Here is a 915,696-nt window from a genome sequence, read left to right on the forward strand (position 1 = left end):
AGAGGCCTGAGTTCACCTGGAAGTGTCTAAATCAAAATCTACAAACAATGCCTTTGGACGTAAGGCGAGGGAATTCCAAAGGGAAGAGGGTCTCTAGCTGCGGCTTGTTTTTCTGCAGATGCCTCTAGCCTTTCAAGGACAGCTCACAGAGAGCTCTTTACTGCTTCCCACTCTGCCCTTGGCATTTCTTACCCAGCTCTTCCTTGAGGCCTACAACCATACTGTCTTCCTCAGAAAGCCTGCTGGCCTGGAAATGGGTTCCAAGAGAGGAAAATAAAGGTCCAAAATGGGAACATGATTTGGCCAAGGCAGGTATTACGGGCTGAACGGTGTCCAGAATAGTCCTAACTCCTCACTACCTCAGAATGTGACTATATTTGGAGATAGGGCCTTTAAAGAGGTAATTTAGTTAAAATGAGGCCATTAGGTTGGGCCCTAATCCAATCTGACCGGTGTCTATATAGGAAAAGGAAATTTGGACACTCAGAGAGACACGGGGAGGGGAGGGGGCTGTCTGGGGTGCTAGGGGTGGGGGACACGCACAGAGACCATGTGAGGACACAGCAAGGAGTTGGCCATCCGCAAGCCAAGGAGAGAGGCCTCAGAAGGAGCCTGCCGACACCTTGATCTTGAACTTCCAGCCTCCAGAAGTATGAGAAAATACATTTCTGTTGTTGAAGCCACGCAGATTATGGTCAGCTCTCAGTAATTCCTTTACGAGTGCCACAGGCCTGAGTAAATTTGGAAATATGTTGAATTCTGTGGGATTTTGTTATGGCAGCCCTAGCGAATGAATGCAGCAGGAATCGGCAGAGCTGGGACGTAGTCTCGCACATTTAAGAACAAGTCTTTGCTCTGGGCTTCCTGATTAGTGAAGTTATTCTGTAGGTCTTCGTGAGCAAATCTCGGGTCAAATTTTCCTAATCAAGGAGCCCCCGTCTCTGAGGGGTTGGAAGAGCTGACTCAGGTGGGTCTCTGGCGAGAGCAAGAGGAATCTTATGATCTCACCCAGTCCCATCCCCCTACGCTGGGCAGCAGTTAGGGAAGCCTTGAGCGCTGGCCGATTGACGGGGCACCTGGCCGTTATGGGGCCGCAGGTGAGATAGTCACCACACCTTGGGAGAGATATTCAGCTGAAAGCGCCTCTCGACCTCCAGTAGTTCCTTCACAAGTGCTGAAGGCCTGAGTAAACGCTTCTCCCCCTGGGCTTTTCTAAAGACTGCTCACTGCAGCAAGCCCACTGCAGGCGTTTCAAAGCACAAGTCCCTTCTGCTATCAGACCAGAGATCATTGCTCCTATATCAAGGGACGAGTGAGGGTCAACAGAGCTCAGGAACAGAGGGGCTGAGCCTGGGTCAGTCCTTGGGGCAGGGCAGCCATGCCTGTACCGTATGTACACATAAATGTCCCAGCAGGCAGTGGTGAGTGAAGACTCAGTGTTCTTGAGGTCACTAGTATTGCCTGTGTTCCTGCTTGTCAGTTCTTACCAGGCTTCTGGGATCCAGGGAGTTTCACTGGTGAAAGAGAACTATGTTGTGTGTCTGTGTATTTGTGGGGTGAGACCTTGTATCAGGGATTTGGGGTGTATGTATGTGATGGGAGGGTGGGGGTAAAAATAGGCAAAAAGGAAGAGAGGAGGGGCAGCCCAAGCTCCATCAGCTCCCCTGAAAGGTTTGAGAACCTCCTGAAACCTGGGTTCTTTCTCAACCAGCATGTGTTGCCTAAGAGGCCGCATTGGTAAGGTCCTCCTACTGCCCACAGACAACACCATTCCCATGCTGTTACCCTGCTGGTCCATGACAGACCAAGCCAAGCCCTGTAGGACTGAGGGTTGTCTGGGCCTGGCTGAGTCATACGTACTTGTTTGCTTGGCTGGTCCAGTTCAAACACCCGTTGAAGAAGGCGTCTCCGCTTATCCTCATTCAAGGGGGTTGCCTGCTTCCCAAGCTCATTGAAGGCTCTGTGCTGGAATCCAGCCAGACAGTCCTGGGGGTTTAAAAGCTACGCCTACAACTGACAGAGTGTGAGACATTGGTGAACTACTTCATGCTCAAGGCTCAGTTTGCCCAACCATAAAGTGGGAGAATAATTTTGATTCCATCGGGCTGTGGAGAGGAGCAAACAAAATAAAAACAGAAAATGCTCTTGGCATAGCGTGGGCATTAAAAAATATTAGTTTCCTTCCTTTGACCAAAATCTCATCTGGGCAGTCTGTGCCTTTCATTCATTCATTCATTTATTGAGTGCCAGCTGAATGCTGCACTTAGGCAACATGGTGGCCCAGTTGTCCCTGTCTTTATGAAATGTACAGTCGAGTGGGTAAAAAGCAAAGTGAAATCAGGCGTTAGGGAGGTTTGGCATCATGTTTTCTCAGCCTTGTTCTTTGATGTCTTGTCACTTGGCCATGAAGCTAGGCATGAACTTGATGCTCAAGGGGAATTCTCTGAACCGACCTTGAGAATAAGACGATGGTGACTCACAGACAGGTTAGTTTCCGGCATCAGCAAATGAAGGGCTGGGGAAGAGTTAAGGTAATCAAGCAGCTGTTACAACCACCATCATCATCTTATGTTTATCCGGGACTCTTGTCTCTTTGCAAGCTAAGTGCTTTATGTACGTTACTCAGTGAATTCTCACAGCTTCCTCCCGGGGCAAGGAGGAGGCAGAGATGATTAGAGATGAGGAAATAGGCACGGCCAAAAGACAAACGTCTTGCCTGACGTCGCAGCCAGCAGAAGCGCTAGACCCAGAATCGGGTTGCCCAACTTGGAGTCCACTGGCTCATACTCTGACCATCAGGGCAATGAGCTCAGGTGCTGCGTGTGGCTGTGGGAAGCAGGGCTGTACAGCTTGTTCTGCTACTTCCCAAATACAAGTACTAATTCGACACTCCATTCTATTCAGGTGACTCTGAGCATTACATCTAGGAAGACTCCAGTGTTGGTCTCTTCCCTGACCTTTGATACTGTCCTTGGGATGTAAACGTGATGGGACTTTAGAGGTAATTCAGCCCAATCCCCTTGTGTTGCAAATGAGGAAACTGAGGCCCCGAGAGATGGAATGACTCACCCGAGGTCACACAGATAGTAAGTGGCTGAGCTAGGTCTAGAACTCAGCTCTCTAGCCCAGGATTCTTTCTTCCCCGAGGAAAGTCCCCAAGAGTGGCATTTGCTTCCCAGTCCCAACCCCCTCAGTCTTCATCTGCAGCCACGTGTGACACCCCACGTTGGAGTTCCAAGCCTCCGGTTCTCCCACCAGCGCACGTCTTTGGGATTTTTCGAGGAGAACTGTCGGTCCCGAGGGCTGTCTGGAATACTAGCCACAGGATGGGTACCTGGAATTGGCAGTGAATCCTGAAGATTCAAGGGTGGGAGCCACCGCTGCTCCCACACTTGCTCTTGTCTGCAACGTCAGCCCTCTGACTCACCTCTCTCGCTGGAGTGCTGAAAGCACTTAGCACATGTGGGAATATTTTCCGATGACAGTGACTTCTGCATCATAGATAACATCTGTGTTAGTAAACTCTTTTACCTACCCGCCTTGCCCCTGTCTTCCACCATATCATCACATGACCTCGGAGGCCTCCCGTGGTCAGTCAAGTGCCGGTGCCTTGGGCAAACCTCAGTCTATGGCCTCTGTCCTCTGACCATCCTGCCTCATGTTGTGAGCCTTCTGGAGCCTCGTGGACCAGCCGGACAATATTGCTTTGCTTCTCCCTATGTGATTCCCACACTTGAAGCCCTCTGGTGCGAATGTGGGTAGATGGCCATACGTGGAGATGAGCTGTTTTTTATGTTTGTATTTTGATGTTGACTTTGTGGGGTTTTTTTGTGTTTTTTAAAGGGTCCCCAGTAAGTCCAAGTGTGTGTGTGGTTTAGGGAGATGCCCCTTGTCAGGTTAAGGAAGGTTATTTCTGTTCCTGGTTTGCTAAGGGTTTTTTTTGTTGTTGTTGTTTTGTTTTGTTTTTTTTTTTAGTTTCAGCTTCACAACAAAATGAATCAGTTATATATATACATATGTTCCCATATCTCTTCCCGCTTGCGTCTCTCTCCCTCCCACCCTCCCTATCCCACCCCTCCAGGCAGTCACAAAGCACCGAGCTGATCTCCCTGTGCTATGCGGCTGCTTCCCACTAGCTATCTACCTTACGTTTGGTAGTGTATATATGTCCATGCCTCTTTCTCGCTTTGTCACCGTTTACACCTCCCCCTCCCCATAGCCTCAAGTCCATTCTCTAGTAAGTCTGTGTCTTTATTCCTGTTTCACCCCTAGGTTTTTCATGACATTTTTTTTTTCTTAAATTCCATATATATGTGTTAGCATACGGTATTTGTCTCTCTCTTTCTGACTTACTTCACTCTGTATGACAGACTCTAGGTCTATCCACCTCATTACAAATAGCTCAATTTCGTTTCTTTTTATGGCTGAGTAATATTCCATTGTATATATGTGCCACATCTTCTTTATCCATTCATCCGATGATGGACACTTAGGTTGTTTCCATCTCTGGGCTATTGTAAATAGAGCTGCAATGAACTGCTAAGGGTTTTTATCATTAATGGGTGGTGTTTGAATGAGTTTGTCTCTCTTTTTTTTTAAATTAATTTATTTATTTTGGCTGTGCTGGGTCTTCATTTCTGTGCGAGGGCTTTCTCTAGTTGTGGCAAGCGGGGGCCACTCTTCATCGCGGTGCGTGTCGCGGTCTCTCTTGTTGTGGAGCACAGGCTCCAGACGCGCAGGCTCAGTAGTTGCGGCTCACGGGCCCAGTTGCTCCGCGGCACGTGGGATTCTCCCAGACCAGGACTCTAACCCGTGTCCCCTGAATTAGCAGGCAGACTCTCAACCACTGCGCTACCAGGGAAGCCCCGACTTTGTGTTTTTTATTTGTTTCTCTCTTGGGGTCCCGGGAGCAGGGAGTCTTCAACTTTATGGCCCCCTTGGCCTACTTCCTTGGTGCAATCACACAGATCTCACAGACACTGCCGCTGCTAGGGTGGCTCTGCTGGGACTTCCTCTGTTCCTCCTGGAGTATAGCTGGCCTGATCCCCTCCATCCCTTAGGAGCTTGCTGTGAAGGTGGTACAGCTGCGGTTCACACAAGGCAAGAAGGGAGATGGGAAAGATCCAGATGCAGTGTGGGCAAGACATTGCCAATTCTGCTGATGCAATGAGTCCCCCGTGGCCAGAAGGTGACACTGTCTCATGACACAGCATTGATTGGAGGCCTCCCCATGGAGACGAGGCTGAGCTGTCTGGGTAGTGAGAAGGTGGCTGCATTGTGGGCCTGGGCACTGGAGGGAAAACGCACTCAGCCCGCCCTTCTCCGGCGTGAGAAATCTGCTTTGGGTACCTGCTGCGGCTTCGCGTGCTGCCTGCCGTCTTCGGGGTTATCTAGTGCTCTCTTCCTTGATTGAGGCTCTAAGCACTTTACATTTTTTTTTTTAAATTTCAAAATCGTTTATTGAACTTTATTTTCCTTAATAAAATATCTCATTCTAGCAAATAGTAAGTAGAAAACAGTTTAATAAAACTACAGTTTTCTTTTTTTAATTTTTTAAAATTTTATTTTTTAACCTCTTTATTGCAGTATAATTGCTTTACAATGGTGTGTTAGTTTCTGCTTTATGACAAAGTGAATCAGCTATACATATACATATATCCCCATATCCCCTCCCTCTTGCATCTCCCTCCCACCCTCCCTATCCCACCCCTCTAGGTGGTCACAAAGCACGGAGCTGATCTCCCTGTGCTTGCTATGCGGCTGCTTCCCACTAGCTATCTAGTTTACGTTTGGTAGTGTATATATGCCCATGCCCGCCTCTCACTTTGTCACAGCTTACCATTTACCTCACTCATCTGCACACTGTGAGGAGTGGGGAAGAGACACGTATTATTAGGGCCATTTTACAGATAAACTGGGACGCAGAGCAGGTGTGGCACAGGCATGGAGCTGAGAACACATGTCTGACCCTGGCTTGCAGTACATACTGTGCCCTGTCCTGTCCAGATTATCCCCTAAGCCCAAACAACAAGAAAAAAATAGCTTCAGAGGAAAAATAGTGTTAGTCTTTTATCTGATGGCAAACCTAATATATAGACGGTAAAACAGATCAGATGGTCACCAAATTTGGGATATAGGTTTTTCTCTAAAGGGGAGGAAGGGGAAGGGGCTGATGGTGTCAGGATAGCCTGGGGGCTTCAGCTGTACTAGTAATGCTTTGGGGGGTTTTGTTGGTGAGAACAGGGGTGTTCTGTTTTTCTTGATTTCCTTTCTGTATATCTTAAATATTGCACACTGAATTGAAATCATTCTAACAATACAAAAAGCATAACATTATTGTTCAAAAGGAAGGCGTTTTAACTATTATTTCCAAGACCTGGGGCATTAAGGATTGAAAGAATTGTTTAAGGAAACAAAAGGGGGTGGTGTACGGGGAATAGTTTGGCAGAGAAACAATCATGGAATTTATTATTATGAAGTCAAAAATGGAATCAGGCATCCCAGAAATATTTAATGAGGTCCTACTATGTGCCAAGCACTCTAGGGCTTTAGGTTTAAGCCCTAAAAAGTGTAACATGGTTCCTGTTCTCATGGAGTTTTGATTCTAATGAGAAACAAAAGTAAAAAAAAGTCAGTAGTCAGCAAATATTATACAAATTAGGCTGAAAACAATAGAAAGGGGTTTAGAAATAACATTTTGGAGGCAAAGGCCTCTTGGAGGTAGGGATTCCCCCGGGGACCCATCTCTTGGTCCCAAAGGGCTCCTCTGTCATTTGTCACTGCACAGATTTGGGGAGCAGCCCAGCTCACTCACGGGGAATGAGGAGAGGGTGGGGGCAGAGCTAGTATGAGGAACACCAGGGAGGCCTAGAAGCCTACAACCAGACCAGTCTGGGTGCTGGTTCCACCCTAGGTGTGCCCAGGACTTGTGCATTATACTCTAATGAAGGGTTGGGCCAATGGTGGTGTGTTCCTTTTTTTTTTTTTAATGAGGTGCTGTTTTGCATAGATAAATACTATGATTGTGATGTGGGAACCAAAAGGCAGATCATTATGCAAAAAGCACTGGCAGAGGTGAGATTATGAAACCAGTTCTGCTTCAGGCCTGCTGCCTGAGCGTGGGAACTAAGAGGTGTCTGATTGTCTGGGCCTCAACCTGGGCCAACTGGATGGAGGCAGCCCTCTCTAGCTCATCTCTTGACAGCTGGGCTGGGACAGGAAGCATCCCTCTCTACTTTTTATGTGAGATTCAGAATTATAGGAAGGGGAAGTGGAGGGGGGATGCAGGTGGCTTCCCCCCTGTGGTCCCCACATGAATGTATGGTCTGCGATTGGTGGGACCAAGACTCTGCCTTTAACATCTATTCCTGATTGTTGTAAAATGAGATAGGGGGCTTTAGGTGCTCAGGTGAGGCTCATAGAGAGGCTAGGCCTGGGAGGAGGCCGAGAACAGAGAAAGGAAGGACTTCCTTGGTTCTGAGTTTACAAGCTGACTTCTTAGCTGGGGTAGCTGGATCTCAGAAGAGGATGTGGAGACCTGCCGAGAGATGTTGCTTGGACAGCCAGGGAGGAAAACTCAAGCAGGCTGACGAGAGATGGAGAAGACGGCTGGGGAAGAAGAACCCGGGCTCCAATTTCTAGGCAGAGGATGTTCCCATGATGCCTTACAAAAGGAGGCTTCATAGCCGCTAGAGTGGTCAACCAGCTAATAAACATCCTGCACGTAGTCTGTGCTTCAATGCCCTCATCTGCCTGCCTTTTGTCCTGCGGAGAGTGAGCCCTGTTGACAGCTTCCAAGAGGTCAGATGAAAGAGATAAATAAAGCCAAGGTCAGCACTGCCCAGGATGGAGACACAGCTGCCCGCATCCCAGGTGTTGGCTGCAGCAAAGGCTGTAGTGAGAGTGCTCCCTACAGAGCACATCAAGGAGAGGCAGCCTGGGGGACAGGGAGCCTGAGGGGTCCAGGAGGCTAGGCAAAGGCCATCTATTCATTTACTCAGTCAACAACTCTTTGTTGAGTACTTCCTAAGGCGTCAGTAAGACAGAGATCCTGTGTGCATGGAAGCAAAATCAGAATAACTTTATGTTACACATCTGGAGAGCAACCAGATTGTTCCTCCTGGTTTTCCCTCGTTCCTCAGCACCCTGTCACAACATCAGCTCTAAATAGGAAGTGAGAGTTGGCTAATGGTCTTCAGTACATACAGACCTCCATTTCCAACTTCCACTGGCGAAATAGCTGGGGGCAGGGCCGAGTGGGAATTGAGGGTGTTGGCTCCCTCCACCCTTCCCAAGGTCTTAGAACTCAGCAGGACAATGTTACTTAGATGCTTTGGGTGGTGTGGCAAGGAGTATCAATGGTGCAATTCAATTATGCCAGGCTGCGAGTATCTTTATTATGCATCGAAGATTGGACTCATTAAGGACCTACAGTGTCTCAGGACTTCACAATACATGCTACACTATGTATTGATGCTGTAAGAAACTCAGAACCCCTACTTGTCCAGCTTCTTCAAGGACCTGACCTTAAATTGATCTGTAAAACTAACTGTGATCCTTATTCCTAGGGCTCCATGAGAGTGACTCAGTGGAGGATTACAATATTCACGTTTCATGTCATCCTAGGAATGGCCTTTGGACCTTATTTCTACTCTGTTCTCACTGCAGGGAATGACTGTAGATTCCCACCACACCACTAGTACCAGTCCTGGAAGTGAATTGTAAGGAAATTATTCAACAGAAACCCAAAACTGCACATTTGAAGATGTTCGCTGCTGCTAAAAATTGCAAACAACTTAGCACAACGGAGATATAAAAGATTGGAGGACGAGTTGAATAAATGATAGCAAATCTGTAGGTGGTACATTACACAACCATTAGAAATGATAGTGATAATGCCTTTGCAGAATGGTGGGAAATGTTTCTTATATGGTAGTAAAAGGACAAGGTAGAATGGAAGTAAGTATGTACATTCGGGTAATATGTATTCATATTGAAGGTTGTTTGCAAAAAAGTTAATTGTGTTAGAATGGTGGGATACTAGGGATTTTATTATTTTATAAACCGAGTGTTAATGTTAGATGTAATTTTACAGCACTCTAAAAAAAGAAAAAAAAATCCTGTCTTAGAATATCATAGTAACTCTTCAAGATTAGCCATTTCCCCATCACCCTAAAATTGATTCTTAAAGTGAGGCGTGGGGTCTACTGGCATCTGAGTGACCTTGGAATCATAGTATACATGCTGATTCCCGGTCCCTGCCCAACTTAGAACAAGAACCCCTGGGGCTGTAATCCAAGAATCAGCAGTTCAGCCAATGCTAATGCACATTCATGTTTGAGAACCACTGTTCTAGAGGTTCTCAGAAACAAACTGTAAATAAATGACAAGAGAGACAAGTTGATTTTCTCTCATGAGAAGCAGGCTGATTCTCTGAAAGCCAAGGTACTCAGGAATCAATTAGCCAATTCTTTGAATTTACCAAATTTGTCGGTTTACCAAAATTGTTTTAAACAATACTCTTCTGGAATATATTCAATGAAAATGTTCTCCACGAACCTCTGATTCGTTCTGCCTGTGAATGCGTTAGGAACTCTGCATCAGGAATATATTCTATTCAATTCAATAGATTCTTCTGGAGTAGATTTCTTCATGAGAAAAATTTTCATTAAATAACATATTTTTAAAAAATGTATTCATAAGAAGAGCATATTTCTGAGAACACTATATCATTCTAGGTCTCCGAGCTTTGGACAAACTGAATATTTCTTAAATTGCTGTTAAGAAAAACATATTGAGAACATTCAAGAAGTTTTTGTGAAATTAGTGAATTCAGTGAATTCAAAGAGTTGTCACTCAACAAATTGATCCTTTGGGGTTTCGTATTTGTTGAATTGATGTAGAGCCTCTCCAAAAGCCCAGGGTACCCCAGCCATGCTGAGGTTCAGGAGAGTCGGAGGTCTAGGAGGCTGAGGGCTGGGTGGCAGGCCATGGAAAGATCTGGGTGTGGGAGTTGTCTCCCCAAGGCCCTGATGGTCCCCCTTAGAGCCCTAAGGAGGCCAGTGGTGGTTCTTCCTCTGTCCACATCTGGTAGGGTCTGGAGCCTGACAGCAATTTCATCACAGAAGACGGCATCTCTCACCACGCTTTTAAAGATGTGAGACCCATTCTTTAGGGGGCTTCAAAAAGGAGGGTAACGGTTTGCAATGTAATTGGAGAAGTGGGGCCAGACTGTACTCTTAGACTAAGGAAGCCACTGTAACTCTTACCCCCCTCACCTAAGGGGGGAAGTCCTTTCTCCCTGGATCACCCTGCCCCTGTGACTACCACAGTTCTGTTGCTTGTGCCCATTCACCCATGACCCTCGCTGTGGGTTTCACTCCGACAGCTTAGCAGCTAATGAAAGGAGATTGCTGATGCCAACAGCCATGCACAGCATCAGATAACCACTGACAATGTCAGCTCACGTTTGTTGAGTGCCTTCCACGTAAGTAAGAGTACTCACCAATACCCATGCACTATCTCATTTAATTCCCACTGCAACCCTCTAAAGTAAGCAGTATTATTATCCCTGATTCACAGCTGCTAAATCGTTGCTCGGGGCTTCACAGCCATTATGCAGACGATCTGAGCTTTGAAATCAGGCAGATTGGCTCCAGAGCGTCTGTCTCCTTTGGTTAGCAAGAAACACTCCGTTTTATTACCTGGAACCCATCTGCTGCCAGTGCGGGTTTGAGGACGAATGTTTAAAGGGAAAATGAGGAAGGAGAAGAGGAGGTAGTCTCATAGGTGGCCTGCTTGGCACTTGTTACAGATGTTCAGACTGGACCAAAGGCATTTAAATGGACTCTGGGTCTTGGGGCCAACAGCAGATGAGAGCCGGCAATTCCCTACTGAATATAGAAGGGATCAATCAATAATACAGGTCCTGAAGAACGCCACTGAGTATCAAACACCAAGGGAGATGGAAAGCATCAGACAAGGGCTCGTGCTTTCCTTTTTGGGTTGCCAGAGAAAATACAGGGCGCCCAGTTAAATTTGAATTTCAGATAAATAGCAAATAAATTTTTAGCGTGTCCCAATATTACATGGAATACACCTAGACTAAAAAAATTTTGTTGTTGTTTATTTAAAATTCAGATTTAACTGGGAGTCCTGTATTTTTATTCGCTAAATCTGACAACCCAATTTCTTTGAGGAGACAGCTCACAACCCAGGCAGTGTGTTAATAAGGACAGAGTGAGAAGTACAGATAGTGAGGCCTTTGGAGAAGGGAGAGTTCTGGATTTAAACCCAAGGAGGTAACTCAAGCTCCTGGGTAACAGACTCAGTGGAAGGGGGCTTGTGATGGGAAGACTTCCTGGCAGAGCTGGTTCCTAAGGATAGATGGGAAGGATCCAGAAGGGGAGAGAGGGAGGAAGGCTCGAGGCACGCAGGGTGGTGGTGAGCAGACAGTGAAACATCTAGGAGAGACTTCATGCTGGAAAGGACCAGAGGTGGAAGATCAGTCTGTGGACGGTCTTGAGTACCTTGGTAGGGATTTTGGACCATGTGCTTTGGACAAGGATGGGTAACCAATCAAAGCAGTATTTTAGGATGGTTAATGTGGTCATGGCATGTAAGATTGGTGGGAATGGTCCATGCGGTGGGGAGCTAAGCATGAGGTGGTGAGGGTCTGTGGGAAAGGAAAGATGACCAGAAGGACATTCCAAAGCAATGGCCTCGTCTTTTAGGTAGGATATACAGGTGACCATCAAGAGGATAGGTGGCCGGCCTTCCCTGGTGGCGCAGTGGTTGAGAGTCCGCCTGCCGATGCAGGGGACACAGGTTCGTGCCCCGGTCCGGGAAGATCCCACATGCCATGGAGCGGCTGGGCCCGTGAGCCATGGCCGCTGAGCCTGCGCGTCCGGAGCCTGTGCTCCGCAACGGGAGAGGCCACAACAGGGAGAGGCCCGCGTACCGCAAAAAAAGAAAAAAAAAAAAAAAAAGAGAATAGGTGGCCTAAAGTGGCTGTCTCCTATCAAGTGGGGGATCTGGGCCTTGCTGGGTGAAGAAGAGGAGAAGGAAGCCTTGGGGCAGAGTCGCAGAAGGAAGATTTTCATGTTAGAGGCACCATCAGCAGTTTGTCACCAGAGAAAGACAGATGGAGGCAGAGTGAGTGTCACATCTAGTTCTATTCTTCCTGCTCTCTGCAACCCGCCCCCGGTGCTTATTAGGTCTGTATAGATTTCCATAGAAAGGCAGATCCTGCTTTAACCTCAGATAATTTGTGTTAGGGATGCAATTTCAGCTTGTGTTGTTTTGCTTTCTTTGGAGCCAGTCTTTTAGCCCATGCATTCCACTGTCAAAGGTGCCACCCACTTGGCACGTGACCCTCCTTCTCTGGGTCCTCCCACAGCTGGCACAACCCCTGTTTCTTGTAAGAGATTTTGAGGTGCTCTAAAGAAGAGTACTTCAGCAACATGTAAGATTGCCAATCCCCAAAAGTCCGCCCCGCTGTTCTAGGTTTTCCCAGAAGAGCTACCTGGGCAAGAAGAGAGAGGTCCAGACATGTTGGAAATGGAAACTGTTCCAGCCCTTTCCTGGGACTGGGTGGGACAGGACAGACCCACGGGAACAGGGCAGGGAGGGGCTGGGCCCTGGGTACCCCCGTTCTCTCTGATCTTCTACCTGACTTGGGGTGATTGAGGGATGGTCTTACAACAAGGGTGACTTTTTCCAAAATGGCCTGGAGGAAGCGGGTGGCCCCGGTGGGCCAGTGTAAAATGAGGAGGGAGAACAGTAAACGCACCCCCCATCACTGATCACGGGGAGTGATCAGTACTCAGTGACAGCAAGGTGTTCAGACCCTGTCTCAAACACTGCATTTCTTGCCTCCTGCCCCTGGTCATGGATCAGATGATGGTACCTTGTCCTCTTGCGGGGCAGGGCAAGGGGGGGCCTCAGTTTCTTCCCCAGGGAACTGACCAAGGTCAGGGTATACTTGGGGTTGGTTTCTTGCAGGAGCAATGGCCAGCTCGCTCACACCAGGATAGCTTGACTTTGGAATCAAGGTGATTTGAACTTCAGTGGTGAGATGGGGCAGGAGGGAGGTGTAGTCAGACTGCCCGTTCTCTACACGGCCACCAGCCACTCTCCCGTGGGGGAGACTCACAGAACCATCCCACCCTCTACCCCATGGCCCAAGGGCTAAACCTGGTGCTGCCCACCAGGGGTCCGACACCAGCCCCACAGAGCTGCGGCCTTTCCCTCTTCTTTGCGTGGCCCTGGCCTGTGCATGGACTGTGCACCCTTTCCCTGAATGCCCTTCCTCCATTTGCTTCTCTGCCTGGCGAATTCTTCCTCATCTGACAAAACTGGCTCTAAAGTCACCTCCTCCGTGAAGCCTGCTGCTTTCCTCCTCTACACCTTCTTCTTAGGGCTCTCTTCTGTCCCTTTGCTGGAACTTATAAAACCTGTTGCAGTGGAAGCTTTGTGCCCCCGGGCCCCTGTGGGGCTCCAAAGGTGGCCAGCCTGGGTTCACTGAATGTTTGGGGTCCGGCCTGGCTGGATTTTCAGGGCCCTTGGGAGGCAGAGCCTAGCAGCCAGAGACCTGAGCTCCCTGTCAGCTCTCAGTGGCCTCCCCAGGGCTGGGCTGCTGACCAAACAGAAGGTGCCCAGGTCAGTGCCCATGCCCACCACCTGTGGCCTTGCCTCTGCCTCACGCCTGCCACCCCTGGCTCAGCTCAGAGGCACTGGAGTCTTCCGTTCGCCTCCAGGCTCCTCTGCTGACCACTCCCTGGCCCAGCGTTGGCCTTTCTTGCTGAGTCAGCCCATCCGCTAATTGCCACCAGCTGGGCCAGGCTGCCTTCCCGAGATGCAGCGGGCTGCCTGCTCTTGGAGGCTGACTTTGGGTGGCTCATTCACCAGGCAGTGGGCACTGCTTCTTCCAGTGGATGCTGGGGGAGACATGCCAGCCAGTCCTGGGGTGGAGGTGGGGAGTGGGGAGGAAGGCCCAGGAGAATGCAAGGAGATGGGGGATGGACCTGTGGAGGACCAAGGGGCCCCTCTCTACTGCCCATAGCCTTTCTTTATAGCAGCGGTTCTCACTGCCCCAGCCCCCAGCCCCGGGGCATTTGGCAATGTCTGGAGGTAGTTTTGGTTGTCACAGCTGGCAGGGGGATGCTACTGGCATTCACTGTGTAGAAGTTGGAGATACTGCTAAACGTCTTGCAATGCACAGAACAGTCCCTACAACAAAGGATTATCTTGGCCAAAGTGTCAACAGTGCCAGCGTGGAGAAAGCAGAGAGAGAAGCGGCCGGGGCAGCTGGCGTGGGGAGACTCGTGTTTGAGAGGGGGCCTCACGTGGGCGTCCACGTGTCCAGGGATGGCTTGCTCTCAGGGCGCATCTGCAGCCTCCTCTGCCTTTGGATCGTCGCGTGGAGCCACAGTTCTCCCTGCAGGACCGGTCCTGTTCCTCAGGGTCCACCCCCACCCGCGCCTCCATAATTGGGGCTGGGGGTAATTTCTACAGCCAGTGGGTATAAATGCTGAGAAAACCTCTTACCTTCTTTTGTTCCATGTCAGCGCATGGTTTCAGATGGGCAAGGAAGCAAGGGATTCCTTACCGTTTTTCAATAAATGCTATATGTAAAGGAATCCTTTATTCTTTTATCTCTATATAATAATAGTAGTCAATACCGTGAATCAAGCACTTACTTTGTACCAGGAACTTTCACCTATGATGATATGATATCATTGTCACAATAGCCCTACGAGATGGGTAATATTATTACTCTTTGAAAAAAAAAAAACCCAGCTGAAGTCCAGATGGGTTACTTAATTTGTCCAAGTTAAAGAGGTAGAAAGAGGGGGTTCTGAGACTGGGACCAAGTCTTTGCCCCCAAATCTGTAATTAGAACACCCCCGAAAATTTCTCCTACGGGGTGTCGGTGTCACAGAGGACCCTTTTAAGTGAAAAGGACCCCGGGGGCTCTTGTGTCTGTCTGAACTGTGTGGGTGTGTACAGGTAGGGGTGGGTGGGAGAGACTCTTTGGGCAGGTAACCACGGAGAAGGGGGCCCCTAGGAAAGAAGAGGCTAGTAGAGGACATGGCTGTTTCTTGTGAGGGGATGACTAATGACCTTCCCGGGGAAGGGTCCTCTTTTTCCTCCCAGGCCCATGTCCTAACCCTGGGGAAGCCGGCTCACGCTATCTAGCCCTGGGGTTGATTAAACTGACTGAAAGGAGAGACCAGAGCATCACCCACCACCCAGATAGCAGCCATCCAGCCTCGTCTGTCCAGGCGTCCAGGCGTCCATCCGGGGAGCTCTGGCTGGGCTGCTGGCTGCTGCCTTGGAGCTTGGAGGCGGCAGGAGACAGGCAGTAAACAGGAAATGGTTGAGTAAGAGCAGGAGAAACATGCGGGCGCTGGAACCGGGCAGGAAATAGCCGAGCGGCTGAATGGACTCCAGAGAATGCCCTGCCCTCTTCCCCAGGGCGCTGGCAAAGGCGCTGTCCACCCACTCCTCCCTGGCCAGCACTTCAAGGTGCCCAGTCTGCCAGACCTCCACCACCCTCCTCAGATCTGCAGGGGTTGGGGAGGCGGTGCTGGGGGGAGAGGGGCCCGAGGGACCAGGGGGTCCAGCCAGGACCAATGGGGCAAGGAGGAGGGAGCTGCTTCCTCCTGGGGCTGCCAACGAGGAGAACCATGTCCAGTGGCCCAGGTGTGAGAGGCGCAGGAGGTGGGCAGGCTCTCCGAGAACCAGAGGCTGTGTTCCTCTTTGCAAACAGGGTCCTTTGCATTGACTGGGGCTCTCGTGAATGTTACGTCCCATCCTGAGTAGAGCGCACAGCCAGGTGTGTGGCCTGAGGTCGGGGAGGAAGGCTGAATGCACCGGGGTTCCCTCCCTCTGAACCTCAGTGTCCCTCATCTTCAGACAGTTTTCTGTGCTCTGCCCTGGAATAAAGTCAGTGGTGCTTCTTGACCCCTTCTTTCAGGGGGACCCAACCTATGGGCAAACAGCACTCTGCCTCACGGGGTCCCCTTGCAAGTGAGCTTCCTTTCGCATAGCAGACGGTCTAGTTGCTCTGGCCTTGAAGCTGACACATCTCTGTCCAAGGACTCCAAGGCATCCAGGTCTGAACTCCCACCCAGGCCTCATTAGGTAGGGATTTCCACAGTGCTGGTCACCTGAGTGGTACACAGGGACACTGAGGCAGCAGTAGTCTGTCCCCATTGCTGGCTTGTTCCCCAGCATGTGGCTTCTGGGAGCAGCAGTGCTGTAGTGGGGAGCTGATGGCCTTGACCTCTGCCCAAAGTGGGTGGTTACCGGTGGGAGAAGAAGCTGTGCTCACATGTTTTCTTGACAGCAGTGTGACATCAAGGTGTCTCAATTCCCAAATAATGATAACAACCCAACTTTATTGGGCATTTGTTCTATTTATCATAATAAGTATATATTTAAGTATGCACCTATATTTATTTATATATATTGACTCATTTAATCCCTACAGCAACCCAAAGAAGAGGCACTTTGATTGTTCCCATTTTACAGATGAGGAAACTGAGGCACAGAGAAGGGAAGTAACTTGCCCTAGAGGTAAGGCAGCAGTGGGTTTGGGTACTCTGAATTCAGATCTGGGCAGTTGACTCCAGTCCACACTCCAGCCACTGAGCTGAATTGCTTACATGGGAACCTTTTGAGGAGGTCACACTTGTTCCCCTGGATATTCCTAATGAGATCCCAAATCTTTAGGGGAAATTCCTTTTCTCTCAGGAGCCAGAATTTCTGAACATCCTTCCCTACTAGCTGAGGCTTCCGAGGCCTCTGACAAGAACACCGGGGGGAGGAGAAGAAAGTGATGGACACCTGATCACATCTCTAGGCTGGGCTGTGAGCTTGGTGTCTTCCCACTGTCACTGACATGGGGCCCTGAGGAACGTGCCACTGATTCTGTTCATTCAAGAGCCATGTGTTGGCACCAACGTTGTTCCAGGTGCTGGGCTGGGCACCAGGAGGAGCCTGCTAAAATAGACATATTATGTGCTCCGGGGAGTTGGTGGCAGACGAAGAGACCGTCACTTACATGTCTACAGATTGAATATGGGATAGAGGGAGGCTTGGGGGCTGGAGCATGGAAACAATGTGTTGGGCACTCAGCCAGCCCCAGAAGTCAGGGAAGGTGTCCTGAAGGTGAGCATACCTTAGCTGAGCCTTGAAGGATGATCCAAGTTAACCAGGAGAAGAAAAAGGGGTGGGGTGGGGGCAGAGGCAGGGCCTTCCAGGCAGAGGCCACAGTGCAGGCAAAGACTCGGAGGTCTGACGTTGCTGGGTAAAAGCAGAGAACATAAGAATGTCATTCCTACAGGCAGGGAGATAGGAGATGAGCCGGTGGGGATTGCATCACAAGGACCGGCAAGGCCACATCAGGGCCTTGGAGCTTTGTCCAGCCTCTGCCTCCTGGCCTGAAAGACCACAGGAAAGAGGAGGGCCTTGCAGGAACACAGTGCAACTAGGTGGACTCACATTCCCTGATTTTAAGAATCACTATCAAACTAGAGTAATCAAGATAGGAGAACTGATGAAAGGATGGACAGTTATAACAGTGGAGCACAATAGAGAGTGCAGAAATATACTCACACAGGCATAGTCAGTTAATTTTTGACAAAGTGCAAAGGGAATTCAATGGAGAATGGACATTCGTATGCAAGAAGAAGAAAAAAAAGAACCTTGGCCTATAACACAAAATAAATCATAGGCCTAAATGTAAAACATAAAAGTGTAAAAGACAGAAACACGAGCAAAAGTATAAAAGGAAAAAAACCTGAAAGTGTAAAAGAAGAAAACATGGGAGAAAATCTTTGTGCTTTAGGTTAGGCAATGATTTCTTCTACATGACACCAAAAGCACAATAAATCCATGGAAGGAAAAGCCAACAAATTGAGCTTCTCGAAATTAAAAAGTTCTTTTTTTCAAAAGACACTGTTAAGAAAACGAAAAGATAAGGCACAGACCGGGAGAAGATGTTTGTAAAACCTATATCTAACAGAGGACTTGTATCTAGAATATACAAAAAAACTCGATGACAAGAAAACAGTCCAGTTTTTTAAATGGGCAAATACTTGAACACACGCACCACTACAGAAGAAGCATGGATGGCAAATAAACACATGAAAAGACGTTTAGCATCATTAATTATTAAATTAAAATCATAATGAGAAACCACTACATACCTTTTAGAATAGCTAAAATAAAAATACACTAAAAACAAAAAACTGACAATGCCCAGGACTGGGGAGGATGTGAAGCAACTGGAACTCATTAATTGCTGGTGGGGATGCAAAATGGTGCAGCTCACTTTGGACAACGTTTGGCAGTTTGGTGTAAAGTTAACCATACCCTTATGACCCAGCAATCCCACACTTGGGTATTTACCAAGAGAAATGAAAACTTATGTCCATATAAAAACCTGCATGCAAAAGTTTATAATAGTATTATTCATAATGGCTCAAAACTGGGAACAGGCCGATATCCTTGGATTGCTGAATGGCTAGACACACTGTTATGCCCCATATAGAGGACACTAGTGACTCAGCGATGGAAATGAACTATTGGTACATGTAATAACACAGCTAAATCTCAAGTGCTCTGGGCTAAGTGAAAGAAGGCAGACCCTGGGGGCTACATACTGTATGATTCCGTTTATACGAAAGGCAAAACCACAGGGATGAAAAAACTGAAGAGTGGTTTTCAGGGGCTGGGGCTGGGGGCAGGGGTTGACGACAAAGAACACTGGAGAATTTTGGTGCGGGGGTGATGGAACTGTTCTGTATCTTCATTGTGGTGGTGGTTACATGTTGAAACTCATAGAACTATAATTTTCTTAATTTTTATTTTATATTGGAGTATAGTTGATTAACAATGCTGTGTTAGTTTCAGGTATACAGCAAAGTGATTCAGGTATACATATACATGTATCTATTCTTTTTCAAGTTCTTTTCCCATTTAGGTTATTACAGAGTATTGAGCAGAGTTTTCTAAATATATTGGTGTGTACAACATGTCAATCCTAAACTCCCAGTCTATCCCTCCCCACCACCCACCACCCTTCTCCCTGGTAACCATAAGTTCGGATAGAACTATATATATATATATATATATATATATTTGTGTCTGTGTGTGTGTGTGTGTGTGTCTGTGTGTGGTACGCAGGCCTCTCACTGTTGTGGCCTCTCCCGTCGCGGAACACAGGCTCCGGACACGCAGGCTCAGCAGCCATGGCTCACGGGCCCAGCCGCTCCGCGGCATGTGGGATCTTCCTGGACCGGGGCACGAATCCGCGTCCCCTGCATCGGCAGGCGGACTCTCAACCACTGCGCCACCAGGGGAGCCCAGAACTGTATTTTTAAATGGATGAACTGTACTGCTTGTAAATTATATTGAAATAAACTGAAGAGTTGGGGAGACCCACCTTGGGTCTGGCTCCTATTGCCCTTCAGTCTCCTCTGACCCCGTCCCGTCCCACAGGGCCCCAGCAGGCTCTGCCAGAAATCTTGCTCCTTGTGTTCTGAGGGCCAGAAAAGGAACTGTTAGGGAGCCCCTGCTTTGGCACATTGTGACCCTTCTTTTTATTAAACGCAAGTATCCCTGGGAGGATGAATAGGTTAAGATGAGGGAGGCTGTAGCAGAAGGGGGGGGGAATGGGAGGGTGGGAGGAGAGAAGAGTGGAGGTGGGAGATAGCCTTTAGTGTCGTTGGTGGCACTGGGCTGTACCCGTGCATTGTGGGCATGTTGGTCGGGGCTTAGAAGCCACATGGAAGGCAGAGCCCCTGCCTCCCCCCATCATCGCCTTTGCCTTTGTATACAAAGTCCCCCCCCCCCCCCCCCCACCTGACAACCACAGTCCCACCTCCTGGGCTTCCTCCCCCACTTCCTTCTCTGCTTCCTAGTTATCCAGTTCCAAGTACAAATTGCCCAGACAGGTTTGGGGGATTCTTTCTTTATGGCAACTACACACTAAAAGCCTCAGCATCTTCTCTCGGGATATTTCCACTCCTCTGGGGCCTTAGGCATGTCTGTCCTGTTGGAAGTTTCCTAGCCAGGGAGGAAAGCGGAAGGCCCTGAGCAGGTACCAAGGCCCCAGGCTTCAGGGATCTCGTGTTGCAAATTATGGGGTAGGAAGGTTGGTTAGGGCATCTGTTTATCCCCTACAGCTGACACTTGCATTTTTTTTTTCTACAGCATTTTCTTCAAACGTGCCATTTACCTGCCCAACACAGGACCTTTGCACATGACAAACTTTCTCTATGAGGCTCCTCACCTTCTGAAGTTCAATGTAACCACCATTTACTGTGTCTTACTGCGTGCCTGGTGCTGAGAACGCAAAAATAAATAAGACGATAAATAAGGCTCCTTATGTGATAGACAACTTTGGCCCAAGGAGAATGGTGGTCATAGTGGTAACAATAGTAACAACAAGAGAAGCATGATGGCAGGACCGTTTAAGCAGCACTTATTATGCGCTGGGCGTTTATGAACACAAGGTCATTAAAAACTCAGTAGAACAACAGTTCTACAAGGTTGTTGCTATTATTACTCCCATTTTATGAGAGGAAGCTGAGGCTCAGAGAAGTGAAGTCACTTGCTGAGCTGGTGTGCAGCGGAATTGGAACTTGAACCCAGGTCTCTGGGTCTCCAATGCCATATTTACAGCCACAGCGTTATCCTACTATGCCCAGAAAGGTCCCCCTCTGCCCCACGTGAAGGAAAGCCACTATCTGATTCCAACTCCAATTCGGTGGGTCCTCAGTTTGATCTGCATAGACGGAGTGAGAAACAAAGATAACGTTGGTCTATCCCATAGGATGCAGGATGCGGGGTGCAGCCAGAGGTGCCAGCCCAAGACTGTGGGCAAAGGAGGGCTGGGCCAGGATGCTGCCCACACTGGCCAGCCTGCCCCCACCTTCCCCCCAGGACCCTTCCCGTTCACTGCATCCACAGGGAACATTTTTCTAAGGTGTGACATACAGGACTGACTGCTCGGGGGTGACCAGAGTCCTCAGGAAGATACTCCAAGGACGAGCCTCCTTGACTCGGTGCTCTTGCACTTCATTTTTTGGATAGAGGTAAGGTGTGTACTTGACGTTGAGCTCACGGCAGACCGATAAGTCATGCTCAGGCTCCCGAAGTCCTGGTTGGGCTCTGCTGTCTAGTAAACCGAAGATGATCACTCATGAATAATGCGGGTGTGATATTGTGTAACATGAGGGTTGATGGGCTGAGGGGTGACTCACTCCTCAAGGCCTCAAATCAGACCAGTGTTATTTCCTTTGGCTTCCACTGGCCCTCACCCAGCCTCTCTTAAACACCTGCCTCAGTCGCTGAATCAGGGATGTGGGCTCTGGTCGGTGGTGGAGAGCTGTGACCTTACTGCAGGCCAGAGACCAGTTACAGAAAGAGGAGGAGATGAGACGATGTTACTGGAGCATAGCTTTCCCGAAGGGCTGGCGGGTCTACGTGGGAGGAGGTGGCCTGGTCCAGGTGATAGGGCAGAGATTCTGAGCCCCCAGAGAGCAGGGGTGCAGTGTTTTGGCTGAAGCCATGAAAGTTCAGAGGGAAAAACAGAAACTACGATTCTTGAGCATGATTGGATTTTTTCTCTCCCTCTCTACCCCTCCTCTCATGAGTTGGATGGAGGAGAAGCAAAACTGGGACAGGATAAAGGCAGCCTTTGGAAAAGTCAGGGCTTGCTGCCCGCATCGCAGCTGCCTGAAAAATGCCTCCAAGCAAGACCTGAGCAGGTGGAGCCTGGGGCAGCCTATGTGGGGCTTCCCATGGCCCAGGGGCATGCTGATACCCCAGAAGAGCAGAGCAGGGGGTCCCTCCTCATGGGGAAGTTCCCCGAGGGCAGGGTGGAGTCTTCCCTCCCTCCCTCCCTTCTTTCCTTCCTCACACCCTCAGCATATCCTGAGCTTTGGAAAGGCTAAGCAAATGCTCACTGAACAGAAAAAGCCCCGAAGAGGCTATGGAGGAAGATGCTTGGGAGGGTGACTCTGGGGCCGTCACCAGGGACCCGAGATGCCAGCGAAATCAAGCGGGGAGTTCAAGACTTAAGAGGGACATCTGACAAACTGGGCAGGTCCAGGTGGGAGGCGCCAGGCCACACACAGTCAATGCTCCCGTTTTGGTTCGGGACGGCGCCTGGCTTTAACCCAAGATACATGACAGTTATCCAAATGATCCAGGTTACATGAACACACTGTACAAAGACTGACCCCTCCTGAGACACCGAAAATTATGACTTGAATTGCACCATGTTAACCCCGGACGGCTTCGGGGGAACACACCTATTGTACGGAGTCTATTGTTTGCACGTGAAATGTGCGAATGGCAGGTTATTCAACTCCTGGGTCTTGAGGGACATCATAAAGATTAGGGGTGAGAACCACGCCCTGGTCTTTGTTTTGTTCCCCATCTCCTGTGACTCCAGAAGTCCCAGGCCTAGGACAGTGTGCTCTGCAGAGACTTGTGGATGTCTTGGGCTGCAGAAACGGGAGTCCTGCTGCGTGCGTACGGCTCGCTCGGCCTGGGCTGGGCAGTTTACCGCCCTAGCACCAGGAAGCTAAAATGATGACTGGATGGCCTTGTCTGCTTTGTGGCACCAGCTCTGGTATCACAAAATGTGGCACTGGAAGGAGCTTAGAGACCCTAGTCCAACCCACTCCCAGGAGTTCCTTCTGGAAAATTCCAAAGGCTGCTCTGTGGGGTCCTGGGCCATGGGCAGTCTTTTCATTCTCGCTCCACATCCTGCCTGCCTCATCTGTGCCTACTACCAGTCCCTGTGTAGTTTGCTCCAAACCTTTCCTGTCTCCCTCTTTCTAGGGAGAGAGAAGTTTCCCCTCGCATGTTCTACTGACGCTCCGCAGCTCAGGACGCCATGATGAGCGCTTTCGGCAGCAAGGCCCCCAGGAGGAGAGCCTGTCTCTCTTGCCTGGTGGAGCAGGGTAAACAAAGTCAGGGTCTGAGCCCGTGTAGCCCTGCAAAGAAGCTAGCGGTGAGGGTGAAGGGGGCGGTGGGCCAGATACAGCAGCCCTACCTCCTTCAGTCTCCTCTTTGGGTTTCACGTGCTCTGAAGCTCGGTCACAACGTCCGGATCCCTTGGCATGGTGAGCACAACCTTGCCCCTGCCGTCCGGGCTCATCTTCCCACAATTCCCTCCTCCACATTCTCTGCGCCGGCCACACTGATCTGCTTCACACCAGCACATGTGGTGGCTTGGGGCGCCTCCATGCCTTTGCACCTGCTGTTCCCTCTGTCTGGAATATGCTTGTTTCTCTGATAAGCTCCCACTCATCTTTCAGACTCAGATCAGATCCCCCCCGGCTGCAGCCTTCCCTGGATCCCCCCCACAGAGAGAGTTAGGTGAGCTCGGCGCGAGTGGCCAGCCTCTTTATGAAAGAGAGGGCTGATCTACTCACACTGTAATTAGTGGCTGGCCCTGCTGTCTAATCCCCCTGCTCCAGAGTGGCCCTGTCAGGAGCTCCCGCTGCATCTGGCACAGAGCAGGCACTCCATAAAGGCCACGTGAGTGAATGAATGAACGAATGAGAAAAAGAAACAGAGATGTATCCTTTAAGGGGAAACCTGCCTCCGAGAACCTGATTCAGGATATCCTCTCCAGAGATGGCTTTTGGGAGCTGCTTCTCCTCCTCCTGTCCTCAGGGCTAAATAAGGAGTTCCTCAAGATGGGTGCCACATGCCCAGCCTCCCGAAGCTTTCTTCATTGCCGTTCGCCTGTGGCTTTTCTAGTTAGTGCATTGCGGGACTTGCACATTTGGTGGTGACTTAAAACCTGAGAAAGCATGGGACTCAGATCTGGACTAAGTCAGAGGAAGGGCCTGACACTCTCCAGGGAGATTTGCGAGAGTCTGCTGGAGGGGTGGCGCAGCACGAACAGACAGGAAGGAAAGGTTCCGGGCTTTGGGGATGATTCCTTTGGGGGGCAGGAAATAATGACAGTTTATTGAGTTGAGGTTGGGTGGGAGGGGGCTGGGGGGGAGAGTGAGTGACCGCATGTGCCGCTGGGTGTGGGAAGGAAAGGCGTGGGCGAGGTTCCACTGAGAGGGTAGGACGGAGCCAGAGTGTGGTGACTCAGTGGCCCCGCTGGTAGAGCAGCTGAGCAGTAAGTGCCTGCAAAGCTTCCGCAGTGAGAGCTGGAGAAAGGGAGTGAATCAGGGAAGCACGGGGGCCAGGGCCGCATCGGAGGGGCAGAATCAGTGGGGCCCATGAGCCCCTCCACTTGGAATGGCTAACTCAGGCCCAGAGGCTGTTCAGGACCCAGGTTAGGACACCCAGAAAAGACTGAGGAAGCAGGAAACAGATATCAGGACTTGGACCACGTCGGGAATGGTTCCGTGCACTCCCCTTTTCTTTACAGCAGGGCCTTCAGAGGACATGAGAGAACTGGGGCCCAGGCTAGTCCCTGCAAAATCTGGCCCCAAGCTGCTGAAGAGTGCCAGCAGCCTGTTTCCTCACCTGCCTCTGTCCCCTGGCAGTTGACATACTAACAGCCCACAGCACCCCAGGAGGGGGTGAACGGGGATCCGTTTGTTTTTCCAGGGTTTGACCTCTGGGTAAAACTCTTCCCCCAAAATGTGCCGGTTTAAGTGAAATCGATAAATCAGCCCCTTTGAAATGCAGAAGCAGCTTGGGGAAGCCCCCTTTGATATGCAGCTTGGAAACGGGGCACTTAAAACCTGGGTTAATTCTCCCGCTTTATTGGAGGCAGAGAAAGGGAAGAGGAGGAAACCCAGGGCCAGTCATTAAGTCTGGGCACTTGAAAAGCCTGGGACAGGGGCCGGGCGGCGCAAAAGGATCATGAAGGCACAGCGGCCCTGGGAAAAGCATCCCGGGCCCTGACGAACTCTAATCCCGGTTCCCACCCAGACAGATGAGACGCTGAGGGCGCTGGGGGGGAGGGGCGGGCAGGACCGGGAGAGGCTCCAGAGGATGGGGAGGCGGTTGCTATGGAGACAGAGCAGGGGCTCCAGGAAGGAGAAAGCCAAGGGCCAACTTGGCAATTTCCTGAAAGGAGCTGAGAATTCAAGTGAGTGTGTGTCCCATTCACTAGGCGGCTCCTGCTTTCAGGGGCTCGGGGGCTGCGGCCCCTCACTGGGAGCCAAGGGGCACGGCTGTCCTGTTCTCCCCCGGGGCCGTAGTCTGGGCCCTTCATTGGAAACATCTGCTCCTCGAGGAACTCCTCCGCACGGGGCAGAGGGCCGCGGAGGAATAATGCCTGAGGGCTATTTTCAGCCGCGACTTCACCCATCCTATTCCCAAAAGGGAAGCAAGGCTGGGTGTGGAGACACAAGAGGCCCCAAGGCCACTTGACGCTGGTGGAGTGACCTTGCATCCTGGATTTTAGGATGGTTCCCACTCTTGGCCCTACAAATGACAAGTCCAAGTCTTGTCAGGCAGAATGCTCCAGTTCCGGGCCCGGGACAAGCAGCCCCAGTAACTGTACTCTGTCCTGAATTCCCTTGAGCTTCTGAACCTTGTAGCCGCTACAGCTGATGGCCAGTCCTGTCTACTCCAGACAGCCGCGTGGCCTGCCGGTGGGCTAGGGATGGGGATGAGCTGGGTGACAATTTGGTTGAGGCCTGTCCACCCTGCTCTGCTGGGTCTGTGTTCTGTTTTGTTTCGCTTTTGAGGAGGAGGCAGGTTGGGCGGAGGATGGGAGCTGAGAGAGTAGAAACTCGAGCCTCTATAGCTTGGTGCACCCATCCCGACAGGCGAGGGCTGGAGGACGGCTCACAAGCTCTTGCCACCTGCCATCCCTGCTCTGACCTTGCTTGGGGTGCTGAGTTCTGGGGAGCTCATTAGGTGCAGCTGGACTGGGCTTTTGGCCCGCACAGGTCCTGGGTCAGGGGTCACATACACAGACCCTCAGGGTAAGCTTAGCCGCCAGCCACAGGAAACTTTCCTGGGCCCCCAACACATCTGCTTCCTCACCCCTCCTCTTGGGAATCTGTTTGGAGGATTCACCTCCACCTTGGGCCTCCCGCTCAGACACCAGCCCACCTTTGGGTGAGCAGGGCCTCAGGGGTCTGCCTGCGCCTCCCCAAGCCTTTTCCTGTGTCAGGACCACATGCTTATGATTGCATGGCTCAGTAGTCCCAGACAAGGAGTCAACTAAACAAATTGCAGAAATAACTCCCTTCAGCTCATTTAACTCAGGGCAAGCTGAGAGCCCCCGGAAGGCAAGGGCAAAGCAGTGATTCTTTGGGAGAGGTGAGAGAAGGGGGACAGAGGACCCCCAGCAGGCCCAGCACCCCACAGAGCTGCTGCTACCTCTAGTCCCTATCCTGTCCTTGGGGTGGCCAGGAGGAGGGAGGCTGCCCTGTACCTGCTGTATCACACCTCTCTAACCTCATTTAGCCTCCAGATTCATGAAATTAAATGGAGAGCACCTTGCCAGAGCTAAAGCAGCAGGATCTGTGTGACACCAGCCCAGCTCCATGGCCTTCTAGAAGCCCAGGGCAGAGGCACCATTTTGTTCTCTCTTCTTTTCTCCCTGATTTCAGGGAAGGTGGGGCTTGGGAAAGGGGGTGGGGAGTCAGGCTCACAAAATGCCTGCTTGGATGCAAAGTCGAGCGGGAGATGAAGAAATGCAGGCAGGCCAATGGAGACACAAAAGGCCCCAGAAAAACGATGATGGTCGGAAAAAGGGGAAGTGCATGGGTACAGGGTCCACGGAGAGGAAGGCAGCAGAGAAAAGGCAGACCACCTTGGCCCGGAGTGTCAGAACGAGTCCCGGGGCAAAGTGAGTGAAGGCCAAACTCAAGGTGTCTGAGGTGTTGCTGGGAAAAGATCTGTGATGGTAGTGGAGGAGGGGTGTGTGTGTGTGTGTGTGTGTGTGTGTGTGTCTTTGCGTGTGCCGCAGAACAGGAGCCTGTACACACACACACACGCACACACACACACACACACACACAGCTCTAGGGTAGGCCTGTGCCAGAAACTGCTACATTCCTCTTACCCCCAAAGCCAGCCCTCTTTCCAAAATGCTTTCTCATTATTTGCAGACACATTTTTCCTCACCGCGCTCGGCTCTTGTTTCTATATTTCTATATGCTTGCCGCAGTTGAAACCCTTTCTTTCCTGCTCTGTAATGAAACTGTAAAAACACCTGCATTTTATTAATGCTGCCTGGAATGGGGTGGGCTGGGCCCCTCTGCTCCCCCCTCCACACTCATCCTCCTCCCACTGCGCTCAGTGAAGCGAAGCATGTGGATTAACCCTGTGTGGCTGGGTCTCTGTCCTGGAGACACGGGTACCCATGAGGGGTGCAGAAAGTGCAGAAGATGTGGAGGTCCCCAGGATCCCTAGACAGATGGGCAGGCGTTCTGGGAGCTCCCCTGACTCCTCACTTCCCTCTCCCTAAATTTTGGCCTGTTCCTCTTATCATTGCCCATCATTTTCTCTCTTCTGAATTCGAGGACACCATTCTGCCTTGAAAGGAATCCTTGCAAAGTTCTAAGAGAAACTCCTCAGAAGGCTGGCCCTTTAAGCATCTATTCCATCCTTTAGGAGCCAGTGGGACTAAACCATTCCAGAAAAATAGCTGCTTTTGTCTTTAAAATATTTTAAATAAGGAAAGCATACGTAATATAAAAATGCCCCATAATCCTATCACCTGAGAGTTCTGCTAACATTTCTTTTAATGCAGTACATGTACATGGCTTTAAAAAAAAAAAGCATAGGAAGGTATATCACGAAACTTAAGTTTCTCTACCCTTAAACCACAGTTGCTTTTCCCAAAGGTAATGATTGCTAACAGTTTCTTCTGTAGTCTTCAGGGAAAGAATTTAGATATATGCTGACATCTTTTTTTAATTAAAAGTAAGTCCAGAATTCTTGCCATATCAGCACATGGAGACCCCCTTCGTTCTTTTAATAGCTGCATGTTAATTCGTTATATGGCCGTACCATAGCTTATTTAAGCAGTTTCCCGGTGATGGGCATGGAGGCTGCTTCCAGCTTATAGTTTTACAAACATTGCTGCGATGAGGATCTTTGGACATATGCCTTGGGTGTATATGTGTGAGTATATTTTCAGGGAAATTCTTACCAGTGCAGTGCAGGGTCAAAGGACTTGTTCTTTTAACATTCTGTCTACTCTTTTTTCTAAAAAAAAGGGTTATTTCTTTTCCTGCCCTTTTTCAGTTTTTCTACCAGGCAAACTCCTAGTCATCTGTCAGAATCCAGCTCAAATTTCATCTCCTCTGTGAAGCCTTCCCAGATTGATCCAGCAACCCACTGATTCCCTCTTCCATGCTTTCTTAGCTCTCTTACCTAAGCCTGATGGTAGCTCCATTTTTTTAAACAGCTTTATTGGAGTATAATTGCTTTACAATGGTGTGTTAGTTTCTGCTTTATAACAAAGTGAATCAGCTATACATATACATATATCCCCATATCCCCTCCCTCTTGCGTCTCCCTCTCACCCTCCCTATCCCACCCCTCTAGGACCAAGGTGGACACAAAGCACCGAGCTGATCTCCCTGTGCTATGTGGCTGTTTCCCACTAGTAGCTCCGTTTTTTAAAGTGTCTATTCTCCACACAGGATTGTGATATGAGCCTACTGACATCTTTTCTCCCAGGCCACAATGCTTTTTGAAGTTTTTCTTCATGCAATTCTACTTCTGGGTATATAACCAAAAGAACTGAAAGCCAGGGAATTGAACAGATATTTGTACACCCATGTTCATAGTAACATTATTCACAATAGACAAAATGTGAAAACAACCCAGACACCCATCACAGGTGAATAAATAAAATGTGACATATGGGGCTTCCCTGGTGGCGCAGTGGTTGAGTCCGCCTGCCGATGCAGGGGACACGGGTTCGTGCCCCGGTCCGGGAAGATCCCACATGCCATGGAGCGTCTGGGCCCGTGAGCCATGGCCGCTGAGCCTGCGCGTCCGGAGCCTGTGCTCCACAACGGGAGAGGCCACAGCAGTGAGAGGCCCGCGTACCGCAAAAAAAAAAAAAAAAAAAAAGTGACATATGCATACAATGGAATAGTATTCATTCTTAAAAAGGAATGTAATTCTGACACATGCTACAACGTGGATCAGCCTTCAAGATATTATGCCAAGTGACATAAGGCAGTCATATAAAAAATGACAAACATTGTCTGGTTCCACTAATACGAGGTACCTAGAATAGTCAAATTCATAGTGACAGAAAGCAGAATGAGGCTGGGGAGAGAGGGGCGGGGAGTCAGTGTGCAGTGGGTACAGAGGCTCAGTTTGGGAAGATGAAGATTTTCTGTAGGTGAATGGTGGTCATGGCTGCACAACAATGTGAACGTACTCAATGTCACTGAACTGTAAACTTAAAAATGGTGAAAATGGTAAATGTAATGTTATGTTGCCACAATAAAAATTTTTTTTTCATATGAAACTATACCATTTCAGACTCAAAGTTCCTGGCAAGCTCTCTCCCTGGGTCGATGTAACCATCCCCACACCTCAAGGCAAAGCTGACCCAACCAAGCCTGGGGAGTACTTATCCTATTTTCAGATATTTCCAGGGAAGGGAGCCCAATTACAGTATTAAGCAATCTTTTCCAGCGTCTCAAAACCCCAGACATTCTTGGTACCAGACCTTTCCTGCTGCACCTGAAGTTAATTTTTCCTTGGTCAGTAAGTGCTTTGTCAGGCACTGACTCTTCACATACGTGAAGGCTCTTGTTACGTTATCCCCCAGCATCAGGGGTGAGGGCACCAAGGAATAGTCTGGCGAGTGGACTTTGAGGGACTCGTGAGTCTGACCATCATGCTCTCTTGTCACCAGCACGATGTACCAACATTGCTGGGCTTGATTCCTAAGCAGAGTCTGGAGCACAGGACCCCTAAGCCCTGGCAGGTGAAAGAGTTCCCCCCACCCCCTTCTCTCACCCCACTTGGGATGTGTGGAGTTTTTGGGTTTTTTTGGCACTTAGAGCTTTTCCCTTTTGGCTCTCCATCTGCATCCTCTGTTGAAGGCCTTTCGCTGACAGGATAGAGCTCCCCAAAGGACAGGGGCTCAGTTAGTGAGTCATTTCAGCAGCCCCCTTGGACTTTCCTCCGACCAGAGACCGCCTGGCATCTTAATCAGCTGCTTGGAAGGCATACCTGGTGAACATGTTCCCCACAGCCTGGAAGATGCTGAGCTGTCGGCTTAGAAACATCAAAGGGTTAATGAGAGAAGAACAGGCTGAGAAAGACTTTATCACCTGGGTGCCTATCAACCGCAGGCTTGCAAGGCCTGAGGAGGCTGAGAAGTGTTGCTGGGAGGAAGCGGAGGCTTCTCTGCTGTGAGAACCTGCCCCCAGTCCCCTTCCGGGGCACAGAGGGGAGGGCGTGAAGCTACATGGCAGCTACGTGAAGCTACAGGCTCAGTGACTCAGATGTCACTGTCACCACAAAGGGAAATCCACATGGGGGTGGGCACCTCCAGAGACCTCATTCACCTGCTACTCAGGGGATGAGGACCTTCCCCCACGCTCGTGTGCCGGGGCTGTCAGCCCTGGAGCATTAGCCAACGGGCTTGTGTTGACGTTTCTGATTTGAAGTCTTGGTTTATATGAAGGACCTGGGCTCAAGAAGGGCTGAGCCTTGAGGGAGACAACAGCCCTCGAGTAATTCCTGCAACTAAAGCTGAGACGAGGAAGGAGTCCGCACAGGTCAGTCCAGCAACTGGGCTTTGATGTGAGCTAGATGATGGGCATCAACACCAACATCGTTTGTGCATCATTAAGCAGTCTTGGTCCTTTCCATGTCCCAGCGAGCTGGAATGTCTAACAGAGGGAATTCCAAATGCCCTGCTAGAATTTTCATTATGATCAGGTGGCTTTGGGGCAGTCCTCTGTCTTAGAAGCATTTTGGAAATGCTAGTATTAGTATTTGCGTTTTGTTTTTCTAAAAATTGCAGTGCATTTATTTTTTGTTGTATTTGCTCCTATCCCAACCCTCAACCCCCAGACTCAGCCACCCAAGGAGCTAGTTTCAGGAAACTCAAGAAATCATGAGCCTTTCCGGTCCCTTTCTTCATGTGAAACCTGGGCAGCCTACATGCTGCAGCAGGTACGGAAAAGGCTGCCCAGGTCTCACATGAAGAAAGGGACCAGATCTGTGTTCTCCACCATTGAATTCCCAGTACCTTGCACACTGCAGGCATATAGAGGCTCTAATAGTTGATAAATCTCTAAGGGAGGAAAAAATAGTCATAGAGCGTTCACTTGAGAGGCCTGAAATTCCATAGCAAACCAGCAGTGAAGCCGGGGAGGAGAATCTGCTCTTCTACCTCACGGGCCAGCTCTCTGCAGGAAGCTACCAGCATCCTTTGGATGGCTTTAGGTGTTAATTAGCTCTCCCAGGGGAAGCAGCAGCCAGGGCTGGGTAGTGAAGTTCAAGACTGGCTTTGAGACTGCGCCTCAGACAGGATGGGCAGGGCTCAAAGGCCCGGAAGGGCTGATTTTGGTAAGATCAGGGCCTTCCTGCAGTCAGTTGCTGGAGAAGCAATCAGGCACGGGGATTGACTCGGTACCTGGGGCTGGAGTTCCCTTGGCCCCAAATTGCCAAGCGGCCAAATTAGGACCCAGGTGGCTAGAGGTGCTCCTGGAAAGGATCTTCCCCTAGCCTGGCTCTGTGGAGCTGAAGCAGGGCTGGGCTCTCTCCGCTGGGACAGGCTCCAGAGAGCCCAGAGCAAAAGCAGTACATCTGTCTGTTCCTCCCCTGCAGGCCTCTGTTCTTTTTCTTAAGGAGAAGGCGTCCTGCTTTTTTTTGTGTGTGTGTGTGTCAACTAGGTTAAGAAAGTCCATTCCCCATGGACAACTTCGATGGATCAGAATGTGAGCAGGAGGGAAATTGTGTCTTTCCAAGAGTACTCTGTGCCTGGACTGACCATCCTTCGTGTCCCGGTCCTGAGAACCAGGGGACCAGGGGCGTGGCACAGAGGCAGCAACCCAGCCAGGCTTTAGAACACCTTGGTTTGCTGTGCTTCCATTTCCCCACCAGGAGCCTTGCATCCAGGGGTTTTGAAAAGCCAATCCGGGAAAATTCCTGAGACTGTAGGCAGTTCTGGTCCTTCCCCAGCTTCTGTTCTTCAGACTTCCCCAGAGTCAGATGTCCTGCTACACAAATTCTTATTGTTCATGCTGTGGCCCAAACAGCCTAGGGCATGGTGGAGGCCGGAGACAAGGGTGGTTTCGCTGAGGCCATCAGAAAAGCTTACGAAGCATGCTTGGCCACTGGCTGGGCCCATGCCATGCTCACGAAACTGGTATGGGCTGCCACAGGTTCCCTGTGGGACACTTAGCTCACCCACTTAGTCTATCAAAGGCCTGGTTCAATCTCCCTGTCCTTTGCCTGTTCATTTCTCCTCTCCCCCTGGGCCTGTCCTCTTCCTCTCTCTTACCTTCCCTCTTCTTACTGAGCTCTCGGCACCACGTAACTGCATGGACTCTGAGACCTGGAACATCTCACAGAGCCAGCTTTTTTCAAGCTGGCTCCATCGCTGTGAAGAGTCTGAAGGCTTTTTCTTTTAAAGATAAGTTGGAAAGGGGGTTAGAAGAGTGCTGAGAAGTTACGCCTGTTTCTTCTTTCTTTTCCTTTCCCCCTCTGGGGCTGAGAGACCAGATTTTTTCTCTTTTTTTTTTTACAGTACATTTTGGCAGGCCCCATTTTTTTCTGACAGAAAAAAAATAACAGGCATATTTTGGGCGATTACTCAACTGGGGTTCTTTGTGACAGGATATGCAGCTGCGTGACTAATGGAGCTGGCTTTCTCCTGGCTTCCTTCCCCTTTCAGAGCTCTTGTTTACTGCCCTATACAAAAAAAAAAAAAAAAACAAAACCATAAGTTACAGATTTTTATTTTAAAAAAATGCCTTGTGAGATACTCAAAAGCAATAAATCCTTTCGATAGTCCATTTCCAGGGCTGCAAACTCCCCGCCCTCTCCCGCTTCTTCTTTTCAAATGTTCAAGCTCTTGACTCACGGCATGTGAATCTTCTCCCACCCCCATGTCCCTGCTTTCTTCTGAACATATGTCCAGCAGATCATCTGTGTGTGTGTGTGTGTGTGTGTGAGTGTGTGTGTGTGGGGGGAGTGGGAAGGGTGCAAGATGGAAACCATATTTTTACTGCTTAACTCAGCAATTGCTAAAGGAAAAAATAATGACTTCCAGGGGCCTCGGGACATTTTTTTTTTTTCCAAGGCCTTTGTGTTTCCATAATCTATGACAATTTTGTGGTGTAAGCAAAAGTTATTAGGAAACATGGAACTAGCTTCATGGAGAAGGGTTTTTCACGGGGAGGGACGATCTCTTTATAGAGGAAATCCACATTTGGATGGCTTTGGAATTCAGAATCCTCAGGCTTCCCATAGAACTTTTGGAAGAAACTCTCTAGCTTGTAGTGTTTGACAACTGGAACAGGCCTTTCAGTTTTTCTAGAGATCAGCTGGCTTTTTATTTCAAAACGTGTCTGGCCTGTGGATGGGAAAAGCTGACCAGCTAGTTAGGTGTGGTAGAGACGGCTTGGTGTGAATGAGTTGCAAGGTTTGCGGCCACTGACTGATGGGTCGAGCCTCAGTGTGATCTGGGGTAAATCACTCAGTGTAAGTCTCAGCTGCTCAGATGTTAAAGTTAGGATAGTGTCCCTTCTCCTCTAGGTTGCTGGCAAGAAGAGTGAGATGGTAGAAGTCCAAGGCATGGCGAGAACTGGACAGAAGTACACAGCGATCGCTCATAACGCTTCCTCATCCAAAGGGCCGGCTCAAGCTCTCAGCAGAGGAGACGGTCCTGTTCTCTGAGAACTACGAAGCCAGGTGATGAACAGGAGAGAGGTTATTTACACAGCAGCCCAGGACGCAGTCCCAGGGGTGTTTTCCAGGATGGTATTGCCTTCAAGTCTACCTGCGCCCTGGTCGTCTTCCACGCAGGTCTCAGAATCATAACTTTGATCACATTCCTTTTCTACCCAGGAAGCTATCTCATCAAACCCAAACAAAAGGTACCACTAAACCCATCTCGCCTGCTTTTTCTTCTGTAACTAACTCACACTTTGCATGCACTCTGTCCTAGAGAAGTGAACATGGGGCCCAGGTTCCTCTAGCTCCTGGCCCACCATTTTCCCTGGATGTCATTTGGAGGCCCACCTCCTCCTTTACCTTCTACTGCTTTTCCTACTCCTCTCTGTTAAAACCTGCTCATTTGTCATCTCTTAGAAGATTTCATCAAAAACTTAGCTCCTCCTAGAGTCTCCACTGATTAAGAAAGCCTTGAGTGGATGCTCCAAACCCTCTGGCAACCCTAGCAATGATGTTTTTCACTCCCCAGAGCTCAAATCTAATGAACTCAGCTAAGGCAGTTGACCTGATTTCGCCAGAGGGTAAACTGAGGCACCAGCCAGGGCACTAGCTGGACAGGGATTTCACAGCAAGTCCCTGACACAGACAAGAATAGAAACCCCACATCCTGATTCCAGTTGGCCTGGAGTTTAAAGAGGCACCTTAGCTTGGATATCCCAGAATAGCTCCTCCCAGGCCGACCAGCTGTGAAGTGATGTGTTGCAAGGGTTATTTTTTGCCTTGGCCTAACTCTTAAAAAAACACCCCAGACTCCTAAAATCGGCCTAAGAAAATCCATTTCTCACAATGTCATCTGCTTGCAAAGTTTAAACCTAGTATATGACATCATGAACGCCTTCAGGCCTCATTCTCAGCTTACTGGGATGCTCAGGTATCTGCAGTAAGTTCAGAAATCACGGTTTATTGAAGGAAACAGATCATTAAGTCGCTCCACTGGACTGAAGCCGTTGACATTGCTTATTTGGGGAAGCTGAGCATTGGATAATTTTCTCTTGATTCCTGTGGACCTGGTCTAGCTGGAGCTTTTCAATGAAGGGTGTGGCCATCAGATGGTATGAGGCCCATAGAAACTAATAAGAGGGAGGGAAGGGACAGCGGTGTGATGGAGCTGGCTTGCATTAGCCGATTGTTAACTTTTCAGGAATTTTGCAAGCTGCTTGTTCAACACAGCCTTTATGGCAAGTTAAATTATATAAACTTATAATTAAGTAAATGATATTAAAAACAAAGGTAATCAATAGTAACAAACAGATTACATCCTAATTATTTCGCTACCCTTTGCTATTACCTACGCTCTTGAGTTATTTGCTATTACATCAATATAGTGGGAATACTACATAGTGCTATGTCCCTGTGCTCCTCTTCCCAATTTCACATTCCGTAACATCACATTGGGTAGTTGGGAATTAGCCATGGTGAGACTGTTTGCACCACAGAAACTGGCACACTCTACAAACTGGGGCTTGATTTATTGTTTCGTTGATTGTCTAGACTTAAGAAAGTGATAGAGAAAATGTTAATAAGGCAGATTAAACATAAAAGTGTGCTGCATCTGTAGCAATGACTTTATGAATGACAGAACAAATCAAGGTCATATTCTTCCAGTACTCAAAAATAACTATCAAATTCAGCAAAGAAGTCGCTCCTGACGTTGGCAAATGAGTGAAGTTCTGGAATCCATCTTTGTTGTTCCACTTTTGACTTACTTATGATTGTAAATGCAATTATCAACCAACATTCATGTCAGTTCTACACATGGGAAGCCAGTTGGTAAATGTTGACCATCACACTACTAGAAAAGAGTGCCTCTGGATCACTCCCTTGGGGTCCCAGAAGGAAGATCATTGTAGAACACCTACAACTCAGTAGTAAGGGGCATGTCTGAGGGACAGTGTGGAAGAGGTGATACTAACTGCTGGGTAGAGAACAACACTGATGATACAATTTAGAGCCAGCAGCAGAGACTAGCCCATCAGAACAGGAATGTGGAAAATAAACTAGATAGGCTAAATTGAAGCATACCACTGGATACCAACAAGGTTAGACAGTAGAAAGCCATAATAACTTCTAAGTTCAAGGAGAGGATTAATACCATTTATTCACAGTGCCTTAAAGTCCTAAAGGTCTTTCCTATTAATGGGCTCATGTGACCACTGGAACAGAACTGTGAGGTAGATAGGTAAGTGAGCTATCAGCATCATACCCATTTTACAGATGGGAAGCCGAGGCTACGGGTAGTTAAGCTATTGGCCCACGGTTTCTCTTTCTACATAAATGGCTAAGCTTGTATCGAAACTTGATGGAGAAAGAGAAATAGCGCAGACTTTGGGGTCAGACATACTTGGGTTAAAAACCCAGCCTTATCATTTAGGCAACTTGGGTAAAGTGACTTTACCTTTTGAAGTCTTGTTGTTTGTTTTTAACTTACCAAACGGGGACGATAATGCCTAGTTCACAAGTTTGCAACAAGGGTTGGTTTAAATAAGGTAATAAGTGTAAAGGATCTGCCACTTAGGAGGCCTAAGTCTGCCCCCCGAACTGGATCCCAGCACCAGGCCGATTTAGGCCCGAAGATCCCTGCTCTGCTTGGTGTTTTAAACGCTGTAGGTGCTCAGGCCAGTATGGTATATGTGAAGATATATATGAAGCCGGTTTGTTACAGGGGCCAGGAGATTTCATTTGAGGTTCCCGAAACGTCATTTTCTAGCTTTGACCTTGAGCCTCAATTTCCTCATCTGTGACACCGGGAGGAGCATGCCTGGCTCCTCCACCGGCTCACTGCCAAAGCTGAATGAGATAAAGCGTTGAAAGGACGTGGCCGGTCCCACAGGCCCATCTGTCATGAACCCCTGGGGCCTCTGGCTCCGGGCGCCCGGGTGACCACTCACTGCAGCAAGCCAGCTGGGCTGATGTGCCTCTGCGAGAAGAACTGGGCTCCTCTGGTGGTTGCTGACCTCCCGCTGGCCTGCCGGCAAGTGGAGACACAGTCCCTGGATGCTGGGCAGAGAGGCTAGTCAGCCAATCCGTGCAGCTCAGGTGCCAAGATACATGGGAGAACACCCACAAAGTACTCTGGAGCGAGACAAAGGGCGCCTTCCCTGGCTTCATTCCTCAGTAGGGGGCTCACCACTCCTGCCTTGCCCCAGAAGTGCCTGTGCAGGTGTGGACAAGTATGCCTCCCTGGAGGCTGGCTCTACCCCGATAGTGTGCATCGCAGGTGCACACTCCACTCTCTTGCAGCTGCCTCTGCAACTGTGGGCCATGCAGCCCTAACCACCCCGGGTCTCAGTCTCCAGAGCTGTCAAAGAGGAACCACAGGCACCCTAAACCCCCTCCTTGCTGGGAGATCTCCCAGAAGCTTAAGGATAGTTTTAGATTTGGGGGGACCTCTTTGTGACAGCCTGCCTTCCCAAACTACATGCAGCCATGTCCCTTGCTAGAGCTCAGAGACTTCGGTGTCCCCCACTGTCATCTGCTGTGAGGATCTAGAGTCGGCCTGCCAGGATGGGGTGCTACCTTTCACTTACTAGCTCTGTGACCCTGGGTAAGTCATTTTAACCTGTCTGTGCCTATGTTTTCTTATCCCTGAGCGGAGGACTCACAGTCACACTTCCCTTATAGGTTGTCACATAGATGGTATGTCACTTAGATGGTAACTCACTTATGAGTTAATGTACGAGTTAACACAAATGTATGAATTCAAAATTTACATGAAGAGCGCTCCAACCAGTGCCTTGCACATAGTAAGACTAATTATAAGTGATGAATCATAGTAATAATTATGATTATCTATTTTCTACCCCAGTTATTATTCTGGTCCCATTTCCGTGACTTTCTCACCATAGCCTCAGGGCCTGGCCCTATCTAGCCTAGGTCGCTACTGCCATGAACACCCCGAGACTCATGGAAGCAGGGGTGGAAGAGAAGTTGCCTAAAACAGGTTGGGATGGAGGACTGAGAAGGCGATGAGGCTGGGCTCAGGCAGGGTAGGGGAGAAGACAAAGGTCATAGAAACAGGATGAGGGGACAACGCCTGGGCTAGCCTCTCAGAGGCTGATGGCCCAATGCAGTAGCAGAGCATCTGTGGAATTGGTCCCATATCTAGGCTCCGCCAGCACCTGCCTTAATCTGACTTTTAGTAACGTGTGTACCACAGTGGTATAGAAAAAATTCAACTCTTCAAATACTGAGCTCGTCGAGGGGAAGTCTCATCCTTGCCTTTTTGTGTAAGGTGGGAACTCAATAAATGGCCCTTAAATTGAACTGTATTTGAAAGTTAGTGTATTCACCACACACCTCCTTTGTTGACTTAAGGTGGAAGGTTGAGACAACTGGGGCCTCTTGGTCCCAACCCCAGGCCTTTTCTTAGTGCTTCTGCTACTGTGCTGGGCCTGCAAGGGAATCCGGAATCCCTGAGACACCCAAGCGAGCTGTGAGACTCATGCCAGTGTGCCAAGACCTACGCCACTTCCTGCTGTCACTTCTTACCCATCCTATGGCCCTGTGCAGGATCGGTGCCAGGCGAACCCAAGAGACTTGAAATCTCCTCAGACGATATCTCAGAAAAGCAAGGCCTGACTTAGATGTTTTTAGATCCCCCCAAACTCCCTTTAGATGTGGAAAACACCCCAATCCTCAAGATATGATGTCAAGGAAGGGGGTCAGGAAAGGCCTGGCTAGTCTAACTGCTGCCCCTCTTCCTCTCTCCTCCTGACCCGGAAGAGCTTTCTGCTGTCCCCTCCCACCTGCAGTAACTTCTGTCAGGTTGCCTACCATCTTTTCTGCACTGTAGCTTACAGTAAGTTCCATTATCAGACCTCCTGGCTCTGCTCTCGTAATGGAAAAGGAAGACTTTAAAATTTAGGATTCATCAAGAGTCAGCGTGGACCCTGGAGGCCGGGCAGTGGCCCATCGTCACAGACGGTGTCCCCTCCACAAGAAGAAGCCATAGCACAAGGTGACTCCCAGGGAAAGGAAAATACAACAGTTTAAGATGTTCATTGGTATTGCCCCAGCATACCTACGAAATAAAACAAGTATCATGATGCTACTTCTGTATAATTTGACATATCATTTCATACTTACGAATATATATTTAAAACAAATGGGAAGGGCACACAGCAAACGAAAGTGGTCTTTCTTGAATGAGAGGAATAGACATAATTTGCACCTTTTTTTTCGGCTCAAGCATGTTTCCAATTTTCTATAATTAACATGTGTTACCTTAGAGTAAAAATAAAAAAACAAAATTGAGAATTTCTTAACATTTTATGTGAAATTTTATATAAACATGTAAGAATATATACGAATGAATGAATATTTTATATGTAAAGGATTCTATATCCCTCTTCATTTATATAATTATCTATTATGTAATATATAATATAGCATAATATATATATCACGTACAATATACTATATACTATGCGTTGGTATATATCATACTATTCATATATAGGTGACTATTCATGAAGAAATATTGGAAAGTAATACAACAAAATACTATCAATAGTTTCCCAGTTGTGTTTTTTCTGTATTTTCCAAGTTTTCTGCATTGGGCATTTATTATTTTTGTAATTAGGAGGGAAAAAAAGTGTGTGCACATGTATGTGTATATGTGTTTTGCTTTGGTGAAAACAAAAGTTTTCAAGTTATTTTTAGATCATTATTTTTGTTTGTTTTCCGGGTACAGGATATTTGCTTTTCTTTTTCTTTTTTCCTCCACTTATATAATTTTTTTGTTTGTTTGTGCAGTTTTTGTTTGTTCTTGGCAACTGTACATTTTTTTTATTTAAAAAAGAAGAAAGAAGAACTCGTATGCTTCATATCTCTCCATCATCATCACCAGTAAATCCATTTTTACCCTTTGACTAACCTAAATTTAGACGATAAGTATTAACTAGATTTTTTCCCTTCCAGTTTTATTGAGATATAACTGACACACAGCACTGTGTAAGTTTAAGGTGTGCAGCATAATGACTTGACTTACAGACACAATGAAATGATTATCACAGTAAGTTTAGAGAACATCCAGCATCTCACATAGATATGAAAAAAAGAAATAGAAAAAAATTGTTTTCCTTGTGTTGAGAACTCTTAGGATTTACTCTCTTAATGACTTCCATATATAACATACAACAGGGTTATATATTTACCACGTTGCCGGGTATCAGCTTTTCTTGGCATGAAAACAGGTACAACTTTTTTCCTGTTGACTCACTTCTAAAAGTCGGGCTTAGACTCTGAAGTCTAAGCAGGATCTGATGTTTCAATTTGGCCAGATCTGGCTGGTCCATAGTGCTGGTCAACATGGGGGGTGAGCATCCAGCATTGTTCACAAACAACGAAAAAACCACACAGTCGAGAATGTTCTGGACTTAATTTCCAAGCATGAGGAGCTCTGTTTTGTAGGTGCTGCCCGTCTGGGGATGGGGGTGGGAGAATGTATGGACGATGAATCCGGAACTCTTTTCACAGTCCAAAGCAAGAGAAAGGTGAAACGCTCTCCGAAGGGGGATGGTGAAGCTGCATCCTGGCTGTCCTGGCCCCTGGGGAGACCAGCATGATGATCTCATGGTTATTTTCCACCCCCTATGATCTATGGGACTTCCCTAATGCTTGTGTAGCTGTTTGTAATTTGTTCTTTGGCTAGTACTTTCTAGATTGCTCCGAGGGAAAACACTGATTTCTCCATTTGTATTCTGGGCCATATAAATAGTAGTTTTAGGTTCCCACCCTCTGTTTATAGATTTTCCTCAGGAAATTTTATCCAACATAAAAATGGTCTCAAGAGAAAGAAAATTCTTAAATAGGTGGCTGTAGACAGTCTGGACCCTCTGGGCTCAGATGGGTTCATCTGCAAACAAGGACTTACTGTTCCTACTCCCAGCCCCATTGCCCTTGGAGTTCTCCGAGGGCAGATAGGCCTTCCTCTCTGCCTAGAATTTTGAAATTCTCTGCTGGAAGTTTCGGTGTAATGGCAAATGTCATTTTGAGGCCTCAGAATGTTTTCCACTCATCACCAATCATCCTTCCACAAAGCAGTTTTTCAATCCTTCCCTAGCACTAGTAAGGATTGAGAAACAATAGAGGTTTCATGCTCTTGTTCAAACTGCATGGAAAGTTCCAGGGGTTACAGGAGGGAAGGATGGGGAGGAGAATAAAAACAGAACGTCAGGGTCGCAGGATGTCCAGCTTAAAATATTAGCCTCTGGGACTCACTGCTTCAAACATGTCACTGAGTCTATAAATACCGTTCTCATCACCCGGAGTTGTGAAGCTAACATTGCTCAGCTCTCTCCTTTGCATTTATGGTGCCCTTGGGTTGCAGAACACTGTTCGCCCAACCACCACCTTCCATGGGCCTCTGTGGGATCCTAGGACTATCAGAGGTCAGCCTAGAAAGGAAAACCCCTTACACCACTTCCCCTAAGCAGGACCACCTGGACCCACACTCAGTTTCACTGAATATTCTATCATTCTTCCAGCTTATGTATCTTTCTGATCACTCAAATTCCTTTCTGGATAACCAATCAAATCCACAAGTATTGTCTAAGGCCCAATAGGGTTCAGAGCACTGGGGAGGTGTCCTTGGGGCAAGAATTTGGGGACAAGATTGGGGACACACAGGGAGACAAAGGCCAACACATCTGAAAGAGAATATATGGGATGGTCATCCATGAAGAAGTAAACTGTGGAGAGTGGACAAAAAGTGTCACAAGTGGATGTGGGCTCCAGGCTTCTTTGAGGTTTGGCCAAGGGTTGGGGTTTGGGGCGAGGGCAGGCTTGGAACAGGGCCTTAGAAGATGGGCAAAATCTAGACAGATATTGTGAGCAAAGGGAATGGAAGGAGCAAGGACAGAGAGCAGGAATGAGCAGGATGTAGGGTGGGTTTGTATGTCTGGCCAAGGCGGAATTCAGGTGGGGGAAGGCCTTCAGAGCAGACTGGGGCTGTGGTGGGATGGGGTTACGTCACGGAGGGTTTTAAAAGCTGCTTTTTCACTGTGTTCCTGTGTGCTGTTTTCCAGATAAAGACATGTTGCCAGCAATGAATGGCTTGTCCCCAGATCTGACACTTGCCCTGGACTTCTTCCTCCTACCTCCTTCCTTATACTGGCCCACTAGTAAGTCCCCAATCACTGACCAGCCCAGGACACGTGGTTTGCCCAATTAGCACCGGTGCATCATGGGCAGTCCAGGCTGACTTTTCTTCATCAGGGAATTTCATTTTGCCAACAGAGCTGGACTGGGAAGAGACTGGATCAAGGGTTTGGGCTGTGTCTCCCCAGGCTACCATCTTGGGAGGGCCGGTGGCAGGTGCCAGGAGTTGGCTGGCATCAGGGTGCAATCTGGTAGCCACAGAAGAGACCCTCATCCTTGGAGGGTCTGTGAACCCACAGACAGCTGCTTGGCTTGCCTCGACTTGGCTGGGAGCATTTCAGCAGAGATGAGCGGGAAATGGATGGCTGGCTGAGAGCAGAGAGTGAGAGGGGAAAAAGGGGTCTGCAGAGCTGAAATGAGATACCCTATCTACAAAAGGGCAAGAGTGGCTCTGGACAACGTCGCTGGCAGACTTGAATCGAGTTTCATTGTTGCCTGAAGCTCCAGGGGAGGATGAGGGTGGAAGGCACCTGCCAGCGCTGCTCTCCACGTGAAAGGGGAGATGCAAAGGAGCACATGGCCAGGAGGGCCAGGTGGACGCTGTAATGAGACAGAGGATGTGAGGCCAGGATGTGAGAAGGAAAGGCACGGCTGGGGCTGGCTGCGGACTGGAGGCTCCCAAGGATGGGAACTACGACAGCAGTTCTCGGGCCTTTTCTATGTCTGTGCTCTGGCCCACTGCCCTCTACATGGATTCGTGAGATCAAGAAGCAAAAGTAAGGGAAGGACTTTTCAGCAGAAATTCCCCATAAACAAAGACTTGCTCCCACCAGCAGAGGTGCAGTGGGGGTTGGGGGGGGCACTCGCCACTCCTCCCTGCCTCAGAACCATGACTTTCTCACTCAGAGATGTCCATCTGTCCAGCCATTTTGCCAAGCCCTGGAGCCCCATGCTGATTTCCTTTGGAAGAGCCCCAGCTCCTGGGGTGACCTCAGCAGCAGCAGGGCCCACGGATGGCTCCAATTCCAAACTTCCCATCCTGGGCAAGGATTGGCCTGGTCTGTGGAAGTTAAAATAACACACTGGCTGTTTACGAACAAGAGCCCTCAATAAAGTCATAGGGATGGTTCTGTCTGCAGTGTGTCTAATCTCTGGCTGCCTTTCTGGGTCCTCGGCTCCCGAGCTATTTTGGTCTCTCTCTTCTTTGACTCATTCTGGGACTTCCGTGCCATAAAGCTGAGCCCCCTCCAGTGCTTGGTCCCACCAGCAGGCAGACAATACAGAATTAGCTGTGGTCATGGTTGTCCAAACTGACAGGCAGGGAAACTGAGGCACAGCAGGCTACAGGGCCTCATCCTGCCTCCCACAGTGACACAGCGGCACAGCTGCCAGCAAGGCCCAGGGTTCTGGCTGGGGCTTTAACACTGGAGTTTGTGGGGAAGGCTGGGGGCCATGTGACCTGTTAGATGCTCTTACTGGGCCACACTTGGCCACAAATCCCAGGGCTGTGTGGCAAATGGGATTGCAGTGCGTGTGTGTGTGTGTGTGTGTGTGTGTGTGTGTGTGTGTGTGTGTGTGTGTGTGAGGCTTGATGGTGCTGTTTGAAATCCTCCCGATGTCTGGAGTTTGACAAGTGCAGAGTAGAGAAGGACCAGAAAACCCAAAGGAATGGGGATGAGAGAACAAAGAGCCTTCCCAAAGCCACGGTTCAAGTTGTGGGCAAAATATCTTTCTGTTTCTCATGCAAACCACGCCTACCCCCCCACCCCCCCAAAGGGCTGGCTGGGCTGGTTTGGGCAGTCCAAGGCCAGAGCTGAACTCCTGATTCCAAGCCCTCCTGCTTCTCCCAGGCCTCCCTGGGTGCAGGGCCTACAGGCTCTGGAGAGGGGAGTCATGGAGTGGGGGAGGAGAGGAGGCCGTCAGGGTTTCAGACACTTTCTAGGTGCCTCGGGGGACCTACATATTTCCTATGTAAAGTTCAGTCTGTTTGCAATGAGGCCTCTCTTCTTTTCTTATTTCTGGAGAGATTAAAAATAGTGAAATCTGCTTAATCTGGGACTCTCTGAGATCAACAAGGCCACTGTTTCCAACAGTATGAAAATACCAAGCAGCCCCACCCACATGCATGGGTCACACGGCATGGCAGGCCTGGTAGGCTTTCTGTAATGTAGGAACTTTAAGTTGCATGGATTCTCAACAGATAAGGCTGTTTTTAAACGCCAGCAAGGATACCTTCAACTAAAATGGAAAGGATTCCACACAGTTTAGGGCCTGAAGCCCTCTCTTTCTTTCCTTCTAGCCGAGCTCAGAGCTGTGAAAGCCTTTTCAGGAGAGCCTACTGTGGTTCAATTGCTTCACCAGTTTGAGACTTTCTGTAGGGATTTGGTCACAGAGTAGATCCTGGGCAGCTGTAGACACAAGGAGGCTGCTCCTGACCTGCCACCATCGGCGCAGCAGACGTCCGATTGTTCCATCAGAGGTTGGGAGAGGTGCTGGGGAACAGCCCCCATCTGTGAGACGGCTCCCTGAGCTGAGGAGGGCCATGGGTCAGAGGAACACCCCTTCTTACGCTCTGCATTAGTCAACATGGGCAAGGCTGTGTTGCAGTAACAAACACACCCTCACGTCTCAGTTGTCACGCCATCTGAAACTTGTGACATCAAGGTTGCTGTAGTCAGGGAAGACAGAACAGGAGGGTTACTGGGATGCTTTTAAGGGCCTTTAAGGTGGCTGATATCACTTCTGTCCACGTCTTTTTGGCCAGAATCAGTCCCATGGCTTTGACCTAACTGCAAGGGAGTCTGGGAAATGTAAGATTTGGGATGAGCAGGCATCATTGGAGGCTTTGACCTGGTATCATCAGCCGTAGCACCAAAGCCTAAAGAACATCCTCAGAAAAACCTCTTACGAGGCTGTAGGCAGAGCCATACTGTGGACTGACAGGGCGCGCTGACTGCCCACCACCATTGCCTCCTGGCGTAGGAATGTAGCTGCTTCAAGGAGACATCCTGGAGTGTAATGCAGGGCTGGATGCCAAGATGGAACCTAGAGCAGGTAACTGGAGAGAATAAAAATAAGTACTTGGCTTATAGTGTAAGTAGATGTATCCTAGACCTTCAGAAGGCAGGGTGAGGCCCTTTGGTTGAAAGCACAGGGATTTGTAGTAACTTGTGCTTATGGGGACCACGGGTCAGTTTCCCTAGCAGACCCAGGCCGGGTGAAATGTCTTCTTCGTGGCTGCTTCACTTGAGGCTCTCCTACAGGCAGAACTCATGGGGCAAATGCTTTCTCCTGCTGAGGGTTCCTCATGCCAACACCCCAAGGCTGGGCTGCCTTCAACTAGGACACCGTGGTCACATCCTCAGCCACCTGGGGGCCATGGGGCAGGGCTCCAGTGCTTTTCTGGGATGGTGTTAGGAAGGGAATTCTGCAAACAGTGGAAAGTAAACCAAGGGAGATTTAATAAATAAGAGCTGGGCTTCCCTGGTGGCGCAGTGGTTGGGAGTCCGCCTGCCGATGCAGAGGACACGGGTTCGTGCCCCGGTCCGGGAAGATCCCACATGCTGCGGAGCGGCTGGGCCCGTGAGCCATGGCCGCTGAGCCTGCGCGTCCGGAGCCTGTGCTCTGCAGTGGGAGAGGCCGCATCAGTGAGAGGCCCGCGTACGGCAAAAAAAAAAAAAAAAAAAAAAAAAAAAAGCTAATTTACATACTTTAACAGCAACAGAAGTACTAAAGCATTCAGTCCAGACTGAACTGAGTGATCATTATGGATTTTCTATGCTGGGAACTAATAGAACTTTGACAAGAGGAAGTTATTTGTAGAGTCCACCTTGGTATTGGCTTGAGAATCCAGAGTTGAACCCTCACTAATATGTGGATGAGCCGGAAATATTGGCTCAATCTGGGTGCGATGGTTAATTTGATGTGTCAACTTGGCTAGGCTGTGGTGCCCAGCTATCCGGTCAAACACTAGTCTAGATATTTCTGTGAATGTATTTTTTGGATGTGATTAACATTTACAATCAACTGATTTTAAGTCAAGCAGATGACCTTCCATAATGTGGGTGGGCCTCATCCAGGCAGTTGAAGGTCTTAAGAGCAAAGGCTGAGGTTTCCTGAAGAAGAAGGAATTCTGCCTCCAAATTGCAACATAGAAATTCTGCCTGAGTGTCCAACCTTTGGACTCAAGACTGTAACATCAACTCTTACCTGAATCCAGGCTGCCTGCTGCCAATTAAGAAAAAACTCTCTGTCTCAATCTCTCTCTTGTCTTCTATCTCTATCTCTATCTCTACCTCCCATTGGTTCTGTTTCTCAAAAGGACTCCGATAAGTACAATGAGGGAGAAGTCAGATTAAATTAGAAGTCTTTTCATGGATTAATAGACATTTTTATTAATTCATAAGGAAAAGGAGTAAATTATAGGGAATTACAAGTTGTAACCATATAAATGGGGGAGTTTTACTAAAGTGGCAGTATTTACTATTGCGTTAAATACACCAAGTGGGGTGCAACACAGACTAAACTCAATAGAAATGGTATGGTGTTTTAGTAATTTCAATTCTAAAGAGGTGGTGTTTGCTGGGGGAACTTCCTGTCTGGGGCTCTTCCTCTTCCTGTCTGAGTACATCCTTGTGTGTTCTCCTCACATTAAAGCGTGTGATAAGCCTCTGTCTCTGCACCTGAGCCACAGATTGTGCTTGCAAATTACAGGCCTAGTGCTGGCTCTGCCTCCTTTCTTTTAGTTCCATTTAAATCATATATGTTCTTTTAAACAACAACTGTCAACTAGGGCCAGAAAATCTGCCTCAAACTGCTTTAGGAAAAGGAAATCTAATGGTCCCTGCAACCAAAAGATCCTGAGGGCTAGCATCAGACACAACTGGATTCAGGGCTAAAAGAATATGTTGTCAGGACTTGATTACTTTCCATCTCTCAGCTCTGCTCTCTGCTATGTTGGCTTCAGACTCAGTTTTCACATGACAGAAAAATAACCACTGTTCCAGGCCCTACACCTCTCAGATTTGAGGTTCAAGGGAAAAGAGTGAGTCTCTTTCCCAGAAATCCTAGGGAAAACCTCAAGGTATCTTATTGAATCTGTTTGATCAGATGGCAGTTTCTAAACTAATCACTATGCCCAGGAGAACGGGCTCCACTGATTGGCTTAGGCCTGGGTCATGTGCTTCATCTTGAGCTGCCCTGGAATCTCATGGACCAAGAACAGAGGACAGGGTGGGGTTCCCCAAGAAGAAAAGGGGGCTTGGGTACCAGAAGAGTAGATGAATGCTGAATAGTTAAAAATGACAAAGAGAAAGCTTAAACATTCATAATCTATTTATTTATGGCAAAACACCTCTGGGGGCAAGGCCAGCATGAGGTTGCTTTATCCTTCTTTTGACTGCCCCAGGATCTCTTTCCATTAGTGCTTGGTACAACTGCCGCTGCCAGGGTGATGCAAGTTCTATTAGTAAAGTGTCCTTCCCTTAAGTCCCTTTCCCAACACCCAGCTCTATTTCCAGAACTTGATTATAGACATAGCTGGGGAGGAGGTGGGGGGAGAATATTTCTGACAAAGTGATGTTTCCATTTCACACATATGACTAATAAGGAACTTGACCAGGAATACTTCTTTATACAGTTTTGAAAACCCTGGCCTAGACCATAAATCACTGAATGGAGTTCTATCCACATGCTTTAACTTGAAACTCAATTTCCATCTGCCCAGTATCCTGCCTGAAGAGTGGAGGAACAGAAGAGCTGACATTGAGTCTCCAATGGTGTCATCGCACTGGGATAGCACCCGGGCCTGTGGGGAGGTCACCTTCCCATGGCATTGCCCTCAGCAGCAATCTGGGGTCAGGCAGAAACTCTGAGCTTGGTCCCTCACTCCCTTCTCCTTATGCCTTGCCAATATAAGCCTTAAAAGTCATGGAAACATCTCTGGTGTTCTAACTCAAGGGATTCCAGCAACAGAGGTCAGAGAGTGGAAAGTCACGTAGGACTATGTGGAAGGGCAGATATCTCTGGGCAGGAAGATGCTTGCCCTTGATGTAGCCATGTGGGAGGGGCTGAAAAGACAGAGGGGCATGGCCGAGCTTGGGGCCCTCAGAAGAGAGAAACAAGGAGTGAGGTGCACTGGCTGGAAAAAGAAGTGTGTCCAGGTTGAGACTCCAGAAACCCAGCAAGCTTCCAGCACAGGAGCTGGAGGATAACGTGGCACGAGATGGTCCACAGGATGAGGTGACACATTAACAGCTCCATGGGAAAGGCTCAGTAGTAAAGGCTGGGGTTGGAACAGCAAATAAGCAGACCAACCCAATGTGATCAAATGCAAGCAACACAGAGCAGGTGGAAGATTCGTTGGTAGCAAATGGATACCCTGGGGTGATGAAGGAAGGAATTGTTCTCTCTCTTCCAACAGGGAGAGCTGTATTCCTCCATCTTGGCAGAATTTCCAACTTTCACAGGGCCCAGATCTTTGGGGAAACTTGTTTCACCCTACGCCAGCTAAAAATAGTTGGGTGAAATGTGACTGACCAGAGAACCTTTGACCTCTCTTGGGCTTAGCTTTTGGACAGAGTTAAGAGATTCTCTTCTGAGCCTTATTTTGGTAAGAACATCATTGGGGGGAGGATGGGGTGGGAGGAAGCTCTGCAAGGGCAGGCGAAAGGACACCACATTTCTGGGGCTTGAACACGTAGGAATCGTGCTTTGTGGTTGGGGGACTTTAAGATCATGCCGAATAAGGGATAGGAAAGGGGTTCAGATAGAATGTAAAAAAACAGCCTCCTAGAGTATTCTTTGCTAAAGCTTCTCTTGAAAATAATAGAACTGACAGCTTCTCCAGCTACTAAAATAACAACAACAAAAATGTTTATGTTTTCTTTCTCCTGTAGTGTGTGGGCAGATTACCTGAGGTCCAAATTCCCCTGTAGCCATAGCTAGTAAAACCTCGTGGCAAATTGCTAGCTCATCCTAGTGCCAAAGCAACACTCTCTATGGGTGTTGATGGATTTTCTCTTAATATAATCTAGGATAGCTCTCATTAATAGAGTGGTGCACTATAATTTGATGCTAAACTCAGTGTTTTACAAATATAATCTCATCAAGTCCTTGCAATGAAATTGTGAGGAGGGATTACTGCTCCCATTTTACAGAAGAGCAAGCAGAGGCTCACGAAGTTAAATAGCCACAAAACGAGAAAATGGTGGAGATAGAATTCAACCCCATTTGGTTAGACAACAAATTCTGTGCACTTAACCACTATGCTGTCCTCACCGACGCCTACACAACCCCCCACATACCTGTTGTCCTAAGTCTTTAGGCAACATGATTCAGAATAGGAGTGCTTCCATCGGCATCCTGGCAGGAGAGAGATGGCACACTCCAAAGGGTTAATTAAGGAGAATTTAGAAATGGGAGGACTTACAGGTTGAGTAAGGTTAAAGGAAACTAACAAGACATGGTGAAGCCTTCCAGGGCTGGCAGGAGTGAGGGTCTGTGTGGACAGAGGGAGAGAAGCATGAGAGAAAGTGCCTTAGGAGAGAGCTGAATGGAGCTATGGTCTTGGGTAGAGGGACAGTAGAGGGACACAGCCAAGTAGGGGCTGGTAGAGAGAAACCAAGGGAATACATACCCCTGACGTTGCCCCACCCTCCTCTCTCTTGGTGCCTCTCATTTGCTGAACCCAACTGAAGCCAGAGGGCAAGGGCACCCAATGATGCCATCCTCAAAGTCAACCTCCTGGGGCACAGAGCCGGGGGAGAAGGACGGAGAGGGGATCTGGAGGAGAGATGGACTTGCCCAGCACAATGAGCTAACAAGCCTGGCTGTCTGAGGGCAGCTTCTTCTCTGGGATTCAGGGATAATCTCTTTCATCTACAGGTAAAGGAATGTCTTCTAAAGACGTCAGAAAGAAAATGCTGGCCATTAGGAATCAGCATGGAGTCACCAAGAAAAGAGTTGGTCTACCAGTTGCCCTTTTAGGGAGGGCATGGCATTCCTAAGCTGGGAGTTTATGGCATTGCAGTAGGCAGCAGAGCAGGTACCTATGGCACACAAAGAGGCCTGGAAGACAGCATAAATAGAGCGGCTGGGGATGTGCTGAGTGACGGGCCCTAAAACACAGATAGATGAATGTCAGCCTGGACAGACGGTCCCACCAGTGTCCCAAAGCTCTCCCATAGCCCTTACATTTCAACAGTTCCATCAGAGACTAGGAAGAACCATCAGAGATCAGGCTTACCTACTTGTGGCTAGAAGTAGTTCATACTTTGGATTAAAGAATTAAAATCTCCCCAAATCCTGACAGGGAGATTGGATGAATTCTGGCTAAATATAATATGATGAAAAATAATAGGGTGAAAGGTACGCCTGGAACCTTGGGGCCAAAACAAATGGAACTACAAAACCTCCGATGGGAGGATGTGAAAGACTTACGGGTTTGCGTTGATGGTAAACTTGAGATGAGTCAACCTGCATGCTTCCCGAGAAAACTGATGTGATTTAAGGTGACATTAACTGAAGAAGAGCATTGAGGACAGGGAGGAATTTCTCTTACTGGACCCTTTACTGGTCCATCCCACCTGGAAGGCCAGAGGGAGAATCACCTTTAAAGGAGAAGCGCAAAGAAATGGTACTGCATTTGGGGAGAGGCCTGGGGATGGGCGAGGGTGTCTGAGAGAGTATCACGTGAGGAACGTGTGAAAGAAAAGGAGCGGCGGATAAAAGAGCCAACAAGAGAGAGGTCTTCAAGGTGCCTTGTCTGTGTTGTGCAGAAAGCAAGCACCGTGCCCAGCGGCTGAAGCCTAAAGAGAGGCGAATCGGAGCTCAGCCTGCTGGCGGTCAGAGTGGGGCGTGAGCTCGTGGGGCTCTCTCCCTCGAGATGCGCCAGCCAAGGGTTGGTGCAGAGGACACTGGGGCACCGAGTGAAAAGGAGGCCTGTATTGTCTCAGAGGATCTCCGGGGAATCCAAATGGCCGGCTGCATGAGTACTGTTTGCCAACTGTACTTCCTTCCCACCAACCATCCATCAGCCGTGATCACTGATGACGGAGCACGCCCAGTAACTGTTTGAGAACCTTGGGGAATTCAGGTTTCCCCAGTGGAATGGAAAGAGCCTGGGCTTCGGGGTCAGGCCAACCTGAGTTGGAGTCTCCTCTTGGCCATGTTTGGCTTGGAGACTTCAGATAATTCACTCAGCTCTTGGGTGTGGGCCCCGGGCAGGTGAGCAGAGGTCAGACGCTGTTCCTGTCCTCAGGGAGCCTGCTGCCCTGTCTGTCTTCTGCCCTGCAGCGTGTTGTGAGGCATACAGGGGCTAATATGGGTGGAGCCTGGGGTCAACCCAAAGTTGGTTCCCTTTTCCTTCTCTTCCTTGCAAGAAGCTCAAAGCTGCGGACATTGGCAGGAAACCATGGGTGCCCAGAAACCTCGTGGGCCCTTATGTGAAATCTGTCCTCTTTCCTTCCCAAAGGTTGCTGAGAACGAGGCCTGCCTATCACTCCTTCCTAAGTGGCAGCCTTTCCTCCATGGCCTGTGCTCGGCTCATCCCCTCTCCACCCCCTGCCCATAACTTTTCCTTGAAGACCCTACCCATAATTTGGTGACAGTAGGGGTGGGGAGGTGGGTGGCACTAGTAGGGCGGCCACTTTTTCTTAGCAGGCAGGGCCTCCTGTTTCTGTGCTTCTGTAGGGTTCTCAATGTCCTGGGTGGGGCGAGAAGGCTTCCAGTTTTAGAATTCACCATCAGCCTGAATGAGCGGGTATGCCATCCATTTGCTGAGGTCTGGGAGGCGGTGTCTGGTTTCTTCCCATCCCCTGAACATTCTGTACCACACAAGCAAGTACTGTCAGGGTTGGTCTCCTTTCCTGCGTCACTGTGTCTCCCCAACCCCAGAGCAAACCCTCAAGGGCTGGGACCAGGTCATCTGATTTTCTGAGTCCATCACAATGTTTAGCTCCATCTCGGGGAGACAGTAGGCACCCAATAAAAGCTCGCTGCTTGATTTCTTTTCAACCTTCCTCTCACAAATCTCTTTAATTCAAGAGAAGGAGGAGTAAACAGAAAAGTGTTCATTCATTCACTCATTCAACCAACATGCTGCAAAAGACTCAGATTCGTGATTCACAAACTAAAACTGCCCATAGGCACGTCTCATGTGGCCGACAGTGAGGTTTGTTGTTGTTGTTTTGTTTTAAACTACTGCAAATATTAGAAAAAAAACAACCCCGGAGACTTTACTCTGAATTTCTGGGCTCTCTTAAATGTTCGGCTGTCACTGAGCTGTGGCTGGCCCTCTTTTAGACGGACCTTCTCCAGGTCATGGCAGTCCACCTAGCTTCACTCCTCTGGGTTCCTGCCAGCCCCCTTAGGCATCTGAGTTTCGTTTAAGAGCTACTGACATCAATAGGAATCCTATGGCATTTTGAGTTTAGAGACATCTGACTTCCTGGATTTATTTCCTGATCCTCTGTACGATGTGCTCCTCCAACCCAACTCAGTCCAAGATTCTTTCTCCTCTTGGTGCGACCAAATCCCATGTCTCTGGGCGGGTCCCCCTGCCTCCTGTTGCTCTTGCTGACGGAACCGCTGGAAGCAGGCTGAGCGTCCCTGCCCCCAGGCCTCGCCCAGTGCGCCGGCAGCACTAGGTGGGCAGGTGTGTGTCCCAGCAGGGCCCGGCTCCAGGTTGAGCCCAGAGGCCCCAGAAGCTGCTTTGCATGTGTCAGGTACCAGGCAGCAGGGAGGCTGTGTGAGGAGACCACCCACTCCAGGGACCACTTCTCTAGAGCCTCCTTTCAAAGACACCCTGGGAAGTGACCCTCCGCTCGGCCCGGTGCAGTGACCCGAGGTTGCCCACTCTCTGAGGGCAGTAGGGACCCTGCCGAGGGCCTGCTTCCTGCCCTCCGCAGGCCCAGATTTCAAAGCTGTCGATTCACTCTTCCTTCTCCTCCCGCCCTCCTCTCCTCCCCAACATTCTTTGCTTCTTGTTTATATTGCAGAAAACATCTGCGAGAGTAAATGACTGAGATGAAAGATCTTGGCAAAGGGCTATTTTTCTTTGCTTGGCTTAAAGGGGGACAGATGAAGACTTCGGCCTCACCCTCGCCCTCCCCAGTGTGACTCCCTCCCCCACCTCCCGGGGAGGGGAGAAATGGGATCTGAATGAAGACAGACCAGAAGGTGGCCCAGCCGGCCCCAAGTCCCCAGGCAGGGGAGGTTGTTTTTCCAGTGGAACAGGCTGGCCTGGAGGAAAAGGCCCAGGAAAGAAGCTCTGCAGGCTTCTGCTTCTGCAGCTGGTTCTGCAGCGTTTTTCCTGCCGGCTCTGCGCTCTCTGCGCGCGCACTCGCTCCAGGCAGCACGGCCGCATCCACCGGCAGCAGACCTTGTTCTGGGCTCCGTGGCACATTATGGAGGAGAGAGCACCCCACCAGCTTTCCTCCCTCGTGCTTCTCTCTCTTGACGGCTCGTGCAGTTTTGCAGAGAGTGACAGCCTGGGCTTCACATCTTCTCTCCCTCCTCAAAGGAGATGTGTGATTCTGGATAAGTTAGTAATTTCTCTGATCCTCAGTTTCTCCATCTGTGAAATGGGGATAATGATACCTACTTCACACAGGATGGCACAATATAACAAAGCATGCTCCACACAAAACCGGGCACTTCATAAATACCTAGTAAATGGTGATGAGGGTGGTGGTGGTAGAGATGATGACCCTGTGGGAGGTGGGTGGGAGGGAAGGAGAAGGCCGATGCTGAGTCTCTAGGTGACTTTCAGGACCTCTGTCTCCCCCTCTGTAGATGGAGTTGAGTTCTTTCCCTCTCCTCTTTGTAGAGGGATTGGGATTGTGAAGTAGGGGTGAGCAGATTCTCTCGACACACCTGAGATGAAGGGGTGATGGGGAAACCAAGCTTCACCCTTCTTAGCACCATAAGGGCCACTTCTCTTTGTGTCTTTTGGCTCCCTGGCATTTGCCAGCTCTCCTGCCTGGTCATCGTCACTAGTGGAAGGAGGTCAGGGGTCCTTGTCATCTAAATGAACCCCTGTGCCATGCACCACGGGGACAGGTCTGTCAGTGCTGGCTGAGGCTGAGTGTCCCGAGGTCTCCAGGATGCTGGCTCAGAGGCTCCCATGGGAAAAGGCAGAGGATGAGGCTGCCCTCCGAGAGTGGCTTGGGGAGCCCTTCCCACCCCATCTCACCTGCCCACCTGGCCCAGAACCTCCCTCCTTTTCCACATTGCTTGACACTCCTCCTCCTGGAGTCCTGCAGTGGCCATGGGCTCCTTGGAAAGTCCAGGGTCAGATCTTAGGAAGACATCAGTATCCGGGACCAGGGTAAGACAATTGCCACTTGGGAAAATAATGAGCAGAGTCTTACCAGGATGCCTGTGGGACTGGTAAGTTTTGACGCGAGTGTAGGAAAAAGAAAAGTTGGCACAGGTGAATGGCTTAGGAGGAAAGCAGCTGGCAGCAGAGGACCAGGGAGGGAAACTTCCTCTTAACCTGATCACGGTCCAGCCCGGGGAACAGCAGGCTCGCCAACACAGGCCTCATTCCGTGAAGTACAGACCTAGGAGGGAGAAGGCTGGATCTGTTTCCTCCTCCCAAACTCAGATGCTGAAGCGCCCAGACTGACCCGCGCTGGGGGAGGATGTGTCCTGGCGAGGCAGCTGCCAGCTCATCTCTGCTCCTATGAGCTATGAGCTAGCCCCCTGGGGTCGGAGCCAGACCACTCAGAAACCTGGTCCCCACCAGGCTCACTTAGTATCATTATTCAACCATATATTTAATAATGGGGAAACTGCGTCAGAGAAGTCCAGCAACACGCCTCAGTCACACAGCAGTGAGTTACAGTCAGGATGTGAACCTGTCTGTGTGGCTTCAGAGCCTCAGTGACCCCTCTCCACTAGCCCAGCACTGACCAATGGGGACGTCCCTAGCCCGGCGACTCGATTAATTCAATTAAACAAAAAGCTCAGTTCCTCAGTCCCACCAGCTACATTTCAGTGCTCAATAACCATGTACGGCTAGCAGCTGTCAGGCGGAGAGGGTACATATGGAAGCTTCCATCTTCACAGTAATTTCTATTAGGCAGAGCTGTGACTGGGCTGTGCTGACTCGCTATCCTTTTTAGCCATGCCGTCTAAACCGTTTCATTCAGCTACAAACTCAGCTAGTCCCCAAACACCTATGCCCTATACCCTCTCCCTGCTCACCTCATCGGTCCCTGATGGGTGGGTGGTAATTATTCACTGGCTCTGGGAACAAATGGGAGCCCTGCAGAGCAGAGGGGTCAGGGGCCAGGCACTCAGCCCTGTCCTCGGGCCCCTCTGCACCTTCCTTGCTGTGTCTGTGCAGAATCAGGGCCCGGCCGATCCCTCAGGGTAGCAGGGCTGTGCGGCCTAGCTCCCTCGCCCACTGAGGCAGGCCCAAAGGTCGCCCTTTCAATCCGTCAGCCCTCTGAATAGGCTGTGTGAGCGATCTTTGTGCAGGAGCGTGGAGAAAGGGGCTCTGTCTGGGAGCCCGGGATCTGCTCCGAGCCCCGCACAGAGGCCAGCCCTGTGCAGCTCTGCCCAGAGAGGTCGGGGCCGGCAAGCTCCAGCGTCACACGTGGGCCTCCCTGTTCTCACACTGGCTCGTGTGGGATGGACAGTCACCCTCAGTTACCCGACTGGGAAAAGGGGGAGCCGCAGAATATGAGAATTAGACAAAGCTGTGCGTTTTGCCAAAGAGTCATGTGCACAGTCTTACCTGAGTCTCGCCACCATCCTGGGAGGCAGGTGGGACCCCCGAGGACCATCTCCTCTGGTGGATTGAGATGACTGATGGGCACGGAGAAACTGGCCCCGGGTCACCCAGCTAGATGGTGGCAGAGAAGGAGGCTGCCTGAAGCCTGGTGAGCAGGTCGCTGGGTCTCTCAGAGGAACTGAGGGTCTCAGATCTGGACTCGCCCTGACCGAGCCCCTTCGCTCTGTGCTAGACGCATGGACCTCTTCCTTTGGCTTCTCCATTAACCGGGGCTCCCCAAAGGCAAGGACCCTTCTCTGTTCCTTGCTAAGAGCCAGTGCCTGGACCGTGCTTGGCACTAAGAAGAACCTGAACAGACATTAGACGGATGGATGAATGGTGGGGGTTGAGTGTGGCTGAATGCAGGGACAGCAGTGTCACCTGGATCCTGTCTGCTGTGAGACAGTTAACTGCCTGGGAGAAAAAGAGCTGATGCTGGAGCTGGGAAAGTACCACCACTATTCAGCATCGTCTCTATTCCCTCCTTAACAAGACACCAGGACGGAGAGAAGAGACACCACTCATTTGTACAACCAGGCCCACTGACACTGGTGCTCCCCCAGGACCCTGGATCTGAGGGCCAGCCTCCAGCTCCTCTCCTGTCCCTTGGCCTTGGGGGTTGGTTGGAAGTCAGAGGCTCGGTCCCGGGGGCTGACTTCCGGTGCGGCGAGAGGCTCACAGTCTCCCGGCAGGCAGGCCAGGGCTGGGCGGGGCCTGTAACTGGAGCAGGAACTGCGTGTCAGAGGGGCCGGGGCTGCACGAGAAGACCTCAGCCAGGATGAAATCCATCTGCCCACCTCCCCCCACTCGCCTGCCCTCTCCCCCGACCTGCACAGGTTTGCAATTCATCCGCCGTCCTCAGATGCTGTTCCTGCTATCAGATGATGAAAATGGAGCTTCGTCTTGAAGAAAGAAAGAAGTAGCTCACTTCCCCCCTTCCGAGTCCATTCGAGCCCCCTCCCTTCCCCCCTCACCATGTGTTCCTGAAACCTGGGGCTGTTCCAAGTCCTAAATGTGCTGGAAAGTATATCCCTGAGCAGCTGCGAACCTGCTCAGGCTGCAGTGGCCCGGGGTGAATCAGAAACCAAGAGACAGGCAGTCTAACAATGCAGCCCCTTGTTCGTGCATTGAGGGAGATCACCATCAGTGCTGGGGCTCCTGGGAGCGAGGGGCAGTGAGCTCACACACACACACACACTCATACACACACACATACTCACACCCACCATTTCCCTCCCGGTACCATCCACCCACCTTGCAGAGTAGCGGTGCTGCCAGGAGAGGTGCTGCATAGCGGGCCTGAGCCCATCACGACTGGCCAACTGGGCTAGCCTCTCAGCTGCTTCTATCCCAGGCTACTCTTTCCTTTCCCTCTAATTTAACTGGGAAGACAGTGAGGGGAGTCGGACGGGAGGGTTTGCGTGAAGCCAAATGGAGTGGGATTGTCTCAGCTTCTCACTGAGCTGGGGGACCATGAAGGACAGTGGGAGGCACAGCCAAAGGGGGGCTTCTTGGAGCCCGAGAAGGTTTGGGGAAGACTGTTTGCAGGAACCAGATACCCTGAAAAAAAGAATTTGCAGGCAAATCTCAAAGCAGGCTGGTCACGGGGCTGGCAACTGCTCAAGGCCGCGGTGGAGTCAGGGGCCTTTCCATCAGGCCTGATTACAGCCACTCACGATCCTGGCCAACTGCAGGCATTGAGTGCCAAGTACCTACGGGGGTCCGAACCACCCACAGAAGCTGCCCTATTCACACTCCCCACGTCCTGGTGCGGCAGAGGGAGGGGTGGCGGGCTCTCCTTCCATCGCAAATGGACAAACTGAGGCTCAGAGTCATCTGACTGCCAGGTGCCGCTGGTGACAAAACAAGAAGCTCGGTCCCTTAAACCCAATTCCTAAAGGTTGGGTTCTTTCCACCAGATACCTCCCACGAGCCTGGTCTAAAGGCAGGTGAGGAAGAAGGCTTAATGTAAACACTCCCCAATGTAAACATATTTCCAAGGCTTCATCTTCCCCTGGGAGGCGGGCACTGTGCAAACTCCAGAGTGTTTCCAGGTTAGAAAAAAGGCCTCGATTCTAAGACTCACACAAAAGAATTCCATCCACTCTGAAGCACCAGGGTCCCGTCCAACTCTATTCTCTCTCTCTGTCCCCCATCTGCTGTGTCTGAGACCTGCATGTTCTGTCTCAGAAAGAGCCCCCCAATCCTGCCTCTTCCTTCACTTCCAAAGCACCGCTGCCTTAATTCAAACTCACATCATCTCTTCCTGAACTACCACCATAGCTTCTCCCCATCCCATCGTGCCAAAAATGCATCTGTTCATGAACGCTCCCCAGCTTAAAAATCTTGTTTTCCCTCATCCCTAGGATCACGTGCAAGCATCTTACCCACACAAGGCCCTTTATAAACTGGGGCCAGCCCCAGTTCATCCTCATTACCTGTTCTTCCCCAGGCACCTGCCACACCAGGCACGCTGAACTGTTCTCTGATGCCCCTATGCCTTCACACATGCCATTCCCTCCGTCTGGAATCTCCTCCCCCTAATATTGTCATTACCCAGAAAACTTGTATCCATCCTTTAGAACGCAGCTAAAATGCCCTTACTCCACGTACAGTCCTCTATTGTAAGGCTTCTTTGAACTGTAACCATCAATTTCATATTTGTCTATCCCCCAGGGGTGATTTTGCCTTCAGGGGACATCTGGCCATGTCTGGAGACGTATTTGATTGTCAAAACTTTGGGGAGGACTGTCACTGGACCTACAGGGTAGAGGCCAGGGATGCCGCTAAACATCGTACAATGCACAGGACAGGCCCACAACAAAGAATTATCCAGCCCCAAACAGTAATAGTGCTGAGGTTGAGCCACTCTGTACTAGAATGTGTGTCTCTTGAGGTGAGTTCTTATTTCTATCTTTTTACCTGCAGTGCTTGGCTTAAAGAGGTATCTAACAGGTAAGTGAACAGACTGACTAATAGTTTATACAATCCCCATCTCTATAGCATGTGGGGCACTTTGAGCCTGATAGTTAGAATTGAAGAAAGCTGACCAACAGTGAGCGAGTATGTTGAAAAGGATGGAATAAAATACATACTTGTATTAAAATTTGCTCTCACTGCGGAAAAGAACCTGTATTATACCATTGGCGTAGATGTCAAGCTCGGCATGAACGCACATCTCCACTGTAGCACCTCTTTTTTCATCAGACAGAGGCCTGTGATTGAGAAGTACCGGGTGAATTCCTCCAATACACGTGCACAGCAGGGGTCAACCTGTATTAGGGCAGAGGACTCGAGGCCCAGCTTCATATCCTACTGGCGGGATACGGCTAACTTGGAGTCGGTACAGACGGAACCTATGAAAATGATTAAAGCGTTGGATGCCTAGGCCTGGTGATGAAAGGCAAAGGAATTTATATTGTTTAACCTCAAGGAAGCGATGGCTGAAGTGAGGCCTAGTGGCTATTCTTCAGTAACACAGGAGGTTCCTAAGTGGAGGAAGTGACCAGCCACTCTTTGGAGCCCAGGACCCAAGAAGAAGCCCAGAGGGGTGTGGGGAGGGATGGAGGTGAAATGGCCCCTGGACAGAGCAAGTAAGTGAAGGGGTGGCAAGGACTCTTGGGAGTTCATTGCTGAGGGTCCTAGAGGACTCTGTGTTTCCTGCCTCTTCCTTTGATTATATCCCCACTCCACTGCTAGCACTGTTGGAGATCTGGGGAGAGGGCTGGCCAGGTTCCAGGCCTTGCTTCTAGAACTTTCCTTTGAATTGAGGACACAGGAAAGACTACAGGAGCCTGGGAGGCAGAGGGTAGGAGTATCAGGGAGGAAAAAAAGGCGAGAAAGAAGGAGAAAGGAAAGCAAGAGCAGAGAGGCAGCTGGAGAGACATCAGGAAAATGTCAAGACCTCAGCATTTGGAAAAGAGACCGGGGGCTATATTTAGACTGCCATGACTTGCAATAATTTGTGCGAGGGGGGAAAAGGAAAATGTGAAGTTGGTGTCGTTTTGGGGAGTGAATGAGTTATAAGAAAAGAACGGCCTGATAGGGGAGAGCCGTGCACGAAGCCTCAGCCCCAGGCCCTCAGGAAAGGGCGTCTGAACAGTGCAGGCCGTCAAGAGTGAGCGATGGTGTTTACCGAGCCTAACCCAGCTCATGCCCTTGTCCCTGGACAAGCCCTGTGCTCTCCATCAAGAAGGCGGTTGCATTCCTGGGCATGCCCCTGGGCCACGGCACCGAGATGTGCTGGCGAGGAGGCAGGAGGCTTTCTGGAGAGTGAGGGCCGAGGCGGGGGCTCTGCATGGGGGCTTAGAGCTACGTGAGCAGTACTCTGTAAATCCTAGGAATTTGTATATATTGCCGAGGCCTTTCTCCAGCTGGATTATAAATAGAGGATTAGTTCAAAGGCAGGCAGCCTTTTAAAGAGATGGTGCCAAACGAAGCCTGCAAACCAAATACAGTAAAACCTCCTTAAGCCCCTGTTGCTTTATTCCCAATAGCACATAAGTCAAGGCAGCAGCATTTCCCCGGCTGACTGAATGCCCCACTGCCCTTTAGGAAAAAGTCTAGAGGGTTCAAATGGAGCTATAGTAAAACTTCAGTTATCCAGAAAGCAACATATTATTCTGGTTAGTGGAGCTTTCCAGCTAGCTAAAGGTTTGCCCTTTGAAACATTACATTTAAACTGTAATCATTTTGGATGGAAATCTTTCTAAAAAAACAAAAAGACACTCACATGCCTGCCAGGTTTTAAGATGGAATATGCTGACTTTAATTTAACGTTGTTATGCTCAGAATAATTTTGATAAACTTTAGTCACCGTGCTGTTATTCCAGTGGGCCCCAAACCTTTGAGATACGTGTGGCCATTGGTCTCTATCCCGAGTCGCTTCCCATTGCTGTGCTTTGGGTGTTCCTGGGTCTACGTTTCATCAGGGAGCATGCCACTTTACTTCATGACCTAACTTTTTCTAGCTTGTTCTGGGTTGAGAAGCCAGATATGCAAACATATTACAATTCTGTGTAAACAGAAAGTAAACAGAATATGAGCGAGGAATTTAGCCTTTTCTATTCCTATAGGATTCATCCCGTCTTTCTTAGAGGGTAATAGTTCACCTAGTTCTCTGAGGACAGTTGCTTTGAATTATGTGCTAAACCAGTATAAGCCTATGCAGATCATTTTGGCCACTTGGACGTCACTTGGCTCATCCCCAGGTTCTGGTCTGATTTTAGATAGTGAGGTGTCTGGGTAGATGAAGCCTTACTCTCATTTGAACCCTATGTTCTCATGGCCCTTGCATTTGAGGCCAATGGATTTTTTGCCGGCCTATATGTGAGGCTGGTAGTGTGATGAGACCCAGCACAGGAAAAAGACCATGAACAATGACCCTGCCCACTTGTTCATGAATGTCTCATATTCTATGTGCTGGAAGATGATGGGGATTTCCAGGCAGGATGCTGAGCAGAAGAGCTACATGTAGCATCAAAAAATGGAAGGACATGGGCTTCCCTGGTGGCACAGTGGTTGAGAGTCCGCCTGCTGATGCAGGGGACACAGGTTCGTGCCCTGGTCCGGGAAGATCCCACATGCCGCGGAGCGGCTGGGCCCGTGAGCCATGGCCGCTGAGCCTGCGTGTCCGGAGCCTGTGCTCCGCAATGGGAGAGGCCACAGCAGTGAGAGGCCCGCATACCGCAAAAAAAAAAAAAAAAAAAAAGGAAGGACAGTGACTCAAAGGAATTGGGTTGTATGCTGATTCTAGGTAGAAACTGGATATTCAAAATGGATGCAAACAGGCCAGGCCAACCTGGGAGGGCCTAAAAGTCCTTGGGTTGCTTCTGGTATCTTCTGGTTAAGCAGTGAAACTCTTTCTGTGGTTAATCAGATTTGGTGCTTTGTAAAGTCCTCAAATAGCTGATCTCCCATCAGCAAAGTTCAGACAGAGAAATTAGGCTCCACTAGGGGAAGTGACTTTCTATTCTCCCAGGCTAACAGGCCAGAGGGGACTCTCAGAGGCCCTGCAGGCCAGGCCACCACCTCAAGGCAGAGCTCTGTCAGGCTGCCTCGAGGCAGGAGGAGTCTCACATTATTTCAAAGAGGGTCCTAAGAAGTGCTATGACAACTTTCTCCTGTATACGAGCTCAGAGTCAGACTTATTTTATTCTCATATCAGTGTCAGATTAAGACAGTTGGGCCCTTTGCTGAAGACGTTGCTCATGGCTGGTCTGCCCACACGCTGATCTGAGGAAATGTGCCCTAAACAGCCTGCTCCAAAGCACATGCCCCATCTCCCCATCTCCCATGACTTGACCAGGGGTGGGCACCCACTCATTGGTGACCCACCAATGATGACCAGCGATTGGGATGGCCTGACTCAAAAACATGAGCTAGGATAAATAAACCCTTTCAGGGGAATCTAGGATTGGAAGTAGACAGATTGGGCCAATTGGACACTGACGTTGAAAATGTGGCTATGAAGTGGGGGCCGTGATGCTCGGCTGTGAGCTGACCTTTCTGCAGTGAAGTGGCAAGCGTGAGTAAGAAGTGGAGAGCAGAGGTTTGGAGAACGTGCAGAACATAAAGTCACTAAGGGAGGGCTGGCCGAGCTCCTCACAGCTTTCTGTTCCCCTGAGTCCTGGTGACACTTGGGTTTCTGACTGTGGATTTCTATGATCTAGCTAGAGTAGGTCTCGTCTTCGCAGCAGAAAGTGCTTTGTCTAAGACTGCTGCAATCTCTTTAAAACGTTCGCTCAAATGCCAGGAGCTCGAGGCTAGATCCATCTTAATATGCCCTTCTTTAACCCAAGGAATTCCATGTGTTTAGCTTTTCCTCAGAGGACCCATTTTCCAAGGCTTTAATCCTTATGATGTCTTTCTCTGATCCCTCCTAAATTCTTCATATCCCATTGCTTTGATTGCTGCCAGGGTTGCCCCTGGGGATTGCCAGGACTGATTTTAGTGCACACTGCGCCCCTGGTCATCCCCCCTAGAACTGCACTCTGCTTGATTTCCTAATAACAGAGCTGTCCGGCTGACTGACATGCAGACCTGCTTCTCCCCTAACCCGATACCCCCCCCAGGGTCATCACTGTTACAAAATGTCAGTGCGAGAAGGGGCTTGGCAGTTATCTAGCCTAACCCTGTCATTTTAGTAATGAGGAAACTGAGTCCCAAAGAGGCTACATAACTTGCACAAGGTCAGGCAGAGTTGAGTAACTTGCTTTTCCCGTGTGTGTGTGTGTGTGTGTGTGTGTGTGTGTGTGTGTGGTGTGTATGTGTGTGTGTGGTGTGTGTGTGTGTGTGTGATGTGTGTGTGTGTGTGTGTGTGTGTGTGTGTGTGTGCTTTTGCAATTATTGAGCTTAATCCCACTGGCTTAAAAAACTCTTCAAGCTTCAGGGGGCATCTTGAGCTGTGCATATTCAAATTTAAATACATTATTTGTTATCCTCGGTGATTGATAGGGACGAGTGTGCAGATGGTCCACAGAACTCTGTATTCGCCATGGTGGAACGAAGCCCCCAGATATCCCACTAATACTCATCCTTTAGATGACTGCTCTTGGAACGAGGGTATGTGCAAGCTGATTTATTGGGGTAAGGGAAAAAGAGTAGAACGGTTACGTTTAAAATTTTAATTTGTTGTGTTTTACAGTGTATATATTATAGTAAATATGCACATATATGCATATAGTATATGCTTATTTACTATAATATATACATTATAAAACACCACATATATAATATATATATAAATATATATATATATCTGGGGGGGTCCTCAAGTTTTTTTATTAGTAGGTACATGCAATCCAGACTTTAACACATAGCTCAGGTTCAGAGTTGTTGCTTACAAAGTACCACGTAATATAATGTGGTGGAGTTTGTTTGTATTCACCCTAATTCTGCCTCATGCAATTCCATAAACCAGCAGTACTTGTACTTCAAATGTAAAGCTATATTTTTTATTTCTTTTTATTAATTAATTAACTAATTAATTAATTTGGCTGTGCTGAGTCTTAGTTCTGGCATGTGGGATCTTCGTTGTGGCGTGCAGGATCTAGTTCCCTGACCAGGGATTGAACCCAGGCCCCCTGTATTGGGAGCGAGGAGTCTTAACCGCTGGACCACCAGGGAAGTCCCTCCCCAAGGCTATTCTTAATGGCACAACATTAGAAATATTATCATTAAAAGTGGAGATAAAATAAGAGCTATATAAAACTATACAGTTTTATTATATAACTATCATTTGAAGTTTCTTCCAGTGCAGTAAGACATGACACAGCAGTAGGAGGTAGAAGTCCTGGAAAGGGGATGAATAACATTAAGCTTCAGTAAAACAGATTATTGTAAGACACAAATAAAAACCAACAAGTGAAGCAAATTATGTCCATTTCCTCCAATGATCTGAGAATAAATAGATAGAAGTTCCTATATATTTAGAATTTTAATGCTGGAAGACATCTTAAATATGTACCTGACCTGCAGAAGGTGCTCAATAAATATTTTTTGAATACATGAATGATTAAATGACATGAATAAGGTCACTTTTAAGAAAACTGGATTTTTCTTTATGTGTACAGTTAAGAGGTACCACAAATCATTGAGAAGGGAAGGATTTTATTCAGTGAATAGAGCTGAAACAAATTAGAGATTTGAGAGAAAAATTAATTTAGAAACTCACCGCACATCATTTCCAAATAAACTCCAAATGGTTTAAGGAGTTAAATGTAAACAAACAAAAAACAGGTGAAATAACTTACACAAACTTCTAGAGGAAAACATAAGTGAATAGATATACCTAATCTCTAAACAAGAAGGGACTCTAGACTCAAAGCAACTGGAAGAATCATGAAAAAACTCGAGGTTTGACCACATAAAATGTTTAAATGTCTTACTTTGAAAATTATGGAAGCATAATTAAAAGGCAAACAACAAGCTGGGAGAAGTATTTACAATGAAATGTGAGAGACACAAGGTTGTTATCCTTTAAGAGTTCATATAGTTTGACAAGAAAAACAAAAAGATAAATGAGCAAAGGCAGGGACACAGAGTTTATACAAAAGGAAGTGCACAAGACCAGCCTTGGGAAAGGAAGGGTCAGCTTCACTGATAATCAAAGCTTTGTGAATGACCATTTTACTCCTATCAAAGAAGCAAAGCTTTGCTTATTTTTAAATGAAATAACTCAAAGATGCCAGTTTTGTGGGGAAACAGGCATTCTTACCCACTGTTCGGAGAGAAAGAACAGGCATCATTTTGCTGAAAAGACCTTTGGCCGTAGGGATCCAGAACCTTGAAAATGTTCATCAACTCTGATACATTAATTCTGCTCCTGGGAAACTACCTATGGCAAAGTGGCCAGATTTAGCAAATAAAAATATAGAATGCCCAGTTAAATGTGAATTTCAGGTATACGACAAAGACGTTTTAAGAATAACTTTGTCCCTGGCAATATTTTGGGCAACTTATACTAAAAAATCATTCATTGTTTATCTGAAATTCAAATGTAACCAGGCATCCTGTATTTCTCTGTCAATCCTTGTTTATGGAAATAATCCAAAATGCTGCAAAGATTTATGCACAAATTTTTGTTACAATTTTATTTATGATAGCAAAAATGTCGAAAGAAAAGGAATCCTAAGTTTCCAACAGTAGGAGAATGGGAGAGGGGTCTCTGTCTGAATTTTTTAATGACAATACTTACAGTAGAAGGTAAACTTAAAAAACAGGCAGGCGCCTCACACCCATTAGGATGGCTACTATCAAACACCAAAACGAAACAAAACAGAAAATAGCAAGTGTTAGGGAGGGTGTGGGGAAGAAATGGGAAGCCTGGTGCACTGTTGGTGGGAATGTAAAACAGTCCAGCCAATGTGGAAAACAGTACGGCAGTTCCTCAAAAAATTAAAAATAGAACTAACATATGATCCAGCAATTCCACTTCTGGGTATATACCCCAAAGAATTGAAAGCAGGATCTCGATGAGATTATTTGTACACCCATGTTTAGAGCAGCATTATTCATAATAGCTAAAATGTGGAATAAAACAAAGTGTCTATTGACGGATGAATGGATAAGCAAAATGTGGTATGTACCTGCAATGGAATATTATTTGCCCTTAAAAAGGAAAGAAACCCTGGCATGTGCTAACACATGAATGAAACCTGAGGACATTTTGCTAAGTGAAATAAGCCATTCACTAAAAGACAAATACTATATGATACCACCTATATAAGACACTTAGAGTAGCCAAAGTCATAGAGACAGAAAGTACAGTGGTGGTTGCCAGGGGCTGGGGGGAGGGCCAGTGGGGAGTTACTGTTTAATGGGTACACCGTTTCAGTTTTGCAAGATGAAGAGTTCTGGAGATGGAAGGTGAGGATGGGTACACAACAATGTGAATGTATTTAATACCACTGACCTGTACACTTAAAAATGGCTCAGGTGGTAATTTCTCTGTGTATTTTACCACAATAAAAAAATTTAAAACAAGTGAGGCCAAAGTTGTGATCTTAAGTGTTAATACATAGAACAATAAGCACAGGAGAGTAACACGTGACATACCCAGGAGGGTCTGAACAAATGACACCCCGAGGTGAGATGGGAAATGGATGGAGAGGTGATGCCCCTGCTAACACAGCCCTGCTCTTGAGGCAAAGATTCGTGAAGGAGGACAATCCTCGGGGTGGTTTGTGGGCTTCAAAAAGCAGCAGCAGAAACCTGGGCCCTCTTTCCACTCGGGGCCGCAGGAAGGAGTCCTGGACTCACAGAAGATCTGCTGCAGACAGTCCCTAGATGGTGTCACAGGGAAGGATTCCGGGGTCCCTAGGGGGCAGAGAAGAGGCGGAAAGAGGTAGTTCCTGTGGCTGGGTGACCAGGAACAGGCCCTTCAGTAAGGGTCCTAGGGCTCATCCTGGCACCAGAGGAAAGGCAGACCCCACGGCCCTGCAGAACCCTCCCCTGTCCCCGAGACCTTAGGGGCAACCTTCCTGTCTGAGCATTCAGTAGGCACTCACTGTGTGAATTGAGATGAACAGGTAAGTGTTTGTTGCATGAATTAGGATGGAGCGGTGCCCAGGGCACGATCACCCTCCGAGAGCACTTCTCCACTAAGGGTCAGCCGGTCACCTCCTCCAGCAAGGCAGGGCTGGGTCTCTCCGTCTAGAAATACCTCCAACGTAGCATTTATCATGCTGTATTTTAAGGCTCTGCTTCTGTGGCCGTCGGCCCTACCAGAGTATTGGCTCTCTTGAGGGAAGGAACTTTGTCTGGGTCCTTTAAATACCCAACACCTAATCAGGTTGCCTGGCTCCCAGTACGCGCACAAGAAATGTTTGCTGTGAGAATTGCCGAACGCTGGCACCAAGCGAAGTGCTTTACACAGCAGGTTACTTCGAACCCTTCCAACAGGCTTGGAAAGCAGGCAATAGTGAGGAAACTGAGGCGTAGAGAGGTTAAGTGGTTTGCTCAAGTGAAGGTGACTCTGCCTGACTGCAAACCCAGATCTTCTGACTCCAAAGCCCGTATTCCTGCTGCGGCTCCACAGCAAGTCAGTAGTGATGGGAATGTCCTACCAGGGGTCACGCACACCTAGTTCAGGGATGTGCTTGTGGCTGGTCCTAGGGAATCATTGCCAGTTGCTTCCCTGAGCCTTGAAATCTGGCTCGGCCGACCCCTCCCCCAGGCCCCGCAGGAGTCAAATCCAAGGGCTTCTTCCTCAGTCCCCCTTCCTTGAAGTCTCTGCGGAACTGACCCATTCTCTCTCTTTCCCCTCAAGCTGCCTCCCTTTGCTTCCTTCCCTGGCTTCTCCTCCTCCTTACTCCTCAGTGTGGACACTCCGCCCTCTTCCCCCGTTTTCCTTTCTGTCGCGGACATGCTCCTTCAGATCTGGGTCCCCCTTCCTTGTCCTTGTGGCCGAGATGACCTCCAGACTGTCATGTTCCGAGAAGCTTGGCCAGCCGGAGACTACCCATCGGGCCCCTGCGTGCGGCGGGGGCCGTGTGGCTGAGGTCTGGCCAGAGGAATTCCTGGTTCATAGCAATGAACCCTGTGCCAGGTGGATGTCAATTGCAGGGTGACCGCCAGCGCCACATGCGGAAGGGGACAGAGCCTTCCTCAGCTGGGACCCTCGAGTCACTGTAGCAGCAGAGCGTCACCCCTCAGCCCCGTGCCGAGTTAACTTTATGTGAACAAGAAATAAACTTCTACGGTGTGCCTGAGGTTCAGGAGTCTGCTGCAGCAGCTGGCGTGCCTCAACGAACTCAGAGCCCTCACTGACGTATGTGTGCCTGGGCTCTCCCCAGCCCAGACGCTCCCCTGTTCTGCTCCACCCTACACCTCACCGTCATAGACTGACCTTCCTTCTGTCTATCTGGGCAGTGTCGCTGTCTTCCCCCCAAGTCTTCAATGGCTCCCCTTTGTCTGCAGACTCAAGGACAAGCCTCTGGGAGAGGCATGGAGGCTCTCTCTCTCTCTCTCTCTCTCTCTCCCGTTCTTGTACTCTTGTCAAATCCAAATGCTCAGGACCGCCCAAATGTGTACTGTCCACTCTTGTCTCTGCCTCTTCTTGCTCTCTCTCCATCTTTGTCAAAATCCTCCTACCTAAAATCCTTTCTGCTCCAAGATGGGCTTCTCGGGTCCTCCAGCCACGTGGAAGGATGCTCACAGCCCTCCGCTTGCCTCTCGAGTGGGGACCATCCTCGTGCTGCAACGCTGTGTGCCTGCTCAGCCCTGCCGCCCTCCCTCCCACTGGGCTGTGGGTTCCCTGAGCACAAGCCTGGGTCTCCACGGTGCCCACCAGGCCAGGCAGAGCCCAGGTACAAGGTGGGTGCTTGCCTCCCTACCCCTTCCCCCAACAACCCTCCATCTTTCCTGCTGGAGGGCGGGGCCGGGGATTGCAGAGTATACAGAGCAGCTCATCCATCTTCCTCCTCCCAGCGCACTTGGAGGGCTAACTGCGTGACCTTTTGCATCTGTGGATTCCTCTCTCTCCCCCTTCCCCCTTTTTTTCTTTTTAAATACAGGGCCTTGGAGCTTGCTTGGAGCCCTGGCCGACCTGGGAAGAAGTTGGCTGCTCGGTTATATTTAGGCTAGCAGAGACATCAATCTAAGGCTCTTTAAAAATAAAGTCCTGTTTCAGCTGGATCCCCAAGCATGTCCCCACCCACTCCGAACAAGCTCGTTCGCCTCCCCTGGGTCCCCAGTCTCAATGACAGCCCCTTTCACGTGGCCCTCACATGTGTGACCGTGTGTTAGAATGTCAGCAAACAGTTGTCCTCCCTGGCTCGATTCAGAGGAGGATTTCTCTCTTCTTCCAGGTTCTCCTTTGCTGGGGTTTTCCTTTCCATCTTGCGGACTTTGTGAATTTCTTCCATGCCTCTTCTCTCCCAAACTAGGCAGAAGCAAACCTTGTGAATGAAGAAGATACTGCCTCCTCCAGAGTTTCTGGGTCCTGCCGTTCTCTTTCCCCACAAAGCTGCCTTCACGGGAATGGGAAAAAAGCAAACAGAAGACAAAGACCAAAGATTGAAGCAGGGCTTCCCTGGTGGCGCAGTGGTTGAGAGTCCGCCTGCCGATGCAGGGGACATGGGTTTGTGCCCGGTCCGGGAGGATCCCACGTGCCGCGGAGCGGCTGGGCCCGTGAGCCATGGCCGCTGAGCCTGCGCATCCGGAGCCTGTGCTCCACAACAGGAGAGGCCACAACAGTGAGAGGCCCGCGTGCCGCAAAAAAAAAAAAAGATTGAAGCAGAAAGCGGGGTTTGCAGTTGTGCTAGAATGTGTGATGGAGGCCTCTGGATGAACGGTCCTCCCGGGCAGCCTAGTGGGTGCTGGCGCGCGTGTGGGCGTGTGTGCAGGTGTGCACGTGTGCGTGTGCGTCTGCGTCTATGCGTGCGTGTAGCACACTGCGGGTGGATGAGACGCAGCCCATGGGAACGTCGCAGCCGACCCTTCCTACTCCTTGACTTGGCTACCGCAGCCCTGGTTCTTTTCCATCCCCACTGATGAAACACTTCTTTATGTCTTATTCACATCCTGTCTTGACTACCACAATTGTCTCCTTGCCGGGCCCATATGTCTCTCATCACCAATGGGATCCAAATGTTGCTGACAAAATAATCTCACTGCCTTTGTGCTGCAATCACATTCCTCCACTTTCTCAAATTCTTCTCTGTCTCCCATTACTAGGGGAATCACACACACAGACCACCATCTCTCTCTGTGTCTTCACACCCCTCCCTGCACCCACCCCGCCCCTCTCTGCCTTTCCAAAGGGCTCGCTCTCCTCCTCTTGCTATGCCTGAGACCACAGCTCTTTGGGGGCCTGCACCACCTCCCAGCACTATTCATTCAGTCAACAAATGTTTACTGAGAGTGACAGGCATGCTCCTGGGCCGTGGAGTGCAGCAAGAACCAACATGAGGACAGTCAACAAAGAAAAATGTAATAGCATGTTGAGAATTAGAAGAACTAGGAAGAAAAATGAAGCAGAGAGAGGGGGCCAGAGAGCAACTCGTACACAGGGTGGTCGGGAAGGCCTCCCCAGGAGGCCTGGAACCTTCTCCCCACCTTTTCTCCATGTGAGGCTCACAGCTTTAACATCCTCCTGCTTTGCCAGAGGCCTCCCCTCCCATCCTTCTCTTTGCATCATGTTTACCTTGATTTTAAGAGCAGGGGAGGCACTGGGTATAACTCAGCTGCCGCGGGAGACCTGCCAGATTATTAACTCACTAGAGCCTCACCATGGGCAGAAGGAACCACGCACGTGCACAGGAATCACTAAACACAGACCCGGTCCTCTCTGGTTCCCTGTGCAGAACACAACTGGTCATTTAAATATGGTGTCTGAATGACTAGCAGCAGCTCTGCCCGAGTGTCCTGTCAATGTCTGAATTGTGTCTCCTCCTTCCTAGAATCAGGATGCATCTATTGGCGTTGGTGACCCCAATCTGGCTGTCTACTCCAGCCAGGACTCCCCCCTCTTCTGACAAAGTACAGTGGAGCTCATCCATCCATTGGCATGGATGTTTGGTGCCAATCGACACCATCTTCACCTTGAAAACAGCCCAGAGGAAAAGTATCTTAGTGATAGAGGCTTCAGTGAACAAGTTTATTGGCAGCTGAAATGACTAACATTAAATACGCAGCAATAAAAATTGCTACCACTTAGGGCCTTACCTGGTGGCATAGTGGTTGGGAATCTGCCTGCCAACGCAGGGAACATGGGTTTGAGCCCTGGTCCGGGAGGATCCCATATGCTGAAGAACAACTGAGCTCGTGCACCACAGCTGCTGAGCCTGCGCTCTATAGCCTGCGAGCCACAACTACTGAAGCCTGCGTGCCTGAAGCCTGTGCTCCACGACAAGAGAAGCCACCGCAATAAGAAGCCCGCGCGCCACAATGAAGAGTAGCCCCCGCTCGCCGCAACTAGAGAAAGCCCATGCGCAGCAACGAAGACCCAATGCAGCCAAAAAAAAAAAAAAATTGCTACCACTTAGAAAAATTGTTTTGAATGTGTGTGTTTTCCTTCCTGGTAGGGGAAAGCCTAGTGGGGTAGGAAGATGGAGTCTGGGTCTTGGTTTTGACTGGGAACAAACTTGTGGATTGCCCACCTTCCCCCAGAGCCTCTCGCTGGCAGCCAGCTCGAGGGTAATGGTCATGCTGCCCATAACAGTCTGTCCTGGCCCTGGCTTTCTTAGTGTAATCTATCTAGATCCTCCCAGAGCAACACAATAGCCACTAGCCACAGGGCCTACAGAACACACTTTGAATGTAGCTAGTCTGAATCGACACATGCTGTAACCATAAAACACACACCAAATTTTGAAGACTAAGTACAAAAAAATGAACGTGAAATACCTCACAAATCATTTTTACATTGATTCCATGTTGAAGTGATAGTTGGGGGCTCAATAGAATGTATTATTATACTAACTATAGTAAATAACTATTATATGATTAATCATAATTATAAATGAAACGTACTCAAAATTAATTTTGCCTGTTCACTTTTACCTTTTTCATGTGGCTATTAGAAGGTATCAAACGGCACGTGGGCTTGCATTTGTGGCTTGCGTGGCATTTCTATTGAAAAGCCCTGGTCAAGTATCAGATCTCTGGTTTCAAAGCATCACTTAAGGCAGTTACACTTTGCCCAATGAAAATCTCATGCAGAACTCGACTATACAAAGCAGGTAAAAGTGGAGCTGCCCAGGTGGAAGTGGGGGCGAGGAGGCTGGGGTTATATGGAGGGGGGCTGAGAGTGTGGGGAGAGCCCTATCCATTATCAGAGCCTGGTCTGGCTCATTTATTATTGGATTGGACTGCCCATTCATTTGAAATTGTGGGGGAAATACCCGGAGGAGGCCCCCGTTCAATCACCCTAAGTGGAATCTGATCTTTATCTTGGGATAAACATTCCGAATGGAAGGTGAGTGCTGGGAGATAAGGAAGATAAGGAAACCATATGGCCCCGTCAGGAGGCTCCCAGGGCCTTATTCTTGAAAGGATTAATGAATCCAAAGGGGGGATCATCTCGGTTCTGTTTTGAGGAGGCAGAAGCCCCAAAGCCCCCAGTGGGGATGGGAACTAACTGACCCCAGGCAGGGAGAAGTCGCACTCAGGACCCTCTGTTGCCTTCCCTGGGCTGCCCCCCTCCCCGACTCTTGTCCACCCCCCTTCACAACAAAGCCCTTCGGGCTGCTGTAAGCGGACCCCCAATCTCTAAACTGCACTTAGCACCCCAGGCCTGTGGAGTCCGGAGTTTGGGATCCGAATCCCCGCACTCTCCTGATTTGGCAACATTTCCAGCGACTCCACCCCTGTGCACACCCGCCCCCCGCCCGCCCCCACCCCAACTGGCTGTTGGTGGCTGTCAAGGTGGGCACACAGGAGAGAGGGGCTTTTCTGGCAGGGGTGGGGCTTTTGGTGGGCCTGCTGGGACCCAGGCCATGCGGCAGGGCTGAGAACCGTCTGCGGTGGGGAGGGCAGGTAATATGAGCCCCGAGAAAGGGATCTGGGGCTGAGGGGAGGCGGAGGCAGAGGCGACGGGCTTTTGAGCACGTTCTGTCCTCCCCGACGTCACGAGGCACCTCATCCTTCATTCCTCTGGCACTCCGGTCTCGCACAGCTGTTCTCTGACCCCCAACTGGAGACTGTCAAAGGCATTCAGTGTAGGGACAAAAGTGGGTGCTTGAAGCAGAGGGGGTGGCTTCAGGATGGTGTGATAGTGGTCACAGACAAGAATAAGAATAATGCAAAGCATAACCAGTATTAACGGAGGGCTGTGCCGGTGTCTCCCTTGATGGTCACGTTAAAGCCACAATAGCTCTATGAGGGAGGTGTCCTTTTACCAAGGAGGAAACTGAGGCTCTGAGAGGCTACGTCACTTGCCCAAGATTGCACAGCTAGTAAGAGCTGCAGCCAGGAGTCGAACCCAAGAAGCTGACCTTTGGAGCCCAAGTTGTTGATGCAGACAAGACCCAGCACACGATTGTCCTTGTCACACTGCTGTGGTCAGCGACAAGCAGTTGGAAGAGGCTCTCCCGTCTACGTCATGGCCCGCCCGAGGTCACACGGGCAGGTGTGCCTGCCTGCCAACCAAGTGAGCCTGGGGTGTGGCCTCACACCTTGCTCCGTGGAACAGCCCAAGCCCACTGTGGTCCAAAGAGCCCTGGCTGAGAAGAGGCCACCTCCTCTGCCCCAGCCCCAGCAGGGTCACATCTTAGGGAGAGGTGGGAACAACTGTCGGGGAGAGAGGAGGCCCACAGAGTTCCAGCCTCAAGCTGGCCCTGGCTGATGGCCTTGGTTTGGGGCTTTTCTGTGCTCTGAGCACATCTCAACATTTGGAGAAAAACAAGAAATTGAACAATAGACGCTTGTGGGCTAGAGGACAGGGCCGACTTCCCCCTGGGACCCAGCGCTGTTCATAAACTGCCCCAGCTGCACTCTCAATGCTGGGATGTCACAGGAGCCTGGCTGAATCACAGCCTTGTCCTCACTCGGGGCCGGCGACTGGCTCCTTTTATATAGCGTCGGGAGGATGCAAATGCTGGTGCGGGGAGCCAGGCGCTGGCGGGGGGAGGCGTGCTTTCCTGCCCGACTTTGGGAAATCACCCAGAAAGGATGCGTCCGAGCCCTGGCACTGCAGCTCTGCCACGTCGCCCCCGGACTGACTTGTCTTGATCAGAGCTGTTTGCCCCACAGGAAAAGAATCAGCTTTCTATCAAGTGGACTCTGGGCTCTACCCCAGAGAGCCTGCACTCCAGAGGACTTGAAGAGTCCGTGGGACTGACCAGTGCTGAGAGCAGCTTAGCCAGCTGGCCAAGGCGGCCCCGCTGGGCACCATGCTGCGTGGGGCGGGAGGTGGGCCAGTGGTGGGCTTCTCTGAGCTGCCCCCACCGCTGCTCAGGCTTTTCACACAGTTGCTTCCCACCATCACAGCCAAGGGCAGCCGGGCGAGGTGTGTTAGGCCAAGAAAGAGTCAGTGGGTGGAGAGGTGCAAACCGGACCTCAGACCCCCTTTTCTTTCGTGGCTGACCCAGTGAGGCCAACCGAGGCCCAGTCAACTAAGTTCCCTGATTGGGTGCTCCCCCATCTCTCCCCAGGACCCGTGACAACCATGAGGGGTTGACATGGTGCGTCCCCATCTGGATGGCATCGCTGGAAAAGGCTGGAGTGTTTCTGAAGAGGCTGTTCAGACATCACATCACAGTCCCAGACAGCTGAGAGGTTCTTGCACTCACTTGGCCGCCCTCGCTGGGAAATGCTTTGTATCAGACAGCATTTCTGGGTTGTTTTTGCCTGAGGAAAGTGGTAAGAATTCAGCAAGAATCCTATGGTTGGAGGAAAAGTGAGTGGATTTACTTAATAAAAGTATTCGTAAAGAACCATGGAGGGGGGTGGTGAGGGGAAGCGTTACAGGGCTGAGACTGAAGACACCAGTGTGGGCAAGAAGGTCCACAGATGAGGGCAACTTGGGGCAAAGGGAGAGGAATTTAGAGACACATGGTTTGCTGTCTGGAGGAGGAAGAAAGGTTTTTTTTTTTTTTTTTTTTTTTTTTTTTTTTAAGAGTGTGAGGAGTTCAAACGGATGTGCTAGGTCATCCCTGCGAGCACCCATGTTCAAATGGATGTGCTCGGTTGCCCCCGCAAGCACCCGTGAACAGTCTGGTCTTTCCGAGGGTCTACTGGTCCTTCAGTTCCTCCGTCGCTTAGCAGACATTTCCTGAGGCCCGCTGAGCCTAGATGCTGAAGCTGTGAGGGTCTCCTTGCCCTCAGAGCTCTCCCAGGCAAGCCAGTGACGGTGTGGAAAGAGCAACAGCGGAGGGTGGACACAGAGTGTGCAGTGGGAGGGCAGAAGCGTGAGCTGAGTCTTCCAGGAAGAGCCGGGAGTCAGCAGGCAGCCCAAGAGGAAGGACAGCTAATCCACGCAGAGGGCACGGGCTGGGCAACTGCTGAGAGGGGGAGCATGCCCCCGCCCTCACCCCAGGGACAGCTGGGACAATGCCTGTGAAAGGAGCCCGTGCCCAGAGAAGAAGAGGCCAGCCTCACATTCTTTGCTTTTGAGTCTCATGATCTTCTGACAGCCGGGCACATGCGGGCTGCGAAAACCTCCTATCGTGAGGGCCTCTGTTGAGTTCCATCCCTTCTGGCATATTCATTCAAGGCCTTGTTCCCAACGTTGGCATTGGGGTGACCCCCATGGTGACCATGTCTATAGGTCACCCTCTCCTTTCATACCTAATGCTTTCCTGAAAATCTACTGGCCTGACACGAAAGAGGCAAGCAGCCGACTTGCACGTTCTAAGGGAAGGTTCTGTTCCCAGGAAGTTAAATAGCGTCAGTTTAATTAATATTAATATAATATTAAGTTAATATTTTCTGGATTTCTAGTCTCACGGAATCTCCCTCACCCCAGCTCTGAAAATCTGCAGCTTTAGAATTCAAGAAATATGGTAAATCCCTGATCACATCCGACCTTTAGATAGACTCTTTGACAGTGTATGTTCAGAATCTCATATATACTCTCTAGTCTTATTCTTTTCCTTCCTGATTGAACACACAGTTGACTGGCTCACATCCAGCGAGCAGTTGAAGCTAAATATTCCCCATGTTCGGCCTGCCTAATGATTTCCATCTTTGTCTCAATTATATTAGGTTTATGAGACCTGCCCTTCTTATCACTAGCATCGGCACTCCATTTTTCCATTTTCCACTCAGTCTTATAAAATAATAAGGTCAAAATGCAATAAAATATTCAAACACTTGCACAAACACGGCTGAATGGTCAAAAGGTGACACTGCTGAAATTGAACAGTTGGCTGCCAAGCTGCATTTCCATGTGATGGCTTGAAACGTTAGTTCATCCACCAACCTGGGAAAGCTTGAAACCAGCATTTGCCTCAAGGGGGAGGGAGTGGGATGGGGGTGGGGGTGGGGACGGTAGAGCCCAATGCAGGATAAAAAAGAGGCTGTACCAAAGTCAGAGGTACAAGCTCAGGGTCCTCTAAAATGATCCCACCCTCTGAAGCTCAGTGGGGTATAAGTCCTGTCACCTCCTACCCAATTGGGCAGGCACTGCCATGCAATGAGGCTGGTGATGGCTTTTCTCCGAGCAGTTAGTGTGGCGTCACAGACATCCTCCAGTAAAACTTCCAACATCTCTGAGGCTGCAGGTGCGTGAGGGGAGGGGCGCTATAGGGACCTCCATCCTATTTTGCAGCTGGAGAGGTTCTGTGCACTCATCACGGGGCAGAGTCAAGTTCTAGGTACTAATCACAGCAGGCTGGTCTGCTGGCGGCGGGGGGAGGGGGGACTGGGGGAGGCTATCACCTCCAGAGATAGGGGGCTTACCGGCCAACAGGGTGGTGAAAGGACACTCAGTGTTGCTTGAAGAAATTCCTCAGCAGACTGAAGAGTTCCTGGAAACAGACACCCAGGATTTCTCTGCCACTTAGCAACCCTGGCAGCAGAGCATGACTTACGTCTCTAGGCTTGTAGCTAGTGTAGTCCTTGCAAACTCAGCAGTTCTAGGGGATATACTGAGAAGCGACTCCTAGTCTCTCCTCAAAGCTACCTGAATATCGAGAATCTTTCCTCAAAGCATCTTACTCTTGAATCAGAATACTTTACTGGGAAAGGATTTTGTGTGGAAGCAATAGGTGAAAACCTGGTCTTTTAGTCTGCGACTAACTAGCATCTTAGAGGGGGAATAATCCAATCCTGGGCGTAGGAGACTTGGCCTCCAGGCCTGCCTGTGCCTTGTCTTTCTGAGTGGCTCTGAACAATTTCCCTCATTTGCAAAATAAGAGGGTTGGTTTGTATGAGCTCTTGGCTCTAACCCTCAAGAGTACTGGTGAAATGAGACAACATGTGCAATGTGAAAATTATAAAGCATGATTCTAAAAAATATATCTCAGGAAATATTTATGGTCTTCACAGCTGAGAAATGTGACCACGGCAATGTGAGTCCCTCCCCGAGATTCATAACAAACCATGAAGGAGGATTTGGGGGCCCCCAGTCAGGCCTAGAACAGCCACATCAAAATTACAAAGCCCTTTGCTTCTGAATCAAATCCTCCAAGACAGTTCCTCCAACTTCACCTGCCCTGGAAGGAAGGGTCACAATTTCCCTTCAAGACTCTGAGGGGTATGGGGCACTCTGGTCACAAGCTGGGATACAAAAACCTCCTTTTGATTAAACTTAAGACCAAGCACACTTTTCAGAATTGCTAAGGCCCACATTTTGCGTTTTGCTTTAAGTTTCCAAGACCTGGTCTGAAAGGCAGTGTTTTCCCTACCTTTAAAGAAGAAAATGGGAAAGAGAGGTGGGTTTTGTGATTGTCATTTTGCAAACCTCCCCTCCTCCTTCTCAGCAGGTAAACAAACACCTGATTTGGGAAGAAAAACTACCTGGGAGTCTGCAGGGAATGCCAGCAAGACAAGGGAGGGGCGGGGGTAGGACAGGGCCAGCTCTCCAGCGAGCTGAAAGCCTGCTTTTGTTTGAACCCCATCCCAACCTTCATTACCTACCCTTGGGAGGGAGAGGCCACACCAGGGAGGGTATGATTTCCCCGGGGGGGGGGGGGTGGTGTACAGTATTCCTAAAACGGAGCGGGGCACTTCGAGGGCCTGGAAGCTGTGGGTGCAGACAGTCCAGGGTGATGCCCTTCTGGGAGCTCCTCTTGGGCCGCGAACTTGGAGGAAGAAGGGATCCGCCCCACCCCCTGTTCGGGTGGGTTTGCGCTGGAATGCCACGCTTTTCAAAGCGTTTGAGTGATCGGCACTTTCTAAATATGTACAGCGATGGAGAGATAAGAAACCCAGCGTCTGGCTTCGAGGGTTCGCGGCCCTCCTGGCAACCCTGGGGCTCGGGCTGGGCCGGCCCCCACCCCTGCTGCTCGGCTGAAACCTCAGCACCTCCTCCCGGGCCTGCTTTGGAAACGATTCTGCTCGTTCCCAGGGTCCCCAGGTCCCAATCTTTACGTCTGGGACTGGAAAAAAAAAAAAAAAAGACGATGAGCTACCCCCGCCCCCTTCCTCTGCATCCACCCCCACGACTCAGCCCGGGTGACCCAAATGGCTGAGTCAACTTGGAGAAACAGGAGCGTCCCTAAAGGGGCGGCTGCCCCCAGCCCCCTTCGCCCCTCGCTCAGCCCCACAATGCGCCCTTGTGCCGCGCCTGCAGCCAGGCCGGGGATCTGGCGCAGGGGTGGGGCGAATAGCCGTCAGATATTTAAAACAGAGCCGAGGGAACAAAGCAGGCCTTTGTGCACCAGGCGGCCGGGAGCGGGGAGCCGCGGGCGGGCGCGCGGAGTGCTGCCCCGGCGCATGCGCGCGGCGGGCCGGGCCGCGCTCGGGTTACCGAGAGTTTTCCACCCCGGTCCGCGGGGCCTTAGTTAACCCCTTCCCGGGCCGCTCCCCGGGGCAGGCGGAGAGAGAAGCTGGCTTTCATCTGCTGGCCGTTACACGTTTAATTGAAAAAAGCAAGTCATTTTCCATGTTTCTGTAGGAAGCACAGATCATTAAAGTAAAATATACCAATTGGGAACCCAGATTTTAAATGAACAGGATTTAATGGGACGCTTGGGCCATGTAAAAATCGAGGCATTTCGAAAAGACGCCTTCTTCGGGCGCTAGCGAAACCTCTTTAAAGGCCTAGTTTCTTCTGTCTTGTGTATGCTGGGTGAGTGGCTGTCTCATTTTCCTGTTTACTGTCACTTGGGATTTGAAAGATATGTTGGTTATTGTCAAGACCCTGGCTTTTGTTTGGGGTTGTGGGCTGGACGATGTTTATTTTTTTTTTAAATAACTAAATAGAAGTGGAGTGTGCGTGGTACAAAGATAAGACTGGGTCACGAACCAAGAAATGTAATTCATCCAATCTATGCACTGGAGTTTCTAAGAGAGAGAGAGAGAAGAGAGAGAAAGAAAATAGTAGTTATTAAACATTTTGTGTTTGAGGGGAGGATTATTGAAGAGTTCTCCCAAGTAGAATAGACTAGGAGTGACTTGGTGGGGGATGGGATGTGCAAAGCACCCCACCCCATCTGCTTTATACTGGCAATGATGCCCCCTTACCCCACCCCCTGTCACCCCACATCTTGGAGGAGTGACAGGCAGAGGTTGGGAGAAGCTAACTGCAGGCTTAGAATTGTGGGTTATTATGCTTGAATTATCCAGATGGATGGGAAGGGCAGTCTCAAACCACCAGGTGATTCCGCAGCCTTCCAAGCAAGGGAGGTTAGATGGACGCCGCATCCAAGCAAGTCAGGGGGGATGGAAGGAATCAATGGGACATCTCATAACTTGTATGCTGGGACTCTGTGCCGTAGCCCACTCTGCTCTGCCTGTGGACACACATCTGAGGAATTAATGGCTCTTTCTCTTTCCTTCATATCTCAGTTACCAGGTGGTCACAAGAAAGCAAAGAGATTTCTATGTGAGATCATCTTGGCAACCAGCTCCCTCACCATCCTTGACCTCTGGCTCTCCAGGGAACCATTGCTGGGATGTCACTGGCACCAGATTGTGTCCTGTAAAGGCCATGCTGCAGCAAGGGCAGATAAACAATTTTGTGGCAATAGTCACGTAGCAAACTCATTCTCAGATGAAGGCTCATTAGTTAGGATGATGTAAGTGGGTTTTTTTCCATTCCGGGCCTAGGACATAGTCTAAGAATGTACCTTGGGATGTGAGGTAAGAGAACAGTGTGGGGAGGGACTTGGCCAAGTACCTTCTTCTAGACACAGGGAGAAAGTCTCTTTCCTCTTGGCTTCCTTAGCCCGGAGCTCATTTCCTCTCCCTCTTCCAGCTCAATAAAGGAATTTTATCTTTATGGAAAGGACGTTGTGGTAGACAGTTTCCAAAATGGCAGCCCTCAATCATTTCCCTCCTGGTGTTCGTGTGCTGCTTCTCACCTCTTGAAGCTGGGCTGGCCATAGACACTTGCTTGATCAACAGAATATGGTGGGAGTGACGTTATGGAACTGTTAAGGCTTGGTCATGAAAAGCCTTGCGATATCTGTCTGCTTCTCTTAGAAACTTCATTCCTGGCACACTTGCTCTAGAAACCAGCCACTATCCTGTAAGAAGTCCAGGCCACACAGAAAGGCTCTTGTCAAGAACCCTAGCTGAGCTCGCCACCAACATTCACATCTCTGCCAGCTTTGTGAATGAGTGACCGCCACTTGGCTGTCCAGCTCAGTAGAGCCTTCAGATGACCCTAGCAGGAGCCACCATTTGACTCTAACTGCAAGAGAGCCTGAGTGAGAACCAGCCAGCTGAGCCCAGTTGGCAGAGGCGTAAGAGATAGTAATAAGTTGTTTTAAGCTGCTGAGTTTGAGGGTGGTCTCTTACGTAGCAATAGGTAACCGAATGGGAATGAAGTACTGGATGGGAAGGGAAGAAAGAGGAGAGGAACTCATGATAACTCAGTCATTTCAAGGGGCTCTCATCTCAGTCTCTTCTGTCCCCCTGTGTGCCCCCAATGCCACCCTTCCTTTCTGAGCTATGCTTGGCACACAGCACACAAACCTTGCACTGCTGCTAATTGTTCCACGTGCATTTGTCTCCTCAATGCCATGGTGGGCATCCTGAGGGTAGGTTCTTATTTGATGCTTACCCTCCCCAGCACTGACGGATTTGTCAAGCTGTTCTAGTGGATAAACTTGGAGAATAACAGCATCTCAAGGTGCTTAAGTGGCTTGGCTCCTGATCTCTGACATTTGATAGCTGATGTCTTCTATCATGGCTGCCTGGGCCCACCTGGGAACCAGCCACACCATAGGGGAGTCTGAACCCCACCAACACTGTGGTCACTCAAGGGGAAGAGATCAAGGTCAAGGGTGTAGCTGAAAATCTCCTGCTTAAATTTGCACCTCTGCAGGCTTTGGAGCCAGGGAGAGGACACACATGATAGCTCTGGAAACCAAAGGGAGGTTACAACTGTGTGGATGGGAGAAAACCCCACAAGGCTGTGAGCCCCCAGGACTCCCCATGCCCACCTATGGGCTTGTGTGTTTAAGCCATGCCGGGGTCAGTGGTGGAGATGCAGGGCTGCTTGTGTAGAACTGGTGCCTGCTCAGGGGCCCTGCTGAGCCCAGTGCAAGCTCAGAGCTTGGGAGAGAGGGAGGAGGAAGGCAGAGCAAGGGCAGCTACGAGTTCCTTCATCCCTTCAACAAACATTCTCCTGTGGGCCCGGCCCTGCCCAGCTCCAGGCACTGGGGATGGCATAGGGAGTAAGGCAAAGTCCCTGTGCCCAGGTTAAACAGCTTCTGGGAGCATTGTATCTCAGATACACTTGCCACCTACTTGGTCAGTTCTTGGCTGGCAAAGAGAGTCAGGGGAGCTGTGGTCTTCCCTCCTCGTTATATCTCAGTCTTCCAACTTCATTAAAGACCTGGAAGTTCTGGTGCTTCGAGGTGGTAATGTGTATGGGCACGAAAGCCACAGCATCTGAGTTCGGGTCCTGACGTTACCGCTCATTCGCTGTGTGATCTTGGGCAAGTTGTTTAACCTTTCTGAACTTCGAGTTCCTCAACAACTCTCTGGGTTGTCTGGGGATTCGATGAGATCCTGCTGGCAAAACGAGCACTCTGCTCCATGCCTGGCACCTGTAGGTGCTCATGAATTGTTGGCTCCTGTCATATGCGCTTCCCACAAGGCACAGGAAGGCTCTGGGTATGCAATAATCTGCGACATCCTGACTGAGGTAGCACGAGTGGCTTTTGCTTAGAAGAATCAAAAGGGATGATGAGGTTAGAGAAGGGAGTCTCACCTGGGAATGAAATTGCCCAGGGTCCCGGCTGTTCCAGTCATCTGCTTCCTGAGAGGATCACACAGGACCCATATGATATTAGCCTGATTTTCCTGGCCAAGATGCTCTCACGTGTCCCGCCACCAAGGACCACTCCTGCATACTGTGAGTTTCACACGGCCTTGGGAGCCTAGGCTCCTCTTCCTGAAACCTGGGTTAGGCTTATCCCCACGAATCCCCCCAGGGGTCATTCACAGGGAATTGCGTGGCCCAGGAGCCACTGAGTACTTGGGGCTGTGAGGGCAGGAAACTGAGGTTTGGGGGTCCCCAGAGCCTCAGGAAGCATTTTAATTCCATCCCTTGACCCGACTTCAAGCTCCGGCCTGTGAACATGTCAGAAGCACTAGGAGAGCTGCGATTTGCAGGCCCTGCTCCTTCCTCATCTTTCCTCTCAGCATCCCCAGCCCATAGCTCTTCTTTTTTTTTTTTTTTTTCCAGTACGCGGGCCTCTCACTGCTGTGGCCTCTCCCGCCGCGGAGCACAGGCTGCGGACGCGCAGGCTCAGCGGCCATGGCTCACGGGCCCAGCCGCTCCGCTGCATGTGGGATCTTCCTGGACCGGGGCACGAACCCATGTCCCCTGCATCGGCAGGCAGACTCTCAACCACTGCGCCACCAGGGAAGCCCCATAGCTCGTTTTTTAACCTCCAGGAAGACTGGGCAGATGGGCAGACCCCAAGGGAGACTGTGCAGGGAAGACATTTCTGAGAGGGGGCAGCTGCCCCTGACCAGGGTTATAAGTTATCTTTGCCATACATCCCTGCAGTGTAAAGCAGTGAGCAAGGGGGACCGCTGCCTTATCTTCAGCGTCCATCAAGCATTTGCTGGAATCACAGTTCCTTTCCCAAGAGGCACATCGTGTTAGGCCACTGTTCAGACAGCACTGTCAGCGAATCACTCTCAGTATGGAGTGCGTTCTCTGGTGAGAAGCCTGGCCCTCCATGGGGAGGGTCATTTTCCTGAGAAAATGCCCACTTTACCTCGTCTTACAGGGGCCTACTTCCTGACCAACAGGCTTAAGGTACGTGAAGCTAGAGCCCAGTGTCTGGGAAAGATTCCAAAACGCTGGTGTTTCCAACACAGAAGGTTATACTTACTGTAAATCTTTACTCTCCTTAAAGTAGTTTAACAGAAAGAAGACATTCGATCCTCCTTTAGTACATCGTTTTCACTGTCATCTGAACTCAGGACATAGAGAAATAAAACATAATGCCTTACTGGACTTACTGGTTTATCCATCATATTCTGTTACCTTCTAAGAAGGCTGCCCTATTAGCATATCTAATCACTTGAGGAACACCTGGTTAGACTAGGTGGTGGCAAGGGAAGGATTGGCTGATTTCCTTCCCCAGATGTAATTCTTTGTGCTCTCCACCCAGGGTCACTGCTCGCCCGCATGGCACTTATGTGCAAATTAGAAAAAGCCACCCCTTCCTCTGTGTGGATGTAACCAGGCCAGGGGGCACAGCTTGGCAAGAAGAGTAAGGCCTGGATTTCAGCGCCGCCCCCCCCCCCCACTCTTTTACAGTGAACAGCCTGTACGACTGGACATGGTGGTCCTGCCTCCACTCAATGTCACTAGCTTCAGTTTCTTTTCTTGGAGAGATATTTGCTGCAGAGGGAGGGGGAAGAGGATGCTTACTGCTGTATGTTAGACGGGTTCCTGGAGGCCCAAGAGCAACACCTTAATGTGGGCATGTTTTGAGGTCTGGGAGAGTTTCGGGGCATTTCACAGTAGGGCCCACTTTTCCTGGGACAGACAGCCTAGTCTTTGAAGTTAAGACAGACATGGGGGATGGAACAGCTGGCCAGTCTGCCCATAATCCTACTGGGAAACCTGACAACGAACAGCCCTGGATTTGCTCATTTGGACGCCTTACGGGAATTTCCAAGAACGCTTCACCCTCTTCTGAGAAAGAGAGGGCAGGCCCAGGGAGCTAGTCTCCCCTCGCCTCCTCTTGAGTTTTGGTCTGTGGTTAGGACATCTGGACACAGGGAGTTTTAACCCATCTCTGCTTTCAGATCTAAATCCAATCACCTGTCAAGGGGCTGGCCTTCCCTGCTTTGATGAGTCCATTTGTGAGTTTTCCATGGTGTGATCTGCGGGGGAGGGGGTGAGTCCGGAAGACTTCCTGTGGAATCTCAGGAGTATCGTCTTCCCCAGCTGTGACCCCGCATACTCACCTCTAAAGCGGAATGGACAGCATGCAGCACGTCCATAACATGAGTAGACCTCATGAGGACTCGTGACTTCAAGTTCACTTAGCTTGTTCTGTAAATGGATACATTAGTAGACCCAGCCCCAAATCCTGCGCAGAGCCAAGGGCTCGCAAGAAACGTGGAGACGTTTGTGCATTTCCTTGCTCATTCATTCAATAAACATTTACTGAGTATCTACCATGTGCCAGCTCTGTGCTAGACTCGGGGTTAAGAGGCGAATGAGAAAAATACTTTCTTGCTTTCTGTTTAAATGCCATTTCCTTGGGAAGGCCTTTCCTAACCACCCCTATGTACAGCATTGTACTTAGGTTGCTTGATACATTTCTGTTCTCCCCACTAGACAGCTTCAGGAGGGGAGGGACCATGTCTACATTCATCAGATGCATATGCACCAATCCTGGCTAAGCGTGGTCCCAAGTATTGTGTGTTGATTGAATCTATTCGCTCTCCACCGAGTGGACCGGATGTCAGAATGGCTCCCTCTCCTGTGATGCTCCTGTGTTTAGGAAATTCATCTCCTGTGGGGGTTCGAATCCCAAGCAGGGATTGCTCTGCTCCTGAGATGGCTGGGACCAGATGATGGTTAAGGTCCTCATAGCCAGCAATTCTAGGACAGATGGGGCTCTGGAAGCCTGGACAGTAAAGGGGTAATCGGAGCATGGGGTGCAGGCCAGGTAAGAGGCGTGCTTGCAGAGCCATTCTGGGTGCCCAGGCTCTGGTCCTGCTCCCTCTTTAGGAAACAAAGCTATGAACTGAGATTTCAGCTCAGAAGAGGAGTCCTCATCAGTGGGCCTGATGCTGACATCAGCTACACCAAACCCACACTGACCCCACAGAGGCGGGAGGAGAGGGGTGGGGTGCCGTGGCTGTGGGCCTGCCTCCTGCACCTCAGAGCTCTGGGTCTGGTTACACTCATGGTCACTGTGCACAGAACCCAGGTCACCACTGGAAGGAGATTATCTGGGCCTTGGTTTCGAACAGCACTCTTTTATTCTTGCCACTAAATCCTAACCCTCTGTTGTTCTGTTGTCAATAGCAACAGGAAGAAAGGCAGTTTTCTCCATGTTGGGAGCTTATTTTTTTCTCCTGTAGGTGGGCTATAACCAGCCCAGGGGCCCCCGCACAGAGGCTGGATACCCTGGGCGCCCCAGAGAAACCTTAACATCCAGGCCCTGGTAGCCAGTGCGGAGGTCAGCTTAGTTCTGCTCCAGGCAAACCAGGGGTGGCTGGGGGAGGGGGACCTGTGAGCGGGAGCTATCAGCTCTTCTAGGATGGGGCTCAGTGGCCCCTCCTTAACTTTAATGGCTACACAATATCTATGGGGCTGCCTTGGGTAGGCCTAAAGCACAGGGGGTGGAGAAAAAAAAAGAGGAAAAAAAGGAGAGAAAACAGAAAAGGAACTTGAGAGTAGAAGAGAAGGGCTAGGGAGGGAATGAGAAGAGGAGAAAGGTGATGTGGAGAAGTATGGTGACACCGACAGCAGCCTTGGGCACCCCTGGGGGTGTGAAGCCAAAGTGGGGTGGGCCCACAGGCCTGGATGAAAAAAACAGGGTTTCTCTCGCAAGGGGGCTTCACTTCCCATCGGGAGGGAGCTGCCATCCTGGATGGGTGGGTGGATGGATGGATGGATGAATAGGACAAAGACCAGTGGGATAGGATTTGCCAGGAATTGAGTGAATTAAGAAGGGGAGAAACAGAGTCAGCAGTGAGAGAATCCAACAGTGGGTGAAGCCAGTTTCGGCAGGGAATGTCAGCTACAATGTTGGTGCCAAGGGGTGGTTTGAGAAGGCCTTCTCCCCTCCATCCAGTCTCTGTCCTAAACAAACAAGAAGTCTAAGTGAAAAATAGTGTTTACTATACAAACAGCCTGAAGAAAACCTCCCTAGGCTCCGTATCACCCAGATTCCACATCTAGGTCCTCCTTTACAGAAATTCCAGAACTGCCACTAGTCAGCGGCAAGGCATTGTGTCTACTTTCCTCCCCAAATCCCTCCCCAGACCAAGTGAGTGAGGCTGTGGACAGACAGGTGAGGGCCTGAAACATGATTAGAGGAGGCGGGGAAAATAAACTCCAGATTAGTTTGAGAATAGGCAGAGTTAAAGAGCCTTAAGCCTTTCAGTCACTCCTACTCGGGGATTTCGAGTATTAATTACTCTAACAATGGCAAATCATTGAGTGGATTGTCTGTTCTCTCCCTTCAGTAAAAAATGTTAAGTATAGGCTTATTCCCAGGGAAGGCCCAGTGGGAATAGTTCATTAGGATCAGGGTCAAGGGTTAGGGGGTCAAAGGGTTACACCCTCCAAGCCGTGAACCAATAGTGTGGGCGTCTGGTACAAGGGTGAGCGAGGCTTCTTTCATGGAAGGTCCTTATCCTTACAGAGGGACACTGTGAATCAGATTATAACAGCTGGGTGATGGGGGCGGGTGAGAAGGGGCGTCAAGCAGAGGCTGTACGGAAGGGGTGCCATTCTAAGGGTCCTGCTAGGTCAGGGCCCTACGGACTCACTCAGGAATCCCAGAGCTCCTGGGTAGATCCAATCCGACAGCCTGCCCGGGTGTATTCTCAGGTAAGTCTGCGTTGCCGTTAATGTCCACAAATAACAGGAAAACATTGGTCTTTTCTCTAAAAAAAGATGCAATGTCATGTTTAAGGCTATGTAAGAGTAAGGATGAGGAGGTCTCATTCCCAAAGAAGTGTAAACCTTACCTGAAATCTTGGAAGGAGCCTTAGAGGGAAGAGAGAGAGGGAGGGACTGACCCAGGAGCAGTGGCCCCGGAGGCTTTGGCACTGAGTCCCAACGTGGGCAGAGAAAAGGTGCATTATATTTGGGGCAAGGGTCAAGTGAAACTCTAGGAAAAATGTCAGCCCTGAAGAGTGAATAGGCTTGTCATGTTAGATGCCTCAAAGGGGGCTTAAGTGTTCCTTTGATCAAGGGGAAGACACAAAAGGTGCACCATGCAGAAATAACCTCCCCAGGAAGGCAAGTGGGTTTAGTGGGTTTTCACAGAAGGCGGGGGAGGCCACTTCATCTTCACTCTCCCAGGACAGGAAGCTGGTGGGATGCCTGTCCGAGAGGTCGTGCGTTCACTTATAGGGTCTTCACTGGAGCTGAAGGTCTTTCAGAATAGACTGCCACCAACTCTGGCTCCTCTTGTTCGTGGATTCCTTCCACCATACCTTTGGTGTCCATTTCTAAATCTGCTTCAGCCTGCAGGAGGCTGCAGTGCCTAGCTCTGTCCAACTTGCTTTATTGACCTTTATTGCTTTATGCACTGACTACCTTTATAATACACTAACCTTTAAAACTCATGACTTTTCCCTCTTTATTATTTAAAACCTTGAACTTTCAACATTTTTCTTTACTCATGCTATTCATGTCTTTCTAGTTAAAAACTAAAAATAAGTCTTTTCCAGGAAGTATGAGTCAGGAGGGAAAAGAGGCTCCTATTTGTTTAGCCCTACTGGTCTGGGCTAAAAGCTGTGTAGCTTGTATGAACTTGTCCTTGACTATGATCCCCACCTGATGGTCACGTCCACGTAAGTGGTCTTCATGTGGCCTGCCGTCTTAGCCCTCTCCAGGTTGTATCTGTTGCTAAGAGCTGGAGGGAGGGACTTGGATGACCATATGAAGCAGATCAGCTAAGCCAGGAATTGCAGTGTGGGAATAGGGGACAGAAAAAAAGGTAAGGGATAGGGAGGGGTGGCTATTTGCCCCAGGGCTGCTGCTGTGGTGCAGCCTCCTGAATTAGGGCAAATGGATGGAGTCAGTAAAGTGACCTGCCTAAGGTCATACAATTAGTGGACAGTAGGTTGCTCACATTTAGGGGCAGCATCAACAACTCTGTAGTATCAGTCAGAGTCCTGGTGGGGAAAAGACAGGGAATTTAATGAAGGGATTGTTTAGCAAGGTATGGGAAGGGTTTAGGGAACTGACAAAGGATGGTGTGATCCTTTTGGTTTAGTAACTTTGAGGAGGCATTACCATCCCTGAGTCTGAAGGGTCAAGAAGAAGGAATAGTTAATAGAACCCAGAGTGAGTACCTGTAAGAAGAAGGCTGCCTGACAGGACTTGTGACCTTTGGTGGAGACACAAAACTAATCCACGGTGATTGGCAGGGAAGGAACTAGGGGAATAAATAACCTTCTTGCCTTCCAACTTCCTGCTGTTACCTCCCTTTGCCTGAGCATGACTAGAGACCAGAGGTCAAGGAGCCCCAGGGATGCTATATGGACAGGTTAATCATCTGTGGTACAGGGTAGGGTGAAGGGTGGAGGCTGGATCTGGAGGAGCACATAGAAGCTACCCAGTCACCTAAGAAAACAGGTAAGGTTTGTTCTTAGTAGCCTACACATTTTTTCCTTCCTTCTTTATTGTCATACCTGTTACTACATGGTTGTCAGATGCTAGAGTTTTCCTGGTCCCTCGCTATACCCTGGGACCCCCAGCCAAGTCATCAGTGTCTAGTTTGGGGGCCTACCCTCTCTCACTATTATTTCTTTATCAAAATCAGTTCTTACAATTTCTGCTTCTAGCCATGATAAAGCAACAGGATCCAGATTTACTCTCCCACCATCAACAACTAGAAAACGAGACAAAATAAATGTACAGACGGCTTCAGGTTCTGAACAGGGAGTACAGGACTGTGATCCTTGAGAGAAAGGAAATAAATGAGGTGAGCCCTATGATTGGAGACACATTTCTGGATTATACAGTAGGGGAAGGAATCCCAAGCAGCATATGGTAGTTTTGTTGAGTTGAAAGACAGAAAAGGAAGGTCGAGGAGACTTTGGATGGAAATTATGGGGCGGAGTTCTAGAAAAGAGAGGACTATGTAGAAAAAGCTCCAGAAATCTGAATAAAGGTCCTCTTGAGTATTTGCTTAATACTAAGAGGTACACACAGAATGAACCTCCATGAGGCAGGGCAAAGAATCACCAGGAGCTGAATAATTGACAGACTTCACATGGGACTGAGAAATGTTCAAATATCAATCAGCTTGATCACCTAGGGCATTTAGTAGAGACCCCATAAGGGCCCTGCCCAACCAGTATGTCTCAACTGTCTAGCCCTAGAGAAAAGGAAACTTTAGACTCACTCTAACAAAGCTTAAAACAATCTCCTAAGAATCAGTCTTATCGGTAAATAGCCTAACTGCCTGCCAGATAAAAGTCCAACACTATTTAAATGAAGGTAACAAAATAGCCAACAACCAATTAAAAATCACTAGACTCCCCAGGAAGCAGGAAAATGTGACACATAACCAAGAGAAAAATCAGACAGTAGAAACAGACTTGAAAATAACAGAGTTGATAGAATGAGCAGACAGGTATATTAAAACAGTTATTATAACTATGCAAAACGTATAGAATAAGGAAAGAAGGGAAGATTGTGTGTGTGTATAATATAATATATATATATAACATAATATATATATACAACCAAATGGAACTTATAGCAATGAAAAAATATGATATCTGAAATTAAAAATCAGTGGATGGAATTTAAAGCAAACTGGACACTACAGAGGAAAAATAAGTGAAATTGAAAACAACAGCACTAGAAACTATCCAAAATGGAGTACAGAGAGGAAAAAGACAAAAAATAGATATAGACAGAAAGAAATGAAGAATATCTCAGTAACCTATGGGGCAATATCAAGTGGGCTGAAATATGTGTAACTGGAAAGGAGAAAAGGGAAAGAACAAATTTTTGATAAAATGATGGCTAAAACATTTTCAAGTTTAATAAAAACTATAAACACTGTAGATCCAAGAATCACAATGAAGACCAAGCAGGATGCAATAATACCATACCAAAGCACATCCTAATCAAATTGCTAAAAAATAACAACAAAGAGGAAATCTTAAAAGCAGCTTGAGATAAAGATATATTTTATAGAGGAACAAATATAAGAAATACTGCAGACTTCTTATCAAACTGTGCAGTCCAAAAGGCAATAGAATGCTATCTTTAATATGCTGAAAGAAAAAAAATCAACCTAGAATTCTATATCCAGTGATAATATCCCTTTTAAAATGAAGGCAAAATGAAGACTTTAAGACAAATAAAATCTTAGAGGACTCATCACCGGCAGATCTGCAAGAAATGTTAAAGGAAGTTCTTTAGGCAAAAGGAAAATACTTGGATCTACACAAAAGAATGAAGAATGCCAAAAATGGTAAACATGGGTAAATTTAAATATAAAAGACTTTTTTTTTCATTTAAAAATCCCTTTAAAATATTAAATAAAAAATAATAGCAAAGTACTGCGGAGTTCATAACATATGTAGAAGTAAAATTTATAAAACAATAACATAAAGAGCATGAGAGTATATATAGCTAATAAGCCAATGTTGTAGACACAATTAAATCATAAAAAAGAACTGTCAACCCAAAAGAAGGCAGGGGAAGGTGAAAAAGAGAACAAAGAACAGATGGGACAAATAGAACACAAATAGTAAGATGGCATACCTAAACCCAACATGTTGTAAGTACATTATATGTACTTGTAACTAAATGCAAATTGTCCAAATACCCCAATTAAAAGGCAGAGATCACCAACTGGATTAAAAAAACAAAAAGCATGTTAAATGAAACCCTTTTTAAATGTAAAAACATAAATAGTTTCAAAGAAAAAGAATGAAAAAAGAAATACCATACAACAATTATAAGAAACCATTTAAAAAATAGGTAAAGGATTTGAATAGACATCTCTCCAGAGAAGATGTACAAATGGCCAATAAGTATGTGAAAAGATATACAATATTCTTAGTCATCAGGAAAATGCAAATCAAAATCACAGTGAGATTACCATGTTGCACCTCCTAGTATGGCTATAATAAAAAAGACAGACAATAACAAGTGTTATAAGGATGTGAAGAGATTGGAGCCCTCACATATTACTGGTGAGAATGTAAAGTGGTACAGCTGCTTTGGAAAACAATTTGACAGTTCCACTAAAAGTTAAACATAGAGTTACCATATGAGCCAGCAATTCCACTGCTAGATGTGGTTCCAAGAGACCTGAAAATACATCTCCACCCACACTCGTACATGAATGTTCATAGCAGCACTATTCATATTAGCCGAAAGGTAGAAATAGCTCAAATGTGCATCAACTGATGAATGGATAAACAGAATGTGGTATATCCATGCAATGGAACATTATTCAGCCATAAAAAGGAAAGAAATTCTCATACACACTACAACTTGGATGAACCTTGAAAACATTATGTTAAGTGAAAGAAGCAAGACACCAAAGGTCATATATTGTATAATTCCATTTAATTAATTAATTAATTTATTTATTTTCTTGACCATGCCACCTGGCATGTGAGATCTTCCCCAACCAGGGATCAAACACGTACCCCCTGCACTGGGAGCACAGAGTCTTAACCACTGGACCGCCAGGCAAGTCCTAATTCCATGTATATGAAATGTAAAGAATAGGAAAATCCACAGTGACAGACAGTAGATTAGTGGTTGCCGGGGGTTGGAAGGAGGGAGGAATGGGGAGTGACTGCTGAGGGATATGGGATTTTTTTCTGGGTTGATGAAAATATTCTGAATAATAGTAGTGATCATTATAAAACCTTGTGAATATACTAAAAACTACTGAATTATATACTTTAAAATGGTGGATTTTATGGTATGTGAATTTAAAAAAAATAAGGAATCTGATAGAAATATATCAGTGTTGATACTGATAAAGACCTTATGTGCCACTCTTCTCAGGAATATCTGATTTAGCTTGACCCCTCCCCTCAAAGTCTACAGAATCTATTTTCTCAAAAAGTCTAGCTTCCAGGACCTTTGATTTTATTCTCAGCTGTGGATGCTACTGGGCTGCCCCCAAAGCCAGAAGAATCCTATAACAGACAGTGCAGGTGAACTTGTATTTTCGGGTCTATGCAAACTTTCCTGCAGTATGAGTTCTTTAAAATCCATTGCTAATTTTTTCCCACAGCCAGGCTTGATTAAAAGGATAAAAGATAATGAGGAGGTACTCTACTGTTTACAAAAAGCGTTTTCATATTTACCGCTCTTTTGATCTTAGGCATTTAAATTTAAATAAAGCCTTACGACTGGCCACACAGGGCCAGGCCCTGAACTCTAGTCTCAATTTCTCTCACCCCAAAAATCTAGCCTGTCTTAGAACAACTGAAATTCATTTTTGAACAGGTCATCCAAGCCCTCCAAGAATATTATGCAGGCTTTCTGGCATTTAAACAACTGCTTCCGCTGAGAATCTTCCATGGGTCTGCATTACGAAGAATGACCTCCAAACTAGTCATGGGAAGCCCAGACGTTAAATGGCTTGGTCCAAAATGCTCGCCTCCTTGGCTACGCTGTTTCTACTTCCATGTTCACTCCTGCAGGGCCACACCTCCCACAAACGCATGTACCTGTGAGTGCACATGTACACACACACACACACCACCCCTCTTTAGAGGTGGGAATTGAGAAGTTGGCTGCCTTCTCTCAGCAGTGCTGTGACCAGAGCTGAGTCCCCACTTGTATTTTTTTTTGTTCTTATTTTACTGTGGTAAAAAATGCATAGCATAAAATGTACCGTTTTACCAGTTTTAAGTAAACAATTCTGTGACACTAAGTATACTTACATTGTTCACCATCCATCTCCAGCACTTTTTCATCTTCCAAACTGAAACTCCATAGCCATTAAACACAAACACCCCATTCCTCCCCCACCAGCCCCTGGAAACCACCATTCTACTTTCTGTCTCTATGAATTTGACTCTTCTAGGTACCTTATATAAGTAGACTCATACAATATCTGTCCTTTTACAACTTATATTTCTTGCTGGCAAAGTGGCCTCTGGTTCCAGAGCTGGCCCATAGGACTGGGGGTTTGATGGGGTAACCAGCCCAGGAAATGTGATAGGAGAGACCAGAGCACAGAAACAGCCCCAGTCAGAATCAGGAGGGCTCTCTCACCACGACAACAGCTGGAAATTCTTTCTGCTCTTCTGTAAGTCGGCTGTTACAAACAGGAGCCTTTTCAAACCCAATCCCAAACACAGGAATTCTCCCCTCATTGGTCTGTCTCCTGGGCCCCATCAAGACAGCTGCACTTCCCATGCAAGCGAAAGCATTCAACTGTGAGTGCCCGTTCCTGGGTCAGCCTCCTCCCACTTACCTTGAAAGAGAGAATAAGCTCCTTCAGAGAAATGAATATTTTTCTGTTTCAAGTTACATAGAATGTAATGTGGAGGACTTTCAAAATGTCCTTTGCTGTGACTAGCCGTGGTTGATACAATCTATGCCCCGGCAGGCTGGCATGACAATGGTATTTACTCAGCCAGGTCTTTGAAATTCACTGCAAAGGTATGAGTCTCATTAATGATCCTTCCACCAGCTTTTGTGAAGATGAATGAACCCATTCCTTATTACTGAAAGAGAGAAACTTTCACTGGATTTGAGGTAAGGCGACAGATAGACTGAAAGCAAGGAGACGTGAAAATGAAGGTGAATCTCACAGACACTGTGATGTCCAGGCCAGATCTGGTGGTGGAGGCCTGAGTGAGTTCTGGGTGGGGCTGCCCAGACACAAAGCCACGTAATCCTTCGCCAAGTGAAAAAGTTTAGCTTTCCCCAAATCCCCCATTTGAGAACTTCAGTGTGACTACCCAGTGTGGACAGCTACACAGATAGGCGGTATCCTACTTGACTTTTAACAAAGCACACAAATTTGTTTATTTTTGCACGGTGCGTTTCCTCCTAGGAGCCTACAGCTTCAGAAGTCCTCCTGTAGTGCAGACGATGCTGTTAGGAGGGCAGGAGAAGCTCTTCCCACCTCTGCAGAAGACCTGGCCACAGGAAAGGAGATTGATCATGGGTGTCAAGGGTTGGAGGGGTAGGAGAAAGATTTAGAGGAGATGAAAGAGAGATTTTTCACTGGAGACATTGTAAGATGATGATGTCCTTTGCTTTGAAAAAGATGAGAAAGCAATTTCCCTGGAGGTTAAGGAAACAGGATTATACTCACTGTTGGATATTCAGTGTAGACCTGTGGGTGTCGGAAAAATAAGGCTGGGTGACCCCGGGCTGCTCCTTGGCTAGACATCTGAGGTCTCTCTGTTCTGCTCCTAGTCTGTTCAGTTAAGAGGAGGAAGAGAAGAGCTGAGGACAGTTGGGTGCCTCAGTAGAGGGTGTGTGTAATCAGACATTGGGCAGCTGAGCCTGGGACTCCTAGTTTCCTGAGTACTGTACCAGGAACCAGGAGATTAGAGCTGGGATTTGATTCTGCTGCCAACTAGCATCTAAAACCTGGGGCCCTTCTGGCCACAACTTTATCATCTGTGAAATGAGGGAATAGGACCCAATTCAAACGCAACAAACTCTCATTAAGTATGTGTAGGCTACAAAGTTGAATAAGAACTATTCTTTGGCCTGTAGGACCACACAACCAGGGAGATGAGACACACACACATATGTTTTCATGCGGTTGTAATAGGAAACAAACACTTCTGTAAAGGAGAATGGGGAAGGGGAGAGATTGAGTCTACCTCTGGAATCTTATTGGATGAGGTGGGCTGTGAGCTAGGCCATGAGTATGGTTGGATTAGGTGCTGACAGGTGGATATGGGAGCAAAGGAGAGGAGGCGTCGCTGGCAGAAAAACAAGTGAACAAAAAGAAGAATCTTGTAAATCAACTATACTCCAATAAAATTTTTTTAAAAAAGGACATTAAGAAAAAGAAGAACCAGCAAACTGGGTGAGGGCAGGGTGGTAAGTCCTGGGACTAGAAAGTAGGCAGCTATGACTAGAGCACAGGTGTACATCACACAGTAGGTCCTCGGTCACTATCCGCTAAGTGATAGTGGCAGCAGTGAGGATTGGGCTGGAAGGCAGGCCGGGTCTCTCCCCCCCCCAACCCCCCGGGGAGCCATGAGCAGTGTGGGGTCCACATGGGTTTCTGAAAGAGAGATGGACTACTATGGTCACCTCTGTGTTCAAGGGCAGGTGGACCACGAGAGGGGAGCCCAAATGTCCAGGGGAGACTTGATAATGGCTTAAATTTAGAAGCCACATTGGGGTGGGGAGGGATATAAAAATAGTGCAAAAGAAGATTCTGCAGGAGGTTGATCAGAAGTGCAAGGAGAGGGAGAGGAAGATGAGGACAATTTTGAGGGTTTTGAGCTTGGGCAATGGGGAGAGTGAAGATTCATAAACAGAGACAGGCAATCTCAAGAAGAGAGACGGGTTTAGAGAGGAGATGACCAATTTAGTTTTGTGCAGAAAGACTCGATATGCCTACAGGGAGTCTGTGTAGAGATGGCCGGCAGGCAGGCAGAAATGTGGAAATTTGGGTAGCTAGAGATCTGGGGCTCATGGAAGCAATGGTTGAAGATATGGGTGGGGATGAGATAGACAGCAGGTAAAGAGCACCGGAGAGGCAAACGGGAGCCTGGCAGGAAGTAACCAGGAGCCTGAGGAATAAATCCCAGTGGTAGGAGGAGGGCCAGGCCATGAGAGGAGGAGAACGCAAGGTGGCTCCTGGGCCACTGTTGTGAGGAAGGCCTGTGAAATGGCCCTGGAGCAGCAGCCAGTTGCCGAGTCCTGAGGAGAGGAAGTAGAAGCAGAAGGTGTAAAGGACCCTATAAAGACGTTTGTAATAAAGGGAACGCGAACAAAAAGATGGTAAACTGAGAGGCAGCAGGGCCAAAGGAAGTCATTTTAGGATAAGGAAGATGTGGCCATGCTTCTCACACGTGAACGTACATTCGGATCACAAGGAATCCTGTTACCATGCAGCTTCTGACCCAGAAATGAGGGCAGAAGAGACATGGTCTGGAAGAGATGGGAGCCCATGGTGTCATCTTGGACCAGGAAAGTAAGTTAGTTGTGCAGAGGAGGCGGGGATGTCAGCTGCACTCAGACTGAGGGATTCCCCATGGAAAGGCCTGGAACCTTCTTGGTCAGGTGGGCGGTGAGAAATTCTATAGACAGAAGGTAGATGTGGGGCTTGGTCGGGGGGTTGGTCTGAGGACAAGTGAGAGCTCAGGGACAGCGGTCTGGCTGACTTGCTGGCCTGAGAGCAGAGCAGGACTCAGGTAAGCTGTGTAGCCAGAGTGGCAGCTGTGCCCCCCTCACGGCCTGGAAGCTGAAGCTGGTGGGCCTGAGGATGCAGATGAGAGCCTGGTGGGAGGGCAAGCTCCTAAAGGGACACGGGGTGGGGTGCAGGGCGCAAGAGACAGGGTTAGAGGGGAGAACAGGGGAAAGGAAGATGTGAAGGAGGGAGGCTGTGGTCTGAGAGCCATCAGCAGAGAAGGTCTCAGAGGTGGGTGGTTAGGGGCAAAGAAGGGGACCAGGCAGGTAGGTATGTGGCCGAGATGGAGCAGAATGGAGGCCAGAGAGACGAGGGGCGGCCGCAGCACAGAGGAGGGGGAGGCTGGTCTCGTGGTAGAGTGAGAAGTGATGAGGAAGAGCCGGGGCCCAACAGCACTAGCTGGGGCGGAGCCCGGGGCCTGGCCTGTGAAATTGCTGGGGAAAGTCCTTCTCCTCATTTGCAGTAGCACCTGTGTGGAGGCCAGGCTGGTTCCTAGAGGCAGAGGAGCATGCCCTGTTCTCATTCACTCAACCCCTGTTCCTGAGGCTCCTCGAGTGAGGTTTTGGCCTGGGACGCTGAGGCCTGAGTTTCACGTGTTTGGACTGTGACATGGAGGGGAGGGCGTGAGAGGGGACTCCTTCAGTGGCTGACCCACAGCCCCGGAACCTGCTCAAGGGCACTCTGCAGTCACCCAGCCACCTGCAGCCACTCTCCTGGGCCAGGGCGGATTAAAACCCCGTTCTCAGGTTAGGCCCTTAGGCGCCGAGGTTCCAGCAGGTCCCGCTTTCCCAGCCCCTGGGATCTGCACCCACCCCCCCAAACTGTGAGGCCCATTGTGCAGCCGGTGAATGTCCCCTGCACGCCCCCAGCCAAGGAACTCTGCGAGGACAGGCTGTCGGCGCTTCCTGCCTTGGGAGGACCGGCCAGCAGCATGGCCGGACGCCCGGCTTGCAGTTTGTTCTGCTCAGTTGGATTCTCTTTCTCTCCCTGGTGAGCTTCAGCTTGTGGTTGTTTGCTCTTCATCAGCAGTTCGGGGAACCAGTGGTGTCTGGGGAGGAGAGAGGAGGGAAAGGAACTCCAGATGCTGTGCTGGTGCCCAGCCGGGCCCTGGGACCTCCCAGTCGGCCTCCCCAGGCCTGTGTGGCCTCCACGGGCACATGCCCATGGCCGACCCTCAGACCCTCAGCCCGTGTCAGACAGCCCCATGTGATCCTTTCCAGGGCCTTGGGACCACCGAGCTCATACCACCCCTCCGGAAACCGCCATGGGCTCCTTCCCTCCAAATCAGAACCAACATTTCTTTATTCCCTCCACTAAGGCCTGGGATTTCTTTGCCTTTCAGCCCAGCTCTTCCTCCCTGTGGAGGTCTTTGCAGGAAGGGGGCGGGAGGTTGGGTGCTGGCCTTCCTTTGGCCTAGCCTCCCTGGGTGACCTATGGCCAATCCTGTGTCACCAGCCTCGCTGTTTCTCCCCAGAGCCACAGGGGACAGCCTCTGGCCCTTCCCGGGGTGTCCTCCCCTGTGTCCGTCTGTCCGTTGTCCTCGTGTTCCTTGTCCCTTCCCTGCACCTCCCGGTTATGTGTCCACAGGAGGGGAGGAAAGCTCAAAAGGATTTCTGCAGAGACCCTGGGCAGAAGATAAATGGAATTTGCAATAAATCCAGGAGCAAAGTTATAACTTGACTTAAAAACAAACAAAAGGGCCAGAACTGCACTTAAGCTCAGCAGAAGCTCATCTCTCAGTATAAACAGAAAAGGGCAGACGTGGGCTGCAGAGCCTCGCTCAGGCCTGGGACAGCGAGGGAGGGGTCTGGAGCGGCGGTTCGCCCACTTCCCCTGGAAGGGACGGGCTGTGGGGAAAGGTCTCTGCAGCCTCCTTAAGGAGAGAGGAGATGCAGGCACTGCTCTTGTTTGCCAGTCGGTTTTCCATGCTTACCATTTTGAAGAGACACTCTCAGGATTGGGCAGGAAGGTCATTTAGGGGAAATGCTTTCTCAGCCTGTTACCGAGGCCCGGGGCTGGGCAGATAGAAGTTTGGACCCATTGAGAGCAAAGTGAAGCATGGCTGTGAGCTCCCAGGCCTCAGCTTGTCCTGGGACGGGAACATCGGGGAGTTTGCCTGGACCTCTCAGCTGGCTCAGAGGGCCAGGTGGTACCACACTGGTCTTCCTTCCCTCGGGCAGTGGCCTGCTCGGCATGACCCTGGAGGGGTCTCTCTGGCTGGAGCCTCCATGCCTCGTCTAGAAGTCTTAGGCTACAGTTACCACAATTACAGCACCTTGCCTTTACGGATAATTTTGTTTTTAACTAATTCATTTATTTTTGGCTGCGTTGGGTCTTTTTGCTGCGTGCGGGCTTTCTCTGGTTGGAGCGAGCGGGGGCTACTCTTCGTTGTGGTGCACAGGCTTCTCATTGCGGTGGCTTCTCTTGTTGCAGAGCACAGGCTCTAGGTGCGCAGGCTTCAGTAGTTGTGGCGCGCAGGCTCAGTAGTTGTGGTGCGCAGGCTCAGTAGTTGTGGCGCGCAGGCTCAGTAGTTGTGGCGCATGGGCTTAGTTGCTCCATGGCACGTGGGATCTTCCCGGACCAGGGATTGAACCCATGTCCCCTGCATTGGCAGGTGATTCTTAACCACTGCGCCACCAGGGAAGTCCATTTACATATAATGCTAAAGTGCTTCCACACACACCCTTTCATCTGAGGTAGAACAGATAGCATCAGCATTTTATGGGCAGGAGAAATGACGCAGAGGGGAAAAGAGATCTATCCGAGGTGACAGAGCAAGTCAGCAGTTGACATAGGTGAGTGCAGTGGAAAACGTGGGTCCTGAGGTATAGTTCCCATCCAGTTAATAACAAACTGTGTGATCTTGGGTGAGTGCCTTAATCTCTCTGGGGCACAGGCTTTCCTCTGTAAGATGCAATTCCTTCCAAAGTTTAAACAGATCGGCTGTTGTTCCCTCTAACTCTGTGGCCGGGCTTTTCAAAGTCAGGAAGCTCAAGGGAAACTAATAATGTGTCAAGGAGTATAAACATGGCACATTTTTCTGGAGCCTCATTTCTACACTTGGATATTTCTGGAGGGGAAAAAAAAATCAATTTACAAAAAAATTGTAAAACAAGATGGCTATACTCTAGAAGAGGATGCAAAATTCAAACTTTAGAACAGGAAATGTCAAGGAAATTTTGTCTCTGCTGTCTGTTTTGGTCCCCGCACCCTCCACAAAGTATGTAGATGTTTGCACTCTCCTGCTGCCTGGGAACGGGTGGGAGAGTTTTCTAATGGGTATTCGGGGCCCCGCCAGGCAGTGAGCTGCAGAAACCCATACTGCTGGTGAATGCGGGGAGGGGGCTGCACTCCCTTTGCTAAGGAGAGAGCTGTTCGCGTCCCAGGCTTCACATTAGAATCACCTGGTGAGCTTTTGAAAAATACCGAGGTCAGGTCCCACCTCGATGCACTGAGCCAGAATTCTGGGTGTGTGTTTAGTGCCCCATGAGTCTGAAGAGCTTCCTGGGTGATTCTAATGTGCAGTGTGAGCTGGGTGCACTGCCTTACAGTTCAGACTTGGGAGTACAGGAGACCCAGACGGCCCATGTCCAAGGAGGGGAAACAGTGCCAGACAGCTTCCTCCCCTCTACCTCCCAACTGCTGCTTAGACTAGGTGAGACTGAGTTCCAGAAGCCCACCACCCCCCCCAGCTAAAGGAAAGGGCAGTGAGGTTGTGGGGTCAGGGGGAGGTGAAGAACAAGACAGGACTTTGCTGAGGGGGTAGGAAGGCTGTTCTGGGTTGGATAGCGTGCCCCTAAAATTCATGTCCTTCCTGGAATCTCAGAACGTGAACTTATTTGGAAATAGAGTCATTGTGGATGTAATTAGTTAAGATGAGGCCGTAATGGAGTAGGGTGAGCCCCTAATACAACATGACTGCTGTCCTTGTAACAAGAGGAAAGAGACACACAGGGAAGATGCCATGTCAAGATGGAGGGAGAGATTGGGGTGAGGATGCAGCTATAGACCAAGCAATGCTAGAGATCGTGGGCAACCGTCAGAAGCTGGGAGAGGGGCCTGGAACAGATCCTCCCCCAGAGCCTCCAGGAGACAACCTTGTGATACCTTGTTTTCAGACTTCCGTCTTCCAGAACTGTGTGAAAATAAACGTCAGCTCTTTTAAGCCAAGCTTTAGCAAGTTTGTGATACTGTTACAGCAGCCCTAGGAAACGAGGGCAGAGCCTGATGGTAGTAAATCCTTGCTATAGACGCTGCTCCTGAGACACGTGTGACAGGGACCGAGGCCTCTGCTCCAGCCAGCCTGGGGGCACCTGGGGAGCTGCAGGGTGTGGCCGGCTCCATGCCAAGGATTCTGTGAGGAGGGAAGGGGACACACGGCAGTAGGTGCATTCCACGGACAAGCTGAGGGGAGAGACTAAGATGTGACCCGTGCAAAGTGTCACTCTGTGAAGGTAAAATGTCCCTCATTCACTCACTAGCTCACTACTTATTAATGGAGCCCTACTGTGTGCTGGGCTCTGGGAACCCAAAAGTACGGAGCCCAGAGCCAGCCCTGCCCTGCGTCAGGGAGCTTGAACCCGAGTGAGGAGGTTGGGTCGACGGGCCCTAAGATTCCCTCCAGCTCTGACATTTGGTGACCAAAAGGGAGCAAAGAGGGCAGCCTGTCTGGGGGCCATCGTGCTGCCCCTGGGGCATTTTGGGGGCCACTGCTGTCTGTCTGCCTGGACAGGGCCCAGGAAGGGCTGCAGTGGGTGTACGCCTGTTGAGATGTGGAGCTGGGCTCTGCTTTCCTCTGCAGGCCTTACTGCAGGGTCGACGTGGTCCAGGACGAACTGCCTTCACTGGCGGGATGCTGTAGGCAGCGAGACGGGCCTCGGCGGCCACCACTAATTGCACAAAACTGAAAAATCTCGAGAACATTTTCAGCCCATTTGCACTTATCAAATATCACACTGGAAACTCCAGCAATTTGTGCAGGCTCCTGTCCAGAATGAGGGGGATTTCACACACTTGGCCTGGTGCAGGGAGAGTTTCTTGGAATGGCAGCCTCGGAGCAGCCCTGGCCTCCCGGTCTGGGTCACCCACCTTCGCACACTAGCCCAGCTGCTCCCCGTACAGCTGGTCCCACGTCCAAGGCTGCTCTCAGACTCTCCAGCCACAAGGAGTCTGCATTCCTCGGGCTCTCTGGTTTCCCCTTCCTGTCTCTGGGAGTCCCTCGCAGCCAGGGATCCTGGCTGTTTAAGAAAGACAAAGTTCAGGGCCTGAGGCTGTGGATTGTTTTTTGACGCTCCAGTTCATTTGGGCTAGAGGTGAACGCTTCCCTCCCGAGACCCCAGCAGGCGGGGCCTGAAGCAAAGTTCAAGGAACAGTCGCTTCCCCCACGGTTGGGTGGTGCTCCCTGCGCAAGACTCGTCCTGACAACACGCTGACAGGCGACCAGCAGGCCTGAAGGGGAGGCCCGAGGCGAGACGTGGGTACCTGGGTTCCCTGTTCTGTCCCGACAACAGTTTCACAGCAGCCGTAATCTTTAACTCCCCAAAGGCTTTTATTAAAAGTTCCATGTTACCTGACACTTGAACAGAATCAAAACAGAACAACCGTTTGCAGTTCGCTTTACCTTTCATGACCTCATGGATTTTTACAAGGACGTCCCAGAACGCTTTCTTTTCAAAGGCTAAGTAGATATGCTGAGGGCCCCCAGAAAGTACCAAGAGCAAGACCCTGATCTCCTCATACTCATAAAGAAAAAGATGAAAGAAAAAACAGGTCCTGTTTCTTATGGTTATAAAAGTAACACATGGTCACGGAGGACACGTTGGAAGACACAGAAAAGAATAAAAAATCAAATAGAAGCCACTTACAATTCCACCCCTAGAGACCACGGTCAATGTTCTGGGGTATATATCCCCTTCCTGAGTATGAAGATACCTCTTAACATCTGCACCTTAAAAATAAAAGTGGAAACAGACTGGTACGGCAATTCATAATTTCATAATGAGGCCCTGAAATCGCAGGTAAATTTGATATAGAGATCAGTAAAAAGGAATCAAATTAATTAATCCACAAGTAATTGAGGGCCTGCTTTGTCTAAAGTACTGTGGGGATTAGAGACATCTGCTGCACGGGCCTGGCCTTGAGAAGGTGGAGGAGAAGACAAGTGACACGTAGAGTGGCTTTTGATATTTGGATCCTCAGCTCCTGGCAAAGCGCACTGTAGCGCCCTCAGAATGGTTTGCTGCATTGAGCTGAGGGGTGCCCATCACCAAGGCTATTCGTTATTCATTTACTCAACAAGTATTTACCTTGTATCTGCTATGAGTCAGGGGTGAAGGTGTTTAGGTTTTAGAGCAGGGGACCATCGTGATGAGAGTGACGTTTAGGAGATCTGTATGTGCACTGGCTTACCAGGTGTGTGGCGTGATGGTTAATTGTGTGTGTCAACTTGGCTAGGCCATGGTACCCAGATATTTGGTGAAACAGCAGTTTACATGTTTCTGTGAAGGTGATTTTTAGACGAGATTAACATTTCAATCAGTAGACTTGGAGCAGAGCAGATGACCACCCATGATGTGGGTGGGCCTCATCCAATCAGTTGAAGGCGCTAAGAGAAAAGACTGAGGTTCCCCGAGGAAGCGGGAATTCTGCCTCCAGACTGCCTTCTGACTCACGCTGCAGCATCAGCTCTTCCCTGCGTCTCCTGCCTGCTGGCCTGCCCTGCAGATTTCAGACTTGCCAGCCCCCTTACTTGCATCTCCCAATTCCCTGTATATATAGAGAGAGAAAGAGAGAGAAATAGGTATATATAACCATATAATAGGATATTATATATCCTATTTGTTCTGTTTCTCTGGACAGCCTGACTAATACAGATGGGAATGGAGAAAGTCAGCAACAGGGAGACCAGTTCAGTCTGTCAGGATGCTGGGAACGCAGCAAAAATGGATATGTGTGTACACACATTTGTGCCTTTGTGTGTGTCATTCTGTGCATGTCTACTGGGTGTGTGTGTCTGTGTGTGTGTCTCTGTGCATGTCCCTATGTGTATGTCTGTGTCTATAACTGAGTATCTGTGTGTTTGTGTATGTCTATACAAGTGTGTGTGTGTCTGTGTACTTTGTCTGAAGGTCTGTGCGGGCCTGTGTGTGTACCTGCATCTCTTTGTATGTTTGTGTGCCTCTGTGTGTGGCTATCTATGCAAGTATATATGCGTCTGTGTCTGTTGGGGGGATGTCTGCCATGGTATCCCAGAAAAGGACCTCTGTTGCTAGACTTTCAGTTGGTTCAGACAGCTTTTTGGGAGCAAGAGTGCAAGCTGGGTCTGGGAACCAGGCAGGAAGGTGGACAAGCATGTCCTGTGGTGCATGGAGCAGAAAACAGGAAGGGGGTAGGAGACTTAGGTGGGTTTGGGAACAGGATAGCCAGAGGCCAAGGTGGTGTAGAGACGTCTGGGGGCAGTTCAGGGACATACACGTCACACGTGCCTAGAGTCTGGAGGTTCCACCGGCCAGGAACAGGTTTTTGCAAGGACCAAGCAGGTTGGGACAACGAGGGCCTGCACTGAGGGGTGGTAGTGGAGAGAGAGATCTGGAGGCTGGGCTCCACGGGAATGGTGAGGAGAAATAGGGCAATTAAGGTAGGAATTGGCTTGGGGACGATGATGACTTCAGTTGAGACTGGTTGGGTTTGAGGATACAGCAGAATAAGATTTTCAAGGGTGAGGAGGGGTAGTGACCAGTATCATGCTCCAGAAAGGGCAAGGAAAATAAAGAATGAGAAAAAGCCATCGGGCTTGACAATCTGGTAGCCTCGGTAACCTCAGCGGAGGGTACAGAGGCTGGTGTACGGGAAGGAGGCAGTGGGTAGGCAGCGTTGGTGGATAACGTCTGTTGGACCCTACTATGATATGGAAATGAAAAACACCAGGATAATAACAAGAGTGGACAACAGAGTTGAGTGATGGGAGCCTGGTGCATATTTGAATAAAGAATGAAACTCAGTCATCAAGATATCCACCTCTGATCCCGTTAAGTACTTCCTCTGAGAGTTGGCAAACTGATATCATTTAATCATTCCTTATATTTATAAAGGCCTTTCTCCAAAGAACTCCAAGTGCTCAATAAACATTAATTAATTCACTCTCGCAGCCTCCTTTAGGGAAAAATTGGTGGTAGTTATCATCATTATATTTATAGGCTACAGACACTGTGGCCAAGATGAGAATAATGCTGCCAACCAGGGTCACAGAGCTAGTGGGGGTGGGAGGTGCTGTCTCTGGCTCCACCCCTTCCGCTGTTAGGCCATTCTTAAATCACCCACATCTTTCCAGGCCCCCCAGGTTGCTGGTGAAACTTGGCTATGAGACCAACTACAGAGTCTGATGCTTCAGGGGGTGACTGCAGGATAATCCCAGAGGGATTCCAAGGGCCAGCCAGCTGTGGGGCTCAGGAATGGATCTTTCCTGGACCACATGGGCATCTAGGCAGCTTTCTCTGCTGAGTCCTTAAGGGTCCCGAGCAAATGCTGAATCTAGGAAAAAACAAAATTGCCAAACTCGAGAAAGCATGCAGTTGTTCCACTTGTGTTGTGTGAGTTCCCTCACACAAGAAATTCTCTAGTGCCCTGAAGTAGGGCACTACCCCCAATCCTGATGCTTTGGGCTGTGGCAAGATTCAACCATTTGCTCAAAGCAAAATGATCTCTAAATGAAAAGAATAGGCGAGGACAGCCCACTGAGAAGGTGATTTGGTCACTTCGGTGGTGAGTTTTGGTTTTATTGGGCCAAGAAAGGAAGAGGATCCGAAAGATCACAATGGTGGAGGTGGTCTGCAAAGCCCCCCGGCTGCAGCCCCAGAGTGCAGACGTGGGGACCATTACCTTAAAGTCATGCTGTGCTTCTGGGATCGGGCCTGCCTATGCCCGACGAGCGCTGGGAGCTAGCGATGCTCAGGCTCTTACCTAATGAGGACTGGCTCTTGTGGGACCAGCTAAGCGGTTCACGTTCCCAGTCCGGTGTTTATGCCACTTGGGTGGACCTGGGAAATTCAAGGGGCCACTGGCTTGTTGGCCCCAAGCCAGGGTTTTATTAAGGCCTCAGTCTCCAGGGATTCCACTAGGGGCCTGATCCCCAGGAGACTAGCCAAAGTGAGAAGTATCCCAAAGAGCATTCGATCGGCTTCTTTTGAGTCTTCACCTCAACCCACTGTTTGTGGAGGCCTTGCTCGTTAGTGGGAATAATTCCCTCAAAGTCACAGAAAACTGGAGGACCAGCCCTGCACAGGATCAGCTTAACGATGGTGCCTGCTACAGCGTGTAGGTGGTTTCTGCTGCATGCCATGGAACATGAATATTCATGAGCAAAGAGAGGCTAGATTAGCATAATAACACTTTCATTTTGAGGTTTCCGTTGAAGAATCCTTGGTGTTTGATCAGAAATTACCAAAAACGGGCCTTCCCTTGTGGCGCAGTGGTTGAGAGTCCGCCTGCCAATGCAGGGGACACGGGTTCGTGCCCCGGTCCGGGAAAATCCCACATGCCATGGAGCGGCTGGGCCCGTGAGCCATGGCCGCTGAGCCTGCACGTCCGGAGCCTGTGCTCCACATCGGGAGAGGCCACAGCAGTGAGAGGCCCGCATACCTCAAAAAAAAAAAAAAAAAAGAAAAAGAAATTACCAAAAACATGTCTTGTTCAGGAAATGGAATGATTAGTGTTGTCTATTTGAATTGGGAGAAGAAGGCCCAGCCAGCCTGCAAGGCAGAGGCCTGGACCCACAGCCAAGGCCTCATCTCTGGAGGACCAGCAGACCCCTGGGAAGGGCTTCTGAATGGAGGAAGGACCTGGGACTTTCAGTCTTCTTTTTCTTGTCCCCATCCCTCTTTCACAGCCACGGAACAGAGAAATTCCAGCTTCTTACAGTAAGGGTGAAGTGGGCCAACAGCAGAATGGGCAATCATGGTGCAGACTCACCCCATGGTCTGGGTGGCCAAGGGTGAGAATAACATTTCCATGGAGATGACTGATAAAGGTCATGGGTGCAGGTTGAACATCGGGGGGAAGGGTGGGCTGAGGCAGGCTGTGGGAAGAGAACCGTGAAGTCGTGTCTTTCTCCGACTTTTTTTTTTTTCATTTGAAGAGAGTAAAGGGTGAGTCCTTGGGTCTTGGAGTCAGATGGCCTGAGTTTGCGCCCTGGACGATGCCCTTTGGAAAGCTGGTCCAACTGCCTTTGGGAGCCTACAAGCCCCATGGTTCTTCTAGCAACGCTGAGGCCAGTGGGCTTCCCAAAGGGGGCAGAGCCACATTTCTGCCTCGTGGCATCTCCCTTCTGCTGCAGCTGGGGAAATTATGAAATGAATGATATATAATGTTAGAACAGTCTGGCACCTAGTAAGTTCTAGGTATCAGTCCCAACATCATCACCATTCTCAGCCTGGCGTTTTGGTTGGATGTGGAGATCTGCCCACACTGCCACAGCTCCTGGCAGCCTCCCTGTGTTCACAGAGTGTGGGAATAAGGCACTGGCCGGCATCCGAGGGTCAGCGCTACAGCGGGTCACAGAGCGGCAGAGGGAGGGAGCGGCCAGCTCAGATAGCACGCTGGAGATGAAAGCCGCCGTGTTTGCCTTTCCAAAGTGCCGCTGTGTTCCTCAAGGCCTGCAGCTTCCTCTGCCCTGCTGGGGTTTTTTTCTTCCAAGTTCCTCTCAGTGATATCTTAAGAGGCAAACTTCCAGCACTAACAGGAGGTCTTTTGTTCTCCTTTTCTCTAAGTGGACTTTAACCCAGTTACGACAGATGAGTCACTGTAAAAACAAACAAATAATAATACTCCATTTTCCTCAAGGCTCTTCCATGCCTGCTGACAGCACAAGGGGAACCTGACACTGCCCTGGGCCTGTGGGGCTTCTCCCCGCCCTGACCTTCTGGAGGCGCAGCCCAGGAGAACCTTTCAGAACACTCTGGAGCCCAGCACTGTGGAACAGTTCGGTGGGGCTCTGGCTTGTTTAGAATTTTGTCTGATTTGGGGTGGCCCAGGGGCTCCGAGGAATTCTGGTCTCAGCACGATCCTGGCTGGGATTTACGCTCCAAGAGCCACCACAAACTGAATTCTGTACTTACTTCCCGTCACACTTTAGTTGCATTATATGTGATATTTTTATATGTGTTAGACACTCAATGGTTTTTATCAGGAAGGACTTTGCAATAGAATATCTTCTGCTCTATTAAAAGACTCCCGGGCATGCTCAGTACACAAGTGCAGCCTACATTCATTCCATAGAAGTTCACTAGGCACTCAGGTAGGCACTGGGGTTACAGAGATGGTGCCTCAGGGAGACAGATGTGTAAATAGAAGAATGCGGTGACTTCTGATACGGGTAAAAAGGCTCAGGTGCCACGGGTGGGGTATGGTGGTAAAGGAGATGACCATTCGATCTGGGAACGTTGAGAAAATCTTCTCAGAGGAGGTGGCATTTGAATCGAGTCTTGAGCCCTGAGTGCATGTTCATCAGATGCTTGGGTGACAAGGGGACAGGCAGAGGGAGGCAGGACCATAACCAAAGGACTGAGACCCATGGCAAGTTTGCACCCACCCTTGGGCAAGCCCTTTCTAATCTTTGCCCAGGGATATTTGCCTACATGCTTAAGTAGAGCTGGACCCTCATTTTCCTGAGAAGGAACCGTCCCTGGATGAATGTGCCGCTGGCTTCAGGACTCTGGTCTGAGATGTCTTCTGGCTGCATTAAACATGAAGGCTTGCTTTGGGTCACCAGCCCCCTGGGTGGGCTCGCTGCCCAAGAGTGGCCTTGGCTCCTGATGGGTGGAGGTGTATATGTTCTCCAGAAGGCTGTCATCCACTGTCACAGCCACTGCATCCTGACTCCCTGGAGCTCAGATGCATAGTGAAACACACGCATGTCTGCAATGAAAACATCACTTCAACTGCCTGGAAAACTCCTGCTCATTGTCAACCCCAACTTACAAATCTCTTTTACTGGGAGGAGCCCCAGAAGCCGGGGATAGAATGAGCAGCCCTTGTCTTTGTGCTCTGGGGCTTGTTCTTCTTATGTTGTTTTAGGCTGTAACCATAATCTATTGTAGTTTCTCAGTTTCCCTGAATGCCCTCCTCCCGGGCTGTGAGCTCCTGGAGGGGACAGTAAGTAGTGTATAATATGTGTATAATATGTATATAATATGTATAATATTTGTCTGTATAATATGTATATAATATATATAATATTTGTATGTATGTATGTACAGGGTGTTCAATAGATGTTTGTTAAACAGACACAGGAGTGAACGAAGAGGTTTGAGTCGGTCTGTTTTGCGTGGTCTGACAGTGAGCTCAGCTGAAAGCTTCACCTTCCTCAGCTTTGATAATAAGGTAGTAGGGTGTCAGGATTTCCTACCAATAGCACTGTTTTGTGCACAAGTAGATCTCTCCTCCCCAGAAGCTACTTGCACTGGAGAATTTAGATTTAAAATCAGAAGGAGCCCGCTACGGCACTCTAGGGCAAAGGGGATCCTCGTCTATTTTTTCAAGCTGACTTCCTTGCTTTAGCAAATCCCGGGAACGGAACAGTGAGGATCCCCTGTTTAATCTGTTGGTTTTGTGCCTCCTAAAACACAGTACTTCATATTTCTGCGTCAGTCATCTGAAAAGTGAACACCTCCCTATTTTGTGATCCGGCAAGGATAGGATGGGCTTCCTTCCATCAGAGTCGATCTAGGTCTATCTCCTTTTATTTATATATATATTTGAGGATTCTTATCAAGGGCCAAGGTGGTGGAAGCCCTATTCTACAGGGAAAGTTCTCCTCAGCTGGCCCTTCCTTCAGCGGTCTCTGTTCTGCCATCTCTAGATGTCCCCAGGCAATCAAGGGCAGATGACACGAAATGACTTCAGTGGTGGGGCTGAGTGGCTGTGGACACAGCCGGGCCTAGCCTCAGCTTATTTCTCTGCTTTGGGAGAACTGAGGCCCCTGCCTCAGACTTCGTCTCTTGGGGTTGGATTATAGTTTTCAAAGAATGAATAAAAAAGTCCAGGAACAACCTCCATCTCAACGACAGTAGCTGGTCAATTACTTCTGAGAAAATGGAAACCTTGGTTTCCTGATGTGTGCAAAGACAGGCACAAGAGGAATTTTCCAATACAATAGGGGAATGAAATTTCCAAGGACAGGCTGACTGAGAAAAGCCACCATCTGACTCTGCCCCAGTTGGGTAATGTGGCACCCCCCGGGGTGGCGGAGTGGTGGTGGGAACAGTGGCCGGGGAGCGCAGCAGTGGCCCCGTCAGTGAAAGATCTGCCTTCGACAGGTGCCTTCAGGACAGCAGGAATACTTGTAGTGCCAGTTCCTGTGGTGAGGAGGGAGATAGTCTAGGCCATTTTGCTTAGGACGGAGAGGAACAGCTAAAGGCTAGATGGGGTCTCTAAAACCTGTGGCAGAGACGGCGTGCACTGAGGTTTGTCTCTGTTTGGCAGCAGACTTTCCCTCGGTCCCACTGTTCTCTCCTATGGACTCATTTCTTACCCCCTGCGTCCACTCTCTGGGCCCTCCCTCCTCCACGAGAGCCCCTGTCTTAGGAACTAGACACACCAAGCAGGACTGTCTTGGTCCCTCAGTTTTGTTCTCTCCAATTCCCCTCATCATTCTTCCATAAAAGAAGCAGGGCCGTGGCTGTCCCTGCTCCTTCCCTTCTCACTGGGACAGCAGGTTTTCAAAACTCCAAGGGACAGGATGCTGTAAAAAGGCCCTGGGGAAGGGATGAATCATGCTTATGTTTGACAACCCACGGAGCAGCTGTCGAGGTTTATAATTGTCCTCTGTGAGCCCCTTTATACATATTAAAGATCCCTTGAAGAAGCCCGGCCCTGATTAGAAAAAAAAAATGATTTGGATACAATTAATTCCCAGCGTCAGGTGGAAATGAAATGTTTCCCAAGCTGTTACTTGTCCGTGACTAGCTCACCTTCGTGCCGCTGTTTAGGACATCAGCTACTCTCGGCTTCCTGCTCCATGAGTATCTGTTGTGGGAAGGGCTGAGGAATTTGAATCTCCAAAATAAAATGGAGAATGGACATGGGATAAGAAACAGGAAACACATCTGTTGATCCCTCAGATAATCGTTTTTTTAAGTATAAATTTTTTCCTGATTTTGGAATAATATGTATTCATGGGGGAATATCTGAAGGATAGAGACAAATCCAAGAAAGAAAATAAAAGGCCAAATCTTAATACCCAGAAACAGCACTATTAACGTTTTTATACATATTCTTCCAGTTAAAAAATGTACACAATATATTTTTTCTTGCAAAACTGCTACATTCTATGCATATTGCCTTATAATCTGCTTTTCCCTTTAATGATGTGTTGTGAACATTCTCCCGTGAGATTAAGCCTTCTTCTAGCCCATAATTCTAATGACGCCTAGTCTTCCATCATACAGATGTTCATTCAACTAATACCCTGTGGGTGAACATTTAGGTGGTGGCTATCTTTTTTTTTTTTTTTTTTTGCTATTGTAGATAACAATTCGTACATACTGGGGAGACTAACTCAGTCTGCTTCATTGTCCTGGTCATAAGTCGCTTAGTCCTTCCTCAGAAGCTATCGGTCATTTGTGGGCCAGATAAACTCTATCACAGTTGACTTTCCAACCCTTGCTCAGAACACAAAGACAAACCATCTACTCAGGCTTGAGCAGCCCTGAAGGTTCTCTCGATCCCCCAGAATCACCTACCAATGTAAAAAGATAGCTGTGCTCAACTTATTTCCTCACAGATGCGTTCTTTCAGACAAAACGGGGTCCCTTAACTGGTTCCCCTTTGACTTGGTCATCTTTTCGACAGAGGAGGCAAGATTACTCTAATAGCTGTGGAAGCTTGTAATTAGCAAGGGTAAAGCAGTAAAGACAACTGGGAGCATGCATTCTGGGCTGAATCATCCAGCATTTGGAATCATCTTCCATGTTTCTTATTTTCAGTGTCACCGTTCTGCTCCATTAGAGTAGATAATTGTGAGGGGAATAGCACAAAGGCCCAGGGCTCCTCTCATGCCAAGTAGTTTACACTGTGCTTGGCCTGGCCAGAGGAGAGCACTGAGCAAACTCCCAGTAGAGAATCTGGGGCAAAATCTAGGTCACTGGTTCCCAGTTCAGCTCAACTTCAAGAAACCCAAGCTGCCACGTGGTGGTGGTGGGGGGTGTGTGTGTCTTAGACACCTCCAGTTTCCATATCGCTGGTACTTTAGCCCAGAGGAAGCCAGAAGGGAAATGTGCTCCGAGGTGGAAGGGCAGGTGCGTTAGGACTGGGAAGCTGGGCCTAGCTGGGGCAGATCAGTGGTCATCTCCCATGCCATCACCCCCTTCTCATCCTAGTGTCCCCATGCACATCTTCAGTGGCCTTTGGCTTATGAGGTCAAGAACGAAGAAATTCTCATTTTGAGGCAAAGTCTAAGACCCTCTTGCTATCCGCTGAGGCCCCGAGGCTTCTGGAAGAGGCCAGTAGAGAATGAGTTCAAGGGGAATGTCATGGGAATGCATATGATGGTTAAACCGTGCAAAGAAGTAAGAGAAATTAAAAGTAGGTGGGGAAGAACACTAACTCACTCTCAGTTTAATGGGGTTTCTGGGAGAGGAGATTGCAGTCTCTGATGCATATGAAAAGTCCTGGAACCAGCTCTCTAAAGAGAGTGGGGCTGGGGAGCTGCGCCAATCACAAGATTCCCCTTAGGCAACATGTTTGTCCCACCTCCAAAAGGCCGTCTTTCCTTCCTTCTCAGCTGCTCTACTGTGTCGCCAGACGCCCCTGCCCAGTCTGACAGTCCCACGTCCATAAATAAAGCACCCCAGTGAGCCTTTCTTTTCCCAAGCTGCCGAGGGGTCTTCTGGGGGTTGGAAAGGATTCTTTCTGGGCCGTTCCAGCCCTGGCTGATGAGCTCAGCTGTCTCCTCTTCTAGGAAAGCAGGCAGGGCTTCTAGGAAAGATTCGCTGCAACAGGACGTGGCTGCCTTCCACCACCTTCCCCGGTTACCCCCGTCTTTCTTCCAAGGCAGAGACTGAGGTTGGGGAAGTTTATAGGGAGGATGCTGGGAATATATCAATAGTCCTCTCCTGGGTGATTGAGAAACTGTGCAAAGGCAGAGGGAATCTCTCTTCGTGCCCATAATTGGACAACAGTGGTGACACTATAAATGCCAGCCCAGAGAAACGCCCCACTTCCATCCAGCCCAGGTGGTAGGCGCCTGCTTCTTGGCCTCTGGTGACTGAGAAGGAAGAGCCCAATGCCTGTTTGCCAACGTGTTACACTAAGGATGTGAATTCCCTCTCTGTCCCATCAGATTTCATCTCTCCGTCTCTTTGAAGCCTACAGGAACAGTTTCTAATTGGCTCCTTCTACAGTTTTTTTCTCTCTGCCGCTGGGACAACTTGGCCCTTATCTGGAGCCTCAGCCTGCCTCAGCCTCAAGGATCCAAAGTGATCACAGGCTGATGAGAGCCTGAGAGCCAACCATGGGCCAGGCCCTGTCCTAAGGGCATCTCATGTATTAGCTCATTGAGTTCTCACAGCAACTCTATGACGTGGGCACTGTTATTACCCCCATTTTCCAGATGAGAATAGTGAGGCCCAGAGAGGTGCCCAAGGTCACACAGCTGAAGAATAGAAGAGTGAGGATTCGAACGTGGCAGCTTGGCTCTGGAGTTCTGCTCTTTAAGGCCCCACCGCAGGCAGAATAAAATGGCTCTGGTTCTATCTGTCCTGCTGCTGGTCCAGATCTGACCTTGGACCTCAGTCTGACAGCAGGATTCTGTCTTTCTCCTGTGTTGGGTCCCTGCTTTGGAGACCTCCTGGTATGTTCAGCTCTCCAGGATACCTTAGGATGCCCTATTTTTACCATCCCCCATTTCAAGTTCTGGAATTCCACCCCAAGCCCAATCTGCTGGTCACGGCCATGGACCTTGCTGATACCCAGAGGATAAGATCAATGTCTTATTCAACTCTGGTGCAGTGCCTAACACACAAGAGGTGTTTGATTTACATTTGCAGAAGCAAATCAATGTCAAAATGCTCTGTGCTTCAGTTTCCCCATCTGTACAGTGAGCTAATAGCAAACAGCGTTCTGTGGCAATGAATTAAGTGAATCTCTATAAAGCACTTGGAACAGTATCTGGCACATGGCAAGTACCCTGTAACTGTAGGCAATTGTTATTATCAGCGTAGATATTGTCACTACTGTATACAGGTGCACGAGCATCCTAGTGAAGGCTTTGGGCTCTGGGTCAGAAGCCAGGATTCTCATCCGGGTTCTGCCACTTCTCAGATCCATGACCGTAGACAATTGACCTAACTTTTCAATGCTTGTTTTCCCATTTGAAAAATTACATAATAATACTTGTACCCCATAGGTACCTCACAGTATTAAATGACATAAATATATGCTAAGTGCCTGGCACTCAGCATATATTTAGAGAAAGATCTCCCTGAATGAGAGCCAAAAAATTATTAGTATTACTATGGTGATTATTGGAAAACTGGGATGCATATGTTTAAAGGATTTGGGGCCACTCAGTCCTCTCCTTGTGACAGAGACCTCCCTTTGATATTCCAGAAAGACCTGCTTGCTCCTCTCTCCCTTCCCTTGAATGCCTCCCCCCACCCACCCCCCCACTGCACCTCTGCCCTCACATTTATGGTGAAATTAAGGCCTGGGGGTTTTGCTGTTCCCCTACCAGCCCATGAAAGCAGAGCTTCCTGAGGCAGGGAAGGGGTTTAGCTCTTGAAGCCCTGGAAAGCATCCATTTCTTCACTCCTGGTACGGAGGGGACACGACATCACAGCCATTTGGAAAGAAGGGCTTGATCAGGTCCCTCAGGGAAGGGGACCTTCAGAGAACAGGGAGGGTGGGCTTCCCTTTGACCATCTGAAAGTCACCTGTCGTCTGCATCCGTGCCTGGCTCTACACAGCTCTAGTTTCCCAGGTTCCATTCCTCCAGTGGGATCCACTAGTGACAGGAGAAGAGGGAAGTGACAGGAGGGCTGTGTTGGGCATCCAGCTGGCCAATCAGTTCCACTTCCCCGGGGCTCAGGATCACAAGCCCAGCGGCTGTTCGGGATCCCTAAAGATCTCCCTGGGCAGAGCCAGAGCCTCACGTGGCAGCAGGAACCCAGTGCTCCTTAGCAACGAGGGTAGAGATGCTACTGCAGATACTTGTTGTGGGGACCCTGGGGAGCAGCAGAAATGAAACGAGCAGCTCCCATCTCCCCCACTCACCTCCCCACCACTCACATACACACTGAGGGGCAAACGCTCAGGGAAGGACAGCCAGACCAACAGGGCTGTCGATGTTGAATTGATTTTAACCACCAGCAAGATTGCTGGTTATGATATTACCATACAGTTGTTTCTGGAGAAGTGTCCACATTGGAGGGGAATTCTGGAGGGACTTATGAATGGAAATGCCAAGGAAACAGCTCCCCTCTCCCTCTTTATTGGTGAATGTGTGACAAGTGAAGCAAACGGAAGGGGGCATCCTCAAGAGTCTGCTGGCAGCTCATGGCAGCCGTTCAGCACGCCCAGTTCAGCGGAGCCCGTCTGGGGGACCGTCCATCCCTTGCCCCTGCTTCCCAGGCTTCCTCCAGCCTCCATTTCCCACAGTTCTCGCGTGTGTCACCCTGTTACCGGAGCCCAGGCTCATCTCACTGTGTCTGACTTTTTGGAGCAAACCTCCCTTAATCCACTGTGGAAAGGGTGTCATGACTAAGCCTCCAAAACACAGACAAACAAGAACCAGGGTTTTAACTTGCTTCAATAGGACGGAGAGCAGAGAAGGATGACGGGTGCGATGTACGTGGTAACACAGTCACAGTGGGGAGAGGAGGGGACGGTGGCTGCCTGGCCCTTCTCAGGTGGGACAGTCACCGAGTGAGGACTTCATGGGGCTGAGCTCAGTCACCCACCACCATCCCTCTGGCAAGGCCCCTCATGGTGAGGACGTTGAAGGCGGGACATCCTGACGACTTCCCCTCTACCACGCTCAGCAAAATATGGTTCACCAGAGTCTGCAGCTGTTGATGGTCAGCTCAGCTCTAAACATCCCCTGAGAGATGAGTCTGTATCATCAGACACTCAGGTAGAAAGCCTGCAGGGACATGGAGGAATTAAGGTGGGATGGACCTCTTAGACAATGGGCAACCCAGGTAAGGCAGCAGGTGGTGTCAACAGACGGCACTCCAGGTAGATCTGTCTATACCCGCGGTGGGAGCCCGGAGGAGGAATCCAGCTTCACTCCTCAGTCTTGGGAGACAGTTAAGGGCTCTGAGCTCCAGGGGGCTTCAACATGGACTGGCCTTCAGTGGAAGACTTGGAAGTCTTTCTTTGCTCTGGAAACCAGATTCTGAGACAGGTGACCCCAAGCCCTGCAGGGCAGGTGAGCAGGAACACCCCGCCATGGCAGCAAGCCGGGTGGAATTCCAAGTATTGATGTGAGGAGTGGCCAGACCGGTTGCAAGCTTGTCACCTACCCACAGAAAATGGCTCCATCCTTTAACAGCTGTCACCTTGGGCCCTGGGCAGACCGGCTGCCTGGGCGGCGTGACGAGGTAGGGGTCACTGTCGTCTCAGCCCTCCAGCCATCAGACGGCAAAACCTTCCCAGACTCACGGAGCCTGGCCGACACAAGGCTGTCCATGTCTCGCTGGAAAGACAGGCCAGAGCCCGAGGCTAGCACGAACCTTCAGAAGCAGCCTCGGGGAGGACACGTGGGGCGACCGTGCAGGGACAAGCAGGGCGTGAGTGTGAGGTGTGGCTGGAGGCAGGGAGGGAGGCTCTGAACTGGGGCTCAGTCTGAAGCGAAAATAAATATCAGTGCAACGTGGACAAAGACGCACCGTGAGCGCGGCTCCGCCTGCACATGGAGCGCGTGCGCGCGCGTGTGTGTGTGTGAGTGTGTGTCACTTGAAGGACCAAGGAAAAAGGGAAAAAATGAAAAAAAAAAGTCTTTTCTATCCCTGTAACCGTGAGAAAGTAAATGAAGTCCAAATTGCGTTCAGGGCTGCTGGGACAGAGGAAGAGAAGCAAGGATGGAAAAAACAGGCCATAAAGATGCCAGGGCTGCTTAAGCAGAAACATCTGTGGAAGTCATAAGACTTGGGGCCTGGTCAGGCTTCTAACAAACCCAGGAAGAGGAGAGTCTGTGCTGGATCAGGGCGAGCCTCGGCCGCCCCGTGCAGGGCCCCTGGGACCAGCACGCGCACAGATGAGATACCTTCTCAAGGGCTCAGCTCCGGCCCTTGAGAGGCCGGACAGGCCCAGGTTGGGAGGGGTCTACGGCAGTCATGGGGGCAGCAGTTTTGAGCATGTATTCATTTCAAGCTTTAAACTCACTGGGGTCGTCTGGTGAGCCACAAGTCTCAGCTTCTGTGGTGAAAGAAAGAAATCTGAAGGTGGGGGAGGGGAGGGTCAGTTGCTGACCTGCGTGGGAGCCGGGAGGATGGGCTCGCTGTCTGCAAATGGAGGCCACTCTCTTATTTGTGATTTTCGGCTGAGGCCAACTGTCCAAGGCCCACCTCTTCCAACAACCACAAGAATAGCAGCTAACACGTATTGACCGTATCCCTCTCTGGACCATGTTCCTTATCGGTAGCACCTCATTTAATCCCCCAGCAATCCCATCATCCCCGGAATGGGTAGAGACTTGTCTGGCATCTTCAGGGAGTTTCTTCAGGCTTAATATTATCATTCCAGGAGGAAACTGAGGCTTAGCAAGGTTAGATGACTCACCTAGGTCATCCGCCGGCACATTCCAGGGAACACCCAGGGGCTGCCCTTCTCTTTTCTCCCCAGAACTAATTTGAAAAGCAACTTCAGCACCGTTGGGGAAGCAGCTCTGCGAAGTGGGCCCAGCATTCAGGGAGACCTCGAGGTCCCCGCAGGCCCCATTATATTAGCCCGGGAAAGTGGAGGGAACTATAGCTACAGAATCACCAACACAGGACACAGGGGAGTAGGTTAGTACCCTCTACCCCCTCAACCACAACAGAATCCCATCGTCTCGCAAGGAAATGCAGAGATGGTAAAAGAAATGAAATCCAGACACTCTATTACCTGCTTGTGGGAAACGGTCAAAGTGCCGGTTATAAGACTCCATTACCAAAGTCAGAGGCTGCGTCTCCTCTTCCTAGAAGCCCCGCCTCTCAGCCTGGCTCTGCCTGTCCGCATCCTCCAGCTCTTTCACCCACAGCATCCACCCTACCACAAGGGCACTCAGCATCCTGATTTCACTTATGGGGAAACTGGAGATGAAACACTACGACCCTTGGCTTCAGGGTTCACGATCAGAGTTCTATAAGTCCCTCTCCCCCCACCCCCAGAAAACACAAAAGTGAAATAATAGCGAGACGGCTGGCGGAAGCCCCATCGCCTGGGCAGCTGGCTTGGGGAAGCCAAGGATACTACTATTCTCTGAGCAAGCAGTTTTATGCTGCTAACAATTACTAGGATTGGAGCCTACTGGTGCCAGGCCCCTGGTCACGTCAACCCTTTAGGATAGACAACACCACTTCCGCTTTAAAGGGAGGAAACTGAAGCTCAGAGAGAGGGCTTCACTTACCTAAGGTCACACAGTTACTGAGTGACAGAGCTGGAATTCGAATCCACGAGGTCAGAGATGAAAGCACCCCTATGCTCTTTCCTATGTGCCAGTGTGTCTCAGACTCGAATGTGCCTCCGATCCCCTGGCTATCTTGTTAAAACGTGTTCCCTGATTCAGCAGAGGCCTAAGATTCTGCCTCTGTAACCAGCTCTGGGTGATGGCCCGGCTGCAGGCCCCCGGACCACACTTTGAGGAACGAGGATCTCCATCCCACTGCCTTCCTTAACCCACGTTTATCTGTGCCATTGGCGCGGGCACGTCTCTGCCTCTTTATTACAACTTTGCCGCCAGAGTGGACTGGAAAACCACTTATGCAACCCAGTCAGCTATGCTTAATTATTGTTAATCAGTTCACTCCTCCCTGTTCCTTGGCTGACTGCTAAAAAACCTAACGTCAGCCTTGGGTGAGAAAGACTGACAGGGTCTGCTTCGGAGAGGCACAGAGTGGATGGTGGTGGAGACCAGTGGCCCCCCGGGGCCGAGATAAGACTTTGATACGATTCTGTATCTCAGGGGGAATCTATGTGATGAAATCTCCCCCGGTTGGTCTCCCACGAGCTGACAGGAATTTCCTGCTCAGATCAGCAGAGGAACTTGGGGTTTGCTCCTCCAGGGCCAGTCTCGGTGGGAAAAAGAACACAAGCGAGAAGGCAGGGGCGGCTTTTGTCTGAACCACATGCCTTGGGTTCCTAGTTCTGCTCCATTTGTAGCCGGGGAGGGCCTTCTCTGGCTTTTTAGTTGCAGCCTCCAGGGATGACTCTCAGTACAGATCTTTCAGGAGGGCTGGGGTGACCTGCATTCCACGGAAAGGAGGGGCTGCGAAAGGCTGGGGCTCAGGTCTGCTCAGGAACACAAAGACAGGCTAGAAAGACAACCCAGAAAAGCCAGTCCCTGCAGTCCATCCGCTGACAGCTCTCCTTTCAACAGACATTACCGAGGGCCTCCTGCACATGGGTGTTATGCTGACAGTGGCGCGTGGCAGAGACCAGGGTTCCCTGGCTGTGGCCCTACAGAACCCACAGCTAGAGGGAGATGATTTTTAAGTAGATAAGTCAAGTTCCATGGAGTAAACGCTGAGAAGCGTCTGTGATGCTGGGGTTACAGGCTCTGGGTGCACGTTCCCTCCCTGGCTGTGCCGATCACCCAGCCCGGCTCTCTCCTCTCCAAGGTGAAACCGTCACCTCTTCGGGTGGACTCGCCCACTCTCACACTGCCTTGCAAACACGGGTCTCCCTTTCTTCCCTGGCCAGCCTCCCTGACACCGCCCTTTTAGAACCCACTGGACACCTTGGTGAAAACCAGAGACACACGTGGGCTTGTGTTCCCATGGGCGTCTGGAACTCCTCGGCACAACGACTGGCGAGGTCGTTCCTTGGGAAGCCTGCAACTGCTTGCCTTGGTCAAGAATAAATGGGTATGTGTGGAGGGGAAGGTCGAGTCAGACAGGGAGGAGACGGCAGTCAAGGCTGGGTGTGCAAACGGAGGAGGAATAGGAACTGGGGTGCTGCTGCAGACTGGTCCCCCCAAACTCGTTACCACCAGCCTCCAACTGTCCCCGGGGCCAATCGCCACCCCGGGAATAGGACGGTCGTGGCTCTGTCTCTCCACACCAGCCTGAGAGAGTTGGACCATAGTCTCCCCCATAATTATCTTCCCTTTTGCAGGCTTGGAGGTGCAGGCTGAGGGGAGGGGGTTTGGAGGAAGGCTGATCGCAGCAGATTCCCTATTAAAGGAAAGGCATAATGCACTGAGGATGCTTTGCAGGGAGTGAGGGGATCTGCAGCAGATGAGCCGTTGTCTTGGAGACGCTAATGAAAAGCAGGCCTCGGAGAGGTCCCAGAACCCCCGTGGGCTGAGTTATCTCCCCCTTCTGCAGCTCCCCTCGCCTCCCCACCACCAGCCTCAGATCAAACTCCCCGAATATTTATAAAATCTCTACCAGAAACAGAGAAAGTCAGCCACCCAGCCAGGCGTCTGCCCACGTCCTTCCGGAGCTGCTCGGGTGACACTCTCCAACGACGTGGCTTATCGTTCTGTTTTTTTTCCCTGTAGCGCGCAGCGCAACCAGAGCGGGAGGGAGAAAAGAAATATGTTTGCTCTGCCCTACTCTGGCTGGTTTTGAATGGGGGAGTTGACTCGGAGTTTAGGGGCCTTATTTTGGGCAGGTCACCCTGTCCCTAGCACTCCCTGCTCTTCTGCCCCCAGCCTGTTTTTCCCTTGATCCCACCCCGTGTTAAAGCTGGGCCCCTCTACCCGGGGCCTCGCTAGCTGCGTGCTCAGCCCCCTTCCCCCTGGGGCCCGCCAGCCTCCTGCCTGGGAAAGTCAGAGGGGAGGCTTGCTAAGATGCTCTCTGGGCTTCCAAATGGAAAATGTAAGGGATTATGGGGAGTGACAGCAGGAGGGGCTGGCCCTGTGCCATGGTGGAGTAGGAATCGGGCTTATTCTTTTTGAATTAAAGGGGATACAGCAGGAAATCAGAGCGGGTCTGAGAAAATCTGGGTGACCTCTGGTAATCTCTCTCTCTTTTTTTTTTTTTTTTGCTGGGCAGTTATTAAAATGGATAGCAAGGAACTTGACAAACACGGGGTCTACAGAGGTGGGCTGCTGCCGTTCTGGGTTCTGTCCTGCCAGTAAAGGGGCGGCACCATCTGCCCAGCTGATGGCTGGATCACATGATTGCCCCTCACGACAGCCCCATCCTGTGGGCGACACAAAATTCCACGTAGAGGGGCAGCAGGTGGTTGTGGGGAAGTCCTGTGTAGGGTTAAGAGAGTTGAGTGTAGTTTTAGTGTAATTTTAGCCGTTTCAGCCTGGGTAAGTTATGAAACCTTTCTCTCTTAGTTTCCTCATCTTCAAAGAACGAGGGTTGGGTGAGATGGTCTTTAAGATCTCTTCTAATCCCATGATTTCTGTGGAACAAGGAACGAATACTAATGCCACACGGTATGAAGTACTACGTGAATATAATTCATGGGCCACATATGGGGTCCAGATGGTAAACAACGCAGGTGATAAACCAGGAGAAGGATTCATGGAAGTACTGGGAACCTTTCATGGAGGTGAAATTTAAAGTGTACCTTGAAGAATGAAAGGGATTTGGACCGGAGAGAGCTGATGAGCCGGGGGTAGATGAGCAGAAGTTGGGAGAAGGGGAGGAGCCAGGGGAGGAAGGTGAGCTGGCTGGACTCGAGGTAGATGCTGAGAAACATCAGAAGGTAAGGCTTCAGGGAGACGGCTGGTCCAGGCAGTGCAGGGGCAGCATGAGTGCAGGAGAGGAGAAAGGAGGCTCGCTCTAAGCGGTGTGACGGCTCCTGCTTCTCTCTCATCAGTGAACCTGCTTTGAGTGACTCCACCGACACCCCAGCAGTAGGAGGCGAGAGGACACTAGGGTCCGTCACTGGAGGTCAGGACCCTCGGTCATTGGCTCATACGGCCCCAAGGAGGCTTTGGGTTCTGTCTGCGGGATCTGACGCTGCAGAGAGACGTCCTTTGGTCACCTTTCTGCCAAGGAGGCCAGCCAAGTGGCACAGGCTGTTGGGGATTAGAGTTAGGGAGTGTAAGAGGAGGGAAACAAGCTCCCCACTGTGTCGGGGGCATGAGACGGTGACACCGGAATGACCCCAAGGCACGAGGTCTTGGGCAGATGCCCAGCCCAGGACAGGGAGGCGCCTGGGCACACGGAGTCCTCTTCTAGGAAACATCTGAGGCTCCTTCTAGCCATCTGAGGGTGGCTACCCTCACCCCTAGTGGGCACTGGCCCCCATCCAGGGACAAGAGTGTCTCTTGCTATGTCCCACAAGTTAGGGGTCTGCTTGCTCTCCTCCAGCCACAGTCCACCAGCCATGAGCCAGGCATCCATGTGTTAAAGGGACACATCCCCAAAAGCCCACACAGGCCCCGTTGCCAGTCTTTGCTTCAGGACATGGACCCTGGAGTTTCCTGCCCAATTCCCTGAGCTTAATCCCACGGCCAGCGTGGACCTCTAACCTAAGTCTGTCCTGCCAACAAGGTGTGCCGTGGTGTGCATACCTGTGGGCCTCAGGGGTGACCACGGGGTGGGTTTGGGGGGCGTGTGTGGATCTGGAGCTTGGACATGTGGGCTGAATGTCCACGTACTTGGGCTCAGGGCCCTTCCTCGTGCCTGATGGAGCCGGGGAATGAAGCCAGCCCAGGGCTGCCTCTGCTTAGGCCACCACATTACAGCGGGGAACTCCAAGGACTCCACAAATTCTAAATTCAAACTTGGCCTTAAGGATGTCATGAAAGTGTATTTGTCAAGGTAAAGAGAAGAGAATGTATTCTGTTTAATAGTTTGTTAGCTTGATGTGGGAGCTGGCCTCTGTTGTACTCTTGTCTGGATCTCCAAACGTTAAGGGGTGGGTATACATCTCCTAACCCATTTTATAGCCTATCCTCCAACTTACGAGGCTATTAAAGGTCATCAGGTCTCAGAAGAGCTCATCCCCTCCTGGCAGGTGTGCAGGTGCCCTAGGCAAGCCTGATGGGGAAACCCAATGGACACCAGGCCTTGGTGAATCACCCACCTCCCTGCAGTCAGTCTCAGGAGGCACAGTGACACAGTCTCAGCCCACCATGAGCCCCCCACTCTCCCAGGTGTGTCCCTCTGGCCTTGACCACCCATTTAGCTAGGGATCCTGTGTGGGCATGCAGGGCCTCCCCTACAGGGAGGCAGAGTGGGCCCCTGGGTGATTTTGAGAGAGCCTGGATGACCTCCTTGGCTTGCCCTAATGCCTGCTCCCCCATGTGCTCTGCCTCCGTTAGTGGGGCCTGAAATCTGTTTATAGGCACCAAAGCCTCTTAGTCCCTTCTGAGTCTCCTACTCTGTGCCTTTGCTCAGATCGTTTGTTGCACTCTGAATGGCCTTCCCCCACCCCATCCTAAAAACAGGCTACTCGATAAAGAAGGGCCTGGGAGCCAGGTCAAAAGACATCCATCTCTTCTCCTCTAAAGAAAACCACATTGTAGTTGCAATTACTATTAGAAAAATAACTAATGCTCATGGAAAGGATTAACTATCCTCCAGAAGGGTAGAAAGTGAAACACAAAAGCTCCCTCACCTTTCTGAGGCCAAGACGCCCATCTCCAGAGATAACCATGGAAACACAGCAGTGGTGGCCCTCGTAGAACTAGTCTGTGTGTATCCAAGGCTAGACCCTCTCAGCATTCCCATCTGTTGCCGGAGATCTCCAAGGGAAGGAGATCGAGAGATGAGAACACAGCCACACCTAGAAAGAACCTTGGGTTAGAAGGGACCGAGGGAGGCAAAGGACTGTAAGAAGGATGCAGAGATGTCAACAGGGGAGAAGCAACGTGGCAGGGTGAGCATCATGGATACCATGAGAGAAGACAGCGGGAGGTGCGTGGCAATGGCGGCAGGGGGCTCGAGAGGGCGAGAACCAAGAACAGAATCAGCGGGGATGATTGAAGGGGCCCTTCAGGAGCAGCAGGGATGGAAAGCAAACCCTGGATGTAACAGTGTCTTCTCCATGCCAGTCACCGTGCTTCCTGCATATTAATTCATTTTATCCTGACAAGAGTCCCCATTTGCAGATGGAAACAGATGGGCAGAGCGCTAAGTATTCCAAGGTCACACAGCTAGGTCGAGGCAGGGATGGGGATTTGAGCCTGGGAGACCAACGTGTGCTGACCACTACATCCAAGGCAGACCACAGCTGGTCTTTGAGTGGGACATGAGGCTGTTGGGCAGAGCGACGGGGCCTCCACCATGTTCAGAATTGTCCACTCAGTGTCCATGTCCACCACCTTCCAGAACACTGAGGGGGCTGAGAATGGAGAGGGGATGAGTCAAAAGGGGGAAATGAGAGGGTCCTGGAGCTCAGGCCCTGTTTGTCCTAGGATAGTGGGAGCCAGCAGTGGCCTCAGGGAGGGCAGGGTAGTCAGCTGCTCTGTTGGAAATCAGTGCCTCCCAGGGTGGTACCTTTCAGAAACCCCCTTCAAAGCTCCATGCTGGCCCTGCTGGGTCCTTTCCCTCTCTCCCGCTTCCACTCCCTGTCGCCACCCCCTCGCAAGCTGCCTCCTCCTACTGGGGAGATTATCTTAACAAGGTCCTTCACAGATCCCTGTGCCCTTGACTGTGGGGGGCACAATGCCATGAGCGGTTTCTCCCTTGTGTTTTCTTCTTCTTTGATTTTGTTCATGCATTCATTCATTTATAAATTGAGATCACATTGATGTATAACATTATATACGTTTCACGTGTACAACACGCATTTTCTTTCCTGGCTGCTCTGACAGAGGCCAGCCAGCCCCCCTTGAAAGGGATGACTGTAGGGAACAGGAATTGGGGTCAGGGGTTGCATCCTATGCAGCAGGCCCAGCCCTGTCCAGGCTGATGGGGGCATGGCTGGTGTGTTTAGGAACAGTGCAGATAGGGTTACCAGATAAAATAAAGGATGCCAAATACAACTGGCATTCCAGAAAACAAGGGATGATTTTTCAGCATAAGTATATCCCCAATATTTTACGGAACATACTTTTAAACTAAAAAAGTCATTACTGTTTACCTGAAATTCAAATTTCAATGGGTGTTTTCTATTTTCATTTGCGAAATCTGCCAATGCTACCCTGAAACACAAACCCTCAGCCGGGCTCCCAGGACTCAGTCAAAGAGAAGCCCAGGCCAGTGCCGTGTCTTTGATCTACTGGACCTGCTTATGTCCTTGTGCTCCCGGAAGAAAAGAAATCTCTGAGCTGCCTTGGTTCATTGTCTGAGAAGCTCAAGTGCCGAGGTAAGAGGTCCCTCCTCTGGCCCACTCTGGCAGGGGGACTATATCTCCAAGGGTGGTAGCCACAGTGAGGCATAGGGGGAGCTTGGCAGCTCGGAAGCAGCTGGAGAAAGATCTTGAAGCAGAAGACTAGGGGCTGCTTCCTTGTTCGAGAGGCTCTGAAGTGACTTGCCTTCAGATCCTTGAATTTTTGAGGCGAGCGAGGCCAGGGGTACAAAGGGAAATTGGGGGTGGTCTCGCTGGAGAGAAGCTAAGCCTGCAACCCAGACCACTGAGTATCCCAAGACTTCCCAAGAGCTAGGTCTTGGAGAGGGTAACACACAAATCTACTAGCCATTCCTCCAGTGCACTCTCCTCTCCTCCTTTCTTTCATCACCCCTTGATCTGCCATGCGTTGGAAGGTATATGTGTTGGGTACAATGTCTAAATCCAGGCCACCTTCCCTGAACTCCCTTCTGGATTTTGGTCCTGTGACCTACTCCTTCCATCTTCGCCTTGGAAGTTCATTATCAAGGACCTTTCCCTACAAATTGATATATTTTTCAAGGAGAGCTGTTATCAAAAGACATTCAAAACCTGGGGCTCAGATGTGATGCTCTGTTTGTTTTTAACTAATTGTGTAGTAGGTCATGTGTGAGGGGGACTGGTAGGTTCTGAAACCCCTATGAAGGCTACCATGTCACACTCTCTATGGGGAGGAACATTATTCATTTTCGCTTTCGCTTCCATTAGCAAAGAGTTCCAACAGCTGTGGCCACATTTTGCTGCGTGGGCAGCAATGTGTCTGACAACGTGTCAACGACACACAGACACACACCACCGCATCAGGAATGTCAGTGTGCTTTTTAGGAGTTTGCCTGATGGAAATGACCCACTGGGCCAGCTTGAAATCCCACAAAGCAGAAGACACACCCAACATTCCCTCAGCTTTGAACCTACCCCGGAGGACATGTCATTCATTCATTTATTAAATACTTACGGAGCACCCACTACATGGAAGGCACTATTCGAAGTGTTGGGGATGTAGGTTTGGAGAAAATAGACAAAGTCCCTGACCTTATTCTTGTGTGTGTGTGTGTGTGTGTGTGTGTGTGTGTGTGTGTGTTGAGGGGGAGACGATTAATAAACAAACACCATCTACCTGGTGACAATAGTGCTATAGAGAAAAATACAGCAGGGAGGGGGGTAGAGAGTGTTTGGGCGTGACGAGTTTGCTCTTTTCTACAGGGAGATGACAGAAGCCTTTTCTGATAAGACGATATTTTGGAAACCTGAAGTGAGGAACTAGCGAAGATTTAGGGGATAAAGCATTCCAGGCAGAGGGATCAGCAAGGAGAAGGGTCCTGAGGTGGGATCATGCCCATTGTGTTGGAGGAAAAGCACAGAGGCTAGCATTCCAGGGCAGAGAGCAAAAGCTAGAGGAGCCAGGGCGGTGTTGGGGGGGGTGTTGGGGAGTAAGGCCCTATCAAGTGTCCTTGCAGGCCACTTTAAGCACACTGGTCTTCACTCTCAGTGAGGCTGGGAGCCCCCGGAACGCTTTGAGCAGAGATGTGACATGATCGGTTTATGTTTTAAAACAATCACTCTGGCTGCAGTGATGAGAAGAGTTTGAAGGGAGGCATGGGAGGCTGGAAGCAGAGACCAGCATGAAGCTTTTGTCATAATCTAGGCAAGAGATGATGGTAGCTTTGACCAATAAAGCAGCAATCGAGGTGGTAAGAAATGGTTGGATCCTGGGTTTATTTGGAAGGAATTGCCAATGGGATTTGCTGATGCCTTAGATGTGGGGTGTGAAATTCCCAGAGGAGGCAAGAAGGACTCGAAAACATTTGGCCTGAAAAATTGGAAGGATGGAGTTACCTTTTATAGATATGAGGAGACTGGAGGAGGAGCATGTTGTGGGGATGATGAGAATCAGGAGTTTGATTCTGGATATTTTCATCTGAACATGCCCAAGAGCTATATCCCAGTGGAGATGTCAAGTAGGCAGTTGGCTATGCAATTCTGGAATCTAGGGGAGAGGTCCAGGCCAGAGACTCATTTCGGGAGCTGTCAGCAGATGCATGTCATACAAAGCTAGGAGACAACATGAGATCTTTTTTTTTTTTTTTGTGGTACACGGACCTCTCACTGTTGTGGCCTCTCCCATTGCGGAGCACAGGCTCCGGACGTGCAGGCTCAGCGGCCATGGCTCACGGGCCCAGCCGCTCCGCGGCATGTGGGATCCTCCCAGACCGGGGCACGAACCCGTGTCCCCTGCATCGGCAGGCGGACTCTCAACCACTGCGCCACCAGGGAAGCCCCAACATGAGATCTTTTAGGGAGTGAATGAAGACAGAGAAGAAAAGAGGTCCGAGGGTGAAGCCCCCAGGTCCTTTTCTGCAGTACTGAAGAGACACGCCCAGGATTCGGTGGCAAGTTAGGTCACCCACAGCAAAGTCTGGTTCCTTTTTTGGGTACAGATTTTCTAAATCAAGAACAGGCTTGGGAGTGAGTGATGGCTCCAAATGGATTGCACACCTGTTCTATTGGACCTGGAGGAGGTGTTCAGGGAGATGGGCAGGTCTTGGTGTCCCAATGAGATTTGAGGTGTACACAGTGGGAGAGCCTGTGAGGGCATGAAAGCCAGGCTACACAGGTAGGAGACTTTGGGTGGAGATGACCGTGCGCTGGCGACAAGCTGTGGGGCCTTGTCAACCAGAGGTATAGGCCAAGCAATGTCTAATGAAGTAGATCCCAAGAAGCTGGCCATGCTTGGGTGGGTGGGTGCTGTAGGGAGGGGTCCAGGCAGATGAGAAAAGGCAGAGAGGAACCGTTCAGTGTGGTGGCTCAGGGAGTGGACTCTGCAGTCAGGCTCACCCAGGCGCACCTTGGGCAAGTTACTGAGCTGTACTATCACCAAGGAGCTTAGTTAGCACTGAGCCTGCAAATGACATTCAATAAAGGTAACTGTTAGGGTTGTAAGGATCACTCATGATCTTAGGATACTCTGTCTATATCCAGGCCTATCCACGTAACGACTGGAGGATAGATTTCAGAAAAAGCAAGGACAACACACAGTCCCTCTAAGACACGAGTCCGGTTTCTAGAAATGGCTATACTGAAGGTAAAACAAGGAGGAGATTTATTTTTATGAAATGGGGAGCAGCTCCCTTACTGAGAGAAATGCACCTTGGGAGAACCTGACTCTTGGCAAGGACACATTTTTGTCTTCAAGTGAGATAATAAAGGGAGGAAGGCAAGGAGACTGTCCAAAGCACAGAGCCGGAAAGGCAGGCACAAGGGCTGGCCTGGTCCCTGTATTAGCGAAGAGGCTGACCTCAGCCGCAGGGGGCCAGAGAGGGGCTGCCCAACACTCTTTTTAGAGGCGCAGCCCGGGACCAGCCTCCCCCATTTCATTTTGAGAGGAAACCTAAGCCTGGAGCAGGGAAGGAATGGCTGATGGGCAGAAGGGCTAAGACTAGGTCCAGGTAGGTGGAAGCTGCAGAGTGGGATCTGGGCTGAGGTGTCAGGAAGGTGTGAAGAGTGAGAGGTAGGAACCCTGGCTCGTGACCTGAGATTTAGAACCTAATGGCAATGACCAGCCTGGGATTCAAATTTGTTATTCTTTTTAAGTAAAAATCAGAGGAACAGTGAATAAATATCACAAGAATAATAACTTTACATTTCACGGTGGAAACATTTAGACTAAAGGCGAGAGGATTCATCTTTGGTTATTCCTTTCTGAGGCCAGGCCTTCATCTTCAAAATGATTAAAATCACGGACAAGGTCATGATAAGATCTTGGGATGAGGAGGGACCAGGGGATTTGCTTTAGTTATACTGCGTAGGGGAGGCCAGTTTCTTGGGATCCCGTGACCCTGGACGTGCTAAGCTAGCATTGCCCCCCTCTCTGCTGGTCCCGTGGGTCTCCTCTGGAGTTAGAGGCATCATGGAAATCAGTTTGGTTCTCTGGCTTTTAGGTTAAAGGTCAAGGCCTGAAAAGACTTGGAACCAAACTGGAAATTCTGCTTCCCTCCCCATAACTCCCTGCCAGCTCTTAAGCACCTTCTGTTTGTACACATCTTGGAGAGGGCATTGGTCTCTCCTGCTCTGACATAGGCTCTGGCCTCTTAAGCTTGCTTTCCAGGGAATCTCAGCAAATCACAAGCAGAATGGCCCTGTTGATTCCTCTTTCATCCAGGTTTGTTTCTAAATAAGAGAAAATTAAACATTTTCTCTTGCTCTTGAAATGTCTGCATGCTGGGATCTGCTGTACCGAGGCAGTGGTGAGCTCAGAAGAGAGCATGGATTCTGAATCAAGAGGCAGAGATCATCCAGCTCAGACCCATCGCTGACCCCTTGCTGACCTTACATCGTGCCCTTGTGCCAAATCAAGTCCAAACCAGATCTCGCCTCCAATGCAGCCAATGCAACAATAGAGTTCAGAGGAGTACTACTGGTCTACTTGTTAAGAGACAAGTACGTCTCCGAACCTCGAAGCTCTAAGCTCCAATACCAAGGCCTGGTTTGTTCCCTGAGAGTGTGTCCCTCAGGGCTAGTCATGCCCGTTGCTTTAGTGTCTCTGTCCCTAAAGTAAGACTCCTTCCTCATCACCAGGTGCCATGGGAAGGATGCCAAGAGACTTGCCTTAAGACGAGGATTTTACGCTTATGCATCCTCAACCCTCCCGCAAACGTCTTCACATCTCGTTCTCCAAAGCCTGGAGATCCACAGAGGATGGAACTGGCTGCCTGTTGGGCAAACAGCCCGGGCGCAGGGGTGGCTGCTGGTTTCTAGAAGTTTCTAGAATGAGCAGGGTGGAAGGCCCCGGCAGTTGCTGAGCCCTCCTCTTTGGGACAGTCCCAGCTCACCAAGGGTGTGTGTGTGGGGAAGTGGGGAGGGAGGTTATAGTGAGAGGGACAGAATCTGTGTTCTGGAATCTACCAGGCTGAGGGTGGGGATTCGACCGTCAATTTCAACTCACCAAATGGGGCCCAAGACCCAAAGAAGCACCCACTGAGCTCATTTCTCTCCGAATCAGCTGGACCCCAAGCTTTTATAGACTCTCAGCCTGGAATCTGGTGAACTCCAGGGAGCCAGGAGCGGAGGCTTGTTACATAAGCTTTGGAGTCAGACAGACCTGAGTCTGGGTTCTGGCCCCACTATTCAGAAGCTACATGAACTTGGGCAAGTCGTGTAACTCCTCAGACTCAATTCCTTCATTTTCCAATTGGAGATAAAAACCACATCCTCAGAGGGTTGCTGACTCAGTAGTTTTGACCGCATACCCTTGGCCAAGCAGCTCCCGGTAAGGAGAGGCATCAGGACACCTTGCCTCGATGCCTGTCTCCAAGCAGACGCCCAGTAAATGGCATCACTTGTCGTCTAGGCCCATCCCCACGGCTTCCCATTAGAGAACTAGTCATTCCTGAGAAACTTTTTCGAAGTGAAGGTCTTTTTAGTTAAAGACTTATTAAGGCAATCAGAAAAACAAAGACACATTTTTCTTCCCTAGAACCTCACAGCGGATTTGGACAAGAAGGCGTCACTCACCCGCCCCTGCCTCTTTCACCCGTTGGCCCGTTTCCCCAATCCCCCCACACCCGGCAGCCTGAGACAAAAAACCCCTGGCTCAATTGGCAGGCTTTCGCCTCCCTCCAAGGAGCTCTGGAGAGGACTAATGAGGTTACCACAGGTGCTGCTATGCTACTAGCCATAAAAAACTAAGATGAAAATAAACTACTCTCTGTTGGAGAACAGTGATGGGGGACACAGGCTCAGAACCTGTTCCTGCGGGACTCTCAAACCACAGGGCTGTTTCAGTAACACATTCCTGTTTCTCAGCCTGGTATTCACTGACCAGGCTCTCATTAGGGCGGGCCTGGTGGATTCAACCCGGAGGCCCCAGGGCCCCGGACTCACTCAGGCAGCCCTCTGGGTGCCACCTACACAGGCTGCTCAAGTACCAGGTGGGAGGACAGGAGCTGTCTCTGGGAAGAGATCAACAATGATTTTTCAATTTTATTATTTTTTTGTTTGTTTGTTTGTTTTGTTTTTTTTTTGTTTTTTTTTTTTGCGGTACGCGGGCCTCTCACTGTTGTGGCCCCTCCCGTTGCGGAGCACAGGCTCTGGACGCGCAGGCTCAGCGGCCATGGCTCACGGGCCCAGCCGCTCCGCGGCATGTGGGATCTTCCCGGACCGGGGCACGAACCCGTGTCCCCTGCATCGGCAGGCGGACTCTCAACCACTGCGCCACCAGGGAAGCCCTCAATTTTATTATTTTAAATAATGTTCAGTAGGTGGGCCAAGGTTCTGAGGGCTGAGAGCTAGACACACGTGGCCAGAGGTGGTATCGGTGAAGATGTAGCTGCTGGTCAACCCTGGCTTGTTGGAGTCAGGGTGAGGGTAGGGGAAAGAGCTCTGGATTCCCTTCAACACGTGAGTGAGTACCCTGCCCCGCCTACCCCCCCCCCCCCACCAACAGAAAACCCCAGCAGTCACTGAGAATGGAAAATTGATCGTAGCCCAAAAATACATGCCGCATGTTCGTTTGCCAGGTTTTGTGGCGGGAACTGAGCCCCGGAATGAAGTTACATCTTCATCTGTGAGCTGAATGGAAGGCCTTCCACCTGGTGGCCCAGGAATGGGCAGAGGTTGGGACCTGGAATCTGGATGGTGGCTGGAGCCCCCTTGAACATCAGGGTCTTCAGGGGAGTCCTGGGGCTTCACCCGTTCATTCCACAAGTACACGCTGGAGCTTTGCTCCCAGTGGGAGAGACAGATAATAAACAACAGATACATATCTCATGTGTTATTTGGAGACAATTTTATGGAGAAAAATAAGCCATGTCAGGGGGATAGGGAGTCTTTGGAGACGGATGCCAGCAAAGATGATAGGGTGTTTCTACTCCTTATGTACATTGTTCCCTTGAGAAAGGAATGAGCCAAGATACGGAGACCCGGGAGAGCAACCAGGGGGAAGGACTAGCAAGGACAAGAGCCCTGAGGCAGGCAAGAGCCTGGCTTCCTTGAGGAATAGCAAGGAGTCCAGTGTGGCTGGAGAGGAAGAGAGAGGGATGGGGAGAGGGCAGGAGGTGTGGGCAGAGAAGGAGGGTTAGATCATGTGGGCCTGTAGGGCTCTCTGAGCCTCTGGCTTTTCCTGAGTAAGATGGGAGCCACTGGAAGGTTCTGAGACGAGGGGGGGACATGATCTCATGTACATGGATCACCCTGGTTGTTGGGAGTGGACGGTAAGCAGAGTAAAGTGGAAAGAGGGTGACTATAGCAGTAATCCAGGTGAGGGATGACGGCGCTCCACGCCCTGGGTTTGAATCCTGACTCCATCTCATGGGACCTATATCACTTTGGGTGAGCTATTGATATTTAATCTCTCTGTGCTTCTGTCTCCTCACCTGTGAGATGGACTAGTACCTATTCTTCACAGGGTTCTTTCTAGGGTTGCTGTGAAGATTAAATGAGGTAATACGTGCACAGTGCCTGGCACGCAGTCAGCGCTCCATCAGCCATTATTACGCTGCTGCTGCTGTTAGTGGAACACAGGCAGTTCGGAGATGGGAAGTCAAGGTCTTCAGGGGCAAAGGGGTATCAAGGTTGAAGTCACCAACTGGAAGGACAGTCTTCGAAGCCAGGACTCACTGGGAGGTCAGGACAAACAGTGAGTCAAGGATGAGTGGACAGCCCAGCTCCATGGGCCACGTAACAGACGTAACCGTGGGCAGTGGAGGGAATCCCAGGAGTTATCTGGGTGCCTAACTGGGATCATGAGCTCCAGGCAAGGAAACTGGGAAATAAGGAGTTGGGTTCCTGGTAGATCATAACGAAGGGGCTCTTCAAGACGTCCAACTGAGGAACTACCCAGCTGCAAGGACAGCTCAAGAGTAAGCTTCAGCTTCCAACAAGGTAGGAAGCAGAGCTGCTGCTGACACAGTCCAGCTTGCAAGCTGGGAAGTCCTGGAGGCAGCTGGGCAGGGTTCATGAGGCAGGGCTGGGGCTGATGCATGGGAGACAGACTGAAAACCACTGCAGGATTGAGAGGCTCCAGGGGACCACTAGACACTTAGTGAAACCCACTAGCGTATTTGGATTAGAAATACTATCTCAAATGGTTGACCAGATATTTTGAAATGTGTTACAAACATCTCTGCTTCTAAGCCAGAGGACACAGGACAGAAACCAAGGACTTGAGGCCAAATTTTTGTATGGAACATGACCCAGCTATGCAGCGGGGTCTGAGGGGGTGTGTGGGCTAACAAAATCCTCCAGAATGGTATGCTGTCTCGTTCTTGGGATTGTGCTTTATAGAGTCAGTCTGACAGGCAATGAGATGGAATTGATGTTTGCTTCCCGTGTCTGCCCCCCTTCTTCCCCTTAGAGACTGCTCACTCTTGTTTTTCCCTTCCTCTAATAAATGTGATTATCCAGCTCTTGGGTGAGGGTGGAGGGTGGGAGGTTGGAAGGAGAGTCTCAAAAAACAACCAGCTAAAAACCAACCAACGAACCAAACAACCGGTAATTGACCAATGAACAACCAACCGACTAACCCAAATGGCAGAATAAAGGCCCCCTGGGGATGTCCGTGTCCTAATTCTTGGAACCTATGAATGTGTTACCTTCCAAGGCAAAGGGGACTTAAGGTAATTAATTGGTTGGCCTTAAAAATAGGATTATTGTCCTGGATTATCCAGGTGGGCCCAATGTAGTGGGAGAGGGAGGCAGAAGAGGAGGTCAGAGAGATGAGATGTGAGACAGACTCGACTTTCCATTGCTGGCTTTGCAGACGGAGGAAGCAGCCAGAAGCCGAGGAATGTGAGCAGCCTCTAGAAGCTGGAAAAGGCAAGGAAACGGAGCTGCCCCTGGAGCCTCCAGAGAGGAACACCACCCTGACAATACCCTGATCTTGGCCCGGTGAGACCCATGTCAGACATCTGAGCTCCAGCATTGTAAGATAATGAATTTGTATGGTGGAAGCCACTAAATTTGTGGCAATGTGTTAGAGCAGCAATGGAAAACGAACACACTAACCATGCAGACTCGCTCTCTGTTCCACACGGCCAAGCCCAGGGTTGCAGCATGTGTGGCCCTCAGCCTGTTGCTCTAGCCTTAGTTCACGAGATCCCCTGTCCTGTGCTCCAGCCAGTCAGGGAAGCTTACTGCTCTTGAACCATCCCTGCCTTTCACCTCTACCAACGTGCGAGCTTCCTCCTGGAAGGGTCATTTTGTCTTACGTTTGCACAGAGCTTTCAGCCTTACAAAGCACCTTGCATGACAGTTCCATGTCTGCAAAAGTTACCCTCTCACTAGATATAAAGCCTGTTCGAGGGCAGGGTTCCGGACTTAAGTATTTATCTTGGCAACCCTCATAGGGAGAAGCTTAGCTGTGGTAAAAGTGGGCACAGGAGTGAAAACAAGAGGGTCAGAAGGAGGTCACAACGCGTTGCCAAGGGCACTGGCTCCACCTCCTGGCTTAGCCACAGGCCCCAGACTCAGACTCCCTGATGACAGGGCCATGCTTTTGCCCTTTTAAATGGAGTAGGGTGTTCGGTAAACAGTTGTTAGAAACACTTCTCTCAGTACCCTCCCCTGGTTTCTTTCAGGTCCTACCATGAACTCTGCCAGATGTCTTCACTGGAAGGACCTCCAGTTGAAGGACCCCTTGGAGAGAGTCTTTATTATGGGCCCTCCCCTAATGTTGGGCTCCCCTGTAGGTCCTGCCCTGGGCTCTGCTCCAGGCAGGACAGCTCCTTGGCTACTCTCTCTTCCCACAGGTGGGTGCAGGACAAGGTGCTGCAGGGCAGAGGGACCTGGGTACGGGGAGCCCGGGGCCACCGGGGCAGGCTTGCTCTTCCCTCTTGTGGGCTCCGCCAGGCCTGTTACTCTGGGTCACTCTAGGTAAACAGGGGAAAGAAAACAATGTCTGTCAGCTACAAAACAAACGCATCAGGAAAGGAATGTTATTGCCAGTGCTGGCAAACAAAGGAGGTGAAAACCTGTCTTTAACATCAGGCCCCAGGTATGCCCCCTAGGCCCCGTGGCCCGTCTGTGAGCAGAGGCCTGGTGGCCCTTTAAAGAGAGCCCCCTTCTACTTGCCTCTCTTCACTCTTGCAGTGTTACTTGGCCTACTCCCTCAGCTCCTGGGTGACAGACCCGTGACTGCACAGCCAGCGGGGGGCAGAGGCTGCTGGGATCCAAGCTGCTGTTTAGCTGGGCTCCGTGGCAAACCCGGGAGCCCATGGCAGTGCGGGCTGCTGGCTGGGCCCTTTCAGCAGCGGCGTTCTCATCTCCAAGGAGGCAGCCACGTCAGTACAGGACTTCAGCATCTTGCCCTCTGGGCGGGCAGAGGTGTCCCCTAGCAACTGGGGCTGTGATCTGCATATGACAGCACGTTGCGTCTATTCAGGACTTTCTTCCCCCTGCTTTCTTTGAAATGAGCTTGCCCTATATCCAAATTCCCTGTGAGTCCCATACAATGAAAACAGCAGTTGACAGGTTCCCTGGAACTCGTGAAATCTGAGGGCATCCAAGGGGAGAAAGAGAGCGCTCATTACTGAAACACAAAACGAGCCCCTTTCAAGGCGAGGCTAGTTGGCCCTTCAGTTTGCTGCCGCTGACCCCGCTGCCCTTCTGAGCACAATAAACAGAGGGGGGAGAGGGAGAGCGAGGTCTTTACTCCTTAAGTTCCCAATTGATCACCCTCCTAACCCCTCTGGGGCCTTCTTCGTCCAAACAATTCGGGTGACAGAGGTCAGGCCTCCAGCCATTCCTCCCGGGAGATCTTAGCTCTCCCTGTGGGGACTTTCCCAGGTGAAACAAAGACAAGCCCTAGAAGCCTCGAACAGACTCCTGTTGATGACGAAACAGCGGAAACAGAGAAAGGGGAAATGAGAGGTGCCCATAATCACAACACTGGGCCTCAGTCCTTTCATCCAGCCAGGCGCCAACACCCTTTTCATACTCTGGTGATGAAAATTATAGCTGTAGAAGCAGAGTTTGATGAGTATTAAGAGAGACTAGAACATTCTCCCAGTCATCAAGTTAGCAGGAGTTTCTCCTAGCTCAGTAGTTGTATGCTGTGATCTCATGACTATCTGTGAGCAGAGCTATGGAAGATTGGGCGGTTGATCTGAAGGCAGTGGGGCAGATCCTACAGGGCTCCTTGAGGAGGAATTTTCTAGAAATTGATCAAGATCACATTATGAGTGAAGTGTCTCACATAACATGTGAGGTAGGGGGTGCTCAAGCTTGAAGGGCTGGCCTGGCTGCGCCGCTTTCTTGCTGTTTGAAATATGGCCTTGACATTGCTTTCCTAATGTCTAACAAGGATGATAAATAAGACAGTTCTGTGAACAATGGGCCAAATTCACCTTCTTGTTTATTCTCTGGATTCTTAGTACAGAGTTTGAGAGATGAAGATGTGGTTTTTCTTTACAAGTTGCACCTTGGGAACCAGTCAGTCATTCAACAAATAGACTCTGAGGACAAAGCAGCAGAGAAAACAGACAACCTTCCTGCCCTCCCAGAGCTAACATTCTAGGAAGAAGCTATGTAAGGTTAGCTTCTCATCAGCTGTAGAGAGGGGTGGGCAGGAGAAGCCAGGAGAGACGGGTGACAAAAACCAGGGAAATGTGAGGGGTTGGCACCATGAGAAGGGAGCAAGCTTACCTTGTTCTGGAAAAGTAGTCCTCACGTTTTCCACCCCAACATGCCCAAGGGATGCAAACAGATACACCTGCCTCAGCAAGAGTGGTACCAGAAAAGGAGAGGTGAAACACCCCTGGAGAGAAGAGGTCCAGATACTCTCCCAGCTCCATCAGGATAACGGGATGGAGTGATACACACATGGGAGCAGTTGCTTCCTCTGAGCATTCTCCGAAAATAGCATCTTTTCAGCAAGATCTTAAAAAATAATATTGACACGAAGATGATAAGCCCATAATGAAAATGCATTAGGGGGAAAGCAAGAGTCAGTCTGCCTAATATGTAATCAAAATATTAATGATCAGGCCTGAGATGTAGAGAGAAGCAGGGGTGGAGGGGGTGCGGGTCAGTCTTCTTTGTGTACCTGCTCTGCCTGGGATGGAGACCTGGCTATACTGCCACGCAGCTCTCAAGAATTATTATAAAACTGGGTCAATGGATCCAAGTCACAGAGTGGCAGGTTCCACCCCACTATGAGAAAAAACTTCCCGAGGATAAAAACTTTCAAACAGTGGCTCAGACGTCAAAGTAGTGTACATCCCATCCTGGGATAATTCAAACCCCAGGATGGTCATCTGTTAGAACAGGCATGTTGGACACCGTGGCCAATCAGAGCCCTCCCACACTCACAATCTCAGATTCTGGTAAAGGAAAGCAGAGATCCGCAAGGTAGGAGGAGGGGTCTGGGGATCAGCCTCACTAGAACCCAGAGAAAAACCTTCGGCAACAATCGTAGGAGCCCCAAGGCTGCTTCTTAAAACTGAATGTTGACGGAGTTCATTTCCGGCCAGCTCTTCACCCCCAGGGGCTCAGCAGTCATTCCTACTGCTGGGAGGCATTTTAAAGATGCCCCGAATGGAGAAGTGAGAAAGTCATGGGAGCGACTTGCCCCGGATTAGAACACAGTGAGGTGTGCTCTCGAGGGGCCGCGTAGAAACTCAGAACAGAAGGGCCTGGCGCTGGCTTAGAGGCAGATCCCCGTGGCCCCTGGGCCCTCCTTGGCCTCCTCGGATGATTGAACAAATGGCTCTAAATCACCTAGTGCTGGAGGAAGCCCGGTCCTCACGGGAGGGCCTGAGACTGGCCCCTGATAAGGCAGCTCGTCCTGTCTGGGTCCCCGTCCACACCCTCGCAGCTGGGCCTGCGGTGGACGCGGCCGAGTTCAAAGGCACTGCTTCCCTTGGAGGCACATCAAGGACTCAGATGAGAAAAGGGTCCTCTGACCTTCTCATAGTGAGGGATGGGACCACTTTTGTGTTTTGTGTGTGTGCGTGTGTGTGCTGGATTTTTCCTGTCACTGTTGTGTTTTCACGCACTGGATGTAGAGTATCTGAAAACAATCGTCGGAAACAGTCTTTCACCTAAGGCTAGAGCCTGGAGCCTGGCCCAGTGTGGGGAGAGGCTATGTTGCCCCAGTGGGAACCTGGCGACCCACGTTAAGGAGGCTCACTAGAGGGCACGGCTGGCCTTGCCCAGCCTCGGCCCCAAATACTGGTGCTCTGAGACTCCCTCCACCAACTAGGTCATGGGCTCTGATGGGAAGTACCTTCTACCCACCAGCATTCTCAATGGGAGAGGTTCACCTGAAGGCCAAACCTTATCCCCAGACCCACAATCCACCTCCATCTCAAGGTTTACCACTTCAGCTTGAACGCAACCTGAGAAGCAAGGCCATTCCAGGCCTGAAGTCTAGCCCTCTCCTGGGCTCTTGCGAAGGTGCCTTGTGGTCACAGCAAGCCATGTGGGGAGACAGTAGGATGTCCACCCGCCTTGAGGTTAAGGCTGCTGGGTTCTGCTGGTGGGAAGCGGACGAACTCGATGGCCGTAAGTAAGAGGTAAAGATGCTCCTTCGACCCCAGCTCAACCTCAGGCCTGCACCAGCCTCCTCTCTGGGAAAAGGCAACAGGTCATACTCTCTCACATAGGCCTGCCCCATGCTGGGACAGATCGTCCAGCTCCAGAGGCCTCCCGTTAACAGAAAGTGTCACAGTAATGCTAACAGGGGCCGCCCAGGCCTCTGCGGTGTGACCTCTCCTGAAAGGAACCAGGCTAAGCCGTGGGCCAACACCCACGGGCCGAAAAGGAGACTGGGAACATTGAGGGGGGGGAAAAATGAGAAGCATGAAGATTTGTACTGAGGGATACTGGCCGGGTGAGCCTGTCTGCAGACTGTCTCAGCCATTCTCTGTCAGCCCTGAGGTTTGAAGGATCCAGAGAGGAAAAATCAGGCTCCATACTGATGATGGCCCCAAAAGGCGCCCTCCTTTCTGCCCCAAACACGGGGCAGAGCAAATGCTATTAATAACCCTGGCCACTCCCTGGTGCACTCAGGGTGTGCAGGGCTGGAGCTCGCTCCTTGGACACAGCCAGCTGTTCCGAACAGGTTTGGGAAAGTGATCTTTGGCACAGAATGAAAAGGGTGTGTATGTGTGTGTGTGTGTTGGGGGGGGGCACCCAAGAGTCCTCTATCAGGGCCAATATTATTTTTAATTGCCGAGAATCAGCCTGTAGCTGCTCTTCAAGGCTGCAGAGCGCAGGCTTGCCAGGGGTCGGAAACAAGCTACAGAGGAGGTAAGAAAGCCGGTCCCAAGGACCGTTCATTACCGAGCTGTCGTGTCTTATGGAAAATCAGGTGACGCCTCAGAGTTTATACAATCCTCTCCCCGCCACCTCTCCCTCTTTCATTCCACCCTAGAAAGGGAGCAGTGAATTTGAGCAATCTGGGAATTTTGGTTTCTGCCCTGCCCCTGAAGCATGACCGATGGCCCATTTTTCAAGCCAAATCTCACCCCTTGCAGGCAGCTGTCAGGAAACCACAGATGGTGCCTGAAGGAGCACAAGAAATGGCTGGTTCTAATCTGGGGGAAAAAAATGAATTAACAAGGCAGCTACTTATGGAAGAATGTTTTCTTTTCTTCAGCCTCAGCCTGCATATTTTCACAACATGTGTACTCTGTTACCTTGTCACTTCCCTGTTTTCTTTGGGTAAATAACTGGGCTCTGGTCTTAGGGGGAAAAAAGAAAGAAAGAAAAAAAGCCGGGTCGGGAGGTTCTCCGGAAAGGCGCGCCTGGCTGAGCTGGAGGGGAGAACGAGCGTGCTCTGGGGATCACACGGGCGCGACGCAGACCCAGCCCAGCCCGTCCTGGATGGGACTTTTCACTGAACTCTGCAAGTCACAGTGTGGAAGTCAGGGAAGGGAGGGAAGCCTGCTCCCTCAGCCATGGGGCTGGCAGGCCCCGAGGCTGGGGGAAATAAAGAACTTTTCTCCTTCGCCAAGTCAAATGGGAAGCCCTCTCTGAGCTCAACACAGTCAACCAAGCACACTCTGGCCTTTCTCCCAGCCTCACCTTCCCACCAGCCAGGGAGCCACCGGGGTGAGGGGTGTCGGCCCACGGGGCCTGGCTGTGAACCCTGCAGGACCCAGGGCCTTGCACAGAGCACAGAGGAGGGTCTTCCCCGGCAGCGACACACAGCTGGTGTCTGGATGTGGTGGCAACGGTCTCCATCTTGAAAATGCTCAGAGGATTTTGAGTCTCTCTAGCAGACATGTTGCTTTGTCCTTTTTCACTTTTCTGGCCCAGGGACACTCACCTTGGGATATCTGTGCCACATGCCAGATGAGCACAAAACAGCATTGCTGTGCCAGGCAGGATACCTTTTAGACATGCGCTACCGATGAGGGTACAGGGCGGGGGGATGGCTGGTTTGTATTTACCTGGTTATCCTGACAAATTGAGATTTATTTATAAAGCTATAGCAACTCTTAGATGCTCACAGCTGATCGTTAGGATAAAGAGCCAGTACTGATAGCGCTCCCAATACTGCAAAAGGAGTTAGTTTACCATGCGGTGCAACACGTGTGCAGGGGGAAACTGAGGCACAGCGTCCTCTGAGGCTGAGACCAGCACCGGAATTAGGCACAGAGGGATTAACTGGGTGCCGTCTGGGCCTCCGTGTTTGCGCATTTCCTTTCTGCATCTGCTCGGGAGCCTTTGATTCTACCCTTGAACCCTGTCTCGCCTTGTAGATCACACAGCCTTCGTCAGGCAGAGGTTGGGAATTCAAACCCGGAGTTTTCAGCTGCAAAGTTCTGGCCCCCAGCTGTTGAGTGCTTCCTTCATTATCACTGGGAGGGCGAACATGTCCCGCGAGGTGGGGTCACTTGGAGAGGAAGGGGGGATGCCTTAGTAACCGTTGCTTGTTCCAAACTGGCGCTTGCAGGGCGTCAAGGGCTTTCAGAGGGAGAGGAAGGGAAAACCGAAGTCTTTCTGGGAACAGGGGCATAAAGACATTCGTGGGCTATCCAAATCATTCATGTGGTCTTATCCTGCAAAAGGCAGCTTCGGAGATGTGCTGTGAGGCAGGGGTGCAGCTGTAAGAACAAAGGCCATAGTCCGTGTTCATGGAGCCCTCGCTGCTCCCAGCACTGCTCAGTACGTTGTACATATTATCTCTCTCTTTTTTTTTGGCCGTACGCGGGCCTCTCACTGCTGTGGCCTCTCCCGCTGCGGAGCACAGGCTCCGGACGCGCAGGCTCAGCGGCCATGGCTCACGGGCCCAGCCGCTCCGTGGCATGTGGGATCCTCCCAGATCGGGGCACGAACCCGTGTCCCCTGCATGGGCAGGCGGACTCTCAACCACTGCGCCACCAGGGAAGCCCCATATTATCTCATTTAATCCTCTCAATAACCCTCGGAAGTGAGTACTATTGTCCTCCTTTTCCAGAAGAGGAAACCAAGGCACAGAGACAGTACGTAGCCTGCTCAAGTTCATCCAGAGAGTGGACAAGTGACAGTCACCCAGACAGGGTGAGTCCAAAGCCAGAGTTTCTATTCTCCATGCTGGGCTGACTCTGGGGTGAAGCTGCAGGAGCTCCCTTCTCACAATGTGGCACTTAGGCGCAGTTCCTTCATCTGGCGTGATGGCCTGTCCCACACCGGCACCCGCGCTGGCAGCAGAAATGCAAGGTCTCTCGAGTCACTGTCCCCGTAGTGTTTCCACGCAGGGCCCTGCTGTGCTGGTCCCTGAGCAGTCACGTTTGGAGCTACCCTCCCTCCACGCAGCTCCCCAGGCCCCAGCCCATGCCCACCTGGTTTACATTTGTGCCTGAGTGTGTGCCCTCACGCTTCCTCTCTTCCACCTTGTCACCTCCTCTAAGTGCCCTGGGCAGTGCTTGGCACAGTAGCGGTCCCAAGTCAGCCAGCCTGACCAAGGGTTAAGCCGCATTTCTCCAAGGGTGGCCCTTGGACGACCGGCACCCGAATCCGCTAGGGTGTCTGAAGAATGCAGAGTCTCAGGCTCTGCCAGAAACCTCAGTAAGAGTCTCAGCAGTGGGGCTGGAAATCTGCATTTTTAACAAGCTCCCCAAGGGATTCTGATGCTCCCTAAAGTTTGAGGCCCACAATTTAGGCTTTTTATGAATTAGTATATGTTGAACACCAGCCAGACGTGAACCCAGGCCGTGTCACGCTGAGCTCTGCCTCTTGTCCTTCAGAGGCTCTGGAGCGGGCACCGTGCAAAGAGCTCGGAGTTGGTCTGGGTGGAGGCAGGGGTGTTCTTGAATGGGGAGGATAGGGTGAGAGGTAGTGAGGGGCAGCAGAGGAAGGTGTAGGAGGCAACATGGTAGCTCTGCCCGTCCAGCTGAAAGTCCTGGAGTGGCGAAGACCCTGGCAAAAAATCCCCCAGCAAAGGTTCCAAGCAGAATGGCTCCAGAGCCCCATTTTAAAAGGCCTTCCTGAATCTGGCCATTCCCCTGCTGGATGAGCCCAGCAAGCAGGATGCAGGGCAAATCAAGCCCTAGGGCTTTCAGAAGGGAAGTCAGGCAGCCTGTGAAGTAGAGAGAACAGGGTGGAGAGCAGGTAGGCCACGGGGGACAGAGGAGAGGGTGTGAGGGTGAGAGCCCTCCAGGGCTGCTGAAGGTCACTTTCAAAGGCTTAGGAGAGAGGCAGTCCCTGAGAGACCCTGAGTCCCAAACTTATTAATGAAAGATAATCCAGGGAAGGCCACTGTGTCCAGAAAATGAGATTAAGCTTTTGGTCAATCAGTTTGGAGTCTGAGAAAATGAAAAAAAAAAAAAATCCTTTATAAAATTGGAAAAGGTTTACCTCAACTCACCAACAACTCCAAAACAACTGAACACAAAGTACTTTAAACTTGGCATGTGGCTGGACCTCTATGAAAATAATTTCTCAGCTCATTTGAAGGGAAAATAGTGCCATTTTGGTGACCACCTATACTATTTGGGCATGCTCAGTAGAAGAAACTCAAGCGAAAATTTGACCGTCAGTTGGAAAAGTGGGACAAGGGGGAGAGAGAGAAGGAGGTGACATGAATATGGGAAGCCTTTGGGTGCGTGGAGGCCGACTTCCGCTTCTGGAACTGTTTGTGCCTCTGTGGACTTGGATGAGCCCCTTCACATCTCTGGGTCTGGGGAGCACGCAGATGAGCAGGGGAGAACGCAGCACGGCCAGCGGAGTGGCTGCCTTGTAGCACTGGGGCCACCCGGGCAGACAGGCGGCACTGCTGTCCACCCTGCGTGCTTGAGTCCTCTTCACAGTCCAGCCTGGGCAAACACAGACCTTTCCCACCATTTCTTCAGTGGGCAAACCACAGGGCACGGAGTAACTGCAGCTCTGCGGTCTTCCTCTTTAGGTTAAGAAAGTTAGGGCGTGAGTCAGGACTGCTCCTGGGATTTGTATTTATATAGTGTCATATATTTATTTCTTTACATTGTGTCATACAGCACATATACAAATCACGAACACCTGGCATTTGTATTTATATAATGTCTTACATAGAGTGTCATATATATTTATATGGTGTCATATATATGACAGTGTAAATACAAGTCAAGGGTGTTCATATACATATTACAAATACCTACTACATTATAGGTGTATATAGGTAAATACCTATATATATGGGTATTTGTACGTATATATATATATATATATACACACACACACATATACACACACACACACATATATGTATAGGTATTTGTGTGTGTATATAAAACACTATATATAAAGACGAATCACATATACAGACAGACAGACAGACACACACACACACACACACACACACAGTCACTGTTTAAGCTACCTAAGGCTTCCCAATGAAACCACAGACAAAAAACATTTGACTCTTATTGAGGGTTGACTTGTGTCCCCCAAAAGATATACTGAAGTCTTACTTAACCTGTGCACATGACTTTATTTGTAAATAGGAACTTTGCAGTTGTAACTAAGATGTAAATTAAGATGAGCTCATACTAGAGTAGGGTGGACCCTTATTCCAACATGACTGGTGTCCTTATAAGGAGAGTAGAGACACAGAGACAGACATACACAGGAAGAAGACACAGACACACAGGGAAGATGGCCACATGGAGATGGAGACAGACACTGGAGTGATGGAACTACAAGGATTGCCAGCAACCACCGGAAACTAGGAAGCAGCAGGGAAGGATCCTTCCCGAGAGCCTTCAGGGGAGCATGGCCTTGCAGGCCCCTTAATTTCAGACTTCTGGCCTCCAGAACTGTGAGAGAATACATTTCTATTGTTTTAAGCCACCCAGTTAAGTACCAGTGTGTGGGACTTTGCTAGGGCCAACCTAGGAAACTAACAGGACTCCTGCTGCAGAGTGGAAGGGAAGCAAAGCCTCTGTGTTCATCAGGCTTTTACATCTGCTGCGCCCCGCCATTCTTGGCCCCTTCCTCTGGCACTCTCTCTCTCAGGGGAAGGGGTAGGGTGGAGGTACTTAACTGTTTCCAACTGAAACCAACATCTGACAGGTTATGAAGGCCTCACGCCCCCAACTCCTCTGTGGTGATGGCTGATACCTAAGGGCACCTGGTCACCACTCTAAGCCCAAGCTTTGGTCACCTGGAAGTGGGGAGATGAGAGAGGACGACACTTCACAGCCTTTCTCTCCCTGTCCCACACCCTCCCGGCACCAGGACAGCTTTTTTGAGAGCTTTGAGCTCTCAAAGGGTGGTAGAAATTTATGTGTCTCTAGATCAGAGTTCGGGCTATTAGAGAGTTTTCTCTTTTCACTTTAATGGTACACAGGAATTCTCCCCAACCCCTTCAAAACAGGCACACATCTTTTTAAAATTTGCACCTTTTTTTTTTTCAGACTTGTTTCCTATGGTGAAGGAAAGGCTAGGAAATGCCCAGTAAATCATCTGTCTGTCCTCACTCAATTGAGAGGCAGGAAATGCCGAGAACAGTCCCCTTACTTTTTCCACTTTGCATATAACAAGAGCTATGAGGACCCTTTGAAGGGTAGCCCCTCTGACAGCAATATGAATTCTTCAAGGCAACTGGACTGTTTCTAGGGACGAGACCCAAAGGCAGCAGGCACATTTGGGATGCTGACTGCCTCCGCCATCAGCCCCTTCCGTGGTCAGCCTCTCCCTGGGCTGGTCCTGGGAAGTGGATTCAATCAACAACGATCTAAGGGGTTCCAGGTCCATGGCATGGTAGTAAGTCTGTGCAGGACACAAGGAATTTTAATCCCTAGTCCTTGTCTTTAAGGAGTTTACAATCTAGACGGCGTGACAGCTCAGTTATGAACTTCAAGATAACGACCCCATACAAGGGGGTTTATGGAAACGTCCAAGGAGAGGTTGGGTGTGTGTGGGGAGGAACAGAAGATGCTTGCCGGTGGCCAGCAAAGGCTTCTTGGAAGAGCTGAAGAAGGCTCTGGCGGAGGCGTGAAGACTAGGTAGGGTCTTGGAACATGAGAAGAAGAAGAAGAAGATGCCGGAGCTCCTGAGGACAGCCTGGAACGGGGGGTGAGGGAGGCAGGGAGGCACGTGGCTCCTCAGGGGATGGTGAGAAGGCCGGGGTGCATGGAGAACACCAGGCAGGGACAGGAAACAGGGCTGGAGAGGTGGGCAGAAGCTTTCTGGCAGGGGTTGGGAGTGGGGGGTGTGTCTTGAGAGCCCAGCTGAGGATGGTGGGCTGTGGAGGGGACAGACTGAAACTGGGCCCGAAACCTGCTCAAACGGGCTGTCCCTCCCGAGAAGGTTGTCTCCCCTCGGACTCGAATTCAGAGAAAGGCCTGTCAGGCCTGATGTGGACGCCACGGCGGGCTTCCCGGTGGCCATGCGGGGGATTCTGACGTGCACTTCAGAGCAAACCTTCCCTCAAGCCCCCTGGGGCGTTTTCTCCTCCAGTTTCCCACGCTAGAATCAGCCCTGACGGCTCACTGTCCCACTTGCTCTTTCTGGCCACCTTCCCCCTCAGACGCCCCGCCCACCCCCTGGGCGTCCCCCTCACCCAGCCCCCGCCATTCGGGGCAGGTGGGCCTCCCCTTCGGGAATTAGAGGCATCTTCTTCGGCTGGGGCTGCTTTTCTCCCCGCGACCAGTTCTCCGGCTCTCCTGGGGCCACCGCCTTCCATCTGGCCCTGACTTTCAGGAACAGCGCGGGAGGGAACAGGCTGCTCTGCTGGTGAGGACAGGAGGGGGGCTGGGAGGCCACTGGCTCCCGGTGCGGCCTGAGGAAGGCCCTGGGAGGGAGAAGACCTCAAACGGAGGATAGGAAAGTCAGGCCCAAAAGTGGGTCTTTCCCCGGTACCTGAGCGGGAGCCACGAGCCTTTGTCTGCACCCTTCAGCACCACTCCTCCAGGCCCCGGAAGGCTCCAGACACATGTGGACGTTTGGTACTTATGTACTGAATGAATGAAGTCGGGGTGAAGGGGTGAGTGGGTAAATGAGTAACTCAGCAGAGCCCCCGTGGAAGAGAAGGGACCCTCTGCAACCCCACGGCAGGTGATGGGGTTCTGGACAATCTACCCCCAAATATGGCAACTTAGCATATGAAATATTTTAAGCTGAAAGAGTCTGAGAAAACAGTGGAAGCAGGAGGGTCACTCTGACAGTTCCCCTGACCCTTCTCCCCTGAAACAGCCCATAAAACCCTCACGTGAGTGGTGCCCTCCCATACCCAGAGGTACATCTTGTCTCCGAAGACAAAGGAACACCGAGAAGGATCCTAACAGGCCTTGCTGAGTTTCCCCAGTTCGCTCCTCTGACCTCGTGTTCCTTAAGCTATCATATTCCTCCATGACTGCCCACTCCTCATCAGACACAGCATAAAAATATCAAATCTGTTTCCTTGGGTCTTCCTTCCCTTATGAAGGCCCTCGTGTCACATAAAACTGACATTAAATAAGTGTGTATGCTTCTCTCCTGCTAATCTGCCTTTGGCAGTTTAATTTTCAAACCCAGCCAGGGATCCTGAGAGGGTCCAGGAAAACGTTTGCCTCCCTTACACAGGTCGATGAGCAGACGTCCCAGGAATTCCAGCATGCAGAGGAGAGGGGACCTCACTCCATCTGGGTCCCCTATGCCTGTCTCCCGTTTCCCCCGCACTGAAAACGTCCTCTGTGACCACACTTCTCAGCCACCATTAGACGGACCAGGAGATGCTGACTGGTTTAGGGTACGACTCATCCACTTCTCTTGAGGGCCACTGTGGGTTGTTTCCCCCAGCAATGTCTGCTGCGTGGACTGGATGTCAAGGCTTAATGTGTTATCCCTTGCAGAAATATTTTAATTTTAAGAGATGACTGTGCTGAGCACACAGCATTTAACAGAGGAGAAGGGAAGGAGAGAAAGGGACCTAACACATACGGATTCCCTCTTATGAGCTCGACACCATGCTAGTGCTCTTAAGAAGTCTTTATTTATTCTAATACCTTTACTGCTACTCATTCAACCATTCCTTTTTGAGCACCTACTATGTTCCAGGCATGGTCTAGACTTGAGGAAACATCAGGGAGAAAAACAGACAAAAATCCTGTCCTCATCCCATTTACATTCTAGTAGAGAAAACAAACAATAAACAAGAAGATGAGTAGCATGTATAAGATACTAGAAGGTGATCAATGCTATGGAGAAAAATAAAGCTGGGGAGGAGACAGGAAGTACCAGCGCTGGGAGCTGGTGGTGGGAGAGGCACAATTAAAACAGGTTGGTCAGGGAAGGCACCACTGAGAAGGTGATATCTAAGCAAGACTTGAAGCGGCCAGGGAGTGAGCCCCGGCAACACCTGGGGGAGAAGAGTACAGGTGTAGGATCTACCTGCAGAGGAGAAGGTGTGATCCTGTGGCAGGAACATGCCTGGTCTGTTCAAGGCACAGGGAGGAGGCCAGTTTGGCAGGTAGAATACTAAGTGCACTCTCTAAACATGGAGACAACTAGCTTTTCCTGGTAGCTCACCTGGTTAACTCGTCTTGCTAAGGAGGTCAAAGTCATAGGCTTAGGATACATTTGTTTTCCAGCAAAAGTCATCTCGCGAGGGCAGAAGAATGGACGATTTATCACCACTCTGTCCTTCGTGCTGGTCTCGAGCCCAACTCCACTGCTGCCACCTGTCTGTTTACACAAATCACACTTCTGAGCCTTCTGTAAAATGGGCGTATACTTAATAACGTTCGCCCCAAGTGACTGTGCCACTATAGTGTATAAAGCACTTTGTAAACTGAGGTGTTCTGTAGAAATTCTTCACTGTTGTTCTTACTATACCATAAAGCAACTCAGGGGCTCTGTTCAGCTCACATTGGGTCTGTAAAGCCATTTTAACAGGCACATATAATTTCTTAGTTCTGTTTGCTAAGTTGTAAAGCCCATTTTTACTTATTATTGAGGTGGGAAAAGACTTCATGAGGCTCTCTGGCTGACCTGTCGGTCCATTTCCCAGACCTGAGATAATCCTACGATCCCCACCCTTACCCACACCCCACCTTAGCTTCTGTCTCCCAGCCTCACTGGAGTTGCGTGTCTGTGCCAATGGCCTGTATTACTAAATCCCATGGTGTGACCTCAACTGGGCTCTCAGTGCTGCCGAACAGTTTTCATCCTTTGGTTAAAAGCCCTTGTTTGCTTCCTGCAGTGACAGCTCCAAACCCAAGTCCCCAGCCCCACATCTACTCCCCTCGTTGCCGGCAGATGGCCTGGCTTTGGCCACACTAGGAGGTGCAAGTTCAACCATGTGGGCTTCTCCCTGCCTGAACATTCCTTTCCACGCCTCAGTCTACTCTTTACCCTTCTTTTCTAGATCCAGGGCCAACACCATCTCCCAGTGGAGGGGATAATGTCTTTCTGTGCTGGTGAGCACATCACACTTTCTATAAAAGCAATCAGAGTGAACCGAAAGAATTTATGAATGAGGAAGTTGATTGTTGTGTTGCTTATAACAGCAAAAACTGGGAAGCAGCTCTCTGTCCAGCAATAGGGAATTGTTTAAACTGATTACGGGTACAGCCATGAGATGGCAAGAAAAACTTTTTAAGCAGTAAGAGCCCAATTTTTCAAAGAGCTAAAAAATTTTTTTTTTTTTTTAGTAACAACAGACACAAATATGTGCATTGGAGAAAAAAAGACTGGAAGGAAATACACAAAAATAGAAACTGATTATCTCCAGGTGATGAGATTATGAGTGATTTTTTTGCTTTTTGTACTTTATTCTGAAATTTCTACTGTAAGCAACAGTATTCTTATAATTAGAACAAAAGGCAAAAATATTATTAACAATATCTCTCTGAAGAAAAGCTGCCTGTGATTCAGTTCTGCTTCTTGCCCTTGAAATGCAGCCTTTCCTGGGTGGTGTCTGGTTGACAGCTGCACAGTAACTCTTGTTACATGTAAGGACTAGAAGCAAAGAAAACCATAACCAATTAACATTACAGTGGGAACCGAGGCGTGCAGAATGGAAAGGCCTCAACGGGAATGTGTTATTACTAATTTTTTTTTTTTCCACGGTGGGACAGGTGTTTAGGGGAATGCACTGAATTTGCTCCAGATAATTTATTTTTTTAAATACTTTGATTACTTCATTTTTCGCCTCTGTTTTCATGGGAACTTTTAACATGTGGAAACATTTGGTTACGGCTATCTCATTCTAAGTCTCCTTAATTTATTTATGTGAGGCCCTACTGTGTGCCAGCCCTGGTGGTGCAAGGGGTTGTCTGCCAGGGGTTCTCAACATGGGATTGTGTGGCACCCTTACCAGAGGCTTTGGAATCGTCTGGGGGGTGTTTTTTTGAGTGCCAAAATGATTTCGAGTGCCAAAACGATTGAATGTTTTTTTGAGTGCCAAAATGCCAAAGGCGCTACTGACTTACTGGGTGAGGACCAGGGTTGCTGAACAGTCTACAATATGTAGACAGTCCTGTGTTACCAAGAACTGACCTACTCCCAGTGCCAACACTCTGGGGGAGAAGAACGGAACTGGACAGTTGATGCAGACCATGTCTGGGAGGGATGGAGAGAAAGGAAGGGACAGTTGCTTCCTGGCGGCAGCCCAGCATCACCATGCTGAGATTCAGGGTTACTGGATCGCCCAGATTTTCCGACAAAGCCAGAGATGTAGATGGTGATGTAAAATTTCCTGATTTTTAAAAAACACTGCATGGGCCAAACAAAACACATCTGTGGGCCAGATTTGGCCCTCGGGTTGCCAATGTGCAACGCTGTCTTAGGGAAAGACACAGTCTCTGTCTTCATAAGGGTATAACAGAGCCCTTATGAGTTCAAGTTCAAGAGTGGACAAACCTGGGTTCAAATTGCAGCCCTATCATTCACTACCTACGACTTCAGGCAAGTAAACATCGTCTGAACCTCACTTTCCTACTCCGTAAAACAGAACTAATGGGAACACTCATTGGCCTGCTATGAAGATTAATCCCAGCAGAAGTCCCCAGCACCTTGCACACGGGGAATGCTTAATAAAGCAGAGTGATCGTTATTAGTAAGGACGCCACATCTAACATAAGCTCCTACTGTGTACAGCACACTGTGCGAAGTGCTGAGGACTTACAAATAGGTGTGAGAGAAAGTCCTTGACCCAGAGGTGTTTTCATTCCGGAAAGAGAGAGAAACCCTGGACGTAAATATTGTGAGCCAGTCAGATATAAGAATGTGACCCACATCAGACAGTTCCAGGAGACCAGAGGAGGGCATTTCTCGTGAAGGGGGTGGGGTAGAGTCCATCCAGACGGAGGGAGAAGGGGAGGTGAAGCCCAAGCAAAGGAGACCTTATAAAATCACAGTAACAACTGAGTGCTTACCACATGCTACACCCGCTCTGAGTACTCCATGGGTGGTAAATATGTTTCTTTGGCCTCATACACATGAGGGACAAGGCACACGACGGGAAGGGTCCCCTGGAGCCAGGGCATGGGGGAGCTGACTGCCGGGCCAGAGCATGGTGGAGTACCTCACTTGTTGGCGGGATAGTGGAAGCAAGGAAGCGACATGTAGGAGCAGCCATCAGGGGTCAGTGTGCAAGGGATGGAGCAGAAGTGGAGACAAGGCAGCAGACTTACGGGGAGGCCCCGTGTGGGGCCCGGGAATGGGTAATGGGTGGGAGCCCTGCGAGGGGTGCTTTCTTTACCAGGACTCTGGACGGAGGAAATTTGGGAGGTGGTGAGGGATGCTGTCAAAACTGACTGCCTGGGGGATGATGGGAATTTTATAGAAGGAAAACAATTTTAAACTCTTGTCTCCTCCCACCTCCATGCTTCCCCGGCTCTCCTTCCAATGCCCTCCACTAGCATGTCCGTGTTCTCTACTGACCAGACCTTGTGGTTGCAAATGCCTTCTCCTTAACTATTTTTGAAAATCTGGAAGCAACTCTTTCTTTTGCTAATGTACTGTTATTTTCAAATCTCTCCAGAAAGCCTGTACTTAGCCCCCCTTTGTCGCCACCTCTCTAGAACACAGATCACTGCTAGGGTTGATGGCTGGGGTGTAGCAAAGCTTCCAGAGTTTTGACCCATCAGGGCTGGCTGATGTAAAATTCCATACTGCATACAAAGGAAGAGTGCACTTAGCAAATTCTGTGAAACAATTTTTTCAGGGGGAAACAGGTAATCCACTAAAAGAACCAACTGTTTCCAAGCACTCCAACACCATTTACAGTCCAACAGGCAAAATGCTGTTTATACACGAGGCCCATCTACTTTTCAGAGTAGAGCAGGCCACACCTCTCTCAGGGAAGATTTTTCTTAGCTGTGATTCTGATTTAGTCGACAGGATGGAGAGTAATGAGACTATTTGGCTGGGGATGTGTGATGCCTGAGGCTCTCTAGACCGTAACCCGAATTAGTCCAAACCAGTGTCGTTTCATGGCAGTGCATCTTTAGCATGAAAGATCCCACGAATAACAACTTACCACCCTGGCCCCATAACTGCGGTACAACTGTCGGTGGGGATCACGCCCCTTAACAGTCTTCCAGGAAAGGACCCCTTGCTCTGAAGTGAGTAAAATGCCCTTGTGTCCATATTTCCAAGAGGCAAAGTAAACAAATGCGAGTATGTGGTAGTCGGACCACCTGCAGGCTAGAAGGGAGTGTCTGTCTGTAGTGTCTACACAGGAAGGGAGCAGGGCCCACTGAACAGAGCTGAGAGGGTCTCTTCCTGGTGCACCATCAGAAGACATCTGAGTCCCACTAGTTCTTTTCCTGAAGCAGGACAGCCTATGTCCCCCTTCAGAGACCCCCGCCTAATTCTTCTCCTAGGTCCCACCCCACCCTGTGAAACAGATGCAGGACAGCTTGCAGTGGCAGTGTTACTAGACAGCGGTCAGAGCTGACCAACGTTCTCACAGGCTGCCTTCTCGTAGACAACAGGTTTCCTCTCCCCAGGGATGACCAAGGAACAGCTCAGCATCTATCAGCAGGGACTGCGGTAGGATTGTGGTTCCCTCAGTAACAAAGAAATACCTATCAGACCCTTCTTTCCTTCTTCTAGAACCTTCTGTAAAAATGTATCCGGGGCACGGACGAAGCAGCAGACATAGGCTAACGAGCACGTGGCTACCGGGCCCCGTGATCTGGCTCAGGTCACTTCTCCTCGGTCAAATGGGGAGTTAGGCTCAAAGAAATCTGAGTTGGTTCCTGGGCCGAACATTCTGTGACTTCTAGACACAGCGGCTCAAAAACTGGGACTGTTCCAAGTCAGACTCAGAGCCTGGGAATTAGCATTGTCCTGCTGAGTTGGTGGGACGGGTGGCTGGAAGCATATCTGATGGCTTTTGAAGGACCCTACCCGGCCCCGGGCTCAAAGCTCTCTCAGCTCCCACCCTGAAGTGTCACCCTCCCAGTCACTCCCTGGGGATTTGAATCCTCCAAAGGACTGTTCAGGGGTCCTGTAATCAAATGCAAATTACGCCTTTAAGCACGAAAGGGGCGGGAGGAGGGATTCGCTGACAACCCTGGGAGCCTAGCCTAAGGCCCTTGGGAGTGACAGCCCCCCACAGGGGGAGGTCAGGAGGGAAAGAGCAGAAAAGGGAGGGAGCCCAGGAGGGGTCAGAGGCCTCCGGCGGCCCCCACTTCATCTCCAGTGTGCCCCCGAACACGGTCCTGGACGGGGGGCTAATCCTGGGGCCGCTCACCCTTGGCATTGTCCCGGCCCTGCCCATGCATCACTGTTCACTGGCTGCACTTTTGGCCCGCCCGTGCTAACCTGCAATTCTACAGGCTAGGCTCAGAACCCAGACTCATCCCCTCGCTTCCTCTCATTCCTTCCCAGGCTCAGAGAAGTCAGTACTGAACACAAGGAGAGGGGGGCCCGATGGGGCCATAGCTTGGAGAAGAATGGCGCACAGAGAGTGGCAGGGCCAGCTAGGAACCAGCTCCAATAGAGTAAACCAAACTCTCCTCCCTGCCCCTCGCCATGCCAGCCCACAACCCTTTCCCATCAGCCAGTCTAAAATTACCATTTTACAGCATCTGCAGCCAAGCTGAGCACTAAACAAGATGAATAGCTGTGACGCACGAGCTGAGTGGAAGTATGCAGCGGGGCTGGGCTGGGCTGGGCACCAGGGTGAGTGAGCCATAGGGGGCGAGCGGGGAGGTCCCAGGCAGGGTGACGGACAGGATTCACCCAGCTCTAAAGGGAGGTGGTAGAGGAACAAGGAAGCCCCAGCAATGTCAGTCTGCTAGAAAAAGAGAGAGATGGAGCAATTAACAGAGAGAGAGACAGAGAGAGGGAGAGAGGGAGAGTTAGAGATAGATAGATATTGATACAGATGAATAGATAGGTAGATAGATAGATAGGCAGATAGTTAATAGATAGATAGAATATGATGCTAACTTTACAAAGCTTCTCCCTCTCGTCCTTCTGCTTCCCTCCCTAAGAGGAAACTGCGGGGGGGCGGGGTCCTCCACTGGACTCTTGTTTTGAACTCTTACAGTGGGACATCCATGTCTGTGAACCCCCTTCCCCCAAGCAGCCTTTTCCAGGGAAGCTCTGGTCAACCACACAGACTAAATAACTCTATTCATAAAAAGTTCCTGAAAGTCTTGGCGATGGAGCTCTGGGAGAGACCAAGAAGGGAATGATATGAGTGTGTTCTAAGTCAGGGTGTTCCAACACTCTGTCCCAGCCTGGCCTGTTCTTTCCCTGGGAGGGAAAATGCCCAGGTAGAGAGTGGAGACTCATGACCTGCAGATGCTTCCTCAGAGAACTTCAGAGCCAGGAGGACCAGGGAAAGAGATGAGCTAAGGAACTGAGGTCCACAGACTTGGAGACCCGTGCTGATTCTCCCATCCCGGGGCTCACAGAAGATTCCCTGGTGCTCTAGGACTCTGAATGAGCGGGACTCCTGGATCCCTACACTCCTCCCTGGAGCCAGAGCACCCCCACTTTTGTCCGCTTTGTGTCCTGGGCTTCTCTTTAGGTTTTCATTCCTTTTCCACAACATTTTCAGTGACTAGAATAAGTGTGGAAATCACTGACCTGTACTGGCAGGCAGGAAGTGGAAGCCAGTACATGGTGGCTGGAAGGAAGGCAGGCAGAATGAGGGTCTATAGAAACAGGGTGGGATGTGGCAGCGGATGTTGAGAAAAGAAGGTCAACACCGAGGGGAGGTTGAGATCTGCACTAACGTGTGAACCAGCTCCCAGAGGAAAACGTCTCCCCAAGAGAAGTGGAACCAGCTGCTGTCTGCAATCACCCTGCTAGACCCTGAACCGGACCCCAAAGTAGGGCCATTCGTTAGGCAACAGTCTAGTCCCCATGAGCCATTCTTGGTAGGAGGTGATAAGAGGCAGGGCGTGCTGGTGTTGGAGTCGTAGCTGCCCACTCAAAAATATTTCCAAGCGGAGGACATCCTCGAATAGGCACACGATGCAGTGCATGTCTAAATCTGGCCCTGCCCTCAGGGTCTGTCAGAATGAGAAAATACTGATAAACTACACGGATGTGTTTCTAGTCTTCTCAGTGGCCCAGAATTGCTAAGAACTCCCACTTCACCATTAACATGGGAAGAAATGGGCAGAGTTAGTCACCCAAGATGGCAGCTCCCATTCCCTTGGCTCTGTCCTAGGTGGACCCATATTTCTCCAGTGGCCAGGAGTCCCTCCTCCCTTCTCCTCCTAACTCTTAGACCTTGGCTTCTGTCCCCTCCACGGGCTCCTCCCTCCCAGCCTCCCTTAATTATGATTCTTCCAGGTTTGGGCTTCTGCCTTCTTTTCGAACTCCGCCCTCTTTGAGTGCCCTTACTCTCTGCTGGCTTCATTGATCACTGAAAACCTGTGACCTCAGCCCCAGCCACCTCCTGAATTGCCCGCATATATTTCCAACTGTCTGCCGAACATCTCCAGTAGGACATTCTACAGTTGTCTCAAATCACACATGTCCAAAACTGATTTCATTATCTACGCTCTCCTGCTTCCCACCACAAGCCCCTACGTGAGTCCCTCCCCTATCCTTTCTCTCTCAGTCAATGAGATCACCAGCCACTCAGACATCCCAATGGAAAACTTAGAGTCACCTCTGACCCCTCCCTCTCCCACATCAAGGTCTGTCAGTGTTAACTCTGATGAGTCCTTTTTTTTTTTTTTGCGGTACGTGGGCCTCTCACTGCTGTGGCCTCTCCCATTGCGGAGCACAGGCTCCGGACGTGCAGGCTCAGCGGCCATGGCTCACGGGCCCAGCCGCTCCGCGGCAGGTGGGATCTTCCCGGACCGGGGCATGAACCCGTGTCCCCTGCATCGGCAGGCGGACTCTCAACCACTGCGCCACCAGGGAAGCCCCTGATGAGTCCTTTAAATCTCTCTCCCTTCCATTTGTGCCATCGTTAGGCTCTTAGCATCTCTTTGCTACTACAATCCCTCCTATGGGATCTCCCAGCCTTGGATCTCCCTCCACTTTACAAACAGGAGACAATTCTCTAAACATAGATCAGATCCAGTAAATATTTGCTGAGGGCCCACTTTGTGCCTGGAACTGGGCACACAACTGTAAATATGACCAGTAGGGTCCCTGTCCTCATGGGGCTCACATCCCAGTTGGGGAGCCAGCTGGGAAAAAGCACAAAACACATGAAGGAATAAAATACTTTTAAGTTGTAGTAAGTGCTCCGAGAGGGATAAATCAGGGGCTGAGGTAGGAAAAAGAGGGGGTGGGGGTGGGTGTGTGTGCCACCACCCACATGAAGGCCTTCAAAGGCTCCTCAATACCTACAGAACAAAGTTCAGCTCCTCAGCTTGGCATCCGAGGCCCTTGACAATGTGGCCCAATCTTTTTTCAGCTCCTCTCGCACCACCTCCTCCCTCCCCAAACCATTCCACCCTATACTGCACATCCCATTCATCTTTGAATCCCAAACTCCCTGTTCCTGGCAGATAGCAAGTGGGTAATAAATGCTTGGAGAATCAACGTGTGAATGAATGAATGATGGATAGGGTTCCCTTTACAGTCAGGCCCTCTCCTCGTCTCACGTCTACTCTTTGGTGAAGCTTCTTTGCAGTGGCTCCTTCCCCTGAGTCTCCATGGTGTTTCCACTGTCGCTGCCCCAGGTACTTGTAATAGCTGACTGTCTCTCCTGCTAGACTGCTCAGGCATTGAGGGAGGTCTTGTTCCATTCTGAAAAAATGCCTGGCACACAGTGGGTGCCTGCAACATGCCAGTTGAATTGACTGTGAAGAGCATGAAGCAAAGGGAAGTGATTGTTGTCCTTTGTAGACCGTTACCTGCTGAAACAACTCTAGTGGCCAAAATATTTGGATGGAAAGAAGCAGTGTGAAGACATCCATTGCCAAGTGGACGGCCAGAGGCACACACCTCCTCCTGCTCAAGGAACAGCTTCAAAGAGCCTCCCTTTGTCACTATGTCTTTGCCTTTGAAAATATTTTTGCACAACCAAAGCGGAGAGCAATGAAGCAGATATATGCCCATGGAGACTGGTGCTCAAAGAGTTGCCTGTATTCATGTGAACAGAAACTCCCCTGGGTCGTGAGTTGGTTCTAGGGCTCAGTTCATCCCTTCACAGGATGTGTGAAGAATCAGCTCCATTTCCATCCTAGCAACTAGGGTACTTGTTTCTTTCCAAGGATCTTAAATGAAACCTATCTTCTCTGCTGTTCCCACATCCCATTCTTGGAACTCCCTAATCGTTATTCCCTAAGACCAGAATAATTGAACACAGGGGTCTGTTGGTCTTCAGCAAATACCTCAGAGTCCCTGGCTCCTTTGGCAGGACGGGGGGGAAAGTGGACGGGGAAGCAAGCATAAAAATTACAATGAAAAAGTAAGAATAAAAATAAGAGGTAGATTTTCTGACTTTTTTTAGGCTTGGTGCCTGCTCTCAGAAAGGTATTGGGCATGTGCCGATCTGCCTGGCTTTCTCAAATCACTGTTGATTCATTTGAATTTCACACATGGTCACCTCATCCTCCTTTCTTTTTCAATCTCCCCAGAAAGCACCCCACCCCTGACCTGAGTATTTCGTTAGTCTTACGTCCTTAGGGACCATTTCAGATTTTTTCTTGACAGACTTATTTTATTCACTCTAGTTCAATGTGGCCAACTCAACCGTCCCCAGCCAAGCCTCCAAAGGAAATGTGATCCACTTGCTGCGTCAGATCATTTGGAAATAGATACGATTGGCTTGGAGTCACTCCATGCGGGGCTGTAAAATTGCTCTCTCTCCTTCTAAGTGGGTTGGGTCAAACCCAAACTGAGGCAAGAGGTTTCCAAGGAACACAGAGCAAAGGACTGGAGTAAGTCGTGGTGATTCAGTCAGTGGACCTCTTGCTTCTGAGTCAGTATTAACCTTCCACTGGCAGCAAGTATGTGTAGACGGCCTTCATAGTCAAACAAGACAGTGAGGTCTTCAACGCTGGGGTTCACGAAACATTTTACAAGAGTAGCAGGGATGCAGGCTTGGTGTGAATCTCTTCATTCAAGCCAAGTTCTAGTTTAAATTTTTGTGTTTCCAATATAAATGAAGTTTAGTTAAATTGATTTTGAGATTTATGTATCTTGTGCAACGTTGGCAGGGTGTCTATACTTCCACTGGGCCAACTCCACAAAATACCATTGAAGTTCTCATGTACATTGTCCCAAGTCTCTTTGGAATTTCAAATGGGATTAACTTATTCTTTGAATTAGTTTTGCACTATGTCATTTTGTTCTAATTACCTGAGAGGCTGTCTAGTATAATGAAAGAGGCTAGGTTGGGAATCAGAAGACCAGGGTCAAAGTCCAAGCTATATCATTCACTGGGCAACTCCCTTAACATGCTTCAGTTGCCTCATCTACAAAATGGGAATTGTGCTACATGTTTTGCAAACCACAAAGCAACATATAAATATAGGGAGGTTTTGGCCTTAGCAGTGCCTGTGTGATTGGAAATGAAGTGCTTCTCCAGGTTCTACTGAAGTGGTGAGTGAAAACAATGTGATAGGGATATGAATGTGGGTGCTCAGATGAGCAGGACACTGACCTGTTAGAAAGCCTAGTTCCTACTGAAGCCAAATCCTGTAATCTCATTAATTAGGATTTTTATATATCTTTTATTTGGGTAAGTCTTAGAAGCAAGTCATTCAATCTTGTACCCAATGGAAGAATTTTTCTCCATTTTTCTATCAAGAACATCATGGTAGTGCTTGATAATCAATACTATGCTTTTACTATTGGTATAGCCACTAAGGAGAACATTATGGATGTTCCTTAAAAAACTACAAATAGAGCTACCATATGATCCTTCAGTCCCACTCCTGGGTATACATCTGGAGAAAATCATAATTCAAAATGATATATGCACCCCAATGTTCATAGCAGCACTTTTTATGATAGCCAAGACATGGAAGCAGCCTAAATGTCCATCGACAGATGAATGGACAAAGAAGATGTGGTACATATATACAATGGAATATTACTCAGCCATTAAAAAGAAAAAATAATGCCATTTGCAGCAACATGGATGGACATAGAGATTATCATGCTAAGTTAAGTAAGCCAGACAGAGAAAGACAAATTGTTATATGAGATTGCTTATATGTGGAATCTAAAAAAAATGATACAAATGAACTTATTTACAAAACAGAAATAGATTCACAGACATAGAAAACAAACTTATGGTTACCCAAGGGGAAAAAGGGGGAGATAAATTAGGAGTTTGGGATTAAAATATACATACTACTATATATAAAATAGATAACTGATGGCTTCACAGGCAAATTCTATCAAACATTTAGAGAAGAGCTAACACCTATCCTTCTCAAACTCTTCCAAAAAGTTGCAGAGGGAGGAACACTCCCAAATTCATTCTATGAGGCCACCACGACCCTGATACCAAAACCAGATAAAGATATCACACAAAAAAGAAAATTACAGACCAATAACACTGATGAATACCAATGCAAAAATCTTCAACAAAATACTAGCAAACAGAATCCAACAACACATTAAAAGTATCATACAACATGATCAAGTGGGATTTGTCCCAGGAATGCAAGGATTCTTCAATATATGCAAATCAATCCATGTGATACACCATATTAACAAATTGAAGAAGAAAAACCATATGATCATCTCAATAGATGCAGAAAAAGCTTTTGACAAAATTTAACACTATTTCATGATAAAAACTCTCCAGAAAATGGGCATAGAGGGAAACTACCTCAACATTATAAAGGCCATATATGACAAACCCACAGCAAACATCATTCTCAATGGTGAAAAACTGAAAGCATTTCCATTAAGATCAGGAACAAGACAAGGATGTCCACTCTCGCCACTCTTATTCAACCTAGTTTTGGAAGTCCTAGCCATGGCAATCAGAGAAGAAAAAGAAATAAAAGGAATACAAATTGGAAAAGAAGAAGTAAAACTGTCACTGTTTGCAGATGACATGATACTATACATAGAGAATCCTAAAGATGCCACCAGAAAACTACTAGAACTAATCAGTGAATTTGGTAATGTTGCAGAATATAAAATTAATGCACAGAGGGACTTCCCTGGTGGCACAGTGGATAAGACTCCACACTCCCAATGCAGGGGGCCCGGGTTCAATCCCTGTTCAGGGAACTAGATCCCACATGCACGCTGCAACTAAGGAGCTGGTAAGCTGCAACTACAGAGCCCGCCTGATGCAACTAAGACCCGGCACAACCAAATAAATAGTAAAAAAAAAAAAAAAAAAAAAAAAATTAATGCACAGAAATCTCTTGCATTCCTATACACCAACAATGAAAGATCAGAAAGAGAAATTAAGGAAACAATCCCATTTACCATTGCAACAAAAAGAATAAAATACCTAGGAATAAACCTACCTAAGGAGGCAAAAGACTATAAAATACTGGTGAAAGAAATCAAAGATGACATAAACAGATGGAGAAATATACCATGTTCCTGGATTGGAAGAATCAATATTGTGAAAATGACTATAGTACTCAAAGCAATCTACAGGTTCAGTGCAATCCCTAGCAAACTATCAATGGCATTCTTCACAGAATTAGAACAAAAAATTTTACAGTTTGTATGGAAACACAATAGACCCCGAATAGCCAAAGCAATCTTGAGAAAGAAAAATGGAGCTGGAGGAATCAGACTCCCTGACTTCAGACTATACTGCAAAGCTACAGTAATCAAGACAATATGGTACTGGCACAAAATCAGAAACATAGATCAATGGTACAGGATAGAAAGCCCAGAGATAAACCCACGCACATATGGTCACCTAATTTCTGACAAAGGAGGCAAGAACATACAATGGAGAAAAGACAGCCTCTTCAATAAGTGGTGCTGGGAAAACTGGACAGCTACATGTAAAAGAATGAAATTAGAACACTACCTAACACCATACACAAAAATAAACTCAAAAGGGATTAAAGACCTAAATGTAAGACTGGACGCTATAAAACTCTTAGAGGAAAACATAGGAAGAACACTCTTTGACATAAACCACAGCAAGATCTTTTTTGACCCACCTCCTAGAGTAATGGAAATAAAAACAAAAATAAACAAATGGGACCTAATTAAACTTAAAAGCTTTTGCACAGAAAAAGAAACCATAAACAAGACGAAAAGGCAACCCTCTGAAAGGGAGAAAATATTTGCAAATGAAGCAACAGACAAAGGATTAATCTCCAAAATATACAAACAGCACATGGAGCTCAATACCAAGAGTACAAACAACCCAATTAAAAAATAGGCGGAAGACCTAAATAGACATTTCACCAAAGAAGACATACAGATGGCCAAGAGGCACATGAAAAGATGCTCAACATCACTAATCATTAGAGAAATGCAAATCAAAACTACAATGAGGTATCACCTCACACCGGTCAGAATGGCCATCATCAATGTGCGTCCGGAGCCTGTGCTCCCCAACGGGAGAGGCCACAACAGTGAGAGGCCCGCGTATCGCAAAAAAAAAAAAAAAAAAAAAAAAAAATCTACAAACAATAAATGCTGGAGAGGGTGTGGAGAAAAGGGAACTCTTTTGCACTGTTGGTGGGAATGTAAATAGATACAGCCACTAAGGAGAATAGTATGGAGGTTCCTTAAAAAACTAAAAATAGAACTACTATATGACCCAGCAATCCCACTACTGGGCATATACCCTGAGAAAACCATAATTCAAAAGGACACACGTACCCCAATATTCATTGCAGCACTATTTACAACAGCCAGGACGTGGAAACAACCTAAATGTCCAATGACAGATGAATGGGTAAAGAAGATGTGGCACATATATACAGTGGAAAATTACTCAGCCATAAAAAGGAACGAAATTGGGTCACTTGTAGAGACGTGGATGGACGCATAGTCTGTCACACAGAGTGAAGTAAGTCAGAAAGAGAAAAACAAATATCATATATTAACTCATATATGTGGAATCTAGAAAAATGGTACAGATGAACCTATTTGCAGGGCAATAGAGACGCAGACATAGAAAACGGACATGTGGACACGGGGGGAAGGGGAGGGTGGGACAAATTGGGAGATTGGGTTTGACATAAATACACTATCATGTGTAAAATAGATAGTAGTGGGAACCTGCTGTATAGCACAGGGAGCTTGGCTCGGTGCTCTGTGACAACCTAGGTGGGTGGGATGGTGGGGGCGGGGGAAGGATGTCCAAGAGGGAGGCGATCTATGTATACATGTAGCTGACTCACTTCATTGTACAGCAGGAACTAATACAACATTGTAAAGCAATTATACTCCAATAAAAAAATAAAATAAAATAGATAACCAACAAAGCCTACTGTATAGCACAGGGAACTATACTCAATATCTTGTAATAACCTATAATGGAAGAGAATTTTAAAAAAGGATATCTATCTATCTATATATCTATCTATAACGGAATCACTTTGCTATACATTTGAAACTAACACAACATTGTAAATCAACTACTTTTCAATAAAAATTAAAGATGAATGACATGCCTTTACTGAATGGCTTCTAGACCCCAGACTTCTAGCCTCCAGAGAAGAAGAATAAAAGATTTTTACTTCAAGGAATTCTGTATGTTGGGGAAGATGAGCTTTTAAACAGACAATTATGGAGAAAAAGCTAGAAGGGGAACAGTAGAATCTCTCTAGGGAAGGGGTTAGCAAACTACGGCCCTAGGGCCAAATTCAGTTCACCACCTATTTTTGTAAAGAAAGTTTTGCTGGAACACAGCCACGCTCATTGGTTTGTCTGTATTGTCTATGGCTACTTTCGCACTACAATGGCAGAATTGAGTAGTTGTGACAGAAACAGTAGGGCCTGCAAAACTTTTATGGCCTTTTACAGAAAAAGTTTGCTGACCTCTGGTCTAAGGGAATCAGGTCTTTCAAAGATGTAACTTGGGTCCTCAAAGTTGAATAGGAATTAGCCAAGTAGAGAACAGGAGAAGGGCATTCTGGTTGGTTGGAACAGCAAGTACAAAGGAGCGGAGTTATTAAAGGATATTTCATGTTTAAGAAGCAATAGGAAGTCTCAATGGTACATGACAGGGAAAGATGAGAGATGAGTTTGAGAGATGGGCTGAAGTTGGACAGCGAAGGACCCTTTAAGTCAGTGCTAATATGTTTAAAATTAATCCTGTAGACTTTTGGTCTCCAAATGGAACGTACACCCCAGAGTTTACACAAGATGATTCGTTAGGATTCGGGAAGAAATTATTAGGATTTAAACTTTATTTTCTTCTAAGAAGTAAGTAATTGGCTTTATAATATTTAATATACACACTGACTGGGGTGGTCACTCCATCCGTGGCATATGGCCACATGTCATGGGTGGTTCAGGAGATGAAGCATTCTTTGGCAAGGTTAGGAATTGCACAGTGCAGATGGGTCAATGGTGGTGACCTCAGTCCTTCTTCTTCTGCTGGCTTTTAACAAAATATGAACCACTGCAGTTTACATGTTCTTGGGTCATTGGATTATGGATATTATCTAGTTTAACCTAACAAAATGGACAAGGGGACTAAAAATATTCTTGCATAGAAACAACAGATCAAAGATAATATTAGTAGTATAAGTATAGATAAAAAAACAAGAATAGTAGACAGATACTTTTCTTAGAACAAGTTCTCTTCAGCCATATTCTAGCTAAAAACAATGACCAAACTTTCAGATGCAACAAGAAGTCAAGACAGAACAATTAGAAAATTCCAAGAGAACTATCAGACACATGGATTTAGGTCCACCATCATTTATGATGAACTTTGCCTGACGTATTTACTGTGTTTTGTGATATTAGCTAATGATAGTACGAAGAAACCATCACAGTTAGCAGGATATTTTAAGCTATTGCTCACTTCCTCTTTATTTCAGCCTTTAAAAAAATTTAACTTTGTGTATGTTTTATAATGTACACGACGTATTAGTAAAATAATACATGTATATAAGGTAACAATAAAACTACATGTCTTGGGAGTACATACTCAAAAATTGTGTACTCTTAGAGGGTTCAATCAAAAAAGTTTGGAGACTTTTTATAGAGAATAGAGAAACAATCGAGGTCCCAATAGAGGAGGAGATGGGATTAGGTTTGTTTTGGAGAAAGATGGCATAGGCTGCCATGTGGAAGACAAGACTGGAGAGGGAAAGGCATTGCAGAGTGGCCACTTCTGGTCATTTTTAAGTGCTTGGAGATCTTGAAACAAAAGGTGTAAATATTAAGAGCTGTAATTACAAAATCCACTCTGCCAGCTCTCTGTTCTTTCAGAAATGAACAGTGCTAAGCCCAGGCAAGGCCACAAAGGATTACACTGACAATATAGCTTCGCAGTGAACAAAGTTATTTGGATGACATGGAAGCACAGAGCAGGTTTCAGGGATGGGAAAACATACCCTAAGAATACTGCATGTCATCCAGACTCAACTTTCCTCTCTGACCTATATGGGTTTCCAAGGCAAAGGTTCTTTAATCATGAGGGACATAGCCACTGTTTCAGTCAGAGAGGCTATTCCCACTGCTAACAGGCATGATTAATTGATTCTGAGAGGCAGGCACATCCTCTCAAGACTCTGGATGTAGTAGGTAGGGTGTGGCTTCTGGGAAGGACTAGGGCGTTTCTCCTTGGAGAAGGGCCAGGTGGGCCCTTTACCTATTACAGCCAGTTCCCCTTAACCACCTGTTCCTTGCCACAAAGGACCAAGTTGCCAGATTTGAAGAACTTAACCTATGTCCTGTCAAGTCTTTAAGAAAAGAAGCGGCTAAATTCAATTCGGCGGGATAAGGAATTCCAGGGGAAATACAGGTCAGGCAGTCCCTGAGCAGGAACCAGCACTGGTCTTGAGGTCTAAACCTAAAAACCCCTAAAACATCAAAGAGAGTTTCCTTCTCTGTGCTCCATGAAGGACAGCACACCCTCTTCCTTTCTGCCTTTCTCTTCAAAGCACTTGGAGGGGAAAATGAAAATAAAAACAAAACAAAAGCAACAACAACCACTTTTTATGGCCAAAGATGGAGTTAGGAAGGACAAAAAGCATGCTCTGTTTTTCACAACTACATCATCTGGCCCTACTCTTCAAAATCTTAAACCTTATGCCTCATGTGGATTCTTTATTCCAACAATGTCTGTTTCCTTCTCTCAAACACCCCATCCAATTCCACCCTGTGCTCTTGGTTGAAATACTACTTAACTTGGAGTCCTCACAAGCCTCCATCAGCTTCATAAAGCTTCCCTCACTGCTCCTAAACCCACTCCCTCCTCGTCCTCCTGGTTAGCCAGAGTTTCACATCCAATGAGGGCCTCCTTGTGTGCTTCTGGAATCATTTTGTGTCTCCCCAGCTGACTTTCGTTGGGGGAATGTATCATGTGTTCCAGCAGCACCTAGAACCACGCTAAACCCAAGTTTACAAATACTTATTGTCTGACCATCCAGCTCATAGTGCGTGTCATTTAGAGAAAAGAGTGATGAAGCCGGAGAATAAATAACCCTCTCATTTCTCTGTGAAGAGCGAGATCTTGGGAGAGTGGCAGGTGAATTAAACTGAATAAGAGGGAGATGGATTAATGACCTTCATGGTTCGTGGGGTCAGAGCTTATCTCAATTGTCAAGGATTTCTGACTTTTAACGAGTTCTGATGACCCACACTGGTATGCAGTGGACTGCTTGAAACTAGAGCCTCAAAATGAACACAAGGAACTCAGAATTCTTCTCCTATGTTTGACCTCAGCAGATAGTTCGAATTCTCTAGATCTTGTATTAAAAACAAAACAACAAAAAAGGAACAAGATGGGATTCACACATGACCTGGGAGCACTCGGAAGGGGCAGAGAACAGACAGATCTGTCCAGTGGATTCTGTCCATGTTACTTCGGTACAGCTGCTGGGGTCAGATGCCAGCACAGACATGCTCTTACGAGGACACGTCCTGCCCAAGCTTACAGGGCCTAAAGGAAATACCAACAAAGAAGAAAAGCCTAACATCCTTTCTTATCGCATCCATAAAAAACAGCAAATGCGGGAGGCTTAGCTAACAGTAGCCTAGATGATGTGGGGCCTGGTTGGAGGACATAGTTAGCATGCTTTCACCCAGATGAGGGAAGAAAGTTCCTCCTTTCTCACCCCTTCCCCCAAATTAAAACAATGAAAATCAGTTCTCATTATCCCGATAATTAAGTCCCATTCAACCAGCTGACAGCGGCCAAAGAATGATTTTTCTGTGCTGTGCTGTGTGGCTGCCCTCCATGGCCCCATTCATGGGCCACTGTGTGCATTTAATCACCCTTAGCGGGCTGAGCTAATGAAATGCTGGGGCCTTGCCCTGCCCTGACCCTGCTGCTATTTCTATCTGAGCTCAGCACGTCCTTTGCTTGACGGTTGCAACCGAACAAGCAGATTTTTCTCTCCCATTATGGAGTGTAAAGAGCCTATGCTGGCAGCCTGTGGGGCTGAGGATCCCGCTGGAGAGCCAGTGAATGCCCCTGGAGGTTAACTTGCAAAGCTGTTTTCCAGACTGAGAGGAGGGCTGGAGGAAGGGGTAGAGCGCTGGAGACCCAAAGGCACTGAGGGCTGTGGTCCCCATGCACAGGGGGAGGAAGGGCAGGGGGCTCCCCTGGGGCAGAAAGGGAAGATGAGTCTGGTAGAAGTAAGGGGCCATGCAGCGGGGTGAGCTGATTTATCCTGACACACACCTGAACAAAAGCTCTTTTTCAGTTATCAAAAATCTCCCTCACTGGGGTCAAAGTGAGAAAAACCATTTTGTTTGGTCTCCAGTTCGAAGAGCCGGGTGAAAGTGCGGGATCCCTGTCGAGAGACTGCTCTCTTGAAATTCCTAGCTGTTGTTTTCATGATTCCCCAAGATTCAGAAGTTAGGGAATAGGATGCTAAAATTATAGGATTTATCCATATTGAAATTTAGGGAATTACAGTTAGCTAATGAAAAACAAAAAACAATTTTCCCTGAGGGAAGTTGGAGAGAAGAGGCCCCAAATGTATAAAATGTGTTAGTATGGCAGCTTTATCTAGAAAGGACATATCTAATAAAGGATGTGAATCAGGGGTGACAAATTCAAATGCCCCCAGGGGCCAGAGAGGTCACCAAAATGAGTGAAGGGAGACTGGTGGGAACTATGGCCAATGAGAAAACACCCACCCCATCCAGAACAAGCAGTTGACATGCAGACTCAGCCCCTTTCTGCCATACGGGTAGGCAGGCCCTGAATGACATGATTTTCTGTGTTTTGTTAAAAAGAAAAACCAGAAATCTCTATTCTTATATGAAATCTCCCAATTGCTAATGTTGGAAACTAATTCAATATGTTAAGAAAAAAAAAACCCAGCGTGCTAGCCAAACAAAATACGTTAGCATACTGCAAGCCCACCCCTCACATTCGCAGGGCCTGGGCCAAAAGTACAAATGGAGGTCCACGTATCACATGTCTAAATATTGAAAAGGTATAAATCAAGCTCACTAACTGTTAAAATACGTTCTGTCTGCTTACAATGAAAAAACGTGCCTTCCTAACGACCTGGAAGCCAGGTGTGAATTCAGAGTTTCGGGATACCTTGGCGCTCCTTACAGAAATGGGGCAGCAGGGTGAGAGCTGGTTCCCAGTCCCCAGCCCTTACCTTCCTACCCCTGGCTCCGTCCTGCATTGCCAGGGGCCTCATACACCCGCATGGACATTCCAGCCCACAAGTCCAAGTTCTGGCTCTACCCCTATATCTCAAATGGCCACTCCTTGACTGTCCCTCTAGCTTAGTGGTACCCACATCAAGGGTGCAGTCTGCCCTTGGGAGGACAGACCCAAATAGGCTTGGAGACCCAGAGTGTGGTCTAGAAGGAGGAGCATGGGCTCAGGGTGGTCACATCTCTTCGGTCCATGGGGTTAGACAAGGGCCAGAATGAGGTCCTTTAAAACGTGGGGTTCAAGGCAGGAGCCTCCCTTATCAGATCTAAATGCAGTACTGGCATCAATTTGAGATCCCTGACTTCAATAATCAAATGCCCAGAAGTGAAGATATCTTGATTCTTGGCCTGGTTTTATAACTAACTAGCTATGTGACTGTGGGTAGGTCACAATCTTTTGATGAATTGGTTTCTACGTGAATCAAATGGGGACAAAATACCTTTTCTAACCAACTCATTTGAGAAATAAAATGAGATTATGCAGTGAAAATACTTTAAAAATAGTAACTAAATAGAGAAATAAAAAGGATAAGAAAATAATAACTGCCACAGACACAACTTTTATCAGAGGGAACAGATATATGAAGATCTCACTCAACATGTCATTAAAAAATCTATATTACCCCAAGATATGTGCTAAGTCAATAAGAATTGAAATGACAGTACTTTTCATTGAGGGTCCTCCCTCTTTTCCAACCATTTTTTGGGATGAGTCTCTTATCACACTGATCTTAAAGGTTATTGCAGAAATAAATAAAACTAAACCAAAAATTCTGTGGATTTCAGTGATTCATGGCTCTTTACCCAAAACATAGCAACCACTTTTAATCAACATTAAAGCAGGATCTCTTTTTAGGGGCACATGTGCTCTTCTTGTGATAGTTATTCTAGAAATGTTGGGTCCTGATTTTTAATGAAAGAAAACCAGTGGGAAAAGTGGCAAAGGGAAAAGACTATTTAAAAGAGGAAGGAAATATTAAAAATTTCCATAAACATCGAAATCAATAACAAGTCAGGAATTTTATTTTTAAAGACTTAAGGAAAAATAACTTCAGACCACAGGGGGAGACAAAATTGTACAAAGGGTAACTTGGTATACGAGGAAGCATTGACGTGACAGTAAATTTAAGAGTTCCTTCCAAAGAAATATTGTTTGATATTGATAATCATGTCAAAGCATACTTGGCATGATACTCAAAGATATCTTTCTATTTAGACCAAGCCAGGACTGACTCTGAAAGCATAGCTAGAGAGGAGATAAGGTTTTGTATCTTCTTAAACACCCATGGAGGAGTTGGGAATTGTGGGAGTTGGTTGTGTTAGAATGCCTAGCACCCGTTTCCCCTGCCTAACAACACCGTTTTCTTTTGGGGGGGGATAATCTCTTCCCCATAGGATACAGTCTGTGGATAGAGCTGATTACCATGAGATTTGTGGTCCAAGTTAGGCCAATCAGTTTCTTCCTCACTGGCATATGAGTTTTGAGCATAGGGACAAAGAGAATGGGAATGTTAGGAATGTCGTCCCGTCTGAGTGGAGTACCCTACCCAGACTTTTGTGACCCTGGTTGTGGTTCTTACTTCCTAGATTCCAGAGCTTGATTGCTTCTTGTCCATTTTTGGGACTGGGTCTCCAGTCTTCCCTCAAGCCCATGGGCCCCCTACATCCTTCTCTTAAACTCCCTTTGGCTTATGTTAGCCAGAGGTGTTTCTGTTGCATGCAGCCAAACAACCTTAATGGACACAAGTCATCGTGTCCATTTATTATCATACCCAATGCACCATGGGTACTGACTTTCAGTCCAATGTATCCAGTGTTTATTGAGACTTTCCATATACCTTGACATTCACACAAAAACAGTATAGAGGCTTCACACAAAAACAGTGGCACTATCCCAGGTTTCCTTTACCCAGTTACACATATTCAGTTTCTTTCTTGGTTTTCCTGAAATGCTGGACTGTTCATTTAGTTTTTCACTTCATAGTATGAGTTGTTCAAAAAATGGCCACCAGACTCCCAGCACTTCAAAGGGCACCTCCAGAATGAGTATGTAGTTGGAATCAGTATGACAGTGAGTCAGCCTGGTGAGCCTAAGGCCTGCTGAAATATTGATGTGTCAATATCACACGCTTAGAAACCAGGTTCCAATGCACCTGACTGCCCTTGAACAAAGTTAGTGGAAAAGGCCGAAGGTTTGCCAGGTGGAAGGAAGAATAATGAAGATGGGAGATAAGTGGGGGTGGGGTGGGGTGGGGGTGGGTAGGTGAAAGTATGGAGGAAGGAAATGAAAAGGACGAGGAACTGATAGCAGAAAGTGCTTGGGTCACTGTGAGAGATGGACAAGAGTATATGACATCAGGGGCCCTTATCTTGATATTTTTCTGTATGTCCACCAACCACAGGAGGTGCAGTAATTTAAAGGTTAAGAAGACAGGGGCTCTAGGGCCAAACTACAGCTAGAGTGTGTGTGAACTTCAGCTTTGCCACTTGCTAGCCCTATGACCTTAGTTAGGCAGGTTATTTAACCTCTCTGTGCCTCAATGCCCTGATCTGTAAAACAGGGTAATAATAACAAGACGTGTAAATGCTTAGCGTACTCTGACATTAGCACTCAGCAAATATTAGGTACCATTATTCATTCAACAAATATTTATTGAGCATCTATGACGTTCCAGGTGCTGTTCTGGTCCTTGGGATATATCAGTAAACAAAATAGACAAAGATCCCTACCCTCATGAAGTTTACATGCTAGTGGGAGTGGGAGTGAGGGCAGGGAGAATTAATGATGTTGGCGCTATTATTAATATCTGACCCAATTATTATTATCTGACCTAATATCCACCTATTCCACCAAATTTTCCAGAACTCCTTTAAATCCTTATCCTCTGCTTTAAACATTCCGTTCATTTGGTGCCTTAACTGAAACCCGTTTGGCCCTGAGGATGCGATTTTTCCCACTGCACTCAAAAGTGAGTTATGCTTTTTCTCTCACTGTCCACATATCCCAGAGCCTGAAGATAAAGAAGCTGATTTCCTTGATTCCCACTGCCTTTGTACCCTTTCTCCTCCTCATCCTATACAAACCACAGCTATTCCTCAGACTCTGTAACTCTTCTCGCATTTTGTAGCTGTCATCAACAACCTCCCCGTCACTCATTTATTGGACACTGGAACACCCAATGCATTCTCCTCCCTTTCACCCCTATGTCTGTCACCATTCTTCATGACTTTAACATCCCGAGTTCCTTGGCCCCCTCACGTCCAATGATCTGTTCTTCCACCTTCCTCAGTTACTTTAAAATGGCCATAGCCTAGACTTGTCATCACAACCTTTCAAGTGTAGATTTCATTTGTCATGTGATCTAACCACCAGTTTAATCTTTCCTGTTAACTTTTTCTAGCATTTTTCCTCCAGTCAATTAAGCTCACCTGCTCATTTATTATTTGTTTTGTTTTGTTTTGCTCTGTTTTGTTCTATTTATCACCTTCTCTCATGTCCTTGTTTGTCTCTTTACCCATCATCAATTTTACGGCCCATTATTGTAAACATTGCCTACATATACTACAAATATCCTCTACTCCTTTGCCCCTCTCTCCTCAAGCCAAACTTGTCTAGCACAACCCCAAGCTGAACAAACCCAACTACTGGAGAGAATAATATACTGAATTGACTGATCACACTTTAAATCCATGACTACTGCAGTTCTCAGATGAGTACTCAATATTGCCCAGAAATCCTACATTGCTTCCCTAGTAAGTTCATTCTAATTTTTCCAAGATCACTCTTCATATCTCTTCTCCCTCTCAAATCTCCAGTGATCATCTACTTTCAGCTGAAGGTCTCAACTCTTGTCTCATTGAGAAATAGAAATAATCAGACAGAAACTCTCTCATCTCCCCATAGTGACATCTGCAAAAGTATGGTGTAGTATTTGTCTTCCCTCTCATTACAACAGAAGTGTTCCTCTTCCTATTAAAGCCAAAACCCTCTACTTGGGTTTTGGAGGCCATCTTCTCTTGATGTCTCAAGGACTTTGTTCCTGAGGTCATCCCCCTCCCTTATCTGCATTATCAGTTTCTTCCACTCTACTGAGTCATTCTATCAGCATCAGCAACAAAGTGCCCAGATATCTCTTGTCTTTAAAAATCTTCCCTTCCGATACAACATTCTACTCCAGCTACCATCCTATTCTCTGTCTCCATTCTAATTAGTTTTACCTAGTGTATATGAAATGCTGCTGACTTTTTAGACTTTATTTTTGGAGAAGTTTCAGATTCACGGCAAAATTGATCAGAAGGTACACAGATATTCCCCTGCCTCCATACATGCATAGTCTCTGGCATCATCAACATCTCCCACCAGAGTGGTACATTTGTTACAATTGATGAACCCACATCAATACATCATTTATCCCTCAAAGCCCACTGTTTGCACTACGGTTCCCTTTGGTGTTGTATAAATACATAATGGTTTGAGTTTAGACAAATGACATGAATCCATCATTATAGTACCATATGGAACAGTTTCACTGCCCTAAAAATCCTCTGTGCTCTGCCGATTCATCCCTCTCTCCCCACTGGCCTCTGGCAATTTCTATATTGATGTTGTATTCAGCAAACCTGGTGAACTCTCTAATTATTTAAAATAACTTTCCTATACTATGGATTTTCTGTGTAAACAATCTTATTATCTTTAAGGAAAATAGCTTTGTCTCTTCCCTTTCCAATTCTTATATCTTTTTTTTTTGTGGTACACGGGCCTCTCACTGTTGTGGCCTCTCCTGTTGCGGGGCACAGGCTCCAGACACGCAGACTCAGCGGCCATGGCCATGGGCCCAGCCGCTCCATGGCATGTGGGATCCTCCCGGACCGGGGCATGAACCCGCGTCCCCTGCATTGGCAGGCGGACTCTCAACCACTGCGCCACCGGGAAAGCCCAATTCTTATATCTTATTCTCTTTCTCTTCCCATTGCACTGGTACAATTTCCAGAATGGTATTGAATAATAGGGGTGATAGTAGGTATCATGATCCTTTTTTATCTGATTTTAATGAGAATACAGTTTAGGTTTTACCACTGAGTGTTTTGTTTATAAAGGTATTTGTTATATATTCTTTATCAAATTAAGGAAGTTCCCACCTATTCTTAGTTTACTGAGTGTTTATAGCAAAGGAACTTTGGATTCTATCTAATGACTTTCCTGCATCTGTAAAGGATCATAAACCTGTTCTATTTTAATTTATTACAGTGGCGTATTATAGTAGCAGCTTCTGATGTTGGGTAATCCTTCAATTTGTAAGAGAAATTTCAACAGAAGATTTTTAAAATACACACACACACACCATCATCATCTCTGGTAATATTTTATTTAGGAATTTTTCATCTATATTTGTAACAGACTAATCTACAATTGTATAGCCTTAGACTTCATATCAAATTCATACTAGCCTCATAAATTGGGTATTTTCCCTCTTTTTCTACACTCTATGATAGTTTGTATTATATAGAAGTTAGCTGTTCCTTGCTTGATTGGTAAAGCATTCCTGCAAAACCACCAATGTCATTTGAGTGGAAGATTTTGAAGAGTGATTTAGTTCCTTCATGGGTTTCTGACAGATTTGAATTTTCCAATTAATTATCATTGATTGAATTTTGAAATTTTATTTTTCTAAAAATTATTGATTTCATCCATTGGCATTAAGTTGTTTATAGAGTTGTTCATAAAGTTGCTCATCCTACTTTATTCTAATTTTTTTCATCACAACTATATCTGTAGTTATGAGTCATGGTGTCTTTTTAATCCTTAATATTATTTATTATGTTTTTGTCTTAGTTTCTCAAGCAGTCTTATCGAGTTTTATCTGTTTAACTAGTAATTTCAAATAATCATCTTCTGGACTTGTTGACTCCATTTTTTTTGTTTGCTTCTCTGTTTCTTTTCCATTAATTTCTGAACTGTATTATTTTGTTCTCTGCTTTTTCTGGACTTAATCTGTTGGTTTCCTTGTTTCTAGATTTAAATATTTAACTCCCTTATATTCACTCTATTTTTTTGTTAATGATTTTTAAGATTATAAATTTCTCTTTCAAGTACTGCTTTAGCTTTGTCCTCAAGCTTTGATATATGACTTCATTGTTTCTATTTTAACATATGAGCTACTTAGGAGCCTGGTTTCCAAACTTTTTTTTTTTTTTTTTTGCGGTACACAGGCCTCTCACTGTTGTGGCCTCTCCCGTTGCGGAGCACAGGCTCCGGAAGCGCAGGCTCAGCGGCCATGGCTCACAGGCCCAGCTGCTCCACGGCATGTGGGATCTTCCCGGACCGGGGCACGAACCCGTGTCCCCTGCATCGGCAGGCGGACTCTCAACCACTGCACCACCAGGGAAGCCCCTCCAAACATATTTTAAACTATTTTTTATTGACTTTTTCTTATTTAATTCTTAGCAATTCTTAAAAATTTGTTGAGACCCCTTTTGTGGCCTATTATGTCAGTTTATGTAAATGTTCAATGTTTTCTTAAAAAAGAATATGTATCCTTTATTGTTGAATTTTGAGTAAAGGGTCAGTTTGTAGTTATATCTTTTAAGTTCTTAATAAGTGTCTTTGTAAAAATGAATTTAAATCTCCTACAATGATTGTATATTTGTAATTCTCTCAGTTTTTATTTTATATATTTCAAGGTTTTGAGTTTATGTTTTTAGAGGCATGCAGGTTCATGATTATTATGTCTTCTTGATGTAGAGTTCCTTTTACCATTATGACTTTCTCTTTATCTCCTTTAATGTATATTGCCCTATATTCTTTTTGTCTGTTATTAATACTCTGACCTGACCTTTCTTTTGGTTAGTATTTCCTGGTATATCATTTGCCATCTATTTATTTCTAAGTTTCTGTGTGGTTTGGCCTAGGTGTGTCTTTTGAAATCAGCCCATAGCTGGATACTTTAAAAATGCCTATCTGACAATCTCTAATTTTTAGTAGGTACATTTAATCCACTTACACTTATTGTGGTTAGTATTATATTTGATTTATTTCTTCCATTTTATTTATTCTATTTATCTTCCTTCTTTGTTTCTTCATTTTTTTTCTCCTTTCTTGCCTTCTCTTATATTGGTAAGGTGTTCTGTATTCCATATTTTCCTCTTTGTTGGTTTGGAAGCTATAGATTGAAGTTCTATTCAGTTTCATCCTAAAGTTTTACCATCTACATTTAATTGCAAATGTTTGAAAGTATAAAGATTTTCCATATCTTATCCTCCTCTGAACAGGCAAAAATCTTAGCACATTTTAACTATCTAATGAACACTCCCTCTCCCATCATATTATCTTGATTAATATTTTGTTTTAACCTTTATTTTAAACTCCAGGTTTAGTTATCTTTATAATCTGTTGAAGTGTATTTTAATCAATTTACTTCTGTGCCCACTATAAATTCTTGATTTGTATACCCTACTCAGGATTCAGTTTTCTTCATGTTATAATACATCCTTTAATGGTACTTTTAGTGAAGATCCAAGGCTGACAAACTTCATTTTATTTTACTTCTAAAAATTCCTTTATTTTTAACTCACTTTAAAGTGCCAGTTTAGCTAGGTATAAAACTCTAGATTAACAATTTTTTTTCTCTTAGATCTTTGAAGATATCATCCCACTGTCTTCTGCAATCTATTGTTGCTACTGAGGTGTCTATTATCAATGCAATTGTTATTCCTTAACAAGTAACCTCTCTTCTGGTAACTTTCAATATTGTCTTTTTTTAATCCTTGAGATTCTGTAGTTTCACTACAAAATATATAGATGTTGATTTATTTTTATTTATCCTGCTCTGTATTCAAAGTGCATTTTCTCAGTTAATATCTTTTCAAATGTTGATTCTTCACCATCCTCTCAAGTTTCTTCCAGAACTCTTACTAGACATAAATTGGAGCTTCTCAATCTATCTTCCACAGCCTTAACTCTGACTCTGGGCTGCATTTTGGGTGATTTCTTAAATACTACCTTCCCATTTGCTAATCCCCTCTTCATCCATGTCCTGTCTAGAGTTTATTCTATGTAAAGATTTTACCTTTCCACTTGGTTCTTTTTATATTTACCAGTTCTTGTTTCATTTATGCCTGCTTTGTTTCACAATTTTCTTTTAAAAATAGATGTTATTCCTCTTTGAATATTTTAACACACTTAATTTAAAGTCTTTGTCAGATTGTTCTATTAATTTCTTTTGGACAAAATTCATCTAACAAATGTTAATTTTGTTGACTGTTTTTCCTGGTGTTGAATATCTTTGCTTGGATGCCAATTTGAGTGGGCTGTCCTTTTACTCTCTTTCTCCTGATCTTTTCTACCCTAGAGGTTTTATAGAGGTCTCTGGTTCAGAACCAACTGATGGCTTGAGATCTGCCTAGCCATGATATTAGTGATCTCTCCCTGAGTAGCGGAAGCATCCTGGTTTCTGGCTGCTCAGCTGTGACTACTTCCTCCTTCATCCACAGGCTTACAGTTTCATGGAAGCAGTCCTAGGTAGTGTCACATGCATCTTTTTTTCAACCTCCTTTCCCTAATGAGAAAGTTCTACTTCAGTGCTTAATTTTAAGCCATGAGCCTAAATCCAGTCATCTACCATGCATGGAGCAATTTAGTCCCTTTTACTCCACAGGAGCTTCTTGTGCTGCTTCTGGATTTGAAGTTCAGCCAAATACAGCTTCAGCCTTGTTTACCATTTCAACATTAATTCACCTAGAAAAAGAAAATTAGCTTCATTTGCTGAAGCATTTGCTGAATTATTTAGAGTTGTACAGACCAGGGTGTTAACCACAGACCCACCACTTAATAGCTGGGAGATTGGGGGAAAGTTTTCTAACTTGCTTGAGCCTCAGTTTTCTCATTCATCAATTAGAAATGATAATACCTACCTCATAAGATTGATGGGATAAAGTTTGAAACAGTGTTTGACACCCAGTAGATGCTCACAGTACATATTAGTATGATTATCAAACAATCATTTTAAAAGGTAAATATTTAGTTTCAAACAAATCCATATTTGTAGTCAGAATTCTTTTCCCACTAAATATGGTACCTGGACTCAGAGACTTTCTCCTTAGTACTCTTCATGCCCCCCTCCTGGTACTTACTGATCAAGATGCTTAGTAATATGAATTTTAGCAGGCTGATCATAGGTTCTTACAACAGATCTGGTAAAAGTTCATTAATTTTGTTTGTACTTTATGATTTATATCCAACTTTCAAAGTATTCTTGAGATAGTTTACAATAACAGACATGTGTACAATAAGTTAGATGAATAAGAAAAAGAGAAGTTTGAACCATAGCAGAGGAAGGGAACATAATTATAAAACCTGAGTTAATCGCTACTGTAATTGAGCATTAAATTTGTTCAAGGCTTCTTGGCAGCTGAAGGCAAAAGACAGGAAATGTGATGGGTGACATAGTTCTCAATAGCTAAAGTTTTTCTCTTAAATAGTTTAGCAAGGTTATGATGGGCTAAAAACCTTTTGGGGGTTGAGCTGCATTCAGGGTGCATGGTGCAGAAGAAGGAATTCTCTACATGAGTCTATCCCCATGGCTTTAGCAATAGGTTGAACAACTCTGGATTTGGATGGCTTAGTGCAAATATTGTATGACTGGAGCCAGGAAGCTGGGACTGATGACTTTTTAAACAGTGATGTTTTGAAAAGTTCAGATATTTGTCATCGAAATTTGGAAAATACAAAAGAGTATAAAGAAAACAAAACTATCTCTTCACAATCTCATTGCCTAGAAACAATCTTTATTAAAACTTTCATGAGTTTCCTTCTAGATGTTTTTCTACGTGAACATATATTAGCTGATGACTTGTAGTTTTCTTCCAGTTAGATGACTATAAATTAGGTGGTCTTTGGACCAAGTGGTTGTTATTTTTAATAATAAGAATATCTGCTGCTCGCCTACTGAACGTCCAATGTGCTCTTGGTATTTACAGTCCTTCTAATACCAACAGGTACAAGGCAGTTTCTCGTGTTTGCAGAGAGGTTATGTAACTTGTCTAAACAACACCCAGTAAGAGGAGGAACAAGAACACACGTTTGGGCGTGTCTGACTGTGCAGCGTAGTGTTTTTCTCTTACCAGGTGCTGCTTCTCTGAGATACAGGCATCTCCCTGGCTCCTGGTGCTCTCCTGGGACTCCTGGGAGTTGGGGTGCCTGGGTCTGACATCAGCTTAGCTGGCTCCTGGGCTCCAAATGGCCAGAACAGAAAGCAGAAGGAGGTTGTTCTTTCCCTCCTCTCCTTCTTTCTCCCCTTCTCCTGTATGCTGGAGGTCAAGAATCTAACTTGTCTAGGTTCCCAGGTTAGCTCAGGCAGCTGTTCTGATGGGTTTAGCATGCTAAAATATTGTAATTCAAACATCTTTTATGGGGATCAAGGTAAGAGAAAGTCAGGAATCCTGGTTCTGTTTTCAGTCTGCATGATACCAAAGAGCATGGAGCATTTTTGCCTTTCATTGTTATTATTGTGCTTTATAATTGAAGCTTTGTGCAGATGTAACTTTCTTCTCTCTTGAGCCCTTATCTGCCCAGGAACTTCTCTCTTGGGTGAGTCACAGGCTGAAGCATCCTACAGCAGCCCCTAAGTAGCCACTAAGAGCCTGCTACCTCTGCACAGACCCAGGTCACATGGTCACCAGGACAGGCTGGTTGCCACATCCAGAAGGGGCACTTAATTATGAGTGGTCTCTGGCCAATGCAAGCAGTGTCCTGCGGACAGGGGGTGCTTTCTGGCTGAAAACTGGCAAATCTTCTCCCTTCTCCATCACCACTTTTGGGGACTGATGAGCTAAGTGCTGAAGAACCAAGAGGCCTAAATGTCAGGGCTCCTGGTTGCCCACACAGTGAGCTGAGAGCCTCTGAGTGGTGAGCTCTGAGCTCCTGGTTGAATCAGGCTGGGTTGCCAGCAGGCGTGAGTCAGCAACTGAGATGCCCCCTCTCCACAACCTTTGCATAACTCTAAGCACAGGGCTTTGTCTTTCCTAACAATTACTCATCTGACCCTGGCATACAAGAGCCTGCTTCCTGAAGGAGATGTTTGTGAGAAGAAAAGTTTTCAAAGAGGATGTTACACACCTGAGCTTCCACACTCTGTGCGGTGGTAATTCATCTCAATTGCCGGAAGTATAATACATGGCAAACCGTGAAGAAGCTGGTTTTCCCGATGTGCCAAATGACTTGCCCCTAATGTTTGGGACCCATTTAATAACAATAACAACCAGAGCACAAACAGTAATAATAACAGCAAATAACTCTTAAATAGCACTGAACATGTGACAGGCAGTAATCTAAGCACTTTACCTATATTAACTCATGTATTTCCCTCATTTTACAGATAAGAGATGAAGCACAATGAATTTAAATAACTCGCCTAATGTCACAGAGCTAGTAAGAGGCTGAGCCAGAATCCCAGGAATTCTAGTTTCTTAACCCAGCTCACAAGTTTGCATTGGATGTTCATGTGAAAGGAACAGTGGAAGATTGGAGAAAATCACAAATTTTGCAACATATAGCTTCTCTAATCCAAGGGTGGCTCAGGTTGTCCACCCACACTTAGCATATCAAGGTTCTGTCATGTTAATTCCATGTTCTACATCTCAGAGAAGTTGTGGCTGGCTATTTGGAAGGGGAGAAAAGAATCCCCCAAACCTTGAGCTGGCCAGAAGTGTTTGGAATTTTGGATGCATGTGAAGAGCAGCTCACTGTAGCACCACAGGGTTTACGGACCACACTGGGGAAAAGCCCTGGCAACACTGCCCAGAAATGGAACATCCCTAGTTGAGAAGAGGCCCCATCCAGGGAAAACTCTGATGGCTGGAGTGCGCACATGTAGATTGTAATTGGCCAGGGGCGCAGTGAGAGTTTCCAGACAGTCGTCAGGAAAATGCTGAGGTGGCCATCAACGTTTTCCACCACCAGTGCATGGACCTTTGGAGGAGTTTGTTGTCTTTCACGTTGTAGCTGTCTACCAGGCCCTGGATTAGTTTTCTGTGGCTGCTGTAACAAATTACCACGAATGTAGTGGCTTAAAGCAATACAAATTTATTATCTTACAGTTCAGGAGGTCAAAAGTCTGACACAGGTCTCGCTGTGTTAAAATCAAGATGTTGGAAGGGCCGTGTTCCTTTCTAGAGATTCTAGGGGAAAATTCATTTTCTTCCTTTCTCAGCTTCAAAAGGCTGCCCACATTTCTTGGCTTGTGGCCCCCTCCCACCTTCAAAGCCAGCAACGACCCATCAAAACCTTTCTCATATCACATCACTTTGACTCTGATTCTTCCGCTTCCCTCTTCCCCATTTAAGGACCCTGTGATTACATTGGGCCCACCTGTATAACCCAGGCTGCTACTATTTTAAAGTCAACTGACTGGCAACCTTAATTTCAACTGCTTCCTTAATTCTCCCTTGCCATATAATATAACATATTCACAGGTTCCAGGGATTAGGACCTAGACATCATTGTGAGGCCATTATTCTGCCTACCGTAGGACCCAAATGGAAGAGCTGAGAACCCCGATCACGGTATTTCACAGCCCAACTGAGAGCCTGCTAAGCAGCTGGCAGTCTCTGCTGCTAGCTGGAGAAGACTCGCCGGGGGTCTACCTCAGAGAAAAGGTTGGGAAATCACATAAATGGTGCTTAAAGAGCTACAGAAGCACCCATCTTCTTGAGAAGACGCAAAGAACTCAAAGTCTAGAGCATCAATATTTCTACTTCCAGTCAGAACTTAGATGTATCTAGAACATTTCTTAATCATGTGCTTTGGATGTTAGGCGCACTTTTTTCAAAAGCAGCTTGAGCCTGTGGGCGTGTGTCACCCGTCTCCCTTCTAGGGTAGTGAGTGTAGTACTTGCAATGTGCTTATATTTCTTGGTCTTGACACAGCTCCTTCAGGAGTGTACAGGAGCGAGGCTTCTAATTCCAACATCTACTGGGTTACCTGCTCAGGGTTTACCCCATCCATATACTTTTAGTCTGCCCAGGCTGAAAAGGTTGGATTTTTAAATTTTAAGCATCTTAATATGATTATTATTATTTAATTTTTCAGTGCTTTGAAGCCATTCCAGGATCATGGCAGTAGCTTTCTCTGTTGGTCCATTATGAGCAGTGCTAATTCCCTGTGTGATTTTGGGCAGGTTACTTGACCTCTCCTTGTCTCAGTTTCCTCATCTGCACCATCAGGATAATAATAGCACCTACCTCACAGGGCTGGAGTAAGGAGTAGATGAGTGACCACACAAAGCCCTTAGAACAGTGCATGGTACTTGGGAAAGCTGTGATACATCTTGGCTGTTATGATTATCAAAAGACCTAATAAGACATGAACCTCTTCTCTTATAGTCAGAGAGCCAGCCGTTTTGATATCTCCAGAATACTGATATTCACACAATCTTGAGTGCAGCAGACACATTCCTAAGCAAAATTCCTTTCTGTATTGCTCTACAGGAATACTGTTCCCATAAGGGCTGTTTCTTATAGTCAAAGGGAGGCCTCAAGGCCCATTTCAAGTGGGTGGATGACAGGCAGATGGAGAGCTGAGTAGCTATGCCAAGGCCAAGAGAAAGCTGCTCTTCTCAGCTTAGGATAGGGGCACAAATACAGAAGAGGAGGTTCTCTTGGGGCTCTCTGGTGCCCACAGTTTACCCTAATCCAAACTCAAAAGGGGAGCCTCCTAGGACAGTGTCATGTGGCCCTCATGGTCAGCCCAATCCTACTAATTCAAAAGGCCACCTGGACAATCTTTCTCAGGAACAGATCTTGGCCAAGACCATTCTAATCCAGCTTCAAACCTCTATGCCCCATCTCCACTTCCATCTCTGCACTTTGTGGCACAGCGTTGAACACCACAGAATGGTCCTTGGGTTCTACAAAGAAGCCTGAGTCCTCATGCTTCCCACTCCACCCCAGGACCGCTTGCTGACCTCTGACCTCTGACCTCATGCCTGGTAGTCTGCTTTGCGGTAGTTACCCAGCCTACCCCCAGATGGCCAGATTCCACCACCAAGTCCAGAAGAGCTTCAGGGCTGGAGAATTTAAAACTCAAATGGCACAACGGCCACATAAATTCCTCAAATATGCACCCCAAAAGAAAAGAGTCCCCGGGGATTCAGTTTCTCTCACTAAGTTTGAGCTGAGGGAAAAACATTTTAATGGCACATAAGGAAAGCTGTCAGAGAACTGTTTTGCTCAACATCAAATGCATTCCAGGCCTTATCTAATCAGGGAGTCTTCACAGCTGATGAAGAGGCCGTTCCTGCAAATCGTTTCCGAGCCAGGGAGAAGAGCCTTGATTTTAAATACAAAATAATGGTCCTTTTGGCACAGGCAAAGTCAGTTGGCAGCTGGAGGTTTGGGGTGACCCCTGACCCTCTCCCACAGTTCCTCCTGAGTCCTGCTGCACAAAACTAAGCCATCCTCAAATCCCAGGCTCTAATTGGCTCTGGTTTGTTTTGCTTTTCTATTCTATCCAGAGCTTCAAAAGGCGCTTCCATAATTGTTTGAGGCATGAAAAAGGCAGGTTTCAGCTTTCCTAACTGGAATTGGAGGTAATTACTGTCTTGCCCACACGAGCCGGTACATGCTTCAGATCAGATGCTCCTGGGTTGTTTTATAAAGTGTAGCTTGGCCTCTGAGCCAGGAGAGGGAGGGTGATGGAACCTTCCGAAGGCTTTGTTCCAGAGAGAGAAGAATCTGAACACCTCAGAAATGCTGAAGGGAGTTTCCATATTCTTCTGCAGTCACTGGCAAGCTCTACCCAGGAGGTTTGGCCTGAGAAGACTGTGTCCTCAACCTCATTCTAGAAAATTCAGGAGACGTTTTTTGGTCCTCTCTCTTAAGAGACAGAAGCTGACACCTCACAGAATTCCCATTTTGTTTGTAATCAGAAATTATGGGCTTGGCCTGGGCTGTCCTCCTGTAAAACCTCAGGACAGGGCCAAACTGAGCCAGGCATAGTAAGAGCCGCCTCAGAGAACCCAACTGCGGTTCTTTTTTTTTTTGCTGTACGCGGGCCTCTCACTGTTGTGGCCTCTCCCGTTGCGGAGCACAGGCTCCGGACACGCAGGCTCAGCGGCCATGGCTCACGGGCCCAGCCGCTCCGCGGCAGGTGGGATCTTCCCGGACCGGGGCACGAACCTGTGTCCCCTGCATCGGCAGGCGGACTCTCAACCACTGAGCCACCAGGGAAGCCCATGCGGTTCACTTTTGTATACTTAGGACAGCAAGCCCAAACACGGGGTCTCAGATTTACCTCCCTGAGTGTGGTCTGGGAAGCAAGACCCTATTTCAAATCTCAGCCTGCTGTCTGTGTGTCCACAGGCAGCTGACCCACATGGCAAATCCTCCATGCCTCCCCTATAGAATGATGACAGTGGCCCAACCTCAGAGGGTTGCTGTGACATCTAAACAAGGTCCACCTTGTGTGAAGTGCTGGAGCTAGTACCTACACATAGTGAGTACTCAGTTAACGCTAGCTGTTATTAGCTAATGTAATCGTCAGGGGCATGGCCATGGGGCCAAAGGATCCACTCTGCAAATGATGGAGCTTTTCAAGACTCTAGGGATTCGGGAGTGGAGGAAGAAGCGAAACTGCTGCAGGAACAATGGACGGAAGCTGGAGGGGGAGCAGAGTGACACCCCCTCCCCAAATGTCTTCCTGTCCAGGCGCATTGCCTTAAACATACTAGGTTTCCTGAAAGTGCACAGATTTGAGATTTAGTTGTGCCTTTGTTCAACGATACATCTCACCGAGGACTAGCTGGTTAAACAGCATTCACACCTCAGTGTGAACTGGTTTACTTGCTTTCATCCTAACATCTACACACTTAGCGTCTCCAAGGGGCCGAGGAGCTTGGGACTGAGGAAGAAAGAGAAAATGATAGAGTCATGAAGGACAGCCCAGGACACAGCTAGTTGTTCAGATTCTGGGAGTTCCAGTTTCATCCACTCACTGGCCCACAGACAGCCTGCCTGGCTCATGGGAAAGGAGGAGGTGGGAGTCACGTGTCCAGGGGGCCCTGAATTGCTTTTCTGACTTCTGTATTTGTGTGCCAACCACTCCTAAATGCAACTGACCGCTCTTTTCAAATGGCTTCCAGGACTCCTGCCTTCTCCTCTGCCTAAGAGAGTTCCATACGGGCAGCCCCGGGCGCAGGCCTCACACCTCGCCTCTCCTTTTACACACATTCCTAAATTATCTCACCTGGGCCCTCCGATGAGAGCTCCACTCTGCTTCTGTGTTGCCAACTCCCCAGCCAAGTGCTCTCCTGATTTGGGTATTCAGTTGCCTCCTGGACAAGGTATAATCATATATTTATTTTCATACTTTTTTGTATAGTATCTGTCTCTCAATAGACTGTAAACTTCATGAGAATGAGATGCGTTCTATCTGCCTCCTGTTCTTCCCTACACCCAGCCCAGTGCCTGACACACAGTAAGTCCTCAGAGAGTTTTTAGGCAGAAGAAGCCCATAAAATCCAACAAAAGATACTTGACATCACGTCTTGTTTTCCTGAAGTAGGCTATTTGGCCACTTCCCCCTCCCACTTGATGAAGTTTCATATTTAATAAAAGCTCTGAACAGTTAGAACAAACATGTAGGCCCTGATCATGAACTTGATAGACCGCTTAGAACCTAAATGCCTGATACGGGGAGTGCCTAAATTATACTCATCAACGTGGTCGACTCTCAATTTTCCATTCCAGTGGATAATCTAATAGCCAATAATCTAATAGTCTGTAATTTAATAGTTTATAACCTTGAAAGTCTTACATGTGGCTTTGGATTATGTTTCTGAATTTGCATCAGGATATAAGGAGCTCTGATGGTTTAGAAATTCACAATAATTTGAGCTCAGATGTCCAATGTCACCGTCCCAGTTGCCTATTAAGGGCTCCTCTCGGCTCCAACCACATGCAGAAAAAATACTGCATTGGGCTTGGGAGGAAAATGCGTTGGTTTTTTTGGTCATCAGAATTGGGGTCCAAACTTCAGCCCTTCCACTTACCAGCTCTGTTTTCATGTGACCTGGTCTGGTCTCTGCTTTCTCACCAATACCTACCTCCAAGAACTGTTAGGAAATGCAGTCAAGTCCTCAGAGAAAATTAATCTGAACTATTCCCCCAGGTAGATGCAAAACAGGCCAGAAGCAGAGTTGGGCCCTCTGCAAGGTTTCTGTTTCACATCTGATGAAAGAAAGATTTCTCTTCTCTTCTCTTTTTCTTTCTTCTTTAAAGGACCTTCTCTTCCAGGCCCAGTGGGCTAAAGTAAACAAGGTCCTTGCTTTATAAGTCATATCTGGAAAGCTTCTGCTAACACCTGTACAAATCTGCAAGAAAAACACTGTCCTAGGCAATCTAATGTGGAAACTGACTGTGGGCCCTGCCTGGGCTCCTCTGCATAGGTAGGGCATCCACTGACCCTATCGATGGTATGAATGGTGTGACTTTCTTCATGTTAATGTGTATGTCTGGGCATTTGCTCATGCTGTCCTGGGTCCAAGTCTCAAGGTTAGAATGTGGAGACATCCTGAGATCCAAGGCAGAACCAGTCATGTTGTCAGTGGGTAGATGGGACCCCAGAGTTCCCACCTCCTTTTCCTGTCATGAAGTTTATATGTTGAGGGAAAACAGCTGTCCATGCGCAGGCCAACTGGGACTGAAGCCAGCTGTTCCTTCCAGATGCCAAAAGCCAGATGTACACCCACTCTTCTTTCCCACTCCCTAAGCCTGAAGTCTCAAACTTTATCGAACTTATTAATAACCTCGCTAAAAATGCATTTCCCCAGCCTCCCCCTCCAGAGAATCTGATTCAGTTAGTTCAGGTTGACCAGGAAATCTGCATTTTAAATAACAATACCCCCACCCCTCCCTTCTTTTCTCCCTAGGAAATTCACATATAATTGCTCTGAGAATCATACCTTGAACAACAATCTCTACAGTGAAGGCTGGCAAATGTGCTGGTAAATGTTTAACAACTAGTCTCGGAGGGGAGAAAGTCTGGATTGTAGCCTGTTGATTTCTGTGATGTAAATATCCCCAACATGGTCAAGTCAAGCTACCAACACGACTTCCTGATTTTGAAGACGGGAAAAGGTATGTGCCATCAATCCTTACAAGCTCATAGGAACTGCTTCCAGCAGGCCACTGGATGGAAGCCTCTGGATGCCTCTGAATGGTGGTTCCTGGGCTCTGGCATAGAAAGGCCACTGTTCAGCTCACGATGTCACATCTCTTAGTTTAGTTTTGTTTTTCCCTAAATCCCTAGCTCTTTGAATGGTTTGTTTTAGTGACTGGTTCCCAGAGACCTCCAGGGGTTCCAAAGCAGAAAGAGAGGAAAGGGAGAGGGAAAGAGCTCCAGGAAAGAAATCGCAATTAGTGTGGGATGCTGGCCTCAGCCACACTGACAACCTTGTTCAATCCAGCTTTCAGCGGGGGGAGGAGGTTTTCAAACACCTGCTTCTGCCTTCGTTTGATAAGCTTTCTGGTCGACTCACATAAACCTGATCTGCTGACCTGGGGGATGATGAAAAGGCTGAGCGTTGGGGACCTGAGGGGATGAAAGGGGCTGAGGGAGGACCATGGGGTGGTCATATGACCCAGGGTCGCCAGAGGCTTAAGGCTTCCCCTTTGTCGCCCTGGCTCTGGCCCCGTGTTGGAAGGTTTTGGTGATTTCCTCCCGCCCCCGACTAGGCGAACAGATGTGGAAAGGTCTCCAATTCCCAGGGCTCCGGACACAACTGCTCGTTGTTTCTCGCCCGCAGACAGGGCCTGCGATCACAGGCAGAACAGCTACACAATCACTCACCAAAGAGCTGAGCCCAGTCAGGTGCGGGTTCAAACCTACTCTGCACGTCTGCAGCAAAAAGCTGAACTGAAATAGACTGAAAAGTAACCCCATCCCTCCCTGTCTTGCTCTAAGTCCACTTTGTAGGAAATGCTGAGGACTTCAGGAGAGGCAAGGCCAACAGCTCTTCCACAATGATAAAAATCCTCATGGATGCCGTGACCTTTTGAACAAATGCAGCCTCTCGGGCCTGCTGCTTCTCTCATCCTTATCGCAGCACTGACAGAGTGAGTGAGCCCTCTATCCACTTCAGGCTTGGAGCTTGAAGGACCCCACTGCTCTGAAAAGGACGCCTTCTGCAGTCCACTGAGCTTTCACTGCTCATTGGATGAAAGGGAGAGAAGAAAAGTGTTATAAAGGAAGGGGTGCAGGCGTTAGCGTCCTTGTGTACCTTAATTATACCACGCTGATCATCCGAGGAACTTCTCAGAACCTAGCTTCCTCCCCCATCCACATACCTTTCATAAGAGGGGCAAACAGAAGCATAAAAATACCCTAACCTCCCTTGTATAAAGAACCTGTCTCGTCTAGTCCATCCACAAGAATAAGCCGGTATCTAACAAGCCAATGTTTCTAGCTTATGCAACAAATGGTGGCCGTTACAACCTGACACAAAGACCTGGTACATGCATGTATTAGCATGTAGCTCATTCACCTACAAACGCTGGAGTGACACCCATTTCCCTAAAGCAATGGGTCTCAAAGTGACTTCTATGGACCCCTGGGGTCCCCGAGACCCTAAGAAGGTATCTGCAAGGTCAAAACTATTTCCATAATTCCAAGATGTTACTTGCCTGCCTCACTGTGTTGACATTTGGGTAAAATTGTCATATTCTTCACTGCCGCTAAGTCGTAGGACAGAAAAAAAAAAAAAAAAAAGGAAATCGGTTTCACTTAAGCATGTCCAAGATGAAGCAGTAAAAATTATTAATTCTATGAAGTTTTGCCCAAAGTCCAGGTCTTTTGACTATTGTGTGTGGCAAACTGGAAAGCAAGCGTTAACGCACTTCTGGTGCATCCTGAGGTACAGTGGTTGTTTGGAGAAAAAGCATTTGTGAGCGTGTCTAAGTTGTGAGCTGAACTGGCCACTTTCATGAAACACCATGTTTACTCGAAAGGACCAAATTCCCATGGTTATTCAGACTTGGTTATTAGAGACATTTTCTCCAAAATGAACAAGCTGAACCTGTCACTTCAAGAGAGATAATTCACAGTGCTTGTTGTCAAAATAAAAGCTTTCAAGCAAAAATTAGAATTTCTGAAAACTTGTATCTGTCACAGTGAGCTTAACACCTTCTCAATACTTAGGTTTCTGACGAGATCAGCGGTGATATTAACAAATGTGAATTTTTAGTTTTCATCATGAGATAGATCAAACTCAGATCTGCATAACTCAGTGAAGCAATATTTTCCAAATGACCATGCATGGTATTACAAAATCATGCATGGGCAAAAGATCCATTCAGTGCAGCCCAGACCAAACAGATTTTAATCTAACTAAGTACAAAGAGTTCATTGAGACAGTTTCAGATTCCACACTGCAACTAACCTTTAATAAACGACCATTTATTGAGTTCTGGTATAGTGTAAGGAAGAGTATCCACAATTATCTAAGAAGGCTATTAAAAAATATTCCTCCCTTTTCCAGCTGTGTATCTATATGACGCTGGGTTTCCTTCATAAACTTCAACCAAAACAACGTTATCACAGCTGATTGAATGCAGAAGTAGATATGAGAATCCAGCTGTCTTCTATTAAGCCAGACATTAAAGGGATTTGCAAAACTGTAAAACACTGTCATTCTTCTCATTAAAGTTTGTTCTCTTTTGTTTTGGAAAACACAGTTGTTTTTACAGTAAGACTGTGTTATTTTAAACAAATTAACAAAGTTACCAGTTTTTATGAATTAATAAATGTGAATTTATTCATATAAACATATTAAATGGATTAACAAATAATTATTAAACAGTGTTCTGTTTTAATTTTTAATATGGTAAATGATTTAAATATCTATCACTGTGTAGCAAAATACTCCCAGACCTAGTGGCTTAAAACAATTGTCACTAAATGGATAAAGAAGATGTGGTACATATATATGCTGGAACACTACTCAGCCATAGAAAGAATGAAATCATGCCATTCGCAGCAACGTGGATGGACCTAGAGATCGTCATACTGAGTGAAGTAAGTCAGCCAGAGAAAGACAAATGCCACATGATATCACTCATATGTGGAATCTAAAATATGACACAAATGAACTTATCTACGAAACAGAAACAGACCCACAGACATAGAGAACAGAGGAAGATGGTTCCCAAGAGGAAGGAGGGGTGGGAGAGGGATGGATTGGGAGTTTGGGGTTAGCAGATGCAATGCTATATATAGCATATATATATATAGAATGGATAAACAGCAAGGTCCTACTGTATAGCACAGGGGACTATATTCAATATCCTGTGATAAACCGTAATGGCAAAGAATATGAAAAAGAATGTGTATAACTGAATCACTTTGCTGTACAGCAGAAATTAAATACAACACTGTAAATCAACTATACGTCAATAAAATAAATTTAAGAAAAACCACACAATCGTCACTTGTTAGCCCTCAGAGTTGCTGTGGATAAGGAATTCAGGAGTGGCTTGGCTGGGCTGTTCTGGCTCAGGGTCTCTCAAGAGGTTGTAGCCTTAAGCCAGTTGTGGCTGGCTCGAGAGGGGCCTCAGTTCCTCTTCAGGTAGGTCTCTCCCAGTGTACTCAAAATATGGTGACCGGCTTTCTCTAGAGTGGACAGTAGAAGAGACCAAGTAGAAACTTGTAGTCCCTTTTCAAGGCCTAACCTCTGAAATCACACATCCTCACTTCTGCCATTTTCTGTCTGCACACAGACCAGCTCTGATTCACTACACAGGGGCATGAATGCTGGGAGATAAGGCTCACTGGGGGCTATCCTGGAGGCTGACTACCCCAGGATTTAACAACAGATACAGCCACATTAAACAAAGGCTTTTGGGGGTCCTCAACAAGTTTTAAGGGTCTGAAGGAGTCCCAAAGACCAAAACATGAGAGCTGATAGCCTCAAGGAATTGATGCACATCTTAAAAGGGTGAGGAGTCTTTACTGATTCTTCTTCTCGTTCTCCTTCTCCTTCTTTGTCTCCTTACTCATAGCCATACCATCATTTAGGCAACTTCTTGCTCACTTACCCTCCACGAGCTTGGGGACAGTTCCTTCTAGCTCTGTTTCTTCTGCACTTGAACTTATCGGGGGCCCCCTTATGAGTTTAACCCTTGGCCTGTTGGATTGTTGCCTGGCAACGCTCGAGGCTCACGTCAGCTCTAGTCCTTCTCTGAGCAGGCTCCCTGAACGGCTCATGTCTCCAAGAGGGGGCCAGGTGGGAGCAGAAGAGCAGCTCTGGGCCAAGCGCCTAGAGGCACTGGAGAGACAGCCGTGAGCTGCACAGGCCAGGGTCCCTGCCCTCGTGGAGATGACAATTCTAGAAGTGAGGAGAGAGGAAAACAGTAAATACAACCAACACCAAAATGATGTACAGTTGGCCCGCTGCGGAAGAGAAACCTGCAAACGTGTGGATTCCGGTACCTGTGAGGGCTCCTGGAGGGGCGACTGTTGTACGTTAGAAAGTGCTAAGTATTAAGGGGGAAAAGGCAGAGTCAGGTCAAGGGGAGTGGGGGTGCAAGGGGCGATGGGGAGAGCTTGAGATGAGCTAGGTGGCTGCGGGGAGCCTCAATGAGAAGGTGACATTTTAGTGAAGACTTGAAGAGGTGAGGGAACAGCTGTAGCAAAGGCCCCAATGTGGACACATATCTGGTGTGTTTGAAGGAAGCAAGGAGGCCAGGGTGATTGGAGATGAATCAGGGAGGGGGAGAGGGGAGGGCGGAAAGGTCAGCATCAACAGGCGCGAGATCCTTCAGGGCCCCGACAGCTTTTTACTCTGGGTGAGATGGGAGTCATTGTGAGCCATCTGGGGGTTTGAGGCAAAGTATGTTGAGAGTATGCTGGTAGGGCAAGTAGAAGTAGGGGGACTACTTAGGGGGAAGTGGAAAGAGGGAGCCTGGTAGGAGGTTATCACAGTTGACCAGGGAAGAGATGGTGGTGGCTTGGACCAGGATGCCGGCAGAGGAGATGGTGAGAATTGGGTGGATTCTGGATAGGTTTTGCATGTAGAGACAATAGGATGCCCCAGCACCTTGAAAGTGGGGTGTGAGAGAAAGTCGGGGATCAAGTATGACTCCATTTAGGTTTGGGGACTTAAATAGCCTGAGGGTTGGAGTTGCTACCACTTGAGAAGAGAAAGTTGCACGTGGGACAGCTTGCAGGGAGGAGATTTAGAAAGTTCCACTGGACACATTCAGTCCATGCTCTTCCCTGAGTTTTCTGTAAAAGCCCAGCTGCACCTGATCCCCCGGGTCCCTAAGAGCAGAGGTTTCTGACTGCCTGCACAGGCCCGTCTCCTGCCTGCTTTACAGAAGACAGTGAAGAAAATCACTCACTGTGTGCAATTTAATTTAAAAGAGTGGGAGAAGGTTGTTCTTGAGCCTCTCACTCTTTTTTTTCTTTGTCTTTCTTATCAGAAATGAAAGAAAACAGCCAGGGGAGATAGGATCTCAGGTCTCGAAATCCTAGCAGGTAATTTGGGAGCTGAAAACAAATCTCCCCTGAAATGTATGAAGCAGGTGAAGGGGATTCCAGCTTCAGCTCTTAACCTGCACCTTCTCCTGGCCTGGCAAATAACTTCCTTCCAGCCCCAGGCAAATCCACTTCCACCCACCAAATGCCTGCAGTTAATAAACGTTAAACAACAGCAAAGCCCCGAAGTAGAAAGAGGAAGACTGATTGGAGGCCAAGATACCAGAAGGGCCGCTGGAGAGCCTCTCCCCGAGGGCTGCACCCAGAGAAGGAACATTCAGGCAAAGGCAGCAGGGGCCCAGGGCTGGGGGACCCAAGACAGGACTGCTTTCAGAACACCAGAGCAGGGGAATATCTGACTTGAGTCACAATGATTACATTTCTTGTGCAGACTTGCCCACTTGTTTCATTAGAACTTCATACCACTAACCGTGCTCAAACCCTTCAAAATGGCTACACTCTCCAGCATCCATTACCGAGCCATGACCTAAATCATGCTTCCCACCAAGCATGGCAGGACTGGAGATTCCAAACTCGGGTCTAGATACGTCAGCTGAGGGTTGGCGAGGGTGTTCTCAGAGGTCCAGGGAGAACTAAGAAAACTAAGGATTATGTGAGGCTGTGAGAACTTCACCCAGCGTTACTTATTATTCCCATTTTAAAGATTAGAAAACTAAGGCTCAGAGAGGTTGAGTGGCCCCACAACTGGTCAGTAGCCGAGCCAGGACAGGCATCCATACAGTAAATCATGGTGGCTGTCATTTGCTGGGTACCTGTAAGACAGGAGAAGTACCCTGTGCTTTGTGGTGTTAACACGTTCATTTCTCATGGGTTCCTTCCTTTTCAAAGAAGTGAAACTGTCCAATAGAGCTTCCTGCCACGACAGAAATGTTCTGTGTCTGCACTGTCCAGTACCATGATAGTCACCCGCTCCACGTGGCTACCGAGTGGGATTAAGGAACTGAATTTTAAATTTTATTTCATTTTAATTGATTTAAATTTAAATAGCCACGTGTGGCTGGTGGCTACTCTATTGGACAGTGCCGTTGCAGGAGGTTCGGTAGCATTTCCAAAAGCTTGTTAAGCAGTGAGGCAAGGGTTGCATCCCAGGGCTGACTGAACCCAAAGTCCATGCCCTTTCCTTCTTCCCTCTGCTCCCAGTAAAGTGGCCCACATTTTGCAAAGTGAAGGGCTTGGGTATGAAACCGACCAGACAGTATACAGTGAGCCAGATCCCCTAAAGGCCAGGTCTGTATTTGAGCCTGCTTCCTCTGAAGGCACCCAGAGGTCTCAACAGGCAGCCCAACTCCCCAGCTGGGGGCTCTTGAGACCCGGTATCAGCAATTTCCCAGAGCTTACCGGTGGTAACCTGGTTGATTGAGGGTTCTGTGACTCACGGGTCCCAACCCTACTATTTAAACAGCAGCATTTCCTTTTTTGGGGCTTAAGACTATTTGGTAGAGAGGTAGTGAGCTCCCAGGCCCAGCCTCCCCCTGTCAAAACATGTAGCCCTCAAAGGTTTCCACTTCAGGTACCGCCCATGAGGTACAGCTACCACATGCCAGAGGTCTGAGTGCAAATGTTTAACCTGAGCTGAGCCGTCGTTGCTTTGTCAGCTTCTCTACGGCTCTCCGATGTGCATCTCTACCACATCACTCTCCTGCTGCAAATACGTTCCAGGATGCTCAGAACGCAAGCGAAGTCTTCCTTCCCTGACCTGGACTCTGCTTCCTTCTCCAACCTCATGTACCCTTGTCGTCCCCATTGCTCACTCTGCTCCAATCTTGACTTCCTTGCTGTTCCCCAATACATCAGACTGGTCCCTGTCCCAGGCCTTTGCATTGATTGTTCCTTCTGCCTGGAATGCTCTTCATTCAACCCTTGCCCAAATGTCGCTTCTTCAGAGAGGTCTTCCTGACTCCACTGTGTGTAAAAGTGTCCCCCTCACCTACCTCTCTTTATCGTGCTTTACTTTTTTCAAGGCACTTATCACTAGTTGATGTGTGTGTGTGTGTGTGTGTGTGTGTGTGTATATATATATATAGAGAGAGAGAGAGAGAGATGGTTTGCTTATATTCTGTTGCTCCCACTAAAATGTAAACAGAGTAAAGAGGGACATTGTCTTTTTTCACTCTGTATCTCCAGTGTCTAGAATGGAGTCTGGCACATAGTTGCTCACTGAATATTTGTCGAGTGAACCAATGAGTCCATGAATGAATGCATGCATGACTGCTCAAGGCGAGCGTGAGGGGGTGGGGAGGGATGGGTAGGCTCAGGCTTGGCTCGTCTACACAGATCAACGTGTCCATGGTTTGGAAGCTACACCATGAGAAACAAAGAGATTTGTTGGTTTAATTTCTTTTGCCTTGGGAAAGTTAAAGATCACAGATAATCCAGAACCCAGTGCGAAGTTCTCTGATTTATAGTCGAGGAATTATTCACACAGAGGTAAACAAGAGCAAAGGACTGACAAGCGAACTGTAGGAGAATGATGGGGAACAGACTGAGGGACCCTACAATCTGTACTCCTTCAACTGGCCTGGCTTCCCAACAGCACTGGCTCAAACTTGGATCCAGAGAATCCCTGACAATTGTCACTCCCAGAATGCTTTGGGCCGGTCACCCAAGTGGTGACTGCAAGTGAAGGCATCCTGGTTAAGTCCGTCCTTACGTGAACGTGACGTCGTCAGGCCATCTAAGAGGCACGCCCAGAACGGCAGGTGTTTCCCAAGGATGCCCAGTCTCACAAAGTTCTCCTAAAACCTGAACTTGGGGGCGGGGGGATTCTCCTTTCCTTCTTTAATGGATTCCACAGAAATGGACCTCTTTTATTCCAACTCAGAAAATTCAAAGAAACAAAATTACCAGCACCTAGAAGTGTCTGACACATAGGAGGTAATCAATAAACACTGAATGAATGAAAAAAAGTGTCTAGGCAAAGGGGAACTGTGGCCTTGTAAGGAATGGTAGAGTTGAGCAAATCCTGACAGACAGAAACCATGGGCTGGATCCCCTACTCTGGCTTCAGGCCTCAATTTCCCTATCTGTAAAACGAAGTTCTGGGCTGGCTGGACTCGAATTTCCCTCCCAGCTCTGACACTCTCTAATTCTCTGAACACGTCTTCATAGCTTTCTTGTGGACTAGATCTTACTACTTGTGTCCTACTGAAAGCCAGGCCTACTGCTCTGGAGGCCACCCATTGTCTTTAAGCATCAGAAGTTATTTAATAGCATTTCTCCCACAATATTTTTCATGTTCTCCATGAAAGAACATTCTGGAAGGTAGCCATCATCAAAATAGGAAGTAAAGCCAGGCTGGGGTTCCATTTATCAGATAACGCAGGCTTAACCAAAGTTCCTGTTGGCCGATATGGTGATTCTGGGAGCTTGACCAGGTTTCAGAGGTTTTAGACTCAGAGAAGTAAGAAATCATCTCTGTGGCTTGTGGGATTTGGTACCTATTTCCCTCCTTTCCGCAGCTCAGGGCTGTGGGTACCAAGTGAAGGCTCCGGTGACTCTCCTCTCCTCCTCTCAGGGCCTCAGTGCAGCGGTCCAGCGCCCGAGAGCCCCCTTCTGGAGGGGCACGCTCCGAACGCACCACACTGGCCCGAATCAGTCCCCTGTCCACTGCAGTGTTTTATTTTAAGCCACGTGTGAATTTCACCATTTCCTTCTACTCTTAGAACTGTCCCAAAGCACCAGCCCCCAAAGAATTCAGACTCCTTCTCTACTTCTGCAGCTCTGTTCACAGCCTTGATGTACCAAGAGGAAAAAGAACCCTGGACTGAGAGTCTGAGAGTAGGAGTCCAGCAGGAGGCATCTCTCTAGGCCTCAGTTTCCTCAGATGCGAGGTCAGGATGGGGTGCTGGCCGGGGGCCCTGCCTCTTCCAGCCTCGTGATCCCCGCCACCCCTACCCGGCACCACCCCATACCAGCCCAGAGGCAGAGCCAGCTCTTTCCCATGAGGGAGACACAGCTTGTACGTTATGCAACTTCTAGAAAGGCAGGGGCTCTTCTTTTTCTTTTTTTACTCTAGGAAGAGAGAAACAGTTTTGTGAGCCCAGTAACCAATAAACATAATGAAAATCATGGTAACCATCAGCCTAATAAAACCCGAGGCAAAAGCCTCCACATTCTCAAACGAGAGCATGGGAATTCAAAGCTCTGAAGCCATACGTGGCCAGGGCCTTGCTGAAGGCCTCGGGACGCTGGCTGATGGCTGATGAAAGAATGAAAGAATTTTAACGCGCCACTGAAATTCTCTTTTCCAATATAACCACTTTGAAACCTGTTAATTACAGACACACAACCAGCGCCCCCCCCACCCCCGGGGCCCCCAACAGGACCCGGGGCTGCACCAGGGAGAGCCCAGCTCCAAGGCTGCTGGCTTCCATGGTGCTACACATGCTTTGTGTTGGGTGAATTTAGCTTCAGGAAGAGAATCCAAATTAATTGAAACCACATGGCCACTCCCCTCACCCCTAGCCTCCTACCCCACCTCCTTCCCCTGGAGACAGAGGCCAGTTCAGTCTAATTTGGTCCAGTGTTTTTGTTTCCTAAAATCTGTCTTGGGCTCTGGGCCATTAATAGGTTGCAGCTGATTTTAATCTACATGAATCAGAGACCTCGCTTCTTGGGCTTTAAGGAGATTACAAATTGTGTGTCCAGCAAACGGGATGGAAAGGCAAGGCCCTGGGTGGGGAGGGGGAGGGGAACAGATCCTGGAAGGCGCACAAACTCTGCTCTCCATTAAGCGGGTGGGTTTGAATGAGCCTGTGATCTGTCAAAGCTGGGGGAGGGGAGTGAAGAGGAGGTAAGGGTCTTGCCACTGTGACCCCATGGCAGGAACACAGAACCTGGGCCTGTGAAAACAGTTAAAATCAAAGAACTGGATGGACAGAGAGGTTCCTACTCACCTATCTTCAACAAATTAATTTCCCAAGTTTTTGCTGGGCACCTATCGTGAGCTAAAGCAGGGGTCAGCAAACTACAGCCCACGGGCCAGATTGGGTCCACGGTCTGATTGTGTAAATAAAGTTTTATTGGAAGACAGCCAGGCCCACTTGTTTACATATTTTCTATGGCTTCTTTAGTAAGTGTAGCAGAGATGCTAGGGCCTGCAAAGCCGAAACTATTTACTATGTGTCCCTCATAGTAAAAGTTTGCTGACCCCTCACCTGGAGAACCACTGGGCAGCCACTCCACTCACATGACAAAAGAGGACAGATTTAGGATCCCCTCAACGCCCACATCATACCAAGCTCCAGGCTCATTCCAAACATCACTCTTTAGGGAAGCGTCTTTATGCTCAGTTAACCAATGGCAACTAAGAACTTGGCCAACTATCTTGCCACTCAGTTATGGGTTCAAGTACTTGCCCTGACAACCCTATACTCCCATGTCACAAATGAACACACTTCCAGCCACGGAAGGATGTCTCCCCAGGCTGCAGTGGCAGTGGTCTGGAACCCCTCCTCCCCCTCCCCCTTCTCCTCCTCTTCTGGGAGGCGGTTATGTTGGGCCTTGAACAGGATCACAGCTCAACAGAGTGCCACACTAGCTTGCACAGAATGTCAACTCTATGTAAAGACCCCACCCCCCACCCCAGCAAACAGGAGCTGAGAGTTCCTGCAAAGGATAACGGTCTGCACCTCACGTCTCCATCTCCACTGCTGTCCCCAGGTCCCTCTTCCTTGGCAAGCTTCTCCCTGAATTTTAGGTAGTGCCTCAAAGGAGTGTAGAATTCACTGAGGAGTCATGGGTCCCAATCCTGAGGGTCCTGCTATTGCTCAGTGGTCTCCCAGTTCACTAGAGATTGTGAACTGCCTGAGGATGACAGAGGGGCGCCAGCTGAGCAGGGATGAAGTATAAAGCAAACTCCTACCATCACAAACAACTGCAGTCCTGTGCTGGACCAAGGCAAAACCTGGGAAATGCCCCCATCAGCATCTTTGGGTCCCACCGTCATAGGGACTCTGTGCTCAGAAATAGCCTTAAGCAGGGCTCAGACCTTGGCCTGGAAGAGGATAAGGCATGGCTCCTCCGGTTTCTACCCCACAGTGAGCCTCCTAGCACATTCCCTGGTTGGTACTCTTCACCTCCACCAGCACCAAGGCTGTGGATCTAACCCTCAAAGCTCTGTTTTGCCTAGACCTGGTCTCCTGATAGGCTTGGGCTCTCTGCTCCATGGAACCCAACAGCCAGGAGATTTTTGCTCCTGCTTCCCTGAGTCTAGACTACAGGAAGAGCAGAGGCTCATGACTGACACATGGGCACATCAGGAACTCACGCAGGTGTTCAGGACATCCGATTTAGCAAGGTCCTGAGCTGGGCGGATGAGCAATATTGGCTCTGTTGTCTCTGGTAATGGCTTCATGGCCCTTGAACAGAAAGGAACGCACCGTGGTTAATTAGCAGCCACTGAGAGTTTGTTATGAGCTGGGTGTCACATGGATGAACAAACACCCTGGCAAGAGAGACTCTGAGAAGGTCACATGCCAAGGAGTTTGTGGAGTGCAGTGTCTCCCCACGTTGAGGCATTCAGAAATGCCTGCCCATAGCACACCACAGGGTGATGGTCCACACTCCTCAGCCTGGCTGCGATGCCGGCCCGAGGAGCCCCCGTGATCTGGGGCCCCCTGCAAAGAACAGAGTGCTTAAGTCAAGCGCCACCCTCTGTGCCACCAAACAAAGGTGAGTCAGAATACAGCAGGATGAAAAAGCTCATAAACACTTTCTGGCGCTGGGCTCCCAAACTAAATCTCAGAGCGAAGCAAGCCAGCCGAGCTCAAAAACACATAACACACAGGAACGCCCGGCTGCTACTGGCTGAGCAGATTGGGTGCTAAAATGGCTTCAGAGCAACGAAGGAGGACAGAATTAATTTTAAGACAAGTTCAATCTTCTCTCCCTTTCAAGCATATAAGGGTGGGAACTGGGGATTAAAATTGAAAATTGATTTCACTGCTCCTTCCGAAGGCACAGGGCAGTGACTTAGCCCACCTCCACCACTCTCCTTCCCCGTCCTCTCAAAATACACTGGCTCTTGACTCACCTCTGACACCTGGAGCTTTTGCCCTAAATCATATTTTGTGTCCTGTATAAACAAGGGCTGGTAACTAGTACAGGAAATTAGTTTCACAAGCACTGAATGTGTACCAACCTGTGGTACGGGGAGTTGCCAGGTTTTCTTCTGAGAATTTTCACAGACTCTCAAAACTTTCTCTCAGCTTCCCCTCGGCACACTTGAATGCATGCACACCCGCCATCCGTGCGCACACACCCAAACGCAAAATTTCCCCTCAGTTTCCCCCAGCACGCATGAACAGAGACACGTGCTCACACACAGATACCCTCACATTCTCAAAACTTCCCGTTGGTTCTCCCACAACTAGAAACTTGAGCAGCTAGGTGTGTGGGAGCTCCCTGTCACCCTCTCAGACACACATGAAACTTTTTGCCCACTCAGCATACCCCCAGCACATACCCCCAGGAGTTCAGAGCCAAGGATGTTTATATTGCTATGTACACACACACACACACACACACACACACACACACACACAGCCACATTCCAACTGGCTCAGTCATAGCCTTGACAGGCCTGGGTCTGCTTGCCGTTGCTTCTCATTTTGCCTCTAATGGGACCTTCTTGTAACAGAGAGGTTTGCCGTCCGTTTTGTAGCATTTACTGAGCCTGAGGGCTGGGAAGGTGGCTTTTTTAAAGTACACATGACGGTAGAGCAAAAAGCGGGGACAAAGGCATCCCTTTCGATTTCCTGCCTGAGTTTCACATGCTAATGAGCAGTGTTCCGGATTGCTTAGAGAATTTCTTTATCTGCTGCCCTGTCTGAAACCAGGCTGGGAGCACAGGCTCAGCTGAGGAATTTCCACAAGTCCCATTGTCAGGGGGGGCAAAAACTGCCTTGCTGATTTATTACCTATACGGCATAATGAACCCCGGGTTACTCTCAGTCACCCTTTAGGCCTTGGTACGCCTGTGCCAACCTGTGCTGGTGGTTTTATCTTGCTTGGTCCTGATATGGCTGGAAACCCAGCGGTGGTCCTGGGCGTGTTCTGATCACCAGTATCCAGGTAGGGGAGGGAAAGATGACCCCGTCCAGGATGGGGCAGGACATGCTCATGTCTGACTAACTACCTAACATCATCTCAGGGTCCTGCTTTGCCATGTCCCATTATGCTAGGCCCAGGCTGCCTGAGGGCAAATCGTGTCCTCTGGAGGGCCTGGGTAGAAGGCACCAGCCAAATGAGCAAAGACTAATTTGGGTAGAAACTAAAGGAGATGAAAATGAGCCCTAAGTGACCACTACCCCTCTGGGAACTTTGGGGCACAAGAGCTGGATTTCCCCACCCCCGGCCCTGACGGCAGTAAATATTGCACTACGTATGCCCAGGGGACGCTGTCTCTGCATTGACTGTGCAAAAGTGAGAAAAGTAGAGTTGCTCTGGTTGCAAGGGAAGGGGATGAGTTAGTTGTGTGTGTGTGTGTGTGTGTGTGTGTGTGTGTGGTCCCATCTGATCTGGTTCCATCCTGATCCTTCCCCCAGCAATACTTCAGGGGCTCTCTGAGGGGTTCCTCGGATCCCAGTTTGAAAACCACCATCACAACGCGGGTTCCTTCTCATAATAGTTGTTGAACTTCGGTACCCAAGAAAACACACGATGACAAAGAACTGCTAGAAATTTGACAACCCTTTCAAATGAGCCTGAATTTTGCATACGGTTGATTCAGGCTGCAGCCCGTATTTGGTGTAGCGTACCGTGTAAGGGACCCCTTGCTGAAACTCCACGGCCCCCACAGGTCTGCAGCTCACAAACTGGGAATCACTGTACAGAAATTAGGAGAGGAGCAAGAAATAAGCCTGGGGTCCCAGATGGAGTCACACCGTGACAGGGCTCAGGGGCCCAGAGAAGGAATTTGTGCCTATGCTAGTTGGCCATTAAAAAGCCATGTGCAATTATTATGATGATGATGTTATTAAAGCCAAGAAATGACACGGTTGGACATGAACCAGCAAAAAAGAATGACTCTTTTGCAATTAAGTCCCTTTTCCCCTCTCCAGATGTCTGAGCCTCAACATCCCATGTCCACCAGGCCTTCCTGGATGAGTGTCAGCCCAGACACCATTTTCCTGTCTTCATCTTCAGAGGTTTTTATTGTCTGGTGTGGCCCTACCCAAAGCGAGTAGCCCGGCCCAGGCTTCTGTGCCCCGTGAGTGTGAGCACCAGCGACGTACACAAATGAGCACAGCCTAAATTAAAGAACGTGTCTACGCACGAGCAAAGGGGGATTTATGCTGTGTGCGAGCCAAAGTCAGGCCTAATTCCTCAGCTGTGCCCCCCTCATTCCTAGCCCATCTGCCCCCTGCCCCCCAAACCTCTCAAAGAAGAACCTGGCTTTACCTGCTGAGTCAGGAAACATAGCTAGAGGTAGCACCCCACACGGGTCTGGGGAAAGTGTCTGTGCTCCCAGTTCGTCTCTGTGCTCCGTCTGCCTTGGGGAGAACTGCTAAGGCTTTCGGTACTCAAGTCTGTCCATGCCTAACATGAGGGCTACTGTCAACAGGCGTCCACCACCTCTAGACAGGGCGTGAGGATGAAGATGTAATGAGAGCCTGTGAGGGCTTTGTGCTTCCTGGAAGAAAGATGGCACTGTGAGGTTTTATTATCTACCTACTCTGCTTTTTACTGATCCATCTCCCTTCTGTTTTTCCTTTTGGGGGGTCAGTGTCAAGTTTATTAGGTATTAATTTCCAAAAAGGCCTTCAGAGCAGGGTTTTATTTGGTGCCTCGGCGAATTTTTTTCCCCATAACCTGGACCCTCTAAGGATTCCTCTTGGTCAGGGTGAAAGAGGCCTGTGTGTGTTCAGCTAGTCAGTCCAGCTCAGTTTAACAAATATTTATGGAGCATTCACGAACACATACCTAGCCTTGAGTGGCAGGGCAGGACCAGAAACAGCGGGGAAGGTCATGAACTCTGGAGCCAGGCCACCTGGGGCGAGTTCTCACTCCACAGTTCCACGTACGTCCTAGGACAGCCCCGGTCACCTCTTGGAATCTCTGTTTTGCTACTTGTAAAATGGAGAAAATCCCATCCGTCTCACAGGCAAAGTCACAAAAAGGTATAGATCTCCTAGCGAGTAGTGGGTGGGTGATCAGCAATTCCCCGCTTCAAGATCCGGCCTCTGGAGAAGTGGGGAGAGGAGATGCCGCTGTCCTCCACCCTGTTTCTCCTCCCTGAGGCCCTCTGTCTAGTCCTTGTTCATCTATTTTAGAAAAAAAGGTCAGCTGGTTAAACCAGAGGTTCTGGAACTTTCTCACCTCAGTTTTCCCCGGCACTCCTGGGCAACCTACTTCCTCCATACATTCCCTCCTTCCCCCAAATACTCCAAGGCCTCCACACTACCATTCCCCTCCACGCTCTCTCCAAACCCATCCCCACAAGGGAGGAGAAAAGAACCTTCCCAGTCTTTTGAGAAAGAGAGCACAGTGGAGACGACTTTGCTCTGCTGCACACCCTTCAGAAAAGACCAAACTGTGGGTTCCTTGACGTGCTAGTCCCCCAAAGGCGAGCTCCAGTCAGGAGGGAGGTGATGCGAGGCCAGGCAGGGTGAGCTAGGCTGTCCCAGAGGGACCAGTCGAGACAGGACCCACACAGGTGCCCTCAGCCCGGATCCAGCCTAGAAGATGCCCCAAGAATGGTCCCTGGCAGACACCGCCGTCCAGCCTGAGAGAAGCGCGGTAAAGGTGTCCACGCAGGGCCCTGTGCCTCCCTGAAGGAGGCTTTTTCCTGTTTCTCCGTTGCCAGGGAGGAGAGCAGATGCAAGGAAACCCTCAAATAGGCACCGCAGAGGTCAATACCCTTTAAATTAAGCTTCTGATGCTTACAAGGGGCCAGGCTTCCCACAAATCCCCGATGCACAGAGCTTTGAGGTGGCGCGTTCAGTCTGTTTGTTCTTTTAGAAGCACGCCTGGGAAGCCAGCGGTTATTTGTTTCCGAAAGGTAGGAGCTCATCAGGTGGGTGGTCTTTGCATTTTCTGTGTGCTTTGATTCCCTTCCTCTTCTTTTCAGGACCACTGAGGGGTTTACTTTCCCCTCTCCCAGCAGTGCTCAGGGGGTTTGGCTGCACAGTGCATCCGTGCTGGGTTTTCCCACAGGCCCCTGCAAAGGCAGCCGAGTTGTCTTCAGAAAGCCCTGGGCGGCCCCGTGGAGGGAGCGGGGCTGCAGCTGTGCCCCCGCTCCCTTCTGCAGCAGGCTTTGATCAGGTTTTGTGGGGCTGCATGAAGCCTGACCTCCCATCTCCAGCGTCTCTCAGGTGGAAAGTTCTGTTCAGCCTGTCTGTGGCTTCAAAGGCTCTCCCTCCTTCGGGCTGGGACGAGACTGATAATGGTTCTCATTTTGCTGTCGTGTGATCTCCCAGCAGCCCCCATCCTTCCATTGACAGAATCCATTCCATTCCTTCTGCTTGTTTGCTTGGGCTGCTCTGGCCGATCTCAAACCACCTTTCTGGTTGAGGAAGCACATTGACACCCTCTCCCATTGAGGCTCTTCTGATGGCTCAGACGTGGCCTCCAGCCCAGACAAAGGTGACCGGGCCGCTGCAGCCGGGCACCTGGTGAATCAGACTCTGGGCATGAGGGCAGGGCAGGTGTCGGAGGGGCAAAGCACTCCCTGAGCCTGCGAGTCTGTGAGGAGGAACCCTCAGCTCCGCCCTCCCTGCCTCTGCAGTCCGGGGCTGAAGGAAGGCGATGCTTTCTGCTCCAGTTCCCCACAGGAATCCAGCCATGGGGCCTGAAGCCGCGCACTGCCCCATGAACCTGGGCAGAGCAGAGGGAAGGCCACAAAGCCTGAAGCCGACTGTGTTTCCCGAGAGCTCTTGAGCCACAGGCACTAGGCCAGCCAAACTCGGGAAGTTCCTTTTCTGGCCTATTATTTCCAAGGGTTGTGGCCTTACAGCCTCAGTTCTCAGCCCAAGGGGTAAACAACAGCTAATGCGGCCACTCCAGGGCCCTCTTCCGGCTCCCGCCCCACGCCACCGCTGACCCTGGACTCGGGCCTCCCAGCGCTCTGACCGGGGTGACCAGGGCTAGACGACCACGGCGGCCATCAGTGGGTTCCGACGGGGGTGCTGCCTCACAGAGGGCCATGTGTCTCACCGCGCGGACGGGGTTAGGCTGCACACTGCCCTTCGGTTTCCTCATATTTAACATGAGGGTGGCCAAGGGCAACAGGAGCGGTCAGGAGAGCATCCTTCTTCCCCAGCCTGATAGCACAGGGCTCTTCCTTCCTTTTGATCGTACTCAAAACAACTCCTGCAATAGAACAATGAGGCCGGGAGGAGGCCAGAAGGAATTTATTATGCTGCTGCCCTGTGGCTCAGTCTTGCCTGACTTTATCTCGCACAGAGGTCTGCACGGGAGGAAATCTGGCAGGTCCTTGGGTTGTCTCCGTGCCCCAGCTCTCCCTCCAACAAAGAGTGCTGGAAGGACAGGGAAGCAGCTGACGTGTTAGCCACGGCTCGGCCTAAGCCACGGCCAGAGGGGGATCAGCCTAGATCTCCTAAAACTCTGATGGGGATGCTGTGAAAGGCACAGGGACTCCTGATACATGGAGCCTGCCCGAGTCCAGCCAGGCGAGAGGGGGCCCCAGATGTGCTGGGCTGCTCAGGACGGGCCTTTCTAGAGCCCATCTCTCAGCTGGTTTCCTCTCTTCTTGGTCCTGGCTGGGGAAGGAGCTAAGCAGATGTGTCCTCTGTGTGTGGACTGTCCAGTTTCTCGCTCGGCAGAGGCCACGCGGTGAGGGGTTTCATCTCTTCCTCTAACAAGGTGAGAGAGGAAAAGCTCGGGGCCTTGGGGCCCAGAGGCCCAAGATCGGTCTCAGTTGTGACCATATTTCCCCCGAACGTGGATACCTGGCCATCCCTCTGCTGTTAACAGGGTCTAACCAGGTTCTCTCAGCAAACTTAATCTCAGTCATCCATCACCCAACCGTAGTGTCAGTGCTGCTAATATTCAGAAAATAAACAAATCCCCTTTCATCGTCCAGCTGGGCGCTGTGGGATGCTGTGGGACTCTGGATCCAATGTCTTTGTGGGGCTTAAGCCTTACTGTAATGCTGTGGATCGAGCACAGGTAGACCTGGGCTCATTTGCTGAATGACCTTGAACAGGCTATGTGACCTCTCAGAACCTCAGTTTCCTCCTCTGTAAGATGGGGATGTGAACACTAACTTTGTAGAATTATTTTGAGGATCAAACAAGATAATGTACGTAAGCATATCTAGTATATGTTAGACACTCTAGAAGGAGTGTGGTCATTACTACTACCACCATTTCAAACAGGTGGGCGTGTCTGATCTGATCTTGAATCCTGAGTAGCCTTCTTGAGTGAGCCACGAGCCCCACGCTCAGTCATAAGGAGCAAGTATGTGAGGAAAACAAGAGGAAACAGACCCTCAGCACACAGTTAATGCAGTCCACCACAGATGCCAATAGCAAATCCAGGACTGAACTTGGTTTTCCAGACCTCTAGACTCTCCCGCTCTCCAGTCCCTACCTCTCTCTGGGCATCTCCACTGGATTAGTTTCCCAGGGCTGCCGCACCAAATGATCACAAGCCTGGTGGCTTAAACAACAGAAATTTAGGACTTCCCTGATGGTGCAGTGGTTGGGAACCTGCCTGCCAATGCAGGGGACACAGGTTCGAGCCCTGGTCCGGGAAGATCCCACATGCCACGGAGCAACTAAGCCCGTGCGCCACAGCTACTGAGCCTGTGCTCTAGAGCCTGTGAGCCACAACTACGGAGCCTGAGTGCCACAACTACTGAAGCCCGTGTGCCTAGAGCCTGTGCTCCGCAACAAGAGAAGCCACTGCAATGAGAAGCCCGTGCACCGCAACGAAGAGTAGCCCCTGCTCACCGGACCTAGAGAAAGCCTGCGCGCAGCAACAAAGACCCAACACAGCCAAAGATAAATAAATAAATTAATTATTAAAAATTTCTTTAAAAAACAACAGAAATTCATTCTTTCACAGTTCTGGAGGCCAGAAGTCCAAAATCAAGGGGTCGGCAGGGCTGTGCTGCCCCTCAGGGGAGGCTATGTCTTTGCCTCTGCCAGCTTCTGGTGGCGCCAGGTGTTCCTTGGCTTATGGCAGCATCACTCCAGTCTCTGCCTCCATGTTCACATGGCTTTCTCCTCTTCATGTCTCTCTCTGTGTGTCTCTTATAAAGACATTTCTCATCGGATTTAGAGCCCACCTAGGTAATCTGGAATGATCTCATCTCAAGACCTTTAACTTAATTACATCTGCAAAGACCCTTTTCCCAAAGGTCACATTCACGGGTTCCAGGGATTAGGATGTGGACATATCTTTTGGGGCGGGGGGCACAGTTTAGCCCACCACACCCACTAACCCTGCCAAATGTCCTGTTGGATTATGACTAAAAAAGTTAAGAGATCTCACCTGTGGCTGGGGAGAAGGCTCACTCCTCTCCAGGCTGACATCACCAGCTCTCCATTTGACCCCAAAAAGGGAGTGTGGTCCATCTTTGAAAGATAATCTGGCTGTTCGTTCTTTATTTACTGGCAGGTAGTGAGGACAAGTTCCACCTGCCCTGTGAAAAACTGAGACCAACTCCCTCACGGCGTCCAGGGGCAGAGCTCAATTCAGACCTGAGTCCTGGGGCCTCCTGTTTCAAGCCCACTGCGCCTCTGAGGCTTATGAGCAAGCTGCGAAGACCTACTTCCGAATGGTGTGATGAGTCTCCTTCCCGCCAAGTCTCAGGAAGCACTAATTCTCCCAGTGCTCAGGCCCTTCCACTTCTCTTCTCCTTGCCATCCTGCCAAGGCCCCGCACTCACAGAGAACACCTAGGAGACTCCGTTCGTCTCTCTTCTCTGAGGCCTCCTCTGGCCCTACTCCCCGACCCCTCTTCTCCATTTCCTCTTTCAGACCCTTCTTCAGCCATGAAGATCTGTGTCTAATAGAAAGGGTGCTGTCCCAGGTGTTCCCCAGCCCTCTCAGGAAGGCCTTGCCCCACCAGGTGGCTGCGACCTCAGCTGCCAGACTGTGAGAGAAGATGATAACTCTAGAGTACTTTTTATTCTTCCGATCAAATAATACTGATATGCAGATTTAACACAGGCCTTGGTTCCTTCTAGGTGGTTTCCAGAAAGAAACCCGTTCTGTGCCCTTTCCCTCTGAAGAGTCTAATTCAGCAGGGCTCTGTTGATGGCTTTCCTTTCTTCTCAACAGCTACTATTAATAACTCTGCTTTTGCAGCTCTCTCTTTCAAGGTATTCCTCCTATTTCTGGCTTGCAGATGTTGACGAGTGGCATGTGTAGCGTTCAGCGTTCACAAATGTGGGAGCTCTAAAACGCTGGATCACAAGCTAACAGAGTCCCACATGTTTACTGGCATCTGGTCAAGGGTGGAAAAGTCACTGCGACCCTACAGTCTTGAGAATAAAGTAGGATTGAAAACAAACTGGAAAGAAGTGAAAAGAAGCCATGGTAGACAACGAAATTCTTCAGTGTGTTCCTTGTTTAGCTAAGGATAGCACGGCAAGGAGCCAGGTGAAGCCCATTGCTTTCCAAACCATCCTTCAACCTGTCTACCGAGGGCTCCAACTTCTCCGCTTTCCCTGTCCACAGGTTTGTACAGAATTTATATCTTCACACATAGACTGTGAGTTCTGTGTACACCGAAAATGGCCCTTTAGACCTGGAAGGGCCTCATACCACTTTAGAATGTGACTCCCAGAAGAAGGAAATCTGACCTGTGCTCTTCCATTGCTGGTGGGAATGTAAAATGGTTCAGCCACTGTGGAAAACAGTGTGGCAGTTCCTCAAAAAGTTAAACGTAGAATTACTATATGATCCAGCAATTCTACTTCTAGGTATATACCCCCAAAGAATTGAAAACAGGCATTCACATAAATACATGTACACACAAATTCATACCAGCACTATTCACAATAGCCAAAAGGTAGAAACAGCCCAAATGTCCATCAGTGGACGAATGGATAAACAAAAGGTGGTATATCCGTACAATGGAATATTACACAGCCACCAAAAGGAATGAAGTATTGGTACATGCTACAACGTGGATGAACCTAAAAAACATGCTAGTGAAAGAAGCCAGCCACAAAAGGTCACGTAATATATGATTCTATTTACATAAAATATCTGGACTAGGTATATCCAGAGAGACAGAACACAGACTGGGTCTTCTATAGGAGCTGAGAGGAAGGGTGATTGGGGAGCACTGCCTAATGGGTATGGGGTTTCCTTTCAGGGTGATGAAATGGTTTTGGAACTAGAAAGAGGTGGTGCTTGCACACAACATTGTGAATGTTCTAATTGCCACTTAATTGTTCACTTTAAAATGGTTATATTATGTGAATTTCACCTCGATAAAAATTTTAAATGTGGGAAAAAAGAGAGTAAAAAAACCTCAAGGCTGACCTTTGTGTTCCAAACACATACCCCAACCCCTGCTCTCATGCTCACTTCACGTTTCCTTCCTGGGCAGACCTGTGTGCCCATTTTCAGTGCCAGGGCACCCAATCGGCTTACGGTGCAGAGTACCACCAGGCTTGCTCGATTCCGCTTCTCAGACACATCCTCTAAAATTCCATGACTAGAGCTGAATTGACACGGTAGCAACCAAACGTTTCGGCAGAGAACGATGGGTGCAGGTGAGAACACCTTAATAGCCGGGCTCTTGTTTCCCAATATTTGGGTTTCGTGGTGGTAAATGGATTTTCTAAGCAAGACGAATGGGCTTGTGTATTTCTCTGTCTTTAAGAATTTCTACAGGCTGCAAAGAAGAAAAAGAACAAAAGTGGCAAGACACCGAGCAAAACACGTTTAAGGCCTGCAGAAAGCCCGTCCAGGGCTCTCTTTAAAGCTGTTGTTTGTTGAAGTTATGAAGGTAGAAAGTTCATGCTCCTATTATATTTGCTCCAACTTTGAGAAATACAAAGAGACCTTTTAGTTTTGTGCTTCCAGGACAGAGGCGATTTGGGACTTAGAGGAGAAAAATGCCTATAAGGAGAACTGGGGACTTCTCCATGTTAACTGGGGCAGAAAGTTGTAAGTCTGATGACTGAACTGTCATTCATTCATGCCCCCACTCACTCACTCACTCAGCATGGGCCTGCCCTGTGCCAGCAGGCAATGGGTTGGCCACTGGCTGGAGCGGTCAGAGGAGACCCAGTCCCTGGCCTTGCTGCATCTGCAGCTCAGTGAGAAAGTGGGGTGGGCATATTGGGAATGTCATGCGCACATTACAAGTGCTCAAAGACAGAGAACCATGGGAGCACCGGGAGTCAGTGCCTGAGGTGATGGGAAAGGCCTCCAGGAGTTGGTGACATCTAAGCCCAGAGTTGAAGAAGACTGAAACAGGCGACGAGCATTTCAGGCAGGTAAGCACAGCAGCTGCATTGGCCCAAGGCCATGAAAAGTGGTGCCTTATCTGGGGAGCATGGCATCTGGAAGGCTGGGGAGGGCTGCAGAGAGGAGGGGAGGCTGTCCAGGCAGGTCAGGGCCAGGCTAGGAAGAGCCTTGCATTTGACCCAATTCTTTCTGCTTTTTCCTTGTAAGAACAACAGCCAGATATTTATCATAAATTATTGCCTTTAATCCTCTCAATAGCCCCTTTAGATGAAGACAGCGAGGCTCAGAAAGTTTAAGCGATTACCCCAAAGAGGGCCGCACACATCACCAGGATGTATAAAGTATAAGGATATGCCCAGCATGGCTGAGCGGTTACCTCTGGAGCGGTGGGGAAGAGGATGGGTTCAGCGAGGGCATTGGAGGCTCTAACTGCATCCATAATCTTTCATTTCTTAAGCTGGGTGTGGGTCAAGGTTGCTTCTTATGCCTTTTTTGTATGTGTGAAATTTTCCTGATGACTTTTCAAGCCACTGGACCAGTGCATTGGGGTAGCATCTCTGTTGGAAAGCTTGCAGTGCATGGAGGCTGAGGAGCTCTTGGAAGCACTAGATCTGCCCTTTAATGTTCCAATGCCTGCTGAGCTTCCCACTGTGTGGCATGTAAGTTGCTATGTTTTTATTCCCTTTGCCAAGGTCTCAGTGGCAACACTTGTACAGAAAAAAGAAGGACAGGGAGGTTTGACCCTCCTGGCTGTTGGGCAGATGGTTACTGGAACTGACTGTTTCCCAACTAGGGATGCAGGAGGTGAGAGGAATGAATCCAAGCTCCATTTTGTGTCCTCAGGGACAGTTTATATGCCTCTTGATGGTCGTGCTCTGCGATCTTTTTCAAGTGAATTTCCCTTCAGTTACACTGTTTGCTTTTCCTGCCAGAGCATCCTGCCCCTTCCAAAGCAGACCCAAGGAGGAGACCCAGCCCCTGCCTTCCTGGTGTGCACAGCTTAAAACAAGAGCCCTCTGCCCATCGGACATCCTTACCATTTCCAGCTATTGAGTGTAATCAGGTGTGCCAGGATCTGATTTCAAAGCCCAAAGCAAACGGACTCAGAGGAATCCTCTCTCCCTGTTGCTCCAGTGGGAGACAAAGGAGACTGAACAAACAGGATGTGCTGAGAGCTGCACAGAGCACTGCCCCTGCAAGATGGGCGGGTGGGATGCAGGGCTAGAATAGATGGCCTGTGAGTTGGAGCACTGGCATGTGCGGTAAATCGTGCCCAGGAGAAACAAGAAGCAGGACAAGAGGAACTGACACACTGATTCATCTGACAGCCTCTCTAGATGGTTCTTGATAGTTACTCGCTTTCAGGGTCTAGGGAGTTATATAGAATCCCTGCACTACTGGAAGATCCTGACTCTGGCCAGGATATCTGTTGATATTTTAGAAATTAGAGAGAACTCGCCATGCCCTGTTGGGCGGGAGAGGAGTGGAACTCAGGGATCCACAGCAAGTCAGGACTGATGTGGGCTGCAAGTGGGGAAGCCCCACTGGGTGCAGCGCAGTGTTTGGGTCCTGGTGAATCCATTTGTTTCTGTCCCTGTTTCTCTCTTTTATCCCAGACTCTGATCGCTGGGCTTAGTGACTTACATCTAGTAAACTCTCTCAATCATTAACTTGAAAAAGAGTCCAAAATCATTTCAAAGAACATGATATAGGTCCAGGGAAAACTTCAGTACTTTCTCCTCCCCTTCCCACTGTCTACATTTTTATATGGGAGAAATCAGAGATTAAAATAAATGTTCATCATGTCCAAGGGTAGGAAGCAACTTACACTGGGAGAAAGGAGGTGCCCCTGGGGGTAGACTGACCCCCTCACCAATGGCAGAACCTAGTATCTGCCTCCAGTGCACCATCTTTCAGAAATACCATCACTGGTGGTTTCAATGAGGGGTGCTTAGAATATTGCCTACAGGCCCTCCTGCTTCTTACGGTTACTGGGGGATGCACCTGGCATTTTGTGGATGAGGCAGGAAGGACAAATGTCCTCCAGTACACAGGACAGTCCCACACAACTGAAGAACTACTCTAGCCTTTTTCTAAGAGCTGGCATGGCTAAGAAAGAAAAACCCAGCTAAGAATGGGTATGTGGAAAGCACAGTGAACATGCTAGTTACAAATAATTTGTTTATGTAAAGAGATGACATGATTGGAGCTTTACCTTAGTGTTGCCAGAGTGGAGACTGAGTGTGGGGTCCTTGGGGGAATTCTAGATGTATCAGATGGACTAACTAGGGGCAGGGGGAAACCAGCAGATACCATACAGATTTTTCTTAAAGGGAGAGACATGAAATCCATCATTCTACTCATAAGCAAATGACCCTCAAAAAGAATTTGAATTCTAGGGAGATTCTGAGCACAAGCTTGCAATGTCTTTCAGAACTTGACTTATGATTCAAGATGAACCACTGCTAGCTCTGGGGTTACCCAGACAGAGAAGGTGGGAAAGGCAGGCCCATTAATCAACAGGTGGCAGGAGACCCCCCCAGGTGAGCCAACTGTACAAAGGGAGGACATGAACCCAGATGGAGAAGAGAAAGCCAAGAAGGAAAGAAATACCTCTCGCCTCATCCCCTGGTGTGGCCACGAGACAGATCTGCTCGAGGGGAGCCTGTAGGGATGGTCTAACCCGAATTCCCTCTCAGAACCAGTGTGACTGGAGCTTGTCTAAGGAGAACTGAAATCCTTGCTCTGCCGCTCACTAGTTGTATGACCTGAAGCAAGCTACCTAAACCTGAACCTGGGTCCCTCACTTGGAAAATGGGGTTAATAGTACCTGCCCCAGAGGGTTGTTAGGGAAATAAGTGAGCATTTATTGAGCACCTTATATGTGCCAGGCCTGGGATGAGGTACCATAGTGACAGTGGTGAGAGGGCTGACAGTTTTGTGAGATCACTTATGCAGTGAGCTGAGCGCAGACACTGCCCAGCACGTGGTAGATACTCAACAAACATCCTTAAAAATTTGTTTTCCAGTCACACAGTTATGCCGTGTGAAACAAAGGAAGGACAGACAGGTAAGGCTTGGCTGAGTGGTGAGGGTTAAGCTTAGACCTGAATGACAGCAAAGATCCAGTCATGGGATCCTTGTCTCCCCACTGCCCCCCAATCCCCTTATAACACCTACCAACCCGGCACCTGCTTGTACCAACCACTGTGCCAGGCCTTTGGACTTGATATTACATGGCGCTTTGTGTCTTCAATGCTGGTTTTACATAGGAGGGAATGTCAGTAGTTTTCAGACCTCCTCATCAGAGCAAGAGTTATTCCATGGAGAGCCTGCAAGGATGCTGGAGGAGATTTTGAGGTCATATTCCCTTCAACTGGAGCAGCCCTTCTTGGTCTGTTTTATATTCTGGACCTCTAAGAAAGATCCACCTATTTATTGAGGGTCCTTAACGTGCCTGACACTGCTCGAGGTGCTTAGGACACACCAGTGAAAAATCAAAGACGCCTGCCCTCCAGGGCTTATATTGTAGCGAATGGTCAACATAATGACTTATTTATTATGTTGCTTGGTGATGAGTGCTTTGGGAAAGTCAAAGTCGAGCAGGATGGGGGTAAGGAGAGCGGGCTGCAATTTAAACTGGGTAGGTCTCATGGAGAAGATGACATTTTAGCAAAAACTCAGCAGTGAGGGAGTCATGCCCATATCTGGGGAAGGAGGTGTGGGCTTCAGCTGCCTGGGGAAGAAGCATTCCAACAAAGCGTTCTGAGGTGCAAAGGCCCTGAGGGGAGGAAGAGCACGGGGACCCAGGTGGCTGCAGCAGGTGAGCGCGGCGGGGGTGGGGGTGGGGGTGGACCATGAGATGGGACAGCACGTGGGACTTTAAGGACAGGGGAGGGACTTTGCTTTCAGTCTGAGTGAAAAGGGAGTCACTTCAGAGTTCTGAGCAGAGGAATAGCACGATCTGATTCGTCTTGAAGCTGGAGAGCAGGTCAATGTAGTAATCCAGGTGCAGACTACAGTGAAGGTTGGAAAACCATCCGTTCACCAACACGGTCACCCTCATGGGTCCCTTGGGCTGAAGACTAGACAGATTATTTCTGTTCCCATTTTACACACTGGGAAATTGTGACTCAGGGAGGTCACAGGGGTTCTCTGAGGTCACAGAGCTGGAAGGTGGCAGTCTGGAAATTGAAGTCCTATAGCCTCCTCTGAGTTGGTCTCGGTGGATTGCTGGGTACCAGGATCTGTCTGCTCCATGGTGTCCACGTGGCTCTCTTGTATCCTTGACGACTCTTTTGACGCAGGGAAAAGACCATCTGGGACTACAGTAGTCCTCCCTAATCTGCAGGGGATGTGTTTCAAGACCACCAGTGCCTGAACCATGGATCGTACTGAACTCTATATATAGCATACTTTTTCTTTCCTTATTAAGTTGAGAGCTTTCCCCTTTTCGCTCCAAGGAAGCAATTTACGGCTCCTCTTTGGCACGTCCGAATTGCCAGCATCACTACTCTTCCACTTTGGGGCCATTATTAAGTATAATAAGGGTCACATGAACACAAGCATGGTGATACAGTCAATCTGATAACCCAGAAGGTTACTAAGAGACAAATGGGCAGGTAGCGTATACAGCACAGATACGCTGGACAAAGGGATGATTCACGTCCGGGTCCGGATGGAGCCCGGCAGTGCAAGTTTTCATCACACTAGTCAGAACAGCATGCAGTTTAAAACTTATGAACTGTTTATTTCTGGAATTTTCCTTTTAATATTTTCTGGCCATGGTTGACCGTGGGTAGCTGAAACCATAGAACATGAAACCACGGATAAGGGGGGACTACTGTATCTTGTTTTTCAAAATTAGTATTTTACTTAAGTTACACATTGAAAAAACCTAGTTTTCCCTTAGGCTTTAAAGTTTACCTTACAAATCTTACTTTATTCTCTTAGAAATCGTAGATGCTCAATAAAAGCCCGTGGCTGATGTCCTCACGTTTCAAAGATCCTTTCTTGCCTGATGCCTCAACACTGCACCCAACATATTCCACCTAGTACAGCCCACTTCGTACATCCTACAGTAAATCACACCAGAAAGGAAGAGAGAGCCCTGCTGGCAGCCTGGGGTGAAGGTGTCACTGGGCCATATGGGACCGATGATGGGGGGTGGGGTCGGAGGGTGCTAGGGGGTCCAGGCCCAGAGGGCCGACTTCCTGCCAGGCCCTGTGCTGCTGGGCAGGGCACCACAGGCAGGAGATTCAAGAGGCAACTGAATGAAGGAAGAGCAGGGAATTGTTCTCCCTCCCCCTATTCCCTATCTCCCTTCTTATCCTGACTCTGGAGAAATATTTGTGAGGGCAGAGGGGCAGGCTGACTTTGTTTCTACCATGTCGGTTAACAGAGGCTCACGGGGCAGCTTTGCAGCTAAGGGCCCTCCGGTCCCTCTCCCTTTGTCTACCAACCACCTCCATAGTCTCTCTGGGTTCCTCTCCCTCTTCTCCTCGCCCCTCTGCCTCTCAGGACTCCAGTCCTCTCCTCCCTCTTCCCCCCCTCCCCTCCCCTCCGTTCTTTGGGCCTCAGAGCTCTCAGCACCTCCCCCCTCCACGTTTCCCTCCAAACCCCACGCTCTTTGTTGCTGAATTCAAGGTTCTCAATACAGTAAGGCTTTGATGATTTGCCTCAACTGAGGAGGAATGTCAGCTTAAATTAATGAAGGGTCTGAATAATAGAACTTTAAAGCAAAGTTTAGTTGCTTTCACGTTGTAAGGCATCCTTTCCAGGGTAGAAGCCTTTGCATTTGCATGCAGTAAGAGCTAACGCTGAGAAATGGGGCAATATGTCTTAGACACCCTTTTAAATGCTTCAACAGAAAAGAGCCCTTTATAATTGGCATATACTTTCTTTGACTCTGAATGTTTCTGCTCCTCAAACTTTCCATTCTTAGTGACCAACATTTCCTTTTATTACCGTGATTTTACTGGGCTTCTCACAGAGCCACAGTTTCATTTCCTGAATTCTTTACGACAGAGACATTTCCACGTTGAAAGTCTCTTTAGACATTCTTAATTTTCAATTACACGAGCAATACATGAATATGTTCATGTATAAAAACCTTAAAAATAACAAAAAAATAATAAAACCTTAAAATAACAGTAAATGAAAACCTTATAAATAATAAAGTAATTTCTGTGTTTCAGCTTATAGTGCCACTTTCCTTAAGTTGGTGCTCACGCATCATCTATAACAAGCTATCCCGCACAAAACCCCCTTCCTTGGGGGCCCTATCTAAAAGGGAACCACCTACATCTGACTGGGTCTTACTTGCCCTATTTCCTTACTGCCTCTCTTCCACATTCCATTCCCACGCCTCTGCCAAGAATACTCACCAAGATGAATGTTAACAATTATTAAATCTAGATAAGGGTACTTGGGTGTTCATGATACTGTTTCCTCAACTCTTCTGAATGTTTAAAAATTTCGTAAGAAAAACTCACCAAATTCTAAGAACAGCAATACGGCCAAGTGACCCTTGGAAGAAAAGAGGACCAGTTCTAGTCGCCACTGTCTTCCTCCTTCTAGGGATTCCCATGCCTGCATTGGGCAAGGCTGAGCCTCATTTATAGGTATAGTAACAGAGGCAATGCATGGTGTATTTCTTAGCAATGTGCACACTTTCGTAAGCCCTTTCATGCATATTCCTTTCCTTTGGGGTATAGGTAAGGCAAATGTAGTCCCCGTTTTACAGATGAGGCAACCAAGAGGTTTAGTGATACTGCCTAATAATACCGGCTCACTCATTACTTTCTTACTAGGCAGCAGGCATTCTTCTAGGCATCGACGTGTATTAACTAATTTCGTCCTTATAACAACTCTGAGTTACATATATAACTTTCCCTAGATTACAAAGCTAGTAAGTAGTGGGCTGGAATATGAACCTGGCAATGTACTCATGACCCCGACTTCTTAAACACCTACATCCTCATGTGATGACATTACAGATGTCTTTCTAGTATTCCAAGAGTGGAAATCTGGCAGCCTCCAGGGTTCATTCAGACTGTAAATGTGCTCATTTGGCCTACACAGTATTTTGTAATTTTTGAATTAGTTTCCATAATTTAAAGATTTATTTAAAGAAAAATTTCATCTGAAAATCCAGATTTCTGGCTTCCCTTGAAAAATCAGAAGTTCTGGCAACATTAGGCTGGCATCCCACATAGTAACAATTGGCTGGAGCTGGGTCTGTGCTGCCCCTTTGGACAGGGCATACTCTTTCCACGGTGTCACAGTCCCAGCTACTCCCAATTATTGCACCTGGCCTCTTTTTGCAACTCTGTTACCTGTTTATCATGAGCAATTGAGTTTGCAACCCCTCCCTGTAAAAAACTACAACTCCAAAGAAGTATAAGGTAATATGTGCCCTGGTGCTATCAACACACTACCTAGGTCATTTATTCATCCATCTGTCTATCCATCCAACCATCCCTTCATGGATCTATCCATCCATCTGTCTTTTTACTCTGTCTCAGGTGTCCCAACCTAGCTTGGCCATTCTCAAACTGACAGCACAGAGTCACACCTGCCATTTCTTGACCAATATCTACTTTTCTCTCACTCAGTATTAGAAGGGTAGCATCAGAGGAGGGAAGATGATCTGTTGAGGGAAACAGCATTATGGCAGGTGTTATGGACTGAATGGTATCCCCACCCCCAAATTCATATGTTGAAGCCCTTATCCCCACTATGATGATATATGGAGATAGGGCCTTTAAAAGGAAGTAACTAAGGTTAAATGAGGTCAGAAGAGCAGGACCCTAATCCAATAAGACTGCTGTCCTTACAAGAAGAGGAAGAGACACTAGGAGTGCACACAAAGGAAAGGCCATGTGAGGACACAGCGAGAAGGCATCCATCTGCAAACCAAGGACAGAGGTCTCAGGAGAAACCAAAGCTGCCGGCACCTTGATCCTGGACTTCTATCTTCCAGAACTGGGAGAAAATAAATTTCTGTTGTTTAAGCTCTTCTATGGTATTCTGTTATGGCAGCTTTAGCAGATGCATACAGCAGGGGATTGTTTTCCATGTGTCCCCTGCCCACCCTTTCCACCTCCCCAGCCCCTGGCCCGTTTCCTTGGCACAGGTAATCACCTAACACCTAAGGGCATCTGGATTAGTTACTAAGAGAAGTAGCCAGCAATCCCAGTTAAGAAAGCCTATTATTTCTCCAGGGGTGTGAACCCCACCAACAGATGGGCTGGGAGGGTAGGAAAAGGGCTGGGAAGATGCCACTAAAGAATTCTACCCGTGGGATGCACTCAGGACATTTTGCTAAACCTGAAATGGGGGAGATGTTGCCTGACATTCACAGCATAAGGAGCCTTTGGAGCTGAGACGTGGGCATGAAAAATATTAGCAAAACTCAAGTTGGCTTAAGGAACATTAAGAGTTACTGCTCCATCCAGTTAGGTGCTTGGATTTAGCAAGCTGTTTTTGTCTGGAGAGTCTGAGTTCAGGTTAAACAGACTGATTGTCAGAATAATTACTGCAGAATTGGCTTCATCTTAAGCCTTCCTATGGGTTTCCTCCAGGTGTTCTAGTTAGAGAGGCTTATGTTATTAACACAAAGATAGGTGGTTGCTGATTAACCCCAGAGGGGCCTAGAGAACTGGGAGAAAGCCAAACTGGCTTCTGCTCCATCTTTGCATCAACTTTCAAGCTGTTAGAGTGGTAATGACTGTGGAAGGGGGATGGTTGTGCTGGAGAGAGAGTTTGGACAAACCCCAGATTGGTTCTCAGCTCCCAGGGGACAGCCAATGGCAACTGACTTCAACCCCAGACTGTAAATGAAATGAGCAGAGATCTGGAAGTGATCCAGAGGAACTGGCTCTAGAATCCCACAGCAGCAGGTTTAGAAGCACCATTGGAACCACCTTCTCTGCCATCTTAGGTTCCTAGGGAAACTCTGTAATTTTAGTCAGTAGATAAAAGTGTCAGTCATAGGACAAGGTTTGACCAATGATTTAATCAACAGTGACACACTCAGAGCTCAGGAGAGAGCAGGAAAATACAGGGTTGTTTCGATTTCCCTTTAATGATTTCTAGCCTCATGTCCACTGAGAGGAATATGGAAATACTGAAATTTGAATGTAGATGGATTGGGTTGGGTTTTTACCACCATCTGATGAGGTATACAGGCAATGGTCTTTGATGAATAAAAGGCAAAGCTCGGTATCACAATTCAATTCTCCTCCTAGTTCTCTGGTTGATGTGTGAATTTAGACAAAGCACAATTTCTCTGACTCAGTTGAAATAGGGCAACACCACACGTGACCAGTCCTCCAAAAGCATCACGAAGATTTGTGAAAACTGCCAGTGAAGGGCTTTGTGCATCTTGGGAGGACACTACTGGCAAAGACCTTATCTAAACAGAGTCCTTCACTTGTGTTCAAAACCTTACTTTGAAGGTAAATTGTTTGGCACTTATTATTCAAGGGTCTGGGACCAGGGCTCCCTGAGGCCTGAGGATGGGGGCCGGGGAAAGGCAAGGGTCTGAGATGGGGACTAGGGATCCCCACAGGGGTCAGGAAAAGGTCTGGGGGATTAGCAGAGCCAGAATACGTTCCCTCTCTGCTAGATCAGGGTTCCTCAGCGGAACTTTCCCTTGCTTCTGCTGATGTCTGGTTTTGGGGAGAGGGAAATTGCTGCAAAGATTGGGAGAAAGAGCAAAGGGACTTGGTCCTGGTGGGAATGAGATTTTCTTTAGCTAAGAAAGGGTTTTATTTCCATTTCTCCTTCCATATCACACCTTCCCCAGTCTTCCTTCTATTCTCAAATACATGTTAAGACCTCTTCCTTACCACTCACTAGTCATACACCTCCGTGACTGGGTACATTTTTATTTTTTAATTAATTAATTAATTTGGTTGCGCCGCGTCTCAGTTGCAGCAGGCGTGCTCCTGAGCTGTGGCTCGCGGGCTCCCCAGCTGCAGCATGTGTGCTCCTCAGCTGCAGCCAGCAGGCTCCTTAGTTGCAGCTCGCAGGCCTTAGTTGTGGCTCACCAGCTCCTTAGTTGTGGCACACAAACTCCCAGGCGGGGCATGCGTGTGGGATCCAGCTCCTCAACCAGAGATCGAACCCTGGCCCCCTGCACTGGAAGCATGGAGCCCCAGCCAACTGCACCACCAGGGAAGTCCCTGTGATGGCGTACTTTAACAGGACGAGAAGTAGGATACTGGAGTCAGGGGTTGAGGGATGAGCAATAATGGGGGACCAGGCTGCAACAGGGGAGATCAGGTCTATAGTGATGAGAAGGGGAGGTAGAAGCAACAGAGTGAATGAGTATCTGTGTAGCAGTCCAGTTAAGGGTACAAAGAGCACACTCCAGTTCATCATCCATCTCGCCCCCTCACGGGCCCCTCTAATGGAAGCTGCCTTGCCCACATCTGCTGCTGCTTAGGCAGCCATGCTTTCGGCCCCTCCTTCAGCCCACAGCGGACTGGCTGGCTAGTGACCAATGACGTTAACTGAGACAAAACAATAAGATGAGCCTATGCCAATCATATTCTCTCTTAGGAATTCTAACTAGGAAATACCAAGGAAAAAATCCAATGGGCTTGGAGTTGAAAGGCTGAGGTGGAGAGAGAGGAGCTCAAGAGACCAGGACGAGCCACACGCCAGCTCAAGTTTTGAATAAGCAGAACTATAGTATGTAGGGCATGTCTGCTGGGAGAGAGAGTTGCCTTGGACAGATATGCAGAGAGAAGCAATGTCTCTAAGGAAACGAATCCCTAGGGTTGCCTTTGCTCCTCAAGGCTCTCCAATTCCAGACCACCCGTATCCTTAACAACACCTGTCCCCTTTTACCTAAGGTAACTGAGATTTTTCTCAATGGAAAGACCCAACTGTAACAGTTTGCACAAGTCCTGTGTAGGTAAGTTAAAATCGAATTATTATCTGAAGACATTTTCTTTGGGGAAAATGAGTAGGCTGGTTCCCTTAGCAAACATGACCTACCACCACTGTTTATTTGGAAGCATCTTGTGTACTTGAGATTAGATTTTAGGCAGGAAATGGTGTGACCTAATTTTTCCCTTTGTTATTCTGATGTCAAGGCAGGTCAAGACTATGTTTCAGTCCTAAAGAAAGGAGATCTTGGCGTCTACAAAGAACTAGTTTGGTCTAAGAAAGGGAAGTCCTTTCTAAGTTACTAAGATTCAGGTCTACAAATCTCTCTGAGGGAAGCTTTAAAACCATGAGTTTTTACCAAGTTAAAAGGAGCAGAGAGGTGTGGCAGCCATGTTGGTTCACCAGCGAGATCTCGTGAATCATTTCTCATCTCGGATTTCAGGGCTCAGGAGGGCTAAACTGGAAGGAAAACTGAGAGCAGCTCTTGTCAATACGAGACCTCATCCATTATGTCCACAGCCTCTTGGAAATGTCCCCCAGCAAGGCTGCCATCAGCACTTGACTGAAAACACATGGAAGCAGCCCACTCAGAGCAGGAATTCATTATTGGAAGAATAATAAGGGAAAGTTTTTCTTTTTCTTCTCTTTCTGCTGCTGGGAAATCTGCTTTCTGGAAAAGTCGCAGGGATTAGAGGGAATTTGAATCATGTCCGGTAACAAGGGAGGGAATGGAAGCAGAAGGGCATGTTTCCAGAAGCCTTTTCACACAAAGCATGATGGTCCTGGGCAACTCAAAGTGAGCTGTTCTATCTTAGACGTATTATTGAAATCGGGCCATGGCTCCCTTTAACCCCATTATCTTTTCCCAGAGTGATTAGTATCTGATAGCTTCAAGGGAAAAGTACCCAGAGTTTATTGGTTTTCCCTGGCTACTCCTCTTTTTCAAAAAGGTCACCTGTGGACTAAAATGGGCTGCAAAACGATTTGGTCTTCAACTCTCAACACTACCCTGTAAGTCTTTGATAGATGCCCAGTAATCCAAGGGAAAGGCACAGGGGGTGGATGTGAAAGAAGGAGACATTTGCCAGCTCCCTGGGTCTACAGTATGCAGCAGACATTACAAGTGTTTGCCAATCTACGGTTCTCCTTCCATTCCAAATACAGACGAGGTTCCCAACTCCAAGGACGACATGACTGCTTGGTCATGAGAGAGGTGATGTGTGTCGTTTCTTAGAGGAGGCCCTTCATCGCCAGTGCTCAACCCCCTTCTCATTCTTCCCCTCCTAATGGCAAGGGTGAAGTGCATGTTGATACTGAAACGAACTACTGAATCATCACATGGAGGACAGCCTCCCGGGAGGGTCTCTCAGACATGCACAGGCCTGGTTTTAAGTCACTGAGATTTCGTGGGCTTGTTTGTTTAAGCAGCAAAACCAAGTCTGTCCTGACTTATGCCCGCTATTTATTGGTCATCTCTCCTCCCAGTTCTGTTTGGAGTTCTGGAGCACCTGTGCTGCATCTGAACCCCACCCTCATTGAAATTCAGAGAAGTAGGCAGTGTGCTTTCTCTCGCACTTAGGATATTCATCTGAGAAGCGTGATGGACTGCTCCCTTCATTTGAGTAAAAGTAGCCTCTGGTGAGTTCTGTAGTGGAATAAAGAAGGTCCTTTCATAGCTGTAGGACAAAAGCGATGGTGATGATATTAAAACCAAAGCTTGGGGAAAAAATGACCCTCCCAAGTGGTTCTAAGACCACGATTTTTAGGACAGAATCTGATATTTTGCACTTCCTCTTGCCTTCATTCCCCTCCCCTCCATTACCTAATCCTCATCACCCAACTCCAAAATTCTCATTTGGCAATCCTGGTTTTGCAGGACAAGCTTCTACAATCCCGTCTCTGAACAGTAACTTTGCTCACAACATACAACTAAAAGTCACTAGGCATAGAGTTAGGCAATTCTGGGTTAACCCAGAAGTGTTCATCCCGTGGGCTGATAGGGACCACACACTTCTGAATCTTCACCAGGACTGCAGCACATCAACAGAGTAGCTAGGATGCTAGTACAATCAGGGAGACAAAAGTTGGACTTTGCGTTATATGTGTATATGTACACACACACCAAGAAATTACTTCATCGCATCCAAGTTCAATAAAAGTAATTAACAACTCAAGATGCCTCACCAGCGTTCCGTGGGTGGTACCAGTTTGGCAGATTTTCAGCTCATGAATGCCACCTGTGTCTTCTTCCATGTGACTATTCCCTGGGGGCACCTTTCCTATGCATGTCTCCTCATTTTTAATAATGGTGAAAAGAGAAGGAGACAGTGATGGAACCTCTACCATATTCTCTTCAGTCACTTCTCCCATTGGAAGATCCAACCACCAGTATTGCTCTGATGATTCTTTTATTTGGAAAATATTCACTGAATTTCTATTGTGTGTACAGTATTGTGCTGAGTACTTTAGTGAGGATGACTAAGAAAGGTTGTAATAGATACGAACAGAAATACTACAGGGGTGAGTGGGGAGAGGAAGGAGCAAGATTACCTGGGTTCAAATGCACATTCCATCACTTTCTAGCAAGAGACTGAACTTTTCTTGCCTCCTTCCTCATCTGCAAAGGAGGAATGATATGAAGTCCTACCTTGTGAAACTGTGGGGAGGATCAGATAAGCAGATGCACATACAGTGTGTGTGAGACACACAGCAGCACTGAGTATTGGCACAATGCAAAGACAGTGCTGGTCCTGTCCTGGCAGCATGGTTCGTGGTGAAACACCTTGGAGTAGGGGAGCACAGGGACTGATTTGTCTGTCAATCACTGGGGGGTAGAGCACTGTCTTACTGTTTCCTGGGGTCAAAAAAAAAAAAAAAAAAAGGCCTCAAGTAGGAAGCCATTTAATCTTTGACATCTGGGACCAAGATATATTTTCCTCGTACCTTTCTCAGACACTCCTGAGTGCCCACTTTCATGTGTGAACTGCTTAGCTTTTCTTTCTTGGTGGACAGTGAAAGTGCAGAGAGACTGAACTAATAGTTACAGAGAACAAAATATCTTTCTCAACTTTCATAATAGTCCCTGGCTGTTTGAAAATAGCCAATTCATATTCAAGAATTCACAGGAAATGTACATTGAATCAGCTACAAAAACTCAGCTTGGTTTTCACAAATGTTCTATTGAAGACCACAAGCTCTCCAAAGGCACCTCACTCAGCGAGACAAATGACCACAGTCTGGAAACTCTGTATCCTCCACCTCTTCCAGGTCCATCAAAATCTTTCTCGCCCTCCAATGCCCAGCGCCTTGTTTGCTCTCCAGGAATATCTTCCTTGATTCACTCCAGCTGGATAAAACGTTCCTCCTTTGGCCCTTGCAGCCTGTGGCTTGGGCGTACATCTATAATGTTAACTTTATTTTATTCTGCTTTATAGTATAGTTAGGAGTACACGAGTCTTTTCCATTCCTTGTAATACACATAGCCTATTTTTTGATCTTTGCCTTAGCATTTGGTATGTAGTCAACAAACACTGAGTTGTTAAAGGATTTTGTCATCCAACCATTCTTCACCGATTGGGTACTTACTTTGTGCACAGCACTCTGTTGGGCATTGGTAGCAGACATGAGATAGGACAAGACTTGATTCTAGCATCCAAGGCATTTAAAAACCTCTGAAGGGGAGCAGATACAAAGTGACTCTACAGAGGGCAGCTTGAGTGTCACCAACAATTTGGGTAAAAGAGGTCCCAGGGCCAAAGGCTGGGAAGCTCTGATGCCTGGCTTTGAAGGGGCTAAAGCCCACAGCCTTGAAGCTTTGGTTGGAAACCTCATGGAAGAAGGAGGGGTAGGCTGGGTGTTCTGCTAGGAACGACTAAATTATCCTATGGGTCACCAGTTGATTTATTTGCTAATTGACTGGCCCAGGCTTGGGCTTTGGATCTAAAGAAATCATTTCATCCTTTATTAAATACTGCAGGAATCTCACTCTTTGTTCTGCAGGGCTCTACACAATGTACCAGTGAAACTTGAATTTACACCACAATAGGTGTACCACTAATGACCTTCCAAATGCCACTAATACCATACATGTCCCGCTTCTCAGTTGGATCCGAACCTGTCAGTGAATTCTGAGCCCATCGACCTCCCTCTGACAAAAGAGCAGACCCTCATGCCCATGCCCGCCCCCAGCCTCCCCCATCTTTCCATGGTTTCACTTCTCAATCAGTTACTCTTTGGAGACCCCAATTCCTTTACACCTACTCTTTTTGTTTAGTGGACAATATACTTTATTCGGAAATGTTCCCTCCTGTAATTACAAATCCTGTTAGTCATCCTCTTCCTCTCCGCAGGGGGATTGTGGGCTTTCATTAATTAATGTGGTTAAACCGCTTTGAGGTGCCTGGTTGAAAGGTGCTATATAAGTGCAAATTATTATTATTATGGCTGTTGCCATCCCATGGCGGCAAAGCCTACAGCCCCAAGCATCTAGAGACCCGAACAAAGGCCTCTTCATCTTCACCTTCCCTGTTAGGTCTGAGATGGCTGGCTCAATGGTAAGGAGGGGGGGTGCAAATCTGTTACCATCTCAACAGCAATCAACTAATTAATCCCCATTATGTTGGCTTCCGTTTCCTTCTTCCAAGCAGCCCGGTCCTGTTTCATTTCACAAATCACGCCCCCATCAGCTCTAGACAAAGGTCATAGTGTCCCTATGGCCTCTGTTGGTCTAAAGGAAAAAAAAAAAAAAAAGGGAGAGAAAGAATGTTTGAAAAACCGTTGCTGTCATGAAATGCACTAACTTCTCACTAGCAGTCTAAATAAACCTCTCCTTCCCACGGCAGCCCTCTTACACACATACCTGTCTATTACCCAGGGAGCCAATGGCTTTGCAAACCTGAGACACCCAGAAACTCAGCACAGGTGTGGGTTAAGGCCCCACAGCCCTGGCTTGACTGCTGATAGCTACAGACAAAAGGGGAGCCTTTCTGGGCTGGGTGGGAAGAGGTCACCTAGAGAAGCGGGAGCCCCTCTTCAGCTTCCTCTACCACCCCCCCAGGTTTCCCCTGAGAAAGCCAGCTGCCATCTGTAGCCAGGAAGCCCTCACAAAGACCAGGGGTGGGGGGCATGATTTAGATGTTTTGTGCCACACCTAGCACACCCCAGCCCTTAACAAATGCTCGGGGCTTCCACTACGATGGGAGCCATTGAAAGCAGCCCTGTGGGGGGACGTGGCCTCTCGAGGGGATTCTGCTGACCAAAATGCTCCTTACAAGGTTGTGCCTCAGACCCTTTGTTAGCGTGGACGTGGGTGAGCCCAGGGGGTCATGTCTTCATCTGCCTCCATTTATCCTCCCTATTGAAGGGCTCCTTCAGGACATTGGTCAGTCTCTGTGGGAAGTGATTTGGAGAGCAACAAAAGAACTTGGGCCCTTTGGGGGGGCCTTCAGAATTCAGTAAACATCTGGACACGGAAGGCCAGGTTCTCAAGCAGTCTAGCTGGGGAGATGTCAAAAGAGAGAAAAAGCTGTGTGTGCAACGCAAGCTTTTAGTCCTCTGGCAACATTTGTGGTCGAAAAACACAGACGCCCCAGTAGGTAGATAGGAAGATTTTTCAGAAGCTCCTCTATTTGTCGGTTTTTGTGAGCGCAGTGCACTATTTGTCAGTGCTCGTGGCATGTGTGAGGAAACTGAAGTTTCTCATGGCTACGGAGTAGCATGTGACGGATCTTCTGATTCTGTACGGACTGTGAATAACCCAAGGTTGCATAAGCCTGTCCTGGGAATTGTTGTTAAGCGTTTCTGTTATCCTTGAGATTTGTAAACCACTTTCTAGTCAAGGTGATTTGTTGGCTTCTCATCATGAGCACATTTTAATTGACAAAAAAATGAAGTACCGAGGCTAAGGGATTTACACTTCATCACACGATAAACTTCAGGATCTGAACTCTTGACTCTCAATGTTCCCTTTATTGTTGAATCAATCCATTTAGAACACATTAGTCAGCATGATTCAACATTAGTCACATGGCGCTAATCAGCATTCCACAGCGCGCCCAAATCTATCCTCAAACAGCAAAAGAAACTGGCTTCTGTCAAGAGACAATGGAATGCCATTTTCGTCGGTATTCAGGAGCTGACATCCAGTTCAAGTACCATGTCCTCTCAGGAACCTTCCTCAGTCATCCTAGATGGAATGAGTCTATTTCCTCTATCCTTTCAAATCCCATTGTTTGAACCTTGATAATAGGTGTGGCAGTTTGCTTTTGATTGCATATTTTGTTTTTGAGCTAACTAGATTGTGAGCTACTAAAAACAAGGGACCTTTTTTTTTTTTCAGCCTATCTCGTCAGAGCACCATGGTTTACAAAGGATAGATGCTTGAGAAATACCTGCTTAACTGAACTCACTGAAATGGAGCTTAAGTCATATTCCAGAAAGAACTCCAAGTCCTTTTGGAAGAGGTCTTCAAAGAAAATCAATAACCTGAATTGATTTAACTTCTTTTGATATTATTACCTGGGCATTTTCACAAATGCAAACTGTTAATTGTGAAAGATAGCCAAATGGCTTCCCGGTTCTAAAAGAGGAGCGTGGATCTAGTCTAACTACAGTCCAGGCCTTGGAATAAAGTTGTTCTCTTTTCCAAGTGACATTTTATTCCATGGCTTTTGTTTGTTTGTTTTTTGCTTTTTTTTGTTTTTTTAAGTGGAGACAGGAGAAAACGTTTTGGAAAAAAAATGTGTTTAGTCTCTGACTCTGGAACCAAATTTATACCCTGCCTTGTGCTATAAGCACTAGTAGCCCTTGTTCAAGTATCTTTCTTGAATAGGGCACAATAGCAAAACACGTACTAAGTTTCTGCTTGACAGAGATTCTGTCTTGGGAGGGGGAACAAGATTTCTGGGTGCTGATCTTTGGTGGCATTACTGACTGTGATACTCTACTCCTCTGCTCTAGACTCTACCAAAGAAGGTCCTGATAGCATTTTAAATATATAATATTTTTTCTTTTTTTTAAGAACAGGAAAGAGTTTTATTTGAGCCAAACTGAGTACTAGGCTGGAACCCCACTTTCCAGATAACTCTGAGAAACTGCAATATTTATGCTGCATTTCAACATTATGCAACAAGTCCCGCCCTAGGGTCTGTACTGTTGTACCCTGGGGCCTAATCTCTGCAACTGGGCTCTTCTGAAAGAAATGTGTCACTAAATATTCATCTCCTCTTCTCTCTCGTGATAATAGAACTCCCCAAATTTAGGTGGGCACATGGCCACCGAGATTAACAGCTACATTTTCCAGTCTTTCTTTCCATATATCAGTAGATTGGCAGAAATAATGTGTGTAACTTCTGGTTAATATCCTTAAAGGAAGGGGGTTGACCTTTCCTCCCATCAAATCTCTACCCCACACAACTCCTGCTACCTGGATGCAGGACATGATACTGAGCTATTTTGGACCATGACAACAAGGGCAACATCCTAGGTATGATGGAGCAGCAAGCTAAGAGCCGGGGCCCCTGGACCAACATGTGGGGCCAAGCTGCCATACCAGCTCTGGATTGCATTCCTCCACAGTGCTATGAGAGAAAGCAGTCAACCTCTACCTTGTACACCACTGTTAATCTAGGTTGTGGTTCCACCCAGCCAAATTTATAACCCAGCTATACTTAGGAAATTTCTCGAGGGATCACTGTATCAATTTGACTGTTCCATCTTAGCTTAGAATTTAGGGATCCAAGATTCAGGGTGCGCCTAGAGTATCCCAACAGAGGCTCATGAAGCCTGAGAGATAAGTTGTCACAGGGGCTGCCATGATGGGAGACAAGGGGGCCCAAATTCATTTCTGATTTTATAAAAATCTTAGGAGCCCCGGCTGAGTATTGGGAGCGGCTACAAACCCAATTCTGAGGCACTTCACCTTTCTGGAACTCAGTTCCCTCATCTGAAAATGAAGGTGATGAATGGAACGAAAAGATCCCTTTCTGGGAGGTGTATATCGTTAACTTTAGGAGGAGTAGAATAATTTCTGTCAGTTAATCATGTAAGTATATGCATAAATCACATGCACTGTGCAGAAGACCCCTCTAGAAGCTATGGAAACTTACACCCCAATGGCGGAGATAAAAGAGGCAGCCATAAAGAAACACAGGAAGATTGCCCATGGAAACATGACGGTGAATTTATAATTATAGGAATTGGTCCACTAGCTCCAGAAGAAGCATAAATTGGTAAACCTCTTTGGAGAACAATTTGAAAATATATAGTAAAGATAAAAATGTGCATCCCCTGACTAGCCGTCCTACTTTTTGATATATACCTAGAGAAACCCTCACACCTGCATACCAAGAAACATGGGCAACAAGATTCATTAAGTTAACAAGTAATCAAAATTTTTGTCAGTGGGGGAATGGATAACATGTGGTACATTCATACAATGGACATGGATACCTCAGTTAAAATGAAAGAACATGATCTATGTGTATCAACACAGATATGTTGCAAAAACATAATGCTAAGTGAAAAAAGCAAGCTGTAGAATGATGTGTATAATAAACTGTTTATGAAAATTTAGGACGCACTCAAAACAAATCTGATGTTTGGATTCACATATATGTAGAAAAGTTTTTCAGAATGGGGAGAAGGATATACGTCAAACACTGGAGAGCTTTTGCTTCTGTGGAGGAGTGTAGGGGAGAGAAGGAATGGACTTGGGATAGGAACAAAGGAGTTTTGAATTTTGTAAGGTTTTATCCCTGTAATTAAAAAAAAAAATCTGAAATTAGGAGTTTGGGATTAACATATACACACTGCTATATATAAAATAGATAAACAACAAGGACCTACTGTATAGTATAGGGAACTATGCTCAATATCTTATAATAACCTATAATGGAAAAGAATCTGAAAAAGAATATATATGAATAACTGAATCACTTTGCTGTACACCTGAAACTAACACTGTAAATCAACTATACTTTGATTAAAAAAAAATCTGAAAAGAAAAAGACAAAATATTAACATTTGTTAATTCTGGATGTTAGAGTCATGGGTTTGCTTTATTATTTTCTGTAATGTTCAGTATTTAAAATATGTTTTCCACATTGAAAACAAAATCTCTCTTTGAGGCTAACAGTGAGAGGAAAAGAAAGGACCAAAGAAAGGGTCAGTGTGGGACGATGTCATGGAGGGAGGGGATGTGAAGTGAATGTTGAAAGAGAAGGAGAGACTCTGCAGATGGGAGCCCTGCCTCTCTGCCCTGGGAAGCACCTCGTGGAGGGGCAGGCAGAAGCAGCTCAGGACAATACGACAGGCCTGCTCTGCCCTCTCCTCTGTGACCTGTGCGAGCGAGTTCACTCTGCTCCACTGAATCCCAGGGCTCTCTGCCAGGCTCCCCAATCCATGCCAGGCTGTGCCAGGTGTGTGGGTGATATTTACCAAGCAGACACCTCCATACCTGGATGGAAACAGACTGAGATTCTTCTGGGTCACTTTGAGTCTACTGGGCAGAAACATTTAGATGGGTTACTGATTCTAACTGAAATCTGATGAAATCAGATCGTGGTATTTGGGGAAAAAGAATTTTTCAATGAATCATCCAGTTGGCTCAGTGACTAAGAAAATGGGGTGGAAGAATGTAACTCAACTTTGTGACAAAGGAACAAACAGAGGAGATTAATGCCTTTCCAACATGCTTCGAAAGCTGGTCAAATAACCACTCTTGATTTTACAAGAAAGATGAGGCACATAGCTTTCCAGCTCTTAAAAAATTCATTGTTTCTTTGTTTTCTGGTTTATTCCGAGTCCCTATAGTGGGTTAGAGTACAGGGACTGGTTGGAAAAACAGAAAACTAGCTTTGTTTCTAGACTTCTCTGGACCTATCTCAGGGTGCTCTGGGCTCCCCTGAGCTTCCCCAGCCCCATCCCAAGGTTTATGCTGCTCATTCAAACCTAAACTAATAAGAGTAGCACCAGAATCCAGATTCAACCTGTCTTACCTGATCTTTAGTTTTTTTTAAACAATATAAAAGCACATAATTCTGTCCTGTTGCGAAACTAAGCCGTTGTCCTCTATCCTGTTCAAAACAACTTGGTTGGGCTTCCCTGGTGGCGCAGTGGTTGAGAATCTGCCTGCCAGTGCAGGGGACACAGGTTTGAGCCCTGGTCTGGGAAGATCCCACATGCCGTGGAGCAACTAGGCCCGTGAGCCACAACTACTGAGCCTGCGCGTCTGGAGCCTGTGCTCCGCAACGGGAGAGGCCGCGACAGTGAGAGGCCCGCGCACTGCGATGAAAAGTGGCCCCCGCTCGCCACAACTAGAGAAAGCCCGCGCACAGAAACGAAGACCCAACACAGCCCAAACTAAATAACTAAATTAAAAACAACAAAAAACAACTTGGTTTTCGTTTTTCAAACGCTTCCTAGATTCCTAAGGAAAAGGAGAGTGTAGGGCAAGGGAAAAGTGCACGAGGAGGAGGCCCCCTGAGCTCACCTCTGCCTTTTCCCTGGCCAACCCCTCCTAGAGCATCTCCTTCTTCGCCAAGTCAGCAGGCCTTTATTGCCTGGAGCCCCATGAAAGCCAGGATGGCTCCGGGAGACCCAGGTCCTGGGTTTTCCCTTCGCTTCCTGTAGCATCAGCAACAGCCTGGCTGCTTTCAAGTACAGAATCTTTATTCCTGGCCTTGACAAAGAGGTCCAGGGACCCCAGCTGTGTTCTGGGTGGCACAACGTTTGGGGCTTGCTGGGGAAGCAAAGGACATGACCAGAACAGATGTGGGTCAAGCTGGAGTTCACTGTAAACGCCCCCTTCCCTTCTGCAGCCCTGTGGTTCTGTGGACCCACTCCATGCAAGCCAATTCCCAAAGCCAAGTCCTGCTTTTCCCTCTCCACTAGGTCCCGGCACCCCTTAGCCTCTCTCTGGGCTGGTCAAGCCTCTAAGCTTTCCCACTCAGTGAACAGCGGGATTTCATGGTGAACTCTGGGAACAAAAGGAAAAATGGATTAAAGGGATCTTCCCCGACCCCCTCCACCATTCCCACTTCAGTTGCACAAAGTAGCTGAACCCTCTGCTGGGACCTGGCCCCTCTCAGAGTCTGAACCATCAGGAAGTTGGGGGCTGTGAGATCCCTCTCCTTTGGGGCCCAAGTGTTTCCAGGGTCTGGGGCCCAACCAGAAGAGGCCAGGATCCCGGACCAGTGTGAGGACAGACAAAGAAGATGCAAACAGCACGGTATTACCATGGTAATAGCCTGAGCCAGGCGGCCTCCTGAAGATGCTGGAGGGTGGGTTTTCTTTCTTTTCCTTTTCTTTTTTTTTTTCTTGCAAAAGGAGAATAGTTCCGCTTTCTATTTTACTACAACAATAGCATGGACCGGCTCCTTCAAGTGTTTAAAAAGCAGCCTGAGAAATCTCTATACCAAGCCCCTCAGTCTCTCCAGCCTGCCGTTTTATTGTCCCTCCCATCCCAGTGAACAAAGGGGCGGGAAGGCTGTAAGGCCCCCAGTTGTCGGCTGTTCTCAGCATCCTAATCCTTGAGAACCGGGGAGGGGAATGGCCTGTGGAGCCGGTAAATCGAATGTTGCCCTCACCTTTTATTCCCTCCCTCTGCTCCCGCACTCAGGAGCTCTTCAGGTAGTATAAAACCTCCTGGTTCCCATATCTCTTCCCTCTTGCGTCTCCCTTGTAAAGCAATTATACTCCAATAAAGATGTTAAAAAAAAAAAAAAAAAAAACCTCCTGGTTAGCAGGCTGGTAGGAATCTTGGGTCTTGCTAAGGGGATGAAAGGCACCCAGCGATCATTCCCACACTCACTAACAGCCCTGCTCCCCACCCAAAAAACCAGGGTAGCCCGTTTGGATTCTTCTTTACTGCCACTTCAGGTTAGCTCCATTACAAAGACGGAATGCTGAGCCACAGTGGCTGGGTTAGCAGTTTCCTGTTTAGTTGGTACCACAGGAGCTGCCCTCCCTCTTCCAGCCCTTCCCCTCTCTGTCTCTATGCCCCTCAGACATGGCTTGCATACCCCTTCCCGGAGCTGTAGGTACCAACCTCCATGCCACCTCAGGACTATAGTGCCAGAGCAACCCCTCACACAAGAAAAGCTTCTTGGCCTTGATGTCTGGTACCTTTCCAAGGTTATCAGCCAGGGATCAAAGGTTTCTTTGCTTTAAACCTGGGGAATGGTGCAGGTGTTTTTTAGCTCAGTCATCTGGTAAGACTGGGGGCAAAAATAAGCTTTTATGTTCTGGTTTGTGGAGATCTCAAGGGTAGAACTCTACTGAGCTAAGTGAATGATAAGTACACCATCTCCTTGGAGAATCAGATAAAGGTGAAGTGGGAAGGCCTTTAGAGATCACCCAGGCCGATGACTGCAATCCAAGTAAGAAAAACATTTTGCACTGCAACCTCTGTACATAAATTCATCAAGCATGTACACACACATACCATCACACAAGAAATATTTCATGAAATAGAATATGTGTATGTTATTTTCCATTCTCTATTTCTTTTTTTTTTTAATGCTGGTTATGATTCCTTAATTTTGTTTCACGACCCACCAATGGGTTGCAAAACAGTTTGCAAAGCACTGAATCAAGGACAACATTGTCTTTTTCAAGCCGACACAACTAGGATGCTAGAGATTTTCTCAGGAACCTACCAGAGCTGGAATGGAAATCCAAGGTGGTCTCTCTAATACAGGAGGGATCCCCATTTTTCTGAGGATCAGAGCTCCTTTTTGTTTCCCCAAAGTCTTGGGAGCACATAGCCGGAGGGGAGGGAATGCCCAGAGGTTTGCATTAAGTGGCATTGCTGACAGGGGCAGAGAGTTCTGCCACCTCCAAAAACCTCAGAGAGGAAGGTGTAGTTTCAAAAGCAAATAGGTGAGGCTCTGAAATCTCCCAGACATTTTTATTTACTGGTTGGGATTCTTGCATCATCAGACACTTTCCTGAATGTTTCTCTTTCCTGGACACCCAGCTCCAGGTCAGCCTCCTTTAGTAATCCACTTTCTCCCATTTTCCAACGATGTCTAATAGTCTTTCTTTGTAGTTTTTCAATTCATTGTAGTTCCAGTTTCTAAATACTTTCCCTAAACAATTTCCTCCTTCCTGTCAAAATCATGATCTTAGCAATGAGAGTCAGAGAGGCAATTGTATGTATCTTGTTCCCACCAATATTATCCAAAAGTTATCCAAATAAGACCATGCTTTCAAATGTTATCTACCAAAATGCCGAGTGATCAAGATACAGGCACCATATCAAGGCCCTCCTACAAGCCATCTGGGCAGAACTGGCCCTTTTCCTCATGAAATTATCTTGTAATCTTCCATAGAACTTCTTGAAATCTTCATCTAAAATTGCTATTTACTAGACTTCTAATCTTTTAAGGAACGCTCTAAAAATGGAGAGCCAAAGGGCACACTGTGCACTGGGTAAACACCAGTCCAGCTTTCTGATTGCTTATTACTTATACACCCTTAGAGAGTCTGTAACAAAGGGGCCTGCTGTTTGCTTTGCTTAATCTGGTCTTAAAATCTCTGCTTCTTTGTCAGAAAACAATATTTGCAATTGTAAAAAAAATATTTACCAAGGAACTTAGATAGCATAAGTCAAAGGCTAAGAGTCAAAGGTCAGTAGTTCTTACTCCAAATTTCCCTGGACCCGAGTCCCTGCTGTGGAGCTCAGCTGCACCAAACAAACACGCTGCTTTCTGGGTCCATTAAGAAGTGGATGTTTTAGAAGGAGAGGAAAAGGAAGGCTGCAGCCTGTTCCTCAGTCAGAAGCATGAACCGTCTAGCCTGCCCCACAAAAGCCCTGCTAGATCTTTACAATGCAATGTGTCTCCGTGGGGATATTGTAAGGACTTACCCTGTTTCACAGACTTGGGAAAAATACTCAGCTTACAAAATCCTAAAGGGCAGATATTCCTCCCATGGACAAAAATGACAATATGCTCCTCTGTGGTTCCGGCTAGATGGGCACCTACGCATCTCCTAGGGTAGGGCCTCCTGCCTGACAGCGGGGGACAGACGTGTATCCTGAGCGCTTCTGTGGGGACCCTTCTTAATCTACAAAGCTGTCTGGGACATCTGACCCTGTGCACTAAGTTCAATGGGGTTTGAATTTACCCCCTCCTGTTCACTGTTTTCTGCAGACCTGCCATTGGATGCCTTTTCTAACCACCCGAGGACCCAGCATCTGAGAATGCTGCCCCTCAATCCACTTTTCCCCGTTTGTTGAATTAGTTCTAGGTTGTGGCCTTGGGGGCCTCTACCACGAACCGGAACTCAGGCCCGTGTCACAAAGTGCAGGTCTGCAAGGCCTGGTCCCCAGTCGGGACTTGAGCACAGTGGGAGGAAATGGAGTAACCAGAAGGGGGCCGAGGAAGTAGCGCTCATGAAGCCATGACGTTCTTCCACCCGCTAAGTGAGAAGGCTCTGAGGCAGGGCTGGGCCCTCCACGCTGGTGTCAGAGACCTACCTCCTGGTCCCTCACCCCACGGAATCTGTGAAGAGGACTGGGCTGGTTGCAGTTCCTAGCCTACTCGATTTGTCCCTCATTCTTGTGTTGTCTGTTAGGAGATTCTGTAGTTCTCCGTAACCTCTGTCAAATTCTTGCCACAATGGCCAGTCTCTCTTATCTTATCAGGATAAACATCACTGGTCAATTCATCTTGGCCTTTGATTCCGTCCCGAAGGAGCTTCTATCAGGAGCACAGTAATTATCACCCGCAATGGGCAGCACTGAGCATAACCAGCCTAAAGAAATGGCTTAATCCGAGAATCTTACCTTGAAGAACCAGGCCTTCCTTCTCGATGGTGTAGACGAATGTGGTGAAGGTCGCCAGAGGGGACTTGGCAATGAGAATCTGCACAGAAAGCATATTTGCTCAGGATTAGTCAAAGGAAATAGAGATGAGCCTCTATTCATTCCTATTCCCACTTTGAAACAAAGTGGGAACATGTGACTATAAACTGTGAGGTTTGTTCATTGTGAAATTATTTCAGAAACAAATGGGTATTATTCCTTCAGTCAGCTGATCACCTTGGAAGGCTGTACATCAATTCTAACTATTCTACCACCGAATGCCATATTCTTGAACCAGTTCTAGACATAAGTTTCATTATGATATCGCATGCCTAAATAGCCACCTTTCTGCCCAAAGATAAATTGAGCCTGATTGTCTAATTTCATTCATAAATTGAGCTATTTTACTAAAAGAATAAAATAAAATCTACCCCTAAAAGATAAAGATTTAACATCACTGCAAATATTCAAAATAACTTGGTGAAGGCAGAGCCATGATAGGTTGCTTTGTTGGCCCCAAACCTTCACCAAGTCTGTGTTCACACCCTTAGCCACGTGACTACATTCCCTTTTACATGAGGCGTAGAGTATTTCCCATGGCCCTGGACTGTGGGTTCGGCCACAGGGCTTGCTTTGAATAACAGATTGTGCCAATTCTTAGCCTAGGCCTCAAGAAGCCTCACATAACTCCACTTGTTCTTTTATGCTTCTGCTACTGCCAGAGAGAAATATGTTCAAGATAATCTGTTATCTCATAAGGAGAATGAGAGACACCTGACCCAGAGCTGGCCAGCCAGGCCCAGTCTAAACAGCCGACACCCAGGAGACCCACATACACATTGGTTAAATGCTTATGACTGTATGCATGACTCTGTGATTTTGATGATGTTGTCATGAAGTATTATTGGGGTGAGAGTTTACTGCTGTATCAGCCAACATAAAATATCAAAAATATTTTGAGCAATGGCATTCTCCTAAGAACACCCACTTTAAAGGGGATGGTCATTTGGTTGTTAAAAAAATTACTATCATTAACACCCATTATCACACTTCATATGATTCCACAGAACCTCTAAGAACTGGCAGATTACTGTATTATAACATTTCTCCTGAAGGAAGATGAATATCCACTTTCCGTTTTACAAATTAACATCATAAAAAAATACTGATAGGTTGGCACAGAGCCACTTAGGTAATCAGGGCGGCAAGGGAGAAGGAAGAAATAATTTCAAATAACCAAAAGGCTCACATGTACTATCTCAATCTATCTCAATTCAACAAACATTTACTGACTGTCAACTATGAGAAATGGTTGAAAAGAATGGTAGAAAGACCACACGTTGAAGTCATGGAGTTTGAATCTATGTTCTCCCACTAATCAACTCAGGGCCTGTGGCAGCGCTTGTGATCTCCCCCAGTCGCCACCCTTTTCTGGTTAGTTAACCACTCTCCAGGTTTCAACATTTTTCTGCCTCTTTTGCAACTAGATGTGGCTATGTGGCTAAGTTTTGACTAACAGAATGTGAGTACAGTGACAGGTAGAACTTCTGGATTATAAGAAAATTATGGGCTCTTCACTTTCCCTTTCCCTCTTCCCAAGGGTAGGAACCAGCTTCAGCCACATCCTGGGGGATGATGAAGCAATATGGGAGAAGGAAGCTGGGTGACCTGATGAATCAGCAAAGCATACCACCTGGGGTCACCTGTCCAGCTCAGTACAGAGCCACTTGTCTGAACCACCGTATTTCGGATGTCTGTTACTATGGTGTAGCCTGAATTCTACCCAGTACTGAGGCTCTGGACAACCTCACCTTTTTGAGTCTCAGTTTCCTTATAGGTAAAATGGGGATAACAATCTCACCTAAATGAGATTATTTTGAGGATTAAATTAAGTATATAAAATGCTTGTGTCAAACTAAGAAACTTAGTTTGAACGTTTCCAACCAACTCACCACATGTTTCCCAAGTACCACTTAACTTTTACTCACCAAAAACCAATATACTTTGCTTTTACTAGAAGAATTCAACTCAAGGTGAATCTCAACTTTTATAACTGCTCTAAAGTTACCTAAGTAAACTTGCTCATCATTCTCAGAACCAATGAGTAGATGGTATAGGTGGGCATTTACATCTTCACATCAAAAACATCTCACCTGAAAATTAAGGTGAAACTTTTCTCAGAGATAGTTTAGGGATGGTTCAATGTGAGTTTATGGACGCCCCTTGGTAGGGGAATGGCATGGTGGAAGAGAGGACAGTGTTTCTCAAGCTTTAATGTTGGTTTGAATCACCTGCAGGTCCTGTTGACATGCAGATTCTGATTCAGTAGGTTTTGAGCGTGGCTTGAGAGTCTGTCTTTCTAGCAAGATCCTAGGAGATGATGATGCTGTGGTCCATAGACCACATTTTGAATAGCCAGGTTCAGGAAATTAGCCTGACTCTAGAGTCAAAGATGGAGAAGAAAGAGACAGGAATCCTGGAGTTAGTTAGGAAGCTACTGTAATAATTCAGGCACGAGATGACAAGAACCTAAACCACAGGTGTCTCAGGAAGAATGGGAAAAAAGGAAATGGAGAATAGAAATATAAATCCTTTAGCTCAAAGAGCAATAGAAATAAACATATCCCAAGCCTCAGATCTTTACTGCCTGCATGAAAAAATTGGACATGAAACCAAAAGGGTATAAATAAATAGTATTCAATAAAGCATCATACTATAGTTTTGAAAATTTATTTTATAGACCACAGAATCTGAGACTCAGACAAAAGCATGTGATATTCCAATGCAACCACTAAATGACATCTGGGCCTAAGCCTTTCAGCTCAGTGGTGCTACCTCCATCATCTGACAGCTTCCTCCCCCAGGGAGCTCATGCCCACTCTGTGAACATGCCCAGAGCCCCAGCCAGGAGGACCTCACACGAAGGGACCTCACACCTGGAAGTACCTCCCTTCCAGGAAGTCAAGGGGTTTGGACAGGTCATTGATTAATGCCCTGTCCCTCCCAAGCAGGGTTTAAAATGGGTCATCCAAAGGATGATTGCATGCAGTTAGAAAGAGGAAGTGATCAGTTACGTCAGATGAATCCCACTTCCTTTTTTGGCAAAGAACTTCCAGATTGATAGATCAGAGGGCTACCACCGGCATGAACTACTTGATTTTCAGCAAAAAATGTAACAAATTCTCAGTAGCCTCCTAGATAAAGTAAAAACAAGTTGGGCTGGATGCTAACACCATTAAGTGGATTTGAAAGCGACCAAAAGATCAATAGCAATCTGGTGAGGGGTAACAACCTCTAGTAGGATGTACTTGATCCTATCCTTAGTCCTATCATATTAAACATTTTTACTGACCTGAATCAGGACACTGATGTATTCAACTGTTATATTCAATCTATACAACACATCTGGGATCCAGCAGGGAAGAGAACTGGCAAAAATTGCCACCTGAATAGAGCTTACATTCTAAAGGAGGCAAAAGATAATATACGAAATGAATAAGTAGTGAAATATATGGCATATTAGATGATTATATGTGCTATGGAGGAAAAATAACAGAGAAAGAGTATAGGAAGTGTACTGGATCAAAAGAGGGGTCAATTTAAAATAGGGTAGTAAGAGAAGACCTCATTGAAAACGTGACATTTGGACTTGTGACTAAACCAATTGATGGGATGCTGAATATGGTAACAGAAGACAAAAAACTTTAGGAGAAGAGTTACTATATTAGATTAGACAATCATTATATGAAAACAAATCTGAATTTGGTTACAGTGTTGGGACAAATCCTACAAATCTTTTAGGACACAATTTTATTGAAATACATGTAAGGCCTTGGCCTTAAGAATAGAGGACCAACTATTGGTTACAGAATGGGAAAATGAGATTTAACATTCAGAAAATGAATTAGGTGTTGGTTTACTACAGTTCAATACCAGTTGGCTGTGAGATGTGGTTTGCAAAAATCTAGTGTGATCCCAGGTTATATCAATGGAGACATAGTATCTAGAACAAGGGAAGTATCTAGAACAAGGTTCTGCTCTTCTCATTCAGCAAACCATGCTGGGTGCAATGTGTTTGGATTGGAGCCCAAATTCCCACAGGGAAGTGACAAACAAGAGGACAACTAGGGGAGAACCATCAAGATGGTCAGACTCCCAGAGCAACCCATGACCACAAACACTTCAATGCAAACATGCTGGTAAGAGGCCTGGGGTGAAGATGCATATTGCTTTTTTTTTTTTGGCGGTACGCAGGCCTCTCACCGTTGAGGCCTCTCCCGTTGCAGAGCACAGGCTCCAGACGCGCAGGCTCAGCGGCCATGGCTCACGGGCCCAGCCGCTCCGCGGCATGTGGGATCTTCCCGGACAGGGGCACGAACCCGTGTCCCCTGCATCGGCAGGCGGACTCTCAACCACTGCGCCACCAGGGAAGCCCCGCATATTGCTTTTAATATGAGTTTTCTGACCTGGAGATTCTATAGTGTAACATAGTATAGAGGGGAAGTGTAAATTAGCTTTTTAGCCCAAGAGATTTCAGAAAAAAAAAGTGATGCTTGCCACCTATCTTTGGGAATACATATTGACCCTTCCCTTTTTTAGACTTGAATGAGTACCCCATGCCCTTGTGCCTTTCAAACAGTAAATTACCCTCTTATGAAGCAAACAACCCTCCCTAGCAGATACCTTAGGCTATTCTGTTTTAGATGCTGTCAACCTATAAAGCTGGGGTGTTCTAATCACTGCCTGACTTGTGCTGCTGTCAGATGTCCTTCTGTCTTCTTCAATACATAAGCCCTGCAGGGAGGGCCTGGCTGCTTAATAAAATCCCGGAGCCTTAGTGAAAAATTTTTTATCATACTCAGCCACGTGTGCAGTGTGTGTAGCTAGCTTTGGAACCCCCTGAGGGTTCACGGAAATATGTAGTTGGGTAAGAATGAGTACAGACCCATGCGGCTCCGAAAACCCTGGCACTCCACAAGGCAGGCGTGTGGTATTGTGAGCCATAATCGCACTTCCTGCAAATAGCCAGACTGTTTTTTCTTGAATGTTTCCTTCATATCAGACAAGCTCGACTGTAGCTACATCCTATTGGATACACTTTCTCCTCTCTTCACCTATCCTTGCAAGGAACGTGTTCATCAATATTTTTAAATTATTCGAGGAATATTTAAGGTATACCTAATAGGTACTAAGTGTTGGGCCCCAAATCCCACTACTGTCTGCAAGTAATTTCCATTATTTGTACCATCCACCCATCTACGCATGTACCTGTTCAACCCATAAACATTTACTGGGCAATCTCCCTTGTGCTAGGCACTGTTCTAGGTGCAGGGGACATAGCAGGGGGCAAGACAGATGCGGTCCTTGCTCTCATGGAGCTGACGTTCTGGTGGCAGAAGATAATACAAGGAAGCCTTTAGGCCTTTGGGCTTTTTTTCACTTTGACCTTCGACTGTGAGCCCTTCATTCTTGGGCACTCATTCACTCATTCAGTCCATCCATCCATCAGCAAACATTTACTGAGTACCTACTATGGGTCAAGAGGATTCAATTTGCGCTGTGTGAATTTGCACTTTTTAAAAGACTGGCATCTGAGACACGCAGATATAGAGAACAAACTAGTGGTTACCACGGGGCGGGGGGCTCAGAGGGGTGGGGGGAGGGGAGGTATAAACTACTGGGTGTAAGATAGGCTCAAGGATGTACTGTACAATAGGAAAATATAGCCAATATGTGGTGGGAAATAGAGCCAATATTTTATAATAACTGTAAATGGATAGTAATCTTTAAAAGTTGTACAAAAAATACACAAAAATTTAAAAAAAGAAAAAGAAAACACACACACAATCATAGCGTAGACCATTAATTAAACTTCCACCATTAAGACGAACAACAACAACAAAAAAGACTGTCATCTGTTTCTACCTCAATTTATTTCCTAGATGTATGTTCTGAATTCTTGATGGGATTGCACAGATCAGGGGCATTTCCTCTGATTCCATACCCTTCCATCCCATAGGGCCCAGTGCAGTGCTTTTTTGCATGTGTGGGCTCCTAAAATGACTGATGGGCATTTTGTTCACTGTTCCTCACTTTATCCCCATGCTGTATGTGTGAAGGTTTCTCCCAGTGTACAAGCGAAAATCCAGAGGCCTAGGTACTCTAAATAAAACAAGGGAGGAGGGGCTTCCCTGGTGGTGCAGTGGTTGAGAGTCCGCCTGCCGATGCAGGGAACACGGGTTCGTGCCCCTGTCCGGGAAGATCCCACATACCGTGGAGCGGCTGGGCCCGTGAGCCATGGCCGCTGAGCCTGCACGTCCCGAGCCTGTGCTCCGCAATGGGAGAGGCCACAACAGTGAGAGGCCCGCATATCGCAAAAAAAAAAAAAAAAAAAACAACAAGGGGGGAGAAGATGGCTCTTGGAGCTCACTGGCCTCCCCTTACAGACCCTCTTCCCCTTCTTTACATCCCTCCACTCAGGTACCTATTTTGCTCTGAGCAAATAAGCTGTCAGCTGATTCTCTTCAGCTCTAAAGCATAGCTGGTTTAAACCTTCCAGTGTTCCCCTTTCTGGTGTTTGCATTTTAATATGAGACTCTCAGAAAAGAGGAATTGATCTAAAATGGTGGAAAGTCCTACAGGATTGGGGTGGGGGGGGCCTTCCAAGGTTCCCACAGTAATGATGATGATGGAAATGACAACCAACAGACGTTATTCCTCAGAACAACCCTTTGAGGTAGGCAGCTCATAAGTGCCGAAGACAGGATTCTAGCCCAAGCCACTAGTTCTATAGTCTGTACTTTTAACCAGCACGATGGTAGCCCCCGATTTGTCAAGCACAGATCAATCCACTTCCATGGGATAAGACATCAAAGAGGCGGAATACATAACACCAAATAAGGGCATTCCTTCTGCAGCGTGGATATGGCACGATTCAAGCCAAAGAAGGGAACCGGACAGGGCATCCATGCAGGTTGATTCAGCTGTTCACAAGCTTCCTCTGCCCTTCATGTCTGAATGTCCAAATCCTACCTACTCTTTGAACCCCATAAAAATGCTACCTCTTCCAGAAAGCGTTTGCCAATTTCTCCAGCCTGGGGTAATGGCTCTTGAACCCACCACACTATCTGTACCTCCCTAATAGCACTTACTGTTCTCTCCACCATTTTTTTTTTTTTTTTTTTTTGCGGTACATGGGCCTCTCACTGCTGTGGCCTCTTCCGTTGCGGAGCACAGGCTCCGGATGCGCAGGCCCAGCGGCCATGGCTCACGGGCCCAGCCGCTCTGCGGCATGTGGGATCTTCCCGGACCGGGGCACGAACCCATGTCCCCTGCATCGGCAGGCGGACTCTCCACCACTGCGCCACCAGGGAAGCCCTCTCCACCATTTTATAGTTAATGTTACTTGAATTTACTACCATGTTTTTGAAGGCAGAGACCATCATCATCATTGCTGCTCCTCCTGGTGCTACCAGCCTCCAGTGTGGTGCTGTATGCATAACAGAAGTTCAGTTATGAAATACAAAAAAAAATAATGGTGACCCTCAGAAGCTCTGACTCATACCCATTTTGAGGACTTAACTGGCACCCCATTCCCAAAGTTGGGGGACTTAGACGATGCCACAGAAAAGAGCAGGCTGCCCAGTCAATCACTGCCAAGATTCTCAGCTTGGGCAGGACCAAAGTCAAGTCTTTGGTTTCAGCTTGCTATAGCATCACATGTTTTTCCTGGCGTGATCCCACTTCCAAGAGGCTCAGAAAGTGGAAAGGGAGCCACAGAACAGAAAGTGCTGGGCTTAGGAACCTCAGGCCTCCTCCAGGATGGCGACACCTTCTAGGGATAGTGCCTGTGCCTTTTTAAAGTATAGGTGCGACCCTCCTCTGGAGCAACCCAGCCTAGCCCGTCACCTCCACGGGTGGCCAGGAAGGCCAGTGTGGAGAAGACAGCACAAAGATGTCAGGAACCTTGGCTACAGGCTATCCTGGAGGCTGTTTTTATAGAGTTCTGGTCCTGGCAGGGTATATGAGTTTCTGCAAAAGAGTCCTGACTTGAGGAAAAAGTGAATTTTGCCTTTGTGGCCCAGGGAAGCAGACATGAATAGGCAGCCGTGCGCTGAGGGTAAGCTGGCACTGGTTCTTCCACTTTCTCTTCTCCATATCCTGTGCCAGGCAGGCTTCCTTTAACACTGCTAATGAATCCTTCCTCTCTTTTATTTCCTTCCCCTTCCCACCCATTACCCCAAATCTCATATTGGTTGGGGGCAAAGGGCAGAGTAAAATGAGCTGGCAGAAGGAAAGTGTAAGCAGAGTTTCTTCCTGTAGGGGCAGGTGGTAGGCCTGGTGTTCTTTCTGTCCCTTTCTTTCTATTTACAAAACGCAGGGCCTAAAGACAATGTAATGTGTTTAGCCAAGAAAACTGGAGTGAGAAGCAGTTGAGTTGCCTAGCTCAGAAATAGGACTTTGCATCCATCCACAGTTTCCTAGCTTGCTAATTTTTTAACCCTATCTCAGTCTCCCCCATGATCAGCAAGATTATGTGGCAGTGGATGGACTCACCAGTGACGCTCTTGTTGAACATGTCTAATACTTTCATCCGTATGCAAGGGTCCTGCTGAGAAGCAAAGGGAGCAAACCCACTGACTCTAAAATGTCCTTCAACAGGGATCCTATTATCTCATTTCAACTGGATGCCTGGGCTAATAAAACCCATTGCTAAGCTAACCAAACCTTTCCTCTAGCTGTGCCAAAAGTCTGCGACACAAATCCTTCATGCCAGGGATTTTCCTCCTTGTCCAAGACTTAGAAAAAGGTTGTTTTCTCAGCTGCTTTGAAGCCCAGGAAGAGAGCCAGGGAGGCAAACAAGCCAGCCAGTCTTGCATCAGATAATTCAACAGGCTTTTGATAACCTCAAGTCTTCTGTCCCTTCTCCAGGTTGAGCTGAACTCTCCAAGCCAAGGGACAGAAAGGCCGGAAATGCTCCAGACAGGAAGATCTCTGTGGCTGGAAGGAGGCCACAGGATCAGGGGGGCTTGAAGTGTACTCAGTGATCCTCAAAGGAATTCCCTAGTCATTGTGTTAAGAAAGCTGTAGGGAAAGGTGGCAGAGGTCCAGGTCTCAGTCCATATCTGGACTGTATACTGATTAGAATCGGCTCCATCACTTGGAAGATCACTCTCCACGGAACACTGAAGCCTCAGTACCAACAGCTTTGCAAGATTATGAGGGGAGAGTAGAGAATGAGTTTAACGGTGTCTAGACTGCTTTCTCAAAATAGGGGAGCAAGATCTGTAGAAGTAATACAGTGCTGGAAAATGACAGGGTGGAAAAATGAACTGTGTTTGAGCAGGCATGAACTTATTAATTTACCTACATGTGGCCTATTTCATAAATTTTCCTACAGAAACTGGGGGCAGAAATCTGAAGTTGATTTGAATCCCTTACGAAATATAATTCTAGACCCTGGGAAGATTCTCCTAGAAAGTTTGGCCCTGAGGCTACAAGATCTTATCCCCCCGCAGAGTATCATTATGCTCTTTCATAACATCTCTCGGGGTGAAGTGATTGTTTAAAAATGTTTATATGATACATTAGGTTCCCAAAGTTTATAAACGAAAAGAGCTTGTTCCTTAAAGAAAACAGTAATTTCTTCAGATCAATAGGCTATTCACTTATAAATTATGGGATGGCAATAGTTCAGGGTCAGAGTGGTATTTTGAGTTTATAATTTTCCCATCATTTATTATGAAAAATTTCAAACATGCAGCAAAATTAAAAGAATTTTATAGTGAATAGCCATAAACCTATCAAGTAGATTCTACCACTAACATTTTATTATACTTGTTTCTATCACTTATCTATTCATCCACCAACCCATCTTATTTGTTTGTTGTTGTTGCATTTTAAAGTAAATTGCAAACATCAGTACACTTTCCCCTAGATACTTTAGCATTCATATGATTAACTATAAGCTTAATATTTGTTCATATATCTTAAAAACCACGTTAGGGTTTTTTTTTTTTCCAGTGAACTTTACTTTTTTTTTTTTTTTTGCGGTACGCGGGCCTCTGACTGCTGGGGCCCCTCCTGTCGCGGAGCACAGGCTCCGGATGCGCAGGCCCAGCGGCCACGGCCCACGGGCCCAGCCGCTCCGCGGCTCGCGGGATCCTCCCAGACAGGGGCACGAACCCGTGTCCCCCGAATCGGCAGGCGGACCCCCAACCACTGCGCCACCAGGGAAGCCCCTCCAGTGAACTTTATATGTAGTTTGAAAGAGTTAGTGATTTTTCCCCAATTATACTAAAATCAGAGAGAATTTAGCGACTACACCTATATGGTAGTATGCAAATTTATACAGTCAAAAAATATGGCTCATTAGTTCTTTCTATATTAAATATCAGCTTTATTGAGGTGAATTTACATACAATAAAATTCTTAAGATAGGTATTTAAGTTATATATTTCCCTCCAAGCAGCGCTTTAGTTGCATCTAATACGTTTTGGTATGTTGTATTTTTGTTTTCATTTTCTCAAAGTATTTTCTAATTTCCCTTGTTATTTATTCTTTGACTTGTTGCTTATTTGGGAGTGACTTGTGTATGTTTGTACACATTTGAGAATCCCCCAAATTTCCCTTTGTTATTGACTATTAATTCTATTTCAGTGTGATTAGTGTGCATGGTTTTGTCCTTTTCAATTAACTGAGGCTTGTCTGGTGGCCTAATATATGGTTTATCCATGAGAATGTTCCACAAACACTTGAGAAGAATGTATATCTGCTATTGCTTGGTAAAGTGTTCTATAGATGCCTATTAGGTCTAGTTGGTTTATGGTATTGGTCAGGTCTTCTATTTCCTTGTTGATCTTCTGCATAGTCCTTCTATCCATTATTGAAAGTGGATATTGAAGTCTCCAACTATTGTTGTTGAATTGTCGATTTCTCCCTTCAATTCTGTCAGTTTTTGCTTCATATATTCTGGGGCTCAGTTAGGTGCATATATGGTTAACATTGTTATGTCTTCCCAATGGATTCGCCCTTTTATCATTATAAAATGTCCTTTTTTGTTTCCAATAATAATTTTTGTCTTAAAGTCTATTTTGTCTGATATTAGTATAGCCACTCCAGCCCTTTTTTGGTTACTATTTGTAATTGGTTCCTAGACCCAATTCCAAGGTGTATGTTTGTGGAGACCTTCCCACACCAACAAGCAATTCTTAGACACCAGCAGGGTGTCTGAGAATTGAACCCTGCTTCTGACATTATCTACCCAGAGATAGAATCATATTTCACAGGTAAAGGGCTCAGTCCCACAAGACTTCAGATAGCCCTCCACTTCAGATGCCAGTTGCAAGCCCAGGTTTATACCTGTGCTTCTGACTGACTGCATACTAACTGGAGGTTCCCATGACCCTCTCCTTGTGTTCAATTAATTTTCTAGAATGGCTCACAAAAGTCAGGAAAGTCCACTTACTCACTAGACTACCAATTTATTATAAAGGATATTAGAGGATACAAATCAACAACCAGATGAAGAGACATATAGGGTGAGGTCCCAAACAAAATAGCTTCTGTCCTAGTGGAGCTTGGGGTCCAGCATGGCGGCATGTGGAAGTGTTCTTGTTCCCCAACGTGGAAGCTCTCTGAACCCCTCTCTTTTTGGGTTTTTATGAAGGCTTAATTACATAGGCATAATTGATTACCTCATTGTCCATTGCTGATTGATTCAACTTCTAGCCCCTCTGCCCTCCCCAGAAGTCAGAGGGTGGGACTGAAAATTCTGACCCTCTTTTCGTGGTTGGTTCTCCTGGAAACCAGCTCCTATCCTTAGGTGCTTCACAAAAGTCATCTTCATTAACATAAATCCAGTTGTGGTGGAAAGGGCTTATTAGAAATAACAAAACAACCATTTCACTATCATGGCTCTGAAGCATTTTCAGAAACTAAGGACAAGAGACTAAATATTGTAACAAAAGATGCTCCCGTTGCTCTTATTGCTCAGAAAATTCCAAGGGTTTTGGAACATGTGGGTCAGGAACTATGGATAAAGACTAAATATATATGAGAAATATATTTTGGTCATCTGAATAACCAAATATATATACTTCTTATAAATCACAATATCACAGTTTGCATGGTATATAATTTCCATTGATTTATGTCTTTGTCGTTATACAGTTGGATCATGGGGGTGGGGTTGATTGAAGTGTTGAGTCCATTTACTTTTTTTTTTTTTTCAATTTTTAAAATTTTTGGCTGCATTGGGTCTTCATTGCTGCACGTGGGCTTTCTCTAGTTGCGGCGAGCAGGGGCTACTCTTTGTTATGGTGTGTGGGCTTCTCATCATGGTGGCTTCTCTTGTTGCAGAGCACAGGCTCTAGGCACCCAGGCTTCTGCATTTGCAGCACGCGGGCTCAGTGGTTGTGGCACATGGGCCCTAAGGCTCGCAGGCTTCAGTAGTTGTGGCGCGCGGGCTTAGTTGCTCTGTGGCATGTGGGATCTTCCCAGACCAGGGATCAAACCTGCGTCCCCTACATTGGCAGGTGGATTCTTTTTTTTTTTTTTTTTTTTTAAACATCTTTATTGGAGCATAATTGCTTTACAATGGTATGTTAGTTTCAGCTTCACAACAAAATGAATCAGTTATATATATACATATGTTCCCATATCTCTTCCCGCTTGCGTCACCCTCCCTCCCACCCTCCCTATCCCACCCCTCCAGGCGGTCACAAAGCACCGAGCTGATCTCCCTGTGCTATGCGGCTGCTTCCCACTAGCTATCTACCTTACGTTTGGTAGTGTATACATGTCCATGCCTCTTTATTGCTTTGTCACCGTTTACCCTTCCCCCTCCCCATAGCCTCAAGTCCATTCTCTAGTAAGTCTGTGTCTTTATTCCTGTTTCACCCCTAGGTTTTTCATGACATTTTTTTTTTTCTTAAATTCCATATATATGTGTTAGCATACGGGTCTCTTGTAGACAGCAAATATATGGGTCTTGTTTTTGTATCCATTCAGCCAATCTGTGTCTTTTGGTGGGAGCATTTAGTCCATTTACATTTAAGGTAATTATCGATATGTGTGTTCCCATTCCCATTTTCTTAATTGTTTTGGGTTTGTTATTGTAGGTCTTTTCCTTCTTTTGTGTTTCTTGCCTAGAGAAGTTCCTTTAGCAGTTGTTGTAGAGCTGGTTTGGTGGTGCTGAACTCTCTCAGCTTTTGCTTGTCTCTAAAGGTTTTAATTTCTCCATCAAATCTGAATGAGATCCTTGCTGGGTAGAGTAATCTTGGTTGCAGGTTTTTCTCCTTCAACACTTTCAATATGTCCTGCCACTCCCTTCTGGCTTGCAGAGTTTCTGCTGAAAGATCAGCTGTTAACCTTATGGGGATTCCCTTGTGTGTTATTTGTTGTTTTTCCCTTGCTGCTTTTAATATGTTTTCTTTGTATTTAATTTTTGACAGTTTGATTAATATGTGTCTTGGCGTATTTCTCCTTGGATTTATCCTGTATGGGACTCTCTGTGCTTCCTGGACTTGATTAACTATTTCCTTTCCCATATTAGGGAAGTTTTCAACTATAATCTCTTCAAATATTTTCTCAGTCCCTTTCTTTTTCTCTTCTTCTTCTGGAACCCCTATAATTCGAATGTTGGTACGTTTAATGTTGTCCCAGAGGTCTCTGAGACTGTCCTCAGTTCTTTTCATTCTTTTTTCTTTATTCTGCTCTGCAGTAGTTATTTCCACTATTTTATCTTCCAGGTCACTTATCCGTTCTTCTGCCTCAGTTATTCTGCTATTGATCCCATCTAGAGTACTTTTAATTTCATTTATTGTGTTGTTCATCGTTGCTTGTTTCATCTTTAGTTCTTCTAGGTCCTTGTTAACTGATTCTTGCATTTTGTCCATTCTATTGTCCATTCTATCTCCAAGATTTCGGATCAACCTTACTATCATTATTTTGAATTCTTTTTCAGGTAGACTGCCTATTTCCTCTTCATTTGTTAGGTCTGATGGGTTTTTATCTTGCTCCTTCATCTGCGGTGTGTTTTTCTGTCTTTTCATTTTGCTTATCTTACTGTGTTTGGGGTCTCCTTTTTTGCAGGCTGAAGGTTCGTAGTTCCTGTTGTTTTTTGTGTCTGTCCCCAGTGGCTAAGGTTGGTTCAGTGGGTTGTGTAGGCTTCCTGGTGGAGGGTACTAGTGCCTGTGTTCTGGTGGATGAGGCTAGATCTTGTCTTTCTGGTGGGCAGGTCCACGTCTGGTGGTGTGTTTTGGGGTGTCTGTAGACTTATTATGATTTTGGGCAGCCTCTCTGCTAATGGGTGGGGTTGTGTTCCTGTCTTGCTAGTTGTTTGGCATAGGATGTCCAGCACTGTAGCTTGCTGGTCGTTGAGTGAAGCTGGGTGCTGGCGTTGAGATGGAGATCTCTCAGAAATTTTTGCTGTTTGATATTATGTGCAGCTGGGAGGTCTCTTGTGGATCAGTGTCCTGAAGTTGGCTCTCCCACCTCAGAGGCACAGCACTGACTCCTGGCTGCAGCACCAAGAGCCTTTCATCCACACGGCTTCTTAATTTGGGATGATTGGTTGTCTATTCAGGTATTCCACAGATGCAGGGTATATCAAGTTGATTGTGGAGCTTTAATCCGCTGCTTCTGATGCTGCTGGGAGAGATTTCCCTTTGTCTTCTTTGTTCTCACAGTTCCCAGGGGCTCAGCTTTGGATTTAGCCCCGCCTGTGCGTGTAGGTCGCCGGAGGGCGTCTGTTCTTTGCTCAGACAGGACGGGGTTAAAGGAGCCACTGATTCGGAGGCTCTGGCTCACTCAGGCCCGGGGGTAGGGAGGGGCACGGAGTGTGGGGCGGGCCTGCGGCGGCAGAGGCCGGCGAGACGTTGCAGCCTGAGGCGCGCCTGTGCGTTCTCCCGGGGGAGTTGTCCCTGGATCCCGGGACCCTGGCAGTGGCGGGCTGCACAGGCTCCCCGGAAGGGCGTGTGGCTAGTGACCTGTGTTCGCACACAGGCCTCCCGGTGGTGGCAGCAGCGGCCCTAGCGTCTCATGTCTGTCTCTGGGCTCCGCACTTTTAGCCGCGGCTCGCGCCCGTCCCTGGAGCTCTCCCAAGCAGCGTTCCCAATCCCCTCTCCTCGTGCACCAGGAAACAAAGAGGGACGTAAAAGTCTCTTGCCTCTTCGGCAGTTCCAGACTTCTCCCCGGACTCTCTCCCGGCCAGCCGCGGTGCACTAACGCCCTGCAGGCTGTGTTCACGCCGCCAACCTCAGTCCTCTCCCGGCGCTCCGACAAAAGCCGGAGCCTCAGCTCCCAGTCCCGCCCGCCCCGGCGGGTGAGCAGACAAGCCTCTCGGCTGGCGAGTTCCGGTCGGCCCGATCCTCTGCGCTGGAATCTGTCCGCTTTGTCCTCCGCACCCCTGTTGCTGTGCTCTCCTCCGCGGCTCCCAAGTTCCCCCACTCCGCCTCCCGAAGCCTCCACCCGCGAAGGGGCTTCCTAGTGTGTGGACACTTTTCCTCCTTCACAGCTCTCTCCCGCTGGTGCAGGACCCGTCCCTATCCTTTTGTCTCTGTTTAGTTTTTTCTTTTGTCCTACCCAGGTACGTGGGGGGTTTCTTGCCTTTTGGGAGGTCTGAGGTCTTCTGCCAGCGTTCAGTAGATGCTCTGTAGGAGTTGTTCCATGCGTAGATGTATTTCTGGTGTATCTGTGGGGAGGAACGTGATCTCCGCGTCTTACTCTTCCGCCATCTTCCGGCAGGTGGATTCTTAACCACTGTACCACCAGGGAAGTCCTGAGTCCATTTACTTTTAATGTGATTATTGATAAGTTAGGATATATGTCTGCCATTTTGCTATGTGTTTTTCTGTGTTATCTTGTGGTTTATGTTCCTCTATTTTTCTATTACTGATTTCTCTGTGTTAGATATTTTCCTAGTTTACCATTTTAATTCTTTTGCTTCTTTTACTATCCATTTTCTTATAGGTTGCCCTGGGGACTGCTATTAACATTTTAACTTAAAATAATCTAGTTCAGTCTGATACTACTTTAATTTAAACTGTTTACAAAAAAAACACTTTGCTCCAATGTAGGTCCATTTTCTTCTCCTCCTTTGTACTACCATTTTTATGCAAATTACATCTTTATACATTAGAAGTCCACCAACATAGTTTTATATTTATTGCTTTATGCAGTTGTCTTTCAAATCATATTAGAGAAAAAAATAATTACAAAAAAAATCCCACATTCATGCTTCTATATTTACCTATATATTTACCTTTACCAGTGCTCTTTACTTTTTCAGGTGGATTCAAGTTACCCTCAGAGTCTTTTCATTTCAGCTTGAAGGACTCCTTTTAGTATTTCTTGTAGGGTAGGTGTACTAGTGACAAAGTCTCAGATTTTGTATTTCTGTGAGTGTCTTAATTTCTTCTTCATTTTTGAAGGATAGTTTTGCTGGATATACAATTCTTGGTTGACAGTCTTCCTTTCAGCAATTTGATTACATCTTTCCATTGCCTTCTGGCCTCCACAGTTTCTGATCAGGAGTCAGCCTATAATTTTATTGAAGATGCCTTACACATGAAGTCACTTAGTGATTAATGATTGAACTCTATTTGAATAAACAGATTTCCCTAAATGCCTTGAATCGGTAAGTCTCCCAGCTTTTGCCAATGGTCTGTGTGTGTGTGTTGGGGCATGCATTCATGCAATTTAAAACTTTGTCTTAACGTTCACTTCCTGTTTACAGAGCCTCAAGGTCAGCCAGAAGTGACAGCTTAAGGTCTTCTCAGGTCTTTCTTGGGCATGAGCAAAGCTCTGGGCATGTGTGTAGCCTTCTAGAGTCCCTGGTATATGTAGGACCTTTACAAAGCTCCTTGTGGACATCTTATCCCCCAATTTTTCCTTTAAAATTTTTTTGGTCAGCCTCTTGTTAGCTCTACCTGGTAACAGAACCTTAGGCAGCCATGAAGGTAAACAATTGCTACTGATTAGTTTCAATGAACACCCTGTAGGTAGGAATATTCACACAAACCAAGTTCTGAGTCAGGTCAAATAGTGACAGTTCTCTTGGACAGGGCTTTTGGGGAGCTCCAAACCTTTCCAAGTTACAGTACAAAGCTAATGTAGTTGCGAGATGGTTGGCTTTCAAGCTTACTGCAGATCTGGGGAAAGGACGATGGAATTAGTGAAAGTTTAATGCCACAAATCTTGCTGTTCTTACTGAGATTCACCTGGTTTTCTTGAATGAAAATTCGCCAGACTTTCCAAGCCTTTAATTAATTTCCAGAGTTCTGAAAAAGTTGATTTTGACAGTTTTAGTCAATGTTCTTGTTGATTTTGAGGAGCTGCAGGTTGTCTGAGTGTCTTACTCTGCCATTCTATATGTTCAGTCTCCCAAGACAAATTTTTAAACATTCTGATTCAATACCCATCTTTATTACCTCCCCCTATTCAACCCTGCAATTCTTTTTCTGTTTTAAATATTTTCACAGTTCTAGAAAATTGATTATTTTGTTTTGTTTTTAATCAACTTAACACTTACACATAATTCAAATAATATCACTTGGTATTATCATCCACCCCTTTAACTGAACTTATGTCAGCTACCATATTTTTGATTTTCAGGAGCTCTTTCTTGTCCTATGACTATTTCTAATTCAACACAACCTATTCTTGTTTTCATATCATCTTTAACTCTCTGAGGATATTAATTATAGTTTAAGGGTCTTTTCCCCCTAAATCTTGCATTATCTCTAACTTCTCGTGGTTCTTGTTTGTTTTGTTTTCTCTTTGATGTGGGAGGCACGTTCTAAAGTCAGGTGATCCTTGGTTGTTCAGTCATGTTTAAATTATATAATAGAAAATATAATTTATTCTAAAAATATAATTAGAAAGACTGTGTACATGGACAACATTTGTAAATTGGTGGGATTCACTGGACACTGATGAATTTCAATACATGGAGATACCTTCTCAGAGGTGGACTGCTATTTACAGAAAAGAGTTGTTCAATCTCTTGTCCAATTCCTACACTCTAGAAGCAGGGCAGGGAAAGGGGCTTCAGATTCACCATTTGGCAGGTGTAATCCCTTGTTTTAGCCAGTGCCTCCCCTTGTCCTCTGCTTTGTTTGAAGTCTCAAGTCTGAAACTTCTCTAATTTATTTTCTCCAAAGATAAATTTTGGCCTTCAACCTGGGTTGAAGATTGGTCTCCTGGCTGTCTAGGGTGAGAAAGGTGGTCCAACTATTTCCTATATTTCATGTAAAATTTTCAGCCTATCTCCTGTTTTCATCTTCTCTGCCTTCTCTGCTATCTGGTGCTTCCAAGTCTCAGGAAATCTTGTAAGTGTTCTACTGTTATGCTACACTGAAAATGCCTTGGTTTGCAGTTTCTTCTGTTATATCTTGTCAATCTTCTATCTCTTCCCGTCTTCCAATATCTTGTTGAAACCTGTTCATGTCTCAAGGGGATCTAATCTCTTTGCCCTTTTGGGTTACCATTTTTTATTATTAGTAAACTGAAATAATTTCAGATAGATCATGAGAAAGGGTGGAGATAAATATGAGTGGTCAAACCTCCACATTAAAGAGGAGGCTCTCTTTGTGAGCTTTAGTTCTTCTATCTCCAATCAGGTAGTGATTTGGTGGTATTATCATAATACCAGCTTTGAGGGTCAGTTACACACACACACACACACACACACACACACACACACACGCACATCCCATACATAAAAGTACTAGACACCAAAAAGCTCCTCTCGATGGTGCTCAATATAATTTTTAACTAACCTCAAATCATTCTTCCAACGGACTGAAAAAAGGTAGCTTGGAGCCAAGTATGATCATCATTATTACAAAATGTAAGATGCTTTGAATTTAGTCAGACGTGGCTTCAAATCTTGGCTGTATGATTTTGGGCACTCTAACCTCTCTACACCTCACTTTCCTCATCTCTAAAATGAGCATGATAATACCAGCTTCATAGGCTTATTGTGAAAATTAATGAGATGAACGAAATTAATGAAAAAATGGCACATCATAAGAACCTAAGAAACGTACATTTCTTTCCACTGTGGTAAGGGAGCAAGCAAAAAATACAGGCAAGTTAGTGATGTTCTCTGTCTTGAAGGCTAGAGAGTTAGTCCCATGATCTATTTGCTTTTGATTGCTGCCCATGTGAGAGTGTCTGTGTGTGTAAGGCTAATGTATAGTTTTATACACAGTCCACAGCACTGTAAATTTAGGTTTAAAATGAGATTTCTAACCGTTACTGAAATTGTTAGTGTTAACATTTGTTAGTATTACCATGGGGTGCTGCTAAAGAAAGAAGAAATGGTTGAATTACTAGTAAGTTCATGGCCATTAAATACCACATTTATTTTTCATGTTTTTTTAAAAATCAAAAGTTAGTGTAAGTATTATTGATTTTAACTTTTAGGTAACTTTGAACAAGTATGGGCTGGTTGCATTGTCTGAATTTAGAAATTTGGAAATTTCAATTTGGCTCCAACTAAAGCAACTAAATACTGTTACAGGCAATTTCAACTGACAAAAACCTATTCCCTTTCTCTACCATAAATCAGGTAGACCACAAAAGCATGATGCACAGGAACTCTGTCCAGATGTAAAAACTAAGTTCTCTGAGCATCCAGTGAGAGAGGCCTGACTTCCCAGCACTGTCCACAGACCCATAGGAGGCAGAGCTGGACCTTCTTGTCCGGGACCGCTAGGAAATACAGCCAAGGCAACCCTGGCTCGCAAGGGTCACAGAAGGAAGGCTGCGGCTGTGCGATTGTTATGGTAAAAAAGATGCCAGGAACTCAGAGGGTGTGTCTTGAATTCTGAAGCACATCCCTGTTACATCATGCTTGGGCCACACGGGATTTTCTTTAGTCTCACAGGAATTGATTCGAAGAAGGCAACATGTTTCTATGTAAAGAGCCTGAACTCTGGGCTTGACATCTCCAAAAACAGCTGGTCAAGTGGGACTGGTTTGTGTAATGGTCCACATCCCTGGCCCTGCTCTGATGGGTGGAGAAACTATTGCTAGTGGGAATCAACACACTCTTTCTTCAGAGCATGGTCAAATTAATTCCCTCTGTTACCACAGCATTCTTACTATTTCCCTAAAGCCTTCCTCTGGTGAAAAAAAGGGCAAAGGACAAGAAGGAAACACAAGACAGGAATTCAGATGACTTTAAGGGTGTAACAGAGAGACAACAGAGTACCTTCCCTATCCTTTCCCTTAGGGCTTCAACTCAATCTAGTTTGAACTAGTCTTTGCAACAAGCTCATTAAGATGGAAGGAAGCTGGAACTTCATATAGTAACTCTCTCTGGTGTTGTTAGGGCATCACCGGGAGCTGTCAGTTTAGTCTGAAATTCTCATTAGAATCATATATTCGGACAAAATCTGTGTCTTCATGTGGTCTCCCTGTTTAACACATACATGTTCCATCAGGCAGAGAAACTTCTCCAGAATAAGTCAGTAGATAATCTTGCCTAAAATGCAGGACACTGAAGCTGAGAATACAGATGAATATGGACCATCAAAGGGGTAGAAAACTGTCCAATACAGATGTTCTCTGGGCTGGGAAATGTGGACCCTTTGTAGGATCCAGCAAGGCCTGGCACTGAGCCTCTAAAGGAAGGAGGTGTGGGCGTTAGTCTTCGCTGTTTGTCATCATGCTAAGGATCAGCTCTGCTCAGAATTTTTAGGTGCCTTTTAAAATATCCTAATCCCACAAACACTTTTTATCTTTAGTGTTGACTGCACTATGGAATTATTTGTGAGTTCCACCAAACAACTCTCTTTTCCCCTGCCCACACTCTGAATATAGCTTTATGTCTCTCTGATTATATAAACAACACATGTTCACTATAAACAGTTCAAGCAATATAGAGTTGAGAGGAATAAAGCAAACCAGCCCCTTCCCAGAGATTCTGAGTGAGGGAACTCTTGATGTCAGGGGCTACAGAGCAGAGCGTGGGGTCTAAGCTCCCTTCTCTCGCCCGGGGCCCTTTGGAAGGTGGTATAGGAGGCAAGTCCAGAAGATCTGGCCTTAAAAAGTCCTAAGCTCTTTGTGGTCCCACGCCTTTCCAATGTCAGCTTCAATCTGTCACCCCGCTGCTCCTGTCCCCCACCAGGCGGGGAGCTGCCTTCTGGAATGGCACCCAGCAACCTTGGCTTGGCCCAATTAGGAGGTACAACAATGTGAAAAGCCTCTCCTTTGTTCCCCCAGGGTACCCATCTTAAATAACAACTCTATTTTTTTCATCTCCTTCCCAAGGAGTTAATCATGTTTTAGAAGTAAATGAGAGCTCTGCCTCATTACTATGGGACAAAAGCTTTTATGGGAAAGACAAGAGCCCACGTATTGAAGTTTTCTTAGTGCTCAGACAGAGTTCTTCTAATAGCAACGAGGAAGAATGATTAGAGGTAACCATCCTAATGACACTGCGGATTCATGTATAAACAGGCAGGCAGATTCATCCCTAAGGGAGCCAGCCAGGACTCTATAAAAACTGAGACACCAAAGAAGAAGAAAGGCAAGAAAAAAGAGAATGCAAACAAAACACAAAAACAAAAGCCAGGTCCAGAAACACAAGAGCAGAGAGACCTCAGTCCTCTTCCGCACAGCTGCAGAATCTCCATCTCGCAGAAGTCATGTGACGGGGGAGTGTGAATGGGGGGACAGCATGGGGGATGGGTCCAAAAGAATCCCTATTGTTCTGAGCTTGGATTTATTTGGTGACCTGGAGCAGTTCTCTGAGCCATCTTCCCCTTTAAAAATCAGGATCAAGACACAGGACCAATTAAGGCGAGCCCTATTAAAAGATGTTAAAAAACAACAACTATATTTAAAGGTCCAGATCAGTAAAGAACAACTTTTACGGAGTATTTGTGTAACGTTTACTATGCTCTTTGGGGTTTCTAGATAGAAGGGGTTAGACAAGGTTAACGATGAAGCAGAGCAGGGCTACAAATACTAACAGGCTGCCAGCTGTTTCTGAAGTGAAACTATTGATTGCTACTTCTCTAGCTTAGATCAAAGTTGTTTGTTTTAAATAACTGAAACAAAAAATGCTTAAATATTTTTTGAGTTTAAGGAATGCAACATTTCATTCATGTTAATGTCATCATCCTCTTGCCTACATTTCTGTATATCCCTATCATGGAACACTATGCTGCTATGAAAAAAGATTAGTACCTATATTTACATGGAAAATTATCCATGACGTATGAATGATATTGTGAGCACAACATATTTCAATATATAATAGAAAAAGCCTAGAAGATTATAAACCTCTGAAAGATTTTCCCTCCTACTCTGTATTATTCTATATTTCTTGCTCTTTGTTTTTTTCACAACAAGCACGCATTACTTTTATGTTTTCCCTTTCAGAATAAATAAGCAAAAACATACTCTTCCTCATACAGGTAGGGAAAGTCAAGTTAAAGAGAGAGTGAGCGTTCTGCCATACTTAGTCAGCGATCTAGCCAGGATATACAATTTGTTATTGCCAGAAATTTCCTGTCGAGCGGGCATAGACTCCAGCTGAATGCCACTGCAAGTAGATCATGCCAGAATGAAAATACAGGACCTAAAAAGGGAAGACACTTTGCAATTATATAAAACCATATTTAAAATAAGTGTAAGCAATGGTTGCTTAGATCCGAATGACTTATTTAATGTTACACTAATTCAACAAATATTTACTGAGTACCTCCTATGTCCTAGGTACTGAGCTAGACATTAGGGAAAACAAAGATGAATATGATGAGGTCCCTGCCCGTAAGAAGCTAAATGGGCAGCTTTGAAGTAACCCAGAAAGCCTCGGGAATCCAGAAGATGACACATGCAGAAAAACACTCACTTCCTAGCTCCTTGTCTCAGGGTGAACATCGGTCCAAGGCTTTTGTGGCAGAAATCCCTGTACCTCTAGCTTTCCCAGATTAATCAGATCAATCTATAAAAGAGGGGTCCTTGTAGGGCATACGGATCGTATATCTATTTGATTTTAAAGTGAGTTTTCTCTTTCCATCAGAAAAGCAAGACCCCTTGCACAGAAACCAAAAGTCCTCACCATTGAACTATCATGTTTTTAATTTCTTAAAAACCATTCTTGGCTCTCTAGTATCTACTTTTCAAACTCTTTGGCAGGTCCTTCTCAACCTGGGCCCACTCAGTGCCCCAGTCTCACCTCTTACCTCCTCTCCATCTGATCACTCCCAAATTTGGCTCTGCTGATTAAAGATGTCAGGCATGCCTTACCTTGGGCTGTTCTCTCTCCCTGAATGAATTTCATTAGAATGAAATTAGAATGAATTTCATTAGAGCCCAGCTCAAAAGTCCTCCGTCACGCTACCCTCACCCCCTCTCTCCGCCTCAGGAGGATCGTTGTTCCTCCCTCCCCTCTACTTTAAGAGGCCTTGATTACAGAATGACTCCCAGGCTTTTATTCAGGCCGATCCAGTTGTTAAGATACTGAAATACTGCCATGCCATGTGGCAAATAGCTGCTGTTCCTAAGGTCCCCAGGGCTCCAGGATTCCACCAGCCCTGGGACCCACCTACATGATCCAGTACTAAGGAGTTACTGCCTGACACAGCGGAGGGGGTGTTCCAGAAGCCCCTTCCCTCATGGTCTGGCATCCATCCTGCCTGGTCCCTTCCTATTCAGGACCAGTCGTACAATGTTTTCACTATCCTCCCGCCCGTCACACTACATTATGGCCAGTGGTTCCTAGGCTTGCCGATCCAGCTAGATTTTGAACATTATGTTTTATTCGTCCTTGCTTTTTCCAGAGCCTAGTACAATATACAGTAGTTGTGTTCAGTAAAGGCCAGCTTGCTAAATGACCACATTTCCAAGATTATTTCTAATTTCATCTCAGTTACTTATTTGATGCCACTTTTGAACTAGAAAGAATATTTTACAGCCCATCATTAATGATTAAGTGGGACTAAACCAGAAAATGCTGTATTTTTGTCGTGGAAGAAATGACATCAAGTACTTCCATAAAGCTTACTACGTGACAATGAAGCCATGGCTGACTAAAACCTCCAAATGATTTTTTAATTGCTTTTAAGTCATTATTTTATTTCTTACTCTTTATCTGAACTATTTCAAAGAGCCTTATCAATCGGCAAAGCTGAATGTACGTTTCATGCTTTTTATTCTCTCTACAGTAGTGGATGTGAATAAGGAAAAGGCCAAAAGGAAACCAAGGAGAGGAAGAGCAAATGTAAAAGGAAGAGGAGACACACAGGAATGGAATCATCAAGAAATGAGGAAGGGGGGCCTGATTAATCAGAACTCCTCTCTACCTAATGGGAGGATATAAACACCAATTTAATAATAATGATTCTCATTATTAGAATTTTCTGGCCTCACCTTGGTACCTAACTATGAGCATCTAATGCATGTAATATTCAGTACCCTTTCTGTTGCAAGTCACACAAATGCAACTGAGACTAAACAGAAAAGGAAACCTATTGGCTCACATAACTGGAATGTTCAGGGTAAGTGACCTCAGGCACAGTTGGATCCAGGGCCTCAAACGATGACCTCAGAACTTCCCCTTCTCCCCCCATGAAATCTCTTGGTTTTGTTTCCCCTCTGGGTTGACTTCATTGTCATTCTCAAGTGGGTTCCCTCTGGACAGTGGCAAAGATGGCCACCAAGAGTGCCAGGCTTACATTCTACCAATTTAGCAACTCTGATTGTTCCAGCAAAGTCCTGGGTTGACTCTAAGCTGACTGCTGCAAACCATCTCTACAGAAAGGGTACATGATCCCTCCATTGGTCAGACCTCTAGCCAGTAGGTACAACACAGGCTGAAAATTGAAGAGAGGTGGTTCCTTATAAGAAAATCAAGTCTCAGTCACTTTAGAGTTAGATCTGAGTTTGACTCCCTTTTCTACCATTTACTAGTTGTTTTCACTTCAGAGAGGTTTTTAAACCTCTCTGAGCCTATTTCTCCAACTGTAAAATCAGGGTAATAATGCCCATTTCATAGTGTTACTGTAAAAACCCACCTCACAGTAGATTATAAAGATACTGTTTGTATAGCTCTTATCATGTGCCTATTACAAGAATGGCAGCTGCTAATGTTATCCTCGGCATTCCCTGGGGTAGCTATAGAAAGCATAAAGGCTACCCCACAAAGGCTCTTTCCTATAGAAGTGAGTAGGAAAGGTGCACAGCAATAACCCAGATGCAAACCGTGGCATAGAGCCTCACTCTTCAGCCCCTCTGGAGTCCCTTGGCTTGACCTTGGCACTTGAACAGAAACCCCACCTCCAATTTTTTAAACTCTTCTCAGCCCAACACCACATTTGTTTTCCCTTTACTGTTCAAGTTCAGTAGAATGGGTAATCCCACCTGTTCACCAAATTAACCACTTTCTATATACCTGCTCAGGACTTTGGAAACGTCCTAATTCTAAGTTTCTCAATATAAGAATGATATAACTTGAGAATGGCCAATGGCTACTTGCAATTTAAGGTGAGTCAGCAATGAAGAATGCTAACTCTACTAATTCCAATAATTTTATTATCTCTGGCCCAGTGATAAAAACTGAGCAGATAGGGATTCAGGAAAGCTGTTCAATTTTAAGATATAGCTGCAGAGTTGTACCTTAACTTAGTGAATAATGATTAAGAACAGCAACAACCAGCAATGACTTACCCTCTTTGTGCCTTAATTCCTTCATCTGTAGGATGGGGATAATAGCACATACCTTACAAAGATGTGATGACTGAATGGATAATTACATGTACCATGGTAAGCGGTTAAGCACTTAATAAATGTTAGCTGTTGTTGTTAAGCACAACTACACTGGAAACCCATAAACTGGTGATCTTACTGGTCCTTTGACAACTAAGAGATCTCATTTTGGAAGAAAGAACGTTTAAGAGATGTGGCCAAGCTTACAGGTTTAGAGCTGTGTGAAGCTGGGAAGAGAATTCAGTGGTCTCTTCCCCTAATTCGTCCCTTGGTTGTAAGCCTTGTGGGCCAGCTCTTTAGCCTTGAAAGCAGAGTGTGAATGTGGGAAGACATCCTGTAGTTCTAGTTTGCTGTTGGCTTTGGGCTCCGTAATGAGGGTATCTGTCTACCCCCGAACTTCATAAACAGAGACTTGAGAGGAAAAATTTGCCAAAGTTCAGTTGCATATCAAAGAAAGCCACAGAGCCGGAGAGCTTGCTACGGACCCACACAGCCGCTTTGTCTACTGCCAAGCCATGGCCCTAATGCACGGATACGCCTGTAAGCCAACAGCCAAAGCCACAAAGTTCCACCAGTTCATTTAGCCTTGGCATTTCAACATGCTGAGGGATCTGTTATTTGGGTTGTTGTCTCATTGTTAAGGGGTAAAAACAGAAACATCCTTGTCATCGGAAAACTGGTTTACTAAAATCACTACCAATACCCCAACCCCACCCCAAACCCTACCGTGAGAATAGCTCCACTGCCCTGTATGAGGAAATGGAGCAAACGCCAGCTTTTCCCCACGGGTGAACCCTGATCTCTTTGTGGCCATCCTTTCCCACGGGCTGACTTGGATGGGCCAGTTTCTGCATCCCAGGGTAGGGGCAGCCCTGAAGCCAATGCCACCAATTTTGAATCTTGGCCTGGGGTCTACTTCTGTCTCAATCCCTGCCCCTCTAAAATGAAGCACTCATGATGGCTTAGTTTCTATTCCAATAGCCCTTCAAATCTTCCCTAACATCTTTCCCCCCTAAAATGTAAAAACAAAAGGAGTCACAACTCCCTCCATCACTGGGATTTGCTCATTTCCTCGAGTGATGCCCCCATATCCAATGGCTACGACTTTTCTCCCTGGACACCATGATGTGGTGAGTTCTAGAAATGGCCCCAGGGACTTCCCTGGTGGTCCAGTGGTTAAGACTCCACGCTTCCAGTGCAAGGGGCGCGGGTTCAATCCCTGATCGGGGAACTAGGATCCCACATGCTGCGTGGCACGGCCAAGAAAATTAAATTAAAAAAGTCCCCAAGTGGAAAGCTACACAAGAGAATGCTGAAGTTATGAATAGTAGCTTGTCATCCTTGGAGAAGCCTATTTCATTTAAGTCAACAAATACACGTTTGGCATCTTCTCTGCACTGTGCTGGGACCTTTAGGAGGGAGCCAGCCCTGCCTTCTAATTTAGCTGAACACCTAATGTGGCAGGGAAGTGCCACCTAAAACCCACGTGCAGTGGGAACCCAAAGAGCCACTTTTTCATGGTGGGTGAGAAGAATGTAAAGAAATGGCATCATCCAGGCCATGCCATAAAGGACAAGTAGGATTTCTTCACGTGAAGGGCTTTCCAGCATGAACAAAGGAAGTAAGGCTAGAAAGTTCTAGGCACTACCACACACTGCAAAGCCTCACTGAAAGCATCTAAATTATGAGTAAAGAAAATGTACCTGGCACTAGTAATACTTCTTATCTTCAAACTCTGTTGGAATGCTCAAAATTCATCTCCCATAGAAGAGCTTTGATTATTTGAAGCATACAGCTGTTTTATTGTGTGTTTTTTTAATTTATGTTTTCAGACAGAAAAATGCAGTCCTTGAGAAGAAGTGACTTACGCAAGGCTGGGCAAAGGTCAGTGTCTTGAACTCTGCAAGTGGCCAGGCTGCAGGCGGATCTCAGAATTCCCATTTTCTGCCATCACCATCAGACCACACTGCCACCTAATAAAACCAACCCCATGTCTTGGTTTTGAACATTTGAAAATGGAAAGAAATGTGACAGGTCAAAATCTCAGATTCCCTTGGCTTTCTGATCACTTGCAAATCCACATAAGGCTCACATATCACTCTCTTCTCATTTTGTCAGCATCTGAATTTGTTTGGTTGTCGTGTGAGTGATGAAACCTTAAAAGCTATGTTGATGTGTGCAGCATGTGGAAAACCACTCCTAGGTTCTCTCTGCACTGGAAAGGCCAGAGGTACATGGACACATTCTTATACACCCAGACAGACCAATCCATCCACTTGTGCACACACTCAACATCACTAGACACTCATTTAAATAACACAGTGTACTGTGTGCTGACTTGATGGGAAGCCACAGGCTAAGTTCTCAGACACTGGCCAAAAAGAGATGGGATCCAACCCATCCCTAGACCACAGGAAAAATACTTTCGACCACAGAGCTGGCTGCAAAATATTCTTTTTGTAGGAAACAAAATGTTTCCAGCCCTGGGATTTTTTTTTTTTTTTTAGGTCCTTTCACTGTTACTGAGTAGGAGAGGCGAATGCTTAAGCAAGAGGCCAAGTAAACATCTAAGGAAACCAAAACCAGGCTCCTTTGCTGGGAGAGTGGAACACAGGGTGAATGAGCAGCACACTGGACAAGCCCCAGGGCTTTCGAAGCCATGGGGGCACAGCAACCCCGGCAATTATTCACGTGTTTATGACTCCGGTTTAATCCCACTCCACTGTGGCTCCACTTCTTAGCTAAGTAGACTTGGACAAGCTACTTCACTTTTCCAAGCCTCTGTTCCTTAAGTGTCAAGTGTGAATATTGACAGTGCCAATATCATAGGTTGCTATAAAGAAAAAAAATGAAGCATATGTAAAAGTTGCACAATGCCCAGCACATAGTAGGGACTCAAGAAATAGGATTTGTTAAGATTGGTTCAGGAACTCTCACAAGTCACTAAAGAACTACTGCCATGGGGCTTCCCTGGTGGTGCAGTGGTTGTGAATCTGCCTGCCAATGCAGGGGACACGGGTTCTAGCCCTGGGTGGAGAAGATCCCGCATGCCGCAGAGCAACTAAGCCTGTGCACGCTACAGCTACTGAGTCTGTGCTCTAGAGCTGGCGAGCCACAACTACTGAAGCCCACACACCTAGAGCCCGTGCTCCGCAACAAGAGAAGCCACCGCAATGAGAAGCCTGCGCAACGCAACGAAGAGTAGCCCCTGCTCGCTGTAACTAGAGAAAGCCCGCACACAGCAACGAAGACCCAACACAGCCAAATATAAATTAATTAAAAAAAAAAAAAAAGAACTACTGCCATGGACTGTTAGAACCCAAGGATTCCTTAGAGATTAATACTCCAGCCCCGACATTTTATAAATAAGAAAACGGTCCTAGAGAGATGAAAAGGTGTGACCAAATCATCCAGTCAGGGGTAAGCCCCAAGCTAAGACCCTGCAGACTGGATGCAAAGGATAAAGAGAGTTAAAGTCAGTCATATGGACACCATGTGCTGTCAGCTGGCAGTGGATCTTAGATCCTAGTGTCCCTAAGAATCACCTGAGCAATGTATAAAAATGCGGATATCTAGGCCGCCCCCCCAGTGCTGCTGATTTAGTCTGGGAGGGCCCAGGAATCTGAATTTTAACAAGCTCTGCTGGTGGATTCCAAGAGGTATTCCTCTGACCACTGGTCAAGAAACATTACAAGAGGAAGTCATCAGCCAAATAAATAACTGAGCAGAGTGCTAGGGTTGTATCCCATGGTTTAGCACAAACAAACAATGTGGCAAGCCCTACCATAAAAAATGAAGAATACTCTCATTGTACAAAAATAGTAAACGAGGTATAGCATGGCATTGCTTCATCTTCTAGATCTATTTTACAGAAGAGGAACCTATGACTCAGAGTCATTTGCCCAAGATCACATATCTAATTAGAGACAAAGAGAGAACTTCATTCTAAAACACCATTATCTTTTTACACAATGGAGAGTCTTTTTTCTAGGTACCTAGAGGTGAAGACAGTGGGCTTATGTATGTGTGTTATAGGCTAGGATCCATGAATTAATTTTAATCACCGAGAGAACAAAAAATCATCCTAGCTTTTTGATGCGTTCAAATGGAAAAGTTCTCCCATATTATTTCTGGGGCTATTATTCGTTCCATCAGCTCCCTTGTAGGCTAAAAGAAGAAACTTGGTTAGAAGGAAGAAGTAGCAGTACAATACAATGCTGGACATTTCAGAGATACCAGAAGCTCTATTCATATTAGTGCACACCACCTGCTTCCTCTTCATTAAAATCCTGCTCTTCTAATAGAAAACATATACCTGACCCCAAGGTCTATAAAGTTCTGTGCATCATCAAATTAACCACACAAGTATCCTAGTTATTGGTTACTCTGTTAAAGAATTTGGGAACTTCCTGGACACAGCTCAGATGAATCAATATGGGGTTGGATTCAGGGTCATTCGAAAGGATGGCGTTTCAGCTATTCCCTGTAGCGACAGAGCACATAAGAGCCTCTTAGCTATTTCTGGGGGCTCGCCGCCACAGACTAGAAAAGATTACTCTCTACTTCTTGGTCCAGTATTGAAGGATCTGAGAAGGTACACAGGTATAGATCTTCCACTTCTACTTCTCTTTGATGAATGCTTTAAGACAACAATAATCCCCCAACAGAGCCCCTTCTGAAAGTTGCTAAGAAACTGGGCACGACACAGCACAGTGAAAGCCATGGCCTGTTCGCAGAAAATCAGTAATATATCCTGCAGATGGATGAGGCCCATCCTCATGAAAATCCCAGAGTGCTCCAATTCATTACGTTGGTAACAGTGGCCTTAGAAGAGATTTATTATGATTTAGATCAATCTCATAGCCATTATTATTGGCCTTAGAAGGGGATTATAGAATTCTCCTTGTAGAATCAGAGGTGGAATCTGAATTAGAATCCAAATACGTAGCTAACCACTTAACCATCCTGTCCCTCCTGGAGAGAATTCCGACCTTCAGAGCTACTCCTCTGCTCTGCGACATCAGTGCATTCAGAGAATGCCAACTCCTCTTCCACGACGTGAACCCATTAAAGGAAGGAGCCTGCCATGCTTTCAACAAGGGAGGGGCAGGGTCTGGATACACGTATACAGGCCCTGAAACATTTCAACACACCTCTTTTAGAGGAGCTTCTGTTGGTTCAAACCACCAACCCCCACGAGGCATTATTTCCAGCCACTAAAATGCTTCCTGAGCTTAGACACATCTGGAAAGTTTGGGAAAATCCCACAGGAAGGAGACTGGGCCAAGAGAGCTCCTTTTCTCTTGCCATTCAGGAATCACTGCACAACGTGTTTGCCCTCCAAGACAGCCCAGTCCAGGAACCCAACTCTCAGGACTGGAGAGTCATGGTAGACAAAGGAGTCCTTTGGGGAACAGAACCAATGGAGAATGTTTGGGGTCTTTTACTAACCATGTGCCAACCAGAGAGCTCATGCAGACCATGTCAATCAAGGTCCCTCAGAAAAATGGGACTCACCCCAGGTGGTTTAAGAGAGAGAAGTTAATGTTGGGAACTAGTTACAAATGTGTTGGAAGAGCTGAAAAGAAAATAGGGGACAGTGAGGCAACCTAGAGACTAGCAATAGTAAGAAGCCACCACCATCCCCAGGGCTGGAGGAACAAGGAAGAGGTGCTGTTACTAGGGCCCAGAGGATGGAGCTGCCCAACTCCAGCTCTTTGTGGAGCTGGGTCCACAAAGGGATCACGGAGAAGGAATTGGTGTCATTGCCTGAGATAGCGCTGGAAGCAAAGAGAGGGAGGCAGAAAGACATGGCTTCTCCCATACCTCTGCCCTACATCCTCCCTCCAGGGCCCCAGACTAAGCAGAATCAATGGAAAGGGAACCTGGGGAAGGCAGATCACACTGTCAGTTCCCTGTGGTACCAAGTAGAGCAGGGGAAAGGCAGGGAGTGGACCGAGAGCAAAGAAGCAACTGACTGGCATGACCCACTAAGGCAGGGATTCCTGATTCCCAATTTGCAGATGGGAATCTTTAAAAAACAAAACCTTGAAGCCTAAACTGGTAAATCTCCAAACTGGTTACTGATTCCACACCCCTGGACTTGAAGTTTGCCAGAATTCCCTGGAGGGGGAGCTACAGCCATCCACAGGCCCTCTCCTCCCTGAGCTCAGGGGCTTGACTGCAAGTCTTTTCCCCTCACATTCCCCAGCACATGTTTCCAAACTTCATTTCCCATACCTTCTGAGGGCCACCATCTCTTTACAGAAGCCAGGGTTCTAAAAGAAGGAAGCAGCACTTGAGGGTGGGGAAGAAGGGAACGGTGGGCTGGAAGTAATGGTGGGGAGTCAGTGCGGGGGAGAGAACCTTTGGACTCAAGATTCTGCACAAGAAGTCCCTTCTGATCTCCAAGCTAATTCCTGATGGCAGCCATTGAGGTCTGGTGGAAGAGTGGAAGTTGCCACACTGTCACATAAGCAGGGAATGGTGTGTGTGCCGAGCAAGCCCAGCTCTTGTCTCCCCGCCCCCAGGCCTGCTCATCCTCCTGGACTAGCCCAGTCAATGAGCGATAACCTCATCTACTCACTTACTTACATCAGAAACAACCCCTCCTTCCAGATCCAATCTCTGTGCTTAAATGCTGTTGATCCTGCCTCCTTACCATCTCCTCTCTTTTCCTTCTTCTCCATCTCAATGGCCACTGTTTCCATTCAGGCCCTCATTTCTTTGCATCTTATTTCAAGTCCCTCCAAACCTGTATGGCAAACCCCTGCCCAAGAGGGCCCTGTAGAGTACAAATCCGATGTCATGGCCCTGCTGGAAGTCTCTGTGGGGCTTCTGAGAGCCTTTGGGATCAAGTCTGATTTGCCCTCCCTTTCCTTGCTTTGTCTTTGTACACAGGCCCCATTTCCCCACCCCCACCCGTCGCAGAGACACCCACCTACCCTCCCCAGTAGCAATAAAGAAGGACCATTTGCAGTTCTCACCGCGGGGCCTTTGTTCATACAGCTTCCTCAGCCTCCTTCCCCATCCACCTGGCAAGTACTGATACGCCTTTCAAGTCTTATCGGTATCTCAAACATTACACCTTCCTCTGAATCCTTCTCTGACTACACCTTCCCTGGTGAGGATTCTGGCCACCCCAGTACTGATGCCCACACTCTCTTCTGTTGAAGTTCCCTCAGCTCCTTCTCGTATGTATTTATGTCTGTCGTCCTCTACTAGGTGTTTTCCCTCTGCTGCATGGTTCTTCAGGGCAGGAAATCGGGCTTTATTTGACTTCATATTCCCAGCATTTGGCACATATATCTACCCAGGAAAGATCTGAAGGTAGTAAAGGAAGGAGGAGGGAGAGAAGGATGGAAGGAAAAGGGAGTGTCAAATACTAACTAGTCTAGTCTAGATAAAAATAGAAGAGTTATAAGAGGATCCACGTCTATGGTTAGAGCACACACACAAAGGACTCTTATTACAATTACAGGCTCTAGAAGATTTATTGCTAAAGATTTTAAGCTGTAATGTATACCATTTCTTAACTGAGGAAAAATATTAGATTTCTAGGAGAGAAAAAAGTGACCAAGACTTCACAGATGCTATGGCCGGCGCTCAGCCAACTTGTCTCAGTGGGTTTTCTTTGAAAATACCTGGCCTTTGGACAACCACAACATGTAATGAGACCCCCTATGCACAGGGGTCCTAGAGACAAATGAAGCCTTTGGTAGAGATGTCTGCTGTTTAATAGGTTAGAGGCTGGCTCTTGGGCAGGACTAGCCTTTTGCAGGCAATGGGATCAAATGCTGACACGCTTTCAGCAGAGGCAGTCACAGGGATCTTGGAGCAAGGTCTAATGGGAAAAGGGGGAAAGAGGGGTAAAAAAAAGGTAAGGTTAGTTCCAGAATGGAGCCCCTAGTAGAAAATGGAGGTCAGTCACTAAGAAGAGCCTAACATTCCATTTAAAAAAAAAAAAAAAAAGGTTCTGATGAACCTAGGGGCAGGACAAGAATAAAGATGCAGACATAGAGATTGGACTTGAGGACACAGGAAGGGGGAAGGGTAAGCTGGGACAAAGTGAGAGAGTGGCATGGACATATATACACTACCAGATGTAAAATAGATAGCTAGTGGGAAGCAGCCGCATAGCACAGGGAGATCAGCTTGGTGCTTTGTGACCACCTAGAGGGGTGGGATAGGGAGGGTAGGAGGGAGATGCAAGAGGGAGGGGATATGGGGATATATGTGTACATGTGGCTGATTCACTTTGTTGTGCAGCGGAGACTGGCACAGCATGGTGGGGTAATTATACTCCAATACAGACGTTAAAAAAAAAAAAAAAAAGAAGAGCCTAACATTCCAATGCATGACCAGTACAGGACTCTATGTCTGCAGAGAATACTGTCTAAATAGCTACAAACAAGAGAGAACAGCGTGGTATGAGCACAGCTGTCAAAGGGGTGAGGCCACATTGGATCTACTGAACTTGTATTTTAAGGAGGCACCTGTAAGAGAACACAGAACGGCCAAGCCTTCCCATTTCACTAGACAGTGACTGAATCTTCCTCAGGGTCCTGGGATAAAACTTCCAGAGAAGAACTGACAACTCAGGAAGGATTTAAAAGGTAAACCATGGCACTGACTACTCTGTGGGGAAAGTGAGTTTGCAAGGAAAGCGTAAAGAGGCAGGTATGGCTTATATGTCATTCTGCATCGTCCATGAGGGAAGGGATGTCTCCCCACCACCGTACCTCCTAGCCTGCAGGTTCTCACTGGAGGAGACCATGAACAGGTACATGATCTGTCCCCACTGTGGGCAAGAATCCACAGAGACTATCTCTTTCTGCTTTGACGATACATGGCAGAACACTGAAGCCAAATCGGAACGTGGAGAAGACTCTGGCTGGAAAGGCCAGAACTCGGAAGTTGAGAGAGCAAGGGCCAGGATGCCCCCTGAATGGATGGCGAGATCCAGAGGACCATGTCTCATGGAGCTCATTCTTCCTCAAGGGTGTTCCGTTGCCACCCAGAGCCACATTGTCATAGGAAATAACTAATGATTATTTAACAGAGATAGACAAAGCTCTCTTAAGACAATGACTCATTTCACTCTTTGAAGGAAGCATTCTACCTGATACAACCATGGAAGGTGGCCACACCCCAGTGGCTGAATGGAGAAATGTTCAGCAATTAATTCCAAGCAGTGTGTGTGAATAATCTTACATTAACATGGGGCTCAGGACAGGATAATGGTTAAGAACAGAAGCATGTAGGGAAAAGAGTGTGTATGTATGGGGGGACCCCCTTAGAAGCTATGTGATTCAGAGCAGTTTTTAAAAGCTCTGTAAACCTCAAGATGCTCATCTCTAAAGTGTACCTAGTAACACGTCTCTCACAGGGTAGCTGTGAGGCTTGAACAAGAAAATGCCCACCAAGCATTTAGCACAGCAACTGGCACAAAGGAAACTCTCAATAAATGGTCGGGTAGACCGAGCAAAGCAACCGGAGAGCCAGGGCTGTGGAGACTTCGGGTGATCTGTGCTCAATCCCTTCCAGACACACCAGATGCTTCAATTCTAACTTTCAGAGGTTTTTATTGATGTGCCTCTTTCTGGAAGCCTGACACTCAGAGAATTTTGTTACTTCGAGTCATGGATCATAATCCCTGCTCAGCCTCTCATTGCCAAGTCTGAGTGGAGGATTCAGCAAGCAGGCAGTGGGCAGGGCCACTGTAGCTTGGCTCTGCAAAGGTGTTCTCAAAATCACAGTCGCTTTGGTAACAATAAAACAAGGGTCCAAGACTCAAGCACACACGTTCTTTGTCCTAGATGCCAGAACTCTTAAGCACTGCCAAGCCAAGAAGTGAAATTTTCAGAAAGAGACCCTCTGTGGAAAAATCTCTGCTTCAGGCGTTTGAACTCTAAGGCAGTTGCCAGGAGCCACTGACCGACTTAAAAATCCAGGGAAGGTGACTGGAGGGTGGGTGTGCAGAGAGGAGCAACAGGCTAAGAGGAAGGTTGAGGGAAGGAAGGAATCAGCAGGTCAACGGTACGGTAACTGAAAATCCCAGATTACCTAGATCAGCAGACATCAGGAAAGCTCAATGAGTTATATTGCAGCTGACAACCAATCATGCATCAGATAACGTTTAGCATATCATAAAATGTTACGGTAACACAACTGGACTTACATACATTCAAACCAAATGCTACAGACATATCTGATTCATTTTCCCTCACACCTCCATCATGTAAATGCTTTGCTTTCCATGCCCCTACACCTAATTTCATAAGCCATTAAGATTTTGCAAGGGCCTGAACCCCACCCCGTGCACTGTTCCAATTAGGCTGAAATGCAAACCAGTACTGTCCCACGCTGCGACCCTCACAGCCACAGCTGACCCCTGGGAGAGAAGCAGAGGTCACAGGCCCAGGCTGTGCACCACCGCAGGCAGGCATACTCCCCCATCCATAGCAACCAGACAACAAGTTCTCCAAGGTGGACCTTGCTTAGGCCACACATGTGACAAGCTGTGCTTTTCAAATCATATACACAGACAGGGCAGGCAGCATTCAGTCACATGCCAAGAGTCACAAGCCCATCCTCTCCTTCCTAGTGTCCCTGCCCCAGAGTGAGAAGTGCTGCTCTAATATGTAATTCAGTAAGCTTTGGAGGTAAGCTAAATGACATTCGCGATCCAGTCATCCTCACGGAAAAGTCAGAGAGAAAAATAATAAGGACTATCCGTTGTAAGCCAAAAGAATCATCACTAAGTCAAGGCTTCGTTTTCTAGCATCTCACTTTATTCCTAAATTAAAAATAAATCCCTGCATCTCAGAGAACATGGCATGGCCAAAAACAAAAACAAAAACACTTAAGCTCCGGAGTTACACAAACTTGGTTTCAAATCTCAATACTACTACCGGATACACATCATTTATCCTCTTAGCTCGGTTTTTCTGTTGATAAAAAGGTAGATGATGAGATCTATGCTAAAGGGCTGTCGCGGGGGTTCATGGAAAAATGTACATGGAGTTATCAAATATGACACCCACAAAGGTAGGTACTCAGTAAAGGCTAATAACCCCCTTCTGTTCCTGAAGATTAAAGAGGCTTTAAATTAGTGTTGCCTGGAGCACCAGAACAGAGAAAGGATGTTCTTCAATACCAAACAGTGGGACTCCAAGATGGTAGAAAATGGGTCCCCCCAGGGCCTACCTCCTGCCTCCTTTCCTCTCTCTGTCCCACTCTTGACTTTTCAAACTAAAGATGCAAAGACTAAAAAATATAACTACAAAGCTTCTCCCATGCTAAGAAGACCAGACACACGAAAGACCAGAGAACTCCAGTTCTCTCAAACCATTGCACACCTTTAGCCTACAAAGATAGGCAACAGGAAGCTCAAGATTTTAAGGGTTACCCTCCCTGAGCACAAACGACAGTTGCAGGAGAGGGGCAATGAGAGAAGCCAGACTTGTTTGCAGGATTGTCTGTAAGTCATTCCACTGGGAAGTCCATGCTCACGGTGAAGTTCAACTTGGAAAAAGTCACTTATTCACATGTCTGGGCCCAAGAATTTAAAATGCTAACTTTTATCTGGTAATTCATTGCAATGTGGGGTGGGATGGTGCCTTTCAAAAATATTTGTCTGCAGAGTTCTATAGGACCTTTTCATGAACCACTGAAAGTCAGAGGAAATATAAATATCACATTGCCTGCAAACCTAGTAATTTGACTGGGTTGAGGACTTTTTTGCCCAGAGTTTTCCTACTAAAAGTCAGCAAAGTGAAAATAGCAACAGATTAGAAGTTGGGAGAATTTAATTCCAGTTCCATTTCTACTGCGTAGTAGTTGTGTGACCCTGAATAAGTCACCCCTAATTGCTCACCCCCCTGTGAAGGGACTAGAAAAGAATGTGGGTCTGAGGACCACCCGTGTGAGAACCACTGGAAGTGCTTACCCTCCCTGAGTGGTCACTGGGGGTGGGGCCTGGGAATCTTCATTGTTAACAAACACCTGGGATTCTTAAATTCACTGTAGTTGACAATCACTGGCTAAGATGATCCCTAGAGGGCATCTCACGCGGGACACTGTCATATTCTAAATGCTTTCGTTCTAGTGAAAGTGCTGGTTCATTTGTAAATCAGTTTGTAGTTTATGTAGATATTGAATCTTTCTCTCGCCTTTGCTTTTCCTAACCAAAGATGTTGCCTCGTTTCCTTCTCACTCATAGCTAACCAACCAAGGCTAAAATACAACATCCTGTCCAAACTTCATTTTCAAATGAGCCAAATAAATGTCAGCATCCTTGATTTCCAGGTCACTGCCTTGTCCAAGAGATCTTGTAGCTGTTTCCTATGTTGTTCCTATGTTTCCTTTGTCCCTAGCCTGACAATGAGGTCTTCAGTTTGGCTCCAAAGCCCTGCGTCTCTTCTACTTACTACAACGGCTGAGATTTCCCTAGAAATCTCTCGTTCATCTATTTGCCCTGGTTTACTTAGCAAGTTAGAACTGAGAGGGTCACTGAATAAGGAGATTTGGTACCAGACAGTGTGTAAAAATAAAACTAGTCAGAGCTGGAGGAGAATGACGGAGGTGACAAAACACCTGTGAAATGAGTGGCTCATCACAGGGGAAGTCACCTAAACATTCAGTGACTGGACCGCCCATCCAGCCCCTGGCAGTCAGAGACTGTGATCCTCAAAGAGAGAAATGAGGACATGTACTAAGTCTTCCATAAAAACAAATGTATTCAAGTTACAGCAGTATTCTTATTCACAGACACATCCTTTCTACTTTTTGGTGTTAAATTACCTTTTCCTTTTTGAAATGGTGGTAACAATTAATTTTGCAACTCTAATTGATTAAAAAATAAAAGACATTTAAAACTCTATGGTGGTTCCCCAACCCTTGCTTTGGTTTGATTTTTATTTTTTATTGACCTCACGTGGCTCAAAATCTCCTAGGAACATGGGCTCTCTCTCTCAGTAGAGGTACATGGTCTATCACAGCCAAAACATCTGAAAGGGGCACCCCCATCAGAAGCATGGGGGCAGTTGTACCCCTGCATTTTTAACTGTCAATTTCCAATGGAACCTCTTCAAGGGTAAGTTTTCTCTCCTTGACCCCATTTAGAAGTAGTGATTTTTGGAGCACACTGACTTTTTTCAAAGGGCGCCCCATGGAGTTTGGGTTTTTTGTTTTTTGTTTTTGTGAGTGGTGGGAAAGATATTGATATTTTTATTTCGAACGTGGAGATAGAAACAGGAAGTGTGCACTTAGGTACGTGAGTTACCCTTTCTCCGTCAGAGCCTGTCTTTCTGCTCTGAGTCTTAGTTCACTGTATTCATTTGCTGTTATTACATACTTTCAGGTGGAATTTCCTTACATTTTAATACACTTACCTGGTGACCTGAAAAAAGAATCCCTTTAGAAGTCCCCCTTTTGGGTTCCCCTTTTATACATTCTCCCCATCTCTCAATACCTGTTAGAGCACTTCTGATAGAAGAGTGTAGGCAGCACGTTAGATTTCTCACTTGAGCAGCTCCGAAAAGGGGGGGAACATTTATACCCAAGGCAATGTACTTGTCTGGGATTCTCTGTTCCCTTTGCTATTTCTGCAGATATTTATGCTTAAAAAGAAATTTCTCCCACCCTGGCAGCACAGCCAAACTTCTCCTCTGGTTGGATCAAGTCACCATGAAAAAAAATGTCTCTTTGCCTAAGACAAGCAGATGAGCTGGGGCAGGAAACAAGGGAACAAACATGATGAATGCCCTGGAACCACTTTACAAAGGTAGAGGGGTACATAAAACTATGACTTGTATCAGGTAAAAACATCATCTCCAAGGTCTGTCTTTGTTTCGGTGAACGTGGATATATGTTTGACATTCCTGTCCCAGAGCTGCCCTTCAGCTTATCTGGGAGAAAAGATTTATCATCTTTTCTTTAGTTATTCAGTCCTTCATTAAGCCTTTCCAACCACAGAGAGGAGAACGTGTAAGACCTGTGGAAGACAGCAGCAAAGATTTCTTATCCTTCCCTTTGGCCAAAGTCCCCAGGCTGTGTTCCCTGAAAGCAGCGGCAGAACCCCTCCCTCGCTCTGCCTCGGTCTGTGTTTAGGTCTCTGGCTTGCTTACACAAAGGAATTCCAACTAGGATTTCAAGGGAAGCCTGGTTCCTACTCTCTCACAGCTCCCAGCAGGCTGGTTCTACCAAAAGATATTCCTATATTCAATATTCTTACAGTATTTCTATAGAAGTATCTGCTTGAATTACAAGGTTTGCTGCTAACCTTTTAAAATGACAATTACTAATACTTTAAAGGAACTCTGACACTGCAAAACTCAAATCCTATGGGGAAGAGTGATTTAAATAAGCAGTATGTCCTTCTGCCTTAAGACTGGGTTCACGTATGATGCAAGGAGTTTGCTTCTGCTTTCTTTTTCATTTTCAAAAGACATGCATTGAAGGTGTAAGTGTCAAGCATTTGCCTTGCCTCTGAGGCTACACAGCTAAGATTCAGTCACAGCCTTCAAGGGGCTCACAATTCAGGTTTCACAAATGCAAGACTAGAGACAGGTACTAGATTTAACCGTGGGCAAGACTGAAGGAAGAGGGGCTGATTAGGGCTGCAGTATTACAGACTCAAACACCATCACAATAGTCACAGTGATGGTATTTGAGTCTTTTAATACACAAAACGGACACTGAGCAAAGAATTACATCACCAGAAAGGAAACACTATATACTTCCAAGATGCAAAACAACCTGGGGGCATCCCTGATGGCGCAGTGGTTGAGAGTCCGCCTGCCGATGCAGGGGACACGGGTTCGTGCCCCGGTCCGGGAAGATCCCACATGCCACGGAGCGGCTGGGCCCATGAGCCATGGCCGCTGAGCCTGCGCATCCGGAGCCTGTGCTCTGCAACGGGAGAGACCACAACAGTGAGAGGCCTGCGTGCCGCAAAAAAAAGAAAACAAAAAAAACCTGGGACTTCGAGAAAAGCCTGAGAATTCAAGTAAGAATCAAGAGTTTGAGTAACAGCGTTGGTCTTGTCAACAATTTATTGGGTATTTTAGGCTCTTCCCTCCAGTGTTCTGTAATTTCAAGGTACCTTCTAAGTAGAAGATGAAAATATTATTATAAAGTCCATTTAAATAAACCTCCTATACGAAAAAGTCACCTCTTTCCAATTTGTTGAAATAAGAGAGTCATAATATTTATTTCATCAAGGGGGTGTGAAGCTTAGTTGGGATTAATTTACTTCTTTACTCCTTCCAGGGCACTTAAAAATTTATATAATCCCATATGTGGTTTGTACAAACAGACTTCATGAGGATCTGATGAGAAATAGTATGAATATTTCATCAAGTTTTTTTCATCATTCTTTCAAGTATAGCCACCCTCATTCTAACTTTTCCAGTCCCTGGTTACAAGGCACCTGGTTACTGTGAGAGCTGCCCAAGGGAGTCCTCAGCCAATCCACTCTGCGTGCTGCTGCCTCATTCATCCCCACAGAACCTTCCCTTGCTGTAGCACCCATCCCCTCCTCTACGCTCACTGGATGCTTGATGCTGGTACAGCATGTACTCTTCACATGTTTATCTGTTTCCCCAGGTACACAGTGAACAACTACAGGACATCAACTTATACTTTGAATCTCTAGCATCTTACATAGTAAATGGCAGAGAAGAGCTGATTAAATAAACGTTCGTCAAATGAATGCATACACAAACCCTCTGCTCTTGTTAGGAGGCAAACCCCAGCCTGTGTCTTCTGAACATGCGACTTGCCCTTCTGTTGCTCTTCTTCTGCCGTTCATCCTCACCCCCACATCTTCCCTGTCCTTTCTCACTCACCTAGTGTGATCTATTTAAGGCAAGAGGTTTTCAGCCTTGGCTGCACAGTAGAATCACTGGGGGGAGCTTTATAAACAAAATGAACACTGACGCCTGGCCCCTCCGGCAGAGATTTGGATTTACCTGGTTGGGGTGCGGCCCTGGCGTTGGTATTTTGTAAGTGCCCCTGTGGTGAGTGGGAAGTGCAGCCAGGCTTGAGAAACTATGATTTAAAGTGATACTCGGGGCTTCCCTGGTGGCTCAGTGGTTAAGAACCCGCCTGCCAATGCAGGGGACACGGGTTCGAGCCCTAGTCCAGGAAGATCTCACATGCCGCAGAGCAGCTAAGCCCGTGTGCCGCAACTACTGAGCCTGTGCTCTAGAGCCCGCGAGCCACAACTACTGAGCCCGCACGCCACAACTACTGAAGCCCGTGCGCCTAGAGCCCGTGCTCCGCAACAAGAGAAGCCACCGCAATGAGAGGCCCTCACAGTGCAACAAAGAGTAGCCGCCGCTCGTCGCAACTAGAGAAAACCTGTGCACAGCAACGAAGACTCAACGCAGCCACAAATAAATTTATTTTAAATAAGTAAATAAATAAGTGATACTCAAGTCCCACCTTCTCCTGAAAAGATGAATGTGCCTCTGATGAGTTTACCTTCCTCTGGCTTCAATGCAGTTACTGTTTTAAACACTTATTAGATCACAAATCAAACACTGCCTGTGACGGTATCTCAGTGTGAGTTTGCTCTTTAACTCACACACTGCATTTTGGTTCATCTCCCGCACCGGACCAGAAGAACCTTGAAGGCAGGAACTGTGCCTTCTACTCCTTTGCATCCCCACGCCATGCACGTGGTGGACCAAAACATACTTTTGATCATTAAAAACAAAAACAAAACCAAAAAACTGAAAACAAAACAAAACCCAACAACCCAGAATCCCTAGTAGAGGCCATTTCAGTTCTACTCTAAGGATATGTCTTTGGTAAGAATAAAAATGCTGCAAAAAGGGTGGGGCAGGATTGAAGCAGAGGAGGGAAAGAGTAAATAAAAGTCAAGTGGATAAAAAGCTAAATTAGTCCAAAAGAAAATGTTTCCCAGCTTCTTAAGAGGGTTTTTTTGCAACCCCGAAGCAGAATAAACAAGAGAATTAACTTGGTTAGTGCCCTGATAAGGAGATTTCTTTCTTGGTTATATAATTTTACGAAGTTTCCAGGGTGTAAAGAAAATAATCACCCAGGGAGGACTCCTTACCTTGGACTATACAATTCAGCTCTTGGGTTAATCGGCTCGAAGATCTGCTCAGCTTGACCTGACCCCCTTCCAGCCCTGTGGCCTCAGACTAAGCCTCACATGCAAAAACCCTGTTGTAGAGCTCAGTGTCGTAGAAAGGCGATAAAACATAATCCTTATTGCATAACCTTGATCTTTTGGTGTAGTGGCCTCCGCCTGTGCATGAAAATAAAAAGCTACCCTGGTATCTTCCCCAAGTGGCCGGTGTTCCATGGGTCTGCCTACCCTAGAATGATCTAGGCAAACTCTCCTACTAAATTGTGTTAAAGGGAAATATTTGGTGCAATTACCTTAAAGGGTAGCTTTAAAGTCTTGTTCTGTGTACATATCCCAGAAAAGATTTATCTTCACATGGCTTCTCTACTTGGTCATGAAGTAAGACCACAGGAAGGGCTCACTGAATCATTAGGTACACCCTCTGCTAAATCGAGATAAGGTCATCAGATAGGGATGTGTTTTCTATATCAGGGGTCCCAAACCCCTGGGCCACGGACTGGTACTCGTCCGCAGCCTGTTAGGAACCAGGCCGCACAGCAGGAGGAGAGTGGCGGGCGAGCGAGCAAAGCTTCACCTGCCGCTCCCCATCGCCCCCCATCGCCCGCATCACTACCCGACGCATCCTCCACCTCACCCCCAGTCCGTGGAAAGATTGTGTTCCAAGAAACTGGTCCCTGGTGCCAAAAACGTTGGGGACCGCTGTTATATATCAACGTTTATCCTAGTTGCTGAGCCACAAATTTAACAACTGGTCCCAAAAGGCATGTACATTTCTATACATTAATTCAATGTATGTTCTTTTGCCTGGGGTGGCCATTTTAACACTGGCCATATTTTACTTTAATTTCTAATTATTGGTTGAAATCATGATTCAAAGACATTTAACTCTGCTCTTGATTGATTAGTAATGATAGTAACAAGTTGTCCTTTGTAGATTAACGCTGCTGACCCATCTAATAGGATATGAGTTGATAGACTGTCACTGATCTAGCCATGCTTTGCTCCCTGTTCTTCTTGTGTCTAGTGGTCTGCATTTGACCTTATGAGCCAAGAACCAAGAGCCACCAAAATCCTCCAGTCACCAAAGGTACCCAAAATAATAGCATGTGTCCTCCCAGCTACTTCTTGTTGACACTGACAAAATGGAAATGACTGGTTAATTTACTAAAGCAAAAGGAAAAGAAAAATGTGGCTCTTTTTATTTACGAATAAATGCTAACTTCTTTATTTACTAATAAATGCTAACTAGAATTAGTAAAACTAGGATCTGGGAACCTGGAATCCATGGTACCATAGATAATAAACTGAATCATCAAATCAGTGTGTACCATCTAAAATCAAAAACAGAGATAAACTACAAGTTTTCAAGGCGTAGGGTTAAGGATCCGTGAAAATGAATGAATTCACAAGGAATTTTGCTTCCTCAAATTAGAGTTTAGGTAGTAGTGCTTGACAGTCCTTAATGATACCCCTGATAGCTGCAAACAAGTATTTAGTTAACATGATTTATAACCTAAGGTACAAACCAAAGGTCATTAGGTTCTACAGGAACAATTTTTTTTTTATTTTTTTTTTTACAGGAACATTTTTGAATGTGTTCCACTGAAAGAGAAGTGATGGATTTAGAACCCAGGACACTTAAATCATCAGGGAAAATGTATCACTGAGGTAATGAGCACGCCAGGGCCTGAAAACTCAAGAATGTTCCCCTAAGTGAAAACAAGCAGCTCTATCTTCTCAGAACATGGCTGACTCAATCATCAAGCTGGAATGTTATTTACACAGTCCCAAGCAAACTAAGAAGAATCCTCTGGTCTGTAACCAAGGGCACTCAGAATGTTATGTCTGCAAAAGCAAAGTTTTTGATGATTCCTGATTCCTTGAAAAAGAGCCAGTTTACCTAATGCAGGTAAATGTTAACAACTGCCTTCCTACCACCTTACCCAGAAAGGACCACCAGCATGATATTTCATGCCTCTTTAATTAATAACTTGGATTTGTTAAATATTTAGCAAGGTGGGCAAGTCTGGCTTCTGAATTCTGCCCCATCTAACAACTCAGAATAATCACCCTGTCTTCTTCTTCCTCCCACTTGCAGGAGGGGTCGTGATGGAACCTGGTCCACACAGCAGGATAAAGTTGAGGTTAGGCATCAGGAAAAATAAACTTCCTAATTACGAAACATTTGACCAAAGGGGTCAGACTGTGGTGTTCCTTTCTTTGGAGTGGGAGGGGAGATCAAGAAAGACGTAGAACGCAACCTTTCCAGATGGAAGGGGGGAGTTCTCACCTGAGTCTAGGATAGACAACATAAAGAGACAGCTCTGAGAGTCATCGTCCTTTTGATAAGCTCTGGCATCGTTCAGTACTTTAAACTACTGGTTTATAAGTTAATGCAAAAGTACCCAGGATCTGGGAAGAGTTTATCCACTTAGCAGGGTCTGTGTGGCCTAATTATTTCAAAACATACTAACCTCAAGAGAAGGCAGCATCATTATTTAATTTGTACACAAATTATCTAGCCCTCAACAAATATCAGCTAAGAGAAATGATCATTCATTCACCCTTTAGAGGTAGAGAGTTTGAGATCCCTAGGGGTGTGGACCTTGGTCACTTACAAGCTATTGGCAAACATCGGGGGCAAGCTAACTCTCTGTTTTTGTATTTTTTTCCCTGTGGGTGACTTGTCTCCCCACTTTATTAGAACTGCTATTGAGGTAGGCAGGGAGGCTGGTTTCCTTACCCACCCTCTGACAGTGTTGGCCCAGGACAGACAGCGTGGCCAATGCTTTCAGAAGATGAACACTCAGATTGCTGGTATATCTTGTTCCCTGACCTTGACAGTCAGAGAACATTGTCAAAGCACTCACCTGTCTTCTCTCTGAACCAAGGTACTGGAGAATCAGCCGGGTGTTCACACTGTGACTCCAGGTGTTTCCTAGTGCAGCTGTCACACAGCTGGATCCAGAAATGCCTGAAACGAAACAGGGCAAAACCATGATTATGGACGCCTTATCTTGTCATGGTGTTTCACATAAACAAAAGTCCAGTCACTGCTCATTGCTCAGAGAGTACTCGGGAGCCCAGGTCTTTACCACAAAAGTTGATGAAGGAGAGAAGGAAGAGACTAAAAAGAAAAGCCAGCATGGGTTTCCTTCAGCCTCAATGAAAGTAACCACCACTGGGCTCAGAGATAACAGAGTTATATATCAGTAAGAGGTTGCACTGCAAGGAAGCTTGGAGCCATTGCTAATAATAAAACAAGGCACTCAACATCCATGGCAGAAAAGCATGACCCTACTACATAGAATAAGAGACAGTTATGAAATAGTTTTAGTTTAATAGAGTTGTTAAGACTTTTTCAGCTTGATAAGAGTCTTAATTCAATTTTCCTTATCAATATGGAAGCGGTGGCATATGTATATAAAATTCCTATGCCATTCCAAGTGCGGAACGTACACGCACCCAGAAGAGGAATCTGGAAGATCTCACCATTTCATATCTAATCTGTATTAGACATTCTTATCCCAAGAGAAACATTCTTTTACTTTCTAAGACTTTCCTATAAGGGGGAGGATCTGAAGTAAAATTTATCCGAGTTTCTAGTCTACACCAAGTTGTACTTCAGCTACTCTCTGACATCTCCAGAGCTTCACTGATCTCTCTTGGCATCACCAGGAGGAACCCATTCCTGCACTCCTCCTGTTTCTTCCGCATTAGAGGCAGGCTCGCAAGTCCCACCACTTAGAAGCCAGCCCCCGCTATCATATGTAGCACATCCTGAGGTCTCCTCCAAACTCCTGTGCTCACTTTGGCCCTGGGCCATGAGATGAGTCTTAGCCTAAGGGGGCATAGTGGCATTTGTAGTTTGCCTTGTATCCTCAAGATGCCATCTCTTTCCAATGAGGAGACCAAGTACCAAAAGGCTGAAGTCCACTGAATCAGCTAAAGCAAAATGAGGGCTTGAGTTTCTCATTCGTTGCCTGCTCAGGGCATCATCTGATATTCACTCCTCTGTGTGGAACAGGAATTCCTCTTTTCTGGGTCAGCATCTTTCAGGGTGGCCTCCCAGCTCTGCATGGTCTTAAGCTCCTGGGATCAAATAGAGCAACAGATGAATGGAATTCAGTGGTTCTAGGCTGGAGGTGATTCCGTGGGTCACGTCTAGGTGGGAGTGCTGTGGCGTCTAGAGGGTAGAGGCCAGGGATGCCGCTAAACATCCTATGAGGCACAGGCCAGTCCACACCACAAAGAATTATTCAGCCCCAGACAAAATAGTGCCGATGGTGAGAACCCATGGGATAGCAAAAGACATCCCTATGTTTTCTCTGGTTCAAGCAGGTATGGGAACGAACCGGATGGCATCAACATCCAGGGCCTCAATGAACCTGGGGATTTCAGAGGGAGGGAGAATTTAGCGAAGGAAAGAATACAGTTTAGGGTGACCTTGGCTCATCGTGCACACAATTCAAAACACACACGAATTAATTTGAAAACATATAATCTAGACTGTGCTGATCTGATCACACCACTCCCCTAAAATCCTTCCACAGTCCTTGTGCCTGAGGATAAAATACTAACTTCTGAACTAGGTGTTCTGAATGCTTTGTCATCATCTTCATCTGCCTCTCTCTCTGGCCCCATTTCTCTCAATGGATGGTCCCTTAACCTCCTGACTTCTCTGTCCCCACCCTCCTTGACCTGATAAAGCTTCCCCCTCTTCCGGCATCCAATGTACTGGCTTCTTCTGCTTCTCCTTGTATCAACCACGTTGAGTATTCCTTTTCCTTCTCCGCTTTTCTTCTCCCTCTCCCCTTAGTCGTGGGTGGACCTCAGGGAGCTGGCCATGGCCAGTTTTTTCCCTAACACCCACCTGCCTTCAGTGGCTGGGAAGGTAATGTACATCAATAAAGAGGCCAGGTGTCTGCATTTTAACACGTAGAAAGTCTTCACTACCACAAACAGATGTACTCTCTTCCATTTTTCTTGAAATACATGACCCTCTCAGTCTGTCTTTCATTTCCCCCTTTTTGATAGAGACACATAACAGAAAAGTATTTTCTGCTTTAAGAAAACCAACACTGCAACGGCAGTGGCCACTGATGTTCCTTTTTCTTGCATTTTTGCCAAAAGCTTTGTCGAGATAATTCACATGTTGTACAATCCAGCCATTTAAAGTGTACAGTTCAATGGTTTTTACTATATTCAGAGTCGATCAACCATCACTACAATCAACTCTGGAACATTTCATCACCCCCCAAGAAACTCCATATCCCTTAGCCATAAGCCTCCAGCCCCTCTTTCCTGCCCTGCAGCCCTAGGCAATCATTAATCTACTTTTTGTCTAAATATTAAGTGTTAGGAGATGACGGGGAGTAGTGGAGATTGTGGTGAATTAGACATGATCTCAAGGGGACAGCCCCTGTTCAGCTCCAGCTGCTGTTGTCACATGGCAATATGAGTTCACGGTTAGCCACACCTTTTGATCTTTTAATTTTTAAAATCAACACTTTAAGTACAATCTTCTGATTGGAAAATGTTGGCTTATTTTAAAAAATTTTAAAAACACATAAATAAACATGCTGATGAGCCACATATGAGTCATTCTCACCAAGCTTGCAATGTCTGCTCCATATGGCATGTCCTCACTGTTGACGAGGACGACACCCACAGGTGGATGATTTCTAAGCCTTTGTCTCAACCTCCCACTTAACCTCAGCACCTGTCCCCCATTTTCAACCACAAGATCTTCCTGCCTGACATAATGAATTTGGGCACCATAAACTCAGTATCTTCAAATTGAGCTCATCCCTTCCTGTATAAACGTACTCCTCCTTCTTTGGCCTTCCAGTGAATCTGGCTTGAAACCTCAGTTCCATTTAAAAATGTCTCCCTCTCCTGTGCTTCTCAATTCCAAGAAACTGTGAAGACGGATTGATTTCCCTGTAAAGTCTCACTTACATCCATTCACCCCACCCCAACCTAGATCAGACCCACATTAGCTTTCCCCTGGGGGGATGGCTGCTGTCCCTTTCTCGCTGCTCTCCACGCTCCTGTCAGTTTCTCCCTACGAAAGCATCCTCTCTTCTACCGCCCGATTAATCTCCCCAAGCACACATCTAAGCGCGCTGCCCTGCCACTATGATCAGCCTGCTCAGAAACTTTTGGCGGCTCCCAAGTGCCTTTAAAGAGTTCTAAATTCCTAAGACTGGCATTCTTGCAGCTGTGCCCGACCTGCCTCTCCACACCTCTTCCCTCCATCCCACTTCATAAAGACTCTGCTCCAGTTTAATCACTCCTTCCTCGTGCCGCCTCCACACCTGAATGCCTCTATGCCCATGCAGTCTTCAATATCACTTCTGACACGCCACCTCCCTGATCATCACAGAAATAATGCCTTCCTCCTCCAAACGCCCATAATACTCAGCTCACTCTCTCACATTACCGCCATTTTTTAATCCTGTGGTATATGACTTGCGTGCTTTTCTGACCACCCCTAATGTATATTTTAAGAGGGCCAAATCCATGTCTGATTTATGGTAGTATGCCTGAATCACGAAGTCTGAGACCCAGAGGATGCTTCATAAATAGTGGTTGAATAGTCAGTAAGTTATTCTTACTAAACTTTGAACCATGGTATATATTTGTTTTAGCAGCGGATTTACATTCTTAATTCTACCTTGCTTAAGCCAAAATTAATAGATTTACATTTTTCAAGCAAACTCTAGAAACTTGTTGCTTCAATGCCCACTAAGTCATAGCATGAAGTGAGCCTGAGTTTGCCAAGAAAGAGCTACGTGTGAATAATTAGGAGCTGCTAATTAGTTAAGCACTCAACAAAAATCTGTGGTGATACGACTGTAGGTGCACTTCCCAGGCCTAGAAGATGTTTATAGGGGTCAGAGCCACAATTGACCAAGAGTGGCTATTTAAAGAATTCCATGTGCCCAAACCAATGAAAACAGTATTAAAAAAAGTACCCACATGCCTGGCTGCTTGTCAGACAGGTAAGCTGGGGTTCTTAACCAAGGGCCATGAGTGAAAATAACCAGGGAGAAGCTTTCAATGGAAACGTTAAGTGGGCAAGCTTGAGGAGATATTTCTTCAGGAGTGCTCACAAACATTAAGCCACCACCAGAGCAATAACAGCAGGGCCTTGAAAGTTCAATGATAAGGAAAAACAATATTTTTAAAGTGCTATAAGCTAGGCACTAGGTAAGCCCTTTAAATAAGGAGGGCTTACATCTTATTTGAGCTTCATATCTTAGGTACATCTTTTCTGATCCTTACAACCACCCTATGAGGTAGGTGATATCATCATCCCTATTGACAGACCAAGGCTGTAAGAGATTAAGTAATTCTCCCAAGGTCACATGGTTGGTTAATGATAGAGTGAGGATTCGAAACCAGGCTGAGTCTTTTTTTTTGCAGTATAGTTGGTTTACAATGTTGTGTTAGTTTCAGGTGTACAGCAAGTGATTCAGTTATGTGTGTGTGTGTGTGTGTGTGTGTGTGCGTGTGTGTGTATTCTTTTTCAGATTCTTCTCCCTTATAGGTGATTACAAAATATTGAGTAGTGTTCCCTATGCTATACAGGTCCTTGTTGGTTATCTATTTTATATATAGTAGCATGTATATGACTGGGTCTTAACCATTACACCAATTAGCCTTCTCCAGGCTCATTATGTCAAATAGCTGGCTACTCTGCCAGCCCGGGGTGGGAGTGGGGAGGGGTGGGTGGCTGGGAAGGGCCTGAAGAGCCCAGAGGCCCATCTCTGGGAAGACACTGATGGAAGTATGTTGTGAGCATCTTATCAACTCATCTGAACTCTGTGTGTCACTCAGGCTCTGCACTCGGCTTCCTTTGTTCTGATATACAGTGATAACCCAGGGCAAGGGGTTTCCAGAAAGACGATGCATGCTCTGGCTTGGCAAGTTATTTAACCTCGCTCAACTGGCCCAGCCACTGGATTCATGCAAATCAGATGGCCTGAAACTGACCCTCTCTGGTTGGAGGCTTAAAAAAATCTGGGCAGGATTGAAAAATATTTTCACTTAATAGGGCTTTGAATATGGAAAAACAATTGAAGGGTGGTTATAGGTGGTGGGATGGCTTGAGAAAGAGAAGTGGGGAAGCTGTCAGTTACTATAAATTTGTAACTTTATTTTCAACTAGAAAACTCAGTGGTCCCTAATGTCTTTTGACTTTTAAGCATTCCTATGTGAGGCTGGCATAAATGATCATTAATGCTGTTTATGGGAAAGTTAAGGTAGAAGGAATCTGCTTACTGGCTTTTCAGGAAAGGTGATTTCCTGCCCAATGACCTAATTGGTCAAGAAATAGATAAGTGAATCTTTTCTATGCTCATTTTAAGCAGAAGGGATAAAAATTGGGGCATTCTCTCCGTCGCTCCTTTTTGATGACTGTGACATTTATGTCTGCCAAGGCAGTATGAGTTCATTGTACTGGAATTTGGTTGATTCCAATACAAATTAAAAAAATCAAGTAAGTGAACTGGGTTTTGAAAATATTTTCAATATTGGGGATTTTTCATTGTCACAGGATTGAGCTTGTAGAAGTGCCTGCTTAAGCCACAGAGAGAAAATCTAATTTATTTATACTGAAGTCAGGTCTCTCTAAAAAAGACAGGGGGAATATTCATACTCTGCTCTCTCGGAGACCCTTTTAGGTCAGTCAAAGCATGTTCTCTTTCTGTAATTGCTTACCCATCTGTAAAACATGAATAATAATTCTTGCCTCCAGGCAACCAAAGGTTCTTGGTGACCCTTAGATGAAGATACTTGATATGTATGAATGACAGGAACAATGATGATCAAACACAGAAGATGAAATTCTAGGGAGAAAAAAAGTTTAATCATCACCTTCCACATTTTTTTATTCTTCTAGTAATGAGGCAGGTTAGTAAAGCTCAGGAGTGAAGTGGTTAAAAACAACAGAATTTGGATTCTGGAATATCTTTCATGACTACTATCTTTAGATCCAATTCCCTACTCCTTTGGAGTGGGAGCTGGTTATGAAGACAAATTTCTTACAAGGCAAGAAGCTCTCTCTCTCTGCTCTGTACACAGGGCGTAGTTCTTGTGCAATCAGACTGGAGGAGGATAATCAGGTTGCTAAGTAGCCTTGATTTCCAAAAAGGTAATGGGCCTCTGGTACCAACCAGTGTCAGTGTTCAGAAGGGGGCTGTTGGGGAGCTTTCAGTGAGGAAGCTCCTTCTCTGAAAACATTTCAATTTATGACTCCTGTGCTAATAAGCATTTCTGGGAGGTCAACTTGAATCTCCAGTACATAACATAAAAGTGTGCCCTGCAGCAAAAGGGTCAACTTTAAAAGACTAGACTTTTCCATGTTAAAAAAAAAAAACAAAACGTGTAAACAAAGCAGTGATTCCCAGAATAGGAACAGAGGGGAAGGAGAAGTTCATGGCTTAAGCGGGCTGGGTATTCTGGACACTCAGTCCCTCCTTCCCCTTTAGATGAAAGACAACTTATTGAGACTAGAAAGAGGAAATTTTAAAAAACGAAAAAGAATTAAAATACTTACAAATGATTTCAGTACTGAAATAAGTTCGGGGAAAGGGACGGTATGTTACCACTGGAGTGGTAATGAGAGGATGCTCCTTCTGACCTCTCATCCTCACATCCTGAAGCGTGTCCTATACGATGCATGATAGCATATGGCCGGCTGCTAGATGGAAGGCAGGACCCTGGAGCTCTATTTCTGACTTAGCTGTGGGCTTTTAATGAGACCAGGTGGGAGAAGAGAGCGATGTAACAAAGAATATCAGAGCAGGCCTCGGTAACGACCGGTTACTTCAGTTCTCTGAGCCTCAGTTTCCTCATCCATGAACAGAAGGGGTTGTTCAAAACTATCTCCAAAGTTTTCGCCTTTTCTAAAAACTTTGAATCTATGGTATTTTAATGATAAGAAATTAGTTCCTCATTCTGGACCTCACTTTTTCCAGGAAGTCTGAGAATGCTCTACTCCACGTGCTGTCTTTGAATGTTTGTGCCCTTACCCAGCACCCATTTAAGCCTGAAGAGAGTGCAGACGTGGGGTCCTTCTCCTAAGAGCAGATTTCTCTCCAAACTAGGGATTTTCTTAGCCAATCCTACCTCCTAAAACCTTTTGATGGGTAAACATGTGTTGGCCAGTGGCCAAGTCCCAGCAAACACAACTTCATAAGGACAAAGCTTAAAGATGGGAGTCTGAGTGAAAGAGTAGGGATTAGAAAGGGATTATCATTCATTAATTTCAGTTTCTCCTGTTTAAACCCAGGCCCATGGAAGTTGCTGAGCTTCAGCATACTGTCGTTTTGGTTGTTGTTGGGTCATTCATTTGGACTGAGGAAGTGACTGAGAATCTCGTTTAGCCCCAATAGAAAGATGAAGTAGGGAAATATTTAGGTCTGCTTTTTCCCAAGTTTCTCAAGTTAGCCTAAGTTACTTCTGGTGGTAGATCATCAGCTCTTTTTCTGTTTGATGCAGAAAACCAGAATTTCAGCGACCCACATTGAACAGGCTGACAATCAAAAGGGAGGAGGACTGCCAAGGAGAGGGTATTCGAGAATAAGGATTCAAGATGACCTACAAGCTCCATGAGGCCACAGAGCAAAGGTATCATATAAAAGTGATTGAGACAGGCTCAGACATCTATCCACCAGCAAAATTAATTTCCTGGGGGGCCTGTGCTTCACTAACTGAACCTGTGAAACAGCTGTATTGAGCATGCACACCACTTCCTTGGGTCTTTAAAACTGACAATGGTCTGTAGGTCAAGTTCCAACGGAAGTGATATTTCTGACCTAGCTCTATAAATAGAGCACTGGAAAAAACTCATCAGCTGCAAATGGCCCAGCAACCACACGCTATCTATTAAGTAAGTAACCACAGTATCTGTGCTGCCATTTTAGATGAGAAAAATATTTCTCTTGTTATTTATAATCTTCTGAGCCTTGAGATTCTCAAAATACTTTAAAGCTATTAGTCTTCTTTTAGATGTACAAATAAAGGATCTGAGGCATAAAACCACACAATAACTGCCTCAACAGTATCTGTCCACGGAGGAAGGCCTTCGGCCTGAGTAAAGAACAAGGCTGCTTCACTGTGGGAAAGCAACAGGATTTCATTCCCAATGTCTCTCGGCTACAGGTGAAAGAGGTGATTGCAGTCCAGTCTTTCCTTGCACAGCACATGCAGGCTGGTCCAAGTTTCAATAAAACTCATTACTGAGGAAGGTGAGAAATGTGAAGAAGGCAAGAAAAGGTGGGGTGATCAGAACCTTTGGAATGCAAGAGTTAGAGATGGAGTAATCCTCCACAGCAGAAGGTAGAAATAGAGTTAAGCTAATCACTAGGATAAAGACTGGTTATGCATCAGCACAAATGACTCAAACAACTCCACTGGTTTTTGTGCAGGGAGGAAATACTTTAAGTTTCCCATAGTCTCAGAGTGGACATGTAGGTTATCATCCAACCAGGACGCTTTTGAAAATGAAGCAGGGACATTTTAGTAAGTATATTGGGATAACAAAGATAAATTGGGACTACTCTGGGCAAGCCAAGATGTATGGTCACCCTACAGAGATATCTCGTAGGAAGTGTCCAGAAATCGGGATAAGGATGCTCACCTTACAAAAAACTGATCATTCCGGAACCCATCTCATTTACCAACCAAAAGTTCTCTAGGGGTTAACTGCACAGGACTTCTTGGCTATGTTTGCAGTGACAATCGTGAAGGTCCTTAAAGACAGCTAGGAAAACATAGGTTTGAGTAGAACAGAACTAGGGTGTCTGAATAGAAAGGAGCAATCTCCCCCGACCCAGCTCAGCTTCCAACATTGCCCAGGAGGCCAGGCCCCTGAACCCTTTCTCCAATAACACAGCTTTCCTCCTGCTATCCTCCATTTAAGGGGAAAAAAAAAAAAAATCCTGAACAGTGGCTTGCAGCTAGGTCTGCTGACCCTTTGAAAAGAACACTTTAATTAAAAATAATTTCACTCACTAGAGAAAACACATACTATCCTTAAGTAAATGCTGGCAAAATAAAACAAAGAAAATAAAAACCCAAACATTTAAGAAAAGCTGAGACATTTTCTTTTTAATTTAGGCTTCATTCAGTGTAAGCCAGGAAGATGCTTATGTGAAATGGGCTTTCTTCCACAACAATGTGTCTTACCTGCTTGCTGTAAATAAGTGAATTCCTAAAATCATGCCAGTCAGCCATCTTGGTATGAGCTTTGTTTTTCTACTCTCATTGTAGAATCTGAGAATACTAGAGCTGGATTCTAGTACGTCTTGTGTATTATATCTGGTCATCATCTCATTTTTTGACCATTTGATTTTTTTTTTTTCAGGTGACTTTTTTTTCCAGGCTGAAGCAGAAGGAATATCGCCAGCTTATCCTGATTTCAGATTGTTTATAGTCCTGGCTGCTGGAAAAAAAAAAATCACCCTCAGATGTGTGCACTGCCTTTGGAGAAAGCTAGGAAGGGTAAAAAGTGGCTTTTTTTTTTTTTTTTTTTTGGCATTGGCATTTATATATTCTTTAAACTGTTTTTATTTGTTATTACCTTATTTATGTTGTTTGTTTTTAAAGTGGCATATCTTTTATCGGTCACTCTTCCTGGGGAAATTTAAACTACAGTGAAGTAATATTTGGTAGCTTTACATAGCCAAGGAATTAGTCTGGACAATGAATAAGCCAGGTGACAGCCCATTTGACTAAAGACCAGAGGGACACACTCACAGTCACAGGGTTTGCCTTTGGGAAATCAGCTTCCAAGGCAAACCCAGGCCCAGGAGACAGGCGCCTTTCCCAAGGCCTCGACTGATGCAGAATCCGGACCAGGTAAGTCTGCTTTTGCTTCAGGCTGACACTGGATCACTGGCTCTTTGCAAGTAATAAGGACAGAGGCGGAAAAGAAATGCTGTTGTTTATCAGGAAATACGTGCTTGAAAAACATTTCTGTGAAAACAGCAGTGGCTTAAAAAAAATCATTAATGCAGAAAGACATTTCAACTAAATACGACGTCTAATCCTGGACTGGATCTTGGATCAGGAAAAAAAAAAAATTGCCATGAAGGACATTATTAGGACACCTGGCAAAGTTTGAATATGGCTGGTATATTAGATAATGGTATTATATCAACATTAATTTCCTGGGTGAGATCATTATATTGTGGTTATGTCAGAGAAGTTCTTGTTCTTAGGAGATAAGTGCTGAAGTATTTGGAAATGAAGGGTCACGATGTTTAAGCTTACTCTCAAATGGTTCAGCAAAGATAACAATAATAAATTAATATTATAAAAAATAAATTGACAACAATAATATGAGAGAGAGCAAACAAATGTGGCAAAATGTTAACAATCTAGGGGAAGTGTATGTAGGAGTTCATTGTACTTTCCTTGGAACTTTTCTGTAGGTTTGAACTCTTTTTCTACCAAAAAAAAAAAAAAAGAAAGAAAGAAAAAAAAATTAGTGTGAAAATATAGGTTGGCCAACCCTAAGAGATGACTTGGGCCAGTGATATAGAATCAGGACACAGGACTGGCTGGAGAAAGAACTAGGGCATTGTTTCACATGTGTGTTTATGCAGCAGAATCACCTAAACCAGGTAAACCTGTTTTAAAAATGCAGAATCCTTGTCCCCATACCAAACCTAATGAGTCAGGATCTCTGAGGGGCGATGCCCAGAAGTCTGCATTTTCAAAATGCTCTCTCCCAGATCATCTGTGTATATATATTAAAGTTTGAAAAAAAAATCACATATTAGGCACTTGTTGTTTTGCTTGTAACTGTAGGCTTCTTTGCAGGTAATGGATGTCATGGATGCATTTGTATTAGAAAATCTCCACCTAACATCTTGTGATGTAGATCTGCATCCTTTTCATCACGGAAGACATCATTCTGGTGAATGCCCTTTGGCCTATTTCCCAAGGGGGTAGAGAAGAGATGTAAATGCTCTATAGAAACGCCGTAATTCATCTGGTTAGAGTGGTTGTCAAAGGGGTCACCCCAAACCCGAATTCAGAAGGTGGAGGAGGGGCAGCTGACAGCCTGGGGCATGAAACAGGACAGGGCTAGTGATGGGGCCCAGGCAGGCAGAGACCCTCAGTAAGGTCCTCAGTCAGGCTCCTTGACCAGCATTTCTTCTAGACACCAAGCAGAGCTCAGTTTTCACAGTTCAAGCTTCCCTTTGTTTCTTCAGTGAGAACAGGAACAGAAAGTAAAGAGAATGAAGTGGGACAGGAGACAGACTCCCTGAGGTGCTTTGAAAACTCCAGAGTATATAAGAGCATCGGATGAATCCAAGTTAAAGTGCATTAATAAATACTGCTTCCCTCAAACTTGCAACATTGGTGTAATCATTATTCCCATATCATAGACAAAGAAGTTACTTGACTATTGAAACCCACCTAGTCGGGGCAGAGCTGGGGCCCGAGCCCAGGCATTCTAAGACCTCCTGCTGTCCCAGCTGTCTCCCTTTTGGCATCCAGAGCACATCGTCTGGAGAATGCTTTTAATTATCACCTCGCCCAGAGTGCGAAGATTTACCGGTATGCTTTCCTCCGGCCCCATCTTAAGCACCCCTTTGGGAAGTAGAGTGATCACGATAGGAATCAGGGTATTTTCATGTGTGGAAGGGAATGGAATGCTGGCATCACACACGTTTGTTGCCCCTGAAGGCTCTGAGAAGGGGGCGGGGGGACGTAGACTGTTGAATAGTGAGGCAATCCCAGCGTCCTCAGCACCCTGAGTTTTCGACAAGAACCCAAAGGTTCTTTGGGTTTATTTCCCACACTGGTGAATTCAGCCTGGCTGCTGAGCTCCTTCAGTTCAGCCTGTGTTTCCCTGACATCTGGAGCTGGGCTTCCTGAGTCAAGGCTAGGACAGAAGCAGCTGCACTTCTCCTTTTCTGGGGGGTGTGCACACACGCACAGGCACACACGCGTGCGTGCATGAGGGCTATCCCCATGACCATCATGCCAACATAAGGCTCAAAAGAAACTGGGGCCACAGAGGAAGGGAAAATCCCATTTGTGACAGTAATTCTTAGTGGTCCCAGATCACAAGTTGTAAGGTCCGAACAATATGCAGATGGCCAGGGTATGGGGGATCTTAGGCAATGGGGGCTGACCTTGCTTTAACTTCCTCAAGTGTTCCTTCAAGAGAGTGTCCCAAGCTCTGGTGGCAAAGTCTTTCAGGCAGCAGCCTCATGGCGGGAGAGGGAACTGATGACCCAAATGTGCTGATGCTAACAGGGTTATTTTAATCGGAGGAACTGGTTTTGGTGGCAGCAGACAGTCAGTCCACATCTTCAAAACAAGAGTTCTTAAGCAAAGCAATTTCCTTCTTCCTTGAAGGCCACTATTTATCTACAGGACAGAACTACGGGTTCACTGAAAATGACCAGATTCAGCAAAGCGACCAAGACTATTGACTTGGTGTAATCTGTCTCCCATCTCAGATGTCACCTGATGGAAGAACATTACAGTAAAGAACTACGAGGTAACATTTTGGGGATAATTAGTCATTTCTGGGCAGTACGCTCAATACCTTACATACATTATCTCTATCAGGGAGATGCCATTATCACACCAATCTTCTAGGGAAGAAAGTTGAGCTACAGAGAAAGGTTACTCAGCAAGTGGCAGAGCAAGAATTTGAACCCAGCGGTCTGACTAGTCACTTCAGCCATTTAGAAAGTACTACAAGAATGACCATTCATTTCCCTCTCTGGGAGGGAAAACTCACAAAGCCCCTCACCCTGTTTTCTAGATATTCCACTCATTTTCTTTTCCTCATTAAACTATAATGTTCAACGTCTTATTCAGAGTCAACTGTACCTCTCTAGAAAAGCATATTTGATTAGTGTTCTCTCCCTATTGTTGGGAAACTCTTAGTCATATGACAGGTTTCTAGAAACTGATTCCAAAGAAAAATAAATCCCTAGATTCTGTAGCTTTTCAACTGAAAATATGTAAAATAACCTTAGTTGCCAAAATCATGACTGGCTTTCCTTCTGTGACTATAATCTCCACATCTGGCTCACCTTCTTTGCCAGAAGAACATGATTATATGTTTTTTTTATATCTTAGGATGTTTCTATATTTTATGACATTTCTAAGTGGAAGTGCTATGTTAATCGTCATTACAATCCCACTGATAATTGCATTAGTTCTTTTATCAGTGTTAACTCCACAGTGAAAAATAAAGCAGCAGAAGGTAAATGTCAGATGGTCAGAACAGCCCTACAGGGAGCCAGTTAGCCCATTTTTCTCATCTGTAATATAGTTGTGGGATGTGAAGCGAGATGGCAACCACAATTATCGTTTACATGTACATCCTATGTGCCAGACATGATTCCAGGTGCTTTACATGATAAAAATCTCTTGACCAGCTCAACAGTATGAAGTTGGATACTATTATTGCCCTCATTTTACAGACGGTGATGCTGTGCCCATATTTGTATGTGCTAGTGAGTGGTGGAGACAGGATTCAAACCCTGACAGTGGCCCTAGCGCCTGTGTTCCAGGCTTGCCCCTGATTCTGACAGGTAGCCTGGGCTAGGAGTCCTTGTTCTAGCTGATTCCCCATGTCATGTCAGCAGTTGAATCTGACCCCAGCAGTGGATTATTCTAACATCCACAGCCAAGGATGCCCATAAAATTCTCATGATGTTACCATAGAATCATCTTGTTTATGAAACAGCATCATGGTACAAAAAGAAGAGTCATGTATTAAGCACTTTTTTTAAGTAAAAGATTTTATCATCATTGTTCTTAAGGAAAGTGACATGACTAAGGTCACATGCTTAGTCACAGGTCAGGAATGGTACAAACACCCCTTCACAGGTCCTGGAACCTCAGGACCTATGGCTTCTCTTAAACAGCATCACAGCCTCCTGCCTGATCAAGCATCTCTGCAGGTGGACACAGCTCTGCAGGGCTGTAGGGATCACTGTACCTGCTTCGCAGCAGCCCTACCTCTAAATTTAAAACAGCACAACAGCAACAACAAAATAATAATAAAATAAATGGCGGAAAGACCTCTAGGGTATAAAAATTTCCTTCAACTGATCATCAAGTTCCTTCTTGAAAGAGGCAAGTGTCTGCCAGCAGGAACCTAAAACTCATTATTATTCTCTATTTTCTTTCTGCATGACTGAAAAGTTTTTCTATCCTCCCACTCCCATCCCTATCAAAAGAATCCCCCCCCCCACCCAAGACAATCACAAAGTTTAAAAGTAGCTAACTGGCAGTTCAAAAAAAGTTTTTAAATAAAAACTCCAAAACCCACAGTGGTTGTAAAACAGCTTTGTGTGGAAGAAGGGCAAGTTTTCTCTTACGAGAGGCTCATTTCATAGGGTTGGGCAAAGAGAGAGATCAGGGGGGCAAGGGTGGGAACGCAGAAGAAGGGGAGGCGGGAGAGGAGGAGATAAAGGAGGAGGAATCGCTGGCTTTAAAAAGCAACATTGTCCAGAGAGGTGAAAGGGAACAGATGGCCGTGGAGAATGTGGCCCTCAAAGCCCCGAAGAAAGAGGCGATGCTGACAGATCTCGCTGTTTCCCATTGATGCCTGAATGTTCTAGTGTGGGGAGCCGAGGCCAGTGAGGGGGACAGACCTCTGTTCCCAGCGGCTCGCTGGGGCACTGGCGCTGAGGATCACTGAGAAAAAGACCAGGCAGGGGGGCGGGGAGGGCAAGCAGCTGTGGCCACAGAGGGAAGGACAGTGGGGGCGTGTGGGTTTCCATAGCCTTCTCTTTTGGCCCGGCCGGGAAAGGTCAGCCCAGTGCTGGTCTTTGCCCTGGCAGAGGTGAAGGAAAGGACAGCGGCTGGGGCCCAGTGTCACAGCATCCTCCCCCCAAAGGCATGTCTGGGACCAAATAGATCCCTTGGGAGAGGGAAATGAAGAAAATATTCCAAATGCTTTATGGAGGATTGAAACATTCAAACTACAATAAACAAGAAATTTGGGTCTATGAAAGAGGTAGAGAATCCTGCCAAGTAAATCCCATATTATTTCATGGAGTCTCAGAGCAGAGAAGTGATCTGCTGAGGAAACAGCAGGAGTCGGTGGCAGACTCAGGAAGGAGTCCAGAGGTCTGAGTCTGACTCTAAAGGGTGCCAAATTCAAAGTGGGGCTTTGCTGGACACAAGGGGAATGACAGGAGGGGCAGAGGGGCCTCTGGCGCCCAGGGTGTGTTCATGTGTGTTCACGTGTGTGTGTGAGACAGGCACCTTGATGCTGGAGGATGTAACTGGAGACTCACAAGTCACCACAGAGCGACACTGGTACAGGCACCCCTGGCCTCCTGGGAGGGGAAAGCCCGACAGTCAGCCCCTGCAGACGGAGGCCTGGAGAATTGGTTAAGAGGGGTAAGGGTTTGTAGAAGCAGCAATTGCAAAGAGGCCCATAAACTTCAGGGGACAAAGATGCGTCGGTGTCATTTCCTTAATGGAACTTTGATCAGGGAAATTACTGTTTCAAATGACCTCTTGAACTCTCCGTACATCCGTACATCCTCGAGAGGACGATGATCCAATTCAGCCCTGCTCCCGTCCAATGAGGAGGGAGCCACATGCTTCTTGACTCCCTGTCTAGTTGGCCCCGCAGAGAGCTGCACAAGCTCAAAACATTTCTCTGGTTTGGATTTGCCTCTCTCTTCTTCCCTGACCCAGAAAATGAGAGAGAACTGAACTCAGGCCTGAGGGTCTTGAGACAGCGGGGCATGAGTTTGGAGAAACAGACCAGAATCATCATTTGGAAACATTCCTACAGGTCTCAGGCTCCCATAAACATCTCTCATCTAACCCTCAGTGGAAGTAAGAGAAGTTAAAAGGTGGCTCTAAATACATTTAGTGACCTGGCACGTTCACCTTTACCTGGGTTAGGTCTCCGTTTCCCCAGGAAAGAGGAGGCGGCAACAGCCGTCAAGGCCCACATTTTGCACTGTGCGTACATCCGAGTTACTGAGAAAATTCCCATGGAGCAGTGTAGTAAAAAAAAGATCAACCATGATGAAGACCTTGCCTTTTTATTTCCCTGCTTCATCCAAATTGCTCCCCAGGCGCTTTTAGATTTAGAAGCTCCACTAATCAACCTTATGAACAGCAGCCCAGCCACTGCATAGAAATTACTTTGTATAGCTCCTAAATGAAATTACCCCCGGGGACAGAAGATGCCCAAGGCTTTAACAATTGCGACAGAACACAGCCTCAGTATGAGAAAAGAAGACAAGTACACTTTGACATCCCAATTGAAACTCCAGGCTGAATCCGACATAGAAGAATGTAATTACCTTTCCTAGTTTGACGGTACACTAAAGAAATGGGAGAAGTGGAATACCTATTAGGTCCCCACTAATCCTCCTCCTAAATTCAAAGCAGGGTTAGTCACTGGAATTCATTTCTGGGTATTCTTACTCTCCACTATTGTTAAACAGCTCAATTGATAAGTGCTTGCAGCTAATAATGCTTTCTACTGAGCTCACCCCTCCTCTTTCCCAGCTGCTCAAAGCACTCTACAAATATCACCTCATTATTCTTTATAACACTCAAGTGAGCCTGATAGGTGGAAAGGTTCATTATCTTCTCCTTACCAATAGGGTAAACAGACAAAGGAAGAAGCAACTCGTTTGAGCCAACAAAGCAGAGGCAGAACTGGAACTAAAACCCGGCCATCCTCCTGACTGACTCTACCTGTGTCCATGTCCTGTGTCAGCCTGGAAAGCTGTTCTGCTGACAGGGCAGGATTTTCTAGCTCTGGACTGTGTTGTAATCGACAGGTCCACAGAACTGGGGCACTGACTGGAGGGGAAAGGACAGGAGTCGAACTGGAGAAGCCCCACATGAGTGGCCTTAACTGGCTCAGACAAGTCACTTCACCTCTGAGTCTCAGTGTCCTCCTCAGGAAAACGAGGGGTTTCCATTAGAGGATCTTAAGGTCCCTTCCAGCTCTTTAGATAAAGCGTGAAGTGAGAGTTTCAAAAGAGGGCTTCTAGTTTTCACCAGCCCCTTGTGACAATCTGAGTTTCAGTTTGCTTATCAGCCTGAAATAGTATCCTTGTCTCTTTGCCGAGTCCCTGTGTCATCCAGTGTCCACCCAAATGACAGTGGGGATCAAATCAGTCTGTGTGAGATGGGAAGTGAGAGAGGTAGTCCTGGGACATCAAGGCCAAGGACTAAAGAGATGAAGGGAGGCAGGGAATACAAAGAAGACTGGACAGGCCATAAAAAGAAGTATCGGCAAACAACATTTTGACCTCTGCCCGGGGCCTGACCTAGGGACACTCCTTACATTCCAAGGAACCTATGACAAGTCCTTCAAAATTTAAGAAGGCTCCAAAGAAAGAGCATTTGCTTTGCTCTTTCTAAATACAGGGTTCACTTGCCAACCCTAAAAGCCATGTGAACAATGCCCCAATGTACCCTGTAGTGGTGGTTTTCCATTTAAACAGAATTTCATTTTAATGAAATAACATTGGTGTGCCTTCAAGTTAATTAAAACAGGATTTTACAGGTGGCTTCATAGCTTCTAATTTGTGTTGCTTGAGCCATACATGCCTAAGCCCTTAGGAAATCAGAAGCATTTGATCTCTCCAATCTTTTACACTTTCTTTTCCTGAATGATGCTTTGATACTCTTTGTTTGCCACAAAGAGAGTTGGAGAGAGAGGACATTTAGTAAAATCAACATTTGTTTGCAGGAGAAACAGCCCTCACAACCAGAATAATGACCTTGGAAAGAGTCTTGGGTGATGGGCTGATTACAATGACTGGATATAAAGGACTGACTGTGCAGCCGCCAGAAAGAAACACATTTCTGTAATATCTCAGTTGTTTCTATTGGCCTGGCCTTCCTTGCATTCATCATGGGAACTGAGTCAACAAGTTTGCTTGCTTTTATTTCACTGATTACAGTGCGTTTTTTTTCCCCTCCACATACAGGGAAAAAAGAGTAAAGAACAAATGGAAGTCAGAGGCTTGACGATCCAAAAAAAAAATGGGTATAATTTTATTTATCTTCAAGTCCAGCTGCAAAAGCAACTAGCTGCAAGCTTTATTCCATCTGCTCTCTCTGAGGACCTCAGCCTGACCTTGTGGAACCTTCTTTCTGGGAAGTTAAAGAATTTCAAGGATTAGCTGAAGTCCTGAGGCTGCCAACTGTGACAACCTACAAAGTCCTCTTAGGTAATCGATTCAGACCCCACTTCTGCTCAAGGCCAAGATGGTCCCTGATGAGTTGGAAATATTCTAATTTCCTAGACCATAAGGCAAATTAACCCCAGAAGAATTTCAGAAGGGCAAGTACAACATGTCTGCATACTAAAGACTCAACAACTGATGTATCTGTGACAAAAGATATGTAATTGAACTTAAAAAGCAAGAATTAAGAGGTCATCAGAAACAAGTTTAAAAAAGAATACCGGAAGGAAGGAAGGAAGAGAGGAAGGAAGGAAGGAATGAACAGAGGAAGGAAGGAAGCAAGGAAGGAAAAGGAAGGGTGGGGGAAGAGAGAGAGACAGAAAGAAAGCTTTATAAATTTAATAATAATTATCTCCACCACCTGATTCTGGAAGAAGGCATTTTCTGAACATCTCCTGAACTGAACTTTTGAGTTCTCCAGGAGAAGGTCAAGTTTCCAATGCTGATCAGATAAAATGCCAAATTTCTCTCACCATTATAATCCCAAGGTGAGGAAAGGGGAAGAATGAATCAATATTCTTAGTTTATCGTCAAATGGCTCAGAGAAGACTAAGGCTTTAGATCCTACCAAGGACTGTACTAGTTTAATGTAGCCTTAAAGGTCACCCTAATCACTCCTCTGACACTGTCTTTTCCTGTATCTCCTAAACAGTACAGACATCTGGGTAGTTAATAGAACGGCTTCCAACTCGATTCTGTGACTAACTCATTCTGTGACTTCCTTAGGCCTCAGTTTCTCCATTTGAAAATTGGAGTAGGATTAGAGGGTCTCTAACATCCCCTCCATCTCTAATATGCCCTACTACTATTGTATCTCTCTGCATAGATTGGCTCCAGCATTTTCCCCAGCCCACTGTATTTTCTACCTTTTAAGTTTTATCTAGTGCTGGTCCCTATAGGTCCCTTACAGTGTCTGAGGAGTCTCAGGTCATGAATTCAGGCTTTACTGGCCAACAGGAATATTTACTTCTCTTCACTCCTACAGAAGAAAGTTAAAGTCAGAATGCTAGTGTTCCAGGTGACCTCACTCAGGAAAACCCACTGGCATATGCCAACAGATACAATCCAAAATGGGAAAGGATGAAGACCCAAGTGGGGAGATTTACTGTGTAAACCAAAATTACAAGAGGGTAAGCTCTCAGTGTGAACATCTAGGAAATCAATGGGTAGCTTTTAAAATAACTGACTAGAACTTCAAGGCTCAGATGTTTCCACTACCCAAGATTTGCAGTCTAGTTCATGACCCAGCTCAGCAACTATCTCCACAATGATGGGTTTCCACAATGTTGGTTGAGGAAATTTTAAGAATAGTCAGCAACTCCAAGGAATTTTTCACTCAAGGACATTCAATAATATGTAAGTATTATTTCTTACGATCCCAAACAGGTGTGTCAATGAGGTTCTCCGTTTGAGCAATAAGGAACATTTTATAGACTTGCCTCAGGTAAGAGAGTAAGCTAGGAGTTGAACAGAGACTCTAATAAGCCACTCACAGAATTATCTGGATTCCTAATGGGTTACATGTTATCAGAAAACCTGGATTTAAAATGGTAGAGAGAAATTTAGAAGATTCATTGAGAAACAAGAGGTCCAACTCCATCTTGAGTATCGGATTTCCCTGGTGACCCACTGTCCATTTGCTTACTACCTTTATTCAGAAGTCTTCTGGAAGCCTGACCAGGATGGATCAAATCCAGATCTATCAAAATGACTAATACAGATAACAATGTGTGTTCCTGATTTTTTTAAAAAGTAAGTTTCCACTTTTCTATATTACCTTTCACGTCAATTCAGAATGCAGCCTCCTTAAGATAGACCAACCGTTAGGACACTTTGGTAGAGCTGATATATTAAAAAAGCAAATTGCAAAGTAGTATGTGCACTATGGTCTAATTTTTGAAAAACAATTTACATAAGTACTTATGTGTGTAGAAATGTGGATAGAATTACAAACACTGATATTTTTACATTACCTTACTAGAAGGGCATTATACGTTTTATTTTCTTTTTTGGTTATCTATATTTTCTATTGGTTCATACAGCAACATGGAAAAATTTTATAAATATAATGTTGAGCAAAAGACAGCATTACCAAAGAAAACCTACTATATGATTCTGTTTACATGAAGTTTAAATACAGGCCAAACTAATCTATATTTGTAGAAATCTGGATGGTGGTTACCTTTGGTGGGGGCTTCAGGGTAGTGATAGAAATGGGGAGCTGCTAGGGTATACTAATGTTCTGTTTTTTAATCTGGTGCTGGTTACACATGTGTGTTTGCTGGAAAAGTTCACGGAGTTGTACACTTACAATGTGTACACTTTTTTATTTGCGTTATGCTGCATTTTTAAAGTTACTTAAATGAAAGCCAAACCAAACCTGCATCTAGAGGCTTCCTCACACATACTGTCAAAAAGTCTAGAGAAACGACTATTACTTTCGGGTGGGGAGAGATATGTCAAACTGCTCTTTCAGTTGTACAACAGTCTCCTTCGGGTGGTGGCGACCACAAGGAGGACACTACATTATCTCCATAGCTCCATCTCTGAGAAAGGGGCTCTGGAACCAGGCTCCGTGAAAGCAGGAAGAGAGACACAAAATTATGTTCATGGAAGGGTCCTGATTTGTGCATATCAGTGTCCTTCACATCTCTCTTGACAACACTGTGTTGATGGTGACTCTGGAAATCCAGGTTTTCATTTGACTCAGCCTCACTATAAGGCTTGATGAATCAGCCTGGACCAGATGCAGCCATATCGGGAGGTGCACGTCCTGCACTGAGGGTGCATTCATAAAAACAAGCAAAAGTGACTGGCTACCTTTGCTAGAAGAGAGGCTCTGTGAAGGCCAGGACTTTGTATCCCCAGTGCCTAATGCAAGTCCTGGCACAGAACAGACACTCAATAAATATTTTTGAAGTGAGTGAGTGTATAAATCCACTTTCAAAAAGAAGAAACTGTTACAGCTCAAGTAGAAGTTACCATGAATGGTAAACGGAAAGGAAAAAGATGCAGTAGGATGATATATATTTAATGATTTGTGTCTCTGCTTGCCCTTCAGTGTTCCTCAAGTAAAGCCAAGTCAGGAATGGGGTTGCTGACTTTGTGTTGCTGTAGATTTTTGGTAAAACCATTTACAAAAGCACTGTCCAGTAAAAATGTGACGTAGCCCACAAATGTAATTTAAAATTTTCTAATAGCCACATTAAAAAAAAAAGAAAAAGGCGAAATAAATGTGAATAATATATTTTATTTAGTACAACATATCCAAAACATTATCATGTCAACATGTAATCAAAGTGAAAAGTAAGATATTTTACATTATTTTCCCTGATACTAAGTCTTTGAAATCCAGTGTGTATTTCACACTTAGAGTACATTTCATGTGCTTAATAGCCACATGTATCTAGTGATTATTGTATCAACAGTGCAGGTCTAGGGGGATATCCATCTGGTGGAAGTTCTTTTAGAAAAGATGAACAGGGGGGTGTGTGTGTGTGTGTGTGTGTGTGTGTGTGTGTGTGTGTGTGTTAGAGTGCTTGAGAGAGAGAGAGACTGACTTGTTAACACTGGTCCCATCTGTTCCTGAAGTCAGCTATGTCCCAGTCCTTAGCTTCTATAGATATGCCAGTATCCTTATGAGAATTTCCACTTTCTGCTTACACTACTTCAAGTATGGTTTCTGTCACATGCAAGAAAAAGAGGCTTAACTCATAAATATAGAGAAAACACGCCCATGGGTGCATCCTGCTTTAGAGGCAAAACATCTGTCAAACAGTTGACACTAAATCAGCATTGTTGAATTTGTAAATCAAGAAATAAAGGCATTAACAAAAATCCTATTCCGAAAGTTTTTTCTGTTACTTGCTGTAGGTTGCACCATCAATTTGTACATCACTTTTGAGAACAAATGAACCAAAGTCTTGTTCTAGCTTGAAGTACTCCAGGTGCATTTTAACTGTAAATTCTGAATCAAACAGGAGTTTAATAAGGTGCAGGCACTACAAGTTACCTGGATACTATCCATCTGAGACTGCTGCAATGTAAAAGAAATGAAAAGAACAGCCTTTCTATCAGCCAACATCCCTCCTTCTTCATCTCAGGGTTTGTCTTCCTGCCAACACACATTTATTTCTGTGTGTCTTTGGTTAAACATGGAACTGGAGTTTGAGGGGAACGGGTCAATGGTTTAATAACTTCACTGAGGAAAAAGCAGCCACCATCCCTGATTACCATCACCTAAATTGCTTTGTGATTTAAATGCCATAAATAATTTTGGTATCTCAGTACTGTTTTTCATTCTGCTATAGGTCCAGACCTGAACCGGAGAGATGATATCAGTGTACAGTTTCAGCTCGATTCCAGCTTTCCCATGTCACAAACCACTCTTTGGGCATCCTAAGAGAATATGTGGTCCATGTTCCTGGGGTACCACTGTAGGCAAGTAGTGCCAGCAAGGTGGAAAGGCAGGACTAAAGGAGAGGCTAAAACAATCACCTTCCCATTGCTTGATGAGAAGCCCTCCTGGGATGAGAGGAGAGAGAATCCTAAAGAGGAGTTCTGGACTGACTTTCAAAACGCCTAATGCTAAAGGCACATGCAATTCAGGGAGACTGGAGGAGATGGCAAAGGCCGAAAGGGTACTTGGCAGTATCAGGGCAGAGAGTCAGAAAGGACCAAAAAGAGCAAGCTCTCCATCATCTGCTGCCGTTAAAATTCCTGGATGAGCCCCACAGGGACTGAATGTGGGAGGAATCCTACAGAATTAGCTGTAACTCCCGCCATCCCGAGAGGTGTGAGCTATTTAGTGCCAAGGAGAGGAATGGGGAATGGTATGTTATTGCTACATTCATGTGAGTCATAGGCTTGTAAATGCTTTATATCCTGCATAGATCATTCATCATTTGAGTTGGGAACTTAACCCAATTGTCTATGGAGCTGTTCCTGATTTGCCCTGGTTGAAAGGGTTAAGCAGGTCAAAGAATACTTAACCTCTAATATTCGAATTTTCTGCTCACGATGAGTGGGAGAGACACTTAGCAGATGGAGCCCCCGGCAGGAAAGCAGTGCTCCTGGTTCCTGCCAAGAGCTTATGCGTGGCCTTATGTAAGTCCCTGCTTTTATCTCAAAGTTTTTATTTGCAAAGAAAGGGGCAGCTAAAACTTCCAAAGTGTACTGCCCTAAATGTTGATAAGAGCACGTGTGAAGAACCTGCAAATTCTGGGAAGAATGCTGAGGAAATAGAGCAGATTAAGGGACCACCTTAAGTGACCACAGTAAGCGGCTAAAAGCACCGACTCTGGAGCCGAGCTCTGGGTTTCAATTCTGGCTCTGCTACTTATTAGCTGTTCGCCTTTGGACAAACTACTTAATCTCTCAGTGTCTCAATTTGCTCATCTGTAAATCAGAGATAGTACCTACCTCATAGGTACCATTAACTGAGTTCATATACGTTAAATGCCTAGACCAGCGTCTGGCAGTATTAGTAAATTTCACTACTAACAAGTACAGCATACTTTCATTTTTAGAGCTGGAAAAGACTTCACGAAATATTTAGTCCTTCTCAGAAAACACCCTTTCACAGGTGAGAAAACCAAGGGCCAGAGAGGTAAAAATAAGTGAATAGAAATGATTTGCATATCCCAACCAGCTTGTCAGACACAATGACACTCCCGAACAACTACTCGCAGAAAATGCCAAGTCATCATTGGATGTTCTTAATGCTAGACTAGGACCAGAAGTAAGACACGTCCTCCTGGACACTGTCCTCGGGGGCAGATTAGGCCTTACTCGTTCTTAGCTGCCGGATGGGCTCTTGTGCCCATCAGCATTTTCAGAAAGGATGGAAGAGCATTTGGCCGATGGTACGTAGTGGTCAGCCTGAAACTGCAGTTGCCTTGAGGGGGTGCTAGGAAGGAAGAGGATGCCAGTGGATGAGAGGCCGAAATCCATCACACTGGCTCTAAGAGTCTTTTGGAAGAATGAGTCAAGTCCAGAGGCTTCCAATCCTGTTCTGCAGGCTGAGGGGAGGCTTCACCTCGAGGTGACGCAGCAGTGAAGGGTGCAGGCCTGGCAAGCTGCCCACTGCGGGAGGCGGTGGCCCAGCTGATGGGAGAGTCAGGCCGAGCAGTCCCACTACTCCCTGGAGACCTGGAGCAAGCTCATAGCCAGGGGAAGTGAGGATGAACACAATGTGGTGTCCGAGCTAATGAGTGAGCAAAACAGAGACAGATGGCAATTGCAGTAACTTAACTCTCCCATCTCTGCTTGCAATACACTCCCACTAGCTTCTCCTCTGTCCTCACGCCATCTAACTCTGCCCGGCCCTCTCGGTCCATCTCGGCAGATCACGGTCACAGAGAAGCCATCCTGCATGAAAAAAAAGCTGTAACACCGCCTTCTAAATATAACCGTCACCACAGGTGGGGTATAGTGGCGAGGACGAGGTCTTTCAGACAACTTTGGAGAGATACTGACCTTTGGTTCTAGAGGAAAAGCAAAGTTAATTTTATTGAATTCTTGTTATTTTATACTTGACATATAATTCTTCATAACAACTGCTTAAAAGGCGCACAGTTGCATATGGGAATGCTTACAAAGGGGCATAATTTATAACTTGGGGATGAAAACAAGAAAAGGGAACTTTTATTCTGAACCCAAAATTAGTTTCCTTTAGTCAGAACTACAGTCTGCGGAACAGTTTCCTCCATGGGCATTTATCACATGTGATCGACGATGTTCGTGCAGGCTTAGACCAGACCTTGCCACTTTGGGAGGCAAACAACTGCTTTACAAGTTATTTACTACTCTGTACCTCTTTTAGGGATTTGTTTTTTTCTGCTTCTTTTTCAATGGTCATTGTTTCCAGGTGGTATTACTGTGTCAGCTGCTCAGAGACTCACCTGGCACTGAGGCTAGCCCGGACTGAGCCATACTGGAAAATCCTGCCTCCTACTTTGAAAATTGGTTCATTTTATAATAATCTCTTTAATAATAAAATTCCAGTATGCAAACAACAGAAGATCTTCAGAAAGAAAAAGAAGTTTAAAGAAAAATCCCTGACTTATGTGTTTTGGTAAATGTCCCCCCCTCCTCCTATTCTGCCTATTTATTTCATTCAATAAGGTAATAAGAAACTTAAAAAAAAATTAACTTAAACTTCACTGATGCAAATGGGTTTCACTTTTGCAAAGTAAAAAAGCTGACTCATGAGAAGAAACTTCAGTGGTCACTGAATTATTCAATAGATCATGCACCTAAAGAGGGATATTGAGAAAGAGGCCTGTAAGCAGGCTTCTCACTGCTGCCCATATCCCCAAACTTTCCCACCCAGTGACCCTCTGGGGGCTACCTGCTCACCTCTGTCTTCTTAGAACAGGGCCTTGGGACTGACACAGTAAAAGTGATCAGCTGTAAGGCTCTGCAGCTTGTCAGCCAGCAGGGTCAACTTTAGACCAATGGAATTCTGGGGAAATACTTATATTCAACCCTCGATCATATCCCTGATAATTAGAGGCAGCAAAATATGCTGGTGGAGACCTTGAACACTGGGTACGGAAAGTAACACTCTGAGGGAACCAAATACAACCTTTTTGGAAGTGGGATTTCATTGTGGAACACACTTTCCAACCCTAAGGGTCAGCTGTCTTTCATGGGAAGTAACTAGATACAACCTCCTTGTAAAAAGAGGAGGATATCCTGAAGAAGTGAAACTGGTAAGTGATCGGCATCTAGTTCAGTTACATTTCCTGCATTGTACACTGTAGGGTTTCTCAGCCTCAGCACTGCTGGCATTTTGGGCTGGATAAGTCTTGCTTGTGGGGGCTGTCTTGTACATTGTAGGATATTTAATAGCATCCTCCAGAAGCATCCCCCTCCAGCTGTTATAAACAAAATGACTTCAGACATTGCAAAACATCCCCTGGGGTGGCAACATTACCCCTGGTCGAGAATAACTGGTATACTAGTATACATGGTAGAGCTAAAAATTCTGAAAAAGCTTGAATGGGAGACAGTACAAACTTATGGCTGATGCTTTGAAAAGTTAAATAATTAGCTTGTAATATATATTTTTATCTTGCTTAATAAGAATTCAACTCTTAAGCAGCCAAAGAGAATGAAATACTGAAGGAGAACCAGCACCAAATGACAAGAGGCATTGAGTGCTTCCAATGGGTAGAAATTTAAGAGCAAATTAAGAATTAACTGCTTTTTGAAATAAAAGGAATCCAAATCAGAAAAGAAGTAAAGCTGTCACTGTTTTCAGATGACATGATGCTATACATAGAGAATCCTAAAGATGCTACCAGAAAACTACTAAATCTAAACAATGGATTTGGTAAAGTAGCAGGATACAAAATTAATGCACAGAAATCTCTTGCATTCCTATACACTAATGATGAAAAATCTGAAAGTGAAATTAAGAAAACACTCCCATTTACCATTGCAACAAAAAGAATAAAATATCTAGGAATTAACCTACCTAAGGAGACGAAAGACCTGTATGCAGAAAATTATAAGACACTGATGAAAGAAATTAAAGATGATACAAATAGATGGAGAGATATACCATGTACTTGGATTGGAAGAATCAACATTGTGAAAATGACTATACTACCCAAAGCAATCTACAGATTCAATGCAATCCCTATCAAACTACCACTGGCATTTTTCACAGAACTAGAACAAAAAATTTCACAATTCGTATGGAAACACAAAAGACCCCGAATAGTCAAAGCAATCTTGAGAAGGAAAAATGGAGCTGGAGGAATCAGGCTCCCTGACTTCAGACTATATTACAAAGCTATAGTAACCAAGACAGTATGGTGCTGACACAAAAACAGAAATATAGATCAATGGAACAGGATAGAAAGCCCAGAAATAAACCCACACACATATGGTCACCTTATCTTTGATAAAGGAGGCAAGAATATACAATGGAGAAAAGACAGCCTCTTCAATAAGTGGTGCTGGGAAAACTGGACAGCTACATGTAAAAGAATGAAATTAGAACACTCCCTAACACCATACACAAAAATAAACTCAAAATGGATTAAAGACCTAAATGTAAGGACAGACACTATAAAACTCTTAGAGGAAAACATAGGCAGAACACTCTATGACATAAATCACAGCAAGATCCTTTCTGACCCACCTCCTAGAGAAATGGAAATAAAAACAAAAATAAACAAATGGGACCTAATGAAACATAAAAGCTTTTGCACAGCAAAGGAAACCATAAACAAGACGAAAAGACAACCCTCAGAATTGGAGAAAATATTTGCAAATGAAGCAACTGACAAAGGATTAATCTCCAAAATTTACAAGCAGCTCATGCAGCTCAATATCAAAAAACAAACAACCCAATCCAAAAATGGGCAGAAGACCTGAACAGACATTTCTCCAAAGAAGATATACAGATTGCCAACAAACACATGAAAGAATGCTGAACATCATTAATCATTAGAGAAATGCAAATCAAAACTACAATGAGATATCACCTCACACCGGTCAGAATGGCCATCATCAAAAAATTAACAAACAGTAAATGCTGGAGAGGGTGTGGAGAAAAGGGAACGCTCTTGCACTGTTGGTGGGAATGTAAATTGATACAGCCACCATGGAGAACAGTATGGAGGTTCCTTAGAAAACTAAAAATAGAACTACCATACGACCCAGCAGTCCCACTACTGGGCATATACCCTGAGAAAACCATAATTCAAAGAGAGTCATGTACCAAAATGTTCATTGCAGCTCTATTTACAATAGCCAGGACATGGAAGCAACCTAAGTGTCCATCAACAGATGAATGAATGAAGAAGATGTGGCACATATATACAATGGAATATTACTCACCATAAAAAGAAAAAAATTGAGTTATTTGTAGTGAGCTGGATGGACCTAGAGTCTGTCGTACAGAGTGAAGTAAGTCAGAAAGAGAAAAACAAATACCGTATGCTAACACATATATATGGAATCCAAAAAAAATTTAAAAAAAGGTCATGAAGAACCTAGGGGCAAGACGGGAATAAAGATACAGACCTACTAGAGAATGGACTTGAGGATATGGGGAGGGGGAAGGGTAAGCTGGGACAAAGTGAGAGAGTGGCATGGAAATATATACACTACGAAACGTAAAATAGATTGCTAGGGGAAGCAGCCGCATAGCACAGGGAGATCAGCTTGGTGCTTTGTGACCACCTAGAAGGGTGGGATAGGGAGGGTGGGAGGGAGGGAGACACAAGAAGGAAGAGATATGGGAACATATGTATAACGGATTCACTTTGTTATAAAGCAGAAATTAACACACCATTGTAAAGCAATTATACTCCAATAAAGACGTTTAAAAAAAAAAAAGAATTAACTGCTTTTTTTCCCAGTTCGTTTATTATCTAGAAAGAAGAATCAAGTAAACTAAAGGAATCTAAGGAATATAAACAAGGCCATCTGGTGTCAGAAAGTACAGTGGTCTGAGTCTAAAGACCAAAAGGGCTAGGCCCAGTTGAGCCAGAAAAAGCCACGTGACACTGTGCTGGTAATTTAACAAGAGGTTTATTTTTTCCACTTGTCCCCAAGAGTCCTTTCAAGTTTTAACCATGTCACCTTCATATCCCAGGAAGCTATCAAAATACCATCAGTAGGATATGTCTTTAAAGTGGTTTTTAGCGTAACCAGGATACATTTATGCTGGTCCAATCAGTGAGATGGCTGGTCCAAGTTAAAGCCAGATAAGGGAATACCACCTTGAAATCTTAATTTCATTCACATGGGTGAGCAAATCAACTATACCGAGTAGCATTCAAAAAGTATTAAGTTCTGAGTCCATGTGGGACTAGACATAGCAGAGTGCCTGACAAAGTGTCATCTGCAGTAGCTATTCACTCATTAGTGAATGAATGAAGAAATGGTTTTAGAACCTAATTATAGGGAAACTCTACTCTATGGCATTTAAACAGAAAATTCACCATGATCAACTTAAGGGAATTAGAAAATAAAACAGTATTGCTTTAAGTGAAGCTCACATTAGCAAAATTCTTCTAAAGAATAGGTAAAAATATATTTCCCAGGGATGACTATCTGGTAAAGTGGAAAGACTAGCTAAGTAGCTGTGTGATCCTAAAAGTCACTTACTGTCAAAGGAACTTGGTTTCCTCATCCAAAATAAGAAATCACTTCCAGCAGCTACATGTGGCAATTGACAGGATGAAGAAAAGAGAATATTTAGGAAAATAGAAAAAGTGAAGGATTTAACATAAACATAAAAATGATTTCATGGCTTAGGTTCTGTTCTGTTAACTTAGAAGCCTATCAGTAGATGTTGGCTAAACTTACTCTGTTGATCAGATCTAACTTAAAATGATTGAAGTGCCCACCTCATTTATTTTTACAAGACTGAAGGTTGCCTCATATGGGTTTCCACAAACACGGCCTCAACAGAGGGAGAATTAGAACACAGCTTTCCTTCTGCAACCCAAGTATTCTAACCTAACACCGAGAACGCTGAGATTGCAGCAAAAGATATGGGATTATGTTTTCACTGAAATGACACTGGAGGGGTGGTACCAACCCAGCTTCTGATGAGTTTTAGCAAAGACATAGCCCAGAGACTTGGCTTTTCTCGGTTTCTTGTATGTGTGTGTGTGGGGGGGGGGGGGGTACGCGGGCCTCTCACTCTCGTGGTCGTGGCCTCTCCCGTTGCGGAGCACAGGCTCCAGACGCGCAGGCCCAGCGGCCACAGCTCACGGGCCCAGCCGCTCCGCGTCATATGGGATCCTCCCAGACCGGGGCACGAACCTGTGTCCCCTGCATCGGCAGGCGGACTCCCAACCACTGCGCCACGAGGGAGGCCCTCGGTTTCTTTTTTACCTGATGACTCTCGCTGTGACTGTAAAAGCCAGTGATCCCTACTCCATACCCCACTCCATCTCTCTGTGGGGAATTATAATGTGATTAAATACTCTTAATTATACACACACACACTGACATCCTGAGGAGACTGATGAAAACTACCTGGCAGAAAGCATAGGTGTCTATTAACTCTAACCAGCTGGGGCTGGCTGGGGCACGAACCACAATCCTTGGTTTTTACTCCTTAAGTGAGATGTCATTCCGAGACCATGTGTGTGGTCAGTAAATCATGTGTGTTTCAGTTTCGTTGGGTGGCTGTGCTCTGCAATTTCACTCTGGTGCCCTCACATCCTTAGCTTTTCAATATGACCCACAACCCCTGTCAGAGAGGAATAATTGGGAGGGAAGGTAGCCTCCTTATTGGCCAGCTAGAGCCAGACAGCCCCACACAGTTCCCAGAAGCTACTTAGAAGCACGCTTTAGCACAAGAACATCTCCAGAACCCTGGGGCTCTGAGAAAGAGGCAATTTAAGAAAATGACAGCAAAATAAAAGACTGGAATTTCAGGAAGTGGTTCCAGGAACAATGAGTATATAAAAATGAAGTGGAATCACTTTTTCCAGGCAATCCACTTTCACAGACAATGCGATCATATGACAATAACTAGCATTTACGAGTATGTGAGTACAGACTATATGTTTATAGATACCACAGCAGCCGCCAACAGCAGAAGAGGGTGAGTCGATCCCTTTGTGACCAGGAGCCTCCCTCTTCAGCCTGCTCTAACTTCACCACACCCGCGGGAGCCTAGCTTACCAGCCCAGCGAGAGCTGCCTTGATTGAAACGTGATGTCCCTGGTCACTAACAGTTCTCTTGGGAAGTAATGGGAAAGCAGCCAAACCACACCATGGAAGGAGCAGACAAAACATCTCTCCCCTTTCCATTCAGACATTTCCTGACCACAGAAACTGTCTTCTGCTCTCCATCCTCACCTTCTAACTGGGTTACATTGATCTGCCCTTCCACGTACTCTTCACAACGTCCCCATCATTTCTCTCCTCTCCATATGGGGGGAGTTGATTATTTCAGTCAACTCCAGGCAAAGTGACACCATTTCCCATATCCACTCTGAGGCCTAGGAAACCGATCACAGGCAGGAAGGTAGATAAAGCCAGAAAGGGGATTTCCTCTGCTGGCCTACCAGTGCACCTCTTTCTCAGTAGTTCCCCATTCTTCTCCGTTTAGAGCACTTGGCAGTCTTCGAGCAAATCTGATTGACTGAGAACTTAAAAAAAATGTTTGAAAAAATCTGTGCAGAAAAAATTATCTCCAATGTATGAATTTTTATCAGAAGGACGATTTTTTTTAGATTTGTTCATCTATTCACTCATCATGCAATAAATATTTATTGAGTAATTTCTAAGTACCAGGAACTGGGCTGGGTAAGACCGGCTAGGTCTTTTAGTAAATAACGTCATGTGAATTATGTCAGGCTGAACAAGCCTGGCAATATTAGTCTATCCTTGAATGAGAAGCTCCACTTAGGATTTCCTGGAACAAACCACAGTGGAAGAGCACAATATGGCAAACAACAGCTACCCAGTATATAACTGTTGCTATTATTGGATGAAGAAGCATCACTGGGAAGAGTCAAAAGATATGCGGCCTCTCTGGGCCTCAGTGTCTTCATCTGTAAAATGGGGCTCCCGCTACTTGTTCATTTACAAAACAAGATTGTACTGAGAATCCAAAGAGATAACCTACATGAAAGAAGGCATTTTGTATACTGTGATAGTGGAAGGCATCTATAAATTACAGCTGTGATGGCTCAGTCTTGAGGGCATGGATGAGTGGCTCATCTCTTCAGTTCAACCAACACAGAAGACTTTCTAGAGGAAAGTGGTCTCAACCAGGTCAGTTACCAATATATTGACTCATCTGAGTCTTAAAGGGAAAGGGAAACAGCTATTGGGAGAAACATGCTCTGTATGAATTAATATATAGTGATCGAAAACAGGGAATATTTCAGTTATGAAAACCAAAGAAGCCCATGTGCTAAAAGACTCAAACATATTGGGGTGGTCCAAAAGTAATTAGGTCGAGTGGGGTGAGGATCAGAAAGTTAAAGCTAATATTTTGTCCCACCTCTACATCCAGTTTAGGAGTATATGGAAATAGTCTAGTGTTTCTCAAAGTAGAATGAGATATGGCCTCCTTTGAAAGGAGAAAAATTATTTGAGACACCCAAAACACATTTAAAATCCTCTAGGAGACCTTAGTCTGAGTTTCAGAATCACCAACTTAAGAAACTTAAGATTTACTTTTTGAAAAGGTCTTTTAATTGCAAAGCATTGTCATTATAATAATTTTAAAAATCTTTAAAATAAAAACAAAAGGGCTTCCCTGGTGGCGCAGTGGTTGAGAGTCCGCCTGCCGATGCAGGGGACATGGGTTCGTGCCCAGCCCGGGAAGATCCCACATGCCGCAGAGCGGCTTGGGCCCGTGAGCCATGGCTGCTGAGCCTGCGCGTCCAGAGCCTGTGCTCCTCAACGGGAGAGGCCACAACAGTGAGAGGCCCGCATACCGCAAAAAAATAAAAAATAAAAATAAAAACAAAAAAGTAAAAACCCTATAGAACACGCAGACCCCAAGTTTGCACAGCCCCCAATTTGAGAAATCTTGATTTTTGTCTCACCCCTTCTTTTTATGGATGAAGGAACTCGAGCCTGTGAGGACACAGTGACTCCCCTAAGCCACACAGATGGCTATTAGCAAAAGCAAGCCAGAAGCCCAGGTCACCTGATTTCTAGAGCAAAGCCTTTTCCTTCTTTATACAAGCCCTCCTCTGTTTGTGGCAGAGCTCACTATATGCTCCAGACAGATACTGGTATTGTCTTAGACCAGAGGAAGGGAAGCAGATGGAGGAGAGAAGGTTTGAAAGGGAGGTGATGTGGGTGTGACTGATGCAGAACGTCATTGCAGCTGGGCCAGCAATTTGTAAGAGAGGTATTTCCAAGGAGAGATTCTTTTGCTCCTCATTGAAACAAAGAAACTTTGGGTAGAAAACACAAACAGTTTTAACAGCAGTAGCATTTCTGCCGAACAAGTTTGGGCAGAAACGTAGGAAGAATACGGTCTCAAGCTAAAAACCGGAGAGGAACTGCGGAAGGTATGAGGTTATAATTCAGGGTGGCCAATTTAATCAGCTCATATTCATTAAACACCCACATACACATGGCGCTTTACAACAAACCCCTTTCCTCACTCTGAAGCATCCATGAGCCTGTTTTAAATGGGCCACCCTGTACATGTTGGGAATCTGGCCAAGGTGTTAAGGCAACTGCTTCCCTTCCTAAGAAAAATGGGGTAGATTTTTAGACAACCACAAGTAAAGGTTAAGGCTTCTAGTTTTACATCCCATCTGAAAGCTGGGAAAGACTCAGAGAATCTGTTTTCCAACAATGTGTTTGCAAAACTCAATAATACATTAAACCTTTCCATTTCAGACCGGTAACATCCTATACCATCTGCATTCCCAGATCTTACCCTGCAATTTCCCTGGATGCATTCCTCCTCCTTATTGGAATTGAACTCAAGTGCTTTATGAATATTCCCACATAATGACTGAATCATTATGGCCCCTGAGTTATGTATAATTAGCCAATCAATGATTTTGGTCACTTCCGGCCTTTGCATAATGAACTCATTGTTACTACAGAAAGCATGTTCTTACCTCTGCCTGTTTAAACTGCCAAGAATATTTTCAGCCTTACTGATTTATCAAGTAACTTTTGATCATTGCAATCTGATGAGAGGACTGAGGATTGGGCCCGCTTTGACTCTCCCCTGGAGCTGGGCCTAACAAGCTTCTGGTATCAGGTGGTCTCTGAATATCCAGGGAGCAAGGCCGCACAAGGCGTCCCATTTGGGTCCCTGCCCAGCTGTGTTGGCAGGTGCGGTGACTTTTCCAAGATATCTCTGATCGTTCCAAAGATTGGGACCCACACGAGAGGGCATCAGATTATCAGGAAAGACTAAAAAAATTTGCCCTGACATCAGACCATTCTCCAATAACTCTCATTCTTACATGATGATATCCACCACAAGACCCCAGGAAGCTCAGGACAAGACGCGAGGCATTCTAATTACAGCTTATAATACAAAGGACACAGTAGGTGCTCAATTGACCACTGCTGGCTGATCGGGTTGTTTTTAGTTTTTAATTTGGTTTTGTTTCAGCGGGTGGTTTAGGAAAGTGAGACGGGTTCAAGAGGTAGTAGATACAAAAGGAGAGACAGGATGGCTTGTTTGCAGTGGCTCTGCCTGTCTCCAGAGACTAGAGTAGGGAAAAACAGGTAGTTTTCAAGGCAGTTAGGTGAACAATTGTAAGAGCTGTAAAGCATTAAGGCTACTTAAAAACACTCACTTTTTACAAAATCCTTAGGTGGTCCTGACAACTCTGCCTTACGTATGCATGGAATAAACAGCAGGTGGCTTATTTGGCATGTCCCCCTAGTTCAGGAGTGAGTCTGCAGCCCTTGAATCCCTAGGAGTCCTCTAGCTTAAGAAATAGAACCTTATCAACATTCTGAAAGCCTCTTGTGTAATCCTGTCCAATAGCACCATCTTTTCTCCCACCCAGAGTTAACCTTTCTTCTAAGCTTGGTGATTTTCAGTCAAGCTATCATCAACACATCAAAAATCCTATCAACTTTACACAGGATAAGTCTTCCCAAGCCAATATAAGGGACAAATTTATTTTCACTGGAATTAAATCAGATAATTTATTAATTCCCCCAGCAAATGTTTCTCGAATGTCCACTATGTGTCAAGTAAAGACTTAGGCACTGGGAAAACAGCTGTGCACAAGACAGGTGTGGGCCCTGTGCTTGTGGAGCCTACGGTCTAGACAAACAAATAGTTACACAAGTAATTAGTTAGTTATAATTGTGAAAAGAGCTCTGTGGGTGAGGTCAAGGGCCCTCTGTGAGGTATAACTTGAGTGGTCGCAGGGTCTGGGAAGGTGGCCTTAAGAAAGCACCATGAAGACCTGAGCCAGGAGAAGATGCAGCATAATGACACTAGGTATCAACAAGAAAACAGAATCATTATTTAACCCATAATGGTGTGTTTACTAGACCCAAACCTTCGAAATGCTGGGTCCATAAAGAGAAATATAATAAATAGTGAAGAGTTTAGGAACCACTGCTCCAGACTGACCCACTAGCCACAGAAGCTGGGACGGGGGAAAGAGAGTGTTAGGAAAATTCAACTTTACCACCGCACACGAGATTAAAGAGGATCCTTGTACCCCGGCTCCTGAAGCGCCATTTCCCAAGGTCAAGCGGGAGGCAGGTCTCAGGTCTAAATAGGGTAGCGCTAAGTTTCAGTTGTTGAAGCAGTAACATCTCTACTAACCTTCACACACCATGATTGTGTCAGTTTTTCCGAGCAGGAGAAATGGATGGAAAGCCAGGCCACATCTTAACAGGGCCCTGGTGAGCTAATGGATGTGATTATTTCATTGTCTCGGATTCACGCCAGCCCAGGCTCATCAGATACAGGCACAATCCAGGAGAAACATGACCTCACTTTTGACATGGGACAGCGCACTCAGATGCCAGTAGGAATTTAGCGATCCCTCAGCGTAGGTAAAACTGAGCTCTTCACAGTTCCAGCTAATGAGAAGCATACCAAAGTCACCTAAAACAGTGAAGCTAATATTGACATTAACAAACTAGATACTGTGAGGGTAGGGGAAGCCAGGAAAACTTCTGAGACCATCTGTGCTAAGTGTGTCACATCCATGATAAGGGGTGTATTTAAGATAAATTACCATCTCTTTAAATGATTAAGTACCAGATTCACGAAAAGCTATAACCCCACCAGGACCACAGGGTCATCAGGAGGTTGGGGCTGCAAAGGTGAGACTCTCAAGATTTTAGTTGTGCCACAAATTGTCCACTGACTTGCAAAATCTTTGCCAGGGTGACTTCTGCGCCTCAGTTTTCCCGACACAAAAGCAATTTTATCACTGAGCTCGCACAACTGTGAGGAGAACAAGGACTCTGCAATCAGAAACATACCTGCATTCACTGATTGATTTTCAGAACCTTCTCATTACATCATGAAGACCCCAAGAAGCATAAGACAAGGCTTGATTCATTCTAACTGCAGCTTACAGCAGGTTCAATCACTATTCATTCAATAAACTTTTCTTGAGCATTTACTATGTGCTAGAGTCAGAGCCTGTACTAGACACTAGCGATATAAAAGGGACTAAAAACAGACTCGCTCCCTGCTCCAATAGAGTTTAGCGTTTGCTGAAGGAAAGTGTCAGGATTGACTCTTAACTCCTTTGTGAGCTGTGGCACTGGGTAACTTAGTTAATTTGTTAAGTTTCACTTCCTCATCTGAAATGAAGATAATATAACCTGTCTGGTATGTGAACATGCCTAAAATTACATCTGATACATATAAGGTGTCCAATAAATGTTGGTTCTTTTCTTCCTTTCTCCAAATCACAAAGAAGACAATAATGTTTAGAGTTTCAATAAAAGATGTTTCACAACTGCAAATAACCAAGCCATTATTATCATTGACCATTTAATAAGCAATGAGGTGTAGTGGAAAGATCTCTGGCTTTGGAAACAGAGACAGCAGAGTTAATTACTGACTCTTCCACTTACTGGATATGTGGTCTTGAGCAGACTATTTAAACCTCTCTGAGCCTCCATGTCCTTATCTGTAAAGTGGCAATGATACAGCAGTTTTGAGGATTAAATAAGATGATAAATGCAACATGCTTACGTTAATCAATAAGCTGTGGCAAATAACTGGGTGATTAGCAAGTAATGAAGACACACACACACACACACACACACACACACACACACACGGCCTGTCTCAAAGGAACTGGTTTGATTTCATTACTATAGTACTATTCGTATGTACTTTTTTCATTTACTTCATTTATTCATGGAGCAACAAAAATACAGATTAAAAGAATATATCATTAACCATAAGAATGTAGTACATCACAGCAGGATTCCTGGGAGAAGCAATGAAAACTGCCATGAAAAGGTCATATCACCAACTTAAAGTGGGAAGAAAGTCCTGTTTGGCTCTCATGTTGCCATTCTTTCAGGAGCTCCAGAACTTCTTCGTCATCCACAAGCCCAGCTTTTTTATTTTCTAGTTATCAGAATACCAAGCAAGGATCTTTGAATATAATAATTTTACTTAACCCCAGCATACTGACAGCATTTGAGTAGAATTCAATTATCTGTCAGGGAATATTCTAGATATATACCATCTGGGAAGTCCTCTAGTCATTATTCTCCTTTCCGAAGCTCCCACTGTTGGGTCTGTAGTACACGCAGATATGAGTCAAGAGCGCTTTCACAAATATGAAAGAGGAATAATGTGAATGTGGAATGGTGATACACTTAGCTCATCTGGTAAGTGTCTCTAAGCAACCCAGTAAGGGACAGAATGAACTGAGTCAGCCTTGCCCCTGGGAGAGCGGGGTAACATGCCTTGAGCCCCACGACTTCAGCCAAGTGGGGCTACTAGGAAGGAGGCAAAGGCTCTGATAGCCTCCCAGCTCCACACACCCTATTGGAGGGATATAAACAGGGGAAGAGGAGTCCTCAGAGGCGGTTCACTTGACCACCAGCATTGTATCCCTTCTTTATAAATCCCACTTCCCCTAGCTCATAGAGCAGGCAGCCACTTAGGGAGTCATATCGTTTTTCTGAGCTCTCTCTCTGTTGAGTAAATTACCAAATCTAGACGTGGTATTCATTTTCTCATGAAATCATTAAGGAATCAAAGGCAGTCGTGGCAAAGTATAAAGATTATCTGTTTCATGTGTTCTCCAGTCTCCAACATTTCCTTCCCTCTCTCCACTTTCTGTTGACCATCTCATGTTTTATTTCACAGAGAAAAGTGAAGCCATAAGAAGAGAACTACCTCATCTTCATCCTCACCAAATCTACTTACGTGCTTGCACTTATACTCATGTAGTCGTCCTTCTTCTCCGTTCTGGTGGATAAATAGTCCTGCTTCAACCTAAGGCCAGCCCATCCATGTGGACCTGTATCCCATACCTTCTTACATCCTCCGGGTCTTTGCACTTACTAGTGGTGATCCTTTTTTCTATCCAGCATTATCCCATTTTCCCTTTCTACTGATCATGTACATCAATACAAAAATAAAAACACTTTTGACTTCTCCAGCTACCACTCCATTTCCTTGTTTTTATTCATAGCGAAACACCTTTAAAAAGTTGTCCGTGCTGTTTTTACTTCCTTACCTCTGATTCTCTCTTTAACCTACTCCAGTCAGGCTTAAATCCCCAACACTCCACTGACACCACTCTTATCAAGCTCACCATTGACTGTATCCTGACAGATGCAAGGGTCAATTCTCAGTCATTGTCTTACTTGATCTCTCAACAGCACTGGGTCTAGCCCCTTCCTTCTGGAAATACTTGCTTCACTTGGCTTCCGGAAAAATCACACTCTCCTGGATTCTCCCCACCTTACCATCCCTGCACTCCCAGTCTTGCTTATGGATTTCTCCTTGTCTTCACTCCCAGTGTTGCTGTACCTCTGAGATCAGTCCTTAGGCCTCTTCCCATGTCCAGTTCAGCCCATTCCCTTGAGCTCCAGACTCATATATTCAGCTGCCTACTTGACATCTCCACTTGCATATTTAATAGACAGTTCAAACTCAACTTTTCCAGGACAGAAATCCCTACCCTACTCCTGTCCACACCAATCTGCTCTTTCCTCCAGCATTCCTAGATTTTTTGGCCTAAATAATATCATGGAACTCCACAGGAAAAAAATAACAGCATTCGGAGTTATCTAGGCCTCCAAACCTAGATGCAATTCTTGATTTTTTTTTTTTATTTACACTTTACCTCCAATCTATTTGCAGGTCATGTAAGCAGTTTCTTCAAAATTTATCCTGAATCTAACCACCCCTTCACTACCACCACCCAGTCCAAGCCATATAATTATTCACCTGAATTAGTGACATGTTTCCTGACTGGTCCCCCACCTTCTACTCTGGCTCCCTTATAGTCTATATTCCATAGAGCAGGCCAAATGATCTTTCTAAAATGTAACTGTACATCATGCTTAGAATAAAATCCAAACTCCTTACCTTGTTTTACATACCCTAGCCCATGCTCACCTCTCTATCCAGCTTACCAGCTTTACCAGGTTGTTGTGAATATAAAACTAGATACCCGAAGGAACTTTAAAATTATTGGGTGCTATAAGTAGACAATGTTGTTGATGCTATGGTTATTATTGGATCGGTTGACCTCTGGTAAAGAGTTTTAAATATGTCTTCTAAACATAAACTGTAAGTCCTGCCAATGGCTGTATATTATTACAAACAGATTGTGTAACAGGCAGATCCTTTCATTCTTGTTAATAGGTTCAGTCATTACCCTCCTGCTATATATTTAACTTTGTCTTTTTCCCTTTCTGGATGTGGGTTGTCCCTTGCAGGAAACAGCAGCTGTGTCACTAACCCTGGACATGGTCCAAGGCCATTTCCATATCCTGTGGGAGAACCATCCCCTCAAAGTTTGTTTTTGCAGCACAAAGTAGAAGAAAGATCATTTTAAAAAAATATACGTTGTACACAGCACTTTTTGTCCTAAGTGACTTCTGTGTGACCCAGAGGGACGACTAGGCTGCAGTCTCCAATTCTGCAGCTTGTACTGAGCTAGTCATTACGAATATTCCATCCATTACTTAAATTCAATAGGCTCTGGAATGGAATCGAGCAGCCAGAAATAATGTATAATGACTCGGGAGGGAAAATGAAGGATGTGGCACCCATTTGAAGAACAGGAGGAGTTTATGGAATAGGAAAATCATTGACTGAGTTGCACTGAAATTCTAAAGCCAAGCAGCTAGCACTTCCTCCCCTGAGAAGGGCAGAACTCCAATTTCACGTTTTACCCAAGAAGGAGCAATGGCATGACCAGGTGAGAACCTTAGTGGACACGGCAATGCTTTGTGGATCACCAATACTACTTCCTGAGTGTTTTAATTTTCTTAGGAAGGTTTTCCATAACTCAATTCAATGGACTCCATCTATGGGAGAGCTGGTGTGCCGAAGTGCAACAATGTCAAACCTGATACAATGCCAAGAAAACCCTGATGGTGGTTCCCTAAATGGGTTTCTAACTTTACAGATAGCCAAACCCATTGGCCCTAGGCTATTTGCCTTAAGTGACTTTTACTTTTAGATGAAAAGTCAACAAACACATGAACAATCTGGGGATTCAAGCAATGAGCCCAATGAGTGATATCAATATGGAACCATGTCTCATCTCCCAAGAGGGATGAATCACCGGCCTCTTTAGGACAAGCCAGTGCTGGCTGCAGGGAGGAGAGTTGGATACTGGCTTCACTGTACAGCCAAGGGACTCAGGAGGCTGTTGCCTTCTGTGGTTACATCTCACTGTGCACAGAGGGAAAAAAATACAATAACCCTAAGAAAAGAAAAGAAAACAACTAACGGATTCTAGCAGCAGCTACTGTGAAGATGAAAATCCCAACTTGATTTTGCCGCCACACTTCAGATGTCTGTCGTCCGTTTCATCTAGCTTTCTATAGACTTTCCCTTCCAATTCTTAGGCTGCAAATCTTTCTTATAAATTCACTGCTCATTTTCATTTCTTTATGCAGAAGCCGAGTGTTCCCTACTTTGGGAGGGAGGCACGACTTTCTTATATTAGGACTTTAGAGGATTTATCTCATGTACCACTTTAGGGATAATGTATACATGCTAATGTAGCAGCCTAGATAGCATATATGCAGCCCATGTACCACTCCCCACTATAGAGCCCATGGGAGCTGCTACTAAGCAGTTACAATGCAGCCGTCCAATCAGCCACTACTGATCTTTTGAATGGAAGATAGAACCTATTTGCCACCTCTGGCTAGAAGCACCCAGGTATCGTAGGGAAAAAAAGAAGAAAAATGAAATGAATCTACTTTATAGGAAGAAAAACACAGTCTGTGACAAAACCAAAACAAATATGAAAGAATTCAAGTATTTTGCTTTTATTCCTGTAGGTGGACATAAGCCCAAAGATTTAGCTAAGAGGGGCGGAAGTATCGATAAGAGGCGGACGTAGGCTTTGCCAAGTGCTGGCTGTGGGATTCTGAGGATTTCTTTAACTTCTCTGCAGGTGTTCACTCATTTGTGATTATACAGATAAAATACTTGCCTCATAGGTTTCTATTCAAATTATAGGAGAAAAATGAAAATAAATACTTGGGTTATGGTTAAAGTTAGTTCCTTTTCTGATTAGCTTTCTGCAATTTTATTTCTTAGAAGAAACACTACCCTGATTTGGTAGTATTTCTTTGGTAAAAAAAATATATAACCACCTTTAAATTGAATAGCAATAAATAATAGCAGGATTCTGCAAACTCTTCTGGCATCCAGACAGATCTATAGCCATTGATATAAGAATCAATTGTAGACTGTTCCCCCATGAGTTCTTCTATGTGGGTGCCAGAGGTATCAGAATATCTATACCCTTAAAGATATATTTCAAAACAATATATTTTTCAGAAGTTTTCACTTCTTTCCCCCTTTCTACCTAAGTTGTGGCGCCAACAGTTTGCCTCTATCACTAATAATCCGACTTCCTCAGGACCCAACAAGATACCTCTTGATCCTTCTCCAAGAGAAGGATGACGATTTGGGCCTACATCTCTAATCTGGGCCAGATCACTCATCAACTTGGCCTTGATACATAACCTTTTCCAGTGTTGAACCCTCTGCCTAGAATACTCTTCTCCATTTTTCTACCTCTTGGACTCTCCCCTTGTCACCTTTAGCCCTCTCTGGACCTCCCCATTCCTAAGAAGTAATTGCTCCCTGCTCGTGTGTTCCTTTCAATCCTTATGAACCTGTATTTCAAGTATCTGTTCATGCGTCTTGCTGTACTTTATGCTTTTTTTATATTCTCAAGTCTGGTATATAGTAGGCATTAAATAAATATCGAGTAAGCAAATTAATGAATAAATTAACAAATTAATTTTTTTTTTTTAAGTTTTCAGCTTCTCAAATGGCTCCTTACAACTCACACAAAAACATATAGGTCTGCGGTAAGTCTTGGAATTCACTGACTCAACTGGAAGAAACAGGAAGATGGTGAGCTTTCCATTCTACGGATGCATGTACTTTAGTCTAGATAATTAAATGATGACCAAGGAAGTGAAAATTAAGCACAATTTGAAATAATATTATTGTCATCATCTCTTAGTTCTAATAATACATCTCATGAATAGTTTTATTAAGCGGCTCTTTTTTTTTTTTTTGGCTGTATGTGGGCCTCTCACTGTTGTGGCCTCTCCCGTTGAGGAGCACAGGCTCCGGACGCACAGGCTCAGCGGCCATGGCTCACGGGCCCAGCTGCTCCGCGGCATGTGGGATCTTCCCGGACCGGGGCACGAACCCGTGTTCCCTGCATCGGCAGGCGGACTCTCAACCACTGCGCCACCAGGGGAGCCCTAAGCGGCTATTTTGTAGAGGCTTTCAGGTTGCCTGCCCATGAGACTGGACCATACACAATAACATAGATTCCACGGCAGCCTGCAGTCCCTTCCTGCCTTTTATAAACAGCACTTTGAAATGCTCTGGAAAAAATCGGTTTTTATGTCCTAAAGCTCCTGAGAGTGAAATGTTACAGTTGGAAGCCGCCTGAAGTTCATTTATACACTGAAGTTATTAATCCTCTTCTTATATGTTTGATACAAGCCCTAGGGCACTTGGGAGGGTGATCCAATTACCCAATTCAGAGAATTGCCCTTTTCTTTCAATCAAGTTCAGAGCTCTGAAATTTTGTTCCACCAATGACTTTTTGTTTCAGTCATACAAGGTCACAGAAGAGGCCAGTATCTGCCGAGGCCAACAGGGGTTTCATTTACATGCCCACTAACGCGAGCAACATAAGAACCTCTTGAGAGCGTTAAACTGGGGTGTGGGACAACAAGCCTGTTATTTATTTACCAGCTCCCGAAGCCACCAGGGCCAGATTCTAGCTACTCAACATTTTGGGTTACCATTTTGGACTTAATCAAACTCATCTTCTGTGCATCTAGAAGATGCAGTGGGATTTGCCAGGAGGCAAGGAACCTCTGGGGAGATGTTGAGATGAACCTGGAGGGAAGGCTGCATGAGTCCAGGCAGACCAGGAACAATCTGCATGTCCTTAGAGTCAAACATTTCCAAAGGTAGCTTGTTAAGGACCCAAGATCGGGTGTTCTTTTGCCATTCATCGCCTGCTACAGCTCTTATATTAGTGACTTTAATTTATTTATTTTTATCGCTTCCTTTGTACTAAAGCATGGGCTGGTCTAGCTTTAGCTAAGACTGGAACACTTCCATCATGGCCAGAGAAAAGATGGTCTGGCCAATGTCCTATTACCGTAAGAGAGAGACTTTGGCTCTCTTTTGGGAATTGTCTGTGGTGTGTTTGTTATTTGAAGTTAATGAACAGTTAAGAATAAGCATTTAACAGATGGTCCAGCAAAATAAGGCAATATGTCAATCCATTTATCAGAACTTCCAGGACTCTCACTTTAGAATTTGTGAACAATTAAAATGACACTAGGGTTGTTAAGAGTTAACCTTAGGAATGCTTATTAACCTCAAGGATAAATAGTTATCAAAAAATATGTTTCTTCAATTTACCAAAAAGTGATACCAGTCTTTGAATTGTTCTGTGTTTGCAACAGAGCAATCAACAGAAACATCTGGAAAACTCTCCTTCCTGCTTGAGTATTTCACAAATGTATTAAAATTATCACTGGAAAAAAGTCAGGAAATGAAAAGGTAAGGGAAAAAATATTCTTCTAGTGGCCCAGTCATAAAGCCAACAGTTTTTGGGTCTGATGTGGCCAAGAGGTGATAAAATTTTGTAAACAGTTGGAAATATGACATCCAAAGTAAAGGAAGAAAAGACAGTTTTAAAATATAATAATTTAAACAGCCATACGGTTTCTGATAATACATTCAGCTCAGACGAGAGAATGTCGTGATTGCCCTTTTTTTGGGGCGGGGGGAACAAGGAGAAACAATTTGTAGATCACACTGATTAATGATCTGGAAACGAAAGGATCTGGGTTTTAATCTTAAGCTTTGAAATTAATTCATCATGTGGTTTGGGGAAAGACTTTAATCTGCCTAACCTCAGTTTCTCCAGATGAAATATCTAGATTATACGATGCAATATAATTCACCAGATAAAAAGCCTTTACAAATAATAGTGCACGCACACGTAAGCTCTAAGGGTAAAGGACCCTCAACAGTCTGAAGACCTAAAACACTGGAGAGCATAAGACAGATAGGACAGAGCCTTGTTTTCCAGTGGTGTGGGGTGAAATCAGGGTGTGGGGAGAAATAACCTCACATCTTTCCTCATTAAACAGCTAACTCAGGCACAGAACCTGACTTCTCGATATCCCAGATTTCACATACAGGCCCTTTTCTTTCCACATACTCCCCTGTATCTCTGGCATTAAAGCTGATGGTCTGTCCTGAGGTGGGCCACGAGGCACTGTTTCCTCCCGCCCTACTTTCACTCTGCTGTGAATTGCAGCCTTAGCTATCCAGTCCCAGGCACTTTCTGCGGGCCTGGAATAGGATCAGAAATGTACGGAGCACTAAGTCTCGGAGGTGTTCACCCCTGAGCAGCCTCGCCACAGTCGAGGGCAGTCAGATGCCAGCATGGAGCCCTGGGCATCTCTGTCCCAACACCTGCCAATTCCTGCCTAAAACTATCCAAAGAACGCTGGGGTCTGGGGAGCGGGAGTGGGAAAAGGGTAACTGGCAGAAGGGAAAGTACGATCCTGGTCTCAAAACAGCAATAAAAATAAAATTAAACCCTAACACACACACACACAAAGATTCTTTATGTCTTCAATTGAAGTTGCCTGCGTCCTTCACACTGGAACTACGAGCAAGAGGATTTTCTGAAAAAAAAAAAAAAAAAAAAAAACCCGCACACACAACAGACTCTACTGCTCTCTTGAAGGGGCTTATTTAAGGCAAAACAAGGCCTCCCATCATTCCTGTGAGAGATCATTGTCCCCCTGGTTGCCACAGCGCCCTGTAAGGCTGTGGGAAACAAATGACCTCAGAGGCACTGCAGTGTGTGTCACTGCGAAAGAAAAGAGAAGCGAGGGGGCTGGGGGAGGGAGGGTGGCTGCCTGCGAGCAGAGCCCTCCAGGCCCGGCCATCCTCCAATGACAGCCCTGCAGGCCCAGCAGGAATGAGGCTTGTGGGCCCCAGGAGTCTCCATCCAGCCAGTAACGGGATTAGGCTCCCATTCCCCAGAAGCAAAGCGTCTTTCTGGATGTCCCGCTGCTCGCCCTGGTCAAGCCGGCCTCTAATTGGCCTTCCCCACAAAGTACCCGATGATTGTTAGTGTCTCACTCTTGTTTAATGGGTGTCTTGAGTCAAGAGAGGGCTCTTCTGGGGTCTGTGGGCAGCGAGTGGTAGCAGAGGGAGGGGAGAGGAGCAGGGAGCAAGGATGAGTGGGGGGGGCTGGGAGCCGGGAATTGCACAAACAAGGGCGATCCTGAGAAGGAAATAGACAACAGGGGTGGAGAAAGAGTTAGGATAGCCTGATGGTGAGGCAGAGCCGAAGCAATGCTGAATAGACATTCACTCTGCCACATGCTGCCGGTCCCTGAGAAGGAAGCCCACTGCATCACTGTCTCCACTCCGAGCACGTGCATGAGAACAGGCAAGCAGCCTGGCCAGAAGCGGGCGTCTCCGGGCCTCTCCACAGCACAGCGCTCTCTCGCAGACGCTATAACACATCATTGATTTTACCTTTTCTTTGGGTACCTCTGTGATTTCCATCTTATACGTGGGCACACAGAAGCACACAGTGAAGGGCAGGCTCTGAGTCTTACCAAGTTGGTGCCTCTACCTTCAGCGCACACACACACACACACACACACCCCACCACCACCACCACCACCACCACCACCACCACCACCACCACCACCGCCAGCCTGTTTCCAGCTCTGCCTGGTGGTTTACGAGGCTGGTGGAAACACCACGGTAGAGCATCTTCTTAAACACTTGGAGATGACACCAGCCCTGGCCCTCTGCCCCTGACCCCACCACTTGAACAACAGAGCGATGGTTTGTGGTGCGGTCACAGGGTGACGAGCAGAATGAGAAAGGAGGACGGAAACGGGCACAGGTGAGGAGAGTCCAGCACACTGCTGCCAGGGAACCTCCCAAGTCCCAGCCTGCACCCTTGAACATGGTCTGTCTCTACACCGAGGAAAATTCAGAAAACACAGATAAGCAGAAGAAATGAAAAAATATATATATCAACGTACACACACACACACACACACACGTGTATGTATACACATAAATGTATGGTTTATGTATAAGATTCCTCTTATATACGTGTGATTTCCTATGGAAATATGTAGTGTCTAGGTGTGTACATTGCTTTTTACTGTTTAATCACCTGGGTTAATTCTACCCTCTGCACAGGACCAGTTTCTGAAAAAGAGCTGCAAAAATTGTCCTTATCCATAGAATTTGTTTTGGTTTTTAGCAATAGGAAGACACGGTATTTTGCAGGCTCAAGAGTAACAAGAGTGACTATGAAAAATAATTTTGTACCAAAAAATCTTCCCTCACAAAACAGACTCAACTGTGGTAATGAGGGGTTTCACGCCAAACTGGCAACTGGGAAATACTGGTTTGCAGAGGCTGGGTTTGGTGCACGGGGTTCTGCCCATTTTGAGCTGTTTACCAGGAACACATACAACTCTGGGTTACCCACCCTCCTCCTGGTAGTGCCTGAGACTGTGCAAAGTCACCAGAGGCAGTGCCTCTCACAAATACACTCATTGCCCTGAAAATACACATTCGAGAAAGGAATGAGAAGGAATTAAACAGATCACATTTCTATTATGTTTCTTTTAGGTCTGGTGCTTACTTTTTCATAATCAGAGTAGTGATGATTATGAAAGAGTGTAGACTCTAGAAACAGCAACTTGAACCTGAGCTCCCCAACTTAATCTCTTTCTTGTCTCCATCTCCTCGCCTGTAAGAAGAGCTGGTGATAGCACCTACCTCATCAGATTATGAGAATTAAATGAGTTAATATATAAAAAAATCCTTTAAAAAGTGCTTGACACATAGTAACAAATATTAATTGCTATAATAATTATTAATATGAATTAATGTATTTCCCTTTTCTCACTCTCTTTTAGGAATTTTAGTACCCCAGTCAAGGAATAATAAAAATAATGACAAGAGCTAACCTTTACATTTTTTGAGAATTCACCATGCACCAGGCACCAGTGGTCTTATTTGTATGTAATTCTTACAACAATTCCATGAGGGAAGTTCGTAGGCATCTTCTTAAGGCTTCTGATAGAGGCACTGTATTAGTTTGAACCATACAATACGACCAGTCTTCAACTGTCTTTGAGCTTCATTTCATTTAGCCTAATTTCCTTCAGGTGACAATGAAGACTTCAGGGCAACAAAGGCCAGTTCAAGGGAAGATACACGAGACAAGGACCAGGAGGCTACCCTTTCACTCCATCCCCACCCCCCAGAGCTAAAATGTGAAGAGAGGGTATGATTCTTAGGGGCAAAACAGGAGACAAGATGATATTAGGTGTAGAAGAAGAGAGACTAAAGGTCAAGGGAACCAAGTGTAAGGGGCCAAGTATAAAAGCTGTGGCTCCTGAAATTCCTGGAAAGATCTCCCCAGGCTCGGGAAGCCATTTCAGGGCCATGTGTTCTATCAATAGATATTTATTGAGCATCTATTAAGAGACCCGGAAATAGAGTGGAAATGAGTTAAGACCTGGATTCCAACTTGGTTTCAGTTATTTGTTAGCTAAGTGACCCTGGCTGAGTTTCTTAACTTCTCAGCCTCAATTTCCTCATCTGTAAAATGAAGATGGTGCCACCTATGACGCAGGGTTATTGGGAAGATTGGAGGCAATGCCTGTGAGAAGTACCTAGCACAAGGCACATGCCCGATAAAGAGCAAGTATTACTGTCACCACTCCTGCTGCTAATACTCACACACTGCTGCCCCTAGTACCACAGGTACTGCAATAGACACCTGAGGGTGGGTCCTGCTTTCAAGGCCGTCAGCCAATGGAAGGAAGGCTCGTGCATTTAGGGCAGCTGTGGATGTCCAGGAGGACTTCAGCAGCCAAGGTTGGGGTGAAAGCTTCCAGGAGACGGAGTGGCACCTGCAGAGGTGGAGAAGCCCAAAAGGCAGCTCAGTCTAGGAGTGTGTTTTGGGGGAAAAGGAGTAAAGAGGAATAAGAGAAGCCCTAGAAGGGAGGTTGGAAAATGAGTAAGTGCGTTTTCTCTTTCAAAAACGAGCAAGCTGGGGCTTCCCTGGTGGCGCAGTGGTTGAGAGTCCGCCTGCCGATGCAGGGGACACGGGTTCGTGCCCCGGTCCGGGAAGATCCCACACGCCGCGGAGCGGCTGGGCCCATGAGCCATGGCCGCTGAGCCTGCGCGTCCGGAGCCTGTGCTCCGCAACAGGAGAGGCCACAACAGTGAGAGGCCCGCGTACCGCAAAAAAAAAAAAAAAAACCGAGCAAGCCTAGAGAAGTTTTAGGAGTTTCTTTCAAGTGCCAAAGGATTTTTCTTTTGGACTCTTTGAGGGTTTGCTGTTCGAGACCCAGGAGACTAGCTCAGCTGACCAGGGTTCCCCTGTAGCCGGCAAACACGGAGAAAGGTCAAAAGTAAACAAGCAAAAAAGTCCCCAGGCCAAAGGCAAACCAGAGGATTTTTTTTTTCTTTCTTTCTCTGTCTTCTAGTCTCAGAAAGGACTGGTCTCCAAGTCTCTACTTCAAACAAAAAGAACAGTTCCAGCTTCTAAATACTGGCAGAGAAGAATAAGTACTCTTTTTAGAGAGAGAAAACACACTACCCACCACACACAACTTTCAGCAACATTTTTGCCAGCAGCATTCAAAATGATTTCTTTGAGTTAGCCAAGAGGAGCCTTCAAAAGGTGAAGAAAAAACTCGAAGATATGCATGGCTTCTGAGGGAGGTAATTGCCGTGAGGAGTTGCCGGTCCCAACTGCTGCAGCAGACCGGCCTGGCTGCCCGGCGCCCCACGTGTTTTCAGGCAGCAGCTGTTTGTGTTTACCACTCACCGCCTTGAAGCAAGATGAGAGGGGACTTGGTTTCTTCATTCTCCCCCAGTGATGGCCATGCTGCTTTTCCCCAACCAACCCCCCACCCTCGCTCTGCCCTCTCTCCCAACAACAAAAACACCCTGCCTGCCCATGAGCTGAAGGCATCCAATCACCCAGAAAGGGAGACTTTATCAGCTTTCTGGGGGCTCTGGGCGGATGGAAGGGATTAAAGCGAGGTGTGCTTTATGCCTTTTGTCGTTTACTCTCCCACTGCCCCAATGGAGTAGCTAATTCCCCACCCTTGGACAGGTCTGCCTGTCTCTCTTGGTGGGTTCTGTTTTTCTCTCCTCCCACCGTGGTTTTTCGTGAGTTGGGGGGAGGGTGCAGTAAAACTTCATTTCAGATGCATCATAAAGTTTGGAGAGGCAGGCCTATGGCATCGGCGAGCAGGTGAGGTACAATCGGCTGTTTCAGCGGCTCCTCTGCAGGGTGGTATGCATTTGGAGAGGTTTCCAAGAATTCTTTACTACTTGCCGACCCGCAGCAGAGGGGCACAGCCCTGTCCCACCTTACTCCACGGCGTAGTTCATCGTAAAATAGAATACTCTGAAAATAGCTTTCTAATGGTTTTTTTAAATTTCTTTACTATAGGCTTTCATATCGTGCCATCTAACTGAAGAATAATTTATAGCCCACATCCTGCATTCCATGGACCTACCAGAGCATAACCCTCCCAGAGTCTGCAGACTGGACTAAACAAGCCTGTCACCATAGGAAAACTACAAACAGTCAATAAACACACAAAAGCTGCTCAATCTCTCTAGCAATCGAGGTAAAGCAAATACAATCAATAGCGAGCTATTTTCACGTGAGATTCACAAAGACTGAAAAAAATTACAACCCCCGCCCCCCGCCCCAGTACAGGCATGCAAGTCAATACCTTCCTCACAGGTAGGCTGGCCGTTCATATAAAATAGAAACATGCATATGGTCCATCAGTATCACTTCAGGAATGTATCTTAAGGAGATGATTAGACAAGTTTGGAAATCTGTGTGAAAAAGGACGTTCATTGCAATGCTTTTTTATGATAGTAAAAAATACAGAAAAAACCTAAATGACCAACCATTGGGAAACACATAAATGGGTTACGGCACAGCTATGTAATGGAATATTATATTATATGTAGTCACTTTAATTAACAGTGTTGTTCTTTATTTATAAATGTTCAACTGACTTGGAGGGTAATGCAGCTAAACTACCACTCAGTAAGATTCGTCTTAATGTTTTCTTTATGCAATCCGAAGAGTTAAATCAAAAAAAAAAAAAGTTGTGTCTCCAAAAATAGACAAAGTAAGAAATGGTATGTAAAAACATATTTGCACTGGTCTCACCAAAGCAGGAGCACCATCTCTACTATTCCTGAGTAAGGTCACCCCTCCAGTGACAAGACACAGTCCCCTCCACACTCAGAGAGCTCACTCCCTTCACTGGAATTTCTCCTAAATGCTGAAAGGTACTGAGATACTACTCTAACACTGGGACATCTTCTCCTCTTACAGAAAAGGAAACTGAGTCACACTGAGACCACGTGGCTTACACAAAGGCATTCTAGACCTTAAAGCTTGATGTGAGGTTCTGGATTCAAAATTCAGTCCTGAATCCACCAGAGTTTTCCTTTGCTTCCTTGAATCAAGAGTGATTCCAGAGGCCGACCGACAGCTTCCCGAAGACTAACCTGATTCGTCTTCCCTTCCAGACAGCATAAGGTTTTCAGGCTTTCTGAGTGCCCAGGCGCAACAAACTTCAGTTTTCTATTTTAAAACATTACTGGAAGATGCAGAAGTTCTTATAATAAGCAGGTCACCTATGTAGCACCAAAATTAGTAGTGACTATGGCTCTTTTGCTAATCTTATTACAAGTAGTCTCTTTGTCAAGAAAACATTACCACTAACTATAGTCAACAATTCTAAATATTTCTTTCATGGAAGTGGTGATGAGAAAGGATCGCATCTTTGTTTGTTTAACATCACGGGTGGTTCTTATATTGAGTACAGGTGATTTAAGTGCATCCCTTAGAAACCCACAGGCTTGGGTTACCCCATGTGGTTACTCCAGCTGGGTGGCCTGAGCTGCCCAGAAGCCTCATAATAGAAGCACAGCTATGTGGACACAGGGAAGGTCTTCCTGAACCATTTCCCCAAAGTGGCAACTTTTCAGAATTTTTTTTTTTTTTTTTTTTGCGGTACGCGGGCCTCTCACTGTTGTGGCCTCTCCCGGAGCACAGGCTCCGGACGCGCAGGCTCAGCGGCCATGGCTCACGGGCCCAGCCGCTCCGCGGCATGTGGGATCTTCCCGGACCGGGGCACGAACCCCTGTCCCCTGCATCGGCAGGCGGACTCTCAACCACTGCGCCACCAGGGAAGCCCCAGAAAAATTTTAAGTGAAGTGTTGACAATTCTGTGCTCGCCTCCTCCTGCTGCAACAACCAGACAACAATGGTCCAGGCCAGCCCCCCTGAACACCCCACTCTATGTTCTGTTGTAACCTGGTTTCACCTCTGCCTCCAAATTTTTATCCTCTCTGCTGTTGACACCCATAGCTGCTTGGAAACCCACTTTTCTCAACCCTGGTCTTTGCTCTCGTCTTGCTCAAGTGCCATTCTGAATCTCCCATGGGTAGACCTGGTAGTGGAGGGAGGAAGGGACAGGAGAAGAGGTGGACACGTGTCTGCGGCAGCACTGTAACCCAGTTCCAGCGCCTCACACGCATCTTCCCCTCCACTACTCCATCCCCTACACTGGCATCCTTAGAGGCCCAGTCCAGCTGCTGGGACAAAATACCAAGAAAGCTGTTCTGCTGGCTCACTAAAATGCAGATAAAGGTGATTTCAATCATTTGTGAATCCATCATTAGCACCAAGGCATCGCTCTCTCTTTCTCTTTGGGGTTAAATAGGGTGGCCATAATTTACCTTCTAAACTTTTTAAAGGGAAAGGAGGTGCTAGTGGCAATTATGGCAAGCCACCAGGTGTAAACCACGACTGACCTCAGAAACTGGGATAGGCGTCTGAGGAAACCAACACAAACTAAGGAGAGGCGAGGGAAGAGGCCCAGAAGGGGCTGTTTTGCTCTTAACCTGCTTTGTGACATTGCTAGTCATAAAAACCCTCAGAAACTTCCAAAGAGCTATGTGCTTGCTTCAGGAACTAGAAGGACGAGGAAACGTTTTACGACTACACTCTGCAGGCTAAACATGGCAGGAAAAACCCTGCCATCCCACCTTTCCCATTATATCCCTCCCCCTGACCCCACCAGATTTCCTATCTGCTGGTGGTAAAAACGAGGGACACAGGCAGGCCAACACTGGGGGTTCTTGGAAAAGATGACAAAGGGGTGAATGGATTCAGGTGCAGACCTAGAAGAGCCTCAGGGAGCTTGCCCTTGTAGGAGTCCTAGAACCCCCTGGAGCTCCTTCTCTGAAGCCCCAAACCCCTCCTGATAACAACAAGGTGGACAGTCCTGTCTCTCAGTGCCTGGCAAGTGGGATGGGAGGAGAGTAGGGAAGAGTCCCCAGATGCGTACCCAGGGCAGCAGTGAGGGAACTCTGTCCTGGTACCCCAAGGCCCTCATGAACATAATGTCTCATAGAAAGGACCCTGGTCAATTAGGGTCACTGACGGCACCAGCCTAGGAACCTAGGGGCTTCACTGGGGAACAGTGTTTGACAAACATCTTCTCTTCACAGAACACTTAGAGTCCTCCCACTTGTAAGTTAGAAGTGTTAGGAGGGGCCCCTCCTTGTGGGAAAGGGGACGCCTGGTCACTTCCCAGGTTCTTGTCAGGTCTCCAAATGTGTCCACATGCGGCACAAGAGCTAGCCATGGGACCAAACACTCACCTTGGCATCCTCACAAGTGACAGTTCGCAGTCACAGAAATACGGCAGCACACCGTTGTGCAGGCCCTCTTCGTGCTCTGTGCTCTCTCCTCTCCCAATCTCATTCATTCATTCATTCTACCATTCATTCATTTAATTACACTTATTTATCCGCACTCATGGTTCAATTATCATCTACAAGGAGATGACTCTCAAATGTGTCTCAACAGCCCAGACCTTTTTGCTGAGATCCAGACTCCTGTGTCCTCCTGGTGTGTCTTCTCAGTGTCTTACAGGCATCTCAACGTCTGTAAGGCCAAGCTCATCTTCAGCGCTCAAAACCATTCCCTTCTCTTCATCTCACCACCATTACCCCAGTGCAGACAACCAGCATATCCCCCCTGGAAAATTGCATCTGCCTCCCTGCAAAACTCGCCGGCCCCTCTCTAAACCCGTAATTTAGTCTCTGCACTGCAGCCAGAGTGATCTTTCCAAAAAACACATCTCGTCATCCTGCTCGTTGCTCAGAGAAAATCAATAGCTTCCCTTTGCTCTTAGAACAAAGGCAAGAGCCCCACTCTGCTCCCTGACTTTCCGGGGGTCGCATCTAATGCCACACATGTCCTCACTCTCAGAGTGTCCTGCACGTTCTGTGTACACTCCAACTTCATTCAATGCCCTCCTCCCATCGATGCCTACTTGATACCCTGAGAAGTGTGTTGAATTCTCCTGCAATGCTCTCCTAGCCAACACAGCCCTCTCCTTGGAGGTAAGGGTCACAGCTGTAACCTGTCATTTACTTTAGGCCCCTTGATCCATGGCTGTCCCCTCCTCCAGACTGTAAGCTTTGTGCGCACAGGCGCCACGTCTGTTTGGTTTACCACAGGCCTTCACTAAATAATTACTGAATGAAGGAAAGAGAGAAGGAAGGAAGCCTGGGCAGGGCTCAGCCCCACACTCCTTGAACACGTTCTGAACTTTTCTACTTTTGGAATTTTGTTCATGCTGTTCCCTTAGTCTAGCAGATTCTCCCTCCTGCTGGTTAAAACCTGATTTCTCACTCAAAGCCCCGTTTAAATGTTACTATCCGGTATCTGCCCTTCATTTCTGGCATTCTTGGAATCTGGTCCTGATTAGGGTGATTCATACACACAGTCACCTTTTGAGAGGGTCCATGTCTTACTGGTCTCTATATCCCATCACCACCCGTGTCACCGACCTCCAGGCTTAAGACAGCGCCTTCCACAAGTTTACGGCAAAGAACTGGATTCAGCAGAGACACTATTAATAAGGTTGGAGCCATGAAGGAAGGATTCCTCTTCTAGAGCCACACACACCATGTTGCACGGTCCCACTGCTGCCCAGTGCCATCCTACTTAAGACTATTGAAGCTGTACTGGCAGTTCTGCTAAACTTTCTTTTAAAAAAAAGTCAAACAGATGCGATCCTACCTTCTAACATCCCGCTGTCTAAAACAGAGAATGATAATACGCCAAATGCTTAAATGGAAGCAGGACAGTAAGTGTGTTCTGTGGACTTGATGAATGGAGATGGAGGGAGTGAGATCCCTGGGGCAACCATCACCTCCCCTTCACTAAATCAGGGAAACCGTCTATCTTCACTTAATTTTATTTTCTTAACACGAGTCTAAAGAAAACTTGTTTTATTTTACCTGTGTGTCTCATGGTTGCCACAATATAATTTTCAAATGAAATTTCTAAATGCAGACCACACACGATATTTCAGTGGACCTAACGTTGATTTATGCTAAGACTTGGGGGGAGGGAAACACTCTGAAGAAAGATGCTTAGCCAGCAGTTTTCTGACTGCCAGACTTGCTTGCTCGGCTGTAGCAGCATGCAGATGTAGTTTAGTGTCTCAATTACTTTTGGATTTGGCCCGTTCAAGGCTTATATCATCTATACTATACCAAGTAGGCATGAAAGTCAAAACCGTGATTCCTCAGACAACCATGGTGATAGAATATAAATTAAAAGGCCCCTGCTTGCTTAGCCTTCATCTGAAAACATCAGAATGCAATTTGTTGGACAGATTCTATAATCTGCAGATGAAGGCAGTTATAGGGCTCAAGTTTATCCAGCGTTAACAAGCCCTAATAGTCTAGTTCAGCTCAGACATAACAAACGGAAATGGCTTTAAATTATCCTTCCCTAGAGACATGATTTCATAAGAGAACAAACTCTATATGCGCACAGAGAGATTTCCAATGTAAACATGTGGTGGAAGCTAAAAGCTGCAGCCGGGTTTCAAGCCTGGATATGCCAATGGCAGGGTATTTGATTTCAAAGACACCGTTTCCTCCCAGTGCAAGAGCATGCATGCGTTTTTTGCTGACTACACTTTGAACTGCAGAATACACACAAGCTTGCATATATGTGTAATTTTATAGTTTTCTTTCTAGCTAGGATATTAATAGATTTTACTGAGCCTTTTCCATGCATAAGTATGACTGGGATACAGATGCTTAAGGGATAGAGTTCCCCATGGAAAACACAAGGCTCACTCATCACCTAGGCTGTCTGAAATGCAGACTAGCCTCTGAGGCTTTGGGAAATGCGAGGTGAGAAACTTGGCTCTTCCACGTTCAAGTGGGACATCAACCCAGCTCCTTCTGAATACGAAAAAGTAAGGAAAGGAGAATTCCCTGGCATTTGACAGAGAATAGAACATCCTAGCTTGTTCCTCTTGGACTAGTCAGGACTAAAAAGCCTAAGACCAAAATTTTTTAATGATAATCATCTAATGTCCATTTGGCCTATGGGCCAAATGAGGTCTGCCTCCTGTTTTTTGTATGGCTCATGAGCTAAGGATAATTTTTACATTTTTAAATCGTTGGGAAAAAAGAAAAAGGAAAAACAATATTTTCCGACATGGAAATTATATGAAATTCAAATGTCAGTGTTCATGAATAAAGTTTTTTTTTTAATTAATTAATTTATTTTTGGCTGTGTTGGGTCTTCGTTGCTGCGCGTGGGCTTTCTCTAGTTGTAGCGAGCAGGGGCTACTCTTCGTTGTGGTGCATGGGCTTCTCATTTTGGTGGCTTGTCTTATTGCAGAGCACAGGCTCTAGGCACGTGCTTCAGTAGTTGTGGCTTGTGGGCTCTAGAGTGCAGGCTCAGTAGGTGTGGCACACGGGCTTAGTTGCTCCACGGCATGTGGGATCTTCCTGGACCAGGGCTTGAACCCGTGTCCCCTGCATTGGCAGGCAGATTCTTAACCACTGTGCCACCAGGGAAGCCCCATGAATAAAGTTTTATTGGAACACAGCCATGCCCATTTCTTCGTGTATTATCTATGGCTGCTTCCACACTTCAGTGGCAGAGTTGAGTGGCAGTAACAGAGACCACATGATATGCAATGAAAAGCCTAAAACTTTTATCTGGCCCTTTACAGAAAAGGTTTGTTGATCCCAGATCTAAGCCATGAAACAAAGGCAATATTCATCTTCAATTGCTTTTTTTTTTGTGGGTTGGGGGGATTGTTTTTTAACCAACCTATGCATTATGCCTAGGAACTCACAAGTGAGCTAAATATTCTTTGTGCAAGAATCCACTTATCCAAAGTTGAAAGCCTTTGTGCAGTTTCCCTCCAAGAAACCACAAGTAAGAAATCTTAATTTTTATTTAAAAATTCTTGAATTTGAGAATATTTTATGACTCTGGTCCAGTGGGCACCAGCTTAAAACCTCTCATTTAGAACATGACCATACCTTGGACTCTTCACTTTTCAGCTATTATAAGCTATAAGAAAACAGCCTGTGCTTTGCAGAGTATTTTATATTTTTATACAATTAAAAAATAAAAGTAGTCTAAATTTCTCATCAGAACCTATCACAGAAGATATGTTCGTTTTAGTGACATTAATAAGTTTGGACTATAAACTCTTTGAGGAATGTTCTTTTTACTTAACTTTCGTCTGTTCCCTCCCACAGCATGAGCCACGCAATGGTCACGTAGTAAATCCTTGCTGACTTTACCAACAGTCTTTGCTTCTCAGCTTCTCTCTTGTCCTGTTGGTTTTCAGAGCCTGGATGGAATTTTGAGCCAATTTCTTTATTCTATCCCTACGCTGGGGAGATGCATATTTAAACTCCTCCAGAAAGATGAGGCTCTTGAAAGCTTTAAAGTCCTCTCTCAATCCACATAGATATTTTCTGCTTGGATCTCCATGCAATCTTTCTGTGTGTGGGTGTTTGTAAGATAAAGACCAAAAGTGGCCAACAGCCCTTTGAACCCTACAAGGAACAAAGGCTGCTAACATCAGTAGCTGAAATTACTGTAGACAGAGCCTGCTGCCTTTCACAAGGCTGCTTCTTAAAGCCACATCTTTACAATACAGGCCCCCTCCCCAACCATTTTGGGGGAGCAGCTAATTCCATATTCTCAAAGCTACAGGAAGTAACGGAATACTGCTAATAAAAGTTCCTGAACTGCTCTTCTTTCATGCATATACACATGCATTTAGTCAACAAACGTTTATGGGACATTGCTAAAGTGTCAGACAACAAAAGGTTCACAACTTGGACTTAGTCCCCAGGATCTTTTCAGTCTGCTGGAGGCAGATTGTTGCAGACAATTTATGAAAAAAAAAAAAAAGTTAAGGACTATAAGACACAGAAGGAGACACATGGAAGAGAGTGCTTGATTTTTCCTGAGGGTGAGATGTCAAAAAGACTTCAGAGAGGAAGTGGCCCTTGGGTTGAGTCTTGAAAGCTGAGCTGTCTTGGGGGCAGGAGGAGACTGGAAGGGGTAAATTATAGGCAGAAGAGCAGCAAAAGCAACCCCAAATGTGAATGAGCCTAGCCTGGAAGAGGTACTCTGAGTACTTCACAATGGCTCTAGTGTCTGTGTTTTGGAAGAGGAGGGGTAATGGAGAAATGAGGCCGAGAGAGAAACCATTCAGAGCCATGGCTGGAGCACCCGGCAGCTGCCAGATCCTTGAGGTCCCTGTACGTATGCTAAGGAGTTTGAACTAAATCCTAGAGGCAGTAAAGAGATGCTGAGGGATTTCAAATGTAAGAGTAATACAATCACACTGTTGCATTAGAAGGAACACTTTGGCCACAGTCGGAAAAGGGAATGAAGGATTATAAAGGGAAATGCTGGGCGGATCCAGGAGAGAGAATATTCAAGGCATGAACTCAGACACGGGATGTAGGGCTAGATATGAAAGGTATCAAGGAGAAAATCTTGATAGAGTGGATAGCCGGGGGAAGGGGCAGCAGAGAAGAAAAGAACTCTGAGCTGATTCCAGGTTTTTGGTTTGGTGATGGGGTAGCTGGTAGAGCTTTTCACCATAAGGAGGAATAGAGGATGAGAAATAGGATCTCTTTTGCTTAAAAACGACACCAAAAGGAATCAGGGCCTTCCTGATTATAATCTAGGCTAGGAAACCGCATAAATGAAGTTGCACTTCAGGGTGTCTCGGAAAATCCTTTTTCTGTCCTTGTGGCCTTTGAATGTCACGGGTTAGATTAGCATGCCAAAGATGACGTCACCTTACATTTGTTTTGGAAAAAGATGGGATATAATTAATATATAAAATACCAAGATATTTATTTTTTAATCCATTCTCTGCACATATCTAAAGACAAACATAGGATCTTTCTAAACTCTTTTGTGAGGCTTGAGGGGACCATTAAATTATACACTCTTTCCACACCTGAATTCTGAACCCATCAAGAGAAACAGAGGAGGTGAAAGACATGGCTTGGGTGAATAGCAACTGTAGGCTCCCGCCAAAGTGGATTAGGCAGTGGCTCCTATGACCCTGTGGCTGGTAGAGGACCATACCTGAATGTGAGACGTTCCTTCCTTATCCCAGACTCACCAATCAGCTGAGCCATTCCACTTTCCGTGGGGAGCAGTGATGAGGAAAAAGAGAGAGGCCAAGAGTGGCTCAGGGAAAACCCTCCTTCATGGAGAGTAACAACTTTCCCCCAATGCCCTAGTCTAGCAAACTTTTTTATTATTATTATTTTCCTAATGTAAGCAGTACATATGATAGAATCCAATTCCATTTAAAAAACAGCAGGTGGCTTCTGTGTCCCAGGCATTGAACTAGGCACTGGAGATAAATAGATAAAAGACAAAGTTCTTTCTTCAAATGTTCACACCCTATTTCAGGAAGATAGATCTGTAGAAGAAAGATAACCAAGTAACAGAGCAGAGGGCTAAGCAAAATATTTACAAGCAAAGAGGAAGTAATAATTAGTTGTAACCTTGGGTCACTGGAGAGAATATTAAAAAGCACCTCAAATTTTTTTCTTTCACTACTTGTAATATTTCAAGCTATCATTTATTTTTCATTAGTGAAGGCTTTTTTTCTTTTTCTTTATTTTTTGTGCCAAGGATGTGAAAGTGCCTGACAGGCAATTGTGTGATGTATGGGTCGACATCTGTTCTTTCTGCCTACTCAACACCCCTTCTCCCACTTCTGGTAAAAGAAGCCTCTCTTTCCTTTAGAGAACTGCCCAGCCCCACCTTTAGGGCCCTTGCTTTCCTGCCTAGGGGGTAGGCAAGTGATCTAGTGGGCCAACTGGATTCTTTTGAGGGATGCTGACTTAAAGGCAGAAAGAAAAAGGACCTCATGCTTTTTGAGATCCTAAGTGATAAGGACCGGGGAAGCTGCTTTGTCATCATGTGGCAAACCCTGCTGAGAATAAAACCATCAGGAGAAAGGCAGAGCAGAGAGGTGGAAATATCAGTAGAAACAATGACGACATCGTTGGAAACCCAGTTAGCTCCACTCCTTAGATTTCCCAATTAATTACCCAATAGATTCCATTGGATCTGCTACTCATAGCCACGACCCCCGGATAACACAGTTTTTATCATAAGCTTACAAATTACGTGGAAACATTACTCATAGATTGTTTTTATTGTACTCTTGACCGAAGATGTTAAAGTTGAGACTTCCGCAAAGCTTTATGAAGACCCTTCCTTACTGCTTTAATGCTGTAAGATATGCTCCAGGAATTGCCAGTTATTCTACAAATGACATACTGTCATCTAATGATGAAGCTACTCTGTATGCTTTTTTTTTTTTTTTTTTTTTTGCGATACGCGGGCCTCTCACTGTTGTGGCCTCTCCCGTTGCAGAGCAACAGGCTCCGGACGCGCAGGCTCAGCGGCCATGGCTCACGGGCCCAGCAGCTCCGCGGCATGTGGGATCTTCCCGGATTGGGGCACGAACCCGTGACCCCTGCATCGGCAGGCGGACTCTCAACCACTGCACCACCAGGGAAGCCCGATGAAGCTACTCTGATACAGTAACATTTATCAACTATCACGTTCAGTTTTTAGTTTTCCTATTATATCATACTTATAACTCAACCTTCACTAATACAAGTTTTGATGATTTATTTGATCCATTGTGATTTTTTTTTGCATTACCATTTACTGAAATACAGTCACCTTGGTTCTTGTTGCCCTTTAAAGAGACCAAATTCATTTTCAGTTCTAATTTAGTCATTCACATTGCGCTCTCTCTTAACATTCTATCTGCTTAGTTCATCTTAGTGATGTCCGCAATATCGTCACCATCATATGTGGAAATCGTTGCTTCACACCTTCCCTGAAGGTGAAAACCTCAGCAAAATTAGAATTTTTAATTCTAATTAAATGGCTGACCCTCTGTTAACTCAGCAGTAAAACAGAGACAGTGAACCCTATTTCCTTGTTCTTACCCTGTAAAAATGAAATGGGACAAGTGAAAGCATGTGGAGATCTCTGAATACCAAAGGTAGGAGTGTTATCCACTGCTTTTGTATTTTACTTCCCCTACCAATTTCTGCTCTCATTGAGAGCCAAGTATCATGGGCCTCTGTGGCTATCCCATATATGTAAGATGGTGGTAAGATGATTAAAAGAGGACAGAATAAAACCTTACCTACTTTCCTTGGTAACTTATTCCAGTGTTTCAGTACTACCAGGAAGTTATTTCTAATAAATATTTCTAAGTAAATACTACCGGTAAAATACTATTGAATACTAATCCTTTGCCAGGCACTATGTTTTATTCCTTCTAAAAGCATTTCCTCTTTTTTAACCCTTGTGTAGACAAAGAAAAAGCAGTAGCCTTTTCTGTAAAAATTATAAGGTCACACCTCAGCATTGTCTGCAATAAACTACCTCAGTGCCTTTAAGCATTTCTTTATTTTGATGATGAAAATTACATATATTATAGAAAATGACTGTGCCATTCAATTGCTGTCTTACTCTACCACTTTTCAACTTTTGCTACTTGGGAGAAGCAGATTTCCCAAGGCTCTAATTTTCTCAACATTTAAACTGATGCGTATTTATAAAAGGAAGAACTAGGAACAGAGGACGACGCATTCAAGGTTTGCCTCAGTGACATCTGCAAAGTTAAATCACCCTGATATGTGGAAATTGTTGCATCTCAACTTCCTTAAATGTGAAAATATTGGCAATAAAGCTGAAATCAAAAATAAAGTTATTTGGTATGATGGAGAATAAGAATATGGCAAGTAGATAAATATTCTGAGATATCTAAACAGCCTTCAGTCTGAACTCACACAGGGGTGGATCCTTGACAGCCATGTTTGAACCATGTTATCTGATTGGTAAGGGCAGACGTATGACCTGTGCTAGGCCGATCCGATGTTCTCGTAGGAATTTAGATTGAGAGGTGCCAGCCAGCCTAGACTGGTCAGCTGAACTGAGGACACGTAACTGGGTACTGAGGAGGCTACCATGTTGGGACATGTGCTTACTTAGCAGTGAAAGAGGCCAGCTGAGAAAGAGAAAAAGGAGGAAGCAGATATACAGAGATAAGCAGAGCTCTGAGTCCACAAGGTCCTGAAGGGAGATGGGCAAACAGAGGGATGCATCTGGGGAGCAGGGACTAGTTCACCTGGGTCCTTGTCAGTGCTCCAGTTCCAGGCTCAGGTCTCTTAAGAAGCCCAGACAGATCTCATGCCCTTGGGTTCTACAAGACTCTCCTGCTTTCTTGTGGTAGATTTCTCTTTTTTTTGTTTGAGTGGGTTTCAACTATTCATAAACAAAAGACAGTGGTTCGCAGCTCTGGTTCAGCATCAGAATTCCCTAAAGAGGTTTTTGAAAACCCAAATAGCTCTGCTCTGTTCCCAACAGGTCTGATTCAGCAGGTCTGGGATAGAACCCAGGCACGGGAAATTTTTTAAAACCTCAACCTAAGAACTATGGTTCATGGAATGGCAACCAGTACATAGCAGAAATCTGGGCATCAAAAGAAAATGGAGGGCTTCCCTGGTGGCGCAGTGGTTGAGAGTCCGCCTGCCAATGCAGGGGACACAGGTTCGTGCCCCGGTCCGGGAACATCCCACATGCCGCGCAGTGGCTAGGCCCGTGAGCCATGGCCGCTGAGCCTGTGCGTGCGGAGCCTGTGCTCCGCAACGGGAGAGGCCACAACAGTGAGAGGCCCGCGTACCGCAAAAAAACAAACAAACAAACAAAAAAAGAAAATGGACATTCCAGACCAAGATAACAATGGCAAAAGGGGAAGGAATAATCATAGGATGCAAGAGTGCACATCACTTCCACTAAGCTGCATGCTGTAAATGACTCATCTTAGCGTGTACTTCCACACTGAACAAACTCTGGGCAACTTCAGTCATCAGTCATGAAAGGGGTATAAGTTTCCAAGGATTCAAAGTACTTCAGGTTTGCTTCACATAACAATAAACTATCCCCTGCAGCTTTAAATCTAAATCATTTTGGTATCTGGAAGCATCAAATCTTAAGAAAACATTATTTAGGTAGACAATTATAGGTTGTAATGGGCTAGGCAAGGCACAAATGAAAATAAGATGTGGGTGTGCAAAAGAGGCAAGTAAGTGGGAATTTGGTATAGAAATTCTCCCCTGCACAGGGAAAAACTGAGTCTGAAAGTTGACTGTGTTCATCTGACAGCAAGATTAACACCCAAATTATGGAATAAATTAGTAAGTATAACTACAAATGAAATCACCCTCTTATAACTTTGACAAAGGAATTTATCTCAGGTTTAGAGACTAGATCTTGTCTGAGATAGATGACAAAGATTACTGTAATATTTGTCAATTTTTTTTCAACAACTATAAAAAAGTTTATAATATTCTTCTCTATAAAAATCCATCTTTAAAGAACTACATTCTTTGGTTAAGAGGCACTGGTAACAAAAATATGCTTAGCTCTCCTGCAAACCCTGGGAATGAATTCTCCACCAGGGAATGCATTCATGTCTGAAAGGCACACAAGGTTTCATACACAACAACAGGAGTTTCAATAAACTGATACAGAGAAAGAGAATCTGATTTAGGACTTAGAAACCTCCCCTGTATAATAGGTACAAACTTGGCAGCGAGTAGAACTCCGGCATCATCTTCCATTAAAGTTCAAGGCACTTCTGTCAAAATGACTGTAGGAATTGCAGGGGTGTGTGTGTGTGTGTGTGTGTGTGTGTGTGTGTGTGTGTGTGTGTGTGTGTGTGTGTGTGTGTGTGTGTGTGTGTGTGTGACGTCCTTCATGAAAAACCTCAAGAACCTGCTGGTAATTGATTCGAGAGCACCATGATAACTTGGGCATTGGACAGTAAGACCCCTCAAGGAATGAGTCCTCTACTATGGTCACTTCATTGCTTAGTATCTCCCAGCTATAGCCCCATGTGTACCAAAAGGGAGGGATAAGTGTTGAGTGAAATGCAGTGAAAAGAAAATATAATCACTACCACTCCTTTATGACACTATTCTGGGCAAATAAATGATCTTACCTTTTTGAATTATGCTTTCTTAACTCCAAACTGAGACGTATCCAAGTCAAATACAAAGGAAGATACTAATGACAGCTTTGAGAGTCAGGTGTGTGGTTTAAGGCAAAAGCTGGCAGAACCATAATTAAATATCCAGTTTCCTCAATAGTTTGTTCTACAAATGCTGTAATAATAATAGCTAACATTTGCTGAACACATATATCAGACACCATTCTCACAGGTTACATTTTTAACTCTTTTAACCCTCATTTTGGTCCCTGAAATCGGTTCTATTAATACGCTCACATTCACAGTGGCACAAAAGGGTTAAATTACAGCCAAGGTGAAATATCTGGAAGTGACAGAGCCAGGCGAGACCCAGGCAACTGCCACTGTGATAAACCCCTTCTCCTCTAAGCTTTACTGCTTTATATACTGTCGTGACCACGCAGAGTTTTCACTTTTCTCCTTCCAGTCTCTTCAAGTATTGCTGGCCTGATGGCCACTTCCATAACACCAAACCCGCAGTAGGTACCTGCTTGTCCACAGTGAAGCCTCCGAAGAAAGGATCTGCAGAGCTTCCATTAATTCCCATATGTCAAACTTGTGTTACTGGAAAACCAGGAGTCACAGATTCTAGTCCTTACTCTACCTTTAATTAGCTGGTGATTTTGAACAAGACTCTCAAGGTCTCAATTTCCTCATTTAAATAAAAGAATTGTATTAAATGATTCCTGATTTTCCAGCTCTACAAAATGTTATGATGAAAAGAAAAAGATTCTAGGCCTCTTCTACAACTCCCCATGTTGGCAGGCCTTCTAAGCATCTCTAGGCAGGAAAATCAGTCGTGGTGAAACCTGTTGGTATCATAAAGGAAAGCTGATGTGCTTCAGGACAGGAAAGACGCACAGCAGAAAACTACTGAAGGACTAAAATATGCTGACTGTACTAGTCAAATGCATGATGGCTCTCTTCTTTTTTTTTTAACTTCGAAAAAATTTTAAATACAGAAAATTACACAGAGAAAAATACAACAAACACTTTCTATATTTTCTTCAGTTTTTTTTTCTTTGTTGTCTTGTACATTTAAAAATATATCATGCTGTGCTTCCCTGGTGGCGCAGTGGTTGAGAGTCCACCTGCCGATGCAGGGGACATGGGTTCGTGCCCCGGTCCGGGAAGATCCCACATGCCGCGGAGCGGCTGGGCCCGTGAGCCATGGCCGCTGAGCCTGCGTGTCCGGAGCCTGTGCTCTGCAGTGGGAGAGGTCACAGCAGTGAGAGGCCCGCGTACCGCCAAAAAAAAAAATAAAAATAAAAAAAAAAAAAAAATATATATATATATATATATATATATATATATATCATGCTGGGGACTTCCCGGGTGGTCCAGTGGGTAAGATTCTGTGCTCCCAAGGCAGGGGGCCCAGGTTCGATCCTTGGTCGGGGAACTAGATCCCACTTGCATGCCGCAACTAAGAGTTCGAATGCTGCCAACTAAGAGTCTGCATGCCGCAAGTAAGAAGCCCGCATGCCGGAACTAAGAAAGATCCTGCGTGCTGCAAGTAAGACCCGGTGCTGCATAAATAAGTTAATTAATTAAAAAAATATATCACGTTGAAGTACCACGATCGCTTTTCCTTCTCCAGGTGACAACCATTATCAAGAATTTGGTATTCATCCTTCTAGTCTTTTTAAAATAAATATAGTCTTTTTGGGTACATAATCTTATCATTGAAGCATAGAGTATCTCTAAGGCACAAATTTAGAACTGTATTCATTGGGTTGCAGTGTTTGTGCCTTTTTACATCTAACTTGATGCTGCCAGATTGTTCTTCAAAGTGACTGTTCCAATTTACTCTCCCATTAGCAATGGGAGTTCTTGTTTCCACACGTGTTCACCAACATTTAGGAGTTTTCCGTTTTATTTTATTTTATTTTATTTTATTATTTTTTTTGTGGTACGCGGGCCTCTCACTACTGTGGCCTCTCCCGTTGCGGAGCACAGGCTCCGGACGCACAGGCTCAGCGGCCATGGCCCACGGGCCCAGCCGCTCCATGGCATGTGGGATCTTCCCAGACCGGGGCACGAACCCGCGTCCCCTGCATCGGCAGGCAGACCCTCAACCACTGCGCCACCAGGGAAGCCCAATCCGTTTTATTTTTGATTTTTGGTTCTTGGCTTTGGTGGAGTTTTTTGCTTGCCTGTTTGTTTTTTGCCAAACTGATGGGTAAGAGTGGTATCTCATTTTTGTATTAATTTTTGTTTCCTTAATGACTTGGAAAGTTGAACACTCAGGTTTCTTCTAAAAACTGCCAGTGTGTAGCCTTTGCCCATTTTTCTATTGGGTTGTCGTTTTCTTATTTATTTAGAGAATATGAATAAGCCTAACTTCTTAAGGCTAGAGGGTCATAAGTTACAGACTAGTTTGGGAGCCACTGGTCGGCCCTGATTGGGCAAAGGGGCCACCCAATCCGGGGGCAGGCTTTGTAGCAGAGCCTGTATCCAACAGCAGAAAGAGTGAGATCGTGCCATTCCGGAACCAGCTAACTAGTTACTCATCTGAGTGGGTAGGTTGTAGACAGGGCTTTTGGGATCTTTTTCATTTGCTTGGCCATTGGTCTGTTCATTCTGCTACTCTACACCTCTATTTCCTAGGCAGTAAGAAGGAGAAATCTACACCAGCCTTTTCATGATCTCTCATAGACTGAAGAAGAAAAAAGGCCTGGACTCTCTTACACTTTGTAAAGACAGGTTTCACCTAGATGAGACCATCTGAAAATGTTTCTTCTCAGCTTACAAAACGTTTAAGGAAAGAGCAGATTAAACTAAACTGAAATGGAATTTTTAAAAAGGCATTTAGCTTTATTTCTCTGCACCTTCTGAGAAACAGGAGGAAATATTTTTGTTTTCTTTGCCCTGGGGTTAACTAGAGACAGCCTAGTGTTAGAAATACAACAGATGTAAAGTCTCCTCCTCTGTGAGGTGAGTGAGTATGTGGCATAAGCTCCTTCCCCAAGACAACTTAGATCTTTGAACATGCGGGCACCAGGCTGCTCTGCGGCGCTGTCCCCAACTTCCTCAGTGGAGAAGAGCCATGCACCCTACAGAGGTTTAGAAAGAAAACAATGTTATGAAAGAGAGCTTAGTCTCTTTGGATTTTCCTGAAATAATGATCTCGTGTCAAGCCTTGACTGTTAAAATGAATTGTATTTTGATTAATGACCTTTATTCTGTTAAAAAAATAAATGACCAAAGTGTGTGTTTATATATGCAGAGAGGTATATTCTATGTGTCTGTGTGTGTGTCTCCTTTGTTTGTGTGTGTATACCCAGAGTGAAAGAGCCAGCTGTTTTAGCCATTTATATTTGAGGGGGTGGGGGGTGGGTAATACAGTAAGTTCTGTTGAAAGGAGATGACGGGAGAGAATCTGATACCCTGAATCTTTCAACAAGACAGAGGTCAGAGGGCAAGTGTGGAAATAAACTTAGAAACTAGCTTCTTGTTTCTAAATCAGTTTTTCGAAAAGTCAACCTAAAATGTGAACTCCTTTTGGAAGCTAGGTTTCATTGCTATTGTTGTTAGGAGAGGCGTTTGGTTTGTTTGCTTGCTTGGTTTTGTTTCTCAGTTGATTCTTCCCACAAAATTCAATCGGGAAATGAGTAGAGGTGGGGGATTGTGAGGTCCTGTTCTGTCAAAATCACCAGCTTCAGCAAACTCTTCCCCCAATCCTTTCAACAACAGGTTTGCAGACTTGCTATTCTTCTCTCTTCCCAGTTATTCCCTGTAACCTGAAAACTACAGATCTAGACATTATCATTTGAATTTATTTAGAATTACTGACTGTGAAGTCAGTCATCCTCTGCTTGTTAAGAGATTCACTTAAAGATTGGAAAGCCTCCTGTATAAATGACTTGTAAGCGACCGTGTGGGCTCCGTGAAGAGGAAATGACTGCTGCTGTGGAATATGCAGAGACTGTAACCTCTAAGCAATGTGGCCAAGGGAACTGCAGAACCTGACAACGGACCTAATTAGTAGATATGTAGATGCGTGAAAAGTAGTCAGAGGGAGCTTGAACTTGTACAAAGCACCCCAAGTCACCACATAGTAGAACGTAACGTAGTGGCCCAAAAAAGTACAGAAGAAAGTGGAGCGACATACGGCCTTTACTTTTTTTTTAACCTTAACTTTTAAAATAAGTCTAGATCCAGCAAAGCAGTAGTATGCCAAAGCTATTGTTCTTTAGAATAGCTTTTCCATGTGTAAAACTAGAATTGTTTCCCTAAGTAAAATCCATTTTCCTGAGTCTTGGTTTGAAGTCTCTGAATCTCAAATTAGACTAGTAAAGTTACAGTAGGAAATAAGCCAGAGACATACCAGAGCCAACATTACATGCTCCTGACTCAATATGGACCCATACACTTAACTCTACCCCTCCAAAAATATTGGCACCAGTGCTAAGCTATCCCATGATTTGTCTCATTTCTATAGTTACTGCAGAAACAAATTATCATTTGCTTTCTAACAGAGAAAGTGAAGGAGTAGAAAACAGAAATCCTAGGCTTTATCGTTACTTGACCACTAGGTTTCTTTTTCCTGTTGGCTGTTTGTCCAAACACGACATTTGCTTCTTCACAGGCATGTTATGAGCGTAAGAGATAACTCCTGGGCAGACCTATATTTAAACTAAACCAGCCAACGTTTGTTCATGTTACCTTTTAACATATGCACCAAGCAGTTTCGCAACTCTTTTGATAAGCAAATTCTCGACCTAGTAATCACAGAATATTAGTGAAGAGGAATATAAAGTTCATCTAGTCCAACTTCTTACCCAGTACAGGAATCCTATATGCTTGGAAACTCCTTCTTTTATACAAATGAAATGTCTAAGGCAATTTTCTCTTCATATATTCAGTGGAGGAGGAAAACATCGGCCACCTTTTTCATTATAAGAACTCTTTCTAGACTTAAATACCATTTATTTTCTCCCTTCAATCTTCCTTTCTTTAGGTTAAACAGCCCACTTTCATCGTTCTTCAGAGATCTGATTTTCCATGCTTTTAATCAGTTCAATTGCTTTCCACATCCTCTCAAAATGCAGAAGCCCAAGCTGGGCATGTAACTGAATGACAGCTTTGCCACTAAGTGTCTCATTAATACTGAGTATGGTGACTCAGTTTCATGCCACGCTCCTGTCAATACAGCCCAGCAACATGTTAGATTTTAAAGTATCTTTAAAAACAAAAAACAAAATATATATATATATATATATACACACACATGTATGTATGTACGTGTGTATATTATGTGATTGATTCTTTACTTTGACCCCTTTAACTCTGTTATTAAAAAAAATACTTTTAACATTAACTTGTTTAAAAGTGAAAAGTCCTCAAATCACTTAGAACGTGTTTGTCCTAAGGTAAAACCCAGCCCTCACAGGATTTAAACATATTTAATCACAGATGACACACATAGCTAGTAATACACCTTATTACCAGTCCCAAGTCCACTCCTGGAATTCCTGAATTTCATATGTGTATCATCATGTTCTCTGGCAAAGTAACAACGCTCTGTGTAGTCCTCTGGGCCCCGAAGCTCAAGCTGACCATAATCTCTTTTTAGTAGCTTATGGCCTCCCTGGGGCTGGGGGCCCAGAAAGTGCTGAATTCTCAGATGTGTGGGTGTTTCACTCAGGAGCCCAGGTTGTAAATGACAGAGTGCCAATTCAAATTGTCATCATGGGCAAAACAACAGGTAGGGCCTATTAGTGGGTCACAGTACCAAAGGAGCTGGACCCAAGTGCTTAAATGATGATTGGAAGCTATCTTTCTCCATCTTCCAGCTCTGTGTTCCAGTGCGTTGGCATTCTTAGGCAGGCTCCCCCTAAGTGGTGGCTACAGGCTTACATAATACAGGTTGAGGGACCCTAGCAGACAGAAGGGACTCCTCTTTTCTGGTAGTTCCAGCCAAACTCTTGTGGTAGATTCTCACGTCTTGGGTCACATATTTATTCCTAAACCAATCACCGAAACTCTGCTTGGTCTGATCCAAGTTCAGAGCCAACCTCTAGCGCTGCAGGGCAGCATCAGCTTCATGCAAACCACACAGATGGAGATTAGGATGGGGTAGTTCCCCAGAGGAAAACTGAGGTGCTGTTTCCAAAAGGATGGGGAAGGGAAGCGTGGCAGAGGAGAACACAACGCTCTTCTATTCATAGCCCTTCAGTGTCTCTCCATGGCTTTCAGGGAGGCCACAAATGGCGTGGTCTGTGACACACAGAATGGAATCGATAAAGACTTGAAGAATGAGTCCACTGGCTGGCAGTCTGGTCCCTTTGTGACCACTGGCCCAAGACCTCAAACACTTAAGGACAACAGGAGCATTGCTTAGCAATGCACCAGAGAAAATGCTTGCTGGGTTGGAATGGCTGGGGGTGGTGGTAAAGGGTTAGGGTTGAGAAGATACAGTCCTTTCTGTGTAATTTCAGGGAGGGTAACCCCAGAAATCGCTCCCATGCATCTAAGAAGCAGCATATACTTAAAGCCTATAATGAGAATTCCTTTAGCATTTCTTTGATCCCTGGTTCAGTGAAGTTCCGATCAAAATTTTGCAGTGACTTTAGGCCAGCTGAGTAAAAAAACTCAGGGTGGCCACAGAAACAAGGCTGGATAAAGATGTAGGAGGTATATGGAAAGGAGGAAGAAACAGCGGGCTCCATAGGGAAGTGAGTGCCTAGGGGCTCTTGGCAGAGACAGGATAGCTGTTCCAGGAAACTGCCTACCTTTTGAAAGTGATGTAAGGGGTTTCTTGCTGAATATCATAGTAAAATGAATGCCTATCAGCGAATAATCAGAAGATAAGATCCTATTCTAGTACAGTGCTGAAATGGGCCACAATCATATTTACTATGGCACAGTGATTAACTTTTTTTTTTTTTTTTTTTTGCAGTACACGGGCCTCTCACTGCCGTGGCCCCTCCCGCTGCGGAGCACAGGCTCCAGACACGCAGGCTCAGCGGCCATGGCTCACGGGCCCAGCTGCTCCGCGGCATGTGGGATCTTCCCGGACCGGGGCACGATCCCGTGTGCCCTGCATCGGCAGGCAGACTCTCAACCACTGCGCCACCAGGGAAGCCCCACAGTGATTAACTTTGAAATTCCAGTTTATTTTGCCATTCCAGTTTATAGGCATTGATATGCCTTCGCAATCATGCCTTGATATTTGTGATTATTTTATACTGTGTTTTAATAATACCTTCTTAGAAGATTACTATCCACTCACAGTAGTTAGAACTTGAAATAATTACAGTCTGTTTACCTTCGGTGCCTTATTGAGTCTTAACTTAATTATAAAAATATTTGTAAGTAATAAAAATAACCTCGTTGGGTAATATGGGCATTGGTATTGAAAGCAAAAGAAAACGAGGAAATTTAGTTGGATTCCCAAAGGGGTCTTTGTCTGAGAAAGGTTTGGGAAGCACCATGCTAGATGTCTCCAAAAGTCCTATACTCTTGGCCTAAGCACAGAAGGAGAAAGCAGTAGAGAGGAAAAGAGAGAGGAAATGGAACAACTCTCTTTGCAAAAAGGAAAATCTCTGAAAAATAGCATTTTTATTCTCTGTGTGCTCTGGAGGAAAACAGGCTTATACACAACTTCCCCTTTAAATAAAAAAAAAAAAGGCTAAACTAGTAAGACACTGAGAAAACTAACTGAGAACATCAAACTGATGGTGTAATAAATATGGCAGAAATATTTTATAACCTTATTAAAAATCTAGCTGGCCAAAACAGATAAAATTGAAATACACACGCTTACCTCTAAAATCAAACTTGCAAACTTGTTTGCTGGGTGTCTTCCTGTGTGTCCCTCCAGATTTTCTCTCCATCCTTCCCCATCTTGCTCTCTGCTTTGGCACCTGACCTGTGTGGACCGCATCAGTGGGACCCTTTCCTGGGTTTGGCCACTGGAGAGCACCAGCAGGAGACTGGAGGGGGCAGAGCGGCCTTGGGCTGTGGGTTGCCCTCGCCTCCTGAAGGTTTCAGATTCCCCCGACCCCGGGGCAGCCTCCTCTGTCTCCTGTTTCCAGAATCCAGCCTGTCCCCTTGTCCTCTCAGGTCTAGGGGTACTAATGGAGCCCCACTATTTTCGCCCTGGCAGACTTGCACAAGCCCATGACCACTCCACTAAAAGTACTCCTTTTATTATTCAAGTCTCCTGAATGATTCTAATGAAAGTCATCTCTTGATGGGATCCTGGCTGATACAACCTGTAATGTATTCAGTTGAAGAAAAAGTAATTCGGTTGTAGAAAAAGTTCTAATGGCAACCTGTGCCTTGTTTTATTTCTAGTCCTAACATTTACTAGTATTTTTTATGAGAGTTGAATGCAGGCCAAGGCAAGGCATAAGGAGGTTTATGACCAAAAAAGCCTTCAGTCCTCTACCGGCGACCTAGCACAGAACAGAGTGTGGCGTGAGGATTGCTCAGCTTTCAGCATGCTGACGTGACCCTGCTGCCTCCTCCCCACTGCCCTCAAAGTCCCTACCTCGTCCTTCGACCTGTCTGTCACCTTTTCTTTCCATTGGGTAGCAGTGGGGCAAACAGCACTGACTATAATAGCATTCAGGACAGTACTAAGCACACAGTGAGTTCACTTGGGGAGACAAGCCTTATTTATTCATGAGTCATAAAATGATTAAATTAGTGTTCAGTAAAAGATGAAAGGAAATTGCTAGGACCTCAAGCACCTCGACAGCAGGAACCATGTCCCAGTCATGCGTCGGGGCCCCAGACCTAGCACAGTACCTGATACTCAGTAGGAGCCCATTGAAACACTTACTTACGAACTAGAGTGTTCCGTTCTCAGGGACAGCAGGATGGCAAGTGCCATGGGAAGCCACACTTGTGTGTCTTGAGTGTACATTTCCACCGTGTGCACAAGTTCCCTATCACTCTCCTTATCAGGACGTCATCAATGTCTTCCGCAGTGGTATCTAACCTATGTTGGGTCATGGACTTCCCCCTTGGAGAATCTGATGAAAGCAATATACCTGCTCTAACGCCAACACATAAATATAGGTCAAAGACTACAGGTAGAAAAAAAGAAATACTCTTAGTCAAGATGGCCCATACGATCCAGAAGCGGACATGTTGCCTGTGTAGAAAAAGGGCAGGGCACGGGGTACTCCCCGAGGGATCTAAGAAGGTGACTTCACAGGAATGGAACCTCGAGGGACTAACTTTCTTTACTCAAACCCCAGCGTCTGATAATGAATACCTATGGTGCTGGTGGTTGACGATGATGATAGCTCTCACCATGGGCCGGGCACTGTGCTAAGTGCTGTGCTTACCTTAACTCTTAAGTTAGACCTTACTGCATCTTCATCACGTAGGTACTACTACTGTCCTCATTTTAAAGATGGAGATGTTGAGACCCAGGGAGGTTTGGCAGACCGCTCAAAGTCATAAAAGTAGTTGGCGACGAGGCCAAGATTAGAACCCAGGCAGTCCCAATCAAATTCTTATACTCTCAACCAGTCTGCTACTGTTCCCTCACTAACAAGCGAACACCTGCTCTTAACTACCTTGTCTCACTAATGGAACTTTATTAGCACCCATCTGTTGAGCATCTACTGGAGCGAGAGGCATTGTGTTAGCTGCTATGGGAGGCTCAGAGATGCATACGACAGAGTTTTCTCTGGAGGCATAAGTGCCAGGAAAAGGGATGGGTCATGTCTCATTGACATTAATAAGGCCATATGGCATAGGCAAGGAATAACTGGGGCAGAGCATGAGAGCCAGGGAGGTAAAGTACTGAGTGGGTGGGTCAAAAGCAGCCTGAGAGGTGATATAAACTTCCAGGGAAAAGGAAACTTGAACAGGAATTCAGAGAGTCTGAAAAAATTATGGGTAGGAATGAAAATGTAAAGCAACTGGTAATAAAGACATTCACACTCTAGAAGGAGAAAGTCTGTTTAACATTAATCTGTAACATGAAGCACAGAAGATTACATCTTAAATATATTATTTGCATGATATAAAAGGAAAACAGTATAAAGAGGTTTTTAATCTCATTAGAAGATACCACTTGAAAGCAGGAAGGTTCGGAACGAGGCATGTGCACACTGATCCCGGTGTCAGCTCGGGAATGTCTGAGATCAGTGCATCCAAAATGGACCAGTCCTGGTTCTGGGTCTCGCTGTGATCCAGGCTCTGTGCCGGGTGTCAGAGACAAAGAGATGCACAGGATAGGGGACCTACCCTCAAGGGGCAGACCATTTGTTGGGAAAAACAAACTGCTTTGTGATTTACTATAAAAACTTCGTGATGCACATGATAACAGGGGGACGAACAAAGAGTCTATACGCTGAGGCCTGGAAGGTTCACAAGAGTCATCCCTGCTCAGACATGCAGACTGCGAACAGCTGTTTTATTCAGGCTACCTGGGCTCAGATGGTCCATTCTAGCACTATCTGAGTGGACTTTAGAACATAAAACAAGAGATTATTTGAGAACCATCAAAACAGCACTGTAAGTAAACGACACACAGTTTACTATTTTGCACTTATCAAATGAAGTACAGTACGTGCAACTGTGGGTGTGGTTTTATTTATGGTCCTGAAAGAGGTTAGTAAACTCTTCCAGCCATTGGTGACTGGAGGTGTCTGTACTTGCTCCTTTTCTCAGCTGGCTGGCTTTGTAGCTTCGGAAGACTCACAATGGCCTACCCTGGTCAGCAGGGTCTCTGGACTCCTTCTGCAAGTCTCTTAGTATCTGAATACTGTGGCTGGAAGTCAAGCTTGAACTCCCAGAAGAATGTGTCTGCTCCTGCACTGCTCTCCGGTGTAGAGCTTTTGTGCATCACCTCCTCTGATGGTTTCTCCAGTGCTTTCTTGTTTGTGCTGTGCCTCTTCCCTGGCAGACCTCCCAGTTCTCTAAGGAACGTCACCCTTAGCTGCCAAGGCCTCGGACTCAATGCCCAATGAAGTCACAAGTTGGGGCTCAGCCCAGTATCTGGCGCATAATAAGAACTCAGTAAAGGTTTGCTGAAGAATGAAGACACAAACGAAGGCAGGCTCACACCTCTGAGCCTCTAAGGGACCCTGCCCTCGGCTGCACAGGCAACAATGCTCAGCTGCCACAGATGGACAGACTGTCCAGCCCCTTAGCTAGTCCCAGCCTCACCCTGGACATTCCACTCCTCCCATCTGCTCCCACTCCCAGATCTCCTGGTCTCCCTGGGTGTTCCTGTCTTTGGGTCAGGAAACCTATTTATCTTGTCCTTGGGCTCTCCTTGGAGGAAAATCAGCTTCTGGTCTGAGGGCTGCTGGGAAGACTGCCCCCTAGAAATAGCAGATGTTTTCCTCTCTGGACTCTTGCTTTCCTTTTTGAAATTCTCACAGTTGCCGTATCTACTAGTCAAGGTTATTAAAACCATACATCTACAAACATCAAACGCTGCTCACAAATGGGGAAAAAACACATAGCACTTTTTCATTCTTCCAACTGTCTTTGCCAACTGTCTTTCTACCATGTGAGAGCTACGTGGCCATGTGAGTTAGTGTAAATATATTTATAAAAGGGTGGACATACATACCATTGTGCTGGAGTGGCAGAATTTACTTTTAGAAAACAGTTTTCCTCGTATAATTTTATTTATCCGTCCACCAAAAATCACACAGGATATGAGTAATAGCACCCCGCTGATTTATTTTTTTAGAGACGGCCACTAATGGTTATGCCAACTTCTCGGTTTCGCTCCAACCTATACACCTCTTAGCAGTGGTGCTGTGATTTTTCCCAACTCTGTGTTTAGTCCTTTTCCCACTAGGCCTGCAAAGTTGGAACATTTTCGGAGGCAGCCCATTGCATTATAAACAGTACATTTTAACTGTCCCGTTTTGCCCGAACTCTTACAAGGTGCTAAATAAAAGCGTTCCTGGTAATTGTGCAAAGCCACTGCCTTTAGCGTTCTGCCTGCAGGCACTTCTCCTTTTGTCCATCCCACATCTGAATCCCAGCACACTGCCCCCGACATCCCCACCTCACAGTGGCTTTGTCTGCCCTGGCCCACGCTGGAGGCTCCCATCGCCTTAACACAAAGCAGGGAGGCACTGGCCTTTCAACAGAACATATCCATGAGGCCTAGAGGCAAGATTCATCTAGGTGCCACTTGGCTCTAGGCCAACCGTTTCCTAGTCTGCAAAAGCTCAAATCAGCCGATCAAAACATTTATAGAGTACCATTTATGTAAAAGGCATGAAGAATGGTACACAACCATCAGAAATGTAGTCCTCACCCCTCAGAAGCAGCTCGTGATCCAGAAGAGAAGAAAGGCTTTGCACTTAAATAGATACCCAAAACTACTGGGCCGTACATGCTGACAGCCAACGTGAGGTAAAGGCAGCGAGGGCAGCTGGATACATGTGGAAGGGATGGGGAAGGGAATTGAATGGGAAGTTGGAATGGGAAATAGTCAATCAGTCTGGCCAAAATGCAGGTGAGAAGAGGTACATTAAGACCAGATTGTCCAAGTCCTTGAGTGAAATTATGGAGTGTGTTGGGTTGCAGTCCTTGGGTTTATTTTAGATCTCTAAGGTGTCAAAAGGAAGCTGAATATACTTATTCAGGCATGAATCAAAAGAAGGACATTCTTATTACTTTTTGCCTTGTTATACTTCCTTATTTAATGTAGTGCTTACTAGGTGCTAAGTCCTATTCTAAGGGATTTATAAATATTAATTCATTGGATACTCTCAGCAATGCTGTGAAGTCAGAATAATTATTTTGTCCTTTTTACAGCTGGGGAAACAAAAATACAGAATTTAGGAGATTTGCTCAAGGCCTATACCTGTGCCACCTCACCTGCTCCCAAGGAAGAGCGGATGACGGACCAAATGCTTCTGCTGAGCCCCTCAAAGAGGCAAATGAGATACCATGGACAGAGACTAATCAATAACATCTTCCCAGAACTTCTTTTGAAATATTCTAAGGCCATCACTTACTGAATTGTTCCTGAAAGCCCCCATGCACCAGCATTCCATCACCCAAAAGGAGGGAAACAGAATGTTTGCAAGTTTACCAAGTGTAGAAATTGACTAAGTTATACCTGAAGTGGGGAGAGGGGTTACAAAAGAACAGAGGAATGTCAGGAGGCAGAATAGAGGAGGGAGTGCCTGGGGCTGCCCTTAGTCTCCATGGAGAATAGAACAAGGTTCTTTTTCTCAGATGTGAAGGGCTAAGGAAGAAGATGGTAACATTATGCCCCTCACCTCTGCTGTCTTTCCTAGTGTCCCATTTTTTGTTTTAACTTTCCTTTGAGAGTTAGATGGCCTTGGTTGTGAAAACTATGAGGACCTAGTGGTTAATGGAAACAGGAACACCGAGAAATGTAGCACAGTGGGGAAAGGAGACAGACGATGAGAGTACAGAGGAAGAGGAAAGTGAAGGCCCACTACACTACTCCAGGGGAACAGAAGGATGGGAGATAGGTTGAGAGTCAGAGGAGGAAGGCCGGGGTAGCTTTTCACCAGAAAGAGTCAGTGTTGGAGCGTGACCCTGTGAAAGAAATTCTTCCAGACCCTTGAGTCCATAACCCACAGTTTGAGAAATACCACTGGGTAGACCACACCCACAGAGATATTTTACACTTAACAACCAGGCCAGAGCAGATGATAGGAACAGAATGGCCAACTTCATGGATTTTTCCCAGCTGGAACAAGTAAAACTGTTTACTTGATGAGCTCAAAATGCTGACAACTCATTTCATATAAGGAGAGAACCAGGAGGAGCACGTGTTGGTTCAAGAAGAAAAAGGTACCTGGCGGGGTAGTTTTGCAAATTCTTTACCAAGAGGAGAGCTGGGAGGAGGGAGTGGGCAGGGAACAGAGGGCCCTGCCTTTGGCAGGAGAGTTGGCTGAGCGCTACAGCTGCTCTTCAGAGTTAGACAAATGGCCATTTTGGGACAATCATGTGATTCCTATGTAAGCTCATCTTGGAGCTGTTAGCTATTTACAGTCTCATGCTTGAAAGTCTCTTCGGGCTCTTTAAAGATATTAAAGTGATGACACATTTTAAAATGTTGGGCTCTTTTTTTCCCCCGATTGGTTTAATCATTCTCACGTAAAATAGGAAGCATCCAAAGTTAACATCTTCCAGTGTCCGGCTTTCTGTGTCTATTCCACTGGTGCACGACACATATGGACAAAGGTGATTTAGGGCCAATTCCAGCTAGTAAGGAACAAGGAGAGAAAGGGATCATATTCCAATATCAGGTCAAACTGGGGACTGGGGAGGGAAGAATGGGGATCTAAGGGTACCACGTGTGGTAGCACAGTGGTTAAGCAGTGGGGTTTTAGAGTCAGACTGACCTGAACGCTAATGCCAGCTCTGCCTTTCAACGGCTCTGTGACCTGCAGCAAGTTACTTCATCTCCTTGGGCCTTCATTCCCTCATCTGTAAAATGGAGACAACAGTACCCATCTCATAGGGCTGGTTGTTAGGAGGCAATGTGAACTCACGTAGGTAGATGCTGGTAATGTAGGTAGAGCACTGGCACACATTAGGCGCTCAGTAAATAAGAGTCAGCATTATTCTCACATGTCTAGTCAGACCCCACTTCACTAGGCCTGGTAGGAATTTTGTAGAAGCAAAAATTCAAGAGGGTCCAGGGCTACCCTAAGGAGGTCAAGCACTTTGGATTTAAAAGGGAGCTCCAGTTCTGATTTGATCATCTGAGTTAAAGCTGGGACAAAGAAGCCATCCAGGTGGCCTACCAAGTATGACTTTGACCTACAGTAGAACTAGGAGGGTCACTCCCAACAGAAATGGACCCACAGAGCAACACAAAGACAAAGAAATGAAGAAGGACTCCCTTCACCTTTGTATGACTGATCTGATTCTGTTTTCAGTTTTATCTCATACATTGTTCTGTTTGGGTTCAAAACTGAGAGCTACTTTCAGTAATCGTGAAAGCTCCCAGTCTCCTTGGGCGACATTTTTATTGTGGAAGTAACATAGGGTTGCCAGACCTAGCAAATTAACACACGGGATGCCCAGTTAAATTTAAATTTCTGATAAACAACGGATTTTTTCTGGTGTAAGTATGTCCCGGTGCAGTATTTGGGATGTACTTACACTAAAAAATTATGTTGTTTAGCTAAAATGTGAATTTAACTGGACATCCTGTAGTTTATCTGGCAGCCCTAAACAGTAGCCAAGAAATTGCCCTTTCTAACCTGCAGACTGGCAAAGCAAAGTCACCTCCCATCCATAATTGGTACTGGATTGGAAAACACAGGAAAAAAAACAAAACAAAACACCACCAAAACCCCAGAGTTTCTAGGGCTGTTACTTCTCAGCAAATGTAGTACTAAATTTACAGACTTTAAAAAAAATATCATTTCCCCAACCAGAGATTTTTTTGTTTTTAAAGCATCTCAGTCTAGACAAACAAACAAACAAACAAACAAATAATGGGAGGGGACTTCCCTTGTGATGGCATGTGAATAATTATTGGCTGACTGACGTTTAAGACATGACACTTGTAAGAGTATTGACCTCTTGCTTTTTTAGCTTTTTCTAGCAAGGCCAATAGGATGAGTTATGTCCTTCCAAAAATCTCTCTTCTTTATTCTTCATGAAAAAAAAATACACATACAGAAATTATATTTCCCCAAATGAAGCAGCATTCTCTTTGGTAGGTTCAATGCCACAAAACTATGAAATTAATCTCTGGGGCCTAAACGGCACTGCCCAACAGTGCTGGCCATTGTCTCTAGCTACAGCTGCAGCCTGGCTATTCACACTGAACCCAGAGAGAGGTCGGCCATGTTGTGAACAAGGCCACACAGTAGGTGGACCATCCATGCAAACAAACAAATACAAAACTCCCCCTTCCTTGGTTATATCAAAGCCAACTGAGTTCTTTCCTTCCTGATTGAAAGCCAACAAGATTTCTTACTTTGCAAAATATCCCCAAACAACCCCAGGTTCAAGGTCCTTAGCAACTCAAATTTAGAAAGAGGTTTACTCTGTGGAGCCCTGGGAATTTGAAGCAAGTGGTACCATTCTTCCTCATTTTTTTTCTTCTTAGACTTCCAGTGTACTTCCTAAGTCTACTCAGGTACAGCAATGACTCCTTCAAAAGTTAGGACCCAATGTTTCCAGGAGTTGTTTTTTTAATCTTCTTGCAAGTGTTGCATGAAACTTCTGGGCCAGGGTACGTGGCCAGGTGGGACTGGACAAACACATGAAACTTGGTCTGGCTCACCAACCTGGCACCAGAATGTACTGGTCAAAGAAATGCTTTTTAAATCATGGGAACCAGTAGTGAGAAGTCATTGGTGCTTTGATGGTGGCCACATGATGAATCATGAAAGAAGAAACTGAAGGAGAAAACTAATCATCATATACCCTTGGCAGAGAGCCTACATAAGGGTCAGAATGAAATGAACCGCTTCTCTAGGAAGCCTTCCTTGATACAGTCAAGGGAAGGCAGAGCTTCTGATTCACCTGATTTCCCTGTTTCTGACATAGATATATAGAAATAGTTCATACTGCAGGACATGAGTATCAATCCATCTTGGATTGCTCACTGTTCTCAGAATACATCCCAAGCTTCTCTACCCCTGAGCCTTTGCTTGCATTTTTCTTCTGGACTGCTTCCCAACTCTCACCATGCCTGCTGAAATCCTACCTATGGGTCAAAATTCAGATGTTGAGCTCTTTGAGGCTCTTAAGTAGCCTCTGGGCTACTTCTTCTACGAAGGCTTCCCTGAAATGGCCTCTCTTTTGCCTCTAAATTCCTAGCGTGTCCTGTTCTTTTCACTTATATGCAGTCATTACCATCTTACTGGAAGTAGTGATGGAGTTGTTTTCCCACCAGTTATAATGCTCCCTGAAAACAGGGACCAGATCTCACAGAGCCTTGTTCAAATGGAGCAGAGGGCAGGTACTCAATCTATGTTAGCAGGATTGATGTAATTACTAATTATGTCTTTGATTTCTTAGTAATATCTTCTCTAGGAAATCTTTGCCGATGACCTTTCTGATACTGCAGAGCACTTAACTCTACCACAGAACTTATGACGTCATATTGAAATTATCTGTTTACATATAAGCCACTGGATGACAAGCTGTTAAGGTAGAAACCTTGTTTCACTCATCTATATGTCTGCAGTGCCTAACACAGTACCTGAAGATGGGAGGACAAGTAAATAAATACTTGATGAGATGTTCAAAGTGGACTATAAGCTCTTTGCGGGAAGGGTACATACATTCTCATCTTCTGCACCTTCGCTTTATAATCAACAAACATTCATTGATGTCGACATGCGAAGTAGGTTCTGTAGCAAACAGCTGCTCAGTTCTTTCAAGCAGGTCATACCATTTGATGAGCAAAAATATGGAAAATCTTTCTAAATATAAGTGCTAATCTCAAGGCTTCATGTACTTGGAGAAACTTGAGACTTAGTTGTCTCAAATGTGGGTGGCCCTCTTCCTTAGCCCAAGATAGCCTCAAAAATTAATTTTTGCACCAGCATAACCTGCATTCCAATTATGATCATTATTTGGCATTTTCAAAATAAATCCAACTAAAGTTTTAAAACTAGATTGTGGTGATGGTAATATAACTCTCTAAATTTACTAAAAGTCATTGAATTGTATACTTACGATGGGTGAATTTATGGTATGTAAATTATACCTTGGTAAATCTGTTAAAAAAAAAATTAACTTAGACTACTCCACAAGGAAAACATCTTCTTCTTCATTTTGACCTCCAGGGTCTACCATAGTACCAGCTAGTGTGGCTGTTCCTCGTTAGCCAGGAGGCGCATCCACGCTAGCAGGGGAGATGAGGCAGGTCACCAAATGTCAACAGTTGTGCAGAGGTCACCACAAAGGTGCTGTTGTTCTATCTCACAGCCGAGAAGGAAAGGAGAGTCACCACGGAATATCTACTCTCTCTTGCATTCCTAATTAGAAACATGTGGAAGAGGGCCCACCCACGGGTCAACTCAGTGAGAAAGGCCCCGCTTCTTCTGCCTAATGCTGCATGTTGGTTGAAGTCAGACCTCTCCCTGGGCCTGCCATGGGAATGGTTTCGAATTATAGAAGCATCTCCAAAGGCCACCATCAAAGCACCAATGGATTTTCACTAGTGGCTCCCTGTGATCTGAAAAACACTTCCTTGACCAGCACATAATTAGTGCTAGGTTGGGAAACGGGAACCAGTTCCATTGATTTGTCCAGTTCCACCTGGCCATAAGCCTGTTGCACCCTGGCCCAGATTATACACTGCTCGAACCCCCGTCGGTAGGGGCAATGCAGCTCGTAACAAAATTTAAAAGTTCTGGGCGGCACCTCGGCAACACAGATCACACAGATGTCTGCATTCTCTCTTGTCATCCACCTAAGTTGAACTTAATACTTTGGTTCTTTCCATTTTACAGATGGAGACTATAGGACCAGTATCCAGACTGTCTCAATGAGATATCAAGAAAATGAATAAGAGATTACATAAACTCTATTTGTTAATGCCCTAAAGAAAATGCCAGATTAGTCTAAGATGTTATTTATTGTAATGCTCCCCAAAGAGAAATGCCTCTGTTCTCATTCAGAAAATGAACGTTCACTTTTCTTCAAACTCTGAGAGACAGTTACTTGTTTTAGTAGAAGAAAATCCATATTTACTTAGCATGAATAACACTAAAGTTTTACTTTGGGTCCAAAGAGCTACAAATGCTGGCAGACCTAATTATTTAAACACACTAAAATGGTCTTTTTTTAAACACAGGGAGCATTACACGCAAAGACTGTTGTGCTGGCCCAACATGGGGTCTTCTGCAAAGATCAGATCATCCAAGAGGCCTGCTTTGATCTGACCAGAGACTGGTATTTAATCTCCTATGTGGAAGAAAGCCATAGTTCTTAGCTTAATTACGCAGCCACAGATCTGCTGCCAACCTGCTCCAAGTCTCCCTTCCTAATGTGAAATAAAATGGCATTTACTTCAAACTATGTGGTGGAGCCAGCTTGTGTCAGAGAATATGCATTCCTTCTCCACTCATTTACAGACACATAAAAGGTCAGCGCATCACTCATGTGCGGTGAGAGCAACGATCAGTCTATACTGCATCACTTCTTCTAAATTTGCCAGACAGAGAACTAGGGACTGACAGTGGGTGATTCTTGGAAAGAAACTGTGAAAACTAGAGGAAGTTAATTTTACATGTGAAGAATTATCTTCTTGGCTGAGATGTAACACCTAAAATGAGACAAAGACTGAAAATTCTTCTGGTGGAACTGGTGGAACCAGCCATTAGCTGGTGTTCTACAGAAAACCAACTGGGTTCTGGCAACTGGATGACGGTTTTAGTAGGTGGGGAGAGGGAGTCATACTTAGAACCCATGATTCCAGTTACACCGGTCACATGCTCTACAGGAAAGTCACCACTGTTGCCTGTCATAGGGGCCAGAGGATCAAAACTTGGACTCGCTGGATGATCTTGAATGAATTTCTGACCCTCCCTGTGTCTCTGCTGCCTCAACTATTAAAATACAAATAAACATACCCACCTGCTTTGGTGTGAAATGAGGTTGCATCACCTTTTTGGCTCCGTAAGCAAGATGTGTCTTGCTAGTATCACACTGCTCTGTGGAACTGAGAGTGTGGAAGCTTTGGGCTTCCAACATGTGAATGAACGCCAGTATCCAAATGACCAGCAGCCAGATATGAAGTGAGAGTCTCTGAAGAGAGGCAAGCATTTCAGGTCTGCCTTTCAAGAAGCTGCAGCCACACCCAACTACCTGGGTCTACACGGAAGTGACTGAACACCGTTTGGCTGAATTTCTTTGGCTGGCCGATGCCTCATTGACCACCTCTGAAAGAGGTGTGCACAGGGTGAGGGATCTGAATGAGTGCACAGGGGTCAGAGGGCTGGGGAGCAGCGACAGAGAGGACACAGTGGAACGGGAGTAAACTGGGCGGTGGAACTGTCCTTTGATCAAATGCTTGTTTTTCTCTAGGCAGAATGATTACAGGGAATTTGCTGTCAGTGCTTTTGGACTAATTTCTCCAGACACTTCTCTGAAGAGTGCAGGACTCTGATCAAACCCTCCCAAAACCAGCAGTTGAGGAGGTGGAAGGAGGAATTTCAAAAGCTGGTGATGTACACAGAATTCTTAGTCGGAAGCTAGGTTCACTCCGCCGGCATACAGCACTTGCTGGACCCTAATCTTTGGCTGCCAGGCCTGCAGGGGCTACAGCAATCAGAGGCCACAGGGGTCTTCATGCTCCTGGCTTCTTGCTCCTTGATTTCAGACTAGCCAAGGGGAAAAGGAGAAGACCAGTCACTAGGAATCCCAGTACCAAACAATCCTACCTATTGTCCCACCATTCCGTATGCTTCCTATCAGCAAAACCATTTACAGCACTCCAGACCTATCCCTGGCCCCAATCTCGTTGACTGTCACTCAGCCTAGGGTGGTTCTAGGGAAATTGCAGGCCAAAAATGAAGGATACCTTTGTTTTCATCTCTATGATAGGATGGCATGTGGTCCTGAGTGCCAAGGTACTAAGATAAGAGGGGTGCTCAAAATGCCCAGATGGCTGGAGAATGAAAACCCGGAGAACGGAGCCAAGTTTGCACAGCAGACAAGGGCCACTGTGGCCGGGGCTGAAGTGGAGTCCATGGAGGCCACAGGCAGCAGCGGAACTAAAGGGAAGCCATCCCCCGACTCAGCTGGTGGGAGTTGGGCAGCTTCCCAGCTGGAAGGGGCTCTCAAACACATCCCTGTAAGCTACCCATGAAAGACAGAGATGCCTTAAAAACAACAAACAAAAGGAGCTGCTAATCAAGAGGAACTTTAGACTTAAGAACGGGATTCAGTCATCCTTCCAGAAAGATGCATGTCTGGGCCAAGGCCCAAGAGCATGACATTCAGCTGCTGTCCTCCTCTCTGGGGCCCAAATTTGGAGGCACTGAAAGGAGAGGAGATTCACAAAGGAAGCAGATGGGAAGGCCCCCATACACATGCAGTGCAGTTTCCACACAGAGTATTAGAATTCACCAGGTATAAGCAATCACAGTTGCAATCGGCCGATCGGAACTGAAACAGTGTTTGGAATAAGAAATCAGCAAAGACCACAAAACTCATATCGTTCCCTTTCCTCTAAACTTTGAAAGTTATAGCCATCTGGTGGTTGACGCTCAGTGCTGGCAATCTTGGAACCACCCCAGGTTCTGACTCCTCAAGACACCCCAAGCAAGGGCTTTTTCTGTGCTTGGTAAAACAAAGGTGTTTTGTATATATGGCCCAAATGGCCTTAATTCTCTTCCAAGCTTACTACTTATAACCAGGCTATTTTGTTAACAATGGCTGCTCCCTCCATTTCTTCCCTAATACTTCCAGTACCATCCCAATTGCTTTTAGCAATATTCTATCTTCCGCGGATTCTTCAGATAGAAAGGCTATGACATTATCACGTGACTCAAACAAAACAAGACAGTGGAAAAGAGAAACAGTAAAAGCTTGATAATGATGCTGGAAAAATCCATAAACAGTGGAAAGGAACTGCTAATAAGACATTTTAGTTTAACTGGGCTTTGAGAACCATTTTTCTAGAGTTGGGCTTTTTTTTTTCCTGAAAAGTCCAGCTGCCTTGGTTCAGGGAAAAGAGTGGTGTGACTGTTGCCTCAGCCACCAGACAACAGGTTGAAGACTGAAGGACCTCGTCATCTGTGGAGACCCTTCCTTCCTACCAACCTTGCCTTGACAGCTGGATGGGGCAGAGATGGAGCAAGAGAGTCTTCTCCCGCTGGACCTTCGTCTGCAGCATGTATTAAACTGAAGACAGCAGGGAAGCAGAACGATGGATTGGTTCTATCTTCTGCTTTAAACTTGCAGGGATACAAAGCAACTGACAGGCTCCAGGGAACTGTATTTTGCTCCTCCCACTTATTTAGGTAGCATCCAGGCAGCCGGAATGAATCAATCTTCATAATCAGAAACAGCTGCTGTTTATAACAGCCTTGGGTACAACACCTTTCACCAGCACATTTTGTTTTAAACACCACATTTCTCCTCCACGATGCTGCTCTTCTATAGGAACCTGGGCTTTTGTGGACGAACAGCACTTAGTAACACCCACTAATGGACAAAATAATATTTGTTTGATTTCTACAACAGGAGTTGAAACAGTAGAATTGAGTTTCGGTGGGTTGATTTGCTGCATTATAATAAGTTTGGGGCCAATATCCAGTTACTTTCTTTTTTCATCCTGCCCTCCCTCCAGATGACATCAACATCCATGTGTAGAGTCTTCTAAACAGCATTGGTGCTATTTTAAGTATGGTAACTGGTGGGGGGACAAGATGATCTTGAGCTGAGATAGCATAAGGATTGCAATAGGAACAGGATACCCTTTGAAAAGAGAACGCAAGCTCTTCCTAAGAGCAAGAATTCAGGATGTCCTAGGTCACTGCTGGTTGCATTGTCATTTATCACTGGCTGCAGGACATAGTGACCAGATTTCCTGGAAGTAAAAAAAGGCTTTTTTCCTGAATTTTCTCTTGACGTAAACCATTATCTGTTTGCAAGAGATGAGGGAAAAAAAGGCATACACGTATGTTAGAACCTCTAGCCTTTAAAATAGTCATTACCTGCTTCCCAAATGGCCTACTTATTAAGTCTCATTTTTTTATTTTGCAATTATTTCCTCTTCAGAAAAAGCTGCCTATGGGTAGTCCGTTAAAATTGATTTTGTCGGACTTCTTTCTTGAACAGGCCTCCTCGCTGTTCCTCCAACATGCCAGGCATGGCGCTACCCCAGGGCCTTTGCACATGCTGTGCCCTCCGCCTGGGTTGCTGTTCCCCCAGATGTCCCCATGGCTCCTTCTTTCACCTCCGGGTCTCTGCTCTAATGTCACCTTCTCTGTGAGGCCTTCTCTGACTGCCCTAGTAAATTGCAACCCTGCCACACAGGGTTCACTTAACTTTTAACACACTCCTATAGTTGAATATTAAAACAAAACAGTAGCAAGTAGTGAGCATATTATGATTACAGTCCTTCACTCAATCACTGCTGCAAGTAAAATGCCAGCAGTGAGTGTCAGTCGCTGGCCCTATTAAGACCTCTGACACTGAACACCACCCCGAGGATGACGTTCATCGCCCTCATATGCTTCTCCATTGTAACGGCGCCGTCCTTCCTGATATGGATCAAAGTCCATTTTTTTTTCTTTTTTACTGGATTACATGTTGGGCTGCAATTAACAGAGTTGACATGGCACCAACACTACTCTGCCTTCCTCCACACTCACAGAAACTTTATGGACACTCAGTTCCATCCATACAAAGATGACGTGTACGGGTTGCAGAAGTGGGAGATAAGGAGGTAAGATGCAAGGGAAGAAAGGCCACTCTCTAAAGAGGTTCATCTCCAACATACTGTCTGAAGAGAGACGGGGCTCCCTGCTGGGAGGACAACGTGGCCGAAAACGTCTCTTGACTGCAGTGTCTTGGGAAAGCCTCCGAGAGAGGAAGTGAAATGGCTCGCGATGGGGTTAAGGGAGAAATCACCAGAGAACAGGGTGGAACCTGATTCAAATAAACAAGGCTGCTCACCACTCTGCAGAGTTTAGTTTTGTTTTTAGACAAATTAGCTTTCCTTAGAGAGAAAGGTGACCTGCTTTTTCGAAAGAGTGCCCTCTTCCCTCTCACATGCAGCCGCCGGCTGGTCCTACCTCAAGCACTCAGGCCTACAACAGGCCTGACGTCAGTATGGCGTTCTCCCCCAGTAACGCTGTAATCACATCTGTCGTGTAGTTTTCTGGCTTTGTGGCTTCATAAAAAGCACAGGCACAGAGGACAAAAAAGTAGAATATTTTAAAATTCATCAGGTGATAAAAGGAAATCAGCTTTGGGTGCCTGAGGGGGAAATAGCCCACAAAGTTTTGATGTGATCCTTTCCATCCTGAAGTGAACAGGGTATCTGATCTTACTTCTACCCAAAGGAAGATGTCAGAGGAGGAAGAATTTTATGCAGGAGACGTGTTGGCATCCTCATAAGACTTTACTGATTCAAAACTAATTTACTTTTATGGTCTTGAATTATAGAAAACAGGAATATCAACGAAAGAATGTCCATGCATGACAATGGCTCCAAAGTAACATAAAATATAGCAGAGTCAAGTCACACCTTACAAAACATCTTACATATTCATCAAATCATGTTTCCCTGTGATTGACATACATCATCCCGGTAAGTCTAAAAATATTCCTTATACAACACTATGCCATTCTATTGAAATTCTCTAAGCATCATAGGTAGAATAACCATTTCCCATGATTATCCACTCTTTTGGTTGGAGGAACTAACTCTGTTAGTGTCCAATACCAGCAGCTCTGTGTCCAGTCCCTCACCACATCTCCAGCAGAGATCCTGAACCTACCATTAGCTGGAATGTTTTACAGCAAACAATACTGCATTGAAAGATGCTTCTTTAGCAGGATTTAATAAAAATGATTACTATCTTTATTAATATTGTTGTTGTTGCTAGGAAAATCCTGTGTAATATTCCAAGAGCAAACTGAGAACTCCATGCCCCTAGCATGGAGAGGCCTAGAGCAGCAAATCTCCAGGCACCTTTATCCACCCTCTGATTTTCGTCTCCAAACATAATAAAAGTTAAATCTAGCAGGAACTATTTGGCTTTATGATCTTGGAAGATAAACTGTTGCTTAATGTCCAGCTGTAGTCATCTTCTGCCCTTTGCCTCTCTCTACTTCTCTGTGATTCTCCTTTCTCCCTACTGGAAAATTAATGTTCTTTACCCTTGGGCCTGCCATTTTCTGCTCCAGAGCCCTGAATCGTGAGGCTGGTGATGGGTGGTGACCTCTCTGTGGCTCATTTCACTGCCAGTACCGGTGCCAATGACTTGGCTTCTACTTTAATAACTGGAAAGTGGACAGCAGACACCACATTTGATGAGGCTGCTCTGCCTCGCAAGCTTCCTCATTAGGCAGATGAAACAGAGCTGCCTTTCTTGGTGGAGAACATGAGCTATCTTATGCCCTCTTAGTTAATGAAGGGTCTTGCTGTAAGAATAGCTTTCCCAGTCCATTAGCAGGACAGTTCACTAAATAACCTGTTAACGTTTCTAAGAACTAAATGCGGAACACCAATCTTCAAGGGGCACACTAACATCATAAAATAGAGTGACGCTGCCTCAAAGATATGTTCCTAGGCCTCACAGTGAAATACGTGGTGGCAGGATATAACCGCGAGGATTTTTTCCCTGTCTTATAAGCGCCTCCCCTCTTAATATTGTCTGTGAGCTGAGATCAATGGCAGCTTTTCCAATAGAAAGTGAATTTGGTTTCAATTCACTTTCCTAACAACAGCGACTAACCCTTAGCAAGATGGAGAACATTAAGCCCCATTGTTCAGGCTGAGGATGGCTTACTTGGGTGGCAGGAAGCAGAACAGTCTTTTCTCTGGAGAAGAAAATGCCTGTGGGTAGCAAACCTTATTCCCAAACAGCCTTTTTTTTTTTTTTTTTTTTTTTTCCTGTATGACAGTGAAAGAAATCAAAGAATAATCTCTAATCACAGAACTGGAAGGGACCTCAGAAAATCATCATCTGACTCTGCCTCTCCTAGAAGGTTTTGTTTCTTAAATAATTATATACACCCCGAGGCACTGTGATTTAATAAGGTCTAAGGGCACAGCAAAGTATTTCATAAACTATTTTAGTAAGCCCCTCATGGAGCCTTTTGTTATCTTAAAGAATGAGAAAATGAATGAGATTCTTTAGGATTTGGCAGCTTTAAAAATTTGAGACGGTGGTGAGCGGAAAAGGTAGGAATAGTATCCAAGTTGTGTTCTTTTGGCAAAAGAAAATACCTGTGCCCCTGGTTCGTGTCTCAAATAACCAGAAACTCACTCTCCATGATTGTAATTATTCAGAAGCACCCTGCCAGTTACATTCTCTTTTCTCTCACTGACAGAAAGAATGGCACACTGGATAGGCTAATACAATGGAAGAATTCTGATGCACGCAATGTCCTAATGAAGGGTCCTTCAGGAAGAAACAAACAAACAAAAAAACCACCCAAATGGCGAATTATGTAATTCTACCCTTGAGTTATTTAGAAAATGGTAGGGGGAAAAAATACCATCCACTGTCTGTTCCTCGAACACCTCCTATCAAGGGCTCTAACCATTTAAAAACATGTTTCCTGGCTTCAGACTGGCTATAAATAAATTTAATAAGCATGAAAAAAAAAATCACTGCATCATTTACAGTTCTCTCTCAACTCCAGCTGACAAAAATCCACTCCAGATGTTTGTTCTGCGAGAACAACAGCATAAGGGTGAACTTCAATCTCAAGCATGAGAGCCTCAGAAGAAGAGGAAGTGTTTCAAAAGAAAAGGATGGCAAGGTGGGCGGGGAGGGTGTGGAAAAACCTGGCTTGATACCGATTTCACAGAAACGCGGTAATGAACTTATTTTGTGTGTAAGAAATCCAGTTTATTAGACTTTCCCCTGTCTCCTCACCCCTTTCAAAGCCACAGGAGCTTGGATGGTGAAGCCTGAAATGGATGTTTCATAACCTTTGCTTTTAAATTAAACAAATGACCTCAGATTTTGGAGAGGTTGTTGACTCAGGAGAAAGTATGCCATTAAAAGTGTGCCAGAAACAGATTTAATTGGTACAAGTCCCAAAAAGTGTTCGAAAGAGCACAGGCTTCCCGCATATAGATTTCAGGGAAATTACTCAAAGGCCGCACAGCTTTGTCAGAATTGGAGATGTGAAACAAGGCAGCTGAAAGACTCCGTATCAAAAGGGTAAATTCAATTCGGGAGATATTCATCTGATTACCTACGCCAGGCCGTGAATCGGATATGCTCCATTGTGCGCTCATGTTCAACCTGGACGGCTGGAGGAGCCAATGGCTTCCTTTTCCCTAACATATAATTAAGTTTTAAGAGACGATCGAGTTACAGATACAACGTTTTAAGAAATATTTCATTCAGCAGTGGCATTTACAGTGCTTGCCTGTTGCAAGAGACATTGCTCACTTTACTTCCTCGAGCCACGCTGGAGAGTGTGGGGATCAGGGCCTGGGGGCTCGGTGTTTGTGTTTCAGCCTACAATAAATGCTGTCTGTGCACCTGCCTGCAGGAAAAACCAGTCCAGCTGCCTCCTAAGACAAAAGGGCCCTGTATTAAGTGCTGAAAACCCAGACGTGAACTGACCCTGGCAAATTCCAGCTAGAAAAAAAAAAATTCAATATTTTCGTCCCGTCCGAGAGAAGCTGTCATGTAGGTTTCTGGATTTCCTTTCCCATCACCACTGAGTCTGAACAATGGTGACCTGTCAACAGAAGTCACCTCCTTTCTCATGAGTCTCCTTGCATTTCTAGATTCCTTTCCTGATGGCAAAATCCATAGCCTGGCACACGATAATCTGTCCTCCAGAAATCAGCACACACTCTCCTGCTCTTTCTCCGCCAGGCTCTTCCCACTGGAATCTTATTTGGGTCATTAAGGACACGCAAGTACATCCTCCCAAATAGATAGCATTGCTGACTTAACGTGTTTTTAAAGATTTCCCGAATACACACTTTCCACAGATTCCAGGTACATTTAATGGCAAGAATGTTTATCAGTAGGGCAGGCAAAAGATTAAGAGTAGAGTTCCTCCATGCCCAGCGTGGTTCCTGATGCCAGTTGGTCAAAGGCCATACTGGGTCATGCAAACCAATGACTTCTCCTGGGAGAGCTGTTCAGCTTGGGCTTGTTCTAATTCATGTCTGGAATCGATCATACTAGTCTCAGCTGATCTGTGCATTCTCATGAAGTAAAGAGATTTCTCACAAAATCTGAAACGCAACCAGATGAGGCCTGGGCAGCTTTACCCCAGGTCACAAATGAATAAACTAAGAAGGGCAAGGTGATTACCTCAACTCGAGAGTGTAGCTTGGTTACAAACCCAGAAAAGAATCCATGAATTGTAACCTCCCACTTCTCTAAGCCAACCTTGAGTAGAGGGCAAGACGAATTAAGTAGTGATTTTGATAATTATTTAAAACTGCCATAGATAGTAAGGCTTTGGCTGCAAACCATTTCTGAATATATTTGGTGATAGAGAGCTAAACTTTAAAGGGTTAACAGCTTGCTCAAAGTTGCTTCAATAGCTTCTCCAAAATCTCGCCCCAAGGGGTGGGAAAACCAGATGATCAGCACAGGAAAGCCAGGTTCCCTAACAGGACCATTCCAGCAGGATGTGCTCAATTGCTTGTGTCTGGAGAGCACATAGGACCCAAGGGCAGTTTATCTGATTTGGTGCTCATTAAACAGCTGCCCCAGAAAAACAGCCACCCCCCACAGGTGCTAAGCTACATGAAGCTACCCTGGCCAGCCTGGCAAGTTCTCAGCAAGTGTGGGGCTGATTTACAGACTGCCACTTCGCAAGTGGGTCTAACCCCATGATGGAGGTTGGCTGTTGGCTGATATAGAGGGCCTTACACACACTGTGATTCGGGACAGATGGATCAGGGAGTCCACCGTCTCTATGCCCTGATATCTTAAGATGGCGGCCCAAAAGCCACCACAAGGTCACAATGATCTTGTCTTTCCTTGATTGCCTCTGACATAAAAAAATCTGTCTCCCTCAACCCGGCAGTTCTCTAGGTGCTGGGCTGTAGTGTGACGTTAGCTGTTTCATGCGTGTGGGCCTCATTTTTCTTATCTTTTCCTGTTCTATCCACTGTAGTACAACACATACAGCCAGTTTAGACGTAAGGTTTAGCTCATTACAGTATGTAGGAATTCTAGGGTTCCAACCAGATAAGGCTGCCAAAATTGAGAATTAGCCTTTATGTTCCAGAGGGCAGAGGCCAAGCCTGATACTGTTCTTGTTACCCCGGAACCCCCAGCAAGCATTTCATATTATACATGTTCCATTTTGAATGAATGCACGATTGAAAGACTAGACCAATTCTTAAGTTTGAGAAGTGACTTGCTCAACATAACACAGAGGGTTTGCGGCAGGGCTGGCCCTTGAACACAGGTCTCCTAAATCCAAAGGTAGTGCTTTATCTACTGTTAAAACACACTGCTTCTCTAATGTCCATTTGTAAGGAGATTTCAGGGGGCGTACAACCTCTCACCACCCCCTTCCGTGCCAGTCATAATGGACCTCCCACAGGTCTCCCATGGCACCCTGCCTCTTGTCCATTACATGGGCGTTTCCCTTGGCCCGGAGCACCTTCCCCTCCTTTTCCTCCTCTTGGGAACTGCTACTGATCCTTCAAGATCCAACTCAAGTGTCTCCTCACTGAAAAGCCTTCTGAGAACACTCCCAGCCCCAAAGCGGGGCTCCTATGTGCTTCCCCAGCAAAATCCTGACCCTAGAGCCATCACAGCACACTCTGTATACTCATACGTCATGATTCCCCAACCACCTGACTGTGAGCTTTCCAAACGGCAGAGCCTTAGCTTCTGTCTCTGTATCCCTAGCCATCTGTCTAGCACAGGACCCAGTAGAGAGTCCTAGTAAACACCCTTATGGTAAATCAGACTAAAGTACTTCAATCGCCACTCTTCTGTGAATGTGGGAGATTCCTCTTTCCAAAGCAGAGCTGTTGAGCCCCTGTTCTTTCCTCTCTGACACTTTCCCTGCACTGCCTACTGTTATTCGTCAATACAGTCAGCGCAGGCACATAGTTCAGGCTGACTGCACTTGGTAGGAATTTTAAAGCATACGTGATATATCGGTGAGAAAGATCACAATGGCAGTTTCATGCTTCTTTTAGGTGAGTACAGGTCTAAAGCTTTAAATCATTCTTTGATTGTCTCTCTTGTAGCTGTAGGTGCCTCCTTCATTCATCAAATATTTAAGATGTAACTACTATTATCAGGCACTATTCCGAGAGATCCAGCAGTGAACGAAAGAGACAAAGATGCCTCTCCTCAGGGAGCTTACATTGTAATGCCCCTAAGACAAGATTTTCTTGCTGATTCACCTTAATTTTGGACTATCATGTCAAAGTGCAAGCTATTTCCCTTGGTTCCAGTTGGGTCTCTGAAGGAGCAAAGGCGGTTCTGCCTGGCTGGGCTTTGGCTCCCACCTGGCGCTCTGGCAGCCACTTATTCACTAATGTTGGTTTCCTGAGCTCTACCTTTAAAGATTTCAATGATCTATTCTATCTCTGGTCTAGTGGTCTCTTGGGGGAATGTTCTCCTTGTCACTCAACTCAGAAACAATTTATTTTGGCGCTTTTCCAGCCACATTTATCTATACGTTATATTTATTTATTGATTTATTTTTATTGAAGTATAGTTGATTTACAATGTTGTGTTAGTTCTGGGTGTACAGCAAAGTGATTCCGTTATATATACATCTATATCTATTTTTTTCAGATTCTTTCCCCTTATAGGTTATTACAAAATATTGAGTATAGTTCCCTGTGCTATACAGTAGGTCCCTGCCGGTTACATATTTTATATATAGTAGTGTGTATACACTACACTACTACTATACAGTGTGTAGTAGTGTGTACTATTACACTACAAATTCCTAATTTAACCCTCCCCGCATACTATATTTAAAAACAAAACAAAGTTTGTCTCCTTAATGCCTGGCCTACTGGGGTGTCATCCATCCTCTATAGCTGGAAGTAATACTCCTGGGAAACTTAGATTCTCTTAGCTGCTTTTATGGGCCTATTAGATAGAAGGATGGCTGAGAAAAATCAACATCAGAACCTAAAAAGGCCTCAATGTCTACTATTAAAACATAAGAAGCCCTCTCCAACACACACACACACACACACACACACACACACACACATGCACGCACACACACTTGCATTTCATCCATAAAACTCAGACCCTCTCCTGAAGGTAGGGAGTAATTTTGCTCCAGCATATTGTAAATTATGGAGAGGATGTAACTGATAGACACAGAGTTCTTCCTGCACACACTTCAGTTACCAGCTGCCATCTTGGCTTCTCTGCCTTATCTTGTCTTAAGCACAGGTAAATGATGGCTGACCACAGGACAGACATATAGTCTGTGCTAACGGGCCTGCCATATGACCCTCAAGAGGAGGCGACTTACACACAGGTAAGCTTAGGCCTCATATCTCATCAGATAGTAATTGTTTGGAGTAGGAAGTGAATGCTGAATAAACAGAAGAGACCTCTCTCCACCCTGAAGAGAAACGCTAGGGCTGACTGTGGGCATAAAAAAAATTAGATCAAAGAGGAGCCAGAACTGGAACTAGAAATAAAATGTTTTCAAATGTTTAAAAAGAAAAACAATATGTTGGCTTGAAGGCATGGACTAGCAATAGGGAGGTAATACCAAAAATTTGATCTAGAAGATGATGATTTTGAGAATGGATGTGACTGGAGGGACTGACAAAGGTACACAGACGTCTGTGTTTACTAGCAAACTAATTAAAAATACTTGCTCAGTTGGACACAGTTGTTTAACTAGATGTTATAGTGGGGTACTCACTCCATAGGTACACCCTTCTAAAGGAATCTTATAAGGGGAAAGTGCCCCTTATCCATGGACCCTACTGAAAGAATAGGTGTACTGGCCAGGTTTTTTTACCATATGACTTCTTGGCATTGGCTGATTAGACAAAAAGATAACCCAGCAACAGAATTAGCAGGTGTGAAAAGGTAAATTGGGCCGATCAGCTTATAAGGTCAACGTTCAGTGCCATGGAAAGCTGAGGCAGATATAAGAAAAATGAAGAGAATGACCTAAGTTTAAACCTTTCCAATTTTCATGTAATCTGGCTGTACTTTACTTCCTATTTGCACAAAGCCATGAGAATGCCAACTTATCCTTACAAAAGAACTCAGTGGATGAAAATGTAAGTTCTGGAGCCAGACTCTTGGGTTGGAATCCTGGCTCTGCCCATAACTGTGTTGCTTTCTAGGACTCAGTTCCTTCATCTAGAAAATGGGATAATGATTACCATCTGCCTCAGAGGGTTGTTGTGAGTATTAAATGTGATAGTGGATGTACAATGCCAGGCACATGATATACGGTCCATGAATGTTAGCTACAGTTATAAGTAGGCCTGACTTTTTTTAAAGCAAACTTGAGTGGCTTTCTGTTTCTTGCTACCAAAAGAACCCTGAAACAGTCTAGTAAATACTCTCTCCCAGACATGAGACAGAGCCTGCAGAAAACACCACTGGCGACCCAATGGAGGTCAGGTGGCTGCCGTGAGTCTGATGGTGTCCCTTCTACATGCCTATGCCCTCTCTTAGGGTATTACCTCCTTGAGAGCTCGGATGGAGACACATTCATCTTGGTATTCCTATGCCTAACATGGACAAGAGACTCAATGAATAAAGAGTGGTTCTCAAAGTGTGGTCCCCAGAACAGCAGTATTAACAACTCCTGAGAATTTGTTAGAATTGCAAATCCTCTGGCCCCTCCCAAGACTGACTGAAACTCTGGGAGCGTGAGCCCAGCAAGGTGTGTATTGATAACCCCTCCAGGTGATTTTGATGCATGCTAAAGTTTGAGAACCACTGGGATGAGGGTTCTGTTGGGGAAACACTACCACCCCATAGCCTTGACTGAAGAACAGCCCTACTCTATCTAGGGAGATCATTCACCTTTGAGCATGTGGCTTAGGAAGAGATGCACACGTAACTATAAGGGAGGAAGGAGAAATGTTCCCAGTCAGTCGAATAAGTCTCATCAATCATGTTGATCAAGGAAATGACATGTTACCAATGGATCATCCTCACATTCTTCTCACAGAGGCTTCAGGGAAAATCGGCTCCCTAACATGTTACGCCAGATGTCCATGATCCATACTGCTGACTTCTCAAGTCCTACCCCCCCCCGCATTCCCGTACATGCCCCCTACACTCCCAGTCATAAGGAATGACTGGTAGTTCTTCAAATGACCATGCCCTTGCCACCATATCTTTAGTAATGATGTATCCTCTACCTAGAACATCATTTCTTCCATCTCTGTATCCTTGGCACTAAGTGTAGTTCCTGGTGCCTAATGGGTATCCCATTTCCCTAAATATTTGATGAGTTCATTGTCTCCTTACCTCCCATATCCCCATCCCTAAGCCATCTTACACATCTCGTCTGGACAGTCTTCAGAGTACAAATTATGATCATTTTATCACAAAACCTTAATTCAGTCTGGCATTCAAAGTCTGGCCCCGATCTACTTCCAAATTTATTGCACATGACCTCCTAGATTTACCCTAAAACCCCAGGCAAATGGGGCTCCTTTGCTACCTTCCCAACATATGCTACATTTCCCTACAACACAGATCCTGTTATTTACTGAGTACCCTCTAGGAACTAGGGGATACAGGGGTGATCAAGACAAAGTCCATGACCTTGAGAAGATGATATGAAAGCAAAGGAGGCAGACCATAAACTCATAAACAAATAAACTTATAAGATCAGGTAGTGATAAGGGCAATGAAGAAAATCAAGTAGGTTTAGGGGATAGAGAAGGCTGGGAAGGGGGTAGTGGTTTCATCTTAGATAGAGAGGTGATGGAAGACCTCTCTGAGAAGATGACACTTGAGTGAGACTGAAGGTAGTGAGGCAACAGGCCAAGGGAAGTTCTGGACAAGCGCTCCAGTCAGTGGGAAGAGCAAGTTCGAAAGACCAGAGGCAGAAAGCCCAGAGCCTAAGGAACAAGGGAGCAGGCTGTACAGCTGGAACAGGTTTGAAGAGGAGGATAATGATAGGAGATAAGGGCAGACAAGGCCTATTTTGAACCTAATGTCTTAGTTCTCAGCATTTCCTGATCTTTCCTCTGCCTATTGAAATCCTATCTATCCCTCAAGGCCTATCTCTTACATCTTCCTCCCTGGACCCTTCAGATCTCCCTTTGCTGAAAGAGATGTTCCCTTCTTCCTGAATCCCGGGGACTTTGGTCCATACCATACTTGTCTAAAGCGCTGCACACACTCTACCTAATACTGTTCTTCTTTAGAATGATTCTCAAACTGCACTGTAAATATCTTGAGGGCAGGGACCGTATCTTGCTCATTTCTGGATTTCCTGTAACATTAACATAGTGCATATAGTAGAGGCTCACAACTCATGAAATCATCAGGTGGGAAGGCACTTAAAGGTCTCCTCATCTAGCCAAAAAGTTTTTTTTTTGGAGGGACCATAGCTCTAAAACTATGCTACTATGTGCAGAAATGCAGCTAATCCACAGGAAAAGTCAGTCTGACTGAATAAAATACAGTTTAATCCAACTGATATTTATCGAGTGGCTTATCAGAAGAAGGAAGAAAAGCAAAGCCCTCAGAGAGATCCAAACCTAGGTCGGAGCTCAGCTGGACTGTCATTGGGCCAGACCACCTTGCCAGACCTTGTTACAATCCTCCCCAAATCCTAGTAAATATCACCAATGCATTCTGAAAGTCTTCCCTGCCACATAACAACACAAACTAAGTTATCTCCTGGCACCACTCCTAGAAACCAGCCATTCTTTACTTTATGATTGCTGACCTGGACGCCTCTCATCTTTGGTATAGCATTCTCTTCGATGATGTAAACAAGGATCTCTTCTCAGAGAATCCTTTGGATTTGAAGACCTCCGGGATCACACCCTCTCTTCTCTGGGCTTCCAGCCCTGCCACCTCTGTAGTTGAAGCAACTGGCAAAACTGGCTTTGGTGTTCTCGTCCCTTCTGCCTTCATGACACTGAGATGTGAACAGGAACATATGTAGATCTGGGAAATGAGCCAGTAAATCCGCCTCGAAGACCGCTTCCCGAAGAAAACTTCTGGCTCTCATCTCATTTGATCTTAATGCACCTCCTGCTTCAAATGTGTCTCTCTGGCAATCTCTCACTAGCAAAACAGAACTCCTGACCAAGAAATGCTTCCTGGTGCTTGACTTCACTGTTCCTTTCTCCTTTTGATCCCTTGGCTGTGGTTCTATCGCCCGCTGGCCTCTCGGCTGAAAATCCTCAACAAGTTCCTCTCCCTTGTGAGATCCACAGCTTTTCAGATGTCTGTGGGCTGTGCCCATTCCCCCCTCAACTCTAGTGGCCCGCACCTCACATAACATTTAGGCTTTCTTTAGCTAAATGCTACAGGGCTTGGGAGGTATTTCAATCTTCTAAGCTTTTTCTATAAATTAGGCCTTTCATGGCAGCTGAACCGTTGCGGGAAGTGGTATATACCCAGCTAAGGGCCGTGGATTCTTAAATACTAGGGGGAGTGGGGCACGGGTAGGTGTGTATCCCCTTGTGAACAGAAGCACGTGAAGTTGTGTGTGTCGATACGTGTCTATGGCTTTGGAATCAAAAACGGAAAGGTCACTAGGACACAAGTATTTGTATCCCAAACTCCCTCCTAAGAGGCAGCAGTGTGCAAATCTAGGATCTCACGGGAGGGGCTCTGGCTTCTGTTCCCGGCGCCACCACCTCTCACCCGCTGTGTGGCCTTTGGGCAACTCCCTTCTCGCCTTCAGGCTTCACTTGCTTGAGGTGGATTAAATGATTCATCACATTAAGACATTTTTAAATACTATGGAAATGCTAATGTTCACAATGTTGATCATCATTGTTAATATTAACCTTGAAGTGACATTTCATGTTTTCAAAGCACTAATTATAACCAACCTGCACCATGCCCCCAAGAGGTGGGTTTTTAAAGCTGCCCCGCCCACACTCCCTTGCACAGGGTCCTACCCAAACCAATGAACATTTAGTTTGAGGTTGGGCTATGCAGGGCTTTGGAGCCAAAGTGTGGACAGAGTCCTGCTAACTTGACCAATCTACCCCAAAGTTTGTGGTTAATGGATTACAAATTCGGGTAATGCTGGACAATAAATTACAACTATAATAATAAAGCTGAAAGGACACACAATTTAAGCAGAAACACCAGTGTTTTTTATCGGAAATGAAAGAAACCATTGATCATAGCAACTGTCTGAGATTAGCAGGGAGCCACATTTTCAAACATCCTGCAGTAACTCCAGAGCAGATCCAGCTGGAAAGCAAGAGTGGAAATAAAACTTGAAAATTCCTACCACGCTTTGAAGTCTGCCTCTTTCACAACCACGAGTCCCTGATTCGTCCCAACCATTCTGAGCTGTTCTTGCTTGTTGAATTTACTTTAAAAGAGACACAAGCCACGCACTTGCATATAATCTATCAAATGGACTCCAGCTTTCTGCAGGGATGGTTTGTTAGGGAATATGAATCCCAAAATACCTTCTCTTGCACATGAAATCAGCCATCAGTTCAACTGGAATAGAAAGGCTTCCGATACTAAAACTAGAAACCACTCTTGGTTCTAGTAAATACTACTTTTTCCTCTTGTGTTCTTTCCTTGACCCATGCAGGTACTTTTAATTTTTAGTTTTTTAAGGCTGTTATCTATGAAAAACTATTACTACAGATAAAAGGATATTAAGTGCCACCCTAGGCTCCTAAAATGGGCACGTCACCACACTGAAGTGACTGCTATCCCAGTAAATTATCTGAGGAAGGATAGCCTATGACCTAGGTGGAACAAAGCTTCAATCTTGCACAGGGCCCACTGTCACCACACGGCAGTCTCACCTACCAACTGTGCCTGGGTGGATAGGGGCTCAGCCAGTCCTTTCTGCTCAAATCCCAGGTGACTTCAGAATAGGACATGGTGTCTTAGGCCAGCTGGACTGTTAGATCCTTTCTCTACTGATCACTATGACTGAGATCCAATCATCCTTAGCATCTTCGACGAACACCGGGAAGGAATGTCAAGGGCATATAAGAAACATGTCCTTGGTCACAGAACAGTCACAATAACCTAGTAAGTAACCAGACACTGAACTTCATAATAACCTACACGCCTGAGTTTCTGTCAACAGAGCAAAACACCGAGGAAGAAAATAGTTTGACTCACAGTGCCTGGTCAAGAACAATGTAGATCATAAAGTCAAAAATCGTGATTTCTGCCCTTGGGTTCACAATATAACTTTGGTCAATCTGCATAAGTCTCAGCCGGTCCATTCCCCCACAGGAAGAAAATAATGTCTGTGAAAGGCACGCTGAAAACTGACAAGCACACTTGCACGTATGAGGAGTTATTTTAACTAAATAGGAAAAATTCCATTTGCCCTCTCATGCCTTCTCAGGACACAAAGCTATGGGTAGGAGCAATGGCAGGGGAGTCCTTTGGTGTCCACTTCTCCCTTCTTTGGCCCTCCCAACTGGGAGCTGAATAATTCACTGGGGGAATGAATCCTCAAAGGGAATCAGACCGTGGACCCTAGCAGTGAACTTAGGTCTACATAATCCAAGCAACAACCCAGGCACAAATTTAATAAGGAAAAAAAGCCCCAGCAACACAAAAACAAAGAACTCTCAACTTTACAAACACTGGGAGTGCAACAGCTGGTCAGCCGAGATTAAAGGAGCGTGAGAGAACACCTCCCCATCTCCTGCCTTCTCCTCCCCCGTCGAGGTCCCCGCAGCCAGCCAGGGCTCGCTTTTACAGCCCTGTGCAGATGACCTTGTTCCAGCTAAGATAGGAACTCTTTGATCTCAGCAGGGGGATGCTCTGGGCCTGCAGCTGGTAGATATTAATAGTACAGGATCCGCTGGTGTGGAAGAGATCTCTCAGTTGGGCCAGGTCACTCGTATCCCCTGCTCTGAGTCAGAGCAGAAGGAACTTCATTTCCCCGCATCAGCCCCTGCTGGGTACTTCTCTCGGGTCAACTCGGATCATTTTCTCACTGGCTGCTCTCGGTCGCTTGTTCTCACCCCGCAACTGTTTTCAAGGGAGCGCTGTTTAAGCCGTGCCCTCTGCTCTTGCAGCTGAAATCTATTACAGGACAGGGTGAACCCTGGGCTCAGCCCATCACAGTGTGTTTCTCACTCTCACCAGCTTGCACACACTTCTAGTGTACATGTTTGCGTGCGAGAGAGGGTAGAGAGAGCAAGAGACAGACAGACAAGCCCAGAAGTGTTTACAGAGAGAGAGAGACAGCAGTATGGGGAGGGGGGGCTGTTAGAGGTACGCTGATGTATCAGTGCTAAGATTTCTGAGGCTCCTTTCCATTATGTTTAATCTAGGACGACAAGGTCACTCTTCCCACCCTGTAAATCAGAATTTTAAAACCCCATCACCAAGTGAACGCTCCTGACCTTCAGACCCACATCACAATCTGACAGAGTCAGAGCTAGAAAAGACTTCAGCCATCTTATACTCAACCTGTCTGTAATTTAACAGAAAAAACTGAGGCCCAAAGTGATTAAAAGAGCTGCCCAAGATCACAGAGCTATAACACAAGGGCAAAGCTGATGATACAACGCATGCTTACAACAACAGAGAGATTTGTACATTTTAATCGTAGCAACATTAACAACCACTGCAATATATTTGAATAGGTATAAGTGTTCTAAGAAATTTATTATTTTTTTTCATTCACTGGTAAGGAACTTCATTATAGGCTTCAGAAAAAAATTCTATAGACTCTTTATCTGCTTAGCTATGGAAGGAAAAGATCTAGAAAACTCAATTGCTTCCATTCTCCCTTGGGTTTCATAATAAGAAAAAGTTGTCTAAGGATGAGCTGGTAACTCTCCCTTGGCCATGAACAGGACTTTACCATTTTTTTGAAGCGGTTACACTGCAGCCACAAAGCAATTTCCTTTATATCTGTTTTGCTTCTCTTCTTTGCTTGAGATAAACCAGGAAGCCAGGACAAAGAAAAGTACTCTTACTTATTGGCTTTCAGATAAGGAAACAAGATAGTCTCTTCTGGTCTCCTCCTTGGAACTGAATAAATGTGTGTGTACGTGTGTAATACTTATAATAATAATTTTTAATCACGTTCATAGGTCTTTATGTGATTCTCATGGTTCACTGTTGTTACAAAACATTTACTATGGTACTGGTTCAGCATTTATTTACTGCCTACTACGTACCTAGAACTTTGCTGGTCATTCAGGCACAACAAAAAGAATATAAGAGATCCTGTGACCTTAATCTGGTGGGGAAACCATGAAAAGTTAATTTCTTTTTTTTTTTTTTATCTTTTCTGTCTATTGCTGATCTGGTAGAAGGGCCACAGAGGAAGAAGAGAGAGTGAGACCAAGGCAGACTGGAACAGGAAAGGAGGTTTTGTGGAAGGGGTGGTCTTTTTTTTTTTGAATTTTATTTTATTTATTTTTTAATACAGCAGGTTCTTACTAGTTATCCATTTTATACATATTAGTGTATATATGTCAACCCCAATCTCCCAGTTCATCCCACCACCACCACCACCCACCCCCATTTTTCCCCCTTGGTGTCCATACGTGAAGAGGTGGTCTTTAAATAAACCTCGAAGGAGTGGGAGGATTTGGGAAGAAAAGAAGAGGTAGGAGTGAAAAAGGGAAATGCTGTTCTAGAAGGGTGAGCTGTCTCTGCAGAGGCACGGAGCCAGGGCTCAGGAGAGCAGGCAGAAGGTCAGCATACTTGCTGGAGGAGCTTCACAGAGGGTGCAGAGGAAGGAAAGGACAGACTACAAAGAGTTAAGAAGCATCAACTTAATCTAGCGTATTTTTGGGGAAACTGGTCCACACAAGAGAACAGAAAAAAACCTGATTTTCAGCATTTGCTGATTTCCATGGTGTAAATACTTCCACCCTGGTTGACTGCAAGCTAACAAGCCACAAATTCCTGAATATTTTAAAATCAGCTTGTTGCTTTTTGCCCATTCTCAGGAAATGGGCTAAAACAACGTCAGGATTCCTGAGTAGGAGACTGACACAGTAAAAGGAAGCCAGAAATGGGGAAGTTTAATTTGGTAGTGTAAGATATACATGGGAGAGGCTGGAGTTGGGAAGGCCATTTTGGAATTTATTAACATAATCCAAGTGTGAGTTTTTAATAAGTCAGCTGATCACAATACAACTCACAAAAAAGAGGGCACAAATATATTTGGAAAGGACAACCAAGCAGACTTGATGATGAAAGAAGTGTATGGAGGGAACGAAAACTGATGTTTCAGCTTTTTAGCGGGAATGACAATGCATCACTGAGTGTGGAAATACCACTGAGTGTGGTACACAGAGCACTCTACAGTTGTTATAAATAAGTAATTTGTTTCACTCTGAAAAACACTGCTGAGAAGCAGGGATGTGGTCCTTGCAATTTTTGAGACCATAATCCAAGGCCAATCCATGGAAAACCACCTGGGCAGTCAGGAGCCTTGCTAGCCCTAGAGGTCCCATATATTCCACCATGAATAATTCTCAGAAAATGGAAAGTGCAGAGGGGCCTGGAACAGCTATGCTCATCCACCCAGGCCCACAGCATACTGCCGTGAAAGCAATCAGACTACGACTAGCAGAACTCAGAAATGTCAAGTAAGAACTTTCAGTAAAACTAGAAACCACCCACTGGCTCAGTGGTGTAATTCCCCTAGCTACATAAACCAGAGCCAGTCTGACCTTTGCTGGCATGGGAGGGTGGAGAAAATTTTGCAGATTTACCAACGTGGCTAGTTTTTCTTAATCCTTCTGTAAAGCTGATTGGGAACGCCACGTCTCCAGTACATGATACTGGTGTACACTTTTAGCCAGTCCAAAAGTACCCAGCACAAACAAAAGGTTAAATTGCTGTACGACCATGGGTAAAGCCAACATTTGAGCATCAGTCTCAAAAACAAAGTCATTTAGCAGTTCACCAGTCCTCATACTGAGGACCCAAAAGAACCTACAGAGGAGTGACGAGCCTTAGGTGGAGGTGACAGATGCCTGTGAAGATGATTCACTCAGGTGAAAAAGGAAGCTCACTTATAGAGACAGAGCAACACACTCTCCAAATATAAGGGATCAGATGCCAGGAAAGGTGGCCAAGCCTATATCGCCAGGCTCCGGCTGGGTTCACTGGCCAGGGCCTGTTAGCTGTGTGTCTCAGTTCTCAGCAGAAGGCAGAGAGGCAGTGGCGGAGCCGTATGTCAGTGTCAAGTTTCAGCCCCTCTAAGACAGATCCCTTACCTTCAGACAGGGACAAATCATCAGCTGGAGACACCAGGTCTGCCTGAGAAGCTAGGGCTCCACTCAGATGGGTTGTAATTTGATTCGTCAAGATAACCTGTGAACAGACAAGGAGAAGGCGGAGGGAAGGGAGAAGAGAGAAGACCAAATTAATTATTAGAGCTATCAAAAGGCTGTAGTTTAGGGGAAGACTGATAAGTACGCAGGTAGGAAAACCCCAGCTCTGACTTGCATCAGTTTTATCTTTAGGCCAGAACTATCTGGCAACGCCTCCAGGTCATTCAAATCACAGAAGACCGAGGAAACAGACTGACTTTTTTCAGAGCTTAAACCACTAATCAATTCTTTCTAAATGCTGAGTAAATTGGGACAGAGAAGTGTCGCCATATTACCTGAATAATAGAAGGCCAACCAGAGAATTAAGATGAATACGTGCACACTTTATCATTTTTAAATTATATTCACAACATACAATATGACTAGCGCTGAAGAAAAGCAATAATTTAACATCTGGGTGCCTGGGGCTTCTTCCCTTGTTAACTGGAAAGTCAGAATTTTATTTCCAAATTTGTGAAGTTAGAATAAAATTCATCTCTAAAGGAATAGCACTCTTCTTCTTTTCAGTAAGTTGAATTCTAACAAAAGAATTCCAAAGTCTCACTATGTATTTAAAACACAAATTAATAGAATCCGACCTATACAAAGTAAAGTTCATAACATTTAAAATTCCTAGAAAGGACTCTAAAGTCACCTAATCCACATGATTTATTTCCACACAATATTTTTACATATGGTTCCATCAAGAAATTATTCTTTTCCTTAAAAAATCCTCATTTATAAAATTTGCTCTATTGTTTAGAAACCTAAAGGGAGAACAGAACACAGATTCTCTCCTGGAAAACTGCAACAAGACTAACGTTACAATCATTTCTCAAGATTTGAGGTGTTCCCATCGTGGGCATCTTGGTGAACCATCTTGGTCCCTCAGAGGAAACGTAACTTCTGAAAAACTAGGCATTTGGTACCTGGAATATGCAACTAGCCAAATCGTCGTGGTCTGTTCCAAGGGTCAGCTATGGTTTTGCTGCCACCCTGATTGGAGCAGAAATGGAAATTGTCTCCATTCTTTACTGTCCAGCTTTTCAGCCACACCTCTGTCGCTGTCTCTTGAATGGACCAATGACACGTTATAAATCCTATGCCAATGGCAGCTTAATTGGGGGCTGAGAGGGGAGCACGATGGCAGGGTCAGGAAAAGAAGTGAAGTACTCTATTAACAAAGACAGCCTGTCCAAGGTCTTTGTGTGTCAACCAGGCTCGTGTGAATCCCCAGCTACTCTGCAGCGATGACCGGATGTTGCAGTATTCCACTGAGTATTTGCTAATCTCATCCTTCCTATGCTTTTGTATTACTCATTTTCATCTGGACTGGTAAGAATCACATATGATAAGTCTTTCAATTAAAATGGCTGGAAATGGCCAAATAAAAGCCTGCTCTTTTAAGAAATAAATACTCATATTCAGGAGCAAGAATAAGCAATTATGTTCATTTTCCTCTTTATTATATAGGGTACGGGCTTTGCTGTTCAATAAAACTGGGTTCAAATTCTGACTGTGACACTGTGAACCTTGGGAAAGTTACTTGAATCTTTGAGCTTCATCTATTCATAGGTAAAATAACACCTATCATATAGAACCATTACGAGAATTGAATGAGATAATTAATGTAAGGTATTTAATATAGTGTCTGGCATGTGATAAATATCCAGTAAATGTAAGCCATTGTTGTTGCTATTATTTCCTTAAGAAGAATGTTATATAGGTTAATAAATTACTAATAAAGTACATGCCACATGCTTCAGATCATTGGATCTAACAACAGAACATGAAATCACAATTTTCTACATCAGGATATATACTTCAGCACCTGATCATTTCTACCAGTCTCAGTCCTTCCTAAGCTTAACTTAGTTTCAAAGAATTTGTGTAAAAATCTCAGTAAGAAAACGATAGTAATTATTTAAAGCAAGACCAGTAAGAAACCAGCATTGTTTTGAGAATACCATGTGATTTTTCTACCAGTGAAGAAAATAATGTATCTGTCACAGTTAAAAAAAAAAAAAAAAAAAAAAGTGAAGCTTCAGGAGATCTAGACATGTAAGCTCTATTTTGGGGGGAATTCTTCTAAAAGGCGATTTGGTGAAAATGACTAGAACACTAGTGATATAGTAACAGTAATGAGAAAAATAATTATTGAATACCAACCATGCAAAGCATGTCACCATGTACACAGGGGAAAAGAAAGAGGTGAAGGCTCTGTGTGTCTTCTCTAGAAACTTGCAAGTTAAAAGATAAGACATTTACTAAGATATTCAGACCACTTTTTCTCAATTTTATTATTATTTCCCTGGTCCTACAATGGAAACTTATACTGAGATGATGGCTTTATTGTCCATAGCTAACAAGATGATACCCTGCTGAGCCTAAAACCAAACTACAGATGTGCCTCCAAAGATACCCACCCCCAGTGCCACTTCCAATGCAAGAGTAGATGCAGAAGAAGCCATTTGTACTCTCCAATGGCAAAAGAACAAGCTCCTAAGTGGTTTCGCTAATAATCCACTCCCTTTTTATCATGAGTCTGAAAGCCAAATTGCTGAAGGGATACACAGCAACCAAACTCAGGGGGTTGCTCTTGCTGAATTGTTGTGATTTTCTAAATCTGTGATCAGCAAAATGATAAAATGGAAATATTTCCAAATAGCACTGATTACAAATAATCATGACCTGGGCAGAAGCCTAGAGATGTGTTGTCCTCTGAGGCAATCTGGAGACATGAAAACTACACTCCTAAAATAACTTATCAAATACTATTCCACATTATAAACAGAGTCTTAACACTATCTGCTTTCCAAAAATGAGTTCTGACTGACACTTCAGAGGGTCTTTCGGGCTGCTCTGCTCCACTGGAAAGATGAAGGCTTCTGACACTTGGTACTAAATTTGTGCGGGAGCAGCGTGCACAATGATTAGGCTGAGGGCTTTGGAGTCAAACAAACGTGAGTTCAGATCCTGGGTTCCACCACTTACTAACTATGTGATGTGGAGCAAGTTTCACAACTCTCTGGGTTATAATTCTTAACTCACAGGGTTTTGAGGATTAAACTGGATAATGCATATAAAGTCCTGAGCATAGTGCCTGGCCAATGGGAAATACTTAAATGTTAACCTCCATCACTGTCTTTGCTGATTTTACACCTTGCTTGTTGAGAAAGAAAACCCATGCCTGCTTCCCTTTTGTACAACATATAGTACGCTGATGACAAAGAACAAATATTTGCCGGTGATATGCTCAAAAAGCATAAAAATTTAATTGAAAGTGCATGCTATTTTTGCCATTTCTCTAGAAGTATGACTTATTAAAAACATACAACACACTCCACCCCCCTTCCTGCTACTACCATCAATTTCAAATCCAAAGGCTAGAGTGAGATTCTTGGACTAAGGGGAAATTTTGCTTTTGTTTTTTTGATGGTAGTGATTACATCTTTACATCTGAAGCCAGGAGGAAATGGAATTCAGCTTAGTGTACTCTTCAGGCAACAGAAGACCATCTACCTACTGAGGGGAAACAGGCAGCCCTCTACATTGTATAAAGTAACTGTTAACTCCATGCAACTCTGTATATGGAGAGACCGCTCACTCCCAGGGCTTCCTTGCAAAGCCGGCAGGTTGTAGGATGCTTCAGGTACACATGAATAGGAAATGACTCCTCATATCATGTCACATATACCTTGAGTCTCATTTTTAGTGCTCCCCTCCCAAGGCAAAATGGGGGGGGGATCCTAAGTTTGCCCCTGGGTTCTAAGTTTCCCTTGCATCATTCAACTTCCCTAAATGCATCCTACTCGACCCTTCTGTGCACTGTAGTTCAACACCTAAGCTCAGTTCAAGGGAACAATGAAGCTCTCAAAGAAGAATAAACTTCAGAGTACAGATTCATAAATAACCTAATAGGCCCGCCTTCAGAGAGAGCAGGGCTTCTCTTATAAGCTAGAGAGGAGATGGAAAAACAGGAAGCAGTTAAAGACCAGAAGAACTAGTAAGGCAGATGGTTGGGAATGAATGTCATTTTGGTCAGAAGGCAGAAGTTCCTGGGGATGAAAACCTAGCCAACACACAAACAAACAAAAACATATGACTCTTTTCCACTAAGTATCAAAAAGGTAGCTTCCGAAAGCAAATAGCTAGAGGTTAAGGGGGAAGGAGCAGAATACACTGGTCAGAAGAACCATCAGCCTCCAGGGTCAGGGGACTGGTGAGCTGGAGTCCACTGACCAATTGAGTCTGACTCCCCACTAATCTCTGTGTCCACTGTGGACCACCTGCCTTCAGTTGGCACATCTTTCTTCAGCTACACTAGGACCAGACTAATTTAGGCTATACCCACACCCCATGCATGTCTCCTGCCCCTGGTCCAAGATAAATCCTGCCTTAAGGGGCCTCTGTATGTGTCTAGTCTGATCTACCCTACACTGAAGTATTAAAGACGAATCTCTGTTGGGAGCTCCACGAGCAGCCACTTAGTATATTCCAGCCCAGTGGAAAATGGTGGAGAGAAGAGAAAGTGGGACAGCCCTGGAGAAATCAAAGTAGGGAACTGTCAGGCCTAAAGGTCCAGCTTTTGATAAACAGCCTCCTTTTATTTGACCCTTGGGAGGTGACAAGGAGGGAGTTTGTGGTCAATCAGGAATAGAATAAGTTGGAATGGGATATCTGGCCCTGTTCGGTCAGCAGAAGAGAGAGTCATGGTCAACAAAACAATAACTCAATATTTATAAGTCAGATTCTTTTAAGGACCTAAGAATATAGCACATGCCCTCATTCAGCTTTCTGTGGGGGCAGGTGAGAGGTAAATTTTTTTATAATCCCTGCCTTCCAGAGAGTGAACTAGAGTCATCTGCCTGAGATTAACAGTCTAGATAAGAAAGGGGGTCTACAGGCCTCCCTGCCCACTCTCCCTCCTAAGACAGCACTGGGCAGAGGAGAGGAGAGCCAGGAACTCTCAGCCCAGAGCCACAGGCAGGTCCAGGCCTTGATGCCCTGGTCTCCAGAATTCAATCTAATATAAGTAACGAACAAAGGGATCTAACATCTAGAAATACATTAAAAGATTATGAAAATGCTACATTGTAACAAGCCCAATCTTGTGACAAGAGTCCTTTCATACTCTGACGTTAATAAATAACCACAAACCAAGTAGCTCCAGCTTCTACGGAAGTGTCAAGCATTTGAGGCAATCCTAGCCCAATTCTGCCGGTCTTTTTAGTGGCTTTCGGTGGCTTCAGATGCATGTGGCTGGTCACTTCCGAAACCCACAGGAGGCTTGAAAACTAAAGCTCTTCATGTCCTTGGTGCGACAGAGTTTAAGGATTCCTGGGCTAGAGGAATCACGAGGCAACCTCAGGCATCTCGGGGGCATTTTTATGCCCAGAAGGACATCTGCTTTCTCCTCCCTCCCGCCCATTCCCTGCTAGAAACCTGCTACAGCCTAACACAGAGAATCAGAGAAGTCTCAAGACCACTTTAACTAAGCCTGAAGGGCTAGGTGCGGTGATTATCCTAATACTCACAGCTCCCAAGGAAACAGGCAGCCCACTGGATAACCTGGCCAGCCAGAGAAAGGGCATCAGTTGAGTGACAGAGAGAGACCTCAGGGCTGCCTCTGCCCCCAAACTGCCTACCTGCTGTCAAATCTAGCACTCTCAGATAGACAGGGCTCTGAACTGTAATGGAACAGAACTTTTTGTAAAAGAATATACATGTATACACATATATAGATGTATAACCGAATCGCTTTGCTGTACACCTGAAACTAACACAATATTGTAAATCAACTACACTTCAATGAAAAAAAATAAAGTGACTGTAACCAAACCTTTCTCCAAATACTATATATATATATATATATATATATATATATATATATATATGACAGGGCTCTGCTTTTCATAGGTTTTGAAGGCAAAAAATGTTCGGATTTTTCCATAAGATCTTATTTTTAGACCAATATTATTTCAGTATAAAAAAATGACCTATCTGCTTAAGGTACGCTTTTTTAAAATGTTACTTTTGGTATCTAAAATGATCCTAATTGCCAGGTATGACAGTGATGGAGCCTTTCTATCTAAACACAGGCCTTGAATAAGTCAGAAATTCTGAGTTTTAATCCTGGCTCGGTTAAGGGTTACTGAATGCCTTGCTCTTAAGGAGACAGAGGCCGGAATTTTCCTGTGAGAAATTGGTAAGGTTCATTGAGTCCTTTCATCACCAAGGCTTGAGAGAAAGGCCCTGGAGTGGTTTTCACCATCCTCTCCTCATGCTTCCCAACCATGACGGTGTCTGCCCCAGCCTATCTGCTGAATAGGAGCCGGGCGTCAGAGGGAAATGGGGGATGGGGAGAAGAAAACAGGCGAGGGCGAGAGGCAGAGGTAGAAGGCCAAGAAGGGCGAGATGGGTGCTCTGGGTGCAGTGTGGGAACAGGGTAACTCCCCCCAAAAGCAGGTGTAGACAGCCATACTCGCAGACTCACACCTCTCCCCTGACTATCCCCCACCTCCTCCCTTCCGGTCACTTCTAGCTTTGAAAGGAAATATCCAATATTTGAGGAAAAGTCAGACCAAATATTTTAGAGTGTGAGTATCACAAATCTGGTTTTACTCTTCACTGGCTTAGTTTTGCCAAGCTCTGGAAAATTATAAATCATTCCATTATGAAAAAAAGAAATCGTTTTTCTTTAGCTTCAGCCCAGAGAATATCAACTGTCAGCTCTAGAATAAAGAACTGATAGGGGTTTAGTATTCCAGCCTGCTATTTCCATCTTGAAGGTCCGCGTGACAACTGTTTTCTGGGAAAATCTGAAAGGCTACGGGGGATTTTCCTTTCGAAATATTTGTGGTAAAAGGACCAAACTTCAATTTGGCTTGAAGAAAAGATTATTGTGGAAGTTAGGAAGCCTGCCTTTTATTTCTGGCTCTGTCACTAAACTGCTGTGCAATTTTGGGAAAGGCTCCTAACCTCTCTGTACCTAAAAGTGAATCCATAAAAGACATGAAGAAAATGAGTGTATTATGACCATAAAGGTAGCAGCCCACTATGAAAAATGTTTCAAACCACATTAGCATTAGTGTTGTCCTTAAAATTCCACCACTATCATTGATTCTCATCATGTCCAACCTTAGGAAATCCATCTTACATAGAACCAATTGGCAGTGCCTGAGGAAGATAGGAGGGGAAAAAAAGAATAAGGGAGATAACTTTAAATAATTTTGTGTTTATGGTGAGGATACTTTCAATCTTGATAAAATCCACACCTCTTATAACAGACCTGAAGAAGAAAACCTCTGTTGTAGATTTCATTGTGAAATTCACAGGTAAAGCTAGTAGGAGAGTCCTTAAAGCAGATATTGGCCCAGTATGAGGCAACATAGATGGAGGAAGAGAAAAGAATCTCCTAGGCTTTGCACAAACACACACTCACTCAATCACAAAGGGATGGATGATAATACTGCTTTCACCTCATTGTAGCCATTGCCTCGACCACTGTTTAGAGACAGTGCACTGAGGCAGAACTGTGTCTGCCATTTTGGCCAAAAGAAACACACAAGAGAACAGCGCGGCACAACAGGGTGGCTTTCTCCTTGGCCTACTTCTCCTGGGGTACGCATGCAAGAGGATGTAGTGGAAACCCTGGGCCGGCAGCTATTGTGCCGGAGATGTAGGCGTGAAGCGCTCGGCTTCCACTGTCGGCTCGCTGTTCCACTGGCCCCAATGGGGCTGAGGTTAACACGTGTTGGTTCCGGGCCTCAGATGGGGCGACAGTTGTAACGGGGCCACAAACAGCAGGTTGGTGTGCTGTTTCCACCTTCAACCCAACCTCGGCGGCATCCTGTCAGTGATGTGAGGCCCGCTGCAGGAAACAACACGCACCACTGGTGAACGGCGACAGTGCACTCACAGTGGCTTCAAATGGTGCATACTCCAACTGGGGGCAGTTCTGCAGTTAGCATGGGAACAAAAAAGTCTCCGGTCAGCCAGGGCTTGGAAAAGAACAAGGCCGCTTGTCAGATGACCCTGAGGTTCACGGACATGGAAGAAACCTTCCTACCAGCCTTCATTGCACTGTAGCCTTTCCCGTGGCCGAGTGCCTTTTGTGTGGAGTTTGTTTGGTTGTCTTCGCCTGCACCCTTACTGCCCACCGAGCCCCACAAAAAGGCAGGGGAGGTGAATTTCCAACAACCCCCTGAGTTTCTGCTGACCTTTTTAGGTGTTTTTGTTACTTGGGGGTGCTTTCTATTCACGTGTACGCCTGGTCTCTGGGGATTCCCCTCCCTTTGATTTGCAAAGAGGATTAGAAAGACACAGCTTTGTGATCTGTCCATCACAGACGGCTGCTATTAACCGATTTCCCCTCCTTAGACTCATTTGAGACCAAGAAAACACTTCTGTTGAGTCACTTGCTCCCTGGGAATCTGAAAATACGGTTCTTGGGGGAGTCCAGCCTGATAAACACTGACCTGGCTATTCTCCAGCCCCACCACACTGTTAGTGGCTTATAGGAGGGAGGAGCTGAAGCCCAGAGGGGCCTCTGAGGAACCTCCAAAGGAGGATATGCCAACAGTGGTCTGACTCCTTGTTTCTCTATTTCACGGAGGCAAATGGCAGCCTAACCAAGGGCTCTCCAAACTCAGTAACTGGACGTGTGCATTCAACTCTGTCTCCAGAGTGAATCTGTGGCATAAAATGGGAGCAAAGGTCACTCACTATCTGTTCAAAAGGAGGTCAAAAGGGCTGCCTAGGAACAAATTTCCAAGGCAGCAGCCTCATCAGATATGCTCTTGAACAAAACTATTTATTTGACGTCCTCAAGGAAGGGATACTGTGTAAGGTGTTATTTAAAAACAAAAGGTGGGGGGAGGTTGGGAGCTGAAGCAATGTTGTCTATGTCTATACTTAAATACATGATATCAATAAAGGCAAACAATAATCAACTTCGATTAAACAGAGTCAACATAGGAGAGACACAAGAAGAATAGGCCCAGAACAAATACATTAAAATGGCTAAATATTTACATGGTGAGTAGGAACAGACTTCCTTCCATGGCAATGCCCTTGGAGTGGAGATCTCCCATCATGGCCACTAACAAGCCAACTACCGATCACAAGCTATAGGCCCATAAAACAGATACCCTGGCCAAGGGCAGGTCACACTCAGTGCCAGATGACAAAGAGGTCTGCAGTCTCCAACACCCACTCTGGTGGCTTGGGACTGGCCACCTGGAGCACCGACCCAAGAGCAAATGTGAGGTGGTGTCAGACCTCTGAGTTGCTACAGAGGATGGTGAGGCGCATGCGCTGCTAAACTTGACCAATATCACGTGAGTTCCATCCTGAATTCCTTCCTTCCTCACTTTCAGTTGTTCACCTATGATCATGTTCACCTCTCACATGACGTCATTACCAAGAACGATCATGCCATTTTCCACGAGTATGACATTTTAAATTTTTCAGAGTTTGTTCACAGAATGGTCTTAGCTGACCCTAACTACCTAGTGAGGGAAGCTGAAAAATAGCTGAGGCAGCTGTTGTGTGTTAGAAGGGTGGGCTCTGCAGTCAACCCTCCTGGGTTTCTATCTCAGTTCTCCCACCTACTGGCTGGAGAGTTTCAGGTAGGATACTTAATCTCTCTCTGCCTTTCTTCAACTCTGTAATTGGGACAACAATCATACCTACTGTGGGGATAAATGAGTTGACATATAAAGCACTTAAGACAGTGCCTAATACCTAACAGGTGCCTAACAAATATTAGCTCTTTATTCTATCCACTTCAGTTTTCCCAGTGAAAAAATTGAGGCTGGAGACCTCTACATTCTATCTCTGTATTTCTCGTGGTTTGCTCACTCGGGCTAAGTGCCCCAGTCTGAAATATCCTCCTTTACTCTTCTTTAAGTTTCCACCTTTCCGGGGCCAGTTCAAATCTTCCCTCTTCCATGAAATCTTTCCTAACTATGCTGGCTGCCACTGACTTCTCAGTTCTGGATATCCCCACTCTAGAATCAGTACCAAGTAATTCAGTACGAGAATTTTTCTCTAGTTATGTCATCTGTGTTATTCTTATCTTTCTACCTACAGTGTAAATGTTATGAGATTTTATGTGCTTCTAAAGGAGGGAAAGGAGAAGGGGGGAAACTAACATCTACTGAGCACTTCCTATGCATCAGACCCTGTACCAAGCACTTTACATACATTAGCTCATTTCATCCTCACCTCGGTGGAGTAAACATTATTATCTTCGTTTTGAAGATGAGGAAACTGAGGTTTACAGAAGTTGAGCAATTTTCTCAGACCAAATAGCACGTAGAAGAGCCGGATTCAAACCAGATCTGTCTGGCCCTGTAGCCTACACTGGTTCTACCACATAAAAGGCTCTCAACGTGAAAACTCACAGCCTTGTGGATCTTTGTTGATTAATTTCTTCAGAGCAAGGCATTTGCTGACATCAGATTGCCCAAGCTCTGTGCTGTTTAATGCAAAATCACATGTAAAGGAAAACTGTTCAAAACATTTAAGAATAAGACAAACTTTCAGTAGCAAAAAGAAACCAGTTGACTGTTAGATTGCTGTCTGGTAGAGTTGGAAACATTGAGTCTTCAGGCCAGGGAGGAACCATGCTCTAGCAGGTATGGCAAGAGAAAGGACACAGATTCCTGAAGTCTATTTCTGTCTTGGCCACTAACCACTTTGCTAATATTTTCACTTCTGCTAAAATGAGATGACAAGAGTTTCAGAAGAAAAGTTGCCACATAAGAGCAGAATAAAAACAGGCAGTTAGCTGGTTAAAAGTGGCAGAGCCACAAACAACTTCGGGATCTAGACTAGGAGTTCACAGCTGGGACAAATTCCATTCAGGCATTTGTCTTTCCAGCTTCACGTCAACTCTTAGAGAGCAGCACTGAGTATGGAGCAATCCTTAAATCTAAATGATAACAGTATCTATGTCTTTTTTTTTTTACTTTCTTCATTTTTTTTTTTAAATTGAAGTATAGTTGACTGACAATGTTGTGTTAGTTTCTGGTGTACAGCAAAGTGATTCAGTTACATACATATTCTTTTCTGGATTATTTTCCATTATAGTTTATGTTTTTAAATACCCTACAAGGGCTATCTTTAGTTTACTGAGGATCCATGTGAGTCATTCAAGAAGTTTGTTAGGGCTTCCCTGGTGTAACAGTAGTTGGGGATCCGCCTGTCAATGCAGGGGACACGGGTTCGAGCCCTGGTCCGGGAAGATCCCACATGCCGCGGAGCAACTAAACCCGTGCACTACAACCACTGAGCCTGCGCTCTAGAGCCCAAGAGCCACAACTATTGAGCCCGTGTGCCACAACTACTGAAGCCCGCGTGCCTAGAGCCTGTGCTCTGCAACAAGAGAAGCCACCACAATAAGAAGCCTGTGCACCACAACAAAGAGTAGCCCCCGCTCGTTGCAACTAGAGAAAGCCTGCACACAGCAACGAAGACCCAATGCAGCCAAAAAGAAAGAAAGAAAGAAAGAAGTTTGTTATTATCCTACTTGAAATGATGTTTGCATCTATTTTCAGACTGGTTACTCCATGCCAGGGTGGTACTAAGTGAGAATCAACAAATTGATTCTTAGTATGTTTGGTAATCAATTCATGAAGTGTATTAGTGCCTCTGCATCCTGGAGGCCCCAGTTTTATGGTGAGGACACAGCTGGGATAGAGGTAGTAGGGGCAGAGGTTTGTTCTGGGTCTTTGAAGTTATCCAGCCAGGAGTCTAGGCCTGCAAGGACTGGTGACCTCGGCAGGTCTGTGGCTATTCCTGCAGCCCTTTAAGGTGCATCATGATCCTTTTGCAAAGAAGGACACAGGACCTGTGGGTGGTGACTGTCATTTCCATATATCTGGAGTCCCACTGAATTCAGGATCCTGGAGCTGTGGGCGAGTCTCGTGGAAGACTTCCGGCCTGGGAGGGATCACTGCTGGGAATGGGGGCCCAGGAATGGGAGGCCAAGCAAGCTTTCTTCTGTCTGGTTATTGACAACACAGTGTTCCTTCTCACGGACTCCTCCTGCCCTCCCCAGGACCACACTGAAATGACTAAACCTGCCGTCACTCCAGTGAATCCACTCAAATAAATAAGTCAATCCTCTTTAAGTTTGTGGTCTCAACTCCTCGTTGGTTTATTGCAAAATTAAAGGGCACACAGAGTAGAACCATCAATCAGTAACCAGCAGAGGAATAAGCTCTTTGTGGAATGTACTGAGAAGCAGGAAAGAAGATGGGAAAAAAATGAAAAGAAACCTCATGAAATGGTCATTTGTTAGGAGAACAGAGGGGAAAAAAAAAAATCCACATTTCACATGCAGCATAATTTAGGAAAAGTCTTATTAAAGGTTTCCTATCTCGCCAGGAGAGCAAGCTCAGGAACGCAAACAAAAATCCCTCAAAATGATCTGCCATTTATTAGTGCTGGTTTCTTGTGGGTTTTGCTGTATTCCATAGACACAGCCAGAGATCATGGGGACGAGAGGCTGGAACAGTGACTCAGCAGGCTCAGGACCGGGGAAGGAGAGGAGATATTAACTACTGTTTATTATAAAACAAATAAACAAATACAAACCGTCTCCCTCAGCCCTTTCACCCCAACCTGACCTTCCCTTAGCACCCTATTTTTTAAAGTCAAAGCACCTAGTACCATGCCTTATTTGGAATTTTTAATAAATGCTATTTGATGAAGGTAAAAACTGAAGAGCAATATATAGTCCAGGGCTGAGTCCCCAACGGGTGCCAAATACCTCACTCAATGCCCTATTTACATAACCTCCTCAGTCCTCATTGCAATCCTATGAGGTGACATTATTCTTCCACTTTAAGGATAAATGTATTTAATAACGTGCCTAGCTTACAGCAAGCAGCTATGCCTGTGTCACCCCAAAACCACTCTTTCAACCAGATACATCAAATTCAAGCATGACACCAAGAAAACTCTTATGGCATTCTAAATCCTGCTGGAAGAGATGAAATCGGTAGTATTGGAAACAGCATAATGGTAACTCATCAGTCCTATGTCTCCCTTGCACATTTTCTACTCCAGGTAAGTCCCTTCTCTAGACAACTAGTATCAATATTCTTGCCCATTTCACAGGAGAGGAAAGCAAGGTGCCAAGGGGTGTAGGGAATTGCTTACACTAATAAAAAGAAGAGCCATTAGACCATAACATGGCTTTGATTCTCACCCGTGGCAAAATGCAGCTTTTGAAATAACTTGCTAATGGGGAAGAATTCCTTATAAAATCTCATCTGAATCTCCTTACCATCTAGTGATAAGGTAGGTATTACATCTCTTTCCACATCAGAGAGGAAAAGTGAGTGGCCTATAGTTTACAGCATATAAATGGACCCAAACCCAGGTCTCCAAATCCCATGCTCTTTACATGCCTTGACCCTGATAGGGAGCACACCTCGCAAAGAGAGGCAGACTGATGGCAAAGGAATGACAACCACGAGAAAGCTGGGTCTCAGTGTCTTTCTGAAACAAGTATGAGCTGCTTGTGAAGTTGTGATGCCCAGTCCAATGGAATCTTGGCTTCACTTCTTTTCTCTACAGAGACGACTATCTATATAGTGCTAGAGCCTCTATGGTCTCTCTGAGGGTAGTCCTCCATTACTAATGCAAGGCTCATTATAAGTGCTGCTTACGGTTTATCAGAAGTGGTCCCATTCATTAATTCAGCCAAGGAGTTCCCGAGAGGACAGTGGAAGCAAGAGAAAGCCATATCTGGGACTAGGTAGGTTCAGGGCAAGACTGCAAGGAGGTTAAAGAATAAAGTATATAATTAGGGCTTCCCACCGCAGGCCTCACCATCTTCTCTCTGATCTAGGTACCCCATGGACTTTGTGCACTCATCCTTCCCAGCACAGCTAGACTGGAACCCCTCCCAGACCTCCTTGCCCTGGCCTGCACTACCTTGCAGGGCTTTGAGAGCCCAAGATGCCACCCCTGTACCATCTACCACTGCTCATAAATCTATACAGCCCTTTCTTCTCTCTTTCTAAAGAACTAAATCTTAAATAAGTCTTAGGTGACTTTGGCTACAGATCTTCAAGTTACCAGGTAGGGCCCCTAGTGACATACCTACCAATGGCTCTAAAGCAATGGCTCTGAAGTGGTACAGGTGAGTCTTGAATCTCCAAGCTCCATGTTAATTCCTCTATACATTCTTTCCTTCCCTCTTCTGAAATAAAAAATCTGGCTCTACATCAGACTGACAGATTCCCCTACAGATCTCTGAAGCATAGTTGAAATATAAGCTGGATATCTGACAAAATAAGATTACTCAAGTAATTTATTTAATTATTAAAATTTAAAATATTAATAAAATATTTCTTAAATACCAACTATGGTCCAAACAAAAAGATAAGACTGATATTTGCCTGTTAAAAAGGAGAAGTAACATGAGTAGGTGAACAAACTAGAATGAAAGGGAGCAAATAAATAATCTTTGTCATGAGAAGGATGAAAAGAGAGAGCTACAGGAGTCTAGAAGATGCGGAGAGATGACTTCTCACTGGGGGACTCAGGGAAAGTGTCATTTGATCCGGGCCTTGAAAGATGGGCATCACTTAGTCATTGAAAGTTATGTAAAAGGTCATTCCAAATGGCAGAAGAGGCCCCAATATTGTAAAAATTTGGATCTGCAGAATATTTCAGAGGAGGGCCTTAAACTCTGGAATACAGGAGTCACTCAAAAGGTAACCAATCTGCATCTTTCTACAATAACAGACCAGACATTTACACCAGGAATTCATCTGTCTTTAAAAGGAGATCTTTGAAAAAATGGAAACAGGCCCCTCAGGCAAGAGACACTGGAGAAAACTTCCCCTCGTCATGAAGCTTCTGAGGTCTGCACATCCCAGCCTTTCAGGAAGGAGATGCAAGGTGTCTCCACAGTATCATCCTGCCACTGAACTTGGTTCCTACAGGACAGGTTCTTGCAGTAAAGAAATAATACCGTTTGTCAGTCGAGAGAGTCAAGGGCGTGTGTGTGTGTGTGTGTGTGCGTGTGTGTGTGTTTCAAACTGCAGAGCTAAGTTTCAAACTGTATTTAGAAGCTAAATTCTGCTAAAACACATCAAAGGGTATCAGGCCCCATTACAGAGGAAAGGAAAAGCCCTAATTCATATGCAACGGGGTTTAGGAAAAATCTTTATGAAAGACTTCTTAGTGGAGTAAAAACTAAAACAAAACAATAACCAAAAAGTCCTCAAATGACTGTGTGTCATCAGAGTCTGTCCTGGTAGTTTCCCTCCAATTCCCTCACAGGCAGAAGAGACCCCATTAGATTTCAGAGTTTTCCTACCCTGGAGAAAAAAGGCATTATGAGCCAAAGCAGAGTCCTCTGATTTGTTCCACTTCTTTAAAAAAAAAAACTATCTTTTTCCTGCCAGTTACTTCTCAATATGACTGACAAAATTTTCCACTTTTCTGTTTATGTTTTCTAAGCCAACAGCAAAGCTCAACTAAGGTTCAAATAAAAACAGTAACCAATACAACATATAAGCATATTGCTTTCATGTAAATTTAGTCACTTATTTGGTAGTACATGAGGGTCACAGAAAAGCCCCCTGACCCCAACCTAGACTTGGAAATAAGGCAAATAAGATGACCCTCTGGGGTTAAACTACGTAATCAGCACTTCTTGGCTCAAAGCAGAATCACACAACAAAAGGATAGGTTATGTGCTCCATAAAATAATGGATCTAGGCAACAATCATCAATGCATGTTCATTTGGTGAACCAGTAGGTCAAAAGTTGATAGGGAACTTGGCAATGGAATGATCAGACTACCATCATCTGAATACACTGATCTATTTAATCACCATTAAAGGTGGTACAACCAGACATTATTGCCTTATGATGATAAAATAGGAAGTATACAGCACTACCTATAGAATATTTTTGCCTAAAAAAAACCTAAATCCTAATCTAATAACCACTAGTTTACGAGATACGGAAGAACAAGTTAAACAGCACCGTGACGAAGCCACCAGACAGTCACTAGAACGTGTGGCATTCTACATCCAATTTCTCCGACAAATCAATGTCACAAATAAAGCGGGGGGTGGCGGGGGTGCGGTGCTGTAGATTATAAGTGAGGAAATATAACAACCAAATAGAATTTGTGGACCTCATTTAGATCTTTACTCAAACTAAACAACTATAAAAGGACATCTTTGAGACAGTCAGGGACGTTTGAATATGGGCTGGGTAGTAGAGGATACTAATGAATTGTTCACTTTGCTAGGTGTGCTGAAGGCATAGCAGTTATGGTTTCCAATGCCCTTACCAATGTAAAGAGGGAGAGTGGATGGAGAAATATGTTCCACAGACAAAATTAAAAATACATACCAGGGAGGGAAGGAGCGAGGAAGGAAAAAAGGGAAGGAAACATAATAATGGTACATTTTAGTAGCTTGCCATGAATACTTACATTGGCGCAATAATGTAAATGTTAAATATGGTTTTAACTAAATACTAAGATATAACCATACTGGAAAGAGGGAAAGAGTGAATAAGTGGTCAATGGTCATTTCCACAGACATCATCTTCAATGGGAAAATCAAAAATAGAACTTCAAATATATCGTTTAGAAATATGGAGCTAACTAGCAGAATCAACAAGGAAGGAAGGAAACACAGTCATGGTACAATGATTTGAAAGTGGCTGCTTCCAGAAAGTAAGAATCAAAGGGGAGAAGCGGATGTGGGGCAGGGAAATGCTGTTTTTCAGTATAAGGATTATATGATTATTAGATTTATAAAACTATATGCATGTTGTACGTTGATGAAAGACAAAATATAAATTAAAACATATATCAGAATGACATGGGGAGGAAGTTAATCAGTCAAAAATTAATATAAAGGATAGTGAGAGGCAGAAGACCTAAACAGTCATCTCACCAAAGAAGACATACAGATGGCCAACAGGCACATGAAAAGATACTCAACATCGCTAATCATTAGAGAAATGCAAATCAAAACCACAATGAGGTATCACCTCACACCAGTCAGAATGGCCATCATCAAAAAGTCTACAAACAATAAATGCTGGAGAGGGTGTGGAGAAAAGGGAACCCTCTTGCACTATTGGTGGGAATGTAAATTGGTGCAGCCACTATGGAGAACAGTATGAAGGTTCCTCTAAAAACTAAAAATAGAGCTACCATATGATACAGCAATCCCACTCCTGGGCATATACCCTGAGAAAACTCTAATTCGAAAAGATACCTGCACCCCAATGTTCATAGCAGCATTATACACAATAGCCAAGACATGGAAGCAACCTAAATGTCCATGGACAGAAGAATGGATAAAGAAGATGTGGTGCATATATACAATGAAATACTACTTGGCCATAGAAAGAATGAAATAATGCCATTTGCAGCAACATGGATGGGCGTAGAGATTATCATGTTAAGTGAAGTTAAGTCAGACAGAGAAAGGCAAATATCATATGATATCACTTACATGTGGAATCTAAAAAAAATGATACAAATGAACTTATTTACAAAACAGAAATCTACTCACAGACATAGAAAACAAACTTATGGTTACCAGAGGGGATCGTGGGAGGTAGAGGGAGAGAGAGAAATTAGGAGTTTGAGATTAGCAGATTCAAACTACTATACAAAACGTAAGTAAACAAGGACCTACTGAATAGCACAGGGAACTATACTCAGTATCTTGTAATAACCTATAATGGAAAAGAATCTGAAAAAGAATATGTGTGTGTGTGTGTGTGTGTATAACTGAATCACTTTGCTGTACACTTGAACATAACACAACACTATAAATTAACTATACTTCAATTAAAAAAAAAAGGATAGTCAGAGAAACAAATGGCGGCAGCACTGATTCCAAACCCAGCTAGGGCTGCCAGGGCCCCCAGTGCGTGCTACTCCCGGGAGCATACAGATCACCTGACAGGCAGAGCTGGACTATGGAGACGGAGGCAGCAAGCTAACAGTTCCTGATACCATAACCAACTGAATCACTTAACCCCTTTATGATCAATTCCGTACTTATCAAGTAACCTTCCAATATTTCGTTTTCTCATTTAACCTGCCTTGAGGGGGAAACATGCTAGCTAGACAGGCATGCCTCTCCAATGCATAGAATAGCTTTCTTTTTCATTTTAAAATGAATAATTTGGCATTCTGCTTTTATAACTCAGTCCCTGTGAGCTCTGGGACCGAGAACAGGGCCACATCCTCCTGAGTGTGATAAGCTCTGGGTCAAAACTTGGGCCGAGGCCAGACAACCAGGCAAAGCCCACCTTGCCAGACAGCCTGGCTCTGGCTAGCAGCCTCCCCTTCAGGAGCTGCGCCAGCTTCAGGGTCCTCACCGCATTACCTTGAGCTCTTTCATAACAACCCAGTTAACCCCTATTATTTCCCCATATTAAACTAAACAATGGAGAGGCACCCGTGTTTGGCCACTTCCAGGAAGATGCAGTGGACACCTGTGGCTCTGTTCAAGCAAATATATTCTTCATCTTTCGGGACCCCACAGGGCACTAGGGGCAGAAGCTGACGTCCCAGAGCTTTATAAATAAAGGAATGCTCAGAAACTTAAAATAGTAGTAGAATATTTCAACATTTTTTATAAAGAAACATAATAATAAACATTACTGAGTACTTTCAAAGTGCCCTTATATGTAATAGCTCATTCAATCCTCGCAAAACCCTGTGGTGTGAAAACATTCTATTTTTATTTCCCTGTACTCATTAATTTACAACAGTGGAGAATAAGACACAGTGAGTCTTATTCTCCACTTGAATAATTTGGCCGGGGTCACCTGGCAAGATGAAGCATGGATTCCCATCTGGGTCGTACAGCTGGAGGGTTTGGTTGAGGTGAAGTGTCTTGCTGAGACTCACACCACAAATCAGGAGCAGAGCTGGGAAAAGGCATCTCTCACAGAAGCAAGTAGAAGCTGACAGAACCCTGGAGACATCACCATCTCCCAAAACCACGGCTACTGGAGCCAATTCCATTAGCTGTGAATGAGCTGACTCAACACCCAAGTTACATAAAGTCCCCCCAGCGATCAGTGGGTGGAGCAGAGACCCTGCGGCAACTCAATCCAAGAATTCAAAAATAACCCCTGAAATCAAAACCGAATTGATTACAGGACAAAGAAGGGAGTATGGCACATAAAAACTGTTCACTGTTCCAGTTTTAAGTTGAAACAAGCACATCACAAAGATGACAGGCATTTGCTTTACTCCCCCTGGAGAAAGGGAATGCAAGGAAGACGGCGACATCAATTTCGGAGAGTCCCAAGCTTCTAACAATAGCGCTTTTTTCTCAAACCTACCATTTATTGAGCAGTTACTTTGTGCAAGCAGTGAGGCTAACTTGACAAACGTTATTGTCCCCATCCTCCAAATAGCTCAAGTTAATGGATCCTTTACTGAGTTTCACATGGATTACCTCCCGACCACTATCCTACGAGGTAGGCCAGAGTATTATATCCATTTGGCATGTGAAGAAAGCGAGCTTAGAGAGTTTACAAAAATTGCACAAGGTACTGGGAGAGCCAAAACCTGAAGGTAAAGCCCAGACCCCAGATCTACTGGAATGCAAAGCCTTGCCTCTTAACCATCATGTCACGTTGCCTCTTTATCTCTTCTGATCTTTACAACACACCTCCAAGGTTAGTGCCATAATCTTTACTTTACAGATGAGAAAACTGAGGCTCAGAGAGGTTAAATCACTTTCTGAAGACCAACACTGGTAAGTGGCAAAGCTGGGGTTCAAATCCAGGATCGTTTGACTCCAAAGCCCCAGCTCTTCATCACGACATTGTATCATCTCTCCTTTCACTGGGATGTCAGCTCATTCATACAAGGACTATGTATCAAGGGCTTAACTACACACTAGGCACTGTTCTAGGCTCTTAGGATACACTGTGAATAAAACAGCGGGAAATCCTTGCCCTTGGGGAGTCTATATGCTGGCAATGGGAGGCAGACAATGAACTCAGTAAGTGGTAAAGAGTATAGCATGTCCAAAAGTGGTCATTTCTGGGGGAGACAAACCAGAGTAAAGGGGACCTAGTATAAAGTGTGCAACAGTTGTGATTTTAAACAGAGTGGGCAAGAGAGGCTTCATGGGAAAGCAGAAATATGGACTTGAAGGCGCTGAGGGCAGCAGGCATGTGGACATCAGTCAGTTCTCTATCTCCTCAGCAGAAATCTTTAAAGAGAAACCCTCTAGCCCTTTACCATCTTATCTCATGTGGAAATGCCAAGAAAGCAGAAAAGTTCAAAAGCCAAGGGCCTTTGCTTTGCCCCCTAACTTGCCGAAAATGCATACTGCAAGGTGACAAGCAAATACGCACACAGCTCATCCACTACTACAGATGGAAATAGTAAGGCTGGTGACTGTGCATAGGCAAGGGGGAAAGAAGGGGTGCTAAATGTTTTACCTATCAAGAATTAGCTCCCAAAGTAAGCGGCCTTCCCCAGGCAATCTGGGCGATGTCTTTGTCAAGCTCTCAGCCTACAGATGTTAGCATTATACAACTATTCCCATAAAACTGCTCCGCATAGCAGCCAAAGACTAGCTGAACCCCTGTGACCTAAATGTGATATCTCTAGCAAAAGCAACAAGACAAGCTACATCACACTTTCCATGAGTACACAAGGCCTAGGCCATCCTGCTGTAAGAGTTTATTACAGAGCTAGGGTCACCCGGGAGTTCAGCCTATGTCTGTGGGAAGTTACAGAGATAAGCTCTTAATACAAATAAAAAAAGAATTCCTCTATTAGGAAAATCCTAAAACGCCATCCTTCTATTCCAGAATTTCTAATAAGAAAGAGCTAAAGCTAGGCACTCAATTTTGGTACTTGGCCTCCCCTATGAATGGTCCCTGGTTGAACTGTCTTCCCCTTCAGTTCACAAGCACTTTTCTTTGGCCATATCTGAGGATACAGCAGTATATACCCTATATTATCTCCTGTATTGGGCTAGATCACAGGGCATCTCACAAAGTAGGGGAAATGAAGTAGCTTTGTAATGGAAGTTAAGATAGAAGAGTGATTACCAGACTTAATGTTAGTAAAGTCTTTCAGACTATTTGAAATTCATTTCTAGCTTTTATTTCCTTGTTGACCAATGGAAAAAGAGAGTCGTTCTAGAACAGCTGTTCCAATCGGCAGCTTCAAATCAAGTAAGCAGCTAAACCCAGGGCCCTGATCAAGGACCTGTACTACAGCCTGAGATCACACCACTTTCCACGATGCAGGTTCTGCAAAAGAAATGAGAGAGGGAGAGAGAGAGAGAGAGAGAAGGAAAAGCCTAGAGAGGTAAATAACTTCAGATTCCATCCCTCACTGAGTCACATGCTATATGTTCACGGAGCCCCACTGTGTGACAGGCATTGTTCTAAGAGCGATAACGGAGAGCAGGACTAATAAAGTCTCCATCTGCCCTGTGGAGGGACTGCCCATGCTAGTCAGGGTCCAGCAACATACAAGGAAACCAGGAGATGAGCCAGACAATTTCAGATATGATGAGCGACATAAGGGAAAAAAATACTGCGTGGGGGGCTATGGATGGGAGGGTCAGGGTAGGCCTGTCTGAGAGACGGCACTTGGGCTGCGATCTGAGTGGTGATTCAGGTGGCACAGAGTTCAGGGCAGAGAGTCCCAGGCAGAAGAGATGAGTGCTAAGGTCCTGAGGCAGAAACCAACTTGGAGCGCTCTAAGAACCCAGAGAAGACCTGTGTGGCCGGAGGTCAGCGAGTGAAGACAGAGGTCAGAGGGGTGGGCAAGGCCGACTCTGGCGGCATCTTGGAGGCCAGCACAAAGGCTTTGACTTTGGATTTCCGGGTGGTGGAAGGCCACTGGGGGGTTTAAGCTAGGGGATTGACATGATCTGGTTTATGTTTTAAAGTGTGCTGATTCTGAGGAATGAAACCTTCAACATTGAATCCCCCTGGCAGATTTTGGTACAGATTTTGTGTTCTGTGAAGCCCACTTTAAATATTCATGAGGGTTCAATCCCTCTTGTTTGAAAGAAAGGGAGGGAGAGAGGGAGAGAGCGAGGAAGGAAGGAAGGGGAAAAGGAAGGAAAAATACCCACTAAGGCTCCTCTTCTTCAGGCCGCTGAGAGTTGGGAGAGGTGTAGGGACTGAAACACAAGGACTCAGAAACACAACACAGTAGGAGAAAGACCCATTAAGGGTCTAGACTGGAGCCAGGGGAGTGCTCTCACAGCCCCATCTTCTCAGGGGGGCCAGAGGGTGAGACCTGAGAGGAGAAGGTGTCTGATCACACTGCTCCAACAGAATCTTAACAGTAGTGATGGCCCTGAAGCAGAATATTTCTAGCCGGAAAGACTTTCAAAGAATTCCAGCTCATGCAAGGCAGAACGTAATCCTGTTCTATCAGTCAGCAAGTCCTTACTACATCTCTACCAAATGCAGGGTAGGAACAGAAAAAGATGAAAAAGTGAACATTGTGTAAATTACAGACGCAGTGCCTTTGAGGATCAGAAAATCTCCTAGGGGAGCTAGGACAGAAGAGGGAAAAGATCTGCAGTGGCACAGAGCTACCTTCACATATATGTAGACATTTAAAGGCAAAGCTCAAACCCAGTCTTTGGATTCCTGGTCCATCACTGTCTCAGATGAATGAACTCACAAGGCCCATGGTTTATAATTCTAATTGTAATGAGATGGGATCAGACATTCTTGAGGAATCTGTAACTCCTCCTGCTACTGCCCCAAGAAGACAAAGGTCATCCATAACCAGCCACTTGGTTGAATCCACTTCAGCAAATGCAATCTCTTCCAACCCACCATCGGTTTCGCTTCCCTATGGGAAAGCTACAAAATGTACATGGGGGGAAGTGAGAGTGACCAGCTGGTGATCATTTGTCCTTTGTGAAAATGCACAATCTACTCGTGATACAACAGCATACGCAGAGGCAAATGGCAGCATGGTGTGTGTGGTGGCGAGTGAGGGTTCGTGCACACACGTATACATTCTAACAGATCATCCAAGAAAAATAAGCAAGACCCAAATATGTCTACAGAGTGTCTAAAGTGATCTCTCCCAGAGAGGGAAGATAAAATTGGCCTGCTTTCTCTGGCCAACAGGGAATGCAATTCTCTTGTTGCTGCCCACGGAGAAATGTTAGAACTCAATCAGAGGCTTTATTTTATATGTTAGTCTCTACTCTCCACTCAAACAGTTTCCAATGAAAATGGCATTTAGGTCACATCTTTAAAACAACAGCGATTTATAACAGTAGTTGACAGTCTACAATGAAGCCTCTGGCACATGACCTGACATCTGAAGAGTTCAGTTTTATCTGTGTGAGATGGGAACTGTCAAACTGACACGCCAGAGTCGGGCCAGTGGGAGTGTGCGCATGAAATAAATCGCTTAATTTATTATGAGAAAGCATTGTGAACACAGCAAAAATATGAATATTTTTATCTGATATTCATACCCAATGTGATATATATGATTAATCTGATGTTAACTCAGATATATCAGCTGAGTTATAATCCTCTATTGTCAGCTAGAGAGACATGAGACTGAATTCTAGGCCCATGAGCCAACTGTTTCAAAGGCAATTTCCTCGTCAACTGTAGGGAGGACTCGCCTTCATGGGTCTGTACAGGCACGACAGGAGCTCTGGCATGGAAGCTCCTCTATAAAATGGCTCATATCTAGAAACGTCATCCTTCATATCTAGAAACGTCATCCTTTTGATTCACATTAATATTGGCTAAATAATCCATCAAATCCTTACTTAATTCTCACCTATTATCTTGCTGGATTTTTATAGCAACCTTCTCAGGTATATAGAAAAATTGTTATTATCCTTATTAATATGATAAAACTGAGGCTCGGAGAAATTACTGGAATTGTACTTTCTAAAGGAGGTAGGATTCTAATCCTAGATTTTGACAATGTCCAACTATCATCATTTCTGCAAAACATCATCACCCAGCAAAATATACATTAAAATGAACTTTAGCAAAACCATAGTATCAGAAGGCAAATAAGTGTTTGCCTGAGGCCGGGGGCTGACTGACTGCAAGGGAACATGAGGGAAGTTTGGGGGGTGATGGAAGTGTGGTTATTAGGTGTACATATTTGCCAAAACTCATCAAACTATATACTTTATTGTATATAAATTTAAAAATTTTAAATCTGATGTTAATATAATCTCTCAATTTTACTTTCCATAAACAAGAGCAATTATTGCTCTTTATTATTCTCTTTCTACTGCCTTTGTCTAGAAGAGTAATTATCTCCTTTGAATTTCCCAGTGGTAAACATGTTCTGTCATCATTTCCTTGATGTTAAATGCAATGACATGCTAGGTTTGCACAGGGGAATGTTTTTCTTTTTTCATATAATACCATTTGTATTTGCCTTACCTTGGTCGCCTAAATTGAGGATGTTTTTAATATTTGTGGTTGTCACAGTGTTTCTATGATTAGGGCTAATCTGGGGATCTGAATCAGCTGGATTGTTCACATTTGGAGTTCAAAACCAAAAGAACAAACATTTCCAAAGAGCAAAAAAAGTAATGGCTTTCCTGAGAGCACAATACACTTCCCCTTTCCAAACTGCCTTTTACCTAGCCGAAGAGTGTACGGGGTCATTGGAGGCAACACAGAGGCAGACTCACAAGTCTGCTCTTCTGGGTAAGGGCACCTAGTGAGAACTCAAGGCTTTGGTCTCCTGCTTTGGAGCTGATTCAGAATTCTGATTCTGTTTTCCTAGAAGATGGGTCCTCTGTCTCTGCAGCTCTGCACAATATATCGAACTACATAAATAAATGGTTTGCTGATGTTTTTGTTCAAATGGTTGCTGATTTACCTATTTTCACAGCACCTCACAAAGTGCTTTCATACTTATTAGTGCACTTGAGGCAACAACTTGTGAAGTCGGTGCTATTATTAATCCTATTTCACAGAGATATCAAAGTCACTGGGAATATATGCAATTTGTCAAAAGACACTCAGCTCTTAAGTGGTGGAGTTAGAATTTTGTTTCATAGCCTGTCCTCTGTTCGTTTATACCACATTGCCTCCGATAACTTCACTTAGATCAAAAAGCCATCCCCGTTCCAGAGAAGGAAGTATCTAACGCCTATTTCTGAGAGTGCAAACATTGATCACTTTTGCTAGACAAGGACTTCCTCATGAGTAGGGAAAGAGATAAAGAATAAACATGATGGGATCATCCATCCACCATCGACAAACTCAGTGCATACACTTTATCCCATTTGGTGGCATTACATCACATTCACTGTGCATTTCCCATGTCACTATACTTATAATCCATATTTTGCTGAGCATAATCATATTCATCCCTCAAAACACTAGCCATCCACTCCCTCCTCTGCGAGTATCTCCCTGATCTTCCAGAGGGAATTATTTTCTTTCTCTACTTGATTCATCCCAATAGAATAGCACTTACTATCTTTTCATCCCAGTCTGTCCTACTGATCTGGGAGTACCTTAAGAACAAGGACCATGGCTCAATCACCTCTGTGCCATTGGCACAGCACCTGATACATGGCAGGTCCTGATGAAATGATTGCTGAAGACTCACGATGGGTCCTAACAATTATTTGTGATATTCTTAGCCATAAATGAGTGATGAATCTTAACAGACCAAACTTTACTAAGGCCAAATCACTGTCTCAGAGACACAGTAACTCTACCATTATAACCCTACCTCCAAATCCAATTTAAGAATTCCATTTTACCACTGATAAAAGTTATCACAGGTGTCTAGTTCATAAGGGTCTATTCAGTCCAGACATCAGGGTAATAGGAAGCCCTGTCAGTAAAATGAACTGGATACAGGATAGGAAGCTGAAATCCAAGACTATCCCACTCATTCCAGGACATCTGGTCACTTGGCCAGGGTTCTACCCAATCCACTTGACCTAGATTTTCTCATTTATTTCACACCAAACCCCGTGGTAAGTATATGCTATCATAAAGGTAAAGTTCAGAGAGATAAAAGTCTTCAGACTATATATTCCATGTTCTTCCCAGTATTCAGCCTCCAAACACATACCTTCAATTTGAGATAAGTAATATCCAGACCAGGCAGATGAGAAATGGTAAAGGAGGTTAAAAAGCAAACTGCTCTCTCTCTTTTCCTGCCATCCACTTTCCTTGAGCCCTGAAAGCTTCTGACATCTTATTCAGTACTCTGCAATCCCTCCAAAACTAGACACAACTAACCTCTTCTCTGTCTGAACTAGTTCCTGGCCTCGGTCTGCTGCCCCTGACAACTGTCTCAAGGCTCCATTAAAGTTCCAATAACCAACTTATATCCACTTTCCCTTTCCTCTCTTTCCTAGTCTCTGAAAAGGCAAATACCCTATTGAGATGCCTCCTGTACCTCTAGCATTCCTCACAAATTGGTAAGGTCCCTGGTATTCCACAGTATTAATTATTGGCGCATCCAAAATCTTCTCAAAAACCCCTGGTCATCCAAAATACTACCTACTCCCTACTCAGAAACTTTCTCTTCTTTTCTACTCTGGTAAATTCTATCTCTACAACTGTAAACCTCTGATATATGTCAGAAGTCTGGTTCCATCCCTGCAAGTCATCCCTAGCTTGGAACTCCTAGAGGATTAGGAACCTTTTCGGCATTCAGATTTCCTTTTGGGTGGTCCCAAAGGGGCTAGGCACGTTGACCAATATGACAACCCTACCACAGGTTACCAGGAGAACATGGCTAAGTCATAACAGTCCTACTAATCTAGGAGCTATAGACATGGGTAAACACAATCCTCACCTGTATTCTGAGCAACATGCCCTGGTCCCTAGAGCTCTATCCACTGTTTTCAGTGAATTTGGATGAAGTGGCAAGGAAGGTCATGAATTAGAGGGTGTGTCTGCAGAGCCATCTCAAAGGTTTGGCAAAGTGGGACAAAGGCCCACCCCTGTGTTTTGGGGGCCTTGGCTGTTCCCCAGAAGAGAAGTATAAGTCAGTGAGAAGACAAACACCCAAAAGGTGAAATTTACATAGAAAATAAATTTGCTGCTGACGTCTCTTTGCATAATGCTTTTTGACATCCCTTTTACATACTATACATTGTTTATGATTTTTGCTTTCTGGTTTCTGATGATCAAGGCTGCCATTAGTGCTCATTTGAACCAGATGTTTTCCACAAGAAAATGTCAGATGAGGGGTAAGGACTAGACCCATTATGAAAGAGCATAGGCCTTACAACTTCCCTCCTCTAGGAGACTGCAGATTTGACTCCGCTTTCCGAATTGAAAGCCTGACATATTCTTTTTTGCTTACGGTAAAATGTAGTTTTATGTCTTCAAATAAGAACTAATTGTCAGGAAAAAATCAACATTGAGATATATATTAATCTTTGCTGTATATGTAACCAATATTAATGCAATAAATCTAAAATGTAAAATTAGAATTAAGTATTCATAACATAAGATTGAAGTTCAAAAACCTTACTTAATTTTGGTTGAAAATATGTTGTTAACGTCACTGGGACTGTCCACCCTGTGAGCCCTCATTCCGTTCCATCCCTTGTCAGGGACCATTTGCTTCCTTGCCCTTTTTTCAGTTCTTGGGTCTTCCCTGGCTTCTGTGAAACCAGAAATACCACCTTTCTGCATGTAAGCTGGTTAGATTTGGGTTTTTATCACTTGCAACAAAGAGTCCTGACTAAAATGTTGTATTATGCATTAGAATTTTTAATGTGCAGACTCCCCTGGTAGGGCAGTTTGTTTCAGAGGCAATCTGCAAAAACTGTGGGAAAGTGCTTGCAGACATTGTTACCTTCAACCCTCACAACTGAGGCTCAGATACTTGCTCAAATATGAATGGCTCTCTACTTGATGACCTGCGGTGACCTAGATGTGAGGGAAATCTAAAAGAGGGTGGATGTACGTATACGTGTGGCTGATTAACTTTGCTGTACAGCAGAAACGGACAGAACATTGTGAAGCAACTATACTCCAAGAAAAATTTTTATAAAATGGAAAAAAAAAATGAAAGGCTAAGAGTCCTGGGGAGGATTCCAACCCAGGCTGATAAGACTCAGAATTCCATCCACCTCCTCAAGACATGGATGAGGGGGGCAAGTGAAAATTCCACAGCAGGGAACCTGAACGTAAGTTTCAACTGCACTTTAGTAAAAAGCTTAGGTGGTGCACTGGGATAGGTTGTTTATCTTTCCTGCTACCAAATCTGAAAGTTTTGTGCATCTGAATAAACAGATGTGGCCTTGGGGTTTGGGAAGGGTTGGGAAGGGAGTGGGGAGAGGTGCTGGTGGTGGGGGCACGGCAGCCTGGGATACGGGCTGCAAAGGTCATACAAGTTTGACCTTCACTCCGCTCCACCCGCAGGATCTCAGGTTCCCCCCATCTACCACTGCCTCAGCCATGGAACAATGAAAGGCAGAAGTTGCTCCTAAAACCTCAGACCCCAAATCCTCCTGCTTCCTTGTCTCTTCTTTCCAACACTGCTGCTTTTTCCTCCCACTCTGTCTGCCAAGGCACAAATACACATGTGCATACACACACACACACACACACACACACACACACACACAGCGACTCTCACATGGAACAATGCACTGTAAGTGTTATCTTAAGGTGAAGGGCTTCTAGGGAAAAGGGGTGATGCCACCCAGCAGGGGTTACTCCGCACAGCTAGGATAGCTCTGAGCCCTGCACTCACTAGAAGGAACAGTCTCACCCAGGAACCACCAGTCAGCCCCCTTCCCTGCCTGACCCTGGAATCCCTGGTCCACCACCTCCTGCCTCAGAGTCCCTTGCTCTGCTCTCTCTTCTGTTTGAATCTTCTAAGTTCCTTCTGCCTCATCCCTTTGCTACTCACAAAGCCCAATATCAATCCTATACCTGTTTGGGGGTAAGGGGTGAATATAAGTCCCTTATCCCAAAGTCCCCTTTGCTTTGGGATAAGGAGGATTTTTAAATATCCAACACAGAGGGTCATATGTTACCCAGGGATTGCCCTCTAAAGTTGGCATGTAAGGCAAAATTTACATCGCCAAATTCCCCTGGAAAATCCCTTAAACCTCCCAGTGAAGAATACAGGGTTTTGCAGTTACGACACTGCACAGTGATATGTGTATACAGTAATATGCATAGCATATAATTAAAATTACACGTGCAAAATACAATTCTGCAGTATTTTTAATTATATATACAGAAGAGAGCGCAAAGTTGAACTTGAATAAATTAACTGGGACGCTGATGCTACCTCTGTATCGTTCACCCCAACTCCCACAGGCTTTTCGCACACTTCTAAATAGGCTTAAGGGCTCCATTTACATGAAAAGACAGACAGCTCCGGGGACCTTTGAGGCCTTCTCTTAAGATACACAATCACCACAAAAGAAAAAGGGAGAGCATTCTTTCACACAGATCTCTTTTCCTGTTTTTGCCTTGTGGCAGGAACAAAAGAAGATTTCTGAAAGAGAAGGCCAGTAAGAACTGCAGGCAGTAACCTCTACACCAGACTGTGAAAGATGCCTAGTTTCAGAATGCTTCCTGGGGCTGCAACATCCACAGCACGCAGCCTTGAGGGAATGCAAGGGTCTTCGTGACCGATTGGTCTAAGGTCTCTGAAGGATGCACCAGCCTTAAGGGAAAATCAATTCTAAGAAACCAGGCGGAATGAATTGCAAAGGGCATTCGAGCTGAAGTGTGAGGTAAAACAAATGCTACCTGAGACCCCTGAGGATGAATAATTTTTGTATAAGTGCTTATGGTTTTTAAAGAACTCATTCTCCACATATATCTTTAAATACAGTGTCAGTAATTGTTTATGTCAGTTGTTGAATGCTCTTATAAATATGAGAAAATAAGCTTATCCTATATCATTATCCCCACTATCCTCTTCTCCTCCCCACTTATTTCCCCTCCCCACATTCATACACACAATGTCTCAGTCACTCAAGCTTGCCCCTACCCCAGGCCCTTTGCACCAGCTATTTCTGTCTGTCTTGAATATGTTCTCCTCAGTTCTCCCCATGACTGGATCCTCCTCATCATTTCTGTCTCAGCTCAAGTTGTCTCCTCAGAGAGGACTTCTCTAACCACTACGGCAACCAGTCTCTCTACACACACTCACCATCCCCTGTTATCACTTACCCTGGTTCTATTTACCTTGTCACATTTATCCTATCGGAAAATATCTCATATAATTGTTATTTTGCTTATTGCCTGAATCCCTCCACTGGAATGTAAGCTCCTTGAAGACAGAAACTCTGTCTTGTTCACCACTCTCTCCTCAATACCTAGTTCATGCCTGGCTCAGTGTAGGTGCCCAATAAATATTTGATGAGAGAATAAATGAATCTCAGGCAAAACAGTCATAAAGCTATGGCCATACAGCCTTAGCCCTACTGCTTGGACCACAGCATCATGGCCAGGGCACCATGCCTAACTGGTACCTGCTACCTTAAGTACTAGGAAGAGGCCAAGAGGGAAGATAGAGCTTTAAGAGATCAACTTGCAAGCTTAAAGTTACAGATAGCCAAGAATTATCATAGGATTGATTGGTTTGATGCTTCTCTATATACCATCTTCCCTCTCTGCCTACTGAAAAGAGGGGAGAGGTATCAGAGATACAGAACCATCACCTACCAGGAATATCAGGTATATCCCTGTCTGATATCTCCAACGGGACCAAGTCCCTCTGCCATGAACTAAAACCCAGACTCCTTCTACGTGGCCCAGCCAGACTGAGCAAGAACACAGGGTTCCAATTTACATTTCTGTGGGGGCAGCAAGCATGGGCATGGCGTAACCATTAGACCCATGACGCTCTCTTCCTTGACCAAAAGAATACACCCACTTCCTTTCACAGTACCTGCTGACATTCAAGTCCACAGAACTCTACCGAGCACACGGTAGATCCGACACTGCACAAAGTCCATTGCTACAGAGGATCCTGACAGGAGAAAGAGTCAGCAAGCTCAGTACCAACTTTACTGTGGGAGACATAAGACAAACACAGAAACATACGAGGCTGACTGGAAGTACCAGAAGAGGCCCAGAGGGTACTCACTTTGAGAATCACTTACTGCTGTAACGAATAATCCACTCAGAAGACAATATGCAGAAAGTTGAGGGAACCAATAATAATAAATGTATGTGTCTCTTATAATCAGAGCTATGAAAGACACTGAACAGCTAACTGGAGAATCAAGGATACAGCAGCACAACAGTAACAAATCGCGATGAATGGGGGAACAAACACATACTCGCCCCAGTATCTTCTAAGGTGTCAGGCCTCATCCTAGTTATCCCAGTTATGTCTACATGGGTATTTAATTCTTATAATAACCATGTAGGGGAGAAATTCAATTTTATCCTTCCTTTTACACATGAAAAAATTGGAGCTCAGAGAGATGTGATTAAAAAAACACATGAAGGGGACACGTCAAAATTGGAACCCAAATCTTGAGACTTAACAGTCAGTCCTCTTTTTACTTCCCCACAATCATTACCTTGATCAAGATCTCACAGAACCCATCTTTGTGAGACAGAAAACCACACATCAAATGAGTTTTCCAAAGCCAGTGTTTTTGGTGAAAACGACATAAACCTCCAAATTAAAAACAAATAAACAAAGGATGTAATTCAGGAAAGCTATAGAGCCCAGAAGGCAATTTCTTCTCCAGATGGCATAGAAATAATGACACCAGTTTTGAGCTGTATCATTTCTTTTTCAGAAATGTTTGGTACAAATATCCACTGGAAAATATCTAACCTGAAATAAAAACGACTAAAATAAATATAAACACTGGTTGCTTACCAAAATTTTCTAGGATGACTAAGAGAATTTACTTTATAAAATGTGTTGCCAGTTTCTTTGAATAGACCTGACCTCATGTAAAAAATATATATTCGTGGTGCTCTGTGTATGTGTCCACCGTAGACCTGTGCTTATCTGTGGTCTGCTATCCATTTTGCTTTGGAATCATATGAAACCGTGGCCATTTATAACCACACTGTCAGATTACAACTGGCATTGCATGTTTAACCTTGCCAATTCTTCCTCAATCACTAAAAAAAGGCAACCCCCTTATGTTAAATCACATGGGGTGACCCCAACAAAGGCGTTTAAAGCGCTTTATCGGTGCTCTGAGAGTTTTTTAGTCATCCTCCTTTTCTTTGCCTTTTGTTCAGTTTTTTCAAAATAGCAAGAGAACAGATAGGCCCAATGGGATAAAGGCTGAGTGGAAGCGACCAGCATGCTGATGCACTGCATCTCCACAACTTCCTGAAGTCCTGATGCTTCTTCTACACGTGATTTCCAACATTTAAAAATTCATTCACATGCACCTAAAAGCAACACTGTGATTTCCTTGAGAAAATCAAGAATTTGAGTAAGACATTGTAATCATATAATTTCTAGGAGCGGTAGATGTGAAAGAGAAGTGATGGAAAAAATCCCATACTTTGAATAATTTCACTGATGACAGCTCAAGAAGACGTTCATTTAGCACTTTCTCCCTCTTTTTTTGAAAAGAGACTCTTTTGTAATTCAATTCACTTCATTCAGCAAATATTTATAGAGCACCTTCTATGTGACAGGCTCTGTTTTAGGGGCTGAGATTATAGCAATAGCTAGAACAAAGTCCCTGCCTCGTGGAGCTTACACTGTAGTAGGGTACATGGTGTTGGTGTGTAGGTTGAAGAAATGACAAGTAGGCAAGCGCAGCTCTAGTCAACACGGAAATCCAATCAAAACAACGGCAGACCATGTAAAACCTTGGGGGCCATGGTGAGGATTTTGGATTATACTCTGAGACGGATGAAAAGCCACTGGAGGGTTTTGAGCAGCAGAGTAATAGGGCATGATTTATGCTTAGAAAGAACACGCTGGCTGCTGCACAGGGAATAGATTTAAAAGGGCAAAAGTAGAAACTGGGAATCTAGGCTATTACAAGTTGCTTAGATCACTAATGATAGTGACTTGACAGCATGGTAGAGGTGGAGAAGGTGAGAAGAGGATAGGTTCAGGGCTTATTTTGAAAGCAGAGTTGACAAACTTGCTGATAGATTCAATGTGAGTGAGGAAAATGCAATCAAGAATGACTCCAAGGTTCTTGGCCTGGGCGACTGGGTAAATGGTGTGCCATTAACTGAGACCATAAAGATTATCAAAGAAGCAGCTTTGGGGAGAAATCAAGAGCTCTGTTTTAAATATATTAAGTTTGAATGCCTGCTAGACATACAAGTGGCAATGTCAAGAGGCATTTGGGTATATGAGTGTAGAACCAAGGCATTCAGAGTTGGAATCGTCACCAGTGTATGTATAGCTGATATTTAAAGCCATGGGACAGGTACAAGCAAAGATAGAAATGTAAAGAAGTTGCTCATAGACTGGAAGAATTAACATTGTTAAAATGTCTATACTACTTACAGCAATCTACAAACTCAACAAAATCCCTATCAAAATTCCAATGGCATTTTTCACAGAAACAGAACAAATAATCCTAAAATCTGTGTGGAACCACAAAAGACCTCAAATAGACAAAGCAACCTTGAGAAAGAAGAACAAAGCTGGAGGCATCATACTTCCTGATTTCAAACTATATTACAAAGCTATAGTAATCAAAACAGTATAGTATTGGCATAAAAAGACACATGGAACAGAATAGACAGACCAGAAATAAACTTATGCATATATGGTTAATTAATTTATGACAAAGGACCCAAGAATATACGATGGTGTAAAGGCAGTCTCTTCAATAAATGGTTTTGGGAAAACTGGACAGCCACCTGCAAAAGAATGAAACTGGACCCCTATCTTACACTGAACACAAAAAAATTAACTGAAAATGGATTAAAGATTTGAATGTAATACCTGAAACCACAAAATATATGCATAAGCTCCCTGACACCAGTCTTGACAATGATTTTTGGATTTGACACCGGAAACAAAGGCAACGAAAGCAAAAATAAACAAGTGGAACTAAAGCAAACTAAAAATCTTCTGCAAAGCAAAGGAAACTGTCAACAAAATGAAAAGGCAGCCTACTGAATGGGAGAAAATATTTGCAAGTCATATATCTGATAAGGGGTTAATATTTAAAAAATATAAAAAACTCATACCACTCAATAGCTGAAACAAACAAATAAACAGACAATCTGATTAAAAAATGAGCAGAGGATGTGAATAGACATTTTTCCAAAGAAGATATACAGATGGCCAGCAGGTACATGAATAGGTGCTCAACGTCATTAATCATTAGGGAAATGAAAATCAAAACCACAATGAGGTATCACCTCACACCTGCTAGAATGGTCATCATCAAAAAGACAAGATAACAAGTACTGGTGAGGATGTAGAGAAAAGGGAACTCTTGTGCACTGTTGGTGGGAATGTAAATTGGTGCAGCCACTATGGAAACAGTACGGAGGTTCCTCAAAAAATTAAAACAGAACTAGCATATGATCCAGCGATTCCACTTCTAGGTATTTATCTGAAGAAAATGAAAACACCAACTCAAAAGGACACATGCACACCCAAGTTCACTGCAGCATTATTTACAAGAGCCAAGATACGGAAACAGGTTAACCTAAGTGTCCATCAACGAATAGATAAAGAAAATGTGGTTGTATAATGTATACACAATGGAATATTATTCAGCCATAAAAAATGAAATTGTCATTTGCAACAACTTGGATGCACCTCAAGTGAAATAAGTCAGACAGAGAAAGACAAATACTGTATGACCTCACTTATATGTGGAATCTGAAACAACAACAAAACAAAAACAGAAGGACCTCCCCTCCCCAGCTCATCAGAGAACAGATTGGTGGTTGCCAGAGCCAAGTGGTGGGGTGTGAAATAGGTAAAGGGGGTCAAAAGGTACAAACTTCCAGTTATAAAATTAATAAGCCATGGGACTGTAATGCACAGCATGGGGATTATAGTTAAAAATACTGTATTATATATTTGAAAGTTGCTAAGAGAGTAGATCTTAAAAGTTCTTATCACAAGAAAAAAAAAATTTGTAACTACGTACGGTGACCAATGTTAACTAGACTTACTGTGGTGATCATTTTGCAATATATATAAATATTAAATCATTACACTGTAGAACTGAAACTAATATGTTATATGTTAATTATACCTCAATTTTTTAAAAAGTTCTCATCAGAAGAAAAAAATTGTAAGTATGTGTGGTGATAAATGTTAACTAAACTTACTGTGGTAATCATTTTGAAATGTATACATATATCAAATCATTATATAGTACACCCAAAACTAACACAATGTTATATATCAATAATATCTCAATTTAAAACAAAGAGGTTAAAAATATGCTCATGTTTTCAAATTAGCTGTACTGGACAAATCGCAGCTTTGGTGTGGTTTTTTTTTTTTGAATATTTAAGATGGAAAGGACATTAGAGATCATCTAGACCAATGCCTTCATTTTTATAGATGTGGAAACTAAGGCCTAAAATCATTACACATACAGACAAGTTCTTTTCACTTGTTAGAAATGTTAGTTTCTTCCTAAACTGTTGAGTTTGGGGAGATTACTACAGCATACCATTACCACCAAGACCCAACTAGCTCTCCAAACTAATTATAACTTAGAAAGGAAAAAGTATGCTCAATACAATCAAAGATTGGTTCCCAAATGTCATCTTATGGTATATTGACACAACGGAGTACTATGCAGTAGAAAAAAAGGAGGAAAATCTCTGTGAACTGATATGGAATGACTGAAGGATACATTAACTAAGAAAAAGTACAGAAGAGTATCTATAGAATGCTACATTTTTGTGTAAGAAAGAAGAGGAAACAAGAAATATAAAAGTATCTGTTCAAATAAGAAATATATATACACACATATCTGCAAAAAAGAAACAAAAAACGAAAAGTGAAGAATTAAGACCCAAGACGTGAGCTTGAAAGAGAAGGAGGAGCCAGCAAAGGAGACAGAGAAGAGCAGCAATTGGGAAGAAGGAGGAGCAGAAGAAAGAAGAAAGAAGAAGGAGAAGAGGAAGAAGGAGGAGGAGGGGAGAGGGAGGGGAAGTTGGAGGAGAGGGAAGGGAAGTTGGAGGAGGGGGAGGAGAAGTTGGAGGAGGGGGAGGAGAAGCAGCAGCAGCAGCAGCAGCAGCAGCGTAATGTCCCAGAAACCAAGCCAAGTAAAGAAAACGAATCAAGGATCAACTGTGTCAGATGCTACTGAGAATGCGTGAAAGGTGAAAACTGAGAACTGGCTATTGGAATCAACAAAGCAAAGGTCGTTAGTAACCTTGGCAAGATTGGTTTCAGTGAGAGGGTGGGAACAACAGCCTAATCAGAGTGGGATGAGAAGAGAATTGACCGTGAAGTGAAGACAGTGAGTGAGGATTTAGATGCATCCTTTGAGTTGGAGGAAACAAAGGGTAGCCAGAGGGGAAATGTGAAATCTACAGTAGATTTTCAAGATGAGAGTTATTCCAGCATTAATGCTGACAGGAAGTGGAGAGAGAGAAATTAAGGTGGAAAGAAAGGTGTGAGGTGTTCAGGGAGGTGACAGTGAGTGGGATCCAGTGCACAAGTTGAGGGCTGGCCTTAGACAGGACGAAGGAGAATATGGGTGTAGGTAGAGTTGACAGGGTTGTTAGTGGAAAGATGAGAAACAACCTCTTCTGATTGCTTCCATTTTCGCAGTGAAATTAGAGAAAAGTTCATCAGGGCAGAGTAGAGAGGAAGTATCAGAAGTTAGAGAAAGGAGAAGTTGTGACATGGTTATTTCAGAGAGGGGATAATAGAACTGCTGAGCAGGACTGAAGGCATTCAGGTAAAGATTATGAATATAAATTTAGACAGTATGTGTTTTTCTTCAGTGAAAGCACACAGTGGACAAAGAGTTAGCTTTAATTAGTGTAGAGGTCTTCCTAAGGGTATGAGTATGATGAAAAGCAAGAAAGGAAAAGAAGTTGAGGGTATATACAAAGTTGTGACTATCACAGTGGACCATGGACTCAGTTTGGGGATCTTCATGTGATCAAAGTGTTTTTGGAGTGGGGATAATAGAATAAATGAGCTATAAATACAGGAGGTGGTGGTCAGAGAAAAGGATACTTGAAGTCACGGCTGTGGAAGAGGGGATGGCGTAACCGGTAATATCAAGTGTAAGGTAAGCCCATCAGAATGGGTTGCTGAAGTAGGATGGAAGACTACATCCTTGCGGGGAGGGAGTCACCCTGGGAAGGTAGAATGTTGGACACATTATCTACATGGGTAATGAGGTCATCAAGAATGATTATAGGGACTTCCCTGGTAGCTTAGTTGTTAAGCATCTGCCTGCCAATGCAGGGGACACAGGTTCAAGCCCTGGCCCGGGAAGATCCCACATGCCATGGAGCAACTAAGCCCGTGCACCACAACTACTGAGCCTGTGCTCTAGAGCCCATGAGCCACAACTACTGAGCCCACATGCCACAACTACTGAGCCCACATGCCACAACTACTGAAGCTCACGTGCCTAGAGTCCATGCTCTGCGACAAGAGAAACCACAACAATGAGAAGCCCATGCACCACAATGAAGAGTAGCCCCCGCGTGCCGCAACTAGAGAAAGCCCGCTCACAGCAACGAAGACCCAACGCAGCCAGAAAATAAATTTAAAATAAATAAATAAATTTTAAAATAAAAAGAATGATTATAGGGAAATGGAGTTAGGAGCCTAGCAGAGACCACGAAGTTGATCAATGACTATAGCTTAGAAATGGATATTTCATAGGTCTGATTTCCTCCAGCTTAGGTTCTGTATTTTTTCCCCTCTCTAATTAGAGCCTAACTCTTGCTTCCAAGTGAAACCCAGCGTCTCAATATGGGTCTAGGTATCAGTAATTAAAAACAAATCCATAGTGCCTGAATAAGTAACAATAATCTGTTTCGTGTCCCTACACTAGACACTTTGATCTTGGCCTACCACAAGCAGGTCTCCTTCTAAGGGAGACCACCTATCAACAGTCCTTTCTGCAGTGTTGGTAAAAGGTACATCCCCTCCCCCCTCCCTCACATTCTCTGATATAAACAAATGAAATTCTCTGTAAATTTTTGTGCAGATGTAGCCTGTAAATGGCATCCTTCCTCACCTTCCTCCAACCATGTTGCTGCTCCCATGGCGTCCTGTGTAAAATTCTAGTTTCCACTGCCGAGGTGGTCATTTTTTAGACCAGGTTTACTCATTCCCAGTCAAAGTTGACTAGAGCAGAATTAATCAACTGAGTCAAGGGCAAAATATGAGGGGAGAATTTGACAGTGGGCAGTGGGTGGGGAAGAAGCTTCGCGGACTGCAGCTGAGACGCATCAGTAGGTGAGGCTCCATGAGCTCCCCTGCTGAAGTCTACCTTCCAGTACCAGACTCCATGAAGCTCCACACTGTCATGGCTCCTGTTCTTGAATTTCCAGGGGATTCTTTCTTTGCAGTAAATCTTCTTTTCATTTGGGCTAGCTTCAGTGGATCTTTATTCCTCACAACTATACAAGTCTAATTCCAACAGTACCAGTATGAGAAGGAGGGAGAACGATGCTCTCTAGTAAACCATCTCATGGGGATGGTCATGAGCTGCCCTAAAAAAGCAGGCAACTTCTGGGATGGCCTTGAGTGAGAATATGGTGAGAAAGGTGCCTTCACTGTTTGACACCACACACACACACACACACACACACACACACACACACACACAATCTGACATCACAGTCTACATTGTAAACTCTATCCTTGAGATGACGTAGTTTTCTAAAATAAGTTCTATTTTGAAGGAACCATAGAAATCATTATTAGTAATACATAAACATACACTTACACACATATGCTGTTTTATTAGTCAGTGAACCTAGGGCTTTTAAGTTTTATTATGACAAGACATAAAGCCCATGGGAACTTCCCAGGGTCCAGTAATTTTATTACTGACTAAAGAGATATGTTTCTGGGATGAGAAAAAAAACAAAGAATCAAAACCAACAACTGGTTTCGAATCCTACTACCCATGTCATCTCACACAATTCATGTTTCTGAATCTCAGGTACCTCACCATTAAAAGGGGAGTAGTAATAACTTTTTCCCAGGGTTTTACAGATAATTAAATGAAATAAACTATACTAAACATTTAGCACCATGTCTGGCACATAGAAAGTATTAAAAAAAAATGTCAGTTTCCGGGCTTCCCTGGTGGCGCAGTGGTTGAGAGTCTGCCTGCCAATGCAGGGGACACAGGTTCGTGCCCCGGTCTGGGAAGATCCCACATGCCGCAGAGCGGCTGGGCCCGTGAGCCACAACTACTGAGCCTGCGCGTCTGGAGCTTGTGCTCCGCAACAAGAGAGGCCGTGACAGTGAGAGGCCCGAGCACCGCGATGAAGAATGGCCCCCGCTCGCCGCAACTAGAGAAAGCCCACACACAGAAAAGAAGACCCAGCACAGCCAAAAATAAATAAATAAATGAAATTAAAAAAAAAAAAAAAGCATGTATCTATTCTAAAAAAAAAAAGTCAGTTTCCATCGTTTAGTTTGAATATTCTCACTTTCGTCATAATAATAAATCTACCCATTAATCAAAAGCATGAACTATCTATTGTTTTTATTTTTAAAGCATCATTTTATTTTTATTTTTTTCAGACATTATATACCTCCAGATTCTAAGTAAGGACTCTTGCTGCATATTAAGTGCTCAACGCATAAATCAGGAGATAATTTATTTTATTACTTTTTGATTTTCTGCTTTTCCAAGTGATAGAGAAGACATGTTTTTTTTAAAAAAATACATGTATATTTTGATATATAACATATATATATATATATATATATATCTCAATCACTTTGTTGTATACCTGAAACTAACACAACATTATAAATCAACTGTACGTCAATAAATACATAAATAAATAAATCTGAAAAAAAAATACACAGGGACTTCCCTGTTGGCGCAGTGGTTAAGAAGTGCCTGCCAATGCAGGGGACACGGGTTCGAGCCCTGGTCCAGGAAGATCCCACATGCCGCGGAGCAACTAAGCCACAACTACTGAAGCCCGTGCACCTAGAGTCCGTGCTCCATAACAAGAGAAGCCACCACAGTGAGAAGCCCGCGCACTGCAACGAAGAGTAGACCCCGCTCGCTGCAACTAGAGAAAGCCACGCACAGCAACAAAGAACCAAAGCCGCCAAAAGTAAATAAATAAAATAAATTTTAAAAGCAAACAAACATAAAAACTCTAATATATTCATATAATAAACTTTAGGATTTTATAATACTGTTACAATGTTAAAAAATTACCAATCCCACTACCTTAACAAGTCAACTGTTTTCATTTATCCACACTCCAACCTGATACATATATACACGTTTATAATTTTATATTCTGCTTTTATTGCTTACCATTATACAAAAGTTCTTACCAATTCAAAGTCTTCAAAATCATCATTTAATTTTAAATTGTTATCAATATAAGCACAGTGTATTAAGGGAACTAGTCGTTCTTCCACTGTTAAGACACTGAGGGTGTTTTTCCCTTCATAAGTAATGCTGCAATTAATTTGATTAGTACACCAGTCATTTTGTAAATTTTTTTTCAATTTCAGATTTTATTACTTTTCCCTAGAACCTGTATCCCCAGCAATAAAATGTTAAAATAAGAACTTTGTTCTTAGAAATACTGATTACTTACGATCTCTTTAGTACTCTTTATAGGAATAAAACCAGAATTAAATCGATGACTTCAGTATTTCTCTGACTCAATTTGATCGCTTCCTGTGCCCAAAGTTTAACTTTTTGCACCAACTGTCAGATCTCTAGAAGTTCAGCAGCAAGAGAGACTGGTGATGGATTAAGACTGTAGGAAAGGCTCGTGGAGATGGGCCTTGACCCAGGCCTTAGAAACATAGAAGGATTGGGAACTAACCTCAGAGAAGAGGGACTCTACAGATAAGGAAAGCAGCTTGAGAGAAAATACCAAAGTATAATGATAAAGCAGTGTGACTCACAGAGCTATTTCCCTGAGAGCAGCAGAGGTATCTCTGGCAAACAGCTGCAACAAGCCTGAATAAGAGGAGAAGGATCTGAAAGCCAGACGTAAAAACTGAGACTTCCCAAAATGAAATTAATTCAGGGTCCTAGTCATCAAATCAGATGAAACATTTAAATGGACTTTTCGGTAAATCTTTTCTGGGGGTAACTTCAGATACCCAAATCGACCTGGCAGGATGAAGAGAAGCTTCTTACTCCTTTCCACAGAGAATGCTTAGCAGACATCAGATGGTGAGGGACATGACAGAAATGGCCAGCGAAATGGCAACCAACACTGGCCAGGACAGGTAACAATGATGCTATAACTCCAGTTACATGAACTATAACTCCAGGGACCAGTCCTCAAATTCAATGCCCAAATAGGGTAAATCTGTACCCATTCGTCAAACTCAGGGTGTCACCTGACCAAATCTAGTCAGATTTGGTCAGGTGTAGCACATATTTCTTTGGTTGACCACAGTATAATATCCTGGATCCAAATGAACTTTCTTTGCACAGTATTTATTATTCTAATAAACCAAATGGAATGTTTAGAGATGACTGGAGCAATCTGATTGGCAAACTTACAGGGCATTAATTCTTCCAATGTGACCTGGTGCATAAAAAGTGAAACTATACCACTCATGTAAACAATCCATCTGCCTTATTTCCCTCCCCCAGGCACCTCAAATTTTCAGCTTATGTTAGCTGTAAGACGAGCTAATGTTTTTAGTGTAGAAAAATGGCATTATCCCAAACAGAACTTACTTTAAGAAAAAGAGGAAAAATTCTATAGCCATACAGATTGTATCAGTAGGTACCCATGACCAATGACTAAGATGAATCACTATCACATTTCAGCAGATAGGTGAGACCATGGCATGAGCATCTCAGAAACTAAATACTAACTTATTCCAGGCATCAAAAGTTCCACTTTAAGTGGAAAACTGTGTGATAACTTTTGCCCCTTAAATATGTACACTTTTGAACTGATCCCAAAGAAATGACTGCAAATCAATAATACAGTCTAATTGTCTCATTCTTTCAAAACAGGTCCCTCCCTTCGGGTACTTTGAAAATTAAAAGTGAATGATTGTCTTATGAGGCAAACAATTTATCAAAGGAGTTGGATAAGTCAAATATGAAAGCAGAACTTGGATTTACGGGGCCAGAACCAAGAGACAGAGGCTCTTTCCAGGGGTCAAACAAACCAGATAGGTGCCCTTTAAGGTCGATTCTTAATTATCTCCAGGTAATTACCTCACACTTATTTTTGGCAAGTCTTGCTTTCAACTTCTTGCTGATGTTATTAACTCTTTCTATCAACTCCTTTTCCCCACTGTCTTTGAATTCATTCTTAGACCTAAAAGAGGAAACATTTTTTGAAACAAGCTGAAACACAAACTCCTTAAGATATTCATATTTTTAGAGAGGAGAGAGAGGAAAAGGAAGAAAAAGAAAGGGTGGAGGAGGCAAATGAAGGAGGAAGAGAAAGAGAAATGAAAAAGAAAGAGAATAGGGAAGAAATGAGAGGTACTAAGTGAAAAGGAGGGAGGGGGAAGGGGGAAGGAGAGGGAAGAGAAGAAATAGTTCTATTTAGGATGATAAAGAGAATACTTCCAGAAGTGGAAGAATCAAGACAATAGAGAGGGATATGCTGGACTGTTTTCCAGCTCCTCCCAAACCACCTTTTTATCACTCAGTACTAAGGAGTATTTATAAAGCTCAATGGTATGCCTTGCATTTAAACAGACTAGGGCTCTTCACAATGTTTATGCCATGATCCCTTTGGTGGTTTGATGAAACCTATGGACCCCTTCTCAGAAAAATGTTTCCAAGTGCATAAAATAAAATACATAGGATAACAAAGGAAACCAATTTTATGGAAATCCAGTTTTCAAAATAATTTTTGAATATATAAAATATTAATAAATGTGCTTCTTAATCCATTAAATAGCAAAATCTAGTGGTGGGTCTAATATAATTACTATAACGTCAAAGTAGTGATAAGTGTAAAGAATATTTCAAGATATTTGGAGCAACAGAAATGTAATATTAAGTATCTGTAGTTAAAAATCACAGGTTCTGCTAATACAACTATGGTTTATTGTCTACATTCAAAATTGAAGAAATGCTCAATTTCATTAAAAGGTTGGTGAAAATGGAGATGTAATTTTTTTTCTTACCCAAGTTCATAGATATCCAGAACTCAGGGAGAAGAGGGGTCCACTGACCCTAGGATAAGTATCTCTTATCCTATTCTTATATACAGAGTAAAAACAACTGGAAGAGTTAGTCTCTTTTAATACTTTTAATGATACTTTTAATCTAGCAGCAACATAAGATTCCACAAAATTATATAGACCAAAGCTGCTGAGGAAACCAACAACTCTGAAGAAATATAACTGAAGAAACAGCATGAAGTAGCACTAATTACAAAGGTTTCTTGGAAAAGGCAAGTCCTTTCCAAATTCTTAAAGGAGTGCTAACACACTGGGGACACTGACTAATTGAAAAAATTAAATATGAGCCCCAGCTCACACTACACATCAAGGTAAGATCCGGACAAACTAGAATTAAATATAATTTAAACTATTCAAAACACTAGGAGAAAATATGGGTATTTTACTTTTTTGTTTTTAGTGATTGTTGAGACACAGCAAGATTCAGCAGAGTATTTGAGGCTAAATAAATATACCTTTGAAACATATGGTGATACAGTGAAGTTGGGAAGAGTGTGGGCTCCCAGGCCAGATGGGCTGGGTTTATGCCACTTCCATCTATATGACTTTCTGGGCCTTAATTTCCTCATCAGTGAAACAGAGATAGCATTACCTACCTCACTGGTTTGTTATAAAGAGTAAATATATATAAATTTATACATATGAAACTGTTGACATGATAGCTAAGTGCTGAAAAACATGTCTATTATTATCATTACAGCTTCTTTTAAGGTCCTTTTAAGCCTAAAAGAAACTATAAAGGAAAATACTGATATATTTGATTACACAAAAATGTAAGACTTTTATATATCAATGGTTCCATAAACAAAATTAAAAGGTAAATGAAAAACTAAGGAAAATAACTGAAATAAACATGAGAGACAAAAGATTAATGACCTTACTACAAAAAGAGTCCTTACAAATCAATATAAAAACACACATTAACATTCCAATAGAAAAATGGATAAAAGACCTAAACAGACAACTCAAAAAGACAAAATACATCATGTAGAGAATTTGTTCAAAAGAGGATTTACTAAGAGAAAATACCGACGGTAAACAGTTAAGTAGAAAAAATTGGACCAAAACTACACATAGCATCCTATCAGCTTTATAAATACTCACACAAGTGCATTGAAAAGAGCATGAAATCAATAAAACAGAACGTTAAAAGCATCTCTAGATAGAGGATTATGAGTAAGTGATTTTTATTTTCTTCTTTTTATTTTTCTGCCTTTGTGAATGAAGAGTTTGACCACACTTACAATGAGAAACATTCTTTTTTAATAGAAAAAGAACAGAACACTGCAGCATTCATTGGAATAGTGAAAAATTAGAAGCCATCTACATGTCCATCCATAACAAATGGGTTAAAAACATACATAATATGTATGCATATATCAAATGACTTCATAAGCAGCTGTTATAAAAGAATGAAGTACATTTTTCTGCAGCTTTTACATAAAAGGAAACAAGTTGCAAAACAGTTAAGTATAACCCCATTAAAAATACTGTGTATATTTCTCCATTATTTGCCAAAAGATGTGTGTGTGTGTGTGTGTGTGTGTGTGTGTGTACGTGTGTGAGAGAGAGAGATGAAAGGAGGAGTGGTGAAGGAGAAGCAGGAGAAAAGCTTTGGGTCTGAGGGGGTGTACTGAATTACCAGAAGCTAAGATAGGACCATATTTAAATGTAAGTTCAAAACTACACATCCAAGCTAGATCCACATCATTTTATATGGCTCCTATTTCTCCATCATATCATTTCTCAAGCCCTACATTTGAGTCCATACACAGACAATTTCCCAGGAAAACCAGGACCTAATCATTCTCTGAAGCTCAAAATGTCCACAGCTAAAATACAATAAGCAATGTTTTTTTTTACACTGTATTTTGCTGTTTTCTAGTTTTAGCTGCTTGGCTATAGGTATACTCAATTCCTTCAGGCTGTAGAAAGAAGAATTTGAGCTCTTTCTCTTTTGTAGAAGCTGCAAAAGACCCCTTAGAAATGAGTCTCAAAAAGGAAGGCTATTGGCTATGAAAGACACTCCTTTTGAATTCTCAATAAAAACCAGTTCCTTCCTGAACCTTCCAGGTTATGAAAGCTTCTCCAAATGGCAGACAGGTCCATCTTTATGTGCGTGAATCCGAGATAACATGGCTGAGTAAGAACTACATTGGGTCACAACAGACACTGGTGGTTTTCCTATAACATTAGAAAATGGAGAATTTGTACATAAATGTATTAGCATTTCATCTTTCAACAACACGATTCTTTCTCACCGTCAAAAACTGTATTTCAGGGCTTCCCTGGTGGCACAGAGGTTAAGAATCTGCCTGCCAATGCAGGGGACACAGGTTCGAGCCCTGGTCCAGGAAGATCCCACATGCTGCAGAGCAACTAAGCCCGTGCGCCACAACTACTGAGCCTGTGCTCTAGAGCCCGCGAGCCACAAGTACTGAGCCCGCATGCCACAACTACTGAAGCCCGCGCGCCTAGAACCCGTGCTCCACAACAAGAGAAGCCACCACAATGAGAAGCCCACGAAGCCCATGCACCACAGCGAAGAGTAGCCCCTGCTCGCAGCAACTAGAGAAAGCCCACACACAGCAACGAAGACCCAATGCAGCCAAAAATAAATAAATAAAATACATTTAAAAACAAAACAAAACAGTATCTCACACTTTTATAAGGGCTGAGCTGCCAAAGTACAGAACTAAAGTCTGAAAAGAATTCAGTAGGGCAATGAGCAAAGTGGCTGGGCGCGGCAGACAAGGAGGCAACTTAGGTTAGCTTGTGTACGTGGAGGAACAGGTGTGACACTTACAGGACACTTCAGAGAATAAAGCCCATCACAGGAAAGTCTCTTCTTAAAACTATTTCCTTTATTTTGTTTTCCCAAACATTAGAGCCAAATGACAACGCTTCCACATTCCTCCAAAAGCTTCAACAGGTTTTAAGCTATTTACTAGCATTTAAAAGAGAAAAAGCCGGGGCCCTCTCTCCTTCTGTAGCTACACTCCCCTTTAAAAAAACAACACACGCTTGGCTCTTTCACCTTATGCTTTTAAGAAGGAATTTTAATGGGAGGGAGCTTCTCGAGGTGCACAAACTTAGGAGGGAGGAGCACAATAGTAAATTACACCTTGCAAAGATTCTGAGCCCACTGGCCACTGCCAGTGATGTTAAGTCCATAAACAAAATCTGTCTTTAAGAAAGAAAAAAATGTCCTCCTTGAAAGGTGCAACAGAGAGAAGATGAATCACTTCTTTTATTCAGGGTCTGTCATACAAGAACCAAGGACTTGTCAATGACTCCAAACAGCAGGGCTGTGACAACTAGTCAAAGACAAACTTGTTTTGTGCCGCATCTCTCTTTTCTCTGGAAGCATTTTCCTCGCAATTAATGTAAGTTATGAGGCTGCACTGGAGAGCTCAATAAACTGACACTCAAGAACATTAGCTGGCTTTTTTATGCTGAAAACCAAGGGAAACGGATATCTCTGGCTTGTGTCCATGACGGGGGAGGTGCCAGAACCTCCGGTCACACTTTGCTACAGTCCTGCCACTGCACTGGGGCTGGGCCCCCAGCTCACCTCTCCCATCTTGTTTTGCCAATATTCTCTCCCTTCCTGTGAATGCCCCCTACTCCTCAGCTCTACTCCCCTGCTTTTTTACTGTTAGATCCCAGCCCCTCAGGTCTCTGGTTTTGAGATGTCATTTTAATGTAGGTCTAAGGCCCTCAGTGAATGCTGCTCATCCTAAGGTTATGAGCAACTTTGGGCAACACCCAAAACGCCTGTTGCCAGCGAATCTGGGAGAAGATTTGGCCTATTTTGGGTAAGGTTTTTCTCCCTATGGACAGAAATAATAAAACCATGACCACTGTGTTTTTTCATTTTGTAAATATAAATCCAGAGAATTCTGTAAGATTTGAAACCATCTAATTAAAGGATTTGACTGAATTTGGGTTGTTTCTCTTAAAAGTAAACTCTACAGCTCTATACCTTGGGCATTATAATGAGAAAATTAAGTGTCTTGACTCAGAAGCAAATATGGAAACAAGCTGTGACTTATTTTTACCACTGTTCTATTCCAGAAACTTAAAAGCACGGCCTGCTTAGCGAGGATCCACATAAACACGGAGACACATTTGCTGTAGTCCTAAGAGCAGAAGATATCAATTAATTAGTGGGTGTGAGAATAAAGGCAAGACAAACTATGGGGGGAGAGGGGGTAGCGAGGAGTGACGAAAACAGCAAAACTATCATAAATAAATAATTCAGAAGTGGGAGCAAAGCCAGGCTATAGTTCTGAGCCTGCATCTAGGGTTATTTTGAGTAACACATTTATTCACTAAAGCACCAAAGCAGCTATTAGAGGAAACAATAAAGAGGTCCCTTCCCCCTGGAAATCTGAGTCCTGCTTTGGAATTTTTATGACAGTTCATTCTTAACAAACAAGAAGGTCTCACAACCCTCTTCTAGCTTCAAAGCATCCCTATGGTAGTGGCCTGTGATTGATATCCTTGGTCTGATTTATATGTTGTTTCAGGTATTCTCAAAAGTCATACAGTTTATTCTGTATGAAAGAATGGCAGCTCTGGCAGGCAAACAAATATACAAAACGTCCCTATCCCTAAGCTACAGGCTTCCCCTGATCACTGTGACTCACACCGGGGTCACTTTAACAGGGAGCCTTCATGTCACCAGTGCCTTCTCTGAAAAATTAGGATATTACCAGCACCCTCAGCTATCAACTAAAAAAAAAAAAACCCTGAGATTCCCAGTTGGAAAGTAGGGCAGGGTACAGTGAAAGTACGTGGGTGGACTATAGTCCAGTTGCTCTTTGTTTCGTGCAACAAGTGGGTTCCTAAAAAGTCAAGGTTTGAATACTTTTCTTCTTCACTTTTGTAAATGGAATCATTTACAATTCACATCAGGAACTTGCTGTTTAATAAAATCCGACTGTGGTTCCAGTTGTAAAGTAAAGAATGCTTTTATAATTAAAATAAAATCTTTCTGCTTCATCAATTTTATACATTCAGACTTGGTTTTATGGAGTGCCTTAAGGTAGAGTATTCACAGAGTATTATCACTAGACTTAGATATGTATTGTTTTGTTTTAATTATATTCTTTTCTTTTTCAGCAAAAACACAAAGAGGTATTTCTGTACCCCAAGCTCATCCTCTTTACAACATGAAAGGACAAAACCGGTGCTGCAGCTTCATTTAGCTTAGTGTGTCCTGTGGCATGCGAGGCATCTAGAGCAGCAGACACTTTGGGAGTGCTGAGACACTGGCAAACCATTAAGGAAAAAAACTGGAGGCAATGTCCCACAGACCATGCAATAGTGTTTCTAAACCAGCTGAAGAGCTGAACCACAATCAGGCTGCTCTTTCAAAACAAAAACCCTTCTGTATACCTGAGTTAGTGAGGGCAGCATTTTCAAGCTGGCCCAGCTTGGCCACTGCTGGCCCTTGGCCACAGCCGCTGACGCCACTCAGGACAAGGGCTCAGGTGCCTTTTCTCCAGACCTCCATGACCCACTGGCACACAGGGGCAAGAGTGCCAGCGCCACTGGGTGCATCCGTCCAGATCTGCCATTTCAAAGCAGCTGCCTGCAGGCCTCGTCTACATGGATGCAATGGGGCAGAAAAAGTAAAATGCTGGGGAGCTGGAAAAAAAAAGAAAGAGGGAAACCTTACAGACAGTATGTTGGAAGCATATGTTTTAGAATCACTGCAGCCAGCTCCCTGTCAAGAAAATATTGGCCAGGTTGGTTGGTCCAATCTCATGCAGCGACAGATGGTTTATGCCTCACTATTCGGGTCCCTGCTCCAAGAGTAGCAAGAAACAAAGGATATCGTGCTTTGCGGTGTAGTTATTCTGCCACCTAGTGTTACACATGAAAACAAATAACATCTTTAAAAATAGATGCTGTGTTAAAAGAGTCAAGAACCTTGCTAAATTGCATTTTTTTCTTTCTTAAAAAGAACATCCTTCATTTATGCTGGCATCCTGGGGAGGGACCACCAACAATCACAATAGTCCTTTTCTCATCTGAATGGAAAGCCAGAGAGCAACACATCCAAGTTTAGGATGTGAAGGAGAAATATATATAACCTCAAAAACCCATTTTAATGATTTTTAAAAGCCCTAGTCCCTCCATGTAAGGTAAATACCACGAATAGAATAATGCAAACCAGGAAGTGAAACCACCTGCACCTGGGCAGGGAAAGTGTAGCCACTGCAGTTTCTGTCCTAGAGAAAAGAAAACAGGGATTGCTCCATCAGGCGTTATCACCTGTGTAACTAATGCACCAGGAGGTAATGAAACGAGTTGCGGGCTTAGAGTGAAAACCTGAGTTTGAGTCCCAACTCAGCACCTACCTGTGCTGGGTGAGTCACCCTGTATCGCTGAGCTTTGGTTTGTTTTCTGGAAAACAGCTGTACTTATGTCTATTCTCCCTACTTTCACAAAACTGTCCCGAGGATCAGTTTGATAATGTATGTGAAGGCATTTTGTCCACGATAAAGCACTGTGGAGACCATTTCCCCACTCTGTTATACCCTTCTTTGGTTTACGGCATCGCCTATATGTATGGAGCCCTCCGTGTGAAGGGCTTGTATAACCAACTTGTGTTTATTCTCAACTAAGTGCTTTTACAGTTAAAAAAAGTATTAAATAAGGAAATGTTTAAATAGTTCAAGAAGCATTGGAAAATGGCCCCCTCCACTACACTAGAGAAGAATTAGCAATATAGTTTAAAATCCGGTTACTCCAAATATATCTCCTTAAAATTACATTCCCTTGAGAATGATAAGGCTATCTTGATCAGCTGTTTCTACTGAAATTGATATATTCGTCTATGTTCTTAAAGTTATAGAGAATCTGAACTGAAATTTCCTTCTTGTGGGCAGAGCTTTCCTTGTGATAATAAACCAGACATCAGGAAACTTAAGAGCTTTTCATTTCTGTTCCCGTACTCACTTAACTGTGTAACTTCAGGCGAGTTGCTTAAGGTTCTCAATTTCAGTTTCTGAACGCGCAAAAAGTAAGGGGCAAACTAAACCACTCCTCCCAGTTCAAAGATGAAAAAGCTGTTCTGCTTTTGACAGTGAAATTCCAACAAAATTCAAAGCTCATGGCAGACTAGCTACAATGTAATCTTCAGCAAAGTCCTAAAAGCTGTGTAAGTTTTCAGTCACAGGATACAAAAGACAGCCTGAGGCGAGGGGGCCGCTGTGGAATGGGTGTGTTTGTGCCCTCTACCAGGATCTCTTAAAGCTGCTCAGAAACCACCATGGGCTAAAACAAACAGGCTGCGAGAAATGCTTACCCAGCCACCTACCTGGGCTTTCAAAGTTCCAAAGAAAGACTTTGCTTCCATTTAGCTCCGAAAACACCCTTTGCTCTTTTTAGTAATATATTTAACAACGCCAAGAAAAGAGTTCTATTTATCCAGATTTCCTCTCTCCCTACCAATGTCAACATTAGCAGGGAGGACGGCAAAAACAGCCTGGAGTTTTCACGATGTGAACATCAGACTGAAGTCACACGGCAGAGAGGCCCGGTTTGGAACATGATTGCCAATAGAGGATACAACTCATGCCTAGAAAAACCCAGCCGTTGATTTCTGTTTCAGAAATCACAACCACACTAGGTTTCCAGGCTCTTCTTCCCGTATGGAAGCACCTTATTCCAGATTCCCTCTCCCTTAGGAGGATGTCACTGCCTAGTCCTGTAAAAATGCTCAGCTTTTGCTCATTCTCCCCAGTCTCCCCAGCTGTATGTCTGTGTACATCCTGGCACATTTGGGCCAGGAAGATTAGTCCTTTCCCTTCCCCCATCTACTGGAACTTCTACCCCCTGTATCAAAAGGATTTTTTCAGGCCTTTCCAATACTCCGCTGGAGGCCATGGAGACAGATCTAATCAGGGTTCTCATCAATCTTTCTCTGCTGGCCAAACAGAGCCAGGAGGCTAAACGGAAACGTGCTGGATTCTTCTTTCTCCCTCAAGACACACTTCTGTCCAGACAGTTAGGACCCACTGTGTGTTTCTGGGAGCTAACATTTTCCTGGGGAAAGTTCCGGGATTTCACATTTGCCCCAAACCAAACACACATGAAATTTTAAGTCTTAAATTCCACAGAGCCTTTTAAAAGGAGGGGCCTAGCCTCTCCTTGGCTTTTAACAAGCCTGAAGGCTTGTGGTAGCTCATTCATTTTGGCGGTTTCCCAGAACAGCTGACATACTGAGAATAAGCACACTGCTGTCCCCTCACCGGAACGCCCCATACCACCTCCCCTCCCCCACCCACGCCCTGACATCCACCACTGCTCACACACACAGACCCAGGAGAGTAGATACATGCTTAAAATAACACATAGGTAAACATCATCTCCGCCCCATTGCTCAGAGCTTAGTATCGATCTTGAATGTTCCCGGTTTGGGATTTCAAATGTAAATAATCATTGGTCTAAATCAGACTGTGGAATTAAACCCCTATTTCATATGCGAGAGCAGGAATTCACCTTTTGGGGAGATGTGTCTAACACCAAAAATCTCCTTGGAGAGATGCCTCCATAGGCTTCCAAACTGCCTCTATGTCTCTGTTCTTCTTGATAAGCAACAGGAAGATACATGGGGTAACTTTTGTTGCACAATTTGAGTCAAGTATTTGAGGCACACCCCTCTGTGACTGGGAACCCTTGGCGGAAAGCTGATTTGGGAGAAGGATGTAAGAAGCTTCACACACTAGTAAATCACACGAATGCTATAAAATCTGAACAATGGGCTTCAAGTAGGAACCTAGGTCCCCCGTGCAAGGCACCCTGCCATGTATTATTAAATACATCAGGTATCTGATCAACCACAGCTGGACGGCGACTTGACTCAGAACATAGCAGCAGCACCAGTTCCCCAAACGGGCAAAGGGAGATAGGCAACCAGTTTGTAAAGCCTTTCAGTAAGAACTACTTTCTTAGAAGCATTAACTTTATAGCCACCCCAGTTTGCTGGACCCTATCCTGGCTGGGGCCCCTTGAGATCACAATACAAGTGGGATTAAGACCCCTACGACCAGGACCGGGCCTGACTGGCCTAGAGGGGATGGAGGAGAAAGTGAGGACGGAGGTCATGGTTTTGCCCAGGTGTCTTCACCTTGGTGTCATTCGACACATCTCAGCTCTTTTGTGTTAGGACATTCATCTACCCAAATGTTAGAAGATTATTTTCTTTATGAAGTATGCTGATTAATTGCCAAGGCAACACCTGTGCATCCCCTTTTTTTGCTATGGGAAGCATTTTAGGAAATCCATGTACAAGACTGCCTGGAGATCACCCACCCAGTGGCTTGGAATGCAGTGTGACCAAAGGCATTTCCAGAGAGCTCACAGGGCACAATGGCCATGCATGGGTGGATTTGCTGGATGGATTAGACAAACCAACCGCAACCTTTCCATCTTTTGTTTCCATCCCTTCCAGTAGATTGGCCTTGTTACCAATACTGATGCCAAGACAAGCAATTGCTTGCAACAAAGAATTGTTGTTAACCTCTACCCCCTGCTTCATTCACCCTAATTATTCTCTAACAATACAGTGGTTTCAAAAAGCCTCCAACTGTCCAGCAGACACTATGGGCCAGAGGAATCACTGAACACAAGCAGCATATCAATAAAAGACAATACTGAAGCAGCTTCTCTCTGGGTATTTGCCCCATCTTCTCTGAGACAATGGGAGAGAGAGCTCAGGGAATAAAAAGGAAGTTCTGCCCTGCAGATCTTTTGTTTGTCTGCCAGTGCTGTATCTGTTCCAAGTTCTTGGGCGTATCCTTTACCACTCTCAAATACAGGAAAAAGCCTCCATTTCCTAGGAAATGCAGCTTCTGTGTTTTTGATGAATTCTTATTGTAGCCAAATCAGACTTCAATGAGGATTCTGGTTCAGATTTTTTTTTTTTCTTCTAAGGTCAAGTGCATCTCATGTACAGAGAGATGTGGGCCACTGAGCTAATTCATAACAACATTATAACAACGTAAATAGTTCTTTCCATAACATTTTAGATGGCAGCACAGAGCCCACCAACAGATCAGCATTTTGTTTGGTTTTGTTTTTTGTTTTTTTAAACAGATAACATGGGTTGACAGAGTAACTGAATAGCAAAATAAGGGATTGGAAGCAGGCCATCGTGAAAGGAAACCTGTTTAAGAAATTGAAATTGATATAATAATCCTGGAGGTTTCCAAACAGGGAGAAAATAAAGTCAGCAGAAAATTAAATGAGAGGAAGCCTCTGTTGATTACAAATCAACATATAATTAGATTGGGATGCACCCATGGTGATGAAATGCCAAAGGAAATAAAAGGTCAGTTGTTTCCAATCCTCAATGCTGTCAGTCCCGTGTTTAAGGAGAACAGACCCACACAGTAAGCCAGAATCTCAAAGATATCCCAGAATAAAGGGGATTCATTATAGTCTGTTTGAGTCATCGAGTAGTGTGTGTCCATATGTAAATGGAACATGGGACCTGGAATGTGTATCGTGTGTCAATTACTGTAGAGCAATTGAAGCAATAAAAACCAAGGCTCCAAACCATGCCCGCTGCAGAGCTATAAATAAGCGAACAAAGGGAAACTAAATTTCCCCAAGGGAGAAAAAGGCCTGATCAAAAGCAATCAGCAAGCTGTAGACCTCAGAAAATACAAAATAACACCAACTATGACAATTTAATAGTGATGTTGCTCAATACTTCTTACATGCTGGATGACCTAGCCAGAAAGATAAACTATTAAAAATATGAAATAATATGCAGAAAGTTGCTTTTTGCCTAAATGTTTGCATAATATAAGGATATTTATAACTGGAAGGCCCTCAAATGCCAAGGCACAGGGTGAGGGAACCAGAGAAACTTCAGAGGTAAGGTATGGCCAGGCTGAGACAAACTGGTCTGTCATCTATGTACACAGTCAACCCAAGCAGGGGGGATCCTGGGGACAGGGCAGACACCACCAGGTCATTTAATCCCGGTAATAACCCAATAAGTGTTGTCAGATAGGGAAAGTGAGGGAGTGTGTGCCCAAGGTCGCACAGCTCAGAAGTTTTGGGGGTGAGGTACAAATTCAGTCGGTCTGACTCCAGAACTTGTGAAGAGAGAGACAGAATTGGGCAGGAGAATCATGTAATGGTCTTTTGAATGGCAGGGAAAAAAAACAAGGGCTGGACTGCCTGGGGTAGGGTGGGTGGGGGCAGGCAGAGACTACAAGTTTTTAAAAAATAAAATCTGAGAACCAAAATAATTTAAATTTAAATAGAAATATTTATTAGATTGAGCCAAAATGATGAAACCAAGTATTTTATTATGATGTCATGATCGACAATTTTAAAAGAGCATAAGTAAGTTTTTCTCATAACAAAGGAAGAAAGAAAAGAAACTTTAAAAAAGAGAGAAAGAAAGTTGTTTAATGCTAAGCTCGACCCTGAATAGCAGCTTACAAGAGGGAAGAATGTGCAATTCGGGTTTGTTAGTGTACCAGAGTCACAGTTTAAAAGGAAAGACAAGATGTCATAGAATAGGTCCTGGTGGGTATCAGGGTTAAAGCCATGATAGCATACAAACAGCTACTGGCCAGCAGAAGAAATGATAAACATTCTTTTTTTTTTAAAGGTAACTTTTTTTTTTTTTTTTTTTGCGGTACGCGGGGCTCTCACTGTTGTGGCCTCTCCTGTTGCGGGGCACAGGCTCTGGACGCGCAGGCTCGGCGGCCATGGCTCACGGGCCTAGCCGCTCCGCGGCATGTGGGATCTTCCCGGACCGGGGCACGAACCCGTGTCCCCTGCATCGGCAGGCGGACTCTCAACCACTGCGCCACCAGGGAAGCCCTAAAGGTAACTTTTTTAAAAAATTTATTTATATATGTATTTTTGGCTGTGTTGGGTCTTCATTGCTGCATGCAGGCTTTCTCCAGTTGCTGAGAGCCGGGGCTACTCTTCGTGGTGGTGTGCGGGCTTCTCAACGCGGTGGCTTCTCTTGTTGCAGAGCACAGGTTCTAGGTGCGCGGGCTTCAGAAGTTGTGACTCGTGGGCTGTAGAGCGCAGGCTCAGTAGTTGTGGCGCACGGGCTTAGTTGCTCCGTGGCATGTGGGATCTTCCCGGACCAGGGCTCGAACCTGTGTCCCCTGCATTGGCAGGTGGATTCTTAACCACTGGACCACCAGGGAAGTCCCGGTGATAAACATTCTAAGATAGCAAGCTCACCAGAATTGCTTGTCTCAGCAGACATGTCACATATGAATTGGGTTTTCTTTTAGTTTCATGAGATAATATATACGAAGTGACCAGTGCAGTGCCTGAGGCCACTCAAATGCTAGTTCCTCTCCTTTTCTTTCTGAGCTTCCCACCCTAGCCAACAAAAAGATAAGATAAGCTCTCTTTCTCTGAAAGCTTAAGTTGGAGAAATATAAAATAATTACCTAAATCTTCAGAAAGAAAAACATCAAGGCAAGTTCCTATGGGTTAAAGTCCTGGAGTTCCGGCATTACCTATGAGTGAGTTGGGATGAGTATGGGAATACAGCCTGTTTCCTTGAGAAGTAAATGAAGTAGGGATATGAACAAATATCGGGCCACAGGAAAACAAGAGGCCGCCGTTTGTACCCTGGACACTTTATCTTACTCTCCTAGTGACTCACCAGAAAGAGCAAGTTCCTGTGCTTTAATTAGAAAAATAATCATCATTTATCACCATATTTCCTCCTAGCAATCGATGAGTAAAGCACTTCTAATGAAAGATTAGGTAAGTGAAAAGTATTGATTATACCTATGCTGTAGAAAGTGTACACTGGACACTCGAGCTTTAAATCACAGTGGCTGGAGGAGAAAGGCTTACACTGCCAGTGCATACCGTCTTCTTTTTCTCTCCCTTCTCCCTGACAGGACAATCACCAGAAGTTCCTGTCTATTGTCTGTCCTTCCCTAAAGTGCTTGTGTGTGGAAGTGTGGACTTGAAGCTGTTAAAGGCTTCCAGATCCTGGGGTGAAAGGTGCTGTTTTAAGTCATCCCACTCATTATAGATGTAATAGGCCTGGGCCGTGGCTCTAAATATATACAACGAGGTCTGTTCAGACATGAAGGAAGGAAAAGATCCAAGGCAGTCTTTATTATTGCAGATATAACACCCCGGGTAATAAGGGTGCCCTGTAAAAACTGCTGTTGCTGATAAAGAGGGGCTGGGGGCTCCTGGACAATTTCAGTGTCACACTTAGTGAAAAGGTCTCTTTGCTCCAGATGCCTACATGGATGTTCTCGTGGTCAGACAGTGGCCTTTCAGGTAGACTAAGTAAAAATACGGAATGGTTGTGCACCAGAACAATGTGGCCAATGGAGCTTTCTCACATCCAGTCTAAGATCTTTCATTTTTTTACTCTGATATTGCATTGCAATTAGGGTGGCCAAATTTTCTCAACCTAAAAACCTTGTCAGTAAAGTATATTTAAGGCAACAGTGGAACAGAATATTTGAAATGAGATTGTTGGAACATCTGATAATTATATCAGATTCTGCTGGACAAAGAGGCCTCATGTGGTTCTTTTGGCTGGTGGTGATAGAAAGGAGGCTTTAGAGTCTCAGAACTGGATCAGTACCACTGGGCTGGGCTGTTGGGATGGGTGGGTGGGAGTGGGAAAGAGTGAAAGAAGAGAGAAGGCAGTGAACAAAAGAAGAGAGTGGTGAGTTGATGAAAACATATCAAAGATAGGCACCTGGGACTCAGTGGAAAAAAAAAGAAAAAGAGAAAAAAAAAGACTCCAAAATATAGCTTTTTGAGGAAAAGGAGAACCTGAGTCTAGAGCAGGACCACTACTTCTTCCCTTGGAAGGTCAGTGTTTAAGTCTGTTAGGGCTGCTGTAATCAAGTCCATTAACGGGGTGGCTTATAACAGAAAGTTATTTTTCACAGTTCTGGAGGCTAGGAAGTCCAAGATCAGGGTGCTATCATGGTCGGGTTCTGGTGAGGAACCTCTTCTGGAATTCAGACTGCTGCTTTCTCATCGCATCCTCAGGTGGTGGAAGGAGCAAGAGAGCTCTCTGGGGTCTCCTTAATACAGGCACTAATCCCATTCGTGAGGGTGCCACAGATCATAACCAGGGAAAACAATGCAATACATGATGTGGTCTAACCATGAGAATTGAGACCAAGCTGAGAGTTTCAGTGATGAGGAAGGGTTAGCGTGATCTATCAGCAACATTTCCTTGTAAAAATTAATAAATTCTATTTTTAAAAAAAAAAGAAAAGTTTAAAAATTTTATTTTATGTATTTTTTTATACAGCAGGTTCTCATTAGTTATTCATTTTATACACGTCAGTGTATATATGTCAATCCCAATCTCCCATTTCATCCCACCCACCCACCCCCCCGCCACTTTCCCCGCTTGGTGTCCATACATTTGTTCTCTACATCTGTGTCTCTATTTCTGCCCTGAAAACCGGTTCATCTGTACCATTTTTCTAGGCTCCACATATATACGTTAATATACGATATTTGTTTTTCTCTTTCTGACTTACTTCACTCCGTATGACAGTCTCTAGATTTATTAAGATCAAAACCATAATGAAATAACACTTCACACCAACTAGGATGGCTACAAGATGGACAATAAAGGTTCATGTGGAGAAACTGGAGCCCTTATACATTGATGGTGAGAATGTAAAATGGTTCAGTTACTTTGTAAAACAATGTGGCAGTTCCTCAAAAAGTTAAAACATAGCGTTAAGATAAGACCCAACATTTCCACTCCTAGGTATATTCCCAAGAGAAATTAAAACACATGCCATTGCAAAAACTTGTATACTAATGTTCATTAACACCATTATTTATAATAGCTAAAAAGTAGAACCAACCCAAAGCCATAGAGACAAAGTAGATTAGTGGTTGCCTAGGTGTAGGGGAAGGAATAGGGAGTGACTGCTAATGGGTACAGAATCTCTTTTAGGGATGAAAAAGTTCTAAAACTCGATAATGGCAATAGTTGTACAACTACAAACCAAAAAAATACTGAATTGTGTACTTTAAATGGGTGAATATTATGGTAAGTGAATTATATCTCAGTAAAATATTTTTGAAACATAATGCTAATTTGTAAGTTTTCTAAGTAATGTTGCTGATAGAGCCGACAAAGAAAAACCTACAGAAGTGAGGTGTGAAACATACGATTGAGGTGCATCGACTGTAACAAAAAAAGAGAGTGGTGGGGGCCTTGGCAAATGGGAGAGACATACCTGCTGTAAAGCCCGCGGCAGCTCTGCAAGTCTAACCAATCATCAACCAGCAAGAATGTAGGCCAGGGTATTCCCTGGTGGCACAGTGGTTGGGAATCTGCCTGCCAATGCAGGGTACACAGGTTCGATCCCTGGTCTGGGAAGTTCCCACATGCCGCAGAGCAACTGAGCCTGTGAGCCACAACTACTGAGCCCGCATGCCACAACTACTGAAGCTCATGCACCTAGAGCCCGTGCTCCACAACAAGAGAAGCCCCTGCACACCGCAACTAGAGAAAGCCTGCACACAATGAAGCCTGCAATGAAGACCCAATGCAGCCAAAAATAAAATAAATAAATTAAAAAAAAAAAGAAGAATATAGCCCAATGTTGCCAGATCTTCCAGTTTTCAAGAGAAGTCAAAAACCTGGATTTTTATATGATGATATCTCTCAACTTGTTAATACTGAAACAGAGTTCGTATTTTCTTAAAGGCATCACTGAGTTAAGTAACATGTGTCTCTGGGCCAGAGAGGATTCCATGATGGCCAGCTCGTGACCTTCGATCAACACATCCACCTTCCTTTGCTGTTAGCAAAGATGATTGCATTCAAGGAGCTCAGAAGCCTTTATATATTAAGTAACCTCCACAACTTGGGACAGTTCAACGAGTTGACAAATATTTATCATAGATCTCTTGGGTGTAAGGCACTGGAAGTTAGGCGCAGTGTGAAACAAGAGTATACATCCTGGTCAGTCAGTTGTCATCACAAACGGCAAGTGTGGCATCTGTGAGGGAGGTGGCTCCAGAAGCCTGCACAGACAGTTACACCCATGGCACTAAAACCAGGCTCCTGAGTTCCGGTACGCTGCTGGGCCCCGTCATGTGAGCCTTAAAACTGAATTCGTTTATTTTTTCATTGCTTCAGAGAACAGGAGGAAGCAGACTCAGAGTTTCTCAATGTGCTTATGAGCTTCCATTCAAGATGCAGCTCATTCTTCCAGAGTCAGAAGGGAACAGACACTTGAATGCAGGTGCTCTGTAGGCTGGAGATGTAAATCCCTGAGTGGGCTCAAAAGCAGAAACATTTTTTCCAATAATCTTCTTCTGAAGAAATTTCCCAGGACAGGGAGCTTTGAGGAAGATACATCCCTGCTCACATAATTGAAAGAGCAGGTGAATAAAAGGGGGAGGGGTCAGCTGATGTGATGAAGGGTCATACAGGTGTCCTCGAAAATGGGCAAGTCCTGGAGAATCAATCTGTGTGCTTTCTCAGAGACTTAAGGAACAGATTGTTACAATTAGTTCAGGGTCTGCATACAAATGACACTCCTTTTGTGTGGATGTCTGCAAATCTCTATAGGGCCAGCAGTCATTTGGAATCCAGGTCAGCCAGGGGAAGCTGAGTGGGAACATGTGTTTCTGTGTCTCCAAGAACGACTCCCCAACTCCTTCCCAAAGCAGCACATGCAGATAATGGCCTATATGGGGTCAGTGTCCTGCTAGCTTTTCACTGAGCTTCCAACCTCATTAAAAAAATTTATTAGCCATGCGTAAGAAAATAATAGAATCCAAAGTGTGTTCTGCCATAGAAACAACCAACATGGTTAAAACACCCGGCTAGTGATTCCAAAAACTCTCCCTATACAGCATGAATAGATCCCTGAGCCATAATCTAAACAAATGCATGCGCTACTGTTCTCAGCCCCCTTCCTCTTCAGCTTCATTGATCTAATCAGCTTTAAGTACTTCACCTCTCACTAGCACCTTAATTTCAACTCAAAGTGGCACAAAGGAACCTCATCACTCCCCAAGGCTGGTTTTCCTCCTAATTTTTCATTAAAAGCATCATGATCCACCATTAGAGACCTGAGTCCCTAATCTGGGGCATCATCCAAACATCAACCTCTGTATCCCACCTGGCATTACAGTCTGCCCGTTTGACTCCCAAGATGCATCTCAAATCTATCCCCTCACCTTTGCCCCTACTGCTACCGAGTCCAAGCTCCCTCTGCCCACCGCACCGACAGGCCAATAAATCAGGAGACAAGGTGTTGAGGCAAGGACTCTGATTTACTATTCGGAAACCCACAGACTGAGAAGACGGTGGACTAATGTCTCCAAAAACACATCTTATCAGGGTTTGGATGCCAGTTTCTTTTACAGAACAGAGAGGGGGAAGAGGTGGGGAAGTAGAGTAAAAAGGCCATAAGTTTTGCAAATATCTCCTGGAATAGCCAGCCTCAGGGAGGGGATGTGTTAATTCCTTCTTTCTTGCAGCCGTTCACAGGTGGACAGGGTCAGGATGTTTCCCTGAACAAAGGCACTTTGGTTTAACATTCAGGCAGAAGGGCAGGGTTCCCCGAGGCAGGCCATTATGTATAGAGAGTATCCTTCTAGTGAACAAAAGCAACAGGAAGCAAAGGTTAAAGTAAAAGAAACAGATCCAACGTGGGGTCAGAGTTGGCTCTTTCCTGTCACACTACTGCTACCATTTCTAGACCATGCAACAAACTGGTCCCTATTTATTACCCTTTTTTCCCACCCCACACTATCATCAGAATTTTGTTACTGAAACATAATCAAATAAAGTTACTCTTTCTTGAAAACCTCCATATGCCCCTCCAGTGCTTAGGAGAGAATGCCTTAGGATGTTACACAAGGTCCATCGGAATCTTATCCCAGCTTAACCTATTTAGGTTCATTTTTTTGCCACAATCCCATGTTTAAAATGTCTCCTTCTACCCCAAGCATGCTGTGCTCTTTCATCCATACTGTTCCCTCTATTGATGACGCTCCTCCCACCTTAGTCTGAAAAATGTCTATACATTCTTGAAGTTTCAACTCTAACGTTTCCTTTGCAGAAATATTTGCTGCTGCTTCTGCGCTTTCCCAAGTATTTTGCTCATACCAATCACAAAGCACTAACACAATGTTGAACTTCAGGTTTGAGGTGACGTCTTATTCACAACTTTATTTCCAATGACCGGTACACTCAGGTACTTAATAAATGTCCATGAACTGAATGACTAAACCAGGAGATTAAAGCATTCCAAAAGCAAGAGAAGTGGACCTTCCAGTATAACTAAGTACAATCATGAATCTAAAAATGAACATTTCTTCTAAAATAAACTTCATGATGAGTAATATTAACCAGACAAAATAATGTAATCAATATACGTGGCCTTAGCTTAGACACCTAGAACTGACATTTCAGTCCTGTGAATATGGTCTCTTAGGGAAAACAATTAGTATAGTGCCCCACAAATAATAAGCACTATATGTGTGTTTGCTGTTGTTATTAGGGGGTTATGTTCTGGCCCAGAGTCCATCTAAATAAATATAAAAATAAGCTATCATAATGGAATTCTACTGTCTAAGTAAGTGGCCTACAGTACTTAATCTTACATTAAGAAACTAAGACCCCCACACGTACCCAAGTTTCCCAATGCAAATGAAAATACCCTGCTTCAAACACATGTATGAGCCAATGGCCTCTGGCCATAGCCCACATACTAGCATCTGAGGACAGATACTTAAATGTTTTTGGCACTATCTCCTAGGTTTTTCTATAGACCAACATCATGCCAACTGACCTACACAGCCCCTCCAGTACCTACAGCTATTTTCTAGAGGCTTGAGTGAGTCAGGAGAAGAAAATGATTAATCAACTTGGAGAGATTTGAAAGCTGGAAGAGAGCCATCCTGTGAGTAAAACCTCGGAGCTATGGGGCTGTAGCCATTGGAAAGTTAGGGGATTTCCATGGTTGAAAACATTTGGCCACCTTGCTATGGTCCTCTGACCTTGCAACAAAGACAGAACAGACTTAGCTGGGTGATTTACCTCTGACAATATCCTATGTCTGCTGCCTTTGGCTGTTCATTCTGACTTGACAAAACCAAAGTTATTCCCCCAGAGGCTTATGACTTTGGAACTGGCTCAGAAAATTCCCTCTGCTTTTTCCTCCCAATGGATATCATTTTCAGTCCTTGGCTTCACTTTTATGTATAGTGAGGCTTAAATGAAAGGTGTAGGTAAGGCATCTGGCTCAATACTTGGCAAACATTAGGTGGGTCTACTCTTTTTTAGGCCACGTTGGTCTCCCAACACTCGGGGCAGATAGGACCGCAGTGCTTTTCTTTTTTGAAAACCTGGCAATACCATTTAAAATCACTTTTCCTGCTTAAGATCTGTATCACTTGCCAGTGTTCCTCATTTCATCTATTCGAATTCTTCCAATGCTTTTATAGGGACTTGCTTTCTGAAGTTATACTTTTTTTAAGATGCTACTCTAATATTATCCAGCTTTTATTTCCCTAAAGTACTAGAGACATTGCATCTGAGTAGTATAATTGCATGTTCCCTGTTTGTTGTTTACATGTAAGGTTTTATTGATACAAGAAGAGCTTCTTGAATTTCCGATCTCTTTGTCTCCCCTAGTATGTCTCTACTTCCATTTTCTTGCCCTTTCACATTATGTACGCTGCCCTCTTTCTTCTTTCTTTCATTTAAACATATGATCACTTGGATTTTGTTACCATTTACTGCCATCTCTTAGTTGGTTCTGCTTTCTGTTCTATCACTGCGTTCATAACACATTCTTTGTGTCTGCTATCAAAAATGTGTCAGCAGGATCTACTAATGCCTGACTGTTTACCAGTCTCTTATGTTTCTCTCTTTACCATCATCTATTTTCCTTACATAACTTCTTAGAACCACATCCATTAACTTAATAAAGAAAGAAATTTTGGCAAAGCTTTCTGCTTAATTCTCTTCCCTGCCAGGAAAATATCCAAGTACCTCTCCATTCAACAAACTAACTGCTTGAGCATCGTCATACATCTCATATATACATACAAACATATACATGCAAACTTTCACTGACAGGGTTCTCATCCATTGATTCATGGTTCACAAGGCACTTGTTGAGCAATGCTAGCTGCTGCTTTTCACTGCGTTGCACTGGAGAGAGGGCCCTGGGGATTTTGTCTTTTGGTCCACAGATCAGTAAACACATTCGGGATTAACACTGAAGAGATAAGAAATTCGGGAGTAGGGCCCTAGAACATTGATTTTGGAGGAGAACAGAAGGGAATTTCAGGAAAAGGAATAGAAGTTAGGAACTGTCAGACCAAATAAGGAAAAGAAAGGGAGAGATGAAATAGGGTTAGAGAAAGGAAGATTCAGATAGAAAACACAAGATTAGAGGAAGGAAAGTGGAGTGGCTAAGGAAAAGAAAGAAATAAGGAACAGAGGCAATGAGAGAAGAAAAAGGTGGCATGCAGCTGGCCATTCACTTGAAAAAGAAAGCATGAAGGAAAATATTTAGGAATAAGTAAATACAGATGAGAAAACATTCCAAGTCAATGTGTCATCCTCATTTTAAAATCCCCTTTGTTATTATAATCTACTACCCACAATACAGCTTCAGGTTAGAAATCCCTCAGCCTATAGAAACAGAAATATCTGTCCTGCTTATTCGTTTGAAGTCAGTTACTCTCAAATCCTGCAAAGACTCAAATCCTGTCAATCGACACAACTCAAAAATGAGAAAATAACTAACTGGGATGTTCTTCTGACAGTTTACTTCTAATAACTGGCCTTAATTTTGGCCTTCCATATGTGATAATGATGATGATGGTGATTTTTATCACAAAGAATTTTTAAAATTCATTTTGCTCCAGGCAACTACAATGACCAAAGATGCCTCTTGCTATTACTGATTTAAATTTAATTTAAATTTAATTACTGATTTAAATCCTAAAAGTATATTGGAGACAAAAGGGCATGAAAATTACAGCCAAGCACTCCTAAACTGGGTAGGTATCTATATGGCAACTCCTAAGAAAAAGAAATACCTGCATAGCATCCCATTTCTTTGGCTCTAAGGCTGAATCTATTCCTACTCTGTACAAATTTGTAGAAGACATCTGTTTCTTTGAACCTCCCTTTCTTTTGGTGGGAACACCGTGGTTTGGGGAACTATCCTGACCTTCACTGGAGGCGGTGCTGGTGGGACTGTCATTCCAGGTGCAGGTGATTACCCTAGCCAAGGGGTGGGCTTATAACCCAAGCCAGCCAATCAGACTCTCTCCTGGGAATCTGAATAATTAGCTGAACAATAAAGATCAGAAAATATCTGGAATGGATTCATCCCAGAAGTGGTACTATGATGTGTCTACTGGTTCCTGTATCCTATATTACTAGAGCTGTCCTGCTCTACTTTTCCTTCAATTCTATGACCTACTCCATATCCATTCAAAATTTGGTTTTTTTCCTTTAAATTAGCCAGAGTTAGCTTCTGTTGCTTATAATCAAAAACTCTCAAATAATACAATCCACATTACATTGAATCAAAAAGTCATCTGGGGCTTCCCTGGTGGCGCAGTGGTTAAGAATCCGCCTGCCAGTGCAGGGGACACAGGTTCGAGCCCTGGTCTGGGAAGATCCCACATGCCGCGGAGCAACTAAGCCTGTGCACCACAAGTACTGAGCCTGTGCTCTGGAGCCTGCAAGCCACAACTACTGAGCCCACGTGCCACAACTACTGAAGCCCACGCGCCTAGAGCCCATGCTCTGCGACAAGAGAAGCCACCGCAATGAGAACCCGGTGCACGACAATGAAAAGTAGCCCCCGCTCACTACAACTAGAGAAAGCCCGCACGCAGCAACGAAGACCCAACCCAGTCAAAAAAAAAAAAAAAAGTCATCTGTGTAAGACTGTCCTACAGTTTGATGCCTTTTGTAACCTCTCAACTGGCTACAGGCCTGTTCTCTGTGCCTTCTCAGTCCTGGAAACCCAGCTGAAAGAGTTTAACTTGTTCTGAGGAGCAGGGGATATGCTAGAAATGAGTCACTTCAGCCTAGTCAAAAGTTGAAATGTTAATATGATGAAGCCTGGCTTATGATGGCACCAGAAACTGGTCACGACCATTCTGTCAAACCCTTAGCCATTCATTTAGAGATGAGGCAATCTAGAGAGCTGCAGTGGGCTGGACACAGGCGGGTGTTGTTACAAAGATACAGATCTACAACACAGCTCTGATCCTGGCCCCAGATTGAAGGCTTGTCTAACCAAGAAGGCATGGCAAGCCCCACATTGGAGCTGGGATACTTGCCCTGTGGGTTACAGCTTTCAGGGCCAGCCTCTTTGGAGACAGGGTGACTGACCAGCTGAAAAGGGAGCACTGCCCAGCATATGCCAAGGACCTTGCAAGAATGTAAGTGAGCCTAGGACTAGAGACTGGGGCCTAGTTACTGCCAACACCCTGGAGACTGCTCTACTCTGAAGCTAACTGTGAGCAGATTAACCCAGATTTTATTGCAGCTGTCTACTCCATGGGGTCATTTCTTTCTGAGCCTGCAACACATGAGACCTTGAAAATGGTAATTCCTGCCAGAAGTGGAGATGAGGAAGCCAGAGGCATCTTACATAATGTCATGCTCTTACCTACAATGAGGATTGTCCAGAAGTCTCAAACATTATTTCATCATCTTGGTTCTTATCGCATACTGTTCTAAAATGCAATGCACTGCTCATCTTATCCACAAAGGCCCCTCCAGGGAAGAGTTTTATAAGAAACCCGAAATGCAGGGGGCTTCCCTGGTGGCACAGTGGTTAAGAATCCTCCTGCCAATGCAGGAGACACGGGTTCGAGCCCTGGTCCGGGAAGATCCCACATGCCGCAGAGCAGCTAAGCCCGTGCACCACAACTACTGAGCCTGCACTCTAGAGCCCACGTGCCACAACTACTGAAGCCCCCGCACCTAGAGCCTGTGCTCCGCAACCAGAGAAGCCACCGCAATGAGAAGCCCGCACACCGCAATGAAGAGTAGCTCCCACTCACCGCAACTAGAGAAAGCCCGTGCAGCAGTGAAGACCCAACACAGTCAAATTAATTAATTGATTGATTGATTGATTAATTAAAAAAGAAACCCTAAATGCCAGTAGTTCCATAGGTGGGCCAACAATACAATTAGGCCAATCGTGACTAGGTCTGCAGTTCCTAGCCATTAAAACATGTTAACTTGACCAGCATGACAACTATAAGTTGATATAAAAGATTTAAATATAATTCAACTTAATGTAAGGGAAAATAATTACTTCTCAGAAGTCTATAGGCATTTATTTACAAAAGATCTTTCCACTTATAAACTTTCCAAAATATAAAGCTATGTCTCAGTCAATTTAGCTCATCAGCAAAAGATGTTGCTAGCTGTTGCACAAATAGTATCTTTTGGGGCCTCAGAACAAGTAGACTTTTGGAACTTATCTGTTTGTAAGTTAAGAATTTCTGTAGTATTTTCAGAGAACATTAGGTTTTCTTTCCAAATCTACTAGTTTCTGGGATTCCAGATGAGTCGCTGAAAAAAAAAAAAAAGGTACTTTATTCCCACGTTCACAGCCTACAGAAAGCTACAAAAGCTGAGACTCGGAAGGGACTTTAGCAATCATTTAGATTAAATTCCATCATTTTGCAAAGGTCAAACTGCATGTGTGGGCCAGTCAAGAAGTAGTTACTTGACGTAAGTCACACGGTTGGTCAGTGGCTGGGCTAAACTGTGAGCACAGATTATCTGACTTAAGTCCAGAGCTTGTTTCACTATATCAAGTGCTTTAAAACAAAGCTACTAGATTCTCATTCATTCATCCTATTCAACACCAATTTATGAAACACATCTGATATGCCAGGAGCTGTTATATGTAGGCACAAAATGATAAATAGAATTAAATTCCTTAAAAAAAATCCAAAAAAGTCACTTTCTAAAAGTGCTCCTCAGTGTTCTAGTACATTTTCACACTGTGGTAAAAGCAAGAGAATTGAGACAAAAGATGAAAGAAGGTTGTACAGTCCTAACAACAGTAATGATTCAACATCAATTAACCAGTGTGTGAATTATTTTGCCAGCAATAGGTACCATTTTCACTAAGCTAATAAGTAAGGCCTTGAAACCATTATGACCTCTACTCCTGCCCCAAGGTGACACCTCCAGTCCTGCCTAGGATGGCAAAAAGGGAGCTATGGTGAAAAATATCATGGACTTTGGGCTTTGGAACTAGAGAGGCCTAGGTTTCAAAATTCTGGCTCTGCCAATTAATAGTTTGTGACCTTGGATAAGTTACCCTCCCTTAGTCTCAATTTTTTCATCTCTAAAATGGGGATAAAACCACTTACTCTAGATGGTTACTGTAAAAATTGTTGTATGCAAATCATTTAGCTCAGTGCTGGCACAGAGTGAGCCCTTACCACATAATACTATGATTATTATCACTAGTAATAATAATGATAATATGATCTGTGGAACAATTCTATAGAAATGAAACTAAATATGTGAATGGCCAGAAGACGTGTTTTGCAACCTTTACATAGGCATGCCCACCATATTTAAAGGAAAGTTTTCTCCAATTAAACATTAGAGCACGGATTGAACTTAGGTTGGTCAGACTATAGAACCTGAACATGTGACCACTCTGTACGCTGTCTCCAAACAGAAATACCCTCTAGTGGACTAACCCTCAGGAAGAAAGCACAATTTCACTGAGAAGACCTGGAAGGGGTTTGGTCTCCTCAGAACTAAGTTGAAGGGACCATTGTGGAAGAGGTGAGGGTAGTGTTGCTGCCTTGGAAATCAGAACTGTTAAAACGTATTGAGCGCTAACACTTAAACAGCTTTCTCGGTAATAATCATAGCTTCACTTGTATTGTTTCATTTAATTGTTACAACAACCCTCTGAGGTGGAGGTGTCAGTATTATCCCTTTTTCACAGAAGGCTTATGCAACTTATCAAAGGACACCAGTTGGTGAGGGGCAGAGTAAGGATTTAAACCCAGGGAACCTTCAGACTGAAGGACTGGCTGTGAGGGGAGGGGAGGTACACTCCTGGCATTTTAGAACCTGGTCCTGGGAGTTGGGAAAGTTCCCCTATGTCTCAGCCATGCTGACGTCCATATCAGAGGGTCTGAGAGAGGAAGAAAAGGGAAGGGACTGTCTGAAAAAAGGCAGGGGAGTCCTACTGCCTTCTCAGTCAAAGCCAGAAGCCTTGGAGGACGTGTATCTCTACCTCCTGATACTCGGCCTCCGACCGACTTGGGATAAGGAGGCGTTACTGTACCATGAAAGGTACCTTCGTGCCTGGAAAAATCCCAAAGCTGCCTGCAACACTTTTTCTTTGAATTAAAAATCCTTGAAGACTCTGTCAAAGTTCCATTCTATATGGCCAGCACCTAGTACAGTGCCTACCATGTGAATGGGGCACAATAAACATTTCCGAAAGGAAAAAGGGAAGTGAAGGTTAAGAAAAACTAGAAAGGATTCTCAAACACTTTATCAGAGCATGGTTATCAGAGGCCTAGCTCAGTAAAAGTCAGGAGATTTGGGTCCTACCCAGCTCTAGAACCAGATGTATGAAACTGATGAGTCACTTACTCTCTCTGGCCCTCAGTTGGCTCATCTATAAAGTGGGTTGGATAAGACGATCTATGAAGGAGATAATATGTAAAGGAGTCTTGTTCAATGGCTGGCCCAGAAGAGGCTTTTAACTTAGGTTTACTGATATGATGCTTTCCATCTTTTAAACTCCATTCTGTCATTTAACTTGGCTCCCTCATCTTACATATGAGGAAACAAAAGCACAGAGAAGTTAAGTGGCAGTACAAGGTTACCCAATTAACTTAAATATACCCAAGACAACAATCAAGTTCCCTCGAGTCTCAGCCTGGTACCCTTTCTTCTACTCACACTGCACACTGCTTCCTGACTTGATTGGTATACTTGTTTCTCTCCTGCTATCCATGAAGCTGTTGAAAAGAATGCTACATGATTGATGGTATTCAAGGAAGCCATCAAATCCATGCCATTGTCTTTGAGCAAGACGCATTTTAAAATGCCTAAAGAGAACAGTATATACATACATATATATATATATATATATTTTTTTAACCCTCAGAGATGGAAATTCTAGTACATTTCTCAGTAGTCTACTCCAATTTTGCTTGTTAGTAAATACTTCCTTTTGTCTATCCCCAATCCTTCCTGCTGCAGTTCAAGCTTCTTGTGTTATCCTCAGGTGAGATGGAAAACACAGGTCATTATGTTCTGCTAAGCATGTTTATGGACATAAAGATTGCTATTAAATTGCCCTTCATCCTCCTTTCTTTCCAAGCTGACTAATCCCAGTTTCTTTAAATTCTCTCACTTCTTCTTTCCCAATCCTTTAATCACCTTTGTGGCTGAAGTCTCTTGAGACTCAACCCCTCCCCGTTAATTACAAATCACAGAACTGGGCACAATTTCCTACTATGGTTCCGAATATTAACTAGTAAGCCAATTGTGTCATAGTTCCTGCCAGAAGGTTCTCTAAATTCGCATTCCAAGATCATGCTTCGGTTTTAAAAACTATAGCACCCTAATTTAGGCTGAAAGTAGATTATTTGCAGCTTCTTCATAGCAAACTTAAACCTGAATCGCCCAACTCTCAACATATTCCTATCTTCTCTTCTCCAAGGCAGTTGTACATAAGTAAGGAAGTAAATTAGCTGAACAGGGATCCTAAAATGTGTATCGAATGTCAATATAAGTAGATTTGGGTTTTGTGCATCACTGTTTCTACATTAATACAGATAGTTCAGTGGCATCTAAGAAGTAATGAGTTGCCAAAGCACAATTTACTTATCATGTATTGTTCCTACAGTGTTTTCTGTTTCTTTGCACAATTTTTCTAAATTCACAATGTTTAGAACAAATTTTTTTTCTAAATCGCACAATGGCATGTCTAAATGTTTTTTCTTTAACAAACATACTTGTCTCCTATGTGTTTTCTATATGTGCCATTGAGGCTCAAAAAAAATAACTTTTTAAGATGTCTTTTGTTGTTTACATTAAGAATGAAGATCATGGTAGTATAAAATTAGCAATCTGCTGAGCCGTATATTAATATCAACTTAGTGAATAGTTTTCAGATACCTACTATGCATACACTCGGTACTTAGAGAGTGGAACAGAATATGAACAAAGCATAATATAAACCTGGAAGGTTTTCCAGAGGAGATGACATTTAAGTTGAACACTGAGGAATGAGCAGGATTTTGACACGACACTCAAGCTGAAGGAACGTCCGCCAAGCAAAGGAAGGCAGAATGGCATCACTGATACAGCTAATGAGACACTGGCCAAGGAAGTCATTGGGAAAGAACAGAATTGGATTCTGGAGAGATGCTATTTTTACAATAATTTTTCCAAGTAAAAGTCATCCAGGTGACGTTCACACAGTCATGCCACTTTAGCGTGATCTCAGTTAGTTAGTAAATAACTAATTGACACAATAGGCTTCGTGCAGGACGGAGACTGTGTAAAAGGAGGCAGTTTAAAAGGCCAGGCAATCCAGGGAAACAAAGCCATTTGCTTTTTATGGTTTAAATAATTTCACCCGCTACAGTTTCACAATCTTTCTTCATTCCACACTGGGATCAGTTTGGTCCCACTTGGCAAGCATGGGACTTCTTTGTCTGTGCATGTGTGCTTCTCAGCAAGAAGAAGAACAACAAAAAAATGTGGCTGAGGTCGATCTGTAATTTTTCACTGTGGCTTTGAATCATGGATGATATCAGCACAGCTCCAGAAATTGGGTTTGTCAGTTAAGCCTCCCTCCCTGCCGGCTAAGCCCCAGAGCATGAAACATAAACCATAAAGAAACAATGGCAGGGCTCATGGGTTATTTATTGTTGTTCTCCAAATACATCTCGGTGATAGAATGGAAAATGGTCAACTGGGAATCCAAACTATATTCTCATCGAGGCCAAGATAATTTCTTAGGGTAGGCTTTTCTTTTCTTTCTTTCCTTCCTTTTTTTTCTTTCATTTTTGAAACTTTGTTAACAAAGGAGAAGGAAAATGGTTGAGAAATGTCTGAGAATGGTTTGGCAGGATGGAGTGTGTGGCTTAACTAGCCAGAAGGAAGGAATTTTGAGTGTATCAAGGCAGAATTCTCAATCCATATCCGCTTTACAATTACACATGCCTGTGGGTTTGCGCTAATCTCATCAATAAGTTGAGGGAGTTACAGCCCTGGACGGGAGTTGGTGAACTTGGAGGACGTGTATGGATACTACGTGTATGTGATCGTAGGCACACGTGTTTGTGTGTGTCCTTTCAATAAAAATGAAAAGCTATAGAAAAAAAATACCAATTCATTAGACATTTATTAAAAACATGTATATCCTGGATCAGACCTTGGGCTAGGAGGGCTAATAGTAGTGAGAAAAGGACCCTGTCTTGGAGGGGATCCTGAACCAGAAGGAGAAAGAGGAAAGTAAACATATTCAGTTGGATGGGGGGAGAGGGGGAGTTCCTATGCCCCCAAATTGTGACTCAGGCAACTATGTGGACAATGATTTTCCACTAACAAAAACAGGAAAAACGTGAGAGATGGTCATTTTGGAAAGAAAGACTAACAGTCCAGACCTGGGCATTCTGAGCTACAGGCAGCTACACGACATCTAGTAGATTTCCAGCAAACACGTGGACACGTGAGCCTGGAGCTTAGGAGGGAAGTCTGGTCTAGAGGTAGTGATCTGATACTGGTCGGGGTGTGGGTGGATTCCGCAAGCATAAATGAGAGATCTCCCAGCGAGAATGCACAGTGAGAAGAGAACCAAGGATGACTGTGATTCAATAAACCCGCCTTGGGTGACCACTCTGTGTAGTCATTTTATGAGGTACTTCCAGGCATAGAGGCAAAGATGGGAGTTCCGGCCCTCGAGGAGATTACTTTTACAGGTATTTGAGTGTGACAAATTTCTTTCTTGACATCAGTGGTACCTCCTCTACATTCACCCCCAAAATTTACCAAAGTGACACAGAAAATATTGTTTGATACTTTCTATGCCTTCCCAGTACATTTTCCTAGTTTTTCATTTTGTTCTTAAATTTAGGATTATCAATTGTCAGTTTTCTCTCTGCCATTAGAGCACTAAGCTCCTTGAAGTTAGAGGCCACTATACCATGTATTTCTTTTTTAAGTTCTCAAGACTCTACATGAGAATAATAACTATCATTTATTGAGCACATCCAGGCATTATCTGGAAGGGCTTTACAGACGTTATTTCATTTAAACATCACAACAACCGTACAAGGTTGGTATTACTACTCCAGTTCATAGATGCAACAATTAGGATACAACTGCTGCCAGACAGCATAACCAAGACACAAAGCCAAATGTACCTCATGTTCACAGGAGTAAATCCATGCTCTTTTAAAAGTCCTCATGCTGGGACTTCTCTCGTGGCGCCGTGGTTAAGAATCCACCTGCCAATGCAGGGGACACGGGTTCGAGCCCTGGTCCGGGAAGATCCCACATGTCACGGAGCAACTAAGCCCATGAGCCACAACTACTAAGCCTGTGCTCTAGAGCCTGCGAGCCACAACTACGGAAGCCCACGCACCTAGAGCCCGTGCTCTGCAACAAGAGCAGCCACCGCAATGAGAAGCCCATGCAATGCAATGAAGAGTAGCCCCCGCTCGCCCCAACTGGAGAAAGCCTGCGCGCAGCAACGAAGACCCAACACAGCCAAAAATAAATAAATGTATAAAAAAAAAATAGAAGTCCTCATGCTGTCTCTATATGTCCAGTCCTCATGAAGAGGGAACAAATGATACCATCAGTGAAAGGAGGTAGGTTTTGTAATAACTGAGGATCTGCCATCAAACACCCTCATCCACGCCTACCTACTCCCAGGACTAGTGAGTTAGCATGCTTTGAGAAGCACTAAGACTATCTAGTAAAGGCCCAAACTTTTAAGGAATGAAAACTTGACAAATGAGAAGGGGTTGTTGTACCCATCACATAATGAACATGTCTATTAAAAAAAAAAAAAATGAAACAAGTAATGTTTGATGCAGGTTCTGCAGGCTGGCCTTGGGTCTTTTCTTCAGTTTGTAAAGAATACTGTGTTGGGCAGTAAAATTTGGGATTCAAAAGAATCTTATAAAATTGGAGAATAAAGAATTGAAAAGCTAAATAAGATTCAAAAACTCAAATTTGACGGAGTATCCTGAGGGAGGATTAGAATATTTGACATTAATATAACTGAGTTTAACAACCAAGTGAGAACAAGCAAAATATGGTATATCCATGCAATGGAATATTATTCAGCCATAAAAGGAATGAGGTCCTGACTCATACTACAGCATGCATGAACCTTGAAACATTATGCTCAAAGAAAAAAGCCAGACACAAAAGGCAACATACATTTTTATATGAAATGTCTAGAATTTGCAAATTCACAGACACGGAAAATAGGTTAGTGATTGCCAGCAGCTTGGGGGAGGGAGAATGGAGTGTGACTGCTAATGGGCACTGACTGGGTTTCATTTCTGGAGGGATGAAAATGTTCTAGAATTAGATAGTAGTGACGGTTGTTCAATCCAGTGAACATACTAAAAAGCCACTGAATTGTATACTTCAAATGGGCGAATTTTATGGTACGTGAATTATAGTTTAATTAAAAATTTCAAGTTAAAAAATCAAGCAAGCAGACTTCCTTGGCAGTCCAGTAGTTCAGAATCCACACTTCCACTGCAAGGGGCAGGGGTTTGATCCCTGGTTGGGGAACTAAGATCCTGTATGCCACGCAGTACAGCCAAAACAAAATCAAGCAAGCAATGAGACTCATAAGAAGAAGTACTCAGGAATCACAAAACAATGTTCTTTTTATTAAAGGATTGGCCAGACCCTATGGACTATAGCATCAAGTTCTGGGATCCAGACGGTTTACAGGACAGCCACAAAGTTGATTAGGCTTGAAAAATGAGACTTATATGGAATACCAAAGATATGGGAGTGAGTCTACCTAAAAATCCAAAGTCAAAGGGGGTGATTTAATAACAGTTTCTTCACATATAAAAGGGTTCTTAAGCAGAGAATAGTAACCCACTGCTTTCCATCTCCTCTGAAGATAGAGCAGAAGAAAGAGGGCTCAAAAGATAATAAAGGGACTCAGGACAGACACAAGAAAGAGCCTCCTTAAAGTAAGAGTCTGACAAAGGGCAAGGTTACTAAAAGAGGCTGTGGGCTCTCTACCACCTCTGAAGATCTCTAAAATAAGGGCAGAGGCTTCAGGACTTTGAGAATGTTTTCAAAGCCACATCTGTGAATCTGTCATCATGCTACTCTAGAGGAGGACACCCTTTCTGATTTAAGGTAACTGAGAGGGAAAAATGGAAAGACATGTTATGGACTAGATGAAGTCCAGCCGGGTTTATGTTAAAGTAAATTTATTTAGGATAATTCCAATTTCCTATTGTTTTCCTTTATAAGTCATCCTTATGGGAGAAAAAAAAAAATCAAATTCTCCTGCTCCAAATGAACTCAGAAGCTCTGATACACAAGATTCAGGTGTTCTGTCAACAACACACCCATACTGGGAGTTTTAGCTGCTTAGAAGTTCCCTTTCTCTTTAGTAGTCTTTCCAGAATTTTGTAGTTTTTCCCATCTTTCCAGAATTTGGTAGTTTTTCCCTAATTCTGAAAGTATCTCTGCTATCAGCCTTTTATCCACCTAACCAGTCTGTCAGACTGTTGGAATTTGCCCATTGCCCTGTCGCCAGACTTCGTGCTTCACTGAACCCCTTCTGCTCCCCTCCATGACAACTGCGCAATCTACCATGTCTAGTAGTGCCAGGTTAGAATATCGATATTCCAAGTTCTGCCTTGATAATATATATACACCCCGTCATCTAATACATCATATTTTCATATTAAAAATTCCACGAAATCAAGCTTTTGGATTATATTAGTTATCTACTTTTTCAATACAGAACTATTAATTTTCTGAAATAATTAGGGCAACTTTTCACAGATCTTAACTGTATGATTTTTATCTCTAAAGAGAGACCGATATACTCATGTCATAATTATACACTTGAAATTTCTGCTCTTGATTAAAAGATCACTCCGCATCAATAGCACTCATGCTCAGGTAATAGCAAAATTAAGTCATCACTTACAAACGGGCATACCTTCCAATAAGCACATATTTCCTTAGTGTCTATCCTCAGAGTATCACAAATATTACTGGCAGCCAAATGTACTGCCAACTGCCAGTGATAACAAAAAGTAGACATCTCACCTTACTGTAGCCAGAATCAAAGTTAGACCAGAAATGAATCAGGAAATATTACAATCTTTTCCTTAACCCCTAGTACTAACTTGGAATTGAGATGGGGGTAGTGGGATAACATCAAATAATCTTTACAAGTCAGAACAGAACAGGTCTTAAAGTTGTTTTTGGCTCCATTGCCTCTGGGTCGGCTCCTGAGACAGAAGTCAAGCTGTGACTTACAGGGTTATATTAATTTTCCTTATGCTGCTTAATTTTAGTAGCATAGTTTCCACATACTCTAATTTCTTGTTTTCAGTGTTGTATGACATGTCTTGTAAACAGTGTGAAGTTGGTTTAACTGTACAACATTAAAGTTATATCCCCACTAGGTCTACAATCTAAAGACCAGCCACTTACAGATAAGGAGTAGTTCTGACCTCTGGGAACTACTGAGAATTATGGAGAAATCCAACAAGGCCCTCTTACTTTTTGAGACTAACCTTCAACAAGAAGGCTTTGCTAATTTCTACATAGCTGTCCTTTCAAAATTAGGTAGACAAACACTTTACAGTTCAGACCCTGAGTCTTCCATGACTTCCTCTGTTTTAGAGAAACATTCTTCTGCATAGGTGCCCAACTCTCTGCACCACATTTTGTAGGTCCCATTCCTCCACAGAGACTATGAAAATGGGTTTATGTCAAATTTAATTTAGCCCAGAGCCACACAGTCCCACAGGTAAAAAGTCTTGTGAATATCGCTCTAGGGCAGGGATTGTATATTTTCAGAGTTCAGAACAGATCCCAGTAGCGCTTCAGACAGTGGGTCCACCTGTTAATACAGCTGTTCTTGTGCTCTTCGTGGGTTATGGTGCCAACCCCCAATCAGTCTGATGGAAGCTGAACCCATTTCCCCTGTCTTGCACAGCCCTATTATAGAACACTGACTGACTAAAATAGCAGTTCCGTTCTTGATCAAGGGACCTTTTACAAAGTATCCTCCGTAAAGGAGCCACTCTCTCTATATTAACCAACCACAAATGATATGCCTTTACACTGTGCGGGATTAAGCTCTCTGAAATCTCCACTGAGATTCAAGGCTGGAGGTTTTTAGGAAGGAGGGATGAAGAATGATCAGAAAGCAGCAATGAGGAAACAGATGATACCTACCCCACATCCAGGGCTCATGGTAGGAGACTGGAAAATAACCACCACCACTTAAGAGGGCAGCATGCTTAGATGCATGAGAAGCAAAGTTCTCCTAGAGTTAGAAGGTGAAAGGAATGTTCCAAGAAGAGGCTGAGGATATAGGATATTTTGCTGATGTCAGATTCTGAATTCTAGAGACACAGGACTTGGTGGGGGGAGAGATGTGGACGAGAGAAATCAGAGTTTGCGAGGTAAAGGGTTTCCTACAAGTTGGGCTTCTTGTGACATCTAAACAGTGATCAAAGTACAATGAGATCAGATCTGCATTACTGGAGGCAGAGACCGATGACTAGGCTGAGAATGGGGTCAGAGAGGGGTGATTACCTGGGTTCCCCTTGACCCCTGATAATGGAGTGTGCAGTGAAGTCCAGTGAAGGAAGATCTTATCCAAGTACATATACTCGTCTTGATTCCTGATGATGTAGGAGGTGATACATAAATCCATATGACAGAGGAATATGCTATACATTGAACAGTTTTTCTATGTAATTTTAAATCTAATTAATTCTATGGTAACAAATTAAAAGGTGAAGAAACAGCTAGGATAATGGACGTTAGGTGGCATTCTTTAAAAAGATTCTGACAGCCTCATTTGGGAAACATTTTGGGGAGTCAAGGATTCTTCATGGCTTTTGGAAAATTGATATAGGTATGTTTGATATGATGCCCTCTTAAACTTTTCTAAGACACCACGGTACAATTCACCTCGGGAAAGTTATAAAATCTCCTTGAGATTCAGTTCCCTTATCTGTCAAGTGGTTAGAAGTGGGGAAAAAAACCTAATAACACCTATCTCCTAGGGCTGTCATGAGGATTAAATGATGTAATAAATAAATAAATAATGCAAGCACAGCACCTACCACAGAGTACATGCCCAATAAACACTTAATTACCTTTTTCATTTGTTCTTTACAACAAACCCAGGAGTCAAGTGTTATCTCCATTTTAAAATGCAGAAATAGATTTGTAGTGAGATTCAGTAACTTATTTAAGGTGTCTCTTTTAGGAAGAGGTTGAGCTGGGATTTTTAACTCTGTTTACACTGATGCCAAAGGTCGGTTTGAGCTCGTTCTGGTAAACCTATTGTCTCTCCTATTTGTTTTTCTACTACAGTTAATATCAGAACTTATTTCCCCCAAATTGGTTGAAAAACATACTGCCTCTATAAATGCCAAACCCAGCAAAACAGGTGTACCTAGCGCAGGACCACATGTGAATAGCTATCAGACAAGAACCACTTGCATTAAATGATGGTGAAAAGTAATAGACGATGAAGAGACCATTGGGCACTTAAAAATCCCCTAAGAGCTTGAGGTTCTCTTTGGTTCTGAGTGAGTTCCTCTATGTTATAAGGGCACAGTTTGGCTCAGCTTTCATTTGTTTCCTCTTCGTATACTGAAAAGAACCAATGTTAATGAAAACCAGTGAAGCAGCTGCAGTATATACGTAGTAGAAAATGAGCTGAGCAGTCTAAAGACATAGATTCTGGCCTGGCCGTGGCCACTGGGCAGCCAGATGGCCTTGGGCAGGTTCATAACCTCTCTGGTGGTAATAATCTATCGATTAAGAGCCTGGATTTCAGAAGCAAAAACCCTAGGTTTGATTCTGGTTCTTCTGCTTACTAGTGTGTGACCTTGAGCAAGTCACTCTCTGAGCCACAGCTTCCCCATCTCAAAATGGAGATGATAATACTGAATTTACAGAACTATTACTGCAAGAATTAAATAAACTATTGCAGGTAGTTAGCACAGAGTTGGTTTTCAGAAAATATCTAATTGTTACCACCACTAATCTCTTGGTTTCACGTTCTCTGTTTCTGGAATGGGGCAATAATACCTGTCTTGTTTCCTCTGTTCGACCTTCCAGACAGTATTATTTGTGATGATTATCATGGGTGAAATAGCATTTGGGAAAATGTAAAAGACCATGTAAGAATGTGGGATTATTATGAGGATAACTCAAGAGAGAATTGAATATACTATCTCTGACATTTGAGGTGACAGGGATGATTAATCTTGACATTTTTGGAAAATGATAACTAAGTCCTAAAGGTCCTAAATATCTAGCTGAGAAAAATAAAATGTTCTTCAGGTTCTCAGAACTCCAAGGTTTTTCTTCCGTAATATATTTGGAACCCCTAAAGAATCATTTAATTCATTGTATAAATGCAAAACAACAACAACAAAGTTGAAATAAAGGGAAAGGTGGTTTCACAGCACACAAAACTGGGAAATTGTTACTACAGCACAATGCAACAAATTGAGTCCTGGGGGGAGGATACAAGTTATAGTTGCTGCATGTGGATATCAGAGGCCAGAAGCTGGCCTCTTCTATTCTGTGAAGTGTCATGTGCATAAATTTCTAGACGGTCATTCCCTTTAATTCAAAACTCTGGTGAACAAACAGCTGGAGCAAAGCCACATGCAAAACATGACCAGCCATAACACTCAGAACATCGGCCATCTCTCATTGCTCAAACTCAGCCCTTAAACAACTGACTTGCTTAACTCAGAGTTGTTGTTCTATGTGTGTTATAACTGATCTCAGAGAATCTTAGGGAGGGGGCCTTAGAAGTCATCTAGCTCCCACACCTCCCCTTGCTGGCAGAGTCGTCTTCACACAAATCCATAAAGAGACTGGACAGTTCAGGGACAAGAGTGCCCCACTAACTTGGTTGGCCCTGGACTCACAGTTGACCAGTACTGGGGCTAACACAATTCCCTTGCCCTGAGGCTTCCCTGAGGGGCCTTCTGTTAGAGTAACATTCTGGTCTTTTTTGCAGCCCTGTTAAAGGATTCCGAGAAGGATTTTTGGGCAGACGTGAAATAGGCTCCCTTCTCTCTCATTCAGAGTATGGAAGACATTGTTCTTTTTTTTTTAAGCAAGTACATGACAGTATTGACTTTCACTGAGTTACCCATCAACAAACATCCCTAAAACTTCTCCTCATTACTTGCTATCAAACCAAGCTCCCACCTTCCTTTTAGGACTTATAATATTTTGCTAATCTAAGTGTGGAAATTTACATTGACCTCTGTATTTAAAATTTAGACTCACTGGCTCTGATAGCTTATTACAGTGGTTAAGAGCATAGGCTTTGGTGTCAGACAACTGGTCCCTGTTCCAGCTGTGCCACTTTGGCTGGGGGACTTGAGTAAATAACTTAATATCTCTGTGCTTCTATACCGTCCTATCAAATGGAATATTAATAGTATAGACCTCAGAGGGTCACTGTGAGGATTAAATGAGGGAATCCACATAACACATTTAGCATTCGGCCTGGCATATAGTAAATGCTCAATAAATGTATTTGTGATTGTTATTAGCAAACCCATCCCATCGACCTACACAGATCATTTTAAATCCGGTCTCTCTTCTTGGATGTGTTAGCCTTCTCTTTCAACTTTCAGGCAACCATACATTACAGAATCACGTCTTTTCTGTTTCCATCAAAGTTCTAAGTGAGAAAACTGGACAGAATAGTATCAGCAAACATTCCTTACTGTGATGATCTCCTTCCAGATGGACATCAGTCCATCATCCATCAGCTCAAAAACCACTTGGTTACATTTGTTCAACCAGCTATGAGTCTACTTAATTAACCCAACTAGACAAGAAGAATATAATAAAAATGTCTGCCAGACTCCTCCCAGAAATAAAAGTCTACTCCATGACATTCCCATAACTAATCAGATGAACTGTGAAAGAAGGAAATAGGAATGCTTCGCTTTAATAAGCTCATATTGTCTTTTAGTAATCATCACAAGGTGTCATTTGCCTTGGTGGTGGTGATGAGAGCAGCTATATGTAAGGCTCTGAGCCAAGCATTTTACATAGACTATCTAATTTCATCCTCAAGACAACCCTTTGAGGTTGGGATTATGATTCTCTCTCTCCCTTTTTACAGAGAAGGAAACAGACTTAGTTCATACATTTTATAAATGGCTGATCAAGCATTCAAACCCAAATCAGACTCTAGAGACCAAACTTCTATCCAAGGGCATATTATCTCTCTTTTGTACTAAATGGCACCCTAAGGCTACATAAACTATACAGGTGGGTCCAGTTCCAGCCTTGCAGGCCCAGAAACTTGACATTGTCAGTATCCCAGAGTTGACGAGGCTTAAATCTCACACCTCGCCCTAACCAAGTTCATAATAAACTGGCGCAGCAAACCAGAATGCCAATTTACTGATTTACAGTAGTGATGTATCTATCACACAGACTAGATACTCACAACATTCTGACCAGAGCATTTTCTCCTTCAGATAGTTCTACCTACAGAGGCAAATTGTAATCATGAAGTATCAGAAAGAGGAGTTTGCTATAGGACTTGAATACTGAATTGAATTTCCTACAGAGGAGGACTCTTGACAGGGGAACTGAAACTTTGAAGACTCCCATTCCTATAGACATTACTGGGGGCACAGGGCACAACCAGTATTCACTTTGGGTGCTTCTGATGTTGACTAGCTTCCTTTCTGACACATCACATCTGTGTTTTACTCATGTTTATGACAGTCTTTGGCCTAGAGACTATCACTCCCTTTAGGTGACTGTCCACAACTCTGCTCTGCTCCATTCTCTGACGGATGGAGATATATATATATAAATTTATTTGCCAACCAAGTCCTTGAGTAACCCCCATATCTAGTCTATGCTCTATAATATAATTAGTTCTGGCCTAAAGCCTTTGACTCAGTTAAGAAAACTAGGCGCTCTCCTAATATCTTTTTTATTTTCATTTTTAGTACAGAAATAGGATTTGAGATGTTCTTTCTCCTATCTTCTCCAAACAGTGGTTTCACTGGGGAAAGGGTACAGAGAAAGGGCAATGTGATCAGAGAGAAGAGAAAGAAAAAGGATTACTAACTTATTCTTTATATAGCTCTGGGTTATTTTATTTGTTATAAAATGCATGTGTTACTTTCATGGTTAAAAATTCCAATGCTTTAAAAAAATAAAAGTTACGTAGTCCAATAATATTGATATAAATCTTCTCTACAGCATACCTTCACTGGTTGTCTAGTTTACTCTTAAACACCTCCAGTAATGGAAACTCACAGACTCTTGAGGCAATTCATCCCGCCTATGGACAGCTCCATTAGAACAATCTTCATATTATTAAGTTCAAAATCTGTCTCTGTGTAGCTTCTGCCCATGGCCTTGGCTCTATCTCTTGGGCCCCAAGGGACACATCTCATCCTGCTTCCCCTTAGACACTTAGAGGACTCACGCCAGCTTAGATACTAAGCAAAGCATAACCCTACTTGCTTGGCTTTTCTTCTGGGCTAAATATTTCCTAGGGTTTATGAGAAAGATGCTGAAAGATGACAGAAAGACATATGCTATGCATTTTTTCTAGACTATGATTCCTGAGATTGAGCCAGAACACCCCCTGGATCCTCAAGGGTCTGTCGTGGATGGGTTTACTGCCTTGTTATAACGCTCTCACTTAGAGAAGAAAGCAGGTAGCCAGACACTAATAAGGGCTCCAAACCACAGTTCATGGAAAGGGTCCTGTGCACAGGCAGTCAGGCCCTTGAACTAAAAATGGAAGTAGCCCTACATGCAAACAAATCAGAGTCAGTAGGCACTGGGGGAGGAGGGGAGGAGGAAAGGTCATAGAAAATGTTCTGGGTTAGGCCACTTGTTGATTTTAGACATTCCTACCTAGGAAATGCACCATAAGCAATGCTCTCATTCTGACCACAGTGCATTAGTCAGATAAACAGACTTCTCAGAGAGAAGATCAAGGAGGACAATGCAAATTTTTAAGTGTGGGAACATCACTGACACTGAACTGAAGCTTGAGAACTTGAAAGTGAAAGTGACTGGAAATGAAGTGAAAGAGTTTGCTGGTAAAGAATGGAATGTGAAAATGAAATAACATTTTAAATGGAGTTCACTTCTCATTGCCTTTCATTTTACTCTGTGACTCAAACTGGGAATTCCTGTAACACATACAGAATCCTGTCTGGTAGAGTGACCTACCTACTCTATTCTGACAACCTTATCATAAATATCTGGGGAATAACTCACTCCACGTCATTGTGATAATGATCACAAGCACATTTCTTTGCTTCTGCAGAGTGCTATGGAGATGACAAAGCACTTGCCCATTTTCTCATTTAACCCTCACACAAACTCTGTGAGGTAGAGATTATTGTCTGTTACAGGTAAGGAAACTGCTTTAAATTCAGGGTTTTTTTCTGTGATACTACAGCAGCCGGGGCTGCTACCACAATCCACCCAGACATCACCGAAGGCAACCAAGACACAAATGATGATCACTCCACTACCTTAATTAGTCCGAGGGCTAGTCAACCAAATAAGCAAGCCCGGTTTCTGCAATGATTCGTGTCTATGTACACTACGCTGAGTTATCATCCCTAACATCTTTAAAATAAAACACACATAGACAAGATATAAGATAGTCCTATCTCTTTGGCCCTGGTGTATGTGATACTGCAACACAAATACTGGTCATTTGTATTTGCTTCAGGCATGCATCTAAAACCTGTGGTTCCACTGTTACCTGGTCTCAACTTTTCTAACTAGGGACCTAAAGATATTCCTAGAGTGTGTTTCACTCAGATTAATATAGCCTGATAAAATTTCAGTGCCAAATAAGGAGAAAGATCATGTGCTACATTCCCTGGAGGTATATTACACCCTGGCAAGCAGCTTCCTGCAATACCCATTTAAAAAGATTAGCAGGAGGAAGAAAACCAAGGTTACAATAAAAGAGTCATTACTAAAAGTTCTCAGGATAATGCCTTTCTTTGAAGTCTAAACTCAGCATCTTCTAACATGATGGTAGTTAAGGCATGAGTATCCAAAGGGCAGTAGATCCCTGAGGGTATTGAATATTTTTCAATCATTTTCTCAACAGTAGATTTAAAGGGGATTTTCACATTTTTCAGACCTAAATATTCTTCTTTCTCCGGACTTCAGTTCTTTCAAATGTTGAAGACAAATGAAATGAACAAGACAACAAAGAAAAATTTTAAATTCTCTTGGAAAACCTCATCTTTTTGAAAGGAGTCTTAGTGGGAGGGACAACTTCCCCTGAGGGAGTATCAGTGAAGCTGTGAAAATACAAGGCCCTGGGAACCAAAGAGGTCGCCCAGCAAAGGCCACTCAGAGACAGTCAGCAGTGGCTACTGCACACTTGGTCACTACCCTCAACTCAGGAGGGACACGAGCAGTTCTCAAATGCCCTTGTTCATCTCACAGTGCCTAGCATGGTGCCTGGCTCACACAGCATTCTGTAAATATTTGTTGACTAAAATCAGATAAAATGGAAACAGGCTCCCATATGTCCCAAAGTTTTAGACGTTAGCATACTAACGTAGAATTGTTCGCGATTGGAAGAAAGGAGAAAGAAATACTATTTTGAACCTAATGTCTTTGAGTCTTGTAACGTGAAGGATGAGAAAATCCTCCTAGTCCATCAGAGTCCCCAAAATGGATCATCCATCACTAAGGAAGAAAGGGCTTCCATGAAGCGCTAAAACCTAGAAAATATCTTCAACCACTCAACAAAACAGAACTTCACCTCACGACAAGCCTATCAAAGATCTCCACAGATTCCATTCAACTCAGAAGAGACAGTACTTTCAGATTGCCCTCAGGGTTTGCTTGTGGGTGCTGGCCACCAAACTGTTGCTAAGCACAGTATGACTCTATTACGGGACAGCTTGTCACCACACAGATTTGGTACACAACATCTAGAGTATAACGCACAACCCCAAAGAGGTTCTGCTGTTGAATAGCGATGCTATGATGTATGGTATAGCTGCAGACCTGGGAGGAGGGTCAGCTGGCCTGAATTCAAGCTCTACCACCTTCCAGCTGTAGGGCCATGGCCACATTATTTCACCTCTCTGAGCCTTGGTGTTTTCATCTGGAAAGTGAGAGGCTTAAAGCAGTTGACCTCAAAGATCCTTTCTGGCTTCTAGCACTTCTAACACTCCATGACTCTGTAAAGAAACACAACTAAAATTAAACCCTTTATTGCTTACAGGCCATGGAAGAAAACAGGTTGATGCATCAACAGGTCGCAGAGACATGGGTCCCATTAGCAAAAAGCTCAGCCCTTTCTGTGGCTGAAAGGAATGAGAAGAATATTTTGGCTTTCAGAATGAGCAAAGATTTGGTTTGGACTTCTGTCTAAAAAGACAGCATGTCTCAGCAGTAGAAATGGTGCCAGTAGCCACAGGCTAGGTCACTGCCTTTGGTGAGGGAGGCCCAGCATGCAGAACACAAATTTCTTAATTACCATGACTATAACCTTTACCACACCTTGTTTTTCTTGGGGACGCTCCTGGTCAGGTAATCTGAGTTAGATTCAACCCAATTTATAAATTTTGAGACTTTTCCCACTGTAGGTAAAATTACATGCTATTTTAAGAAACCTCTTGGGGGATGAGGAAATATGTTGTTTTTCTTTTAAATATTATACTGTATAACGATTCCAAATGCTAACTGAGCTTTTAAAGAAAAACATGAGTTCCCTAAAAATAGGCCGTCTACAATGCCTCTTAGATTTGGTCACTTTATACGTACTTGCTTCGCATGTAATTAGAAACAAAATAATATTTGGTGAACATATCTAAAAGGTTAAGAAAAACTAAATGTAAATGTTCCCCAAACATGAATCAAATATTAATTAGCCTGAGCTACATGGCTACTTTAAAGTTGTACTCTCAAAAAATCTCAAATGAGCTCCAGTTTTAAAACTCTTTGGTAATCAGATATCAAATCCAAAGGCCTAGGTTCAGTCTTCAATTTTCTCTGACCATTTTTAAGTAGTTGACTACTAAAAATCTTTCCAGTCTTGACCATTATGACTCTACTTAGTACTGGCTGCTCCTTCTTTTGCGACTTCATTTTCTCTGTCTCCTCTCCTGACCTATTCTAATTTGGCTCCTCCTCCTACTATAACTTCTTCATGTAACTTAAAATTCAGTGGCCATCCTCTGCTCCCTCTTTCCGTATCTTTCTCTCACAGTCTCACCTTTGGATTTGGCAAACTCTACTTATGCCTTACTCTGTGTGGATGACACCCTAATCTTTTTTTTTTTTTTTTTGCGGTACACAGGCCTCTCACTGTTGTGGCCTCTCCCGTTGCGGAGCACAGGCTCCGGACGCGCAGGCTCAGCGGCTGTGGCTCACGGGCCCAGCTGCTCCGTGGCATGTGGGATCTTCCCAGACCAGGGCACGAACCCGTGTGCCCTGCATCGGCAGGTGGGCTGTCAATCACTGCGCCACCAGGGAAGCCCTGACACCCTAATCTTAATCACTAAGCTTGACCCTTTCCTGTGAGTTTCCATTTTCTGTCTTCCCCACTGTACGTTGGACTGCTTTACCTTTTTACCTTACCATTATATCAAACTGGAAGTCACAGACAACTGAATCAAGCAAGAAAGAACCCTGTAGAAATGAACTAAAATCAAAACTGTCAGAATGAATTCACAATTTCTAAAATATGTATATGTATGTGTGTGTGTGTGTGTGTGTATGTCTATATTTCTCAGCTCTGTCCACTAAAGGGCCAAGAATCAAAGATACCACAGTAGCAACGAGCGTACCTATTCCCGGAATTTAGTCTCTAATACCATTTCCACTAAAAAAACAACTGGGGATTCTTGGAGAAATGTGCAATTTGAGGACTAGGAAGGGATAGGTACAAGAGGAGCCTAAGATAAGTTATTATGCCAAAAAGTAAGGAATTATTTTAAAAAAGAAAGGAAAAAAAGAAAAAGAATGATGGGGATATGACACAAGAATACATTGGCTAAATCTGGGACAATTTGAGCACCAAAGTAATTCAGTACAGTATTAACCACTGAAAAAAACCAGGAATCCATCAACCCAAACTGGTAAGGGATGGATGGAGGAAGAGATGGATGAATAAATAGACGAGGAAAAGATAGAGCTCTCTAGCGCACAGGAAAATGTCTAGTGATGGCTGGTAAATGTGGAGGGAGTATGATAGTTGGAAAATCGTGATTTTGCAACTACCTTAAAAAGCTTGATGGGCCTCCCTGGTGGCGCAGTGGTTGAGAATCCGCCTGCCAATGCAGGGGACACGGGTTCGAGCCCTGGTCAGGGAAGATCCCACATGCTGCGGAGCAACTAAGCCCATGCACCACAACTACTGAGCCTGCGAGCCGTAACTACTGAGCCCATGTGCCACAACTACTGAAGCCTGTGCGCTCTAGGGCCTGCGTGCCACAACTACTGAGCCCGCGTGCTGCAACTACTGAAGCCTGTGCGCCTAGAGCCCATGCTCCGCAGCAAGAGAAGCCACCGCAATGAGAAGCCCGCGCACCGCAACTAAGAGTAGCCCCCGCTCGCCACAACTAGAGAAAGCCCTCACGCAGAAACAAAGACCCAACGCAGTCAAAAAAAAAAGCTTGAATTATGCAAGAATCATTAATGGACACTAAATCTGGGTGAACAATGAGGAGCAAGATATTTGCTTCCTACTGACTGCTTAGTGCTTACAAGGGAGAAAGAGTACCTATATAGAGAAAAATTTAATACTACCTAGACCTGGTGATCAAAATTTACATCTCCAGTGAGAAGCAGATGGACATTATGTGTCTCCAGACATGATAACCTGAGAAGGAAAAAACACCACCCGGCTGACAAGGCATAACCCGAATCTAAGCATGAGGAAACATCAGACAAATTTCTTTTTTAAAGTGGGGGGAGGGGGGGAGTGTAGCGGTGGACAGACAGACCATATTCTTCAAAATGTCAGTCATAAAAGAAAAAGAAAGGCTGTGAATATGTTCCAGTTCCAGCTTAAAGGAGACTAAAGAGAAATGACAACTAACTGCAATACCTAAACCTAGACTTTTTTCCTGTGCTAGAGGGAAAAAAAAAATGCTATAAAGGACACTATTACATTACTGGGTTAAGTGACAAAAGTGAAATATGAATGATAGTGTAGATAAAAGTATATAATCAAATTTACTAAAGTAGATAACTCTCTACAATGGTTATGTAAGAGAACATCCACTTTCTTTGAAATATATACTCAAGTATTTGGGGGTAAAGGATGAAGATGAATGCATCAGAAAAATATTATGTATATGTACACAGACAACTGATAGATAAACAGAATAAATTATAAAGCAAATGTGATAAAATATTAGCAATAGATGAATCTGGGTAAACGTATTTGAGTATACTATCTTTTTGGGGGGGGTATGCGGGCCTCTCACTGCTGTGGCCTCTCCCGTTGCAGAGCACAGGCTCCGGATGCACAGGCTCAGTGGCCATGGCTCACGCACCCAGCCGCTCCGCGGCATGTGGGATCCTCCCGGACCGGGGCACGAACCCGTATCCCCTGCATCGGCAGGCGGATTTGAGTATACTATTTTTATTTTGCAACTTTTCTGCAATTCCAAGTAAAAAGTAAAAAACCAAAACACGGGACTTCCCTGGTGGCACAGTGGTTAAGGGTCCACCTGCCAATGCAGGGGACATGGGTTCGAGCCCTGGTCTGGGAAGATCCCACATGCTGCGGAACAGCTGGGCCTGCAAGCCACAACTGCTGAGCCTGCATTCTGGAGCCTGTGGGCCACAACTGCTGAGCCTGAGTGCCACAACTACTGAAGCCCACCCACCTGGAGCCTGTACTCCTCAACGGGAGAGGCCACTGCAACGAGAAGCCAGCGCACTGCATCGAAGAGGGGCCCCCACTCGCCTCAACTAGAGAAAGCCCGCACGCAGCAACAAAGACCCAACACAGACAAAAATAGATTAATTAATTAATCGATTTAAAAAAAACACAAAAAGCAACCAATCAACCAACCTGGATTGAAAACCATTTATCCCTACTTCGAAGAGAGTGATCTCTGTCTTCTGTTGACTTTATTCCCCCAAGCAAGCTTAAAATATTGCATTTTTCCTCATACTCTTCTCTCCTCCCACCTCTCAGAGCCATGTCACCATATACTGCCTATTCACTCTTAATAATGTTTCACATCCATCCCCCCCTTTTTTTTAACATCTTTATTGGAGTATAATTGCTTTACAATGGTGTGTTACTTTCTGCTTTATAACAAAGTGAATCAGTTATACATATACATATGTCCCCATATCTCTTCCCCCTTGCGTCTCCTTCCCTCCCCCCACCCTCCCTATCCCACCCCTCTAGGTGGTCACAAAGCACGGAGCTGATCTCCCTGTGCTATGCGGCTGCTTCCCACTAGCTATCTATTTTACATTTGGTAGTGTATATATGTCCATTCCACTCTCTCACTTTGTCCCAGCTTACACGTCCCCCTCCCCATACCCTCAAGTCCATTCTCTACTAGGTGTGCATCTTTATTCCCATCTTATCCCTAGTTTTTTCTGATTTTTTTTTCTTTTTTTTTAGATTCCATATATATGTGTTAGCATATGGTATTTGTTTTTCTCTTTCTGACTTTCTTCACTCTGTATGACAGTCTCTAGGTCCATCCACGTCTCTACAAATGATCCAGTTTCATTCCTTTTTATGGCTGAGTAATATTCCATTGTACATATGTGCCACATCTTCTTTATCCATTCATCTGTTGATGGACACTTAGGTTGCTTCCATGTCCTGCCTATCGTAAATAGAGCTGCAATGAACATTTTGGTACATGACTCTCTTTGAATTATGGTTTTCTCAGGGTATATGCCCAGTAGTGGGATTGCTGGGTCATATGGTAGTTCTATTTGTAGTTTTTTAAGGAACCTCCATACTGTTCTCCATAGTGGCTGCATCAATTTACATTCCTGCCAACAGTTCAAGACTGTTCCCTTTTCTCCACACCCTCTCCAGCATTTACTGTTTGTAGATTTTTTGATGATGGCCATTCTGACTGGTGTGAGGTGATACCTCATTGTAGTTTTGATTTGCTCTAATGATTAATGATGTTGAGCATTCTTTCATGTGTTTGTTGGCAATCTGTATATCTTCTTTGGAAAAAATGTCTATTTAGGTCTGCTGCCCATTTTTGGATTGGGGTGTTTGTTTTTTTGATATTGAGCTGCATGACCTGCTAGTATGTTTTGGGGATTAATCCTTTGTCAGTTGCTTCATTTGCAAATATTTTCTCCCATTCTGAGGGCTGCCTTTTGGTCTTGTTTATGGTTTCCTTTGCTGTGCAAAAGCTTTGAAGTTTCATTAGGTCCCATTTGTTTATTTTTGTTTTTATTTCCATTACTCTAGGAGGTGGGTCAAAAAGGATCTTGCTGTGATTTATGTCATAGAGTGTTCTGCCTATGTTTTCCTCTAAGAGTTTTATGGTGTCTGTCCTTACATTTAGGTCTTTAATCCATTTTGAGTTTATTTTTGTGTATGGTGTTACGGAGTGTTCTAATTTCATTCTTTTACATGTAGCTGTCCAGTTTCCCCAGCATGACTTACTGAAGAGGCTGTCTTTTCTGCACTGTATATTCTTGACTCCTTTATCAAAGATAAGGTGACCATATGTGCGTGGGTTTATTTCTGGGCTTTCTATCCTGTTCCATTGATCTATATTTCTGTTTTTGTGCCAGTATCATCCTGTCGTGACTACAGTAGCTTTGTAGTATAGTCTGAAGTCCAGCAACCTGATTCCTCCAGCTCCATTTTTCCTACTCAAGATTGCTTTGGCCATTCGGGGTCTTTTGTGTTTCCGTACAAATTGTGAAATTTTTTGTTCTAGTTCTGTGAAAAATGCCAGTGGTAGTTTGATAGGGATTGCATTGAATCTGTAGATTGCTTGGGTAGTAGAGTCATTTTCACAATGTTGGTTCTTCCAATCTAAGAACATGGTATATCTCTCCATCTATTTGTATCATCTTTAATTTCTTTCATCATGGCCTTATAATTTTCTGCATACAGGTCTTTTGTCTCCTTAGGTAGGTTTATTCCTAGATATTTTATTCTTGTTGTTGCAATGGTAAATGGGAGTGTTTTCTTAATTTCACTTTCAGATTTTTCATCATTAGTGTATAGGAACGCAAGAGATTTCTGTGCATTAATTTTGTATCCTGCTACTTTACCGCATTCACTGATTAGCTCTAGTAATTTTCTGGTAGCATCTTTAGGATTCTCTATGTATAGTATCATGTCGTCTGCAAACAGTGACCGTTTTACTTTTTCTTTTCCAATTTGGATTCCTTTTATTTCTTTTTCTTCTCTGATTGCTGCGGCTCAAACTTCCAAAACTATGTTGAATAATAGTAGTGAGAGTGGGCAACCTTGTCTTGTTCCTGATCTTAGTGGAAATCGTTTCAGTTTTTCACCATTGAGGACAATGTTGGCTGTGGGTTTGTCATATATGGCTTTTATTATGTTGAGGAAAGTTCCCTCTATGCCTACTTTCTGGAGGGTTTTTATCATAAATGGGTGCTGAATTTTGTTGAAAGCTTTCTCTGCATCTATTGAGATGATCATATGGTTTTTCTCCTTCAATTTGTTAATATGGTGTATCACGTTCATTGACTTGCGTATATTGAAGAATCCTTGCATTGCTGGGATAAACTCCACCTGATCATAGTGTATGATCCTTTTAATGTGCTGCTGGATTCTGTTTTCTAGTATTTTGTTGAGGATTTTTGAATCTATATTCATCAGTGATACTGGCCTGTAGTTTTCTTTCTTTGTGACATCTTTGTCTGGTTTTGGTAGCAGAGTGATGGTGGCCTCGTAGAATGAGTTTGGGAGTGTTCCTCCCTCTGCTATATTTTGGAAGAGGTTGAGAAGGATAGGTGTTAACACTTCTCTAAATGTTTGATAAAATTCGCCTGTGAAGCCACCTGGTCCTGGGCTTTTGTTTGTTGGAAGATTTTTAATCACAGTTTCAATTTCATTACTTGTGATTGGTCTGTTCATATTTTCTGTTTCTTCCTGGTTCAGTCTTGGGAGGTTATACCTTTCTAAGAATTTGTCCATTTCTTCCAGGTTGTCCATTTTATTGGCATAAAGTTGCTTGTAGTAGTCTCTTAGGATGCTTTGTACTTCTGACATGTCAGTTGGTACTTCTCCTGTTTCATATCTAATTCTATTGATTTGAGTCTTCTCCCTTTTTTTCTTGATGAGTCTGGCTAATGGTTTAGCAATTTTGTTTATCTTCTCAAAGAACCAACTTTTAGTTTTATCGATCTCTGCTACAGTTTCCTTCATTTCTTTTTCTTTTATTTCTGATCTGATCTTTATGATTTCTTTCCTTCTGCTAACTTTGGGGTTTTTTTGTTCTTCTTTCTCTAATTGCTTTAGGTGTAAAGTTAGGTTGTTTATTTGAGATGTTTCTTGGTTCTTAAGGTAGGACTGTATTGCTATAAACTTCCCTCTTAGAACCGCTTTTGCTGCATCCCATAGGGTTTGGGTCGTTGTGTTTCCACTGTCATTTGTTTCTACGTATCTTTTGATTTCCTCTTTGATTTCTTCAGTGATCTCTTGGTTATTAAGTAGTGTGTTGTTTAGCCTCCATGTGTTTGTATTTCTTACAGATTTTTTCCTGTAATTGATATGTTGTCTCATAGCATTGTGGTCAGAAAAGATACTTGATACGATTTCAATTTTCTTAAATTTACCAAGGCTTGATTTGTGACCCAAGATATGATCTATCCTGGAGAATGTTCCATGAGTACTTGAGAAGAATGTGTATTCTGTTGTTTTTGGATGGAATATCCTATAAATAGCAATTAAGTCCATCTTGCTTAATGTATCATTTAAAGCTTGTGTTTCCTTATTTATTTTCATTTTGAATGATCCGTCCATTGGTGAAAGTGGTGTGTTCAAGTCCCCTACTATGATCGTGTTACTGTCAATTTCCCTTTTTATGGCTGTTAGCATTTGCCTTATGTATTGAGGTGCTCCTGTGTTGGGTGCATATATATTTACAATTGTTATATCTTATTGGATTGATCCCTTGATCATTATGTAGTGTCCTTCTTTGCCTCTTATAATAGTCTTTATTTTAAAGTCTATTTTGTCTGATATGAGGATTACTACTTCAGCTTTCTTTTGATTTCCATTTGCATGGAACATCTTTTTCCATCCCCTCACTTTCAGTCTGTAGGTGTTCCTAAGTCTGAAGTGGGTCTCTTGTAGACAGCATATATACGGGTCTTGTTTTTGTATCTATTCAGCCAGTCTATGTCTTTTGGTGGAGCATTTATTCCCTTTACATTTAAGGTAATTATCGATATGTATGTTCCTATTACCATTTTCTTAACTGTTTTGCGTTTATTATTGCAGGTCTTTTCCTTCTCTTGTGTTCCCTGCCTAGAGAAGTTCCTTTAGCATTTGTTGTAAAGCTGGTTTGGTGGTGCTGAATTCTCTTAGCTTTTGCTTGCCTGTAAAGCTTTTAATTTCTCCATTAAATCTGAATGAGATCCTTGCTGGGTAGAGTAATCTTGGTTGTACATTTTTCTCCTTCATCACTTTAAATATGTCCTGCGACTCCCTTCTGGCTTGCAGAGTTTCTGCTGAAAGAACAGCTGTTAACCTTATGGGGATTTCTTTATGTGTTATTTGTTGTTTTTCCCTTGCTGCTTTTAATATTTTTTCTTTGTAGTTAATTTTTGATAGTTTGATTAATATGTGTCTTGGCGTGTTTCTCCTGGGATTTATCCTGTGTGGGACTCTCTGTGCTTCCTGGACTTGATTAACTATTTCCTTTCCCGTATTAGGGAAGTTTTCAACTATAATCTCTTCAAATATTTTCTCAGTCCCTTTTTCTTTTCCTCTTCTGGGACCCCTATAATTCGAAGGCTGATGTGTTTAATGTTGTCCCAGAGGTCTCTGAGACTGTCCTCAATTCTTTTCATTCTTTTTTCTTTATTCTGCTCTGCAGTAGTTATTTCCACTATTTTATATTCCAGGTCACTTATCTGTTCTTCTGACTCAGTTATTCTGCTATTGATTCCTTCTAGAGATTGTTAAATTTCATTTATTGTGTTGTTCATCACTGTCTGTTTGCTCTTTAGTTCTTCTAGGTCCTTGTTAAACGTTTCTTGTATTTTCTCTGTTCTATTTCCAAGATTTTGGATCATCTTTCCTATCATTATTCTGAATTCTTTTGCAGGTAGACTGCCTATTTCCTCTTCATTTGTTTGGTCTGGTGTGTTTTTACCTTGCTCCTTCATCTGCTGTGTGTTTCTCTGTCTTCTCATTTTGCTTAACTTACTGTGTTTGGGGTCTCCTTTTCGCAGGCTGCAGGTTCATAGTTTCCGTTGTTTTTGGTGTCTGTCCCCAGTGGCTAAGGTTGGTTCAGTGGGTTGTGTAGGCTTCCTGGTGGAGGGGACTAGTGACTGTGTTCTGGTGGATGAGGCTGGATCTTGTCTTTCTGGTGGGCAGGTCCACGTCTGGTGGTGTGTTTTGGGGTGTCTGTGGCCTTGTTATGATTTTAGGCAGCCTCTTGATAATGGATGGGGTTGTGTTCATGTCTTGCTAGTTGTTTGGAATAGGGTGTCCTTCACTGTAACTTGCTGCTCCTTGAGTGGAGCTGGGTCTTGGCATTGAGATGGAGATCTCTGGGAGATGTTCGCTGTTGGATATTATGTGGAGCTGGGAGGTCTTGTGGACCAGTGTCCTGAACTTGGCTCTCCCACCTCAGTGGCACAGCCCTGATGCCTGGCTGGAGCACCAAGAGCCTGTATTCCACATGGCTCAGAATAAAAGGGAGAAAAAAAAGAAAGAGGAAGATAAATAAAATAAAATAAAATAAAATAAAATAAAATAATTTAAAAATAATTATTTAGAAAAAAAAATTTAAGTAATAAAACAAAAACGGACAGACAGAACCCTAGGACAGGTGGTAAAAGCAAAGTATACAGACAAAATCACACACAGAAGCATACACATACACACTCACAAAAAGAGAAAAAGGGGGAAAAAAAATATATCGTTGCTCCCAAAGTCCACCTCCTCAATTTGGGATGATTCATTGTCTATTCAGGTATTCCACAGATGCAGGGTACATCAAGTTGATTGTGGAGATTTAATCCTCTGCTCTTGAGGCTGCTGGGAGAGATTTCTCTTTCTCTTCTTTGTTCGCACAGCTCCCGGGGTTCAGCTTTGGATTTGGCCCCACCTCTGCGTGCAGGGCGCCTGAGGGCGTCTGTTCTTCGTTCAGACAGGACAGGGTTAAAGGAGCCGCTGATTCGGGGGCTCTGGCTCACTCAGGCCGGGGGGAGGGAGAGGTAGGGATGCGGGGCGAGCCTGCGGCGGCAGAGGCCACCATGACATTGTAGCAGCCTGAGGCGCGCTGTGCGTTCTCCCGGGGAAGTTGTCCCTGGATCACGGGACCCTGGCAGTGGCATGCTACACAGGCTCCCAGGAGGGGAGGTGTGGATAGTGACCTGTGCTTGCACACAGGCTTCCTGGTGGCAGCAGCAGCAGCCTCAGCGTCTCATGCCCGTCTCTGGGGTCCGTGCTTTTAGCCACGGCTCGCGCCCGTCTCTGGAGCTCCTTTAAGCGGCACTCTGAATTCCCTCTCCTCGCGCACCAGGAAACAAAGAGGCAAGAAAAAGTCTCTTGCCTCTTCGGCAGCTCCAGACTTTTTCCCAGACTCTCTCCCAGCTAGCTGTGGCGCACTAGCCCCCTTCAAGCTGTGTTCACGCAGCCAACCTCAGTCCTCTCCCTGGGATCCCACCGAAGCCTGAGCCTCAGCTCCCAGCCCCACCCGCCCCGGCTGGTGAGCAGACAAGCCTCTCGGGCTGGTGGGTGCTGGTCGGCACCGATCCTCTGTGCGGGAATCTCTCCGCTTTGCCCTCCGCACCCCTGTGACTGCGCTCTCCTCTGTGTCTCGGAAGCAACCCCCCGCCACCTGCCGTCTCCGCCCGCGAAGGGGCTTCCTAGTGTGTGGAAACCTTTCCTCCTTCACGGCTCCCTCCCACTGGTGCAGGTCCCGTCCCTATTCTTTTGTCTCTGTTTTTTCTTTTTCCCTTTCCAGGTACGTGGGGAGTTTCTTGCCTTTTGGGAGGTCTGAGGTCTTCTGCCAGCATTCAGTAGGTGTTCTGTAGGAGTTGTTCCACATGTAGATGTATTTGTGGGGAGGAAGGTGATCTCCACGTCTTACTCTTCCACCATCTTGAAGCTCCTCCCACCCCTTCTTTTGAATTCTTACAACTACCTTATTTCAAACATCTATCATTTTACAATAATATATTGCTGCAATCTGCAGATTCGTCACTCCAACCCTAGGCTCTCTACCCTGAAACATCTTATACTGGGTTGGCCAAAAAGTTCATTTGAGTTTTTCTGTAACATCTTATGAAAAAACACAAACGAACTTTTTGGGCATCCCAACATTTATTTATCATATTTGTCTCCCAACAATATTACTTTCATGGTGTCACTCATCGACTCAAATTTTCACAGTGGACTCTACATTGCCTCATATAAATGAATAAATCAATCAAAAATAAGTGCCTAACTTAAAAAAAAATTAATTGCATTTTGTTGGTAGAAGAGAGTTGAAAACACCAAAGAGCACAAAGAAGAAAGTCAAAGTAACTCACAGTCTCAGAACATACACATAACTACTGCTAACAGTTTGTTGTGTATCTTCTCTGATTTTTTCCCACGTAATAAATATAAACACCTTACAAAATCTGGATCATAATGTACATTCTATTTTATAACCTACATTTTCCACTCCTCCCTATACCATGAGTATTTCCCCATTTGAATAAATATATATTTTTAAAGATTTAATTTTATTTTTGGCTGTGTTGGGTTTTTGTTGCTGCATACAGGCTTTCTCTAGTTACGGCAAGTGGGGGCTACCCTTCATTGTGCTGCGTGGGCTTCTCCTTGCGGTGGCTTCTCTTGTTTCGGAGCATGGGCTCTAGGCACATGAGCTTCAGCAGTTGCGGCACGCAGGCTCAGTAGTTGTGGCACGTGAGCTGTAGAGTGCAGGCTCAGTAGTTGTGGTGCACGGAGTTACTTGCTCCGTGGCATGGGGATCTTCCCGGACCAGGGATCGAACCCATGTCCCTGCATTATCAGGCGGATTCTTATCCACTGCACCACCGGGGAAATCCGTGAATAAATATTTTTATACAATATGATTTTAATATCTGTAGAGCATTCCATTCTATACTTATAATCTTCTTTAATCAGTTCTCTGAGGCTTTTTTCCCCAATTTTTCATTCTTATAAATAGCACAAATAAAAATATTTGTATAAACATATTTGTACTCATTTCTTAACGACCTCCTTAGGATGAATGGCTGTTTTTTTACAACTTAAATTGAATCATATCGTCCACTACTTAATACAAAACACACTATGAGCTTTTTGGCTCCTATGCTTTTACTCCCTTTCTCTTGTTGCCTTCATGACTCCTCTGTGCCAATCCAAACCAGAAACAGGCAACAAATCTTAAATGTCCATGTATCAAAAGTCCTCAAAAAATGGTTTTGGAATAACTAACGTCCTATTTATTCTCCCAATCCTCGCTCAAGTCTCCCGTCTTCCATAGGGCCTTCCCTATAAATACTGCAGGCCACAGTTATCACTCCTTCCTGCTAACCACTGACACAAAAAAGATGGGGTACATTTTCTCTCGTTGACAAGCAGATAACAAGTACCTGCATCTCCACTTGGCAGGTAGGAGAAACATGACATGAAAAGGTAATTTAATTGCCAACAGTCTGGTTCAGAGTCTCTGAGTCTGACTCTGTGCCCTAAGATGAGCCCCGAGAAGAGTGTTCCCTGGGAAATTTTCTGTGATACTAAATCCGCCCCTGTTAGGCCCTAAATGTCTGATGAAAGCACATGCTGACTGGGTTAGCTTAAAGTTAAAACCAAATGGCTTTTAAATTAATTACCTGCATGAGTACTTCAGGTTAATGAATTCTCTTTCCAAAACTATCACTAAGATTCAAGAACTGTCCTTTTCATTGCTTTCAGGTAGATCTGTTTTTCTAGAACTGCACTGAAAGGTCTGAGAGGGAACTTTATAGAAACTGCTTTAATAAATAGATGCAAATGATTTATATTTATAAGATCAATACATTATATATTAATAGGAGCTTCTGAAGTGTATGAAAGTGCTTGAGAAAAGATTTTTCTCTTAAATAGTTTCAATATGAAACTTCCTAATATGATTGCATTTTTTTATGATTGCATTTTAAAAACAGATTTGTGAGTAAATAGAATAGCAGTGAAGATCCAATATTTAAGCAAAGCAGTCAGGACTACTTTGGAGTAAAATTTTAATCCTACCATAGCTTCTGGAAATCCAGCTACTACTGCCTTTATGCATTTATAGAGAAAATCAATGTTTTATTTTACAAGTTCCTTCAAGTAAAATTTTAAGCATATATTAACTAAGTCATGGGCAAAACCATCACCAGAGCTGCCTTTGAGGCTGATAAAAGGAAGGGCCTCTGAGGATTAAGCTAGAAAACACACTTGCAAAATTTGGTTCCTCAGCCTTTTTTTTGTCAAGTTAAGAATTTTCTGTAGTAAAGCTTTATGCACATTATTTACAGTTTTAAAACAAAAAGTTAATGGGTAACACTTGAAATAAAAACAATGACATAGCACTGTCCATTGCCCTCTCCAAGACGGACAAGTTCCATGAAAGGGAGTTAGAAGGAAGTAGTTAATATCGCTGTAGTAATCCCCAAATCAAAGCCTCCATTCTGACGGCCTGTGTTCTCAGGCTCCCTCATGCTGGACACTGAGATTGGTTTCATGGACAAGGAAGGTGCCACAAAAGAAATGATTAAAAACAACTAGAAGACGATTACTCCTTTGTGACTCCTGTCTGAGAGCCTGAAATCTGAGCAGAATTCATCTCAGCTTTTTTAATGAATTCTGCTGCTGCTGTTATGCGGTTAATTCTCCACGTTTTCTACTACTATGATTATTGAAAAAAAAAGAAAAAGGAAAAGGAGCCAGCCAATAGAAACATCAAAGGGTACTCCCACTTCTGTGGCCTTCAGATATTTTCCAGAGCGGGACTGTGGGGACAAAGGGGATGGTGGGGGAAGGGGAGTTGCTCTGTGTCCCTCTGGGAGAGACAATGAGCCAGTCTGTTGCACGATGGCACAGAGCAAGTGGGCGGCATGTTTCACATCCCTAGGCAGCAAAGGTTCTCTCGGCAAGGCTAAGGGCTGTTCCCTCGGCTGAGCCAAGAGAGACCCCGGCTACCCCTGCACGGCGGTGTGTGGAGGATGAGAGCTGGGCCCTCCCTAAAGAGAGTCTAAGTGGCAGACATCCTGCACTGGGCCTCAGACCAAAACACTGAAGGGGGGGGGGGATGGAATGGGGGAGGGACGAGGAAGGCAAATGGAGAAACTTAAAACCAGCACAACTTTTCATTTCCTGAACCTAAAGCAAATAACTGTTTGTGGTATTCACTGGAGCTGGAGTTTTTTTTTCTTTTGCCAAGCCTGTAGACTCCACAAGCGACTGAAGGGAATGTTGGTCTGAAGTTAGTAAGATGAGACTGAATGGGAATAAACGTAAAAACCTATTACATGGATACAAGAAAGAAAACTATTACATGCTTAAGGTCAGGATGGGAGAGTGACCAGGCTGAACGAGAGTTCATGTGAAAAAGATCTAGGGGGTTTTAGTTGACTGTGAACATTATGTGAGCCAACAGCGTGACTTGGCTGCCGAAAAATCCAATGCAATTTAAGGCCAGATTAGCAGAAGTATAGTGTTCAGAGTAAGAAAAAAAATAGTCTCCCTGCACTGGTCCAGACACAGCTGGAGTGCTGTCTCCATTCTGGGTGCTGTGTTTTAAAGCATACATGGAAAAACCTAGAACATATGAGGAGTGTCACAGGAAGAGAAAGGGTATGGAAATCCTGTCACATGAGGAATAATTGGAGAAACCAAAACTGTTTCACCTGGGAAAAAAGAACATCATAGGCAGGTGAGCTATCTGCAAATAGCTGGAGAGTTGTTTTGTGAAGAAGGAGCAAACTTATCTCCATGACTCCAAAGGGCAGACAAATGGCCAGAAAAATAACTCACAATAATAAAACATTTTCTAACAATTCAAACTGTTCCAAAATGGAATAGGCTGTTTTGTGTAAGAGTTACTTCTCCACCATTGAAAGGGTTCAAGGTCTAATGAGCACCTGTCAGGGATGTTATAATTGAGTGTTCCAGCATTCAATGGGAGACTGGTCTCAATGCCTTGTTAGAGTCTTTCAGACTTTAAGATTCTGAGCCTAGGGACTTCCCTGGTGGTCCAGTGTGTAAGCCTCCGTGCTCCCAATGCAGGAGGCCTGAGTTCAATCCCTGGTCGGGAACCAGATCCCGCACGCATGCCTCAAAAGAAGTCCGCATGCCTCAACTAAGAGCCCGCATGCCCCAACAAAGATCCCGCGTGCCACAACTAAGACCTGGTGCAGCCTAAATAAATAAATAAATAATTTTTTTTTTTAAAAAAAGAGATTCTGAGCCTAAGAACTACATAATGAGACATAAATAACATTCCAAAGGAAAGGCACATATCATTTGCTTGTCATTCCACAATACCACTATAGTTTATTGAGTTTGTATTACGAGTAAATATGGAAAACCTTGCTCCAGTTACTCTTAAACTAAAGAAACCATTATCTGTAGGAATTCAAGCATTCTAATACCCTTCCTAATTTTTTTTTAACCTCTTTTGCCTTCTAGATAGCTTGTCTTCAGACACACCACATGCCAAAAAAAGCCAAATCTTGAGGGCAGGGTCTATGACTTATTCACCTTTGCACTCCTAGGGCCAAGTACAGAGCCTGACACAAAGTAGGTGCTCAAAAATATTTGCTAACCATGCTGGGACTGTCCGAGGTGCTGTGGATGGAGCAATAAACAAAACAGGCCTGGCCTTAGCTTTCATGGAATTTACAATCTAGGAGGAGCCATCAATATTAAACAAAAAGCCATACAAAGGAACACATAATCATAAAACTATAACAAATATAATGAATAAAAAGTAAAGAAGAAGATGAGGGATTATAAGAGGAAACCTAATTTTCATAAGGGAGTGATCTTCACACAGAGTCCTGGAGGAGAATGAGAGGAGCGGCCGGGTAAAGACCAGGGGAAGGAAGACTACTCCAGGGAGAGGAAAGAACACATGTAAATGTGCTGAGAGATGGGGAAGCGGAGGTGGGATCATGCAGGACCGCGTGGACCACACTTTTATCTCCACATTTCATCCTAAATGCAACAGGAAGCCAATGAAAGATTTAAAGATTTTAAGCAGGGAAATGGTATAAGACCATCACGCTGCCTACTGTGTTGAAAAGGATCAGAACAGTGTATTTCAACCCATTAGTGGATCATGAAGTGAATCTGGTTGATCATGCCCAGCATGAAAAAAAGAAAAAAAATGTTTTTAAAAATATATCAAACTGTGTCATACAGAGTATAGATTAAGTATTATTTTATGACTCTTTTGTTTCAGAGTTACTTATAAAAACACAGCACACAGACATATGTGTACTGGGGGCATCATGAATGTATTTTTTCTTGTGAGTCACAGTCAAAAAATGTTGAAAGCCTCTAATGAGAGGAAATTAAGGGCAAAAACTGGGAGACCAGTTAGGAGGTGAATGGAGCAGTCAGGAGGGTAAATAAGTTGAGAAGTGGACAGATTTAACACATATCCTGGAGATAGACATCAAAAAGCACTTGGGGATCATTTGTATTTCAAGGGCAAATGAAATGTAGATGTCAAGAGTGACTCAGGTTTCTAGTATCTATTAACTTGAAAAAATGAACAAATGAGTGAAGGGAAAAATGAGTAAGTGAAGACGGCACAGTAAACCTAGCTAAAATTCACTGTTTTCTTCATACTTACCTATAGAAAAAAGTCTATCCTAACTACTCAAAACAGTAAAAACTCCCCTGCTCACCCTCGGTTTCTTCAGTCTCTGATGAGCTTTTTAGTGACAAGGTCCATTTCTTCTTCAGCTTTATATTCCTGACAAGTAGTATATGCTCAGTAATTATACGCTGAATGAGTTAATGAATGGAGTAAAATAAAAATGAAAAAATAGTCTTATAGGAAAATGAAATGTCCTGTGTTTCTTAAAGTCAAGGAAGAGCAAATCAACTTGATAGATCTTTCTAATAAGTTGCCACTTATTAATGAAAAGTCACATTTTCCAAAACTAAAAGAAAAATCTCTTTAACTGTAATCATACAAAAAGCACTCTTACTCTTTTAACTGCAGAGCACTAAACAATCTTCAAGAGTCCTCTTCTACCACACTGTCATACCACACTGTCATACCTCCTTCTCACTCTGTTTGCCAGTGTGCAAGAGACCCAAAGTTCTAAATTCACAGCCTCAACGTTACCTTGATTACTCCCATATACTTGGTAGAGAGCAGGTGTAATCCTCAGTTTAAAAGAAAGTAAATGAGTCATGAAGAATGTCCAAGAAATCTAAAGCCCACTAGCAGCAGAATCTACAGCAATCCACCCCTTGCCTTCTGGTCTGTAGTTAGCCATGTGGCACCTTGATGACACCCTGCCTAACTAACACCATACTTTGTTGATCTGGGTACATACGGGCTGCTTATTAAATTTCCTCTCCGTCAGGGGCAGACATGGTGTCTTCTATTTTTAGTATACTGTCCATGATGCTTAGCAGTCCCGAACATAGTAGACACGATGTTTCTTGACTGGACTACCAGTAAGATTAAAATGGAGATCTCCTGACTTAGAGGTTGTTACACTAGACCCTGCTCCCTTCATGTAGCTGTGCTGGTCTTGCATGCAAGTTTTATCTCCCAGTCTTCCATTACAAAATAGCAATTGCTCTTTCCAAAGTGAAATACATTTTCCTTTGTAAGTTACACATGCAGCTGTGCTGTTGAAATGTCCCTCAAGTAAAGATTTTTATCTGTGCTGCAAAGGTGGAAAGTGTAGCTCATAAGCTTAATTCTTTACACAAATCCAGTAACTTGGTTCCTTAGGTCCCAGACAGCCCTCTTGGCGTGTTTGTTTGTTTTAATGTCCCACACTCTTTCCCCCAAGTTCCTGTAGTAATTTGTCCAGTGCGAGTGATCACACTAAGACAGATTGTTGTTGGTGCAATGAATACAATTCCTATTATCTCTTATAGCTAACATGCTATCCCACACAAAAAGCGCACTGAAAATGTAGGTACAAGCAGAGAGGAAGCCCAGAGTTAAGAGGCTTGAAGGAGGCCTAAACAAACATGTTCAGTTAGAAAAGCTCATTCCTCAGCACCTTTGCCTCAACCTGATTTGGTTAAAACAGACTGGAGGCAGATATCACCTCCTGTTCTGTCCAACTATCCATCTTGATTTTTAGGTATCTTAGAAAAATGTATATCTGTTATGTCATACTCTGTCACTGAAAACTTGAAGTATTCCTTTTAAGAACAATACTATTGTAAAGAGAATTTTGAATCTGATCGAGAGTTTTACTCTCTGTCTCTTAGCCCTTCCTCAGAGCAGTTCTGAGAAATCAAAGTATCACTGTTTCCATATGTTGATGAGAAAACAAGAGATGCACACAACTTGGTGCCAAGCCAATCATTTGGATGCTGCCTGAAGATAGAGTCCTGGTCCTCAAGAAGTTTGCCTCTCCTAGAGGAGGAAAATGTGTACAAAACTGATTAAAACACAAGGTAGAGTGAAATAAGTGCTTCAATTACAGGTCAGATAAAATGGTACAACGAGCGGCATTTAAGTCCAAGTGGAAAGCAGAGGGCAGAATTTAGTGATGGAAGGAGTATTTGAGCCTTCTTGAAGGATGCCAAGTATTGTAGAAGATAAGAGAACACCAGTTGGCAGTAATGAAACAGACTGGGACATGGACCTGGGACCCTTTGCTGCAGTACTTGCACCCGGACAAATGTCTCCTCAAGCAACAAAATACAAAGAAACTATAAGGGACTAAAATTAACTGCATACATGGGCAGTTGGGGCAAATTATGGACAAAATACAAAAAGACCAAAAACCCAACTGCCACTTCTGAAGAGCTGGGAGCAAAAGCAGGGTACCGCGCATGCCCCCTGCACACACCACCACCAGAGGGAGGGGCAGACCACCTAAACCACGCCTCCGGCCCGACCCCTGGACCCGCCCCTACCCTCACCCCGTATAAGGAACCAGCTCGCCCCCCATCAGGGAACGAGTGAGCAAGGGAACCTGTTATTTGTTCTCACTCCCTCCTGCTGCAGCAGGAGCCCCAATAAAGCTTTGCCTGAGTTTCTTGTCTGGCCTCTTATCAATTTCTATCGATTAAGGAGGCCCAGAACCCTAGTCATTAACAGTAACAGCATAATCCAAGCCACACAGGTATGTAAATGTACGCTGTACTCAGGGAACCACATGAAACCAATATGGGTGGAGCAGAGGGCTCACCAGGGAGCATCAACTGAAGAGTGCAAGCTCACGTGAATGAAATCCACAAGAAGCTACCAGTAAAAAGTAAATGTGACTTTAAAGTTTAGAAACATTTTGAGTACCTCGAAGAAAAAGCATTTACACCAGCCTTAGTATTAAAAATCCAATTTAGGATGAAGCTGACAAATCAACAAATCTGAAAACATAACTTATTATTTAATTCTTAGATTTAAAAAATCCATTCACATAAATGATCGATTCCAAAATTCATTCATAAAATGATCCTATCCAAATTCCTGGATATGACCGCCCCTTTTTTTTTTTGCGGTACGCGGGCCTCTCACTGTTGTGGCCTCTCCCGTTGCGGAGCACAGGCTCTGGACGCGCAGGCTCAATGGCCATGGCTCATGGGCCCAGCCCCTCCGCGGCATGTGGGATCTTCCCGGACCGGGGCACGAACCCGTGTCCCCTACATCGGCAGGCGGACTCTCAACCACTGCACCACCAGGGAAGCCCTGACTGCCTCTTAACAAGGGAAACTCACAAGATGAATTCTCATAAAATGAGGTAGGATATAAAAGTTTAAAAGAGAGAGCAAGAGAGAGAGGGAGAGACTGACATCTAAGTTCTCAACCATTAGGTTGGGGAGGCAATTAAGAAGAGCTGCCTGGAGAGATCTGGTCTGTTTACATTAACATCAGCTGAAATATATGGTTAAAAACAGACCACCTGAATTCTGGATAGAAAAATCTGCTTTCAGAGAACCAATATATAATTTTGGTGGCTGACATTTAAGAACGAGTCAAGTTTGGGACCAATTGAAAGGAACAGTCTGGAGAGCACTGGCTTAGTGTTCTATTGGTCATTAACTGAAACATAAAGTTTATAATATGATCATTTAAATTCAGAACAGCAAAGTCTTTTTTCCAAGAGGAAAAATATACAATATTCAATAACTTTTGCAAGTCAACACAAAGTCCTCTTCTTTTCACAATGAAAGATGACGGAGCATCCAAAAGGAAGAGCTCATGAAAGGCTCCTTTCAAACAGTGGCCCTTGCTGTGTCCTCTTGGTTCAGGGCTCATAAATAAAAGGACACAACAGCTGCAACTTATGATTAACCACGGTATAGTATTTCAAACAGTGAATAACATTATGGTTATTGCAACCAACAAAACTCCTTATATTGGTTCAACACATGACCTTGGTTTTTGTCTGGCCTGTAGGTGACCTGAATTGAAGAGAGATGTCTGGGTTGAAATTTAACTCGGTGTCTGAAAAGCTATGTCACATGGCTGGAAAGTCAGTAATGTTGCAATTTCAGGAACCCCTGCTCCTCTCAATGTGATTGGACGGTGTAAAGGTGAATCTGAGAAGAGCAGTGAAAAATAAGGGTAATTGGTCAGTCTAGGACAGCCCTTGAATAATGTCCAAACATTTGCGAACAGTCTGAGTAAACCACTCATGTTATTCTTAAACAACCAAGGTAACTTTACTGCCCGCCATGGGCAAGTGCCCTCTAGATTAACGTGGTAAACAATTCCTGAGTGATTAATGACATAAACTCTTTCTCCACCCTTTACTGAGGGCAGAACTCTTAAGGAGAGCTGGAAAAGGCTTTACCTCTTGATTTATAGGTTAAGACCAAAGCAATCTGAGTTTTCTCTGAGTATGAGAATCTATGCTTGAGTAAGACCTGGGCTCTCAAAAGAGAGACCACATAAGACAAGGAAGAAAGGATCTTGCATTATCTCATTCCCCAGAAAGTATACTCTGAGAAGCTGCTGGTGTCCCCTCAGTCTTAGATAGGTCAAGACCTGATTCTAAGAACTATTTTCCCCCTGCCCATAACAGATGATGAAAACTAAAGGAGAGCCTGACTTTTCTCATTTCAACTGGTAAGTAGTCATGCCACTTAGTTCTTAGTTTCTTATCATAGGATCAAATTACCTTTTATTGGGTTGTCCTATTAAGTGGCCTGATCACGTAATAACTTCAAACTCTGTTACACAGAAACTCAAGTTTCCATAAAGCAGATCTATGGCCTCTATAAAACCATAATCAAGGCACATATGATTAATTTTTGTCTGTTTATCATAACCAGTTCACATCTTAACACAATTTAAGATTTAAGCAATTGCATTTCTGTTCCCAACTCTGCCAGCAAATCACTCAATCCCTCTAAAGATGAACAATAACATTTATCTAACACAGATACATTCTTTTTGTATATTTCAAAAAGGCTGCAGTAATATAGCATTAACTAAAAGCATCTGGACAATTAATATTGAGAGCTAAGGAGATACATATTTCCCAGGATAGAAGAGTTTGTATGAATCTTCCAATCATTATTACTAATAAAATACATGATACAAACTTATTTACAAAATGGAAACAGACTCCTAGACATAGAAAACAAACTTATGGTTACCAAAGGGGAAAGGTGGGTGTGGGAGATAAATTAGGGAGTAACATATACACACTACTATATATAAAATAGATAAACAACAAGGACCTACTGTATATAGCACAGGGAACTCTACTCAAAATTCTGTAATAACCTATATGGGAAAAGAATGTGAAAAGGAATATATATATATGTGTGTGTGTATATATATATATATACCTGAAACTAACACAACATTGTAAATCAACTATACTTCAATAAATAAATTTTTTTAAAGAAATCTATGACATTAACACAAAGAACTTAAAATTCATTAGTCATCATTTAAATTAATGGGATAAATTGCTAGCTTCTAGAAAGGTTATGGATTATGATCTTGAACAATACTGAGCATAGAATAGATCCTAAATGGACACTGGCTAAATTGAGCCAATTAGCCACAGGGAGTAAAAATTAATTTTTTAAGAATAGAGAGGTGAGATAAAATTTTAATCTGAACTTGTCATCTTTGTGTCCCCAGAGTACAGAGTACCTTGAGCATAAAATAGGCATCAACAATGACAATGTGAATGAATGAGCTAACTGGTTGCTTAATTAATTAATGGAAGAAGGGCAGTCGTATAATAAAACTAAGACAGGCCAAGAAGGGAGAAAGTCATCTCGGTCCATAAGGACAGTAGAAAAAACATGCCTGTTTGGTGCTATTATTTACCTATTTCTATATATACTTTTCAAAGAAGAGTTTATAATCTGAATCAATACAAAGTATTGTTTCAGCCTGGATTTTTCTAGCACAGAAAAGGTACCTGGGCCAGCCTCATTTTAAATAGGGAAGTGTGTTTATTTCCTTGGAGAGCCTAATGTAAATTAAAGGAATTGATTTCAGGATCATTTTTCAAGGAAGACTACTAAACCCTTTTGTTAAATCAAATTACTCTGAGCAAGTTTTCTGATATTTAGCTTAAAAAAAATACATAAATACCATCTCCTTTAATATGTCAGCAACTCTTAGTGGAAAAAGTAATTTTGAAATTAAACATCCATTTCCATTACTTAAGCAATCTAAACCTAGATTTAGGAATTTAAGGGAAGGGTCAGCTGCTTTTTACTACACGGAATAAATAATAAAGAAAAGGCAGTTTGAACCTAACCACATCTCTTTGCTAATACCTCAAGTCTTAAGATTTATAGCTTCTAGTAAAACTTTATCAAATGGGTAGATAAATGGATGAAATTTGTTTTTCTTCATGGATCCATAATTGCCACTGAGGAAACCAACACTATTTTAGGTTATATCTCTTAACTTTTGAGGCTAGTGGCGAGGTAGTAAACAAATATACTTGGTTTCACAGTCTTAAAATAAAACAACCACCCTTCCCATAAAGAAATCAGCACTAGATGGACTGAGGAAATGATAGTTGTCACTAATTCACTCAAGCACTTACTGAGTATCTCTGGAGATAAAGAATGAATAAAATATGGTTCCTAAATTCTGAAGGCTCACAGTCCAGGTATGAATTCAGACAGATAAGGTAAGTTATACTCTAGCATCAGAACCACCATAATAGAAGTGGAGAAGGGAGAGGAGTTGCTTACTCTGCCTAGGAAGTCTAGCAAAGCCTCAGCAAAGAACTGATGAGCACCAAGCAAAGAAGCTAGCAAAATGCATCCTAGCAGAGGGTAAGTCAATGCAAAGACACAAAGGTGAGAGACAGCAAGAAATGCAGTGTGTGAAGCATACGTACATGGAATGGGATGCTGGGAGTTGAGACTGGAGAGACAGGCCAAGAAAATCTGACGTATCAAGCTAATAAATCTGGATTCTATCCTGTAGAGAAGTCGAGAGATGTTTTTAAATAGGAGAGTGGCTGGATCAGATGTATTTCTCAGTGGATAACTCATTCTGTCTTTCCAGGGCAGATCAACATCACCCTTAAATTTGATTAGTTTTCACAAGCCCCGTGCTGGAAAGAATGCCAGGACGGGGGTGGGGTGGGTGGGGGGAGTTACTTTTCTGAAGTCATTAATTCAAGACTCACACTACCAATACAACAATCACAAGTAATAGTTTGGCCAATATGACTGTAGGGCCATGGCCAAACTGAAAAAGCTCTTGCTTTAAAAAAGGTTGCTTTTCTTTGGTTTTTTTTTTTTTTTTAATCACCCTCCAGCTCTCTTGTTTTTCACTTTGTAAGGTATTTACCATCCAAATCAGGGTCTAAAGGGCTCGAAAGAATATGAGAAAAGTAAGGAAACTGGTTATCAAAAATCCTCCTATGAAATATGTCCAAGATGTAATGATGTAATACAAGAAAAAAAAAGTGCAAAACAGTATGCAAGAGAGAAACACATTTTTGTTCAGAAAATGCATAGTAAATACATTCATATATGCATTGAAGAAATGTGAAGGACTATATACAAACCTGCTATCAGCAGTTAAGTCTAAGATAATGGGGGACTTTTTCTTTTTCTCCATAATATAATTCCTAAGGGTCCGAATTTTATGAGTATGTTTGACTTTTACAAACAGAAAAACCATTGAAGGATCAATGTGATTTAAATAGTCTTTAGCTGGTGGCCTATAATCACAAAGGTTGTGGGAAGCCAGATAACTGAACTAAAGCGCTTCCAAGTGACAGTCACCTTTAACAAAGAGGTTCGCCACATTTCTATGTGGTCAGCATAACATATCAAAGGCAGGATTTCCAGATTAGCAGGCAATCCTCATCTACCTCCACATTTTATTCAAGAACAATGGTGTAATTCCTTGCTAAGATAATTTTTTCCCTGTGGACATTAAAATGATGATTTTAATACTGATTAATTTACTGTCAGTCTGTACAAGCAGCAAATAATTTTTAGTTTTTGTCTTTGTGAGAAACATATATTCATGTTGGGCCTACAGAATTTCTTCCTCTTGGAGGAGCAATAAACCGAAATGGTGAATTGAAGAGATTCAAGATGTCTGCATGTGTTCCATTTACCCTGCACAGAAACTCTGAATTTTTAAGGCTAAGTCTAATGTGCCAGCAATAACCTGCCAGAAATACCTTATTATATAGTTAGTCTTCATTTTTCAAAGTGTGCTCGTAAGAGCACACTTACAGCAAATGCTTACAGCAGTCAAAACTGGAAACAAGATGTAAATCTTGTTTCATGGGATTCTCATAACTCTGTGAAGTAGTTGGAGCTGGAAATTATCTCCATCTTTTTTGTTCATGATTTTTACATTTGAAGAGATATTGAGCTTGGAGGGGGGCAGTAAATAGAAAAGGAATGCATTCCCAGTGCATAAAATTTGGAGGAAAAAAAAAAAAACAGTAAAAAACCAAAACATAACCAAACCAAACAAAAACTCATTCATAGTCTTACCACCAGACATAACATTGTTACTCCTTGGTTGTACAGGTTTCCAATATTTCTTCTCTGTATTCTATTAAGCCCATTTTAAAATGCGGAAATTTTCACACGGCTAATGAGAGTCGAAGCTAGGGCTGAAACCCATGAACACTTTCCATCACAGCAGGAAGCTCCTTCCTTCCTACCAACCTTTCCCTCTTTCAAAATGCCCAAGCATTATAAAGAAGAAAGCTTCAGAAACGCAGATTCTGATATGTTCATATTTTGTTTCTATGTACTCAGTAAACTTACCAATGGTCTTTGGAAATAAACACCTCTAGTATAAAAATGACTGTTGAACTCAATGATCTCTAAAATTCTCTTTAACTCTGAAACAATTCTAATCTTCTCTGAATGAAAAGTGGCCAGAGGGCAGGGTCAAGAATGAGTCAGAAGGATATAAGATGAGGGCAAGTTAAGTAAGTCAAAATCCCTTAAGTAAGTTGTTAACCAAACTAGAATCAAAATCACTAATGTCATAAGTTGGAACAAGGGTCAATCGAGGAAAGAAATACAAGTCCAGAAGGATGAGGCTGAACCAACAAATACACCTGTCAGAGATGGCTGGTTGATCACAGAGCCTGTTTCCTCTTCTTCTTGGACAACAGTATGTCACATTTTCTAGTTGTCCTTACGTTCAGTACGGCCATGTTAAGTCCAAGCCAATGGAATATGGATGGTACTGATCTGAGACACTTCCAGGCTTGGCCCCTACAAACCTCCCATTTGCAATTCTTCATATTCTTTTTTCTTCCAAAGTGACCTTGGAAGTCATTTGTTGAAAATGGTTAAGCTACAAGTGGAAGGAATTTCTGCTTGGAGAAGAGCCTCCCACCAATTAAAAACATCTAATTAAATTTGATGAGAGCAAGAAATAAATTTGTATTCATTCAGTCATTGAGATTTGGGGGTTTATGTATGACAACTATTAGTGTTAGGTGACAAATCAGCCAGTCCCTGTGGGCAAGGCCAGACCCTGACATAGTCATGGATCAGCCTGTCTTCCTCAATCTAGGGCCATTAACTGCTGACCAGGCTTTGATAGGCAAATGCCAACATCACGCTGAATTACTTCCTGTCAGTGAACTCTTACTCTGAATTTCACACAGGTTGAGAAAGTCAAATGACAGATGGAATCATACATGTGTTATAAGCAAATCATGAAAAGATGCAACAAAATCCAAATGTCTACTCAAGTTTTGAGAAGACTTTGATAGTATTTTATGGTGGGAAAAACATAATTAAAACAAATTATAGCATATAGATTTTCCAATCAGATATGCAAAAGGGAGAAAGGGAAGGTGTTACGAATTACATGCTTGTGTCCCCCCAAAATTCACATATTGAAACCCTAATTCCCAGTGTGATGGTATTTGAAGATGGGGCCTTTGGGAGGTAATTAGGTCATGAGGGTAGAGCCCTCATGATGGGATTAGTGTCCTTACCAGAAGAGACACAAGAGAGCTTTCTTCTCTTCCTACTGGCCATGTAAGGATAGAGCAAGAAGGTGGTTAAGACAGAGGGAAAGTAAAACTAATATTTCTAGAAAGTCTACTATATCCTAGAAGCCTTCACGTATATATTCTTAGTTAATCCTCACAACAAATCTGTGTGGTACTTATTGTTATTCTCATTTTTACAAAAGAAGAAGCTTAGGATCATGGCAATTAAGTAATCAACCGAAAGTTATACATCCAGGAAGTGGTAGGGCCCGCATGAAGCTCTCATCTGCCTCACTGCAAAGCTCATGTTCTTTTCACTGTATTCTTGCTACCTTGATATTTGCATGCATCTCAAGGGATTTGCAAAAGTTTCCCTGACCCTAATACACTTCTTGAATGGCCCCAAAGGTGACAGCCCCGTGTCTCACCAGTCTAGGTGCAGTCAGAGAGTCAACACTCTTTAAATCTCCAAGAAACAAAGAGGCAAAGGCCTCAACATTTTCCCTGGGAGGTGGCCACTTAGAACATGCTTGGAGAAGATACTTAAAACTCTTCTCTACAGTGGATGTTTCTTCCAGCTTCTGGCAGGTAGTGAGAAGATTAACATCTCTGGCTCAATTTTACCACATGCACACGTTAGCCACCTGCACTTCAAGTCACCTGACCTTCAAGCCGGATCACCCATCATCAGAAACTGGCATACACCCAGAGGACATATGAAAAAGAATCCAAATTAAATGGGGATATTAAAATATTTACAGAACTTACATATTCCCTGTTTAAGAAAACCCTGCTGCCCTCAAATCTACAAACACATTTGTTATAATATGTGAAAGCATTACATTTGGAGATAAAGTTAAAACCAACATGCTGATCTGAACTAGTGGGCAACAGACTGAAATGCTTACAGCAGTCAAAACTGGAAAAAGGAAATCACAGACTTACTCGGTACCCTTCATAGCTGTTAATTTAGCTTTGGAAAAAATCTCTCCTAAAGGAGAACCTCTAAATGGAAGCCACAAGATGGCCTGAATAATGGCAGCAGTTTGTAAGGGGGGCCAACATCCCATGAGAGCACAGGGACCACACAATAGACATGCGGCTTCTCAAGTCCCTTTTCACTTCAACCGCTATATCATCACGACAAAATACCTCAGACTGCTCTAGGGCTTGAAATTCTTAATCTATAATGCACATATAATTATATTCTTTAGGAAGGTATTGGATCTAAATGAAAAAAATAAACGTACTGTTTAAAGTCAATTGTACTTATTAGACATATAAGATTGGAGAACTGGATGCCTGATTTTTACTCAGAGTTTTTCCAGTGACTCACCGTGTAATTCTGAGGACACAGTCCTTTGATCTTTAGTTCCTTAGCCCTTAACCAGAGAGTTTTAAATTGTGGGCCCCCCTGCCAATCCTTTTGGAGGCACCCTTTCCAGCTTCTTTTGCCCTCAGATGAAAGGATCTATAGACGTGGAAAATTGTTGTTTGGTGATTTCCTATATCCCCCTTTCTAGTGTTTCAGCCATTCTCCTTTTACATCTGAGGGACACTGCAGAGAAATCACTGCTGTGCACAATTGAAGCCACAGGCTTAAAATTTCACTGTTGGAAGGGCAGGCTGAGAAGGAACAAGTCCGGCTTTAACACCACAAATATCTCCGATTACCAAATGTGGGCAGACAAAATACAAAAAAACAAGGAGAGATAGAAAGGCCCTTGGTATTCTTCAAAGCTTCCCTTGTGGGATGAAAGTTCTTCTTTGAGGCTTCCAAGGCAGAAAGCCTAGGCAGCCTGCACACCTGGAGTGCATTAGTGGGCCCTGGACTTGAGGTGAAACAGGCTGAATTTCATCTAGACGTTTCCCACAATCCATTCTCATAAAAGCTCCCAATAATTTACCAGCTTAGGAACAGGGCATGGTATTCATGGAGCGCTGAACCCTGGGATTACCTTCCAGAGTCTCTGGATAAATCCCACTGCTCATCTATGTAAACACACTTTCATCTTGATTACCTTTAGCTCAAGGAGAGTTTCATTTTGTTTGCTGTGGCACAGGGTCAAGACCAAAACCCACCCTCAAATCATTCTCATACCTCTCCCAGAAGCCTTTCAAAGAGCATCCAAATGTTGATGTAACTAATGAGTGAGTTTTCACCTTAGGCTGTGTGCTCACCTAAATACAAAACACCCCATGCCTGTACTGTTGCCTCCCTTTCCTCAGCAGCCGCATGGAGGTGATGCTGGCTTGTCTTGCCAGTTCCCCATCTTAGTGCTCCAAACATATATGGACAAGAAGTCTCACTGTAGCCCCTAGGAAGGATCCAACCTCCCCCATGGTGGTCGTATGGCTGCTTTTGCCCAGAAAAACCCTTTTGTCTTTCCACATTTCCCCATCTCTTTTCCTTACCTCTTGAAGTATATAATTCAGCATAAGGGCTCACCTAGCCACTATGATTACTCTATTATTCTATACATCTGTTCCCTAAGGTAACTCTCCCCACTCCCACCTACTTAAAGAAGAAATAGAGCATAAGGCCGGGGCTCTGGAGCTAGACATTCTACTTTTGCATTCTGGCTCTGCAATTCATGGCCTGTATGCCCTTGGAAAAGTTATTTAGCCTCTCTTTGCTTCAGTTTCCTTATTTGTAAAATGATGGCAATGACGGCAGCTACCTCAAAGAGTTGTAAAGATCAAATATATGATACAAACAGTGATACAAACAGTTCATATGCACCCAACAACAGCAAGAAAAACAACAACCTAATCGAAAAATGGGCAGAAGACCTAAATAGACATTTCTCCAAAGAAGACATACAGATGGCCAATAGGCACATGAAAAGATGCTCAACATCATTAATTATTAGAGAAATGCAAATCAAAACTACAATGAGGTAACACCTCACACTGGTCAGAATGGCCATCACTAAAAAGTCTACAAATAATAAATGTTGGAGAGGCTGTGAAGAAAAGGGAATCCTCTTACACTGTTGGTGCGAATGTAAATTGGTGCAGTCACTATGGAAAACAGTGTGGAGAGTTGCCATATGATCCAGCGATCCCACTCCTGGGCATATATCCAGACAAAACTCTAATTTGAAAAGATGCATGCACCCCTATGTTCATAGCAGCACAATTTACAATAGCCAAGACATGGAAACAACCTAAATGTCTATCAACAGGTGAATGGATAAACACACACACACAATGGACTATTACTCAGCCATAAAAAAGAATAAAATAATGCTATTTGCAGCAACATGGATGGACCTAGAGATTATTGTACTAAGCAAAGTAAGTCAGAAAGAGAAAGATAAATACCATATGATATCGCTCCTATGTGGCATCTAAAATACAACACAAATGAACACATCTATGAAACAGAAACAGACTCATAGACATAGAGAACATACTTGTGGTTGCCGAGAGGGTGGAGGGATGGGGGAGGGATGGATTGGGAGTTTGGGATTAGCAGATGCAAGCTAGTATATATAGGATGGATAAACAACAAGGTCCTACTGTACAGCACAGGGAACTATATTCAATATCCTGTGATAAACCATAATGGAAAAGAATATAAAAAGGAATGTATGTACCATAGAAATTAACAAAATGTTGTCAATCAACTATACTTCAATAAAATTTTTTAAAAGAATATATGTATAACTGAATCACTTTGCTGTACAGCAGAAGTTAACACAACTTTGTAAATCAACTATACTTCAATAAAAATAAAAATACATAGCACAGGGAGATCAGCTCGGTGCTTTGTGACCACCTAGAGGGGTGGGATAGGGAGGGTGGGAGAGAGACGTAAGAGGGAGGAGATATGGGGATATATGTATACATGTAGCTGATTCACTTTGTTATACAGCAGAAACTAACACACCATTGTAAAGCAATTATACTCCAATAAAGATGCTAAAAATATAAATAAGGGCCTCCCTGATGGCACAGTGGTTGACAGTCCGCCTGCCGATGCAGGGGACATGGGTTCGTGCCCCGGTCCGGGAAGATCCCACATGCTGCAGAGTGGCTGGGCCCGTGAGCCATGGCCGCTGAGCCTGCGCGTCCGGAGCCTGTGCTCTGCAACGGGAGAGGCCACAACACTGAGAGGCTCGCGTACCGCAAAAAAAATAAAATAAAATAAAAAAGATCAAATATATGATCTTAGAACAGTGCCTGAAATGCTGGAAAGCATGATGATGATCATGATGATACTTCCATTACCAATACTGAGTACTTTCCTTAAAAAGAGTATTCCTCTGATTGGTCCTCTCTAACAGTACAGCCTCACTATCAGTGGGCAGGATGAGCTGCTACTCCCAGAGCACATCGAGCAAGGGCAAATGGAGGCACTTGCAAGCATGCTATAGGATAAACAAGTTTGGGCAAAATATTACTCAAGGGCAAAATAAAGATGATTGAGGTGGAGCTCTCAAAACACTCTGTACTCCATCAAACTAAATGCTCTAAAAATGTAGGTGATGGTTCAGAATCTAGCCAAAGTTGGGATATTTTAATGTGACAGGTGCTGAAACTCCTTTCCTTGACCGTTAGGATGACTATTTGAGTCAGGCAATGCTCTGGCCTATACATGTTCTTCAGGACTGAGAAACTGTTGGTACCAAAGGCCCAGCTCTAGTCACGGAATGGCAGGGAGCAATACACACATAGACACGACACTTTCTACCATTTGCACAGGAACCAACTGTCTTGAAGTAAGACCTGAACTGGCTGGAGTCCTAGCTTTTTGTGGCTCCTTGTAAGCCATCTGTGTCTCCAGCATGATGTTGGCATAACACTCCTATGGTGTGCAGGATGTGTTGTCTGTTTACCCATGTCACAGACTAGCACTCTAACACATGAGCCCTTTGGCAGTATTACTCCCAACACATACAATGATAATGTAGCATAATATTTTTAAGTTGCCCACCTCTCTAAATTGTTATCAATAGAGATGTCCTTTGAAAAAAATAATCCAGGTACCATAGAGTAAATAGTATCAATTTCTGTGTGTGCCATGGCATAGAAAGGTTGTGAAGCATTGCTCTAGACTAATATCAGAAAGAAACCTACCATTTAATAAGCTCCAAACATTTATTGAGAACCTAGTAAGTACAAGTCATGTGATACTAGGCCTTTACTATTCTGCACTTCGATTTCCTATCTGTAGGTCAGAGAAAAAATAAATATATCTAGCCCTTTGGATTGCCCTGAGGGTAATATTAGCTATAAGTGCTCTGAGCTTTTTAGGTAAAGAAAAAAAAAATTGAATTTAAATATTTATTTTTAATTTGCTGAATGAAATGTGTCTTATCCCCAGATTCTTGCCAAGAAAGAAAAAAGATAACAGAGCTTCATCTTAAAAACAAAGCCCGGGCTTCCCTGGTGGCGCAGTGGTTGAGAGTCCGCCTGCCAATGCAGGGGACATGGGTTCGTGCCCTGGTCCGGGAAGATCCCACATGCCGTGGAGCGGCTAGGCTCGTGAGCCATGGCCGCTGAGCCTGCGCGTCCGGAGCCTGTGCTCCGCAACGGAAGAGGCCACAGCTGTGAGAGGCCCGCGTACCGCAACAAACAAACAAACAAACAAAAAAACAAAGCCTGTAATCTAGGGATTATATATGAAGAGTATCTACCACATGCTAGTATAACAAGGAAATCACATACCAATAAACAGTAAAAGGAATGCTCACACATACTGGAAGCAGCTCCTTTATATTCAAAGGAAAAATATTAATGAAAGAAGAAGGGGTTTTAGTGTACTCTGCAGGAAGGTGGCACTGATCTCTACTTCTATGTCAAAATGCCAATATAGAAACACACTCCCACGATACCTTGACAGCTGAACACTTGGCATTCTCTGTGATTCAGAACAGAGCAACATTTTTATCTACGCATTTCATTCAAGTGTTTCCTATTTCAGCTTCTTCAACAAAACCAAATATGTTGCTTGAGTTCTGACCTCAAAGAATCCTGTCTAGAGTCTGCCTAGAAAAAGTGGGGCAAGATGAATTTTTTACAACCCAAACAACATCAATTGCCAACCACACGAAACAGGGGCAATGAAATGGATGTGTTAGTGTGGAGAGGAGGGCTTTCACGGTGCTTTACTGAGAGCTCCCTTCTCTCTCGACCCTACTTCCTGCCAATTTCCAATATGCTAGTTACGGGCCAGGACTGGGAAGAAGTCACAACCTTCCAGATGCAGAGCCTAAAAGTTCCTTGGTTGACTTACAGGAGTAAGAGAACATCAAAAAGCCTGACCTTCAAACTTTTAGCAAAGAAGGATTTGGGAGGGAATGTGATTCAATAGGCTGTTTACCTGGATGATCGAAATCTTAATCCAGTCTCCGATGCCAGCTCCTCATGTGATTATGGTCAAGCACTAACCCCATTTCTTCATTCATGAGACAGAGTAGAGGCAGGGAGAGGATGACAGAAAAAAGACAGGATGTACAGCACACTGCAACATGGAAAGTGGTATACAACTAAACTAACACTAAAGCAGGTAAAATAATAACAGTCTCTCCTACAGCTTCAGAAAGCATATTTCAATTAATTGGGTCAGCAGGAAAGAATTTTATTTAGAATTTTGATAAATGAGTCCAAGGTTAAATACTAAAAAAAGCTATTTATCAATTAATTAATTCTAGGTCTTTGCTTTGCAAAGAGATGGGTTTCCGGTTTATACTTGCTGTTGTCAAAACAGCCTCAGGGCAGGAAAGGAGGGTGAGAAAGGGAAAGAGAAGACCCTGATTACTGCAAAATGAAGAGGGCAGCACAGTCACCAGCTCAACGTTAGAAAAGGGCATTATGAATGAAAGTACTGCCGAGATGATCTGGTATTCTACCCACTTGGATGAGCTGCCTCTTTCAGGCAATGCCAAAGTCATGTGCACTGAGCTGTTAAAGATACCTGAGTAGGAAAATGTTCTCCAGCAAGGTAACTTCCTTTAAAGTATACTCAGCGCCTGGATATCTGGTTATCTCAACAGAGACTCAACAAACAATAGACAGGACAAGGTGAAAGGTTGGTCAAAGGTCAGAAGATCTGAACCTCTTGGCTGGAGAATTCAATTCTTTTAACCCTTGGGAGGCTTTCTTAAAGCAATCTTATTTATATGTGTTGCCAGGAGTTTCAGCTCATTTTTTTTTTTAAAGCTTCATTGCTTTTTATTTCCATTTCTTCCCCCCACCTCTCTCTCTCTCCCCTTTTGCTTCCCTCCTCCCTCTCTCCCTCCTCCTCCTCCTTTCTCTCTTTCCTTTTCTCTCTCTCTCTCTCTCAAATCAATTTAGAATTGCTTGGAGAAACTTCAATGATATTGCCCAAATCAAAACGGTTTTATATATTTTCTCCTTATGAATGGACTTCAGTGCAATCCTAGTGAGAGAAAAGATAACTGCTTGTGATTAACTGCATGTTTTTAAGGAAAAGTCCACTGAAGAAACCTAATTAAACTTGAAAAATGGATTTTGGTAGATGGGAATCAGTAAGGTATATGTAACTAGATTACTCTGGTACTGGCCAGCAACGAGGATCATTCTAAAAAGCAAGATCATTCTGAAAAAACAAGATCATTCTCTAAAAACAAGAACCTAGGTGACTTTTTGTGCACACACCCATATAAACAGAGGCAGCTGCTGTCTTTCTGGCATCCAGGAAAAGATGGTACCTTTAAAAGTTTCCAGGAGAAACATCAGTGAGTATGTCTGTGTACAGCATTCTGTGCTGTTTGCCCTTGAAAGTAGATGTGGCAATGTACACTCAGTGGCATTCTAGAGTCTGGAAGAAAAACCTTTCACAGAAACAAGCCTGAATGCTCAATATTATCTTTCTTGGCTCGTTCTGGTAGTTACACCTTGGGAAAATCCCCTTTGCTCATTTCGTGATGTGCCTCAATTGTGGATGGCAAACTTGATGACAATATTAGGAACAAAGTGATTCAGAACAGATCTCTAGTAAAAAACAGAACTCAAGTCTTGGCACAGTGCAGTTGATTAATATGCTCCGGGCCCATGAAATACATACTCTTGCTGCTAATTGAAACAATCCAGCAGCCTTCTCTGGTAGTTACCTGGGTGTTACCGTTCTGTTATCCTACACTGTTTTGGCACTATTATAACTATTTCAAGGTTGGTTACCATTTGATTCCCAGAATCTGTATATTCATGGTCCAAAGTTTGCCTTTTTGTGTTTAAAATGGATGTGTTCAGAAGTCTTCAATATGCAACATTAACAAGTGTAAATTCATGCAATGTTCATCCTCTCTGGAGACCAAAGGTCTTTATTGATGCTATTTTGTTTTAGTTTTTAATGCTTATTCTACCCCTGAATGGCAGACATTACGATCCTCACTATCCTCATGGACAAATCATCCGAGGATAATTGAGTTGCCTGAGGTAAAGGCAGTGGTGAAGCTGAGAAGTGAAATCTGAATTTCCTAATTCACTATTTCAGCACTAGATTGTATTACCTTATTTTTAGAAATGACAAAGTATTTGAGAGCTAAGAGTGCAGGTTTTGGAACTAGCTGGACCTGTGTTTGAATTACTTTTCCACTATTTACTGTTGTGGATCTTGGATAAGTGACTTAACCTCTCATGTCTCACTTTCCACCCTTCATGCAAAGCCCCAGAAAAGTAGGTAAGTGTGAGTTGATGTGTTTCCCAAGACACATACACCTAAGAGACAAAATCTGCCTCCTCCTTATCTTCTACTGTTTAGAATTAGATAGATTGGCAAATCGACACACACCCAGAACCCAGCTAATAGAACACAGCACCCAAATGAAGTCCCAGATCGGGAGGAGGAGCGAGCAGATTAGAGCACATGCCTGACGATTTCCTGATGCCTGCAGTGAGCAGCCTGCTATATCAGATACTGCAATAGGAGAGCAAAGGAAGGAAAAAGGCAACACCTCAATGATAGATACTGCAAATTCTTTGTAACTATTCTAAAAAGTGAATATGCAGTCGAGAAATCATGAAGCCATTGTCTTTGAACTGTGAAATTTTCAGATGAGGAAGTAGAGGCACAAAGAGGTTCACCCAAGAGAATTCATACAATAAGTAGTAGTAGAAAGATTTGAACCCAGGTCAGACTGATCCATACATTTTCTACCAATACTGTGAACTTACTAGACGATGATGACCCAATGTGTAAATGTTAACTGAGAACTTATCTCAGCCACCTTGAATTTAAACAGACACCATAAATTCCAGAACTTGAATTTGACTTGGGAACCATAAAAGAACTCTGGTCCTACTGCCGAGGCACTGGCACACTTAGTATCACGCTCCAGTACTGATTTAGACAGAAAAACATCACAGAGTGAATCAGTAATAGTTCATCCGATACAACCCAAAATAGGTGTTTCTTAGTTACTTTCCACGTAAAGATTACTGCTGTCAGCTATGTTTATAAGGTATGATGAGCTCATCCCAAACACAGGCGGGAGGACCATGAACAAGTGCACATACCAAGTCCTTATAGGCTATGCCTACAATGAAGAAAGTGGAAATAATCAGTCTGATGAATTTAATACTTAAATTACCCTGCATGATCGATGAAACTCAAATACTGTGCCTCTTGGTAGGCTTTATTTCTATTATAAACATACCAACTACATTTAAGTTCAGCAAAAGCATCTTGAAGTCTCCCTCACCACTGACAGCAAAAGGATTAAAAAGGAGTTTGAGGTTGTGAGCCTCCATTGAGGAGGGGGGAAAAAAAAACATGGGGGAAAAAAGAAATGAAATGACAAAATACAGTAAATTAGTTTACACAAAGATCATGTATTTTAAACCAAATCAGTCTGTTGCTTTGTTTCATTTTTAGTTGAATCTTTCAGGAAAATCCTGATCACCAGGATTCAAAATATGGCTGGAGAAAGGGAGAGAACCAGTATTTGCAAGGATTATTAAACTAAAAACTGAGAGGTAGATTATAATACCACTGAGCTCACCATCTATAGCATTAAGTTTTCTTGTGTAATGCAGGATTAATCAACACGAGGTTTAATTAACTCATTCTATTCACTGCAATTTCAAATAGATGGGTCAGAACAGATGTGTAGGTCTCATTTAGAAGGTGACATTTAAGTAAAGACTGGAAGGGGGTGAGGGAGTTACTTATGTGTATATCAGGAAGAACAGCATTTTAGTCACTAACCTTGATCCAACCCAAAGCCCCTAACCTTGGCCCCACTGGATGGAGTCTCACCACATGCTCTTGGCTGTACTCCAGCATTGTTCCATACTTCCAGCATAGCTTGTCTTAGGTTCGTATGCTTTATTTTTAAATAGCTTCCATTAAAGGGTTCATAACACTAAATCTAAGCTGCTCTGATCTTTAGCCCAGGGTCACTGAGGCCCATCAAGATTATATATCCTTGTCTTAGTCAAACTGATATATTTTTTCTTTCTCGTTGTTCTTTATTTCTTAACTATCCTGGACCCTAAAATCCACCAGAAAGTAGAACTCACCAGCACCTCCACCAGAGTCTAAATGTGCGGAGTAGCAACTAACATGGGCAGAGCAAAAACAAATAACAAAATACGTAAAGGTCATTAGGAAGATAGGGGGAGGAGTAGGAATTAATAGGAGCTGCTAATCACCTGTGCACTCAACGCTAAACTGAAAACATCATGATGAAATAATCTAAGACTTGGGCTAGTCAGTGCCATAATTACAAAGACGCCCTGCAGAGTAAGTTTCTAGTGGTTGAGGTTTCTGTGGCTAGAACGTTCCCCGTCACAGACCAATATGTGGCCACAGATGTCAATATAATAACGTATGTAGGAGTATTTTGTATATTTTACCCATCTTAAGACTTCACTCTTTCAATGCTATGCGTTCTTCCTTGAGTAAATATTTATCTACGTTGTCTAGTGGTTACAGCCCAAGGAAAGAAGCCAGGAAACAGGGATATCACCCCATATTCTGCTACTGCTCTTCAATAGGTCAACGTGAGAGTCATTTCTCCTCTTAGGTCCCTCTACTAAGGAACTGAGACAGTCTATGCCCCTCGACCAAGTTCTAGAGACCTTTACACAAAATTACTCATATTCCACTGCTCACCCTGCTTGCCCCGCCCCAGCTGTTTACCCTCGCCGTTGTACTGCACACAATCAGGATGTTACTTAAGAGTGCTCTTAAAAGAACACATGGTGTGTGGCTGACAGGGTCTTGGTGCTCTGGCCAGGTGTCAGGTCTGGGCCTCTGAGGTGGAAGAGCCAAGTTCAGGACATTGGTCCACCAGAGACTTCCAGCTCTATGTAACATCAAACAGCGAAAGCTCTCCCAGAGATCTCCATCCCAACGCTAAGACCAGCTCCACTCAACGACCAGCAAGCTACAGTGCTGGACATCCTATGCAAAGCAAGACAGGAACAAAATCCCACCCATTAGCAGAGAGGCTGCCTAAACTCATAATAAGGTCACAGACACCCCAAAACACACCACCGGATGCGGTCCTGCCCACCAGAAAGACAAGATCCAGCCTCATCCACCAGAACACAGGCACCAGTCCCCTCCACAACCCACTGAAGCAACCTTAGCCACTGGGGACAGACACCAAAAACAACAGAAACTATGAACCTGCAGCCTGCGAAAAGGAGACCCCAAACACAGTAAGTTAAGCAAAATGAAAAGACAGAGAAACACACAGCAGATGAACGACCAAGGTAAAAACCCACCAGACCAAACAAATGAAGAGGAAATAGGCAGTCTACCTGCAAAAGAATTCAGAGGAATGATAGTAAAGATGATCCAAAATCTTGGAAATAGAACAGAGAAAATACAAGAAACGTTTAACAAGGACCTAGAAGAACTAAAGAGCAAACAAACAATGAAGACAACACAATAAATGAAATAAAAAATTCTCTAGAAGGAATCAATAGCAGAATAACTGAGGCAGAAGAATGGATAAGTGACCAGGAAGATAAAAGAGTGGAAAAAACTACCGCAGAGCAGAATAAAGAAAAAAGAATGAAAAGAATTGAGGACAGTCTCAGAGACCTCTGGGACAACATTAAACAGACCAACATTCGAATTATAAGGGTCCCAGAAGAAGAAGAGAAAAAGAAACGGACTGAGAAAATATTTGAAGAGATTATAGTTGAAAACTTCACTAATATGGGAAAGGAAAGAGTCAATCAAGTCCAGGAAGTGTACAGAGTCCCATACAGGATAAATCCAAGGAGAAACATGCCAAGACACATATTAATCAAACTATCAAAAATTAACTACAAAGAAAAAATATTAAAAGCAGCAATGGAAAAACAACAAGTAACATACAAAGGAATCCCCATAAGGTTGACAGGTGATCTTTCAGCAGAAACTCTGCAAGCCAGAAGGGAGTGGCAGTGCATATTTAAAGTGATGAAAGGGAAAAACCTACAACCAAGATTACTCTACCCAGCAAGGATCTCATTCAGATTCGATGGAAAATAAAAACCTTTACAGACAAGCAAAAGCTAATAGAATTCAGCACCACCAAACCAGCTTTACAACAAATGCTAAAGGAACTTCTCTAGGCAGGAAACACAAGAGAAGGAAAAGACATACATTAGCAAACCCAAAACAATTAAGAAAATGGTAATAGGAACATACATATCGATAATTACCTTAAATGTAAATGGATTAAATGCTCCAACCAAAAGACAAAGACAGGCTGAATGGATACAAAAACAAGACCCATATATATGCTGTCTACAAGAAACCCACTTCAGACCTAGGGACACATACAGACTGAAAGTGAGGGGATGGAAAAAGATATTCTATGCAAATGGAAATCAAAAGAAAGCTGGAGTAGCAATTCTCATATCAGACAAAATGACTTTAAAATAAAGACTATTACAAGAGACAAAGAAGGACACTACACAATGATCAAGGGATCAATCCAAGAAGAAGATATAACAATTCTAAATATTTATGCACTCAACATTGGAGCACCTCAATACATAAGGCAAATGCTAACAGCCATAAAAGGGGAAATCGACAGTAACACAATCATAGTAGGGGACTTTAACACCCTACTTTCACCAATGGAGACATCATCCAAAATGAAAATAAATAAGGAAACACAAGCTTTAAATGATACACTGAACAAGATGGACTTAATTGATATTTATAGGACATTCCATCCAAAAACAGCAGATTGCACTTTCTTCTCAAGTGCTCATGAACATTCTCCAGGATAGATCATATCTTGGGTCACAAATCAAGCCTTGGTAAATTTAAGAAAATTGAAATCATATCAAGTATCTTTTCCGACCACAACGTTATAAGACTACATATCAATTACAGGAAAAAAATCTGTAAAAAATACAAACACATGGAGGCTAAACAATACACTACTAAATAACCAAGAGATCACTGAAGAAATCAAAGAGGAAATCAAAAAATACCTAAAAACAAATGACAATAAAAACAATGACGACCTAACACCTATGGGATGCAGCAAAAGCAGTTCTAAGAGGGAAGTTTATAGCAATACAATCCTACCTCAAGAAACAAGAAACATCTCAAATAAACAACCTAACCTTACACCTAAAGCAATCAGAGAAAGAAGAACAAAAAATCCCCAAAGTTAGCAGAAAGAAAGAAATCAAAATGATCAGATGAGAAATAAATGAAAAAGAAATGAAGGAAACAATAGCAAAGATCAATAAAACTAAAGGCTGGTTCGTTAAGAAGATAAACAAAATTGATAAACCATTAACCAGACTCATCAAGAAAAAAAGGGAGAAGACTCAAATCAATAGAATTAGAAATGAAAAAGGAGAAGTAACAACTGACACTGCCGAAATACAAAGGATCATGAGAGATTACTACAAGCAACTCTATGCCAATAAAATGGACAACCTGGAAGAAATGGACAAATTCTTAGAAGAGCACAGCCGTCTGAGACTGAACCAGGAAGAAATAGAAAATAAGAACAGACCAATCACAAGCACTGAAATTGGGACTGTGATTAAAAATCTTCCAAGAAACAAAAGCTTAGGACCAGATAGCATCACAGGCAAATTCTATCAAACATTTAGAGAAGAGCTAACAGCTATCCTTCTCAAACTCTTCCAAAATATAGCAGAGGGAAGAACACTCCCAAACTCATTCTACGAGGCCACCATCACCCTGATGCCAAAACCAGACAAAGATGTCAGAAAGAAAGAAAACCACAGGCCAATATCACTGATGAACATAGATGCAAAAATCCTCAACAAAATACTAGCAAACAGAATCCAACAGCACATTAAAAGGATTATACACCATGATCAAAAGGGGTTTATCCCAGGAATGCAAGGATTCTTCAATATACACAAATCAGTCAATGTGATATATCATATTAACAAATCAAAGGAGAAAAACCATGATTATCTATAGATGCAGAAAAAGCTTTTGACAAAATTCAATGCCCATTTATGATAAAAAACCCTCCAGAAAGTAGGCTTAGAGGAAACTTACCTCAACATAATAAAGGCCATATATGACAAACCCACAGCCAACATCATTATCTATGGTGAAAAACTGAAACCATTTCCTCTAAGATCAGGAACAAGACAAGGTTGTCTACTCTCACCCTTATTATTCAACATAATGTTGGCCACAGCAATCTGAGAGGAAAAAGAAATAAAAGGAATCCAAATTGGAAAAGAAAAAGTAAAGCTGTCATGGTTTGCAGATGACATGATACTATACAAAGAGAATCCCAAAGATGCTACCAGAAAACTACTAGAGCTAATCAATGCATTTGGTAAAGTAGCAGGATACAAAATTAACACACAGAAATCTCTTGCATGACTATACACTAATGATGAAAAATCTGAAACAGAAATTAAGGAAACACTCCATTGCAACAAAAACAACAAAATACCTAGGAATAAACCTACCTAAGGAGACAAAAGACCTGCATGCAGAAAACTATAAGACACTGATGAAAGAAATTAAAGATGATACAAACACATGGAGAGATATACCATGTTCCTGGATTGGAAGAATCAACATTGTGAAAATGACTATACTACCCAAAGCAATCTACAGATTCAATGCAATCCCTATCAAACTACCACTGGCATTTTTCACAGAACTAGAACAAAAAATTTCACAATTTGTATCGAAACACAAAAGACCCCGAATAGCCAAAGCAATCTTGAGAAAGAAAAACGTAGGTGGAGGAATCAGGCTCCTGGACTTCAGACTATACTACAAAGCTACAGTAATCAAGACAGAATGGTACTGGCACAAAAACAGAAATATAGACCAATGGAACAGGATAGAAAGTCCAGAGATAAACCCATGCACATATGGTCACCTTTTCTTTGATAAAGGAGGCACGAATATACAATGGAGAAAAGACAGCCTCTTCAGTAAGTGGTGCTGGGAAAACTGGACAGCTACATGTAAAAGAATGAAATTAGAACACTCCCTAACACCAGACACAAAAATAAACTCAAAATGGATTAAAGACCTAAATGTAAGGCTACACAGTGTAAAACTCTTAGAGGAAAACATAGGCAGAACACTCTATGAAATAAATAACAGCAAGATCCTTTTAGACACACCCTCTAGAGAAATGGTAATAAGAACAAAAATAAACAAATGGGACCTAATGAAACTTAAGAGCTTTTGCACAGCAAAGGAAAGCATAAACAAGACGAAAAGACAACTCTCAGAATGGGAGAAAACATTTGCAAATGATGCAACTAACAAAGGATTAATCTCCAAATTTACAATCAGGTCATGCAGCTCAATATCAAAAAAAAACAAACAACTCAATCTAAAAATGGGCAGAAGATCTAAATAGACATTTCTCCAAAGAAGATATACAGATTGCCAACAAACACATGAAAGAATGCTCAACATCACTAGTCATTAGAGAAATGCAAATCAAAACTACAATGAAATATCATCTCACACCGGTCAGAATGGCCATCATCAAAAAATCTACAAACAATAAATGCTGGAGAGTGTGTGGAGAAAAGGGAACCCTCTTGCACTGTTGGTGGGAATGTAAGTTGATACAGCCACCATGGAGAACAGTACGGAGGTTCCTTAAAAAACTAAACATAGAACTACCATATGACCCAGCAATCCCACTACTGGGCCTATATCCTGAGAAAACCATAATTCAAAGAGAGTCATGTACCATAATGTTCATTGCAGCTCTATTTACAACAGCCAGGACATGGAAGCAACCTAAGTGTCCATCAACAGATGAATGGATAAAGAAGATGTGGCACATATATACAATGGAATATTACTCAGCCATAAGAAGAAACGAAATTGAGTTATTTGTAGTGAGGTGGATGGACTTAGAGTCTGTCATACAGAGTGAAGTAAGTCAGAAAGCAAAAAGCATACTGTATGCTAACACACATATATGGAATCTAAAACAAACAAACAAAATGGTTCCGAAGAACCTAGAGGCAGGACAGGAATAAAGAGATAGACATAGAGAATGGACTTGAGGGTATGGAGAGGGGGAAGGGTAAGTGGGGACGAAGTGAGAGAGTGGCATGGACATATATACACTACCAAATGTAAAATAGATAGCTAGTGGGAAGCAGCTGCATAGCACAGGGAGATGGGCTCAGTTCTTTGTGACCACCTAGAGGGGTGGGATAGGGAGGGTGGGAGGGAGATGCAAGAGGGAGGGGATATGGGGATATATGTATATGTATAGCCGATTCACTTTGTTACACAGTAGAAACTAACATAACATTGTAAAGCAATTATACTCCAGTAAAGATGTTAAAAAATAATTACTCATATTCCATGTGATTCTTATCCCACAAAAGGTGCCCAAACCCCGGAATCTATATCAGTATCAGTATCAGAATCTATATCACTCTGTTCTTGTCACCTCTGGGCTCCTGATTAGGTCTTCCTATTCACAGAAGGAAAATTTACAGCCCAAAGGTTATCCCTCAGGTCTCATTGCACCTACTGACTACGGTCAGTCGTGGAGAATAAAGTTTTGGTTCTCAGGTCGAGTTTCTCCCACAGACAGTGTGACAAAATAGCAATCAGCTCTTTGCAAAGAATGCAGAGAATATAACTCTATCTTAAAGTCTGACCTGGGCTTCAGTAGCAACAGATCAAACACAAAAACTTATTAACTACAAATGATTCAAGCCAGCCCTACTTGGCTTTATAAATAAGAAACAAATACATGCCTCAATGAATTAGACACTGGGCTAAGTATATAAGAGTGTACACCCATTTTAATTCTGCCACTGACTTGTTGGGGAACTTTTTTTGGCAAGTGAAAACTTCCCTGACTTCAACTTCCTCATCTGTAAACTTTTTTAAGTGATATTTTACTATAACTGGGTTTTCACAAGCAATAAACTTAAAAATGCCTGTGAAAAATGCAAATGCCTACAGCTGTATAATCAGTCACCTCATCTTCAGAATAAAACAAAGGCCCCACTCCTGATCCAGATGGCCCTACACTCAATAAGAGACCTTGGAGATTTGGCTCAGAAATGAGTAAACAGACTACAATACAGGAAGGGCAAGCTACTAGGGAGGGAGGCCAATGCAGGTTAATCATTAACAGGATTAAGTGTCTTATTTCTCTTTCATAACATAAGCTTGACTAGCTGGAAACATACCCAGCCAAGCACAAAAAGCCATCAGTGGTTAAAAGGAAATAATTGAATGAGAAAGGAACCATGGTTCAGGTCACATCATTTGAATTCTCTTAAATTCTTCCTTTAAGGGTCTTTCTTCACTTGAAATTTGTGAGAGATCAATTCAACCTGGATACATAGAGATTTAATTATTTTTCTTATTTATACAAACTCATATATTGTATGATTGAGCTCCCATAAGTTTATAGATTCTAGTGGAAGAGTTTGGCAACAGTTCTCAAGCCTGATCTCAGCTTCTTGCTATGTGACTTAGACAAGTCTCTTAATCTAGCTAAGCTTCTTAGTCCCCCAATTTAGAAAAAAGAAATTATGAAGTGAGTCCTGGCTAACGAAGGCACAAGCCCATTAGCCCCTTGGCTCTACTTTCCTTATAATATGTTTGTACTTTGCAATGTGATCAGAGGTCAAGTCAGTGAGGACAGGACAAATACACATGTAATAAGTTAAGAATGTAATGACAGCAAAACATACAAGACCCACATCCTCCTCTCAACAACTGACCGAGCATTTCCTTACCCCTTCTGACTGAGAACTGGACAATTTAAGGGAGAAGGGAAGGTACAAATTGAAACTGGAGACCAAACAGAATGTAATAGAAAGAAGTATATTAAAATTGGCTGGTGGGTATACAAATTTAAATGGGGTTATGATACAGAGATGTTCAAGTTTTAAATATTTTCATCAGCCTAAGATAAGAATATGAGATATGATGAATAAGATGAAAGGTAATCACTGCCTAAAACACTGCATTTAATTTTTTCTTTAGAAAATTAGAAAACAAAAATTTCTAGTGAACAAAACTTTAATCCTTTTCTCCTACTCTACTCTAGAAATGCCTTATTTCCCTTTCATACTGTCAGGCTCCAGAGTTACAAGTAACAGAAAATGATGAAGGATCAAATACGGTAGAAGCTCACAGGAAAAAGAGAACCTATTATATAAAGACATGAACTCAGTCAGGCTGAGAACCTGTCTACCTCTTCACACAGAAAACCAAAAGACTTGTGCTACTTGCTGCAGTGTGGAAGAGGAGCTAATTTGTATGTTGACCTAAAACTCTCCCTGGGCAGGTGGGGCTTGCTCCTTTAATGACTCCTGATGAAAATTCACTTTGTCCTACCCAAAGGCTAAAACCAAGACACAAAGCTTTTATTTTGGGAAACCTGGGTCTAAAACTCAATGAAGGCATTATTCTCTACACTTTTTTTTTCTTTTACTTAAACCCTTTATGTTCAGAAATGAAAATAAAAGTTTTCATAGTCTTTCCAAAATGCAACTTTCTATTTACAATTGTGAAAAACAGACACAACCTAAATGTAAAACATCTAGAAGAACAGTTATGCAAATTATGTTACAATGAAAGAATTTATTATGTGGCCATTAGAAGTCTGTTTACAAAAAAATTTTTAATAGGATGAGAAAATGTTCATGACAAAATGGTAAGTGGAAATACTATATAAAACTATGTAAACTATGTAAAAATTTAAATATGTAAAATAAGATGAAGCAAATATAACAAAATGTTATTAACAGTAGACATTTAAGGGTGGGGTTTTAGGTAATTAATATTTTATTAATTAAAAAATTATCTCAGCTTTATTGAGATATAGTTCACATACCATACAATTTACCCGCTGAAAAAATTTCAATGGTTTTTAAAATATTCACTGAGTTGTACAATCATTACCACAATCAATTTTAGAACATTTTTATCACTTCAAAAAGATACCCTGTACCCTTTAGCTATTATCCACAAGCCCACCCACTCCCATCCCTAAGCAGCCACTAATCTAATTTCTGTTTCTATAGATTTCACTGTTCTGGACATTTCACACAAATAGAATCATATAATGTGTGGTCTTTGGTCAATAGCTTCTTTCACTTAGCATAATGCTTTCAAGGTTCATCGACGTTGTAACATGTATCAGTACTTCCCTTCTCTTTATCATCAAATAATATTCCATTGTATGGACATGCCACGTTTTGTTTATTCCTTCATCCATTGATGGATATTTAAGGTATGTCCACTTTTGGGGTATTACAAATAATGATGCTATGAACATTTGTGTACAACTTATTTTCAATTATCTTAAGCATACACCTAGGAGCAGATGGGTCTATTTTTAAAACATTTTTGTGCTCCCAAATTTTATATTACAAGGTATTTATAATTCTTTTATTATTAAAGAAAAATAGTAACAAAAAGAGATCCTCTTGATTTCAATTCTCCCATGGGCCAGGACTTCGCCTGCCCAATCTTTCATTCTCTCCAAAACCCAAGCCAGACGTTTTGTAGTTAATTATCTAAAATGTTTTTAATGAATGCTTGCTCTCAGTTGGACCCTGTACTAGGCAAATTAGAGGATGTGAAAGAAATAGGAAATGAGGTCTTTGCTTTCAAGAAAGGAATGCTGCTAAACTCTAGAGAGAATGCTTGGGAGGGAAAATCACTAACATTAACCTAGGAAATAGAGGGATATGGCATATTCAAGTGGGGTGGGTTCCATCCTGCATTGGAGAGTGAACCATTCCATTGCTCAACAGAAAACTAAAGAGTTCTCTCATCTACCTCTGTTTTAACAGAGAAGACTGAAAACTGAACTTCACAATCATTGTAACCCTCTGTAAGAAAGGCATTTTCCTAATGAAGAACCTAAGGCAGGGAGATAGTTAAAAGGCTCTTTTCATCACAGCTAAGTATTACCTGCTTTTTTTTATGTGCACGCACACATACATACAAACAAGATTTGTTTCCGTTTAGGAAACGCTGTGTTGGCAGGGCTGTGTAAGCAAGTGGAGAAACAGCATTGCCGTAAGATGAACGGTCCACCTAGGACCACCAGTTCAACATGTGCCCATTAGTTCAAAATGTGTCCTGCCCTCGTGTATATGTGTATCACTAACTACCTCTCAGACCACCTGGGCCGCAAGAGGGAGGAGATTAACTTCTTAAAATGTAATATGCTATTTTAAATATATTTAAAAGTTCTGAAAAATAATAAATACCCATATAATCAACTTGAGATATAAAACACTGAGGTATATTTTAAGGAATAGATAAATGGAAAAATCAAATTATGCAAAGTTAGTGACCAATAATAGAATAAGAAGGTCGTACCCATCAACAAGAGGTCTAAGACTAGGGTAAAACGCTTTGAGTGCAGAAAACTGGAATCAGGCCCTAAACAATAAAATGAAACCAGGTCATTTTAAGATAATATAACTTGTCCCAAATATGACTCTGGCCTGGGCACTCCCTTGCCCTCCTTCACTGCAGCCTCCTCTGAAACCATGCTTCTCCCAGGGTACCAGATGAATCATCTATTAGAAGAATGAAGAAAACAGTCTCAGATGAAAAAGAACAGAGACCAAAATTCATGGAGCGTCCTGCGCACACTGGAGTCTTCAGGGAACGGGGCTGTATAAACCGCTGTGATAGTGATTAGGAAAACAAAGCAGCGAGGATAATCCCTCCTGAAAACTGAAACGGCAACGTGCCAGGAATGAAAGGCTTTGGTGGAGGTACGCCCATGTCCTAGGACTGGAATAAAGGCAGGTTTTAAAGGGCAAGTCTGAAATATACTTGCCGAACATGACCTGCCTTGCTAAGCCTGGCTCTTGTCATGGCTATGATGCCCTCAATTTCATGAACATCATGTTCACTTGGAAAGAAAAAAAACTTGTTTTAGTAGTAATTGCACATCAATACGAGAGTCCTATTATTTCTATTAAGTTAATTAACCTATTTTTGAAAAGTATACAAAATAGGTCACTTAAGTGGGTGTGACCTTACCTAGTGAACTATGCTTTTAAACTGTCTCCAACTATTAAGATTTATAGTTGCCTTTATCAACATCTTAGCTGGAAAAGGCTGGCTGAGTGAAAGGCATGCAGCACCAGGCAAAAACAGTGTTGGTCCCTATCAATCAGCCTATTATAACTTAATGATATTTAGATGATATGATTAGATTTTCAAATTGAATGCTGTTTAATCTAAATTCCAGAGTGCTTGTGTAATCATGCCATATTTTTAAGGCTCAGGCAAACAGTCTGAAGGAGAGAATTTGTAGCTGAGATCTATAAATATAATGTTCTTCCTAGATTGCTAAGGAAGAAAAACTGCTTTACCATGGTACACATATGTGGGCAAAAACTACTTCTAAATTTTCACCGCTGTCATCATCAAAAGCATAAAGGGACTTTGCAGAACTGAACACCATGCTAGGCAATACACAACAGTTTTGCCTTGCATTTTGGTCCTGGTCAGATGGCATAACATCCTAGAAGTCCATTTCTATTAAACATTAAATTTAATTCCATTTACAAAGTGATAATGTTCTTTCGAGCCTCTTCCCATTCAAGTGTCTCTGGTTCCATGATCATGTGGCCCACCCCAAGAAGTGATACTTGTGCTGTAACTAATCACATTGACTGCCAAGATGATGAAAGACATTTCTAAGCTCTCACATTCTAACGAAACGGTCTCATTGTTGGAGAAATGCAGATTACAAAAACAATATCAAGTCTCCCAAGTGTGGTAAGCTTCTTAGAATCTGTGAGTTCCAACATTATACATAAGAAATATGAAGTCTTCCCATGTTGAGACCTCAACTGAAAAACAGTGACTTATGTCAAAGTCACAGAGCAGCAGTCCAGTCTAACTCATTTTAACCCCCCACTGGTGATCTACCAGGCACTCAGAAACCATCTTAATAAATTAATGAACGAGTGTGCAGAAGCTGCCTCTTTAACACCTCCAGAAGAAAGTCCAGGCTTCTTAGTCTTTGAAGCTTCAGCCTCTGTTCCTACATTCATTTCTCCTCAAATACAGATCTTCTTCTGTGCTTCACTCTACGAAAAGTGAATTACTGGCTGTTTCCCACTTACTCCCGTTTTTTCCTCCGAATTCATGTCTTTGTTTGCATTATTCCTTTTGCAGAAAGCTTTTCTGATCTCCTTGTGTTCAAATCCTACCCACACTTTATGAGTTTAGCTGTGACATCCTACACATACTTCAGAGGTTTATTCCCTGTGAAATGGATGTAAAGGGGTTCTGGACTCAAAGGTAGAGGATGGGGCTGGAGGAGGTAATTGAATTGAACTGAAATGGAAGATTTAAGTAAGAGTCTACATCCTGGGAGAGACAACATCCCCACCTCTAGCCTCTTTCCCTCCTTCAGCTCCCTAAACTCTGACAACCAGCTGCTTAACCCTCAAAAAGAAAATTGCTAAAGTCCTCCCTGGACAAAAAGATGAGCTGTAGAGAAAAGACATACAGTTCCAGACTTTTGAAGGTCCACCCAAAAAACAGTGGGGTCTGTGCCAAAACCTTCTAATGAAGACACCAATCAATAAAACTGGCCATATACCTAGAGCACCTGTGTGTGTGTGACACACACGTGAGCATGCCCACACATGTGCACGCACCTCCTACTCTTCAACATGAACGGACTGCCAAAGAACATCAGATTTTTGAAAGAAAGCCTCTGACATGAAAGACAAAGAGCAAATCATAGTCCCACCAGTGTTACCTGTGTCATAAAAATAGTCTGTGTTTCCCTATGAAACAACTATATTAAAGATGTTTAAAGGACACTTCTGGGGATATTAAGGATATGATTTTCAATATTTAGCATCTTATACTTTGATAAGATCCAGATGATTATCAATATAATGATGACAGAAACTTCTATGTACCTTTTATTAAAGTTAAAATGTGGTTTACTAAAGAAGTAGTGAATTAAGAAATATAAATTTGGTATATTTATGTTCAGATAGTGTCCATCCTAGGCCCAATGTCACATCTAACCAAACTCCCTGTGCTTGACCAAGTCTCCAAATTATCCTCCACCTTCTCTCTCCATACTACTTCTCCTTCCCAATTGAGAAATCAGAACTCTTATTTCCTCAGAATTCTGATAAGCTGGCATGGAGAAAGTGATCTGCTTGATGAATATATCCTGAGGTATTTAATGCCGAATAGATTTGTGTCTCCTTCTAAGGCAAGGGGCTAAGGAAAAGAGGATGTTAGGGTAAGCAGACCTGGTCTCAGCCCTAGCTTGTGCATGACAATGGAATGACCTTAGGCAGATGACTGAATTGCTTTGAAGTTACATTTCTTTACCTCTAAAATATATATGATAAAAATCTATCTAATAAGGTTGTTTTCAAAACTCAGTAAGACAATGCTTATGGAAGGACTTGGCAACTATGTATAAAGTTCTAAAGAGGGCAGGGAGTATAGGTGGAATATCAGAAGACTGATAAATGAGTCTTCAAGGTGAAATTTCAGACTATGAAGTCTCTGGGTAGGTATAAGGGTTATGGGAGCATTCATGTTGGTCCTTCAATCATACAAGGAAAGAGCAAGTCTACCTATCAAATCTTAATCTGGGTACTTTTAAGGGCCATTTCCATGCAACACTGAAAAGGGAGTGGAATTTGAGCACAGAGATATGGTCACAGGACTTTACTTCATCCATCCATGCATACATTCAACCATCTATCCATCCATCCATCCATCCATCCATCAACCAAGTCCTACCTCTGTGCCATCCACTCAGCTGGACATGGAACTACAAAATTGGACAAGATACAATCCCTCCAGTAATCAAGCAGGAAGAAAAGGAAATACACACAAGTGCCACAGGTTTCATAGGAACGATATAAAAAGTATGCACAGGGTATGATGAGACAAAAGTAATCAATTCCACTTGAGTCACAAGAGACTTTGTGCTGAAACTGGGGTTTTAAAAAATCAATAGGTATTCATCAAAGAAGTGGATGGAGAAACTGTAGAGTGTTCAACAACATGTATGTTCAGGAACCCACAAACTTTCAACGTGGCTAAAGGAAGCATAGGCCAATGAGAGGATTCAAAGCCAGAAACAAGGCAAAGATCATGAAGACAATGATAATCAATATAAGGAGTTTAAATCTTCTCTTGTAGGAACACAAGAAGCCACTGCCAAATTTTTTTAAGTGAGAAATTAATACTTTTATGACTTGCATTTTGGGAAGGTTAATCTGGAAATGGTATGAGAATAGACTGCAGTTGGGTAAGTCTGGTGGCAAGAAGACAACTGCAGTCATCCAGCGACAGAGGAATGGGGATGGAGGTGTGAGTAGGGGATTTTCTCTAAGGCCTTTCAGCTATTTCTTTTATGTACCATGTTCACCAAATTAAGTGGATTATTCCATAGCATGCAAAACTAAAAAAAATTTATAAAGTACTTACAATCTCAAGTATAAAGCCAATGCAAAAGACAATATATCTTGGTTAAAGAGAGTTGGGTTTGATCATTACTAAAAAAGGAAAGTTTAATGAGGGAGACAAGATGATACAGAGAGCTGGCATGAGACTGGAGCCCTACACCACCAGGTCACCAGTACGAATCCAGTCCAGGCCTGGTGTGACTGGAAGTTACTTTGAAATAATAGTGCTTTGTTGGCTAGTGTGAAATAACTCGTCTGTTTCGTGCCAGTTCTCACAAGACAAGCATCTACATCACAAAATAAATAGCACTTCTGACCCTAATAGGAATCTGTCCAAGAGGAAAATTCTGGAAGAATAAAGTCTGAATTTCTGCCTACCTACCCCTCTCCCCACCCTAAAAGCTGACCCCCTTCCCACTGTTCCATCCAAATCAATAACCTCTAGACGTCTGTTATCTCTATCTGGCAAAGCCTGCATGCCACTGTGCAGTCCTACTTTCTCTCTAAGATGTACCACAGAGAGTTCCAGGTTTACACACATGACATTAATGGGTGCAAGTTTCCCGATGCGTTACTAATGGGACAAAAGAATAAATTTCATCTTAAAGTTATTTTCAAACCTTCCTACTGAAGGACATCTGAAAGTACTTAAGAAACACACTATATCCCTAGTGGTTGAAAGAAAGAAAGGAAAAAGAAAAAAAAAACAACAACTCTGTCTTGCCCTATAAAGGTTATTGAAAATACCATGCGATTAATGCTATTTATATGGCACTGAGCTAAACTCGAAAGGTAACACTTAACCACTCTCTGTTTACCAAGTTAATCCACCAGATTTGTTTACTTTGTCTGATTTACTGAGACAAATACCTTGAGTGTCTGAAATGTTTTATCTGGCCCTGAGAAAGGAAAACTAAAGGAGTGTTGTGCTTTTATTAATAGATAAGTGCAAACAGGCCCCATCCTATCAAATGAACAGCTAGGACCTTTGGCCACTGTTTACTGAAAATAAAATTAGCCTTGGCTGGCAGGTACTTATCAGATCTGAGAATAATTAACTACCCACATCTGGTACATGTTACTGAAAATGCTAGTGGGAGCCATTAACTTTGGTAAGGGTTATTTTTCCTGAACAGCTAACATCCCCCTAACATACCATCGGAATGCACCCTTTTCTTCCCATACACGTTCATGGCAGCACCAAAAGCAGTTCCACCAGCTGTTTCCTCACTTCAACTCAACAGAAAAACAGTTCTAGAAATCCAGAAGAAATTACTGAGACCTGGCTGCTTCCCACCACACTCCACAGTGCTCACCAATGGGATCACCCGCTGCAGCAAAACTGGAGCTTTGCAAACACACAAGGGTCATTTTAAGTTAATCAATAATGACACTTTGTACTTTAAGCTTTCTGTTTTGTCTTGTTTTTCTCAAAGGACTTCAAGCAACATCACCAATGTAGAGTATAGCTTTCAAAATTCAAAACGAGAGCCTAGGAACCAACATCCCTTACAGCTAGTCCGTTGAAAAGGCAGTAATCAAATTCAGGTACATTGTCCCTAATTCATTTTTTTTCTATACTAACAATCTCTTTACCAGGTAAGAGTTTTCACAATGTTATTAAAGGAAAGGAAATGCTCTAAGGCATTCATATAAATAAGCAATGCAAAATAAATAATTTTACATTTATGTCACAGAAACTAGAGGCACGAAACTCAAGGTCTCTGCAATTAGCTTGCTGTGAAATTCTAAACAAGTCAGATGACTTGTTTAGTCAAGCGATCTCTCTTCTCTGTGCTCTGTAAAACCGGGAATACCAACCTACACCACAAAGCTGTGAGGAGGAGTAAACTTCTGACAGCACCAGGAAAACACATGTCAGTGGAGAGATAAGAAATTCCAAATCTCCAGGAACATTTCTTCTCAAGGAAAACAGCAGGACTATACTAATAAATTATAACATTTTACCCAGCACCATTATGAAGGTAATTTCCCCAAATGTTTTGTAGACATGTAATTATGACCCCTTCTACTGTGCCAAGGGAACTTGCATTCTACAGACCAAGACCTTGGGTGGTTTGCAGATCAGCAGTTGCCTTATTTCCAAGGAAACTGCAAATTGGATTTTATTAACAATGAATGGATGGCCTTTCTGTACACACATACCTTACTAAAATATGCTAGGTGGGTAGACATCAGACACTTTAGTAGGTGAGGACACAAACTAAGAAATGGGGAGGTCTAGGGATATGGAGCTCCTAAATAAGGCTTGGAACACAGAAGGAGGTAGGATTAATATGTGTGGAGGAAATATAATAAAGGGGAGGGAAGTAAGGCCAGTAGAATACAGAAGAAACGAAAGCAATCGGTAGGACTAGGTAGTGTGGTCAGGTAAAGAATGAAGCCAAGCCAGTGGGGATGACAGGCATAAGCTGAAGGGACCTCAAGTGATTAAGAGAGACAGGAGGAGGGTCTCCCATGTGACACATCAAGGCAAGCAGGAATTATCTGGTTGAAATCAGAGAAAACGTTGTTGATTTGGTTTGGGTCCAGTGAAGCTGAAAACAGTCAGAGAGAGAAATGGATTTGTAATTCTGTGCACACACAGAATTGGGAGGCACCTGGAACATAACACTGAAAAATTACTTGGGTAAAACTGGCAAAATTAGAAAATGTTGGGCTTCCCTGGTGGCGCAGTGGTTGGGAATCTGCCTGCCAATGTAGGGGACACGGGTTCGAGCCCTGGTCTGGGAAGATCCCACGTTGCCTCAGAGCAACTAGGCCCGTGAGCCACAGCTACTGAGCTGCGCGTCTGGAGCCTGTGCTCCGCAACAAGAGAGGCCGCGATAGTGAGAGGCCCGTGCACCGCAATGAAGAGTGGCCCCCGCTCGCCGCAACAAGAGAAAGCCCACGCACAGAAACGAAGACCCAACACAGCCAAAAATAAATAAATAAATAAAATTTTTTTAAAAAAGAAAATGTTAAGTCCAAAATCTTCCAATTCCAATAATAAATTTGATTTGCTAGATTGTGAAAGATTTCTCATGTCAATGCCTTACTTACAATGCCAATACTACAGTATCCCTCTAATCATTCAATTATTCTACTGGAATACTATGTGTGGTGTGACTAGCACAGCTTTCCTAGGATTATTCAGATTTGCACAGTCCAGAAACCACTCACAGTCTTAAGGAGGTGGACTGTTCAAACTATTTTCCTGTCATTAAACAAGCAGGTTGATTTCTCTGAAGTGTCAAACCCCAGAACTAGCAGCTATAATATATTAAATGCACTGTTCTGCCTTCATTAATCTTTCACAAAGGACAGGCTTATAGGGAAAAAAATGCTGTACATTTTCTAGTACATTAAACCTCCTATTAGCATCAGAATTTTAAAAAATGCTTTGGCTAAGAGTTTAAAAATAAGTATTTCCTCTGGGATAGAATCTTCTATTTGAAATGTTTAAAAGGCTTCCGAGATAAACTTATATATTTGTTTCAAAAGCATTCAGTATTCATGGAAGCAACTTAAGTGTCCCTCCATAGATGAATGGAAAGATGATGTGGTGTATACACACACACACACACACACGCGCACACACAACGGACTATTACTCAGCCATAAAAAAGAATGAAATCTTGCCATTTGTGACAACGTGGATGGATCTAGAGGGTACCTACTAAATGAAATAAGTCAGATGTCTTATATGTGGAAATACGACCTCATTTACATGTGGAATCTAAAAAACAAAATGAAAATAGACTCATAGATACAGAGAAGAAACAGGTGGTTGCCAGAGGGGAGGGCGCAGGGGAGATGGGCAAAATAAGTGAAGGGATTTAAGAGGTACCAACTTCCAGTTATAAAATAAATAAGTCACAGGGATTTTTAATATACAGTACAAGGAATATCATCAATGATACTCTAAAAACTTTGTGTAGGGACAGATGGTTACTAGACTTATCGTGGTGATCATTTCATAATGTATTTAAATGTTAAATCACTATGCTGTACACCTGAAACTACAATAATATTGTATATCAACTGTATTGGAATTAAAAAAAAGGAAACTAATAAATATACCCAACAAACCCTCTTAGAACGAATAAGTGAGTTCTAGCAAGGTCACAGGATATAAGATAAACAATCAAAAATCATTTCTATATACTAGCATGAACACAGGGACACTGAAATTAAATTAAAAAGAGACCTGCTATATGATCCAGCAATTCCACTTCTGTGTATATATCGGAAGGAAATGAAATTAGTATCAGGGCGAGATATCTGCATTCCCATTCATGGCAGCATTATTCACAACAGCCAAGATATAGAAACAACTTAAATATTAAGAATAAATAAAGAAAATTTGATACAGAAGCCATAAAAAAGGAAGAAAATCCTGCCATTTGTGACAACATGGATGAATGTGGAAGACATTACGCTAAGTGAAATAAGCCAGACAGAGAAAGAAAAACACTGTATTATCTCACCAATATGTGGAATTTAAAAAAAGGAAATTCAAACTCAGAGAAGCAGAGAGTAGAATCGTGGTTGCCAGGCGTTGGGGTGGGGGGAAGAAGTGGGGAGATGTTGGTCAAAGGCTACAAACTTTCAGTTATAAGATGAATTAAGTTCTGGGAATCTAATGTACAGCATGGTGACTATAGTTAATAATACTGTACTGTATACTTAAAATTTGCTGAGAATAGATTTTAAGCCTTCTCACCACACACACAAAAAAGGTAACTATGTGACGTGATGGATGTGTTAATTAACTTAATTGTGGTAATCATTTCACAATGTATACATATACCAAATCATCATGCTGTATACTTTAAACACATACAATTTTACTTGTCAATTATACCTCAGTAAAACTAGGAAAAATACTATTTATAACCACTAAAATAAATGAAATACTTAGGTATAAATCGAACAAAACATGACAGTACTTGTATGCTGAAAACTACTCAAAACTGATGAAAGAAATCAAATAAGATAAAATAAATGGATATATACTGTGAAAAAAATTTTTTAATAAAAGCATTCAGTATTTGATTTAAAATATCCCTAGATTTATATTTTAAGGAAATTGTATATGGCTTTGGAATAAAAAAAATTATACCTGAGAATTTAGCTAAAGCCTATATAAAACAATATTTTTTAAAAAAGGAATGTATTACATGTGCTATTTCAATTTACCCATTAAACAAGAGAACTCAGTATTCTAATAGTGGGTGTTATGAAAATAAATCAAAGTCTCCCTGAATTGAAAGGTTACTTAATTATACCTAGATGTTGGAATTCTTTCAATCTTGCTTTGTATTACATCTTTCTTTCAAATTTTTGTTAATAGTAATAGGCTGGAAATGGAACCTTATTATAAAGCAGGGTTTCTAAACCTTAGCACTATTGGCATTTTAGGCTGGGTAATTCTTCACGTGAGGGGTTGTCCTGTGCACTGTAGGATGTTTAACAGCATCCTTGGGTTCCACCCAGTAGTACCCCTTCAACCTCTCTGCACAGTTCTGACAACCAAAAAATGTCCCCAGACATTGCCAGATTTCCTCTGCAGGCAAAATCACCTCAGCTGAAAACAACTGCTAGAAAGAAATGGCAACCACCATAGTTTCATTTAGGAGAAGGGGCATAGTATTCCGGGGATACAACAAGGTGTGAAGTAAAAAGGATGGGCTTTAGAGTTGGGCAGATTGGAATCAAAATTAAGACTCTATCACTCATTAGAGTGTAGCCTTATGAAAATCAACTTAATTAAGCCTCAACTTCCTCATTAATGAAATGGGTATAACGACATCCTAGTAGACATTTGTCTTTGCCCTCCAGCATACGTTTTGGGGAGCAGGGGTTAAGAAATCCTCTCTTCCTTTAGGGGAAACAGCTTTTCCACCCTCAGTCTATCTCCTGCTCCAAGGTTGAGCATATGAAGCTGGCTTAGCCAATGAAATAACTGCATGCCCGGGCATTAATTAATAGTTCACGGATGGGCATGTGACCCATGCTGGGCCAATTATACTCAATTCTGGGGCTTTTTGCTGGAGAAGGAGGAAAGATTCATTCCCTTTCTCCTGAAGTTGTTAAGCTAGTAGGACCATAAGCCTGGAGCTTCTGTGTGGGAAAAACCAACCCAGTGGAAAACAGATTCAAGAGATGTAGACAGACCAAGCCCTGATGAAACGATTTGTCATACCTGAAGTCAGATCTACCCCTTACGTTCTTCAGTTATGTTAGCTAATGAATTCCCTTTTAACTTAAGCCAGTGTTGAGTTGGGTTTTATCACTTGGAACTGAAAGAGTCCTAACCTGTAAGTTACCTACCTCAAACGCTTGTTGAAAAGACCAAGTAAAATGATGAACACAATAAGGCTATAAAGAGCTTCCTTCTTCTGGCTCTCAATTTATAGAAATCAATACAAACACAATTACGTAAGACCTCAAAACACAATGCAGTCAAGGATCAGACAACAGAACCCATGACTTGGCTTTGAGCTCTTTTCAATAAACTGGTAGACATTCTAAAAGAGCTTAAATTCATGGAGCCAAAAATATCTATGATTTAAGTTACCTACTATGATGTCAATGAATAGCATATGCAAATTCTGGTATGTTTTCTTTGTTGCCATCATTTTTAGGTGGCCAACAGTAAGGGTTTGCTTTGAGTATAAAGGTTCCATAGCTTGATTTTTTTTTTTTTTAACTGCCAAGAGACTGAAAGAAGGATTAACTAGTGGATTAAATCAAAATAACAAGGATGGGACTAGGTTGAATCTAGTGAGACACCTACCTCAGATGTAAAACTCAGTATTCAAGGTAGAAGTAAGGTAAATAATATTTTAACGCACGATTTTAAAACTCAAAATTAATGCCAAAATTCCACGATGAAGAAAACATCGCAATTTTAAATAAAGGCAGGGTCAATATCACCGATTTCTCCTTTTGCCCCAGGCTCCAAAATGGCTCAGCATGGCATTCCAGAACAGTAAAATCTCTAAGCTATAAAAAGCAGAGGCGTATCTAGTGTTCACAAACAACATCAAGGACTTAAATGCACTTGAGAGGCAACCTAGTTAAGAACTCTAAATTGAAAGCTAAGAAACTCGAGTTCAAGTTCCAGCTCTGTCAGTACTAAGTTACGTAACTGAGCAAATTACTTGGCTGTTCTAATATTTAGTTTTTTCACACATAAACTGAAAGGGCTATAGCAAGTGATTATCAAGATTTTTCTTAACTCTAAAGTTCTATGATTACATTCTAATTTAATTTCCTTTGATGTCTAAAAACAAATGAATACCGAGTATGTTGCATTTTCAGTCCAGCATTTGTGTTATCTAGGAGCTTATGAAATGACAAGCTCTAACCATTCAAGTCTACCAGTGAAAATAACCCAGGTTGAGGGTGATTTTTGTTTGTTTGTTTAATGAGTGCTCTCACATGTTTCAAATGCCATTTGATTATAAGATCCTACAATGGGGAGGTCAGCAGCTTTCCATTGCGGGTATGGTATGATCCGTGTCTCTAAAAGCCGAAATAATTCACATGGCCGCCCACTGACAAGTCTACTGAAGCATAAAGTAATTGGGTTAATAAGTGACTGCTTATAATTCCCAACAATTTCCAGAAATAGGAAAATGAAAATTTAAAATCAACAACAACAAAGAGAAGGTGACGAGTATCTGGAACAGGAGTAAGAAAAAAAAAGTAATCTATTAATTCTTAAAAAATAGTATATTACATTAAAAGTGATAAAAGTAGCAAGTGACTCAGAAAGCACTGGAAATAGAATATAAACACCAAATGTGAAAAACTAAAATGCCTGTGCTCTGGTCCATGCATGTAAGTTTTTTTTTCCAATTTTTTGCTGAACCCTAAGAAATAAAGGATTCTCCATGCCTATGAGATAAACGGACTCAGAAGCTTTTGAAAAGGACTTTGTAAATAAAAACAGGGGCTATTCTTTCTTTTTTAATCAATCTTAAACTTTTTATTATGCAAAATTTCAAACACAGGCAAGGTATACAGGATAGTATAATGATCCCCCATATACCCACTAACAGCTTCAATAATTATCAACTCATGGCCAATGTTATTGGCTATACTCTCACTAATTTCCCCCAATTCTCATAAAGGGATATTCCTGTTAAGCCCTCAAATAAACAAATCTTTTGGGGCTTCAGTTTCCTTGTTTGTAAAATGCAAGCAGTTATACTCACCTCCTTACCTACTATAAATGAAGTTATAAAAAACAACCAAACCTTTTGAGTCTCTTCTAACACTTTCTATGGTATCTGAACATAAGAAAGAACAAGACAGAAAATGGAATCAACTTTTGTTTAAACAAGTCTTTCTTTTGAGCAGCTCAAAGTGCTTTGGAAAAATTTATCTTTCATCTCCCAGCACCTCTGTGTGGCAAATGAAAGTATTATTATTCACCTTCAGCAGATATAGAAACTAAAGAAAAAGAAAATGATTCAAGTCAGATCAAATGAAGAATCAACAGTAGGGGGAAAAATGAATCTAAATATTCTGACTCCTCATGTTCTGTCATTACAATATGCCACTTCGATCATTACTCTGACATATGTAGACGAAAATAATTGTTTTCTCTAAATGAAATGGACTTACACTCTGTTAAGGAGTTTGTACATTTAAGAGAGCAGTGCTATGTAATATGTAGGCATTCAATATACTGAGTGACTTTAAAGCTCACCTTGCAGAGTCATACAAGAGCACAATCCTTAATTAGTTGGCTCAGCCTACTTAAAGAAGACAGTAAGAAGTAAAGGAAGGAAACTAAATATACCTGTGGTTCACTGGAATTGACCAATTATAGCTGGCCATTTCACAGGTTTGAAATCTAAAATATTTTCTTGGCAGATGTAAACATTACTTCAGTGTTACAGTAGAGAATTATACCATTTGGGCCCAGTCCACAGTGCCACAGGCACGGATGATGCAACTTCCAACTCAGTTATAGAGTATTTTTATAGCACTTACCAAGTCATTATAACTTCATATATTTCAGACATTTTCCTTCCAATTCATACAACAGCTCCTGTTCATTGCATTTGCTCAAGGAAGGTTGGTATGGGATGTGGGGAACGAAAAAAGTCTGTGGGAAGGGTGTGATGAGAATAGTCTGCCATGAGCTAGGTGTTCCTTAAATGTTGCCTATTATTCACCTCATGGAATACATCAGGGCAGAGGCTCTTTCTCTTTCTGTGGTCTCAAGAATAGCCAGCTGCGGCCTGAGTAGTGTCTTCTAGGACCATTACAGCAGAGATCACAACTACTTAAACATTCAAATGAATAGTTTAAAAGTTTATAAAAAAAAAAGTTTATATAATTCGTCTCCAATGATTTCTCTCCAACTTTGAAAATAAGATTAGAGGCCATGACCTACCCAATACCTGACTCCCTAAGACTTTTTAACAAGCCAAGCTATAAAGCAACCAACCAACAAACTGGTTTAAATTGTACTTTTAACACAATCGCTTGTGACTGCTGTTGTTACTGTTTTAATTTAGGATGTAGAGCTCATGTGGAAGGCAGAAAACAGAATGAGGATATAATAGAAAGGATACTGAACTGGCAGTTAAGCAACCTAGGTTTCCATCTTATATCTGCACTAACTAGCTCTGTTGGGCAAGGCTGATAGGTTGAGGATAGCAGTTTTCTCATCTGTCAGATGAAATACATGGTCCAAGTGATTTCTAAATTTAGTTCTAAAATTCTCAGACTACCTAATTCCATACATTTTATTCTATTACTTCCATGTAATGTCCCATTTTTCATAATGCCACGCCTTTGCTATAACATGCTTTAAAATGTTTATCATCCCTCTATTGATTATAGAAAAACAGTTTAAATCTGAAACAGAGAAAAAGAAGCATCATACTAAATGAATTCTTAATAACTCTCTCTTATAGGTATAGGTTTAAAAAATAATAATAGTAAGATTTTCTAGTTCTCCAGATCCCACCTAATCAGGCCATTTTCTGAGATTCAGAAATGGCAGTTTACAAAAGGATAACATAGATGTCTGGGTCAGCACCTGGCACATTAACAGATGTTAGAGAAATATGCGTGTACCTAACGCCTCCCCCTCTATCCCCATTTTCCCAAAACTACCACCTCTTTGAATCAGAGGTGCTATGGAACCAGACTGAGGACTCAATTCTAAATAAGAGTTTATACCTTTATTAAGAGTTCCAAATCGTACCAGAAAAAAAATATATATATAACAAAATTTCTGTTTTCAAATGATCAAAAATAGCCTTGGGCACGTTATTAATAAAAGGAAATTTGTAAATAAATGGAAATCATAATAATTATAGTTCAAACATATATTATATTTTCCCAAACAATTCATGAGTAAATGTCACTCAGCATGCAATGATTCTATTATAGGGAAATTAAATATTAATAAACATAGAATTTATAGTTAAAAAAAGAAACCCTAAGCCTTCTGGGAATACTACATGTATAAATTGCCAAACTTAGACCCAAGCAGAGCAAGATATGTGGTTGCGAGTTTCATAAATGCCAAGAGAAATAGTTTTTCTAAAATGCTTTCTTGACTTAAAACATTAATCCACCTAAAAAGCTGCTAACTAGATAAGGGGAGGCCAGCAATAAAAAGCTAGCAATAACAATGTTATAGAAAAATATTCTGGAATTTTCAAACTTGAAATACAAAAGCCTTTCTCTGTGGAGATGAACTCCTTCCATTCTCCAAGGGCTCTGTCAACATCATCAACCCCAAACACTTGGCTCACACAAAAAATGTGATGACGCAGGAAACTGTCTGGAAACAAACAAACAAACAAAAAAAGCATTCTCTCTCCCTGGAACCAGAGCTGCCCCAGTAGAGCAGGCAAGCAGCCAGCATGTCAGTGCTTTATTTTAAAGTCTGTTTAATTGTTCCATTCCAATTCAACAGTCCAAGCCCCTTTTCTAAGTACAAGATAGGAAAAAAAAAAAAAAAAAAGAAAAAAGAAAAAAAGATCTTACAAGATATTATCTAGTTCTTACTTCACTAGCCCCTATTGAAGAAACCCTAAGTGCTAATTAGCCACATAAACTGTGCAGATGAACTCCAAATCTTTGTGGTACTAGTCTTAGAAGGGTCTCTCTGCCCTAAGGCCCAAGTCAATCTGAAACTCACACATGCAAATTGCACCCAAGATTCACAATTGCATTCTAATTACTGCTGTTTATCCATGAACTTTCCTATTTTTCAAACTGTCTATAAAAGGAGAAAGCAATTACAGCAAGTACCTTATCACATTCTAGTTGGAATTTTGCAAACATTTATTGACTTTGCTGACACTATAGGGGCTGTAAGAACAGACAGGAGATAAGCTACATTTCTCTAGCATTCTGGTATTTTTTTCTGCTTCTTTTCTTGCCAAAAATCAATTGGCTTCCCAGTAAAGCACAAATAAAGCAAATAAACAAAACCAAAAATCTCACAGCTATTTACTGATATAAAGAAATTAAAATAATATTGTACTATGATACCAACTCAATTCACTTGGCATCATTTCCTTATTATATAATATGTTCTATGAAACGTATAATTCTAGTGGCTTGTGTATGTCTTTCCCCTTCAAATTCAATAATCTACCCATTGATGTGATCGACCATTTGTACAAGGAATTTTGTTATGTAAATGTCTGTGATGGATGTAAGTGGACAAAAAATAATGATAATTCTGAGATTAATTCTCTTTCCAAATTCTCGATTTATGAGGAAACATCATGGGTATTTCAGTTAGAGACTCCTTGTCTTGCTATTGGTCATTTCTATAACCACCATTGAAAATTTAAAAGCTTTTTCTCTTCTGACCAAGATGGAGTAACAGGATCAAATTTACCCTACCACCTAAAACAACCAAAAAAACATTTTTAAGACAAAACATATGAAACAACTTTTTTTCCCCAAGATACTGGACATCAGGTAATGAAAGACAGTGATCCCTTAGAGATGGAAAAAATGAGCAGTGCTCTATGACTGCCCCAGCTTACTAATAATTTCTAGGCTGTGATGCAGGGAGAGGAAACCCAGATGGAGTCCACTCAAGTTGAGGAGATGGAACCTAGGACCTGGGAAGAACAAGGCAGCTAGAATTCACATGAGAGATCTGTGGAGTCTCCCTCAAATACTCAGCAGAGTACTGATTAGTACATGCATGTGAGGAAATTACTTGAGGCTGGAGAAAGAAAGATTTGATGGAAGTAAAGAGAAGAGCCTGGCGCTCACACAAAGCCAGGAGTAATGCCTGTCTTCATCAACCAGAATGGAAATGTCATAAATCATGGAGCACTGAGTACAGTATACAGAAGGATCTTGCCTTGATAGTGGAGAATAATTATCTTTAAACCAAATGGTTCTGGTCCTGCCAAAAAAACCCACAAAAAACTTAAAAGCAATATCCAAAAGGATCAAACTGTTTCCAAATAATTCAACTACATCCCAAAACAAAGCTTAATATTTATAGGAGTACAAAAATATACAGCACCCAAGAAGGTAAAATTCACAATGTACTCAAGAAGGTAAAATTCACAACGTCTGGCATCCAATCAAATATAACCAGACATAGATAGAAGCAGCAAAGTGAGACCCATAATAAGGAGAAAACTCAATCACTGAAATGGACTCAGAACTGACACAGATGCTAGAATGAGTAGACAACGATATTAAAATAGTTATTATAACTATATTCTATATGTTTGAAAAGTTAGAGATAGCAAAAAGACCCAAAATCAAACTTTTAGAGATAAACACTACAATATATGAGATGACAAATACACTGGATGGAATTAATGGTAGGTTACACATTGGAGAACTTGAAGACACAAGTTGTGAAGACACAACAATAGAAACTAAGTAAACATAGAAATAGACAAAAACAATTAATGAACTTGAAGCTACAGCAATAGAAACTATCTAAAATGAAACAGAAAACAATCAGCCAAATGAAAAGAGCATCAGTGAGCTACTGGGTGGTGGGGGACAACTTCAGGTGATTTACTATATGTGTAATAGGAGTCTCCAAGGAGGAGGATAGAAGAAAAAACTTTTGAAAAAATAATGCTCAGGATTTTCCCAAATTTGGTGAAAACTATAACTCTTCATATGAAAAAGCTCAACAAATCACAAGCATAAAAAACATGAGAAAATTACATGAAGGTACATCATAATTAAGTTTCTCAAAACCAGTGAAAGGAAAAAACCTTAAAAGGAACAAGAGAAAAAGACGCTTTATATACAGAGAAACAAAGATAAGTGCAGTTTCTAGCTGGAAACAATGAAAATAGAAATACAGTAGCGCAACTTCAAAAACCTGAAAGAAAAAACTGTCAACCGAGAATTCTATTCCCAGCAAAACTATCTTCCAAAAAACAAAGGTAAAATAAGGAGCTCTTTAGACATACAAAAGCTGAAAAAATTCATCACCAGCTTACCTACACTACAAGAAATAATACAGTAAGTCCTTTAGGCAGAAGGAAAATAACATCAGATGGAAATCTGGATCTATACAAAGGAATAAAGAACAATGGAAATGGTACCTAGTAGGTAAATATATATGATATTTTATTATTTAAATATATTTCAAAGACAACTGGCTACTTAAACAAAACTTTATTGTGTGATTCATAACATGTATAACGTGTATAAGTAAAATATATGACAACTACTATACAGCTACTGTAACATTCTTATACTATATGTGAAGTGGCATAATAGCAGTTAAAGATAGGCTGTGATAAGTTAAAGATGTACACTATAAATTCCAAAACAACTAAATAAAGTTATAGCTAACAAGACAATCAAAGATGTAAAATGGGATCATAAAAAATACTTAATCCAAAGGAAGACAGGATACAAGGTTAATGTATGAAAGTCAATTGCTTCCTTATATACCAGCAATGAACAATTAGAATTTGAAATTAGAAACACAACACCACTTATCTTGGCACAGAGAGACAGAGAGACAGAGAAAGAGAGAGAAATACTTAGGTGTAAACCTAATAAAGTATATACAAATCTATAGGAGGAAACTATAAAACTCTGATGAAAGAACTCAAAGAAGATCTAAATAAATGGAGAGATATTCCGTGGATAGGAAGACCCAATGTTCTCAAAATGTTGATTCTTCCCAACTCGATCTATAGATTCAATGCAATCCCAATAAAAATCCCAATAAATTACTTAATGGATATGGACAAACTGATTCTAAAGCTTATATGGAAAGGCAAAAGACCCATAGTAGCCCACACAATATTGAAGAAAGACAAAGATGGAGGACTGAAACTACCCGACTTCAAGACTTACTGTAAAGCTACAGTAATCTAGGGAGTGTGTTTTCAGTAAAGAACGGATAACTAGATCAATGGAAAAGAGTAGAGAGTTCATAACTCACATATAGTTAACTGAATTTTGACAAAGGAGCCAAAGGCAATTCAATGTAGAAGGATCGTCTTTTTAACAAATGGTGCTGGAACAACTGGACATCCACATTAAAAAAACAAAAAATAATTTAGACACTTACCTTACACCCTTCACAAAAATTAACTCAAAATGGATGATAGAACTAAATATAAAACACAAAACTATAAAACTCTAGACAATAACATAGGAGAAACGCTAGGTGACTTTGGGCGTGGCCCTGAGTTTCTGGATATAACAGCAAAAGCACTCTCCATGAAAGAAAACATTGTCAAGCTGGACTTCATTAAAATTAAAAACTTCTCAGCAAAAGACACTGTTACGAGAATGAAAAGACAAGCTACAGACTGAAAGAAAATCTTTGTAAAACATGTACTGGATACAGGACTTGTATCCAAAATATACAAGGGACTCAAGGGACTCTAAAAACTCTTAAACAATCTGATTTAAAAATGGGTAAAAGATCTTAATAGACATCTCACCAAATAAGACATACAGATGACAAATAAGTATTTTAAAAGATGCTCAACCTCATATGTCATTAGGGACTTGAAAATTAAAATAATAATGAGATACCACTAAACATCTATTAGAATGGCTAAGATTCAAAGCACCAACATTATTAAATGCCAACAAGCACGTGGAACAACAGGAACTCTACTTCATTGTTGGGGAAATGCAAAAGGGTACAGCCACTTTGGAAGACAGTTTATTTCTTACAAAGCTAAACATGCACCATCCCATAATCTAGTCATTCTACTCTCAGGTATTTATCCATGAAAAAAGAAAGCATACCTCTATTCAATGACTTGTAGTCAAGTGTTCATAGCTTTATTTATAATATTCATATTCATAAATTAAATTCATAAATATTTTTGAATATTATATTAATAAATTTAATTTAATTTAATTTTTAATTTATTAAATTATTTTAATAAATTATTATAATAAATTTTAATATTTTAATAAATTTATTAAATTTAATAAAATTAAATTTTATTAAATTAATTAAATTTAATAAATTTAATTAAATTTAATTAAATTTAATAAAATTTAATATTTTAATAAATTATTTAATAAATTAAATTATTAAATAATTAAATTTATTTAATTTAATTTAGTATTTGAATATTAATATTAATATTAATAAATAAATTAAATTCATATAATATTCATAAACTGGAAAGAACCCAAAATATCCATCAATAGGTGACTGGATAAGTAAATTGTGTTATATGCATACAATGGAATACTACTTAACAATAAAAACCAATAAAATAATGATAGATGCAACACCATGGACGAATCTCAAAATAATTAAGCTGAGTGAAAAAGCTAGACCAAAGAGAGTTTACCCTGTATGATTCTATTTATATAAGACTCTAGAAAATGCAAACTAATCTATAGTGACAAAAACAGATGAGTGGTTTGCTTGAGGAGGGTAAGGTGGGGAAGGATGAGAGAGGTGGACTAAAACAGCTACATAGAAACTTTTGGGGATGATGGACATGTTCATTATCTTGATTGTGGTGATGATTTCATGGGTGTATACATATGTTAAAACTTATCAAATTGTATTAAATATGTGCTCTTTATTGGATGTCAATTATGACTCAATAAAGCTGTTAAAAAAATTTTAAGCTCCCATTTTTAGTCTCCTGTTTGACTCTTTAGCCACAGTAATTCCTTCCTGTTGTGTTGTCTTTCTCTACAATAGTCAGTTGTTTAAAATATAAAGTACTTCCTCATTCACCATTAAATTTAATGAAAACCTAATGTATGTAAGTCAGTGGACTGGGCAATTGAAGGGGATACAATTGGACAATACAGGGATAGATGTCAGGTGACAAGGGATAAGCAATACTGATGATGATGAAGTGTAGTTAATTTTACCAGAGTATAAAAAGCAGAGAATGATTAAACAGGAAGGTAAATTTTAGGTCACGAAGAACTCTTCCAGAAAGTCTTAAAAAATGGTAAGGTTAATATGTCAGAATTTCACGAATACAGAAGAAGTCAAACACAAGTTCTTAAAGTTAAATTCTTCTATAATGTTCTCATTTATTAAACTGCAATATATTAAATCTCAAGGAAAGGAAATAATATTAGGGAGGAGCTAATTCTAAACACTGGATTATAGGACACATTTACTCATAGTATGTCTTCTGTGTGAAAATTATGGAAACAATTTAGTCCCAGTACCATCGAATTGAACTACTTCTCCTGAGTTTATAGACTTCAGTTGATTGTTCTAAAATTTATCAGCTTTGGCACTCTCCCCTCAAGGGCCAGGAATCTCTGGCTGTTATGCCTCAAGTGGAATAAGTCTCCTGGAGAAATTCTTTTGCTACCACAACTATTTCAGTGTGGTTCTAAGTGGTGAGTCCCAATGCTTGCCAAATTCCTCTGGTTTGATCCCATCTGGATGAACCCAAAATATAGCAAAATAGCACCTTCTACTTCCTGGTCATATTCAATTATCCAATATTCCTCCAAACTGACGCCTACTTTTATCTTTGAGAAACTGCTGGCCTAAGGCTCTTAACCTAATATATAACAGTGGGTAGGAATAGGCACAAGGAATATCCACTCCACTCTCCACCACTGCTGCACTCTTTAACTTTCACCTTACTGAAAAAGCGACCAAGGAAAGAAAAGTCTATGTATCTAACCATAGTTATGGACCAAATTACATGAACTTGAAAGTGCCTTAGCAAGTAAGGGTTCCATAAGGAGGAAAGCACATAGTGCCTCTTTCTACTTGCACTTAACTTCTGTCTAAAATCTAAGCCAAAGCTCTTTCTCCCAAGCCCTCTCATTATTAGAGAAGCGAAATTTTTTCTGTCTAGTTTCTCAAGGTCCTTCCATCCACTTTAAGCTTAAGTGCATTCCAGTCAGCCAACGACATCTATGCAATCTGAGAGGCCCACAACTGAAATCCCCCTGAATCACTCCTGAAGCTTCCAAACTTTCTTTTGTTGCTTCTGGCCTTCGCTAATTCAATCTTAGCTTCTGTTTCCTAACTCATTCCTCCTCCCCATGCTATTGGGTTCAACAACGTAGTTCTACTTCCTTTTAACAGAACAATCTTGGGCCCTTTTATGATGAACACAAGATAACTTCAACCTGTACTCCAAACAGGTACATATAATTTCACATCGAAGCTGTTCATCACACAAAGAGTTTCAGAATAACACTAAATATCTCAAGCTTCTCAAAAATATGAATTTAACATTCTATGTAGATTATATTCTAGATTTATATCCTAGTGTTTAGCTAAATGAAAACCAGGGGCCAAGCCTAAGTATACTCCAGATGTCTTCCTAGGGTGAGTTCAACATGTACAAAAATTTTTGGACAAGATACACTGTAGCTAAGTACAGATGAAAGCTATAAAGAAAAGGGAAATGCATGAATCACTGTCATGGTATAAATAACTTTCAGGAATTCATTTCCGGACAACTCACTCCATTCATATTTTAATGCTAAATTTAGGAGAATACTATTGAATAAGAACGGCTCAGAATAGCTAATTATAAAATACCTTTCTTTTTTTTTTTGCGGTACACGGGCCTCTCACTGTTGTGGCCTCTCCCGTTGCGGAGCACAGGCTCAGGACGCGCAGGCTTAGCGGCCACGGCTCACGGGCCCAGCCGCTCCGCGGCATGTGGGATCTTCCCAGACCGGGGCACGAATCCGTGTCCCCTGCATCAGCAGGCGGACTCTCAACCACTGCGCCACCAGGGAAGCCCGAAAATACCTATTTTAAATTATTATTTATATATATGAGATAATATTTCCTATGATCAGTAGATTTTTTATAATAATAATTTGTTGAACACAATATGTATAACAGGCACATTATATAGATCATATAGTGCAATACTCATAATAACCCTAAAGTATTATTATTATTATTCCCATATCACAGACGAAGAAACAGAGTCCCTAAAAGCTTTAGTTACTTGCCCAATTTACCCTGCCAGTAGATGGCAGAACAAGATATTCAAACCAAAATATCTCTGGCTCCAAAACCTCTGCCCTTTCCAGTAAGATGCACTTCCTGACTGTTGAAGTAGCTATTATTAGTCTAGTGCTTTGGAAAATTCCTGACACATGGAGTCTGGAGTAGTATGGTGGAAAAACACTTGTGAGCCTAAGCTCTGGCAGGTATGTGACCTTGGCCTAATCCTGTTACTTTTGTAGGCTCTTTTTTCATCTATAAAATTAAGCTTGGGTAGTTAACATCTAAGGACCCTTCCAGTACTAATGCTTTATCAAACTATGATTCTATGAATTATAGACAATGCAAAAAATGTGGAGTGGGAGAAAGGATGAGTGACAGAAGGGTTAACTGGGCATTAGAAACAATATAGCCAAGTAAGTCCAGGATTGAGATAAAACAGAATTGAAAAAAAAAATGGCTTTGTAGTATTTTATTCCCAACATGAATAAAAAGACTTTATATAGTACCTATAAAGTTAAACAGGATCCTATCACCAAAGAATTTTATCAAATAGACTTGTCTATTTGAATTTAACATCAATTAAAATTTAAATTCTTTGAAATAAAATACAAAATTCATACAGATAGGAGAAACCATCAGACAAACCCAAACACAGACACACTTTGAGTTCTTTTTCACCAGGCTCTGAGAACTATGTGAGATTCCTCTTATATAAACAGGAGTGTGTCGTGCCACAACTACTGAAGCCCATGCGCCTAGAGCCCATGCTCTGCAACAAGAGAAACCACCGCAATAAGAAGCCCGCGCACTGCAACAAAGAGTAGCTCCCACTTGTTGCAACTAGAGAAAGCCCGCGTGCAGCAACGAAGACCCAACGCAGCCAAAAACAAATATAGATAAATAAATAAATTTATTTTAAAAAAACAGGAGTGTGGGTTGGCACTGCTAGGTAGAAGGCAAGACAGTTGATGCAGTTTCCAGAAATAGGGGCAGAGAACAACCCACTGTACCTAAAAAGGCTCTCTTCATCAGCCAAAAACAATGACTGGGTGGGAGTTTTGTTCTGCTTTCAATATTCAGGCCAGCAAGGTCAGTCTGTGCACACTGGAATGATTTAAAACCTTTATAATAACATGGCTTCTCCTTATATTCAGCCAAGATTCTTCAAGCAGATTTCCTGATTCTTGCTCAGCTTTCTAATATGATGAGAACCAAGTGTCTCTTTGTTCGGTTACCATCACTAAAAGCCAATACGAGATGTATGCAGACAAGCTCCATGGGAAAACCTCAAAAGCCAGAGGTGAAAGGACACCAAAGCTAGCTCTCCAACTAGAGGCCGGATGGACAGCAAATGACCAAGAGCTCTCTGGGCCTTGGGAGACCTAATAGCTTGGGATATACTGTCAGAGATGAGAAGGGGTCAAGTTTCTAGGCTTGTAAGCTCTGGTTATCCATCTTTAGCTCTCCCAATAGATAAATACGTTTTATGTGGAAAAAAGAAAAAAAAAGAAGATGAGCAGCCTGGCAAAAGAACCTAAGACAAACCAAATCTTCCACAGGACGCTCTCAGACTAAAAGGCTGAGGAATGTAGAGTGGGGAAAAACTCCCCAAAGAGGGAGGAGAGGGAAAAAAATTAAAGCCATCAGTTCTGACATATGCCAAGGAAGGAGAGTGAGAACACTCCTCAAACTGCCTATAAACCAGGTAAAAGTGACTGTTGGCTCGGACAGAGTCCACACACCCTAACAACGCCCCACTGCTAAGGCCACCACCCCTGGGCCTCCACTGGAAATTGCAGCTGCTTTCCACAGCCCGGAAAGCAACAGGCAGAATATAGTGACAGCTGGAAGGAAGGGGATTAGGTGAGGACTTGGCATAAATAGGAGTGCAGCCAAAATGCACAAATATGAAGGGAGAGCGACAATTTTCCTGTGTGGTTTGTGTGTGTGGTATGGGGGGAGCTCAAAAGAAGAGTGAGCCAAAGTTCTGGCCTTGATTGCCTGGAGGCTTTGGCAGTCTCAGCCTTCCTCATGGCAGACGGGCCAGGAAATGAAGCTTTCAGCTGTCTGCTTCAATGTTCTCCTCACTGTCACCATTTTCGTGTTCGGCCCCTGGCTCATTTGCATTTTCTTCTTCTTTTGGGGATTAGCGCATATGGGTAGACAAAATCCATTTTGGTTACTCAAGACTGTCATTTCCTCCCACACCTTACTTGTCAACTAAGAACGTCAAGAACATGAAATCCTGCCAGAGTACAAAACAAACTATAGAATTAGATGATCTGCAAGGGGCCTTTGAGACCTTCTAATCCAGCCGGATTTTACAGATGGGGAAACTTAAGAGTAGCAAAGGGAAGTAAGGTGATCTGCTGAAATCATACTAATATTTAGAGAGTAGCAAAGTCAGGACAAATATCCAGCTCTCCCATTCCCATCCAGCCAGTGCCCTGTCCAAAAAAATCAATGTTCCTTTAGGACTCTATCTCAGACAAAATACTACTATTCCCCCACCGAACCCTTTTTAAATGAGGACTTGATAAGAACTGCCTCCTATTCTCTCTCTGTTTCCTCATCAAACACTCACAGATAAGTTTGGTAAATAATTATCCAAAGTGTTAGGTCTTAAGGAAAAGAAAGAGACTTGGAGACTCATATAACTAACAGCACTCAGAGAAAAGACTCAACCTAAAACCAAGCAGAATGCTTTTATTTCCTTTGTTTTAGGAGACAGATCGAAAAAAAAAAACAAATGGGACCTAATTAAACTTAAAAGCTTTTGCACAGCAAAGGAAACCATCAACAAAACAAAAAGAGAACCTACTGAATGGGAGAAAATATTTGAAAATGATACGACTGATAAGGGATTAATATCCAACATATATAAACAGCTCACACAACTCAACATAAAAAAAAAAAAAAACCCATACAACCCAATTTAAAAATGGGCAGAAGACCTGAATAGACATTTTTCCGAAGAGGAAATGCAGGTGGCCAAGAGGCACATGAAAAGATGGTCAACACTGTTAATCATCAGGGAAATGCAAATCAAAACCACAATGAGTTATCCCTCACAACTGTAAGAATGGCCATCATCAAAAAGAACACAAGGAACAAACGTTGGCGAGGATGCGGAGAAAAGGGATCCCTCGTACACTGTTGGGAATGTAAATTGGTGTAGCCACTGTGGAAAACAGAATGGAAGTTTCTCAAAAAACTAAAAATAGAACTACCATATGACCCAGCAATTCCACTCCTGGGTATATACCTGAAAACAAAACAAAACAAAACAAACAAAGAAACAAAAATCCCACTAATTCGAAAAAATACATGCACCTCTATGCTCATAGTAGCATTATTTACAATTGCCAAGATATGGAAGCAACCTAAGTGTCCATCAAACAGATGAGTGGATAAAGAAGATGTGGTATGTATGTATGTATGTGTGTGTGTGTGTATATATATATACATATAAATACATACATATATATATAATGGAATTTTTCCCTTTTTGCCAAAAGAAATAATTTCTGATATTGAGAAATATCACATTCTCAGGAAAAGGTAACCAACCTTTAAGGGCTTAAAAGATTCCTACTCTGAAAAGGAGTTTATGAGTGTGGAGAGATAGGTGGAAATATGGCCCCTTGGTATCCACAGGGGATTGGTTCCAGGACACCCCGCATAGACAGCAAAATCCTCGGATGCTCAAGTCCCCTACATAAAACGCCCCAGTACAGTCGGCTCTCCGTATCCACAGGTTCCACATCCACGGATATGCAGGGCCCACTGTATATTGGTTTATACGTAAGGTCATAACAAAGCAATCTCAAATTGTGGTTTCTTCCACTAAAAATTTTCTTTTCAATACTATGGAAATCATGTTAAAATATGACATTAAAAAATGAAAACAAAAATACCTCACCTCCCTTTGCTGCATCTACTGCAAGAATGAAGACAGTTCTCAACAATCAGACCGTCGACATTCTGGAAATGTCAACATCGCCCTGAAGGGATGCATAGTTACTGTGAAGGGCCCCAGAGGAACCCTTCGGAGGGACTTCAATCACATCAATGTAGATCTCAGTCCCCTTGGAAGGAAAAAGAAGAGGCTCTGGGTTGACATACAGTGGGGAAACAAAGGACTGGCCACGATGGGCACTATCTGTAGTTGTGTAAAGAACACGAGCAAGGGCGTTACACTGGGGGTCATTACAAGGTGAAGTCTATGTGTGCTCACCTCCCCATCAATATCCTCATTCAGAATAGGTCTCTCGTTGAACTCTAAAATGTCCTGGGTGGAAAAAACATCCACAGGGTATCTCAAGCCCAGAAAGATGAGTTAATTCTTGAAGGAAACTATATTGAACTGTGTCAAATTCAGCTGCTTTGATTTAGCAAGTCACAATAGTTAAAAATATCACAAAAATTGGGGGAATGATATCTATGTCTTTTAAAAAGGAATAGTTCAGCAGACTGATGAATAAGATCTAAAAGTTGTCCAGCTATGGAAACAAGATGTTGGATAATTCCTAAGACCTGTTTGTGATATTTTAAAGATGCAATAAATACCCTCTATTTTGGGAAGGGGGGTGGGGCACTGGACACTTCACTAACTAGTTAAATTAGCTAACTTTTCCTTCCTTCTATACATTTTCATTTAACAGATTCTCTAGTGCTTACCCTTTACCAAGTACTATTCAATTCTGGGAATAAGGAAATTAAAGACAGCACTCCTGTCATAAAGGCATGCAAAGTTAACTGGGGGAAACCAAAATGTCAATGGCATGACCAGAGTAGTACTTCCAGTAATAAAGGTTACTTAGAAAGCACATGGGAGGGGTACCAGGCCAGCCTGGGAAGTTCCAGGAAGGCTAATTGAAGAAGGTGACACCTGAGATAAGGATAAAGAAGAATTGGTAGGTTAAAAAAACAAAAGTAATGAGTTCTTGTTTTATTCTTCATGTTTTTTTTTTTAAATCTAACATTCTTGTTTCATATGAGAATTTAATCTATTACATAAGACTTTGGAAGGAAAAAAATGACATCATTATTGTTATGTCAAAATATCAAAAAAACTATTTAACAAAAAGTACTGGAACACATTAAATATCAAAAGACAAAGACACACACAAAAAACCCCAAACACGCAACAGTGTACATCAACTATACCTCAATTTAAAAAAAACAGTAATGTTAATGTAACACCCAAACATGAGAGAACGTGGTAACTTTTCAGAGCTGTCACAGGAGCTCATCTATGCATATCTATAAAGAGCACTAACTGTGGGCAAGGCATTGTGCTGGGTGCTGTAGTAGATAAGATAATGAATAAAGATGGTCTCTCTCACAGGGAATTTATCACCTCAATTTACCAGCATGTTTCCTCAGGAGAGAGAAAGGTCTAGAGCAGCAGGTCTCAAACCTTTCCCACCTGGGACCAATTTATACTCTTAAAAACTATTAAGGACTCATAGAGCTTTTATTTATGAGGAATATGTTGACCACATCAGAAGTTAAAACTGATGATCCCAAACTCCCATTCCTTCCTTCCCCTACCCCATCCCTCCTTGGCAACCACAAGTCTGTTATCTATATCTGTGAGTCTGTTTTTGTTTCCTAGATATGTTGATTTGCATCGTATTTTGGATTCCATATATAACTGATATCATATGGTATTTGTCTTTCTCTTTCTGATTTACTTCGCTTAGTATGATAATCCCTAGTTTGGGATTAGCAGCGGCAAATTATTATATATAGTATGGATAAACAACAAGGTCCTACTGTACAGCACAGGGACCTATAGTCAATATTCTGTGACAAACCATAATGGAAAAGAATATGAAAAAGAATATATATATATGTGTGTGTGTATAATGACTCACTCTGCTGTACAGAAGAAATTAAAACAACATTGTAAATCAACTATGCTTCAATAAAATTTTAAAAAACTAAAAGAAAACAAAACTGAATAATTTTTAAGTATTTGCTGATTTGTTTAAAAGTAACACTAATAAACTTATAACCTCAACATAAATAATGTAGTTTTATGAAAAATAGTTGCATTTTCTAAAATGAAAAAATTTAGTGAGACAAGTGCCACTGTTTTACAGTCTTGCCAATCTCTTTAATGTCTGGCTTAATACATTCCAATATCTGGTTCTTCATTAATCTGGCTCTTCATTAAAATATCATACTTCACATGTCCTCTAGAAAACTCCACTGTACACTTGTGAGAAAATGAGAATGAAAAAGGCAAATAATGCCTTAATATTATGATGAAAAAAGTTCACCCTCACAGATCCCTTGAAAGGATCTCTGGGGACCCTCAGGTATCTCATCACATTTTAAGAACCACTGGTCTATGGCAATAAAAGTCATATTCAAAACTGGGTAAATAAAGACTATGAGTTCACGTTTACTCTACCTGAGGTTTTAACTAAGGGGAAATCTTGCAGTAAGGGTTCCCTATCTAGGCCACTAATTCTAAGAGTGGACTTGTTTTCTTGGGACTGAGACAACCCAGGTTGCACGAATGGGTCCACTCTCTCTGGCATTGTGATTAAAGGGCTTGGGCTGGGTGGGTCTTAACACAGTGATGGAGATGACCATATTCCTGCTTTGCTTGGGACAGTCCAGCTTTATTCCCATTGTGCCAGAGTAATTATTAGTAGAGCCCCTTCACTCTCCAAAGTATCCAGTTTGGGCGGTAAGTTACATGGTCACCTTGACAATGCCTTGCACAAGCATTCTTCTTCTTCCCACCTTGTGCACAGGTCTAAAAGAAGCCATGCTGGGTTTGGTTTACATAGTAATATTCCTCTCACCTCTCTCCTAAAAAAAAAAAAAAGCCAATCATGGGAGAAAATTCCTCCCCATCTCTTGGTTTCTATGTCTTCTTTTCCTTTTTTAAACTGTTGACAGCAACCATTCTCGACAACTCTATACGACAGCATGTGCTGCTTGTTCTCTTGCTATGCACCTAGTTCAGTGTTTGAACTACAGGGTGTCACTTTGCCCAACTATCTCAAATCGGTTGGAATATAACCTATTGATCAAGGGCTACAAATTAACCAGACTGGGTTAACCGCTAGGCCAATAAAACACTAGGCAAAACCTAGCACACAGATTCAACCCATCACCAGAAGTGGAGGCAACTCAGTAAGACAAGAGACTTCTTTGAAAAAGTATTAAATGTCCCAGGCCTAATCCTGTGAGCATGGCAGGGGGTATGAAGAGGAATGGAAAAGAAGTGCTGTAAATTCTGAATAGTGAACCTTGAAACTGACGTGAATTTGGCTTTGCATACCCGAGTGGCAGAGAAACCTCAGCAGTTATCCAGTGCTTTTAGAGAGCAGGGTAAAATTATAAGAACATTTTTATGAGTTGTGGCTGGCAAGCCCTAGCCTGTTAAAACTCTTTAAAAACCAATGCCTTGGTGGAGGTAACATTTACTGTTTACTGTAGCTCTGGTTGTTAGGGGTTACTGCTAAGGTCCCAGTTTTCCATGACATCAGCAGCATTCCAAGGGAAGTGTGTGTCAGTGACTTTCAGTAATGACTCCGTTTTCCAAATGTTCAAAGCTTCTGCCAAGCTGCCCTACACCTGCACACCAGCTGAGTTAGAGGAAAAGGAAAAGCAAGATGGATTAAGTGGGATTTTTGTCTGGGTTCCTTAATGAGACTAAAGGCTTCCTTCTTTCAGTGTTTGCTTTGGTGTAATAAATGGATGCCAGTGCCTTTAGGAGTGACATGACTCATCCTTACCTTTTCATAAACCAATCAGACTATCTCTCACAACTTCTCGCTATCATATTCTGGACTAACCTTTCGAGACTTTTCTTCTGTGGGAAAGGTTTAGGGCTTAGTGAGAAGATCAGCACGGCATGCCAACACTCTGGGAGGGATTCCGAGGGAGGCATCTGCTGCTCCCCAAATTAGCAGGAAACAGAAGCAGTGAAGAGACATTACTGCGTAGCTGCTAAAAGGATCACCTGGCTTTCAACGTTTCAAACCAGACGTGTCCTCTCAAGGCAGCAGCAGACCTCATTCCTGAGTCTGTCCTCACCAACACAAGCATCTGGTTAACTTCATCCAAGGGTGCCTACTGCCCACTCAAGAGGCTTGTGACCGGTGCTGTGGCCAATACTAATTGTGCACTTATATAAGACAGACCTTTTTTCCAAAAGGCTTGAAGCATTTTTTCCGGCGTTAAACTCATCAGTGTTCATGACAACCCTCTGAGAGGTGGCAAAATATTAGTTCAGGTGTGAGAAATTGGGGGATGGGGTTGAGGAGAATTGGTCCTCTGCCAAGAGTAAGGCAGGAGGAGATCTCCCAGAGCCCCAGCCCCACACCTTTACGCCTGTGGTAACTGGCCCCTCTCCAGGCTTGCTCCAGTCTGCCCAGGCTAACCTGCTCTTTTGTCGACCATCAAAAGGGTTGTGGAATACAAAATTCGTTGTTAACGAGGCAAAGCTTGGAAGCTAGCAAAGGAAAACAAGAACAATTTTATGTAAAGACACAGAGGAATATCCTCTTAAGGGTTTTGGTAAGAATGATTTATGCATTCAATATCTGCTTCTATGAATGACACAAGGTAGAAGATTCAATCTTTCTGTACCTCAGTTTCCTCACCTATAAAATCTAAATATATATATACATATACATACACACACACACACACATATATACCATTAAAAGTATCAGAGATGTTTAGAAATTTTAATAATTAATGTTTTAAACTGCATAGAGATCTTTAAGGGGGGGAATCTCTGAAATGCTAAAAGGTGGCCTCTTTTATAATATATTGCACAGTTCTAGAGGAAATTCCTTTAATTACTGCTATATTTGTTCTTAGGAAATAGGAATAAATTCATACACTTTCAAGTGATTCTTAAAATAAAAGCCTCTACAATTTAAAAAAATAATAATCATCTTTATCTTTGCAGAAACAACAAGGATTTTTTTTAAGCTGTAGGGGTGGCATGCTCTGTGGTTTAGGGTAGCCACAGATAACATAATACTCACAAAAATGTCTGTGTCTAGTAATTTCTCTTAGACTTCATTAAAAAGAATTCAAACATGAAAAAATACTAAAGGAATCATTCTCATTCAACCGTAGATTGCCTGTGAAGACTGGAAAACACAAGTTTTTGGTTCAATCCCTGGATTAAACTATAAAAGTCTGTCCAGTGTAATCTCACGTTGAGTCCTGAGCCTGTTTCCTTGAATAATTTTTAAAGAGGGAATTTTACAATTATGGCTTGTTAGCAAGAGACTGAGCTATTACCAATTAGAAAACAAGTCTTTCAATAACCTTTCTGGTACATAGAATGAACAGTTATATCTGAAACTAAATTCCACAAGTCATTTTCATAAATAAGTACATATATAAATTAGGAAGAGGGGGTGTGGCACGGGGTATACCTAAAATGCTTAAATTCTAAGAAAAAAGAATTGAAAAAAAAGAAGTTTCTTTTCTTCCTGAAGATAAAAGATTTAATGAGTGACTAATCCCCCTTAGTAAAGTTCCTTTGGTAATTGCCCTATTCTAAGCCACACTAATTTTGCTAGGAGCCTTTACTGTTATAAGATGTTGTTTTATGATGTTAAGCTATACACAAAAGCCATGTAACATAATGGCAAAATATGCTTCCGATTTTGTTATGTTACCAACCTATACTTATCCAGAAATTCTAACTGCCAAGTGTCTTTTACCTAACACAGACAGCATCTTTCACCACCCTCCCTTTCCCACATAAAGTAACAACGTCATTAAGAGTGGAAAACTGGGAATAAAAACCTGAGCCCTGGAAAAAAATACTAAATGGGAATCTGCCTCCAACTCTGCAAATTTTCAAACTTGACCTGGCCTCTCGGAAGCTAGACTTCTGCGCCCAGAATATGGCTGGATGAGGAAGGCAGTCTCAATTCACACCCTGAGGGCTAGGAGCAGAACACACACTCCATACAGACCTCTAAAGAGGTTCAGGGGCTTGTGTGACAGAGAAGCCTGTTTTAATTGGCCCTTGGTGATGTCATGCCCATGTCTCCAGGGCCCAGGAAATGCACCATGACTAAAGGAGCGCCTCATTTGTGAATACACATTCCATCTCAGAGGAGCAGCAGCAGGCAGAGTTTCAAGGCAACGAAGACCCAGTTAGAGAATGCCAGCCAGTCAGCCGCGCACAGAGGGCCTTCAGTTGTCCTGAAATAGACTGCTCTTGTTCACTGCCTCGGAAAACCCTACAACTACCTGTATCCCTGTGGCCTGTGTAGGATAGTAGCCCTAAAACTGGGTTGTTTTGTCTTTTTTTTTTTTTTTTTGCTGTGTTGGGTCTTCGCTGCTGCATGCAGGCTTTCTCTAGTTGTGGCGATTCTTCGTTGGGGCTATTCTTCGTTGAGGTGCGCGGGCTTCTCATTGCAGTGGCTTCTCTTGTTGAGGAACACGGGCTCTAAGCACATGGGCTTCAGTAGCTGTGGCTCGTGGGCTCTAGAGCGCAGGCTCAGCAGTTGTGGCACACAGGCTTAGTTGCTCTGTGGCATGTAGTATCTTCCCGGACCAGGGCTTGAACCCGTGTCCCCTGCACTGGCAGGCAGATTCTTAACCACTGCACCACCAGGGAAGTCCCTAGGGTTGTTTTGTCTTTTAAGTTACTCTCTTTAGGGAAAGAAGAATGGTCACTGTAATAGGGCACACATCCTTCCAGATTTCTATCAGCAAACCTTCTCTGTAAAGGACAAGATGATACAAATGGCCATATGGTCTCTGTTGAAACACTCATTTCCGCCCTTGCCGTGCAAAAACAGCCATAGACGATACATAAATGAATAAACATGGCTGGGTTGCAATAACATGTGATTTACAAAAACAGGCAGCAGGCTGATTTGGCTCACTGGCCGTGGTCTGCTGACCTCTGTATTAAAGAGTGGACCACTCCTTCCTCTGCCACATACTCAGACCAAAGTACTCTCAAATAAGGGTGCAGTTACAGGAAAAGATGTGAAGGAGTTTCCACAATATACCTGTGATAGCTACCCTATCTAGAACCTAAACACAGTTTACAGAGAGGCAATCTAGCCCATGGTTTCAGAACGTAGGCTCTGCAGTCAAATGACTAGGTTACAAATTCTGACTTTGCTACTTCTGCATTTAAAGCCTTGGACAAGGTATATTATTCCTATGAGCCTTGGTTCCTTCATCTGCAAAATTGGGTTCCAAACTGTTCCTACTCAATAGGGTTAATATGAAACTTCAATGAGATAATATATGAATAAAGCTTAGCCTAGTGCCTAGGATATTGGAGTGCCCAATAATTACCTGACACTATTGCTAGATTTTTTTCTAAGCAACCATAATTACTACTCTTGATTGCAGCAGGCCAAAGTGAAGAGGCAGGTTACCACAAACGCTAGTACACGGTGAATTTCTTTCCAATTCCATTCATATCTATTAATGCTATCATCATCTTTAGTAGCTGCATAGAATTTCACAGGGAATGCACCATAACTGGACCAAATGCCAATTGTTCAACATCCGTTTGCTGTCTTCTTGCTATTATAAACAACAGTATGATAAACATCTTTAAACATGCACCTGTGAACACTTCGAATTCTGTTCCTTGGGGCAAAAAGGTTTGCACGTTTTAAAGAACTTGAAATTATTCTGCAAATTGGCTCTCCAGAAAAGTTATACTAATTCCTATTTCCAACAGCACTGAAAGAGAGGATCTGTTTCCTAAGATTCTTGACAATACAACTACTTCGTTTCACCACTAAGACCCAGAGAGGTTAAATGAAAAAACTAAGAAAAAACTAAGACCCAGAGAGGTTAAATGACTTGCTTAAATTTAATGAAGAATGCTTAATGTTTCCTTTGGCCTACAACTTTATAAAGCATTTCATAATTATTCTGATAATAGCTAATCTTTCCAGAATCCATATCATTAATTATTATTTTTAAAATGCCATTTTATGGTTGAGAGAGCTGGAGCCCAGAAGTTGACTTAGGGTAGCCAAAGTTCTCCAGATAAGGCAAAGGATACAGAAGAACATGATCAAAATAGAAATAAACTTCATCCTATTATCAGGCCATGCCAGGCTCACTATAACATCTCAGGCAAAATTTACTTTTCAATCAGGAAACTATTCTCGGGAACTAATTTAATTTTCCCTTCTCGTGGCAAATAGGTAATCCAGAGACTTTTTTTTTCTTTGCTGTTAAAATAAATAAGCCTATAAAACCAAATGTCCTTTTCTCACAAGAAAAACTTAAAACCTCTGAGCTTTTGACAAGACAGTCACAGACCTAGGCATTTGTTAAGGCTATTTTCTTCACTCTACCTATTATCTTGCTTTTTTTCTTCTTAACACTTACCACAATTTGAAATATATTAGTTATTTGTCTGTAACAACTAAGTTCCATTAAAACAGGAACTTGCTTACTAGTCTTAGTCTTGTTTGTTATCTTTTCAGTACCTAGAATACTATGTGGAGCATAGCAAGTAACTGATAAAGATTTACTGGATGTATAAATCCTCCTAGATGCCATCTATGTATTTCCCTGGCTGTACAACCTACAAGGTAGGCAGGCAGGCTTTGGCATTATATATTAATAAGAGTTGTCATTCCCTATTTACAACACTGCAAAAAACAAACAAACAAAAACACCAGAAAACAAAAAAAACACCTTCCTAATAGAGAAGAGCAGCCTGTCCCTCACCTGCAGAGTTTGTAGACAATTATATCCCAATCCAACCCCCACTATCAGTGGGACCATGCCACATGCTGTCATACCACGATCTCCCACCTTACCCTTTCACCTAGGAGATGCTGCTACTGTTAGCCCGTGCAAGTGTGTGCACTTGTTTTATTTATTTGGTTGGTTTGTCTTCAAAAGAGCCTCTTTGGTGGGTCACTAATTAGACAGAAGTTCTAAAAAACAAATGCACCACCTGTTGACTGTTTTATTGAAAGATGTACTGAATGTCATAGTTGACGACCCAACATCCATTCTGTCTCAAATGACTGATCTAGCCCTTTGTGGCCCAATATGGCATCCACTAGCCATATATGGTTGAATTTAAATTAATTTTAACTATTCAGTTCCTCATTGGCACTAGCCACATTTTCATTGCTCAAAAACTGCCATATGTGGTTAGTGGCTACTGTACTGGACAGCACAAATATAGAATACTTCCATGACTATAGAAAGTTCTGTTGGACAGCATGGAGTCTAGTCAAACATGGTAATGCCATTCTCCTTGCCTGAAACTGATTTTAAAATGGGCACGTAAGGGGGCGCCTTCAAGATGGCGGAGGAGTAAGACATGGAGATCACCTTCCTCCCCACAAATACATCAAAACTACATCTACATGTGGAACAACTCCTACAGAACACCTACTGAACGCTGGCAGAAGACCTCAGACTTCCCAAAAGGCAGGAAACTCCCCACATACCTGGGCAGGGCAAAAGAAAAAAGGAAAAACAGAGACAAAAGAATAGAGACGGGACCTGAACCTCGGGGAGGGAGCTGTGAAGGAGGAAAAGTTTCCACACACTATGAAGCCCCTTCACTGGCGGAGACAGGGTGGTGGTGGGGGGAAGCTTCGGAGCCACGGAGGAGAGCACAGCAACAGCGGTGCAGAGGGCAAAGCGGAGAGACTCCCGCACAGAGAATCGGTGCCGACCAGCACTCACTAGCCTGAGAGACTTGTCTGCTCACCTGCCAGGGTGGGTGGGGGCTGGGAGCTGGGAGCTGAGGCTCTGGCTTCGGAGGTCAGATTCCAGGGATGGGACTGGGGTTGGTTGCGTGAACACAGCCTGAAGAGGGCTAGTGTGCCACAACTAGCCGGGAGGAAGTCTGGGGATAAGTCTGGACCTGCCTAAGAGGCAAGAGACCATTGTTGCGGGGTGCATGAGGACAGGGGATTCAGAACACCGCCCAAGCAAGCTCCAGAGATGGGTGCAAGCCACGGCTACCAGGGTGGACCCCAGAGACAGGCATGAAATGCTAAGTCTACTGCTGCAGCCACCAAGAAGCCTGTGTGCAAGCACAGGTCACTATCCACACCTCCCTTCCCAGGAGCCTGGGCAACCCGCCACTGCCAGGGTCCCATGATGCAGGGACAACTTCCCCTGCAGAATACACGGCGCCTCAGGCTGTTATCACGCCAGACTCTGCCACCACAGGCTCGCCTCGCTTTCCGTATTCCTCCCTCCCCTCGGCCTGAGTGAGCCAGAGCCCCTGAATCAGCCGCACCTTTAACTCCCTCCTGTCTGGGAGGGGAACAGATGCCCGCAGGCGACCTACACGCAGAGGCGGGGCCAAATCCAAAGCTGAACCCCAGGAGCTGTGCGAACAAAGAAGAGAAAGAGAAATCTCTCCCAGCAGCCTCAGGAGCAGTGGATTAAATCTCCACAATCAACTTGATGTACCCTGCATCTGTGGAATACCTGAAGAGACAATGAATCACCCCAAAATTGAGGCAGTGGACTTTGGGAGCAACTGTAGACTTGGGATTTGCTTTCTGCATCTAATTTGTTTCTGGTTTTATGTTTACCTTAGTTTAGTATTTAGAGCTTATTATCATTGGTAGATTTGTTTATTTATTCAGTTGTGCTCTTCAATTTTAAATTTATATATATATTTTTCTTCCTTTTTCTCATTTTGTGAATGTGTATGTGTATGCTTCTTTGTATGATTTTGTCTGTATAGCTCTGCTTCTGCCATTTGTCCTAGGGTTCTGACTGTCCCTTTTCTGTTTTTTCTTTAGTATAGTTTTTAGCGTTTGTTATCATTGGAGTATTTGATTTTTGGTTTGGTTGCTCTCTTCTTTCTTTTTTTAAATTATATTTCATTTTTAACAATTTTTTTCTATTTTAATAACTTTATTTTATTTTATTTATCTTTCTCTCTCTCTCTCTTTCTCTCTCTTTCTTTTTCTCGCTTTTCTTCTGAGCTGTGTGGCTGACAGGATCTTGGTGCTCTGGTCAGGTGTCTAGCCTGAGCCTCTGAAGTGGGAGACCAAGTTCAGGACACTACTCCACCGGATACCTCCTGGCCCCATGTAATATCAAACGGCGAAAGCTCTCCCAGAGATCTCCATCTGAGCACTAAGACCCAGCTCCACTCAACAACCAAAAAGCTACAGTGCTGGGCACCCTGTGCCAAACAACTAGCAAGAAAGGAACACAAACCCACCATTAGCAGAGAGGCTGCCTAAAATCATAGTAAGGTCAAAAACACCCCAAAACACACCACCGGATGCAGTCCTGCCCACCAGAAAGACAAGATCCAGCCTCATCCACCAGAACACAGGCACCAGTTCCTTCCACCAGGAAGCCTACACAACCCACTGAACCAACCTTAGCCACTGGGGGCAGACACCAAAAACAACGTGAACTGCGAACCTGCAGCCTGCGAAACAGAGACCCCAAACACAGTAAGTTAAGCAAAATGAGAAGACAGAGAAATACACGGCAGATGAAGGACAAAGGTAAAAACCCACCAGACCAAACAAATGAAGAGGAAATAGGCAGTCTACATGAAAAAGAATTCAGAATAATGATAGTAAAGATGATCCAAAATCTTGGAAATAGACTGGAGAAAATACAAGAAATGTTTAACAAGGACCTAGAAGAATGAAACAGCAAACAAACAATGATGAACAATATAATAAATCAAATTTAAAATTCTCTACAAGTAATCAAGAGCAGAAAAACTGAGGCAGAAGAACGGATAAGTGACCTGGGAGATAAAATACTGGCAGTAACTACTGCAGAGCAGAATAAAGAAAAAAGAATGAAAGGAATTGAGGACAGTCTCAGAGATATCTGGGACAACATTAAACACACCAACATTCGAATTATAGGGGTCCCAGAAGAAGAAGAGAAAAAGAAAGGGACTGAGAAAATATTCGAAGAGATTATAGTCAAAAACTTCCCTAATATGGGTAAGGAAATAATCAATCAAGTCCAGGAAGCACAGACACTCCCATACAGAATAAATCCAAGGAGAAACACACCAAGACACATATTCATCAAACTATCAAAAAGTAAATACAAGAAAAAAAAATTACAAGCAGCAAGGGAAAGGCAAAAATTAACATACAAGGGAATCCTCATAAGGTTAACAGCTGATCTTTCAGCAGAAATTCTGCAAGCCAGAAGGGAGTGGCAGGACATATATAAAGTGATGAAAGAGAAAAACCTACAACCAAGATTACTCTACCCAGCAAAGATTTCATTCATATTTGATGGAGAAATTAAAATCTTTACAGATAAGCAAAAGCTAAGAGAATTCAGCAACACCAAACCAGCTCTACAACAAATGCTAAAGGAACTTCTCTAGGCAGGAAACACAAGAGAAGGAAGAGGCGTAGAGAAGGAAAAGTCTTACAAGAACAAACCCGAACCAGTTAAGAAAATGGTAATAGGAACATACATATTGATAACTACCTTAAATGTAAATGGATTAAATCCTCCAACCAAAAGACATAGACAGACTGAATGGATACAAAAACAAGACCCATACATATGCTGTCTACAAGAGACCCACTTCAGACCTAGGGACACATACAGACTGAAAGTGAAGGGATGGAAAAAGATATTCCATGCAAATGGAAATCAAAAGATAGCTGGAGTAGAAATTCTCATATCAGACAAAATAGACTTTAACATAAAGACTATTACAAGAGACAAAGAAGGACACTACACAATGATCAAGGGATCAATCCAAGAAGAAGATACAACAATTCTAAATACTTATGCACTCAACATTGGAGCACCTCAATACATAAGGCAAATGCTAACAGCCATAAAAGGGGAAATCAACAGTAACACAACCATAGTAGGGGACATTAACACCCCACTTTCACCAATGGAGACATCATTCAAAATGAAAATAAATAAGGAAACACAAGCTTTAAATGATACATTAAACAAGATGGACTTAATTGATATTTACAGGACATTCCATCCAAAAACAGCAGATTGTACTTTCTTCTTAAGTGCTCATAAACACTCTCCAGGATAGATCATATCTTGGGTCACAAATCAAGCCTTGGTAAATTTAAGAAAACTGAAATTGTATCAAGTATCTTTTCCGACCACAACGCTATGAGACAACATACCAATTACAGGGGAAAAAAATCTGTAAAAAATACAAACACATGGAGGCTAAACAATACACTACTAAATAACAAGAGATCACTGAAGAAATCAAAGAGGAAATCAAAAAATACCTAGAAACAAATGACAATGAAAACATGACAACCTAACACCTATGGGATGCAGCAAAAGCAGTTCTAAGAGGTAAGTCTATAGCAGTACAATCCTACATCAAGAAGCAAGAAACATCTCAAATAAACAACCTAAACTTACACCTAAAGCAATCAGAGAAAGAAGAACAAAAAATTCCCAAAGTTAACAGAAGGAAAGAAATCAAAAAGATCAGATAAGATATAAATGAAAAAGAAACAAAGGAAATAATAGCAAAGATCAATAAAACTAAAAACTAGTTCTTTGAGAAGATAAGCAAAATTGATAAACCATTAGCCAGACTCATCAAGAGAAAAAGGGAGAAGACCCAAAACAACAGAATTAGAAATGAAAAAGGAGAGGTAACAACTGAAACTGCAGAAATACAAAGAATCATGAGAGATTACTACAATCAACTCTATGCCCATAAAATGGACAACCTGGAAGAAATGGACAAATTCTTAGAAAAGCACAACCTTCGGAGACTGAACCAGGAAAAAATAGAAAATATGAACAGACCAATCACAAGCACTGAAATTGAAACTGTGATTAAAAATCTTCCAACACACAAAAGTCCAGGACCAGATGGCTTCACAGGTGAATTCTATCAAGCATTTAGAGAAGAGCTAACACCTATCCTTCTAAAACTCTTCCAAAATACAGCACAGGGAGGAATGCTCCCAAACTCATTCTACAAGGTGACCATCACTCTGATACCAAAATCAGAAAAAGATGCCACAAAAAAGGAAAACTACAGGCCAATATCATTGATGAACATAGATGCAAAAATCCTCAACTAAACACTAGCAAACAGAATCCAACAGTGCATTAAAATGATCATACACCATGATCAAGTGGGATTTATCCCAGGAATGCAAGGATTCAATATATGCAAATCAGTCAAGGTGATACACCATATTAACAAACTGAAGGAGAAAAACCATATGATCATCTCAATAGATGCAGAAAGAGCTTTTGACAAAATTCAACGCCGATTTATGACAAAAACCCTCCAGAAAGTAGGCATAGAGGAAACTCACCTCAACATAATAAAGGCCATATAGGACAAACCCACAGCCAATATCGTTCTCAACAGTGAAAAACTGAAAGCATTTCCACTAAGATCAGGAAAAAGACAAGGTTGCCCACTCTCACCACTATTATTCAACATAGTTTTGGAAATTTTAGCCAAAGCAATCAGAGAAGAAACAGAAATAAAAGGAATCCAAATTGGAAAAGAAGAAGTAAAACTGTCACTGTTTGCAGATGACATGACATTATACATAGAGAATCCTAAAGATGCCACCAGAAAACTACTAGAGCTAACCAATGAATCTGGTAAAGTTGCAGGAGACAAAATTAATGCACTGAAATCTCTTGCATTCCTATACACTAATGATGAAAAATCTGAAAGAGGAATTAAGGAAACACTCCCATTTACCATTGCAACAAAAAGTATAAAATACCTAGGAATAAACCTACCTAAGGAGACAAAAGACCTGCATGCAGAAAACTATAAGACACTGATGAAAGAAATTAAAGATGATACAAACACATGGAGAGATATACCATGTTCTTGGATTGGAAGAATCAACATTGTGAAATGACTATACTAACCAAAGCAATCTACAGACTCAATGCAATCCCTATTAAACTACCAATCGCATTTTTCACAGAAGTAGAACAAAAAATTTCACACTTTGTACGGAAACACAAAAGACCCCGAATAGCCAAAGCAATCTTGAGGAAAAAAAACGGAGCTGGAGGAGTCAGGATCTCTGACTTCAGACTATACTACAAAGCTACAGTAATCAGCAGTATGGTACTGGCACAAAAACAGAAATATAGATCAATGGAACAGGATAGAAAGCCCAGAGATAAACCCACACACATATGGTCACCTTATCTTTGATAAAGGAGGCAAGACTATACAATGGAGAAAAGACAGCCTCTTCAATAAGTGGTGCTGGGAAAACTGGACAGCTGTATGTAAAAGAATGAAAGTAGAACACTCCCTAACACCATAAACAAAAATAAACTCAAAATGGATTAAAGACCTAAATGTAAGGCCAGACACTATAAAACCCTTAGAGCAAAACATAGGCAGAACACTCCATGACATAAATCACAGCAAGATACTTTTTGACCCACGTCCTAGAGAAATGGAAATAAAAACAAAAATAAACGAATGGGACCTAATGAAACTTAAAAGCTTTCGCACAGCAAAGGAAACCATAAACAAGACGAAAAGACAACCCTCAGAATGGGAGAAAATATTTGCAAATGAAGTTACTTACAAAGGCTTAATCTCCAAAATTTACAAGCAGCTCATGCAGCTCAATATCAAAAAAACAAACAACCCAATCCAAAAATGGGCAGAAGAACTAAACAGACATTTCTCCAAAGAAGATATACAGATTGACAACAAACACATGAAAGGATGCTCAACATTACTAATCACTAGAGAAATGCAAATCAAAACTACAATGAGGTATCACCTTGCACCAGTCAGAAAGGCCATCATCAAAAAAATCTACAAACAATAAATGCTGGAGAGGGTGTGGAGAAAAGGGAACCCTCTTGCACTGTTGGTGGGAATGTAAATTGATAGAGCCGCTATGGAGAACAGTTTGGAGGTTCCTCAAAAAACTAATAATAGAACTACCACGTGACCCAGCAATCCCACTACTGGGCATATACCCTGAGAAAACCATAATTCAAAAAGAGTCATGTACCACAATGTTCATTGCAGCTCTATTTACAATAGCCAGGACATAGAAGCAACCTAAGTGTCCATCGACAGATGAATGGATAAAGAAGATGTGGCACATATATGAAATGGAATATTACTCAGCCAGAAAAAGAAATGAAACTGAGTTATTTGTAGTGACGTGGATGGACTTAGAGACTGTCATGCAGAGTGAAGTAAGTCAAAAGGGAAAAATAAATACCGCATGCTAACATATATATATGGAATCTAAGAAAAACAATGGTTCTGAAGACCCTAGGGGCAGGACAGCAATAAAGATGCAGACATACAGAATGGACTTGAGGACACAGGGAGGGGGAAGGGTAAGCTGGGACGAAGTGCAAGAGTGGCATGGACATATATACACTACCAAATGTAAAATAGATAGCTAGTGGGAAGCAGCCGCATAGCACAGGGAGATCTGCTCTGTGCTTGTGTCCACCTAGAGTGGTGGGATAGGGAGGTTGGGAGGGAAATACAAGAGGGAGGAGATATGGGGATGTATGTATATGTATAGCTGATTTACTTTGTTATACAGCAGAAACTAACACACCATTGTAAAGAAATTATACTCCAATAAAGATGTTAAAAAAAATGGGCACCTAACAGAATTCTGGTCAGTAAAACATATGGGGAAGTCTGTCAAGTAGCTTTTCAGAAAGGTTTCCTTATTCCTAAAAAAAGTTGCACAAGAGAGGATCTCTGCTGTCTTTGGATATTGTTGCTTTAGAATGTGATCGAAATGCTACAGTCACCTCGTGAACATGAGGAGATCCTGTCTAAGACCAAAGCTTCTCCACTAAATGGCAGAGTAGAGTAATGGATGGAATATGAGTTCTAAATGAAATCAATGAGTCACTGAACTGTTACCAAGTTTGTATCCTCATCATGTGAAATGACAAGATGGTAAATTTCCTTCTGTTAAATCACTTGGAGTTGAAGTTATGTAACTTATAGACAAATACAACCTAATAACAGAGTTTTATTTATGTTTTTGTATTACTTTCTAATAAAAAAAGTTCTAATCAGTCAATGACTATCAAAAATCTACAAGGACTCTCCACTTTGATGTAGGTTCCAAAGTTCAGCTATAACAATGCTAAAGAATATCTCTCACAGATGTGAGTGTATTAGTTTCTTTCTCCCTCTGTTCTTAATTCTATTTATCCTATCACTTTGTTATCCTATCGAATAACAAAGAATTTAACTCAAAATTAAAATCTCAACTCAGAATGTTTCTTAACAAATCTTGATTTTTTAACTAACACATTTTAGATGCTATTTTAGAATTTTCTCTATGTTTGAGCAAGTTACATTTAAGCCAGACTACAAATAGGTCAGTCAGTTTACAGATAGGAAAAGTGTCTCATTTATACCATAAAACTAACTTGGAATCACAGTTATTATAAATTATACAAGATCAAGATTTTTAAAAACCTGCCCTATGCAAAAGGTATTTGATTAACCGGTTCATTCAAATGGCTGGGCTTGGGCTTCCCTGGTGGCTCAGTGGTTGAGAATCCGCCTGCCGATGCAGGGGACACGGGTTCGTGCCCCAGTCTGGGAGGATCCCACAGGCCACGGAGCGGCTGGGTCCGTGAGCCGCGGCCGCTGAGCCTGCGCGTCCGGAGCCTGTGCTCCGCAATGGGAGAGCCCACAGTAGTGAGAGCCCCACGTACAGTAAAAAAAAAAAAAAAAAAAATGGCTGGGCTTCATTTTATAGAATAAGGTGAATGGGAGCCTTTGACGTCTCATATTTAGAATCCTCAATCACTTTTAAGATAACTTAAGGCTCTGCCAAAAATTTCCTTAATTGGCAAGAAAGTAACTAAATATGAGGATTATCCTCCTCATAACATATTTTCATGTGTATGCTTGTATTACTTGTTTGGCTTGGTTTTCACTTTAATGGAATGCAACCACTCCCAAAGCATTAAAATCATTCACTGAAATTTGGACACACTACTCTGGATGAATCAGAAAGATTGTGTAACAAGAAATGGGAAATAAGGATGTTTAATTGAATCAGTGAAACACTGACGAGCAACACAAGTCTACAGTGAGAACAAAAATGTAAACTCCATGAGGGCAGCACCTATGTCTATACTGTTCTCCATTATAACCCTGATGTATTGGTAGGTGCTGCAGTATTTTCAGCTGAACAAATGGACTGCCCAAAGGAAAACCCAAAGGACAAACATGTATAAGCAAAGCAATATGGAATGTGGCTGCACTTCCTGGTGCGTTAGGGATTGTGTGGAGAGGAAAATACTAGTAATGTGAGGTGTCTTTATTTACAAAGTCAGTGGTACAAGTAGAATCATGTGTCCTCTTTCCAGTCTGTAATATCTTGCTGAAATTCAAAATGAAACTACCTCCATAAAGAAGTTGAATTTTCTTTTTCTTCATTAATTAAAATACCACTAAAGAGAAAAAAAATAGGTTTTAGAATAGAGTCAAACACACAGGCATTCCACTATATTTGAACACTGTATGCTAAATGATTTTACTTGTTTTAAATTTAACCATGTCTCAGCAGAAAAAGGAGAAGGTGGAGCAGGTAATTTGGTAATTTAAAATTCTTTAGATCAATCACAAACATGAAAAATCTATTCCTTCATTATTTAAAATAGAATCATCTTCAGCAAAATTTAAAACCTTTTCTCTGCAAAAGACCATGTTAAGAGGATGAAAGAACAATTTACAGCATGGTAGACAATATATGTAAACCATATATACAACAAAGGACTTGTATCCAGACTATGAAGAGAATTCTCAAAATTCAATATTAAAAAAACAAGCAATTCAGGGCTTCCCTGGTGGCGCAGTGGTTGAGAGTCCGCCTGCCGATGCAGGGGACACGGGTTCGTGCCCCGGTCCGGGAAGACCCCACATGCTGCGGAGCGGCTAAGCCCGTGAGCCATGGCCGCTGAGCCTGCGCGTCCGGAGCCTGTGCTCCGCAACGGGAGAGGCCACAACAGTGAGAGGCCCGCGTACTGCAAAAAAAAAAAAAAAAAAAAAAAAAAAACAAGCAATTCAATTAGAAAATAAGGAAAAAAGATATGCACTGACATTCCAGCAAAGATACACAAATGGCAAGTAAGCACATGAAAAGATGTTCAATATCATTAGTCACTAGAAAAATATAAATTTAAACCACAATGAAATTAACTATATACCTATCAAAATGGCTAAAATAAAAATTTGTGACAACACCAATTGCTGAAGAGGACACAAAGAAACTAGAAGACTCAGACATTGCTGGGGGGAATGTAAAATGGAATAGCCACTCTGGAAATAGTTTGACTGCTCCTTTTAAAACTAAAAACATATTTAACAAACAACCCAGATATGCACTCTTAGCCACATATCTTAGAGAAATAAAAACAATTTCATTTGGAAACTTGTACATGAATGTTCATAGCAGTTTTATTCCTAATAGCCTCTAAATGGAAACTATCCAAATATCCTTAAAAGGGTGAATAGTTAAACAAACTATGGTACATCCATACTATAGAATAATACTCAGCAATAACAAGGTATGAATTATATATCCACACAACAACGTGGATGAACTTAAGGAAATTATGCTGAGTGAAAAAAGTCCATCTCAAAAGGACACATATAGCATGATTCCATTTATATAACATTTGTGAAATAACATAATTATAGATGTGGAGTACAGGTTAGTGGTTGCCAGAGGTTAGGGACTGGGGGATGGTATGGGTGTGGCTATGGAGATCCTTGTGGTAATGGTACAGTTAGATATTTTGATGGCGGTTAAACAAAGCTACACATGTGATTGAACTGCAGAATTACATACATACACACAGAGACAAATGAGTGCATATACAACAACTGGTGAAAACTAAGTCCAATGGATTTTACCAATGCAAGTTTCCTGGTTTTGTTATTGTACTAGAGTCATGCAAGATATTAACATTAGGGGAGGCTGGTTGAAGGGCACAGGAGACTTCCCTGGACATTTCTTTGCACTTTCCCATGAATCTACAATTATTTCAAAATAAAAAGTTTTTTAAAAATCATCTTAGAACAAATAATTCAGAGGGCAGACAGCAGAAGCAAGAAGAACTACAATCCTGCAGCCTGTGGAACAAAAACCACATTCACAGAAAGATAGACAAGAGGAAAAGGCAGAGGGCTAGGAACCAGATGAAGGAACAAGATAAAACCCCAGAAAAACAACTAAATTAAGTGGAGATTGGCAACCTTCCAGAAAAAGAATTCAGAATAATGATAGTGAAGATGATCCACGACCTTGGAAAAAGAATGGAGCCAAAGATTGAGAAGATGAAAGAAATGTTTAACAAGACTAGAAGAATTAAAGAACAAATAGAGATGAACATACAATAACTGAAATGAAAACTACACTGGAAGGAATCAATAGCAGAATAATTGAGGCAGAAAAACAGATAAGTGACCTGGAAGACAGAATGGTGGAATTCACTGCTGCAGAACAGAATAAAAAAAAAGAATGAAAAGAAATGAAGACAGCCTAAGAGACATTTGGGACAACATTAAACACAACAACATTAAACACAACAACATTTGCATTATAGGGGTCCCAGAAGGAGAAGAGAGAGAGAAAGGACCAGAGAAAATATCTGAAGAGATTATAGTCAAAAACTTCCCTAACATGGGAAAAGAAATAGCCACCCAAGTCCAGGAAGCACAGAGAGCCCCAGGCAGGATAAACTCAAGGAGAAACATGCCAAGACACATAGTAATCAAATTGGTAAAAATTAAAGACAAAGAAAAATTATTGAAAACAGCAAGGGAAAAACAACAAATAACATACAAGGGAACTCCCATTAGGTTGACAGCTGATTTCTCACCAGAAACTCTACAAGCCAGAAGGGAGTGGCAGGATATACTTAAAGTGATGAAAGGGAAGAACCTACAACCAAGATTACTCTACCCAGCAAGGATCTCATTCAGATTTGATGGAGAAATCAAAAGCTTTAGAGACAAGCACCACCAACCAGCTCTAAAACAAATGCTAAAGCAACTTCTCTAAGTGGGAAACACAAGAGAAGAAAAGAACCTACAAAAACAAACCCAAAACAATTAAGAAAAAGGTCATAGGAACATACATATCAATAATTACCTTAAAAGTGAATGGATTAAATGTTCCAACCAAAAGACACAGGCTTGCTGAATGGATACAAAAACAAGACCCAAATATATGCTGTCTAGAAGAGACCCACTTCACACCTAGGGACACATACAGACTGAAAGTGAGGGGATAAAAAAAGATGCTCCATGCAAATGGAAATCAAAAGAAAGCTGGAGTGGCAATTCTCATATCAGACAAAATAGACTTAAAGAATGTTACAAAAGACAAGGAAGGACACTATATAATGATAAAGGGATCAATCCAAGAAGAAGATATAACAATTATAAATATATATGCACCCAACATAGGAGCACCTCAATACATAAGGCAACTGCTAACAGCTATAAAAGAGGAAATCGACAGTAACACAATAATAGTGGGGGACTTTAACACCTCACTTACACCAATGGACAGATCATCCAAAATGAAAATAAATAAGGAAACAGAAGCTTTAAATGACACAACAGACCACATATATTTAATTGGATTTATAGGACATTCCATCCAAAACCAGCAGATTACACTTTCTTCCCAAGTACGCACGAAACATTCTCCAGGATAGATCACATCTTGGGTCACAAATCAAGCCGCAGTAAAGTTAAGAAAACTGAAATCATATCAAGCATCTTTTCTGACCACAACGCTATGAGATTAGAAAAGAATTACAGGGAATTAACTGTAAAAAACAGAAACACATGGAGGCTAAACAATATGTTACTAAATAAACAAGAGATCACTGAAGAAATCAAAGAGGAAATCAAAAAATACCTAGAGACAAATGACAATGAAAACACGATAATCCAAAACCTATGAGATACAGCAAAAGCAGTTCTAAGAGGGAAGTTTATAGCTATACAAGCCTACCTCAAGAAACAAGAAAAATCTCAAATAAATATTCTAATCTTATACCTAAAGGAACTAGAGAAAGAAGAAGAAACAAAACCCAAAGTTAGAAGAAGGAAAGAAATCATAAAGATCAGATCAGAAATACATGAAATAGAAACAAAGAAAACAATAGCAAAGATCACTAAAACTAAAAGCTGGTTCTTTGAGAAGATAAACAAAATTGATAAACCATTACCCAGACTCATCAAGAAAAAGAGGGAGAGGACTCAAATCAATAAAATTAGAAATGAAAAAGAAGTTACAACAGACACCGCAGAAATACAAAGCATCCTGAGAGACTACTACAAGCAACTCTATGCCAACAAAATGGACAACCTGAAAGAAATGGACAAATTCTTAGAAAGGTATAACCTTCCAAGACTGAACCAGGAAGAAATAGAAAATATGAACAGACCAATCACAAGTAATGAAATTGAAACTGTGATTAAAAATCTTCCAACAAACAAAAGTCCAGGACCAGATAGCTTCACAGGTGAATTCTATCAAACATTTAGAGAAGAGCTAATACCCATCCTTCTCAAACTCGTCCAAAAAACTGCAGAGGAAGGAACACTCCCAAATGCATTCTATGAGGCCACCATCACCCTGATACCAAAACCAGACAAAGATACTACAAAAAAGAAAATTACAGACCAATATCACTGATGAATATAGATGCAAAAATCCTCAACAAAATGCTAGCAAACAGAATCCAACAACATATTAAAAGGATCATACACCATGATCAAGTGGGATTTATCCCAGGGATGCAAGGATTCTTCAATATACGCAAATCAATCAATGTGATACACCATATTAACAAATTGAAGAATAAAAACCATATGATCATCTCAATAGATGCAGAAAAAGCTTTCCACAAAATTCAACACCCATTTATGATAAAAACTCTCCAGAAAGTGGGCATAGAAAGAACCCACCTCAACATAATAAAGGCCATATACGAGAAACCCACAGCAAACATCATTCTCAATGGTGAAAAACTGAAAGTATTTCCTCTAAGATCAGGAACAAGACAAGGATGTCCACTCTCACCACTATTATTCAACATAGTTTTGGAAGTCCTAGCCATGGCAATAAGAGAAGAAAAAGAAATAAAAGGAATACAAATTGGAAAAGGAGAAGTAAAACTGTCACTGTTTGCAGATGACATGATACGTAGAGAATCCTAAAAATGCCACCAGAAAACTACTAGAGCTGATCAATGAATTTGGTAAAGTTGCAGGATACAAAATTAATGCACAGAAATCTCTTGCATTCCGTTACACTAATGAAAAATCTGAAAGAGAAATTAAGGAAACACTCCCATTTACCACTGCAGCAAAAAGAATAAAATACCTAGGAATAAACCTACCTAGGGAGACAAAAGACCTGTATGCAGAAAATTATGACACTGATGAAAGAAATTAAAGATGATACCAACAGATGGAGAGATATACCATGTTCTTGGCTTGGAAGAATCAATATTGTGAAAATGACTATACTACCCAAAGCAGTCTACAGATTCAATGCAATCCCTATCAAATTACCAATGGCATTTTTTATGGAACTAGAACAAAAAAATCTTAAAATTTGTATGGAGACACAAAAGACCCTGAATAGCCAAAGTAGTCTTGAGAGGAAAAAAATGGAGCTGGAGGAATCAGACTTCCTGACTTCAGACTATACTGCAAAGCTATAGTAATCAAGACAATATGGTACTGGCACAAAAACTGAAACATAGATCAATGGAACAAGATAGAAAGCCCTGAGATAAACCCACGCGCCTATGGTCAACTAATCTATGAAAAAGGAGGCAAGGATATACAATGAAGAAAAGACAGTCTCTTCAATAAGTGGTGCTGGGAAAACTGGACAGCTACATGTAAAAGGATGAAATTAGAACACTCCCTAACACCATACACAAAAAGAAACTCAAAATAGATTAGAGACCTAAATGTAAGACTGGACACTATAAAACTCTTAGAGGAAAACATAGGAAGAACACTCTTTGACATAAATCACAGCAAGATCTTTTTTGATCCACCTCCTAGAGTAATGGAAATAAAAACAAAAATAAACAAATGGGACCTAATGAAACTTAAAAGCTTTTGCACAGCAAAGGAAACCATAAACAAGACAAAAAGACAGCCCTCAGAATGGGAGAAAATATTTGCATATGAAGCTACTGACAAAGGATTAATCTCCAAAATTTACAAGCAGCTCATACAGCTCAATATCAAAAAAACAAACAACCCAATCCAAAAATGGGCAGAAGACCTAAATAGACATTTCTCCAAAGATGACATACAGATTGCCAAGAAGCACATGAAAAGCTGCTCAACATCATTAATTATTAGAGAAATGCAAATCAAAACTACAATGAGGTATCACCTCACACCAGTTAGAATGGACATCACCAGAAAATCTACAAACAACAAATGCTGGAGAGGGTGTGGAGAAAAGGGAACCCTCTTGCACTGTTGGTGGGAATGTAAATTGATATAGCCACTATGGAGAACAGTATGGAGGGTCCTTAAAAAACTAAAAATAGAATTACCATATGATCCAGCAATCCCACTACTGGGCATATACCCAGAGAAAACCATAATTCAAAAAGACACATGCACCCCAATGTTCACTGCAGCACTATTTACAATAGCCAGGTCATGGAAAAAACCTAAATGCCCAGTGACAGACGAATGGATAGCAAGAAGATGTGGTACATATATACAGTGCAATATTACTCAGCCATAAAAAGGAAGGAAACTGAGTCATTTGTTGAGATGTGGATGGATCTAGAGACTGTCATACAGAGTGAAGTAAGTCAGAAAGAGAAAAAGAAATATCGTATATTAATGTATGTATGTGGAACCTAGAAAAATGTTACAGATGAACTGGTTTGCAGGGCAGAAGTTGAGACACAGATGTAGAGAACAAATGTATGGACACCAAGTGGGGAAAGCCACAGGGGAGGTGGCGATGGTGGTGTGCTGAATTGGGCAATTGGGATTGACATGTATACACAGATGTGTGTAAAACTGATGACGACTAATAAGAACCTCCTGTATAAAATATAAATAAAATAAAATTCAAAAATAAAAAAAACCAAATAATTCAAATTTAATAGTGTTCTATCCCTTTGAAGATAATTTATGTGATTTTAAGTCCCTATGTTCCATTTTTTTTTTTAAGTATACATGATCCCTCCACTGGACATTCATTTTTAAATAATATAATTTTTTCTTCTGCTCTCAAACTAAAAAAAAAAAAAAGCTGGGTAAATGTTCCCTGGTTTCCAACTAGAATAACTGTTGAGTGGTAATACACAGAAAAAGAAACTTTCATATACAACCCAAAACTAATATATGCCTGCCTTATTTAGAAAGCAGCTGGAATCTTTGCATCTCCAAGTTGGAAAGAACTTAGGGTTCTAAGTTCTCAGAGCTTAGGGTTCTAAGAATTCCAGTTCAAATTTCCACCAACGTAAGAATCCTTTCTGTAATATCTCTGACTGATCCAACCTTTGTTTGAACATGTACAGTGACAGAGCAATGGATACTTATTGTTTTACCTGCCCACCCACCACATTTCTTTCTGACAAAAGCATCCCTTTTTTTTCTGTGGTGAACTGCTCTTCTCAGTTGTGGTTCTACCAACAGCCAAATTTCTCCTGTACTCCAGAGTTCAGTCCAGAGAAGGTACCTGAACCGAAGTGAGTATCCAGTCCCTTAGCCTTAGTTGATTTGCCCAGAGTTGGACACCTGGCCCAAGCTGGACCAGAGGCTATTCCCAAAATTTTTCTCAAATGTGATAGAGAAAGAGAATTTCTCTGCAGCGTTGTGAGATGTGAAACTCAGGCACTCTTAGCAACCATGTTTCACACAACGTACATGAGAGAGAGTCTGCAAAGAAAAAAAAATGAAGCCAAAACTCAGAAAGAAGCAGTGATGGGAGAAACAGAAGTAGGGCCAGATGCATTTGAGTCCCTTGTTCTAGTCGTTTCTGAGACCCAGTGGGATGTCTGCCCTTCCCACAGTTTGGCTAGTCAATCCTTCCCTTGTTCACATGAGATAGTCCTAGTATTTTTCTAATAATTTTCTCTTTCTACCAAGCTAGTGCAAGTCAAATTTCTGCTGCATGCAACCAAAAGCATCCTAATAAAAATGAGAGGTCCATAACCTCACAATGCAGCCTGTTAATACCTCTAATTGTCAGAAGGTTTTTCCTCAAGTTGAAATACAGTAAGACCCCCTTGACATTCTAACCATTGCCCTACTTCTGTACCAAGTCTCACCTCTTTTCCAAATATTCAAAGATCATGATCACATAACCTGTTGTGGACATTTGTTACTTTTTGACATTTGTTACTTTTTGACGTATAGCGTAAGGTTTCCCTGTTATTTCAATAATAGCACCCCAATTCTTTGTGGGAAATTACCTCTCCCCTACTGAGTATAGCCTGGTGGGACTGTGAGTCAAGGTACCTTGCCTTCCTCTAGCCAAAGAGTGATCACATGGCCCAAGCTAGACACCCTAGTTTTGAATCTTGACAAAAGTGCTGAAGGCTGCTGAGGCACAGTCACTCTGCGGTGAAGCCCTGCAGAATATGACCACCAGGTTTACTGAGACCTCTACTGTGGCACCCATTTTTTCTAAGCCTGATTCTTCCACCTTCTCTTTGAGTCTGTAATCTCCTTGATACTCTTCCAATGAGGTACGTTATTGTTTAACTAGTTTATGCAATCAAAGAATCCTAACTGAAACATACCCCCAAAATTCTTTTTAGACTACGTAACTCCAGTTTGTTAAACTGTACTATTTCATGTGACTTGACTTCCAATCTCTAACTTGAATGATTCCCAACTAAGTAAACTCATTTATCAAAATATTTCCAAACAGTCAAACAAAAGGTGGCCTGATCTTAGCAGAGATAGGGATAATATGTCCATCTTTGGTCTGGACATGTGCTTATGTAAATGCTGCTTATGTAAAGTCTGATGGCAGACTTTGAGTTTATAGGGAACTAAAATCTTAGGTCTTTTTCATACTAAATTCTATAAAATTAAATATTTCCTGCCCTAAATTATATAGTTGACTTTTAAAAATCTGAGTAACATTTCAGCTTGTTGGGTTTATGTAGCTCATTCCAGTTTAGTCTACAAAGGTTTACTATCACCAATGTTCTGACATGGTTGTCACTGACTGTAGGAAAGAACTGAAATAGAGACTGAGTTTTATTCTCTGGCAATGTGAGCCTATCCTGAGTTAACAAAGGAATGAACTAAGAATAGTCCTATTATCAATCTTTACTAAAGGAATTTAAGAATTCTATATTTGGATATTTGAGTTATATTTAAAAAATCAGCTAATTAAATGTGTATTAAAGGACCTCTGGGCCATTGATATCCCTTTCCCTAAGGGATAAAGAAACAAAATTAGGAAAACAGAAATAAAACACACAAATACACAATCAGGCATATAGACCAGTCATTAAAAACTAGTAGATCACAAAGCTTTAGTCGTTAATTCTTAATCATTTGTAACTGCCATGCACCCCTCCTCCCTGACGTTGGCAGGAATTTCAAAGGGAAATGAAGTGAAACTGCCACTGTTTTACCTTTTATTATTTTATTTTCAGTATCCCACTTTGGTTCAGAAACTTCATATCGTTCAGCAATCTCAAAGAGATGTTGGGGAGACTGGCTAAAGAAAAACCAGTGGACATTTTGTCTGAATTTCTGAGAACTTTTCCATTTTAATTTTAATCATGGCTTTAGTCTAAGATATGCTAGTTTGAAGAACAAGTACAGTTGTAAAGCAATAGATAGGGATGATGCCTAGGAAAGTAGGCTGGCTGCCCAGTCTGCTCCCTAACACTCGTTTCCATTTTGGTGAGTTTATTTTCATCCAGGATCTGAATCTCTACTAATCAGTCTCAAAACCCAATCTATTAAACACAGTAAGAATGGGACCTTATACTAAGAGGAGATTCACATTAAATAAGTTCACAGGAGCTGACAGATGTAATCAGGATCCTGATTTATTAATCTCCTGAGAGAAATCAATCACTACGTAGACCTGGAACATTTGAGTCCGCCAGTCTGGCATAGTTTCTCCCTTGAAGGCATCCTCTATGAACATGACAGTGATCACCAGGGGCTGAGAGCAGTCCCCAGTTCTGGCTAGAGCTGAGAGCAAAAAAACAGGACTTCAGTACCATTACTTCAAGGGAATGATTTCTTTCAATAACAGGAATGAGCTTGGAAAAGGACCCTGAGCTCCAGATGAGAGTGTTGTCAGTCAACACCTTGATTTCGGCCTAAACAGAGAACTCAGCCATGCTGTCTCCTATTTCTGACCTACAGGACTGTGAGCTAATAGACAAGTGTTGTTTTAGGCTACTAAGTTTGTTAACAGTTTAGTCGTTTGTTACACAAATATAGAAAACTAATACACCTATAGACCCGTGATTCTCAAAATGTAGTTCCCCAACCAGCATCACTATCATCTGGGCACTTGTTAGAAATGCAAATTCTTGGGTCATAGGAGTGTGGGGGGTAGGGCCCGGCAGTCTGTATTTTAAACAAGCCCTCCAGCTAATTCTGAAGTGCACTAGAGTTTGGGAACGACTGAAGTACATGATGCTTAAGGCACAGGTAACCTTTACCTTGTGATAGACCTTGCCTAGGCTTCTATAGCTGGCCAACACATTTTCTGACTGATACACTCTTTCTCTGGGATGTTAACACATGCTATTTAGATTTGCAGTCATCTTTTTTTGCTTTGGAAAAATACTCTTTAAGACTTTTGTATAAACATCCACTGGGAGCCAGCACTTCTTGATTTCTAGTTTAACCTCTAAGGAAAAACCTCACTTCCCTCATTAACTGAGAGGTACCTTACTGTCGTTCCCCTATGGTATCTACATTGTACCTACTGTCTAGCTCTCTAGTGAAAGAATAATGTAGTGTATTTAAATCTTTACATCTTGGCTGTGTGTTTTACATTTTAGCCACCCAAAACTCTCAACTCATACAACTCTGATGGTCAATTTCAGCAATAAGGGCCTGGAAGTGAGCATCTTGCCTCACTAGATAAAGAAAACCTATAAGGCACAGTAGAAAGAGTCTTGGACAAGCTGTCAAAAGACTCAGGTTCCAGTTTAGGCTCTACCATGGTGTAATCTTAAGAAGTCAGTTAACATCCAGAGCCTTTATTTCCTCATCTGTAAAATGAAGAGCTCAAAATAGGTGATCTCTAAGGTCTCCTGCAGCTAAGTCACTGTGTGGCTTTCTCATTCACAGATCATTCCTCCAGAAGCAAGACCAGTGCCCATGATGATAAAAGAAAGATATAAAGTAGTAAATGATATTGCAAGTGGCTTAGTTTACATAATATGTCACAGGAAGTAGAAAAGATTAGATATCTTTCCATCTCTAGGAAGCTATCTTTGGGAATAAAGAAAAATTAATTTCAGTGATACATTAACTTTTAAAATTAGAGGGTTATCAAAATTAGGTTGAGAGTCTAAATTAAAATTATTTAATGCCACTTTAAAAGTAAAGTAATAACTTACTAAGAGTTGTGTATTTAATACCAATTCATTTCATGTGAGAACAGGCAGAGCAGGATCTATATAAGCCCTTTATTATCTGCACTTCTGTCAGATTCAATCTGAAAATTACAGAAAATTTGACTGCTGAGAAACTTTACTCTTATGATCTAACTCACTGCTCCTCACATTACCTTTTCTGAAAGTCTGTTTCTCTGGGTGAGAATCTAAGACAGAAATAGGGAAACAAACAGGATTAAGCTTCTAAAGGAATGAAACTTAATTTTCTAAAAAAGGAATCTGGGAAAAACCAACACCAGACCCATATTCTAGCTTGTAAATGCCACCTATCTTTGCAAAGTTTCAACATTTATCTTAAAAGCCATTTGGCCCAGTGAGTCTTCCCAAACAATCAAGAGAACTTTCACTTGAAAATTAAGATAAAGAATTTATATAGGTTTTTCTAATTGGGTCATATTCATTTTTACATTCAATTTAATATATATTTATTGATCATCTACTATACTTTTCCGGCTCTATGCTAGGAACCTGGGGATAAGAGGCACGGTCACCACACCCTGGGAGAGACAGACTAATTAACAGGCAATTCTATCAGTAGATACAATGAAAACTCAAAAATTCAAGTCTAAATCTGGTTATGGATCAGACAAAAAGACAGAAATCAATTCTATTTAACCTTCTAAGAGATAATAGATTAACATCTCTGGGTTTTAAAGTAAGAATTAAAAGCAACATATCCTTCTTTTCTTGATGATATGAACATAAAGCAGAATACTTCTTGAGAACGTACGGTTCTCCAGGGACAAAAAGCACTAAAGCGTGTGCATGTATTGTAATGTGAAACTTTAATTTATGCCTTATTATTATTATGCAGTACAGCTGACTTTGGTAAATGGGCCCCTATCGTTCCCATTTCATATAACTCAAGGCCACTGTTCACTAAGTCCAACATTCATTCAGTAGAAATTTAATGAGTACTCTCTGTGTCCCAACACTATGCTAGGCCCTGGGGAAATACAGATGGAGGGTGTAGTCGTGTCCCCATGGAGTATGCAATCTAATAGAAGAAACAGCTATACAAGCAAGTCACTGGAATAGTGTGTGAGCAGTGCTTTTAAGAGCACATAATCCTAGCAGAGATGAGGGAGTTAACAGACCTTCTTAGAGGAAGAAATCAATCAGGTGGGTTGGGGTGGGTGCCTGATCTATGTCTACAATCAACAGTCTGGATTTAACAGTTGGAGGAATACAAAATGAGTAAGACAAAATTCCTACCCTGATTTCAATGGTGGATGGGGAGAGAAACGAAAAAGACCTAATTAGAGGCAGATTGAGATAGGAGATAAGCACTTTTTTGTAAGTGGAAAGTGCTTTGGAAAAGCAGAGCAGGGATGACTGCTTTCTTTTCAACAAGGGCAATGAAGAAGGCTACATAAAGGAGGTGGTATTTGTGGCGGTTCACTGGCTTATACTCTAGAAGGTTCTATTTATACTGGGAGACATAAATTGCTTCAGTTCTGGAGAGGTGCTTTTAGATTTTCCCTTACTTACTTTAAAGTCTTTACAGAGAAACTGCAATAAGCAAATATATTTTCTGCATAAAGAATCCACCCAAACACCTTGACATTCTCATTCCACATACTTCACACATGGTATCTTTTACGTCTGGGAAAGTAGGCTAGGAAATGGTTCAAATACCCAAGGGCCTCAAAACATATACGTTGGAAAGCGTACCTAATTTCCAAAAAAGGTCAAACTGCAGAAGAACCCATTGTGATTGGAAAACAAGCTGTTCACTTCTGGGTATAGACAAATGGTGCAGTTTAGCATAAAGGAAGCAAAAAAGCTCCTCTGCTGTCAAGAGGGTCCTTGCACAGCCTCTGCTCCAGTCCAGCAGCGATCTCACACTGATCAGAGGTATCACAATGTAAAACCCATATGGGGGGTTGGGAGGTAGATACAGTTTTGTACAGTTGTTCAAAGGAGTAGAGTACTTCTGACTGATGCTTCTAATCTTTGCTTACAGGGATTTAGGACTAGAAGACTTGACAACAGAATAATCCATAAAGAAGAAAAGTAATTCTGCATCTTGAATGTGAGATGTTTTTTGGCATACACAAGAACTAAATGGCTCCCCCAGAAAAATAATATGCACAACAGAACCAAGGGAGTGAAAGTGATCAGAAAAATAGTCCATACAAACTAAGAGCTAAGTATGAATATTTAAAAACTGATAACAAGGGCTTCCCTGGTGGCGCAGTGGTTGAGAGTCCGCCTGCCGATGCAGAGGGCACGGGTTCGAGCCCCGGTCTGGGAAGATCCCACATGCCGCACAGCGGCTAGGCCCGTGAGCCATGGCCGCTGAGCCTGCGCGTCCGGAGCCTGAGCTCCGCAACAGGAGAGGCCACAACAGTGAGAGGCCCGCGTACCGCAAAAAAAAAAAAAAAAACTGATAACAAGAATGATGATTCTTTTTTGGTACTATGGGAAAAAAACATCATTAGCCCAAAGAAACTGCATGGCTATAACACAGATGTATATAATTCAATCTCCATTTCATTACAATTATTGCAGCCAAGTAATTCATGTCAGATCTAGCACCATGAGAAAACATCAGGTTGAGTAAGAGCTCCCTTCAACATAAATACTGATGGTCATTATGAGGATCAGGTATGGAGATGTCTTGCTTTTTGACTTCACAGGTATCATTTCAGTAACTCCTTAATAAACTCTGTTTTTACGTGATCCCTGTGGGACCTTGGTACCTTGTTATATTTAATATACTTCTAAATAACACCACGAGAATGGGCTTTGATGCAACTCCAGTTCTCGGAAAAGAGCCTACCGTCAAATTTCATAGCAGATTACATGATAGTTAAAGATCAACTGTCTGGGGAATAAAGACACAGACCTACTAGAGAATGGACTTGAGGATATGGGGAGGGGGGAGGGTAAGCTGTGACAAAGCGAGAGAGTGGCATGGACATTATACACTACCAAGCATGGAATAGATAGCTGGTGGGAAGCAGCCGCGTAGCACAGGGAGATCGGCTTGGTGGTTTGTGACCACCTAGAGGGGTGGGATAGGGAAGGTGGGAGGGAAGGAGACGCAAGAGGGAAGACATATGGGAACATATGTATATGTATAACTGATTCACTTTGTTATAAAGCAGAAACTAACACACCATTGTAAAGCAATTATATTCCAATAAAGATGTTAAAAAAAAAAAAAGATCAACTGTCTGATCACCCAAAAAGGGATTTACCTTTAAAAAATACATCTCTGAGATATCTAAATGATTACAATATCTCCAGAAATGAGGCACTCTGTCTTTCCCACTCATATCCAATCCTCTTGGCAATCGAATTGACCAAAGTCAAACTGCACCGATTAACCCTGCAAACCTGGATGTGTACACCGTAACAAAAGTGCTCTGCACTGCTCACATATAAGCTCAGTTTCCAGGCACTGGAATTGTATTCATGACGCCTCAGTTGTAAGGGTTATCAGAGTAAGTTCACATTTTGAGGAGCATAGGGCACTGAGAATTACACAGCCAGCTACTGACAAACGGCTACATGTGCTTTTTCCATTGCATCTTTTCTTCCAGCTCTCATGGAAACAAGCTCTGCCACAGCCCCTTGATGAGCCAGCAGAGCCCAGTCATCTGGCAACCATGACTGGTCTCTCTGGCATCTGAGAAGAACATCAGCTAAAGAAAACGAGAGGATTAAAAAAAGAAGTGAACACAGAAAATTCATTTTTCACCCCCTTAAATTCTGCAGTTCCACTTGCCTGACTCTAAATTAATTTTGTTTTGAATGCTGTATAAATGGATTCTAGAGCCCTATCCAATTTTCAGACCACTTTGTTATGTGCCTAGTATAGGGCTCAGTAAAGTTACTGCTGGCATGAGTGCACCATAAAGCTTGTGACTCGCTGATATAATATTTTAAATAAGGATACATTTCTCATCCAATATGACATTATGTGGGAAAACTTAGCTTTTGTCACCTGTTTTCTCGTGAGAGCTTGAGAAAGTTATATAATCTTTCAACTATATCTTTATGTCATTATGAGAATAAGAAAATCTGTCTTCTTTTTATTAACAACTGATTCGACCTATTCATTATTCAAAATGAACCAAAACAATCTGCAAATTCAGTGACATCAAGGAGGTAGTTCACTGTTTTACTTTAGGAAAAACTCATATATGGCCTCGAAGAACAGAGGTGTCATAATGAAATACCTAAGTGCGAAATCACACCATCTTGTATATAAAAGTCTTTTTTGTCTAGCTAGAAGCTTGAAACTACCAGAACTCTCATTAATCTACCACCCTCTGAATAACAAAGGTACCAACATAATTGCTCCTCCGTTAGGAATACATAGGCTTGAGGTCAAAGTGTATGAAACTGCTTACTCAGTGTTACCCAGCAGCTCCATGGTAGGAATGGAAAAATAAGGCTGGATCTGCACTGCTGGATGGGATTATGAGTTTACATTCCCTCCTTCCTTTTAAGGACATTTCCAAAATGATGGCTCCAATCTTTATATGTGCTTATCACACAATGTGCTACCACTATAAAATTAAATTTCTTTTTAAAAAATGGGGAAAGAGTTCTACCCCCCAAACATCTATTTGCCAGATGATTTAAACAGCACATCATAGGTCTCTGACCTATAGACCACTAATCACAAGAGCCTAGGGAGCTAATGCATCATGTTGGAATATTAGCTCCTACAGAAACATAGTCAAATCAGAGCAGAGCCAACCAGGCTTTTATCCTTCTAAGGGAAACAGATGAAATTCCACACAGTTTCCTGTGCATGTAGGTCTTTTCAATAACAGTCTGAAATGCAACCATGAATTGATATCATCTCACGTTTAAAAAGACTAATAAATTCACGACATTTCCATGGTTAATCTTATTTTTGGGAACAGGCAAAGCCAGAACGTGATATAAAATATAAAGGGACTTGCAGTGAAAAAGAGAGTCTCTTTCTTTTCCTGTGTCCCAAGCATCAATTCCCTCTCTAAAAACAATCTCATAAAGATAAGCTATGCACTTGTGTGTAACTTATACAAATGGTAGCACATTAGACTTACTGTTCTCACTTTGCTTTATTTACTTAACAATATATCTTGGATTTTGTTCTGTTACCACTGTAGAGCTTCCTCATTCTTTTAAAAACTTGCATAGCATATTCTATGGTATACCATATTATATTTAATCAGTCCCCAACTGATGGACATTTAAGTTGTTTCCAAACCTCTGGTATTACAAATGATGATGCAATAATTACACTTACGTCAGTCATTTTGCTCAAATGAAAGTACAAATGCAAGAAAATTCTTAAGAGTGGAATTACTTAGTCAAAGGATACATGCATTTAAGATTTTTTTTATAGATTGTCCATTACAGAAGTTGTTTATCATTCCACCAGAAGTATGAGACCAACTGCTTTCTCAAACCCTTGACAATCCAGTTTTGATCAAACTTCTTTACCTTTTTCTTTATCTCCATGGCGTGTGGGATCTTCCTGGACCAGGAATCGAACCTGTGTCCTCTGCACTGGCAAGTGGATTCTTAACCACTGCACCACCAGGGAAGTCCAACATCATAGTCTTTAAATTATAGTTCAGTATTTTTATTAAAAAGATGGGCTAGCTCCATCTTAATACTCTTCTTCCTCAGCATTTGTCATTATGCATTCTTATCTTTATACGCTTTTCAGTTGAGTCACTTGGGTTTTCCAGATATACAATTATATCAGCTAGGAAGTATGGTTAACACTCCTCCTTTCCGATTTTTTTTTTAACTTCTAATTGTTTTCTTGTAAGACTACTTTGGCCAGTATCTCTATAACAATATTAAGGAATAACGGGAATAGAGGTATTCATTGTCTTAATAACATTATGGAAATGCTTTTGGTGTTTCCCTATTAAGCAAGATGTTGGCCTCTCAAATGAGATATATACATACATATATGAAAAACGTGTCTTTACATGAAAGACAATATAGTATAGTAGTTAAAAGCACAAACTCTGCAACTAAATTCTTCTACATATAAACTATGTGGTCCTGAGTAAATAAGTTACTTAACTTCTTTGTGCCTTTGAAGATAATATTATTGTTTCATAGGGATTTTGGAAGAGTTACTTGTCAGAAGTCATAAAGTGCTAGAATGTAGTAAGCATTCATATTACAGATGCTTGTGAGGACTACCAAACCAGGGACATTACCAAAACAGAAACTTCTTCATATCAAATTTTAATCTGCAGGTTTCCAGGCCATATACATGGTTTAAATTTCTAGCCCTAAACCTACATTAGCCAGGTTTTGGTTAGAAATTCTCACAAGGGCAGATATCTTTGTTGCCCAGTGTCTAAAATTCTGTGCCTGGCACAGAATAGGCACTCAAATATTTGTTGAATGAAGAACGAATGAATGACTGGATATTCCCCCACCCCCACCCCCACCCCCAGTGCCTTTTGTTTTTTCTTGATCCATCCAGAGCCATGGCTGAGAAGGACAGGTCTCCTGCTTTAGGATGAGTGTTTTTTCTAGTTTACCCATTGACAGTATCACCCTTAGAAAGTCTGAGCTATAAGAACCATTTAACCTCTTATCCTGTTTGAGCCCCAGCTTTGTGTTCTATCCCCCCAACTCTGAGTGAGTCATGTGTCCACTAGAACCAAGGCTCTAGTTCACTAAGGACTGGTAGATGCTCTCAGGAGAAAATCCTTGCAAGTTTTTTCCTTTGGAAAAGTTTTCTTTTTTCAGTCGTTTCTGGCCTACAGTTATTTCTCTTACTTTATCTCCAGCTGAACTGTGCTTTAAGAAGATAGATTTTATATTTTAACCAGAATTTTTAGATGTAAAGTATTCATCTTCTATTATATCGCTAGAAGTAGAACTCTCTATAACCACTTATTTAAAGTGGTATAATATAAAAATTGATGTGGAAAAATGGGTTATAAGAAAGTTAGTGTCCCTGAGTTCACGACATTATCTTTTACCCCATGGAAGTTATAGCTTTCTTTTGTGTGTTCCAAATTAGAATACTTTCTATTATTATCTCATAGATGAATAACACTAGCTGTAACTTACTGAGTACTGCTGTGCCCCAGGCATTTCAAATATATTATTCTAATCATTACACTAACTTTGTAACTATGCCTTATTAGCCTTATTTTAAAAGTAAAGAAACTAAAAGTCAGAGCATTTATGAAACTTTCCCAATGATTCAAGGTAGTAAGAAGTTGTAGTAGATATGTATTATGGCACCTGCCTACCCACATGCTTCTAAAAGACATTATTTCACCCTGTTGAGGGGTAACAGTCAAAGTTTATGCCATATGACTCTACCCACATGTCCCAGCCAAGTGGATGAAAGGTCCTAACTTGACCTAGGATCCACAATCCATCAGTTGGTCAGTGCCCTCTTACCAATCTAAAAACGGATTAGGTCCAATCAGATTCTCCCTCTTCTATATGAACTTTGCCAGTAGTAGGTTACCCCGAATGCTCAAACTTTCCCTTTAAAAGTAAGTGTTAGGAAAAACAAAAAGTCAAGAAGTTCTAAATGGTCAGATTCTTGAGAACAAGTGACAAAGGGCTACATTTTTCAGCCCTCTGCCCCATTTATCTTTGTAAATACAGTGTTTCTTATTTAAATAAGAATTACAGCCTAACTGGAAGTGCTGTCGGTAAGGAACTATACAATAACTTCTCCTATAAGATTATTCTACTTCTTTATTAAATTTCAAATATTTATGAGACCAGAGGAAACAGGGAAAAGAGCCACTATTTGTTTAAAATTTCCCTGCTTGGAACTGCTTAACTTTAAAGCACTTGTACAGTATTGACAAAGTGCCTTATTGTACTAGAAGAAGCTAAAGCCACTTGTATCACTGCAAAAAAATATATTTATTCCCTTGTATTATTACTAATTAATTCATTCCTTTATTCCATAAATACATATGTGTTGAGCACCTACTGTGCTCTCGGAATTGTACTGGGTGTAAGGGGTATACTGGTGAACCAAACAAACTTGGTTCTTGCCTTCAAAGACATCACGTGAATAATTGGACAAATAATTACTTAATTATAGTAGCAAAAAGTACTACAAAAGGGAAATAAGATATCTAATAGAAAGACTAGAGAATGAGGAACTAACATAAAAAAATTAATAGTACAAATAAATTTTAGTCATTATGGGTACAAAGTTGTACATAAAACATTAGCAAAAAGAATCCAGCGGTACCTTGAAAGAATAATCACTATGACCAAATGGAGTTCATACTAGGAATGTAAGGATAGTTCAATATTAAGAAATCTATTAATATAATTTACCATATTAGAACATCAACAGAAAAATTACATAATCATGTCTTTACACGATGAGGCATTTTATAAAATTCACCATTCTTAATTAAATAAGATTTTGTATTTTTATTGACTGCTTACTACAGTCCAAGCACTTTTCTAAGCACTTTATGAGTTCTCACTCACCTAATCCTTCCCAAAACCCCATGAGGCAATAATATTATGGTCAGATCATACAAGGACTAATAGGTCTTGCTAAAGATTTTGGATGGTATCCTATAAACAATGGGAAATCACTGAAAGGGTTAAACAGAAGTATGGTGTGGTCAGAGTTGCATTTTGAAAAGATCACTCTGTATAATATGAAGGTGCAGGAGCAGATATAGGGCAACCAATCAGAAAGCTATTAGAGTAGGTCCAGTGATTAACAGAAACATTAGAGTGCCAAGTTAAGAAACTGGGAAATTATTAAGAAATTAAACTTGGGGAGAGCTACAAAGAGTTACTGAATAGAGAGATGATACATATAAGAGGTATTTTAGGTGAATTGGAAGGGGGAAGGGAATTATAGTTAGAGAGACCAGTTAGAAAACTATTGTGATAGATAAGGCATGAGGTTGTAAGAGGCTGAACTAAGGTGCCAGCAGAGGAAATGGAAAGGAAGGCAGAGAAACAAGAGGCTCTGAGGATCATGAAAAAATCCAGAGCTCGACAGACACCTGGCACCATGGTAATGGACAGGTCTCTTGCCTTCATGTACTGTGAGCTCCTTTATGTCCAAGCATGTCTTACTTTTCTTTTTATTTCAGCAATCAGCACAAATTTTGCACATGGTAGGTCACAACAAATCAAATATTGACAAGACAGTGACAGAGACAGATATTTAGGGAATTACATTCAGTCTATTGCTCTTCTTTTCAGGGGGGGAGTACTTTCTTTTAAATGTTCTCATTGGGAACTGTCACAGATTATAAGAGACTAAGGAGATGTGGCAACTAAATGCAGTGTGGGATCCTGGATTGTATCCTGAAGCAGAAAAAGTATATTAGTAGGGAAAACTGGAGAAATTTCAATAATGTCTGTAGATTAGCAAATAGTATTTTATCAATGTCAATTTCCTGATTTTGATAACTGTACTATACTTAATTTAGACGCTAACGTTAGGGGAAGCTGGGTGAAGGATAGTGAGAACTCCATAGTGTTTTGTAACTTCATAAGTCTAAGTCATTTTTTCTAAGTTAAAAAATTAATAAATACCCTTGTTAATGGCAAATCTTTATTTTTTAAAAGTATAGAACTGATTTTGAAAACAAAAAAGACAAGAAAAATTAGTGCAGAACAAAGGCTGGTGAAAAGGTCAGTAATCTATCTGGGTAATAAATTTCTTGGTAGGCGAGGGGTTGATTAAAAAAACATGGTGTGACTTTAAGTAAATATGAGACTGTTTTCTTTTATAGTTCATAAATGGCTTCTAAAGGCAATTCAAAAGGACGAAGTCTAAAAATATTTTTTGCAATGACAGCATTGTTGAATTAGTGTAAAGAGTGGCTACGTTGAAGAACGGCATTCATTTAAACAGTGTACCTTAAGGTATATTTATTCCAAAAAAGTTACTCTTCGTTACCTTATGGTCACACCTCAAGGTGCTGAAGCAGTTTCTGTGCACTTAGTAAGTGAAAGAAAAGTTAATTGAATGCAGTAATTTATCATGTCTCCCGCTTTCTAACACAAGAGGCTGAGTGATTTTCTAATCTCTTCTATTATGGAAGTTCTCGTTTTACCTTTTTGAGGTTATGAGAAAATTTATTACTCTTTAGTAGAAACTTGCTATTCTTTGGGGGGAAAAGGAAAGTACAAAGAGAAACAGAGTGAGCGAGAGAGTGGTATACAGGAGGCGTGTGGTCAGCAAGGTCAGCTCTCCTGGGTCATCCCTCAGTTGGTCTCACAGTGTATTCTATCAAGGTCAACACTGAGCATCCCCTGGACATATTCACCAATATGTTGGTCATGACATATGCAACATTTTATGGATAATTTACTGGGATGGCCAAAAAGTTTGTTAGGGTTTTTCTGTAAGCATTTACGGAAAAACCCGAAAGAACTTTCTGGCCAACCCAATATAACTAGGGACCTTAACCATGAGTTAATAAGCTCAAAATTTCATTCATTAGAATTTCTGTTGGAAGGCCTTTCAGCCACGTGACCAAAATATGAAATAATATGTAAAATTATATAAATATCTAAACAATTACCCAAATAGGCACTATGCCCAAGTCTACAACAAAACAGAAGCATTTTATTTCTTTATTTCCCTAAAGGAGTAAGATGGTATAGGATATAGGCCCAAGCTTTAAAATCAATGTCCTAATTTCTCTTCCCCTTTGCCACTTAATTTGCCTATATTTTGCCTGTCTTGCTTATAAAACAGATGTAATAACATTGTTACCTTCCAGGGGACTTATGTAAATTAATGAATATGGCTGTAAAACATTTTGCAAACATGAAGTGTTACGTAAATACTTACTAATTCCTTGAATGTGCTCATTATATTGCCTGCTTTGAACCTTAATATTTGCTTATAACTCTACACTCCAAATTTCCCCAAGGAAGAAATTCCAACTTTACTTGCCTGTGGCTTTATAGACATCTCTTTATATAAGCAAAGTCCAATTCCTTAGGATGCAGAACCAGGAACAAACACAACTAACGAAAAGCCAAGCAGTATTCACAGATGCTCTAAGCCTGTGAATGTACAAAATGCACCTCAGTAATAGCTAAGCACATTCACTCAACGTTTCCAGTTGGGGATTGTAAGAGAAATATAATGATTTAGGGAGTTAGATAGTAAAAATTAAAAGTTCACAATATAATCTCATGACTCTCAAATTCTCTGCTTAAACAGAAGACCATATTCTCTCACTATTCAAAGGTCAGAATCCTATGAAGGCTAAAAGAAAATTTTACATCTGAACAAGATTTGAATCATTTAGCCTCTGTTGCTCTAGTTTTACATATGTTCTCAATGAATCCCTTCAAATTACTGCCACTCATGCTCTACTTAGCCAGTCCGAAACTATTACTCACTTGAAAACACAGTACCATACTAAAAATTACTAAGATGATTAAATGAGATAGTACATGAGATATAAGTACAGTATCTGTTCTGTATGCACTCAATAAATATGCACTCAATAAATAGTATGCACTCAATAAATAGTACTTACAAAAATGATTTGTAATTAATTCTGACAAATCAATTGATGTCCAATAAAATTGATTTTATGGATGACTTAGGGAAATACCAATATTTCTACTTGTACGGTACATTAAACACATGACAATGAAACACAAGTTAATAAATATTTAGCCCATATTTTGATAAGTAACTCATCACAATGAGAGTAACAAGATTAAGAAAACAAATACTCTTGAAGTAACAATTTTAACATGTTGATATATTATGAAATAGAACACAGAAACCATCATATATAACTGCACAAATTTAATGACAAAAGGCTATGTATATCCCTCACAAGCTTAATTGAAAGAGTGACTATCATACTAAGCTGGTAGATAAGAAAAGTACTGTCATTCAACTGTGTGACACTCAGATTGCACAGCTGAAGGATTATTATGCAAGTCAGTATGCAATCTACATAACTGGATCAGCATAAAACAAATGGTCTTCCAATATTGTAACTTGGAACAATTTCTATTATGTAACAGAGAAACAGTCCAACTCTACTTTAATAAATTCAGATATAAAACAAAAAAATATATAAAGAACATGTCATTCAATGAGGCTGAAGGGTCTGCCATAACTCAGAACTAACAAGGATCACAAGTATTTAGGACAAAATAGTAAAACAAGCATGGATGCTGCAATTCCTAGGACATCAGTGAGTCCACAGAGAAGAAAAACTATATATATACCGAATGTGGAAAAACTCTCACCAAAAGATCGAGAGTTCTTTCATACCAGAACATTCTTACTGGAGAGAAACTCTATGTACTGAATGTTGGCAGGTCTACAGAGAGAAGTCAGAACTGACTTATTCATCAGAAGGTTCATACTGCAGATGAACCTCATGGATGTACTATCTGTGGGAAATCTTTTGCTGGGAAATCACATCTTCAATTGCATCATTTAATTCATACAGGTGAAAACAGATGTAATAACTATGTATGAACTGATTGTGGGAAGCTCAACCTCAAAATGCTCATCCTTAAAATAAAGCCTGTCAATACAGCGACTGTGCTTAAGGGCTCCATCCAGCTACCCTGATGACCAGATATGAGTTCTAATATGCATCAGAGCAGCCATACAGGAGAAAAAAAAAATCACTTTTTTTGGAAAGTGATCAAGTCTTCTCACAGCAGTCAGATCTAATAATAAAATTGAGGCTCTAGGCTGCAAAGAGCCTTATGAATATGTTACATGTGAGAAAGCCTTGAACAAAAAGCTGCTTGCACTGTTTGAGTGAGAACTCATTCCCAAGAGAACCTCGAATGATGCCTGGCTGAAGGAACCTTTCCTAATGGGCACCTGTCTCACTAACACACCTTTCTGCTCACAGTATTAGGAAGAGCTTTCCCACAGAATGCACTAAAATTTCCATTTCTTTAAGTATTATTGAAGTTATTGACAAATCGTAGTTCTTCATCTATGAAGCCGTTTTCAAAACTATTTTTCTTAGGAGTTTTCTTTAATTGATTTGTAGAATTCTGAATATATTATGGATACTAGTCACTCACTTGTTATGCACGGCAAAAATTGTATTCCAGCTTTTGTTATAGTACCATTTACAATAGGGACAATGTTGATTAAGTTACAAACAATGGTTTGCCTCCAAGAAAGCTAAAAGTAGCTAATGCAAATTCTGGTGAGAATTAATAAAATCAGTAAACCAGCTGAATATATTTTAAACATAAACATGCTATTCTACCCAGTAGAATCTATAAATATTTTTAGGCAAAAATTAGACAGCATAGGTCAAAATCTAATGACAGCGTAGAGAACTTTAAGACAGTCAACCTTAAAAGCATGTCTTTGTAATTCAGGGAAAATATTGTCTGATCATATAAGGTAAGTAGTCTTTATGTCAGGGGTTTATTAAATTTGTAAGGAAGAAAATGATGATGACATGCCCACTAAACATGCACTATATTCTTAATACCCTTTTACTGAAGTCTCACTTCTGAGCGTTAATTGCACTGGCCTCAAAAGCATCTGGCAGGGCTTGTCTTGGGTGACTGAAAAAGACCATCTCCTGGAGCTGGGGAGCCTGGGGAGCTGCCACCACTTTTCCCTCTGAATAGAGCTCAACAGAACCAGCTGGGACACAGCTGCATCCCAGCTGTCAGCTTTGATTTCTTATGGCTACACTAAAAACAATCACTCCAGCTTGATCACATGATAATTCAATCTATATTACTACAGCTAAGACAACATTAAAGATTAAAATGTGCCCAGAATTCGGAAAGACTATCTGCATAAAGAATTATGTTTGTGGCTGTGTCATGTATCCCTATGCACATTTTGTCATCTCATCTGAGGTCAGGTAGACAAAAGCGCTGATCGTATTTTTTGGAGGGAAAAAAATATCACATTGGCCAGATGAAGGAGGAGAGAAATACATTATTAAAACTATTATTGACATAAATGCCATTAACAGCAAGTAATTATCATATCAACACTCAGAAAAACACTTTCCTCACAGCTCACCAGACCATAAGCTTTCAAGAGCAGGGGACATAGTTCACCAATTTTTCTAACATCAGTCCTAGCACATAGCAGGTACTCAATAAACAGTTTCTGAATGAATAAGAAGGGAAACTGGCACAGAATATATAAGGTAATTTATACAAACAGTTAAATCTCCCTTAACTAGGTAACAATGAGACAAGTCTGATGATTTAATTCTTTCTGTGACACAGAGAAAGTAAGAGGTAGAATATTCCTAACTTCCATAAGACTGTCCATTTGAGCATTCACAGAATGAGTGCCCCAAATCTTCCTGATCAAAAAGAGGAATGTTTTTGGTATCTACTCTGGAGCTTAACCAGGAGAAAAAGGAAAAAGCATTCAGAGGAGTTAACAGAAGCAGTTCCAGAACTAAGAAGCAAATATTCTCATCAACAAAATCACTGGTAAACTCACAGCTTACTTTCAATAATGACATCTGCTTCAGAAAATGTCTTTGGAAAGATGGGGATCTTTGCTGGTGCCTCTGAACTGGTGCCTGCCCCACTTACTTGGTAGAAGTAATACTGAGTGTAGGAGCTGTAATGTGATCACTGGGAGGCCATTTACTCACTCACGTAGATTATATGTAAATTATATCAGAGAAGTAGAGATTATAATCAAGATGTACTTATTTTGCTAGCACTTTTCTCCTGGTCAGAGAAAATGCTGAACCTAAAGTAGTGACTACTGCCAGCCAGAATGGCTATCACCCAAAAACAACACAAATAACAAATGTTGGCGAGGATGTGGAGAAAAGGGAACTGTCCTACACTGTTGGTGGGAAGGTAAGTTGGTGCAGCCACTACGGAAAACAGTGAGCAGGTTTCTCAAAGAAACTAAAGAAACATACACCCCAATGTTCATAGCAGCACTATTTACAATTGCCAAGATATGGAAGCAACCCTAAGTGTCTATCAACAGATGATGAATGGATTAAGATGTGGTGTGTATACACACACACACACACACACACACACACAAGAAAATACTACTCAGCCATAAAAAAAAGAATGAAATCTTGCCATTCGCAACAACATGGATGGCCTTGGAGGGTATTATGCTAAGTGAAGTAAGTCGGACAGAGAAAGACAACTACTGTATGATATCATTTATACGTAGACTCTAAAAAAACACAATGAACTAGTGAATATAACAAAAGAGAAACAGACTCACAGATATAGAGAACAAATTAGTGATTACCAGTGGGGAGAGGGAAGGAGGGAGAGGCAATATAGAGGTAGGGGATTAAGACGGCACCAACGATTATGTATAAAATAAGCTACATAGGTATATTGTACAACACAGAGAATATAGCCAATATTTTATAATGACTATAAATGGAGCATAACCTTTAAAAATTGTGAATCACTATATTGTACAGCTGTAACTTACATAATATTGTACATCAACAATATTTCAATTAGGTACATAAATATAAAGTAGTGACTACTGGCATTTTAATCTTTTGTTCTTATTTCCAAATGTAGCTTTATAAATGGGGAACTATGGGATTCCCAGGATGTTCTTGTGACTCAGTTTGAAAATATGCCCACGTGCTTAGTTGGCAAGACCAGATATGGTACCATCTCCTAGTCTCCTGGAGACCTGGGTTCAGATACTCCAGGAACAATAATTGGATCTACACTGGGACAAGGCTGGTAGATATGCAGGGAGAGCTGTAGACGTGCATGCTATGAATCGAGGGATTCCTTAACCTCAGCCAAGGGGGTGACCGTGCACTTGTGCTCTGAATCATAAAAATTAAAGAAGGTGCTGAGGGGACAGCAAGCATGATCTCAAAAGAAGGCAGTTGAGATAGGACCTCAGCGAATTATGGAAGACCATTGTTAAACGGAGTTGAAAACATAAAAATTCAATGTTAGACAAGGCTCCAGAGACTAAAGCTGTATGAGTGCAACATTATCCTAGGACTCCTAACGTCGAATGCTAAGTGAATCTCCTGAATGAGCTTATGCTGTGGATGGGTTATACTTCAACAGTACGACCCCAAACGTTTTTAAAAAATTCCTTTAAAGACAGTTCCATGTGTAGCACTGTATCTGCCGCTGGAGGGCCCAGCAGAGATCCTACTATGAGCTACCATCTAGCACGAGGATTGGAAGACAGTAGAGTGAAGCTTTTCGGCAGTAGCAGGGTTTTAGGGTAAGACCCAGGAACACATACCCAAACGAGGAGCAATGAGGTCTTGGAGGGCAGGGAGGAACATCACACAGGTAACATAACTTGAACGCTTTGAAAGTACAAAGTAAAATCACAAATCAAAGGCTTAATAACATCACGGTTCTCATCACCACAGGTGACCATCTGCTTTGAGTCTGTTATGGGATGTAATTGCTCCTTTCTTGCTAGCAGCCATTTTAGGAGACCCCGGAAGCACCTCTGGCAACCTGCCCAAGGTGGTCCTTCCCCTTTTGCATTTTGGCAGAAAGAGAGAAGTTCTGGGTAAAGGAAGTGGTTTGGTGAACATTCCTGGATCTGCAATTTAACCAAAACGAAAGTACTTAGAATGGCATTGTAGTGGGGTTGTGCTGTATTTACTTCTCAGAAAAGAAAGAACTGCCGCATACTTGATGTATGGAAAGCAGGCACCTACTCACCAAGAACAAATAATAATTTAAGATGAATGAACTGAAAAGACATGCAACAGCACAACCACAAGAGAGCTTTTGTGTATGTAAATTTGCTTGCTTTTTAAACCACTGATATCCTGTTTCTGAAAACTTATTCCTAGCCTCTATTCTTCCCTAATAGAACCCAATCAGTTTCTGACAGCTCTTTCCCAAACAGCTGTCTTTCATTTAATTTCATTTAGTGTGCAAACCGTTTCAAGTTGCATGCACAAGCATACTGTGAAGAATTCATTTTCTCTAGTTTCCTGGCGACGATAAAAGAATTTAATAAAAAAAAAAAAAGTTGAACTTTGGCCTGAAATGTTGCTGTCCTGCTGAAATGGTGAATTATACAAGTGGAAGTGATCCAAAGGTTATTCGGTCCACCCCCTACCACGCAAAAGAGCCTAAACAGATCCTTTCATGTAATTATCTTACTTGTCCTTTTAAAATCTTGTAAGAAGAATTCTACATTCTCACTAAATAAATTTGGTCCAGACCTTGATAATTTGAAGAATGAACTTTCCTAGGGATAAGTGCGGGGGCGGGAGGATTTAGGACTCACAAACTGGAACAAGTCAGAATACAGAATTAAAAAACAAGTATGATCCTAGAATGCATATAACGGAGAAGATCAGGAAAGACTTTTGTAAAGGAAGCTTAGTTCCTGAAGGAAAGGGACACGACATTGCATAATAGTTTAAAGCATGTAATTCAGAGTTTAATAGCCCTGGATTCAAATTCTACCAATGCTATTCTAAGAAAACTCTCTTATCTTCAAAATGGGTATTAACATTTATTGAGTTCTTGCTATATTTCAGGCACTATTCTAAGTGCTTTACATTCATTACCTTATAGAGAAACGCTTATATTACAGAGCTGTATAAATTAAATAAAACAATGTACTTAAAAGTGCTTAGCACAATTTTTATATTCAATAAATGGTCATAATTATTATTCCTACTTTTGCTCATGAAAACCTAAACTGACCATCAACAAGACTTCGGCATCCAAAGTCTTAAAAAAAGAAATTAAAGTAAGTGATGCCACTTTGCTCCCTCCCTAACTCCCTTCCATCCAATGTAGGAAACAACCTTGTGGCAGACGTGAGAAAGGAAATTCAGTTTTCTCCATTTTCCAAAGTAATAATGGTAAGAAGAGGGAATCATGGGATAGTGTGAACACCCTCCAATTCCTTTCAGCAGTTGAGAACTTCCTCATCCTCCACTTCTTTTCAGTCCCCTCGTGCTCATTGCATCATTCTCTGAGTTTCTAACCCACCAGGATTTTAAACACAAAAGGGAGCCTCGGGATTCCCTGGTGGCACAGTGGTTGAGAGTCCACCTGCCAATGCAGGGGACACGGGTTCGTGCCCCGGTCCCGGAAGATCCCACATGCCGCAGAGCGGCTGGGCCCGTGAGCCATGGCCGCTGAGCCTGCGCGTCCGGAGCCTGTGCTCTGCAACGGGAGAGGCCACAACGGTGAGAGGCCTGCGTACCGCCAAAAAAAAAAGGGAGCCTCAAAGAACAGCCCTGCTACCCCTTGTGCACAGCTCTGCTCCACCTTAAACTTCCACCTTTCACAGAAGACACACTAAACTTACTTTTCCAATTTCTCAGGAGCTCCTGAATGTAATGGCTCTTGGGAATGGCAGATGTCTAGTTATGAACTTCAGCAGAATTTGGACTTCGGAGACTCCAACCTATTAATAATACTTAAGTGTCAGCATCTCTCCGGGTAGTAAAATCAGACATCTATGTTCATTCAATTCAAGCACAACTTGAACTCAAGGGAGATATAACTCAGGGGTGACTATGAAGCCACTTGTCTAAGAGATGTTTTTCCCTATTTGGGAGAGAAATATTTAGTGTAAAGTAGAGAAAAATGACTTGCTTCAGATTGAGGGTGAACATATTCAAAATCTACCTGACATGATAATAGGAAAAAGTAAGTGAGAAAACTGAATTAACATTGCTTAAGGAAAGCAATTAAAAAAATTTTAAAGCACAATTCCCGATTGTGAAAACCCGTAAACTTTGGAATGAGTTATCTCTTTTAAGACGTTTTAAAAATTAAGATTGTTAATTTCTTAGGGTGCTTTTAGCTAAAGCATTCTGTTAAGAAGAAGAGGGTGGATGATATCTCAATATTCCATTTAACACCAAGATGATGTAATAACTAAAATGCATTTTTAGCATGAAACCATATATTTGCTTAGAAATTTAGGTGAACAAATAGTCATTATTTAAGGAACCCACTCCTGCCACCTTTAAAAGTTGAATGATCTATTCTAGTTTAAGCAAAATTGATCACTATTAATCAAGGTTCAAAGCTGCTTTGAAAAATAGAAAATAAAAAAATTTTTTTTAAATATGCCAACTGCCCATGGTACCACTGAAAGCAATAACTATAAGGTTAGTCAGGAATTAAGGGAGCTAAATTTGGAGGTTGCTATCACTTGAATTGGGCAGAAAGACTAAAGGGCAAAGAGGGAAAGTTGCTGATGGGTAGGACCAGTGTATGAAAGAGTTGATTAAAATTACCAATTCAAATGCAGCTGGCAACTGAAGCTTTACAGAATTCTTTCCATGTATGCCAATGACTTGGCAGGCAGGCTATGGCCACAGGGATACTCAGCACTCAATTTGACAAGAGGCTAAAACACAATCCATTTTAAAAGGGAAGACCAGAAATGAAATTGGTGATGCCAGTGCCTCCTGTTATCAAGTACTGCCGCCCACTCTTTCCAGTCCAGCTTATATTACCATCACCAACAAGTATGCCTGGGCCAGACACCGCATTCAGAACCATGGCTCCTTGCTGTCTACACTCCAGGCCCCAAATCACTGGTTTCTTTATCCAATCACCCTGCAAAAGAGGAAATATTATCTAGCAACTACAGCAGAGGATCCCCAGACACACCCTGCGGAAATGCATTGGGAATATCAATGAAAAGAACTGTCCCCCAGCAAAAATTTTTATCTTCTCTTTCTACCAGGCTCCTTATTTCTCTCAGAAAACTTTGCTTCCTGTTACAGAATGCTCTGGGTAGGACACTCACACTTCTCACCAACACCATGCCAGAACATTCAAGAAATCAAACCTACTTCAATTCCATGTTTACAAAAGAGAGAGACATGTACAAATTCATACCATAAGCTGGGCTCACAGCCACATTATAAAAGTCATATTCCACCTGCCTGCATTTTATCAAACCATGAATCATTTCTACACTGATCCCCCAAGATTCTTGTGTTCTGGCCAGGGAGCATTTCAAGTGTGTGGCCATCAAGTGCCATGAATAACAGAGAAAGGAGTAAAAGCAGTTTCTAAGTCAAATCCTGAAAATAAACATGTTTCCAAGCGATGTAATTACAACAATATGCCACTCTTGGTTTGAAAAATAATATAACATTGAGGTTTTTTAAAAAGGGATCAAGAAGGAAGTATAAACAAAAATGGCCTCATATTGTTCTGTATCAGTTTTTGCCTCTAGCTGGTATAAAGTAAGGCAACAGACAGACAGAGTAGATTGAAGGTCCTCATGGATAACGAAAGTCTAGATTACACTATACTCAAATCGAAATAACCAAACACAAACAGGTAATCCAAATTGAGTCCAAACTCCCAACCAAAGAAACAGGTTTTTTTAAAAAAATACATGTAACAGTTTTATTGAGAAATAACTCACATACCATAAAATTTACTCTTTTACAATTCAGTGTTTTTAGTATACTCACAGAGTTGTGCCACCATCATCAATACCCAAGTCCAAAACATTTTCATTACCTCCCAGAAAAACTCCTTAGTAGTCGCTCCCCATTTTTCTTTCTATCTAGACCCTAGCAACCACTATCTATTTTCTTAAGCTTAATCCACTGATCTATACTTCTATCTTATGCCAGCACCATGTTATCTGGATTACTATAGCTTTGTGATTAAGTTCTGAAGTTGGAAAGTTGAGTCTTCCAACTTTGTTTTTCTTTTTAAGATTATTTTGGCTATTCTGAGTCAAAATGAATTTTAGGATCAGTTGAGGTTTTCATAGAAATTGTATTAAATTTGTAGAACAATTTTTGGAATATTTCCATCTTAACTATTGAGTCTTCTAATCCATAAACATGAGATATCTTTCCATTGTTTAGGCTTCTTTCATTTCTTTCTGCAATGTTTTGTAGCTTTCAGTGTAAAAATCTTATAATATTTTTGGTTAAATTTATTCCTAAGTATTGTACCCTTTTTGATGCTTAAAGTATTGGGTTTGAGTGTCTCTTCTAGCTTTCTTGAAGCACCGAGGTTAAAAAGGAATAATTATGTCTATAATCAAGCATGTTCAAACCAATGCTGGATGTTTATAAACATCTTTAATGAAGAAGGAAATAGTACTGATTATCATGAGGCAGTAGCATGGAGCATAATGCAAACTGGAATCAAATAAGACAGGTTCAAACTAAAACTTGGTCACTTATAGGTTACAGAATGCTGGAAAATTTGTTTTCCTTCTCTAGCTTTGTCTTTCTCATTTATAAAATTAAGACAATACCTACCTGGTACAATTTTATGTAGATTAGAAACATATGATACATTACCTTCTTAAGGGCTTTTTTTGTCTTAATCACTACTATATCATTAGCCCCTAGATTAATGCCTGGGGCATAAATAGTACTCAAATATTTGCAAAATAAATGAACAAAATGTCTAAAGTAGTATCTAGCAAAAATAAGGGCTTAATAAATAGCAACAATAGTTATTATCATCATTACCACGAGATTATCGACATGAGCAAAAATAACTTAATGCACCAATGAAGTAATAAGTAAACCAAATCATAATGGTACCAAAGCCTAAAAGAAGTGGAAACACAAATAAATTTAGCCAGAGGCAATGCAAATCTGATAAGAACAAAAGTAAACTTTAACAACTCCAATGTGGGGCTTCCCTGGTGGCGCAGTGATTGAGAGTCCGCCTGTCGATGCATGGGACATGGGTTCGTGCCCCGGTCCGGGAAGATCCCACATGCCGCGGAGCAGCTAGGCCCGTGAGCCATGGCCGCTGAGCCTGCGCGTCCGGAGCCTGTGCTCCGCAACGTGAGAGGCCCACATACCGCAAAACAAAAACAAAAACAACTCCAGTGTGGCAGTTCATCTTTAACTTTTGCTTACAGTCAGTCCTCCACATCAGCAGGTTTGATATCAGAAGTTCCGTGTCCTTGGATTCAACTAATAGGGCACTGAAAATATTTGAAAAGAATCCAGAAAGTTCCATAAAGCAAAACTTGAATTTGCCAAGAACTGGCAACTATTCACATAGTGTTTACATTGTATTTGCAACTATATAATAGCATTTACATTGTATTAGGTATCATAAGTAATCTAGAGATAATTTAAAGTATACGGGAGGATGTGCATAGGTTATATACAAAGTGTATGCCATTTTATACAAGGGACCTGACCATCCTTGGATTTTGGTATCCATGGGGGTCCTGGAACCAATCTCCCTAGGATACAAAGGGACCACTGTACTTGCTACTGTTGAATCTGGGTAAGGCTAGAAAACATTGATCCAGATAGGGGGAAATGTTCAAGGTTTGACAGAACAACTGAAAATAAAAAACCTACCATGTCTATATTATACTGATTATAATAATATAAATATATTAACAGTGCTAAGAAGGTACTCCAATTTTTCAAAAATAGAATGGAATGTTCCTTTAGGTTCTCATTTTCTGTGAAGTTCATTTTTTTTCAAAAAGAAAAAAAGTAGAAAAGATAAAAAGAAAAGGAACCCCACAAGTATGCCAGGCTAGAAACATCTGGTTTCTGGGTTCTTATGGTTTCTCAAAAGTTCATAGAAGCATCTGTAAAAATAGGAAAAGAAGACAAAAACCAATGTTCAAACCAAAATTCAAGTCCAGTTGCCATATGCAGCTTCTAAAAATGCCTTCTAATGTTTCAACAGACTTTTTCATTTCCTGTAGTTTTATCTTGTAAGAGGATTAAGAGAGAGCTACTGTTTTGCATTTAAGACATTTAAGACATGAGACACTCTAAACTTGGCACTCATCATTACTAATTGGTTTGAAAACCAATTTTTTTCCCACCTCTATTTCATTCCCATAGCTGCAAATCAAACGAAGATAATTCTAGAAACTGTTACAGATAGGATAAAGAATAAGATCTTCAAAGGACCAAATAAATAGAAGCTTTATAATCCTGTCATTAACACTGCTAAACCTTGCCTCTATGCTTTTAAAAGGCTGCTTGTTTCATCACACAAAAGTAGCTGCTCTCATTGATAGATAGGATTTAAAAGACCTTTAATAAAAGCAAAAAGTTTACTTATAATTTCAAATAATACTTTAAGGTTAAATAAAATATTTGGAGTCGAAATTAAATTCCAGATATTATTATTCTGGTAAACATTCTCTGATGATTTGAAAGTCTTCCTTTTGTCCTTTGAAAAATAATAAGGCTAATTTAAAAAAACTTAAACCATGCATGGATTTAGTAAAAAAAAAAAAAAAGTTAGCAAACGAAAGTATAAAATAAATGTAAAATTCTTCCTCTCTTACCCGCAAACCCATAGCCCTGCTCCCCAGAAGAAACCATTGTTAACCATTTATTAACAACCTGAAAGTTTCCATTCGTTGGCCATGTATAACCAATCATACAAACACAAAAGAAATTTCAAGTTTACTATTGACAAAAATAAACCATCTTCTTTACTGCAAAATAAAATTATGTACATATCTAAATTTTTTTTTATTATCAGTGCATGACTATAACACAGTAATTAGAGAACCTAGGAGCTTGAAGCAACTATGAAGAGCATTTACCTGAAGCGCATTTATCCTTGTTTTAGAGTTCAGGAAACAAACTCAATTAGGTAACTTGTGCAAAGTTAGTTAACTGCCAGAGCTATTCCTAATTTTTAGTACTTGGAAGCCCTGGTATTTTGTTCCTTGCAATTTTAAAGATACTGCTATTCCTACTAGACCTTAGAACATCTTTCTCAAATGGGGAGAAAAAATTCCTGGTGTTTAAAGGTGAAGAAGGCACAAACTTAAAGTCTTTCCCACTGTTTGAACCTTTTACTGCATCAGGAGGATTTCATTTAGTTTCATCCAAAACAACGGTTCTGCCTCCTGGGCAGACTCAACAGGCCTATTCATATCTGTAGTCTTAAGTAAACATGTAAAAATAAAGTGTAAACCTTACGAATTTAGCTAACTCCTTTACTGTGTAAGCTCAGTAAAATGATGGATTTGATTTTCGCAGTTGAAAGCCTTAGACTTCCGAGAGCCCCTACCTGCACCCTGAGTAATAAACAAATAACGATATCGCATCAAGGCGCTCGAGAGGTAAAGTTCTTGGTTTCATCAGAAGTGAATGAAATCTATCATGGATTCCTTGTAATCCACTTACAAGAATCATGTGGGCCAATATTCACCCAATTGGTATGTGAGCAGAGACATGATGTCAACAGTCTAGAGATAACCCTGTTCCAAAGCCACTGTGTTTATAGCAAGACTCCACAGTGTTGAAAAGTACTTTACTGAATGACTGCTAGCAGAATATGCAGTGGAGTGGGGAGATTAGATAACTGAGTTTTAAGACACAGAATTCGGTTTTGGTCACACTGTGTGTGTGACCCTAGGCCTATCTTCTAAGTGCTTTGTTTCTCAGTTTACCTGCTTTTTTAATCTGTCACAAAAGTATTTATAGGTTTGGGGAGGGGGGGTGGGTTTCCAAGAGTTTTGCAAACAAAGGCCTTGCTCAAAGAACCAAAAAATACACTGTGTTTCTTGAGTTCCTTTAATTAAAACAACAAACAACAAAATAGAAGCAGCTGTTTGCCTTCCCGCGTATCTCTGAAAGTTTCTATAGAAGCCAGAATCTCCATTGTCTATTATCTATTATATAATCTTTCTGCTGATTCTTTGTACCTTTCAAAATCACACAGAAATAGAAACTGCCCCTTAAGCCTGACCTGGCACTAAATACTAAAACTTCTGTAGACTGTTAGCAGTAAAAATGCCAAATAAAAATCTCCTGGATATACTCTCTCACTCTGTGTACGTTGTTACCTTGAGTTTCTGGGATTTGTCTCCAACATAAACAGTACTATGGTCGCACTGAAGGAGGTTACCTCCGCCCTTCTGAAAATTGTGACTGGGTGAGTTCTATTCCCTAAAACAAAGACAGAAGGAGGATGGGCCAGGCTAGCCACAACTAATGCTGACAACTAGTGGTACTGGCGACTAATACTGACAAATGCCAGCCATCCCTTCTAATAGGGAACAAAATATTGAACCTGCAAAATTCCCTACATTTCTACAGGAGTAATTAACTATATTTTTCATCCATAAAGCACTTTTCTTTTGAGGAATTATTTGATACTAATGCCTTTTTAAATTAATTTTTTAAAAATGTGTTTGTTCTCTGCCAGAAGTGGTCTGCTAGAAGTAGTCAATAATATATTTTCTCCTCCTTTATTCTAGTCAGGGCAAGGACCCTTCCTCTTCAGCCTATCCTCTACAAAAATCTCAAAAAGCTTTCCTTCCTCAATCTGTACTAGCATTTTAAATCAACTTTGCACACTGGGAAAAGAGAATGAGAAAGAACTGTAGGTTGTGGAGACATAAAATGTTGTAATAATAGTCACAGCAACCCAAACTATATTCATGAGAGTCATAGTTTAGAATCTCAGTTATTGGCACTTAATAATGTAATTATTACCTTTGGTTTTGTTCTTCACCTGCTGGTTGCCTAACTTTGTGCTACTTCATTTTATTTTTTTAATTACCATATTTGCCACAGCAGGAAGAGAAACAAAACAAATTGAATCTTAACATGGTCATCTATCTTCTATTTGCTCTCGGAAAAGGTTTGATGGAAAAAAGAGATTGAATATGAGGTTTTGAATTATACGAAAATTCATTCAATTATTTCATTAATTATTCTATATAAATCAATAAAGTAAACTGCTATAGTTCTCTCCACCGTATGTAATACTGAACTCTAAGCAGCTCAAAAGACATGCATCGACACAGGAAAAAAAAAAGAGGGGGGTGCGGTCAGGATCTGGGTGGAGTCCTTGCGTATTTACTTGCTATCTGACGGTCTCTAAGCAAGCCACTTGACTTCTCTGGGCTTCCATTTCCTCTTTACAAAATGGCAGGGGTGGGCCAAATGATCTCTAAAGCTTACAGGTCTATGAATTATTTTTAGCCAATTAAATATCCATAGCCCCTCTGAGGTAGGTCAAACTCAAGTAAAAATTATTCATAAAGATATAATAATAATAAAAAAAAAAAGTAAGGCACAATGGAGGGATGAGGGACCATAGTCCAAACCCAGTAAACAGAGAAGCTGAGTACCACCTGGCCTTGACGTAATATACTGAACTTGGAACACGGGCCATATTGAAAGCCCATGAACTTTTCCTGAAAAAAATTACAGACTTTCAAAAATAAACTTTTGGGTGACAGGCCAGAGTTTTTACATATCCCACAGGCAAATGATCATCCAATATGATTTATAAAATAGTTTTGAAAGGCATTTTTTAAAGAAATTTGTATTTGATCACTTTGCCTCTACAGTTGAGGTAGTTAGGAATACACTTCTATCTCCTTCCTTCCCTATCAAACTCACACATGTTTACAAGGGCCGGCTCTAATCCAAGCATGAACGAGGTCATGAGACAAGAGTGTGATCAGGAAGAAAGTCAGTAAGAACGTCTCCCACCCTGTGAAATTTTAGCTCCTGTCCAGGCACTCCCTCTCACCTCACACTCCTCTCGTAAAACGTGGTATTTATTTATCTTTGTCTCTCCTCAAGGGTGCCCGGAGAAGCCTGTCGAGTGAGCTGCCACCTTCCAGATTTAATCGGTTTTCCTCAGTTGTTGGGCAGCTCTAAACGCAGAAACCAAAAACTCTTCCGCTCGATTGGGCGTTCTCAATACAAGAGCTGGCACAGCCTCACACAAACTGCATCCAAGCGGAACAATAACAATATTAAGTTCCCTCCTATCACAATGGCCCTAGTGTTATTTGGTTGGGTTGTCATTCCACCTGTTAGCTGCCACCAGGGGACAACAAATTTGCAAATTTACACAGTTTTCTTTGGAATGTTCTTTCTTCTTTTCTCTTTGGACTCTACGTTTCTGGAGCTCCTATTCTTCAAGGGCATGGAGACTTATTTAAAGAGAGTTTTTTTTACAACTTAACTGCAAGGGTGCCCTGCTTACAAATGCGAAACTGCCACAGAGCAGACTTAACTTACACAGGAAGCAGGTCACAAAGTAAGGAATAACATCCAAAATTGTGATGTCTTAGATACGGAGAACAAACTGGGGGTTACCAGTGAGGAGAGGGAAGTGGGGAGGGGTGAGACAGCAGTATGGGATTACGAGACAAACTACTATGTATAAAATAAATAAGCAACAAAGATATATTGTACAGCACAGGGAAATATACTCATTATTTTGTAATAATTCTAAATGGAGTACAATTTATAAAAATATTGAATCACTGTGTTGTACACCTGAAACTAGCATAACATTGTAAACCACCCATACTTCAATTTTTTTTTAATTGTGATTTCTTGTCTTAGTGAGGCAAAAGGATCTAAAAATGCTTATCCAGGATTGTGAGCTACACTGGGGGTCTGGACAAAGGAAATGGTAGTATCTACTGTAGGTCACAGTAAGGGAATTTTATGTACATCCACAATTCATGTCAACTCAAAGACAGAAAAATCTAAGACACTTTCACACAACCCTGAACACCATGATTAAATATGGCTAGGTTGAGGATCTGTCCCCTGAATCAGTATCCTGCTGTGTTAGGAGCTCCAAAATAATAAAAATCTAGGGGTTCTCCTTCTGGAGAAAAGAGTAGGAAGTGACAAGCAGTTAGGGAGAACAAAGGAACTTTCCCATGGTGGGATTTTTTTTTCAATTTCAGAAAATCAAGCAATTAAAGAAAGGTATGATATGTAATACTGAAAAAGAATAGACTGGACAGTTAAACAATAAACAGTGCTGACGTTTAACAGTGCTGTTCACTGTTGTCCCCAGGGCCCCTAGAACAGGGCCAGGTACTCAGAAATGTTATTCTCTCTGCCTAGAACCACCCTTCCCCACACCACCACCAGAGCCACATGGTTCCTCTCTCTTCATTCAGGTCTCTGCTCAAAGGTTTCCTCTCTAGACATGCCTTGCTTGACGGTAGGCTCTAGAATCTCCATATCCCTCTTCATTTTCCTTATAACACTTAACACTACCCAACACTGTACATCTATTTGCTAATTTTATAATTGACTATGTAGGGACTGTTCACTGCAGTATCCCCAGCCTCTCAATATCTGATACGTAGTAAGTGCTCAATAAATAGTTACTGAATAAATGGTTAGATTGGATGATAACCTACAGACTTATTCTATTGCATATTCAGTCAGTCAGTCAGGCAATTACTGGTTACTCACTAAATGTTGGACACTGTCTAGGAGTAAAGAGCCCATGTTAAGAAAAGGCCCCTAGAAAAGGAAGTCATGATAACAGTTTAATGTGGGATGTGCCATGTGCTGTGCATAAAGGAATATGAGGGCAATGAGAAAAAAACATCTAATTCAGACTGACAGAATCAGTCAAGTTCTCCAGGGAACCTACAGTTAGGCTCTGCAGAATGAAGAGCATGTGGGAGGAGATGGAACACGCCGTCACACGATGAAACTACAAGGTCAGTAGAGAGAAATGTAGGAGGTAACAACACATTAAAGGATCATGTGGGACGATCACCATGATCAAGTGGGATTTATCCCAGGGATGCAAGGATTCTTCAATATACGCAAATCAATCAATGTGATACACCATATTAACAAATTGAAGAATAAAAACCATATGATCATCTCAATAGATGCAGAAAAAGCTTTCCACAAAATTCAACACCCATTTATGATAAAAACTCTCCAGAAAGTGGGCATAGAAAGAACCCACCTCAACGTCATAAAGGCCATATATGACAAACCCACAGCAAACATCATTCTCAGTGGTGAAAAACTGAAAGCATTTCCTCTAAGATCAGGAACAAGACAAGGATGTCCACTCTCGCCACTATTATTCAACATAGCTTTGGAAGTCCTAGCCACAGCAATCAGAGAAGAAACAGAAATAAAAAGAATACAAATTGGAAAAGAAGAAGTAAAACTGTCACTGTTTGCAGATGACATGATACATAGAGAATCCTAAAAATGCCACCAGAAAACTACTAGAGCTAATCAATGAATTTGGTAAAGTAGCAGGATACAAAATTAATGCACAGAAATCTCTTGCATTCCTATACACTAATGATGAAAACTCTGAAAGAGAAATTAAGGAAACACTCCCATTTACCACTGCAGCAAAAAGAATAAAATACCTAGGAATAAACCTACCTACCTTTTGGGAGACAAAAGACCTGTATGCAGAAAACTATAAGACACTGATGAAAGAAATTAAAGACGATACCAACAGATGGAGAGATATACCATGTTCTTGGCTTGGAAGAATCAATATTGTGAAAATGACTATACTACCCAAAGCAGTCTACAGATTCAATGCAATCCCTATCAAATTAGCAATGGCATTTTTTACAGAACTAGAACAAAAAATCTTAAAATTTGTATGGAGACACAAAAGACCATGAATGGCCAAAGCAGTCTTGAGGGGAAAAAATGGAGCTGGAGGAATCAGACTTCCTGACTTCAGACTATACTACAAAGCTACAGTAATCAAGGCAATATGGTACTGGCACAAAAACAGAAACATAGATCAATGGAACAGGATAGAAAGCCCAGAGATAAACCCACACACCTGTGATCAACTAATCTATGACAAAGGAGGCAAGGATATACAATGGAGAAAAGACAGTCTTTCAATAAGTGGTGCTGGGAAAACTGGACAGTTACATGTAAAAGAATGAAATTAGAACACTCCCTAACACCATACACAAAAATAAACTCAAAATAGATTAGAGACCTAAATGTAAGACCAGACACCATAAAGCTCTTAGAGGAAAACACAGGAAGAACACTCTTTGACATAAATCTCAGTAAGATCTTTTTTGATCCACCTCCTAGAGTAATGGAAATAAAAACAAAAATAAACAAATGGGACCTAATGAAACTTAAAAGCTTTTGCATAGCAAAGGAAACCATAAACAAGATGAAAAGGCAACCCTCAGAATGGGAGAAAATATTTGCAAACGAATCAATGGACAAAGGATAAATCTCGAAAATATATAAACAGCTCATGCAGCTCAATATTAAAGAAACAAACAACCCAATCCAAAAATGGGCAGAAGACCTAAATAGACATTTCTCCAAAGAAGACATACAGATGGCCAAGAAGCACATGAAAAGCTGCTCGACATCACTAATTATTAGAGAAATGCAAATCAAAACTACAATGAGGTATCACCTCACACCAGTTAGAATGGACATCATCAGAAAATCTACAAACAACAAATGTTGGAGAGGGTGTGGAGAAAAGGGAGCCCTTTTGCACTGTTGGTGGGAATGTAAATTGATACAGCCACTATGGAGAACAGTATGGAGGGTCCTTAAAAAGCTAAAAGCTAAAAATAGAATTACCATATGATCCAGCAATCCCACTACTGGGCATATACCCAGAGAAAACCATAATTCAAAAAGACACATGCACGCCAATGTTCATTGCAGCACTATTTACGATAGCCAGGTCACGGAAGCAACCTAAATGCCCATCGACAGACGAATGGATAAAGAAGATATGGTACATATATACAATGGAATATTACTCAGCCATAAAAGGAAACAAAATTGGGTCATTTGTTGGACCTGGATGGATCTAGAGACTGTCATACAGAATGAAGTAAGTCAGAAAGATAAAAACAAATATCGTATATTAATGCATACATGTGGAACCTAGAAAAATGGTACAGATGAACCGGTTTGCAGGGCAGAAATTGAGACACAGATGTAGAGAACAAACGTATGGATACCAAGGGGGGAAAGCACCGGTGGGGGTGGGGGTGTGATGAATTGGGAGATTGGGATTGACATGTATACACTGATGTGTATAAAATTGATGACTAATAAGAACCTGTTGTATAAAAAATAAATAAAATAATATTCAAAAATGAAAAAAAAAAAAAAGATGCAGGGGACTTAGCATGAAGGGCCTTGATACTATAGCAAACCTAAACCTGGAAGCTGGAAGGAGTCACTGAAGGTTTTAAACAGAAGAGTGACAGGATTTGATTTGCATTTTAGGAATATCACTCTGACGACATTAGGAGGGGCCAGGATACAGGCAAGAAGGCAGTAGTCCAGACAGAAGCAATGAAATGAAGACAATTCATTCCCAAATTCATTCATCCATTTCTTCAACCAAAAATTTGGAATGCCTGCTTAGGAACGGCTATGTGCAAGGCATTGGAATCGGTAAAAAGCAATGGGCCTGGAAAAGGGCCAGCTTAAAAGCTGTGTAGTAGGTAAACATAAAGAACTGAGTGACTGATTAGAGGAGTCTAATACGACTGCCACGTGTATATGATTTGGGTGACGAGGTACAGAGTAACACCAGTCACCAAATTAGGAAATGGAATGGGGAATGGGGAGGGGGAAATGGTGAAGGTAACTTTATTGGGGAGGGGAATTATATATGAAGTTTCAGGCAATGTGAAGTAGCAGTTGAACATCCAATTAGAGATGTCCATTAGGCAGTAGACAGGGAATTCATTGCCCTCATGAGAACAGGCTGAAAAAAATCATTCTGTTCTCTATATAAACTCTCAAAACCTTCTATAATAGCACTCCTCTGAGATTCTAAACTTCCCTTCTCTTATCCTCAGATGAAAAAAATCAAATTAGTTAAATTTATTCATGTTTTCATAAAAATTTATACTTTTACTAAAAACATGGACTTTGAGAAATACAAATTACAAGATTAATTTGTCTAAAAAAATAACTCTTTATGTTGACAGTCAACAATGGAAGAGCACCACTGAAATTCTAACTAGTCTGTTAATCAAGGGAGAAATCTGTAATAAACAATGGAAAATTAGAAGGAGATGAAAGAATGGAGGAAACAAATGAGAAAGATGAACGTGTACACATGACATTTCCTAGCAGGAATGTGATAGAATTGTCAAGTTAGGAAAACTTACGCATGATATTATATATTTTCGGCACCAATGAAATGATTTGTGACAGTTTATGAAAATACGCTCAATACAAACAAATAAGAAACACGAAATCAAAGAGGAACACAGGAAAATAATGCAAGAAGTATGATTAGCACACAAATGCATATTGTTTATTCCCCCACAGCTATTAGAAATGATCTGCAAATTTGGCTCTAACCCACTTAAAGAAGAAAATATAATCAAATATAAGATTCATAGTGGCCACAAGATTTTTTTTTTTTTAGAAAATGAATCAGTGTTTCCTGACCCTGAGGTCTGGGAGGAATTTTATCTCTAGGTCCTCTTAAAGATGATGGGGTGTGGTGTACCGAGGCCTCCTCAAAAACTCCATCACTGACAGAACAGTCAATTTCATCCCACTGTTTGATAACAACAGCCATCATTGAAGGCCCATGATTTAATACCAATATTCTACAAGCAGATTTTTGAGCAACTGGACAACAGAGAGTTCAAAGTTCTAATGTCTAAAAGGAATCTGAATACAGACTTTCTGTGATGCAACTTAAAGATGTCCACCTCTTTTAGCAACCGTGGGAGCAGAGGGTAGGGTTAATGTCCTCTTTCAAAATTAAGGAGCCTAATGAAGACACCACACTCTACACAAATATGGATTTTGAAGATAGCCTATGAAAAATATAATGCAGTCAGGTAGAAAAAAGACAAGCTTTGGAGTTATGCTTGGCTTCAAATACTGGTTCTGTTACTTATGGCTGTATGACCCTAGAAAAATCACTTCCACTTTCTGAGTCTGTTTCCTTTATCTATAGTATGCAGGTTGTAATGAGGAACAAATGAGATAAAAAATATAGAGTGCTAGTACAGTGAGTATGCAGACATAAAATAAATGAGGGGGCATGGGACAGAGTACCAACAGAACTAATACAGAAAACAAAAACAAAAACCCACAACCAGATGTAGTTATTTAAGAGCATTTTTCTTGCTTACAGGCATCTTACTTATGAATCACAACACTTAAAATATTTTATTTTTATTTTCCTTCAATTAACCTTTTTTGGCTAGTCACCTAACCTACTTTCTGGTTACCCCTCTAAACTATATTCATCCTATCCCCAAACCACTGGGTTAATAACACTTCTCACCCCAGAATACACTATTATTATTTATGCAAGGCCCCCTCTTGAGTTTATTTTAATTTATTGGTTTTTTCCCCTTTATCTCTAATCCCCATTCTCTCCTACTGCTACATAAGCAAACACTTAATTGTCTGGTTCTATCTTTGGATACGGGTTGTTTACTTGAAAAACATAAAGTTTTGTCCTGTGTATATACATGTTTGAATTTTTTCATAAGTGGTAATGTACTATGCATCCATAGCTTTCCTTTGTTTTTCACGGAATCCTCTCTTCAAACTGCATCCATGATACAGTATGGCCCTTTAGTTCATACCAAACTGCTGCATCATGTTCCAAAGTATGAATCTGCTATCTCAAACAATGCCACTATATTCAAAAGTGACCTTTAGATGAATTAAAGCTTAAAAGTAACGTGGCTAACAGAAAAAAGTGTCAGAGAGCAACCCTGTAGCCTTGGATCCTCAAAGCATAGACTGTAAAATTAAAATATACGTAATTTTTTGCATATATTTGCCAAACTCAAAATTAAGGTCTATATCAACATGAAACCTTAAATCAAGTCATGATAGTAAAAAGCCAAATAACTAACTAGTATATAAAGAACGGCTCAACTTCATTAGTAATCAGAGAAATGTAAATTAAAATGAAATATCATTTCACACCCATCAGTTTGGAAAAATGAGAAAGTCTAAACATAGCAAATCTTGGCAAGGATGTGGGGAAGCAGGAGCATTCATCTACTGTTGGTGGGATACAGACAGGTGCAGCCTTTCCAGGAAGCAATCTGGGAGTACTTAGGGATGTTCAGAATGTGTATTCTTGATGACCCTGCAATCCTACCCGAGTACATACCCTGGAGAGTCCAAAGATGTTCCTATACTGCTGTCTGCGGTAGCAGGAAGGGACAATCCACTTCTTTTTTATGCAATATAAAATTGTGTAGACCCAGACTATGAAAATATTTCTCTCTTATCTCTATAATTTTTTAAAACGAAGAGTCTATCCAAAACTTTCTGTAGAAAATTAGAGCACGTCTGCAAACCTGAAGTACAAAACAAAAACAGCATCTCACATTTGCAAATGTATATTATTTTCCTGTAGACTCCAAGGGGATTTTTCTTAAATTACTGAATACTCTCTCTCATACAGTCTGAATATTATCATTTAAATGTAATAACCATGAACTTTGAGATTTAAAGAATTTAGAACAATTTGGACTTCCCTGGTGGCACAGTGGTTAAGAATCTGCCTGCCAATGCAGGGGACGCGGGTTCGAGTCCTGGTCCGGGAAGATCCCACATGCCGCAGAGCAACTAAGCCCGTGTGCCACAACTACTGAGCCTGTGCTCTAGAGCCCGCAAGTCACAACTACTGAAGCCCGTGCACCTAGAGCCCGTGCTCCGCAACAAGAGAAGCCACAGCAATGAGAGGCCTGCGCACAGCAATGAAGAGTAGTCCCTGCTTGCTGCAACTAAAAGAAAACAAAACAAACAAACAAAAAGAATTTAGAACAATTTATTAGAACTGCAAATCTTACCCTGTTATTGCAGCGATGATGTGACAACAATCAAAGGATAAGAAAGTTGAGCTCTACTCAAGGCTCTAATGGTCATTTAATAACAAAAGGTCCCTTATTTTTATTTTCCCACACTGCCTTAAAATAAGTACGGTAATCAGTTCCCAAGAATTATAGCATATTAACATGGGAAGTTGAACAAGGCACAATGCTTTGAGTACCCCAAGTGCTTTAAAGAAAGGTTTGATGGACACCATTCATGTTAGTGTCACATTTTATTATAAAGGTCACGAACACATGTGGCTCTGGTATCAGGGAGAGTCCTCCAGGTGACTGGGTTTTTAATGAGACAAGAACTGGGTCACTCTGGAAGGTTAGGAAAAACAACTTGAATTATAAATATATAACTCAGTTTCCTATAGCATCTCCAAGTTTTCACACCCTTTCCCAAACTTCCTACATAAATCTGAAATGATATCACTTGGGGCATAAAAGCCCACAAATATCTGCTGCCTACGGTTCTCACAAGAAACTACTGTCCCGAACTGTGCTTTAAATACAAAAGATTTTCACCCAAAGCCTGCATTTTCACACACACATAAACATTTACCTGACACAGAGGCTACCAAAAGAGCCACATTCAGAGGAAGGGGAGGAATCTGGGGGGTGGGATGGGCTCTTGGCAAGGATGGCAATTTGAGAGGCCCTGGCAGATTGGGACGTATGGCTTTTTTCCATCCAGAGGTCATCTGAAGCACAGTATTTTATTTTCATAGTAGGCTATTGAGTTCTGAGATCTCCGATACACCCCAGGGAACCAGCAAAACCTAGTCTCAGCACTGTGCCCGTCCCCACTGGCACCAGGTTGCTAATGAAGGTGTGGGGTTGTGAGTGCACCCAAATAAAACACCGCAGAAGGAGAAAAAGAACTCCGAGCTGGGCCCATTCCTTTTATTCCAGGAGAGCAACCTTTTCTGTACTGAGCTACTAATGAGTCCTGAACAGGAGTGGGAACAAATCACACAGTGCGCTACCAGGAGGGACAACACGGGTCGGCCTTTGTGTTCTGTGGCCAGTTCAGTTTCCAGAGCATTTCCCAGCAAGGACCAAAAGCAAGCTGCACAAAGGAAACAGAGCAGTTAGATACTTGAACTGTGTCCTGGGTGCTTCAGTCTGGAGTGACGGTGAGCGTGGGTAGGAGGATAGAGGCGAGGGGGTCCAAGGGAATCAAATAAGGATGGCTTTATCTGAAAAGTTCATAAAAACGTTTTCTTTCCAGGGCTGTTATTTTGAACTTTAACTTTTCTAAGGGACATGAGCTCCAATCCCTCAGCAGACTTTTAAAGGGAGAACAGAAATAAAGCCCTAAGAAGGAATTTTATTTTTCCATCCTCAGCACTTAATTAGAAGGGCCTTTACAGTGTTCAAGGTTTTAATTGCCTTCTTCCCCTCCCTGACCCCCTTCTTCAGTGACACCCATAGAGCAACTGAGCCAGAGCCAAACGGTATCTGAAGCTTCCCTGAAGGAGGAAAAACACCAGCACAGGGACCCGAGACACCATTTTTCTCCCTTCCTTCCTCTAGCTCTCTCCTCCCTCCCAGCCCCCCCTCCCCTCCTCCTCTCTCTCTCTCTCTCTCTCTCTCTCTCTCTCTTTCTCTCCCTCTCTCTCCCTCTCTCTCCCTCCCTCCCTCCCTCCCTCTCTCTCTCTCTCTCTCTCTCTCTCTCTTCTCTCTTGCACAAAAACATCTGATAGCTTTTCTGGTGCACAAGAAACTTTCCCGGCATGACTGATAGCAGCAAATGCTGCAACACGAGAAAGTTCCCAATAGTCTGAAGAAAAGCAAGAAGAGGAAAAAGAGAGGGGAAAGGGAATTACTAAACAAAAGAAAAGAGGGGTTGAAGAGGCTAAGTCTATTAAAAAAAATAATATCTAACTGAGATGCATTAATAGAAAATAATCGGGATCCAATAAAAATTTGATTTACTTCCATAGACTTTTAAAATCTAGAATGTTACCTCTTTTCTCCTTATTTACTATGTAAATAAACATGAAGGCCAATAAAAGATACTTTCAGTTGGCCCAGGATCACTTATGTAATCTTCCGTCCCTACCAAAACTTAGACCAAGGACATCACCATTAATCCTCTTAGATCCATGGAAAAATAAGATCCTTGATTTTTGATTTGGAATTCTAAAAAATTCAGAGTGTGCTCGCTAAGGGTCCTATAATAGTAAATAATAAATTATTTTTAAATAGTTAAAAACAATATCAGCTTCTATTTAAGATCAACAAAGTGCTGATAATATATGCATGACCTCTAATTAACCGTGATGCAAGTTAGACATCACCAGGAATTATTATCATGAGGTTACTACAAAGTAAATGACTTGCTCAAGGCCACATAAGCTTAGTCAATGACAGAGCCAGGATTTGAATCCATTTTTTTTTTCTGGCTCCAAAGCCTACCCTCTTTCTATTAAACCACAGGAGAAAATGAGCTATAATAAACCCTTCAACACTTGAATGGTATCGTTTTTTAAACTTAGTACTATAATAACCCAGAGTTTTCTACAATCAGCAATCTATCATGTAGATTAGTAATAATAAAGAATCATAATACGAATGACATATTTGTTAATTAAAGTAGACTAGCTGTAGGTGATCTCCAGGTTGTACTTCAACACCTGGAAGTCTTCAGAGGTGTTCAAAAAGCACCCTGCTACTCTGCTTATTTAGACAATAATTGGACACCAAGCCCTAACCTAACCCATAGGTTCGGAGTCCAATTCTAGAACATGCCTGCTACCCAAAATAAAGAGTCGTTAAATGAACCTCTGGGGATCAATGTACCCTAGGGAATTTAGAAATGGTATGGACTTTGCCAGGAGTCTCTTAATGCCTCTGTCACTCTGAGCCTTCAGGAAGCCCCAGAAGAATCATTCCCTAAAAAGGCCCCGTAGACTGGAAACTAATCCCAGCAGAATATGAACACTCTCAATCACTGATGACATCTCTCCAGTTTGCAGCGTTACCCTATCTAAGATTAGTCCCTCTCCCTGTGCTCTGAACCTACCCCATCTCAAGTTGATCCCATCCTCATTTTCTCCTCTCCTGCATCAGCTTCTATGTCTCCATTGTCCCCTTCCTATCAGCATTTAAACGTGCTCAAGCCCACATGCCCTCTCCCAGCCCATACCACCCTTCACATACTATTTCCAGTCTCTTCTTTATAGCCAAAATACATCAAAGCATGACCTACACATGCTGATTCCATCCATTTACTCTCACTCACTCTTTAACCAAATCTCCTGAACTCTTGCAACCACCAGTCTACCAAAAAGGTTCTCAAAAAGTCACCCATGCTTTTCAGTTGTAAAATTCAATGGTCTTCTCAGTCTTCATCTTATTTGACTTCTTAGTTGAATTCAAACCCATTAAACACTTCCTTATCTTGGAAATGTTCTCTTCTCTTCCATAAACCATACACTCCTGATTTTCCTCATACTTCTCCAGTCCCTCCTCTTCAGTTCCTTGAGCAAACATATCTCCCAGAATGTTGCTGCTCCCTATAGGCCCTCTCCTTGGGGAATTTCATCTGTTTCCCTGATTTCAATCACACCAGCTACACCCTGAAGAACACAAAATCTATATATCTAGGCTAAACTTGCCTCCATTCCTAGAAATGTAAACACCATGCAAAGAATGGGGGATAGAACATGGAACAAAATAGTTCTCAAGTTCATTGTCTAGCTCATCCTCTTGGATGTCTCAAAGGCACCTTCAACTGAAAGTGTCACAAGGTGAAATCAATATCTGCTCCACTCTCCCAAAAAGCCCATTCTTCCCACTCTATTCCTCTTCTTAGTGAATGTCAACACTCTTCACCCTTTTAACTACGCCAGAAACCTGGGAATTATTCTTGACTCCTTCCTTTCTCCAATCAATCACCAAATCCTAATGTTTTTACCTCCTAAATATCTCTGTATAAAATCTCTTCTCATCATCCCAGCTCACTACCCACATCAAGGCAACCATCATTTCTCACCTATATTTCACCCAACAGCTTCTTAACTGGTCTACCTGCAGGCTTACTACCCACCAACTCACTACACATAGCCACAAGAACCACACAGAAGCATACATGTCACCAACAATGAAAGTGGCATGTAGCAGGGGCTCAATATAGTTTTGCTGAGTGAACAAATAGATCAATTGACCAACCAATTAATCAACCAATTCAGAACCCAAGAGCCAGCTTTAATGTTTCTCGAAAATTGCCCCAAAATTCAGTGGTGGTCTTAGGAAAAATATATATATTGCCCCCAAATTTGTGTCTTTGTGTTGCTTTGCTGCTCCAGATCACAAATACTGGGGAAGTGCATCAGACAGTTGAATACTGTGTGGGATCCACTTTTAAACCTGCCGTGCAGAATCAACATGTATGTCTATAGTAGTGGCTCTCAGTTGGGGACAGTTTTGTCCCCCAGGGCAGGGGACCGGAGGGTTTCCTACTGGCATCTGGTGGGTTGAAGCCAGAGATGCTGCTAAATATTCTACAATGTCTAGAAGAGGCCCCCACAACAAGGAATTATCCAGTCCAAAATGTCAATGTCAAAAACACGGTACTACCAGAGTAACACTATTTCCAAATGCCACAAGATTAGGATTTCACAAGATAATAAACACATTTATTCCTCTGTAGAAGAAGATATGACACAGTCCACTTTCTAAAGTAAAAGTTAATGGATTTCTCCAATCAAAAAAAAAAGGAGATAAAATTTAAATAATGGCTTAGTATTTCAGCTCTGAGAATAAAAAATATTTATAACAAGTTCTAATAAAATTTATTCATTTCTTTATTGTAAGCTCCTTTCTTTCTCTATTCACAACAAAAGCAAACACAATAACAAAATACTCCAGTGTGCAAATGCACACGCACAATGTTTTATCATTGATTTTCATCATGACTTTTGGAAACAAAAAGACTGTTTCTCCTTCACATCCCCTCTCTACCTCCTCTGCTCTACTTAACCAATCATAACATAGTTGGGAGGTATGTTTTATTATCTCTTGTACTTGATGATGTGCTTCCTATTCCTAAGATAAAAATAAATAAGTGGAATTCTTTATATTTCTCTCAGGAAACAAAGACAAAAACAAAAAACCTAACTCAAGATGCTTCACTTGCATGACTGGAAACTGTTTTTTCTTTTTACAATCAAGAAATAAGAAATATTTTCCCTTTCTATCTTAATTGAATAACCATCAAACCAATGCCAATATATAACAATTCAAATGGCTTTATTTCTATTGTCTTTGCCAGATACCACATTTTTAAGATATGATGTTTTCTGCACAAAATCAGAGTAAGCTAAGAGACGAGCAGTTATGATTCACTGAGTGAAAAATTTAGGGGAAGAGTGGTTCAATCTAGTGATTAAATATTGAAACCTCCATTGCTGGCTGTGACAATATTTATTTTTTGTGCTTCATATGATACCGTCAAGATTTAGAATAATGTACATAGGTCAACAAACCTGCTCACTGATTTGTTGTCTAAATACTATATCTGATTACTACCTTAAGAGTTTTGATCATCAAATGTCCCAGCTGTGGCCCTAACAGATGTAGACTGAAATAATGTATGGAGACCTTAAAATCAAACAGTAAAACTGTTCTGATTTTCTATACTCATCTCACCCTAAGAGCTTAGATGGTTCCCATTTTCTTAGCCTGCCTTATCAATGATACATTTTTCATTAACACTATTTGAGTCTCACCAAATAAGGGCTGTTCCCTCTACCTGAAACACAGAATATGTCATAGTAACTGAAATCACAGATTAGTAATTGGAACTTTCTAGTTTGCCAATAGGAGCTGTGACCCAGCACTTGTATAGCCTAAGGATTCTAATAAATAGGTTTTATCGTAGGTGAGTACCCTAGGGAAAGACACTAGAACTAGATAGTTTAGCAGTATGTACATTTACCTGGATGTCTATATACAAACACCAAATATGTCAGAATAAATAGCTCTCAGTTCCTGGTACAAATATCTAGGCCCTGACAAAAGCAGGAAATGAATTCGGAAGTGAAAAATAAGCAAAAAGCAGTATTAATCATTGTTAGTGAAAGTAAAAGATTGGCAGCAACCTAAATGTCCATTAGTAGGAGCCTAGGTTAAATAAGACTACAGTGCACTCATACAATAGACACCATGAGACCACAAGAACAAGAAAGCTTTTTCCAGACGAACATGAAATGATTTTCAAGATACACTGTTAAGTGAAAATAAGCAAGATGTGGAATAGTAGTAAGCACTTCTGTGAAAAGGAAAATTCTTTTGTTACATATAAATATGTAATGTATATATACATATACATGTATATCTTCTATATGTATAAAATATTTATAGAAATACATGAAGGAAACTGGTAACAGAAGCTGTGCTTCAGAGAGACTAATATGGTGGTTTGGGGAATTCCCTGGTGGTCCAGTGGTAAGGAATCTGCCTTCCAAGGCAGGGGACCTGGGTTGGATCCCTGGTCGGGGAACTAAGATCCCACATGCCGTGGGGCAACTAAGCCCGTGCACCACAACTACTGAGCTCGTGTGTCTCAACTAGAGAGCACTTGTGCCACAAAGCACAGAGCCCACACGCTCTGGAGCCCAGGCACCACAACTAGAGAGAGAAAAACCCACACACCACAACTAGAGAGAATCCCGCACCAAAATGAAAGATCCCACATTCCTCAACGAAGATCCTACATGCCGCAACTAAGACCAGATGCAGCCAAAAACATTAAGAGAATAATAAAATAAATAAAATAAAATAAATAAATATTTAATACAGTGGTTTGGGGAAAAGAATGAGCAAAAGACTTCTATATACTGCTGTGCACCTCTGGAATTTTGAACCAGGTGAATGTATTTCCTATTCCAAAATAAATACAACTGAAATTTTAAAAACAAAATCTTATTTGCCATTGTAAATCAACTATACACCAATAAAAATTAATTTAAAAAGTAAATAAAATAAACCAGATAACCAACAAGGACCTACTGTAAGAAAAAAATTGTTTTAATCTTACTTGCTAAAACAATGCATACTTGTCCATCGGGGGAAAAAATTACTTATCATTCTCTAAATGAGTACATTCTGTTAATATGTAGGTCAATGTGTACCTCAACATTCTATTAACATGGCACTGGTAAGAGCTCCTAATAAAACAGTAATTAAGTTAAGAAAAAAACCCCTCTATGGCAGCTTTTTCCTCAATAACCTTCTCTTCAAATCAATATAGTACTTGCAATGAAAAAGAGGCAGCATTAAGTTTTAATTAGTGACTACTGATAAAGCTTATTTTCCTTAATTGTGAAAAAGGAAAAAAATGAGATGTTTTTGCCTAACTTATTTATCTATCATTAGGAAATACCTACAAATACAGAAATAAGTTTTGACACAAGTGGTTTTAAATTTAAGTGCCAAAAAATAGTATTCTGCCTTAGCTCCTCTCTTTCTAAAAAAATACCTATATTATTTCATGATGTGACTGTGTGATCTAGACACATGTCCTGGGGCCACAGCTAACAGAAAGTTGAGGATGCTCTATGGAGCTGGGCCACAGCTCTGCCCACACATTCTAGGAACAGGCTCAAGAAGCATTTGAATCTTTGGCCACCTTCTAACAAAGAAAAACAAATTCAGTATCAGTTATGCCAACCCAAAACCTGTGATCTCTGGAAGACACTCTTAAATAGTAATAAACAATGACATCTTTTAGGCATCTTATTATAGTGCAAAATTTTTAAAAATCTGTAAGAGCCCTAGTAAAGTGATAGAGATTTATAATTGTTAACTCCTGACTTCAAAATCTGTCAGGACGAGATCATTTTTTCCAGGTCATGTTAGTGCTAAAAATTTTGGGTCTTGAACTAAGTATTTGCTCCCACTGGACTTCATAAATCACATCAGGGCCAGGATTTTTGCACAGCCTTATAAATGGTAGCCATTACTCTGGCTCTAACCTTCAGTGAAACTCCATCAATTAATAGTTTGTGTCTAAGTTTCAATGCTCTCTTTTTCAAAAATTATAATTATGCTGAAATTTAACTGTTAATAGTTTATCTGCAATTGACAGTGACACCAGATATTGACTACTAAACTATTTTTCTTTTTCTCAATCAGTATCAAGCAGACCAGGCACATATGTGTTGAGGATTGCAGTAAAACATCTGTTCTTCAGATGAGAAATCAAACTTTTCAGTTAATACTCTTGAAGAGACCATCAAACTCAACCCTCGGCCATACCACTGTTTCATAAATGATCATCTAGGTTAAAAGAAAAGAAGGCATCTGAGTAGCCTTTCAGAAAAGGCTGAAACACTCACCTTGGAACTGATCAGCACTTCAGGTTGGGGACATCCCCTCTTATTATACCCTTCACTGGTCTGGGTCCTGGGTTTTGATAGACACTCCAAAACAAAATGCAGCTATTCAAACATTTGCCCATGTCTGAAAAGTATCTTGAGTACTCAATGCATTATGAAATGTGATTAACATGCTTTGATTTTGAAAAATCCCAGGGAAAGAAAAGAATGTAAATAAAAGAATGGAAAATATATATACAACTGGACATTATGAATTAGAAGTACAGACAGAAAATATACAAATAAGATTAAGTTGATACATCTGGGGAAGGAACACTAGCCCATTCCTTAAATTCTCTATGAAGTAAATGGGAAGCAACTGTTTTTATTCTCATTTTGCAAATAGAAAAATCAGGCATGAAGCAGAAAAGTAACAATGTGGAGAAAAAAAAGTTACAGGTTTACAGAAGTAATGATTGAGTAAGAACACTAAGGCTAAGTCCCCTGATGCCATGTTCTAATCTTTCCTTACGAAAGAAGGACCCCGTTTGTTTTTCCTACCTGTCCTTCAGGAAACTTGTGAACTACCTGATAACCATAAGGTAATATATACAAGGATCACTTTCATGCATACAGAATATAATTTTAGCCAGGTGTAAAAGAAGCGGGAGAAAGACAGAAAAGACATGGTCCTTGATTTCTAGGAGGGGTGTGTGTGTGTGTGTGTGTGTGTGTGTGTGTGTGTCTGTGTGAAAGAGAGGTGGGGGAGATGGAGAGAGAGGGAGAGTGAGAAACATACTCGAAATCTTTTTGGAAACAGAAAGGGATGCATAAAATTCATTTTAAAATAGATGGCATAGATGTAGTCTAATGTAATGGACAATGAGAAAAAAATATACACGTTAAAAAAACTTTTCTTTTTGTCTTTTATATTGTTAATGCACTTTGACTAAATATTCAGAGAGCACTGGGTGCAGCAGTGACAAAATAAAAATCAACTAAAAGATTTAGATTTCATTGAGGGAGGCAGGCTCATTCTAATTCTAAAATATGTACTTACATTGCTAGTAATATTCTATGCTACAACTAATAATGAAAATACTGCTATGGTACCCTCCACTTTCTTGAACATATTGGAGTTTAGGCAGAAGTAAATGCTAAACATTGCTATCACGTAGAACTTAAGGTCTCTGTAGGATTGATGTATATTTTTTTTAAACAGTCACAAATATTATAAAAATCAATGGGACCGTAAGTTTCTACGCATATTTTGACTACAATTTAGGCATAACTTGCCAAGACCACATGAAACTTAAAAAGCAGAGCGAGTAATAATTTATCTGCAGAAGCTTTAACTGAACATATGCTCTTAAGTGTTCCTTTCCTGAAATCATACTGGCAGAGTGGAGAGTTAACAATATATGAACAATGGGAAACAACTTTTTAAAATGCACACTAGGCTCTAAAAGATAAAATGATTATTTAGAAAAAATAGTCTCTGAGAAACATCCATGGCAAAGTTGGTTAGGTTCTAAGATGACACAGGTTCCCAGAAGAAGGTATAGTATGTTAACTCCTTTGTACCATGAAAATTTGGATAGCCATTTAAAATAAATCCAGGATTTTAAACAGACCAAGATATAGTTAAATATAGGGTCTCGATAAAACCAATGGCCTATTCAAGTGGAAGTCAAATACCTTTTGCATTATAGCTAAAGTTCATCCTTGAGGAAACATCCAAACAATTTGCTAGGTCTGCTACTAATTATCTTTATAAGGTTTTAATGTGACTTTCCACCTAGAAAACCTTCAGAATCTTTATTTAGGAAGAAAAAAAAAAGGCTAATGCTGAGAATCTAACACATATGTCGCGTTATTTTTACTTTATCATCTTCTGTCGATAAACTATCCCACTGGTAGAAAGAATAAGAGCTGAATGTAAAACAGAAGTGATAACCTTTCACACACAGCAAACCTAAATGCAGCTTAAACACAGACAGGAAATGATACAATATTCTTAGTCATTCAAATGAAATAAGTACATACCCTTAAAATAATGCACATAAGGATTAGAAATAATATGCATAATCCTTCATATAATATCTGCACATCATGTGTATATGTTATATATGTGGCATATTGAGGTACTGGGTAGCTCACAGACACTTAAGACGTTTGTAAGCTTCCTCCTCATGTACGAAGAAGAGTAGGCACGCATGTTACTATGATATATTCCTAGCAATGTAAGATATACAACTCATATTTTTGTTTGTTTGATGTGAAGAAATTGGGTGTTTTGTTTGTGTTTTTGAACTCTTTTAGAATTGGCCTATACAAATGTTATATGTGTGCATATCTAGAAAAAAGCAAATGTTTTAATATTCAACTTGAAACCATTTTTCAGTTTATACGGAGCTTTTCAACATAATCAGTAGGTTAATCCTTCCAAAGTGAAACCTAAGCAAGATGACCTATTAAATAACAAACAGTCTACTGCACAGAGTGATTATAAATACTGATGGCAGGGACCATATCTTGTATTTCTACATTCTGTCCATCACCTAGCATGGTGCCTTGCATATAATATTTATATAATAAATACTTGTCTGAAATAGACTTAAACAGTCCAAATCCTAGCCCTATTTCTACCACTGACATTTTGGGAAATGTAATAAATAGCTTTTGGAGTGTCTAGCCCACAACTTATTCCATCTTTCCTCTTAGAGCTATTAACTGTCATCCAGAGGAGGAAGCCCAGGACTACCACCATTTTAACCTTCTATTACATGACCCTTACTCCTTGGCCATAGCTGATAGCATCAAGGGTAGACTCATAACACAAACCAAGGCAATCAGAGTGTCTCATTTGAGAATATGAAATTAGAGGCACATAAACTGGTATTGGAAGCTAAACATGTCCACGGCAGAGTATTAAAACAAGGGTTCAGCTGAGTTTCTCAGAGCTATCTTAGCTCTTTTCTTCTGAGGTCTAGCTGTATAAATATTCCTTGAACTCTGAGAGGTCCCTTATATTCCTAAAGGAAATTTTTACTTTCATGTAATAAGTACTAGAAATGAACTAAAGTTTGTTTAAGCAAGAATCTGCTGCAACACATGAAAAATATTAGATGCATTCTTCAAGTAAGAAAGGTCCTTAGATGTGTTAGTTCAAACTTTCTCCCAATCAGGAATTACTCTGCCAGCCCCCTAAGAAGTAGCTCATGCTAACTACTTTTGAACAGAAAAAGTCAGCTCTAATTGTCAGGTCCCTTTTTAGAAGTAACTAAAACTCTGCATTCCTATAACTTTGATCCACTGGTCCTACTCTGCCTTCTACAGAAATTGGATTTATTCTGCTTTCCATGTGCCAATTTTTTAGCTTTTTGAAGAAAGACGCCCTATTACTCCTTTATATTCACTCTCCTTCAGGTTAAACTTCTCCGGCTCACTCATGCTTTAAAACTGAAGTACAGTTGACGTATAATATTATATTAGTCATTCATTCTTACCTGTAGTTGGTAAGACACTTGATAAAATACTTATCAGGATAAGATACTTGATTTCTGTCTATGGCTACTGAGATGCGACTACTAAAAAAACTCTACTTTCGGCTCCTCCATCTGTGAAGAAAAGGCATGGAAAAAGTGCCTCTATGCCCAGAGAACATTTCTTGTATACAGAAGTAATATCATCCCAGTTAGAGATAAGGAAACTGACACACATAAACCCAATTTCAAACAACGAATATTTCCCTCAATATTTCCTTCCATATCACCAGGGGCATCCAGTGGTAGCAAAATTGTCAAAATCCACTCCTCCAGAACTCTGGAAATCAACCAAAAGGCTTGCAACAATCGAGGAGTTACCATATGACCCAGCTATTCCACACCTAGCTAAAAACCCAAGGGAACTGAAAACACGTCCATACAAAACTTGTGAACAAATATTCATAGCAGCATTGTTCATAATAGCCAAAAAGTGGAAACAGCCCAAATGTCTATCAAGTGATGAATGAATAAATAAAATGTGATATATCCACACAGTGTAATATTATTTGGCAATGAAAAGAAATAACGCACTGATACACATTAAAACGTGGATGACCATTATGCTAAGTGAAAGAGACTAGCCACAAAAAGGTCACATATTGTATGACTCCATTTATATGAAATATCCAGAATGAGCAAATCCATACAGACAGAAAATAGATTAGTGGTTGCCAGGGGCTGGAAAGTGGGAGAAATGGGTGGGGGCAGGAGGTAGGGAATGACTACTAATGGGTACAGGGTTTCTTCATGGGGTGAAGAAAATATTCTAAAATTAGATATCGGTGTTGGTTGTGCAACTCTGCAAACCACAAAATTGTAAATACTAAGTGTTATAAAAAGTTGTTATTTTAAAAAGAGTTTTCACTGATCTAAAAATTGCTTCTGCGTTTTCTCACCTCTGTTTCTTTGATCATGTCTTCCCTCTGCCTGGAATGCATTCCCTTTCATTTCTAACTATTGAAATCAGACCCGTTCTCTAAGGGCCCACCTAAATGCCACCCTTTCCACAATCTTTTCTGATCCTCTCAGAGTGATTTTTTTCCTTTTCCTTTGAACTTCAGGAATACTTAATCATTCTTTTATGTCACCTTAAATGTGTTAGCTTTATCAGTTCTTTGTGAACATCTCTTATATCTTCCCTATCAGATATTAAGATCCCTGAGGGCAGGGATCATGCCTTTTCAGATACTCCGAGTGCACAGTACTTTGGTCTGCACCTAGAAGGTTTTCTTACAATGTTTGGTGAATGAGTGTGCTCTGCCATGTGAGAAAAATATATTAAATCACCTTTGTGCAACAGTCTAATGCTTTTTCCATTTTTTTTTCCTGTCTTGTTTCTATTTAGGAACATGCAATACACTGCTTGAAGAATTAATTATCTGAAAATCTTAATGTCATGTTTCACATCAAATGTGATCTCAGAATTCTTTATTATAATCAGTCTTGTTTTAAATGCTTTTCCCTTAATTAAAACTCTGTACCCTCCTACACTGTTGATGGGAATGTAGATTGGTGCAGCCACTATGGAAAACAGTATGGGGTTTCTTTAAAAACTAAAAATAGAGTTACCATATGATCCAGCAATCCCACTCCAGGGCATACACCCGGAAAACATGAAAACTCTAATTCGAAAAGATACATGTACCCCAGTGTTCACAGCAGCACCATTTACAAAAGCCAAGACATAGAAACAACCCAAGTGCCCATCAACAGACAACTGGCTTACAAGGATGTGGTATACATAAACAATGGACTATTTCTCAGCCATAAAAAGGAATGAAATATTGCCATTTTCATCAACATGAATGGACCTAGAGAATACTATACTTAATGAAGTCAGACAGAGAAAGATAAATATTATATGCTATCAGTTATATGTGGAATCTTATAAATAACACAAATGAATCTGCATACAAAACAGAAATAACGTACACACATAGAAAACAAACTTATGGTTACCAAAGGGGAAGAGGGGGGAATAAATTAGGAGTATGAGATTAACAGATACAAACTACAATACATAAAATAGATAAGCAACAAGGATTTACTGTATAGCACTGGAACTATATTCAATATCTTATAATAACCTACAATGAAAAATAATCTGAAAAAATATATATAACTGAATCACTTTGTTGGACACCTGACACTAACACAATATTGTAAATCAATTATACTTCCAAAAAAAAAAAAAGAATCTAAGATGAGATCATTTTGGATTTGGGATTGCAAAGGGAGAAAGCTTTTTGACAGGGAGAAAGCCATGTGAAGACAGAGATCAGCTGTGATTGGAGTTATGAAGCTACAAGCCAAGGAATGCCAAGGACTACCAGCTGTCACAAGAAGCTAGGAGCAAACCATGGAGCTGATTTTCTCTCAGAGCTTCCAGAAGGAATCAACCCTGCCAACACACTGATTTTGAAATTCTGGGCTCCAGAACTGTGAGAAAATAAATTTCTGTTGTTTTAGGCCAAAACAAAGCAAAACAAACAAACAAAAGTGAAAACACTATATATTTCTTTCTAGAAAAATAGAAAAGCAGGAAAAGCAAAAAGAATTTTTAAAGTATTTATCATGCTATCCATTCAGCAGAAACACTAACACTTTTCTGTATTCTTTCCATACTTTATTTCAGGCATTATCAACATGGTTTGAGATCTCAACTGTATATATAATTTTGTAACATGTCCCCTAAATTATGTTTCCTCATATTATTAAAAATTCTTTGCAAACATGATATCCTCTCCTCTAATTGAAACATCATCCTCCTTAACTCTCATAAACATTAGGTTGCTTTCAAATTTTCACTATTATGAATATAACAATGAATGCTTTTCTATATTTCTGATTATTCTTTTGGAGTATACTGCAAGTCAATAGATTGATCTCACCAGGTCAAAGGAAGAAACTGTCTTTAGAAAATAACATCCATTATATTATTATAAAAATTGCACACGATCTCTAAGAAAATTTTCTTAATACAGAAAATATAAAATAAAAATCACTCATAACCCATTGGTATATGTCTTTCAAGTCTTCTCTCTCAAATATATGAACTCATGTTGTATGTAGTTTATTTTCCTGTCTTATTTATCACTATAACATAAGAATGTGAAAACATTAAAATTTTTATAAACATTTTAATGACTTCATAATACTATATAATATTGTATAAATACACAACATATTTAATCCCTGTGAAATATTTGGATTGTTTTCTATTTTTAATTTTAAATAATAAGGCAGTAAATATCTTTATATATAAATATTTATATATATATGATTATTTCTTTAAGATAGATTTTCTATTAATCCTGATGTTAAAAAAAAAAAGAAGTTTACGGACAATTTCAAAATTCCTAATATTATGACACCAAGTTACAGTCCAGAGAAGCTCTACCATTTTAAACCCCCAATCAGAGGTCTATGAGTGTGCCCGTATCACACACAGCATTAGGCATTATCTTTAAACAAAACTAAATAACTAAATTTTAAGTATGTCTTTGAAATATACGACTTTATTATTTTTCTATTTAAGTTTTTTGTATTAATAAAATATTAATATTTTAACACAAATCTATTAATCTTTTATTTCTTCCATTGCTCTTACGCTTAGGGAATTCTCTACTGAGGTTCACATCAACACTTACTGATATTTTCTCCTAGCTTTTCTTTAGTGCTATACCTGTTTCTTAGGAAATATTCAATTGAGATACAATACCTATTTCAAAAAATATATATATGTGCTGGAAACTGACAAAATCAGAGCCAACCTTGGAATGAAGCTTGAAGGAATCTCACATGCTCTGCTACAGCAATATCAAGACAAAGCAAAGTCAAGTGTCACTTTACTTGTTAGTAACACTATAAACAAAAGGAAATTTCATTCAAAAAAGGAAAATGTAAACTCTGAAGAGAAAAACAAAGGAAAGGAGAACAGAAAGAGGAGAAAAGGAAACCTTTCGTAATATTAAAAGTTTCAAGACAATTGAAATGACCTTCATTTTCTATAAACTTGCAATATAGACTTTCCATCTATAAAATAGACATTGGAGGAAACTACTTTTTAAGAGTATTTGAGGCCTGGAATGTAAGGAATATAATATCCTGGTTGTTAAGAGGATATCATATCAGATAGTGGCATCTACTGGCAAATGATAATATTGTAACCAAATTCTAGTAGACATTATAAATATCCAGAAAGTGTGTCTGTGTGATATTTTCTCTTATATTTTTGCAAAGATATAAATAATCTTATATTTTAAAATATCCAAGATTTCTATATCTAGCATTGCTAATTGATCTGTGGCTGCTCTTATCACATGACTGCTCTCCATCTCACATGGTAAGATTCCATGAGGTAGTGAAGCCATCTGGTCCTGGACTTTTGTTGGTTGGGAGGTTTTGATTACAGATTCAATCTCCTTACTAGTAATTGGTCTGTTCAGATTTTCTATTTCTTCATGATTCATGGCAGGTTGTGTTTCTAGGAATTTATCCATTTCTTCTAGGTTGTCCAATTTGTTATTTTAACCTCTTTTGTGAATCATTTGTAGAAGAGAATTTTTGCCTTTGATGATAAATGATTTCTCTCTTAATGTAGGTAGCAAAGGATATACACTAATACTGTTATCTGCACATCAGCAAGTACATCAGAATTCTTAAATACTCTAATCATACATAAGTACACAAATAAATCAATAATCACTCATCCTCCAAGGGATTTATTAAGGAGAAAACACTTCCAAAGTGATTTTACAAGGCCAGCATTACCCTAATACCAAAACCAGACAAGGACACTTTACAAGAAAATTACAGTCCAATATCCCTAATGAACCATATGCAAAAAATCTTCAACAAAATATTAGCAAACTGAATCAACAATACATTAAAAGGATGACACACCATGATCAAGTGGAATTTACTTCAGGGATGCAAGGATGGTTGGTTCAATGTCCGCAAATCAATCTATGTGATAGACCACATTAACAAAATAAAGGATAAAAATCATAGGAGCATCTCAATAGATGCAGGAAAAGCTTTTCACAAAATTTAACATCCATTCACGGCAAAAACTCTCCAGAAAGTGGGTAGAGAGTGAAGGTACCTCCACATATAAAGGCTATGTATAACAAGCCCACAGCTAACACCATACCCAATGGTAAAAAGCTGAAAGCTTTTCCTCTAAGATCAGGAACAAGACAAGGATGCCCACTCTTGTCACTCCTAGTAAACATAGTACTAGAAGTCCTAGTCAGAGCAATTAGACAAGAAAGAGAAATAAAAGGCATCCAAACTGGAAAGGAATAAAACTGTCTCTATTTTCAGATGACATGATACTATACATAGAAAACCCTAAACACTCCACCAAAAAACTGTTAGAACTGAATCAACAAACTCAGTAAAGTTGCAGGATACACACCTCACACCAGTCAGAATGGCCATCATCAAACAATCTACAAACAATAAATGCTGGAGAGGGTGGGGAGAAAAGGGAACCCTCTTGCACTGTCGGTGGGAATGTAAATTGATACAGTCACTATGGAGAACAGTATGGAGGTTCCTCAAAAAACTAAAAATAGAACTACCATACAACCCAGCAACCCCACTACTGGGCATATACCCTGAAAAAACCATAATTCAAAAAGAGTCATGTGCCGGGGCTACCCTGGTGGCACAGTGGTTAAGAATCCACCTGCCAATGCAGGGGACACAGGTTCGAGCCCTCCAGGAAGATCCCACATGCTGTGGAGCAACTAAGCCTGTGTGCCACAACTACCGAGCCTGTGCTGTAGAGCCCGTGAGCCACAACTACTGAAGACCACGTGCCACAACTACTGAAGCCTGTGTGCCTAGAGCCCATGCTCCACAACAAGAGAAGCCACCACAATGAGAAGCCCACGCACCACAACGAAGAGTAGCCCCCACTCGCCGCAACTAGAGAAAGCCATGCGCAGCAACAAAGACCCAATGCAGCCAAAAAAAACCAAATAATAAATTAATAAATTAATTTAAAAAAAAAGAGTCATGTGCCACAATGTTCATTGCAGCTCTGTTTACAATAGCCAGGACATGGAAGCAACCTAAGTGTCCATCGACAGATGAATGGGTAAAGAAGATGTGGCACATATATACAATGGAATATTACTTAGCCATAAAAAGAAATGAAATTGAGTTATTTGTAGTGAGGTGGATGGACCTAGAATCTGTCAATACAGAGTGAAGTAAGTCAGAAAGAGAAAAACAAATACCATATGCTAACACATATATATGGAATCTAAAAAAATATATATATGGTTCTGAAGACCTAGGGGCAGGACAGGAATAAAGACGCAGACGTAGAGAATGGACTTGAGGACACGGGGAGGGGGAACGGTAAGCTGGGACAAAGTAAGAGAGTGGCGTGGACTTATATATACTATCAAATGTAAAATAGAGAGCTAGTGGGAAGCAGCTGCATAGCACAGGGAGATCAGCTCAGTGCTTTGTGACCACCTAGAGGGGTGGGAGGGAGATGTAAGAGGGAGGAGATATGGGGATATATGTATATGTATAGCTGATTCACTTTGTTATAAAGCAGAAACTAACACACCATTGTAAAGCAATTATACTCCAGTAAAGATGTTAAAAAGAAAGTTGCAGGATACAAAATCAATATATTCAAGATGGAAAGGACAAGAGTGATCATCTAGACCAATGCCTTCATATTTATAGATGTAGAAACTAAGGCCCAAAATTATTACATATTTAGATAAGTTCTTTTCACTTGTTAGGAATGTTAGTTTATTCCTAACCTGTTGAGTTTGGGGAAATTATTACAACATATTACTACCACCATGACCTAACTAGCTCTCCAAACTGATTAAAACTTAAAGAGGAAAATGTTCCCTCAGTACAATTAAAGGTTGGTTCAAAAATGTCATCTTGTGGTATATTGACACAATGGAGCATTATGCAGTTGGAAAAAAAAAGAATGAGGAAAATCTCTTTGATCTGATATGGAATGATATAAGGATATATTATTAAGAAAAAAATACATAAGAGTATCTATGGTATGCTACATTTTTGTGTAAGAAAGAAGAGGAAACAAGAAATATAGAAGTATCTGTTCAAATATCTACATATCTGCAAAAAGAAACACCAGAAGAATGAACAAGAAATGAGAGAGATTAGATACTTACATATGGGTGGGTAGAAAAGATGCAGAATGGAAATGACATAGAAGGAATTGGAGGTGATGTTTCTCTGAGTATACCTTTTTGTACAGTTCTGAGTTTTGGAAACATGTTGATGTTTTACACATGCACACATAAATAATAAGAATGACAGAAGACTCAAAAATGAAATATAAACAAAATAAGTGAACCGAACTTGTATTTCAAATGAATAATACAACCACACTTGATGGAGGAATGCAGGGGGACACAGAATGGAAAACTAATCCAAGTAACTTTTGAACACAGTTATTTGCACTATAATAAATACAACAATATTTATTAGGCTAAAAGCAAAGCACTCTAAAATACTGTATACAGTTAGTAGGGTTCCTTTTTGTGGACATATGGGCTAGTAATTCTGAAACTGCTTTCTTTGTATTCTAGGATTGAGTAAATAAGTAAATATATTGAAGATAATGGATCCAATTTCTCACTGTCAAAGAAGGGAGCTAAAAATACAGAAAGGAGGAATAATAAAATGAACTCTGCGATACTGAATTGGAATTGAAGTTATCCCTATGAACTCATAGTTTTTCATAGGATTAGATAAGGACAAAATGTCATTTCTGTGGTACTACTGCCCAAAATGCATAATCTGAATCTAACCATAAGGAATCATTAGACAATCTCAAAATGATACACTTTTAATAAAATAACAGGCCTGTACTTATCAAATATGTTAATGTAGTGGAAGACAAGGATGACTAATAAAGTGCCCAAGAGTAAAGGAGATTAAGACACATGGCAACTGAAGGCAACACATTACCAGGGATTTTAATTTGCTATAAAGGCTATTATTGAAACAACTGGAAGAATCTGAATAAAGTCTATAGACTAGATAATGTAATATATCAATGTTTATTTCCTGCTTTTAATAACTGTACCATGGTTATATAAGAGATTGTCCTTTTTTTAAGGAATATATATGGAAGCATTTAAGGATAAAGAGACATCATGTCTTCAGTTCCAAAATGGTTCAGAAATATAAAGATGTGTGTGTGTGTGTGTGTGTGTGTGTGTGTGTAAAGCAACTGTGGTAAATGTTAACATTTGGAAAATTTAAGTGAAGGGTATTATTCTAGAATTCTTTGTAATATTTTTCCAATTTTACTGAAATATGTCGAAATAAAAAGTTAAAAAGTTAGTCCTATTCACTGTTTTAACCTTAATGCCTAGAACCTGGTACAGAGCTGGTATCCAATTAATATTTGCTCAACAGATGAACCTCACCTTTAAGTTATAAAACTCTAAATTCAGGTTTCCCTGGTGGCGCAGTGGTTGAGAGTCCACCTGCCGATGCAGGGGACACGGGTTCGTGCCCTGGTCTGGGAAGATCCCACATGCCACGGGGTGGCTGGGCCCGTGGGCCATGGCTGCTGAGCCTGCGCGTCGGAGCCTGTGCTCCGTGACGGGAGAGGCCACGACAGTGAGAGGCCTGCGCACCACACACACACACACACACAAACTCTAAATTCAAGTTAGAAAGACGGAACAGAGCTTGGAACCTCATTAGGAATCAAATTTCTACACCCTTCCCCCATGATTACAAATACATCAGACACACAGAAGAATGGATCACTGAAAGGAAGAACTATAGTTTCTACTCTATAAAAAACATTTGTCCTGCTTTTGATATATGTGTATGTGAACAATCTACCGCCTAAATACTGATATCACACACAGCACACACACATCAATCTGATCTCAGAGTAAAGTAAGATCAACACTTACCAACAGATTACATTACAGTATTTCTCAGATACAGTGAACTCTTGGAGAAAACTAAGGATTTAAGACAATCTGAGGGATCTAGGGACCCTAATTAGAGTTACTCAAGATAATAGATTCAGGTATTTAAGGAAATTAGGAATGAAAGGTGCTTTTTAAGAATCCAACAGGTTCTTTCTTCTTGATCAGAAAGGTTCAACTTTGGTATACAAGAACTTCTGATGGTACAGCCTAGAGTTAAATAAGCTTTACCTGGAGGGGAATAATCACTTCTAGAACAACCATTCTATCTTCTCATTCTCGGTCTCTATAATTAACTCATTCATTCCATTACTTACCCAGGCAATTTACATTTATTGAGCACTTACTTCATGCCGGGTCCTATGCTACCATTCTGGTTAGCCAAAAACATAGAAGTCAGAGATAGGGTATAAAGATATTTCAAAAAGACAGATTCTGCTTGATTCATACATTCTTTCATTCCAAAGAACAAAGCAGAGACAGGTGGACAAGTTATTCATGTCAAAAATTTGCCTAGGCATTCCTAATAAGTTGATCATACTCCTAATGTTCCAAAATACATTTCAAGAGCCCATTCTTTCATACATATAACTCAACCGTGCAGAGCCATTCAGGGGAAAGTAACCTTTTTTTTCCCCAAAAACTACATTCTAAAGATCTAAAATAAAAAGCAAAACTCCAGTTCCCTAATTCTACTAGGACCTTTTATTAGAAAACCGATCAGCATTTAAATGGCAGCACCCACATCAATTAAGTGACAAGGCAAATAAACATTCTTTCCTACTGAATGGGCCGTAGAACCACTCCCTTCTGCTACAGAAGGAGATCAAGCTTATAGATAGGTTAAATTAAATGTGGCTACCTATAAAACTAATGGGTGATAAGACACAGAAAAAAAAGAAGCAGAAGGCAGTTACGTGTCCATATGACAGGAAGGCAGGGAAGTGAGACAGAGAAAAGGAAGACACCAAGAGAGAAAAAGAGTAAAGAAATCTAGAAATGACTAGAGGTGATGAAGCAGGAGTTAGGAGTAAGGACAGAAAAGACTGAATGGGGGGAGTGATTCTAGTTAGTGGTAATGAGGCCAGCTGCAGAGTTCTGTCCTCTCACTGGATGGCAAGTTAGTTAATCCCTCTTAAGGGTAAATTTTCCCATCAGTCAAAAGAAACAAAATATTTAAATTCCATCTCAGGTACACTGCACAGTGCCTGGCACACAGTTTATGTTGGATATATGAAATGTTAATTATTACTATTATTGCTAATTAATTAATAGCAGGAGCTGAAGAAATATACCTGATGGTGTTACCCAAGTTGGACCTAAGGAGAAAATTTAAGAGATTTCTGGTATAGAATTCCCCAGATGTCACAGTGTTCTTATTTCCTCAAGCTGTTATAGTTAATGTCCTAATTGCCATACAGACTGAAGCAGAGAGAAATGCAGAAAAACCAGATCTTTCTGTCATGTTCAAAAAAGTCGGAGTCTGTAGCTTGATTGTAATTTGCCTACCAGTTCGTGCACCATTTACATCTCAAAATGCCTTAAACCTCAAGTAAGTTTTCTTGGTTTTTAAAGCTAATGAGTTGATCCCTTTGTAGTTCCCCTAAAAACAGTTGTCAAAAAAGAAAAATATACTTGTCAAATATAAATGACAAATGTGAAAAAATGTTCAGTCTCTTTAGTAAACAAAGAGTCCACTGGGAATTAGATCAGTAAAGTCTATTGTTAGTAGCACAATAATGGGCACCCTTGTGGCAAAGGCCTTAAAAATGTGAAAATCCATCTAGCAATTTTACTTCTAGGTTTTTATTTCATAGAAACAACCAGGGTCGTTCACAAGAATTTATCCAGAGGATACTCCCCACAACGTATTTATAATAGCAAAAAAATATTCAAAACAAAGGAATAACCTAAACTTAAAAACGATTTAAATGATAGTAGGGGACTTCCCTGGCGGTCCAGTAGTTAAGACTCCGCACTTCCACTGCAGGGGGCACAGGTTTGATCCCTGGTCAGGGAACTAAGATCTCGTATGCCAAACGGTGCGGCCAAAAAATAAAAATAAAAAAGATAGTAATTGATATGTTCACTACTATGCAGCCGTTAAAAGCCATGTTGTAGAAGAATTTAGCAGCACAGAAAAAAATGTTCAATATATATTTATATTTTAAAAATTGTAAGTAGCTTATCTTTTTCACAAATTTATTGGTTCTTTTCACACATTACTTTTTCCATATAAACTTTAACATTATTTTCTCCATTTTTTAAGAAAACCAGAATTCCAGAAATCTGGTTTACTCTCTTGGCTATGGTGGATTACTCTCTTGGCTATGGTGATAGATACAGAGGGGCAAACCCAAGAGATACTCGGAAGGACTGTTTGCAAACTCTTGCTATAAAATCTCAAAGTCTTAATAGCAATTCCAAGGAGATCTTGGGCTCTAGGAACTACAGACCACTTGGACCCAGGAAATCTGGAGTTGTCTGGAATCCAAAAGGAGAAGGAGAGGGCAAGGAGTGCCTCTGAGAAGGAAAGATGAATAAGCCTTGGGTGTTGGCAGAGGAACAGGGGCACTTAATCACAGAAGTATTCTGGAACAAGCATCAGTGCAACCTCTAGGAACTCTGATGTGTCCTGGCACCTTAGAGGTAAGTGGGGTCTGGCCCAGGGTCAGAGTAGCAGCTCAATCAGCTAACAGAATGTCCAAGTTACTGATTGCTTAACTCAGTTCTATCATTATAAGCTCTATGGAGGCTGATCTCAACTTCCTATTAAATGCATAAAGTATGCTTACTCACTAGGTAGCTATCTAAACATTATAAAATTCAGTTACTCCCCTGTATACTTCATCTAGGCTTTAGAGGAGTGAACACCCAACAAATATGGCCATATCATTTTCAAAGCAGCCTTTCTTCTGATAAGACTTTTTCACAATTTAGAACTTGTTCACACACTGAACACAGCAGATAAGACTTCAGTTAAAAAACATTTTATCCTTTAAAAGAAAAAAATTCCTTTTCCTTCCCTCCAAAATAAAACCTCAAGAAGAAACAGACACAGAGAAAGAGAAAGAAAAAGGAGAAAATGAAAACAACAGATAAATGATGTCTAGCTTTCTTTCCTATTTTCTGCATTCTCTCCATACAGTGAAGCCCACTTAAAGAAGCAGACTCATTTATAGACGTTCCCTGAAACACAACCTCAGGGCATAATAATACCTATACTCATAGTGTTGATGAAAGGAGATAATATTTGTAAAATGCTTAATACAGTGCCTGGGACACTGTAATGAGAACAAAAAACAGTGGTCAACAAAACCAACAGCAGGCCAAGACAGTGTTTATTCAACATGGGCAAAGGATCTGAATAGACATTTTCCACAGAAGATATTCAAATGGCCAACAAGTATATGAAAAGATGCTCGACATCACTAATCATCAGGGAAAGGCAAATCAAAACCACAATGAGGTATCACCTCACACCTGTTAGAATGGCTACTATTAAAAAGACAAGAGAGGGCTTCCCTGGTGGCACAGTGGTTGAGAGTATGCCTGCCGATGCAGGGGACACGGGTTTGTGCCCCGGTCTGGGAAGATCCCACATGCTGCGGAGCGGCTAGGCCTGTGAGCCATGGCCGCTGAGCCTGAAAAGACAAGAGATAACAAGTGCCGAAGAGGATGGAAGAAAAGGGAACTTTTTAAAAATTTTATTGAAGTATAGTTGATTTACAATGTTGTATTTAATGTCTGCTTTACAACAAAGTGACTCAGTTATACATATATATTCTTTTTCATATTCTTTTCCATTAAGGTTTATCACAGGATATTGAATATAGCTCCCTGTGCTATACAGTAGGACCTTGTTGTTTATCCATCCTATATATACTAGTTTGCATCTGCTAATCCCAAACTCTCAATCCTTCCCTACCCCACCCCCTGCTTAGCAACCACAAGTCTGTTCTCTATATCTGTGACTCTGTTTTTGTTTCATAGATATGTTCATTTGTGCTGTATTTTAGATTCCAAATGTAAGTGACATCATATGGTATTTGTCTTTCTCTTTCTGACTTAATTCACTTAATATGATAATCCGTAGGTCCATCCATGTTGCTGCAAATGGCATTATTTTTTTCTTTTTAATGGCTGAGTAATATTCCATTGTATATATGTACAACATCTTCATTATCCATTCATCTGTCGATGGACATTTAGGTTGCTTCCATGTCTTGGCTATTGTAAACAGTGCTGCTATGAACATAGGGGTGCGTGTATCTTTTCAAATTATAGTTTTGTCTGGGTATATGCCCAGGAGTGGGATTGCTGGATCATATGGCAACTCTATTTTTAGTTTATTGAGGAACCTCCATACTGCTTTCCACAGTGGCTGCACCGATTTACATTCCCACCAAGAGTGTAAGAGGGTTCAAGAAAAGGGAACTTTACTACACTGTTGGTAGGAATGTAAATTAGTGCAGCTACTATGGAAAACAGTATGGAGGTTCCTGAAAAATTAAAATAGAACTGCCATATGATTCAGAAATTTTACTTCAGGGTACATATCCAAAGGAAATGAAATCACTATCTCAAAGAGATAGCTGCACCACAATGTTCATTGCAGCATTATTTACAATAGCCAAGATACGGAAATAATCTGTGTCCATCAACAAATGAATGGGTAAAGAAAATGTGATACACACACAAACATATACACACACACAATGGAATATTATTCAGCCATTGAAAACAAAAAAGGAAATCCTGCCATTTACAGCAACATGGAAACATGGATGGACCTTGAGGGCATTACACTAGGTGAGTTAAGTCAGATAGAGAAAGACAAATTCTGTATTATCACACTTACATGTGGAATCTAAAAAAAATGAACTCAGACAAACAGAGCAGATTGCTGGCTGCCAGGGTCTGGGTGGGTGGAGGGTGTGCATACGGTTAAAGGGTACCAACTTCCAGTTTTAAGATTAATAAGTTCTGAAGATGTAATGTACAGCCTAGTGACCATAGTTAACAATTCTGTATTGTATATTTGAAAGTTGTTAGGAGAATAGATCTTAAAAGTTCTCATCACAAGGGCTTCCCTGGTGGCGCAGTGGTTGAGAGTCTGCCTGCCGATGCAGGGGACACGGGTTCGTGCCCTGGTCCGGGAAGATCCCACATGCCGCGGAGCTGCTGGGCCCGTGAGCTATGGCCGCTGGGCCTGCATGTCCGGAGCCTGTGCTCCGCAACGGGAGAGGCCACAACAGTGAGAGGCCCGCGTAACGCAAAAAAAAAAAAAAAAAAAAAAAAAAGAAAGAAAGAAAGAAAGAAAAAAAAAGTTCTCACCACAAAAAAAACCAAAACAAAAACTAACTACGTGAGGTGATGGATGTATTAACTAACCTTATCATGGTAATCACTTCACAATACTATATACATATATTAAACCATTACACTGTACACTTTAAACTTAACACAATGTTATATTAAGTCAATTATATTTCAATAAAGGTGGAAAAACTAAATTGCACTAATAAAGTCATGCAACCATGAAAAAAAGTTAAGTCATTATCTCCAGGTGGTTGGTGTTACAGTTACCCTCCTTTATTTTTCACATTCTTTTCAAATTTCTCACAACAGGCACATATTTCTTTTATAATCATAATGTGAAAATATCTAGTATTAACAGGATTTTGCATAGAAGTGGGAGAGGGTTTTACTTCCTCTGGCAAGCAGATACTGATAGAATCTTGTCATCTCCCTCTGTTGAATACCTTGGCTCCCTTAACAAAACCAAACTCTTCTCATAAACTTTATTTTTCTTCTCCTTATTCCCTCTGCTTCTTTAAAAGTTGTCTACCTGCTATTCTTTCGTTTGCTTTCTGATCTTAAGGAATCAAAATTTTATATGCACTATGTGTAAAAAAGATGAACAAGGACCTACTGTATAGTGTAGGGAACTATATTCAATATCTTTAATTACCTATAATGGAAAAGAATCTGAAAAAGAATATATATATATATATATATATCTGAGTCACTTTGCTGTACACTCGAAACTAACACAACATTCGTAAACAAACTATAATTCAGTTAAAAAAAAAATTATATGCATGAAAGATAAATAGGGGCCTCCCTGGTGGTGCAGTGGTTAATAACGAATCCATCTGCCAATGCAGGAGACCCGGGTTCGAGCCCTGGTCCGGGAAGATCCTACATGCCGCAGAGCAACTAAGCCCGTGTGCCACAACTACTGAGCTTGTGCTCTAGAGCCCATGAGCCACAACTACTGAAGCCCTTGCGCCTGGAGCCCATGCTCCACAACAAGAGAAGTCAATGCAATGAGAAGCCTGTGCACCACAATGAAGAGCAGCCCTCACTCGCCACAATTAGAAGAAAGCCCATGTGCAGCAACGAAGACCCAACACAGCCAAAAATAAAGTTAAAAAAACATTTTAAAAAATTTAAAAATAAAAAGCACTGGAATGATAAACACCAATAAATAAATAAATAAATAAAAATGGGCTCTGAAGAAGCTTACTTCTAAATAGAAATCTTATTTATGCAGATACATGACATATTATATAGTAAAAGCCTCCTATAGTGAATACATGATGTGAAATGGCCTCTTAATATGGTAAAAACACAGGAGATATTAGAATTTAAAAATCCCTAGAATCCTATTATCCTATATCTTATATATTATAAACACTATACTAAAATGGAAGATCTTTCATCTAATGAGCTTAAATTGGACCACAGCATAATTCTATATGGTTTGTAGAGAAGTATCAATAATTAATCACATTTTATACTGAAAACCACAAAGTTTATAGATGGCTTTAAACGTTTTTTAGAAGCAATATTCCAAATGGCTACAAGATGTACAAGCTCTTCCACAGAACCTTTTTTTCTACAATGAAATACAGTATTCTGCAATTTCCAGAGGAGGAAGCCAGGGTTTCCAGTAGTGCTGCTACTAAATCTAAGAAGATAAAACTGAGAAGAATTGAGAAAATAGTTTAAATTTTAAAAATCTAATCATTTTAAACCCTGAACAAATCTATAAAGCTTTTCTTTTTTAAGCAGGTAAATCGTCATTCATGACAGCTTGCATATCTTGCTCTCTACTACAGGTTGAATGTATTCCCCCCAAAATTCATATGTTGAAGCCCTACTCCCCCCATGTGATGGTATTTGGAGGTGGGGTCTTTGGGAGGTAATTAGGTTAGATTAAGCTACGAAGGTGGGATCTTCGTGATGGGATTAGTGCCCTTATAAGAAGAGGGCCACAGAGGTCCTACTCTCTCTCCACACACAAGCACCGAGGAAAGGCCAGATGAATACAGAGCAGGAAGGCAGCTGTCTACAAGCTAGGAAGAGAGCGCTCACCAAGAACTGAATCTGCAGGTACCTTGACCTTGGACTTCCCAGCCTCCAGAAATATGAGAAATAAGTATCTGTTGTTTAAACCACCTGGTCTGTGGTATTTTACCATAGCAGTCTAGGCTAAATAAGATGCTCTCTTTTCTCCTATCCCATATTACACCCTGGCTTGTCCTCCAGTCATTAAATAATACCTACTGTAGAACAGTAGTAAATACAGAGGTAAGGTATTTTCACATTATTGTTTCACATACTTATTCATGAGAACGCTTTGCTTCTTGATTTTAATTTCAAATGCAGACTGCAGAACATTTTATTCTTCTCTCTAAAAAAATTAAACTTGTAAAAACTAAATTACTTCTTACTTATATGATCCTCATTGGTTTTTGTTTCCTATGGTTAATGGATTTTTGGCAGAAAATATTGTTTACCACTCCTGCATAACATATTAAGATACAGAATTAATTTATCTTCCCTCATACTCAAAAATTAACAGAATTAAAATCAGTAACTATTTAGTATTCAGCCTCTACTATGTAAAAGGTACTGTTGCAGATAAGAAGTATAAAGCAAGAGCTGCCCTTAAAATGTTTACTTATATTCTCTATTGTCCAAATATAAGGTATGCTCTCAACAATGCAACAAATCATTTCCATTTTCTAAACAGTAATAGCATCGAATGGGTGGGATCCATCTTTTCCTCTCAATTTCACACAAATCCTCCCTGCTAGAACAGACTGCAAGTGGGCAAAAAGTAAAATGTCACAATGTTCCCGCTGGTCATTAATAAGCACCCACTAATTAGATTATAACCAGTAAGAAAGGGTAAGAAGGAGGAACAAGAAAAGAAAGGTAGAGAAAGAGAAGAGAAAAAAAGAAAAAGGAAAAGGTCGTCTTCAGCAAATTGTCTGTTTTAAGGTCATCGGGACCAAAGTTTAAGAAGAAAAACATGACTTTTTACTTACACTGAAAGGAACACTTACAATTACTTAAAGTTGGCCCAAATAAAAAATTTTAGACCTACATCAGTGTGGTTCTCTATAGACCACCTAATAATCTCACCAGTTAAACCAGTACCAGGATAAAGTCAAGGATTCAAAACAGATCTTCCTGCTTCTTTGGCATTTTAAGCAGTTAGAAGAACATATGGATTAAGGGAGAGAAGAAACTCATCAACACTAGCTCAACCACACGTCCATGCCTCCTGCACCCCACTATCTGAAGCAAATAAAAGAGTCTATATGATTCTGTCCTCTCCTAACACCGGTTAGCAGAATTCATAACTAAAATTTCCCGACATTTCCTACCAGTTAGTTTTAAAATAATTTGAACGTGAAGACATCCACATCAATTTGTTTGAAATGCTTTTTCCTTCTCCTGTTAGATGATTATTTGCATTGCTGTTTTCTCAAGGAGACAGTGAGTAGTCATTCAAGTTGCTGGCACTGCTGTTTCTGGGCTAATTATAAAAGATAGGAAGCTGGCGATAGACAAGAAGAAGCTTGTTTTTATCATCATGCTTTGCTGCAACCCAATGGGCAGTAAGAAGTTCAGTGCCATTTAGCCATGTCCTTTCTCTGTTCTTTAAAAAGTTTATGGCTTAGTCCTCATTTGTAAAGTCTCAGCTTGCTTCCTTGTTTTACAAGCTTTTCTACAAACTGTAATGGAAAAGCTAGCTCATGGCACCTTATATAACTTTAGTCCTCCCCAGGGGTTTTGTCATTCCTGGTAATTTGGCTTTAGAACCCAAAATCTACCCTATGCTTAAGTCTCCTTGGGTCGTTGTTTTAATTCCAGTTTACTTCTCCAGAAGAGGGTTGCTCTCTCTACCTATTTGTTGGAAACCTTTTTTTTTCTTTAACATTAATTTTCAAATTAAGAGTTGGCGCAAGGTTGCAGATCAGGTCTGCAAGTTTTCTAAAGATTTGCAGATCAAGCCAGGGAAGCAGTCTGGTTTGCTTTTGTGGAAAAAGTGATAAACAAATTTAGAAACCACTACTTAAAGATTCCAAGTTCCAAATCTTACTGAAAATATTTGGAGCTTGAATTCCATTTCTATCCTCATCTAAGAAAATGCTGGTACTAAAAAAGCTGTCTGTAAAGCTCCTAATATTTGTGAGTCATCAAGTATCTTTTCCAAAACAGCATTCTGATCGGTATAATGCAAATGAATCACCAATAAAGCAATTAAATTCCACCCAGGATATTCCTGTACTAAAATTCAAAGGAAAATGCTTGGCAAAGGCATCTTAGGATCTGCCAAGCCCCAAACATTTGAAAACAAATAGTAACTCTAGGATGCTTCGCCAACCCCAAAAACCCAATGGCCACCCCTCTTTGAGAATGTCTGCATGTTTCCGAACATCTACTTAGGCTTCATATTCTAAGCCCTTAAGTGTCAAAGGTCAAGAACCACCAACCGGAGAATTAATAAAACTGAAGCTCTAGGTAAATAAACTTCAAACTCCAAAGGTCTGTCAGATAGATTTACACACAGTTCATCTGTTGAGAGATTTTTTTTTCCCCATTCAAGGAGCATTTTAGCCTCAGGATTACCTTTCATTCAGCAAGGATCACCTACATTCTAACTCTTGTGGTTATTAGAGCAAATCATGGGGTGTTGAGAACTTGGCTTCCTCCATCTTAATAAAACAGTTCAAGTCCTAGAGGCAGTTAATCCCTGGAAGGCTTTGTGATCCCATCCCCTGACATGTTTGATAAATATGGAAATTGTAAAATGTTCTGACTTGTTAAAATTTTTTCAGCCTGCTTAACGTGCTCTTTGGCCTTCACACGTACAAAGTGCTGACTTGGCATGCCTGGGAGCTTCCATTACCTTCTCTATTGTGTATACACTGACAACCCCTGAAGCTTAAATAAGTCACACTTCACAAAGAAATGTTTACTCTACACTCTAAGAGGGACTCTCCTTTTCTCAAGGAAATAAGAAAATGACAAAGGGGAAGGAAGAAGGGTGTATACCCAAAAAATGTGCCAGAAAGGAGAAAAAAAAAAAACCGAAAAAACCTCAAGTCTAAATGACTACAAAGCTGAAGAGCATTAAAAAAAATCTGGGTTGGGATAGGTGTGTCTATCTGATAAACAAATCTTTCAGAGTCTGAAATTACTACAGTAAGAAACAACTATTCCTCTTTGTTTCTCGCTTTACAATATGTAACGAATAGTACAGTTTTCTTTCAGTGCCTCTTATAATTCAAATGAGTCGACTCCCTTTTAACAGTATCAAAGTTAAGAAAATGAAATATTATTGTGACGTGTATCTGGCCACCAGTGAACAAGAAGGCAAGGTGTGATCTCATGATAGATCCAACTTCTACTCATCTCAATTAACTAGTCATCTTGGAGGCTGAATAAGCAACTACATAAATACCAAGACAGAAGGCCTGTTACTGTACAAACTGGGTGTGGTGTCTAGAAACCCTGCAGACTCCTCCAGGCATAGGATTCACAGGGAAATTCTATGAAAAAAAACACAAAGACAATAAGCTGATGAAATACTGATGACACACTGGAATACTTCAAAATTTATAGCCAGTTATGCTCATCAGTCACAGCCATTCCTGATGTTCCCAGAACCAACCATCAAATTCCCAACACTTTGACCACTTCCAGAAGATTGTCTTAATAGGGTCTCCTGAGGCTGTTGCTTGTATTAAAACTTCCAATTGTGAGAGCAACGGCAAGAGTGAGATGCATGGCAGAATGGAGACAGAGGCTTCACAAGTGCAGAGGTAAGCACAGCTTACTGCAAAGAAAAGCAAGCAATAAAATAGCTAAGTGGCAGAGAGCAGCAGGCAGAAGGAAAGAAGCCAAGAGTCAGGATGGTATACATACTATTACAACCATCCAAGAATAATTGAAAATTAGTTGTAGCTGTGCAGACGGTTCTCAGGGCCTAGGCAGGTTTGGGGTAGGCAGGAAAAAAACGACCAGGCCATTTCAAAGGGCAAGAACTTGATCTGGGGATTCTGGGGAAGGAAACCAGGAGAGAAAAGAGTGAAAATGTTGAGCTCTCAGCCTAGCCTTGATACCTCAATTAAGGAAAAAAGGAAAGCAAACAAAAGATGACTTTAAGAGAGAAAAATAACCAAAATGATTAAGAATACTATCTCCTACCTTCCCATCGATAACCAAGTTTCTCAAAAACCAGTTGTATCTCAGAGCAGCAGGGCATGAAGGACACAGTACCGCAGAGAGATAAGGAGACCAGCCAAATCAATGGCCGAAGGATCCATCTTCTTCTCTTACAGTAGGCAGACCGCACAGGAGTCTGGATCAAGGCTTCTCACAGCTTAATGTCCATGAGAATCACCTGGGAATCTCGTTAAACTTCAGATGCTGATCAATTAGGTCTGGAGCCGGGCCAGAGCTTTTGCGTTTCCAACAAGCTCCCAGGTGATGCTGATACTGCTGGTCTACAAATCATACTGTGAGTAGCAAGGGTTAGTATGGATCTTGGTCAAGTAAATTTTGGCTCAACTCATGACTCTGGACAAGTTAGTTAACATCTCTAATTTCTCAGTTTCCGCACTTACTAAATAGAGATAGCAATGCCTGCCTCATAAAGTTGACATGAGGAATAAACAAAACTATTTGACCTAATGCTTAGTTATTACCACCAGAAGCATAACATTTCCCAAAGTGTGGTACACATACCATTGGTGGTACAAGGACAAACTTTTAAAAATTGTAATTGTTAGGCAATATTTTAATAAGTATTAGAAAAAAATAACTTTAAACTCAAGATAATTACCTTAAACTCAAGATCATGGGTAATGTCACCTAGGATAAAGCTATGTTAAAAGGAAAAAGTCAATTTTAAAAATTACTAAGTAAATAAAGGTACAAGAGATACATGGATATGACAAAAATGATGAGGGTGATACTCAACTGACTAAAGCTGAAACATCAATTAAAATAGGGTTACTAAGTTTCTGAAGGCAGGGGCTTGACCAGATTACCCCATCATAAGGAGCAGGTGTGTAATAGAGTTCTGAATGTATTTCAAAACCTGGTCACTCAAGGCTTAGAAACTGAACTTTAACCATATGATATTCTTACCCACATTTACTTGTGTGAATTGCATATGCTATCATGGATCATCAGACTATCCCTAAGGCTTAGGAAAACAAATTCTGTTGGGTAAAGCCATTTCCCCCTGATATGTAAATCTAAACAACCTCCCAACAGTGGGTTAAATAACAGAATTATGTCTCCAAGGAAGGAAAGCTATGATTTCATAAATCCAGTACTAAGATGTTTCTCTTTTCCCACAGACTTTTTGTAACACCATTCGAAGGTAATTTGTGGTCACAGGGATGGGTGTGGATGACTGAACAAATGAATGTGTCATAGCCTTTAACAATAACCTTTAGAGCAAAGAGAGGAAAAGTCACAGATGAGTTGGAAAAGACGCAGCATGTTTGTGAGTAGCATGGTTTTCAGAAGAGAACTATAAAAGGTTTCCTGATGTATTTAGCATCTGATGTCTGGTATACTTGGAGCAATATATCATTCTTACAATTCTGCTTAGTTGGTTGACGGTTTTGTTCAAGTTAATGAGAAAAAGGAACATGAAAACAGACATACATCAGAACTTCACTCATTCATTTCTCCATGGAGTGAACCACTTCTTTGCTGAATCAGATAATAGCTTCAAATACTGGAAAAATATTTTCTCAAGTTTTTTGTGCTATTCAAAATATAGTGGCTATAGACATGACACACTTTCAAGTTTAATCTACATTATTAACGCTTTATCGCTTTCTTAAGTCTAGACAATTAACAAAACAATAAATCAAGTCCTGATTTGTTGTGTTTGCCAATTTCCATGGGGTTAGTACCTCTTTTGTGGCTGATTTCAAGTTACCAACATGACGTCAGTGAACACAGGGCTGGAAAAAGTGTTCAGTAGTATACACCATTATACAGTATTTCCAATGCAGATAAAATAGGCACAAATGACTTCAAGAGCATTGATAACAGTAAAATGTAGTAAAAATAATTATGAAGTGATGAGTTTTGAGTACTTATTTTTTGTTTTTAATATAATTTATTTTAATGATAAGTTTATATAGTTTAATTTTTACTGATAACCAGCTCAGAAAATTTCTGAAAATTTAATAGTTTGTTGTCAGGAGAGCTGGTAGGGGCTGGATCCTGCACACCACTGGTCTCAAATCACATCCCACACATTGTTGCTATCCCACCAGGTTTACAAACAACTTTTCAGTTTTCCAAGTTAAAAATCTCTTGGAGAAAGATGATGAATCTTGTGTGTTAAAGAGACAACAACAACAGCAACAAAATAAATAAAAATTGCAATACTGCAATTTGTATCTTTTATGTAGTCAAGTTTGTAGTTAACAACAGAAAACATATGAAACATTTATACACCCAGAGCCTTTAGGAAATCAAGTAATAAAAGCACCTTTGCATCTTGGGGGAAAGAAATGTAGGCAGAAGATATTTGTTTGGGTAAAAAAGGACATGGAGTTAAGCATAAAGATGTTTGCATCAATTTCCACATATAAAACTGGTCAGAAAGACTTGATTTCCTAAGGGAACAGAAAGTAAAAGAAATAGCTCCTTATAAGTGAATCATAAGGATTCTTTCCATAGACAAAAAAGCAACCACAATATAAATGCTTTAGATGCCATCATTACATGGCAATACTAACTTTTCAATTTGTAAAGATAAAAGGGAAAATGTTAAGGAAATCCAAAGCCATTTCACTAATCCCTATAGCCAAAGTAAACCAGTGAGAGAATGAGAGAACTTATTCCACGAAATGGTCATTTATGATGTTAACTAGCACTTTTAAAGACTTTCAAAAACAGCTCTGCATTGCCTGGTAAATCTTTGAAAACCTAAAAGCAGTTAAGTAGCTCTCAATCCTTTAGAAAAGTTCAATTAACCAGTTTCACACTGAAAGGGTAAATTTTCACATTAAAAGGGTGAAAATTCACTGCCTTCCCTTTCATGGAAAGTATGTGTAAATTACTTTCCAAAACTGAGCATAATATCCTATGGAATTGTTTATTTCAAAAAGTAAGCCTTCAAAGCTGAGGGGAATGTACAGCACACATATTGTTTATCTCTACAAGATGGAGCATATGGAAAAATTTATAACTGTCAAGTGTTATTACACTGCAAAACAAACGTGGAAGTACACAATAGGGATAAATATAGTGAGACTCGTTCACAAATTGGAGACGCTGGAGGCACATGGAAAAGTTTACAAAAATTGCAATGTTTAAGAGATCAGGAGGACAGCGGTGCTAACCCGGCTTTACAAAAAGATCATATGCAATAGATTCCACTGTTCCTTCTGAATTATAATGCAGGTTTAGGCATGCAGGTTAATTTGAGAAGCAGCCCTTAAAGAAAAGGAAAGAAGAAAAACAATTCCTGTCTTGTGTTAAAAATTCCAAATAAGCATTATCGATACTAAAAAAGAAAAGGGTGGGGTGTGTAAAACAATTAAAATCATAAATTTAATAAGCCTTGAGTGGTAAAATATTCAAATGAAAACATAGTTGAAAAATTATTTTAACAGAATATTTATTAAAAGCATACAATTTCATTTTTAAAAACTTTAATGCATAGTAATAAGTTGCTGAATTAGGGTAATTTTAAAGTGTAATTCATTTTTGCAATGACTTTCAGGGAAAAAAGAAAAAAGGGGGAAAAGGCACTAAACCTACATTTTAAAATGTAAAAGTTTGCAGTTATCTCCCCAAATCCTCTCTTTCAATGTGGTGGTCTAGTATTGGAATATACATTATTTCAAAGGTCTAATTTTCACACATAAAGCTTTAATTTTAAAAAAATAATAATAATTTCCCTAAAATTTCTCAGTATCAGCAGTGCCCTAAAGAAAAATTCTTTCTGAGTATAAAGACAGAGAAGTACTCCCAGGGAAATAAAAGCACTGTCTGTCCAAAGCTCACATGAACTAAAGGCAGAGGCTGAACTAAGGTTTGGATGTACTTTCTATTTTCTTTAGTCCCCTAGTCATTACTTTAACAGGCAAAGAATAACTAAACAGCAAAACTCGTTGACGGAAGCACATACTTTCCACACACTCTAAGTGTCAAAGGCCTGTTTAGAGAAAGGCCAAACAATCTACTGCATCTTAGATGCAACGGCCAGAACTAGGAGATGTTTCTGACTAAGGAGTCTATTTCTGCCTCTACTATGGCCTCATTTTATAACCTTAGTGAAGAGATTTATCTGTTCCTCACTTGACTTTAAAAATAAAGATGGAGCCACGTAAACTCTACTTAGCTCCCTAGAATATTGTGAGACTACAATAAATAATGTCCATAAAAGCTTTGATCTCTTCAGGAAAAAAATGATTTCTGACATAGGCAGGAGAGGTTTTAGAGGTTCCTGAGAAACTAGTGCTAAGTCAAGGTGGAACACGAGGAACAGATAAACCACAGATCACTAGAAAATGCCTGTTAACCCTTTTTATTTATTTTCCAGGTAAAAATGGTCTTTGAAACTAGGCCCATAAACTGCCGTCTAGATCATATCCAATTTCCACTTCCATTACGTCCACTTATGCCATCACTACAAATTATACCATCTGAACAGATAAGAGACAGCTAGAGTAACTAAACTAAGGACTGGAGAAGAGGAGAAATCAGAGTGCTTGATTTCTAGGCCTGGCTCCTCCTGACATTAAAAAAATGACGAATTAGAAAGTTAGTGGAAAAAAAAAAAGATTTCATGCCTCTTTTTAGTCCCATCTGCCCCTCTCATGAGAAGTCATCAATATGGCTGCCAAGATTTCTTGGTAGAAAGATGATTTTTTAAGATGAAACAACTGTACTTAATTGAATCTTACTTTCTGGATATATGCCAGTATTTGCATTTAAATTATTAAGGTACTGGGGCACAATGGTTTCAATTGAATCTTCTCTATAAACTCTCTCATGTGTTTAATGTATATCATTTCTATTCTTTTAACTACTGAGCATATAGCGATGGCAACAGTTTACTTTTTCTTCTTTAGAAGTTCCATTCACAATAGCCGCACACTTCAAATGCCAGGTACTTGCTAACAGGCCATATAACAAGACAGCAGCATTTGAAGATTTACAATGTGAAGTGAAATCATACAGAGTAAAAAAGGAGAGAATAACTGAGTGCATAAACAATCTTAGCAAAAATTCTACATCTTAACATAATCTGTGTTTGTTCCATTGACCACAATTCTAATCCTTAGGGTTTGAAATCTACCATATAACCAATCTTTAATCATTATAATCTTCTAGGAAAGAGCAGTAGATCACTTTTAACTTCTTTTAGCATTAACTAATTCTGTTATATTCTTTGTATTCCAAGGATACCTAAATGCGGTGTTAGGTTTTGTTATAAATCTTAGTTTATGTCATTAATAAATTGGTATCATGGTCAGTAACAATAGGGCAATAATAGTAATAGACCTTTGAGGGTTGTACCTACTTTTTAATGCTCTGAAACAGGAGGCACAGCTCTACTGGGTGAATCTGATCATAAAGGTAAAATGTCATATTTTTTCTCACTCAGTTTCAAACTCATTTAATTTCTCTAAGCATCAGAAAATGCAGTTTGCTTAAGACTAAACAGCAAGTACATCACAGAACAGGGGTTTGAGCCCAAGTCCATCTTGCTTCAAATGTCTGTGTTCTTTCCATTATGCCCTGGGGCCTCTTACCAGGGGACAGTATTTTCTATACTACCAGAGGAAGGCATGGTCCTCTCAGCATTCAGAATATCAGCGGCAGATCCTGCTGCCCCAAACCTTCCTACCACAACCAAGGAGGAGGAAAGAGTGAGAGGGGGAAACTCCTGATTGCTGTTCCCTCTCTAACTCTGGATATATTTTTCCCACAGAGTTAACTTAATAAATGGCAGCTAGAATCCACCTTCCGGAGTGCTGGAGTAGCAATGAGGTAAGCTTTCCTTGCATATTAGTACTCAACAAGAGGAGATTAATGTTATATTTTCTTATTTTTGTGTCCCACCCAAGAATATAACTCAGAATGCGTTAATTTGTGAGAAAGTAATTCTTCACTTCTTAAAGACTTGAATTAATTTTCCTTGAATTAGTTGATGTTTACACAGAGTATCTGAGCATGTACATAAAACAAAAACAGCTCATTTTCTGAACACTTTAAAACTGACATCCTGCTAACCTTCCTAAGACAAACACCTTAAGTTATTTTTTTAAAAGATAAGGAAAAAAGGAAAAAAAAGACTCTGGAAATAAGAGATAAAATGATGAAATCCATGAATATAAACTCTTGACAGTTTAACTTATAAAAGTAAAAGAACTGAGTAAATTAAATTATCAGAATCCAAAAGAACCAGAGATCATATTGCAACTAAGCAGCAAACCTAAACCCAAAATGGATTTAGAATATATTTAACATTGGAGGCGCAAAGTTAATTCCTTTGTCATATCCTCTTCTTGCTTCTGCTTGAAATCCAAGGGGCATGGGGTGAATTTGCTTAATCTGCAACATTAGGAATCCCAAACTCTTCAGAGGAGCCCTCCAGGATCTCTGGGTATAGACAATTGCCAGGGCAGATCTGAGAAATATGCAACAGTTTACTTTCTCCCTAGAGGACTTTTTCGTAACTAACTAGACTAATCTTCCTCTGAGGGATTTTAAAAGAACAAACTTACCTTTTTTGCTAAAAGTGATATCTAGGTCTGCCTGAAACGGTACACAAGGGACATCCATTAAATTACCTCTAGTTAATGATAACTTTGGATCAAATGGGGTTATACAAATAAACTATCTTCCTAACATTCCTGTTATAGACTTAAGAAGGCAAATAACCCTGACTGATCTAAAAACAAAAGTCTAATCTGTTCTGGGAAAAGAGTTCTGACAAATCCTAATTCCAACAGTATGAAAGGCCCAGTAATTACAAGATTAGGAATATTTCCCTGTAAAATTTTCCTAATTACGTTTTTGATCCAAGATGCACTAAAAAATGAACAAGAGCTGCTCCAAACTACATTATCAAACAAACAGTCAAAGAGTTGGTGGTCATATTAGTAAGGTAGTAAGGCAAGGAAAACTAATATATAGTGATCTGTTTGTTTTCTCAGATTTAAAAAAAAAAAACGACTTCTTCCTTAGGAACAATAAAAACACAATCAGTATCAACTACCTTCCATAATGAAGCTTTCATAAATAACCTTGAAAACAATGTGTCTTAGCTAGCAGGTTCTAGTCACCCATGTCTTTCTAGAGTATTCATTTTTCCCTGTCAGGGATGATTCAGCTCCACAGCCTACTTAGACCCAAGGTTGACTGGGAAGGAGAGAATCATTAATCCATCAACACGTTCCCCCTTTGCAGTCTCCACGCATGCAAACAGCCTGTGGAGGGGCTATGAAGAGCCAAAAAGTCTAAGCCACAGCCCTGTGTCCTCCTAGTGCTTTCTATTTGGCTTGTTGGAGAACAAGACAGTTCAGTGGGCTTCACTATCTTTTCAAATGCACCATTAGAAGACTACATGATTTAGACTCGACATCTAGTCGAAAAACTTCACAAAATTGTCCATGGAAATGTCATCCAAATACAGCTGTAAGACTGAATGAAAGTTGGCAGACGTGCTGATGTTAAGTGGCATTTTACACTCAAAAGCATCCAAATGGGGGGAAAAAAATTGGTGTTTGTAGTATAGAATAAAAACAAACATTAAAAGATTTTAAAATAAGGGAATGTGTGAAGATAGAAAAATAAGAGCATGTGTTGAAAAGCAGTCTTATTATTTTCCACATTTATTTATGTTTAAAGATATATTCAAAGCTAAATACAGGAATACCATATGTAGCTCTAAACCCTAACAAATGTTGTGACATAGGATGGTTTTTCTCCTCACTGAATTAATTATTTACCAACAACATTTAATAAAATTTTGCTAAGTGTCTACTATAGGCCAGGCATTCTACTAGGAAATACACTGATGAGCAAACAGCACATGGTTCCTGCCTTCAGGGATCGTGAGAGGAGACAAGGAACTTTCATATGGAACAAACACTATGATGATATGGAACAGACCACAGGGACACCAACCCTGCGGGAAGGGCCATCTGAGGAAGTAAAATGTAGGTTGAGAACAGAGGCTTAAGCAGGAAAGAGGAATGATGAAAGAGGCAGTGGAACAGTACGTGAAAGAGCTGAACAAAGTGGAAAGAAATTAAATTCAACAGGGCTAGGGCATGGACAATGGGAACCATGGTGCAAGATAAAGCTGAAGAAATAAGTAGGATCTGATCAAGAAGGGCTTGGCCCTAAGGATTATAAGAAGTTGCTGGAATGTTTAGAAAAGGGAATAATATTATCAGCTTTGCATTTTTAGAAGATCACTCTATCTACAATGTGGAGTATGGAATAGTGCGGCACAGGAGTGAATGACGGAAAGCTGGTATCACAATTTTTTGGGAGATGATAGCTCTTTGGACTGGAATGATGGCATCTAAGGAAAAAGAGATGTAGGAAAATTGAAGAACTATTTAGGAGGTAAAATTATCAGAATTCTGCTTGGTGATGGAACGTAGGGAAGGAAGAAGAAGAAGGGGACAAGGCTACCTCCCAGGTTTCTGACTTGAACCGCTGGGAGATGCAGCCACTGGAGGCAGAACAGGTTTAGAGAGGGAAGGGCGGGAAAGTAATGAGATATCAGGATTGGGAATAAAATCTGAAATGTTTGGGAAGCCAGACTGGAGTGGGTTCCAAAATGAGCAGGAGGTAGAAACCAGAGAAGAGGTGTGATAGGGAAGAGAAAAATAGAGTGCTAAATATGTAGTTGAAATAGGACAATTTTTAAAGATGAGCTTAATAAATTTAGGAGCCAGTAGAATGGGAGGTAATAATAATAATACAAAGACCTTTCTTTTGAGTGCTTAATTTGTTCCAACCACAAAGCTTAGCACTTTAAAAATAAAAATATGCAATCTTTCAATCTTCACAACAAGCCTATGACATAGGTATTATTATCCCCAACACAAGGAAACTGAGGCTGAGAGATATTATATAATTTGCCCAAAATTTCACAGCAACAGACCTAAAGTTTGAATCCAAGCATGTCTGATTACAAAGCCCATGCTCATAATCACAGTGCTTACACACAAGATTTAAGAGAGAGACAGGATTAAGAAAAATCAAGGTCCGTCTAAGGTGGAAAAGGATAGGCCCCGGACTTTAGGAAATGAGCGAAAACTTTTTTCGTAACAGAAGGGACAAAGGAAAAAAAACATGTGGAAAGGTTCACTTTTTTTAAATTTTAATTTTTATTATTATTTTTTAACATCTTTATTGGAGTATAATTGCTTTACAATGGTGTGTTAGTTTCTGCTTTATAACAAAGTGAATCAGCTATACATATACATATATCCCCATATCCCCTCCCTCTTGCGTCTCCCTCCCACCCCCCATAACCCACCCCTCTAGGTGGTCACAAAGTAGCGAGCTGATCTCCCTGTGCTATGTGGCTGCTCCCCACTAGCGATCTGTTTTACATTTGGTAGTGTATACATGTCCATGCCACTCTCTCACTTTGTCCCAGCTTACGCTTCCCCCTCCCCATGTCCTCAAGTCCATTCTCTATGTCTGCATGAAAGGTTTACTTCTAATGGCAGATGAGGAACGAGTTTTCCATTGGAAGATTTCTATCTTTCCTATTGACTTGGAAGTAGTCATTTGCTGAGGATCAAGACAGAATTCATGAGTAAGATGTTTGAGAAGAGTAGAAAATAATTGAAATTGTCTTTCATTCATTGAACAAAATGCATTGGGTACTATTCTAGGCACAAGGGTCATAGCAGTAAAAAAAGAGATGAAGTTACCAGTTCATATGATCCTTAAATTTAAGCAGGGGAACACATAAAATAAACAAGCAAACAAGATAATTTCACTTTGTGATATGCTAATGGAGGAAATTAAGCAGGGTAATGGGGCTGAGAGAGCTTAGGGAGAACTGTTTTATATGAGGGGCTCGGGGGACACAAGCTGGGACTGGCAAGAGAAGCCCCAGGTGAAGTATATTGTCATGGAGAATGGAGGAGAGAGTTATTTAGGGAATGACACAAGTTTGCTGGGTAATGCTGAGAGGACAGATGAGGTGAGGGCCCTGTATTTATGGAGCCATTAATCTGCCTCACTCTATATTTTTCTCCAACTGAACTCAGCAGCTCAGGAGCAACTGCAGAAAAAGCTCAGAGTCACCCACAGTTGGGAATATACCAAGCAGACATGACTGATAATGGGGCACAGGAGTTCAGTAAGCTGACAAGAGATAAGTTAGAGTTATGGTCCATGGACTCTGAAGTGAAGAGAAAGGAGAGTGAAGAATGCGTCCCATATAATTGCAAGTCCTTATAAGGCTGAAGATGTGGTGGATAAGCTGGAAAGATAAGGAAATTATGGCCAGAGAGGAAAACATCTGAATTTCAGAAGACAGAAAGAAAAAGGTATCAAAAATGTGATTTAAAAAAAAGATGAAGAGACAAGGGAATTGGAAGAAGAATAATGGGGGAAATGGAGGTACAAATACAAGAAGATGGAGAGTAAAGTAGAGGGACTGGGGGACAACGATAGCCCAGAAAAGAAATACGAGTTGGTGTAGCCGAGTAGCAAAAGCATCCTCAAAGAAGCAGAGTATTTTAGAGCAGATGAGGAAATGGTGGTCTAAAAGAGGTAGGGGGAGCTTAGGAAGACAATGACCCTGTGAGTGTGAAAGTGTGGGAAAATGATGGGCATCCTCTCAAAAGAGGTGTAGAAAAAATAGCATCTCAGGAAAGACCCAGACCTCAAGTCAGGAGGAACCTTCCTAAGAGTGGCTTACCAATGCTGAAATTTCAGACATGCCTGCCATCACTGGCATCTGATCCTTGTGTGAAGGAACCAATTCTCAGGGTGCAATATTCTCCATCTATGTTTCTCTTTTGCCCTGATTCCTCTAATATGACATTAACATAGTAGGGCAGAAATCCAAGAAAACCACTAGTCTGGAATAAATATCCTTTTAGACAAATAAAAAAAAAGTTATACTTGGAAAAAAAAGAAAGCAAAGCTGCCATGTTGACATCAGAACAGTAAAGCAGTTTATTTAGAGAGTCATTTGAACAAGGCAGACACAGTTTAAGGACCCAGGGGAGGTTTTCAGTTTCTACCATCTGGTTATTTCCCCAAGTCCTCTGCCATGCATCACAAAGCTCTCTGTGAATCCACTTAAAAAGGAAAGGGCTAACACTCTTTTTTATTTCCTTAACACTGCCCTCAATAAAAGGTGGTACATCCAAAGGATAAAATAAATATTCAGCCACAAAATTCACAGTGCAAAAATATATTTACTTATATGGAAAGGTGTTCTCTTTTCATTGTTGAACATAAAAAGTAGGTTATAAAATAAGATACTGAGTATGAGCTCATTTATGCAAACAATAAACGTTTTTTTTTTATTGCGGTAAAATATGCATAACATAAAACTTACCATTTAACCATTTTCAAGTGTACAGCTCAGTGACATTAAATACACTCACATTGTTGTGCAACCATCGTTACCATCCATCTCCCGAACTTTTTCATCTTCCCAAACTTAGTACCCATCACGTGAAAACAATGAATTTTTACATATGAACACAGAAAAAGTCTGAATGGATATACTCTAAAAATGTTAATGGCGGATAGTGCAATTATAGGTGGTTTTCTTTTCTATGTTTTAGTCCTCTATATTTTCTGATTTTTTTCTAAAAGGAACTGCATCTCTATTGTACTTTTTAAAAGTAATTTTTAATGATTCTTTAAAAGACATTAAAGTTCAAACATTAAAAAAGAAAAGAAAAACAGGATTAGAGGCAATGCTCTTTACCTTCTTTAGATCCGGACTAGTAACTAAAGTATATTCCATGAGTGATCTCAAGCAACTCAAATTTTCTATGTATCTTTTAGAAATACATATTTTTATAATTTAGGACTACACATTTTTTAAGAAGTCAATGCATTATCAGTTGCCTAATAAACATAACAATACTTGAAAATAAAAATGATTACTGCAGTATAGAAAGCTAATTATCCCCCACTGCCCATTTTCCCCCTTCTTCCTAGTAAGAACCCCAGTTCTTAGCTGGGTACACTGATGTCCAACCAAAAGACAATATTTCCTGGTTGTTGCTCCTTGAGTTATGGCCATGTGACTAAATTTTAGCCAAAGAGGAAGTACTACGTGCAACTTCCCAGAAGTGCCCTTGAAGGGAAGGGGTGCACTCAAAGAGCTTGCTTCTTCCCCCCGTCTCTCTCTTTCTACCCCCAGCCCTAACCATGTGAGGCCACATGCAATCCAGGAAAAGGAACTGAATTGGCCGGCACCTTGATCTTCAACTTTTGAGCCTCCAGAACTGTGAGAAAATTAATTTCTCATATTTAAGCACCTGATCTATGGTGTTTTGTTATAGCAGCCCAAGCAGACTAATACACAGTCATTCACTCAGGTGTTACCAAATACCTGATAACTAATTTATTGAATACCTACTACATGCCAGGAACATTACATACTTTACCGCTAACCCTCTCAGTAACCCCACAAACTAGAGATCATTACATTCACTTTGGTGATAAGAAGCCTGAGGCCCAAAGAGTAATTACCCAAGGTCCCGTAGCTGGTAAGTGAAAAGTCAAGATTTACTTACTGTAAACTTCATTACCTATCATACTTCATGGCCCAGACATCTCTGCATCAAGGAGTTTATGGTATTTTAGAAAGACAATCCAGACAAAAAAAAGCTGAGTAATTCAAAAGGTTAATAATAACACATGACAAAAACACAGAAATAATAAGAAGCACTAGGAGTTCCTAGGAGGGAGAGTTCAAGACATCATGAAACGCTTCAATTTCTCCCCCATAAAAATATAGAGAATTACATTAAACCAAATCCTTGTTGAAACCCATCCAAACCAAGTAAATAAAGTGGCAAGAGACATTACAACCTTGGAACAAAGGTAAAATCTTAACAGAACTTGCTTTGACATTTAAATTAGTACCTTTAAAAGTCACCAAAAAAGCATTTTCCTGCTACAAGGTATGCCACAGGTGATTTGCTTCATCACATCTTAATCTTCAGGAGAAAAAAATTACACAGAAGCTTAGCTTTTCTAAATTGTCTACTATAGTTAACCAGTCATTGACTAAAAAGGGACAGGGAAAATAGTTAAAACTATTTTCTGGAAGTGTGTGAAATTAGATTATCTGCTTATATTTAAAGATAATTTGAAAAAGTCTGAGAAATTCTTTCACAAAAGAAGAGCTATAAATGGTCAAATAAATTTTTAACAATGCATAGATTAGACAGGAATGTGGAAAACATAGAACCCAACATCATTTTGGAACAATATGTCTTCAATTTTCTTAAACTGATAGTTACCTACTTAACTACTAAGCAGCCTTTCTAAATCGGTAATTTCGAAGTTAACATTTTTAATGTAGAATACTTTTACAAAAATGCAAAATCTTCCATAGAAATCTATGATAACCTGTACGTGAAATCTAGGGGGAGAAACAAATCCAGTATTGATCTATAAAAACCTAATTCAGGGGTTTCCCTGGTGGCGCAGTGGTTGAGAGTCCGCCTGCCGATGCGGGGGACATGGGTTCGGGCCCCGGTCCGGGAAGATCCCACTTGCCGCAGAGCGGCTAGGCCCGTGAGCCATGGCCGCTGAGCCTGCACGTCCGGAGCCTGTGCTCCGCAACGGGAGAGTCCCTAACAGTGAGAGGCCCGCGTACCGAAAAAAAAAAAAAAAAAAAAAAAAACCTATTTCAATTTGTATGTTCTATTGGTTGTTAGAAAAAAATATTTAATGTCTAAATCAGGAAAGATGTATCTTGATAATGCTTTTAATTCAACAAAAAATTAGAGGTATTATTTAGAATTTGGTTTTGTGACAAAGATGATATGTTTTCATTATAAATATAAAATATGCTTATTACTGGAAATTTGTAAAATGAAGAAAAGGATAAAGAACACAGCCATGTCCTTACCACTAACAGTTCCTTCTAATTAACATATTTTTATGTTTTTAAAAATTTTTGATAATTCTATATAGATTAGATATTCAGCATTTTTTTTCTTTTTCACTTCAACATATGGCATTTTTCTATGCTGTTATTAAACCAACAACATAAGTCACTTTTAATTCTAGAAAACATTCCAATAAATTTTCTTAACCACAATTCACTTTAAACAATTAGGTTGCTTTTTGTTATGCTAATAATGCCAAGATAAATATCTTTGTGTTTTTTCCAATTCACAGATAATTTCCTTAGCCTAAATTCTAGCAGTGAAATTACTAGCCGAAGTCATACAATCAGTAAATAGCAGGGCCTGGGTAAAGAGACGTGTTAGAGTTCACAAGTGCTTATTGCTAAACTTTCAGGAATTTCCTAAGCCATTTGTTAAATACAGACATCATTAAAAATTAAATTTTGTAAATGTATAACTAAATAAATTTTATATAAAACAAATACTCAAATTTCATCATTTTTCATTGTGTTACTACATTTTACTACTATCCTGGCTCAGAGCTGTTTACATCTACTGGACCTATATTGTGGGGACACTACTATATAATGGTATTCTACTGCACATCTCTTCCATCAACATTCAGTGATGTCATGTTGTAGCATGAGTTTGGACATAGTGGGAGTATTTATACCATGGAAATTGGAAAATGGTACAAATGGGGCTTTTTACCCTCCTAGAGAATCCATAGAATTAGCTTGATTATTCAGATGGTGAGCTATCCATGTATCTTATTTATTTCACCCTCAAACTGTGTATTTTTCAACCTATCTACACCTTTTAAAAGCCCTCAAAAAGATGGAAGCAGAGACTGACATCTAAGCATTTTAATCAGTTTTACTACTTGAGCCACTTGGTAAATGTTTATAAAGTATTTTTGAAGAGTACTGTGTTGAGTGGCTGTCGGTGATACAGAAATGTTGAAGTCTTCAAGTAAAAAATGATAAATACCATGAGATAAAAATGATACAGGAATGCAAAGAAAGGAGAGATTATGTCCTGAAGAATTTTACAAGGTCCACAAAAAAGAACATTTTCAGATGAATAAATAGTGTCATAGAAAAGTAAAATGATTAAGGCTATCAAAAACTCCACCCTCTGGATAGACCTAGAGTCTGTCATACAGAGTGAAGTAAGTCAGAAAGAAAAAGACAAATACCGTATGCTAACACATATATATGGAACTTAAGAAAAAAAAATGTCATGAAGAACCTAGGGGTAAGGCAGGAATAAAGAAGCAGACCTACTAGAGAACGGACTTGAGGTTATGGGGAGGGGGAAGGGTGAGCTGTGACAGGGCGAGAGAGAGTCATGGACATATACACACTAACAAACGTAGTAAGGTAGATAGCTAGTGGGAAGCAGCCGCATGGCACAGGGATATTGGCTCGGTGCTTTGTGACAGCCTGGAGGGGTGGGATAGGGAGGGTGGGAGGGAGGGAGACGCAAGAGGGAAGACATATGGGAACATATGTATATGTATAACTGATTCACTTTGTTATAAAGCAGAAACTAACACACCATTGTAAAGCAATTATACCCCAATGAAGATGTTAAAAAAAAAAAAAAACTCCACCCTCTTCCTTTTCAGAGCACTTTTATATAACTGCTTTATAACGTATCACTCCCCTCATCCTATGTTATAATGACTATTATATACCTCTGCTCCACTACATTACTCATACCTTCAGAGCAGAGCTTCCTTTATCTTTGTATCCCCATCATAGAAGATGTTCAATAAATGTTTCTTTAATGAGTGAGTGAGTGAAAGAATGGATTAATGAATAAGAGCTGACATTTATGAGTTTACAATGTGCTAAGCACTGTCCTAAGCACTTTACATATATTAAATCATTTAATTTTCACTACAACACTATGAGGTAGGTGCTGTCTTGACCAATGAGAGAACTCAGCCATTACACATACAATGAAACTGAATCACGAAGATCCCACAGATGGCAGAAGAGCTAGAATATAAATGCAGTCGGTCTAAGTCTAGAGCCCCTGTTTTTTGCCACTACACCATACCACATCTCAGATTAATGAATGAGCAGCAGGACAGCTCTTTTTTGCATTCATTCTTACTATTTCGAAGTCTAAATAAATAATGCATGCTTCTATATTACATATTCCACTCAATGTCATCAGTTCATTCACATTCGTAGTAGTACTGGTCTCTCTCTTAGCTCTCTAAATTTAAAAAAATAAAATAAGTGAGTCTTAGATTTGGCAAGTTTTGATATGCAAATTTCTACATGTACTCCTAATCAAATATCCGTTTTAAAAGAACACCCTCAATTTTCCAATTAGAAAGAAAATTATTTAAATATTCCCCCCAAAATGTTAGACACTTCATTTGAGTTTTGATAATCTAACAAAGCTAACCTTTTCTTATCTGCATACTTCATACTTGATATACATATGTGTGTGTGTGTGTGTGTGTGTGTGTGTGTGTGTGTGTGTGTGTGTGTGTGTGTAGAGACGAGAGATATAGTGTTAACTGTGTCACAAATGAACCAGGGTGAAAGTCACTTTGGCCCACCTTTAAAACATCACTACTGAATTCTGTGGGACAAAAAAGACTGAAAAGCTATAAACAACTTGGTCAGAGACTTAAATCTCCAAGGCAAAAATCAATCAACAGATGTTAAAAAAAAAAAAAAAACACACACACACACAAAACAAAAACCCAAGGGCTTGAAATATGTCCAACAAACATTCATAGTTTTAATGGAAAAAAGAAAAAGGGGAGGAGGACTCTCCCTGATAAAACGCCTTCATGACAATGGAGACTGAAAGGTCACTGACCTTACCAACAAAAGGGTGTGATTTCAACAGCAATGAAGGAAAAGATAGCAATTAGGTAAGATTATCACACCTAGACCAAGATATTGTATTGATTTTCATAAAAGGACACAGAATCAATCTATTGTTCAAGTTTGGTAAGTGAGTACAAGATTGTTGTCAAACAGAGTATTATTCATACTTATTGATTCATTTGAAACCTGCTTCATGAAGAAATCCCAACTTATTTACCATAGCCCAGCTCTAAGAATACGTAAGGATAGAATCTAAGAGACTCGACCACTGCACTCATTTAAGAAATTACCTACTAGAAACCATGCTTCTCTTAAATGCATTCTAATGCAAGAAATAGAAGGGTGCATTTGAAATATTTTAAAATCTTTAAATAAATAATACTATGCAAGTTTTTTTGTTTGTTTGTTTGGTTTTTTTTGCGGTACGCGGGCCTCTCACTGTTGTGGCCTCTCCCGTTGCGGAGCACAGGCTCCGGACGCGCAGGCTCAGCGGCCATGGCTCACGGGCCCAGCCACTCCGTGGCATGTGGGATCTTCCCGGACCGGGGCACGAACCCGTGTCCCCTGCATCGGCAGGCGGACTCTCAACCACTGTGACACCAAGGAAGCCCACTATGCAAGTTTTAAAAAAAACACAGTAACTTCTTTGTTATCCATCAAGGTCAGAGAAAGTTGTATTCCAGTTAATCCAATATTCTGATTCAGTTTCTTCATCTATAAAATAAGACTATTATGAATTATATGAATTAATATTTGTAAAGTACTTAGCGCCTGGCATATTGATTAAATCCTACATAAGTGATTGTTAAATAAATAAAATGATATAATTATAGTAAACTGTATTTCCAAAAATGTCCTCAGCCTTTTTTCTGGTCCCACATGCTCTTCCAGAACCCTGCCACTCCCTATCAAAAGGTGGAGTCTTTTTTCACCCCTTGAACTTGGTGGACTTGTGACTGTTCTGCACATCAAAGAAGGAAAGAAATGATGTTCTGTGATTCCCAAGGCTATGTCATAGAAAGGATACAGCTTCTGCCTGGCTCTCTCTTTTTGGAATGCATGCTCTGGGGAACCCAGATAGCGCACTTCAAGAAGGCCAAACTAATCCATTTGGAGAGTTCACAAGGAGAGACCCATATGGAGAGGAATTGGAGCCTTCCTAGCCAACAGCCAGCAACAACTGCCAGAATGAATGAGTCTTCAGATGATTCCAGTTCCCAGCCTTTGAAGTTTTCCAGCTTCAGACATTGTGGAATAAAGAGAGAAGCCATCCTGCTGTGCCCTGTCCAAACTCCTGATCCACAGAATCTGTGAGCATAATAACCTATTTTTTCACACCACTAAATTTTGGGGTAATTTGTTACACAGCCATAGGACCAGGAACAATAAAACTGCTACACTTAAGATTTGCATTTCAACTAAAATCAAAAAGATTTTAAAGTGGCTTATAAAATTAAATATAATGCAAACAGGGCCCAGATAAAACAGAATAGAGACTCATAAAACAAAGCAGAAACAACTGTCAGGCATTCAACACAGTATTATAACAACATTGATAGATAACAGTTTTCTTCCATGTGTGAGGCACTGCAAGGAGCCATGAGTCAATGCTCCCAATAGCCCTAGAAGGCTACTGGTATTATCTCTATTTTACATATCACGTGCAAATCAGAAATAAAATACCCTAAAACTAATAAAACTATGGAAAACATATTTTCCATACTTTCATCTTGTTTTGTTGATTCAGATGGCACTTTTCGGATCCTTGTAAAGGATCATCACCATGACTATTGCTAATCTATACTAGTAGGCGTTGGCAAACTTTTTCTTAAAGGGCCAGATGAACATTTTAGTCTCTGAAGGTTATATGTAGCCTTTGCTGCATATTCTTCTTTGTTTGTTTGTTATAGCCCTTTAAAAATGTAAAACCATTCTTAGACTGTGCTCACCACAAAAACATTCTGTGGGCTGGCCCTTGGGCCATAGTTTGCCCAACAGACCACCACAGGGAAATGTTGAATACTAGAAGTTTAAATTAATAAACCCATTTTTATTATAATACTTATAATGGCATCTACAGTTATACTAAATTAAGAAAATATCGTTTCTGGCTCCAGCCTACTATTATCCACTGAAACCACAAGCTTCCATGAACTGTTGGTAAATGAAAATGTAGCTCCAAACATCCACAATTTCCATTGTAATAAATGTCTATTCATAACTGACATTCACCAACACTGAAAAGGTTTGGAAGACTGTCTGAAAGAAATGATCTCTCTAGGGTCTAACTGCTTTTCCAGGCATATACATGGATATCTCTTTGTTTGTTTATTGAGATAGCCCAGTGTGACTGATAAAACACTGAACACTTCTAACCTCTAGTGTCAATCCTTTACAAGAAAATGTTTATTATTCTTGGCAGGAAATGATGGAAACTGGTGAGAAATAGCCAGACTACCTTCACATGTAAGTGAACTGGAATTTTTAGGGAACAGTTCTCCCTAGTAAATTTGTCTACACAGAGCTTAATCAACCAAATTTACAGCTGTTAACAGGTTGTGCCTCTGTATTCCCAAACATATAAATAAACTTCTTAATCAGAATGAAAACAGGTTCAAGGTCCAGTTGTTTAAACTGGAATTGGTACAGCCAGGACCCAACTGCAGTTAAAGTGACTATCAAGGAGAATCATAATCTTGGTAGAAAAGTTGTTTTCCAGTTTCCTCAAAGCTACAAAGATACTGCTTGACAAACACTTCTATGATCACTTAAAACCAAAGTTATATGATCTCATCTAAAACACCCAATCTAATGCCAAATCAAACCCACTAATTTTCAAGTTGAAGTTCCAAATTAGGAAGAAGCTAATTACTTAAATTCAAATTGGAAGGGGAAAGATTTTTAAGTGCCTATAAATCAAAAGGCCCATAGAAACTGGAATGAGTATTGGAGTGAGGAAATGAAATCACATATATAAAAGGTTTTATTCATTTTGCTTAGGAATGCAAAAGTAAATAAAGTTTAAGTAAATGAAAAGCAGTAAGCACAGGTTCATAGACAGCCCTTTTTACAGACTAAGAAGAGAGAGCTGAACACTGGTAACTAAGGTGTTGGCCATGTCATGATAATAGAAACAATTTATCTTGCTGAATTAATTAGCGAAAACAGTCAACAAGAAAAGTAACCAAACCAATCACCAAAAAGGTACAGCCAATTTACACCCTTCCATTTTTGAAAATCCCTGGAAAATTAGAAGTGTTATTTCACGGCATCTGACACTTTTATTATTGTGTTTGACACTCTACATTTCTTTCACCAAAAGATCATCCAAAAGACAAAGAAATTTAAATTTCTTTGTATTGAGTACAAACAAAACAGAGCAGCTAACCATACAGAAAAAAACTATCACCCATAAAAATAGCACTTTTGAGCCTATATTACTACACAACTGACAAATTCTATTTATTATAAGTTGAGCTTAAACAATGCTATATCCTGTTTGAAACCTCAATTTTATGATACTCAAATGCTATATCTGCCAAATTCTACTTTTCCTCAAATTATTCCAATATGACTTCAAACTAAGTGTCCACTGTAGAAGCTGATGAGAAGAAATAGCTCAGGTATATACATTTTCAAAGTTCTGGGAAGGGATCCCATAACATTTAAAATAATGACATTTAAGCACAAGTATCTATTTATAAGCATCTGAATTCTTCTGACAAAGGAAATATTTTTATACTGACAAAACCGAGCCCATTACTCTAAAACCTTACATATTTGTTAGAAAAGCAGGGGAAAATTTGGTCTGAATAAATAAAATGAATAAATGATTCAGGATCCCAAACAACTCTCAGCTTCTCCAATGAAGCTGTAGGTCTGATGACCCAAGGTTTCAATGATCTTTTTCTATGAACTTCTATGCATCTATGGAATAATCACATGGCCAAGCAATTGATTATATATCGATTTCTATTGTTTTCAAGACATTTCTTACGTTGCTTTAGTCTTTAAAATCTTTTGAACCTCAAAGCCATCTAAACACTTCAATAAGCAATTCTTAAGAACTTACTTCCTTTAAAACTTTCCCTAGTGCTGTGGAAAGGTATGTTCCAATTAAATACAAAAATGTTTGAATATCAAGTTAAGGATCTTCACTTAATTCATAGATAATGGGAAGCTACTGAATGAAAGTGAAATGGTAGCAGCAATATCTGAAGAAGAGTAATCTAGATGTCTTGTACAGGTTGGATTAGAAGGTTGAAAGACTGAAGGAAAAACAAAATAAAATTAAGAAACTATTCAATTGTCCACAAAATAGGTGGCTGGTGCCTGAGCTAGAGTGGTGGGAAGGAAAGTAGAAGTGGGCATAGAAACAGATAAATAGATAGAGGGAGCCTAAAAATTGTCACAAACTGGTAATTTCTTAAGTGTGAGAATAAGATAGAAAGCATGGTCAAAGATGATTAGTTTCAGTCCAGCAAACATTTACAGAGAACCTACTTTGTACAAGGCATTCAAAAATGAAGTTTGATCATAATCAATACTATAATATAGGTATAAACAACATATTATCATAGTCCAGAGGATGACACAATCAATCCTGAGTAGAATTTTGGGAAGACCAACATTTTAAGCCTGACTGTTAGAATAATGATACATATGCCAAATGTTGTCTATTCGTTCTTCAAAAGGTACTTTAATCCACCTCCCTTAAATCTCTTTCTACAAAGTCCAAGCACAGGTCTTCTTTTACCTGTAATACTTCATTAGACTCCCAGCATCAAACACGCTCTCTCACCCAGCTGCTCCTCAGTATAGCAAATCAAGTTAGTTACCAAGTTTTAGCAGACTGCTTTCCTCCTGCTACTCTCTTACTACTCTAAAGGAGAGGACTTTGGTGACTTTCAGTGATTTTGAGGATCAACCTGTTGCTGCCCAAACAGTCACTTCTTTAAAGCCTCTCATCCTACTTTTCATCTGAGCTCTTCTCATTTTGGTCATAAGAGTTTTACATTCCTTTTTATCCAGGTGAAAGCGATGTATCCTCATTGTAAAGGTGGTTTGAGGAGCACATGACTTATGAGTCAGAAAAATGTGAGACTGCATACTGGCTCTACCATCTCCTGGTTAAATGATATTGGACAAGTCCGTCTGTACTCTTATCTCTGTACCTGAAGAAACAGAGCCAACCTCACAGGGATATTTTGAGGATTTATGTGAAGTTTTCATAAAGTGAGAAGAGACAGGACATAAACTTCTGTAAATATGAAGATGATTATAGATCCATATTAAGTAAAGTCAATTCTTTACCTAATGAGTAATGGTTCAGAGCCTAGATCAGGTATTGGCTATTCCAAGTTTCTGACTCCATTTGTTTTGGCATGCCAGGCTAATGGGGCAGGGTAGAGAGGCACATTAGATAATTTTTAATCTATATCCATGCAGTGATGTCCCAATACTCCTGAAGCTTTTGGCTTTGTATCTCTATCCAAGCCAAATAAATTGAAGTTTTCATCTACAGAGAAAAACAAAAGTCTAACTGACCTTTTTAAGCTTGATTAGTGTAGAATTTCCAATAACTGCTCCCCACTCTGTTTTTAAAAATATTTGTAGTTTGGGAAACTAGGCTCTTTTTAATTCACTACTTTCTTCTCTATGTAAAGGTTCTGCTCAAGTCCTCTATCCAATCACGTGTTAACTGTGTAAAACAATTCTGTGCAACAGAACTTTCTGCAATAGATATGTTCCGTATCTGCACTATCCAATATAGTAGTCACTGGCCACCTGTGGCTATTGAGCACCTGTAATGCAGCTAGTGCATCTGGAGAACTAATTTTTTACTTTAATCTTAATTAATTTATATTTAAATGGCCACAGGTGTCCACTGGCTACCATTTTGGACAGCTCAGGTCTGATGTGTGCCGGAGACATACCCATTAAACTTGTAAAATCTACTGACAAGGCTGAGCCACAGTGTCCATTCCACCCCAACTATAAAAATTCTGCTGCTGCTCTTCAGAGTACAGAGCTAGTTCCCATAGGTGTACCTGCATAACCATGGTTTCTGTCGTTGCTGATGGTGCTCCCTCTGCTTAGAACATCCTCCCCCTCACTGTTATGCCAAGCAAATTCCCATTCATCTTTCAAAGCCAGTTCAAATGTTACCTTCCCCAAGAGCCTCCTTTAAATTTTTTTGAGAGTAACACAGCAGTGAAAAGAGCCATAGCTGAAGAAAAAGGCAGATTGAAGTTGAATCCCAGATTAAAGTTTGGCCCTTACTAGCCAGCAATTACTATACCTTGAACAAATCTTGAGCCTCAATTTTCTTCTCTATAAAATAGTAAAAAAATAAAAAAATACTACTTTTGCAAATTTGTTGTAAGAATTAGAAATTCTGAGCAGCATTACATTATGGCTAGCGTTTATTAAACATCTACTTGTATCGGTCATTATGGAAGTACAACACGTGAATTTTTTCATTTCACTGATAGCAACCCTATAAAGTAAGCAATATCCCTTTACCTATTCATCCATATATTCAGCACTTTTATTCACTTATTCATTCAACAAAACATTTGAGAGCCTAATGTGCCTGGCGAGAAACTGAGGATCAAGGAGTAAACAAAAAAAGTCCTAGCACTCAGAGATCTTATATTCTAGTGGAAAATATAAACAATAAGCAAGAAAACAGATATATAACATCAGTAGTGTTAAGTGTTAATGGAGAAAAATAAGGCAAGATAAATAGAGAATAATGGAGGATGCTATTTTATAGATGAGGTTGCCTAGCAAGGCCCCACCACAGAGGTGATACTTGGGCAGGGGACTAACTAAAGCATGAGGATGAGCTATGTGCAAACATGTAGAAATAATGTTCCCAGGAGAAGGAACAACAATTTACTGAGAGCTATTACTTAGTAGATCCTATGCTAGACACTGGAAACACATGAGTGAACCAGGATTTTACATTATTGTAAATAAATGAACAAAACCATAATGCCTTAGAAGTGACAAGTTCAATGAAGAAAAGGGAAAGATATAAGCAAATAGAGAGTGATGGAAGGAAGCACTGTTATTTCTGCTTTAGAGATGAGGACGCTGAGAGGTTAAATAACAAGCTGATAAATTATAAAGCAGGCATTTAAACCCATAAAGTAGCTCATTCTTTCAATTACCATACCATTCTCTCCTGCCTATACTATAAAGTCTCCACTGGGAACTACAGAATGGCAAAAATCATGGTACATTCTTTGCTGTACCTCTAATACCAGTACAATGATACACAGGAGATGCAAAATAAGGTTGAATTAACTAAGATTTCCACTCTAGATGTAATATGAAAACTCCATTATAATTAAAGAGACCATGACTCTAAAACCAGGAAGATGCCTCTCCTTATTCAGGGAAATTCCATTAACATATTCACAACAATAAATAAAATATAACATTTAGGTTCTGGAAGGAGGTTAGAGTGAGAGAGAAATAGTCAAAGGGTCCTAGTGCTTATTACTGCAACACAAAACTACTTGTATGGGCTTGGCAAAGGGTGGGATGGGAGACTGTAATAAATGGGGGAGGAATAACAAAGTTAAGGAATAACAAATTTATCATCACACAGATGTTAACCAAACTGGTGACAAGTTAGCAATATATATCAGGCTTATTGACACTATTTGCCCAAGTATTTTCTTCATTGTAAACTCTTAAGATTTAGAATACTTCAAGTTTCAAAGCTGCTTCCTATCACTTAGCAAACTAGTTCACAACTATCAGCACTTTAACTCATAAACCGAAGGAAGAAAATCCCAGGGCCATATGAACAAATTCTCACCATGCCATCATAACCTGTTTAATCTGTGTGAAAACATCTTATTCGTAATCACTGTACTTTTTTCCTAATTAAAAAGCAATATATATCTATTCTTGAAGATCTGGAAAATTCAGAACTATCTAAAGGAGAAAATATTACCCAAAGATAACTGCTATCAATGAGATGGGGTATTTATTTCCAATATAAAGAGGTGTTTATTTTTATATATGTATATGCATATACATGTTTAATGGTTGTTGTGGGGGTGATTGTTGTTTTTTATGGAACTGTTACACTTTTTCACATAGCTCTGTATATTGCTATTTTTCATTTAACATTAATATTACTTGAAGAGCAATTTCCCCACATTTTAAAATATTAATTTTAATAACTGTAAAATATTCTACTGTAATTAACCATCTCTCTGTTGTTGATTCCAAATTTATGCCATTAAAGTTGATGTTGGGATGAACATCACTGCACTTAATCTGTATTAAAAATAATGATTATTTTCTTAGAATAAATTCCAAGCAGTAAAACTACTGGTTTAAATTATACAGATAAATTATATCAAATTTTATAAGCGTTGTCAAATGTCTTTGACAAGGCAACGCCAACTTACATTTCTGCTACTGAGTTACGAGGCTTTCCATTCCATACTTGCCCACAAAAGGTATCATATTTTTTGAAAATATGCAAGGCAAAAAATAACATGTCACTATTCTAATTTGCATTTATTTTATCAATGAAGCTAAATATTTTTTTTCTATTACCAGTTGTATTTCTTCTGTGAATTCTTTTTAAAAAAATATTATTTGGCCATTTTCTTTTGGGGTCAGCACTTTTTTCTATCATTGATTTTTAAGAACACTTTACATAGAGAGAGATTTGCCCTTTATTAACATACATGTTACAAATATTTCTACCTCTTTATTGTCGGCCTTTAAAGCTTTTCTAACGTAGAGATGTTTAAGTTTTTCATGTAGTCATATTTATCAGCACTTTGTTATTAATCTGCTCCATTTAATTTATGCTGGAAAAGTACTTACTACCTTTCTCTTAAAATTGGGTTGGAGCTACTGAAAACTACTTACACCTAGAAAATCTACGGATGAAATACCAGCAATATGAGGGAATAATCCAACCTAGAACTCTCCAACCACTCACAAAGATATACAGTTACTCTCGCTTCAATCAAAATATATAGAAATATTAAATAAGATACACAAAGGTTTTTGGTTTAAAAACACAGATGAGTTTCAAATCAATACAGGGAAATCCCCCAAATGCAAGATGTAAAACAAGAAAATCAGAGGACAAAAATACAGCTGTCCCTGTCCCTCAGTATTGGTGCGAGACTGGCTCTAGGAGGGAGCGCCCACCCCGCCCCAATACCAAAAATCTGTGGACAGAAATTTTGATTCATAGCTAGTTGAATCCACAGATGCAAAATCCATGGATAGGAAGGGCTGACTGTATTACACTTCCATGGTGAAGTTTATTCCTAAGTATTTTATTCTTTTTCTTTCTATTATAGATAGAATTCTTTTCTTAATTTCATTTTCACATTTCATGGCTAGTATATAGAAACACAACTGATTTGGGTACATTGATCTTGTATCATGTAACCTTGGAGAATTCATCTGTTATCTCAAATAGGTTTTATTTTTCATTTGGGGGAATTCTTTATGGGGGGTTATATTTATAAGATCGCGCTATCTGCAAATAGAGATAATTCTAGTTCTTCCTTTCCCATATGGTTGTCTTTTCTTTTTCTTGCCCAATTGCCCTGGCTAGAACCTCCAGCACAATGTCGAATGAAGTGGCAAGAGCCATTACTGAAAGAATTTAAAGATATTAAAAAAAAAAAAGGAAAGATGTTCATGGACTTGAATACTTGATATTGTTAAGATACCAATACTCCCCTAAGATTCAATATAATCTTTATCAAAATTCCAGTTGTTTTTTTTTTAAAAACAGAAATGGGGCTTCCCTGGTGGCGCAGTGGTTGAGAATCTGCCTGCCAATGCAGGGGACACGGGTTCGAGCCCTGGTCTGGGAAGATCCCACATGCCACGGAGCAACTGGGCCCGTGAGCCACAATTACTGAGCCTGCGCGTCTGGAGCCTGTGCTCCGCAACAAGAGAGGCCGCAATAGTGAGAGGCCCCGTGCACCGCGATGAAGAGTGGCCCCCGCTTGCCACAACTGGAGAAAGCCCTCGCACAGAAACGAAGACCCAACACGGCCATAAATAAAAATAAATAAATAAATTAAAAAAAAAAAAAAACAGAAATGGACAAGCTAATCCTAAAAATCATACAAAAATGCAAAGGACTCAGAATAGCCAAAATAATCTCGAGAAAGAACAAAGGAAGAGGACTTGCTTCTCGATTTCAATATATACTAAAAAGTTATAGTAATCAAGACTGTGTGATGCTGATATAAGGAGAGCCATATAGAACAAAGGAAAAAACTTAAGAATCTAGAAATAAACCCATAGATCTATGGTCAACAAGAGTGCCAAGACCATTCAATGAGGAAAAAATAGTGTTTTTAACAAATAGTTCTGAGATTGGATATCCACATGCAAAAGAATGAAATTGGACCCTTACCCGACACCATGTACAAAAACTGTCTCAAAATGGATGAAAGACCTAAATGTAAAAACTACAACTATAAACACAGAGTAACTAGGTGGTAGGGTGGGGGGGTGGGGGTAGGGGGTAGGGTGGGGGGGTGGGGGTAGGGTGGGGGTGGGGTGGGTGGGAGGGTGGGGGGTAGGTTGGGGGGTGGGGGGGTTGGGGGGTTGCGGGGTAGGGTGGAGGGAAGGGATAGTTAGGGACTTTGGGATTGACATGTACACCTTGCTGTATTTAAAAAGGATAACCAACAAGGACCTACTGCATAGCACAGGGAACTCTGCTCAATGTTACGTGGCAGCCTGGATGGGAGGGGAGTCTGGGGAAGAATGGATACATGTATATGTATGGCTGAGTCACTTTGCTGTGCACCTGAAACTATCACAGCATTGTTAATCAGCTATACTCCAATCTAAAAAATAAATAAATAAAAAATAAGTAGAAAAAAATTACGTTATATTGATCAAAGTTTCTTTCCATAAACTACATCTTTAAAATAATTCTTCTAAATAATGGGACTTCTTTTTTAATAAATTGGAGTAGTGGTTACCACTAGGGAGGAGCAGTGGCTGAAAGGGCACACAATGAAGACTTCTGGAGTGCTGGTAATTTTTAATTTCTTAATCTGGATTCTGGTTACATGGATTTGTTCAGTTTGTGAAAATTCATTGAGCTACACGTTTATGATTTGCACACTTTTCCATATGTGTGTTATACTCCATTTTTTAAAAAATTTAAGACAAAACAAAAAATCTCCCACCTAAAAACTCCACACTAGGTACAGAGGGTATAAAATAAGTTTACCACATCTTCAGGGAAGAAATAAATCCTATGTTATATAAATTTTTACAGATAATAGAAAATGAGGAAAAGCTACCAAGCTTACCCTATGATCTAGAAGGTAGGTATAATACTAGAAAGAAAAATCCCACGGTAGTCCTTAACAAAATATTAAAGAAAGAAACCTAGGAATATATTATTTTTATATAACCAAATAAACTTTGGGGATATAAGAATGGTTTAACACTAGAAAATCCATTAACATTTTACTACATTAATAAAATAAAAGAGAAAATCCATATGATTTACCTCAGTAGACACAGAAAAAACATTTGTAAAATTCTATACTGATTCACTACTTTAAAAATTGTCCACCATTCAGCAACAAAAAGAAACTTTCTAACATGAAAAATGATACATTAGAAGAAGTCTCTTTAAATCTGGAACAAAACAAGGTCCCACTATCACCATTTCCATTCAAGAATAAAGAAGTATGAGATTTGAAAAGGAAAGAATTGCCATTGCATAGGATATGATTCTCCCCCTGGAAAATCCAAGAAAATCTACAAGTCATTTTAATAAGCAAGTAAAGCAAGTTTGCTAGACTCAAAATCTATATATAATATCAATTTTATGAGGCAATTACCAATTTGACTGTCCATAACTCCCATTTTTAAAATACTCTTAAAAACTTTTATTAGAATAAATCTAATAAAAGATGTGTAAGCTCTTTGGGGATAAAACTCTATAATATTACTGAAGAAGGCCTAAATAAACAGAGAAAAAAACATTTTCATGAGTGAGAAAATTCACTGTTATAAATATGTAAATTCTTCCCACTTAAGTTAGGAACTCAACATAATCCTAGTATAAACACAAGAGGATTTTTGGTGAAAACATCACAGAGAAGGAGAGGGACAGACTTCCAAACTGGTATCAGAGATGGAGGCAAAGCACTTGCAGAAATCAAGATTTCAAGGGTGATATCTGATTTTTGTTTTTCCTATTTCTGATCTTTTCATTTTCAGGGATGACAGCTCTTCTCCATGAGCCTTTTTGGTTTTTTGGGGTTTTTTTGGCTGCTCTGCACAGCATGTGGGATCTTAGTTTCCCAACCAGGGATCAAACCCATGCCCCCTGCAGTGGAAGTGAGGAGTCTTAACCACTGGACAGCCAGGAAGTCCCAAGCCTTATTTTTTCAAAAACATTCCAGAGCTTCAAAAACCAAGCCAAACTATATTAGAATAAATACCTAAAGGTCAGATAAAAGTTACCCACTGGAGAAGTGAAGCAAACTCAATCCAGGAAGCCATCTGATTCTTAATAGACAGTATAAAAAATAATAATTTACAACAAACAAACAAAAACCTCATTAGGACAAATCTTAACCTCAGTGAAATAAAGTTTAAAATTCTCTTTAAACTTAAGTTTATGTTTATAATCCCTCACCAAGAGAAATGTAAGTTATTTATATAGTTTTCTAAGCCCTTTAGTATTCTTACCAAACGTGAACACAGAAAGACATACCAGAGTCTTAGAAAGATCTTTTTAGTACTTTCATATTACCAATCACTTAGAAAACCTAGACAATCAATGTTTGCAGGATGAGAAAGAAGAAAAATGGAAGTAACCCGAGAAAACAGATAACAGAGAAAAACAATTTTGGAAACTTGGGGACATGCTCTGGAGTTTAATATTAATGAAATGATCAGCTTAGAATATCAACTTAAAGTAGTTTTGAAAAGTGGTTAGGAAAATATCAGCCCACAGGAATTTTCCACAGGCCTGCCCAAATTTATTAGTCATGGCAGTAAATAGGAATGGACTAAGGAAGTATACTTGTACTACGGGTTAGATTTTCTATTTGTCCTTTTTGATTCATTTTTACTTTCCTACTACTAGGAATTTTTTTTTTTTTTTAAGATCCAAACTGCTTTTCTTAAGGCTCTGGACTACCCTAACTTTCATAAGTATATTTGCAAGCTTCCCTGCCTTTTACTCCTTTGAGCCCTTGCTCATTTGGTTCCATAAAAGTAGAATGTCCTTAGAACACATCTAACATATATCAAAATCCTACTTGACCTTCAAGGCACAATTTAAATGTCATCTCCTCCCTCGAGAATTCTACGGTAATAATTTCTGTTCCTGCATCCTATGTTTATTCTAAGAAGAAAGAAACTACCACTTCATGAGCCTCTACTACATGCTCTATAAAAGAATTTCATTTTAATCTTCTTAACAGTCCTACAAAGTACTATTCTCTCCATTCTGCAGAATGGGAAACTAAGGCTATGAGAGGTTACACAGCACAATAATGTCATGGATATGAGATTCAAATGAAGCCTGTCTGATTTCAAAGTCCATGGTCTTTATATAATTTCATGCTGCCTCTATTATAGCCTTCACCATAGACTGAGTTATGATGAGTTGTTTGTATGTCAGTCCACCCTCATAAGTTATGAGATCTTTGAAGGCAAAGGCCCTATCCTATTTAGGTTTGAATACTCCTTTCCTGGCACAGTGTCTATTATGTAGTACATACAGCACTCTAGTAGTGCTAGAAATAATATGAAGAAATTAATACAATGTTCATTTTTCTCATAATTAGCTCTCGTATGACATCATGACCATAAAAAATAAGTATCTGGCTTCCAGCCATAGCAGTAACTGGGACCAGAGTTGTCCTCCTATTATAAGCAATGAGAAACCTGGATAAAATATACAAAAGAATTACTGTTACACCTTGGACAAAAGTCAGTATAGGACTGGATCCCTAAGCTAAGGGAAATGACCAAGGTAAGCTCCCAAATTACCCAGGATGTCTGTCTGGAAGCGTTTTCTGGAATGCAGCACAGTGAGTGGTAACCCAAACAGAGTATAGACGTCTTGCTGAGTTGGGGTGAACAGAGTTCAGAATTTAAAGAGGAGGAAGGGGACGGAATCTGCAGGACAGAGTACTAAAGAGGAGGCAGCTATGCAGAGAAAAGCTTGAGAACTCTGTATAGGGGTCTTATTGAGACCCTGGGTGAAAACTACTTGACCCGACTTGCACATGCACAGAATAAATGCCACAAAGACAAGCAAAGTTCAATGAGTGGTAATTTAAATGACATCCAGAATTCATACAAGGCTGTGAAATATTTTGACCAGCTAAAGTACAGGTCTTGATGAATACCTAGAGCATTGCACAGAGACTCCAGAAGGGTCCCTGGCTCTAGGGTAGTACTCCTTAAAAGTTAGAATGCATCAGAAAACTAGGAGGGTTAGTTACAACACAGACTGCTAAGCATCACCCCCACAGTTTTTGATTTAGTGATTCTGGAGCAAAGTTCTTGAATCCACATTTCTAACAATTTCCCACATGATACTGATGCTGTTGGTTCAGATACCATATTTTGAGAACCACTGCCCTAGAGGAAAGACAACTCTAGACACACTCCAACCCAGGTCAAAAGAACCGATCCAAAATTAACTCAAACAACTGGCTATAACTAAGTCTAACACACTCTTAATAGAAAGACAATAAAATTCTGCATTTGACAAAATAACATTCACAGTGTGCAGCATCTAATAAAAACTATCAGACATGCAAGGAAGCAAGAGAATGAGACCCATAAATGAGAAAAATTAGTAAATAAAACAGCTATGTGAATGACAAGAAATAGATAAATACTGCAAAAGAACTAAAATTATTTATAGCGTGGATATAAAGGGAAACATAAAAATAATGAGAGAGACAAGCATCTTAGATAGCCTCATCCACCAGAAGGCAGACAGCAGAAGCAAGAAAAATTACAATTCTGCAGGCTGAGGAACGAAAACCACATTCACAGAAAGACAAAATGAAAAGGCAGAGGACTATGTACCAGATAAAGGAACAAGATAAAAACCCCAGAAAAACAACTAAATGAAGTGGAGACAGACAACCTTCCAGAAAAAGAATTCAGAATAATGATTGTGAAGATGATCCATGACCTTGGAAAAAGAATGGAGGCAAAATTCAAGAGGATGCAAGAAATGTTTACCAAAGACCTAGAAGAATTAAAGAACAAAAAAACAGACATGAACAATACAATAATGGAAATGAAAAATACACTAGAAGAAATCAATAGCAGAATAACTAAGGCAGAAGAACGGATAAGTAACCTGGAAGACAAAATGGTGGAGTTCACTGCTGTGGAAGAGAATACAGAAAAAAGAATGAGAAGAAATGAAGACAGCCTAAGAGACCCCTGGGATAACATTAAATGCAACAACATTCACATTATAAGGGTTCCAGAAGGAGAAGAGAGAGAGAAGGACCAGAAAAAATCTTTGAAGAGATTATAGTCGAAAACTTCCCTACCATGGGAAAGGAAATAGCCACCCAAGTCCAGGAAGCGCAGAGAGTCCCAGGCAGGATAAACTCAAGGAGAAACACACTAAGACACATAGTAATCCAATTGACAAAACATAAAAACAAAGAAAAATTATTAAAAGCAACAAGGGATGAAAGGGAAGAACCTACAACCAAGATTGTTCTACCTGGCAAGGATCTCATTCAAATTTAATGGAGAAATCAAAAGCTTTACAAACTAGCAAAAGCTAAGAGAATTCAGCACCACCAAACCAGCTCTACAACAAATGCTACAGGACCTTCTCTAAGTGGGAAACACAAGAGAAGAAAAGGGACTACAAAAACAAACACATAACAATTAAGAAAATGGTATTAGGAACATACATATCGATAAGTACCTTAAATGTGAATGGATTGAATGCTGCAACCAAAAGACACAGGCTTGCTGAATGGATACAAAAACAAGACCCATATATATGCTGTTTACAAGAGACCCACTTCAGACCTAGGGGCACATACATACTGAAAGTGAGGGGATGGAAAAAGATATTCCATGGAAAGGGAAATCAAAAGAACACTGGAGTAGCAATACTCATCATATCAGATAAAATAGACTTTAAAATAAAAAATGTTACAAGAGACAAGGAAGGACACTACATAATGAACAAGGGATCTATCCAAGAAGAAGATATAAAAATTATAAATATATATACACCCAACATAGGAGCACCTCAGTACATAAGGCAAATGCTAACAGCTATAAAAGAGGAAATCGACACTGACACAGTAATAGTGGGGGAGTTTAACACCTAACTTACACCAATGGACAGATCATCCAGACAGAAAATTAATAAGGAAACACATGCTTTAAATGACACAATAGGCCAGATAGATTTAATTGATATTTATAGGACATTCCATCCGAAAACAGCAGATTACACTTTCTTCTCAAGTGCACACAGAACATTCTCCATGATAGATCACATCTTGGGTCACAAATCAAACCTCAGTAAATTTAAGAAAATTGAAATTCTATCAAGCATCTTTTCCAACCACAGAACTATGAGATTAGAAATCAATTACTAGGGGAAAAAAAGTAAAAAACACAAACACATGGAGGATAAACAATACGTTACTAAATAACCAAGAGTTCACTGAAGAAATCAAAGAGGAAATCAAAAAATACTTAGAGACAAGTGACAATGAAAACACGATGATCCAAAACCTACGAGATGCAGCAAAAGCAGGCCTAAGAGAGAATTTTACAGGAATACAGTGGTACCTCAAGAAACAAGAAAAATCTCAAATAAACAATTTAACCTTATACCTAAAGGAAGTAGAGAAAGAAGAACAAAGAAAACCCAAACTTACTATAAGGAAAGAAATCGTAAAGATCAGAGCAGAAATAACTGAAAGGGAAACAAAGAAAACAAGAGCAAAGATCAATAAAACTAAAAGCTGGTTCGTTGAGAAGATAAACAAAATTGATAAACCATTAGCCAGACTCATCAAGAAAATGAGGGAGAGGACTCAAATCAATAAAATTAGAAATGAGAAGTTACAACAGACACGGCAGAAATACAAAGCATCCTAAGAGACTACTACAAGCAACTCTACGTCAATAAAATGGACAACCTGGAAGAAATGGACAAATTCTTAGAAAGGTATACCCTCCCAAGACTGAACCAGGAAGAAATAGAAAATATGAACAGACCAATCACAAGTAATGAAATTGAAACTGTGATTAAAAATCTTCCAACAAATTCCAGGACCAGATGGCTTCACAGGTGAATTCTATCAAACATTTATTTATTTATTTATTTTATAAATTTATTTATTTTATTTACTTTATTTTTGGCTGCTTTGGGTCTTCGCTGCTGCATGTGGATTTCTCTAGGTGCAACAAGCGGGGGCTACTCTTCATTGCAGTGTGCGTGCTCCTCATTGCGGTGGCTTCTATTGTTAGGGAACATGGACTCTACGTGTGTGGCCTTCAGCAGTTGTGGCTTGCGGGTACACTAGTTGTGGCTTGTGGGCTCTAGAGCGCAGGCTCTGTAGCTGTGGCGCATGCACTTAGTTGCTCGACAGCATGTGGGATCTCCCTGGGCCAGGGCTCAAACCTGTATCCCCCACATTGGCAGGCAGATTCTTACCCACTGTGCCACCAGGGAAGCCCCTGTCAAACATTTAGAGAAGAGCTAACACCCATCCTTCTCAAACTCTTCCAAAAAACTGCAGAGGAAGGAACGTTCCCAAACTCGTTCTACGAGGCCACCATCACCCTGATACCAAAACCAGGCAGAGCTACTACAAAAACAGAAAATTACAGACCAATATCACTGATGAATATAGATGCAAAAATCCTCAACAAAATACTAGCAAACAGAATCCAACAACACATTAAAAGGATCATACACCATGATCAAGTGGAATTTATCCCAGGGATGCAAGGATTCTTCAATATATGCAAATCAATCAATGTGATACACCATATCAGCAAATTGAAGAATAAAAAGTATATGATCATCTCAATAGATGCAGAAAAAGCTTTTGACAAAATTCAACACCCATTTATGATAAAAACTCTCCAGAAAGTGGGCATAGAGGGAACCTACCTCAGCATAATAACCATATATGACAAACCCACAGCAAACATCATTCTCCATGGTGAAAAACTGAAAGCATTTCCTCTAAGATCAGGAACAAGACAAGGATGTCCACTCTTGCCACTATTACTCAACATAGTTTTGTAAGTCCCAGCAATGACAATCAGAGAAGAAAAAGAAATAAAAGGAATACAAATTGGAAAAGAAGAAGTAAAATTGTCACTATTTGCAGATGACATGCTACTATACATAGAGAATCTTAAAGATGCCACCAGAAAACTACTAGAGCCAATCAATGAATTTGGTAAAGTTCAGGATAAATTTGGCAGGATACAAAATTAATGCCCAGAAATCTCTTGCATTCCTATACACTAACAACCAAAGATCAGAAAGAAAAATTAAGGAAACAATCCCATTCACCATTACAACAAAAAGAATAAAATACCTAGGAATAAACCTACCTAAGGAGGTAAAAGACCTGTACTCAGAAAACTATAAGACACTGATGAAAGAAATCAAAGATCACACAAACAGATGGAGAGATATACCATGTTCTTGGATTGGAAGAATCAATATTGTGAAAATGGTTGTACTTCCCAAAGCAATCTACAGATTCAATGCAATCCCTATCAAATTACCAATGGCATTTTTTACAGAACCAGAACAAAAAATCTTAAAATTTGTATGGAGACACAAAAGACCCCAAATAGCCAAAGCAGTCTTGAGGGAAAAAAATGGAGCTGGAGGAATCAGACTCCCTGACTTCAGACTGTACTACAAAGCTACAGTAATCAAGACAATATGGTACTGGCACAAAAACAGACACATAGATCAATGGAACAGGATAGAAAGCCCAGAGATAAACCCACGCACCTGTGGTCAACTAATCTATGACAAAGGAGGCAAGGATATACAATGGAGAAAAGACAGTCTCTTCAATAAGTGGTGCTGGGAAAACTGGACAGCTACATGTAAAAGGATGAAATTAGAACACTCCCTAACACCATACACAAAAACAACCTCAAAATGGATTAAAAATGTGAGACCGGACACTATAAAACTCTTAGAGGAAAACAGAGGAAGAACACTCTTTGACATAAATCACAGCAAGATCTTTTTTGATCCACCTCCTAGAGTAATGGAAATAAAAACAAAAATAAACAAATGGGACCTAATGAAACTTAAAAGCTTTTGCACAGCCAAGGAAACTGTAAACAAGACGAAAAGGCAACCCTCAGAATGGGAGAAAATATTTGCAAACGAATCAAGGAACAAGGATTAATCTGCAAAATATATAAACAGCTCATACAGCTCAATATTAAGAAAACAAACAACCCAATCAGAAAATGGACAGAAGACCTAAATAGACATCTCTCCAAAGAAGACATACAGATGGCCAAGAAGCACATGAAAAGCTGCTCAACATCACTAATTATTAGAGAAATGCAAATCAAAACTACAATGAGGTATCACCTCACACCAGTTAGAATGGACATCATCAGAAAATCTACAAACAACAAATGCTGGAGAGGGTGTGGAGAAAGGGGAACCTTCTTGCACTGTTGGTGGGAAGGTAAATTGATACAGCCACTATGGAGAACAGTATGGAGGGTCCTTAAAAAACTAAAAATAGAATTACCATATGATCCAGCAATCCCACTACTGGGCATATACCCAGAGAAAACTGTAATTCAAAAAGACACATGCACCCCAATGTTCATTGCAGCACTAATTACAATAGCCAGTTCATGGAAGCGCCCTAAATGCACATCAACAGACGAATGGATAAAGAAGATGTGGTACATATATACAATGGAGTATTACTCAGCCACAAAAAGGAACAAAATTGGGTCATTTGTAGAGATGTGGATGGACCTAGAGACCATCATACAGAGTGAAGTAAGTCAGAAAGAGAAAAACCAATATCATGTATTAACACATATATGTGGAATCTAGGAAAATGGTACATATGAACCCATTTTCAAGGCAGAAATAGAGACACAGATGTAAAGAACAAACATATGGACACCAAGGGGGGAAAGTTGGGGGGGGGGGGATGAATTGGGAGATTGCGATTGACATATATACACTAATATGTACAAAATAGATAACTAATAAGAACCTGCTCTATAAAAAAATTAATAAAATAAAATTGAAAACAATGTAAAAAAACAAGAACCTGCTGTATAAAAAAATAAAATTCAAAAAAAAAAAGAAATGTTAAAGAATATTCATCAGGATAAAGTTAAATGAGGCCAGATGAAAACCTGGATCTACATAAAGGAACAAAGAACACCAGAAAAGGTAAATATGTAGCATTTATTATTAATATTTAGTTTCAATACTTAATATTTACTAATAAATATTGAATGATTTATAAATTATTTTATTATATTAAATCTTTTTATAAATTAAACTTTAATAAATTTATAAAATGAATTTAATTTAAATATTAGTGTTTAACGTTAAAGTAAACATAAAAGACTTTTTTCTTCATTTATTTAATTCCTTCAAAGATTGTTTAAAGCAAAAAGTTACTTTTAACAAGCAATTGTTTGGTACCACTATGTATCACACATTATGAAAGAATCTAGGGATATAGAGACGAATCAGAAATAATATTTGCCCTCAAGAAGCTTGTAAGGGGACTTCTCTGGTGGTCAGGTGGTTAAGACTTTGCCTTCCATTGCAGGGGGTGCAGGTTCGATCCCTGGTCAGGAAGCTAAGATCCCACATGCCTCACGACCAAAAAACCAAAACAGAAAACTGAAGCAATATTGTAACAAATTCAATAAAGACTTTAAAAATGGTCCACATCAAAAAAAAAAACTTTGAAAAAAAAAAAGCTTATGAGGAAGAAAGATAACCAAATATGTTTATATATATCCAAATATCTAAAGATATTTGAGAAAAGTATGTAGTTGCTATAGTGGGGGCAAGGAAAGAAAGGGTCAATTCTGCTTGGAGGTAAGTTCTACAGAAAAGCCTTCACCAAAGGTGATGCCAGAGTTAAGATTTGAAAGATATACAGATTTTCGATGAGTGAATTTGGGGGTGGAGGCAGGAAAACACAGTGTATTCCAGAAAGAGAAGAGGCATGAGATAGTATGAGTCAGTAAATAATTCAGTAAGGCTGAAGCAGAAGATAGAAAGGGAACAGAGGTGAGACTAGAGAAATTGAGATGATAGATCATAAAAATCTGTATCATGAAAAGGAGTATGGATTTCAAAGACATCTGGGAGTACCTGAAAATTTTTAGTTGCAGACTAACATTTTCTTTGTGTTTTTGTGTCTTCGTATTTTTGTTCATTTGTTTTAAAGAGCACTTTGATAACAGAGATAGTAGGAAAAGGATAAGGTATATGGAAAGGGCTGGGGACAGGGTTGGAAACAAGGATACTGAGCAGCATATATACACAGAGGATATTGTATAACTTAGCAAATGACTAAGGAAACCTTAACTAAGGGGATGATGAATCACTCTCTTCTCCTTGATACACTTCCTTCACTTGTCTTCCAGGACACCACACTTGACTTCCCCATTACCTCACTGGTTGCTTCTTCTCAGTCTCCTTTGTCAATTCCCTTTCTTACCCCATCTCACCCAAACCTAGACTTCTTAGTATTGAAGAGCACTGTGCTCAGTTCTTGTCCCTTTTCCCTATCTACTCATTCTTTCAGGGCTTTCATATAGTCTTTGGTTTTAAATACCATATATTTGCATCCGACTCTCAATTTATTTCCACTGAATTCTGAACTCACATATCTGACTATCGATTCAATACCTTCACTTGGATTTCAAACAGACATCTCAACGTTAACAACTCCAACAATTCAGGGTCTATTGTTCGCTTCTAAACCTCTTCCACCCACAGCATTTCCATCTCAGTTGATGGGAAACAGTTATTCAGAACAACAACAACAACAACCAAAAAAAAAAAAACCCTTAGATTTATCTTGACTCTTTCTGTTATGCCCAATATCTAATCTATTAGAAACTCCTGTTGTCTCTGTCTTCTAAACATCCAGAATCCAACCTCATCTCACCACCTCCACTTAACACTAACCACTCCGTCCAAGCTACCTTCTTTTCTTGATTAAAATATTCCAACGACCTCCTAACTGGTCTCTCTGCTTCAACCCTTGCTCACACAATCCACTCTCAGCCCAGCAATCAAAGTGACTCTTTTAAAATATAAATCAGGTGTCTCTCCTCTGCTCAACGCATCCCTCCACCCAATGCCCAACAAAGGCCCTACACGAACTGACCACTGTTAGCTCTATAATCTCATGGCTCTTCCCCTTGCTCTCTTGTACTCCAGGTGTACTGGCTTCCTTGGTGGTTCCTGAACTCACCAAGCATGTTCTCATCTTACAGCCTTTGCACTGGCTTCTTCCCTCTATCTGGAAAGATTTTCCCCAGATATTCTCGTGGCTCATTCCTTTACCTCCTCAAGGTTTATGCTCAGATTTCATCTTCTCAGTGAGGTCTACACAGACGACCATTTTTAAATCACAACCCTTTCCACACCTGCACAGTCCCAAACCCCAATCCTATCCTACTTTTTCTTTTTTCATGGCATTAACACCTTCTAAAATACTATACAATTCACTTAACTCTTAGATCTAGTCTGTATTATCTGTCTTCACCACAAGCTTCATGAAGGCAGGGATCTTTTTATTATTATTTATTGATACATCTCAATCAACTAGAACACAGTCTAGCACATATATTGCTAACAAAGTATTCCTTAAATGAATAAATTGTATCAGTGATGTAGAGAAGGCAGATAAGAGAAAGGTGAAGAATATATAATTAGCAGGATTTGGCCATCAGTAGTATTTGGAGGGTAAATGACAAAAAGAAGTGTGAGTTGACATTCATATGTCTAAAATGGGACAGAGGAAGCAAGAACAAATTTGTGAGGAAAAGATGCTAAGTTCAGGGACTTCCCTGGTGGCGCAGTGGTTAAGAATCCGCCTGCCAACGCAGGGGACACGGGTTCGAGTCCTGGTCCGGGAGGATCCCACATACTGCAGAGCAACTAAACCTGTGTGCCACAACTACTGAGCCTGTGCTCTAGAGCCCGCAAGCCACAACTACTGAAGCCCGCGTGCCTAGAGCCCGTGCTCCGCAACAAGAGAAGCCACGGCAATGAGAAGTCCGCGCACCACAACGAAGAGTAGCCCCTGCTTGCCACAACTAGAGAAAGCCTGCATGCAGTAACGAAGACCCAACGCAGCCATAAATAAATAAATTTATTAAAAAAAAAAAGATGCTAAGTTCAGTTTTGGACATATGGAGTAAATGACTTAGTTATGTCCTCTATTAAGTTTGTCTCACAGTCCAAATCCTGAAGGTCAAAGCCAGAAATCCTTAATTTGGTCAACGGTCTGTTTTGGTGGAGGCCATTTTTTTGTTTTTGTTTTTCATTTCTTTGCAACTTTTTTTTTTTTTTAATGTAAAGGAAACACTTTTATTTAGCTAACCTTTTGAAATACCTTTGAAAGTTCTCTTTTTAATTGTGGTAAGGTACATATTACAAAAAATTTACCATCTTAACCATTTATAAGTATACAGTTCAGCAGTGTTAGGTATATTCACATTGTTGTACAACCAATCTCTAGAACTTTCTTGTCTTGGAAAACTGAAACTCTGTCCCCATTAAACAACTCCCTCCCACTACCACCTCCCCCGCCCCTTAGCAACCACCGTTCCACTTTCTGTCTCTATGAGTTTGGCTACTCTAGGTACCTCATATAAGTAGAATCATATACTATTTGTCTTTACTACTGTCTTATTACACTCAGCGTTATGTCCTCAAGGTTCATCCATATTGTAACGTGTGTCAGAATTTCCTTCCTTTTTAAGGCTGAATAATGTTCCACTGTATGTATACACCACATTTTGTTTACCCATTCATCTGTTGATGGACATATGGATAGATTCCATCTTCCGGCTATTGTAAACAATTCTGTTATGAACATGAGTATATAAATATCTTTTCTCTGCAATCTTGAGATGATTATGGGAAATGTTAGAGAAGACCATAAGTTGGGGATGGGAAGACTGATTGGTGGGAGCTAACATTTCACCAAAGAATCCTGGAAAACTTCAGAGAAAGACAACATGGCAGTAGTCTTAGACATGTATAGATGACTTGAAGATCAACCAGTGGGGACCCCTCTCTGACTTAAACACTGCTTGGCTATATAGTCACATAGAGGAGGACTTGCTTCTCATTTTGTATTTCTAATTATAAAACTAGATACCACTAATCTGCCTTACCTGGGTGTGATAATGATTTATAAGCTAACATTGGTAGGTGTACTTTTATGATGAAAGACAGAGTAACCATCTTATATTAAAATAAATTAAGGATAAAACTTGGCAGCATAACCAGTGAATATGTTCAACTATTAACTTATCCTGCAGGCAACGCCTTTGTTGTCTTAATATTTCAAAAGCTTTGTTTTTTCAAGATCATTCTTGTCTACCTAGCAATAATGCATACTGAATTAAAACTAGCTAAAAACATTTAGCCAAGAGAGCAAGAAAGACTTTTTTCTTAAATAGTATTTAGTATTTTTAAGCCCCTTATATGGTATTTTATTTTTCCTTTCAAAGATTAACATGGATATGAACAGTCCAAAGAAGAAAATATCCAAAATACTGATGCTAAATGAAGAGAACCCTGAAAAACCAAGTTCGACCTGAGAATCCAGTTTCAAAGCAATGTTCATACTGATGAGGTACACAAAATTGTGATTTTTGTATGAATACATATAATCCAGAGTTAACTTCAGGATTTTCCAGAGTTTCTTTTATACTTTTTTTTTTTTCCCCACGCCACATGGCTTGTAGGATATGGGATGTGGGATCTTAGTTCTCCAACCAGGGATTGAACCGGGCCCTCGGCAGTGAGATCGTGTAGTCCTAACCACTGGACCACCAGGGAATTCCCTATACTTTTGTTTGTAGTTTATTATCATCAAAAAATAAAGAGTGATACTTGTTTATTACTTTAAATGAAAGTATTTCTTGGCAAGTTATAAGAAACAGAGCCTATTAACAGTTGTCTGATGAGAGAAATTGTAGTATATATCCGCTTCCTATCACCTAGCAAAGTGCCCAGCACTTACCAGATGGTCAAAAAATATTATAAATGAATGAATGAGTAAAAGAACAAATGAGAGAACAAACCAGTGAACTTGGTTATTCTGATGGGTCTGCACGTATTCATTTCATAGTACTATCTTCTAATAGCCACCATATGATCATCTGGGTTTTGGTGCTAATAAAAATGTATCAAATATATAAATAATGTTTCGTAGAAACATTATTTTCCCTTCTAAATTCTTATGTTAAGTCCTTTTAATTTCAGAAAGATATTTTATGAGTGAACAGACAAGAAAAAGCTCCTTGCAAAAGCAACAGGCATGTTTTGATAATAACCTATACAGATGATTCCTGCTTCACCATTTATGGTCAAAGACATTCTCTGCTTCTTAGCCAAATGACAGGAAGCAAGACTGGTTGTAAACAAATAGGGAATACACCACCAAAGAAAAGTCAGGCTGCATCTCAGAAATCAACTTGTTTTATTGTTTATCGGATGAATAAATTTCTTCTGTTACCACAGGCCTAGAAAATAATTTGGCAGCACCCTGGAAAACTCACTACTTAATTCCCAGTACAGCCCATTCCATTGTTTTGGACACCCCTAAGGATCAGAAAACTCTTCTTTATATGGAGCCAAAATCGATCTCCATAAAACATACAACCGTTGGTTATCATTTTATGTTGTAGAGCCTCACAGTCTCATTCTAACCTCTCTTCTATAGGACTGCCCATCAAAGATTAGATGGCTATTATGACCCCTTATGGGCTAACATCCCTTCTTTAGCTTGCTTATATGAAAAATATCTTTATTATTTTAGCCATTTTCTCCTGGGTGTGCTTGAATCTGTCACTCTTAAAGTGTTAATAATCTTTAAAAAAAGAATCATCTGATGCACCTAGAATAAAGCAGGACTATCACCAACCCTATTCTAGACATTCCATTAATGTAGCCTAAGATCATACTGTGTTTTTTGTAAAGGAACATAATAAAGTTGTTCACATTGAGTTTTCTGTTAACTTAAGGATGTCAAGTCTTTGTTCTCTACCCCTACATCTAAGCCATTTCTCCCCCATTCTGTAATACAGAGTATTATATATTACATTATAAATTTGTTTTCAGTAAATTTTATCTTCCTGGTCAAGCCCATCATCCATTTTTGATTCCTGTCGCTATCATCTAGTAATTTTAGCCATTCTTCTCCAATTGTGTATCATCCACAAATTTGATCAGTGAGCCAGCTATACTTTCTTTTAACTCTTTGTTTATATATAACATGAAGCTGAAGACAAGATTCCTGTAGTATCCCAGAGTCTTCCTTTCCTGTTAACACCCTTTCAGATAATTGTTCAACAAGTTACATATCAACATAACTGTATTATCCTATCACTCCCGCCCATCTTGCCTACAATATCATGATGGACCATACCAAAAAACTGCATAAAATTCAGACACTTACATTGTGTGATTAATAGTCTAATAACCTGCTAAAGGACAATGAATTTAGGTTAATCTACCATAACATTTTTTTATAAACTCAGGTTGGCTCCTTAGAGATCAACATTTTTCCTTCTGAGTCCTGATCTGCTAAATCATCTAACCTGTAATTTTATTGAGGTCTCATGTCAGACTCAGCACCTGCACAGAACAAGAAAGAGAGAGAACCCACAGATGCTGTTGCCTTAGCCTCAGTGATCGGTCCTCTCTCTTTTCCTCCCTCATCCTTCTGTCTGAAGCTCCATCTTAAGGGATCCTGACCAAGCTGCGGACAGAAGCAGAGGGAAAAAAGACAGCAACAACGGGTTTTCCAGATTTAAGTGCCCACCCAGCTCCAGTTCCCAGCTGCCTTTCCCATGCTCTTTTTACCAATAAAGAGGAGCAATCGTTATCTACTGCTTTGATTTATCTGTACTACTTTTCTTCTCCATTAGTATATGGTATACAGTTACCTACCTGGAAATGGCTTATATTAAGACTTCACCTTTCCACCCTCTCTAAAAAGAAACAAATTCTAAAATCTTTACATAGCAATAGACTGTGAGCAAAGAAGAGAGTAGCATGAGATGCAGCTATACAATTATACCTTTCTGGTTTTACTTTTCACTCTGCCACCTACTTAGTACAAATTATATGTATTTATAGGCTTTAGCTTTAAAAAAAATCCCAAAGTACTTACAAATAAAACATACTATGATCCTTTAGTTAAAAAAAAAAAAAAACTACAAGGAAAACCAAACTCAAATCAAAGTACCAATGCTTCGTTCCTAGACAGTAAATAATCATACCCAATTTCTATGTGTGACTGATCAGAATTTAAAGTAATGAATCTTACAGTCAATTAAAAAATGAGGGAAAAAATACAATTCATTTGTCCTACAAAGATAACTCTAGCATTTGTTAAGAAGCTTCATAACTTCAACCATTAATCCTGTCTTTTAAATCTTTCATGTTTATGTTTGGAAAATATTTCTGAAATTGCAATTCACTTAAATATCTATTGAGTGAATTTATATTTATAAAAATATAATAAATAAATAAATAAATATTAAAAATTTATATTTATAAAATTCTATTATGGACCTGTCATCATGCATGTTTCTAGAGGGTCCTAACCATAGTTAGGGAAAAGTTTCTTAAAACAGAAGATGTCTTTTAAGCAAGTAAAATATTGTCATATGACAAAGATAAGCAAAATTCAGGATAAAAACACATAGAATATTATGCTCCCTAATTATATTATCCAAATAGCCCCTGGACTTGAAGGATTTTGTTTGTTTATTCATTTTTGCTTTTGTTTTTTGCCTGATTGTCCCACTAGGAACATTGGCAGAGTTGATGAAACAGTGTTAAGAATCAGATCACTATAACTGGCTACCATTTGAAAAGAAAGAATCATTTTGTAATCTCCTCCAGAGAATTAAAATCCAGTTCAAACTCTTAAGGACATTTCATAAGCAGGGCATATAAGTGCCTAAATTGGGAAAAATCTAGGGCTCGGCATATAAATGCAAGCAAGCAAAACAGGCAATTTCAAAGAAAGACCTCATACCCTCAAGGCTAAGGTGATGGCATAACACAGGAAATTTCAAATGGAAGTTCTCTTGACAATTGTGGCCTTAGGGTGGGGTTTCCCACCAATCCATTGACCAGCAAAATGAAAAAGTCACTGTAGGTTTTTCTTTTAAGTATCTCATTTCCATATCAAAATGCAAGGTCAGAAACCGTTAAATCATGCAATATTTTACAAAAATCTTTCTTTTAGAAAATGTGTCGGGAATTTCTATTTTATTCTGCATTATGTCTATCACAGACATCATAGAATAGTATAATTACAGAACTTCAGAGTTGAAACCTGGGATATTGTTATTGGGGTTTTTTTAGAGCATGAGTCACCCATTCTCCTTACTTGGCCTGCAGTAAAATTTTCTCTGCTCCAAACTCTTTTTTTTTTTTTGCTCCAAACTCTTGACATTTTGGTTTACTTGGCCTCACTGTGCATCACGTACACGAACTTGTATTCAGTAACAATTTCACCCAGTCAAAGGCTTTCATTTTTCAAAGGCCCAGGGAACTTAAGTGATTTGCCTAAAGTCAAGCAGCCAGTTGTAGATAGATCAGGAATTAATAACCATACATAATTCTGTTACCTTTATAAAATAAGACACTGAGTCCAATAGAGTACACTGATAATCCTTATTTTACAGGAAAGGCACTTTGCCTGGCAGCCAAATATTTTACATTTTAAGTGCCTGCTAATTCAGAAATCTAATAGTTTTCACTTAAACAAAACTAAAACATATCTCTGCAAACCCATAACTACTGAAAAATGGGTGCTCAAGTTATTATATAGTGCAAACGACATTTTACAAACCACATTATAATAGTCTAAGTGTACGGTAATCAACTATCATCACATATAATTAAAGATAAACTCATTGTGTCAAAACAGAAGATCAAAGCTCTTTTAATCCTGCAGGGGCCATCATTTTCAATGGCCTGTTCCTTGATCATGCCTTTAATTCATACAATTCAGTGAACAACAGTACCTCTCTTCCTGCTGCAGTAGAAATCAGCCTTAAAAAACTCTGTTTTTTAAAAAATTGACAAATATATGAAATATTCCCAAGTCATGTCTATGAAAAGATTAGTGTATCACCAGTTTTCTATTAAATCTGATCCTGGAAAAAATAGATAAGATGTTTTTCATTCTCTAAATCAGATTTTGATTTGAGCATACATTTTTCAGTTACAGGAAGAGTTTTTGGCTTCACACTGTGGCAAGAAAGTAGAGCATATGAATTACCTGGTATTTTCTGTTTGTTGGTTGTTGTTGGGTTTTCTTGGTTTGTTTGTTTGCTTTGTATTGTTGTGCTTTTAATACCTTCCAAGGCAATGAAACACTACCTGCTACCTGAGCAATTCAATAAGAAAGAACCAAGGATAATATCACTTGGCATTAGACAAAAAACTCCCACTTCAGTCATTTCACTCCTCTAAACTTTGGCTGAACCACACTGACTGTTATTTCTCTGAGGAAGCGGCTGCCAAGTTATGCACAGGCACATACACACAGACGAACCACAATATGGAGAAGGTCAGCCGTTACTCCTAAGAATATCTTCACTAAAGTATGTGCTGAGTAATGAGGAGTTATTCAGTAAGTTCAGATAAATGTAGAGTTAGAAGAGGCCTTCAGAGATAAATAATCAACTGAGACAATAATTGCCCCAGATGATAGTTATGAAAGTCAATACTAAGAAAACCAGTATATTAAATGTTAATTATCAAAAGAAGAGAAAACCATGTTCTAAGACTTCCTGAAAGCCTACCAATTTAAAAATCCTAAAAAAATCCTACATAATAAATTCAAGCTTACTATGGACATTTACAAATAATTGATGGGTTTTGGGGAAATCAGCCTCTAAAAGGCTACAATGCATCTTCTCAGACGCTGATTTTAAAATGGAAAACTTTTAACTTGTGCCTGCCTTGACACTTTGGATGAGTCACTTTCTTATAACTTTGCTTAGTTGATAATGAAAGGATAATTAAGGATAATAAATACCTTTTCTTGACAACCTTGGATACTTCCAATCTTGAGAAACATATTTTTATGTCTAAGAGTTTTCATTCTAATTTCACTGCCCACTGAAATACCAGAACAGGGACTTCCTGGTGCTGCAATCTACCTGCCAATGCAGGGGACACGGATTTGAGCCCTGTCCGGGAAGATCCCACATGCCGCGGAGCAACTAAGCCTGTGCGCCACAACTACTGAGCCTGCGCTCTAGAGCGCGCAAGCCACAACCATTGAAGCCCGCACACTTACAGCCCGTGCTCCGCAATAAGAGAAGCCACCGCAATGAGAAGCCCGCGCACCACAACAAAGAGCAGCCCCCGCATGCCACAAGGAGAGAAAGCCAGCACGCAGCAACAAAGACCCAATGTAGCCAAAAAAAAAAAAAACAGAACAGATTCAAATGCTATTTTGGAACTGTGTATATGGAAAAGGTCAAACATTATTGCAAAGGGTTTCCTCAGAGGAATGATGAAAAGAAATACATCAATTAGCACAGGATTCACAGTGTTCTGAGCATGCCCCATATTATATTACACTTTGTAGTAGCCAATTTCCTTCAAGACTCAATAAAACATAATGCCTCTATTGTTACCTTGGCATTCTTTGACATCCTTAATTACTGAGAGTTAATTAATCTGTTATATCCCTCTCTGTATGTTTTAAAGCATCCTTTTAACCTATAGAATATGAACGAACTTTTGGTTTGTGAATATTTGCATCATTTATTATAGGCAAAGTATTATATGTGATTGGAAGTATGAAGAACAAATATGAACAGGATGAATCATCACTGTCTCAGAGGAACTTACAATCTAGCTTAGAAAAGAAGACTCACGCATGAGCACACAGTACGTGTGCACACATACACAGAGAATTAAACTACAAAAAAGAAAAAACCAAGGTATAGTGGAAACGGTTACACAAACCCAAAAGAAACATTCCACAAAACTGAGGGCCTACACTCTTTAAAAAATGTCAGTGTCATGAAAGACAAAGAAAATTTAAAAGACTGCTCTAGTGAGGAAAACTAAAGAGACACACACACACACACACACACACACACACACACACACACACAAATTCCTATCCTCCAATCCTCGGATGGGGGAAAAACAGCTTTTAAAGGTCATTCTGGGACAATATGCAAAATCTGAACATGCACCATATACTAGATAAAAATCCAGTATTGAATTTGTGGCTATGTAAGAGAGCGTCTTTGTTCTTAACAGACACATGCTAAAGTATTTATGTTGAATGGTCACAACCTCTGCAATTTACTACCAAATGGTTCTGAACAAAAGTATAATGATATGTATGTATATATGTTTTTAAGAGAGAAAGAGGAAACGTGGCACAATGTTAACAGTGGATAAAACTATGTGAATGGCGTATGGGAATTCATTATACCATACTTGTAACTTCTCTGTATGCTTGAAATATTTTTTAATAACATTTTTAACTCAGTGAACATTTAAGCTGCAAAAGACCCTAGAAATTATCTAACCCAATCCTAGACCTAACTTTACAAATGAAGAAACAGACATGACAATTAGAGATTACCAGCGGTGGTCCCCGAACTTTTTGGTGTATGCTCCATCAGTAACACATTTTGGGCATGTACTCCCACCCCCACTATATGTATTTTAATTATTTTATGTCTTCTGTTTGGATGATAATTTATCATGAACATGATAAAACATACACACACTAAAAATTAACCAGGATGAGATTTAAAATAATTGTAAAGTTCTAATATTTTCTTCCTGTAGCACAGTGGAACGTCCAGGGCATCCTCCCCCTCTGCCCCTACCTTGGTGATAAATGGCACAGACCACCCTAAGCACAAAAGAGGCATATATAACATGTATGAATAGAATGTCAAGAAAGGTTTGACTTATGTGGCATCTGAAGCACTGTAGGGCTTAGAGGGGTAAATACTAAAGAGGAGAGAAAAGCAGAGGGTCCAGCTGAACAAACATAGACAAAAGGCAAAGGAGAATAGAAATCATAAAAACTTTGGCAATTCATACAGAGGCACAGTGACACAAAGGGATAAAAGACAGGAAGATACATAAGATTCAGGAAGATACATAAGTCATTAGTAAATTACTCATCAGGACTTAGCTATAACTTTTGAGAACCAAACTAAATCTTTAATAAAAAACCTAGCTCTGCTTAAATTTTTTAATTGCCTAAATTATATAACTATAGAACTAAGTTCTTCTCCGTCCATCAAGGTGATTTTCCATCAAGACATACCTAACAATTGTCAGCACAGGCCAGTTATTTTGCCGTTGTTATTTCAATGTTATTTCAGCCAAAATGTCAGCTCCAAAATATTAAAAAATCAAATAGTTGATATGATATGCTTATTACTATAAACGAGAACTTAAAAAAAAAACCTGAAGATGAGTAGTTCTGTAGGCTTATCTTAAACAAATCATTGCAGAGCTTTAAAATCAAGTTTAAGTATCTCTTAAACATTGTTATATATAGAAAGTAAAAATCATGCATCCCTAGTGTCTGCTCCTTGGTAATTTGGTGATAGCTTGCAGTGAGAAAACACTAATAAATTTGTATATATTTTGTGCACTGTTACATGTTAGTGCTGAGCTGTCCAAGCGTTGTCACTGAACCTTACCAAAAACTCATTTTCTTTCACTCAGACCAATGTTGATATAAGTTGGCCGACATAAAATTCCTCCCCCCTTTTTTTTAAAATAAAGAGACCAATGAGATCTGATCTCACTTTCATAATGTAAAAATTAAGCACAAATATATGAAATAAAAACAGAAACCTAACACTCTGCTGGATTTAGACTCTATTTTAACCACTATATTTCTTGGTTCTCATTCCTCACTTGTGATAAAATGCAATAAATTCCCTCCCCAAATTATTTTGTTGGGACTTCCCTGGTGGCGCAGTGGTTAAGAATCCACCTGCCAATGCAGGGGACACAGGTTCGAGCCCTGGTCCAGGAAGATCCCACATGCTGCGGAGCAACTAAGCCTGTGCACCACAACTACTGAGCCTGTGCTCTAGAGCCCGTGAGCCACAACTACTGAAGCCCGAGCGCCTAGAACCCGTGCTCCACAACAAGAGAAGCCACCGCAGTGAGAAGCCCGTGCACCACAACTAAGAGTAGCCCCCACTCACCCCAACTAGAGAAAGCCCGCATGCAGCAATGAAGACCAACGCAGCCAAAAATAAATAAATTCTTTAAAAAAAATTATTTTGTAAATTAGTTGCTTAAGCAATACCATGTAATAGTTCTACATGGTTTCTCTGGATCCACTCCCTATCTTAGTAATAAGTTAAAGAGAACGCACTGAAAAGAAGAATCAAAATATAAGACTTGGGCTTCCCTGGTAGCGCAGTGGTTGAGAGTCCGCCTGCTGATGCAGGGGACACGGGTTCGTGCCCCGGTCCAGGAAGATCCCACATGCTGCGGAGCGGCTGGGCCCGTGAGCCATGGCCGCTGAGCCTGCCTGTCCGGAGCCTGTGCTCCGCAACAGTAGAGGCCACAACAGTGAGAGGCCCACGTACTGCCAAAAAAAATATATATATATATATATATACACACACATATATATATATATATATAAGACTTCATCAAGAAAGTGAAAGAAGAAAAATATTGATATTTAGATAAAGATTGAGATGGTCCACCAGATTTAAAACTAAAGCTTGCTGTTCCTTTTTTTATTGTTATCTTTGTAGCTATACAGATCCTCTATGCAGAATGAAAGATGAGTGCTGGATGGTCAGGATATAATAATTCCCTTTATAAGATGGTCTTCTTTGATAACATTCTAGCAACTCTGTAAAACTAAACATGGTAGGTGACATGTGGGTCTCTTCAATAATGTATATGTTGTTATATTTATGTTTATAAATATATATATTTGTTAAATGATGTTGCTTTTGCTGCTAAACTGCACCTTTAACACCTCTTTACAATATTTTTTCTTTCTTTTAAATTGACATATAATTTTATTGACCTGTAAAATAGCTACACATTTTCAAAGAGTACAATTTGATAGACTTTGAATCATGTATGCAAAACCATTACTGCAATTAAGATAGCGAAAATATTAATAACCCTCAAAAGTTTCCTTGTGCCTCTTTGTAATTCTTCCTCTTCCCCTGCCCCTCATCCCTAGGTAACCGGTGATCTGCTGTCAATACAGAATGGTTTTCATTTTCTAGAATTTTAAACAAGTGAAATAAAACAGTATATACTTTTTTGAGGGGGGAGTGAAGGTCTGCCTTCTTTCACTCAGCATAATTATTTTGAGAGCTATGCATGTTGTTGCAATATGCCAGTAATTAATTTCTTTTTATTGCTGACTAGTAATCTCTTGCATAGATATACTACAGTTTTTTTATCCATTCACTTGTTGACGGACATGTGGGTGATTTCCAGTTTGGGGCATTACAAATAAGGCTGCTATGATGTTCATGTACAAGTTGTCTTTGTATGGAAATATGCTTTTAATTCTCCTGGGTAAAAAGCTAAGTAGAATGGGTGGATTGAATGATAGGTGTATGTTTAACATTTAAGAAACTGCTAGAGAATAGAGTGGCAGTTAGAATGGGCATCATCAGAAAATCGACAAACAACAAATGCTGGAGAGGGTGTGGAGAAAAGGGAACACTCTTGCACTGCTGGTGGGAATGTAAATTGATACAGCCACTATGGAGGGTCCTTAAAAAACTAAAAATAGAATTACCATACGATCCAGCAATCCCACTACTGGGCATATACCCAGAGAAAACCATAATTCAAAAAGACACATGCTCCCCAGTGTCCATTGCAGCACTATTTACAATAGCCAGGTCATGGAAACAACCTAAATGCCCATCGACAGACGAGTGGATAAAGAAGATGTGGTACATATATACAATGGAATACTACTCAGCCATAAAAGGAACAAAATTGGGTCATTTGTAGAGACATGGATGGATCTAGAGACTATCATACAGAGTGAAGTAAGTCAGAAAGAGAAAAACAAATATCGTATATTAACGCATATATGTGGAACCTAGAAAAATGGTACAGACGAACTGGTTTGCAGGGCAGAAATAGAGACACAGATGTAGAGAACAAACGTACGGACACCGGGGGGGAAGTGGCGGGGATGGTGGCGGCGGGATGAATTGGGAGATTGGGATTGACATGTATACACTAATATGTATAAAAGAGATAACTAATAAGAACCTGCTATATAAAAAAATAAATAAAATTAAATTTTTTAAAAAAATGAAGTCAAGCAGTGTTAGTCCTCGAACTTTATCTCCTTTTTCAAAGTTGTTCTTTAAAATGTTTTTTTGGTCCAAGATGCTGCAGTGATAAAAATGAAATAATAGAATTTCTATTTACAACCACATGAACCCCAGACCAATTTCTTTACTTAAAAGATAAAACCATCAATTCTAAAAACCAAGCAATAAATCTTTATAAAGAAGACAAAGTACAGTCTCCTACAGCCTTCAGTAGGATTTATTTTATAGTCTTTAGGATATATTAAGCACTGTTCAGGTACCATCATTCAGCTCTTCTATTTGATAATTTATGCAATTTAAGTAAATAGCCACAATTTTTAACTGATAACCTGTAGTAACAGAATATATATATATTTTATATCCATTATTTGCTCATAAGTGTATTAGAATCCAGCCAAAAGAAATAGCAGGCCATATTTCTATCACACTGATATCCACTTGAAAAGGAAAGAACACAACATACAACAACAACAAGAAAATCTTCAATAAATCAACTATATATAACAGAGCAGGAGCTTGGTTGAAAAGTACTGTGGAAAAACCAGGGCCAGATGGGATTGTTAGGAAGGCTCCATAAAGGAAATTATGTCAGGTCTTGAGAGAAGTATTGGTGAGATTAGTATAAATGAGATCAGTTGATAGGAAAAGGCATAAAGTTATTTAAGAAAGATTATCCTACAGCACCAGGTAGGATAGGTTAAAAGGGAGAATGACGAATGTTAGGGAGCTCAGTGAGAAGACTATTGCTATAATCCAGGCATGTGGTGCTGGGGACCCAGACCAGAGTGGTGGCTGTTGAAATAAAGGCCTTGAGATAAACAAAGAATCTGAAACTTAAAGTACTTAGTTATTTTAAATGTCCAAATCTGTTAGAAATTGAAGTCTAATACTGTATTTTAACTGTATTTAAATATTTTAGAACCATATACAAGTCAAAAATGCATTTTTAACAATTTACTTTTGTGGAGCAAAATAACTCTCCACACTCATCTTGGACAGTAGAGAGGCCTCAGGGCTGCAAATTTGTTTACAGTGAACTCTGAGGGGCTGCCATTGCCAAATCTGCCCACGTTGTAGCTTCGTGTTTATAAAACAGCAAGTCAGTAAAGTACATTTTTCTTTTTTTCTGCTTCAGCAAAATAAGTAGACTAGCTTTTAGCATATGGAAGCATTTTCATATAGCAAGTTCCGGGGCAGGGGGGTTGGATAATTTGCAAATGCCATCAAATGAAATGTGTACTCTCAAATGAGGCTGATTAGGCAAGGTTTCATGTGGCAAAAGTTGTATTCAATAAGCCTTCTCCTTTTAGCAAGAAGGGAATGTTCAAATTTGTATAAAATGCAGCAGAGTGATCAAGGAAGATACAGACTAAGCAAAAACCATGAAATTTAAGGACATCATTGGTGATTTTCAGAAAAGCACTTTTATTTGAGTGTTGAGAACTGAAATTCAAACAAATTTGTTTAATTTTTATTTTAAATTCCTTTCAGAAATATTCAAGTGGTGACAACAGGAACAAGGCAGAGTAGGGAAGTGGTTGGAAAGGGCAGTGAGTCGACTGAAGACTACACTCATATCTCTTCCTGACACTTGTGTCTCTGCCCCTCCTCACTCTCTCCCTCCTCCCACTTCTTTATCTTTTACCTTTAATCACAGCTGGAGGTAGTGCTTTAGGTAGGGAAGGGATATACATGAAGAAGTATGGGATGAGAAAAGAAGAAAGCTAAAAGATGTAATAGTCAGAGCTAATTATCACTGGATTGGCATTTATGAGGAGGCATTGAGAGGTGCAGGGAAACTAGAGGAAGGAATACAGAGGCAGAATGTATGAATCAAGGTGATATGGGCAGTAATCAGGTAAATTCACAACTGACACGCTTTATCTTCTCCAGGAAACATAGCCAAAAGTCATTAGCTATACAGATAAAAGGCCAGAACCAAGAGCTTTAACGTTTTCTACTTCCTTAATTTCTCTAATTCAAATATTCCAGTGCTAAAGAATCTTGGCTGAAACACCTACACGAGCAAATAACAAGGGAAAAAACGTTTTTGTATAAACATCAGTAATTTAGCCACAGGGAAACCAAAAATGTGCAAATAATAACCTAAATCACAGACTTGATATTATAAATAATCCTAAAATACAAACCTAAAAAGAATTTGAGATGGTTGTAATGAAAATTTTAACATTCTTCTTGTATTCTAACCATGACCAAATACCCTACCTATGGCTTTGGGGGGAAGTAACAAAGAGGAACAGAAAGGTAGAGAAAGAGGGAAATAAAAAGGTAAGAGCAGACAAGGGAATATTGATAGAAACTAATAATGTGAATAGAATTCTATCTTAGCAAAAGCACAGAACTAAAAGCTACCAAAAGAACTGGAGCTTTACTTCCCACTGGCTCTCAGGCCTCATTCTCCAGGGCTGGTGCAAAATTATACTGAGTATTAGGGAACACAATTAGCCCTGACTATATTTGCAGGCCATATGTGTTCTTATACTTTGATTAATGTTATTATCTAACTTTAACTTTTCTAGGTGAATGAGAAGATGCTGACATAAAATTTCAATTATTACCCTTTCTTTGTGAATCAAATCCATGAAACTTTCAAGACAGAGAAGATAAAAGTAAATTCCTTGTTCTACTTATCTACGCCAAAGGGGTTGGCTAGGCCCATAGCTGAAGCAGACTAGGGATCAGAGACCTTGAACTGCTTGCTACTTAATACCTGTTCTCTCCAGGCAACTGAAACTTTTGCTTTGATAGTTCAAGACTAAAAGCCAGTTTTCATTATTGGCCAGAGGGAATGTATTTTAAATTAATCACTTCATACAGCAATGCTTCTTTTCAGGAAAATGATGAAATGTAGTTCCAAACTGTCCTGAAGTCCCAGTTCATCCTCATTTATTGCTCTGGGAGTTAAAATTCATTCAGTGGCATTGCAAAGAGGATTTTTTACAGGTGAGTCAAGTTTTCTAATTCTCAATCAACCAACAATGTACTTACAGACTCAGTACACTGGAGACTCAAGAGATGAAAGAATTTTGCTCTCTGATAATTGGAATTCTAATTGGGAAGGGAAATTAACTCAGACTCAAGATAAAGAACTACACTGTTTGGTATTGAGCATTAATTAACAGAAATTCAAAGATTAAAAACTAGAGTGGGCCAGAAAAGTCCAAAGTGACTTTATGGAAAAGATGGAAAGAACATATTTAGATTTGAGAGAGAATCAATAAAATTTGGGAGAAAACCAGTAATAAAGGCAACAAAAAAGTAAAATTGAACATAGTATTAGGGATGGGGTTGGGGGTTGATGTAAGGTATAAATAACCAGTTTAACTAAAGTAGGTGTTTGTTAAGAAACATGGTTAAATAAATAGGGTGAGGCTCATACATGGAATGCTTTGAATACCAAGAAGACCAATACAAACTTAAAGTTAGTCCAATGAGAGTCACAACTGGTTACTGATCAGAGAAGCAACAGCATGAATTTCTTTAGAAAGGCTGGTTTAACAGCAACATGGAGATAAAGACTGGAAGCCAACAAAGAAGTAGGTGGAGCCATTTAGGTGTGAAGTGATAAGAACCTCAACTAGAATAATAGCAACCATTTATGAAACATCAGCAGTATTTGTTGAATGTCTGCATGTTTATCATGTGCATTTGAATAATACAGATATGGTATTACTGGCTCACAGAAACAGTCAGATAATGAATGTTCATTGCTTTAAGTCACTAAATTTGTTATAACAATAGATAACTACTCTAGAAGTGAAGCCAGCAAAAGTGACACCAAGTAAGGTTAGAAAGGCAGGAGGGAAATCAGAAAATAGACTGCCATTGAAAACCAAGGGGTGCGGGGAGTTTCAAGTAGCAGATAGGTAGATAGGGTCAGAAGTAAAAGAAGAATACAGGATGCTGAAAGGTTAAACAAAATGTTACTAAACTTGGTATTACACAACTAATTAAAATGAGAAAATATACAAGAAAATGCTTAGAATAAAAGGTGATCAAATTGTTACTTTCTGGGCTTCCCTGGTGGCGCAGTGGTTGAGAATCCGCCTGCCAATGCAGGGAACACGGGTTCAAGCCCTGGTCCAGGAAGATCCCACATGCCGCAGAGCAGCTAAGCCCGTGTGCACAACTACTGAGCCTGAGCTCTAGAGCCCGCGAGCCACAACTACTGAGCCCACGTGCCATAACTACTGAAGCCTGCATGCCTAGAGCCCGTGCTCTGCAACAAGAGAAGCCACTGCAATGAGAAGCCCGCACACCACAACGAAGAGTATCCCCTGCTCGCCACAATTAGAGAAAGCCCACATACAGCAATGAAGACCCAACATAGCCAAAAATAAATAAATAAAATAAATTTAAAAACTGTTACTTTCTTCCTTATGAAGAGAATGATAGGGAAGTAGTGCAGGCAGCTGATAGACACCACAAACTTAATTTATATTCCTAAGTCTATGGGTCAACTAGTAATTGATTAAATGCGTAGTGAAAGGTATGCCTCATATACAGTAGTATTTTTTGAAATACACTTCCATTTTGATCTAACATCCTAACTTTAGTCCTATACTTTCCCCTAACAAAATATGAAGCTTTGAATTTACTCAAACCTCCATCACATCACCTACCATTTGGTGCTATAAAGTATTATTCATGTATTTTTTTGGCTACGCCACACAGCTTAGTTCCCCGACCAGGGATTGAACCCAAGCCCTTGGCAGTAAAAGCTTGGAGTCCTAACCACTGGACCACCAGGGAATTCCCTATAAATTATTATTTACATGTTTGCCATCCCTTCTACATGTAAATCCCTCCAAGGTAGGGACTGGTAGCTTATTGATCAGTGAAGCCCCAGTACCTAGAACAATACCTAATCCATAGCAGATGTTCAGTTGCTAATTGAAAATTACTGGACGCAGTAGAAAGACAACATCTTTACAAACATATTCATACATCATTTCTAAGGAATTAAGATTTTTCTTCTATTTGTGTCTCTGTTGGACAGTATCTCTTCACTATAATTGCCTACCTAGCACTGTCCCATTCTCCCACCTTAGAAAACTAGTTGAGGTCTTTCTATCATGTATGTTCTGTTCTGCATCTACATATTTTTCAGATTTCATCTCTAATATTAAAAAGACATTTAAGTGACCTCTTACCATCCAAGTTAGTAATACGCCATGACCTAAACTGAGTATTTTGCTCAGAAAATGCATCCCCAGAAAATAAAATAATCATTAAAAACATAAAGATGAGTGGGGACTTCCCTGGTGGTGCAGTGGTTAAGAATCTGCCTGCCAATGCAGAGGACATGGGTTCAATCCCTGGTCCGGGAAGATCCCACATGCCACGGAGCAACTAAGCCCATGTGCCACAACTACTGAGCCTGCGTGCCACAACTACTGAAGCCCTAGCGCCTAGAGCCCGTGCTCCACAACGAGAAGCCACCACAATGAGAAGTCTGCACACCGCAATGCAGAGTAGCCCCCACTCACAACTAGAGAAAGCCCGCATGCAGCCAAAAATTTAAAAATATAATATTAATAATAGCAATGAAAACACATTTATTAAAAAAAAATGAGTGAAGAACAAGTTAGTATCAATTGTTAGACACCGTTCATATAAGTGGTTCCTGTGTCAGTTTTTGCATGAGTCCCTTGAGTTTCAATTTCTATAAATTCTGAAGAATTTACAAATTCTTCATTTCTGTAAATTCAACTGCATTTCAGACTCAATCCTAACTCAGCTCTAACTGAAACCTCCATCTCAATTATACTGAACAATCCTAAATCCATATTCTTTCCTGTCCTTTCTTCCCAGGTCATTCCAAATGTTGGTGTAGAATGTCAAAATATTTATTTAGGTATATCAAAATCTAAAATTCCATATTCCCTTGCTTTCAAATTGATAATTGCCTGAATGAAGTAATTAAGAGGCTATTTTTAGGGGAAACTTAAATTGAAGCAGAAGAAATAAGAAAATGAGGTGAACATATTAAAAAATTAACATTTAAAATAAACACTAGATGCTTACTATTTAAGTCAATTTAAGGAGCAAACCAACTAAATTTTTAATTTTTAAAATGGTCCTGATAACACAAAATTAATCTATAACTTTGCCCCTTAAAATAGAAATAGGCTACTACCAATCTTAAGGAGTCTTAATCAGGACAAATTCTTACATTGAAATTGTTTGTGGGCAATCATGCAGAACAGCTGCCACCCAGGATGACTAAAATAACACAAATTAGATGTAATTGAGTTAAAGGACCACACCAGGTTTGTAATTCAATTTGTCCTTTGTGGTTTGGGTTTGGGGATTTTTTCCCCCTCCAGCAAACCACAATTTGAAAACTTCATCAAATGGGAAGTACAAAGGAATAGGAATATATAATGCAAATATTCAGCATGAACAATATACATAAAATCTACTTTAACAGTTTAGACAAAGTTTTTTGTAAAAGTCTGAATGCAACAAGCACTTACTTCGGCTTTCTTAGAGGGTCCTATTCACTAAAACTTCTTACTGCCAATTTCTCACTCTATCATAATTTATCCTAGATATGAAATGAGTTTTGTTTTGATCTAGTTTCCTAACTTTGCACACTATTTACCTAGAACTGCACAGTAAATCCCAGGTTAGATTTAAGGCCACTTACAGAGTTCAGTCAAAATCCTTAGGGTTATTAATAAGAGTCAAGGGTAGAGCCAGAATTTTTACCACAGTGGACATTTCAGCAGCCTCAGATATGGTTGATTATACACTGCTGATAGATGTGGCTAATTACATTGTCATCACTTATGTTGATAATTTTGATTTCTGTGGATCTAGCCAGCATAGACCTGTCCCTAGAAGAATGTTTGATAAAATGTTTTGAAACTAACTAATCCCAAACCCTGGTTTGGGATCTACTCATTCAAGGCAATTTGATCACTGAGGGATTTTTAAGGAGAAGAGTTAGGCTTAGAAATCTAGTGTTGCCTCTCACCATGCCCTTGGATGTCATTGATTTGAAGTAAAATTTGAGGTGAAGAATTTTCCAAATGAGTAGGTTGCACAATCAGCTCTCAATTCATGCCATGATAATAGTTTCACATAAAACCAAAGGGTCTGATGTAATTAACAGGCTTCATTTCAGAAAATCCTATTTAACAAGATTTCTCTGGTAATTATGGTTTAAGCAGAACACAGCAATAGAAGTGTGTATCAACTTGATAACCAACCAGAAAGCAAACTTCCCTTTTTTTGAGATTGATTACCTATGAAGTATTTGGACTCTTGCATGTATTAAAAAGCCATTTTGCCCTGAGAAGAAAACATATGAAAATTTTACTGGGACAAACTCTTGCTTTTTACTCTGGCAGATACAGACATGAAAGGCACCTGGCCCAGTAATTCCTCCTTGCATAACACTCCAGAACACCACAAGCCTAACCCCTCTAAAGCTTAGGTTCTTCCCAGCTTTCCTGAGACTCTAAAACCACACCCAACAAGCATAAGCTTCTTAGGCTGTTCAGCCAGTAGAGTTATCAATCATGTCAAATGAAGAGGGAAAACGATTTTTTTAAATCGTATTTTATTTTAACAAAGTTGGTATCAGCAATACACACTTTTTCTAAATTAAGAGAGTTAGCTATTCAGTCTTCTGCCTGCTATCTGACACCACCTGAGGCATACTATAAATCTTCCCGAAAGACAAGGCAAAGAAGTACTACTGGCTAATTATAGGGGTTTCATGTATAAACCAGATGCTGGATATAAAATGGTTAAGACTATTGCCAGCTAGAACATGCAGAAGGCACTCAAACTATCTTGGGAGCCTAATCTTTACTTTTATGCCAAAAAAAAAAAGTGGTTCCAGTCTTAAACGTGGAAGAATGCGCTAATGTGCAATGCTATCTTTTATCTTAAATCCACTCACGGTGAAAGTCATTTCCACAAATTTAAAAGGTTTGCCTGCACTGAATTAAATAAATCTCAAATTATATAGCCATTATCATTTTACAGATGGAGAAACGTTAAGATTATATTGTAGGGGGTGGAGGAGGGATAAATTAGGAGTTTGAGATAAGCAGATACAAACTACTGTATACAAAATAGATAAACAACAAGGTCCTATTGTATAGCACCAGGAACTATACTCAATATCCTGTAGTAAACCATAATGGAAAAGAACATGAAAAGGAATATATATATATATATAATAATCACTTTACTATACACCAGAAACTAACATAACATTGTAAATCAATTATACTTCAATAAAAAATTAAAATTAGAAAATTTTAAAAAAGATTATATTGAAGTTAGAGAATAAATATCCAACTTTTTCCACCAAGGCAGAATGACCACAGCTATACAACATACAGCACACAACAGTCACACAGATCAAAAAATGTCCAAGAGATAGCCTGGGATACATCAAGTACTGTGCATTCTTCAAGACTCACCTCAAATCCTATCTACTACAGTTCATTTTCCTCTCTCCATTATCCAAGTTTTCTATAATGCTATTAAATTGCTTTTATTTTAATAGTAATTTATTTTCAAGTACAAAACTACAATTCAATTTAAGTTTGCAGGCAAAGAAAGGAAAAACAACAGAAATACAAAGCATGTCAATGGTATCCTAACTGCCCTTCTCAGTTACTTGACTGATTTGAATTCTAAAGTTCAAGAGGAATCAAAAACAGTAACTTTTTTTTTTTAACCTGCAAATCCATATTCCAAGACCAACACTACTAAGTCTACAAACAGAAAGAAAACATGTTCTACTGACATAAGTATAGCAAACTTAAATTTGGAACTAACCAGACATCAGCCATCTTTTTAAATTCATATGAAACTACTGAATAAGGAAACAGACCCTTGCTTCCATTATTAGTTCAAAATGTCTTGCCTCAGCTGAGATGGGTCTGAAACATTCCAGAGTAGTTTACCTACTGAGTTATAAACATGACCATTCCATTTCAGCATAGGTTACATGTAGAACAAGTTTCATATGTGTTTATAAATACTTTGATTGTGAAATATATACTTTAAAAATTGTAATCTTAATTTTTTACATCACAACAGAATAGTCTCCAGATGCAGAAACGACACAGCAAAACACTGCTGGACTTCATGCGATCAAGTGTCAGTTTTGTTCACCAGTCGGACATTAAGCTTTGAAAGACTTCTCACAACCCCCTGGGGTGACATCAATTTGGAAAGAAGTACAATGAGAAAAAAAAATGCATTTCTTTAAACTCTGTCCTCAAATAAATATCTCCTTTTGTCTACAACTGTTTTTTCTTTAAAGAGGAAGTTTACTGGTGTCTGCATCAACCAAAAGAACAACAGGTATTTTTCAAGGAGGTTAAAAGTTTTTTAGAGGTTTTTATAACAAAAAACCGATCTCAAGAAAGTGAAAAGTGGAATTTAGATAGAGAACCTAACACAATAACTCCACAGAAAGGATTAGAATTCAAGGAAAGTGGCAAATTTTACATATGACTTTCTATTCCAAGGTTATGTAAATGAGAGAACTCATGGAGAATATTTCAAAAAATATAAAAATACAAATATAACCAAAAAAATAAAACTTAACTAAAAGGTGGGTCACTAACTTTTGTAAAAGGCAGCAAAATGACTCAGAACATTAGCATTGGAAAGAACTGTATACATCAAGATCAGCTCCAATGGGACCTCCCTGGTGGTGCAGCAGTTAAGAATCCGCCTGCCAATGCAGGGGACACAGGTTCGAGCCCTGGTCCTGGAAGATCCCACATGCCGTGGAGCAACTAAGCCTGTGCACCACAACTACTGAGCCTGTGTGCTGCAACTACTGAAGCCCGCGTGCCTAGAGCCTGTGCTCTGCAATAAGAGAAGCCACCGCAATTAGAAGCCTGCGCACTACAACAAACAGTAGCCCTTGCTCACCGCAGCTAGAGAAAGCCCGCACGCAGCAACAAAGACCCAACGCGGCAAAAAAAAAAAAAATCAGCTCCTACAATGTTACATATTAATTTTCAGCATTGTTCTATCTAACACAGAAAACTTTTCCTTGGCCTAGGAGAAATGATAAAAACTTTAGGTGACCTATTTTGGGTACTTCTCTCACTTTTAAGAACTCTCTCAAATAATGGAATAACCTACCCTAGTGCTGCTGTTAATATATGCAGAATCTTTACCAAGGAGCACAAAATAACTGGCAGTGGTTATCTTTATTATTTCACAAAACATCCCTGGGTAAGTTAAGAGTGAGAAATAATCTACTAAATGTTACACATGGGAAATTTTAAGAGCAAGGAGTGACCTGCAATCACAAAGTGAGTCAGTGATGGGCTGGGACTGATTCCCCCATTCCTGACTCCTAACTTTGTTCCTGATATACGGTGGTACCTCTAAACCTTTAAACACTCAAAAGCATATAATAAGTGCAAACATCTGACAAATACTTTCTCAGAATCTCCCATTCACTTTGACTTGACTTAGTCCTACATTTCTTAGCTTTATACAGGAAAAAAAAAATCAGATATTATTAGTCCAATCTCATTAAGCCTAGAGCTTGGTGGTAATAATAAAGGACAGTTATCAAGTCTTTTGAGTGGTTTACTTTGAAGGTTAAATGATCATTATAAATATTCTTCAAGGAAGAGTGACAAACAGCTCAAGTTTCATCTATTTCAATATTATTAAATTACTTATATTTACTTATATTACTTTATATTATATTTAAATTACTTATATTTACAACCTAAATCAAAGTTTCATTTTATCAGAATATATTCTCTGAAATAAAACTATTACTTAAAAGAATCCTAGAGCTCTAAAAGGCCTAAAAATATCATCAAACCCCCTCAATTTACAGATTTCAAATTTGCTTCTTGGATTAATTTGGGAATTTAAATTAAGTGCTAAACAGAAGCAATTGAGGAGGGAGGACTTAAGCATATGGAAAAGGGAAAACCAGATGTACACATACCACAAAGAGCCTTGGGTACATTTAATTTTCAGCAATAGTTGGGGAGGTGGGGTAGGGGAAAGGGAGGGGAGAGGGTGTTAATGTCAGTGATATCCTTTGAACTGGGTCCAACAGTGTTTCTAAGACAGTCTAAGTTTTAAGTAAAACATTCCTTCCCCCAGCCAGCAATTGCAAGCTTCTTCCTTATTTAATGGGCATCAGAAATTATACTTGCTTGCTATAATTTTTTTCTTTTACCTTCTAATTGTCCATATGAGATTACAAGAGAAGAGGAAAATTCAAGCTAGTCCTAAACATGATACCATGTGGTAGAAGCTGAAAAAGTGTGGTAAGTCATCATCTGTATGTGCTAATATAAAAAGATCTCCAAGATAAATTGCAGAATCTAGAAAGGAAGTTTGACCAATGAGAGGCAATATGTATGATACTATTTTTGTGGGGAAAGCACACACAAACACCCAAACACAAAGCACTATATGTCTTTCATAAGCCTATTTATCTCCCCATACATCTGTCTGTAAGTCAATGCACATAAAAAGGTTTGCTTTGGGACTTCCCTAGTGGTCCAGTGGTTAAGAATCTGCCTTCCAATGCAGGGGACACAGGTTCAATCCCTGGTCGGGGAACTAAGATCCCACATGCCACGGGGCAACTAAGCCCGTGCACCCTAGAGCCCGTGTACCACAACTAGAGAGCCCGTGCACTGGAGCCCACGCACTGCAACTAGAGAGCCTGAGCACCACAACTACTGAGCCCGCGTGCCACAGCTAGACAGCCCGCACACTGCAACTACTGAGCCCATGCTCTGGAGCCCATGCATCACAACTAGAGAGAAGCACGCACACCGCAACAAAGAGTGTATGCACTGCAATGAAAGATCCCACATGCCGCAACGAAGATCTCATGTGCCGCAACTAAGACCTGATGCAGCCAAATACATAAATAAATATTAAAAAAAAAAAAAAAGGTTTGCTTTGAAGGACAGATACCAAACTGAAAATAGTCATCATTTTCTGGTGTTGGTGGGGAGGTGACCGGGATTGGGGATTGGGGCAGTCAAGAAAGAGTATTCTGTGTGTATGGAGCAAGGAACAGTATGATCAAAAGTACAAGGAGATGGCGAGCTCAGGAAACTATGAGGAAGCTGGTGGGACAAGAGTAAATGTATATGTGTGTTTGGCAACAGAGGTGGGGGGAGGAGGAAATGTGGCAGAAAATGAGGCGAGAATAAGTAGATTGGGGCCAGACTATGAAGCCCTTACATGACAAGCTAAGGAGTTTAGACTTTATCCCTTGAAAGTAATGGAGGCCGATCAAAGGTTTTTTGAATGATATGATTAGATCTGTCTTTAAAGAAAAAGATTTGACAGCAATGTGGAGGATGGACTGGAAAATGGAAAGCCTGAAAGTAGATAAGCAGCTCTCCTAAGAATTGAAATGAAAGATGAAAAGGGCCTAAACAAGGGCAATGGCTATGAGAATGAAGAGAGGAAACGAACATATTCAAAAGTGATTTTGGAGATAGAAGAGACAGGACTTGTGGATAGATTGGTGGGGAGCCTAACAAAACATAAGGACTCAAGATGGATGTGATGTTTCCAGCTGAGAGGATGGGGAGCCACTAAAGAAGAGAGAGAATACAGGAAGGGAGTGGGTATTTAGGGAGTGTGTGGAAAAATAAGATTGGGATTTGTTGAACTACATGCTAGGCTATCAACTCCAAAAGGATAAGGCTCATTTGCTAATTGTCTCTGAGCTGTACCTAGTGCAACACCATGTGCATTTAATTCAAGTTTGTGAGGATGGTGCTAATGCTAACCTATCCCAGGATAACTGAGACTTGACAATATTTAAGATAGCTCTTCAAAGCGCCTGTGTGGAAAGGAAATATGAGACAAGGTGGTTTGTTTTACTTTCCTGTCAAATTTCTTCTTTAGTCATTTCCAAAATAAATTTCCAATAATGATAGGGCTTTTAACAAGAAGTCTATTACTAAGAGCAGCCTGAGGCAGACCATAATACCGCTCAGACTTTACATTCCACACATTCCAATAATCAAGTCACCTCACCTTTAATTCTCTTTCTTGTTCAGGAACCTGTAGTACCACTTAAGATTCTAAAACCTGCCACACCCAATAGTCAAACATAATCAGAGCCATTTAAACAATTTGAAAAAAAAACAAAAAACAAAATAACTGATGTTTTATTTGGAAAACCTTAAGGGGGGGATATAGGAAAAAAACACCATTTGTTCTGGTTAATGTTGTGCAATGTTTTCTGGGGTTTGCCTGGTAGGCATGTTGAAATCATAACTAAATAAATCAATTCCGGCAACACAAAGAAATAATATCCCCTTCCCCCTTGGATGCCTGAAGGAAAAATGGCATCTTCTCCATAATGTGCACACACTTTGGAGCTGTTTTGTTTTTAATCCTCTGCCAAGTCAAGTTTTAGTTTTATTTTAATCTCAGTAACCACAGTAAATTACAAATCTTTGACAAGTAAATGCTTTCTTCCTCACCAAAATCCCACTCACTTTCCTTTCTAACTTCTGGAACTTAAGAGTTCAATAAATGCCTGCACTGCTGATCTTTTTTCATGAGGAAGAAAATAAATACACTATAAATTAAGTGTATTTCCTGACATTTACAAGTTAGTCTACATGTGAAATAGGTTAAGATAAAATTGTATCTTTCCTGCCCATCTTTAAAAAAAAATATATATATATATATATATATTCACACGTACTGTAGGGGAAAGAACAGCATAGAAAGTCAGCAGATCTGGGCTGAAGTCTCATACATTTCAGCGGGCTGTGTAATGTTAGTAAAGCAACTTAAATTTGGTTTCTTTGTATCTAAAATTAGGGAAATAGATGAAATGGTTTTTAAAGCCTCTCCCTTTCACCTTAAAATTCTGATTTTTAAGATCATGCCTACTACTTGATTTTTCTTTTTTTAATACATGAAAAGCAGTCACTCAAGAAAAAAAGAAAAATTCCTAAGAAACAAACTAATTTTTGTGGTAAAATGGAATAAACCTCAGAAATTACCTAATCCGTACAGCTTTGAAACTATATTCCAAGAGTTATAATTTTTTTTATTTATTGAAAAGGTTCTACTGTTTAAAGAAAAAGATTGGAAACTACTAATCTAATCCAACTCTATAATTACAAATGAAGAAACTGCGATCAAGATCGGAGGAAGAAATACAACACATCCATAAAAATACTGTGAGCTGTTAAACATCATAAGAGGAAAAGGGTCACGATAAATTTTTTTTAATGAGGATATTAAATTCTATATTTGAAAAACCGTATATAAGTATAAATCCATTTTTCAGGGTAATAAATTCATTGTATCATTTTCACTAAAACATTCTCACTATCAATATTCAAATAATACAAAATATACAATGAAAAATGCAAGAAATGATCCAAAATCTCACCATTGAGATATATTCAGTATTAAGATTTAGTGAATATCATTCCAGACAATTACTCACATATACAGATGGATAGATGGATTAACAAAAATAAATTTATTATTTCTAGGATAAAAGTATACTCACTTTTAAAAATAAAAATATATCAATCTTAATTTTACTTGAAAGTAACAGAAGCTAAAACAAAACGGAAGACATTTTAAACCTTAGATAATTGCTTCTTCACTCAAAAAACATTAATTGTAAAAAATCCATGTTTAAGAAAAATGATAAAAAACCATAGAGGAGATTAATATTACTTTAAAACTATATTAAATTTTAGACTATATTGACTGAATTGTTGCTACGAAAGATAAGGAGATTAATAATTTCCATTTCCCTTCCACCTACCTCCCAATTGTTCTTTTTTAATTATTAATTTATTTTGGCTGTGTCAGGTCTTAGTTGCAGCAGGCAGGATCTTTCGTTGCAGAGTGAGGGCTCTTCATTGCAGCGCGAGGGCTCTTCATTGCAGCGCACGGTTTTCTCTCTAGCAGTGGCGCATGGGCTCTAGAGCACGTGGGCTCAGTAGTTATGGCAGAGGCTCTCTAGTTGTGGTGCACAGGCTCCAGAGTACACGGGCTCAGTAGTTGCGGCACGCGGGCTTAGTTGCCCCGCAGCATGTGGGATCTTAGTTCCCCCACCAGGGTTTGACCAGTGTCTCCTACATTGGAAGATGGATTCTTAACCACTGGACCTCCAGGGAAGTCCTCCAATTTTTGTTTTATTTTGCCACGATGTATAATGTTCACGTTCACATTCTGTTCTGTTACCACAGTTTTTTTTGTTTTTTAAAAAATTAATTAATTAATTAATTTATGGCTACGTTGGGTCTTCATTTCTGTGCGAGGTCTTTCTCTAGTTGTGGCAAGTGGGGGCCACTCTTCATCGCGGTGCATGGGCCTCTCACTATCACGGCCTCTCTTGTTGTGGTGCACAGGCTCCAGACGCGCAGGCTCAGTAACTGTGGCTCACGGGCCCAGTTGCTCCGCAGCATGTGGGATCTTCCCAGACCAGGGCTCGAACCCGTGTCCCCTCCATTGGCAGGCAGATTCTCAACCACTGCGCCACCAGGGAAGCCCTACCTCAGTTTTTACAGTTTCTAAATCTGAGATTTATATATAAATGAATTTAATATTCAAAACCAGTTTTTATTTTGACTCATCTCTTGGTTGGCTAAATTTTAACAAGTAGGTTTTCCAGAAAGATCCCACAGGTGCTGTATTCTCAGGGTTCTTTCACATTTGAGGATTATATATATGCCTGTTGCCTTTATTCTTCAACAACTTGGCTAGACACAATGTTCTTAGTCATACTTTCTTGTATCTGAACTTCGTTGACACAGCTTCTCTAGTATTGCACTTTGTTGTGGAGAAGTCTGAGACCAGTCTAATTTTCTCCCTTGCTGGTGACTTTTGCTTTTGTGTGAATGACTGAAGAAGTCTTTCTTCAGGAACAACCAGGATATGAGTTGATACTGATTCTTCTGTACCAATTTCAGTATCCAATGTGTATTTTTGATCTGCAGATTCAGTTGTTCATTTCAGTGAAGTTTTGCTGTATCAATTCTCTAAATACTTTTTTAGTTCCATTTGTTGAGTCTTCTTACTCACAGGACACCAGTAATCTTTTCCTTGACTCACCTTTGTGTCATATCTTTCATTGTTAACCAATTTGCTTTAATCTTTCACCCCTGTTTTTACTGTGATTGTTTCAAGTTTTTGCTCCAAACCATTAAATTTTCAGCCATCTCTATTCTATTCCTTACTGGTTCTCACTTATTAGTTTTGTAATGGTGCTGTTCTACTCCTTAATTTGTTTCCGTAGCTCTACAATCTCACTTTTCATCAATATGAGTGCATTTTTTAAAGTGTATTTATTATTTATATTATGTATATTGTGTTTGATTTATGTGTGTGTGTATACATGTAAGATAAAACCCAAAAGGCTATAGACAAAATTTTAATAGCTTTCTGTTGTAGTCAGTGATTTTTATTTCGTTTTTGCCTACCTTAATTTCCTAAATTTTTTCACAATGAACATATCTGTTACTCGTACACTGATATTGAGAGACACACATATATATACAGCTTATATAGCTATAACTTAGGTAGCTATAAGTATTTTCCCCCATTATTTATTTATTTATAACATCTTTATTGGAGTTTAATTGCTTTACAATGGTGTGTTAGTTTCTGCTTTATAACAAAGTGAATCAGCTATACATATACATATATCCCCATATCTCCTCCTTCTTGCATCTCCCTCACACCCTCCCTATCCCACCCCTCTAGGTGGTCACAAAGCACCCAGCTGATCTCCCTCTGCTATACGGCTCCTTCCCACTAGCTATCTATTTTACATTTGGTAGTATATATATGTCCATGCCACTCTCTCACTTCGTCCCAGCTTACCCTTCCCCCCTCCCCATGTCCTCAAGTCCATTCTCTATGTCTGCGTCTTTATTTCTGTCCTACCCCTAGGTTCTTCATAACCATTTTTTTTTTTTTTAGATTCCACATACATGTGTTAGCATAAGGTATTTGTTTTTCTATTCCTGACTTACTTCACTCTGTATGACAGACTCTAGGTCCATCCATCTCACTACAAATAACTCAGTTTCGTTTCTTCTTATGGCTGAGTAATATTCCATTGTATATATGCACCACATCTTCTTTATATATTCATCTGTCCATGGACACAGGTTGCTTCCATGTTCTGGTTATTGTAAACAGAGCTGCAATGAACATCGTGAATTATGGTTTTCTAAGGGTATACGCCCAGTAGTGGGATTGCTGGGTCGTACGGTATTTCTATTTTTAGTTTTTTAAGGAACTTCCATACTGTTCTCCATAGTGGCTGTATCAATTTATATTCCCACAGTGCAAGAGGGTTCCCTTTTCTCCACACCCTCTCCAGCATTTATTGTTTGTAGATTTTTTGATGATGGCCATTCTGACCAGTGTGAGGTGATACCTCATTGTAGTTCTGATTTGAATTTCTCTAATGATTACTGATGTTGAGCATCCTTTCATGTGCTTGTTGGCGATCTGTATATCTTCTTTGGAAAAATGTCTATTTAGGTCTTCTGCCCATTTTTGGATTGGGTTGTTTGTTTTTTTGATATTGAGCTATAAGTTTTAAGAGAACTGAAGTACCCAGGTAAGGACTAACAATATTTATGCCAATGATTCAAAATGTATAACTTTCCAAGAATAATGCTCTTCCTCAAGCTGAGTAGTGGTAGTCTTTGAAAAATAGTAAACTAAGCTGTGCCAGTATTCTGATCACCAGCACACAATCTGTCTCAGACAGAGATACACAGCACATGTGAGTGAAAACCTCTCCTTTTTTCCTGACTGATCTTGTTCTTCTGTTTCAGAGGTTAAGCACGTATAGACCTCAGATGATTTCTCCATCAAAACTGTATCTAGACAAGGAAATTCCTTTCAGAGTCTGATAAATTGTTGATTAATATGTCCAGGCTCCATCCAGTGTTCTTGAAAATATATTTCTCTTAAATGTATTTCCTCTTAGATATATTGTGGATATACTGATATACCTATACTCTGATGCTTTCAAATTCCTAAAATCTGGGTTCAGCGTCCTGGAACAAAAGCCTAACTAAAGGCTCTTATGAAACGTTGAGCTGAAGAAAACAAGAACTTTCACTGATAACTAAGAAAACAAATGTGATTTATGCAAATTAATCATAAAAGACTTGAATGTTTTTTAGGAAGAAATGAAATGATGTCATGAAAAGATCAAGTGAAATGGAATCAAACCATTCCTGAATTTGAGTCTCAGCTCCTACGAAGCTATGTGACTTTTTGTTTGTTTGTTTTTTAATATTTTCTTGGCTGTGCCGTGTCGCATGTGGGATCTTATTTCCCTGAACAGGGATCAAACCCATGTCCCTTACATTGGAAGCATGGAGTTGTAACTACTGGACCACCAGGGATATCCTGAAGCTGTGTGACTTTGAATAAACCACTTAACTTCTCTGAACTTGATTCTTCATCTGCTGAGATGAATAGTATATTTAAATACTTCATATAGAATATTAATTTTATATTTGTATATTTCAAAAAAAGTTTATAAACTGATTTTACAAAGAAAGTCTTATTCTTGGAAGGAAAAGGCAAATTATAATTGATAAAGAAAAGTTTCAGATGTTAAAAAAATATATATATACGAGAAAGAAGATATAGCATGATAACTTTTGACTGTTTTACAAATGAATCATTAATCATCTAATAACACTTACAGATACATAAGCATACTTATTCCTGGGCTATCTTTATTTTTCAATGCGAACATAAATTTCAAAAGTTAAGTACTGCTCAAAGGAACCCAAGAGAATCAAACAGAAACCTTCTGAAAGTCTAAAAATCATAATCTAAATTTCAGGATTAATAACATTGATTCCTCTGATAAGATTTATTTTACACATATAAACCTCAATAAAATACAGAATAAAAAATAAAAATGAAGAATCTAGAAATCAAATAGAAGAAATATCACTTATAATAGGTTAATAAAGTTATGTAAAAAACGGACTACAATAAAAGATGTAGCAAGTAACCCTTAAAGGTTCCCTGAAATGTATAATAGAAAAATTCATGATAAATCTAGAGAAAGAGCAGAAAAGGCAAGGTAAGGGTGAAAAGAAGATTTTTAAGGAAATTTCTAAAGGTACCTTAAGAGTCTAGGAAGTTTCTTTTTAGTGTCTGGAATATTCTAACAAAACTAAACTTAATGGCTGTGTCCACATAACACTTTTGGATGCCTAGTTTTATAATTTAGTGATGCAAGTTTAAAAAAAGATGGACAATTTGAAGGAGGATACACTAGTAAAATTTGTTTTTACTCAAACAAGAGTTGGAGGATCTTCAAAAAGTACTGAGACCTTGTTCACTTGGCTCCAGCTCCATTTCGTCAAACTTACATTCAACCTTCCAACACTATTCCAGAAGCCTGTCCCAAATAAGAATAGGGATGAAAATAAACAGGATTTTTTTTTTCACTTAGCTTTTATCTGAATTTTCTGTTTACTGTATTCAGCCTTGATTCCATACCAAGTTTATTTGACAAGCACTGGTGGTAAAACTAGACACCAAATTTTCCTTCATGAAAACCAACGTGGGTGGCTTCTCTGTATTTTTCATCTTTTTACAAGAGGGTACCTCTTGGTGGTGGCATAAGACCTCATATAGCTGTGTGAGACATTCTGCTACCCAGCCTGACTAGGCATTTAACAGTTAATTTCACCTCTGTGTTCTACTGGATTAATTGTTATCAGAAGATTTGACCAATCTGAAGACAGGAAAGAAAAGAAATACATAAAATCATCATTATCAAATAAAAATAAAGCTTCATGTACAGAGCTCTGTGCTAAGCATTATGTAAAATAAATAGACATGATCCCTGCCTTCCAGAAGCCTCCATGTTAGAGCAGATGATGTCGACACAGTCAGATAAACAGACTTTCACAATGTAGAACAGAGACGTGATGGCTGCCAGTAGGGCAGAAATAAATCAACAACAGCTAAATATTTATCAAAAGTGAGAGATTTATTATGTGTAATGTATTTTGTATAATACATAGAATAATCTCTGGAATTGGTGAAGGCTGAGTAAAGATACAATTCTTTTGTGTCCTGATCCTACTCCATCTCTGACTCCTTGTGTAACCTTAGGTTTTGATCTTACAGTGACTATTTATTGCCCTATAAAAATAAAATAATAGCATTTAAATTTCTTCCTGGTTGCATACACTGTAAGTGCACAGACTCACGAAAACAGAATATAGAAAATTCTATTATGATTTCTAAAGAAGTGAATCAGGATAAAAATTCAATTTTTAGATATCTTATCATGATACCAAGTTAACATTTGGGGACATGAGCTTTTGAAATGGTTGAGATCAACCATCTGATTAGAGACAGGGAATCTGAGTGTTATAAATGGTACTGTTATTCCCCATCAAATATTACCTGTCCTATTTCTCTTAAACTTGTTCTGGTCATCTTTCTCTCTTTGTTCCTTCCTTTCTCCAATTTCTTTTTACCTCTTCTGTCTTCCTCTAACTGTAGGCTCTACAAATATAAGATAGATATAAGAAGCTCCCCAAACAGTGAGAGGGACCAGGGACCTGTTTCTCTTTTCAGAAAAGGAAGGAGCCTGTTTTTAAAAATAGTTTAAATGCATCATAAAAAGAAAGACTCTGAATTAAGAGATCTTAGAGACTATGTGGGCCCCAGTCACAGTGAACATCTTTCTGTCCCTCCAGTGTGCCATGTCCTTCTATATCCAGGTGTTTTACACTGCTGGGATCATCCTTTCACTCACTCTCCGCAGCTTAGCCAAGCCAATACCTATTGACCTTTCCCCAGAGGTAAACCTTGAGTTTTGCTTCCATACTTTTCCTTATATATGTTCACAGCCTCTTGGATTTCTCCTCCCATGGTAGCACTTATCACATCCTATTTTATCCACCTGCTAATTTATCTCTATCCTCCACAAGGTTGAAAAGTCCATGTGGGCAGGAACTAGGACTTTTCTTTATCATCTAGCTCTAGCTCAACACCTGTCAAATGGCAGGCGTTTAATGAAGGTTTATTGAAGAGATGAATGACTAAGCCAATCACCTGACCAAAACAATTAAAATATGTTCTAGACCTCTAGAGCAGCACTGCCCAATAGAGCTCTCTTCAACAGTGGAAATGTTCACTATCTGTGCTGTCCAGAATAATAGCCACAAATCATATGTGGCTGCTAAGCACTTGGAATGTTACTAGTGTGACTGAGTTTTTAATTTTATTTAATTTTCATTTATTTTAATATCCACATGTGGCTAGTGGTTAATATATTGGACAGTGTAGCTCTAGAATCACAATGGGAATATAAAATATTATGCACGATTTGCTTTGCTTATATTGTTTAATATATTGAACATTAAAGCATAGTTCACTCAAACAATTAAAATTTCCAAGGTGAAATTTCTCTTAAAAGAGTGCACGTGTTTTGCAGGCACAAATTTTATCTTGTTCATCATCATCTTATATATAGTAGGTATTTAAAAACACTGTTTAGTTGAAATGGGTGGAGATACCAACTGCTAAAACTTAAAGACTTTGATGTTTCTTTTATTTTCTTTCCAGTTTAAGAATAGCAAGTAATTCTAAAAATCAGACAACCACAGTACAACAAGAAAAAGAAAGATGTTATGTTATCCGGACTGAGTGCCCTCCACAAGCAGCTACCTAAAGTCTTTACTTTCAGAAAAGGAACTAAGGAAAGAAGGTCCCTTAATATGTCCCATATCTCCACCTCTGTTCCATCTTTGCTCATGTTATTTTCTTTGCCAAAAGCCTCTTATCCCAATCCCATCTTCATCTGTCCAAATTCTATATGTACTATATTGTCTAGTTCATGTGCCCCTCCTTCATGAAGCATTCACCTTGACAAAAAAGGATGGGATCTGGGAGTCCTCTTAGATGGTTCAATTCTGCTTTGTTCTATAGATGTTTGTCAAGTTCATTAAACACAATGACTGTTGGCCACATAGAATTTAATGTCTCACTTTTCTGAACTACCACCAATATCTATATGTAATATTTCAATTTTTATCATGACAAATTCAGAAAATTAAAAGTCTTCTTGGATGAGTTAAACATCTTTTATACATCAAGCTATTTCTTGATTTGGTGTATTTTCAAACCTAGAGAAATATCTTTCATATGAAACAGAAGAAATCATAAACAAGAGGACTCAGACACTGTGTCATGCAAAACCGTGCCACTGAGTGACAGAAGAGATATGCTTGGCGAAATCCCAAGCTACGTTCCTAGAACAAGTCCCTGAAGAAATTCTGTTTCCTTATAACACTTGGAAGAGTCATTAAGTCCTAAGTGTATATTACTTTTTTGTGATCCACCCATAAGCAGTAACAGTACCATCATCATCTATATTTCTGGATCCAAGATATGTGCATCAGCTTGAATTAGCTGACTTTAATAAAATTCTTCACATTTCTGAGTATAAACTTTCATGGAACTTTCTTCTGTCCTTTTAAGTAAAAAAACAAAAACAAAAAACCCACATAAATCTTACTAAAGAAAGGCAAGAGATAAGATTATCCTCAATTGTGTCCTCAGTGAAACTCAACGACTTATCTAACTCTCACTGCAACTATTCCACATCTTTTCTCCTCTCTCCTTTCTCCTCATTCCTGGCAAATGGATTTTCCCTCTTTAATGAGATATCTGAGGTCACATGGTATATCTTCCCTCAGCATCTGTCCTCTCTACAAGGGAGCTCCCCTACCTTCATCCATCTTTTGTCCTTACTCCTCTGATTTCTAAATATTCCCTCCCAATGCCAATACCTCAACGCATACTCTTGATCTCTTTCTTTCCAGACTCCTCCAAGATCTGTCAGTCTGTAATGAACCCTCTCCTCCCCAGTACCTTCTCTCTCCTTCTCCAAAGGCTCCCTTACCTCTGCCTACAAATATGTTCCTTTTCCCGTTAAAAAAAAAAAAAAGTCTTCTTTTCATCCTAGTGCTCCTATCTCTCTACTCTCATTCATGTCCTGAAAGAGTACTTCACAACAGTTAACGCCATTCTTTATAATGTACTTATTCTTTAACTTCCTGGATTCTTCCACCCATATCATTGTACTAAAACTATCTTCTCAAGGCCATCTGTGACCTCAAAACCACTAAACCTAGTGTCTTGTCTTAATCCTCATCTACTTCCTCCTCTGTGGAGCAGGTGATAGTACTGACTAAATTCTAAAATTCTTTCACCTCTTGGTTTCCAAGTCACACAATGATCTAGAGAACAAACATGAGAGCCAGCCTCTACACCTACGAAATGCCTACCAGCCTTCCCTCACTCATAAGATACAGGAAAAGAAGCAAGAGACTCACACTGAGTCTGTCCCAAGTGGGGAATTAAGCACATAGCATCTCACCTATCAGGTGAGCTCAGGCATGGTATATAGTCTTGGCACTCAGAATGTAAGCCTCTGATTCTTACACCCTTCTGTTGATTATCGGTCATAACAACTCCTCCTGTGATGTTTAAATAAAAAGAACAATGGAATTAAGTTGCGTTAGAGGCTACTGTAACTGATTTCCCAGAACTTCTGGAGGTTCTTCTTTGGCAGAAAGGCCATTCACTGCACAGTGAAAAGTCTTTGGGGGAGTACGGTAGGGACCACAGGGACAGTCAAGCTGCAGTGACTGCAGTAAAACAGGGTCACACAGCCTAAGAGGGACCTTTTAATAGCACAGTGTCCTGATCTCTTCCTCCCCTCTTTGACCACTCTTGCTAACTTCTTTTCTTCTATTCAAACCCCCAAAGGTAAGTATTTCTTAAGGCTTCATCTTTCATCTTCTCTTCTCTTCCTGTTGCTTTCTCTCTCTTACCATTCTTATGTGCCCCTACCCATTCATTTCAATCATTTAACTAATCTTCTTTTTTTTTTCCTCAACCACTGTCTTAACGGATCTTAATTCCCCAAACCAGCTTCTCTGCCTAATATTCCTCTTTCTGTTAATGGCAACACCAATGCCCTAGTTACCCAGATGCAAATTGTCCTTGAATTCTCTCTTTTCCTTTACTTTCCACACACAATCACAGCTCCATTCTGCTGATTCTACCTACCAAATGTTTCTCCTTTCTTTTCCTTTTCCACTGCCACACCTTATGCCAGGCCCTGATTATTTTTCACATAGGCCTCTGCAATGACCTCTTAATTTCAATTCTCAGTTCTAGTTTCTCCCTACTCCACTGTATCCTTCCAGTTAATTATACTAAAGCACAGCCACTAGCTCCTGTCCTGTCACTGCTAAAAAGTTTTCATAGACTCCTCACTGCCTAGAGAATAAAGTCCAAAATTCTTCAGTTCACTTTTTTTTTTTTTTTTTGGCGGTACGCGGGCCTCTCACTGTTGTGGCCTCTCCCGTTGCGGAGCACAGGCTCCGGACGCGCAGGCTCAGCGGCCATGGCTCACGGGCCCAGCCGCTCCGCGGCATGTGGGATCTTCCCGGACCGGGGCACGAAGCCGTGTCCCCTGCATCGGCAGGCGGACTCTCAACCACTGGGCCACCAGGGAAGCCCCTTCAGTTCACTTTTAAAACCTCCCGTACCCTGGCTCCAAGCTTTATTTCTCATTTTATCTCCTACCACTCTCTTCCATGAAACCTATACTTAACCCTCCCTCAGCTACTCCCTGTTCCTAAATACGTCCCACATCTTCACCTCTGCTCCATCTTTGCTCATGCTCCTAAAAGCCTAACTCCTACCCCAATCCCATCTATACATATTCTATACATACAACAACATCCGGTTCACATGTCCTCCTTCGTGAAGCATTCATCTTGACAAAAGGATGTAATCTGTCTTGTCTATAGAGTCCTCTTGGATGGTTCATTCTGCTTGGTTCTGTAGATGTTTGCATATGTATGCTCTCTCCCTCACTAGATAATAAGTTCTCTGAGACAGAAACAATATCATAATCCTCTACTTCTTTCTGAAATGCTCAGCAGCGTATCCTATAGTAGACGTGTCTAGAATATGCACTGAATTAATGAAGTCTCACAAACAGCTGATGTAATTGCACTCAATTTAAGATGCCAAAGAACATCTGATTCAGAAATAGTTTTGTGCTGAAAAAATAATTTTTGCTTTTAGAATCCTCAGAGAACTCTGAAGTCGCACTCTGCCAAAAATCTCATTACATACAGTGTTCCTGACAATATTAGATACCCTAATATCTTAAACTATTTCTATTTCTTGAAAAGCTCCTTTCCTCCTTCTAACCCCTGCTCCTCCTTCTTATCAGTTTTTCAGAGGACACCTTTACTTCACCTCATGAAGTTTAATATAAGGCTGTGATGTTGATGTCGCTTTTTCTTTTTCCTTGAAGACAGCAGCTATACCATCGGCCCTTCCTCAAAAAATGTTTTTGGACGAGGCCAAACTTCAAGATGTCATTTAGGAACAAGTTTAGACCATACCTTATTGCAGTGATATGTTCCTATTTTTTACAAGTGCTCTGGCTCTGTTCATGTACAGTCAGAATATAGGGCAAGGTTTAATATTATTTCTCCCAATATATCTGATCATTCGTTAATATTACAGAAATACTTCATTCATTCTTCCATGCATAGACTTCATATGCTTAAAATCTCAACCTGATATGCATTTTGTTTTGACAATGATACTTTCAAGAGTTTGGACAACTTTTTTTTTTTTTTTTTTTGCGGTACGCGGGCCTCTCACTGTTGTGGCCTCTCCCGTTGCGGAGCACAGGTTCCGGACGCACAGGCTCAGCGGCCATGGCTCACGGGCCCGGCCGCTCCGTGGCATGTGGGATCTTCCTGGCCCGGGGCACGAACCCGTGTCCCCTGCATCGGCAGGCGGACTCTCAACCACTGCGCCACCAGGGAAGCCCTGGACAACTTTTGTTAAACTTCCAGTTATCATTTTCTCTATAAATGAAGCCAGGGAGAACTTTCTACCTTTGGTTTGGGCAATATTTGGTTACCTATCGAGAGAACTGTTGAATCTTTTGTAATGCTATTGGTATTACAGTATCAACAAAAATTAAAGTAGCAACAAAAATTAAAGTCATTCTGGAATTAAAACACTGGAAAGAGTGACTAATATTTTATTCATTCTGGCCTTCATTTATCCTAATGAAGAACTTTTTTTTAATACCTATATATTAGTTTTACCATTCTAATAGCGTTTGGAAATACCTATTGCTTTTACCAACATTTGTAAATCACATGGGGTTATTTGCTCAGAAGAACATGAGGTGCAGGAATGTTTCCAAAGGCTACAAAATGGTTCCATCATTTTAATAAGACAAGGGAAAAAATGTGGTTTATTTTGCAAATAAGCACTAAGCTATAGAAGGTGCCCTTATGAGAATGAGGTACCTTCAGGGTTAACTATAAACAACTTCGCAGCTACATGAGATCACCTCATAAAACAACAGAGTGGTATAAAATCAATTATGATTTACATTAGTTAAAAAGAATGCTACTGTGGTTAAAATATAATTTAACATTCTAAATTCAGATAGGCTTGAACTCTCACCTATTGATAAAGAGGCTTGCTCTTTTGTGACTCCTGCGATCATATGATCAAGAGGAAACAGCTTCCAACTTTCCAATTTAAAAACTTTTGACCATTCTGTCTAAACCTTTTAAACCAAGAGGACAATAAGCTTTAGGGGGGAAAAAAAGGATGCTACATTAAAGGCTAAAGTTAGTTAATAAGTAATTTTTCAATTTCTATTCTTCTAAAGATGTTCATTAAAATTTCATTTAACAATAATAGCACACTACCATAGAAGAAAGAAAAAGAACAAAAGCCCTCTGATAACACACTGATATTGTTATTACAAACCTCACCCAACTCCAGACCAAATGAGTAATAGTATATTTCAATGGATACCAAACCACAGGCTACTAACTACATATACTATAGGCAAATTTGCTACCAGAACAAAAATATTATAACATTGCATGTTAAATATCACTTATCTCTAGACCCCAATTCCTGTTACAAGAAATACGTACTTTTTTTACTCTGTCCCAGAAGGCATCCAGAGTTCATTGCCTATTTGTAGGCAATAGGGAGACAACATTGCTATGACCAAAGAAGTAAAATGTCCCCTAACCTGATCTCAACCTTGCGTGATTCTAGAACCAACCAAGCCTCATGAGAGTCTGTTTTTCAAAAGGGTCATATCTACAATGTTCCTGTAAACTACAACAAATTACTCTGAGCCTATGTATAGCTGGGCTCTAGTATGCAGTGGGAATACTAACCTATATGTCCAATTTAGCACTTAATCTAAATACATCTCCAAAAGACAGAGCTTTTCCTTAACAGAAAGAACTATTCACCTAAATTTGTCACAGTGGCCATACTTATTTACGATCAGTATTCATTCCTTTTTTTTTTTTTTTTAAGTTTTTGGCTGCCCTGTGGCATGTGGGATCTTAGTTCCCTGACCAGGGATCAAACCCACACCTCCTGCATTGGAAGCGCAGAGTCTTAACCACCGGACCACCAGGAAAGTCCCAGTATTCATTTCTGAAAATATATCATGTTTCCTGTAGTCGTAAATGTTTGCTGCGCTATGTAAAGTTCTCTAAAATAGGAGAGTAAAGAGTGTTTCTTAAATATCTTATTGAAGACATTGTTCTCCAGGCAGTAGGTTTTTCCATTTTTATATATACACTAGTACACTAGGTAACTTAAGTGTTAAACATCAGTGACTGCCTGATACATACACAAATGAAGATAAAGTTTTTTGTTTAAGACCAAATATTTGCCTTTCTACAAAAAGTCTTAAGCCTGAATGTTCTTAAGTTGAATTAAGTCTTGTATCCCAAGTAATTTGCTTCAAACAAAACGTCCTCGTTCCAAAAAAGATCTGTATATTAATAATTCTAAAAGTCACAATACTAATGTGACTCTTTCATAAGGAATTCTGAATATGGAAACAGCAAGTATTTTTGGAAAATAAAGGAAAAACAAAGAAGAAAACATAGATAAAGACAAATAATTAATGGAACACCAACCATGGGCCAAACAATAAAATGAGAGTTAAGGATACAGGCAAATAAAACACAGTCCTTGCCCTCATGAAGCTTACAATCGATTTAACGACATTATTTTTCTCACATCAAAAGAGCTATCCATATTACCATCAATCCACGAATGAAAGATAAACATGCCTTACAGGAAACTCTCTTAATTCCTGAGATAATGTATTCTCTTAAACAAGAGGCTTTTTGTCTTTGGGTGATTTTATGCTGTATATTCAGTCATGGGGATATATAATACATATGTTACTACTACTGATGATGATGATGATGATGATGATGGAGAACACAGCAATAGCTAATACTTGTTAAGCATTTGTTAAATCCCAGATACTACACTAAGCACTACATTTATAATTTAGTATAGTCTTCACCATACCCTATTTGATAGGTACTATTATTATGCACGATTGTACAAGAATTAAAAGATTACTGATCAAAAAATTATTAGATCAAAATAAAAGACTTAAATATATCAAATTAAGAAATCTAATTTTACTTCTTGATTCATCTATCTGGGACCACAGGTAAGAGTTTAATAAGAAATATATAACTGCAAGTTACAACTACCTGCTCTTCAGCAAAGTATACACAAAGGTTAGGAAAAGAGAGGTGATAGGGAAGAGAGAAGAAATAGGGGGCTTCCCTGGTGGTGCAGTGGATAAGAATGTGCCTGCCAATGTAGGGGACACAGGTTCGATCCCTGGTCTGGGAAGATCCCACATGCCGCGGAGCAACTAAGCCTGTGCGCCACAACTACTGAGCCTGCGCTCTAGAGCCTGCGAGCCACAACTACTGAAGCCCACATGCCTAGAGCCTGTGCTCCACAACGAGAAGCCACCGCAATGAGAAGTCCAAGCACCGCAATGAAGAATAGCCCCTGCTCACCGCAACTAGAGAAAGCCCGTGCCTAGCAACAAAGACCCGATGCAGCCAAAAATAAATAAAATTAATTAATTTTAAAAAAGGAGAGAGAAGAAATATACACATCTCCTACCCTCTTAAAGCTGTATCAAAAAAAAAATTCAAATTGCATTATCAAACAGCTTATACCAGAGACTTTTATCTGATCTAAAGGAACTTCTTTTACCTGTGATAAAACTTAAGATTTAGGAATTAATTTCTTCAGTTATTTATTCCACTGAGAAGATCTAACAACTCTTTTCCCACTTTTATTCCCTTTCTATTTCATTTTCTAAAAATAACCATTCATTTGACTAAAAGACTATATTGGAAAGAAGCATTTTCAAATTCCCTGAAAGGTATCCCTCAACTGAAATCAAGATACCCTACTGAGAGTTGAGAGTTCCAAAACTCCACAGTTAAACACATACCTTCAAATCCCAAATTCACTCAGACTCTCAAAACTGCTATCCCTAAAGGAACAAAACAGCCCCTCCTTCTCCAAGATGCGATTTGGGAAGATACTTCTCTTTTCATGACCCTGAACTGGATTGATTCTAGCAGACTCCTTTGGGTAGAGTCCTAATTATAATAATCCTTAACTTTTTAAGGGTCATAGAACTCTTTTTTTTTTTTTTTTTTTTTTTTGCGGTACACGGGCCTCTCACTGTTGTGGCCTCTCCCGTTGAGGAGCACAGGCTCCAGACAAGCAGGCTCAACAGCCGTGGCTCACGGGCCCAGCCGCTCCGCGCGCGGCATGTGGGATCTTCCCGGACCGGGGCACGAACCCGTGTCCCCTGCATCGGCAGGGGGACTCTCAACCACGGCGCCACCAGGGAAGCCCATAGAACTCTTTAAGTATCTTTTGAAGGCTATGGAGTTTCTTCCCAGAGTAATGTTCCTAAGTACTTACACAAAAAATGTTATACAATTTCAGGAGTTCTGAAGACTTAATGAAGCCCAGGTATGGGCCTCAATTTAAAACTCTTGGTCTATGTTTCCTCATCAACTACATACTTTTTTCTAGCATAGGAGCTTGGGATCATATGTGAAAATAATAGAGTGAACCTTTGGGGGAAAAAATCAATTAAAAGGAAAATGTTAAATGTCCCAGGTGGAAGGGGTACTTAGCAATTTGGGGTATCACTAGCCGGGTTGTACATCAAAAGGTTTCACAAAATCGTAAAAGTGAAACCATCTAGAAGTTACCATGGCCTTACTGTGCACAAACTACATTATTCTCTCAGACTCTCACTGACATTTTCTTGCTTTATATATTTTAATACCATTTAACCAATGGAAAATTTTGACCTTCTAGTACACTCGCATTTTCTTTACTGTTCCTGATCCTTATCTGGAAGACAGTTAACTTATGTTGTTTTTTATTGTCGATTTTATGATTTAACTCTAAAGAGGTGGAGAGAGAAGAGAGGTCTTGCTCTTCCCTTGGCTAGAATGAGTATACCTAAATAAGTATTTTAATGTAGCAATACATTCAAGCTAGGTATGAGTCTTTCTCTTTGGTAAAAGGGCTCCCTGATCTACCTAAAAATCACAATGACTCTGATGTACATTTTTGCATCTCCATGAACTATTCCCAATCTTGTAGACTTCAAAGAGATGCTATCAAATATCTAAAAATCTGCAAGGTCCATAAGGGAAAGGCCCCAATCAGTTTTGGTCACTATACTATGCCCAGTACTTAGCAAGCCTGACACACAGTAGTTGCTCAGAAAATACACCTATAGTGCACTGGAGAAACTCTTGAAGCAGCTACGACTTCTACCACTAAGTATGTGAGCTCAGCAAGTTACTAAACATCTCTGAGACAGTTTATTTATCTAAAAAAAAAAGAGAATAACAATCCTTATAGAATTATTCCTAGGATTAAGTAAGATCAAGTATCTAAAGCATAGTATGGCAGTGACAAAAGTACCATAATTATCCTTTAATGGAGACCTACACTTTGAGGCCTATTAGAATGAATATAGCTGAATTTTTAAATATGACTACATTATAAATGGATGTGATTCAAAGTAATTTTATGACCACATTTTTATTAACTAACTAACTAAATAAATAAATAATAATAAAGGGTCCCAAAAAAACTAGGAAAAGAAATATTAAATACAGAGATGGGGTGGGGGGAGACAATCTCAAAAATAAGGCAATGTTTTGAAAGAAAATAACTTCCTTATATGTTTGTGGCTTAAAACACAACTAACATTTTCCAAGTGACAAACCTGGCACAAACATAGTAACTGGGAGATTTATTTTTGCTAAAATTATTATCCAGCTTTGTCAAAAAAAAAAAAAATCCTTTCTCCTTAAAGGCACATACTCTACGATGAAATTTGCCTTGGTGGTGAAAAAATTTTAAAAGCCCATTAAAATGTGCTTTTCTTTTTCCTTCTAGTGCCAGTTTCTTTAAAAACTAAGTCTAAAGCGCCATCTACTGTGTCTGTTAGGATCACATCACTTTTGCCCATGTTATCAGAGTGCGGCAGAAATGCAAAATGTAGTAAATGTAAAATCTGTTACTTTAAAATCCTATTCCAAGGAAATTAAAGAGGGTGTGTTTTTTTCCCCCATTATATATTTATATACAATATACTTAGTGTAAACGCCTACCTACCTACACACACACACACACACACACACACTCATATCTGAGCAATCATTTTTCCTGCTTTCTTTTCACTTTCTTCTTTAGTAGGCCTGAACTCATTATAAGAAGAAATCACAGTAGGGGCCAAATGCTTACTTCTGTGATTAGAAGAACAGGTAATAATAGTAGCAAAGTTTGACTGAGGGCTTACTGTGTGCCAAATAGTGTTTTAAGTGCTTTTCACTCAATATCTCATGTAATCTTCACAATAATCCTTTGAGGTGTCATTAGTTTTATCTCTATTTTACAGATAAGAAAATTGAGGCACAGAGAAGTTATGAAAACTTTGCCCAAGGTAACACAACTAGTAAGTGACCAAACTATGATTTGAATCTAGACATTCTAGGTCCAGAACCCATCTCTTAACCATGATATCAAGCTTTCTATTACTATTGGTAGGTTCAAATAATGATTAATCAGACTTCAGTCATCAGAGCTCCATAGGACAAACTCTATATCATGCTTTATTTCAATACATTCTAACATCATTCTACCTTTAAGCTTTTTTTGTATACATCTATTTTTTAGGAGATGTTATTTTTATGCAAAGAAGAACTTGTTAAAATACCTGGGCTCTATTCCAGATTCTGATTCAATATGTCTGAGCTGAAATTCGAAAGCTTTGTCAAATTTGACACAGCCAGTCTGGGGCCCAGCACTTAGGACTGTGGAGCTTTAAGACATATTTTCTTCTTGGGCTATCCATCTGCTTTTAGATTAGAAGTTCTCCTGACTTTTACTTTATGAGTTTAAACAAAGAGAACTATGAAGGGAAAACTCTGTCATAACTTTAAATATGTGGGCAGATTTTGTGTTTTACTGACTTTCAAGATAGGGAAGCATAAGACTGATAAGTGGAAATTCTTAATTTTAATAATCTTAGAAGAGAGCTTCCCTGGTGGCGCAGTGGTTAAGAATCTGCCTGCCAATGCAGGGAACATGGGTTTGAGCCCTGGTCCAGGAAGATCCCACATGCCATGGAGCAACTAAGCCCATGCGCCACAACTACTGAGCCTGTGCACCACAACTACTGAGCCCACGCGCCTAGAGCCCGTGCTCTGCAACAAGAGAAGCCACCGCAATGAGAAGCCCACGCACCGCAACCAAGAGTAGCGCCCGCTCATTGCAACAAGAGAAAGCCCGCGCACAGCAATGAAGACCCAACGCAGCCAAAAATAATAAATAAATAAAATAAATAAATTTTTAAAAAACAATAGTAATCTTCGAAGAGTAAGGAAGAAATGAAGTGAGCCTCCCTAGCTGCTTTTAGTACACAAACTCTTTTCTGACCTTCCAATAACTTATTCTCTGTGCCAGTGCTTTTCAAAAGTTACCAAACAACTTATTCTCTGTACCAGTGCTTTTCATAAGTTACTCCACGGATTCTCATCAAGGGGGAAAAGAGAAGACAAAAATTCAACAACATTCCCATCCTGCCCTCGTTTAATCCAAATACAGTTTCCATAGATAAAGTCTGAAAACCACTGACTTACTCCACTGACACGAGTGCAACTGACTGCTGCTTATTTCAAATGGATATACTGGCATGGCAGAAAAAGAAATCTTGAGGTAAGGGGCTGTGTCTTTATTCTTCTGAAGTAAATGGATGGATGGATGGATGGATGGATGGATGGATATAGATGGCCAGCCCACAGCTCCTGTACTGTAACAGTGACTATCTTATTTATTAACCCACAGGGTCTTTTTCATTACACAGATGGAGGTTTTAGTAAGAAAATATCAATTCATTAAATGAATCTCCAGTTACTATACAACCTCCTGATTCCTCCCTAAGAGTACACTTGGGGGACATAGAGCTCTACCAATTTTAAAAAGAAAAGGTCACTTATAAACATGGTGTATCTATAATATAGTGAAACAAGTATTTTAACAAGACTCTGCCACTTACCTATCTAAATGAGTAACATTTGTGAAATAAATCAACCAAGAACTTATTCTAAAGGAAAGCCTGCCATTTGCAACAACATGGATGAAATTGGAGGACATTAGGCTAAGTGAAATAAGCCAGACAGAGAAAGATAAATACTGTATGATCTCACTCATATGTGGAATATAACAAAGTCAGACTCACAGAGAGTAGAATAGTGGTTAGTCAGGGCTAGGTGGGGAAAATGGAGAGATGCTCATCAAAGGGTATAACCTTCAGTTATAAGATGAATGAGTTCTGGGGATCTAATGTACAGCATGATGACTATAATTAATGATATGGTATTGTATACTTGAAATTTGCTAGGAAAGTAAATCTTAAGTGTTCTCGACACAGAAAAATACAATAACTATGTGAGACAATGAGTGTGTTAATTAACTTGATTGTGGTAATCATTTCACAATGTATATATATATCAAATCATCACATTGTACACCTTAAATATACACAATTTTATTTGTTCAATTATACTCAATAAAGCTGGGGGCGGGGACAAGCAGGTCATCTAAAGATAAAAAGAAATTGTAATACTACTATTACACAAATATTTTTGCAATTTCTCATTGGTAATTTTCTCCAGAAATTTTTTTTTAATTAATTAATTTATTTTTGGCTGTGTTGGGTCTTCGTTGCTGTGCGCGGGCTTTCTCTAGTTGCAGTGAGTGGGGGCTACTCTTCGTTGCGGTGCGCGGGCTTCTCATTGCAGTGGCCTCTCTTGCTGCGGAGCAGGGGCTCTAGGCATGCAGGCTTCAGTAGTTGCGGCTCACCGGCTCTAGAGCGCAGGCTCAGTACTTGTGGCGCACAGGCTTAGCTGCTCCACGGCATGTGGGATCTTCCCGGACCAGAGCTCAAACCCGTGTCCCCTGCATTGGCAGGCAGATTCTTAACCACTGCGCCACCAGGGAAGTCCTCCAGAAAATTTTGAAGCAATTAAAAAAATATTAGTTTCACTACTATAATTTATATTTCAAATTTATCTACTTTGATCATTCATCTTATTCACTTGCTTCTAAATGACCATTAGCTATATCAAAAATCGAAAATAGGGGCTTCCCTGGTGGCGTAGTGGTTAAGAATCCGCCTGCCAACGCAGGGGACATGGCTTCAAGCCCTGGTCTGGGAAGATCCCACATGCCTCGGAGCAACTAAGCCTGTGTGCCACAACTACTGAGCCTGTGCTCTAGAACCTGCGAGCCACACTACTGAGCCCGCATGCTACAACTACTGAGGCCCGTGTGCTACAACTACTGAGGCCCACACACCTAAAGCCCGTGCTCCACAACAAGAGAAGCCACCACAATGAGAAGCCTACACGCAGCAACAAAGACCCAATGCAGCCAAAAATAAATTAATTTTTTAAAAAAATCGAAAATAACCTAAAAAATGAAGACCTTCCACCACAGAAAATAGTCAAAAGGATGTACTAGGAGCTATTCCCCCAAAAGAGGAGCATGCATAAAATGAGTATACAATCTTCCATGACCATTTTGAGGGAAACAGCACTTATTTGGATATACTACTGCTGGCATTAGCAAAGAAAGAAACTCAGATACCGTATCTTTAAATCACTACACTTTATAATTACAACTATTACCATAGTAGTTTTCATTTTCTATACATCAAAATGTTCTTTGTCCTAAATCTTCTTTCATGAGAGGAATCAAAGCCAACTCCTTTATAGGGACCCCACAGTCTTCCTCTTGGAAGACTTGGCAGGCTTCATAACTTCAATGTATTGACATTACTCCTGCTACATAAACCTTCACTTCAAGTTTGGTGTGTTTGCTACCACATTGCCCAATTCTTCCACTCTTCCAAATACTGTGAAGAAGCTTCCCAGAAATCCCTGTTTGGATCAGCAAAAACAATTTGGTGTCATCAGCAGATTTCACCATTTCCTTCTGGAGTCATTAAAACATTAAACAAGCATGATCTTGGTATCAACCCTTGGAGCTACTACTATTAACCTCTCTCCAGCTGAAGTCAAGCCATTCTCGGCTATGTTGTGATTCCCATCATAGGACCAGGATGTGTTTATATGCTAAAAGCTTAAACTCTTTTGGATTTTTTTTTTAACTGAAAGTTGCAAAATGCATTACGAAAGTAAAGGGGAAAAAGTTCCCAAAGTAAAGGCCAAAGAAACCAGCAAAGAGAAACAGCTCCTACCTGAGTAGTCTTACCCAAGCACTCAAACCACTTCATATTCAACTCATTCTAAAACCTCAACCAAAGTTTGACCTTTGCCCTCCAACTATTTACTTCTTTTATAATCATATGATAAACCTTATTAAGCACATTTGAAAATTCTATATGAATTTTAACTAGTAGGTCCGACTTATTAGCTTTTTCCCCTCTTTATTACATTTGAAGGGAAAAAAGCAAACAGTCCTTACTCAGAAAGTGAAAAAGCAAACAACTTCCTCCTCAGTCAGGTCTGTACTCTGACCAAGAGAAATCACTCTTTCTTTTATTCAAGTGCAAATCTGTTTGAAGCTTTCATTCTGCTTTCCCAGCCTGCTCTCTGCAGCTGCATAAAAGATGAGACATGGGAATGAAAGAAAACTAGATTGGAGCCAAAAAGCAATACTGTCCATATGCAAACTCACTCAAAGAGCTGCAAGGCTTCGGTACATCCCTTCTCACTTTTTCCATTCTAGCAGAACCCTAGCCAAAAAGAGGAGGTACTGTACTATACCTGTCCAATCCTGTTGAAAACAACTTCTCATGCGTAATCAGGGGAAAGATAAGGTTACTCGAGCCACTGCCCCGCCCCACTCCCAGTCCTGACACAGCCCCTGAGGTGTTCTCAGGATCAACCTTTAGCTCTAAACTAGATGGAATGAAGCAGGATCAGGGAATGACTGGAAAGATCCTCACAGGTCATCCTCATCTTAAGATGCCTGTGGCGCAAGAGAGTGGCAAAGGCACAGAAGCAATAAACAGAATCTGCTTCACCTGTCTTACACCGTGCAAAATCAAGGCAAAATCTTCCCCTCCCAAAAGGCTAAACCTGCTGTAGACTTTCAGAAAGTCTGGCAGCGCGTTAGCCTACATGCAAGGGTGTGAGGTAACCATAATCCCAGCAAACTACTCAGGCCAACAGTGAAGCACGCAACTGAAAAAGTTCACCATCAATGTCAAACTCTGCTGGATCAGAAGGGTATTCTCAAGGGTTTTTACTCAGATGTCATCATAACTCCGTGTTATTTCTAATACTGTTCTTTGGATTTTGCCCCACAGAGAATTTCCAAGTCACAAGAGGATCATGAACAATGTCCAGATGTATAAAATGCAAAAATACTTCCCTCCCACTTGTGGATTCCAAGATAAACACCACAAGAAGCACGTGTGACTAACTCAGAGCCCATTCCAAATTAAATAATGCATCATGTGCACAGTGTAGGGCTTAAAAAACAAAACTGCACAAATATTCTACACGGTTCATAAGCCAGACTTGGGCAAGCACATGACCACATTGTAAAAAGGAAACATGAATTGGAGAGTAGGGGTAAAGGGTGAGAAAAGTCTCAGTCATGACCTTTCCCAGAAAATTGGTGCTACTTTCAGTGAACATTTGTATAATATGGGACATAGATGAAAGAAGAAATAGTATTCTTCCTTGTTTTTTTTCTGCTGATGGCTCTCAATTCTAAAACAACCCAGCAAATAGGAAAATCCTACAAATATTTCAAAATCCCTAGCTAAGCCATGCACAAACATCATTAAATATACACACACACAGAGGTAATGAATACTTAAATGTCTGGCTGGCCAGTCCAGACAGAATCCTTTTGACCTATAAACTGGTTTCTACAGGGAGTACATGAAACCTTAGGGAGCACAGAAACAGGGCATTCAGGTCATGTTAAAAAACTTCTACATTATTTTTATTATATTTCAAAAAATTAAGTAAAGTAAAAAAACAGATGGATGGGTGAATAGATACTAAACAGAGAAAGTTTGGCTGAGTTCAGTTTTTCTCCAATTTATCCTAAGTAAATGCTTCTAATAAATTAAGACTGGGAAATGCTTACTGAAATATCTTGATTTTTTAAAATTATATAGCATTTAATAGATACAGAAGAATATATATGCTATGTAGGTTATGAAGTGTAATGATAAAATAGATACCTATGAACCCATCACCCAATTTATGAATTCGAATATTCCCAATCCCAGTGAAGTTATACATGGGCTCCTCCTGGATCCCATCTTTCTGCCTCCCTCCCAATGATCATCAGTATTCTGAACTGTGCATTTATTTTATTCTTGCCTTTAAAAAAATAATTTTTTCCACAGCTGATGTATTTGCTAATCCCCCTTTGTGTATGTTTCCACATTGGGGAGAAAAAAAAAAAAAGAGTAAAGTCCTTACCTCAGTGTTTTGTTTTTGTTTTAAGTATCTACCTGTTTCCCTATCTTCCCCCAAATATAAGTACCTCAGGATCAGGAATGATGTCTCTAACTTCCCAGTGCCTAACAAAGTGATAGGCACAGAATAAGTGTTAAATAATTATTTTTCAACTAATCTTTAAAATTAGAGCCCAAATGCCTTAAATGTTTCACAGTCAGAGCTGATCAACAACAATAAATATTGCTCCTTTAATCATTGCCTTTCTTCTATGACAGATATCCTATCCCCTGGAACCCAGGACCAAGTTTATCAATTATCTCCCTAGACTCCAAATCAATATAACAGTCACTATATCACCTCATCACACACTAGATAAAATCTTAGGTGGTACTGAAATTGTCAAATGAGACTATTCCTCTAGAGTAACAGAGTGCTGACTCCTTGGTCTGGGAGAGCACATTATCAGGCACGAAAGTTTAACATAATAGTATTTGAGCTACACTTAACCAGAAACGCCAGTGGGACATGGAAGTGTCAACTGTTTTCTACTCAAAGACAGTGTCATCTACAAAGCAAACAAATGGATGGAGAATTCCTGCTATTTGACAGCAAAGAGTTTCACAACCACCTTAAACATTACATACTGAACACAAGTGTTTTGGGGGCTGTGTTCTTAAGGATAAACCTACTCCTTCAATTGTGTCACCATTATGCAGTATGTTTGATTACAAATTTGTCCACCAGCCCAGAAGAGCAAAAGTGACAGTAATGCCATTCTGGATTCAAAACTATATCGTGCGACCTCCCCCCAAAGTGTTAGTGTTAGAAAACTTCTCTGACTCATCTCTTCTTTCTGAACATGGCACAGATTATGAAGATACAAAATATCTTTCTGAGGGTAGAGAGAAATCAGGAGAGAATGTGCCAGAAGAACTTAAGCCAGTCATAAGACATCAATGTAAAGGATCTTTCTAAAGACACAACTGTACGGTTATTCCAAAAGATTTAACAGTTACACTTTAGAAAGCAAAGTTTGGGGAACTGTTCACACAAACAAGTGTCACCTATAGTCTGAAATTCATGCTCATATTGTAAAATATTAAAATTAAAAAAAATTAAAAAGCACTGCAGCACATGCCAAGCTACTTCACAAAACCCAAACCTTTTCACATAATACAGATGAGAAGTCTTGGTCAAAAATCCATAATAACCTGCTGTATAAAAAATAAATAAATTCAGAAAAAAAGAATCCATAATGGTTTTAATAGGCCATTCCAGGAAAAAAATTCGGGACATTGAACATCATTCTCAGAAGGCTCTTAGTATTCTATTTCAAACACTCAGTGCAAAAAAGAAAAAAAAATCACTCATCTGTGCCCATCATTTGCCACATATGACCATTTTTTAATTTATCTCAGTCAACTTTAAAAATATCTTCACTGGGCTTCCCTGATGGCACAGTGGTTAAGAATCCACCTGCCAATGCAGGGGACAAGGGTTCAAGCCCTGGCCCGGGAAGATCCCACATGCTGCAGAGCAACTAAGCCCTTGCACCACAACTACTGAGCCTGTGCTCTAGAGCTTGCAAGCCACAACTACTGAGCCCGCATGCCATAAATACTGAAGCCCGCGTGCCTAGGGCCCATGCTCTGCAACAATAGAAGCCACCGCAATGAGAAGCCCACGCACCGCAACAAAGAGTAGCCCCCACTTGCCACAACTAGAGAAGGCCATGCACAGCAACGAACAACTAAAGAAGCCAATAATAAATAAATTTATTAAATATATATATATATCTTCACTATTACCACTGCACTTTGATATCAAGCTGAAGGTGTGGTAAGGGGACCAAGAATGTTCTCAAATGGACCACTGGGAAAGACTGGCCAAAAAGATGGGCAAGTGATCACAACCATCTCAGTGTGTCACTCCACGTTCATCAGAGCAGTTAACTTGCCCAATTACTAACAGAAAAACACAACAGAGACCCTCCATTTTCTCCACCATCTAAATTAGAAGTTTTGTAGCCAAAGGGCAACTCTCACTCTATCTAAAGTCAAAGAAAGACAGCAGCTTGTAGCGCTATGATGTTGATCAATTGTGAGGACATTTCTCTGATAGTGATTTGACTAAAGTAGAACTACTGCCATCCCTGCCAGAACCAGTTGGCCCTTTATTGTTTTTTGTTTTGTTTTTAGCTATATCTCTAAAAACATACATTGGCTGAACCACAAAAGAGGGAAACAACTGTTCTCTTCTCACTATCCCAACCCCTAGCATTTCTCTACTAGTTTGTAACTAGGATAAGACAAAGACAGCAGGAAGAGGGTATGTTATATGCTAGAAGACATTATGTTTCACTCTTAGTAGTTTAGCTCTTTTTTGGCTTCCTATAATTGTGTTCCACACTGATTTAGGGAACAGCCTTGGGTATCAATATAAGACAATTGTCAACACCTTGTTCATCCCCTTCATGGCAACCTACCTGATATAACAAGTAAACACACTGCAATAAATCTAAACCACCTTCTATGGTGGTAAATCTAAACCACCTTGCTTCAAAGAAGCAAGAAAGTGAAAAGACATAATGGGAGAAAATATTTGAAAATCAAGTCTGATATGGGATTTATATCCAGAATATATAATGAGCTTTTACAATTCAATAACAAAAAGACAAACAGTTCAATTTAAAACATGCAAAGGATTTCAATAGACATTTCTCCAAAGAAGATACACAAATGGTTAATGAGCACATGAAAAGATTCTCAGTATCTTTAGCAGTTAGGGAAATGCAAATCAAAACCACAGTGAGAGGGCTTCCCTGGCGGCACAGTGGTTAAGAATCCACCTGCCAATGCAGGAGACACGGGTTCGAGCCCTGGTTCGGGAAGATCCCACATGCCACGGATCAACTAAGCCCATGCGCCACAACTACTGAGCCTGCACTCTAGAGCCCGCAAGTCACAACTACTAAGCTCATGTGCCTAGAGTCCATGCTCCACAACAAGGGAAGCCACCGCAATGAGAAGCCTGCACACCGCAACAAAGAGTAACCCCTGCTCACCACAACTAGAGAAAAGCCCATGCGCAGCAACGAAGACCCAATGCAACCAAAATTAATTAATTAATTAAGAAAAACAAAACAGTGAGATACCACTTCGCACCCACTACTAGGATGGTGGTAATTAAAATTAAAGAAAAAAAAGACAAGGGTTGGCAAAGACATAGAGAAATTGGAAACTTCATTCACTGCTAATGAGATTGCAAAATGGTAAAGCCACTTTGAAAAAATAGTTTGGCAGCTCCTCAAAATGATAAACGTACAGTTACCATATGACCCAGCAATTCTACTCCTAGGTATATAACCAAGAGAAAGGAAAACACATGTCTACACAAAAACTTGTATGTGAATGCTCATAACTGCATTATTCATAATATCCAAAAAGTGGAAACAAATCAAATGTCCAGCAACTGATGAATGGATAAACAAAATGAGGTCTATTCATACCATGGCATATTATCTGGCAATGAAAAGGAATGAAGTGCTGATAACATGCTACAACACAGATAAACTTTGAAAATATCATGATAAGTGAAAGAAGCCAGTCACAAAGACCATATCTTATATGACTCCATCTTTATGAAATTTCCAGCATAAGCAAATCCATAGAGACAGAAAACGGTATGTAATTGCCACGGGCTGGGGGAGGGGGAAATGGAGAGTGACTGTTACTAGGTATGGGGTTTCTTTGGGGGGTGATGAAAATGTTTTGGAGTTAGTGATGACAGCTGCACAAATCTGTGAATATGCTTTAAAAACAACATACTGAATTATCTACCTTAAAAGGGTAAACTGTATGATATGTGAATTATATCTCAATAAAGCTGTTTAAAAAGCATTTGTTATCTGAAGGCTTTCTGTAACGTGTTATAAAATAGCAAGCATTTTGAGGTCTATAATGATATATCTATTTTGTGATATGTATTCTTGAGTTAAAGCTCTGGCATTCAATAAATAGATGTTGATCTACTGACATTGACTTCTGGGGGCAGTAGAATTCACCCGCAGTGGAATCTGTCTTCCTGTCTTTTACTCTATACTCAACTCCGACTTAGTTCCAATATACATCTTTGTAACATGAAGTCCACAGCAGGTCCTAGGGCCTGAAGTAGTTAATAATAGGTGCCATCAGTCCCTATTATGTTAGAAATAAAAAATTAGAAAACTACAGCTGGGCTATTTATCCAAGGTCAAGCAACAGAATCCAACATTAAAGTTTAAGAGTTGTATTTACAGAATTGGCATTACAAATCCATCTCTATCTTAATGACTGGTGTATCATTTGGTTATCTTTGAAAGTGTACTACATCTTATACTTCAAAGTAATTGTCTACACACTCTCTCATGTATGTGAAAAGTGTTAAAGGCAGGTCTTTCTGGTGTATCCAAAAATTAACTCTTTCAGAAAGGTGTCCTATTAGGAAGCTATCTTTTACCAAGTACACTATAAGTAATAAGATTTATTCATTCTTTCAACCAAAATTTATTGAGCACTCACACCTGCCAAACACTGGGATTACATAAATGAATTAAATTAGACACAGACTCTACCATAAAAGAATTCACTGTTACGGAGAAACACAGAATGCCTTGTAAACAGGCAATGGCAGCAGCGTGCTATAGTTGATGAGGAAGTATGGTGCTGTCAGGAAAGTGTTCAAAATCAGAAGCCTGAATTCTACAAAGAGCCAGGAAGGCTGTAGACGCTAATCAGGAGATGGCTTGCTGAGGTCCCCATCTGAACCTATCACTCACTCAACACATTTAGGCCCCGACCCCCGCATACCCGTTAATAAGAGCCAAATAATGAACTGCATCCCCGGGATTCTCGAATTACGAGCTCTCGAGGAGCTGATTTTCAAATATTTTAATAAGAATACTTTTTTGAATTCTAGAAAAGGTTTTCTCTGGTAGGGGATTGAAATAGAGGATATGAAACAAACAAAACTAAAATTTAAAAGTATTCTTTTCCATATTATTTAACATACTCTACAAAGAAAGGGTCAAGATTTTAAGTTCAGATATTTTAAGCTCCCTTTACCTGTAAAATCTCAGAGGGTAGGGAGAATGTATTGTTTACCATGGGATCCTCAGCTGACTCTCATTAAATACATATCAAATAAATGAATAAACAAGGAAATATTGATAAATCAGCAACAAATGGCATAGGAGCCACTTTCCTGAGGTAAGTACTGATGGTATTTGACAACCTCCTTCACAATATACCTGTTTACGTTCTCCTTTTCTCTCTTCTTGCCCTCCTACTTCTTTTCTCTCTTTTTATCATTATCTCTTCCTTTCTTCCTTTCTCTTTTATTTTAAACCTGTGTCTTAGGACTGGCACCAGCTGTTCTCACTGGCCATTGCTTTGCTAGATTGACCCTAGTAGTAGTAAGGGAGTACTTGTATTTTCTAGTCATAAAGCACCACCTAGTGGTCTAAGTTCCCTTTATCCAGAAAGTACCACATAATAAAACTGAAAAACCTGAAAGTTAACTAAGAAATATCAATGAATTCCAGTTCTTCTGTTGTGCCAGTTTGGTCTTCTGGCAGCACCAGATACACTGAATCCACATCTTTATATCTACAATTAAGTTGTCAGAAGTTACTGATGTTGATACTATACAAACATTCATAGTCATGAGTATATTTACTTTGTTTCTTACCCTAAAGCAGACAAATTGTTACTTCAATTCTGGTAGAATCAGCAAAGATATGATTCCTTTAAGATCTTTTATTTAAATTACACTTTAAACACTATAAAATCAAATCTGATTATATATTCCTCTGCAAAAACGTTTCCTAAACTTACCTGATTATAATCCAACAAGATATTAAGTGGCATTTGTCCTACTGTCCCTGAATCAGTGACAAGGGCCCACAGCTGAGAGCAAGAAGCAGTAAATGCCCAAATCAGGGAAAGCACCGAAAATTATGTCCAGATCTCTCCCCCAAGGTTTGCTAAGGAGTAGCAAAACCAGTTGGTGCATTCAACCAACCCTCCCAAAGACAGAACTAAGGCAAGGCAAGGGAGAGCCTGGAAGTCTGGCCTTGTGGGAGTGGCATCATCAACGACATGGGCACCTCAAGAGAACTAGTCATAGAGACTGGGAGGCAAAGACATCTGCAAGGAGAGACTGGCAGCTTGATTCCAAGTGGGCTGCTGCTTGCAGAACCTGTAAGCACTTGAACTAGAGAGATATGTAGCTAACTGTCTGGAGATTCTTTTTCTTTTTTTTGGCTGCGTTGGGTCTTCGCTGCTGCGCGCGGGCTTTCTCTCTAGTTGCGGTGAGCGCGGGCTACTCTTCGTTGTGGTGCGTGGGCTTCTCATTGCGGTGGCTTCTTCTTGTTGCGAAGCACGGGCTCTAGGCGATCAAGCTTCAGTGGTTGTGGTGCGTGGGCTCAGTAGTTGTGGCTCGTGGGCCCTAGAGCGCAGGCTCAGTAGTCGTGGCACATGGGCTTAGTTGCTCCGCGGCATGTGGGATCTTCCCAGACCAGGGCTCGAACCCGTGGTCCCCTGCATTGACAGGCGGATTCTTAACCACTGTGCCACCAGGGAAGTCCCTGTCTGGAGATTCTTGAAAGAAGAGCACTAGCTAGAGTAGTCCATGCCCAAAGCCCAAACCCCAAAAAAGGACTGTAGAGAATACAGCTTGCCTGGTAAGAAAAGGACTGGGGCCCTTGGGGGGCACATAAGAGAGCTTTATCGGTTCCAATGCCCCCAAGTTTAGAAGCACGAAGTAAAAGAAGGATGGGGAAAGGGGACGCCCAGGAGTACACCTACCCTGTGAAGAATACACCACTAACACGGATCAGTGCAGGAAGCCACGGTTACCCTTCTCTGTGGGGGTCCTCACTGACAGAATGAATGAAGTTGGACATCTATAATCATCTATACTAAGATCACAACCCTGGCAGAGACGACCAGTATCTGGCAGAACTAGAAGATTTAGAACACTGCCCTCCACTAACCACTCTGAAAACCTCTAATTCCCTTATTCACTTTTTCTGCTGCCAAAGAGGACCTGGATCTTGAAAACACAGTATCCCTGAGTTAGACCACAAGGAGTCTGAGTCACAGCTCTAGCCTGCACTGGGAGAATATATTTTCCAAAGTTATACATACATATGTACATGCATACTCCTACACACACACACACACACACACACAGGAAAGTTGTGGTGTGTGCTCTTTCTTGAAGTCACCTAGACTAGAAATTTGGGGAAACAATACTTGCTTATATCCTAATAAATTGGACTTGCTCAATAAATTGGTTACAGTAAGAACTAGCAGGGCACTGGCTAAAAACAGATTCCCAGCCCTCCTCTGAGGATTCTGATTTTCCAGGTCTGGGGTAAACTTTAGGGGTTTTTTTGTTTTGTTTTGCTTTAACTTTCTACGTGATTCTTATGATCACACATATTTGAGAAACACTGTCCTAGGAGGAAGTGATTAAATTTCTGAGTATGGCACCCCTGCTCTACGTGATGGAGCTCATGTGTTTCCCAAGCCCTTCCTCTTACTCTATGCCACAAACAAATAAAAATGTTTGCCATTTCCACAAATAGTACTACATCTCCATGTCTGTCTTCTTAATCCATACTTTTCTTGGGATGACCTTCTCTCTTTATACATTTGGTAAACATCATTTGTAGCACTTCTAACCCTCTATTTTATTACATTTACTTGTTTATAAGTTAAATTTCTTTCTTTGGGACCAAGAATTATCAGAGGGCAGGAATAATGTCCTAACCTGTCCGGTATTCTCAGGACCTCGCACAGAGCCTGACATATGACAGGCTCTATCAGTGCTCTATCAGTGCTCTATCAGTGTTTGTTCAGTGAATTAACTTATGTTCCCAAACCATATATTATAGGATGACCATTTATTATAGGAACTTAACTACCATAAAATCTTACATCATATTAAAACTTTAGTGATAATCTTCATTTAGATTATCTTTTTCTCCTCTTGCAGTTTTTCTTTATGTACTCACTCCATTTATCTGTACAGTATATATATTAACTGACCAAGTGAGAAATTAGATAAGACATAAATATCATTCCATATTTATATGTGAGAAATATTGATGTGACACAAAACTGCTACATTTTATATTATGGCCAAAGTGTACCAAGAAAAATGCAAAGTCTAGGCCAAATAGGTTTATAATTAATTAAGAAGAATTCTTTGAACAGTGCAAATTGAATTTGTTTGTAATCAATCTCCAACTACAAAATAACTTTAGAGTGAAGAATTCCACGCACAAAAAAGTTCATTATTATATTGGGAAAACACTACCTTATTGGCATGAGTCAATGGGGTATAAGCCACCTTGGGAGGATAAAATAAATTATAATTTATTAATTATAATTTAATTATTATAATTTAATTATAATACAAAAATTTTAGTTGCTTTCTATACCTAAATTAACAACTGAAAGTTTTTTCCGTTGCACTATTCCACACTCATTTTAAAAACAAGATGTCTTGGACTTCCCTGACAGTTCAGTGGTTAGGGCTCCTTGCTTCCAGTGTAAGGGGTGTGGGTTCAATCCCTGGTCGGGGAACTAAGATCCCACATGGTGCAGCCAAAAATAATAATAAAAATAAAAAATAAAAACAAGACATTTTAATAAATATACAGTGCCATACATACAAAAATAAAAACAGATACATGCTTATAAATATATATACATATATTTTAAATTCTTTAAACTAACAACAATTGTTTCCCCCTGCCCATCCCCTGAAAAAGAAAAAAGAAAAAAACTTTCCTTTCTAGAGTGTGGAAGGATTTTTCAGCTAACCCAACAGTCAGCCCCAAGCTGTTGGTTTGACAGTTCAATTACAGATGCTGAAGGAGCTAAATACTAGATTTCTAAACCTACATTCCAACTATGGGTGGTCTAGGAGCAGAGTACTAAGCTTTCCAAACCTTCACAGAATACAGTAATTACCCACTTACTTGTGTGTACGCCATACTACAGTGTAAGCTCCTTTAAGTTGGGAACAGTTTATTCCCTAACTCTCTGAAAGAGCTATGAAACTCCTTCAGAATAGTCAAACACATCATATGTCAGTTCAATCTTCTTCTTAGAGACATCTTCCCTGGATCTTACATCCTCCTACCCCAACTGTGCTTACTGGTTATCTCTAGACCTGCTACTCAGCTGTCATCCTGCTTTATTTCATCATCATTCTAGGAATTTCCTTTATGTCTCTCTAGTGTTATATCCCATTTTCCTGGGTTTCATGTCATCTTTTTTCTTTCATGTCTCTTTCATGTCTTACCTCTCTTTTTGATCCTTCAATAGCTTTCTGAGAAAGGATGTATAGGAGATAAATTTTTTGAGACCCTGCATGTTGGAAAATATTGTTATTTTATCCTCATAACTGACTGACTATTTGGCTGGACATAGAAATCTATGTTTGTAATCATTTTCCCTCAGAACCTTAAAGGCATTGCTCCATTGTCTACTTGCTTCTTGTGTTACTTCTGAAAAGTCTGACATTCTGCTAACTTCTGTTCCTTTCTTTTTTTTTTTTTTTGGTACGCGGGCCTCTCCCTGTTGTGGCTTCTCCCGTTGCGGAGCACAGGCTCCGGACGCGCAGGCTCAGCGGCCATGGCTCACGGGCCCAGCCGCTCCATGGCATGTGGGATCTTCCTGGACCGGGGCACGAACCCGTGTCCCCTGCATCGGCAGGCGGACTCTCAACCACTGCGCCACCAGGGAAGCCCTGTTCCTTTCTTTGTGACTTGTTTTTCCTCTCTGGTGCTCTAAAATGTCTCGGTAATATGTCTCTTCCCCGCCCCCTCACCTCCAGCCATTCATAGTGCTGAGCACTTTCCGTTTAGAAACTCTTGTCCTTCAGTTCTGGAAATTTTTCTTGTCTTGTTTCACTGATAATTTCTTCCTTTCGTTTTCTTTGGTCTGTGTCTCTGAAAGTCCCATTAGAAAGGAATTAGACCTCCTAAATGGATTCTCTATTATTTTTAATATTTCTCTAATATTTTTGCATCTCTCTTTTATTTTCTGGGATATTTCCTCAGTCTTCCAATCTATTACTTTTAGAAGTTCTGCTATTATATTCTATGAGCTCTTTGCCCCTGAATATCCCCTTTGCAACTTCTTATTCTTGTTTCATGTAGCAATATATTCTCTGATCTCACACAGAAAATTATGTCAGGTACCATACTAAATGATTTATATTCACCATATTGAACCATCACGAGCAACCTATGGGTGTATGTCTTTTTCCCCATGTGGGTGCCTAACAGACATCTCAAACTCAACATACAGAACTGAACTCCTGATCTTCCCTCTAAAATTTGCTCTACCCAAGTCTTCCTCTTGTCAGTTAATAACAATTCCATCCATCCAGTTCTACAGGCCAAAAGCCTAGGCTACTCTTTTTGTTTCACACAACATATCTAAGCCATCAGAAAATCCTGTTGGCTGCACCTCCAAAATGTATACAGAATTCAACCATTCTTCACCATCTTCATGTCTACAACTAAGTCACCATCATCTCTCACCTAGGTTACTACAAAAGCTTCCTAACAATTCTCTCTGCTTTTTTCCTTAACCCCCTATAGTCTGCTCTCAAGGCAGCAACCAGAGTGAGCATTTTAAAACCTCATTTAAAATGTCACTCAAATGTCACCTTCTCAATGATGTCAACCCTGCCTGCCCTAATTCTGCACCTGCTCTCTTCCCTAATCCATTTCTCTAAGACCCTGCTCTGCTTTTTCTTTTCTTACAGCAATTACTATTTTTAACACACAATTTCTCTCTCTTGCTTCTCCCCCCACTGCAGAAAGGTTGCAGAAAGGCTGCAGAAAGGAAGAGACCTTCACTGTTTTGTTTACTGATGCATCCCCAACACATAGAAGAGTAATTAATAATAAATGTGTTGAATGAATGAATGACTTTTATATGTAAGAGAAGTAAGGCCCACAAAGATTAACTTGTCTAAGGACACACAGCCAAAACATGAAAAACCTGGTTAGAATTCATGTTGGCCTGGTGCCAAAGTCCACATGTTTAAGTTAGACTGCCCCTTGTCCATGTCTACGATTAAAATGAGGTGAATCCTCTATAGACTTCCAAGCTTTGCACGTTTTTTTCTTATATTTCCAGCAAAGGAAAAAATATAACCCTTTGTATAAATTCTGAAGGAGAGTGCTTTGGCAAATGTGTGAAGCTGTAGAAGTGATAGCATTTAACTCAATAAAAGCCAGCAGATTAAACCACACTGGAAATTTCTTTCAGCCGTTCAACTACCTAGGTGGGAACAGGGTTGCCAGAGGAACATCTAAGTAGGAATCTCTGACCCCCTGGTAAGACATGTACTGCTTCCTCCCACTTTTACTTAGCAAGGCATGCCTTTGATGTACATACTATATGACTTTATCCAGGATTTTCCAACCTTTCTTCCAAAGATTTACTTTAAACACATGCTATTATGTATTTTAACTGGACTATTGAAAAGTTTTTGGCTGCTTCCTCTATTCCTATTCAAACATCTAAATTGCATATTCTCCTTAAATAAGAGCTAGGGAGGGAAAAAGCCTCAGGCTCCAAGAGGAAATATTACTTTTTTGTATTGGCAGGCTTAGAAAGGAAGGATAGAGACTTATACATGTCATAACTTTATAGACGATACTAACAAAGAGAATCAATACCGTGGTACAAATATGTCATTTGATAAATATCCTCTGTGTTATGTAAGAAAGACACACTTCACCCCCTCAAATTAAGAGGAAAGCTGGGAAGGAGGCCTTTTATTCATCTCTGGCAGTAGGTCTGGGAGGCAGGACTAAAGTTGCAGGAAAACAGAACTGTTATGCTTACTTTCACATTCACTACTTACCTGATGTCATTTCCCTCCTAGCAAGTATGATAGAATCCAATAAAGCTACAGGAATCAGTTCTGGAAAAGAACAGTAAGCTATTGCCAAAGCAGGGAAGAAAGTAAGCAGTAAGGTGTCTATTTCCAAAGAATTCATTCAGGCACTTTCCTTTTTCCAAAATACCACAATTTTTTCATTCACTATTAAACTCAAGTCCATCCAGTAAACTTTACTCGGTTAGTGCAGCAAACAGTTGCTGTTTTTTGCCTGACTGTCATTTAATCCTCCTTTATTCTGGTAAATATACTCCATTTCTTTTGAAAAACCACCCCCTCCAGATTCTCAGACCAGATGTTTTGGGAGGAGCCTGCATCCCCACCAGTAGGAGTCAGGCGTGCCATCCAGGTCCAGCAGGAGCAACAAACCCTCCCGCCACCGTGGGCACATGATGGGGCTAGTCCGGTCAGAATGAACCCCAAGGACTTGTACAGGAGCTACGAGGAAGTGAAGACATAAATCTAAAGCTGTTTTGCCAAAAGAAGACCCTGAGAATGAGGGTAACACTGAAGAAAGTAGAACAGAAAGATCAAGAGAAAGAAGACTGACTCCTGATGAAATCATTTGAGCCCTTCAGATTAAATCTCACTTGAAGCTAGACAATGTGTGTGTGTGTGTGTGTGTGTGTGTACGTGTGTAAATATGCACATATATATATTCTAATATAAGGCATTTACCAATAATATAAGGCACTCAACAAACATTTACAATTGCTATAAGGAGTGCTGAAAATCATACTTGATTTCTGGAAAAACTGGAAGTTCAGAAATGAGGCAAAGATCAATTTTCAGGGTTACAACCATATAAGTAACTATTGTATTCACTCAAGCTGCCAGCAAAGTCCAGGAATATAGTAGAGGCAGAGTGGATACAATATTTCTAGAATTATTTCTACTATCTTATTGTGCAGACATTCAGCCTTAGATTAATTAACCAAGTGAACAGTGAAATGTGTTATCATTAAAAACAGCATCCTCTTTGCCACTGAGCAGTCTTATTGATCATTCCAAAGCCTTTTCTTTTCTCACTTGCTTCTTACTTCCATCCACTTCAACTTCATTTGCTCTCTCTACTTAGACCTTCCCAGCACTAAGTTAAAAATTCTAGCAGTCTTACTATATCAAAATTAAAGCATCATTCATTAACTTGATAAAATAATACATACCTTAGTCCTAAAGCCAGCATCTTATTTAATAAAGAAACACTAGGGATGTACCCACTGCAATCAAATGCAAGGCAAGGATACCCACTATCACCACTAATATTCAACATTGACAGAAAGTATCAGCCAGTGAAATAGGCTACACTTATGAGAGGGAACTAGCCCTACCAAACACTAGAATATAAAACAAAACCTCTATAATTAAAACAGGCAGATTGCCTTGAACTCTGATCCTGCCGAGGTTTCTCTCGTGGGGTTCTAGTTCTCCTGACCTGAGTCTTTACATTTTTTTAAGTTAAAAAAAAAAAAGCAGGGCTTCCCTGGTGGCACAGTGGTTGAGAGTCCGCCTGCCAATGCAGGGGACACGGGTTCATGCCCCGGTCCGGGAAGATCCCATATGCCGCGGAGCGGCTGGGCCCGTGAGCCATGGCTGCTGAGCCTGCGCGTCCGGAGCCTGTGTTCCGCAACGGAACACAGTGAGAGGCCCGCGTACCGCAAAAAAAAGCAGTAGCAGCACACGAATAGACAGAACACGAAATGCAGTCCAAAATCAGACCCACATACATATAGAAACTTATAAAACTAGATCCATACAACAAATCATTCACACAAATCCCAAAGGATCAGAGATCAAAATGTAAAAAATGAAACTATAGTCAATTCTTGGTATTCATGGCAATTATGTTCTACAAAGTCTCTGCAAACACTGAATTCGCAAATACTGAATCATTGCTCCTAGGTGAAACACAGCATTAGGTTCCTACAAGTCTCTGGTCACACATATTTTCAACAACTGATCAATTCATAACTTGTTTTATGTGTGTTTTTTGTTCAAAGACACCTTATTTAATACATGTTGTTGATTCATTAACACTGAACACACTGCCACAGCACTATAACTCATGCCTAAATGAAACTTAGCTAATACACATATTTTCTCCCTAAGGTACATCACAGTCTTCTTGTGCTTAATTGAAGTGCTGAGGACACACCACTTCAGCACCATGCTTTGGGGCCATTTTAAACAGTAAAATCACCAACAAAAAGCACAAAAATATGAAAAGGACACCGTTTACAATACGAGAGCTGAAAGAAGGTAGAGCATCACCTTGACTGACCTCAGCTGGGACCATGATCACTGGGTAACTCAAATTTTTTGCCACTCTGCATATATCTGCAAATGAGTATTAATCTGGGGTTACAAATAAATGTTAGTGAAGAGGCAATTTTACAAATACAGAATCCACAAACAATGAAGATCACCTGTATGTACATACTTCAAGAAAACAGTGGCTTCCTCTTTAACCTCAGTATAGGGAAAGGCTTTGTAACTATGACTCAAATTCTAGATGTACTTAAAAGAAAATATGTTTACATATGACTACATAAGAACAAAAAACTTATGCATGGCAAAAAAATGTACAAAAGTCAAAAGAAAACAAACAGAGAAAGTATTTGTAAAGTACATCACAGATAGAAGGCTAATAATCACTAATAAATTTTTAAACCCTTAAGAATTAAGAGAAAGAAGTCCAAACACCCCAAAGAAATATGTGCAAAAAATCAATAATTTACACAAAAAGATATAAAAATGACCTTTAAGCCTAAGAAAAGATGTTCAGCTTTTCTCATAATAAGAAAAATGCACTGAGATACCAATTCTTAGCTATCAGATAAGCAAAATTAACAAGTATAACATACTATGCTGCTATTCTTATATACATTGCTGGTGGAAATGCAAATTAGTACAACTCTTATAGAAAATTAGGCAATTACTAACAAAATTACATATGAGTTTACCTTTTGACCGAACAATTCCACTTCTGGGAATTGACCATGAAGGTATACTTCCAACAGTACTAACATCCATAAGCACAAGGTTATTCACTGCAGCACTGTTTATCATTGTCAAGTACTAGAAAGTAACCTAAATATCCACATATAGAAGAGTGGCTGAATAAACTAACAAACTATGGCATAGCCACACAATGGACTTCAATGTAACTGTAAAAAAGAATGAGAAAGATGTCTGTGAACTGATGCAGAGTTATTTGCAGGTTATAATACTAAGCAGAAAAAGCAAAGTATAAAAGAATAACTATATAGTGTACAAATCCATTTATATAACATATTCAGAATAGGCAAATTCATAGAGACAGATAACAAATTAGTAGTTGCTAAGGGCTGGGAGGACAGGAGAGTGGAAAATGACTACTAATGGGTATGGTGTTTCTTTTGGGGGTAATAAAAATGTTCTAGACTTAGTGGTGACGGTTGCAAAAGGGTAAAAATTATCATACGTGAGTGACAACTCAATAAAAAATTTTTAAAGAGTATCTATAGTATGCTGCCTTATGTAGAAGAAATAGGGGTAATAACATCTGCATGCATTTGCTTTTATGCAAAGAGAAACACAGGAGGGATAAACCGGAAGCTTAACGAGATTTTTTATCTACTGGAGGTAGGTGGAACGGGATGGAATGATGAGCAAGTGGAAATGGGATAGAAGAAATGGGGGTGTGACTTTTCCTTTTGTATACTTCTAACTTCTGTATACTTCTAACTTTTAGAACTATGTTAAAAATAAATGCAGCGGGAATTCTGTAGCGGTCCAGTGGTTAGGACTCGGCACTTTCACGGCCATGGACCCGGCTTCGATCCCTGGTCAGGGAACTAAGATCTTGCAAGCTGCCTGGTGCAACCAGAAATTTTTTTTTTAATTTTTAAAACATAAATGCAGAAATAAAATCAAGCAGCACTTGATTAATAAAAGCAAGCAGCATAAAATCAAGCAGGCTTCCCTGGTGGCGCAATGGTTAAGAGTCTGCCTGCCAATGCAGGGGACAGGGGTTCGTGCCCCGGTCCGCGAAGGTCCCACATGCTGCGGAGCGGCTGGGCCCCTGAGCCATGGCCGCTGAGGCTGCGCGTCCGGAGCCTGTGCTCCGCAATGGGAGAGGCCACAACAGTGAGAGGTCCGCGTACCGCAAAATAAAAAATAAAAAAAAAAAATCAAGCAGGGTGGGGGGAAAACCCTAAAATGGTATATTAACAGAACTATTTTTCAAATGTATAACATAATCACACTGGGGTGGGAGTGGGGGTGGGTAAAGAATGAACCAAAGTAGCTTTTAAACACAATATTAGAGTTACAGTCCCTGCTTAAAGATTCTTGTAAGTACAAATTGTAAATTCTAAATAGTAGGGAGTTTTCCCCCAGGGGTTTAGGTTAGCATTTCTGAAACACTTTGTGTATTCTGTGATTGAGTAAATAAGTAAATATACTATGGAAAATGGGAGTCAGGTTTCCCACCATTGGAGAAGGGATTTACAAATGCAGAAAGGTAGAAAAATATCATGAACCTGTGATGCTGGAGTAGAACTGGCAGTATCAGTATGAAGTCAGGATTTTACACAGATAGAAGTAGATAAAGATGTAAACATAAATGTAGAAACAGATGCATATGTGCAGTACACACATGCTGGTGCACGTGCGCGCGCGCGCACACACACACACACACACACACGCGCGCACTTTTTTCCCCTAGTTATGTCTGCTAAAAGGACCTAGAATCAATGAGCACACCAATTACCCAGATTTTGGTTTCTAAATACTACTTTTTTTTTTTTGGCCGCGTCAGGTCTTAGTTGCGGCATGCGGGATCTTTCGTTGAGGCGCGCAGGCTTCTCTCAAGTTGTGGCATGAGGGTTTTCTCTCTCTAGTTGTGGTGCATGGGCTCCAGAGCGCGTGGGCTCTGTAGTTTCTGGCACGCGGGCTCTCTCGTTGAGGCGCACGAGCTCAATAGCTGTGGCGCGCGGGCTTAGTCGTCCCGCAGCATGTGGGATCTTAGTTCCCCAACCAGGGATCGAACCTGCGTCCCCTGAATTTTAAGGTGGATGGATTCGTTACCACTGGACCACCAGGTAAGTTCCTCTAAATACTACTTTCTATTAAAAGGAGCAAGAATTGATTCTAAGCCTGGGAAAGTATGGGTTAGCCAAAAAGTTCGTTCAGGTTTTTCCATAAGATGTTCCAGAAGAACCCAAACAAACTTTTTGGCCAACCCACTACAAGATGAGCATTGAAACATCGTTTTATGTTAGAAGGAAACTACTCAAAGAATAATGAGGATTTGTCAGAAGGACGTACAAGCGAGCTAGATGAGTTTTCCACTGGCCAAATCTGGGACAATTTCAGAATTGGAATAAATAACAGTAATGGTTTACAGATCACTGAATAAAAAAAAAAAGTTCATGAGTTCATGCTTATAAAAATAAATAAATAAATAAACAGAAAAAAAGGAAACCTCTTCCTTACAGTGGAAAGCCCATTAATAAATGTAGATAAAATGATAGTATTAGAAAATCACTATTTGACAACCATCATAGTAATAACTGATTCAGGCAAGAAGCATCAATGGATGCTAAAATAATGAAAGTTTGAGGAGTAACAGAATATTTATAACTTCAAAGTCATCTCCTCATAAGACACTTTAATTCCAAAGGGGAAAATCGTAAATTTACAGTAGAAAACCTGGCAGATACTTCCTAAACAAAGTGATTAAAGTTAACACCAACAGTAATAGGACAAATCAATATCATGCACATTCTGCTATGATACACTGAAAAGAATATGCATCACTTCTCTGGTATTCTTGTCAAAAAGACTATTTCTTACATCTCTTCATGTGAAAACTCAGACTAAAGGACATTCTATTTAGGTGCATATTTAGTAAAGAGACATGCATACTTTTAGGTAAAGAGGCATCGCGCACATACAGGTAAAGGAACAAAACACACAAGCAATCATACTTAAACTCTCATTAAAAACTTATCTATCGATGATTATCGCTTAAATCAATCATTTATTTCTGGGGGGGGGTCACAAAATGATGATCTTTTATTTCTATCATTTCTTCCATATTTATTAGCTGGAATTCTTCTGTAAAGGGCTACTTGATTTCCCTGAAGTATAGCTAATACAGAAGATAGGGCAAATGCTGAATTCTTTCCTTTAAATTGCCAATTTTCAGACTAAGGAATTAGTGCCCTAGTTTCTCCAATGGTTCCCAGTGAGATGTTAGGTATTTCTCCTTTTATCATTGTGATATATATTATTTTATGTATTAAATGTGTTTCAATCAATTGTGTAGGGTGTTTTGTTTCATTTTTGAGACTCAAATTTTCTCATCTTTGGCCAATAGAAGCCACTCATGCATTTGAAGTTGAGTTTTAGACACAAAGAATTTGAAGAGCTTATGAGACATCCATTGGTTCTGAAACAGGAGAGAAAAAAAAGAAAAATACTATAGAAGTATAATTCTTATTCCTAAGGCATCCTAACCACCATACGGAAGTGCCTGAGAGGATTTTTTAGTACAAATTAAGATTTTAAAATTAATATATTCACTAAACATTTACTTCATCTGTCTGGGTTTTTTTTCTTTTCTTCTATTTACAATATGATGATTAATGTGTCCCAGTCTATTAGACAAGGTTCCTACCCTCAATGAGCTTAGTAGGAAAGATACCATAACTGTTTATCTTACATGCCAGGTGACAAATACAGGTCAGGACAAACATATCGCAGAATTAGTGTTACAGAAATAGAAATAAGGGATTATATCCAGCTCAAGTAATCTTAAAAGAATTATTTAAGTCAGAACCAAAAGTAGACTTTGATATGCCAGGGAATTGGAGGAAAGGCATGGGGTGTGTGGTGGGCAGAGCCAGTGCAGGGAAGGGCATATTAGGAGTGATGAAGAGGAAGGAAAATGCAAGGCAATTTGAGGGCAAGGTGAAGGGAGTAGACTATTTATAAGAATAGCACTATCTAAAAGAACTTTCTTCAAAGTGGACATGTTCTATATCTGTGCTGTCCAGTACAGTAGTCACCAGTCACATGCAGCCGCTGAGACTAAAGAACTGAATTTTTAGTTTTATTTAAGTTTATTTAACTTAAAACGAATAGCCACCTATGGCTAGTGCTTACCATACTAGACAACACACTATTAGAATAAAAACTCAGAACGGGTACTTTTTTTCTGTCGAATAAACAAGTGAATGAACAAATGAATGCATGATTGAATGCACACTCAAATGAATATTCCAAAGGGTATAGTATCTTAGGAAAATGTGGGACACAAATTTGGAAAACTATGTTAGAGCCAGATTATAGATGGCTTTGAACACAAACTAAAGAGTTTGAACTTTATTTGAAAGGTAATTTTAAAACCTCACTGACATTTTCTTAATAAGGGAAGCATAGTAATTGTTTCAGGGCAAGTAACCTGGCAGTAGTGAGCAGGCAGTACTGACAGGACAAAATCTGGAAAAAAAGAGAGGTGGGTAGCCTAGGTTAGAGATTCTCAAACTTTTTGATTTCAAGATCCTGTATTACTTTTCTAGGCTATCATAACAAAGTACCGCAAATGGGGTGGCTTAACACAACAGAAGGATATTCTTACAATTCTGGAGGCTAGAAGTCTGAAATCAAGGTATCGGCAGGGTCACACTCCTTTGAAGGTTCTAAAGAAGAATGTTTGCCTCTTTCGAGCTTTGGTGGCTCCTGGCAATCCTAGGTGTTCCTTGGCTTCTAGCTGCATCACTCCAATCTCTGCCTCTGTCTTCACGCGGCATTCTTCCCTATAGATCTCCTCTGTGTCTCTGTATTCAAATCTCCTTCTTCCTTCTCTTATAAAGACACCAGTAATTGGATTTAGAGCCCACCCTAATCCACCATATCCTCATTTTAACTTGAATACAACTGCTGAGATCCTGTCTCCAAATAAAGGACCAGGGATTACAACTTGAACATATCTTTTTGGGGACCACTCAACCCACTACAGACTCTGTTACACGCTTAAAAATTAATGCAGTTCCCAAGGAGCTTTTTTATATGTTGATATTTACCATGTTAGATATTGATATCTACCATATTAGAAATTAAAACTAAGTGGCTATCTACTCATTTATTTTAAGACAATAATAATAAACTCATTGCATTTTAACTTACCACATTTTTTATGAACAATAAATGTATTTTCCAAAAAAATTTGTGAAGAGTGGCACTGTTTTATATGTCTGTAAATCACAATCAAAGATGGCTAGACTCTCACATCTACTTCTGCAATCTGTTACAATGCATAGTTTTGGTTAATGTATCTGAAGATAATCTGGCCTCAGATATGTAGTTGGAAAAAGAAGTGTTTCAATAGCTTTTACAGATAACTATAGATATTCTTCCTTGATAGTACACCAAAGCTCAACAAGTGGTCATTTTTTAAAGGCAAATCAAAACCACAATGAGATATCACTTCACACCTGTAAGAACGGCTATCATCAAAAAGAACACAAATAACAAATGTTGTAAAGATGTTAAAAAAAAATTGCAAATGTTGGTGAGGATGTAGAGAAAAGGTTAGTTGCTACTTGAACTACTGTCAGTGAACTTTTGGGGCTCTGTTGCATTGGTCATGTGGAATATATTGTTTATCTTTCCAATGTCAACACATTTCAAACACCATCAATCTCATCAGAAAAGTCTTCAAGTATTGGGAAGTTTTTTCCACATTTTCATTTTTGCTTGGAAGCTTAAATTTCACCACTAGAGATAATAAAATTCTGTTTGTTCATTTTTGGGAAAACTTCTGCCAGATATCAAAGTCTTGAATAACCACAGTTTGTCTATCAGTCTTTTTTTTTTTTAATGGTGTTCCATGAAAAAAAATAGTTTAGCTCTCAAACAACTGCAAAAGTGCTCCTCCTCGAGACCATTGTACTTCAGAATGCACACATGCATTGTCAAATAGAGTAATAATACAACATGTACTCAAGTGGTAAGATTTAATGAAATTAATAATTTTCACTGATTCATTAAGGACATTCTTAAGCAAAACTAGATTTCTTTCACAAGTGTGTAGCAGTGAAGAATGCAATGATTACTAATATAGTTTGGCAGTACTGTCTTAATTTGAGTAAAGCACTACAAATTTACCCGTCATTGTTTTTTCACCATCAGTGACAATGAAAAAAGCAAATAACATCTTAGTACAACGATGAAAATATTGATAGTTATGACTTTGCATACTCCTGAGAGATTTCCAGGGACACCCACCCTACCCTGGGGAGTCCCAGATCAAATTTTGAGGACCACTGCCCTAGGTAATTGGTTCTCAACTTTGAGGTGTGTCAGAATCACCTGTGACCAAAAATTAATGAATCAAATCTATTTGTACATTGACAAAGCACCATTAGATGAATCTTAGGTGCACCAAAGGTTGATAACTACTGGCCTACATGATACAGTGATAGATAAAACTAGGCTTTATAGAAGTGGGAATGAACAGGACCACCTAGAGGGGTGGGATAGGGAGGGTGGGAGGGAGGGAGACGCAGGAGGGAAGAGAAATGGGAATGTGTATATGTATAACTGATTCACTTTGTTATAACGCAGAAACTAACACACCACTGTAAAGCAATTATACTCCAATAAAGATGTTAAAAAAAAATCGTAAAAAGGAATGCTTCCAATAGAACCAATAAATCATTTCTTTAAAAAATACTTATAAAATAGAAGTCTTTAGCTGGTAATATTAAAAAAAAAAGATGAACAAACAAAAAAAAACTAAAAGACTTTACAGATTGATAAAATGTGAGAATATGAAGAAAATCAACATATCAAAGGTTCTGAGTCTTGATTACTGAAAAAAACTGGTGATACCATTAAGAGAATGAGAGAAGTCAGGAGAAGCTTATCAAGGAACTAAAGAAATAGGAAGGAAGATGAATTACCTTTTTCATGCTCTTCCGGATTAGAATTAATCCCCTCTTCCTCTACATTTGTATCTCTATCTTTAAATTTTTCTTCATTTAAAAATGTTACTTTATCTCTCATTGTATTACAGTGTACTGTTTACATGTCAGTCTCCCACTCAGTAGAAATCAAACTCCTTGAGGACCCGAATGAGCTTGGGTGCACCAGTCCTGGGCTCTAACTATATGATCTTGGGAGTGTTACTTACTCCCTCTAGCCTCAATTTTATCATGTCTAAAATGTGGATAAAATGGTCTACCTTTTAGAGTAACTCTAAGGATCAGAGAGAAATTTTCATAGTAACTAACATAATGCCTAACACAGTAAAAACTCAGCCAAGAACAATAATAAAATCAATTGGCATAGTGGTATTACGATTAAAAGTACTCCTTTTAGAGCTAGCAACTTTCTGATTAAATACAGACCTTTGCTAGTTCTCACTGTAAAGCATACCAGATACCATTCATCCTCAATTAATTACATAAATGATCAACTAATTTGTGAATTGAATTATCCAATTTATCCTGCCACAGGCTCATTAAGGCCTCTAGAAAAATGGACAAAGAAGAAGTATAATTTTATAATCTGTTTTGCTTTTTTGGAATGCTGCATGTCATTCTGCACAAAAAGTGGAAGAAAAAAAATTCTAAAATAAAATTCCTAAATTGCTAGTGGATTTAATTTACTCATGCTATCTTTAACCCTCATATATACCAATAATTTACAATTTACAGCAGGGGGACAAAATTATTTTCTCTATTCATGTAACTGAAACATACATCTGGTCTAAAAAGCAGCAGTTTGCAAGAAGAACTCCCCAGAGGTTAATGGGTTAATGGTTCTGGAATAGAAATGCAGTACAAAACTCTAACTAGTTGAAATAGGAATGGGACTGAGGAGAGAATGGGAAGGGGTAATCCCAGGGGAGGTAAGATGCAACTCTCCGAGCTGGCTTTCAGCCAGCACAGCTAAGCGCACATCTCCTGACTCGCCAAAAATAACATTAGGGTCTTTGTGACCACAAGTAGTAAGGACTTCAGTTTTAGGTTTCATCTAAAAATAACTATGAAAACAACCCAAAAAACCCATACATCAGTCAAAGTGTGATGAGAATTTTTTAAACTCTGTATCATGATTCAGTAAATGCTGTTTCTTTTACAATCAGAAATGATGCCTCCCCCAACCCCATTATTTCTACATGGCATGCTTGGAGGAGGCTGTAGCTCCTTCGAGAAAAAACTCTACAATGTCATAGTAGGATGCTTTCATTGGTAAGTAAACAAAAACTCAAAGTGGCTTAAAATAACACTTCTCCAGCTTTTGTGTGTATTCTGATTCAGTAGGACTAGGGTAGGGCCTGAAATTCTTCATTTCCAACAAGCTCACAGGTGATGCTGATGATGCCAGTCCATGGACCACAGTTTCCATACCAGGGATTTAAACCATAAAGAAATACATAGATTAACATATCTGGAAACCCAGAGATAAGACTGTTCAATAATGTCATCAAGAACCCATAGCTTGGGACTTCCCAGGTGGCACAGTGGTTAAGACTCTGCACTCCCAATGCAGGGGGCCTGGGTTCCATCCCTGGTCAGGGAACTAGATCCCACATGCATGCCGCAACTGAGAGTTCACATGCCACAACTAAGGAGCCTACGAGCTGCAACTAAGGAGCCTGCCTGCTGCAACTAAGACCCAACACAACCAAATAAATATTAAAAAAAAAAAAAAAAAAAAAGAACCCATAGCTTATCTATCTCCAAAATGTCAGCTTCATCTTAAGGTTGGCTCCACCTTCTTGGGTACTGTATGGATGATAACAGTAATCAGGGCTACATGTTTCCTTGGTCATGTTCCACAGAAGATACAGAGTGGCTTCCCATGGATCTCTCTTAAGAGCAAGGAAGAACAGCCCCAAAGCTTAAAAAAATTTCCTTGCATCCTATTTGCAAGGATTAGGTCATGTGCTCATCCCTGAACCACCAAGCGGCAAAGTAACCTTTGGACCAACCAGGCCCACCCCTGAACTGAGGTGAAATCAGCTTTCCTGATGCTTATTGGTTACATGGAAGTAGAGGAATCCTGAAAAAATCATGGGTCCGTTAGGAAGGAAGAAAGAGGAACAGATGCTTAGTAGGCTATAAACAACATCCAATATAAATAAATATTTTCCTCCCTCATCCCATCAATGTTATCATTTGGTTCTGAATCCAGTGCATCAACTTTTCCAGCTGTTAGAAATCTCATTAGACCGGGAAATCATCAAAATCTTTACTATCTTTTGTAGGATGGCTTTCAAAGCTCTTTCATCTATTAGAATTCATATTACAGTATAACTATAAAAATAATTTCAAAATACTTATCTAAAATGACAAAGAAGTTTATTACTACAGAATGCATAAGATTATAGCATAATAAGAATAATAATGGCAATAGAATATATAGTAGCCTAGCAGTAACATAGAAAATAAATTCATAATGTGGGATATATAAATAAATAAATGAATGGATAGATAAATGTGAGCTTTGGTCTCAAATCTATCAATCTTTCCATGGAAGCAAGGCTTCCTCCTAGGGTGAATTATATGGTATGTAAATTATAACTCAATAAAACTGTTTAAAAAAAAAAAACACTTCCCTTTAATAACACAGACTAACAATTTGTGGAGAAAACTGTCTAAAAAAGACTTAGCCACAAGATTTGTCACAAATGCCAAACAACTACTATTTAGTTTAAACAAAAATCAGGGTCACAAAAACTGCGTCAGAGGTCTCTGAAAGCAATACCAAAAATGTGGGCTGTGTGATCTGACCGTCAATGTTGCTCTACCTCGAAGAACTTCTAGACTCAGGAAATTTAATATTCTCTAGAAAAAACACTCTCTGCTAGTAAACAGAAAGCAAAGGCTAGAGTCAACTATATGGGCTCAAAGCTTGCACAACAGTTGCTCCTAAGAAAAACTTGGCAAACATCTCAGTCATAATATACTAACAGGAGAGACTTCTTTTTAAAACTACTAATACTAAAGGAATGTGATCATTTTACAGGTTGGGCTCACTATTTTATAAAGGATTCTATCTTGTATTCGGCACTAACGTTATAAAGGGAGAACTATTAATTCAAAATCAGACCTATGATGTACAATATAAATTATTATACAAAGCTATCTCCAGATGTGGATCAATGCTATTCAACTTGAATTCTAATTGGTACCTAATTCAAGTCACTACATAATTCTGCACTACACAAATCTAGTGAAAGATAAAAATTTTAAGGGTATTATTTTTCACAATAGCCAAGGTACAGAAACAACCTAAGTGTCAACCAATGAATGAATATTGTTCAGTCATAAGAAAGAGGGAAATTCTGTCATATGCAATAACATGGATTAACCTGGAGGACCTTATGCTAAGTGAAAAAGGCAGATACAAAAAAACAAATACTGTATGACCTCACTTATATGCGGAATCTTTAAAAAAAAAAAAAAAGTCAAACTCAGAGAAACAGAGAGTAGAATGGTGATTAACAGGGGCTGGGGTGGGGGAAATGAGCAAATGTTGGTCAAAGAGTACAAGCCTTTGATGAATAAGTTCTGGGCATCTAACTACCTACAAAATGAAAAAGAAATGTCTCTCTGGCCTCCAAGGGCCTCCTTAATCTAGTTATTATTTCCCATTTAACCTAATTTCCTACCCTCAGTAAAAACTGCTGCTCTGAGTAAGCTGATTAACTTAACGGAAGTTTAAAAGAAAATTTACACTTTTTTTGCTTTTATGTATTTGCTCATTCCATTTGTAATACCTGAATTGCTTCCCTAATCCTAACTGTCCAAATTTTACCTGTCTAGCCCAAGTTCCATCTCTCCCTTTAAGTCAGCCCTAACAAGCCCTCCAGGTGATTTCTATGCACACTCAATATTGACAACCATTAAGATCTCGGGATTATGACTGGCTATTAAAAAACTGAAAACCTCTCTACAGCACTTTAAGTGAATAGGTATTTATTTGTCTCATATAAGAAAACGTCTGAAAGCAGACAGTCCAGGGCTGACATCCAATGACGTCAACATCCTTAGTGTATTGGTTTATCACATCATGAGCACAGATGATTGCTGCTCCTTCAAGACAGGAAGAAGGGACAAGCAACAAAGGACCATGCCAGAAATATCACTTCCCTTTTATCTGGAAAGTAAAAGCTTCCTGAGAAGCTTCCCATTCCCTACTAATAAGTCTTCACTTAAATGTGGTGGCAAACTGTATTTTCCAAAGGTGGCCACACCATCATATTTATCCCAGCCCACGTGTTCTTTTTACAATGTGATAGGTACTTCTCCAACTGAGAGGTCATATTCTCTCCCTTCGAATCTGAAAGGGGGACTTGTGATAGTTTTGACCAACAGAGTACAGCAGAAGTGATAATATGTGACTTCTGAGGCACCATCATAAAAAGAATACAGCTTCCATCTGGGGGGCTCTCTCTCAGGAAACTCTTAGAACCCAGAAACCACGATGAGACCACATGTGAATATTCCAGCTGGGCTTGCAGCAAACACAAGCATTAACTTCCAAACAACAGGAAGGAGTCTTTTCACATCAATACAATCCCAGTCCCCAGTCTTGAGTCTTCTAGCTGCAGCCTCAGAAATTGTGGAACAGAGACAAGTGGTCACCACTGGTTTTATATGAATTCTTGACCCACAGGAGAAATAATAAATGATATTTGTTGTTTTAAGTCACTACATTTTGGAATAATTTATTAAGCAGCAATAGAGAACTAAAACAGATACGATTGGCCAGAACTGGGTCACATGACCATCTTCAGCTGCAAAGAACCTGGGAAATCAGGGAACATGATTGCCATGAACTTAGCTAAGGTGGACACACTGCCACCAAAACATAATCAGGGTCCATTAACAATGGGAGGATGAAAGTGAGTACTGGGTAGGCAACTAGCAGTACATGCCACAACCACTTGGTTAGTACTCATTATCTACTACCTCATACCAACACTGACATTTTCTTAAATATGTGTCTTACATCCACTTAGTAGAATATATAAGAGTCTTGAAGGCAAAGACTATTTCATTACAAAATGCCTTAATCGGTAGTTACCTTAAAACTATTAGCTATTTAACTTCTGAAGGGAAATATTTAGGTTATACTTTAGAAAGAACTTCTAGGTCCTAGAAACTGTGAGGTTCTGAAACAAACGCACAGAAAAGGTTTTATAATTTTTTTCTTCAGTTTTTTTTTTTTCAGAATAATTTCTCTGGGAAAATGATGGTGTGACTGAACAATGGAATAAGCTTTGACAATGCCCTGCAGTATACAGACAAATATCAACTGACCCCAGAGTTAGACTGAGTCATCACAATGGTGTTTGGAAATCCTGTACAAAGCTGACCAATACAGGCACTAGCTCAGACTTTTATAGAGATAAACACTGATGCAGGCTAATTAACAACTGCAGGGTACTTTGTGAACATAAAGTGCTAAATATTTATTTTTAAATAATCACACTGATTTAGCAATAAATGATAAACTTACTCTTAGTGGAACAGTAACACTACTGTAGTTCCTAGAAATGACACTAGCCCCCAAGTACTCCTGACCGCTCATGATTTTCAGCGAGTCTCTATTTCTTTAAACAATGAGAAGAGTAATATAGAAATCAGATGTTATTGCAATTTAACTTAAAAATAAATCTTAACACTAGTCAGAAAACATTCCAAAACGTTTATTTTAGCTAAACAGAAATGTCACCTAAATTTAAACAACTCTGATTCATCATTCTAATAACTAAAGCTGAAAACAGCCACTTCAGTTGGTTATGAAAATATCAACTAATACTCACATAGTGCTTCAGAATTTACAAAGTCCTTTCATAGATAGATAGATCTTCCTATAAAATTATTATATATGAGTGCTTTGTTAACTGTAAAAATCTCTATAAGTTAGTAATTGAGCAATATGTGTTTACTATTATTCATCTACTACAGTATTAGTAATAATATTACTATTATTAGTAATAATAAAATTAAAGCTTATGAGGCAAGAACTTTTATGCCCTTTCTACAGATAAGGATATTGAGGCTGAGGAAGGAGAATTGACTGGTCCATAATCACACAGTTGAAATACATTTGGTACTTAAACTCATATCTTCTGACTTGAAATTCTGGGGTACTTTCTACTGCATCTTGCTATTTCTATAAAATGTTTACTTCTTCAAAGCATGATTCCCAAAGATGGGAAGAGAAAAGTGAAAGGAGAGGTCTATTGTTGAACAGAGAACTGTCATTTCTAAGGCTGTAGAGCAGGCCAGTCTCAAGTCATTGGACAACCCAGTAAACTAAGCTAAAGATCACAAAGAAAAACAGAAGAGAGATTCATTACAATATAGTCTAAGAAATGAAACCAACTGCAGTAACTTTGAACTAGGAGCATTAAAAAAAAAAACTTTTCACATTATAACATTTTCAGTATTGCTTTAAAATACTGCACTTTGGTTATCGTAACTATAAGCATCACTTTATTCCAGTTCAAGTCAAAACTGTCCCTCCCTCAAATATATACACTAAAGATCCTTTGAGTCATGATGCTTATAAAAACTACCTTAAGTTGTAAGTTCCTAGGAACTTTTAATTAAATTCATGAACACTCAATTTTACGGGACACATCTGGAAATGCCATGAAACTGAAATGTCTCCTGTCCGGTCACAGCACATATTAAGTCTTCATTAAACCTCAAAGCAAAATCTTAGGAGGCTGTCTGTACTTCAGATGTCCCCTAAGAGAGGTACAAAGTACAAGTGTTTAGGAATTACTTTCCTAAGAGAGCATACTTACCACAGGATTTAAGCTATGACTGGCCAATTCCAGCTGGAAAATATAGAAACCCAACAAGTCTTTAGCACATTCACTAGCAGATAAAAGGCATTAAATTATACTCAACATACAAGTACAATTTATATGCAGTGGAAAAGCAATCAAAGCTGCAAGTATTCAAATATTTCTTTTACTTGAAATACCAATACGACTAACAGAGAAGCACTTCTACCATTACACTTCCAAACAACAGTCAAAGCATTAAGCAAAGTGTGAGACTTCCCATTGAAAAAGGCTTGGAAGAAAGAATTCTGAGTATTGAACAGCTTTTAGTATTACAATAAGTAAGGGAGCAAAATAATTTTGACAACTGCATTAGGAAGCAAAGTTCCACTGGAAATAAAAACATGTGCATTGGAATCAGACATATCTGAGTCCTACCCTTTCCACTTACCTAGCCGTGTGGTTCTGGGAAAGTTATTTAACCCTTACAAACCTCAATTTCTTCAACTATAAAACAGGAATAATATAACCTACCTCATAAAGTTATTTAACATATTAAATGAAAAATGTTTGAAATGTACTCACTACAATACCTGGAACAAAGTAAGTACTCGATAAGGTACAGCTGTTTATAATTTACAGTCTTTCAAGTATTTCAAGATGATTTAAATAAACTAGACCAATTTCAACAACTACATACTTTTGCCAGTAAAACAATACAAACTCTGAGATACTAAATAAGGTCCTTGATCTTAAAAGGGACTTCAAAACCCAAACATTTATGATCAACTTTTAAAAGAAGTTTAGGTTTTCAAACCGTTAATGGTAAGAACGAGAACAGTTGTTCTCCTTCTACCCACATATATTTATTTTTCTCTCCTATAACAATCAAAATAGTATTAGGGATTAAAAAGCTATCATTTGATTTAATGTTTTATTTTTAATAAGACACTTCCCAGCAGAGACTGAATCAACATCAAGAGAATCAAAACAAGTAAGAGGGCTTTCCTGGTGGTGCAGTGATTAAGAATCTGCCTGCCAATGCAGGGGACACGGGTTCAAGCCCTGGGCCAGGAAGCTCCCACATACCGCGGAGCAACTAAGCCCGTGCACCACAACTACTGAGCCTGCACTCTGGAGGCCACGAGCCACAACTACTGAGCCCACATGCCACAGCTACTGAAACCCGCAGTACTGAGCCTGTGCTCCACAACGAGATAAGCCACCACAATGAGAAGCCCCCGCACCACAACGAAGAGTAGCCCCTGCTTGTGGCAACTAGAGAAAGCCCATGCAGAGCAATGAAGACCCAACGTAGCCAAATAAATAATCTTTTAAAAAAAATCAGTTATACTTAGAAAAACAAAAGAAATACCTAACTTTTAATATCCTCTATATTAAATTATTTTAGTTGTATTGGAAGACAGTTAAAACCTTTAAACTACAGCTGTTATGTTTTTACATAGACTCAAATGTTTGGAAAATGTCCTTAAGTCTTAGAAAGTCAATTAAATGCCTACTTTAATTCTTATACTCAATAAAGGAAAACACTCTAACTGCAGTAATTAAAGTTGTTTTCTTTTAAGACTAAAACTTTGCCTAGGACTTCTAGCTCTACTAAAATTATAAATTATCTGAGAAATAAAGTTACTGGCTAAACAAACTGATGAAAAACAGAAATGATAAAACTAGAAGCTTCCAAAAAGAAATCAAGATTTAGGATGTTAAAGAATTAAGCTCGGAATAAAAAATTTTTTTAATACAAAGTTGTTTTTTTTAACATCTTTATTGTAGTATAATTGCTTCACAATGTTGTGTTAGTTTCTCCTGTATAACAAAGTGAATCAGCTATATGTATACATATATCCTCATATCCCCTCCCTCTTATGTCTCCCTCCCACCCTCCATATCCCACCCCTCTAGGTGGTCACAAAGCACCAAGCTGATCTCCCTGTGCTATGCGGCTGCTTCCCACTAGCTATCTATTTTACATTTGGTAGTGTATATATGTCCATGCCACTCTCTCACTTCGCCCCCACTTACCCTTCCCCCTCCCTGTGTCCTCAAGTCCATTCTCTATGTCTGCGTCTTTATGCCTGTCCTGCCCCTAGGTTCTTCAGAACCATTTTTTTTTAGATTCCATAAATATGTGTTAGCATACGGTAGTTGTTTTTCTGTTTCTGACTTACTTCACTCTGTATGACAGACAAAAATATGGAACATTTCACGAATTTGTGTGTCATCCTTGCGCAGGGGCCATGCTAATCTTCTCTGTATCGTTCCAATTTTAGTATATGTGCTGCCGAAGCGAGCACTAATACAAAGTTTTTAAAAGTGTAAAATTAAAACACTAACAACATATCAACATGTATGTACTTGGAAGTTAAGTGGAATTAGCTCAATGAACACATTCAAGATAGACAAAGGACATACAATAATATGAACCAAAGAAATAATTTTTGTCTTTAAAAAACACAAGAGAGGGGGCTTCCCTGGTGGCGCAGTGGTTGGGAGTCCGCCTGCCGATGCAGGGGACACCGGTTCGAGCCCCGGTCCGGGAGGATCCCACATGCCGCGAAGCGGCTGGGCCCGTGAGCCATGGCCGCTGGGCCTGCGCGTCCGGAGCTGTGCTCCGCAACGGGAGAGGCCACAGCGGTGAGAGGCCCGCGTACTGCAAGAAAAGAAACAAAAAAAAAAAAAGAAAAAAAAAAAACACAAGAGAGTATCCTTTGAGCAACCTCTCATATAGCCAAGATTGTATTTCAAATTGTTTATTTGAATTTAATCAAACAGTGAGCTGTTAGTACTCCATTAAACTCAAGATCCCATTTCTCTACAATGCTCTCCTTTGATAAGTTAAAAATCATAAAATAGAATATCATCCAATATTATTAAACTTCTAAATAAGGCATTAGAGTAATAGTATATACAGAGCACTAATGTTAAATTCCCACCTTGATGATCACAGCTCTTTGTATAAAATCCTGATTGATGATGTCTCACAGAAGTTCATATACCATATTAAATTAAAGGTATGGAGTTTTCAAATTATGAACAAATCAATTTTAAAGGAGAAGGAAAGGGATGGGGGAGAGACCAAAGTTTAGTTTCCAAGTATCTTTTCACTTTTTATAAAGAATGTTAGAATGTTTTCCCTTTAGGTATTGTAAGAGCTCAGGTAGGCACTTAATTAAATATGCATTTCATAAATTGCATGACTAGAAAAAGTGATACAATCATTCTACAAATATATACTGGACACTTAATCTAAGACACTATTCAATATGGATACTATTCTATATAAGCAGCTCTAAAGGATACATAAAAATAGCTCTGTTTTCAGGGAGCTTCCTAATATAACTAAGGAGCTCAGACATGAACATACAAAAATTTAAGTAACACTGCAAAGCAATAAATGATTAAAGTTCCAATTAAGAAGTTAAGACCATATGTATTACAAAAGAAGATAGAATTGATTGAGGCTCAAACCTGTGTGTAGAATCAATTGGTATCTAAAAATCAAGTGACACAAAAATCTCAGAAAAGAGAGAAAACTTGAGAGCTCAGACATGAAAGAAGAGTAAAGTTTAGAAAGGAAGAGATGAAAGAGAAGGGCATCCACAGCTAGAATAAACAGAGGGTGACAGGGATAGACCAGCAGCCAGCACCAAAGAGACAGGTAGCAGGCGTAGGTTGGAAGCATATGAAAGCGAACTTTGAATATCCTATCAGGAACTTGGACTGAATCATTCAACAAATACTGATTGGTGTAACTACTCTGTGCCACGTACCATCCTAGATGCAAAGGACACAAGTGTGAACAGAACAGCTAAGTTCTCTGCCCTCATAGTGATGATACTCTAGTAGATTTATTCCATAAAAAAGATGGTGCCATGCAATGCTTCTAATCAGAGGATGAGATCAGAGATATACTTTAGGAAAATTATGTAGGTACCTAGACAGAAAAAGAGATAGGCAGACCAATTAACACACTGCAATAATAATCCAAGAGAGAAGTAGCAAGTGATAGTATTCAGTTATGCAAATACGTCTTGAGCAGTCTTGGATAAAACACCTCATTTCTCTGCATCTCTGTTCTGACTTGAGAATTGAAGTTTGCCACTCAACCACAACCTTAAGATTCTCAACTGGAAAATTCTACAAACACATCAAGGCACCATGTAATATGTGCAAAGGAACACTAAAATCTAAGAGCTGCAACTTGCTTTCATCTCTAACTTCTTCCTACCAACTCAACTTTCGAATTATGCTTATACTTTATCAGTTTAACGACTATCTGTCTCCAAAAGAACACTCTCTTTCTGAATGAGAATGGACAGTAAGGGTCAAGGTTAGATGTGATAGAATTTAGCTGGAGCCTAGGAAGATCTATGTTACCTCCCTTTATTTCTCTCTGCGTAATCTGTAGTCCCAAGTAAAGGACAGAGAAGGGGGTACCAAGGTATTTACAAATCTGTTAGAAACAGAAAAACAACAGTAGACAAGGTACTTATTTCATTCTCCATTACACCACAGAAAGCTATCTGTCTCCTACAATTAACTTATTTATACATGCCTTAAGGGAAAAGATTATGTTTTATTCATCATTATGATCTCATAGTGCCTAGCACAGAGTTTTGTACACATTGTTGGGAGTGTGATTAAGAAGAGTGACTGACCACCCACTGGAGTAAAAGTTCTGAGCCCCACGTCAGGCTTCAGAACCTGTGGGAGGTTCTGGCAATGGGAGGAGAAATTCCTAGAGAATCAGACTTTGAAGGCTAGTGGGATTTGATTTCAGGACTTCGACAGGACTGGGGTAAACAGAGACTCCACTCCTGGAGGGCACACACAAAGTATTGTACGCATCAGGACTCAGGGAAAGGAGCAGTGACCCCATAGTGACTGAACCAGACCTAACTGCTAGTGTTGGGGGTTCTCCTGCAGAGACGGGGGGTGGCTGTGTCTCACTGTGACGACAGGACACTGGCAGCAGAAGTTCTGGGAAGTACTCCTTGGCGTGAGCCCTCCCAGAATCTGCCATTAGCCCCACAAAACAGCCCAGGGAAGGCTCCAGTGTTGGGTCACCTCAGACCAAACAACCAACAGCGAGGGGACCGAGCCCCACCCATCAGCAGGCAAGCAGAATAAAGTTTTACTGAACTCTTCCCACCAGAGCAACAGCCAACTCTACCCACCACCAGTCTCTCCCATCAGGAAACCTGCACAAGCCTCTTAGATAACCTCATCTACCAGAGGGCAGACAACAGAAGCAAGAAGAACTACAATCCTGCAGCCTGTCAAACAAAAACCACATTCATAGAAAGATACACAAAATGAAAAGGCAGAGGGCTATGTACCAGAAGAAGGAACAAGAAAAAAAAACCCAGAAAAACAACTAAATGAAGTGGAGATAGGCAACCTTCCAGAAAAAGAATTAAGAATAATGATAGTGAAGATGACCCAGGACCTCGGAAAAACAATGGAGGCAAAGATCGAGAAGATGAAAGAAATGTTTAACAAAGACCTAGAAGAATTAAAGAACAAACAAACAGAGATGAACAATACAATAATTGAAATGAAAACTACACTAGAAGGAATCAATAGCAGAATAACTGAGGCAGAAGAACGGATAAGTGACCTGGAAGACAGAATGGTGGAATTCACTGCTGCAGAACAGAATAAAGAAAAAAGAATGAAAAGAAATGAAGACAGCCTAAGAGACCTCTGGGACAACATTAAACTCAACAACATTCTCATTATAGGGGTCGCAGAAGGAGAAGAGAGAGAGAGAGGACCCGAGAAAATCTTTGAAGAGATTATAGTCGAAAACTTCCCAAACATGGGGAAGGAAATAGCCACCCAAGTCCAGGAAGTGCAACGAGTCCCATACAGAATAAACCAAGGAGAAACACGCCGAGACACATAGTAATCAAATTGGCAAAAACTAAAGACAAAGAAAAATTATTGAAAGCAGCAAGGGAAAAACGACAAATAACATAAAAGGAAACTCCCATAAGGTTAACAATTGATTTCTCAGCAGAAACTCTACAAGCTAGAAGGGAATGGCATGATATACTTAAAGTGATGAAAGAGAAGGACATACAACCAAGATTACTCTACCTGGCAAGGATGTCATTCAGATTCGATGGAGAAATCAAAAGCTCTACAGACAAGCTAAAGCTAAGAGAATTCAGCAGCATGAAACCAGCTCTACAGCAAATGCTAAAGGACCTTCTCTAAGTGGGAAACACAAGAGAAGAAAAGGACCAACAAAAACAAACACAAACGATTAAGAAAATGGTAATAGGAACATACATATCGATAATTACCTTAAACGTGAATGGATTAAATGCTCCAACCAAAAGACACAGGCTCGCTGAATGGATACAAAAACAAGACCCCTATATATGCTGTCTAGAAGAGACCCACTTCAGACCTAGCGACACACACAGACTGAAAGTGAGGGGATAGAAAGAGATATTCCATGCAAATGGAAATCAAAAGAAAGCTGGAGTAGCAATACTCATAACAGATAAAATAGAATTTAAAATAAAGAATGTTACAAGAGAAAAGGAAGGACACTACATAATGATCAACGGATCAATCAAAGAAAAAGATATAACAATTATAAATATATAGGCACCCAACATAGGAGCACCTCAATATATAAGGCAACTGCTAACAGCTATAAAAGAGGAAATCGACAGTGACACAATAATAGTGGGGGGGCTTCCCTGGTGGCACAGTGGTTGAGAGTCCGCCTGCCGATGCAGAGGACATGGGTTCGTGCCCCCGTCCGGGAAGATCCCACATGCCACGGATCGGTTGGGCCTGTGAACCATGGCCGCTGAGCCTGCGCGTCCGGAGCCTGTGCTCCGCAACGGGAGAGGCCACAACAGTGAGAGGCCCGTGTACGGCAAAAAAAAATAAAAATAAAAATATAATAATAGTGGGGGACTTTAACACCTCACTTACACAAATGGACAGATCATCCAAACAGAAAATTAATAAGGAAACACAAGCTTTAAATGACACAATAGACCAGATAGATTTAATTGATATTTATAGGACATTCCATCCAAAAACAGCAGATTACACTTTCTTCTCAAGTGTACATGGAACATATTCCAGGACAGATCACATCGTGGGTCACAAATCAAGCCTCAGTAAATTTAAGAAAATTGAAATCATATCAAGCATCTTTTCTGACCACAACGCTATGAGATTAGAAATCAATTACAGGGAAAAAAACGTAAAAAACACAAACACATGGAGGATAAACAATACGTTACTATATAACCAAGCAATCACTGAAGAAATCAAAGAGGAAATCAAAAAATACATAGAGAAAAATGACAATGAAAACACGATGATCCAAAACCTATGGGATGCAGCAAAAGCAGTTCTAAGAGGGAAGTTAATAGCTATACAAGCCTACTACAAGACACAAGAAATATCTCAAATAAACAATCTAACGTTACACCTAAAGGAACTAGAGAAAGAAGAAAAAGCAAAACCCAAAGTTAGCAGAAGGAAAGAAATCATAACGATCAGAGCAGAAATACATGAAATAGAAACAAAGAAAACAATAGCAAAGATCAATAAAACTAAAAGCTGCTTCTTTGAGAAGATAAGCAAAATTGATAAACCATTAGCCAGACTCATCAAGAAAAAGAGAGAGAGGACTCAAATCAATAAAATTTAAAATTAGAAAGGAGAAGTTACAACAGACACCGCAGAAATACAAAGCATCCTAAGAGACTACTACAAGCAACTCTATGCCAATAAAATGGACAACCTGGAGAAATGGACAAATTTTTAGAAAGGTATAACCTCCCAACATTGAACAAGGAAGAAACAGAAAATATGAACAGACACATCAAAAGTAATGAAATTGAAACTGTGATTAAAAATCTTCCAATGAACAAAAGTCCAGACCAGATGGCTTCACAGGTGAATTCTATCAAACATTTACAGAAGAGCTAACACCCATCCTTCTCAAACTCTTCCAAAATATTGCAGAGGAAGGAACACTCCCAAACTCACTCTAAGAGACCATGATCACTCTGATACCAAAACCAGAAAAAGATACTACAAAAAAAGAAAATAAGAGACCAATATCACTGATGAATATAGATGCTAAAATCCTCAACAAAATACTAGCAAACAGAATCCAACAACACATTAATAGGATCATACACCATAATCAAGTGAGATTTATCACAGGGATGCAAGGATTCTTCAATATACACAAATCAATCAACGTGATACACCAAATTAAGAAATTGAAGAATAAAAACCATATGATCATCTCAACAGATGCAGAAAAAGCTTTTGACAAAATTCAACACCCATTTATGATAAAAACTCTCCAGAAAGTGGGCATAGAGGGAACCTACCTCAACATAATAAAGGCCATATACGACAAACCCACAGCAAACATCATCCTCAATGGTGAAAAACTGAAAGCATTTCCTCTCAGATCAGGAACAAGACAAGGATGTCCACTTGCACCACTCTTATTTAACATATTTGGAAGTCCTAGCCACGACAATCAGAGAAGAAACAGAAATAAAAGGAATACAAATTGGGAAAGAGGAAGTAAAACTGTCACTGTTTGCAGATGACATGATACTATACATAGAGAATCCTAAAGATGCCACCAGAAAACTACTAGAGCTAATGAATGAATTTGGTAAAGTTGCAGGATACAAAATTAATGCACAGAAATCTCTTGCATTCCTATACACTAATGATGAAAAATCTGAAAGAGAAATTAAGGAAACACTCCCATTTACCATTGCAACAAAAAGAATAAAATACCTAGGAATAAACCTACCTAGTGAGACAAAATACCTGTATGCAGAAAACTATAAGACACTGATGAAAGAAATGAAAGATGATACCAACAGATGGAGAGAGATACCATGTTCTTGGATTGGAAAAAATAATATTGTGAAAATGACTAGACTACCCAAAGCAATCTACAGATTCAGTGCAATCCCTATCAAATTACCAATGGCATTTTTTACGGAACTAGAACAAAAAAATCTTAAAATTTGTATGGAGACACAAAAGACCCCAAATAGCCAAAGCAGTCTTGCGGGATAGAAACGGAGCTGGAGGAATCAGACTCCCTGAATTCAGACTGTACTACAAAGCTACAGTAATCAAGACAATATGGTACTGGCACAAAAACAGAAACATAGATCAATGGAACAAGATAGAAAGCCTGGAGGTAAACCCACACACCTATGGTCAACTTATCTATGACAACGGAGGCAAGGATATACAATGGAGCAAAGACAGTCTCTTCAATAAGTGTTGCTGGGAAAACTGGACAGCTACATATAAAAGAATGAAATTAGAACACCCCCTAACACCATACACAAAAATAAACTCAAAATGGATTAGAGACCTAAATGTAAGACTGGACACTATAAAACTCTTAGAGGAAAACATAGGAAGAACACTCTTTGACATAAATAACAGCAAGATCTTTTTTGATCCACCTCCTAGAGTAATGGAAATAAAATAAACAAATGGGGGCTTCCCTGGTGGCGCAGTGGTTCAGAGTCCGCCTGCCGATGCAGGGGACAAGGGTTTGTGCCCCGGTCCAGGAAGATCCCACATGCCGCGGAGCAGCTGGGCCTGTGAGCCATGGCCGCTGAGCCTGCACGTCTGGAACCTGTGCTCCGCAACAGGAGAGGCCACAACAGTGAGAGGCCCACGTACCTCCCCCCCAAAATAAATAAATAATAAAAAATAAAAAAATGGGACCTAATGAAACTTCAAAGCTTTTGCACAGCAAAGGAAACCATAAACAAGATGAAAAGACAACCCTCAAAATGGGATAAAATATTTGCAAACGAATCAATGGACAAAGGATTAATCTCCAAAATATGTAAACAGCTCATGCAGCTCAATATTAAAGAAACAAACAACCCAATCCAAAAATGGGCAGAAGACCTAAATAGACATTTCTCCAAAAAAGACATACAGTTGGCCAAGAGACACATGAAAAGCTGCTCAACATCACTAATTATTAGAGAAATGCCAATCAAAACTACAATGAGGTATCACCTCACACCAGTTAGAATGGGCATCATCGGAAAGTCTACAAGCAACAAATGCTGGAGAGGGTGTGGAGAAAAAGAAACCCTCCTGCACTGCTGATAGGAATGTAAATTGATACAGGCAGTATGGAGAACAGTATGGAGGTGCCTTAAAAAACTAAAAATAGAATTACCATATGACCCAGCAATCCCACTACCAGGCATATACCCAGAGAAAACCATAATTCAAAAGGACACATGCACCCCAATGTTCTTTGAAGCACTATTTACAATAGCCAGGTCATGGAAGCAACCTAAATGCCCATCGACAGACGAATGGATAAAGAAGATGTGGTACATATATACAATGGAATATTACTCAGCCATAAAAAGGAACGAAACTGGGTCATTTGTAGAGACGTGGATGGATCTAGAGACTGTCATACAGAGTGAAGTAAGTCAGAAAGAGAAAAACAAATCTCGTATTTAATGCATATATGTGGAACCTGGAAGAATGGTACAGATGAACCAGTCTGCAGGACAGAAATTGAGACACAGATGTAGAGAACAAATGTATGGTCACCAAGGGGGGAAAGTGGAGGAGGGTGGGGGGGGTGGTGGGATGAATTGGGAGATTGGGATTGACATGTATACACTGATGTGTATAAAATTGATGACTAATAAGGACCTGCTGTATAAAAAAATAAATTAAATTTAAAAAAAACAACCTTAAATTACATGCTTACACTGAATTCATCTCACAAATATAATGCTGAGCAATAGAAGCCAGACACTCAAAAAGTATTTACTAAATGATTCCATTTATTAAATTTCAAAGATACATAGAACTCACCTCTGGTGTTGTAAGAAGTCAGGATATCGGTTACCCTTGATTAGAAGGGGGACATGAGGGCTTCTGGGGTAATGGTCTGTTTCTTGATCTAGTGCTGACTATACAAATGTGCTCACTTTGCGAACACTTATTGACTTATACATTTATAATTTGTGTACTTTTCTGTATTAGTATTATGTTTCAATAAAGTCTGTGTTAAAAAGATTAAAAAAAAAAGAAGAGTGACTGAGATCCGAAGAATAAGTGAGTGAACCAGGTATAGGAGGGTTAGGCAGTAACAGCAACCATCAACAAAACAGCTAGAAGGGGATACAGCCCTAAGACATGATTTTTCCTTTTGAGGAGCTTGCAGCCTTCTGAGGAAAAAAAAAAAAAAACAGGAGAAGAGAGATAAAATATACCAAGCACCTGGAATGAGGTAACTACTAAAGTTAATGATTAATGGTTACCTCTTACTGAATGTGTCAAACATTGTACAAAGAACATTACAGACATTGTCTCATTTAATCCTCACACCCCTATGAGTCAGATATTATTATCCCCATTTTTCAAATGGGAAACTAAGAGTTGGAACTAGGATAAATAACTTACTCAAGGTCACAAAACTAGCAAACAATGAAGCTATGATTCAAACCCACACCTAACTCCAAAGCCAGTATTCTTAAACAACCAGAACCAGGGTAGATAGCATTGAAGATGATGGGAATTAATCTTATGATGGTACTTAATATATATTGAAAATGGAGCCAGATAGATTTGCTGAAAGATGAAGAGCAGCATTTAAATTGAAGAGGTTTTAGGTAATATCTACAGGACCAGACAACTAAATAGAAGAGATCCAGTGCATCAAATAGAAGTCCTCTTCCAGCCCCTGTTTTCCTTCTCCAAATGCAACCAATGGAGTTTCTTAATGAGCTTCCAGAGCCAATTTATGAACATAAAAACACACTCTCTTTTTTTAACTTATTATTTGGAAATAATTTTAGATTCACCAAATAGTTGCAAAAAGACTACAGGGAGTTCCTATATGCTCTTCACCCAGCTTCTCCTAATGTTAACATCTTATATAATCATAGTACAATGATCAAAATCAATAAATTAAGGTTGATGCAATACTAATAACTAAATTTTGCCAGTTTTGAGCAATTAGGTTAAGCTCCCATAAACATTCTTGCACCTATCTATTGATGCCCCTGTGTGTCAGGGGTCTCTAACACCACTTTCTGGCTTGGTGATTCACTGAAAGGACTCACAGGACTCAGAAAAGCTCTTACACTCAGTTATGGTTTAGTACAGCAAAAGGATACAGATTGATATAAGCAAAGAGGAAAAGGAGGATGAACAAAGCCCAGGAGAAACCAGGTACCAGTTTCCAAGTGTCATCCCACAGTGGAGTTGCATGGACGTGTTTAATTGTCCCAGCAATGATGTGTTACAACACATGTGAAGCAAAGTCCACCAGGAAAGCTCACCCAAGTTCTGGTGTCCAGAGTTTTTACTGGGAGTCAGTCACATACCATGCAGGGCCTGCACGACTGACCTTAGCTACCGAGATTCTAGTCCCCAGAGCCAAATCGGTGTTCTCCATAAATCACAGTTTGTATAAACTATCTGATTCAACTGGTATTGTGTGGACCAAGGCATCAGGCATATAAAAACACTCTTATTAAGCAGAATATTCCAAAGGCTCTGAGTTCATTTCCCAGGAGCTGGCAGTCCTGAAGATAAGACTTCCTTGGGAATATGCTGGGTTTGAGCAACCTACCCCAGCTGAGTTAATCCTTTCCTAAACAACCTGTGAATACATTCCTGGGTTATCTCATTCATTTTAACAACATCACAGTATTCCATTGTATGGATGTTCCACCATTAATTTAGCCAATCATCCACTCATTAATCTTAAGTGGTTTCTAGTTTTTTGCTCTAGTCAACAATAAAAACAGGGACTTGGGACTTCCCTGGTGGCACAGTGGTTAAGAATCCACCTGCCAATGCAGGGGACACGGGTTCGAGCCCTGGTCCAGGAAGATCCCACATGCCGCGGAGCAACTAAGCCCGTGAGCCACAACTACTGAGCCTGTGCTCTAGAGCCCATAAGCCACAACTACTGAGCCCACATACCACAACTACTGAAACCCGTGCGCCTAGAGCCCATGCTCCCCAACAAGAGAAGCCACCGCAATGAGAAGCCTGCGCACCGCAAGGAAGAGTAGCCCCCACTCGCCGCAACTAGAGAAAGCCCGCGCACAGCAACGAAGACCCAACACAATCAAAAATAAATAAATTTATTTTTTAAAAAAACCAATAAAAACAAAGTTTTATAAATTATAAAGAGCTACACAAAAGAAAGATATAATTTTTCTAGAATTATTCTCACTAACTAATGAAATAAAGTGAAGGTTTAGTCTAGTCTATGAGTTTCAGCCACCTGAATGAATATAGGGTATCTTTAAGGATAATCTGACTTCAAATGTGAATTAGCAAACACAAGGCACTTATGAAAAACAAAAAAAAATGTAAAAGACGTTTCTTACCTCACAGAATTCCCACAGTGTTTGCTTTCAGTAATTAATATGAAAGTAATCAAAGTAAACCAAAAATTTTATGATTTCTGAAAAATCATACAGTAACAGTACACAACAATAAAATGTAACTCTAGAGTTTTGATGGCTTAGTTACATATATCTAGAGTGTAGGGTTTCTATTTCACAATTAGAGAAACTTCATTAGGTTTTCACAGAAATGCAAATCCTGAATTTTTACATTTATGACAAGAATAAATGTCAAAATTGGGTTCATACATACCTTTTTCTTCGATCTCACAAGTCATAAACATTCTATTCCAATTTTGTAATTAACAAAACTTTAATTATTTTAAACGCATTGGCCTAGCTTCCTATTTTTTTAAATTTTCAATATTTATTAGTATCTAAGATAAGTCATAATCCTATAAGTTAAACCCACTTTGCATGATGGGACAGCTAAAAGTAAAAGAAAAGAAATTCTGGCCCATATGAAATTTACCATTAAACTGAGAAAAAAAATATTTTTATGCTTTTGTCAAATAATAATAAAAAGTTTAACCTTGTAATATTTGCCTCACTCAAAACAAAAACAAAGTTTCCACTTGCCAAAGATTTTAAACCCTTATGTCCTTAAAATATAATACAATACATTTTAATTAATTTTTCTAAACAGCTTTAAATATTTTATGAGCATTAATATTTCAAAAGAAATCACATTATGCAATAAATTAGAGCAATGCATTTTCTCAAAAAACATACAATCAAGAACACAGATAGAAACAAGAGAAAATCAAGAACATAGATGGCAACAAGAGAAAACCCTGTCAAAACCACACCTCAGTAAAATAATTTGGATTTTAACAACTTTCATTGAAAATAAGACTTTTCCTTCTTAGAATGTTTAAATAGTATATTCAAATTTTTCTTGATATACCAGTTTTCTAAATATTGGTAACTGGTACTAGTTCCCTTACAGCAGAAAACATTTGCACAATATCAAGAAATGAAGGTAAAAGAAGATAGAGGGGAAAGAGACAGGAAACTTCAGTGCTACTCATATACCAACAACTGAAGTTACCTTGTTGAAAATTCTCTGAAACAGTAAAAATTTAGATCTTGGCATTTTGTGCATTTTTTTGGTATTTGTACGGGCCTGTTCAAGATACACTGGAAGCATTTTCAAAGAAGCACCACCATCATTCTGTAGATCTCAGAAAAAAAGAGAATCCTACTGTAGGAAAAAATCTCAGAACTGGCACCCAAAAGATCTTACATTCTATCCATTCATCTGCCCTCTCCTATGCTAAAAATAGGAGAACAAGTAAGGTCACCTCTCGGCCTCATTGTCATCTATAAAATGAAGAGGCTAATCTAAATGATCTTTAAGGTCTTTTTTGGCAAGAAAATCTCATTTTAACCTAATACATAATTAACGATATGTATAATAACTGTTTTGTATGATATTTAGAAATCAATGATAACAAGCAACATAAATAACCATAACCACAATTCATTTTATACAGGTAATATTTAAATTCTTCTCTTATGTTATTTTCATTAATTATAAATCGTTTTAGAGTCTACTGTTTTTTCTAATACTAGCATGGACACACTTTAAAAAGACAAAGGTCCTCTATAATGGAAAAGAATCTGAAAAAGAATATATACATATATGTATATGTATAACTGAATCACTTTGCTGTACACTTGAAACAAACAAAACATTGTCAATTAGCTATACTTCAATTAAAAAAAAAAAAAGACAAAGGTTTTTCATCCTACATCTCAATAGCAGAGTGTCCCTTAAACTTCCCCCACAACATTCAGGAAAAAACTTCTACAAGACTAGTACAACTGTGTTTCTCAAACTGTAGTCGGTGAACATATTCAAAGTTTTGTAAATTGTCTCTGAGAATTTTTAAATTTTATATTTCCATTTCAATGATAGCCTCAAAATATTAGTATAGGCATTTTATAATTAAAAACTGCCAACAGATATTAATGTGTATTTTCAATCAAGTGATGCCAAGTGGTACAACTTTAATTGTCAGAGACGAATAAGAAAAAAGTAATAGCAGAATTCAAACGTAAATGCATTCATGCCCAGGTAAGGGCCAAATGACGTTATCCTTCCCAAACAGAAGAAGGTTTTGTAGTAGTTCAAAGTTGAGTCATCACATAAACTACAGTAAATACACACACACATGCACACATATAATTCAAAAGAAGCTATGCTATGTTATTTATATTGCAAGTAATAATTTAATTTAGCAAATGATCATCTGTAACATTAGAATAATTACTTTGAATAGTATTGTTTATTCAATACAACCCACTTTTATGGTTTCATAAGTATGATTTAATATGAAGAGTTATTAGCTAGTTTTATAATTCTATATATGTCTGTAATATAATAAATCTGAAGTCAGAAATGGGGGTTAAGAGCATATCACTTGCATTTAAAAGGGGCCAATGTCTTAAACTAGTTTGAGAAAACACTGCTTTATGAGCAGACTGCTCTCGTTCCCTTCCTCCAAATTCCTTAATCTAATGGTAGCGCCAGCCCTGGGTCCAAGGCTAGGGAGAAAAGAGAAGGGTCCAGATCAGGGGATGGCAAATTGTGGCCCAAGGCCCTCCATCTGGTTTTGTAAACAAGATTTTATTGAACTATAACCACACCCATTAGTTTACAAATTGTTTATGGCTACTTTTATGCTACCATGGCTGAGTTGAGTAGTTACCACAGAGACATTAGGGCCCACAAAGCCTAAAATATTACTATCTGGCTCTTCACAGAAGTTTACTGACCTTTGGCACAGTGAGCTAACAGGGCAGAATGAGTATGGGCTCACTGGCATCTGAAAGTCCTGGGGCAAACAAGTGGGAAACAAAGTATGACTGTTTCTAGAAGGAAATAAGACAAGAAGTTTCTCTGATGTATAAAAGGAAAGTGTTAAATATTAGATATAAGGGTTCCTTACAGTTTTTTTTATTTGTTAAGCTGTATATGAGGCTCTGTGCTAAGTATATTTAATTCAAAAGAACAACCAATTACTACGATAAGGGAAATACTTTTTTTTTTAAGTACTATCCTCTTTTCCAAGGATCTGCTGAAAAATGGGCACTATCCCACTGTTTTAAAGTTGGGCATTACTGGACTTCCCTAGTAGCACAGTGGTTAAGAATCCGCCTGCCAATGCAGGGGACATGGGTTTGATCCCTGGTCCAGGAAGGTCCCACATGCTGCGGAGCAACTAAGCCTGTGTGCCACAACTACTGAGCTCAAGCGCCACAACTACTGAAGCCCACGTGCTTAGAGCCCGTGCTCTGCAACAAGAGAAGCCACCACAGTGAGAAGCCCACGCACTGCAACAAAGAGTAGCCCCCGTTTGTCGCAACTAGAGAAAGCCCATGTGCAGCAACGTAGACCCAACACAGCCAAAAATTAAATAAATAAATAAATTTATTTTAAAAATAAATAAATAAAAATAAAGTTAGGCATTATTACTCTCACTTTACACATTAGGAAACTGAAAAACAGAAAAGTAATTAAGTTATAGTTATACAGGTAGTAAATGGAGGAGTCTGAATTCTAACCCAGATCTGTTTGGGTTGTTTCTGGTGTTTGGTGATTATGAATTATACTACTAAAAACATTTTCAGATTTTTGTATGATATATATCATTTATTAGGGTAAAAAAAATACCTAGGAGAAAGACTGCTTGGTCATATAGTTAAAGTAGATGTTTAACTTTACAAGAAACTGTCAAAATGTTTTCCAAGGTGGCAATACCATTTAGCATTTCCGTCAGCATGTAGGAGAATTCGAGCTGCTCCGTATCCACGTATCCTTGTCAGCATTTGGTATTGTCAGGGTTTTTGCTTTTGTTTTTTGAACCATTCTAATAGATGTATAGTAGTATTTCATTGTGATTTTACTTTGCATTTCCCTAATGACTAATAATTTTGAGCAATTATTTGCCACCTATATATCTTCTTTGCTGAAGTGTTTATCCAAATCTTTTGCCCATTTTTTTGCCCATTTTAAAAATTAGATTGTTACTGAGTTTTCATAGCCCTTTAAGTTACCAGTCCTTCAACATGAGTTGCACAAATATTATCTCCCAGTCTGTGGCTTGTTTTTTCATCTGCTTAAGTATCTTCAAAGAATAGAAATGTTAATTTTTTATGTTTTTTTTTAAATAAATTTATTTATTTTTGGCTGCATTGGGCCTTCATTGCTGTGTGTGGGCTTTCTCTAGTTGTGGCGAGCAGGGGCTACTCTTCATTGAGGCGCATGGACTTCTCATTGTGGTGGCTTCTCTTGTTACAGAGCACAGGCTCTAGGCGCGTGGGATTCAGTAGTTGTGGCACGTGGGCTCAGTAGTTATGGTTCACAGGCTCTGGAGCGCAGGCTCAGTAGTTGTGGTGCACGGGCTTAGTTGCTCCGCGGCATGTGGGATCTTCCCAGACCAGGGCTCAAACCCGTGTCCCCTGCATCGGCAGGCAGATTCTTAACCACTGCGCCACCAGGGAAGTCCCTGGTGCATTTTTTTTTTTTTTTTTTTTTTTTTTGCTGTACGCAGGCCTCTCACTGTTGTGGCTTCTCCCATTGCAGAGCACAGGCTCCGGACGTGCAGGCTCAGCGGCCATGGCTCACGGGCCCAGCTGCTCCGCGGCATGTGGGATCTTCCCGGACCGGGGCACGAACCCGTGTCCCCTGCATCGGCAGGCGGACTCTCAACCATTGCGCCACCAGGAAAGCCCCCTTGTGCATATTTTTAATGTCATTTAAGAAATCTTTGCCTGGCCCAAGGCCACAAATATTTTCTCCCATGTTTTTTTTCCAGAAGTTTTATAGTTTTAGGTTTTATGTTACAGTGTGTCAACCATTTTGAGTTGGGTTTCTATAATAGTACAAGTCAAGATTTGTTTGTTTTTTACATATGGATATCCAATGGTTCTAGCACAATCTGTTGACAAACTATCTCTTTTCCACTGAATTACCTTAGCATCTTTGTTCAAAATTAACTGTAAATCTATGGATTTATTTCTGCACTCTCTATTCTGTTCCATTGATCTGGTGTCAGTCCTATCACCAATACAACACTGTCTTAATTACTGTGTCTTTTTAGTAGGTCTTAAAATCAGGGAGTGTGAGTCTTCTAACTATACTTTCCTTTTTATAAATTGTTCTAACTGTTCTCTATCTTTTGCTTTTCTACATAAATTTCACAGTCAGATTGTTGATTTCTACCCAAAAGCCTACTGGGATTTCGATTGGGATTGTGTATTGAATACATAGAGCAATTTGGAGAGGATTAACATCTTGACATTGGTGAGTCTGCAGTCCATGAGCATGGTATGTTTTCATTTATTTAGGTCTACTTTGAGTTCTCTCATCAATGCTTTATAGTTTTCAGTATAAAAATCTGACATATATTTTGTTTCATTTATCACCAAGATTTCATGGTTTTGGTATTCTTATTAATGGTACAGGTTTTCAATTTCAGTTTCTAATTGTTCACCACTAGCATATAGAGAAACAATTAATTTCTATATATCAATTCTCGTATTCTGTAATCTTGCTAAAATCACTTGTTAAATCTAGTAGCTTTTTGGGTAAAATCTTTGGGATTTTCTACCAAACATATCATATTGTCTATGAATAAAGATAGTCTTATTTCTTCTTTTCTAATTTAAATACAGGTATACTTAAATTCTTTTTCTTGCCATATCACACTGGCTAGAGTCTACAATACACTGTTGATTAGAAATGGCAAGAATGGGTCATCTTTGCCTTATTCCCAATCTTAGGAAGAAAGAATTCAATATATCACCATTAAGTATGATGTTAGCTGTAGTTTTTTAGTAGATGCCCTTTATCAGGTTGAGAAAGTTCCCTTCTACTACTGGTTTGTTCAGAGTTTTCATCATGAATAGCTAATGAATTTTGTCAACTGTTTTTCCTTCCTACATCTACTGAGATGATCCTTTTTTTTAATGTGTTGCTGTAGTAAATTTTATATTTTAATGTTGCATTCAAAATCAATGAAACATTCCTGAAATAAGCTTTACTTGGTCATGATGTAGTTATCCTTTTTATTTATTGCTGAATTTAATTTGTTAACATATTTTAAGGATTTGTGTATTTATGTTCATGAGGAACATCACTCTGTAGTTTTCTTAAAAATTTTCTGGAAGGTTTGTATAGAATTGATACTATTTCTTCCTTAAATGTTTGATAGATTTTACCAGTAAAGACTTTGGACCTAGCATTTTCTTTGTGAGATTTTTAATTACAAATTCAACTCCTTAAACAGATATAGGACTATCCAGCTTATCTCTTTCTTCCTCAGTAAGCTTTGATAGTTTGTGTATTTCAAAGAATCTGCCCATTTCATCTAAGTTATCAAACTTACTGAAATGAAGTTGCTCATAACATTCCCTTATTATTCATTTAGTATTTGTAGGACCTTCAGTGATATCCCCTCTCATTCTTGATACTGCTAATTTGTTTTTCTCTTGGTCAGTCTGGTGACAGTTTTATCAATTTTATTAATCTTTTCAAAGAACTAGCTTTCTATTTCATTGATTCTTTTCTCTATTGTTTCCTATTTTTAATTTCATGGATTCATGCTTTTATCTTTATTTTTTCCTTTCTTCTGCTTATTTTGGGTTTAATTTATTCTTGTATTTTTTACAAGCTAGATCACTGATTTGAAAACTTTCTTCTTTTCCAGTATAAGCATTTAATTAAATAAACTTCCCTCTAAGCACTGATTTAGCTGCAATCCACAAATTTTGATATGTTGTATTTTCATTTTTATTTACTTCAAAATATTTTCTAAGTTCTCTTGTGATTTATTCTCTGACTCATGGGTTATTTAGAAGTATTTTTGTTTAATTTCCAAATGTCTGTGGATTTTCCAGACATGTTTCTGTTATCAATTTCTAGTTTAGTTCTCTTGGGGTCAAAAAACACACTTTGTATGATTTCAATCTTTTAAATATGTTGAGATTTATTGTATGTCCCCAAATATGGTCTATATTGGTGAATATCTCATGTGTACCAGAAAGGAATATGTATTCTGCAGGCACTTGAATGGAATGTTTTGTAAACACCGATTAGATCAAGTTGACTGTTTATGTTATCCAAGTCTTCTGACTTTCTGCCCATTAATTCTATCAATTACTGAGAAAGGATGTTGAAATCTCCACACACGCAGGCATGCTTGCATACAAACACACATATAATCATCTTCCATATCCATGGGTTCCATATCTGTGGATTCAACCAACCATGGATCAAAAATTCTCACTTGGAGAATTTTTTTTTCTAATCTATGATACATTTTAGTTTTTAATTTTTTATTAATTTTTATTGGAGTATAGTTGCTTTACAATGCTGTGTTTCCTTGGAGAATTTTTGATGCAAAACCCTGGACACAAAACCCACGGATAAGGAGGACAACCATTTTATATAAGGGACTTGAACATCTGCAGATTTTGGTATCAGCAGGGGTCCTGGAAGCAAGCCTCTGCAGATACTGAGGGACAACTGTACATACCATACACAAATATATACACAATGTGACAATCGAAATTAAATACAAATTATATTTTAAGCTTTTTCCCCACATTTTAAAAGCACTGAAAGTTCACTGTAGAGAAATATTTAAATTCAATGAAGTACTCAACCCACAGCCAAGTTGGTTTTACTCTTTACTCTCATTTGAATGAAGATATCTAGAGTGTATCAAAATGCCAGGCATCCTGGCCCTGTCCACCATCTCAGATCCACAGCCAAAGAACAGGCTGGAATGCTTGGCTTTCTACCCAATCTTCAGAGGCCATCAGACATTCACTTACCACAGTTTCACTAAACTGAGATAAATCTCTTCTAATTCCTGGTTCTGTGATACTATCTAGATCTCTAAAGCCTTTTCCAAGTTTAAGAATCTTAAGAATTCTTTTTCTTCCTATAAGACACCAGTGTGAACTGAGTCCAGCTCCCATATGATAAGATTCTGCCATCTAAAGTTATATTTTATTACTATTATAAATAGTAAACAATATTAAAGATAAGATCAAAGTAAAGATAAAAGCAAATGATAAAATTTAAGTTCAGTATAAACATACATAAGATTAAATCAAGTCTAAGAAGAAAAGCAGTATCTAAACTCATACATTCAAAAACATTTACTGAGTGCCTACTATGTGTTAGGCACTATTCCTGGTACTGAGAATAAAGCCATGAACAAAGTAGACAGAATCCCTTTAACCGTACTATGGGGTGGTGAGGTCACACAAACAATAAACATAAATATATAATGCTAGAGGGTGAAAACTATGATGGAGGAACATAAAGCATAATAAGAGACATGGAGAGGCAGGGAGTGTGGTTAATACTTATATGGTCAGGGAAGCCCTCACTAATAACAGGAGACAATATGGATAATGGATACTCCAGGCTGAGGAACAGCAAACACTTCTTGGGGCAGGAATGTTTGTTGGCACGTTTAAGTACCAGGAAGCATAAGGTTTGCTAATTTGAAAGGTATAATGAACCAGAAAACAACACACCTTTTAAGGCATTTACTTCCATATGAAGCCACCTTTTCAAAGTATAGCATAAAAGCTTAAAAGTTTATGATTTTCCATTTAAGTGAGGTAATTAGGCTAGGAAAATTCTGAGATTTCCTAAAGGAAGTATTTTTCAAAAGCCTTCTAAAACCAATACTGATTTGTCAGAAAAACCAATACCATACTGTGTTACATAAGTACATGTTATATTCTGCATTTACCTCTGAACAGAAAAACAAAGGCAAAGACAGAAGGATATGAGGATACTAAGTACCTATTCTTTCAGAGGGCTCTATTAAAAACAAAGAAAAGCAGAGCCCCTTTCTCACTCAGGAAAATAAATAATCACCTCAGAAAAAACTGAAATACATTAGCCTACAATTACAATTTAAAAGCAGACAGGGACTTCCCTGGTGGCCCAGTGGATAAGACTCCACGCTCCCAATGCAGGAGGCCCAGGTCAGGGCTAGATCCCACATGCGTGCCGCAACTAAGAGTTTGCATGCCACAACTAAGGAGCCTGCCTGCCACAACTAAGACCCGGCGCAACCAAATAAATAAATATTTTAAATAAATAAAAACAAACAAATATAACTTTTAAAAAGTGAATTTTCATATTTTACACAAGATTAAGTCACACAACAATATGAATAAAATAAACATATATACTTAACTTTTCCATTCAATCAAGTAACTCTATAAAATATTTTTTAAATTTCCTTATTCTCCTTGACCAGGGAAAATATGGATTTGAATTTGTCCTTTTAAGCAACTATAATAAAATTTAAAAGATAAGCATCATCCAAGATAAGCTTTACAGCACTCGATTCACCAGGAATTATACCATATAATCCAAAATATGAATTTAAAAGCCATTAAAACATGTAGAACTTTTTGAATGCCACATTTTCCCCCTCGATTCTTGCTTAGGTTTATCAATCTCAAAGGCTATGTGGTAGTTTCCACTAACAGTACATATTCTCTATGTTACAAAGATCCAAGGTTTTAATTTTCCAAACAAATCTAAAAATTATAAAATCATCACTAAATTTTATCTCAGTTTAAGGAATTTTCCTATCTTCTGTTGAGATGATGCATGGCTAAAATTGAAAAGCCTGACAATGCTAAATGTTGGTGAGACTTCAGAGCAAGCTGCACTCTCCCACACACTGCTAACGGGAATATAACTTAGTACTCATAGCTTACCCAGCACAAACCCTTGAAATACACCTCATCTTCAGATTTCCTGATCACAATTCCCACTACTGAAAGTCATGCCAAGAGTAATTTTTCAAGTTTTCCTTACTTACGCTTTCATTACTATCACTCCAAACACCCTAAAAAATCAACCTCTGGCTTTTGAAGCAAACCAAATCCTATGGTGTACAAAACAGCACTGAACACAATAACAATATCTAAACCTTAAATACTTATAAAACTGACAACTTCTGCCATAAAAAAAAAAAGCTGTATAGAAACAGACACAGGCAATTTCATGGAGTTTTAATACTTATTACTTACCTCAGTGTGATAAAAGTAATATAAAAACATGCACAAAGACTAAACAATGAGAGGGAAGAAAAGTACTGACTATAGGAACTTTGGAAAACAATATTTAAATCTTCTTAGGCTCAAATTGTGAAAAGGACGAAATAATCTCAAGAGATGAACAAATTTTAGAAGATGGTGGTATTTGCTATAGCAATTAGACTGTGCTACCATTAAAAAGTCATGTTTTAATTTCCTTTTAATTTTATTATTTGATGTTATAAGTTAGTGAAAATATAAAAGAAAGGAAAAAAAGAAAGAAGGAGGAAAAAAAGAGAAAAAGAAAAACTTACTGGGATTGAAAATTCCTCAGCCAAATACTTCAAAGAGGCTGCTTCTCTCGCCAAGAACTTGTTCCTTTCTCTCATGTTGCCCTGAAGTTGTGTATCAAACTCCTTTCTTACCACAGAAGCAACAGAGTCGATAATCACAAGTTTAACTCCTTTTGAAATAATTTCTTCTTCCAAGGATTCAATCCTGTAAAAGCAGAATTTATAAAATAGTGGATAAATTTAAGGTATAATTTTAAAAAATAGGGCATGGAAAGGTTAACTACCTTTAAAACAACAAATTATTCTTCCCTAAGTTGCAGTAATTATTGCAGATAGTCAATAAACATACATTATTTTCAGCTCTTCTATATATATTGCACACTTTGGGAAATAGGCCAAAATGTTTTCATTTAGCTTCACTCCTTGGTTTCCTTTTCTTTTTAATCAAACATTTACCTAATCTACCTCAAATGTGAAACGTGTCAATATTTATTTCTCTTCTGACAATTTGTATCAGCTCAAATGTAGATTTTACTGCTTATCCACTTTTTTTAAAATTAATTAATTTATTTATTTTGGCTGTGTTGGGTCTTCGTTTCTGTGCGAGGGCTTTCTCTAGTTGTGGCAAGCGGGGGCCACTCTTCATTGAGGTGTGTGGGCCTCTCACTGTCGCGGCCTCTCTTGTTGCGGAGCACAGGCTCCAGACACGCAGGCTCAGTAGTTGTGGCTCACGGGCCCAGCTGCTCTGCGGTATGTGGGATCTTCCCAGACCAGGGCTCGAACCCGTGTCCCCTGCATTGGCAGGCAGATTCTCAACCACTGCACCACCAGGGAAGCCCCCTTGGTTTTCTTATGATACTGCTAAAGCTCCAGTTTAGAGCAAAACTGCTTGCCGTAGCCCAGCTCCAAAATGGTCCCTATTTACTCCCACCTCCTGGTATTCACATCCTTGTGGAGTCCCCTCCCACATTGTACCAGGGTTGTCCTGTGGACCAATAGCATATGACAAAATGACAGTACACCATTTCTGAGAGTAGGTTGTGAAGGACTACAGCATCCATCTTGGGCTCCTTCTTACTTGCCCACTCTCTCTCAGAGCACTGGCTCTGGCAGAGGCAAGACACCATTGTGGACCAAAAATGTCACCTGCCACATCAGTAAACAAAGGATGTTGAGGCCATCAAGCCATCAGCCACGGCAGCTGCCCTGACTGTGCACCTTGAGGGAATTCAGAATAGAGAAAAGCAAGATACTGGCCCTAGACAGTTAAGGTGCATATCAAAGGAATGATTTCAATAGCCCAGACTCTTGCATCTTCCCATACATACAAAAGTGCTAAATTCATTAACTCAAAATGTTTGTTTTTTCTTTAATTAACAGTAATTTTTTGATGTTTCAACTACCTTGTTTTTGTTGCAAAAACTCCTATATCCTGGCTTCTCCCTTACCTCTTTGGAGCAGTCCCTCAGAGCTATCTGAGAGGCTGCCTCCTAGGCTTAAGTCCTCAGTATGTCTTCTGAATAAAACATAATTCTCAACTTTTAGGTTGTGTGCTTTTTTTTTTTTTCAGTCAACAACATGTTGTAAGCAGCCCTATGGAGAGACCCACACAGTGAGAACTAGAGGCCTCTCCAGGAAGGAAGGGAGGCCTTCCAGCAACTACATGAATGATCCTGGAATTCTCTAAGATTCTCCAGCCTCAGGTGACCCTTGAGATGACTACAACCCTGGCCAACAGCTTAACTGCAAGCTCTTGAGCAACCCTGAGCCTGAAATACTCAGCTAAGCCATTCCCAGATACCTAACCCTCAAAAACTATGTGAGATAACAGATGTTTACTGCTTTAAGCTGCTAAACTTTGGGGTAATTTGTTAATGGAACAGTAGATAACATACCACTTAATTAGTTAAATCTAAAACATTTTATTCATTTAAAATATTTTTCATTTTTAAAGAAATACTTCAACCAGTAGTAGTAAATGAAGAACACTGAAATAATTATTTCTCATAATCCTAATTTGTAGGGACTTTTTTTTTACTCAGAAGCTGAAAACATGAAAAACAAAAAATAAATCTTCAAAGTATTACTAAAATACCAAAATCTAAGACAGCATACCTTTGTAGAACTTCATCACAGCTGAGTTCCCGATAAAGATGAACTTTACTGCTTGTCAAAAGTAATTTTTCTTCAGTGTTAAAATATCTGGGAAAACGAGATTCTGCTATCTCAACCAGTCTGTGGAGGAAAAAATAGCACAAGCAAAAACAGTCAATATTTTTTTGCCATTTGCAGCAACATGAATAGAGGGCATTATGCTAAGTGAAATGAGTCAGACAGAGACAGATGAATACTGTATGATATCACCTATATGTGGAATCTAAAAAAATACAACAAACTAGTGAATATAACAAAAAACAGGCAGACTCATAGATACAGAGAACAAACTAGTGGTTACCAGTGGGGAGGGGAGGGGAGGGGCAATATAGGGTTGGGAGTGTGGGAGGTTCAAACTACTGGGTTTAAGATAGGCTCGAGGGTATATTGTACAACATGGGGAATGTAGCCAATATTTTGTAATAACTAAATGGAAAGTAACCTTTAAAAATTGTACCAAAAAATTAAAATAAATAAATAAATAAAAATAGTCAATATTTAAGGCCACATAAATTTTACTTAGGAAACTCATAAGCCATAAGTAACACTGGAAAAAAAGCCTTATCAATAGAACAGGTATTAAAAAAAAAAAGAGCAGGTATAAGCAAGATGGCTTCATATACAATTATGGAATGTAAGCCCTTGTTTGTAAGCACTAAAAGAGATTACCAGTCAGAGCACACGCCTAGCAAGGGCTCTTAATCTCATCTAATGCTGAGCAAGCAATATCTCTGAGGTTCAACATAAAAATATGTTTTTTTATAAATGAAAATTTGACTAGCACCATATGTTTAGTAAATAAGAAAAATGCTTTCATTTTCAGAAATGAAATATATTTGAATGTAGAATATTATCATTCTAATAATCAGATATCAGTAAATCTCCATGTCTCAGACCAGAAAAATATGTTTTCTCAATTAAAACTTAAATACATACAAAATAAGTGCTTTGGTAAACAGGAAACTATTTTCTAAACAAATGGATGTGTCCAATATTTCCTTAGTAAACAAAAAATTATTTTCTAAACACTGAATTCCAACCTCAAAGCTAGATCTAATGCATGGGGTAGGCCAAGTATTAGAGAGTGACAAGTTGAAACAGATGCAACTATAATCGTTATTAGAAATTTCAAATATTTCAGGCTAAAAATACAAAATGTAAATCTTTGAGTGTAATTGTCTCCTATTTAAAATGATACCTTATCAGCCCCATACTTAGCCATCCAAGGGTGACTGGGAGGAAGGACTATATATACTAAAACCATCCTATATTTTATGTTCCATTTAACAACAGAAAAGTATAAAAGAATAGTGTTTTCATTTCTAAATAGTTAATGAGCTCCAAGAAGAAGCTGAGAATGTTAAAGAGATAAAATAAGTTCCTCACATATGCCATACTCAGAAATGAAAGAGAAACTCTAAAACAGGAAAGAAAAAAAATAAAACTAGTTAATAACATTCCTCAAAAAGTATATTTTGGGGGCTTCCCTGGTGGTGCAGTGTTTGAGAGTCCGCCTGCCGATGCAGGGGACACGGGTTCGTGCTCCGGTCCGGGAAAATCCCACATGCCGTGGAGCAGCTGGGCCAGTGAGCCATGGCCGCTGAGCCTGCGCGTCCAGAGCCTGTGCCCCGCAACGGGAGGGGCCACAACAGTGAGAGGCCCGCGTACCGCAAACAAACAAACAAAAAAGTATATTTTGAACAATGTGAAAAGATAAGGCATCATTGGTTTGAAAAAGAAGAGGAAAAATTACTTTAGGAGTAAGGAATAGTACCGAAAGTTGTGTAAAAAGTTGAGTACAGAATGGATCAAATGACCATTCAGGAAAAGTACTTGAGAGAGGGAGGCACAGGGACTAGAAAAAAAGGAGGAAATGAGGTACGTGATGAAAGCAAGAAGAAATGAGATGACACTGGCAAAGCAGAACGGGCAAATTTTGAGAGTCTGGGGAAAATTTGCTGAGTTTAGTGCTAGTCAGAGAAGTCAGATAAAAAGCTCTGACACTTGGAACCTGCTGATTTTTAATAGGATAGGTGACACCTGCCAGAAACATGGAAGTTTTTCAAAATTTGGATACCCAGTCGATTAGGAACCAGACTGAGAGTACCTAAGTCATTGGCAACAACAACTGAACAGCTGACAGACAATAATAATTTTCTGAATCTAACACTAGGCTGGATTTCAACCAGCAAGCAGCTTGATAGTCAAAGGCTCTGGAAACTATTTCTCTCTCTCATTCCATTAAAGGCACCTCAGAAGGAGGGTGGTCAATGTGTGGACCTGAACTAACCTTATCCACAGTTATCATGCTGAATACCTGTATCAAATGGATATTTACACACGAATATGCTGTCATTTTCTATAAGTTTCTCCAAATATTTTTCATTTTAGAAAAAGTATCTTAAAATATATAAATCAAAAACCAAATACAAATGTAGTATTCTATATGCCTCACATTAATCGTAGAATTTCTTATGACAATCTTCACCACAAAGATCTTTTTTGGTTACAGCCACCTAAAGAAAAGATATGTTTTCCTCCCAGACATTAATTACATAAAATTTGAAAGCAGTGCCATCTAGTGGACATCTTTTTTATTAAAAGTACTCTTTTCAAAAGATGCATTTAAGATTCATTCATTCAATATTTGAGGACCTAATATGCGAGGCACCATTCTAGGAGCCAAGGATACAGCTATGAACAACAACAAGAAAACAAAACAAAAAAATCCTTCCCTCATGGAACTTACATGCTACTGAGAAAGACAAACAAATAAATATATATTAACATGTTGGATAATATGTGCTTTAAAGAAAAGTGAATCAGGTTAAGGGAACAGATTGTGACAGACAGAAGTAAGAGCTATTTCATGGAGGGTAGTCTGGGAAAGCCTTTTTAACACGGTGACATTTGAGCAAAGGTTTAAGGGAGATGAGAAAGTGAACCATGTGGCTATCCAGTGAAACAGCACACAGGAAAAGAGAATTATAGCAAGTGCAAAAGTCCACATGTGGGAAGATGCCTGGGGTGTTGCAGGAGTAACAAGGAGGCTTGTAGTAGCTGCGACACAGGAACCAAGAGGTGGGATAAAAGGAAATAAGGTGAGAGAGCTAGCCAGGGGCCAAGATCACATAAGATTTTTACGTTTGTGGGTTTTTTCGGGGGTTGGGGGTTAGATTTCATTTAGTAAAATGCGAAACCTAGGATCAGGACTGACGTGATCCAGCTTCTTTTCTTTTCTTAAAGAATCACTCTAGCTACCAAATGTAGAAGAGGCTATGGAGGGGCAAGGGTGACAGCAAGATCAGCTAGTGCCTGTAGTCCAGATAGAGATGATGACTTGACCTAGAGAACAGATCAGGTGATTAGAAGTAACTGCACTCCAGATACAGTTCCAGAGAGGATCGAAGGGATTTCTTGACTAATCGGATGAGCAGCTGGAGAAATGGAATTACCATTCACTAAAGTGGAGAAGACTGGATTCAGATCAAGGTTTTTGTTATAAGTTCCTCCTGTTACTTCACAGCTCTTTTATAAAAGAAAAGCTTTACATTAGTGACCACGTGCCAACTTGAAACCAAACACATGCTTAATGTAAAAAAAAAAAAAAAGTTTTCCAAAATTCTAGTTGAAATCTAGCATCATAAATGTGCTGAAATATAAGTTTATGGTTTCTCAAAGCTTCATGTAATACTGTCCTGTTGATTAATTCAATACGTACTTGCTTCATACTGTGGTATTACAAAGTATAATAATGTGAATCTATTAGTTCCTTACAGATTCCAGAATATTCCAAGGTTTTGTTTTAGTGATAATAAGTACTTATGACTAATTTTCATTTTCTATCATAAAAACTCTTCAGGATCTCCCTCACCACTAATTCACCTCGATTCACAAATGATAGGACAGCTGGAACTGAACTAAGAAAAACCTACTCAGACTCATGAAACCATCTCAAAAAACGGTAAAAGGGAATTTATCTCCCCTGTTGTTTGCCCCCTGGGTTAAATATCTGGATTTGTACCAACTAGCAAGTAGGTAAATGGCCCTAAGACCACACTGGTATTGCCTCCAGAATCAGCCAAAGTCATGCTGGGCACTACCGCTTCATGCCTCTCCCTGATACACTGGTTCAGAACGAGTGATACTCTAGGTAGTTTGGTAGGAATTAAAGGGAACTGGCTGTAGGGTACTTGGCACCCTCAGAAATGACATTAACACCAAGTACAAAACTTCCTTCAGATCTAAGCTTGGCCATTGCTTCCACATGGTACCAACACAACATATACCTCTCCTCTGTATACTTAGTTATAATAGTTGTAATTTTACAATTTTGTGATTATTTGATTTTCTTCCTCCCCTGTTGGACTACATCTTTCTTCTTAGTTTTCAAAGCTCTTCTGATTTCATGACATCTCAGGAATGTCTACTTCTGCCTCTTACAATTCCAATTCTATGTCCCACCTCCCCAAGTCTCCACCTTCCAGGGTCCTGGGTCCCATCTCCTGCTTCCCCAGATCCCTCCGTCTTCCTCACACACATTCCACTTGCAGTTCTAAGACTGCTTTATTTTCCTTTATCCATTTTATTTCTCCCAAAGTTTTATTTCAAAAATTTCTATTACTACTACCATCCATATTACCTTCCTTTTTTATTCTTAACCTCCAGTTCCATCTTTTTCTAATTATCCCCAATAGGGATAATATAGTATTCATTCAATTCATGTATACTGGAATTTTCACGGCTGCCAAAATTTCCATAGACAGGTCACTAACCTATTTATCTCTATTCTCAAGGTATGTACAGCATATAGCATCTAAGACTATATGATACCCTAAGGGAAGTCCAATAGGTAAAACAAATAAAAACAGACTTTTCCTGAATCAATCAGAAGAAGGAGATCCAGAACTCTGCCTGTTTAGCATTCCCCTCTCCCCAAGGCAGTCCCTGAGTACTTGAGGGTTTAGCACCAGAGTATACTATTATCTAATTATTAAGCAGTACAGAAATACAATTGCAGCCTGTGATGAACAAGCATGATTAACGTACTTCTCAAAAATATGTAAAAATGAGCTAGCTAGTGTATTGCTTTAAAGAAATATATAACTAAGCATTCCAAAGTGCTTTTAAGTATATCACCTCAAGGTTTTCTTTTTTCTTTTTTTCTTCCTTTCTTTCTTTCTTTAATTTTAGGCTGCGTTGGGTCTTTGTTGCTGCGTGCAGGCTTTCTCTAGTTGTGGCAAGCAGGGGCTACTCTTCGTTGTGGTGCACGGGCTTCTCATTGCAGTGGCTTCTCTTGTTGTGGAGCACGGGCTCTAGGCGTGCGGGCTTCAGTAGTTGTGGCATGTGGGCTCAGTAGTTGTGGCTGGCGGGCTCTAGAGTTCAGTCTCAGTAGTTGTGGCACATGGGCTTAGTTGCTCCGCGGCATGTGGAATCCTCCTGGACTAGGACCCGTGTCTCCTGCATTGGCAGGCGGACTCTTAACCACTGCACCAGCAAGGAAATCCTTTCTTTTTTTTAAATACATTTTTAAACTTCACTTATTTTTATTTATTCTTCCTCTGTTTTCTTCCTCCTTCTTGATAAAAAGATATCTAGCAACTTACTGACAGAAACTATTTTCCACTTTTTTCACTTACCCTAAATTCTCTATATGTTAATCCCTTAATCTTCCTTCATGTTAATCCTTCAATTCACTTCCACATTTGTGGTTTTTTTTAACTGATTTTTTAAAATTCATTTATTTTATTTATTTATTTTTGGCTGCGTTGGGTCTTCATTGCAGTGCGGGGGCTTCTCACTGCGGTGGCTTCTCTTGTTGTGGAGCATGGGCTCTCGGAATGTGGGCTTCAGTGGTTGCAGCACGTAGGTTCAGTAGTTGCGGCACGCGGGCTTAGTTGCTCCACAGCCCATGGGATCTTCCCAGACCAAGGCTCAAACCCATGTCCCCTGCATTGGCAGGCGGATTCTTAACCACTGTGCCACCAGGGAAGCCCTCATTTGTGCTTTTCGGAGAGCTTGTTTGAAGGACAAAATGGAGACAATTATCCATACAGAGACATACAGAAAGCTAAAGCATATTCCTTTCTGGGTCTTATATTTTCCTGCTTTATCTCTTATCTGAGTCCAAAAACTATCCCAGTTGTGGGAGACACTATTAATTACCTACCAATATCCATTCCCACTTCTTCCTTGCTATGGGAACCCCAATTTTACTCAAGCAGTTATGTTAACCATCCCCATCACACTTGTTACAAATATGTTTTGCCCTCACTTTTCCATCCTCCCTTGCATGTAGGGGTGACCAAGTGAGAAGTCTGCAGAAGGATTCCAGAGCGTGAAAAGAAAATCAGCAGAAGGGAGGAGGTGGCTACTCTGAAAAGTATATTTTCCTGATGAAAGATATAATTGGCTCTTTCTATTCTCACTGACTTAAGCACAGAACGGATATTATGCCTAAAATGTACCAGCCCTAGGTCTCTATCATCACTGAGAGACAGAACCAGTGCCAGCAACGACCTACTCAGGTCTTCCTGTTATGGGGAAAAATATAAACCTCTAGTTGTTTAAGCCGCTATTCTTTGTGTATCCAGTTGCTTGCAGGAGAAAGCTTCCCTAACTGATTGACCAACCTTCCCCAGTAACTCCAAATAGGAATCAAACAATATTGTAACAGCACAAACGAAATGTGACCAAGCATCACAGACCCAGCTCCATGCTCTGATCTGCCATGACAAACTCCAGAAGGCACTAAAAGAACACCAAGTCTGGCATCTATACAAAAGAGCACAGAGCACAGGGACCTTTGATTCCACCTGATCCTAGCACCAGATCATCACACTTTTCAAGCATTGTGGAGAATAGACTAGAAAAATAAAAACAATATAAATCGCAACCCTTGTCTTCAAAAGACCTTCATAAGAGTTCCTTGTGAATTATGCAACATGATTCCAACAAAAGGGACAAAAATTTTACCACTCAATTTTCCAGCCTGCCTCTAATGCAAGTACTAAGTAATATGTACATAGGCAGGAAAAGATAATGAAGGAAAATAATTAATACAGAGAATGCAAAAAGTAGCCAATTAGACTAAATGCAAAGACAAAGAAAAACAAAAATCGCCACAAATTAATACGGAGAATGTAGACTAGTCACCTGCTACTGGATTTCACCTAATTCACTGATAGGTTTTTAACCTACTCTGAACTGTAATGCTGATAACAATGAAATAATGCAACAGTTTAAGAAGACATTGTAAACTCAGCTTTGAAAGTGGCGCAAAAAAAGCAAGAATCCAATTACAGTGAACTAAACTGCTGTTATCAGAATAACCTTAATCCTTCAATTCTTTAAGCAAATGCCCCAGGACCTTTGTAAGAGCTATTTATACATTAGCTATTTATTACCTAATTGGCTATTTAATACTTTCTTGGCTTATGAGTTGAAAGCTAGTCATTGGCATTTTAAAGACCTGGACAACCTGAGTGAGCCAGTGTCTTTACCAGATTTAGCATCAAATATATTTGTCTGTATCAGCTTTAATATCAAATGTTTCAACGTTCAGATTTCCAGTGGTGTCACATGTTTATGCTTCTGTTGTTTTTTTTTACCATTTATTTGTTAAAGATCCAAATAAGTTTATCACATTACAATTGATCACTATGTCTTTTTCCCAGCTTTATTGAGATATAACTGACATATAACATTGTGTAAGTTTAAGGTGTACAATGTGATGTGAGCAATACATTTTTTTTGGTTTTGGTTTTGGTTTTATTTTTGCGGTACACGGGCCTCTCACTGTTGTGGCCTCTCCCGTTGCGGAGCACAGGCTCCGGACGCGCAGGCTCGGCGGCCATGGCTCACGGGCCCAGCCGCTCCACGGCATGTGGGATCTTCCTGGACCGGGGCACGAACCTGCGTCCCCTGCATCGGCAGGCGGACTCTCAACCACTGCGCCACCAGGGAAGCCCAATACATTTTTTTAAGCTCTATTTTTTTTTTTATTGAAGTATAACTGCTTTACAATGTTATGTTAGTTTCTGCTGTACAATGAAGTGAATCAGCTGTATGTATACCTATATCCACTCTCTCGGACCTCCCTCCCACCCATCCCACACATCTAGGTCATCACAGAGCACCAAGCTGAGTTCCCTGTGCTATACAACAGGTTCCTACTAGCTATCTAGTTTACACATGGTAGTGTATATATGTCTATCCTAATCTCCCAATTCATCCCACAATCCCCTTCCCCCCTGTGTCCACATGCCCGTTCTCTATGTCTGCATCTCTATTCCTGCCCTGCAAATAGGTTCATCTGTACCATTTTTCTAAATTCCGCATATATGCGTTAATATATGATATTTGTTTTTCTCTTTCTGATTTACTTCACTCTGTATGACAGACTCTAGGTCCATCCACATCTCTACAAATGACCCAATTTCATTCCTCTTTATGGCTGAGTAATACTCTTGGTGGGAATGTAAATTGATACAGCCACTATAGAGAACAGTATGGAGGTTCCCTAAAAAACTAAAAATAGAACTACCATATGACCCAGCACTCCTACTACTGGGCATATATCCTGAGAAAACTATAATTCAAAAAGATACATGCACTCCAATGTTCTTTGCAGCATTATTTACAATAGCCAGGACATGGAAGCAACCTAAATGTCCTCGATACATCTTTTAAGTCTCTTTAAATCCAAAGGTTTATCCTCCAACTCTTTTTTTTTAATCCTACAAATTGTTGTTTATTCTTTTCCAGTTTGGATTTTCTGATTACATCCCTCAGATGTAGCTTCACGTGTTGCTCTCTTCTCTGTATATGTTGTAAACTGGTCGTTGGATCTGAAAACTTGATCACTTTCTGGTTTGATTATTCTTCCATCAGCAAGTACCACAATGACTGGTTGCCTTTTTGTGATACTAGCACACTTTTCTGTTTATGAACTGTTTTTATTCACAACACTTCTGACACCAAATGTGTGGGTTTTCTATACTAAGCAATTTTCCAATTCCCTATGGACACCAACTGGGTGTCCTACAAGTCAATTCAATTCTAACACTAACTACTAGGAGTTAACTCAGACACCGCAGGTTAAAGGCTCAGATTCACAAGGCTGCCCCCACTTCAGTCTTCAATCACAAGTCTCGGGCCTCTGGTACTTCAGACCAACCAGCTATAAATCGGGAGTACCATCCCCCCCAGCACCTCAATGTGTTCACCAACCCAGAAGCTCTCCAAACCCTATCAGTTAGAGGGTTTTGTGGAGATTCCATTACATGGGCATGATTCATTAAATGGGAATGCTGATTTCTAGTCCCTCTTCCCTCCTCAGAGGTTGGGGAGGTAGGGCTGCAAGTTCAACCCTATAATCACATGACCAGTTCCTCTGGCAACCAGCCCCCTTCAGATGCAATCTAGGGGCCCACCAAGAGTCATCTAATTAGCATAAACTCAGGTATGGTTGGAAAGGGGCTAGTTACAAATAACAAATTATGCTCCTCTCAGCTCTATTACTCAGGAAATTCCAAAGGATTTAGAAGTTCATTTGTCAGTAACCAGGATGACGATATGTATTTATTATATCACAATATTCAGTTCCTAGATCACTAGATTATTAGGGTTTATAATTTGGTTATATTGTATCATTCCTTCGTCATTTATTATTGGAATACTTCTATAAAAAAGACATATTTGTTACTTAGTAATACAGTTCGTATTGAAAAGAGAATAAATGTTGATTTCCTTTTTTTTTTTTAACTCATTTTCAAAATAATAAGTTGCTTCTCCAGAATTCTCCAATGGTGATCAATTTGTTGCTTTTCATTTTATTTATTTATTTATTTTTGGCTGCACTGGGTCTTCGATGCTGCGTATGGGCTTTCTCTAGTTGCGGAGAGTGGGGGCTACTCTTCATTGTGGTGCACAGGCTTCTAATTGCGGTGGCTTCTCTTGTTGTGGAACACAGGCTCTAGGCATGCAGGCATCTGTAGTTGTGGCATGCGGGCTCAGCAGTTGTGGTTCATGGGCTCTAGAGCGCAGGCTCAGTAGGTGTGGTGCACAGGCTTAGTTGCTCCATGGTATGTGGGATCTTCCCAGATCAGGGCTCGAACCCATGACTCCTGCATTGACAGGTGGATTCTCAACCACTGTGCCACCAGGGAAGTCCTGCTTTTCATTTCTTAATATTACAGACTCATGAATTTAAACATATTCCATGTGTTTCAATCAACTTCTATTATTGTTCTACTGGTGCTCAATTTGTTTCATCTTTGGCCAGTGGGAGCTCTTCAGGTTGACGCCAGAGTCCTTCTGACCCTCCCTTAGCTAGTCTTTGATAGCTTTCTTGTTATCAGATAAGATGTTTCAGACTCAACTTAAAAACCTCCTAATACTCCAGTTTCTCTTCAGATTGAATAAATCTTTTGCCTTTTACTAAAACAAACAAACAAAACTTTCTGCTCCATAGCTAGAATCAGTCATTCCCCCATGGAACCCTTGTTCCTTTTAGTAGGAAATGGTATCTGGATTCCACGATCTGAGAGCAATACCTGTCAATTCCTTCATTTATCAAACATTTTCTGAGCAGTTAGTATGAGTCAGTCGTAGGATTTGGCTTTCAAGATACAAGGATATAACACAAACTCAAACAGCTGACAAACCAGTGGCATATACTTAGAAAGAATAGATAATCAAGAGATGTAGAACAAAGCAAATAAGCTCTAGGCAAAATAATCCATTTGAAATTTATCTGGTCAGGTAATACACTTTGATCTTTGTAGTACTCTTAGAGAGAAATAAGTAAGATTCACTGTGACATAACTAGAGAAAGACCCAAAGAACTATACCTATACTATACCTTGGCTAAGAAAGCAGAATTGAGTCATTCTCTAGATATATAAAGCACTGCTACTTATCAACGTCAATCAGAGCAGGGGAAGAGGAGATCAGACTTATCTTCAGGTATACAGAGTTACGCAAATGACTGAATGCCTTTCTCATAGAATGTTAAAATAAAGGTCCTTGCCAAACTAAGGAAATCTTTTCTTTCTAAGCATGCATATACTTATCATCGGTGTGTTTCTTGCATTTAATACCACACTATTTCAAAGATTAAAGTAAAATATTTCTCAAGCAAAAAATGTTTTGAAAACTGCAATTTTTCCATTCACTAATATTTTACTTCCAACTAGTAATTACTTACAAAGCAGCTTACCTTTTGTCTGTCTTATTAACTTTCCCTCTTCTCCATTTTCTACTTACATACCTCTCTCTGTTTCTTAAACTTGTTTCTTCCTGACTTTCTGCAAAACACAGCTTATTCAGGAGCCCCACTCAAACCAATAAGAAAGGGATAGAAAAGGCAAAAAGAAATTGCTGCCTGTGTTAATTTTAAAAGGAAAATTCCTTTAAAACAGTATCTAACACTCTGTATTCTCAAAAATAAAAAATGTTAACTTGTTTGTAAACGTTACATGCTATACATAAGTTACAAAAATAAAGCATTATAATGAAAAATTATAAAATCTCCCACCTTTCAGCACTAAATGCTGACTCCGTGTCAATGTACACAACGGCTCCTTCTAATCCTCCCATGTTGGTAGGTAATGTAGCCAAAATGCTCATCATTATACAAAACTGAGTTTTTCCACAACCTGGTGGACCTGTAATCTAAAATTAAAAAAAAAAATTATTTGTATAAACATTACAATCTAATCAAAGCAAAATCCTTTTAAGAACTTGCTACATATACAGTCCAACTAACCTGGGTTCCCAGAGAGAACATTCTAATACGCCCCTTGTATGTAATAAATTAACTTCCCCCCTATGCATCTGAATTGGTACTAGTTATGCACCATCCCTGGGAGAAGTGAGAAAATAGTCACCCAGACCATCCTCTGTGTTCTGTAGTTCAGATGAAAAACTGGTTGAGAAAGCCTTGAGGATTCATTTATAAATTCACAACTTGGAGTTCTATACCTTTTCCTCATTAAGACATTTATAGAAAGATCTTGAAAATATTTAAGAGGCTTTAATAATTGGTTTAGCATTTGTTATAAATTGGCCTTTCAAAACAATTTTGTACTAGTACTAGTACATTTGTACTAGTCCCACTAAAAGGTACTTTGATCTTTATTCTTAAAAGTATTTAGGAGTAAAAGGTATTGATATATACAATTTAATTTCAAAATGAATCAGAAAAGAAGTTTATGTGTCTGTGTGTGTGTGTGTGTCTGTGCAGAAGAGAGATAAAGCAAATAAAACAAAATTCAATAATTACTGAATCTAGGTGATTCATACTTTGAAGTGTATATTTTAAAATTTTAGTTGGTGGAAAGCTATTTTGAGATTATAAAATTCAAAAACAAGAGGATATAGATGGAAAAGAATAGGATGTTAATCACAGGCATATTTGAGTCCAACAGGAAGCAGTTAACAAAAATTAATTTGAAAATATTAAAAATATCCCCTTTAACATGCTATTTGTCATACTGGCTGTGGCATCCAAATTTTAAGAACCAGAACACTATCCCTTTTGTGAGGATAACACTAATGAACAATTTTTCACAATAGGAAGAAGGGAAAAGAAGAGGAGGAAAGGAGAGAAGAAAATCTCAGGTAGAGATGAACAGAAGTCCAAGCTAAGACTGAGACACACGAGATCTGAAGAAACTGTCTCAGATATACTATGAAGCAGGAAGAAATAAGAAGGGATGACCCAGGAGTCTAAATCATGGAGGCCAATGGTTCTCAAACATGAGTGAACATTAGAATCACCTGGCAAGCTCATTGACCAGCATTTCTGGTTAACAATAGGTCTGAAATAGGGCCTGAAAATTTACATTTCTAGTAAGTTGACACTGATGCTGCTCTACATTTGAGAACTACTGTTTTTGGAATTTAGAATAAGGGTAAACTTCATTTATCAAAGCTTAACATTAAAAAAAACAAAGGCTCACAAGCTAGAAACCATGTGCTGATTTATAATCTCTAAAACAATGATATAGACTTTTAGGATAAATAATTGCTGCTAGCAATAACAGTGTGCCAGATCATGAGTGATCAGTGAGAACTCCGAAGTTCTTTGATTACATACTCCAACAAACAAACCAAAAAAAAATAAAAATTTTAGTATGAACCTCCAATATATGCATATGTATTATATATATATTAATTTACTAATACATTCTATGCAGTATAAAACCACATGAAATAGGGATTAAAAAATAAAGATTACAAGCATTTAAAAATAGTTTCGTATCTTGTTTTAATTCTAAAATACAATACAAATCAATAGTTTCATAACATATATTAGTTGTATAGATCTTTTCACTCTCATAAAAACTTATTAGCACTTTTAGTGGAGCAAAGATAATAATGAAAATAAATGAAACTATGTATGCTGTTTTTTCAATATTGATTTAAATATTTTGTAATTCAGTAACTGAAATGTCAGTTCCTAAGTTTTGCTTATTTCAGTGCTTAATTGCAATGGCTCTACAGTTGAGAAGGTGATAATTGCAAAACTGCAAGGATTGAAATTAAAGAAATACATGATTTGTTGTACTTAGGAAATCATTATTTTTTAATACCTTTTCCAATTATCAAGTTTTTGTTGAACTCTGACTAATAAATTTCCATCTTCCCTCATATCAACTAATTATTCTTTTTTTTTTTTTTTAAACAGAGAACAGGAGTATTTATTTATTTATTTTTGCTGTGTTGGGTCTTCGTTTCTGTGTGAGGGCTTTCTCTAGTTGTGGCAAGCGGGGGCCACTCTTCATCGCGGTGCACGGGCCTCTCACTATCGCGGCCTCTCTTGTTGTGAAGCACAGGCTCCAGACGTGCAGGCTCAGTAGTTGTGGCTCACGGGCCTAGTTGCTCCGCAGCATGTGGGATCTTCCCAGACCAGGGCTCGAACCCGTGTCCCCTGCATTAGCAGGCAGATTCTCAACCACTGCGCCACCAGGGAAGCCCCTCAACTAATTATTCTTGTAAACTAATCAAAATATATTGACTTTTAACATTTTTAATAATTAGTTTCACAATCAAAGGAAACTATTTGGAAGATTTCTTAACAGTATAGAAAATATTGTTAAAGTTTTTTAAAGTGTGCAGATAGTAAAGTTTTCACAAGATACACATCTTTGATGACAAAAATCACATGATAAAAGAAACATTTCCAAGCAATGATTTGAAAAACACTCTGTATTTTGATCTCTGTCTTTTAAGAAGCAGTTACTTTCGCACTCATTGTAAAAATATCCTTTACTTTGAAGGGATGGAGTAAGAGTGTTCCATTGGTTGCTTGCTTGCTTGATTTTCAATCTGCTAGGTGGCATATTATATAGCCACTTGTTATACAAAAAGTGTCAGCAAATTTGACATATCTTGTCCTTTCATTTTAAAAAAGTTTCACTCAAAAATAAAAGTTTCACCCATCTTTAAATTCAACTCTTTTACAATCTTTGCTGTGAGATAACCAAAGAAGCTCTTGTGATTCAAATGACTTTCATGGTCACTCTTCGTCTCATTACAGACTATACTACAAAGAGTCAATACTTTACCAGTCAGGTTCTTATAAAAATTGTACCATCCTGAAGCACTCTTCACACATCTGACATCAGCTTCTGTGTTGCTATAGACTGCCTAAGGATGATGTAACCGAAAAATTCAGAGTTTTACAGAGAACATTCGTATACCCACCACCTAGACTCTGCAACTGCCATTTTATTGTTACTATACTATATAGTACAGTATACTACTACACTATACTATCCATCAATCCATCCTTCTATCCATTCATCAATCCATCTTAGATGTTTTTAAATGCATTTCAAAGTAAGTCAAAGACATAAATATACTTTCCCCTAACAGTTCAGTGTGTATATAATTAACCTGAGTTTAATGTGTATTATTTTTTTCCTTTTAAGGTAAATTTTACACACAATGAAATGCCCAAATCTTGAGTGTATCATTTGATGAGTTCCAGCAAATGTATATACATATGCAATCTAAACCCCTGTCAAAATCAGAACATTAACATTACTACCAGGAAATTCCCTCATAAACATTGCTTTATATTCAAGAAGTCATTTATTTTTGAGAATATATCTTCCTTGACACATCTTTACTTTTGTGGCCCCAAAATAATTTAGTTCATGTATTTCATTACTGAAACAGAATCTAGCTTATTAATACGATAATCTGGGCCCTGTTAGAAACTTCTGTACTTTTATTATATACCATCTTTCCACAATGAATAACTTGTTTTAATTCTTGATGCTTATCATCAGCAATGATTTCCATCTGAAAGTATTTATTCACAAAAGAATCCACTTAAGTTGTTGCCATGTTGTTTCCTATGTCTTATTTCATCCACTTTACTGTAACAGGACAGGAAGAACAAGAGTGTCCCTGACAGTATTAACAATGTATTGCATTTGGCCTTTTGCTCTTCAGAAAACCCAAAAGAGGCTTTTAAATACCTATCATTAATTTTAGTGAAATTTTTCTAGATATTGAATATGTATCACATGACTTTAAAAGTCACTGAAAAACCTGTGGAGGTTCGTCTTCCTGTGATGTGTTTCTTAACTATGATGGCTTCCTACTATCATTTGCCAGTATTTCAAGGAACAAAATAACAGAGGAAGTTTCACTGTTAACAATAATGGATACAATTCCATATATCAAACTGTTTTCTTTATAATTTCAAATTTTTTGGATGTCTTCACAGATGAGATTAGACTGTCACTGATTTTTACTTCATTAATTGTAGGAGAGTCATCAGCTCTGACTTTTATGTACACGTGGTCCACTTCTGCTCACATTATTAGTATTGCCTTCAATACATAGTTTCTTTGCAGGAATCTTTTTATGTCATTTGTCTGCTTTGTGAGGTATGATTTAGTTAAATCAATAAATCCACCTAACTAGGTACATGCAGAACTATAATTCACCCCAATATGTTGAAAATAAAGATACAATCAAGGTGCCCCTGTCAACCTTCTGTATCCTTTCCTCATGGACTATACCTGACACATGACAGTCGAACATACAGACCAAGTAAGGATGCCAGTGTCAATCCACTTATTAAATATCAATAAAGGTTTATTTCATGTTTTAAACTGAAATACCAATAAAAGTTCTAATATCTTTTTCCCACAACCCAATGGACCATCTTACATACTGTCCTTTGGAGACTGGTAGTTTTGAAGAGCCCAAAACACTTTTCATGGACCTTTTATCATCATCAAGGACAACATGGATAAAATTAATCACCAGACATCAGAGCAAAGGAAACTTCTATCAATAATAGTTGAAAGGGGATCTTGAAAATGAGAAATGATGACTCTTCAGAGTGCTAACTAACGGAGGAACAAAGGACTTCCTTTCTATACATAGTACCTACATGCCCGGTTTTAGATATGTTCTAAGATTTAATGAGCTTAAACCCATGAGATGCTTTGTGATTTTTAGTGGAAAGGTGAAACAAGCCCTCAATTTAAAAACATTTTTTAAGATGTTATATATGAATATATTCAGTAAAGTATCAAATACCATGATACTGTAAGGTGTTATCTTATTATTCCATCTTCAAAGAAAACATGTAAAAAAAAATCTGAAGTTAAACAAGTGCAACTGGTATTTTACCTGCATCATTATTTTTTTTTAACATCTTTATTGGGGTATAATTGCTTTATAATGGTGTGTTAGTTTCTGCTTTATAACAAAGTGAATCAGTTATACATATACATATGTTTCCATATTTCCTCCCCTCTGCGTCTCCCTCCCACCCTCTCTATCCCACCCCTCCAGGCGGTCACAAAGCACCGAGCTGATCTCCCTGTGCTACGCAGCTGCTTCCCACTAGCTATCTACCTTACATTTGGTAGTGTATATATGTCCATGCCTCTCTCTCGCTTTGCATCATTATTTTTATGTACTGATTCAGTACAGTCTTGAGAAAAGTAGAATATCACATGAATAACATAAGATTTCTGGGTTCATTTGGCTTCTGTATGCTTGCTTTACTTTGCATTCGAATTTGGATATTAACATTTTCTTTAAACTATAATAACTAATTTCTAATTCTTTAGCAATCTCAGATCCTTTTCATATATTTTTCCTCTCTTTCTAACCTCAAAAAAATATGTTATATGCAATTTTTATGGGCTGGCTGGAGTTAAATTTCATTATTTTTTCAGGTTTACTTAGTGGGTTAAAACATTTCAACATTAATAATTTTTAGCTTCAGATAGTTTAGCTCTGACTTCTAGCAGCCAAACCACAAAATTTCAAATTGTGTTCAGTTCCCAGGTTCAGCTCCAATGGTGGTTAGAAAGAGAGAACATGCCAAACCAGAACAATCTAAGTGATTTGCTTCTTGGAAACTCAGAGTGAATACAGCATTTACACACGGAAGACACCAGTAAAATACAATTAGCTTCATATAGTTAGAGTCTGAGTTTCAACAATCCTGCATGAGAAATGTAAAAGAACAGAAAGAAAACAACCGGTAGTGAAGATCACTAGAATATCAACAAGGAAGCAAATATTAGCAATTGCTTTAAAGGGGGAAGAGAATTATTACCAAGAAAAGAAAGTCTAATTATATTAAAGTGAAAATGAAGCCTAGTCATTTTAGTCTTAAAAAAGATTCACTGGTAGAGATGAATGTGAAACCTGGACCTATTGGGGCCTAAAATCTTACCTAGTAACTCTTCCGCACATTCAAAATAGGGGCATGAGGATGGGGCAATCCACCAAGCCAATACTTTGCAGAGAAAATTTAAGGACTGACTGGTTCTGATCTGAGAAAAGAGCATGTGGAAACGTCACAGCACCTTTTTTTTTTTTTTTTTGCGGTACGCGGGCCTCTCACTGTTGTGGCCTCTCTCATTGCAGAGCACAGGCTCCAGACGCGCAGGCTCAGCGGCCATGGTTCACGGGCCCAGCCGCTCCGTGGCATGTGGGATCCTCCCGGACCGGGGCACAAACCCGTGTCCCCTGCATTGGCAGGCGGACTCTCAACCACTGCGCCACCAGGGAAGCCCATAGCATCTTTTTAATGACCCCCTTCCCCCAGCATCTAACTACCCGTCTCCATGTGCTCTACTATTATGTATAAATACGATTAGGTCTTCAGACCTACAGAATTCTTTTTAAGAGTCACTCTCTGAATCCTAAAACAAACAAACAAAGAAACAAAAAGCAAACAATATCAGAAAGGTTGGGTAGCTCTTTGCCTTGTGAAAGAAATCTTGATTTTAAATTACTTTATATCAACAGTGGAAGATTTCATATCTTAAATTTTCTCCACCACTCCCTCTTACTCAATACTGACAACTGCTGTTTTTAAAGTAAATGGGAAGGGAAGGAGAAAAAGGGGGGAGAACAGAACAGAAAAAAAGCAAGAGGACATGGAAATGACAAGTACCACAAGCTACACAGTAAAAAAAAAAAAAAATCAAACTGTCAAGAGATATAATAATTTATTTAACAATCATATAATATGTGCCATATAAAAGACTTTATGAAACCTTTATGGAGAAAGATGTTCATTTCTTAATCAGGAAATGAATGAAGAATTAGGAACAATGATTCAATCAACCGCGTATGCTAAACTCCTGTACTAGGACAAAGGCCTAGTTGTCCTGGCTTTCAAAACACTGGGCAGCATAAACAAATCCCATCAGCAGATCAAGGAACGCTGATTAGAAATCTCTCCTAGTTTTCCTACTGCTGTTGCTGCACGTGGAGCAGACCAGAATCTGACTGCAGCTTGAAGGAGATGAGACCCACCCTGGCCAACCTGCAGACCCATGAGCAAGAAAAATTACTGTTTGCTGATGTTGTAAGCAGACTTGAGCAGCCAAAATTGACTGATAAAGCATTTATGTTTCACTGTTGATACATTTCTATGTATGCCAAGGCCCTTGTGGACACTTGAATTTACAAGGCCTGACTTATTGTCTCCTGTGATCTTTAGACCACAGCCCACCCTGCCAACTAAAAAGAAGCAGAACTGAAATATTTACCTGTTCTGAGGAAAAGTTAGGAAGCCGAAACAGGACTCTGGCGTCCTGCCTCTACCTTTTTGGGACAGTAGGATGGTCACTTCCAAAGCAAACTGCCCTACTCAAGGAGGACACCTGGTCTCCTTAAATCATGAACAAAGCATAGAAATGACTCAGGAAACACAAATAATGTAGACACGTGCTACATTGTTTCTCATTATTTACAGCAAGGATCTGGGTATAATCATTACTCTTAAATGTTGTAAAGATTTGTCAGTGCTTCACAGGTTTACCCTTCCAGAGGTACTCTCCAAACAAGACATGCAGATGCTACGTCTCTTTTTGCTGACATGAGTTTGGACCAGTACTCTAGTCCTGTGATCTCTGGATTACAGTATGAAAATACCTTTTTTTTTTTTTTTTTGCAGTACGCGGGCCTCTCACTGTTGTGGCCTCTCCCGTTGCGGAGCACAGGCTCCGGACGCGCAGGCTCAGCGGCCATGGCTCACGGGCCCAGCCGCTGCACAGCATGTGGGATCCTCCCGGACCGGGGAACGAACCCGCGTCCCCTGCATCGGCAGGCGGACTCTCAACCACTGCGCCACCAGGGAAGCCCTGAAAATACCTTTTTTAATGATCCCTTTAAATACAAACTTTAATTTTACCTAATCACATCAGCATCTTTGTCATGCACTCTCAGCAGGGATGATAGTGACCCCAAAGGCAAAACTTGGTTTTAATTGGGGAAGGAGGGATTTTACTCTTTTCCCATATAAAGCACAGAACTACATGCAGTACATAAACAGATATACAGTGTATCTACGGTATTAAAATCTCGTGGGGGGCGGGGGTTTATTAGGGGAAAAAATGTCTAAAAAGCTCCTTAGGGGGTGATAATGAAAAAAAAATTGAGAAACACTGATCTGATCTGCATTACCTCATGTGAGAAGGCTACCATTACACGGTCTGATCTCCACATAATGCAAACATTTAAAGTTTAAACTTCAAACATATCTTTACTACCAATACTGTTATAATAGATGCAGAATTATCTGCTTATATATTCCATAAGTGAGGAATCTGATGTTCCCTGGGAATGAGACAAAGCCCTGTAGCTCGCTTCCATTAGTGATTCAGCAGAGCTGGTTTCTCTTTGATTTCTCCTCTGCTGCTTTGCCTTTGGCATGAGTAGCACTTCTCTAATTCCACTTTTAATCTTGGTGCTGTAACTGAACATACACAGATTCAGTGCAGTTCACATAAATCAAAACTGATGATAAATAAATTAGGGTGTTTTGAAGTCAGAGTCAGGAAAGAGCAGCTATAAAAGTGACAGCAGAATGTTTCCAGATTTATTCTTACTCCCTCAAGTCATCTCCAGGCCTAGTCTAAGTTTACTCAGCTAGATGCCTTACCTCTTACCTTCAACAGATCTAACTTCTATCTGATATCCAGGACTCCAGGTTTGAACTTTTCACCAGAAACAAATATCGTGCAATGCAATTTGGTTAGACATCTCCACTGAGACCATGTAACAAATGACCACAAACCTAGCAGCTTTAAAACAATACCTGTTTATTATCTCACAGTTCTGTAGGTCAGTGAGCCACTTTGGAGGCATCTCCTCCAGCTCTAGTCAAGTTTTCAGATAATGGCAGCCTCAGCCAATATCTTAACTGTAATCTCATGAGAGACCAGAACCAAATACAGCCAGCTAAGCTGCTTCTGAATTCCTGACTCACAGAAACTGTGTGAGATAATAAGCAAGCATTTATTGATGTTTCTAGCCACAAAGTTTTGGAATGATTTGTTAAACAGCAGTATGTAACCACAATTATATAAATAAATATGTAGATATAGATATATAAAATCAGAGATATTCAACTTTAAAACTTGTAAGAAAAACTCCTAAAATAAAAGAATCATTGATGTTTATTAATAAAAAATCAATTAAGTAGAAAAATCATATTCCTTAAATGTACTATATTGATAATTTGAAAAAACAAATGGCATACAAATGAAAATAAATATTGTACCATGAAAGAGCAATGACATTAAAAGTTCCTAGTTTGGCTTATTCAAAGACCAAAGAGGAGAGTGTAGGAGAGACAGCAAGAACCAAAACATTATAGCAAACAAGTACTAAAGAACTGCTAAAAAATAAATAAATGAAAACAAATTCATTCATTCAATTAATACTTATTATGTATCTTCTACCTGTGCTAATACTGTGGATGTAATAATAAAAGGAATAAGACAATCCCTGCCCACTTGGAATTTATTCTCCAATGAGAAAGACATACATTAACTAATCACACAAACAGTAAACCTGTAACGGTGACAAGTGCTACACAGAAGAACCATAGTACATGGTTCAGTTCTCCAGGAATACACAATTCTAAATATGTTAATTTAAACATAATTAAATAGGCTCAAAATATACAAAATAATAAAACTACAAGTAAATTTGTTAACAATATAATGGAGTATTTTAATAACCCTCTCTGAATTAGTATCAGGTCAGGTTGAGAAAAACAAAATCAGCAAAGATAAAGAAGAGTTGAACAACCCAAATTACAAGCTTAATTTAATGGCCATAGGCAGAACACACAATCATTAGAGAATAATCATTCTTCTCATGCACACACGGGACACTTACAAAAGTTGATCACATATTAATCAAAACAAGTTTCAGGGACTTCCCTGGTGGCACAGTGGTTAAGACTCCATGCTCCCAATGCAGGGGGCCTAGGTTTGATCCCTGGTCAGGGAACTAGATCCTACATTGCATGCCACAACTAAGAGTGCATATGCTGCAACATATGCCGGCGAGCTGCAACTAAGGAGCCCCTGAGCCACAACTAAGGAGGCTGTCTGCCGCAACTAAGGAGCCTGCCTGCTGCAACTAAGACCTGGCACTACCAATAGCGCCAATACATATTTATTTACCAAAATAAATAAATAAATATTTAAAAACAACAACAACAAGAAGTCTCAGAAAATTTCTGAGACTCAATATCACACAAAATTCTCTGACCAAAATGCAATTAGGTTAACAATCTAATTAAAATGTGAAAGGTAGGGCTTCCCTGGTGGCGCAGTGATTGAGAGTCCGCCTGCCGATGCAGGGGACGCGGGTTCGTGCCCTGGTCCAGGAAGATCCCACATGCTGCGGAGCGGCTGGGCCCATAGGCCATGGCAGCTGAGCCTGCGCGTCCGGAGTCTGTGCTCCGCAACGGGAGAGGCCACAACAGTGAGAGGCCAGCGTACCGCAAAAAACAAAAACCAAACAAAAAAATGTGAAAGGTAAATTTTTAATTAAATAATTTAGATATTCAAACATTCCCAAAAAACATAAGTTAAAGAAGTAATCATAATGGAAATTTTTAAATACTATTAGAACTAAATAAAAATAAAATACTTTATCACCAAAAAGAATGCAGGAAGAAAAATTCGTAGCCTTACAAGCTCAGAGTAAAAAGAAGAACAACTGAAAATTAATTAATTAAATGTGTAATTTAAAAAGTTGGGGGGTGGTGATAAGAATCCCAGAATAAACACAATTAGATAGAGGGAGATAATAAGAAAATAACAAAAGTCATTGAGGTAGAAGACAAAGAAAACCAACAAAGAACCAAAACAAAAAGCACAGTTCTTTGAAAAGACTATAAAATACTTAAACCTTTGACCAGATCTTTTTAAAAGGAAGGGAAAGAGAAGACAAAGTTAATAATATTAGGAATGAAAAGGGTGGGTAGAACCACATATAAAACCAGATTTAAAGACAAGGAGAATACAGTGAAAACTTTTATGACAATAAATTTTCAAACTTAAAGAAAATGGGCAAATTCCTAAATATATCATTCACCAAAACTACTTAGAAAGAAATAAAAAACCTGAATAGCCCTTTAATCATTAAAAAATTTATTTAATTGTTTCAATTTTCCCACAAGGAAAGTACCAAGATCAGACAATTTTTCAGGCAAGTTCTACCAAATTTTCAAGAAACAATTCCCATCTTATGCAAACAATTACAGAATATAAAAAAAGATTCACTTTACCAATTAATTCAAAATAGATCACACAAAAATTAACTCAAAATAGATCACAGACTAAATGTAAAGCCTAAATATAAAACTCTAGAAGAAAACATAGCAAAAACTTGTGTCCTTGGCTAGACAAAAAGTTCATAGAGGTGACACAAAAGTACAGTCTTTAAAATAAAAACCTGATAGATTAGACTACAAAATTAAAAACTTCACAAGTTACCATTAAGAAAATGAGGAGAGACGCCACAGATAGGAAGAAAATAACTTCAAATTATATATCTGATAAAGGACTTGTATCCAGAATATAAAAGAACTCACAACTCAATAACAAGAAAACAAACAATTAAAAAATAGGCAAAAGATTTGAACAGATATTTCATTTAAAAAAAACATAGAAATGGCTAATAAGTACATGAATACGTGTTCATATCATTAGTCATTAGGAAAACACAAATTAAAACCACAATTAGGAAAACACAAATTAAAACCAAGTCATTAGGAAAACACAAATTAAAATTAACAGCCACAGTGTTCTAACACTCACTAGAACAGCTAAAATCAAAAAGATAAACAATACTAAGTGTTGCTGAGGATGTGGAAAAACAAACCATCATGAATTGCTGGTGAGAGTGTAAAATGTCACAACCACTTTGGAAAGCAGCCTGGCAGTTTCTTAGAAAGCTAAACATGCACCTAGCGTATGATCTAGCCATTCCACTCCTAGGAATCTATGCAAGAGAGGTAAAAAACCTATGCCCACACAAAGACATGTTTGTGAATTTTCATAATAGCATTATTCCTGATAGATAAAAACTGTAAACAATCCAAGTACCAATCAACTGACAGTTGGATAAACAAAATGTGTTACAGCCATACCATGGAATACTATTAATACTACTCAACAATTAATAAGAACAAACTGCTAATACATGTTACAAAATGAATGAACTTCAAAAACATCATTCTAGGTGAAAAACACCAAACACAAAAGCGACATATTATTTGATTCCATTTATATGAAATGTTTAGAAAAGGCAAATATGTAGACAAAACGTAGATCAGTGGATGCCTAGGGCTGAGGATTGGAGTGAGGATTAACTATAATCGGGCATGAGGGAATGTTTTAGGATGATGGGACACGTTGTAAACCTGGATTGTGATGATTTACTATGAATTCACTAATATAATCGAATTACAGTTACAGAGGTTGAATTTTAGAGTATTTAAATTGTACCTTAATAAAATTATTTTTGAGCAGAAGCAAGAAGAACTACAATTCTGCAGCCTGTGGAATGAAAACCACATTCACAGAAAGACAGACAAAATGAAAAAGCAGAGGACTTTGTACCAGATGAAGGAACAAGATAAAACGCCAGAAAAACAACTAAATGAAGAGGAGATAGGCGACCTTCCAGAAAAAGAATTCAGAATAATGATAGTGAAGATGATCCAAGATCTCGGAGAAAGAACGGAGGCAGGGGTTCCCTGCTGGCACAGTGGTTAAGAATCTGCCTGCCAATGCAGGGGACACAGGTTCGAGCCCTGGTCCGGGAAGATCCCACATGCCACGGAGCAACTAAGCCTATGCGCCACAACTACTAAGCCTGCGCTCTGGAACCCACGAGCCACAACTACTGAAGCCCGCGTGCCTAGAGCCTGTGCTCTGCAACAAGAGAAGCCACTGCAATGAGAAGCCTGCACACCTCAATGAACAGTAGCCCCCACTCACAGGAACTAGAGAAAGCCTGCACACAGCAACAAAGACCCAACAGAGACAAAAATAAATAAACTAAATAAAATAACTTAAAAAAAAAAGAATGGAGGTAAAGATTGAGAAGATGCAAGAAATGTTTACCAGAAACCTAAAAGAATTAAAGGACAAACAAACAGAGATGAACAATACAATAACTGAAATGAAAAATATACTAGAAGGAATCAATAGCAGAATAACGGAGGGAGAAGAACAGATAAGCGACCTGGAAGACAGAATGGTGGAATTCACTGCCACAGAACAGAATAAAGAAAAAAGAATGGAAAGAAATGAAGACAGCCTAAGAGACCTCTGGGACATTAAATGCAACAACATTTGCATTATAGGGGTCCCAGAAGGAGAAGAGACAGAGAAAGGACCCGAGAAACTATTTGAAGAGATTAGAGTCAAAAATTTCCCTAACATGGGAAAGGAAATAGCCACCCAAGTCCAGGAAGCACAGAGAGCCCCAGGCAGGATAAACCCAAGGAGAAACACGCCGAGACACATAGTAATCAAATTGGCAAATATTAAAGACAAAGAAAAAATATTGAAAGGGAAAAACAACAAATAACACACAAAGGAACTCCCACAAGGTTAACAGTTGATTTCTCAGCAGAAACTCTACAAGCCAGAAGGGAGTAGCACGATATATTTAAAGTGATGAAAGGGAAGAAACTGCAATCAAGATTACTCTACCTGGCAAGGATCTCATTCAGATTCGATGGAGAAATCAAAAGCTTTACAGATAAGCAAAAGCTAAGAGAATTCAGCACCACCAAACCAGCTCTACAACAAATGCTAAAGGAACTTCTCTATGTGGGAAACACAAGACAAAAAAAGGACCTACAAAAACAAAAAAAAACAATTAAGAAAATGGTCATAGGAACATATATATCGATAATTACCTTAAACGTGAACGGATTAAATGCTCCAACCAAAAGACACAGGCTCACTAAATGGATACAAAAAAACAAGACCCATATATATGCTGTCTACAAGAGACCCACTTCAGACCTAGGGACACATACAGACTGAAAGTAAGGGGATGGAAAAAGATATTCCATGCAAATGGAAATCAAAAGAAAGCAGGAATAGCAATACTCATATCAGATAAAATAGACTTTAAAATAAAGAATGTTACAAGAGACAAGGAAGGACATGACATAATGATCAAGGGATCAATCTGAGAAGAGGATATAACAATTATAAATATATATGCACCCAACATTGGAAGGAACTCAATACATACGGCAACTGCTAACATCTATAAAAGAGAAAATTGACAGTAACACAACAATAGTGGGGGACTTTAACACCTCACTTACACCAATGGACAGATCATCCAAACAGAAAATTAATAAGGAAACACAATCTTTAAATGATACAATAGACCAGATAGATTTAATTGATTTTCTTTATTTTTATGGAGGATTTTCATTTATTAAACATTTGTTAAAGTATAACATACAACATACAGAAAGTGCAAAAATCATAATAGAGTTAAATAAATTTTCACAAACTGAACCCAGTCAACTCACATCAAGAGAATGTCACTGATTTCTTCTATTAACGACCACTCTCTCCTCTAATAACCATTATCCTGACGAATATGAAGTATTTTTTTCAGATTTTATTTTCTTTTATTTTTTTTTGATTCCCAAAGTAAAGACATTGATAAAGCAAATACAATCTGCAATAATAAATACATCTATAAATACATCTACAAATACATTAAATTATTGTATAATTTAGACTGTAAATATGGTCTATTTTTACTGCTTTCCCATAGAATACATTTGATCACACTTTTTTTATACAGCAGGTTCTTATTAGTCATCCATTTTATACACATCAGTGTATACATGTCAATCCCAATCGCCCAATTCATCACACCACCACCACCACCCCACACCGCTTTCCCCCGCTTGGTGTCCATACGTTTGTTCCCTACATCTGTGTCTCTATTTCTGCCCTGCAAGCCAGTTCATCTGTACCATTTTTCTAGGTTCCACATATATGTGTTAATATACGATATTTGTTTTTCGCTTTCTGACTTACTTCACTCTGTATGAGTCTCTAGATCCATCCATGTCTCTACAAATGACCCAATTTTGTTCCTTTTTATGGCTGAGTAATATTCCATTGTATATATGTACCATATCTCCTTTACCCATTCAGCTGTCAATGGGCATTTAGGTTGCCTCCATGACCTGGCTATTGTAAATAGTGCTGCAATGAACATTGTGGAGCATGTGTCTTTTTGAATTGTGGTTTTCTCTGGGTATATGACCAGTAGTGGGATTGCTGGATCATATGGTAATTCTATTTTTACTTTTTTAAGGACCCTCCATACTGTTCTCCATAGTGGCTGTATCAGTTTACATTCCCACCAACAGTGCAAGAGGGTTCCCTTTTCTCCACGCCCTCTCCAGCATTTGTTGTTTGTAGATTTTCTGATGATGCCCATTCTAAACGGTGTGAGGTGATACTTCATTGTAGTTTTGTTTTGCATTTCTCTAAAGATTAGTGATGTTGAGCAGCTTTTCATGTGCTTCTTGGCCATCTGTATGTCTTCTTTGGAGAAATGTCTATTTACGTCTTCTGCCCATTTTTGGATTGGGTTGTTTGTTTTTTACTATCAAGCTGCATGAGCTGTTTATATTATTTTGGAGATTAATCCTTTGTCTGTTGATTTGTTTGCAAATATTTTCTCCCATTCTGAGGGTTGTCTTTTCGTCTTGTTCATGGTTTCCTTTGCTATGCAAAAGCTTTTAAGTTTCATTAGGTCTCATTTGTTTATTTTTGTTTTTATTTCCATTACTCTAGGGGGTGGATCAAAAAAGATCTTGCTGTGATTTATGTCAAAGAGTGTTCTTCCTGTGTTTTCCTCTAAGAGTTTTACAGTGTCCGGTCTTACATTTAGGTCTCTAGTCCATTTTGAGTTTCTTTTTGTGTATGGTGTTAGGGAGTGTTCTAATTTCATTCTTTTACATGTAGCTGTCCACTTTTCCCAGCACCACTTATTGAAGAGACTGCCTTTTCTCCATTGTATATTCTTGCCTGCTTTATCATACATAAGTTGACCATAGGTGTGTGGGTTTAACTCTGGGCTTTCTATCTTGTTCCATTGATCTATGTTTCTGTTTTTGTGACAGTACCATATTGTCTTGATTACTGTACCTACGTAGTATAGTCTGAAGTCAGGGAGTCTGATTCCTCCAGCTCCGTTTTTTTCCCTCAAGACTACTTTGGCTATTCGGAGTCTTTTGTGTCTCCATACAGATTTTAAGATTTTTTTCTACTTCCATAAAAATTGCCACTGGTAATTTGATAGGGATTGCATCGAATCTGTAGACTGCTTTCAGTAGTCTAGTCATTTTCACAATATTGTTTTTTCCAACCAAGAACATGGTATCTCTCTCCATCTGTTGGTATCATCTTTCATTTCTTTCATCAGTGTCTTATAGTTTTCTGAGTACAGGTCTTTTGTCTCCCTAGGTAGATGTATTCCTAGGCATTTTATTCTTTTTGTTGCAATGGTAAATGGGAGTGTTTCCTTAATTTCTCTTTCAGATTTTTCATCATTAGTGTATAGGAATGTAAGAGATTTCTGTGCATTAATTTTGTATCTTGAAACTTTACCAAATTCATTGATGAGCTATAGTAGTTTTCTGGTGGCATCTTTAGGATTTTCTATGTATAGTATCATGTCATCTGCCAACAGTGACAGTTTAACTTCTTCTTTTCCAATTTGTATTCCTTTTATTTATTTTTCTTCTCTGATTGCCGAGGCTTGGACTTCCAAAACTATGTTGAATAATAGTGGTGAGAGTGGACATCCTTGTCTTGTTCCTGATCTTAGAGGAAATGCTTTCAATTATTCACCATTAAGAATGATGTTTGCTGTGGGTTTGTCTTATATGGCCTTTATTATGTTGAGGTAGGTTCCCTCAATGCCCACTTTCTGGAGAGTTTTTAATCATAAATGGGTGTTGAATTTTGTGGACAGCTTTTTCTGCATCCATTGAGATGATCATATGGTTTTTATTCTTCAATTTGCTGATATGGTGTATCACATTGATTGATTTGTGTATACTGAAGAATCCTTGCATCCCTGGGATAAATCCCACTTGATCATGGTGTATGATCCTTTTAATGTGTTGTTGGATTCTGTTTGCAGGTATTTTGTTGAGGATTTTTGCATCTATATTCATCAATGTATTGGTCTGTAATTTTCTTTTTTTGTAGTATCTTTGTCTGGTTTTGGTATCAGAGTAACTGTGGCCTCATACAATGAGTTTGGGAGTATTCCTTCCTCCGTAATTTTTTGGAAGCGTTTGAGAAGGATGGGTGTCAGCTCTTCTCTAAATGGTTGATAGAATTCACCTGTGAAGCCATCTGGTCCTGGACTTTTGTTTGTTGGAAGATTTTAAATCACAGTTTCAATTTCATTACTTGTGATTGGTCTGTTCATATTTTATATTTCGTCCTGGTTCAGTCTTGGAGGTTATACCTTTCTAAGAATTTGTCCATTTCTTCCAGGTTGTCCATTTTATTGGCATAGAGTTGCTTGTCGTAGTCTCTTAGGATGCTTTGTATTTCTGCAGTGTCTGTTGTAACTTCTCCTTTTTCATTTCTAATTCTATTGATTTGAGTCCTCTCCCTCTTTTTCTTGATGAGTCTGGCTAATGGTTCATCAATTTTGCTTATCTTCTAAAAGACAAGCAGCTTTTAGTTTTCTTGAACTAAAAGAACCAGCTTTTAGTTTTATTGATGTTTGCTATTGTTTTCTTTGTTTCTATTTCAGTTATTTCTGCTCTGATCTTTATGATTTCTTTCCTTCCACTAACTTTGGGTTTTGTTTGTTCTTCTTTACCTAGTTCCTTTAGGTGTAAGGTTAGAATATTTATTTGAGATTTTTCTTGTTTCTTGAGGTTATTTTTCTTGTTTCTTGAGGTTTCTTGAGGCTATGCTTGTATAGCTATAAACTTCCCTCTTAGAACTGCTTTTGCTGTACCTCATAGGTTTGGGATTGTCTAGTTTTCATTGTCATTTGTCTCTAGGTATTTTTTGATTTCCTCTTTGATTTCTTCAGTGATCTCTTGGTTATTTAGTAACGTAGTATTTAGCCTCCATGTGTTTGTGTTTTTTACGTTATTTCCCCGTAATTCATTTCTAATCTCATAGCATTGTGGTCAGAAAAGATGCTTGATATGATTTCAACTTTCTTAAATTTACTGAGGCTTGGTTTGTGACCCAAGATGTGATCTATCCTGAAGAATGTTCCATGCGCACTTGAGAAGAAAGTGTAATCTGCTGTTTTGGGATGGAATGTCCTATAAATATCAATTAAATCTACCTGGTCTATTGTGTCATTTAAAGCTTCTGTTTCCTTATTTATTTTCATTTTAGATGACCTGTCCATTGGTGTGAGGTGTTAATGACCCCCACTATTATTGTGTTACTGTCGATTTCGTCTTTTACAGCTGTTAGCAGTTGCCTTATGTATTGAGGTGCTCCTATGTTGGGTGCATACATATTTATAATTGTTATATCTTCTTCTTGGATTGATCCCTTGATCATTATGTTATGTCCTTCCTTGTCTCTTGTAACATTCTTTATTTTAAAGTCTATTTTATCTGATATGGGTATTGCTACTCCAGCTTTCTTTTGATTTCCATTTGCATGGAATATCTTTTTCCATCCCCTCACTTTCAGTCTGTATGTGTCCCTAGGTCTGAAATGGGTCTCTTCTAGACAGCACATAGATGGGTCTTCTTTTTGTACCCATTCAGCAAGCCTGTGGCTTTTGGTTGGAGCATTTAATCCATTCACGTTTAAGGTAATTATTGATATGTAAGTTCGTTTACCATTTTCTTAATTATTTTGGGTTTGCTATTGTAGGTCCTTTTTTTCTCTTGTGTTTCCCACTTAGAGAAGTTCCTTTACCATTTGTTGTAGAGCTGGTTTGGTGGTGCTGCATTCTCTTAGCTTTTGCTTGTCTGTAAAGCTTTTGACTTCTCCATCAATTCTGAATGAGATCCTTGCCAGGTAGAGTAATCTTGGTTGTATGTTTTTCCCTTTCATCACTTTAAGTATATCATGACACTCCCTTCTGGCTTGTAGAGTTTCTGCTGAGAAATCAGCTGTTAACCTTATGGGAGTTACCTTGTATATTATTTGTCATTTTTCCCTTGCTGCTTTCAATTACTTTTCTTTGTCTTTAATATTTGCCAGTTTGATTACTATGTGTCTCAGCATGTTTCTCCTTGGGTTTATCCTGTATGGGACTCGTTGCACTTCCTGGACTTGGGTGGCTATTTTGTTCCCCATGTTAGGGAAGTTTTCAACTATAATTTCTTCAAAGATTTTCTCAGGTCCTTTCTCTCTCTCTTCTCCCTCTGGGACCCCTATAATGCGAATGTTGTTGAGTTTAATGTTGTCCCAGAGGTCTCTTAGGCTGTCTTCATTTCTTTTCATTCTTTTTTCTTTATTCTGTTCTGCAGCAGTGAATTCCACCATTCTGTCTTCCAAGTCACTTATCCCTTCTTCTGCCTCAGTTATTCTGCTATTGATTCCTTCTAGTGTACTTTTCATTTCAGTCATTGTATTGTTCATCTCTGTTTGTTTGTTCTTTAGTTCTTCTAGGTCTTTGTTAAACATTTCTTTCATCTTCTTGATCTTTGCCTCCATTGGTCCTGGATCATCTTCACTATCATTATTCTGAATTCTTTTTCTGGAAGGTTGCCTATCTCCACTCCATTTAGTTGTTTTTCTGGGGTTTTTGTCTTGTTCCTTCATCTGGTACATAGTCCTCTGCCTTTTCATCTTGTCTATCTTTCCGTGAATGTGGTTTTTGTTCGACAGGCTGCAGGATTGTAGTTCTTCTTGCTTCTGTTGTCTGCCCTCTGGTGGATGAGGCTATTTAAGAAGCTTGTGCAGGTTTCCTGATGGGAGGGACTGGTGGTGGGTAGAGCTGGATGCTGCTCTGCTGGGCAGAGCTCAGTAAAACTTTAATCTGCTTGACTGCTGATGGGTGGGGCTGGGCTTCCCACCTGTTGGTTGTTTGGCCTAAGGCAAACCAAAACTGGAGACTACCTGGGCTCTTTGGTGGGGTTAACGGCAGACTCTGGGAGGGCTCATGCCAAGGAGTGCTTCCCAGAACTTCTGCTGCCAGTGTCCTTGTCCCTGCGGTGAGCCACAGCCACCTCCTGCCTCTGCAGGAAACCCTCCACACTAGCAGGTGTGTCTGGTTCAGTCTCCCCTGGGTTCACTGCTCCTTCCCCTGGGTCCCGATGGGAACACTACTTTGTGTGTGCCCTCCAATAGTGGAGTCTCTGTTTCCCCCAGTCCTGTCGAAGTCTTGCAATCAAATCCCACTAGGCTTCAAAGTCTGATTCTCTAGGAATTCCTCCTCCTGTTGCCAGACCCCCAGGTTGGGAAGCCTGACGTGTGGCTCAGAACCTTCACTCCAGTGGGTGGACTTCCATGGTATAATTATTCTCCAGTCTGTGAGTCGCCCACCCAGCAATTATGGGATTTCATTTTGTCCTGACTGCACCCCTCCTACCATCTCATTGTGGCTTCTCCTTTGTCTTTGGATGTGGGGTATCTTTTTTGGTGAGTTCCAGTGTCTTCCTGTCGATGATTGTCCAGCAGCTACCTGTGATTCTGGTGTTCTCACAAGAGGGAGTGAGAGCACGTCCTTCTACTCCACTATCTTGGTTCAGGCCTTCGATTTAATTGATATTCATAGGACATTCCATCCCAAAACAGCAGATTACACTTTCATCGCAAGTGCACATGGAACATTCTCTAGGACCGATCACATCTTGGGTCACAAATCAAGCCTCAGTAAATTTAAGAAAATTGAAATCATATCAAGCATCTTTTCTGACCACAAAACTATGAGATTAGAAAGGAATTACAGGGAAAAAACATAAAAAACACAAACACATGGAGGATAAAAAATACGTTACTAAATAACCAAGAGATCACTGAAGAAATCAAAGAGGAAATCAAAAAATACCTAGAGACAAATGAAAACAAAAACACGACGATCCAAAACCTATGGGATGCAGCAAAAGCAGTTCTAAGAGGTAAGTTTATAGCAATACAAGCTTACCTCAAGAAGCAAGAAAATCTCAAATAAACAATCTAACCTTACACCTAAAGGAACTGGATAAAGAAGAACAAACAAAACCCAAAGTTAGTGGAAGGAAAGAAATCATGAAGATCAGAGCAGAAATAACTGAAATAGAAACAAAGAAAACAATAGCAAACATCAATAAAACTAAAAGCTGGTTCTTTGAGAAGATAAACAAAATTGATAAACCATTAGCCAGACTCATCAAGAAAAAGAGGGAGGGCTTCCCTGGTGGCGCAGTGGTTGAGAGTCCGCCTGCTGATGCAGGGGACGTGGGTTTGTGCCCCGGTCCGGGAGGATCCCACATACCACGGAGAGGCTGGGCCTGTGAGCCATGGCCGCTAAGCCTGCGCGTCTGGAGCCTGTGCTCTGAAACGGGAGAGGCCACAACAGTGAGAGGCCCAGGTACCACAAAAAAAAAAAAAAAAATGAAAAAGAAAAAGAGGGAGAGGACTCAAATCAATAAAATTAGAAATGAAAAAGGAGAAGTTACAACAGACACCGCAGAAATACAAAGCATCCTAAGAAACTACTACAAGCAACTCTATGCCCATAAAATGGACAACCTGGAAGAAATGGACAAATTCTTAGAAAGGTATAACCTTCCAAGAATGAACCAGGAAGAAATAGAAAATATGAACAGACCAATCATAAGTAATGAAATTGAAACTGATTAAAAGATCTTCCAACAAACAAAAGTCCAGGACCAGATGGCATCACAGGTGAATTCTATCAAACATTTAGAGAAGAGCTAACATACATCCTTCTCAAACTCTTCCAAAAAATTGCAGAGGAAGGAACACTCCCAAACTCATTTTATGAGACCACCATCACCCTCATACCAAAAACAGACAAAGATACTACAAAAACAGAAAATTACAGACCAATATCACTGATGAACATAGATGCAATAATCCTCAACAAAATACTAGCAAACAGAATCCAACTACACATTAATAGGATCATACACCATGACGAAGTGGGATTTATCCCAGGGATGCAAGTATTCTTCAATATACGCAAATGAATCAATGTGATACACCGTAACAGGAAATTGAAGAATAAAAACCATATGGTCATCTCAATAGATGCAGAAAAAGCTTTCCACAAAATTCAACACCGATTTATGATAAAAACTCTTCAGGAAGTGGACATAGAGGGAACCTACCTCAACATAATAAAGACCATATATGACAAACCAACAGCAAACATCATTCTCAGTGGTGAAAAACTGAAAGCATTTCCTCTAAGATCAGGAACAAGACAAGGATGTCCACTCTCACCACTATTATTCAACATAGTTTTGGAAGTCCTAGCCACAGCAATCAGAGAAGAAAAATAAATAAAAGGAATACAAATTGGAAAAGAAGAAGTAAAACTGTCACTGTTTGCAGATGACATGATACTACACATAGAGAATCCTAAAGATGCCACCAGAAAACTACTAGAGCTCATCAATGCATCTGGTAAAGTTGCAGGATACAAAATTAATGCACAGAAATCTCTTGCATTCCTATACACTAACAACGAAAGATCAGAAAGAGAAATTAAGGAAACACTCCCATTTACCACTGCAACAAAAAGAATAAAATACCTAGGAATAAACCTACCTAAGGAGTTAAAAGACCTGTACTCAGAAAACTATAAGACACTGATGAAAGAAATCAAAGATGACATAAACAGATGGAGAGATATTCGATGTTGTTGGATTAGAAGAATCAAACTTGTGAAAATGATGTACTACCCAAAGTAATCTACAGATTCAATGCAATCTCTATCAAATTACCAGTTGCAATTTTTATAGAACTAGAACAAAAAATCTAAAAATTTGTATGGAGACACAAAAGACTCCGAATAGCCAAAGTAGTCTTGAGGGAAAAAAACGGAGCCGGAGGAATCAGACTTCCTGACTTCAGACATACTATAAAGCTACAGGAATCAAGACAACATGGTACTGGTGCAAAAACAGAAATACAGATCAATGAAACAGGATAGAAAGCCTAGAGATAAACCTACGCACCTATGGTCAACTAATCTATGACAAAGGAGGCGAGGATATACAATGGAGAAAAGACAGTCTCTTTAATGAGTGGTGCTGGGAAAACTGGACAGCTACATGTAAAAGAATGAAATTAGAACACTCCTTAACACCATACACAAAAATAAAACTCAAAATGGATTAAAGACCTAAATGTAAGGCTGGGCACTATAAAACTCTTAGAGGAAAACATAGGCAGAACACTCTTTGACATAAATCACAGCAAGATCTTTTTTGATCCATGGCCTAGAGTAATGGAAATAAAAACAAACAAATGGGACCTAATGAAACTTAAAAGCTTTTGCACAGCAAAGGAAACTACAAAGAAGACAAAAAGACAACCCTCAGAATGGGAGAAAATATTTGCAAACTAATCAATGGACAAAGGATTAATCTCCAAAATATATAAACAGCTCATGCAGCTCAATATTAAAAAAACAAACAACCCAATCCAAAAATGGGCAGAAGACCTAGACATTTCTCCAAAGAAGACATACAGATGGCCAAGAAGCACATGAAAAGCTGCTGAACATCACTAATCATTAGAGAAATGTAAATCAAAACTGCAATGATTTATCACCTCACACCAGTTAGAATGTGCATCATCAGAACATCTACAAACAACAAATCCTGGAGAGGGTGTTCGTGGGAATGTAAATTGATACAGCCAGTATGGAGGTTCCCTAAAAAACTAAATATAGAATTACCATATGACCCAGCAATCCCATTACTGGGCATATACCCAGAGAAAACCATAATTCAAAAAGACACATGCACCCCAATGTTCATTGCAGCACTATTTACAATAGCCAGTTCATGGAAGCACCCTAAATGCCCATCAACAGACGAATGGGTAAAGAAGATGTGGTACATATATACAGTGGAATATTACTCAGCCATAAAAAGGAACGAAACTGGGTCATTTGTAGAGACGTGGATGGATCTAGAGACTGTCATACAGAGTGAAGTAAGTCAGAAAGAGAAAAACAAATATCGTATATTAACACATATATATGGAACCTAGAAAAATGGTACAGATGAACTGGTTTGCAGGGCAGAAATAGAGACACAGATGTAGAGAACAAACGTATGGACACCAAGGGGAGAAAGTGGAGGGGGGTGGGGATCGTGGTGTGATGAACTGAGAGACTGGGATTGACATGTATACACTGATGTGTATAAAATGGATGACTAATAAGAACCTGCTGTATAAAAAAATAAAATAAAATTATTTTTTTAAATAGCCGAATGATTTATAAAAAGATATTCCAGCTCATTAGTAATCAGGAAAATGAAAACTAAGATCACAAAGATGGGCAGAAACTGAGAAGTCAGATAATACCAAGGTAAGAAGACATGGAGCAAGAGGTATTCGTGCACATCACTCATAGGAATGTAAACAGGCACAACCACTCTGGAAAACAATTTGTCCTGATTCTGCAATGTTACCTATGTGCATACTCTATAATAACCAGCAAATCACTCCAAGGTAGATCCCCTAGACAGGAGCCAGCTAGTAAATATTTTAGGCTTTGCAAACCATGAGGTCTCTGCCACAACTAATGCAACTCTGCCTTGTATCTCAAAAACTGCCACAGACAAAATGTAAACAAATGAACATAGTTGTGTTACAATAAAACTTTATTTATAAAAAACAGGCAGCTGTCCAGATTTGATCACTGGGCAGTAGTTTGCCAATCTGTGCCCTAGAGAAATACCTGTACATGTGATCCAGGAGACATGTACAACAGTTTTCACAGGACTTGTTTATATTAGCAGCAAACTGCTAATATTTGGAAACAACCCAAATGTTCACTCACAGGAGAAGGGATAAACAAACTGTGGCCATATTTTCAAAATGGAGTATGACACAGCAGTGAAAATGAATTATACTCTTGCTACTTGCAACATGGATAAATCTTAGAAAATAATATTAAGTGGAAAAATCAATTCATAGAAGAGATATGATTGAATCACCAATATATTGTGTAATAGAGCTCAAAAATAAGCAAAACTAAATAAAATGCTACATTTCCTATGTATATGAGTGATAAAGGAAAACTATAGGTATTGGTAACCATTGGGGAAAAAAAGTACAGCAATGGTAGAATCACTATGCTGTACACCTGACACCAATATAATATTGTAAATCAACTATACTTCAATTAAAAAAAAAAGATAGCAATGGTGGAAATTCAGGAGGGAAGTTACCTCCCAACAGAAGGCCAAAGATGGGATCAGGGAGGAGCCCACAGTTGGTTTCAATGATTTTGGTATTGTTCTGCGTTTTATATTGGGTCACAGGCTCATAAATGTTCATAACTTACACATGCAGGATGTATTTAATCTTGTATACATAAGATAGATATTAAATTTTTATTTTTAATACAAGGTCAACAAATACTCCCTGTACTCAGCTGAAAAATCCCAAAAAGACTGCAGAGGCTACCTGGAGCTGAAACAGAAAGTAGAGAACTTGCCTCTAATAAGCAATCAGGGTATTTATATTCCATGTCAGCCAATCAGATGATGAAGAAACATCTAATGGCTTGTAACTATCTCTTGGATTCAGAAAGAATTGATAAAAGCTACATGAAAAAGTATTGAAACTATTCCAAAACTTAAAAAATAAGAAAGTATTTGTTGGTTAATCTTCCTGAAGTTTTGCTATTTAAATAATTAAGTTTATAACTGTGGATCACAATTACTATAAAGCCTCTTCTTTTTTTTTAAAATAAACCTATTTCAACAAAGGTCCAACTAGATCACAAAAAGATTATGTAAGATAGGATTCTGGCACCATCTGGTGGCAGTGCCCTGCAACAGCACATTCTAATTTCTATTAAAGGTTAATTCACTCTTTCATTCATTTACCTACTATCCAATAGGCATCTACTAGGTATAGCACACACATATTTTAAAATCTTTCTTGGTGGGCTTCCCTGGTGGTGCAGTAGTTAAGAATCCGCCTGCCAATTCAGGGGACACGGGTTCGAGCCCTGGTCCAGGAAGATCCCATATGCCGCAGAGCAACTAAGCCCATGTGCCACAACTACTGCGCCTGCACTCTAGAGCCCACGAGCCACAACTGCTCAGTCTGCGACCCACAACTACTGAGCCCGTGTGCCACAACTACTGAAGTCCACGTGTCTAGAGCCCGTGCTCCACAACAAGAGAAGCCACCAAAATGAGAAGCCCATGCACCGCAACGAAAAGTAGCTCCCACTTGCCACAACCAGAGAAAAGCCCACACGCAGCAACGAAGACCCAATACAGCCAAAAATAAAATAAATAAAAATTAAAAAAAAAAAAACTTTATAAAAAAAAAATCTTTCTTGGAAGACCGGAAATAAAATAATGTATACTACCTAAAACAGGTCCCCTATTTTCAAGGGAAAATATCTACAGTTAAATTTATGCCTATCAGAATATAAGCGTCTACTCTTGTTAAAAGTTTGTTTCAAGCATCTATTCCCCTAGAACTCTCACGCAAGAAGTCCCTCAGGAGTGTTCTGGTAAACATAGTCTATGGAGTCACCACATGAGGACCAGTAAGCACATGAATGCACTTTTCAAGGAAAAGAACTGTTGTGGCTTTAAAATATCCTCAAATTCTTGACACTTCTTTCAAAAGGTAGAATCTAATTTCCCTTTCCTTGAATGTGGGCTGGACTTAATTACCCGCTTCTAAAGAAGAGAAAGTGGCAGAAGTGATGGTATATAACTTCCAAAGCTGAATCATCAAAGCAATAGCCATTTCCATCTTGCCTGAGGGAGTCAAGACATCGTGTCAGGAGGAGACTCAAGCAACCTGTGGAGAGCCCTCTGGAGAGGAATCGTGACCTCCGCCAACAACCAGCACCAACCTGCCCCCTCGCATCCTTCGCCAATATCACTGAGCTAAGCCACCCCCAAAGAAATGGAAATCAATGTTTATTGTTGTTTAAGCCACTTAGTTTGGGGGTAATTTGTTATGCAAAAATATATAACTAATACAACAACCTATTACTTCCTAGAACCAAATTTTATCTTTAACAGGAAGTGAAAATAGCTCATTTCAGTTTAATACTATAATTTGCCCACATTGTTAATAAAATTTCAAGTTTTCCTTCCTAATACACTAAGTAGTGATCCTTTTCTAATTCCCCCAAATTGTTTCATATTATTTCATAATATTCATCACTTTCTAATTCAAAGAAACAGCAACCCAAGCAGATTTCAGTCAGTCAGCAGGGATTTTTTTGGACCATCTTCCTTTTGATGTACTGTACTAGTACTGTACTAGGGACTGAGTGGAGAACCATGCCCTTGAGGTACTTATAATTTAGATGAATATTCCCAAAATAATTTATGTTTTTAATTAACCTTTTTCCCCTGGCTCTGAAGGTTCTAAGTCAATGGAAGAAGGTTTGGAAAGTTTCTTTTTTACCTCTGTGAGGGATCCACAAGCTACACCACCATGCAGGGCTTCATCCAAAGCAGAGAGGGTTGTAGATAAAAATGCTGGTGATGGAGCAACAGACCTCTGTGTCTTTATCTCATAAGCCTGAACAAAGAAGAGATTAAGTTATTTTCAACCTCAATATTTATTCAAAAACATAAGTCAACTCCAAACTCAAATTCTAGCAGTTGGAACCCCTTTTTTTTCTTCTACTGTTTATTTATTCAACAACTATTTACTCTGTGCCGGGGACTGTGCTAGATCTGGGGGCTGTGATATAAAAGACAGAGCCCCTGCCCCACAGTACTTATAGCCAACTAGGGACTATGAAATTAGGACTAGAAACTAAGCAATTACCATACACTTAAATAAGAGATACTGTGATAGGGCAAGTGGAGATCTGGAGAGAGTATACCTGATCTGGATTTTGTGATATAGGAAGGCTTCAAGGGAGATCTGGATGTCTGAGCTAAAACCTGAAATGACTATTAGACAGGCAAAGGGAATGTGCATGTTCCTGGCAAAGAGACAAGAATGTACGAAGAAAGGTCGAGAAGCAAGAAAGAAAGGAAATGGAAACTCACAAAAACTACAAAAAACAAAAAGAGTTCATTTAGAACGTCGGAAAGAAGGCGCGAGGTCGTGGTATGGCAAGCAATAAGGCTGGAGAAATAAACAGGGGCCTAATCAGGAAGAGCGTTGCTGAAGTGTGGCGTGTAGGCTGAGAGCAACAGGGAGTGACATGGCCAAGCTACCATTTCAAACCAAGGTTGCTTTACGAAGAACAGCTTGAAGGTGGATGGGGGAGACTAAGAAATGGCCTCCCAAAAGACAGCCACATCAAATGCTTGGAACCTGTGAATATTACCTTATTTGGAAAAAGGGTCTTTGCAGATGTGGTTAACATGATTACATACCCACCAGCAATGTGTAAGAACACTTGCCTCTCTGCAATCTCTAACATTAAAAATTACTACTGTTATATTAAGTTGCCCAAAACTGAAGTCAAGCCACAGAACTGAAATTTTTCATTCCTTCATTCATTCAAAAAATATGAATTAATTGCCAACTTCATGCCATATACTATGATAAGCTCTGGGAATAGAGTGGTAACCCAAACAGACCTAGTTTCTACCCACCTAAAGTTTACAATTTAATAAGTCTAGGTCTCAAATCCAAGGCTCTTCTGCTCCTGTGAGGACGTAGGAAGACCAGTATATTAATACGTATGAGCCATAAATGTGCCCACTCTTGTCTAATCTCACCTATTGAGTTCTTAGATCAGTTAAACCATGGATTGCCACAGAGTTTTTTAAAGGCAACATTCAGGCACATAAAATAAAATAGAATAAAGCTACAGTAAAAGGTGTGTGCCTTTCATCTGATTTAGAAATACCTAAATATTGCCTACAATCTATCAGGCAACATAGGTGGGCATGGGGACACTTTACAGACATGTAAAGGCAGTCCAATCTGTTAACATTAAAGTACTTCCTTTGCAACTATAAATGTAATTACTAGAATAATAGTTCTCGTGACTCAAAAAACTACTAAAATGAACTAACAGAACAAGACTTCAGAAATCATAGTGTGTACATAAGCGAGACAAAGAGGGACCCTGCGATATGACACACCACCAGTTCTCTTCTACCCTGGAGGCTGCTTCCTAGACTCATCGTTGTCTAATCTGATCTTGAAATGCTGGCTGGATTCGGGACGTGGTCTTGGGCACACTTACATTCTCACTGTACATACCTTCTAGGCAATCTCTCGCCCATTTTCACGGCTTTGACTACCATGTTCACCCCGATGACTCCCCAATGCAGCTTCCAGTGCAGACCTCTACTTCAAGCTCACAGTCCACATATTTAACTGCCTACTTCGCATCTCTACTCAATGTTTCACAAGCACCAAAAATTCGACAGGTACTAACGAATTCACGATCTGCCGCCCTCAAACCTGATCCTCTTCCGATATTCCTCATCTCAGGAAATGGTACCACCCAATCTTTCAAAGCAAAATCAAGGAATCATCTCTGACACTTTCCTGTACCTCACCACCACCCACAGCCAAATCATCACCGAATCCTATTCATTCTACCTCCTAAGTATCTCTCACGACAACTGACATTACACCATCGGCATCAGTACCACACTAATAGTCCATGTCACAATCTGTCTGTAATACAGTCATAGATACCTAACTAGTCTTCACAAATATTTTCTTGTTCCTTTTCAATCACGTGTCTATGTTTAAAGACTGAGTTTTTAAAAACACGTATTAGATTACTCCCTTTGATGATGTGTCATTGCTTTCAGAATAAAGTCCAAAATCCTTAACATGGTCTGCAGGTCCCAGTGACCTGACCCCTGCTTGCTTCTACAACTTCATCTCTTGACACTCTCTTCCTTGCCACTACGTTCATTCACACTGGCCTGACTTTCTTACCATACAAGCACGATTCTCCTGCTCTTCGCAGGGGCTTTGCATTTCCCAGTCACAGTGCCTGCAAACCCTTCCCTGCTCCCTCCCTTCCCAACTCCGTTGTCCATCTCTCTCCTATTCATCCTTCAGGTTTGAGCTGAAGTATCGCTTCCTTGAGGGAGCCCTTCCTAAGGACCCCTAAACTAAGTAATGTCCCTGTTATTCAGTTTCTAAGCTCTTTGTACTTTTCTTTGATAGGACTCGTCATTACTACAGTTAACTAATCATTTGTATAATTATTTGTTTACTGTCTGACTGTTCCCACTAGACTGTAAGCTACATGAGGGCAGGAACTTTATCAGTCATCTTCACTATAATATCCCCAGTACCTGACAGATCCATGGCTGGCACTCGATAAATATTGGTTGAAGGAATAAATTATTGAATAAATAAATTAACAAAAAAAGCTTTATGAGGGAATGAGCTAAGGCTAAGCCAATATTTAAGACAGGATTCAAATCTAAAGAATTTTACCAGAGTAATGTACAACGAAGGAGAAAGATGGCTCTTTGAACTGGCATTTGGAATGGTAGTGACATTGCAGCTGAAAGTGGTGATGGAAGTGGAGACTAAAGGTGAATTTCCTATTCACAGTCTCCTACTTAATTATCTAACTAGGAACATGCCATAGATATTGACCAAATAGAACGACAGATGTCAAACCAAAATGTTCTCTTGGTGATTTACAACCTTCAAAATAGTGACAAGTTAACTTGAACCTTGTCACAGAATCATAAGATACTATTTTAACTCTCTAACTTCTCCCATAAAACAAAGCGAGCTCTTCAAAGATACCGGATCAACGACAAAGCTAAGACTACTGCCCATCTCTAACTCCAATTCTAATTCTCCTTCTGACTATTTTGCCTTTAATGTATTTTCCTTAGACAATGAGCTAAATCTGAACAAAAGAAAATACTCACTTTGTTCATTGTTTGCAAAGTTTCAAATGACACAAATATTCCTTCCTTCCTCCTTCACAGAGTTAGACCCTACTTTATTGCTTAGTGGTTACCAAATTTCAATATAAGGTAGTAAGGTAAGTAATTTATAACCCACATAAACAAATACATTTGTAAAACACCGGACAGACTTTTAGGCAACTCTTATTCTGGGAAAACAAGATATTTTCTACCATGCACTAAACCTATATTTTGAAAAGCTAGTCATGAGACAGAAAGTATGAAATAATGGTACAACTTGATGAGGGCTTATTACAAAACACTTTAACTCTTCTCAGGAGTGAGGATAAGTTTTCAAGTATTATTCATTCAATCAGTAAGAGAGTATAAGTCCAACAGGTGTACTTTATGATGCACAGTAAGTAATGATGATAAAAGTTAGTATTACAGAGACAGGAGCATTCTAAAATTAACAGTATATTATACTTTAACCATGAGGTTCACAAATCCTACCCAAACAAACAAAAGAGAAAGATGACCTTTTGAAATATCAATACCAGCTACAGAGAAAAAAAAATCATATTACCCTCTCATTCCCATAATTAGGAACTGTCTCCCATGAGCTTATAAACTACATAAATTTCTTACATATATTCTCATTAGAGGACTAACTCTATGCTGTGAGGGTTGGTATTTTTGAGGTGCTCATCTCTATTTTTGCTTTTGCCTCATCACCCAAAAGATTTTAAACGAGATACAGAATCGTTTCAAAATAAAAATCAAATCATAATTCTAAAATATATACATACCGTTTGCATCCGTGGGGCACAGGCCCTGCTGACCACACACAAAAGTTCATGGACACCTTGATAACTAAGTCCAGTCATCTTCATAAGCTCCAGTGGGGAAAGACATAGAAAGTCCTAAAAAACATAAAGAAAATATTTAAAATATATATGTGCAACAAAGATACTGGAATTAAAAGGAAACTTTCAATTGACACTATCCATGTGTAAATAAAAGCAGAATTTATTGTAGATCAGGGACTTCGCTGGTGGTCCAGTGGTTAAGACTCCACGCTCCCAATACAGGGGGCCTGGGTTCAATCCCTGGTCAGGGAACTAGATCCCACATGCCACAACTAAGAACCAGTGCAGCCAAATAAATCCATAAGTATTTAAAAAAAATTTATTGTAGATCAAAGATTTATATGTTTCTTATAGTATTTTCCCCCTAAGTAGCCCTTAACTAAAAGATATGATGATATAATCTTATCCTCTGATTATCCACCTTGGCATATACCAGAGGACACACCAAGTAACAACACATAGCAGCAGAATCCAACTCAGGTGTATGTTGGCGCTGCCCTTGTGCCTGAAAGAGTCTGGGCACAAACAGATGACCAGAAAGAGTCAGGCTGAAATGAGTTTCTTCAAATGACAATGAAAACACGATGACCCAAAACCTATGGGATGCAGCAAAAGAAATTCTAAGAGGGAAGTTTATAGCAATACAATCCCACCTCAAGAAACAAGAAAAATCTCAAATAAACAACCTAACCTTACACCTAAAGCAATTAGAGAAAGAAGAACAAAAAAACCCCAAAGTTAGCAGAAGGAAAGGAGTCATAAAGATCAGATCAGAAATAAATGAAAAAGAGGGCTTCCCTGGTGGCGCAGTGGTTGAGAGTCCGCCTGCCGATGCAGGGGACACGGGTTCATGCCCCAGTCTGGGAAGATCCCACATGCCGCGGAGCGGCTGGGCCCGTGAGCCATGGCCGCTGAGGCTGCGCATCTGGAACCTGTGCTCTGCAACGGGAGAGGCCACAACAGTGAGAGGCCCGCGTACCGCAAAAAAAAAAAAAAAAAAAAAAAAAAAGAAAGAAATGAAAAAGAAATAAAGGAAACAAGAGCAAAGATCAATAAAACTAAAAGCTGGTTCTTTGAGAAGATAAACAAAATTGATAAACCATTAGCCAGACTCATCAAGAAAAAAGAGGGAGAAGACTCAAATCAATAGAAATTAAAAATGAAAAAGGAGAAGTAACAACTGACACTGTAGAAATACAAAGGATCATGAGAGATTACTACAAGCAACTATATGCCAAACAAATGGACAACCTGGAAGAAATGGACAAATTCTTAGAAAAGCACAACCTTCGGAGACTGAACCAGGAAAAAATAGAAAATAAAAACAGACCAATCACAAGCACTGAAATTGGGACTGTGATTAAGAATCTTCCAACAAATAAAACCTCAGGACCAGACAGCTTCACAGGCGAATTCTATCAAACATTTAGAGAAGAGCTAACAGCTATCCTTCTCAAACTCTTCCAAAATACAGCAGAGGTAAGAACACTCCCAAACTCATTCTACAAGGCCACCATCACCCTGATATCAAAACCAGACAAAGATGTCACAAAGAAAGAAAACTACAGGCCAATATCACTGATAAACATAGATGCAAAAATCCTCAACAAAATACTAGCAAACAGGATCCAACAGCACATTAAAAGGATCATACACCATGATCAAGTGGGGTTTATCCCAGGAATGCAAGGATTCTTCAATATACGCAAATCAATCAATGTGATAAACCATATTAACAAATTGAAGGAGAAAAACCATATGATCATCTCAATAGATGCAGAAAAAGCTTTCCACAAAATTCAACACCCATTCATGATAAAAACTCTCCAGAAAGTAGGCATAGAGGGAACTTACCTCAACATAATAAAGGCCATATATGACAAACCCACAGCCAACATCGTCTTCAATGGTGAAAAACTGAAACTATTTCCACTAAGATCAGGAACAAGACAAGGTTGTCCACTCTCATCACTATTATTCAACATAGTTTTGGAAGTTTTAGCCACAGCAACCAAAGAAGAAAAAGAAATGAAAGGAATCCAGGGCTTCCCTGGTGGTGCAGTGGTTGAGAGTCCACCTGCTGATGCAGGGGACGCGGGTTCGTGCCCCGGTCCGGGAAGATCCCACATGCCACGGAGCGGCTAGGCCCGTGAGTCATGGCCACTGAGCCTGCGTGTCCGGAGCCTATGCTCCGCAACAGGAGAGGCCACAACAGTGAGAGGCCTGCATACCGCCAAAAAAAAAAAAAAAAAGGAATCCGAATTGGAAAAGAAGAAGTAAATCCGAATCGGAAAAGAAGTAAAGCTGTCACTGTTTGCAGACAACATGACACTATACATAGAGAATCCTAAAGATGCCACCAGAAAACTACAAGAGTTAATCAATGAATTTGGTAAAGTAGCAGGATACAAAAGTAATGCACAGAAATCTCTTGCATTCCTATACACTAATGATGAAAAACCTGAAAGAGAAATTAAGGAAACACTCCCATTTACCATTGCAACAAAAAGAATAAAATATCTAGGAATAAACTTACCTAAGGAGACAAAAGACCTGTATGCAGAAAACTATAAGACACTGATGAAAGAAATGAAAGATGATACCAACAGATGGAGAGATAGACCATGTACTTGGATTGGAAGAATCAACATTGTGAAAATGACTATATTACCCAAAGCAATCTACACACTCAATGCAATCCCTATCAAACTACCAATGGCATTTTTCACAGAAGTAGAACAAAAAATTTCACAACTTGTATGGAAACACAAAAGACCCCGAATAGCCAAAGCAATCTTGAAAAAGAAAAACAGAGCTGGAGCAATCAGGCTGCTGGACTTCAGACTATACTACAAAGCTACAGTAATCACGACAGAATGGTACTGGCACCAAAAACAGAAATATAGATCAATGGAACAGGATAGAAAGCCCAGAGATAAACACATGCACATATGGTCACCTTATTTTTGGTAAAGGAGGCAAGAGTATACAATGGAGAAAAGACAGCCTTTTCAATAAGTGGTGCTGGGAAAATTGGACAGCTACACGTAAAAGAATGAAATTAGAACACTCCCTAACACCAAACACAAAAATAAATTCAAAATGGATTAAAGACCTAAATGTAAGGCCAGACACTAAAAAACTCTTAGAGCAAAACATAGGCAGAACACTCTATGACATAAATCACAGCAAGATCCTTTTTGACCCACCTCCTAGAGAAATGGAAATAAAAACAAAAATAAACAAATGGGACCTAATGAAACTTAAAAGCTTTTGCACAGCAAAGGAAACCATAAACAAGACGAAAAGACAACCCAGAATGGGAGAAAATATTTGCAAGTGAAGCAACTGACAAAGGTTTAATCTCCAAAATTTACAAGCAGCTCAATATCAAAAAAAAAAAACCAATCCAAAAATGGGCAGAAAACCTAAATAGACATTTCTCCAAAGAAGATATACAGAATGCCAACAAACACATGAAAGAATGCTCAACATCACTAATCATTAGAGAAATGCAAATCAAAACTACAATGAGATATCATCTCACACCAGTTAGAATGGGCATCATCAGACAATCTACAAACAACAAATGCTGGAGAGGGTGTGGAGAAAAGGGAACCCTTTTGCACTGTTGCTGGGAACGTAAATTGATACAGCCACTATGGAGAACAGTATGGAGGTTCCTTAAAAAACTAAAAATAGAACTACCATATGACCCAGCAATCCCACTACTGGGCCTATACCCTGAGAAAACCATAATTCAAAAAGAATCATGCACCACAATGTTCACTGCAGCTCTATTTACAATAGCCAAGACATGGAAACAACCTAAGTGTCCATCGACAGATGAATGGATAAAGAAGACGTGGCACATATATACAATGGACTATTACTCAACCATAAAAAGAAACGAAATTGAGTTATTTGTGTGAAGTGGATGGACCTAGAGTCTGTCATACAGAGTGAAGTAAGTCAGAGAGAAAAACAAATATCATAAGCTAACACATATACATGGAATCTAAAAAAAGGGTTCTGAAGAACCTAGGGGCAGGACAGGAATAAAGACGCAGACATAGAGATTGGACTTGAGGACTTGGGGAGGGGAAAGGGTAAGCTGGGACGAAGTGAGAGAGTGACATGGACTTAAATATACTACCAAATGTAAAATAGACAGCTATTGGGAGGCGGCCGCATGGCACGGGGAGATCAGTTCGGTGCTTTGTGACTGCCTGGAGGGGTGGGATGGGGAGGGTTGTGGGGAGACGCAGGAGGGGTTAGATATGGGAATGTATGTGTATGTATAGCTAATTCACTCTGTTGTAAGGCAGAAACTAGCACACCATTGTAAAGCAATTATACTCAAATAAAAATGTTAAAATAAATAAATACGAGGTTGTACTACTTTAAAAAAAATGAGTTTCTTCCTAAGCTATGAAATCATTCAGAGGGAGTATTTAATAATTGAAAGAAAATAAAAGTGACTATGGAAGGACTTCCCTAGAGTCTCGGTGGTTAAGAATCTGCCCGCCAATGCAGGGGACACGGGTTCGATCCCTGGTCCGGGCGAAGATCCCACATGCCACAGAGCAACTAAGCCTGCGTGCCACAGCTACTGAAGCCCGCGTGACATAGAGCCCACGCGCCACAGCTACTGAAGCCCGCGTGCTCTAGGGCCCCCATGCCGCAACTACTGAGCCTGCATGCTGCAACTACTGAAGCCTGGGCGCCTAGAGCTCGTGCTCCACAACAAGAGAAGCCACCGCAATGAGAAGCCTGCGCACCGCAACGAAGAGTAGCCCCCGCTCGCCGCAACTAGAGAAAGCCCGCGCACAGCAACGAAGACCTAATGCAGCCAAATAAATAAATAAAACTACGGAATGAAATGTTAAATTTCATACTTTTAAGAGTATTTCAAAGTACGAACATGAGGATTATAAAATGCATAACAGAGACATCATTAACACACAAAGCAATTTTTTAAATATTGCAGCACACTCTGAAAGTCTGTCTTATTAAGGATTAAATCCTAACAGAAAACCTTAAATCTTATTTAACCTCCTAAGAGGGATTTGCTTTACTCTTTTGCTTAAATATACAACATCTGCTTATATATTTCTCTCACTCCATCAATAGGAAAATAATCCTAACTACTAACTTTTCTTGCTTTCAAGAGAAATTACCCATTTTGAATACTATCTCCTCATTTGAGTCATATTTCTCATGTAACTGCAAAATTTCTTTTATGAGGACAAAACTTCTCTAGAATCCCAAATAAATGGCACAGGTGTACTTCACCTTCTGCTATGAGCATTCTCCCCACCCAACCCCACCCAAAATGCAAAAATCTTGCATTTGGATAAATGAAATCACATTTGGAAATACAAGCTAAGTGGTTTGTTACTTAAAATTAGCAAGCACCATATTTATCTTTTCTTATAAACCTAAATGTTCATATTTCAGGTGTAATTAAGAGTTATTTAGGTACACAATATTAATCTGTGGGACGTCCCTGGCGGTCCAGTAGTTAGGACTTCGCCTTCCAATGCAGAGGGTGTGGGTTCGATCCCTGGTCAGGAAGCTAGGATCCCACATGCCTCATGGCCAAGAGGCCAAGACATAAAGCAGAAGCAATGTTGTAACAAATTCAATAAAGACTTTGGAAATGGTCCCCATCAAAAGAAAAAATCTAAAAAAAGAAAAAGGAAAAAAAAGATTAATTTGTACTTCAAGTTTCTCACTGAAAAAAATTAAATAAATTTTACCTGGCAGGTAACAATCTGATGTCTGTTCAGACGGTCACACAGCTCTTGTGATAAACCCACTCGTCTTAGTTTCTTGCTACCCATGCCTTCAGATGCAGCAAGATAAAGAAGAACCTTGAAAAAGAGCTGGAAAATAGCATAAGCAACAGTAGATGGGCTATCCAAAACACTCTACAAAATAAAAAACCCTTCAAGCGTCTCCACATACAAAATGAAACGTATGGTATTTAAAATATTACTGATAAAATAAAGGAAGGCAATAAAATCTTTCCAAATATTTTAAACAGGGGAGACAACCGTTTGTCAAACATTCACACAGAGAAACAAAACCATATAAGAATGTGCAATTCACACAATTCTTTAAAACTTATTACACAAATATAATAACACCGTTTCACATTTATATAGCATCTTAAGATTTTCAGTGCATTTATAAACTTTATTTGGATGTGTAATTAATACACATATTTCCAAACAGCACTCTCAGAAAGTCTTTACTTTCATTGCACTGTAACAATAAATTTATTGACCACCTACTGTATACCAGGCACTGTTCCAAAGCAAGCTTCTCAACAGCCCTATAAGGAAGATTGATCACTGATCTCATTTTTACATATGAGAAACTAAACCCTGGAAAGGTTAGCCATTCCACTGTTACCAGAAAAAGTAAATGGTAGATCCAGAATTCGAACCAGGAAGTCTGACTCTTAGGCCTAGCCTCTTAACCAGTATACTGTACTACAAGTCTGTAATCATATTTAAACTCTCCTTTTTCTATGAATCAGAACAAACCTTCTGAATCAAATGAGATTTTATTATTTCAGGTGTTATTTACAAACTGAAATTGTTTTTTCGTTATACTAGCTGCTCACATCCCCACATGCAATTAAATTTCACTCTTCTGGTTGAACCCTGTGAGGGCTAAATGAGGCTCATGATATATTTGTCTTCAGAGAGTTAGAATAGAAACACTCTGATTCCCTTAATAACTCATGCAAAGGAGAAGCTGTGTATCTCACTCAGATGGCAAAATACCCTCTGAATAGAGTAGAAATAGGAACTCTTCATTGTTCCAGGGGATAAAACAATATAATTATCAGAAAAAGAGTCACATTTTGGAACAAAAATATATACTGAGAATGTAGATATTTATTTCCAATACCATGGCCCAAATTTCTACTTAACATCTATATTCTCGGATCAGATTAACACTCTCTTCCTCTCTCCCGCTCTCTCTCCTTCTTTCTCTCTCTCACACACATACATCCTTCCCACAAACATAAAATACATCCCTCTCATTTCACTCAAAGGGAATTTGTCAGTATTGGTTTCTGTCTCTCAAAAAGAAAGTTTACCAAGTGACATCTGCTGTATCATTGCCTAGGGTCTTCACAGATCAGGTAGCTCTGGGCAATGACACAATTTAGACTGATAAATTCAATCAAAAAGGAGAACTGGGGCTTCCCTGGTGGCGCAGTGGTTGAGAGTCCGCCTGCCGATGCAGGGGACATGGGTTGGTGCCCTGGTCCGGGAAGATCACACATGCCGCAAAGCGGCTGGGCCCGTGAGCCATGGCCACTGAGCCTGCGCTTCCGGAGCCTATGCTCCGCAACGGGAGAGGCCACAACAGTGAGAGGCCCACGTACCGCAAAAAAAAAAAAAAAAAAGAAAAAAAAGGAGAATTGTAAACCCCAAAATACCTGGAATACTTTAACAATGACCAACTCTGCTATCTCTGCCTTAGTAGGACCACTCCTATCACTTGCCTAGACTATTGCATACAGCCTCTGGTCACTCCCTGCCTCGCAAAACAAACAAACAAGAAAACAAACAAAAATATTCATTTGTTCCTTCCACAGATGCTTCTTAAGCACACACTCTGCTGCGCTTCTGTGGCACAAGAATCATCTAAGTATATTTCCTCCCCTTTGGGAACTCACAGTAAAAGACGAAAAGAGATATATACACAAATAATTACAGTCATGCAGCAAGTATTGTCATTGGAATATATATGTGCTGTGGAAGCAGAGAGGAATAAGCACCAAACTGACCTGCAAGTCACAATCCTGTCAGAGGTAGCCTCCTAAAAATTTGCTCCAATCCTGTCACTCTCATCCTTTAAAACCACCCATGGGACCATGAGACCACAGTATAAATTCCACATTTCTTATGATGGCCTATAGCCTCTTCATAAACTGGTCCCTCACTTCCCTCACATTCATATATCAGACTGCAAGGCCCACATTCTGGCCTTTCTGGCAAAATCACTTGCCTCCCAGTATCTTAGTTTCTTCATCTGAAATACAAGCATCATTCAAATATCCACTTCATAGGAATGCAGAGAAGGTTAAAGGATGTGGATGGTGCCTGGCTCCGTAGTGCTCAAAGCTAGGGATTATGATCAATTCATTCAGGAAAACAGCATTAGTTGCCTCACGTGACCTGCCTTCCGGCGGTAACGTTGGTAAGTTACACAAATGCCTCCCTGCCTCCCTGACTTTCCTCCACAAAGACTTCCCGCTACTTAGGCTCTTCCTCTCCAATGTTCTCATTACACTGTGTACACATTTGTTCGATAATCTTCCTAACGTATTGTTATGTCTTGCATGTTTGTTTTTTCCACCAGAAACCGTAAATTCTTGCTCTGCGTGTGTGTGCACGAGCACGTAACTGAGGGTGTGAGGGAAGATGTTCAATCCTGGAAACTGAATCCTCTCCTCATCAAGAAAAAAAAAATCCACATGTTAGATGGTCAATGAAAACTGTGAATTAACAAATAATAGCTAATATTTCTTGAGCCCTTATTAGGTGCCACTGTTCCAAGAGCTTCAGATGTTTTACCCCATTTTACAGACTAATATTGAGGCATTGAGTTGAAAAACTTGAGCGAAGTCTAACAACTAGCACATGGTGGAGTAGGCATTCGAACCCAGGGCTCTGACTCCATATTCCACGCTATTAAATACCTCTTCTTCAACACCATCTGAAGAGGGTCAGACACTAAACTTCCCTTAATGACGGGCTCCCCTGCCTAGACCTCAAACTGCCCACAAGTGGGAAGACGGGTGGACATCAAGAAGCGAAAACATCACCCCAGAAGCCCCTAACAATAACTCTTCCCAACAAGGTGCAGCTTCCAAGCGTCCCCCACAAAGGAAAGCCAGACGCCTCAGATCTGCGGCGGGGCTCAAATTAAGATCCTTATGGACCTAAAGAGGTGTGCCCTGCACCCAAGAGTGACTCTCCGCTCCCCCGATATCAACAACACTGGCCCAGAAAGGGATCAGGAAATAATGAGCGCACCCAATTCCCCAAACCGCCCCCCACATGAAACTTTCCAGTACCGGGTCTGCAGCATCCAACTTTCAAAGTTTCCCCTACCCCTCACACAGTTCCCCGCGGAAAGGGACGCAAAGCAACAAACAAAGCTCTGGTTGGGTCGTCACCCTGGCGAAATATCCAATAAAACGTAGGCACAGGCCCAGGTCGGCTCCGTTGCTTGCTGGGAATTGTAGTTCACATTCTGTAATAAGTCTGCGAGTCCCAACTTCTCAATATAGTGATTATCAAAATCCTGTGGAGGAACATCAGCAAGGAGAATATGAGCCAGGAAAAAACTTGCTTCTAATTTTCTCTCTTCTTTCTTTTGTCATTTCATTTAAAAACTGATTAATGGACCAGAGAGACATGTTAGTTTTCTGGGAATAGATGAGAATCCACCAATCATCGAAGAGGTTTTGCAAGAGAGCTTTTGGTTTGTTTTGCTTTGCTTTTTTTCACCACACTTTGGTGGTGAAATAGTTTGGAAAATGCTGAATGAAATTGCTCAAACCGAAAATATGTAATGGGGAAACGTGAGAGTCTATAGTTGAAGAACACCAAGGAAACCGAACAGAAGGTTCAGTATAAAAGCAGCTGTGATTAGCAAACTAGTAAACTGTTACTTTAAGACTCGGTTTCAGATTATTCTATTTGAGAAAGGCTTTTGCTCATTCTTTGCTCCCATCTCCCCGTGCATACCTCTATCTTATAATTTAGCCCACTGCATCCTAATTATTGACCTGCACCCTGTCACTAGACTGTGATCTCCTTGAGGACAAGGACCGTATCTTATTCAGCTTCTAAAGTAGGCCCTAGCACACAGTTCAATTAACGGGCGGAGGATCTGTCAAAACCGTGGGCGGTGGTCCTAAACCAGGTAGCTGATACCTCTTTCCTAGCTTCCTCTAACGCGGAGGTGGAATCACGTGACCCAAACAAATATGGCGCTTGATTTGCATATTTCCTCGATTGACCAATTAGAGTAGCTGCTGTCAGTCGTCATCCTCTCCCCCCTCAACCTTCTGAACTGGATTTGTCACCTGACTCAGCTCAAACATGGCTGCGCTGGAAGCTTTGCTGATTTGGGCGCCGGGAGCAGGTGAGTGTAAGGCGCCCCAGGGAAGGCGGGAGCGCTCTCCACGACCGCGGTAGGGAGCGTCCCTGAGCCCCAATCCCAACTGCCCTCCAGTTCTGACACAGATTCGTCTCCTGATCTTCAATCCTCTGCCTTAAAAGAGGGCTCAAACTAGGGAGGTTCCTGCTGAATTTCTCATCCGTAAAGAGGCGACCACCTGGGGATTTGGAGCCGGATTAGGCAGAAAGCTCAGGAGGAAATACGGAAGTGGAGTTTCGGGTCTGCGCCGCGGGCTAATATGACGATTAATATTCGTTAAATATTGGATGCGCCTAGAGAGATGAGATCCACCCCTTGGGGAAATGTGGAACTTCCCAAAAGAGACAGTAACCTGTCAAATCAAATTTACAACGTTAATTAGAAAAGTAAGCCCCGCCTTTCCTAGTACGGCTAGTTTGTCTAAATATAGTTCCTTCCTTTTCTTCTGACTCGGGTGTGTGTTGTTTATAGGAGGTACTCCACGAGTGAGAAAATTGACAGTGTGTTTTGAGTAATTCATCTCTTTCTATCTCCCTGCACTCTGTGCTGGGAAAATGCATCATCCATTTGGAGAAGAGGAAACTGCTTCTCAGAAGCAGCTCTTTGGATTTTTCTGTGAATGCCTTCGGAGAGGAGAATGGGAGTTGGCACAGGCTTGTGTACCTCAGCTACACGAGGCCCAAGGGGATATCCCAAAGAAGGTGGAAGATATACTTCAGGCGCTGGTCATGTGTCCCAGTCAGCTGAGGTAAGGGAACTCTGTCCTGCCAGGCAGTCACAGAGCGGGAGACACAAGGTCCTATACTTGAGCTCTGGTCCATGTGCCTCACTCAATCACCTCTGAAGAGTTAACAAAGGTAGAGTGTATTTCACATGTTCTGAAAATTTACCTCTATAATACATGCCTATTTATTACTTTATCAGTTTGGCTTTGAATTATCATCTGGAGCGGTATTTAAGCCTGGAACCACCATTTCTTGTTTATTATCATTAAAGTAGATAGTGCAACTATGTTGAAAAGCATTTTCTTTACCCCCAAAAGAGCAAACCTGCTCCCTTCTTGCTTGTGAAATTGAAGATATTGTTGTAGCTTTAACAAAGGACCAGAAGTGAATACACTTAAAGCTTTTTATTTTGAAATAATTAAGCATAGACTCACAAGAAGTGCAAAAACAATACAAAGAGTACCCTTTCCCCAACTTCCTCCAATTGTGACATCTTATATAACTATAGTAAATATCAAAACCAAGAAGTTGACACCGGTACTGTTAACTAGACTACAGCCCTTATTCAGTTTTCACCATTTTTTAAATCTGAATTCATTTTTTTTTTTGGCTGCACCTCAGGGCATGCGGGATCCTATTAGGGGCCGAACCCACGCACCCCGCTGCATTTGAAGTGCAGAGTCCCAAGCACTGGCCTGCCAGGGAAGTCCCAGTCTGCATTCACCTTTATGTGTGTAGTTCTGTGTATCTTTATCCATTCTTAGACTCATATAACTACCAGTATAATCAAGGTACAGAACTATTTCATCACCACAAAAGAATTCCCTTGCTCCCTGGGAATACGTCTTTGTACATTGATCCCCCCTTGTCCCCTGGCAACCAATGTTCTCTATCTGAATTTTGAATGAAGTTCTTCCTGGCAGTGCTATTAACAATTAGTGGTATAGGAGTTAAACGTTCAGTCTCTCCCTCACTTTTCCTTACTCCGGCATTTACTTATGAGAAAGTACTGTATTAGCACATATAGAATGGAGATTTACATGATTCTTTTCTTCCTTTGTTTTTTCCCTTAAATTTGGATTCTAGCCAATTGCTGTCTAATTTAAATTACTAACTTCAAAGAAAGGCTTATGAATTCCTATAATCCTGTTTCTGGCATAGAGTTAAAAATAAATTTTTATAAAGTTCCTTTATTCTTTGACTATTTGATTCTGTTTTCAAGATTTCAAGTTTTCTATTTCAGATAGCTTTGCTCTTATGGCTTTCTGTGTAATATTAGTTTGTTTTAAAAACTAGATAGGGAGGTGGAGGTAGAATTGTGACTTTTTTTTTTTTTTAATGAAAGCTGCTAGTTCTGTTCTGGTTCTCATTTTATTGATCTGTCACATACATTCAAAAATTTCTCAGGACAGTGTCTTGCCAGTTCAGGTTTAAAACAGACTGAGTAGTGAAATCTAAATCTTGGATCACAAAAGAGAAAAAAAGGTCAGTAGAAACTCTTTGTTTAGAAATTTTTTCTTTTTACATTTCTCAGATGTGGACAGGATATCAACCCTCAAAGATTAGCCTGGGTCTGGCTTCTTGTGCTGGAAAAATGGTTGGCCCTGGAAAAGGTAAGTAGGTTTACATTTAAAATTTTCGCCCGAGGCCAAGACTGAGAAGAACTTGGAAGGAGTTATGAAATTTCCCTTTTGTCTGTTACTTCCTGTATTTTGAGGTTCGTCATATTCCTTTCTCAGTATTGACAGTGAGAATGGCTTAAGTATTTACTGCTGTCTCTTTACCTAAATTCATTTATTAATTCACTAACTTACATTGGCATTAATTCACTAACCTACCATCTGAGGTGATACTATTGTGTTAAATACTGTTGTGAGTCTTGTGCCCAAACAGAACTTTGCAGAACTCAGTGAAAGTGACAAGATAGTGAATAAAGTCTAATCCTCATAATACTCAAGTAAGGGAGAATGGGCTGAACTGAAACTTAGTTGTTCATCCAAAAATCTTATTTTAACTAGTCCAGTACAGTGAAATCTTATAGATTTAAACGTCATTAATTAATAATTTAACAACTCACATGAATTGAAATAAAAGTTACCAGATATGAAAACAAAGTGTGCAAATTAATAGTGAAAGAAAACTTGTAAGGAAGGGTTTTTGGTTTTTATTTTTTTAAGAAAAATTACCATTCAGAGCACTTCTAGAAATATGTGTTAATTATCAGAAATTGATATCCATTAAAAAAATTCTCGGCAATTTTGTATTAAACCTGAGACTTTAAGATTTAAGTGAGGAACCTCTGACTCAGAAAATAAATGACTTGCCCAGGGTCACACCATAAAGTTAGTTGGCAAAATTGGAGCTGGAACCAATGTCTTCTGCCTTCGAGTCATCAGTCCTCTGCTTTTTCCACCTCAACAATATTTTTAGCCTACATAGACTTAAAATTAAGAAACCATAAATTCTTTTTTTAAATTTTTATTTATTTATTTTTGGCTGCGTTGGGTCTTTGTTGCTGTGCACAGGCTTTCTCTAGTTGCGGCGAGCGGGGGCTACTCTTCGTTGTGGTGCGTAGGCTTCTCACTGTGGTGGCTTCTCTTGTTGCAGAACATGGGCTCTAGGCAAGCAGGCTTCAGTAGTTGTGGCATGTGGGCTCAATAGTTGTGGCTCGCAGGCTCTAGAGTGCAGGCTCAATAGTTGTGGCACACGGGCTTAGTTGCTTCATTGCATGTGGGATCTTCCCAGACCAGGGCTCGAATCCATGCCCCCTGCGTTGGCAGGCAGCTTCTTAACCACTGCGCCGCCAGGTAAGCCACAAGAAACCATAAATTCTATTTTGTAAATGTCTATAATTTAGCCTAATTTTCTTCTTAATTTCTCAGTCATCAGAATGAATTTTGTCTTTAGTTCTGCTTTGGCCTGACACTTACCCTTCTTCACATAGCTGTCAAAAAGCACCAGAAGTTACTAATCTAAATGTATTTATTATCCAGGCTTTTGGTAATGGTCTAGCAAAGAGAAATGACAAAAAGATCAACAGGAGAGGGAAGGAAAAGAAGCAAAACTGAAAAATAATCAACCCCAGGTTGTTTAAGAGTTGGCTGTAGTTTCAGATCTAAAAGAGACATCTTCAGCTAAAATATTCAATAGTATCTTCGAAGAGAAAAGAAAAAAAATAACAAATGTTATTGTTACTGACTAAGGAGCTTTTCAGTACAAACATGGAATTTGTCAAGCCAGGTGAACTTTTGCCTCAGCAGAGGGTATTTGTTTACTTTATGGCTGATTGGTGGTTGTTAAATTTCTGGACAGTTGGTCAACCAGATCAGGAGGTGGATTTCACTTCCCTGGTTCCTTTTCACAGACTAAGAGTTGTTTTTTCCAGAATTGAAGATCATTTGGTCCTTAAAGCTCCAGTACCTCAGTTATTTAAACAGTCGTGGGAATGTTTTAAACTTTATACAAGGACCTCAGAGAGTTTTAAAACTTAATACAAGGACCAAGACTTCAAATGTGTTCCTGAGGTAGTTCTACAAAGCCAGAACTGGACTTCATCTTTTAGGGGCTTGCTGGCTGCTCCTGCTACAGTCTCCCACCTGCTGCCAAAAGCTCCTTTTGAATTATTCGTTGAAACTGATTCCATTTTCCCTTTCCTTCATCCATTTTTGCCTTCTGCCCTTTTATCTTTTATCACGTGAACAGCATGATGTTCACAGCATGCTGCTTCTAATAAGGGAAAAATAGAAACAACTCCCATGTCCACAATTCAAGACTGATTAATCTACTTGTAAAATACCCTGGCACTATTAAAATTACGTGGTAAATGAATTTACAGTGACATGGGAGGATGTTTATATTCTACTATGTGAAGAAAAAGAAATTTAGAAAACAGTATGTTTGTTATGCATGCATATATGCATATGTAGAAAATGGTCTGAATACCCTTCGAACACAGTTGTAACTATAGTTCTCCTTCAGTGGAAAGATTTGGGGGGGGTGTTGTGTATGTGTGTTTTCATTTGCGTGTTTGTATTCTCTGCTTTTTCTGCATTGAACATGCCTTGCTTTTATAGTAAGAAAATCTGTGCTTAGAAACATTGGGCAAATTCTTGCCTGGTTTAGGAATGTTAGTTGTCTATGACCCTGCATATGCATAAAGTAATTTCACCAGTAAAAAAAAAGATACAAGCTAGTCAGTCTTCAGGATTTTAATGAAAGTCCTAAAATCTTAACCAGTTCTTTTATTAAGGGCCTGCTGTCTGGGCTTATCTATTCCTTCCTCTTAGTCCTTGATAGAATCACTAACTTTCAGCTTGCCAGAATGAATTTTCTCTACACCTTCCAATCATTAGCATTATATAAGCATTCAGATGGCATGATTTACAGGTGTCTCTAATTTAAAAGAGTGCCTGTCAGAATTAGTCCCAGACTTTCATCTCATTTGTATTTGTGTCTGGAGAAAGGGGGACTATCATTTTAGTTTTAAGGACCAGGTGAGGGGAAGTTATTGTGAAACAAGCAGGTGCAGGAAGAGTCAGAGGCTTTCTCTTCCTTTATACATTAGTCTCTGATGTCCTGTCTCATTAACAAACAATGGGGTCACTTTTTCCTTTTCATGCTTGAAATGATTAGAAAATACTTCCTAACCATTTCATCACTACTGAAGATTATTTTTAAAAACATCCTGATGCCATAGTTTTGTTTGATTTAGCGATATAATGAGATTTTAAAAACACATGAAAATACGGCACATAGTACCTGGCACATAATAAGTGTTTCATAAACATTAGATCTCTCCCCCTTTACTTTTATTTTCCAACTAAAAATGAATACCAAAAATGGGTTTAGGCCAAAAGAGGATCATGTGGGCCATTCCATCCCAGCTTACCCATAACTGGGTGTTTTGGACACTGCAAGGGAGAGTCTTGGAGGACTTCAAGTTAGAGGCAAAAAATCACATGAAATAAACAAGCCTTGGCATTTGAGGCTAAACAGTGTGGGATTTAAGTGTTAGTATTTAAGAGGAGAATGTGTTCGGTTTAGCTGTTTCCGTTTATAAAGAAAAGTGTCTGAAGACATACCCAGGAATTTAATGGTCAGAAGTACTTTATCTTAGAGAAAACAGCAGAAATAAGATGAACCAGAAAGAAGTATTTATTTATAATTGTCAGCTAAAGCACATGCTTAATATCTATGCTTCCTTCTTATGATTCTTCTAGAAGTTACTTCCAGCTGGCTTCCGGAGAAAACTTGAGTTTCTTTTATTGTCAGAAGACCTCCCAGGTGACATCCCAGAGGACATCCTCAAGGTGAGAGAGGGCCCTGGATCTGTCTGCCCAGGTTTTCAGTCACTCAACAAATTCAGCTTTCAGGGATCCGGCAGAAACAGGTCCCCAAGATGTTGGCAGTTCTCTGTTCTCAGGCAAGACCAGGCTAGGTGGAGGCCCCTTGAGGGGAATTTAGAGATAGGGGAAACTTATCTGATTGTAGAATTCTTAGAGGTAGCTTGGCCAGAAGTACTAATCATAGCTGAGGATTAATTTTTTTTTTTATTTCATGTGAAAGGAATACCTAACTTGGTTTTAAACTAGATGTTTAAATTTTTCACCAGAATGTGGCAGGGAATATAAAGGGAGAAAGGAACTAGTATGTATTTGCTGAATACCTTTTCTGTAACAGGTGCACTGAATGTGTTATAGCTAATCCTTACAACCGCCTTCTGGGAGCAGATTCAAAATCTTAACTAGATCTATACTTAAGTGCTTGAGGGATGCTCTGAGGTTCAATACTTATTTTCTTCATGACCCAGCCACCAGCTAACTGAAGATATATTCACAATAGGATTTAAGGTAGGGACTTTCACTTGTATTAGGTCAAGGACTCATGGTCCTGTGACCATCTTGGAGGTGGTTACTGAACAGGTATCCCTGAGTACCACCCACAGAAATGGTGCTGAAGTGTGGGAAATAACCTACCAAACAAATTATAGGCTACAGAGATCTTGCCTTTTAAAGGCTTGCAATCTAGCTGGGGAGGAAGGAAATACACACATGGCACAATTAGGTACTAAGCCATATGGTACTAATTTTAAGAACATTGAAAGCCCAATAAAGAGGGAGAGTTGTGTGAGTTGGAGGTACTGGGGAAGGTTTTAGGGAAGGATGAAGAATGATTTACTTTTTTAAAGGACCTACCACTAATTGTAAAACTAGTGTTACTACATTCTGTATCCAAAATCTTGGTTGGGATTTAGATCAGGGGTTAAAAACTGGTCTGTAGTGTTCTTTTAAAAGTTGAATTTAAATGCCTTGAGCTGGGCACAGTGTCTTATTCCCATCTGTTACCTGGTCTATGAGTTTGCAGTCCCTGATTTAGATTGACAGTGCACGTTTCGGAGGCAATGGGGGTGGGGGCGACTAGCTTGAGCATGGAGGCCTTGGGCAAATCTCTCTTTGCCTCAACCCCCTGATTTGAGGACACGTTCAAAACGAGGATAATAGTAGTGTCTTCTTCCTAAGGCGGTTGTAAGTATTAATTTAATTTTTCTGTGTAAAGGACCTGGCACATAGTAACTACTACAGAAGTATCTGCTATTGCTACTGTTGTATATACACACATGCATATATATACACTGAAAAGAGGAAAACATGAAGGCGTGTAAGTTATAACATTCTGGACATAGCACCCATCCCTCTCTTCATCCCCTATTTAGGAGCTGTACACGGTCTTAGCACAAGATGCGGCAGACTCTGTGCTTGATGGAAATCAGAGGCAAGAGAGCTGGCCCCCTTGGCTCAGCTCAGAAGCTGTCTCTCTGCTCTGGGATCTTCTGCGGGAGGCCCCTCAGCCTGCGCAGGCCCTGCTGGAGCTCCTGCTTGGGGAGGAAGATGACACGGGCCTCCAAGGCTGGTTCCTGCAGAAGGCGCTGGTGGACCTCATTCGAAAGGCACTGCGAGCTTTGCGGGGTCCTGCCACCGGGCACCCAGGGGCAGTCGATGCCATCTACGGAGCCCTGCGGACTCTGCGCTGCCCTGCAGAGCCGCTCGGGGCTGAGCTGCGTCTCCTGTGTGAGGAACTGCTGGAGGCCAGCAGGGCAGAGGGGAGTCCCCTGCAGGAGGAGCGGCTGCTTGGCTGCCTGCTGCACGAGGCCGGGCGGGGCCTGGTGTCCCTGTATGGCCACACCTATGCAGAGAAGGCCCCAGAAAAGCCACCGACGACCACACCCTCGGGAAAAGGTGTGTTCCCTGCACTGCTTCTCTCATTCCACTCTGCCCAGCCCCTCTGACTCCCTCTAGCCTGCTCCCTTCCATGTTGTTCAGGAAACCTAATGGGAGAAGCTAAGCAAAAATGGGCAAGATGTTCTGTGAAAGCACAGCTTTCATAGCTTAAGAAAGAGTGATGGAGAAAAAAATAAAGTAATAGTCATAGCAGAAAAGAACTTTTCAGAAACTACTGAGAGAGTAAAGAGTCTTTAAGAGAGAAGTATAGAAAACCTGGTTTAACTTTTTAAAAGAGTGAACTCTCATATCAATTGGTTTTTCAAATGGGCTTTACCTTAGGAAAGAAGAGTCCAGTTCCCCAGTAACCCCATCTGGTTTGATTTTCAGTCTCACTGGCTCATCTAGATCCTGAGCGGGCAATGCTAGCCTTGTTCTCCAATCCTGACCCAGCTCAGGCTTGGAAATTGGCCTATTTCTACTGCCTGAGCAACAGCAAGCACTTCCTCGAGCAGATCCTGGTAAGTCAAACTCAGTGCTTCACCACTCAAGTACCCAGGGACTCTCTCCAGGCTTCTTCACTCCTCCTTTCTCTCGCACTCATTTATCCAACACAAAGCAGTTTAATTAGCAGTGAGTCATCTAGTTTGTGTCCATCCCACAGTTCCAGAAGGCTCTGAGAACCAGTATCATTCATAATTAGAACTACCAGCATTTTGTGTCAGTCCTTGGGCAGGCACTGAAATGTTGGATACATGTAAGCTTTCCGGAGGGTGCAAGGAAGAAAAGACAGTGGCAGCGATATGTTGCCTAGCTGACAGGGGACTCTAATTACTCTAACCTTCTCTTTCCAGATTGCAACTGAACTTTAGTTTAATTCAACAGCTATTTTTTTTAATATTTATTTATTGTATTTTTTTTTTTTTGGCTGTGTCAGGTCTTAGTTGCGGCACGTAGGATCTTTCGTTGCGACACAGGTTCTTCGTCGCAGCGCACAGGCTTCTCTCTAGCTGTGGCGTGCAGGTTTTCTCTCTCTAGTTGTGGTGTGCGGGCTCCAGGGCACGTGGGCTCTGTAGTTGTGGCACGCAGGCTCTCTAGTTGAGGCACACGAGCTCATAGTTGTGGCGCATGGGCTTAGTTGCCCCACGGCATGTGGGATCTTAGTTCCCCGACCAGGGATGGAACTCACATCCCCCGCATTGGAAGGGGGATTCTTTACCACTGGACCACCAGGAAAGTTCTTCAACAGCTATTTATTAACCTCATTCTATGTACTATGTACTATGCTAGGATCTGGGGGTACAACAGAAGTCAATCCCTGCCTTCTAGGAGCTTACAGTCTTGTGTTTTCCTAAACACTTTGTATTCAACTGGCCACTTCTGTCATTGTCAGAAACCTCCCTTCTATACTGAAAAGCTTCTTACCCTGATTAGCAGCAAGTCCCCAGAGCTGCCTCTAGCAGCCTCCTTTGGCTTCCAGGTGACAGCACTCACCCTGTTGAAGGAGGAAGACTTCCCAAGTCTTGGCTGCCTGCTAGATAGAGAATTCAGCCCGCTCAGTCGACTGCTCGTGCTCCTGGGCTGGACACACTGCCAGAGCCTAGCGTCAGCCCAGAGGCTGCTCCAGACACTCCACAGGACCCAGGTAACTCTCACTCTGAAGCCCAAGCATCTCTGGAAATGAGTGTGGTGGCACTTCGGGCTGAGGCAGAATGCAGGGTCCTGAAATCGGTCACATCTCTGAACCCAGGTGCCTGAGTCAGCGTCTCTTTCTTCTCCTGTATCAACACAGGACCAAGGCTGTGATAAGCTCCTCAGGGATGCCTGTGATGGGCTGTGGGCTCACCTGGAGGTCCTGGAGTGGTGTGTGCAGCAGAGCAGGTATGGCCCTGCACAGCCAGCCCTCTTCCCACCACTGGGCACACTTGACCCATGCTCTGCACGTGTGGCCATTTCAAGACATCTTCCCTGTAAATGGTTTAAGTTGACAGTGTTGACCAGCAACAAATAATTGTTCCAACTATTAAACCAGGAAAGAAGCATAAGTAGTGATTATCTTCACCACAGCCATAAGGTCTTAACTAGAGGATAATTTAAGGATGACAGTGATCACAAGAACAAAACCTCACATCTCCTGAGCACTTACTATACAGCAGGCATTGCTCTAAGCCCTTTACGTGATGATTTCACTTAAGCTTGACAATAATCCTGTGAGGTAAACACCAATATTATCCTCATTTTAAAGGTGGGGCACCTGAAGCCCAGAGGTGTTAAATAACATGCCCAAAGTCACACAGCTAGTGAGTGTGGTCCACATTCTTAGCCACGTGTTATCTCAGATCACATTTTTATTCAACAACTGCCTCTTGAAATGTGTGCGCGGCCCTGTGTTTTCCTGATAACTTAGCCTTGGGTCTTCCCTGGATCTGGGTTCTTATTTTGTTCTTCACCCACCTCACCAGCACTTCTGAAGTCGAGTAGGCCACTGCGGGAAGTAGCAAGGGGCCCTGACTCAAAGAAAAGCAGAGAAGCTTGTGTCAGCTCTCAGCTAGGAAAATTACAGAAATTAGGAAGCTTAATCTGTGGGCCCTTTCTAGACCCTGCTGAGCACAGAGGCCCTTCCTAGGTCCTTACTAGACAAGTAAAGCCAGCTTGATGAATGTCCTTCCCTGGGGGTAAATAAATGCTATCCTCTATCATAGACCAACTGAAATTTAGTGTTTGGGGAAGTGAAACCTGTGGTGTTACAGGCCAGAGAGAAAGAATAAGAGGGAATGGAGACTGGTCTTTCTCAAAGCAATTATATAAACTGCCTCCCCTTCCATCCTCCCAACTTTCCCTTTCAGCAACCCCATACCAAAGAGAGATCTCTTGTGTCACTTACATGGTGGAGAAAGCCACTCAGTGCTCTACTCTCTCCATCACCTTACAAACCTTCCAGCCCTCAGGGAGGAAGATGTCCTCAAGCTCCTACAGAAGGTGCCAGCCAAGGACCCCCAGCAAGAGCATGGTGAGTTGGCGATGGAGTGACCTGGGCAAGGTTCCCTCTTAGGACAATCTTGCAGATGTTTCTTACAGCACAAGATTTATCTAGATGTGATTGCTGGGATCTATCAAGATGGGTGGTCCAGCAGGTACCCTCTAAATTAGTGCTGTTTGCCACAATCAGATGACAAGATGTAGGGACATCTTCCCCTTTCTTGATGAGGCCTAGGGTATCCTATGAGAACAATTCCATAGGAACATTTGTCCTCATGGATCCAGCTCAGGAGCCATGAGCATACCCTCATTTCACTGGAACAGAATTAGGAGCTGCCCTCTGAACTCACAGCATCGTCACTGGCAGTATTTATGCAAATTCTTGGTGAGTCTCTCCATGCTTCATAAGCTTTCTTACAGCACATTTTGTGCCTTCCTTCCCTCCCATATCTTCTTCATAGTCTATTGAACAGGTAAAGAGTCTTTCTTCTAGAAGATTCTTGTTTTGAGTTTTTTTTTAGAGTTTTTCTTTTAGAAGAAAGACTTGCCTGAAACAGTAACAAAGCCTTGTTTTTTTGGGTTTTTTTGTGGTACGCGGGCCTCTCACTGTTGTGGCCTCTCCCGCTGTGGAGCACAGGCTCCGGACGCGCAGGCTCAGCGGCCATATGGCTCACGGGCCCAGCCGCTCCGCAGCATGTGGGATCTTCCCAGACCGGGGCATGAACCCGTGTCCCCTGCATCGGCAGGCATACTCTCAACCACTGCGCCACCAGGGAAGCCCACAAAGCCTTGTTTTAACCTTAGATCTTTGCTTAAAATTCAAGTCCCCATTAAACAAGCACTCTTTTTTGCTCTCAAAAATCATATGATGGTGTGGTCACAACCTACTACACAGGCCGGGGACCTTACTTTTGAGAGAAACAAACATTCTCATATGGCAGTAGATGTCTGTCAGCCTAGATATTGCTTTGATTTACTTTTTTAAAGGACCTACCACTAATTGTAAAACTAGTGTTACTACATTGTATATTTTTTGGAAAGGTAGACAACTTGTTTAGCAGATTTCCTAAAGAAACTGGAACTCTCTGTTTTCTACATACGAGTACAAAAGGCTTCCGAAGAAGTGTTTGAAATCTATCCCTGGTGACCCACCAGAACACACTTAGAACTCGAACTTGGAAAAGGCAAAAGAGGAGTGATAATAGAGCTTGGACTAGGGTGAGGCAAGAGAGGCATCTGGGGCAAAAATGTAAGGAGCCACTCCCTCTCAGCGAGCTTGCAAGTCCTGGCTCTGGGCAACAATGCCATGAAGAGGTCAAGACCATAGAACAATATTGACTTTGTTCTGCTTATTACCCTGACCTTGGCAAGGCCAAGCTTCTAAGAAGTAATCACTAGGAAACCTATACCTAAAGGGGCTTGTTGCAGCATTGTAGTAGCAAAACATCCCTAACTATTCCAATGTCCTGCCCTTGAGGAATATGCCTAGACAGGGATTCATTCAGTAGAGCTATATGCATCCAGCAGAGATTTAGTTTGTAAAGAAACATAATCAAATGCTTATGCTCTAAAGGATTTTTAAGAAGTAGGAAAATTAAATAGTATATAAAATGTTACACTCAAACACATACACATGTACACAAAACTATTAAAGGGGTTAAACCAGAATGTAGCAGTGGTTGTGTTTAGCTGGTAGGCTTATGGGTGGTATTTTTTTCTTCTTTTTGCTTTATTACATTTAATGTTTTTTCTTTGAACAGGTTATACTTTTGCTATGATAAGAATTAGGGGTAGATTAAGATGTTTAGAGATTCTGTAAAGATGGTAACCTTCCTCCCTCCTAAATTCAAAACAAATTTTTAATGAAAAATTATAAATTATTAAACAAATGTACGGAATCTCAACAGCGTTTATGTTTTTTCTCATGATGTCTGCTTCAGGGCTTTCCTAAAAATATCAAGTTTTTTTTTTTTTTAAACACCGTGTTACCTTTGCTCTCTTATTTCTCAATCTAAACACATTTTAAGCCTGTCTCTTGGGTAATGTGGCATTCGAAAGGTAGACCAAACATGTACTTCAAGTTTTATTTTTTTAAAAAAGGAAAAGCAAGTATTTTAAGAAATGTAAGGGAAAGATTTGTTAAATAGCTATGAGGCCTAGGTTGAACAGACATGTAGAGGGGAGGTTGGTGGGGAAAAGGCAACCGAGAGACTGAAAGTTGTTGAATAGAAAAAAAGGCCTGGAAGGGACACACATCACACTGCCAGAAAGGAGAGAGGGTGAGAACACCTAGGGGATTAGCAGTGTGGCATCTCTTTGCTTCAGCCATACATGCAGCCCCTGCGTGAAAGAAGCATCTCTGGGACTTCCCTGGTGGCGCAGTGGTTAAGAATCTGCCTGCCAATGCAGGGGACACGGGTTCGAGCCCTGGTCCGGGAAGATCTCACATGCCGTGGAGCAACTAAGCCCGTGCACCACAACTACTGAGCCTGCGCTCTAAAGCCCGCGAGCCACAACTACTGAGCCTGCGCGCCTAGAGCCCATGCTCCACAACAAGAGAATCCACCGCAATGAGAAGCCCGTGCATTGCGACAAGGAGTGGCCCCCACTCACAGCAACTAGAGAAAGCCTGCGCACAGCAACAAAGACCCAATGCAGCCAAAAATAACATAAATTAAAAAAAAAAAAAAAGCATCTCTGAAGTTCTGCCTGTTTCTCTCTATAATTCAGATCCAACTGACGCCACGGTCCCTGCGCACCTGAGCCGGTGTCAGAACCTGACACTCTACCGGAGCTTCTGTGCCATGAAGTATGCCATCTATGCCCTCTGTGTGAACTCACACCGGCACTCCCAGTGCCAGGAATGCAAAGACGGTCCCTCTGAGGACCTGGCCGTGGCTGCAGAACCAGTGAACGATTCTCTCTCCTCCCCAGGTGCAGCGCCGCCCCCCACCCCTTCCCTGGCGGGAGCTGGGAACAACCTGTCCCAGCAGGTTCTTTGCGTGGGAACCCTTTGCCACCAGGGCTGGGAGGTGGCCTTGGTTTTATTATGCCCACGAATAATTTTTCAGCCTCTGTGAATCAAAGGGACATAGAGAAAGCAAGTGATCTGCATAAGTTCTAACAGAGCCTGAGCACCTAGTACAGTGTTTTCCAAATGCTTCTTTTTTTTACTCCAGTCCACAGTAGATAGCATTTCACGTCACTCCAGTTTGTACCTAGGTATATAATTTGTGCTTTCATGTGTATGTGTATATGTGTGTATGTGATGCGTAAACTGAAATAAGTTTTAAGAAACATTACTTACCCTTCCAAACAGAGCACACTCCTGATTATTTTTCTGCTTTATTTCGTTTTTTCAAATGCAGCCGTCCAAGTCAGTGTCAGAGGTTACAGCCTACAGTTTGAAAGAACCTTCTGTCCTATTAGCTCTCATTTTTCTTAAAAACTTATAACTCCTTACCTTGCTTTCTGTGACTGGTGGTCAAGTATCTCTCCCTTGCAGCTTTGGAATAGACCTTCATCTCTGAGCATGGTCATTTTAAGAGATCTGGGTAGGCTGTGATCACCTGTAGTAAAACAATGAGTGCAAACAGGAATTGAGGAATAAGGAGTCTCCAGGCTGCCTTCCTTCTAGGAACTGAAATATGGAGTGCTTCTCAGAGATAAGGAGTAATGTAATTTTAAAAAGCAGAAACAAAATAATGAGTGTTCACTGAACTGTACTTTTAGTTAAGGGAACAAAATCTTTCTACAAATCATGAAAAGACATGGCTCAATAGCCTCTTAGTCTTCTGACTGTAACCACGGTTCCCTGAGTCACTACAAAGAAAGAAATGAGTTAAACTTGGGAGAATGTTTCAGTCTGGCAAGTACTGTTTCTAATGTTTGCATTTTCTCTCTTCTCTTTCTCTGGCCTCTTCTTTTATACATGCTTCTTCAGGTGCTTCAGATCTCTTTTCAACATACCTGGCCAGGTGTCAACAGTATCTTTGCAGTATTCCTGACTCTCTGTGCCTGGAACTTCTAGAAAACATCTTCTCATTGCTCCTTATCACCTCTGCTGATCTTCACCCAGAGCCTCACCTGCCCGAGGACTACGCTAAGGATGATGACGCTGAGGGGAAGGGCCCGTTGGGTTTGAGGTCCCCGTCAGAGAGCCCTCAGCACATAGCACAGCCTGAGAGGAGGTCAGAACAGGGTTCCCTGGGGGCCTCCAGGAGCCTGGCCTCCACAGTTCCAAGCTCTCTGAAGGCACAGCCAAAAGACAGTTGCCCAGAGCCTCACAGGCACAGCTTTTTGGACCTAAAGCACTTTACTAGCGGTATCAGTGGGTTCCTGGCTGATGAATATGTAATAGGGGCCTTCCTCAGGCTGCTGCAGGAGCAGCTGGATGAGCTAAGCAGCCGCAGCTCCCCCGAGAAGCCAAAGCTGCTTGAAGGCCAGAGTGGCCTGGGCAGCAGCAGCAGAGACGGACTGCAGAGCCGCCTGCACCAGTTCTCCAAGGTTCTCTCTGAGGCCCAGTGGAGGTACAAGGTGGTGACCAGCAACCAGGGCTCAGGTGAGAGGAGATAACAGAAAGGGAGGAGGGAGAAAAGTCTCGGGAATGTGGGACAGCTAGGAGTGCATGGAGGCACACTAGTTCAGGGCATATCACCATGGCCACTTGTGTCAGAACTCTGGGGTACCGCTCAGTGTCGCACAGGCCAGTCCAGATCTTCCCCTACCTGTTACCCCAGGAGGTGGGTCAAATCAAAACTGATCACTTTCAGAAGGGGGAGGGGCAACATAGGAGTAGGGGAGTAAGAGGTACAAACTATTAGATATAAAATAAGCTACAAGGATATATTGTACAACGCAGGGAGTACAGCCAATATTTTATGACTATAAATGGAGTATAGCCTTTAAGAATTGTGAATCGCGATATTGTACACCTGTAACATATAATATTGTACAGCAACAATACTTGAATTGAAAAAAAAATTGATCACCTTCCCGTATGACCCACTGGGTTTGCTGTTTCAGAGGAGCAACCCTCCCGAAGATACCGGCCCATCGCCACATGGCACCCCAGTCTCCGCCGGGGTCGTCGGACAAGAAGGAGCCGGGCAGGTAATCTGAAGAACTCTCTCCATGCCTCCTTCCCACAAGCGGCAAATGGTATAGTGCCACTTGTCTAATATTCTTCAAGATAAAGCAGTTCATAAAGTACCTTAACACTAATGATAAAGATAAGATCTTAAAGTATCTTAAAGCAATTCTTTAAGATGAGGTACAAACAAAAGTGATCTAAGATTATCCTAATCCCACTCCCCCAAAGTAACCCTTGCTAATAGTTTTCTTCCAAAAATTCTCCATGAAATACAAGCATGTGTATCATTTTAGATATACAGATGCATCATACTACATAGAGAGAACTGCAACTTTCTTTTTTCATTTATATCCTCTTACATATGCAAACATATCATACTCTATATTGAGAACTCACTTCTCTTCACTTATTTTAAAGGCTGCTTAGTAGTCCATTGTCATATGTACCCTTTTGTGGGCATTTAAATTGTTTCCAGTTTTTTACTATTATAAATAATGCTACAGTAAACGACCTTGTACGTATGTCTGTGCATACTTGTGTGAGTATATCTATAGGATAAGTCCCTAGCAGTATAATATAGAAGGTCAAAGTATATTTGGGTATAAATACAGATATAACAAATTGCCCCCCAAAAAAGGTGGACCAAATTTACATTCCCACCACCTGTATGTAAGTGCCTATTTGCATATACATTCAACAAAAATGAGTAGTATCAGGTTTCTTTTTAGTCTTTGCCAATATGATTAATATAGTAATGGTGTGTCATTGTTTTAATACTAATTTTTAGTTTGAGATTGAATGTCTTTTATTGGCCATTTATATTTTTCAGTCTAAGGTACATATTTTCTGTTGGGTTTGTCTTTCTTGTTGAATTGTAAGAAGCTCTTTATACCTTAAGAAAAATATTCTGTCATTTTGTGCTACAAGTTTTGCTCCATTTTGTATTTTGACTTGATTATGAGTTTTTCTAAAGGAGTTTAACACAGACGCATTATACAGAAGTATTAAATTTTTAGATAATCAAATTTCCATTATGGTTTTTGGTGGTTTTAAAATAATTAACAGGGAGTTCATAAAGAGTTTCCTGTGTGCTAAAAAAAATACTAGGTATCTTGAGGGAGGTGAATGAGGCATAAACCAGGACTTTGCCTTCAAGGAATTTATAATTTACCTGCATAGACAGTATACATGAAAAACTTAAACTGCCCAGAGGCACGGCCTGAAAACAGAAAAGATCTCATGGACGGGGAGGTCAGCGTAGTCTACAAAGGCAGAGAAACAGGTTTTCTGAAAGAGTTGACTTTTGAATCAAGCTCAGAAGAATGAGTAGGCTTTAGCTAAGTGGCAACAAGAGACATGAACATGCTGGCTGGGGTGGAGACTACCATGAGAGAAACATGGAAAACGTAAAGGCTGAGCCCCTTAAGTTGCTCAGTTAATTGGTTTGAGTCAGTTTGCATCCACCTGACCCATCCCGCCCAGAATGCACAATCCATCTTCTCTTTTCCTACAGCTGTAGGAAAGCAGGTGTTGAGAAGAAGATGCTTTTTCTCCAGGACTTTCAATATCATGGTCTTTTTTTTTTTAATAAATTTATTTATTTATTTGGCTGTGTTGGGTCTTTGTTGCTGCACGTGGGCTTTCTCTAGTTGCAGCGAGCAGGAGCTACTCTTCGTTGCAGTGTGCGAACTTCTCTAGTTGTGACTCAGTAGTTGTGGCTCGCGGGCTCTACAGCGCAGGCTCAGTAGTTGTGGCGCACGGGCTTAGTTGCTCCGCGGCATGTGGGATCTTCCCAGACCAGGGATCGAACCCGTGTCCCCTGCATTGGCAGGCGGATTCTTAACCACTGTGCCACCAGGGAAGTCCCAATATCATGGTCTTTGATCAGCCTGGCCTTATACTTTGGTTCCCTACTTTTTTAACTATGAGGACAACTTTTTCTATGTCAGAAAATTTTGTGACCCTCTTTGGCACCATACTGGTTCCATGTCATAATAGTTGTGCTTTAATTTTTTTTTCAGACTATTGACAGTGCTTAGTGAGCAATGGGGGTCGCTGACCCCTAGAAGTAACTTGAAAGCTCCTGGGGCTCTGAGACCCAGAGACTGGAAACCACTGATATAAGCTACTATCCAAATGAGCACTGGGACCATATTAAGCCCACCCCTGTACCTTTGGTCTGTAGGAATTTGCATTTTACTGTAGAAGGAACCACTGGTATAGTAGCTACCCATTATCTTCTCACTCTACCCAGATCTCAGCTTTTAAGCCAACTTCTCACTTTCTACACTGTAAGACACTGATGGTTGATTTTCTCTCTTTCCTCCTAATACCTCTAGATGGCCGGGACAGAGGTTCCAACCCATCCCTGGAAAGTACAAGTAGTGAGCTGAGCACAAGTACTTCAGGTATGGGGGGTCCGAACCAGTTGCCAACTTCCAGCAGCTTTGCCCTCATAAAGAGATGCCGTACACCACGGTGTGAAAACCTGGACCGAGCAGTTCATGCTTGTGTTCAGTGGGGAAAGGGCTATTTCACTATCAGCTGAGTTACCCATCAGTAGAGAGAAACAGAGGTAAATACCCAAGGAAGGTTGTTGGTACATAAGTCTTATATTCAAAGATGATAACATATTAACAGATACACACTACCATATATAAAATAGACAAACAACAAGGATTTACTGTATAGCACAGGGAACTATATTCAATTTCTTATAATAACCAATAATGGAAAAGAATTTTAAAGAATGTATATAAATATATATATATATATATATAACTAATCACTTTGCTGTACACCTGAAACTAACACAATATTGTAAGTCAACTATACTTCAATTTAAAAAAAAAGAAAAAGATGATAGCATAGGTATGCGCTTCATTTGAGGAAAATTCAAGGTCCGTTTACAGACCTTTTAGAGAAGGACTTTGAGAAGATAGGAGTTTGGCAGCAGGTGACAGAATAGTTTTTCCTCAATTTCTATCCCTTCCTTGGACCCCCACATTCTTGTGTCCCGACAGAGGGAAGTCTGAGCACTGCATCTGGGAAGAATGAGCTGGATGGCCGGTTGCAGCCTCAACCTCAAAGTTCACTCATCCGCATGATGTTCTCCCCACCTGAGTCACTGCTGGCATCCTGCATCCTCCGGGGGAACTTCGCAGAAGCCCATCAGGTGAGGCGGGTACTTGTGCAGCAGGTGTTAGGAGCCTAGGCTCTACTTTGTCACAGTTAAGAACGCTAAGGTAGCCCTTTGCTGTCTGGGACCCGCGGGGCATCAGGTAAAGCCAGATGCTTGTGCAAGCAGAGCCAGTCGGGCGCACCTGAGGGGCCACGTGTAGCAGAAGCAGGAGGGAGTTTCCATGTATGGAGCCTGATCTTGAGCACTGTGGATTTCAAGATCCAGAAGGAGGAGATTTAAGCCGTTGAATCATCTGTTTGTATAAACAGTTTTTTTTAACAGTTTTTTAACAAGAAAAAACTGTTTTAAAACAGTTTTTTAACAAGATAAAAGAAAACATTCGGCCACAGTCAAAACGTTGAAATATTTTTGTTTCTTGTAGTCCTTTTCTGAACACATATGTGGTTTTACATAGTTAGAAATCACTATGCAAACAATTTTTAATAATAAATAGAATGCCAGTTTAACATACAGGAAGTGTAGGGAGCTAGCAAATTAGAATGTTGTGTAGGGAAAAGTGCAGGGAGTCGAAACCAGAAAGACTCTACTCCCTCTGAGCTTTGACGTCCTCATCTGAAACTTGGAGTTAAATATAATACCTGCTTGTGCTACCTCTTGGAATGTTAAGCGGATTATGTGCAAGCTGTGAGAAATACAAGAATCCTCTGCTATTGCTTAAATTTAAAAGCATAAAAGCCCACTCTTCTAGTTTTTAAAACTCTCTTGATATATTTATGACGCTTGCACTGGTCCCTTAATACATAGGTCAGAATTTTTCTTTCATGTGAGTTTACTTGTTGAGGAGTAAATCATCGAAACATCTAGGTGATTGGATAATTTTTACTTAACTTCCTCTGACACATTTTAAATCCTGTACTTTAATGATAATGATAATTCTATCCCTCTGGGAAGGATAGGACCCTCGCCAGCCTTTCTGACACCCAAACCAAGAGGAAGTCAGTTGTAAGCCCCCTGATGCTTTACCGCTAAATGTCCTCACTTCCTCTTCCTTTCCTGGGGCTTTGATCTTTTCTTTTTTTCATGTTTCTTTTTTAATAAATGGTTTTATTTTTAAACCTGGTTACAGAGCAAGTTGTGCATATTTATAAGAAAATACCAAAAAATATTAACCAGAAAATAAAATTACTTTTTTTCTTTTTTTTTGTGGTACGCGGGCCTCTCACCGTTGCGGCCTCTCCCGTTGCGGAGCACAGGCTCCAGACGCGCAGGCTCAGCGGCCATGGCTCATGGGCCCAGCCGCTCTGCGGCATGTGGAATCTTCCCAGACTGGGGCACGAACCCGTGTCCCCTGCATCGGCAGGCGGACTCTCAACCACTGCGCCACCAGGGAAGCCCTAAAATTGCTTTTAACCTATTGTCCAGAACAACCAATACTAAAGATAAAAGCATATTTTTGCCAATGTTTTTCCAAGATGTATGTGACTTTTATATAGAGCCAAGATCATTTTGAATCTAAAACTTAGTGCCTTTTTTACATTATAATATAAGCATTTGCCTAGTAACTGATTTTAGTGACCTTATGATAGTCTGCTCTAGTAGCTGCATTTGACCATTCCCTGTTAACTCACATTTATTTTCAACCTGGTAATAGTTGTAGTGAATAGTGTCAAGATTATCACCTTTATACATTGACTTTTGAATTATTTCCTTAAGAAAGTTTTTCATAAAAACGACTGAGTCAAAGAATATAAACATTTTTAAAGCTCTGTAGACTGCCAAATTGCTTTTCAAAAAGGTTGTGACAGTTCATTCCACCACCACCCCCTGAGGGTTTATTTTTACACTTTGTCATTATGGTAGATGCAAGGTAGTATTAATGTTAAATTCCCTGAATTACTGGGGAGGGAAAACATTTTTTACCTGTGTATTAGTCCTGTGTATTTTCTCTTTGAAATTGTCCACATCTTCTGCCTATTTTCCGCTGGGGCTTTAGTGGCCCCTCTTGCTGACTTTTACGAGTTATTTCTACATTTGACCTACTCTTTGCGTGTCCAGTGTTCTTCCAGCCCCACAAAGCAGATGTCTTAGGGCCAGAGTCTGATGACGAGCAAGATCTCAGATCTGTAGACACTCTCCACCTCAGTGGGCCTGCCGCAAGCCACACTCCTTCCTCTCCTGTGGCAGGTGGTGTTCACATTCAACCTGAAGTCCTCGCCCAGCTCCGGGGAGCTGCTGTTCATGGAGCGCTACCAGGAGGTCATCCAGGAGCTGGCCCGAGTAGAGCACAAGATCGAAAACCAGAACTCGGACGGGGTCAGTGGCACCATCCGACGAACAGGCAGCGGCCGCTCAACTCTGCAGGCCATTGGCAGCGCTGCAGCCGCAGGTCCGGCTTCCCTGTTGCCAGGTGGTGAGGGAGCTGCGGGAGGAGGGTATGGGGGAAAAACCACCCAGATCAGAGGCTCATCATGAAGGTGAGCAGAAACCTAGAGAAGGACGGTTGCCTTGAAGAACAGCAGTCCTGACACCTCCAGAGTCATTTTCTAGCTGTGCCTAACCTCGCCGACCACGGTGGTCACTTACCTGCCCCACGAGCTCCTCCATTAAGCTTGTCCCACGTGACTGACACTGAAGAGTGTGAATGCAGTTTCCACCATGTGTTTTGATGGCCATTAATCTTGGGATTTGGGGAATTGCTTATTTTCTTCCCATGTAATCATTCAGGGATAAAGCATATTCTACTTTTCTAGCAAGTGAAGAAGTTGTATCTAACACCTGTGGCCTGGGATTCACAGATGTCAATTCCCACCCTTGGCTGCACTGCGGAAAGGGCTCATCGTTTCATTATTTCTTGAAAGTGGAATCTTGTCCCATATTTTTACATCTCTTGGTGTTCTAGGCTCTATATATCAAGTTACCATCACTCGTTGCTCCTTCTATAAGCTCCCAGAGATTTTCTTTACATCCTTTTTGTTTTTAATATAAATGAGCTCTTCCAACAAGTACTATTTTCTACCTTGCTTTTTTAGTGATGTATCTTAGAGATCTTTTCGGATGAGCACACACAGATCTACCTCCTTTCATCCTACTTTTAGATCCCATTTGGATCTAAACTCCACCTTTTTGAGTTTCTCTTGGTCTTTCTTTCCTTGCCATTGTTTTGATGCCGTAAGAGTGGGCTGTAATGGTGGTCTTGATATGCATAGATGGTATACTGTGCAGAAGGACCTCAGACATTTTTTAAATAACTACTTTTCAAAATAAAAGTGCTAGTGAGAGTCATTTTAACCTCTCGCCTTGTATCCCACTGCTGGGTGTCCAGGAATGGTATTTTACTCCATCTCTGATGTGACCGACAAGCTGCTCAGCACCTCGGGAGACCCCATCCCCACACTCCAGGAGGACTTCTGGATAAGCAGTAGCCCAGTGGAGCCCACTGCCCCCCTGAGAGAGGTTCTGGAAGACCTCAGCCCCCCCGCCATGGCTGCATTTGACCTGGCTTGCTCTCAGTGCCAGCTCTGGAAAACCGGCAAGCAGCTCTTGGAAACTGCTGAACGGCGCCTGAACAGCAGCCTTGAGAGTCGGGGTGAGTGTGCTGCTTTTGCTTGATCCCTTCATTCTCAAATGAGGAGATGGGGTTCTGAGATGCTTAATAATCGTGCAAGAAGAAAGTTATCGGGGAAGGAGGGACGGGGAGAAAGGATTATTAGTTCATTTCCTCATGTCCGGTCTGGCAACTTAAATATAGTTTACTGAGAGTCTCGCCTTCTTAACAGATATAACAAATTCCAGTCATTTGGGGAAATTCTCTTCTGGTTTATAGATAAATTCAAGGAAGAAATATACATTCAAAAATGGTACCAATGGAATTTGTGCCCTTAAACTGCATACCTCCTCCAGAGTGAATCCCACTTAACCTAAAACCTGAGTCTCAAGCTTGTAAACCAGGTATAAGGGAAAATTTAGTGGATCACAGTTGGAGGGAGGATTGTATCTTGAGGTTAATAATATCCCAGAATGTGTACATGGAATTCTTGGAGGAATGAAGGTAGAGGAATGTGAAGAAAGAATTAGGCAAAGTTCCACTCCCCACCTGTCCTTGATACACACACCCAGCATTGGAAGGACTGACCAGGGAGAGAGAAAGAAACATGTTCTCTCTGAGTAATATGGAGGGAGGAATGGTGAATAGATATGATATGAATAGCCTCCCTTAGGTTCAGTGATTCGATGGGTGAACTCACAGAACTCAGCATATAGTCATACTCATGGCTACGAATTATTTCATCAAAAGGACACAAAGCAAAATTAGCGAAGGGGAAAGGTTCATGGGGTAAAGTCTGGAGGAAATCAGACACAAGCTTCCAAGAGTCCTCTCCCACTGGAGTCACACGGGATGTGCTTAACTCCTCCAGCAATGGAGGAGTTTGTCACTTGTTTGTGACAACAAACAAGTGTGAAGTGTTGTCTGCTGGAAGCTCATTAGTGAGCCAGTGCCCAAGGTTTTTATTGGGAGCTGGTGACAGAGGGACCCTCTGCCCAGCATGTACCAAAATTCCAGGCTCTCAGGAGGAAGGCAGGTGTTCAGCATAAACCACATTGTACAAACAGTTTAGGCACAATCAGTCGCTCTCATCATTTAGAGAAAGTTTTATATCAGTGTAGGAAACCGTTTACCAGTCAAGTTCACAGACACCAACCAGGGACCAACCTTGCAAGCAGCCCTTTCTAAGGATAGCAGTCTCAGGCCTGCTGTGATAACTCTGTTCTGCACACCCTTCCAAATCACTTCTGAGCTGTTGATTTAAAAGTCCTTTAACATTGACATAGTCCTTCTAGGAAAGTATGCCGTGGCATACACAATGCTGTTTTTATCGAACAATTTCCCTCTCCCTCATCTAGTACTTAAATTCTAAAATGAATGTAAATATTATCCAAGCTATTAATAATATTCAAGCTGACTGGTTTCATGCCAATCAATCAGGAATTAACTTAGTACCTACTGCATTTCCAGATTATCCCAAGTATATGGGAGTACAGGAGAGGTATGAGGAATAATCTCTGTCCATAAAGTTATTTATAGTCTAGTCAGGGTGTCAAGATACAGATAAGATCCCAGCTCAAGTTCTCAGCTGAAGGAAGTACCAAGGCACATGCACAGGAAGTGCCTGATCGGCTTGGGACAGCGATTCCCTAGGAATGCCAGAGCTTCTGCGTCTGCTGCTGTGGACAGCTGAGGCATCTTGCCAGAGGTAGCCCTGGAACAGTGGGCGTGGAATAAGCCCAGTACGCTGGTTGTCATGAAAAATGGCACAGCGTATGTTTCTTCCTCAATATTGGAGAAGATAAAACTTCACAAGTCAATACAGGACTGAGTGTCAATCTCTGAAAGTACCTTATTTTTTTCTGCATTCCTTCTCGATTCATCCTGTTTCCAGGTCGCCGGCTAGACCACGTATTCCTCAGTGCTGATGGCATTCGAGGTTTTCCAAGCATTCTTCAGCAGATCAGTAAGATTCTCAATTACCCACTTCTGTCAGCCGGACAAATCAAACCAGGTGAGCTGCTTTACTACCCCTTTTTAACCTCCCAGCCTCGGAACATGAGGTCAGCATCAGACCTCACTTTTTCTTTCTCATTTGCTCTCCGTAGAGAGTGTAGAGGAAAAGGGGGGAGGTCCCCCACGGTGCAGCATTGCTGAGCTGCTTCAGATGTGTTGGCCCAGCCTCACCGAGGACTGTGTCGCTAGCCACGCTACCCTCTCCCAGCAGCTGGAGCAGATCCTTCAGTCACTGAGAGAAGCACTACAGCTGCCAGGTACAGGCCCGACTGCATGGGAGCAGATGAGGTTGAAATGGGGAGAGGACACAGTGGAACGGGAAAGAGTACTTTGGAGCAGAGGCTGAGGACTCAGAAGTGGGCCCTACCAGCCCTCTAGTTAACCAGGGCCTGTCTCGTAACTAATTCCACCTGTTTCCCCACCGCCTAAGTGAAGGGCTGCTTAGCACTTCATTAGCTGGAACATTTTTCTCATTCCTTATGAGAGATATACCCAGAAGGGACTCCATAAACATTGATTAACCCTTCCGCAAAAGAGTGCTGTAAGCTTCACAGAGCTGTTCCACCCGAGACATGGGTGAAAATGGAACTCTCCACCCTGATTTCTCCAGACTCAAAGCTCTTCCTGGCTGAGAATCACTTGTATAAGCAACCAACTTAGGATTTTATAACTGCCTTGTCAGCATAGCAGCCAGGCTATAGGATTTCCCATGCAGTGTACAGAGGCCCAGTTCCCATATTGTTTGGAAACTGACCCAAAGCCAGATGCACAGACTCAACACTACATGCTTTCTCCTTTCATAACTCCTCCCAGAGCCCAGGAGTACTCCACTCACCTCCCTGGTGGAGCAGGTGGCCGAGAAAGCTCTGGAGGCAGAGGCCCACCCTGTGTATATCCAGACTCAGCTCCTCCAGAAGAACCTGGGCAAACAGATGCCGGCAGGCGGCAGGCAGACTGACTACATGGGCACCTTCTTCAGGTACTGCAGCACCCTGGCTGCTGTTCTCCTGCGGAGTTTGAGCTCTGAGCCTGGTAAGTAGCAAGAAAGAAAATAGAGTCAGGACTGGCCCACAAGTGTTTAGGGGCAAGGAAGAGGAAGGCGCACACTGAAGAGGTCCTGGGTACAGCGGTAGCCGAGGACACTACGTATGAGGTCCTCTGTTATTCACCTCTGTGTTTTATTCACCTCTGTCTCCTTGATGCCTCGTACAATGGTACAGCACATGAGAGTATTCAATACATTTTGATGACTCAAAAATACCTCTCCCAGATCTTCGATCTATTGTGGATATGAGGACCCACCAGGGGAATTAAGTCTCTGAGTCGAGTGCCAGATTCTTACTCAAGTCCACAGAGCGAGTATTACCTGCACTTCAGTCATATCGAAGGGAGCAGTCTGGGCTGTCTGTGGCTAGGCCTGCTCACTGAAGTCTGTCTGTAGTTGGAAGTCTTTAGAACAGTGGTAAGGCGTAGATAAACCTGTGGTCAGCATCATGTCAGGAACACCTTTTACCTAGAAAAATATCAACAGAAGGGCTTTCCATGTAGTTTTGACACTACTTTTTTATTGATTCTGGAAAACAGCGCTCTGAATGTTGCAATCAGTGGTGCAAAGATCACTTTCTTTACTTTTGCAGATCACGTGGAAGTCAAGGTGGGAAACCCCTTTGTTCTCCTGCAACAGAGCTCTTCCCAACTGGTGTCACACCTCCTGCTTGAGCGACAAGTTCCCCCAGAGAGGTAGGAGCCAGGCCTGGGCCTTCCTAATTGTTCATCAAGGAAACCAAGGGCTCAGTGGGGCTGTGTTTGAGTTCAATACAGGAAGTTGAGATTTCTTCCAGACTTTTCCCTTAATTTGCATTTACTCTTATACAAGCTACATTAAAATTCAGTGTACCTCGTTTCTTTCTCTCTCTCCACCTCTAATGTTTATATTGCAAGTATAAAATTAAGGGGACTCTTCACTTATGTGTAGGCAAAAATCCAAAACTTTGATAACACATTAGTTGGCGAGGCTGTAGGAAAACAAGCGTTCTCACAGATTGCCAGCAGGATATAAATTAGTACAGCCCCTGTGGGAAGGCAGTTTGTCCATATCCACTAAAATGACAAACCACATTTTTGACCTAACAGTCCACCTTGGGGAATTTATCCTTTGTTATAAGTATGAAAAATGCTGTATGTACCAAGTCATTTTATTATAGCTTTGTATGGCATAGCCATTGTCCGCTAATAGGAGACTAGTTAAATTCAGTTTCTTCCACATAATGGAATGCTATGTAGCTGTAAAAAAAGAATGAGGGGCCTCTCTGTAGAGGGCTATGGACAGATCTCCCAGATTTGTTATTAAGTAAAAAAGCAAGGGGCAGAGAATTGGGTCCAACAGGCTGCCTTTTGATTTAAAAAGAGAAGGGGTGGGGGAACAATTAGAGGGTCTACATTTACATTTGCTTGTTTACACATAAAGAAATTCTGAGATTGAGTGATGGTGCCCAGGCACTGAGGCCTTACATGCCCTCTGCTTCTCTCCCTCCAGGCTGGCAGCCCTTCTGGCCCGAGAGGGTCTCAGCCTGAGTGTGCCACAGGTCATTGTCAACTGCTGCTGTGAGCCCCTTGCCCTTTGCTCTTCCCGTCAGAGGCAGCAGACATCATCCCTTCTGACCCAGCTGGGCATTCTGACCCAGCTGCATACCTCACACTGCCTGGAGGACCTCCCACTTTCTACACTGAGCTCCTCAAAGCCAACTGAGAATCCCACGCTGGAGAGAAAGCCCCCCTCCTCCCCGAGGGATTCATCAGGCCTAGCCCTCACCTCCTCTGCCTTGGCCTTCCTTAAGTCCCGCTCAAAGCTGCTGGCTACCGTGGCCTGTCTGGGGGCTTCCCAGGGGTCAAAGATCACCAAGCCCAGCTTGTCTTGGAAGGAGCTTCGTGGCCACAGGGAGGTGCCTCTGACTGCAGAGCAGGTAGCCCAGGAGTGTGAGCGCCTCCTGGAACAGTTCCCTATGCTTGAGGCCTCCCTCCTAGCTGCCTGGGAGCCCCTACGAGGGTCCTCCAAGCAGGGGCAGAGTCTGGCAGCGGGTCTCTGCGGCTGGGCCAGTCTCTCTACCGTCCTCCTGGGCCTGCATTCTCCCATAGCCCTGGATGTGCTCACCAAGGCCTTCGAGGAAGCCCTGGTGGCCAGAGATTGGCACCGGGCCCTTCAGCTCACTGAAGTGTACGGGCGAGATGTGGACGACTTGAGCAGCATACAGGATGCGGTCCTGAGCTGTGCTGCGGCAGGTGGTGAGCAGAAAGCCGTGCCTCCCTCCTTCACCAGTGGTAATAGTATTGGGCATTCACTGAGTGGGTCACCGCATCTGATGCTCACAGTAACTCTAGAGAAAGGTGCCACCATAATCTCATGATACTGAGAGGCGAACGAGGCTCAGAGGGTAGGAAACTGCCCAGGATAGTCAGTGGTAGAGCAGAGCTTAGAACCCAACTCCATCGAACTTTAGGACAGGCACTCATAACCAGTATTCTCAACCCTGCATGGCAGAATCGTTGTGAAATTCTATAAACTACAAGTATCAGAGCCCCGTTTACAGAAGCCCATGATAGGGTTCAGGCAAGTGTTTGCTTTAAAGTAGGGGTCAAGAAGGTTTTCCTGTAAAGGGCTTTGCAGGCTGTACAGGCTCGGTTGCAACTACTTGGCTCTGCCGTCATAGCATGAAAACAGCCATAGACAATACATAAATGAGTGAGCGTGGCTGTATTCTAATAAAACTTTATTTATAAAAACAGAGCCTGGGCCTGTTTGACAGCTCCCCAGGAGACTTTGATGTGTACCCAGAGTTGAGAGCAATGACCTACAGCTGTCCACTAGGGGGAGCAAGAGCTGGGCGGGCTGTGGGGAGTGGAGAAAATCTTTCCTTTTTCCTCTCCTTTCGCCTTTTCTCCCTCTCTTCAGAAAGTCCCGTGACTATGATTACATTTGCATAAAGAGAAACAGGGTATAGTATTTCTCCTATAGTGTTCCAAGTGTAAAGACTAATTCAGGTCAGAAGGATCTTCAGGATCCTCCAAGCTTCTGTTTTGTGAAACTGAACAAAGCCCTTCTCTTGAGAAGTAACCTGGACTCTTGAGCTCCGGCGCCAGCCTTGCTGAGCATCTTTTTGTCTTGTAGTCAAAGAAGGTTGGCAGTACCTGTTTGCTGTGAAGGATGCATCTCTGAGAAGTCGGCTAACACTGCAGTTTGTGGACCGGTGGCCCCTGGAGTCATGCCTGGAGATCCTGGCCTACTGCATTTCAGACACAGATCTCCAAGATGGGCTGGAGTGTGAGCTACAGAGAAAGCTAGCAGAGCTGCTGGTGTATCAGAAGGTATAGGATTCGGCATCAAGAGAAAGGAAATAGCCTTCTCACCTTATTACCAACTCCAGCCTATTCTCATGTGATGGTGGATTTTTTTTTTTTTTTTTTTTTGCGGTACGCGGGCCTCTCACTGTTGTGGCCTCTCCCGTTGCGGAGCACAGGCTCCGGACGCACAGGCTTAGCAGCCATGGCTCACGGGCCCAGCCACTCCGCGGCATGTGGGATCTTCCCGGACCGGGAGCCCGTGTCCCCTGCATCGGCAGGCGGACTCTCAACCACTGCGCCACCAGGGAGGCCCGATGGTGGATTTTAAGAAACAGAAAATCTGGGGCTGGCTCTTGCTCTGTATCTTGCTTCTGCTCTGTATCTGGCTTCCGTTCTTAGGTGAAGAGCGAGGGAGCCTCTATCTGTTTCCTATTTTATTTACTCCTATAATTTTAAATATGTACATGTCAGACAAGGATTAAAAATTAATAATAAAATTAACACTAGAATGGTGCTTTACAGTCCACAATGCCTTTTTCATATGTACAGGCACACCTTTTTTTTTTTTTACTGCATTTTGCTTTATTGCACTTTGCAGATACTATGTTTTTTACAAATTGAAGGTTTGTGGCAACGCTGCATTAAGTAAGTCTCTTGGCACCATTTTTCCAACAGCACTTAACTCATTTCATGTCTACGTTTCACATTTTGATAATTCTCACAGTATTTCAAACTTTTTCATTATTATTATATTTGTTATGGTGATGTGTGATCAGTGAACTCTTTTTTTAACTATTTTTAAAGATTTAGTTATTATTTATTTATTTTTGGCTGCATTAGGTCTTAGTTGCGGCACGCGGGATATTTTGTTGCAGCGTGCAGGCTCTTCATTGTGGTGCATGGGCTTCTCTCTAGTGGTGGCGTGCAGGTTTTTTTCTTCTCTAGTTGTGGCACGCAGGCTCCAGAGGGCGTGGGCTCTGTAGTTTGCGGCTCGTGGGCTCTAGTTGAGGCGCACGAGCTGAGTAGTTGTGGCATGCAGGCTTAGTTGCCCCGCAGCATGTGGGATCTTAGTTCCCTGACCAGGGATCAAACCCACGTCCCCTGCATTGGAAGGCGGATTCTTTACCACTGGACCACCGGGGAAGTCCCTGTGATCAGTGAACTCTGATGTTGCTATTGCAAAAACATTATAACTAGATGAATGCTCAAATTAATTGCTAAAACTAATTTTTTAGCAATAAAATATTTAATTAAGGCATGTACATTTTTTGTAGGCAATGCTATTGCACAATTTATAGACTACAGTATAATGTAAACATAACTTTATTTGCACTGGGAAACAAAAAAATTCGTGTGACTCACTTTATTATAATATTCACTTTATTGTGGTGGTCTGGAACTGAACCCACAGTATCCCCAAGGTATCCTTGTATATGTGAGCTCGCTGTATGTTTTATGTATATTGTGTCTTGTTGTTCAAGAGTTTTTATAGAATTTAATCTCATGTCTTTTTTAAAGATTGTTTTAAACTTCAGCTAAATTTCAAGAGCCATTTTGAAAGGGATGCATGAGAGTGACAGTTTCACAGTGAAAAATTTGGGGATATATGTGTCATATTCAAGATCAAGAGGCTCAGGAAGACAGATTTCGATGGTACAGCTACATAAGAAGTATACATATATGCTAATTTTTCCATGTGTGCTTGGAACTGAACAGAGCCCAGAGCCCAACCAGGGAAAGTGAAAGTGGCAGGTGAAAAAGATTTTCTTTCCACTCTTCCATAGCACTTTTCATGCAGAGCTAAAATGCTGCATGAAAGGTGATCCTACAGAGCATTCAGGACAGAAGAATAACCTCTCTAGAGTTCTGAGCTGGCGGGGCAGGGGACAGGTGACTCCAGAAGACCGAACAAGCTGCAAAGCACAGAAGCCTCTGAGGATTGTCCTCCAAGTGAAAGGCCCCGATCCTGGCCCCCCCACTCAGCCTTTGCTCCCTGATTATACTTGCTGGATAGGTTCTCTCACCTCTCCAAACACTCTTTGTCCCATTCGTTCTAATCCCTCCTCTGTCCTGGCAAGTTCTGACAGCCTGACTTTGGGACAGAGACCTGGGGATGGCCCATCCCTGGAAACTCCAATGACTTATTCTTGAGCAGAGTAATTGCAGTGTGGTTTGATAGCTTTTTCTGTCTTTCCTTAGATTCTAGGTTTGCAGGCTACCCCCGTGTGGTGTGACTGGCAGACCCTGAGGAACTGTTGTGTCGAGGACCCATCAACTGTCATGAATGTGATTCTAGAAGCCAAGGTACCATTTTCCTGGGTACTATTCCCCTTCCTCCTCTTTCCAGAGTTGCTGTTCCTTAGCTGGTTATGTAGACCTCTTTCCACGTATCGAGGTTCACATTTTTTTCTATAACTACACAACACTTTTTTTTTTCTCTTGTGTGTGTGTGAAATTTACCAACATACCTAGAAGAATAGAGGATAATACAGTTGACACTTTGGTACTATCACCCTTGTTTTCATTCACAAGATTTCCTACACTGTTTACACTAGGTACAGAATGTGTACCTAGCACTGGAATGGCTGGAGCATGAGGCATGAGCATCCTCACCTTTTCTAAGATGTTACAACATTGCTCTTCAGATCCGTCGTCCTGTCCCTGTTACTCTCCCACTCACAGTTCCTGTTGTTCCGTCTTCTTAGCAACTTTGGCATTGTCCAGCTTTTCACTTTTTTGCCAATAAGATGGTATGTCATTATGGTGTTAATTTACATTTCCATGATTACTAATGACCTTGATTATCTTTTCATGTGTGTATTGGACATTTGAGTGCCAAGGAGACTTTTTTTTACCCTTTAGGGAGCTGATATACCATAGTTCAAAATGAGGTGTATTTATTCAGATGTTCATTCATCCGGGAAACCTTTACTGTCTGTTATTTACCACTGCGCTAGATGGTGTTGAAACAAAGATAATTAAGCTTAGTCCTTGCCCTTGTGCAGCTCACATTTTGGGAAAGGAGGGAGCAGGGCGGGGCGATGCGAGACACATCCCTGGGTGATTGCGATATACCAAGTGACCGAAGTAAGCCCAGACTAAGGTGGGGCACAGCCAGGTGCCTAAGACAGCCCAAGAAACAAGGAAGCATCCTGAAGAAGGTGGCCCCAGGCAGAGTTGTGGGGAGGGCCTTCCAGATGCCATCATATTAGAACACATGGACAAAGCTCTGGGAAGCTTTAATCCAGAGTTCACAAATTTGGTGTTGGAAGGGGGAGCAACAAGGGGTGATATCAATGGAATCCAACCCCAACATGTTTGTTTGGCCCATGTAGTATTGCTCTGCAGAATTTTTAGTTTTCGTATTGATTTCGTTGCCAACATTGTAAAATAGGGAATTTTTTTAATTAAAAAAGTTTTTTCGGCATTTTTAAAAGTCTGGCACCACTGGGCCTGCACATTCATATGGCAACAGTCAGAGCTGAGCAGGCACTGTCTCCTTTGGACAGTCTTTTCGGTCTTCCCCACTTCCTTAGTATCTTCCCAGGGCTGACACCGAGTGTCAGTAGCTGTATGTCATCTGTTTCTTTATTATAGTAGAGCTAAAAGAAAAAGGGCATCCTGAACAGTCAGCCTACTTGGATCATTTTCATAACTTACCTTGCCACTCTAGTCCTTTATGATCCCACTTTAGTCCCACAGTGAAGTTCCCATCAGCGCTTCCCAAACTTTCCTGGGGCTTTAGCAGACTCAAGACTCCTGAGAAAAATCAGGCAAGAGCTGGATGAGTGACAAGGCCAGGAATTTAAAGGGATTGAAGGCATGTGTGTTTCCTTCCAGGAGTATGAGCTGTGTGAGGAGTGGGGCTGCCTATACCCCATTCCAAGAGAACATTTAATCAACCTACATCAAAAGCATCTTCTCCACCTTCTAGAAAGAGGCGATCATGAAAAGGCTCTGCAGGTAAGCCTCCAACTCTTCCCAGTTTTCTTTTGGTAGGGGATGAGAAGTTTAGTCAAATCAGTGGCTCTGTTCCTGCTGGATCCCATGCAAAGCATTCGCAGTCTCAGATCTGCCCCTCCGTGTCCTTCAGGAGCTGGTTATAGTCACCTTCCCTAGAGGTGCCTAGCCCTGCATTAGGTGCCAGATGGGCAGCTGGGTCCAAGACTCTGCTGATCTCTGGTCCTGTCAAAGCCATCATTTGTAAAGCTTTGGGGGTGGTGAAAAAATGAGTGCAGAGAAGGGGTTAATCCACAGTGACTAAACCTGAAGGTTCTGTTCTCAAACAAAACAAGGCTGTTCTAAGAGTTCTTCTACAGGTCTCACCTTTCTCCTCTACCTTCCTCCTGCAACAGCTCCTGCGAAGAATTCCTGACCTCACCATGTGCCTTGAGGTCACAGAGCAGTCCCTCGACCAGCACTCTAGCTTGGCCACTTCTCACTTCTTGGCCAACTACCTCACCACCCACTTCTATGGAGAACTGACCGCTGACCGACACCGTGAAATCCAAGCACTGTACATGGGATCCAAGGTCAGGAGGAGAAGCGGGTGTTGGGAAAGCATGCCTGAGGGAGGGACTGCTGGCCCATCTCCCACTTCAGAACTTGCCCTTCCAGGCACCTGCCATCCTTGACCTGCGGTATATAAAATCTTGACCCTAACAGCCCACCACATCCCTTAGGACTTACCGTTCTCTTACTGCTCTGCCTCCAAAGTGAATTTTACTGTCCTCTTAAATTCTCTTTATGCTTTCCTTGGCATCTGCTATACCAAGCCTTCTCAATTCGGACCATGAATTAGAATCACCTGGACTTTCTAAAAATAGCAGTAGTTAATCTCCACCCTAGAGTAATTAAAACCGAACCCCTTGGGACAGGGCCTACCTATCTTCCAGAAGGATTCTGATGCGAGGATTTAAAACTACTGCTTTAAATCCTTAAAACTACTTTGTGCCAAAGGAAAAGGGTTAATTGTCTAGGCAATGAGATAAGTCTTTACCTTTGATGTGTAACCTTGGAGACACTAATAGAAGAAATTATAAGCTAGAAAAAGTAATCCAGTGAAGGAGAGTTTGGGGAGAGATAAGGCCTTCTAACTCTCTAATAATGATTCTGATTGGAAGTCATATATACTGGCCCCCTGAGTGTAGAACTTGCCCCATGAATAGAATGAGTGCTGGGAGAGCCACGAATATGACCACGAGCCTATTGCTAAGAGTTCAACTATGTAAAATGATTCTAAAGAGGATACACCTTTTTTTTTCTTTTTCTTTTTTTTTTTTTGGTTGTACTGTACCTAAATGGAATCTTTGAAAATTGGCAATGAGAAGAGCCAGTGAATGTATTTCAAGCCCAGGAATAACGCCTCTAGGAGGAATTTAGAGTCATCATTCACCTGTAGAACACTGGAGGTGCCAGGTTCAGTCCACCTTATATTGCTTATTCTAGTAAAGCCTCAAATGGACAGAATGGTGGCTTTAAGGATCAGGCAGGGGTCAACCATGCCTGGTTGGTCTAGGCCAGGGGTCAGGAGACCACCACCTGTGGGCCAAATCCAGTCCTCTGCCTGCTTTTATAAATCAGGTTTTATCAGGTTTTATAAATCAGTAGTTGCCACAAAGACCTCATGGCCTATGGAGCCTAAAATATTTACTATCTAAACCTTTACAGGAAAAGTTTGCCAGCCTTGCTGCCTAAGAGACTCCTAGCCAGTTTCAGTAGCTGGCCAAGTGCCCTTTGGTCCCAGATACCCTTCCCCCTTCCCAGTAAGAATCTTGGCTTTCTTCTGAAATTCGTGTCCTGTTTTCTTCACTCTGTGGCTCTGCCCCACACCCAGGTCCTGCTAACCCTGCCCGAGCAGTACCGGGCCAGCTACTCCCACTTGTCCTCTAACCCCCTGCTCATGCTGGAGCAGCTGCTCATGAACATGAAAGTGGATTGGGCCACCATGGCTGTGCAGACTCTGCATCAGCTGCTGGCTGGCCAGGAGATTGGCTTCACCATGGACGAGGTGGACTCACTGCTTTCCAGATACGCGGGAAAAGCCCTGGACTTTCTGTACCCTCTGCGGGAGAAACGCTCAGGTAACCGCCAGCATCCTCGATGGGAGTTCTACATGGAGAAGGAAATACCATGCTACATCCTTCATTTTTCCTCTTTTATAATTTTGAGTTGATTGAGAGTGAAAGGATACACGTCAGGAGAGATAGCTCTTTTATATAGGAGAGATCTCAGTGTTGGAGGAAGTGGCAGGCTAACCAGAATGAAAGGATGGTAGATAACCACCACGTGCATAATAATATAAAGCTTCGGGGGAAAAAAACATGCTGGGGGGTACTTCCCTGGTGACGCAGTGGTTAAGAATCCGCGTGCCAATGCAGGGGATACGGGTTTAATCCCTGGTCACGGAAGATCCCACATGCCGTGGAGTATCTAAGCCGTGCGCCACAACTACTGAGCCTGCGTTCTAGAGCCCGCAAGCCACAACTACTGAAGCCCACGTGCCTAGAGCCCGTGCTCCACAACAAGAGAAGCCACCACAATGAGAAGCCTGCGCACTGCAACGAAGAGTAGCCCCCACTCGCCCCAACTAGAGAAAGCCCGCATGCAGCAACAAAGACCCAAAGCAGCCAAAAATAAATAAAAACAAAAAAACATGCTGGAGGTGGTCTCTGTCTGGCCTTGGTGCACTGGGCTCTAAGTGCCATCGTTTTGTACTGAGGGTGTGCGCTATTCCCAGGATCACATCAGATGCCACTAGTGTGGGAACTGACTCAACCTCTTCTAGAATGAAGAAAATGAAATAAATGGGGGCTGATGTTCCCAGCCAGCTTTTTTTTTTTCTTACTCCCTACCCTCCAGGACCACCATTTAAATGTCTTCTACTTCCCCCTGGGCATCTTTAGATTTATTTTGTAAAATCCTAGTGTCTACTTCATTTATCTCACGTGCCTCACACAGTTTGTTTATTGAGGCATTTAAAAAGCATGCTTGCTGTCGTCTTAGAAGTACCTCTGCCATTCTTTGCATACCTAGTAGAGTCATGGGATGACAGCGAAACCAACAGGGCTTTGAACTAAATGCCTAGCACAGCAAGTAAGGATGTTTATGATAGAACAATCTGTCAACATTTTCCCTCCCTACAGATCCTGTGATTTACCTCCAGGAAATTGTCAGTCCGGCTTCAGACCTCGAGACCTTGTCTAGGTCACCGTCAGCGGAGTTCTCTTCTGTTGCTGCTCCTGGTAAGGACAGGTTCTGAGAGTTACCCATTTTTCAGTTCAATCTTGCCTTACTCTGATTTTCTGATTCTTTTGCTTCTTTTTTCGTTTCCAGTCACAACATTCTTATTGTTTTTCTTGATTCTTTCCAGCTTTTTGTATCCCAGAAACTTCAACATACAATCGATTCTTATTATTTGCAGTGGTATATCTATGAAGGCACCACAAACACTGAATTAGCAAATACTAAACTACTGCTCCTAGGGAAAATACGCCCACGCATGTGTGTGATTACATGTGTGGACATGCACACACACACACACACACACACACATTTCACATACATTATAATCTCAAATTGGAAACAATTCATCCCAGTAAATTCTATTTTCTTTATTTTACAAAAGAGAAAAAGCGGTTCAGAGTGTTAAAGTGACCTGCCTGAAGCCACCCCGTTAATGAGTGCCTAATGAGCCTTTGGGATTCAAACCCTGTCCAACTAGCCCCAGAGTGGAGCTTCTTACACTACCCTGCTGCACTGTCCCCTACCATCTGCATCCTCTGGTCGTCTCTGTATGAGAGCTGAGATAAGAAAGGGAAACATTACCTTGTTCAACCCCAGATGAGAAGCTGTATACCAGGCAACTCAAATTATTCACCACTCTGTGCATGTCTGCAAAAGCAATGCAAATATTGATTTTGAGGTTACAAACAAATTTTAGCGAGTAGGCAACTTCACAAATACGGAATCTACTAATAAGGAGAATCGACTTATTTAGTCCTTATGTTCACTCTGACCCTGTCCTGCAGGTAGTTATTTATATCTGTCACCCACACAGGGTGCAAGGTCCTTGAAGGCCTCTGCCATGTCTTGGTCACCCCTCTTCTCCCACAGTCTCCTGACTTGCCCAATGGCCTACACGCAGAAGCAGCTCAGCAAGTGTTTGTTCTGCCAACAGGAGAGCAGACTTCTAGGGAGAGGTCGACAGCCCGTCTTCTTCTGGGTGCTGCTAAGAGTCACTGTGTTTTCCAGTTCTCTTTTTCTGTGACCTGCCAACATCGTTCTGCTAGTTGACAAGAAATCTCCTTAGACATCATAAAACAAAGACCGTGGCATTTCGCGGCCATGCTTTGAGAATTAGCCATGCTTCACAGGAATCAGCAGACCTGACAGAAGGGCTCAGACGTACAGGCATGTGAGCAGCTTTGCATAAGGCAGCCTGAGCAGCTTGGGTTACTTAATTTTTTTAACTCTTTATTACAGAAAGTTTCCCGTACACGAAAGTAGAGAGACCAGTGTAATGAAGCGTCACATACCTATTACCCAGCTGCAATATTTATCATGTCAGTATGACCATTCTTGTTTCATCTTTACCCCTGTCCCTCTACTGGATTATTTGGAAACAAATCCTAGATATCATACCATTCTGTTTATAAATAAAACAGGATATATCTCTAAAAGGTAAGGACATTTATAAAACAAAACCATAACATCATTCCCATACCTAAAACCAAATTAATGATTCCTTATTATTATCAACTGTCCAGTCACTCGTCAGATTTCCCCAGTTGTCTCATGAAGATTCTTTTTAGAATTGGTCTTTCTAGAATCAAGATGTAAATAATGTCCACACATGGCATTCGACTAAACTCTCTCTTAAATCTGTTTTAATCAGTAGGTCCCGCTACCTCTTTTTATTTGTGGAGGAAACTAGGTCATTTGTCCTTTAGAGCTTCCCACACACTGCATCTTGCTGACTGTCACCCCATGGCAATCTGGGTCTCCGTCCCCTGTGTTTTCCAGTACACTGGTAGATAGATCTAGAAGCTTGATTTGATTCAGGCTTAATGTTTTTTGGTTAGTACATTTGATAGGTGGCCGTGTGCCTTCCATCAGGAGACGCACAATGCTCTTTTTGCAGTCAGCCATCGATGATCAATAACTGGATCTATGCTATCAGTAGGGTTTGTAAAGTGGGACAGTTCTGACTCTCTCATCCCTTCTTTGTTTTTTAGCTGGACTACTGATCACCTTTTACTCTGACTTCTGGCTTTGACTCCCAGGTGTCTCCATTGTGCATTCCCCCAGTCCGAGGGAGAGGAGCTTCCCACAGAGTCAGCCGCCACTGGAGTTTGTGCCCCCAGCAACGCCCCCTGCCAGGCACCAGTGGGTACCGGATGAGAGTGAGAGCACCTGCATGGTCTGCTGCAGGGAGCGCTTCACCATGGTAAGCAGCATCCGTCTCCGGCTTTACCTGCAGGAGAAATTAAAGGAAAGCTCTACTTCCTGAGCTTGAGTTTATAGTCACCTCCTGTCCCCAAGAGGATATGGGTATGTTCAGAAGAACTGACTACCAGATCTACGGTTCTGGGTTTACCTTTGACCTGACCAGAATATATTTTCTGAATTTAGACAGATGGTAGACACCCTCAAGGAGCCTTAAATTCTAAAATCTCTGCCATTCTCATGAAATAAATAAAAAGAGCCAGAGTGGTATTGCATGGGAGGAGTCACCAAATGTTGGGGCATCTCGTTTCTAGCTCCTGTGTCTTTTGCAAAAAGACGGGTGACCTGGTAATGGTTTTATGTGCTGGCGCCAGATGACCTCAGTTCTAATACCAGCACTGCCTCTTACTAGCAATGTGACTATTAACTTTCTCAGTCTCAGATGCTCACTTGTAAACTAGGGATGCTAGGTTATTTGGTTCATGGAGCTATAAACACTAACTACAGTAACAAATGTTACCACCCTGAACACAGTACCTGACTGGCACAACAGCTCAGCTGATGAATAGGATGACGATGCAATTTCTCTGTGTCTGTTTCCTCCTCGTGTATAAAAGCAGTGTAATATATCTGTCAACCTCTTATGAAATAAGGCAGTATTTGTAAAAGCATCTTGAAAAAAACACTGTTTCATCATCATCAATACCATGTAGACATGTGATCCTCATTGGCTGAGAAAGTCACTTCTTCCCCACTGCTTTTTGCGGTGTCTTCACATGTTTCCTCCACAGACAGATAAGACTTGTCAGGAGCTATTGAAAAACTGTCCATGACTTGGACATCTTTGCCCATCAGATGAGAGAGATCTTTAAATGTCAGCTTCTTGAAGGCAAGGACTAGTGTGTTCTTTTCTCAGTAGAGGCCCAAGCACATGGTATTCTTAGTAAGTCACAGGTGGCTAATTCCAAGGATAAATGGATTGCCGGGTGCTCACAGGTCCTGCAATCTCACCTTCTCTTCCTCCCTCCTCCTTCTCTTCCTGATGACACTCCTCAGTTTAACAGGCGTCATCACTGTCGCCGCTGTGGTCGGCTAGTGTGCAGTTCCTGCTCCACTAAGAAAACGGTGGTGGAAGGCTGCAGAGAGAACCCTACTCGCGTGTGTGACCAGTGCTATAGTTACTTCAACAAAGAGTGAGTGTCCTGCAGCGGGGCCGCTGCTGCTATTGACCACTGCACCCTCCCCCAGGTCCCGACACTCCTGGGGTCTCGTTATGGAAAGCGTCTCCAATCTGAGCAATTACAGAAAGTTTTCATTTCACATTCACACTGAAATGCCATTCACTCTACAGTGTAATGTTTGACCTTGCTCAGAGAGACTTCTAAGAGAGGAAGTAGGGATGAGTAGAAGCAGAGATCAGAGCTCTTACATGATGTTCTCTCTGGGATCAGGACACTTAGTTCTTCGGCCTGTCCTCTAACTGAGGCCGTGGATCTTAGTTTGCCAACAGCCTCACCTCTTTTCCAGCCACTCTCGCTTCGGTTGGTCTCAGCTGGACTCCAAAAGACACTGAATGTTGGGGCCTCACTTGCGTCAGCTCTCACTGAGCTCATCATTCTGGCTTGTTATCCGCAACTAGAAGAGCCCACACACTTTCCTGTGCACAGTTCAGCTGGGAACAAGCCTCAGAAACTGCTCATGCCTCTGGCAAGATAGGTCAAGACCGTGTTTGCCGGCCCAGTATTGCTCAATTTTTTCTACTTCTTCTAGCAGCAGAGGAGGGTGAAACTAAGACTGCTAGAGCATGTGGGAATAGGAGCCAAAGCAGCTCTCCAAGAGCAAAATCACTTTGAGTTCTTCATGTTTTACTAACAGACATAAAGGGATTTTACATTCTGCCCAGTAGCTCAACAGCATTTTTGTGTTTCTTTTACTAGGAACATTTTTTTAACATTATTTACCATGGTGATTACTGACCTGATAGGAAGGAAGACGTGCCGTGTTCATACCACAGTTTCTGTGACCCTGGCATACCACTGCCTCCCTCTGGGTGGGGGACAGGGAAATTACCCATTTATCATACTGCTGAGATTAGAAATGAGCAGTTGGTATCAGTGAGGATTCTTTCATTCAGCAATCACTGAGCAATAATCACTTTGCCCTCAAGGAGCCCCGATTTTAGTGGGGAGACAGCCAAAACACAGACCACAGAGCCCTTGGGTAAGTGCAGTGTGGAGACACACCCAGATTAGCCCAGTGATCTGGAGGGTTTTCTAGAGGTGTGGCACTTGGTCTGAGACTTAGAGGATGAGAAGTTGGTAGGAAAAGAAGCCAAAACAGAGCATGCCCCAAAGTGGGAGTAACAACTGCAAAGGTAGGGGCAGGAGAAAATGTGGGTCCTTTGAGGAAGTGTAAATAGGTAGGTGATGGGCTAAGGTTCTGGACTCAGAGGCTGGCAGCTGAGCTGGGAGGACCTAGGGAATGGCAGAGAGGCTTGAAGCTTGCTCTTTGAAGCATGGGCCGGGGTTGACCAGGAGGCTCCTCGTGCAGATGCTAGACCTGGGCTTTGGCTTGTGACATTGGGATTTAGTGGTTGGTGGCACCAACTGAACTTGATCAGAGCCCGTAGCAGTGTGGGGAGGACTCTTATGGGTTGAGCAGAGGTCATGGGTGGTAGGAGATGGTCTCAAGAGGCAGCAAAGCCATAAGGAGCTTTGTCTGCTAAACTGCAAATGTGGAATATTTTACCCTGAGGAGCTATCAAAGAATTTGATAAAAGAATTTTAAGCAGAAGCATAATATGACCAGATTTGCATTTTTTTTTTAATTTTTTTTCTGCGGTACGCGGACCTCTCACTGTTGTGGCCTCTCCCGTTGCGGAGCACAGGCTGCGGACGCGCAGGCTCAGTGGCCATGGCTCACGGGCCCAGCCACTCCGAGGCACGTGGGATCTTCCCGGACCAGGGCACGAACCCGTGTCCCCTGCATCGGCAGGCAGACTCTCAACCACTGCGCCACCAGGGAAGCCCCAGATTTGCATTTTTGAAAGCTCGCTGTACCTACAAAGTAGAGAATAGCTTGGTAGAATCAAGGAGACCAATTGGGAAGCTATTGCAAAGGCTCTAGCATTAAATGATGAGGGCCCTCTCTGAGGCAGGGATGAGGAGAGAGATGGGGACATTTAAACAGGTATTTTAAATGGCACGGGCAAGAAATGGTAAGTGGTTGATTGTGACAGGTGAGGGAGAGAAAAGAGTTTTGGATGATTCCCTGATAATCTCATTCGAGTAACAGTAAATGTCAGTGCTATACACTAAGCTCAAAACAAAGAGCAGGAGGAGGGATTCAAGCATTTCACTTTTTCTTTCTCTGTTTCCAGTGCGCCAGAGGAGAATCCAGGACAACCAGGAGGTAAGGCTGAATCACATTCCCTGTGACTTTTTTTTTTTTTTGGCCACACGACCCAGCTTGTGGGATCTTAGTTCCCCGACCAGGGATTGAACCCACGCCCTCGGCAGTGAAAGCGTGGAGTCCTAACCACTGGACCACCAGGGAATTCCCTCCCTGTGACTTTTTGTCTCTGTTCTCAAGTTGGCTCGTCCTTCAGCATATCTGCTGCAACTGACACCCTCAATGGCAACTCAGTCCAACAGGTTGACCAAAGGAAGTTCTTAGCATTTCTGTCAGGCTATTTCCCTTAAGGTTTGTCATCATAGTAACCTATCATACTGGCCCATTAGCTTCCAGCATCAAGGAGGCCAGCAGCCAAAGAATTTGGTCCTTAACTTTTAGTAGCTTATTTCTCTTCCTTCCCCCACTAGGTTTCCCTTCACCACCATCCTGCCTTCTAATGCCCCCTCCTTCCCCTCGGTAATCATTATTAATAATTTGGGCAGGTTAGTTTTTAGAGTAGCCAATGGCTCATCCCTCCATTTGGGAAGCATGCAGCATTCAGAGTTTCTCGTGTGAAGCAACAAGTTTGTGTGACAAACACTGTAACACTCATTCCAGGTCTGTGCCTGGGGAAGAAAGTTTGAGGTACCCAAGGTGGTCTCCTAAAGGAAATAAAAGGGACCAAAAGGAGAGAAAGGGCCCTAAGATATCAGGCAAGGATCTGCCTGCAGCTCGTGGCTCCCTGGGCTGGGCTAGACTGGACTACCGGCCAGTGAATGACACATGAACGGCATTTGTCTTCTCAGCACCAGACAGCCCCAAGAGCGAAAGCCCTCCATACTCAGCTGTGGTGAGAGTCCCCAAAGCAGCTGAGGTGGAATGGATTTTGGATCTGAATGAGGAGGAAAATGAGCTGGTGCGGAGTGAATTTTACTATGAGCAGGTAATAGCAATAAAATGTGACGGTCATTTGAGTTTCCTTATGATGTGTAGTAGCATGGCAGGAAATGCAGAGTTGGGCAGACACAAGCAGGCCTTCACTTGCTCACAGTGTAATATCATGGGAGCTAAGACAAGTAAACCACTTAAAGCAGAAAATGAGGAACAGCTTGAGAAATACACAAGAGGAAATCAGGAAAGGCTTCGTGGAAGAGGTAGCATTTAAGAGGAGCCTTGGGAGTGCGGTAGGAGTTTGACAAGCAGAAGTTTGGGTGTCCTGAGTGGAGTGAGGATAGGAGAAGGGCAAAGAGTTCCAAACTCTAACATTCAAGCAAAGGCACAGTATCAAAAATGATTGGGGAATTAGAAGTGGTTTAATTTGGAGAGAACATAGGGTGTTAATAGAGAGGTAGGAAAGGTAGGGTTGAAACAGGCTATTTATGTGTAGGGCCTTGTACTCTGCAGTAAGATATATGTACTTGGTAGGCATCAGGGCCACGGAAGGTTTCAGAGTGTGCTTTAGGAATATTAATTTAGCAGCACTGTTTCCAGTGGCTTGACACAAAGACTTCTGCAGGTAGCCAGACAAGCAAGGTGACTATCGTCCAAGCCAGCATTAGGAGCACCTGCGCTGGTGGGACAGTAGACTAAGAAAGAAGGGCACCTACAGGCATTCCCAGGAAGTAGGTAACACGTGGACACAGCTGCCTTCCTCCCAGTAAGGAGACAAAAACCTAGCAGCCAGAGCTTTGCCAGTGCTACCTAGAACTTCTGAAGTATGTTTAGCTCTACTTCTGCTGTGCCGTGGGATTTTTGGCTCCTTCCCCCAGGGTTTTTCAAGCTTTGTGAAACGGGAAGAATAATTCCTCCCTCCCAGCTACATTTGAAGACTGCTTTGGTCTGGGAACTCACAGTGTGCTTCTCTCCTCGTCCACCTGGGCCAGGCCCCCAGCGCCTCCTTGTGTATCGCCATCCTGAATCTGCACCAGGACAGCGTTGCCTGCGGCCACCAGCTGATTGAGCACTGCTGCAGGCTGTCCCAGGGGCTCACCAACCCGGAGGTAGATGCGGGGCTGCTCACAGACATCATGAAGCAGCTGCTCTTCAGCGCCAAGATGATGTTTGTCAAGGCGGGCCGGAGCCAGGACCTAGCTCTTTGTGACAGGTAAGTGGAAATGAGTCTCTCTTCTTTCACACGGTGGTCATGTCTGTCCAGCTTCTTTTTCTGACCCTACTGTGGGTTTTCACCTCCCAATCCTCTGACAAGACATGCTGAACTGTTTTGCGTCTCCATTTGACGTTGATGAAATGCTGTTACACAAGCAGTCTTCCTCACCCTACGCTGACAGCCTGTGTGCTTCTCTTTCCCTGAGTGGATCCTCAAGGCAGGTTCTCTAGCTATAGAGTCTTTCTTTTCCAGTTGGAAAGAAAGACTTGGGTTAATTTGTAATGCACATCAATTTTGGAGAGCACCTTTAGTCTCTGTGGAACTTTCTGCCTTTTAAAGGAAATGTGTCCTCTACCCTAGTTTTGACCAAATTCAGACTGTGGCCTCAGGGAGTTCTGGGTAACAGATCTATAAAGCGCACTGCGGACTGGTCTGTCCCTAAGTCCCAGGGAGGAATGTGAGTCATAAAATAGAAGTTTCTATGGAAAAGTGAGGATTAGGCCCCAGCTCCCTACGCAGCCTGCTCTGCCTCCATTCATTAACCTGACAATGAAAACTCCCAATTCCTGGCTTATCCACCCAGATGTGTGACTCACGTGCATTCCCAGCTCTCAGTCCTAGCCAAATTTGAGAGCAAAGAGCATAATTTTCTTTGACGTGTCAGTGCTTCAGGCACTTGCCCAGAGTACTGGCCTGCAAACTCACCAGATAACAGAGAGTGCAGTGACTCTCACTTCCTAGCTCTGTAACCTTAGATGAGTCTGTTAACCACTCTGGGCCTCGGTTTCCTCCTCTAGAAAATGGGGATGATAATAATACTTATTTCATATGGCTGTAAAGTGAGAGTACTGTATCCATATAAAGGGCTAAGAACTGACCCTGTGTACTCCAAAAATGTTAGTTTTATTATTCTTACTAACAAAAACCAGAAGGTTGAGAAAGGCAGAAGGAGGTGGGACAGAAAGTGGAAGGAAATATAAAGGAGTTAATTTCACTCATATCAAGAGGCAAAAGATTCTACATCATTTTTCAAGTTGACAAATGAAAAATGAGCTGTATAATATGTTAAATACAATTTTTTAAATAACCATGAAAAGAACCACAACTCTACCAATTTATCAGAAATGGAGGAGAAGGGAAGGAAAGAACAGAAACCATTTTATATAGCAAAAGGTAGAATTTAACACAAAAATAAAGATATATCTAAATATTTCTCAACTATCAGGAGTGTAAATGAGATAAAATCTTATTAACAGAAAAGGATACTTAGATGGGGGGCTGGAGAACAAATCTAACAGCAAGTCCTATACTTCCTTCAAAATCTAATATAGATGGAGGAAATATCCACTTTGGGTTAAAGGAGCAGAAATTAAGGAAGTCCTTGCTTCAGTGGGATTCTCACCCATCCCCAGGTGCCATGGGCTTTTCTGACACTTAATAGCAGTGGTTTCAAATTACACATCCTTTCTTCCCAGCCCTGGAATCGGTACGTTCACTCTAGGGAATCACTGCACTTGTGCCCAGTTGCTGATGATAGTAGATTCGTCTCTCATGTGTGTTTAGAACTCCTGGTTTGCAGAGTATTTTCCACTGTTTTTAACTCATACCTTCTTCTGTAGACAAATAAATAAATGTTTAAAAACAAAACTCACACCACCTATTACACACGTCCAATACATTATGATACCGAATTTGCTTTTACACACTATGCTCTCCCCTGCCCATCCCCACTAGGTTGAGAATCACTGATGTACTGAATCCCTTTCCAGGGAAATCAGTGGACAAGTCAGGATCTGCAGGGGGTTTTGATAGAATTATGATACAAGATTCAACAACCTTGAGTGTAGGCCTGTCTCAGGCAGGACTAAACAGAATGATCCCAGACAGCTCTCTGGGCTCTGTTGTTATAAGGTTTTTGCACTCACCAGGTGTCAGGAATAAGATCAAAGGCAGCAGTCCTAGTAACAAGAATCCATCCTTAACCCAGAGAAAGGATGTCAAGTCCAGGGCACTCGAATCTGAGGGCCCTGCCCAGCAGCACCTCCAGAGGATGGTAGTGATGTGACCTCTGTACTGACCGGGAGTGCAGGCTGCCGATACAGTCCATATACACTCTCCCAAGCAAGCAGGGTTCCAGAGAACCAAAAAGAAACGGGTAGCTTGCGAGCTCCCAGCGTCGGTATAAAGGCCTTGCCTCAAAATAGGAGACCTGAGTGTCCCGGAGCGTCCGTACTCCACGTATTGATAGCTAACGTTTGATGAGTGCCTACAAAGCTCTAGACACCATCCTAAGCTCTTTTCCTCCGGTTATTTCATTTTATCCTTAAAACTCCCCATTATTCTATCCATTTTACAGATGAGTAAATTGAGGCTGAGAAAGGTTAACTAACTTGCCCAAAGTCAGAGAGCCACTAAGTGATAGAGTTGAGTTTCCGAGAGTCTGACTCCAGAGTCTTTTCTCCCATGTACCTCACAATTCTCATTACCACATTTCACATTGGAAATGAAATAGAAAACCTTTAAGCAGCACCTGTTCTTGGGATGACCCTGTGGAGCCTCACTGCCTTGCCCTTTTCCTCCCTGTAGCTACATCAGCAAGGTAGATGTGCTGAATATTTTAGTTGCTGCTGCCTATCGCCACGTGCCATCTCTGGATCAGATCTTGCAACCAGCCGCAGTAACCAGGCTAAGGAACCAGCTTTTGGAAGCTGAGTACTACCAACTGGGCGTTGAGGTGAGGCACAGACAAAGCTGACATCTACCCCAGCGAGTTACCTCCTCTAGTTGTCCTTGGCCATGGGGAGTGTCTAAGGCATGACAAGTTTGCCAGTGTGGGAGTAATGGCAGGTGGGGTGGTGGGGAGGGAAATGATTGACACCAAGGGGATAGAGTTGGTCTTTGGGACCCTCAGGCATGGCTGTGGGTGCCTCCCCCTAAAAGGAGCAGTTTTTCCTCCAGGTCTCCACAAAGACTGGCCTTGATACCACCGGGGCATGGCACGCTTGGGGCATGGCCTGCCTCAAAGCTGGGAACCTCACCGCCGCACGGGAGAAGTTTAGTCGCTGTCTGAAGCCCCCTCTCGACCTCAATCAGCTGAGTCATGGCTCAAGACTGGTACAGGATGTGGTTGAGTACCTGGAGTCCACAGCGAGGCCACTTCTATCCGTGGTAAGAGCACAGCAGGCAGAGGGTGGGCTCCAGGGCCAGGGGGAGGCCCAGGGGCAGTAATGGCCTGGGGAAAGTATGAGCTTCCATTCAGCTGACAGTGGCAGCCCTGGCTCAGAGCTGTCAGGTTTGGATTTCGTTCTTTCCATTATATATGGTTAGATAAGTCATAAAGAGTCAAATTTCAAAAAAAAAAAAGAAAACTAATTTTAAAACAATGAAAATCACATATAATCCCATACCCAGACTTAAGCAATATTTAGATTTTAGTGAATTTTCTTGGTTATGTTTTTGATTTAATTGGTGTTGTACAGTTTATAATATATAGAAGTTTATATCCTGCCTGTTTTCTACCCTTAAAACTATATAATAGTGAGCACTTTTCCACATTGTTAAATATTCTTTGAAAACAGTATTTCCAGCGGCTGCTGAGAACTCCCTGAGTTCCATTGTTCCCTCACACTCTGTCCTCTCTTGGCAGCAAGATGATGATTACTTGGCCACCTTGAAAGAGCTGGAAGCTACCCTTCGGACCCAGAGCCTCTCTCTGGAGGTGATTCCTGAAGGGAAGATCATGAACAACACCTACTACCAGGAATGCCTCTTCTACCTGCATAACTACAGCACCAGCCTGGCCATCATTAGCTTCTACGTGAGGCACAGCTGCCTGCGGGAAGCCCTGCTGCACCTCCTCCAAAAGGTGGGACTTGCAGACGTGGCTGGCTCTCACACGGCAGTGCCTGCTTTGCCCGCTTGTCTTGGCCCATCCAGCTTTCATGGAGGCAATAACCCCCCCTTAACCTTACCCCAGGGTTGAACTATGAGATCATCTCTGGCAAAGTCAGGTCCAAATGGCAAATTCTAGGGAATTCCCTGGTGGTCCAGTGGTTAGGACACCACACGTTCACTGCCGAGGGCCCGGGTTCAATCCCTGGTCGGGGAACTAGGAACCTGTAAGCCTCATGGGGCAGCCAAAATACAAAACAAAACAAAACACAAATGGCAAATTCTATCTGCACAAATCATGATTTGATGAGTGTGCGAAAGTCTTAACCTGGATCCCAGATTGCCCTTCTGACGGGCAGTGACAAATTTCATCCCTTCTCCCAGAACATTTCGCAGAACCAAGTAATAGCTGAGAGCATGGTCTCTGGAATGAGATGCTTGGTGTAAGTGGTGTGACCTTGAGCAAATTGCCTAACCTCTCTGTTTCCACACACTTCCCACCTGCTCTGGGCTGTGTCCTGCTGCCGACCCCACTGCTCATCCACTCAGGGTTCTTACCACAAAGGCCAGGAAGCACCCATGAGCCACATCCTAAATTTGGGGCCACAAGTATCTCATAGAAGGAGAGTGTGCCCTCCTTTGTTTCCTCTGACATCCTCTGCCCTCCTCCCACAGGGGGCAAAGGCACCCCTGAAGTGCATTATTTCTTTGGAGCCATTGTTAGGACTCTGTTTCACCATGACTCTTTACCCTTCTCTTTTTTATCTGAAAGTCCCATGCAATTTTTCTGAGGAATTGAGTGATTAGTACCAAATTTCATATAAAATTAAAGGAGCTTGAGTTATGCTTTAATTCCAATCTGCTGCCTTTATCCAAAATGGCGGCCATTGAACGTTTACAAACAGGCATATCTTCTAGGATTCCTCCAAGTGGGTCAACAGTACAGAGTCGTGGTAACCATACCCCTACAGGACAGCGAAAGGGAAGTGTTTTCACTACTGCCGTAGCTACCGTGTCTTAACCGGGCGTCAAGAATATTGTAAAAGTTATATTATTTGGCATTTAATTGCTGAAACCTGTTTCCCTTCCCTCAGTTTCCTAAAGAGTTTGGAGGTAAAGCTACTTCTCCTCACCCAGTTCTGTTGCTTCTAACTGATGACCACTCCAGAGGGTTAAGCTGCTTACTTACTTATTTTGGTAAAAGCTGACGGCAGCATTGCCCCTGCTTTACATTCGTCAGAGCTAGGAAAGAAGGCTTCTTTTTATCTCCTGTAATCACAGCTACCCTTGAACTGAAGTATCTTACCTTCTCAAGCAGGTGGGGAACAACAGAAAAAAACATTGTGAAAACTATGACTGAATGCCTAGAGCATGGAAGACGTGGTGTTTCCAGCCTCATTCCCTGCCTTTTCACCCCTTACCCACCACATTGCCCCAGAGTGAGCTTTCTAAAACATAGTACATGTTATTTATGTTATTCTTAATTCATGGTATTCCTCCCTCTAAAAGGCCTTCAGTGGATCCCCATGGCCACAAGATGCAGTCCAAATTCCTTAGCATGAATGCAGGACCCAACAGTATCAGGCCCCCTTATTTCACCAGTTTATTTTCACTGCAAATCCTATCTATGCTCTATATTCCAGACTTGCCAAATTACTTAAATTTTCCTGATCGTACCATGCCCTTTCTTACTTCCATGAGTCTGCATTGCTGTTTCCCCGTACCTAGAATGGCCTGCCCCTCCTTGTTTTCTTGGAAAACTCCTGTTTATCCTTCCAGACCCTCTGTATTGAGCATTCACCTCTTCCTATAAACCATCACTGTACCTAGAACGTAACTCTGTTATTGCATTTATCCCACTGGATTGCAACTATTTGTTTACAATCGTGTCTTCGCATCTGGAGCGAGAAGGCCCATATTTACCTTACCTGGTGTCTTCAAGTACCTGGCCTAGTGCTAGTTATGAATGAATGAGTGGATAGATGAATGGATGAAATGGAAGTTCTTTTTTTTTTTTGGCTGTGTTGGGTCTTCCTTTCGTTGCTGCACGCAGGCTTTCTCTAGTTGCGGCGAGCGTGGGCTACTCTTCGTTGCGGCGAGCGGGCTTCTCATTGCGATGGCTTCTCTTATTGCAGAGCACAGGCTCTAGGCATGAGGTCTTCAGTAGTTGTGGCTTGCGGGCTCTAGAGCGCAGGCTCAGTAGTTGTGGTGTACAGGCTTAGTTACTCCGCGGAATGTGGGATCTTCCTGGACCAGGGATTGAACCCGTGTCCCCTGCATTGGCAGGTGGATTCTTAACCACTGTGCCACCAGAGAGGTCCCAAAATGGAAGTTCTTAAGGGGTTGAATGGCCAAATGGTTTTCTTTTCTATGACTGTGGGATGGGGGTTTATGACTCATGGTCTCTGAACCACAGATGAACTTCAGAAGTGAGCAGATTAGTATGTGTTTGTACTTTCCTGATGAGTTGGTCTATGATAGTTATCATTTATTCATTCATCCAAGAAATAGTTATTAAATAGCCAAGGACTATTCTTCACAATAGTGAAGAAAAAAAAGGCAGGCAAAAATAGTTGCTCTATAAAACTTACATTATAGTAGGGAGAGAGACAATAAACAAGATAAATAAGATATATAGTGTAGGTGACGAGTAATAAGAAGAGTAAAGTGGGGGAGAGGGAAGGGACGGATTGTGTAATTTTAGACAGGGTGCCCAGGACAGATGACATCTGAGTAAAGGCCCAAAGTAGATGGGGAATGAATTGTGCAGATTGTGGAGGAAGCACGGTCCAGGTGGAGGGAGTAGCAAGGGCAAAGGCCAGGGCAGTTTGAGCAGAGTAAGCTGGGGAAAAGGGTGGTAGCAGATAAGGTCAGAAAGCTAACAGGGCCTAGATCATATAGAGCGTTGTAGACATTATGAGGACTTGGGCTTTGTGCTGAGTGAGAAGGAAAACCATTGGAAGATTTTGAGCAGAGACGTAACGTGATCTGACTTATGTTTTAACCGAATCACTCAGGTTGACTGGTTGGCATTAGTCAAAAAAGAGGCAGGAGTGGAAGATGGTAGACCAGGGAGGAGGCCATTGCAATCATCCGGGCAAGTGGTGATGATGACTTGGACCAGGATGGTACATGGAGGTGGTGAGAAGTGGTCAGCTACATACAGATTCTGTATGTATTTTGAGGTGGAGCCAATAGAATTTGCTAATGACTTTTATGTTGTGGTGTAAGAGAAAGATGGCTAAGGTTTTTGGCCTGAACAAATAGAAGAACAAAATTGCCATCTGAGAAGGAGAAGACTGCAGAAAGAGCAGATTGGGAAGACACAATCAGGAGTGCAGTTTTATATCAATATGTATTGTTCTCTAGATACCAAAGAGGACTTTTTGCGTTGGCAGTTGGGTATAAGTTAGGTATACAATTTTGGAGTTCAGAAAGAATAAACAGGCTGGGAATAGAGATTTAGACATAATCAGCAGATAGATAAATTTAAAGCCCTAAGACTTATGAAATCAAAAGAGTGAGTAAAGAAAAGAGGACAGGGACTTCTCTGGTGGCACAGTAGTTAAGAATCCACCTGCCCATGCAGGGGACATGGGTTCAATCCCTGGTCCGGGAAGATCCCACATGCCACAGAGCAACTAAGCCCATGTGAGGCACCAGTACTGAGCCCGGGTGCTGCAACTACTGAAGCCTGCGCGCCTAGAGCCCATGCTCCACAACAAGAGAAGCCACCACAATGAGAAGCCCACGCACCCGTCGAAGGGTAGACCCCGCTCGCCGCAACTAGAGAGAAAGCCCACGCGCAGCCAAAAAACCCAACGCAGCCAAAAACAAAGAAAAGAGAACAGCTCCCTCCTAAGCCCTGGAGAGATTAGGAGGAATCGGCAAAGGAGACTGAGAAGGCGTAGCCAGAGAAGCAGAAAGAAAACCTGGTGGGGGTGGTATCCTGGGGGCCAAATAAAGAAAATTTTTCAAGGAGGAAGCCATCAGCTGTATCACAAGCTGTTGACAGAGCAGGTGGAAAACAAGGACTAAGAATTTTAGATTTAACAACATAGAGGTCATTGGTGACCTGAGGGGCAGTTGCAATGGAGTTGTACGTGCAAAAGCTAGATGTGAGTGAGTTCAGGAGACAGTCACCGGAGAGGAACTGGAGACAGGGAGTGCAGATAACTCTGGAACAGGGAGTGCAGATAACTCTGGAACTCTGGAGTGCAGATAACTCAAGGAACTTTTCTGTACGGAGAAGGAGAGCAGTTACCTGGGCGGGATTCTCAAAGGATTCCATCTGTGATGTGCAAAAAGATAAGACGCACCGCTGTGGGAGGATGCTGAAGGGCTGTGAGTGGAAGGAAACTCAGAATGGGTCCCAGACAGTGCCAGAACCAGGCTCAAGACTTCTGACTTTTTGCTTTGCCCTGCTCCAGGAGAGTCCCCCAGAAATCTTCATAGAAGGCATCTTCCAGCCAAACTATAAAAGTGGGAAGCTACACGTTTTAGAAAACTTGCTAGAATCCATTGATCCAACCTTGGAAAGCTGGGGAAAGTACTTGATTGCCGCCTGCCAACATTTACAGAAGAAGAACTACTACCACATTCTGTATGAGCTACAGCAGTTTATGAAGGTAACAGCAGCCCCATCCTGCCTTCTACCTCTGTCCCTGTTGCCCTGTTGCATGGGGAGACTGTGCAGGATGAGGGAACGAGGCTGTCGTTTTGGTTCCTGGCCTTTTGCTCCTTGACTAAGCCTACCGCAAATCCACGTTACTCTCTAGCATTCTTACATAGTATCAGGATTTCCATTCTTATCCTAAAGAGGCAGACTTTAATCTTGTCAGTAATAGCATTCTTCAGAATTCAGGGAATATAAAGATAAAAAAGAGGGATATGGTAGTTTCAAAATAAACATGGGGCATGAATGCAGAATTCATAAGGTGTGAAGGAGAAGTAAGTGTTTTTACAGAAGATGCATGAAAGGAGAGGGATCATGTTTCTTCCAATCTGTCTGAGGGTGGCCAACACTAAATCACAGAGAAATTGGCTTATTCAACGCCAGCGTCAAAGTGAAGGCAAGTCAAATGGAGAATCAGAAGTCTCCTTTTTAAAGATCTCTTTTGTGCTGGAATAACGTCCTACCTAAGGTCGCAGCCAGTCAGTTCACTTTGGGATCTCTTGGGCCTCTGAGGGAAAGGGTGCTGGCAGCCAGGCTTCACGGGGGGACATCAGATCAGAGTTCTCCTCACACCCCCACCCTCCAAATCTCCTTTGACCTGAACATTCATTTTCCTCTTCCAGGACCACATCCGGGCCGCCATGACCTGTATTCGGTTCTTCAGTCACAAAGCAAAGACATATACGGAGCTGGGAGAGAAGCTCTCTTGGCTGCTTAAGGCCAAGGACCACCTGAAGATCTACCTCCAAGAAACCTCCCGCCGTACTGGAAGGAAGAAAACCACCTTCTTCCGAAAGAAGATGACGGCAGCTGATGTGTCAAGGTAACTTGGGGTTCAGGGAGCAGTTGGGGTGGGGCAGAAAGGCTGGAACCGAGGATCTGTCGGTGATGCAGCCGCTCTTGCCCATCTCTGAACTCTTGGGAAACAAACACATACACATACACGCACACACCTAACAGGAATCATTCCTGGATGACAGTGTCCGGTACAAGCCTGGAAAGCCGCCAGAGGAGCTTGTAGGAGAAGAGGGAAGTAGGGGAGGCACAGGGACTGGGATCACATGTGACAGTCAGACTAAGCCCCTACCCCTTACAAGACACAAAGGAGGTCCTGGGTGATCTGGCCCCCGCCTGCATCTCCATCTTACCTCATGCTACTCTCTCCTTTCTTGTGGCGTGTCAGGCACCCTGGCGTCCTGGGGGTTCCTCAGCACCCCAGGTCCTTCCCTCCTCTCAGCCTTTTTGCGGAGAACACATCTGAAGTAAATGCTCCACCGCTACCGTTTATCCCTTCACAGTCCCAGTCGCTAGATACTCGATGTGTCTGCTTGTTACCCACCTCTCCTCTAGCCTCTGAACTCTGGAGGGCAGGGTTCGCGTCTCTCTCAGCCGCTGCTGCTGTTAGTAGCACGCCGTGCTCCGTAAACACTCATCAGCCGCTTTCGTCTTGTCATAACTGCTCAGAGCGTATTTTGGATCTCTTTTCCCTCCGCGTCCTTTCTTCTGCCTTTTCCATTGCCATCCTATTATGATTTCTCAGTCACCTGGCCCTGTTACCCCTGAGGCCCCTCCTGAGGCTAGACTGTGCATCTCCTGTCACCGTAGGCACATGAACACACTTCAGCTGCAGACGGAAGTGACCAGGTTCTTACATCGCTGCGAAAGTGCTGGGACCTCTCAGATCACCCCCTTGCCTCTGCCAACCCTGTTTGGAAACAACCACATGAAAATGGATGTTGCCTGCAAGGTATGCACGATGTGTCAGACCTCCGGCAGGCTGTTCTCTTTCAGAGCGCCTGTCACACTTGTAATCGTCCAGTTATCATTATTTCAGTCATTCTTTTGATGGCTGCCTCCCCGATGGAATGAGAGCCCCGGAAGGCTGGAGACTGAGTCCGTTTTGATTACACTTGTATCGCTAGTGCCTGCACTCAGTAGAGTCTCCACAAATATTTGTTGAATAACTGAACGAGTGAGGGCCTCGTTCGTGACTGAGGGGCTGCTCCAGTAATTCTTGCTTCTTTAAGCACGTTTCCCTCTCATTTTCAGGTCATGCTAGGAGGGAAAAATGTAGAAGATGGTTTTGGAATTGCATTCCGGGTTCTGCAGGTATGACTCAGATTACTCAGGATTATACCGAGGGCGATCAGCACATGACCACAGTTCTGTGAGAGATCATTCTTCAGAAAATTTTTATACCAAGGAAAGCAGATTTACACGTACATCAAGGATGAAATCAACAAGAGGGCTGTTACAGAACTGGGTCAAATTCAAGACCGTAGGCCACTTTGCCAAAAGCCAAGCAACCAATGACGAGTTCATCAAAAGCTATCAAATAACTACCCGAAACGAGGTCTAGGAGAGTTCCACACAGCTGTCCTCATTGTGGGGGGCGTGGCTGGAGGAGGTGGCAGAGGGGCTGCGGTGTGGGGGTCCTATTCAGGGGGAGGGGCCACTGCCCAGGAGCCGGCTCGAGGCATACATTTTCTGTTGCTTGTGATACGAGGACATGGGTACAGCTGCGGCACTGGAGCAGAGGATGGAACAGGGCGCCAAAACCATGAAAAGCCAGACCACTCCCCACCACACAGTGACACACAGGCACGCTGAGGCCCATCACCCTCCAGGCAGACACGGTCTTCACACAGTGTGCATCTAAAGGATCAAAGACCACAAACCATCTGACAGATTTCTTTCTTCCCACCCATTTTCCCTGTTGGGCAAAGACCCCAAGGCAACAACATGTTTATCTGGTAGTTTCTAGCAAATCAGTCTTTTGGTGAATTGGTCTGTTTCCTAACACCAAGGCATCTCTTAACAGAGCACCAAGTGTCCAGGGCAGCCAGTATCAGCCCCCGACATCCATTTTCCAAGAGAAAGGTGACTCGTTAGAGAGAGAATGAACTGGTCTTGGGCATTTGATTAGAATATTTTCAGAAAGTGACACGGCAGCACGTGAGATGTACCGGTGTAGGTATCAAAGTTACGATTTTTGTGGCTGCTTCCTAAATGTCTGCCGAGCTCCAAGAGAAGAACTTTTTGCTGATTGTTTGTTTATGTATGTTCTCTATTGGGACTGCAGTCTTGTCTACCCCAAGCCCAGTGGGAGCTCTGTAAATGTCACCTTCCTTCCCGCCATTGGTGTCCCTGCCTCCCTACACCCATCACCCCACGTTCTGTTCTAGGACTTCCAGCTGGACGCTGCCGCAACCTACTGCAAAGCCGCCCGGCAGTTGGTGGAGAGGGAGAAGTACAGTGAGATCCGACAGCTGCTCAAATGTGTCAGCGAGTCAGGCATGGCGGCCAAAAGTGACGGGGACACCATCCTCCTCAACTGCTTGGAAGCATTCAAGAGAATTCCACCCCAGGTGCGCTCACCCCCAGACCTCTCAGCTCCTCTGCCTATTTCAGTGTGTTCACATCCCCCTCTTTATTTTTCTCTTCCTCATACTTCTGTACCTGAAACTCTACAAGATCCCTCTGTCTTTCTGACCCCTCTGTAATGATGGCCTCACTAATCAACCCTTCGCTGGAAAGAAAATTCATGGTGATAATCACTGTATCCAGAGGCCATCCCTCAGCATCCCATTGTCTGATGCTGTTGGCACCCGGAAGTGTCTGCAGACGGACAGAGTTGAGTTTCTCCCTGTGATTGTAGAGGAGGTCGTTGTGGGGGTGGCCTTTGAAGCGTGTCACCTGCAAAAATGTCCCCCAATGGCTTCCTAGAGGGGTGAACAGAGCCACATCCTTTCTTTTTTTTTTTTAATAAATTTACTTTATTTTATTTTTGGCTGCGTTGGGTCTTCGTTGCTTTTCTCTGGTTTTCTCTGCTTTTCTCTGCTTTTCTCTGCTTTTCTCTCTTTTCGTGGGCTTTTCTCTGGTTGTGGCGAGCGGGGGCTACTCTTCTTTGCAGGGTGCAGGCTTCTCATTGCAGTGGCTTCTCTTGTTGCGGAGCATGGGCTCTAGGTGTGCGGGCTTCAGTAGTTATGGCTCGCAGGCTCTAGAGCACAGGCTCAATAGTTGTGGCGCACAGGCTCAGTTGCTCCGCGGCATGTGGGATCTTCCCAGACCAGGGCTTGAACCTGTGTTCCCTACATTGGTAGGCGGATTCTTAACCACTGTGCCACCAGGGAAGCCCCACATCCTCTCTTGAAGGCCAAGGACAGGCCTCGTTTGCTGTTGCTTCTCAGATTCCCAAGCTTAGTGTTATCATTAGCTTTCCTCTGTTGCTCTTACAGCAGGAGTTGAGTTTGGTTTTTGTGGGGTTTTTGGCCGTGCCACGCAGCTTGTGGGATCTTAGTTCCCTGACCAGCTACTGAACCCGGGCCCTCAGCAGTGAAAGCATGGGGTCCTAACCTTTGGACCGCCTGGGAATTCCCAGGTGATGAGTTTGTAGAGAAGGGTCAGGCAGGCATCCCCACCCTGAGTCAGAACGGCTGGGCTGAGGCTGGGTTGGGCCCCGGCTGCCACGCTGGGGACCCCTCCATCTCATGACTACTGTGTCTCTGTTCTGAACAGGAGCTGGAGGGCCTGATCCAGGCGATGCACAGTGATGACAGCAAGGTGAGCGGAACTGTCTCCACACCCAGTAGCGCTCGGGAGCAGCACTTTGGACTTGCCTTTTCACCTTTATCCTTTGCTCGCTACCATTCAACCTGTATCTCAGCCTCTTTGTTATCAGAGGTGGGACTGAGACCCAGATAGGGGCGTAGAAGGGAGGGAATAGGTGGGGAACGTGAGAAACCTGACCACATGAGCCTTTGCCCTCCCATTTCTTTATCCCCCAAGACACACATGTCCTAGGCTTCTCTCAACTCTCCATTTCCTATGGAGGTTTTCTCTCAGAGCCCTAGGAAATCCTCACTTTCATCTTCAGATGGACTCACTGCATGAGGTTCTCAGAGTGAGCAGGCATCTCTTTATCCTGGAGGAACAAGTGTACCCTCTACAGTAAGGAAAAAACCCACCCAACCCTTTGACCAACGATGTACGTTGGTGCCTCAGTCTGCAGAACAGGCCTTGCCCCTGGGGCCTGCAAGCTCTTTCTGTTGAGTGGGAAGGAAATCGGTGAACCTTTGGGAAGGGTGCCAGCGGCTCCTGTTTGTGGCCTCACCGCAGGTTCAATCCACCTGCCATCTGGAGGAAGGCCCACAGGCCAAGAGAGGCAGGAGAAAGCCAAGCCAGCCTGCCCTGGCCACTAGCAGCGGAATGATCTGGCAGCTGAGTCCCTTGTGAAGAAAACTAATGTTAGGCAAACAGCTTCTCACACAGCCACATTGCTGCTCCCCACGGCGGTATTGCTAATCCCTGGACTGAAGTTGCAGGGCATTTTTCATTTGAGGTTAGGGAGAAGCTGTTCTTAACATTTCTTCACTTAATTCTGCAACATGCTGATGACGTCCTGTGGAAGGGGTGGAATTCTGACATCCTAAAATGTGGAAAATTACTTTTCTAGAATCAAAATGAGAACCCGACAGCCAGGCCAGACACCCAGGTTTCTTGATTCTCCGGCTATGGTTCTTTTCCAAGCCTTCAGTGATCCTCCTGTTCTGTAGGACAGAGACTTTGTGCCTGGGAAAGATGGATGCTGAAAGCTATACCGTCGTTATTACTTTTTCAGGTTTTTTCTGGTAGCAGCTGTTCTAACACACTTACGTGATCTCAGGTCACGGTATCTTGCCAAAAAACAGCTTTGTTCAGTTTCTATTCCAGACTTTCTGGAAAAATGCCCTCCTCCTCTAGGTAGGAATTTTACCTGCCAACTTGTGATACTCTGTTTAATGTACACTGGTACCAAGCAGAGCTGAGGGCCTGGGTGAAGCGAATGTCCTAGGGCAGCAGGTAGATAACCATACTGCAGGACTTGATCACTTCAGAGAGCTCAGACATGTCAGAACATGTCTTCTAGCTGTAGGCGATTATCTGTAATTGAGCTTAGGAAAGGAAGACTTTAGTGACCAAGGTAAAAAAAAGAAGATGGAGCATTGAAACATCAAGAGAGAAGAGTCCCCTCCAACCACCAGAAGGACTGTCACGGCAGAAAGGCAGCTGCTAGCGGGAGCTCTGAGGCAACTCACCTGGGCCTTGCTGTTCGCTGGCCTGGAACCCTGGCTAACCAGGGAGGTGCTGGTGAGGTCGTGGCCAGGGAAGGCAGGGGCTCTCGTCTCCACCCAGCTGGGCATTCCTGAGCTGGAGGGTGTCCTGAATGTAGGAAACTGAGCTGCCTCTGTGCCAAACTGCAAGTCAGATCAACCTGGGGTCACGCCTTATTTAGAGTTTTTCTAATTGTGTGCATTTTCTTCCCAAAATTTCCTGTTAAAAGATTTTTAATTCAGCAGGTCAGAAACAGAAAATAGAGAAAGGGACTCTGTGTGCCCATTGTAGAGGGCAGGTATGATGGCTCATTCATTCACTCATTCACTTCATGCATTTTCATTGAACACTTGCATGCCAGACCCTGTGCTAGGCACCAGGAATGGTTAGAAAAAGCAGACACTATTCCTGCCATCCTGGCCAAGGTGGCAGTCATCAATCAAATCATCAGACAAATAACTACAAAACCACAGTCTGTCGGCAGCGAGGCCAGGAGGAGGCTGGAGAGCCCAGGGGAGTGAGGAGGGCCTTGGAGGGAGTGGTTAGCGGCCAGACTCTGCCTGCCTACCTTCTTCTTTTTGAAATTCTTAGCTTATTTGTGATAACTTTTTACACTATAAAATAACAGTGTAATATTTAAAGAGTGGCCGTAATGTAATAAAAGGCAAGAACCCAATTAATTTTTTTCCTAATAACCTCTAATCTGTTTTGACAGAGTATCTTTTTTTTTATTAATTAATTAATTTATTTATTTATTTATTTTTGGCTGTGTTTGGTCTTCGTTTCTGTGAGAGGGCTTTCTCTAGTTGCGGTGCGCGGACCCCTCACTGTCGTGGCCTCTCTTGTTGCGGAGCACAGGCTCCAGATGTGCAGGCTCAGTAGTTGTGGCTCACAGGCCCAGTTGCTCCGTGGCATGTGGGATCTTCCCAGACCAGGGCCCTGTACTGGCAGGCAGATTCTCAACCACTGCGCCACCAGGGAAGCCCAAGCACCCAATTATTGATTGGTAGGTGAGAAGTGGTGTCTCATCTGCTTGAGCTCTCCGTGTGCCTGTTGGTGACTTGTCAGTGACGGTTTCCTTCCCGCTGTTTCTTACACCCACCTGGCAGGTTCAGGCCTACCTGACGTGTTGCAAGCTGCGTTCTGCCTACTTGATCGCCGTGAAGCAAGAACACTCGCGGGCCGCGGTCCTCGTCCAGCAGGTGCAGCAGGCCGCCAAGAGCAGTGGGGACGCAGTAGTGCAAGACATCTGCTCCCAGTGGCTTCTGACAAGCCACAGCCGGGGTGCCCACGGCTCGGGCTCCAGGAAGTGACCCTGGACTACGGGGCCTGACAACTGTGGGAGGGGAGTGATGGGATGCTTCCAACTCTTCCCTCCTGTGGGACGGGACTTCCCTGGCTCCACCCCAGGTGGGAAGAGCTGGAATTGGACCCGACTTGCCATCCTGGGCAAAGACAGGACCTTTCACACAAGTGCCATGTTTCTGTAAAACTGTGGAGTCTGTGTTTGTCTGGAGATGGCCAGTTCTTTCTACCTCAGAGTGAGTGTGTGTGTGTGCACGCTCTTTGCGCTCATGTTTACGCCCAAGCATTTCTGAACAAATGAAACTCTCCCCCCACTGCAAAGAGGCACTTTACTTTAGACTTCTGCCTGTCTGAAAACCTTCCCCGCGTTTTTGGTTCTTAACCCGGGTTCATCCTGTTTGTACACAGTTCCCTCTGTGTGGAGATGTTCCAGTAGCTCCTCGTGACTGGAAGGGTTTTAACAGAGAATTATAGAGCAGCATCAAAAGGATTTCCTCTTCTTCCCTCCTTCCCGTCCCCAAATTCAGAGATGGCTTTAGGGCAGTTGCTTCCTGTGCTATAAAACCATTCTGAGTGTCTCTCCTCTCACAAGCGCCAGAGTTACCATGAATCTTCGGAAGGTGGTCTGAACAGAAAGGTCCTCAGGTGCTGGCATCTGAAAGCTGTGGCTACCTGTGCACGTGATGGGGTCTGGAGCCCTACACATGGGCAGGAGGGGCGCTATCACGTTTATCCACAGGGAGAGAAAAGGGAACCTCTCCAAACAGGATTGCAGGAGGGTTGTTTCCAAGCAAAGAACTGGCTTTTGTCAATATCCCTGCTGCAAAGTGAGAGGAAGTAGCTTCCTCTTTGAGAGTCTGGGGAGAGAAACAGTAGCCCAGACCCTGGAACTGAATGGCTGGACTTTGCCTGTTTGAGTTACAGTCCTATATGTGCCCCTTAAATTGGTTAGGAAATCACTTCCTCTTCCCTCCTGCTTCTCTTCAGTCTCTTCGGAACAGAAGGATGGACACGCAGAGACCCAAGGTCGTTGAGAAGGCAGTGCACTACTTTGTCTTAACAAAGGGAGTCACGGGTTCACTTTGAAGTTGGGCCAGCGGACAAGAATTAAATAAGGGGGGCTTCCCTGGTGTCTCAGTGGTTAAGAATCCGCCTGCCAGTGCAGGGAACACAGGTTCGAGCCCTGGTCCGGGAAGATCCCATATGCCACGGAGCAGCTAAGCCCGTGTGCCACAACTACTGAACCTGCACGCCTAGAGCCCGTGCTCTGCAACAAGAGAAGCCACTGCAATGAGAAGCCCGTGCACCGCGACGAAGAGTAGCCCCCACTCGCCGCAACTAGAGAAAACCCATGCACAGCAACAAAGACCCAACTCAGCCATAAATAAATAAATTTATTTTTTAAAAAGAAGAATTAAACAAGGGGATGGTGAAATAGGTCATGTCCAGTTGGGCAACTAGGTGAAGTGCTCCTTTAATAAGCATTGGCCTGTCTTCCCACCAGAGATGTGACAGCGTTTTGGAAAAGGTCTTCCATAGTCCATGACTTGGATTTGCAAATGAGGGGTGTGAGGAAAGCTCCGCAGCTGCGAGCCTCCCACCAGCCAGAGCTCAGCCTGTTGATCTCACGTTTGCTGCTGAGAGAAACGGGAGCTAGAAGCCAAAGTCACTATCTCTGGCGCTTAGAAACCCTGTGGATTTCCCTCTGAACCAGGTTTTTTTAATAGTAAAATAAACAACTGTAAGAGCATCTGTCAGATTCAAAGTTTTGGTCCTCTTAGAGGAGAGACTGAAAAGAAAATACTAGACCCCTTTATGGGAAAGTGTGACAAGTGGCTTTGAGTCATAAAATGCATCTGTCTCCCAGAAAACATCATTTCCTGGCATCTGCTTGCCCTTCTGAGTCTGCCCTTTTTGCACTGAACATAAGCACTTTATATAAATGGGTTGCAAATCTTACAGCCCTTAATTTGGGATGTTAATACCAGATTTTCCTGACTCTCAATTAGTTGAACTATAAAATAGGCAGCCGTTGACTAGACTGACGTAAGATGAGGCTAAGGGCTTTTGGGCATCAGGCTGTGGTCTCCAGCAAAAAACAAAATAACAAACTAATGGACGCGTCAAAGGGTTGAATGTTTTATTATAAGCAAGTCTTAATAAAGTGTCTGTCCTACAAGTTCTTGGCTTCATGGCTCCTTTGTGCTGTCTTGCTCTTATCCTTCCTTTCCTTCATGCCTTGTGTTCTGTGTGGAGAGAAAAGGTGGGTGGGAAACATGAGATGGCTTTCAACTCCTGAACTTCTCTAAATGATTCCCATCATAACTCAGGACTGTGGTTAGGATTTATCTCAAGATTCCTAATATGTTAAAAACTATTAGTGTACTCTCTGCCACCAGGAAACTGTCTTGCTTCATTCAGAGTGGTGGGTGGAGGTAGGTTATACATTCATCAGGTATAGAAGGCAAATGAAAAGTCCCTCCCATCCCTGTCCCTTTAGCCCAGTCCCCTCCCAGAGGCCACCAGGGTGACCAGTTTCTAACGTATAGTTCCAGAGCTATTTTATGCATAAAGAAGCAGTAACGCCTAAGGTATTTCGTGGTGAAGACACACCATAATTATTTAACCAGTCTCTGTTGATGGACATTTTAGGTTGTTGCCATCTTTGCCACAACAGATTATGCTGCAGGGAATCGTCTTGTCTCGAATACCCTGGGTCAGAGGATATGTGCATTTGGTAAATATTGTCAGTTGCCTTCCAAAGAGGTCGTGGCAATTCACTCTCCCACCAGCACTGTAGGACAAGTGCCTGCTTTCCCACAGTTATCAAACTTTGTATATCTTTGCCAGGCTGAGAATGAAAAATGGAACTCTGAAGTTTTTTTCAAGCTGTTAATTCTACGTATCTTTTTAATAGCAACCAAACTGTGACTCTGAAACCAGGTGTAGGGTCTTTGGGGAAAGTAGAACTCAAGTTGGGCTTAGATAGTTTTCTTGCCACCCTCTGACAGCACACATGTGCAGTATGATACTTGAACCATGGACAGTAACATTGCTGCCATTATCACCTTTCCCTGGAAACATGATCTCATCCAATTTCTCATTTAAAAAAATTAACAAAGCTTCAGAAACAGAGCTTCCCTGGTGGCTCAGTGGTTGAGAGTCCGCCTGCTGATGCAGGGGACACGGGTTCGTGCCCCGGTCCGGGAAGATCCCACATGCCGCGGAGTGGCTGGGCCCGTGCGCCATGGCCGCTGAGCCTGCGCATCCGGAGCCTGTGCTCCGCAACGGGAGAGGCCGCAGCAGTGAGAGGCCCACGTACAGCAAAAAAAAAAAAAAAAAACAAAAAAAAACTTCAAAAACAAACACAACAAACAAAAAGTAATGATGAAGGTAGACTGGAAACCACCTGTTTGGGATCTGGCACAAAGATGCGTCACAACAAAGGAAATTGGAACACCCAACCTAACCCTAGGATAGAGGACGCTGACTATGTTTAGAAACCTGAGACATTCCAAATTTACCGGATATCTTTGGCTGGAGCTTAAGTGAAGTAGATCAAATGCTGTCAGACTTTTCATGCTCAAGCAACCAAATGTCAATAGTCACAGTTACCCTGAGGGAAATGGCCTGTTCTTGGCCATCATCTTCTCTTCCACAGTAATGATGTTGACTAACCCATCCTTGAAACCTCCGATTCTACAACAAATTTATTCAACATCTGGTTTACTGAAGGGCTTCTTTGGTGGAGCGCTTTCCTGCTCGCTATTTCTTCACATTCTTATTTCTGCTTGGAACTCTTTAACCACCTCCGCTACCCCAACCCTCCAGTCTTCTGTTGTTAAAACCCTTTCGTCAAGCCCCTTTCAAGTACCTTTTCTACAGATTATTTGCTGCTCTGGCTATACTTCCTCTTCATCCCACTGAAGGGCTAAAATTCTTCAAGGTCTTATCCATTCTCTCTTGACACTCTTATACTCTCCCATACAATCCCATAACTTCAGCAATCATCTTGATTGGCTGGGTTCCAAGTCAAATTTCTCCCCCTTAATGTTTTTCCACAGCAGATCCACCTTTTGATTGCTTTCTGGAACTCACCCAGATGGCTGACCTGCCTGCCTCTAAAAATAGTAGCATGTTCAAAATGGAACACATCCTATTCCACCCACAAACCTAATCTTCCTGTGTCAGTGAATATTAGTATCAATCAATTAATGTTATTATTACTATTGTGCATGCTGCCTGGGTTAGAAACCTCAGGTGTTCTCTGTATTGACTTTCTGTTCCCTTCTCGATCAACAAACATTCAAGTACCTTCCATGCATATATCCAGTTGAAAGCCAAATCCTTTCATCCTACTTTCCCAGTCGGAAGACACTGGCCCTTCCACTGCATCACCTTACTTCAGGTCCTTGTCACTTTCTCCCCTGACTGTTGCAGAAGCCTCTTTTCTTCACCTCAAACACCTATGCAAAAGTTGGTTCTCCTACCAACTCCATATTAACAAACAATACTTCTAGAAGAATAAACAACTCTATCATCTTCAGGCGTGGGAAGTCTTTCTAAGCAGATACAAACCCAAGGATCCTTGAAACATTTAATTGTCATTATTGTGGTTAAAATGCCCATAACGACAACAACAAAAAAATTTACCATTTTAACCATTTTTAAGTGTACAGTTCAGTGGCATTAAATACATTCACATTGTTGTGCAACCATCACCACTGTCCCTCTCCAGAACTTTTTCATCTTCCCAAACTGAAATTCTGTACCCATTAAGCACTAACTCTCTATCCGTCCCCCCACTGTCCCCAGCCCCTGGTAACCACCGTAATGCATTTGACCTTTGTTTGTCATATATGTTGCAAACATGTTTTTCTAGGTTTTGATGGTCCTTTTATTTTTGTTACAGTGTATTTTAGTTATTTATTTTATTTATTATTTATTTTTTTGGGCTGCATTGGGTCTTCGTTGCTGCGCGCAGGCTTTCTCTAGTTGCAGCGAGCAGGGGCTACTCTTCGTTGCGGTGCGCGGGCTTCTCACTGCAGTGACTTTTCTTGTGGAGCACGGGCTCTAGGCGCACGGGCTTCAGTAGTTGTGGCCTGAAGGCTCTAGAGCTCAGGCTCGGTAGTTGTGGCGCATGGGCATAGTTGCTCCGCGGCATGTGGGATCTTCCCAGACCAGGGCTGGAACCTGTGTCCCCTTCGTTGGCAGGTGGATTCTTAATCACTGTGCCACCACGGAAGCCCTGTTACAGTGTATTTTAAAAACTCATGAGCAACACATTTGATTACATAAAAATTGTCTTTTCATTATGCTAAGTGAAGCCAGATACAAAAGGACAAATAATATATGATTCCATTTACATAAGGCACCTACATCAATTCTATCAGTACTTCAGGGCCCTTTTCAAAAGGCACTTCTGCTGAGAACATTTTTGTTTTCTGCTTCCCCGCTTCCTTCTCTGCTCCCGCCCCATGGATGTGGACTCTTACTCCTTTAACCCTTCTGTGTCTCTTAAAACTCCCCTATTCTGCCTTCCTGACAGTCATTTTTTTACTTGTCCTTTTGTTCCCTCATAGACCATAAGCTCCTCAAAGGCAAGGATCATCTCTTGCTCACCTTTGAGTTCACCCACAAATTACTTGCACATTATTTACTAGTAAATAAAGATTTTTGAATTAAACTGTAAAGAATATAGCATGTCCTGAACCAGAAATAGTTGAGAAAGTGAAACATTTTTTAAGTTATCTGTTCAAGAGTCTTTTTCCAGGTTGTAAGCTGGTCAAATGACTATAAGTTCAAATGCCTTATTTATATCCCCAGGACTGAGCCTGGCACATGATGGGCTGTCAGTAAACTTCAGCTGAATTTTTTAATTGGATTGAACTAATGGAAATAGTTCATTTAAGGAAACTACCAGTATAGAAGTCATTTCCTTAGAGAGAAAAACATTCTTTGCTTGTAGGGAAAATGGGCAAGATTGAACATATTTAAAGAAAAGCTGAGAAGATTCTTTTTATTTCTGTGTTGATATTTTAAGAACCTTTAAGCTGAGGGAAAAAATCCAATATAGTAGTTACACCAGTTTAATGGAAATAGGAGCTCAATGAATAGAAATTTGACTCCCACTATCTTTTTAAAAGTAAATTATTGAACTGTTCCTAAGTCACCTGCATCAGACAGCACCTACAAAGAACTATGTACTTTTTAGAGCTAGAAGTGATCGTAGAAGACATTGACTACATCCCCTATTTTAATTTTTGTTCACTTATTTATTCAACAAATATTAAGGTTATATTGTGAGCTGTATGCTGGAGTTTACAGAGTCATAGAAGATGCCCGGTCACTTGCTATTGTCTCATATATTAAATATTGAGAGGTTGTCCAGGGTGTAAATGAGAGCTCATGGAAGGAGTACTGAATACAGACTGGAGGGAGGCCAATGAAGGCTTCCCAGCAGACATGATGCTCAGGATACAAGTAGCAGGAGAAAGGGGTCCAGAGACAACAGAGTATCTAACTGAGAGAAATCAAAGAAATCGCATCAGGCTGGAGCCTGGTCAGCGTGCTGTGACCAGGTCATGTAGGGTCTCGTAAGCTTGTTAAGGAGTTTGGGATTTAACCCATTGGATAATAGAAGGACACCAAAATGTTCTAAGCAAGAGAGTGACGTGACGTGACAAATTTTAAGGTCACTTTGGCTGCAGAATGGAGCACAGGTTTGTCAGGGGGAAAAGTAGAAGCAGAGATGTTACCAAGTTTGGGTAGTAGTTGAGGCTTCCTGTAGCCCTCAAAATAAAGTCCAAATTTGGACTTCCTTGGCAGTCCAGTGGTTAAGACTCCAAGCTCCCAACACAGGGGGCGTGGGTTCCATCCTTGGTCAGGGAAGATCCTGCATGCCATGTGGTGTGGCCAAAAATATATGTATATAATAATAATAATAATAAAATCCAAATTCTCACCAGGGCTCATAAGGCCCCTCCTTACTGGATCCCTACCTACCTCTCATTTCTCACCTTCCACCCCCAACTCCCTTCCTTCAGCTTCTCAGATGTGATATATGCTTTGCCCCCTCTGAGCCTGCTGCCTGGACCACTTTTTACCTTCTCTTCACCTAGTGAACAAGTCTTGTTAAGCGTATGCTACTTGGTTTAGGACGTCTCCTTAGATCTCTTCCCTCCATCCCAGACTAGCATGGGCATTTCTGCCACATGTCCTTGTAGTGAGGGCCGAAACAGGATCTCTCTGGCTCACTTCCTACGGCCCATGCTTGCAACAATCCTGGCACAAAGTGTGTGTGTGTGTTTTTTAATAAATGAATGATCTAATGGTGGCGTGAGGGTATCTACAATTTAAGGGGCAAATAGAGGAAGAAGAACCTGCAAAGAAGTCCCAGAAGGAGGAGGAGAACCAGAAGAATGCAGGTCACAGAAGCCAAGGGAGCAAGTGTGGGTCTCCAGGTTCCATATGGCTCTACTTGTAAACCACCCCCAAAGAGCCAAGGAGGGCAACAAATAGAAACATGAACTTCATCTTTGATGAAAGAAGGAGACAAATGTTAAGAGAAATTCTCAACATGAAGATTAAACAATCTTCATGGATGGAGTGACACCTCTTCCACTGTGGAAAGAGCCAAGGAAGAAAATATGAGTGGGATATAGACAAGTTTGCTGGTTTTGTAGCAGAAAGTTGAGGGAGTTAAGACTGATGGCTTCCCAGTTCTCCATGAAATCAGAGGAGAAATCAACTGTTAATAGTTCAAGGGAGCTGTTGGGTGGAGTGGCTTGAGAATATGGAGAGGACGTGAACCTCTCCATATTGTAACCTAAGAGGCATTTTCACTATGAAGTTTTTGAAGCTTACTTGGGCCCCTGTGAGTTAAGGGAGTTGCTGGAAGTTGTATTCTAGGTGGGGGGGGGGGGGGAGCCAAGTTGCTTTCTGAAGGCATTTTTATGCAAGCATTGCTGTCAAATTACCTAAAGAGATCTCAGAAGATCTTAAATTCCCATGGCTCTAATTACTTTTGGTTGGGGGTGGTGGGTTTCTTCATTCTAAATCAATGTCCAATTTTGTAACTGTAATTGTGTATTATTCTTTTAAAGATGATCCCATGAATTGTATAAGCTTCCTTGGATCCATCCTTGACTGTAGAAGAACAGGTGATCAGGCAGCACTGAAAGCCCAGTTGACACTGAGGACCAGTGATTGATAGTGGCTCCAAGTCTGCCAGGTTGAGTGATTTTCTCCAGCAGCACTCTTGGCGTGTAGAAATCAGAGAGTTGGATTCTTCTAGCCTTTGCTAGATGGGATGATAATGGCACAGGGAATTGACAAGAGAGAAAACTGGGGGAGCAGAAGGTTGTGGTTGGAGTGGGATGTTGGGAGTTAAGATATCTGAGAAACAGCAAGTTCATGTGATGACAAAGTACCCAGGTATGGTCCCTGTCATGGGAACGGGAGATGAAGAGAGGTGGAGGAAAAGGTCAATGCTGAGGAGATCAGGGAACTGAGTCTGAGTGGACGTGCAGGACACTTTCAAATACTAGTGCTAGAGAATAGTAAATATATTTAAGAATATGCGGAGATCTCTTTTACTTAGGCTCTGGTGCTCAGTTCTGACATAATACAACGTGATACCCTGGACATTGGCTCCCATGACTAACACTGTTTAAGCCCCAGGGGAACACACCTTGACTGCATCCAAATGCTCTCAAGGTGTGTAGATTGTGCAGCTGCTTCTGAGTGCAGGCAGAATTTGAAGAGAGGAAGCAGTTGGGGAAAAGACAATTAATTAACTTGTCAAATTCTTTCTCAGCATGATCGTAATGGAGACTTGCATTAAAATGAGCATCATTTTCACGTAGTAGTGCTGAGTGTCTATTTTCTTGTCTCTCCATATTTCAATATGTGTGCGTTTGCAACACGTATAATGGAGGCTACAAAATAATTAATTTATATTACATTTAAATTGATAGACATGTAGGTGTAGAGGAAACATGCATGAAGTATGATATCCATTGTTTACATTGGCGGTTAAAGGGACATTGAACACTAGAATCATGAATAGTTTTATTTTTATAAAAATTCATAGAGATGATTAAATTTTAAAACTAAAAAAAATTAGTTTATTTAAATAATTTTGATTTAAAATGTTGATATTCATCTCTATAATGTTTTATATTTTGCCTTTTAATTTTGATAGATAATTTAAATATTTTAGAAGAAAAATAAATACATTAAAAATTTTTTTTATTTCTTTAATTTATATTTTTATGAAAATATATTTAAATTGCATATACTTTGAATACAAGTACATTTTGTATTTTTTTTAATCCTTTAGTTACATAACTACTGCCATTAGAACACAAAATATTGGGTGATTAAAACCATGTAATCAGTGATTTTATTGAGCTGAAAGCCATGTGAAGCAGAGCTACCTTCCCACTCCGCTCCCTCCATTGGACTATGACAAGAGCAAGAAATAAACTTTTTTGCATTAAGCCACTAAAATTTAGCATTGTTTGTTACAGCAGTTAATCTACCTTCTATCAGAACAAGTTGTACAACATGTTTTCTGATCTTCTCAGCTGATTGTTTTGGCTAAGAGATATCATATATCCATATGTAGAAAAAATAGATTGCACATATAGATTAAAATTTGGGTGAATACCTGTGAATGAATAGCAGAGCTATAAGACTCTGTACTAGGATGTTAGATCAGTTATCACTGTGGATACTGAAATTAATGAAAGATGACAGATCTTTGGGGTGGAGAAAAATATAATGAAACAGATAAGGAAATTGAAGGTGATGAAAGTAGGTCAGGAAGACATCTGCCTTGGATCCGCAGTGATGATGGAAAAAAGTAGGTTTAAAAAATGGTAAGATATCAGCAATTTTATATGGCTCAACATAATACTGTTGTGTCAGTTAGGACATAGACTTCAGCAATAAGGACCATTTATCATGTTATGTAACAAGTCTTAAGGGAGGGCAATCCAGTCTTGGCTAATTCGGTGACTCACTGCTTTATCGTCAGCGACCCAGGTTATTTCTATCTTTCCCTCTACCATCTTCAGCACGTGAGTTTGGTCTTTGGGCCAGCTCAGCTCCACTCATGACTCAAGATAATTGTGGTAGATTCAGATGTCATATTCAGCCATGACAATGTCCAACAGAAGAAGACAGAAAATTTCTTCCTGTGCCTCACTTTTTAGTCAGTGAGGAAGCCCTCTCCCAGAAGCTTCCATACCCCATGATTGAGGCACATGCTTTTTCCATAACCAATCACTTGCAAGGGAAATATGCTCACCCTGATTGTCTTGGATCAGCAGTTCACAGCCCCAGCTGCACATTAAAATCATCCAGGACTTTCCAAAACTTTGCCCAAGAACAGAATAATTAAACATGAATCTGAGGTAAGACCTAGGCATTGGCATTTTATATATATATATTTTTTAATAAATGTATTTATTTATTTTTCGCTGCATTGGGTCTTCATTGTTGGGTCTTCACTGCTGCGCGCAGGCTTTCTGTAGTTACTGCAAGCGGGGTCTACTCTTCAGCGTGGTGCGCGGGCTTCTCATTGCGGTGGATTCTCTTGTTGCAGAGCTCGGGCTCTAGGCGTGCGGGCTTCAGTAGTTGTGGCACTCAGGTTCAGTAGTTGTGGCACACGGGCTTAGTTGCTCCACGGCATGTGGGATCTTCCCGGACCAGGGCTGGAACCCGTGTCCCCTGCATTGGCAGGTGGATTCTCAACCACTGCGCCACCAGGGAAGTCCCAAGGCATTTTATATATTTTAAAATACAGCTAGGGTTGAGAACACTGCAGTAGGTTAATCAGGGCCATGGTGATAGTGGTAGCCAACAGCATCTGCTGAAACTACTAATTTTTAATTTCCAAGTAAAATATGAAAATATTCTTTTTTTAATTGAAATATTATTTCCCATAATTCTTCTCAAGGGCAACCTCTCTTGTGTGTTCATTGTATATAGTTTTTGACCTTTTTCTGTACTGTTACATACTTATATATGTACCCATAGAAAATATATGGTATCATGTTAGATGTGTGTAATTTTTAAATATAAATCTTATCACCTGCACATATTCATCATTCTGCAACTCATCAATTTATATAAATATGTGTGTGTGTGTGTGTGTGTGTGTGTGTGTGTATAATCATCTTTTTGGACTAATTACCCCAAATACAAATGTACTACTTCATTGTGTGATTATACCAAAGATTATTTAGTTTTCTCCAATTGATGGACTTTTAGGTTGTTTCCATTGCTTTTCTAGTACAAGCAATGCCTCCTTACACACAGGTAGTAATGTTATTGCAGATATTGAGAAGTATATCTCTGGGTAGAACTGGCATCACCATTTCTTCCACTCATACCAGCAGTATATAAAATATCTATTTTCTAGACTTTTGCCAAAATTTGTTAAGCTCTCTAATTTTTCACAATCTGATCGTTAAAAAATTACATCTTGTTTTGATTTGTAGTTCCCTGATCATTACTAAGGTGTATTGACCATTTTTATTTCTTCTGCAAATTTCCTGTTTATATCTTCTGCAAAGTGCTCTGTTGGGTACTATGTCTTGTTCTTATTGAGAGGTAAAAGTTCTTTATATAATATGATTACTACTCTTTTTTCTGATCTATATATCAGCGTAACAGATGCTGTGGGGTGCCAACCATCTTATTCATTTCAGAAACGATGCACCCATTCTCCCAGAAGCTGGGCACGTAGGTAGCTGACAGCTCACAGCTGAGTCTCTCTCTAGAACTTGCCTTCACCCAGGTCATGCCCCCTTCCTGGAAGCTGCCCACATCCACTGACTGGTCAGTGTGGGGAATAAAAGTCAACCTCCTTTCCTCAATTCAGGACAACTCAGTTCCAGAGCTCCCTGTGGGATCAGGATCGTCTAAGCCTTCGTGAGACTGCACCACAGTTCCACTTTGCCCTTTGCCCAGTCCTACTTCCATCACTCCCCCGTAGGTATTGATCCCAAGAGAACTCCCCACAAACTCCCTGTGTGCAAATGTGCATCTCAGAGTCTATTTCCCAGGATACCTGACCTGACTTACAAGAATACCCATCAACATCACGACTTTTAACTTAATTTTTGGTGTGTTTTTTAGTTGTATCCCTCTTTTCCTGTATGCTTTTTGCTTTTCATATCTCAAAAAGACCTTCCCTCTTCTAAGATCTTAAAGATATACTCCTATATTTTCTTCTAATACTTTTAGTTTTTTTTTTTTTTTTTTTGGCTGCATTGGGTCTTCGTTGCTGCATGTGGGCTTTCTCTAGTTGCGGTGAGCGGGAAGTACTCTTCATTGTGATGTGCAGGCTTCTCATCGCGGTGGCTTCTCTTGTTGCAGAGCATGGACTCTAGGCACGCAGGCTTCAGCAGTTGTGGTACATGGGCTCAGTAGTTGTGGCTTGCGGGTTCTAGAGCGCAGGCTCAGTAGTTATGGTGCACGGGCTTAGTTGCTCCGTGGCAAGTGGGATCTTCCCAGACTGGGGCTCGAACCCGTGTCCCCTGCATTGGCAGGCGGATTCTTAATCACTGCACCACCAGGGAGGTCCCTGGATAGCTATTTGTTCAACATCATTTATTGAATGGTCTACTCTTTTCTCCCTGATTTGAAATGCGACCTCTACAGCTGTCACATTCTCACATGACTCTTCCCCCCCCCACCATAGCTGAATGCTTCCTAGTGAGCATCAGACCCAAGCCAAACCTGAGATTCTTTAAATACTAAAAATAGAAAATAGCTGCAGGGCCTCTTCAATGGTAAAAACCACAAGGTGTAAAGCTTGAGAGTTTTCAACAGCCGAGTGTTTTGCCACTTACTCTGAAATGAAGCCCACATCCAGAGAAAGGCACATATATAGGAAGCTTGATTCTTGAGTTCTAGTTATTTCTGAGATCTATCCCTGCCCTTTCCCACTTCTCAGTTTCAACCCGTCTTTGAATTTATGAGCAAAATATTCCATGTTTTTTTTTGGCCTAAGATTGCTCAAAGTGGGTGTCTGTCTTGTAAAAGAGGCCAAACACACAAGGTAGATCCTCCAGGGCTTGAAGGCATGGTGACACATAGCACAGGCTTGAACTGGACAAGGACCAAGTGCCAGCTAAGGTCATCTGCGGCAGCTGGTCATCGCTTAGGTAATCTGTGGTCTGGAACTGTTTGCTTCTCAATTTTCATATGTCTCTTTGATTTCCTTTCCCTTTGGTTTCCCAGACAAGTTTTACTTTTAAGAAATGTAAGCCAATCTCAGTGGAGCCAAAGGGAAAGATTTTCCTCACCTGGGCTAGGCTGGCTGAGAGTCTCAAAGCATAAGAGAAACCAGGAATAGTGAAGGCAGTGACCTGGGGCAGCTGGAGAGACACCCAGGAGCAGAGAAATCCACGGTGACTGTCATTCCTGGGCCTTCATCCATGATTTTGTCTCCTGTATTATAAGGAGCACTCTTCCAGGAAGCCAGGAAGCCTGGAAGCCATATTTATAGCACACACAGACTGGAAGGCAGATGGCTCTGTGGTCATGGGAGAATCTAGGGAGCAGAGATGGGAAAGTGGAAGGGTGACTCAGCCACTGGATTCCCAGCCTTGTCTGTGCTGAGCCAAGGCCTTTCCCTTGTGTGGTGGTGACCTTGGGGCAAGTCTCTTCAGGAAACATAGCAAGAGGCCAAGGCTGGTACTTATTCCTTGCCCAGGCTGAACATATGAGACAACATTTTTGGTGCTGGGCAGGGAGCTACACAGAAGCAAGATGAAGCCTGTGCATGAGAGGATTCCAAAAGGGGAGTAGTGCTGAGGGAGGCTGTCTCATGGGAGCACCCGGAGGCCACGAGCAGTGACGGAGTCCGGAATCTGAACAAGGGAGAAAGGGAAACAATGATTGCTTGATAGCCCGAAAATACCAACAAAATGTGAAGTCAATACCCACACCTCTTTGGGCTTTTTTGTTTGTTTTGTTTTGTTTTCTGTTTTTTTGCATTCTTTGCTTCTCAGCTCTCCCATAGTTGGCATCACTGCTGTTAGGTATAAACGCATCCGAAAATTTGATAGGAGAGAAAACTTCCAATTTAAAATATTTTCCCTGGCCAAATAATATTTCACAGACTTCTTTCAATGAGAAGCAGCATAGCATTGTGGTCAGGAGTAACCACCTCTAGCCTGTACCTCCTTGAACTGGTTAAGCTATGCCACTTGCCTAGGATGGCAGGAAAGGAGGCATGTTTCAAGTAGAGTCATTCTTCAGGAAGTGAGGGAATCTACAGTATGGAAGTTAGGACTAGGGAAGCAGAATTGGGGCAATTTCTGTGTTTTCCAGAGACCAGGGTTAGGTGATAACGCAGGGAACGCCATCTTCCCCAACCCCTGCCCTAAAACTCAAGAGGAAGTATTTCTCCACCAAACACCATGACCTTAAGGTCAGCCATCATCTTACAAAGTTCCTAAGGCCATTAGGCTGTCCTTCCCTCTTGGGTGTCAGATTCCCACTCAGATTGCTTTCATCTGCCTCCCCAAATTAGATAGGCCCCTTCTAGCATTCACAGACTCTGAGGATTCTACATTCAAGCTTCTATCTTGGTCCTGAGTCCTAGGCCCTGCTCAGGTGCCATTCCCCAGCCCCTGTACTCCAGACTGAGGCTATCAGCCCCCTGCCCCCAGCAATTGACCCCAAGCTCCCTGAGTCTCTTAGAAAAAATACAAATAGGTTTTTCAAATTTCAGACTTCAGATATTTGATACAAGTCAAGAATCGGATGAACTTCATTAAGCCAATCATACTAGCAAGTAATCTGGCAAACAAAAAAGTATAAAATGTAATAGCCCAAAGGATTCCAAACACACACACTCTAAGGATTCCATATATTTTAAAGAACAATCTTTTGAATGTTGTTAGCATTCTGTTCTCTGAAAAAGATGTTCTAGAGAGAGAAGATTCCAATTTGATAAAAATGACTATATTTGTTTTTGTTTTTTAATTTTATTTATTAAACTACAGTTGATTTAAAATGTTGTGTTAGGGCTTCCCTGGTGGTGCAGTGGTTAAGAATCCACCTGCCAATGCAAGGGACACAAGTTCAAGCCCTGGCCCGGCAAGATCCCACATGCCACAGAGCAACTAAGCCCATGCGCCACAACTACTGAGCCTGCGCTCTAGAGCCCATGAGCCACAACTGCTGAGCCCGTGTGTCACGACTACTGAAGCCTGCGCACCTAGAGCCCATGCTCCGCAACAAGAGAAGCCACCGCAATGAGAAGCCCGCGCACAGCAACGAAGAACCAAAGCAGCCAAAAATAAATAAATAAAATAAATAAATTTATTTAAAAATTAAAAAATAAATAAATAAAATGTTGTGTAAGGTTCAGGTGTACAGCTTCAGATTCTTTTCCAGTATAGGTTATTACAAGATATTGAATATAGTTTCCTGTGCTATTCAGTAAATCCTTGTTGTTATCTATTTTATATATAGTGGTTTGTATATGTTAATTTCATACTCCTAATTTGTCCTTCCCCCTTCCCTTTCCCCTTTGGCAACGTTTGCTTAAAATTACTGTATTTGGGCTTCCCTGGTGGCACAGTGGTTAAGAATCCGCCGAGCCAGTGCAGGGGACACAGGTTTCAGCCCTGGTCTAGGAAAATCCCACATGCCGTGGAGCAACTAAGCCCATGTGCCACAACTACTGAAGCCCGCGCGCCTAGAGCCCGTGCTCGGCAACAAGAGAAGCCGCACAATGAGAAGTCCGCGCACCACAGCGAAGAGTAGCCCCTGCTCGCCGCAACTAGAGAAAGCCTGTGCACAGCAACGAAGACCCAACACAGCCAAAAATAAAATAAATAAATTTTTAAAATAAAATATCTACCCAACCCCCCAAAAAATGTTATGGGGGAAATAGATGAAACAAGATTGACAAAATGTTAACAACGTTGAAGCTGGGTGACAGGTAGGTACGTGGGGTTTTTCATGATACTATTTGCTTTACTTTCATCTATTTGAAAATTTCCATAGTAAAATGGTTTTTTGTTTGTTTTTTAAGTCTACTTGCTATGGAAGGAAAGGGAATTTTTGTCACCACATGCCCTTTGGATGCTTTCAAACTGGAAGCAATAACATAACTTCTTGGGTCAATTGGCTAAAAGATTTGGCATGTCTCTCTGCTCTTCTTGGAGAACTTCAGCACTTAAGGCAAGAAACAGGTCACCCAAGGCTGCAGCAGAGGAGAGCAGGGAGGCCAAAAGAGAAAAGAGCTATGATTTTAGGCAGAGGGTTTATCAGAGCTTGGTTTTTCTGCATCTGTGTATCAAATTAAATGAAGTCCTCTATTACCTCTGGGCTTAATCTATAGTGAAGCTCAGCATCTGTATAATTTAAGTCACTCCTATCACTT

At 42.2% G+C, this 915,696-nt stretch overlaps 2 protein-coding genes, 6 long non-coding RNA genes, 1 other non-coding gene and 1 pseudogene across 21 annotated transcripts; 6 read left to right on the forward strand and 4 right to left on the reverse strand.

The window, feature by feature from the left end:
* Positions 1–53,033: 53,033 nt before the first annotated feature.
* LOC137225389 (uncharacterized) lies at positions 53,034–57,145 on the reverse strand. 2 transcript variants are annotated; one of them, XR_010943833.1, is made up of 5 exons: positions 57,035–57,145; positions 56,609–56,682; positions 55,745–56,500; positions 53,667–54,343; positions 53,034–53,575 (listed from the first exon to the last, which is right to left on the reverse strand). It is a non-coding gene; the product is annotated as an uncharacterized lncRNA (long non-coding RNA). The 2 variants fall into 2 exon arrangements; XR_010943823.1 differs by having other exon boundaries at positions 53,667–54,563.
* Positions 57,146–138,829: 81,684 nt separating this feature from the next.
* LOC137221983 (uncharacterized) lies at positions 138,830–188,838 on the forward strand. 2 transcript variants are annotated; one of them, XR_010942235.1, is made up of 4 exons: positions 138,833–139,059; positions 185,304–185,511; positions 186,338–186,489; positions 187,911–188,838. It is a non-coding gene; the product is annotated as an uncharacterized lncRNA (long non-coding RNA). The 2 variants fall into 2 exon arrangements; XR_010942233.1 differs by having other exon boundaries at positions 138,830–139,059; positions 186,338–188,838.
* On the forward strand, positions 140,954–148,114 carry LOC137221987 (uncharacterized). The gene is made up of 2 exons (XR_010942237.1): positions 140,954–141,297; positions 146,779–148,114. It is a non-coding gene; the product is annotated as an uncharacterized lncRNA (long non-coding RNA).
* RAD51B (RAD51 paralog B) lies at positions 145,833–838,297 on the reverse strand. Of its 5 annotated transcripts, XM_067732518.1 has the most exons (12): positions 838,225–838,297; positions 834,881–835,006; positions 829,059–829,172; positions 824,852–824,968; positions 796,948–797,084; positions 785,370–785,489; positions 783,276–783,459; positions 384,813–384,909; positions 279,749–279,852; positions 234,014–234,092; positions 147,773–147,879; positions 145,833–147,012 (listed from the first exon to the last, which is right to left on the reverse strand). In XM_067732518.1, exons 2-12 carry the CDS (start codon positions 834,962–834,964, stop codon positions 146,902–146,904), a joined length of 1,254 nt encoding a protein of 417 aa, XP_067588619.1. In that variant the 5' UTR covers positions 834,965–835,006; positions 838,225–838,297; the 3' UTR covers positions 145,833–146,901. The 5 variants fall into 5 exon arrangements, with proteins under 5 accessions (XP_067588619.1, XP_067588599.1, XP_067588590.1 ...); XM_067732498.1 differs by lacking the exons at positions 145,833–147,012; positions 147,773–147,879 and adding an exon at positions 197,264–197,286; XM_067732489.1 differs by lacking the exons at positions 145,833–147,012; positions 147,773–147,879 and adding an exon at positions 223,488–223,951.
* LOC137221995 (uncharacterized) lies at positions 289,662–291,364 on the forward strand. The gene is made up of 3 exons (XR_010942241.1): positions 289,662–289,748; positions 290,715–290,811; positions 291,110–291,364. It is a non-coding gene; the product is annotated as an uncharacterized lncRNA (long non-coding RNA).
* On the reverse strand, positions 428,274–436,718 carry LOC137221990 (uncharacterized). The gene is made up of 3 exons (XR_010942240.1): positions 435,554–436,718; positions 433,624–433,875; positions 428,274–430,404 (listed from the first exon to the last, which is right to left on the reverse strand). It is a non-coding gene; the product is annotated as an uncharacterized lncRNA (long non-coding RNA).
* On the forward strand, positions 543,603–544,138 carry LOC137225442 (large ribosomal subunit protein uL6-like; annotated as a pseudogene).
* LOC137221969 (uncharacterized) lies at positions 639,662–695,616 on the forward strand. 3 transcript variants are annotated; one of them, XR_010942229.1, is made up of 4 exons: positions 639,662–639,818; positions 640,338–640,516; positions 645,974–646,032; positions 695,511–695,616. It is a non-coding gene; the product is annotated as an uncharacterized lncRNA (long non-coding RNA). The 3 variants fall into 3 exon arrangements; XR_010942228.1 differs by lacking the exon at positions 695,511–695,616 and adding an exon at positions 681,797–682,568; XR_010942230.1 differs by lacking the exon at positions 695,511–695,616 and adding an exon at positions 657,884–665,279.
* LOC137207960 (U6 spliceosomal RNA) lies at positions 761,621–761,727 on the reverse strand. Its single transcript, XR_010935407.1, has one exon. It is a non-coding gene; the product is annotated as a U6 spliceosomal RNA (small nuclear RNA).
* An 878-nt stretch (positions 838,298–839,175) lies between the features above and the next one.
* ZFYVE26 (zinc finger FYVE-type containing 26) lies at positions 839,176–901,458 on the forward strand. 5 transcript variants are annotated; one of them, XM_067732570.1, is made up of 42 exons: positions 839,176–839,300; positions 839,787–840,063; positions 841,575–841,653; positions 845,260–845,349; positions 846,753–847,275; positions 847,648–847,778; positions 848,738–848,902; positions 849,008–849,138; positions 850,104–850,267; positions 852,967–853,170; positions 854,180–854,797; positions 855,262–855,396; positions 857,668–857,736; positions 858,352–858,503; positions 860,655–860,856; positions 861,793–862,056; positions 863,909–864,028; positions 864,123–864,287; positions 864,844–865,062; positions 865,668–865,770; positions 866,567–867,312; positions 868,196–868,392; positions 870,568–870,672; positions 872,209–872,331; positions 872,724–872,900; positions 874,205–874,451; positions 875,514–875,612; positions 877,653–877,816; positions 878,872–879,008; positions 881,195–881,226; positions 882,015–882,151; positions 883,092–883,312; positions 885,902–886,049; positions 886,274–886,483; positions 886,962–887,180; positions 891,637–891,834; positions 892,505–892,704; positions 893,487–893,628; positions 893,931–893,990; positions 895,067–895,249; positions 896,400–896,444; positions 899,084–901,458. In XM_067732570.1, exons 2-42 carry the CDS (start codon positions 839,870–839,872, stop codon positions 899,285–899,287), a joined length of 7,722 nt encoding a protein of 2,573 aa, XP_067588671.1. In that variant the 5' UTR covers positions 839,176–839,300; positions 839,787–839,869; the 3' UTR covers positions 899,288–901,458. The 5 variants fall into 5 exon arrangements, with proteins under 5 accessions (XP_067588671.1, XP_067588689.1, XP_067588680.1 ...); XM_067732588.1 differs by having other exon boundaries at positions 855,262–855,348; XM_067732579.1 differs by having other exon boundaries at positions 849,050–849,138.
* The last annotated feature ends 14,238 nt before the right edge of the window (positions 901,459–915,696 follow it).

This window comes from Pseudorca crassidens, chromosome 1, assembly GCF_039906515.1.
Source record: "Pseudorca crassidens isolate mPseCra1 chromosome 1, mPseCra1.hap1, whole genome shotgun sequence".
Taxonomy (NCBI): domain Eukaryota; kingdom Metazoa; phylum Chordata; class Mammalia; order Artiodactyla; family Delphinidae; genus Pseudorca; species Pseudorca crassidens.

Excerpts from the sequence above, each read along its gene's own strand:
- ZFYVE26 (XM_067732570.1), top strand. The coding sequence starts at position 839,870 with ATGCATCATCCATTTGGAGAAGAGGAAACTGCTTCTCAGAAGCAGCTC. Across the intron at positions 864,029-864,122 it reads AGCCGGACAAATCAAACCAG|AGAGTGTAGAGGAAAAGGGG; the intron begins GTGAGCTGCTTT and ends TGCTCTCCGTAG. Across the intron at positions 868,393-870,567 it reads AGCTGCTGGTGTATCAGAAG|ATTCTAGGTTTGCAGGCTAC; the intron begins GTATAGGATTCG and ends GTCTTTCCTTAG.
- RAD51B (XM_067732518.1), bottom strand. The coding sequence starts at position 834,964 with ATGGGTAGCAAGAAACTAAGACGAGTGGGTTTATCACAAGAGCTGTGT. Across the intron at positions 783,460-785,369 it reads TGTGATGAAGTTCTACAAAG|GATTGAATCCTTGGAAGAAG; the intron begins GTATGCTGTCTT and ends CTGCTTTTACAG. Across the intron at positions 147,880-234,013 it reads GGAAGGCCTGGTTCTTCAAG|ACAGGTGGCAGCAGTGGAGT; the intron begins GTAAGATTCTCG and ends TTGTGTAAACAG.